General features: G+C 39.9%; 4 protein-coding genes across 11 annotated transcripts; 3 read left to right on the forward strand and 1 right to left on the reverse strand.

The window, feature by feature from the left end:
- Nucleotides 1-300,581: 300,581 nt before the first annotated feature.
- Nucleotides 300,582-796,760, reverse strand: OPHN1 (oligophrenin 1). Of its 3 annotated transcripts, none has more exons than XM_070502226.1 (25): nucleotides 795,990-796,760; nucleotides 795,690-795,847; nucleotides 608,664-608,759; nucleotides 563,048-563,109; nucleotides 556,460-556,531; nucleotides 514,325-514,426; nucleotides 505,133-505,243; nucleotides 502,538-502,642; nucleotides 500,568-500,697; nucleotides 497,892-497,992; nucleotides 493,808-493,899; nucleotides 490,138-490,216; nucleotides 487,754-487,787; nucleotides 487,164-487,226; nucleotides 486,130-486,204; nucleotides 388,658-388,742; nucleotides 383,823-383,881; nucleotides 382,573-382,678; nucleotides 371,203-371,362; nucleotides 332,166-332,313; nucleotides 326,093-326,416; nucleotides 310,497-310,662; nucleotides 309,371-309,421; nucleotides 306,060-306,101; nucleotides 300,582-304,549 (listed from the first exon to the last, which is right to left on the reverse strand). In XM_070502226.1, exons 2-24 carry the CDS (start codon nucleotides 795,841-795,843, stop codon nucleotides 306,068-306,070), a joined length of 2,409 nt encoding a protein of 802 aa, XP_070358327.1. In that variant the 5' UTR covers nucleotides 795,844-795,847; nucleotides 795,990-796,760; the 3' UTR covers nucleotides 300,582-304,549; nucleotides 306,060-306,067. The 3 variants fall into 3 exon arrangements, with proteins under 3 accessions (XP_070358327.1, XP_070358326.1, XP_070358328.1); XM_070502225.1 differs by having other exon boundaries at nucleotides 796,469-796,697; XM_070502227.1 differs by lacking the exon at nucleotides 505,133-505,243 and having other exon boundaries at nucleotides 796,469-796,697.
- A 29,023-nt stretch (nucleotides 796,761-825,783) lies between these two features.
- YIPF6 (Yip1 domain family member 6) lies at nucleotides 825,784-854,880 on the forward strand. 2 transcript variants are annotated; one of them, XM_014829720.3, is made up of 7 exons: nucleotides 825,784-826,314; nucleotides 834,694-834,822; nucleotides 835,871-835,949; nucleotides 845,055-845,097; nucleotides 847,661-847,786; nucleotides 848,419-848,576; nucleotides 850,368-854,880. In XM_014829720.3, the coding sequence occupies exons 1-7, from the start codon at nucleotides 826,258-826,260 to the stop codon at nucleotides 850,481-850,483; spliced, it is 708 nt and encodes a 235-aa protein (XP_014685206.1). In that variant the 5' UTR covers nucleotides 825,784-826,257; the 3' UTR covers nucleotides 850,484-854,880. The 2 variants fall into 2 exon arrangements, with proteins under 2 accessions (XP_014685206.1, XP_044619518.1); XM_044763583.2 differs by having other exon boundaries at nucleotides 826,231-826,348.
- Nucleotides 854,881-952,428: 97,548 nt separating this feature from the next.
- STARD8 (StAR related lipid transfer domain containing 8) lies at nucleotides 952,429-1,025,410 on the forward strand. Of its 5 annotated transcripts, XM_070502252.1 has the most exons (15): nucleotides 952,429-952,663; nucleotides 966,644-966,677; nucleotides 1,011,924-1,011,995; nucleotides 1,014,257-1,014,338; nucleotides 1,015,326-1,015,389; nucleotides 1,016,663-1,018,077; nucleotides 1,018,716-1,018,889; nucleotides 1,019,857-1,020,016; nucleotides 1,020,474-1,020,672; nucleotides 1,021,081-1,021,291; nucleotides 1,021,586-1,021,700; nucleotides 1,021,983-1,022,207; nucleotides 1,023,218-1,023,435; nucleotides 1,023,534-1,023,710; nucleotides 1,023,857-1,025,410. In XM_070502252.1, the coding sequence occupies exons 1-15, from the start codon at nucleotides 952,619-952,621 to the stop codon at nucleotides 1,023,972-1,023,974; spliced, it is 3,309 nt and encodes a 1,102-aa protein (XP_070358353.1). In that variant the 5' UTR covers nucleotides 952,429-952,618; the 3' UTR covers nucleotides 1,023,975-1,025,410. The 5 variants fall into 5 exon arrangements, with proteins under 5 accessions (XP_070358353.1, XP_070358354.1, XP_070358351.1 ...); XM_070502253.1 differs by lacking the exon at nucleotides 966,644-966,677 and having other exon boundaries at nucleotides 952,495-952,663; XM_070502251.1 differs by lacking the exons at nucleotides 952,429-952,663; nucleotides 966,644-966,677 and adding an exon at nucleotides 992,684-992,886.
- Nucleotides 1,025,411-1,092,573: 67,163 nt separating this feature from the next.
- EFNB1 (ephrin B1) lies at nucleotides 1,092,574-1,105,536 on the forward strand. The gene is made up of 5 exons (XM_044763797.2): nucleotides 1,092,574-1,093,523; nucleotides 1,102,028-1,102,305; nucleotides 1,103,124-1,103,216; nucleotides 1,103,424-1,103,552; nucleotides 1,103,711-1,105,536. The coding sequence occupies exons 1-5, from the start codon at nucleotides 1,093,396-1,093,398 to the stop codon at nucleotides 1,104,121-1,104,123; spliced, it is 1,041 nt and encodes a 346-aa protein (XP_044619732.1). The 5' UTR covers nucleotides 1,092,574-1,093,395; the 3' UTR covers nucleotides 1,104,124-1,105,536.
- The last annotated feature ends 47,897 nt before the right edge of the window (nucleotides 1,105,537-1,153,433 follow it).

A 1,153,433-nucleotide genomic window follows, 5' to 3' on the forward strand; every position in this document is an offset into this window, starting at 1 on the left:
TGGAAAGAAGGCATTAATGGAATTGGACAAGCTGAGCGTCTTGCCCTTGTCCCTCAGAGATGATAACGTCCCACCAAGTGGAAAAATGCCCACTTCCTCCTTCAGAGCAGCTAAAGGGGCTACCCAGATCAGGGTTGAAGAGAAAACTCAATTACCAGGGTGGGAAGAATGAAAGCACTAGAACCAGAAACTCTGTAAATGCTCTCCTTACCACTCAGCATATCCACTTACAAAAGTCATGGGAAGAAGAGAGAAGAAACCAAGAGGAGACTCAGACTACTAAAGTCAAGTCTTCAGAGGCAAAATCTAAAGCCAGATGGGCACCATCTGGTGAGTTTACTCATCCTCCTCCTCTGTTGCTGATTCTGGGCTCTGACATTGGCCATATTCACTCAGACTTCCCACCTTCATTGCTGCCTCTCAGTCAGAGGGAGGCTGAAACATTGAGACTACAGAACTTTGGCCTCCTCTGGAAAGGTTTGGTTGTTGTCACTCTGTCGGGCTGCCACCTATGAACTCAGGGTGTGTTCCTGGGACACTGGTTTCAAATAGTCCTTTGGCACACCTCTGTTCTATCAACTTTGTCCCCTAATCCCCAGTGCAGGGGGAATGTCTACCAACTTTCTCATCATGGACATTGCCTTCTCACTTAGCTCTTAAATTCATCTGCTAAACTAAGAAATTAGGGGCCGGTCACCAAGCTGCCCATTTCAGTTGGTTCACTCTACTTGTTGAAAAGATAGTTTCAGAGTGACATGATATGATCTACATGAGTTTCCTCCCCTGATTTCTGTGCTGATATTAATAGCCAAATGAACTTGCAAAACAGCTGCTTTAAATAACAAGGGAGGGGGAACCTAAGATGGGTAATATACCAATCCAAGATTGCTGGACAAAACTAAAGCTGACAGGCTTTCTTTCTGGGATAGAATAGAGAAATTCTGGTTTTCTTTGTTATGACACCACTTGGCTTATGTAAGCTCACAAGATCACTTTTAGCTGTTTTAAACAGAAAAAATCCACCATTCTTTTCAGTTAAACTAGGTTACATTTTATTAGTTTCTTTACATCTGTTTTGAAATGATTTTCATCTTTTGTGGTACATGGATTTGATTAAGTCATTCTAATACCTCTCCTTGTAAATACTAGAGGCTCTCTTTACCATTTCTCTATCAGATTTTTCATCTTTATGGATTTCCCAATCGTGACTCTTGTCTTTATGAATATATATGTTTTTCATTTGTGAAAGCCAAAAATCAGTGAAACTGCAGTGTAATTAAAAGCAGCAACAGCTGTATTACTCCAGCTTTCCAAACGGCAAGACTAGGGGAAAATGGCCTAAACAAGGCTTTAGGCCTACTGTTTTTACACTGAGGTTTCAGTGAGCAAAGGAGATTTTAGCTTGGCTTTGTTCTCCCACAGATGAAGGGGGGATTTTTTTTTTCTTTTGGCCATTGATGTTCTAGCCAGTGTAATTAACAAAAGTCTCATTTTGCACGCACTCTGCTCTACAAACAGAGTGTATGTGGTTGGTACACTGTGCTCACCCATGAAGGATCGGCCCATCAGACCTACTCACATGGTGAGCTGGAAGATGAAGATCACTCACCAGACAACTCACAGGGACTATCTCCAAAGAGATGTGCAGTGCTTGATGGGGACAGAGAATGAAGAGGAGAAAAAGACAGAGCACCAAGGAGGAGGCCCCGTCTGTGCTGGGCAGCAGACAGCTGCCAAGGTCACAAACTTTGTGGCCAAAGAAGAGAGTCGTGTGGCAGTTTCAGCTCTTGTTCATTGGGCAGCTCACCCAGACTTGGCCTCTGAGCTGAAATGGGGGTTGGGTTCTTTGTTCCACAGCTTTTCTATGCCACAGACAGTGTCATGTTCTTGGAGAATTCATTTTTTTTTAATAAGAAAGTGATTTTTTGAAGGATTCTGTCATATCTCTTTGAAAAAGAAAATCAGTAATACATATATTTTTATATATGTTAACTGGTACTAAAAAAGAGAAAAAATGCTTCACTCTGTCCTTTGGGTAGTTGCTGAGGTGATTGTCCAGGTTGAGAAATAATGTACTGATGCTAGAGTCCTTCTCTGTCCATACTCTACTTCTAAATGCATATATGCATATATAGCAAGAAGTATTCTATTTGTACTTTAAGAGAATATAAGGTCCAGCATCCACATGATACTCACACTACACAAATGACTTAACTTTCAGCTTCAAGTAGTTTCTAAGTGTTTCATTAGGCACAGCACAGACATGGCCTTGCCCTCTTTTCTCCCTTGATATTTGACAGGGCGCAAAAGCCCAAGCCGTGCCCTCTACCCGTTCCCAGCCCCGTGCCAGGGTTGCACTTCATGAGACTTTCTCCAGATAGCCCACTAACTGTCCCTGCATGGTCCCTGCATGACTCTGTGAAAACAAGAGGCTAACTACTAGTTATCCTGTGCCAGGAGCCCAGGTGAGAGGGCAGTGGGCCAAGTGCTTGACCCCCTGTAGGGGGTCATGGGAACCAGGGACGGTAAAGCACAGGATCAAATCCCAAACTTAAAGTCAAAATAAGCCATTTAGCATATGCAATTTCTTGTAAAACGAAGTCTCTACCCCTGTTGCCTTTTATAGGCAGGTCTGTTCTCACCACTAATCTCTCTGAAAATCTTTGAAAGCAGTTTAAAAAAAAGACAAAGAGATGAAAGCACCACATTATGTAACCAAAGATTACACTGTATCTGCTAAGATACCAAATTTTTTAAGGGCAGGGAGGGAACAAGCATTAGTGCCTCTTGGGTAAGGTATCCAAAGACAGACTAAAGGAGTTTGCTGGTGACTGACTTATAAGAGTTTTGTGGGGTCTTTCCCCAACAATATACATATTTAGAAGAATGGAAGATAATTTTAGGAAAAGAATGGGATTATGGTTCCTTCACTAAGTGATTTTATAAGCAAAACTAGCTTTCCTTTTCTCTAGTAGTTGCTGAACAAATTCCTAAAGCTCCATTATTGCATGGATGGACATGGAGCTGTCTTGGCCACTGTGTTTGCTAGTGCCCATGTTAGCTTATCTGAAGATGTGAAGCCCTTGCTGAAAAGGGGAGTGTTTAAAGGACTAGATTTTGCACTAGAGAGACAGCAGGCAGAATTTCTCATTTCTGCCCACTTTGGACAACACAAAAAGTTCTCTGCGATCTAAGGCAGAAGGTTGAAATATATTGTAAATGAGTATTTGTATCCATGTTTCAAAATTGAATTATATATATATAGATATAATATGTTCTGATAGCTTTACCTTTCTCTGCACCTTTATATTTGGTTCCAGGTCATAATTGATACCATGTACTTGTGAGAGAGGCTGCAGTTACATTTTGGAAGCTCTCTCAGAACAGAAAAGACACCTGGGTTGATCAGATAACTAAGAGACCTCTGCGCCTATTGGGGCCTGACCCACAGGCCTTGCAAAAGGAACAGAGAGGGGAAAAGGGTACATGATGTATTGCACTTTACTAGCCCAAGACAGATGAATGTGTAAAGGGTGGTGAAGACTTACTGGAACTGACTGGGATTTACCATAGGCAAGGCCAGACTAGGAGACAAAGGCCCACCCAAATAATTAGCCAATGGCCCCCTAATGGGAGCTGAGCAGTTAGAAGAAGAAGGGCATTCTTTGTTCTTCACCATCCTTGTGAAAAAAAGGCAGTTTCCTGCACTTGGGAACCTGGAGCAAGTGCTCCATCTTTCACACAATTCACTCACCTGCGATTGAGGTGCTCTTGCTACTGGATGTCTGTGTGCTCTAATTCTGGTTTTGGATATGTTCTGTGAAGCTTTTAACAATGAAAATGTGTTTTTGTCTGTTAAAAAATTGTCAATGTACTATAAGTTGTATTTCTGTAGGTACAGGTCCATCTCTGCCCATGGGTAGGGGTGTTTTTCTTTAATTAAGAGATTGACACTGGGATCTGTTGCCCAGAGCCTCCCAACCCTCAACCATTTCTAGGTGAAGGCAGAAAAATCCATATTAGTCACTCCTCTTCAGACACTTCAGCTGAGGTAACAAACCATTTGAAATGTCACTGCCCCAAAAATGCGTGGTATTTGAACTTTGTAGGTAGAGTATTAAGGGGAAAAACAGCCTTTGATTCAGCTTTGATTTATCTCCATTTGATTTGGCCAGAAAGTAGGTAATACGCATTGATTGTTTTCCAACCCCAATTCTGTATAGCAGAGGTGCTGGTTCCTTTTCTTATTCCACTTGTCTCTTAGCCTTTTATGGAATTAAGTGAGAAGCTATGGACTGAGTAGCCCTTGTGGCCTAAAACATTCCCCACATGTGCCACTTAACAAGGCTGTCATATGGCTGCAGATTCCATCAGCCACCAAAAACTGGAACACAAACTTACCCCAAAGGGAAGAAAATTTTGAAATGTTGCTCCTTCTCTGGTGGTGCCCTCCCTGGCTGATGCTTCGCATTTTGGGACTCTGTTCCCTGCACAACAGACAGGCCAGGCCTGCAGTCTCTCTCACCCTTAGCCCTTGGTGCTAACTGTCCTGCAGTGAAGTTCCTGTGAGATTGTCTTATCCCATAAGCCACTTGGGTGCTGAGAGTAGCCACCATTTAGATGACCTAAGCTAAAAAACAGTCCCCTCACCACTCAATGACACCATTCTGCTTTCCCCTAGACTGGAACAGTGATTAGGGAGTGCTTCAGACATGACAGTCTTGTGCTGTCCTTGAGATTAATTTGGCAGCAGGAGGGAGCAGACTATGTAACCAGATGTAAGAATTAATTTTTGATGTTGAGGGAAAAAATAAAGAAATAAAAAAGAGAAAGCATCATAAGAGATTTTTTTAAAAGAATCATTAATTTTGCTTGAAACTTCTTTCAATGGGGCTTCAGTTCTCATAGCGGCACTTGGCCTCCACTGGGCAGCAGGACCAGCCCCAAGCGCTAGTGTTCTGTTTTCTTTTTGTAATCTTGGACTCTTTTGTTGCTCTAAATACAATTAAAAATGGCAGAAATTTGTTTGTTGGAAAACATGTGTGACTCTGGGTTTGTGTGACTCTGGGTTTGTCTCTCTGTCTCTGCTTTCAGAAATGTCATCCATTCTCTAAAATATTGGCTTGCTGATCTGCCAGCTAAAACTTGGCCACAGCCCCTGTTGTGGCTGCAGGCTCAAGTTATTGTTAACAAAGAGACCCAAGAAAAGCTGCTAATGTCTTCTTATCACCATGGTTAATTTGTTAAAACATAAAACACTCTAAAATTTCAGATGAATGTCATCAGAGTTCTTTTAATTAGCTTTTTTTTATTGGCTTTCTTTATTGAAGTCAAGAGTTGGTATCATGCCCAGTGGCCTTTTATGCTACTTTGATTTTCATATATTTTTAAAAACCTTTGCACAGGGGTTATAAATTTGCCATGTGTTGCCCTTAGCATAGGTTAACCTGGGACCACCAAAACATCAAAGGGTCTGGGCTAGAAAACACAGATGGACACGGATGGCCCATTACAACCTGTCATCAAAAACCCTAAGCTTGTCAACCAGGAGAAAGCCGCACAAAACCCAGCTGTTCACTCTCATTCTCATCCTTGTGGAAGCATAAAATGTGGAGGGAGCTTCACTGCCTAGTTCTAGCCAAGCCTCAGATAAGGAATGGGCACATTCACATTCACATCCTCACTATTTTTCACAGGCCATATCATCCTTGTCCACTAGGTAAAACCAAGCCAGCCTCCTTTGGGGATTTCAAAAGTTCAAACAAGGCTCCCTGATGTCTCCTTTTAGTGTGAATACTTATGAGATCCCAAATTGGTATCTTGAGATACAGGTCATCAATGAGCTGTCATGTGTTAAGGAATAATATGAAAGCTCTTGATGCCTCAGTGTCCTCACCTGTAATAGGGATTGTCACAATGCCTCTTTACTGGGCTGGGTTGGAGATTCAGTAGGAACATAAGTGACCCAGCTAGTGGGCTTATTGCTCTGACTTTGCTCCCTGTTAAAATACCAGAATTCCTGAGAGGAATCCAACATTGACCCATGTTTGTGATTGACCACCTCAGAATGGACGGATTTCTCAAATTTTTCCTGAGAACAGTGCTTGATAGAGAAGAGAAGAAAACCAGAGATTCTTGGGATGCGTGTTTGTGTGTGTCTGAGTAAGAGAGACAGAATATGTATGTTTGTGGGTTGTGTGTATAAATCAGAGCCTGCCTCCAGAAGAGCCCCTCCAACCACCATTGCTTAGGTTCTCTTGCACCCACAGAGAGTAACCTAACACCTACCTTACTTGGTTTCATTTTCTACCCAGCTCCTGCCTAAAGTGACAAGGTAGGTAGTATCCACCATAGATTTCCCAAAAAGTAGCAAAGCACAGAGGTCAGGGGAACAAGGACACCTAGTGGATTAAAAAGAGCCTGGAGGCAGGATTCCTATATGTGACTTGCTCATGTTCATCTAGCTGGTGTATAGCTAGGATTCTAGCCTGCTCATTCACTATATGATACTGGGCAACACTCTGCCCTTTTCCAGACCTTAATTTTCTCATCTATAAAATGAGTGTGTCTGAAGATGTGGAATAGGACTACGTGAGATGAGAAGCCCCTTCCATTGTGGACACCCTGGTTATTGCAAACTGCAGCAACACTTTTATTAATCATGACATAAAGGGAAAAGGAAAGGGCCTTTTATTATCCCTAGAACACATAGTTTCAGGACTAGAATCCCGTGTTTGTACTCAAAAATTTACTGAACACCTGGGCGGCAGTTGTGTCCTGTCTAATAGATGCTGTCAATCCCTTGATGGATGGGGAAAGGGCTCAAAAGTGAAATAATTTATTTACCTTTTAGATGATCTCATAAATAGCAGAGATAAATATGAGTTAAATATGACACAGTCCATGCTTTCAGTGAGTTTACAGTCCATCAAGTACCTTAGGCCAAGCCAGTCTGGGACTTCAACCCATCCTATCCACCTCCAGCCCTCCTACATCCATCACTCAGGCAAGATTGGGCTAACCTTTGATTTATAATTTCTGCCTTTTCAGAGTTAGAAGGGATCTTAGACAACATCTAGCCCAAACTGCTCATTCTTTACAGGAGGATACCAGGCCAAAAGACTTGTTGAATGTTATTGTGAAATAGGACCTGTGACAAGGAACTAGCCCTAAAACCGCCAGCTCACAGACCCTTCATGTGCCTGCAGGCAGCATGCCAGAGTGGTGGGGCACCTGAGAACCTCTACCATTCCCTTGCACACTGGTTCAGAGCCCTGGTGAGAGAGCTTCCACTTTTTGTCTATGATTCCTGTGTATACAGCCCAAGGATCTCTACTCCAACCACAGCACCTGCTTCACCTACCACTCCCAGAGGTTTTCTTCGTGCCACTGCAGGGGAGGGTCAGAGAAGGAGAGCATTATTGGGGGAGATTTAAAAGATGCACTGAAGTATGAAAATGTAATTTTATGAGTTAACAGGAAGATGCAGATAATTCAAATTTTCAGATTCTCCTGCCACCATTTTTCAGGCCACAACTTTCCCTCTTCCCTCAACTTCTTTCCCAGGATGCTTCAAGCAAAGAGAAGGCCATTTGAGGAACTTAGTCTGACTGCCAACCACCAAGACTACCAACAAAGCTGACTTAAGCCAGACTCTATGTAAACAATCCCCCCCCCCCCCGCTTATTATGGGGTACTTCAAATTTCAGACCAGAAAACAGGCCAGCAGAGCAGGCAGATGCTGTGAGAGGCACATCACCTGTCACCTGGGCAGTGACACTTGTCCCAAAGAAAGCAAACCCTTTTGATGTTTGTAACACAGTGTCAAGCGTAGATAATGTCAGGGTTGGACTAACCTTGTGAGAGAATCCCACCAGCTCAAAAGAATGCAGGGACTCTTCACAGGGGCACAATATCCAATAATCCCCTCATCCAATTGTTCTTTCATTTATTCAACAAATATTTATTTGTGCAACCACTATGTACCCTGCTCAGGAACATGACAGACATGATCTCTGTCCTCATGGAGCTTCCAATTAGTGGGAGAGACAGACAAAGACACAAACAATTGTAATATAATGTAATGGGTGCTATAGTGAGGGAAGTTCAAAGTTCTGTTGGGGTGGAGAAGAAGGATGCCTAGCATGGTCTATTGGGAATGTCAAGGAAGGCTTCTTAGAGAAGTCTAGGCTATGACCCAAGTTCAATGAAGAGACTGAGGGTGAAGAAAAGGGCATTTTTCCTCAGGTAAGAGACAGCAGCCTTGTAAGGGAAACCACAAACAGTTAAGCCAGAGGCAAAAGTTTGAAAAAGTGTGTGGCTGTGAGAGAAGGTAAGGAAAAAGGCAGGAGCAAAGCCAGTGAGGGCCTGTGTGTCACACTAAAGAGTTTGGCCTCTGCCCCAAGGCTAGCATTTCAGTTCCCAGAACACGTGATTTCATCTGAACCTCCTAACATCCTGAGGAGGCAAGCAGGTCAGGGATCAAGTCCATTTTGCAGATAGGGAAACAGGCTCAGCATGGTAGAGTGATTGGCTCAAAATCTGCTCCCGAATAATTAATGGCCCCAAGGCTAAACTGGAAGCCCTCAATCTCCTGGTTTCCAGTCTCAGGCTCCTCACATTAGACCAATCTGTCAAAGACCTCAGGACCTGATGCAATTCTTGGAATGTGTTCAAGGGTCTCTGTGGTGACAGCATGTAGTGTCTACTATCCCACTGGTACCTGATATGACCTTCCTAAGGTGATACTCACTGGCATGGTGTTCCTAGATGGTACACGGGGCATCCCAGAGAGGAGCAGTAGCAACATCTTAAGGGGTAATGCAGGCTGTGGGAAGCCAGCCAAATTGGGGTTTTGTGGGCTGGAGCCTCATTTCTTCATTCAAACAGGAAATCAGAAAAAATGCTGGAGAAGAAGAGACAATATTCCATCTTCCTATAGGAGATCACATCTGACTCAGGAGTGAAACAATGAGATGAAATTCCACAGGAGGGAGAGATAGCTGAGCAGGCAACCAAAGGCATGGATGAAGTCCCAACAGGCAGGAAAGAGTATGGCTTCTGCTGTGAGACAAAGCAAAGAGGAACTAGTGGGGAGTCAGAGTTGGAGATGAGTATGGGCTAGGGCCCATTATGAAAGGCCTGTGTGTCCTTCTAAGAGGTAGAATTTCTTCTGTAGGCCAGTCATTCTTAGTTGCCACATGTGAACAATAATGGCCACATGTGTGACATACTCTCAAGGGAGCCTTCAGGGTTATATGCAATTCCTGACACAGAGCTATCACTTAGCCGCTTTCTCTCCCTGTCTTTCTTTCTTAGCCCCTTTAGCCCCTTAGCCCCTTTCTCCTTCTTATTTTTTAAGAAAGCAAATACAAATACAATGGAGCCTGACAGTATTGAAGGGAAAAAAATTGAACCTCCTATAGTATACTTTTAGGAAAATTATCCACCAACAGCAATATTTAAGATGTTATCAGCAAATTACTTGCCACACCTCACAACTGATTATAGAATACCAGTTAAAATAATTAGGGATTTTTGAACACAGCTGTAACATGAATAATTTTGGAAGATGGAAGCTATGCTAAAACATATTGTATAAGGGGGCCGGCCCCGTGGTTGAGTGGTTAAGTTCGCGTGCTCTGCTGCGGGCGGCCCAGGGTTTTGTCGGTTCGAATCCTGGGCACGGACATAGCACTGCTCATCGAGCCACGCTGAGGCAGCATCCCACATATCACAACTAGAAGGACCCACAAGTAAGAATATACAACTATGTACCTGGGGGCTTTGGGGAGAAAAAGGAAAAAAAATAAAATCTTTAAAATATATTGTATAATATAATAGAGGGTAACACAGAGGTTGACTGAAGGAAATGTAATAATAATAATAATAGTAATAATTTGTATTGAGCACTTACTATGGGCCAGAAAATGCTAAAACTAAGCTCTTTATGTTGTGTTTTACATAATCCTCACACCAACCCTATGAGTTGAGCACAGTTACTCCCATTATATAGATAAAGAAACTGAGGCTCTGACCCAATATTACTTCTGGCTCAGACGAAGGTTGCTTCTGGATGATGAAGACTGAACTCAAATTCAAGTATGTTTGTTGCCAAAGCCTACAGTTTTTATCACTGAACTATATTTTCTTTTTTGAAAGGCTGGTTGATTTTCTCAGTCTTTGCAAAGAGGCCCAAGCAGGCAGCATTATAACTAGGAGTAAAGAAGGAACTATATCACAATGGAATTGTCTTCACAACCACTCACTCCAGGAACGACGGTGATGTCTGATGTACATGAGCTCATGGTTTCTACAGAGCAGCCGCCCTTTCCTCAAACTTCAGATGAGTCCTGTTGGGAGAAAAAAATGGTCTTCTCCAGCCGTACCATCTTCCAAGTGTCTTGCCAAGTCTCTTGCTCTCCCCTCATGTCCCTGGTTAGAGGCACCTGGGGTACAGCAGTTCATTAGGTGTCCAGGGAACCTATGAGCATATTTGTCTATAGAGTCAGTCATGGGGAAAGAACATTGAATCAGGAATCCGAATAACAGCTTTTGCCACTAACTAGCAGGTAAACTTTAGCAGGCCCCTTCCCCTTTCTGGGCCTCAGTCTCCCCATCTATACAGCAAGGGAGATAAGGACTAGACTAGTTTCTTCCAGCTCTAACATTCCTTCTTAGATTCTGTGAAACTTTTGGCAAAAACCAGAATTTTGTCAATCTGGGAATTTCCCGGTTTATCTCACTCCAATGACTATAAATCTTATTCCTACGTTTTAGAATCTGTATCATAGTAAAGGCTAATAATAGAGTTTGCTATACTTGCAAATGTCCAGTCATTAGCCTCCTTCACAACACATCCAGTATTGCACTGCTTGTTGTTCCACAACAGACTCCACCCTACAGCCGGCCATCTTGCCTGTCATTCATACATGTCTGTCAATCTTGGTGGGAGTATATTTCTACTAATGCTTCTTGGGCTGTTCTGTAACCAGACGATTTTGATATAGGTCAAAGACCCTGCTAGACCTATCTCCTATCCAGAATAAATGTTGGCATCTATGGCTGCTTGAGGAGTCTCTGAGGTGAGGGTGGTATGGAGTTTATTAATGGTCTAGGTCAGGAAGCTGAGTATAGGCAGTGCCATGAGATAAGCATTAATAGATAAGAGACCAGAACAAAGGCCTCCCTTTGGGAATGGGGCAACACATTCTACTAGCCTTTGTTCAAGTGGTGCCCTTCATATGAAATGCCCTCCTCCATTTCTGCCTAGGCAAATCCTTCCTACACATTAAGGCTCAGCTCAAAAGCCAACTACAGTATGTTTTCTTTGATTTTTTCAACTAGAAATAAGCTATCTCTCCTTTAAACTTTGAATCTCCTTCCCCTAAGCCCAAACTACCAGTTTGGCTTGCAGTTAGTTAGTTATAATAGCAACCCATTGCCATTTAAAAGTGCTTTATTTCATTACAGCACTTTGATATCACTGTCTCATTGAAAACTCAGGGGAACCCTATAAGGAAAGCAGGGCAGGAATTATTAATACCCAGTTAAATATGTGACAGGAAGGAAATCATTGTTATTTTAGAAGTTGGCTGGAAACTTCTATTTCTAGCAGTACATCTTGAAAGATACCCTGAATGACCCTCCCAATGAAAACAATTAAAATATAAGGTGAAATATGAACACAATATTTTAAAATTCATTGTTGAACTGGTAGGATAGTAAAGAGTCCACAGCCAAAAAGGAAGTGAAAGCAGGAACTCTGGAGGTAAATAAGTGTCAAAGCCAAAATTTGCCCTGAGGATTTTGCCAGGCCCTGGGAGACTGAATTTCTACCTTGATGACTGTAAGAGGCAAGGAGAAAAGGAGATAAAGACTAGGGCTTGCCCAAGATGAGGAGTCTTATAGGAGACTTCCACCTAAGGCTGGTACCCTAAAGGGCCATACTCTCAATGTGAGGATGAAGAAGAATTAAATCTGCCTCAGAGAAGGAGATAGCAAGGAAACCTGCCTGGCTTGACCTTGGCACTAGGTGGAGGGGAAAAATAAACCTCTCATGAGAATTTATAACCATAAGTTGTGTTCATATAGTTTTGTAATCCTAACTCAAGATACTTACGAGGTCTGAAAAACTAAAACCTGAGATCCCTGATCAGCAGTTCCCACAGGTGATTGACAAAAGCAAATCCTCTACAGAAGAATGCTACTTTCATTCAAGCTTCAAAAATTCCTATATAAATGTCCACAGAAAATGAGTATCTCATAGTCAAAAGTTACAAAACACAAAGAAACAAGACACCCTGAGTAAAAGCCAGAAGAAACAACAAACATCAAGTCAGATCCACAAGACTATAGAATGTAGAACCATCACACATAGAATATAAAGTCAACTTTATTTAAAGTGGTTAAGGAGATTTATAAAATGCTGGAAATATAAGCAAGGAATAAGAGATCATAAAGAACAGCCAAACATTTTTGAAAAAGAATACAATAGAATGTCTAGAACTTAAAAGTGGAATAGTAGAATTAAAAATATATTGATAGATGGGGCTGGCCCCATGGCCGAGTGGTTAAGTTCGCGCGCTCCGCTGCAGGCGGCCCAGTGTTTTGTTGGTTCGAATCCTGGGCGCGGACATGGCACTGCTCATCAAGCCATGCTGAGGCAGCGTCCCACATGCCACAACCAGAAGGACCCACAACCAAGAATATACAACTATGTACTGGGGGGCTTTGGGGAGAAAAAGGAAAAAATAAAATCTTTAAAAAAAATTGATAGATTAAAGAACATAATATACACAAATGAAGAGAGAATTAATGACTTTGATGATATATGCAAACAAATTATTCACAATGTAGCATAAAAAGACAATAAAATGGAAAATATGTGAGGTTAAGAGACACAAAAGTAGACCAGATAGATCTAATATATCTCTAACTAGACCGTCACAGTACAGTCATGGAGTAGGAAAGGGGCAATATTCAAAAACACAATAGCTGAGAATTTTTCAACATTGTTTAAAGACATTCATCTATAAGACCTAGAATCCTGACAAATCTCAAGCTAGAAAAATAAAATAAATCCACACTAGACCCATCATAGTGATTTTATAGAACACTAAAGTAAAAGAATATTATAAAAGCAGTCATTGAGGAGGGGGAAAGAGAACAAAACAAATCATCTACAAAGAAATAGACACATTTGAGATTAACTTATCAATAATAATAATGACAGCAGAAGACAGTGGAAAATTGTTTGAGGTACTGAGAGAATTCTCTACCCAGTAGAATTATCTTACAAGTTAAAATAAAGATATTTATAACCAGACCCTTATTGAGGAAATTCTAAGCCATGTACTTCAGATGAGTACTTCAGGTGAGGGAAGGTCTTGGATGGAAGGTCTGAGAGCAACAGGCAAGAATGAGCAAAGATACTGGGAAACGTGGATAAATCTAATCATATGTTGACTATATGCAAAAAAAAAAAAGTAATGTCTGATCGGTGGGAAAATAACAAGATAGAATTAAACAAATTTTTTTTCAATTTACCATTTTAACTGTTTTGTGTGTGTATATGAGGAAGATTGGCCCTGACCTAACATCTGTTGCCAATCTTCCTCTTTTTTTTTCTCCCCAAAGCCCCAGTACATAGTTGTATATCCTAGTTGTAAGTCATTCTAGTTCTATGTGGGATGCCACCACAGCATGGCCCAACAAGCAGTGAGTAGGTCCACCCCCAGGATCCAAACCAACCAAACCCAGGCCCCGAAGTGGAGCATGCAAAATTAACTATTCAGTCATGGGGCCAGCCCCCAGAATTAAAGAATTTGACAACGGCTTATATATTGATAGGGATTGATTAGAGTTAAAAAAGTAAAGTCCTTATGTTTGAGGAAGAAGATAAAGATATTCATTAACTTATTTTTTTAATCCAGGTGGTCTATTTTTTCCAGTTTTATTGAGATGTAATTTACATACCGCACCATGTAAGTTTAAGGTGTACAACATAATGACTTGACTTTTATATATTGTGAAATGATTATCACAGTAAGTTTAATTAACATCCATCATCTCATATAGATACCAAAAAGAAAGAAAAAAATTTTCCATGTGATGAAAACTGTTAGGGTTGACTCTCTCAACAACTTTCAAATATACATCCAGCAGTGTTAACTATAGTCATAACGTTGTACATCACATCCCCAGCACTTATTTATCTTATAATTGGAAATTTGTATCTTTTGAACACCTCCGTCCAGTTCCCTCACCCCCCACCTCTGGTAACCACAAATCTGATCTCTTTTTCTATGAGTTTTGTTTTGCTTTTTTTTAGATTCCACATAAAACTGAGATCATACAGTATTTGTCTTTCTTTTTTGACTTATTTCACTTAGCATAATGCCCTCAAGGTCTATCCATGTTGTCGGAAATGGCAATATTTCATTCTTTTTTTATTCATTCAATATTTCATTCTTTTTTTATTATGGCTGAATAATATGCCATTATATATATATATTCACCTGTCAATGGATGCTGAGGTTGTTTCCATGCCTTGGCTATTGTAAATAATGCTGCTATGAACATGGGAGTGCAGATATCTCTTCAACATAGCGTTCTCATTTTCTTCAGATATATTCCCAAAAGTGAAATTGCTGGATCCCATGGTAGTTTTATTTTTAATTTTTTGAGGAATCCTCATACAAGTTTCCATAGTGGCTATACCAGTTTACAATCCCACCAATGCAGGACACAGGTTCCCTTTTCTCCACATCCTCACCAACACTTGTTATCTCTTGTCTTTTTGATGATAGCCATTCTAGGCTTGAAGTGGTATCTCATTGTGGGTTTGATTTGCATCTCCCTAATGGTTAGTGATGCTGACCACCTTTTCATATATCTGTTGGCCATCTGTATATCTTTTTTTGGAAAAATTTCTATTTAGGTACTTTGCTCACTTTTTAATTGAATTATTTGTTTTTTTGCTATTGTGTTGTACGAGTTCTTTATATATTTTCTACATTAAGTTCTTATCAGATAAATGATTTGCAAATAAATTTCCCATTCTATAGGTTGTCTTTTCATTTTTGTTCATTGTTTCTTTTGCTGTGCAGAAGCTTTTCAATTTGATGTAAATACACTTGTTTATTCTTTATTTTGTTGCTTGTGCTTTAAGTGTCATATCCAAAAAGTCATTGCCACCACCAGTGTCAAGAATGTTTTTTCTTATGTTTTCTTCTAGGAGTTTTATGGTTTCTGGTGTTAGACTTACATCTTTAAACCATTTTAAGTTAATTTTTATGAATGGTGTAAGGTAAGGGTCTAGTTTCATTCTTTTATATATGAATATCCAGTTTTTCCAGCACCACTTATTGAAGAGACTGTCTTTTCTCCATTGGGTATTCTTGACTCCCTTGTCAATTAGTTGACCATATATGCATGAGTTTATTTCTGGGCTCTTGATTCTGTTCCCTTAGTCTATGTGTCTGTTTTTATACCATTAACATAATGTTTTGATTACCATAGCTTGAAATCAGAAGTGTGACGCTTCCTGCTTTGTTCTTCTTTCTTGGATTGCTTTGGTTATTTTTGGGTCTTTTGTGGTTCCATATAAATTTTAAGATTGTTTTTATACTTCTGTAAAAACTGCCATTGGAATCTTGATAGAGAGTGCATTGAATTGAATCTAGAGATGGCTTTGGGTAGTGGGGACATTTTAAAAATATTAATCCTTCCAATCCATGAATACAGGATACCTTTCCGTTTATTTGTGTCTTCTTATATTTCTTTTCAGAGTGTCTTATAGTATTCAGTGTAGAGGTCTTTGACTTCCTTGGTTAACTTTGTTCCTAAGTATTTTATTCTTTTTGATGCTATTGTAAATGGAATCATTTCTTTATTTCTTTTTCAGATAATTCATTGTTGGCATATATAAAGGCTGATTTTTGAATGTTAATTTTATATCTGGAAACTTTACTGAATTCATTGATTAGATCTAACAGTTTTTGTGGAGTCTTTAGGATATTTTATGTATAAAATTATGTCATCTGCAAATAGAGACAATTTTACTTTTTGTTTCCAATTCAGATGCCTTTTATTTCTTTTTCTTGCCTTATTGCTCTGGCTAAGACTTCCCCTACTATGTTAAATAAGAATGGTGAGAGTGGATAACCTTGTCTTGTTCCTAATCTTAGAGGAAAAGCTTTCAACCTTTCACCACTGAGTACGATGTTAGTTGTGGGCTTATCGTATATGGCCTTTATTATGTTGAGGTATGTTCCTTCTTGACCTAATTTTTTAAGAGGATTTATCATGAATGAATGTTGAATTTTGCTCATTAACTTCAGACTTTGTTAAATATCTACACGATATTGTTAGAATAAGCAGAAAGTTTGAAGGTCAAGGAATGGAAAAATGTACTAGGCAAATACCAACCAAAGAAAGCTTGTTTATTTATATTAATAACAGACAAAATAAACATTATGACAAAAATGTTACTATAAATAGATAAGCTTGTAGTGATAAAAGGTCCAGTTTACCAGAAAAATAGCATCATTTTAAATTTGTATGCCTCTCATAACAAAGTCTCAGAAATATATAAAGCAAAATTTGAAACTATATGAAAAAGTTAACAGAATTCATATTTATAGTGGAAGATTTTAACATATTTCACTGAGGAATTGAAAGATTAAAGAGACTAAAAAAACTGGTAAGGATATAGAAGATTCAAAGAGCAAATTAAGCAAGTTTATTTTTTTCATCATATGTAGGACTTTAGACCCAACACTGGAGAATGCATTTTCTTTTCAAGCACATGTACAACATTTTTGAAAATAGTCCATGTGCTAGGCCAAGGGTCAGAAAATTATAGCCCTTGGGCAAAATCCAGCCTGCTGCCTGATTTTTGTTTTCCTTTTTTAATAGCTTTATTGAGATAATTTATATACCATACATTTCACTCATTTAAAGAGTATAATTCAGTAGCTTTTAGAATATTCACCGAGTTGTGCATCCATTGACACAGTAAATTATGGAACATTTTCATTACCCGAAAAGGAAACTGCACACTGTTTAGCTATCACCCTTCAATCTCTCCACACCCATTGCCTCCAGCCCTAGGCAACCACTAATCTACTTTCTGTCTTTATAGTTTTGCCTATTCTGGACATTCCATATAAATGAAATTAAAAAGTATTTGTTGTTTCTGACTGGCTTCTTTCACTTAGCCTAATGTCTTCAAGGTTCATCCATATTGTAACATGTAGTAGTACATCATTTCTTTTTATTGCCAAATAATATTTCATTGTACAGACATTGCATTTTGTTTATCCATTCATCAGTTGATGGACAATTGGGCTGTTTATACTTTTTGGCTACTATGAATAATACTGCTATCAACATTCATGTACAAGACTTTGCATGGACATCTGTTTTCATTCCTCTAGATATATACGAAGGAGTGGAATTGCTGAGTCACATGGTGACTCTTTGTTTATCATTTTGAGGAACTGCTAGCCTATTTTCCACAGATTCTGCAACAGTTTGCATTCCCTCAAACAAACTATGAGGGTTCCAATTTCTCCATATCTTCACCAACACTTATTATTATCTGTCTTTTTGATCATTGCCATTTTGGTGGGTATGAAGTAGTATCTCACTGTGGTTTTGATTTGCATTTCCTTGGTGGCTAATGACGTTGAGCATCTTTTCATCTGCTTGTTGGCCATTTGTATATATTCTTTGGAATAAATTCTTTGGAGAAATATCCATTCCGATCACTTGCCTATTTCAAACTGTTATTTGTCTTTTTATTTTTGAGTTGTAATATTCCTTACATATTCTCAATATAAGGCCCTTATCAAATATATGATTTGTGAAAACTTCCCCCCATTCTGTAAAACATCTTTTCACTCTTTTTAAAATTTGTTTCCATTTATTTATTTTGTTGCAGTAACATCGGATTATAACATAATATAGCTTTCAGATGTACATCGTAATATATTTTGAATTCTGTGTAGATTGCATCATGTTCACCACCCAAGAACTAACTATAGTCCATCGCCTCACATGTGAGCCTAATCACCCCTTTTGCCCTTCCCCCTTCCCCCTTCCCCCTTCCCCTATGGTAACCACCAATCCAATCTCCAATGATATGTGTTTGTTTGTCCTTGTTTTTATCTTCTACATATGAGAGAGATCATATGGTATTTGACTTTCTCCCACTGACTTATTGCACTCAGCATAATACCCTCAAGGTCCATCCATGTTGTCAAAAATGGCTGGATTTCATAATTTCTTATGGCTGAGTAGTATTCCATTTGTATAAATGCCACATTTTCTTTATTCATTTGTCCCTTGATGGGCACCTAGGTTGCTTCCAAGACTTGGTTATTGTGTATAATGCCGCAATGAACATAGGGGTGCAAGTATCTTTATACCTTTCTGTTTATAAGTTCTTTGGATAAATACCCAGCAGTGGAATAGCTGGATCATATGGGAGATCTATTTTTAATTTTCTGAGGATATTCCATACAGCTTTGCATAGTGGTTGCACCAGTTTGCACTCCTATTGGCAGTATACGAGGGTTACCTTCTCTCCACATTCTCTCCAAAACTTGTTGTTTCCTGTCTTGTTAATTATAGCTGATATCTCATTGTAGTTTTGATTGGCATTTCCTTCATAGCTAATGATGTTGAGCATCTTTTCATATGCCTGTTGGACATCTGTATATCTTCTTTGGAGAAATCTCTGTTCAGATCCTTTCCCCATGTTCTAATTGGATTATTGGGTTTTTTTTGGTGGTTGAGCTGTATGAGTTCTTTTTATATTTTGGATGTTATCTCCTTATCAGATATATGGTTTGCAAACATCTTCTCCCAATTGTTAGGTTGTCTTTTCGTTTTGTTGATGGTTTCCTTTGCTGTGCAGAAGCTTTTTAGCTTGATGTAGTCCCATTTGTTCATTTTTTCTTTTGTTTCCCTTGCCCGGTCAGACATGAGACTTGAAAATATGTTGCTCAGACCGATGTCATAGAGTGTACTGCCTATGTTTTCTTCTAGAAGTTTCATGGTTTTGGGTCTTATATTCAAGTCTTTAATCCATTTTGAGTTGATTTTTGCGCATGGTGTAAGGGAATGGTCTGCTTTCATTCTTTTGCATGTGGCTGTCCAGTTTTCCCAACACCATTTATTGAAGAGACTCTCCTTTCTCCATCATATGCTCTTGGCTCCCTTGTCGAATATTAGCTGTCCATAAATGTGTGGGTTTACTTCTGGGCTCTCAATTTTGTTCCATTGATCTGTGTTCTGCTTTTGTGCCAGTGGCATGCTGTTTTGGTTACTATGGCTTTGCAGTATATCTTGAAATCAGGGAGTGGGATACCTCCAGCTTTGATCTTTTTGCTCAGGAATCCTTTGGCTATTTGGGGTCTTTTGTTGTTCTGTGTAAATTTTAGGATACTTTGTTCTATTTCTGTGAAAAATGTTGTTGTAACTTTGACAGGTATTGCATTGAATCCATAGATTGCTTTAGGAAGTATGGACATTTTAATGATGCTATTTCTTCCAAACCAAGAGCATGGGGTAGCTTTCCATTTCTTTGTGTCTTCTTTGATTTCTTTCAACAATGTTTTATAGTTTTTGGTGTACAGATTTTTCACCTCTTTGGTTAGGTTTATTCCTACGTATTTTACTCTTTTTGTTGCAATTGTAAATGAGATTGTATTCTTAATTTTTCTTTCTGCTACTTCGTTGTTAGTGTATAGGAATGCAACCGATTTTTGTATGTTGATTTTGTACCCCATGACTTGACTGTATTCTTTTATTGTTTCTAAAAGGTTTTTACTGGAATCTTTAGGGTTTTCTAGATATAAAATCTTGTCGTCTGCAAAGAGTGACAGTTTCACTTCTTCTTTCCAATGTGGGTCCCTTTTATTTCTTTTTCTTGCCTCACGTTGATAGATTTGCAGATGTTGAACCATCCCTGCATCCCTGGAATGAAATCCACTTGATCATGGTGTCTGATGTTTCTAATGTATTGTTGTATTCGATTTACTAGTATTTTATTGAGGATTTTTGCATCGATGTTCATCAGTGAAATTGGCCTGTTCGTTTTCTAGAATGAGTTAGGAAGCCTCCCTTCCTCTTCAATTTTTTGGAAGAGTTTGAGAAGGATAGGTATTAAGTCTTCTTTGAATGTTTGGCAGAATTCACCAGGGAAGCCATCTGGTCCTGGACGTTTATTTTTTGGGAGGTTTTCGATTGCTGTTTCGATCTCCTTACTGGTGATTGGTCTATTCAAATTCTGTACTTCTTCTTGGTTCAGTCGTAGAAAGCTGTATTTTTCTAAGAATTTATCAATTTCTGATAGATTATCCAATTTGTTGGCGTATAGCTTTTCATAGTATACTCTTATTATCGTTTGTATTTCTGAGGTGTCCATTGTAATTTCTCCTCTTTGATTTTGATATCTGATTTTATTTATTTCAGCCTTCTTTCTTTTTTTCTTGGGGAGTCTACCTAAGGGTTTGTCAATTTTGTTTATCTTTTCAAAGAACCATTTCTTGGTTTCCTTAATTTTTTCTATTGTATTTTTGTCTCTATTTCATTTGTTTCTGCTGTGATTTTTATTTCTTTCCTTCTACTGATTTTGTGCTTTGTTTGTTCTTCTTTTTCCAATGCATTTTGATTCGCTGTTAGATTGTTTATTTGGGATTCTTCTTCTTTGTTGAGGTAGGCTTGAATTGCTATAAACTTCCCTCTTAGAACCACTTTTCCTGTGTCCCATAAACTGTGGCATGTTATATTTTAATTTTCATTTGTCTCTAGCAATTTTTTGATTTCTCCTTTGATTACTTCATTGGCCCAATGGTTTTTCAGTAGCATTTTGTTTAATCTCCACATTTTTGTGGCTGTTCTGATTTTCTTCCTGTGGTTGATTTCTAGTTTCATACCTTTGTGGTCAGAAAAGAGGCATGGTATTATTTTGATCTTCTTAAATTTATTGAGAGATGTTTTGTGGCCTAATATGGATCACTCCTGGAGAATGTTCCATGTGCATTTGAAAAGAATGTGTATTCTCTGGTTTTGGGATGGAATATTCTATATATATCTACTAAGTCCATCTGGTCAAATGTTTCATTTAAGGCCAGTGTTTCCTCATTGATCTTCTGTTTGGATGATCTATCCATTGCTGTAAGTGGAGTGTTAAATTCCCCTACTATTATTGTGTTACTATTTCTCCTTTTATGTCTGTTAATTATTGCTTTATATATTTAGGTGCTCCTATGTTGGGTGCATAGATATTTACAAGTGTTATGTCTTCTTGTTCGATTGTTCCCTTTATCAATATGTAGTGCCCTTATTTGTCTCTTGTTACCGTTTTTGATTTAAAGTCTATTTTTTCTGATATAAATATTTCTACCATCACTTTCTTTTCTTTGCCATTTGCATGGAACATCTTTTTCCATCCTTTCACTTTCAGTTTGTGAGTGTCTTTAGATCTGAAGTGTGTCTCTTGTATGCAGAATATATATGGGTCTTGTTTTTTATCCATTCGGCCACCCTATGCCTTTTGATTGGAGCATGTATTCCATTGACATTTAAAGTAGCTATGAATAAATATGTATTTATTGCTATTTCTTTACTTTTTTTCTGTGTGTTTTAGTAGTTCTCTGTTCCTTTCTTTTTCACTTGCTCTCTTCCCTTGTGGTTTGATGGCTTTCTTTAGTATTATATTTAATTTCTTTTGTCTTACTTATTTGCTTGCTTATTATAGGTTTCTGATTTGTGATTACCATGAGGATCCTAGTTAATATTCTATGTATATAACAGTCTATATTAAGTTGATAGACTCTTTAGCTTGACCTCCGTCTAAAAGCTTTCACTCCCCTCCTGCCCCATTTTATGATTTTGAAATCATATCTAATCTCTTGTTTTGTGTGTGTTTATCCATTACCATCTTATCATTAAAATAGGAAATTTTAGTACTTTTGCCTTTTAACCTTCATATTATCTTCACAGGTGGTTGATCTGCTACCTTTACTATATTTTTACCTTTACAAGTGATTTTATTGCCTGGTCTTTTGGTGGGTTTTTTGATAATTTTTTTATCCCTATTTGTGGTCATTGCTTTCCCACTTAACTAAGTCCCTTCAGCATTTCTTGTAGAATTGGTTTCTTGGTGATAAACTCCTTTAATTTTTGCTTTTCTAGGAACCTCTTTATCTCTCCTTCCATTCTGAATGACAACCTTGATGGATAGAGTATTCTTGGCTGTAGGTTTTTTCCTTTTAGCACTTTAAATATGTCATGCCATTCTCATCTTGCCTGTAGGATTTCAGCTGAAGTCTGCTGATAGCCTTATGGGCTTTCCTTTGTGTGTCACTTGTTGCCTTTCTCTTGAGGCTTTTAGAATTCTCACTTTATCTTTAATTGTGGACATTTTAATTATAATGTGTCTTGGTGTGGGCCTCTTTGGGCTTATGTTGTTTGGAGCTCTCTATACTTCCTGTACTTGGATGTCTGTTTCCTCCCTTAGGTTAGGAAAATTTTCAGCTATTACTTCTTCAAAGAAATTTTCTGCCCCTTTGTCTCTCTCTTCTCCTTCTGGGACGCCTATAATATGAATGTTAATGCACTTAATATTGTCCCAGAATTCCCTTAGACTTTTCTCATTCTGTCTAATTCTTTTTTCTCTTCAGCTTGGGTGATTTCCTCTAGTCTTTCGTCTAGCTCGCTGATCTGTTCTGTATCCTCTACTCTGCTATTGAGTACCTCTAGTGAATTTTTCATTTCCAGTATTGTATTTTTCATTTCTCATTAGTTCTTTTTTATATTTTCCAGTGTTTTGTTGACAAACTCACTGTGTTCATCCAGTTTTCTCCCAATGTCTGTGTGCATTCTTATGCATTTTTGTTTGAACACTTTGTGGAGTAGGTCACTTATTTCTGTTTCATTTAATCATTTTCCTCTGGTTTTGTCCTGTTCCCCTTCTTGGAATGTCTTCCTTTGTCTCCTCATTATGCCTCTTTCTCTGTGCTTATTTCTATGTATTAGGTGAGTCAGCTATGTCTCCTGATCTTGGAGAAGTGGGCTTATGTAAGTGATGCCTTTTGAGGCCCAGCAGTGTGCTTCCCTCTCATCACAGTCCAAATGATCCAGGAGTGACCCCTTTGTGTGCTACTTGTGTCCTTCTGCGGTGGCAGGGTTGCTGTTAATGCAGGTGACCAGGGATTCTAGTCTTTCCTTCCCTGGCCAGCTGTTTGTAAATCCAGTTTGGGGAGCCTCAGCACCGTTGACTACAAGGTCTAACAGCATACTCCTGTTGCAGTTTTCCTGTTAATTGGGTAGGCATCCAGTGTAGCTTGTTGCTAGGCTCAGGGACTTACAGTTTCTATAGGCCTCAGGCCTACAATGCTATTGTCAGCTCTCTTAGGAGTGCAGCTGAGTGGGGCTGGCCCCAGTCACAGGAGCACTCAATTGTTTCACGCTTTGGAAGGTAGGACTGATCCTTTTTATGGCTATTTGTGAAGCACAGGTCTTCTGCCACTGATAAGCCTCAGCCCCCACAGGACCACACACACTCAACACAGTCCTAATCCATGCACACTTCCCAACCCCCTGGATCATACCCCGAGGCCCCACTGCAGAGGCCCCTGCCTCTCCACCAATGCTCCCCACTGTTCACCTGGTCCTCATACAGGCTCTGCCACACACAGGCAGATACACTTGCCTGCCTATAGAGGATCAAGACACCCAGTCAATGCAGGCTGACAAGTAGCCTGAGGGCTTGCTGTTGGGCAGGAACTGTCCTTGAGGTGGTTGCCTTCCCTGGATGAACTGGATTACATCTGCCCTCTAGTGGGTGTGGCAGACCCCTGGGCTAACAGGCAAGGGGAAGAATTTCAATGGTGTATGCTGGGGTCTGTGTCAGCACACCTGGACTAGGTCACAACAATTGCCACCACCAAATGTCTCAGTCTCCGGAGAGGTCTCTCCTCACACCAAGATGCACCCAGAGCCCACCAGGTGAGTCTCTTTTCACCAAAGGACTGCCAACCTTCTCTCTGGTGATTTTAGGTTGCTGAGACAGGTGAGTTTGTGCATTGGCCCTTTAAGGCCCAGGTCTTTTTGGCTTTCATCTGATAGCTTTTCTGGGGGTGTTCCCACTCCAGTTAATATCCAGAAAAGCCAGATAGTAAGACCTTCATCTCAGTTGTGCTGAGTCTGAAGGATGCTTATAGCAGTATCAGCACCCTGCTCTGGGCCTCACTCTTCCAGGGAGGGCTGCATACCTTAGGGTGGCTCCTGCCTGGCCAGCTGAGAAACTCCACTGCTCCTGAAGGTGGCTTTTTTTCTCTCCAGAAGGAATTTCTACCTCTTCTGCCTTCGTTAGGACTGTCCCTTGTTGTGGGGGTTCTTTTTATTCAGTTTTCACTTTTCTATCCAGGAATAGTTTTTCCAAAAATAGTTGTAACCTCGTTGTGTTTGTGGGAGGAGATGAGTTCAGAGTCTGCTTACACTGCCATGTTGATGAGATTCCCATAAAACATCTTTTCACTCTCTTGATGGTGTCCTTTGAAGTGAAAAAGTTCTTCATTTTGATAGTGTCCACTTTATTTATTACTTCTTTTGTTGCTTTTGCCTTTAGAGTCATATCTAAGAAACCATTGCTTAATTCAAGGTCACAAAGATTTATGCCTCTATTTTCTTCTAAGAATTTTTTGGTTTTAGAAGCTATATTTAGGTACTTGATCTTTTTGAGTTAATTTTTATATATGGTGTGAGATGGAGTTCAAACTTGATTCTTTTGCCTGTGGATATCTGTTTGTCCAAGCACCATTTTCTAAAAAGACTGTTCTTTCCCCATTGAATTTTCTTAGTATCCTTTTCAAAACTCAGTTGACACTAAACATAAAGATTTATTTCTGGACTCTAAATTCTATTCCATTGCTCTATATGTCTGTCCTTAAGCAAGTACCACATTCTCTTGATTACTGCCATCCCGTTATATCACCAGTCTGACAGGAATCCTACAGTATACCTTCTGCCAAAATCCTCTTTATGATTCTCTTCCACCCAACTCTTCGCTAGGTCTCAGGGTAGCTATGTCCAAATGACAACTTAATTTGGTTGATTACAAGCCTTCATTTATTTTCTTTATCCTTCTTTCTCTTTCAGTTTTTCTCTCATTCTGTTTTTGTCTCTCTCTTCTTCCTATCTCTGCCCCTTTCCCTCTCACTTGCTCTTTCTGCCTTTCTCTTTCCCCCGTTTCTTTCTTTTCCTTTCATTTTTCTATCCATCTTTTCTTTCTCTGACTTCCCGTTACTTTCCCTTCTCTTGATGCTCTTGTTCTTTCCTATTTCTTCTGCTGCATTTCTCTCTCCCAGTTCAGTCTCTTTCACTGTCTTTTCAATCTCAGTATCTCTCTTTCCATTCCCCTAATCTTCAGCTATGAGTTCTCCTAGATCCTGTCTTTTATGCTCTGGCCAATTCCTGCTAGGTGCTGTGCAAAACCATCCAAAGAAGGCAATTTGCTTTGAATTGTACTAGGGATAACTTTTATCTTAAATAGATCTCAAACTTTGTCTCAAATATTTCAATTCAACAAATATTTATAGAGCAACCACATTTATCAAACATTATGCTTGATTTCATTATGAATAATTTCATTGACTCTTCGCAACAATCTTGCAAAGAAAAAAGGAGCTATTATTCCCAATTTACAGACAAGGAAAATGAACTGAAAGGTGAAGTTCAGGGAAGAAAAGGGGTCTGACTAAAATTGCATGCTGGGAAGATGTAGAATTAAGATGTGTATCTAGTTCCAAAGTCCATGCTGTTATCACTCTAACAGACTAGGAATGATTTAATATCTGCCCCTAGAGCTGAAACCAAGAGTAGAAGTCAAGGGTGGGTGTGAGTAGGGGTTGGAAGGGAGAGGAAATAGCCAAGTGGTGTAAGCCCCAGCTTCCCCTCCTGCCCAATTTTCTAATCCAAACTTGCCATGCTCTTGATTTAATGATCAGATCTTTTCCTGCCCCAAGTCTTGACAGAGAGAATCTTAGAATTTTTATCCTATCTAGTCAATACAGCCTGGAAAGAAGTTACACTTCTCAGACCTGGGACCTTTTATTACTATACTATTACTATATTGTGTCTACCACTTCCCCCAGTCTTTTCTGTTGCTAATTGAATCTGACACTGGTGAATGAGGAGTGAGACATAGGCATCTGTGTAGCCTTTAAATTTCAGTGTTCTGTCTCCTCACCTCATGCTTGTTCACTGCCTAAGCTTGGCCTCTTGCCTGCTTCATGCAGCTCTAGGCCTGGGGCTCTGAACACCTACTCATAGCCACCTCCCACCTCACTCTTCCTCCTCTGAAGGCAGGTTACAGTTCTGTGCCTGCCACTCCTCCCATCTGTTACCCATAGCCAGATCTCACATCATTTACCATGCAAGTGGTGAAATAGCCTACAATTCTTCCCATCCTTGTCTTTCCCTAGTCCTGCAGGCTACCTGCATCTACTGGGCCCTAACATTGCAGTCAGGATAGTCTTCTCAAGGCTACTTTCTCCTTACCAAGCCCTTGTTACCAAGGGCTAGGGGATCTGGGAACTCTTGCAACTGAGTCATGAAAAAATCAGAGTGTAGCCTTAAATGAAGGCCTGAGCTTGGTCTCCTCCCCCATCACATTATCTTTCTTCTACAGCCACGACCCAGACTGGAATTAATTAGATAGTACAAGTTTTTGAGGTACAGCATAACCTTTCCATGGGGAACTCTGACTGACAGATTCTAATTTATAAGCTTTACTCCAGTGCATAGACAAACACTGCCGTGCTCAGACTGTATCTTTTGAAGGTTATAGCATTTAGACCCAAAAGCTCTTAATTTTATTGGAAATGGGAGAAAAAATGTCATACAAATATTTCATTTCAAAGCATAATGATTCCAACACGCACCTCTTACTGCAGTAATTGCCACCCACCCACTTGCACCATGATTTGAGAGTCAGTCATAGGAAGGCCCAGCTCCCTGTTATGTCTGTTTTCCATGTCCCAGGGCAGCAGAAGTGCTCTTCCTCTTCCCCCATGGTGGTTTGCAGAGTATTATCTTCCCTGTGTACGCATAGACTGAAGGGAGCTTTTTTGGATGCAAATTTAGTATTTTAGTTTATTCAGTATAAACACAGAGTGTCCTTCCAAATATAATGGAGCCATCGAGCCTTATTCCTAGCCCAGGGTGCAGAAGCACCCTGACCATTCCAGCTTAGATGGAGTAAATGTTGCCTAGAAGGAAAAGAAACCAACAAGCAGAGGGGCACAGAGTTTGGTACAAGATTGCTGAGGGGAAAGAATTGGTAATCCCAAGAGGGCCACTGGACAGAGAGCTCTAGCAAGAAAGGCTGAAAAGTGAGCTTAGGGGAAAGGACTATGTTGGTTAAAACAGGCTTGAGATGAGAATGGAATGAGAAATAGAGTGAGGCAAATGTCTGGAAAAGACATGAGAAACACTGGGCATGGGGACTGGAGAGCATAGTATACAAATCAGAAGTGGAAGTGCTACCTGAGGGGCAGTTGTAGTCAGAACTCTGTTGGTAGCATCCAAACCTACTGGAAGGAACCATGATTCTTTGAAGATGAAAGGGAAAGTGTGAATACAACTCAACAATGGACTAGAGATAGGGGGAATGAGAAAGCAGACTTGCTTTAAAGTTTTTATAGCCAGAAATTTAGCTTGAACCCTCTGTCAGAGTGAGTATATGTGGGTCACTGCCATCGGAGAATTTTTCCTTCTCAGTGCAAGAGGCCCCCTGGTTTTGTCTACCAAAACTCCTGCCAAAGGGGAGGTTATGAACAAGGGCTTAGAAAGCCAGGTGTTGAAGAGAAAAAGGGTCGGGAGGCCTTTCCCACCTTTTAATTCCATATGGAACCTTGTCTTTGGGGATTCCTCCAAAAGTCTTCATCATAATCAGACATACATGAATTCCAGTCCTGGTTCCATCACCAGATGACACTGGATGAGTCATTTTATCTCTATGAGCTTCAATTTCCCCTTCTGCAAACTGAATACAGCAATATTGTCATTGAGGTTTCTCAATAAGTATTAAGTGAATTTAATGCAGCTCTGACTCTCTTGCTGGCTGTGAGAGGGGAGATACAGTAAATCCCAAGATTATAGCACCACTTGCCCTTTGCTGCTTGGTGGTCTGGGCCTTGCACCAGCTGCCTCCTCCATTAGACAAGTGCAACAAGGGTCTGGTGACCCCTGCCAGGTTGAAGACAGGATGGATGTTAGTGTAATGAAAACATCACCAGAGTTAAGGCTATTCTCAAGTGGAGGTGGAGAGGAGATGGCAGCTACAAGAACGCACAATGCAGCTGAGAGATCACCTATCACCAGCTCCCCAACTTTACCACTTCCTACACTGAAATAGAAAGTTTCATGACCTCCATCAGGTAGAAGTCATCCATCTCTGAGTCATCTAGGTTTCCTGACGCTCAAATCCCTTCACTGGACCTTCTCTTTCCTGCCTCTATTGCCACTCATCGAAATAGCTATGTGAACCATCCTCTGAGGCTCTGCCACACCTCCAGATTTCCATTCTCTGTACCAACATTTCTGGTTATGTTAGGGAGAATACATGGCTTCAAACCTCTCCACTTGTTCTTCTAGCCTAGGCTTTAGTAAATGTGAGAGAGCACTAGAATTTGTTGAGTGCTGAGCATATGCTAGACACACTGCCAAATACCTTACATTTGTTATTTAATTTAATCAGTGCAAAGGTCCTGTAATCATTTTACAGATAAGAAAACTAAGGCTGAGAGGAAGGTGATATACTCATGAAAAGTCACATTGTTAAGAAGCAACAGTCAGGATTTTGGCTTTCTGACTCCAAATCCAGCACCCTTGCCACTATGAGCACCTCTGGAAAAACTAAACCCTCTGCCTCCACCTCAGTCAAGTCTATGTGGCAAAGAGTCTCCTTCTGGTTTTGTATATACATAGACCACCATGTGTGGTGGAGATGAGGAGACATTTATAGGTAACTTCCACTCACATTTACATTAGGCATTCTTTTTGTTATCATGCCTCACCCTAGGTAATCAGGAAGCAGGTACTGATAACTTTTGTTTTCATTGACACCCTATGGATCTCTCAGCCTTTCAGCATCTGCTGGAATAAGGCACCTTCCTTGGCCTGCACCAGATGCCAGGGATCAGACTCGCCTCTTCCTTATTCCCATCTTGATGCTACTACTCCCTGGTAGGACCAGCTCTCACCCTTATTCTTAGCCTAGAGTCTCCTAGTAGGCAGACTGGCAGAAGCACCTTGATTGTTCCAGTCTTGATGGGATAAATGCTGCCTGGAAGGAAAGAAACCTCTGCCCTATACCCGTGGATCCCAGAAATGGAGCCTGAAGTTTCAGCTCTTATGCCCCTCATTGTTTTCCTTGTATGAAGCTAGTCAGGGTTTCTAATAAGGTAGGCCACCAAAGTTGACTAATTTCTGCTGTTTGGCTGTGGCCTGGCCCAACCCTGCACCTTGGAAGGATGGTGAGCCAGCCAGGCCTGAGAGCTCAGCTGCAGCTGCTCTGGGAGCCTGCAGCCTGTGCCTGGCCCATTCCTTAGCCCTGCAGTTTTATTAGCTTCATTTTTTATGTGCCTTTTAACTCCCTGAATGCAGCCAAAATCAACATCAAATAACATCAAGGAACACAAGGTCATGATTCCCCCAACCCCCAATACTCAGCCCCTCAACTCACTTAGAGGCAGGGTGGGCAGAAAGCACCACAGCTTTCCCCCTGCCTGTCTTTTCAGAGGGTTGGGAAGACTGCTGCCGCTCTGTGAGCTATTCTCAGACACTGCTCCCTCAGAACTCACTGTGAGAGATGTTTTGGGTCACCATAACCCAAGGAGCAGAAGGAGGGAAAAAAGGGGGGAAGAAAGAAAACCCAGCCAGCAAGCAATCCTCAGATCCCTGCCTCCCTGAGGACACAAGTGCTAGGCCTAATAATCCTGGCAAGTGCCTGCTAGAAAGGACAGCTGGAGAGAGCAACCCCCTGTCTCTTTGACTCCTGGCCTCCCTTCCCCCTTTTCTTCCTCTTTCCTTTCTTATTTCCTTCCAGGGCCAGCTAGGAACAAGCATTCCAGCAGGCCTCCCAGATGGGCTGCAAATCCTAGCTACCCCAAGGGATTCACCAGTCTCTTCTCTTGAGCTTTTAGGTAGGGAAGCCAAAAGCTACAGACAGGTCTGGGAAGTTTCCCAGCACTATAAGCTTGGCACTGGGCCTGAAACCAGATGCAGAAGCCAAGCTGCCTGAGCTGAAGGAGTTCCCTAGCCTAGAGAAATTCAGAAAACCAGTTTGGATTATAGCTTTCCTGACCCGTGGTGCTGGGAGGTAGGGGCAGAACTCTAGGATTGACTGGAAAGAACCTTGGCCTTTCAGTCAGGAGCCGTGGGTCCTAGTCCTGACTGTGTGTCCTTCAAAAGTCCTTTCCCTCTCTTCGTCTCAGAATCTCCCAGAAACCTAACTCCCCTGATACATACTCTCCTAAAGTGGAACCTCTCTAATTTTTTGAAAAAGATAATATGTTGACATTTTGTTTGCTAAGACTTTGATGAGATCTTAGAGGTAGCAATGTAAAACAAGACCATATGACAAAGGGAAGGTAATTCTAGAACTTTTGTTATTTGCTTGCTCCCTTAGCAAGTAAGGTCTTAGGCCCTGATGCTGTGCCTCACTCCTCTTTAGAATCTGGCTAAGTGTCTGCTGTCCCCATCTATAATGTGGCCAGAAGGTCTCTAGATGCCCCATCACCCTAACATCCTATTATTATCTAGCCTCTGAGTTTTCTTCCCTGCCTTTCTCCATGAGAATATTTAAAAGTTTAATATTTTCATCCGTAGATAATTATGAATCTATATATTTATAGAACCTCTATCTCTATCTCTATCTCCATCTATATACCTAACTACATATCTACTTATGTACCTACCTACCTACTTATCAGTGTTAAGATAACATTTAGAACATGAGCTCCTTATGCTAGTGGAAAATAAAATCAATTAACTAGTTGGCAATTTCTATTCTGATTGTAGTCTCTTTTTTGTGGGCCTTCTTTCTTATAAAATTAGTTCAAAATGTAAGTTAATGAGTTAATATTGTGAGTTAATTTTGTCCACTGGTAAAGGAAATGTATAGATAACACTTCTCTCCTTCAATTAATCATAGTTAATATAGAGTAGATAAAGCTATTTTATTGTGGCACATGAAAAAAACATACCCCAAATTCAAAAATTATAATAGATGCTTGGAGATCCAATCAAAGACAGTATTTCTTCTGCAGACAGGTCAGGTATAGAAATGTTTATTCAATCCCCTTCCCCTTCCCCCAAGCAGTGAGGAGTTAAAGAAAGAGAAGGAGAAAGTGGAAGAAGCTCCAGGAGTCTCCTGGTCTCTGTCACAGAGCAGGAAGAAGGTCAAGGGAGGAAGCATTTAGGTCACCTTCCAATCTATTTCTCTTGGTTTATCAGATCTTACCAGAAGTTCCCCAACTTTCTTGGTCATCAACGCCCTTAGTATCTCATTAATTTTTTCACAGCATCTCTAAGCCAAAAGAAATATCTAACAGTTCCATTTATTAAGTAGTTAAGTTCAAACAACTAAATACGTATTTATGCCTTAATAACATAGTAGCTGCTTGAAAAATACACATAAATTGAAAGAAAAATATTATTACACATATTAATATACAGTAAAAATATTATTTTATTTCATCTTAAAAGGCCACATTTCGGGCAATGCACAACTTCTCAGATCTTTGGATCAGATTAGACATCACCACCCTGTTCCATGTGGATTTTCACACAGTACTACCCCGGAAGCCATCAAAAAGAATGTAGCACAATTTAATGTTGAAACTGTGAACTACCTCAAGCTAGTAGGTTGCAGGATGTCTGATAGATGTCAAGTCCTACTGTATTTCACTCAAAAAATAAAGATATGCCACAACACCCCTGTGAGTTCACTGTAGTACCCTGAAGAACCTCAGCTCATAGTTTAGGAACTCCAAGGTTACAAATTCCTGAACATTTTTAGGCACAACTTCCTCCCTTTTGCCTCCACCAACTGAAATGCCTTTCCTTAGTTCTATTTCCCCAATACATCCTTTGTTGTAATAGCAATTGGAAATAAGATGAAGAGTATGTCTACATCAACCATAAAATTGCTAGTGAAGATGAGTTCCATTTGCCCCTTTTAATGCATGCTTTACATTGTAGCTGGGGAGATCTTTTTAAAAGTGCACATCTGACATGCTTTCGCATTGGAAAACATTTAGAAGCCTGACAACAGCAAGTGGTGGTGAAGATGTAGAGTAATGGGAGCTCTTGTATATTCCTGGTGGCAGTGTAAACTGGTACAATCACTTTGTGAAGATGATTTTAATTATTTACTAAAGATGCATGCATGCATACCCTATGACCCAGATATTCCACAACAACTCATATGACCTGAAAACGAATATGCCTGTGTACCCTGATACATATAGCAGATTGGTCATGATAGCACAGCTCATAATAGCACCAATTTTGAAGCAATCTAAATGTTTATGTAGAGTAGAATGGGTAGATTGTAGTGTATTTGTACAATGGAATACTATATGGTAAGGGAAACAAAGGAACTATAGTTACATGCACCAACATGTATTGATCTCACAAGCATACTGCTAAGCAAAAGAAATCAAAGAAGAATATAGACTATATGATTCCATTAATATAGTTTGTAAAAAGGTAGATCTAGCTATATTTTAATGGATGTATATGCAAGTGGTAAAACTATATTTAAAAAAGACATATTTCTGGTTCTGACAAGATAGAGTAGCCCCAGTGGGGTTAAGTTGAGCCTCCACACATACCTAGCAGCAAACCTAGGTGCCAGTCCTACTCCTTCACTCCCCCATCCTCCTGTGTTAGCAGGTTCTGGTGGAGACTGAGCTTCCAATTCCACCTTGCAGCAACAGAGCATTTTGAATCAGCCTTCTATGAGGGCGATAGAACCAGTGAGAAATTGATCTTACAGCTCACTCAGAGGCAAAAATAGGGTGCCTGCTTTCACTGGGAAGGTATTAGAGAAGTGGAGGGGGGTAGCTAAACTTCAAGCCCATCCATCTGTAATAAAGCAGTATTGAGTCAGTGCATCACTTTTGCAGAGTTGGTGTCAGCAAGGCCCATGGAGAAGCTGAGCATACACATGTACCTGGTCCTTGCATTATACCTCAACAGGAGGACTGCCTGCTTAAAAAGATACAATGAAATAAAATGTTTAAATAGGACTCAGAATATCATCATATGATAACCAAAACATCCAGAATTCAATAAAAAAATCACACAATATGCCAACCAAGAAAATCATAACTTGAATGAGAAAAAACAATCAGATGACACTAACATTCAGATGACTCAGGTGTTGGAATTATTTAACAAGGATTCTAAAGCAGCCACCAAGAAATGCTTCAACAACCAAATAAAATTTCCCTTGAATCAAAAAAGAAAATTGAAAATCTCAGCAGAGTAAAAGAAGTTATACAAAAGCATTAATTGGAAATTATAGAACTAAAAAATACAATAGCAAGGGCCAGCCTGATGGTGTGGTGGTAAAGTTCACGCACTCCATAAAATAGAAAGTTTAATTTTACAAAACAGGACCCCAGTATCACAAAAGTCAGCATAGCGATTACCTCTTGGGGAAGGGATAGGGTTGTGATTAAAGAAAGTCACATGGAAGTGTTTCTGTGGTCTTGGCAATGTGTTATTTATCGACTTGAGTGAAGGTTACATGCGTTTCACTTTATAAATATTCATTTAATTGTACAAATAAGTTTTACTCAGCATTCTTCATACATATATATTATAATAGAAAAAATATTTTTTAAATATATATTGAATCATTTTATTCCTTTGCTTAAAATTCTCCAATGGCTTCCTTTGTAACAAGATAAACTCCAAACTCCTCATCAAGGCTTACAGGGGCCTTCTTCACCAGTCATTCCTCTCTTCATGTTCTGTGTCCTGATATATTGGACTTTTTTCAGATCTTTTTACCACAGGGCTTTTGTACACGCTTTTCCATCACCTTGGAATGTTTTAGCACTCTCCCTACCATCCTTGACCTACAGATTCAGTTCAAATCTCCCCTCAGTTATATGCTTTCTTAGCTCCCTGTATTTTCCCTTATTAAAACTTTCACAATTTACAATAATACATGTTTAGAAATAATCTGAGTACTGACTGTGTCCTCCTTAACCCCTTAACCTCCAAACCGTAAACTCCATGAGTACAAGAACCCCTTCTACTTTGTCCCTTACAGTGCCTAGAACTGTGCCTGGCACATAGGACACACTCGATATGCATTTGTGAAATAAATGGAATACAATTCCATTATGTCATTCTGTGTTACTTTTGGAAGGAATATAGTATGTTGGAAAAGTTCTTTAGAATTAAATTGGCCAAATCTTAACTCTATGACTTACTAGCTATTGACCTCGGGCAGGATTCTTTACCTCTTTGATCCTTAATTTCATTATCTTCAAAATAAAACTAACAAATCTTATAAGATTGTCACAAAGTTGAAAGGAAATAAGTCAATACGCCTACCATAATGTCAAAACATAAGAGGAATGCACTTTTTCCTGCATAAATTCCTTTTCCATTTAATCCAGAACAAACTTCGCTTCTCTTAAACAACTCGTTTTCTTTTCTCAAATATAGAAATCATATAGCCCACCATATTTCCGTTTTTTCTCTAGCCTCTAAGAAAGTCAAACACTAAACTTCTCAGTGCAAGCAGTATGATTGCCTCAGTTACACTAGATGATATCTAAGGACTCTTTCAAGGCTGTCTATTATGGTTCTTTCCAGGATAGTTCTTAGTATAGATAAAAGAGCATGTGCTGAATGAGCTGCTATAGACTGAATGCAGCTTTTAACCATAGGCTTTTGCATACATGGAGCAAATAGTTGCCTACTTAGTATGACCCGATAGGCCTAAGCAGAGCTGCCAGTAGATGCAATTTTTCATACTGATGCTTATCCATTGACAGAGGATGATTCCGAGGCAGTCTCTAAGTTCTGTAGAAGAAAGTGGTATGATCAATTAGTGATTTGTGCACAGGTATAGAATGGGAGAATGGTGGCATTTTTACTACGTGATTATCATTCCAGATCTTGTAATATTTCTCCCCACCACCTGACCCAAAGTTTGAAATTCCATCATCGGTGTTTCATACCTTTGGGAGGGACCAAGGGAACAACCTGAGGCATAATATGCAGGCCTCTAGCAAGAACCAATTGACAGCAAACTAGGAATTGATGGTAATGGCACATAGGATAAGACTGGCTGCTGAAGGTTCAGGGCATAGAAGAGAAATGAAGCTTCCTATCTGCAGGGTACGTTCATTGCTTCTCTGGGCCTCCTGGGGTCCCCACACTCTTTAAAAGCCACTACTCATAGATGATAGAGCTGGAGTTGACTCTCACTTTGGTCCATTAAATCATGTCTTGTTTTAAAGCAAGTCACCTGATGCCTGTGGTTCTCAAGGACGGAAAAACTATAGAGAAGTTCCCATATACTTCCCTTCCTCTTTCACTTACTCCTCCCCTCCCTCCTTCCTTTTATCTCTCCCTTCCTCTTTTCTCACCTCTTCCCTCCCATCCCCAGTTGTCTCTCTGACCTCTTTTATGCTACTTCCTGCCAAAACCCCCAGCCGTGTCTTTTCTGTGGCATCAGGGTCTGTCTCCAGTCCACCTTCCCCACCCTGGATCCTTTTAAGAGCCTTGATTCAAAAACACTTATGGTCTGCAGATGGCAAGTAATTATTTCCCACTTGCCAGAGACTCAGGGTAGGTTAGTATGGTAACAGTACCTCACTGGATAAATGTGAAGATTAAATTAAATGGGTTCATCCATGATTAGCACTTAGAATACCCCTGACCCGTAGAAAAATGCTTCATACATACTGGATATTATTATTATATTATTATATTGCTTGTATTATATAGAATATATATTATTATATTGCTATAATTAATCTTAAGTGGAACTGCCTAACTCAATATGTTGTGATGATCACAACTGATAAAAAGGTCTCTTTTTGGAAATTGGGAGACAGAAGGTCAAAATTTAAGAAGGAGCTCTTCTCAAGAGTTCCTTTTGAGAAGCCCCATCCCACACTCCTCTTCAAGTACCTCTGCCTGCCCACCTCCAGGGAAATCCTGTAAACCAGATCCTGAAATGTCCAGGGTATTGGAAGTGAAAGCAGAAAACCACACCCTCTCCCTAGAAGACTATCTTCCATATAGTAGTCACTGGGCCACACAGGTCTATTCATGACCTCTGAGCTCTTTCCACTGTGTGAAATCTGGTGAGCTCTTTTCCACATGAAATCTGCAGAATATCCTGGATCTCTTAATATATTCTTACTCTTTGGGTGAAGCCCCTTACAGAGAATTTCAGTTTTACTCTAAAGACCCACAGCAGGTATTCTCAGACAGGTACCCTCACTACCTGTCTGTTGGGGCTGCCTGCCTACCTAGCATGTGCTAGAAAGAGCTGACCTGTGCTACTCCAGAAAGCAGAGCAAAGGCCAATGAGTGACAGCTACAGAGAGGTCAATTTAGATTCAGTTTAAGGGAGAATTTTCTAATAATCGGATTGTCAGTCTAGCAATAGACTGGGTAGACTGCATTATAATGTGGGGGTGGTCTCACATTAGTGGTGTGGGGACAGGGGCTGAAAAGCCCTTTGGCAGGAATATTGGAGAGGGGATTCTTGCTCCTTCCATCTCTGAGATTCAATTATTTGATAAGTTAAAAACTAAAAAAATCTCGCTGCCTACCTCAGTGTTTCTCAAACTGTGGTTTATGAATCCTCTGCATTAGCATCATGTGAGGCAGCTGTTAAATATCATGTTCCCAGGTCCCAACCTATGCCTACTGAATCAAAATCATTGGAGAATGCTAGCCAAGAATCTGAATGTTTAACAAATTACCTGACTACTCCAGCTTGCTCCTACCCACTTGTTGCTTATTTACACTCCAGAACCTGTACCATTTTGCCAGTCCAACCACTGACTTCTTTCCTTCTTTTCTGTATTTCTATGGCTCACCAAAATCTGTTGGTCTCCTTTATTCCTTACAGCTTTCTCCCAGACATTTATTAGTCTTGTGACCTTGGGCAAGTTACTTAACTTCTCTGAGACTAAGAAGCCTGATATACAATAGGTGCTTCTTAGATCTCAATGCCCTTCTGCACTTTCCTTCCTTTTTTAGTGCTCTCTTCGATTCTGGACACTTGGCTTTAAATGCACTCTCCTCATTTGTTGTGATCTCCAGTATACTGATTCCCTACTCCCCCGCCTTTATTAGCACATGTGTGCACACACATAACTACTACAAATGAAATAAAAATAACAGAAAAAATAAATTTCAATTAAGAATTATTTGAGTACTTACTATGTGGCAGACCCTCTGATACACACTGGAGCTACAGATAAGAACATGACGTGGTCCCTACCATCTAAGTGATCACTTTCTATCAGAAGATATATTTCCATGCACAACCTATTCATCCCACACCCAGAGTGCTATGGGAGTTGAGAGAGAGGGATCATGTATTCTGACCTGCATGTGGGAAGGAAAGAGAATCCGGGAAGGCAACAAGAAGGTGCAGGTCAGAGTTGCAGGGAACAGAGCATTGTGGAGAAGACTGGAGAGTTACATCTGAAAGGGCAAGTAGAAAATGTTCAACACAGATGAGGTATATTGGCAGGGGAGAACGTTTGGAAAGTACCCTAAGCGTGAGGTTCCTGTGTGTTCTCCAGGTAGAGATAGTTGGAAAATACCTTTATGAAGTTCTGGAGTGAAGTTAGGGCTGAAGAGCTGAATTAAGGACAGATCAACATATAGGTAAGACTTGAAGCCTTGAAGTAGAGGATGCCACATGGTTAAAGTCATGGGCAGGGAGGATCTAGTTCTCAGAGGTCTCTTTTTGCAACTCTGACCAGCCCAGAGAAGTTTTCAAGAGGAGTTCTTAAGGTCTTATCAGTGCTGCCCTAACCTATACAGTATGAATTATAAAAAGAACATCCTCTTTGGGCAGACGCAGTACATAAAGAAGCCCTGTCTGGTTGGGTGCAACACTATGAGTAACCATTTGACAAGCAGGACAAGTCTGCATTTCAGTCTCTGCTTGCCCTCTCAGCCAAACACTTTTATTATGTAAGGCATAAATAGTGCAACCCTACGGTGTGGGCTTGAGTATCACCACCAGGAGGGTGGGTGTAAGTAGAGAATGTCACCAGTTGCCAGTCTGGCCTTCTCTGGAAGAGAGCTACCTCAACTCTCACACAAGGAGCAAGGCTTCAAGTCCTATGTTTCAGCTGGGAGAAAAGTGAGAGATTTCTTCAGAATCTCATGGTTCTTATCGAAAAGCCATAGGCTTTGGCATTTGAGGTATTTCACCAGGAGAAGTTTTCCTGAGGCAACCGTAGAATAGTTAAACAAAAACTGTTGGGTTTTGGATATTGTTTTAAGAACTCCCCAACCAAATAGCCCTGACTGATCTGCGGCTCTCCTGTGAAGGTCCCAGTACCAAGACCCCAGCAGATGCTTTTCTATCTCCCTCAACCTTTTGTGGCTGGGTAAGAGGACTTCACAACAACCCAGGAGGCCAACTACGGGGAGATGAATTCAGATCTCCTGGATGCAGGCCTTATAAACATGTTGCGTGTCAGAGTCATAATCACTGAACAACTCGCTCCCTGGTCAGGTTCTTAATCACTGAGCGACACTGCCCGGGCTGAAGACACAAAGTAGCTGAGCCAGGCAGGAAATCAAATGCCAGATTGGGGCCCCAAGGTAGTATCATAGCAATAGCAAAATGAAGACAAGTAGTTCTTGTTTGGGGGTGGTGCTAAAGCCCCAGTTCAAGCTGGGCTGGGCTAACTGGGCAGGTGGTCAGGTCGAAGGATTTTAGCTGTTCTTGGAGAATGGAGGCACAGGCTGGAATCCAGGTTGTGTCCAATAAGAAAAGTCCAGGGGAGGCAGCCCTGCGGCCGAATGGGTTAAGTTCATGTGGCTCCACTTCGGCGGCCCAGGGTTTCCCCAGTTCAGATCCTGGGCACAGACATGGCAGGTGTGTCAAGCCATGCTGAGGTGGCATCCCACATAGCACAACCAGAGGGACCTACAACTAGAATATACAACTATGTCCTTGGAGGCTTTGGGGAGAAGAAGAAAAAAAAAAGAAGAAGATTGGCAACAGATATTAGCTCAGGTGCCAATCTTAAAAAAAAAAAGAAAGAAAGAAAAGTCCAGGGAGGCTTGTTATCTTTAGCTGCTCCCATCAGTCCATGAACCACCTCTTCCCTGTCCAAAGCAGAGAGCTAGCTTGAGGGACAGTTATGCACTTGGCCTGCATTCCTCTTCCCTGCCCTTGTTTTATCTAGGATGAGCATGTAACCAGACACTGGCTCTGCCAACAGGAGCTGTCAGCAGCAGAATACGTTGCTGATGACAAGGCATGTCAAACAAGCTAGGGCTGATCTTGGTGTACAGAATCCAGCAGGAGGTTGATTAAATCTTGTCCATTGGCCCATGTGCTAGGCCCCAAATACTGGTGAGTACTTAGTGCCTGCTCTGGCCTATGGGGCTTACTATGCCTGTGGGAATAATCCCTGTGTTGCCACAATTCCTGTTGGCAGGAAGGAGCCCCAGACTATAAGTCAAGAGCCTTAGGTTTTAGTTCTGGCTCTGCCACACATTTGAATATAGCCTTCAGCCAGTCACTTCATTCTTTGTATCTCAGTTTCTCCAACTATAGCATGGCAGATTTGGACCCTTCTAGTTCTGTTACTTTGTGGCTTCCCAGAGACTCTGACCTGGCCTTTCCTTCCAGTGTCAGGCCTTTCTTTCTCTTTTCTCCCTCTCTCACTTCTCCCCTCATCTACACATTCTCTGGAGGAACCTCTGACCTTAACTTGTGGCATTATTTATCCCAGGAAAAATCCCTGTATTTTAAGAAGGAACTTCAGGAGATAACACCTTAAGCCTGTGTTTTTCAAATTGTGGGTCACAACAAAATAGTAAATTATCAAATCAATTTAATGGATAACAACTGCACTTCTTAAAAATGAAATAGAATAAAATAGAAAATATCACAGTGATTGCACATACTAAAGGTAAGTATTGTTTAGTGAAACTTTTGTTTTTATATTTAGTTGAACAATATGAAATTGCCAATATTCAACAGTTTTTGACATATAAAAACTAGAATTTATATGTACATGAAAATATATACTATGAACATAAATACATATACCCATAAGTAAAAGAATTTACTGGTTCATACTATAAAATGTATTCTTTACCATGAGTCAAAGTAAAAAACGTTTAAAGCCACTGCTCTAAACAGAGGAGATGGCCAGAAGTGAGCTACAGGTAGATCACTGGGGGAAACAACTTTGGGCAGAGGTCTTTTGGGATTAAGCACTTCTCAAATAAAGGCAGCACCTTCTCTATTGTCTGTATAATCTTCTGATTCTTTTTATGCACTAGTTATGGTGCATTTTAGATAGTCCTAGTCTCCATACCAAGACATTGGAGTGTATTCAGGAGAATTTTTCTGCAGAACCATACCTCAAACGGGCAAGGAGCAACTAAGCCTTCTAAGATTGGTAAACTTCCATCTCTGTTCCTCAGTGTTTGATGGGCTACTAGGCCCCACTCACCCTGGCGGGCCCCTTACAAGTGGAAGTACACCAGACATGACACTATAGCACTTCCTGTATCTGCCTGGCTCCAAAAGCATGGATTCTTTTTTTCAATTGATATAAAACATGGTATAAGTTTCAGATGTACAACATAATGACTTGATATTTGTATGTATTGTGAAATGATCACCACAATAAGTCTAGTTAACATCAGTCACTGCACACAGTTACAAAATTTTTTTCTTGTGATGAGGATTTTTAATATCTACTCTCTTAGCATCTTTCAAATATTCAGCATAGTATTACTTATAGTCACCATGCTGTACATTATATCTCAAGGGTTTACTTATTTTATAACTGGAAGTCTGTACCTTTTAACCACCTTCACCCATTTCTCCCACCTCCCACTCCCCATCTCTGGCAACCACCAGTCTATTCTCTGTGCTATGAGTTTGTTTTTCTTTTAAATTAAATTCCACATATAAGTGAGATCATACAGTATTTGTCTTTCCCTGTCTGACTTATTTCACTTAGAAGAATACCTTTGAGGTCCATCTATGTTGTTACAAATGGCAAGATTTTATTCTTTTTATGGTTGAATAATATTTCATTGTATATATTAACCAAAATCCTCTTTACCCTTTCATCCATTGATGGACTCCCAGGTTGTTTCCATAGCTTGGCTATTGGAAGTAACGCTGCAATGAACATGGGGGTGAATATATCTTTTCAAGTTAATGTTTTTATTTTCTTCAGATAAATACCCAGAAGTAGAATTGCTGGATCATATGATAGTTCTATTTTTAATTTCTTAAGCAACCTTCATATTGTTTTCCATAGTGGCTGGACCGATTTACATTCCCACAAACAATGCACAAGAGTTCCCTTTTCTCCACATCTTCACCGACACTTATTTCTTGTGTTTTTATAGTAGCCATTCTAACAGATGTGATGCGATATCTCATTGTGGTTTTGCTTTGCATTTCCATGATGATTAGTGATTTGATCATCTTCTCACGTGCCTGTTGGCCATCTGCATGTCTTCTTTGGAAAAATGTCTGTTCAGATCTTCTGCCCATTTTTTAATTGGATTGTTTGTATTTTCGCTATTGAGTTTTATGAGTTCTTTATATATTTTGGATATTAACCCCTCATCAGGTATATGATCTGCCAATATTCTCTCCCATTTAGTAGGTTTCCTTTTCATTTTGTTGATTTATTTTTTTTGGCTGTGCAGAAGCTTTTTAGTTTGATGTAGTCCCATTTGTTTATTTTTGCTGTTGGAGTCAGATCTAAAAATTCATCATCGAGACTGATGTCAAGGAGCTTATAGTCTATGTTTGCTTTTAGGAGTTTTATGGTTTCAGGTCTTACGTGCTAGTCTTTAACACATTTTGAGTTAATCTTTGAATATGGTATAGGAGAGTGGTCCAGTTTCATTCTTTAGCATGTGGCTGTCCAGTTTTCCCAACCCCATATATTGAAGGGGCTGTCTTTTGCCCATTGTATATTCTTGGCTCCTTTGTCATAAGTTAATTGATCATATATGCATGGGCTTATTCCTGGGCTTTCTATTTGGCTACATTAATCTATGTGTCTGTTTTTATGCTACTACCATACTGTTTTGATTACTATAGCTTTGTCTATTGTTTGAAATCAGGGAGTGTGATGCCTCCAGCTTTGTTCTTCTTTCTGAAGAAGAGAAGAGTTTCTTTTGACTACTTGGGGTCTTTTGTGACTCCATACAACTTTTAGGATTGTTTATTCTAATCCTGTGAAAAATGCCATTGTAATTTTGATAGAGATTGCATTGAATCTGTAGATTTCTTTGGGTAGTATGGACATTTTAACAATAATAATTCTTCTAATCCACGAGCACAGAATATCTTTCCATTTATTTGTGTCTTCTTCAATTTTGTCATCAATGTCTTATAGTTCTCTATGTGCAGGTCTTTCATGGATTCTTTTTTGGACAGGAGGAGGGGATCTTGCAGTTTGAGGAGAAAGTAAAGCATCAACTCTGTTCCCAGTATTATATGCAATGGGATTGTCATCAGTTCCTCTGCAGGTTGGGGAGTGCCAGGGACATGATTAGAAAGCAAAATGAAGAAAGCTCTGGCATGCAAAGCTATCCTGAAAGGAATACATAGAAGTGGCCAACCAGTTGTTGCAGTTTCTAATCCTCTCAAGACATGATTCAGCAGCCATTTCCCCATCTTGGTCTCCGCATGTAGGAAGGACACTGGCCACTGTTAGGTGGACAGGGCCTTTCTGGCACTGAGTCTACCACTTTCCCTAACGATTTCCCAAAATGGAGCCCCTGAAGAGAATAAAACTAATCAAATTCCAGGTGCGACTTGTAATGTTAACCCAGAGAAAGAAAACAGACAACAAACTCTCATTCCTGTCAAGCTCTGAATGACCTTACTTGTTTCTCATCACAGCAGAGAAGGGGAAGCAATGTCTGGACTAAGAATTATGGGACATTCGTGAAGGGAATCCTAATGTCTGAATATCTTCATTCCTGTCTCCAGCGTTCCAGCCTTCTGTCCTGGTCTCTTTTGTGTTTAAGTCCTTCAAGACCTGCCTAGTTAGTACCTCTGCTGATAAAATATCTTTCCCCCATCCTGAAGTGACGTCACCATTCTCCATTGTGCCATAATACTTTCTCTGCCCCCTTATGATTCTCATCAGTTTCTGATTCGTATGTTAGCTATATGTGTCCATGTACTAGCCATCAGAGCCAGGCAGAGTTGAGTTTAAATCCAAGCTCTGTTACTTATTTAATGATCTTGTGAAAATTCTTTAATATTTGTGAGCCTCAATTTCTTCATCTGGAAAATTGGCATGTCAATAATATCCACCCCATAAAGCTCTTAAAATGCTTTCCCAGACTTCCAGTTTCAGATTCAACATTGCTTCCATCCTAAAACAAGAAAAAACTGAATTTCAATGACTTTTCTTGGCCCCATCAGAGAATTGATGTGGCAGGGCAAACCGTTATACCAAAATCTGGATAACAGGTGAATCCACAGAATCACAGCCCAGATCTAGAGCAGAAGTCACTGGAGTCATAAACTGATAAGAACATCTAAATGGCAATTTTGATGAATTGTTAGAGGCTGAGTCTGGATTAATGTAAAAGTTGGGGCCTCAGTTTTAGTGGGAGAGCCCAAAATTTTATGGAGTTTATCCCCAAGAAGCCAGTCATTTTCTCATGGTAAATAGTTGATAAAAATACCCTTGTGGCTCTGGCAGGATAGGAGAAAAGTAATCTTTTTTAAATGTGCCTGAAGCATTTTCCATAGCAAAGCCCTACTTTAGAGAAAAAAGACGTTATCAGAGCTTTATCCCACCTACAGGGAAGGACATTTGCTTAACTCCAGTCCCTTCAAGCCTTCATGTTTCACATAATGAGATAAAAAAAGCTAAAAAACGCTTGTGTAGGTCATAGCACTGTAACCCAGGCCCACTAAAACGCTGAAATTTAATCATAAGACTATTAACACTTCCCCTCATTTATACCTTAGTACTACACCAACAGAGCTCCAGTATAATAACAGTGGATTACAGCAGAAAGAGCAACAAGGCACAAAGTCTATTTAAGGAGGTGGTCTTAGAGAAACCTAAAGACAAGAGGGGAGTAAACAAGGACAAGAAGAATTTTAAGCCTCTGCACCTACTACTACAACAAACATTAAACATAACCCAACTCCTAGCCAGATAAACATAAAATGGCACACCAAAGACCTATTTACCTCAGTTGCTACTACCTGATACATCATTTCCAGCTTTCAACAAAATATTACAAAGTGCACCAATAAAAGGCAGGGAAAAAACCCATGGTCTGAAGAGGTGAAGCAAGCATCAGAAGGACACTCAGATATGACACAGATTTTGGAATTATTAGACAGAAACTTTAAAATAGCTATGATTAATTAGTAAAAGACTCTAATGGAAAAACTAGATGACATTCTAGAACAGATCAGTGTTGAAGATAGAGAGATAGGAACTCTAAGAAAGAATCAGGAGGAAATGCTAGAAACAAAAAACACTTTGACAAAAATTAAGAATTAGTAGAATGGACACAGCTAAGTAAAGAATCAGTGAGCCTGAAAATATGTCAATAGAAACTTCCCAGACTGAAACACAAAAAGAAAAGGGTAAATAGAGTACCCAAGAACTATGAGACAATATCAAAAGGTATAAGATATGCTTACTTGGAATACCAGAAGGAGAAGAAAGAAAGAATGGAGCAGAAGAAATATTTGAAATATTAATGGCTGAGAACTTTCCAAAATTAATAGCAAACACTGAACCATAGATCTAGGAAGCAAAGGATACCAAAAGGGATAAGTACTGCCCCAAACATACACCTACATATCATATTCAAAATGTGGAAAACCAAAGACAAAGAGAAAATCTTGACAGAAGCCAAGGAGTGTGTGTGTGTGTGGGGGGGTGATAGGGTCAATTCCTTATCTATAGAGGAACAAGGATAAGAATTACAGCAGACTTCACATCAGAAACCATGAAAGCAAGAACAGAATGGAGGGAATAATATAGGGTGCTGAGAAAAAACATCTACGAACCTAGAATTCTATATCCAGCAAAACTATTTTTCAAAAGTAAAGGAGAAATAAAGACTTTCTCAGACAAACAAGAACTGAAGGAATTCATTGCCAGCCTACCTGCCCTGCAAGAAATTTTGAAAAAAAGTTACTCAAGTAGAAGTAAAATAATATAGATCAGAAAGTTGGATGCACATAAAGAAAGGAAGAGCATTATAAAAGGAATAAATGAAGGTAAAACACAATCTTTTATTACTCTTAATGGATCTAAAACTATTTTTTAAAGTGATACTAGTAACAATGTATTGTGTGATTATAGCTTATGGATAAGAGAAATGAATGACAAAAATATTATAAGGGATGGGAAGGAGGAATTGGGAATACTCTAAGGTGCTCACACTACACATGAAAGTGGTATAGTCCCAATTGAAAGTGGACTTATATTCGTTGAAAATAAGTTGTAAAAGCCACCCCAGTTCTAGATTTAGATTAGTTGTAAATTAATTCAACTTACATTAGTTGAAAGTGAATTTAGATTAGTTGTTCAATGTCTGAAGCACTATTTTATTAAAAAGTATAACGTGCTGATGTGTTAAGAGGAGAAAAATTAAATCGTATAAAATACTCAGTGCAAAATCCTCAATTACAATGACAGAAGACTGAAAAAGGGGGAAAATAAAAGGAAATAAAGAACATGTGCAACAAATAGAAAACAGTTAGAAATCATATATCCAGTAAGGGGTTAATATCCAAAATATATAAAGAACTCATGCAACTCAATGACAACAACAAAAAATTACCTGATCAAAAACTTGGGCAGACAGAAATAAACCCACACATCTATGGATGGCTAATTTTCGACAGGGGAACCAAGAAGATACAATGGAGAAAGGAAAGTCTCTTCAATAAATGGTGTTGAGAAAACTGGATAGCCACATGCAAAAGAATGAAAGTAGACCATTATCTTACACCATACACAAAAATTAACTCAAAACAGATTGAAGACTTGAATGTAAGACCTGAAACCATGAAACTTCTAGAAGAAAATATAGGCAATGTGCTCTTCAGTATCCATCTTAGCAGCATATTTTGAAGTATCATGCCTGACCAGGCAAGGGAAATAATAGAAAGAATAAACAAATGGGACCACATCAAACTAAAAAGCTTTTGTGTAGCAAAGGATATCATCAACAAAATGAAAAGACAACCTAACAATTGGGAGAAGATATTTGCAAACCACGTACCTGACAAGGGATTAATATCCAAAATATATAAAGAACTCATACATCTCAACAACAAAAATCTAGCAACCCATTTAAAAAAGTGGGCAAAAGATCTGAACAGACATTTCCCCAAAGAAGATAGACAGATGGCCAACAGGCACATGAAAAGATGTTCAACATCACTAATTATTAGGGAAATTCAAATCAAAACCTCAATGAGATATCACCTTACACCCATCAGAATGGCTATTATTAAAAAGACAAGAAATAACAAGTGTTGCAGAGGATGTGGAGAAATATCATATGATTCAGCTATTCACCTTCTGTGTATTTATACAAAGAACATGAAAACATTGATTTGAAAAGCTATATGCACTCCTGTGCTCATTGCAGCGTTATTCACAATAGCCAAGACTTGGAAGCAACCTAAGTGTCCATCAGTGGATGAATGGATAAGGAAGATGTGGTATATATATACAAAAGAGTACTACTCAGCCCTAAAGAAGACAAAATTGTGTCATTTGTGACAACATGGATGGAACCTGAGGGCATCATGCTAAGCAAAATAAGTCAGATGGAGAAAGACAATTACCATATGACTTCAATCATATGTGGAAGATAAACAAACAAACATGTTGATATGGTGAACAGATGGGTGGTTACCAGAGGGGAAGTGGGTGGGGGGAGTGCAAAAGGTTTAAAGGGGCACATATGTATGATGATGGATGGCAACTAAACTTACGGTGGTGAACACGATGCAGTCTATACAGAATCTGAAATATAACGATGCACACTTGAAATCTGTATGATGTTATAAACCAGTGTGACCTCAATAAAAATATTTTTATTATTAATTCAACTATATCAATTATCACTTTAAATGTGAATGGTATAAATAGACCAATTAAAAGACAGAGATAGTCAGAATGGATAAAAACAAGAAACCCACCTTAAATATAAAGACTCAGTTTAAAAGTAAAGGGATGGAGTAAAATGTAAAGCAATGAAAAAAGATATATGTGAACATAATGGCAAAATACTTTCACATAGTAAGATCTCAATGAATAATAGCTATGATTATTTTGTTGCTGTTGTTGTTGTTGCCAAACTTGGAGTTCCTGGAGGGCTGGGGCCCAATCTGCTTCATCCCTGCCTTCCCAGTACCCAGCACAGAGAAAGTGGGGAGGAAGAAAAGTCGAATCAATTCACATTAAGTGACTACTCTGTGTCAGGCCTTGTTTTGGGGAAGACAGAAGTGATTTACACCCAGGTCCTGCCCTTCGTAGCACACAGTCAAGTGAAGAGGATAGACTTTCACTCTTTCAACAAATATTTATCTATAAATTAATAATGAAAAGAAAGTGTGGTAACTTTTTCACATTTTGTCATCTTTGAAATTGGGAGGCATCTTGAAACCACAGGTATCTTAGCAGTGTGTTGTAGTTTAACTGACAGTATGTTTTTTTCCCCGTTACATAAAATGATGGTATGATTTCAATCAATGACATCTTAGATTTGATGAAATACAGCAATAGATTATGTACAAAGCCTTCAATAACCTTAAGCCCTGTGGTTTTATTTATGAGAAAACGAAGGTTTAGAGAGATTAAGTAATTTGGTAAATGTCACACAGCTGGTAAGTAGCAGGTCATTGCAACTCAAAGTCATCGCCTTTCTCTTTCATTATAACTATTCAGGTATTGAGCAGGCACTCAATATCACTTTGAGCATGGAATAAAAGAAAAAAATGAATGAATGAGTAATAGTAAATGCCAGCCTTTTAAATAAAGTGTTTGATGATATTTTATTGCTATTCCATAGAAATATGTGAGCCTTATATATAATTTTAAATTTTCTAGTGACCACATTTTTGAAAAGTCAAAAAAGTGCAATTAATTTTAATAATGTATTTATTCCATCTACTATATCAAAAATAATATTTCAACATGTAGTAAATTTTAAAAAAGATTCAGTGAGGTAATTTACGTAAGTTTTTCATACTAAGTCCTTGAAAATGCAATACAGCTGTCCCTGAGTATCCTTGGTGGATTGGTTCCAGGACCCTGTGCACATACCAAAATCCACGGATGCTCAAGTCTCTTATATAAAATGGCATGGTATTTACATATAACCTACGCACATCCTCCTATATACTCTAAATCATTTCTAGATTACCTATAGTACCTAAAACAAAGTAAGTGCTACATAAATAGTTGTTATACTGTATTGTTTAGGGAATAATGACAAGAAAAAAAGTCTATACATGTTCAGTACAGATGCAACCATCCTAGGCCTTTTGGTCTGCCGTTAGTTGAAACCATAAATGTGGAAACTGCAGATGCAGGGGGCTGACTGACTGTGTATATTTTATATTTATAGCACATCTCAATTTGGAATAGCCACATTTCAAGTGCTCAATAGCCACATATGGCTAGTGGCTACCTCATTAGACAGTACAGGTCTAGAACATCAAGAAGATTTTACTGCTTCCCTCCCTGGCTCACTGATGTCAGCAAGCCTGCCTTTAGAGCTTTCTTCATTTGGCTATTAAAATGACTCCTTTCTTTCTCTCCCCAGTAGTCATCACACCTCAGTGTTAAGAGACATTTTTATTTTTAATTTTTTATTTTTAACTTGTTATTATGGAAGATTTCTAACATATAAAAAATTATAGAGAAGAGAATAACCAGCTCCCATATATGCATCAATTTTTTGCTCATCTTGTTTCATTTTCCATACTCCACCTCTTCTCCATGCATTTTCTTCCAGGAATATTTTAAAGAAAACCCCAGACATCCTGTCACTTAATCCATGAATGTTTCAGAATGCATTTCTGACAGAAAAGGATTATGATTTAAACATAACCCCAGTGTGGGCATCATTAGAGTGTCTTTTTAGATTTTTACCCAACCACTTCCTACTGCTTGGTGGAAGGGTCTGGCAGGCAGGATCAGAGACGAAGAAGATGCACTGATCTTGGCTAGTCACTTAACCTCTCTGAGCTTCAGTTTCTTCATCTGTAAAATTGAGATAAGATATCTATCACATCGGGTTGTTGTGAGTATTCAATGAGATAACCTCAGATAGAGCTCTAAGTATAGTGCCTGGCACATAGTGGGAGCTTATTAAGAGGAAGGTTCACGAACCCCAAGATGGTAAAAGGGAAGTTTGAAATAATATAGACTAGAGCAGATTGATAACCTTAATTGTTCTAGGTATTATGCTTTTATTAGTGCAGCATAACACTGCCTTAGCTTTTGAAGCAGTCATATCTCATTATTGAGCCAAGGAACTTGCTTCCAATTAAAACCCCTATGTCATTTTCACAAGTGCTGCTACTGAGTCCTGACTGCACCTTGTGATTGTACCTGCTCTTTTATCCTCTAGCTAATCTACCTCTCCTTGCTCAGGTCTTCATTGTCTACACTGAGATGCTTGTATAGTTTCTTAAGAGGTCTCCCTGCCACCATTCTAGAACTCCTCCTTTCTGCTGGTTTTGATGTTTTCAGGGTCTGAGATAAGGGCCAACTGTTCTCCAGCTCCCTCAGGGATCTAAAATAGGCAGGAATAACAGTGGAAGGACTGATATAAGAGATGATTACTTGGCCATCCCAGGCATTGTATGGAGAAGCAATAGGCTCTCCTAACTGGTTTTCTTGCTTCTAGGGCCTCCCCTTCAACCTACCCTCCGCCAGTCACCAGAGTGATCTGTGTAACAGAGATCCATATGTCACTCCTTTTATCAAAACCCTTGAGAGGCTCTCCTTATCCTATAGAATAAAGTCCAACTCCTGAACACAGCACTCAAGTCCCTCTAGCATCTGGTCAAACCCACTAGTGGCTTCCCACCTCATTCAGCGTAAAACCCAAAATCCTTATGGTGGCCTATATGACCCTTCATTTTGTGCTCCACCCCTGCCGCATACCCCTAACCTCTCTGACCTCATGTCCAGCTATCTATCCTACCTCATTCTGCTTTAGGCATCCCAGTCTCTCTACTTATTCCTTGAACATAACAAGTATGTCTCCACCTTGGGATCTTTGTATTTGTCACTCCTTCTGCCTGGAACTCTCTACTCCCAGATATTCATGTGGTTGACTCTTGAACTTCTTTCAGGTCTTTATTCAAATATTCCCTTCTCACTGATTACACCCTATTTAAAATTACATCCCTCATCTCCACGCATCTCATCTGTTTCTTTATTTTCCACCGTAACATTTAATATATACTATTTTTCTGTTTATTATCTGTCTCTCTCTACTGGAATGTAAGCTACATGAAGGCAATGACTTTTGTCTGTTGTTCACTGTCATATCCTGGACACTCCCTCAACTTCCCTGTCTGGATGTAGTCCTCTCCCATCTCAGTGCAGTGCCCTGTATTTATCCCCGTGGTAGCACTTATCGCACTAGGCTATAATTTTCTCTCTTCTTGTCTATCTCCCCTACTAGTTCTGGAGCTCCTTGCAAGGTTTGCATTGTGTCAGTGTCTATTGTCTAATTGACTTCTACAGGTGGGTTTTCTAGATGAGGTGCAGAACTTTGCAATTTAATAAGATAAATATATTTGATTAGCTGTGGCACAGGGCCCCAGTCTATACACTTGGACTGAGGATGCCCACTCTCTCCCAGCTTCTTGGCATTGGTGATTTTGATTGGCATAGTTTCTAGTTCCCCAACAATGCAATTGATGAAATTATTGGTCAAGACATTAAGGTAGGGCTGAGGATGGAATGCCTTGTGGTAACCTATCAAGGATATCATCTGGAATGACTCTCCTCTCTTCCTAAATGCTATATGAGCAGACTCATTCAGTCACTCTAGGCAAAGACCTGCCTGAGCTAGTCTTTACATTGGTCTTTGATATTTTCCTGGATTGTGCATCAGGAGGCAAAGAATCTTGAACCATCTCCCACATACACACACACCCCCTGGGCTTCAATTCTGATGTCCCAATCACACAGAATACTCAGAGGCCTGAAGAGATGTATCACCAAAGCACTTAAGCTCATCATATAGTGTCAGAGACTTACTATGTCCCAGGATCTGTAAGTAGTAGTCTGAAAGCTTTTGAAAAGAGGCTATCTATCTTATCTATCTTATCCCGTCACTGTATCCCTGAAACCTGGCAAGAGCCTGGAACAAAATAGGCACTTATCAAGTGAGGAATGATGATTTGATGAATGAATGAATAAGCCCATAAATGAAATGGCCCACAGTCTAGAATACAAGAGGGGAAAATAAAACTATTTGTTAGAACCATTTACTGAAAAACACCAGGGGTTAGAGGAGAAAGACCAAAATGAGAAAACCATGGTAAGATTCTAGAGACCATGTGCCTTCCCCAATCTTGTTTTCTTGGTTACTCACTTCCATTTTCCTGATGAAATTATTAAGCAACCTCTCAAAGCTCAAAAGGAAACCTAACATTGATAACAATATGAGAAAATGAGAACTCTTATATTCTGCTGGCAAGACTGTAAATTGCTACATCCTTTCTGGAAAGTGGTTTTGTCTCAGCAGTTCCATCTCCAGGAACTAAATTTACGGAGACAAACAGACTTTTAGACTACAAGCTTCAGGATGGCAGGAACTAAGTCTATTTTGTCCACCATATTTCCCTGGAGCTTAGCATGATAAGTACCTGAAAGATTCAACCAATATTTGTTGAATAAATAAAAGTTAAAAAGATGTATTTTATGTACAAGGATATTCATTATGATGCTTATACTATTGAAAAACCAGAAGCAACCTAAATATTCTCCCAAGACTGGTACCTGTGGAATACTACACAGTCATTAAAAATGGCACTTTAGATCTATAGGTTTTATATATATTATATATATATAATATATATATTTAATGATATAATGTTGCTTGAAAAGAGTAGACTAAAGAAAAGCATGTATAATGTGACCCATTTTATATAAGATTGTGTGTTGTTTGTGTGTACATGTCTATTTGAGGACATGTCCAACAAAATGTCAAATAGTGGGTTATGTCTGGATGGTGAGATTATAAGAATTTTGAAATTTCCTTTTTAAATTTTTTATAATCTATATGTATTCTTTTAAAATAAGATATTTACCCACAGCTAATGTTATAATAAATGGTGAAAAACTGAAAGCTTTTCCTCTAAGATCAGGAACAAGACAAAGATGACTGCTCTTACCACTTACTCAATAAAGTACTGGAAGTCCTAACCAGAGCAGTTAGGCATGACAAAGAAATAAAAGGCATCCAAATCACAAGGGAAGAAGTAAAATTGTTGCTATTTGCAAATGATATGATTTTGTATGCAGAAAATCCCAAAGACTCCACAAAAAAACTGTTGGAACTAATCAGTGAATTCCAGTAAAGTTGCAGGCTATAAAATCAACATGCATAAATAAGTTGCATTTCTATACGTTAATAATGAAACATCTGAAAAAGAAATAAAGAAAACTATCTCATTGACAACAGTACCAAAAACAATAAAATACCTAGGAATAAATTTAACCAAGGAAGTGAAAGATCTGTACAATGAAAACTGCTAGACTTTGTTGAATTAAATTGAAGAAGAAACAAAGAAATGGAAAGACATTCTTGTTCATGGATCAAAAGAATTAATATTACTAAAATGTCATACTACCCAAAGCCATCTATAGATTCAATGCAAATCTCATGAAAATACCAATGGCACTCTTCAGAAAAATAGGAAAAAAACAACCTTAAACTTTGTATGGAACCACAAACAGCCAAAGCAATCTGAGGAAAAAGAACAAAGCTGAAGCTATCACACTTTCTGATTTCAAACTATACTACAAAGCTATAGTAATGACAACTGTATGGTATTGGCATAAAAATAGACACATAGACCAAAAGAACATAATAGATAGCCCAGAATTAAACCCCCAAAGGTATGGTCAACTAATACTCGACAAGGGAATCAAGAATATCCAATAGGGAAAGGATACCTTCTTCAACAAATGGTGTTGGAAAAACTGGATAAACACATGTGGAACAATGAAATTAGACCCCTATTTTACACCAGTTACAAAAATTAACTCAAAATGGATCACAGACTTAAACATAAGACCTGATATCATAAGACTTCTAGAAGAAAACACAGGGAAGAAGCTCCTCAATGTTGGCCTTGGCAATGAATTTCTGGATCTGATATGCAAGGCACAAAGAATAAAAGCAAAAATCAACAAATGGGACTACAGCAAACTTAAAATCTTCTATACAGCAATGGAAACAATTAAGAAAATGAAAAGGTAACTTACAGAATGGGAGAAAATTTTTGCAAACCATATATTGCATAAGGGATTAATATCCAAAATATGTAAAGAACTCATACAACTCAATAGCAAAAAACCAAACAGTCCAGTTAAAAACTGGTATGAGGAAGTAAATAGACATTTTTCCAAAGAAGACACCCACAGGACCAACAGGTACATGAAAATGTGCTCAATATCACTAATCATTAGGGAAATGTAAATCAAAACCACAGTGAGATATCACCTCATACCTGTCAGATTGGCTATCATCAAGAAGACGAGATAAAAGATGTAGGCAAAGATGTGGAGAAAAGGTACCCTTGTACACTATTGGTGGGAATGTAAATTGGTTCAGCCACTATGAATAACAATATGGAGATTCCTTTGAAAATTAAAAATAGATCTACCACGCGAAGGGGTGTGTGTGTGTGTATGTATATACATATATATATATATATAAAATACTATTCAGCCATGAGAAACAAGGACATCCTACCATTTGCAACAATGTGGATGGACCTTGAACACATTATGCTAAGTGAGATAAGTCAGACAGAGAATGACAACTACGGTATGATGTCATTTATATGTGGAATCTAAAAAAGCCAAACTCATAAAAACAGAGAGTAAAACAGTGTTTACCAGGAGGTGGGGGAGTGAGGGCGTAGAACAGATGTTGTTTAAGTGTACAAACTTGCAATGAGAAGTAAATAAGTACTAGAAACTTAATACATAGTATAGTGAATATAGGCAAGAATATTGTATTATAATCATCAAACTTGCTAAAAGACTAGAACCTAATTATTCCAACTACTAAAACGAAATGATAATTAGGTAATGTGAAACAAGTACAATCATATTACAATATATAAATGTATCAAATTAACATGTTGTACACCTTAAATTTACACAATGTTACATTTCAAATATATTTGAAAAAAAATCAAAACCAAATAAGGTACTAATATATAAGGAAATAAGCTGTTTAGGGGGATGATATGAAGGTGATGGTGGGGATACCAAATCCCTTGCTACAATCAGTCTTTTCTCCAAGAGGGTCATAGATGGGGCTAGTTTTAAAGAGGAAAAATAAAAAGCTAAGTGCTCAGGCCCAAGACTGGAGTTAGGCCAGCCCTTCTTGGATAGAGAAGAGGTCCTAGACTTAGCTGACTAGAGGCTCATTAGATCTGACAACTCCTGAGCCATCAGAACAGTCATGTTGGTGTGCTAGTCTGCTCTTGCCTGGCCTGACATCACCCAGCCTGATCCCTGGTAACCAGCTGGAAATCTTACTCTATCCACTGCTGAATGAGCCAGCTAATGCATGGAATTCTCCCTGATAGAGACCCAGCTAGGCTGGGGGAGAGGTTGCCATAGGAACTGCATTCTTAGCTAAGGTTGTGCTGGTGCCCGCTGATCAAGCTCAATCCCACACCACAGGCCTTGAGAACTCTCCCTTGCAGCACCTGGAGAAGGAGGCTCCTACCCTCCTGAAGGAATGAATGAAGGACTGGATGTCTCAACAAAATAGCAAAACAGGCTTACATAGAGAGAGAAGAGATTACTGCTAAAATTTGAAAGTTGACAGGGAGAGGGGACATATTTCAAGCCATAGAGTTAGGCTCCAAAAAGATGTCAATAGGCTGAAATAAGTGGTTGAACCTGACCATATGATTGACAGTTACAAATGGAGTGTCCTCACTTAGGTGCAGAAAACCAGCTGTATACACAAGATGGAAGAGACTGCTCAGTACACGCATAACCATTGGGATGCTAAGGCCAAAAAATCTATGGGGACGTTTGTTGTTGTTAGTGACGTCAAGTCAATTCCAACTCGCAGTAACCCTGTGTACAGCAGAGCTGAACCCTGTCTAGTCTCTTTGTGCCATCCTCTCACCTTCTCGTGCTGTATCCAACAATGTTCTGCTGCTACTCATAGGGTGTTCATGGCCAATTTTTGGAAGTGAGTGGCCAGGTCCTCCTTCCTAAGCTCCACTGAAATCTGTCCACCATGAGTGACCCAGCCGGTATTTGAAATACTGGTGGCATAGCTGTTAGCATCACAGCAACACGCAGCTCCCACAGTATAACAACCAATAGATGGGTGGTGTGTTTCCTTGACTGGGAAAGGAGCCCAGGCTGTGGCCATGAGAGCACCAAGTCTTAAGATATAGACCACCAGGGCTGGCTAATGGGAACTTAGGCTGCAGTAATATAAGTACTATGCCCAGATAAAGGGAAGTAACAATCCCTTTCCACTCTGCCCTGGTTAGACTCTTACTGAAAGGTTGTATCCAGCTCTGAGTATCATACATTAAGGAGGTCATGTGTGAGATGTGTCTAGAAGGAAGTGAGCAGTCAGAAGAGAGAGCTGAAAGAGTTAGAGCTGTGGCTGTTCATGCTGGAGAAGAGAAGACTTAAGAGAAGTGGTCTCTGCCTTCATAGCTCTAAGGAGTTGTCATGGGCAGAAAGAGCAAATGGGATCAGGAGGCACTAGAGGGCAGAGTTAATATCCATGGGTGGAAGCCATAAGGAGAGAGATTTCAGTTGAACACAAGGAAGAACTTTATGAGTGGGCTGTAGATGGAACAAGTTGTCATTATATGGAGTGATCTCCCTCTCATGGGAGATGTTCAGGAAAGGCCTAGACAAGTGCTTCTTCAGGATGTTGCAGAGGAGAATAATATATCAGCTAAGGGCCATGGAGATAGTCTAGGTGGCTTCTTAACCTTTCCTTGGCCATGTGTGTCTAGTGTTTTAGGCTCTGTGCAGCTGAGAATTTCCCCTGTACAGGCCCAGGCATAACCAGTCGGGTGGTGTCTAGCAGCTCATAGACACTTAGATACCAACTTCTACCTCAGGGGATTCTGTGGGATGCTCCACAGCCTTTCTTCTGGGAGTTCAGAAGCTTATGTGCTGACATATCTACTGACAAAATTGTTTTACCATTCTTAATTATCAAAAACATCTTCTACAAGCTGTTTCTTAGAATGAGGACTGACAACCAGAGAAAGAGAGAAAAATATAGGCAAATGTTATGATTGGGTCACCCAGGAAGGGAAGGCTGAGAGAAGACGCATGGGGTGGGCTGGGAGACAGGTAGACATAAAAGACACAATTTGTGTGGAGGGTGAGGCAGATGAGGAGAAGGGTGAGGAGTGAAAGGAAAAGGCCAGGCTGCTTAAATTGTGCATTCATTGGACTCCCGTTACGATGACAAACTCCTCACCATGTGTGCATAGCAGTTAATCTCTGAATTTCTAAGAGCTTCATAAGCACTGATTACTTCTGAATTCATTCCACCAAATGGGGCTCCATTGCCAGTAAATCTGCCATGTATGCTTCTTGGGGATTAGGTCTTTGTTTTACATGAGGAGAGAGCACAACAGCACCCCTCACGTCCACCCATGCAAGGATCTCACCATCCAGGGGAGACAGACACAGGCCTAGACTGACACAGCCTCCTAACCTCCTATACCAGTTCCCAGCCTGTCCCTTGAACATGATCAACAATCTTGAAATTAGGAATGCCACAACCTCACCTTGGCATGGCATGGAGGGAACAGGCAGCAGTTGTGAAGGCAGGCCAAGGACAGGGACAGGTATTCAGTTACCCAACACACTTGCCAGGCTCAGCACATTGGAAAGACCAACAGAATTCTCAAGGTGGGAATTTCCTGTAAACTGGGAACTCCCGTTTATTCTCTTATTTAATCCTCATTTAACAGCATTTAACAGCTTTTCACTGAAAATACACTACGTATCAAGCACTGTTCTAGGTACAGGGCATACAGAAGTGAATGAAGCAGCCAAAGATCACCGCCCTCATAGAGCCGATATTCCAATGGGGAGTTGAGAAAACAATAAGCAAAGAAATTATAAACTATTCAAGAAAGGGAAAAATGCTATGAAAAACTGTGAAGCTGGATAAAGGGAATTAAGAGTGCCTAGTGAGGAACTGTCCCCATATTACAGATAAAATACCTGAGCATTGAGGTAGAGAAGTGACTTGCCTAAGGTCACCAAGCTGGCAAGGGTTGCATCTGTACTGAAATCCAGTCTGTGGGACTCTTACACTTTTGCCATACTGCCTCCAAGGACACACAACTAAGGAGTTGAGAGCCAGAGGGTTGACATGGTGGCAGAGGTGGGAGTTATCCTGTATTAGGCACAAGATTAGTAAGAAGATTCTGGTGTGGCCTAAGAAACCCACTAGGGCTAACAGTTTTGCCTGCTGATCAAGGCTTCAAATGAGACTTCTGGCACCACCCCAAAGAGGCTAAAAGACAGTAGAAGTGTAGCATGGGGGCCGGCCCAGTGGCCAGTGGTTAAGTGCATATGTTCTGCTTCGGCGGCCTGGGGTTTGCCGGTTCGGATCCCGGGTGTAGACATGGCACTGCTTGGCACACCATGCTGTGGCAGGCATCCCACATATAAAGTAGAGGAAGATGGGCACCGATGTTAGCTCAGGGCCAGTCTTCCTCAGCAAAAAGAGGAGGATTGGCAGCAGTTAGCTCAGGGCTAATCTTCCTCAAAAAAAAAAAAAGAAGAAGAAGTGTAGCATGATAGAGAGAGCGAGAAATCGTATATACATGTAGTACAGTTCTGGCTTCCTAAATTGTTTGGATGACGCATCCATCCCTTTTTGTCTCTGGGTCATAGAACCCCATTTGTGTAATCAAGGATTGGACTTCAACTTTCTAAGATCTCTTCCCCCTCTGATGTTCTATAAGTCACTGAGCTTAGTAACAGAACCAAGCCAGTTACTTGTAAAATTCTGTAAGTTTCTTTAGTTATTGTCATTCTCCCATGGCCTAGAAGTGAATAGCACCAGCACTCAAAGTTCCTGGATGCTCACTTTTGGGGAAGGCAAAATAAAGGAAGAAGCTGAGGAGATTGTGTTCAAAAACAGTTAAACTCCAACTGGGCATATGAGGGTGGAAGCAAGGCAACTAAGTCAGTGATAATGTCAGGAGAAGTAAACAGATACAATCCTGTAGCCGGAGGGAAGGAGGAAGGGGAGGCTTCAGCCAGACATGGACAAGGCAGTCTGGTAACTTCCCCAGCAGACTTCTGGATTCCCTTACAGTATTCTCCTCACATTCTCCCTTCCAGCCCATTCTACTCCCTACAAATTCAGTCTGGGCTGCACTTGCTGCCCAGCTCTAGCTTACCACTATCATCCCTTTCTGTCCTTCTTCCTCTATGTGCCCATGGAACTACAGTTTAAAGAGAAAAGTTTAATAGATTATTGTATAGTGCAAAGAGCATCTGCTTTTGTGTCACAAGCCTGAGTTCTGGTCCCAGCTCTGCTCCTGACTAACTCTGTGGCTTTGGGCAAGCTCCCCTTCCTCTCTTCTTAGGGACTCATCTGTAACTTAAAGGGTTTGGAATGCTTATTAACGTTTTGTGGGATCACAGACTTCTGAGAATCTGGCGAAATCTGTGAATGTAGATGCCACAATTTTGCATATACTTTGGGGCAACTCATGGACCCCTAGGCTAAAAACTCCTGCTCAATAGCTAAGGGCTCTTTTTCAGCTCCAAGTCTGTGGTTCTGTGATCTGGGCATGAGGCCAAGATCTGCCTGCCCCTTCCAGAGGAAGAGGAGGAGGAATCCACCTTCCAAATATATCCCTTGGCCTGTGCTTCCAGCTTCTTTGGCTTTAACCCATGACCCTCCAGAGCTATGAGAAGCATTCACTTCCCCAGAAGGCTTGAAATTGAGTAACAAAGACAAAAGCAAGGTGCTAGAGCTCCCTTCAAAACCCGATGCCTCTCAGCTCCCTTCCTTGGGCCTCTTGGGTCCCAGCCTAAAATTAAAGGCAGTGGTACGAGGCCTCTGGTTCAGGAAATAAATGACTCCAGGAAGACTGTCTTGCATTGCTGGATGGCAAGTCTTCTCCAGACCATACTGTCCTCTGGTGGCTGTGAACATGTATAGGACCTTAGCTGGAGGCTCAAAGATTTTGTGGTTTTTTTTCTGGTTTTTTTTTTTTTTTGCTTTCTTTGATGAGGAACATTGGCCCTGAGCTGATATCTATTGCCAATTTTCCTCTTTTTTCTTTTTTCTTGAGGAAGATTGTCCCTGAGATAACATCTGTTGCCAGTCTCCCTCTATTTTGTATGTAGGACACCACCACAACATGGCTTGATGAGCAGTGTGTAGGTCTGTGCCTGGGATCCAAACCCTTCAACCCTGGGCCACCAAAGCAGAGTGTGCAAATCCAACCATTACACCATGGGGCCAGCCCCTGGAGGCTCCAAGTTTTAACAGCAGTATAGGGACAGGGACCAGTAGGTAGCAAATACAAGGGCAGTCCCACAACGTGCTTGGATTTTGTCCAGAGCTACTGTATAAGGCAAGCTTATGATGTCGGCTATGGGGACCGAGGGATGGGGACAGTACTACCAGCACGTTCGGAGGTCAGCCTGAGCAAGTACCAACATTCAGCCTTGGAGGTATCATCACTGATTCTAGAGAGACCCCTCTTTTGCAGCTCCTTGCTATTCTTTCCCTGGGACCCTGAAGTAGAGCTCCCCTATTATGACTCTGACAATATATTAGGCTTGAGGATGTAAGGGCTAGTCACAATGGATAGCCAAACTTCCAGCTACAATGAGGAAGAGGGCTCCTTTCCCAGTATCAAGGTCAATCTCATGTCTTCTTGTGGGTTCAAACCTTCATAGCGAACTGCATGTTGGGTATCACAAACCTAGGTGTGCCACAGATTTTTTCCAAATTCAACATAGTCCAAATTAACTCATCATTTTTCTTTCCTAACCTATTTGTATCTTTAAGGTGTAAGTAACAGAAACTTAAGTAAAATTGATTAAATTATGACAAAATATATAAAAATTCATTGCGTTTAACAAATACTTTGGAGATGGTCATTTATGATGTCGGTCAATTCAGGAGCTCAATAATATTAAGGATCCAGGTCCTTTCCATCTGTCTGCTCTATTATCCTCAGCATATCAGCTACTCCTCTTATCATCAAAAGATGGCTGCAGCAGTGCTGGCCATCAAGTTTTTATACCATAACATCCAAAGACTGAAGACCATTGCAACGTTTCATTCTGACCCTTTTTAGAGAGACAAAATCTTTCCTAGAAGTTCCACAACAGACTTATCCTCACATGTCATTGGTATGAATTGCACCATATGCTTTATGCTTTAGTAGTTAGGATTAGATTCTCAGCAATACAGCAGAAAAAGACACAAACAAAAACAAAACAGATGTCCTAAATATGGTAAAATTTAATTTTTTGTATAGAAAAACAAAGGCAGTCAATCCAGGGTTGGTATGGTAGCTTCATGAAGTCATCAGAGACACAGCATCCTTCCAGCCTTCTATTCTGCCATCCTTAGGGAATAGCCCAAATCTACATGATCTCAGATGGCTGTTGGAGATCCAGTCATCACATCCATGTTCAGGAAGGAAGACGGAAGAAATAAATGTGAAGGTACAGCCTCTCTATTTTAAAGAGTCTTCCCAGAAATCCCATACAACACTTTCACTTAAGTTTAAAAGGCCAAACCTTAGTGTCATTGCTATACCCAGCTGCAACAAAATCTGGCTGCAATGTGCCCAGCTAAAAATTGGCACTCTATTGCTAAAAAAGAAGTGAAGAATGGATATTGGGATTCAACCAGCACTCTGAAAAACATATCATTTCCTAATCAATCACTGGCAAAGGAGGTGAAATTGCCATGATTAGTTTAGACCAGTGGTTCCTAACCAGGGGTGATTTTGCCCCCCAGGCAACATTTGACAATGTCTGTAGACATTTTTAATTATCACAATTTGGGGGAAGTGTTGCTACTAGTATCTGGTGGGTAGAGGCCTGGGATTCTGCTAAACATCCTACAATACATAAGTCAGGCCCCACAACAAAGAATGATCTAGCCTAAAATGTCAATAGTGCTGGAGGTTGAGAAACCCTGGCTTAGACTTATCAAGATCAACCACATCTGCCTTTGGTCCTTAGGCTGAAGAAGGGCCCAGGCTCCTCTAGATTTCCGTATGTCAGTGAATGGTACCATAATCTATTCAGCTGCCTAGGCTAAAATTCTGGAGATTGTCCTGCTTAAAACTCTACAGTGGCTTCTTATTGCTCTCAGGATAAAGATGAAACCCTTAACATGACCTGAGAGAACCTACATGGTCTGGCCCCTACCAGCTTTATATCACACCATTCTCCTCCCTTGTTCTCTGCAGTCTGGCCATATTAGCCTTTTGTTTCAGTTTCTCAAATGTGGTATAATCTTTCCCATCTCTCCTCCTTTGCTTCATCCTTCAGATCCAACTGTGGTAGATTGATAGCATTAATGATCTCAATTATTCACCTTTCCCACTATCCATGTCCATTGGCATGTAACATTGTAGTGCCCTTCTACTCTGACTCTAGGCCCAGCTATGTGATGTGCTTTAGTCAATGAAAGGTTGGCATAAGTGACAGTGTGCCAGTTCTGAAGCTAAGCATTAAGAATCATTGTATGTGTCTTCTCATCCCTGTAGTCAATCCAGAACAAGCCCAAACTAAGTCAGCAGGACTCAGATGACCTGAAGACATTTGAGTGATAAATAAATGCTTGTTATTATGTGGCATTGAGAGTCTTTGATTGTTATGAAGCATCAGTGTGGTGGAAGCTGACTGATAAGCACCTCAAACCAATATTAGCCAGATTCTGTCCATTCTACTGCCTAAATTTCATTATTATGTGTTCCACCAACTCGGTTCTGACCTTCACAATGTTCTAACTTGTCTCCCTATTTCTGGGCCTCCCCGCCCCCAGCCAGTTTTTCACACTACTTCTATAATTATCATCCAAAAGAAAACAATAAAAAACCCCAATAATCATGTTACTCCTCTGCTTAAAATTCTTTGATGGCTCTCCACTGCCTCCAGGATAAGATCCAAACCCCTCAGCCTGGCATTGCAGGCTTCCTTTCTATGCCACTTTTATCTTTAAAACCTCATCTACCCTGTCCTTCCTGGCATCCTCTGATCACAAGGCTCAAATATGTGCTGTATTTTCAAGCCTCTAGACATTTACTCTTCCCTCTGTTCCCTTCCCTCCCCTCATTTGAGTAAAATCCTTTTTCAGCAGTCTAGGTGGAACTCCACTGCCAGCTCTTCTTTGCAACCTTCCCTTATTCCCTTTAGTCCCTCCCGAGATAGAAGATATCATGCCCTTCCTTTGTGCTTCCATGAGGAGTTGTTTAGCTTATGCTTACTTTAGCCTTGGGTTATAATTAGTTCCTTAAGCAATCACCCGCTCCTCTCCTTGTCAGCTTCTTTGTGTTATTTTTTTCCAGCCCCCTTCCTCACTCCCACACCCTGCCCATACCTAATACAGAACCTGGAACAAAGTAAGTTCTCAGTAATGTTGCAAAGAAAGAATTCTCTAATTTTAAGTCCTTAATGATAGAGCTATAAGATGTTATATTAGGGGCAGTTTTACGCCCCCCCCCCCCAATGATCCTCTCTTCCCTGACTTCACATTTCCAAGCATAATTATCCATCAATAACAAAGTCATTGGGGGTGACAAGCTCTCCCTTTGAATGTGATATAACACCAGGGAGGAGGAAGGACTTCATTAGTGTGTTGCCTAGGTCTTTGCTCCAAAATATCTACCTGAGATAAGGTAATAAGCATTTTGTTGTGGATAGGGGTAGAGCAAGGATGCTGTGTTGAGTTGTACAGGATGCATGGTGCAACTCTATGGGGTGCCACTCAGGCTAGGCACTAGGGTGGGATGGGGTGGGAGCTAGGGATAGTGACTCTGAAACACAGGGAACAGGAGACAGAGCTACCAGAGACTACTGAGGAAGCCAAGAGAGGAGAAGTAAAGAGAAATGAGCAGAGGAGAAGAGGGATGATAAACAAGGGCTGATACTACAGCAGTTTTTCCATGTACCTCTAGTCTATACGTCTTTATTTTGCAGTAATCTTAGGACATGAAGGCCATGATCCAGGACAGGATTGCCTTAGAGAGAGTAAACACACTTTCTGGGTGGTCTGCCTAACTAAGCCCCTGGTGCCAAATATCCTCAGCCTTTGCTTCCATCTCTAACTTTATGCTTCAAGGAGTTTCCCAAATACCTCTTCCTCTGTATCTTAATTCCTTAGCTCACCACTGACTCCTTGTGTGTCCTTGGGTTGATCCTTTCTCTTCTCTAGGCCTCTGAGTTCCCGTTTAGGGTTTGGCTTGAGGACACTGTGTATCTGTGATTCCATAACTGTAAGGTGTGTTTGTGAGTGTGAGTGCATATGTATGCGTATAAATTTGGACATGTCTCTGCCCCTTAGGCTTCGGTTAACTTGTACAATAGGGATATTTGATCCAGATGATCTCTTAAGGCCTTTCTAGTTTGTAAATATCATAATCCCACAATTCTGCAGTTCAGGCAACCCCAAGCCCTCTTCTCTAAGTCAGATCCTAGGGCTCCTCCTCATATCTTTTCTTTTTTTGTATCTTTATTATCCCTTTATGCATTTTCACTATAGCCTAAGGATGTGTTTCCTCTTGCAACTCTCAGAAAGGAACATGAAAATTTCCAGGCCCTGCCTCAGAGCTGGGGAGTCGAGATCCCCTCTGGCCACACCACTCTCAGCTCCAAAGAATATAAAAATGCCAGCTGGTTGGAGCTGTCTCCCATTGCTAATAGTTTTTTTTCCAGTTGTCTTGAGAAACTAAATTACTCTCCAAATAAACTCCACTTAGGTTTATAATAAATGTGATTTAAGTGAGAAAAGTATCACCCTCTCAGGCTGGGAAAACCACTCCAATCTCTCTGGGGAAGAAATGTCTTCATTAACCAGGGCCTCTCCCAGACTCTTCAAGGCAAGGACCTCACCCTGGGGGTTGCACTTAGAGAAATACAAAGGCTGTGGGACTGGAATGAGCTCTCAATTAGCCCCAGCCCTCCTGGGAGATCGGACAGTGTGGGCCATTGAGCCCTCAAGGTGATCATCCTAGACAGCTTCACAATGGGCAGCCTCTCTTCCAAGCCAGACAGATGAGATCTCTCCTGTTTGTAAAGGTCTTTGGATATCTCATTCCACTACTTATGGCACAATTTAAACATCTGTAAGGATTCTTAAAGATCATCAGATCTAACTTCCTTGTTGAAGAGATGGGGAGATTGAGGCCTAGAGAAGAAAAAGGACTTACCCAAGTTCACAAGGTGAGTCAGGGACAAAGCCAGAGTCTTCCCAGCCTACAGAAGAGCAGCAATCACATTGCAGTTTAATTTTACCAATTCTCCCTACCTCATTCTTCGCCCTTTATCACTCAGTGCTCTAATCTGTCATCCTCATCAGAGTTTTTTTGTTTTGTGTGAGTACCCAATTTTTAGATACAAGGTGAACTATCAGAGAGAGGGACCTACCCCTTCCTTCAGTCTGGTTCACTGCACTGACCAGCCACACTTGATTCTGCTTGCAACCTTGGTTATCTGAAAGTATAAGCATATTACAAACCCCTGGTATTTTTTTATGATTGCTCTGGCTGAGTTCCCAGCCTCTTTATCCATAATCAGAGACAGCTGCCCCATCCTTTTCACAGAGAGGAGCTGCTGTAGGTCCTAAAAGCTCCACCTCTCCCCATGAAACACCTCTAACAGCATGCCTCATGGAAAAAGAATGTAATGGAATGTGTCATCTCTAGAGATCTTGATGACTTAGCCCTCTTCCACCCCAACTCCTGTCCTCCCCAGTATCCACCCTCCCCACCAGTCTCCTCTGCTGACAGCTAGCCCAGGGCATTATAGCACCGTACATTGCCATAAACAAAACAGGAGTCCTGTAGATACATTTTAGGACAACATGAAAGAGGAACTTATAAACTGTGTCATTGGGAAGTTTAGGGCACAGGGAGAATATGGTTCCCATTGCTGCATTCCTTACTCATTCATCACTCATTCGTTCATTAATTCATTCATTCCTAACCAATCACCAAATGTCTATTGTGGGTCAGGCCCTGTGGAAGATGCAGGGGATAATAAAGTAAAGCACAGACCATTGCCTTCAAGGAGTTCCCAGATTATTGGGAGCAGATGTGACAATGTTATAATATGAGGTGATCAGTGTCAGATCAGGGTTATGTACAAAGTGTTGAGTAAACATCATATGCAAATCCCTAATTTTGCTTAAGAGACTCAAGCAACTCTTCACAAAGGAGATAAATTTTGAGTTATTTTGGAAGAACAAATGGGAGTTTGCCGACAGAAGTGGGAAAGGGTGCTCCAAGCAGAGAAACTACCATGTCAAAAGCCTGTGGCTGAATCATAATAGGTAATATTTATTGAGAACCTACTATGCGTCAGGTAATTTGTGCATTAACTCGTTTAATCCTGACAATAACCATATGAAGTAGCTATATTATTATGACATTTACAGATGGGTAACTGAGGCACAGAAAAGTTAAATGACTTGCTCAAGGCTATTTTAACTAGGAAATCAGGGAGGTATTATTTGCACCTAGGCAGTTGAACTTCAGAGCTGGTGATCTTAACCACTACATGGTGTTTCCTCTTTTAGATGCCAGTGGGAGACATCTCGACTTGCATGTAAGGTTGGAGGAATGGAGACAAAGAGGGTTAAAATGGCAAGAAGCAGGTTGAAGAGATCATAATCAAAAGTGCTTATGGAGAAACAACGAGGAGGCATTGGAATGGGAGAGGCATTGCATTAGGTATGATTCTCAGGTACAAATTCAGGTCTATGTGGAATACCCCCATTTTCTCACCTCTATGTAAGACGTTATTGTCACTTTCCAGGTTAGCACCAGAATCCAGGAGGCTTATGCAGTGTCCAGAAAAATGGGAGAAGGGCCTCTAATCTGCAGTTTCGCACAGTTTCACACTGCTGACACCCTTGTTATCTAAGCCTAGCCAAAGAGAGGTGGCGTTTGAGATTTGGAAGGAAGCTTGGAGGGCAGAGATGTAGTTTCCTGTGAGGTGGTGTCAGTGAGGCACCACTGAGGTACCTCAGTGAGGATATTTGTCTTCTGGCCACAAAACCCTGCTTTGGAAATTTAACCATATTAATAAGGTTTTCTTTTTCATAATTCTTTCTGCCTTTAATCTTTTTTTAGTAGTTAATTTTTTGTGTGAAATGGCAGTCACTCTCAGTTGTGCTGCAAAGAAGCAGAAAAGGTGTGTGGCAGACACTGCTTGTCCTTACCCAATATCCATTCTCCTCTTCTCCCTGTCTAACAGAACTCTGATTTCATTTGGAGCAGAAGTGGGCTCAGCTAAAGACAAAACAATAACTATACCTCTCAGCCTCCCTCACCATGCAGAAGAGTGGCCAGATGACTTAGTTCTGATCAACGAGATGTAAGCAGAAGGCACTCTATGGAGATTCCAGGAGAGTTTTTCTAAAAGAGGATAGACTCAGTGAACACATAACGTTTGCCTTTTCCTGTCCTTTCTTCCTACAATGCAGACAAGATGCCAGGCGCTACAGGAGCTAACTAGCTTATAAATAGACTCCTATCCCATGAGGACAATACTACAGGTAAGAATGATAGAGCATAAAGACAGGGGCCTGGATACCCAATGAGTCCTGGACTTTCTAACTCTTGATTTTTTGTTATATGAGAAAAACAAACCCCTTACTTGTTTAAACCTCTGGGTTTGTTTGTATGCTTGTTTGCTTCTATTATCTGTATCCAAATGTAATCCCAAATTGGTATTGTTTGCATACCTTCTTAAACTGGAGTTTGAAGAGTGGTAGGGCAGTGGGGTCCACTGAGAAAGAGGTGATCTTGAAGGGTGAGCTGTGGGCAGCTGTTTCTTTCCTCCTACAGGACTTTCTTCCCAAGCTGCTCTTTGTCCAAACCTGGAATTTCCCTGTTCTAATTAAATCAAGAAGTCTGTTCCCTTACAAGGGGTGGCAGTGAGAACCAGAGCCTTCAAGGGAAAGTGAAACTCAGGAGATAAAATATGGGGATCTGATACAAGCTGTACGTTCCCTCCTACATCTCTGTCTTTTGGAACTCTTCTCTGGCAAAAATCTAGGATGTTCCTTGTTCTGTTTTTTTAGTATGCAAATATAACAATTTAATGACTATAAGCAAGACAAAGTGATAGAATTGTGCTTCTTTTACAGACTGGTGACAGTGAGATTTTTATCTACAATTTTCCCATACAAACTTGAAATGATATTCATATTGAATAAACACCCTCACAAATAACTCCTGGGAGATGAACACACACAAAGTTTGACATAAACAAAACATAAATTGAAAATTGTTGGAGTTACTCATATTTTAAATTAAACATGTTTGCTGTATTTAAAAATTAATGATTGTAGAAGATCACAATAAACTGCTTATCTTTTCAGACATCACGGAGAAGGTATATCCCATTGTTTATAACTGTTAAAGGAGCTCTTAAGTTAAAAAATACAGCTGTGCCACATATTGAAATTAAAAAAACAAACACCTACTAGTTTAAATTTTTTTAAAGTTACTTTATAACAATAGTTATTGAGGTGCATTTTAAAAGCACATTAATTCCATCACAACCAATAATCAAAATTTAGGAAAATAATACATTATTTCCATATTCCTTGGTTAAATTTTTCCTTTATTACATCAATTAAATTTAGAATTATATGCTCATATTAGAAATATATGATGGTAAGTAAGGCTCATGTAACCATTGTCACATGTATTAGCATTTATAAAGCTGTAATGGCATAAAGATATCTATATAAATCAAAGGTTTAATATTTTGTTTTGCTTAACAGTCTTAGGTATCAACCAGATGAAGTTGCTGATGATTTTTGGAATATATTGGCAAAAGTAGGTGGGTGATTACCACCAGGACTGTTGCCGATTCCGTTCATAGTCCTGGAAATGTGAAGAAACAGAGAATGAGGGGACTGGATTGGACTACCGGGGCCAAGCAAACAAAAATAGGTGGAAGAAATAACTCCTGCTGGGCCATTTGCCTTGTCACTCCCAGTCACTTTCCAGTTCTCCAGCATTTGTCAGTCCAGCTCTTTGGTGACTAATCTTCTGTATAAAATTCCATAGCAATCTTGATAGGGCTTGCATTGCAACTATCAATGGCTTAGGGTAGTATGGACATGTTAACCATATTAATGTTTTAATCCATGAACACAGGATATCTTTCCATTTATTTGTATCTTCATCAATTTCTTTCATAAATGTCTTGTAGTTTTCAGTGTACAGATCTTTCACCTCCTTGGTTAAATTTATTCCTAATATTTTATTGTTTTTGATGCTATTATAAATGGGATTGTTTTCTTTATTTCTCCCTTGGATAATTTTTTGTTAGTGTATAAAAACGCCATTTTTATAAAAGTAGAAAAAAATTCCTAAAATTTATGTGAAACCAAAAGAGACACTGAATAACCAAAGCAACCTTGAGAAAGAAGAACAAAGCAAGAAGCATCACACTTCCTGATTTCAAGATACTATATATTATAAAGCTATAGTAAACAAACCATTATGTTACTTGGACAAAAGCAGAAACATAGACAAATGGAACAGAAATAAACCCAAGCATATATGGTTAACCAATACTTGACAAAGGAGTCAAGAATACTCAATGGAGAAAAGACAGTATCTTCAGTAAATGGTGCTGGGAAAATTGGATAGTCACGTGTAAATACACTATTCGCAAAAAATAACTTGAAATGGATTGAACACTTAAATGTAAGGCCAGAAACCATAAAACTCCTAGGAGAAAATATAGGGAAAAACTTCTTGACATGGGTCTTCGCAATGATTTTTTGGATATGACATCTAAAGCACAAGCAACAAAATAAAAAATAAACAAGTGGGACTATATCAAACTAAAAAACTTCTGCACAGCAAAAGAAATCATCAAAAGAATGAAAAGGCAACCTACAGAATGGGAAAAATATTTACAAGTAATATTTGTTATCAAGGGATCATATCCAAAATATATAATGAACTCATACAACTCAATACAGAAAAATCAAATAATCCAATTAAAAAACGGGCAAATGACGTGAACAGACATTTTTAAGTAAAGGATATACAGATTGCACATAGGTACATGAAAAGGTGCTTAACATCACTAATCATTAGGGAAATGCAAATCAAAACCATAATAAGATATCACCTCATGCCTGTTCAAATGGCTGTCTACAAAAAGACAAGAGATAAAACACGCTGGTGAGGATGTGCAGCAAAGAGAATCCTTGTGCATTGTTGGTCGGAATATAAATTGATACAGTCACTAAAGAAAACAGAATGGAGGTTCCTCAAAAGATTAAAAATAAAACTACCTATGATCCAGTAATTCCACTTCCAGGTATACATCTGAATGAAATGAAAACACTAACTAAAAAGATATCTACACCCCCATGTTCATCGTGGCATTATTTACAATAGCCAAGACATGGAAACAAACTATGTGTCCATCTATGGATAAATAGATAAAGATTTGTGGTTTACATATCCAATGGAATATTATTCAGCCATAAAAAAGAATGAAATCCTGCCATTTGTGACAACATGGCTGTATCTGAGGGTATTATGCTAAGTGAAATGTCAGGCAGAAAAAGGCAAAAACTGTATGATCTCACTTATGTGTGTAATCTTAAAAAAAAAACTCATAAAAAAAGAGATCACTGTAGTGGTGGCTGCACAAATCTACACGTGATAAAATTGCATAGAACTAAGCATACACACACACAAATGAGAGCACATAAAGCTGGTGAAATCTGAATAATGTCTGTGGATTGTGTCCATGTCAAATCCTGGTTGTATAGCGGACCGTAGTTATGTAAGATGTTACCATTGCAGGAAACTGGGTGAAGGCTATTGGGATCTGGGTATTATTTTTTTTAACAACAGTCTGAATCTACAGTTATATCAAAATAAAAAGTTAAAAAAGACAAAAAAGGAAAAGATATCAGATTTGTGGTTATCAGAGGTGGGAGTTGGGGGTGTGGGAATAGGATGAAGATGGTCAAAAGGTACAAACATCCATTTATAAGATAAAAGTAGTAGGAATGTAATGTACAATGTGACGACTATAGTTAACACTGCTATATGGTATATTTGAAAGTGCTAAGAGAGTAAATCCTGAAAGTTCTCATCTCCAGGAAAAAAACGTTTTCTTTTCTTTTTTGTATCTACATGTGATGATGGATGTTAACTAAACTTATTGTGGCAATCATTTCACAATAAATGTGAGTCAAGTCATTATGCTGTAAACCTTAAACTTATACAGTGCCCTATGTCAATTATATCTCAATAAAACTGGACAAAAACACTACTGATTTTTGCATGTTGATTTTGTATCCTGCAGCTTTACAGATTGATAACTTGATTAGATCTAACGGTTTTTTGGTGGCATCTTTAGGATTTTCTACATATAAAATCATGTCATCTACAAATAAAGCCAAGTTTACCTCTTCCTTTCCAATTCTTATGCCTTTTATTTTCTTTTCCTGCCTAATTCCTCTGGCTAGAACTTCCAGTGCTATGTTGAATAGAAGTGGTGAGACTGGGCACACGTGTCTTGTTCCTGATCTTAGACAAGAAGCTTTCAACCTTTCACCATGGAGTATGATGTTAGCTGTGGGCTTGTCATATATGGCCTTTATTATGTCAAGGTACATTCTTCCTATACTTAATTTGGTGAGAGTTTTTATCATGACGGGGTGTTGAACTTTGTCAAATGTTTTTTCTGCATCTATTAAGGTGATTATATACCTATCTTTCATTCTCTTCCTGTGACCTATCACGTTTATTGATTTGCATATGTTGAACCAATCTTGCATTCCAGGGATGAATCCAAGTTGATCATGGTGTATGATCCTTTTAATGTTCCACTGAATTCAGTTGGCTAGCATTTTATTGAGAATTTTTGCATCTATATTCCTCATGGATATTGGTCTGTAGTTTTCTTTTCTTTTAGTGTCCTTATCTCGCCTTGGTATCAGTGTAATTCTAGCCTCATAAAATGAGTTGGAAGTGTTCCCTCCTTTTTGATTTTTGGAAAGTGTTTGAGAAGGATCGGCATTAATTCCTCTTTAAATGTTTGGTACAATTCAACAGTAAAGCTATCTGGTCCTGAGTTTTTATGTGCTGGGAGACTTTCAATTACTAGTTCAATCTTTTTACTTTTATTTGGTCTGTTCAGATTTGCTATTTCTTTCTGATTCAGTCTTGGTAGGTTGTATGTTTCTAGGAACTTATCCATTTCTTATAGGTTGCCCAATTTGTTGACATATAGTTGTTCATAATAGCTGCTTAGGATCTTTTCTATTTCTCTGGTATCATTTGTAATGACTCTACTTTCATTTGTAATTTTGTTGAGTTGGGTCCTCTTTTACTCTTGGTAGTATAGCTAAAGGCTTGTCAATTTTGTTTTATCTTTTTAAAAAGCTAATGTTAGTTTTATTAATCTTTTCTATTGTTTTCTAGTACTCTATTTCACATTTTTCTACTCTGATCTTTATCATTTCTTCCTTCTGCTAAATTGGGGCTCAATTTGTTCTTTTTTCCAGTTGTTTGAGGTGTAAAGTTAGGTGTTTATTTGAGATTTTTTTCTACTGTTTTGTTTTATATGTTTATAGCTATAAAATTCCCTCTCAGAACTGCTTTTGCTGCATCCTATAAGTTTTGGTATGTTGTGTTTCCATTTTGTTTCTCTCAACATAATTTTTATTTTCCTTTTAATTTCTTCTTTGATCCATTTGTTTTTTAAGGAGTGTTGTTTAATTTCCATGTATTTATGAATTTTCCAGTTTTCCTCTTGTTATTGATTTCTAGTTTCATACCACTGTGTTCAGAGAAGACACTTGGTATGAATTCAATCTTCTTGAATTTTCTAAGACATGTTTTGTGTCCCAGCATAAAATCTATCCCAGAAAATGTCTGTGTGCACTTTGGAAGAATGTGTATTCTGCTATTGTGAAATAGAATGTTCAGTATATGTCTGTTAGGTCCATTTGTCTATACTGTTGTTCAAATCCACTGTTTCCTTATTGATTCTTTGCCTGGATGATCTATCCATTGTTGAGAGTGGGGTATTAAAGTCCCCAACTATTATTGTATTGTTATTTATTTCTTCTTTTATTTGTGTTACTATTGGCTTTATATATTTTGGTGTTCTTACATCAGGTGCACAAATATTTACAATTAAATCTTTTTAATGGACTGACTTCTTTATCAATATATAATGGCCTTCTTTGCCTCTTTTTACCAATTTTATCTTAAAGTCTATTTTGTCTGATACGAGTTTAGCTACCCCTACATTTTAAAGTTACCACTTGCTTGAAATATCTTTTCCATCCCTTCATTCTCAGTCTCTGTGTCTCTTTAAAGCCAAAGTTAGTGCCTTGTAGGCAGCATGTCATTGAATATTGTGTTTTTAATCCATTCAGCCATTCTATGCCTTTTGATTGGAGAATTTAATCCATTTCCCTTTAAAGGAATTACTGATAGGTAATGACTTACTATTGCCATTTTGCTCATTGTTTTCTGGTTGTTTTGTATATCCATTGTTCCTTGCTTTTTATCGTACTGTCTTCTTTTGTGATTTGATGAGTTTTTGTATCAGTATGCATTGACTTCTTTGTCATGATCTTTTGTGTAACTACTACAGGTTTTCCGTTTGTGGCTAGTAGGAGGCTTACATAAAATATCTTAAAATTATAACACCCTATTTTAATCCAATAGCAACTTAACTTTGATAACATTCCTAAACTTTATACTTTTATTTCTCCCCACACACATTTTAGGCTACTCATACTACATCTTAAATAATTTTTATGTTGTGTATCTAACAACTGGTTATTGCAGTTATGAGGAGTTTTTTTATTCCTCTTTCAAGTGTCCTTTGGGCCAGCTGTATTGCTGATTGTGGGTCATTTTTTTGTGAGTATGCTTTTTTTTGTGAGGAAGATTGGCCCAGAGCTAACATCTCTTGCCAATCTTCCTCTTTTTTTTTCTCCCCAAAGCCCCAGTACATAGTTGTATATCTTAGTTGTAGGTCATTCTAGTTCTTCTCTGAGGTATGCTGCCACAGCATGACTTGATGAGCAGTGTGTAGGTCTGTGCCCAGGATCCAAATCGGGAAACCCCAGGCTGCCAGAGCATAGCACGCAAAGCTAACCACTCAGCCACTTGGCCAGCCTGAGTATTTTTCTTTTTTTCAGGAAGATTAGCACTGAGCTAACATCTGCCACCAATCCTCCTCTTTTTACTGAGGAAGACTGCCTCTGAGCTAACATTTGTGCCTATCTTCCTCTGTTTTACATGTGGGATGCCTGCCACAGCATGGCTTGGGTCTGAGCCCAGCACGCCCAGGATCTGAGCCAGTGAAGCCCAGGGTGTTGACAGCTATGCCACTGGGCTGCCCCCCACTGAAGTATTTTTAACGTTTCTTTTTAACTTGTAAACTAGAGTTGCAAGTGAATTATGCACCACCAATACCATATTACAGTGTCTGTCTTTGATTATATATTTACCATTACCAGTAAGTTTTACACTGCCTTCATATGTTTCTATGATGTTAGTTTCCATTTATTTCCACTTGAAGAATGCCCTTTAGTATTTCTTGTAAGGCAGGTCTAGTGATGATGAAGTCTCAGCTTTTGTTTGGGAAAGACTTTTTTCTCCTTCATTTCTGAAGGACAACTTTGCCAGGTGTATTATTCTTGGTTGACAGTTTTTTTCTTTCAATATTTTGACTATATCCCATTCTATTCTGGCCTGAAAAGTTTCTGTTGAGAAATCTGCTCATGATTTTATTGGAGTTCCCTTGTATATGATTTATCACCTTTCTCTTGGTGGTTTCAAACTTCTTTCTTTCTCTTTGACATTTGATAATTTAATTATAATGTTTCTCAGTGTATCCCTATTGAGCTCAAGCTATTTGAGGTCTTTTGGGCCTCATGGATCTGCATGTCCATTTCCCCAGGTTTAGGAAGTTTTCAGCCATTATTACTTTAAATACACTTTCTGTCCCTTTTCCTTTCTCTTCCCTTTCTGGCATTCCCAAGATGCAGATATTGGTTTTTTTATGGTGTCCCATAACTTCTGGAGGCTTTTTTCACTCATTTCCATTCATTTTTCCTTTTTGCTCCTCTGACTGGATACTTTCAAATGCCCTGTTTTCTAGATCACTGATTCTTTCTCCATATTGAGTTTACTGTTGAAGCTCTCTCTTTAATTCTTCTGTTCAATCATTTTATTCTTCAGCTCTAGCATTTTTGTTTGTTTTTTATGATTTATAATTTTTTGTTGAACTCATCTTTTTCTTCATTCATTATTTTCTTAATTTCATTTGGTTGTCTGTCTGTCTGTTCTTGTAGTTGACTAAACTTTTGTAAGAGAATCATTATGAACTCTTTGTTTGACAGTTCATAAATCTCCATTTCTTTAAGGTCGGTTACTGGATCATCATTAGAGTCCTTTGGTGGTGCCACGTTTACCGATTTTTCATGATCTTTGATTCTTTACCTTAGTGTCTGTGCATTAGAATAAGATGTTTCCTCTTCTGACTTTATGAGTTTGCTTTGGCAGAGATAGTCCTTCACCAGTCAGCTCAGCTTGGGGTTCTGGCTATGTCAGCTGTTAGCATCTTTGAGTAGGGGGATTTGCTCTCAGTATTTATTTTTGGGAAAGACCACTGCCCAAGTTCTGAGTGAGGGGGAGTGCCACTGGCTTAAAACAGTTAGATAAGACAGCTGGCTTTGTTTCCTGTCTATGTGTAGCTGTAGGACATGCTCCATAGTTGCCTGGATGCTCTGGCCAGGCCTTCTAGATAGTCAAGAGTGGGTACTATATTCAGCAGTAAGCAAGATTATGAATTAATTTCCCTTCCCTGGAGGAGCAACAGAATGGGTAATAAGACCAGCATAGCTTGTTGTTTGGGGACCTGAGTCAGGCAGGACTGCACACCAAATTCCCTGGCCAGACAGGATCACCAGATTTTCTCTGTTGATGGAGAGAGTCATTGGCTGTGATCTTTGCTCACATGCCATCATAAGTGGGCTTGTAAGATGAGCTACCCAGCTTACAATGTACTCTTGTTACGTTCCCTAGTTGAGCAGGCTGAAGACTGCATCTAGCAGTGGAAGCAGCTACAAATTAGTTTCCCTCCCCAGGAATGGACACTATGCAGGCCCCAGTGTCAGCAAGGCTCTTTTTGGGGGACCAACTTAAACAGAGCTACACACCAAGTTCCCTGTCCTGATGGACCACTGCCTTGACTTTGCAGATTGGCAGGGCTGTTGGCTGGGCTTTCCACTCAAGTGCCACAGTAGTCAGTGTTTTAGATGGGCTACACAGATTTCTGGGATCTCTGGTTAGGTTTGTCAGGCATGGCTAGTGGCTATATTCTGCAGTGGGAAGGGCTACAGATTAGCTTACCTGCCCATATGGACCTATAGAAGAGGCCCCAAGGATAGCAAGTTTCTTCTTTGGGGAAAAAATCAGGCAGAACTGTGAACCAAGCTCCCTTGCCAGACATGGTCACTGGACTTACTCTGAAGACAGGCAGAGCCAATGGTCGTGCTCTCCATTTGAGTAATGCTGGGCTAAGAAGATCTCTAGGTGCTCTGGCCAGGCTTTCTGGTCAGGCAGGTCTGGGAGCTACACTCAGTAATAGATAGGGCTATGAATTAGCTTCCCTGCTCCATGGAATGACAGAACAGGCTCTAAGGCTGGCAAGGCTTCTTGTTTTTGGTTGCAAATCAGGCAGACCTGTGCCCTGCCAAGTTCCCTGGTAGTACGAGTCACCATTTTGGCTCTGCAGATGAGTAATGCTACTGGTTGGGATTTCTACTTGGACACTGCTGTCAGCATTTTAGGGGAGGAAGAGAATTCCTCTACCCTCTAGGTCCTTCTGGCTTGTCTACAAAGTAAATTGACATGAGACAGAATAACAAGAGAAAATCAAACAAAGCTTTATAATGTGTATACATGGGAGAAACCCAGAAAAACTGTGCAACTTTGCCAGAATGGCTGAAGCTGTCACCTTAAATATCACCTTAAACTAAAGAAAAAGGAGGATGTTTGGGGTAGTGGTTTGAGACTTCAAAGTGGATGAAGGCAGTTCACATGGAAATGGAAAAGCAAATGTTTGGTATACAGAACTTTGATAAGAATAGGCTTAGCAAGAACTCTTATGGTCTACAGATACCCAGAGTTATCTATGGATATGGCTTGTCCTGGGGATGAGACTTCTATCTTAAATTATTTAAAGCAGTTGGAGGGAAGGTCAAAGTTTCTTTCAGAGTCTTTTGTTTTCAAAAATAATCAAGGCAGGGGGCCAGCCCCATGGTATAGTGGTTAAATTTGCATGGTTTGCTTCATCAGCCCATTGTTCACAGGTTCAGATACCAGGTGCAGACCTAGCACTTCCCATCAAGCCATGCTGTGGTGGCCTCTCACATAAAATAGTAGAAATTGGCACAGATGTTAGCTCAGCAACAATCTACCTCAAGCAAAAAAATAAATAAATAAAAATAATCAAGACAAAGAGAAACATTTTAGAGTGGCAAATTCTGATTCTCCACAGTCCTGCCTTTGAAACTTTAAGAAGTTTCATAGTCCAGAAGCTGAGTTGGTAGATTTTTCCATCTCATTGAATGCATTTTTTAAGTCTTGATAATAGATCAGTCCAGTTAAATTCATTTTATAATGTAGTGACACAGATGAGCTCCAAAGCCTAAGCCTATATTGTTGAAGCAAGCAATCAGGTATTTCATAAGAGGCATTTTTATGGAAACAACAAGAAAAACAAAGTTAATGGTTGGAGCAAATTATAGACCAGTTTTTGAGCCCAGGGTACAGTCATTCAAGATTTCGAAATGTCAGTATCGAAGCATCTTTTGCAGCTTGAAATGTCTCTGATTGTGTCATCTGATATTAAGGTATCCTTTTGAGTGCCTTTCATTGCAACAGGCATACTATTGTGGTGATCTCTCTTAAGTTTATATCAAGTTGTTTAGCTTCAGTTTGCAAGGCTTCAGGAACAAGTGTGGTTTCAGTTTTCAATGATTTCGATGGAAAATATTGAAAACATTAGTTTGGATATTTGTAGTCAGATACTTCAGGATACTAGAAGAATTTAGGATTCAGTCTAGTTTACAGGGATAAAACAGAAACCTCACAGGCAATTAACAGAACTAGAATCCAATATCCACAATTGTGCATTATGTTTTTTAGTGAAAGATAATTTTTCTCTCTAAAATCACCCTTATTTTTTTACCAAAGATAGCGAAATTAAGACTAATTTGTTTGTAAAGTAAGTCTAGTTTCAATAAACTTTGCCCAATTATTTACATAAGAACAGCAAGAATAGCAATTGATCATATAGGCTTTTTAAAATGTGCTTTGCTGAAACTTTTTATAAACAACCTCAGATTGAATATTAAAGACCTCTTGAGACCAGGAAAGCCAAGGATTTATCAGAGAAGACTGTAATACCTACAGATTTGGGTGAATTCCTCTCTTATTTTGAGGTTTCCCAAAATATTTTGAGGCTCCAGGCACCTGCCAGAGAAGTCATCTTCTTTATTTACCCAGTAAGGTTGCTTGGGAATCCTGTAAACAAGGTTCCAGGCCAATATTTCCAAGTGGTTTTATTTCATAAAATCCAATCTTTGTTTCTAACAAGCTGTGTTGTCATATCTGAGTTTATGCCTGTTTCTCTGAAATATGACATTTCAGTCAAAGCTTTGGTAATATGACCAATGTTTCCAACTATATCTTGTTATAAGGAAAACAGATTCTTATTGAACTTATGCAAATAACTATATTGCCATGAAAATAAAAATATTCACTCACTAAGAATTTTGAAATTCTGGAGAGATCAGGTAGGGAGAAAAAGGTAAATGTTTCAATTCTGCTTCCAAAAGTATAATTTACCAAGTTTCTATAAGTCATAGTCAGCTTAAAAGAAAATGGGAAAAGCTTTCCTTAAATCTGAAAAAAACAAAACATTAAAAATCAGCAATATTTTGAGCAAAAGTCATAAAATTATAATCATTCTCATCAATTCATTCAGTACTGCTTAATCAACTCTTGATCTTGATCTTCTGTTAGCCATTTCATGGAGTCATCAGTTTCTCCATTAGAGTTCTGTAATTTCTTACCCAGTTCAGTTTTATAATCTTAAAGTTTATCAGAAACCTGTATTCTAGAGTAAGTGTCAGAGTCCTTTCCATGAAAATTTCTGAAGATGAAACATATTGGCGAAAGCATCAGAGTAAAACAATAACTATCTGTAAATGTCAAAAGACTTAAAAATGGCAATTGACAAAGTAACTTGGTTATTTCTGTGACATACAAAACTTTAAGATAATAACTAGAAGTATGACATAAGCAGAACAGATGAGAATTTTAGGAGTGTTATATAATTTTTAAAAAACTTATATCAGTTACATTTACCCACATAATATCTTTGGTCCCTATGAAACAATGCTTATTTATCCATTTAACCATGGTGACTATTAAAGATTTTCAGGTGAATGCAGAGAATTAAATAGCTGTAAGAAAACCGTTAGCACCTGTGATTAAAGACCTGATAAAAACAATACAGGAAATTTATTTTGATAAAACATAAAATTCCTACCCTTCTGGTAGACTACTCAAAAAAAAACTTCCATAATCTCTTTATCAAAAGCAGACTAAAAGTTTAAGAAAATTATCCTTTTAAGAGAGGGAAAAAATTAAATCCTAATTTTCTACTCACTGACTTTTGATATTAAAATGTATTTACTTAATTAAACTTATTTCAATCTTGGCAAAGGACCATCCATAACTCTTTTCTCAGGGTGCCTCATCCACAAACCTTCTGTAACATTTTTTTTTACGTTCTTTGAATACAAATATATTTTCCTTAATTTTTCATGACTTTAATCACATATTAGAATTTTTAACCCTTAGAAACTTTAATTTCTAAGTAAAAACTAAGTAAGCAATTATAAACTTTCATTTACATTAGTATTCTGTGGCTTGGCAAGTTTATAAATACATTTTATAATTTCTAGAAATATATTACTTCATAGTAAGAAAACATTTTTTAATAAAACAAAAGACATGTTTTTTAATATACCCAAAGACTTTTTAGTTTCTCTGCAATGACGAAAGTAAGTAATATTATACATGTTTAGCAATTAATGTTTCAATATTTTATCTTATTTGGAAATGATGTAGATACTCAATGAATTTTTGTCATTTAATTTAACCTAGCAAAACTTAAAAGTTTCCAGTTACCAAAGAGATTTTGGAAGTTACTTTAAATACACATGCCATAAACTATGATTATTGCAAAAAGTTTATCTATAAACTCTTATTTCATCTACATCTAAAGCATTTGTTACCAAACATTATGTTTAGATTACTCATGAAGACTTAATGAGACATTAGACAAATTAGCTATCACTCTCAGCTATTTTTGCTGACAAATTTGTAACAGGGATGACATGAGCTTATTTCACTAGTAAACCCAGGTTGCACGTTTGCATCATGTCCAATGTTGATAACACCGAAGATATGTCTAATTTAATCAAACCAACAAACTTAAGCTTTCATTCACCAAAGATTGTTTCATATCACATTAACTTGAAAGACATTTGGGTTAGGTTCTACTATATTTAGAAATAATTTGTGTAAGCACTTACTTTAAGCTAATTAAACAGAGCTCTTAATTTTGGCCATATCATCTGGAGTTAAAATATCACACATATAGATACGCATCTGTACAAATTCTACACATGACTCTACAGCTATTGCCTTTAAACTTTAGAACAATGTACCACACCTTTAAAAGTCTGCACAAAGTATACAATCTTTCTAAGTATACAATTCAATCCCAGACCAATTTACCTTGGAGGTGGGCAACTCCCGCTATGTTGATTAGCCCTCAATATTAGCCTCCAGCCTTTATTTCATATGGTGTGGACTCAGGCAACCCTCCTGACTTCCTTTTACCATGTTTAATTAACATTTTATGAAGAGCAGATTTATATGCTGTCTTACAGTCAGGCAGGGGAAACATTCCCCAGTGGGACACAATGTCTATCCCCACAAAACAATCTATAATACAATCAAGCAAAAAGAGACACAATCACTTCACACACAGCCCATAAATATATCAAATTTTTTTACAAAATTTCATCTGAATTTCATCAACTCTTACATTTCTAATCACAGTTTCCATTAGGACTTTTATCAATAGGTCTTGGTCTTATAATTTTGGATAGATTAAGCAGTCCCAGTCAGACATTATCAAACATACTCAGGAAAAGTTGATATAGCCTCTTTATTTAAAATTAGCTCAAACATTCCAAGCTTTATAATCTCATCAACACTTATACTTTCACATATCTCAATTTAATTGTAACCCAAGTCAGGTCTTAAGGCTAGTCATTATTATTTTATTTCCTTTTTAATTTGGCCTTTTTATAGGTACTAATAAAACAATTATCATGAGAGCTCTCAACAAATTTTTCCAAAATTTAGAAGTTTTTCTAATGTAAATGATCCATTGTCTGCCCACATTGATGAGTAGGATTTTAATAGCAACTCATACCAATAAGCTCAACTGTGGATGCAAGAGGCATCCTCAAAAGAGATCAAGAAAGTTCACTCCCAAAAATGGTCTAAGAAAGCAAACGCCATCATTGCATAGGCAGTCTGCACTAACAAGCAATGAAGGTTGAAATGACAAAGGCACCTTATGAAAGAAACTGGCACCCCTTATGACAAACTCCCCTGAGAGCTGACACAGTTGGACAAAGAGAGTGTGTCTCAGAAGCCCAGTCTATTTGACTGGCTGCCAAGATGTATGCCAGTGCATGCATCCTCCTGATGACAGAGACCAAAGAGTTCACAAAGCCAAGCTCTCAAGACATAGAACAAGACAAAAGGAAAAACCTCATCATGCATGGACTCCAGGATTGGCCCAGACGATAGGCTTATAGAGATGCCTGCATCATGCCCTATGGTTTTTCCTTTTAATGACAAATGATACAAAAGACAGAGACAAGGAAAAATTATGTCCGGCAGGATAAAGATCAATAAATCAATGAGTACTCAACCAAATTTCCCAGCCACTTAACCCAAGAATCCCACTTCACCAATATTTTCTCCTGCTAATCTAAATTTAGAAAAGGAAACAAAACTCACCACTCTCACTTCCATTTGACCCTTCAGACAGAGATGCAGAAGACTGACATGGTAAGAACTCTCACCTCCTGCCAGCTCTTGTCAGGGGTCCAGGATCTCTCAGATACAGTAGTCCAGGACTGAGCAGTGTCCAGCCAGTCAAGTTTTATCCCATTCAAGTCACCAAACTGGAAGGAAGGAAAAGAATTCCTCTAGGTCCTTCTGGCTTGTCCACAAATTAAATTGACATGAGATGGAATAACAAGAGAAAATAAAAAAAGCTTTATAACATTCATACATGGAAGAAACCCAGAAAAACTGAGCAACCCCACCAGAATGACTGAAGCTGTCACCTTAAATATCATCTTGAGCTAAAGAAAAAGGAGGATGTTGGGGCTAGTGGCTTGGGACTTCAAATGGGAGGAAGGCAATTCACATGGAAATGGAAAAGCAAATATTTGCTATACAGACTGTTGATAAGAATGGGTTTAGCAAGGACCCTTACAGGCCACTGATACTCAGAGTTATCTATTAACTCATTAATCCTACTAATCCTACAGTGATCAGTATTATTTTGTGGGGATGGAAGTTGTTTCTAATCTCAGTCAGGGCTTCCTCATCAACAACTCCCTCCTCTTTGCCCTGGTTCTCTTTAACAACAAAGGCTGTTCCTTTTGTATCCAGGCAAGAAAAGAATACCAGGAGGTCCAATAACCTGACTAGAAAATAGGAGCAATGTTTAGAAGGCAGAAGGCCTAATAATACTAATCATTGTTGCCATGGATTAATCATTTTCTATATCACAGGTACTGTTCTGTGGATTTTTTGTTTTCTCATTAATCCTACTAAGAATACTATGCCATAGGTACAATTGTTGTTCCCATTTTCTAAAAACTAACACATAGAGAGATTTAGGGATTTTCCTGAGATCATACCACCAGAAAACTAGAAAGCTGTAGTTTTAACTCAGAACTATTTCTCCAGTGTAACCTCAAAAAACTTCCCCAGCTTCTTATTGTCTGTCAGGAAAGTCCATATATCACCAAAGATATTCAAGTTCTGTTATGATCTGGCCCTAAAATACCTTTCCAGCCAAACCTGAGTCAATTCAAAGGAACCTAGTCCGTCAGGGCTATAAGTTCCCTTAGAGACTATCTTGTCTAATGTCCTGCTTATGTATATGGGGAGACTGAGATTTAGAACTCATAAAGTAAATTAGTGATGGTACCAGGATTAAGACTCAGGTCTTCAGACTCTTAGTCCAGTACTCTTCCTAGTATTCCAAGCCCAAAGAAGACACCTGGGAAATGTTCATTAAATGAGTGAATTAATGGATTAACGTGATACATAAATTGAAGCAAGTGGTTCTGACAATACTGCGAGTATGGAGAGAAATGCTTAGTGTTACATTATTGATCTCAGACCAGAGGCTCCAGGAAGGCAAGAACAATGTTTACTGGTCTTTTCCTATATACATATCTTATTTGAATATGACCCAGTAAGTACCATCAGGAACCTAGAAGATGCCTGATGATGACAACGAGTGATTCTTCTCTCAAAAGGTTTCCTCTCTCTTTCTCTCTTTTGCGTACCACACACACACACACACACACACACACACACACACAATCCCTCTGTTCCCAAGAAGTAAGATATCTTGTAAGGAAGCTGGCACATGATAACATACACGAAAGAGCACAAGAACTGAAGTCAGACAAATCTATATTTGGATCCAAGCTCTGCCACTTACAAGTTGTATGACACACAAATCTCTTATCCTCTCTGATCCTCTGTTTACTCATCTGTCATTGGAATAATAAATACCTTCCTCATAGTGTCGCTGGGAAGATTAAATGAGAGGATTTTATCAGTTAGGATTTTGTTAAGTTCCTGTAACAGAAATTTAACTAAAGTGACTTGAATAAGGACTCTATTTGTGTCACTAACAGAAAGCCTGGAAGTAGACCACAGAGGAGTGGGACAGTGGTTCTACAAAGTAATTAAAAATTAAGTTCTTATGCTTTTTGGCTCCAGCAAGCTAAGTATATATATTTCTTCCTCATGTTCTCAAGTTGACATCACATTCTGAGTGTGAAAAAAAGGGCAAAAGGTAAGGCATGCATGCCAGCTGAGTCTATCCCTTTTCATTAGGAAAAAATCTTTCCTCAAAGCCCCAACCAAGGGGCGTTTGTTTATATTTCATTGCCCACAACTGGGTCACGTGGCCATTCCTAGGCAAGTTGCAGGGAGTCTAGGGAGGAGAGCATTTTAAGTGGGTGCATTGTTGAACCAAGCAAAATCATGATTCTGTAACGAAGAAGGATAGAGTAGGCAATTTGCAGAGTCTGTCATATGGTGTTATGTGAAAGTTTTTAGACATAGCAATAGTCTGGCACATAACAGATGGTCAATAAATGTGAGTCATTGATCTCCGAATCTAAGAAAAGTTCAGGTGATAGATGAAGACAAAGTCATTCTGGCCCATTAGCGGGTATTCAAGAGCCAGATTACCACAGTGCACCTCCCCACTGAGGTGTCTGCCTACATCTCATTTCTTAAGGAATATGCAAGACGCTGGAAAACCCCTAAACACAAACAACAAAATATTTAAAAACTTCACACATCAAGATCTTGTTCACTGGCCTCAAATGATTCCTGAAATTTTACCATTCAACATTTTCTGTTGGGCTTAGGAATTCTCTTTAGATTAAAATACTCACTCCAAGTTAACATGTTGGTCTTTTAAGCCCCTTGCATATCAGCATGACTAAAAATGTGAGCCACCAGGTGTGCCCTAAAAGAATAGTGGGGTGGGCACTTATGGAAAGGGAGAGGTGAAGTTTGAGAAAATACAAACCGGGGGGAATCCCAGAGTAGCCCTTTGGAGATAGATAATCAGAGTTAGATCTAGATGGTAGGGACAAGGAACCCACAGGGAAGACTTTAACCTCCACTCAATTTATTTTCCTTTGGGATTGACCTGCTTAGTCCTCACGATCTTGTTTTTAAGCCGATTGTGGGGCACAGAGGCCATCAACAAGTGTGTCAGACTCTGGTGTTTTACCCTGTTCTTCAGTTAATGAACAAATCTTGGCCTCACTCTTCTTCCTATTACCATGGCTGAAATTTATTTATGGATGAAGAAGGAAGGCTAGAATAAGAGTCAGGAGGTCTGCGTTCAATTTCCAATTCTGATACTCACTTGTTGGTAACATGGGGAAACTGTTTATAGTACACATTGCAAAGTTTTACTTTTCCCACTTATCAAACGAGGATAAGAACACTCACCTAGCTCACAGTATGGTTGCATGGATTAAAACAGATAATTGAAGGAAGGTACTTTGAAAAGAGTAAAGCCTGATGTGTTGTGCAAATCTAAGAAATTATTTCCAGGGTTTATCTGTGACTTACTCAGTCATTCAATAACATTTATTGAGAGCTTATTATGTTGTGGGCTCTGTTCTAGCATGGGGGATATGTACTGAAGAAAACAAACAGGGTCCTTATCTTAAAATTTCAAATCTGGTAAAAGAGCTAGAAAATAAACAAAGAAATTTCAATTAGTAATAAGTAAGTGTTATTATAGAATAAAATGGAGTAATTTGATTGGGATGACTGAGTGTATCAATTAAAACATGGTCAGGAAAAGAAAAGCCACTTTATGGATCCCAGTTGTGAAGCACTTTAAAATAGGAATTAGGGGTTGACACAATTATTATATGATCTGGGAGAGCAATAATTATTTTAATCTGAAGTATTAAAGTGGATGGTTTTCAGGAGCTGATGAGGAAGCTGTTGAAGTCCTCCAGAACCCTGGGTAAATTCCTACCTACAATCTCAGTGAAGCAGATTTTAAGTACTTATGAGGAAGCTGCTGTAAATCTCACATCTGCCTACATGTCTGGCTGAAACTGCCTCCACAGAATGTCTTATCCTCCTCCCAAAGCTCATGTAAGTGTCCCTTGTTGGAAAATTCTAACCTGAAACCATATGAGGAAGGGAATTCTGAGGAATGTAGTTCTAAATTTGGTGATGCTGAGTTGACAGATGCAATCCAGAATACTTAGAGCTACTTAAGATTGTATCAGGAAACGTCTTTGGACAGAACCTTCATAACTGGTTCTACAATGTATTTTGCACACAGGCACTCAACTGAGGAGAAGACAGAGGGGCTGAAATTCAGCCCACACTCTTCTAGCCTAGACTTGGGCCTTGACTTAGGGGTGTGTCAGGAAAAAAAGGAGTGGCGGCTTTTCCTAATCATTCCCTGAAGTTGCTCTTTGTGAAGTTCGTCTTGGGTGGTTAAGTGTCTTTTTATAATCTACACACAGTAACCATACATCCTATCAAAGCCCCTGCTTTCTTAGAAGGTGACAATCAAGATGTGAAATGTGATCTGAGCCATGATGGGACACATTTGCCTCATCCTGCCTGTTACAAACACCATAAGGTCGATGAACTGTCAATTTATTAGCTTTTCCATGAGTGCTTAGCTGGCTGGCTGATTAACAGAAGTTTTGGATGTCTGTCTGACTGACAGGCTTACTGATTGCCTGGCTAGCTGGTGAGTTAACTAAAGTTCTGACTGACTGGCTCACAAAGTGATAGAATGAGTGGCAAACTGAATTAGTTGATAGGATGACTTGTTGACATTCTGACTAATTGAATTATTGGCTGAATGACTCATTATTGGTCTATTGGAAAAGCTTTCTGCCTGTCTGACTACTTATCAATCTGGCAGGGTGATAGTTTCCTTACTGTTTTCTATTTTACATATGATCAATAAGATAACCTGATAGACTTATTCCTTGGCGTACAGGTTTGGTGACTATCTGACTGACTCTCATTGACTGAACTACTGGGTGATTGTCATACTGGCTGACAGACTGTCTAGCTCTCTTTCCAACTCATAAGTCTTCAGGCCGAGAGTCTGACTGACAGGTTAGTCCACTGGGTATGGAAATGGATGACTGGCTAGCTACTTTTTCTGACAGACTTTTCAACCAGGTGGTCATGTGCAGAGACAAGGGTGAAGAAAGAAGAGTGATAAGACATGTAATTCAAGACGCTATCCCACGCAGATGAAAGAGGAAGGCAAGTTGGTGATAAGCACAAAGAGAGGGCACTTGACAAAGGGATCAAACAGCATTCTCCTGATAGCTCAAAGAGAAAAATGGCTGTAGACAAAATCAACCCATTGATAATGGGTCATGAAATTAATGTTCATTCTAAACTGCTTGAGACATAAGGCTTATGACTCAGCATTATCATTAACAAGGAAAATAACAGATGACACTTGGATAATAAACAGTAAAACAAGAATGCCCATAAAGGAGTCACTTACTGAACCAGCAGGATAAGGACTGAAAGGGCATGAATACCAGAGCCCATGGATTTAGCTCCAAGTATTTAGACACAAAGAAGCTCAGAAAGAAGAGACAGTCAGGAGCTATACCTGTTTTCCAGTATAAATAAGGAGAGGGAATTATTCTCTTTTTCATCTCTGAATATCCTAAACTACTGAGCCTTTGAAGTCTCCATTTCCCCAGTGTTCTCAGATTTTATACTAAGAAATACCAGCTGGTACTTTACACTCTGTGGTTGACACATTATTCATTTTGTCCTACGCATCAGTCTTGATGCCTGCCCCACCCACAGTTTCCTATGGATAGCTGGCCACACCTTCAGACCCTGATAACGTAATATATGACTTAGCTCTCATGCATAGCCATAGCTATTAAACTAGGGGTGCAAACTTAATGAAATGTTAGCCCAGCCATAGACTCACCTGTGGCCTATGACATTGTGTGTTACAAAAAGATTTGGTGGTGCCATTCTCTAATTCTTGAGAAGCTGAACTAAGAAATATATAGAGGATGTCAGCATCATGGTGTAGTGAGTTGTTCCCTTTGTCTCTCCCCTCTCAGTTGTAACCAGTCAGACATCCATTGACCAACAGAGGATTCCCTACACAGCACAATAGGATGCATAAGAGATCCGAGCATCTATGCATCTGAAGGTGGGTGAACTGGACCTCCTGGAGGCAACAGAACTAGGGGAGCAGCCTTCTGCCACTCAACCAGCAGCAGTGATCCAGGGCATGAATTTTTTCATGCCAGCACACGCCTGTAAGCAGTGGCATGTGGGCACTGCAGCTTGTATGACTACAGGCAGACGTGGCGGGAGCAGAATAAATAGGTGTGGCTTGCTCCCTACCCATTTCCCAGTGGATCCAGCCTGCACACCTGTGAGTTATTGTTGTGGGGGGCAGAAAAAACTGGGGCATTTTGTTCCCTCCCATCTCCCAGTGGATCCAGTGTGTGTGCCCCCTCCTCCTCCTCTGGCATTGTACAGGTCTTTCCAACAGTGGAGACAGTATAAAAAACTCAGGTTTTCCAAGTTGTGTTGGGGTACCCTGACCTGAATTTTCAAAACACACCAGCTAGTGCCAGAGACCAGAGGCTGCAAGAGTGAACAGCAACAACAATCTTCCCTGCTTAGTCCCTGTTTCCCCATAGCAGTGGCAGGCGGAACTTGCAACCAGAGGCTTCAGGAACCACGGCAAAACTGGTGACCCAGCCCCAAGTGGTGGCATCCTGGAGACCAGCTCCACCAGCAACGGGGACTGCATAAAAGTCCCTGGGTCCCCAGGCCCATGGCAGCAACAGCTACACCCATGAATCCAGCACCCCTGGCAATGGTGCAACCAACAACCCCAGACAACACAGAAGCAGCAGTGCATGTGGTACACAAGGCAGCAGCATCCAAGCTTGTGGAGAGCCTGTGGAGAGCCAGTGGAGGAACATGAGATCCAGGCCACCCTGGAAGCAGCAGAAGTGCTCACAGCCTGGTGACACCAGTGGTGACACCCGAGACTTCAGTGACATCACAAGCAGCAAGGCACCAGCAACCTCAGAGGCACAAGTGACACAAGAAGGGCCTTGATGATGCCTCTGGTAGAGACAGTGGAAGGTGGAAACTTCAGGCTCTCAAACACAAGCAGAGTGGCTCAGAATCAAAGTAACCAAAGCTGTGCCCAAATAAGAAAGGTAGTCACTACCACAAATGCACTGGCAGAGGATCAAATCATCAAACACATGAAGAACTACACAACAGAAGAGAAGGAAAATGACAACTCTCTAAAAACCAAACTTGAAGTCACAGAAGATTACAATCTGACAAAGAATTCAAAATAGCTGTCATAAAGAAACTTGAGTTACAAGAAAACTAGAAAGAGAGTTCAATGAGCTCAGGAATAAAATTAATGAACAGAAGGAGTACTTCACCAAAGAGATTGAAACTCTAAAGAAAAAAATTCTAGAGATGAACACATGAACACATTTAATGAGGTGAAAAACAATGTAGAAAGCATTAAAAATAGAGCAGACCATATTGAGGAGAAAATTAGTGAGCATGAAAATAGAAACCTAGAAATGCTTCAGGTGGAGGAAAAAGAGAAATAAGATTTTTTTAAAATGAAGAAGTTTTTTGAGAAATATCCAATTCAATTAGGAAACATAACATAAGGATTATAGATATCCCGTAAGGAAAAGAGAGGGAGAAAGTAACAGAATGCTTATTCAAAGAAATAATAGCTGAGAACTTCCCAAACCTGGGGAAGAAACAGGGCATGTAAGTGCATGAAGTTAATAGAACTCCTAATTACATCAATGCAAAAATACCTTCTCCAAGGCCTATAATATTAAAACTGGCAAAAGTCAATGACAAAGGAAAAATATTAATGGCAGCAGGAGAGAAGAAAATACCCTACAAAGGAACCCCCATCAGGCATTCAGTGGATTTCTCAGCAGAAACCCTACAGGCTAGGAGAGAGTGGAATGAAATATTCAAAGTACTGAAAGACAAAAACTATCAGCCAGAATATTCTATCCACTGAAATTATTCTCCAGATATTATGGAGAAATAAAATGTTTCCTAAATAAACAGAAGCTGAGGGAGTTCATCACCATGAGACCTGCCTTACAATAAATGTTGAAAGGGCTCACCTACCTGAAACAAAAAGGCAAACACTTACAAAGCTTTAAGCTTGGATATGAGTAGACAGAAGCAGAAAATTGCAGCTTTATATCAGAATATATTAGTAAACACTTAATTATAACATAAAGGACAAAGGGAGAGAGGACATAAAAAATAACTATAATCAATTTGGTCACAAACTCAACACAAAAAAAGAATATTTTGTGAAAACAAAAACATAGAAGGGGAAGAGGAAAAAGAAGGAACCTGAATATGCTAATGGAGATAAGAAACTATCAGAAAAGGGTTATCTCATCTGTGAGATATTTTATATAAAGATCATGGTAACCACAAAACAAAAAATCAGAAGAGAGAAAGACATAATAAATAAAGGGAAAGAGGAGAAAAACATCACAGAAAACTACCAAACTGAAATGGCAGACAGAAATACAAGGAAAAAGAAAGAATGTAAGTACAGAACAACTAGAAAACAAAAGATAAAGTGGCAGTATTAATCTCTCATATATCAATAATCACTGTAAATGTTAATAGATTAGATTTTCCAGTTAAAAGACACAGAGTGGCTGGATGGATTAAAAAACAAGACCCAAGCGTATGCCTCCAGGAAACACATCTCATCTCTAAAGACAAACATAGGCTTAGACTGATGGGATGGAAGATGACACTACAGGCAAGTGGCAAACAAAAGAAAGGAGGTATAGCTATACCTATATCAGACAAGACAGACTTTAGTCAAAAAAGATAACAGGAGAAAAAAATAGACATTATATAATGATAAAAAGGCTATTTCACCAAGATGACATAACACATTAATATATGTGACCTAACACAGGAGCACAAAAGTAAATAATGCAACTATTAACCGACCTGAAAGGAGAAATTGACAGCAACACAATAATAGTAGGGGACCTTAACACCCCACTTGCATCAATGGATAGATCTCCAGAGAGAAAGTCAGCAAGGAAACGGCAGCTTTATATAAAACACTAGACCAGATGGACTTAATAGATACATATAGAACATTCAATCCAAAAACAGCAGAATACTCATTCTTCTCAAGTGCACAAGGAACATTCTCAAAGATAGACCATACATTGGGAAACAAAGGAAGCCTCAATAAATTTAAGAAGATTGAAATCATATCAAGCATCTTTTCCAACCACAACGGTATGAAACTAGAAATCAACTACAAGAAGAAAGATAGAAAAGTCACAAATATGCAGAAACTAAACAACATGCTACTGAACAATTATTGAATCAAGGAAATAATCAAAGGAGAAATGCAAAAAAGACCTGGAGACAAATGAAAATGAAAACAAAACATACCAAACTTATATGATGCAGGAAAAATGGTACTAAGAGGGAAGTTTATAGCAATACAGGTCGACATCAAGAAACAAGAAAAATCTCAAATTAACTTTCTTACACTATAGCTAAAAGAACTAGAAAAGAAGAACAAACAAAGCCAAAAGTCAGTAGAAGGAAGGAGATAAAAATCAGAGCAGAAATAAAGGAAGTAGACACTAGAAAAACAATAGAAAAGATCAATGAAACTAAGAGTTGGTTCCTTGAGAAGATTGTATGTGCACAGCATCCCACATGCAAAATAGAAGAAGACTCGCACAGATGTTAGGTCAGGGCCAATTTTCCTCACCAAAAACAAACAAAAAAAACCCATAAAACTGACAAACCCCTAGAAAGACTCACTACAAAAAAAAGAGAGAAGACTCACATAAAGAATATCAGAAATGAAGGAAGAGAAATGACAATGGACACCACAGAAATACAAAGGATTATAAGAGAATACTCTGAAAAGTTATACACCAACAAATTGGATAACCTAGAAGAAATGGATAAATTCTTAGAATCATACAACCTCCCAAAAATGAATCAAGAAGAAATAGAGAATATGAATAGACCAATCACAAATAAAGAGATTGAAACAATAATCAAAAACATCCCAAAAAACAGAAATCCAGGACTAGATGGCTTCTGTGGTCAACTCCACCAAAAATTCAAAGATTTAATATTTAGCCTTCTCAAACTCTTCCAAAAAATTAAAGAGGACAGGATACTTCCTAACTCAATTTATGAGGCCAACATTACCCTAATACAAAAACCAGACAAGGACAAAAGAAAAAAGAAAAATTATAGGTCAATATCACTGATGAACATAGATGCAAAAATCCTCAACAAAGTATCAGCAAATCAAATACAAGAATACATTAAAACACAACAATCAAGTGAGATTTATTCCAGGGATGCAGGGGTGGTTTAATATCTGCAAATCAATCAATGTGATGCACCACATTAACAAAATGATGAGTAAAAATCACAGGATCATCTCAATAGGTGCAGAGAAAGCATTTGACAGGTTACAGCATCCTTTTATGATAAAAATTCTGGATAAAATGAGTATAAAAGGAAAGTACCTCAACATAATAAAGGCCATATATGACAAACTGACAGCCAATGTCATACTCAATGTTGAAAAAAATGAAATCTATTACTCTGAGAACAGGAACAAGACATGGATGCCCACTCTCACCCTTCTTATTGAACATAGTACTGGAAGTTTTAGCAAGAGAAATTAGGCAAGAAAAAGAAATAAATGGGATCGAAATTGGAAAGGGAGAAGTAAAACTGTCACTATCTGTGGATTACATGATTCTTTATATAGCAAACTCTAAAGACTCCAGGAAAAAAATCTATTAGAAATAATCAACAAATACTGTAAAGTTGCAGGGTACAAAATAAACATACAAAAATCACTTGCAGATGTTTTCAAGATGGCGGTGTAAGCAGACGCTGAACTCATCTCCTCCCACGGACACAACTAGGTTACAACTATTTTTGGAAATATTACCCTGGATAGAAAACTGAAAACTAGATAAAAAGAACACCCACAACAAGGGACAGTCCTGACTAAGGCGGAAGAAGATGAAATTCCTGCTGGAGAGGAAAAAAAGCCACCTTTGGGAGCAGTGGATCTTCTCAGCTGGCCAGGCGGGAGTCACCGTAAGGTACGCAGCCTTCTTTGGAGGAGTGAGGTCCAGAACGGGGGCTGATATTGCTCTAAACATCCTTCAGATTCAGCCCAACTGAGATGGGAGTCTTACTATCTGGCTTCGTTGGCTATTAACTGCAGTGAGGATACCCCCAGAAAAGCTATTGGCCAAAAGCCGAAAAGACCCGGGTCTTAATGGGCCCATGCACAAACTCACTCATTGCAGCAAACTAAAATCACCAGAGAGAAGGCTGACAGTCCTTTCGTGAAACGAGACTCACCTGGTGGGCTCTGTGGGCATCTTCGTGAGAGGAAGAACCTCTCTGGAGACTCAGACATTGGTGGGGGCCATTGTTCTGATCTAGTCCAGGCAGGCTGATACAGACACAAGTGGACATCATTTAGGTTCCTCCCAGGGCCTCTTAGCCCAGAGGCTGCCACACCCACTAGAGCACAGATTTAATCCAGCTCAGCCAGGGCAGGCAGCCTGCCCTAGGGACCAGCCCCATCCGACAGCAATCCCTCAGGCTACTTTTCAGCCTACATTGACTGGGTGCCTTAATACTCTACAGGCAGGCCAGTGTGTCCGCCTCTGTGAGGAAGCGCTTGTGGGAGGACCAGGTGAACTGTGGGGGTCATTGGTGGAGAAGTGGGGGCCTCTGCAGTGGGGTGTCAGGGTATGCTCTAGGGGGTTAGGAAGTATGCATGGACCAGGACTGTTTGATGATGTGTGTGGTCCTATGGGAGGTGAGGCTTATCAGCAGCAGAAGGCCTGTGCTTCACAAATAGCCATAAAAAGGATCAGCCCCACATTCCAAAGCCTGAAACAATTGAGTATTCCCATGCCTGGGGCCAGCCCCACTCAGCTGCACTCCTACGAGAACTGACAACAGCCTTGTAGGCCTGAGGCCTATCACAACTGTACACCCCTGAGCCTAGCAACCAGCTACTCTGGGTACCAACCCAATTAAGATGAAAACTGGAATAGGAGAGTGCTGATAGACTTTGAAGCCAATGGTGCTGAGGCTCCCCAAACTGGATTTACAAACAGCTGGCCAGGGAAGGAAAGACTAGCTCCCTGGGTACCTGCATTAAGAGCAACCCTGCCACAGCAGAAGGACACAAGTAGCCCAGAAAGGGGTCACTCTTGGATCATTTGGACTGGTGATGAGAGGGAAGCACAATACTGGGCCTCATAAGGCATCTCATACATAAGCCCACTTCTCCAAGATCAGGAGACATAGCCGACTCATCTAATACATAGAAACAAGCACAGAGAAAGAGGCATAATGGGGAGACAAAGGAATACTTGCGAAGCAAGGGAACAGTACAAAACCCCAGAAAAAGGACTAAATGAAACAGAAATAAGTGACCTACTTGACAAAGACTTCAAACAAAATATCATAAGGATGCTCACAGAATTTGGGAGAAGACTGGATGAACACAGTGAACTCATCAGCAAAGCACTGGAAAATATAAAAAAGAACGAATCAGAAATGAAGAATACAATACTGGAAATGAAAAATTCACTAGTGGGACTCAGTAGCAGAGTAGAGGAAGCAGAACAGATCAGCAAGCTAGATGAAAGACTAGAGGAAATTAATCAAGCAGAACAGAACAGAAAAGAAAGAATTGGACAGAATGATAACAATCTCAGGGAAATCTGGGACAATATCAAGTGTGCTAACATTCAGATTATAGGTGTCCCATAAGGAGAAGAGAGAAACAAAAGGGCAGAAAATTTATTTGAAGAAATAATAGATGAAAATTTTCATAACCTAAGGAAGGAAACAGACATCCAAGTACAGGAAGCAGAGAGAGCTCCAAACAAGATAAGCCCAAAGAGGGCCACACCAAGATATATTATAATTAAAATGTCCAAAATTAAAGACAAAGAGCGAATCCTAAAAGCATCAAGAGAAAGTCCACAACTGACATACAAAGGAAAGCCCACAAGGCTATCAGCAGACTTCTCAGCCAAGACCCTACAGGAGAGAAGAGAATGGCACGACATATTTAAAGTGCTAAAAGGAAAAAATCTACAGCCAAGAATACTCTATCCGTCAAGGTTGTCATTCAGAATGGAAGGAGAGATAAAGAGCTTCCCAGACAAGCAAAAATTAAAGGAGTTTATCACCAAGAAACCAGTTCTGCAAGAAATGCTGAAGAGACTTATTTAAGTGGAAAAGCAATGACCACAAATAGAGATAAAACGATTATCAAAAAAAGGCCATAAAATCACTTGTAAAGGTAAAAATATAGTAAAGGTAGCAGATCAACAATCTGTGAAGATAATATGAAGTTTAAAAGACAAGTGTACTAAAGTCACCTATTTCAATGAGAAAAGGGTAATGGATAGACACACACTAAACAAGAGACTATATATGATTTCAAAAACATAAAATGTGGGAGTGAGGGAGTGAAAAAGTAGAGCTTTTAGAAAGAGGTCAAGCTAAAGAGTCTAACAACTTTATGTAAACTGTTATATACATAGAATATTAACTAGGATCCTCATGTTAATCACAAATCAGAAACCTATAATAAGTAATCAAAAAAGTAAGATAAAAGAAATCAAACATATTACTAAAGAAAGCCATCAAACCACAAGGGAAGTGAGCAAGAGAAAAAGAAAGGAATAACGAAGAGCTACTAAATCACCCAGAAAAAAAAGGTAATCGACTGGCAATAAATGCTTCTTTATCAATAGCTACTTTAAACATCAATGGACTAAATGCTCCAGTCAAATGCCATAGGGTGGCCAATTGGATAAAAAAACAAGACCCATGTATATGCTGCCTACAAGAGACACACTTCAGACCTAAAGACACTCACAAAACTGAAAGTGAAAGGATGGAAAAGATATTCAATGCAAATGGCAAAGAAAAAAAGTGGGGGTAGCAATACTTATATCAAACAATTTAGGCTTTAAAACAAAAACTTTACCAAGAGACAAAGACGGGCACTACATAATGATAAAGGAAACAATCCAACAAGAAAATATAACACTTGTAAATATCTATGCACCCAACATAGGAGCACCTAAATATACAAAGCAATTATTAACAGACATAAAAGGAGAAATAGACAGGAACACAATAATAGTAAGGGACTTTAACACTCCACTTACACCAAGGGATAGATCATCCAAAAAGAAGACCAATAAGGAAACACTGGCCTTAAAGGACACATTAGACCAGATGGACTTAGTAGATATATATAGAACATTCCATCCAAAAACCACAGAATACACATTCTTTTCAAATGCCAATGGAACATTCTCCAGGAGTGATCACATACTAGGCCGCAAAACAAGTCTCAATAAATTTAAGAAGATTGAAATAATACTATGCATCTTTTCTGACCACAAAGGTATGAAACTAGCAATCAACTACAGGAAGAAAACCAGAAAAGCCACAAAAATGTGGAGATTAAACAAAATGCTACTGAACAATGATTGGGTCAATGAATAAATCAAAGGAGAAATCAAAAAATTCCTGGAGACAAATGAAAATGACAATAAGACATGCCAAAATCTGTGGGATACGGCAAAAGCAGTTCTAAGAGGGAAATTTATAGCAATTCAAGCCTACCACAACAGACAAGAAAAATCCCAAATAAACTGTCTAAAAGTACATCTAAAGGAACTGGAAAAAGAAGAACAAACAAAGCCCAAAATCAGCAGAAGGAAGGAAATTATAAAATCACAGCAGAAATAAATGAAATAGAGACTAAAAAAACAATAGAAAAAATTAATGAAACCAAAAGCTGGTTCTTTGAAATGATAGAAAAAAATTGACAAATGCTTATTTAGACTCATCAAGAAAAAAACAGAGAAGGCTCAAATAATAAAATCAGAAATGAAAGAGGAGAGATTACAACAGACACCTCAGAAATACAAAAGATAATAAGAGAATACTATGAAAAGTTATATGTCAAGAAATTGGATAATCTAGCAGAAACGGATAAATTCGTAGGAACATACAAACTTCGAAAACTGGACCAAGAAGAACTAGAGAATTTGAATAGACCAATAAGCAGTAAGGAGATCGAAACAGCAATCAAAAGACTCCCCAAAAATAAAAGTCCAGGACCAGATGGCTTCCTTGGTGAATTCTACCAAACATTCAAGGAAGACTTAGTACCTATCTTCCTCAAACTCTTCCAAAAAAGTGAAGAGGAAGGGAGGCTTCCTAACTCATTCTACGAAGCCAATAATATCCTGAAACTGAAACCAGACAAGGACAACACAAAAAAAGAAATTTACAGACCAATATCACTGATGAACATCGATGCAAAAATCCTCAACAAAATACTAGCAAATCAAATACAACAATACATTAGAAACATCATACACCATGATCAAGTGGGTTTCATTCCAGGGATGCAGGGATGATTCAACATGTGCAAATCTATCAACGTGAGGCAAGAAAAAGAAATAAAAGGGACCCACCTTGGAAAAGAAGAAGTGAAACTGTCACTCTTTGCAGACGACAAGATTTTATACCTAGAAAACCCTAAAGATTCCAGTAAAAACCTTTTAGAAACAATAAAAGAATACAGTCAAGTCATGGGGTACAAAATCAATGTACAAAAATCAGTTGCATTTTTATTAACTAACAACGAAGTAGCAGAAAGAAAAATTAAGAATACAATCACATTTACAATTGCACCAAAAAGAATAAAATACGTGGGAATAAACCTAACCAAAGAGGTGAAAAATCTGTATACCAAAAACTATAAAACATTGATGAAAGAAATCAAAGAAGACACAAAGAAATGGAAAGCTACTCCATGCTCTTGGATTGGAAGGATTAACATCATTAAAATGTCCATACTTCCTAAAGCAATCTATAGCTTCAATGCAATCCCTATCAAAGTTCCAACAACATTTTTCACAGAAATAGAACAAAGAATCCTAAAATTTATGTGGAACAACAAAAGACCCCGAATAACCAAAGGATTCCTGAGAAAAAAGATCAAAGCTGGAGGTATCACACTCCCTGATTTCAAGATATACTACAAAGCCATAGTAACCAAAACAGCATGCCACTGGCACAAAAACAGACACACAGATCAATGGAACAGAATTGAGAGCCCAGAAGTAAACCCATACGTTTATGGACAGCTAATATTCGACAAGGGAGCCAAGAGCATATGATGGAGAAAGGAGAGTCTCTTCAATAAACGGTGTTGGGAAAACTGGACAGCCACATGCAAAAGAATGAAAGCAGACCATTCCCTTACACCATACACAAAGATCAACTCAAAATGGATTAAAGACTTGAATGTAAGGCCCGAAACCATGAAACTTCTAGAAGAAAACATAGGCGGTACACTCTATGACATCGGTCTGAGCAACATATTTTCAAGTCTCATGTCTGACCGGGCAAGGGAAACAAAAGAAAAAATGAACAAATGGGACTACATCAAGCTAAAAAGTTTCTGCACAGCTAAGGAAACCATCAACAAAACGAAAAGACAACCTAACAATTGGGAGAAGATATTTGCAAACCATATATCAGATAAGGGGTTAATATCCAAAATATAAAAAGAACTCATACAACTCAATCACAAAAAAACCAACAATCCAATTAGAAAATGGGGAAAGGATCTGAACAGAGATTTCTCCAAAGAAGATATACAGATGTCCAACAGGCATATGAAAAGATGCTCAACATCATTAGCTATCAGGGAAATGCAAATCAAAACTACAATAAGGTATCACCTCCCTCTGGTCAGAATGGCTATAATTAACAAGACAGGAAACAACAAATTTTGTAGAGGATGTGGAGAGAAGGGAACTCTTGTACACTGCCAGTGGGAGTGCAAACTGGTGCCACCACTATGCAAAGCAGTATGGAGTATCCTCAGAAAATTAAGGATAGATCTACCATATGATCCATCTATCCCATTACTGGGTATTTATCCAAAGAACTTGAAAACACAAAGGCATAAAGATACTTGCACCCCTATGTTCATTGCAGCATTACACACAATAGCCAAGACTTGGAAGCAACCTAGGTGCCCATGAAGGGACGAACGGATAAAGAAGATGTGGTAATTATACACGATGGAATACTACTCAGCCATAAGAAATGGTGAAATCCGGCCGTTTATGACAACATGGATGGACCTTGAGGGTATTATGTGGAGTGAAATAAGTCAGATGTAGAAAGTCAAATACCATATGTTCTCACTCAATAGTAGAAGGTAAAAACCATGATAAACAAACACGTAGCATTGGAGATTGGATTGGTGGTTACCATAGGGGAAGGGGGGACGAGGGAGGGCAAAAGGGGTGATTAGGCTCATATGTGAGGGAATGGACTATAATTAGTTTTCGGGTGGTGAACATCATGTAGTCTACACAGAATTCGAAATATATTATGATGTACATCTGAAAATAAATAAATTAAAAATAGAGAAAATAGAAGCTAAAAAATAATCACTAAATCAATCTCTACAGAAGTCTTTCTCCCCCACAACGAAATCACGTAATTTTTCTTCTTTACAGTGAATATTAATTACATTTCCCTCTGATTTATGCTAGTGTTCTCCTTCAATGTCTTTACTGGAAAATAAACATTTCTTTATATATTGTAATTATCCTTCTTAGAGTCTCCCTCACTCAAATTTGTTTTATATTCTTTATGTAGATTACATTAAAAATTGTTTCTTTTTTAAAAAATTATCAGTACAAAATAGACTTATAAGATATTTTATGAAAGCGTCAGTGTATCCACAAAGAAAAAGCCCATAGTATATACACAAAAGATAAAGAGAAGGGAATCAGCTTACCACTATGGAAAATCACGAAATAACAAAGAGGGATGGGAAGAGAGAAATTTTAAAATGGAAGTAAAAAAAATCAGAAAACAATGACATAAGTAAGTCCTCACCTATCAATAATTACCTTAAATAGAAATAAATTAAATTATCCATCAAAAGGCCTACAGTGGCAGGATGGGTGATGTCAGCATCATGGTGGAGTGAGCTCTTCCCTTGGATTCTCCCCTCTAAGATACAACCAAAAGAACACCAACAGAGGACATATACACATCACAAAAGACGTTTGAGAGATCCCCCACAGTCATATGCCTGAAAGTGGTGGTTGGGCTTGATTCTCTGGAGAAAGTGGAAGTTGATCCACAGGAGCTCCATGGAGAGAGATGGGCTGCAGGAACAGGAAGTGCACAGGTGAGAGGGGCACACTGTTCCTGCCTGGTACTCCAGACCCAGAATCCTCCAGAGCACAGTATAGTGAGCATGGTAGTGGTGACAGGGAAAATGCACAGGTGAGGAGACGTCCTCCATCTACACTCTGCACCCACATCCCAGAATTGTCCAGAGCATGGTGTGGAGAACATGACAGTGGCAGTGGGGAAAGTGCACAGGTGAGGAAGGTGCCCCATCCCTGCCTGGCACTCCAGCCCCAAGATCACGCAGAACATAGTGCAGAGAGCTTGGCAGCAGTACTGGGAAAGTGCGCAGGCCCAGAATAGTCCACAGCATGGTGTCGAGAGTGTGGCAGCTGTGGAAGGGAAAGTGCACAGATGAGAGAGGTACCCCACCCCTGCCCAGTACTCCAGCCCCAGAATCATCCAGAGCAGGGTGTGGATAGCACAGCAGTGGCATCAGGGAAAGGGAAAGTGAACAGTCCTGCAATTGCCCAGAGCTCCATACAGAGAGACACGCAGGGGCTTGGGGAAAAGCTGGGGAAGGCGATCTGCCAAGGATCAGTCACTCAGAGGAAAGCAGTCGGTGGCTGCAACTGGGGAGCCCCTGCTTGTGCCAGGCCCAGAATACATAGCACCTGATCCCCATCCAGTGGTGGTACATGCTAGCTGCAACCAGATGAGAGCACCATGAGGAAGCAAAAATCTACTCCTGCAAACAGTATGAGTAGGTATTCTAAAGCTTCAGAACAGAGAGCAAGTGACAAGTACACAGAAACCAATCCTGAAGGCACAGAAATCCATAACCTAAATGACAAAGATTTCAAAACAGCTATCAAAAAAAAACTCAACGACTTACAAGAAAACACAGAAAGACAAATTAATGAATTCAAGAGCTTCTTCACAAAGGAGATTGAAACCATAAAGAAGAACCAATCATAATTGTTTGAGATGAAAAACACAATGGATGAAATAAAGAAAAATCTGGATTCCTAAACAACAGAGATTACAATATGAAGGAAAGAATCAGCCAGTTAGAGGAGAGTACTATATAAATTCTTCAGAGGGAGGAGAAGAGAGAATTAAGAATAAAAAGAAATGAAGAAGGTCTCAGAGAAATATCTGACTCAATCAGGAAATGTGAAGGATTATATGTATTCCAGAGGGGGAAGAGAAGGAGAATGGAGCAGAAAGCTTGTTCAAATAATAACTGAGAACTTCCCAAACCTGGGGAGGGAGCTGGAAATCCATGTGAAAGAGGCCTCCAGATCTCCTAACTTTGTCAATGTAAAAAGACCCACTCCAAGGCATATAGTAGTGAAGCTGGCAAAAGTCAAGTATAAAGAAAATATACTAAGGGCAACAAGGCAGAAGAAAATAACTTACAAAGGAACCCCTATCAGGCTTTCAGTGGATTTCTCAGCAGAAACCTTACAGGCTAGGAGAGAGTGGAAGGATATATTAAAAATCCTGAAAGACAAAAACTTTCAACCAAGAATATCCAGTGAAAATCTCCTTCAGATGTGATGCAGAAATAAAAACTTTCCCAGATAAACAAAAGCTAAGGGAGTTCATTGCCCAAAGAGCCCTCCTACAAGAAATCATCAAGAAGGCCTTCATTCATGAAAGGAAAAAAATATGAAAGCTGCTACAAAACCCTGAGTGAGGAGATGAATAGGGAGGCAATAATCAGAAAATGGCAGCTCTCTATAAGATCAGATAGTAAACACTTAAATTTAACATCAAGAATAAAGAAAAGGAAAACACCAAAACAAAAATGATCTCATCATTTTAACCAAAAACTCACAACACAAGATGTAAAAAGATGACAAAAATAACTTAGAACTAGAAGAGGTTGGGTTGGAATCAGTGTAGTCTAAGGAAACAACAGGCTCTCACAAAATGGACTATCTCAACTACAAGATCTTTCATATGAACCTAAGGGAAACCACTAAGCAGATAATTAGAACAGAGTTATTTATGATAAACAAGAAGAAAACCAACAGAGAAAACTACCTAATCAAATTTTTAGTCTGAAATACATGGGGCGAGAAACAAAGGAAATGCAGAAGAACTGGGAAACATGCAATAAGGTGGCAGTATTAAGCCTTCATATACCAATGATCACTTTAAATGTAAATGGATTGAATTCTTCACTCAAAAGAAACAGAGTGGCAGGATAGATTAAAAAACACAACTCCACAATATGCTGCCTTGAGAAAACACATCTCAACTCCAATGACATAGGCTCAGAGTGAAGGGATGAAAGACAATACTCCAAGCTCTCAGCAAACAAAAGAAAGCAAGTGCTGCCATACTTACATCAAACAAAGTACACTTCAAGATAGAACAGGTAAAGAGAGACATAGAGGGGCAGTATATAATGATAAAAGGGACTCTCCACCAAGAAGACATAACAATTATTAACATACATGCATCCAACACAGGAGCACCAAAGTACATAAAGTAACTATGAATAAACCTAAAAGGAGATGTTACCAAGAACACAATAATAGTAGGGGACCTCAACACCCCACTTACATCAATGGATAAATCATACGGACAAAAAGTCAACAAGGAGAGAGTGGATTTAAATGAAACACTTGATGAGAGGGACTTAATATATATAGAGAGAGCATTACATCCAAAACAGCAGAATACACATTCTAATCAAGTGCACATGGAACATTCTCAAGGATAGACCATATATTGGGAAACAAGGCAAACCTCAGTAAATTTAAGAAAATTGAAATCATATTTACTATCCTTTCCAACTATAATGCTATGAAACTAGAAATCAACAACAAGAAAAAAGCTGGGAAAGGAACAAAAATGTGGACATTAAACAACATGCTACTGAACAACCAATGGGTCATTGAAGACATAAAGGGAGAAATAAAAAAAGATGTGGAGACAAATGAGAATGAAAACACAACATATCTACTCACGTGAGATGCAGCAAAAGTGGTTGAGAGAGGGAAATTTATAGCAATACAGGGCCACATTAACAAACAAGAAAATGCTCAAATAAACAAGCTTAAACTACACCTAACAGAATTAGAAAAATAAGAACAAACAAAACGCAAACGCAGCAGAAGGAGGGAAATAATAAAAATTAGAGCAGAAATGAAGGAAATTGAAACAAAAAAGACTGTAACAAAAATCAATGAAGCAAGGAGCTGGTTTTTTGAGTGGATAAACAAAATTAACAAACCCTTAGCCAGACTCACTATGAAAAAAAGAAAGAAAGGTCAAGTAAATAAAGTTAAAAATGAAAGAGGAGAAATTACAATGTATACCACAGAAATACAAAGGATTATAAGAGAATATTATGAAAAACTGTACACCAAAAAAACTGGACAATCTAGAAGAAATGGATAAATTCTTAGCCTCTTACAACCTCCAAAAACTGAATCAAGAAGAAGTACATAATCTGAATAGACCAATCACAAGTAAAGAGATTGAAACAGTAATCAAAAACCTCCCCAAAAATAAAAGTCCAGCACCAGACAGCTTCTCAGGAGAATCCCACCAAACATTCAGACAGTGTATTACCTATCCTTCTCAAACTATTCCAAAAAGATGAGGAAGAAGGAAATATTCCTAGCACATTCTACGAGACCAACATCACCCTGATCCCAAAGCCAGACATGGACAACACAAAGCAGGAAAATTACAGGCCAATATCGCTGATTAACATAGATGCAAAAATCCTCAATAAAATATTGGCAAACCAAACAAGCATACATTAAAAAGATCTTATACCATGATCAAGTGGGATTCATACCAGGGACAAAGGGATAGTTCAACATCTGCAAATGAGTCAACATGATACACCATATTAACAAAAGGAGGAACAAAACCCACATAATCATCTCCATAGATGCAGAGAAAGCATTTGACAAGATCCAACATCCGTTTATGATAAAAACTCTCAATAGAATGGATACAGAAGGTAAAATACATCAAGATGATAAAGGCCATATATGATAAACCCACTGCCAACATCATACTCAATGGGGAAAAACTGAAAGTCAACTTGCTGAGAACAGGAAGAAGACAAGCATGCCCACTCTCACCACTTTTATTCAACATAGTAATAGAGGTTTTGGCTAGAGAAATTAGGCAGGAAAAAGAAATAAAAGGAATCCAAATAGGCATTGAAGAAGTGAAACCCTCGCTGTTTGCAGATGAAATGACTTTATATATAGAAAACCTGAAAGAATTCATGGGAAAGCTATTAGAACTAATCAACAACTATAGCAAAGCTGCAGGATACAAAGTTAATACACAAAATCAGTGGCATTTATATACTTTGATAACGAACTAACAGAACAGGAACTCAAGAATACAACCCAATTTACAATCATGACAAAAAGAATAAAATATCTAGGAATAAATTTAACCAAGGAGGTGAAAGACCTATACAAGCAAAACTATAAGATATTACTGAAAGAAATCGATAATGGCATACAGAAATGGAAAGATATTCCATGAACACGGATTGGAAGAATAAACATAGTTAAAATGGCCATGTTGCCTAAAGCAATCTATGTACTAACCAATGCAATCCCAATCAGAATCCCAATGACATTCTTCAGATAACTAGAACAAAGAATGTTAAAATTCACATGGGGCTACAAAAGAACTCGAATAGCCAAGGAAATCCTGAGAAACAAGATCAAAGCTGGTGGCATCGCAATCCCTGATTCAAAACATATTACAAAGCTTTAGTAATCAAAACAGCATGGTACTGGTACAAAAACAGGCACAAAGATCAATGGAACAGAATTGGAAGCCCAGAAATAAAACCACACATCTATGGACAGTTAATCTTTGACAAAGGAGCTAAAAACATACAATGGAGAAAGGAAAGCCTCTTCAATTCGTCAATAAATTTTTCTGGGAAAACTGGACAGCTATATACAAAAGAATGAAAGTAGATCATTATCTCTCTCCATACACAAAAATAGACTCAAAAAGGATCAAAGACTTGAAGGTAAGACCTGAGACCATAAAACTTCTGGAAGATAATATAAGCAGTATAATCTTTGACGTCAGCCTTAAAAGGATCTTTGCAAATACGATGTCCACTCAGACAAGGGAAACAAAAGAAAAAATAAACAAGTGGGATTTAATCAGACTAAAGAGCTTCTGGGAGGCAAAGGAAATTAACATGAAAATGAAAAAGCAACCCACCAAGTGGGAGAACTCTGCAACTCAAAATAAAAACCCCAATCAAAAAAATGGGCAGGGGATATGAACAGACATTTTTCCACAGGAGATATACAGATGGCCACAGACACATGAAACAATATTCAACATCACTAATTATTAGGGAAATGTAAATCAAAACTACAATGAGATATCACCTTACATGGGTCAGAATGTCTATAATTACAAAGACAAAAAACAACAAATGTTGTAGAGGATGTGGAGAAAAGGCAACACTCATAACACGGCTGGTAGATGCAAACTGGTGCAGCCACTATGGAAAACAGTATGGAGATTTCTCAAAAAATTAAAAATAGAAAAACCATACTATCCAGCTCTCCCACTACTGGGTATTTATTCAAAGAACTTGAAGTCAATGATTCAAAGAGATTTATGCACCCTTATGTTCATTGCCGCATTATTCACAGTAGCCAAAATGTGGAAGCAACCAAAGTGCTCTTCTACAGATGAATGGATAAAGAAGTTGTGGCATATATATGCAATGAAATACTATTCAGCCATAAAAAAAGACAAAATTGTCCCATTTGCAAAAATATGGATGGACCTTGAAGGTATGATGTTAAGTGAAATAAGCCAGGCAGAGAAAGACAAATACTGTATGATTTCACTCATATGTGGAAGACAACAAATACATAGATAAAGAGAATACATTAGTGGTTACCAGATGGAAAGGGATCTTGGGGGTGGGCAAAATTGATAATGGGGCACATATGTATGGTGGTGGATAAATATTAAACTACTGGCAGTGAGCACAATGAAGTGTATTCAGAAATTGATAAATAATAATGTACACCCCTAAGTGCACAATGTTATAAACCATTATGATCTCTATAAAATTACTTGAAAAAAAGAAAAACACAGCTGGAAGCATCAAACGTCCTGATTTCAAAATATAGTACAAAGCTATAGTAATTGAAACAGTGTGGTACTGGCATAAAAATTGACTCATTGATCAACACAACAGAATAGAAAGCCCAGAAATAATCCCATGTGCATACTGTCAGCTAATATTTGACAAGGGAGCCAAGCACACTCAATTGAGAAAGATAGCCTCTTCAACAAAGGGTGCTGAGAAAACTGGATAACCACATGTAGAAAAATGAAATCGTATCCCTATCTTACAATCATGAAAATAAACTCAAAATGCATTCAAGCTTATGTTTAAAAGGCCTGATACCATAAAATTCCTAGAAGAAAACATAAGGAAGAAGCTCCTTGACATTGTTGGTCTTGGCAGTGATTATTTGGATATGACATCAAAAGCACAAACAACAAATGCAAAAATCAAGAAATGAGACTATGTCCAACTAAAAAGCTTTGTATAGCAACAGAAATAATCATCAGAATGAAAAGGAAATCTATAATATGATCCAGTAATCCCGCTTCTACGTATATACCCAAAAGAAATGAAAACAGGATATGAAAAAGATATCTGCACTCTCATATTTACTGCAGCATTATTCATAATAGCCAAGATACAAAAGCAACATAAATATCTTTCCAAGGATGAAAGGATAAAAAATATGTGGTGTATATGTACAATTGAATATTATTCAGCCATGATAAAGAAAGAAATTCTACCATTTGCAACAACATGCATCTTGAGGACATTCTGCTAAGTGAAATAAGCTAGCCAGAGATAGACAAATACTGTATAATATCACTGATATGTGGAATATAAAAAAGATGAACTCAGTAGAAGAGAGTAGAATGGTGATTACCAGGATCTGGAGGGTGGAGAAATTGGAGAGACGTTGTTAAAGCATAAACTTGAAAGTAGAAGATAAATATCTTCTGCAGATAATGCATAGCATAGTGACTATAGTCAACAATACTGTATTATAAACTTCAAAGTTGCTAGAGACCAGATCTTAATTGTTCTCGACACAAAAATGTAGTGATAATTGTGGAATGTGAGAGAGGTGTTAGCTAATTCTATGGTGATAATAATAATGCAATACATCCATGTATCAACTCAACCCATTGTACACTTTAAATTTATACCATGTTATATGTCAATTATAACTCAAAAAATTAAGAATAAAAAAGTATACCACTATCTAGTGTGGTTCTAAATGTATGTAGAGAAGATATTTTAAACAATTGTGTTATAACCAGGGAAAGTAAAAGGAGGTAAGGTTTGTACACTTCATTAGAACTGATAAAAGGCAATATCATTAGACTTTGAGATTATAAATATATATATATGCACATACACTCTAGCAAGACTGACAAACAAAAAAGACAGATGAGACACAAATTACTGATACTACAAAAGTATATGTAATATAATACCTAGATCAACCACATAAAAAGCAATGCAGAGATATAGACAAAAATAACAGAGATTAATCTAAATGAAGTCCTAAAAAATATTCAAGAAATCCATAGGAAGGCATGAAAATGAATACAGAGAAGCAAAATACATAGTGAACAACCAGAAACCAAAAATAGAAAGCAAACTTAAGCCCTAATATCTCGATAATTACACAAAATAAAAGTGGCCTAATACACTATTTAAAAGCTTTTCACTAAATGCTTTTGAGAAATGAAAGAGACAATAACTCAAGCCATACAATAATATAAAGCTCATCAGAAAAGGTGGACAAATATAAAAACAAGTATGATTGTAATTTTTGGCTTGTAATTCCACTTTTTTTTTCATGTTTTAAAAGATAAATAATTATAAATCTATCTAAAGAGGTACACAACATATAAAGGAATAATTTGTGACATTAATAACAATGAGAGGAAGGGTAGAGCATTAAAGGAGTAGAGTATTTTTTTTTTTTTTTTTTTTTTTTTTTTTTTTTTTTTACTTTTTTTTTTTAAAGATTTTATTTTTTCCTTTTTCTCCCCAACGCCCCCCGGTACATAGTTGTGTATTCTTCGTTGTGGGTTCTTCTAGTTGTGGCATGTGGGACGCTGCCTCAGCGTGGTCTGATGAGCAGTGCCATGTCCGCGCCCAGGATTCGAACTAACGAAACACTGGGCCGCCTGCAGCGGAGCGCGCGAACTTAACCACTCGGCCACGGGGCCAGCCCCAGGAGTAGAGTATTTTTATGTGACAAGTTAATTTGGTATCAGTTTAAAATACATTATTATAACTTTAGGATGTGATATGTAATCCCCATGGTAATCAGAAAGTAAATATGTATAGAATACACACAAAAGGAAATATGAAGGGAATCAAAACTACTACTATAAAAAGATCAACTAACCACAAACAAAGGCAGTAATGGAGGAAATGAAACACAAAAAAGCTATTGGACTTACAGAAAACAAGTAATCAAATGGTGAAAATAAGTCTGCCCCAGCCAGTAATTACTTTAAATGTACATGGATTAAACTCCCCAGTTAAAAGGCATAGATCAACAGAACAAATTGTCAAAATGGGATCTAACTATCCACCATCTACAGGAGACCTGCTTTAGATCTAAGGACACATATATGCTGAAGATGAAAGGATGGAAAAATATATTCCATGAAAATTATAAGCAAAGGAGAGCAAGGGTAGCAACACTAATATCAGACAAAATAGACTTTAAATCAAAAACTATTACAAGAGATGAAGAAAGGCATTATATAATCATAAATGGGTCAATTTGTAGAGAAAATACAATATTATAAATTTACTTGGAAAAACATCAGAGCTCCTAAATGTATGAAGCAAACATTGAAAGAATTGAAGGGAGAAATAGACAATTCTACAATAGTTAAAGGAGAATTCTCTACCCCACTTACAACAAAGGATAGAACCAGAATAAAAACTACTAAGGAAAAAGAGGAGTTGAACACAACTACAGACCAACTGGATATAAAATACATATGCAGAACACTCCACCCAACAAAAGCAGAATACACATTTTTCTTAAGTGCACATGGAACATTCTCTAGGATCAACCACATATTAAGGCCAAAAAATAAGTCTTACCAAAAGTATCTCTTCTGATAGTAATGGAATTGAAGTAAAAAGGAAATGTATCACAAGCTCAAAGAATTCTTATAGACGAGATTCTAAGAAGTAAAACTCCATACTCAAAAATTGCAAAACAGAAAGAAATGAGACACCATATATAGAACGAACAGAAATAACAGGCAACAGACTTAAATTATTAAGATTTGAGATAATGGGATTATCAGACACATGATACAAAATAAGAATTGATAATTTTTTAAAATAATTTTAAAGACTGAAAATAATATAGCAAAGTGCAAGTGAGAAATTTTGAAATGAACAAAGTTTTCAAAATTTTTAATTAGAATTTCTGGAAAGAAAAGATTAATTATTGAACTAAAAACTTTGATAGATTTAGTAGCAAATTGAACAGAGCTGGGGAGAATTAGGATCATGGATGCTAGAACAGAAGAAAGTATCCAGCAAAGTGAAATGGCAGGAAACAGAAAAAAATGGATTCTTTTTTAATGGTTAAGAGGCAAATTGAGAAGGACTAACATATATCCAATTGGAGTGCCATAAACAAGAAGAAAAAACAGAGTAAATATATAAAGAGCTAATAGCTAAGAATTTTCAAAACTGATAAATGACATAAATTTACATATTAAAAGCCCAAGGAATATAAAGCAGGATAAATACAATGAAATCTTCACCAAGTCATATCACTTGTAACAAATAAAATGAATAGAAAAATATTAAAAGCAGCCAGAAAATATATATCAATTGCCCTTAGAAAAACTATAACTTCATTGATAGCTAACTTTTCAAGAGCAATCATGAAGCCAGGTGACAGTGGATTTATATCTTTGTTATGCTGAAAGAACAACAGCAACAACACAATGAAATGAAGAAAATCCCACAATTCAATATTGTATATCTATCAAAGAAATCTTTGAAAATTAGAAGAAAGACATTTTTGGCAAATGAAAAGTGAAAGCATTTGCTATCAATAGACCTATACTAAAGGAAAATATAAAGAATGTTCCTCATTCAAGGTAAAATGATCCCAGATAGAACATCTGAGAAAAAATAAGGAATGAAGATGAAAAAAGTTGCAAATATATTGATAAATCAAAACGTACAGCATTTTGATTTTGTATACAGCAACAATCATAGCAACCACAACATCATATAAAAGAGAGATAAATCTAACATATATGACAAAAATCAAATCAAAAATCAAAAATCAAATTATGTCATTAGTGGGGAACAAAATTAGTGTTTTAAAATCCTTATATTTTTCAAGTGGATGGTAAAGATAATGATTAATCCTTTTAAAGTCAAAACTAGCTTTAAAATTTTCTAGGATAACAATTAAAGAAATGGAGATAGAGAATTTAACTTCCTAGTAGAGTGGAAATAAATCAAAGAGAAAAATTCATAATAATCTAAAAGAAACAGAAAAAGACAAGAAACTGAAAAAGTTAAACAATTAGTACAAAATAAGATGGGGAAAAATCCAAAGTATCAGTAATTACCATAAAAATAACTTGACTTAATACCTTACGTAATTTGACAGACAAAGAATGTCAGACTAAATTTTAAGATTAATTATAAACTGTTTATAAGATACATATATAAAACATAGGGAAAAATATGTTCCAGACAATTATTAACCAACAGGAATATGGCATAGCTATAGTCATACCAGAAAAAAAAATTAGACAAAAGCATTACTGAACATAAAGATCACTATAGATTGATAGAAGTTTCACTTCACAATAATGATGCATCACATTTCATCAAATCAAAAATTACATAAACTGTAGAATACATCAATATGTGCCAGATAAAAATTTTTAAAGATTATTTCTAATTATTATTCTAAGACGCCATCAATTATTAAACATATCTTGATTTCAAAAACGTGAAAATAAGGAATGATTGGATATCTTAGATTAGATGAAACAGGGTAAAACTTTTTAAAATGTATTAACACATGTACAGTGCAAACTGACAAATACAAGCAATAACAAATTCATAATCATTGTGGGTGATTTTAACATATCTCACAATAACTTATAGAACAAGTACACAAAATATCAGTAATGATGTTGTAGCTGCCCCTGATGAAGGAAGGGTTAATAGTCACTGGAAAAGGCTTGCCAACAAACTGTGACCCAGAGGTGAGAAGGCCGGTCAGCAATGACTGGTAAGACCTCCACGGGGAGGCAACCTAAGACAGGCACGGTCCCTTGGGAGCACAGATGGAGACACGGTATCGATATCAGAAGCAGGAGGGGCTTAAACATCATACCTGGGGTAATTAATGCTGACTGTCAAGGTGAAATAAAAATCATGGTCTGTTTATCTAGTTATTATGTGATAGAAGCTTTTACGAGGATAGCTCAGTTGATATTAATACCTTACTTGTCCCCTGCTCACACCTCAATTTCAGTTTCAGTTTCTCCCACCAAGTTAGAGAAGATATTGCAATATCTACACATTGCCCCTGGTTCCCTGAGGATGGAACCTTGGACATCGAGTTGTGGGAAAGGGTGGCAAGGCACTAAAGTCTCACTTTGAGCATGGCCTTTTAAAGGATGTACATATCTTAACAACTTGGGGAACAGTACGTACTGCGCTGTTCCCTTTGTCGGATCTATCGGATGAGGAAAGATCAGCCTCTTCACCCGAGCGCTCTTCAGGCAAAGCTGAGGAGGCCCCGCCACTGAGGCCTCACACACCTCCTCCGCCTTGCTCGCCACCAAGAGACTATTTTAAAAAGGCCGTTAGTAAGTCTCAGACAAATTTTGAACAAACGTCCTCAGACGATGACGAGTTACCATTCCCCCCTCCTTTAGAGAGGCGTTTCGCCTTCAAGAACCCTCCTGTCTTGCCTACTGCTCCTCCTTGTACTCCACCAGCCCCGTATGTTGATTCCAGGCAGTATAGTGTGGTTCATAATTGCCTTCGGGAAGGATTAAATCATGGAGATCCTGATGTTTTTTCCTGTGCCTTCCCCGTAATTGTCAATCATGGGCGAAAGAACATGAATCCCTTCCTTTTGGGGTGTTTAAGGAGCTGAAAAAGAGCATTAGAGAGAATGGAGTGCAGTCACCTTTCACTGTCGGGATGATAGAGGCAGTGGGAGCCAGTTATCATATGCTACCCTGTGATTGGCTTTTGCTCGCAAAGACTCTTTTGTCGCATGCTGAATTTACTCTTTTCAGGTTTGAGTATAACGAGATATCTGTATCCCAGTCTATGGATAATCTATCTTTAAACCCCCCTCTCCCAATCAGTGCCGACATGTTACAGGGGGTCGCCAATATGCGACGCCTCAAGCACAGGCTGAGGCAAATGAAATGTTGCATAGACAATGTTCAGAGGTGGCATTAGCAGCCTGGAAGGCAATTCCCCCTTCAGGGACAGACAAAGCCACCAATTCCTTTGTGAATGTCCGACAAGGGCCAAACGAGCCATACATAGAATTTATTGACCGTCTCCAGCAGGTGATTGAGAGACAAATAGCTCATCCTGAAGCAGCTCAAATTATCCTGTTGAAGATCGCCTTTGAAAATGCTAATGCTGATTGCCAGTCTGCTATGTCTCACCTTAAAGGGCGAACTCACATCTTAGGGGATATGCTGCCAGCCTGTCAGGAAGTAGGAGCTCATAGTCATGTGACCAAAATAATGGCAGCAGCGTTTTCGCAGCTGCACAAAAGTGCTTTTTGATAATGTCTGTTTTAAGTGCGGAAGACCTGGACACCATGCAAAACAATGCAAGTCTGGTCCAAAAAATATCCCTGGTACAGGAGGGCCAGCTGATATTAAAATGCCGCCTTCTAAACCATGTCCTCGGTGCTGAAGGAGATTCCTTTGGGCGAATCAATGTTGCTCTAAAATTAATGTAGATGGTAATCTACTCAATCTTGACTTGGCTTTGGGAAACTCGAAATGGGGCACACTCACCAGTGCCCTGAAAAACGAAGTTTGGGGAGCTCTGCTGCCAAGAGGGGGGCCAGTGGTTTTGGCCACACTGGCAATGGTGCTTTATAGCCTAACCCACTTGGCCTCCCCATTGGCCTAAAAAGCAAACCTCTGCATCTGTACAAGGTGTAGGGGGGCTTATGACACCTGAGGGAAGTGATCATGTACTCAAAGTCAGAGGACCTGAAAACAGAATTGCCTTAATTACACCCTACATTCTTCCAACTCCATACTCCCTATGGGGGCGAGATTTGCTTTCTCAATGGAAACTCTCTATAAACGTTAAGTTTCCTAGGGGCCACTGATGTTATTAACATTCCTCCCATTCCTATTCAATGGAAAACTACCACGCCTGTATGGATAGATCAGTGGCCCCTTCCAAAAAAAAAAATTACAGGCTTTAGGGGCTGACTCCACGGCAGAGTGGTTAAGTTCGCGTGCTCCACTGTGGCGGCCCAGGGTTCGGATCCTGGGCGTGGACATGGCACTGCTCGTCAGGCCACGTTGAGGCGGCCTCCCACATCCCACAACTAGAAGGACCTGCAACTAAGATATACAACTATGTACCGGGGTGGGGGGGGGGGATGGAAAATAAAGCAGAAAAAAAAAAGATTGGCAACAGTTGTTAGCCCAGGTGCCAATCCTTAAAAAAAAAAAAAAAGAAAAGAAAAGAAAAATTACAGGCTTTAAAAATGCTGGTACAGGAGCAACTAAAATTACGACATATTGTACCCTCAAACACCCCGATATTTGTGATAAAAAAGAAATCTGAAAAATGGAGATTACTCCAGGATTTAAAGGCAATTAATGCTGTCATGCAACCTATGGGGGCTTTACAGAAGGGATTGCCAAACCCTTCTTTAATACCTGAGAATTGGCAAATTGTTGTTATTGACATTGAAGACTGTTTCTTTTCTCTACCTTTGTGCACCGCTGATAGGGAAAAGTTTGCATTCACTGTCCCAGTTTATAACAATCAAGAGGTCCCCCAGAGATATCAGTGGAAGGCCTTGCCTCAGGGCATGAAGAACAGTCCTACCATATGCCAACAATTACTAAGAGATGTGTTATTAACTTTTTGAAGCAAATACCCTACTATACAACTTTACCATTATATGGATGATATTTTATTAGCAGCACCAACTAAAAATTTTTCATTAACAGCATACCAACAATTAATTGAAATGCTAAAAGGCAAAGGCCTGCTTATGGCGCAAGATAAGGTACAGTTTACCTCCCCCTGGAAATTTCTAGGATTAATAATTGATAGACACCTGATAAAGCCATGCATTCCCTCTATTTCCATACCCAATACTTTAACATTAGTTACATTGCAACAGCTTTTAGGAAATATCAATTGGACACATCCTTTTCTTGGCATCCCAACACATTCTCTGAGTCACTTGTTTTCCTTGTTACATGGTGACTCTTTCCCCTCTTCTACTCGCACTCTTACCCCTGAGGCAAAACAAGAACTAAGCGCAGTAAACAAGGCTCTAACCTCCCAATTTTTAAATCGCTTTGATCCGGAAATTCCCTTATGCCTTTATGTGATAAACACACCTAAGAGTCCTACTGGTGTCCTCTTTCAAAAAGAGGTCAAGGTTATAAAATGCTTGGAGTGGATATACTTGCCCCACACAACAGCTAAGGTACTCTATACACATTTTGATGGAATAGCAGAGGTTATTCTAAGGGGACGTTTATGGTGTTTACAATTGCAAGGTGCTGACCATCAGACCATTTTTTTTACCTTGCACATCTTCTCAATTTGATCATCTCCTCAGTTATCTCTTCCCAACCTATTCCTGATGCCTTAACCGTGTTCACTGACGGCTCCAGAAAAACCAGAAAAGCCAGTATAGCTTGGTTTGCTAATAATGACTGGCAGACCAAAGTCTCTCACGGACATTCAACTACTCAAACTGCAGAATTGGCAGCTGTGTGTCTAGCCCTGTGCATCTTTCCTTCTGTTCCTTTGAATATTCTTACGGATTCTGCTTATGTAGCCAATGCTGTCCCGCTTTTGCCCTCCGTTTTAAACTTTCATCAAACCACACAAGATATTTTCACTCAGTTTCTGAAAATCAAGCAATTATTGTCCCAGCATACTCACTCCTGCTTTATTGCACACATACGCTCTCACACTCCTCTTCCTGGTCCTTTATCTCAAGGGAATGCTATTGTTGATTCTGTTGTAGCCAGTGTTTCACTTGACCGTCCTGTGTTTACAGCAGCACATTTGTTTCACGCCTTACATCATTACAATGCTCCAGCCCTGCGCTCGCACTTTCACTTAACAAAACGACAGGCTGCACAAATAATTGCTGGTTGCCCAGCCTGTCAACAATCTTCCCTAGCCACCTCTCCCTTCACTGCTGATGGGGTTAAGCCTCGTGGACTATACAGCAATGATCTTTGGCAAACGGACACAACAATATTTCCGCCTTTTGGACATTTCAAGTATATTATCGCTTCTGTTGACACTCATTCCCGATTTCTTTTCCCATCGGCACATACAAAAAATACTGCTAAACAAGTCATTAATCATTGGCTTGTTATATTTGCTTTCGTGGGGTCTCCTACATGCATTAAAACTGATAATGGTCCCGAGTTCTCAGCACAAATTATCCGGGAATTTTGTGCAAATTGGAATATTATCCATAAAACTGGCATCCCCTATAATTCTACAGGACAAGCTATTATTGAGCAATGTCATAGAATGCTAAAGGCTGCTTTACAAAAAATGAAAGGGGGAAATGAGTATTATAAGAATGATCTGCAAGGTATTCTCAATCACGCCTTATTTACTTTAAATTTTCTGAATCTAGCGGAGGATGGCACATCAGCTGCAGAATGATATATGGGTCAAACTCAGAACCACATGGCCCAACAAAGGGCAGCATTACACACATCTGTTTTGACACAAAATCTTGGCAAAGTGTGGATTAAAACGTTCTTATACGGATATCTGGGAGGGCCCTTTTACGGTTAAATGTGGGAAGAGAGGAGCTCTTTGTGTTTTGACAGATAAAGGCATTGAGTGCATTCCATCAAAACGCGCACGGCCTTCTCTGGAATTACCAGAAAATGGACAAATGGATAAGTAAGTCAGTTTTTTTCTTTTCCCTCTTCTCTTCTCTAATGCATGTTGAGGTGATTTCAGAGCATGAGAATCTCACATATTGGGCCTTTATTCCTAATCCTCCTCTCTCTACTCTGGTTACTTGGTGGCATGCCAATCCCCCTTTGTCCTCTAGCAATTCTGATTGGACAGGAGGAACCGGGGTACCCCGACAACAACATACAGGCCTGCACCAAAAGGAAGAAGAACCTCTGGTGATGTATGCTAACGATTTACCTTTTTGTATGGTTTATCAAAACAAAAGCACAACATGTGTCACCTTCCAGGAACAAAATGTATTTTTATTACCAACCTAAGAAAGGACAACAGGCAGCCAGTCTGACATACATTACTGCTATATCAACATCTTATGAAGACAAAAGTAATGTCACACAAGTTCCTTCCATCCCAATTTGCCATCCAAAAACTGATTGGCATTACAAACATTACTCAGTACAGTGGTCCCCTTGCCGTACAGCATATCCAAGGCGGGGCAACATCTTTGGGGCCAACGTGATGGATTAGGGACCTCGTGGACATCTTTTGAGTGACAATCATACTTGGACCTTCAACAGCTCAAGTCAGAAACCTATAACATGGAGCGAACACGGCCTATCTGGACCCCTTTTACAACTATCCTACAATGAGACAGTGTGCAGCCCCCTTCACAAAGGAATATGGAGGATCGGGTTGCCTTTTATATCACGACGATTGTCCCATGGCAAGTATGGGAATGAAACTGGCAATTATTTACTAACATTGGTCAAAAATGTTTCTCATACCCTTATGATTTGTACCACCCATCCTTATGTGTTATTATGGGGAAACAGTGTCCCTGCTATCCTAGAATCTTCTGGTATGTATGTGGTTAATATTTCTCCCCATATTGGTATTCTGATTGCTTAACACATTATAATGTAACCTCATTGAATGTGACCTATGTAATGGTGCTAAAAAGAAGAGCACATATTTGGTTACCTGTTTCTCTAAATCGGACATGGTCTGAAGACCATGTTCTACATATCCTCCTTGAGTCCATGAGAAAATTACTCCTTAAGCAGTTTTTGGCTACGTTAATTGCATTCATTGTGTCCGCGGTGATTATCATTGCATCAGCCGCTACAGCTACCACTGCCTTGGTTAACAGTGTTCAAAGAGCCCATAAGGTGGAGTCCGCCTTGGTAAATGTCACTCAAGAATTACAGACACAGGCGGATATTGATAAAGGGCTAATGTCATGATTGCATGCATTAGAGGCAGCAGTAGAGTGGCTGGGAGAGCAGCAAAATGCATTAAATATGCATGTGAAACTAAAATGTGACTGGCAATTTACCATGTAATGTGTTACCCCTCTACCGTATAATAGCTCACTGACATCTTGGCAAGAAATAAGAAAACATTTACAGGGGGCATTTAATACCTCCCTGGCCAATGACATCACTGGGCTACAAGCTCGGTTAGAGAGGCAGTTACAAGAAGTACATAAGGTGTTCTCTCAAAAAATATTTCAAGAGGGGCTGGCCCCGTGGCCGAGTGGTTAAGTTCACCCGCTCCGCTGCAGGCAGCCCAGTGTTTTGTTGGTTCGAATCCTGGGCGCGGACATGGCACTGCTCATCAAACCACGCTGAGGCAGCATCCCACATGCCACAACTAGAAGGACCCACAACGAAGAATATACAACTATGTACTGGGGGGTGTTGGGGAGAAAAAGGAAAAAAAATAAAATCTTAAAAAAAAAAATATTTCAAGACATTGAAAGTGGGTTACACTGGCTAGAGCCCTCCAATTGGTTCTCGGGCCTCAATTTACGCATATTTGTTAATGCTGGTGTGATTTTGATATTATCAATGTTAATAGTTTATGTTTTACATCTGCTGTGCTCCCTGAAAAAAACAACAAAGGCAACAAGAGCAAGCATTGGTTATGATGGGCCTTCAGGCCTCAGCACAACATGATGCCTTCCTTGCTTTAAAAAACAAAAAAGGTGGAAAGGTAGCTGCCCCTGATGCAGGAAGGGTTAATAATCACTGGAAAAGGCTTTCCAACAAACTGTGACCTAGAGGTGAGAAGGCGGGTCAGCCAATGACGGGTAAGACCGCCAGGGGGAGGAAACCTAAGACAGGCGCGGTCCCTTGGGGGCACAGATGGAGACACGATATCGATATCGGGAGCAGGAGGGGCCGTTGCCTAGGAGGCCTTGCCTGCTCTGAGATAAAAATATACAAGCACAGCAAAAACATGATAATATCAGAACAGAGGCTGAGGGAGGGCTCCTTGAGAAATCACTAAGAATTCTTGGCATTTGCTAATTACTTCATCCAGAACACCTGTGTATGTTTAACAGCTGTAAGCTATGTATATATTGAAACACTGCTTATAATAGACTCAGAGTGGCCATCAGCCCTCTCTGCATCTATCCTGATGTGTACATTGGATTGCGACACCAACAGGTATGAAAGGTTTGAGCAAAATAATTGGTAAGTATGTGCAAATTTATTAATGTCTATGTCTATATCTATCTACATCTATATATAAAACAATGTGTATATATATATATATATATATGTCAAGCCATATAAATGTGTATGCATATTTATATATATGTAATCATATATATAATTCATAATATGCATTCTTTTCAAGACCAAGTGGAATATTTCTTGAAAATAACTACGCATTGGTCAGTTTAAAGCACTGATATCATACAGGCCATATTTACTAACCCCAATAAAATTTAGTTAAAATTCATAATACATTTTTTAAAATAAAAATAACATGTCTGCTAGAAAATCCCCACAAATTTAGAAATTAAGAAACATAATTCTAAATAAGTCATGGGTAAAAAAAGATAGCATAATGGATAATATAAAATGTTTAGATCTGAACAATGATAACAACGCTGCAGATAAAAATTGTGGGATGTACTTAAAGGAATAATCAGAGCAAGTTTTATAGCCTTAAATACTTATATCACAAATAAAGGAAGGTTAAAATTTAATGAACTAACTATTCAATTTAAGAAGTTAGAAAAAGAGCAACAGAATAAAGCTAAAATAGAAGAAAGGAAATAATAAAGATAGTAATTGAAATTAATAAAACAAAATAAATACCTAGAGTGTCAACAAAGTCAAAGATTGTAGAGAAGACTAATAATATAAACAAGCCTCTCCCAAGATGTATAAAATGATGATATAAAAAATGTAAGAATAAAAAAGTACAATAGTTACAAAACATACAAAAACATTAAAAAGATAATAGGATGTTAAGTTTAAGCTAAAAATTTGAAAATTTAGATGAAAAAGACAAATTCTTAGAAAAATATAGCTTACTGAAACGGAATCAACTGGAAACAGAACATCTAAACAGTGTTACAACCATTAGAGAAGTTGAATCTGTCATTTAGATTCTTTCCCAAAAGAAAACCCTAGACCCAGGCAATTTTACTGGAGAGTTCTAATCAAAACTTGCAGAATAAATAAGTATAATTTTAAACAACTGTATTCTTGTGATATAATAATAAATATATTTGGTCTTTATCCCCAGTTCCTGGCACAGAGCTCCTAAAACCCTTGGGAAGTTTCCTAAGTGAGAGAAATATCTTTTGTTATTCATAATGAGCCCCTTTCAATCACATTTGAATTTGCGCTAATAAGGTGACTTAGGATGGGGCTCCTAGATAGCCTCAAGACATGGTTGGTCACCAGAAAATCCAAGTGATTAGAGAATTGGAACTTTTAGCCCAACCCACCAACCTCCAAGAAGAGGAGGAGGAGCTGGAGATTAAGCTCTATAGAAACTCTTGAACAACAAGATTTGATGAGGTGCTGTGAGGGTAAGTGCTCAGAAAGGGTATGGAAGCTCTATGCCCCATCCCCCATACCTTCCCCTAATCCTCTCTTCTATTTGGCTGTTCTTGAGTTGTACCCTTCATAATAAACCAGTTTCAATGCAAACTAACCAGTAAGCATTCCATTGATAAGAGAAATAAGGTAAGTTTTGCTTGAGCCAGAGTGAGGATTATAACCCAAGAAGCCCTTAGAAAGTGTTCCAGAGAAGCATGATTTTAAGTACAGTCTTATATCTTTTTATAACAAAGAACATACATTAAACACATCCAAGATACATTTTCATCAAAGTTCCAAAGAGGCATTTAGTTGTAAATTAGCAGGTCAACATGACCTTGATGTCAGGAAAGGGACTAATCCAGGCATTACTAACAGGGCGTTACTAACACAGGGTAGGAGGGGAAGTATGCATTCTTATCTTAAGAGAGTGCATTCTTTACTTTAATGGTTAAGCAGATGTACAATTTATGTTTGATAGGTCATTAGTCAGACCTTTTAGTTCAAGCTAAATCAGTTTTGAACATGAATAGTTATCCCATATACCTCAATATGTGAAAATCTCTTATCACCATAATAGTAAGCTGTTTTCTGGAGTTCTGTGAGCCTTTCTAGCAAATTATCAAACCTGAGGAGGTGGTTGTAGGAACCCCATCTGTAACCAAGTTGGACAGAAGTATGAGTAACCTAGCGCCCCACCACTTGTGATCTGCCTCTGATGTTGGAGAAGGTGGGGACAGTCTTGTGGGACAGATCTCTTAACCTGTGAGGTCTGCACTAACTTCAAGCAGTAGTATCAAAATTTAATTGATTTGTAGGACACTCAGTTGGTGTCTGCAGAGATCTGGAGAATAGCTTGATTTGGAAAATCCATACATTTGGTGTCAGAAGTGTTAGTGAGAGTAGAAACAGCACTTCATATCTCTCCAATCATATTATTGGTTGGATAGTCTCAATTCCAAAATATGAAAAAGACAGTACACAAAAAGAAAATTTCAGGCCAATATTACTAAAGAGTCTAGATGCAAAAATCCCAAACAAAATATTTGCAAATCAAATTCAGCAAAGTATAAGAAATGATCATCATGATCAGTTTGGATTTATTCAGGAAAACAGGTTGTTTTAATGTTAGATCAGTTATTATTATTTACCACATTAATAGATTAGAGAAGAAAAATCCTAATAGCATCTCAATAAACCTAGAAGCAGTTTATTTGTAGGAAAAGTCTTTGATAAAATCCCACTATAGTTCATAAAAAAATAAAACAAAAGAAAACCTATCTCCAGACTAGGAATAGGAACAAATTTACACAATCTGATAAATGGGTAAAAAAACCTGAAAAGCCCCAAACCTAAAACAAACCCATACAGCAAAAAACTATAGTAAAATTATAAAGGTAAAACCACTTTGCTTTTAAGATAAAGGAAAAAAACGTGTTCCAACAGCTACCACTTTAATTTCAATTAATAGAAGTAGTCTTAGCCAGAATAGAGTGCAGGATCAGAATTGGCCACCTCAAAATATGTCTCTTTGCCTTGATAATTTTTAAGAATAAAAGACTGGAAGAAACTTTGACCTTTCCCCTAACTGACTAAAAGAATTTAAAATAGAAGGCCTGTTCCAGGAAGGAGCTAATACCATAGGATAACTGTAGTGTAATGTAAAATGGGTCCCATTGTCTATAATGGGCCCAGCAAAGACTTCTTTAACAAACATTTACATTTAAATCTGCATGTAAATCACCTTCCTCTCCTTTGAAGACCCAAACCACTCCTCAACATCCCCCTTTGTCTTTAGCTGAAAATGGTATTTAAGGTGGCAGCTTTGTCCACTCTGGTGAGTTACTCAGTTTTCCTGGACTGCTCTCATGTATACACGTTATTAAACTTTATTTTCTCCTGTTATTCTGCCTCATGTAAACTTAATTCTTAGACCAACTAGAAGGACGTAGAGAGTAGAGAAATTGTCTTCCTCCTCTACAATAATAAAGTAAGAAAAATAAATAAACAGTGGAGGAATTAAAAATAAAGAAAACTGGGGCTGGCCCCGTGGCCGAGTGGTTAAGTTCGAGAGCTCCGCTGCAGGCGGCCCAGTGTTTCGTTGGTTCGAATCCTGGGTGCGGACATGGCACTGCTCATCAGACCACGCTGAGGCAGCGTCCCACATGCCACAACTAGAAGAACCCACAATGAAGAATACACAACTATGTACCGGGGGGCTTTGGGGAGAAAAAGGAAAAAATAAAATCTTTAAAAAAAATAAAATAAAAAAATAAAGAAAACTGCTGTTATTTATACATTGATTGCTTATGTAAAATAAAACAAAATAAAAGTGATTAAACAAATTATTGGAAATAAAATAGTTTAGCAAGTTTGCTGGATACAAAATGAGTATGCAGACGTCAACTCTATTTCTATAGCCCAACAACAAGAAGTTTAAAAGTTTACTTTTGAAACATACCATTTCCAAGATCATAAAAAAAACATATTATAAACCAGATACTATAATAAACCTATAGTAACTACAATATTGTATTAAGAGGAATATCAAACTGTTCCTGCTCAACTTTCATTAGATGTGTCCCACATATATGAGAACTTTATTCATGACAGAGTAGGCATTGCAGATCATAGGAAGCAGGATGGATTTTTCAATAAATGGGGTGGGTAAAATCAATTATCCATATGAAAAATTATTAAATTTGACCTCGCACAAACAAATTTTAAGTGGATTAAAAGTATAAATGGGAATTGCAAAACTATACAATTTTTGAAGTCTCTAGAGCAGAATAAATTTATGACTCTGGGGTATGGAAGTGTTCCTTAAACAAAACATAGAATACATAAGCAGACATAGCATATCATAAAGGAATAGGTTGATAAATTAATCTACACTAATATTAAGAACTTTAATCACAAGTCACTATAATGAAACAGAAAATAAAATAATAAAAATTGATTCTAATTAAAATTGCATAAAAAATCATCAGACACCTAGGAATAAACCTTACCAAAGATTTGCAATAACTTTATATAGAAAAGTATAAAATATTATTGAGAGAAATTAAAGACTTAAATAGAGATGCGTCATGATTATGGCTTAAAGGCATCATATTGCAAAAGGATCAATTCTCCCAAAATTGATATATACGGTCAACATGGCAAGATTTTTTGGAAATTGACAGCTCATTTATGAAATTTACATTCTTGCAGAAGAACAAGATGGGTAGATTTACCATGCCAGATATCAATATTTATTATAAAGCTACAGTAATTAAGACAGAGTGGCATTGTTGTAAGGCAAATATGCCAATGGAATAGAATAGAGAGTCTAGAAACAGACCTATAATTATGTGAACACTTGATTTCTGACAAAGGGAGCACTTCAGAGCAGTGGGGAAAGAGTGGTCAATTGTCATCCATCCGGAAAGAAATGAACTTTGACTTTTACCTCATACCATACAGAAGCATCTATTCTGGTAGATTGTAGATTTAAATATGAAAGGTAAAATGAACACATCTAAAAGACAACATCAGAGATTATGTTTGTGACCTACAACTAAAGAAATATTTCTTAAACAAGACCAAAAAGGCACCAATAGAAAATGCTTAATTCATTTAACTACATTAAAATTTAAAAGTTCTGTTCATCAAAAAACACCACTAAGAGAGTCACAGGGGCCGGCCCCGTGGCTGAGTGGTTAAGTTCTCGCGCTCTGCTGCGGTGGCCCAGGGTTTCGCTGGTTTGGATCCTGGGCGCGGACATGGTCACCACTTGTCAGGCCACGTTGAGGCAGTGTCCCACATGCCACAACTAGAAGGACCTGCAACTAAGGCATACAACTATGTACCAGGGGGATTTGGGGAGATAAAGTAGAGAAAAAAAAAGATTGGCAACAGTTGTTAGCTCAGGTGATAATCTTAAAAAAAAAAAAAAAAAGAGAGCCACAGACTGGAGGAGATACTTATAACACAAAATCAACACACAGCTCACATCCAGAAGATCTAAAGAATGCCTGTGAGTCAGAAGAAAAAGACAACAATCCATAGGAAAGATAACTGAAAAATCACTTCTCAAAATAAGACTAAAATTTCATTTCTATAAGTTTTAAAATATTCAGACATACGGCATGATATTGTATGGAAAAAAAGTGTGGAGTAAAACTAAAGAAAACAAAGAAATTATAAACACAAAAGTCACTTTAGATGCTACCCTTGAAGGAGAAGGGACAAGGATGAGTTTGGGAGGGGCATGTAGGAAAGTTCAAAGGTATTGGTGAAATTTTTTTTCAACTGAATGGCAGTTACACAGATATTTGTTATATCATGTTTCCTTATTCTGTTTTACCAATATTAATTTTACTGATTCAATGTGTATTAAGGATCACTATTTTTTGTTTTGCATCATGCTTGTTTTGCTTTACTTTGCTTTATTTTTAAGAAAGAGCATTGAATTGCTGTCGAGAGTCTTGAGAGAGAATGCTGGTTCTGTACTTAATCACAGTATGACCTTGAGCAAGACTTTTCAGCTCTGATATTCTGTTGTCTCATCTGTAAAATTATAATAATAGTAGCTATTTTGCATGGCTGTTTTATGTGAAGCTGCTGCATATTGAGGAATTAAAAATAATTTACATTATACAAATTTTATTCAGTTATTTTTTTAAAATAATAATATAAACATTGAAGGTTGTGCATTTCCCTCTGACTACAGCTGTATCTGTGTCCCACAGGTGTAGATATGAGGTATTCTCTTTTCTATTGTTTTCTAAATAATTTGTAATTTCAGCTTTAATATCCCTTTTGATCCACAACTGTGTTAAAGAATGTTTTGTAATTTCCAAATAATAAATATGTCTTTGTCATTTTTAATGTTAATTTCTGGATTTATTAGATTATGATCAGAGAATATAAAATATAAATCTCTACCTTGGAATACTTATTAAAGCCATCTTTGTGGCCAAGTACATAATCAATCTTTATAAATCTTTCTTTGGCATAAGAGAAAAAAGTATGTGCTCCATAAGATACAAAGTTTTATATATATACTTGGGCTTGTGACTTACTTGATCTAAATTTTTACATCCTTGCTCGTTTTTAACGTACTTGACGAATCAAATTCTTAAAGAGATATATTAACATATGCAATAGTAAAAATATATTTTTATTTTGTTCTCCTTATAAGTCTGAGTGTCTCCTGTATGGGTTTGACTGCCATGTTGTTTGGTACACCAACTTTTGTGATTATTAAATCCTCATCATGAATTTTATTGTTTCTCATTACATAATGTGCTATACAAAAGATGGCAGTAAGTTTTTAGACACTTCTCCTATCAAGAATTGAGATATATTTTCTTTCTCTGCTTTGATTATATAAGGTATGGTGGAAGTGACCCTATGCCAGTATCACATCTTGCCTTTACAACAATTGACAGTTTCTACTTCCCAAATCTTAGAAGCCAGTTGCCATGCAAGAAGTGATACTACCCTGGGACCACAATGTTGTAAGAAGCCCAAGCTCCTGGGGAGACTTTGGAGAATGAGATGCTATATGAACAGAAATAGAGATGCTAAGGAATACCAAGCTGCCACAAATAAATGAAGAAGTAATCTTGGAAGGGGTTTTCCAGTTCCAGGTACCATAGCAGATGTGGGGGACTGGTCTTGGCCACACCAAGATATGTCTCTTTGGCATGAGGATTATTTGAGGCTGATTGCTTTTGATAAACTGGGACAGGGAAGGAGGCTCTGAGGGGTGGAACTTGCTTGCCCTTTGTTAGGAGACATTTACATTGTAAAGGAAATCTCCATCTGTAAAGGTGCCTCCCTCTCCGTACCAGGAAGAAGAAAGGGGATGATCTTCTCTCTAGAAACTCTTAATCAATGCCAAAGGCAAGGACTTAAATCTGCATAATAATCTTATTCCTGTTTCTGGTAACCTCCTGTAACTGACTGCCCCCACCCCCAACATCCTCCTTTGTCATTAGCTGAGATGATACTTAAGGTGGGGGCTTCAGCCATTTTGATGAGTCACTCAGCTTGCCTGACCTCTCCCATGTATACATGTTATAAAGTTTTGTTTAATTTTCTTCTGCTATTCTGTCTCATGTGAATTTAATTTGTTCTCTGGCCAGACAAACCCAGAGAAGGTAGAGCTAATGTCTCCATCCCCTACAGTTTGGCAACTTGGACGGGATAAAATTTCACTGGCTGGACACTGCTTGCTCCTGGACTGCTGCAGCTGAGAGATCCTGGACCCCTGACAAGAGCCGGCAAGAGGTAAGACTTCTTACCACATCAGTCACCTGGATCTCTGCTGGCAGGGTCCAATGGAAGCAAGAGTGGTGAGTTTTTTGCTCTTCTAAATTTAGATTAGCAGGAGAAACTGTTGGTGAGGCTAGCTTCTTGGATTCAGTGACTCTAGGATTTGGTTGAGTACTCATTTGTTGTAGATCCTTTTCCTCCCAGAGATAGTACTTTTCCTTGTTGCTGTCTTTTTGTTGTTTGTCATAAGACACAGGCATCTCTATAAGCCTGTTGTCTGGGCTTTTTGTCTTGTTCTATGTTTTGAGAGCTTGGCTTTGTGACCTTTCTGGTCTCCGCCATCGGAGGATGCATGTACCAGCACGCATCTTGGTGGCCAGTTGTGTAGACTGGGGTTCTGGGACACACTCTCTTCGTCCAGCTGTGTTAGCTCTCTGGGGAGTTTGTCATAAGAGATCCCAATTGCTTTCATAAGGGGCCTTTGTCATCTCAACCTTTGTTGCTTGCTGTGCAATGAAGGCCTTTACTTTCTTAGACTATATTTGGGAGTGAACTTTCTGGATCTCTTTTGGGGACGCCTCTTTGTGTCCTTGGTTAAGGTTTGGTTGAGTCGCTGTTAAGATCCTACTCGTCAATTCGGCCAGACAATGGATCATTTAAATTTGGAAAACTTCTAAATTGGGGGAAAAAATTGTGAGAGCTCTCATCATAATTTTTACTGGTATTTATGAAAAGGCCAAGTTAAAAAGGAAACACAAGAAAATGATGACTAGGTTTAAACCCTGACTCAGGTTATAATTGAGTTGGTGAAATATAAAGGTTTAAGTGTTGATAAGATTATAATGGTTGGAATGCTGGAGCTGATTTTCTTTATGAAGAGGTTATATCAACTTTGCCTGAGTATGTTTTAACATTGTCGGGCTGGGAATACTTCCTTATGCAATATTATAAGACTAAGACCTGTCAAGTCCTGGCCATGGGTCCTGTCCCCATGCTGCAGCTATTCGCTGCCCAGTGGCCCTGTCCCCATGCTATCTGAATAAAGGAACACTCATATCAGACCTTGAGAGTTCAAGAAATCTTCCCTTTGACTCCTCAGCTTGCTGAGCCCGCTTGCTTCACCAGCTTGTGAGTTGAAGTTATAGTCTTCCTTGTGCCTTTCTCTTTTTCACAGAGGGATCTAAATTCACTGCTCCATCAGGAACATTCTCGGACTGCTGTATGAATCCACGTTTGCAGCCCATGGCTACTCTATGGGGCAAGTTGTGGCATTCAGCCTGAAGAGAATCAGTACCTTAAGCCTGAGGGTGATGGACAATGAATTAATCCATTGCTTGCTAATTCTATCTCTGATATATAAATTTTACATGGGCATGGGTCAGCCACTTAAGTCATTAGGACGGTCGCCAATCTCCAAGACTCCCATGACAGGTTTCTTTTCCTCCTTCCTCCTGAGGCTGGATTGGTATCCCTCCCTATGGATCCTGACCACTCCGAACTGTGGGAAAGTCCCAATTAGGACTCCGGTTCAAGGCAAGTACCAAACTCTAACCTTTGGTTGAGTATGGGAACCCTTTCTTGGGAGAATGGCTCCAGGAATGCAATTGGGTAGAATGTCCCCCAGACTGGTGGAAAATTCTTCACTGTTTTTCTCTGTTCTTTTATCTTTGGGACAATTCACCCAGCAATTATTATTTCCAGGCATAATAGGGAAGGTATACAAGGGATGCAATGCAGAGGGATGCCCCCGTTGCCCCTTGCTATAGGAACCCCACAGGCAGAACGAGTAGGACACTGCCCTAGGTTCAGGGAGATTTTCAAGGTAATGGACCCTTTTCTTTACTCTCTCTTAAAGTTACAGTGACCATTTTGGGCTTGTTTTGAGCTTTGCAATAGAGAAACAAGGAAATCTTTAAAGTGTCAAAGGCTCCACTCCTGGGAGTCCCCACTATGGTTTCTGGGCCTGATCACCCCAGGACCACGTGGGGTGCCCTCTCTTGGTGATTGACTCATTAAGCATTTTAGGTGCCAACTGAGTTGGTTATGAGGATAGGAGACCTGTGATTTATTTTGTGAACTGTCCTGATGGTGTTGTGTGCCTCAGCACAGGAACTGTTGTGTGACCTTTATCTTGATAACCCTTGGGGAAAAGGCCATGAGGGCTAGGCCTGATCTCTTTTCCTTTCTGTTTGTCACCTCCTCTCTTGTCACCAAGTCGAAGTTAAGTTCAGGCTGGACCTAACCAGAACCTGGACCTTCTGTACTTAACTCTCAACACCAAACACATGAAGCCCCAGCCCCCAGCCAGCTCCAGGCCTTTGCCTCCTCCTTCCTGCCTCACCTTGTGCTGGCTCAGGGACTAAGTGCCCGGGCTAAGTGGGACTTGACTAGATCTGTGGCTGCTGTCAGTTGGACACCAGCCTTACCGCCATTGGGAATGCATCAAGCATCCCCGGAAACTCACCCCCTGGGTGCATTTTAACTAGTTGGAAACGCTTTCAGTTGGGTGGTTTATGCCCCAGAAACTCCAGCTTGGAGAAAACTTGAGGGGTTTCTCTGTGCCTTTGTGATGTAGTTGGACAGGTAGGTCAATCTAGAATGTCATTAAGTTACAACCCAGTTTCTGAGAAATCAAGAGCAACTGTCCTTGGAAAATCCTTGTAAGGCTAGGAAAGCAGCTCTAGAGGCATTCAGGTTCCACCTATTTCCATTATCTCAAAGAGCTTGCAAGTCCTCTTGGGGACTACCTAGCCCATCACTAATTCCTAAGACTGAGAAAAAAAAAAAAAAAAGAGGGGAAAAGGCCATAAGCGTGCCATTGCCAAAAAGAAAAAAATCTAGAATCTTGAGTGTCTTCTCCACAAATATTAGTAAAAAGGCTCAAAACAAAATTTGGATTCATAATTAGGGAGCTTTGTATTGTACCTGATTCATGGAGTGATTTTTAAAACAATAGCTGTGGAAACTCTGTGTCTGTGTGTCTATATGTGTATAGTTATATATGTGTGACTTTACTTCCGGATGGTATGGCCAAAACTAAGAGCTCTGTTTAATTGACTTAAAGTAAGCACTTACATAAATTCTAAATGTAATAGAAATTAACTCAATGTCTTTTAAGTTAAGATGATATAGATTAATCTTTGGTTAATGAAAGATTAAGTTTGTTGATTTGATTGAAAAGGCATCTCCTCAAGAGTTGTTTGGTATTTGAATATGATGCAGATATGCAGCCTGGGTTTACTAGTCAAATAAGTTCATGTTGTCTGTTAGAAATTTGTCAGCATAATAACTTTAAATGATAGCTAAATTTTCTCTAATGTCTCAAAGTTTTTGTGGGTAATCTAAACATCATTATTGGGAACAAATGATTTAGATATAAATGAAATAAGAGTTTATAGATAAACTTTTAGCAATAATTATAGTTTATGTCATGTGTATTTAAAATAACTTCCAAAATCTTTTTGGTAACTTGAAACTTTGAAGTTTTGCTAGGTTAATTTAAATAAATGATAAAATTTGTTGAGTATCTAGATCATTTCCAAATAAGATATTAGACATTAATTATTAAATATAAGTTTATCTACTTTTGGCTTCTTATTGCAAAGAGGCTAAAAGCGTTTGGGTCTATTATGCCTTGTGTTTTATCGTAAAGTGGTGTGTTTCTAGAAATTATGAAAAGTAGTTAGAATGTTGATATAAAAGACTGTTCATAATTGCTTAGTTTTTACTAGGGTCTGTTAAAGTTTAAGGATTTCTAATATGTATGATTAAAGCTACTGGAAATTAATAAGAAAACCAGCTCTGTATTCAAGGAAAGTAAAATGTATGTTTTCAGTAAAGAGGGTATAAAGAATGGAAGTATTTTTGTTTGTTGGGTTAAGAAAGATAAATTTGTCCTAAAGTACTAGAAGGAAAAAAAAAAGACATGGGACAAATTCTGAGTACAAAAGAAAGTTATAGAAAGTTTGTGAAAGAAATTCTGAAAAGAGTTTTGTACTCGGTCAAGTTGGTTAAGATTGAAATGAATCTAATTAAGTAAATGGGTTTTAAAATGAAAAAGTAAGCTGGTACAAAAATTAGAATTTGGCTTTCTCTCTCAAAAGGATAATTTTCTTGAACTTTTGGTCTGCTCTAAGTCTGCCTGAAAGACAAATCTGTTTTGTTAAAATAATGACTGAGGTCACTCTTAAGATTTTTGACTGTTTCTGTTGTCAATGGATGTTTGAATAGATACCTGAGCATTGTTTCACAGTGAGCGTTGTTTCCTATCTGAACAAGCGTTTAAAAGCTTTTGATATTTTTTTGACAAGCTTCTCCCTCAAAAATATTCAAATCCTGAAGAAAGGCTTTCTTTTGACCTGGATGAAGGAGGAGGATTTCTCTGGGGATTTTCAGAGGGCCACTGGGACTTCACAGTGAAATTTGCTCTTTCTTCCTATAAGGTGGAAAATTCTACACTAATTAGGCTTATTTGGTCTGTTAAATTACATTGGAAGCATTGTCAGATAAGTGATGATAATCTTTCTTAGGTGGTATTATGTGGGTAAACGCTATTGATATAAGTGTTTTGAAAATTATGCAACATTCCTAAAATTCTGATCTGTCCTGGCTATCAGCCATAATTCTAATTATTATTTTAAGGTGTTGTATATCACAGAAATAACCAAGTTTCTCTGTCAATTGTCATTTTTAAGTCTTTTGTTGTTTATAGTCAGTTTTTTTTTTTTTTTTTTTTTTTTTTTTTTTTTATTAATGTTATGATGGATTACAGGCTTGTGAAATTTCAGTTGTACATTTTTGTTAGTCATGTTGTGGGTACACCACTACCCCCTCCGTGCCCTCCCCCCACCCCCCCTTTTCCCTGGTAACCACCGATCAGATCTCCTTCTCAATATACTAATTTCCACCTATGAGTGGAGTCATATAGAGTTCGTCTTTCTCTGACTGACTTATTTCGCTTAACATAATGCCCTCGAGGTCCATCCACATTGTTGTGAATGGGCCAATTTCGTCTTTTTTTATGGCTGAGTAGTATTCCATTGTGTATATATACCACATCTTCTTTATCCAATCATCAGTTTCTGGGCATGTAGGCTGGTTCCACGTCTTGGCTATTGTAAATAATGCTGCGATGAACATAGGGGTGCAACGGACTCTTGAGATATCTGATATCAGGTTCTTAGGATAGATACCCAGTAATGGGATGGCTGGGTCATAGGGTATTTCTATTTTTAACTTTTTGAGAAATCTCCATACTGTTTTCCATAGTGGCTGTACCAGTTTGCATTCCCACCAACAGTGTATGAGGGTTCCTCTTTCTCCACAACCTCTCCAACATTTGTCGTTCTTGGTTTTGGATGTTTTTGCCAATCTAACGGGGGTAAGGTGATATCTTAGTGTAGTTTTGATTTGCATTTCCCTGATGATTAGCGATGATGAACATCTTTTCATGTGTCTATTGGCCATATTCATATCTTCTTTTGAGAAATGTCTGTTCATGTCCTCTGCCCATTTTTTGATCGGGTTGTTTGTTTTTTTGTTGTTAAGCAGTGTGAGTTCTTTGTATATTATGGAGATTAACCCTTTGTCGGATAAGTGGCTTGTAAATATTTTTTCCCAATTAGTGAGCTGTTTTTTTGTTTCAATTCTGTTTTCCCTTGCCTTGAAGAAGCTCTTTAGTCTGATGAAGTCCCATTTGTTTATTCTTTCTATTGTTTCCCTCAACTGAGGAGTTACAGTGTCCGAAAAGATTCTTTTGAAACTGATGTCAAAGAGTGTACTACCTATATTCTCTTCCAAAAGACTTATTGTCTCAGGCCTAATCTTTAGGTCTTTGATCCATTTTGAGTTTATTTTGGTGTGTGGTGAAAAAGAATGGTCGATTTTCAATCTTTTGCATGTGGCTGTCCAGTTTTCCCAGCACCATTTGTTGAAGAGACTTTCTTTTCTCCATTGTAGGCCCTCTGCTCCTTTGTCGAAGATTAGCTGTCCATAGATGTGTGGTTTTATCTCTGGGCTTTCAATTCTGTTCCATTGATCTGTGCACCTGTTTTTGTACCAGTACCATGCTGTTTTGATCACTGTAGCTTTGTAGTATGTTTCGAAATCAGGGATTGTGATTCCGCCGGCTTTGTTTTTCTTGCTCAAGATTGCTTTAGCAATTCGTGGTCTTTTGTTCCCCCATATGAATTTTAGGATTGTTTGTTGAATTTCTGTGAAGAATGTTCTTGGGATTCTGATTGGGATAGCATTGAATCTGTATATTGCTTTGGGTAGTATGGACATTTTAACTATGTTTATTCTTCCAATCCATGTGCAAGGAATGTCTTTCCATCTCTTTATGTCATCGTCAATTTCTTTCAAGAAAGTCTTGTAGTTTTCATTGTATAGATCCTTCACTTCCTTGGTTAAGTTTATCCCAAGGTATTTTATTCTTTTCGTTGCGATTGTGAATGGGATAGAGTTCTTGAGTTCTTTTTCTGTTAGTTTATTGTTAGTGTATAGAAATGCTACTGATTTATGCACGTTAATTTTATACCCTGCTACTTTGCTGTAGTTGTTGATTATTTCTAATAGTTTTTCTGTGGATTCTTTGGGGTTTTCTATGTATAAGATCATGTCGTCTGCAAACAACGCGAGTTTTACTTCTTCGTTACCTATTTGGATTCCTTTTATTTTTTTTTCCTGCCGAATTGCTCTGGCCAGCACCTCCAGTACTATGTTGAATAGGAGTGGTGAAAGTGGGCACCCTTGTCTTGTTCCTGTCCTCAGAGGGATGGCTTTCAGCTTTTGTCCATTGAGTATGATGTTGGCTGTGGGTCTATCATATATGGCCTTTATTATGTTGAGGTACTTTCCTTCTATACCCATTTTACTGAGGGTTTTTATCATAAATGGGTGTTGGATCTTGTCGAATGCTTTCTCTGCGTCTATTGAGATGATCATGTGGTTTTTGTTTTTCATTTTGTTGATGTAGTGTATCACGTTGATTGACTTGCGGATGTTGAACCATCCCTGTGTCCCTGGTATAAATCCCACTTGATCATGGTGTATAATCTTTTTGATGTATTGCTGTAATCGGTTTGCCAAAATTTTGTTGAGGATTTTTGCATCTATGTTCATCAGTGATATCGGCCTGTAGTTCTCCTTCTTTGTGTTGTCCTTGTCAGGTTTGGGGATCAGAGTGATGTTGGCTTCATAGAATGTGTTAGGGAGTTCTCCATCTTTCTCAATTTTCTGGAACAGTTTGAGGAGAATAGGTATTAAGTCTTCTTTGAATGTTTGGTAGAATTCTCCAGAGAAGCCGTCTGGTCCTGGACTCTTGTTTTTGGGAAGGTTTTTGATTACCGTTTCTATTTCCTTTCTTGTGATTGGTCTATTCAGATTCTCCATTTCTTCCTGATTCAGTTTGGGGAGATTGTAGGAGTCTAGGAATTTGTCCATTTCTTCCAGGTTGTTCAATTTGTTGGCATATAGTTTTTCATAGTATTCTCTTATGATCTCTTGTATTTCATTGGTATCTGTTGTGATTTCTCCTCTCTCATTCCTGATTTTATTAATTTGCGCTTTCTCTCTTCTTTTCTTGGTGAGTCTGGCTAGGGGTTTGTCAATTTTGTTAATTCTTTCGAAGAACCAACTCTTTGTTTCATTGATCCTTTCTATTGTCTTTTTTGTTTCAATATCGTTTATTTCTGCTCTTATTTTTATTATTTCCCTCCTTCTACTGACTCTGGGCTTTGTTTGTTCTTCTTTTTCTAGTTCTGTTAGGTGTCGTTTGAGGTTGCTTACGTGAGCTTTTTCTTGTTTAGTGAGGTGAGCCTGTATTGCGATGAATTTCCCTCTTAGGACTGCTTTTGCTGCATCCCAAATGATTTGGTATGTCGTGTTCTCATTTTCATTTGTCTCCAGATAATATTTGATTTCTTCTTTAATTTCTTCAATGATCCATTGTTTGTTGAGAAGCGTGTTGTTTAGTCTCCACATTTTTGCACCTTTCTCTGCTTTTTTCTTGTAGTTGATTTCTAGTTTAATAGCGTTATGATCAGAAAAGATGCTTGATATTATTTCAACTCTCTTGTATTTATTGATGTTTGCTTTGGTTCCCAAAATATGGTCAATCCTTGAGAATGTTCCATGTGCACTTGAGAAGAATGTGTAACCTGCTGTTTTTGGATGAAGTGTTCTATATATATCTATTAAGTCCATCTGGTCTAATTTTTCATTTAATTCTATTATTTCCTTGTTGATTTTCTGTCTGGATGTTCTGTCCATTGGTGTTAATGGTGTGTTGAGGTCCCCTACTATTATTGTATTGTTGTTGATGTCTTCTTTTAGTTCTATTAAGAGTTGCTTTACAAATTTTGGTGCTCCTGTGTTGGGTGCATATATATTTATAAGTGTTATGTCTTCTTGGTGGAGAGTCCCTTTTATCATTATATACTGTCCCTCTTTATCTTTCTTTATCTGTTTTGCTTTGAAATCTACCTTGTCTGATATTAGTATAGCGACACCTGCTTTCTTTTGTTCATTATTAGCTTGGAGTATTGTTCTCCATCCCTTCACTCTGAGTCTGTGTTTGTCTTTGGGGCTGAGGTGTGTTTCCTGGAGGCAGCATATTGTTGGATCTTGTTCTTTGATCCATCCTGCCACTCTGTGTCTTTTGATTGGGGAGTTCAATCCATTTACATTTAGAGTGATTATTGAGACGTGGGGGCCTACCACTCCCATTTTGTGTCTTGTTTTCCGGTTTTCTTCAGTTTCCTTTGTTTCTCGTCCCATGGTTTAATCTGTTCTGATGTAGAGCTACTACTCTCTGTTGTTGTCCTTCTACTTATCTCCTCTGCTCTTGGTTTTGTAGCCCCTTTCCTTTTTTGGATTTTTCAGGAAAGAGGGTTTTCCTGAGGATTTCCTGAAGAGGAGGTTTTGTGGCAATGAACTCCCTTAATTTTTGTTTGTCTGGGAAAGTTTTTATTTCTCCATCGTATTTGAAGGATATTTTCGCTGGGTAGAGAATTCTCGGCTGTAGATTTTTGTCCTTCAGATTTTTGAATATATCATTCCACTCTCTTCTAGCCTGTAAAGTTTCTGCTGAGAAATCTGCTGATAGCCTGATGGGGGTTCCTTTGTAGGTTAGTTTCTTTTGCCTGGCTGTCCTTAATATTTTCTCCTTGTCGTTGACTCTTGCTAGCTTCACTACTATATGCCGTGGAGTTGGTCTTCTTGCATTGATAAAGTTTGGAGATCTATTGGCTTCTGTCACCTGAAGATCCATCTCCCTCACCAGATTTGGGAAGTTCTCAGCCATTATTTCTTTGAATAGGTTTTCTGCCCCTTTCTCCTTCTCTTCTCCCTCTGGTATACCTATAATCCTTACGTTGCATCTCCTAATTGTGTCTGATAATTCTCGGAGAGTTTCTTCATTTCTTTTAAGTCTTGCTTCTCTCTCCTCCTCTGCCTGCAACAATTCTATATTGCCATCTTCCAAATTGCTAATTCTTTCCTCCATATTATCGGCCCTACTGTTCAGAGCATCTAGATTTTTCTTAATCTCCTCAATTGTGTTCTTCATTTCCAATATTTCTGTTTGGTTCTTCTTTATCGTATCAAACTCTTTTGTGACATAGCTCCTGAACTCGTTGAGTTGTCGGTCAGAATTCTCTCTTAACTCATTGAGAATCTTAATGATGGCTGTTTTGAAGTCATCGTCATTTAGGTTATACATCTCATTTTCTTTGGGATTGTTTTCTGTGTATTTGTTGCTTTCTTTCTGTTCTGGAGATTTGATGTATTTTTTCATATTGCTTGATGTTGTTGATTTGTGCCTCCGCATGGAGATAGAGTTTAGTTGCTCCTTTCACTTGTTTCAGCTGCTGCGGTGGGAGGAGCAGCTGTTTATATTTCACCAACCAGGAACCCTGTCCGTAGTTGCTAACTGGGCCTGGGCCCCTCTTCGTAGCCACAGTGGCCCTTTGGATTCCCTCCTCTGCTGTGGGGGCCGTCACAGGGGGGCTTCAGGCTGGAGGTGCCTACTGTTGCAGCCCACCTAGATGTGCTCTCTCCTTGGGGTCTGCAACGGTGTTATGGGCTTTTCCAGCAGCCAGGGGTGGGATCACTTATATTTGTCGCTCCGTTGCTGTCGGCACCCACCAAATCTCACTTGTCCTCTATAGGTCGCAGGAGAGCTATTGGCATCTTCTACAGTCTGTGGTTAGTACACCTAGTTATGCTGCTTTTGCCCTGGGGTCTTCCAGCCTTGTGGCTGGCGGCTGGGTGCCTTCTACTGGTGCTGTGCAGAGGCTTTCCCTAAGGCTGCTGTGAGCCTGTAGGGTTTCCCCCTAGGCTACTAAGCTGGGTCTCTGGAACTCTCTCCAGCCCCAGTCCTCTCCGAGATCTCCGGCAATCCCTAGACCCACGGGGCGGGCAATGGCAGCTGGGGGTCGCCCCGCCCTCAGGGCTTCTCTCCTGGCCTCTCCCGGAGCCGTGAATGCTGGGCGTGGCCCCTCTGCCAATGACAGACAGGGAGTTTTGTCTGCTGCCCAGCGGAGCTCCAGCGCTTCCCCTCCGGGTCGCAGAACCGGCCTTTGAAAATTCCCCCGGCCCCGGTCCTCTCCGAGATCTCCGGCAATCCCTAGCCTCACGGGGTGGGCAACGGCAGCTGGGGGTCGCCCCGCCCTCAGGGCTTCTCTCCGGGCCTCTGCCGGAGCCGTGAATGCTCAGCGTGGCCCCTCTGCTAATAGCAAACAGAGAGTTTTGTCTGCTGCCTGGGCGGAGCTCCAGCGCTTCCCCTCCGGGTCGCAGGACCGGCCTTTTGAAAGTTCCCCCCGCCCCGGTCTTCTCCGAGATCTCCGGCAATCCCTAGCCCCACGGGGCGGGCAACGGCAGCTGGGGGACGCCCCGCCCTCAGGGCTTCTCTCCGGGCCTCTGCCGGAGCGTGAATGCTGGGCGTGGCCCCTCTGCTAACCGCAGGCAGAGGGTTTTGTCTGCTGCCTGGGCGGAGTTCCGGCGCTTCCCCTCCGGGTCGCAGGACCGGCCTTTGAAAATTCCCCCGGCCCCGGTCCTCTCCGAGATCTCCGGCAATCCCTAGCCTCACGGGGTGGGCAACGGCAGCTGGGGGTCGCCCCGCCCTCAGGGCTTCGCTCCGGGCCTCTCCCGGAGCCATGAATGCTCAGCATGGCCCCTCTGCTAATGGCAGACAGAGAGTTTTGTCTGCTGACCGGGCGGAGCTCCGGTACTTCCCCTCCGGGTCGCAGGACCGGCCTTTGAAAATTCCCCCCGCCCCGGTCCTCTCCGAGATCTCCGGCAATCCCTAGCCCCACGGGGCGGGCAACGGCAGCTGGGGGTCGCCCCGCCCTCAGGGCTTCTCTCCGGGCCTCTCCCGGAGCCGTGAATGCTCAGCGTGGCCCCTCTGCTAATGGCAGACAGAGAGTTTTGTCTGCTGACCGGGCGGAGCTCCGGCGCTTCCCCTCCGGGTCGCAGGACCGGCCTTTGAAAATTCCCCCCGCCCCGGTCCTCTCCGAGATCTCCGGCAATCCCTAGTCCCACGGGGCGGGCAACGGCAGCTGGGAGATCTCCGTGCCCTCCGTGTCTCTCTCTGGGACCCTCCGGGCGCCCCGAGCACCAGGCTGGATCCCCCCGCCAATGGCGGGGAGAGACTCTCCCCGCGGGCTCAGGTGTGCAACTCCAAAGTTTCCCTCTGCGTTTAGGAGTAATTGCAGGGGGTTTAGGTAGGGTTCTGGTCACCTGTTTCCACCGTCGCTCCTCTGTTGTGTTCTCGCTCCTGCCCTAGACGTGCGTGGATCCTCTGGGGGCGTCCGTTGGAAGAAAGCCGCTTGCGGGTACCAGGCTGCCCGTCGGGGTCGGAGAGCCCTCACCTATTTCCACATCCTCCCGGAGGAAAGTCCATCCGCCTTCTGATGTATAGTCGCGTGGGTGTCTCAGACGTCCTGAGATGCTGTCTGGATATCCTTTGTCAAGCGATAAGTGTCCAAATAATTGTAGACTCGAAGGGCGAGAGACAAAGAGGACTACTCACGGCGCCATCTTGGCTCCTAGTCAGTTTTACTCTGATGCTTTTTGCTTTTGCAAATGTCTCATCTTCAGAGATATTCATGGAAAGGACTCTGACACTGACTCTGGAATACAGGTTTCTGATAAACTTTCAGATCATAGAACCGAACTGGGTAAGAAATTACATAAATCTAATGGAGAAACCGATGACCTCATAAAACTCCTAACAGAAGATTAAGATCAAGAACTGATTATACAGAACTGAATGAACTGAGGATGATAATTTTCATGACTTTTATTTGAAGTATTGTTGATCTTTTTTGAAGTTTTGTTTTGTTTTCTCAGATTTAAGGAACTCTTTTTCTCTTTTCTCTCATGCTAACTATGACTTTTGCCAATTTGGTGAAATTATGCCTTTGCAAACAAAACTGAAACATTTACCTTTTTCTCCCTAGCTGATCCCTCCAGAGTTTGGAAACTTAGTGAGTGAGTATGGTTATTTCATGGCAATATAGTTATTTGCATAAGTTCAAAAAGAATCCGTTCTCCTTACAACAGGAAGCATTTGTTATCTTACCAAAGCTTTGACTGGAATGTCGTATTTGAGAGAAACATACAGACTCAGATATGACAATACTGCCTTTGAGGAATAAGGTTGACTTTCTGGAAATAAAGCCACTTGGAAATATGGGCCTGGTACCTTGCTTTACAGAGAGAGATTCCAGCAATCTTACCTGGTAAGTAAGGAAGATTGCTTATCTGGCAGGTGCAAGGAACCTCAAAATATTCTGGGGAAACTCAAGAGAGAAATCCACCCAAATCTAAGGTACTGCAGGCAAGGGCTGATGGCACAAATCTTTGGCTTGGCTTTCCTGGCCTCGGGAATTCTTTAAGGTTCAATCTGAGATTCCTCATAAAAACATTCCAGAAAGAAAATTTAAGAGCCTATAGGATCAATTGCTATTCTTGCTGCACTTATGTAAATAATTGGGCCAAGTTTCTTGAAACTAAACTTATATTGCAAACCAATTAGTCTCAATTTGGCTATCTTTGGTAAAAATGAGGGTGATTTTAGAGAGAAGAATTATGTTTCAGTGAAAAACTATAATACACATTTGTGGATATTAGATCCTAGTTCTGTTAGTTGTCTTTGAGGTCTTTTTTCTATCTGTGAACTGGATTGGATCCTGAATTCTTCTACTGAAATACCTGGTTACAAATCTCCAAACTAATGTTTTCAATTTTTAACCTCATTTTCATTTGGAATCATTGAGAATTGAGCCCACTCTTTTTCCTGAAGCCTTGCTAACTAAAGCTGGACAACTTGATAGAAACTTGAGAGATTCCTGTCTGTTGCTTTGTAAGCTGTAAGCCACTCTGAAAAATACCTGAATGCCTGATGACATCATCAGAGACATTTCAAGCTGCAAAAGATGCTTTGACACTAACATCTGGAAGTCTTCTTGACTGGCTGCCTCCCAGACTCAGGAACTAGTTTATAATTTGTTCCAGCCATTAACCTTGTTTTTCTTTTTATTTCCATAGAAATACTTATTAAACACCTGATTGCTTGCTTCCAAAATATAGGCCTAACTTTGGGAGCACACCTGCATCACCACCTTCTAAAATGGGTTTAACTGGACTGATCTATTACCAGGACTAAGAAATGTGCTCAGTGAGATGAAACAATCTACCACTCAGCTTCTGGACTATAAAACTTCTTAAAGTTACAACGGACTGTGAAACTATTAGTTTCAAAGGTGGGACTGTGGGGGACTGGTCTTCGCCACACCAAGATATGTCTCTTTGACATGAGGGTTATTTGAGGCTGATTGCTTTTGATAAACTGGGACAGGGAAGGAGGCTCTGAGGGGTGGAACTTGCTTGCCCTTTGTTAGGAGACATTTACATTGTAAAGGAAATCTCCATCTGTAAAGGTGCCTCCCTCTCTGTACCAGGAAGAAGAAAGGGGATGATCTTCTCTCTAGAAACTCTTAATCAATGCCAAAGGCAAGGACTTAAATCTGCATAATAATCTTATTCCTGTTTCTGGTAACCTCCTGTAACTGACTGCCCCCACCCCCAACATCCTCCTTTGTCATTAGCTGAGATGATACTTAAGGTGGGGGCTTCAGCCATTTTGATGAGTCACTCAGCTTGCCTGACCTCTCCCATGTATACATGTTATAAAGCTTTGTTTAATTTTCTTCTGCAATTCTGTCTCATGTGAATTTAATTTGTTCTCTGGCCAGACGAACCCAGAAAAGGTAGAGGAAAAGTCTTCCTCCTCTACACAGACATCAGGAAGCTCAGAGACTAATCACCCAGCTAAGTCCTTTCCAAATTCCTGGCCAAGAAAATCATGAGATATAATAAAATGGTTGTTTAAAACCACTAAATTTTGGGGTGGCTTGTTATATAGCAATAGATAACCAGAGTAATATTATAGTTCTTTGTCCTATATAATGCTTTTGTCCTTTAACTCCATTTTTTCCCAATAATAACATTACCTCTCCTTTAATATGGATTTACTCAGGGTATTTTTGTCTAACCATCTTTATTTTTAAATTGTCCTTTTCACCATTTTTTTAGATATGTTTCTTATAAGCAGCATATTTTGTCTCTCTAATATTACAGATTCTCATTGCTTGGAGAATTCAGTTTGTCTCATTTATTTTGGTAACTGAGACTTTGTTAATTCTTTTACCTTACTTAATATTGATTACATATTTTTTTTGACATTTCCTCTTTCCCCACTTCCTAACTTTCTCTGGCTTACTCATTTTTCCCTTTTCCTTAATTTTTCTGTTTTTGTCAGATTTCATTAATTTCCAATTACGCATTGTTATTTTGAAAATTATGCAAGCCTTATCAGTTTTAAGAATGGTTTCATTCTCATCTCTCACAACCCTAAATTTCTCTATTACTACTAATTGATATTAAATAACTACATATTCTTACCAAGATGCTTTACTTGCCTACAACTCTCTGCCTACCCCTGGGCTAAATTGAGACCTTTGCTCACTTCAACTTCCTTACTAGCCAAGATTCATGTTCCTCTGCACCCTGACACAAACTCCAGTCAGCCTCCTCCATAACCACCAATAACAAGAACAACAAAAATAATTACTACTACAGTGTTTGCAAAGATGTTTAGACATTTGAATTCCAGGTAATCATTATGATTTTCCCCTATCATGGTCAAGTTTCAATAATCTTTAATTAACATAAATATTTCTTAACAATGCAGTGTCGTTACCCACTTAACATTAATTGTATATGTCTATATATATACACACACACATATGTATATATATGTATGTACACACATACATTACAAAATTAATTGCCAACTACTCTTTTCTTATACATTTCATCATAGTCTCGCTTGAGAACCTGTTAAAATTCTATTTTCATTTGTTTAGGGCACTTTCTTAAATATTTTCCTCAAATCAATATATAAGTGGATCTCTTATCTCATGCTGTGTATGTACACATTTTTTTCATTTTCCTCATCAGATGAATAATATTTTAGCTTATTTTAGGATCCATTGCTTCTTTTCTCTTAATCATTTAAATGTATTTTTTCACTGGCTTCTGGCTTTCTTTGTATATTAGTTAGGAAACAGATTATGTTGCTATAACAAAGAGAACAGAAAGAAAGTGATATAAATAAAATGTAAGTTTATTTCTCTTTGTATAAAAGTCAACGTAGGTGATCTAATGTAAGTGTGGCAATTAAACAGTGTAAGGGACCCATACTTCTTGTAATTTTATTGCTTTGCCATTCTCAAAACATGACTTACATCTCATGGTACAAGTTTGAACCATCAGTGTCTACTATCAGGTTTAAAGTCCAGTCCAAAGGAAGGCAGAATAGAAAAAGGGGTGGTTTCTATCTTCCCTTTAAGTATGTGATCCAGATTTTGCACAAGTTACCTCCATTCCCATCCCATTAGTCACAGTTTAGTTTTATTACTGTTTTACTACTATATAATAAGTCTAAAATGGATATTGTCTTTTCAACATTCGACCCTATTGACCATCCCTCCGTTTTCAGGGGTTAAAGCTAAAAATTTTGTTATGAGATACAGTAAAACTGAGGGAAGGCTCAGAAGCATTATAGTCAAGCCGAGAACTCCAGTGAATTTGTTCAGACAAATCAAGAGATTGATTAGGGTCACACACTTCTCAGTAGAAGTCAGTGGGGATAGATTCAACCACTAGGGCCTAGGTAGGTCCTTCCACCTGAAATGGACCACCTTGTTAATTTCCTGGAACTTAAAACCAACCCAGGGAAAGGGGAAGAAAATTAACCCAGAATTATCTTAAAGTTGACTGAAAAAAGACCCAACCCTGATTTGATGGAATTTCTATCTAGATATTAATTACAATTATAGAAAATAAAGTCATCCTCTGCAACCAGAGTGTGTGGCCTATAAGAAGTTCTACATTCTGGGGGCTGGCTCGGTGGTGCAGTGGTTAAGTTTGCACGTTCTGCTTTGGCGGCCCAGAGTTTGCTGGTTCAGATCCTGGGTGGGGACAAGGCACTGCTTGGCAAGCCATGCTGTGGCAGGTGTCGCACATATAAAGTAGAGGAAGATGGGCATGGTGTTAGCTCAGAGCCAGCCTTCCTCAGCAAAAAAAGAGGAGGATTGGCAGCAGATGTTAGATCAGGGCTAATCTTCCTCAAAAAGAAAAAAAGAATTTTCACATTCTGCATATTTCTATATTGTCTGATTTATTAAAAATATAGATTTATTAACAATAAAACAAGATTTACTAACAATAAATCTTAACAAGGAGAATACAAAAATATTTTAATTTTAAAACAATTAAAAGAACACAAAAATAAAAGATAATTCCCTAACCAGCAAAGCAGAACAACAGAAATCTTATTAGAACTTATATGAGTCTAACTGTGTAGTGTTTAACAAAATAAATATTTTAACAAATCAATAGCTTTTTTCCACATTAGCAATAACTAATTTTGAAATAAGTAACAGGACAATGATCTATTCATAATATCAATGGACAATAGAAAATACGAGGGCATGAAGTTAATATGACATGTATAGGAGCTACATGAAAAAGTTACAAACCTTTGTGAAGGGCATAAAGAAAAAAATTGGATAAATAAAGATGCATACCACGTTTTTGGATGAAAAAAGAATGAAGACATTTCTTATCAAATATGAAAATATATCATAACATGACAGTGTCAAGAGTGTATGGTACTAGTACATGGGCAGAGAAGTGGACATCCAAATTCAAGGGACCCAAGGGACCCAAAATAGGATGAACAAAAAAAGAGATACACTGAGAAACATTGTAACTAAATTGTCAAAAGTTGAAGACAAAGAGAGAATTTTGAAAGCAACAAAAGGAATTTTCCTTGGCACATACAAGGAAACTCCCATAAAACTACAGGGAGATTTATCAACAGAAATTTTGTAGACAAAGAGATGATACATTCAAAATATTGAAAGAAAGAACTGTCAACCAAGATTATTATACTTGACAAAACTGTCCTTCAGAAATGAAGGATAGATAAAGACTTTCCCAAACAAACAAAAGCTGAAGGAGTTCATCACCACTAGATGAACCTCACAAAAAATGCTAAAGGGCATTCTTCAAGTGGAAATAAAAGAATGCTAATTAACATCATAAAAACTTATGAATATATGTGTCAAACTCACTGATGATAGTAAATATATAGTTAAAATCTGATTCTCTAATATTTCACTGGTAGTGCATAATTTGCTTACAACTCTGGATTTAATGTTAAAAAATAAATGTATTCAAAATAACTATAATAACAATAATCCGTTAGTGGATACAAAATATAGAAAATTATAGTATCAATAGCATAAATGTGAGTGGGGAGAAGTTAAAGTGTGAAGTTTATGTATGCTATTGAAGTTATTAGCTTAAAATAGGATATTATAAATAGATATTTTATGTAAGAATCATGGTAACCACAAAGGAAAAATCTGTAGAAGATACACAAAAGATTACGATAAAGGACTGAAAGCATACCACTACAAATTGGCACAAAAACACAAAAGAAAAAGCAAGATAAGAAGCAAAGAAAGGGCCTACAAAAAGTCAGGAAACAATAAACAAAATGGCAATAGTAAGCCCTTACCTATCAATAATTATTTTAACTTAAATGGATTAATATAGCCAATTAAAAGACATTGAATTGCTGAATGGATTAAGAAAACAATATCCAATGATACCGCCTACAAGAGATATTTTAGTTTTAAAGACAGACATGGATTGAGAGTGAAGGGGTGGAAAAGGATATTTTAAGCAAATAGTAACCAAAACAAAGCAAAGATAGCTATTCTATATCAGATAAAATGGACGTTAAGCTAAAAATGGTTAAAAGAGGCAAAGAAGTTCATTACATAATGATAAAGAAGTCAAACATTAGGAAGAAATAACATTGGAAATAATTATGCACCCAAAATAGGAGCAATTAAATATATAAAGCAAATATTAAAAGAACTAAAAAAAGAAATAAGAGTCACAATAGTAGAGAGAGTACTTTAATATCCCACTGTCAACACTCTCAGCCAGACAGAGAATTAACAAACAGTGGATTTTAACAACACTAAGGGCAAAGGGACCTAACAGACGTATGCAGAATATTCCACCAAAAACACCAGAATACACATTCTTCTCAAGCACCCATAGAACATTTCCTAGGATCAATCATATGACAGACCAGAAAATTTGACTGAGCAAATTTAAGAAGACTGAATCCATACCAAGTATATTTTCCTGCTATAATAGTATGAAACTAGAAATCAATAAGAGGAGGAAAGCTGGAAAATTCAAAAATATATGGAAATGAAACACACCCTGACCAACCAATGTGTCAAAGAAGAAATCAAAAGGCAAATCAAAAAATATCTTCAGACAAATGAAGATGGAATCAAAACATACCATAACTTATGGGATGCAGCAAAGCAGTTCTAAGAGGAAGGTGTTTATTCTGTTTACTCTTTATTGATACATAATTGACATATAACATTATACTAGTTCCAGCTGTACAAAATAACAATTCAGTATTTGTATACACTGAAAATTGATCACAAAATAACAATTCAGTATTTGTATACACTGAAAATTGATCACCAGAATAAGTCTAGTTAACATTCATCAGCATACACAGTTGCAATTTTTTCTTGTGATGCAAACTTTTAAGATTTACACTCTTAGCAAGATTCACATATAGAATTCATTATTATTAACTATAGTCACCATGCTGTACATTACATCACCATGACTTATCTATTTTAAAACTATAAGTTTGTACCTTTGACCACTTTCACCCATTTGTCTCATCCCCTGACTCCCTGCCTCTGGCAACCCTCAATCTGTTCTCTGTATGTATGAGTTTGCATTTAATGTCTTTTTACTTTTAGATTCCACATATAAGTGAAATGATATAGTATTTGCCTTTCTCTGACTTATTTCACTTAGCATAATGTCCTCAAGGTTCATCCACGATGTCATAGTGAGATTTCCTTTTTCTTAATGGCCAAATAATACTCCATTGTATATATCACCTTTTCGTTATCCATTTATCTGTCAATGGACTCTTAGGTTGCTTCCATGTCTTTGCTATTATAAATAATGCTGAAGTGAACATGGGGATGCGTATATATTTTTGAGTTAGTATTTTCCTTGCCTTCAGAAAAATACTCAGAAGTGGAATTGATAGATAATATGGTAGTTTTACTCTTAATTTTTTTGAGGAATCTCCATACTGTTTTCCATAGTGGCTCCACTAATTTACATTCCCATCTAAAGCACATAAGAATTGCATTTTCTCCACAGCCTCATCAACACTTGTTACTTCTTGTCTTTTTGATAATAGCCATTCTAATAAGCGTGAAGTGATATTTCATTGTGGTTTTGATTCACATTTCTGTAATGATTAGTGATGTTGAGCATCTTTTTATGTGCCTGTTGGCTATCTATACATCTTCTTTGGAAAACTGTCTATCCAGATCCTCTGCAATTTTTAATCAGAATTTTTGTTTGTTTCTTTTGCTATTGAGTTGTATGAGTTCCTTATATATTTTGGATATTAACCCCTTATCAGATACATGATTTGCAAATATTTTATCCCATTCAGTAGATTCCTTTTTCCTTTTGTTGATGGTTTCCTTTGCTGTACAGAAGCTTTTAAGTTTGATATAGTACCACTTGTTTATTTTTGTTTTTGTTGCCTTTGCTTTTGGTGTCAAATCCAAAAACTCATCTTCAAGACTGAAGTCAAGGAGCTTACTGCATATGTTTTCTTCTAGGATTTTTATGGTTTCAGGTCTTTCATGCTAGTGTTTAATACATTTTGAGATAATTTTTGCACATGGTGTAGGAAAGTGGTCCAGTTTCATTCTTTAGCATGTAGCTGTCCAATTTTCCCAACACCATTTATTGAAGAGACTGTCTTTTTCCAAATGTATATTCTTAACTCCTTTGTCATAAATTAATTGACCATATACGCATGGGTTTATTTTTAGGTTCTCTATTTGCTCCACTCAACTATGTCTGTTTTTATGCCAATACCGTATTGTCTTGATAACTAAAGCTGAGTAATATCATTTTAAATCACTCTAGGGTGATGCCTTCTGCTTTGTTCTTCTTTCTCAAGATTCTTTTGGCTATTTGGGATCCTTTGTGATTCCATACAAATTTTATGATTGTTTATTTTATTTCTGTGAAAAATGCCATTGGAATTTTGATAGAAATTACATTGAATCTGTAGTTTGCTTTGGGTAACATGGACATTTTAACAATATTACTGCTTCCAATCCATGAGCACAGAATATCTATCCTTCCATTTACTTGTGTCTTCTTCAATTTTGTCATCAAAGTCTTTTAGTTTTCAGTGTACTTTCATCTCCTTGGCTAAATTTACTCCTATGTACTTTACTCTTTTTGATCCAATTGTACATGGGATTGTTTTCTTAATTTCTCTTTCTGAAAGTTCATTATTAGTGTATTGAAACCAACAGACTTTTGTGTATTGATTTTATAACTAGCAACTTCACTAAATTTGTTTATTAGTTCTAACGTTTTTTGCAGGGAGTCTTTAGGGTTTTCTACATGTGTTATCTGTAAATGGTAACATTTACTTCTTCCTTTATGGTTTGGATGTGTTTTATTTCTTTTTCTTACCTAACTGCTCTAGGTAGGACTTCCAATACTATGTTGATTAAAAGTGGTGAGAGTGGGCATCCATGTCTTCTTCCTGATTTTACAGGAAAAGGTTCAGCTTTTCACCATTGATATGATGTCAGCTGTGGCTTGTCATATATGCCCTTTATTATGCTGAGGTGTGTTCCCTCTATACCTATTTTGTTAAGAGTTTTTATCATAAATGGATGTTGAATTTTGTCAAATGCTTTTTTTGCATCTACTGAGATGATCATGATTTTTACCTTTCATTGTTGATAGCGTATATCACATTGATTGATTTGTAGGTGTTGAACCACCCTTGCTTCTAGGGATGAACCCCACTTGATCACAGTGTATGATCCTTTCAATGTACTGTTGAATTTGGTTTGCTAATATTTTGGTGAGGATATTTGCATCTCTGTTCATCAGAGATATTGACCTGTAATTTTCTTTTCTTGTGGTGTTCTTGGTTTGTTTTGGTATCAGGGTAACACTGGCCTCATGAAATGAGTTTGGAAGTGTTCCCTCCTCTTCTATTTCTTGGGAGAGTTTAGGGAGGATTGGCATTAATTCTTCCTTAAGTGTTTGGTAGAATTTTCCAGTAAAGCCCTCTGGTCCTGACCTTTTTTTTGGTGGGTGGTTTTTGATTATTTGTTCTACCTCTTTACTAGTTAGCAGCGTTTCCAGATTTTCTATTTCTTCATGATTCAGTCTTGGTAGGCTGTATGTTTCTAGAAATTTGTCCATTTCTTCTAGGTTGTCCAATTTTTTGGTGTATGATTTTTCATAATAGTCTCTTATGATCCTTTGTATTTCTGTGGTATCAATTGTAACATCTCTTTGACTTCTGATTTGATTTATTTGAGTCTTTTTTTCTTGTAAGTCTAACTAAAGGTCAGTCACTTTTGTTTACCTTTTCAAAAAAACCACCAGCTCTTAGTTTCATTGATCTTTTCTATTGTCTTTTTTGTCTCTATTTCATTTATTTCTGCTCTGATCTTTGTGATTCTCTTCCTTTTACTAACTTTGGACATGATATCTTCTCCCTTTTATAGTTCCTTGCATATTAACTTAGGTTGTTTATTTTAGATCTTATTTGTTTTTTGATGTAGGCATCCATCACTATGAGTTTTCCTCTTAGAACTTTTTCTGCATCCCATAATTTTTTACAGGTAGCCTTTTCACTTTCATTTGTTTAATGGTACTTTTTAAATTTCTCTTTTGATTTTTTCTCTGACCCATTTATTGTTTAGTAGTATGTTATTTTAATCTTCACATATTTGTGAATTTTCTAGTTTTCTTCTTGTAATTGATTTCTAGTTTCATTCTACTGTGCTTGGGAAAGATGCTAGATATGATTTCAATCTTCTTAAATGTATTAAGACTTGTTTCATGGTCTAACATGTGATCTATCCTGGAGAATGTTCCATGTGCACTTGAGAAGAATGTGTGTTCTGTTGCTTTTTAATGAGATGTTCTGTATATGTCTGTTAAGTCCATTTGGTGTAATGTGTCATTTAAGGCAAGTGTTTCCTTATTGCTTTTCTGTCTGGATGCTATATCCATTCAGGAAAGTGGGGTATTAAAGTCTAATATCATTGCTTTGGTATTCTTCCCTTTAGGCCTGTTAATATTCACTTTATATATTTAGTTGCTCCCATGATGGGTACACAAATATTTACAAATTTTATGTTCTCTTGTTGGATTGTTGTAGTGACCTTGTCTCTTATTACAGTCTTTGTCTTAAAGTCTATTTTGTCTGATATAAATATAGTTACTCCAGCTTTCATTTGGTTTCCATTTGGATGGAATATCATTCTTCATCCCTTCACTTTCAGTCTGTGTATATTCTCGCATCTGAAGTGAGTCTCTTGGAGGTAGCATATTGATGGGTCTTATTTTTTTCTCCATTCAGTCATTCTGTCTTTTGATTAGAAAATTTAGTCCTTTTATAGTTAAAGCAATTATTAATAAGCATGTTCTTATTTCGATTTTGTTCATTATCTTCCAGCTGTCTTATAATTCCTCTGTTCCATTCTTTTCTCTTATTCTCTTCCTTTGTGATTTGATAATTTTCCATAATGGTATGCTTAGACTCCTTTCTCTTTATCTTTTATGTATCTACTCTAGGTTTTGGCTTTGTGGTTACCATGAGGTTTGCATAAAACAACTTGTATTTATAACAGTCTATTTAAGTTGATAAGTTTAAATTCATTTTAAATTTCTACATTTTTACTCTCCCCCCATCTTTTGTGTTTTGGATGTCACAATTTACATATTTTCATCTTGTTTAGCACTTAATAAATTATTATAGTTATAGTTATTTTTACTACTTTTAACTTTTAACCTTCATACTAGTTTTATAAGTGATTAACTCACCACCTTTACAAGATTAAGTTATCCTGAACTTTACTATATATTTACGTTTACCAGTGAGACTTATACTTTCATATATTTTTTTGTTACTAATTAGCACCTTTTTTTTCAGTTTAAAGAAGTCCTTTTAACATTTCTTGTAAGGCTGGTTCATAAGTGGTGATGAACTCTTTTAGCTTTTCCTTGTGTGGAAAACTTATCTCTCTTTCAATTCTGAATGATAACTTTGCCAAGTAGAGTATTCTTGTTGACATTTTTTTCTTTCAGCACTTTGAATATGTCATGCCACTTTCTTCTGGCCTGCAAAGTTTTTGCTGAAAAATTTGCTGATAGTCTTATAGTGGTTCTCTTGTACATAAAGAGCTGTTATTCTGTTCCTTATTTTAAGATTCTCCACTTGTCATTACATTGTCTTGGTGTGGGTCTCTTTTGGTACATCTTATTTGGAACTCTGGGATTCCTGGATCTAAATGTCTGTTTCCTTCCCTAGGTTAGAGAACTTTTCATCCATTATTTCTTTATATAATTTTTCTGCCCTTTTCTCTCTTTTCTCCTTCTAGGATTTCTATCATGTGAATGTTGGTCTGCTTGATGTTGTCCCACAAGTCCCTTAAGCTCTATTCATTCTTTTTCTTTCTTTTTTGTTTGTGCTGTTCTGATTTGATGCATTCCTCTGCCCTATCTCTGAGTTCACTGATCCTTTTTTCTGCTTCATCTCGTCTGCTGTTTAACCACTCTACTGTATTTTTCAGTTCAATTACTGTATTCTTCAGCCTTGTGACTTCTATTTGGTATTTTATTCTATTTTCTCGTTGAAATTCTCTCTTTGTTCATCCATTCTTCTTTTGTGCTCAGTAAGCATCTTTATGACTGTTATTTTGAATTCTTTATCAGGTATATCACTTATCTCTATTTCATTACTTTTTTTCCTGAGGTTTTACATTCTTCTTTTTTGGAACATATTCCTCAAATGGCCAACAGGTACATGTAAAGGTGTTCAACATCACTAATCATCACGGAAATGCAAATCAAAACCACAATGAGATATCACCTCACATCTGTTAGAATAGTCGAAAACACAGAAGGTAATAAGTACTGGAAAGCATCTGGAGAAAAGGGAATCCTTGTGCACCATTGGTGGGAATGTAAATTGGTACAGCCACTATGGAAAACAGTAAGGAGGTTTCTCAAAAAATTAAAAATAGGACTATCATATTATCCAGTAATTCCACTTCTGGGTATATATGCAAATGAAATTAAATCACTATCTTGAAGAGACATTTGCACTCCCCTGTTCATGCAGCGTTATTGGAAGATGTGGAAACAACCTAAGTGTCCAACAACAGATGAATGGATAAAAAAATGTGGGGGATATATAGAGAATGGAATATTATTCAGCCATAAAAAATCTTGCCACTTGTGACAACATGAATGAATCTTGAGGGCATCATGCTAAGTAAAATAAGCCAGACAGAGAAAGAAAAATTCTGCATGATTTCACTTATATGTGGAAATAAAAATCCAAACTCATAAAAAACAGAGAACAGACTGTGCTTGCTAGTGGTGGGGGATGGGAGTGAGGGAAATGGCTGAAGGTGATGAAAAGGTAAAAACTTCCAGTTACAGCAAAAAGAAGTTATGGGAATATATCATACAGCATGGTGACAATACTTAACAATACTGCATTGTATATTTGAAGGAGAGTAGATATTTTTTCCTTTTTTTTCCCTCAGGAAGATTTCCCTGAGCTAACATCCATGCCAATCTTTCTATAGTTTTTAGTATGTGGGCCACCAGCATGGCATGGCTGCTAACAGCAGTGTAGGTCCACACCTGGCACCCAAACCTGGGCCACTGAAGTGGTGCATGCTGAACTTAACCACTAGGCCACCAGGGCTGGCCCTCTAAGAGAGTAGATCTTAAAAGCTCTTATCAAAGAAAAAAATTGTAACTGTGTAAGGTGATAGATGTTAACCAGTGTTATAATCATTTTGCAATATATTTACATATAAAATCATTACGTTGTTCACCTTAAGCTTATACCATATTGTATGTCAATTATATTTCAATAAAACTGGAAAAAAGAAAAAAACATATATTGCAATTTGATGTAGAATTGAAACAGCTTTTAAAATCAATAGGGGAAGTATAGATTACTAAACAAATGGTACTAAGACAATTTAATCATTATTTGTGTCTATACATGTAATAAGACTATAATTTGTTCAGCATATGCTATGTGCTAGGCATTTTGCCTATAATATCTCTAATATTTACAATAATCATGAAAGGTGGATATTATTATCACTGTTAGGTAAGAAAAGTGAGGTTCATGGTGTTTAGGTGAGTTGCCCAAAGTAGAGAACATGCCTCTCCTGTTCACTACTGTATCCCCATTGTCTAGAATAGTGCCTGGCACATAGGAGCACCTCCAAAGTATTTTTGAATGGTTCATTCTTATGATTATTGTGGAAAATTCATGTCATCAATGCATTATTACACCTTTCCTTCTTAGTAAGAAAATTCTGATTATGTGTGACAATTTTCCCAGTTTAAAAAAGATATGCATTTCCTAGCCTTCAATGCAATTAGGAGTGGGCATGTGACAGAGTTCAGGTCATTGAGAAGTAAGTGGAAGTTCCATATTTGGCAATACTGGACAGTGAAAATTGTCACAATATTTGCCAATCCAGGCTGAGTGGAAGATCAGAAGGAGCTTAGGTTTCTCAGGGTATCAAGGACTCACCAAGTGCCAGACTTCTAATTATGTGAGAAAATAAAATCCTTCATAAAAACCACTGTTTGAGGTTTTCTGTTATTCACAGGTAAATATAACGCTTAACCACAATGGACAGGGCTCTTTTAGGAGGACCGTCATTGCCAGGGCAAGGAGAAATTTCTATCTTTTTCTGGGCACTTGGTAAAAAGAGATTTTCCTGAGGAATGTGAATTGCCTGTTTTAAAATTGGAGGGAGGAGTTGTCGGCCTAATTGTGAACAAGGTAAAATTAATTCTCTATTTCTGAGGAGTCTGCTTCCCTCTAGAATGTCTAGCAAGAAAAAAAGTATTGCTGGAGTGATGACCTCTGATAATGGCCCAACGAGTATTTGAGCCTTCTACAAATTTGCATAAAGTAGTAACTTTGTGTTCCCTTTATCTTATCAGTCCTGTCCTGGTACTGTACTGGGCACACACAAGCCAGAAAGTACATAGTGGTTGTAGCTTTCCTATCCTCTGCACTCTGCACTTCCTCCCTGCTCTCCCAACATCTGCCTCCTAAACAGAAGCCCAAAGTCCTGGCACTGACTGGGCCATGGAATCCTGAGGGCCTATTCAGAATTCAAGAACACTTTCTTACAGGCTGTCCCAAGGTGAATAGGACAAGTAATGGTAAGGGTGAGGGTTGAGCTTGATCCAAAAGTCAGTATTTCAAATAAGCCAAAATCAAAGCCAAGTACACTCTCAAACCATTTATCCCAAGGGGCTCATATCAGTCAAGAAATATACATACTACATACTGCCACTCACAATCACCCATCAACTCACACTCATGATATACAGTATTAATCAGTCATGGTACTCTCTCCCACCAAGCCTAGAGAGAGCCACATAATCCTTTCTAAAATGGTGTACCAAGCAGTCACAACTAATAAATATATCAGTACATGAAAGGATACTTATGTATCACTCTGGGATTGGGTAGAAAGGGAGAATCTGGACATGAGGCAGTGACGTGGTAATTAGGATCAAGACAAAAGCAAAAGGATTAAAAATGGAGTGCAGAAGTGTAGCCTTCAGAAATCAACTGAGTCAGAGAAAGTAGATATAGAAGCTTTGCGGAAGGTAACTGAGGCTTAGGCAGGAGCAAGGAAGTAACTATTAGGGTTGCTGGCCCAATTTAGATGGGAGTACCTCAACAATGCTGTCTCAAAGGAACCTTCTGGAGACATGGCCACTGGGGAATGCAGGGCTGAAGGTCAAGTCAGAGAACTGTGATACTGGGACTATAGAGGGGAGAAAGGAAGCAAGAGGAGAGGACTGTAGGTTTCTAGCCTATGTCTGGTCCAGTTTCTAAAAGTTTAAACATTCCATCCCTGTCTCTAGCCTGCCTTCACTGGACTCTGGCCTATGACATAATTTTTTCTTATTTCCTCAAAATCTCTCTGAACTAGGTCCTGCACTCATAGGCCCTTGCTATAAGGGTGTTTTATGTTTTGTTACTTTATTTTCTCTGTGGCTTATTGATGTTGATTTCTCATTCTGTTTACAAGCTTGGAGGCTGATTCTGCAAAACAGAATCTGCTCAACTGCTTCTCAGAAGAATGTCTCCCTGAAGGGACTTCAGTTTGCAAAGCTAGCCTTAGGAAAGCCTCTCTTCACAAGACCACAGTTATTTGGAGGCCCCCAAAAAGCATCGATATTTTTTCAGAAACTTTTCTAAAAAAGCTCCTTAGAAACAGAGTATCATCCTTTGTTATGCCCCAAAGCATCTTTCACAAAATGAGTAACCCATGGTTCTAAGATTGGGTACATATTTATTCGTTTTATTCTACTTCCTCAGGATGAGCATCCTACTCTCCTGGAGCAATTGTTGCCCCCTTGCCTAAATTGCCTCATTTGTTCTCCTCTTTTTTTTCAAAGTCTAGTGTTTATTAATCAGCTACAAAGATGTCTTTGCTATATTTCCCAGGAGGGATTGGACCCTGGTTTAACAAATTCTCCTGGTCTTAGGTTCTTCTAGCTCAAAATTCCAGAGGTGAGTATATAGATTAAGGACTATGCAATAATAATAATAACACATGTATAAATAGAGCAGTAAAGCTTTTAAGGCATGCATGCCCATGATTTATTTTTATCTTCATTTTAAAAAGGAGAAAACTGTGTTCCAGAGAGGGGTTATGACTTGTGCAAGGCCACATTGCATGACTATGTAATTCCCACTGTAATATTTTTTCTGCTGTACAATGGGCCTCTGAATCAGGGTATCTTACTCCTGTAGTGGGATCAGCCTTATCCTGACAAGCCCCTTTTCCCAGAGTCAAGGAGCTGGCATCGTTAGAGCCCATCTGACCTCCAGTGGTTGAAACTTTCAGTGATTGGCAACAAGACCTACCCTCCAGTCCATTCCATTAAGAGTGTTCTGTCTGAACTGCTGCAGACATGCAAAGTCCTGCAGTATGTGAGTATCCAATGGAAATTTGCTTTGCTTTTTCAGTTCCCAGACTGAAAACCCTATAGCACTGGTTTAGAGCTCAAGAAGCATGAGAATATTTGAGTGTGCCCACACTCCAAAAAAAGGGCAACATTTCCAGTGTCAGATTTTTGGAAGAAGATGAGGAAGATGTATTTAAAACAGAAACTAAAGAGATGGAAGCAACTTGGACAGTGGTTCATTGAAACCAACTTTATACCATTTTCCAGATAAAAGAACACCGAACACAACATGAAGAGTGGCATAAATTTTCCATTTCTGCAAATGTTCATGATGCATTGTAAAGTGAAAAAAGCATATTACAAAATAATCTGTATGGTAGGATTATATTTTTAAAAAATAAGAATTCAAACACAATATATAAGCATGGATAAATGCACATAGAAAAATGTCCAGAGGGGTAGCTGGCTCTCAATTTTAACAGTAGTTATCTCTAAGAAGTGAAACTCTGATTGATTTTTCTTTTCTTTTTTCTTTTGATTTTTACATTTTATTATTGTACAGTAAACTTGTAATGTTTGTATAATTTTTTAAAAATTATAGTGTTTCAAAAATTCTTAAATCTGTATGAGGGTACGATGGAAGCCCAAGAAGTCTTTCAGAAATAGAAAGGCACCTAGATGCTAGTTAATCTACCTCTTCATGTTCTAATGTGTAAACCAAGGCCCAAAGAGGAGAAAAGATTTGGCTAAGATGAAAATTTTGATGTCCTGACTTCTAGCCCACTAATCTCTTTTATTACCACATTTAATCAAACAACTGAGTGTAAACCTAGTCAAGAAAGGACAACAAACACCTGGAATGTCTATACTGACTAGTTCCAAGGAACAGGCTAGACAGTTATTTTGCACTGCAAAGTCAATTGTGAACTAATACTGATCCTTCATAGCCTTGCACCAGAAGAATAGACAGCATCTCCTCCTCTTCAGAAACTTCAATGACTACTCAGAATTTACAAAGCAAGTGGGAATAGATTTTTTTACAACTAAGGATATAATGAAAAAGCCACATTGAGACAGGAAGGAGGGGAAGAGACATGGTCTTGTTGGGACCCACACCCCTGGCATGGTGACCCACAGTGTGGAGGGATATCACAGGTGCAAGGGTCCTCCCTGAGGAGTGCGGGGTCTGAATCTCACATCAGGCTTCCAAGCCCAGGGACCTGTACCAGGAAGACAGCCCTCATAATGTCTGCCTTTGAAAACCAGTGGGATTTATATTTAGGAGAGCCATAGGACTCTCCACTCTCCAGTCTTCAGGCTCCACACTTAAAGGGCATGCACAAAAATTCACTCATTCTGAGTCCAAGTGCAGAGGCAGCAGTCTGAAAAGCATGTGGGTCATGCATGAGGGATATTCATTGACTAATTTGAGAGTGTGTGCCAGAGGAACAGTGATCTGTTGGAGCTTTTTCCTGGGACAGACGCACTCCTGGACACCAGGTTTTTTGCCTACCTTCTACCTCGCTGGCTCATTGCCGGCAGGACCCATTTCTGACTTTCCCCATCTACCTTACTAGCACCACTTGTCCCACCCCAGAATTATCCTCTGCACCTGTCCCAGTTGGCTCATCTCCAAAGAGGCCTCTTGCCGTGCCACACCTAGTGGGTGCCCTTGGCTGGCACCAGAGCCCCTCCGAAGAGGCCCTCTGCCGCACCACACCTGGTGAGTGGCCTTAGCTGGCACTGAAGCCCCTCCAAAGCAGCCTCCCTGAAACACCCAGTGGCAAGCCTTGGCTGGTATTGCATCCCCTACAAAGTGTCTCCCTGTCACACCATACGTAGAGGGCAGACTCAGCTGGCTTCAGAACCCCTCCAAAGTGGCCCCCCTGACCCTACACCAGGCAGGTGGCCTCAGCAAGGATCAGCATCCCCTCAAAGAAGCTCCCACCCCAGGGCGCCAACCCCACACACCAGCATGCCTGTACCTGTCATGCCAGGTCTTTTGACCAGCTGTGTTAGGGGCCAGCCCTACACACCAGTACACCTATAGCAATCACAGCCAGCCACAACAGGAGGGTGTACACAGCCAACACAGGGAACATCCCTGGAACACCTGGCTTTGACAACCAAGGGGGACCATGCTACTAGGTCCCATAGGACACCTTCCACATACGGCCACTCTTTCAAGTGGAAGATGTAGCAGATCTACCTGATATAGAAACAAACACAGAGAGTTAGGCAAAATGAGGAAACAAAGGGTTATCTTCCAGAACAAAGAACAAGACAAAACGTAAGAAAAAGAACTAAACAAAACAGAGATAAACAATCTACCAGGTAAAGAGTTCAAAGTAATTGTCATAAAGATGCTCACTAAATTTAAGAGAAGAATGGAGGAAAACAGTCAGAACATCAACAAAGAGACAGAAAATATAAAAAAGAACCAATCAGAGCTGAAGAATATAATAACTTAAATGAAAAGTACACTAAAGGGAATCAATAGCAGATTAGATGATGCAAAAGAACATAATAATTGGGAAGACAGCGTGGTGAAAATCACCCAATTGAAATAGCAAAAAGAAAAAAGAATGAGAAAATGAGGATAGTTTAAGGGACCTCTGGGACTACATCAAACACACTAACATTTACATTATAGAGGTCTCAGGAGGAGAGAGAAGGAGACAGAAAACCTACCTGAAGAAATAATTGCTGAAATCTTTCCTAATCTGGTGAAAAAAATAGACATCCAAGTTCAGGAAGAACAGAGTCCCAAACATAATGAACTCAAAGAGGCCTACACAAAGACACATAATTAAAATGTCAAAAGTTAAAGATAAAGAAAGACCTTATAAGAAGCAAGAGTAAAACAACCAGTTATGTATAAGGCAGACCCCATAAGATTATCACATGATTTTACGGCAAAAATTTCATGGGCCAGAAGTGAGTGACATGACATTTTCAAAGTGCTGAAAGGAAAAAAAGGTACAACCAAGAATACTCAATCTGCCAAGGTTATCATGCAGAATTGAAGAAAAGATAAAGACATTCCAAGATGAGCAAAAGCTAAAAGAGTTCATTACCACTTATGAAGCAACCTTACAAGAAATGTTAGAGGGACTTCTTTAAATGGAAAAGAAAAGGCCATAACTAGAAATATAAAAATTATGGAGAAAAAATCTCATGTCTAAAGGCAAACATATATTAAAGGTAGTGGATCAACCACTTATATAGCTAGTATGATGGTTAAAAGACAAAAGGAGTAAAATCTGTATCTACAATAAGTAGTTAAGGGATACACAAAATAAAAAGATGCACAATATGACATCAAAAACATAAGATGGGGAGGGGTAAAAACATCCTCCTTTTAAAACACGCCCAAACTTAAGTGACCATCAACTTAAAATAGACTGCTATATACACAGGTTGTTATATAAGAACCTCACGATAACCACAAACAAAAACTGATAATAGATACATAAAAAATGAAGAGAAAGGAATGCAAACATAACCCTAAAGAAAGTCATCAATCACAAGAGAAGAAAGCAAGAGAAAATGAAACAGAGAACTACACAAACAACCAGAAAACAATTGACAAAAAGAAAACTAAGGTAGAAATACTTATATCAGACAAAATAGACTTAAAACAAAGACTGTAACAAGAGGCAAAGAAGGGCATTACATAATGATAAAGGGATCAATCCAACGAAAAGATTTAATAATGGTAACTATATACAAACCCAAAATAAAAGCACCTATTACAAGTAATTACTGTAATTACTTGTAAATATATACACACACAAAATAGAAGCACCTGAATACATAAAGCAAATATTAACAAACATAAAGGGAGAAACTGACAGCAATACAATAATTAGAGATTTAAGTGGGGCTTTAACACCTCACTTACATCAAAGGATAGATCATACAGACATAAAATCCATAAGGAAATGTGAGGGATCAGAATTGGCCACCCCAAAATGTGTCTCTTTGCCTTGCCTTGATTATTTTTAAGAACAAAAGACTCTGAAAGAAACTTTGACATCCCCCTAACTGCCTAAAAGAAATTTAAGATAAAAGACTGTCCTCAAGACAGGGCATCATCATAGATAACTCTGGGTATCTGGTAGACTGGGAGGATCCTTTCTAAGCCCATTCTTATCAAAGTTCTATTTACCAAACATTTGCTTTACCACTTCCATGTGAATTGCCTTCCTCCTCCTTGAAGTCCCAAACCACTCCCTCCAATATTCTCCTTTGTCTTTAGCTGAAGATGGTATTTAAAATGACAACCTCTGCCATTCTGGTGAGTTACTCAGTTTTCCTGGGTCTCCCCCATGTATACATGTTATAAAGCTTTGTTTGATTTTCTCCTGTTATTCTCTCTCATGTTAATTTGATTTGTAGCCCAGACAGAAGGACCCAGAGGGTAGAGGAATTGTCTTCCTCCCCTATAGAAACATTAGCCTTAAATGACACATTAGACAAGATGGACTTAATAGATATATACTGAACATTCCATATCAAAAAGAAGAATACGCATTCTTTTCAAATGAACACAAAATTCTCCAGGGTAGATTATATATTAGGCCACGAAAAATGTTTCAGTAAATTTAAGAAGGTTGAAATAATGTTAAGTATCCTTTCTGAGCACAATAATATGAGACTAGAAATAACTACCAGAAAAAAAAACTGTAAAAACACAAACACAAGGAGTGTAAACAACTTGCTACTAAACAATCAATACATTATTGAAGAAATCAAAGAGGAAATAAAAAAATACCTTAAGAAAAGTGAAAATGGAAATACAACATTCCAAAATATATGGGATGCAAGAAAAACAATTCTAAGATGGAACTTTATAGCAATACAGACCTACCTCAGGAAACAAGAAAAATTCTAAATAAACAATCTAACCTTACACCTAAAGAAACTAGAAAAAAAGAACAAATAAAACTCAAAGTTAGTAGATGGAAAAAAACAATAAAGATCAAAGTGGAAATAAATGAAATAAAGATTTAAAAAAACAATAGAAAAGATCAATGAAAATAAAAGCTGGTTCTTGGAAAAGATAAACAAAATTGATAAGCCAGACTCATCAAGAAAAAAGAGAGAGGTCCTAAATAAATAAGATGAGAAATGAAAGAGAGGTTATAACTGACACCACAGCAATACAAAAAATCATAAGAGATTGCTATGAACAATTATACACCAAGAAACTGGACAAATTAGAAGAAATGAATAAATTCCTAGCAACATACAATGTTCCAAGACTGAATCAGGAAGAAATAGAAAATAGTATGATAAAAAAGATCATACACCATGATCAAGTGAAATTTATACCAGGGATGCAAGAATGATTGGATATCCACAAATCAATCAACGTGATATATCACCTTAACAAACAAAGAATGAAACTTATATGATCATCTCAATCGATGCAGAAAAAGCTTTTGACAAAATTCAACATCCATTTATGATAAAAACTCTCAACAAAGTGGGCATAGAGGGAACATACGTGAACATAATAAAGGTCATATATGACAAACCCACCCCTAACATCACACTCAATGGTGCAAAGCTAAAAGCATTTCCTCTAAGATCAGGAACAAGACAAGGATGCTCACTATCACCACCTTTATTTAACATAGTATTAAAAGTCCTAGCCCAGAATCAGAGAAGAAAGAGAAATAAAAAGCATCCAAATTGGAAATGAAGAAGTAAAATTATCACTGTTTACGGATGACATGATACCATCTATAGAAAAGCCTAAAGACTCCACCAAAAAACTTTTAGAACTAATAAATGAATTCAGTAAAGTTGCAAAGTATAAAATTTTAATATCCAGAAATCTGTTGCATTTCTATACACTAATAATGACCTATCAGAAAGAGAAATTAAGAGACAATCCCATTTATAATTGCATCAAAAAGAATGAAATACCTAGGAATAAATTTAACCAATGAGGTGAAAGACTTGTACTTTGAAAATTACAAGACATTGATGAAAAAATTGAAGAAAACACAAGCAAACAAAAAGATATACCATGCTCATGAATTGGAAGAACTAATATTGTTAAAATGTCTACACTACCCAAAGCAATCTAAAGATTCAATGCAATCTCTGTCAAAATACCAATGGCATTGTTCACAAAACTAGAAGAAACAATCCTAAAACTCATATGGAACCACTAAAGATCCCAAATAGCCAAAGCAATCTTGAGAAAGAAGAGCAAAACTGGAGGTATCATACTCCCTGATTTCAAACTTTACTACAAAGTTATGGTAATCAAAACAGCATGGTACTGGCACAAAAAACAGACACATAGATGAATGGAACAGAATAGAGAGCTGAGAAATAAACCCACACTTACATACTCAATTAATGTATGACAAAGGAGGCAAGAATACACCATGGGGAAAAGGCAGTCTCTTCAACGAATGGTGTTGGGAAAAGTGGACAGTTACATGCAAAAGAACAAAACTGGACTACTTTATTCCGCCATATACAAAATAAACTCAAAATGGATGTAATATCTGAAACCATAAAATTCCTTGAAGGAAACATAGGAACTAAACTCTTTGACATTGATCTTAGCAATATTTTCTTGGAATTCTCTCTTCAGGCAAGGACAGTGAAAGCAAAAACAAAAGGGACTACATCAAACTAAAAAGCTTTCACACAACAAAGGAAATGGTCAACAAAACAGAAAGACAACCTACTGAGTGAGAGAAGATATTTCAAATGACATATCTGATCAGAGGTTAATATCTACAATATATAAAAAAGTATGTAACTCAATTCTAAAAAAATAGGATTTAAAAGTGGACAGAAAACCTAAATAGACATTTTCCCCAAGAAGATATACAGATGATCAACATAAAAAGATGCTCAACTCCACTGATCATCAGGGAAACGCAAGTGAAAACCACAATGAGATATCACCTCACATCTGTCAGAATAACTACCATCAAAAAGACAACACAAGTGGTGAGGATGTAGAGAAAAAGGAACCGTTGTGCACTGTTGGTGGGAATGTAAGTTGGTGCAGCCATTATGGAAAACAGTATGAAGGATTATCAAAAAATTAAAAATATAACTACTACACAATCCAGCAATTCCACTTCCAGGTATTTACCTGAAGAGACCAAAAACACTAATTTGAAAAGATATATGCACCCCTAGGTTCACTGCAGGATTATTTACAATAGCAGAGATATAGAAGCAACTAAGTGTCCATTGATAGATGAATAAAAGAAGATGTGGTAAATACACACAATGAAATATTACTCAGCCATAAAAAAGAACGAATTCTTGCCATTTGTGACATCATGGGTAGACCTAGACAATATTATGCCTAGCGAAATGTCAAACAGAGAAAGAAAATTACTATTTCACTTATATGTGGAATCTAAGAAAGAAAAGAAATGAACAAACAAAACAAAACAGAAACAGACTCATAGATACAGAGAACAAACTGGTCGTTGCCAGAGGGGAGCTAGGTGGGGGTTGGGCAAAATAGACGAAGAGAATTATGAGGTCCAAACTTCCAGTTATAAGATAATTAAGTCATGGGAATATAGTCAATAATATTGTAATAACTTTGTTTGGTGACAGATGGTTACCAGACTATCATGGTTATCATTTTGTAATGTATATAAATGTTAAATCACTATGTTATACACCTGAAACTAATATAATAATGTATGTCAACTATACTTCAATTAAAAAAACTGAAAAAACGCAACTGGTGGGAGAGGAAAAAATAAAATAAAGTCTCTGGAAATTGTTGAATGGCAAACAGTAAATGAAGCAACATCTATTCAAGAAGATATATAAAAATTAGGTAAGGAAGTCAAGAGTTTTTGGTATTTGAACCAAGACCACTCCCTCCCATCCTGCTCCCAGATAACATGGTCAAGACTCCAGTCCAAACTGCTGCAACCAAGAACACAGGGCTCCCTCTTCCTCCAATTACCAGTCAGAGGGCATTCTTCCCTGGAGGAACAGGACATCAGCATTTCTCATGTCACTCTCAGATGCTTGTTCCTGAGGCTGTATATGAGGGGAGTTCAGTCTAGAGGTGGAGGCTTCTTCTTCTGACTAACCTCCACTTGTGGAAGGAAGACTCTCCCTTGGGCATGACACGTTGAGAATACTGGGGCCACCAGTGGCTTTTCCCCAGCATATCAGATAGTGGCTTAACACCAGAAGAAGCAAAATGAAAGGTCTTTAGGCTACTGCTCAGCCTCCCCAAGACCAATGAGCACTCAGCTCCTAGAATGGGAATGTCACTCAGAGGGATGTTTGCCATTGTCCTCAGCTCCAGAGCCCTAGTTCAGAGTTTTTGCCTGGGTGGAGAAGGAAGACATAAAATAGATAGCTCCTAATCTTTTCCCAAAGGAACTGACTTCATTTGTAAGAGTATGAAGAAGTTTAAAACTAAGAGTGCTCTCAAAACCAGTGAGGTTTTGTTGAAGGGGATTGAGAAGAGATTTATATATCTAATGATGATACAGCCTAAACTGTAGACTGGCTAGTTTGCAAGAGAGACCTAGGAAATAAGACAACTAAGTGGAGCTGTGCAGAGGTCAGAACAAATATCAAACACTGACCACTGAAACTATTCCATAAAAGGAGCCACAATGTGACTAGATTAATTTGTCAATGAATTTTATGCTCCATCACATTGTTGTAAACAATAGAGCAATAGGAGAGGAATTAATGAAGCTTAAAAGCTGAGTGTGATTAGAGAAACAGTGGAAGAGAGTCCTACCATTACCACTGCTATTTCAGGTGACTGTAGACATATTCAAAGTTTCACCTCTCTGAGGAACAACATCAGAGATTTAAAACTGTGGAGGGTTGAAAGTGTGTAGACTTCACTAAAACAATCCAGCCATTCACTAAATAAGTAAAGAAGTTAATAACAACAGCCAGCCCCAGGGATGGGAGGACCAGTACACAGAATTGCTACAATCTATTATATAAAATATCCAGTTCCCAACAACAAAAAAATCACAAAAAATGCAAATAAATGGGAAAATATGACCCATACACCAGAAAAAAAGCAAGCAACAGAAACTACCTGTAAGAGTGAGCAGATTTAAAAAAAAATATTTCAAAGTAGCCATTATAAATATGTTCACAGAACTAAAGAATAGCTTGATTAAAGAGATAAAGGAAGGTATAACGACAACGTTGATCAAAAAGATAATGAATAGAAATTAAAAAAAAATTTTTTAAAGAACCAGATGTAAATTCTGGACTTGAAAACCATAACAACTGAAATAAAAGACTTACCAGAGGGACTCAACAATAGAATTGCCTGATAGAAAAAAGAATTAGTAAACTTGAACATGTATTGATAGAGATTATGCAAGCTGAAGAACAAAGAGCAAAAAAGAATGAAGAAAAATTAACAGGGCATCAGAGAAATGTGGGACACCACTGAGAACACCAACATGCACATAATGGGATCACCAATAGGAGAGGAAAATTATAGAAAAGAAATATTCAAAGAAATAATAGCCAACAACTTTTTAAATCTATTTTTAAAATGATAGCATACATAGCCAGAAAGCTCAATGAAGTCCAGGTAGGATGAAGTGAAAGAGACTGACATACAGACACATCATAGTAAAAATGCTGAAAATCAACAAGGAGAAAATCTTGAAAGCTGCAAGAGAAAAATGACACCACTTGTAAGGGAATTGTAATAAGACTAATAGCTGATGTCTCAGCAGAAACAATGGTGTCCAGAAAGCAGTGGGATAACATATTCAAAGTGATGAAGGAAAAATATCATCAGGGGCTGGCCCCGTGGCCGAGTGGTTAAGTTCGTGTGCTCCGCTGCAGGCGGCCCAGTGTTTCGTTGGTTCAAATCCTGGGCATGGACATGGCACTGCTCATCAAACCACGCTGAGGCAGCGTCCCACATGCCACAACTAGAAGGACCCACAACGATGAATATACAACTATGTACCGGGGGAGCTTTGGGGAGAAAAAGGAAAAAATAAAAAAATCTTTAAAAAAAAAAAAAGAAAAGAAAAATATCATCAGCCAAGAATGCTATATCCAGCAAAGATAATGTTAAAAAATTAAGGCAAAATATTTTCTGGATAAACAAAAGTTGAGAGAATTCATTGCTAGCAGACTTACTTTACAAGAAACATTTTTAAATGTTTTTCAGGTGGAAAGGAAGTGAGCCCAAATGGTAATTTGGTAATTTGAATCCAAATGAACAAAAAGAAGATGCCAGTAAGTGTATTTATGTAATTCTAGTAGATACTATTAATGCATATTTGATTCCTTTCTTTTCTTAATTCATTTAAAGAGCAATTGTTTAAAATTATATACATTATATATAGTCTAAAATTATGTACATTATGTATTCTAAAATTATATATAATATATTCTAAAATTAGATATATTATATATAATTGTCTAAAGTTTTATATAATAATGTATATTATATATTTTATATAACATTCTATATAAATCATATATATTTTTTCAACAATTGCCATTTAAATGAATTAAGAGAAGAAAGGTATAAAATATAGGAACAAACATATACAATTTATATTATATGTAAATATATACAATTTATATAATATATATAATTATTGCTAGGCCTGAATTATACAGAAAGCAATATATGTGTAATATATTTGCCAATAACAGCACAAAATAAGTGAGTGGGAATAAGCTGCAATGGGCTAAGGAAATGATGAAAGATGGTAAATTAATAATTATAACAATGCATTGTTGGGTTTGTAATGTCAATAGAAGTACTTTGTATAATAAAATATCACAAAAAAGGAAAAAATGGAATATAGCTATACATGGATAACATTTCTATACATAAATGGAATTAAACTAATCTAAATCTGAAACTGATTCTGATAAGTTAAGATACATGGTAAACCCAAGAGCAACCACTAAAAGTAACTCGAAAATATAAAGAAAAAATCTTCAATGAAATTAAAATGCTATATTAGAAAATATTCACTCAATGCAAATAAGTCAGTAAAGGAGGAATAGAGGAACAAGAAAGATATGAGACATACGAAGATCAAAAGATGGCAGAGGTAATTCCAACCATATCTATAATAACATTAAATGTGAATGGAATAAATAACCCAAACAAAAGATAGATTATCAGATTGGATAAAAAACATATGATCCAACTATATGTTATCTATGGGAGACACACTTTTGCTTCAAAGACACATAGATTGAAAGCAAAGGGATAGAAAAAGAAATATCATTCAAACAACAAGAAAATTGGAGTGGATATACTAATATCAGACAAATGGACCTTAAAATAAAAAGTTTTACTAGAGATTGTGTTAAATGAAAGAATCAGTCACAAAAGACCACATACTATGTGATTCCATTCATATGAATTCCACAATAGAGAAATTTATAGAGACAGAAAGTAGATTAGTGGTTGTTTAGGGCTGAGTTGGGAGAGAGTGAAATGTGAATAGAAAGACGAGTGGGGAGACTAGATAAAGGATATGGATTTCTTTTAACTGATGAAGCTATTCAAAAATTGACCATGGGGGTGGTTGCACATATGTGAATATAAGAAAAGACATTGAATTGTAAACATTACATGGGTGAATTATCTCAATGAAGCTATTTTAAAAAACTGAACAGGAAAAAAAATCCAACTAGAAAATGAGCAAAAGATAGAAAGAGAAATTTTACCAAAGAGGATATGCAGATGGCAAATACGCACATGAAAAGATGTTTAACATCATTTACTGTCAGGGAAATGCAATTTAAAACCACAATGAGTTGCATTTCTATACACTAACAACGAAATAGCAGAAAGACAAATTAAGAATACAATCCCATTTACAATTGCAACAAAAAGAATAAAATATCTAGGAATGAACTTAACCAAAGAGGTGAAAGAGCTGTACACCAAAAACTATAAAACATTGTTGAAAGAAATCGAAGAAGACACAAAGAAATGGAAAGCTGCTCCATGCTCTTGGATTGGAAGAATTAACATCGTTAAAATGTCCATAATTCCTAAAGCAATCTATAGATTCAACGCAATCCCTATCAAAGTTCCAACAACATTTTTTACAGAAATAGAACAAAGAATCCTAAAATTTATGTGGAACAACAAAAGACCCCAAATAGCCAAAGGATTCCTGAGAAAAAAGAACAAAGCTGGAGGTATCACACTCCCTGATTTCAAGATATACTACAAAGCCATAGCAACCAAAACAGCATGCCACTGGCACAAAAACAGACACACAGATCAATGGAACAGAATCGAGAGCCCAGAAGTAAACCCATACATTTATGGACAGCTAATATTCCACAAGGGAGCCAAGAGCATATGATGGAGAAAGGAGAGTCTCTTCAATAAACGGTGTTGGGAAAACTGGACAGCCACATGCAAAAGAATGAAAGCAGACCATTCCCTTACACCATGCGCAAAAATCAACTCAAAATGGATGAAAGACTTGAATGTAAGACCCGAAACCATGAAACTTCTAGAAGAAAACATAGGCAGTACGCTCTATGACATTGGTCTGAGCAGCATATTTTCAAGTCCCATATCTGACCGGGCAAGGGAAACAAATTAAAAAATGAACAAATGGGACTACATCAAGATAAAAAGCTTCTGCACAGCTAAGGAAACCATCAACAAAATGAAAAGACAACCTAACAATTGGGAGAAGATATTTGAGTGAAGATATTTGCAAACCATATATCAGATAAGGGGTTAATATCCAAAATATGCAAAGAACTCATACAGCTCAACCAAAAAAAACCCCAACAATCCAATTAGAAAATGGGCAAAAGATCTGAGCAGAGATTTCTCCAAAGAAGATATACAGATGGCTAACAGGCATATGAAAAGATCCTCAACATCATTAGCTGTCAGGGAAATGCAAATCAAAACTACAATGAGGTATCACCTCACTCTGGTCAGAATGGCTATAATTAACAAGACAGGAAACAACAAATGTTGGAGATGCTGTGGAGAGACGGGAACACTTCTTCACTGCTGGTGGGAGTGCAAACTGGTGCAGCCACTATGGAAAGCAGTATGGAGTATCCTCAGAAAATTAAGGATAGATCTACCATATGATCCAGCTATTCCACTGTTGGGTATTTATCCAAAGAAACTGAAAACACAAAGGCATAAAGATACTTGCACCCCTATGTTCATTGCGGCATCATACACAATAGCCAAGACATGGAAGCAACCTAGGTGCCCATCAAGGGACGAATGGATAAAGAGGATGTGGTATTTATACACGATGGACTACTATTCAGCCATAAGAAATGATGAAATCCGGCCATTTGTGACAACATGGATGGACCTTGAGGGTATTATGCTGAGCGAAATAAGTCAGAGGGAGAAAGTCAAATACCATATGATCTCATTCATAAGTAGAAGATAAAAATGACAAAAAAAACCCCCACATTGCATTGGAGATTGGACTGGTGGTTACCATTGGGGAAGGGGGAGGGGTAAGGGCAAAAGGGGTGATTAGGCTCACATGTGAGGGGATGCAGTATAATTAGTGTTCAGGTGGTGAACATGATGTAATGTACACAGAATTCGAAATATGATGTGCATCCGAAAAAAAATTAAAAAAATATAAATAAAAAATAAAGAGCAGGGCCAACAACAACAACAACAACAAAACACAATGACATATCACCATACCAGAATGGCTAAAATAGAAAGTACTTACAACACCACATGCTGACATCCATGTATCAACCACTCACATAATGCTGATTGGAATGTGAAATGTTACAGCCACTCTAGAGAATGTTTTAACAGTTTCTTTAAAAACTAAAATGCAGCTACCATTTGACCCAGCAACTGGACTCCTGGGTCTTTATTCCAGAAAAAAATGAAACCTTACTTTCCCACAAAATCCTGCACACTAATATCACAGCAGATTTAATTGTAACAGCCAAAAACTAGAATCAGCCCAGATGTGCCTCAACTGCTGAACGGTTGAAGAGTCCTTGGTAAATATGTATTATGCATTACTACTCAGCAATAAGATGGAACAAATTACTGATACGTGTAACCACCTGGATGAATCTCCAAGGAATTATGCTGAGTGAATAAAAGCCAATCCCCAAAATAACATACTGCATGATTCCATTTATATAAAATTTTTGAAACAAGAAAATTTTAGAAATGTAGGACAGATTAATGGTTTCTAGAGGTTAGGAATGGAGGAGGGAGGCAGGAGTATGATAGGGGTGGTTATAAAAGGGTAGCATGATGGAAACTTGGAACTGGATCAGTAACTCGACTGTGGTGTGAAACAGAGATGTTGGGACTAATCAGTAACTTGACTGTGGTGTGGATACAGGAATCTGCATGTGTGGTATAATTTTATTAAACTCAAAATACATACAGACACACAAATGAGTAAAAATCTGGGGAAATCTGGGTAAGATCAATGGATTGTATAAATGTCAGTATCCTTGTTCTAATATGCTGTAGTTTTGCAAAATGTTACCACTGGGGGGACCTAGGCAAAGTGCAGAAGGGACCTTACTGTATTATTTCTTAGAACTGTAGGTAAATGTACAATTATCTCAATTGAAATTCCAATTAAAAAATAATCCTTGGAAAATTTCTGGTGGGCCCACTACAGTCTATCTCACCTATCGATTTCAACTAAAAGCTCTGGACAAAAATACAAAAAGCAATTATCTCAGCACTCCGAAAATTTAACAATAGTAAACTGATTTAAGAAGGAATCAAAACCTGAAGAATGATTCCTATGGGAGTGAGCTTACTGGATTTTTTCCCCCTTCTTGTTTCTTGGCTTTGACCTTAGGGAAGTCCTAGTGCAGAGCTGCATAGCATAAAGGGACAGTAAAAACCCTGAGAGAAACCCTGTCTTGCTGGCAAGAGGACTGGGAAAGAAGATCACTCTGAGCCAGAAAATGTAGGGGTAATCCTTGTTTTTATTCATTTTTTGTCTTTTTCTTTCCAGGCCCTGCCTCAAGAGTAGCACTGGTTATGAAGCTGTGCTACAGTAGCCTGATGCAGTTACCTAAAACCACAGGAGAAAACCCATCTTTCTTGTTCAGGAACTGGAAATAGGGGACCCTGGGGTTCAAAGACTGTCTATATAATTTTCTCTTACTTTTTTACATCTTTTTCTCTCACTGCTTTCCTCTGAGGATGGCCTCTGTTGTACATAACTTCATGGCACCATGACTGGCTAAAACTTTGAAAGCCCATCTTTCACAATAGAGAACAAGAAAAAGAGTCCCCTAGGGGTCCTCAGGACAGTGTGAGAGAAATCACAGAAAAGAGAGATCCAGTTAGGTAAACTCCTAATTCTGTGTATGAATTAACAAAAGTCCCAGGTGCAGTCCTGTGCTGTGCATGTGATAGAGAGACTCAAAGCAGCATAGCAAAGACTATCACTACTGATATGAACCACCACCCAAGTCCCAAACTAACTGCTGAGTGGCACATGAATGTGACAGACCAAAAACAGCATACCAAAGCTTTGAAACTTAACTGACATTGGAAAAATCAGCAATTAAAGGCAAGACAGAATTTCCAGTCTGAATCTACCCTGGTTGCACTCCTGCCAAAACAAAGAAACAAATCAACATTATCAAGGGGATTTTAACAAGACCTAGAGTCTTACAACATAATATTCAAATTGTCCAAAATGCAATGCAAAGTTATTCAACATACAATGAACTCAGAAAATGCCAACAATTGTCAAGAAGAAAGACAATCAACAGATGCCAACCATAAGATGCTCTAGATGTAGGAATTATCAAAAAAGACATTTAAGCAACTATGAACCATACTTTATGAAGTACAAGCAAAAACTGAAATTAATACAAGGATAAATATTCTCAGTAGATAAATGGGAACTATAAAATGAATTAAGTGAAAATCTTAGAACAAAAATACATCATCTGATAAAAAGAATCATTGGGGACACCAGCATCACTGCAGTCTAAGTCGTTCCTCTTTTCTCTCCCCTTTTTTAAACAACTAATTAGACATCCATAACCAAACAAAAGCTCCTCTGGACATTACATCAAGGGACCTGTGAGGTTTCTAACCCACCTGAGCATCTGAAATAAACAATACCTCGGGAAGGACTGTAGATCCAAGGGAGTCAGCATATCCGCCCCACCCCTACTTGCTGTAACGGCAGGGGAAGAACCTAGAGAGTGCAAAATTGAGCAGATACCGACAGGCAACAGAGAATTTGTGCAAGTCCAGCCTGCCCTAAGGGAGAGTCCAGTACACCATAGGACTAGGATAGAGAGCAGTTTGTATGCAGAGGAAAGGGAGGAAGGTGGTCCCTCTCCCCAGAGTGACACTTCAAGGGGCTGGGCTTTTGGCAGCAGCAAAGGCAACTTCTCTGGCAAAGAAGGTGCAAAGTGGTGCCCTCTGCCATCCAGGAGGTGGAAAGCGAAAGTGGTGAGTGACTGTCAGGCTATCTCAGTTATGCAGGTTGCAGCTGGAGAAACCCATTTCTCTCTAGAAGCATCTGAATTTCTGAGGAAAAAACTCCACAACTAGGGGGAGGATAGAGAAAGACAAGGAAGCAGTTAAGAATATCAAAGGGCATTAAAATAATACATTTCCATTTACTGCTGGCTGGCTGCTTCAGGACTTCAGCAGGAAGTTTGCCTACAAACCTCTGAGAGTAGGCCACTCGAGGATGCCCCCACTGGGCCCACGGGCACCCTCAAAGCCCCAAGTGCTAAATCCACACTCCCCTACTCTTCCGCCAGCTCCTTGCGCATGCTCCCTAGTGCATTTGTGAGAGGAAGCTCTGGTAGACACAGAGGGTGTTTGGATAATAGGCCAAGGTCAACAGGCAAGGGAGAAACCACAAACTTGAGCTATAGCGCCACCTTCTGGAATATGAAAGAAAGGTTTCAAATAGCCAGCCTGTTGGATTGAAAGAAACAAAGAAGACATAAAACTTTAGTTAAGGAGGCATCTGCTACTTCAAACGTGAAAGCAGGAGTACATACCTACAAACACTATGAAAAATCAAGGAAATATGGTATCACAAAAAGAAAACGATATTCTCCAACAACTGAACGCAAAGGTATGGAATATTGTGCTCTAACTAATAAAGAATTAAAAATAGCTGTTATGAAGAAATTGAAAGAGCTATAAGAAACGTCATAACACAATTCAATGACCTCATGAATAAAATTAATAAACAGAAGTTCTTTACCAAAGAGATTGAAATTATATTAAAAAAGAATCAAATAGAAATTCTGGAGCTGAAAAATTTGATAAAAGAGAAGAAGAATGCAATAGAGAGTACCAGTAATAGAGCAGACCAGATGGAAGAAAGGATGACTTGGAGGGTAGGAATATAGAAATAATTCATTTAGAAGAGGAGAATGAACTAAGATATTCGAAAAGTAAAGAAATCCCAAGAGAGCTATTGGTGTCTATCAGAAAGACAAATATTGGAATAATTGGTGTTCCAGGAGGAGAAGAGATGGAAAAGGGGACAGAAAGTTTATGTGAATAAACAAGACCTGAAAACTTCCCAAACCTGGGGAAGGACTTGGACACACAAGTCCCTGATGCTAATAGAAGACTCCATTATCTCAATGCAAAAAGACCTTCTCCAAGACACATTATAATGAAACTGTCAAAAAATCAATGATGAAGAAAGAATATTAAAGGTAGCCAGGGGAAAAAAGAAAGTAACCTACAAAGGAATCTCCATTAGGCTATGAGTGGATTTCTCAGCAGAAAGTCTACAAGCCAAGAGAGAATGGAATGACATATTCAAAGTGTTGAAAGATAAAAAATTACCAACCAAGAATAATTTATCTGACAAAGTTATCCTTCAGATATGAAGGAGAAATAAAGGTTTTTCCAGACAAACAAAAACCGAGGGAACTCACCACTACTAGAGCTGCTTTGCAAGAAGTGGTGAAAGGAGTTCTTCAAGTTGAAATGAAAAGATGCTACTCAGCGACATGAAAACATATGAAAGTACACAACACTCTAGTAAAGGTGAAAAATAGAATCAGAAAGCTGTAACTCTTATATACAAGTGGTGTGTTAACCACTTAACTATAGTATAAAGGCTAAAGGAAAAGAGTTTTAAAAGTAACTATAGTTACTATAATTTGTTAAAAAAATACACAGCAAAGAGGTAAATTGTGATATCAAAAATTTAAAAGTGGAGAAGTAAAATGGTGGAGCCTTTATAGGTGAACAAAAATATGTTGCTATCAACATAAAATGGACTGTTTTATCTCTAAGATGATTTATGAAAGCCTCATGGTAACCACAAAGGAAAAATCGAGAGTAGATTCAGGAAACATAAAGAAAAGGGGAGACAGAGCATGCCACCATGGAAAACCACCAATTTGCAAAGGGCGGCAGAAACAGAAGGAAAAAGAAACAATGGAGATACAAAACCACCAGGCAAACAATAAGATAAACTAGTAAGTCCTTACATACAAATAATCATTCTAAATGTAAATGGGTTGAATTCACCAATCAAAAGGCACATAGTAGCAAGATAGATTAATAAAAAAATACAAGACCCAACCATATGCTGCCTATAGGAGACTCATTTCAGCTCTAAAGACACACAAAGGCTCAAAGTGAAGGGATAGAAGAAGATATTATAAGCAAGTAGAAATCAAAAGAAAGTTGAGCTAACCATACTTATATCAGACAAAAATAGACGTCAAGGTACAAATGGTAACAAGAGATAAGAAGGTCATTATATAATGATAAAGTAGTTACTTCATCAAGAAGATATAACAATCATAAATATATAAGCGTCCAACATCAGAACAATTAAATATATTAAGAAAATACTAACAGATCTGAAGGGAGAAATAGGCAATAGAATAATAGTAGAATTCAATACCCCACTTTCTGCAATGGATAGATATCCAGATAGGAAATCAACAGTGAAATGTTAGAATTAAACCATACATTAGATCAAATGGACTTACTAGACATATATAGAACATTCCATCCAACAGTAGCAGAATACACATTCTTCTCAAGTGCACGTGGAACATTTCCTAGGATAGATCATATGACAGGACACAAAACAAGTCATAGCAAATTTAAGAAGATTAAAATAATACTATCTTTTCTAACCAAAATGGTATGAAATTAGAAATCAACAAAAAGAGGAAAGCTGGAAAATCTACACATATGTGGAAAATCAGCAACACACTTTTGAATAACCTGTGAGTCAAAGAGGAAATCAAAAGGGAAATAAAAACGTATCTTGAAACAGATGAAAATGAAAACACATATATCAAATCCTTTGGGGTTCTGCAAAAGCAGTTCTAAGAGGAAAGTTTATAGCGATAAATGCATATGTTAAGAAATTTGTTGTTAGTTCCAGCAAGTCAATTCTGACCCCTAGGGATCCTGTGTATGGCAGAGTGGATCCCTGCCTGGTCTTTTTGTGCCACCCTCTCATCTTCTGGTGTTATATCAGACAATGCTCTGCTGCTATGCATAGGATTTTCATGGCCAATTCTTTGAGAATTGTGTGGCTAGGACCTTCTTCTTCGTCTGTCTTAGTCTGGAAGCTCCACTTAAACCTGTCCACCATGGGTAACCCTGCTGGTATTTGAAATACCAATATCATAGCTTTCAGCATCACAGCAACAAATAGCCACCACAATATGACAACTGACAGATGGATGGTGTGGTTCTCCAACCAAGAAATAAACCCAGGCTGCAGTGATGAAAGTGCCAAATCTTAACCACTAGACCACCATGGCTGGCTGCATATATATAAACAAATTAGAAAGGTCTAAAATAACAACCCAACTTCAAGGAACTAGAAAAAGAAGAATAAATTAAGACCAAAGTTAGCTGAAGGAATAAAATTAAAAGGTCAGAGCAGAAATAAATGAAATAGAGACCAGAAGAAAAAGCAGAAAGTATCAACAAACTAAGAGATAGTTTTTCAAAGAGATAAACCAAATTGACAAACTTTCAGCTAGATTAAGAAAAAAGGGAGAAGACTCAAATAAATAAAATTGATATGAAAAGGAGACATTACAACCAATACTACAGAGATATATAGGGTCATAAGCTCCTACTATAAAAAATTTTATACCAACAAAATTAGATAACCTAGAAGAAATAGGTGAATTCCTAGAAACACACAACCTACTAAGACTGAAGCAGGAAGAAATAGAAAATCTAAACAGACCAATAAAATGTATAGAGATTGAGTCAGTAATCAAAAACCTCCTAATACAGAAAACCCCAGGACCAGATGGCTTCATTGGTGAATTATACCAAAAATTTAAAGAATAATTAATGTCAATATTTCTCAAACTCTTCCAAAAAGTTGAAGAGGAGGGAAGACTTTCAAACTCATTCTTGCAAGATCAGAATTACCCTGATACTAAAGCCAGATAAGGACAATACAAGAAAAGAATGCTATAGAACACTACCCTGATGAATATAGATGTAAAAATTATGAACAAAATGTAACAAGCCAAATTCAAGAACACAATAAAAGGCTTACACACCATGACCCTGTGGTATTTATTCCTTGGATGCAAGTATGGTTCGATATATGAAAATCAATAAATATATCACATTACTAGAATGAAAGAAAAATCACATGATCATTGCAATAGATACAGAAAAAGCATTTGAAAAAATACATCTTTTCATGACAAAAACCTTCAATAGATTGAGTATAGAAAAAAGAAATCACAACATAGTAAAGGCCGTATATGACAAATCCACAGATAACATTATACTAAATAGTGAAAAATTGAAAGCGTTTCCTACAGCTCAGGAAAAAGACTATTATGTCCACTCTTAGTACTCTTATTCAATATAGTACTGCAAATCCTAGCTAGAGTAGTTAGGCAAGACAAAGACATAAAAAGCATCCAAAACAGAAAGGAAGAAGTAACATTGTCTCTATGTGCAGATGATATGATTTTGTATATAGAAAATCCCAAAGACTCAACCAAAAAACTATTGAAACTAATCAACAAACTCCAGTAAAGTTGCAGGATACAAAATCAACATACAGAATTCGGTTACATTTCTATGCACTAGCAATGAAATGAACTGAAAAGATAAAGAAAACTATCCCATTCACAGTAGCATTAAAATAATAAAATACCTAGGAATAAATTTAACCAAGGAGGCGAAAAATCTGTACAATGAAAGCTTCAAGACTTTGTTGAAAGAAATTGAAGAAGACACAAACAAATGGAAAGATAACTCATGTTCATGGATTGGAGCAATTAATATTGTTAAAATGTCCATACTACCCAAAGCCATCAACAGATTCAATGCAATCTCCATCAAAATTCCAATGACATTTTTCAGAGAAACAGAAAAAAAATCCTAAAACTGATATGGAACCACAAAAGACCATGAATAGCCAAAGAAATTCTGAGGAAAAATAACAAAGCCAGAGGCATCACACTTCCTGATTTCAAACTATAGTACAAAGCTGTAGTAATAAAAACAGTGCAATATTGGCATAAAGCAGACACATAGGTCAATGGAAGAGAATAGAGAACCCCAAATTAAACCCTCTCATATATGGTCAACTAATATTTGACAAGGTAGCCAAAAACACCCAATGGGGAAACGGTAATCTCTTCAACAAATGGTGTTGGGAAAACTGGATAAACACATACAGAACAATGAAATTAGACCCCTATCTTACACCCCTCCCAAAAATTAACTCAAAATGAATCAAAGACTTAAACATAAGACCTGATAACATAAAACTCTTAAAAGAAAATATAGGGAAGAGGGTTCTTGACATTGGTCTTGGCAATGATCAACACCAAAAGCACAAAGGAGAAAAGCAAAAATCAACAAAGGGGGCTAAATCAAACTGAAAAGTTTCTGCACAGCAAAAGAAACAGTTAACCAAATGGCAAAACAACTTAAAAAATGGGAGAAAATTCATTCAAACACTGTAATGGATAAGTGGTTAATATCCAAAATATATATATAGAACTTGTACAACTCAATAACAAGAAACAAAAACATTTGATAAAAACAAATGGGCAGAGGTACTAGACGTTTTCTCCAAAGAAGACAACCAAAGGGCCAAGGGTATAAAAAAGATGGTCAACATCACTAACCATCAGGAAAATGCAAATGAACACCAGAATGAGGTATCACATCACATCTATTGTCATCAAGAAGACAAAAGATAACAAGTATTGGTTAGGATGTGAAGAAAAGAGAACGCTTGTATGTTGTTGGTGGGAATGTAAACCGGTTCAGCCACTATGGAAAACAATATGAAAGTTCTAAAAAATGTAAAAATAGGTCTACTATATGATCCAGCAATTTCACTTCTGGGTATATACCCAAAGGAAATGGAAATATGATAACAAAGCGTATATTCACTCCCATGTTTATTGCAGCATTATTCACAATAGCTCAGCTATAAAAGTCAGAAAAGTGTCCAGCAGTGGAGGAATGGGTAAAGATGTGATATATATATATATATATATACATACAATGCACTATATTATTCAGCCATGAGAAAGAAGGACATCCTACCATTTCAAACAACATGGATGGACTTTGAGAGAATTTGTTAGGTCAGATAATTCAGACAGTAAAAGACAAATACTGTATAATATCACTTATATGTGGAATCTAAAAAAGCCAAACTTGTAGAAACAGAGAGGTGATTGGAGGATAAGACAGATGTTTGTTTGGTTTTTTGTTTCCTTTTTTTATTTATTTGTTTATCTTCGGATGTACATCATAATATATATTTCGAATTCTGTGTAGATTAGATCATGTTCACCACCCAAAAACTAATTATAGTCCATTGCCTCACATGTGAGCTTAATCACCCCTTTTGCCCTCCCTCCTCCCCCATTCCCTTATGGTAACCACCAATCCAATCTCCAATGCTATGTGTTTGTTTTTTGTTCTTTTTTTATCTTCTACTTATGAGTGAGATCATATGGTATTTGACTTTCTCCCTCTGACTTATTTCACTCAGCATAATACCCTCAAGGTCCATCCATGTTGTCACAAATGGCCGGATTTCATCATTTCTTATGGCTGAGTAGTAGTCCATCGTGTATAAATACCACATCGTCTTTATCCATTCATCCCTTCATGGGCACCTAGGTTGCTTCCAAGTCTTGGCTATTACGTATAATGCTGCAATGAACATAGGGGTGCAAGTATCTTTATGCCTTTGTGTTTTCAGGTTCTTTGGATAAATACCCAACAGTGGAATAGCTGGATCATATGGTAGATCTATCCTTAATTTTCTGAGGATACTCCATACTGCTTTGCATAGTGGTTGCACCAGTTTGCACTCCCACGGGCAGTGAACAAGGTTTCCCTTCTCTCCACATCCTCTCCAACATTTGCTGTTTCCTGTCTTGTTAATTATAGCCATTCTGACCAGAGTGAAGTGATACCTCATTGTTGTTTTGATTTGCATTTCCCTGACAACTAATGATCTTGAGCATCTTTTCATATGCCTGTTGGCCATCCGTATATCTTCTTTGGAGAAATCGCTGTTCAGATCTTTTGCCCATTTTCTAATTGGATTGTTGGTTTTTTGCTGTTGAGCTGTAGGAGTTTTTTGTATATTTTGGTTATTAATCCCTTATCTGATATATGGTTTGCAAATATCTTCACTCAAATATCTTCTCCCAATTGTTAGGTTGTCTTTCCATTTTGTTGATGGTTTCCTTTGCTGTGCAGAAGCTTTTTAGCTTGATGTAGTCCCATTTGTTCATTTTTTAATTTGTTTCCCTTGCCAGGTCAGATATGGGACTTGAAAATATGCTGCTCAGACCGATGTCAAAGAGCGTACTGCCTATGTTTTTTTCTAGAAGTTTCATGGTTTCGGGTCTTACATTCAAGTCTTTCATCCATTTTGAGTTGATTTTTGCGCATGGTGTAAGGGAATGGTCTGCTTTCATTCTTTTGCATGTGGCTGTCCAGTTTTCCCAACACCATTTATTGAAGAGAGTCTCCTTTCTCCATCATATGCTCTTGGCTCCATTGTTGAATATTAGCTGTCCATAAACGTATGGGTTTACTTCTGGGCTCTCAATTTTGTTCCATTGATCTGTGTGTCTGTTTTTGTGCCAGTGGCATGCTGTTTTGGTTACTATGGCTTTGTACTATATCTTGAAATCAGGGAGTGTGATACCTCCAGCTTTGTTCTTTTTTCTCAGGAATCCTTTGGCTATTTGGGGTCTTTTGTTGTTCCACATAAATTTTAGGATTCTTTGTTTTATTTCCGTTAAACATGTTGTTGGAACTTTGATAGGGATTGCTTTAGAAATTATGGACATTTTAACGATGCTAATTCTTCCAATCCAAGAGCACAGGATAGCTTTCCATTTCTTTGTGCCCTTTTCGATTTCTTTCAACAATGTTTTATAGTTTTCAGTGTACAGATCTTTCACCTCTTTGGTTAAGTTTATTTGTAGGTAATTTATTCTTTTCGTTGCAGTTGTAAATGGGATTGTATTCTTAATTTCTCTTGCTGCTGCTTCGTTGCTAGTATATAGAAACAACCAATTTCTGTATGTTGATTTTGTATCCCACGACTTGACTGTATTCCTTTATTGTTTCTAAAAGTTTTTTACTGGAATCTTTAGGGTTTTTTAGATATAAAAATCATGTTGTCTGCAAAGAGTGACAGTTTCACTTCTTTTCCAGTGTGGATCCCTTTTATTTCTTTTTCTTGCCTGATTGCTCTGGCTATGACTTGCAATACTATGTTAAATAAGAGTGGTGACAGTGGGCATCCTTGTCTGGTTCCTGTTCTTAGAGGGATAGCTTTGAGGTTTTCTCCATTGAGATTGATATTTGCTGTCAGTTTCTCATATATGACCTTTATTATGTTGAGGTATTTTCCTTCTACATCCATTTTATTTAGAGTTTTTATCATAAATGGATGCTATATCTTGTCAAATGCTTTCTCTGCATCTATTGAGATGATCATGTGATTTTTATTCTTCATTTTGTTAATGTGGTGTATCATGTTGATAGATTGCAGATGTGGAACCATCCCTGCATTCCTGGAATGAAACCCACTTGATCATGATGTATAATCTTTTTAATGTATTGCTGTATTCGATTTGCTAGTATTTTGTTGAGCATTTTTGCATCAATGTTCATCAGTGATATTGGCCTGTAATTTTCTTGTTTTGTGTTGTCCTTGTCTGGTTTTGTTACCAGGATAATGTTGGCTACGTAGAATGAGTTAGGAAACCTCCTTTCCTCTTCAATATTCTGGAAGAGTTTGAGAAGGATAGGTATTAAGTCTTCTTTGAATGTTTGGTAGAATTCACCAGGGAAGCCGTCTGGTTCTGGACTTTTATTTTTTGGGAGTCTTTTGATTGCTGTTTCGATCTCCTTACTGGTGATCTGTCTATTCAAATTTTCTACTTCTTCTTGGTCCACTTTTGGAAGGTTGTATGTTTCTAAGAATTTATCCATTTCTGCTAGATTATCCAATTTGTTGGCGTATAGCTTTTCATAGTATTATCTTATCTTTTGTATTTCTGAGGTGTCCGTTGTAATCGCTCCTCTTACATTTCTGATTTTATTTATTTGAGCCTTCTCTCTTTTTTTCTTGGTGAGTCGAGCTAAGGGTTTGTCAATTTTGTTTATCTTTTCAAAGAACAAGCTCTTGGTTTCATTAATTTTTTCTATTGTTTTTTTTTTTGACTCTGTTTCGTTTATTTCTGTTCTGATTTTTATTATTTCCTTCCTTCTGCTGATTTTGGGCTTTGTTTGTTCTTCTTTTTCCAGTACCTTTAGATGCACTTTTAGATTGTCTATTTGGGATTTTTCTTCTTTGTTGGGGTAGGCCTGAATCGCTATACACTTCCCTCTTAGAACCGCTTTTGCTGTATCCCACAGATTTTGGCATGTCTTGTTTTCATTTTTGTTTGTCTCCAGGAATTTTTTGATTGCTTATTTGATTTCTTCATTTACCCAATTGTTGTTCAGTAGCATTTTGTTTAATCTCCACATTTTTGTGGCTTTTCTGGTTTTCTTCATGTAGTTGATTTCCAGTTTCATACCTTTGTGGTCAGAAAAGATGAATGGCATTATTTAGATCTTATTAAATTTATTGAAACTTGTTTTGTGGCCTAATATGTGATCAATCCTGGAGAATGTTCCATGGGCATTTGAAAAGAATGTGCATTCTGTGGTTTTTGGATGGAATGTTCTATATATATCTACTAAGTCCATCTGGTCTAATGTGTCCTTTAAGGCCAGTGTTTCCTTGTGGATCTTCTGATTGGATGATCTATCCATTAGTGTAAGTGGTGTGTTAAAATCCCCTACTATTATTGTGTTCCTGTCTATTTTTCCTTTTATGTCTGTTGATAATTGCTTTGTATATTTAGGTGCTCCTATGTTGGGTGCATAGATATTTACAAGTGTTATATTTTCTTGTTGGATTGTTCCCTTTATCATTATGTGGTGCCTATCTTTGTCTCTTGTTACAGTCTTGTTTTAAAGTCTATTTTATCTGATATATGTATGGCTACCCCTGCTTTCTTTTCTTTGCTATTTACATGGAATATCTTTTTCCATCCTTTCACTTTCAGTTTGTGAGCGTCTTTAGGTCTGAAGTGTGTCTCTTGTAGGCAGCATATACATAGGTCTTGTTTTTTTATCCAATTGGCCACCCTGTGGCATTTGATTGGAGCATTTAGTCCATTGACATTTAAAGTAGCTATTGATAAATATGTATTCATTGCCATTTTGTCACTTTTCTTTTCTGGGTGTTTTAGTAGTTCTTCTCTGTTCCTTTCTTTTTCTCTTGCTCTCTTCCCTTGTGGTTTGATGGCTATCTTTAGTAATATGTTTGATTTCTTTTGTCTTCCTTTTTTCTTGCATGTTATAGGTTTCTGATTTCTGATTACCATAAGGATCCTATTTAATATACTACGCACGTAACAGTCTATATTGAGGTGATAGATTATTTAGATTGACCTCTTTCTAAAAACTCTACTTTTTCACTCCCCTCCTCCCACATTATAGGTTTTTCAAATCGTTTATAGTCTCTTGTTTAGTGTGTGTCTATCCATTACCCTCTTATCATTGAAATAGGTGATTTAAGTACATTTGTCTTTTAACCTTCATATTATCTTCACAGGCAGTTGGTCTGCTGCCTTTACTATATTTTTACCTTACAAGTGATTTTATTGCCTGGTTTTTTGTTGTTGTTGTTTTGGTAATTTTTTTAAATCTCTATTTGTGGTCATTGCTTTCCCACTTAAATAAGTCCCTTCAGCATTTCTTGCAGAACTGGTTTCTTGGTGATAAACTCCTTTAATTTGTGCTTGTTTAGGAAGCTCTTTATCTCTCCTTCCATTCTGAATGACAACCTCGATGGATAGAGTATTCTTGGCTGTAGGTTTTATTCCTTTTAGCACTTTAAACATGTCGTGCCATTCTCTTCTCGCCTGTAGTGTCTCAGCTGAGAAGTCCGCTGGTAGCCTGATGGGCTTCCCTTTATATGTCACTTGTGGCCTCTCTCATGCTGCTTTTAGGATTCTCTCTTTGTCTTTAATTTTGGACATTTTAATTATAATACGTCTTGGTGTGGGCCTCTTTGGGCTTGTCTTGTTTGGAGCTCTCTGTGCTTCCTGAACTTGGATGTCTGTTTCCTTCCTCAGGTTAGGAAAATTCTCCTCTACTATTTCTACAAATAAATTTTCTGCCCCTTTGTCTCTCTCTTCTCCTTCTGGGACACCCATAATCGAAATGTTAGCATGCTTGATATTGTCCCAGAGTTCCCTTATATTGTTCTCATGCTGTCTAATTCTTTTTTCTCTTTTCTCTTCTGCTTGGGTGATTTCCTCTAGTTTTTCATCTAGCTCGCTGATTCATTCTTCTGCTTCCTCTACTCTGCTATTGAGTTCCTCTAGTGAATGTCTCATTTCCAGTATTGTATTATTCATTTCTGACTGTTTTTTTTAATATCTTCCAGTTCTTTGCTGATGTGCTCACTGTGTTCATCCATTCTTCTCCCCATATCTATGAGCACCCTCATGATATTTTGTTTGAACTCTTTGTCAAGTAGGAAACTAGTTTATGTTTCAATTAGTCCTTTTTCTGGGGTTTTGTACTGTTCCCTTGCTTGGAAAGTATTCCTTTGCCTCGTGATTATGCCTCTTTCTCTGTGCTTATTTCTATGTATTAGGTGAGTTGGCTATGTCTCCTGATCTTGGAGAAGTGGCCTTATGTATGAGATGACTTATGAGGCCCTGCAGTGTGCTTCCCTCTTGTCACCAGTCCAGAAGTGACCCCTTTGTGACCTACTTGTGTCCTTCTGCTGTAGCAGGGTTGTTCCCATTGCAGGTACCCAGGGAGTCTAATCTTTCCTTCCCTGTCCAGCTGTTTGTAAATTCAGTTTGGGGAGCCTCAGCACTGTTTGCTACAAAGTCTATCAGCACACTCCTATTGTAGTTTTCCTCTTAATTGGGTTGGTAACCAGTGTAGCTGGTTGCTAGGCTCAGGGGCATACAGTTGTGATAGGCCTCAGACCTACAAGGCTGTTGTCAGTTCTCTTAGGAGTGCAGCTGAGTGGGGTTGGCTCTAGGCACAGGGGCACTCAATTGTTTCAGGCTTTGGAAGGTGGTGCTGATCCTTTTTATGGCTATTTGTGAAACACGGGTCTTCTGCCGCTAATAAGCCTCACCCTACATAGGACCACATACACTGTCAATGCAGTCCTGGTTGTGCACACTTCTCAACCCCCTGGAGCATACCCCAATGCCAAACTGCAGGGGCCCCCACTTCTCCACCAATGCTCCCCACAGTTCACCTGGTCCTCACATAGGCCCTGCCGCACAGAGGCAGACATCCTTGCCTGCCTGTAGAGGATCAAGGCACCCAGTCAATACAGGCTGAAAAGTAGCCTGAGGGCTTGCTGTTAGGTGGGGCCAGTCCCTAGGACCAGTTGCCTACCCTGGCTGAACTGGATTAAATCTGTGCTCTAGTGGGCGTGGAAGACCCCTTGGCTAACAGGCCAAGGGATGAACCTCAAGGGCACCCACCAGGGTCCATGTTAGCACGTCTGGACCAGGCCAGAACAATGGCCCCCACCAATCTCTCAGTCTCCGGAGAGGTCCCTCCTCTCACCAAGATGCCCTCAGAGCCCACCAGGTGAGTCTCGCTTCACCAAAGGACTGCCAGCCTTCTCTCTGGTGATTTTAGGTTGCTGCAATGAATGAGTTTGTGTGTGGGCCCTTTAAGACCCGTGTCTTTTCAGCTTTCTGCCAATAGCATTTCTGGAGTTGTCCCCACTGCAGTCAATAGCCAGCAAAGCCAGACAGTAAGACCCCCATGTCAGTTGGGCTGAGTCTGAAATATGCTTATAGCAGTATTGCCCCCACTCCAGACCTCACTCCTCCAGGGAGGGTTGTGTACCCTAGGGTGTCTCCTGCCTGGCCAGCTGAGATGCTCCGCTGCTCCCAAAGGTGGCTTTTTTCCTCTCCAGCAGGAATTACTGCCTCTTCTGCCTTCGTCAGGACTGTCCCTTGTTGTGGGGGTTCTTTTTATCCAGTTTTCAGTTTTCAATCTGGGGTAATTTTTCCAAAAATTGTTGTATCTTGGTTGTGTTCATGGGAGGAGATGAGTTCAACTTCTGCTCACACTGCCATCTTGACAAGATCTCCCCATGACAGATTTTTTTAAGGGTGCAAACTTGCAATGTTAATAAGTCCTAGAAATCTAATACACCGTATAGTGACTATAGACAATATTGGATTACAATCATCAATCTTGTTAAGAGACTAGAACTGAATTATTCCAACTACTAAAAGGAAATGATAATTATGTACCATGAGACAGGTTCTAATTATCTCTACAATAACAATCATATTATAATACATAAGTGTATCAAGTTTTTAAAAAATGAATTATTGGATAGGATCAATATCATTATAGAGATGACAGAAGAATGAGCCAATAAAAAGTATCCAATTTGCAGAACAGAGAAATAAGATTTAAAAAAATGAACTGAGATTCAAAAGCCTATGGAATAATATCAGAAGGTGTAACATTCACGTCATTAGAGTCCCAGAAGGGGAGAAAAAAACGACAGTGGTGTAGAAAAATATCTGAAGAAATTATGTCTAAAAACTGCTCAAATTTGATAAAAAATAAAAATTTATAAATTAAAAGTTTCACGCATATTAAATTATCTACCTTAAAGATGTGCAATTTATTGTATGTGAATTATATCTCAATATAACTTTTCAAAAGACCTGTTAATACTAAAGTTCACCATCTCATACTTGAATTTATTCACTATTTAAAATTAAAATATTAGGGGCCGGCCTGGTGGCATAGTGGTTAATTTTGCACACTCTGCTTCAGTGGCCCAGGGTTTGCGGGTTCAGATCCTGGATGCAGACCTACACACCACACATCAAGCCATGTTGTGGCCATGTCCTACATATAAAGTAGAGGAAGATTCACACAGATGCTAGCTCAGAGACAATCTTCCTCCAGCAAAAAGAGGAAGATTGGCAACAGATGTTAGCTCAAGGCAATCTTCCTCACCAAAAACAACAAAAAAATTAAGATATTAAACGTCATTAGTCATGAGAAAATGCAATTAAAACCACAGTGAGATACAATTATACTCATACTAGAGTAGTGAAATTATTTTTTAAGTAGCCCTCCCATGTGCTGAGGAGAAGTAGGAGCAACTGGAACGCTCATACATTGCTGATGGGAATGCAAATTGGTAGAGCCACTTTGTGAAACAGTTGTCTCTTATAAAATTAAACGTACTGTCACCATATGACCCAAGTAATGCCACTCTTGTGGATTTACCTAAAAGAAATAAAAACTATATTCACAAAACTAACTGTACAGTGGATATTTATAGTAGCTTTATTTGTAACCACCAAAAACTTGACACAATCCAAATGCACTTCAACTGGTGAAGATGGATAAACAAACTGGTACATTCATACAGTGTGATAACTACTCAGCAATAAAAAATGTGGATTGATCCAAACACATTATGTTAAGCAAAAGGAGCCATAAACAAAAGAATATATACTAGATCATTCAATTTTACAACATTCTGGAAAAAGCAAAACTATAGGAATGGTTTTCAGGGATTGGAGATGAATTGAAGGCTTGACTATAAAGTAGCAATACAAAATATTTTCAAAGAACTTCTATATCTTGATTATGCTGGTGATTACAAGGCTCATTGACCCGTACACCAAAAAAGTATAATTTCTTTTAATTTCCGATTTTTTCAATTATTTTATTGATGTTATTATGGTTTATAACTGCATAATTTCAAGTGTATATTATTATTTATCAGTTTATGTATAGACTGCATCATGCTTATGGTCAATAGTATAATTTTTATCTGTCACCATATATATGTGCCCCTTTACCCCTTTTGCCCACCCACAACTCCCTTCCCCTCTGGTAACCACTAATCTGTTCTCTTTATCCATGTGCCTGTTTATCTTCCACATATGAGTGAAATTGTGCAGTGTTTGTTTTACTCTGTCTGGCTTATTTTGCTTAACATGATACCCTCAAGGTCCAGCTATGTTGTTGCAATTGAGATGATTTTGTCTTTTTTATGGCTGAGTAGTATTCCATTGCATATATGTACCACATCTTCTTTATCCATTCATCAGTTATTGGGCACCTGGGTTGCTTCCACATCTTGGCTATGGTGAACAATGCTGAAATGAACATAGGGCTGCATAAGTCTCTTTGAATTGTTGATTTCAAGTTCTTTGGATAAATACCCAGTAGTAGGATAGCTGGATTGTATGGTATTTCTAATTTTATGTTTTTGAAAAGTCTCCATACTGTTTTCCATAGTGGCTGCACCAATTTGCATTCCCATCAGTAGTGTATGAGGGTTCCCTTTCCTCCACATCCTCTCCAACTAAAGAGCTTCTGCAAGGCAAAGGAAACCATGAACAAAATGGAAAGACAATCCAAGAAGTGGGAGAAAATATTTGCAAATCATATATCCGACAAGGGGTTAATTTCCAAAATATATAAAGAACTCATACAACTCAACAACAAAAAAAACCAAACAATCTGATCATAAATGGGCAGAGGATATGAACAGACATTTTTCCAAAGAAGATATACAGATAGCCAACAGGCACACAAAAAGATGTTCAATATCACTAATTATTAGGGAAATGCAAATAAAACTACAATGAGATATCACCTTACAACTGTTAGAATGACTATACTTAGCAAGACAAAAAATACATTTTAATGTATCAAAGTTTTTAAAATAATAATTTAAAATATAATGTAAGGAAGGACTACCATAGCCAAGTGTTTGTGGTCATCCTTAATAATTGTCTAAAAATATTCCTAGAAATAGATTTGCTGAACAAATGACATTCACATTTTAAGATCTTTGATATGATGGTATATTTTCCCAAACAATGAAGCCAACTGAAGTACCTTCCATCAGAGAGCTGCCCTGGGGATTAAGAAGTGGGGAATATTTCATCTCAGGTTCTTGAGCATGCCTTGTTTCAATTTAATGAGATGTTATTTTGATTGATAGTTCTGTTTTCAATAGGGACTGTCATGCATATAAATAATGTTTATAGACACAGATTGTAGACATTTACAATTTAGTACTTCATTGAGAAGTCTCCATACTGTTTTCCGTGGTGGCTGCACCAATTTGCATTCCTATCAGCAGTGTATGAAGCTTAGCTCTGAATTCAGAAACTGCATAGGTTCAAGTTTTGGCTCTACCAAACCCTAGCTGTGTGACCTTGAGTAAGTTATTTAACCTCTCCAACCCTGTTTCCTTACACTTACAATGAAAATTAATACTGCCTGTCTCAGAGGGTGTCAGTGTATTTGTTCCATTAGTAAATAATAAATAGCAATGATGATGATGATTTATAGTTTTAGAATTCGAGGATTAGACAGAACCTGTTTAGTAGATGTATAGTACAAGAAGCTTTACATGCTTGCTTCTTACACTGACTCCTTCTGGACAAGCAGCCTTAAGCAGTTGTTTTTGTATAAGATTGTCATGCCATGTGATATGGGACCTTGCTACCCTGAACACAAGTGATTGAATCAAGGATCTATGCCAGAGCCAAAAAAATTCTTGGAGAACATGGTTTCTTAACATATTGGGGATAATGAAATTCCTTCTTCCTGAGAAAACTGTAAATTGGTTATACTTTGCCATGGATTTTAGGGAGTCTTTGGACCTTGTGAAGACATCCTTGGGCCTCAAGATTGCCCTAATCCAAAGGCTTTATGGGAAAGAGTAAGAAATCTATGTGAGAAAGCTTATGTGATGCCCAGTGACAAATCAAACCAATCAGAGCCTCCTCATTTTGGAATTCTAACCATGACAAGAATATAGAGAAGGCCCTAGGGAGAAATGGTGATATTCTTTAGGGAAATCAAACAGATATCTGGGTCATTGGAACTGCAGTTATATCTTGAAAAATGCTGCCTCGTTATTCTCATTCTTTTTGAGGTCACACAATTATGTCTCATCACCATACCCTCCATATCCCCCAAGGCACTTCTACATAACAAGATCTGGCCTAAACTAATCCAGGTAGTCATTTCTCTTGCAGCTTAAAACTGCCTAATAAATATAACATGAAAGGAGAGTAAGTACCACGAAAGTTATAAACTTATGCTCTATACCCCATTCTGCAGTCACCTACGTTGATGGGCTGCATCTTCACCACAAGGAACGTACAACGTTCTTCCTTATATTAAACTCAAATCTGTTTTATCAAGCTCCCACCCACAGATCTTGTCCCTCTTCTAATTAAATGATGCTGTTAAAGTGGTTTATTATACTTATGTTTTCCTTTTTGGTTGTTTAGGAGAAAATATTGAGCTTTTCAAAACTACCTTTTTTCAGTATCCTCTTTTTTTTTTTTTAAAGATTGGCACCTGGGCTAACAACTGTTGCCAATCTTTTTTTTTTTTTCTGCTTTATCTCCCCAACTCCCCCGCTCACACAGTTGTATATCTTAGTTGCATGTCCTTCTAGTTGTGGGATGTGGGACGCCGTCTCAATGTGCCCTGACGAGTGGTGCCATGTCCGCGCCCAGGATCCGAACCCTGGGGGCTGTAGCGGAGCGTGCGAACTTAACCACTCGGCCATGGAGCCGGCCCGTGTACCCTTCTAATGAGGACACTAGCCATCATTTAAGTAAGAAAAGCTTCCAGACCAGCCAGAGATGATAAATGAGTTACAAGGCATCAGGACAGGCACTCTGTAGCCAGAGCCAAAACCCAGGTTTTGGGTGTACTCAGAGAAAAACCCAGAGTCCACTGGTGGGTATCCAACTACGTCTTACTTTTACTTGCCAGAGTCTGTGGCATGTGGTTTATACATGGTATCTTTTGAGAGAGGTCCCAATCTTCTGCATCCCTCTGCTCTTCACTCTCTCTACTGCCAGAGACAACAGTCTAATAACTAACTTCATTTATCCCACATGGCCCACTTGATTCTTTATCTTTATCTAGAATCATATGCTGCCAGAGTTTAAAGGTATTCTAGTCTCAACCTCTCATGTTACTGCTGGGCAACCTGAAGTGTAGAGAGGGGAAGGAATGATTCCAAGATCACACAGATAGCCAATATCTCTCTCACACAAAACAAAATGCTTGGCGTTAGGTTTCATAGGTCTCTTTTTGCTGTGCCTTTCAGGGCTCCAACTTAGACCAGCCAATAATGAATCTCCAGAGATAAGTCATTTTTCTTCCCCATATGTGTGTACTCTCACTCTTGTTCTCCTTGAAGTCTGTTTATTCTGTTACCCAGCTTCCTTTCCTGCCCCTCAGGCAGGCCACTGCATTCTCTCCTTTCATCTTTCTTTCCAGACAGCCCTTCTTCACACATTCCTCTCTCAGCTTTCTCTACTCTGGACTCCTTCCAAGCCATTTCCCTCTTTGCGTGGGGGCAGCAGTCCAAGAGGAAAGGGGTGGTGGTTTACCCTGGCATAGGGAAAGCCCCTGGCCAAATATTCCTCACAAGGAATAGGGACCCTCTTGCTGAAGAGAACAATAGAGACTGTCAAGACTGGGTTCTGGGGCCACTCCTTTGACTCAAGTCTAAAACTTTGCAAATGTCAGAGTATTCCAGAAGCCCCTAAAGGCCTCATCATGGCATGGTCATCAACTTACCACCTGATTCAGGACAACCCTCCTCCTGAGGAAAGGCTATACTTTCTCATCTCAGATCAAGGATTCAGTATACTCAGGGGTAGCCCTCATAAGACCACTGATTATCCCAGGGAAAAGAGAAATGGGAGAGAAAATTAAGGTAAGCGGAATGAGGAGGTCTCGGAGTTTGATCGTCTCCTAAGGTTCCCCTCAGTGAAACAATTACTGCCCAAGGAATGGAAGAACCTGGCTTTAGGGTTTGTTTATGTTATTACTAAAGGATAAGGGAACTCACATTTACAGAGCACCTCCTACATACCCAGTTCTATCCCAGGCATTTTACATACACTGGGAATGTTCTTGTTGATCGAAACACCACCTTCCCAGGCAAAGAGAGGAATGTAAAAGTCTTCCTGGCTTCTTCCCTCTCCATCGCTCTATGCAGACAAACTAGCAACAAATCCTCTTATTCCAACTCCAAAATTTCCATCTTGTTCCCTCCATACATTCAGTTATGAATCCAGGCCAGTCCACTATCAACTCTAGTCTGGCCTAATGAAATAGTCTCTTAGCCAATCTCCTTATAACTGTTCTTATGCCCCTGTAATCCTTTCCACACACTAACCAACGTGTTCTTTTTAAAATAAACATGTGAGCGTATCTCTTCCCCACTTCAGGGGCTTCCAAATGCCCATTGGATAATGTCCCAAATCCTTAACTTGACCCACAAGGTCAATTTTAGCTTCCTAGTTGTAGCTCTCTCCTCTTGCATCCTCCTTGTTTCCAATCCAGCCACGTTAGTACTCTCTCAGTTCCTTGAACATGCCATGCCCTCTTCCATCTCACAGCTGTGAATATGATATTCTTTACCATCTGAATATGCTCCCCTCCTTTGCCTTATCAACTCGTCCTCATCCTTAAGATATCAATTTAGATATTATTTCTTAAGAACACCTTCTCTATACCTTCTCTAGCCCCATGCTGCTCCCATTCCTACCAAAAAATGTTTGATCCCTCTTTAGTATAGATGAATGAGTATTTAGAAGTACAAGGCATGATGGGAGTGTATAGAGAATTCCTAATACTCATTACACTTATAGTTATTTGTTTACTATTTATTTTCCATAAACTTCAAGAGGGAAAAAATGATGTCTTCTGCATTCCAGGTAGAATTGGTACAGATTCCTATCTAAATGCTTGGTATAATATTATAGTGAAATCATTTGAACCTGAAGATTTCTTTTTTAACATCTTTTTAAATTTTGGACTCAATTTCTTTGGGACTATTCAGCTTGTCTATTTCATACTGGATGAGTATTGGTAGTTTGTGAATTACGAGAAATTGATCCATTCATCTAAGTTGTTGAATTTATATGCATAGAGTTCTTTCTTGTATTCCCTTTTTTTCACTTTAATGACAGCAATATCTGAACTTATATGCCCTGTTTCATTTTTTATATTGGTAATTTCTATCACTTTTTTCTTCGTCAGTTTCACTAGACATTTGTCAATTTTATTGATCTTTTCAAAGAAGCACCTTTTGGTTTCATTGATTTTCTCTGTTGTTTTTCCATTATCAATTTCATTGATTTCTTATTTTGGGGGAGGACATGGATATATTTGTTACTTTGTGATGATGGTTTCATGGATGTATGCATATCTCCAAATTTATCATATTTTATACAGTAACTGTGTCCAGCTTTTAAAATATCAATAATACCTCAATTAAACTGTTTAAAAAAATGCAAATGCCAGCAGGTCTAGGCTAGAGTTTGGGAGTCTGTATTTTTATTTATATATATATATCTATGATTTAATTGACATATAACATTGTGTAAGTTTAAGGTGTACCATGTTTTGATTTGATATATTTATATACAGCAACATGATTGCCACTGTAGCATTAGCTAATTAGCTATTATAGCATAGAATTGTCATTTCTTTTTTGAGGTCACAACATTTAATATCTAGTGTCTTAGCAACTTTGAAGTATAAAATACAGTATTATTGACTATAATCACCATGCGCTGCATTAGATCTCCAGAACTTATTCATCTTCTAGTTACAAGTTTGTGTTCTTTGACAAACATCTCCCAATTCACTCACTTTCCAGCCCCTGATAAACACCATTTTGCTCTCATTTTTATGAGTTTGGCTTTTTTAGAATCCACATATAAGTGATATCATACAGTATTTGTCCTTTTCTGTCTGACTTATCTGACTTAGCGTAATCCCCTCAAGGTCCACCCATGTTGTCAAAAATGGCAAGATTTCCTTCTTTCTCATGGCTAAAGAATATTTCATTGTATAAATATATACCACATCTTTTATTTTTTTTTTTGAGGAAGATTAGCCCTGAGATAACTTCCACTGCCAGTCCTCCTCTTTTTGCTGAGGAAGACTGGCCCTGAGCTAACATCCGTGGCCATCTTCCTGTACTTTATGTGGGATGCCTGACACAACATGGCTTGACAAGCAGTGCATAGGTCCGCACCCAGGATCCAAACCAGCTAACCCCGGGCCACCAAAGCAGAGCATGTGAACTTAACTGTGTGTCACTGGGCTGGCCCAATATAGCACACCTTAATCCATTGATGGACACTGAGGTTGTTTCCACATCTTGGTTATTGTGAATAATGGTGCAATAAACATGGATGTGCAGATATTTTTTCAATATCTTGTTTTCATTTCCTTTGGATATATGCCAGGAAGCGAGATTGCTGGGTGACGTGACGTGGTAGTTGTATTTCTAATTTTTTTAGGAACCTCCATATTATTTTCCATAGCAGCTGAACGACTTTACATTCCCATCAACAGTGCACAAGGGCTCCCTTTTCTCCACTTCCTTGTCAATATCTGTCATCACTCGTCTTCTTGATGGTAGACAATCTAACAGGTGTGAGGTAACATCTCACTGTGATTTTGATTTGCATTTCTCTGACAATTAGTGATTGAACATCTTTCAGGTACCTGTTGGCTCTTTGAATAAATTCTTTGGAAAAATGTCTATTCAACTCCTCTGCCTATTTTTTAATTTGGTTGTTTGTTTTGTTGTCATTGTTACTGAGTCATATGGGTTCATTATACATTTTGAATATTAATCCTTCTTCCGATGCATGGTTTGCAAATATTTTATCCTATTCCAAAGGTTGCCTTTTCATTTTGGTGATTGTTTCTTTTATTTGCAGAAACTTTTTAGATTGATGTAGTCCCACTTGTTGATATTTGCTTTTGTCGCTTATGCTTTTGGTGTCATATCCAAAAAATCATTTCCAAGACTAATGTCAAAGAGCTTCTTCCCAATGTTTTCCTCTAGGAGTTTTATGGTATCACATCTTATTTTTTTTAAGATTTTTTTTTTCCCTTTTCTCCCCAAAGCCCCCCAATACATAGTTGTATATTCTTCGTTGTGGGTCCTTCTAGTTGTGGCATGTGGGACGCCGCCTCAGCGTGGTTTGATGAGCAGTGCCATGTCCGCGCCCAGGATTCGAACCAACAAAACACTGGACCATCTGCAGCGGAGCTCGAGAACTTAACCACTCGGCCATGGGGCCCGCCCCTCACATCTTATTTTTAAGTCTTTAATCCATTCTGAGTTAATTTTTGTGAGTGGTGTAAGATAGGGGAATAATTTAATTTTTCTGCATGTGATTGTCTAGTTTTCCAAACACCATTTATACAAGAGACTATCCTTTCCCCATTGGGTATTCTTGGCTCCTTTTTCAAATATTAGTTGACCTTATATACAGGGGTTTATTTCTGGGTTCTATATTCTATTCCATTGCACAATTTGTCTATTTTTATGCCAGTACCATACTGTTTTCATTACTGTAGCTTTGCAATATAGTTTGAAATCAGAAAGTGTGATGCTTCCCATTTTGCTCTTCTTTCTTAGGATTGCTTTGGCTATTTGGGATCTGTGGTGTTTCCAGACAAATTTTAGGAATGCTTTTTCTATATCTACAAAAAATCCATTAAATTTTGATAGGGATTGCATTGAATCTATAGATGACTTTGGGTAGTATGAACATTTTAACAATATTAATTCTTCCAATCCATGAACATGGGATACCTTTCCATATGTTCGTGTCTTTTTCAATTTTTTTCATCAAAGTATTATAGATTTTACTGTACAGATAGTTAATGTCCTTGGTTAAATTATAAATTTATTTCTAAGTATTTTACTGTTTTGATGCTATCGTGAAAGGGGTAGTTTTCTTTATTTCTTTTCAGATATTTCATTGTTAGTGCATAGAAATGCAACTGATTTCTGACGATTTGTCGTCTGCAACTTTACTGAATTTATTGACTAGTTCCAACAGTTTTTTGATTGAATCTTTAGGATTTTATTTTTATAAGATTATATCATCTGCAAATGACATCAATTTTACTACTTTCTTTCCAATTTGGATGCATTTTATTTCTTTATGCTGCCTGATAGCTTTAGCTAGGACTTTCAGTACTATATTGAATAAGAATGGTGAGAGTGGTTTTCCTTGTCTTGTTCCTGATCTTAGAGGAAAAGCTTTCAAATTTTCACCATGGATATAATGCTAGCTGTGTGTTTGGCATATATGACCTTTATTATATTGAGGTGTATTCCTAAAGGTAACAATTTGTTGAGGGTTTTTCTTATAAAAGGATGTTGTATTTTGTCAAATGCTTTTTATGCATCTATTGAGGTGATGACATTATTTTTATAATTTGTTCTATTAATGTGGTGTATCACACTTATTGATCTGCTTATGTTGAACCATCCTTGCATCTCAGGGATAAATCCCATTTGATCATACTGTATGATCCTTTTAACATCTTGTTGAATTTGGCATAATAATATTTTGTTGAGAATTTTTACATCTATATTCATCAGGGATGTTGGTCTATAGTTCTCTTTTCTTGTACTGTCTTTATCTGACTTTGGTATCAGGGTAATGCTGGCCTTGTAAAATGAGTTCAGGGGTGTTCCTTCCTCTTGAATTTTTTGAAGAGTTTGAGAAAGATTGGCGTTCTTCAAATGTTTGGTAAAATTCACCACTAAAACTATCTAGTCCTGGGCTTTTCTGTGTTGAGAGGTTTTTGATTACAAATTTAGTCTCCTTACTTACTATGGGTCTATTCAGATTTTCTACTTCTTCTTGATTCAGTCTTTGTGGGTTATACTTTTAATAGGAATTTATCCATTTTTTTTCTAGCTTATCCATTTTTTGGTATATTTGTTCACAGTAGTCTCTTATTAGCTTATTTATTTTTGTGGTATAATTTGTAATGTCTCCTCTTTCATTTCTGGTTTTATTTTTTACTTAGTCTCGCTAAATGTTTGTCAGTTTGTCTATCTTTTCCAGAAAATCAGTTTTTAGTTTTCTTGATCTTTTCTACAGTTTTTCTGGTCTGTATTTTATTTATTTCTGCTCTGAAATTTGTTATTCCCTTCCTTCTCTTAATTCTGGGCTTGGTTTAGTCTTCCTTTTCTATCTCCTTGAGGTGTAAAGTTAGATTGTTTATTTGAGATCTTTCTTTTTTCTTGATATATGCATTTATGACTATAAACTTCCCTCTAAGAGAACTGCTTTTGCAGGGTCCCATAGGTTTCTGTGATATGCGTTTCCATTTTCTTTTGTTTCAGCATTTTTTAAATTTCCCTTTTGATTTTTCCTTTGACCCATTGATTCAGTAGTGTGTTGTTTAGTTTCCACATGTTTGTAAATTTTCCATTCTTTTTGTTGACATCTAATTTCATACCACTGTGGTCAGAAGATACTTGGTATGATTACAATCTTCTTAAATTTGTTGAGACCTGTTTAAGGTCTATCATATGATCTGTTTTGGAGAATGTTCTTTATGCACTTGAAAAGAATATATATTCTGCTACTGTTGGATGGAATGTTCTAAATATGTCTGTTAGGTTCATTTAGTCTAATGTATGGCCCAACTCCAATGTTTCATTGTGATTTTCTATCTGGATGACCTGTCCATTGCTGAAAGTAGGGTATTGAATTTCACTAGTATTATTTTATTGTCTATTTCTCTCTCCAGATCTGTTCACCTTTACTTAATATATTTAGATGTTCTGATATTTGATGTGTATATATTTGTCATTGGTATATCTTCATGATGGAGTGACTCCTTGATCATTATGTAATGACCTTTCATTTGTTGTTATCATTTTAGATTTAAAGTGTATTTTGTCTAATATAAGTATTTCTTCTCCTACTTTCTTTTGGTTTCCATTTGCATGGAATATTATTTTCCTTCCTTTCACTTTGAGCCTATGTGTGTCCTCAAAGCTGAAGTGAGTCTTTTGTAAATAGCATATAGTTGGGTCTTGTTTTTTTATCCATCCAGCCACATTGTGCTCTTGATTAGTGAATTTAATCCATTTATATCGAGAGTAATTATTAATATGTAAGGACTTACTAATGCCACCTTATTAATTACTTTCTGCCTGTTTTGTAGTTTCATTCTTCCTTTTTTCCTCTCTTTCTTCCTAACTTTGTGAATTGATTATTAACTGTAGTGGTGCACTAAGTCCAGTCTCTTTATCTTTTGGAAATCTACTATAGGTTTTTGTTTAGTGGTTACCATGATGTTTACATAAAACATCTCATAGATAAAACAGTCCATTTTAAACTGATAGAAACTTAATTATGATTGCATACAAAATTTCTACACTTTTACTCTCCCCTTTCATGTTTTTGATATCAAATTTACCTCTTTTTACATTGTGTATTCATTTACAAATTATAGTAGCTATGGCTATTTTAATACCCCTTTCCTTTAACCTTTATATGTAGATGTGAGTGGTTAACACATCATCATATTACATGAGTAGAGTTTTCTAAATCTGACTGTATATTTACCATTACCAGTGAGTTGTATGTTTTCATGTTACAAACTAGTATATTTTTATTTCGGTTTGAATAACTCCTTTCAAAATTTCTTGAAAGGTAGGCATGGTGGTAATGAACTCCTGCAACTTTTGTTTGTCTGGGAACATCTTTATTTCTCCATCATTTCTGAACAGTAACTTTGCCAGATAGAATATTATTTGCTGGTGATTTTTTCTTTCATCACTGAATATATCATTCCACTTTTTCTTGGTCTGTAGGGTTTCTGCTGAGAAATTTATTGATGGCTTAATCAACAGACTTTTTTGTAGGTAATGATTCCTACAGGTTCCTATGGGATTCCTTTGTAGGTTACAATTTTTTTCTATTGCTTCTTTTAGGATTCTCTCTTTGTCTTTGAATTTTGAAAATTTCATTATAATATGTCTTGGAGAAGGTTGTTTTGAATTGTGATAATGGAGTGATCTATTAGCTTCATGAAATTGAATGTACTAGTATCTCCCCAGATTTGGGAAGTTCTTACTACTATTTCTTCAAATAAACTTTCTGCCCCCTTCTCCCTCTATTCTCCTTCTGGAACTCCAGCTATTCTGATATTTGTTCATTTGGTGGTGTCCCATAGATCATGTAGGATTTTTTCTCTTTCATTCTTTTTTCTTTGTTCTATTCTGACTGGGTTATTTCAAAGTTCTGAACCTGTAGATCACAGATTCTATGTTTTGCTTGGTCTACTCTGCTGTTCATGCTCTTTATTGCATTTTTTTCTTTCATTCATTGAATCTTCAGCTCCAGAATTCCTGTTTGGTTCTTTTTTATGAATTCTATCTCTTTGTTAAATTTCTCATTTTGTTCATGTATTGCTTCCTGAGTCTGTTGAATGATCTTTCTGTATTGTCTTGTACCTCATTGAGTTTCCTCAAAATAGAAATTTTGAATTCTTTATTAGGTAAATTACAAAATTCCATGTCTTTGAATTCAGTTACTGGAGGATCATTATTTTTGGTGTTTCCTTTACTCTGCATGTTTCTTGGAGTTTTGCATTGCTTTTTGCACATTAGACATTGCAGTCACCTCCTCCACTCTTTCTACTTGCCTTCAGATGGGAGATACCTTTCATTGGTCCTGCTTATTTCTGAAGCTTTCTCAGACCTTGTATGGACAAACTTGCTCCACATTTCTTGCTCCCTCTTGTGGCAGAATTCTTAAACTTGTATGTTTTCTCTTGATCTTACAACTCACCAGGCTGGCTGCTGGAAACCTCTCTTTTGTTTTCAGAACATGGCACTACAGCTCAAGTTTGTGGTTTCTCCTTTACCTACAGCATGCTAGCCTGTTTTCTGCATGCATTCTCTGTCTACCAGAGGTCACACTTGGAATCAAGCACAAGGAGCTTGTCGTATAGTGGGGGAGGTGTGGGTTTAACACTCTGGGCAGTAGGGATGACTGAAGACCAGGTGGGGGAATCCTCAGGTGAGATTTTCCCAGCAGTTCATGGGTGGGCGACCTGCTGGAATCCTAAGCTAAGTTAGCTGGAATTATATCTCTTAAATGCCCACTGATATTCTTATCTGCCTCTTTCCTGATCTCATTCTTACCAGTCATAGAGGTCCTACCTCAATATTCTGGGTGCTGTGGGACAGAAGCAGGTTTCTCCATCACTGTTCCATACAGATGGAGAAGCCAGGGACTCACTCATCATTGTTCCTTTCCCTCTGGTAGTGGTAGTTACTGGCTAGTTCAGTCTTATGCTGTGCCACCTTGGGGAAGGGGCAGTACTGGCAACATTGCTCTTACCCTCTGCAATATATCCAAACTCATTTTACTTTGCTCCAATGGAGTGCTGGAATCTTTCTTCAGGAAGCCTAGACTTCTAAAAATGTTCTTCTGTTGTTGGGTACCAGCCCAAGTCAGCACTCTCCAAGTTTTCCCTGATTGTGGCTGAGAGGGGCTGGAATTGGTTCAGAGGCTTCTGCTGGTACCACAGCCTATACTGAGCTCTGTCTGCCTATTCACACATGGGAAAGACTCCTCCTTTGTCCCTCGGTATACGATGTTGGATTCTACAACTCTCACAGAGGCACTTTTGTTCATAAATGGACGCCAAATTTTACTTGTTAAAAGGGAGAGGGGCAAAATGGAGGGATGTCTTATGCTGCCATGATGCTGACATCACCTCTATTTTATTGATTTTTGCTCTTATCTTTATTATTTATTTTCTTCTGCTAGCTTGGGGTTATTTTGCTCTTTCTTTCAAGTTCCTTCAGGTAGGAACTTAACTTATTGATTTGAGACTTTTCTTCTTCTCCAATGTAAGCATTTGGTTCCATAAATTTCCCTCTCAGCACTGCTTTAACTGCATGCCACAAATTTTGATATGTTGTATTTTCATTTTCACTCAGTTATAAGTATTTTTAAAATTTCCTTTGAGACTTCCTGTTTGACCCATGTATTATTTTGAGGTGTATTGTTAATTTCCAAGTTTGGTGATACTCCTGTTGTCTTCTGTTATGATTTATACTTTGGTTCCATTATGTTCAGAGAAGCCTTTATAGTTTTAATTTTCATTTCCCTCATGACTAAGGATGTTGAACAGTTTCGATGTGTTTATTGGCTACTGAGATATTGTCCTTTCTGATATTTCTTAAACTTTGTGCCCATTTTTCTATTTGGTCAGCAATCTTTTCCTCATTGATTTGTAGGAGATGTTATTGCATTTTCTGAATAGATCTTTGCTGGTTATATTTGTTGCTATATCATCTCCCACTCTGTATCCTTGTTTTTTCATCCTCTTTTGGTGTCCTAATTGCAATGCAGTCCAACTTATCAATTTTTTATGTCTAGTATTTTTTGTCCTATAAATAAATCATGAAGATATTTTCCTCTATAAACTCTATGATTTTACCTTTCATATATAGATATACAATGCACCTACAATTGATTTTTGAGCATTGTGTGAAGTACGGCAAAAGTTCATTTCTTCCATATGCATACCAATTAACTCAGCACCATTAATTGAAAAACCTTTCCCTTCTGCTCTGAAATATTATCTTTATTATAAATCAAGGGTCTATATATATATGTAGGCTTGTCTCTAGACTTATTAATCTATTCTCTTGGTCAATTTGTCTATCCATATGCAAAACACACACTTCTTGGCTTCTAATTTTAAACAAGATTGAGTATATGTGTTTGTCACCATTGCTTATGTGAGTTCAACTTAAAATATTGAAAACTACATATAAAATTAACATAAGGCTCTGAAAGGTGGCAAAAAGAAGGAATACAAACTAAGGATCTCAAGACCCTATGGCCAACATGGCAGTGGGTCCCTTGGACTTCCTTTTGCTTCATATATGCAACACTGGGTGGTGGAGAAACTGGAAAATCAGAAAGGCCAATGGGTGCAAACCAAAAAAAGCTACAAGAAAAGCCAGTTCTCTCTATCAAAGGACCATGAAATGAGGGCAGCCACTCAAGATAGAAAATCCCCAAACAATAGCCACCTACTGCAACCAAACAATATGGAAAAACATGTGGCATCTCTCTACCTCCACCAGCAAAGGCTAAGTGGGGCACTTAGACGTCCACTTTCACCTATGAATAATAAGTCACCCCTCATCATACCACATGGGTGGCATCAAAGAAGACAGAATGGAAAGCTGAGACTTTGATTCCCACCTGGTGGTAACAATACCCACACCCTGGTGTCAAAGGAGACTGCATTGGAAACCTGGACTTCCATCCCCACCTAGCAATAACAAAGTGCTACTCTCATTCCCCACTGGAGTAGTACCTAGAGGAGAGCCAGAAATTCCACTGTCCCCCAATGGTAACTTCTAGCCTCATCTAGTTGTAAAGAAGTGCCCCAATCCACCACAATCTCAGTGGAGGCTATATGGAGAACAGTATCTCATAATTGAATCAACCAGAGTTATGCCAATAAAGGCCTAGTGATGAGCCTAAACTTTCATTGCACACCAATCAGTAACAAGGAGTTCTTACACCAAAAATTAGACATCAGTGGAGGCTTAGTGAGGACCCTGGAATCCCACACACACTCAGCAGTAATGAGGGGCACCCATTTCTTCCCCTGGAGTGGTGTCACAGGAGGCATGCTAAGACATAAGTTTTAAATAGGATCTGGAGATTGATAACATAATGATCAAAGTGACCGGCATCCAATTGAAAATAACTCATCATGCCAAGAAACATAAAAATCTCAACTTTAATGTGAAAAGACAATAGATACAAACATTGATATAACACAGATGTTGGAAATACCTAACAAGGATTTTATAACAGTCATTATAAAAATGATTCAGTGAGTAGCTGAAAACAAGCCTGAAATAAATGAAAAAAGAGAACATCTCAGCAAAGAAATAGAAGATATAAAGAAAAAACAGAAGGGAATTTTATGACTGAAAAATATAAAATCAAATAAATTTATTGGACAGGCTTTAAAGCTAAATGGAAGAAAACAGGAAAGAATCAGTGAATTTGAAGATAAAGCAATAGAAATCATTCAATTTAAGCAATGGAAAGAAAACAGGTTGAAAAAAATGAACAGGACTTAAAGGACCTGTGGAAGTATAGAAGAGAGAACATTTGTGTCATCAGAGCCCCAGAAGGAGAGGAGAAAGAGCACAGGGCTGAAAAATATTCAAAAAAATAGTGACTGATTTTTTTTAAATTTGTCAAAAGATAAGAAACCTACAGATTAAAGAAGGTGAGCATATCCATAACAAGTTAAACCCCAAGAAATCCATGGCAACACACATCATAATTATACTTCTAAATACTAAAGACAAAGAAAAATTCTTGAAAGCAGTGAGAGAAATGACACCTTACCTATTGGAGAAAAGCAATATGAATGACATCAGTTTTTCATTAGAAACCAAGGTGGTCAGAAGATAGTAACACGTTTTTCAAGTGCGGAAAGAAAACTGTCAACCAAGAATTCCAAATCCAGTGAAAATATATTCTGGAAATAAGGGGAATAAACATTCTCAGATGAAGGAAAACTAAGAGAATTTGCCTTCAGTAGTCCCAATCTAAAATAAAGGCTATGGGAATTGTCTAAACGGAAAGGAAACAATAAAAAACAGAATCTCGTAACATCAAGAAGGAAGAAAGAACACTGGAAAGAGTAAAAACGTCTGTAAATACAATAGACTTTCCTTCTCCTCTTGAGTTTTCTCAATTATATTTGATGATTAAAGAAAATATTGTAATACAATCTATGATTCCCAATGAATGTTGAGAAAATAGTTGACGATTTTATTATAAAAGAGGAAGATAAAGAACATAAAGAGAGATAAGTTTGTACATTTCACTTGAACAAGTAAAATGTTGACATCAGTAGCCCATGACAAGTTATGCTTGTTTAATGTAAGACCTTCAGCAACCACTAAAAATCTATACAAAGAGATTCACTTAAAAACAATATAGGTAAATTAAAATGGAATTCTAACAAATGTTCAAGTAAAAAGGAAGTAGGAAAAAGAAAGCAGAAACAAAAATCAGTAAGGAGAAGAATAAAACAAAAAAATAAAACTGCAATCTTAAGCCCTAAGGCATCGATAATAACAATTTAAATGGTCTAAATACAAAAATTAAAAGACAGAGATTGACAGATCTGATTGTCAGATTGATTTTTTTTAAATCACCCAACTATATGATGCTAAAAATATATAACTTGAAAGCAAAGGGGTGGAAAAACATATGCCATTCTAACATTAATCAAAACATTAACCAATCAAACATTTACAAAAACGTTAATCAAAAAAAAGGATTGGCTATATCAATATCAAATAAAGTAGACTTTAGAGCAGAGAAAATTACCAGAGACAGAGTGGGACATTAAACGATCATAAAATGGTCAATTCTCTAAGAAGACATAGAAACCGTAAGTGTGTGTATGCACCAAATGACAAAGCAGCAAAATATGTGAAACAAAATCTGATAAAACCGAAGAGAAACAGGTAAGTCCACAGTTATATTTAAAAACTTCAACACCCCTCTCTCAAAATTTAATAGAACAACTAGAAAAAAAAATCAGCAAGGATATAGAAAAACTCAGCATAACCACCAACCAACAAATCCTAACCAACATACGTTGAACACTCCACAAAACAAAAGCAAAATAAATATCCTTTTCAAGGATATTCCATACATTTAAAAGAATCAAAATTATATAGATTGTATTCTCTGGCCAAAACAGAATCAAGCTAGAAATTAGTAAAAAAAAAAGATGATAGGAACATCTGCAAACACTTACAAACCAAACAACACACTCATAAATGATGGATCAGAGAGGAAGTCTGAATGGAAATAAAAAAGTACATTGAACTTAATGAAGATAAAATTACAACATATCAAATTTGTGTGAGACAGTCAAAGCTGGAGTCAGAGGGGAATCTATAGGACTAAGCATTTATAAGCATAAGAAAAGAAGAAAAGTTTCAAATAAATAATCTTAGCTGCCACATTAAGAAACTAGAAAAATGATGGTACACTAAGCCCAAAGTAAGAAGAAGAAAGGAATAAAGAACAGAAAACAATGATATTGAAAACAGAAAAATAATAAAGTCAATGAAATAAAAAGTTGGTTCTCTGAAAAGGTGTATAAAATTGACAAATATCTAGCAAGACTAACAAAGGAAAAAAGAGAGAAGGTACAAATTATCAATATCAGAAATGAAACAGGATATCACTATAGGCCCTGCAGACATCAGAACTATAATAAGAGAATACTACAAAGTACTTGGCACATAAATTTGAAGCTTAGATAAAAAAAAACAAATTCCTTGTAAACTACAGACTACCATGACTCAACCAATATGAAATAAATAGTTTTAATAGTTCTGTAACTATTAAATAAACTGAATTCATAATTTAAAAATTCCTGAAAAAGAATCTCTAGGGCCAGATGATTTCACTGGGGAATTCTAACAAATGTTTAAAGAATTAACATAAATTCTACGCAATCTTTTCCAGAAAATAGAAAAGAGGGGAACACTTATCAGTTCATTTTATGAGGTCAATATTTCCAAAACTGCTACTCTGTTCTCCTTTTATATATCTTTACTATTTCAAAACTGTTATATAAATGAAGTCATACAGTATATAACATTTGAAATCATTTATTTTACTGAGAGTAATTCCCTGGAGATTCATCCAAGATGTTGTGTGTAGCAATAGTTCATTTCTTTTCATTGCTGAGTAGTATTTCATGGTACAGATGTACCAACATTTGTTTCACTTATGAAAGGATATTTTGGTTTCAAATTTTGGGCTGTTATAAATAAAGCTGTCTTAAATAGTCATGTAGGGGTTTTTATGTGTATGTAAATATTCATTTATCTGGGATAAATATCCAAGATTGCAATTTCTGGACTGTATGGTAAGTGTATGTTTATTTTTCTAAGGAACTTCCAAACTGTTTCCCAGAATGGTTGTACCATTTTACATTCCTATCAACAATGTATGAGAGAGAATTTCTATGAATCATCATCAACATTTGATGTGATCACTATTTTTTTAACTCTTTTAATAGATGTATAGTGACATCTTCTTGTGATTTAAATCTACATTTTCCTAATGATTAGCGGTGATAAATATATTTTTATATGTTTATTTGCCAACCGTATAGCCTCTTCAGTGAAATGTCTATTCATGTCTGATTGGATTGTTTGATATTTCCTGCTGTGTTTTGAGAGTTTGTTATGTATTCTATGCGTGAGTACTTTGTCAGATATGTGCTTTGCAAATGCTTTCTTCCATGTCAGTAGCTTGTCTTTTCATCATCTTAACAGGATTTTTGGCAAATCAAAAGTTTTTAATTTTAAGGAAGTAATGAAGTACAATTTATCAAATTTGTATTTTGTGGGTCGTGGTTTTGGTATCACGACTAAGGACTCTTCACCAAGTCCTTGGTAGCAATATTTTTCACCTATGTTTTATTCTACAAGTGTTATGTTTTATATTTTGCCTTTAAATCTATGATATAATTGAGACAATTTTTTGTATAAGGCGTAAGGTTTACATTGAGATTTTTTTTTTTTTTTGGCCTTTGGATGTCCAATTACTCCAACATCATTGGAAAAGACTATCCTTTCTCAATAGAATTGCTTTTAGTTTTATACCTAAGTGTTGAATTTTTGAGTGAAGATAAATGGCATTGTATTTTAAATTTCAATTTCCATGTGTTTATTGCTCATATAGAAATACAATCAATTTTTATATGTTGATCTTGTATCCTGCGACTTTGCTCAACTCGCATTTAGTTCTGAAGGTTTTGAGGTGTTTTTTTTAATTGTTTTTCTCCCCAAAGCCCCCCAATACATAGTTGTATATTCTTCGTTGTGGGTCCTTCTAGTTGTGGCATGTGGGACGCTGCCTCAGCGTGGTTTGATGAGCAGTACCATGTCCGTGCCCAGGATTCGAACCAACGAAACACTGGGCCACCTGCAGCGGAGTGCAAGAACTTAACCACTCGGCCATAGGGCCAGCCCCTGAGGGTTTTTGATTTTTGAGATTTCCTATGGAGATCACCATGTCATCTGCAAATAGGGAGAATTTTAATTCTTCCTTTATGATCTGTATGCCTTTTTTATTTCCTTGCTTTATAGAACTGGTTATGACTCCCTACTATGTTAAACAAGAGTAGTAAGAGTGAACATACTTGGATTTTCTTTTACCATTGAGTATGATGTTAGCTATAAGTTTTTGTTAATATTATTTATCAAGTTGAGGGAGTTCCTCTTTTTGTCCAGTTTTCCAAGAGTTTTGGTCATGAATGGGTATTGAATTTTGTCAAGTACTTTTTCTGTATTAATTGATATGTTCATGTGATTTTTCTCTTTTGTCTGATAATATGGTGAATTATACTGATTATTTCTTGCCAGAAGTTTATGAATTTTACTAGACTTTTTAAGGCACCAACTTTTGGCTTTGATAAATTTTCCATTGTAAGTTTGTCTTTAATTGAAATAATTTCTGCTTTCATCTTTATTATTCCAGTCTTCTTATTTTCTGGGGGTATAATTTGTTTCTAGCTTTCTAGCTTCTTGAAATGGATATACAGATCATTGATTTTCAGTGCTCTTATATATCATTTAATGCTATGCTTTCTTGTATTTAATATATACAATGCTATGCTTTCTTATATATGCATTTAATGTCCTCCAAGTATGGCATTAGGTGCTTCATACAACATTTGGTATGTCATATTTTCATTATCACCCAGTTCAATATATTTTTCTAATTTCTACAATAATTTCTTCTTTGACCCATGGATTATTTAGAAGTGTGCTCCTTAATTTTCAGGCAGTTTGAGATTTCCTAATTATCTTTTTGTTATTGATTTCAAGGTAAATTCTATTATAGCAAGAGAATATATTTTATTTTATTTCAACTTTCTAAATTTGTTTAGACTTGCTTTATAGCCCAGCGTAGTGTCAATTTTGGTAACGGTTTCCTGTACAGTTTAAAATAATGTTCATTCTTCAGTGGTGCAGTGTTTTATACCTATTTGCTAATCTTCTGTTCAAATCTTCAGTCTCCTTACTGATGTTTTTGTAGTTTGTTCTATAAGTTACTTAAAGAGGTATTTCAACATTGCCCAATATGACTATGAATTTGCTCTTTCCTTTTTGTAGTGTTATCAATCTTAACTTTTTATCTCAACATTTTCTCCACATTTTTATATTTAAGAGCTGCTTCTTATAAGCAGTATTTACTTAATTTTTAATGCAGTCTGACAGTTTTTGACTTTTAAGAAGAATGCTTTATTAAAATTTAATGTAGTTACAGTTATATTTGTGTTTAAATATGCATATTACTATTTGTTTTCCATTTGTCCCACCTACTAATTGTCCTTTTATCTTCCCTTTCTTTACTTATTTCGGATAAATCAAATAATATTTGTTATTCCATTTTCCTCTTCCCTTCCCTTGTTAGTTTTACATTTATTTTTACTATTCTTAGTCATCACCCTAGATTATAATAATTCTTCACTTATTAGAGTCTAATATAAATGTCTTCTTTTTTCGCTTCCTGGACAATATAAGATTCTCAGAACATTTAAACCACATTTACTCCCTCTTGCATTTTGTACTTTGTTTTTATGCATTTTGATTGTACATCAATTTTAAATCTTTCAAGATATTGTTTATTGTTTCATAGAGAAAATACTAATCTAGATTAGCCCTAACATTTACCATTTATGTTGCTCTTGATATAGTGTTTATAGTGTGTTCCTCCAGAATAATTTTCCTGCTGCCTGAAAAATTTACTTCAGTATTTGTAGGGAAGACCTGCTGACAATCATGTCCTCATTTTTTTTAATTGAATATATATTTATTCATCTTTTATGGTTGAAGAAGAGTTCTGCCAGGAAGAGAGTCCTAAATTGGCGGTCATTTTCTTTTAAGACATTAAAGACAATATTCTATTGTCCTCTGGATGCTTTCATATCTATTAAACAACTTTTTATTGCTCTTATTCTTATTGTTACTCCTTTGAAGGTTATGTGTCTTTTTTTCTCTAGCTGCCTTTTGGATTTCTCTTTATCTTTGTTTTTCAGTTGTCCTATGGTGTATTTGGTGTGCTTAAGATTCATAACATTCCTTAAAACTGTGGCTTTATGTCTTACAGCAGTGTTCTGAGTCTTCACCATTACTTCTTCATATAATGCTTCTGCTCTCTTTTCATTCTTCTCTCCTTTGGGGAATCCATTTAGACCCATGTTAGACCTTTTCACTATTTCCTATACATCTCTTATTCTCTTCTCGATATTCCCATCTTTTCTTTCCCCATACTTCTGTTTGAATATTTTCTACTGATCTATCTTAAAGTTCACTAATCCTCTCATTAGCCATGCCTAGTATGCTGTTAAAGTCATCTTTTTAGTTTTGAATTTTAATTATTGTGTTTTAAGTTATGAAATATCTATTTTGACCCTTTTTTTGTAGATTTCTTCTCTCCACTGAAGTTTTCTATCTTCTGTTTTGTTTAATGAATGGTCACATTTATTTTCCTTTTTTTCTTGATGAGGAAGATTGGCCCTGAACCAACGTCTGTTGCCAATCTTCTTTTTGCTTGAGGAAGTTTTCCCCTAGGCTAACATCTGTGCCATTCTTCCTCTACTTTATATGTGAGACACCACCAAAGCATGGCTTGATGACCAGTGTGTAGGTCCACACCTGGGATCTGAACCCAAGAACCCTGGGCCATTGAAGCAGAGTGCACAAACTTAACCACTACATCACCAGCCTAGCCCCAAATCACAGTTGTTTTAAAGTCCAACTCTAACAAATGCAAAATATAGATCAAATGTGGGTCTGTTTCCTATTGCCTTTTTTCATCTTAAGCATGTTTCCTCTTGTGTAGGTAAATTTTTACTGAATACTGGACATTGAAAAAATATAAAGGTTATGCATGATATTACTTCTGCATCTGGTAGGCAGATAGAACAGAGGCAGGACAATTTAATCCAGTCTGGGATTGAACTGGTTTGAAGTCGTGTTCCAATATTTGTGAGGGTTGGTCTCTTTCCAGTTCACTCTTGCTCCTAGGAACCAACCTGTCCTTCAAGTGTGTCATCTGAAAATCTGAGGTGTTCACCAAGGCCTCTCAAACTTATTAGGTTTTTGAGGTAAAATTTTGTCTCTCCTGCTCTGTGAGACTGTTGAAGCTCTGTTCAGCTTCTCAAACTCTTAGTTCTGCTTTCTTCTGAGCTTTTCAACCTCTCAACTTTGTGCCAGTTACAAATTAGTAAAGGTCTGAGGGAAAATAAAAGGGATACAAATGTTAGGCTTACCTCTCTGTGTGTCAGTTACTTTTCTGTCTCTCCAGGATCTTATCCACTCAAGTTCTGGCTGACTTTACTGTTCTCCAGTTCCTTCAGGTTTATTTTTTTTTTCCATAATCATGTTGTTTTATAACACTATTATTTGAGTTCTTCCAGAAAAGTTTAAATTTATGTGATAAGGCTGATATGTAGATAGAGTTTTTAAATCGTTTTTATAAGAACATGGCTCTCTCATTTTAAAATACTATTTTTCTTAATTGTGTAATTGTAAAAGTTTTAGGATTAAAGGAATCTTATTTGATAAAGTCACTGATTTTTCTTCCAATTCTTTGTGTACAGTATTTCTTAATTACTGCGATAAAAACACATAACATGAGATCTACCACCTTAAAAAATTTTTAAGAGTGTAGTACGCTCTTGTTAACAATATGCACATTTTTGTAACACAGATCTCTAGAATTTTTTATTCTTAATTCTGTTGCTATGGTTTATCACATTGATTTGATTTTCATATGTTAAAACATCTTTGCATCCTAGGAATGAATCCCACTTGTTTATGGTGTATGATCCACTTAATGTGCTGTTGAATTTTGTTTGCTAGTATTTTGCTGAGGATTTTTACATTTATATTAATCAGGAATGGCCTGTAGATTTCTTTTCTTGTAGTGCCTTTGCCTGGCTTTGGTATCAGGGTGATACTGACCTCATAAAATGAGTTTGGAAGTATTCCTTCCTCTTCAATTTTTTGGAAGAATTTGAGAATGATTGACCTTAATTCTTCTCTAAATGTTTGATAGAATTCACAGTGAAGCCATCTGGTCCTGGGCTTTGCTTTGTTGTGAGGTTTTTGATTACTGATCCAATATTCTTACTAGTTAAAGGTCTGTTCAAGTTTTCTATTGCTTCATGAATCAGTCTTGGTAGGTTTATGTTTCTAGGAATTTATCCTTTTTTTCTGGATTATCCAATTTGTTGGTAGCACCTACTTATAATTATTTTTATTTCTGTAGAATAAGTTGCAATGTAAAGTCTCATCTTTTATTTTGATTTTATTTATTTGAATCTTCCACTTTTTACCTTGGTCTAACTAAAGATGTGTCAATTTCTTATCTTTTCAAAAAACCAATTCAGTTTCTGTGTATTTTTTCTATTGCTTTTCAATTCTCTATTTCATTTGTTCCTGTTCTAAGAAAATTCATTTTCTTCCTTCTATTTTGGATTTAGTTTACTCTTTTTCTAGTTCCATGATGAATAAAGTTAGATTGTTTATTTGAGATTTTTCTTCTTTTTTAAGGTCAGCATTTGCTGCCATAAACTTCCCTTTTAATACCACTTTTGCTGAATCTCATAAGTTTGGATATGTTATATTTTCATTTATATTTGTCTGAAGATATTTTCTACTTTCTCATTTGATTTCTTCTTTGACCCATGGTTTTCAAGAGTGTGCTATGTAATTTCCACATATCTGTAAATTTTCCAGTTTTCTTTCTGATTTTCCAGCTTTCCTTCCTACTGACTTCCAGTTTCATTCCATTTCATTCCAGTTGCAAAAGATACTTGATATGACATCAGTCTTTTAAAATTTTGCCATAGTTTTATAGTTTGATATACATTTTATCCTGGAAAATGTTCCATGTACACTTGAGAAAAATGTGTATTCTGCTGTTGTTGGTTAGAATATTCTATATATGTCCATCAGGTTTAGTTGGTTCATAATGTTTTTTGAGTCTACTATTTCTTTATTTATCTTCTTTCTATAGGTTCTATTCTTTATTGAGAGTGGGGTGTTAAAGTCTCTAACTATTATTGTAAAGCTGTCTATTTCTTCCTTTAATTTTGTCCATATTTAGGAGCTCCTTTGTTAGGTGTGTATATGTTCATAATTGCTATATTTTCATGATGGATTGATCCTTTTATCAACATATAATGTAATTTTTTGTCTTTTGTAACATTTTTTGACAAAGTCTATTTTGTTGAATAGCCACCTCAGCTCTCTTTTGCTTACTATTTGCACACAATAACATTTTCCATCCTTTAACTTTAAAATCTCTCAGTTTATTTGGATCCAAAGTGAGTCTCTTTGGACTATACATACTTAGGCCATGTTTTTCTAATCCATTTTTCCAGTCTCTATCTTTTAATTTCAGAATTTAGTCCATTTACAATCCATTGTTTCTAATGAGAAATCAGCTGTTAATCTTATTGAGGTTCATTTATACATGATGAGTCACTTCTTTCTTGATTCTTTCAAGATTCTCTCTTTGTCATTGGCTTTCAATAATTTGATTATAATGTGTCTCAGAGTGAATTTCTTTGAATTTTCCTCTGTAGAGTTGAGTGAGGTTTTGGAGGTGTAGACAAATGTTTTTCATCAAGCTTTGGAAGTTCAGTTTGTGGATCATTATTTCTCCAAATATTCTTTCTGTCCCTTTCTCTCTTTCCACCCCATTTGAGATTCCCATTATGTATATGTTGGTACACTTGATGGTGTCTCACAGGTCCCTCAGGGTCTGTTCATTCTTCTTTATTTATTTTTCATTCTGCTTCTCAGACTGGATAATTTTAATTGATTTTATATTCAAGTTCATTGATTCTTTCTTCTGTCTGCTGAAATATACTGATGAACCCTTCTAGTGAAATTTTCATTTCAGTTATTGTACTTTTCAGCTCCAGAATTTCTAATTGGTTCCTTTTGCTAATTTCTATCTCCATGTTTATAGTATCTATTTGGTGAGACATGAGACATCATTCTCCTCATTTCCTTTATTTTCTTTGTACATAGCTTTCTGTATCTCTTTGAGCCTATTTAAGATAATTAAAGTCTTTGTCTACTAAGTTCAATTTGTGGGCCACTTCAAGGATAATTTCTTTTTTTTTTCCTGTTAATGGACTACAATTTGTTTCTTTGCATGACTCCTAATTCTTTTTGAAACTGGACCTTTTGAACAACACATGAAGTCAGATTCTCCCACCTCCCCAGGGTTTGTTTTGGCTGCTTGTTGTACATTGCAGTTGTTTGTTTAGTGACTTTTCTATATTACTTTTACAGACTGTGATCTTTTTCATGTGTGGTCACGGAGGTTACTGTTCCATTAGCTTAGTGGTCAGCTAGTGAATTAACAAAGATTTTCTTAAAGTCCCAAAGCAAAAAAAAATCTCCAGGTTTTGTAGCTAGGCTCTACTTGTGTTTTAACCATAACCTCAACATTCAGCAGAGTAGTTTACAACCCTCCCTTTACCTTCACTTCCTATTTGTGCAGAACTTGAAGGTAATCCAGAAATGAGAGCTTAGGGCTTTCTCAGGTCTTTTCTGAGCATATTTCCTGCCCTGGGCATGCATGTGGACTTCTATACTCCCAGGAATATGTGAAAACTTTCAAAGCCCTTATTCCCCATAGCATCTCACTCCCTATCTTTTTCTCTCAGGCTTTTGGTATGTCTACTCTTTGCCCTAATTGATATCCTTTGTCCCAGCAGACATTGCTGATTCATTTGTCTTTAAATATTTTTGACAAACACTTTTTGTCACCTCAAGGGAGTTCCAAGTTAGGTGAAATAAAAGCAAGCCCTTTACATTTGTCCTTCAGGGAGCCACCCTGAAGATCAGAATAGGAAATCACAGTTCTTTGAGAATAAGATTGGCTTTGCTGTCCCTGGCAGTGGGAACCGACTGCAAGATTGCAGGATGCTGTCTTCAAGACTGCCACCAAGACAGGGTATGGGTGATGTGGCAAGTGTAAGGTAAACCACAAAGAATTGCTGCTATTTTTAGTCAATAAGTTGATCATGACAGGTTTTCCAGTGTTTCTGTGGAAGGACAAGCTCGTGGATTTCCCAGGTCTGCCATTTTTGCTGACATCACTTTTCAGAATTACTTTTATAACAAGAAAAAAACGTTTAATTCTTTTTAGTTTGGATAAAAAGAAAACTTGGACATTGGGATAGCCTAATACAGCACCTCTTAAGGAATTTTTCTTGAGTAGTAAAGCTCTATCAGAAAGAGAAAAGGTCGAGAGGACACTCCAGGTAGAAGGAAAGAGCCACTTAGTTCAGCGTGGCCTCCTTCCTTCTATCTATCCAAATAGATAATCTCTCAAGGTATCATGCACAGTTAAGGAAGTCTCCTCTTGTCTCCAGCTTCTCCCTCTCCTTTTTCATTATCTTCTGTCTTGAACTTGGAAATTTTTCCCTTAATTACAATAGAATCCAATGTGTTGCACAAATCTCTCTCTTTCCTCCACCACTACCACACCCTCTATTAATGATACTTTTCTGAGGCTGGGTGGATGCCGGGAAAGAGAGAGGAGACTCAGTTCTTAGAACATGATAATCCCAGAATGTCAAAGTAATCAAAACTCTTAGACACCATTGGGCTGACTGGTTTTCTAACTTTTGAAGAGGACAGTTATTTTTTTGAAAAATGAAGTCTCACAAAGAACACTGACACACACACAGACACAGACACACATAGACACACACACACACACACACACACACACACACACATATATATATATATATATATTCAGGTGTTCTTTGAAGTACTTCATAGAGCTATAGGATCCTAGGAGTACATTTTGAAATCCACTGATCCATGCCAACATGTTCATTTCATTGTTAAGGGAACTGGGACTCAGGGAAGGCAAGGTTTTGACTAGCCAGGGTTCCTCAGAGATTCAATGGCAGAGTCAGGCCTAGTTCTCAATCCTTTCTAACCCCTTTCTTCTCCTTCCTCTGCCTCTATTCCTAAGTTCTGATTCAGTCTCCATCCATTTCCAAGAATCCTCAGTGCTAGAATATAAACTTTCTCATTTCCACGGAAGTCACTGGATTGCATAATGGCAAAGTGACAAAACGCAGCTTATTAAAGGCCAACTGATGCTGAGGAACAATCAAGTGGAATGAATATGCTCAGGGAAAAAGGATAGAGAGTCATGGGGCCTCCTTGGGGTCTCTCAAGGATTCTGGGGGAATTATATAAACAGCCTTGGAAGTAGAACTCTCCCCAGCATACTACCCAGAGTCCTCTATTCAAGCATTACCTTTATGACGACCCTTATCCTTTCTGTTGCCTCAGTTTGCAGAGAATAGCTCAGCAATGTAAAAAACACTCCTGATGGGAAGTGGAGGCTAAATACTCCATGGGTACTTCAGTTGCATTGTCAGTCTTGACAAGGGCCTTGGGCTGGACTTCTGGTAGTAAGCCCTTCTTGGAATCCCAAGAATATGCTGGCTTTGTTTACTCCAAAGAGGTTTCATTTGTTGCTTGTGTGCCTCCGCCTCAACTCCTCAGCCTATTGCTAAGTTACATCTCCTTTCTCACTCTTCCCTTCTAGTTCTTGCTTTCTCCTTTCACCTTCCAAATTACAGAAATGTATCTTGGCCTATAGCCCAAGTAGAAACTAGGCATCTTGTATTACAAGATCACAGAATGTCAGTGTTAGTGTCCTTAACAATCATCCTCATCATTTTACAGGTTGAGAAACTGAGATTCTAGAGCAATCAAGTAGCTTTCCTAGAGGCAAACAATGAAATGGTGGTAGAGCTGGAACTGCAAAACAAGTCTCCTGGTTATCAACCTATTGCCCTTTTTATTTTCCACTCAGCCATGTGGGGAAGGAAATGGAGGACTAGAATAGGGAATTTAGAGACAGAGTGGGAGCCTGCCTATGATCAATACCCCTACCCATGACGATTTGCTTTTCCTTTTAACTTTTCCCTTCTAAACTGTCTTGGACCCTACTCATTATCTGATCATTGCATAAGATATAGTGGAAAGAGTTCTGGGGTTCTGGCTCTGTAACTAACTTCTTATGTGACCTTAGGCCACTCTCTCCCTCTCTGTGGGACTCAACTTCCCCAACTGTAAAATGAGAAGGTCTGGAGAGATTATCTCTTTGGTTTTCCATTTCCAACTAGTTGGAAGGCTTAATACGTGTAGAGTATGGTCTATGAAATCAGAAAAACTGAGTTCAGTTCCTGGTTCCACTACCTATGAGATGAATGGTATTGAGAACTTTGAGCTTCCCTTTCCCTATAGGTCTTTTGTAAAGACAAACTGAGGTGATATATGTATAATAAGATAAAGAAAATTGAAGTTTCCAGAACTTCTCTCACAGAGGACATTGTAGCAACTAGCACAGATTGGTAGTTTCCTATTCAGGAGCCCTTTCTGTTCTTCTTCCTTATCAGCACAGTGATGGTTTTACCAGCACCGCACAGATTGGGGCTGCAATCTGTCCACATACAATAACACTACATTTCTCAACCTTCTTTTTAGTTAGGGGTGGCCATGTGACATAGTTCTGTCCTATAAGATATAATCAGAAGTTGAGAGTGAGGCATCCCTGAAGGCTCCTTAAAAGGAGACGATATGTACACTTTTGTCTTTCCTCCCTTTTTTTTCTTTCCCAGAACACAGACGTTAGGCTGGTACTTTGGCAACTATATTGCAGACGTCAGAGCAAGAACGTACCTTAAGGAAGCAGAATGCAAATTGAGAAGGTGCCTGGGTTGTGATAATATTGTGAAGCTGACATACCAGCCCTGGCCTGACTTCCTTTGGACTTCTTTTATGTGAGATAAAAACAACTACTCATCTTGTATAAACCAATGTTATATTTTGGTTTTTTTCACTGGCATGCCAATACCTAATTCTAACTAATACTATGTGTTTTGGAGAAATACTTTCATACTGTGCTTGATGGAGTAGGGTCTGAGCCCCCTAAGTCTATGCTGAAGTGAAAACACTTGATCCATCCATTTGAGGATGATGGGTTCTATTAACCTCAGTGTTTTTTCTGAGCATTGAGATGAGTAGAGTGTTCAAGTTTAGGGATAGAGCAGAATTGCTTTGCATATTACACAATAAAAGAACATGTGAACACTGAGCACTGTGTTAGGAAAAGAAAAAAGTGAGAGAGGTGAGGGAGAAACTTATGGCTAAACAGACATAAAGATGAATTTGAGAGATTAAATATTGTCATCGTTGGTGACTTTTGAAGTCTTTTGCTGAGGTGCGTTTGATATAAACTCATGCCTTCATCTCTCTTACAAAATTTTCAGTAAAATTTTGTATTCTTCAATAATGTTTTTTTCTAATAAGATTTTATTGAAAGGCAGAGCTTAAAGAGGAAGATGAGGGATATATATGCAAGTAAGCATAAAATCTCAGCCTAACTGATGTAAATAGTAAGTATTGTACAATTTTTCATAAAAAGACGTCCTAGGAAAGGCAATCCAAAGGTTGGTAATTCAGTGCCTCTACAAATACAAAATCCCGGGTTCTTCCCACCTTTCCACTATCCCATTCTCAGTATGTCAGCTCTTCTCTGGGTTAGCTCCCTTCATTAATCAAGTTGGTGCCACTGTTTCAGGTATCACATCTGGAACCAACAACAGCTAGCTCTCTGAAGTGGTGACTCCGCCCCCCAGGGGATATTTGGTAATGCTTGCAGACGTTATTTAATTGTTATCATGTAGGGGGTTTGCTACTGGCATCTGTTAGAGGTCGTGGACTCTGCTAAACATCCTCTAATACACAGGACAGCTCGCCCCAACAAAAAATTATCTAGTCTCAAACATCAGTGTGTAACCCAGCTGTTGAGAAACCCTGATCTAGCAGAAGAAAAGGAGCTATACCTTCCCTTATGCCTCTGGGCAGACTTCTCGTGTTCCATTGGTCAAACTTGGGCTACAAGCCCATCCTTAAACCAATCACTGGCAAGGACAATGAAACACCACTTTTTACTTAGATAAATCAGGACCTGCCACTGAGCCCATTAGGGCTCTGACAGCAAGGAGGAGGAGGGAATTGCTAGTTGAGAGACAATCAGCAATCCTGGCTACAAGAGGGCAGCTATCTGGGTAACACATGTAATATCCCAAGGATAGGGCTTGGCACATAAGTACTCAATGTTAATTTCTTAAAAATGTTTACTTTAAAACAAGACGTAATAAGATGATATTGTTAAACCAAGGGAATGGTGTTTTCATAGGAGAGTTCCATACTTCAGTCTGAGGAGCAAGGAGAGCTGATAGCTCAGAGTAGAAGGCCTCCCTCATACCCTTCATACCAATCCATGTTTCCATAAGATAAGCACTGCTTGTCCCTCTATGCCCAGACAGTTTGAGGCATAGGATAATGTGGGAGTTGCTTGATATTAGAGTTCAAGGCATGATGCCTGCCTGCAGCAATGCAAAAGAGGGCATAGGTACTAACACGATTCCCATCTGCTGGGGAAAAAGAGCACAATTCCAAAGGTGCAGTCAGGCAGGTCAAGCACAATGATAGAGGGGTGGGATATAGCAATGGTTGAGTTGAAATTCAGCCAGGCAGACATCCCAGGAGAAATGAGGCAGAGCAGTGCCCACTACTTGGCAAGAGCCATTCACCATCCAGGAAGCCTATCAGGTGGGATGCAGACACAAGGTGGGAGAGCATGATACTTAAAAGAAGAGGTTTTGGAATCAGGCAGACATGACTTACAATTCTGTCTCTGTGTCTCCCTAGATGTGTAACTTCAGAAAATTACTTAACCTCTCTGAGCCTTAGAAGGGAGCCTTGTAGGACCCAGTCAAAAGGAAGTATTGAAGAAAGGAGACAGGGCTGACAGTGAGGTTCCCCTTTAAAACTTCAAAGCCTCATTCGTCAAACTCACTGCATAAGATAAAACCAAAATTCCACCTCTACTCTGGAAAAATAACTATTCAGCAAGAGCAGGCATTTGGATTCCAGCAAAAAGGAAAGAGCTATTAGGGAAGCCTCTTCTGAGATCTGTCAGAACTCAATACGTCTCCTCTGTGGAGGATTGTGGCAGCATGATTGACTTAGATATTACTTTGTGTTTTGTTCTCACCGTATAATTTCCTTCACCACTTGATTCCAAACTGCACTCCTCATACACACATACCCTGTATTAGTTAGGTTGCATAATTGACTACTTTAGCAGAAATAATCTAAAAATATAGTGGCTTAAATGAGATATATATTTAATTCTCTCTCACATGATAGTCTGTCCATATTCATCCCAGGACATCCTAGGTATAGAGATTTGACAGTGACAGGTACCCAAGCTTCTTCCACTTTACTCTGTCATTTTTACAAACAAGACTTTATCTTATGGTCCTAGATGACTGCTCCAGCTCCTGCCATCATGTCTACATTCCAAACCAGTGGAAATGAGAGAAGGTCATGAAGGTGAGGATGGATAATAGCGAAACACACAATATTCTTTACAGATACTGTCCTTTGACTTGAACACTCCAATCCTCTCAACACAGAGAACACAGTCACTCTTTCCCAGGAAATTTGGACAAACCAAAGTTCCTCTCGGTCACCGAGTTTGGCACCAAATTCAGGATCTCTGGGTTATGCACGGTCATCTCCATCAGATCTGAATGTAGCTTCATATAGTTTAGTGATCTATATGAGATTACTATAATAACATATGAGATATGTTATCTACCTTTTTACCCCCAATACCCAAAATATATTGGTGGAGTATGAACAGGCAAGGAAAGGAAATAATACTTTCATTTGTAAAAGGGAGAATGAGAAGCACACAGTAGTTACTGGTACAAAGCAATTATCAAGTCTCAGTGGGCAGGAATTGGAAAAATCCCCTGCCCAGACAGTTTAAGTAAATTTGTTGCTTAGCTCTGGGGGTTCCTGGCTGTTTCCTGGGAGTAACACTTTTGTCTATTGTTCTCTGCAGCCCCTGGTTCTTCAATGTCCATTATTATCTGTGCCAGTTCTGAAGTGGGCATTGAAGAGTATTCTTTCTTTTGGATTATTCAGCATTTGTAGTCATCCTCCTGATTTAGGTCTATAGCCCATGTTGATTTATAGATTAAACAGTAAAAAGTTTTTTCAAACTAGGATGTGATTTCTTTGGCAATATAATTCACTCAAAAACTTATATCACTATTCCCTCCCTCCTTTTTGTGCTAGTATGGTCACAAAAATTACATCTTTATACATGGTATGCCCATAAAAAATTTATAATTATCACTTTATGCAGTTGCCTTTTAATGAGATAGGAGGAAAAAAGAATTATAAAAAATTATAGTAAATTTTGTATTTACCAATGTAGATACTTTTGCCATTCCTCTTTATTTCTTCATATGGATTTGATTTACTCTCTAGTTTCCTTTCATTTCAGACTGAAGGATTCTCTTCAGTATTTCTTGTAGGGCAGGTTTCCTAGCAATGAATCTCTCCATTTTTGTTTATCTGGGAATGTCCTAATTTCTCCTTGATTTTTGAAGTATAGCTATGCTACATATAAAATTGTTGGTTGACAGTTTTTTTCTTTCAACACTTTAAATATATCATCCCACATCCTCTGGCCTCCATGGTTTCTGATGAGAAATCAGTTGTTAATCTTATCAAGGATCCTCGTATGTGATGAGTTACTTCTTTCCTGTTGTTTTCAACATTCTCCATTTGTCTTTGACTTTTGATAGTTTATTAAGTGTGTATGTGTGGATCTCTTTTAGTTTATCCTACCAGAGTTTGTTGAGCTTCCTGAATGTGTAGATTAATGTTTTTAATCAAATTTGGAAAGTTTTGGCCATTATTCCTTCAAATATTCTTTCCACCCCTTTTTCTCTCTCCTCTCCTTCTGGGACTCCCATTATGTATACATTGGTACATTTGGTAATGTCCCATAAGTCCCTTAGGCTCTGTTCACTTTTCTTCAATCTCTTTTCTTTTTGCTTTTCAGACTGGATAATTTTGATTTAAGTTCACTGATTCTTTCTTCTGCCAGCTCAAATCTGCTATTGAACTTCTCCAGTTACTTTTTCATTTCAGTTATTATACTTTTCAGCTCCTGAATTTCTATTTTGCTCATTTTTATAATTTCTATCTCTTTAGAAATTCTCTATTTTGTGAGGCATAATTCTCATACTTTCCTTTAATTCTTCAGACATGGTTTTCTTTGGTTCTTTTAGCAAATTTAAAATAGATGATTGAAAGTCTTTGTCTAGTAAGTTCAATGTCTGGGCCTCCACAGGAACAGTTGCCACTGACTTTTCTCCTGTATATAGGCCCTACTTTCCTGTTTCTTTGTATGTCTTAAAATTTTTAATGTTGAAAACTGACACTTTACATATATTGTAGCAACTCTGGAAATCAGTTTTCCCTCCTCCTCAGGATTTGTCCTTATTGCTGTTTGTTGTACTGGTTGTTTATTGACTTTTTTAAACTAATTCTGTATTCTTTGATCTTGTGGCCACTGAAGTCTCTGCCTGGTTAGATTAGTAGTCAGCTAATGATTGAACAGAAACTTCCTTAAATGTCTGGAATTAATGAGTCTCCTAGTCTTTGCCAAGAGGCTCTAAGTATATATTGGAATATGCCTTCAACACTCGGCCAGGCAGTTGGCAACTTTGCCTTAGCCTTCACTTCTTCTTCGTTCAGAGACTCAAGGTCAGCCAGAGGTGAGAGACTTGGGCCTTCTCAGGTTTTTCTAAGTGTGCACACAGCCCTGTACATACACACAGCCCTAGACACACGTCTGGCCTTTTAGATTCCAAGGAATATGTCATAGCTTTTCAAAGCCATTATGGGTATCTCATTCACCAACTTTTCCTTGAAGGTTTTTTGTTAGCCTATTGTATGCCTTAAATATTATCCATCTCTAAATTAAATCACCTCTAAATAGTTTTGGTGAGTGTCCCCAGGGAAAAGTCTTTTCACACTAGGCAATTTTGAGTCAGTTCAAATAAAGATATTCTTGCAAGTGGGATCTTTCAGGGAACCACCAGACAGGTCAAATAATGACAGCTCTCTGGGAAGGAGGCTTTGAAGGAGCTCATGCCCCATTCCCCCTCCAGTGGCTGCAAGCCTGTTGGTTTTCACTGTCATTGCAGGCTGTTGGTTTTCAAAGCTACCACAGAGCTGGAAAGAGAAGAATTGGAATAGACCAATTCAAACTGCTGTGAAGCTCACTGTTCTTACTGAAATTCTTCTATTTTTCTTGAATAAATGCTCCCCAGACTGTTGCAAGCCACTGATTAATTTCCGGAGTTCTGTAAAAGTTGAAGCTGACAATTCTGCCAGTTTTCCCATTGATTTTTTGGAGGAGAAAAATTTTGGAGGTACCCAACCTGTAATTTTTCTAAGCATCCAAGAAATAATTTTTATACTTTAAAACACTAATTCGTTACATATTGATATCTGTATTCTGTTTATCCTTCCTCCCTCTTATCTTGATAGCAGTTACCTTGAAGCTATCTGAAACAATTTGATCTTTGGTGCTAGGCTGACACCTAGTACTAGTGTCTGACAGGAAATTCTTAAGAGGATTTGCTTGAGAAAGGTTTGGGGGCCACATGTTTACCTCCAACTATGGCCAAAGTCACCACTTAAGTCAGTTTACATTTTTCTCTTTCATTGGACTTTGTTAAAAGTGGCAAGAAGCAGCTAATACATACCAACATGGTATTTTCAACCAGTACCACCATAGGTAGGGGCTCTGTTAGAATGTGATCTGGCTTACAATGAATCACTAGTAATATGATTAACAAATGTTTTGCCATGGTATACCTAAGGTTACTAGCTTTCTAGCTTGCACTATTTGTGTTCTCTCTGCATGCCACTCACATGCTAAATACTGTGGCAGTGCCTCAATTCTGGTACCAAATTCTGCATCAGTTAAGATACATGTTTGGTTTATGTAACAAACAGACCACCAAAATATAATGTCTTAAAAAATAGAAGCTTATTTCTTATAAAATTCTGGTCAGTGGTCCAGGGTTAACATGGACACTTAATAGTGCTGGGCACTTGAATTATGGACATTTGAAGACCCAGGCTCTATATAGTTATTCTGTCATTCTTAAAAATTCCCAAATACTCATATTATAGTTACGATGCCTGCTCCAGCTCTCACCGCCACTCCTCAATTTCAGCCATCGGGAAGTGGAAAGGGAAGTAAGGAGGTGAATACCCTTTTCTTTTAAAAGAGGATCTGGTCATTGCACATATTGCTTTGGCTCACAGTCTATTGGCCAGAATGTAAGTCAGAGAGCTAGACCCAGCTGAAAAGACGGCTGAGAAATGTAGTCTTTCTACTGGGCAGCCACTTTTCCAGCTAAAATGTGAGGGTTCTATTAATAAAGGAGAAAGGGGAGAATTGATATTGGAAGGTAACTAACAGTCTGCATACAGTCCAAGAAGTATCGAGACTCTGTGTTCTCTCTTGTGTCAAGGGAAGTTTGTGTTCCTGGGCAAAAAGATAAGCTATATGCAGAAAACTTACCTTCCTTGTTTTCATCATTCTGTATGCTTTGAGGTGGGGAAAGATTTTGTTAGGGGAGGTGAGGAGTGAGATGAGTGACTTATGTGGAGAGAGGTAAGAGCAGGAAGATAGAGAGAAACTCTCCTAGGCTAGGAAAGAGACATAAGTCTGTGTTCACTTAGGTAGAGAGGATCCACAGGTTGCTCGCTGGCTGAGCCTTAGGGTTGTTGCAGAAAATCATAGGGAAGTGGGGGCATGGGACACTTGGGGAGGTTGAATCCTATATATAAGGATGTGCAGCCTTAGTAAGGTTTTCCATGCTCAGACTGGCACAGGGACTTTGTGAGTTTGGAGCATGAAGTTTTGCCAGCAATGATGGACTGAAGACTGAAATGCTTTCACCCCCTTTATAGACACCATAGAAACCTCCTGGATTCTTCTGAGACCTTAGGGAGAAGGGTTCTTTCCAGCACTGAGGATGAATTTTCCATAACCACAGAAGGATTTGATTTCAAGAGAATATGACAGTTCTTGTGCAGCTGAATATGTGGTGTAAGATTCATACACTTCAAAATGAGGAGAACCTCTAGGGTCCATGGGGCCAGTAGACATTTCCAAGGCAAGTGATTGTTTCTCTTAGGAAACTCAAAACACAACAGAACTGTTCACAGATCCAGTTACAAGGCCCAAACTAGGTCACAAAAAAAGCGGAAGGGGCTTAAATCTCCCTTTATTAACTCACCCAGAAGATTCCTTCTGCATCACACAGTACTTGGAAGACCTGAAGGCTGGTTATACAGCTGAGGAGGACCAGCTGCTCTCCATTTCCACAGAGAAAGACACAGAGAGAATAGACTGAAGCAACTGCTGAGATAGGGGTCAGGCACGTGGAAATATTTGCTTTGGGGGAGGCACTCCAAGCGGTAAATGAGAGAGCCCAGGAAGATTCCTAGCTCTGGACTCTGATCTCCCCACTGCAGTTCATCCACTAGAGTGGCATCATTTTGAAGATACAAATTAGAACAGTTTACGGCCTCACTTAAAACCTGCTCCCAATTACCTACAAGGTAAAGACCAAGCTCCTTAACATGGAATGCAAAATTGCCTGTTATCTGACCCCTGCTACTTCCCCAAAGTGTTGCCCAAACACAGTATGATATTTCCAGTTTCTATGCCTTTATATATTCTTTTTGTGTCATTTATATATTAGTGTTCTTTGACTGTAAGCAGCTAAAGTAAGCTACAGTCTATTCACAATACAGCAACCAGACTAATCCTATTAACATATAAGTCAAATCAGGTCATTCTTCTGCTCAAAACTATCCAGTGGATCTCTGTTTTATTCAGAGGAAAAGCCAAATGAGTTACAATGGCCTTTAAGGGTCTGCCTGATCTTGTTTCTCTCCTATTCTCCCTCCCTTGTTCACTTTTCTTTAGCCACACTGATCTCCTTGCTATTTCTCAAACAAATCAGGCATACTGCTGACTTAAGGCTTTTGCATTGACTATTCCCTGTGCCTAGAAGGATTTTCCCCTGGAAAACTATATGTATGCCTTCCTTACCTCCTAAGTCTTTGCTCAAATTTTATTTACTCAGTGAGGCCTACCTTAAACACTTTATTTAAATTGCTACCTGCCCTTCTCCCAGAACTCCTGATCCCCTTTGCTCTATGTTTTTCATTGCACATATCACCTTCTAGCATAGATGACTGATTCAGTTTAGTGTTTTTGTCTTCTCCACACACTAGAATGTAAGCTCTATAAAGGCAGAGATATTTTTCTGTTTTGTCCCTTGATGTATTTTGAGCTCTTGGAATAGTGACTGGAACATACCAGACTCAATAAATGTTTGTTGAATGTACTATTGAAACAGATTTTATCTAATTTAAGCAAAAGGGAATTTCCTTGAATGATATGAGATAGCTCACAAAAATGAAGGAACAGTTGAAGGCTGTTTATCTATGATTAATCAGCTCCAACTCTTATATCCTTGCTTCAAATGTTCATTACTCAAAATTCAGAGAACATGCTTGCAATCTGCCTAGCTTAGGTAATTTTTGCACTCCTTAGCTGGAAAAGGGAGGGACACATTTTTTGACAACCCCACCAAATTGTATCCAATGGGAGCTGAGTATCTCGCTGGCAAGTAAAGTTTGGGTGTTCTTACTAGAAGATGGGGCAGTGTTTTCTGGGCAGCAAATACAACAAATGTCTACTCTTTGCTTAGAATACCCTTCTCCTCCTTCTCCTCCTGGTGAATTTCTATTCCTCCTTCAAGTCCTCTTCTCAGCCTACCCAACCCCTCCAACATTCAGCAAGTGATTTAGCCCCATACTTCATTGGGAAAATAGAAATAATCATATGGGAGCTCCTACAGGAGATATCTTCTAATTACAAAATATGCAAATCTATCTTCATCTTGAAGCCACCTTCTACTTTCTCCTTTTCCTCATATATCACAATAGATGACGTCCATTGTCTTAAAAGTAAATCCCTTCGAGATTCATGTTGGATCCCATATCCTCCCACCTCATTAAGACTCCATATCTTTGGTTATTCTCTCATTTGCCTGCGTCATCAACCTCTCTCACTCTAGTTGATTGTCAATCATTCCTATTAGCACCATATTATTTGGTATCTCTCATCTTAAAAACAAAATAGAGCCAAAAAAAAAAAAAACCTCTTGATCTTATACCTCTCTAGCTACCTACCTCATTTCTCTGCTCCAAGTCACAGCCAAACTTCTTGAAAGAGTTGTTTATCCGTGCTCCAATCATATTTCTACCCTTATCATCCACTGATAGTACTCTTGTCAAAGTTACCAATGATTCTCAAGTTGATTAATTCAGTGATGCTTTGCTATCCTCATCTGACTTGACCCCTCAGCAGCATTTGGCACAGGTGGCCACCACCTTCCTTCTTGGAAATAGTTTCTTCTCTTGTCTTCTGAACCACCCCACTCTTGGCTTCACTCCTATCACTCTGGTCACTCATTCTCAACATCTTTTTCTGACTTCTCCATCTCTCCCCTGGGTTCCTAAGGGTTTGATTTCCTAGCATGGCTCCTTCACTTCTCTTTTTACATGCTTTCCCTAGGTACTATCATTCATTCAGTGACCTTATAAATACCATCTGTAGGTAAACAACTCCTATATTTAAATCTCTAGCCCAGACTTCTTTTCAGACATTATATATCCAATTGTCTTTTTAACACCTCCTCTTGAATGTCTTGCAAATGTCTTAATCTTTTTGTATTCCAAACTGAACTTTTGATTACCACTACACCCTCAAAACTGTTTTCTTCTGAATCTCAGTATACGGTACCACTATCCAGCAGTTGCTCAACGTAGAAATTTGGGAACTCTCCTTGACCTTTCCCTCCCTGTGTCTTCATTTCCATTATTAATTTCTTTTGATTCTACTTATAAAAGGTATGCCATATCCATGCTCTTGGCTCCATTTCCACCACCATCATCTTATTCTAAGCTACCATCATCTCTTGCCTGAACTAATTGGTCTTGCTTCCTCTACTGCTCCTTCTACTTAATTGCCACACTATAGGCTGAATAAACTTTTACTAATATAAATCAGATATTAGTCCTCTGCTTTAACCTCACAATGATTTTCCATTGCACTTGGAATAAAGTCCAAATTCTATACCTTGGCCTACAATGTCCTTCAATATCTAACCAATGCTTACCCCTCCAATTTAATTTCATATCAATCTTCCTCTAATTTATTCTGCTCCACTAGTCTTCACTATTTTGAACTCTTTCTGGCTTTAGGAATTTTGAGTGCACTGATACCCTTTCTTGGAATGCTCTTTCTCAAAATCTTTGTTCCTTTTTGTCCTTCAGGTCTCAGCTTAAAAGTTAAATCCTCTCTGAGGTTTCTCCTGAACACAGTCTGCAAACAATCTTAAATTTTCTTTCCTCCACCACACCATTATTCTCTCAGTACTTGTTTATTTTTATAGCATTTCAAATTTTGTACATATGCTTTTACTTATTCATTTATTTACTTGTATATTCTCTGTCTCTTCTACTGTACTATAAACTCCACGATGGCAGAGATATTTTGCCACTCACAAATATACACCAACTTTTGGCATACTTCTGCCACATTATAGGGACACAACAAATGCTTCTTGAAGAATTGAACTAAAACATCAGTGAAATGTCACCGTGGCCCATCTACCCAGGTGAGAGATAGAAGTTTCTAACTTTGTAGTCTAAGTGTCCTTCCTACTCTGACATGCTATAACTTTGTAATTCCATTATTACATTCTATTAAGTTTTTCCAGGCTCTTTGGTGTAAATCTATGTAGTTATATTTATTCAAAAAGGAACTGATCCAGGAACTGTGGCTACAGAAATATGGCTACTTGGTACGCAGCCACAGCTTCTCTGCTATTAGATGTCAGCACCGAAGCTAGAATAATTGATATTACTTTACCTTCTTTTACAAAAAACAAGAAGAAAACAACAAAAAAGGCAATTGGCTACCATTTTTCTAGCCATGTGCTGGCTGTACTCACATCTAGAATCTCATCCACTCCTCAAATATTTTCTATTTTCTGCAAAAGGGAGATTTATCTCTAGCTGCCCTTAATCAGTTAATTATCCTCTGGATAGAACCCCACTCAGAATTTTATTGGTCGAGCTTCTCAGAGAAAAAGACATAGGGAAGAAAATTCTTTATGTATTTGTTCTTCGTGGAGACAGATGACTAGATGACTCATTCCAGCAGTCTGTGACCATGCCTGGTTAATGTAAAGCTGTAGCAGAACATTGGAGCTAGTGAATGTTTTTATCTGTAGTTCTCACCACAGTCCAGTGAGGTAGGCAGGCTGGACCTTATCATCCCATTTTGCAGTTGAAGGAATTGAGGCCTAGGAATCATAAGGGACTCCAACAATGAGCAATAATAGTAATAACTACCGTCTATTAAGTCATGCACTTTGCTAAACACTTTATGTACATTACGTCATTTGATCCCCACAATAATCCTAGAAGATGGGTACTATTAGTATCTTCATTCTACAGATCAAAAAACTGAGGCTCTGAAAAATGAAGTAACTTTCCCAAGGTCACACAGCTACTAAGCTGCTAAGCCAGGACATCAAGGTGTGCCTAACTCTAAATCTCATGTTCTTAAAGTCACTCTTCTATTAGAGACGTTAAGATTGGAATTAGATTTCCATCCTGCCAGATCCAGCGCTCAGCATTTTCTCTCATACTGTAATGGTCACCCTATCCCCATTCCAGAGGAAGTACAGGGCCAGGTCTTGCTAATTTTTCTCCCAGTCATGAGCTCATCTGTTGCCCTCCACTCCCAACTAGGGGGGAGTGAGCTCTTCATCATATTGTTGCCAATTGTTTGTTTTGTTGCTGGGAGTATAAAATATTTTTCAGTTATCAGGCTTTGATGTTAAGCTTCTGAATGGTAAGTCCCAGGGAGAGCTGTAGGGGAGCTGGTAACCATAAGGAGGACTTAGGATCATTCACGACCATTCACTGGACCAGAAAGGCAGTGGCCCTCATACAGGACAGCAAGAGCTTTCAAACTCTGGGGCACACACAGAGATTAGAAGGAAGACGATTTAAAGTCAACCTGGATCAGGTCATCGTACCATGAAAAAGAAAAGTAAACAAGACCAACCCACCCACAAAGCAGTCAATAAAATGAGCCTTGGACATTACTGCAATTCCATTCAAGGCAATTATTTCACCATCTCACTTCACTCCTTCCATCTTTGTTCCTGACTCCCTTACAGAGATCACCAGTTTCTGACCTTTTGGCTTTTCCTCTCGTCCCTAGCCTGTACTCATTTATTGAATTTTTTCCAGATTTATTGAGCTGTAATTGACATCCAGCACTGTATAAGTTTAAGATATACAGCATAATGATCTGACTTACATATATTGTGAAATGGTTACCACAATAAGTTTAGTTAACATCTATTAACTCATATTGATAGAAAAACAGAAATAGAAAAGAAATGCTTTTTTCCTTATGATGAGAATTCTTAGTACCTACTCTCTTAACAACTTTCAAATATACCATTCAGCAGTGCTAAGCAAAGTCATCATGTTGTACATTACATCCATAGTACTTATTAATCTTATAACTGAAAGTTTGTACCTTTTGACCACCTCCATCCAATTCTCCCTACCTCTACACCCCCACTGCTGGCAACCACAAGTCTGATCTCTTTTTCTATGAGTTTGTGTCTTTTTTCAATTCCACATATAAGTGAGATCATACAGTATTTGTCTTTCTCTGTCTGACTTACTTCACTTAGGATAGTGTCCTCAATGTCCATCCATGTTGTTGCAAATGACAGGATTTCCTTCTTTTTATAGCTGAATAATATTCTATTGTATATATATCACAACTTTATCCATTCATTTGTTGATGGACACTTAGGTTGCTTCCATATCCTGGTTATTATAAATAATGCCATGAACATAGGGGTGTGGATATATCTTTAACATAGTGTTTTCATTTCTTTGGATATATTCCCAGAAATGGAATTGATGTATCTCATGGTAGCTTTATTTTTCACTTTTTGAGATGTCTCCACACTGTTTTCCATAGTTGCTGTGCCAATTTGCAATTCCACCAACAGTGTGCAAGGGTTCCCTTTCCTCTACATGCTCACGAGCATTTGTTATCTCTTGTATTTTTGATGATAGCCATTCTAACAGGTGTGAAGTGATATCTGATTGTGGTTTTGATTTGCGCTTCCCTTATGATTAGTGATGTTGAGCACCTTTTCATGTACCTGTTAACAATTTGCATATCTTTTTTGGAAAAGATCTTTTGCCCATTTTTAAATTGGATTATTATTATTGTTATCATCATCATTATTATTATTCTTTTGCTACTGGGTTGTAAGAGTTCTTTTTATGTTTGGGATATTAACCCATTACAGAGATGTAGTTTGCAAATATTTTTCCCATTTTTTCATTTTGTTGATCATTTCTTTTGATATGCAAAAACTTTTTAGTTTGTTGAAGTCCCACTTCTTTGTTTTTTATTTTAATGCTTGTGCTTTAGGTGTCATATTCAAAAAGTCATTGCCAAGACCCATGCCAAAGAGTCTTTTTCCTGTGTTTTCTTTTAGGAGTTTTATGATTTCCAGTCTTAGATTTATGTCTTAAAGCAGTTTGAGTTAATTTTTGTCAGTGGTGTGAGATATGGGTCTAGTTGCATTCTTTACATGTGAATATCCAATTTTCCCATTACCATTTACTTATGAGACTGTCTTTTCTCCATTGATTATTTTTGTCTGTCTTGCCAAACGTTAGTTGACTGCATATACATGGGTTTATTTCTGAGCTCTCAATTTTGTTCCATTGGTTTATATGTCTGTTTTTATGCCAGTATCATATGTTTTGATTACTACAGCTTTATAGTATAGTTTGAAATGAGGAGGTATGATGCCTCCCACTTAGTTCTTTCTCAGAATTGCTTTAGCTATTTGGGGTCTTTTATGGTTCCATATAAATTTTAGGATGGTTCTTTTCTACTTCTGTAAAAAATACCATTGAAATCTTAATAAAGATTGTATTGAATTGAATTTATAGATGGTTTTGTGTAGTGTGGACATTTTAACAATATTAATTTTCCAATCCATGAACACGGAATACCTTTTCATTTATTTGTGTCTTCTTGGATTTCTTTCATCAATGTCTTGCAGTTTTCAGTGTAAAGATCTTTCATCTCTTTGATTAAATTTATTCCTAAGTATTTTATTGTTTTTGATGTTATTTTAAATTGGATTGCTTTCTTTATTTCTTTTTCAGACAATTTGTTGCTAGCATATAGAAACACTATTGTTTTATTACATTAATCTTATATCTTGCAACTACTAAATTTGTTGATTAGATCCAACAGTTTTTTTACAGCATCTTTAAGATTTTCTATATATAAAATCATGTCATCTGCAAATAGAGCCAACTTTACTTCCTCTTTTCCAATTCTGATGCATTTTATTTCTTTTTCTTGCCTGATTTCTCTGTCAGGGACTTCCAGAACTATGTTTAATAAGAGTGATAAGAGTGTGCACCCTTGTCTTGTCCCTGATCTTAAATGAAAAGCTATCAACCTTTACCATTGCATATGATATAAGCTGTGGGCTTGTAATATATGGCCTTTATTATGTTGAGGTATGTTCTTTCTCTGCCTAATTTGTTAAGAGTTTTTATCATGAACAGATGTTGAATTTTTTCAAATGAGTTTACTGTGTCTTTTGAGATGATCGTATAATTTTTTTTCATTTGATTAATGTGATGTATCATATTTATTGATTTGCATATGTTGAACAATCCTTGCATCCCAGGGATGAATCTCACTTGATCATGGTGTATGCCCCTTTTGATGTGCTACTGAATTAGGTTTGCTAGTATTTTATATAGAATTTTTGCACCTATATTCATCACGGGTATTGGCCTGTAGTTTTCTTTGCTTGTAGTGTCCTCTTTTGACTTTGGTATCAGGTTAATGCTAGCCTTGTAAAATGAGTTTTGAAGTGTTCCCTCCTCTTCAATCTTTCTGAAGAGTTTGAGAAGGATTGGAGTTAATTATTCTTTAAATGTTTGGTAAAATTCACCAGTGAAGCCATGTGGTCCTGGGCTTTTCTTCATTGGGAGATTTTTGATTACTTAATCAATCTCCTTACTAATAATTGACCTGTTCAAATTTTCTACTTTTTCTTTATTCAGTCTTGGTGGACTGCATGATTCTAAAAGTTTCTCCATTTTCTCCAGGCTGTTCAGTTTTTTGGCATGTAGTTGTTCATGGTAGCCTCTTATGAGCCTTCATATTTCTGTAGCATCAGTTGCAATGTCTCCTTCTTCATTTATAATTTTGTTGATTTGAGTTCTATCTCTTTTTTCTTTGTGTAGTCTGGCTAAAATTTTGTCAACTTTGCTTATCTTCTCAAAGAAGAAAATATTAGTTTCGTTAATCTTTTCTATTGTTTTCCTGTTTTCCATTTAATTCTGTTCTAATCTTTATTATTCCCTTCCTTCTGCTACTTTAGGCTCAGTTTTTACTTCTTTTTCTAGAATGTTGAATTGTAGATGGAGGTTCTATTTTTGATACCTTTCCTATTTGTTTATGTAGGCATTTGTTGCTATGAAGTTTCCTCTTAGAACTGCTTTTGCTGCATCCTATAAGTTTTAGTATGATGTGTTTCCATTGTTGTTTGTCTCAGGATATATTTTTATTTCCTCTCTACTTTCTTCTTTGACCTATTGGTTGTTCAGGAGAGTATTGTTTAACTTCCATGTATTCATGAGTGTTCCAGTTTTCCTCCTGTTATTGATTTCTAGTTTCATGCTATTGTGGTTAGAGAAGATACTTGGTATGATTAAATCTTCTTGAATTTGCTAAAGCTTGGTTTATGGCCTGACATATGATCTATCCTAGAAAATGAACCACTTTCATTTGAGAAGAATGTGTATTCTGCCATTGTCAAATAGAACATTCTGTATATAAATGTTAGGTCCATTTGGTCTACAGTGTTGTTCAAATCAGCTATTTCCTTACTGAATCTCTGTGTGAATGGTCTGTCCATTGTTGAGAGTGTAGTATTAAAGTGCCCAACTATTATCATATTGCTGTTTATTTCTCCTATCAGCTCTGTTAGTTTTTGCTTAATATATTTATATACTCAAGTGTTGGGTGCATAAATATTTACAATTATTATATATTCTTGATGGATTGACCTCTTTATCATCATATAATGACCTTCTTTGTCTTTCTTTACCATGTTTTGTTTAAAGTGTATTTTCCCTGGTATAAGTATAGCTACCTTGTTCTTTTCTTGTTATCACTTCTTGAAATGTCCTTTTCCATTTCTTTACTCTCAGTCTATGTGTGTCTTTCAGGCTAAAGTGAATTTGTTGTAGGGAGCATATAATTGGGTCCTATTGTTAATCCATTCAGCCATCCTATGTCTTTTTATTGGAGAATTTAATCTATTTACATTTAAAGAAATTATTGATAAGTAAGAACTTACTATTGCCATTTTATTGTTTTCTAGCTGTTGTGTAGATTCCTTCTTCCTTGCATTATCTTACTATCTTTCTTGTGTGTGTTTTGAAGTCTTTTTGCTTTGACTTCTTTATCATGTTCTTTTGTGTTTTTACTACTGGTTTTTCCCTTATGGCCACCATGAGGCTTAGATAAAATATCTTAAAATATAATACCCTGGATATCGTCAAGATGGCAGCATAGGCAGACTCTGGGCTCACCTCCTGCCATGAACACAACCAGGTTACAACTATTCTTGGTAAAATTACCCCTGAGAGAGAACTGAAAACTGGAAAAAAGAACCCCTACAATAAGGGACAGTCCTGACATAGACAGAAGAGGCAGAAATTCCTTTCTGGAAAGAAAAAAAGCCACCTCTGCAAGCCACAGAGCTTCACAACCAGCTCGGCTAGAACAAACCTAAGGTATGCAGCCTTCCTTGGAGGAATGGAGGACCTGAGTAGGGGTATGTTACCCCTATAAGCATACTTCAGACTCAGCACAACTGAGATGTGTGTCATTATATCAGCCTCCTGGCTATTAACTGCAAGAGAGAATATCCCCAGAAAAGCTGTCAGACATAAGTGTAAAAACCCAGCTCCTAAAGGGCCCATGCACAAACTGGCCTAAGAAAGCAAGTTAAAATTATCAGAAAAAAAAGTGAACAGTCCTTTGGTGAAAAGAGACTAACCTGGGTGCATCTCAGTGAAAGGTGAGACATCTCCAGAGCTTGAGACATTGGCAGCAGCCATTATTGTGAACTAGTAAAGGCATGCTGACAGAGATGCTGGCAAATGCCATTGGAGTTCTTCCCTTGGTCTGTTAGCCCAGGGATCAGCCACACCCACTAGAGCACCAATTTAATCCAGCTCAGCTAGGGCAGGCAGCCCACCTAAGGATTGACCCTACATAACAGCAAGCCCTCTGACTACATGTAGCCCTGCATATACTGGGTGCCTAGATCCTCTGCAGACAAGCAAGAGTGTCTGCCTCTGGGTGGCAGGGCCTGCATGAGGAGCAGGCGGAATGTGGGATGTGTTGGTGGAGAGTGTGGGGACCTCTGCAGTGGGTTGAAAAGGTATGTTCCAGGAGCTCAGGATCTGCGCATGGGCAAGGAATGTGTTGATAGTGTGTGTGGACCTGTGGGGGTGGGGCTTATCAGCAACAGAAGACCTGTGCTTCTGAAATAGCATCATAGGGGATAGACCCCACATTCCAATGCCTGAAAAAATTGGGTGCTCCTATGCCTGGGGCCAGCCACATTAAGCTGTAATCCTAAGAGAGCTCAAAACAGACTTACAGGCCTGAGGCCTATAGCAATTGTAAGCCCCTGAACCTAGCAATCAGTTACACTGGGTGCTTACTCATTTAATAGAAAAACTGCAACAGGAGTGTGCTATTAGACCTTCCAGCCAACTGTGCTGGGGCTCCCTAAACCTGATGTACAAATAGCTGCACAAGGGGGAAAGCCTAGACTCCCTGGGTGCCTGCAGCAAAAGCAGCCCTGCTACAGCAAAGGACACACAAAACTCACACAAAGGTCACTCTTGGAATATTTGGACTGGTGACAAGAGGGAAATACACTGCTGGGCTTTAAAAGGCATCTCTTACATGAGACCACTTCTCCAATATCAGGAGATGTAGCTAACTCATAAGCATAGAGATAGAGGCAAAATAAGGATGCAAAGGAATACATTCCAAACAAGGGAACAGGACAAAAACCCCAGAAAAAGAACTAAATGAAACAGAAATAAACAATCTACTTGACAAGAGTTCAAACAAAAAGCTCACTGATCTGAGGAGAAGACTGGATGAACACAGTGAGAACATCAACAAAGAATTAGAAAATATAAAAAGGAACCAACCAGAAATGAAGAATATAAGACTGGAAATGAAAAATTCACTAGAGGGACTCAATAGCATAGTAGATGATACAGAAGAATAGATCAGTGAGCAGGATGAAAGACTACAGGAAATCACCCAAGCTGAATAGATAAAACAAAAAGGAATGACAATGGTCTAAGGGAATTCTGGGACAATACCAAGCACACTAGCATTCACATCACAGGTGTCCCAGAAGGAGAAGAGAGAGACAAAGGGGCAGAGAATCTATTTGAAGAAATAACAACTGAAAACTTTCCTAACCTAAGGAAGAAAACAGACATCCAAGTACAGAAAGCACAGACAGCACCAAACAAGTTAAACCCAAAAAGGACCACACCAAGACACATTATAATTAAAATGTCCAAAATTAAAGATAAAGAGAGAATCCTAAAAGCTGCAAGAGAAAGGCAACAAGTGACATACAAAGGAAAACCCATAAGGCTATCAGGCTAGAAGAGAGTGGCATGATATATTGAAAGAGCTGAAAGGAAAAAACCTACAGTCAAGAACACTCTAGCCAGCAAGGTCATCATTCAGAATGGAAGGAGAGATACAGAGTTTGCCAGGCAAGCAAAAATTAAAGGAGTTTATCATAAAAAAAAAATTGTACAAGAAATACTGAAGGGACTTTTTTAAGTTGGAAAGAGAAGACCACAAATAAAAAAAAGGAAAATTATTTTTAAAATGTAATAAAATCACTGGTAAAGGCAAAAATACAGTAAAGGTAGCAAATCAACTACCTATGAAGATAATGTGAAGCTCAAAAGACAAAAGTACTAAATTTATCTATTTCAATGATAAGAGGGTATTGTCTACACATACACAAAACAAGAGGTTAGATATGATATGAAAAACATAAAATATGGGAGGAGAGGTGTAAAAGAGTAGAGTTCTTAGAAAGAGGTCAATCTAAAGGGACTATGAACACAATATAGATTGCTATATACATATAATATCATATATGAGCCTCATGGTAATCAGAAATCAGAAACCTATAATAAATACTCAAATAAGTAAGAGAAAAGAAGCCAAATGTAATACTAAAGAAAGCCATGAAGCCACAAAGGAAGAGAGCAAGAGAAGAAGAAAGGAACAGGGAAGAACTACTAAACAACTAGAAAAGAAGTAACAAAATGGCAATACATACATATTTATCAATGGCTACTTTAAATGTCAATGGAGTAAATGCTCCAATCAAAAGGCATAGGGTGGCTGACTGGATAAAAAATAAGACCCATATATATGCTACATACAAGAGACACACTTCAGAACTAAAGACACTCACAAACTGAAAGTGAATGGATGGAAAAAGATGCTTCATGCAAAAAAGAAAAGAAAGATGTGCTAGCAATATTTATATCAGATGAAACAGACTTTAAAACAAAAGCTGTAACAAGAGAAAAGGAAGGGCACTACATAATGCTAAAGGGAAAAATGCAACAAGAAAATATAACACTTGAAAATATCTATGCCCAAAACGTAGGAGCATGTAAATATATAAAGCAATTATTAACAAACATAAAAGGAGAAACAGATAGTAACACAATGTTAGTAGGGGACTTTAACACTCCACTTACACTGATGGATAGGTCATCCAAACAGAAGATCAATAAGGAAACATTGGCCTTAAATGACACATTTGACCAGAGGGACTTAGTAGATATATATAGAACATATGCACATTCTTTTTAAATGAACATGGAACTTTCTCCAGGATTGATCACATATTAGGCCACAAAACAAGTGTTAATAAATTTAAGAAGTCTGAAATAAGACCAAGCATCTTTTCTGACCACAAATGTATGAAACTAGAAATCAACTACAGGAAGAAAATTGGAAAAGCCACATACGTGGCGATTAAACAGTGCTACAAACAGGGATTGGGTCAATGAAGAAATCAAAGGAAAGAAAATACCTGGAGTCAAATGAAAATGAAAACACATGCCAAAATCCATGGGATACAGCAAAAGCAGTTCTTTGAGGAAAATTTATAGCAATTCAGGCCTACCTCAACAAACAACAAAAATCCCAAATACACAATCTAACAGTGCACCTAAAGGAACTTAAAAAAAAGAACAAATGAAGCCCAAAATCAGCAGAAGGAAGGAAATAATAAAAATTAGAGTAGAAATAAATGAAATAGAGTCTAAAAAGATTTTAAAAATCAATGAAACCAAGATCTGGTTCTTTGAAAAGATAAATAAAATTGGCAAACCTTTAGCTAGACTCATCAAGAAAAAAAGAGAGAAGGCTCAAATAAAATCAGAAATGAAAGAGGAAAAATTACAATGAATACATCAGAAATACAAAAGATTATAAGAGAATACCATGAAAAGGTGTAGGCCAACAAATTGGATAATCTAGAAGAAAAGGATAAATTCTTCAAATTACACAACCTTCCAAAACTGAATAAAAAAGAAATAGAGAAATTGAATAGACCAATCACCAGTAAGGAGATCTAAATAGTAATCAAAAACTTCCCAAAAAATATAAGTCTAGGAACAGATGGCTTCCCTGGTGAATTCTACGAAACATTAAAAGAAGAGTTAATACCGTTTTCTCAAACTCTTCCAAAAGTTGAAGACAGGAGAAGCTTCCTAACTCATTCTACGAATCCAACACTACCCTGATACCAAAACCAGACAAGAACAACACAAAAAAAGAAAATTCCAGGTCATTATCACTGAGGAACATTGATGCAAAAATCCTCAACAAAATACTAGCAAATCAAATAAAACAATACATTAAAAAGATCTTACAGGAGTGACATCAGTATATGGCAGAGTGAGCTTTCCTGGTAATCTCATCCTTCCACAAAACAATGAATAAGACATTCATACTCCAACAGAGGACATCCAAACACAACATAAAAGATGTCTGAGAGACCCACACAGCCGTATATTGGAGGGTGGAGAGTCTGGAGCACCCCTTGGAGGAGGTGGAATGTGGTAAGAGAAAACTTCACTCCCTCCCCAAAAGACTACAATCTGGGACTAGGGGCAGCCTCTAACAGGGAAGGAACATGGGAAGGGACATTCATTTGTGGTAATGTCAAAGATCCCTGAGGGCCCTTGCAACCTAGAGTGAAGCCCTCTACCAGGGTGGAAGCTATGATAGGAGGTGACTTTATCAAGCAAACACCCCAGGAGAACAGATAGTGCAAGCAGAGTGGGAAAACCCTGAAAGCACGAAGAAGAAAGCACCCCTCCACCTCACCCTCCCAGTGCCATCTCCAGTCCCTGGGATCTCAGTGGAACACAGAGAGCTCAGAATACATGGCTCTTGACCCCCACCCAGTGGTGATAGGTGGTAACTGCAACCAAATAATACCATGATGCACAAAAATAGAGCCACACCCTCTAGCAGTATCAAAAATTATATTCAATCTCCAGACCAGAGAGACAATGACAAGTACCCAGAAATCAGCTCTAAGGACACAGAAATATGTAACCTAAATGACAAAGAATTCAAAATAGCTAACATCAGAAAACTTTAAGTTAAAAGAGAATGTAGAGACACAATTCAATGAGTTCAAGAGCAACTTCAAAAAAGAAATTGAAACTATAATGTAGAATCAATCAGAAATATTGGAGAGAAAAGACACAATGGAAGAAATAAAACAAAATATGGATTCCCTGAATGCTAAAGTGGACATCATAGAGGAACAATTCAGCATAATCGAGATAGACATGTTGAATTGCTCCAGATAGAGGAGGAGAGAGAACTAAGACTAAAAAGAAATGAAGAAAGTCTCCAAGAAATATCTGACTCAATCAGGAAACTGAACATAAGAATTATAGGTATTCCAGAGGGAGCAGAGGAGAATGAAGTAGAAATCTTGTTCAAAGAAATAGTGGCAGAGAAATTTCCAAATCTGGGGAAGCAGATGGAAATCCATGTGGAAGAGACTATCATATCTCCTAAATATGTCAATGTAAAAATACCAACCCCAAGGCATATAGTAGTGAAACTGGCAAAAGTGAATGACAAAGTAAAAATACTAAGGGTCACAAGGCAGAGGAAAATACCCTACAAAGGAACCCCTATCAGGCTTTCAGTGGCTTTCTCTGCAGAAACCTTACAGGATAGGAGAGACTGGCATGACATATTCAAATCTTTGAAGGACAAAAACTTTCAGCCAAGAATATTCTATCCAGTGAAAATATCCTTCAGATATGATGTAGAAATAAAAACTTTCCTAGATAAACAAAAGGTAAGGGAGTTTGTAGCCAAGAGACGCCCCCCACAAGAAATCCTCAAGAAAGCCTTCATACCTTAAAAAAAAGGGAGAAATGAGTTAAAAAGCACAGAGTAAGGAAATAAATAGGTAGACAAAATCAGAAAATTGTATCTATACATGAGAACAGGTTAGAAAATACTCAAGAATAGCTTTAAAGATAAAGGGAAGGAAAACACCCAAAACAAAGATAACCTTATCATTTTAACCACAATCTCACAACACAAGATGGAATAATTTGTGAGAAAAACAACTTGGGAGTGGAAGAGGAAAGGGACTGAATCAGTTAAGTCTAAGACAATAAGAGGTCAACAGAAAATGGACTATTTTATCTATGAGATTTTGAGTACAAACCTCATGATAACCACTAAACATAAAAGCAGAACTGAAACAAAAATAATAAATAAGGAGAAAATAAAGAAACACAACATGAAAAACTACGTAACTCAATTGGTAGACCAAAATACACAGGACAAGAAACAGAGGAAATGCAGGAGAACCCGAAAATGAGCAATAAAATGGCAGCAATAAGCTCTCATATATCAATAATCTCCCTAAACATAAGTGGATTGAATTCTCCACTGAAAAGACACAGAGTGGTGAGACAGATTAAAGAACAAGACCCAACAATATGCTGCCTCCAGGAAACACGTCTCAGCTCCAACGACAAACAGAGGCTCAGAGTGAAGGGATGGAAGACAATACTCCAAGCTAATGGCAAACAAAAGAAAGCAGGTGTCACAATATTTATATCAGACAAAGTGGACTTCAAGATAAGACAGGTAAAGAGAGACAAAGAGGAGCAGTATATAATGATGGAAAGGACACTCCACAAGATGACATAACACTTATAAATATGTATACACCCAACACAGGAGCACCAAAGAACATAAAGCAACTATTAACAACCCAAAAGGAGATATTAATAATAACACAATAATAGTAGGGGACATCAACACTCCACTCACATCAATTGATAGAACTTCCAGTCAGAAAATCAACAAGTAAACAGTGGAATTAAATGAAAATCTAGTGCAGTTGGACTTAATAGACATATATAGAACACTGCATCCAAAAACAGCAGAATATACATTCTTCTCAAGTGCACATAGAACATTCTCAAGGATTGACCATATGTTGGGAAACAAGGCAACCCACAATAAATTTAAGAAGATTGAAGTAATAACAAGCATATTTTCTGATCACAATGCTATGAAGTTAGAAATTAATTAAAAGAAAAAAGCTGAGATAGGCACACAGATGTGGAGACTAAACAACATGCTATTGAACAACCAATGGATCATTGAAGAAACTAAAGGAATATCAAAAATATCTGGAGACAAATCAAAAGGAAAACATACCATACCAACTTGTATGGGATGCAGCAAAAGCCACATCAATAGGGAAATTCATCATAATCAAGGCTCATCTTAACAAACAAGAAAAATCCCAAATAAGCAGCTTCAAACTACACCTAACTGAATTAGAAAAAGAAGAAAATAGCCCAAAGTCAGGAGAAGGATATAAATAATAAAAATTAGAGCAGAAATAGGTGCTATTGAAACAGAAAAGGTCGTAGAAAGGATCAATGAAACAAAGAGCTGGTTCTTTGAGAAGGTAAACAAGATTGACAAACCCCAAGCCAGATTTACAGAGAAAAAAAATAGAAAAGGCTCAGATAAATAAAATTAGAGATGAAAGAAGAGAAATAACAATGGATACCACAGAAATAAAATTTATAAGACATTATAAAACTTATAAGGAATATAAGAGAATACTATGAAAAGCTATATTCCAACAAAATGAACAATCTAAAGGAAATGGATAAATTCTTAGACTCTTACAACCTCCAATAGCTCAATCAAGAAGAAACAGGTAATCTGAATAGACCAATCACAAGAGATTGAAACAGTAATCAAAAGCATCCCCAAAAATAAAAGCCCAGGGCCAGACAGCTTCCCTGGGGAATTCACCAAATCTTCAGAGAGGATTTAATACCTATCATTCTCAAGCTATTCCAAAAAATTAAGGAATATGGAATCTTTCCTAACACATTCTATGAGGTCAACTTCATGGGGATACCAAAGCCTGACAAGGACAACACAAAAAAGTAAAACTACAGGCCAATACTCCTGATGAACATAGATGCAAAAATCCTCCACAAAATATTGACAACCCGAATACAGCAATACATCAAAAAGATCATATATCATGATCAAGTGGGATTTATACCAGGGACACAGGGATGGTTCAATATCCACAAATCAATCAATGTGATACACCACATAGCAAAATGAAGAATAAAAACCACATGATCATCTCAATAGACAGAGAAAGCACTCGACAAGGTCCAATAGCCATTTATGATAAAAACTCAACAAAATGGGGATAGAAGGAAGTTACCTCAACATGATAAAGGCCATATATGACAAACCCACAGCCAAAATCATACTCAATGGGGAAAAGCTGAACACCATCCCTCTGAGAACAGGAACAAGAAAAGGATGCCCACTATCACCACTCTTATTCAACATAGTACTGGAGGTTTTGGCCAGAGCAATTAGGCAGGAGAAAGGAATAAAAGGAATCCAAATAGGGAGTGAGAAGTGAAACCCTCGCTGTTTGCAGATGACGTGATTTTTTTTTTTTTTGAGGAAGATTAGTTCTCAGCTAACTACTGCCAGTCCTCCTCTTTTTGCTGAGGAAGCCTGGCTCTGAGCTAACATCCGTGCCCATCTTCCTCTAGTTTATGCGTGGGACGCCTACCACAGCATGGCTGCCAAGCAGTGCCATGTCCGCACCCGGGATCCAAACCAGCGAACCCCGGGCCGTCGAGAAGCGGAACGTGCGAACTTAACTGCTGTGCCACCGGGCCGGCCCTGACGTGATCTTATATAGAGAAAAATGTATGCAATCCATTGGAAAACTATTAGAATTAAGTAACAACTACAGTAAAGTTGCATGGTACAAAATCAACTTACAAAAATCAGTTGCATTCCTATACTCTAATAATGGACTTACAGAAAGAGAAATTAAGAATACAATTGCATTTACTATTGCAACCAAAAGAATAAAGCATCTAGGAATAAATTTAACCAAGGAAGTTAAGGACTTATACAATGAAAACTATAAGACATTATTGAAAGAAATCGATGATGACATAAAGAATTTGAAAGAGATTCCATGCACATGGATTGGAAGAATAAACATAGTTAAAATGTCCATACTACCTGAAGCAATATACAGATTCAATGCAATCCCAATCAGAATCCCAATGACATTCTTCGTGGAAATAGAGCAAAGAATCCTAAAATTCATGTGTGGCAACCAAAGACCCCAAATTGCTAAAGCAATCCTGAGAAAAAAGAGCAAAGCTGGAGGCATCACAATCCCTGTCTTCAATATGTACTACAAAGTCATAGTAATCAAAACAGCATTGTACTAGTATAAAAATAAGCACACACATCAATGGAACAGAATTGAAATCCCAGAAATAAAATCACACATCTACAGACAGCTAATCTTCAAGAAAGGTGCCAAGAACATACAATGGAGAAAAGATAGTCTCTTCAATAAATGATGGTGGGAAAACTGGACAGCCACATGCAAAAGAATGAAGGTACCATTATCTTACACCATACACAAAAATAAACTGAAAATGGATCAAAGACTTGAAGATAATTCCTGAAAGCATAAAATTCCTGGAAGATAATATAGGTAGTACATTCTTTGACATCGATCTTAAAAGGATCTTTTCAAATAGCATGTATTCTCAGACAAGGGAAACTATAGAAAAAATGAAGAATTGGGACTTCATCAGACTAAAGAGCTTCTGAAAGGCAAAAGAAACTAGGATCAAAACAAAAAGACAACCCACTAATTGGGAGAAAATATTTGCAAATCGTATATCTAACAAGGGGATAATCTCCATAATATATAAGGAACTCACACAACTGAAAAAAAAACAACAAAAACAATCTGATCAAAAACTGGGCAGAGGATATGAACAGACATTTTTCCAAAGAAGATATACAGATGGCCAATAAAGACATGAAAAGATGTTCAACATCACTAATCATCAGGGAAATGGAAATGAGAACTATAGTAAGATACCTTTACACCTGTTAAAATTGCTATAATCCCTAAGAATAAAAATAACAAATGTTGGAGAGGTTGTGGAGAAAAGGGAACACTCATCCACTGCTGGTGGGAATGCAAACTGGTGCAGCCACTATGGAAAACAGTATGGAGATTCCTCAAAAAACTAAAAATAGAACTACCATGAGACCCAGCTATCCCGCTACTGGGTATCTACCCAAACAACTTGAAATCAACAGTCCAAAGTAACATAGGTACCCCTATGTTCATTGTAGCACTATTTACAATAGCCAAGACATGGACACAATCCAAGTGCCCATTGATCAATGATTGGATAAAGAAGATTTGGTATATGTATACAATGGAATACTACTCAGCCATAAAAAAAGACAAACTCATCCCATTTGCAACAACATGGATGGACCTGGAGGGAATTATGATCAGCAAAATAAGCCAGACTGAGAAAGACAAACACCATGTGATTTCACTCATATGTGCAATATAAACAAACATATCGACAAAGAAAACAGTTCAGTGGGTACCAGGGGTTGTGGGGTGGGGGGTGGGCTCAGGGGGTCAAGTGGAGCACTTATGTGGTGACAGACAAGAAATAATGTACAACCGAAATTTCACAAAGATGTAAACTATTATAAACTCAATAAAAATCAATCAATCAATCAATAAAGATCATACACCATGATCAAGTGGGATTTATTCCAGGGATACAGGGATGCTTCAACATCCGCAAATCAATCAACATGATACACCACATTAACAAAATGAAGAATAAAAATCCCATAATCATTTCAATAGATGCAGAGAAAGTATCTGACAAGATACTGCAGTTATTTATGACAAAAACCCTAAATAAAATGGGTATGGAAGGAAAACATTTCAACATAACAAAGACCATATATGACAAACCCACAGCTAATATCATTCTCAATGGAGAAAAACTGAAAGCAATCCCTCTAACAACAGGAACCAGCCAAGGATGCCCACTTTCACCACTCCTATTTAACATAGTCTTGGAAGTCTTAGCCACAGCAATCAGGCAAAAAAAGAAAGAAATAAAAGGTATGCAAATTGGAAAGGAAGAAGTGAAACTCTCACTATTTGCAGATGATATGATTTTACATATAGAAAACCCTAAGGAATCCACTAAAAACCTTTTAGAAATAGTAAATGATTACGGTTAAGCTGCAGGATACAAAATCAACATACAAAAATCAGTTGCATCTCCAAACAGTAACAATGAAGTAACAGAAAGAGAAATTAAGCATATAATCCCATTTACAATTGTAACAAAAAGAAAAAAACACACAGGAATAAACTTAACTAAAGAGGTGAAAGATTTATACACTGAAAACTATGAAACATTGTTGAAAGAAATTGAAGAAGACACAAAGAAATGGAAAAATATTCCGTGCTCTTGGATTGGAAGAATTATGATAGTTAAAATATCCATACTTCCTAAAGCAATCTATAGATTCAATGCAATCACTATCAAAGAACCAGCAATATTTTTCACAGAAACAGAACAAAGAATCCTAAAATTTATATGGAACAACAAAAGACCCCAAATAGCCAAAGGAATCCTGAGAAAAAAAACAAAGCTAGAGGCATCACACTCCCTGATTTCAAAATATACTATAAAGCTATACTAACCAAAACAGCATAGTACTGGCACACAAACAGACACACAGATCAATGGAATAGAATAGAGAGCCCAGAAATAAACCCACACATATATGGACAACTGATTTTTGACAAGGGAGCCAAAAACATACACTGGAAACAAGAAAGTCTCTTTAAGAAGTGGTATTGGGAAAACTGGACAGCCACATGCCAAAAAATGAAACTAGACCATCACTTTACACCATGCACAAAAATCAACACAAAATGGTTTAAAGACTTGAATGTAAGATCTGAAACCATTAAATTTCTCGAAGAAGACATAGGCAGTAGGCTCTTTGACATTGGTCTTAGTAGCACTTTTTCAAATAGCCTGGCAAGGGACCAGGCAAGGGAAACAATAGAAAAAATAAACAAATGGGACTACATCAAACTAAAAGCTTCTTCACAGCAAAGGAAGCCTTCAACAAAATGAAAAGACAACCTAACAATTGAGAGAAGATATTTGCAAAGCATATATCAGATAAGTGGTTACTATTCAAAATATACAATGAACTCTTACATCTCAACAACCAAAAACCTAACAACCCAATTAAAAAATAACCAAAAGATCTGAACAGAGATTTCTCCAAAGAAGATATCTGGATAGCCCGCAGGCACATGAAAACATGTTCAACATCATTAGCTATCAGGGAAATGCAAATCAAAACTTCAATGAGATATCACCTCACTCCCATCAGAATGACTATAATTAACAAGACAGAAAACAATAAGTGTTGGAGAGGATGTGGAGAGAAGGGAACCATCATACACTGCTAGTGGAAGTGCAAACTGGTGCAGCCACTATGTAAAGAAGTATGGAGTTTCCTCAGAAAATAAAGAATATATATACCCTATGATCCAGCTATTCCACCACTAGGTATTTATCCAAAGAACTTGAAAACACAAGTGCATAAAGGTACATGCACCCCTATGTTTATTGCAGTATTATTCACAATAACAAAGACTTGGGATAAACCTAGGTGCCCATCAAGAGATGAATGGATAAAGAAGATGTGGTATATATACATAACAGAATAATACTCAGCCATAACAAACAATAAAATCTGGCCATTTGTGACAACATGGATGGACCTTCAGGGTATTATGCTAAGTGAAATAAGTCAGAGGGAGAAAGTCAAATACCCTATGATCTCACTCATAAGTAGAAGATAAAAACAACAACAAATAGACACATAGAAACAGAGATTGGATTGGTGGTTACCATAGGGGAAGGGGGGAGGGAGGAGGGCAAAAGGGGTGATTAGGAACATGTGTGTATGTGTGTAGCGATAGACTACAACTAGTGTTTGGGTGGTGAACATGATGCAATCTATGCATAATTCAAAATATATTAAGATGTACATCTGAAATTTATTTAACATTATAAACCAATATTACCACAATAAAAAAAGAAAAAAGAAATTACAAAATATATATATACAACACCCTATTTTAAACTGATAGCAATACAAATTCAATAGCATTCCTAAAGTTTACACTTTTATTTCTCCTCCACCTCATGTTTATAAGTATTGCGATTTACATATTTTTATTGTGTATCTAATAACAGATTATTATAGTTATTATTTTTACTACATTTATTTTTTAACTTTTAAACTAGAGTTGTAAGTGAATTATGCACCACCATTACCATATTACAGAATCTAACTTTGACTATATATTTACCATTACCAGTGAGTTTTATGCTACATTTTCATGTTTTTATGATATTAATTAGTATTCTTTTACTTCCACTCAAAGAATTCCCTTTAGCACTTCTTGCAAGGCAGGCCAAGTGGTGATGAGCTCCCTTAGCTTTTGTTTGGGAAAGTCTTTATCACTCCTTCATTTCTGAAGGAGAGTTTTTCTGGGTATAGAATTTCTAGTTGACATTTTTTTTTCAATATTTTAAATGTAACATCCCATTATCTCCTGGCATGAAAAATTTGTTGAGAAATCCACCTTTGGTCTTATAGGACTTCCCTTGTATGTAACTCCTCTTTTTTTTGCTTGCTGCTTTCAAAATTCTTTCCTTGTCTTTGACTTTTGACAATGTAATTATAATGTGTCTCAGTGTAGCCTTTTCAAATTCAACCCATTTGGGGTCCTTTGGGCCTCATGCATCTGGATATCCATTTTTCTACCCAGTTAGGGGAATTTTCAGCCATTAATGCTTTAAATATTCTTTCTGTTCCTTTCTCTTTCTTTTCTCCTTCTGGAATTCTTATAATGTGGATTTTGTTTCTTTTTGTTCTTTATTTTTATTTATAGGATGTCCCATAGGATGTCCTTGTATGTCCCATAGGCTTTCTCCACTCTTTTTCATTCTTTTTTTTTTTTTTTTTTTTTGCTCCTCTGACTGGGTAAATTTGTAATGTCTTATGTCTAGGTCATTGATAATTTCTCCACAACGTCAAGTCTGCTTTTGAAACTGTCTACTGAATTCTTCAGTTCAGTCATTGTTTTTTAACTCTAGGACTTCTGTTTGGGTTTTTTAATGATGATTTCCGTTTCTTTGTTGAGCTTCTCATTTTGTTCATGCATAGTTTTCCCAATTTCATTTAGTTGTCTGTGTGGTCTTGTGTTCACTAAACTTCTCTGTGAAGATTATTCTGAATTCGTTGTCTGACAGATTATAGATATCCATTTATTTTAGAGTCAACTATTGGAGCTTTACTAGTTTCCTTTGGTGGCATCATGTTTACCTTATTTATCATAATCTTTGATTCCTTACATATGTATCTGTGCATTTGACTAAGTGGTCTCCTTTTCCAGACTTTACAGGCTTGCTTTGGCAGAAACAGTTCTTCACCAATTAGCTAAGTTTGGGTTTCTGGATGTGTCCATTGACAATGTCCTTGGGTGGGTGTGACTTGCTATCAGGGTCTATTTTTGTATGAGGCCATTCCCTGAGCTCTGAGTTTGGGGGGCATGCCACTGAGTGAGAACAGTTGTATGGGACTCCTTGCTTGGTTCCCTCCCAAAATGAAGCTGTGAGATGGGCTCTGTGGTTGCCAGGGTTCTCTGGTCAGGCTTATTAAATGGTTGGGACTGGGTACTGGACCCACTAGTAGGCAGGGCTATGAATTAGCTTCCCTGCCCTTGTAGGGGAGCATAATGGTCCTCAGGGCCTGCACAGCTCATTGTTTGGAGACTCAAATAAGGCAACGCTATGCACTGAATTCCCTGGCCAGATAGGGCCACTGGTTTTGCTCTGCAGTTGGGGAAAACTATGGGCTTTGCACTCTGTTGAAGTGCCACTATAAACAGAGCTGTTGGATGGACTATGCAGCTGCCCATGTGCTCTGGTTAGGTCCCCTGACTGGGCAGGATGAAGGCTGTATTCAGCAATCATGTGGGTATGAATTAGTTTCCTTGTCCAGGCAGAGCAGGAGAACTGGCTCCAAGTCCAGTAAGGCTGTTTGTGGTCTTAACTCAAAGCTACCCATGCCCCAAGTTCTATGGCCAAACAGAGCCATGGGTTTTGCTGTGCTGATAATTAGCATTGCTTGCTGGACTCTGCTCAAACTTTGCTGGGCTATGCAGCTTTCCAGGTATTCCAACCAGGCTTTTTGGTTGGGTGGCATCAGGAGTTATGATCAGCAGTGGACTGGGCTATGACTCAGTTCCCCTGCATGAGTTGGGGCAGACCAGGCTACAGAGCTGGCAAGGCTCTTTACTTCAATACTTGGATCAGGCAGAACTATCCACCACCATGTTCCCTGGTCTGACTGTACCACTTTTCGGCTCTGCAGATAAGCAAATCTACTGCTTTGGAGTACTACTTGAATGCTGCAGGTAAGAACTTAGTCTGCCAGGGTCCAAGTGCTGGTGTTTTCAAACCTCTCCCTCCTTCCCAGTGGTCAAGTCCCACAGATTGCCCCATAATCTCCATGGGGCGAGACCAGAGTAGGGGCTCCCAAGAAATGACCCACAATGCTGGGGGAGCTGAATATCTACCCTGGACTCTCTTTTTCCACTGAAGGGACCAGCATGGTGCTGCCCTGGCCTGGGAGAGAGGCAACTTGGTCAGCATGTATCCACTCTTCTTACCCATTTATTGTGGTCTTTCTTGGTCTCTGTGGTGCAGGGAGGTGCTTCAGCCCCAATCCTATGTTCTAGGATTTTCTTAGTGGTGTCTTTCCCATGAATAGTTGTTAGTTGTTCTTTTTGTGAGGGGAAGCAAAGTCAACAATGACATATGTAGCCATCTTGGTGATCTCACTCTCATTCATTGAATTTGATGTAAGAATGCCTTCCCAGATTTTGCTGCTGACCCTTCCCAGAATCAAACTTGTGCTGCCTTTTCTATGGCTTTTCTCTTTCTGGCACTTTTAGAACTACCTTGGGCAAGCTAGCTCTTTTCTGGGGACTCCAAACCAAAATTTGGAGCTTTCCATGCAAGACTGTCTTGATTACAAGGCTAAAAAGAGTAGACCCATCAGCTACAATTGACAGGTGGAACCCAGTTTCACAAAGGGACAGTAGAGCCTTAACATAGGGAAGGGAATGTATATCAAGCAAATGAAGATTCCTTCAAAGATATGGTCCCAGGTACAAAATAAGACTTTTGGGAAATGGACTCCTTGAGGCCTCCCAAAGGAAGTGTAGAAGAAGATGGATACCTAGTCAGTGAAGGACATCAACCCAGTCTCTGGATGAGAGGAGTTTTTCTGCTAGAGACCAGGGCAGTTTCAGGACCAGAAGCAGGGCAGTTGCCTCAGACAAACAAACTACCTGGAAATTGGGGCTGATAGCCTCAAGATCTAGAACAACAGCCTGCCTGAATCCACCTTGGTCTAAAGTCTGGACATCTTGGGCAACAACACAAATCAATTTCAATTTTGAGGTAAAGAATGAGATTTGAGGCCAGGTAACTTATAAGCTGTGAGTCACCTAGGTCATGCAGTAGCTAGATGGGAAATAAAATGTATGTTCTCTATCAACACCATGGCCTCCCTGCTTTTGTAATTGTTTCCTCTTAAATGTCCCTTTTGAAAAATTTCAACCCTGTTGTAGCTGAGCTAAGGGGGAAAGGATTTGGCCACATTTGAACTGACCTAAGAGAGGGATGAGATCAGATATGGCCAAAGCTTTCTGAATTCAGAATCTTGGAAAAAACTGTGAACTTGGGCACAGAAGAAGTTGCAAATCCAGGAGAGGTAAAGCTGGAGACAGCTGTGGACATCAATTTTATCCAGCTCAGCATTTGCCCTCCCATCTGAGTCCTTGGGAGCTTGTATGTATAGCTCTCTCCCTGTGCCCCATGATCCACAAACATCTTGTGCATCCCTTTTGGGGGTATTACTGGCAGAACCACTTCAGTGTCACGTCTTAGAGTCTCAAAGAATTATGGGATCTCAAATATCAGACTTGGGAGGGTTTGTAGAGATCAACTAGTTACAGTGGTTCTCAACCCTGACTTAACATCAGAATCTCCTGGGAGAAGGGTGAACCTTTAAAAGAAATCAATCTCTTTGGCCCTGTCTTCAGAAATTAATATTTAATTGATTACAAATGGAGCCCCAGGCATCGGTATTTATAAAAAAGATTCTCGGGTAATTCTAATGTGCAGATCAGGGCTGGGAAGCACTGATATGGTCCAATCTTTTCATTATATAGATTGCCAAACTGAGGCTCACAGAGGTGTAAAGAATTACAAAAGATGTCATAGCAAGCGAGTGAAAGAAGCTAGAATACAGGTCTTCTTATTCCTAATCCCATACTATTTCTAGTGTTCCACAATGCTTCTTAATGTAGAAGACTAGTATACTTCTGAATTCCCTCTAAGAACCACACATATCTGGTTCTATATGGCATAAAGCCTACCACTACTATCACACTTAAACTTCTTCACATATACCTCATATGACCCTAGACTCAGAGAATGATTGGGGAAGTGTGGAGGGTTTGCTTCTTATGTGAAGTGAAATATCCTTGTGTCTGACAACTCCCAACCCTATGGGCCCTTAATATCATAACATGGAAAACATATTAAAAATGTGATAATTCTGGACATTTTAATCTGCTTTTTATGGGAATTTCCCTAAGTAATTAAATATGGCTACAGAGTCTACACATTTATAACTCTGTTTTAACTAACTAACCCCACATTATTATACACCTAGGTGGTTTCCATTTGTTTTGCTACTACAAATGGGGCTTCAATGAACATCCCTGCAGTTGAATTTTTGCCAACCTCTAAGATAATTTCTCAATGAAAACTTTTGCAAGTAGAAAAGTAACTATAAAAATACAAATGGTAAGAATAATTTTAAGCTCCAAATTGTCCTTTAATCAAAATAGATTAAAGACTTGAATGTAAGACCTGAAACCATAAAACTCCTAGAAGAAAACATAGGCAGTACGCTCTTTGACATTGATCTTAGCAGGATATTTCTGAATATCTTGTCTCCTCAGGCACAGAAAACAAAAGAAACAATAAACAAATGGGACTACATCAAACTAAAATGCTTCTGCACTGCAAAGGAAACCATCAATAAAATGAAAAGGCAATCCACCCAATGGGACAAAATACTTGCAAATCATCTAGATGATAAGGGCTTAATTTCCAAAATATGTAAAGAACTAATGCAACAAACAATGAAAAAAATTAACAACCTGATCAAAAAAATGGGCAGAAGATATGAAAGACATTTTTTCGAAGAAGATTTACAGATGGTTGACAGGCACATGAAAAGATGTTTAATATCACTAATTATTAGGGTAATGCAAATCCAAACTACAGTGAGCTATCACCTCACATGCATCAGAATGGCTATTAAAAAGACAAGAGATAACAAGTGTTGGAGATAATGTGGAGAAAAGGGAACTCTCATACACTGCTGGTGGGAATGCAAACTGGTGCAGCCACTATGGAAAACAGCATGCAGATTTCTCAAAAACTAAAAACAGAAATATCATATGATCCAGGTATTCCACTTCTGGATATTTATCCAAAGAATGTGAGCATACTAATTTGACAAGATATATGTGCCCCTACGTTCACTGTAGCATTATTCACAATAGCTAAGATTTGGAAGCAACCCAAGTGCTCATCAACTGATGAATGGATAAAGAATAAGTGGTATATATATATATATATATATATATATATATATATATATATATAATGGAATACTACTCAGCCATAAAAAATACAAAAATCATGCCATTTGCAATAACATGGACAGTCCTTGAGGGTATTATGCTAGATAAAATAAGTTACAGAAAGATAAATATATGATTTCACTCATATGTGGAAGATAAAGAAATAAACAAACACATAGATAAGGAGAACAGATTGGTGGTTACCAGAGAGGAGGGGGATGGGGGAAGGCAAAAGGAGTAAAGGGGCACTTTTGTATGGTGATGGATAGAAACTAGACTTTTGCTGGTGAGCACAATGTACTCTATATAGAAGCTGAAACATAATGATGTACACCTTAGATTTATACAGTATTATAAACTAATGTGACCTCAATAAAAAAAAATTTGAACTTTTAAAAAATTTTCATTTTAAATTAATTTTATACTCACATGGAAGTTGCAAAAATTGTACTAAGGATTTTCATATATTCTTTACCCAACTTCTCTCCAGTATATATTTATCAAGGTCAAGAACTGACATTGGCACAATGCCATTAACTAAACTACAGACCTTATTTGGATTTCACCAGTGTTTTCCTCCACTCGTGTGTGTAATGCCATGAATTTTTACCACATGTATAGATTCGTGTAATTACCACCATGATGAGGAACAGAATTTTCTATCATCCCCAAAATCCCCCTTCATACTATCCCTTTCCCTCACTTCAACTCATGGCAACCACTGATCTGTTCTTCATTGCTACAATTCTACCATTTAGAGAATGTTATATAAATGTAATGACATAGAATGCAATCTTTTGATACTAGCTTCTTTCACTCAGCGTAATTCCCTTGCGATCCATTCAAGTTGCTTGTATCCGTAGTACATTGCTTTTTACTGCTGAGTATTATTACATTGAATGGAGGTACTACAGTTTATCAATAACTGTTAGATGTTATTATCCTTCTAGACATTTTTCATGCATTTATAGACATTTATGTTTACATGTATGTGGCAGACATGGAGATTTGTCATTCAGATGTTCCTTTAAGAGAATTTGCTGTGGGGAACATAGCTGACTGACAGTCCCAGCTGTGGCACTTTTGGATGCAATGCAGCATAAAAACTGAAGTCATCCTTCTTCCAGGCTACTCTGAGCCAAAGACTGAACATGGAGGGGACACAAGAGGTGGCCAGTCCTGTTTGACTTGAGATTTCTCTAACAGAAAACTTTTGCTCAGGGACTCCTCATTGGCCTGGTGAAGACTTTCTCAGTTTTCCATTCCCTCTCTCCTTTTACATGTGCCAGACCTGCATGAGGTCTGAAAGTCGTGACTGACAACCGATTACCCTCCTTATATCCTTCACAGGTTTTTTCCTCAATGAATCTTGTATACGTCTAATCCTGAGTTGGCATTTGCTTCTATGAGGATCTGAACTAACACAATGTACAAATGTATTCTTTTGTGGCTTTTAAAAAAATATAAATGGGGTCATAGTGTACATATTGTTCTACAACTTGTTTTCAATTTTTTCCAAGTTAGTATCTCTTCCTTTTTAACTCTTGCATTATATTCCATAGTATAGATATACCATAGTTTATTTTGCCATTTCCATATGGTCATTTCTAGTTTTTTCCCATTATAAACAATAGTGCAACAAACTTCTTTGTACATACTTCTTTACGCATATGTACAAATATTTCTCTTTTAGTCATTTAGAAGTGTCATTACTTCATTAAATGGTACAGAAATTTTTAATTTTAATGGACACTACCAAACTGCCTTCCAAAAAAGTCTGTGCCAATTTATATTTTCATCAACAGTGTATGAGAGGATTTATCCCTACACCTTCATTAGTATTTGATATTATCAGCACTTAAAATGTTTGCCATTTTGATAGGCCAAAATATCTCATTTTTATTAAATTAGAATAGAGATTATAAGTGACATTTGAGCATTATTTCATGTGTTTATTGGCCACTTGGATTCTCTATTCTATGAATTGCTTATTTTCTTTGTCTATTTTCCTATTGGATTGCATCTCTTTTTCTTTTTGGTTTGTAAGTACTCTTTTTATAGTCCAGGTATTAATTCCATGAAAGTATTTTTTTCCAAGTCTATCAGTTGTTTTATTTTGTTTATGTTGTTTTCTGTTGTAAAAAGTTTTTGGGGGCTGGCCCTCTTGCCTAGTGGTTAAGTTCAGTGTGTTCCACTTTGGTGGCCTGGGTTACGTTCCTGGGTGTGGACCTACACCATTCATCAGCAGCCATGCTGTGGTGGTGACCCACATAGAAAATAGAGGAAGACTGGCACAGATGTTAGCTCGGGGCAAATCTTCCTCAGAAAAAAAGGAAAAAGAAAGGTTTTGCATTTTGATGTTGTCAAATTCATAAATCTCTTCCCTTTAAAGTTTTAAGGATACCAAATCAACATACAAAAATCAGTTGCATTTCTATACACTAACAATGAAGTAGCAGAAAGAGAAATTAAGAACACAATCCCATTTACAATTGCAACAAAAAGAATAAAATACCTAGGAATAAACTTAGCCCAAGAGATGAAAGATCCGTATACTGAAAACTATGAAACATTGTGGAAAGAAATTGAAGAAGACGTAAAGAAATGGGAAGATTTTCTGTGCTCTTGGATTGGAAGAATTAACATCGTTAAAATGTCCACACTTCCTAAAACAATCTACAGATTCAATGCAATCCCTATCGAAGTTCCAACAACATTTTTCACAGAAATAGAACAAAGAATCCTAAAATTTATATGGAACAACAAAAGACCCCAAACAGCCAAAGGAATCTGGAGGAAAAAAATCAAAGCTGGAGGCATCACACTCCCTGATTTCAAAATATACTACAAAGCTATGGTAACCAGAACAGCATGGTACTGGCACTAAAATAGACACATAGATCAATGGAACAGACTCAAAACCCCAGAAATAAACTCACACATATATGGACAACTGATTTTCGACAAGGGAGCCAAGAGCATATAATGGAGAAATGAAAGCATCTTCACTAAGTGGTGTTGGGAAAACTGGACAGCCACATGCCAAAGAATGAAAGTAGACCATCATCTTACACCATACACAAAAATCAACACAAAATGGATTAAAGACTTGAATGTAAGACCTGAAACCATGAAACTTCTAGAAGAAAACATAGGCAGCACACTCTTTGACATTGGTCTTAGCAGCATATTTTCAAGTACCATGTCTGACTTGGAAAGGGAAACAAAAGAAAAAATAAATGGGACTACGTCAAACTAAAAAACTTCTTCACAGCAAAGGAAACCTTCAACAAAATGAAAAGACAACCTAACAATTGGAAGAAGATATTTGCAAGCCATATATCAGATAAGAGGTTAATATCCGAAATATACAAAGAACTCACAGGTCTCAACAACAAAAAACCCAACAACTCAATTAAAAAATGGGCAAAATATCTGAGCAGAGATTCCTCCAAAGAAGATATGTGGATAGCCAACAGGCACATGAAAATATGTTCAACATCACTAACGATCAGGGAAATGCAAATCAAAACTACAATGAGATATCACCTCACTCCAGTCAGAATGGCTATAATTAACAAGACAGGAAACAACAGGTGTTGGAGAGGATGTGGGGAGAAGGCAACCCTCATACACTGCTAGTAGGAGTGTAAACTGGTGCAGCCACTATGGAAAACAGTATGGCGTATCCTCATAAATTTAAGAATAGATCTACTATATGATCCAGCTATCCCACTGTTGGGTATTTATCCAAGGAATTTGAAAACACAAATTCATAAAAATACATACACCCCTATGTTCATCGCAGCATTATTCACAATAACCAAGAGTAAGAAGCAACCTAGGTGCCCATCAAGGGATGAATGGATAAAGAAGATGTGGTGTTTATACACAATGGAATACTACTCAGCCATAAGAAATGATGAAATCCAGCCATTTATGACAACATGGATAGACCTTGAGGGTATTATGCTAAGTGAAATAAGTCAGAGGGAGAAAGTCAAATACCATATGATCTCACTCATAAGTAGAAGACAAAAACAACAACAAACAAACACATAGCAACAGAGATTGGATTGATGGTTACCAGAGAGGGAAAGGGGTAGATTAGGCACACATTGTGGCGATGGATTATAATTAGCCTTTGGGTGGTGAACATGATGCAATCTACACAGAATTCTAAATATATTATGATGTGCATCTGAAAGTTATATAATGTTATAATCCAAGTTACTCATATAAAAACAAAAAGAAAAAAAGAAATAGAAAATGTAATAATTTTGGACATTATTTGAAAAAAATAAATTGAAGAAAAAAGAGTTTGACTAGTACTATGACCAATAAAAAATTGAATCAATTTAAAAAGAAAACAAGCAAAATAGAGTTTTGCATTTTATGTCTAATATGAGACGTTTTATAGTCAAAATTTATAAACATTTTGCATATAAAAATCTTTGAGAATTGTTTTCCACGTTAAACTATTTAACTAATGTGGAATTTATTTTTGTAACTAGTGTCAGGGATCTAACATTTTCCTTTTTCTAAAAATGAAGCCCACTGTTTCCAATCTATGTATTAAATTCAACTATCCTTTCCACACTAATATGAAATACCACCTTTGTCACATATCAATTCACATCTATATCTGTATGTGTATCTATATATCTATAGCGTGTTCCTGGACTTCATTTTTTCCCATTGGTTTGGCTATTCTTGTGCCAATTATACACTTTCAACAATTATAGCTTCATACCATGTTTTGATATCTGGTGGGGAAAGTCTTTCTTTATTATTTTTATTTCCAAAAATATTTTTGCTACATCGATGTATTTTCTCTTCAAAATAAATTTAAAAATGAGCTTGTTAATTTCTGTTTAAATGAAACATTCTAGATTTTATCGAGATCTCTTTACATTTATAGAGCAATATGGAGAGAATGATCATCTCTTTAATATTGAGTCTTTCTCTCCATGTAAACAGCATATTTCTTCACTTACTCATATTTTTTATATCCTTAAGTAATGTTTTATAGACTTTTGTTACATTTGTACATTTTCGTTAGGTTTATTCCTAGATGTTTTGTAGTTTTGGTTGACATTATAAGCATTATCTTTTTTTTCTATAATGTTTTCTAAATGTTACAGAAAATTGGTAACTGCTGATATATGTTGATTTTGCATCTGTACTCTCTTATTACACACTGGCTGACCAGGCCTATGTTACTCAGTTTATTAAACCCTCACATACTTGGCCAAGCACTGGAATGTGTGGTGTTCTATCAGCCAGCTGATGGGCCAATATCCTGTTTCAGTTGCTTTTAGCCCTCTTCTGTAGTAAGCAGGATGCAATTCTCTTTCCTTAGGAAAGAAAACTGGGCTTCAGTTGATTCTTAGAATGGTGAATGGTCAATAGCATCTTCTTCCTTCGCCCATTCACACAGTACTGTACCCCCATTGGATCCCTTTAGATCCTGACTCCTATTGTGTTTACATAGAAGCTCACTTCCTTGGATTTTCAATGCTAGCCTTTTTCTGCGAAGAAGAAGATGCCCAATGCTGCTATTTTACGTCTGTTTGTCTCATGCCCGTCTGGAATACTCTCATCTCATTCCTGGCATGCTATATGTCTGAAGTTTTTGATGCCAAGTAGATGCTCTGGGAATGTTGGTTCTCTTCTTTCTACCTTTTATGTGGCCATTTTAAAAAACAAAGTAAAATAAGAGCACTCAAATACCCAAATGAAGCAGACTCTAAGTTCCTGGTTCTATAGGAGCTTCATATTATATGAAGAGCAGTAGTAGCACTGTCTAACCATTAGGAGGAGTCCAAAGCTTCTCCTACTCTTTACTTTTTCACCAAAGAGACAAGAACAAAATAGAATCATTTAAGACACAACAAGGGGTCACTAGGTTCAGGAAATCAAAGACATGTGAATTAGCCAGAGGCTTTTTCTTTGGGCTCAGCTGTTAGGGGCCCCCTTGGCAGTTGGAGTAATGAGATCCAGAGGGCCACAATCTCTATAAGATTCAGAGGGCCTTCTGAGGAAAGAGAGCATAGGGCAGGCTGCTTATAGCCCTGTCTCTGTCCTGTCTCTGTGTATGGTGTAGATAATGGTCTACTTTCATTCTTTTGCATGTGGCTGTCCAGTTTTCAAAACATTGTTTATTGAAGAGACTTTCCTTTCTCCATTGTATGCTCTTGGCTCCTTTGTCAAAGATTAGCTGTCCATAGATGTGTAGTTTTATTTCTGAACTTTCAATTCTGTTCCATTGATCTATGTGTCTGTTTTCCTGCCAATACAGTGCTGTTTTGACTACTATACCCTTGTAGTATATTCTATATTCAGGGAGTGTGATGCCTCCACCTTTGTTCTTTTTTCTCAGGATTGCTTTGGCTATTTGAGGCCTTTTGTTGTTCCATATAAATTTTAGGATTCTTTGTTCTATTTCAGTGAAAAATGTCACTGGGATTCTGGTTGGGATTGCATTGATTCTATAGGCTGCTTTAGGTAATATGAACATTTTAACTATGTTTATTCTTCTAATCCATGAGTGTGGAATATCTTTCCATTTATTTATATCTTCTTCAATTTCTTTCAATAATGTCTTATAGTTTTCAGTTAAAAGTTCTAATTTTTAAAAGTAGTTATCTATTTTAATTCCCACTAGCAGTATATAAGAGTTTCAGAGTTCCTCCACATCATCACCAAGACTTGGTATACATAGTCTTTTTAATTTTGGCCATTCTAATGGGTAAGCTATATCTAATTCTAGTTTTAATTTGCATTCTCCTTATGGGTAGTAATGATGCCATCCTTTTATGTGTTTATTGGCCTTTTATATATCTTATTTTTATTTTATTTTTTTCACTGATTTTTTCATTTATTTGTTTATTTTCGGATGTACATCATAATATATATTTCGAATTCTGTGTAGATTACATTATGTTCACCACCCAAAAACTAATTATAGTACATCCCCTCACATGTGAGCTTAATCACCCCTTTTGCCCTCCCTCCTCCCCCATTCCCCTATATATATCTTATGTTTAAAGAGTCTGTTCAAATAATTTGTCCCTTGTCTATTAGTTTCTTCATTTTTTATTATTGAGTTGTAAGAATTCTTTATATATTCTAGAAACAAGTCATTTGTTATATATGTATTTTGAATATATTTTCCAAGTCTGTGGTTTGTCTTTTTACTTTAAGTGTCTTTCAAAATACCAGAGATTTAAAATTGAAATCATTGAAAACATTTTCATTCGTTATGAGCATATGTTCCTTTAGCTCACCAAGCATAGTTTTAACAGCTGCTCTGAGTCTTTGTCTGATAATTCTAACATCTGGGTGATCTTGGAATTGCCATCTTTATTCTTGAGAGTGGCTCACACTTTTCTGGCTATTTATATGTAGAGTAATATTGGATTGTTTCTTGAACATGGTAAATGTTATATTGTAGAGCTCTGGATTCTCTTACATGCCTTCTAAGAGTGTTGATTTTTTTAGCTGCCAATTAACTTGGCTAGATTCAAATTATTACTAGTAATTATCAAAAGATTACTCAAATTTGGTTACACTCAAATTTCAAGCTGTGTTATGCCTAATCTGAGAGGCAGTTCAGATCTCAGACTGCTTTCAAACTGCTCCATACATGCATGGTTCAGCCAGTGATTTGGCAGAGTTTGTATACAGAATGTAAGATTCTCCTTCTCTGGATTTCTCTTTTTTGGGGGACCCTGAGTCTCTGGCAGCCCTAGGTACCCTGAGCTACTTCCCCTTGACCTTCTAGCCAAAAAGACAGCAGGCTTTTTATCCCATGCTGTGCCACAGTCGTGGCTTCCCTCAGGACAAAGCAATAAAAATGGGAATCTTATCCCATTTGGTCATGTCCTCTAAGTTTAGATTCCCCTACACAATATGGCTATTTTCGTTTGTTCCCAAGAGACCTTTGGTCATTTTTTTATTGTATTTAGCCCAGAGTTTATTGTTGTCACTTCAGGAGGGTTTATTTGTTAGGAACATATTCCTCCATACAGGAAGCAGTACTGTATAAATTTAAAATGAATATTTATAGTTATAAACAAAGGCTATGCCCAAGGTCATATAGCTATTACATGGTACAGTCTGCCCTCAAAACCACATTTTTTTCCTACTGCACAATAATTTTCAAACAATACTCACAAAAAGTAATATACACTATTGATACTAAAATGAGTTTCACAGTGAATTTTTATGATGCTTCTAGCTTGGTAGAATTTCTCAGATGGCTTCTCAGGTGCTTCTGGGACAATGCCTATCACTGAGCACAGCAGTGTGGTGGTCAAGCCATGGCTGAACTGCCCCTAAGTTACTTCACCATTGGATAGCCCATTCCATTCTGAGAATTCACCTTTAAGATCTACAGATTCATAAACACCATTGCATCAGCTTCCCTGGGGATAAATTGGACTCTGAGGAATTGATTTATGTTCACTGAGCCACCAGAGACTAATTTACAAATCAGAGTCAATTTATTAATTTTCAATGAGCAATAGCATTCCTGAGCAAGCTGAGTACTCATGTTAGCTTATTCTCCTCTCAGTAGGGAAACACACTTGGGAAAGCAAATCAAGATCAAATGTCCCTGAGTGAATGCAGTCAGGGCACAGACAGAGAATGTTTTGAAGAAGAACATCAAATCTTGAAAGCTATGAGCTTCTGCCCTCCCTAGCCACTTCTAGCCAAAGTCATGAATTCTTCTTGCCTGCCTCACCCAGTTCTGGAATTGGGAAGGAAAATTCAATAAAGCAGGTTGGGTGTGGGATTAGTCTTTCTTTCTGTTTTGGTTTTGACAGTTTTTAATCCAGTTACTTGTTGAATCTGAGACTGCTCTGACTGACCCCCATTCTATCTAGTCATGCCCTCCTCCAGGGCTACTCCCTACTATTCTTCACCCCACTCCAGCCAGGTAGAGCCTTGATGATATGACCTTTCTGTACCTTGGGCTCTCACTACTGCAAACCACTCCCTCACCAACCAAGCTTACACAAATTATGCTACAGATCTATTGAATCACCTTTCTCCACCCTTGTAGTCATCAGCCACAGCAGCAGCAGCAGCAGCATTTCATTCTAGCAATTCCAGTAAAATGGTGTTTACTCACATGATATCATGCTATCCTCCTAATAGCTCTGTGATGTAGGAAAAGCAGGTATAATTATCTCCACTTTATAGGTGAGAAATATGAAGTTCAGAAAAGTTATTTACTCAGACATGTGCAGCTAGTTAGCAATGAAGCCAAAATCTGGATCCACGTCTCTTACTTTTCAGTCTCAAACTCTTTTCCCTACAGCAGTGGTTTCCCCTGCAAATGTCAATTATAATGCAAATTCCTAAGCCCCACCTTCTTTTATCAGAATCCCCAGGGAGGAATTCTTTAAAGGTTTTTAAAGGGCCTCCCAGTTGTTTCTTATGAACAGGCAAAATGGCAAATACTGCATAATACCCTGCCTACTTATCAGGGTTAGTCAGTTAGTGCCTCCTCTCCCATGTACAGTGCTGGAAATATCCTCAAAACATGTTCATGTGTCCTAGGGTTTTGAATTACATCATTTTTTGAGAGCTCATATCCCTTGATATGGACCACTTCAGTTAGGGAATCATGATAGGCTGAATGATAATCTCAGGTGTTTGGCTATAATTCCCACACACTTTTATTTCTGGAATTTCACTTTTATGGACCCTCAACCTTTCTGATTACTTTTGACATCTTTCGAATGAGTCCCAGGTAACTCATGTTGTTTTGTCTTTTTTTGACCCAATGTGAAAGTGATTTTCTCTCCAAAGGTGATAGGTATTGCAGCCAACTAGTGTTCTATCATCCAAGGACTTTATTTCCCTATTAATCTAGGAAATTTTCCATTGTCTCCCATGGATCCAAAAAAATTCAGGAGAGTTAGAACATCTGCCATCATTTAAGGAGAAACTGCTGATCAGCTGCTGAGGAGTATTGCTTGAAGTACCCTTCAAGCTTGGTTCTTCCAGCTTTACAGCTTCCTCTTTTAGGAAACATATACTCATCTATTTGGGGAACCAATTGCTCTGTCTATCCTTTTAGAAAACTAAGTGGAAACTAGCAGGGGGACTATGAGGTAAGGAGGCCACTAAGACTTGCCTACTCTGGAAAAAAATAGTCTTCCTAGCTCTGTAAGGTCTAGCAGAGCTCACCAGGACTAGAGTTCAACAGTTAGATTTGGTCATCAAATCTTCCTTTTACTCACACTGTCCCCTCTGCATATATTTCCTCCTGGGACCTCACAGGCTGACTGAGGACAGGATTTTAGGATTTTGTGTCCAGACTCTCTGCACTCTTTTCTTTCTCTGTCCCCTCCTCTCCTCTCTCTCACTTTCTGTCTCTCTCTCCCTTCTCTCTTACATTTATTCTAATCACAACAGAGAGATGTTAGTACACCCTTGTCTCGATTAGAGTTTCCTGCTTTTCTGAGGCCATCCCCGAGGATTAGCACAGATGCTAAGCTCCATCTCTCCCTTCCTACTCAGTGCCCTAACTTCCATATCTTTCCCAACTCCTAAAACTCAATCTTCTAGTGGCAGATACCTTGATCCCTAGGGCTCAAGGAAGCAGCTGGCTAAACTGAGGGCCAAGCTAAGCTTTACATTAATGAGGAATGGTCAGCTGGTAGAGGAGCAAATGAACAGAATTAACTATATCACTTTCTAGATCTATGACCTTAGCTAAGTCACTTAACTTCTCTGGAACTTACTTTCCTTACATTATAAACAGGGAAGGGAGATTTGTCAACAAGCTCTAAGTAAGTAGTTTTCTACCTGTAATCTACAGTATTCTAGGTCCATCACACTTCAACAAGAGCAACTCTGCTTTTATTTGTAGTATAAGGAGGCTCCAAGTAAAACTTGGAACTAAACTAAAAACATTTTTAACTACTTACCTAAAGAATTTTTTAAGGTCAATCCAATCCTAACATGATTTTATTAGGCAATAGAAGCTTTCTGTAACCATCTCAGAAAAATGGACACATTTGTGGTTGGCTTATCCAAAGGATAAATTTAATAGATGGGGATTTCAGACTGGGTGATCCAGTCAAGCAACACCAGGAAAGGTTGGTGAGGGAGATTTTTAAGGGCCACTTCACGGTTTTTAAAAAGTCATCCCAAGTGCATGACCAGCCCTGCCCTGTGGCATGTGTCCCATCGATACTGAGCTTATCATAAATTGTCTGCATACTCCTGCTTCAGAGTGGCATTTATGGATACCTGCTATGGATGAGGCTCATAGGTGGGGACAGAGGTGGCATTACAAAAATTTCACAGATGATTGACTCAATTCTCATGACAACACATTGATGTATCACATTACAGGTAAGAAAACTAAGGCTCAGAGAGGTGAAGAAGTTTGCCTAAAATCACAGTTGTTCTTTCATTATTTTTTCAACACACAGATTCACATAACTGGTAAGTGGTGGTTCTGGGACACAAACCTATTTCTGTCTTGCTCAGCAACCTCATTTCATTAGTTAATAAGTCCTCTGGTTTCTACTTAGCTAGGAGATGTCCAATATCCATTCCCATAGCCACTGTCTTAATTCAGTCTCATAATTCACCTTCTGGACTATTGCAATTGCCTATGGCAAATGCTAGACAAGAGCTCCTGGCTTCTTGTCTCTTGCCTCTCCAATCTATTCTTTATATAACACAATATTCTTTATATAACACAAATCTGACCATATTGCTTCCCTTCTTAAACATCTTCAAAATTCCCACTGTCTTTAGAACAAAGCAAAAACTCAACATGAAACATGAATCACTCACCACCCAGTTGCTAAGGCTGAAGCCTTGGAATCATCCTTGATTTCTCTCTTTCCTTTACCCTCTATATCCATCGTAAATTCTGTCTACAGGACCTCTAAAATGTGTTCTAAATCTGTACACTTCACACCACATTCCTACCACATTCATAGATACCACCCTTGGCTGAGCCACTATTATCTCTGTCAATTGGACATTGAGGTAGCCTCTTAACTGCTTCACTCTTGCCCCTCTACAGCCTATTCTCCACACAACAGCTAAAGTAGTCTTTTTAAAACGCAAATCACACCATGTTATTCACCTGCTCAATACCTCCAATCACTTCCTATCTCATTCAATGACATATAAGACTGAATAATTTGCCTTTACTTCCTGCTATCCCCTCTCCCTGCTACCTCTCTTTGCTATTCCTCAAACACACCAAGTTCATTCCTGTCTTAGGGTTTGCCCTAAATAGTTCTCTCTGTCCTGAATGTTCTTCCTTCTTAATGTCTCATGCATGGTTTCTTCTCATTATTTAGGTCTCAGCTTAAATGTCCCCTCCTCAAAGAGGCCTTCCTGGATCACCCAAGTTAAGATCCACCTAGTCAGTGTGGGGGCCTGGAATTGGCCACCCCAAGATATGTCTCTTTGGCATGAGGATTGTTTGGGGCTGGTTACTTTAATAAACTTCACACAGGAAGGCAACTCTGAGGGATGAAATTTGCTTGCCCTTTTGTTAGTAGACATTTACATTGTAAAGGAAATCTCCATCTGTAAAGGTGTCTCCCTCTCTGTACCAGGAAGAATGGGGGATGACCTTATCTCCAGGAACTCTTATCAATGCCAAAGGCAAGGACTTAAATCTGCATCTTTTTTACTGTACTTGTCTGATAACCTCCTTTAACTGACTCCCCCCACCACCGACATCCTCATTTGTCTTTAGCTGAGGAGGATATTTAAGGTGGTGGCTTCAGCCATTTTGGTGGGTTGCTCTGGTTGCCTGAGCCTGTCCCATGTATACATGTTATAAAGCTTTGTTTAATTTTCTCCTGTTATTCTGTCTCAGGTGAATTTAATTCATTCTCCAGCCAGAAGAACCCACAGTGGGTAGAGGAAATGTCTTCCTCCCTTACATCAGTCTATCATATCACCTGATTTTATTGTTTGCTCAGCACTTATAACTATCTATTTTCTTGTTTGTTTATTGTTTATCTTCCTACACTAGAGAGTAAGCTCCATGAGAGTAAAAACTTTGTATTGCTCGCTACTTGATTCCTTCTGTCTACAATAGTGTGTGGAAATCAATAAATACACCATAAATATTCACAGAATAAATAAATGATCCCTTCCTATATCTCCAATTTTTTCTGTTACCACTCCTTTTCTCACCCTGCTCTCAAGAACTCCTTGCAGTTTTGTGAAAATGCCAGAAAATTCCATGTTCTTTTTTGCCTGTGTTTCCTCTTTCTAGGATGCCCTTAGACTGAATTATCTTGGAAAATTCCTAGTTATCCTTCAAGTTTCACTTCAAACATTACTTCCTTGAGAAGCCTTTTACAGATCCCTCCAGGAAGAATATAACTTTTGCCTCTGTCTTTCTAGGGTGCCTTTTCCATATAGTCATTATATGATGTTTTTATTTACTATAATCAGTTGATTGTCTGTCTCCCCCTCTGAAACCATTCCCAGTACTCTGCAAAGTAATTGGCATTTAATGAATGTTTGATGAATGAATAAATTAAGTCAAAGCCAAAGCTCTCTACACTCTCCCAGACCACCTCCTTAGCCTTCTTGAGCTACTGGTGAGACAGTGTGGTTACAGCATGTTGGGACTGAAAGACTTAGCCTTTGGAGTCAGATAGTCTTTTCCATGTTTCTTACTAATTGTAAGACCTTGGACAAGCCATTCACCTCTATAAGACTCAGGGTCTTCATTTGTAAAGTTGGCTAACAAGGATGTCCAACAGTCTGGATTTGCCTGAGAGTGAGGGGTTTCCTGGACACAGGAATTTCAGTGTTAAATCCAGGTAAGTCCCAGGCACATCAGAAGAGTTAGTTATCCTAGCTAACGCCTACCTTGTTGTGTTGCAATGAAACTTAGAAATAACATATGTGAAGCAGTTGGTGCCTCTAAGTGTTATCTGGTCTTTCTGACACCCTTCTCTACCCTTCTTCTTGCTGATCTAACTGTAAATCTTGGCCTTCCTCAGGATTTCTCAGAACTTCTCTGTCTTAGCTTTCCTTTGTTAGCTGACTCTCCCAGACCTAGGAAAGAAATATAGCATTGTGGTTAAGGATCTAGAATAAGACAGACCTGTGTTTAACTACTAACTATGCCTACTAACTCTGTGATCTTAGGAGATTTATGTAATCTCTCTGTACATTAGCATCCTCAAGCATTGAATAGAGATGATAAGAGTACTCATGTAGAGGAAAATTTGCTTCCACCCTTGTTTTATCTCTCTGCCTACTCTCTTCCTCTAAGAGGAGGTAATACTAATATGAATGACAAAAGCCTATGACATTGATTAGGTCATATTTACTAGGGGGAGTAGTCATTATGCAAAACAGGTCATGTGCATGTGTATGTAGCCTCATCTTTTTCTTGCATTCCATGCAAGTCTGCTTTTATAAGGCAAAACTAGCCATTAGTGTGCAAATATCTGTTGTCATCATTGTGATTAGCTCTCTGTCATTATGGTCTCTGTTCTACTCATGCCATCCTCTCCTCATACACACACACACTTTGATCTTCCATGCAACTGAGTGAATCAGAGCATTCAGGGCATGACCTTGGCAAGGTGCATTTATCTCCTCTTAGCTTTGTGCTTCCATGCAGGTGGTCAGAGGTTGTAAACTCCCAATCCTTATTCTGAGCCCCAAATTCTCTCAAACAGGCTCCTCGCTGTCCCAGGATCCCAAAAAATATAAGCAAAAGACCCTGGATCTATGATCCCAGCCTCCTGGAGTATGTGCTTTCCAGAGTAATTGGTTTGGGACCCTCACTTGTCTGAGATCTGATAGTCTGTGTTGGGTTTGCAAATATCCACTTGTTGCAGGTATAGAAAGGAACACTGAGTTAACTTCACATTGATATCACTACCCCTGCATAAATGCAGAACTTTCCAGATCCCCAAGATCTGGGCCCACTCATAGATCTACCTTTGGGTTCAATCCTACCTAGTTTCCCAAGTTCCCCTCTTAGGCTGGGATCTTCTGGCACAGTGGTCAGCACTGAGCACCTTGAAAGCCTCCAAATGTTAATCTCCAGTTAGACATGGAGCCCCTAGGATGTCTCCCAAAGCCAACCACAGCTGCCTCTATCCGGATCTTCTCTTTTTCTTAATTCAGTGAATCTATGAGCTCTGTCTTCTGCTTTTATCCTTACTGTGAATTTCTGCCTGCTCACCTTTGCTTGTGTTCCAACCTACCCCCTGAAGATGGAGTCCAGCTTAGTGACCATATAGTTTTGGTCAATTAAGTGGATCAACAACCCCCTTGCTGTGCCTTAGTCAGTGAATAAAAAACAGCAATAGGCATTGCTCCTGATGCCCTCTTGCATGCTTTTATCTCACCAGCCTTGATTTCCCAGCTCCAAACCTTGGCTCCCATGTCTACTTCCAATTTGGGATCCCTTCTGGCTTTTTGGATTTTGATTTTCCCACGCAAATTTTTACTCTGCCCTTTGCCTTGGTTTTGGCATTCCTTTGTTACCTCAAAAGAAAACACAAGTGAATTGGGAAATTGGACAGCCCAGAACTTAACATATAGTCTACTTTGGTCTTAGCAGGGAACAGGAAATAGAACCATCTCCTCCTTGGCTCTGGATTATATATTTTTTTCTATTAATGCAGCTTAAGTTGGCATTGGCCTTTTTGATGATCTTGCCCACAGAACACTGAATGAGCTTATAAGTTAAAGAAACTATAACTACAAACTATATCTATAGTCAAAGAAAACTCCTAAGTCTCTTACCCATCTGCTACTAAGCCAGATCTCACCCATCCTGTTCCTTGTACAACTGATTATTAGAATTAAAATGCTGTTCTTTACATTTAGTTCAACTAAATATGATTTGGTTTCATCCCATTGTTCTTCTCTATTAACAAAGTTAGGAGAAAAAAAGATTCTAGTCTACCTCTTTAAAGCCCTGAGTATAGTTTAAAGAGACTGTTGGTGGCTTCTCATTCAGTCAGCACTGGCAATGCCTGGCACTTAAAGGACTATAACTCTGTCCCCTGAAACCTAAATTTTTGGAAACTTTAAGATAGACTAATCATGGACCCACCACCCGGCAAAGGTCATGATGCCATCCTGATGGTGCTGGACATCTAACCCTAATTAATGTTTTTAGCTCCTGTATTAGACCCCCGTCTGCTTGTACCAGCATCATTCTTTTCCTTTAAGAAGGATACAATTCTCAATACATATCCTAGTGTTTGGGATTTTCTTCACATACACCCACCACTACCGCTTCTAGTTCCAGCTATCCACAGCCCATTGTGTGGAAATTGACAGCTAGATGCGCTGAGATGAATATTTGCAACACCTCCTACAGACATAATCATGAAATCACCTACTTTTTCACTGCAGAATTTGCCTAAGGTAGGTGACTCTTCTCCTCAACCAGAATTGTTTTCTCTGAGCAATCACGGAGACTCACTATTTAGGGTTGTATAAAGTTCTAAAATCTGTAGATCCCAGATCCAAGTATCCAACGGACTACATAGATTCAGCCCATCTTCCATCATTTCCTCCTTTGCCTAGGCCCACCAAGGACTTGAGTTTTACTCCATATTACCCTGCTCAGCTCCACAAACATACTATGAGACACTGGACAGCATTGTGGAAGGATTTCTGGACTTCCACGAGCATTGTGGTCAGCACCAGTCTCCAGTTCAATGGGTATGTGTAGAAGAGTGGTCATGGGAAGTTGCCTGCTCCCAACTCAACAACACCCAGAAAATGTTAAGACCTCCTAGTAGGCAAATTTGGGGGCACTCCAATACTGATTCTCCTGAGGAATGGAGTGAGAGTGGTGTGGTAGTAGGAGCAGGTGTCTTTTTTGCCCTGAGCCCTTTGATCTGGGTCAACCTATCCACTCATTATATACCCCTGCAGGGTCATAAGGCAAACAACCAGCCTAATTTGGTTCTAAGGAATCACTCAATGCCTAGTACTGCCTCCTCTCCACTGCTTCTTACTTGGGTCCACATTCTGATAACTACAGCACCTGCTCTGGACCTCTTCACCATTGGTAATCAATTTCTAAAACCTAAGAAACAGTATTTCCTGCCAAGTTAGCTCCCTTTTACTTCACAGATGGATTGGATTGCAGACGTTTAGCTTTAGATAAGTTATATCTGAGGCTTGGCCACCTATAAAGTGATCAGTGATCTGTATAATTGACTAGACTTCTGAATCTTTCCCACCTCACATTCTCTAGCATTGTATAGCAGTGGCTATATAACCTTATGGTCAGAAAGAGCTGAGTTCAAATCCTGGATCTGCCACTAACAAGCTGTGTGCCCGTGGGTAAATGACTTAACCTCTCTGAGTCTCAGTTTACTCATATACAAAATTTGAATATTAATAGAAAAACAAAAAATTGAACTAGTATTGTTGATATGTATTATAAGCCTGCCTTCTCCTCGTGCTAACCAGTGGCTTGACAGCATCTCTGTACTTAATATCTGAGGGCATGTGTAATATCTGAGTGGCTGAGTCCAGTTATTTCAACTCTTGTTGTACACCAGGAGGCTGGTCTAAACAAATTCTGGCTTACTGCACACCATCTACGTTCCCTCCCCGCAGCAACCAGATTTGTGAATGCTGACTTCTGAAGACAATAACCCTAAGTTACATCCAGGGACCAGAGGGTTGCTCCCTCACTTTCTCAAAAGGCCAGCCAAGGATGCTCAGATCTCACACACAGTGTGAGGAAATGCTCTAAGGTGACCATTTCCATCACCTAGTTGACAATCATCCTTCTGGTCTGTATGTATTTGTAGGTTTAAATGCTGAAAGCATGTGAAAGGCCCCATGGCACACTAAGAAGACAGTGGAAACTTTAGACTAAGAAAGTCCAGGATTAAAATCCTGACTATATCACTTACTAGCTACAGGATATGAGGAAACTTTAATTCTTGAGCTTTAGTTTCCTCTAATATAAAAATCAAATAACCTAGCACATAAAATACTCTCAATAATACTAGTTCTCCCTTCATCTCTTCTCTTTCTGTTTCATGGAGAAAAAAGTTGACCTTAACCTAAAGTTTGGAAGATGGAATGATGGCGGGTGGTTGGTGAACTTTCCCCCAGAAATATAAAGGGAATGACTAGAATGTAAAGAGGCTGTCAAGAGTAATACAAAAGGAGTCAGGGAGAATAAAGCAGAGCTCCAGGTTCAAACATGATAATTAGATTCCTGAAGCTGTGGCCCTCTTTGTATAGTTTCTTTATGATTTCCTTGCAGTGTCTCTTCTTTTCTCAGCTCGCAGTGTTCTCCCATTCTGATCCTCTGTTTCCCAATCCCCTCCATACACACACTTGGAATGAATAACAATAAAATCCTACAAGTACAAAGGGCTTCTTTAGGAGAAAGCAGCAAAGGAGGGGAAGATTCATCCACTCCCAACTCTGTGGGGATGATGTCTTGAGGGACAGAGTAGTAGGGGCAGTTTAGAGGAGAGAAAAGCAAAGCAAGCCAGGCTTGAGGCGAGGGAGAAAAAGGGAACTTGGTGACTGAGGGCAGTCAATGTGATTTAGAACACCTTGTGTCCTCCCTCCCTACATCCTCTGGCCACAGATACTCCTCTGTTTGGCCTGAAACCAAGGCTTAAACATATTTGTGATGCAAAACTACTACACATCTTATCTTTATTGTTGTTGGACTAGTAAGCACATGTCCTTTTCCCACCTCTTCTGCTGATAACTCAGCCAATTCCCAAGACTTTTTTCCTGCTGCAATTCATTTCAGAAAGAAAGCTTTAATTCCCAATGTCTCTCAGGCAAAATGACAGTTATAGAAGGTGGCACTGTTTAATGAAAAGAGAATGATTGGCTTTTGAATAATAGGATTTCGATTCAAATCTAAACTCTGTCACTTACTAGCTGTGTGAATTTGAGCCAGATCTTAAGCCTCCATTTCTAGGTTTGTAAAATTGGAATTATAGTATATTACTCATGGGTTGTTGTGAGGCCCAAATGAAATGGGGCTTATAAAGAATTTGGCAAACAATGACTAACTGAATGAATGAATACATGTTATTTACCTCTGCATCACAGACAAGTTAGAGAACTTCTAGGCACACGCTGTTGTAGTTTGTGATTCACTCAGTTGAGTTTTGAGCTTAAGGCAGAGCATCTACAGCCAGCATGCCTGAGTTTGAATCCCAACCCTGCTGCTTACTAGTATTTTCAACTCTAAAACTGGAATGATGATAATACTAGCAGCTATCCCATGTGAGAACTAAATTGATTAATGTATGTAAATGCTTAGAATGGTAGCAAGCACATAGTAAGTACTCAATAATTGTTACTATTCTCATTATCATAATAGAATATAAACTCCATAAGATTTGGGAATTTTGGTCTGCTTTATGCACTACTGTTTCCCAGCACCTGAACAGTGCCTCGAACATTTTAGATGCTTAGTATGCATTTGTTGAATGAATGAATGAATCATATTCACATACTCTCCTTACCCCCATAGGTCTGGTGACTGAGCATTAGTATTTAACAAAGACTAGTGATATGACAGTTTAGAGCTATAGAAGGCAGCCTAGTCTCTAGCCCTTCTCCCACCTTTAGCCTAGTCTACGCACAGTTGTCAACATTCTGGCACCAGATCGTCTAGTTGACATGGCAGATACTCTTTTGTCTTGGTATCAGGAGATTTCAAAAGAAAAACTTCTGTGTTTCCCTTCCTCTGGATACTAGGAGCTAGGGTAAACTGGCAGGCTAAGGTTCTGTCCTGGATATGTCAATTGTGATGGCTGTCACAAACTCAGCATTTTCTAAGGGAAACTTCCCTACCCAAAGCCCTATCAGGGGCATCCTTCAGCAGCCATGCTTTGGACTACATGATGTGCCCCCTCCCCACCTCAGTCACAACTGATTGGATCAAGTTGACCACCTAACTAAGGGAAGAGAATCCATATATAAGTTAGTCAATGATGAGGCATTAAGGATGTAATCTGGCATCAAAGGATGATCTAAGCCAATTAAGTTCTCTCACAGCAATTTGAATTGGGAAGTCCCAAGAGAAGAAAGCAGTTAGCTACAGGAACTAAATATAAAGGTCATGATGTAGAGAGATTGAAAGAACCATGAAAAGCCATGACCGGCCAACTGAAAGCCAGAGTTAGGAGAGAATAGAGTATATGAGGAAGCAAAAGCTAGTGGTAAAGAAAAGATTTAGAGAAAACAATGGAGCAGACACTGAGTCATATTCATAGCTGCACACAGCAGATCATAGAATACAATGCTTCTGTCTAGAATGACTAGAAAAACTAGATAAAACAGAATAATCTATTTGAATGCAACAGATAACTACTTAAGTAACAAGAACTAGAGGAGCTAACAATTCAGGGAGAAAAGTACCTTGCAGAGGCGAGCAAAATTCCATAGCCACTTTTACTTTGGTAGTATTTGCCTATCCTGGGCATGGGCAGGAATACAGTATTTTCAGTAGCGTGGGGCTGCTGGGGAACAAAGAAACCAGCAGAGCTGTTAGTGGAGACATGAGAGACCTCAGGTATATAGCGTGTATTCCCTCATATCATTGATAAATACTAAGGATACTTGGGGTAGGAGGAAAATCCTATGAAGAAAGATCCTGAAAAGTAGAGAAGGGTTTTTTGGCAATATTGTGAGTCAAAAATTAGAGTTCAGAATCCACTAGGAGAGTGGCCATAGGAAACGCATCAGGCACTGAGTTGAAAGGCCTTGAAGTCCTCAGCAAACCTGATGAGTATTGAGCTTCACAAGGAATGCAACCCAGAGGAAACTTAGCACAGTCCTTGATTGGATTAAGGTCATCAGCCACAATGCTATCTACCCAGTAGAGTGAAGCTTGAGGCCCTTCTAGAGGAAAATAATCTCAATTCTATCTCCAGCAATTTTTTTACACCATATCTAGAATTCACTAAAAAAGAATCATGTTGAGCTAAAACATAGAACCACGTGACCAAAAGTGGAGGGAAAAAAACAGGCATCAAAAATATGCCCAAAGATGGTCCAAATATTAGAGTTAGCTGACAAGAACATTAAAATGACTACAGTTAATATGTTCAAGAAAAGAGAGGAATAGGTGAATGAAATAGGTAAAAGAAGCAGAATTTCCTCAGATTTGAAATATATAAAAAAAGGATCACAAGGAAATTTTAAAACTGCAAAATATAATACCTAAATGTAAGAAGAAATTTGATGGGCTTAACTGAGGGTCCCTTGTACATGATGTGACAAGTGGATATCTATGTGTAAAAGAAGACCTCACTATAAGACATACATTTTTCTCTTGCTGCTCTTAAGATTTTCTACTTGTCTTTTGTTTTCTGCATTTTCACTACAGTGTATCTGTTTGTTGATATCTTTGTATTTATCCTACTTGGAATTGTTGAGCTTCCTGGATGTGTAGGGAATCTTAGTAAGATTAACGGCTGACTTCTCAGAAGAAACAATGGAAGCCAAAAGGCAGTGGAATAACATATTTGAAGTGCAAAAGAGGAAAAAAACACTGTCAAGAAACCTACTCCAGCAAAGCTACTTTTTTCAAACTGAAGGCAAAATAAAGACATTTCCAGATAGTCGAAAACTGAGAATTTGTTACTAATAACTCACCTCACGAGAAATACTTAAGCAAGTTCTTCAGGCTGAAAGCAAGTGACCCCAGATGGTAACTCTAACCCACGCCAAAAAATTAAGAGCACTGGTAGAGGAAACTATGTAATTATAAAAGATAGTATAAGTACATATTATTTTTTCCTTTCTTCCCTTGACTGACTCAAGAAAGAATTTTATAAAATAATATGCATATAATGTGTTGTTTGGGCCTATAACATATAGAAATCTAACACATTTGCCAATTGCATCACAAGTGTGGAAAAAAGGTGTGTTTGGCTAATTAAATGAATCTATATGTTAAGTCAAATACAACAGAACAAAGGAAGGGAATCAAAAATAATAAGTAGTTTAATAAAAACACTAAAAATATATACTTGCTCTCCTTTCTCTTTTCAATTTCTTTAAAAGACTTAAAATTATATAAAACCATAATTATAAAAAGGTATTGTTGAGCTTGCAACATTATAGATGTAAGTATAACAATAATATCATGAAAGGAGGGGAATAGAGTTATATAGAAATAACATTTTTATATCTCACTGGAATTAAGTTCATATAAATCTGAAGCTGATTCTGATAAATGTAAATGTATATGGTAAGTTCTAGCGCAACCACTAGGGAAATAATTCAAAGTCATATAGTAAAAATATTCAAGAAGTTAAAATACTAAATTAGAAAATATTCACTTACTTCAAAAGAAATCAGTAATGGCAGGATAGAGAAACAAAAAAGATGTGCAACACAGAGAAACGAAAAGTAAAATGGCAGATGTAAATGCAGTTATATCAGTAATAATGTTAAATGCAAACAGGTTAAATAATCCAATCAAAAGACTGAAATTATCAGAATGGATTAAGAAAAGATCCAACTATATGTTGTCTACAGGAGACATATTACAGATTCAAAGATCATATTACTGAAAGAAAAGAATGGAAAAAGAATAATTAATACCAGTTTTCATAAAAGTTTCCCCAAAAACAGATGAGGAACACTTCCCAACTCATTCTATAAGGCCAGTAGTATTCTAATACCAAAAGCAAAGACATCACGAGATAAGAAAACTGAGACTCAAATCTCCTTTGAATTTAAATGTAAAACTCCTCAACTAAATACTAAGTAACCAAATCCAGAAACATATTTAAAAAACTATACAACATGACCAAGTGGAATTTATCTCAGAAATGCAAGGTTTGTTCAGCATCCAAAAAAAAATCAATTAATGTAATATACCTTATCAACAGAATAATAAACAAAAAACATATGATCATCTCCAAACATGCAGGGAAAACATTTGGCAAAAGTCTATCACCTTTTCATGATATAAGCATTCAATAAACCAGGAACATAAAGGACCATCCTCAACTGAATAAAGGGCACCTGAAAATTCCACAGTCTCTCTCTCTCTTCTCCTATATCCCCAACCTTTCTCTCCACTTATTCCTTTCCCTGAGCCTATAAACAAAATCAAGTGCCTTACATTCCTTTAAACAAAGTCACATCATTCATCTGCTCAGAAACACTAATGGCTTCTCAAGTCACTGACAACAAAAGCCAAAGTCATTATAACGTCCGTAGAAACTCTTTGCCTCATCTCTGACTATTTTCCCAGTCACCCTACTCCAACCACACTGGCCTGCTCGCTGTTCCTCACCAAGCATGTGCTCCACACCAAAGCCTTTGTCTGGATCATTCCAGGTTTCTTCTTCCTGGATCCATCTTCAATATACATGTCTCACTCTTTCAAATTCTTCAAATCTCTGTTCAAATATAACCTTATCATATAGGCCTCCCTGACTTCTCTATTTAACAAAGTACCCCACCCTCATGCTTCTCTTTTTTCCTTATCCAGCATTATTTTTCTCCCTATCTCCACAACTAGAATTTGGGCTCCAGGAGGATGGGGACTTTGTTTTTTTTACCTCTCTGTGCCAGCACATTGAATAATACTTGGCATTGATCAAGAAAAAACAGCTCCTGAATTGATCTGATATTCACAGTTAAACCTCAATATTATTACAAGCTGGTCTGACACTCACAGCCAGGTCATTTTATTCTCCTGTCAGACATAAACAATCTCACAGAATACAACCTCAGACAAGGTTATCCTGAGACCATGACAAAATGAAACAAAACAAGGCTCCTTCATAATTTTGCCTAAGTAGAGACAAAAATCAAGGTCACTGTGTCACCCATAATATATCCAATCATAAAATTGTGCTCCTAGGTTGGGCAAAAGGAGTAAAATGTCACATATGTATGGTGACAGATAAAAACTAGACTATTGGTGGTGAGCACCATGCAGTCTATACAGAAACTGATATATAGTAATGTACACCTGAAATTACACAATGTTGTAAACTAATATGACCTCAATAAAATAATTTAAAAATAATAATTCTAATAGAAAAGCAAAAAAAAGCAAATGAAAGAAGAAGAAGCAAGAAAAAAATAAAAAGTGGGAAATAGCTATTTGAAACAGATCAGAATCTTGACACATCTGATATCCAGTTCTCGGAGGATGCTGGAAACAACGTGGAGGTAGATGAGTCTTTGTTCTAGGAAATGGATGACTTGGAGCTGGAGGATGATGAGGATGATCCAGTATCCAATCCTGCTGACCCAGAGAGTGACTTGACCAGCTAATGGACTATTCCCATCTGTAAAGAGGTTTGACTGTCACAGCATCTGTGGCTATGCTGAGAGGATGCTGATTTTCTTTTCTTTTTTCTCTAAGAAAAAATAATGTTCAAGAGAATATTCTTCTGAGAGCTTTCATCATCGAACTTAAACTGATCCTAAAATTTCCAAAAATAAATAACTATAAATATAATAAATAAATAAAACCAAAATTTTGCTCCCATTTCTGACAGCATTAAACCTAAAGCAGACCTCTCCTTCCTTTGACCCTCTACAAAATCATGCATATCTATCACAGTTTCTTTCTAACCTCCTCTTACTGAGATACATTGTTTCACAGGGTGCATGTTCTCTCTTGATGCAACAAGTAATAAACCCAACTTGTTTAACTATAAAGTGCCCCCAGTGGTCTTTGGTTGAAAGGCATTGACAGAATTGGAGGTGTCACTAAAGATTCAACTGAGATTCTCCTTGCCTTGGACTGAGACCCTTAGTTAAGCAACAGTGTGCACATTTGAGATACTTTGTGTCTCTATTTGATTGAGGTTCCACATGCTTGACTGAGCAGTAAATTCATGATGTATTGAGCTCCACTATTTCACTGAAGCCTTTCAGCACTGGGTTTATTCTGTTTTCCCATGAATAAGTCCCTCTTTGGAATTTTGGTTATTTAATCAGATTTGTATTGCTCTTTGGTGAAATTTATTTTAGTATCTAACAACTTCTTCTCTAATGACTTTTCTATCTGTATTCTTGTCTAATGTCTTGAATGTTGTTTGTTTATAATGGGAAAAGTCTATAGGGAAAGGATAGGCATTGGCCCAATAAGTCTGTCCTCAAGCAAGCCTTAGGGGGCTGAGAAGTTCAGAAAATTTCCTCTCAGACTGGTGTCCTTTGGACAAGTTTTGCCCCAGGTCACCATTTCAAAACCTCTAAGGACTTTTTCTTCAGTCTTGTTTTGTGTCCTTGAGAACTTCTGGTATTTTAGCTTCATCTGTCCAGAATTAGGAAATTTTTCCAGCCCTTGATCGGTGACTACTGGTCCTTGACCAAGCTCTGGATACACAGGTCATATGAGCACCATTCTTATGGACATGGTATAGTTCTCCTGGGGTCTTTTCCATTTTAAACTGCACCTCCTTCAGCCCAAACACCTGCTTCCTTTATATTTTCTCACTAGAATGATAACTTCTGTGCATATCTTTCAAACTGGTATAACTCATCAAGAAAAGTTTGGAATTAGTGACCACTTTGGGGTAACTTTGATATGGACAAATGTTTTTTGAAAGATGCCTTAAAACAAAAAGGAAACAAACTCTGACTGTTCAATGGTCTGCTTGCTTTAATTGATATGAGGAGTCTTCTAAATGCAATTCAGAATCAAAAATTGCTTCCTTAAAATAATCTTTAGCTAAAGCTATCGCAAAATATGAGAAACTGTCTCCTAGACAGTACTTAAGATTAGCTTCTGCTGTTGACATTCCTAATGACCTTTCTACTTTTTTTTTTGATTATTTAAAGCCTGAAATTGTAGATATGGTATGTAAACAAAAACTTGACTAGCAAGTCCTCCTGTTACATGAACTCCAACATTTGGTTTAACATTTTACTTTATTTTTTAAAATTTTTTTTAAAGATTGGCACCTGAGCTAACATCTGTTGCCAATCTTCTTTTTTTCGTCTTCTTCTTCTCCCTAAAGCCCCTCAGTTCATAGTTGTATATTCTAGTTATAGGTCCTTCTGGTTGTGCAATGTGGGACGCCACCTCAGCATGGCACCTGAGCGGTGCCATATCTGCCACCCAGGATCCAAATCAGCGAACCTCTGGGCCGCCAAAGTGGAGTGTTTGAATTTAACCACTCAGCCACGGGACCAGCCCCCGGGTTTAACATTTTAAAGACAATTTATACATCAGGAAGAAAAAAAAAATCATGAGAAAAGTGTTTGTCTAAAAGAGATATCATTTATTTAACAGGGGAAATATCCTCTCTTTCATTTCCATATGTTGGGGACTAAAGCGTAGGCTTTTTAATTATATAGCTTGATAAAATTGTCAAAAACTCAAATTATATCAAAATTTGTATCCTTTCTCTTCTATGCGTATACGTCAAAATATCTTTTTCTACATGTAAACATGTAAACTTTCTTCTCTCTCCTTACAGAGAGAACATAATTAGCTATTCGTCTAAAGTTGGTTCCTCCTCATTTTTCTGTACCATTTTCTCTCCTTTTTCCCTTTCTTATAAGACTTTAAACATTAACTGTTTAATAAATCATTTGTTATGTACATAATTTAGGAATATTTACTTCAGATAAACAGTCAAACATCGAAAAAAAGAAAGAAAAGAAAAGTTATAAAACTATACTTTTTTGTGGCCACTAAAAAGTATATTTATATAATAACCTTTATAACTATAGCTATGAAGCAATAAGAAAAGGCCTCAACTTCAAGATAAAAGACAAGATTTCACATGATTCAGTCATTAACAATTAGTTTACCAAAAAAAAAAAAAATGAAAAAATGTTACTATACTATTTTGGTTTGTTCAAGATCAAGGTTAAATTTTTCATGATTCAAACTTCCTAAATAGCCTGTGTTTAAGTTTTATGAGTCAAATAAATTTTTACTATTTATATAACTTCTTTAAAATTATATTTATAAAATTGTATTTAACTAAATAAAACAATTATAATGGATGTCTTTTAAGTGTTTAATTTTTTAAGTGCTACAATTTGTAAAGATCTAATGTGTTAACTAAGTTGTAATTTGTAGATTAATTTACTTGACTTAGACTTGTTATTTAATAAGCAATCTTTTTTTTTCTTTGAGGAAGATTAGCCCTGAGCTAACATCTGCTGCAGATCTTCCTCCTTTTGCTGAGGAAGACTGGCGCTGAGCTAACATCCGTGTCCATCTTCCTCCACTTTATATGTGGGACACCTGCCACAGCATGGCCTGCCGAGTGGTGCCATGTTCACACAGGGATCCGAAACAGGAAACCCCAGGCTGCCAAAGCAGAATGTGTAAACTTAACCGCTGCACCACAGGGACAGCCCTAATAAGTAATCTTTAAATGCCTGGATAATTTCGAAAAGAAAAATGTATACATACAAAAACACTGGTTACTAAATGTAATTTTTATTTGTTCTTTCTTAAAGTGTCAGTAGATTAATGAAATATGCAAATACTTTTGGATAACAATGCATGTATGTCTGTTTTTGCCCTCTCAAATTATTAAAATAATATGATAAATGTAGCTGGGAAAAGTAGCTGGATGATTTTTAACTTTCTGTCCTCCGGGTTTCTTTTTGTGTCTTGAGACAAAAAGAACAGATTGGTTACTTTAATTAAAGATAGTATTAATGTAGACAATTGATTATACTAGGTACAACAATTGCAGAGAGTTATAGGTATGTAAACAGGATAATAGATGTGATATTCTGTTGGTTTATTTTAAAAGTTTTTACAATTCATTCAAATGATAAATTTAATATGATATCTATAACTTTAAATATACGAACTAATTAGTTATATTTTAAAGCTACACTTAAAGCTTTACATTATTACCTATTTATATGTTTTTATATCTGTGTATGCCCAAATGCATATAAACAAAGATATATTCATAGACCCTTTACTATAATTTGTTAAATAATTTAGCAAAGGAAGAAAATTAGAATTTGGACTTTTCCTATAATGCCCAAATTAGTAGAGATTCTTTTTAGTTACCAAATTATTCTGTTAACTCTCAATGCTTTTAGTGATTTTAAATCATTTTGTTAAAGATTCCCTTGAATCGCCCTGACCTAGTTTGATTTGTTCATTTTTAGAAATGCTATCCCAGACCTAAATTGACTCTTAAAATATAAACCACTCCCAGAAATTAAATCACCTTAGACGATTAAAATAATTTCCCTTACCTGGGCCTGCCAGCTGGAAGAAAGTAAAAGCAATTATTTATATTGATAGTAGATGTACTTTTGGGGTGGTGCACCAATTTGGAATGGTTTGGAAACAAACAAGCTTTTAACCTTTATAAAAACCTAAGGAGAAAAAAAAATGATGACAAATTGAAAAACTTTTAGATGCTTTGCTATTACCCAAGACATAGCTATAGTAAAAATAAAATGTTATTCAAAGTACAAAGACCCAGAATCTCATGGTAAAGCTTCAGAGGGCTGTTGTGCTAAACAAGCAGCGTTAACCAAGATAATTGCTCCTGTAATCACACAGGAAGAAGATATCTTGGAGAAATTCAAAGAGGCTATTTATTAACGGTCAAAGACAAGTCCCTAATTCAGAGAAAAGGAAATGCAAGAAGTTAGAATGCTCGTTGCATAAAGATAATATTTGGCACTCTCATGACAGTCAACTGGTAGCACCAAACAATTTAAGATGGAATTTAGTAAAAATGCTTCGTGTCATTACCTACAATAGCAGAGATAAACTGGCAAAAAATATTAAACCATCATTGATAGGGCAATGTTAGAGGTATGGCTGAGGACGACCCTTTTTTTATTTTTTGAGGAAGATTAGCCCTGAGCTAACATCCACTGCAGATCTTCCTCTTTTTGCTGAGGAAGAGTGGCCCTGAGCTAACATCTGTTCCTATTTTCCTCTAGTTTATATGTGGGACGCCTTCCACAGCATGGCTCGGTAAGCGGTGTTAGGTCCGCACCCAGGATTTGAACTGGTGAACCCTGGGTCGCCGAAGCAGAGCATGCGAACTTAACTGGTACACCACTGGGCTGGCCCCTGAGGATCACTCAAAATGTTTCCTACTTGCCAACAACTCAATCCTGGTAAAACTGGAAAGGTACAACATGGACAGAAACCAAAGCCTTAAAGGCCCTTTAAACACTTCCAAATGGACTTCATACAAATGCTCTTTCATACAAGGCTATGAATATGTCCTGGTTATTGTTTATTTATTCTCAGGGTGGGTTAAAGATTTTCCTTACTGAAGAGCTATGACCATGTGAATTGCTCCCCCCCCCCCCACACACACACAACAAAACTGCTTGGTTTCCTTTTACCAACCTGGGGAATTACCATTTATCTCTCTAACAACAGAGATATTCAATTCATTTTACCAATACTCTTATTAGAGAACTCTCTAAATTGTAACCTTTTGTCCAGAAATGTCACTGGCTTTTTCATCCACAGTCCTTAGAAAAAAATTAGAGAGGACTAATGGAATTCTAAAACTAAAATTTGAAACACTCTCAGAAACCCTTGAACTCTCATGTCCTAAAGTATTACCATTAGCTTTAATATACAGAAAATCAACCTCCTGTGGAATCTGCAGGTTATCTCCTTATAAAATAATAACAGGCTACCCCATGCATTTGATATTACAAGCAGATATTATTAATCACTTCAAGTGACTCATGTGATACCTCCAGCTTTATCATCAGCAAGTATGAACTCCATTTCCAAAACATGCACCTAAACAACCTCCAAATGATCTGCAACCTTGAGATTTAATCTTTTGGAAAAGACACCAGAAAAAATGGCCCCTAGGCCTTGATGAAAAGGACCTTATCAGATACTGTTAACAACTGACACAGCAATAAAACTCTAAGGTATAGATTCTTACATTCATGTTCCCCAGCTCAAAATATCCACATCCTTTCCTCCTGACGACTAAACATCCATTCTATCTAGAAATCATAAACAGGATTCTTAGAAATCTCCCAGAATCCACTGACTTCAGAAAGGGACAGCTTCTGTCCATGACAGTGGAACAATATTAGTTTTCTGATCCTTCAACACTCTTTCCTGTCCCCTTACTCTACTATTAATCTGGCCTATTATTCCACTTTGATATCCTCTAAAATACTAAGATAATCTCCCTTATCTTCATCCTATTATTTCTGACCCTTATGGTCTCCTATCATTTAAGAGAAAGGAAAACTCTTACACATTTTCTTCAAATGACAGCTACTGCTGTAAATCTAACAGGTTGCTGGCCCTGTCTCCCCTCACCTGACAGAAATTTAATAGTTGTTCCTTTAAATCTTTCAAAATATAACTTCCCTTTAACAAGCCCCTCTGGTCCTTAAGTTTCCCTCACATCATTAATCACAACATTCAGTCTTGCAAAAATTAAACTTTGACCTCTCATCAACAAAATGCTGAGGTCATTACAATCCTCTCAGCAAGGCTTAGTCAATCAGAAACAGGCTCAATACTGGGTCTATAAGAGTAAGTTTGTTCTCTTCAGAAGCACTTCAGCTTGCTTTCCACTGTGCATCTTATGGGACACAAAATTCATTCACTCTTATTATAATAAATGCTTGTACCTTCAACACAAACTGTGCTCCACTAGGATACTATTTCTTCCATGAACATCAGGCTTATACCTGTCTACTGCACGCTAATTTATTTTGTGTATTAGGAGTAATTGTTAGAGAGTTCCAGGTATTTGAAACTACCACCTCCATTAAATCATGTTTCCTTTAATATTTTGGCCAGAAGCCTCCAAAATAAAACAACCACAGATTATTTAAGGAAACTTTCAGGAGGGATAATTGATTTCCTCCTCATGTGAGCTATAATTTCCGCAATGGGAACAATACAACTAGAAAAGGTGGTTCAAAACTTGTCTCTGACTTTAGCAGAAGTCATTAAATGATAGTATTCATGCTCTGGAAGTTCAACAAATTCTATTCTAAATCCACTAGCTAGAGTTATCATGAGTAATGATATAGTCTTTGGTTTTCCCTGAGCTAGCCAAGAGAGTTTGTGTTTGTGTTACAGCAAATACTTGTTCTATCTATGTAAATACTAAGTGCAAGTAGAACAGTCTGTGACTAGGCTAAAAGGAAAAGCACCTGGCTCTCTAAAAGAGATCCTGCTGAATTCTGGGACATGTGTTCATTGCCTGGGTTTCATAATCTAGGCCCTTAGCTTCAAGATCTGTTACAAGGACTAACAGCCATTTTGTTTCAGACAACTGACTGTGTTATGCTTGGCTGATATATCTTGTCTTAAAATCTACTAAGCAGCCATAGTCATATCTGATGGTTCAAAAACTTATCCTTTAACAGATAGAGTGTTAATCTTTCTTCTCCATCTGTCAACTATAGATGACATTCAATGGACACTCTTCTGATGTTAGTCAAGAAAATACTGATAATGGTGAAAATCTGGATATCACGAATTAATGTCAAGCAGCCTGACATCATGTGTTTTTTGGCCATAAGGAGAAGACTTAGAAAGAAAATATTCAGCTCCTGACATCTAGAACTGATCTGGCATTCACAGCTAGACCCTAATATTGTTACAAACTTGGTCTGACATCACAACCAGGCCATTTTGTCCTCCTTTTGGATATAAACAATCTCAAAAGTATAACCTCAGGCAAGGTTTCTCTGAGACTACAGTAAAATGAAACAAAACAACACCACTTCATAATTTTGTCTAAGCACAGACCAGAATAAGGTCATAAAATTGCCCCCACTTTCTGACTGCATCTAATCTAGAGCAAACCCCTACTTCATTCAACTCTCCCCGAAATCACCCAACAAAGCCCAAAATCTATAATAGGTTATTGCAAGCACCCTTTTACTGAGAGAGAACCCCAAGGTTCCCCACAGTGTGTATCCTCTCGAACTCCAAGGAGTAAGAAAACCCAACTTGTTTAACTACAGGTGTGTTTCTAGTGGTCTTTCGCTAAAAGTCATTAACACCACATGGTAGGTGCTCAATGAATATTTGTTAAATGAATGACTCATAGAATCTGCTACATTTTCCCACTTACTGTATGCAAGATGATCTTGGAATTGCTAAATCCGGTGTTTTTTCTCAGATTAAATCCTCTTCAACTTATTGTAGCCTTTCACATACTTGACTGCTCTCTGTCACCTTCCTTACTACCAATACTAAGGGTAGCCTCTCCTGGTTCTGCTCCTAACTTTCTGATTTTTTCACTACCTTCTCTTCTCAGTCCATTCTTAAATATTTGAGATCCACAAGATTCTACATACTCTCTCTGTGAGATTTCATCCACTTCTAGGTCTTCAACTACCATCAATATGTGAATGATTTCAAAATTTCTATTTCTTAACAAGACTTTTTTCCTGCCTGCTCATTAACTCCACCTGAATGTATCAGATCAACAACTGCCAAGTCATTACCTTCTCCACTATTCTTTAGAATCTTTGCTTGCAAATCTGCTTAGGAATCCCATGCCCCTATGCTAGCACATCCCCACCTCTTAAACCCAGATCAGTGAGATATCATTAGTTACTATCTAAAACATAGTGTGCTATAGCCTGAAAATTATTTTGGCTCAAGATTTTCTTTCTTATCATCTTAATTCTGAAAAATTGGAATACTAAAAAGCAAATATTACCTGTAGTGGTAAAAGTCTAACTTCTAAGTAATGTAAGGAAAGTAGACCTTGATATTTATGAGAGACATGCCCAAAACCTTTATGAACTTCCAAATTATAAATACTGATAAAGAATATAATATAAAATGAAAATTCGTAAACATTCATTGATTACTTGCTATTTGCCTGGTGTGGTGTTAAACTATTGTATATGCATCGTCTCCTTTAATCTTTGTAATATCCCTATGAAACAATTTTCTAATTAAAAAAGCGGAAGGCTAGAGAGGTTAGGTAACTTGGCCAAGGTCATATAGGTACAAAGTAGTGGAGCCAGTATTCAAACCCAGGCAGTTTCGGAGGAAGCAATGATTTTTTAAACACTGTACAAGAAGTGTTAACCTTTTAAAAATAGATAAATTAGAGTATATTAAGATTAAAGACTTCTGTTCATCCAAAAAGTTTGCACGCTCTGCTTTTGCGGCCCAGGGTTTTGAATCCTGGGTGTGGACGTGGCACTGATCATCAAGCCATGCTGAGGTGGCATCTCACATGACACAATTAGAAGGACCCACAACTAAAAATACATGTACCAGGGGGCTTTGGGGAGAAAAAGGAAAAATAAAATCTTTAAAAAAAAAGACAACAAGAAGAAAGGAAAAAGAACACTCTAGCCACCAGATTAGAGGAAGATGTTTGCAGCGCACATATTTGACAAAGGATGTGTATCCAGAATATACATAGAACCACTAGAAATCAATGACAAAAGACAGACAGACCAATAGAAAAATGGACAAAAGACTTGAACAGGCACTGTATGAAAGGAGTTATCCAAATGGCCAATAAACATATAGAAAAGGTGCTCAACTTTGTTAGTCATCAGGGTAATAAAAAAGGAAACCATACTTCAATTTTATCATACAATAATAATCTCCCACTCTTACTATGGGCACATAGCCATTGCGAAACTGGCTGCAGAAAATATCCAGGTCAATAAAATCTACACTTTGTTGCCTTCATTGTTGCAAGGTTTGACCTCACATTCATCATATTGTCCTATATACAGATATTTATCACAGTTTTTCATTTGCCCCAGAAGAAAGCTAGGTTGAAAGCATTCAATACTTGCACTGCTCACGTTTGTATCTCTCTCCAGGTCTACCTCCTTGCCTTCTCCTTCTTCACACACAGGTTTGGTTCTCATATTGCCTCTTATATCTATATGCTCTCTTCTAGCTTATACTTGCTGGTCCCTCCGCTTCTCAATCAATTTGTCTATGGTGTAAAAACTAAGCAGATCCATGTTCATGTGGTTAAAATGTTCCGTTCATAAAATCTACCTTGATTAATACCTTTAGGCTTTCCCCTTTATACAATAGCAACAGTCTCTCAAAATTTAATAAAGTAACACAAATTCCACATTAAAAAAAAGGAAATAATAATGAGATGCCACACCACAATAACCAGAATGGCTAAAATAAAAAATACAAAAATCTCAAGAATTGGCAAGGATTAGAGCAATTAGAACTCTCACACACTGCTGATGGAAATGAAAAATGGTAGGACCACTTTGAAAAAGTGCTTGGCAATATCTACTAAAGCTGAATACATGTACATGCAATGACCCAGCCATTCCATTCCTAGGGATATACTCAACAGAAATGCACACATGTTCACTACAAGGCATGTAAAGAAATGTTCATAGCAGCACCATTCATAATTGCCAATACTTGGACACTACTGTGGGGGATCAGAATTGGCCACCCCAAAATGTGTCTTTTTGCCTTGCCTTGATTATTTTTAAGAAAAAAGACTCTGAAAGAAACTTTGACCTTCACCCTAACTGCCTAAAAGAAATTTAAGATAAAGCCGTGTCCCCAGGACAGGTCATCACCATAGATAACTCTGGGTATCCCAGTAGACTAGAAAGATCCTTGCTAAGCCCACTGTTATCAAAGTTATATTTACCAAACATTTGCTTTACCATTTCCATGTGAATTGCCTTCTCCCCTTTGGAGTCCCAAACCACTACCCCAAACATTCTCCTTTGTCCTTAGCTGAAGATGGTATTTAAGATGAGAGCCTCTGCCATTTTGGGAAGTTAGTTTTCTTGGGTCTCTGTCATGTATACATGTTATAAAGCTTTGTGTGATTTTCTCCTGTTATTCTGTCTCATGTCAATTTGATTCACAGCCCAGCCAGAAGGACCCAGTCAGTAGAGGAAATGTTCTTCCTCCCCTACACTACTTAATGGCCATCAATAACAGAATGGACCAGATAAATATACTGTGGTACATTCACACAATGGAATATTATGTAGCAATGAAAGTCAACCAACTACAACTATTAGAACAATATGGTTGAATATCACAAGCATAACATTGAGCAAAAGAAGCTGGAGACAAAGGAGTAGATAGAGTATGATTCTATTTATATAACTTACAATAACAGGCAAAATTAATTTATGCTGTTAGAAGTGAGGATAATAGTCTCCATTGGAGGGGGATGGAGTTACTATAAAGAGCAAGGGGGCTCCTTTCAGGGTGCTGATAATGTTCTGTCTCTTTATCTGAGTGCTATTATATGGGTGTGTTCATTCTGTGAAATTCAGTGATCCGTACATGTATGATTTGTGCACTTTTATGATGTACGTTATACTTCAATAAAAAACAACCAAAAAAGACAGTCTGCCTCAAAATATCACACACTTAACCATGACAACATACTACCAGTAAGTACAGAACTGCAGAGCCAAGCTGAGATACAGATGCTGGGCCTACTCATTAGTAAGTAACTGATGCCAACAGACCACATTTGACATAATTTCTTCCATGAAAATTGTCAAATGACTGCATGTCATGGTTTTTGGGATCATATGCACATATTTGAAGCTCTTATTGTTGAATTTTCAAAATACAAGAGTCTTGCTCCAGCCATCTGGTAACTGAGACAGAGATGCTGGCATTTCTGAAATCCAAAGTAATTGTGAATGTTCTGTTCCAATTGAGAATTACTTGGCAGGGGCGTGGGGGTGGGGGATGGGTGGTAGTTTAAGCTAGACATTGTTCTCTATAGGAATAGAAAGCAAAGATTTTGGAGATTCTGTGAAAAGCAGATAAGAGAAAGAGGGCCTAGAGAAACTTCCCTGAGGGCTATCTCCCTTAGTGGCTAGGGCTCTCCTCACAGCACTAGGAGGAGACAGCTCTTAAATAATCACAAAAATAAATGCATAACTGTGGATTGTGAAAAGTGCTATTAAGGAAGAGTAAAGAACTGGATGATAGATAACAAGAAAATTGCCTGGTTTAGTTTGGGGCCTCAAGGTCCCATTAACATTTTACGTATTAACATTTAACCAGAGATCTAGAGCTGAAAGATAAGAAGTTATCCATGCAAAGAAATAGACAGAAAGTGTCTAAATCAAAAGGAAAAAGTGTGCTAAGGTCCTGAGACAGAGAGGAGAATGGCATGCTTGAGGAAAAGGAAGTAGGCAAGGTAGGTGGAAAAGCATGAGCATGAGGGAAAGAATGCTATGAGATGAGGCTGGAGACAAAATCTTGGGAGATAATACAGAGTCTCATAGGGCATATTAAGGATTTACATTTCCAGTGCAATGGGAAACCACTTCAAGTAGGGGTGAGGCATGATGTGATTTACAAGTTTAAAAGATCACTCTGGCTTCCATGTGGTGAATTTATCATAGGATGAGATGAGAAGAAAAGAGGAGACCAGTCAGGACGTTACTAATATAGTTCAAGTGAGAGATAGTGGTGGCTTAGACTTAAGTGATGGCCATGAAGAGGGATAGAGTGGACAGTTTTGGGGTATATTTTTCATGTAGAATTGACAGGGCTTACTGACGCACTGGAGTGGTGAATGAGAGTGAAGGAGGCATCTAAGTGATGCCTAGGTATTGTGGTATGAGCAACTGGGTAGATTTACTAATTTATTAATATAAGAAAGATAAAGTAAGAGCAGATTTGGACTGGAAGAGAGAGGAATAAATCAAGAGCTCCATTTTGAATATGTTAAGTTTGAGATGCTGGGGAGACATTGAGACAGAGATGTTAAGTGGGTAGTTGGATTAGTAAATCTGGAGCCCAGAAGATATGTATGGGCTGGAGAAAGAGATTTGAGAATTGTTGACAAAAAGATGTTGTTTAAAGCCAGGAGTATGTGTGAGGTCCCTGGGAAGAAAGTTTATAGAAGAGATGGAAAGGACCCAGGACTGAGCTCTGAAGAAAGTCCAACAAGAAGCTAGAGAGGAAGCTGAGAAAAAGTAGTCAAGAGGCAGGAGGAGAACTAAGATATTGTCCTGGGAAGAATTTCAAGGAGGAAGGAGCAGACACTGGTGTCAAATGTAGCAGGAGGACAAATAGAATCAGTACTGCAAAGTACTGTTGGATTTAACATCACCGAGGTTCTTGGTGACCTTGGCAAGAGCAATTTTTGTTGAGTGGTGGGAAGGGAAACCAGATTGTAGTGTGTTGAGGTGTGAGAGGACACTTAAGAATTTGAGACTTTGAGAACAACCAGCTCTCTCAAAAGGCTTGGCTATGTACAGAAGAACAATAGGGCAGGAACTAGAGGGGGTTAGAGACAGAGGAGAATGAGAAGAAAATATTGGTTGAGGGAAAATTGTTTTTAAGGTGGAAGAGAATTTGAGTGTGTTTAGAGGCATGAAGAGAAGTGATCAGTTTAGAGGGAGTTATTGAAAATACAACAGGACTGAGGTCCCATTGATTAAATATTTTAATCATTTTTCACATCAGCACTTGTTACCCCATTCACACTGGGATTACTTTCATTCAAGTCCTCATCATTTCTCACTTGAATTATCTGTAATCATCTCCTAACTGGTCTTCTCATCTTTAGTCATCCCTCCCTTCAAAATATCTCTATACCAATAGTTCTCATAGAATGGCCCATGGTCTCCTGGAGGTCCCTGAGATACTTTCAGGGTATCCATAAGGTCAAAACTGTTTTCATAATAATACTGAGATTTTAGTATTTTAGTATTAAAGTCATTTGCTTTTGACACCAGGTGGACATTTGCCTGTACGGCACCTCAACATGAATCAAGGTGGTAAAACCAAATTGTACTAGTAGGCATTGGGTTCTTCACCACTAACTCTCAGAAAAATAAAAGCCAGTTTCATTTAAAGAACTTGATTAAGCAGTAAAAATTATTAATTTTGTTAAATCTCAATCCTAGAGTACATACTTTTCTAATATTCTATGTAACAAATGGGAAGTACTCATAAAATACCTCTGCTGCACAACAAAGTATGGTGGTTGTCTCAGGGAAAAGCACTTTGGGTTGTGGGCTGAAGTAGTTGCTTTTTTCATGGAATATCATTTTCAATTGACAGAGCAACTGACAGATAAACTATGGTTATTCAAGTTTGGATATTTGGCAGAAATTTTCTTGAAAATGAATGATGTGAGCCTGTTACCTCAAGAAAAACACCTGACAATATTTGTTGTCAATGATAAAATTTGAGCTTTCAAGTGAAAATTAGAATTTTAGAAAATTTGTATCTACCACCATGAGCATGACAGTTTCTCATAACTTTTTTGATAAGATCAATGGTAATATTAACACATGATTTTTAAACTATTGTGTAACGAAATGTACATGCACGATTTGCATAGCTAAGTCTACTAATATTTTCCAAATGACCAATGCCTAATGCTACAAAATCATGCTTGTGTAAATGATTTATTCAAAGTGCAAGATAGCCCAATGCATTTTAGTGTAGTAGGATATGCAAAGTTCATTGATATGGTTTCTGATTCCACATTGCAACTAACCTTCAAAAAATTGCACTTGCTGAGTTTTGGTGTAGTCTTAAAGGAGAATATCTAGATACTTGAGTGAGGTCAAATTTCCTTCAAACTAAACAACACATCATAATAGATTGAATGCAGAAACAGCCACAAGAATCTGGCTGTCTTCTATTAAACCAGGTAACAAAGAGTTTCGCAAAAATATAAAATAATACCATTCTTCTCACTATGTTTTGTTTTGAAAAATATATATAGTTTTTCATAAAAATATGTTATTCATGTCAATATGTAATTGGTTTATTATTGTTATTTTTAAATGAATTAATCAAATTTTTAAAAATTCCCCAGTTTTAATTTGCAATATGGTAAATATCAATAGATATCAACCACAAAAAAAGGCTCTTTGAAGTCTTCAATAATTTTTAAGAGTATAAAGTGGTCTTGAGATCAGAACATCTGAGAACAGTTCCTCTGTACTAACCATGTCATCTCCCTGGTTCTTAAGCTTCAATGGCCTACAAGCATTCAAGGCCCTTCATAGACAGGTCTAAAGTTTCCTTTCAAGTGTCATCTCCTATCACTCCCACCTGTGCACTCAACAGATGTAAGCTGTATCTGCATCACGTAACTTGCTAGTTCTTAAGCATGCCATGTCCATCCTCACATCCATGCCTAGTACCTCTAGCCCAATTCAAACATCATATTGTCACTGGAGACTCTCTTCCTGCTTGGCAGATTGATTGATTTCTTCTTATTTTCTCCAATGCACTTTATGAGTTTGATTTCAGAACTGCATTTTCCCCATTTTTACAAATAAAGAAACTGAGGTCCAGAGAAAGAGAGGGACTTGAGTAAGTCCCACAGCAAGTGACTGGCAGAGCTGGAGCCTAAATTTGCAGCATTCTTTCTACACTTCTCTTCATGGAAGCTGCTGCAGAGACTCAGAAAGTGTTGGAGGTACTGGAAGGAAGGGGAATTAAGCTGAGCTAAAAAAAGTTCTGAGTTGGAACATTCTTAAAAGAAGCAATCCTTGGATTTGGCCTGGTCTAAGTGCAGTCAGTCAGTCTTTACCCATGTTGACAGCAGATGAAAAGCTATTCATGGGAAAATATCCTTGTCCTTTTTTGCTTCTTCAATTCTGTTCTACACCAGCCAGTCATTATCCTTAAATGGAATGGATGAGCAGCCTGCAGGCGCTCTGGATGTCCCCTGAAGAGTACTGCTCCCATCTCAAGAAGTCTATTTGAGCTGATGTTGTTTTGTTATGACTTCCCACTACACTCGCTGCCCTTAGTTGGTTCCCTAGGCTTGGATAAGAACTCTAGATGAGGCCTAAAGCAACATTGAGGGATTGGCGGAAAATGTAACTGCTTGTTTCAGAACACTTTGCTTTTCTTATAATTTGTCAAATGGCGAGTATTGGGAATTTTCTCTTTGGAGACAGCTGGTTTTAAAACCTTTTGGTAAATGTCAAGAGAGAGTTTCTGTGAGGCCTCCTAATGAAGCTAACCCTGAGGAATGCTGCTTGTTCCACATCATCTGGCTGGTTAGGAAAGATGGCTCCCAGGGACAGGGATCTAGAGGATGTTGATGAAAATTAACCTTGTATCTAGATGTTTTGAAAATACTGTCTCATGGTAAAGCTTTTAGGGTGAAGATAATCAGTTCAATTTAACACACATTACTGGGGCACTCCTGAGCCAGATCCTGTGCTAAGAGCTTGGAATGCAGAATTGAATAAAACTAGGCCTTTGCCCCTGAGAAATTCATTGTCTCTTCAGGAAGCCAGGCAAAAATACACATGGTTACAACATAGTGTTATCAGTGCTGGAACAAGTATGACTGAAGAAGGAGTGACAATAATGAAATGAAGAAGGCTTTCTTAGGGAGGTGATATCTGAGCAAGGCTTTAAGATGAAAAGGTGTTCATCTGTTCGCAGAAGGTCATTACAGTTCTAGGGAACCAAATGTGAAGGGCGTGGAGGTAGGAAAGCTGAGCTTGTTAGTTTTCCCTGGCTATCATCTGCCACCCCCAGATCCATTCTCCACCCTTCTGTTTCCTCCTATGTGTCCCAAGAGACTGACCTTGTGGATGGTATCAACTTAGCTGCTGGTTTCTGGCTGGGTTTGGCTAATAGGAGGCACTGGTAGATAAGAGTAGGAGGAGAGGAAGGTCTTAGTATTTCTTCCCCACACCTTCCCTGCTTTGGGTCTCATTTCTGGCACTGACTGGAATCTTCCCTGATTATAGCTCCCACTAGGGACTTCTCCACAGCTCCAGCTCTCACTAGGCTCTGGTAACCCTGTTCCATTGCTTTACCTCTCCAGGCCAAACGTGTAATGGCTTTTTGCTATTCCTAGACACTGAGTGCTTCATCATCTCTTGTTGGTACTGCCAACCCTGCCTTCACTTCTGAAAGATCATCTCCACCCTAAATGCTTTACCAGAGCCTTACAAATATAAGTGAGAACATCTAAGGGTACAATTTTTCACAGAATGTAAAGTATGCGGCTGTGAGTGAGGAGAGGAGGGTCAGGAAGAAGATGAGCCAGGGTCCACATGGCAGAGTCTTGTATGACCCTTTTTATGAAAGCCCTTAGGTGAGTAAGTCATGAAGAGTATTTACAGACCAATTTTGTTGGCAATTTGGAACTCATGAGTTTTGTTGATCTAGTGCACAGATGATGCGAAATTAATAGCTATCATTTATTGAACATTTTCTGTGTGTCAGACACTTTGTTTTCATTATCTCATTAAATCCTCACAACAAATCTTGAAGGTGAGCACTTACTGATCTCAATTTTACAAGTGAAAAAACTAAGGTTGAGAGAAGAAAAGTAAATTTCTCACTCAATTGCTAATAAATGGAAGAGGATGGATTTGAACCCATGCCTTAGTCTAGAATTTGGGTGCTTCACTACATTCAGTAGTATAGTGAATTGGTATATATGACCTTAAGAGTATCTTTTAGCCCTGCGACTTCATACATCTATAGGGTAAGCAGGCATCTCTAACTAAGCCCACTGGTCCATCTATTAACTAAAGGTGTGGGTGGAAGACCTGTGGGGTACATGCAGGGATGTGAATGAGACTTCTTGACTGGGGACAATGCCTTGCCTTCATTTCCTGCAAATGTCCCTTCTGCTGGCCATATCTTCCCAATGTCTGGGCAGAGACAGAACTATATGGCTACTTAATGCTGGTAGAATTCCAGCTTTAAAAATGCCAGCTACATCAGCTCCTCTGGTGGAAATCTGGCACTCCAATAGGAGTGAATGCCACCTATAGTGTCAACTAGTGTTTGCTTAGCACTGGTACAGACTAAGTTTACTTGGCTAGTGAGTCTGGATACCAAATCATAATTTGGTACCAAGCTTTAGGAAAAATGAAAAGAGGAACCAACTTTGAATGCCTACTCCAAGCTAGACACTTTCCATTGATTCCTCTGAGAAGCATGTGTCATCACCCTCACATTACAGGTGAGGAAACTAAGGCTGAGAGAGGGGAAGTGACTTGCCAGGGTGTAAGATAGCCAGCAAGTGTCAGAACAGGCATTGGAATCCAGACTCTGCCTGACTCCAAAAGCCCATATTCTTTGCTACTGTGTCATGTGGGCAGTGTAACATAATAGTTAAAACCTCAGAATTTGGAACTTGGTTTTGAATCCTGGCTCCATCACTTAGCTATATGAGTGTGGGAAAGTCACTTAACCTCTCTGTGTCTCGGTTTCTTCGTCCTTAAAGTCAGAATAATAATATCTACCTCACAGAGTTGTTGTAAGAATTAAATGCATTCATATTTGTAAAGCACTGAGAACAGCGCCTGACACAAAGTCAATGCCGTATATTTGTTAAATAAATGTAAAGCCCTTTCTATCCCTTCTAAATCTCTTAATTCTTCCATTCTCAGACCTGGAGAGGAAAAGAAAGGGGCTAGCTCAGGAGGAAGACTCTCTTAGAAGGAAATCATCTTTTCTCCTGAAGCTGGAGAAAGGCTAACGTTATTGACTGACCTGGAAAGACCCAAAAGGCGAAGTTTGGGAGGGCTGACAGAGAAAGTACATAGTGTCTGAGTCTTGTGGTGAATTCCTGTGCCCACACTCCCTTGCTGTCTCACTGCAGCTGGATGTTGCTTAGCCAGCTTTCTCTGACCTCCTTTCTACCTTCAGATCTGGAGATGGCTGCTGAGATGATAGCAAGAATTGAGATAGTCATCTGGAGGACTGGAACCTTGACCATAGGCTATGGAAACTGGGTTCAAGGATCATAGCACTGTCTGGCTAAAAAACAAAACAAAACAAAACAAAAGCAGCTACATAGGGGTTTCAGATTCCTTCACATTAGTATTAAGTTAGAAAGGGCAAGAAGGTGGTTCCATGGTCATACCTTCCTGACCCAGAACTGAGGAAGATATACATCATGTACAGATGTGTATACGTCTGTAGAGGCCTTGTGTTTCCTGGAAGTCTAGGGTGGGGAAAGAGGAAAATATGGTCTCCACTTCCCACTGAAGACAATTGTGTGAGTGAGAAAAAGCTGATGATCACCAGGGAGACCCTGACTGTACAACTATGCCTTCCATCACCATGGCCCGGGTATTGGCTATTACCCTTTGTCCAGCCAGGGATCATGGGCCCTTGAAGAGGATTTGTGCAGCTTCTTTGTTTTCCAAGATTGCCACCAGCCTAATGCTTCTGACTAATTGAACACACACCCAAGTGCTCAACAGTTAAGTTGTGAAGGGAGAAAAGCACTATATTTGGTGTTAGACACACCTGGGTGCTGGTCAAATCCCAGCATCATCAATTAATATCTGTGTAATCTGAAGTGAGTTATTTAACCTTGTAGAGCTTTAGTTTCCTCATATATAAAATTAGGATAACATTCTCTCTCTCAAGGTTGCTGTGAGTAATAAATGAGAAATTCAGTGTAAAAGTGCCTGCATACATTCTCTATCCTCAACTTGCTTCAGGCACTGGCCACACCCGTATTTACTCACCCCTTTGCCCCACCTCCAACAGCACAGCATAACAGCATAAACAATGATAAGTTTCTTTCCCAAATGCCAGTTCAACATGGGGTTTTGGGGTCTTCCATGTTAGAGAAGTTTCAGTAATGAAAATATGCCATCTCTGTACAGGCTCAGGAGTCTCACAGCACTCCATTCCTGGCTTTCATCATTTGCTCTCTATGTGACTTTGGGCAAGTAACAATCTTTCTGGATCTCAGTCTCTTTTCTGTAAATTGGGACTAAAATGAGGTTGTTGAGAGGCTCATATGAGACAATGTATATAAAATGTATGTAACGTGCCTGCCAGGTGGTAGTACTTTTTTCCCTGCCAGTTACCACCCTAATTCCTATGCCAGATCTCCTGGGAAGGCTCAAGGATTCAGGCCTCTCTCACTTCATGCCTGGCACACGATAGTTGCTTAACAATGTTTGTTTCCTTCTCTTGGTACTAGGGGACTTCCAACTCCACTACGGCCCTTGTTTCAACTCCCAAGGCCCTGAATTCTAGAAGCACAAATCATAAAAAGGCTCTGGATCTGATTCTCATAAGCTGTCCACTTGTGGTTGGGACTGCGTTCCTTTCCTCCTTTGTCACAATTGGGACTGGTCTGGCTACTTGGCTGCCTATGCTTCTTTCCTAGAGCTCTTAAAATTTACTTAAAGGATCTTTAGACCCATTTTCCTAAGGCATTTTGTGATGTATTATTCACTTCATGGAAAATAACATGATTTCTTGCTAGATATAAATACACCCTGGACAGCCAGGAGCCCGGGGTTAATTTCCAATTAAGTGTGAAATCTGGCAGTAGCAGGATAGTGCTTCTCTCCTATCTCCCCTCCAGGACCTACCCATCCCCTCACTATGTACGTTTGAATAAAGACAATAAGCACAGTTGTGATGACAGTAGGCGTGCAAAATGTAGGAGGAAAGGAGAGTAAGGGAGTGTGGGAAAAGATTAGCTGCTCCCCAGAATAGCATAAGTGGTCCTCAGGAGGGTGAAGGTACAAAGCCACATCACCAGGAGCTCAATTGTCATAAGAAGGAGGAGCTCCTGTCAGACCTCAAGGCACAGGAATCCTTCAGACCTGACTGTTGGCAACTGCACAGGGCAGAGTAACTGGGCCTGGGTTATTGGCATGAAACTCCTGCACAAGACAAGGACAAGTATGGGGAGAACAGGGCTAGGTACAGGAACAGGTTAGATAGGGTGGTGGGGCTCAGGGTGGCTACTTACAGAGCCAAGGAATACAATAGTTTCCAGCCAAGCAAATTATAATGCATTGAAGAATCCAAGAATCAGGTAGCAGATAACAGTTGGGAAGATCCTGAATGGCAAAGCGGTGATCCACCACCCCTGAATGGGTGTAGAGAAGATTCCATTCCTGGATAGCAACTGAGGCAGCTGCTACTACCACTACTATTATTACTACTTCTACTACTACTACTGGTTAATATTAATTGAGCACTTATTAAGGGCCAACCATGTTTATTTGGGTGAAGTAACTTGCCCATGGTGATTGAGGCATGAATATAGATAATGGTGTTCAAGTTCCTTCCAAGGGGGTTAGAGGCTAGGGTCTGATTGGCAATGACTAGCAAAGAAGACACAGGGAACAACAGAGGAATTCAGTCTCTATTGGTTCCCTCTAGATCTCAGCCTCAGAAGGGAGGCAGAATTCGGAGTCTTGTAGGATGGTAGTAGGGGTAGAGAAGAGGTGAGGGACAGTTAAGACTAAGGTTGTCCATATCCCACCTACCTCACAACCCGATGACTCTGGGAACTACAGTAGGGTGGTACCTGACAGCATCATGGGATCTAGATGGGAGTAGCTGAGGAAGCAGAAGCCAGAGAAATAAATCCAGGGCTGACAATACTAGTGGAAACTCAGTTCCCACAGGCTTTCCAAGTGCTGGGAAAGAGCAGACATAGAGAAGGCCACTGCCTAGCTCCATTCTTCAGGACCAGGAAAGCCCTCTTTTGCGGTCTTAATTTCAGGCACCTTTTTTGAGCATTCTGGAGGCCTGGGTCTTCAGAAAACGGGATTCATAGAGGTTCAGAGGAAGTGATACAACTTGAACGCCCACCAAAATAGGGAGATCCCCTATTTTGGGGAGGCCCCCAAGTGGAAATACTGCTCTGGAGAGGGCATTCACGGGGCTGACCAATTTTGACCCAATCCACCTGAACTGACAGTCTCCTTTTCTTCCAGTCTCTGAGAAAAGGTTGGGCACCTTCACTTTGTAGTCCATTGGCCTCATAAAATCCAGCATGTCTCTAAATTTATCAGATCCCTTCAGAAAGCTCAGCCGCGCTGACTTTGGTTACCAGAATCTCAGGACCCTGAGGGCAAGCTCAGAGGATCAAAGGTGCAAGGGATTTTGAAATCAATGTGGCCCCAATTTCTCCTCTAGGAGAATTTTCCCAGTCTGGTGAAAGCCACAGGAGATTAGTTTAGGGAATAGTCTTGGTTTGAATCCTGAACTCAACATTTCCTGGTTGTGGGAACTTGGGAAAATGATGTAACCATTCTGTGCCTCAGTTTTCTAATCTGTGAAGTGAGGCTAATGCCAGCACCTATCTCATAGGCATATTACCAGGACAAATTCAGTAAACCCGTGCAAAGCACGTAGAGACACATTTGGCATGTAGCAAATGCTAATATGTGTTAGCTCTTCTGGTCAAGTGATACAGGGAATCTATATCTCATCTTGGGCCTCTGGGGAAGCTGTTTCTGCCCCCCTCCTCCCAGATAGAATGAGACTAATTAAGGGATTAGTCACCAGCATCAAGGTGCCATCTAGGAATATCATCAGGTTCTAAAGAGCCCCACTTGCACTCCAGCTACCACTTTCTTTGGTGTGCTTCCCAATTGTGTTTGTGTGTATTTGAGAGATGGGAGAAGTTGAACAACACCAGGGTTTCTAATTGTCCATTTGGTGGCATGTAAATGATCATTTTTTCTTCTCCAGGATTAAGGTGTTGACAACCATGTGTCTTTACGCTGAAAGACAGGGTTTCTGCAGGGAGCTGCTTCATGTCTGTCGTAAGCAGCATTACGGCCCCCAAGAAGACCCCATGTCCTAATCTCCAGGACTGTGATTACACTGCCAAAAAGATGTTGAAGATGTCATTAAGGTTACTAATGACTTTAAAATAGGGAGACTATCCTGGATTATTGGTGTGGGCCCAATGAAATCACCCCAATGAAAGGGTGAGCCCTTATCAGCAGAGGCAAAAGAGGAAGTCAGAGAGATGGAGAAAGAGAAGTAGAAGGATTTGACATGCCATTGTTAGCCTGAAGATGGAGGGGTCCACATGTCAAAAAATAAATAGGGACCTCAGTCCTATAACAACAAGGAACTAAATTCTGCCAACAACCAGTAAGCTTGGAAGAGGATTCTGAGCCGCAGATGACAACCACATCCCTTGTGCATACTGTGAGTTTAGTGAGACTCTAAAGGAGAGAATTTGGCCACACTATGCTGAACTCCCGACCAAAAGAAACTGTGAGATAATAAATGGATGTTGCTTTAAGCTGCTAAATTTGTAGTCATTTGTTACAGTAGCAATAGAAAACTAACACAATGATCCTGGGCCTCAATTTGTACATCTGTTAAATGGGGGCAAAATACCTTGTCTTAACTACTTTATGGGGCTGTCATGAGGACAAAATGATAGAAGAAGGGACATAAGAGTGCTCTGCAGAATTTCAAGTCATAAAACTGTTAGGATATTCTCCAACAGGGGAAAAAAAGTCAATCTATTTTGAAGCAATTGGATTGAAGCAATTAAGAGCTTAGAGTGCCTGACATTTCCCAGGGGAACAGCTGAGGGTTTGGAGGGATGTTTCTCCTCTCCCAGAGAAGCAGTTTAGTATATGTGAAGTCAGAAAACCTGGGTCCAAGTCTATTTCTCACCTGTGTGACCTTGGGCAAATTATGTCACCTCTCTGAGGCTCAATAGAATGAGGGTAATTATCCCTTCTCTGCCTAGATGATATAGCTGTGTGAGGCTCAACTGAAGCAATGAGTGTGAATACATGATAGAAACAAAGTACCCAAATGGAAGGCCTATTAGTCCTCCCCAGTGTGTGCCCTGCTGCTGGAAGCAGATATCTTGATTCTGGTAAACTAGCCACCCTAAGAAAGTACTCTGAGCACCTGTTTTCTGCCATTGGCTCTGGTGTGTGGCCTTAGACAAGCCCCTTCTCCTCTGTTTCTCCATTTTAAGAGGTCAGATTATAACCAGTTGTCTTCCTCTAATGGGCATCAGAATAACCTTGGAAGATGAGTGGCAGATAGGGGATGAACAGGAGTTTTCTCATTTTTACAAGCCTGTCCAACCTCCAATAAACTATCTCCCAAAAGCCCAAGTCAGAAGAGTTCATTTTATTAAATCATGCCAAGTAAGCCCTATTCAAGATATAGGAGTTGATTCCAAATTATGTGGTTTGAGCAGCTGGTTGTCAAAACAGTCTGGATGTCTTGTTATACTTCAATTAAAATACTGGCCAATTTCAATCTGATTAACTAAAGTCATGCCCCTTCCAGTTTCTTGCAGTTCCCATTAATGTTGCTTTGTCATGACTGTGAGATTTCCTCCCAGAATATTCCTTCTTATGTGAACTGAAGTTGCTAAACTATGGCCAGACAAAACCCAGTAGAGTTGTCCATGTTTTCATTACAACGTAGGCTGTAGTAAAACCAATAGCTGAGAATAACAGAATGTCAAAGCTGAAAAGGCCCTTTGAGACAACCTGGTTTGGAGACAATTTGAGGCCTAGAGAGGGGGAGGGACATGCTCAGTATCACAGAGGCAGTGACAGAGGTGAACCTGGACCCTCAGGGCTCCTGAAAGGAGATCTTTCCATTGTCCTACGTTGCCTTTCCACTGCCCCATACTGCCTTTGATGCACAGAGATTTGAAAGTCAAGTAACTTTCAGTCTTCTTATTCGCTAGGCTGGTTTCACTATTCTTTGAAGTAGAGAAACCTCATATATATGTCATCAAAGTACAAGGCTATGTACAGAGCAGTGTAAGAAGCAGGCAGCTATGGACACAATCTTTGAGAACACTCCCAACATACCAGATTGGCCTTATCCACCATTTTTGGTCTTTGCCTCATCAAGAGGTCTCCTTCCTCAACCTGCTTTATTGTCTCAAATGCTTTATATCAGTGCTTCTCAAACTTTAATGCGCATAGAGATCTTCTGGAGATCTTATTAAAATACAGACTCTGATTTCAGATGTCTGGGATAGGGCCCAAGAAGCTGCATTTCTAACAAGCTCTCAGGTAATGCAGATGCTGAAGCTGATAATGGACCACATTTGAAGTAGTTAGACTTGTAGATGTTGTTTCCATCAGTCTCATTTCTAAGCATCTTCTCCATTAACGAGCAGGATTCCTTTACTACTTGGGGGTAGTGTAGTGTATTAGAAAATGAATAGGCCTCTGTAGCTTCCAGTACTGGATTTTTATCAATCCCTAGCTGTGTGATTTTGGGCAAATCATTTCTCATCTCCCTGAGCCTCAAGTTTCTTTATCTATAAAATGAGGCCATCACCTATCATGCAGCAATGTTGTGAGGCTTGAGGGAATGACAAGCTCTTGGTGCAAAGTAGATTGAGATTCCTAGGTACAAAAAGGTTCTATGCCTAGGTTTACTTAGAATTGCAGAAGGCAATGTGAGCAGTGCATGGTGGCTGCACCATCATGCTTAATATGCTCAAAGATTGTTTCCATGACAAAACCACAGATGAAAGCCATTAATACTAGACGGTCTGCATACTTTATTGCAAATCACATGACCGGGCCCCAGAATCTGATACTTTTTTTTGATATTACATATGTATTTCATGTAGGCAGTCTTTCCAGCATCTATTTATGTCCTTGGTATCAAGTGCTTCTTTTCCTTATGAAAATGAAAGCTTTTCTTCATCAACAACATCTCTTCAAGGCATCTTGATTCTCTCTGCAATTTTTAAATGTTTCTGAAGCTTTTTCTAAGCTTGTAATGTATGAAGGCCATTTATCTGCAGCTACATTAAAAATAGTATCATTGATTTACATTCTCTCAAAAGCAATTTTTTTCTAGTCATAGAAACAGTTCTTTTTCTACTACTTTATTAGTTCTAGTTATTACAGAATCAAGGAACTTCTTGAAAAGGGAAGGATACTTCCCCACGACAGCCAATTATTTTAGAAATACTCTACATAATGCTTTTTTATTATTGATGTTGGATGCTGAGTTTCACCCCTTAGTGGCTGGACAACTCCTCCTACCTTTTTTTAAACAAAAACTTCAATAATATTTCTTATTCTAAATCATCTCTTAACTTTTGCAATCACCACAGAACAACTTCATAGGGATTTTACCTCAAGGTATCAAGCACTACAGAGGCAAGAAGACCTTTTCTGCTTCTCAAACTGCATGTGTGAATATCGCCAGTTTCTTGGGCTGAAACTGCACATGCTACAACCTTGGTGAAGTACACAGACACATACAAGGACCTTTTTATCTTTGAGAAACAGCTAAGTCAAGGACTTAACAACCACCAAGTAAAAAATAAATCCTTCATTTCACAACGTAAAATTAAATGATCTTTTTAAAAACATTACCAAATGGGTACACTGAAGGTGAGGAGAAAGCTCAACTCAGAAATCTCTCCCAGCCCAGTTTTTGTTCTCCTGTAAACTGGACCTGCATCCTCATCCTTCTCCTCAAATGCTTGCCTTTTAATATTTTGTTACACAGGCAAGAGTCACAGTCATGTTAGCTCCAGTAATGTGGCCTCTGTGTGGCAGAGGGAAAACAGCATGGGGTGCAAAGTCAGAGAGGTCTGGATTTGAATCACAGTTCTGTTATTTACTTTCTGTGTGACCTTGAGTCAGTTTCCTTAGCCCCCTAGGCCATAAATCCTTTATCTGTAAAATGAGGAGAATAGCATCTACCTGAATGATTGTTTTAAGGACTAAATGAAATAATGTATATGAAGCACCTAGCATTTAGTAGAGGCTTAATAAATGTTATTACGGTCAGTTCAAGATTTACAATTCATCCATTACCAATTTCTCTAACCTGCTGATAATTTCCTATAGTTTCCACTCTTCAATTATCACCCCTTGCCATAGCTTCTTCTGAATGACTATTCATCCATCTAGCCTGGGTCAAGCCAGTCTAATTCCATAACAGTGTTCATCATCACAGAAGCTTTTGCTCTTTAAATCAGAGTGTGAAAGGGGAGGCACTGAGGTTCATTCTTTGGCATTCTTTGGGTATAGCCCAGAACTAGCCAGCCACTGCTTCCTGGTCTCCAGCCAGACTGGTAGTCCCAACTCTCTAGGCCAGGCTCTTGGTCTGTGTCCCAGGAAACACAAGGCAAACTCATGGCCACATTTCTGGGACACCTATCTCACCAGCATCAAGTGGCTTTCTCTGGTTCTCGATAATCTTTCAATATTTGTAGTGATGGTTGTGGTATTTCCCTCCAAGAAATCCAGAGTGAAACCACGTCTCTGCCATCTTCAAAGGTACTGAAGCCCCATTGGCCACTGCTTCTGTGCCCAAAATCTGCACACCTTCTTGCTTTAGTTAGTCACCTCATGGGACAGAGCAGAGAGGCCACAGCTCTGAGACCATGGCTCAATGAGCACTTCCTGGGTGAAGCCAGGAGGGCCTCACAGAGATTCCCTTTGGGACTCAGCAGCAGGTAGAATGGTGGCCACTTGGCTCTCTTGCTCCTGGTTTCTTGGCAACTTTGCCTTTGAGACTGAGTAGAGCTGAGAGAGTTCAATGAGGCCAGCTGGGCATGTCTTGATTGAGAATGGCATCAAGTTTCCACTCAATTACTTACACAAGGCTCTCAGTGTGTTTAGCCTACATGTTACTAACTCACCAATAAACCATGTTTAGAGCTCAGTCTTGAAAGTGACTACTGCCTTTCAGTGACACTATCCCAAAGGCATCTCAGAGTTGGTTTTCGCATGTGTGCATTCTCTCTCTTTCTTTATCTTTCCCTTCTTCCATCTCCCCCTCCATCTCCCTCATCTCCCCCCTCTATGTCTACACTTCTCTCAGGGCTATAGTCAGTGCACTAGCAGGGCCTTGCTAGAAGGGTCCAAGTAGGAAAGCCCTCTTTCTCACACTGGGCCATATTATAATTACACAGACCCTAAAGACAGGCTATGGCCCAGGCTTCTGCATGGGAACACAAGCAATGACACCTTCTCTAGCAGCTTCCCTTCAACAAACAAGAATCAGAAATGTCTACTCAGATTTCTGACTCACTACACCCATTGTGTTGTAGTTTCTTTCCAATGATTGAGACAGCAAATGAGGAAAACCAGGAGTTGATGTCTGGAAATTTTCCATTTGGTGGCAAATATGTGAGACTCAAGAAAGAGGGCAAAAGCAAAACTCCCAAAATGATGACCACCAGAGCCACCAATTATAAGTCCCCTTGCTAGATAAGTGTAGTATAATGGAAAGAACCTTGTGTAGGAGCCCAGGGACCTGAGATCTTATCTTGTTCAGGCATGGTCGCTAACTTGTTCTGCCGCAGTTTCCCCAATGGTAAACTAGGGTGTTAGACTAAGTTATTCTGAAAGGCCCTTCCAATCACATACTTTATGGGTTATAAAAAGAGGTTTTTATCTTGAAGACTGTGGTTCTTCACCTTTATTGGGTCATAGGCCCATTTGAAATTCAGTAGAATGTTATGGACCATCTCCCCAGAAAAGGCACATTGTTGTGGAATTCTGCATACCATTTCAGAGGCTTCATGAAGTTCCTGAATCCCTGGACACTGGGTTAAGAACTGCTGCTTTCAGGAGATAAAAGAGCTTATCTGTAGAAGGCAAGCATGATGCAACAGTGACATCTGCCTGGCCTCAATCCATCTTAATTTTTCCCAGCATTTGACCCCAAAATGGAACTCCTACAGGACAAAAACAGTCTGCCTTTATAAAAGAACTGTTTTCAGCTTTTGTTTCTCTCTTGACTGCTTGGAAAGGAAGCTGTCAGGAGAAAGCAGAAAGAAGAGTAATTCAAACAGACCTAGGCTTTGGCATGCCAAACATGCTTTGCAGATTTGTCCTAAGTGGCTGTATGCAAGAGCAGGAAGACCATCTTCCTGATCCACCTGGAGGGGTTGTGCAGTCATCAGCCATTCTGTCTGTTCCCACAGGAGCAGACAGGTTCTTGGCAATACGTTGTAGTGCCAGAGCTCCGACCTGGGACCAGGGTCCATATTCCCAGTAAGAGACATGTTAAGATTCTCCAACGTTCAGCAAATGTTCCTACTCCCCTGCTTCCAGAATAAACAATAGCCCCAACTCCAGTAGCTTTTAGTGCAGGGTATGACCTCTGAGATCAGTCTTCAGCCCCAAATCTTTCAGAGTTCGATGGTCTTTTGAGGAGGCAGGAAGTTCAGAGAAGAGTTGAAAACTGAGCTCCCGTCTTCAACTCAGGTCAATGGATAGCCTGGTTTCTGCAGTCTGGCTTGAGGGAGTTCAGCCATTCACAGTCTTACAGGAGCTGAGGCAATGAAGACAGAATACAAAGGAAATATAAACCTGTGTCTGGGACATGCGCCCCTTATTTTATAGCATCCCAGAGCCTCAAGGTTCAGGGCCAGGAAGCTGCAGCTCTTCAGCACAAAATGACTCAGCACACAAAGGTTTGAGGAAGACCCTTTCAGAACCTGCAAAGGGTCTTCTGAGGCCAAGGCTTTTAAAACCTGAAAGAGAAAGAAGACAGTAGGTAATTAGCTAGGGCTGGTCAAGCCCTTAACAGCCACTGAGGAGTGGGCCCTCTCTTAGTAGGTAGCTAACCAAACAATTGATAGCTAATTTTCTTTTTTTTTTTTTTTTTGAGGAAGATTAGACCTGAGCTAACTACTGCCAATCCTCCTCTTTTTGCTGAGGAAGACTGGCCCTAAGCTAACATCCATGCCCATCTTCCTCTACTTTATACGTGGGATGCCTACCACAGCATGGCTTTTGCCAAGCGGTGCCATGTCTGCACCTGGGATCCGAACCTGCGAACCCCGGGCCGCCAAGAAGAGGAACGTGTGAACTTAACTGCTGTGCCACCGGGCTGGCCCCGATAGCTAATTTTCTGAGCAACTGGGGCTGGCTAGGAAAAGCCCCTTACAACTCAGATCCCATGACACAGTCATAAGATAGTGCTACAATCAGGGATGGAAACTGCATGCCTTTGGCCTTAATTCTAATACCAAAAAAGTCTACAGAGGATGCAGAAACTTGATCTCTGAGATTACCCCCCTCAAGCATGGCTACTGCTTTTATGGCCCTACAATAACTCCAAACTTCCTGTTACTGAGACTTCACCTCCATACTGGCTGATAAGGAAAAGCTTATCCACCCATGGACCTCTGAGGACTGGCAGTGATAGGAAGAAAAGGAAGGCTGTGGAGCACATGGAAAACTCTGCTCCAGATACTTGGATCTCATTTATGTGTATATTGGTTCATGTCATGCCAGCAACCTGATAGTCAAACAAGCAGAACTCCTAGGTAGAGAAAGAAATTTCCATGATCTCCATGACTCTTGTGACCATAGCAAGTTACTTATTATCTCCTCTGGACCTCAGTTCCTTTATTTGTTGAGTTAAAATACATATTATCCTCCCAATTTCTGGCATTTGATATGGATCAAATAAGGTGATGGATGTGAAAGTGCTTTGCCTTAGACAAATATAAAGGACAAAGGATGAAGGTTTAAGGGGGTAAGACTGAAATAGTGATTTAGTCTGAAGGAATAAAGTCCATTTACAGATACTAAAGTGGACTCTTGGTACCTGCTATAATACCAAAAGAGAGGTTATTGATCTTCTTTTAGACCCAAAGGATATCAGAGTTAGATGGTACCAAACTTTTCGTTTTACAGATTGGAAAATTGAGGCTCAGAGAAGGAAATGCACTTGCCCAAAATGCCACAACCTAGGATTCCTAATGAACTGGATTCAAAGGCAATTTGTAAAACTACACTGTAGTTTGGCTGGGAGAGAAAGAAAAGAAAGAGGAAGGAGACTTAAAAATACAGAGACCATCAGAATTGGAAGGCAGTAAGTTTAAGGGTCATGTAATTATAGGGTAATGAACTGAGGCATGGAGATGAGTTCCCACTCTCTGGATGTACATGGTATTCCAGTCCTCAAAAACTCAGATTCCATAAAGAAGGCTTATGTGTAACAAGGTTCTGTACTCAGGATTGGAGACTACATACCTGAGGCCTCAACTCTCATCTCCAGGAAGTCTTCCTTGAGAACTGTGGGTAAAGGAGGAAAGACATTTCACTAAGACTCTAGAAATTAGAACTGAGAAGGCAAAGCAATGGGATGGGTGACCCTTCCAGACTAGTGCGAAAGAGGCCGTATGAAACATGGGGAAGTGATTCAATCTAGACGTTTCAAAGCATCTAGTTCGATGCTTGTAGGTTGGGCTACCCCTCTGGCAGATTTAGAGAGCCCAGTCTTTCAGGTGACAGAACAATCTTTTGAGTGCCTTATATGGGAGGCTATGATAGTCCAGAGAAATTGGCCGAAGACCAAATACTACGTTCTGTGATTATCATTAACAGGGAGAAGGGAAAGAAGGAGGGCAAATCCCATGTGAAACATGAATCCTCCTTTGCTTTGAAGACAACCAGCCTTGACCAGCCACTTGATGTCCTTAGATTAGTCCCAAATCAGCCTTGTCTGGGGACAGCTGGAGGGAAGAGACAATCCTGGAGTATCGAGCCTCATATAGTGTGGCCAGAACCTCCCAGACAACAGGTGGTCCCAGAGCTATATCCTCAGCATTGTTTTCTCTTCTCTCTTAAATCTATTTACACATACTCCCTGAGTGATCTTATTCCCATCCATGGTTTCAATCACCACCAAGTACTGAAGACCCCCTGAAGGGCTACATTGTAGTATCTGTGAATGCCCCTCCCTTCTCTTCTTCTTCTTCATCTTCTTCTTTTTTGAGGAAGATTGGCCCTGAGCTAACATCTGTGCCCATCTTCTTCTACTTTATATGTGGGATGCCTGCCACAGCATGGCTTGATAAGCAGTGTGTAGGTCCATGTCCAGGATCTGAACCAGTGAACCCCGGGCCGCTGAAGTGGAGCGCATGAACTCAACCGCTATGCCACTGGGCCAGCCCCCTTTCCTTCTCGTCTTGATGAACCACTTCTCATTTTCTTTTGAGTTTTTAATTTTTTAAATTGATGTGGAAGGGAGATGAATGAGGGAATAAGGTCATTCAAATGTCAGGCTATAGTCAGGTGTGCAAATGGGAAGCAAAAAGTTTATACAGATCATCATTTTCATTAGATACGAGAGAAGAGCTTGGCAAAAATGTTCATAGATGGGATTGACTGTGGCTAGTCCGAGGATCTTGACTAGTGGCCAACATATAAATGCACTGATGAAGTGGTGGTTACAAGGTGGGGGCCTAGATAGAAGGGGTGGTTGCCCTATGTGGATGCTGAGTGAGAGGAGCCTGTGGGTACCTAGGATGGCATCTCATGACATACTGGAGGACAGGTGTACCCATCTTGGTCTTACCCATACTCCTGCCAAGATGGAATCTGGGGATAAGGAACAGGATCAAATCTAGGTTCCAGAGGCCTGGAGATAGGGTAGGTAGAATGGTGCTCCAGCCTGAAGTGCCTGCTTGGGCCACAGCACCCTCATGTTGTGGTTGGTCCAAGATTTCCCTGAGTACTAGCTGACAAAGCCCAGATAGTGGTTACCAATCTTTCCCTGCTCTCAACACCAGTTTGGCTATAGTTTCCCTTATTGAAAGTTAGCCTGCCTTAAAGGTTCTACTGGACTTTGTTCATGCCTCTTAGACATTCCCTTTCAATGTCTTGGTTCCCCATCCAAGGCTACAGGTCAATACCTCATATTTTTCGGTGTATTTCCACTCATCTTGCAAGCCCTGGCTCAGACATCACATCCTTGAAAAAAAGCTTTCCTTTAGATACACCCAGTTCATTCTGTTAATTCTAGTTTACCTCATTCTATTTCCTTGGCACTTATTTCTCATATGGCTTATCCTAGGGAAGGAGCACCAGAAAGCAGGAAGTAGTCCTACTCATATGTAGGTACTTCATTAAAAGTATTAAGGTGTCTCTGTTTTTCTCTCTTTTTCTGTTTTTCATTTTTTTCCTCAAGGTAGATATATGATTAAGTCTGCTTTAAAATGTCCTAGGTGAAAACTTCATTCTATCAGTAAGACAAATTTGGGGCCTTGATCTCCCTTTTATCTGTTATGGTAAAATAAATGGCAAATTATTGTCTAAGGTGAATTTGGCTCGACCTAAGGTTCCCTTTGGCTGACTGCCAAGCAGAACTAGGGTGTGTTGTTGTGCAGAATCATGTCCTGGTGAGTCAGGTCCCATAGTTTTGACTAGATGATGTCAAACCTACTCCAGTTCCACTGCTGGTAAAGGCACATTGTTCTGCTTTTAACTGATCAGCTAGAAGAGTTACATTCCTGTCACTCATCAGGAAGTACAATTTGAAATTCTCTGAAAAGCAACAAGGAGCAAACTCAAAGAAGAGTCCCTAAAGGCTAAGCAACAATTTCTCTAGGTGTTCCACTCTAAAAGGCCCCAAATACCAGGCCTTGGACAGTCTGTCTGTACCAGCACCTGAGGAATTTTTAAAATAAACTAACTGGAAGGAAGGAAGGAAGGAAATAAAACAACAACAACAAACAGACTTCCAGGCCCTACTCCTGGAGATTCTGTTTTAGTGGGTCTAGAGTAGAAGGCATGAATCTGTGTGGTTTTTTTTCCCCTCAAACTTTTCCAGGTGATTTATACATGCAGCCAGTTTGAGAACAACCACCTAAGTCTAATGTTTACCTCAGAAATGAAGGCTATGCTTATTCTAAGGTTATTTATGTCAGAGTGTTGCATTCTATATATTCCTGTCAGCTTCCCTTTTGGAATATAATAGGATCTAAATAAGTAAACTAACAAAAAGTAAGTCCTACATTGAGTGCAAAGTTTTTGCAATACTACTTGGTATGTGAGTACTGTATGTGTGTGTGTGTGTGTGTGTGAGAGAGAGAGAGAGAGACAGAGAGACAGAGAGACAGAGAGGAGCAGAGAGAGAAAGAGATGGAAAAACAGTCAGAGAGGCAAAAAGACAACACATACAGAGATAGACAAAGAAAGAAAGATGTGAGGAAAGCGAAACAGAAAAAGAGTGAAACAAAGAGATAGGGAAACAGAAACAGAAGCATAAGTAGAAAAACACAAAGAGACAGAAGGAAACTAAGAATAACAGAGACACAGAGAAAGAAACAAGAGTGTGAGGGAGACAAATAGAGTGACAAAGACAGAGAGACACAGGTAAAAAGACAAAGACACAGGGTGAGGGACAGAGACAGAGATGGAGGAGAGAAAAGGACAAACAGAGAGACAGAGACAGAGTTACAGAGAAACAGAAGAAGAGACTGTAGGAGAAAAAATGAGATATTCATGACACATTTTCTAAAAGGTGATTTGGTTTCTCCCCTGTCACCTCTGTCTCTTACCTTCCTGTTTTCCGGGAAGCTGTTTCAAAGAACCTGGTCCTGGAAGCCACCCTGCAAACAGAAGCCAACAAGTCTTATGAGTTGCTCTGGAATATGTGTGAGAACCAATGGCCAATGGAAAGGACAAGAGAATATGAATCAGATGGGCGACCAATGCCAGGCCCTGCCTTAGCTTGCAAAAGATCTGCGTCTGAGGAGAAACCAAAGTATCAGAATGTGAAGTGGCTTAGAGATTATAGGTCCCCTAAAGGCTATAGCTAATACCCTTTGCTCTCTGTTAGTTCAGAATGGTCTGAGTATGTTGCCCAATTCAGGCTATTCCTGGGAGAAATATGTGAAACAAGTCCTTGGTTTCAAAGTATAGTTTTTGGCATTTTGGAAACACACTTAGTTAATTATTCAAAATGGTGGAGGCTTTGTTTTTCTTAGTTTACCCATTTTACAATTATGGAAAACAAGAGGCCTAAGAGAAAGAAACACTAGGTGGCAGTTTACTGAGAGAGGTCCCAGGCACTGTCTGAGGAGAGGCCAGCCAAGCTAGTTGCGGCCAAGCAAGGCTGGTCCCTGAGTGATGCTGTGGCCCCACCTTAGCCGCCTTATTCTTGGTTTCTTGGCTTGCAGCTCAGCTTCAGGAGGACCTGCTGGACATCAGCTCAGCTCCTACCCTGGATGAGGCTCTCTGGAGAATCTGACTCATTTTAGATTTTTAAAAATCATACCTTTGCTTTTAAAAAAGAGCCTCAAGGCACAAGTACAATGAACAAATCTGTTCATTAAATTACTTTTAAAACCAGTACCAATAAGAAGAAAATAAGAAAAAATTTCCAGAGTCAAGGGAACAAGGAAACAGAAGGTAATCTTATCACCCTACAGAGATCAGGGCAACTAAGAAAGATGGATCTCCTATCAGGCACTAAGGATCAAACTCTTCAGCTTTAGGAAATCTCTTAGTGTTGAGTGGAACACTCCAAACAGGGCTGGTCTGTGACATTCCCCTAGACTATGAAGTGAATGAGGTCCCAAGTTGTGCATTGTACACTCTTAACAACCATGATGGTGATCCTGAAAGCATTCCTGGTAACTTAAAATAGGCCTTAGGTCAAGGTTGAGGAAAAACGCTACTTACACAGATGATGGGATTTCCCCTGCATTGCCAGCCACAATGTCTGGCTTTGGTTCTGGCTTCTGAGGAGCAGCTACCCGGCAGGGAGGGTCTGGAGGCCTCACTGGGGGACGGATGATGGTTGGCTTGTCTCCTGGAGGCCGCACCTTGCTGAAACTATCAGAGTCTCCTAGAAGAAAGAACACCACCAAGAACTTGGATGGTTAGCCAGTGGAACACTACTCAGGAGCAGGCAGTCAATATCAGAGTTACCTGGGCCACCTGCCTTGGCCCCCATTTCCTTTTGGTGACTAACAACTCTGTATTTTTTTTTTTGTAATTCTTCCAACAGTTGCCCCTTCAGAAAGTCTATGTTTGAACCCCAGCTCTGGAACTTCATATTTGTGTGACCCAGGGTATGTCACATCAATTCGCTGTGTCTCAGTTTCCTCATCTACATAATCAAGACCAATAATACATTATCTTAAAGAGATATTGAGGGGACTTAATCAGGTACTAATATGTTTAGTACAGAGCCTGGCACATAGTAGGTGCTTAGTTAATGTTTGATGATGAATTCGAATTTGTTAAATTCGTCATTACCAAAACTCAGGCACTCTTGCACCTAGGCCTTGACTATCATAGCAGTCTGCTAACTCGTCTTCCAGTCTCTATGTTTCTAGTTTCTAGGTTAGTCAGTACAAAATAAATATATATAATTTTTTATAAAATGGTTCTGGCAGGAGTATGGTGAAAGAGATGCATTTATACATTGCTGATGGCACTGTACACTGGGCTTATTCTATCTAGATAGCCATAAAAAATTCTGGAACAATGTGGATTAAATGCAAAATCATACATATGAGGTAGTCCATACTCATTGACCCAGTTGACATATTTTATGGAACAAGCCCAAAGGAATTAACCCAAAAGAAAAAATAAAAACAATTGGCACAAAAACATGCTTGTTAACAACAATAAGCTAGACCCAACCACAAAGGCTAAGCAAACGATTAAATTCTTACAAGCATTTAACCAATACATATTACATATGAACTGACAAGGATTTGGGCCAGGTCAAAAAAATGTGTATATAAAGTAATGTTAAGTGAAAAAAAGTACACCAAAAGTGCTCATGGCCTGATGAATACCATATGAAAACAGACATATGTGCAACTATGCAAGGGTGTTCTAAGATCTTAATATTCATGCAATTTTTGTTAAAAAATCTTGATATTCATTAAGTTTTCTTCTACAAAAATTTTTAAGGTAAATGTAAAAAATATTAACTTTAATCCATATAACACTGTTGTGAGATTTACCCTAAGTATCTTTACACTGTTTTTCTTCTCCTTAAAGATCTTCCCAGCAGCTATAGAATGTACAGGATAAGGTTCAAACTCCTTAACATAAATTGAAGGCCCTCTATGAGCTGGTCTCAAATTATCATCCCAGGCACTAACTCCAGACTTTAACCACCAGTTCTACTCTAATCAAATTGGTCTCCTCACTGCCCTATCAAAGCAAGCCCTTGACTCTTACTTCTAGGTGAGACAGTATGGTATAGTGGAAAGTACAGAGAGTCTGTAGTTGGGTAGAACTGGTTTTGAGGCCTTGTTCGCCACTTCCAAGCTGTGGGACCCTGGGCAGTTATTTCATCTCTTTGACTCAGAATTTCTTCATCTTTGCAATGGGTATAATAATCTTTCTTCACAGGTAGTTGTGAGGACTAAATTAGATGGCCTATAGAGAGTGTCTAGCATACAGCAAGAGTAAATATGTGCTAGACTCTGTCCTGCTTCTTGCCTGATATATGCCCTTGTCCTCATGTCTTATCTGTATTGTAATCATCTCTCAACACTCAGCTCAAATCTCACCCATCTGAACACTCCAGCTGGCACAGGTAATTTCCATCCATGTAAATACTTGTGAAGTGCTTACATATTGCTGTGTGGGTTTTTAAAATTCCTCCTGCTAGTCATTCTGGTGAGGGAGACAGATATGAAAAGAGATAATGTTAATACAGTGTGATTGGTGTTCTAATAGAGGAATGAACCAAGTACTATTCACGTACACACATATAAATTCTGTCTCCCCCTCTAGACTATATCTTACATTTCTGGACATGCCATTCCCCTTAGCACAAGGCTGGGGACACAAAATTGCACCTGAAAAATGACCAAAATTATAATAATATGATTTTTCTAATGTACTTTATACCATTCAAAACACTCTCTCAGATAACTATTTGACTTTCACAATAAGCTTGGGCGGGAAGAATAGATGGGGCTTATCTTCTCCATTTTACATAGAAGGAAACTGATGTTCAGAAAAGTGAACTGACTCACCCACAACCACAAAGTTAGGTAAGTGGTAGAGTGAGGATTGAAACCCATATCTCCTATTTCTGCATCCACTGTTTTCCCCACTGTCTGCTGTTTTATTGTCATTAGTAGTAATATAAAAAACTATAAATGATAATAATAATGGTAATGGTAACAAAGGAATTGGTAAGAAATTTCAGCTACCTTTTTATTGAACACCTGCACTGTTCCAGGTACTGTGATACTATACTCAGTAGTTTATGCATGTCTTATTTAACATTGGCTATAACCCTGTAAGGTAGAAAGTATTATCCCTGTTCTATAGTTGAGGAAACAGATGCAGAGATGAGAAGCAACCTTATAGTTAACTGGCAATAGATTCAGGTCCATCTGCTTTCTGAAGCCCATGTAGTCCCAAGTGCCCGTGGTTTTCAACCCTGGGTACACATTTGGAACATTAAAATCATACAGAATCTTGGCCCCACCCCCATAGATCCTAGTTTAATTGATTGGGGTAGTACCTGGGTATGGGTATCTTTAAAAGCTTCCGAGGTGATGCTATGTGTAGCTAGAGTTGAGAACCACTAGGCCACATGATGCTGCTTGCTCACTGCACATCACAAATTACCAGAGCTGACAATGCTGTTCCATTTCTACTGATTACTGGAGGGAATATTGGACAGGAAGCATATGCTACAGTCAGAGCCCTAACACATTTCCACCTGATGCCATATCCATCCTAGGGCTATCACTTCCCTTGATGAGAAAACTAGATGATACTCCCTGAAATATGAACCCCATTCGTTCCCAAGTCACAGCCACATCCAGATGGATATCAACCCATGGCCTTGGAAAACAAATGTCATTAACCTTGTGTCCTCCTAGGCTCTTTATCAGGAGCTCCAACAGGATGATGCCTTACAAGTCAAACTTTGAAGTAGCAGCAAAGGGCTTTCGTGATTGAAAGACCCCAGTGTTGTTCTCTCCTGCCTCTAATTTGCCATAGTAAAGCCGCAATGTCAAACTGAGGAGGCAGGGATGAAAGAGTAATATAAGTGGGAGTTAAGAGACCTAGATTAAAGTCTTTATACTAAAACTAACTTGCTGTGTGACCTTGATCAGATCACTTCCCTACCTGTACAATGTAGACTTTGACTGTTTCCCAGATCACTGCATCCCTGATATAAGTCTATAGACCTATATCTCTTCCTAGTGACTTTACATGCTGCTTTTGACTCTAGAAGCCAGTTGAATGGTATCATATACTTAAGGAGCTTGGAAAAGATCTCAAGATAGATAGATAGGTAGATAGATAGATGATAGATAGATTTAGATTTAGATTTCATAGCTCCCTGTTGCTTGCAAAATAAACTCAAACATTTTTAACCTGGAATTCACTACCCTCTACCATTTGGTTTCAAATGGTCTTTCTGATCTACCTTTCCACCCTTCCTCTCTTCACATATCCTACAGTCCAAACAACCAGTAGTATTTGTTGTTCCCTGTACATGTCTTATGATGAATCATGTCTTTCCCAGACGCTCTTTACCCTATTCCCACATGCCCAAATTGGCATCATCTATCAAGACTCAGCTTAAGTGCCATATCTATTAGGAAGCCTAAGATGCTCCAAGTTCTTTTCTCTACTCTTAAGGCATTAATCACCTTGTACTTTGAATCAGGGCTCTTTGTTTTGGTGGCTCTATCTCCCCTATTAGAATAGGAACAACGTGAGAGCAAGATCCAGGTGGGATCCATCTTTGTATTCACCAGAGGCCCAATTAATTGGCTTTGCATGTAAATGGTATTCAATAAATATTTATTGAGTAAAGAAAAATGTAGTTCAGTCCATTAGAAGTACAACGGAAAAAAGTTCTCCCTTTTTAAGCCCCCAGTTGTGCCATGTGTGACACACAAACATGATATACCCAAATTTCAGGGCTATTCTGAAACCTAATTGAAAGAAGTTCAATATACCAGGTATTTTTTGAGAGCTTTTGTGCCTAGCCTTATGCTCTCACAAGAAATGCACACAGATGATCTGACACAGACTTCATCCTCCAGAGGCTTAAAACGAGTTGGAGAATGATGTCATACTCATGGGAAATAAATGTGAATACTGTAACTTAGCATTCACATTAGAGGGCCAAATGTGGGTGCCAAAAGAAGTGAGGTAAGGGAGAGTTCCCTGGGGCAGGATTGTCAGAAGGCGTCGTGGAGGGGATAGGACGTGAGCTGGACCCTGAGGGATGGCTAAGAATACTCCCTTGTGCCATCCCCTCAACAATGGTCCTCCTCTTTCTGGGTGTTTGGCATGGTCAGGTACAGGTTGAGGATGGAAAAAGTAGCTCTGAGCTTTTTTATGACATCTACATTTGAGGCTTAAGGATTCTCATAGGCTCAAAAATATAGAAGAGTAGACACCTATCATCCTCCACGCCTGCCATTTACTAAGAGGTTGTTACCCACCCAGTAGCACTATCACTTTTTGAACTTCTATTATATTACTAGAAGCTTTGTACACCTAATCTTACTTGATCCCCACAAAAAAAATTGCCTGCAACATAGGCATCGTCCCCACTGAAAGTTAATAAAACTGGCTCAAAAAAGTGAAATCTACCTAACTAAGACCATATGGCTAGTAATTAGCCTCCTATAAAGCAAAACAACTGCTACCATTCACTGAGTATTCATTAACTGCCAAGTACATAGATATCTTATTTCATTATTACAGTGATCCTAATAGGGCACAATTATCATCTTCATTTTACACTAAACTAAACTACATTTTACCCTAAAAATAAAGCTCAAAGAGCTTGTGGTTTGCCCAAGTTCTCACAGCTAGGATGAGGCAAAACCAAGATTGAAATTCACATCTGGGAGATTCTGGAGCCTAAGTCATATCTGAGACTCCACTGAGTCTTTTGAGCCTATGGTCTTTCTACCAAACTATACTTCCTCTTAGTTTCTTTTTAACCTTGGTCCACAACCTGACTTTTACTACAAATTTACAAATTTGATCTCCCTCTCTAGCCCAACCTGTTCCCTCTCTCCGCATTCTCTGTCAATGACCATAACAAAAGAATATTAGCATTTGTAGATTTCTCAGGACCTGATAGTCATCAGTCTCAAACCTTAAGCAGCTTTCTTCCACATTTCCTCATATCCAGCTACACCCAACCTGAGGACACAAAGTAAGGGAAGGTTGTTTCCTCTTGTAGATTCCCCTAGTCTTCTAGAATTATCTCTCTATTTGTATGACATTCTCCCATGCTCACCTTAAAGCCTCTCTTCTACTTTAGCCATGAATTACCCTTGTGGATCAATCTGGAGTTAGGCTCCAGGAAAGTAGGTTATTAAAGCATAATGAATCCAAACAAGAAAATGTAAGTAATGGTCAGCACAGCCCATGACTGCAAGAGAAAATCTGTTCCTAATACTTCTAGAGGAGATGCAAATGCCACTCATAGCATTATTCACCCCAGTGCAGTATTGATGGCCTTGTGGTTGAGCAAGGCTTTACAAGCACCCTTTCTTCAAGCTCTAGAGCATGCTACCAGGATGCAGTCTTTCGCTCCAGTCAAGACAGAGGAAAAGAGCTAAAAAGGGCTCCTAAACTGATATGTCATCCCAGTGTGGATGTATTCTCAGAACCTCAGGTAGAGTGAAGTGCTCCTTGACTCACACTCCTACTGGAATTTATTCTCTACAGAACACAGATCACACTTGACTGGGACTGGTTGCTTAGACGCCAGCCTCACCATGAACCTTTGGAAGGCAAGGACCATGGCCTTTCATCTTTTTCTCTCCCATTGCATAGCACTATGCCTGAATAAATGAGCAAATATGAGTAAGTAGATGTCTTCCGCCTCCATTCCCCAAAGGAAAGTCCCTTTATAGAAGCTACACAAATTCCCTTTCCAAAGCCAGGCCTAGTAAGAGGCAGTAATATCAAAGTAAGGCAGGAAATTGGGCTTTTATAACTTTGCTCCCCCAAAAGTGAATACTTCTTAGAAAACAGAAAAGGGAAGGTAGCTAAAGCTGCTTAAGAAATAAGAATGTGGCACCCAAGAAGCCTAGGTTCAAGCCCCATCTCCATATCCTACAACCTGAGTGACTCTGGGTGAGTTGTTTCACTTCTCTGAGCTTTAGTTTCACCATCTGTGAAATGGGGAGAATAAAACCTATACTCACAGGCCCATCACAATGATTAGATGCACTAGAAGAAGAGAAAGTATCCATTTCCATGTCTGGAACAGAAAAGGGCCCTTGACAAAATTACATCAGCAAACAATATTGATTTTATTGTAAAGTTGACTGCCATGGAACAAAGCAACTTAACATGCACCTTCCTTTTTATATTTTTAATTGCTAAGAAAAAGTGTGGAGAATATCAAGTCTACTCAAATGTCAGATCAATGCAAGAGGTGAAGATGGGGGAGAGGACAATGGCACAGTTGGATTACTAAAGCAATGAGGGCTGTGCATTGATCCTCAGGATGGCTGGCAAAACTCTGAACAACAGAACTGAAATGGTATGACAACTGCAAGGTGCAGAGTGGGTCAGTGGATGTAACAGCTCCCTCCTCTGACACTGTCATTTGGGCTGCTGGCCAGCACCTGGGGATAATAACTATCAGTTATAGCTCAGGGTCAGAGCTGTTTGCAGTTTTTGCTTAACTGATATCTGTTCTGTTGCCTGGGATCCATCACTGGAGTGGCAGCCAAAATGGGGAGGAAGGGAGGGAGTAAGAGCTAAGGAGGTGAGAGCGGGCAAGGTTCAAAGAGGTAAGTACACCAGAGGTTTGGCTAATTCTCCACCAAGGTCAGAACTACTATCTCAGTTCTGCTTTATGTAGCCAAAGCTGGAGGCCTGGGGCTTTGAAAAATGCTGTGTCACACTAGCCTGTTGCTAATTGATTTAAAGCAAAAAGCAAAGCCAGGTAATGCTGTGGCCCAGATTGAGATAGTCTGGCTGATACCGGACAGTCAGATCAGTACTTACATTAACTGGAACTACTTGATCAGGGCAGCTGCCGCCAGCAGCCTGGGGGCAAGACTGTGGAGGAAGGGGAAGAGGGGAATGCTGCTTGGGATTAACTTTGCAGCAGAAAATGGTGAAGGCAGAACTGATAGGGGGACTAAGTTACTGTGTGTGCTGAGCTGATAGGATCTGGCTGACCTCAAGGCTAGGCGATAGCCAAGACAAACTATGTGATGAATATAAATTGTTACCCAGCAGTACATAAGATTGATGTGAAGGTCAATACATGACTTATAAATTGAAGCAGATGTCTACATAGAAGTCTTGCTTTACTTGGCTACTTCTTAGAAGAGGCAAATCTTAGGGAGGGGAAGGGCAGGGGGAGGAAATTAACATTTTAAATATTGATCATATGTTAAATATTTTATTTGTTATTCCTTTTAACCTTAGCAATAATTCTGTGAGGTGAGTTGTTTCTCTCATTTACAGATATGAAAACCAAGGTGCAAAGAAGTTAAATAACTTAATTGTAAACATACAAATGCATCAATGGGTCAAGCCAGAGAATTCAGAGTCTGTTATTTGGTGGAAATCTTATTGGACCCCCATAGAATAGCTTTTACTGAACTGTGCTCTGAGACAATGCCATCAGCCCATATGGAGGTTTTTATATACAACAATCCATGGGAGAAAATGCTTCTTAGAACTCTTCTTTAGGCCTCAAAAACAGAAGAGTTGTGTGGAGTGACGTCAGTGACATGGCAGATTGAGTTCTCCCGGGACTCTCTCCCCTCCAAATTACAACTAAGGAGAGCAACTGCATTCCAACCAAAGAAGTTCTAATAACACAGAAATCGTCAGAGACCCACAGCAACCAAATGACGGAGGACAGAGAGGCTGGAGCCGCCCTTGGACGAGCTAGAACGGGGTAAGAGAGAACTTCACTCCCTCCCCTAGAGACTGGGATCGCTGCCACGGGAGGCTCCAAGAGGGAAGGAGCAGGGAAGGGGCCGCACATCTGGGGGACTGTCCAGGACTCCCACAGACCCATGCAGTGGAAACTCTCTAACGTGGGAAAGTTTTTGCGTGGGGGGACCCCATCAAGCCAAGGCCCCAGGAAACCAGAGAGCGAGATCTGATTGGAATCCAGGTCTGCACGTGAGAGAAAGTGCCCCTTCTCCTCCAACCCATGCTGTGCGCCACCATCACGACTGAAAGCAGAGAGCACAGAACGTGTGGCTCTCAACCCCCATCTAGTGGCAACAGGCTGTAACTGCAACCGAATAATAGCATTATGTGCAAAAACCGCTCCTGTACCATCCAGCAATTTATAAAAGCTCCAGACTGAAAGGAAAACAAAAACACAGAAGTATGTCCTGAGGACTTGAAAATAGGTAAACTAAGTGAAAATGAATTCAGAATAGCTATCATCAAAAAACTCAATGAGGTAAAGGGAAATATAGAAAAACAAGTCAACGAGTTCTGGAGTTACTTCACAAAAGAGATTGAAACTATAAAGAAGAATCAATCAGAAATACTAGAGATGAAAAATACAATGGATCAGTTAAAACAGAATACAGACACCCTGAATGCCCATGTAGACACCATAGAGGAGAAAATTAGCATAATCTAAGGTAGACAGGTTGAATGGCTCCAGACAGAGGAAGAAAGAGAACTAAGAATTTAAAAAACTGAAAAAAATCTCAGAGAAATATCTTACTCAATGAGAAAATGCAACTTAAGAATCATCAGAATTCCTGAGGGCGTGGAAAAGGAAAATGGAACAGAAAGTGTGCTCAACGACATAATAGCAGAGAACTTCCAAAATCCAGGGATTGAGAGAGAAATGTGTGTGGAGGAAGCTTTCAGATCTCCTAGATTTGTCAATGTAAAAAGACCTACTCCAAGGCATATAGTAGTAAAAATGGCAAAAATGAATGACAAAGAAAGAATACTCAGGGCAGCAAGGCAGAAGAAAATAACCTACAAAGGAACCCTTATCAGACTTTCAGTGGATTTCTCCACAGAAACCATACAAGCTAGGAGAGATTGGAATGACATATTCAAAACTTTAAAAGATAAAAGTCTTCAGCCAAGAATACTCTATCCAGCAAAAATATCCTTCAGATATGAGGGAGAAATTAAATCTTTTCCAGACAAATAAAAGCTAAGTGACTTCATAGCCACAGGCCCACTTCTACAAGAAATTCTCAAAAAGGCCCTCATACGTGAAAAAAGAAAAAAATGGAGAAAGGGGGTCACAAAATACAGAGTAGGGAGACAAATAGATAGAACCAGAATAGGATAGAAATTATTCAACTATAGCATTAGGATAAAGGGAAGGAAATCACCAAAGCAAAGACAGTCTTATCACTCTAACCACAAAGTCACAACATAAGTTGGAATAAGAGAAGAAAATAATAATTTAGGAGGGGAGGAGGAAAGGGGCTGAATCAGTTTAGGCTAAGGAAGTAAGAGGCCACCAGAAAATGGACTACGTTATGCACGAGATTCTGAATACAAACTGCAGGGTAGCCACTAAACTAAGAAACAGAACAGAGACACAAAACATAAATAAGGAAAATGATAAAAAAAAAACTCAGCAGAAGACATTGCAGAAGTCAATGGGTAGGCTAAAACACACGGTACAAGAAGGAAAGGAAACACAGGAAAACTGGAAAATAAGCAACAGAATGACAGCATTAGGCCCTCATGCATCAATAATCACCCTCAATGTAAACGGATTGAAGTTTCCAATAAAAAGACACAGACTGGCAAGATGGATTAAAGAACAAGATCCAACAATTTGTTGCCTCCAGGAAACACACCTCAGCTCCAAGGACAAACACTGGCTCAGAGTGAAGGGGTGGAAAACAATACTTCAAGACAGTAGCAAACAAAAGAAAGCAGGTGTTGCAATACTTATATCAGACACAACAGATTTCAAGATAAGGCAGGTAAAGAGAGACATAGAGGGCCAATACATAATGATCAAGGGGACACTTCATCAAAAAGAAATAACGCTTATAAATATCTATATAAGCTATCTATATAAATATCACCCAACACAGGAGCACCAAAGTTCATAAAGCAACTATTAACAAACCTAAAAGAAGCTATCAAAAATAACACAATAATAGAAGGGGACCTCAACATCCCACTCACATGATTGGACAGATGCTCCAGACAGAGAATCAACAAGGAAACACTGGAGCTAACCGAAAAGCTGAAACAGTTGGACTTAATAAACATATATAGAACACTCACCCAAAAACAGCAGAATACACATTCTTCTCAAGTGTGCATGGAACATTCTCAAGGATAGACCATATGTTGGGAAACAAGGCAAGACTCTACAAATTTAAAAAAATTGAAATAATAGCAAGCATATTCTCCAATCATAATGCTACAAAGCTAGAAATTAATCACAAGAAAAAAGCTGAGAAAGGCACAAAGATGTGGAGACTAAACAATATGCTATTGAACAAGCAATGGATCATTGAAGAAATTAAAGAAGAAATCGAAAAATACCTGGAGACAAATGAAAATGATAACATGCCAGACAAACTCATACGGGATACAGCAAAAGCTGTATTAAGAGGGAAATTCATCGCAATACAGGCACATCTTAACATACAAGAAACATCCTAAATAAGCAATCTTAAACTACACCTAACTGAATTAAAGAAAGAAGAACAAACAAAGCCCAAAGTCAACAGAAGTAGAGAAGTCATGAAAATCAGAGCAGAAATAAATGCTGTTTAAACAGAAAAGGCAGTAGAAAGGATCAATGAAACAAAGAGCTGCTTCTTTGAGAAGATAAATAAAATTGACAAACCCCTAGCCAGACTTACAAAGCAAAAAGGGGAAAAAGCTCAAATAAACCAAATCAGAAATGAAAGAGGAGAAAGAACAGACTCTGCAGAAATACAACGGATTATAAGAGAATACTACGAAAAACTCTATGCCAACAAAATGGATAACCTAGAGGAAATGGATAAATTCTTGGACTCTTACAATCTCCCAAAGCTTAGTCAAGAAGAAGCAGACAATTTGAACAGACCAATCACAAAGAAAGAGATTGAAACAGCAATCAAAAACATCCCAAAGAATAAAACCCCAGGACCAGATGGCTTTCCTGGGGAATTCTAACAAACTTTCAGAGAGGATTTAATACCTATCCTTTTCAAGCTATTCCAAAAAGTCAGGGAGGATGGAACACTTCCTAATACATTCTATGAGGCCAACATCACACTGATACCAAAACCTGACAAGGACAGCACAAAAAAAGGAGAACTACAGGCCAATATTGCTGATGAACATAGATGCAAAAATTCTCAACAAAATTTTGGCAACCAGAATTCAGCAAGTCATCAAAAGGATCATACATCATGATCAAATGGGATTCATAGCAGGGACACAGGGATGGTTCAACATCTGCAAATCAATCAACGTGATCCACTACATAAACAAATTGAGGAACAAAAACCACATGATCATCTCAATAGATGCAGAGAAAGCATTTGACAAGATCCAACAGCCATTTATGATAAAAACTCTGAACAAAATGGGGATAGAAGGGAACTACCTCAACATAACAAGGCCATACATGACAAACCCACAGCCAACATCTTACTCAATGGGCAATAACTGAGCACCATCCCCCTGAAAACTGGAAGGAGACAAGGATGCCCTCTATCACCACTCCCATTTAACACAGTACTGGAGGTTTGGGCCAGAGCAATTAGGCAAGAAAAAGGAATAAAAGGAATCCAAATAGGGAGGGAAGAAGTGAAACTCTCAGTTTGCAGACGATATTATCTTATATATAGAAAACCCCAAAGAATCCATTGGAAAACTTTTAGAAATAATCAACAACTATAGCAAAGTTGCAGGGTATAGGATCAATTTACATAAATCAGTAGCATTTCTATACTCTAATAATGAACTAACAGAAAAAGAACTCAATAACACAATACCATTCACAATTGCAACAAAAAGGTGAATTTAACTAAGGAAGTGAAAGACCTATATGATGAAAACTACAAGGCTTTTCTGAAAGAAATGGATGATGACATAAAGAGATGGAAAGACATTCCATGTACATGGATTGGAAGAATAAACATAGTTAAAATATCCATTCTACCTAAAGCAATCTACAGATTCAACACAATCCCAATCAGAATCCCAATGACATTCTTTACAGAAATAGAAAAAAGAATCCTAAAATTCATATAGGGCAACAAAAGACCCGGAATTGCTAAAGCAATCGTGAGAAAAAAGAACAAAGCTGGAGGCATCACAATCCCTGACTTCAAAACATACTACAAAGCTACAGTAATCAAAACAGCATGGTACTGGTACAAAAACAGGTGCACAGATCAATGGAACAGAACTGAAAGCCCAGAAATAAAACCACACATCTATGGACAGCTAATCTTCAACAAAGGAGCTGAGGGCATACAATGGAGAAAGGGAAGTCTTTTCAACAAATGGTGCTGGGAAAACTGGAAAGCCACATGTAAAAGAACGAAAATTGACGATTCTTTTTCACCATTCACAAAAATAAACTCAAAATGGATCAAAGGCCTAAAGGTAAGACCTGAAACAATAAGGCTTCTAGAAGAAAATGTAGGCAGTACACTCTTTGACATCAGTATTAAAAGGATCTTTTCAGACACCATGTCTTCTCAGACAAGGGAAACAATAGAAAGAATAAACAAATGGGACTTCATCAGACTAAAGAGCTTCTTTGAGGCAAAGGAAAACAGGATTGAACCAAAAAAACAACCCACTAACTGGGAAAAAATATTTGCAAGTCATACATCCGACAAAGGATTAATCTCCATAATATATAAAGAACTCACACAACTCAACAACAAAAAATCAAACGACCCGATCAAAAAATGGGCAGGGGACATGAATAGACATTTCTCCAAAGAAGATAGACAGATGGCCAATAGGCACATGAAAAGATGTTCATCATCACAGATCATCAGGGAAATGCAAATCAAAACTACAGTAAGATATCACCTTACACCCATTAGAATGACAAAAATAACCAAAACAAATAGTAACAAATGTTGGAGAGGTTGTGGAGAAAAAGGAATCCTCATCCACTGTTGGTGGGAATGCAAACTGGTGCAGCCACTATGGAAAACAGTATGGAAATTCCTTAAAAAATTAAAAATAGAACTACCATATGATCCAGCGATCCCACTACTGGGTATCTATCCAAAGAGCTTGAAATCAGCAATTTCAAAAGTCCCATGCACCCCAATGTTCATTGCAGCATTATTTACGATAGCCAAGACGTGGAAGCAACGTAAGTGCCCATCATTGATGATTGGATAAAGAAGATGTGGCATATATACACAATGGAATACTCACTCAGCCATAAAAAAGAACAAAATCGTCCCATTTGCAACAACATGGATGGACCTTGAGGGTATTATGTTAAGTGAAATAAGCCAGATAGAGAAGGACAATCTCTGTATGACTCCACTCATATGAGGAATTTAAAAATGCAGACAAAGAGAACAGATTAGTGGCCACCGGGGGAAAGGTGGGGTGGGGGGTGGGCACAAAGGGTGAAGGGGTGCACCTACAACACGACTGACAAACAATAATGTACAACTGAAATTTCACAATATTGTAACCTATCATTAACTCAATAAAAATTAAATAAAAAAAACTAGAAGAGTTGTGTTTTACTTGAACAACTGGTTTGTCGTTAACTTAAAAACTTGGAATTATATAACCATTGAGTTCTTTCTCTTTTCGTTTTCTCTAGAAAGTTTAGAGCCAACTCTGTGACACTGCTCCATCAAGTGTGTAAGGCTTCACAGCAAACATTTTGTGTACTAACTCCATTCTTTCCATCTCCCTCCTATCCTACCTTTTCTCCCCCATCTTCACCTTATTTTTCCTTACCTGTACTCTAGAATCTAAGGCAGAGATCAGCAAACATTTTCTGTAAAGTATGATAGTTAATATTTTAGGCTTTGCACGCCATAAGGTCTCTGTCGCCACTACTCAGTTCTGCTGTTGTAGTGTGAAAGCAGCTCAAGACAAAATGTAAATGAAGGGGCATGTTTCTGTTTATGAACATGGAAATTTAAATTTCACATAATTTTCATGTCATGACGCATTATTTTTCTTTTGATTTTTTTCAACCTTTTAAGGCCATAGTTTGCTAAACCCTGATATAAGTCAAGAGCACAGGGACCTTGTGTGTCTTACTCACTTTTATGTTTTCAACACCTAGAATGCGGCTAGGCACACAGTAAGTACTCAATAAATACTTGTTGAATAAATTATTTTTACTATTATTAAGTTCTTGTATTTTTCCTATATTGCGAACGCCTTAAATCATGTTTGGAACAGGACAGGACATAAAACATAAGGCACATTTTTAGAAGTTCATCTAGGTAGAAAGTAAATAAGCCAGGATTTGGATCTAAGCTTTTGTTATCTCAAAGTTTATATTCTTTCCATTAACTGTACTATCTTCATAGAATTATATCCCCCCCAAATCTCCTCTGGATTAGCCCCAACCTCCCAACATGAGTTTCCACATGTAGTAGCCAATTAAATTTGCAGAAGTGAGCCACTTCTTGAATTTGGAATTTAACAATCCAGAGTTTTACATAAGTTGTACCTCTTTGTCTGTATTTCTATTAAACTAGAAAGTGAGAATGAGAAAATAATAGTTCACAGATTAAAAGCTTCTTATAGGAAGGTAAAATGATAGTTCTATCTTATTGGAAAGAACACAGGCTTTGGTGCTTGCCAGGCTTGGTAACATTCTGATTTTAGCTCTGTCAGTTACTAGCTGTGAATCTTTGGCAAGTCACTTTCCTCTAGGAGCCTGTTTTCTAGTAGAAAAAAAACCAATAACACATTCTTTGCAGTAAGGTTGTGAGAATCCGAACGAGTACACCAGTACCTTGTATAGTGCCAGGTACATAACAGATAATAAATGGCAACAGCAGCAATAATAATATTAATAAATAATATCACTATTATTAATCTATTCCACAAATAATGAATGCATACTATGTGACCGTCAGGCATTGTTCTAAGCACTTGGGATATAGAGGTAAATAAAACAGGCCCCAAACCCCTGCTTTCATGGAGCTTACATTCTAGTGATTATTGTGAGTGGCTTTTATGTTCTTACCTACCATTCCAACATCAGTGGTAGTATACTGGAACAGATTTCTACTTAAATATCACCAATCTCAGAAAAATCTCAAGGTGCAAAGTAGTTGGGTTCAGTCCAGGGTCCCATGGGATTCCCAAGTACTTACCCTCCTTGGGGTGAACCAGGGGCCGAGGAGCTGGTCTCTTTATGTGGAAAGTGGGGGCTTTGGTGGGCCCAAAGCCTGGCACAGGTCCATTGGTGGTCTTTGGTATGGCCTTGGTCCCTCCATCCTGCAGTCTAGACACCAATTTCCCCACATCCACCTCAGGGCAGGACTCCAACTTGCCATCTGCAACAGGCTTGCTTGGAGACTTCCTCCCAGGATCAGTTTCCCCATTCCTCTGAATAGGCAGCTTAGGGTATTGTGGCAGCTTGGGGGGGTCTATAGTGCTGGTGATAGTACCGTTGGGTGTTTGATGTTGGATTTCATCTAGGAAAAGTTAGTGCAAAGAGACAAGATTGATAACCTTTATCACCTTTCCATTTTTATACATGCATACATAATATTGAAAAATTGTACACATTTTCAAAGGAGCTACTATTGTGGAACAAATTAATGATATTCCACAAAATCAGTCTCTACCTACCCCAGTTCATGTGGAGTCACAGGTCCCATCAAATAGGGAATTTTATTCAAGATCCGAGGATGATTTTCGTTACCACAATTCAGTAAAACCACAATACATCAAGATGTTTTATTCAAAGGGATATGTAATTCAAAAGGGACTTAAGAGCCCCTAAAGAATTGTATATTCTATTCTTTTTAAATAAAAACATCAGTTAATCCTTAAATATTTCTATTTCTCTCAAAAGTATTTTATAAAGATCGCTCAAATTTCAAGTTAATAAACTTAACAGAATTTAGCTTTTTTCTCCATCTTCATAAAGAAATCCCTGAGTAACCACGTTATGCTCTTCCCATAGCTTTTGTGGTCTACAATTTCTTGTAACAATAGTACTTGCTTTTCGGTTGTCCATACTCTTGCTGAAGATAGAGTTCATTGATCCTGTCAGGTAATAAGAGTTCAGTATCATTGCCTTTCCCCAACCAGCCATCCATTTCCATAAGAAAACAAACAGATCAGCTTCAGAAACTGCAGAGAACTGGGAGTGAATCGGTATCAGACAGGGAAGCCTCACAAACAGGCAAGTAGTCAACTGGGGGCCTCTTTTTCATGTGTGGGCAAGTCATGGGGAGGAGCCTTGATAAGATGCACACTAGTCCAGCAGGAGAAATAGATCAATTATTATAATACAAGTAGATCATGCAAATAAGTGCTATGAGGAGGACAGTGCTAATTCTGTCTGGAGGGATTGGAGAAGATCTTGCAAAAGAGGTAACATTTGAGCTGGGCCTTGAAGGACTGCAATAGGTGGAAGAAAAGGGAAAAGGGAATTTCAGACAGAGAACAACTTGGAGAAGCAAAAGATCATAGTTTGTCTAAGAAAATTTAAAATAAAAGTAAAAACTTTAGTGTGGCTTGAGTATAGGAACAAATTTTAGATGAAAAGTGTGGGTAGTTGGAGATGAGGTTGTTAAGGTGGATTGGGGCTATATCATGAAGGCTGTGTTCAGGAATATGAACTTTATCATTAGGCTGCAGAGGACTATAACTTTTTTCGCAGGGAAGTGGCATTATCACATATGTTTTTATAATATCCTTTTAGGTTCATTATGAAAAGTAGACTGGACCAGAGAGACTGGAGGTAAAGAGATTAGATAGGGAACTGCTGATGAGAAGGATCTAAACTGGAGCAGTAGCAGCAAAGAGAAACAGATTCAAGAGATGTTAAGTGGGTGGAATGGACAGGGCTTAGATATGGGAGTATGAAGGACGCCATGATGATGGTGTAAGGATTTACTGAAATATTATATACAAGAGGAATAACAAGTTTGGGGTAAGATAATGAAATGTTACTGGTAAAGAATGGTGATGAATAGAAGTATTGGTTCCTTCTCAAAATAGTGTTCAGATAAGTTGTAGGAAGTACAATATTATAATAGACAAATGAGCTCTGGAATAAGATGGATGCAAATTGCTGCTCTGTCATTTGGTAGCTGTGTGAATTGGGCAAACTACTCACCCTCTTTAAGCCTCCAATGCATTCACTATATTATAGATCTCAATATACCTACCTTACATGGAAAGTGATGAGGATTAAATGAGTATAGATTCACACCCAGTTAGGATGGCTAGAATTAAAAAGATAAGATATGGGAACAACCTAAGTGTCTGTTGATAGGTGAATGGATGAAGACAATGTGATATACATATGTATATATATGAATACTATTCAGAATTATAAAAGGATATCCTGTCATTTGCAACAACACAGATGAAGCTGGAAGACATTATGCTAATGGAAATAAGCCAGACACGAAGAGAAAAAAACTGCATGATCCCATTTCTAGGTGGACTCTAAAAAAGTCGAATACATAAAAGCAGAAAGTAGAATGGTGGTTACCAGGGGCGAGGAGATAAGGGAAATGGGGAGATGTTGCTTAAAGAGTACAAAGTTGCCGTTATGTAGGATGAATAAGTCTAGTGATCTAATGTACAATATGATGACTATAGTTAATAATACTATAATGAATACTGGAAATTTGCTAAGAGAGATTTCAGGTACTCTCATTCACAAAAGAAGTAGTAACTAGTGAGGAGATGACATGTTAATTAGCTTGACTGTAGTAATTATTTCACTTTGTAATGTGTGTATCAAATCGTCATGTTGTACACCTTAAAAATACACAATTTTTACTTAAAAATGAAGTGCCAAGTGTTGGCAAAGATATGGAGAAATTGGAACTCTCATCCATTTTTGGTGGGAAAGTAAAATGGTGCAGCTGCTTTAGAAAATAGCCGCTAAATAGTTCCTCAAAAGTCTAAACACACGACTCAGCAATTCCACTCCTAGGTATATACCCAAGATCATTGAAAACATACATCCACACAAAAACCTGTGAACAAATCTTCATAGTAGCATTATAGCCAAAAATTGGAAACAATCCAAGAGTCCATCAACTGATGAATGGGTAAACAAAATGTATATTTATATACTGCAATATTACTTATCCATAAAAAGGAATGAAGTATTGATATATGCTACATCATGGATGGACCTTGAAATCATTATGCTAAGGAGCCAGTCACAAAAAGACAACATATTGTATTATTCCATTTATATAAAATGTCCAGAATAGGCAAATCCATAGATACAGAAGGTATATTAGTGAATGCCAGGGATTGGGTTGGGGGGGGTGGTTATTGGGAGGTACAGGGTTTTTTAGGGTAATGCAGATATTCTAGAATTAGATGGCTGCACAAGCTTGTGAATATACTAAAAACCACTGACATACACTTTAAAAGGGTGACTTTTATGGCATATGAATTATATCTCATTTAAAAAAGTAAAAAACAAAACAAAACTAGACTGGGTGAGTCTCTTGGTGATCTTCTGGCATGAAGTCCTCATCACACAGAGGGGTAAACCAAGACCCAGAATGGGGAAATGACTAGCCCAAGTCACTCAGCAAGCTCGTGGCCAAGATGAAGTTAGACAGGTCTACTAACACCCAGTTCATTCATTTATCACATACATTTATTGAGGGCTTACAATATGTCAGGTACTGTGCTGGTACTAGGGATACAGAGTGAGAAAAAAATTTCTGCTAACATAGAGATTATATTCCCTGGTGTGTATTTGGGGATATTGTGAATAAACAAATAAATGAATTTTTATCTAATAAAAATGAGATTATGGAACAACAAAGTAGGCATTCAATGTTCCCTTCCACTTTCTCCTTCACAGAGGAGGTGGCATCATAATTTATCTTTTTAGATTGTGTATCCATTAACAAATTATTGTAGCAATAATTATTTTTAATACTTTGTATTTTAACTTTTATACTAGAGTCAAAAGAGATTTACACACCACTGTCACAGTATTAGAATATTCTAAATTTAACTACATTGTTATCTTCACCAATGATTTTTATACTTCTCTATGTTTCCATGTTGTTAATTAATGTCCATTTGTTTCAACCTGAAGAACCTCTTTGAACATTTCTTGTAAACCAGGTCCAGGGGTGATGAATTCCCTCAGCTTTTGTTTGTCTGGAAAAGTTTTATTTCTCCTTCATTTCTGAAGGACTGCTTTGTCAAATATAGTATTATTGGTTGGCAGCCTTTTCCTTTTACTACTTTGAATATATTATCCCACTCTCTCCTGGCCTGAAGGTTTCTGCTGAGAAATCTGCTCATAGTATTATGGGGGTTTCCTTGTATGTGATGACTCACTTTTCTCTTGCTGCATTCAAAATTCTCCCTTTGTCTTGGAATTTTTAGAATCTTATTATAATGTGTCTTGGTGAACATCTCTATGTTTGATCTATTTGGGTTTCTTTGGGCTTCATGGATCTAGATGTTCATTTCCCTCTTCAGATTTAAGAAGTTTTCTGTCATTATTTGTTTAAATAAGATTTCTACCCCTTTCTCTTTCTTGGCTCCTTCTGGGACTCTCATAATGTGTATATTGATTCATTAAGCAATGTCCCATAAGTCTCAGGTTTTCTTCACTCTTTTTTAATCTTTTTTCTTTTGATTCCTCTGAATGGGTAATTTCAAGTGAGAGCTCACTGCTTCTTTCTTCTGCTTGGTTGAGTTTGATGTTGAAACCCTTTACTGAATTTTTTAGTGCAGTAATTGTGTTCTTTAGTTTCAGAATTTGTTTGGCTCTTTATGGTTTCTACCACTTTATTGAATTTCTCAAGTATTGTTTTCCTGATTTTGTTTAGTTGTCTATCTATGTTCTCTTCTGGTTCACTGAATGTCTTTAAGACAACTATTTTGAATTTCTTCTCAGACAGTTTATAGGTCTCCATTTCATTAGGGTTGGTTCCTGGTGCTTTATTTTGTTCCCTTGATGGTGTCTTATCTCCCTTATTATTCCTGATCCTTGTGGCCTTGTGGTGGTGTTTGTCTATTTGAAGAAGTACGCACATCTTCCAGTCTTTACAGACTGGCTTTGGCAAGGAAAGCCTTTTACCAGTCAGCACAACCAGAGATTCTGGTCAAGCCAGCTGGTGTGTTCCACAGGTGGGCTTGCTGCTGGAGTCCTTGGACAGGCTGATCTGGTGCCTGAGTCAGTGGGTGGGCAAGCTTGAAACCTGGATGTGCAGGGGTGAGCTTAGAGTCTGGGGCCAGAGGATTGGTCTGGCACTGGGGCAGATCTGGAGGCTGGGTCCACAGAGAGCTGGCCTAGAGGCTGGGTCTGTGATTGCATCCTGGAGACTAGGGCTACCGGGGCTGGCCTGCAACCTAGGGCCATGGGGCCACTCTGGTGCAGTGGTATGCTTGGAATCCAAGTCTATAGGGGCAGGCCTGTAGCCTGGGACTGCAGGAAATGGCTTGGTTCTGGAGCAGGATTGGAACCTGGGTCTGTGGTGGCCAGCCTGGAGCCTGGGTCAATGGGGGGACGAGTTGGCACTGAAGCTCATTGGGGTAGGCCTGGTACTTGGCTCCAAGGTGAAGCTGGGTGCTTACTTCACTCTCTTTCCCCCATGTGGAGGGTATCCCTCTCTGCACTGTGCTATGTGAGCTTAGGGGAAGGGTGATGTGGATAATATGAAAATGTCCTTCTTACCACCTGCAGTGTATATTTTCTTATTTCTTTGCTTCACTCAGGTGCTGTAATCTCTCAGCTAGATTTCATAGCTCTCATGAAGGGATTTTCATGCATGGATGGTTGTTCAAATTGATGTTGTTCAAACTGATGCTACTGTAAGGGGAAAAGCACTGGAAACTCCTATTCAGCCATCTTGCTGATGTCACTCCTCCATGTTAGCTGAATTTGAATTTAAAATCTCAGAACATTCAGAAAACATTGCTCACCCACTTCAGTGTGTTGAGGTTCAGATCTAAGAACATTTTCGGTCCTCCACTGGTCTCCTAAGGGATCATGGTAGCTGGATTTACAGATACATCCCTGTCCTATCCACTACCAAAATACTAATTTGCTCTCTAGGCACAAATTTTACAAACCTTGCTTTGCCTGGCCCAGGAACCAGGAAAAGTCTACCCTTACATGAAGAAAAATGGCTACACCTCCACTTCTATCCTTTGATATCTTCTTTGTGTCTAATCACCATTAAGAAGCTAAGGGTGAATCTCAGTACTGACCTTCACTTTCATCCAGGGAAGAAGTATAGAAAACTGTCCTTTCCCGCAGCAAGCGCTTTGAAATCGTGATTGGTTTGTGCCTTCTTGCTGTCACTCGAGGCGGAGGCACTGGGGGTGCAGCACTTTCCTCAGGTGGACCTGAATAGATCTGTAAGAGCGGGAATAGTTCCAGGAAACAATAAGAAAGATCAAGTTTTTGTCTCCCTAATGCTAACTACCAGTCAATGCCCACCAGCATTACATCTAGAGTCTGCCATAGCAATTCTAATATGACTCCAGGAATTGGGGGTATTTTCTTAATCACTCTCACTACCAGCAAGTGTTTAGAGATCTCCTATCATATTATAGGCGCAGGACCTGGTACTTCTCAGTGTGGAGGAAAGAATGCAGACAAAAACTGCAACATCAGTACTGGATTTTCCACTTACAGCCTAGGAAACCTTAGGCAAGTCACCTCCCATCTCTGAGCCTTAGCTTTCTCATCTGTAACACGGGGAGAGAACCACCTACTTCACAGGGTGTTGTGAGAATCAAGTGAAAAGTGTAGTCAAGATACATTGTATGGGTAGGGGTGGGGTGTGGAAAGTGACTAAAAACACCCATGTGCACTCAATGTTTCTGAAAGGATACCAAAGAAACTGGTTATATTGTTTGCCTCAAGATAGGAATGATGAGTGGCTGAGGAAAAGATGGTGGAAAATTTATTTTTCATTGCTATATCATTTTTATCTTTTAAAATTTCATACCATATATGCATTACTCATTCAAAAAAGAAAGGTTAAAAACAAAGTGCCTTGAAAGATGTAAAAAGTGCTGGATGAATGAGGGTGGAGCTGTGATTAGAATTTTTATATAGTGTCTCATATGGACTTGAGGATCTTCCTGTCCATGGGAGATTGACCTTTTGGGCCAGAGCACACACACTTTTGGAAGACACACACATGTGGTGAGGGAGGAAGGGGACCATTGTCCAGAGAAATAATGAAATCAACCCCAATGATTAGTGCAAACAGAAATGTCAGAGCCCAACATTCTATCAAGCAAGAGTCAACATAAGCTGCATAGTCACATGATTCAGAACACAAGACAAGCCTGTGTAAAATCTGGGCAACGATAGAGAAAAATGCAAGAATAATCACAAGGCAGTACATGTCTCAATGTCTCATGGAGTAGGGAAGAAAGAATATAACATAACAGCAAGCAGATGAGTTTTGAGATGGTACAATTTTAGGTCATAGTTCTGGTTCTACCACCATTAGTAATAATATTCTAAATAACTACTATTTTGTGAGCATCTCCTTAGGCACTGTAGTAGTTGTTACAAATATTTGCTGCTATTTATCAAATACACCAGGGCCTTTGAACTCAGTACTTTTACCTGGAGTGCTCTTCCTTCAGATATCCCTATAGCTTGCCCTCTCAATTCCAGTAGGATTGTGATCAAATAGACTCCTCTCGGTGAGTCTTTCACTCACTGAGGCAAATGTATCTAAAATTTTGACATGCCTCCCTCCACCCATTGCTTCCTATCCCCCTTCTCTGTTTAAGTTTTTTTTCTCCTTAGCATTTCTTATTAGTCTCTAACATGGTATATTGTGCTTATTTTTTTGGTTTTCCTCTGTCCTCCCACTCAATTGTAAGTTATATGGAAGTGTTATCATCATGTTCACTGCTATATCTACAGCAACTAGGAGAGTGACTCAAATCGCTGGGCCAAAAGAAAAACACCTTTAAAATTTTGATATCAAAGGCCAAATTGTCCTCTGAAGAGACCATAATGGTTACTTCCATTTCCAGCCAAGATAGGGCAAAAGGGATTAGATTTTCATTGTCAGCCTGAAACAATTAAAAAACTAGAAAAAATACATGTAACAATGGTTTTCAAGGCCTTGGAAATCTGGCAATGAAGGACAGTGACCCATGAGAGACAGGAAAAACAAATGAAGTGAGCTCCGTGATTGTCCCAGTTTACAGCCTGGAGAGAACCTGAAGGCCTTAATGCAGGAAATGGTACCCAGGGGGAGCCCAGAAGTCTCTCCTATGTTGAAGACATTGAGTTGCAAGAATGGGGAGGGCAAGGAATTGAGAGTTTTCAGGGCAGAGTACCAGAGAGTAGATAGCTGCACAGAGAGCTCTGGAGATCTGCAGGGGTCCTCTTTAAGACTTTAGCTGAGTAGTGATCAATACATATGTGTGAGGCAAGAGCCACATGACAGAATTGGAGGGAACAACTATCTAAGATCACACAGTTCCTGGAAGACTCCTATTCTCACCAGCCACAGTGGAAAATCAAACAATTCATAGGACACTGGGTAGAGTACACAGACAAGTTTTGCCTCATTAGTGAAGAAAAATTAAACCTAGACTAAACACTCTTCTTTTTCTGCCTAACAAAGCCTAAGAGAAATACTTGAAAGCATCAAGCTGTTTTCAAATAACTGTATCCCAGAAAAAAAAGCTCAAGAATATTATTTAGAGGAATACAAAAACGGTCCAAATCCAAGAAGGTAAAATTAACAATGTCTTGCATCCAATAAAAAATTACCAGAAATAAAACATAGCCCTTTTCCAATTTTGGTGTTTTTTTGTTTCTTTTTCTTGCCTAATTTCCCTGTCTAGCACTCCAATACTATGTTGAATAGGAGTGGTGAGAGTGAGCACCCTTGTCTTGTTCCTAATTTTAGTGGGAAGGCTGTCCACCTTTGACCATTGAGCTGTGGGTTTGTCGTATGTGGTCTTTGCTATGGTAAGATACGTTCCTTCTATACAGAATTTGTTGAGAGTTTTTATCATGAAAGGATATCGAATTTTGGCAAACGCATTTTCTGCATCTATTGAGATAATCATATGATTTTTATTTTTCATTTCATTACTGTAGTGTATCACACTTATTGGTTTGCACATGTTGAGTCCTCCTTGTTGCATCCCAGCAAAGATGTTGTTGCATCCTAGGGGTAAATCGTACTTGATCATGGTGTACGATCCTTTTAATGTGCTGTTGAATTTGGTATGCTAGTATTTATTGAGAATTTTTGGATCCATATTCATCACATATACTTTATAGTTCTTTTTTTTCTTTTGTAGAGTCTTTATCTGGCTTTGGTATCAGGGTAATGTTGGCCTTATAAATGAGTTTGGAAGCATTCCCACCTTTTCAATTTTTCTGAAGTTTAAGAAGAATTGGCATTAACTCTTTTAATGTTTGGTAGAATTCACCACTGACACATCTAGTCCTGGGCTTTTATTTGTTGGGAGATTTCTGATACTAATTCAATCTTTTAACTTCTTATTAGTCTGTTCAGATTCTCTATTTCTTCATGATTCAGTCTTGGTAGGTTGTATATTTCTAGGAGTTTATCTAGTTTTTCTAGGTTATCCAATTTGTTGGTGTACAATTATTCATAGTAGTCTCTTATTATCCTTTGTATTTCTATGGTGTCTCCTCTTTCATTTCTGATTTTATATATTTGTCTTCTCTCTTTATTTCTTAGTCTAGCTAAAGGTTTGTCAGTTTTGTTTACCTTTTCAAAGACCAGCTCTTAGTGCCATTGATCTTTTCTATGTTTTTCTGGTCTCCACTTCATTGATTTCTGATCTTTGTTATTTCCTTCCTTTCGCAAACTTTGGGCTTAGTTTGTCCTCCTTTTTCTAGTTTCTTGAGGTGTAAAGTTAGGTTGTTTATTTGTGATCTTCCTTTTTTCTTAATATAGGTGTTTATCACTATAAAATTCCCTCTTAGAACTGCTTTCCTGCATCCTACAAGTATTGATACGTTGTTTTTCCATTGTCATTTGTTTCAAGATATTTTTTGACTTCCCTTTTGATTTCTTCCTTGACCCATTGTTTTTTTAGGATTGTGTTGTTTAATTACCACATATTTGTGAATTTTCCAGTTTTATTCCTCTTATTGATTTCTAGTTTCACACTACTGTGGCCAGAAAAGATACTTAGTATGATTTCAATTTTTTAATATCTACCAAGGCTTGTTTTGTGACTTAACATATCATCTATCCTAGAGAATGTTTCATGTGCACTTGAGAAGAATGTGTATTGTGTTGCTGTTGAGTGGAATGTTCCATATATATTCATTATGTTCCTTTTGTATAAGGCATAGTTCAAGTCTAATGTTTCTTTATTGATTTTCTGTGTGTATGATCTATGCATTGTTGAAGTGGGGTATCCAAGTCTCCTGCTATTATTTTATTGTTGTCTATTTCTCCCTTCAGATCTGTTAGTATTTGATTAATATATTTAGCTGCTCCAATGTTGAGTGTAGATATATTTACAATTGTTATATCCTCTTGATGAATATACTATTTTGTCATTGTCTAATGACCCTATTTCTCTCCTGTTACAGTCTTTGGCTTAAAGTTAACTTTGTATGATATAAGTATAGCGATCCCTGCTTTCTTTTGGTTTCCATTTGCATGGAATAATTTTTTCCATGCCTCCACTTTGATCCTATGTATGTCCTTAAACTTGAAGTGAGTCTCTTGTAGGCAGCATATTGTTGGGTCTTACTTTTAAACCATTCAGCCACTGTATGCCTATTGATTGAAGAATTGAATCCATTTACGTTTAAAGTAATTATTGACAGGTACAGATTTACTAATTCTATCTTAATAATTGTTTCTGGCTGTTTTGTAATTCCCTTGCTCTTTTTCTCCTCTCTTGCTGTGTTTCTTCTTGTGAAATTGATCATTTTCCATAATGGTATATTTTGATTTCCTTCTCTTTATCTTTTGTGTATCTACTGTAGGTTTTTGCTTTGTGGTTACCATGAGGCTTCCATAAACAAAAATACAGATATAACAGTCTACTTAAAACTGATAACAACTTATCTTCAACCACATACCAAACCTCTACTATTTTACACCTCCCGCCCATATTTTATGTTTTGGATGTCACAATTTGCCTCTTCTTATATTGTGTATGCATTAACAAATTATTGTAGCTAAAGTTAACTTTAATACTTTTATCCTTTTACCTTTATATTAGAACTATATGATTAACACATCACCATATTACAGTATTAGAGTATTCTTAATTTGACTATACACCTACCTTTACCAGTAGGTTTTATATTTTCGTATATTTTTGTATTACTAATTAGCATCCTTTCATTTCAGCTTGAAGAACTCCTTCAGTATTTCTTATATGGCAGGTCTAGTGTTGATAAACTCCTTCAGCTTTTGTTGTTTGGTAAAGTCTTTATCTATCCTTCATTTCTGAAAGACAGATTTGCTGGGTAAATTACTCTTGGTTGGCAGTTTTTTTCTTCATCACTTTGCATATATCATCCAGCACTCTCCTGGCCTGCAAAGTGTCTGTGTCGTCTGAGAAATCTGCTGATAGCCTTATAAGGGTTCCTTTATATGTGAGGGATTTTTTTCTCTTGCTTCTTTTAAAATTATCTCTTTGCCTTTGATATTAGTTTCATTATAATGTGTCTTGGAGAAGATTGTTTTGGCTTGACATTTTGAGGTGACTTCTTAGCTTCATAATTCTCTCCCCTGATTTGAGAAGTTCTCAGCCATTATTTCTTTAAATAAGCTTTCTCCAATTCTTCTCCTTCTGGGACTTCTGGGACTCCAATAATGCATAGATTGCTTCTTTTAATGGATCTCATAATTCACATAGACTATCTTCACTCTTTTTCATCCTTTCTTCTTTTTGCTCCTCTAACTGGATGATTTTCAAATTACCTGTATTCTAATCCATTAATTCTTTATTCTGTTTTCTTGAGTGTGATGTTGAAGCTCACTATTAAATTCTTCAGTTCAGTCACTATTTCTTCAACTCTAGAACTTCTGTTTCTCTTTTAATGGTTTCTGTTTAGTTGCTGAACTTCTCATTTTGTTCATGTATTGTTTTTCTAATTTCATTTAGTTTTCTATCTGCGTTTTCTTGTAGTTTACTAAATTTCTTTAAGAGGCTTATTCTAAATTCTTTGTCAGACCATTTCTAGGTCTTCATTTCTTTAGGGTCAATTAGGAGCTTTACTAGTTTCCTTTGGTGGTATCATGCACCCTTTACTCATGATTCTTGTGGCCTTGGATTGGTGTCTATGCATTTGACAAAGTAGGCATCTTCTCCAGTCTTGACAGACTGGCTTCAGCAAGCAATGCCCTTCAACAGCCAGCCTATAATGAGATTCTGGGTGGGCCATCTTGTGGTGTCTTTGGGGAGGCTTGCTGTTGGAGTCCTTAGGCAGGCAGGTCTGGTGTCCAGGTCAGCAGGTAGGCAGGCCTCGTGCTTGGGTCCACAGGGACAAGCCTGGGTCCTGGGTCCAAGCGTGTGGCCCTGGAGCTTGGGTTCACTGGTGTGGGCCTGATCCTTGAGTCTGCAGTGCTGAGCCTGTGATCTGGGTTCACGTGGGTGAACCTAGATCCGTGTCCACAGGGGCAGACCAGGTTTGGGGGATCACTGGAGTGGGCCTTGCATCTGGGTCCATAGGGACTGTTCTGGTGCTGGACAGGCCAGGAGTCTAGTTTCACAGGAACTGGCTTCAAGGTTGGGACCATTGGGGTTGGCCTGCCACTAAGGCAAGTCTGGAATCTAGGGCTATGGAAGTTGGCCTGTAATCTGGCGGTTTGGGAGCCAGCCTGGGGTTTGGGTCTATAGGGCCTAGACTGATGCTAGGGCAGGCCAGGAGCCTAGGTCTGTGAGAGTCAGCGGCTAGGCTGGGGCTGCAGGTGCTGGCCTGGCACTGAGGTGGGCCAGGAGCCTGGTCTAGAGGAGCCCACTTGGAGTCGGAGTTGTAGGGGTACTCCTGGCATTGAAGTGGGCCAGGAGCTAGGTCGGCAGGAGCCAGTCTGGAGGCTAGGTCTGTGGGAGCTGGCTAGTTCTGGAATGGGCCAGGAGACTGGGTACACAGGATCCCACTGGGACCTGGTGACATGGGAAATGGCTGGCACTGGGGTAGGCAAGGAGCTTGGGTTTGTGAGAGCCCACCATCTGCTTGGTGCCTTGGGAGTTCCCTGGGGATGTGAGAGCTGGGTGATGTCAGTGTGGTTTGGGAACTTGGATTTGCAAGAACCTGCTGGGAACCTGGTGCTACAGGAGTTGTCTAAGGCAGCAGGAACTGTCTGACCACAGAAGCTGGCAGATACCTGGGTGGGCAAGGGGCCTGGGTTTGCAGGAGCCTCCCAAGAGCCTGGGGCCATGGGAGACACCTAGGTCTGCAGGACTTGGCTTGGTGCTGGGGCAGGCCAGCACTGGGGTCCTTGGTGAAGTCAGGTGCTTATTTCATTCTTCTTCCATGGGGAGTGTGTTTCTCTCCACACTGGGCTGCCAGGGAGTGGGGGAGGGATGATAGGGGTAATGTGACTATATCTTTCCTCCTCAATGTGTCTTTTCTTATTACAGTGCTTCACTCACATGTTGTAATCCTTCACCTAGATTCCTCAGTTCTTGTGAAGTATTTTTGTGTGCAGACAGTTGTTCAAACTGATGTTTTAGGGAAGAGACTGGTGCTAGAAATTCCTATATTGCCATCTTGTTGATGTCACTCCACAATCCCCTGGCCTCCATTTCTTCACATCCCATTTGCTTCTCAATCCGGTCTCTGCCCACATCACTCTCCTATAACTCTTTCCACAATGATCACCAGTAATCTCCTAATTGCCAAATCCAATGGGTATTTGTCAATCATTATTTTCACTTTACTCCAGCACTTGATACAGTTGACATTCCTGCTCTAAAAATGCCTTACCCTTTAATTTTCTAAATAACCATATCCCTACCTCTCTGAACACCACTCAGTCTCTTTCACTGGCTTTTCCTAAATGTGATCTTCCCTAAGATTGTGCTCTAAGTCCTCTAATGATCTCACTACTCTAGACTCATTTTCCCTCTCAACAATTTCATTCACTGTCATGGCTTGCACTACCAGCTTTCTCTAATGATTTCTATACCAATATATCTAATTGCCTGCTCAATACTGCCATCTGGATATCCTAGAAGCATCTCAACCTCAACATTTCCAAAACTAAACACATTTAACTGTTTCCTTATAACTGTTTATTACTTAAAACAATGCTGGTTTCCAAGCCAGAAATCTGGACATTATAATCCTAGCATCTTCCCTTTCTCTCACATCCCACATCCATTTAGTCATCAAGTTCTATTAATTATGTTTCCTTAATATCTCTCTAATCTATGCTCTCTGCTCACTGTCATTACCTTAGTTCAGAACCTCATCATCTCTCTCTAATATTACTACAATGGTCTCCTAACTGTTCTCTATGCCTCCTGTCAGTCTTTCATTTAATCTGTCTACCAAACTATGGATAGAGTGACCTTTCTAAATTCAAAATATAACTATGTTACTCCTCTGCTTAAAATATTTCAGTGACTCCTCACTATCTTCGAGACAAAGTCCAAATTCCTTAGGTAGCACACAAGACACAACGTGCCCCATAATCTGGCCCCTGCCTGCAATCCCCAGTCTCATTTCCCGTATTCTTACATTCACCCTATACTACAGCCATATTGAATTATTATAGTTCTTTACATGCCATGTTTTCTCATTCCTGTGTGCATACAGAGTTCTCCATGCTTAGAATATCTTTCCCTCTTATGACGGAGGCTGCTAGTTGCTTGCCAGTATCCTTCCCCTCTTCTTTATTTTACTAATAGAAGTCACTGAGTTTTAGTTGCATACCCATGCCTACATTTCCTAGCCTCCCCTGCAGCTAGGTAAGGCCACGTATTTAAGTTATAGACAATAGAATGCAAGTGAAAGTGATGTGTGCAAACTTACAGATCATATTTTTATAAAACAATTTTCTGCATTCCATTCTGTCTCTTTTTCCCTTCTCTTTGGGTGGTAAATGGAGGCTAACTGAAACAGGTATCTAGGATCCATAGATAGAGATCAAGTGGTGAGGATGGCAGAGATTCCCCACCAATTTTGAACTGTTCACCTCTGGACTTTTACATGAGAGAGAAATGAACTTCTCTCTAACTTACTTAAGCCACTGAATTTGCAATTCTCTTTGTTACAGGAAGTTAGCCTGTATCTTACTTAATCCACCTTCTTTAACTTTTGGGACTCAATTCATGCATTATCCACTGTATGAAGCCTTCTCTAACTCCCAAAACAGAGATATGTTCCCTTTCCATGTGCTCCTATAGCATCTGATGTACACCTTCATCACACTAGTCATCACATTGTATCCTGAGTGTTAGTTGGTCCAAATTCCCTGCCAGTATCATGAGCTTCATGACAGTAGATATTTTTGTCTCATTCATCTGTAGAAGTTAGGACCCTACTGGGGCACCAGGAAAAGGGCAGTAGCTCAATGACAATTTTTATAATGAATGAATGACTTGGGGCTGCCAGGCCCCTCAAGGCTTATTCAATAATAGAACCTTTTCTCGCTTACTCCTTTTCCAACTAGAAATGGGAAAAGAGAGTATAACATAGAGATTAAAGAGTCAGCTTTGAGTTAGAATCAGTTGTATTGAGGCCTTGCCACTTATTAGCTGTGCAACTTTGGGCAAGGTACTTAAAATATATGAGCCTCAAACTTGAGGATCAGTTTGCACTTTGCAAATCTCAGGTGCAAAATGAGGGTAATAATACCATCTACCTCAAAGGGTTGGTGTGATGATTGAATGAGAAAATATATGTAAAGAGCCTAGTCTGGAACATATTAAGCATTCAATAAATGGTAACTATTCTAACTATTAGCAACTCTAAAACGGACTTAAACTCATGTTTCCTTGGAGAGAAGGGCAAAGGAGAGGGGAGCTGAAGGGAGGGAGGGAAGAAGTGAGGGAGGCAAGAAGGTTGAGATTGGAGCAATAAGAGGTGAAGTGGTTATGTGCCATGCAAATCAGGGGTTTAGGACTTGTTGGTTCTTCAAGGTTTCTGGCAGCCTAATGATTTTATTTCCCTCCTCCAGTTACACAAATTATTCACTTCTCATTGAGAAAACTCCTTCCTCATAGCCTGCTCTCCTTCAAGGAGCTACCCAGGCCCCAAGATGGATATGGGCTCATTAACTTCCAGGGTTTGTAATGACAGCTGCCAAATCCACCTGGACAGGGTGCTGTCTACAGTTCCTGTCTCCTCCAAGTAGACTGAGACATTGGTTGGGAGCCTTCTGAGATCAGTTCTGCCAATGTGCTGTAGGCAGGGCTCAGGGAAGATGCTAGGTAGGCTTAAAACCACACTCTCTCTAAATGAGAAAAGTCTAGAAAAACAGGGGAAACTTCCTGTTGTGTATCCTCTCTAAAATTAAAACATGGCCTGGATAACCCTACACTCAACATGGATTGCAACATCCTCCCCAAAGCTGGCCTACAGATGTAAACCTTGGAGCCAAGCTTTAATTTGGAAATATTGGCAATTATTGTGGTAGGAAGAATACACTTACCTCTCTCTCTGTTCTATGGGCCCTCCAAAGGCCTCACTTCACATCTATTTTTAAATGATGAGAATTAACCTATGTGTTACTGCTATTCCCTTAGAGAAGAGAAATGGAGTAAATGGTCCTCCTTGCTCCTTTCTCTTAGCCATTTTGCCCTCAACATGCCAAGTAGACTTCTACTCAGGGCCTTTGCACTTGCTGTTAACTATTCCTGGAACTGCTCTTCCCCAAGATATCCACCATGGCTTTTACCCTTTCTTTATTCAGTTCTCTGCCTAAATATCGTATTAATACCACCTTCTATAAGATAATCCCTTATATTGCTTTATTTTTCTTCAGCACACTTATGACTACCTGACAAATATATCAAATTGTTTATCATCTGTCTCTCCCCAGTAGAATATAAGATCCATGAAATAAAGGCCTTTGTTTTGTTTACAAGTGTATCCCCAGTGCCTAGAAATTTGCCCAGTATGTAATAAGAATTTAGGGAAAGATGTCAGCATCACGGCAGAGTGACTTGCTCCCTTTGTCTCTCCCTTCTAAGTTACAATCAGTAGGACATCCATAGACCAACAAAGGATTCTCTGCACAGCACACCAGAATGCCCAAGAGATCCCTACATCTATTCATCTGAAGGTGGGTGGACTACACTTTCTGGAGGTGGTGGAACCAGGGTAGCAGTGGTGGCAGCTCCTAAGGCTGGAGGCTCCAGGAACTGCAGCCTTTCCTGTGACCAAAGGCACCAGGAAGTGCAGTAATACCTGTGAATGGAGGCCCCAGGAATGCAGGCAGCCCAAGCTCCTGGAGACACCAGGAACTGCTGCAAGGCCTATGACCAGAGGTTCTGGGAACAGGGACGATACCTGCAACCCAGCCCTCACACACTCCACGAGGTGGTGGTGCCTCCAACACCAGCCCTTCCAGCAACAGAGGCTGCGTACAAGACCCCAGGCCCCTGGCAGCAGTGGCGGTGCCAGTGACATGAGGTTCCAGGAACCATGCTGGTGTCTGAGACCAGAGGCTTCGGGAACCCCAGCAGTGCTTGCAACCCAGGTACCCCGCCCCCCACGATGGTTGGGGTGTTGCCTATGATCTTGACCCACCTGGAAGTGCGGTGACACCCACGAACCCAGTGCCTCCAGAAGTGGTGGTGCCAGTACCCAGGAGCAACAGTGAAGGCAGTGCACATCGCAGGAGCACCTGAGCTCAGAGAGCCAGTTAATAGCAACAGCAGAGCCCATGATCTCAGTCCCCCTCAGCTGCAGCAGCACCTGCAACTTTGGCCCCCTCCCACCTGTATAGCAGTGGCACCTGGAGACTCAACAAATCCAGACATAGCAGAGGTGCCCGTGACTCTGGCTCCTGTTCCACTCTCCCCCTGAGTCCCCACTTTAGTGGGGGAACACAAACACAGCGGATCCCAGAAGCAGCAGAGGTACTTGCTTCAGGGAAAGGTAAATCAAAACTACAATGAGATATCACCTCAATCACATCAGAATGGCTATAATTAACAAGACAAGAAATAACAAGTTTTGGAGAGGGTATAGAGAAAAGGGAAGCCTCATACACTTCTGGTGGGAATGTAAACTGGTGCAGCCACTAAGGAAAACAGTATGGAGATTTCTCAAAAAATTAAGAATAGAAATACCATTTGATCCAGTTATTCCACTTCTGGATATTTACCCAAAGAACACAAAACACTAATTTGAAGATATATACACCCCTATGTTCACTGCAGCATTATTCACAATAGCCAAGACTTGGAAGAAACCTAAGGGTCCATCAATGGTTCAATGGGTAAACAAGATGTGGGATATATATACAACGGCATACTATTCAGCCATAAAAAACATGAAGTCATGCCACTTGTGACAACATAGATGGACGTTGACAGTGTTATGCTAAGCAAAATAAGTCAGTCAGAGAAAGACAACTGGTGTATGATTTCACTCATTTGTGGAAGACAGACCAAAAAAACACATAGATATGGACAATAGATCGGTAGTTACCAGAGGGGAAGGGGGTGACAGGAGGGTGAAAGGAGTAAAGGGGCACACGTGTAGGGTGATGGATAAAAACTGGACTGTTGGTGGTGAATATGATGCAGTCTATACAGAAGTCAAAATATAATGATGTACACCTGAAATTTATATAATGTTGTAAACCAATGTGTCCTCAATAAAAAAATAATATAAAAAACAAAATAAGTTAAAAAATAATTATTTAAAAAATACTCATGTTTACCTCTATTTGCTTTCTATACTAAATTGTAATAAAAAATAAAAGTTTAATAAATTAAAAAAAGAATTTAGTAAGTACCTATTAAATTAATGGATATCATTAGTTCTTTTAAAATAGGACTACAAACTACAGATATAACTAGTGGGCTTGCAAAGGAAAACCTGAGAAAATCTCCATAGTTTCTCTTAAGAGGGGAGAGATGATGGACCTATGATCTCTGGACTTATTTTTGACAGCCCATTTTAATGAGGGGAAAACTTTTAGAGATGAAAAGAGAGTTAAGAGAGGCCAAGAAAAGAAACCTACCTGTTCTACTCAATTCCTTGCTGACTTCTTGAGTATCCATGAAAAGACTTCTGAGAAAGGAATAACCATATACCCTCTGAAGATAGAAGAAACAAATGCTAAAGGAATGGGAAACTCATAGTATGTGGTTTTCTTTTAGGGATGGATGGGGCCAAATGCCAGGTGGCACAGGATACAAAACTAGCTCCTCTGCATCTCATGGAACCATTTTAAACGGAAAGTGAAAACAGTGTCAGGAGAAGGCACAAATGGTGGTACCAGCTGCGGACCTAGAAGACTGACTAAAACATGGCTTTGGTGGGACAAACGGTTTCCAAGTTCAAGCCATGGGTCCCTCTATCAACCCCTTTTCATAGGATTCAAGGAAGAGAGAATAATTGTAAACATAAATGGAAAGTTGAGGAAATTATCCCTAAAGCTTGACAGAGTAGCAGCCCTCATTTTCCCTCCTCTGGACACTAGAGTGGCTCTTCGATAGCTGAAAAATCAAGCAAGAATTCTTAACTCATAGATAGACTAGGTCAACTCACTAGAAATAAGACTAGAGAGGGGATATGAGGCCAAAGGATTGGTTACGAATAGAATGTGCATTGCTCTAGATCAACCTGAGAGTAGGTGGCAGGGCTATGATATGAACTCAGATGTGTCTGATTTCAGGATTCACACTCTTCCCACTACATAACACAGAAGGAAACATTTTAAGTTTAAAAGTCATTTCTTGGGTGGAAACAGTGTCAGGCAAAACTTATTTTCCTATCCTCAAAAACTCCAGAAAAAGGACAGATTGATTTGGGTTTCTGTAGACTGGTTAAGAACACTTAGCGTTTTGTGGTCTTTTATAGTGTCTTTAGGAAATACCCCAGAGGGTAGCTAGAGCAGAGTCTGGGGGCAAACCAATGCAATTTGTTGTCTGGGCACATGGTTGGCACTGAGTGAATGTTAGCTGAGTTGAATTCTAAAGGACTGGTCTAAGAGGACTTAATATCCAAGGAATTGTCACTTCTTGGGCCTTGGCCATTGCCTGGGGTTGTAGTCAGGAATCCAACTCTTAGAAACCCTTTTGAAGGCTCCTGAGGACTAAAGCTGAATAATAACATTTGTTGGGCTTTGAGGCACAGTCAGGAGAGGTATCACCATCACTGGGAAGGCGGTTTATGAACTGCTTGCTTGAGTTTGGTCACATATTAGCCCCCTTCCATTTTCTTTTCTGTCATGTCTTTATATATGAAAGAGAGAAGAAATTTAACATAAGCAATCATTTTTCAATTGCCAAAAGACATGAGATCCAAACTCATTCAAACTCTTGGAAATTTTTGGAGAACTGAGCAACTATCCAGATTTTCTCCAGATGCTTCAGGGCTGAAAACATCAGATTATACAAAAAACATCTCGCCTTTCTATAATTCAAAGCTGCAAGAGTTGGCCCTGATGAATCCCAGCTTTCCATTGGGTCTCCATTTACATTTTGGCTGAGGCTGTGCTGAGTTTTCTGGAGTCTGGTTATATTAGCAAAAACTGCACTTTGAACTTTATTAGAAACAAAGATGATGATGGGGTCAAAAATAATGAGCTCTTAGTATTTGGCAGAGACCACTTTAAACATCAAGTGTGTCACCAAGTTTTCTTAGAGTATGCCCAGAACTTTGAAAATGTCATGTCTCTTGTTACCAAGAGCCAACTTTTTTTAAGAGGGCTGTTACCAGGTCTGTCTTTGGTCTCTGCAACACATAGTTTTTAAGGCCCTTTTAGATGTAACATTCTAGAATCCTATCTAGTTCTACTCATACGTTACACTTATGGGAAAAACTGATGTACAAAGAGGGGAGTTGATTTGCCCAAGACTCCAAAGCTAGTAGGTGGTAGAACTGAAACTAGAACCCAAGAATTCTAGTCCCCAATCTGGTGCCCTATCCCCTTAAAACACAGTACCTCCTATATGAATCAGTTTTATACTTCCACTGATTATATATAATAGGCCTATAATTCACACTCTGTCTGTTGGTCCATTCCCCTGGCCAGTTGCTTTGAGAAGAGAATACTGAGGGAGAGAAAGAATGAAGTCAGATCCTGCTAAGGACATCTCCACCCACTTGGCATGGATTATGTGTTTTCTCCTAAGTATGAAATGGCAGATTTGAAGTGGAGTTTTCCTTTTAGACCTATTTAGCATGTTTGTAGGCTAGGGAAGTGAAGAGTTTCTGAATCATTTAACAGCCATGAATTAACAATAGTTTAAGGATATCTAAGAAAAGTCACATTGACTACAAAGACTTAATAGATACAAAGCTAAAAGGATTATTGGAGAATGCTATCACTAAGATTCATCTGCTGCCAATACATAAAGATGTGGTAGTATAGGGCATGAGGAGGTATTAAAATTTCATGGGCAATACTATGTATCAAGTACTTGACATATTTATCTCATTGAATCCTCCCAACAACTGAGTGAGGTAGGTCTAATTATTAGCCCCACTTTAAAAATGAGGGAAACAAGGCTTATGGAGGTAGACTGGCTTGTTGAAGAGTACCCAACTAGCAAAGGATGGAGCTGGAATTCAACCTCAGGGCCATCTGATTCCAAAGCTATTTTTCCATTCTTTACATAATATTCTCACCTCTAGGGATATTTGGAAAGCCTACAGAGGTGGCCTGGGCATTTTCAGGGTTATTTTAAGAAGTCTTAATCCAAGAAAGTAGCAGTGGCCCAGCCATCAGCCCCCAAATTTTAGAGCAAAGAAAAAGTCCACCCAATCTCAATGCTCCTCCACTGATTCCTGGTTTCTGAAATTTCCATAGGCAGTATCACCAAACTGAAGAATTTCAGTCTGCTTCAAGTCTAGCTGGCAAAGTACACCTATTTAGCCCTCTAGCACATCGGCCCCAGTCTTACTGTATTATCCAGACTCTGATCTCTGATGTTCAGACCTGAGACTCAGATCACTCAAAGGAGAATAGTAAAGGCAAAAGTATCCGATATGAGGACATCACTGGCTATTGAGAGGAATGAACTATATGATCTTGGAAGTCTTTTTAAATTCTCAAAAATCTCTGTGTATTCATTCTCTCCCTCCCCTTCTCTCTCTCTCTCTTTCTCACAAACACACACATGCAAATTAGAAGCCTCCAAAAGTACAATACAAATAGATATTTTATTTTGATAGTCTGTAACAAATTTAATCCCACTAGGCCTCAGTTTACCTGTAATTAAAGTGAGGGAATACCTCATAAAAGTTGTAAGGATTCAATGAGATGTTGAATGTCAAATGTTTAGCACAGTACATGGCACATGGCAAGCTCTCAATAAACGCTAGCTGTTGTTTTCACTGTTGTAAGTACTATTTCACTGCCAGCTGGAAAGAGGAAAAGAGAGAAGAGGCTATTCCCATCTTTGCTGAATCTTGAGGATAATTCTTAGGGTTATAAGATTCAAAAAGGTGACTCATGGGGAATGTTTCAGATCTCTGAACATTGTGGGGGTAAACACCAGCTCACAGCTGCATCCTACACTTATCACACTATCTCATCAGGCTTAGACATGCTTATTCACTTCAAACAGGTCCTGACCTCACTTTAAAGCTAAGAGAACTAGGCTTTTGGAAAATGTGTGAAGATCTTCTTGATTTAGCCACTGATAACTTGAAGCTATGTTTTCAAAGATTCACTGTGACTAATGAACACATGACAAATTTCTCAATCTTAATAAATCGCCACTCAAAGATATTTTTCTTAAGGTTACACTTTGCTTTTAATATTTACTACTTCAATAGATTTTTTTCTGAAGATTCATTTGAAAATGCTTGCCAAACCCCCGGCTAACAACATATTAGACTCTGAAAGTGTCCTCAATATACAGGCCGATAAGAATGCTATTTTTAATAACTTATAGCTTAACTTTATCATTTCAAAAATTAAAGGCAATTAAGTAGAGACCTGGCTTAATTACATTCTCTCTCCATATATGTATGTGTGTGTATACACATATGTATATATGTAGATAGATACATAGAGATATATTTTTAAATCTATAAAATATGTCTGTAAAGTATAAATCTATATTTATATTTACTAAAATTTAAAAATATCTACTTATCTATCTATCTATCATCTATCATTACAGAAAGCAAAGATTGAGGGAAACAGTCATCTATTCTCTTGCTGCCCTCTGGCGGCAGATCAAAATTCACAGAAGCCACACTTCAGAGAGAAAGCTGGAACAGACAAGAAGGGTCTATTTCAAGATTGGGTGTCTGAAAAATACATAAGTCAGAGTTGTTCCTTAAAGGATATTCTTGTTTGCCTCCCTTACAAGAGAGGGCAAATCTGTTACATGTTGGGTTTTTCCTAGACGAGGTCCCATTTGGCCATTTGGGAACATGGGCAGCATTTGAGTTCCCACAAACTCCACACTGAGGACAACCCAACTTTGGCCAATTTACAGGGAGAACTGCCCTCAACCATCTACATCTGCAGCAAAGACTGTACCATTCAGTTCCATCAACCATGGTTTCTAACCATACATCTTCAGAGATAAGAATAAAATCCATTTTCACATACATTGATAATAGATTTTCTAATTATCTTGAAAATAATGAATTATTCTCCCAGAAAACTGTACTTAAGGCAGTAAAGCAAGATCCTGTAGGATTAAAAAGCAGCTTCCTACCCAGTAAAAGAGAAAGATTGGCAATAAGGAGGGAACTCAAGGGAGGTTGGAAGAGCTAAGTCAACATCAGTGATGCAAAGACAAGTAAAACAATTTGCTGTTATCTTTAACATCTTACATAAAACAGGTCCCCATTCCCTGAGGCGCAGCCTTAACCCAACAGACCTAGATTAAAGTGTCAGCTTTGCCACTTAGCACACTCAGTGTCTCTGTTTCCTAATCCAAAAAATGGAAATACTAATATCCATCATTCATAAAGTTAAAATAAGGACTAAATAACATAAAAGTACATTGCCCCACACTGGGAACATAGCCTGATTCCATGTTCCTTGAATACAAAGCTAAATATAAAGAGGCAGATCAGCTGGTTCCTAGCTCCAATACAATGATCTCATAGTAGTAAAGGAGAAAAATGGCTAATGCCGGATTGTGTAACTGAGATGAGTTTGTACAGCACAAGTGAGACAACTGGTAAGACTTTGGGGGTGTACCTGAGTTCTTTTATAAACTAGTTGGGAAGAACAATGCAGGTAGGTGAGTGGGAGTGGGCTAAAGTTCCAAAGAGTAGATGAATGGGAACAGAGTTGAAGAAATGCAGATTTGTTACCACTACTGTGCCATGCAAAAAGAAACTACATGTAAAATGAAGAACCTGGACCAGAAGGTCTGCAAGGTCCCTTTCTAGTTCTACTATTCAAATGGATCCATCCCATATTTTGTTCCCTTAAGAGAAATAACTCACTGTCTTCAAAACTAAATTGCTAAGAACTGTCTGCAGAGCTGATATCTGTCTTCCCCTGTAATTCCTGATAGTTCCCCCAAACGAAATGTTCAGAAAACAGAAGTCAACCTTCCTCTGTCAGTCCAAATTGCCTCTGAGTCTCATGGTAGCAGTGTCAGGTTCGGGCACCCTGATGCATACTGCCCAGCGAGACGGAAAGAGAGAGAACTCAAGAATGATTGACATTGTTATAGGGATCAGTGTAGAAGTAGATATTCTTCCCCCAATCACTTCCCTACTGACCAATTTAGAAAATAAATAACTTAGAAAAGATGATTCAAACTGTTTTTTAAAAATTATTTAAAAAAGACTTACGGAGCCAGCCCTGATGGTTAAGCAGTTAAAGTTCAGCATGCTGCATTTTAGCGGCCCGGGTTCAGTTCCTGGGCATGGAACCATACCACTTGCCTGTCAGTAGCCATGCTGTGGTGGAAGCTCACATAGAAGAACAAGAAGAACTTACAACTATACACAACAATGTACTGGTGCTCTGGGGTGGGAGGAGGAAGAAAAAGGAGGAAGATCGGCAACAGATGTTACCTTAGGGAAAATCCTCCCCTGCAAAAAAAGTAAACTAAAATAAAAAAAAAGACTCAGGAATGGACTCCTTTAAGTATCAATTCTTCTAATGAATTTAAATTTTATTTACAGATCTTGGATATTCTTAAAAGAGAGGCTGAAGGAAGTGAATGACAGAGAAACGTAAAACCAATGTGTTTAAGCCCTTTTCTATTAAAGAGCAAGTGTAAATGGAAAAAACACATTACTGAAATTATATGTCAACTGAAAAGTCATATTCCATTAACTGAACAACTTGGCAGGAACATATAATCCCCGATACTTGTAGAGCAGATTCAACTCTCCTATATATTATATCTTTTAATCCCCACAACCATCCTATGAGGTTACATCTACATAAGGTCCAGAATTTCTGGAACAATCTCACCTACATATCATCTTGCTCTTTTTCAAAAATGTAAATTTGACAAATGTATAATAAACTGGGACTTCATTTCATATCTTCATATAAGATAGTTCATATGAATAAATGCATAATTCAGAAAAGATCCTTGGTTACTATGTCTTTGTTTGGAAAACATGGTCAGAGTACATCTCTAGTATCACACAAAGGTCAGAACTTCAATCATTTAACACAAATTTACAGGTTACAAAAGCATAACAACTTCACTCAAAAGCTGACCACTGGTTAGTAGAAATAAACTCCTATTGGATCATGGGGATAACAGACAACCAGCACTTTAATTGCTCTTCAAGTCACCTCCAAAACAGCAAAATCACACTCTTATGAACTCAGTAGGGATTGAGGTAATTCACTGAAAAACGGATTTTCTGGTAAAATTGAAGTTAATATTTCCCCTAAAAATTGTATAGAATAACAACAAAAAAGCTCCTCTTTTGTTAGATTAATGATGAGAGACTAAACATACTGGTGTCAGTCTTGTATCCACTTGTAAATTAATTAGAACATTTGAAATACGAGCTTCCATGGCTCCCTACTGCCTTCAGGATGGTGATGGATGGCAACTAGATTTTGGTGGTGAGCACGCTCGCTGTAGTGTATACAGATGTCGAATTATAATGTTGTACTCCTGAAACTTATATAATGCTATAAACCAATGCTACCTCAATAAAAAAAAGACCAAACTACTCAGTCAAGCATACAAGATGAATGATTTAACCATCAAATGCTAGGACTGGAAGAATGTTCTCTAATACAAGTCTTCGTGGCAGATGTTGTTGTTCCTTCAGCAACTCTTGCCTCAAAATTCCTTAGCCTTCTCACCACCTCATCACCTTCACCTCCACTTCAAGGTACCCATTTTCATGAACATAACAAAGAACTTAAGGTGGTATAGTATAGATCTGAACTGCCTGGTTCCAAATCTGAGCTCCAATACTTATTTAATCAGTGGCCCTGGAAAAGTCACAACTTTTCTGTGTCTGGGATTTTTCTTATGTGAAATCAGACATAAATGTGCTAATATGTGTAAAGTGCTTCAAACTCTTTGGCACATAGTAAGAGCTTTATAAGTGTTAGGTAATACTTTCTTGTCATCACCCGAAAATTTGCTTGATCTTTGAAATTCAAAATACTAGTAACCAACTCTGATGACAATTTCCTATCCTTCTAGCAATCTCATGCCTTCACTCTCCTTATTCCTGCTCTTTAACGCTGAAACTTCTATTCCCTTGATTCTTCCACTTTCTCTCAATCTACCAATTCCCTCACTTCCTTCCCCTCCTTCTCAGTTTGGTCTAAATGGTAGACAATAAGTAACTACCAACACCCTCAGCATTTTTGGTCTCTGTTCATTTTCTGCACTTCCCTAAAAACAGCAATGCTGAAAGCAGCACATAATCAGTGTTTTCTAATTCTACAGATTGGCTTTTGAGCAGTGTTGCAGGGAGTGAAGCCCCACCAGGGGTGGTACCACTCTAGATCTATTATGTGCATTTTCCTTTAATAACAACCCTTTAACATGTCCTTGGTCAGCTCTCTCTCCACTCCCTTCACAGACTGTTCTAAACATTCTCTTACCCTCCCCAAGTCTCCAGCCCTATACTCATTTTCCCTATTCTCAGCAGATAAGATAAACTTACATTCTACTTGAGAAAACGGAGTGCAGCAATCATTATATTCATGAGTTTTCACAGACACTGCCTCCTCATGCCCCCAGCCTGTGAACTTATACGCTCTATTCCTATTTTCCTCTCCCACCCTAAAAGGTCATCCAAAGCCACTACTTCCTCAAGTAATCTGGAGGCCATCTGTTCAAATCTCCTTGGGGACCTCCCTCTATCAATTATCCTCTTTCTCACTTGGATCTTCAATCTCTTCCTCCATACCAGCTCTACTCCCTCTGATTTATAAACATGCACAAATTCCCCAGCCTTAGAAAGATTTTCTCTTGATTCAATGTTTCTCTAACCACTGTCTCCAATTTTTCTTTCCCTTTACAACCAAGCTACTTGATGTTCACTTCCTCACCTCCCATTAAATATTTTTAAATAATTTATTATGAAATATTTCAGATAAAAGAGATTAAAAATATTATAACAACAAAACCTTGGGCCAACCCTGGTGGCCTAGAGGTTAAGTTCAGCATACTCTGCTCTCGTGGCCTGGGTTCGGTTCCCAGGCATAGACCTAAACCACTCATCTGTTAGTGACCATGCTGTGGTGGCAGCTCACATACAAAAAGAGGAAGATTGGTGCTGGACATTAGCTCAGGCGAATTTTCTTCACACACACACACAAAAAACACCTGTGTAACCACGACTCACTTTGAGATCAATAACCTTCACCAATTGCACTCCCTTTCCTCTCACAGAGGGAACCACTATCCTGAAGTGGAGTTTTCAGCGACTGAAGATTAAATGGATGCACAAAAATAGTAGGTACACATTCAAATGTTAACCCAACAAAAACAATCTACTACCTCCATCTCTCAACTGAAATGGACAGCTGTTATAGGCTAAAAATGTGTCCCTCCAAAATTTATATTTTGAGGCCTACCCTCAATGTGATTGCATTTGGAAATAGAGCCTTTAAAAGGTAATTAGGGTTAAATGAGGTCATAAAGATGGAGCCCTAATCCAATATGACTGGTGTACTTATAAGATGAAGAAGAGACACCAGAGAGGCATACACACAGAGAAAAGGCTAGATCAGGACACAGTGAGAAGGAGAGAGGCCTCAGGAGAAAGCAATCCTGCCAGAACCTTGATTTTGGACTTCCAGCCTCCAGAACTGTGAGAAAATAAATTTCTGTTGTTTAAGCTACTCAAGAGGGGGGTATTTTGTTATTGCAGCCTTAGCAAACTAACAGAACAAGAAATAAATATATGAAAAGATGTACAATCTCATTCATAATTCTAAAAATTTATTTGAAAACAATGAAATATAATTATTCACTTACCAGCTGGATAACATTAAAACATTTGCTAACACCCAAGTTTATTGAGGATGTGAAGAAATAGGCCAAATACTGATGGTGCCAGTATACATCAATAAAGCTTTTTTTTGTATTGAGGTAATGTTGGTTTATAGCATTGTATAGGTTTCAGGTGTACAACATTATAACTCAATATCCGTAAATACTATAGCATGCTTGCCAATCAAAATTGTAGTTTTCACCTATCACCAAATAATTTTAACTTTTTATTTTGAAATGATTTTAGACTTACAGAAGAACTGCAAAAACAGTACAAGAGTTTCTGTATAAGCTTCATCCAGATTCCCCTAATGTTAACATCTTACATAACCATAGTGCAATTATCAAAACCAGGAAATTAACACTGGCACAACAGGATTAACTAGTCTACAGATTTTGTTTGCGTTTTTTCAGTTTTCACATTAATGTCCTTTTTTTCTGGTCTAGGATGCAATCTAGGATCCTATATGGCAGTAAATTATCGTGACACCTTAGTTTCTTCCAATTTGTGATAGATGCTCAATCTTTTTTTGTCTTTCATACCATAACACTTTTGAAGAGTATTGGTGTGGTAGACAAAATAATGATACCCAAAATGTTTATATGCTAATCCCCAGAACCTATTATTACGTTACCTTACATGGCAAAAGAGACTTTGCAGATATCATTAAGATAAGGATTTTGAGATAGGAATATTACCTTGGATTATCTGTGTGGCCTGAATATAATCACAAGGGTCCTTATAAAAGGGAGGCAGGAGTTTCAGAGAGAGAAAGCAATGTGATGACAGAAGAAAGGTGAGCGAGTGAGTGAGAGAGTAAGAGAGGGAGAGGGAAAGGGAGGGAGAAAGACATAGAGAGAGAGATTTGAAGATGCTGTACTTTGAAGATGGCCACAAACCGTGGAATGCAGGAGGCTTCCAGAAGCTGGAAAGGGCTAGGAAAGAGAGTTGCAGCACTACCAATGAATTTTATACTTCTGACCTCAATAACTGTTAAGATAATACATTTGTTTTGTTTAAAGCCACACAGTTTGTGGCAATTTGCTACAGCAACAATGGGAAAGTAATATAAATTTTGGTACCTGGAAGTGGTGTGCTGCTGTAAGATGTACTTAAAAACTGTGGAAGTCAAAACTTAAAAAAAATGTGGAAGTGGTTTTATAATTGGACAGGGAGCAGACATTGGAAGAATTTGGGGGAGCATGATAGAAACAGCCTAGACTGCCTTGAACAAACTGTTAGTAGAAATGGGGTATTAACAATTCTGCTAGTGAGGGCTCAGAAGGAAGTGAGGAGCACAGCAAAGAAAATATATATTTTCTTAGGGAACACTTAAATTGTTATAAACAGACTGTTGGTAGAAATATGGAAGTTAAATACGCTGCTGATGAGGACTCCGAAGGAAATGATGTACATGTACTAGAAACTGGAGGAAAAATGATCCTTGTAATATAGTGACAGAAAGCTCAGCTGAATTGTGTCCTACAGTTATGTGGGAAGTAAAACTTGTAAGCAGTAAACTTGGTTATTTAGCTGAGATTTCCAAGCAAAGTATTGAAGCTGTGGCCTGGTTTCTTCTTACTGCTTATAGCAAAATGTGAGAGGAAAGAGATAAGTTGAGGAAAGAACTGTTAAGCAAAAATAACTTGGACTTCTAGGACTAGATAATTTAGGATATTCTCATATCCTAACATAGATCCTATCTAGACTGTAAAAGATACTGAAATTAGGAGATTCACTCTCAGGAAAGCATGCTCAGGAGAGAAAGCCAAGGGTGTGGCTGGACAGCCTTTTGGTAGTGGCTTAAAAGGATAAAAAAATCACAGAATTCAGTTATACAAGGGGCTCTTTAAAGAGATTAGGTAATGACTCATGGAGCCCCTTAGCTATCTCAGTAGAAGCCAAAATTAGAGATGGGATGGCTAAAGGGATTATTTGGGAAAGACTTGTGGAGGCTCCTCTTGACTAATGGAATGAATCTCAGTGACATACCTGGGGGACCAAACATAAACACTGCCAGTTTGGCCTGAAAGGGATGGAGAGAAGATGAAATGAAAGAAGGCTGTCACAACCCCAAAACTCAACAAGCAGAAAACATGCTGATAAAACTACTCAGCTTCAAACGCATGCTACTTTTCATGAAAAAGGAAGGATGACTCAGAGGGTGGAGCTGCAAGTTGAGAGGACTAAGTCACATCCATAGAGAATTATTCCAGGCCTTGAAATCTACTGGAGTTTGCCCAGTTGGACTGCAAAATTGCTCCATATTGGTGATTCATTTTTTTCCTTCCATTTTCTCCCTTTTTGAATGGGAATATCTAAACTGTTATCCTATACTTGTCCTACCATTGTATTTTGGGAGGAAATTACTTGTTTTCTAGATTCAGATGAGAACAGATGGTAAGGAATTTCATCCCAGGATGAATTATAGCAAGAGACTCACCCATACATAATTTAGATGATTTAGATGATGAGATTTGGGATTTTTGAGCAGACATAAGTAGATGAGATTTTGGACTTGAGTTGAAGCTAAAGACTTATGGGGAAGTTGGAATGGGATGGATGTATTTTGCATGTGATGGATGTGAATCTTCTGGGGCCAGAGGGTGAACTGTGGTAGCCAGAATAACGACCCCCAAGATGTCTATGTCCTAATCCCCAGAACCTATAAATATGTTACCTTACATGGCAAAGTGCATACAGCTGGTCAGTTATTTTGCAGGATTCAGTCAACCTGGGTTTTTCTGATATCTTCTCATGGTCAGATTTAGGTTATGCATTTTTAGGAAGAAGTGATGCTGTACCCTTCTCAGTGAGTCATATTAATGATACAAGATGTAGACATATCTTGTGTCTGCTGATGCCAGACTTTTCCACTGTAAAGATACTATTTTTCCCTTGTCATTAATAAATATCTTGCAGAGAGATATTTTGAGACTATCCAGATATGCTGATTCTCTTCATACTTTCACCCACTAACTTTAGTATTTGTTGATGGCTCTTGCTTGCAAATTACTGTGGTATTTACTGTAGTGATTTTCTATTTTGGTGATTTCTTCTACATTACTAATTGAAATTTTACTCTAAGAAAAAGTCATTCTTCCTTTGTGTGTGTTTGTTTGTTTGTTTATATCAGTATGAAATCATAGTATTTGTTTTATTCTGTAGGTTATAATCCAATAATATCATTATTTATTTTGTCACCCAAATGTTCCCACTTTGACCATTGGGATCAATTTCATGTCAGCTCCTGTGTTCTTTCATCATGTCCCTATAATTTTTTGAGCACTTCCTTACTTTCTGGCACCACAAGATGTTCCAGTCTCATCTGATATTTCTCCTGACCCAGCCTTGAAATCAGCTATTTCTCCAAGAAGCCCTGGTTATTTTATTGAAGGATGGAATTTAGAAACCAAGACCTGGGGCTAAGTGTGCTCATTATTACTGGAGTGGCACTGCTTCTAGGCCCTCTTAGCAGACAAGACATGGATACATAAACATTTATCTATATTTACTTCTTTATCTATCTGTATATTTTTAAAACATGAGTTCATGTTGATTGTATCCATTCCAATCCAATACCACAGTAATTATTCTAGCCTTCCTCTTTTGCTTATTTGTAATGTCCTTCTCCAATAGTAAGACATCTAGTTTTCATTATTTATAATATATTTACTTATTTATTTAATCTTAGAATATAAGTATATTAGTTTCAGAATTGCTAACCCATACTCCTGTGAGCAATAAATTTAGCAACTAGAGTACAATGTTTGTGTACAGTTCTTCTTGTCTTTAGTTTTAAAGTATACAATAAAAATACTATTTTCCAAAATTACTTTTGTTAGTTCTTTTCTTCCTGTACTCTTCAATTGGCTAAGTTACTCATTTGTAATATAATTAGGTTCATTTGTTACAGTTTGTATTTCACTTTGGGTTCTTTCCACTGTCTGGTTCATTTTATTTACTTATTTATTTGATTTTGAGTATGTGAAATATTACTATGATTCTCTAAGTCAGACCTATACAAAAAAACAAAAGGTATACTCAAAGAGTTGCTCCTTTCTCATTCCTACTATACCAATGCCATTATCCCATCCTTACCAACCTATATCCACCAAACCTCTATAGGTAACCAATTCATTAGGTTCTGGTTTACCTGTACTGTAAATCTTTTTCACAATTAACAGATACATTTCTATTTTCTTATATCCTTTTCTTTCTTACATGAAGGGTAGCATATTATAGATACACTTTTGCACTCTGCTGTATTAATTTAAGACTATATAATGGAAATCATTCCATATGAGCATGTAGAGATCTTCCTTATTTTTTTAAAATTTTCATAATAAATTTTATTAAACCCATGTCCAAAATATTATAATTCCCACATGTAATCAATATGAAAACTTTGAATTGGTTTACTACTCTACTCTCTGTTTCTGAGTTCAGCTTTTTCAGATTCTACAAATGAGTGATATCACACAGTATTTTTTGTCTGTTTGTACGTGTGTGTGTGTATATATATATATATATATCTCACAACTTCTTTGTTCATTATTCTGTGATGGACATAGATTGTTTCTATATCTTGGCTATTGTGAATAATGCAATGAACACGAGGGTACAGATATCTGTTCAGGATTTGGCTTTCATTTCCTTTGGATATATACCCAGAATTGGGATTGGTGGATCATGTGGTAGTTCTACTTTAATTTTTTGAGGGATCTCCATACTGTTTTCCATAGTGTCTGCATCGATTTATATTCCCACCAACAGTGCACAACTGTTTCCTTTTCTCCACACCCTTGCCAGCACTTGTTAGCTCATCTTTTTGATGATAGTCATTCTAACTTGTGTGAGGTGACATCTCAATGGGATTTTGATTTGCATTTCCCCAATGATTAGTGACTTTTCACATACCTGTTGGCCATTTGCATGTCTTCTTGGGAAAACTCTATTCAGTTCCTCTGCTCATTTTTAAATCAGGTTGTTTGCTTTTATACTATTGAGTTGTATGAGTTCTTTATATGTTCTGTATATTAACGCCTTATCTGATATATGGTTTGCAAACATTTTCTCCCGTTCTGTGTTGCCTTTTCATTTCATTTATTGTTTCTTTTGTTGTGCAGAAGCTTTTTAGTTTGATGTAGTCTCACTTATTTATTTTTCCTTTTGTTGCTTTTGCTTTTTGGTGTCATGTCCAGGAAATTGCTGCAGAGTAGTGTCAAGGAGTATTTTACCTATGTTTTCTTCTAGGAGTTTTATGGTTTCAGGGTTTTGTTTAAGTCTTTAATGCGTTTTGAGTTAATTTCTGTGGGTAGTGTAAGATAGAGTTCCAATTTCATTGTTCTCTATATGGTTATCCAGTTTTTCCAACACTATTTATGGAAGAGACTAACCTATCTGCAATGAGTATTCTTGGCTCCTTTGTCAAATACTAGTTGAATGTATATGCAGGAGCTTATTTGTGGGTTCTTGAATCCGTTCCATTAATCTATGTGTCTATTTTTACACCAATACCATACAGTTTTGATTATTATAGCTGTGTAGCATAGTTTGAAATCAGATACTATGATGACTCTGGCTTTGTTCTTTCTCAGGATTGCTTTCGCTATTTGATGCCTTTTGTGACAATACAAATTTTGGGATTGTTTTTTCTATTTCTGTGGAGAACGTCATTGGCATTGTGATAAGGACTGCATTGAATCTATATATGGCTTTGAGTAATATAGACATTTTAACAATATTAATTCTTCCAATCCGTGAACACAGGATATCTTTCCATTTGTTTGTGTCTTCTTTCATCAAAGTCTTATAGTTTTCAGTGTGCAGATATTAAAGCATCTTGGTTAAATTTATGCTTAAATATTTTATGTTTTTTATGCTATTGTGAATGAAATTGTTTCCTTTATTTCTTTTTCATGTTTTCTTGTTAGTGTATGATAACACAATTGTATTCTGTATATTGATTTAATGCAAGTTTGCTGAATTTGTTGATTAGTTACAGCAGTTTTTTGGTGGAGTCTTTAGGATTTTCTAAATGTAAGATCATATCATTTACAAACAAAGACATTTTTACTTCTTCCTTTCCTATTTGGATTCCTTTAATTTATTTTCCTCCCATTATTGCTCTGGCTAGAAATTCCAGTACTATGCTAAATAAGAGTGGGCACCCTTGTCTTGTTCGTGATAGAGGAAAGTCTTTCAACCTTTCAGTACTGAGTATGATGTTGGCTGTGGGTTTGTCATATATATCCTTTATCATGTTGGGGTATGTTCCTTCTATATCCAATTTGTTGAGTGTTTTTATCATAAAAGGATGTTGTATTTTGTCAAATGCTCTTTTTGCCTCAATTGAGATGATCATATGATTTTTATCTTTCTTTCTATTAATGTGATGTATCACATTTATTTATTTGTATATGTTGAACCATCTTTGCATCCCAGGGATACATTCCACTTGATCATGTAGAATGATCCTTTTAATGTGCTGTTGTACTTTCATTTTCATTTGTTTCAAGATATTTTTGGATTTCCATTTGGATTTCTTCTGTGACCTATCAGTTTTTCAGGAGCATGTTGTTTAATCTCCACATATTTCTGAAACTTCCAGCTTTCCTGGTGTTACTGATTTCTAGTTTCATACCACTGCAGTTGGAAAAGATACTTGGTTTGATTTCAATCTTCTTAAATTTGCTAAGACTTGTTTTGTGACCTATCATGTGATCTATCCTGGGGAATACTCCATGTGCACTTGGGAAGAATATGCATTCTGCTGCTGTTGGAAGAAATGATCTGTATATATCAGTTAGTTCCATTTGGTCTAAAGTACGGTTCAAATCCAATGTCTCCTTGTTGATTTTCTGTCTAGATGATCTATTCATTGTTTAAAGTGGGGTATTGAAGTCCTCTACTATTGTTGTATTTTTGTCTGTTTCTCTCTTCAGATCTGTTAGTGTTTGCTTAATATACTTAGGTGCTCCTACGTTGGGTGCATATATATTTATAATTGCTATACATCTTGATGAATCAATCCCCTTATCATTATATAATGACCATCTTTGTCTTTTATTACCATTTTTGGCTTAAAGTCTATTCTGTCTGATATAAGTATAGCTACTCCTGCTCTCTTTTGGTTTCCACTTGTATAGAATATCTTTTGCCTTCCTTTCACTTTGAGCCTATGTGTGTTCTTAAAGCCGAAGTGAGACTCTTTTAGTCAGCATAGAGTTGGGTATTGTTTTTTTTAATCCACCCAGCCACTCTATGCTTTTTGATTGGAGAATTCAATTCATTATCATTTAGAGTAATTATTGATAGGTAAGGACTTACTAATGCCATCTTAATCATTTTCTGACTGTTTTCTAATTCTACTTTTCTTTTCTTCCTTTCTTGCTGCCTTCCTTTGTAAACTGATGATTTTCCATAGTGATATGCTTTGATTCCCTTCTCTTTATCTTTTGTGAATCTACTGTAAGTTTTTGTTTTGTGCTTACTGTGAAGCTTACATAAAATGTCTTATATGTAACAGCCTATTTTACACTAAAAATTTAACTTCAAATACTCTATCTTTTTACTCCCTGCCTGCTTTATGTTTCTGATGTCACCATTTACACCTTTTTATATTGTGTATCTATTAACAAATTGTTGAAGCTATAGCTATTTTTAATACTTTTGTCCTTTAACCTTTATACTAGAGTTAAGTAGTTAACACATCACTATGTTACAGCATTAGGGTATTCTGAATCTGACTATATGCTCACTTTTACCAGTGTATTGTATGTTTTCATGCTATTCATATGTTTTCATGTTACTAATTAGCAGTCTTTTGTTTCAGCTTGAAGAAGTCTTCAGCATTTCTTGTAAGGCATGTCTAGTGGTGATGGATTCCCTCAGCTTTTGTTTATTTGGAAAATTCTGTATTTTGCTTTCAATCCTGAAGTACAACTTTGTTGGATAAAGTATACTTGGTTGGCAGTTCCTTTCTTTTAGCACTGTGAAAATATCATCCCATTATCTCCTCGCCTACAAGTTTCTTCTGAGAATTCCACTGTCAGTCTTATGGGGGTTCCTTTGTAGGAGAGACTTTTTCTCTTGCTGCTTTTAAAATTCTCTCTTTATCTTTGGTTTTGGACAGTTTTATTATGTCTCTTTGAGAAGATTATTTTGGATTGAAATTTTGAGGTTATTTATTAGCCTCATGAAGATGGATGTCCAAATCTCTCCCCAGGTTTGGGGCATTCTCAGCATTCTTTAAACAAGCTTTCAAGCCCTTTCTCCCTTTCTTCTCCTTCTGGGACTCCAATGATGAGTACATTATTTTGTTTGATGTTGTTTCATAAGTCCTGTAGGCTTTCTTCATTCCTTTTCATTCTCTTCTCTTTTTGCTCCTCTGACTGGATAATTTCAATTGATTTAGTTACTGTATTCTTCACCTCCAAAATTTGTTTCTTTTTTGTTTTCTATCTGTTTGCTGAACTTGTCATTTTGTTCTTGTACTGTTTCCTTGATATTGTTAAATTATTTACCTGTGTTCTCTCGTAGCTGTCTGAGAATCTGTAGAACAATTATTTTGAATTCTTTGTCAGGCAATTCCTGGATCTCCATTTCTTTGGGGCCAGTTACTGGAGGTTTACTGTATTCCTTTAGTGGAGACATGTTTCCCGAATTCTTAATGATCCTTGCAGCCTTGCATAGTTGTCTGCTCTCTTCAAGAAGCAGTCACCTCTTCCAGACTTTATGGACTGATTTTGGCAAGGGAAGCTTTTCACCTGAGAGTAGGGGCATGCTGAGTTGTGCTATGACTCTTGGTCTAGTGGTGCAGAGTGTCAAGTGTGGGAGTATGTGGAGGCACCAGGTAGAGGGGGCTGTGGCATCTCTTTCGCTCAGGCCACTCAGGTCCACGATATCAATTGTGTGGTCCTTAGTGAGCACTGTAGGGGTCTAACAATGGCTTTTGTGGTCCTAAGTGGCACCTCCAGGTCCAGCAGCTAGGGACCAGGGCAGGAAGTGCTAGTGGCCACAGCTGGTGGTATACACACTCAGCTGAACGGACCAGATGCAGGTGCCTATGTATAGGCAGATGCCAGTTGTATACATACATGTTGTGATGGGGACCAGGTTAGGTAGCAAGGGCTAGGGCAAACTGTGGGCTCACTGGGAGCTGCAGAGGCCCTGGATGTCAAGAGTGATCTCCTATGGCTATATAATCTCCCTACAGGTGTGCACACTTCAGTGGAGGCTGGTGATGGGGCTTAGGCTGGGAGTGTGCAGACACACAGCTGGAAGAGCTAGCTAAAGGTGGGCATAGTTGTGCTGGCCAGTGACAGAAGGCAGGGCCTGATCTGGGCCCACAAGCAGCTGTAGGGGCTCTGGCTGTCAGTGTGCTCTCCTGTGGCTGCACACTCTCCCTCTGGGTGTGTACACCACAGTGATGGTTGGTGACAGGAGTTGGGCTGGGGATGGTGCAAGTGCACAGCTGGAGGGACTATCTATAGGTGGGCATGATGGTGCTGGCCAGTGACAAAAGGAAGGGCCTGATCCAGGTCCATAAGCAGCGGTGGGGGCCCTGGCTGTTGGCATGCTTACCCATGGCTGCATGTTTTCCCCCCAGGATGTGTGTGCTGCAGTGGAGGCCAAAGATGGGTGTCAGGCCAGTGGTGTGCAGGTGCATGGCTGGGTGGGCTAGCTCCAAATGTGTGTATGGTGGTGGTGGTCAGCCTAGGGGGCTGAGGCCGATATCTTGCACTCACACAGCTGTAGAGGCCCACGCTGGCTCCAGGCATGGCGCCTAGGCTCTAGTAGGTGCAGGGGGGTTCTCAGGCAGCTGGTGTTTTACACTTGTGCAGCTGCTGAGACCTTGGATGGCTGCCAGTGTGGTTCCTGGGCTCTATCAGGGGTAAGGGGATGAAGGAAGTGGAGAGTGACTCAGGTGGCTGGCATTAGGGAACAGGAATACCTGTGGGGAGAAAGCTGGCGAGATCTACAGGGAGTTTGCAGTGGCTATTCTGACCATTGGCTTTGTCAGTGATGAGATCCGCTGAGTTTGTCTGCAGAGCAGGTCTCTCTCTCTGAACTTTGATCATCCTCACTGAGTATCTCCTAATAATAGCCTCTGCTTTTCTTCCTTGTTCCTAGCCAGCTGTATATGTCTCAGCTTTGCTGGTCTGGGTGGGGTGAAGCCAAAGTGGGAACTTTACACAGTACCCCAAGAGACTGAAGAAGCTGGTCAGTCACCCTACTCTTCCTTTCCTCACAAGAGGAACTCTTTCTAGATGGGAAGTTCCATCTAGGCACTGAACAATGCCAAATTGGGGGGCTGGGATGATGCAGGCAGAATGAAGTTAATCTTCCATCTCTTCTCATGCAATTATTCTAAGCTTTTTTGTCCCATTGTGTTGCTAAAACTGCCTAAATGGACTCTACAGGTAGCCCAGAGCTGTTTATGTTCAAGGGTAGCTGTCCAATCATTGATCTTTGTGAGGGGACAGGGAAGCTGGGTTCTCCAACATCACCATTTTTTCCTCCAAGCCTCAAGTTGCCTTTCTGCTACTGATTTCTAGTTTGATTCCATTGTGGTCAGAAAAAACACCATACATGATTTCAATTTTTCACAATTTTTTGAGGTTTGTTTTGTGGCCCAGGATAGGGTCTATCTTGGTATGTTTGAAAATAATGTATATTCTACTGTTGTTGGGTGGAGTGTTCTATAAATGTCAATAAGATTCTGTTGGTTTATGGTACTCTTGAATTCTTCTGAATCATTTCTTATTTTCTGTCTAGTTGCTATTTCAGTTGTTGAGAGAGGGGTGTTAAAGTCTCCAAGTATAATTGTGGATCTTTCTATTTCTCCTTTCAGCTCTATAAGTTTTTGTTTCACGTAATTTGAAGTTTTGTTGTTTGGTGCATAAACATGAAGGATTTCTATGTCTTCCTGAACATTTTGTAGAATTCCAGTTTGATTTATCTATAATGTTTCTGAGTGCATCTCTTTGTATAATTTTTAGTGGTTGCTTTAGGTATTACATTGTATGTACATAACTTATCACAGGCTACTGGTGCTTCACCTGTTTGATGAAATGTACAAACCTTACCTTCCTTGATGTTCCTTATGTTCCCTCTTTTATAATACAATTGTCTTAAGCATTTCCTCTACATACACGGAGAAGCACAACAGATGATATTATAATTTTTGCTTTATCTCAACAAGATGGAAACACTTTCTTTGCTTTAACCATCAAACACAATTGAGAAAACTCAAAAGAAGGAAAGACTAATGAATTTACCCATAATTTTGCTCTTTCTGTTGTTCTTTCTTCCTTCCTGATATTCCAAGATCCCTTCTCTTATTGTGTCCTTTCTGTTTAAAGAACTTCCTTTAGCCATTCTTTTAGGATAGGTCTGCTGGTAACAAATTCTCTTAGTTTTCTATTGTTTGGATGACATAATTTCTGTTATTCTAAAAGTTCACTGATTCTTTCCCCTGTTGTCTCCATACTATTATTGAGCCCATCCATTGGATTTTTAAATTCCACTTATTGCATTTCTCAGTTCTGTAATTTTCACTTGGTTCTTCTTTATGTATTCTATTTCTTTGTTGACTCTGTATTTCTTTGCAGAAGCTGCTATTTTCTGAGATTTTCTATTTTTTCATTTGTTTCAAATGTATTTCTAATTGCCCATTAAAGCATTTTCATGGTTGCTGCTGTACAATTCTGGTCAGATAAATAACATCTGTGTCACCTTAGTGTTGATGTCTGTTGATAGTCTTTTCTCATTCATGTTGGGAGCTTTCTGGTTCTTGGTATGACAAATGATTTTCAACCGAAGCCTGCCTATCTTGGGTATTATGAGAGTCTTGGTCTTACTTATATCTTTTGTTATAGCAGGCCTCTTCTGACACTGACTCTGCAGGGGAGGAGGAGCACTGCCTCATTACTGTCAGGATGGAGTGGAAGTCCAGGTTTTCTACTTGGCCTCCACTAACATCCCAATGGGAGGAAGGACTCCTTGTTATTGCTAGGCAGGAGTAGGAGTTTAGGCTCCTCACTAGGCTTCTGTTGATACCACTCTAGTTGGAAGGTGAAGGGTGTCTCATTACTGTTCCTTACATGGTCTCCTCTCCATTGACAACACAATGTGGTAGCCTTATTACCACTGAGTGATGGTGAAAGTCCTGTATTTCTACCAGGCCTCCTCTGACACTACTCCAGTTCTAAACTGGCATGGGAGGTCCAGGTGCTTCATGTGGTCTCCACTGATACCATAGGGAGTAGGGAAGAGTGTCTCATTACCACCAGGTGACGAGGAAAGCCTGGTTCCTCACTTGGCCTTCTTGGCACCACCACATGGGGCAGAGGGAGGAGCACTCAGGTGCTTTGCTACAGACTAGCAAAGGTAGAAGTCTAGGCCCTCCACTCAGCCTTTGCTGGCAAGGGTTGAGGTGGGGCTACAATTTTTTCTGTGGTGTTTTGCTGAAGTAGAGAAGTTATTATCTAAAATTTTTGTGCGTCCTTAGGCTGCTGCTTTCCAGGACCTTTGACTAGAGAGACCAGGCTTTTGTTTGGATCTCTTTTTGATTGCACCTGTCAGTGTTCTTAGGTTGTTCACTTCTATACTACCCAATCTGGGAGATATGAGGCAAAAACAAAATCCAGGTGACTCATGGCTATGTCATTCCTCAGGTCTAAAGGTCCCTAGCTGGTCTCGTCTGCCTTCTTCCCTCCATATTTCAGAGTGAGTGTTCTTGTGTTGTTTCTATATATAATGTTCAGGGTTTCTAGCTGTACTCAGTAGAGGAATAATATATACATATTGAGAGCTATCAAATGTATTAATGCATGTGTACACATGTGTATATATATACATATATACTTGTTTTCTTTGCTGAAATGATAAACAAGAATTTATTGAAATGAGGATTGGAACTAGGGGTTGAGCATAGGTAAAGGGTAGAATTGTTTTTCATTTTTTCATTCTATACTTTTTCTATGGTTTGACATTTTTACCATCTACATGTATTGCTCATATTTTAAAAATTTAAAAATATGTAAAGTAGTAGATACTTTTCAGTCCTGTGTCCCATGGCTTGGGAAACTGGAACTACTCTCCACTCTTCCCTTCCTAAAACTCTCCTTTCCAGGAGTCCATGGCTCTCCTATCTCCTAGTTTTCCTGTCATTGACCATTCTTTCCAAGTCTGTTTTGTGGGCTCTCCTATTACCCCTTCAAATATTGGCACTCCCTAGATTTCAATCCTTGGTCTAACATTTATTCTCTTGCTACAAGTATCCCCTAGGCAAGAATATTATCTCACATGGTTTTAACAAACACCTCTATGTTGTTGAAGGTCAAGTCTATTTCTCTAATCCTGTTCTCTTCTCTGACCTCATATGTCTCATCATCATATCTTAACTTGTCCCAAACTGAACTCCTGCTCTTTTTCTTTCAAATCTGATCCTTCCCCAGCATTATCCATCTCAGTAAATGGCAACTTCATCCTTCCAGTTGCTCAGATAAAAAGCCTTGAAGTTGCCCATGACTCCTCTCTTTCGCCCACATTCCACATGATTTGTCAGCAAATCCTGTTGGCTCTGCCTTCAAAATATATTTAGAATCTGACCACTTCTCACCATCTCCACTGTTACCACCCTCATCTAAGGTACAACCACTTCTCAATTGCATTATTCAAAGAGCCTCCTAATTAGTCTCTTTGCTTCTACCCTTGTTCTATTACAGCTATTCTCCACACAGTATCCAGAATAGTCCTGTTAAACGTAAGTCAAATTATGCCATTTCTCTGGTCAAAAACCAGAGAAATCTATGTTACTCAGAAAGCAAAGTCAAAATCTTTCTGATGGATTCTAAGGCCCTGTAGGATCTACTCAGCTTTCCCTCTCCATTCCTCTCCAAACTTATTTTCTTCTATTTCTTCTTTTGCTTAATCCATTCTAGCCAATCTGGCCTCCTTGTACCTTGAACATGATAGGTACACTTCTGCCTCAGGGATTTTGCACTTACCATTTCCTCAGCCTAGAATGCTTTTCCCCCTTGGATATCTGAATGAATCACTCCTTTATTCCCTATGGGTCTCTGCTCAAAGGTTATCTTCTCAATGAGGCCTTCCCTCACTGTATTTAAAATTGCAAAACCACTTCCCAACCCTTCCTATTCCCCTTCTGGGTTTATTTTTCTTCTTAATGCTCATTACCATCTAACACACTATATATTTTACTTATTTTGAATACCGTTTTTCTACTTTCTTTACAATATAAATTCTACAAGGGCTGTATCTCTAGTGCTTAAGACAGTACATGGCAAATAGTGGGTACTCAATACATATTTGTTGATGAATGAATCAACCAATTAATCAATAAATGCTATCTGGGCTTTAGACCAAGGGTCAGGAAATTACAGCCCACAGGCCTGCTGCTTATTTTGGAAATAGTTTTATTGGAACATTCATTTGTTTACAAGTTGTCTATGAGTGCTTTCCTGGTACAAAGGTGGAACCAAGTAGTTATGACAGAGATCTATGACCTGCGAAGTCAAAAATATTTACTATATGCTTCTTAAGAAAACGTTTGCCAATCCCTGCTTTAGATTCATAGTAAATTAAGCTGCTTTCTAGATATTGCTCTCTAGATATTTCTCAGGAATCTCAAATCCAACCTCCCCAAACTGAACTTTTCTCCATCTCCCCAAAACTTTTCCACTCTATATTTCTTATATATATGAAGGACAGCCACATCCATCCAGTCAGCTGAATCAGAAATCCAGGATTCAGACATCTCCCTCTCCCACATGTTCCACTTCCAATCACCAAGTCCTACTGCATTTGCCTCCCTGTTCTTCCCACTGCCCTGATTCAGACTACAATTATTTATTTCTCAGGCTATGGCACTACCCTCTATCTTTGTGATCTATTTTGCATGTCATAGCCAAGATAATGTCTCCTGAATATAAGTCTATCCATCATACTGCTCTACTTTCAAACAATGCTTTCCCAAGCCTGCAGGAACAATTCCAAACATTCTAACTCCTCAACTAGGCAAAGTCTAGTCCTTTTAGGACCTGGCCCCTGTCTGCCTCCAGTCATCTCCTGCCACTCCTATTCCTATTTCGTGTTCCAACAATACCAAATGACTTGGGGTTTTAGGCCCTTTGGCCTTTGTCCACGCTAGGCCAACTCCTTGAAATTCCCTTTCCCTATTTCCCTTTCTTTCCACCCTCAGTATTGACATAGGTTGTATTTCTCTGCAAGTACCCATCCTTGATAATCTCAAAGTGCCCTGTATTTACCAAATAATATCACTGTACCAAAATGATTGGTGAAGCAGCACTGTATAGTGATTAAGTACTTCAACTCTGAGCCAGGCTATTTGGACTTAAATCCCAGCTCTGTCACTAGCTAAATGGCCTTGGGCTTGTGACTGTCACATAGTGTATATTTATTATAATTTTCACATTTTAGCTTAAAAAATGGCTATCAGAGAAGTTAAGTTGTTTGATGTAACACAGGTAATATGGCAGAGAATGCCAGTTGTTTTCCAATATCCATTATCTCTTTCTTCTTTTAGTAAAAGAACTAAAGTCTTAGCTGGGCACATGGCTGCCCCAAATAGTAATTATACCTCTCTGCCTCTCTTATAGCTAGATATGACCCTGAGATTAAATTCTGACAAATGGTATGTAAATGAAAGTGATATGTGTGACTTCCAGGTCATGGTCTTAAAGGAAAGGGCTGCATCCTAACCATTTCCTTTTCTTTCATCCTTCTCAATTGATATAATGTAGAAGGTATTTAGTCATACAGATGAAGCAGTACCTTAAAGATGGCAGAACAACAAGAAATAAGGAACATGCATTCCTGCTCCTGGCAAGTCAGCATACCAGCCCTGGACCACTCTGCTGGACTATTCCACAACCAAGAAATAAATCTCTCTTCTGTTGGAGCCACTGTGCTTTTGTATGTGGAGTCTTAGCAGCCTAACTTGTATCCTACCTAATACATCTAGTAAACAGCACAGCTTGTAACTGAACTGTGGATACCACCTGGACAAGATCATCCCTTTGCAGAAAAGTTTTATTGAATTGTGGTCTGCTAGGATGGTATTAGCGGCTAGCAAGCCTAGAGTCAAATGTAGGGCAATCTGTAGCAAGTGTACAGGACTTGGCAATAAATATTTCTTGTCTAGCCTCATTCCTGGGTTCATTTTCTTATCCTTATTTTTCCTTTTTCATTTGACTTAATTATAATGTAAACTACCTCATATTTTATATACCATATAAAATATACCACCTTAGATTCTTTCAGAATGATATGACATTTAAATAAGTATAGGTATTGTTTTCTTTATAGTTTCACTGTACATACACTTTTGTGTACTTTTATATTTATCATTTATTTTCCTTTGTTTACATTGCTGTCTCCATATCACATTGTTAACTCCTTAAAGGCATGGATGGTGATTTTTTCTTCTATATCATCTAGCAAGGTGCCTGATAATAAAGTAGTTACAGGATCAAGCAATATTTGCTAAATGAATGAATCTCACAGGGTCAGAAATGCTATTAAATGTCATTATGTTATAATGGAATTTCTTTCCATTATCAACTTGAGCCAGGGAGGGAGACACAACTCTAAAATGTGGCTAGGACAAAGTGTCACACGTTTGGAGCAGTGATGGTGAGGAAAAGAAATACATACCTTGACGAAGTGCTCGATTAGGATTTCTACCACAATGTTTTGGAATTTGATGTTCATCATGGCAGCCACAGTGTCCTCCTGAGCTCTCATCAGAGTAGGCCCAAAGATCACCCCCATGTTGGAGGGAGTCATAAGATTCTCTTTGCTGTACTCACACACACTGCCAGAAGAGAAAGAAAATGATTAACAAGATTTTCTCCAAGATTCTCTTGTAACCAAGACTTTGTTAGGTGCTACAGGGGGTTAGACAAACTAAAAAGTAGAAGGAAAAGAGAGGCCTAAAATAGATACGGGAAGAAAGGATTACAAAGGAAGCAACTAGCAAAGAATACAAGACAGTATATAATTAGGGGCCAAAGTGAGACATAGCTAACTTACTTAGTGGCACTGTAGGAGTTAAGAGAAGGAATTTGGGGTCTATAGTTAGAAAGTATTTGGAAAGACAGGAGGGAAGCAAGATGACATTCCAGGCAAGAGGTACAGCATGTATAAACCATATATAAAGAAGAACAAAGCACATAGAGAAAGTGCCTACCAGTCTCTCCAGTCAGGAATCTAGCCCCTTCCCCACCCCCAGTTAAAGAAGCAAAAAAACTGAGAGAGCTGAAGGGGATCCTTAGGATTAGCTCTTTATCATCGTTCTCATTTTACAGATTAAAAAAAACACAAAGGTCCAAAGAAGGAAAGGGATTTGCCTGAAGTTGATGAGGATTATTTTAGGCTGGTTAATTTTAAAACTGTAGATGAGAAGCAGGCTCCCAGGAGCAAGTTTGCTTGCCCTTTGTTGGGAAACATTTACATTTGTAAGGGAAACCTCCATCTGTAAAGTTGCCTCCTCTCTGTGCCAGGAAGAAGGGACAGGACCTTATCTCTAGAAACTCTTAATCAATGCCAAAGGCAAGAACTTAAGTTGTTTACTGTCTGGCAACCTCATGTAACTGACCCCCACCCCAATATCCTCCTTTGTCTTTAGCTGAAAATAATATTTAAGCGGTGGCTTCTGCCATTTACTTAATCCGGTTTGATTCTTATCTAAAAGTTACAGGACCACCCAATAACCAGAACCCTAGTGGCACCCATACCGTTTTGACAATTCTTTTTACATATTCTTTCCTTTGTCTTGTAAAGAGATAACTCACATACCTATGCCTTAAATTTAGCCTTACTCTCCACCCAGGTTTCCAGCAGCAGCAGCTCCCCATGCCAGCAGCATCTCTGCCTGCCCGTGGGTCCTGTCCCCATGCTATTCCAGCACCAGCTCTGCCTGCCCGTGGGTCCTGTCCCCATGCTATTCCACACTATTCTCTAAATAAAAGAGCACTACTGCCAGATCTTGAGAGTCCAAGAAATCTTTCTTTCGACTCCTTGGCTCACCAACCCGGCATCAAAGTGACAATCAGTTAGCCTGATTAGAGTATGGTCTGCAATCTCAAATTTTCTGATCCCTAGTCACTCTCATTGCTTAAATTCCTTTAAGTGGCTCCCTATTACGTAGAGGACAGGGCCAATTCTCTTCAAAGTAGCAATTAAGGCCTTCTATAACATGATGCCTATTTCTAATCCCAATGCACAGCTTGAGTTCTGAAGCCAACCTGGGTTTTAATTCAACACCACCACTCCTTAGCTGCGCAACAGTGAGTGTTAGTGACCTAGCCTCTCTGAGCTTCAGTTTTCTCACTTGCAAAAATAGTATCCACTTCAGAGAGTTGTTGAATAAATAGAGTTAAATTTCTTTAGTATGGCATCCTGGAAATACTCCATTACAAATATCCCCTGTTATTACATCTAGGCACTGCTGAACTCCAACACTCTTGATATACTACACTGGTTAGACCAAGTTTTCTGGCTACATGATGTTTCAGACCTCCATAGTTTTGTTCATGCCATTCCCTCTGCTTAGAATGTCTCCTTATTTCTAAATCTAAAGAATGTCTATTTATCCTTTGAGATTCACTTTAGGTGACATCTCCTTCAGGACTATCACAGCCCACTGTCCTCGTCTTGATTGACCCCACTGGCAAGGAGCATATATTGGAATTTTCTGTTTCTTGTCCACCTTTTCTGCTAGGTGGTAAACAACTTCCAAGTGTGTGTGCGCCTCGCACAGAGCAAGTACCAACTAATTATTTTTAATGGAACTGAGTGACTTTAGTGCTCTTTCAAATAGTACTGGAGGCAGCCAGGTAAAAGATGTGCAGCCCTTTGGTCAGTTTGGCTGTGGGGGTAGGGAGGTGAGGAGATGGGACAGCCCACCACAAACACTAATTTTCAAAACCTGTCCAGGTCAAGTCCCTAAGAGACTGACTCCATCAACAGACAGGCTCTTGTCATTAAGTAGGTAACTGACAGGGACAGAATCTTTAGACAAATCCTAATGAAGTCTGTTAAGCCCATGACAAAGGCTGAGCGCCATTCAGATGATAAGGAACAGCAACCATTCACAGGTTGTTGGTATTGCTGGGCTGGTGATGGGTCCCTTTTAACAGTTTAAATACTTCTGCAATTAACCCTTATTCTTTAATGATGGAACTTTTTCAGATGTTAAAATGGAAAAGCAACTCCAGGCTGCCACCAAGCGATCCAGATAGCTAAACCATTAGTAACAAGGTAAGGAAGGACACTTGTAAGACAACAGCCTCCAGCATGTGTGAATGCTTATCTCCTTTCGTAAGCTTTGAAAGGAATTGACTTTGGTTGAATATGCCAGAGCTCACTTAATCCTCATAGCACCAAAAGACACAGTATTTTATCTCTGAAGCCTAAGTTCACAGAGGGTAAATCATTCAGTCAAGGTCACACAGTTTGTGAATACACGACAATATAGGGATTCAAACCCATATCTGTTGGGCTTCAAGTCTTACAGTCATCCTGTTGCATCTTACTGCCTGCTTGTCTACTTCCTTTCAAGAAATCAGGGCCCCTTTAAGCTAGAGCCACGTTCTATTTCTCAGAGGGAAGTTCCTGGTATCCTATTTTCCTTCTTGGCTTTCTTATGAGATTTGGAAGGTAATCTATTCTTTGGGGAAATTTCTTTGCATTTGACATCTCTCCTTTTATTATACATTTTGAAAACCATTAAGAGGCAAAAGTCACACCCTAAACTGTAGATTAATAATGACAGAATAAAGGACAAGCAATACAGCTAATAAAGAGTGTTAATATATTGAGATATTTGAGGAAGCCATTTGGTTTAAAACTGATTTGGCCTGAACTTCTTTTTCCAGAAAGGCCTGACTTATGGTCTGTCAAGCATGCATTATACATCTACTTTAAACATTAAACAGCATCCCAAAGCAAAGAATGTTGCCTTTAAAGATAGGGATGAATGTCTCTCTCCCATATCAGCATTTCTTTGAAGATAAGCATTCCTTCCCAGGAACCCAGGGTCAGATTGACCTGCTGTGTAAACAGCAAAACATCTTGTGACTGTAGTAGGAAAAAAAAGTACTCCTGTCATATTTGATGTATGTTCTGAAACAGTGTGTAACCATGCTGTACACTTCACTTCTCTGGAGTACTTTCTTCCCTGGTGGAGATAGCGCTTCTGGGCTATACTCCTCAGATTGATTCATATATTAAACTAACATCATTTTTAACCTATAGATTAAAAATGTATGTATTGTGTATTTGCATCAACAGTATGATGAATGAAACCAAAAATAGGGCATTGTGAGTAGTGAATTAGGTAGGAGTTTGTGATATGATTTGACAACAAATAATTCATAAGTTTGCTAGTACACATTGACTAGAGAAAATGGGTACAACTTCTTGAACATCAAAATTTAAAACAAAAGAATGGGTATCAGAGGGAAGTTGTAAAAAGCCTCTAGTTTAGGAAAAAAATAATTTGATTAGGTGGTTTACATCAGAGGTCATAAACTAAAATGCCTATAAAAATAGAACTACCTTATGATCCAGCAATCCCACTTCTGGGTATATATCCAAAGGAAATGAAATCAGTATCTCGAAGAGATATCTGCACTCCCATGTTCACTGCAGCATTATTCACAGTAGCCAAGATATGGAAACAACCTAAGTGTCCATAGACAGACAAATAGATAAATATATACACAGAATGGAATATTAATCAGCCTTAAAAAAAGGAAATCCTGCCATTTGCAACAATATGGATGAAACTGGAGGACGTTGTGTTAAGTGAAGCCAGACACAGAAAGACAAATACTGCATAATTTCACTTATATGTGGAATCCAAAATAATCAAACTCAGAAGCAGAGAGTAGAATAGTGGTTGCCAGGGGCTGAGGGAAGGGGAAATGGGGAGATGTTAGTCAAGAGGTACAAAGTTTCAGTTATGTAAAATAAGTTCTGGAGATCTAATGTACAGCGATGTGAATACAGCTAACAATACTGTATTGTATACTCGAAATTTCCTAAGAGGTTAGATCTTAAGTGTTCTCGCCACAAAAAAAGAACAAAAATGGTAACTATGTGAAGTGATAGGTATATTAATTAGCTTTATGTTGCGATTATGGCACAATGTTTATGTACACCAAAAATTGTCACTCACCCTAAATATATATAATTTTTGTCAATTATACCTCAATAAACAGGGAAAAATAAAAATAAAAACTGAATAAGTTAATTAAAACTGGTTCCATCAATAACGTGCTGTGTGACTTTCAGCCTATTTTTTCCATCCCTAGGTATCTGTTCCCTCATCTATAAAATGAGATTATTAGGTCATCTAAAGCATCTTCCAGCTCTGCTATTCAATGAATCTAAGAAAGTCCTTCTCTTGAAAATAATGGGAAAAAGAGACAACCATACAGTATGTGTCTACTGTGAAGAACACATAACCATCTATTAAGTATGCTTGCCCTCTCCACTCTACACACCAAAAGAAAACCCCAAAACCAAAACCAAAACCAAAAACATCCCCCAAAACAAAAAAAGAACTGGAATCAGAGGGAGCCCCTTGATCCAACTATGTTAAACTTTAAAGGACAAATGACCTGTTTTCATTAACAAATAAATGACAAGAAAAAAGAAAGAGATGAAGGGGAAACCTATAGATTGAGAAGATGGTAAAAACATAGAGGCACTATCAAATATTGTATCAAGCCTTGGCCTCTGTGTTTTTATTAGCCCTCCAAGTGATTCTGATACATGTAAAAGTTTGAGAACTACTACTATAGACCGGGGGTCTCCAAACTATGGCCATTGGGCCAAATCCAATCTACCACCTATTTTTGTAAATAAAGTTTTACTGGAGCACAGCTATGCCCATTCATTCACATATTATTAATGGCTGCTTTTGTACTACAAAGGTAGAACTGAGTAGTTGTGACAGAGTCTGTATAGCTCACAAAGCCTAAAATATGTACTATCTAATCCTTTATGGAAAACATTTTCTGACCTCTGCTTGAGAGTAAAAGAGGCTTAAAAAACATTTCAACAAGTTGCTCTGTGTGGATTTATTTGGATCCTGACTCAAAGAAACAAACATATGACATATTTGAGACTATTGGAGATTTGAGCACAAAATATTTGATGATTTTAAGTAATTATTATTAATTTATTTTAGATGTGATAATTGCATTATGTTTATGTGTACAAAGAATTTTCATTTTTTCAATATACATATTGAAATATTTATGGATGAAAGAATATGATGTCTTGGATTTGCTTCAAAATAATATGGGAGGAGCAGAAATGGGTGGCGATATAGATCAAGCAACATTGGCCATGTGTTGATATTGTTGAAGCTGGGTAATGGGCACATGAGAGTGCCTTATACTATTCCTTCTACTTCTGTATATACTTGAAATCTTGCATAATAAAAATAGTTTTTTAAAAGGAAAAGATATTAGGCCAGCCCAGTGGTGCAGAGGTTAAGTTCACACGTTCCACTTTGGTGGCCCGGGGATTGCCAGTTCAGATCCCAGGTGCAGACCAATGCACCGCTTGTCAAACCATGCTGTGGCAGGCATCTCACATATAAAGTAGAGGAAGGTGGGCACGGATGTTAGCTCAGGGCCAGCCTTTCTCAGCAAAAAGAGGAGGAGTGGTGGCAGATGTCAGCTCAGGGCTAATCTTCCTCAAGAAGAAAAAAAAAGGACAAGATACTAATGGAGGGGGAAAGTGAGTCAATGTCTGTCACAAAGTGAGCAGTCCTCATCCCTGAGGATGGTGCCCTTAAGGGCAGACAGTTTTGGTTTCCTCCATTGGTGTTATATTATCTGTAATTTACTTTATTTTTATTATTTATTTATTTTGTTTTTAATAAGGAAGATTGGACCTGAGCTAACATCTGTGCCAATCTTTCTCTAGTTTGTATGTGGGATGCTGCCACAGCATGGCTTGCTGAGCAGTGAGTCGGTCCACACCTGGGATCCAAACCCGTGAACCCCAAGCCACTGAAGCAGAACACATGAACTTAATCACTACACCACCGGGCAGACTCCTATAATTTACTTTAAATACTTAAACATAGTCAGTGCAATGATCTGAATTTCATCAATGCCATCAACTGCACCCACATCATTATTTTATGTGCCACTAGGAAAAAAAAATCATTTCATTGTCAAATCATTATGGAATATTTTTGACGACATTTTAAATAGAAAATAAACTCAACAATGAGCATAATTTACCCAAAATAACTACAATATGAGCAGCTATAACCAAGTTTATGCATGTAGAAGTTATGACAATTACATCAAAACTACTGCCTGACAACAGTGATTTTATTGATTCTAGGCTACATCCAGAATTCATTTGAGGGGAGTTTGTGCATACATAAACACACACAATCACAGAAAGATCTGGAAGAAAATGCACTAATATATTAATAGCAGTGACTTTTGATGCTGGGAATAGAAAGCTTTTACATTTTTTTTTCTTTTCTGTATTTTCTAATATCTACATTGCATGGCATTGCTTCAGAAATAACAGAAGTGTTATTGCAAAAATGAGAAGACTCCAGTAAGCCTAATAGCTCTTTAGAATGGTAGCCTAGGTTGACGATTGCAAAGGGGTCTTGCATTTGGGCATTGTATCATAGGATTTTATTACCTACTCCAATTGTGTTGCTATAATATTATCTCATCTGCCTTGAGTGGACCTTTCATGCAAGATGCAGTCAGAACATCTAAAAGAAAAGAGAGCTGAGACTTCATTGAGTTTAGGAACAAGTTGTACAACTGTTTCTGTGTCTGCTTGTTGATAAATACCTGTGTGAGTGGCAGAAGGAGGCCTGAGGCTTGCTTCCATTGTAATATTCCACCAGTTGTGAGATTGTGGGGGAGGTGACCTGTAGCATTCTTGGACTTCTGATTAACAGAAGCTATAGGTACCAACCAAAAAGAACTGGATAATTGGGAACCCCAAACTGGCTGAGGTCAGTTTGTGTCTGCCTGTTATTAGCCTAAAAAATGGGCTGGCAGTGGAGACACATTACAAACGCATAGATATAATTATCATATAGATTACGAAAGCAGTGGTTGGCAGGTAGGATAATTATGTGAATTCTCAAAGCAAATTGATTTTCTTCTCCTGTGTAAATTTCCCTATTGGAACCAAACCTTTTCTTTTGATGAGGAGGATTGGCCCTGAGCTAACATCTGTTGCCAATCTTCCTCTTTTTGCTTGAGGAAGATTGTCCCTGAGCTAACACCTGTGCCAATCTTCCTCTATTTTGTATGTGGGATGCCACCACAGCATGGCTTGATGAGCAGTGTGTATGTCTGCACCCAGGATCCAAACCTGTGAACCCTGGGCTGCTGAAGTGAAGCACACGAACTTAACCACTATGTCACTGGGCCAGACCCCCAAGCCTATTTTTTATTTTCATTTCCCCTACAACTTTTGGTTATAAAGGTTTTCAAACACACAAAAAAGTTGAAAGAATGGTACTATGAACACTCATACTGTCTATATCTAGACTGAAGACTTAACATTTTACTACATTTGCTTTCTCTCTATATTTTTTCTGAACCTTTTAAAATTGCTTCAACCCTAAATAACTCAGCATTCATCTCCAAAGAACAAGCACGCTGTCTTACAAATCCACAACAACATTTTCACACCTAAGAAAATCTACAATAGTTCCATATCATCCAATATCTAGTCCATATTCAAATTTTCTCAAATATCATGCAAAAAATTACTTTATAGTTGGGTTTTCAAAACCCAGGCCAATCAAAGTTTAAGCACTTCATTTGTTTATGTTTCTTTAGTCTCTGAATATAAAACAGTACCCCACCTCTTTTTCCTGGAACATTGACTTTTTTGAAAAGTCCAAGACAGCTGTCTTATAGAATGTTAAACATCCTGTATTTTTCTATACTCTGTATTTCCTGAAAACTGGATAGCCTTAATTTGATTTCGGTTAAACATTTTTGGCAAAAATATTTCAGTTTATGTTGTGTAATTTTTACTATATCCCATCAGGAGGCACAGAAGGTCAGTTTGTACCATTAACTGATGCCAACTTTGATCAATTAATTAAGGTGGTGTTTCCCAGATAGTTTCATTGTAAAGATACATTTTCCATTTGTAATTAGTAAGTTATCTGCAGGTAAAACATTGAAACTGTATGAATATCTTGTTGCTGAACAATCTTTTACCCAATGGTTTTGATCCATGTGTGAAGCAGGGCACTGAGGTTGAAAACTAGTGGTTTTTCTAATTCTATCATCCCTACCACATTTATTAGATGGGATTCTTCTGTAATAAAGAGATTTCCTTACTATACCTACTCCCCCATGAATTTTTGTCTATTCAAAGTGTTTTAATCAAATACAGTAATTATAGTTTTTGATGGGTTGCCCACAGATGTAATCAGTGTCAGCCTTTTCAAGCATGTTCCTGTGTCCTTGTAACATGAACCTATTAGTGCTTGAGCTCTTCTTTGCTTACAAAGGAACATTTTATCAAGGCTCACCTTGTATTGTCATTGCATCATACCTGGGATCAGCCATTTCTATAAGAAGCCTGGGTACTTTTGAGAAGGGAATGCTATTTAGAAACAAAGATTTGGGTATTATGTGTGTTCATTGTTTGTTTGGGTAGAATCACTTCAAGACTGACTCAGTGAATAGAAGTTTTTCTTGTTGTTGTTTTGTTTTTATTTTTTATTTTATTTTCTTGTTTGGTGAGGAAGATTGGCCCTGAGCTAACATCTGTGCCAATCTTCCTCTATTTTGTATGTGGGACGCCACCACAGCATGGCTTGATGAGCATTGTGTAGGTCCACCCCTGGGATTTGAACCAGCAAACTCCAAGCCTTTGAAGTGGAGTATGCACTATGCCACTGAGCCAGCCCCTTTTATTTTTACTTTATGTTTTTCATTTTTTATTAAGGTAACATTGCTTTATAACATTGTATAAATATCAGTTTACATCATTATATTTTGACTTTGTAATAGACTGCATCATGTTCCCCACCAAAAGTCTAGTTGCCATCCATCACAAAACACATATGCCCCTTTACTCATTTCACCCTCCCCTCACCTCAGGTAACCACCAATCTGTTCATATCTATGCATTTGTTTGTTTATTTTCCACATGAGCAAAATCATATGGTATTTGTCTTTCTCCATCTGACTGATTATGCTTAGCAAAATACTCTCAAGGTCCATCCATGTTCTCGCAAATGGTAAGATTTCATCTTTTTTATGGCTGAGGAGTATGCCATGGTGTGTGTGTATATACTATGAGTGAACTTGAGCAGTTTTTCATATATTTAAGGATATTCATCTTTCTATTTCTGTGTCGTGTGTATTCAAGTCTCTCACTCTTTTTGTTCTAGGTATATTGAGGATGAAGATTCTTGAAGGTTGGCCAACCTTTGGGTGGATGGAAGCAGGTGTCTCTCACTAACTGCTAGCAGGAAAATTTTCAACTGAGTCCTTGGCTCCTTTCACATACTGAGACTCTTAGAAAGTCCGAGCTGGAAGAACCCTTTGAGATTAGTCAGTCCAGTCCCCTCATATTATAGATGAATAAACTGAGGCCCAGAAAATGGGAAGGACTTACTTTAGGTCACACAGCAAATTAGTAATACAGTTGGAACTTGAACCCAGTCTCTTCCCCCAGGACAACTTCAAATTAAGATGCAAGTGGCTTATCTGGTAATTTTTTTACTTCTCCTGAGATTATCACAAACAACTTTTTGGAAAGAAAAATGCCTCTTAATGTTCTCTATAAGCCCAAATTGAAAACATTGGCAATAAATATAAAAACCATCCTCTTGTTAATTCTGCCTATTTATCTACATTAATGTCTATAATACTCACTTGCTATACAAGTGTAGAAAGATTTTTCAAATCTTAGAATATCAGAGCTGGATCAGATCTTGGAGATATCTCATTATATCATAGGGGAACCTGAGGTCCAGAGATGTGGAGTGATCAGGATTTATCGCAGGGGGAGATGAAGAGGGTCACTTAGCCTGGAGCCTCACCTTCACCAAGGGCCTCAATTTTAGTGTTTGGCATCCTCTCCAAATGAGGTTAAAATATATCATCACTGCATTTTTGTGAGTGTGCTGATAGCTGTATTTTGTTAAATACAAACACTTAAAATGCATCACAATTTTTCTAAGCTTGTTGTTTCATTTCTTTACTTTTTAGCATACCAGGAGTGGGCTTGAGAGTGACCTTCCCATGGTCATCAAGAAAGCTAGTAGTAAAAGAACTGAAACTAGAAGCCGGGTTTGCTGACTCAAGGACAAAGTGGTTTCTGCTGCACCATGCTACTTCCTAAGAAGCAGAGCTGGCCTTTTATGAGTCAAGGAAATTCATCTTTATTCACAACATTGAACTCTCTGGCCAGGAACCACCACAGTGCGACACACATGCCCCTTACACTCACCCATCTTGGAGCCCATCAGCAGGCCTACTCCCTAGAATGCTGCTGTCTGTTCCTGCTTTCCACACCCAAGGAAGAAGTTGACTATAATTTTAACAATAACTCACATTTCTTGAGACCCTTCTATGTGCCATGCACTTTACCTATGTTCATTCAAATCCATATAACAATCCTGTGTAAAGGCAATACTATTCTCATCTTACACACGACCAAATAGAGGCTAACAGAGGTTTTCCTAAGGTTATACAACTAAATAAGTGGTATTGCTGGTATTTAAAACCAGGTTTATGTGACAGTAAAGCCTGTGTTCAGCCCACTCTGCATGGTGTTACCCCTCAACTGAGATGTATGGTGACTCTGGGAGGATTTACACAAGGGTCAAGGAAAAATTATTTTCCTCATACAGCACTCCCACTGCCCAGGATGAAGCACTTAGGGGTTGAGACTTAATGAGCTGACAGGCAGTTTCTCTGCAGTGCTAACTTGTAGGCCAGTCCTCTAATAGGAAGTTTTTCTGAAAACCCAGCAATTACTTACTTGACCAAGTGTCTTATAAGAAGTTCCAGCATCTCTCGGTTCTTTTCTGGTAGTTTATATACCAGGGAGTGAATAGCTCCCAGCCGGTAATCCAGGTTGTCAGACTCTGAGAGAGAACAGAGAGAGAGATAGTTTGCCTTCTGGGCAATTGGATCAAGCAAACTCTCATACACACAAACATACACACACACACACACACACAGAAATAGACAGTCAGAGACACAGATAGAGTAAGAGACATAAAAAGAGAGAGGGAGATAAACAGGTAAAGAGAGGCCAAGAAACAAAGACACTGAGACAAAGAGAGAGAAAGACAGAGAGACCAAAAGGCAAAAAAGAAAGATGAAAACAATAGAAAGATGAAGAAAACAGAAGAGAGAAGAGAAGGGAAAGATGAGAAGGTAAGACTGTCTCAGAGGAAGTCAGAATTCTTGGTATAGCAGGTTTCTCCTAAAGTTCCATATGTAAAATTCCAGCTGGAAACCCTTGCCCACCCACCTTCCTTGTGATACTGGTAGGTATGCTTCCGCCTCTGGGTTCCTGTGAAAATCACTGTGAAAGCTCACAGTAAAGATCAAAGATCCCTTGCCCCAATAAAGGTTCATTATGAGGACAAGTCTCTTGAATCTTTTTCTCACATACCACACAGGGCATGATACAGGAGAAGGATCACATTGAGGTAGGGAAGGATCATGCAGTGGCCTCAGCCAAAACTTTTAATGCTTCTTAAGCTGTCAACTTTTGGGGTGATTCTATATGCCTTATTTCCCATGTACCCCTCCACCATCAGCTTTAGTTTTATCATCTAGAAAATGTGATGCTAGCACTAACAGATTAGGAGTAATGATTCACAACATAATTGCAAAGCATTTGAAAAGGGAAAGTGCTAAAAAAAAAAAGCTGAAACAGCGACTGTAGTGGAACCATTTTCCTGTTCCCTGGTAATGTGAGCCAATGCTCTTGTTCTGATGGAAGAAGCATAGTCAATCAATAGTCATCATACTTGTCATATCTTTCAAATTATCCAGTTTTCTCCAACCCACTCAACTAACATTGATTTAGGAAAAATAACATAACATTTGAGTTAGACAGTTAGCAATAATACTCTTATTTGGCAGTGAATAGAATCTGCATATGTGTTTTTGGTTCTTCCCTCAATTACTTTCCCATAAGCAGTTTTCTAGGCTTATTGCTGTAAACATTATTAAGAAGCCAGGACAACAGAATTAACTAGTAGCATAAATACTTACTGGCAGCAGAGACCAGCTCTTTGTGAAGTCTGTAAGTCATGACAGGTTCAGAAAGATTCCTGAAATTAACGAAGACTGTAAGTTCCTTTGGGAAGGGAATTGCAAGGCCTTAGATTCTCAGTTCTGTGTGCAGCAAGACTGAAGTTTCTGAGCCCCACAGCTTAGTGCGACTACATACATTTATCTCCACCTAAAATTTTGTCAGAGGAATCTAGTTGCTAATAATTAAACAGAAGACCTGCAAAGGTATGGGCTGAGACCTCATGCAAGGTCTTCAATTAGTTCCCCAAAGTGATAAGAGGCACAAACCAGTCCTTTAAAATTCCAAAGTGGACCCACTCTGAATGCTATTACGAAGTCCTTACAGTCTGATAGTTTCTTAGTTTCTGAAGTGCTTTCAGATCTGTGCTCCCATTTGACCCTTCCAATAATCCTGTGAGGTGGAGCAGTTATTAAAATCTCTGTTTAATGGAGGAAGAAACTGAGGCTCAAATAGATTTATTTATTTATTCCAAAAATACTGGCTGAGCACCTACTCATGCCTGGCATTATGCCAAGTACTGCGGATCCAGAGATGAAAAGGACATAACCCAAACCTCCAAGGAGCTAAGAGTCTAGTCGAGGAGAGTGCCATATACAAAATTTGCAATGCAAAGGACAAGTGTGATGATAAAATAAAGGCAGCTGATGGGTGGCTCAGAGGAAGGAAGTAATCTACTCATAATAGCAGCAAACTCTTCACTGTTCTAAGTCATTTACATACATTTACTCATTTAATCTTCATGACAACCTTGTCAAGTAGATATTGTTATTATCTTCCTTTTAGAGGAAACTGAGGTTGAGAGAAATTAAATAATTCATCAAAGACCACACAGCTAGGAAGTGGTAGAACTAGGCAGTGCGTTGCGAGTCCACGCTATTAATCATTATGCTATACTGCTTGCCACTGTTATTACTGTAGTAATCCAGGTGAGAGATATCAAAGGCCTAAACAAAAATAGTGGCATTAGGGATAGAAAAAAAAAAGGCGAGGAGAGTTCTTTGAAAGACAATAAAAACAGAACTCCTTCAATGATTGGGTATGTTGGTGAGGGAGAGAGTAATCTGGTTTGGGTGAATAGATAGAATAGAACTTGATTCAGAAGGAAGTGGAGATGCCAAGTCAGAGGGGCTGCTGGGATAGCCAAAGGGAAATGTCTATTAGAAAGATGGGTGGAGTGCCCTTATAGATCTGAGAAGTAAATGTGGAAATCATGAACCTATGAGGGTAGTTAAAATCATGAGTACAGATACCACTGCTCAAGGAAAGACGGCAAACCAGCAGCCCAGAGCTACATGAGGCCTTCCAACATTTCTTATTTGTCCAGAATAGTGTATAAAAAAGAAATGGAATTTAATCAGTCATCAGAACACGAGAAATTGAGATATTTCACACAAAAATCTGTATTTTCCACTTCTATTGAAAAACTGAAAGATCTGGCTACATTGAGCACATATGGTTATTTGTGGAAGTAAAGAATATTGCTGTTTATAAAGAAGCAAAGGGATTGCTATGCAAATAAAGATTCAATATGCACTGTGTTTCATATGAAAGTAGTCTATTTCACTCATTTTCATGTCCTGGCCCCTGTAGATATTTGAATCTTCCATTCCTCCTGTGTAGTAAAAGGAGAGGAGAGCAATAGCAAGTACCAGGTAGAAAGTCCATAAAGGAGAGTGCTAAAAATGATCAAAGAGGTGAGAGGAAATCCAAAAGCAAGTGATACAGCAGAACCCAAAAGATCAGAAAGTTTCAAAGGAGGGCTTGTTAACATTTTCAAATGCTACAAAGAGGTCAAGTAAGGTAAAGACTGACAATCGTCCATTGTATATGGCATTGTGTATAGCATTGAGGAAGTCACTGGTGACCTTGGCAAGAGCAGCTCCAGTGGAGCAGAAGGGGTGGGAGTCAGACTGCAGTGGGTTAAAGAGTAAACTGGGAGGTTAAGAAATAGAGACAGGGAGTGTATATTACTTCATATACTGAAGTCGGGAAGGGGTGAAGTATCTCTATTCTTAGGTAATCTCATCTAAGCTCCTGCCTCCAATTATTGTCTACATTGTCAATGATTCTCAATTTTTATCTCCAGCCCAGAACTCTTCTCTGAGTTTCATTTCTATATATTTCCTATATATCCAATTGCCTGCTTAAAATCATGCCCTAATCTTTTCAAAGACACCCAAATTTGACATACCCAAAACCTAATTTGTCATCTCCCTCAAATCTAGTCTTTTTCTTGTGTTTCCCAAATCAGTAAATGCATGACCATCATTTAGTTGTATGGGCCAGAAACATGGAAGTCATTCTTTTATCTTTCTCTTCCTCATTCTCATATCTAATTTTACTCCCTAAATCTCTTGAATATGCTTATTTCTACTGATCTCCACTGCTACTCCCTAGTCAAGCAGAAACATCATCTCTTTCCTGGATTATAGTTATAGCCTGCTAACTGATTTTCACCTCTACCTATTTTGCCTCCTCTAATTTGATCTCTCTCTAGTTTTTTCAAAATGCAAATATCATGTAACCTGCTTAAAACCTTTCAATATATTCCCTTTCCTTATAAGGTAAATCCAGACTCCAATTCTTAAAATGTCCTATAAGGCCTTGCATGATCTGGCCCCTACATATCTCTCCCTCCTTCTGTACACTCAATACTCTACCTATACTGGTACATGTAGTTTCTTGAAGGAGTCTTCCTTCCTCTTCCTTCAAGGCCTTTGCATATGCAGTTCTCTCTATCTGGAATTGCCTCTCCCCCAGGTGACTCCAAGTTATAATTCAAACCCCAGTTCAAACAAACAACCAGAATAAATCAGATCTTCCTGTTATATGCCTTCATAGCACCTTGTACTTTTCCTTCAGAGCACTTATTACAGTTTGTTATATTTGTATGATTATTTGTATTTTGTCTGTCCCCCTCACTGGACTATAACCTTTTTAAGGTCAGAGATCATATCTACGCACACATGTATTCCTACTGCCTAGCACCATGCTTGGCATAGAGTAGACACTCAGGAAATGTTTATTGAATGACTTAGTGAATGATGGAATAAATAAATGAAAGAAACACAAGGTCAAGGAGATGTGCATTGCTGGAGTATATTCATATGCTAAAAGGAAAGAGTCAGTTGAATGAGAAAGGTTAAGGATACAGGAGAGAAGGGATGATTTTTAGAGTACTTTTCTGGAAATGTTGGAGATAAGGGATGAGTTACGTACATAGAACACAGAAGGAGGAGGCCCACTCTGAAAATATTGATATCTTTGAGAAATCTAAAGTGTGTTAACTGGCTAGTACATATTAAAGGCTCATGGATAAGAGTCTTAAGGACAAATATCTTTTATTGGGGGTTCTGTCCACTCACACTTTCAGGCTCGATCTTCCCATCTTTCAAAAGGGCCACACTGCATATACACGATGAGCTGGGAAAGATGTAATATAGGGAGTAACTTAACCTATATAAATCTCTGAAAAAAACTGATTCTCTTGAAGGAGGCTGAGACATAGAATCATTTACTCTAGTCTCATCATCACGAGTCTTCTGAAAGTATGCATAGCAGATTGCTCTCTGTGTTTACTACATCACCCAAGCAACTCCAAGAAGGCCACAGTCCCTGGGGGTGGGGAAGAGGGGAAGAGATGCTCCAATATCAGTGGCTTTACAAGTTCGAGATACTTAGATTTAAATAATATGAGCTGTGACCATGGATATTACCTAACGGTGGAGGGGGTGCACTTCAAGTTCCTCATCTGTAAAATGAGTATAGCACCACCTAACTTACAGGGCTATTGTGAGAAAAAAACAATGATATTGTCAATGTAAGCAACTAGAACACCATCTAGCACAGAATAAACCCTCTAACAACAGACCGTTCTTCTTTGGCAGATGCAGGAGAAATACTCTTGGAAAGAACATTGATGTTTATATAAAGTTCTAAGATGATGCTATAGCAGCAGGTCATTTTACAGGAATATCTGGGACCCAGTCTATTTTGGATTAATATTTCCCAGAGCTTAAGTATCTATATTAATTTCTAAAGAGTACAATGATTGAAAAGAAGACATTTTAGCACATAAAGTATGGCGCATACTATGGGATATAAAGAATGGTAAGAAATGAATGAGTCTAAAAAGTATGTATGTCAGAAATATTTTTACATAATATAAATTTATGCCAATAAACTGAATGATATAGTCATCATCATTGTGCATCCTCAAATTTTACTGGTAAGTTAATTTTTTTTTCCTATTGCTGTCACTTCATTCAGTTCCAGCATTTTTATAGCTGTATTTTCTTGGTTTTTATTTCCATTATATTGATTAAGGTATGAGACATATCACACAAACACACACATTATATTTGCACAAGTGCAATTTAATATTTTAAAATGGTTATTATCCACCAAAACATGTTAACAACATTGAATTGTCACAATTCCTGATTTTACTAGTGAGCCCATTGTGACATCACTCTATCTGTGCACAATGGCAAAACTTCAATTATTTTAAGGGTATGATTTTTTAAATAATCTTTTTTCCCAAAAAAAGCCATTTTTCAACAATAATTCTATTATTCTGATGCTTCCCTTGATTAAATTCCCAGTTTTTTTTTAAAAAAAGTCTCCTAATGCACATTCTTCCCTGACATAAATCCTTTTCATTCTTTTTTTTTTTTTGTTCTTTAGCAATCCTATCCAATTTCCTCAAAATGGGACCACAATAACTTCAATCTCCATCCAGACAGATTTCATCACCTATGAAAAGTAAAGTCTTAAATCATATCAGGCATACCTGAGGTAGAATTTCAAGGAGCTGGTGATTGTCTTAATGTCCCAGTCACTATCATGAAAATCAACATCTCCTGGGCATTTAGGATCTATTTGAGAAAAGAAAATAAGAAAAAAGTAAATTTCCGAAAAGATCTTACTTTTTATCCCTTTAAAAGAAAAATAAAGTGCATTAAGGGAAAGATAGTTACTCTGACCAGTTTTTTTGTTGTTGTTGTTGAATAGATTTTGTAACATTTACATGTATGATTTTACTTAATGCAAATTTATCACATTACATATAAAACTGTGTTTACATGCTCCCAGTAAAGTTAGTTAATTTGTTTTTAACCTTTGTGTAGTGGGCTTCTAGTCTCCCAGATCCTATCCTACCTATTCAGGTGATATACGCTGAAAATCTCTATTGTCTCTTTCTATATACTTTCCATGCTCATACAATAATATATAAAGATACTTACATAAATGTGTAGGATATGATTTGTTATTGTTTTCAAAAATCAGAACACAATATATATACTTTTTTTTTCTTAATGTCCAGTCCAGCTAAGTCTTTATTTTTTTTATTATTTTTATTATTTTTTTATTAATGTTATGATAGATTACAATCTTGTGAGATTTCAGTTGTACATTATTGTTAGTCATGTTGTGGGTACACCACTTCCCTCTTTGTGCCCTCCCCCCACCCCCCCTTTTCCCTGGTAACCACCAGTCAGATCTCCTTGTCAATATATTAACTTCCACCTATGAGTGGAGTCATATAGAGTTCGTCTTTCTCTGACTGGCTTATTTCGCTTAACATAATACCCTCGAGGTCCATCCACGTTGCTGCAAATGGGCCAATTTTGTCTTTTTTTTATGGCTGAGTAGTATTCCATTGTGTATATATACCATATCTTCTTTATCCAATCATCAGTTTCTGGGCATGTAGGTTGGTTCCACGTCTTGGCTATTGTAAATAATGCTGCGATGAACGCAGGGGTGCAAGGGACTCTTGGGATTTCTGATTTCAGGTTCTTAGGATAGATACCCAGTAATGGGATGGCTGGGTCATAGGGTATTTCTATTTTTAACTTTTTGAGAAATCTCCATACTGTTTTCCATAGTGGCTGTACCAGTTTGCATTCCCACCAACAGTGTACGAGGGTTCCTTTTTCTCCACAACCTCTCCAACATTTGTCGCTCTTGGTTTTGGATGTTTTTGCCAATCTAACGGGTGTAAGGTGATATCTTAGTGTAGTTTTGATTTGCATTTCCCTGATGATTAGCCATGATGGACATCTTTTCATGTGTGTATTGGCCATATTTATATCTTCTTTTGAGAAATGTCTGTTCATGTCCTCTGCCCATTTTTTGATCGGGTTGTTTGCTTTTTTGTTGTTAAGCCGTGTGAGTTCTTTGTATATTATGGAGATTAACCTTTTGTTGGATAAGTGGCTTGTAAATATTTTTTCCCAATTAGTGAGCTGTTTTTTTGTTTCAATCCTGTTTTCCCTTGCCTTGAAGAAGCTCTTTAGTCTGATGAAGTCCCATTTGTTTATTCTTTCTATTGTTTCCCTCAACTGAGGAGTTATAGTGTCCGAAAAGATTCTTTTGAAACTGATGTCAAAGAGTGTACTGCCTATATTCTCTTCTAGAAGACTTATTGTTTCAGGCCTAATCTTTAGGTCTTTGATCCATTTTGAGTTTATTTTGGTGTGTGGTGGAAAAGAATGGTCAATTTTCAATCTTTTGCATGTGGCTGTCCAGTTTTCTCTAACCAGTTTTTAAGAGATGAAAACTTTACAACAAACATGTCTTTGATGTCTCAAAAGTTCCCTTGCATTCCAGTCAAGCATGTAAGGAGCTTGAAAGTCATCTCTTCCACCCACATACCAAGAAAAAAGTGGAACAAACTGACAATCAACTCCTCTTAGATCCATCAAAAAACTGAGGATGTAGGGCGAACTATTGTCTGCAAAACTGAAGAGAGGGACAGAAAGATTCAGAGAATCAAAACTTCCTAGAGCAGAAGCCCAGGAGCAGAAAACTCCTTGTGAACCAGTATAGGGCTAGGAAAACTTAATCCGTAATTGACAAATTGCTAGAGGCTCAGTGTGGACCAGTTTGAGAGTTAAAAATACTAAGGGGGTCCAGTCTTAGGGGGATCCTCACACTTTTGTGAGTTTTATTTCCAAGCACCTTATCAGGTTCTCACGGTGAAGATCCGAGAAAAACTCCCTCATGTTTCCATGCTTTTGAGAGGGGGAGAGGAAAAGTAGCCTTTGTAAAAATATGCACAGAGCATTTCATTCTTCCTAACAAGGCCCTCAGGAGAAACTATTTTACCAGACCCTAATATACTTGGGGTTTACCAGAGCCTAACTGATCTAGGAAAAGGGAAATACCCAACTCCGGACCTGGCTTGACCTTCTGTCTCTTCTTAGGGGGAAACCACACAAAACTGAGAAGCACTTGTGATGGTCACAGGCCAGTGGTACAGGCTCACTAAAAGACTGAGACATAATTAAAGGACTGTAGAATGTTACTCCTTCACTCCCACCTAACCACCACATCAAGGCCACCTGGATAATAACAGAGAATATGACTAAAAGAACTGTGCTTCTCAGACAATACTTAAGAAGTCTCTAGGGAAAACCAAAGACTACAGGGGAAATAAAAACAAAGACACCAGAGGTAAGTTTAGCCTCTGTCACTCGTGGTTACAGCAAACAGTAAACTCAGGCTAACCTCTAGCCAGATAAACAAAACTTCACACTAAAGGCCTATTTACTGCAGTTCCTTTTACCTATTACATCACGCCTGGCATGCAACAAAAATTTACAAGACATACTAAAAGACAAAAAACACAGTTTGAAGAGACATAGAAAGCATCACAACCAGACTCAGATATGGCAGAGATGTTGGAATAATCAGACTTAGAATTTAAAACAACTATGATTAATACACTAAGGATTGTAATGGATAAAGTGGACAACATAAAGGAGAAGATGGATAATGTAAGCAGAGAGATAGAAGCCTTAAGAAAGAACCAAAAGGAAATTCTAGGAATCAAAAACACCATCACGGAAATGAAGGATTCCTTTGATGGGTTCATCAATGGACTGGTCACAGCTGAGAAAATAATCAGTGAGCTTGAAGATATGTCAATAGAAACTTCCAAAACTGAAATGTAAAGAGAAAAAAAATGAAAAGCAGAACAGGATATCCAATAACTGTGGGACAATAACAAAACACGTAACATAAATGTAATGGGAATATCAGAAGTAAAAGAAAGAGAAAAAGGAAGAGCAGAAATGTCTGAAGCAATAATGACTATTTCCCAAAACTAAAGACAAACACCAAACCACAGATCCAGGAAGCTCAGAAAACATGAAGCAGGATACATATCAAAAAAATCTACACCTAGGCATATCACATTCAAAGTAAACAAAATAAAAGACAACAACAACAACAAAAAACCTTGGTAGAGGCCAGAAGAAAAAAACATCTTACTATAGGAGGAGAAAGGACAAGAATTACATCACACTTCTCTTCAGAAACCATGCATGCAAGAAGAGAGTGGAGTGAAATATTTGTGTTAAAATAAAAGAAGACCAGCAAAAATTATCTTTCAAAAGTGAAGGAGAAATAAAGACTTTCTCAGATAAACAAACATTGAGGAAATTTGTCACCAGGAGACTTGCCTTGCAAGAGATGTTAAAAGAAGTTCTTCATAGAGAAAGCTGCAGGTCAATAACTCAGATCTACATAAAAAAAGGAAGAATACTAGAGGACTTATTCTTAATTGATCTAAGAATAAGAGCTCAAAATAATAGCAACAATGTATTCAGTGGTTATAGCTTATGGATCAGTGAAATGAATGACAACAATGTTATAAGGTACTCTATTATAAGGTACTGGCACTACCTGTGTAATGGTATAGTGTTATTTAAAAGAGGACTTGGATAAGTTGTAAACGTACGCTGCAAATGCAAGGGTAACTGCTAAAAAAAGTTTTAAAAAAAGTATAATTGATATACTAACAGAAGAGAAAAAATAGGAATCATACAAAATGCTCAGTTAAACCCAGAGAAGGCAGAAAAATAGTAGAAGAGGAAAAGAGAAACAAAGAACAAGGAAATGAATACAAAACAGTTAACAAATATGGTATATATTAATCCAACTATATTAATAATCACATTAAATGCCAATGGTATAAATACACCAATTAAAAGACATAGACTGTCAGAGTGTATTAAAAAACAAGACTCAATTATATATTGTCTACAAGAAATCCACTTTAAATATAAAGACACATACAGATTAAAAATAAAGGAATAGAGAAAGATATACTATGCTAACATTAATTTTTTAAAAAGCTAGAGGAGCTCTATTCATTTCAAACAAAGTAGACTTCAGATCAAGGAAAATTATCAGAGATAATGAGTTCCATTACATAAAGGGATTAATTCTTCAAGAAGATATAACAATCCTTCACAGGTATGCATCCAACAACAAAGCATCAAAAACGTGAGGCAAAAATTGACAGAACTGCAAGGAGATGAATCCACAATTACTGCTGGAGACTTCAACACCCATCTATCAGTAATTGAAGGATCCAACAGGCAGAATATCAGTAAGGATATAATTGAACTGAACAGGACCATTAATCAACTGGATCTAATTGACATTTATAGACTACTTCATCTGACAGCAGCAAGATACACATTCTTCTCAAGTTCATATGGAACATTCACTAAGATAAACCACATTTTGGGCCATAGAACACACCTTAATAAACTTAAAACAATAGAAATCATACAAAATCTGCTCTCAGGCCACAATGAAATTAGACTAGAAAGCAATAACAGTAAGATATCTGAAAAATCCCAAAATATTTGGAGATTAAATAACACACTTCCAAATAACATATGAGTCAAAAAGGAAATCCTAAGGGAAATATAAAACATCTCAAACTAAGGGAAAATAAAAATATAACGTACAAATTTGTGAGGTATAGCAAAAGCAATGCTTGGAGGAAAATATACAGCACTGAATGCATATATTAGAAAAGAAGGAAGAGCTAAAGCCAATAATCTAAACTTCCACCTTATGAAACTACAGAAAGAAGAACAAATTAAACGCAAAGGGAGCAGAAGTAAAGAAATAATAAAAATTAGGGCAAAAATCCATGAAACTGAAAAGAGGAAATCAATAGAGAAAATCAACAAAACCAAAAGATGTTTTTTTGAAAAGATCGAGAAAATTGATAAGCCTCTAGCCAAGTTAATTAAGAAAGAAGAATAAAAGACACAAATTACTAATATCAGAAATGAAAACGGGACAAATCACTACTGCTTTCTCACTGAAAGGAAAATAAAGGAATATTATGAATGGCTCTATGTCTATAAATTTGATATCCTCGATGAAGTGCACCAATTCTTCCAAAGACAAAATCCACCAAAGTTCACACAGAAAGAAACAGACAATCTGAACAGGTTGGTATCTATTAAAGAAATTGGATCAATAATTAATAATCTGCCAAAACAGGCCCAGATGGGTTCACTGGTAAATCCTACCCAACATTTAAGGAAGAAATTATACCAATTCTCTACTATGTCATCCAGAAAATAGAAGCAAGAGGAATATTTCCTAACTTATTCTATGAGGCCAGCATTACTCTAATACCAAAATCACATAAAGACATACAATAAAGGAAAAGTACAGATGAAATATCTCTCATTAATATAAATGAAAAAATCCTAAACAAAATATTAGCAAACAGAATACAACATTGTATAAACCCCACGACCAAGTGGGATTTATTGCAGGTATGCAAGGCTGATTCAGTTTTCAGAAATCAATTAATGTCATCCATCAAATCAACAGGCTAAAGAAGAAAAAGCATATGATCACATCAATAGATGAAGAAAAACATTGGATAAATCTAATATCCATTCACAATAAAACTTTCAGTAAGCCAAGGATAGAGGGGAACTTCTTCAATTGGATAAAGAGCATCTATAAAAAGCATACAGCTAACATTATACTTAACAGTGAAAGACAGAACACTTTCTCCCTAAGATCAGGAACAAAGCAAAGATATCCTCCCTCACCACTCCTCTTCAGTATTACATTGGAAATCCTAGTTAATTAAATAAAAAAAGAAAAGGAAGTAAAAACTGTACAGACTGGGAAGGAAAAGTTAAAACTGCCTTTGTTGGCAGATACAGTGATTGTCTATGCAGAACATCCCAAACAATCAACAAAAATCCTGGAACTAATGAGCAATTTTAGCAAGGTTGCAGGATACAAAGTTAATAAACAAAAGTCAATCTCTTTCTTATATACTAGCAATGAACAATTGGAATATGAAATTAATAACATACCACTTACATTAGAACCAAAAAACTTAAATACTTAGGTATAAATCTAAAAGAATATGTACAAGATATGTATGAGGAAAACTACAAAATCTCAGTAAAATAAATCATAGATCTAAATAAATGGAGAGATATTCCACATACATGGATAGGAAGACTCAATATGCCAGTTCTTCCCAACTTGAGTTATATATTCAATGCAATTCCAATCAAAATTCCAGCCAGTTATTTTGTGGATATCAAAAACTGACCCGGAAGTTAATATGGGAAGGCAAGAGACACAAAATAATATATTCAATTTGAAATGAACAGAAGAGATAAAATGTAGAAAAGTAACCACTAAATTCACAGAAAATGCAAGTGAATTTTTATAGTCTTTCGTTTAAGGAATAACTTTCTGAGCATTCTAGAAAATGCAACTTTGAATGCATCCTGGAGCATACCATGGATATATTGCAAGAGTGACAACTTCTAGAAACCGGCAGAGAGACGACAACTTGAGAGCTGTACTGGGGTCATGATTTGATGTAGAGCATGCACTAAAACTATGCATAACAAAAATGAGTGTATATTCAGGTGCCAAACCGCATCAGAGTCACTTGGGGAGCTTTGCGAAATGCAAATCCCTGGATCTCAAGACAGCAGATTGATTCACTGGGTCCAGGATTAGGCCTGGGAGCTTGTTTGTTTGTTTGTTTTTGATAACAACTTTTCAAAGGTGATTTTAGGGCAAGGCTGATTTCCTGTCATGTACTGTGATAGATAATAAGATGGGGAATGACCCAGTTATGTCTTTGATTATTTTTAAAGTTCTAACTACCAGTCCAAATGAAGGCAAAACAGATTTTTCCTTACATTTAAAGGTTAAACAAACCCCGCAACAGCAAGAAAGTTACATTGGCTCCTCTAAAACATACAAATCATGTCAGACTGTCCCAATTAATCAAGAAAATGCTAGTAATATGATATTACTGTGAAAATTCTGGTTGCATGAATAGTAAGATCAGCTTTGATTACTTGCAGTTGACAAAAGTGATCCAGTAAGAGGAAGAAAGAGAAGTGACTAACAGAAAGTGTAGGCAGAAATGAGCCCAGCAGACTCCGAGAGAAGTCATGAAGGCAGTAATTACTAATGTGAGGATTGATCAGTTTCACCAAGTTAAAGTCTTGACACTGTATTTTAGGTTCTTGTTCATCCCCCTTTTTCAGTTATAAAACCCAGGGATGTCAGACTAAAGGATAGCTGAAAGAAAGGTCGCTTGTTCTTTTGTTGTTGTTGTTGTTGTATATGTGTGTGCCCCAAGAATAGTGATAAATCAATCCATCCATAGAATAGCAAGTGTTATAAAATATGGTAGTGGAAGATCTTCAAATATTTAATAACTAGTAATGGCACATGTTTCCATCAATCAACAGAGATGCTGTTTGTAAACACGAGAAATAGCCACACTGTTGCCTCCTAACAGACCTGGTTCATGCAATATATGCAGGAGAGAGGGGTGCTACCGGAAAAAAGGGTGGAGACTACCTTAGTTAGCAGCTTAAAATAAATACATCGGTGGCCTATTGGTTCTCCCTGGATTCAAATTATATCAAGATTATTAATAATATTTATAACCTTGTGGCAGTAATTTTCTTTTGGCAAATCTACCCAACGTATACATTGGAAATAACTCATCCACAAATATGTCACCAGGAAAAAGGAAACAAGTGAAGTACTCAAAAAAGAAGGAAATGATCTGAGAATTTTTGGCTCTTTTATCTATTGCAAGATTATGTAGCCATTAAAATATTTGCAAAGCATTTTTAATCATATGGAAAACGCTCATTTCAAGGTAACGGTGGCCATGTAAATCTAAATCTCCCTACACATCCTCCATAAAACAACATAGAACCACCAAAAAAACATAAAAGTACACAAAGCCATGTCATCCACACAACAAAAACACAGAGAACACTCAACTTCCAAATTACTCGTAAGTAGGAAGATAAACACCAAATCTCAGTGAACTATCACTCATATTTCCCCTTTGCAAACCTTCAGAGGGAGCAAGGACAATGCTGGGAAAAGTTCATCCATGAGTGAAGAATGGGGTTAGAGGCCTAAGACTAATAAAAAAAATCACCAGAAAGACAAAGTATGCACAAAGTGTAAAAATACTGAAAAATAGTCAGGGTTTATCAGAGCACTTAGAGAAGGTTGTTCAAGCAGTTAAGCAGTTTTCAAAAGGCAGTCTTTGAAAGGTATTGCTTCTAGGAAAGAAGAAGGCAAAACATAAGGGGGAGACACCCTTTGAAGATTGAGTGGACAAAAGGAAGTGAAACAAAAGAGGAAAATTTAGGAATGGGCAAAGGGAATCAATCATAGAAAGTACATTTCAAGGAAAAAAGCTTTAATTAAATGAGACAAAGGACACTTTTTAATGCCAAAAGCCATACTGAAAATGAAAACAGAACAGCTATGAATATCTGTGCATCAAATAAAAGAGCAACCAACTTTATAAAGCAAAAATACAGGAGATACAAGGAGATGTCAATAGAAACACTAATAATAAGAGACTTTAACATAGCATTTTCATTACACAACAGATCAAGTGGACAAACAACAAGTAAGGATCTGGAAGATCTAAATAACATAATCAATAAGGTCATTCCTACAGATATATGTCAAATTATAAACCCTGATAATAGAGACAACACTTCTCAAGTGCACATGCAAGACTCATAAAAACCAATCACGTATTAGGTCACAAAGCTAACATCAACAAGTTCCATAAAGTTGAAGTAGTACAAACATTTTCTAATAACCTTTCAATAAAACTAAAAATTAAGTTCATTCTACCTAAAATACTTTAAACTTTCTATTAAACAACACTTGAGTAAAGGAAGAAATACAAACCAAAATCACAAAAATTCTAAAAAAACAAACCATGATAATATAAACACTACATATCAAAACCTATGGGATACATTTAATGAGATGGTAAGGGGGAAAATTCAATAACTTAAACATGTTCATCAATAAAATAAAAAAATTAAATTAAATTCTCAGCTCAAAAAGTTAAAGAAAGAACAACAGAACAAATTGAAAGAAAGCTCAAGAAAGGAAATAATAAAAACAGAAGAAATTAATAAAGTAGAGAACAGAAAAATAGTAGATCTCATTTAAAAAATCGAAATTTTATTCTTTTGAAAAAATTAACAAAATAGACAAGCCACAAGCTAACTTTCTGAAAAAAGAAGAGATATACAAGAAAGCACAAATGTACAAAAAGGAGAATGACCATTGAAACAGAAGACATTTTTTAAATCATAAGAGACTAATTTGCAGACCTCAGTGCTAATAAATTTTAAAGCCTACATGAAATTTTATCAAGATTGATACCGTCAGAGATAGGAGGATTAAACAGATAATTTTCTATAGTAGAAACAGAATGTTATAACTGAACTAACTTGCACGTGTGCCAGAGTAAGCAAGCACACATACACACACATACATACACTAACACACAGAGGGAATTCTACCAAACATTTAAAGAACAGAGGGTCTCAATGATCCATAAATTTTTCTGAGATGTTGAAAACAAAGGAAAAGGTTTCAATTCTTTGTATAGTCATGTGTTGCTTAACAATGGTGATATGTTCTGAGAAATGCACTTTCAGGCAATTTCATTGTTGTGCAAACGTCATAGAGTGTACTTACCCAAACCTATATGGTATAGCCTTCTACACACCTACACTATATGGTACTAACCTTATGGGACCACTGTCATATATGCAGTGCATCATTGACCAAAACATCATTATGTGCGTATGACTATATAAACAAGTGATATTGATAACAAAACCTGATAAAGATAGTATGAAAAAATTATACAATATCACATATGAATAAAGATGCAAAAATTTAAAATAAAGTACTAGTGAACAGGACCCAATACCATATTAAGAAAATGATATACCCTGGCTAAATTGGATTTATTCCAGAAATGCAAGAATGTAACAGTGGTGCATTATTAGGAAATCCACTTATATAATATACCATTTTAATACATATAAAAAAATCATGATGATCTCCAAATATGTTGAAAAAGCCTTCAACAAAATTGAACATCCATTCCTGACTTTTAAGAAAATTAAAATTAAGAGTTGATAGATTAGTGTTCTTAACATGATAAAACACACACACACAGAAAGAGAGAGAGGTACCTAAGAATTGGAAAAAGAAGGAACACTCTTTATTTGCAGATAATATGAAAGTATACCCAGAAAACCTAGAGAACAGATGATAAAATTAATAAAAACAATTGAAGCAATAAGTAAGGCATCAAAATGCAAAATTAACATACAGTAATCAACATCCTTCATATACAAAAACAAAAACCAGTTAGAAATTATAATACTAGTGTATACCACTGGCAACGGCAGTGGTGCCCATGATCTGAGGTTTCAAAAAGCACACTGGTGTCAGAGACCAGAGGCTGTAGGAGCCACAATGACACTCATGGCTCAGTCCCTACCCCTCCTCAGGCAGTGACCAGTGGCACCCACAACCTGATGCTTCAAGAAATGCAGCACAGTACTGGTGACCCAGGCCCCTCACCCTCCCCTGGCAATGGCAACTCTGACACCAGCCTTTCTAGCAGCAGGGGCTGACCCAAGACATGGCTACCACTGGCAGCAGCAGCAGTGCCTATGACCTGAGGTTTCAAAAAGTACACTGGCACCACAGATCAGAGGCTTCAGGAACAGCAGTGGCACTCATAACTTAGCCACAACCCTTCGCCTGTCAGATGGTGCCTCTGACCTGAGGCTTGAGGAAGCGGCAGTACTCACATCTTAGCCTCTACTTCTCCCCCAGCAGTGGAAGGTGGTGCCTGTGACCTGAGGCTTCAGGAGCCACATAGTACCTGTGACCCAGTCCCTAGTGGTGTGACCCCTGACATTGGCTCTACCAGCAGCTGAGCTACATACAAGACCACCAGGACTTGGTAGCAGTGGTAACACCTGTGAACCCAGCACCCCCAGCAGTGTTGGTGCTAGCACCCCAGATAACCTGAGAGTAGCAGCACAAGTGGTGCACACAGCAGCAGCACCTGAGCCTGTAGAGAGCCACGGGGGGAACACAAGACCCAGGTGATCCAGGAAGCAACAGAGGTGCTTGCAGCCTGGTGAACCTGGTGGTGACACCCACAACTGCAGTGAGATCATAAGCAGCAAGACACCAGCAACTTCAGAAGTACAAGCAGCACAAGGAGGGCACTGATGATGCCACTGGCAGAGGCAGTGAAGGGTGGAAAGTGCAGGCTCTCAAACATAACCAAAGGCAGCTCAGAATCAAAGTAACTGAAGATTTACCCAAAAAAGAAAGGTGTTTACTACCATGAATGTGACAGAAGAGGAACAACTCATCAAGCACCATTAATAACTATGGTAATATGGTAGCATAGAAAAAAAATTACAACTGTCCAGAAACCAAATTTGAAGTCATGGAAGATTATGAACTAACTGACAGGGAATTCAAAAGAGCTGTCATGAAGAAACTCAATGAGCTAGAAGAAAACTCAGAAAGACAGTTCAATGAGCTCAGGAATAAAATTAGTGAACAGAAGGAGTACTTCAACACGGACATTGAAACTCTAAAAAAAAAAAAAACATTCTGGAGCTGAAGAACACAAGTAATGAGAAGAAAAATAAAATAGAAAGCATTGGAAATAGAGCATACCATACAGAAAAGAGAATTACCCAGCTCAAAATAGAAATCTAGAAAGGATTCAGGTGGAAGAGGAGAAAGAACCAAGATATTTAAAAAATGGAGAAATTCTACTACGAATATCTGACACATTCAGGAAAAGCAACATAAGGATAATGTGTCTCAAAGAAAGAGAAGAGAGGAAGAAAGGAGCAGAAAGCTTTTTAAAAAAATAATATTTGAGAACTTCCCAATCCTGTGGAAAGAATTGGATATACAAGTACGTGAAGCCAATAGAACTCCTAATTATCTCAATGCAAAAAGACCATCTCTAAGGCACATTATATCAAAACTGTCAAAAGTCAATGACAAAGAAAGAATATTAAGGGCAGCCAGAGAGAATAAAATGACTTACAACCCCATCAGCCTATCAGTGGATTTTTCAACAGAAACTCTACAGGCTAGGAGACAGTAGAATGATATATTCAAAATACTGAAAGACAAAAGCTATCAGCCAAGAATACTCTATCCAACAAAGTTATACTTCAAACATGAAAGAGATATAAAGGCGTTGCCAGACAAACAAAAGCTGAGGGAGTTCATCACTACTAGACCTGCCTTACAAGAAACATTGAAAGGAGCTCTTCTACCTGACACAAAAAGGTAAAGATACACAAAACTTTAAGGAAAGTGATAAATAGACAGACAAAATCAGAAAATTGCAACTCTGTAACAGATTTAGTAATAATAACTATAATAGGTTAGTAAACAATTATAACATAAGGGCTAAAGGGAAAGAAAGCATCAAAAATAACTATTACCACTTCAATTTGATAACAAACTCATAATACAAAAAGAGATAATTTGTGAAAACAAAAACATAGATGGGGAAGAGGAAAAGGATGGAACCTGCACAGGCTAATGGAGATAAAATGCTATCAGCATAAAAACGACTATCTCATTTATGAGAACTTTTAGACAAAACTCATGGTAACCACAAAACGAAAAAGCAGAGCAGAGTCACAAAACATCAAAAAGAGGAATCTGAGAAACATATTATTAAAATCACCAAACTGAAATGGCAGACAGAAATATAAGAAAAAAGAAACAATGGAAATACAGAACAACCAGAGAACCAAAGATAAAATGGTACTATTAAGCCCTCATATATCAGTAATCACTTTAACTGTAAATGGATTGAATTCATCAATCAAAAGACACAAAGTGGCTGGCTGGATAGAAAAACAAGATCCAAGAATATGCTGCCTCCAGACCTATCTCGGCTCTAAAGACAAACATAGGCTCCAAGTGAAGGGAGAGAAGATGATACTCCAAGCAAATGGAAACCAAAGAAAGTGGGTGTAACCATACTTATATCAAACAAAGCAGATTTTAAGCAAAAAAGACAAGAGACACAGATGGACATTATATAATGATAAAAGGGACATTCCATAAAAAAGACAAAACATTTATTAATATATACACACCTAACATAGGAGCAGCAAAGTATATAAAGCAAATGCTAACAGACTTAAAGGGAGAAATTGACAGCATACAGTAATAGTAGGGGACTTTAATACCCCACTAATATCAATGCATAGATCATGCAGACAGAGAGTCAACAAGGAAACATTGGCCATAAATGAAACACTAGACCAGATGCACTTAAAAGATACATATAGAACATTCCATCCAAAAGCAGGAGAATACACATTCTTTTAAAGTGCACATGGAACATTCTCAAAGACAGACCACAGGTTGGGAAACAAAAGAAGTGTAAACAAACTTAAGAAGATTGAAATCATTTCAAGCATTTTTTCTGACACAATGGTATGAAACTGGAAATCAAGTATAGGAAGAAAGCTGGAAAAGTCACAAAAATGTGGTGACTAAACAACATGATACAGAACAACTATTGGATCAATGACGAAATCCTAAAAGAAATTAAAATATACCTGGAGACAAAGAAAGATTGTAAACACAACATACCAAAATCAGTTGGATGAAGCAAAAGTGGTACCAAGAGGGAAGTTTATGGCAATGAAGGCCTACCTCAAGAAACAGGAAAAACTTCAAATAAACACTCTGAAATTACACCTAAAAGAACTATAAAAGAGAAAACAAAGCCCAAAGTCAGTGAAAGGAAGGAAATAATAAAAACCAGGGCAGAAATAAATAAACTAGAGAATAAAAAGACAATAGATAGGATCAACAAAACTAAGAGCTGGTTCCTTGAAAAGATAAAAAAAAATTGACAAAGCCTCAGCTGGACTCACTAAGTAAAAAGAAAGATGGTTCAAATAAATAAAATCAGAAATTAAAGCACAGAAATTACAAAGGGCACCACAGAAATACAAAGAATTATAAGAGAATACTATGAAAAGCTAAACACCAACAAATTTGACAACCTAGAAGAAATGGATAGATTCTTAGAATCATACAACCTCCCAAAACTGAATCAAGAAGAAATAGATAATTTGAATATGCCAATCGCAGGTAAGGGGATTGAAAGAGTAGTCAAAAACCTCCCCCAAAACAAAAGTCCAGGAATAGATGGCTTCTCTGGTGAATTCTTCCAAACACTCAAAGATTTAATTCCTATCCTTCTCAAACTTTTCTGAAAAATTATAGAGAATGGGAAGCTTTCTAACTCAATGTATGAGGCCAACATCACCCTGAAAATAAAAGTAGACAAAGACAACACGAAAAAGGAAAATGACAGGCCAATATTGATGATGAACATAAATGCAAAAATCCTCAACAAAACACTAGCAAATTGAATACAACAATACATTAAAAAGATCATACACCAAGATCCAGTGAGATTTATTCCAGGAATTCAGGGATGGTTCAACATCTGCAAATCAATCAACGTGAAACACCACATTAGCAAAATGAAGAATAAAAATCACATGATCATATCAATAGATGCAGAGAAAGCATTTGACAACATACAACAGCCTTTTATGATAAAAATTCTGAATAAACTGGCATAGAAGGAAAATACTTCAACATAATAAAGGCCACATATGACAAACCCAGAGCTGATATCATTCTCAATGGAGAAAACCTGAAAACCATCCCTCTAAGAACAGGAACCGGACAAGAATGTCCACTTTCACCACTCTTATTTAACATAGTATTGGAAGTCCTAGCCAGAGCAATCAGGCAAGAAAAAGAAATAAAAGGGATCCAAATTGGAAAGGAAGAAGTGAAACTGTCACTATGTGCAGATGACATGATTTTATATATAGAAGACGATAAAGAATCCAGCAAAAACTTTTAGAAACAATAAATGAATATGCGGTAAAGCTGCAGGATACAAAATCAACATACAAAAATTAGTTGTGTTTCTATATACTAACAATGAAGTAGCAGAAAGAGAAATTAGGAATATAATCCCATTTAAAATTGCAACAAAAAAAATACCTAGGAATAAACTTAACCAAAGATGTGAAAGATCTGTACACTGAAAACTATAAAACGTTGAAAGAAACAGAAGAAGACACAAAGAAATGGAAAGATACTCTGTACTCTTGAATTGAAAGAATTAACATAGTTAAAATGTCCATACTTCCTAAAGCAATCTACAGATTCAATGCAATGCTTATCAAAGTTTCAATGACATTTTTCACAGAAATAGAACAAAGAATTCTAAAATTTATTTGGAACAACAAAAGACCCCAAATAGCCAAAGGAATCTCAAGAAAAAAGAAGAAACCTGGAGGTATCACACTCCCTGATTTCAAAATATACTACAAAGCGATAGTAATTCAAAACAGCATGGTACTGGCAGAAAAACAGATACACAGATCAATGGAACAGAATTGAGAGCCCCGAAATAAACCCATAGATCTATGGACAGCTAATTTTCAACACGGGAGTCAAGAACATACAATGGAGAAAGGAAAGTATCTTCAATAAATGGTGTTGGGAAAACTGGATAGCCACATGCAAAAGAATGCAAGTAGTGCACTATCTTATACCATACACAAAAATTAACTCAAAATTGTTTAAAGACGTGAATCCAAGACCTGAAACCATGAAACTTCCAGAAGAAAACACAGGCAGTACACTCTTCAACATTGGTCTTAGTAGCGTATTTTCAAGTATCATGTCTGACTGGGCAAGGGAAACAATAGAATAAATAAACCAATGGGACTACATCAAATTAAAAAGCTTTCTGTAGAGCAAAGGCAACCATCAAAAAAACGAAAAGACAACCTAACAATTGGGAGAAGGTATTTGCAAATCATATATCTGATAAGGGGTTAATATCCAAAATACATAAAGAAATCATACATCTCAACAACAAAAAACTAACAACCCAATTAAAAAATGGGCAAAAGATCTGAACAGAAATTTCTCCAAAGAAGATATACAGATGGCCAACAGACATATGAAAAGATGTTCAACATGACTAATTATCATGGAAATGCAAATCAAAACTACAAGGAGACATCGCATCACTCCCATCAGAATGACTATAAGTTACAAGACAGGAAACAATAAGTGATGTGGAGAAAGGGGAACTCTCATACACTGCTGATGGGAGTGCAAACTGGTGCAGCCACTATGGAAAACAGCATGGAGATTCCTCAAAAACTTAAGAATAGAATTACCATACAATCCAGCTTTTCCACTTCTGGGTATTTATCCAAAGAACATGAAAACACGAATGCGTAAAGATATATGCACCCCTATGTTCACTGCACCATTATTCACAATAGCCAAGACTTGGAAGCAACCCAGGTGCCCATCAAGGGATGAATGGATAAAGAATATCTGGTACATATACACAATGGAATACTACTCAGCCATAAAAAATGAGAAAATCTTGCCATTTGTGACAACATGGATGGACCTTGAGGGTATTATGCTAGGGGAAGTAAGTCAGAGGGAGAAAGTCAAATACTGTATGACGTCACTCATAAATAGAAGATAAAAACAACAACAAATAGAGACAGAGATTGGATTGATGGTTACCAGAGGGGAAAGGGGAAAGGAGGAGAGCGAAAGGAGTTTCTGGGGACATGTGTATGATGATGGGTGGTGAATATGATGTAATCTACACAGAAATCAAAATATGATGTACATCAGAAATTTATATAATGTTATAAACCAATGTTACCACAATAAGAAAAATTAAATTAAAATTAAAAAATTAAAAGAAAAGAATTTGCATTTGCATTTGTTCACTTGGTTAAGCCTGGGTAAAGAGTTGAGTTCATGACTCATGAGCAGACTCTAGTCAACAGTATGGTAACCTCAGAGGATATACATTAACAAATGCAACCTCTACCTCAAGATCAAGCATATTCTGGACCAACCTGAGACTAATTGATGGATAAAATTAATTAGGCAAAATAGGATAATTAAATCATCATAGAGGTCTGAGAAAGTTTCCTGGGCTGTTAGTAAAGGGTCTATGAAACTGGACCTTCCTGGGCACATTCCATCTAAACTATCTCATAAGCTAAACCTGTTATTGGTTCAACTAAGATCACAGCTAACTTCTTGTGAAAGGATTATTGTAACTATGTATTATTTGAGTATCTGTGCATGTGTGTATGTACATGTGATGAGTGAATTAGTGAATTAGAAAACTTCAAAAGTCCAGATTCTGTATTCTTTAACTCTTTGGTGTCACATCTATGGAAATTATATTGGGTTTTCACTAAATAACAAAGAATATGAGTAATATTTTATTAATGATTAATTTCTTCTCCCCTTTACCCAGGCCTACTCCTCTTGAGTGCAGCCTAGAAAGATGTACTTTTCCATTAATGGCTTCCATGCCAGATCTGAGGAAAAACAGAAAAGGAAATCATACATAGAGAAATTATTAAGGTTGGCAACAATTAAGTCCTGATAGACTACTCCACAGGGTCCCCATTCTGAATGCATCTATCTCATATTGCTTAAAACACTAAGGATCCTTGGCCAGATTCCAAGGACAGACCCAGAAAAAAATCATGCGATTGCTGAACATGCCTACACAGTCCCCAGGAATAATGCTGCTTGATTTACTCCCTGTTTGTTGGTATCTGGCTGAGAACCTCAACTCTCCATAGATGTATACTTTGGAGTGCTAAGTGGCAAACACCAAAAGACACCTGATCTTCATATCACTAGGTTGGGAGAGAAGTTGTTTGAGGACTACTGTTTAGCCATGACTTTAAAGGTATATGTGGTGTGTATCTGTGAGTGCATACATATGCACGTTTCAGGGAAAAGGGGATAGAAATAAACAGGTAGAGTGATACATGAGTTTGCTAACGAGAAATCCAGATGGAGACTAAATCCTGTTTACAAAAATCTTGCTGCTACAGAAAAAAATAAAATAGCTGAAAGATGCAAGGCTACACTCAGGGCTACTACATATGACCACGTAGACTGAATTGTACTCCACCAGGAGGAGTATCATTTACAAAGACTACAACATAAATGGTGACCCCTGGAGTTGGGCAATATGGAAGTCCTGGCTATACCATACCAGATGATAGAGAAATAAAAATATAATAACATAATAGTTAATGTGCATTGAATATCTACTCCATGCCAAACACTGTCCTAAATGCATTATACATATTTAACTTAGTTGCTCCTCACAATAACACTATGAATTAGGTGCTACTACTATCCCCAATCTGCAGTTGAGGAAAAGGGCAATAAGAGGTGAAATGACTTGCCCAAAATTACATAGCTACTAAATTGTGGCATTGGGATATAAAACCAGGCAGTCTGACTACAGAGCCCATGTATTTAACCAACATATTGTAAAAGACCAAAAAAAACCCACAAAAAACAAAAGGAAAACCAAAGCAGGGAATTTGCCTGGTTTATCTAGAAAATTAAAACTGAATGTAGATGCATAATACCACCTATAAAGTATCTTCTGTCATAAATTGAACCTAACACTGGCCAAGCCTCTAAATCAAAACAGCAGTTTATAGGATACAGACTGTATTTCATGATAGATAGACTGTATTTAGTGATGGAATCAGGAGAATGTGGGAAATTCTACAGGATAAATAACCCAGTTATTTCCAGAAGTAAATGGAAAGAAAGAAAAAAGGGGGGAGGTATACATTAAAAGAGACTTGAGATTTAACCAAATGCAATGATACAATGTGTGGACCTCGTTTGGATCTTGATTCAAACAATCAAACTGTAAAAAAAAAAAATTGAGGCAATTGGGCAATTTTTCTCTCTGTTTTGAGGAAGATTAGCCCTGAGCTAATATCTGCTGCCAATCCTCCTCTGTTTGCTGAGGAAGACTGGCCCTGAGCTAACATCCGTGCCTATCTTCCTCTACTTTATATGTGGGACGCCTGCCACAGCATGGCTTGACAAGCGGTACCTAGGTCTGCACTCGGGATCCAAACTGGCGAATCCTGGGCCACCAGAAGTGGAACGTGTGAACTTAACTGCTGTGCCACTGGGCTGGCCCTGGGAAACTTTTAAATGTGATGACATGAAGAAATTACTGTTGCTTTTTAGGTATGAAAATGGCATTATGGCTATGCTAAAAAGAGAGCCCTTATCTGTTAGTGATATACACAGACATATTTATGGATGAAATGATATGACATCTGAAAAGGAGAAATTGGGTGAGAGTACAGCTAAAATAAGATTGGTAACTTGTTGATACTGGTTGAAGCAGGGTGCTGGATACAGGGAGGTTCATTATACAGTTCTCTTTACTTCTATATATGTTTGAAATTTTCCATAATAAAAAGCTATTTTTTAAAAAGAACCAGAAGGTAGAGAAACTGGTAACTGTGGTTGCTTCCTGGGATGGAAACTGGGTGGTTGGGGACCAGGGGTGAAAAGGAGACTTCCTTTATACCATTGTCCTCTTGTATTTCTTAAATTTTGTATCAAGTATATGTATAACATACAAAATTAAATTAAAGAAAAACAAGTTCCATTTTTTTAGATTCCACATGTAAGTGATACAATACAGTATTTGTTTTTCTCTGTCTGACTTATCTCACTTAGCATAATGCCTTCAAGGTCCATCCATGTTGTCACAAATAGCAAGATTTTCTTCTTTCTCGTAGCTGAGTATATCTCATTGCATATATATACCACATCTTTATCCATTCATCCACTGATGGATACTTAGGTTGTTTACATGTGTTAGCTATAGTAAATAATGCCGCAATGAATATGGGTGTGCAGTTATCCATTTGAGATACTGATTTCAATTCCTTCGCATATATACCCAGGACCGGCATTGCTGAATCACGTGGTAGTTCAATTTTTAACTTTTTGAGGAACCACCATACTGTTTTCCATAATGGCTATACCAATTTGCATTCTCACCAACAGTGTATAAGGGTTCTCTTTTCTCCACATCCTCACCAACACTTGTTATCTCTGGTCTTTTTGATAAAAGCCATCCTAACAAGAATATAAAGAAACTGAAATTGTAAAAACAGTGTAGAATGGCAGTTACCAGGGGCTGGGGGATGGGGAATCAGGGAGATGCTGTTTAAGGGTACATACTTACACCTAGTGGATAAATAATTTCTGCAGCTCTAATGAACAATATAGTAATTATAGTCAACAATACTGTATTATAAGCTTCAAAGTTGCTAACAGATTAAATCTTAACTGTTTTCAACACAAAAAAGAAATGATAAATATGCAACATGGTAAAGGTGTTAGCTAATGCTACTGTAGTAATCATATTATAATATATAAATGTATCAAACCAACCATTGTACAACTTAAACTTACACAATGTTATATGTCAATTATTTATCAATAAAAAATACAAAAGAAAAAAAGAAAAGACAAAGAAAATCTCATCATGGGCAAGGCCCCACCAAGAGAGTGCATGCAGGCTATCTGTTGTCCCAAGGGGAGGTGATTACAGATTCAAGTAGAGAACATTAAGAAAACAGGGCACTCAGAAATCTCTATCCAGACGCCAACCTCTTGAGGATAACTTAACTACAAGGGAAGAAATAAAAGCTTTCCTGTAGGTCTAAGCAAGTGCCAGCTGATGCATTCTCAGTGGGACCTTCCCTGGAGCTATATAAAATAATTACTCTGAGTAAAGAGAAAAACTAAACCCTGAGGAAATTCCATTTGGCTTTGCTAAAGTTCCTTTGAAAGTTTAACAAAGACAGGTGTAACATACCAGGTCCACACACTAGGAAGAAAACCTTAGAGAGGTAACTGACAAGGCCATGAAGAAGATGAATCAGCTTGAAGAAGTCAACCCAAACTTTTGCCATATCTTTACAGGGTCATTGGAAACAGAGTCCAAAATGGTCACCCAGAATAGTTCCTGCCTTATGGAAAATAGAAAGATTGAGAAATCTAGACACCAGAGGAACAACTGAATGATCTGGCCTGTATGATCAGACAACTTTATAATGCTAATGAATAGCACTATCTTAAAAGAGTCCATAATCAAAAAAGCAAAGGCCACGTTGGTTTTTCTCATCTTTCTATCTTTAGCACTTACCACCATGCTTGGAACATAGTAAATATTCAATAAACATTTAACTGAAACACTCAAGAGAGGCCTATATAACAGGAAATACTCAGAGGCCAACATGAAGGGTCTTTGCTATGCTGATTTAACAGGTCAGCATGAAGCAATGTGGTAAAATCAGGGAAGAAAAGAAGGACTACATGAAAAAACAATCTGTCTGTGAAGGTTACCGGTATAAGTTTGTATACTTTCTTGAGTTACTGCTACTTCAAATCTAAGATTCCTTTAATTGTAATTTCCACCATTATTTTTGTACTATTAAGAACGGAAAAAACTCTGCCAATTATACTGTGACATACCATCAATTATGAGACGAATCCCAATTTAATAGACATTAAAATGTAAATTAGTGTAATTCTAATAATCATTGAAATATGATTTCATGTTTGCTTAGACTAGCTCTTTCCCATTGGGGCTACAGTACCTCATAAAGAGGGTAAGAGGCTGAGCCTTATGGAAAAGAGAGGCCCCAAAAGAAACCAGAAGTGCACTCTGGCCAGGAGAGGAAAAGCCAAAAGAGGGAGAAAAGATGAAGATGGTGACAACTTAATAGTAGAAAACATGGTGCTGCTAAGAGAAAAGGAATTGGAAAGGCAAGGGCCCAGCTTGGAAGAGTTACAAATGACAGAGAGTTATGGGTCTGGACAGTCTCGGAGATGATGTCCACAACTGGGCCCCTGGCAAACAGCCCCTCAGTCTTGACATTCTCCCCTTATCTTAATTCTCCTACACAGTTTCCCAAATGTTGATTAAACATCTATTCAGCTGACTGAAATCTAAGAGTGCCTGGTCCATGTTTTAGATGGTGCGAACACAGGACTTAGGACACAAATGGCAATATTTCAGGCCACTAACACCCTGGGGAAATCTTATAAGAGCATGCTTACATAGGTGTTATACAAATGTAGATGAGAAAGGATTATTTGAAGTCTTAACACATAATGCAGTGTAGGAGTCAGACATAAAAATAAAGTATTACAATACAGTGGGATAGGAACAAGTATGCAATTAGTAGTTAAAAGGAATGCAGCTTATTTCCCAGATGGCTTTAATTTGGGGAAGGATGCATATTTTCTTGGCAAACAGCATCATTACTTTAGAAATTTCTGAAAAAAATTGAGATAAATTATCCATTTTCTGCTTGATAATTTGTGGGGAAGACTATAAAACTGGAGAATAATTATGGAGTGGTGAAATTATGTAAAAAATCTGGACCTGGCAACTACTCTCAATATGATTCACCAAATAAATTTTTTTATTCCATACATTTCCCTAATCTCTGCTTTTGTTTGACTTCACCTCTGGGACATTGACAAAAGTGACTAGGAATTATCTGTAACAATAATGAGGATATCTGAGATGTAATATGTGTGTGAAAGTTTTTCTAGGATGGATTATGGTCAGCACTCACTTGAATTGTGGCTATGCTTCTTTTTCTTTAATGAAAATCAATGATCAGATTCATCCTATAAAGAATAAATTGTTAAGTGGAAATTACATAGCATACAACACCTGGATGAGAATTAAGCACTGTTCTTGTTATATGTTCTCCTGCAAGGATCTTTTTGTTATGTCTGAAAGTGCCCAATGCCTGGCCTCAGTTGAAACTTTTCAAAAAATATGCTGTAGGTATAATGACTTACTAAGTATAAAACCAACAAGCTACATTGTGGGATATGAGGTAAGAAAATGAATCTTCACATTATTTAAGGAGAGAAGTTCATCAAAGCATGTTTGAAGTTTGAAGTGGTAAAAGCATAGAGCTGAAGATATCCAAGAGAAAAAAAAGAAAATGAAAATGAAATAGAATTTCTTCATCTTTGGGAAATTGGTGTTTGGTGATGACAAAGACCCATCTGCAGCTGAGATAGTGGGGCTAAATGAGGAGATAGTAAATACTAGAAAGGTCAGGAGATGGATGATTGCAGGAATCATATTGAGAGTATCTAAAAGGAAGAGTCAAGGTAGTTGAAATGAAAGCATCACCTATATCTTTAGCCAATGCAAGCTGGCAGGTAGATAATCACCAGTTCTGAGATTGGACAACATGGAAAAAATGGCCTGAATAGATTCATAATCCAACAAATGAATTAATGTTATTTAACATTCATTTATCTTATGAACCTTTTGGTGTGTTATGAGTTTCTATCTTCTCCCTTCTCCCAAGAATGTTGGGATAGGCAGTATGCCAAAATAGCCCTATTCCATTGGGCTAATCACCCATGTAAACACATGTAGAACTGTACTGGCATGGTATTCAGAAAGAGGTTAAGATAGCAGGGCTGAGGCTGCCATCCTTAGAAAAGCCTGCTCACATGGTGTGCCCTTGGCTGGTGTCAGAACTTGACAAGAACTGATAAGAGTGGCTTACAATGCCTAACCTGCCTGTATAAACACTGTAGTTTATGATGAACATCTGCTTTCTTCTGGGAGTCTAGAATTTTGGTACATGCTGGGCAGAAGTTGCCTTCAATAAAACCTTAGGCACTCAGTCTCTGATAAGCTCCTGGGTAGACAACTCTTCGGATGTGTTTTCACAATTCAGTACCGGAGGAATTAAGTGCATCTTGTGTGATTCCACTGGGAGAGGACTCTTAGAAGCTTGCACCTGGTTTCTTCCAGCCTTCACTCCATGTGCCTTTTCCCTTTGCTAATTTTTCTTTGTATCCTTTGACTACAAGAAATCATAACCATGAGTATGACTATATGTGGAGTCCTGTGTGCCCTTCTAGCAAATGACCAAACCTGGGGGTGGTCTTGGAGACCCCCAACACGTATGGGCTATACATTTTTAGGATTTGTTCAGGAAGATAGACAAATTCCTTTTTAGTCTTTCAGTAACTCTACTGACATTGACTAGGAGCACTGTACCATCAAGGGTGGCAATTATAGAGTGATGTACTAAAATGACACTGAAATGATAACAGCACAGATATAAGCATTAAGTATAAAAGAAAGTCTGCATAGAGTCACACAAGTTTCAGTTAAGTAAAGAAACATCAGTTGGCATTTAAATGTTAAGGTTTATAAAACATATTCAAGACATGAAACTGGGAGAGGTAATACATAGCATATTACATATAATCTGACATATGCATGTTGTATATGAAAAAAAGTAAAAAGGAAATGTTGGGGTCTTAGAAATAAAATTATACTAAAGTACGAATAAAAAGGGAACCAGGGTAAAACTCCGAGTTAATCAATCGCAAACTCAAAATTTTGAAAATTTCCCTCTGCCACTGTGGTATCTAAAGCTGCCTTTGGAATAACCCCACATCCCACCAGAAACCATGTACAACTATGTCCTCTGAAAAGAATAATGTCATTCGTTTATTCATTCAACACTTGTTTGCTGAGTAGCTATTCTGGGCCAAACACTGTGTCAATGTGCTAAAAACAGAGCAGTAAATAAAACAAAATCTCTGTCCTCATGGACCTCAACATATGGATCATTTCATGATTCTTAACTAAATGAGTTAAAGGTCAACAGAAAAGCATTCCAGCCTTGATCGTGGAACAAGAAAAACAATGGTTATGGAACAGCATATTATTAGAAAGGCACAATGCTTTCCAGGTTTTCTACAATAGTGCTGGGATGGCCAGAGGCAAGTCTGAAGAAAGGCTCCCATGATGAGGAGAGGTGGTCAACTGAATTATGAAATAATTAGATCTAACTTGAAAAAGCTGAGTCTGTTTGAGTCCATGAAGCCACAGAAGAAATGGAAAGCTAATATGAAGTATGCTAGAGAATAAAGTCATAAAAAAGTAATTGTACCGTGTATATGTTGCCAAGAAGTTATACAATAATTTTATAAAGAGAAAGAAAGAAGTGTTATATGTTGATGAAAACCAGCTTACATATTGGTTAATATCCAGATCACCTATTATGAACTGCTATTGCATTGAAAGCCTCCATATATATATACGTAGCAGATTCCAACCTGTTGACATAAAGACATCATTGTCCATGATGCTGATGTTCCTTAGAATGCTAGCATGCATAAACAGTAGAGGTGGCAAAGTGATGGCATCTGAGTCAAATTCAGCCTGAAGACATGTTTTGATTGGCTTATGCAGTGTTTTTTTTGTTGTTAATTGTACAATATTTCAAACATAAACAGAAAAAATATAGCAAACACCCATGTACTAATAATCTCTTAATATTATGCTGTATTTCTAGTGGATCAGTTTTACAAGGAAATTAAACACTGTAATTAAATTGATTCACTCTGTGTACCTATTCCTCCCTCTCCAGAGATAAGCACTATCATGAATGCAATGTTTATTGTTCCCAGGCACATGAATGTGTGCGCACACACACACATCTGTAAACATTATAATGTTTTGCAGGTCTTCGAAGTTTATCCAAACAGTAATAACATGTATGACTCCTTCTGCAACTTACTTTGTTTACTCAAATTATATTCCTGAAATTTATACATGTTGATATATCCTACTTTAGTTCAAGGGTCAGAAAATTCTCATCCTTGGGTCAAAACCAGCTTGCTGCCTGTTTTTGTAAATAAAGTTTTATTGGAACACAGTCACCCTCACTAGTTGACACATTGTCTATGGCTGCTTTCTCACTACAGCAGCAGAGTTGAGTAGTTGAGACAGAAACCATATGGCCCTCAATGTCTAAACTATTTACTATCAGGACTTTTACAGAAAGAGTTTGCCAACTCTTATAATAGTTCATTCATTGTAATTGCTATGTAGTATTTCACTGTTTGAATTTATAACACGCTAATAGACCATATTTATTTATTCCATTTTTTCACTATTTAAAACCTCACTTAAATGAATTTTTCTTTTCCAGCCTACCTGTGTTGTAATGTCTCCTCAGTGCTGCCAGTGGACGCCAACTGGACAGTGAACATAACCTTCTGAAACATATTTAGCCAAAAACTTCTATGTCAAGCCAAAGGCCTGATCTGAGAAGTGCTTTCCAACAGCTGAGAGCTCAAATAGTAACAAGCAGGGCATGAAATGAAAATGAAATGGAACAAGCTGAGACTGTAAAACAGTTTTGGGTCCATGATGAAACTGAGGAAAAAAGGCAAGTTTAATATGACCTCTGTTATAGAAAACAGACATTTTAAAGTAGTTGTAAAAAGTAAATTATTAGGAAGCAATCACTGTAATTGGTAAGAATTCATGTCAATGACAATCAAAATCACAAAGAGCTATACAATATCATAAGGAATGTGTCTAAATATCCAGGGCTGACATCCACTACACACAGTAAGCACAATGCCTAGGGCCCATGATACTTTTAGGAGCTCATGAAATGTTTTAATTTCTTTTAAAATCAAAAGAAAATATAAGTATAATCCAGTCTGTATAATATTTGTCTTTATACCAAAACAGTCACAAAACAGAACTTTTAATATTTTTATGAAGAAACGGCCTATGAAAACAAAAGTGTCTGTGGCCCATGGAAACCATAATGTGGTCCTGCAGATACCTTGTGAGAATTCCCAAATTCAGGAATATCATTATGCAGAATAACAAAGCTACAGTTGAGATTTGGATACTTAAGACTCTGCCATACTCACTCCACTAAATAATTCCTTGCTCCTGCAGCTTCAGCCTTGAAACCCATACTGTTGAAATAATTGATTCAGTCAAATGAAAAATCACCACATACACTCACCTTTCCAAATCCCTTGCAAACAGTCAAAATAACTACAGTCATGCACCGCATACTAATGTTTTGGTCCATGACAGATCACATATACAACAGTGGTCCCATAAGATCACTGCCATACAGCCCAGGTGTGTAGTAGACTATATCATCTAGGTTTGTGTAAGTACACTCTATGATGTTTGCACAACAATGAAGTCGTCTAATGATGCATTTCTCAGAACGTATCCCTGGCGTTAAGTAACACATGACTGTACTATTATATCCTTGAATGGCAGGCTCTAATGAATGTGGAATTAACCAATTTATGAGGATTTTTTTTCAAAGTTTTAGCCAACATTCATTAAATTAACCTCCAAGCATCTTGTTCATGGCATGTATGAAGCTGCTGACCTAAAGGCTCAGAATTTCCCACCAGTATGAGTTTCCTTATAATCACCATATTTATATTCACCCTGTTCCTTTTAGTCGTGATGGAAAAGTAGAAATGTGTAGAGAATGCATCAGCAGAGAAAATACACAGATGGCTAACAAGCACATGAAAAGATGCACACATCATTAATCATTAGAGAAATACAAATTAAAACCACAATGAAATGTCATTTCACACACACAATGATGGATATAATAAAAAACAATAAAATTTCAAGTGTCAGTGAGGATGTGAAAAAACTGAAACGCTTGCATATTGCTGGTAGAAGTATAAAATTTTTCAGCTGCTGTGGAAAACAGTTTGGCAGTTCCTTATAAGGTTATAAAATTATCATATGACCCAGAAATTCTACTCCTAGTTATATAACTGAAGAATTGAAAACAGGTACTCAAACAAGTACATGTACATGCATGTTCACAGCAGCACTATTCATAATAGCTAAAAGGTGGAAACAGCCAAAATATCCATTAATAGATGAACAAATAAACAAAATGTGGTATATTCATACAATAGAATATTATTTAACCATAAAAATGCATGAAAAATTCATACATGCTACAACGTGGATAAAACTAAAAACCATCATGGTAAGTGAAAGAAATCAGACTAAAAATTACATATTGTAAAATTCTATCTACATGGAATCATCTAAATATGGAATATCCAGAATAGGCAAATCCATAAAGATAGAAATCAGATTAGTGGTTACCAGGGGCAGGGGAAGGGAGAAATCAGGAGCACTTGCTTAATAGGTATGGAGTTTCCTTTTGGGGTAATGAAAATTTGAGGGATTAGATAAAGGTGGTGGTTTCACAACATTGAAAATTTAGCAAATGCCACTGAACTGTTTACTTTAAAATGGCTAATTTGGGGCCAGCCCAGTGGCACAGTGGTTAAGTTCGCACATACCACTTCAGCGGCCTGGGGTTCGCCAGTTTGGATCCCGGATGTAGACCTAAGTGCCGCTTGTCAAGCTATGCTGTGGGAGGCGTCCCACATAAAATAGAGGAAGACGGGCATGGATGTTATCTCAGGGCCAGTCTTCCAAAGCAAAAAGAAGAGGATTGGCGGTAGATGTTAGCTCAGGGCTAATCTTCCACAAAAAAAAAAGAAAAAGTTTAATTTTATTGTAGTGTAAGCCCTGACAGTTTTTTTCTTTTTTTTAATGCAAATGTCTGACTTAAACTTTGATTGCAAAGGCATCCACTTCAAAGAGGCTTCTACTTCAAAGAGAGCTATTTCAAATAAACATATTGCCAACCAAACCATATGACAAAGAGTAAGGCCACCTCCCACTACTGAGGCTGCTTTGTTTCAGAGATCTTGGTTAATTTCAATAACTGATCATTTGGGCCACTATTTTTTTCTTTTATCACACTTTAAATTCCAACTCTTGTGTTTCAAATTCACCAATAGTGAGCCCATGAAACCCTAGGCATTAACAACTGAATCTATAGAAAGGAGATTTATAGGAAAGAATAAAGAACTTCCAAAAGACTATCTGAGAACTTGAATTGGCATTTGTTTACTTAAGAGTAAGTAGATGAAAAGTCAACAGACTGATGATTTCCCTTGGACATGCCAGGGATTGATTGATGAAATGGATTAGCAAAGATAATTAAGCCAGTAGAGTCAGCTAAGTAAAAAGCTTCCAGGATTTTGAAGGAATGGTTATGAAAAATAGAGCTTTTTAAGGTTATTTCATCTAAATCACCTCCCAAACGTGAAACTACAAGTTAACACTGTGAAGAAAATGAAGTAACTGAGAAAAGTCTATATAGAAAAGTAGCTATATATTCATCTGTGAATAAAATTTTATAAGAAATAATTTCAGAATTGTAATTCTATTATTATTCTGACACTTCCTATTTATGACTTCAAGTTGGTAGAACTTATGCTGAAATGGCTTGCGTGCTCAGGCACTCTCCCCCCATATATACATAATTTAACAGACGAATTGAAAGCACATGAATTACATCTAAGTAACGAACTGGATTACAAACCAGAAATATAGACCATTACACCACCTGAGCAAAAGAATGGCAGCAAGTAGCCTACAGTGTAGCTGCAGCTTCAGGATTTAGACACTTGCTTTGAGGCCAAGGGTTGGCAAACGTTTTCTATGAAGGACCAGATAGTAAATACTTTATATTGTGCCAGCCATATAGTTACTGGTGCAACTATTCAACTGTGCCATTGTAGGACAAAATAATCCATAGACAATAAGTTAAAAAAATGAGTGTAGCTTTATTTCAATGAAATTTTATTTACAAAAAAGGCAGCAGACCATAGTTGGCCAAATTCCCCCAAGAGGACAGCTAGCTAGCAAGTATATCTTTCCAGTCTCTGAGAAGGCATGAGTCAACCGAGGCTGAAAGAGTCCTATTGAAACTCATTCTCCATCAAAATATCATGAAAATAAAATGATTCTGAACAAAAAGAGACCATAAACTCTTTAGGCAGTGACATTCACACCTGTTATGGTTCTATGCAATTTTTAGGACAGCACAAGAGGGAAAGTCCAATAGTAACCAGGTTTCTTGGGTGAGGTGAACCCAGCATTACTCAGTACTGCATAGGAGCAGCTGTATTTCCTCACTTTTAGTGATGAGGGAACCAGCATAATCGGGACATCTAGGGACAGCTAAGAACAAAGAAAAGGGATGAGTTGCTTACTGAAGCTGGCTTTGCTTTGCAAGATTGGAAGAAGGTACACAACCCTGAGGCTTTTTCTCCAGGAGGAAGGGAGAGAAATGGTGCATGGACATCCATAGAGAAGCTTTGAGAGGTTCCCTGAATCTCTAGCAGGCTGGTTGGTGAAGGTATTTTCCTGTTGAAACCAGTCAAAAATAGTGTGAAAAGTGATGTGGATTAAGGCTGCCCTAGCTAGAGAAGCCCAAGGTGACCTGGCCTACACGCCAAGCTATATGACCCAGTGGACTTTTTTATGGTATGAATTAGGACTGCCCCAGGGAGAGAAGCCCAGGGCATCCTCACCTACATGCCGATCTATATGGCCAGATTCGTATCTAAAGTTATATGACCGCAAAATAACCAGACCCCATCTGCACTGAAATCATTTAATGACTTTTTACATCATCTTTTCTTTTTTCCAGTAAAAGTAAGTCACGTACCCATGCCTTATAAAATTAGCCCTAACCCTCAACTCAGGGCAGCAGCAGGAGCTCTGACTGCCCATGGGCCTGTCCCCATGGAGCAGCAGCTCCTCTTGCCCATGGGCCCTGTCCTCACACAGCAGCCTGACTGCCCATGGGTCCTGTCCCCATGCCGGCAGCAGCAGGAGCTCTGACTGCCCATGGGTTCTGTCCCCATGCGGCAGCAGCAGGAGCTCTGACTGCCCATGGGTCCTGTCCCCATGCCTACAGCTCTTCACTGCCCATGGGTCTTGTCCCCAGGCAGCAGAAGCTCTGACTGCCCATGGGTCCTGTCCCTATGCTATTCCACACTATTCTCTAAATAAAAGAGCACTACTGCTAGATCTCAAGAGTCTAAGAAATCTTTCTTTCGACTCCTCGGCTCACCGACCCCGCATCAAAAAGTAGGTGTTTCTTCAAATGTGCAGAACCTAAAGCAAAACTACAAGGAACATGAAGAATCAGGAAATATGACACAACTAAAGCAACAAAATAAAGCACCAGTAACTGACACTAGAGAAATGGAGATGTATGAATCACCCGACAAAGAAACCAAAATAGTCATCCTAAAGAAGCTCAGTGAGTTACAAGACAACAAAGATAGACAACTAAATGAAATCATGAAAACAATTCTTAACCAAAATGAGAAATTCAACAAGACAGAAATCATTAAATAGAACCAAACAGAAATTCTGAAGCGGAAGAAAACAATAAGTGGACTGAACAATGTAATAGAGAGGTTCAAAAGCAAACCTGGTCAGGCAGAAGAAAGAATCAGTGAACTTAAAAACAGGTTATTTAAAATTATCTAGTCAGAGAAGGAAAAAGAAAAATAATGAAAAAAAGGAAGCCTAAACAACTTATGAGACTCCATCAAGTGAACCAATATACACAATAAGTCCCAGAAGGAGAGGACAGAAACTCTATTTTAAAAAATAATGGCCAAAAAATTCCCAAATCTGGGGGAGAAAATGGACATTCATATTCATGGGGTCGAGAGGTCTCCAAAAAGGAAAATCCAACAAGGTCTACAATGAACTACACTAAAACCAAATTGTCAAAAATCAAAGACAGGGATAATTTTGAAAGTGCCAAGATAAAAGCAAATTGTCATGTAGAAAGGATACCTCATAAGACTATGAGCAGATTTCTCATCAGAAACCTTGTGGGCCAGAAGGGAGTGGGATGATACATTCATTCAAAAATGAAGGGGCGATAAAGACTTTCTAACAACAGAAGCTGACAGAGTTCATCACCAGTAGAGTTGCCTTTCAAAAAATACTAAAGAGAGTTCTTCAAGTTGAAACAAAAGAACCCCAAAGAGTAACAAGAAAGCATATTAAAGTATGAAACTCACTGGTAAAGGTAAATATATAGAAAAATTCAGAACACTGTAATATTGTAATGGCAGTCTATAAATAATCTTTAAGTTTAGTATAAAAGTTAAAAGACAAAAGTATTAAGGATCATTGTAACTAAAAAACTTTGTTCATGGATATACAATATAAAAAGATGTAAACTGTGAAATCAATCACATAAAGTGTTGGGGGGAAAAGCAAAATTGTAAAGCTTTCTTATGGATTGAAATTACATTTTCAACTTAAAGTAGACTTTTATAACTATAAGTTGTTTTATGCAAGCCTCATGGTAACCACAAAGAAAATAGCTATAGAAGAAACACAAAAGAAAATGAGAAAGGAGTATAGGCACATCACCACAAAAAATTAAGGAAACACGAAGGAAGAAAGCAAGAGAGGAAAACAGGACCAAAAGAGCTACAAGACAGACAGTCAGAAAACAACTAACAAAATGGCAATAGCAAGCCCATCTCTATCAATAATTTCTTTACACTTAAATGGATTAAACTCTCCAGTTAAAAGCACATAGTGGCAGAATGCATAAGAAAATAAGACCCAACTATACGATGCCTACAGGACACTCACTTTAGACTCAAGAACACATTTAGGTTAAAAGTTGGGTGATGGAAAAAGAGATTTCCATGCATATGGTAACCAAAAAAGAGCAAGGGAGGCTATATTTATATCAGAAAAAAATAGACTTTAAGTCAAAAAGTATCATAAGGGCAATGAAGGGCATTATATACTAATGAAAGAATCAATTCATCAGGAAGACATAACAATTATAAATATATCTGCATCCAATATCAGATAACCTAAAGATAAAAAGCAAACACTAACAGAATTGAAGGGAGAAATAGCGATACAATAATAGTGAGAGAATTCAATAATCGACTTTCAGAAAAGGGTAGAACATCCACACAGAAAATAAATATGGAAACATTCAACTTGAAGAAAACAATATACCAAATGGATCTAACAGACATAAACAGAATATTATACCCATTCCACTCAAAAGCAGCAGAATACATATTTTTTTTCAATCACTTATGAAACATTCTCCAGGAGAGATCACGTTATGTCACAGAAAATGTCTCAATAAATTTAAGAAGACAGATATCATATCAAGGATCTTTTTCCAATCACAATGGAATGAAACTAGACATAAAAAAACAGAAGAAAAACTGGAAAATTCACAAATACATGGAAATTAAACAACACACTTCTGAAAAACCAATGGGTCAAAGAATAAATCAAAAGGGGGACAAGAAAATATCCAGACAAATGAAAATGAAAATAAAACATACCAAAATAAGGGATAAAGAAAAGCAGTACTGAGAAGGGAGTTTATAGCAATAAATGCCTACATTAATGAAGAAGAATGATATCAAATAAACAATCTAACTTTACACCTTAAGGAACTAGAAAAAGAAGAACAAAGTAAGCTTAAATTTAGCAAAGGTAAGGAAATAAACATTAGAGCAGAAATAAAAAAGACAACATAAAAAAAAAACAATGAAACTAAGAGATGATTTGGAAAAGATACACAAAATTGACAAACCTAGACTAAGAAAATAAGGGAAAAGACGCAAAAACTAAAATCAGAAGTGAAAGGGGAGATATTAAAATGAACGCCACAGAAATAAAAAGGATCATAAGAGACTACTATGAACAGTTATATGCCAATAAATTGGATAACATAGAAGAAATAGAGAAACTCCTAGAAACATGCAACCTATTAAGACTAAATCACGAAGAAATAGAAAATATGATTAAATTAGAGTGAGGTGAATGAAGTAGTAATCAAAAACCTTCCAACACAGAAAAGCCCAGAACCATAAGCCTTCACTCAAGAAATCTGCCAAACATTTAAAAAAGAATTAACACCAGTTCTTCTCAAAATTTTCAAAAAAATTGAAGAGAGAATACTTCCAAACTCATTTTGTGAGGCCACTATTATCCTGATACCAAAGTTAGACAATAACACTACAAGAAAAGATTATGAACACAGATGGAAAAATCTTCAACAAAATATTAGGAAATCTAATTCAACAGCATATTAAAAGGGTTGTACAGCATGATCAGGTGAGATTTATCCTTGGGATGCAAGTACACTTCAACGTACACAAATCAATAAATGTGATACACCATATTAACAAAATAAAAGATAAAAATCATATGATTATCTCAATATATGTGGAAAAAATACGACAAAATTTAACATCCTTTCATGATGAAAACTCTCAACAAACTAAGTGTAGAAAGTAATTAAACATAATAAAGGTAATATAGGAAAAGCCCATAGTTGACATCATACTCAATGCTGAAAAGCCGAAAACCTTTTCATTAAGATCTGGAACAAGATGAGGATGCCAACCCTTACCAGTTCTATTCAACATAGTACTGGAAGTCCTAGCTAGAGAAATTAGGCAAGAAAAAGAAATAAAAGGCATCAAAATCAGAAGGGAAGTAGGAAAACTGTCTCTGTTTGCAGATGACTTGATCTTATATGTGGAAAACCATAGACACCACCAAAAAAACCGTTAGAACTGACAAACTAATTCAGTAAAGTTGCAACATACAAAATCAACATGCAAAACTCAGTTGCATTTCTCTACAGTAACAATGAACTATCTTGAAAGGAAATTAAGAAAACAATCTCCTTTATGATACCATCAAAAATAATAAAGTATTTAGGAATAAATTTAACCAAAGAAGTGAAAAACCTGTACACTTAAAATTACAAAACACTGATGATAAAAATGAAAGAAGTCACAAATATATGGAAAGACATCTCATGTTCATGGATTAGAAGACGTAATATTGTTAAAATGTCCATACAACCTAAAGCAATCTACAGATTCAATGAAAAACTCATTAAAGTCCCAGTGGCATTTTTTTCTTACAGAAATAGAAAAAAATATTAAAATTCATATGGAATCACAAAAGATCCTAAATAGTCAAAGCAATCTTGAGAGAGAACAAAGCTGGAGGCATCACACTTCCTGATTTCAAAATATATTACAAATATACAGTAATTAAAACAGTATCATACTGGCATAAAGACAGACATATAGAGTGACATCACCATCATGGCAAAGGGAGTTGTTCCCTTTGTCTCACCTCTCTAAGTTACAACCAGTTGGCCATCCATTGATCAACAAAGGACTCCCTCCACTGCACACCAGAATGCCAGAGAGATCAATGCATCTATATATCCGAAGGTGGCTGGACTGGACCTCCAGGAGGCAGTGGAACTAGCAGAGCAGCCCCCACCCTCTCTCCCAGTAGCAGTGATCCAAAACATGGATCCTCACACTGGCATGTCTGCCAGTGAACAAAGGCTGCAAGCGCAGACACAGAACTCACAGTGTAGTCCCTGCCCTCACTCCAGCAGTGGCAGTTGGTGCATAAATCCTGAAGATTCAGGACACAGAGCAGAGACAGTGAACCAGACCCTATCCCCTCACTCAGCAGTGGCACTGGTCTTCCTAGCAATGGGAACAGTATCCAAAATGCAGATTTTCCTGTCTGTGCAGGGACACACTGACCTGAGGTTTCAAAGTGCACTGATGCATGCCAGTGACTAAAGTCTGTATGAGCAGCAATGATAATCACTCACAGTGCTTAGCTCATGCCCTTTCAAGTGGTGGCAGTTGGTACCTGTGATTAATGCTTCAGGAACCACAGCAGAATCCATGACCCAGACTCCAGTGGCAGCACCCCCGACACTGGTTCTACCAGCAGCAAAGGATGCATAAGAGACCCCAGACCCCCAACAGTGACAGCAATACCTATAAAACCAATGCCCCTGGCAGCAGTGCTGCAGGTACTCAAAGACAACCTAGGAGCTGAAGCACAGGTGGTGCAAAGGGCAGCAGCACCCAAGCCCATGGAGAGCCCACAGTGAGCCAATGGAGAAACAGGAGCTCAGGTGACCCTGGAAATGCTCTCAGCTTAGTAAGTTCAGTGGTAATACCTGAGACTGCAGCGACATCATAAGCAGCAAGGCACCAGCAACCTCAAAGGCAAAAGCAGCACAAGGAGGGAATTGACGACGCCTCTAGCAGAGACAGTGGAGGGTGAAAAGTGCAGGCTCTCAAACATGAGCAGACGCAGCTCAGAACCAAAGTAACCAAAGACTTACCCAAATAACAAAGGTGTTTACTACCACAAACGTGCCAGCAGAGGAAGAACTCATCAAGGACTATTAAAAACTACAGTAACATGGTAGCACAGAAAGAAAATGAGAACTGTCCAGAAACCAAACTTGAAGTCACTGAAGATTACATTCTAGCCAACAGAGAATTCAAAATAGCTGTCATGAAGGAACTCAATGAATTACATGAAAACTCAGACAGACAGTTTGGTAAGTTCAGGAATAAAATTAATGAACAGAAAGAGAACTTCACCAAAGAGACTGAAACTCTAAACAAACACATCAAACAGAAATTCTGGATATGAAGAACACAATTAATGAGATGAAAAATAAAGGAGAAAGCACTGAAAACAGAGGTGACCATATGGAGGAGAGAATTAGTTAGCTTGAAGATAGAAATGGAGAAATGATTCGGGTGGAAGAGGAGAGAGAACTAAGATTTTTTTTTTTAAAAAATGAAGAAATTCTATGAGAAATATCTGACTTAATTACAAAAAGCATCATAAGGATAATAGGTATCCCAAAAGGAGAAGAGAAGGAGAAAGGAACGGAGTGCTTATACTAAGAAACAATAGCTGAGAACTTTCCAAACCTGGAGTGAAAACTGGATATACAAGTACATGAAGCCAATAGAACTGCTAATTATCTCAAAGCAAAAAGACCTTCTCTGGGGGCCAGCCCAGTGGTGCAGCATTTAGGTATACACATTCCACTTTGGTGGTCTAGGGTTCGCTGATTTGGATCCCTGGTGAGGACCTACACACTGCTTGCCAAGCCATGCTGTGGCAGGTGTCCCACGTATAAAAAAATAGAGGAAGATGGGCACAGATGTTAGCTAAGGGCCAATCTTCCTCAGCAAAAAGAGGAGGATTGGTGGCAGATGTTAGCTCAGGGCTAATCTTCCTCAAAAAAAGAAAAGAAAAGAAAAAGACCTTCTCCAAAGTATATTATATTAAAATTGTCAAAAGTCAATGAAAAAGAAAGAACATTAAAGACAGCTAGAAGGAAGAAAATAACTTACAAAGGAACCCCCATCAGGCTATCAGCAGAATTCTCAGCAGAAACACTACAGGCCAGGAAAGAGCAGAATGATATATTCAAAATATTGAAACACAAAATCTAGCAGCCAAGAATACTGTATCCAGCAAAGTCACATTTCAAATATGAAGGAGAAATACAGGCTTCCCCAAACAAATAAAAGCTGAGGGAGTTCATCACCAGTAAACCTGCCTTACAAGAAATCTTGAAAAGAGATCTCCTAACCTGAAACAAAAGGTAAATGTATATAAACCTTTAAGCAAGGTGATAAACACACAGATAGAAACAGAATATTTCAACTGTATACCAGAATAGGATACTATACACTTAATTGTAACATAAAGTTAAAGGGAAAGAAAATATTAAAAATAACTATAACCACTTCATTTGGTAACAAATTCACAATACAAAAAGGGATAATTTCTGACAACAAAAACACAGAAGGGGAAGAGGAAAAGGATTGAACCTGCACAGGCTGATGAAGATAAAATGCTGTCAGCAGAAAAAGGACTATCTCATGTATGAGAGCATTTGTACAAACCTCATGGTAACAACAAAACAAAGACTCAGGGAAGAGTCACAAAACATAAAAAAAGAGGAAACAGAGAGACACATCACAGAAAACCATCAAACTGAAAAGAGATAGAAATACAAGGAAAAAGAAAAATGGAAATGTAGAACAATGATAAAACAAAAGATAAAATGACAGTATTAAGCGTTCACATATCAATAGTCACTCTAAAAGTAAATTGATTCAATTCATCAATCAAAAGACACAGAGTGGCTGGATGGATTGAAAAACAAGAACCAACAATATACTGCCTCCAGGAAACACATCTCAGGTCTAAAGAAAAACATAGGCTCAGAGTAAAGGGATGGAAGATGATACGCCAAGGAAATGGCACCAAAAGGAAGTGAGTATAGCCACATTTATATCAGACAAAACAGATTTGAAGCCAAAAAAGATATCAAGAGACAAAAATGGACATTATATAATAATAAAAGAGATATTCCACCAAAAAAACATTACACTTATTAATATGTATGCTCCCAACATAGGAGCACCAAAGTTTGTAAAGCAACAACTAACAGATGTAAAGGGAGAAACTGACAGCAACAATTTCATATCCTACTTACATCAAGGGATAGATCACCCAGACAGAAAGCCAACAAGTAAACATTGGCTTTAAATGAAAAACTAGACTGGATGGACTTAATAGATATATATAGAACACTGCATCCAAAAGCAGTGGAATACACATACTTCTCAAGTGCACATGAGACATTTTGAAAGATAGACCATAGGTTAGGAAACAAAACAAACATCAATAAATTTAAGAAGATTGAAATCATACCAAGTATGTTTTATCACCACAATGCTATGAAAGTAGAAATCAACTACAAGAAGAAAGGTGGAAAAGTCACAAATATGTGGAGATTAAACAACATGCTACTGAACAACTATTGGACCAATGAAGAATCAAAAGAGAAGTCAAAAAATATCTGGAAACAAATGAAAATAGAAACACAACTTATCAAAACTTAAGGGATGCATCAAAAACAGTACTAAGAGGGAAGTTTATAACAATACAGGCCTATCTTAAAAAACAAGAAAAATCAGGGATGGTCTGGTGGCATAGTGGTTAAGTTTGCATGGTCCACTTTGGTGGCCTACGGGTTTGTGGGTTCGTATCCCATGCATGGACCTACACACCTCTCATCAAGCTATGCTGTGGCAGCATCCCACATACAAAATAGAGGTAGATTGGCATGAATGTTAGCTCAGGGACAAACTTCCTCAAGCAAAAAGAGGAAGATTGGCAACAGATGTTAGCTCAGGGCGAATCTTCCTCACCAAACAAAAAACAAACCAAGAAAAATCTCAAAAATAAAATCTAACACTATACCTAAAAGAAGTATAAAAAGAAGAACAAAAACAGCCAAGATTAGTAGAAGGAATGCAGTAATAAAAATCACTGCAGAAATAAATGAAATAGAGACTAAAAAGACAATAGAAAGGATCCATGAAACTAAGACCTGGTGCCTTGAAAAGATAAACAAAATTGACAACCCCTTACCTAGACTCACTAACAGAAAAAAGAGCAGGTTCATATAAATAAAATCAGAAATGAAAGAAGAGAAATTACAACAGATATCCCAGAAATACAAAAGATTATAGAGAATACTATGAAAAGCTATACACCAACAAATTGGATAACTTAGAAGAAATGGACAAACTCTTAGACTCATACAACCTACCAAAACTGAATCAAGAAGAAATAGAGGATCTGAGTAGACCAATCACAAGTAAAGAGGTTGAAACCGTAATCCAAAACCTGCCAAAAAACAAAAGTCCAGGACCAGACAGCTTCTGTGGTGAGTTCTATCAAACATTTAAAGAAGATTTAATTCCTATCCTTCTCAAACTCTTCCAAAAAAAATGAAGATGACGGGACACTTTCTATCTCATTTTATGAGGGCAACATTAACCTGATACCAAAACTAGCCAAGAATAACATGAGAAAGGAAAACTCCAGAGTGATATCACCGATGAACATAGAAGCAAAAATCCTCAACAAACTATTAGCAAAATGAATACGACAATATGTTAAAAGGATAAGACACCACAATCAAGTGGGATTTCTTCCAGGGATACAGGGATGGTTCAACATCTGCCAATCAAACAATCTGATACACTACATTAACAAAATGAAGTGTAAACATCACATGATCATCTAAATAGATGGTGTGAAGTCACTTAAGATGGAACATTCACTTATGATAAAAACTCTCAATAAAATGTGTATAGGACGAAAGTACCTCAACATAATAAAGCCCACATATGACAAACCCACAGCCGTCATCATATCCAACAGTGAAAAACTGAAAGCTATTACTCTAAGAACAGGAACAAGACAAGGATGCGCAGCCTCACCAGTCTTATTCAACATAGTATTGGAAGTCCTAGCCAGAGCAATTAGGCAAGAAAAAGAAATAAAAAGGATCCACATTGGAAAGGAAGAAGTAAAATTCTTACTCTTTGCAGATGACATGATTATATTTATAGAAAACTCTAAAGAATCTACCAAAAATTTATTAGAAATAATTAACAAATAAAAGTTGCATGGCACAAAATCAACTTACAAAAATCAGTTCAATTTCTATATACTAACAGTGAACTTGCAGAAAGAGAACTCAAGAATCAAATTCCATTGACAATTGTGACCAAAAGAATAAAATACTTAGGAATAACTTTAACCAGGAAGTGGAAGACCTATACACTGAAAACTATAAGATGCTATTGAAAAAAATTGAAGAAGACATAAAGAAATAAAAAAAATATTCTATGCTCATGGATTGGAAGTATAAACATAAGTAAAATGTCCACATTGCCTAAAGCAACCTGCAGTTTCAATGCAATCCCAGTCAGAGTTCCCAATGATATTTTTCATGGACACAGAACAAAGAATCCTAAAATTTATATGGAACAACAAAAGCACTCGAACAGTGAAAGCAATCTGGAGGAAAAAAAGAGTAAGCCAAAGGTTTCACACTCCCTGACTTCAAAATATACTACAAAGCTATAGTAATCAAAACAGCATGGTACTGGCAGAAAAATAGACACACAGATCAATGGAACAGAATTAAGAGCCCAGAAATAAAACCATGTATCTATGGACAGCTAATCTTTGACAAAGGATGGAGAACATACAATAGACAAAGCAAAGTCTCTTCAATAAATGGTTCTGGAAAAACTGGACAGCCACATGCAAAAGAATGAAAGTATACCATTATACCATACAAGAATATTAATTCAAAATCCACTAAAGACTTGAATGTAAGAAATAAAACCATAAAACTCCTAGAAGAAAACATTGGCAGTACCCTCTTTGACACCAGTCTTAGCAGTAACATTTTGAATACCATGTCTGCTCAGGCAAGGGAAACAAAATAAAAAATAAACAAATGGAACTATGTCAAACTAAAAAGCTTCTGAACAGCAGAGGAAACCATCAAGAAAATGAAAAGACAACCTAACAATTGGCAGATGATCTTTGTAAATCGTATATCTGACAAGGGGCTAATATCCAAAATATATAAAGAACTCACACAACTGAAAAACAGAAAACAAACAACCTGATGACAAAATCACAGAGGTGAACAGACATTTTCCAAATAAGATATACAGAGGGCCAACAGGCACATGAAAAGATGTTCAACATCACTATTAGCAAAATGCAAATCAAAACTATAATGAGATACCACCTCACACCCATCAGAATGGCTACTGTTAAAAAGACAAGAAATAACAAGCATTGGGGAGCATGTGGAGTAAAGGGAACCCTCATACACTGCTTCTAGGAATGCAAACTTCTGCAGCTACTATGGAAAACAGTATGGAGATTTCTCAAAAAATTAAAAACTGAAATACCATATGATCCATCTATTCCACTTCTGGGTATGTATTCAAAGAACACGAAAACACTAATTTGAAAAGATATATGCACCCCTAGGTTCAATGCAGCATTATCCACAATAGCTAAGACTTGGAAGCAATCCAAGTGCCCATCAATGGATGAACAGATAAAGAAGATGTGAGGGTCCCCATGGTCAAGTGGTTAACTTCATGCACTCTGCTTTGGCGGCCTGGGATTTCGCCAGTTCGGATCCCGGGTGCAAACATGGCACTGCTCATTAGGCCATGCTGAGGCGGTGTTCTACATAGCACAAACAGATGGACCTACAACTAGAATATACAACTATGTACTGGGGGGCTTTGGGGAGAAGAAGAAGAAGAAAAAAGAATATTGGCAACAGATATCCAAATCTTAAAAAAAAAAAAGATGTGGTACATATATACAATAGAATACTACTCAGACACACAAAAGACAAAATCGTGCCATTTGCAACAACATGGATTGTCGTTGAGGGTATTATGCTAAGAGAAATATGTCAGACAGAGAAATACAAATACTGTATGATTTCAGTCATATGTGGAAGATAAACAAACAAATACATAGATAAGGAAAATAGATTGGTGGTTACCAGAGGGGAAGGGAGGTAGGTGGAGGGTAAAAGGGGTAAAGGGACACATATGTATGGTGATGGAGGAAATTTGACTTTTGGTGGTGAACACGACATAGTCTATACAGAAACTGAAATATAATGGTGTACACCAGAAATTTATACAATGTTAAAAACCAATATGAGCTCATTAAAATGATTTTTATAAAAAAGACAGACCTATAGACTAATGGAACAAAACACAGAGCTTAGAAGCAAACACACACATATACAGCCAACTAACCTTCAATAAAGGAGTCAAGAACAAACAATGGGGGGTGGGTGGCCTGGTGGCATAGTGGTTAAGTTTGGTGCACTCCACTTTCTTGGCCCCAGGTTTGCAGGTTTGGATCTTAGGTGCGGATCTACACCACTCATCAAGCCATGCTGAGGTGGCGACAAACATACAAAATATAGGAGGACTGGCACAGATGTTGGCTCAGGGCCAATCTTCTGCAAGCACAAAGGGGATGATTGGCAACAGATGTTAGCTCAGGGCCAATCTTCTTCAGCAAAAAGAAAAAAAAACCACAATGGAGAAAGGATAGTCTCTTCAACAAATGGTGCTGGGAAACTGAATATCCACATGTAAAAGAAAGAAATTAGACCCTTTTTTATATCATAACAAAATGAACTCAAAATAGATTAGAGACTTGAACAAAACAGGAGAAAATTTAAAACGTGTAGAAGAAAATGGGCAAAGCTTCTTGACACTGGTATTGGTAATGATTGTTTGGATATGATACCAATAGCACAGGTAACAAAAGCAAAAATGAACAAGTGGGAGTATAGCAAACTAAGAAGTCTCTGCACATCAAGAAAATAATCAACAAAATGAAAAGAGAACCTATACAATAGAATACTACTAGAATAAATGGGAATAAATAAATAGAATAAATGGGAGAAAATATTTGCAAACTCTATATCTGATAATGGGTTAATATCCAAAATATATAAGTAACTCCTACAAGTCCATAGCAAAAAAATACATAACCTGATTAAAAAATTGGCAAAAGGATTGAGTATACATTTTCCCAAATACATACAAATGACCAACAGGTATATGAAAAGGTTCTCAACATCACTAATCCTCAGGAAAATACTAATCAAAACCATAATGGGTTATTACCTCACATCTGTTGCGATGATTAAAAAAAAGAAGACAAATGTTAGCAAGGATATGGAAAAATTGGAACCCTTACACACTATTGGTAGAATGTAAAATGGTGCAGCCACTTTGGAAAAGAGTATGGAGGTTCTTCAAAAAATTAAAAAATAGAACTACCATATGATCCAGCAATCTCACATCTGGGCATATCCAAAAGTACTGAAATTGGGCTCTCAAAGATATATTTTCACTCCCATATTCATTGATGCATTATTCAGAGTATCCAAGATATCCAAGAAAAAAAATTATGTACATCAACAAATGAACGGATTAAAAAAATGTGGTATATATGCACAATGGAATATTACTCAGCCCTAAAAAGGAAGGAAATCCTGCCATATATGACAACATGGATGAACCTAGTGGACATTTTGTTAACTGAAATAAGCCAGTCACAAAAGGACAAGAACTACTGAACCCTCTCATATGAGTTATCTAAAATAGTCAAATTGAGAAGCAGAAAGTAGAATGGTGGTTGCCAGGGGCTGAGAAGAGGAAATGGAGAGCTGTTGTTCAACTGGCATAAAGTTTCAATTATGCAAGATGAACAAGTTCTAGAGATCTGCTGTACAACACAGTACTTTTCATTAATAATACTGCGTTGGACACAGAAATTTGTTGATAGGTCTCATTTTTAGTGTTCTCACCATAATAAAAAATAAATTAAAAAAAACTGGATGTCAGGATAGTAATTATCTGTAAATTATGTCAAAATGTTTCATTCTTCTCAGTATTTTTTTATTTTTCATTTAATTTTATTATTTCATTGTGCTGGCTAATAATCCAGCTCACTGTTCTTTCCAGGGCACAATCCTCCTTTGCCTAATGTGTTTTGTCATCTCTAAATTCACACAGATAATTGGAGATAATAGCTTTTATATCTTTACCAGCTAATTTCTAATGTTATAATGTTATAAATAAAATGTATTACTAAGTGAGTATATATTCACACACCACAGGTTTATTCATTTAACCTGGTGTTTACTTATAACATTGTTTAAAAGCACAAGATCTTCTCTGAGGCAGACCAAGTGTCTGATGCCTGCACTGCCATTTACTACCTATTAATCATAGGCAAGTCATGCATCCATTCTGAAGCTCAGAGTCCTTGCCTATAAAATGGATTAGTGAATTTGTGAGAATTAAATGAGATGCTATATGTGAAGTACTTATGAAAGCCCTTGACTCATAGAATCACTTCATAAATGATTATTGTTACTGTTATTTTAATAGTAATACTTATATTTATGTGATGCATTATACATAGTTCAAAATGTGAATAAAACATACTTAAAAAACAGCTAACATTTACTGAGTGCTTATTATATTCTGGACATTGTTCTATGTAATTCCTATGGATTATCTCATATATTCCTCAATATAATTCTATGAGGTCAGCACTATTACTTTTCTGCTTTTACCTATGAAGAAATAGAGGCTCAGATTGGTTAGGCAACTTAACATGCAGCATGATTAGCAAGTGGCAGCGTTCAGATTTGAAGGCAGGCAATCTGTTTCCAGAGCCTGAACTGTACTGGCTACCTTCATCTATTCATGGTCATCAAAACAAAATGGCAGCATGTAAGTAAATACAACAATTAAAGGACAGTACATAATTTGTTAGAAGGAATAAACAATTATTTTAGTAAACTCTGCAGGTTAACTTTATACCAATTCTTTCTCATCTGTCTTAGGACAATTTTCTCATATTCAACATTTGACGTAGAATGCAAATGGCATGACCATAATTATGAAGCCTAGCTTTTCAGACTGTACTTTTTGTAATCAGTCTACTACAATTCTTATTTTGAAAGCACAGTTCTTAGTCATTCTTTCACAAATGCAATAAAAAGTTCTGTACCTTTTCAGATTCTTGGGAAAGGTCATAAATTATAGTAATTTAGACATGTTCAAGTCAGTGTTTCTATAAGTTGCAAATATTCTATGAAAGGCCAGAGATCACAGATGCTTAAAATTCTAATATTGCTATCCCCATTGTTTTATGGCTTCTCAAGAACAACGAAAGATGAGTAGAAACTTAGCAATAATAGTACACACACACACACACACACACACACACACTACAGACTTTTTGTCCACAGAACAAGATAAATTCCATGCTGACCAACTTAATTAATGTGAAAATCAAGGCATGGGTGGGGGATTGAGGGGAAAGTCCAAAAGCATAGCTAGAGAGTGCAAAAGTATAGGTTTTATTAAAACAGCAAGGACAAGTCGAGAAAAACAACAACGAAAGAGTTTCAAGTGAAACTCTTGAAATGCACACACACACCATATCTTGTTTATCCACTCATCTGCTGATGGGCACCTAGGTTGTTTCCTACTGTGAATGATTCTGCAGTGGATATAGGGGTACATACATCTTCCCCAACTAGTGTTTTCATGTCCTTTGGATAAATACCTAGAAGTGGAATTGCCGGATCATATGGTATTTCTATTTTTGCGGAATCTCCATACTGTTTTCCATAGTGACTGTAACCAATTTACATTCCCACAAGCAGTGTACAAGGGTTCCTTTTTCTCCACATCCTTTCTACCACTTGTTATTCCTTATCTTTTTAATAATAGCCATTCTGACAGGTTTAAGGTGATATCTTATTGTAGTTCTGATTTACATTTCCCTAATAATTAGTGATGTTGAACATCTTATCACGTGCATGTCGATCATCTGTGTATCTTTCTTGGAAAAATGTTCAAATTCTCTGCCCATTTCTTAATTGGGGTTTTTGTTGTTGTTAGGATGTACGAATTCTTCATGTATTTTGCACCTTGTCAGATAGATGGTTTGCAAAGATCTCCAAATTAGTAGGTAGGTTTTCATTTGTTGATGCTTTCTGTTGCCATGCAAAAGCTTCATAGTTTGATATAGTCCCATTTGTTTATTTTTATTTTGCTACTCTTGCCTGAGGAGACATAATCAAAAAAATACTGCTATGAGATATGTCAAAGAACATATTACCTATGTTTTCTTCTAGGGTTTTTATGGATTCAGGCCTTGCATTCAAATTTTTAATCTATTGTGAGTTAATTTCTGTGTAGGGTGTATGATAATGGTCTACTTTCATTCTTTTGCATGTGGCTGTCCAGTTTTCCTACTACCACTTATGGAAGAGACTTTCCTTTCTCCATTGTATGTTCTTGGCTCCTTTGTTGAAGATTAACTGTCCATAGATGTGTGGTTTTATTTCTGGTCTTTCAGTTTTGTTCCATTGATCTGTGTGTCTGTTTTTCTGCCAGTACCATGCAGTTTTGATTGATAGCTTTGTAGTATATTTTGAAGTCATGGATTGTGATGCCTCTAGCCTTGTTCTTTTTTCTCAGGATTGCTTTTACTATTTGGGGTCTTTTGCTGTTTATATACATTTTAGGATTGTTTCTTCTATTTCTTTGAAGAATGTCCTTGGGATTCTGATTGGGAGTGCATTGAATCTGGGACTGGTTTAAGTAATATGGACATTTTAACTATGTTAATTCTTCCAATCCATGAACATGGAATATCTTTCCATTTCCTTGTGTCTTCTTCAATTTCTTTCACCCATGTCTTATAGTTTCAGTGAATAGGTCTTCCATCTCCTTGGTTAAAATTACTCCGAGGTATTTTATTCTTTCCATTGTGATTGTAAATGCAATTGTATTAGTGATTTCTCTGGCAGTTCATTGTTAGTGTATAGAGATAGAACTGATTTTTTTTTTTTTGATTTTATACTCTGTATCTTTATTTCTTACTTATTTCTAATAGTTTTTTGGTGGATTCTTTAGAGTTTTCTATATATAAAATCATGTCATCTGGAAATAGTGACAATTTTACAACTTCCTTTCCAATTTGGATACTTTTTATTTCTATCTCTTGCCTAATTGATCTGGCTAGGACTTCCAATACTATGTTGAACGAGACTGGTGAGAGTGCACACCCTTGTCTTGTTCCTGTTGTTAAAGAGAGCTTTCAGGGGCTGGCCCCATGGCCGAGTGGTTAAGTTCGTGTGCTCTGCTTTGGTGGCCTGGCGTTTTGCCGGTTCGAATCCTGGGTGTGAACATGGCACCACTCATCAAGCTATGCTGAAGCAGCATCCCACATGCCACAACTAGAAGGACTTACAACTAAAAATACACAACTATGTAGTGGGGGCTTTGGGGAGAAAAAGGAAAAATAAAATCTTTAAAAAAAGAGAGATAGCTTTCAGTTTTTCACCATTAAGTATGATGTTAGCTGTGGGTTTGTCATATAAGGCCTTTATTATGTGAGGTACTTTCCTTCTATACACATTTTATTGAGAATTTTTTTTGTCATAAATGGATGCTGAATCTTGTCAAATACTTTCGCTGCATCTATTGGGGTCACCATGTGATTTTTATTCTTCATTTTGTTAATGTGGTGTATCACACTGATTGATTTGCAGATGTTGAACCATCCTTGCGTTCCTGGAATAAATCCCACTTATCATCGTATATGATCCTTTTAATGTATTCTTGTATTTGATTTGCTAATATTTTGTGAAAGATTTTTGCGTCTATCTTCCTCAGTGATATTGGCCTGTAATTTTCCTTTTTTGTGTTGTCTTTGTCTGGTTTTGGTATCAGGGAAATGTTGGCCTCATAAAATCAGTTAGAAAGCATCCTTCTTCTTCAATTTTTTGGAAGACTTTGAGAAGGATAGATATTAAATCTTCTTTGAATGTTTGGTAGAATTCACCAGAGAAGTCATCTGGTCATGGACTGTTGTTTTTTGGGAGGTATTTGATTACTGTTTTAATTCCTTTACTAGTGATTGGTCCATTCAGATTCTCTATTTCTTCTTGATTCAGTTTTTGGAGGTCATATGATTCTAAGAATTTATTCCTTTCTTCTAGGTTATCCAATTTGTTGGTGTATAGCTATTCATAATTTTCTCTTATAATCAGTTTTATTTCTGCGGTATCCATTGTAATTTCTTTTTTCATTCTTGATTTTATTTATATGATCCTTCTCTCTTTTTTCTTAGTGAGTCTAGCTAAGGGCTCATCAACTTTATTTTTCTTTTCAAAGAACCAGCTCTTAATTTCAGTGATCTCTTCTACTCTCTTTTTATTTTCTATTTCTTTTATTTCCACTCTGACCTTTATTATTTCCTTCATTCTAGTGACTTCGAACTTTATTTATTCTTGTTTTCCTAGTTCTTTTAGGTGTAGTGTTAAAAGATTTATTTGAGATTTTTCATTTTACTTGAGGTAGGTTTGTATTGCTACAAAATTCCCTCTTCTTACCACTTTTGCTGCATCCCATAGATTTCAGTATGTTGTGCATTCATTTCCAATTGTCTCCAGGTATTTTTGACTTCTGCATTGACCCAATAGGTGTTCAGTAGCACGTTCGTTAGTTTGCACATATTTGTGACTTTTCCAGCTTTTGATTATATTTAATTTCTTGTTTCATAGCACTGTGGTCAGATAAGATGTGCGACATGATTTCACTTTTCTAAAATCTATTGAGACTTGTTTTGTTTCACAACATACGGCCTATCTTTGAGAATGTTCCATGTGCATTTGAGAGGATCATGTATTCTGCTACTTTTATATGGAATGTTCTATTTATATATCTATTAAGTCCATCTCTTCTAGTGTTTCATTTAAGGCCACTTTTCTTTGTTGACTTTCTGACTGGATAATCTATCCATTGATGTAAGTAGCGTATTAAAATCTCCTACCATGATTGTGTTGCTGTAAATTTCTCCCTTTAGGCCTGTTAATAGTTGCTGTATATACTTTAGTGCTTTTAGTTTAGGTCCTTATATATTAATAACTTTTATGTCTTCTTGGTGGACTGTCCCATTTATCATTATATAATGTCCATCTATGTATCTTGTTATCTTTTGTGGCTTGAAGTTTATATTTTGTCTGATATGACTATGGCTAGACCCACTTTCTTTTGGTTGCCATTTACTTGGAGTATCATCTTCCATTCCTTGACTTTGAGCCTATATTTGTCTTTAGAGCTCAGATGGGTCTCCTGGAGGCAGTATATTGTGGAGTCTTGTTTTTTAATCCATCCAGCCACACTGTGTCTTTTGATTATTGAATTCAGTCTGTTTCCATTTAGGGTGACTGTTGATATTTGAAGACTTAATACTGCTGTTTTATCTGTCTTTTGCTTTTTGGTTTTTCTATATTTCTCTTGTTTCTTTTTCTTTGTACTTCTCTCTGCCATTTAAGTTTGGTGGTTTTCTGTGATGTGTTTCTCTGTTCCCTCTTTTTTATGCTTTGTGACTCTGCTCAAATTTCTCAACAAAAGTAAAAGCAGGAATTGAATATCCTTGCCTAAAGCAGTGTTTCTTAAACACTAATCTTTTCTACATGTGCATCAGAATCACTTTGGTTGCTGGTTAAAAATGCAGATTCCCATCTTAGTTCTACTAAATCAGAATTTCTGAGGGAAAAGGTCAAGAAAAAAACACACACACAAGCAGATGCATGCATATGCATACACAAATTTTTAACTGTACAGTTGAGCAGATTTTTGTATATTTACAAAGTTGTACAACCATCATCAAAATTAACTATAGAATATTTTCACCATTCCAGAAAGAAACCTCATACCCTTTATCAGTCACTCTCCATTTCCTTCTTTTCTCTTCCACCTTCCATGCTAGGCAATCACTAATTTACATTCTTGCTCTATAGATTGGTCAATTATGGAAATTTTGTATAAAGGCAATCATACAACATATGGTCTTCTATTACTGCCTTCTTTCAAATCTTATAAGGCTTTCAAGATTCATCCATGCTGTCACATGTATCAAAACTTCATCCCACTTAATAGCAGGAAGTATTGCACTGAATGGATATATAAAAATGTATATTTCAAATAAGTATCTCATATTAATGAAGTAATAAGAAGACTATTAGATGCTTGTTTCTAAAGTCAATCAGAATTCAGGACATGATCTCATTTGTAGGCAATTCTCCAGAAGTTGTTCCCTTGTTTATTGACAGCAATTATAATGAAAGGGAGTTTCTGCATGGACCCAAGAAGCTTAGAGCATGCACAGTATGCAGGATAAATGATAACAATGCCAGGAATATTGGAATAAACTCTATAAATGTGAATAAAAGGTAAAAAATAAGCCTGGAAAAGATCCCATGGAAAGCCATAAAACTCTCCGGATTTGTGTTGTTAAGTTACTTATACCCAAATATAGGTACATTAATCTAAATTTAAATCAACTAAAATTTAAAATGTAGTTCTTCAGTTGTACTAGCCATATTTCAAACCCCCAATGGCCAAATATAACTAGCAGCAACCATATTGGATAATGCAGGCAGAGAATATTTCCGTCATTGCAGAAAATTCTCTTGGAGAGTGCTGTTGTAAAGATAGATAAAACTCATAGCATGACCTGTTCATTCTTTCAAAAAATATTAATCAAAAGTTTACTATGTGCAAGGCAGTGTTCTAGGTACTAGGGTCATGATACTACATAAAACAGAAAAAATTCCCACCATTGTGGAGCTTAAGTGCTAATGATGGGAGAAGATAAACAAATAAATAAAATGTATCAGAATACAATAAGTGGTGATAAAATGGAAAAATGTTGAGGGAACATGAAAGATGATATGCTATTTTAGATACAATTGTCTGAGAAAGTCTCAATGATGAAGTGACGTTTGTACAGAGATTCTGTTTCTACAGAAATCAGAAGAAAAAAGGCTATATCCATAGCCTTATGGATATATAAGATAAAATCTTTGCAGAACGAGAAAATAGCTAGAGGAAAGGCCTGAGGGAAGGTATAGGCTGGGAATGCTTCGAAATACAGCATGGCAGCTACTGTGGCTAGAGGATAGTGACACATGAAAGAGTAAAACCAATATATAAGCAAATGTGTAGGAAATATATATTTTGGGAGAAAAAACACCTTAACATTGTTTAGAAAGTTTGGTTAGGTTGTTATTAATACAGTACATTTTTTTATATGTCAAATGATTCTCCAAGTTAGGAGAGATACATGTGAAATGGTAGCATGAGACACTCCATAGATCCTCTCCCCAGCAAAACAACCATAAATAGAGAAAATATTTAAATAAAAACACAACCATTTGGAATCTCTAGAAACTGTCCTGATGTCATACATCAAATGGAAAAACATTTTTAGTAAAATCTACTAAATATCAGTAAGAACTGTGAGAGTCTGTGGCATTTGAGAGACAATCTTCTTCCTCCTATTTTCTCTTGTCAGTTCAGCAAGATAGAAGTCCTACTCCTATCAGATGCACTGAAAATATAGGGTTCTTGCTCCCCCAAGAAGGTTTTCAGCATTTCTCATCCCACGCTTAGCTCCAGGTTGCAGAAGGTCTATCCAGGAAAGCATGTTTGAAAGTTCTGGAGCTCCCTTTCTCAAGCCAGTCTCCACTCATAGGGCAGAATATTGACCCTGGAAATCAGAGGACTAGAATAATGGGCCCAAATCAACCTTGTGCCAGCTCACTCATAGGGCAGAGGTTCCATTCAGGGAGAGGGAAACTGAGAAGACTTGGGATTATGCTTTCACCCAATGCCCTTTTCATAGAGCATGGGTTTCATGCTGAGAGAAGCATGTCACTGTCCCTACCCCCAGCTCCCAGATAATTTGTGCAGAGGTTCTACCCAGGGAGAGCAGCAGGCCATAAGAACAGAGTTCCAAATCTCTCCCCAAAGGAACTGACTTTATTTGAAATAGAGTGTGAGGAAGTTCAAGCCTATGGGTAGTCCCCAAAATAATGGAGTTTTTGATAATAAGCAATTAAGAGGAGGGTGGTGGCTTCATGAACTCTCTAAGCCATAGAACAGCTACTTTATCAGAGAGAACAAAGAAAAGAAATAGCTAAGAAGAGCCCACTTAGGGATTGAGCAAGCCTGAAACAGTGGCCTCAAAGACTACCCCTGCAAATGGGAGCAAATTTATTTGAATCACTGCAAAGCAACTTATGTCCCAAGGTAATGTCAAAGTCAATGTAGCAAACAGCCAACAATTACTCAGGGTTAATGGCTTAATGTGGTACCAAAAGAGGCAGATAATTCAAGAGAGAAATCAAAGAGACAGTCAAAGGCAGTCTTGGTAAAACTACTGTCATGCCAGGGTGACTCAGCACATGCCCAGGACAGTGCCCTTTAAGGAGCAAAATCAGAGACTGAATACTGCAGGGGAAATGGCCTTCAATGAAATACTCCAGAAAAGTCACTAAACAAACAAGCAAACAACAAAACAAGGCCAAAAAGTTGTGTGTAGGGAGGAGGTAGTAAATCAGTATTCAGAGTGGCTATATTATCTAAAATGCCAAGTTATAGAGAAAATAATTACAAGACATACAAAGGAAAAGGAAAGTGTAACTCATTCACATGGAAAAATAGTAAGCAAGAAACTTCCTTTGAGAAGGCCTGGATATTGGAATTTACAGAAAAATAGTTTAAATAAGCTATTTTAAATATGTTCAAAGAAGTAAAAGAAACAATGCTTCAAAAAATGTAAAGGATGGCATTATGACAATGTCTACTCAAATTGAGAATTTCAATAAAACGATAGAAATTATTTTAAAATTAATTAAATGGAAATTTGGGAGGCAAAGAGTACAAAAAATGAAATAAAAATTCACTAGAAGGGCTCAACAGATTTAAATTGGCAGAAGAAACAATCAGGACACTTTAAGACAGATTGATACAAATTATGCAATCTGAAGAAGAGAGAGAAAAAACAATGAAGCAAAATAAACAAAGATTCAGAGAAATGTGGGACACTATTAAGAATATCAACATACATGAAATGGCAGTATTAGAAAGATGAGAGAGAGTAGAAAAAATATATGAAAAATTAATGGCTGAAAACACTCCATAGTTGATGAAAACTCTTTTTTTTATCCTTTTTCTCCCCAAAGCCCCCTGGCACATAGTAGTATATTGTTCGTTCTGGGTCCTTCTAGTTGTGGCATGTGGGATGCTGCCTCAGTGTGGTTCGACGAGCAGTGCCATGTCCGCGCCCAGGATTCGAACCAACGAAACACTGGGCCGCCTGCAGCGGAGCACGCGAACTCAACCACTCGGCCACGGGGCCAGCCCCTGTAGTTATTGAAAACTCTTAATCCACACGTCCAAGAAGCCAAATGAGCTTAAAGTAGGATAACACAAAGACATCTACAACCAGACACATTAAAGCAAAAATGCCGAAAGACAAAGGCAAAGAGAATCTTGAAAGCAGCAAGAGAAAAATGACTCATTGCGTACAGAGAGATCCTAAAAAGATCAACAACTGACATCTCCTTAGGAACAATGGAGGCTAGAAGGTAATGAGAGGATATATTCTAAGGGCTGGAAAAAAAAAGAGTCTTTCAATCACAAATCTTATATTGAGCAAAACTCTCTGATGAAAATGAAAACAGAATAAAGACATTCAAAGACTTTTTAAAAAAAAATTAAAGTATTTGTGGGGACAGCTCCATGGCCGAGTGGTTAAGTTCATGTGCTCCGCTGCAGCAGCCCAGGGTTCAGATGCTGTGCACGGACATGGCACCACTCACCAGGCTACATTGAGGCAGCGTCCAACATCCCACAACTAGAAGGACCTGCAAGTAAGATATACAATTGTGTACAGGGGAGGTTTGGGGAGATAAAGCAGAAAAAAAAAAAAGATTGGCAACATTTGTTAGGCTAGGTGCCAATCCTTAAAAATCAAAAAGAAGATTGGCAACAGTTGTTATCCCAGGTGCTAATCTTTAAAAAAAAAAAAAGGTATTCATTACTAGCAGATCCAATTTACAAGAAACAGTAAAGGATGCTCTTGAGGTTTAAAGCAAGTGACACCAGACAGTAATCAGAATCCACACACAAAAACAACCAAAAAGCACCAAAAAAGATAATTAGGTATTTATGAAAAGTGGTATAATTGCATATTTATTATTTTTCTCTTAACTAATTTGTTTCTTAATTGTTTTTTCTCTTAACTGATTTCAATATCAACTGCATAAAATATCTATTAGGTTTTACTGTTAGATCGATAACATATAGAAATGTAATTTACTTCATGATAACAGCACAAAGGATGCACTTGGTACAAACCTGTATTAAGGCAAGGGAATTATCTCAATGGTAACTAGAATCCACAGGAACAAATGAAGAAAATTAGAAATAGTAAATAAGAAGTTTAATACCTCATGCTTTATAAATATATAATCACTCTCCAATATTCCCCTGGCTTGGATAAAAGACATAAAATTACATAAAAAATAATCATGAAAATGTAATTTTTAGATTTGTAAGATATTTAGTCTTATAGGTAAAATAATACCAAAAACCGGAAGAGAAAATAGAAAGAAATAGAGAAGAGTGGCCATTTCTATATGTCACTGGAATTAAGCTAGTGTAAATCTCAAATAGATTCTTATAAATTCAGATGTATACTGCAAGCCCTGGAGCAACAAATAAAAAAATAATAAAACATATTGTGAAAAAATCATTAAAGGGTGAAATGTTACACTAGAAAATATTCACCTAAAGCAAAAGAAAGCAGTAAGAGTAACAGAAGAACAAAGAAATAAGGGGCATATAGAAAACAAAAAGCAAAGTGACAGATGTAAACTCAATCACATTAGTAAGTACATTAAATGAGAACTGATTAAACAAATTAATCCAAGGCAACGATTTTCAGACTGGATAAGAAAACAGGATGCAACTATATGCTTTCTACATAAGTGACACTTTAGACTCAAAGATACAATTAGGTTTACTGTAAAAGGAATTATACCTCAACTAAAAATATATAAAAGGATGGAAATAAATATATCATGTAAATAGCAACCATAAGAAAGCCGAGTACTATATCAGTATCAGGCAAAATAGATTTCAGAAGAAAAAAATATTTCTAGAGCTAACTAGGGACATTTTATAATAATAAAAGGTCAATCTATCAGAAAGAGATAAGTATAAACATATACGCATCTAACAACAGAGTACCAAAATACATGAAGCAAAACTGACAGAAGTGAAAGAAGAAATAGACAATTCAATAATAATAGTTGCATACTTCAATATCCCACTTTAAATAATGTTTAAAATTAAGCAGAAGAGCAAGGAAAAAGAAGACTTGAATAACAATATAAACTAAAACATAGGCATATACAGAGCATTCCACTCAAAAACAGAAAAATACACATATTTTCTCAAACATACATGGAAAATTCTCCAGAGTAAACCATAAGCCAGGCCTTAAAAGAAATCCCAATAAACTTAAAGGTACTGGGATCATACAGAGAATGTTCTCTGACCATAATCAAATAAAAATTAGGAATTAATAACAAAGAAATTTTGGAACTTCACAAATATGTGGAAATTAAACAACACACTACGAAACAACCAATGCATCAAAGAACAAATAACACAAAAATTGGAAAATACTTTGAGATGAATGAAGATGAAAACACAACATACCAACACTTCTGGGGTGCAGCTAAGGCAGTGTTAGAGGGAAATTTATAGATGCAAATGCCTATATTACAAAAGAAGAATGATCAATAATCTAACCTTCTACCATAAGACAATGGAGAAATAAGAGAAATTAAACTCAAATGAAAACAGATGGAAGGAAATAATAAAGATTAGAGAGGAAATTAACAAAATAGAGAATAGAAACAATCAATGAAACCAAAAGTTTGTTCTTCAAAAAGTCCAACAAAATCAACAAATCATCAGCTGCTGTAATCAAGAAAAAAGAAAATCTCAGGTGAGTAAAATGAGGAATGAAATAGGGGTCATTACTACTGACGAAAGAAGTAAAGAGAATTAGAAAGGGATGCTATAGACAACTGGATGACAACAAATTAGAAAACCTAGATGAAATGGAGAGTTTCCTAGAAAGATACAAACTACCAAAACTGACTCAAAATGAAATATAAAATCTGAATAGCTCCATAATGACTAAAAAGACTAAATTAATTAAAATTTGGCGAATTTTACCAACCACTTCAAGAAGAATTAATACAAATCTTTTACAAATTCTTCCAAAAAATTGAAAAAGAAGGAATACCTCACAATTAATTTTATGAAACCAGTATCCCTCTAATACCATAAGCAGACAAAGACATGAGCAGGCACTTCACAATGGAGGAAAAATGAATAGAAAAAGATGCACTTAAAAATGTTTCACTTCATTACTTTGTTAATAATTAGGGACATGCAAATTGAAACCTGAATTAGATATGTTACATCCACTTGATGGGGAAATTAAAAATCTGAAAACAAAAATTGTTGGTAAGGGTATAGTTGAAAAGAACACTCTTCATACTGCTGGTGAGAGTAAATTACTGGTCTATTACTTCTGAAAAATTACTATCGTCTGTAAAAAATTGAATGTGTGCATACTCTAGGTGTCTGCAACTTCTGTAGATACATACCTAGAGAAACTTGTGGAGACATGTACAAGAAAGTGTATAGCAGGATTACTTAAGTTAAAAGAATAAAAAAGTCAAGAACCTAGAAGCAACAATAAACGTCAATTAACTAGAGGATGGATAAAGTAATGGTGAAATATTCACATAATGGAATACTATACAGCAGCAAAAATGAACTAAACAGGACTTTGCACAGCCGTATGGATGAAGCTCAAGATCATAAAATTGGGTGAAAAAAGCAAGTGGTGAGAGAGAAGTAGCAACACTGTAACATCATTTATCCAATTGGTCACTCTATGCTTTTTGATTGGAGCATTTAGTCCATTGACATTTAAAGTAGCTATTGATAAATATGGATTTATTGCCATTTGGTTACATTTTTCCTGGGTGTTTTAGTAGTTCTTCTCTGTTCCTATCTTTTTCTCTTGCTCTCTTCCCTTGTGGTTTGACGGCTTTCTTTAGCCATGTTTGATTTCTTTTGTCTTACTTTTTTGCTTACTTATTATGTTTCTGATTTGTGATTACCATTAGGATCCTATATAATATTCTATGCATATAACAGTCTATATCGAGTTGATAGATTCTTTGGCTTAATCTCTTTCTAAAAGCTCTACTTTTTTGCTCCCACATTTTATGATTTTGAAATCATGACTAATCTCTTGGTTTGTGTGTGTCTATCCATTAACATTTTATCATTGAAATAGGTAACTTTAGTACTTTTGTCTTTTAATCTTCATATTTTCTTCACAGGTGGTTGATCTGCTACCTTTACTATATTTTTAAATTTACCACTGATTTTATTGCCTGTTTTTTTAGCGTGGGGGGGGGGTTGATAATTTTTTTCCCCTATTTGTGGTCATTGCTTTCCCACTTAAACAAGTCCCTTCAGCATTTCTTGTAGAACTGGCTTCTTGGTGATAAACTTCTTTAATTTTTGCTTGTTTGGGAAGCTCTTTATCTCTCCTTCCATTCTGAATTACAACCTTGATGGATAGAGTATTCTTGGCTGTAGGTTTCATCCTTTTAGCACTTTAAATATGTCATTGCCATTCTCTTCTTGCCTGTAGGGTTTTGGCTGAGAAGTCTGCTGATAGCCCTATGGGCTTTCCTTTGTATGTCACTTGTTGCCTTTCTCCTGCTGCTTTTAGGATTCTCTCTTTATCTTTAATTTTGGACATTTTAATTACAATGTGTCTTGGTGTGGGCCTCTTGGGCTTATCTTGTTTGGAGCTCTCTATACTTCCTGTACTTGGATGTCTGTTTCCTTCCTTAGGTTAGGAAAATTTTCAGCTATTATTTCTTCAAACAAATTTTCTGCTCCTTTGTCTCTCTCTTGTCCTTCTGGGACACAAATAATACAAATGTTAGTGCTCTTGATCTTGTCCCAGAGTTCCCTTGGACTGTTCTCATTCTGTCTAATTCTTTTTTCTTTATTCTGTTCAGCTTGGGTGATTTCCTCTAGTCTTTCATCAAGCTCACTGATCCATTCTTCTGTATGCTCTACTCTGCTATTGAGTCCCGCTAGTGAATTTTTCATTTCCAGTACTGTATTCTTCATTTCTTTTTTATATTTTCCAGTTCTGTGTTGATGAGCTCACTGAGTTCATGCAGTCTTGACCTAATATCTGTGAGCATCCTTATGAGATTTTGTTTGAACTCTTTGTTGGGTAGGTCACTTATTTTTGTTTCATTTAGTCCTTTTTCTGGGGTTTTGTCCCATTATCTTGTTTGGAATGTATTTCTTTGTCACTTCATTATGCCTCTTTCTCTGTGCTTATTTCTGTGTATTAGGTGAGTTGGCTATGTCTCCTGATGTTGGAGAAGTGGCCTTATATGAGAAATGCCTTTTGAGGCCCAGCAGTTTGCTTCCCTCTCATCACCAGTCCAAAAGATCCAGGAGTGACCCCTTTGTGGGCTACTTGTGTCCTACTGCTGTGGCAGGGTTGCTCTTAATGCATGTACCCAGGGAGTCTAGTCTTCCCTTCCCTGGCCAGCTATTTGTAAATCTGGTTTGTGGAGCCTCAGCATACTTGGCTACAAGGTCTAACAGCACACTCCTGTTGCAGCTTTCCTGTTAATTGGGTAGGTACCCAGTTAGCTGGCTCTAGGCTCAGGGGCTTACAGTTGCTAGAGGCCTCAGGCCTACAAAGCTGTTGTCAGTTCTCTTAGGAGTACAGCTGAGTGGGACTGGCCCTATGCACAGGAGCACTCAATTGTTTCAGGCTTTGGAAGGTGAGGCTGATCCTTTTTATGGTTATTTGTGAAACATAGGTGTTCCACTGCTGATAAGCCCACCCCCCACACAACCACACACACTGTCAACACAGTCCTGGTCTGTGCACACTTCCCAACCCACTGGAGCTAACCCCAATGCCCCATTTCAGAGGCCCCTACCACTCCTCCAATGCCTTCACAGTTCACCTGGTCCTCATATAAGCCCTATCCTACAGACAGGGACACACTTGCTTCCCTGTAGAGGATCAAGGCACCCAGTCAATGCAGGCTGACAAGCAGCCTGAAGGCTTGCTCTTGGGTGGGGTGGGTTCCTAGGGCTGGCTGCCTGCCCTGGCTGAACTGTATTCAATCTATGCTCTAGTGGGTGTGGCAGACCCTTGGGCTAACAGGCCAGGGGGAGAACCTCAAGGGCAATTGCCAAGGTCTGTGTCAGCAAGCCTGGATCAGATCAGAACAATGGCCCCCACCAATGTCTCAGTCTCCAGAGAGGCTGTTCCTCTCACCGAGATGCCCCCATAGCCCACCCGGTGAGTCTCTTTCCACCAAAGGAGTGTCAGCCTTCTCTCTGGTGATTTTAGGTTGCTGAGACAGGTGATTTTGTGTGTGGGCCCTTTAAGACCCAGGTCTTTTCAGGTTTTGGCCAATAGCTTTCTAGGGGTATTGCTCACTGCACTTAATAGCCAGCAAAGTCAGATAGTAAGATCCTCATCTCAGTTGTGCTGAGTCTGAAGGATGCTTATAGCAGTATTGGCATCCACTCTGGACCTCACTCCTCCAGGGATGGCTGCGTACCTTAGGGTGGCTCCCACCTGGCCAGCTGAAAAGCTCTGCTGCTCCCAAAGGTGGCTTTTTTTCCTCTCCAGCAGGAATTTCTCCCTCTTCCACCTTAGCCAGGACTGTCCCTTGTCATGGGGGTTCTTTTTATCCTGTTTTCAGTTCTCTATCCAGGGTAATTTTTCCAAAAATAGTTGTAACTTGGCTGTGTTCTTGGGAGGAGATGAGTTCAGAGTCTGCTTACACCACCACCTTGACAAGATCCTCCCATTGTAACATCATTAATATAATGTTCAAAAACAGGTCAGTGTGTGTGTGTGTGTGTGTGTGTGTGCATGTGTATTCATTTGAACCACATGAAACTGCTATACTTGTAGGTCAAAAATGGTTGAGCAGTGGCCATTTCACTAGGTACCACCTAAAACACTTACTATACCTATAAAAAAAATAAGGGAATGTTAAATATTAAATGTCAGATACTGGTTATCCATTGGGAAACCAAAAAGAATGTGATCTGGAAATGATATATAGGAAGCTTTCAAGCTCCTACTGGTAATGTTCTATTTTTAAGCTGAGTTCTTACATGTTCATTGTGTTATTCATTATATTTTGTATGTGTTTTTTTAAAGTCCTTTGTATAAAACAAGTTTCACAATAAATTATTTATAATAAAACAAACAAGTAAAATTAAATGAAGAGGTTATTTTTAAAAGGAATATGATATAGCATTCAGTATGCATGTATTTAAAGGTCAAATAGCCTAAGCCTCTGGATGGCATAAAAGATGTAGACAGGATTGTTAAAACAGAGGAGAAAAATAACACAACTTTTGGAATGTAGGCTGAGCAATATGGAAAGTTTTTCTTTCTATGGAAATTAATCCAGTTAAATTGCTGAGAAACTTTAAAATATAGTTACATATTTTAAAACTATGCCTTCCAAAGTGTAAATTCAAGTGTCATTATGCAGGAAATAGTGGCTTCCAGTTTTTCACAGGGAAAATGGTTTTAGAAATGCATTTTATACTCTGAATCTGATAATTGAGTTCCTTAAGCAAATGAAGAACTGGGTTCATCTGAGTCATAAACTCTTACTCTACAATATGAAGGAGTTGACCACATAATTAATTGTATTTACCAGGTATTTCCCTTGAAAAAACAACTTGTTTGGTTATTAAATATTAAACTTTATTTTTTAAGCTAAAGGATACTTTACTTCTTGATTTATAGAAAACTAGAAAAAACAATAAATCATGTACTGTTTAAAGCCATCTAGAATTTTAACCTAAACCTGTGCAAAAGAGGAATTTGCCTAAACAACAGACTTCAGTGAACTTCAAATATATCTGATAACAAGTACATGAACTTAAGAGAAACTCAACTCTCCCCGAAAAACTGAATAAAAATTACCCTGTAAACTGCATTTTGATATCTAAAAGTTCTAATTTCAAACTGAAGAAAAAGTAGAAATGGTTTTTAAAATGCATAGGTAGGGATATGTTGATAATTTAAATTTCTACACATGGGATCTTCTATTGCACTGATTGAATCAAATTGCATTGAATTTAGGGACTGGAACACAGAAGTACAGTTACAGTTGTTAACCCATGAACTAAGCTCTGAGCAATACATATAAATGAAGTTCACAATATTCCTGGGATATATGAAAGCTTGATAGGCCCAAGATACTGATTCCTGAGAGTATACTGGTAAACCAGAAGCTAACGGGTTTAACTGAATGTTTCTGTTCACTTACCTGGAAGAAGCAATATTTGACCATATTCCAAACCATGGAAGAACTCTAAGAGCATTGATCAATATTAAAAACAGAAAAATATTGAAATAGGAATTAATTATGCCTTTGAATGTGGTCATTACTTGAGTAGCTTTAATTATAAATTCTCAATTACCCATCTTAAATCAGGACTAGGTGAAAGTTATTAAAAATCAGTATAATCTTCACAGGATAAAGTATAATCAACAAATATGATAATTTAGAAAATTTTAATAATTAATGGCATAGGCATTTAGAGAAAACGAGGTTATGTTCTACAAAGGGTGATCAAATCTGGCACTTAGTTCTGTAGTTCTGAGGTAAAATCACAGGGTAAAATCGTAAAATGAGATGAAGCATGCCATCATAAAGACGATAATCGTGGTGATATCAACAATATAAAAGACTACGCTTCCCCCTTCCATTTACTGAGTGTTTACTGCATATATTTTCCATGTAAAATGTCATTTAATCGTCACAACAGCCTTATGAGGTAGGTACTAGTTTGACTGCCATTTTATGGATGGAGATCAAGCTCAGACATGCTAGATAATGTGCCCAAGGTTAGACAGTGAGATAACTCAGCCCAAAGCACTCAGAGTATAACAGAATTCATTGAGGAATGCTATGTTGTGCTATGTTCAAAATCTGACAGACACTAAGTTCTGGTGTTACTTTTAATTGAAAGAGAATTACAGACATAAATCCTATCTTATCACTAATTACATCAAATGCAAATGAATTAAAGACAAAAACTGGCAGAATGATTTACAAAAAGACATCATGATCCAACAATATCCTATCTATAGTAGCCACATTTTAGATGCAAAGGTACAAACAGATAAAAAGTAAAAGATAGAAAAAAATACCATGCAAATAGCAATCATAGAGAGCTATAATGGCTATAATAATATCACACAAAAGAGACTTTAAGAAAAAAATTGTCACTAGAGACAAAGAGAGATATTTTATAATGATAAAAAGACAAATTTAGGGGTGGCTGCATGGCTGAGTGGTCAATGTTTCACATGCTCTGCTTTGGCAGGCCCAGGTTCATGGGTTCAGATCCCAGGTGTGGACCTACTCCACTCATCAGCCATGCTGTGGAGGCATCCCACATACAAAGTAGAGGAAGACTGGCACTGATGTTACCTCAGGGCTGATCTTCCTCCACCAAAAAAATAAAAAAGAGAGGAGGACTGGCAATGGATGTTAGCTCAGGGTGAATCTTCCTCACCCACACACACACACACAAAGATAAATTTGACAGGAAGAGATATTTACAAACACAGGTGCATCTAAACACAGAGCCTCAAAATACAGGAAGTTTTTTTCCTCCCCAAAGTCAGAGTATATAGTTGTATATTCTAGTTGTAAGTCATTCTAGTTCTTCTATGTGAGCTGTGACCACAACATGGCTAATGACAGACATGTGGAGTGGTTTCACGCCTGGGATCCGAACCCAGGCTGCCAGAGTGGAGCACACCAAAATTTAACCACTAGGCCATCAGGGCTTGCTTGAAACTTATTTTAAATTCATGACTCATTTAAAGGGAGAAATAGACAATTCAATAATAACAGAGACTTCAGTAATACACTCTCAATAACTGATTAACTAGACAGAAGATCAATGAGGACATAGAAGACTTGAACAAGACTATCAACCAATTTGACCTAACAGACATCTATAGAACAATTAACCCAAAAACAGTAGATTAGCTATTCTTTTCAAGAACATATGGAATATTTACCAAGATAGACTATATACTAGATCATAAGACCAGTATTAATAAATTTAATAAAATTTAAATCATACAAAGTGTATTATATGACTACAATAGAGTTACATCACAAAAAGAAAAAAAGAAATTCTGGAAATCTACAAATATTTGGAAATCAAACAATACATCCTTAAGTAACTTGTAAGTCAAAAAAGAAATGAAAAGAAAATTAGAAATTATTTTGAGCTCAATGAAAATAAAAACATATCAAACATTTATGGGTTGCTGCTAAATTGGTGCTTAGAGGGATATTTATAGGTTGGAATAATTATGTTAGAAAATTTAATGAAATATAAAATTATTAATCTAAACATTTACTTTAAAAATCTAGTAAAAGAACATCAAACCAAATTGAATCAAACTGAAGGACAAAAATAACAGCAATTGAAGTATAAATTAATGAAATAGAAAAAGCAGAAAAATGATAGAAAAAATCCATGAAACTAAATTTGGTTCTTCAAAAGATAAACAAATCCTTAGCTATATTATATAAGAGAAAAAGAAAGAAGACACAGATCACAAAAATTAGAAATGTAAGTGGAGACATAACCACTGACTCCTCAGAAATTAAAAAGATTATAAAATTTAACCAGCCATTCAAAATTTTGCCACAAAGAAAAACTCAGGCCCAGGTGGCTTCATTGGTGAATTTTATCAAACATGTAAAGATGAAGCAATGCCAGTACCACACAAATTCTTTCAGAAAATAGAAAATGATAGAACACTTCCCAACTCATTCTATACAGTATCAAAGCAAAGCCAGAAAAAGACATCAGAATAAAGAAAAACTACACACCGATATATCTTTTAAAGATGGATGCAAACAACTTCAGTAAAACACTAGCAACATAAACTCAAAATATATAAAAAAAGATTACACATCGTGACCAAGTGGGATTTATGCCAGGAGTACAAGTTTGGTTTAACATTTGAAAATTTATAATGTAATAAACCCCATTCAAAGAATAAAGGACAAAAACACATGATCATCTCTGCATTTGACCTAATCCAACATCCATTTAGAATAAAAGTTATTAACAAACTTAGATGACAAGGAAACTTTCTCAGTCTAATAAAGGACACAATGACGAAAGACTAACTGCCTTATTCTCAGATTGGGAACAAGATGAGGATGCTTACTCTTGCTTCTTTTACTTACTATAGTATAGGAGGTTCTAGTCAGTGCAATCCAGCAAGAAATATAAATAAAATGTAGAGTAATGTCAGCATCACAGCAGAGTGAGGTGTTCCCTTAATCTCTCCCCCCTAAGTTACAATCAAATAGATGTTCATTAACCAACAGAGGATTCCCTACAAAGCACAATAAGACAGTTGAGAAATCCATGCAGCGATACATCTGAAGGTGAGGGTACTGGATCCCCGGGAAGCAGTGGAAGGATGTGAGTGGATTCTGTTCAACTCTCCACAGGCAGTGATCGAGGTCATGGGTCCTCAGGCAGCAGCCAGCATGGGACTAGAACAGGAAGTGGGGGAGCAGGCAGGCCTGTGCATGGATGATTTCACTTTAGGAGTTGCAGCCTGGCTAGCAGGAATGCTCCACACTAAGTTGCATGGTTCAGCCACTGCAGGGGTGGCCCCACCAAGTGCAGCAGCAAAGGTGAACTGCCTGTAAGGGCAGAGTGGGCCCACGTACATAAAAGAAGTGCCCCTTCCTTCCCACCTAGCACACAGCTTGGCCCATCCCCAGCCAAAGCAGTAGTTCAGAACCAGAGTGCCTGGGTGTGCATGTGTGACCTGCCAAGCAACTGCGGCAAGCGGGAAAATGCAGATGAGCCCTACTGGCAGTACTCCCAGCAGATAATTTGGGATCAGAAAACACAGCTCCTGCCCCCACCATCAGTGGTGTCAGGTGGAATCTGCGAACTGACAGTACCACTATGAACCAGCAAAGGAGCACCTCATCAAGCACCATGAAGAACTACATTAACACTTAAGAATAGAAGGAAAATGACAAGATTTCAGAAGACAACCCTGAAATCACAGACATTTACAAGCTAAATGACAGAGAATTCAAAATAGTTGTCATAAAGAAACTCAATGAATTACAAGAAAACTCAGAAAGACAGTTCAATGAACTCTGGAGGAAAATTAATGAACAAAAGGAATACATCATGAGAGATTCAAACACTAAAAGAAAGCATAACAGAAATTCTGGAAATGAAGAACAAAATGAGTGAGATAAAAAACAATCTAGAAAACAGAGCTGATGTTATGGAGGACAGAATTAGTAATTTAGAGGGCAAAAATATAGACATGCTTAAGGGGGAAGAGGAGGGAGAATTAAGACTTAAAAAATGAAGAAATTCTTCAAGAAATATCTGACTCAATAAGGAAATGCAAGATAAGGATTCTAGGTATTCAAGAAGGAGAAAGGAACAGAGAGCTTGTTCAAAGAAATAATAGCTGAGACCTTACCAAGCCTGAGGGAGAAACTGGACTTACAAGCATATGAAGCTAATAAAATTCCTAATAACATCAATGAGAAAAGAGCTCCTCCAAGGCATATAATAATAAAATGGGCAAAAGTCAATGACAAAGAAAAAATATTAAAGGTAGTAAGGCAGAAGAGAATAACCTACAAAGCAACCGCTACCAGGCTTTCAGTGATGTCTAAGCAGAAACCTTACAGGCTAGGAGAGAGTGAAATGATATATTCAAAATACTGAAAGACAAAAACTTTCAGCCAAGAATACTCTATCCAGTGAAACTACCCTTCAGATATGGTGGAGAAAAGAAAGCTTTCCCAGACAAACCAAAGCTGAGGGAGTTCATCGCTACTAGATCTCCCTTACAAAAAGTGATCAAGGATGCCCTCATACGTGAAACAAAAAGGCAAAAATTTAAAAAGCCTTGAGGAAGGAGATGAATACACAGACAAAATCAGAAAATTACAGCTCTCTCTCAGAACAAGTTAGCAAACAGTTACAACATAGAGATAAAGGGAAAGAAAGCAGCAAAAATAACTATAAACACTTCATTTTAATCACAAACTCACAACATGAAACAGAATAATTTATGACAACAATAACTTAGAAGGGGAAGAGGAAAGGGATGGAACCAGCTTAGGCTAAAGAACATAAGAGGCTATCAGAAAATGGACTATCTCATCTACAAGATCTTTTATACAAACCTCATGGTAACCACTAAACAGTAAATCAGAGCAGAGATACAATCATAACTAAAGAGAAAACTGAGAAAACCATCACAGAAAACCACCAAACTTAAATGGCAGTCAGAAATACAAAGGAAGAGAAACAATGGAAATATAGAACAACTGGAACAAAAAGAGATTAAAATGGCAGTATTAAGCCCCCATATATCAATAATCACTCTAAATGTAAATGGATTGAATTCTCCAATGAAAAGACACAGAGTGGGTGAATGGATTAAAAAACAACACCCAATAATATACTGCCTCCAGGAAACACATCTCAGCTCTAAAGACAAACAGATGCTCAGAGTGAAGGGATGGAAGATGACACTCCAAGCAAATGGCAAGCAAAGGAAAGCAGGTGTCGCCATACATAAATCAGACAAAGCAGACTTCAAGATAAAAAAGGTAGTCAGAGACAAAGGGGGAAAGTATATAATGATAAAAGGGACTCTCCACCAAGAGAACATAACACTTATAAATATACATGCACCTAACACAGGAGCACCAAAGTATATAAAGCAATTATTAGCAGACCTAAAAGGAGAAATTGACAGCAAGACAATAATAGTAACGGATCTCAACAACCCACTTACATGAATGGGTAGATCATTCAAGACAGAAAGTCAAAAAGGAAATAGTGGATTTAAGTGAAACACTAGACCAGATAGACTTAATAGATATAGATATATATATATATGTATATATATATATATAGAATATCCCATCCAAAAAAGCAGAATACACATTATTGTCAAGTGCACATGGAACATTCTCAAAGAATCTCAATCTCAATGAAATCATACCAAGGATCGTTTTTTACCACAATGCTATTAAACTAGAAATCAATTACAAAAAAAGCTGGAGATGTCACAAAAATGGCGACACTACAGAACATGTTACTGAACAACCTTTGGATCAATGAGGAAATCACAGCAGGAATCAAAAAATACCTGGAGTATTTTTGAAAATGAAAATGAACATACATCATGCCAACTCTTATGGGATACAGAAAAAGTGGTTTGAAGAGGGAAATTCATAAAAATACACGCCCACCTCAACAAACAACAAAAATCTCAAGTAACTAATCTTAAACTTCACCTTAAAGAACTAGGAAAATAAGAAGAAGCAAAGCCCAAAGTCAGCAGAAGGGGGGAAATAATAAAACTTAGAGTAGAAATAAACAAAATAGAGCCTAAAAACAATAAAGATCAATGAAACTAAGAGCGGGTTCTTGGAGAAGATAAACAAAACTGACAAACCCTTAGCCAGATTCACTAAGAAAAAAAGAGAGTGGGATCAAATAAAGAAATTAAAAATGAAAGAGGAGAAATTACAATGGATACTACAAAAATACAAAGGATTATAAGAGGATACTATGAAAAACTATATGTCAAAACATTGGATAACCTAGAATAAATGGATAAATGCTTAGACTCATACAACCCCCCAAAACTGAATCAAGAAGAAATAGAGAATCTGAATAGACCAATCACAAGCAAAGGGACTGAAACAGTAATTAAAAACCTTCCAAAAAACAAAAGTTCAGGACCAACTGGCTTCTCTGGAGAATTTAAACAAACATTCTAAAAAGATTTAATACCTATCCTTCTAAAACTATTCCAAAAAATTGAAGAAGACAGAATGCTTCCTAACTCACTCTGAGGACATCACCTGATACTAAAACCAGACAAGGACAGCACAAAGATGGAAAATTATAGGTTGATATCACTGATGAAAATAGATGTGAAAATTCTGAACAAAATATTGGCAAATCAAATACAGCAATACATTAAATTGATCATACACCATAATCAAACGAGATTTATACTAAGGACACAGGGATAGTTCAACACCCACAAACATGATACACCACATTAAAAAAAGGAGGAATAAAAACCACGTAATCATCTCAATAGATGCAGAGAACGCATCGGACAAGATACAATATCCAATCATGATAAAAAAACTCTCAATAAAATGGGTTTTGAAGGAAAGTATGTCAACACAATAAAGGCCATTTATGACAAACCCACAGCCAACATCATACTTAATGGTGAAAAATTGAACGCCATCCCTCTGAGAACAGGAACGAGACAAGGATGCCCACTCTTGCCACTCTTATTCTGGAGGTTTTTGCCAGAGCAATTAGGCAAGGAAAAGAAAGAAAAGGGAACCAAATTGGAAAGGAAGAAGTAAAACTCTCACTGTTTGTGAATTACATGATCTTATATGTAGAAAATCCTAAAGAATACACCAGAAAACTATTAGAAATAATCTACAACTACCGCAAAGTTGCAGGGTACAAAATCAACTTACAAAGATCAGTTGCATTTCTACACACTAATAACGAACTAGCAGAAAGAGAAGTCAAGAATACAATCCCATTTACAAGTGCAACAAAAAGAATAAAATATCTAGGAATAAATTTAACCAAGAAGAGGAAAGATCTATACATGAAAACTATAAAATATTCTTGAAAGAAACTGAAGATACAAAGAAATGGAAAAATATTCCATGCTCATTGACTGGAAGAATAAACATAGTTAAAATGTCCATATTAGTTAAAGCAATCTACAGATTCAATGCAATCCCAATCAGAATTCCGATGACATTCTTCACAGAAATAGAAGAAACAATCCTAAAATTTATATGGAACAACAAAAAACCCCGAATAGTGAAAGCAATCCTGAGAAAAAAGAACAAAGCTGGAGGCATCACAATCCCTGACTTCAAAATATACTACAAAGCTATTGTAATCAAAACAGCATGGTACTGGCAGAAAAACAGACATACAGATCAATGGAACAAAACTGAAAGCCCAGAAATAAAACCACACATCTATGGACACTTAATCTTTGAAAAAGGAGCCAAGAACATACAATGGAGACAGGAAAATCTCTTCAATAAATGGTGTTGGTAAAACTGGACAGCCACTTGCAAAAGAATCAAAGTAGACCATTATCTTACACCATACACAAAAATTAACTCAAAATGGATTAAAGACTTGAATATAAGACGTGAAATCACAAAACTTCTAGGAGAAAATATAGGCAGTACACTCTTTGACATCAGTCTTAGCAGCATCTTTTTGAATACCATGTCTACTCATGCATGGAAAACAAAAGAAAAAATAAACAAATGGGACTACATCAGACTAAAGAGCTTCTGCACAGCAAAGGAAACCAGGATCAAATTGAAAAGACCACCCACCAACTGGGAGAAAATATTGCCAAATCATATATCCAACAAGGGGTTAATTTGCAAAATATATAAGGAACTCATACAACTCAACAACAAAAAGAAAAATAACCCGATCAAAAAATGGGCAGAGGGCATGAACAGACATTTCTCAAAAGAAGATATGAATATGGCCAATAGACACATGAAAAGATGTTCATCATCGCTAATCATCAGGGAAATGCAAATCAAAACTACACTAAGATATCACCTTACACCCGTTAGATTGGCAAAAACATCCAAAACCAAGAGCGACAAATGTTGGAGAGGTTGTGGAGAAAAAGGAACCCTCGTACACTGTTGGTGGGAATGCAAACTGGTACAGCCACTATGGAAAACAGTATGGAGATTTCTCAAAAAGTTAAAAATAGAAATACCCTATGACCCAGCCATCCCATTACTGGGTATCTATCCTAAGAACCTGAAATCAGAAATCCCAAGAGTCCCTTGCAGCCCTGCGTTCATCGCAGCATTATTTACAATAGCCAAGACGTGCAACCAACCTACATGCCCAGAAACTGATGATTGGATAGAGAAGATATGGTATATATACACAATGGAATACTACTCAGCCATAAAAAAGACAAAATTGGCCCATTTGCAGCAACGTGGATGGACCTCGAGGGTATTATGTTAAGCGAAATAAGCCAGTCAGAGAAAGACGAACTCTATATGACTCCACTCATAGGTGGAAGTTAGTATATTGACAAGGAGATCTGATCGGTGGTTACTAGGGAAAAGGGGGGGTGGGGGGAGGGCACAAAGGGGGAAGTGGTGTACCCACAACATGACTAACAAAAATGTACAACTGAAATCTCACAAGGTTGTGATCTATCATAACATTAATAAAAAAAAATGGAAAAATAAACAAAAAAATGGGCAAAGGATATGAACAGATATTTTTCATAAGACGATATACAGATGGCCAACAGACGCATGAAAAGATGTCCAACATCACAAATTATCAGTAAAATGTAAATCAAAAATTCAATGAGATATCACGTTACAGCTGTCAGAATGGCTATAATCACCAAGACAAAAAATAACATATGTTGGAGAGGATGTGGAGAAAAGGGAACCCTTGTACATTGCTGGTGGGAATGAAAACTGGTGCAGCCACTGTGGAAAACAGTATGGAGATTCCTCAGAAATAGAAATACCATATGATCCAGCTATCCCACTACTGAGTATTTGTCCAAAGAACATGAAAGCAATGATACAAAGAGTTTTATACACCCCTATGTTCACTGCAGCATTACTTACCATAGCCAAGATGTGGAAGCAACCCAAGTGCCCATCAACTGATGAATGGATAAAGAAGTTGCTGTATATACAGCATTAAAAAAAGACAATATGTCCTATTTGCATCAATATGGATAGACTTTGAGGGTATTATGTTAAGTGAAATAAGCCAGACAGAGAAAGACAAACGCCATTTGATTTTAGTCATATGTGGAAGGTAAACACATGGATAAAGAGAACAGATTAGTGCTTACCAGAATGGAAAGCAGTGGAGGGGGTGAAAGGAGTAAAGGGGCACATATGTATGGTGATGGATAAAAACTAGACTATTAGTGGTGAGCACGATGTAGTCTATACAGAAACAGATACATAAGGATGTACACATGAAATTACACAATATTATAAACCAATATGTCCTCAGTAAAATAATCTTTGAAAAAAGGGACCCCTGAGAATTCTCTCGCTCTCTTCACACCATGTGAGGATACAGCAAGAAGATAGCTGTCTATGAACCAGGAAGTAGGCCCTTACTAGACACTGAATCTCCAGGCACCTCACGTTGGACTTCTAAGCCTCCAGAACTATGAGAAAATAATGTTTATTGTTCAAGCCACCCAGTTTATAGCATTTTTATTATAGGAGCTTGAATTGACTAAGACAAAGACTCATAATGTTAAATAGCAACTCTCCCCAAATTGATTTATAGATTCAGTGCAATCCCTAAAAAATTCTAACAACTTTTTTGTAATAATTGACAAGAATAACCTTAAATTTAAATGGAAATGCAACATACCTAGAATAGGCAAAACAATTTTGAAAAGGCAGAAAAAGATGGAAGACTTTCAGTTTCTGATTTCAAAACCTACAATGAAGCTACAGTTATCAAGACAACAGAGTACTGGCATGAGGACAGATATATGCATCAGTAGGGCAGAAGTGGGAGAGCCCAGAAATAAACCTTACATTTATAGCTAGCTGATTTTTGGCAAATGTGCCAAAGTAATTCATTGTGGAAAGGATATTTGTTTAAGGAATGTTGGGACAATTGGATATACAATTGTGAAAAAGATGAAGTTAAATCCTCACCTCATGCCATACACAAAATGGGTGAAAAACTTAAATGTAAGAGCTAAAATGATAAATATTTTTTTGCAAGAAAACCGGAGAAAATATTTGAGACCTGGAGTCAGGTAAAGATTCCTTAGATACGACACCAAAATCACAGTTCATAAGAGAATAAAATGATAAATCAGACTTTATCACAATTCAAAACTTCTGCACTTCAGAAGACACTATTAAGAAAACAAAAAGACCAGGAACAGACTGAATGAAAATATTTCAAAAACACATATCTGATAAAGGATTTACACCCAGAATTTAGAAATAACCATTACAACTCTATAATAACAACACAAACGCCCAATTGAAAAAGGGGCAAAAGATATGAATAGACATTTCATGAAATAAGATAAACAAATGGTTAATAAGTGGATGAAAAAATGCTCAACACCATTAGTCATTGGGGAAATGCAAATTAAAACCATAATGAAATCCCATTTCAAACTTTCTGAAATTGCTATAATAAAAGTAAGATAAACAATAATAAATGTTGGTGAGGACATGGAGAAACATGCATTACTGGTGGAAATGTAAAATGGTGTAGCCACTTTGGAAATAGTTTTGAAGTTTTTCAAAAAGTTAAATATAAATTTATATATATAAAAATATGTGTATATAATCTATAATGCATATAATATGTAAAAATATATATATAAATTTTAACTTTTCAAAAAGTTAAGTATAAATTTACTATATGATCCAGCGATTCTTCTCTGTTACCTACCCCGGAGAAATGAAAATGTATGTTCACACAGAGAGTTGGACACATATTCATAGCAATATTATTCAAACTAACCAAAAACAGGAAACAACTCAAATATTCATCAACTTAAGAATGGAAAGGCATCGTATATCCATACAATAGAATACTATTCAGCAATAAAAATGAATGAACAGCTGATGCATAAGTACATCATGGATGAATTTCAAAAACAATATGCTAAGTAAAAGCAGCCAGACAGGGACCGGCCCAGTGGCGCAGTGGTTAAGTTTGCACATTCTGCTTCTCAGCAGCCCGGGGTTTGCTGGTTCGGATCCTGGGTGAGGACATAGCACCGTTTGGCATGCTTTGGTAGGCGTCCCATGTATAAGGCAGAGGAAGATGGGCATGGATGTTAGGTCAGGGCCAGTCTTCCTCAGCAAAAAGAGGAGGATTGACAGCAGTTAGCTCAGGGCTAATCTTCCTAAAAAAAAAAAATAAAGGAAGCCGGACACCACAGACCTCATATTGTACGATTCAATTTTTAAGAAATGCCCAGAAAAGGTGAATTTATAGACACAGAAAGTAGTTTACTAGTTTCCTGGGGCTGAGGATAGGAACAGGGATTAATGGTAAATGCACCTGTGGGATCTTATTGGAGGGGATAGAAATGTTGTACAACTGATGTATGGTATGAGGGCATCACTTGCCAAAGTTAGTAAAAATCACTGAATTGTACACTTTAAATCCATGATTTTATGATATGAAAAAAACCTCAATGAAGTTTAAGAAAACCTGAACATACACATCCCCTGTGACCCAGCAATTCCACTCCTAGATATATCTGTAACAGCATTGCACGTGTGTGTTTACCTAAAGGCATGTACAGGAATGTTCATAGCAGCGCCATTTGTAATAACCCCAAACTGGAAACAACCCTAATGGCTATCAACACAGAATGGACAAATATATTACTGTATGATAATACCTCGGAATACTATACAACATTGAGAATGAGCAAACTATAATGACACACAATGACAAAGATAAATCTTACAAACTTAAGGTTGAGTGAAAGAAGCCAGGCACAAAAAAGTGTATAATGTATGATTCTATTTATATAAAGAACAATAATAAAGAAAACTAGTCTATAAGGTTAGAAATCATAACAGTGGTTAACCTCTGTTATGGGGTTGTGACTAGAAGGAGTCATTAGGGGACGTGTGTATGCAGCTAATGTTCTACATCTTGATCTGAGTACTGATTACACAGGTTTGTTCACTTTGCAAAACTTCATTGAGATTTGTGCATTTTAGTGCACGAATCAACAATTTTCTTAGAAGTGTCCAGTAAAAATGTACATTTAAGAGCTGTATATTTCTCTGTCCATTAATGGCACCTCAATTAAAAAATGGCTGAAAAAAGCCAAAAGACACAAGCTTCTCTACTTTGCTCTGAAAGAAAATCACAAAACTAACTGAGATCAGCTCAAAAGTAATCTTCATAACGTGAAATTCAAGGCAAAATTCAAGAACAATTTAAATGACAGGGCTATAACAAAAGAATATGACTGCATAGTTAGAAAGTATGTCTTTTTTGTGTGTGTGTAAGGAAGACTGGCCCTGAGCTAACATCTGTTGCCCATCTTCCTCTTTTTGCTTGAGGAAGACTGTTGCTGAACTAACATCTGTGCTAAGCTTCCTCTAATTTTTTTAAATGTGGGATGCTGCCACAGGATGGCTTGCCAAGCAGTGCTAGGTCCGTGTCTGGGATCTGAACCTGAGAACCCTGGGCTGCCGAAGCAAAGTGCATGAATTTAACCACTACACCACTGGGCCAGCCCCTATAAAGTATGTCTTTAATAGGAAAAAAGACTCAGCTACTTCTGATAGTAAGAAAATGGTTTAAATGATTCAATAATAGGAAAAAAGATAGAACCTTAATATTTAGGATGAGAAAACTTTAAGGCCAGTCTTGCTAGGAATGGTTCATCTAAAACCACAATAAACTGCAAAATATTTAGAATTATGTTAAAAAATTAGAAATTTTGCCATGCATAGTGTGGATATAAGCATCAACATACATGAGATAGTTTCAACAACAAAAATGGAGAAAGTTTTAGGAACAAACTTTATACTGAAACCTAATAATTATATTCCCTAAGTGCATTTAAAAAAGCTGTCTTCTGAGTCACACACAAAGTATTATTTTGGAAGACAGAGTAATTTGAGTACACAATTGGTTTTATGTTTAATATGGTTGGAAAAATAAATTGTGGCCTAAGTAAAAAAGAAATGTAACTATTTAAGCCAAAGTAGGGTTTTTTTCTATTTAAATATCTAAATAGGAAAAAAACCGAAATCATTTTCTGTTCAAAATCCAGGATAATATTTTAACCCAAATCCTGACAAACAAAAGGAGTTTACTTAACCATAGTGACAATGCTGAACTTTATCTGAAACTTGTGCTCCAAGGAATCAGGGATGGTTAAGAAATACCCCCATCCTTTTGTGTTCCTGAGAAAAAACAAACTTCAAAGGACCACTCTGCCCTCACATATAAGACACACATCCATCCTTCTGTAACTCATGTAAAACTCATGATGATTCCCTTGCTTACCTGCTTTTATAAAACTCCAAATTTCCTTCCTCTTCTATGAGACATATTTAAACATTCCTCATTAATAAAACCTTTCTGTATTGCAATAACCTCAATAAAATCATCCCTTTAATTGTCTGGTGCATTTTGTCTCTGACAAGGTTACAGTAATCGAAACAGTATGGTACTAAGAGGGAAGATCTTAAAAGTTCTCATCACAAGAAAAAAATTGTAACTATGGGAAAAAAACGAGTGTGGTACTGGCATAAAGACAGACATAGACTAATGGAACAGAATAGAAAGCCCAGAGATAAATCCTCCCGTATATGGTGAAATGGTGAAAAGATTTTTGACAAGGGTATCAAGACCATTCAATGGGGAAAGGACAGTCTTTTCAATAAATGGTGCTAGGAAAACTGGATGTCCATATAATTTGAGATTACTTATGGAAAGTTCCAGCAAAGCAAACTTAAAAAGGCCTATGTACTTAATTACAATTCTTGCTGTATTTATGTAAATAATCAGGCCAAATCTAATGAGAACATAGTTACTTTGTAAACAAGAATCAAAAACAAGGGTGACTCTAAAGAAACATTTTACATTTCAGTGGAAAACTACAGCACACCCTTAAGGGTTTTTAGATTCTAGTTCTGTTCATTGTCTTTGAGCTAATTTTTCACCTCTTGGTAAACAACATTTCACTTTCTATTTTATCAGCCTGTAAGTTGGACTGGATTCTGCCACCTTGCACATTTTGTCAGCACCTACCAAATTCTCAATTCTTCTAGTTTCTTTCAATATCTGGCTACAACTCTCCAAACTAATGTTTCCAATTTTTTCCTACCCTCCTGACTTGGCATCACTGAGGACTAAAACTGCCCTCTTCCCAAAGCCTTGCAAGCTGAAGCTAGATAATTTGATAAAAACTTCAACGAAATCACCACAACAGATCATGTATGGGCAATCTTCATGCCCGGAGTTGCTGCTGTGTTGGCTGCTAAGGATGCTTTGAGCCTAAAACCTAGAAATCCTCTCAACTGGTTGCCCTGTTGCCAAGTCTCAACAGATGGTTCAGCTGGTCCTTAATGAACAAAAGGTGACGAAATGAGAAATGGACTTACACAGTTCAAAGGAGAAAAGAACCCCTATTCTTTTCTTGATCAAAAGAAGGGACTGACAAAGATCTTTTCCTTGACCAAAACTTTAGTCAGGCTCTAATGAGCCCCTTTTTCAACTAAGCTTCAACTTTGGGCTTCAGTGTCTGTCCCTGCAGAATCCAGTTTTAGCAACAATCCTGCTAAGTCAGTTTAGAGAGAATCCTCCCACCCTTGATATCTGATAACTCTCAAGATCTAATCAAATTCCTCATCCTAGACCCTTGATATCTGATCAGCCTAGCCTGCTCTCAGCAAGAATCCTGTTTGGGAATTTTAGCAAGAATGCCCTATACCCTTGATGTCTTCTCTTAGTAATGTTTCATCCACTGACTATCCCCTGCCCCTAATCTGCTATTTGCTATAAATTCCCACTTATTCTTTTTGTATTTATAGTTGAGCCCAATCTCTTTCCCCTAGTGGGATAGTTTTGACACCTATCATAATAGTTTGAATAGAGTCTTCTTTACCATTTTTAACAAGTGTCAGAATATTTTTTTGAGATATGTTCCTTTTTTGTTTTGTTTTTGATTTTTAAATTTTTTATTTTTTTAATTGCAGTAACATTGGATTATAACATTGTACAGCTTTCAGATGTACATCATAATACATTTTGAATTCTGTGTAGATTACAGCAGCATATTTTCAAGTACCGTGTCTGACCAGGCAAGGGAAACAAAAGAAAAAATGAACAAATGGGACTACATCAAACTAAAAAGCTTCTGCATAGCAAAGGAAACCATCAACAAAACGAAAAGACAACCTAACAATTTGGAGAAGACATTTGCAAACCATATATCAGTTAAGGGGTTAATATCCAAAATATACAAAGAACTCATACAGCTCAACAACAAAAAAACCAACAACCCATTTAAAGAATATTTTTTTTCTTTAAAACCACCATTTCCCCAATGAAATCTCACTTTAGATGGTTAACCATAACCAACGCTCAGTGTCAAACCTAAGGGAATCGTGTTCCCAAGTTTTATTCGATTCAATGCCTCATGCCCAGAATTTTCTTGAAGAGCCCAAACACTTCTAATAACCAAGGTAATGAATGATCAGGCATGAGTTTGAGGTATAGAGGTAAGATAGGAAATTACTTGGCAATCTTTTCCATTTGCACAGAGAAGTTATTACAGAGGTCAAGCCAAGCCAAACAATGCTAACCCATATTTAGCGAAACATTTAATTCTTTTTATTTGTGCTTAATGTTAAACCTACCAGTAATGAGAACACAATTATGAAAATAACTTATATATTGTGATTTGTCTAGAGAAGGCAGCACCATAACAAATTTTTAACTTGGAAATCCAACATTATTTCAAATGTTCTCCTACAAACAAAGATGCCATTCCACCCCTTTAAAATACTATAACTGATAATTTAAAAAAAAACTTTTACACAGTTTTAACCTTTTTGCATTAAACTGTATTATGGGATAAGCAAATAATCTCACAAGGTGGTCTAAGACATAAAAATAAAAAATAACTTATCCAACATAAGTACTCTATTCTCAGATAGAATAAAAAATTAATAACATTCTTTAATGTGCTACACCACCAAGAAATGGAAACGTGATAACTATTTGAAAGGAAATGTGCTGTAATAAGTATACCCTTATATAGTACAGTTTGTGATTATTTAGGATTGCTCTTAAAGGCTAAACATTTATGTTCATTATGAAAAATTAAGATATTGTGAAAAGGGCCTAGACTTTTCAGCACAGATTTTTCTATCCACAGAAAAGAATCTAAAATTTTTTAAAAATCTACCATTTCCCCAATGAAATCCTACTTTTATCATATGCTAAATTCCCACATATATTTGGATCTGCTTTTGAACTCACTACACTGTTTTGCTGTTCTGAGTGTCTAATCATTCACCAATTCCAAATTATTTTTGTCAGTGGCAGCCTTCTCTGTCAGCCCTCTCTGATAGTACCTAGTATGATTCTTCTACTCCAAATATTTCATGACACTCCTCACAAGGTGAGTCATCCAAATAAATTTTAGAAGCAGAACCGTTTAGTTCCAAAATTATTTCCCGTTGTCTTTTCATTGGGACTACATCACACTTTTACATTAAACCATTAAAATCTTTACTGTACTGAGTTTCCTATCCCAAAACTGGCTCTGTGTTTCTCTGTATCTAAGCCTTCTATCCAGTTCCTCTTTAGCATCCCAAAGTTTTCTCCACATTGATCTTATACATTTCTTTTTTTTTTAAAAGATGTTATTTTTTTCCTTTTTTCTCCCCAAAGCCCCCCGGCACATAGTTGTATATTCTTCGTTGTGGGTCCTTCTAGTTGTGGCATGTGGGACGCTGCCTCAGCGTGGTTTGATGAGCAGTGCCATGTCCGTGCCCAGGATTCGAACCAACGAAACACTGGGCCGCCTGCAGCGGAGCGCGCGAACTTAACCACTCGGCCATGGGGCCAGCCCTTACATTTCTTGTTAAGTTTACTCCTAAGTATTTTATATGCTTGGTTACTTTCATAAAAAGGGTCTTTTCTTCCATTTTATTATATAACTTATATAATAAGTATCAATATAATAAAAACTTTCTGTTCATTAAATTTGTAATAAGCCACCTTACTAAATTCTCTAAAAATTTCTTTAGGTGATGTTCTGGATTTTTTTAGCTATACAATGATATTCTCTGTAATATATAGATATTGCATCCTCCTTTCCAATTTTTATGCTTCTACTTTAGTTCTCTTGTTTTTAATTGACTAGTACATACGGAATCTTATTCCCTAATAGTGGTAATAATGTACATCCTTGTCCAGATTTCTGACATTGCTGAGATTACATAGCATTTATATTGTGACCTAAGTATTCTAAAATGGTTTATGCATATAGTGAGAGAAAGATACTCAGAATAATGATTATGACATATTAAAAAAATTATTGGGGCCGGCCTGGTGGTACAGTGGTTAAGTGTGCATGTTCCGCTTCAGTGGTCTGGGGTTTGCTGGTTCGGATCCCGGGTGCACACATGGCACCGCTTGGCAAGCCATGTTGTGGTAGGCATCCCACATATAAAGCAGAGGAAGATGGGCACAGATGTTAGCTCAGGGCCAGTCGTCCTCAGCAAAAAGAGGAGGATTGGGAGCAGATGTTAGCTCAGGGCTAATCTTCCTCAGAAAAATAAAATTATTTCTGGGGAGTAGGAGGTGGAGTGAGCTTTTACTTTCTTGTCTGTACATTTTTTAATGCTTGAACTTTTTAGGATGAGCATATATCCATTTTATTTAAATCAAAATAATTTTTCTTTTAAAAATATTAGTGTCCCTAAAGCATATTCAGCAGAAAAAAAATCTTATCATGGGATCATTTAACCATAAAATAAAAATGTTTTCAATAAAAATATTGAAATATTTTTATTGAAATAGTAGTGCATTAGCATGAACTACTATTCCAGGAAATTCTTGCCAGTAAGATACAGTTGCAAATAGTTTTGTTTGTTTCAGAAACATCTTGGAAATCCATTTATCTGAATAATGACTATTAAGTAGCCTCCATCTGGGTAAATAGTTACTTCCCAGAACATCTCTCAAAAGGGCTTATCAAATGACTGTTTACTCTTCAAAGTCTCACTTCAAAACTCTTGAATAAATCGTATTTTGCAGTTTGATAAAATTTTGATATAAAATGTTATATCATGGGTAGTGATGTCAGCATCATGGCAGAGTGAGTTGTTGCCTTTGTCTCTCCCTTCTAAGTTACAACAAAACAGATGTCCATTGACCAACAGAGGATTCCCTACACAGCACAACAGGACCCCTAAGAGATCTATGCAGCTATGCAAATCAAGGTGGGTGGACTGGACACCCTGGAAACAGTGGAACTATGAGAACAGTGCCTTTTCCCTCTCCTTTTTCTGGCGGCAGTAATCCAGTGTACGGATCCTCATGCAGTGGCCCACACATGTGAGTGGAGGTGAGGGTGGCCTGGCCCAAAAGCAAATGCCCACAGAGAGGCAGCAGCCACCCCACCCATGAGGCTAAGAGCAGATGGGGCAGGAGCAGAAAAAACAGCTCCTGCACCACCCCCCAGTGGTGGCAGTTGTGACCTACAACCAGAGGCATCAGGAACCACAACAGAACCTATGACCCAGCCCCCAGTGGTTGCACCAACAACATCATCTCCACTGGCAGCAGGGACTGCATACAAGTCCACAGGTGCCTGGGCTCTAGCCAGTGACAGTAACATCCATGAGCCCAGCACCCCTGGTAACAGTGCAACAAGCAGCCTCAGACAAACCAGGAAAAACAGTGCAGTGGTGCATGGGGCAGCAGCATCCAAGCCTGTAGAGAGACAGTGGCAGAACACAAGACCCAGGCAACCTCACAAGCAGTAGAAGAGCTCACAGCCTAGTGACCACAGTGGTGTCACCAGAGACTGCAGTGACATCTTAAGCAGCAAGTCAACAGCATCCTCAGAAGTACAAGTGGCACAAGGAGGGAACCAATGATGCTTCTGGCAGAGGCAGTGGAGGGTGGAAAGTTCAGGCTCTCAAACACAATCAGAAGCAGCTCAGAACCAAAGTAACCAAAGCCTTCACAAATAAGAAAAGGTGGTAACTACCACAAATGCACTGGCAGAGGACCAATTCATCAAACACCATGAAGAACATGGTAACATGGCAGAACAGAAAGAAAATAACAACTGTCCAAAAACCAGACTTGAAGTCACAGAAGAGTAGAATCTAACTGACAATGAATTCAAAATAACTGTCATAAAGAAACTCAATGAATTAAAAGAAAACTCAGAAAGATAGCTCAATGAGCTCAGGAATAAAATTAATAAACAGAAGGGAGAGTTCACCAAAGAGATAGAAGCTCTAAAAAAAAAAAACCCAGAAACTTTGGAGATGAAGAACAGACTCAATGACATAAAAAAATAACATAGAAAGCACTAAAAATAGACGAGACCATATGAAGGAGAGAATTAGTGAGCTCAAAGATAGAAACCTAGAAATGATGAAGGTGGAAGAGGAGAGGGAACTAAGATTTTTAAAAAATGAAGAAATTCCTCGAGAAATATCCAACTCAATTAGGAAAAGTAACATAAGGATTATAGGTATCCAAGAGGTTAAAGAGAGGGAGAAAGAAGTAGAGAGCCTATTCATAGAAATATAGCTGAGAACTTCCCAAACTTGGGGAAAGGACTGGACTTACAAGTACATGAAGTCAATGGAACTCCTAATTACCTCAATGCAAGAAGACCTTCTCCAAGGCATGTAATATTAAAACTGTCAAAAGTCAATGACACAGGCTGGCTCAGTGGTGTCGTGGTTAAGTTTGCATGCTCTGCTTTGGTGGCCCAGGGTTCGTGGGTTCAGATCCCTGGCACAGACCTATACACCACTCTCAAGCCATGCTGTGGCAGAATGCCACATACAAAATAGAGGAAGATTGGCACAGATGTTTGATCAGGGACAATCTTCCTCAAGCAAAAGGAGTAAGATTGGCAACAGATGTTAGACCAGGGCCAATCTTCCTCACCAAAAAAGAATAAAACAAAACAAAAGAAAAGTCAATGACAAAGAAAAAATACTAAGGGCAGCAAGAGAGAAGAAGATAATGTACAAAAGAACTCCCATCAGACTTTCAGCAGATGTCTTGGCAGAAATGCTACAGGATAGGAGAAAGTGGAATGATATATTCAAAATATTGAAAGACAAATACTTTCAGCCAAGAATACTCTATCCAGCAAAATTATCCTTCATATATGACTGAGAAATAAAAGCTTTCCCAGACAAACAAAAGCTGAGGGAGTTCACTGCCACTAGACCTTCCTGACAAGAAATGTTGAAGGAAGCCCTCCTACCTGAAACAAAAAGGGAAAGGTTTAAAAAGCTTTGAGCAAGGAGATAAATAGACAATCAGAAAATTGTAGCCCTACATCAGAATAGGTTAGCAAACACTAAGTTATCACACAAAAGATAAAGGGAAAGAAAGCATCAAAAATAACTATAAATATTTCAATTTGGTCACAAATTCACAACACAAAAAAGAATAATTTGTGACAACAAAAACATAGAAGGGGACAAGGAAAGGGATGGAACCTGCACAGGCTAATGGAGGTAAGAGGAAAAACTCTCATCTATGAATGCTTTATACAAACCTCATGGTAACCACAAAACAAAAAATCAGAGCAGAGTCACAAATCATAAATAAAGAGAAAACTGAGAAAAAGATAATAGAACACCACCAAGCTGAAATGGCAGGCAAAAGCAGTACTAAGGGGGAGGGAAGTTTATAGCAATATACGCAACTTCAAGTAAAAACAAAAATCTCAAATAAATAAGCTTACCTACACCTAAAAGGACTAGAAAAAGAAAAATAAAGCCCAAAGTCAGTGGAAGGAAATAAATAAAAATAAGAGCAGAAATAAATAAAATAGGGACTAAAAAAATAGTACAAACGAGCAATGAAACTAAGAGCCAGTTTATTGAGAAGATAAAACAAAATTCACAAACCATTAGCCAGACCCACTAAGAAAAATAGAGAGAAGACTCGAATAAATAAAATCAGAAATGAATGAAGAAAAATTACAATGGACACCACAGAAAGACAAAGGATTATAACAGAATATTATGAAAAGCTATAAACCAACAAATTGGATAACATAGAAAAAATAATTGTCATAAAGAAACTCAATGAATTAAAAGAAAACTCAGAAAGATAGCTCAATGAGTATCATGGGTAGTGATGACAAAGAAAAAATTTATAGCAAGGTCTTAGACTCATACAACCATCTAAAATTGAATCAAGAAGAAACAGAGAATCTGAATAGACCAATCACAAGCTAAAAGATTGAAACAGTAATCAAAAGCCTCCCCCGTCAAAAAAGTCCAGGATCAGATGGCTTCTCTGGTGAATTCTACCAAACATTCAAAACAGATTTAATTCCTATCCTTCTCAAAGTCTTCCAAAAAATTAAAGGATGGGATGTTTCCTAAATCATTTCACAAGGCCAACATTATCCTGATGCAAAAACTAGACAAGGGCATAATAAAAAAGGAAAATTACTGGCCAATATCACTGATGAACATAGATGCAAAAATCCTCAACAAAATATTAACAAATTGAATACAACAATATATTAAAAGGAACATACACCATGATCAAGGGGAATATATTCCAGGGATGCAGAAATGATTCAAAATCCACAAATAAATCAATGCGATACTCTTGATTAACAAAATAAAGAATAAAAAGCACATGGTCATCTCAATAGATGCAGAGAAAGCATTTGACAAGATCCAACATCCATTTATGATGAAAACTCTCAATAAAATGGGTATAGAAGGAAAGTACCTGAACATAATAAAGGCCATATATGAAAAACCCACAGCCAACATCATACTCAACAGTGAAGAAAAGCTGAAAGCCATCCCTCTGAGAACAGGAACAAGACAAGGGTGCCGACTCTCGCCACTCTTATTTGACATAGTACTGGAAGTTTTAGCTTGAGCAATTAGGCAAGGAAAAGAAATAAAAGGGATGCAAATTGAAAAGGAAGAAGTAAAACTCTCACTATTTGTGGATGACATGGCTCCTTTCTATATAGAAGACTCTAAAGAATCCCCCAAAAACTATTACAAATAATCAACAAATACAGTAGAGTGGCAGTGTACAAAATCACCTTACGAAAATCAGTTGCATTCTATATCCTAATAAAGAACTAGAAGAATGAGAAGTCAAGAATACAATCCTATTTCCAATCACAACAAAATAATAAAATACCTAGGAATAAATTTAATCAAGGAGGTGAAAGACCTATAAAGTGAAAACTATAAGACATTATTGAAAGAAATTGAAGAAGAGATAAGAAAATGGAAAGATATTCCATGCTCATGGATTGGATGACTCAACATAGTTAAAACATCCATATTATGTAAAGCAATCTACAAATTTGATGCAATTCCAATCAGAATCCCAATGACATTCTTCATGGAAATAGAACAACGAATCCTAAAATTTATATGGAACAAAGAAAGACCTGGAATAGCCAAAGCAATCAAGAAAAAAGAACAAAGAAATTTTTTGTGAACAAAAAATCAGAATCCCTGATTTCAAAATAGACTACAAAGTTATAGTAATCAAAACAGCATGGTACTGGCAGAAAAACAGACATACAGATCAACAGAAGAGAATTCAGAGTCCAGAAATAAAACCACATATCTATGGAGAGATAATCGTCTACAAAGAAGCCAAGAACATTCAATGGAGAAAGGAAAGTTTCTTCAATGAATGGTGTCGGGGGCCAGCCTGGTGGCGCAGAGGTTAAGTTGGCACATTTCGCTTCTGTGGCCCGGAGTTTGCTGGTTCAGATCCCAGGTGTGGACCTACACACTGCTTATCAAGCCATGCTGTGGCAGGCGTCCCACATATGAAGTAGGGGAAGATGGGCACAGATGTCAGCTCAGGGCCAGTCTTCCTCAGCAAAAAGAGGAGGATTGGCAGCAGATGTTAGCTCATGGCTAATCTTCCTCAAAAATAAATAAATAAATAAATGGTGCTGGGAAAATTAGGCAGCCACATGCAAAAGAATGAAAATAGACCATTATATTACACCATACACAAAAATTAACTCAAAATGGATCAAAGACTTGAATGTAAGACCTAAAACCATAAAACTCCTAGAAGAAAGATAGGCAGTACGCTCTTTGACATCAGTCTTAGCAGTATCTTTTCAAATACCATGTCTACTCAGGCAAGGGAAACAAAAGAAAAAATAAACAAATGGGACTACATCAGACTAAAGAGCTTCTGCAAGGCAAAGGAAACCAGGAACAAAATGAAAAGACACCAACCAGGAGAAAACATTTGCAAATCATATATCTGACAAGGGGTTAATTTGCAAAACATATAAAGAACTTGTATAACTCAACAATAAGAAAACAAATAACCTAATCAAAAAATGGCAAAGGATATGAACATTTTTCCAAAGAAGATATACAGATGGCCAATAGGCACATGAAAAGATGTTTAACATCACAAATTATTAGTAAAATGTAAATCAAAACTTCAATGAGATATCACCTCACACCTGTCAGAATGGCTATTGTTAAAAAGACAAGAAATAACAAGTGTTGGAGAGGATGTGAAGCTAAGGGAACCCTCACATACTGCTGGTGGGAATGCAGACTGGTGCAGCCACTATGGAAAACAGCATGGAGATTCCCCAGAAATAGAAATACCATATGATCCAGCTATCCCACTACTGGGTATTTGTCCAAAGAACATGAAATCAATAATTCAAAGACATTTATGCATCCCTGTGTTCATTGCTGTATTATTCACAATAGCCGAGATGTGGAAGCTCCCCAAGTGTCCATCAATAGATGAACGGATAAAGAAAATGTGGTGTATACGTATACATTGGAATACTACTCAGCCACAAAAAAGACAAAATTGGGCCATTTGCAACAACATTGATGGACTGTGAGGGATTATGCTAAGCGAAATAAGTCAGACAGAGAAAGACGAATATTGTATGCTTTCATTCATATGTGAAAGATAAACAAACAAACAAACACATAGATAAGGAGAACAGATTGGTGGTTACCAGAGAGAAAGTGAGTAGGGGGAGGGCGAACGGGGTAAAGAGGCACACAGGTATGGTGATGGATAAAAACTAGAGTATTGGCAGTGAAGACAATGCAGACTATAAACTGAAATATAATAACATACACCTGAAATTTATGCAATGTTAAGAGACAATATGATCTCAATAAAATAATTTTTTTAAATGGGCAAAGGATATGAACAGATATTTTTCCAAAGAAGATGCAAGGATGGCCAACAGGAACATGAAAAGATGTTCAACATCATTAGTTATTAGGGAAACGTAAATCAAAATTACAATGAGATATCTCCTCACACTCGTCAGAATGGCTATAATTAACAAGACAAGAAATAACAAATGTTGGAGAGGATGTGGAGAAAAGAGAACCCTCATAGACTGCTGATGGGAATGTAAACTGTTGCAGCCTCTATGAAAAACAGTATGGCAATTCCTCAAAGAATTAAGAATAGAACTACCATATGACCCAGCTATTCCATTGCTGGATATTTATCCAAAATATATGAAACCTACAATTCAAAAAGATACATGCACCCCTATGTTCATTACAGCATTATTCACAATAGCCAAGACGTGGAAGCAATCCAAGTGTCAATCAACAAATGAATGGAATAAGAAGATGTATTATGTATATACAATGGAATACTACTCAGCCATTAAAAGAGACAAAATTGTGCCATTTGCCATAAGGTGGATGAACCTTGAGGGTATTATGCTGAGTGAAATAAGTCAGACAGAGAAAGAGGAGTACCATAGGATTTCACTCATATGTGGAAGATAAACAAACAAACACATAGATAAGGAGAACAGATTAGTGGTTACCAGAGAGGAAGAGCATAGAGGGAGGGCAAAAGGGGTAAAGGGTTACATATGTATAGTGACGGATTAAAACTAGACTATTGGTGGTGAACACGATGCAGTCTATACAGAAACTGATATATAATAATGTACACCTGAAATTTACACAATGTTATAAGCCAATATGACCTCAACAAAATTTTAAAAAATTATTTCATGAACTTCGCACAATCTCAATCATGCAGGCTCCAACAATGAAAGACCTGCCTTAAACCAGATCTCAAAAACCTTATAAATATGCACTCCCCTACTTTGATTTTCCTCTTCTGAGAGGATACTGAGACAATGATATCATGGTAGTGGCCTTCCTTACTGCAGCAAGCAAAAAACTTGGATTTGCTTGATCAGCAGACTATTTTGATGGCTTCTTAGAATCATCAATCAACAAAATGCAAACCTGATTCATAGAACTCCTCATTTAAAACCCTGCTGTGGTTTCTCATTGTTCTTATGCTAAAGAATAAAATCCTTAATGTGACTAGTAAGGTCCTATTGAACCTGGCCCCAGATTAAGGTTGCCAGATAAAATACAGGATGCTCAGTTCAATGTGAATGTCATAAACAACGGTTAGGGTTTTTTAAAATATAAGTATGTCCCCAAACTGTTTATATTAAATTAAAATTTTACTGGGCATTCTGTATTTTTACTTGTTAAATTTGGTAACCCTACTCCATCCTTATCTTAGGGTCGCTTTCCACTTACATGTCAATTCTGAGTTTAAGTCCATGGGGTGCACAGATCCTGCATCTACAAATGGCCAGGTGCTGGATGTCTAGACCCATTAAAGTAGGTAATTTGTTGCTGTGGGAGGCAATTAACTTACTGAACAGTTGGGCTCAAGGGTGGGACGATCTCCTGGAACACTGGTGAGTGCACAGGTATAGTGTAGTGGCTGCACCTTGGGCAGCAGAGTGAAGAACAGACTAGAGGTGTTATAATAATTACAGTGTGATTAAATCTTAGGACTGACTTAGTAAGAAGCTCTGTAGTTTCTTTCCCTGGGGTGGGAGTTTCAGCACTAGGGGAGCCTCCATGTGTGCAACAACTGATATACCCTGAGTGGGCCCTATGCTGAGAACTCTCAGGGACATGAAGGGTCCTGGGGCAACGGACTTCTTGGGGAATGGAGCTTTCTGAGGACAGAAGGATAAAAGAGAAAGAGAAAGAGAGGAGGGAAGAAGAAGGAAAAGAAGAGTAGGAGGAGGGAAGAGGCAAGAAAGGGGAGGGGGAAGTAGAGAGGGAGGAACTCATAAGGGGAAGAGACGAAAAACAGCAGAATCCTCTTTGTCCTTTTTGGAAATCTACGAGGTGTGAGCAGCTGATGGTCAAAAAGTACCCAGAGATACAAGCACCCAACTGGGACTGTGCAACAGATAATAGACTGGCCTGAGGAGTCCTTGGAAGGACTGAAGTTGATGTTGAAAGTAGAGGCCCTGCCCAAGAAGCTTTGCCACTCCTTCTGCTTACATATCATTTCTAAATATTATTGAGGTAATTTGGTGGTAACAGTGTCTGGCCCAGATTTTAGACATTCCCAGGAGTTTCAGAGGGAAATGGAGGATATTAAGGCCCAATCATATTGCATTAAATTAAGATTCTAGAAACTCTGGACATGCATATATACATGATTCTCAACCAAGATTAAGAAATAGTCCTTCTCAAAACACTCACGGTGAAGCAGGTCAGATAATCCCAGAAGTAATTACATCATAGCGGGAAATGCACAATAGAAATAGTGCAAAGTACACAACTGGTAGAGAAGAGGAAGTGATTAATTGTTTTGAGTAAGATGAGGTTTGGCTTCAGAGGATACAATAGCTACAGAGAAATCTGATTGATGAGCAAGAATTCACAAGGTAGAAAGACATAGAGGCATGACCAAACAGCCTGACTTTAAACTGTGCATCGTTTTTTTCCTTTCTCTGAGATGACAGTTTCTCTGCCAGAGGGAGACCACAACTTGCTCTAAAAGTAGAATGAATCAAGAAGATGAACGGGGTGGGAAGAAGGATCAAAAGTGAACTAACTAACCAGGTAAGAAGAGCCTATAGGAAAGCCAGATGAGATTACCTGGCCAGCAAAGGAAGAACAATGAGGGAAGGATGAGGCAATAGGTAGAACAAACAAAAGATGCCCTCCAGGAGTCAGCCCAGTGGCATAGTGATTAAGTTCATGAGCCCTGCTTCGCTAGCCCGGAGTTCCCCGGTTCAGATCCCAGGCACAGACCTAGCACTGCTTATCAAACCATGCTGTGGCAGGCGTCCCACATATAAAGTAGAGGAAGATGGGCACGGATGTTAGCTCAGGGCCAGTCTTCCTCAGCAAAAAGAGGAGGATTGGCAGTGAATGTTAGCTCAGGGCCAATCTTCCTCAAAAAACAAAAAAAAAAAAAAAGAAAGAAAGAGGCCCTCCAACAGAGAAAAAGAGCTGCAATTTCCCTTTGCCCACTCTCATATACATAGTTTAAACGAAGAACTGCCTCTGACTGGGATTTAAGAATTCTGGCTTCCCATGTGAAAATGCCATGGACTTGCTACTTAATGCTATTTCCAAATATTAATTACATGTCAGTTCAGATAACTTGGTCATACTAATGCTATCTGTAGAGATTCACAGCAGCTATATTTTAAAAAATTTTATATGGTAGGAACTTTGTGCAATAGTATGAAATACAGCCATTTATGGAATGATTCCTGTTTTTGAGGAAAAAAAATTCTCCTGGGAGAGAGATGCACCAAAAGCTAATTTTGACATGTGATAAGTGATAGGTGAAACAAAACAATGTGTTCAAGATATGGAGTTAGTACAGAAGAGTGTACTTATTGCTGTACTTTAACTTGCTGCTGTTAGTGTCATAGTCTATTCTGACTCCTAGTAACCCTATGTATAGCAGAATGGAACCTTGCCCAGACTTTTTTGCTCCATCCTCTCACCTTCCGGTACTATACCACACAATGCTCCGCTGCCATTCACAAGGTTTTCATGGCCAATTTTTTCGGAAGTGGGTGGCCAGGTGCTTCTTCCTAGTCTGTCTTGATCTGGAAGCTCCGCTGAAACCTGTCCACCATGAATGACCCTGCTGCTATTTGAAATACCCCTGGCATAGCTTTCAGCATCACAGCAACATGCAGACGCCACACAGTATGGCAGCCGACAGATGGGTGGTGTGCTTCCCTGACTGGGAAATGAACCCTGGCTGCGGCAGTGAAAGTGCTGAATCTTAACCACTAGACCACTAGGGCTGGCTCTTACTTTAACTTTGAGGTATAGAAATCTTTATTGTTAAATTTGTCCATTATTTGTGAATTTCATGCTTTCAGTCATGATTTATTTGTTCTTGTCTTGGTATTCTTAAAGCATTTTGCATTGTTAAAAAACTAGACAACAGGCCCCAAATTCCTTATGCTAAGTCACACATCACCAAACCGAGATTTAACTTAATTACAATTTTGGCTGTCCCAGAAGTGAAATCTTAAACCAGTCAATCAGGAATCCCCTGATCAGTACCATTAGGTAATCTGCCAGCTAGACTGCTGTCATTCCCTAAAAGAAAGGCACCTTGCAGTAACCAACCTGCTTTTTTTGCCTAGTATAACTTCCTTGTTCCCACTCCCTCCTGCCTATAAAAGTCTTTCATTTTGTACAGCTCCTTGGAGCTCCTTTCTATTTTCCAGATTGAATGCTGCCCGATTTGAATTGAGTTTTGCTCAAATAATTCTTAAAATTTTTAAATATCTCAGTTTATCTTTTAACCATAGATATACCTACCATGGAATGTAAAATTGTGAGCGCAAGTATAGACTGATCAACCCATGAGATCAATTTAGAATGTGTACTCATGCTAAAATGGGACTCACTGAGGATTCTTATTCTACAAATTTTGTTGGTTTGTAATTTTTGCTTTTTTCATCTGTAAAAGCATGTGGAACCTTCCTAAAGGTAACTGGCAATTAATTACTTATACCATTATTAGGGATACTTGGGAAACATATGAACGTGGAACCATAGCTAGATTTTGCTGTGGTCCGCACTGTGTCATGAGTTTTGTGACTTTTGGGATTTCATTAGTTAATTTATTAAATCACTCATTCATTCCACAAATATTTCCTGTGTCAGTGACTGTGCTGGGTACTAGATTCCTAGAGATCCAGGCATCTGGTAAAGAAAACATGGACAGAGAAAAGCTAGAGCATGTGCTAGCTACCTGAGGATTCTGTAAATGCAATTTACAGCTAGGTTTGATCTAGGGAAGACTAGTCTTTCATTTTTGATTATCTTTACTGGCTACTTATATCTGGAAGAGTTTCCAACATGAGCTAATGGGAGAGATTTTATGGAAGTGAATTAATAGTCACAGTATATCAGAATGTAAGGCAAGGGATATGTGGAGAATGAGAGAAAGGAACAAATAAAGGTAAAGGGAGGTAAGCAGTAGCCATAAACACTAGTGTCTATGATATAGTAGGCCTTCAATAAACACTGGGTGAATCGATGAATGAGATGGACCAAGCTGTAAGACTGGTCTAAAGAAAAGGAGAAAGGGTTTCATAAGTCAAGACAGGAGGAGACAGAAGACAAGCAATAAGACCTAGAAGAAAATGAGAACCAATGGAATTTAAACAGAGGAAATGAGGTATATACTCCACATCAGGAAAAAGAATACTCTTACATCATCCCAAAGGTAATATATTTTTCTTACACGATTCAGAAAAGTAGTACGATAGATCTTGGTTCAAGAAGCAGGCTGTTTTTTCCAAAGGGAAAACTGATTTCTCTTTTCCAGTTGCCTATAATGTTTTATGTCCTGGTGCTGCCAGGGGGGATCAAAAGGACCCTGAATACAGAATATTTCACAGTTTACACTGGGAATAAAATGTATGACTACATCCATGAAATATAGCTGCTGCTAGACTATAAGCTCCATGAGGAGAGAGATTTTTGTCTGCCTTGTTCACTCCTCTATACCGAACACCTGATACAGTGCCTGGCACAGAGGAGGCAAGAAAAGTGGGGAACCTCTGGAAGCTGCAAAAGGCAAGGGAACAGATTCTCCTCTAGAGCCTCCAGAAGAAATGCAGTCCTGCCAACACCTTGACTTTAACTCCATAAGACTGATTTTATACCCTTGAACTCCTGAGAATAAATTTGAGTTGTTTTAATCCACTATGTCTGTGGCAATTTGTTACAACAGCAAGTGGGCACTAATGCAAACAATTCCCTGGTTTCTTATTCGTGGTGAGATAGCTGTTAGACTATCCCCAGATCAGAAACCCAGCAGCAGGGAACAGGTGGAGTAAGGGGTTTGCTAGACTGATAGACCAACAATTTATTTTTTGTAAGCTAAAACACCCCTGAAACAAAAATTCTTATCCCACCTTTCATATATTGACAAGAATGCTAGGAAAGGGCAATATGTCAGTTGGGAACTAAAGATGAATTTGGTACCAGTTATTCAGATCTTGAGAAAATAATGGAAAAAGAACAAATGTTCAGACCACAAACTTTATTTCTAAAATAAAGTCTAAAATTTGAAGTCAGCTTCAAAACTAAAGGCAAATAAGAAACAATTTTAAAAAACATTAAACATTAAACAACATTAAAGAAAAACATTAAACATTAAATAACATTAAATATCTATTGAAGAATTATTTTGGCCTCCAGTCATACTGGTTCAAAGCAAGCACGATCTCAGAATAATCAAAGTATCTAAGGTTAGTAAGTATAGTTGTAATTAAACTATCGAACCTATATGAAATTTTTAAAAAATTTATGCACACACACACAGATCTGGCCTTAGGAATAAAAGTATTTTGATATGTTTTGAAAGTTAAAGCTCTGCACTATAGTAGAGTATAATAAAGATTATTAACATTCGCTTTAAAGATTAATGCGGAGAGTTCAAGTTCTGCAGCTCCTGAAGTGGAGTATGATACGACTTTATTTTATTTGCTATGGGACTTATTTCTCCCTCAGCCAAAGATCTCATATAATTTGAAATTGTTTCTGTTTAATACATATTTATTATTTACTTGTCTAGATATATGTGAGTTTAATACTAGAATTAAGTCTTCAGGTACCGAGTACTTCACACTAAGTATGGAAATAAAAAATGTCTACTATCATCCATATGTGAACATTTCTACTCTATTTAATTGTTTACATATGATTACATTAGGTGCTCCGTTTGGTTTCTGAAAATTAAATGCATTTTCTTCCAATAGCATAAAAGTGAAAGAAGAAATTTAAATACCTAAATAAGTACCATTTTAGCAGTGATTTGTTACTTTACTCACCATGCCAATTTCTCCTCTTTTAGCTCAGGAGGCCTCTGGCATGGTAACAGTATTGTAGGAATCATTTCCTTCCGTGTATAGTTTCCAGGCTCAGTTTCATCAAGGAACCCCTGTCCCTACATCCAGTCTCCTGATCTCCATGCCCCATTTCACCCCTGTGCTCCAGTCATTGTGAAATACTCAGTGTCTGGAGCACAACATGATCTCAGAGTTCCACTGAAGGAACAGTTACTGAGTGTCCACATGTGGTAGGTACATTGGCATTATCATGAGCATGATTATGAGTATCAAAATTATAATGATAACGGCAGGGATTATCATTAATAAGATGACTATGACTTGGTAAAGGGTGGAGAAGTAGAACTCTCAACTGTGGGACCAAGCTGTCTCTGAGGTGATCCTATAGATCTTACCTCTGTGACCAAGGTAGCTTACAATGGATTCAGGACAAGTGAAGACACTATTCCTCACAGTTTGCAAGATCTATTAACATAGGGCATCATACAACCATCCGGGGCAGGGGTGAATGTGACTAACCAACCAACAGACTGACTGAAAAATAAATATTGATTGTAGATGTGTCCCATTTGACTTTGTAGTCTGTGTTATATTTTATTAGCCAAAAAAACAGATTTTCAGGTATGGGAAGAATGGAAGACTTTAGTAAACAACAGAACAAAGCCCACAGTCATGTGTTGTAGGAGATGTCATAGAGAAAGTGGTCTGCAGGTTGTTTGGGTTAAAAGAAAAAATAGCTGGAAGTGTGCTTTTTACCGGCACAGAGCATGAGACATAAAGAAAGAAAAGAGAAAAAGATGGTGTGCTAGATAAAGGAAATGGATGCTCTTCCTCCTAGGTAAATCTTGGTGAGCCTATAGGAAGCCAAGGCAGCCAGCCCTCAGTGGTATGGGAATAGATCAGGGTAAAGGGAAAAGAAGCAAGATAACTTTGATAATCCCAGTGAGAATCCCAAGAAGATATAACATGAAAGAAGCTTAGAAGGGAGGTCTCTCCACATAAATATACATTGTAAGCTAGCTGAAAGACAGTCTTCCCCACCGAATGTAAACCCCACAAAGGTAGGAAATGCAAGTGGTGTGTTCACTGTTTAATTCACAGCCCTGAGTATAATGCCTGACCCTTAGTATATACTCAAATATTTGTTAAATGAATGAATAAACAAATGAAGATCATCACCAGATCTAGAATTTCTTAGATTTGGGGCAGGGATCAGGGGTTACCAGTTTTACACCTAAGTAAGCAAATTTACACTGTTTCATATTATATTTATAAATATTTATATCCAGAACTTCCTGGCCTATTTTTCAGATATTCCTATGAATACTGATATTTGGAGGCTGATGTTGAATAGATACAATATGCCAACTCTGCCAATTTCTGTGATATGTGAATCAAATTGTACTGCCATGTCTGATTTGAGGGAACCATTTCAGTCCTATTCAAGCCTGTAAGAGAATCAGTAGAATGCCTGGCATGGCAATTCTTTTAAGGTTATCATACATTAGGCAGAAGAATGCAGTGATATTAGTAATGGAATTTTAAACAGTTGATCTGAGTTCAATAATTTTTCAGAGACTAAACATCCTGGGCCATGCTGTCAGCCATTTTATATATGAAAAAGTGTCCTTTAACTTATAAAATGGGATGCAAATTGGCCAGGAATAAGAAAACTTAATATGTTTTTTTATGATTGGCCCTGAGCTAACATTTCTTTCTAATCTTCCATTTTTTTTTCTCCCCAAAGCCCCAGTACATAGTTGTATATCCTAGTTGTAGGTCATTCTGGTTCTTCTACGTGGGATGCAACCACAGCATGGCTTGATGAGCAGTGTATAGGTCCACGCCCAGGATCCAAACCGGTGAACCCTGGGGCACCAAAGCAGAGTGCACAGACTTAACCACCAGGCCATGGGGACAGCCCCAGAAAACTTAAATTTTTTTAAATCAAGAATGTAAAGTGATAAATTAAAACAGATACTGAAGCAGATACTAATGATGTAATCTGTAATGCAAAAACTCCATACCTACTATTACTAGATGCTGTGGCACCCTCAAATACTAATAGGGTTGGGTTGTCAGGCCTGCAGGGTTGTGGAAGGTAAGCTATACATCATGGCAGCAAAGACCAAAAATACGTGCTTTATCCAAACCTCAGCTTTCTACACTCAGTTTGTTCTCTGACACTTTATGAAAACTGAGCTTACTAGATAGTTCACTACCATTCACAAAAGGAAGGAAAGCAGGTTTGCAGGAAGAAAAAAACAATGAGTTTAGTTTTAGACATGTCAAATGTAAGTACCTGTGGAACATCTACATACAGAGAGCTTGTGCAATGATTCCAATATTGATTTCCTCAGCCTTTGGAGCTTATTGCCTCAGCAATGGTCAGATTTGTCCATTTATCAGAATGTTCTATACAGATATGATCATTCCAATGTGTACCATGACCTAAATATGTTTGGGAAGCACAGGTCCAGTGGGCAATGGGATATATCAGTTTAGAATTCATGAGATGATGTCTGGACTAGAGATTTTTGGGTGCTGTCAGCACAGAGGTGCTAGTAAAAACCACATAGAGGGACTTCCACTCCTGGCCATGTTAGAGTAACCAGTACAAGACTTGACCTCCTGTTGTAACAATTAGAACACTGGACAAATATATGAAAGAGCTGTTTGTAGTCATTGAACAACGAACAGCACAGGACTATGACTCTGAAAAAGGAGAAACAAACAAGATAAGCCCTACAATCACCACAGCTTGCTGCCTGAAAGCACTTTCTGGATGGTAGCCTAGGGAGTGAGAACTCAAGCTGAGTATGGAAGTCTTGCACAGTTGAAGAGATAAAGATCAAAGTTCAGAGAGGCTGAGACAGCTAGAATTTATAAGGCAGAGTACCAGAGAAGAGGGAGCCATGTAGAGAAAGAACTAAAAAAATCTTCTACCTATAGGTCCCCTTGAGTCTGTCCTTGAATACTAAGCCTTGAGTGCCTAGGATGACAATCCACAAGGTTAGGCAAAGAAATATCAGGGAGCTTTAAGCTGAACAATTTCAAGAACTCACATAAAGCTGGGAGATGTTTAAGTTTCAATCAGTAAGAATGAAGACACAAAATAAGTCAGACCTTAGAGGTAGGGCTAAACTAGCCAGTAAAAGATGCTTTATATCTGTCCTAACACGCTTAAAAAGAAGCCTCTGATGGATCAAGCTGATCCACAAATAATTGCCTACAAAACAAAATTTAACACCGTTTAAAAGAAGTCAACAAAATCGAGACACTCAGTAAGTCGTGATGTCCAGTATCCAATAAAAACTTACTAGTTACATAGAAAAAGAAAAATGTGACCCATGACGAGGAGAAAAATCAATCATTAGGAGAACATGTAGAGAAAGAAGTGAAGGGAGGCAAAGATAGAATGCTGGGAAGTACCCAGACAAGATTTAAAAGATGGAAAGAAGAAAAAGGACCTGACAAGAGTCACTTGAAAGGAATAATACAAGATGTTAGAAGAATCAGGAGACTGTTGAGTCATAGAAGTCACATAGAGAGAAACTTTCAAAAAGGAGGGAGTGATCAAAAGGAGATCAAGCAAGCTAGAGAGTAAACACTGGATTTCACAAGAAGATACCTTCCAATCCTGGCCCGAGTAGTTCCAATGGAGAGGTTCGGGTAGAAGCCAGATTGCAAAGGGTTTGAGGAATGACTAAGATATGAGGAAGGAGAGATGCTAGTCATTTCTTCAAGGCAAGATTGTCTCTGATGCAGGATGTGCAAATACGTGTACATTTTACTTTTGAAAATAGTTTTTAAAAAATAGTCTATAACCTTCTTTAGCAATGTCTCCTTTCTCTTGCAGTCACATTTCTTCCTAATATACAAGCAACTCCCAATAAGAATTATAAAATCAAAAGTGTTACCAAAAAAGGCATTCAGCAGCTTCTGAACCTGAATATTGCTGCCCACGGTACGGTACAATCCCTCTGTCTTGATCCCTAGGGAAAGAAAATCAGGTCAGTTTTGTTTATATAGTGAGAGCCTTCATCTCCCTCAGGGTAGAGGAAGTAGGTACCTACGCACTAGAGTCAGTTCCAACAGCAACGGTTCTCCCTACTCTCTCTCTAAGTTCTCCAGCCCTTCCTTGCAAAAGGGGAACAGTCCTGAAGCATCTCTCCAAATTATTCTCTCCATACATTCATTTGGATTGTACCAAGCCCTCACTAACCTGAACAGAAGAGAATACACTCTATAGTAAATAGGAGAATATGCTTAGGTGGGTAGCAGCAGATGGCTGAGAATGGTATCGCCATCTTGGAAAGGAGCCAGGGTTTAATTGAAAAGTGAAGAAATATCAACCTTTAAGTTGCCCTTGAGCAGTGATATAAAGGAAAAGAGGGCTGGAATATGGCTGATGTGAAGCAAAAGGCCATTTTGTCCACGCAGAAAGATTTAAGTAACATTTCAGAGAAAAAGAGGCTTGACTCATACACTACACCTGCCCACATTCTAAATGTTCTCAGAGAGAAACTAGAGAGTATCGTCAAGTTGGAAAAATGCTGATTCCATATTTGTCTGAGTTTAGCTGTCCTCATCAACTTTTAAACTAATATGTATTATGGCGGAAACTGAACTCTTATTTATTTAGAATGTAACCATCATAACACTACTTGAGAAGTGCCAGGTAGTATTTCAGAATACTTTATAAGCCACTTGAAGCTCTTTCTCTTTAAAAGCAGGAAACCACAAATTATCTAAATATGCTTGGATACCACTGGTTTGGAATTTGCTGAAATTGTACAAATTGTGTCTAGTGCTCAAGGTTTATAAACAGTCTTCATTCCTAAAATGGGTCCTGACCAATAGATGACATCAAAGTTACTTTAGAGAAATTGTCCCAGGATAAATTCAGACTAACCAGATTCGAACACTGCCGAGGCTATGGTTCATATCTTACCTTTGCTCTCAATGACATTGATGCACTTCCTAACAAACTTGAACCCCACTTCATTCAGCTCCACTGTTTCAAGCAAAGGAAAGCAGAGTTAGATCCTGCTGTTACAAGCCTCACCTATCGAACATTCAATGATCACACTAAGAGACTGTAGTGAGAGAATTAGGGGTTTGGTTACTCATCTCCAATCACCCTTAAATGGCAAGATTCTTTTATTCAGGTGAGATTTAGAGATTTTACTCTTATAACAAAATGCTTTTAGTTAGCCCTTTGCACTATGTCTGCTTTAGGCATGAGAAACATCAAATATGAAATGTTAGGTTGGAAATGCACACGATTTCTCTTATGTATCTAGAACAAAAGGATATAATGTGTTTCTCTATATTATTACTACTACCCCCACCATAAGCTAAGATAAGGTGACTTCCTTAGTTAATCGACAGACACATTAAAAAAATAGATCTGAATTTCATTCCAAACAGAGGCATCCATAAACACACTTGCATCAATAGTACATATCATTGATGATAGCATTTACTGTGATTAGGATAGCTGGTAGTGTATAATATCAGTAGATCAGAAATTTGACTCACTTTCTTCCTGTTTTGTTATGGGGCTGTGGTAGATCTACAAAAGAAGAGAAACAGAAAGAGCCGTGGCTATTGTGAATCACGATAGGTAAGTACGGCGAATAATATTAAATCTCTTTCCCCAGATCGGCCATCAAAACAATTAGCGATTCTAAGGATTTAATAAGAAGGAAAAGTGGGCTGAACAGAATCATGTTTGCCCAGGTCCCTAGACAATAGTTGGATTAACAATCCCTGAAGATTATCTTGGATTTCATACAGCTTTCACATTGTAGCTGAAGTTGTAGTCTACCCATCTTAGACATTTACTTATGTAAAGCTTGGAGAATATTTCTGACGAAGCAAGAGAGCATGAGAGAAAGGAAGTGTTTTTTTCATGGATAGCTGGGTAATGGGCATTGATAGTAAAATTTAAATGTTCCCAATACCAACCTTTCACCCCAAAGATTAATTAATGAGTGTTTCTCTGTGGAAAGGGAAGTGTCCATCTGATAGAGATCCATGCAGTGACCAAGATTTCTCTGAGTCATCTTTAAGTATGCACTGTGATAGCTATTTGAGAGACCAAAAAGGAGATCCTTGATGCTTGAAATCTAGTCCTTGCTTTGCCTCTACCTCATTATGAAATTTTAGGCACATCCTTTTTGTTTTTCAGACCTCACAATTCATAAAATGACCAGGGTTGGAATAGATGTTTCTTCAAGCCCTGATCTTCTTTGACACTTTAAGCAAAGGTATGAATACAATGTGTAAGATTAGTGGATTGGGCTGTTTGGTAAAGTAGCAACAACATCAGCAGTGTGAGGCTGCAGAAAATAAGCCCTTTATATGCCATCTGTTAGTCTGCTTTAATAATCTCTCCTTTGAAAATAAATGTTTTTGCATATGTGTGTATGCCCATGGAAATTTCAGGGACAGAGGTTTCAGTGCTGACCAGCCCTTGCTGCCACTTTTATAAATAAGATATTTGTGAAAAGTCTGCCATACTCAATTTGGTAAGGATCCACATTCAGTGGGCCCATGTTCTAACATCATTCTCCACAAAAAGCCATCTGCATCCTTCAATCTTTAAAACCTAAAGGGAGAGCAAGTTCAGGAGAGGGAATCAAGAGTAAAATGCTTTGCTGGGCCTCCAAGCATCCTCCTAGAGAAACATCATAGGCATGAAATAGTTAAGCTCCCGGTTTCTGGGAAGGGAGGAAGGGGAGACAGGTCCTGGCCTACTTTCTGGATGGCAGTCTTCACAACGCCACTTTTCTCCTGCTACCATCTCAGTAGCTATAAATGTAATGAGGAATCTGTGCACTTCCCTCTAGTCTCCAGGGCACTGAGGACACACAGAAAGAAAACCCTGGAACATATTTCCCCTCTTATCAAGTTTCTGCTTTGAATAAAGCAAGGAGATTAGACTGTTTCCAAATGCTGTTGAATCTTATATCTTTGCACCCATCCTTCAGATCAGTTAGAAGCACCTAAAACCAATATAGCACATTATGGTTGACAGACTCTCTTCCATGTGATTTTTCAACGCAAGCCTGTGAGGTAGATAGAACAGAGATTATTAAAGCCATTTTACTGAAGAGAAGAAATCTGAGTCTCAGGAAAATAAAATAACTTTCTTAAGGTCATACAACCACTGAGTGGCAGAACCAAAATCCAAATCTAAGCTTTTGGCCTTCCAACATTAGGAAGCTGATATTATTTCATATACCACTAGAAGAAACATTCTCAGGAGATACTGAAGAGAGAAAACGCTTTTCAATGATTTCTGACTGTTCACATTGGTATTTCTATGATGATCACTAACCCTTTCAAGGTATTGCTTGTCCTCCTGTGTAACAGTGTTCTAAATGGTGTGGTACATCTTGGGATACAGGATGGCAATGCCATCTCCAACAGCTGTACCCTTAAAGAGAAAAAGTTGACTTGGGAATTGTAAGAAGTGGCAGAAAAACCATTTTGAATAAAATCTTAATAAATGCTTGTTCACAGCCATGACAATTATTTTCCATTCTCCTATATGAATACATACTAATTTTATAAACTGAAAAAAGGCTTAATTTTCTTGCTTACGAAGATCTTCTGGGCATAGCTGCATAATCTAACACTGGGGCCCAGAAGCTGAGAGACCTGGATTCTAGGCCAAGCTTTGATGCCTTCTATGAGGGTGATCCTTGAGAAATCTCTCATCCTCCCTAGAAATCAAGTTGCCCTACTTGTTAAACAAGAGACCTCAAATCAACAACTCCTTCTAGCTCTAAAATTTTGAGTCTGAAGGATCCACTACCATTTAATTGTCCTAGACCCACTGGTACTCGTAACACTAGAGGGCATTCATACACTGAACCATGTTGCTAAGATTTCCCCAGTGTCTCTGATAAACTTACAGGTTCTTTCCCATCCATGGCCTCCATCCATAGCCTTCTGTTAGCTTCTGAAAGGGCCTGCAGAGTGATGGTTCCAGGCCTAAGGAAAAATGACAAGTTCAAAGCAGGAAACTCACCTGAGGGAATGAACTCGTTTGATCTAGGGTCCCTCTTAGCCCTAGGAGATGTCACACCGAGCAGGCACAGGCATCCCGAATTCCAATTTTTCAAAATCTTTTTTAGTCAGAAAAACAATGGGACATTTAGAGAACAGTAACTTGGGGAACCCTGGAAGAGGTGGTATCTTGGTGGCCTCATGCCAGGGTTGGGCAAGGAAATAGGAAGTCAGATGCCAAGACACTTTACCACAATACACTCTTAAATTGGCCCTATTGTGCTTGAGTCAAAGTGAGGGTCTTCCTGCCTCTCTCTCTTGGAAGCCAGCCATTTAGTCTGGGCTGTAGTTGTGAGCATAATCAGCATGGGCACATTCATTTATCAGGAAAATGGCTTTGCTACTTTCACCACCTAGGATGTCTAAGGAGCATTTCCAGTTGGAAAGAATTCAACAACATGTACCCTGGCTCAGCCACAGGGAGGAGGCCTTTCAGTTGATGTAAGCAATCTTATAACCAATAATAATAAGTAACAGTTATTGAATGTTCGCTAGGTGCCAGGTTCTAAGTGGTTTATAGGCATTAATTCATTTAATCTACCCAGGAAGCCTATAAAGCAGGTACTATAGTAATCCCTCTTTTACGGAAGGGAAAACTGAGGTACAGAGATGTTACCTAAGTTCACACAGTGACTAAATATAGGATTTGAATTTAGGAATTCGAATTTAGGAATTCTGGTCTAGCAGTAACGTTTTTTCTTAACCATTACACTATAAGGCCTCTTCTGCATGACAAATGGCTTCAAACCCAATTTTATTTTATTTACTTACAGGCTACCTATACCCAGAGTTACCCCAAGTTAGTATAATCTGTATGGTCTTTTTGGATCTTCACAATCAAACTGGAAATTTGGGACTGATTGCATTATTGCAGGCATAAAGTCTCCTTGCATTCTCTGCCTAGCTGCACTATTATCAGAAGCTTATTCCTCTCACTCCTTCTATGTTAAGATGAGACCTCTCTCAGAATCACAAAATGATAAGAGCAATGACAGGAGAGTTCAGAGACCCTAGAAAGTCACTGGGCCTCTTAGGGCCTGTTTCTTTATCCATAAGGGTGTTGGAACAGATGAGCTGGGAAGTTCTTTCCAGTTCTGACATCCTGGGATCCCTGCTCTACCTGCCTTTCCATCTCTTACTTCATTAAAGTGCTCCTTAAAAAGAAAAGCCCTCACATGATCTTTAAGCCAGAATGAATTGAAAATCAGAACTTGGCTTTGGGCACTGGATTCTTTCAAGTTTATCCTTCTCTAAGCAATACCCAACATTTTGGATATATCTTATGGGGCTAGAAAGTCTAGATATCTTTGTAAAGACAGCTACTCAGCTGAATCTCGAAGCCAGAAGGAAGGAAAGCAAGCCAATGGGCAACAGATATAAAAGCAGACACTGCAGAACAGATATGATATTAAACCTGTTCTGGCACTCACCTTCCCTATCTGGGAAATTGAAATCCGGTTTGTGTTCTCTCTCGACCTTACAGAGAAGCTGAAAGAATAAATGACTATCCAGAATGCATTTAGAGATTCTTATGTGCTACAGAAAGTCAAATTCAAAGAACAATACTGTTAAGAACAGATTTACAAAGTAGAAGGAGTACTGACTTCTAGTCCAGGACCTTCTATTACAACCTCAGACAAATGCTTTGCCATCCCTGAGGTCTCAGTCACCTATCTTGAACAAAATATATAGCATATTTGAAGTAGAGTGCAGTGGTTAAGAGTGTGGGCTTGGAGACTAGAATGCCTGGATTTGGATCCTGGCTCTACTGTTTCCTAGCTGTGTAACCTAAGTTGCTTTACTTCTCTCTGTCCTCTTATCTTCCTTTGCGAAATTGGGATAATAATACCCTCTAACTCACGTGACTGTAGTGAGGACTAAACGAAATTATACACTTAAAGGGTTGAGAATGGTGCCTGGCTCATCGGAAGTACTCAGCAATTGTTAGCAGTTGTTGTTGTTGTTACTGTCCTTCAAGCTCTGACAGGCTATGAGCCTGTGGCTTTAAATACTGGTAGGAACACTAATAAAAAATTTATCCTCTATTCCTGAAGTAGAAAAAGGGACTCAGAAAGCCCTTTGTTCTGTGCTGCAGAGAACACAAGTACAGGTGCCTGATGCCTCCTGGGAAGCCTGACTCTGTTCCTTATATCAGATTGATTAGCCAGAAAAGCAGATGTCACATCCCTCAGAAAAGTCTGGCTCAGCACCTGTTCATTATTATATTTGACCCTCCATTTCACAGCATATTTATTCTGCTTATAATAGACAATGGAACAAAACTACAAAGAACAAGGGCCTAGGACACCTACAGACGAGAGTTTGAGCTCAGCCTTGCTGCTATGTGACTTTGGGTAAGTCAGTTAAACATATTCAAGTGTCAGTCTCCCCTCACCTGTAAAATGGGGGAGCCAGAAGAATCAAGAATAAGCGAATGTTTTCTAACGTGCCCAATATGTGGTAACTAAAATCACAGACACATCAAAACTTTAATTCTTGGGTTCTAGTGTCAAAATTCCTCAGCATTCTAAGGTAGGAAAAAATACATTTAAAAATGAACACCAAATTTACTGTCATCTACCAGGAGCCATGTATAGCACTAGGTACAAGATATATAAAGATGAATTGGTTCCAGCCCCTAACTTTAGGGCCAAACTGCAACTGATTCTAGACCAAGAACACATTATTTGCAAGTAACTTGCAAATTTAAGCTGAAAAGGGAATCATAATAGAACTAGAGATAGAAAATTTTAATGTGTTTTAAGCAGCATGCTGCTGCAAAGCCAGAGACACTAAAGGTTCATGAAAGAGAAGCCATAGCCAACAATAATTTTCCCCTTCCTACTGGGCCTGAAGCTGTCAGAAAAATGAGTGACAGCCTCCTGGTTACAGATAACAGTGTTTACCATCACAGTCATCTTTGATTGGGACCATCCATTTTTAATGAAGAAATCTTACAAATTCACAAACAACCAAGTCCAAAGTTTGTAAGCCTTAGCTAAAATCAGAAATTTGATAACCAATTTCTACTCTACATAAATATCTGCAAAGTGGAAAAGTCTGTATCATATTTGCACCAAGTGGGGGAAAAAGGCTCCCCAGTACCACTACCACCCTCCATCTCATCTATCTTCCCTTAAAAATGTGTTCCAATTTACTTGTTCTTATATGTTATGTTAGGAAATTTTTTTTAAAAGAATGAGTTTTCTCATCCTGTCCTTTTTTGCAGCATCACCAAATGCTGACCTTTTGCATATCTGATAGCAAATTAAATCCTAGGAGTGACTTTTCTGCCTAGAGGAGGTGAGGCAAAGCTGACTGAAGCTTGCGTAGAGAGCTCTGGGCCAGATCTAACATGGATCCCTATAAAGGGCAGCCAGAAGAGTCAAGACAACAATGCCATGAATATATTTGCCCATTTTCATCAACAAGAGATGATAGAGGAAAATAAAAGACCTGCCCGGGCTCAGCACCAGGCACATAGGGACACCACCAATTCACACCAGCACAGCTTACCTTTCATTAGTTTCTATATCAAAACAGAACCGCTTGTCAATAGACTCCGTCTTCCTTCTCACGCAGTACTTCAGGGTTAAGTCCAAGGGACCCTGATATAAGAGAAATATTAATAGCCAATTTGAAAAAAAAAATGCACAGAAGCTTCTTCTTCCTCCTGCAGTGTCCTCAGAGTCACTTGGAAGGCATCTGTCAGAGAAGCAGGAGCAATGTGTAGCCTCACTGAGAACCTTGTCCCTTGAAATGGTAGTTGTAGCAAGATGGCAGATGGTGTCTCCCTACTCCAAGAATCAATGGCTGAGGCCAGGAGAAAACGCCTAGGGTAGGCCAGCATTCTTTTCCAAGCATGGCAGATTAAACAGGAAGCTCATTACACATCATCTAAGGAGAGTGTACAAGAAATGGGCTGCCCAAATGGCATTATGTACAGAATAAAATTTGCATGAGCACTCTGGGTAGGGAGGTTGCAATGGGTAAGTGGCTTTCTGCAACCCTTCTTCCATTAAAGTGGCAGATGGAGAAGGGGAGACAAACATTTCTGTTTCCCACCTCCAGACTCAAGGATGACAGGAATCACAAAAGCAATCTCTCCAAAGATACAGCAGAAGTAGGGAGAATAAGCAAATTTGTGTATTAGTCAAGGCTGCATTTGTTATTTTACATGTGCAGCATAGTATGGCCCACCTTAGTCTTTTGGGCACCTAACAAAGCCATTGAATCTGTGTCTTCAGATTAAAATTCCCCAGCCCCACATTGTCCAGTTATCTCAACAGAAACAATGAGGTATAGGAAAGAGAAGTAACATTTATTGATCACCTCCTATGTGCCACATATTTATATTAGGTATTTTTAAACCAACTTTCTTAATAACAACTCTTAGAAATGAAGCTCAGAGAGCTAAAATGGCTTACCCAAAGTCACTCAAGTCAGTACAGTGGAAATAGCAATAAACTAGGAAGCTTAAAACCTGGGGTCTTTTCTCAGTTATGCCAGTCACTAATTATGTGACCCAGGGCAAATCATTTTCCCTCACTGAATCTTAACTTCACAATCTATTAAATGGGAATAATACTACCCACCTTGCTGTCTCAAATTCAGGAACACTGACCAAGTGCCAGGTCTGTGCCTAACCACTATGACATCCAAACTGGCCTATACAGCCGAGATCATTCACTACTTCTCTCATTGGCACACTCAACCCCCTTGCAGGCCTATCCTTTTGCTGTTCCTGCACTATAAAAACTCAATGCTAAATTCATCTTTCAATCTGCCTTCCCTACCTCAACACTGAGGACATCAAGCATTGTTAGTCTTTCAAGATGCGAGTGATTACCACTATCACCTACTCACCACATCTCTTGAAGCTCTCAACTCCCTTAGATTTGGTGGCATCGCAGCTCAGGGGCCTAGGCCCTGCCCACCACTCCAGGTTCACCTCCAGCCAACCCCACCTGTTTTATGTCCCATCAGTGCAAAAGTACTCTTATTTCACACATATGTCATGCTCTTTCATGACTCCATAACTTTGCATATACTGATTCCTCCACCCAAAATAATTTTATCTCTATTCTTTGCCTGGCTAAACTCTTACTTGTACTACAAACTTCAGTTCAGCTTTCATTCCCTCCAAAATCCGTCCCCAATCCCACACATTGCCTACTATGTGTTTTCTGCATTATATTAAAGCTTCCTGTTTTTAAGTCTGATTTCCCCACTTGATTGAGAACTCCTCAAGGACATAGGCAGTGTCTTATTTATCAATACATCTCTAGTACCTAGTTCAATAAATGTTTATGGACTTTATTATCATCTATGCCATTTTTCTAATGATGAAAATGATACAGAGCAACATTAAGTAATTGGCAAATTCTTGGCCAAGATCAAGAAGCTACTAGGCCATAGTGCTAGGATTTAAAACTAGTTCTTGAGACTTAACATGTAGCACTCTTTCCTCTTACCACAGCTGCCTGACAGGGAAGGGATGAGAATCTTATAAAATGGAATTTGGAAAGGTGATCTGTAAAGTGAGCAGTACAACACAAATGGAAGTTACCAGGCTGAACTAGTAGGGAACAGTGGTAAGTGCCATTGTCAGAAAGAGGGCTAATTCCTCCATCTTCAAATTGGGCTAATGATGCTTCACAGTGCTGCTGAGAGAGTAAATGAGGCACATGACAGAAAGTGTCTAGCTCAATGCCTGTACCACAAGAGACATCCAATAAATAGTGGGTATTTTTGGTGTTATTATTATTATAGTCTCATTTATTTGTATTCTTTGTCTTTCTAAAACACAAACTAGTAATACGAACTGAGTCAGAGACCTGACAAGAAACCATTTCCAACTCCAATTTAGGGAAATTCAAGTAACTACTTCCACATCCCCTTTCTTCTAAATGAAGAATCAAGTTCCTCTTTCCATTCCATAAGGAATCCCATATAAAACTGCTTAGGCTGACACTATTGCAGTTTTGCAAGCAGCCACTCAAAGAAAATGGAAGAGGGAAAGAAAAACTAAAATGAGGGCTTGCTCTCATTTGCTAGGAGAATATGAAAGTGGTATCTGCTGCCTCTGTCCTGAGCTTTGCATCAGGTACCTCTGAGCAAGAGAGATAGGGCCTAAATTAGCTTACTGTCTAAGTAAGGAACTTTAAAGTCCAGTATTTGGAAAGTAATATGTGTAGAAAAACAAAAGGAAGAGACTAAATGACAGTGTTGCTTATAAGCACTTGCCAGTCAGATACATTAACTAAGTTCTGACAGAACTGGAACAAATTCTATGCTACAGCACAAAATGAACTTATTTGAACCACACTGAAATGTGCTTTGGCAATTGACAGACTGGAAACTAAGGAGACTTTTGGAGTCCTGAGTGAGTGACTGGCCCACACAGAAGCATGGGCGAGGGTTCTGGAAACCCCGTTTGATATGCTTCCTTAGAGGTGCCTCCCATCTCTAACCCACACTCAAAGCAGAGTGGCAAAACTTGTGGTTAAAGGCAGAAAAAAGCAGTTTGTCAACAGCCTGCCAGCAAATCTCAGTCTTCTTTAATTTCTCATGAATAAGCCACACAAGAGAGAGCTTCCATAGAAAGCACCAGCAATGGAGAGAAATTGGCCCAATTTTTCTCCAAATTCCTGCCTGTCTAAATTGGATCTCCACGCACCACAACTTTCAAAGCTAACTAGTGAACCTTTTTTCACTTTGTAAACAATTTGTAAAGAATGTAAATCCTTAAAAATCATCCCTTAAGATCCTGTCTCAGAGACAGTTTAAGGGACACATTGAACTATTTTTAGAATATGAATAGTCTCTCTGTTTTTATCTTAAGAAACTGTTTGGAGATAGAGAGAGAGTGTGTGTGTGTGTGTGTGTGTGTGTATTCACAAAGCCTCTAAAAAGATAGGCAAAAGTAAGATGACAGAATAAAGTTTTTGGCTGCATGGTCATATATCATATATCATGTTACATCATGTCATATCATATAACATCATATCATATATAAGATCAGGTTCTTCCAGGTGAGTAAACTATCTTCTCAGTGTGTTAAACTCATCTTGCCATTTTGGGAAGTGGGGGAAGGTTTGGAGGGCAGAAGAAGAGGCATTAACTGCTTAAAGATATTTGAGCATTACATAGAATGTGAGGTATAGGTGATTCCAAATTTAGGCAACAGACATACTCCTTTAAAAAAGGAATTTTGGAAAATGATTTATGGTTTAAACACTTGTAATTTGAAGGAATTCTGTAGTAGAGCCTTCTTAAAAGCAAGTAATACTCTCTTCTTCCAATTCATCCATATTTTTGCAAATTTTCTTTGTACAATGTGGCAGGCACTTGTAATTAATCAACAAATGGTCTGAAAGAGTACAGGCACCTTCAGAAGGCCTGACACAATTAACAGAGATTTTTCACTCAACTGAGTAGTATCTGGCCCAATGCAAACTTAGGCTAAGGAGAATATATGAAGTCATAGATTCCCACGACAATGATGGACTTGATTCTTTGATACTAAGTCAACATATACTCTTTCCTGATATACAGCTACAGATGCATTTCAAAAAATCTGGCTCACAAAAGAACTAACCTGCTTAGCGCCTGGTTTCTGCTCCATAGGTGTCATGGTGAGGGTTTTGGTCTCTTTCTCATACTGGCAGTAGTATTTCACCCAGGATATTCCCAAAGCCCCTACAAAGATAGGCAAAAGTGAGCCGATGGAATAAACTTTTTGGCTGCATGGTCAGTCCACCCCTAAGATGGAAACTATGTACAGCTTGCTCTTCATGGTCATGCTCCAGAACCAGCCCTACCCTTCCCCTGAACTCCAGCCCTGTAGTACCATCTGCCCACTGCACATATGGAGATCCTAACCCTCATCAACTGCTTTCCATATTTGTTCTGGCTTACTCCAAACCATTCTCCTTGCCATATTGCCTATGAATGCTACCACTACACATCCTATGGTAACATAGGATGAGCTGGAAACATCTATAATCTTCTGCTCCTCCTTTCTTGTAACCTGCCTCATTTAATTGATGGTTGGGTTCAGCCCATTCTATCCCCGACATGTCTCTCCTTCAGCTGTCTCCTCCTCTCTATTCCTTTTAGAACTTAATTAAATTAGTTCAGAAGTCTATTGCTAACTTATATTTTTAATGTTTTATGAGATATTTCTAAATAAACAAAAATTCATTATTTCTCCAATTAATTATTTCAGTGGCATTCTCTCTGGTTTCCCCCATCTCTGATCACTCCTTTCTAGTCCATTCTCCACTCTTTTGTTAGAGGAATGTTTTTAAAATATATATCTCTATTAATGTGGTTTCTCTTATTATAAACCACTCATAGATTTCTCACTATCTCCAAACTTCTTAGGTTGGCCCACAAACCCCTTCATAATGTGATCATATTTACCTTTCCAACTTTGTCTTTTTCCACCCTCACCTCTATGCTCCTGTCTCATTAAATTACTTTCAGTTACCAAATAAATAGGTGGCCATATAATTTACAATCCAAATTCAAGACATATTTAAGAGTGAATGAAGCACTATTAATAATTACATCAGGACAATGGGTATAAGCCAGGACTGTTCTTGGCAAACCAAGAAGACCCTACAAATAAACTACGTCCTCACACACCTCTATGCCTTTACTCATTCTGTGTTATACACCTGAAATCTTCTTCCTCTTTTCCTTTACTTGTCAAACCGCCACTCATAATTTAAGTTCCAGTTCAAACATCACTTCCTCAGTGAAGCCCTTATATATAGGCCCCAAATGCAGTACTCAACACATTTCATTATAATTCTTGACATACTTGTCTGTCTTCCTCATCAGACTCTTAACTTCTTGAAGGCAAAAACCAAGGCTGATTCATGTTTTTGTATCCCAAATGCATTGCATAGTGTCTGGCAAAAAGGATGTTCAGTAAGCATACATTCAACTGAGTAGCAATGTCATATTCATTTGACAAATTAGAAAACCAGGGCATAGAAGGATCACATAGCTAGTTAATATTAGATCCAAGATTACAAATCCATTATTCTGCACCTCTTTATAATATAGCAGTGACTCTCAACCAGGGGCAATTTTGCCTCCTAGGGGATATTTTGCAATGTCTGGAGACAGTTTAGGCTGTCACACCTGGGGAGTGCTATTAGAATAAAGTAGGGAGAAGCCACTGATGCTGCTAAACACCCTATAATGCACAGGACAGCCCCCCAAAACAAAGAATTACGCAGCATGAAATGTCGATAGTGCTGACACTGAGAAATCCTGCAATGCAGAGTTGAAGAGATGAATCTGACAAGTGGAAGAACCATCAAAATGTAATTGCTCTAAGGGAGGAAAAGCATGATAATATAGTGCTAAAATGCCATGCTTTGTGGATTACAGTGGTTTTTGCTCTTGGTAACCTCTGGGTAGCCTCTTTGCCTACTCCCCAGGTAGAATAATTCTGGGCAGGGACTGAAATCACAGGATTTTGGGGCATTGGGTCATAGTTCATAAGGAAAATAGAATAGCACATACGTGTTTGCATAATGTTATTTAGGAAGTAGGAAAGCATAAATCCTCTGAAATATTCACTGAATGGATAAGTTAACCCAGTTTCCTTGGTTAGCAATGGACAACTGTGTTGCCCACTGAAATCATGATGGTCTTTTAGTGCTTTAAGAGCAACCATGCAATGCTAAGGCAGTGGAAGGTATAGGGTATAGTGGTAAGAGCATAGGTTTTGGCATTTCACAGACCTGAGTTTACTCTTAGGTGTACTACTTGACAGTTGGGTGATTTTCAACCACTGATCTCTCTAAGCCTCAGTAGCCTCATGTGTAAAATGGGTATGATAAGGTAGTTTCAATGATTAAATGAGATAGTGAATTTAAAGCACTTAGCACCATGCCTGGTACATAGTAGGTGTAATAAATATTATAATAAATATTATTTTTCTTCATCCTTTCCTCTATGCCCCTTTTTGCCCCAGTCAAAGAGTCATCGGAAGGATTAAATGGTTAACAATCCCCATTCTGAATATCAGAGAAAACCTTAGGTCTTATCATCCAGAGTCTTTGTAGGACAAATCCTTAACATCTCCCTCCAATTTCTCCTTGCTCTTTATTTTTACTATTCCAAGGCTGCTCTCCAAAGAGGTGTAGATGTCAGGGGTCGGTGAACATTATGGGTGCCTGGAGTTTGGTGAGGCCAAGTGGCAGTAGGTGCCAGCCAATTGAAACCCAGTGGATATCTCTGTATTCCCACACACATTTCTCTTGCGTATAGAGATAGCCTTCAATGGTAGGCTGTCCTGGAAGTTTGCACGTCTGGGGAGCTTCTTTCATTCTTTTCTTAAGTTCTTCCATCTCTTCCCGGGTACTAGAGAAATGATTTCTTGTCTGTGAAGACATTATCACCATAATCATTATCACCATCATCATCATCATGAATAAGCATTTATTGGTCAGAGACCCAGTGCAGAGTTTTCTCGGCTTTCATCATGCACTATAACATAGCAATAAAAAAATGTTGAATGGCATAGTGACTAGGAAACAATTCTATGGAGTTTAACAGTACTGAAGGATAAAGGAAAAAAGAAACATAAATAGCAATGTACCCATAAAACTACATCTGGGAGACTTTTTTTCCCAGTGGGAATCACATAAGGGTCCAATAAATAAGAGCTCTTGGAATTCTGAGCAACAGACTGACACTTTCTTTACAAAAAGGGAGACTGTAAAGAAGCTTCCAAAGATAACATTATCACAGCAACTTCTAACTTCTGCGTCGAGTAAAGGTGCTGCCTACTTGACTCTGAAACAAATTCTGGCCATTAGGATAAAATATATGAGAGGGTGCTCCCCTAGAAGATAGGTCAACAGAAAACTTATTTTTCAAACTCATGAATAACAAAAGCTAATGGTAAGAAGTAATATATTTAAAACTACACAACTAAAACACAATGGCAAACACAGTTTGAAATGTGGTATGAAAATCACTAGAGATAGGTACTTAATGTTCAGTCTCAAGATTGTCACATGATGTCAGTGAAAAAGGTGATCTGGGCTGCCCAATCCAATTGGGCCCACTCTATTGATTATCCTATAAATGAGTTCGCCATATATATATATATATGCAAAGGCTTGTTGTTAAATTCATATTTGTCAAGTTATATGTGGAGAGTCAAGTGATTAACCTGGTTATAGAAATATTTTGTAAATCAGCAGAAGATAGAGGGTCTCACATTCTGGTGAAAGAGTACCCAGAAAGAAGGAGAGTGCCCAGAAAGAAAAACAATAATAGCAACTATAAGTCAGGATCCTCCCAAACAACCAAGTGGTTTATTTCCACTGCAATTTACCAACCTTTTTCACCTAGAAATACATCTATAAATTTCATGCAATGAAAGAACTAGTCCAAAGTCACTACCTCAGTAGTGGTTTCTCTGACTATACCAGGCAGTCAATTGTACCACTCTCCATGTTTCTTTAAAATTTTTGGTCTTAACTCTATTGTAGCACTTATCATAAGGAATTAGGATTTATGTCTGTCTCCTCCAAGGGACTGTATATTCCTTGAAGATATAAAAAACTAACAGGCCTTATAATGGCATGTTCAGTGCCTTTTAAAATCCCTGGCACAGAGTATATATGTTCATTATATCCATAAGCACTCATTAAATGTGGGTTAAATAAATGAATGAGAAAAACAATATATGTGACAAGGATGGGAAAGCTGTACCTATGCCCATCTATAAGAAATAGCATGGGAAAGAAGGTGGAGAAAACATTTAAGAATAATTTATTTAACTCTAGTAATAAGTAGTAAGAAAAGGAATGGGGGGAAAAATGGCATTCATGATAATAAAACCCACAATTAGAGTGTCTTGAGCGACCAGGAGGGAAGTAGCATAAGACCTGTGCTTAAACAAGCCCATAGCTTGGTTCTGATCTTGGAGAGATGGAGCAAATTAGCAGCACTTAATAAATATTAGCTAGATAGAGGTGTCACTGGGTGGAAGAGGGGGTTTGAACAACATTCAGCCTCAATGACAGGGAAGAGCTGAAACCGGAAGAGCAAGAATAGTCAAGTACACTAAAATATTTGTGATACATATCAGTGCATCCTGACAAATTGGCTGGGATGCAATAATCTAGAATTCTAAGATCAAGGTCATTAGGGCTGAAATCCAATTAGAATGCAGAGACAGGTAAAAAAAAAACCCACATGCAAACTCACATTCTGCAAACTGAGCTGGAGCTGCTGTTTGTATGGGAGGAAATCCTGTGTGAGCTCTACAGTCAAGCTGTTGGAAATGAAGAGGCTATGAAGAAAGGCCAAGACCTATGGAAAATGTGTAAAAATTTTTTTATCACCAGTATAGTGTTAAAAGCAGTCATGCAAACACAAACAGGTCTACACATAACTATTCTCTCATTAGGTTAAACATTTACATTGAACTCAGTTTCAGAAAGTAAGAATTACTAACAAATTTATTCATTTGGATCTTTTTCGGATAGCGTATAAGAAGATTTATAATTTGGACAACATGGGAATAGACTGTAACTTTTCTCTCTATATCCTCAGGACTGGCACAGAGTAGGTACGATAAACATTTGTTGAATAACTAGATAAGTAAATGGATAAATGAATGAAGTAAGATTCTGTACCTTAATGAAGACTATCATAATGCTAAAAGATCCAAGGAGTGTGAACCCATTTTCAGAGTAGAAATGTTTCAGAGGGGTTGCAGAAGAAGACATACAAATGATCAATAAAATATACTTTTTAATGTTCAAAATGTTCAACCCCATAAAAAGTCAGATACACACAAATAAAAAGAAAAGATATATGATTTTCATCTATCAAATACAAGCATTTTAAAAATGATGCTCAACGTTGGCAATAGTAAAGTGTAATAGGAAGTAGTCAAAATTGCTCCATTCTTTTTAGAAAGTAAATAGGCGAACACATATAAATTGCACACACATACCATATACTTTTACACACATGTATATATATACAGAAACTATATATATATGAATATATAAACAATAAAAACTATGTACATACACACGTGTATGTACTAAACACACTGTGTATATGTGTGTACATATATATACACATATATATGCACTGTATATATATATATACAGTCATATACACAATCTTCCTGTTTCTCTCCCAAGCTTTCCCATCTCAGGATATGACACCACCACCCACTCAGTCAATCAAGCCAGAAAGTAAAGAATCATCCCTGATTTCTCTTTCACTCACATCTCAATCCAATCCATCAGTAATTCCTGTCAGTTTTGCTTCCAAAATAGATCTCTAATCTAGCCATTCTTTTCTGTTTCCACTACTACCATCCTAACCCAAACCAACTTCTTCTCTTGCCTAGAGCATTGCAGTAGACTCCTAACTGGCTTCCTCCCTTCTACTGTTGGCTTCTTCCAAGCCATTCTCCACACAACAGAATCAGCTCATTTCATATCCTATTTAACACCCATCAGTGGTTTTCCCCTGCACTTAGACTAAAATCCAAACCCTGTATCATGCCTACAGGACCCATACCTTCCTATCAGACATTATTTCCTGCCACTCTCCTTTTCTCTCAGCGCTATCTAAAGGCACTAATCTTTTCATGCCTTGAGCACATCATTCTTTCCTAACTTAAGGACAGTGTGCATATGTTTTTCTGTGCATAGAATGTTCTTTCCCCATTATTCACATAGCCTCATCTTCTCTTTCTTTAGTCTTTATCTTAAATGACACTTCCAGAAGTCCTCCTTGGCCACTTGATCTAAAGTAGCTGCCTATTCTTGTTCTTTGTTTTAGCCCTTATCACAGCTTACAGTTTTTTTTTAAGTGTATCCTTCTTTCCCGTCTGTCTACCCGACAAGAGTGTAGTCTTCATAAAGACAGTCTGTCTTGTTCATTATAGGATACCCAGTGTTTAGCACAGCACCTGGCACATAACAGAAGCTTAATAAGTGTTTATTGGATAAATGAATAAATACTTGTTTGTACATATACAGATATATACAAATGTGAGCACAGATATACATGCTCATGTGCAATATATATACATGTGTATACACACCCACATCTATAACTATACATGCACACATGGATAGAAACAGAAATATAATAGATACACAGAGAATTTGGAAGGAAAAATGCCACAATATTAACAGTGATTATCTTTGTATGGGGGATTTGTTGTTTTTATTTTGTTTTTCCTATAATTTTTTCTAGCTTCTCTGCAATAAAAGCACATAGTTTTGATAGTAAACAGGAAAGTTTTTAAAATTCATAATAATTGTCATATCAAAGCACATCATCTTTTATAATAAATTAAGGAGATTTAAGTAGAAAAAAATTAAAGAAGATAGAAGTAAAAATAATAGAATGAGAAGTCATTAAGTGCAAAGGACATGAGTTCCTAGCAGTGCCTGGCATATGATGGGTACTTTCAGAGGCTTTATCAAAATAAGACAGGAAGGAAGGGAGGAGAACAAGGTAACAGGAAGGTTGACGAAGAAATTGAAGGAGGGAAGGAAGGAGAGAGGAAGAAAAGAAAAAGGTAAAAAATCATAGGTAGAGAGAGAAAATGTGGGAAGAAGGAGAGGGGGGGAAGAGTGAGGAAGAGAGAGAATATTAGTGAAACAACAAGAACAACACAAGCCAGTGTGTCTACTTTCTTGACACTCATCATTAAGCATTGATTATTCTTCACATTCTTTGAGATTCCAATTTTATGATCAAAGTTCTCCACATTTACCTGGTATCTGGTAAATATTTTTAGACCATTCATCAGTAGATAGAACTTACTGGCTCCACAATATTGAACTTCTTGGACTCCTGAACTTCCTGGATTTGATAAACATAATCAAGGGAGGACTCGAAGAAATTGTGCCTCTCCTTGTCCACCTGGAGATCTGCCTGTAGTTGAAGGGTAACAAATGACACAAATTGGAATAGTCATTCATATATGTCAATGCTTAGGGACTCAATGGAATGCTAGAGGTAGATGAGAATTAGCCATCAAGTATCGATCTTATCCCTTTATTTTACAGATAGGGAACATGAAGCCAAGAGATAAAAAGTGACTGATGCAAGACTTCAGGTTTCTGGTCCAACAAGGTAATAGCTTGGAAGTTATCATGCCCATCCTCATACAAGAAAAAAGCTGAACAGGTTGAAAATCAACAACTCCTCTTAGATCCAACAGGTGTAAATCAAACAAAATATGTACTAGATCTATATGACAAAAACTATAAAACTCTAATGAAATAAATCAAAGATGTAAATAAATGGAGAGATAGCCCATGTATATGGATAGGAAGACTTAATATTATCAAGATGTCATTTCTTCACAACTTGATCTACAGATTTAATGCAACCTAGTTCAAAATCCCAGCAAGCTATTTTCTGGATATCAACAAAGTGATTCTAAAGTTTGTACGGAAAGCCAAAAAAAATCCAGAATCGCCAAGACAATATTGGGAAAGAAGAACAAATTGAAGTATTGACATTATCTGATTTCAGAATTACAATAAAGCTATAGTAATCAAAACAATTTGGTATTGGTGAAAGAATAGACAAATAGATCAATGGAACAGAATAGAGAACCTGAAATAGATCCACATAAATATTGCCAATTGATCTTTGACAAAGGAGCAAAGGCAATACAATGGAGCAAAGGTAGACTTTCCAATGAATGGCACTGGAACAACTGTACATCTTCATACAAAAGAAAACAGAAACAGACCTACTTAGGTTTTACACAATGATTAACTCAAAATGGATCACAAACCTAATGTTAGACTCAAAACTATAAAACTCCTAGAAGATATCATAAGAAAAAATATAGGTGACCTTGGACTTAGCAATGACTTTTTCAGATATAACATCAAAAGTATGATACATGAAAGAAAAAATGGATAAGTTAGATTTCATTAAAATTAAAAACTTCTGCTCTGTGAATAACTCTGTTAAGAGAATGAAAAGCCACAGACAGGGAGAAACTTTTTGTAAAACATCTATCTGATAAAGGACTGGTATCGAAAATATACGAACAGTTGTTAAAGTGTAACAATAAGAAAACAAACAATGCAATTAATAAATGAGTAAAAGATTTGAACAGACACCTCACGAAAGAAGATCTAGAGATGGTAAATAATAAAGACACGAGAAAATTTTCAACATCATATGTCATTACGGGAATGCAAATTACAACGGTAATGAGACATCACTACTCAACCATTAGAATGGCTAACATCCAAAACATGGACAACACCAAATGCTGACAAGGATGTGGAGCAACAGGAATTCTCATTCATTCATGGTAGGAATAAAAAACAGTACAGCCACGTTGAAAGATAATTTGGCAGTTTCTAACAAAACTAAATATATTCTTACCATGCAATCCAGCAATTGTGCTGTTTGGTATTTACCAAAATGATTTGAAAAGATATGTATACAAAAATCTACACACAAATGTTTGTAGCAGCTTTATTAATAATTGACAAAATTTAGAGGAAGCCAATATGTCTTTCAATAGGTGAATGGATAAACAGACTGTGATAAATTCACACAATGGAATATTATTCAGTGCTAAAAAAAGTGACCTATCAAGACAGAGGAACCTTAAATGCATATTGCTAAGTGAAAGAAGCCCATCTGAAAAGGTTATATGCTGTGTAATTCCAATTACATGACATTTTGGAAAAGGCAAAAATGTGGAGACCATAAAAAGATGAGTGGGAGGAATGACATCAGCTTCTTGGTGGAGTGAACTCTTCCCTTGTACTCTCCCCTCTAAAATACAATGGAAAGGACATTCACAGACCAATAGAGGACATTCACGCAACACAAAAGACATCTGAGACACATGCAGCCATATATCTGATGGTGGAGGTGCTGAAGCCCCCGGGGGAAGTAGAAGGAGGTACAGGAATCTTCTCTTTCTCCTGAATGGCAGTGACCCAGGGACTACATGTGGCTCTGAGAGGAAAGAAGTGAGGGGTGGCCCTCTGTGGGAACACCATCGCACTCTGAGTTCCCTCCCAGCCCATGGGAAAGCACCACACAGAGGTGAATAAGCTATCATGGGGGTATCTTCATCAAGCTAGCACCCCAGGAGAGCAGACAGCAAGGGCCGAGGGAGAACAGCCCTGGGATCATGCAGGCAAAAGAAAGAAACCCTCCCTCCAGCCCGCACTCCAGTTCAGCCAGTCAGCCAGAGCGCCACACAGATAGAAAAGCAGCCAGCTGGAACAAGGAAGCCATGGATTGTGGCAGGCTCAGAATACACAGCTCTTGACCCTCACCCAGTGGCATCAGATGGAAATGGCGACCAGATACTATCACTATGCAGAGGCACAAATCCACACCGTAAAGAAGTATGAAAAAATACATTAAATCTCCAGACCAGAAGGAAAATGACCATTAGCCAGAAATCAATCCTGAAGGCACAGAAATTCATAATCTAAATGACAGAGAGTTCAAAAGAGCTATCATAAAAAACTCAACAAGTTACAAGAAAATACAGATAGTTCAATGAAATCAGGAACTTCTTCATAAAACTGATCGAAACTATAAAGAAGAACCAGTCAGAAATGTTGAAGATGAAAAACAAAATATATGAGATAAAGAAAAATCTGAACTCCCTAAACAATAGAGCAGATATTAGAGAGAAATGAACCAGTAGTTTTGAGGACAAAAATGCTTCAGATGAAAGAGGAGAGAGAACCAAGACTAAAAAGAAATGAAGAAATTCTCTGAGAAATATTCAACTCAATTAGGAAATGCAATGTAAGGATTATAGGTATTCCAGAGGGAGAAGAGAAGGAGAATGGAGCAGAAAACTTGTTCAAATAAATAATAGCTGATAACTTCCCAAACCTGGGGAAAAGGCTGGAAATACAAGTGAAAGAAGGCATTAGATCTCCTAACTATATCAATGTAAAAAGACCTTCTCCAAGGCATATATTAGTAAAGCTAGCAAAAGTCAATGACAAACAAAAAATACCAAGGGCAGCAAGGCAGAAGAAATAACTTATAAAGGAACCCCTATCACGCTTTCAGCAGATTCCTTAGCAGAAACCTTATAGGCTTGGAGAGAGTGGAATGATATATACAAAATTCTGAAAGACAAAAACTTGCAGCCAAGAATACTCTACCCAGAGAAAATATCCTCCAGATACGATGGAGAAACAAAAACTTTCCCAGATAAACAAAAGCTAAGGGAGTTCATGGCCACAAGTCCCTGCCTACAGAAAATTCTCAAGAAAAGCCTTGTACCTAAAAAAAAGAGAAAGGGCTTACAAAGCCCTGAGCAAGGAGATAAATAGTTAGGCAAAATCAGAAAATTGCAGCACTCTGTCAGAACAGGTTAGCAAACACTTAATTATAACATTAAAGATAAAGGGAAGGAAAACACCAAAAGTAAATATGATCTCATCATTTTAACCACAAACTCACAACCCAAGATGGAATAAGAAGTGACAATAATAACTTAGAAGGGGAAGAGGGAAGGGATGAAATGAGCTTAGTCTAAGGAAGTAAGAGGCTATCAGAAAATTGACTACCTCATCTATGAGAATTTTTATACAAACCTAATGGTAACCACTAAACAAAATAATTAGAACAGAGACACAAATGATAAATGAGGAGAAAACTAAGAAAATCATCATAGAAAACCACCTAAACAAACTGGTAGTACAAAATACATGGGACGAGAAACAAAGGAAATACAGAAGAACTGGAAAATGAATGATAAAATGGCAGCATTAAGCCCCCACATTTCAATAATCACTCTAAATGTAAATGGATTGAATTCTCCAATGAAAAGACAGAGCAGTGGGATGGAGTGAAAAACATACCCAACAATATGCTGCCTTCAGGAAACAGCACTGTGCTCCAAAGACAAACACAGGCTCACATCAAAGGAATGGAAAACGATACTCCAAGCTAATGGCAAACAAAACAAAGAAGATGTTGCCAAACTTATAGCAGACAATGTAGACTTCAAGATAAAAAAGGTAAAGAGAGACAAAGAGGGGCAGTATATAATGGTGAAAGGGATACTCCACCAAGAAGACATAAGACATAAATATTTATGCACCAACACAGGAGCACCAAAGTACACGAAGAAAATATTAACAAAGCTACAAGAAGATATTTAAAACAACACAATAATAGTAGGGGACCTCAACACCTCACTTACATCAATGGATAGATCATCCAGACAGAATGTCAACAAGGAAATAGTGGAATTAAATAAAAAACTAGACCAGATGGACTTGATATAGCTATAGATATAGATATAGATATATACAACACTCCATCCAAACACAGCAGAATAAACATTCTTCTCAAGTGTGCATGGGACATTTCCAAGGATAGAACATATGTTGGGAAACAAGGCAAGCCTCAAACAATTTAAGAAGATTGAAATCATATCAAGCATCTTTTCCAACCATAATGCTATGAACCTAGATATCAACAAGAAAAAAGTTGCAGGGTACAAAATCAACTTGCAAAACTCAGGTGTATTTCTGTACTCTAATAAGAAACTTACAGAAAGAGAACTCAAGAATACAATCCCATTTAAAATCACAGCAAAAAGAATAAAATATCTAGGAATAAATTTAACCAAGGAGGTGAAAGATCCATATAATGAAAACTAAAAGACATTATTGAAAGAAGCTGATAATGACATAAAGAAATTGAAAGATATTGCATGCACATGGATTGGAAGAATAAACATGGTTAAAATGTCCATACCACCTACAGTAATCTACAGATTCAATGCAATCCCAAGCAGAATCTCAATGACATTCTTCACAGAAATTGAACAAAGAATCCTAAAATTCACATGGGACAACAAAAGACCCTGAATCGTGAGAGCAATCCTGAGAAAAAAGAACAAGGCTGGAAGCATCACAATCCCTGACTTCAAAATATACTGGAAAGCTATAGTAATCAAAACAGCATGGTACTGGTACAAGAACAGGCACACAGATCAATGGAGCAGAATTGAAAGCCCAGAAATAAAACCACACATCTACAGACAGTTAATCTTCGACAAAGGTGTTAAGAACATTTAATGGAGAAAGGAAAGTCTCCTCAATAAATGGTGTTGGGAAAACTGGACAGCCACATGCAAAAGAATAAAAGTAGACCATTATCTTTCACCATACACAAAAATAAGCTCAAAATGGATCAAACACTTGAAAAGGTGAGACCTGAAACCATAAAACTTCTCCAAGAAAATATAGGCAGTTCACTCTTTGACATTGATCATAAAAGGATCTTTTCAAATACCATGTCCACTCGGACAAGGGAAACAAAAGGAAAAATAAACAAGTGGGACTTCATCAGACTAACGAGCTTCTGCAAGGAAAGGAAACCAGGATCAAAACGAAAAGACAACCTACCAACTGGGAGAAAATATTTGCAAATCATACATCTGACAAGGGGTTAACTTCCATAATTCATGAAGAACTCACACAACTGAATAATAAAAAAAAACTAGATCAAAAAATGGGCAGAGGATATGAACAGACATTTTGCCAAAGAAGAGATAAAGATGGCTAATAGGCACATGAAAAGATGTTCAACATCACTAATCATCAGGGAACTGCAAATCAAAACTACAATGAGAAATCACCTTACATCCATTAGAATGGCTATAATCACCAAGACAAAAAACAACATGTTGGAGAGGTTGAGGAGAAAAGGGAACACTCCTACACTGCTGGTAGGAATGCAAACTGGTGCAGCCACTATAGAAAGCAGTATGGAGATTTCTCAAAATATTAAAAATAAAAATACCATATGGCCCAGCTATCCCACTACTGGGTATATTTATCCAAAGAACTTGAAATCAACAATTCAAAGAAACTTATGCACCCCCATGTTCATTGCAGCATTATTTGCAATAGCCAAGACATGGAAGCAATCCAAGTGCCCATTGACTGACGATTGGATCAAGAAGATGTGGTGTATATATATATATATACACACACACACAGAATGTGTGTATACACACAATATATACACACTATATATATATACATACATACATACACACAATGGAATAGTACTCGGTCATAAAAAAGACAAATCATCCCATTTGCAACAACATGCATGGACCTTGAGGGTATGATATTAAGCTAAATAAGCCAGACAGAGAAAGATAAACACCATATGATTTCACTCATATGTGAAAGATAAACACAAGGACAAAGAGAACAGTTTGGTAGTTACCACAGGGAAGGGAGTTGGGGGTAGGCACAAGGGGTGAAGGGGCGCATTTATATGGGGACTGACAAATCATAATGTACAAGTGAAACTTCACAATGTTATAAACTATTATGATATCAATAAAAAATATTTAAAAAAAAAACAAAAACAAAGAGAAAGATAGGTGGTTGTCAGCGTTTTGGATGGTGTGGAAGAGGAGGGATGAATAGGTGGTGCCCAGGGATTATTCAGGATAGTGAAACTATTCTGTATGACAGCATAATACTGGATCCATGTCACTATACATTTGTCAAAATCCATAGAAAGTACAACACCTTGGCTCATCAACTGTATCAAATGTACCTTGCTAATGCAAATGCTAATAATAGAGGAAACCATATGCAGGGGATTAGGTATATATGGGAACTCTGTATTTACCATTTAATTTTTCTGTAAACCTAAAACTGCTCCAAAAATAAAGTCTCTTAGTGTTAAAAAAATATGACTCACCCAAGGTCCTACTGCTCATTTTTGATTGAACAAGTACAAAGGCTACATCCTTGCTCGTTAGGAAAATCACCAGGGACATCTGCACATGGTACCAAACTGCTAGGATACTCTAGAAGCTTTCATTGCAAAAACCTCCAAAAGAGTAAATTTTGGACTGTGTCTGAGGTTCCAAAGCCCCAGGTTTGGTAATTATCTAGGAGGACTCACGGGAGTCAGCATATAGTCATACTCATGTCTAAGATTTATTTCAGTAAAAGTATACAAAGCAAAATCAGTAAAGGGAAAAGATACATGGGGTGAAGTCCAGAGGAAACTAGGTTCAAGCTTCCTAGAGTTCTCTCTTAGTGTAGTCACACAGGACACACTTAATTACTCCAGCAACAAGTTATGACGACACATGTGAAATGTTGTCTACCAGGGAAGCTCATTAGAGACTGAGTGTCCTAGGTATTTACTCGGGGCTGTACATAGGTACCCTCTGCTGAGCATGTACAAAAATTCCAGACTCCCAGAAGAAAACAACGTATTTAGCATAAACCACATTGTTTGTACAGGCATTCTAGGCACAGTGAGTCACTCTTACCATTTAGGGAAACTTTTACATCAGTGTAGGGAACTGTTTACCAGCCAAGTTCCCAGACACCAGCAAAGAGTAATCCTGTACAGAGACCCTTCTAAGCATAACAGTCTCAAGCCTCTTATGTTAACTCTTTTCTGCATAGGAACCCTGGCACAAAATAGATGGAAAAGGAAGAAAAAAAAAGTGTGCAAAATGAAAATGGCAGAGTACCCTAGACTAGTACTTCATTTCAGTTTCTGGAAGAGAAGCAGTCCTTCAACTTTTCCATACTAACTCCATCCACCACTCCTCACCTTCAAGCACCTCACGCGATGCAATGGATACTCACTAAATCAGGTGTCAGGAGATGAGATTCAGCTTTGCCAAAATCTGTGTGACCTTGGACAAGATGATTTCTAAGAACATTTTCGGCTCATGTCTATGACCTTATTCAATCAAGTATCTCTTTTCATACTTGAATCGTCAATTTCTCTATCTTTTATCCAACATATAGATTCATTCTTACATTAAAAAAATTCTTAATCAGTTACTTTCTTCCTTCCCTTCCCCGATGTTACTCTTCTGACTTAGGGTCTCTCCTCTAGATCATTGCAATACTTTCCTAAACTGGCTTTCCTGCTTCCAGTCTCTCCCTGATCCAATTCATCCTATAGCCTCAGCCAGTTTAAGGTTCCTAAAATAGAATTCTACTCATATTGCTTGCACAACAAAAGGCCTTCAATGATTCTCCTAAAATTCAATACAAATTCCTGAGTCTATTACTTCATAATATGGCCTCAACTTGCCTGATCCTATCTTGTAAATTCTGGCCAAATAATTTCCGAAACATACTCTATGCTTTTCATTCTTGGAAAGGTCCGTTTCTCCACTTCCATCTGTCAAAAACTTTACCTATTGTTGAGAGACCACCTCAAATCAGAAGGGCAACATTCTTCCACAAAGGCACTTCTCCACATCCAAATCTAAGTTCTTTTATTCTCCAAACCCTTTCCCACACCTACAAGGATACCACCTACACATACACATTACAGTATGTAAAAAGTTCTACTCGTATAAAAGTTATGCATATTCTTCTTTTAGCATCCCAACTGTAAACTGCAGGAGGGAAAGAAGCATGTCTTACTGTCTTTGTAGCCCTGTTGCACCTAGCATAGTGCCTGGCATGTGGTAGGCAGACAACAAAGAGTGGCTTACTTGATCTGAAGTCACTGCAAGTTCCATGTAAGCTGTAGTCCCAGTGCAGGGCCAAAAAAAAAAGCCAATGTTGGAATAACTCAGGGGAAAAAAGTAGGAGATCTGTTCCTGATCTATCGAATACAGCACTAGTTTAAATTTATCCTCACAACAGTATTTTAACCCTATCCTTGTGTGGAATCTGGAACCAGAAACTTAGACCTGAAAGGGACTCTGGAGATCAATGAATACCACTCCTCCTTCAAAAGACAGGGGAACTGAGGCCAAAAAGAAATATCTTATTGAAAATCACACCTTGAGTGAGTGAAGGAGCTAGCTTGAGAACTCAGGGCTCCTGAGTCCCAGGCCATGGTTCTACCTGCAAGCGCTACTATCATACCTGGTTCCCTGCTGGGGCAGGGTATGAGGAAAGCCTTGCAGCAGGATGTTGCCACTGCTACCAAGGCATAGCTGGCAATGGAAGGTGGGGACAGGCTTTTTGAACATACCTCTTGTAACTGAGATTCTTTCTTTTTGGAAGACAGATGTAGGTGCCGATCCAGCAAGGAATAAAACCTCTCGCCATCCTTTTCAAATTTCTTTTTCCGCTCCTAGACATGGGAGAGAAGGCACAGACTAAGATGTCTAGTTTTAATTAGGTCTGCTCAGAACTGAGAATGAACGATGCAGTATCAGGTTTCATGTGGCCAATCTCTCTAGCTCCTGGGAATAAAAAAAAGCAAGGGAGAATTTGCTTTTACATTGGTCTCAGCAGTTTCCACTTCCTCAAATATAACCCTGAACCATTCTACCTACAGAAAGGGCAGTTCCTACTGGTACAACTTAAGGCTCTGGGAGCTGCTGCTCAATGAATGACACTTACAATGGTCCTGTGTACGCTGCTACTTTTCCTTCTCCCCAATATTATTCATATGCATTAACTATTCATTCAATTTTTTTTTAAAAAAGGAGGAATAATAAGAAACACAGTAGTGAACTAAATACATGCCTTTAAAAGGTTAATCTACAATGCATTTAGATAGCCTAATAGTAAGCAAAACATTTCCAAGGCAATAGGAACTTGAGACTGCCTCTGTGAATGATGAGTTCTTTGCTATTGTTTAAGCATTTCATTACTGCATATTTAAAGATGAGGAAGAAATCCTGGAAGATTTAGCTGAAAAGCACGAGTTGAAAAGCTTTATGGGGGATGGAAGACTCAGCCGTCCCTCTCCTCAAGTATGAATTTTTTTTTTTAATTGGCACCTGAGCTAACAACTGTTGCCAATCTTCTCTCTTCTTTTCTGCTTTTTCTCCCTAAATCTCTCCAGTACATAGTTGTATATATAATTGTGGGTCCTTCTAGTTGTGGCATGTGGGACGCAGCCTCAGCATGGCCTAATGAGCAGTGCCACATCAGTGCCCAGGATCCGAACTGACGAAATCCCGGGCTGCCAAAGCAGAGGGTGAGAACTTAACTGCTCAGCCACAAGGCTAGCCCCAAGTATGAAATTTAATTAAACTCTCTGCCTCTCAGCACAACTAGAAATCACACAGCCTCCAAAGGAGCACTAACAATGCTCCTTTGTCACAGACTAATGCTGACACTCTGCAATCCTCTCAGCATTATGCTGGGAAATTCATGTAAAAGACTTGCGTTGTCTTATAGAAAACCCAAACTCACTGAGCACCCACGGTGTGCCAGGTACTAGAAGAGGCACAGCAAGGGACACACAGACAAAAAGAAAAAGATACCTAACCATGGTTCACTTCTAGAGGCAATCTGTTGCTTGGCTAGAAGCCAAGACAGAGCCGAGTGACCTCTGACCTGTAAGGAGTGTGCTTTTTACCAGAGGGAAAGAAGTAGAGAGCAAGCTAACATTAACTGAGGCCTACATCAGGCCAGGCAGACTGTTAGGTACCTAAAATTCATTATCTCATTTAGTCTTTACAACCCTGAGAAGTAGATATTGTAAAGGAAATTAAGGTTCAAAAAAGGTGAACTAACATGTCCAAGATCACATAATATACAGGTCTATCTGATTTATTCCACACAGTCAAATAGAGCCAGATGATCATGGAAGGAATTACAGAGCTGAGTGACTCTGACCTGTAAGGAACATGCTTTTTACCAGAGGCTTATAAATAATCAGGGAGCCTTGTGAATAAAACTCAAGTAGGTCTATAGCCCTACTCCAACTCAGATACCAAAACATAGGAGATAGAGATTTTCACACAAAAGATAGCTAGGGCAAACTGTTCCTCCAGCTGCTGAATCTATTTAAAGCAGCAATTGGCTGAAGAAAGCATGGGAGCCAGAAAACAACTTCTCTAGAAATATATCAAGTTCTGTGGGTCACTTTTTCCTACATATCATAAAATTCATCCTTTTAAAGTGTACAATTCATTGGTTTTTAGTATATTCATAAAGTTGTACAACCATTACTGCTAATTCCAGAATATTTCCATCACCTCAAAAACAAACTCTATACCTATTAGCAATCATTCCCCATTCCCCCTCCCTAACGAAACCACAATTCACTTTATGTCTCTATAGATTTATCTATTCTAGACATTTCATCTAATTGAAATCATACAAGATGTGGCCTTTTGTAACTGTCTTCTTACATTTAGCGTGTTTTCAAGGTTCAGCATGTGGTACCATGCGGTGCTCCATTCATTTTTATGGCTAAATAATATTTGATTGTATGGCTATACCATAGTTTCTTCATGAATTCATCAGTTGATGGACATTTGGATTATTTCCATTTTTTGGGCTGTTATGAATAATGCCGCTATGAACATTCATGTACAAGATTTTCTGCGGTCATGTTTTCAATTCTTTTGGGCATACACATAGGAGTAGAATTGCTGAGTCATATGGTAACTCTATGTTTAACTTTTTGAGGAACCACCAAACTGTTTTCTAAAGTGAGAGCATCATTTTACATTACCAACAGCAATGAATGTGAATTCCAATTTCTCCGCATCTTCACCAACTCTTCTCTGTCTTTTTGAATATAACCAAACCAGTGGGCACGAGGTTGCATTCACTGTGGTTTGATTTGCCTTTCCCTAATGACTAATGATGTTAAATGTCTTTTCATGTGTTTATTAAAAACACCTTTGTATATATATTCTTTGGAGAAATGTTTATTGACTTATTTTGCCTTTTTTCAAATTGAATTTTTTTTACCTTTATATTTTTGAGTTACAAGAATTCATTATATACTCTGAATACTACAAGTGCAAGTATTTTTCTCCCATTCTCTGGGTTGTCTTTGCAATTTCTTGGTAGTGTCCTTTGCAGCCCAAACATATTTAATTTTGTAAAGTCTAATTCAACTAGTTTTGCTTTGGTTGCTTGTGTTTTTGGTGTCATATCTCAGAAACTGTTGCCTGATTTAAGGTCATTAAGATTTACACCTATATTGTCTTCTAAGAGTTTTAGATTTTTGGGTTTTACTTTTTGATCATGATGAAATGTGTGACTCCAACTTCATTCTTTTGCTTGCGGGTATCTAGTAATCCCAGCATCTTTTGTTCAAAAGACTATTTCACCACTGAATTGTCTTAGCATCCCTGTAAAATATCAATTAACCATAAACGTGTAAGTTTACTTTTGGACTCAGTTCTATTCATTTGATCTATATGTCACCACCACACTGCCTTGATTACAACAGTTTTGTAGTAAGTTTTGAAATTAAAAATTGTCTTTTTTATTTTTTTTTGCTGAGGAAGATTCGCCCCAAGCTAACATCTGTGCCAATCTTCCCCTATTTTGTATGTGAGTTGCTGCCACAGCATGGCTGCCAACAAGTGGGCTAGGCCTCTGCCTGGGAACCAAACACAGGCCACAAAAGTGGAGCATGCTGAACTTAACCACTAGGCCATGGGGTCAGCCAAAAAACTGTAAGACTTTTTCTATCCTGGTCCTTTCTATGTGGATTTTAGGGTCATCTTATCAATTTGTGCAAAATGGTCAGCGGTGATTTTGCTGGAGATTGCATTGAATCTGCAGATCAATTTTGTGAGTACTAACATCTTAATATTAAGTCTTCCAATTCATGAACATGGGATGTCTTTCTATTTATTTAGGCCTTCCATATTTTATTTAAGTCTTCCTTAATTTCTTACAATGATGTTTTATACTTTCCAGTGTACAACTCTCACACTTATTTTGTTACATTTATGCCTAAGTACTTTAATCTTTTAGATGCTACTGTAAATGGGATTGTTTTCTTAATTTTCTGATTGTATAGAAATATAACTTATTTTTGTATATTGATCTTGTATCTTGCAACCCTGTTGCACTTCTTTATTAGTTCTAACAGTGTGTGTGTGCATGTATGTGTGCATTCCTTAGGATTTTCTATATACAAGATGAAGTCATCTGCAATTAGAGATAGTTTTACTGCTTCTGTTCCAACCCTGGCTAATTATCCTGACTGGATCCTCTAGCAAAATGCTGAATAGAAGTGGCAAGAGTGGACATCCTTGTCTTGTCCCTGATCTTAGAGGGAAATATTTTAGCCTTTCACTATTAAATATGATGTTGGCTGTGGGGCTGTGGGTTTTCTGTATCTGCCATTTATCAGGTTGAAGAAGTTCCCTTCTCTTCCTGGTTTACAGAATATTTTTATCATGAAAATGTGTTGATTTTGTCAAATGCTTTCTTTGTGTCTGAGATGTTTGTGTACTTTTGTCCTTTACTATATTAATATAGTGTAATGCATTGATTGATTTTTTAGATATTAAACCAACCATGCATTCCAGGGATAAGTCTCATTTGGTTATGGTATATGATTCTTTTTATATGTTGTTGGATTTGGTTTGCTATATTTTGCTGAGGATTTTTACATCTATATTCATGAAGGATATCTGTCTGTAGTTTTGATTTCTTGTTATGTCTTTGGTTTTGCTATCAGGGTAATACTTTACTCATGGAATGAGTTGGGAGGTATTTTCTCCTCTTCAATTTTTGGAAAAGTATGTGAAATATAAGTGTTAATTCTTTAAACATTGGGTAGAATTCATCAGTGGGACCAGCTTGTCCTGGGCTTTTCTTTCCATACAGTTTTCTGATTACTAAGTCAATGGCTTTATTTGTTATAGGTCTATTCAGATTTTCTATTTCTTGTGGAGTCCACTTACATTTAATTCCACTAAAGTCAACCACCAGTGACATCAGCCTACTACTTCTGAGCCATTCCAACATAGGTTAAAAAGAACACCTTTCATTTCAGGGTCAATTTGACTGCAAGAGCCAAATGCAACAGAGGCTCTAATCAAGAGCCATTTTCCATCCTCTGGTCAAAATGCTACATTAAGACATTTGTTGGGGCCCACCCCATGGCCGAGTGATTAAGTTCAGGCACTCCAGTTCAGCAGCCCAGGGTTTCAGTGGTTCAGATCCTGGGTGCAGACCTAGCACTGCTCATCAAGCCATGCTGAGGCAGCATCCCACAAAGCAGAACTAGAAGGACCTACAACTAGAATATACAACTATTTACTGGGGGGCTTTGGGGAGAAGAAAAATAAAAAAGATTGGTAACGGATGTTAGCACAGGGCCAATCTTAAAAAAAAAAGTCGGTTGTTGGACAGATGAAGAAGAAAAGGAACTCCTATTTGTTGAGAGCACACATTTGTCAAGCTGGATGTGAGGCTCTTCAATATATATTATTTAATCGAAATACTGAGATCAACTCTGAATGCTAGGTTTAACTTTAAAAAATTTTCTTATTTAATAGAAATATGTACAGAATCAGAGACTGAAGAGAGGAAATAGAGCCTGCGAACTTGATTGCAGCATTACATTCAAATGCCCAAATGATCACTTAAGAAACATGCAAGGTTAAGACTTTTTATTAAAATTTTTCAAATAATCATCTAGTTCCATGTACTAGCTTAAGACAAGCGGCAATCCTAAGCCCCCTTTCTCCAATTTCCCCTTCCCCAGAAGCAACCACTTTCATCTCTTTAATATAATTATTCTAGTATTTACTTTCATATTACTAATAACTCAAATGAATATTTATATTGCTATTACTAATTTTCAAGTTTTGTGCATTATCTATTAACTTTGGAATAAAGAAGATGAGGATTTAGCTCTCTTTTCCCTCCTTGTCCCATTACCAACACCACCACCTTTGCCCTCCTACCCAAACATATGTCCTCATACTCCCAATACACTTTTATTGTAATTTTGATTTAATTCATATTCAGTATTTAGATTATTATGACTATCTACATACTATTTATAACTGATACATATAATAGAATATGATTAATATTACTTTCCTGTACAACTTTTTATATTCCCTAAAGTTACTAATTGGCTTTTTGTTTCACTTTGTTTGGTTGCTAATTTTCAATGCACTTAGCACTAAATCTCTAACTCTCCTCCATTTCTCTAAATCTCTTCTCAAATGTTCATTCATACCATTTCATTTTAAAGTAGCATAACCTGGAACCTTCTGGTAGTTCTAATCTGGAATTATTGCTTTCTATGCATAGCACTCGGTTGTGATTTTGGGATCTCCTTCCACCATCATCCTAGGGGATTCCCTTTGCCTCTCTTCTATGTTGGTATTCTTTTTCCCAATATTCCCTGTATTCATTTTTCTTGCTTTGCTCTCTTGTTATGATAAAGTCCATTCACCTGTTGCTTCCTGAAAAGCACTATATATAAGTCAGTTTTTGAGATCTTGTATATCTAAAAGTTTCCTTACTTATCCTACCACTTGATTGATTGTTTGGCTAAACAGAGAATAGATTCATAAGATCTTGTCTTGATTCCAGAGATTCTGAAATTTCCTGATGATGTCCTTAGGTAAAAGTATATCTTGATCCATCTTGGTGGATACTTGGAAGGCTTTCAGTCTTCAAATTCAGACTTTTCAGTTCTGGGAAAATCCTTTCAGTCATTTCATATATAACTTCTTCCCCACTATTTTTCTTTATGGAATTCCTTTTATTTGAACCTCCTTGACTGGACTTTTAACTTTTCTATTTTCTCTCTAATCCTTCATTTCTTCGTCTTTTTTACCTGGTTTTAAAAGACTGTCTTAACTTTATCTTTCAAACCTTCTACTGAGTTTGTCATTTCTGCTCTCATTTTTTAAATTTCCAAGAGTTCTTCTTTGTTCTCTTTTAGTAGCATCCTGTGTTTATTTCACAGATAAAGTCTCTTCTTATCTATCTGAAAATATACAAGAGGTAAATATTTTAAGTGTTTCTCTCCCTTTCTTTCCTGCTACTTGCTTTTGATCTGTTTGTTTCAGTCTCTGTTTTTCATGTTCAGGGAATAGCTTGACTGTGTGGGATTTCTCTTGACTATGGAAGAGTGGAGGATTAGAAAGTTAAATGAAAGCTCCAATTGCCTATATGAAGATTGTCAACTTTGGGCTTCATCTGGCTGATCCATTTTTGAGGAAAATTGGTATATTTAAGTCTTTCTTTCTCTTGGTCCTACCTCTACTCCCATTTCCAAAGGTTTCTGTTGCTGCCATTTCTTGAGTCTTGAGGATTCTCCGCTATAATCAAGATTGTTCTTGGCTTTCCCCACTGCAAACTTAGTTTTGGCTTTCCTGGGTCTGACAAATCAGATGCCACTCATACACTTGCATTCCAGATTACAAAATTTTGTTGTTATTGTTTCTCTTTATTCATTCTGTTCTTGCGGGTCTTTACTATTTTTATTTTTAAAAACCTACTTATGATAGTTTCAGTTGGGTTTCCTGATAGATAATTTTATTCCCATGTTTGATCAATTATTTTTACGTGAAAATTGTTTATCATCTTTCCTTACCTTATTTTTTAAACTTAAAAATTATGAAAGTAATAAACTCTTGAAATAAAATAATTTCAAACAATTCAGAAGTGTACAAGGTATAAAATGTGAAAGTCTTGCCCTCCTTAGAAGCCCACTGCATAGAGGTAACCACGGTTAAACATTTTGGAGGCCTTCCTTTCTGAGAGTGAGATAAGTTTTTATCACCTCCACTTTGACTCAGATAGGTTAACAAATTTCCTGTAAGTAAAATAGCAAGTGATCCTGAGCATTCAAATGATTTTAGAGTAGGGTTTGGGCCCATGTAATCAGGGGCTAGAAAGAGAAACCTAGGCTCAAGACCAAACTCTAAACTCATGAAGAAAAGAAGAATACTGGATTTGAGAATATGAGTATTTTTAGCTATTCTTTGAGTGTCATGATACCTTATGCCTGTCTTTAAGTAAGTTTTAAAAAATCTAATCTGCAGTTTTCCCACCACTCCTTTCCACAAGTGGCACTCAATGCAGATGATGTATCTGAACATGTAACGTGCTTTGCCTGAGTAAGGGGGATGTGGTGCTTACGTTCCCAACTTGGTTTCTTTGCCCTTAGCCTACCCTTTTTTATTAGTCTACTTCTTCACAGCCTTTTAGTGTTGTGTTACTTGGAAATAAGTATTCTATGTGATCCAACAAATATGAGAATTCTGATATTATGGAAAAATGTCTCTTCTTTCTCAAAAGTTAGTCAGAGAGGGGTCCCCATCAAAAATTTACTATCTACTGACAAAACGTGCCCTGGAAATAAAGTCATTAACTTTATGACACATCACAGATCCATTTGGTAGACTAGTGTTCTTTGGCAAAGAGCCTCAGAATGAGTTGAGTGGAATCTCTTTTGTCTGGAAATGCAATCTACTATTCAAATTTTCCCTGGCAACAGCAACCATTCTGTCACTCAATTTAAAAGTTTCCTAAAATATGTGTAATTCAAATATTATGCAAATTCATCCAATCTGCCTTATGGATGGTGAACACTATCTCCCACAACAAAATGATAATAATGACTGAATAATCCCAAGCAGCAATTCTTAAATTCCCCAAGGCAGGAATCCCCAGGAAAACAGAATTAGAACATATACTCAGCACTCTCTTCTCCAACCAGAAAGCATTCCCCTGCTATGTTGAAGATGAAGAAACAAGGAGTGATTTCCATTTCTGGAAGTATGGTGTATAAGATACACTGACTCTGGACTAAAAAAAAAAATGGTGGACGAAATATTTTTTTAATCTTTGAAAGCTCTTTACAAAGCGGCAAAATGAAAGATCTGTGCAGAGCCCCAAAACAAAATGAAATCAAGAAGCCCTGAAAAGGCTTTATTCCTAAGGGTTTCTTCAGAACCCTGGAAAACTTGAACTTCCACTTAGATGATCATATGGGTAGTGATATAAGCCAATCTTTGAAAGTTTTACCATTCACTTCTAGGCCTTTAATCTACTTGAAATCCACCTCTGTTTGTGCTGTTACAAAGGAATCCAGTTTTATATTTCTCTATATAGTTATCCAGTTTCCCCAAAATCATCTATCAAACAATTTTTCCTATTCCCAGTAATTTGCAATATTATGTTTATTTCAAATTAAATTCCTAAATGGGTTTGTCACTGAGCTCTTGAGTCTGTTCCACTGGTCTTCTGTTTGAGTGCCAATATCAGAGTGTTTTTACTCCACTGACTTTGTATTATGTTGTATTCTTTGGCAAGGAAACTCTCCCTTCTTTAGTCTTCCTTTATAAGGTTGACTTAGGTATTTGTGAACTTTAAGACTTCCAAATTAATATTAGGATAAACCCCAAGTAAATTTTAATTTAGAGATTAATTTGAGAAGAATTAATGCTTTTATAATATTACAGAAACACATTTGAGAGTACAAAATGTCTCACATTTACTCGGATTTTACTTAGGTTTTCTTCCATGTCCTTTACAAGAGTTAAATTTTTTTCTCAATAAAACGGTCTTATGTATTCCTGTTAAAAATAACTTTTGCATATTTTATAGTTTCTATTGCTAATATGAATGGTAGTTTTTTGGAAAAATTGTTTTTTATTGAGGTTATGATAGTTTACAACATTGTGAAATTTCAGTTCTACATTATTATTAGTCAGTATAGGTGCACCCCCTTCACCCTTTCTGCCCACCCCTCACCCCCTTCCCCCAATAACCACTAAATAGTTCTCTTTGTCCATGTGTTTGTTTATCTTCCACATATGAGCGAAATCATACAGTGTTTGTCTTTCTGTATCTGGCTTATTTCACTTAACATGTACCCTCAAGGTCCATCCAGGTTGTTGTGAATGGGACAATTTTCTCATTTTTTATGGCTGAGTAGTATTCCATTGTATATATATGCCAAATCTTCTATACCCAGTCATTGGTCAATGGGCACTTAGGTTGCTTCCATGTCTTGGCTATTGTGAATAATGCTGAAATGAACTTAGGGGTGCACAAGTCTCTTTGAATTGTTGATTTCAATTTCTTTGGATAGATAACCAGTAGTGGATGGCTGGGTCATATGGTATTTCTATTTTTAGTTTTTTGAGAAATCTCCACTGCTTTCCATAGCGGCTGAACCAGTATGCATTCTCACCAGCAGTGTATGAGGGTTCCTTTTTCTCCACAACCTCTCTAACATTTTTTATTTTTTTGTCTTGGTTATTATAGCCATTCTAATGGGTGTAAGATGATATCTTAGTGTAGTTTTGATTTCCATTTCTGTAATGATCAGAGATGTGCCTACTGGTCGTCTGTATATCATCTTTGGAAAAATGTCTGTTCATATCCTCTGCCTATTTTTTGATTGGGTTGTTGGCTGTTTTGTAGTTGAGTTGTATGAGTTCTTTACATATTTTGGAAATTAATCCCTTGTCAGATGTATGATTTGCAAATAATTTTTCCCAGTTGGTGGGTTGTCTTTTCATTTTGTTCATGGTTTCCTTTGCCTTGCAGAAGCTCTTTACTCTGATGTAGTCCCATTTGTTTATTTTTTCTGTTGTCTCCCATGCCTGAGTAGACATGAAATTTGAAAAGATGCTAAGACTGATGTCAAAGTGTGTACTGTCTATATTTTCTTCTAGAAGTTTTATGGCTTCAGGACTTACCTTCAAGTCTTTGATCCATTTTGAGTTTATTTTTGTGAATGGCGTAAGAGAATGGCCTACTTTCATTCTTTTGCATGTGGCTGTCCAGTTTTCCCAGCACCATTTATTGAAGAGACTTTCCTTTCTCCACCATATGCTTTTGGCTGCTTTGTCGAACATTAGCTGTCCATACATGTGTGGTTTTGTTTCTGGATTCTCAATTCTATTCTACTGATCTGTGTGCCTGTTTTTGTAGCAGTACCATGCTGTTTTGACTACTATAGCTTTGCAGTATACTTTCAAGTCAGGTATTGTGATGCCTCCAGCTTTGTTTTTTGTTCTCAGGATTGCTTTCGCTATTTGGGGTCTTTTGTTGTTCCATATCAGTTTTAGGATTCTTTGTTCTATTTCCATGAAGAATGTCATTGGGATTCTGATTGAGATTGCATTGAATCTGTAGATTGCTTTAGGGAATATGGACATTTTAACTATGTTTATTATTCCAATCCATGTGCATGGAATATCTTTCCATTTCTTTATGTCATCATCGATTTCTTTCAATAATAGCTTATAGTTCAGTGTATCGGTCTTTCACCTCCTTGGTTAAACTTATTCCTGGATATTTTATTCTCTTTGTTGCGATTGTAAATGAGGTTGTATTCTTGAGTTCTTTCTGTTACTTAGATATTACAGTATAGGAATGCAACTGATTTTTGTAAGTTGATTTTGTACGCTGCAACTTTGCTATAGTTGTTGATTATTTCTAATAGTTTTCTGATGGATTATGGATTCTTTAGGGTTTTTCTCTATGTAAAATCATGTCACCTGCAAAAAGCAAGAGTTTCACTTCTTCCTTGCCAATTTGGATATCTTTTATTTCCTTTTCTTGCCTAATTGCTCCAACCAAAACCTCCAGTACTATGAATGAGAGCAGTGAGAGTGGGTATCCTTGTCTTGTTCCTGCTCTCAGAGAGATGGCTCTCAGTTTTTCAACATTGAGTATGATATTGGCTGTGGGTTTGTCCTTTATTGTGTTGACCTTTATTATGTTGAAGTACTTCCTTCTATACCCATTTTATTGAGAGTATTTATTATATATGGAAATTGGATCTTGTCAAATATGCTTTCTCTGAATCTGTTGAGATGATCATGTAATTTTTCTTTCTTATTTTGTTAATTTGGTGTATCACATTGATTGATTTCTGGATGTTGAACCAGCCCTGCATTGCTGGTATAAATCCCACTTGATCATGGCGTATGATCCATTTAATGTATTGTCATATTCGGTTTGCCAATACTTTGTTGAGGATTTTTGCATCTATGTTCATCAGCAATATTGGCTTATAATTTTCCTTCTTTGTGTTGTCCTTGTCTGGCTTTGGGATCAGGGTGATGTTGGCCACACAGAATGAGTTAGGAAGCATTCCATTTTCTTCAATTTTTTGGAATATGTTGAGAAGGATAGGTATTAAGTCGTTCAGTGTTTGGCAAAATTCTCCAGAGAAGCTATCTGGAGATTTAGAAATACATTTGAGAACACAGAATGTCTCAAACTTACTCAGATTTTATTTAGGTTTTCTTCCATGTCCCTTACTAGAGTTAAATCTTTTTCTCAGTAAAATTGTCTCATGTATTCCTGTTAAAAACAACTTTTGCATATTTTATAGTTTTTTTGCTAGATTAAATTGTATTTTTATTTACCACATTTATTAGATGGTTTTTTATGTTGAAAATAATATTGATTTTTGTAAATTACTACGGCAAGTGTCAATCTGTCTAAAGCTACTGATTTTTCTAGTTTGATAATCACATCATCTGCAAATAATGTCAATTTTATATATTCCCTTCACATCTTTACACACTTACTTAATTTTCATTCTTACAGCATTGGTCACGCCCTCCAGTTTTAGGTTAAACAACAGTAAGTGAATGGCATCTTTGCCCTGTTCCTCATCTTAAGGGGAATATATTTATTTTATTAAGTACAATGTTTGCTATAGGTTTTCACTATATAACCATTATCAAGTTTACTAATTTCCCTTCAATTCTAGATTAAGATTACCATATGATATTTCTCCTTTACACTAAACATGGAGTGAATTGTGATGACTGATTTCCAAGGCTGATTTTTTTTTATTTCTGAGATAAATTGATTGATTGATTGACTGACTGATTTTATTGTTGGAGTCAGTTAGCTAATACTTTAGCATCTATGTTCATAAATAAAAAGAGCCAAGTTTTTTTTTAAGACTTTATGTTTTAGAGCGTTTTTGGGTTCATGGTAAAATTAAGAGGAAAGTACAGAGATTTCCCATATACTCCCTGCCTCCATGCATTTATAGTTTCCCCCAATATCAACATCCTCCTCCAGAGAGGCACATTTGTTATAACTGATGAATCTACATTGACACATCATAATCACCCAATGTCCATAGTTTATGTTATGGTTCATTCTTGGTGTTGTACATTTTATGGGTTTGGACAAATGTATAATGACATGTATGCATCATTATTGTATCATACAGAGTAATTTCACTGCCATAAAAATCCTCTGTTCTCCACTTATTCATTCCTTCCCCCACCAACCCCTGATCCTTTTACTGTCTCCTCAGTTTTGCCTTTTCCAAAAAGACATATAATTGAAATCACACAATATGTAGCCTTTTCAAATTAGCTTCTTTCACTTAGTAATATGCATTCAAGTTTCCCTCATGTCTTTTCATGGCTTGACAGCTCATTTCTTTTCAGTGCTGAGTAATATTGCATTGTCTGGATGTACCACAGTTTATGTATCCATTCACCTACTGAAGAGCATCCTGATTGCTTCCAAGTTTTGGCAATTATGAATAAAACTGCTATAAACATCCATGTGGAGGTTTCTGTGTGGACACAAGTTTTCAACTCCTTTGGGTAAATACCAAGGAGTGCAATTGCTGTATCATATGGTAAGAGTATGCTTAATTTTCTGAGAAATTGCCAAACTGTCTTCCAAAGTAGCTGTTCCATTTTGCATTCCCATCATCAATGAATGACAGTGTCTGTTGCTCCACACCCTCATCAGCATTTGGTGTTGTCAGTGTTCTGGATTTTGGCCATTCTGATAGGTATGCAGTAGTATCTTGTTTTAATTCGTCTTTCCCTAATGCCACATGATGTGTAACATGTTTTCATATGCTTGTTTGCTATTTGTATATCTGTTGGTGAGATGTCTATTAAGTTCTTCTGCAAATTTTTTTAATCAAGTTGTTTGTTTTCTTATTGTTGAGTTTTAAGACTTCTTTGTACATTTTGGACAACAGGCCTTTATCAGATGTGTCCTTTGCAAGTAGTTTTTCCCAGTCTGTGGCTTGTCTTCTCATTCACATGACGTTGTCTTTCAAGGGGCAGAAGTTGTTAATTTTAATGAAGTCTAGCTTATCAATTATTTCTTTCATGGATTGTGCCTTTGATATTGTATCTAAAAGTCATCATCATCCCCAAGGTCATCTAGGTTTTCTCTTATGTTATCTTCTAGGAGTTTCATATTTTTGCATTTGACATTTAGGGCTATGATCTATTTTTAATTTTAATGTTACCGTTTGCTTTGTTCTTTTCCTTTCTCCACAAAGCCCCAGTATATAGTTGTATATCCTAGTTGTAAGTCATTCCAGTTCTTCTCTGTGGGATGCTGCCACAGTACGGTTTGATGAGTGGTGTGCAGGTCCGTGCCCAGGATCCGAACTGGTGAACTCCAGGCTGCATAAGCGGAGCATGCGAACTTAGTCATTTGGCCATGGGGCTGGCCCCATACGATCTATTTTGAGTTAATTTTTGTGAAGGATGTAATGTGTTTTTTGGGGATGTGGATTCATTTTTTTGCATGTAGATGTCCAGTCATTCCAGCAGCATTTGTTGGAAGGACTATCTTTGCTCCATTGTATTGTCTTTGCTCTTTTGTCAAAGATCAGCTGACTTTATATAGGTTTATTTCTGGGCTCTCTATTCTGTTCCATTGATCTATTTGTCTATTCTTTCCATAATACCACAGTCTTGATTACTGCAGCTTTATAGTAAGTCTTGAAGTTGAGTAGTGTTAGTCCTCCAACTTTCTTCTCCTAGACCCCCAATATAGTTTTGGCTATTCTATATTTTTTGCCTCTCCATATAAACTTTACATTAATTTTGTTGATACCCACAAAATAACTTGCTAGGATTTTGATTGGGATTGTACTGAATTTGTAGATTAAGTAGGGAAGAGCTGATATTTTGACATCATTGGGTCTTCCTATCGATGAATATATAATATCTCTCCATTTATTTAGTTCAATTTTATTATTCATTCATCAGATTTCATCTATGGCTATAAGTAAAAGAGGTCTTTGTTCTTTAGTCTTTATTTTCCTTATCTCATTTTTTAATCAATATTATAATACTACTATAAATTCTTCTGATAGCTTTTGCTCTTTTCCCATTTCCTGGAACAATTTGTATATCAATAAGAAAAAAATGTTTGCTTAAATGTTTAATAAAACTCACCAGTAAAGCTAGTTTGGACCATTTTTGGTGAGAGAGTGAAGGGGAGAGGAGGTCTTTGACTTCTATTTCAATTTCTTTAATAAATATTAATCTAGTGAGTCTCTATTTTTTTCTTGTGACAAAGTTTTGCCTTTTATACTTTTCTAGTAATTTAATTACAATCTTTTTTCAAATGTATTAGCATGTAGCTGCTTATAATTCTTTTGTCTTTAAAAGAATCTTTGTTTGTCTGTAATACTTCATTTATTTTATTCTCTATTCTGTATTTTGTTTATTTGCATCTTCTCTTTCCTTGATCAGTCCTACCAGTGGTCTATCTTGTTAATCTTTTTGGTCTTTTGGTTAATTTTTGGTTTTGTTAATAATCTGTAACATTTTTTATTTTGTTATAGCTATCTTTTAATTTATTTAATTTCTACTCTTAACTCTTATATGTTAAGAATCTGTCTTGTTATTTGGTACATTCTGTTGTTTCCAAATTCTTAAATTAAACGCTCATCACATTTGCTTTTAATCTTTCTTATTTGCTGATCAATATATTTAAAGCAATAAACTTTCCTCTATCTACTGCTGAAGTGTGTCCCACAAATGTTATCATATAGTGACCTCATTATCATTTCATAATGAAATGTATTTTTTAACTCAAAAAATTTTTAATATTGTTAGTTCCCAAACATGGAATGTTTTAATATTTATTATTAATTTTTAACTTTATTTTCTTATGGTTGGAGAACATAGTCTGTATAATATTGATTCTTTGGAATTTTTGAGGTTTCCTGTGTAGCATAATACATAGTTTATTTTTGTAAATTTTCCCAATATTGCCAAAAAGCATATATATTCTCTGTTTTTAGACACAGAATTCTGTGTACTCTAGGTATATCCAATAGTTCAACCTTATTGTATTATTAAGACTTCGGTATTGCCACTTATTTTTTCGTAATAACAGTTTCTGAGAGGCAGATTGTTAAAAATTTACCATACAACTGCTGTTTTATCTATTTCATCTATTTCACGTATCAGGGGATGTTTGTTATAGCATTATTAATAACAGAAAAATCAAACAAAACAGTGAAAACAACCTGTTTCCTAAATTATAATTCATTTATGTAATAGAACACTATGAGCCATTAAAAACTACAACAGTTACTTATATTTATTGACCTGGAGGGATTTCCATGAGATTGGTGAATAGAATACAAAAGTTACAAAACAGCATGGCATATGATCCCATTTATGTAAAATTATACACATACACCAACATGTGTGTGTATGTGTTTACATATATATTTTATCTTAACATTTAGATATCAGGTAGAAAAGTAGAAAGCAGCAAAGGCAACTGGGGAGTGCCCACTGAGAAAGAGAGAGATACCTAAACAGATGTTTACGAGAACATAAACCTGTTTATCTCTAGGTAATAGGATTTCAGGTGATAGGTTTTTTGCTGCTTTATATTTTATGGTGTACTATATGCCTTTTTCTTCAAACAATGAGCACACATTGTTAAAAAAGACAAACAGAAATTTCATTCAAAAGAAAATTTTCAAAAATCTTTAACATTTTGTGCCTATACCTTTCAACATAGGAATTTGAGTACATGCTATAACAAATTCTAGCAATAGTTACTTTTTTTTCAGTATACCAAAAGTTATTTGATTCATATTAAGGGTTTTGGGGGAAAGAGGGTGGAAAAGAGCAGGTAGAGTCTAACTCACTAAGTTATTGTAGGGATTATAGATTCACTTCACTTCTACAGTGATAGGATGGCATGATTGTCATCATCTCCACTGCTACCACTCAAGTTAAGCTATCTATCTCTTTCACCTGGATGACTGCACTAGCTTTCCAACTGGGATAGCTGATTGCACTTTAGCCCTCCTACCATACATTGTCCACCAGCAGATAGTTAGCATTGTGGCAGTCTTGAAGATGGCAGAGCACATTCCCACGAAGGGACTCTGGTCTCTGGTTGGGGAGGGAGCAGAGCAGATCTCATTCACAAACGATTGTGTGTGTCTGTTCTAATCTGCCTACAGACTACCTGAAGGACAAATTAAAGCACTCGTCTCTGTTTTACCCAATGTCAAACTCAGGATGGAAAACTTCCCAAATTTGATGAAATACATGAATTTATACATCCAAGAAGCTCAGCAAATCTCAATAGAATAAATTCCAAGATATCCACACTGAGACACTCTTTAAACAAATTGTCAAAAGACAAAGACAAAGAGACATTCTTTTTCTTTTTTTGAGGAACATTAGCCCTGAGCTAACTACTACCAATCCTCCTCTTTTTGCTGAGGAAGACTGACCCTGTGCTAACATCCATTCCCATCTTCCTCTACTTTATACGTGGGACACCTACCACAGCACAGCTTTTGCCAAGCAGTGCCATGTCCGCACCCAGGATCCGAACTGGCAAACCCCGGGCTTCCAAGAAGTGGAACGTGCAAACTTAACCGCTGCACCACCAGGCTGGCCTCAAGAGACATTCTTGATAGCAGCAATAAAGAAGCAATTTGTCACATACAAACAATCCTCAATAAGAGTAAGTCAATTTCTCATCAGAAACCATGGAGGTCAGAAAGAAGAGAGATGACATATTAAAGAGATGAAAACAAAAAACTGTCAACCAGGAATTCTATATCTGGAAAAAATATCCTTCAAAAATGAGGGAGAAATTAAGATATTCCCAATTAAACAAAAGCTGAGGGAATTAATTATCAATAGAAGCACCCTACAAGAAATGCTAAAGGGAGTTCTTCAAGTTGAAATAGAAGGACACTAGACAATAACTCTAAGCCATATGAAAATATAAAATTCTCCAGTAAAAGTCACTACATATGCAGATATAAAAGCCAGTATTATTGTATTTTTGTTTTGTGACTACACTTTTTTATTTACTAAATGATTTAAAAGACAGACGCATAAAAATAATTATAAATCTATGTTATTGGGCACACAATGTAAAAGATGTAATTTGCGACAACAATACAAAGGAGCAGGAACAGAGCTCTAAAGGAGCAGAGTATTTGTATGCTATTAAAGTTAGTTTGGTATAAATTAAATTCAATTGTTATAAATGTAAGATTATAAATGCAATCCCCATGGTAATCACAAATAAGACATCTAATATATACACACAAAAAAATGACAAGGGAATCAAAACAGTTCACTACAAAATTCAACTAAACACAAAAGAAGACAGTAATGGAGGAAATAAGTAACAAGAAGTATATAAGACATACAGAAAACAAATAGCAAAATGCTAGAAGTAAGCCATTCCCTGTCATTAAATACTTTAAATTTAAATTGACTAAAATTTCCCATCAAAAGGAATAGATTGCAGCCAGTCCTGATGTTACAGTGGTTAAAGTTCAGCGTTGTCACTGCTTTGGCAGCCCAGGTTTGCTTCCCAGTTGTGGAACCACACCACCCATCTGTCAGTTGCCATGCTGTGGTGGTGGTTCACATAGAAGAACTGGAAGGACTTACAGCTAGGATACACAATCATGCACTGGGGCTTTGGGGATGGAGAAAAAGAGGAAGACTTGCAACAGAAGTTAGCTTAGGTCAAATCTTTCCCTGTGGAAAAAAAAAAAAGGTATAGACTGTTTGAATAAATTTAAAAACATGATCCACTATATGCTCTCTACCAGAGACTTACTTTAGATCCAAAGACACAAACAGGTTGAAAGTGAACAAATGGAAAAAGACACTCTAGGCAGATGGAAACCAAAAAAGAGCTTACGAGGCTGTACTAATATAAGATAAAATAGACTTTAAGTCAAAAACTGTTATAAGAGACAAAGAAGGACATTATATATTAATAGAAGGGTCAATTCATAAAGATATAATAATTACAAACATATATGCACCAAACAAAAGAGCTCCAAATATATAAAGGAAACATTGAATGAAATGAAGGAAGAAATAGATAATTCTGCAATAATAGGTGGAAACATCAATACTCACTTTCAATAATGTAAAAAAGATCTAGAATTTATTTATAAATAATGGATAAAAGATTAATAAGGAAATAGAAGATTTGAACAGCATGATAAAACATCTACACCTAGAAGATATATATAAAACTCCCCACCTAACAAGAGTAGAAAACACATTCTTCTCAAGTATACATAGAACATTTTCCAGGATAGACAATATGTTAGGCCATATCACAAGATAATAAATTTTAGATGTTTGAAATTATTCAACATATCTTTTCCCACCACAATGAAATGAAGCTCAAAATTAGTTAAGAGAAGGAAAAACTAGAAAATTCACAAATATGCAGATATTAAACAACACTCTCTTAAGCAATCAATGTAACAAAGAAGAAAACACAAGAGAAATTTAAAAATACTTAGAGATAAATAAGGAAAACACAGGGGCTGCCCAGTGGCATAGTGGTTAAGTTTGCACACTCCACTTTGGGAGTCCAGGGTTCACAGGTTTGGATCCTAGGCGGGGACCTATGCACCACTCATCAAGCCATGCTGTGGCAGCATCTTACACACAAAATAGAGAAGGATTCCCACAGACGTTAGCTCAGTAACAATCTCCCTTGAGCAAAAATAGGAAGAATGGAAACAGATGTTAGCTCAGGACCAATCTTGCTCATCAAAAATAAAAATATAAAAAATTTGAAAAATGAAATCACAACATACAGAAACTTATGGGGTGCTGCAAAGGCAATGTTCAGAAAGAAGTTTATAGATGTAAATGCCTATATTAATAAAGAAGAAAGTTGTAAAATCATTAACTTTTTATACACATTGAGGAATTAGAATAAAAAGAGTAAATAAACCCAAAGCTAGCAGAATGTAGGAAATAATGATTAGGGCAAAAGGAAATTAAATAGAGAATAGAAAAATAATAGAGAGAATCAACAAAACCAAAATATGGGTCTTTGAAAAGATAAAAAAATTGACAAACTTTTGGCCAAACTGACAAAGCAACAGGGAAGAGGGAAATTAAAATCAGCAATGAAAGTGGGGACATTACTACCAACCCTACAGAAATAAAAAGGATTCTACTATGAAAACGTGTATGCCAACAAATTAGACAACCTAGATGAAATGGACAAATTCCAAGACATTCAAATTACCTAAACTGCCGCAGGAAGAAATAGAAATTTTTAACACACCTATAACAAGTAAAAAGATTGAATCAGTAACTACAAATCTTAAAACAAAAGAAAGCCCAGGAGTAGCTTCACTGGTGAACTCTACTTCATTCTCTGAGGCCAGCATTACTCTGATATAAAAGTTAGATAAAGACATGACAAGAAAATAAGATTACAGACCAATAACAGTTATGAATCTAGTTGTAAAAAACCCTCAAAAATTTACTAACAATGTGAATCTAAGAGAATATTCAAAGGATTATGCATCATGACCAAGTGGATTTTTTCCCAGGAACGCAAGGGTGGTTCAACATAAGAAAATCAATGTAACACACCACATTGATAGAATGAAGGGAAAAAAACCACATAATTATGTCAATTGATGCAGAAAAGTCATTGGAAAAAGTTCAAAACCCTTTGATGATAAGAACACTCAGAAAACTAGGCATACAAGATAATCTCCTCAACATAATAAGGGGCATTTATAAAGAGTGCACAGTTAACATCATACTCCATGGTGAAAGGCTGAAAACTTTACCTCTAAGGTCAGAAACAAGACAAAAATGTCTGCTCTCACCACTGCTATTCAAAATTGTACTGTAAGTTCTAGCTAAGGCAATTAGGCAAGAAAAAGAAGTAAAATGCATCCATATTGGAAAGGAGGAAGTAAAACTATCTCCATTCACAGATGACATGATCCTATATACATAAAATCCCAAGGAATCCATAGAAAAGCTCCAAGAGTTAATAAATGAATTCAGCAAAGTTGCAGGGTACATGATCAACAGAAAAAAACCAGTTGTGTTTCTATATACCAGCAATGCACAATCTGAAAAGAAAATTAAGAAAACAATTCCATTTACAATAATATCAAAAAGAATAAGCTATCTAGGAATACATTTAACAAAGGAGGTGAAAGACTTGTACACTTAAAGATACAAAATATTGCTGAAAGAAATTAAAGAAGTCCTAAATAAATGGAGAGATATCCTGTATTCTTAGATCAAAGGCTAACTATTGTTAAGATGACAAATCTACCAAAACTGACCTGCAGATTGAACGGAATCTCTATCAAAATTCAAACAGCTTTTTTTGAAAAAATGGAACAACTCATCACCAAATTTACATAAAATTGTAAGGGGCCATGACTAGCCAAAACATTCTTCAAAAAAGAAGAACAAAATTGGAGAACTCACACTTTTCAAAACTTACTACAAAAATATGGTAATCCAAACAGTGTGGTACTGGCGTAGGATAGATATCTAGAACAACAAAACAGAATTGAAAGTCCAGAAATAAACTCATACATCTACAGCTAAATGATTTTTGACACGGTTATCAACATCATTCAATGAGGAAATAAATAGTCTCTTCAACAAATAGTGCTGGGACAACTGGATTTCCACATGCAGAAGAATAAAGTTGGACCCATGCCTCATACTATATACAAAAATTAATTCAAAATGGATCAACAACTTAAATATAACAGCTAAAATCATAAAATTCTTAGGAGAAAACATAAGGCTAAATCTTCATGACCTTGGATTTGGCAATGGACTATTAGATATAACTCCAAAATCGCAAGCGCCAAAGACAAAAAGAAAGTAGGTTTCATCAAAATTAAAAATGTTTGTGCATGAAAGGATTTTATCAAGAAAGTAAAAAGAGAGGCCGGCCCCGTGGCCGAGTGGTTAAGTTTTCGCGCTCTGCTGCAGGCAGCCCAGTGTTTCGTCAGTTCGAATCCTGGGTGCGGACATGGCACCGCTCATTGAGCCACGCTCAGGCGGCATCCCACATGCCACAACTAGGAGGACCCACAGCTAAGAATGTACAACTATGTACCGGGGGGCTTTGGGGAGAAAAAGGAAAAAAATAAAATCTTTAAAAAAAAAAAAGAAAGTAAAAAGAAAATCTACAGAACGATAAAAAATTGCAAATTACACATCTGATAAGGGTCTATCAAGTATCCAGAATATATAAAGAACTCTTTCAATTGAACAACCATAAGACAAACAATACAATTTAAAAAATGGGCAAAAAAATAGACAAAACTTGAATAAACTTTTCTCCATATCTCCAGATATACAAATGGCCAATAAACACATGCAAAGATGCTCAACATCATTAGCGACTGGAAATGCAAACCAAAACCACAAGATACCACTTCATACCTATTAGGACGGTTATAATAAAAAATATGAAAAATAAGTGTTAGCAAGGATGTGGTAAAATTGGAAACATTGTGCACTGCTGATGGTAATATAAAATGTTACAGCCACTTTGGAAAACATTTTGTCATTTCTTTAAAATTTAAACATACAATTACTGTATGAATCAGGAATTCCCCTCTTAGGTATATATTCAAAAGAATTGAAAACAGGACTCAGACACTTCATTGCCATTGTTTATTACAGCATTATTCACAATAGCCAAAAGCTGGAAACAACAGAAGTGTTCAACAATGGATGAATGAATAAACAAAATGTGGTGTATATATATGCAATGGAATATTATTCAGCTATAAAAATGAATGAAATTCTGATAGCTGCTACAACATGGATGAACCTTGAAAACATTATACTAAGTAAAATAAGTCAGATACAAAACGAGAAATATTGCATGATTCTGTTTATATGAAGTATCTAGAATAGGAAAATTCAGAGACAGGAAGTAGGTTAGAGTTTACCAGGAGCTGGAGGCAGAGGAGAAAGGGGAGTTATTTTTTAATGAGTATAGAGTTTGTATTTGGGGTGATGAAAGTGTTTTAGAAATATGTAGTGGTGGTGGCTGTACAACATTTTGAATGTACTCAGTATCACTCAATTGTACACTTAAAAATGATTAAAATGGCAAATTTTATTATATATCTATGTATATATATCCACAATAAAAAAAAAAATAGGCTAAAGGATCAGACGGACCCGAACTCAAATCCTAGTTCTATCAATTACTAATTTTGTGACTTTTGAAAAGCTAACCTCTCTAAGCTTCAGATGTCTTAATCTTTAAAATAATCACAAAAATAACATAGTATCCTATTGGATTTGGATTATGTGAGGTTAAAAAGAGGTAAAAACATGTAATGTGCTTATCCCTGTACCTGACACAAAGTATGTATCTGTCCCATAAATGAAAGCTATTATTATTATCAAAAAACTAGCAATCAACCGCATCACTTCCCCAGCTTAAAACCTTCCAAAGTTCTCCGTTGCCCTTAGAACTAAATCTATACTTCTTACTGCAGCCTACAAAACCCTGTGTGATCTGATCCCTGTCTGCTTCTCCAACTTCATCTTCTACCACTCTTTCCTCAGTGTTCACGCCAGCCACAATGGCCTTCTTTCAGTTCCTTAAGCATACCATCAAACTTGTTCTTACCTCAGAGCCCTTGTACTTGCTGTTCTCCATGACTACAACCCTTTCCCCAGCTCTTCCCATGGCTGGCTCCTTTTCAATATTCAGGTCACACCTAAAACATCACCTCTTTAGAGGCTTTCTAGTATGACCCCCTTTAAAGTTGCCCAGGACCATCTCCACTCCCATTAGTCAACTATTATCAAATTATCCATTTTATTGTCTTCATAGCATTTACCACTATCTAAAATTATTTATCTAATTATTTGTTTACCTAATAATAAATTATTTATTTTATCTAATTATCAGCCTCCTACCCCCTGTCACTCCACTATAATGTAAGTTCCTTATGGGCAGAAACTTTGTCTGTCTTGTTCACTGTACATGGAACAGTCTCTGGCATATAATGGGACCAGATAAGTACCTTTTTAATGAATCAATGAAACCAACTTTCAACCCCAGCTGCAGAACAAGGATTAAGTTCTTGTCCAAATATGACCACAGCATCAAACTACTGGACTGAATTAGAAATGCTAATGTGAACTACCTGCCAATAATCATATTACATCAACTCCTTTCAGTCTACTATTCTGGGCAACTTTTACAAATAAAATCACATTTTTTCCAACTAAATTATTTGTAATAGTAGTAATAGTTACCATTTATTGGGGATTATTTGCCAGTTGTTATGTTAAGCATTTTACACGCATTGCTTCTTTAAATCCTCATACAAGCCCCTGAGTGTAACTATTGTTATCCCCATTTTACAAATGAGGAATGAGCCTGAAGCTCAGAGAACTAACTTGTCCCAGGTTACACAGCTAGAAGTGGAGGAGCCAAGATTCAAACCCAGTTGTGACTGTAAAGTCCTTGCTTCTAATTCCAACACTATACTAGATTATGGAAAGGGTGCTGAACCACATTCAACTTCTGCCTTTTCCATTTACTACTTTGCTGTTGTTAGTGCCATCTAGTCAATTCTGACTCCTAGCGATCCTATGTACAGCAGACTGGAACACTGCCTGGTCTTTTTGCACCTCTCCCCTTCCAGTGCTGTATCAGACAGTGCTCCACTGCTATTCACAGGGTTTTCATGGCCAATTTGTCTGGAATTGGGTGGCCAGGTCCTTCTTCCTAGTCTGTCTTAGCCTGGAAGCTCCACTGAAACCCGTCCACTGTGGGTGATCCTGCTAGTTTTGAAATACCAGTGGCATAGCTCTCAGCATCCCAACAACATGCAGTCACAACAGTATGACAACCAACAGATGGGTGGTGTGGTTCCCTGACTGGGAAACAAACCTGGGCTGCAGTCTTGAGAGCACAGAATCTTAACCACTAGACCACCAGGGCTGCCTTTTAACCACTTATGTTACCTAAAACAAAAAACTTAACTTCCCAACCCTCAATTTTGCAACATGGAAGTAGACAATCTTCTAAAGAGATTATCATATATTTTATAAGGAAAAACAATCAAAGAAATGCTTTAAGGACACACAGCATACCACTAAACCAGATCCCAAGACACCAGTTATGGGACAGTAATAGTAGACTTAAATCAGTACCAAGTACCAACTCTTTACCCTGGCATTTAATGCCCTTCAGTCTACTCCAATCTACTTTCCAGTCTCATATCCTGCACTCCATGTACGAACCATTAATGTTCTAACCATACCAGAGTATGTATTTTATGTTCTCTACATACACTACACTTTTCCTACTGTGCTTTTGCTCATGTGATTTCCTCCACTTAGAATGCCCTTTCTCCAACATCTTACTGAAATTGTGAGACCTTAGCTGGCCAGTTCCTTCTCTTCCCAAGAGTGGAGGCTACTTGATATGCTCATCCTCATTTAGCCTGGCTCCAGTTGCTACGAATAGGCCTACCACAGGGCAGGCTGGATTGAGAACTGGAGTCACCATCATGTCAATGTGGCTACTAGCCTGACTTTGAATTTGTGTCCCACTTGAGACATCACGATTTTTACATGGTTCCTAATACCCAGTTTCTACCCTGCATCTAAATTGAGTCTCTGATTAATTTCCTATGCCTTAGTCCCTCCATTGGTAATTAGGTTCTCTAGAACTGAATCCTATTTGGTTCTGGACAATACTGATCACTCCCATCACTCCCCCTCTCCCACCACTGAACTAAGCACCTTTCTCCCTGCTAACAGACCATCCTGAGGCCATCTATCTCCATTTCTAAGTAATGCTGACTCCTGGGTTCCTGTGTATATAATACTTTGATGACCACTACTTGGGCCCCCACTGTTATGCTGTGGTCTCTCCAGACCTTAGGAGGAAGGATAGCACTCTGTTTTGAATACAGAAGAGGCCTCAATATGTTTTTATACGGAAGGGAAAGAATAAGAAAAGACAAGTGAAGGGGATATAACATAAATCCCAAGTGGAGAGAGAATGAGCAGGAGAAGGGCCAGGATGTCATCTGAGATGGGAGGGGAAAAGGTACATATCGAGGGGGATGGAGACAAGCCTGCAGAGGGCTAGAACATGAGTTTATTATAGTTTGGTACATAACTTTGAGCTCCTTGAAGCCAAGACCGTGTCTTATTCAACTCTATCTCTAGGGTCTAGAATTGGAACTGGCACATAACAGGTGCTCAAGATCCACTTGTCAAACTACCATGTTAAATGGCTTACCCAAGGGCACATACCAGTAAGAAATGGAGTGAACTATCTAAAATCTACTCCACTCCCTTGTGTAAAAACCTTCAGTATTGGCTGCAAGTTTACATAACTTGAGAGGATATACAAGATCCATTGGGGAAGATGGCCGATGGGTACTTTGACAGCCTTCTATCTTTGCATAAGCTGTGCCCTCCACCTAGCATGCTCTTCCCTCACTCTCCACTTCACTGGCTAACTCCAATTCATCCTTCAAGATTCTATTCCTCTACCATAGTCTCCAAGGTATCTTTTCTAAGTCTTCCCCCATGCTTCATATCTTAGTCTGGGTTTGGGGTCCCTCCCGTGCTCCTTCAGCACTGTATACATAATGATGGAAATGACCAAAATGTAGTGTAATTGTCTATTCGCTGATCTAGACTGTGAGTTCTTTGAGAGCAAGAACTGTGCCTTATTTATCTCTGTACTCTCAGAGATATGTAAGTAGCAGAGGGGGTGCTATAGAGCAGGTTCTCCGTAAATGTTGAGTGAGCGAGAGAGATAACAAGAATGTGAGTGAAAGAGAATGGGAGAAAGAAAAGGGGATAGACAAATGGAAGGAAGGAGTACTTGCTATGAACAGGATTATATTATTATACTAACATTTTAGGTATTCTAGTACATTCAATAACTAGAAATATTGTCACTGCATCATTTTTAATATGAGGATGCTATAATACCATTTACATGCACTAGAATGGTTATAGAAGAACATAATAAGGAGAATAAATCACCATAGGCATTAAGGCTGCAGGCAAACAACAATTTTCTTTTTCCTCTTTAGCTTTGCTTCTTAAACATAAATTCAGCATTCCAGTCATACGATTATGTTATCTGTGCTAGTTGTAAATATAGTATTGAGCTTGTTACAGGTGTGGGCTCAGCTCTGAGGGGAATCTTGAAAGCGAAACCAGCCTTCAAGACACTCATAGACCAGTAAGGACAAGAGATGCACCCCCAAAGCCCAATATTTCTTTCAATTGTAAAAACAAATGCTGATGTTAAACTAATGTGGTAGCTACATCCTTCACAAATAAACAGAGTTGGAGTAAATAAAGAACAAATCGCTTATGGAGGTTGCTGTTTCTTATATTTGTCTCTGAGGATTTTTTTTTTTTTTAGTTTAGTGGATTGAAGTAGACACTGAAGCAAGAGCAACTGTCCTATCAAAAGTTTGAGTATAATGGGATTTTCACTCTTCCATCACAACAACCTCCTATAGACAAGCAGCTGGATGAGGACCACTTGAAGACCATACAAAATGCCTATAAAACATCATATCCAGACAGCCAGAGCCAACAAACTTCCATCCTTGCTGGAGGAAGTTAACATAAATTGCCAAAGGTTTAAGACATCGGTTCTGGTTCAGTAAAGTTCCCCTCTATGTGCTGAGGAGGCTCCTTCTCTGGCCAAATGAAGCTAGAATTACTTAGGCTAGCAAGACCACAGGAAGACCAGCTGTGGAGCTGACAGCTGTTGTCCTTCTCCTCCTCCCACATGGAAGGGGATGTGAACTTATATAACCTCCTCCACCCACTTGTACCAATCCCTGGGGATCCCAGCATGCAGTACATGCAGGGCTGTGAGCTCTTTGTGGATAGTGTATTACTCTTTGTATAGGAAGACGATGCTTCTGTCTGTAGGACATGGGACTTTGGTATTTAGCAACATACTCAGGCCCTTCTTCACAAGGGTACCAGCAAATTTAATAATTTCTTACTGGGGTTTCAGTGAAGAAAAATGAACATAACAAACTAGAAAACCTAAAACTAAAATGTCATGTTCATCATCAACACTGCATATAAAATTCATATTCAGTACCATTTTTAAGGTAAGGATAAATCATGAAAAAGAAGATAGCACAGCTCAGCAACTTCCCAGACAGCCAAGACACGTGGGATCATTGGCTTTCAATCTCTGCCCTGAGGGAAATTGCCTCCTTGTTCTTTGCCTTGTGTCAGACAGAGATGGCAAGACCAAATGATCTTGCAGAGTTGCTAGAGGGTAAGTCATACAGATAAATCGACCAAACTGAAGTTATGAAAGTTTAAAAGGAATACTTACAAAGCAATTTTAAAAACTGGTAGAAGTACTTTGCAGAAATGGAGCTAATGTTTCAGTGCTAAGCATGTTTTATACACTATCTCACTTAATGCTCCCAACAACCCCGTGAGGTAGGTATAATATTATCCACATTTTACAGTTGAAACTGAGGCTTCAGAGAGGTAAAGTAATTTCTCCCATGTCACAGAACCAGTAAAAGTACTGCCTTTACAGCTAGTCTCTTCAGTTCTCATGCTTGTGTGTCTTGATACTGCCTGTGTGGTTGCATAGTACAATGGGTAAAGGCATGGACTCTGCAATCAGCCTACCTAGGTTCAAGTGCCAGTTGTGCTCCTTTGTAGTGCATGGCTGTGGGGGGTGTTTAGCCTCCCTGTGCCTTAGGGTTTCACTTATTTGTTTTGCTCTTTTGTTTTGTTTTGTTTTAATATTTAAAAGAGGAATAAATAAGACTCTCTACCTCATAAGATACTTTTTAGGATTAAATGAATTAATATCTGTAGAGTACTTAGAATATCTGACACAAAATAAGTACTATATAAATGTTTAACAAATAAACAACTATATATACAGAGTTAGAGTACCATAAAATTAGAAGAGGTCATGAATCATATCCAGCCCACTATGCTGCTTCAGGAATGACTCCATTTAACACATCACATAGCAACAGATGCCTCTCTAAAAGATCTTTGGGGACAGTAATGCTAGAACCTTCAATAACAACATCGAGCATTTAAATACTGTTCCATGCAGGACGTACTACCTCAGCTTGAACTTCAACCCCTACTGTTATGCTTTTGGTCTACTTCCCCTTGTCCAGCCTTTGGAAGAAATGAAGAACAGATGATCATTGCAATGTGGGAAATGGAATCACAGCAAAACAACTTTAATTTCTCAAGGAAAGGAGGGCTGAAACCTCTCTTCATGCACACCTCCAAATATTTCCTCTTCTATAGAGACAAAGACATAGGAATAGAAATGGAACCCTAGGTTCTAGTCTTGACTCTGCTTCCACCTACCTATTTGAACTTAAGCTAATTGCTTCACCCCTCTTGCTTCAGCATCATTATCTAGAAAATGAAAATACTAGACAAAGAGATCTCACAAACCCTTAATGTTAAAATATCATGAGGGAAAATGACTTTCTCAAAGTCCTACCAAGTGAGTGTCAGAGTTAGTACTCAAACCCAGGTCTCCTGACCCCAAGGCTCTTCCCACTACCTCTCTTAGTTTCCATCAAAATATCTTCTTTCACCTTCTGACTCCTTATCACTACTAACTTTCAGCCAGGGAATGGTAGATCGAATTATTGTTCCCAAATCTTCCCCCCTCCTCCCTGTGAGTCCTCCATGTGACTTTGCAGTTCCTCCAACTAGAGGCAGAAATTATTTTACTTTCTCACTAATGTTAGGCTTGGCCATATGACTTGTTTTGGGCAAAGGAATTTGTGAGGAAGTGACTGTGTGCCAGTTTTGAGCCTAGCTTTAAAAGACTTCATGTCTCTGCTCACCCACTATGCACTTCTCCCAGCATCATGAGAAGAATATGCCCTAGTAGCCCCCGATCCTTGAAAAATAAAGACACATGGAGCAAACCTAAATAGCACTTGGGGCCCGAGCCAAGCCATTCAAACCTAATTGAGGTCAACAGAGCTACCCCACCAACCCATAGACATAGAAAAATAAATTCTTATTACTGCATTCCACTGAGATTTTGGGGTGCTTTGTTATGCAGAATTCTTATTGCAATAGCTAACCAACATGCAAGGTTTTCCAGGGCTCACAGAAAAAAAGTATTTTGTGGCCATGACAAATTTCTTAAGAGAATAAAAATTAGAGCCCAAATTAAATTGTCACACATTTCATCTGGCAACTTCATCTACCAACAATTTCCCATTATTTCCCAGTGTGAGAATTCACCCTTGAACTCAAACACCAATTCCGATTTCTCTGCCTTTCAGTTTTCTCATCTGCAAAATGAAAATAATAATAGTACCTGTGTGACAGAGTTGTTGCAAAGCCCAAAAGAGATAATGTATGGTAAATACTTAAAACATATTGAGTATTTGGTAAGGTTAGCAATGATGATGATGATGAATTAGTACCTTCCCTTGACACAGTCAAGGAGAAGAAAGTAAATGCTTTGAAAACATCATACTAAAAAGTTTCCTTTCAGCTATAAAATTCTGGTTTGGGTGTAAGGGTTTTTTCTTCCTTACTGCCTAATAATGTCAACTCCTTCCCCAAGTGTAAAGGATATAAAAATCAGCTAAGCATATTTTCTCTCTCACACACAAAAGCTACACAAATAACTAAGGAAAACAAAGCCTGGACATACCATCCTGGAGAGAGTATACCCTACTGTGAAAAGAATTCAGTTTCCTGGGGAATTTTTCAGAGGAAATCTGGCTTCGGAATATGGACCTCCTTGAGGACTACTGCGCCTGGTGGGACTGACAAGATAATGCCAGTTAAAAGATAGAATCCTTAAATATCTGCTTTGGTTAAAACACGGGCAATGAAATGAAACATTCCATTAATTAAGATGTCTGGCTAGATATTAGCTTAACTTAAAAAGATACTTCTTGATTTTCAGGTGACAGTCTACAGATAAAGCTACTCGTTCTAGTCCTGCCTTGTATTATTCATACAACTCTGGAAGTAAAATAAACTATGTAGCTCATTCCCCTCATTTTCTTCAAATAAGGAAATTGTGATGCAGAGAGGTGCATCTGATTATGTCTTAAGGGAAATGACTGAAGCAGGGAAGGGTTAAATGAGGGCCATGACTTTGGGCCTACAAGGTTATCTCAGTAGTATCCCCCTATTTGAAGTTTCAAGGATGTTGACAAGATTATAAGTGATTTGGGTATACATGGTAGAGCTGAGCTCTGTCTAAAATACCATAATATGAAATATCTTTGAAGGAAAATGTGATTACATCTGACTAGGAGTCAGGTGACCTGGATTCTGGTCCCATTTCTCCCACTAACAAGCTGTGCCCCTGGGTCAGCCGCTTAACCTTTTGAGCTTCTGTTCCCTCATCTGTAAAGTGACGTTAGACAAATAGCTTTGAAGGTCCCTTCTGCTACCAAATGTAAACTACAATATGAATGGATAATAATATGTCAAATTAGGTTATTTTTTTAAAAAACTTAAAAACCACAGCAGGCCTACACTATATAGGCAGGAATCATTTCCATATAAGTTCTTAAAGTGCTTAAGACCTGCTGAGTCCATGACCAAATGTGATCCACAGAGTATGAAGGTAGGAGTCAGAAGAATATGAGTTCTATTCCTAGCTCTGCCACTAGCTTCCTGTGGGACCTTGGAGGAGTCACTTTACCTCTTTAGTTCTTTGATGCAGTCTCTCTTTGGAAGACAAGATATGATGAAAGCTCCTCTGTCATTATTATATTAAAGTACTGTAAGCAGATAACCAGAATTTTTCTATTTCCTGACCTTTGAGCATATTTCAGAGGTTCCTAGTTACGGTCCAACATCTCTATTCTCAAAATGCCATTAGGATAGTCATTGTTTATTGGCAACTTAACAGCCATCCTTCTTTCTTATTATTTCCTCAGATATCAGGCAGGCAGCAATGTTCTCAGGAAAAGCAAGGCCAAGGGGGAATCTTAGTACATCCATCTCTCTTTGCCAATTATTGACCTTGAAGTTGTCTTACGACTCAGTTCTTGCCAACGAGACATAAGGCGAAGTCTGCTGATCGCCTCAGGAAGACATTTTTCTCTCTGGACAAAAAGACAGAAAATGTCCTATGAAAAGAGCCCCTTCCCTTCCTTCCTACTTAAGACGCTAATGTGTGAAGGTGTGAGGTGTTGAGTTGTAACAGCCATCTTATGATCTTGAGGTAAAGTCCAAGAGAATCATAGAGACAATATCTGGAGGCCACTGATTGAAACTTGGAACTGCCTACCTCCAGAGTTCTTAAATCAACAACGAATGCTCTGTGTGATGGTTAATTTTAAGTGTCAGCTTAGCTAGGCCATGGTACCCAGATATTTGGTCAAATCCTAGTCTAGATGTTCCTGGGAAGGTAATTTTTACACGGGCTGAACATTTAAATCAGTAGACTCTGAGTAAAGCAGATTACACTTTATAATGTGGGTGGGCTTCATCCAATTAGTTGAAGGCCTTAAGAGAAAAAAGACTAAGGCCCCTCAGAGAAGAGCGAAGGCCTTCAGACTCTGTCTGCAACAACAACTCTTCGCTGCGTCTCCAGCCTGCTAACCTGCCCTGCAGATTTTGGACTTACTTGCCTATACAATCATGTGAGCCAATTCTTCAAAATAAATCTCTCTCTACATTTATATACATACAAATTAAACACACACACAGTCACACACATCTTATTGATTCTACTGGTTCTGTTTGTCTGAAGAGCCCTAATATATGATATAATCCAATGTTACGAATAATTTCTGGCTGCAAGTTAACAAAAAGTACAACTGACTCATTCAGTCACTTTGTTTCTGGCCACTTATTATTCCTTCTGAACATCTTACTAGAGAAAATCATCACCAAAGCCCTTAAAATCTTAATATACTGGAGCTTCAACAAACACATTTGTTAATGCAAATTAGCAGTTAAGAATTTGGAATTACCCATATTAGAAGGCATTCAGTTTTAAATTTATCTGGTTTATAGCTGGAGACAAGCAGCAGGAACAAAATTAAACCCGCATCATACAGGATAAAGGGAATGGACTTTAGAATTGGAGAAACCAAACAGACTTGAGTTTAATCCTGGCTCTGCCCTTTTGTAGCCTGTGTGACCTTGGAGAAGTTCTTATCCACTCTGATACTTGGCTTCTTCAGATTTAAAATAGAGATAATATCTTCTCTACAGGGTATTGCAAGAATTAAATGCCAGTATAGGTGCCAATGGATAGTAAGTACTGAGCTAATGTTAGCTCCTCTACCTTCCTCTACTCACAGATTATTTTTAAAAATGTATTAGATCTGCATGGCAGCCACTAATCACAGGTGGCTGTTTAAATTAATTAAAATTAGATAAAATTTAAAATTCAGTTTCTCAGTCAGACTAGGCAAGTGTACAGCACCCACGCATGGCTAGAAGCTACTCTAGTAGACAACTCAGATATAGAACATTTGATATTTCTTCAAAAAAACAACAAACAAGGAATCTGCAAATTACAATTCAATTCAAGGGGTTATATGCTCTTGATTTCCCTCATCGCCTATCTTCTCCAGAGGTGACTTTGAAGCCAGCAGCCATCAGGAACAGGGTTACGTAAGCTCACTTAGATTTGGCTCATTTGAGCAAGGTCACACTTGTAATTACAAGTATGCCCTCAAATAGTTCAAGTGGAAAAGACACTGCAGTGGAAGAGAGAGGCAGATAATGGTCTCATTTTGTTGCAGAAGGAAGAAAAAAACTTCTGGTGTCTCTCTGTTCTATGATGCAATTGCTTTCTGCTCTAGTGAAGGATGGCAAGGGAGATGGAAAAGAGATGTGACCTCCTCCTGGGGCACAGTCCATTCGGTATCATTGACAATTGGGGTGGTATTCCCTTTTAACGCTCTACTCTTCAGGACAAATGCAGCCACTTTTCTATTTTGGGGATAGATTACCTTGTAAAAGGGTCTTATCAATAACACGACCACATTAGCCTATGTGGGTACATTCCTAGATTGCTAGAGCAAAGGGGCCTACTGTATGCCAGGGAACTTTACATATGTGATCTCATTTGGCATTAAGTAGAGTTGCTTGGTGTTTGTGACAGAATAGATTTGTATTCCACAAGTGACAGCTTTCTTCTATATACAGAGTAGAGACACAATAAACATTTGCTGAACCAAATTCCCTTGCATCTTTCTGAATTAGCTTATGTGTTCCTTGGATGTGGAGCAAAGAAAATTCTTTTATACTGCTGGTGATGACATAAATTGGTACAAACACTTTGGAGATCAATTTGGCAATATATCTAGTAAAGATGTGCGGGCCCTACAACCCAGAAATTCTACTTCTAGGCATATACCATGGAAAAAATTTCAAACATGCACAAGAAGATGTGTACAACACTTTTAAAGAAGTACTGTTTGCACTAGCATAAAAAATAGATGCAACTGACTCATCAATCAATAAGATAATGCTTAAAGAAATCATGATTATTCTCACAATGGAATACTATATAGCAATAAAAGTGAAAGAACTCGAGTTAAATATATGAACACAGGTGAATCTCACGTATATAATGTTGAGCGGAAAAAGCAAAGTACAAAAAGAATACATGCAGAATTAGTCCTTTTTTATAAATAAGAAAAGCAAATAATAACAAACACATATAATGCTTACTATGTGTCAGGCACTGTTCTAAGCATGTTATACATATTAACACTTTTTAATGCTCATAGCAACTCTATAAGGTAGGTACTATTATTTATCTCATACAGATAGAGGAACTAAGGCCCAGAGAAGTTAAATGACTTGCCTAAACTCAGCAGCTACTAAGTTGAAGAGCCAAGATGCAAACCCAGGTAGTCTGGCTCCAGAGTCCACAGTTTAACCACTATACTATGTAAAACAATACTATATATTGTTTAGGGAAGTTCACATATGTGAGGAAAGGGAGGGAAAGTCACAAAAGGAGAGGAAGGTCCATATGTGAAGATAATCAGGAGGATAAACCCACAGAGCGTCCCTAAACCACTGTCTCCTTGTATGTACATACACACCAGTGGAAGACATGCTTTGAGGAAATATTAATATTTTTAATGTTAATTTTTGAATTTTTAAAAAATTACAACATATACTCTGGAAAATACTCTGCACAAATCTCAATAAATGTTCACAAATGGAAAACACCTATGTAATCAGCACTCAGATCAAAAAACAAAACATTACCAACACCATTAAAGGCCCCTTTGTGCCTTTTTTTGTCACTAATATCCCCACTCTGGGGTAACCCCTATCCTGGCTTCTAACACCATTACTTAGTTTTGTCTATTTTTTTTAAGATTTTATTTTTCCTTTTTCTACCCAAAGCCCCCTGGTACATAGTTGTATATTTTAGTTGTGGGTCCTTCTAGTTGTGGCACATGGGATACTGCCTCAGTGTGGCTTGATGGAGTGGTGCCATGTCCGCGCCCGGATCCAAACGGGCGAAACCCTGGGCCACCGCAGCGGAGTGCACAAATTTAACCACTCGGCCATGGGGCTGGCCCCAGTTTTGTCTGTTTCTGAACTATATAGAAATGGGCTTATATAGCAGGTAATCTTTTGTGACTGGCTTTTCTTCCCCTAGACCTTATATTTGTCAGATTCATGCATGTGGTATACAACAGCTCTAGTTCATTCATTCTCATGGCTGCAATGTGAATTTGTCACTTTTACCCATTCAATTATTGATAGGCATTATTAATATTTATTTTAATCCTTCCATACAAGCCCTAGAAAGCTGGGTTCAGAATGCAATGTAGTCGAAAGTGTACAGTTCCTGGAGTAATAAAAATCTGATTGAAGCTTGCTCCTGTTAATAACTTTGTGTCCTTGGACAAGTTATTTGGCCATTATGAGTCTTGACTTTCTCATCTATAGGATGTGGATAACAGTGCTTAACCGAGATAACATATAGCAAGTACCTGGTAGGTGGTAATTGTTATTACAAAGCTTGTAAAATATTTGATGTTGGCTTGAAAATCACTTATGGATTACCATCACATAGCTTAGCTCTTGGGCACCTTGACTACTTGACTCTTCCTGCTAATGCATTCTTGCAGCCACTGAAATCCAAATGAGGTGGGGGAGATTTGAAATTCAAATTGTTTGCAGCTGTTGATAGTGATTTGCTGCTGCTTCTTTGCCCTCTCTCCTAGAGCATGCTCTGGCCTTTGGAATGCAGGGCAGACTAATACTTTTGGCTTCATCTACCATGACTATCAGGTCTGTGCATTGTTTCATCTTCTGTATTTTTTCAATCCCATCTACCTCCAGAACAGTCCCCTTTCCTAAAGTTCTTTCTATAATCTTTGTTTATGGAGAAGAAACAGCAACAAGACCCACAACCTCATGTCTTGCTGTTTATGCCTTCTTGCCTGCCATCTGTTGGGTGAGAACACACTAAATCAGAGCTTCCAAACCAGCTCCAACTCTCCAAAAAGTGAGTTAAATGCAGACTCAGATGTTTTAGATGATTTGGTCCTGGTCCCATCAGAGACCACACAAAGGCTCAATTCAGTGGCTGTTCCTCTCTGGCAAGGGTATCCTTGAAAGAGAATTGAAAATATCGTACTGTGGGCAACTCTGACAAGATCCAAAAAATATGAATCAAAGGGTACAAATACTCTCCCTGTCATGTGTCTATGGAGAGTGACTGAGTCTTTATTCTGTCATCTCCAATGCACAGCCCAGCATTTTAGACTACAGGATGAAAGACTCATTATGAACAGAGCTGGACTGAGCCTTGTTTGTCCTCCCTTGACCTTGGGGCCGTGGGTTGGGGGAAAGTTGCATGGTGGTCAGAAGAGGAGCAGTGGTATGAAGGGTTCTGCTAATCAAGTGATGGCTAATATATACACATGGGGGATGACTCACAATCTTTGCATGTGCTGGGACTTTTGAGAGGTGAGAAGGATACAAGAAGTTAAGTAAACAGGAGTCTAGAGTAGGTGGACAAAGAACTCTAAGCCTAGTAGACAAGAAATTAGGAGAAAGGATAAACAAGGGAATCATCCTTGATCTAACCTAGCCAACAGAAATTAATACTTATATTAACCCAATATAAGAAATGTCAAAGTTCATGGACTCTGAGCAAAGAAACTTGAGTTCAAATCCTAGATTTGTCACTTGCTTTTGCCACTGTAAAATGAGGCTGATAATAACTACCAACAAGATGTAATTAAGGTCCAGACTAGAAAAGTAATGTTATCAACCCTAACAGTGATAAGTGAAGGTGTGGCTGACAAAAGTTGAGGGTTAAAAGGTAGTAAAGGAACACAGAGGTGCAAATATCTTCATCTTACAAAGCTGTAGTAAAAAGCTGATGCAATAAGAAATAGGGGTTCAAGTACATAATTAAAAGTACCAGAGGTAAGCAATATAAGAAATAAAAGGATGTTATAATTATCAGAAATTGGAAGGAGAGGTAAAGAGGGAGGTGTGAGCAACGATCTTCTGTATTTATAGCATGAAGAAATAATTTCTAAAGTCCACAAATCAAGAAATAGCAATACAAGCATATTTAAAAAAAAATATGCAAGTAACTACCAAAAGAATAGAAATAAAAATGGTTAAAATTGGATGCCTCTGAGGAGTGGGGAAAGAGAGGAGACTGTTGACTTTCTTTATTGATCTTATACTATTTTAATTATATGTGTATGTGTGTCTTGTATATATTTCAATTCTTAGAATGAAAAGCTAAACAGTATTTTTTCAAAACTTAAAGATTGTAAAGTGGGGTTAGTCTGATGAAACTGTAGATTACACATTAAAATTAGAAGAGTAGATGTCCATATAATTGCATAAATATCCAAATGGCCATACAGAGATTGAAAGACATATCCTATTTAATTGGAAAAGGGAGATCTATCAGGTTTTAGCATAAAGAGGTAGTTTGCAAATTTTTAACCAATAGAGACCTGTTTTAAAAAGAAATATTGCCCCAAAAGTCCACTATATAAAACAGATCCAAGGGAAACTGCTCTGGCTAAAGTAGAGTTAGAAGCCCTACCAGCATCCTCCTGGGAAAAAAACCTCTGATGGAGATAATACCTGTGAGATCATCTGGCCCATGATTCTATGGTTGGGAAGCCAATCATCTGACGGCCATTTAGAAGCTATTGTATAACAGAAGCTAGTGCCCAAGCCATCACAGAATGGCTAATCTGCTAGGAACTGTTGTCTTTGTGAAGTGACTCAGGTACAAAATAGCCTTCTGAGGTTCCGACTATTGAAAGAGCCTGTCCAATGGGACCCAGCCACCCAAGCTGAAGTGACAACAGAATTCACTGGACTCTGCAAACAGAGTGACTTTCATTACCCAGCAAAACCATCCCTGACCAGCAGCTCAAAATCTGTCCATAAAGGAGCCACAGGAGAAGAATATTATTTGAGTATCACAAGTCACTCCCCTCCATGGTTGCCCCATCTCCTTTCCACAGAGTTCACAGGAGACATTTATAATTTCAAGAGGTAGTAGCATCTGTGTCATTTGAAAAGGCTAATCCTGTTTGAACAACAGGATGACTGTTCAGAAGGTGTCCTCTCTTACTTCCCAGAACTCTGTTATTTTGAATTGTTTTTTTTTTAATTTCTTTGACAAAAAGACATCTTCCACATCCTACAGAGCCAGAGACAGAGATCTGGAGACCTGGTGACAAGAAACTTCTCCATATACCAGTAGTCACTTGGGGAACATTCACTGTCCCAACCCTTCTCCTTATGCCTCACTCATTAACTTCTCTTCTTTTGATTTTTTAATCTAAGTTCCATCATCAATTGGACAGTTTCATGAAGAGCATTCTGTTTTCCTTGTTTTGCTGCCAATAATACTGATAATGATGATGATGATGATGGTGATAACAAAAAACACTTATTTCATACTTATTATTTACCAGGTGCTGTTCTAAGAACTTTATATATGTTAACTAATTTAATTAATTCTATGTCTATGTGTATATGAATTTTCTTCAAATACTGCCTCCTCTTGATTCTGGACCCACAGAGCCCATGAAATGGCAGAAGCTCTCTACCAAAGGTAATTACTTTGTCTAGCTCAGTTCTACAAAATAGCAAGATAATGCAAGCCACATCTATAATTTTAAAATTTCTAGTAGGTATTTTCACAAAAGGAAAAATAGGTGAAATTAACCTCCATAATACATTTTCCTTAACTTATATCCAAAATAATATCATTTCAATATGTAATCAATATAAAATATTAATGAGATATTTTACATTTTTTCATACTGTCTTCAAAATTAACGTATATTTCACATTTACAGCACACTAAGTTCTGACCAGCCAATTTCTACTACTCAATAGATACACATTTAGTTAATTATCCTTAGAATCTCAAAGAGAAGATTAGATTAGGAATTATTTGTCCATTGTTATTGTTGTACAAATGAGAAAACTGAAGCCAAGAGAGAAGTGATATCTCTCATAAAGTGGAATGAGTCCTAGACTTAAAACCAGGAGAAATGGATTTAAATCCAAGCTCTCCCACTTCCTGGTTGGATGACCTTAGACACTCCCCCTCAGTGAGCCTTCATGTCCTCAGCCGTAAACAAAGGATAATGACCTCTACTTTACAAGGTTGTTCTGAGGTTCAAATGAGAACATACACCTATATTTGTAAGGGCCTAACAAAGCACATACCACTACCAATAAAGTCACAGAAGCAACTAGCAGCAGTGCTGGATGTATCTATCAATCTGGGCCCAATTAAGAGACAGAAACCAATATAAAGAATTATTAAACTACAAACTTATTAAGCTAAAAAAAAGTAACTCTAAGATATAAGGAAATTCTATGTGGCACCCTAAGGCTGAGGGAAGGTACCCAAGGAAGGAAAAATTTGGAAGGAGTTCAGATCTCACTGGAAAAGGTATAATTTATGCTACTGAATAGCAGAGAAGTTTGCTCGTTTGGCCCGGTGGTCTACAGTCATTAAGTAAGCAGGAGGCAACTCTCCAGAGTGCAGGTGGGGAACAATCAGCAACCAGTGGAATAGGTATATAGAGAGGATGGGCACACTAGGTTGCAGGTGAGCTTCACGGGCCCAGCCTTCCTCAGTGGGAACCTCCTATGGCACAAGCAGGCTGTTTGGGGGCTGGCAGAGGAAGGAGGGAGCAGCAGCTCTGTTATAAACCTTCAGTCAGCAGGCGGGCCGCATGGGGGGTGGGGCGTACAGAGGGAAGCTAGGAGACAACATGGGCGAGGAGGCGTTCAGAAAGAGACTGAGAGACCTCCAGAAAGATTATCACTAGGCGAGGCAGAGGCTTCAAGGTCATTGAGGGACCATGTATTCTGGGTGTGTGGCTGGGTCAGAGCCCCACCGGATATCAAACTCCCACTCTACTGACCCACTGTGCAGCAGCAGCCAGCAACTTCAGGACAGCCCCTTCTTCCTGCAATATCCCTCCAGCACGCTCAATTGAGAAAGCTTAACGTCTTGCTCACTGTAAAAGGAGAGATGCTTAAGGGAATTCTCTCCATTTTCATAGAACAGGTATTTAGGAGTGTTGGAAATGAGAGGTAGTAAATTGATAACACACAGGAGTAGACTGGAAGCTACATTTTCTAGTCCATAGTTCAGTGCTCTCTTTACGACCCTAAATTTTACTACTAGGATAATTCTAGATAGTTTCTTGAAAATGACTCTCACACTGAGAGTTGGTCACCTTCTTTGTAGGTGTGCAGGCTGGCCCCACTGGTAAAGAAGTAGGAGAAAAAAAAGACTGATAGGAATTTCACCTTTCTGAGTCTTAGTTTCTTCACTGGGATAATGGATATCATACATCGTACCTCACAAGTTTGCTGTAAGAATTAAGGAAGACAACATATGTAAAATCCTCAGCCCAGGCCTGAGACATAGGAAGTATATAATAGAAATTTGTTTCCTTTCCCTCAGATAACATAAGGTCAACCACTGCAGCATATTCTTACTTTCCTTTTTCCTATTCTCATCCAGGAATGAAACTAAACCAGGTGTGAGGGTTTTCACATTACCGGTCCTTCTTCATCCTTTTTTTCCCCACTGTTATGTAACAATTGTCATGTCACTTAAGTAGTTAATTATTTTCGTAGCACATTTGTGATTTTAAAGGCTCTTCTCTCCTCCAATCATATACTTTCCCAATTAAGTATTTAAGTTAATGAGATTCCAGATGAACCACGTGAAATCCAGAATTCCTGGGCTATCCAGAGAACTCATTTTGCTTGAATGCCAGTCACTCAAATAATGCCCATGTCAACCTGACTGATGATATCGAGCACTGGGAACACATCCACTATTGTGCTCTTTCTTCTCAGAGCCTGCTACTTTCATATCCTTGATCCAAACTGCTTGTGATGATATTCCAGATAATAACCACTGGATGGCATTCTTAGTTCTAAAAGGGCCGGATGCTTGGTCAAGATGCTACATCTAGTTCTGGTAGACTATCTTGGTTACATGTTGCATATATATTAGAACTCACAAAATAGGCCCACATCTAGCTGAAAAGAATAAATTTGACAATTATTCATACCACTTTACATGACACTGAAATATCAGAGAGATCCATGGGTGGTCAAGCTGGAAGCAATCTGAGAATATCTGGCACAGTGCTGTCCAATAGAAATTTTTACAATGATGGAAATGTTCTATATCTGCACCATCCAATATAGTAGCTACTAGTCACATGTGGCTATTGAGCACTTAAAATGTTACTAGCATGGCTGAGAAACTGAGTTGTTAATTTTATTTTATTTGTATAGCAATTGGCTACCACATTGGACAGTACAGATCTAAATAGTATGGCTTAATGGAAAGAATGCGAGATTTGAAGCTAAAAAGATCCTCAGATCTAAATCCTGGCTACTGTCACTTACTAACTATATAATTTTAGTCATGTTCTTTATCTTGCCCAAACCTCAGCTGCCTCATTTGTAAAATGGGGATAATACCAGACCCTCACAGGATTGTTGTAATTAGAGAATGAATGTAACGCATCTAGCCCAGTGCTCAGCACATAGTAAGTAGTCTTCAAAGAATAGCTATTATTATCAACCTCCTCATTTTCCAGATGGAGAAACTGAAGCTCCAAAAGAGGAAGTATCTTGTCCAAAGTTACAGAGCTAGTTGGAAACACAGCCAGGAGCCAATTCCAGATTTTCTCATCATTTGTGATGATGAATTTTCTTGTAGAGACAAACCTTCCTCATCCCTGAAGAGGAAAGAATGGTAGCCCAAACAACTACTCAATTGCTATAAAAAATATCTTATACATGTAGAGAAAATGTACCTTGGTGAAGCCTATTTGCTCCTTCCGGAAATTTTCCAGGGGTTTGATCAGCAAATCACTAGCATTATGTACCTAGAGAAAAAGAAAAAACACAAAACAACTTTTAAATTAGCAAGGTTCAGATTCAAGATTCCTTATTACTAGGGCATTTCCTTGTAATACACCATCCTGCAAAATGTTAACTAGTTTTCTGGGTTGTTGGGTTTTGTTACTGTCTTTTATTCCCATATTGGTCTCTTAAAATCAAATGCATTAAGAGGAAATGAGAGACGGAACTTTAGGAGTATTTCTCTGTAACTTTACTGGTAGTCTTATCTGAGTTTTTAGTCGAAAAATATCCGGAGTCATGTCCAGAAACAGACAGGGGAGGCCTGAAGTATATGTGGAAAAGAGAAGAGAAAGGGAATGGAAAATACACGAAAAGGCCAATTGCACCAAATGCAAACCATTTCATGGGAGGCAAATGAGTTAGCAGTAATAGCATTAGGATAAATCCCAGGATAAATTGTCTCCAGGCCTGCCCTGGTGTGTCATAAAACCAAAACATTTCCTTCAGACCTTGGAGTGTATTACAGCGTCACAGAGAATACTGGACCAAGCCTTCAAATTACCTAACTATAGATGCTTAGAAGCTGATATGAACAGCCTGTCCAGGTACTAAAAATACTGACATTAATATGGTTCTCGAGATATAAACACATCATCTCCAAACTGGATTCCTTGTTCAGTGGGCAGGTAGAGATATACAAAGTTTTGTCTTCATTTAAACCTTTTGGGAGATTGCATCTGTCCAAGGCAACAAGTGGGGTTTGTTTCTTCAGCAGTGTGAATTAGATGCACTTTAATGGAGGACTTAGAGAACATATCTAAAGGGCTGGATTTAAGAGCTCATTGCATTAATTTTGATATATTACAAAACGAGAAAATGAGGCACTGGCTTCCTTGTTAGATGAGATATAAAATGTCAGTAAGACAAGATATATCTTCAAAACAAAAATAGAAGACAGAGTAGAAAGCCAGTTTTGACCAGTCCTGTATTCTCCAGACTAAGAATCAATTTTTAAATTACCACCAAAAAACATGGCAAGTTGGGGCATTAGTACATATTTTATCCAAGTCCTGCAGGCACTTTGGGCCTTCTGTTTTGTGTCCAGGTATGATTCAAGGTTCAACTAAATGGGGAAACTCTCATCCAATCAAAGTTCCACTAACAGCCCTGGTATCAAAAATAAAGACACCCGTGAGTCTCCTTGATTGAAAACAAGAATTTTTCTACTAAAAGTACCAGCCTGTCTCTCTTACCCACCACACTCTACATTTCCATGGATTGCAAATTATGTGCCATCAACTTTGTGCACCTACCTGTAAAAAAATTAAGTCATCAGTGCCAAAGATCTAGTACAGGGGCCCCTGCCTGAATTCCTAACCCGCAAAATAATGAGACAAAATTGTTTTCGTTTAAGACACTAAGTTTTGGAATAGATTATTATATAGCAATAGATAATTAGAAAAATTATTTCCAGTTTCACAAAGGTAACACATAAAGAACGGCCACCTGGAAACACTGAGGAAGCTTGCCTTTGAACAAGAAACAAATATATCACTTCTAAAGAGAGTAGTATGTGTCAAACCTCTGTATGAATATTCAGCTGAGCCCTTAAATATGCAGGCACCCCAGAGATGGCAGAGTTGCCAGTTTTTCATGATACAAGGGGAATTTTCTTGCATAAGCAAGGGTGCCAGCAACTTCTCACACAGGGTCCATAAGGCCACTGCGCTTTACATATTTGGCCCTGTCTTAGTCTAGGAAAGTAGTATATGATTCACTGAAATCGAAATCCATAGTTTTCCCTTAATTGCTTTGGCAGTACTGCTCCTAGTCTCATACAACACAAATAGATACTCTGAACTTTTTCCTTTCTTTGACACTCATTCATTATTATACTACTTTCTACTAGAACATAGAGCTAGAGATGTAAGAAAAGGTCACACTGAAACTTGACTTTTTTTTTCTTTTTCATGCTATTTTATCCTTAAACCCCTTAGAAGTCTAGCAACTAAACTTTTAAGTAAACTTGGCCTTTATTTAACTTTCTGATCACTGCATCCATATTGTAAACTCTCTAGGAGAAAAGCTCTTACCTGCTATCTTAGGGTACAATCCCCAGCATGATAAGTGACACTCTAAACACATTAGTGAGTTTATCTAATCAGGTTCCTATTGAACGAAGCCCAAATTAACACTAGATAGAGCATTTAGCAGAATAGAGAATGGTATTCAATCTAGTAGTACAGGATTGCTCGTAAATCTTTGATGGTTAACCAATTACCAAAAGAAGGCATTGAGGATGTACTGTTTGAAATATTATGGGCCTCTTTAGGTCATTCTTGGCAGTCCTCAAAGACAGACCTTACATAGTGCCAACAGAGGTCCCGTTCAGAGTCAGAAATGTATCTAGGCAAGCATCTTATCCTCAATAATACAGGAAGTCTGTTACCCAGACTTTTAAGGGTGACCGTCTGAGGTACTACAACCTCCCCCAAGGTACTGTTTAAGAAATCACAGCTGGGATGCTCCTCCTCATTTCTTCCCTCCATAGTTCCTTCCACAATTTAAATTCATTTAGGAGAATGACTAGACATTTGCAACTGCCACATGCTAGGGTTGTGAACTTCCATCCTGTTCTTCTAAAGCTTCTTTTGGCTTCTTACATAAAGGATAAAAAACTGCTTAACACCTCACAGATTATCCATATTGGGGTACAGGAGTCCTTTTACCACAGTTCCAGGAAATGGGAGAGGTGCAGCAAAGCAATGAATTCCTGGCATGTTGTGAAAGGCCCTCATTGAGCCTAACCTTCACAGCATTCCTGGAATTAAGTAGTAAATGGGGAGCCAACATTCAATACATGATTGAAGAGTTGTAGGGACAAAAGGGCACAATATAATTAAGGACAGAAGAAAGTGAGTCAGTCCTGTGGAAAAGAGCCAGCAAGAATGGTGAGAAAAACAACATTTCAAAAGATGGATCCTACTTCAATATTTTAGAGCTTTGTAATTGGGTGAATAAAAGAGATCAAGGAACAACTAAGGCTGAAGAGAAGCACAGCTGAGCTTTCTAATGATATCTGAATGAAATGGGGGCAAATGCCTTTGAGAGCAACATTGGCAGCAGTCCACAAACTCTTCAGGCAGAAGAAAACATTTATAAGAGTGTGGATTAGCTAGTGGGCTGTCTACCAGGCTCCAGGGAAACTACCAATATTGGTCTTTCCTTAGTATCCTTAGAAGCAAATCTCTTAAACTAAAGAAATTCCAAGTCAAATTTCCACAAGCAGGATCTTGGGGGCAACAAAAGATAACTAGAAACAACACATATAATCAGTGTCCTTTGTTATTCATAAACCACTTCCATATTCATTATATCGTTTGGAGTAGTTACAACAACCTTGGGGTTGTTGGGAGATGGGAATTCTTTTCCTTATTTTACATATAAAGAAAGAGAGACTCAATAAATAAAGTGATTAGTCAAGTAAGTTAGTGGCACAGCCATTATTAGAGCCTAAGTCTCTAATTCCCCTCCCTCCAAGCCTTGCCCTCAATCCGACTTTTCTAGGAGCCTAGATGAAATGGTAGCAGTATTTTGAGAAGCCAGTACCACACTTTTGAAAAGGAAGTGTGATTACAGATTAAAGAACTCTTACTATTGGAATAAATGAGCTTAACAAAACTGAGCTGCCAATAGGATGTCATGGGGAGAAAAAGGGAAAGTGGACCTCTTTGTAGTCCTCTACAAAGTTCCCACTTTACCCTCACACTCCTAATAAAAACAAATATTGACGAACTTCCACATTTAAGTCCCAAATAGGTCTGGGGGGGCAACAACCTGCATTTCTAGCAATTTCCCAAGTGACATTGATGCTGCAGGTGTAGGGACTACACCAAAAAATTATTGCTTAAACTGTTAAAATAGAGTTCACAAAAAAATGAAATACTTAGGAATAAATCTAACAAAATATGTACAAGATCTGCATGAGGAAACTATAAAACTCTGATTGAGGCCAGCCCTGTGGCATAGTGATTAAGTTCAGCACGTTCCTCTTTGGCAGCCTGGCTCCATGGGTTTGGATCCCAGATGTGGACCTACACTACTCATCAGCCATGCTGTGGCAGTGACCAAATGTAAAGTGGACTAAGACTGGCACAGATGTTAGCCCAGGGCTAATCTTCCTCAAGCAAAAAAAAGTAGGAATATTGGCAACAGTTAGCTCAGGGCTAGTCTTCCTCAGGAAAAAAAAGAAAAAATTCTGATGAAAGAAATCAAAGATCTAAATAATGGAGAGATAATCCATGTGCATGAATAGGAAGACTCAATATTTTTAAGATGTCAGTTCATCCCAACTTGATCAATAGATTCAATGCAATCCTAATCAAAATCCCCACAATTTATTTTGTGAATATTGACAAACTGGTTCTGAAGTTCAGACTCGACTACAAGACTTACTACAAAGCTACAGTAATCAAGACAGTGTAGTATTAGTGAAAGAACAGACAAATAGATCAATGGAACAGAATAGAGAGTCCAGATATAGATCCACACAAATATAGTCAATTGATCTTTGACAAAGGAGCAAAGGTAATTAATGGAGAAAGAATAGTCTTTTCAACAAATGGTGATAGAATAACTGGACATCCACATGCAAAAACATGAATCTAGACACAGATCTTACGCTCTTCTCAAGAATTAGCTCAAAAGAGGCCATAGACCTAAACATACAACGTAAAATTATAAAACTCCTAGAAGATAACATAGGAGAAAATCTAGTAAACTTGGGTTTGGTGATGACTTTTTAGATACAGCACCAAAAGCATAATCCATGAAAAAAACAATTGATAATCTGGACCTCATTAAAATTAGACTTCTGCTCTGCAAAAGACACCGTTAAAAAATGAAAAGACAAACCACAAACTGGGAGAAAATCTCTGAAAAATACATTTCCAATAAAGGACTTTGCATCCAAAATATACAAAGAACTCTTAAAACTAAACAATAAGAAAGCAAATAACTCAATTAAAAAGTAGGCAAAAGACATGAACAGACACCTCACCAAAAATGATCTACAGATGGTGAATAAGCAAATGAAAAGATGTTCTACATCATATGTCATCAGGAAAATGCAAATTACAACAATGACATACCACTACACACCTATTAAAATTAGTAAAATCCAAAACTCAGACAGCCATAAATGCTGACAAGGATGTGGAACTACAAGAACTCTCATTCATTGCAGGTGAGAATGCAAAATGGTACAATCACTTTGGAAGACAGCTTGGCAGTTTCTCACAAAACTAGACACATTCTTACCACACAGTCCAGCAATTCCAATCCTTGAAATTTACTCAAAAGAGTTAAAAACTTACATCTACACAAAAATCTGCACACCAATGTTTATAGCAACTTTATTCATAATTGACAAAACTTAGGAGCAACCAAGATGTCCTTCAATAGGTGAATGTATAAACAAACCATGATACATCCATATAATGGAATATATGTATTATAATATAATATATATTATATATAATATATACAATAAATACGTATATTGCTCAATGATAAAAAAAATGAGCTGTCAAGCCATGAACAGACATAAAGGGACCTTAAATGCACATTGCTAAGGCAAAGAAGCCAATCTGAAAAGGCTACTTATTGTATGACTCCAACTATATGACATTCTAGAAGAGGCAAAATACACTAAAAAGAAAGATCAGTGTTTGCCAGGGCTTCAGATGTAGGGGAGACAGGGAGGGATGACTAAGTTGAACACAGGGGATTCTTAGGGCCGAGAAAATATTCTGTATGATGATACTATAATGGTGAAGACACATCACTATACATTTGTCAAAATCTGTGGACTGTTCAACACAAAGAGTGAACCCTAATGTAAACTACGGACTTCAGTTAATATTGTGTCAACATTGGTTCATTAATTGGAACAAATGTATCACATTTGCAAGCTATTAATAATACAAGAAACTGTGTGAGGCGAGGGGCAAGAAGAGAAAGGGAGTATATGAAACCTCTCTGTCCTTTCCACACAATTTTTCTGTAAAACTAAAATTGCTCTAGATATTAAAGTCTATTAATTTTTAAATTAGACTTTAAATGTAAGGGAAAAAGTTTTCACATACATTTAAACAAAACAATATGTCAAATATACATAAAGCCCATATTATAATTTCTGGAAGCAGAGAAAGACATAAATAAATAGATAATTTGTTTAAGAACACTAAAAGACCACAATTTTTGTCAACATGTTACAACTCGGTTTAATGTCCTGCAAAATCCTTTCTCGCTGAAATGACCAGGGATAGGATTTCCATACCAATTTCTCTCTATCTAATGCTAAATTCTTGGGGTGGGAGCTTGAGATAGAATAACCAGATCTATTTCCTGCCTTTACAGTACCAGGTAGCAATAAGACAGAAACCAAAATAACAGAGCATCAATCCAACTAATGTGGAGAAGAAAAATCCCCAACACCAGCCATGATCTGGGCTCCAGGTCCAGTATTAGTGACCTACCATCATCATCCTCTCATTTTCTACTTCATTGAGCAATTCAGCAAATTCCTTGAAGGATTCAGCTGGAAAAATAGAATAAAAGATAAACCAAGTTAATCATGGTACTTGATAGGCAAGTGGCAGAGATCTATGTGACAGGAGGTAGGAACCAGTGCCCCAAGCCCACATAGCCACGAGAGGAACGCAGCAAATGTAAGGCCAAAAGGAGAATCTGGTATGTGCCTGTTGAATGTTTCCTTTCCTTTTTTTGCCAACCCTCCTACCTGAGAGGTTTTTTTTCCCCTTCAGTCTTATTGAGATATAATTGACATACAGCACACTATAAGTTTAAGGTGTACAACATAATGACTTGAATGACATATATTGCAAAATGAATACCACCATAAGTTTAGTTATCATCCATCACCTCATATAGTTACAATTTTTTTTTAACTTTGTGATGACAACTTTGAGGATCTACTCTCTCAGCAACTTTCAAATATACCAATACAGCAGTGTTAAGTATAATCATCATGATGTACATTACACTCCCAGTACTTATTTATATTGTAACTGAAAGTTTGTACCTTTTGACCACCTTCACCCAATTGTCCCACCCCAACTCCTGCCTCTGGCAATCATAAATCTGATTTATTTTTCTATGAGTTTTGTTTTCTGATTCTACATATAAGTGAGATTATACAGTATTTGTTTTACTCTGACATATTTCATTTAGCATAATCCCTCAAGGTCCATCTATGTTGTCACAAATGGCAGGATTTCCTTCTTTGTATGTCTGAATAATAGTCCATTGCATAAATATATATGTATGTATGTATGTATGTATACACACACACACACACACACACACCCCACATGTTCTCTATACATTCTTCTGTCAATGAACACTTAGATTGTTTCCATGTCTTGAATATTATAAATAATGCTTCCATGAATATGGGGGTGCAGATATCTCTTCAACGTAGTGATTTTGTTTTCTTCAGATATATACCCAGAAATAGATCATAAGGTAGTTCTATTTTTAATTTTTTGAGGAACCTCCATACTGTTTTCCATAGTAGCTGTACCAATCTACATTCCTATCAACAGAGCACAAGGGTTCCCTTTTCTCCACATCCTCACCAATGTTTATCTCCTCTGTTTTTGATGATAGCCATTCTAACAGGTGTGAGGTGATATCTCACCATGGTTTTGATTTGCATCTCCCTGATGATTAGTGTTGGTGAGCACCTTGTTATGTACCTGTTGGCTATTTCGACATCTTTTTTGGAAAAATGTTTATTGAGGTCTTTTGCCCATTTTTTAATTGGATTATTTGTGAGTTTTTGCTATTGAGTTGTATGAGTTCTTTATATATATTTGATATTTAAGTTCTTATCAAATATATTATTTACAAATATATTCTCCCATTCTATAGGTTGCATTTCGTTGATTTCTTCTTTTGCTGTGCAGAAGCTTTTAAGTTTGATATAGTCCCACTTGTGGATTTTTCATTTTGTTGCTTGTGTTTTGGGTGTCATATCAAAAGAAGCATTGCCAAGACCCATGTCAAGAAGCTTTTCCCTATGTTTTCTTCTAGGAGTCTTATGGTTTCAGGTCTTACATTTAAGACTTTAATCCATTTTGAGTTGATTTTTGTTAGTGGTGTAAGATGGGGGTCTAGTTTCATTCTTTTACATGTTAATATCCCATTTCCCCAGCACCATTTACTGAAGAGACTTGTATTTTCTCCATTGAGTACTCTTGTCTCCCTTGTCAAATATTAGTTGAGCATATATGCACGGGTTTATTTCTAGGCTCTCCATTCCATTCTATTGGTCTATGTGTCTGTTTTTATGCCACTATAACACTGTTTTGATTGCTATAGGCTTATAATATAGTTTGAAATCAGGAAGTGTGATGCCTTCAGCTTTGTTCTTCTTTCTCAGGATTGCTTTGGCTATTTGTTTCCATGAATTTTACAATTTTTTTCTTCCTACTTCTGTAAAAAATGACACTGGAATCTTGAAAGGGATTGGTTGAATCAATAGATGGCTTTAGGTAGTATGGACATTTTAACAATATTAATTCTTCCAATCCATGAGCACAGGATACCTTTCCATTTATTTGTGTCTTCTTCAATTTATTTCATAATGTCTTGTAGTTTTCAGTGTAGGGCTTTTTCACTTCCTTCCTAAATTTATTCCTAAGCATTTTATTGTGTTTGATGTTATGGTAAATGGGATAATTTTCTTTACTTTTTTCAGATAATTCATTGTTAGTGTACAGAAACGCTACTGATTTTTGCATGTTGATTTGTACCCTGTACCTTTACTGAATTCGTTGATTAAATCTAACGGGTTTTGGTAGAGTCTTTAGGATTTTTTATATATAAAACCATGTCATCTGCAAGTAGAAGCAATTTTACTTCTTCCTTTCCAATTCTGCCTTATTTCTTTTTCTTGCCTGACTGCTCTGTCTTGGACTTCCAGTACTATGTTGAATAGGTGTGGTGAGAGTAGGCACCCATGTCTTCTTCCTGATCTTAGAGGAAAAGTTTTCAGCCTTTCACCACTGAGTATGCTACTAGCTGTGGGCTTATTATATATGGCCTTTACCATGTTGGGGTACATTCCTTCTATACCTAATTTGTTGAGAGGTTGTTTTTGTTTTCCCTGAGGAAGATGAACCCTGAGCTAACATCTATTGCCAATCCTCCTCTTTTTGCTTGAGGAAGATTACCCCTCAGCTAACAGCTGTGCTAATCTTCCTCTATTTTGTACATGGGTCGCTGCCACAGTATTGCTGTAGAGTGATGTATGTCCACACCCGGGATCTGAACCTGCAAACCCAGGCTGTCAAAGCAGAGCATGCCGAACTTAACCACTACACCACGGGGCCAGCCCCTTGTTTAGAATTTTTATCATGAACAGATGTTGGACTTTGTCAAGTGCTTTTTCTGCATCCATTGAGATGATCATGATTTTTATCTTTTATTCTATTAATGTGACATATCACATTTACTGATTTGCATTTGTTGAACCATCCCAGCATCCCACAGATGGATCCCACTTGATCATTGTGTATGATCCATTTAATGTGCTGCTGAATTCTTTTTGATAGTACTTTTTCTGAGAATTTTTGCATCTATGTTCATCAGGGATATTGGGCTGTAGTTGTCCAAGAGTTCTTTCATAGCTAATATTTCATTTAATCCTCACATCCACCCTTAGGAGTAGCTGAGACTTCTCTCATTTCATACACAAAAAAAAATATTAGGGGAAGGGCAATGGATTTGCTGTGTAAATAAAAGCAGCACTAGAATCCAAAGACTTGAGTTTGGGTCCCTGCTTCACACTATTCACCAACCCACACAAATTTCTCTCAATTTAGCCCTTCCACGCCTCAATTTCCTCATCTATAAAAAGAGAATATTACTAATTATTACTTCAGAGTAGTTATGGAGACAGAATGAAATAATGAGTTACCAACAGATTTTGTAAAGTGTTGTGTCATTTTTCTTGCTTTTAGAAGCACTATGGTCAAGTAAAAAGCACACTTGACCTTTGGCAAGTTACTCAAACTCTCTTAGACCCACTTTTCATGCCTATAAATAATAATTCCAATCTCACAGGGCTGTTTGATGATTAAATAAGATAATACATGCACAGCTCCCAGCACATATGGTAGCCATTCAATAAATGTTAGTTCTGTTCCTTTTTGGGTCTAAGGCAGTGATATTCAACACTGGCTACACATTAGAATCATCTGAGGAGCTTAAATATCAATGCTACATCCCTTTCCAGACAAAGTAAACCCAGATTAACCTGCTAAGTGTCAGAAAGATTGGTTGGTGGGACACAATGCAATTGCAGGGGCGAACACCCAGAGGTTGAATCAGGAAATAAAGCTTATTTACCTGAAAGTATGTTCTTATATTGAAACAAAATAAAAACGAACAAAACAAAATGACAACAACAATAAAAATATGTTCTAGCAGTACAGAGAGCAATAAGACCCGGCTACTCTCTTGTTCCTTTTTGTTTTATTCTTATTATATTTAACCATCATCTCTCTGACCCAATTTAATCAGAATCTGGATGATAGGTCCAAAAACAAAAGCAAGATAAACACCTTATTCCACAGTAACAGAGGTGACTCAGATGGTCTTATCCAGCTCTTCATGTGATGCTTCAAACCCTGGGCAACATCCACCATTAGCAGCCATCCAGTTTCTGCTCATACACCTCCAGTGACAGTAGTGGTAACCAAGTTGTCTTGGTGTGCCCAGGACTAGCACAGTTATAAAGCCAAAAGGTCCACATTCCAGGAAACCCCCCCATCCCAGTTCATCCAGGACTGGTAGTCACCTTAAATGACAGGGGCTCATTCTCTCCTGCAGCAGGCTATACCTCACTTTCAGAATGTCTCTGGTACAAAGTCCTTCCCTAATATTAAGCCTAAATCCATCTCTGCATTCTAGTTTTATTTCTCCTCAGGTTCCTGAAGAGCTTTTGTGGGACTGCAGATAATAAAGGTATCTAGTATGCTTGAAAGATGAGGAGGATTGTAGTTTAGGGGACAAGATAGAAAGGCAGAAAGAGCACGATCTTTAGAGAGAGATAGACCTGGATTTGCAGCCTCATTCTATCATCTTCTTGCTGTGTGACTTTTGATAAGTGACTTGACCCTTTTGAGCTTCAGTTGCCTAACCTGTCAAATAGGCATGATGATATACACAAGAGTGTTGTTGTAAAGACTAAATTAGAAAGTAAATGTAGAGTGCCAACACATAGTAGATAACAAACATTACGCCTACTCCCCCATCCCAGCTTTCTACTCTTCTAGAGCCAGTTCTGCCGCTTACTGGGAAGGTGACTGGGAAAGTCAGTTCTCCTCCCTCGATTTCAATTTCTTCATATACCAAAAAGAAAGAGATAAATTAAGCTAAATAGCCTCTAGTCCCCCTTCAAATTCTAATAACTACTATTGTAAAATTCCCAACTTCTCACCAGACACTGTAAGAATATTCTCAAATGATATCTGAATTAAAGAGAACATATTGAAAGCCTGGAAAACAAATGCACCCATATTAATATTTTTAATCAAAGATATATTTCCCTTCCTAGGAGAACTGGACAAGTAATCCAGCATTTCTAGTACCAAAGAAACTAAGTTCAGGATCAATACAGGAGACCAGGCAATGGTACTTCTTTCCTCTGAGGATTAAGTTACCGCACACACTTACGGAAGTCATTTTTGCAAACACTGCAAACTAAAAGCTCAATCTCAGCATAGAAAATAAAAATACCCTAATCAAAAAGAGTAAATAAGGCGGGGGGGAGGGGCGGCATGGTGGTGCAGCGGCTAAGCTCGCACGTTCCGCTTCTGCAGCCCAGGGTTCGCCGGTTTGGATCCCAGGTGTGGAAATGGCACCACTTGGGAAACCATGCTGTGGTGGGTGTCCCACATATAAAGTAGAGGAAGATGGGCAGGGATGTTAGCTCAGGGCCAGTCTTCCTCAGCAGAAAAGAGGAGGATTGGCAGCAGATGTTAGCTGAGGGCTAATCTTCCTCAAAAAAAAAAAAGAGCATATAAGAAAAAATGGATATGTTCAATGATCTCCTGTCCCCTAATACTTTATGCTACAAAAAGAGAGAGAGATTTTTGTTATTCTGGCAATTTTCCCAGGCAAGATCAGTTAGCCTCTAAAGGAAATATGACAAGTATCATATTGGAACATTTAAAGGAAAAGAATAATTTCCTGAAACCTAAATGTGCCAAGCACTTTAGCTGACAGTTTAATCCTCACAATAACTTTATTAGGCACATGTAATTATCCCTAATTTGAATGAGCAAACTAAGGCTCACAGAGGTTAAGCAACTTGCTCAAGGTCACACAGGAAGTAAATGGCAGAGCTAGGTTTCAACTTCAAACCTCTCTAGCTGCCACAGCTAAAGTCTTGCCACTGTCACACTGCTCACACTTCTCCAGGTAGAGGTATTAGGTTACTAAATAACATCTGAATAGATTATCAAACGGAGATGGGGGAAGCCACTATTACCAGCAGCTCGGCTTTTAAAATGAGTCAGGCTTCATCACCACAAGGAAAGAAATTAAAAATTTGACAACATTAAGGATGTATCAAAGTGAGCTTTGGCTAAAAGATTACATCATGTTTGAAACTGAGATATTATTTACATATCATAAAATGCACCAATTTAAAGTGTACAACTCAGTGGTTTTTAGTATATTAACAAAGTTATGCAATTCTCACCACTATATAATTCCAGATCATTTTCATCACCCTCAAAAGAAATCACAAAACCCATTAGGATCACTCACCATTCTCCACATTCAGGCAACCACTAATCTACTTCCTGTCTCTATGGATTTGCCTACTCTAGACATTTCATATAAATAAGATCATGTAATATGTGATTTTTTGTGACTGATTTCTTTCACTTAGCATAATGTTTTCAAGGTTATTCCATGCTGTACTATCAATCCTTCATTTATTTTTATTGCCACATAATTTTCCATTGTATAGGTATATCACATTTTTTTAAACATTCATGAATTGATGGACATTTGCACTGTTTCTATTTATTGGCTATCATGAATAACGCAATCATGAACACTTGCATGCAAGTTTTTGTGTGGATATAATCTTTGTTTGTACTTGTTATTTTTTACTGCAGTGACATTGGATTATAATATTATACAGCTTTCAGATGTACCTTGTAATATATTTCGAATTCTGTGTAGATTGCATCATGTTCACCACCCAAAAACTAATTATCATCTATCACCTCATATGTGGGCCTAATCCCTCCTTTTGCCTTCCCCCTGGCCCTCTTCCCCTCTGGTAACGACCAATACAATCTCTGTTGCTATGTGTTTGTTTGTTGGTTGTTTTTATCTTCTACTTATGAGTGAGATCATACGGTATTTGATGTTCTCCTTCTGACTTATTTCACTTAGCATAATACCCTCAAGGTCCATCCATGTTGTCACAAATGGCCAAATTTTGTCATTTCTTATGGCTGCATAGTATTCCATTGTGTATATATACCACATCTTCTTTATCCATTCGTCCCTTGATGGGCACCTAGGTTGCTTCCAAGTCTTAACTCTTCTAAATAATGCTGCAATGAACATAAGGGTGCATGTATCTTTATGCATTTGTGTTTTCAAGATCTTTAGATAAATACCCAGCAGTGGAAGAGCTTGATCATATAGTAGATCTATTCTTAATTTTCTGAGGATACTCCATACTGCTTTCCATAGTGGCTTCACCAGTTTGCACTCCCACCAGCAGTGCATGAGTGTTCTCTTCTCTCCACATCCTCTGCAACACTTGTTTCCTGTCTTGTTAATTATAGCCATTCTGACCAGAGTGAGGTGATATATCATTGTAGTTTTCATTTGCATTTCCCTGATAGCTAATGATGATAAGCATCTTTTCATGTGCCTGTTGGCCATCCACATATCTTCTTTGGAGAAATCTCTGTTCAGATCTTTTTTCCATCTTTTAATTGGTTTATTGCTTTTTTGTTGTTAAGACATATGATTTCTGTGTATATTTTGGATATTAACCCCTTATCTGAAATATGCTTTGCAAATATCTTCTCCCAATTGTTAGGTTGTCTTTCCATTTTGTTGATGGTTTCCTTTGCTGTGCAGAAGCTTTTTAGTTTGATTGTGTCCCATTTGTTCATTTTTTCTTTTGTTTCCCTTGCCCAGTCAGACATGGTACTTCAAAATATGCTGCTAAGAGGCATCGATGTCAAAGAGGGTACTGCCTATGTTTTCTCTAGAAGTTTCATGGTTTCGGGTCTTACATTCATTTTGAGTTGATTTCTGTGCATGGTGTAAGGTAATGGTCCACTTTCATTCTTTTGCACGTGGCTGTCCAGTTTTCCCAACACTTTATTGGAGAGACTCTCCTTTCTCCATTGTATGCTCTTGGCTCCCTTTTGAATATTAGCTGTGCATAAATGTGTGGGCTTATTTCTGGGCTCCTGATTCTGTTCCATTGATCTGTGTGTCTGTTTTTATGCCAGTACCACGCTGTTTGCTTAACACGGCTTTGTAGTATATTTTGAAATCAGGGAGTGTGATACCTTCAGCTTTGTTCTTTTTCCTCAGGATTCCCTTTGCTATTTGGAGTCATTTCTTCTTCAATATAAATTTTAGGATTCTTTGTTCTATTTCTGTGAAAAATGTTGTTGGAACTTTGATAGGGATTGCATTGAATCTATAGATTGCTTTAGGAAGTATGGACATTTTAACTATGTAAATTCTTCCAATCTAAGAGCATGGTATATCTTTCTATTTCTTTGTGTCTTCTTCAATTTCTTTCAACACTGTTTTATAATTTTTGGTGTACAGATGTTTTACCTCTTTGGTTAAGTTTATGCCGAGATTTATTTTCTTTTTGTTGCAATTATAAATGGGATTGTATTCTTAATTTCTCTTTCTGCTACTTCGTTGTTAGTGTCTAGAAACACAACCAATTTTTGTATGTTGATTTTGTATCCCGTGACTTAACTGCATTCATTTATTGTTTCTAAAAGTATCTTAGTGGATTCTTTAGTGTTTTCTACCTATATAATCATGTCGTCTGCAAAGAGTGTCATTTTCACATCTTCTTTTCCAATTTGGATCACTTTATTTCTTTTTCTTGCCTGATTGCTCTGGCTAGGACTTCCAATACTATGTTAAATAAGAGTGGTGAAAGTGGGCATACTTGGCTGGTTCCTGTTCTTAGAGGGATAGCTTTCAGCTTTTCTCCATTGAGAATGATATTTGCTGTGGGTTTGTCACATATGGTACTTATATATGTTGAGATATTTTCATTCTATACCCATTTTATTTACAGCTTTTATCACAAATGGATGCAGGATCTTGTCAAATGCTTTCTCTGCATCTACTGAGATGATCATGTGATTTTCATTCCTCATTTTGTTAATGTGGTGTATCACGTTGATAGATTTGTCGATGTGTAACCATCCCTGCATCCCTGGAATGGAACCCAATTGATCATGATGTATGATCTTTTTAATGTATTGTTGTATTCGATTATTTGTTGTATTTGTTAGTATTTTGTTGAGGATTCTTTCATAGATGTTCATCAGTGATATTGTCCTGCAATTTTCTTTTCTTGTGTTGTCCTTATCTGCTTTTGGTATCAGGCTACTGTTGGCTTCGTAGAATGAGTTAGGAAGCCTCCTCTCGTCTTCAATTTTTTGGAAGAGTTTGAGAAGGATAGGTATTAATTCTTCCTTGAATGTTTGGTAGAATTCACCAGGGAAGCCATCTGGTCCTGGACTTTTATTTTTTGGGCGGTTTTTATTGCTGTTTCGATCTCCTTACTGGTGATCGGTCTATTCAAATTCTCCATTTATTCTTAGTCCAGTTGTGGAAGGTTGTATGTTGCTAAGAATTTATCCATTTCTTCTAGATTATCCAATTTGTTGGCATACACCTTTTCATAGTATTCTCTTATTATCTTTTGTATTTCTGAGGTGTCTGTTGTAATTTCTCCTCTTTAGTTTCTGATTTTATTTGAGCCTTCTCTCGTTTTTTCCTGGTGGGTCTAGCTAAGAGTTTGTCAATTTTGTTTATCTTTGCAAAGAACCCGCTCTTGGTTTCATTAATTATTTTCTATTTTTTCATCTCTATTTCGTTTATTTCTGTGCTGATTTTTATTATTTCCTTCCTTCTGCTGATTTAGAGCTTTGTTTGTTCTTCTTTTCCCAGTTCCTTTAGAGGCGCTGTTAGATTGCTTATTTGGGATTTTTGTTCTTTGTTGAGGTAGGCCTGAATTGCTATAAACTTCCCTCTTAGAACCATTTTTGCTGTGTCCAATAGATTTTGGCATGTCATATTTTCATTTTCATTTGTCTCCAGGAGTTTTTTCATTTCTTCATTGACGCAATCACTGTTCAGCAGCATTTTGTTTAATCTCCACATTTTTGTGGATTTTCTCATTTTCTTCCTGTATTTGATTTCTAGTTTCATAACTTTGTGGTCAGAAAAGATGTATGGTATTATTTCAATGTCCTTAAATTTCTTGAGACTTGTTTTGTGAACTCATATGTGATCAATCGTGGAGAATGTTCCATGTGCGTTTGAAAAGAATGTGTATGCTGTGATTTTTGGATGGAATGTTCTATATACATCTACAAAGTCCATCTGGTAAACTGTGTCATTTAAGGCCAGTGTTTCCTTATTGATCTTCTGTTACACATTGGTGTAAGTGGAGTGTTAACATTCTGTACTATTATTGTGTTAGTCTATTTCTCCTAAGTCTGTTAATAATTGCTTTATATATGTAGGTGTGCCTATGTTGAGTGCACAGATATTTACAAGTGTTATATCTTACTGTTGGATTGTTCCCTTTATCATTATGTAATGCCTTTCTTTGTCTCTTGTTACAAATCTTGTTTTAAAGTCTATTTTGTCTGATATAAGTATTGCTACCCACACTTTCTTTTCTTTGCCATTTGCATGGAGAATCTTAATCCATCCTTTCACTTTCAGTTTGTGAGTGTCTTTAGGTCTGAAGTGTGTCTCTTTTATGCAGCATATACACGGGTCTTGTTTTTTTATCCAATTAGCTGCCCTGTGACTTTTGATTGCAGCATTTAGCCCATTGACATTTGAAGTACCTATTGATAAATATGTATTTATTGCCATTTGGTTACTTTTTTTCTGGGTGTTTTATTACTCTTCTCTGTTCCTTTCTTTTTCTCTTGTTCTCTTTCCTTGTGGTTTGATGGCTTTCTTTAGTAATATGTTTGATTTATTTCATCTTACTTATTTGCTTGTATATTATAGGTTTCTGGTTTGTGATTACCATTAAGTTCCTATATAATATTCTATGTTTATAGCAGTACATATTGAGTTGATAGACTCTTTAGCTTGACCTCTGTCTAGAAACTCTACTTTTTCACTCCCCTCATCCCACATTTTATGTTTTTGAAGTCATATCTAATCTCTTCTTTTGTGTGTGTCTATCCATTTCCCTCATCGTTCAAATAGGTAATTTTAGTACTTTTGTGTTTTAACTTTCATGTTATCTTCCTAGGTGGTTGATCTCCTACCTTTACTATATTTTTACAATTACCAGTGATTTTATTGCCTTTTTTTTGGGGGGGGGATAATCTTTTATCCCTATTTGTGGTCATCGCTTTCCCAGGTAAGTAAGTTCCTTCAGCATTTCTTGTAGAACTGGTTTCATGGTGATAAACTCCTTTAATTTTTGTTTGTCTAGGAAGCTCTTTATCTCTCATTTCATTCTGACTGACAACCTTACTGGATAGAGTATTCTTGGCTGTAGGTTTTTTTGCTTTCAGCACTTTAAATATATCATGCCACTCTCTTCTCGTCTGTAGGGTTTCAGCTGAGAAGTCCGCTGATAGCCTTATGGGCTTTCCTTTGTAGGTCACCTGTTGCCTTTCTCTTGCCGCCTTTAGGATTCTCTGTTTTTCTTTAACTTTGGACATTGTAATTATAATGTGTGTTGGTGTGGGCCTCTTTGAGATAATCTTGTTTGGAGCTCTCTGTGCTTCCTGTACTTGGATGTCTGTTTCCTTCCTTAGGTTAGGAAAATTTTCATCTATTATTTCTTCAAATAGATTTTTTTGCCCCTTTGTCTCTCTGTTCTCCTTGTGGAACACCTATAATATGAATGTTAGTGTGCTTGATATTGCCCCAGAGTTCCCTTAGACTATTCTCATTGTGTCTAATTCTTTTTTCTGTTCAGCTTTGATTTCCTCTAGTCTTTCATCTAGCTCACTGATCCATTTTTCTGTACCATCTACTGCATTGTTGACTCCCTCTAGTGAGTTTTTCATTTCCAGTATTGTATTCTTCATTTCTGATTGGTTCTTTTTTACATGTTCAAATTCTTTGTTGATGAGCTCATTGTGTTCATCCAGTCTTCCCCCAATATAGGTGAACATCCTTATGAGTTTTTGTTGGAACTCTTTGTCAGGTACATTGTTTATTTCTGTTTTATTTAGTTCTTTTTATGGGGTTTTCTCCTCTTCTCTTGCTTGTAATGTATTCCTTTGTCTCCTCATTATGCCTCTTTGTGCTTATTTCTATGTATTAGGTGAGTCAGCTATGTCTCCTGATCTTGGAGAAGTGGCCTTATGTAAGAGATGCCTCTTGGGGCCCAGCAGTGTGCTTCCCTCTCATCACTGGTCCAAATGATCCAGGAGTGACCCCTTTGTGTGCTACTGTCTCCTTCTGCTGTGGCAGGGTTGCTCTTACTGCAAGTATCCAGGGAGTCTAGTCTTTGCCTCCCTGGCCAGCTGTTTGTAAAGCTGGTTTGGGGAGCCTCAGCATTGTTGGCTGCAAGGTCTAACAACACACTCCTGTTGCAGCTTTCCTGTTAATTGGGTAGGTACCTAGTGTAGCTGGTTGCTAGGCTCAGAGGCTTACAGTTGCTGTAGGCCTCAGGCCTACAAGGCTGTTGTCAGTTCTCTCAGGAGTGTAGCTGAGTGAGGCTAGCTGTAGGCGTGGGAGTACTCAATTGTTTCAGGATTTGGAAGGTGGGGCTGATCCTTTTTATGGCTATTTGTGAAGCACAGGTCTTCTGCTGCTCATAAGACCTGCCCCCCAAAGGTCCACACACACCCTCAACACAGTGCTGGTCTGTGCACAGTTCCCAACCCCCTGGAGTGTACCCCAACACCCCACTGCAGAGGCCCACACCTCTCCACCAATGCCTCCCACAGTCCTCACACAGGCCCTGCCCCACAGATGTGGACACATTCGCCTGCCTGTAGAGGATCAAGGCACCCAGTCAATGCAGGTTGACAAGTAGCCTGAGGGCTTGCTGTTGGTTGGGGCCGGTCCCTAGCAGGGACTGCCTGCCCTGGCTGAACTAGATTAAATCTGCACTCTAGTGGGTGTGGCAGACCCCTGGGCTAAGAGGCCAGGGGAAGAACTTCAGTGGCATCTGCCAGGGTCTGTGTCAGCACGTCTGGACTAGGTTACAACTATGGCCACCAGGAATTTCTCAGTCTCTAGAGACGTCTCTCCTCTCAGCGAGATGCACCCAGAGCCTACCAGGTGAGTCTCTTTTCACCAAAGGACTGCCAGTCTTCTTTCTGGTGATTTTAGGTTGCTGTCTGAGGCATGTGAGTTTGTGCATGGGCCCTTTAAGACCCAGGTTTTTTCAGCTTTCATCTGATAGCTTCTCTGGGGATATTGCCGGCTGCAGTTAATAGCCAGCAAAGCCAGATAGTAAGACCCTCGTCTTAGTTGTGCTGAGTCTGAAGGATGCTCATAGCAGCAGTATCAGGCCCCCTTCAAGACCTCACTCCTCCAGGGAGGGCTGCATACCTTAGGGTGGCTCCCGCCTGACTGGCTGAGAAACTCCGCTGCTCCTGAAGGTGGCTTTTTTTCACTCCAGAAGGTATTCCTGCCTCTTCAGCCTTAGTCAGGACTTTCCCTTGTTGCAGGAGTTCTTTTTATCCAGTTTTCAGTTTTCTATCCAGGGCAATTTTTCCAGAAATAGTTGTAACCTGGTTGTGTTCATGGGAGGTGATGAGTTCAGAGTCCGCCTACGCCACCATCCTGACGAGATCCTCTGGATATATGCCTTCAGTTCTTTTGGGTATATACCTAGGCATATAATTGCTGGATGATGTGGTAACTCTATGTTTAACTTTTTGAGGAACTGCCAAAACTGTTTTCCAAATCATCTATGGAATTTTATGTTACCAAATACAATGTATGAGGGTTCCAATTTCTCCACATCCTTGCCAATATTTGTTCTTCACTGTCTTGCTAACACTCACTAACCTAGTGGATTTGAAGTAGTATCTCATTGTGGTTTGATTTTACCCTAATTACTAAGGGTGTTTAGAATCTTTACATGTGTTTATTGGCCATTTATATCTCTTCTTTGGATAAGTGTCTATTTAATTATTTTTCCCACTTTATAATTGTGTTATTTGTCTTCATTGTTGAGTTGTAAGAGTACTTTATATATTCTGGACAAAAGTCCCTTATCAGGTAGATGATTTGCAAAATTTTCTCACATTCTATGGGATGTCTTTTCACCTTCATTACAGTGTCTTTTGAAGAACAAAGGATTAAAATTTGTTGAAATCCAATTTATCTACATTTTCTTTTGCCGTTTGTACTTTTGTCATATCTAAGAAACCACTGCTTAGTCAAGGTTATGAAGTTTCTACCTTTGTTTTTTATTCTAAGAGATTTATAGTTTTAGCTCTTACATTTAGCTGCTTGATTCATTTTGAGCTAGTTTTTGTATATGCTGTGAGATAGAGGTCCAACTTTATTCTTTCGCATGTGTCTATCCAGTTATCCTAGCACCATTTACTGAAAAGACTATTCTTTCCCCATTGAATTGTCTTGGCACCCTTTTCAAAAACCAGCTGACCATAAAATAAGGGATTATTTATAGACTCTTAATTCTATTCCATTTATCTCTATGTCTGTCCTTATGCCAGTACCACACAGTTGTGATAACAATATCCTTGTAATGAGTTTTGAAATGAGAAAGTGTGAGTCCTCTGATACTTTTCTTTTTCAAGATTGTTTACCTATTATAGGTTCCTTGAAGTTCCATATCAATTTTAGTATCTCCCTGACAATTTCTGAAAAAACGGCAGATGAGATTTTGATAGCTATTGCATTGAATGTGTAGATCAATACGAGGATTATTGCCGACTTAATAGTAAGTCTTCTGAGACATGAACATGAGATGTCTTTGTTTTGGTATCAGAGTAATGCTGGCCTCAATGAATAAGTTGGGAAGTGTTCCCTTCTCTTTAATTTTTTGGAAGAGTTTCTGACAGGATAGTGTTAATTCTTTAAATATTTGGTAGAATTCACCACTGAAGTCATCCATACCTGGTCATTTTTTATTTGTGGGATATTTTTAAGTGACAAATTCAATCTCTTTATTTGTTATATGTCCATTCACATTCCCTGTTTCATGAGTCAGTTTCTGCAGTTTTTATTTTTCTAGGAATTTGTTGATTTCAACAAGGTTATCTAATTTGTTGGCATAGAATTTTTGTACTGTTTCCTTCTAATCAGTTTTATTTCTGTGATGTCAATAGTAATGACCTCTATTTCATTCCTGATTTTAGTAATTTGAGTATGCTCCTGGTCAGTCCAACTAAGTGTCAATTTTGTTTACTCAGGAAACAAATGTTTGATTTTGTTGATTATCTCTATTGTTTTTCAATTCTCTATTTCAATTATTTCCTCTGTAATCTTATTTTCTTCTTTCTGTTTGTCTCAGATTTAACTTGCTCCTCTTTTTCCAATGTCTTAAGGTTGAAGGTTAGGTTATTGATTTGAGATCGTTTTTCTTTCTTAATATAGGAATTTGAAGCTACAAATTTCCCTTCTGTTTTAGCTGCCTTCCGTAAGCTATGGTATACAGTGTTTTTGTTTTCATTCATCACAAAGTATTTTCTCATTTCTCCTATGATCCCCTCCTTCTTTAATCCATTGGTTATTTGGGAGTATGCTGTTTAATTTTTATATATTTATGTATTTTTCAACTTTCTCTTATTGACTTCTAACTTCATTCCATTTTGTTCAGCAAACATAATTTGTATGATTTCAATTCTTTTAAATGTATTGTGGCTTGTTTGGGGGCCTAACCTATGGTCTCTCCTGAAGAAATTACATGTGCACATGAAAAGAATATACTCTATGTTCTTGGGTGAAGTGTTCTGAAAATGTCCGTTAAATATAGTTGATTTATGGTGTTGTTCAAGACTTCTATTTCCTTGTTGATCTTCTCTCTAGTTGTTCTATTCATTATTGAAAATGGAGAGTTGAAGTCACCAACTACTATTGTTGAATTGTCTAATTCAATTCTTTGTTTTGCTTCATGCATTTTGGAGTTCTATTTTTAGGTGGATATATATTTGTAATTGTATGTCTTTCTGATCATTGACTCTATTACCATAATAAAATGTCCTTACCTCTATTAACAATTTTTGTCTTAAAGTATTTTGCCTGATATTAATACAGCTGCTTCAGTTCTATTTTACACTAATTGCATGGTATATCTTATTCCATCCTTTTACTTTCAACTTTAATTCCCTTGATGTTTTTTTACAATATATATTTTTAGTTATTTTGTTAGTGGTTGTCCTGGGAATTACAATTACCATCTTAACTTATAATGATCTAGTTCAGACTAATACCAATTTATTTTCAATAGTATAAAAGAACTTTGGCCTTATATAGCTCCATTCCCTCTTCCTCTTTTGTGCTATTACTTTATACAAATTACATCTCTATACATTATAAGTCCATCAGCACAGTTTTATAATTAACGCTTTATGTAATAGTCTTTTAAATCTAATCAGAGAATAAAGGAGTTAAAAACAAATTACAGGGGCAGGCCCGGTGGTGCAGCGGTTAAGTTCGCACATTCTACTTCTTGGCGGCCTGGAGTTCGGATCCTGGGTGCAGACATGGCACCGCTTGGCAAAAGTCATGCTGTGGTAGGCATCCCACGTATAAAGTAGAGGAAGATTGGCATGGATGTTAGCTCAGGGCCAGCCTTCCTCAGCAAAACGAGGAAGACTGGTAGTAGTTAGCTCAGGGCTAATCTTCCTTAAAAAAAAAAATTACATTTATACCGTTTCTTATATTAACCATGTAGTTACCTTTATTGGTGATCCTAATTTCTTCATGTGGATTCTAGTTATTCTCGAATGAACTTTAACTTCAGCATGAAGGACTTCCTTTACTATTTCTTCCCAGGCAGATCTGTTAGTAATTAATCCTTTAACTTAGTTTTTAGCTTTGGATGTCTTAATTTCTCCTTGGTTTTTTAATAGATAGTTTTGTTTGATACAGAATATTTGTTTGATAGTCTTCTTTTACTTTCAGTGCTTTGAATATGTCACTCCACTGCCTCTAGCCTTCATGGTTTCTAACAAGAAGTCAACTGTGAATTTTTTTGAGAATCTCTTGTACCTGATGTCATTTTTCCCTAATTTTTTTTTAACAAGACTCTCTTTGTTGCTGTCTTACAACAGTTTGACAGTGGTATGTTTAAGCATGTATCTCTTTGAGTTTGTTGAACTTGTTGGATGAGCAGATTGTTTCTCACCAAATTTGGCAAGTTTATCCCATTGTTTCTTCAAATATTATTTCTGTCCTTTCCTCTCTCTCTTCCTCTGGGACTCTCATTATGCATGTACTATTATGCTTAATTGCATTCCATGGTCTCTGAGGTTCTGTTCATTTTCTTAATTATTTTTTCTTTCTTTTTCTCAGATTGAATAATCTCAATTCATCTGTCTTTAAGATTGCTGATTCTGTCTTTTGCCAGTACAAATCTGATGTTAAGCCACTATGATAAATTTTTTATCTCAGTTATTTTACTTTCCAACTGCACAATTTTAAGTGGTTCTTTTCTGTAACTAAATAAACTACAATTTTATTTTTATATAAACATATAAAAATATTTATAATACTTAAAACTAGCAAATTGAAAGTCTTTTTCTATGAATTCCAATGACTGGGCATCCTCAGGGACAGCTTCTATTGATTTTTTTCTACTTGATCATGGGCCAATTTTTCTTATTTCTTTGCATGTCTTGTAATTTTTTGTTGAAAAGAGAACATTTAAAATAATGCAATGTGACAATTTTGGAAATCAGAACTCTCCTCCTTTCACAGGGTTTGCTGTTTTTGTTGTTGTTTGGTGACTTCGTGGACTAATTCTATAAAGTCTGTATTCTTTGTCATGTGAAGCCACTGAAGTCTCTGGTCAGCTAGCTTGTGATTAGCTAATGATTGGATAGAGATTTATTTAAATGTTTTGAACCAATCCTTCCCCCAGGCTTTGTTGAAGGGCTCTCAGTGTGCATTGGTGTATGCCTTCAACCCTCGCCCAGGTGGTTTATAACTCTACCTTAGACTTCACTTTGTGCTTGCATATAGCTTCAAGGTCAACCAGAAGTAAGAGATTAGAGCCTTCTCAAGTCTTTTCTGGACAAGTGCAAATCTTGGACATGAGCAAGGCCCTACACATGTGCACAACCTCATAGATTTCCAGGAATATGTTGCAACGGTTCAAAGCTCCCTATAGACATCATTGATTTTATGGAAAAGAAGCTTTTCAGAGGTCATTTCTTGACTGTTCCCACTGAGATAACCTGGTCAAAGCTCTTTGATCCTTTCTTTCAATTGAAAAGAGCTTCAGTAATTGTTAAATCAATTTAAACTTGTTATTGAGTCAAGGAAAACCTCTTTGTTCAATATCTATTCTCTGGAAGGCCTTATAAGTTTATTTATTTGGTGATCATAAGACTCTAAAAGCCCATTGAGGTATATAGCAACAGGCAGGAAGTATTAGTAAAGTCAAGATAGTTTCTGCTTCTCGGTCACCTACTGTCTAAAAGGCTCAGACTTTTACAGATCACCTTAGTTCAACAACCTAATTTTATTCACCAGGAGACTGGGGTCCAGAGATGGGAACTGACTTTTTCAAGGTCATAGAGCTAGCTTCAAAGTCAAAAGGAAACCCCAATTCAACGATCTGTCTAATCACTTTAAGACAATAATGTGTCTCCAGTCACAGCCAAAGTACCTATATCATATCATTTTCTCTATCTAATTGCCCCCCAAATGGTGTTTTGGTTCCCCAAAAGGTCTCATATTCACTTTTGTTTCCTCATGTATATTGTGACTTGAGAAATGCTTCAAGAGTTAAAGCAGGAAGTTTGGACCAGGGTTATTTCTGGCTTAGAGTCACAAAGTCCTGTAAGGCCTTTTACTGGTATATTTTTAAACAAATATCATGGATCATTATAGTACCTTCTGAGAGCTAACCCTGCAAATGACTCTCTAGAGTTAATGGAAAGAAAACAAAAGCTTTAGTAAGATCAGACTACCCATTACAGTGCTGTGGGAGATAATAGTCCCTAAAGAGCAGGGAGAAGGAGTTGAACTCTTGCCCTCTCTTCAGATAAGAGAAATGGAATGAAAGAAAACTGGCTAGAACAGGAAGAAAACAGGCCTGCATAACCACCACTGTCACCACCACCACCATCAACAACAACATTCCCTGCCTCACCACCACTGCAAAGTATGGCTTAGAAAACTGATTTCACTACTCCTCAATAATGTCTAGCAGTCCCAGAGCCTTAAAAGGAGAGTTCAGCAATAATTAACTGTCCCTAGAAAACTTCAAGGGAGAAAGAGCAAAATGTTAAGAAAATGGAGAGGAAGGAAAAGGCACTATGCTAGATGCTATATAGGTCTTATATTACTCATCATTGTCATTTTGTTAATGAGAAAACTGAGGTTCAGCAAGATCAAGTAAATTTCCTAACACTGTTACACACTGTCTTCCAAAAGACTTGTAAATCTCCAATGAAGACTGACAATATGGATCAAAAGGCTTAAAACTGTTTACAGCCTTTTAGCCCAGTAAATTCATTTCTGGGAAATCACACCTAAATAATCCTGAATACAGAGGGAGAAACATTTATGCCCAAAGGTAGGCACTCAGCATTATTAATGATAGTGAATAATTGAAAACAAATAAAATGTCCAGTGATTGGAAAATGACTAAGTACATCCACTTAATGGACTATTATTACAGCCATTAAAAAGAAGCAGTACATAAGATTTTACAAACACAGCAAAATGCCTGTGGTAAAACATTATATGAAAAAAGAAGCATACAAAAAATTATACATAAAATGTGTCCATAAAATATGACAACTACATATTTTCTATATGGAAGGAAATACATCAAAATAATTGTGGTTCTTTGAGTGGAAAACATATATGTATAAACTCTAGAGTCAACTCTAGAGTCAACAAGAACTGATTTAAAATTTCACTTAAGCTACTTACTAGCTATATTATCCAGGGCAAGTTTCTTAACCTCCCCTAGTCTCAGTCTACCTCCTTAGAATTGGTCTGAAAACTAAATAATACATGCAAAAAATTTTGTACATAGTAGGTGCTCAGCAAATGGCAGCTATTTATATTCTGTTTTCTCTATTTCCATATTTTTATAATAAAGTAGGTTTACATTATAATGCAAAAATACCAATAAACACAATGTTTACTTTTTTAGCTTGAGATTGTATAGCTAATAAATGGATAGGCGAGAATCTGAACCCAGGTCCAGCCAACTACAAAATCACGTGCCTAACTTCTACCATCTCCCCATAAAGAACCAGTGAGCCAAGGTATTAGAAGGGTCATTACCATGGGTTCTAAGAGTGTGGAAGAGACAGGATAGAGAGGAGAGCTCAGAGTGTGCAATTACAAGAATCAGTGAGATCTTTATGATGGGGCAGGAGCAAATGGCAGTCAGGCCTGATGCCTGGGCCTACTGAAAGATGTTTCTGGGAAGCTGATATTCACTTCACCTGATCTCCCAGTCCACAGTCAGGAATGTGCTGGGATTCTTTTATATCAGTTACTTGCCCCTAGCTGACACCTAACCAGCAGTCTCTGGATCAGTCAGATAGGAAGCACTGCAGGAGGATATAGAAGGTCCATGAGAATTGGAGAGGGTGACACTCACACCTTGCAGTCTCCTCCTTCTGCATCGGTGCCATCTTCTTCAATCAAACACCTCTATGGAAACTTAGGGGACCCTGGGAGCTGGCACTTCCCTTTGAAATCACTCTGGGTTATGCTCTTCTTTGTGAATCCTAGACCACTGACAATGTTGAACTTTATGTGAGCCTTAAGCTCCAGGAAAAGAGCAACTTTTAAAAAATCCCCCACCCTTTTGTGTTTTGAAAAACAGCTAAACCACAAAGGACCACTCTGTCCTCATATATATAAGACCCATCTCCATCCTTTCTCATGACTCCCAAGAGGCTCAGAGATGTCTCCCTTGTTTAACTGCCTCTATAGTACCCTAAGTTTCCTTCCTTTTCATTGAAATGTTCCTCATTAATGAAAGTTCTCCCTCCGTCAATAGCCCAAATACTACTACCTCCTTAAACTGTCCAGTGTGCAGTTTTTGTGTTTTGGTTTTATCATCTGATTTGCACAGGAAGCATTGTCAAATCAGAAAAAAATGCTTAGCCTTCCCTAGGTTAAAATCGTGTGGGTAAAATGTTTTAAGACACATATAACAGATACTTTATGCTGTACAGGAAGTTCCTAGAGAATTGTCAGTGTCCTGGTTGTCCATGATATGTTTCCCTTTATCAGAGTGCTGGTGCTGTATTGCCTGATATCGGAAAACAGTATAGTATTACGAGCAGTAATTTATTTTTTTAAATGTTAACTTGATTGGAATGTTACTTCTTTAATTTGAAATGAGCTCTTCAAATCAGTGGTTTCAAATGGGGGCTCACATCACTTACCTATGGAATCTTATCAATATACATATGTTTAGGACCTACTTCAGATTATTGAGACTCTTTACTTGATTTTTTTTCAAGTAATTTTATTGAGATCAGAATGGTTTATAATATTATGTAATTTCAGGTGTACATTATTATTTATCAATTTCTGCATATACTTCATCATGCTAAACCCCAGTAATCTAATTTTTATCCATCACCATATATATCTGCCCCTTTATCCATTTTGCCCACCCGCCAACCTCCATCCCCTCTGGTAACCACTAATCTGTTCTATTTGTCCATCTATTTGTTATCTTCCACATATGAGTGAAATCATGGAATATTTGTCTTTCTCTGTCTGGCTTATTTCAGTTATCATAACCTCAAGGTCCATCCACGTTATTGCAAATGGGACAACTCTGTCTTTTTTTTTAATGGCTGAGTAGCATTCCATCGTATATATATATATATATATATATATATATATATATATATATACCACATCTTCTTTATCCATTCATCCATAGAAGGGCACTTGGGTTGCTCCCACACATTAGCTATTGTGAATAATGCTGAAATGACCATATGCGTGCATAAATCTCTGTGAATTATTGATTTCAAGTTCTTTGGATGAATACCCAGTGGTGGGATAGCTGGATCGTATGGAATTTCTATTTTTAATTTTTGAGAGATCTCCAAAGTGTTTTCCATAGTGGCTGCACCAGTTTGGATTCCCACCAGCAGTGGATGAGGGTTCCCTTTTCTCCACACCCTCTCCAACATACGTTGGTTTCATCTTGGTGATTATAGCCATTCTGACCAGTGTAAGGTGATATCTTATTGTAGTTTCAATTTGCATTTCCCTAGTAATTAGTGATGTGGAACATGGTTTGATGTGCCTGTTGGCCATGTGTATATATTCTTTGGAAAAATGTCTATTCACATGCTCTGCCCATTTTTTCATCAGATTGTTTGGTTGTTTTTGTTGAGTTGTATGAGTTCTTCATATACTTGTTGGATAAACGATTGGCAAACATTTTCTCCCAGTTGGTGGGTTATCTTTTCATTTTGGTCATGGTTTAGTTTGCTTTGCAGAAGCTTTTCAGTCTGATGTAAACCCATTTGTTAACTTTTTCTTTTGTTTTCCTTACCCAACTAGACATGGCATTCGAAAAGATCTAAGACCAATGTCAAAGAGTGTACTGCCTATATTTTCTTCTAGGAATTTTAAGGTTTCAGGTCTCACATTCAAATCTTTGATCCATGTTGAGTTAATTTTTGTGTGTGCTGCAACATAATGGTCTACTTTCATTCTTTCGTATGTGGCTGCCCAGTTTTTCCAACACCATTCATTGAAGAGACTTTCCTTTCTCCACTGTATGTTATTGGCTCCTTTGTTGAAGATTAACTGTCCATAGATGTGTGATTTCACTTACGGGCTTTCAATTCTGATCCATTGATCTGTTTCTCTGTTTTTGTGCCAGTGCCATGCTGTTTTGATTACTATAGCTTTGTAGGCTGTTTTGAAGTCACGGATTGTGATGCCTCCAGCTTTGTTCATTTTTCTCAGGATTGCTTCAGCTATTCGGGGTCTTTTCTTGTTCCACATGAATTTTTTGATTCTTTGTTCTATTTCTGTGAAGAATGCCATTGGGATTCTGACTGGGATTGCCTTGAATCTGTAGATTGCTTTAGGTAGTATGGACATTTTAACTATGTTTATTCGTCTGACCCATGAACATGGAATATCTTTCCATTTCTTTATGTCTTCTTCAATTTATTTCAATAATGTCTTATAATTTTCAGTGTACAGGTCTTTCATTTCTTTGGTTAGGTTTTTTCACAGATATTTTATTCTGTTTGTTTAGATTATAAATGGGATTATATGCTTGATTTCTCTTTCTGCTAGTTCATAGTTAGTATGTAGAAATGCAACTGGTTTTTAAAAATTGATTTTGTACCCTGCAACTTTGCTGTAGTTGTTGATTATTTATAATATTATTCTAGTGGATTCTTTAGAGTTTTCTATCAATAGAATCATATCATCTGCAAATAGTCAGAGTTTCACTTCTTCCTTTCCAAATTGGGTTCCTTTTATTTCTTTTCTTCCTTAATTGCTCTGGCCAAAACCTCCAGTACTATGTTGAATAGGAGTGGCAAGACTGGGCACCCTTCTCTTGTTCCTGTTCTCAGACGCTGGCTTTCACTTTTTCACCATTAAGTGTGATGTTGGCTGTGGCTTTGTCATATATGGCCTTTATTATGTTGAAGTACTTTCCTTCTATACTCATTTTATTGAGAGTTTATCATAAATGGTTCTTGTCAAATGCTTTCTCTGCATCTATTGAGAAAATCATGTGATTTTATTCCTCATTTAGTTAAAGTAGTGTATCACATTCATTGATTTGAATATGTTAAACCATCCCTGGAATTAATTCCACTTTATCGTGGTGGATGATCCTTTTAATGTATTGCCGTATTCAGTTTGCAATATTTTGTTGAGGATTTCTGCATCTAAGTTCATCAGCAATATTGGCCTGTACTTTTCCTTCTTTGTGTTGTCCTTGTCTCATTTTGGTATCAGAGTAATGTTGGCCTCATAGAATGTGTTAGGAAGCATTCCATATTCTTCAAATTTTTGGAATACTTTGAGAAGGATAGGTATTAAATCTTCTTTGAATGTTTGGTAGAATCCTCCGGAGGAGCCATCTGGTCCTGGACTTTTGTTTTTGGGAAGGGTTTGATTACTGTTTCAATATCTTTACTTGTGATTCAACTACTCAGACTCTCCCTTCCTTCTTGATTCAGTTTTGGGAGGTTATGTAAGTCTAAAAATTTATCCATTTCTCCTAGGTTATCCAATTTGTGGACACAGTTTTTCATGGTATTCTTTTATAATCCTTTGTATTTCTGCAATATCTGCTGTAATTTCTCCTCTTTCATTTCTAATTTTATTTATTTGAGCCTTCCTTCTTCTTTTCTTGGTGAGTCTGGGTACAGATTTGTCAACTTTTTCTTCTCAAAGAACCAACTCTTATTTTCACTAATCCTTTCCACTCTTCCTTTTAGTCTCTATTCCATTCATTTCTGCTCTGATTTTTATTTCCCTCCTTCTGCTGATTTTGTTTATTCATCTTTTTCTAGTTCTGTTGGGTTGATTTTAAGATTATTTATTTGAGAGTTCTCTTGCTTGTTGAGGTGGGAGTGTATTGCTATGAATTGTGTATTCACAATTGTGAATGAGTGTCTTAAGAGGGATCTCTTATGACTGCTTTTGCTGTATCCCATAAGAGTTGGTGTGCTGTATTTTCATTTTGGTTTTTCTCCAAGTATTTTTTTAATTTCTCCTTTGATTTCTTCATTGATCCAATGGTTGTTCAATAGCATGTTGATGAGTCCCCACATATTTCTGACTTTCCCAGTATTTTTCTAGTAATTGATTTCTAGCTTCATAGCACTGTTGTTGGAAAAGATGGTTGAAATGCTTTGAATCTTCTTAAATTTATTGAGGCTTGCCTTGTTTCCCAACATATGGTTTATCTTTGAGAATGATCCATGTGCATGTGAGAAGAATGTGTATTGTGCTGTTTTTGGATGGAATGCTCTAAATATATCTATTAAATCCAACTGAACAGGTGTTTCATTTAAATCTACTATTTCCTTGTTGACTTTTTATCCGGATGATCTATCCATTGATGTTAAGTGGGTGTTGAGTTCCCCTATTATTATTGTGTTGTTAATGTCTCCCTTTAGGTCTGTTAATAATGGCATTATGTACATTGGCACCCCTATTTTAGGTGCATCTATATTAATAAGTGTTATGTCCTCTTGATGGAATGTCCCTTTTATCATTATATACTGCCCCCGTTTGTCTCTCGTTGTCTTTTTTACCAAGAAGTCTGCTTTGTCTGATATAAGTATGGCAACATCTGCTTCTTGTTGTTTGCCATTAGCTTGGAGTATTGTCTTCCATCCCTTCGCTCTAAGCCTATGTTTCTCTTTAGAGCTGAGATGTGTTTCCTGGAGGCAGCACATTGTGTGTCTTGTTTTTTAATCCATCCAGCTACTCTGTGTCTTTTGATTGGAGAATTCAATCCATTTACATTTAGAGGGATTATTGTTATATGAGGGCTTAATATTGTCATTTTATCTCTGGTTTTCTGGTTGTTCTCTGTTTCCATTCTTTCTCTTCCTTTGTATTTTTAATTGCCGTTTCATTTTGGTGGTTTATCTGAGGATGTTTTCTCCATTTTCTCTCTTTTTGTGAATTGTGGCTCTACTCTGATTTTTGTTTAGTGGTTATCCTGAGGATTGCATAAAAGATCTCATAGATGAGATAGTCCATTTTCTCATAGCCTCTTATTTCCATTAACCTAAGCACGTTCCTTCTCTTTCCTCTCCCCTCCTGATTGATCGCCCTTCCAAATTGTTCTGTTTTTTATGATGTGAGTTTGTGACTAAGTTGAAGTGTTTATCATTACTTTTGAGGCTTTCTTTCACTTTATCTTTTAAATTATAATTGAGGCTTTGCCTTCCTGTTCTGACAGAGAGCTGCAGTTTTCTGATTATGTCTGTCTATTCATCTCCTTGCTCAGAGCTTTTTGTTTCCAGTGTGAGGATATCTTAATTATTTATTCTAGGAGAGGTCTAGTGGCGATAAAGTCCCTCAGATTTTGTGTATCTTGGAAAGCTTTTATTTCTCCATTGTATCTGAAGGAAAGTTTCACTGGATAGAGTATTCTTGGCTGAAAATTTTTGTCTTTCAGTATTTTGAATATATCATTCCATTTTATCATCGCCTGTAGGGTTTCTGCTGAGAAATCCACTGAAAGCCTGACAGGGTTTCCTTTGTATGTTATTTTCTTCTACCTTGCTGCTCTTAATATTTTTTTCTTTGTCATTGACTTTTGGCATTTTTACTATTATATGCCTTGGAGAAGGTCTTTTACCATTGATGTGATTAGGCCTTCTATTAGCTTCATGTATTTGTAAATCCAGAACCTCCCCCAGTTTGGGAAGTTCTCAGCTATTATTTCTTTGAAAAAGCTCTCTTCTCCTTTCTCCCACTCTTCTCCCTCTTGAATACCTATAATCCTTATGTTGTTTTTCCTAATTGAGTCAGATATTTCTCAAAGAATTCCTTGACTTTTTAAAAATCTTAGTTCTGTCTCCTCCACCTGTAGAATTTCTCTATTTTTACCCTCAAAATCACTAATTCTTTCCTCCATAACATCAGTTCTATTTCTTAAGGATTCTAGATTATTTTTTATTTCATTCATTGTTTTTCAAATCCAGGATTTCTGCTTGATTTTTTTATAGCTTCAATCTCTTTGGTGAAGAGATTCATTTTATTTCTGAGCTCATTATATTGTCTTTCCAAGTTCTCTTGTAAATCACTGTGTCTCTTTATGACAGCTATTTTGAACCCTCTGTCATTTAGGTTGTAAAGTTCTGTGCCTTCATGGTTGGTCGCTGAAGAAATGTAATTTTCCTTCTGGTCTGAATTGTTGCTGCAGATTCTTACAGTGCTCGATGAACTAATGTTTTGTTGGGGCATTTCTGGTAGTATTAGGTTGCAGATTTCACCTGTTACCACTAGGGGTAAGCATGAGCACAGTTTCTGGCCTGACCTCATCAGCTGGAAGTTGTGGGGGTAGTATGGGCACTTGTCCAGGCCTGGCGTGCATTCAGACACTTGGGTGGGCTATGCTTGATGTGCAGGGCTTTCTTGCTGAACTCAGCTAGGTACATTACTTGGCACCACAGGGGCACAGTGGGCCCCCTCACCCCACGGGGAAAGTGATCACCAGCAGGCTAAGGGCTCCCACTGCTTCTTCCCTCAGCTGCCTCAGGACATGTTCCCTCTTTCAGGGTTCAGTAGCACTATGAGTGGGGCTCAGCAGCACTATGGACACTTGCATGGCCCTCGAGTGTGCTTGCCCCAGCATGTAGATCTACTGCAGTCTCTGATTGTGGCCTGTGGGACCACTGTGCTTGGTGGGCTGGGCTTGCTCATTGGGACTCAGCTAGAGAAACTCCCTGGCCCTGCAGGAGCATGCTGGACTCACCTCTCAGCTGGGAAAGCAATCACAAGTGGGGTAAAGGTTGCCACCAACTCTTCCTACAGTTGTCCCAGTGCATGTTTCCACTTTTTTGGGCTCTTGCACCAGGCTGGAAAGCATTCATGTGCATGCACAGGACTACTGCAGAAGACCACAGAGTGCTCACCTATCTCCACCGCTTCCTGGGTGGCCAGTCCATCCAGCCTCAGATACATAGCTGTGTGTATGTCTCAGGTGTCCTGTTGTGCTCTGTGGGCTTCGTTGGTCAGTGAATGTCCATTTCATTGTAGCACAAAATGGGGAGAGGCAAAGGGAACAGCTCACTCTGCCATGTTGCTGTCATCCTACTTTATATTGTTGATGTAGTCTTGGTATATTCTGACTATACAATTAGTATATTGTCAGCATTATTATATTATATCTGAAGATTTTTTTCTTCGTAAAGATTGTACTCATCCATTTTTATACATTAGATGTAATACCCACTCTTTTGAAAATAGAAATCATTAAGTTTATTGATAGTTTGTCTAAAAATTTTCTTTGGATGGACTATTATCTTGTTTTGTATACCACAGAAACAATCACATGTCCTTGTCAGCTGCATTATTATTCTTGTAATAAACTCTCATCATATCTTTTACTTTTGAAAATTATCAGTAGTAAGTCAGCCACAGCCATTCAGATCTTTTCCTCATCTACAGATAGTTTTTTTATGTTTTAATCTGATGCATTCCTGAAAGTACTAGCAATCAGCTACAAGCCAGAATACTTCATTGTTAACAAAGAGGGAGTTTCTCAGAATCCCATAGAAAAGGTCTGCACAATGTACTTTTGTGTACAGGCTTCTGATTGCATCCTTTAAAGCAATTGGAGACCATATCAGTGAACTGAGTCAGGATTTTGAGAACCAATCGAGAATCAGAGGAGTTTATGAGATTGCTAACACAAGGTTGAGTGGAACAAGAAGTAATTACTTAGGACTGAATAAACTGATGAAGGATGATTGAGGATTTTGTTTGGAATATTACTGATGTTATAATGTTCTATTTTTTTTAATATGTAAGGAACCCACTTCTCTTATTTTGTAATCTATCTGTAACTCATAACAATTTAGCAGATTATGCTCTTATAAATTGAAATGAAACATTTGTAAATGATATCTCTTCCAAATTCCCTCCAAGTTTCAGAAACTCATACTAAATATTCTTGTTTCCATGAGAATATAATTATTTGCATAGGTTTAATAAAAGTCTGTTCTCTTTGTCATCAGGGCAGGATTGGAAACATTGCTTATGCAACCAAGGCCTTACCTGGAATGACATATCAGAAAATGAGGGTCATTGAATCAGGTATGACTAGATACTTTTAAGGAGCAAAGGTTGACTTTATTTACCCAATGCATACAAAGCCTTCTAAGGTAAGCCAGTCTGATGCCTGACTTACAGAGTTCCCAGCCTTAAAAATAAGGAAAGTCGCTTCTTGGCAGTCCCAATAATGGCAGCATATTTTGGGGACCTAGTGAATACAGGGATTCATTCAAATTTATAGGTGCTGTGGGTGAAATCTGGTGGATAATTCTTGGCTTGGCATTTTAGCTTCAAGAGGCTTTCAAAAGTCCACTCTGAGATTTTTTATGAAATCTTCTAGCAAAGCAGATTTAAATAGACTCAAATGACAAATAACTATCCTTGCTGCAACTATATACATAGTTAGGCCAAATCTAATGAGAGCAGCCTTATTTTTTGATCAAGAATAATTTTTCTTTGAGATTAGCTTTGATCAAAAGAGAAATTTTGTGCTTCAATGGAAAATGTTGCATTGCCTGTCTATAACACATACTTTTGGATTATCAGAGTTTTGCTCTGTTCTTTGTCTTGGAACCAACTGGGATTTTACATCTCTTGCTAATTGTGAGTAACCTAGAAGCATGCAAATTCTGTCTTGTCTAGTTGATATTTAATTGACTTTCTCCCTTTTTTGTCAAAAAATCAGTTTTGTTACCTTTCTATAAATCCAGCTGGATCCTGCCACCTTGCCTAATTTGTAAATACTTACCACATCTTCATTCTTTCCGATTTCCTTCAATATATAGTTATAATCCTCCAAACTAGCAACTCCAATTTGTTCTCTCCAATGTGTCTTGGAGTCATGGAGAACTAAAACCAGATCCCTACAGAGATTCCAGGTTGCCTTGTGATTGGCCCTTTCCCCAGGACTTGAAGAAGACCTGTGAGCTGAAGCCCAATGACTTGATATAAACCTCTAGGGGCTCATCACCACAGCAGACCATACATTGGGCTAGAATTCTCCCTGAATTAAGGAATTCTGCTTAAATTCTCAGTTCATGTATGCCCTCATATGAAAGATACCCAAGACTGTGGACAATGTCACAAAGAGCACTGATATCCTATCTTGAAAGCTTCAAGAAACTCCCTGAGTAGCACTACATAATCAAAAAGTTTTCACCCAATGACCCCTTGGAAATCACTGGACCCTTAGGGTTCAACTCATGGCTCTTAAATTTATTACAAAACATAATATTAATTTTTACATTTTTCATTTTAGATATCTATCTTCTTTTAAGAAGTCTGATCTCCAGGACCCTAAAACAATAGTCCTTTGTCATATCAGCTCTCAAAAGATGGCCCAACTGGTTTTACAGAAAAAACAGCAACAAAAGTCCTTGAGAAACTATTTCTTAAGCCCTGCTTCATCTCAATCAAGAGGTTTATGATCTGCTGTGATTTTTCAGCAACAAATAATATTCATGTTGAACAAAACTATATGAGTTTGGGGGAACTGACATTGATGAACTTTATCTGACCTCTCTGCTCTCACAAAGCAGTAATAGGAGGCTGAGGTAAATTTCTACCTGCAAGTTTAACCTTAACTCAATTTGCATGGCCCACAAGTGAGTTTCTTCAAATATGTTAGGATGACTGGAGTGGAAATGTGATTTGCAGTCTGAGATTTAAAAACACTTCTTTTTCTGAGAACACTAAGACCTCATATATCAATAACCACTCTAAATGTACATGTACTGAATTCTCCAGTAAAAAGACACAGCGATGGATTAAAGAACAAGACACAAAAATATGCTGCCTCCAGGAAACACATCTCAGCTCCAATGACAAACACAGGCTCAGAATGAAGGGATGGAAAACAATACTCAGAGCTAAAGCAAACAAAAGAAAGAGATGTTACAATACTTATATCAGACAAAGTAGACTTCAACAGAAGAAAAGTAAAGAGAGACAAAGAGGGGAAGTATATAATGATGAAAGGGACATTCCACCAAGAAGACATAACACAAATAAATATCTATGCACCCAACACAGGAGCACCAAAGTACATAATGCAACTACTAACCAACCTAAAAGGAGAAATTAATAACAACATAATAATAGTAGGGGACCTCAACACTCCAGACACATTAATAGATAGATCATCCAGATGGGAAATCAACAAAGAAACATTGGAATTAAATGGAAAGCTAGACCAGTAGGACTTAATAGACATATATAGGACATTTCAAACAAAAACAGCTGAATGCACATAATTATCAAGTGCACATGGCATATTCTCAAGGATAGACCATATGTTGGGAAACAAGGCAAGCCTCAATCAATTTAAGAAGATTGAAATAATAAGAAGCATCTTTTCCAATCACAATGCTATGAAGCTAGAAATTAATTACAAGAAAAAACCTGAGAAAAGGACAAAGATGTGGAGACTAAACAACATGCTATTGAACAACCAATGGATCATTGAAGAAATTAAAGTACAAATCAAAAAATATCTGGAGTGCCTCCTCATATTTGAGATCCAGATAAGCCCCCCATCCTCCCTGTCCTTCCCTCTTCTTTTTCCTTTCTATCTATATTGACTGATTTTTTAAATTATAAAATACTTAATGGAGTGTAATGTCACCATCATGGCAGAGTGAGCTTTCCCAGTAATCTCTCCCCTCCACCATACAACAAAAAAGACATTCAAACTCCAACAGAGGATATCCAAACACAACACAAAAGACATCTGAGAGACTCATGCAGCCATACAACAGAGGGAAGAGAGGTAGCCCCCCTCAGAGGAGGTGGAATGGGGTGAAAGAAAACTTTACTTCCTCCCAAAAAGACTGGAATCCAGGACCACAGGAAGCCTCCAAGAGAGAAGAAACGGAGGAGGGGAGATTTGTTCATGGGAACATCAAAGATCCCTGAGGGCCCTCCCTGCCTAGAGGAAAGCCTCTACTGAGGTGAAAGCTAACGTGGGGCTGACCTCATCAAGTCAACATTACAGGGGAGCAGAAGGCAACAGTAGAATAAGAAAACCCCAAGAGCACACAGAAGAAAGCACATCTCCACCCCCACCTGCCCTGCACTGGCTCCAGTGCCTGGGATCTCGGCAGAATGCAGAAGGTTCAGAATACACAGCTCTTGACCCCCAACCAGTGGCAACAGGTGGTAACTGTGTCCAAGTAATACCACAATGCACAAAAACAGAGCCACACCCTCTAGCAGTATCAAAAATTATTTTAAATCTCCAGAACAGAGAGAAAATGACAAGGACCCAGAAATTAGTCATGAGGACACAGAAATATGTACCCTAAATGTCAAAGAATTCAAAATAGCTATCATAAAAAAACTCAACGAGTTCAAAGAGAATGTAGAGAAACAATTCAACAATTTCAGGAGCTACTTCAACAAAGAGATTGAAACTATAAAGAAGAATCAATCAGAAATATTGGAGATGAAAGACATAATGGAAAAGATAAAACAAAATATGGATTCCCTGAATGCTGGAGCAAACATCATAGGGGAGAGAATCAGCATAATTGAGGACCGACATGTTGAAATGCTGCAGATAGAGGAGAGACAACTAAGACTAAAAAGAAATGAAGAAAGTCTCAGAAATATCCAAGACAATTAGGAAATGGAACATAAGAATCATAGGTATTCAAGAGGGAGAAGAGAAGGATAATAGAGCAGAAAGCTTGTTCAAAGAAATAATAGCAGAGAACTTCCCAAACCCAGGGAAGGAGATGGAAATCCCTGTGGAAGAAGCTAAAAGATCTCCTACATATGTCAATGTAAAAAGACCTACTGCAAGGCATATAGTAGTGAAACTGGAAAAAGAGAATGACAAAGAAAAAATACTAAGGGCAGCAAGGCAGGAGAAAATAACCTGAAGAGGAAACCCTACCAGGCTTTCAGCAGATTTCTCTGCAGAAACCTCACAGGCTAGGAGAGACTGGAATGACGTATTCAAATCTTTGAATGACAAAATCTTTCAGCCAAGAATATTCTATCCAGCAAAAGTATCCTTCAGATATGATGTACAAATAAAAACTCTCCCAGATAAACAAAAGATAAGGAAGTTCATAGCCATGAGAACCTCCCCACAAGAAATCCTCAAGAAGGCCCTCATACCTGAAAACAAATGGAGAAACGGGTTACAAAGCATAGAGTAATGGGATAAATATGTAGACAAAATCAGAAAAGTGTAGCTATACATTAGAAGAGGTTAGCAAATACTCAAATAGAGCATTAAATATAAAGGGAAGAAAAACACCAAAAACAAGGATAACCTCGACACTAAACACAAACTCACAACATAAGATGGAATAAGATGTGAGAAAAACAAAGTAGGAGGCGACGAAGAAAGAAATTGAATTGGTTTACTCTAAGGAAATAAACAGCCATCAGAAAATGGACTATCTTATCCATGAGATTTTGAATACAAACTTCATGGTAGACAATAAACAAAAAAAAACAGAACAGAGACACAAATAATAAATAAGGAGAAAACAAAAAAAACACAACATAAAAATCTACATAACTCAATTGGTAGACCAAAACACACAGGAAGAGAAACAAAGGAAATGCAGGAGAACCAGAAAACAAGTGATAAAATGGCAGCATTAAGGCCTCATATGTCAATAATCACTCTAAACATAGATGGAATGAATTCTCCAATAAAAAGAAACAGAGTGATGGATTAAAGAACAAGACACAACAATATGCTGCCTCCAGAAAACACATCTCAGCTCGAATGACAAATACAAGTTCAGAGTGAAGGGATGGAAGATAATATTCCAAGCTGATCACAAACAAAATAAAGCAGATGTCGCAATACTTATGTCAGAAAAGTAGACTTCAAGATAAGACAGGTAAAGAGAGACAAAGAGGGGCAATATATAACGATAAAAGGGACACTCCCCCAAGAAGACATAACACTTATAAATATCTATGGACCCAACACAGGAGCACCAGAGCAGATAAAGCTACTATTAACAAACCTAAAAGAAGATATTAACAATAACACAATAATAGTAGGGGATCTCAACACCCCACTCACATAAATTGATAGATCATCCAGACAGAAAATCAACAAGGAAACAGTGGAATTAAATGAAAAGCTAGACCAGTTGGACTTAAGAGACATATATAGGACATTCCAACCAATTCAGCAGAATTTACGTGATTCTCAAGTGCACATGGCACATTGCCAAGGATAGATCATATGTTGGGAAACAAGGCAAGCCTTGATAAATTTAAGAATATTGAAATAATAACAAGCATCTTTTCTGATCACAATGCTATGAAGCTAGAAATTAACTAAAAGAAAAAACAGATAAAGGGACAAAGATGTGGAGACTAAACAACAGGCTATTGAACAACAAATGGATCAGTGAAGAAATTAAAGGAGAAATCAAAAAATATCAGGAGACAAATGAAAATGAAAACATACCATATCAACTTATATGTAATATAGCAAAAACCATATGAAGAGGGAAAATCATTGCCATACAGGCTCACCTTAACAAACAAAAAAATCCCAAATAAACAGTCTCAAAATACACATAACTGAACTAGAAAAAGAATAACAAACAAAGCCCAAAGTAAGCAGAAAGAGAGAAGTAATAAAAATCAGAGCAAAAATAAATGCTATTGAAACAAAAAAAGACAGTAGAAAGGATCAGTGAAACAAAGAGCTGGTTCTTTGAGAAGATAAATAAAATTGCCAAAGCCCCTAGCCAGACGTACAAAGAAAAAAAGAGAGAAAGCTCAGATAAATAAAATTAGAAATGAAAGAGGAGAGATAACAACGATACCACAGAAATACAATGGATTATGAGAGAATACTACAAAAAGCTATATGGCAACAATATGGACAATATATAGGAGATGGATAAATCCCTAGACTCGTACAACATCCCAACACTGAATCAAGAAGAAATAGGTAATCTGAATAGACTAACCACAAGGAAAAATATTGAAACAGTAATCAAAAGCATCCCCCAAAATAAAAGCCAGAGACAGATGTCCTCCCTGGAGAATTCTATCAAACTTTCAGAGACAATTTAATACCTATCCTTCTCACAGTATTCAAAAAAATTAGGGAAGATGGAACACTTACTAACACATTCTTTGAGGCCAACATCACCATGATACCACAGCCTGACAGGGACAGCACAAAAAAAGGAAAAGTACAAGCCAATATCACTGATGAACATAGATGCAAAAATCCTCAAAAAAATATTGGCAACCCGATACAGCAATACATCAAAAACATCATACATCATGATAAAGTGGGAGTTATATATCAGGGACACAGAGATGGTTCAACATCTACAAAGCAATCAATGTGATACACCACATCAACAAATTGAGGAATAAAAACCACGTGATCATCTCAATAGACAGAGAGAAAGCATTTGACAAGATCCAACAGCCATTTATGATAAAAACTCTTAACAAAATGGGGATCGAAGGAAATTACCTCAACATAACAAAGGCCATATATGACAAACCCACAGCCAACATTGTACCCAATGGGGAAAAACTGAACGTGATGCCTCTGAGAACACGAACAAGACAGGGATGCCCACTATCACCACTCTTATTCAACACAGTACTGGAGGTTTTGGCCAGAGCAATTAGGCAAAAGAAAGGAATAAAAGGAATTCAAATAGGGAGTGAAGAAGTGAACCTCTCGCTGTTTGCAGACAACATGATCTTATATATTAAACAACCTAAAGAATCCAGTGGAAAAATATTAGAAATAATTAATAACTACAGTAAAGTTGCAGGGTAAAAAATCAACTTACAAAACTGAATTGCATTTCTATACTCTAGTAATGAACTTACAGAAAGAGAACTCAAGAATACAATTCCATTTACAATCACAAAAAAGGATAAAGTATCTAGGAATAAATTTAACCAAGGAGGTGAAGGACTTCTACAATGAAAACTATAAGACATTATTTAAAGAAATACATGGTAACATAAAGTGAAGGAAAGATATTCCATGCACAAGGACTGGATGAATAAACATAGTTAAAATGTCCATACTACCCAAAGCACCCTACAGATTCAATGCAATCCCAAGCAGAATCCCAATGACATTCTTCACAGAAATAGAACAAAAAATCTTAAAATCCATATGGGGCAATAAAAGCCCCCAAATATCCAAAGCAATCCTGAGAAACAAGAACAAAGCTGGTGGCATTGCAATCACTGACTTCAAAATGTACTACAAAGCCATAGTTATCAAAACAGTATGGTACTGGTACAAAAACAGACACACAAATCAATGGAATAGAACTGAAAGCAGAGAAATAAAACTGCATATCTAAGGACAGCTAATCTTCAACAAAGGTGCCACGAAAACACAATGGAGAAAAGACAGTCTTTTCAATAAATGGTGTTGCAAAAACTGGTCAGCCACATGCAAAAGAATGAAGGTAGACCATTCTCATGCCATACACAAAAATGGATCAAAGACTTGAAGATAAGTCCTGAAGTATAAAACTCCTGGAAGATAATATAGGTAGTATACTCTTTGACATCAAACTAAAAAGGATATTTTCGAATACCATGTCTTCTCAGACAAGGGAAACAAAAGAAAAAAAGAAACAAGCAGGAGTTCATCAGACTAAAGAGCTTCTGCAAGGCAAAAGAAACTAGACTCAAAAGAGAGACAATCCACCAATTGGGAGAAAATATTTGCAAGTCGTATATCTGACAAGGGGTTAATCTCCATAATATACAAAGAACTCTCTCAACTGAACAACAATAAACAAACAACCCAATTAAAAAATGGGCAGAGGATATGAACAGACATTTCTCCAAAGAACATATACAGATGGCCAACAGGCACGTGAAAAGACATTCAACATCACTAATCATCAGGGAAATGCAAATCAAAACTACACTAAGATATCACGTTATACCTGTTAAAATGGCTAGAATCACTAAAACCAAAAATAACAAGTCCTGGAGAGGTTGTGAAGAAAAGGAAACCCTCACACACTGCTGGTGGGAATGCAAACTGGTGCAGCCACTATGGAAAACAGTATGGAGACTTCTCAAAACACTAAAAATAGAACTACCATATGACCCAGCTATTCCACTACTGGGTCTCTAGCCAAAGAACTTGAAATCAACAACTCAAAGTGACTTATGCACCCCTATGTTCATTGCAGCATTATTCACAATAGCTGAGACATGGAATCAACTCACATGCCCATCGATTGATGATTGGATAAAGAAGATGTGGGGAATACATACACACACACACACACACACACACACACACACACACACAATAGAATACTGCTAAGCCATAAAAAAGATAAAATTGTTCCATTTGTAACATCATGGATGGACCTGGAGGGTATTCTATTAAGCGAAACAAGCCAAACAGAGAGAGACAAACACTGTATGATTTTACTCATATGCTGAAGCTAAACAAACTCACAGACGAAGAGAACAGTTCAGTGGTTACTGGGCCAAGGGGGCTGGGCAGTGGGCACAGCGATTGAAGGGGAGTACTTACATGGTGACACATGAGTAATAATGTACAACTGAAATTTCACAATATTGTAAACTATTATGAACTCAATAAAAAAATAAAGGAAGAGTAAAAAGTAGCAAATATCTAGATAAATGTAATCGCACATACTTCTCTAAGTTCTTTATAATGTGTCTGGTTTTCTAAAGCAAAGTGTTAACCTTGTCTGGTGGGGTTTTAATAAGTGTAGATGTAATAGACAGAACAACTACAGCACAAAGGGGTAAGGGTGAAAGTATCTACACCATGGTAAGGCTTCTACCTTTCTCTTGAAGAGGTAAAATGTTAACTCTATGTGGACTCTGTGAAATTAGGTGTGTATATTATAATACCTACAACAGCCACTTAGGAAACAACATGCAAAGAGTTAGAGTTAGAACACCAATAGAAAAATTAAAATTGAATACTAAAAAGCATTCTAAAAAGGCAGGAAAGAGAAAACTGAAGAACAAACAATAGAGGGAACAAGCAGAAAACAAAGAATACAATGCTAACCTTGAAAAGAACCTTCAATAATGACATTAAATATAAATGGTGCAAACACAATGAAATGGCAGAGATTGTAGGACTTGATTAACAACAACAAGTATGACCCAATTCTATGCAGTATACCAGAGGTTCACTTTAATACAACGTTGCAAACAGTTTAAAAACAAAAGGATGAATATATTATGCAAACATTAACTAAAAGAAAGCTTAAGTGGCGAAAAAAATAAACCCACTTCTTTTTCTTTCTCCAGGCATAAGCAAACAACCTGCTAGGGAAGAGGCAGCAAGCTAGATGCACAGAAGTGAAGGACTATGCTACCAGGGTTCACCCAATGGACACCCTGCTTAGTGATATCAAGACTGAAACTCAAGGTTAAAACATGAGGTTCTCCAGTGAAATCCACAGATAATCCTCAGAGTTTTTAAGATTAAGGCAAAACTTTTGGGAATCTGCCTGGGTCCTCCTTCCTGATCTTTTCCCATCTCTATATTTTTCCCCATAAGCTTTAGGATACAATCCAAACTCTTACATGAGGTAATCCAGGACCTTCACTATCTAACCCAGGCATCAGCATCACAAAGCCATGGGCCAACAGGTATGTTTTGTTTGGTTTGCACAATGTTTTAAATTTGACTTAATTGCTGACACAAAAAATAGGGATATTATGCATACAATATCTGGATATCACCTTCTGGTAAAAAATCAGATATTCAGGCAACATAGGGCCCACATTTTTAGATGCCAACAATCACTGGAGCCCATTAGAGGATGATGCTTTTAGATGGTTTGCCACAAGCCCCACCCTCTATTACCAAGTCACAGAGATAGAATATCAGTTGCCATCCTATATCCAGCCTGCTTTGCTCATTTTCATCAGCTATCAAGACTCTAACTTCACCCCAACATATCTTTATGGTCTTATTTCTGACTCCTTCCCAATCTTTCCAGTCACATTCAATGACTTCCAGTTTCAAGAAAGATAATCTCACTCCCCTCAACTGTGGCTGTGTATATTTGTTTTCCCTGCCTATCTTTTCCTAAATATTACTCATTCATCAAAAATTCAACTCAGACGAGGACGAGGACAGGGGTGAGACAAGTGAGGTACTTAGGGTACAAAATTTAAGGAGGCACTCACATCTGTTGCCCATCTGCACTTTGTATGAACCTAAGAATAAGTGTCTCCTTAAATTTGACCTCTAGTAGCCTCACTTGCCTCACCCTAGCCCAGGATCTTAGATATCACTTTTCTTAGAATCCCTCCTTGTTTATTCTCCCCATCACCCTTCCACATACAAACACACACACATACACACAAACACACACCCCAGTCTGGAATAGGGACTTCCATGTGCTTACCTCTACTATAGAACTTATTGTATTGCAATTGTAGTTTACTCACATGCCTCCTTTAATAGATTATGAGATCCTTGAGGGCAGGGATATATATTCTGTGTCTCTGAATCCAAGGTCTATGGCACTTAATGGGCACTCACTACTTATTTACAAATGAGCAAAGATATATCAAGGATCCTCAGAACAGAACAAGGAGGTTCTCTCAAGCCAATGTGTGAAACAATCTTCTTTCTACCTTCTGGTACTGTGATGAGATAAGGAGTCATTTGCCTATACTTCCTAAAACTCACCTGAATGGAAGCTCCACAAAGGCAGGGTTCATAGCAGGTATTCAATAAAAATATGTTGAGTAAATCAATTGAGCTTTAGGAGGCTTCGGTTCTAGCAGTAAATCTGGCACTACCTAGCTGTGTGAGACCTTCTATAATCACTAATCTACCTCTGGACCTCGGTTTCCCTATGTATAGAATTGGAGGGTGGGGAGGGTGTCAAACTAGATTAATATTCTCTCTCTCATTGGTTTATGTAAAGTGCTTAGAACAATATCCGGTACTTGGTAAGCACTCCGAAAGTATGGCTTCTTTTTTCTTTTAATCTGCGAATTCAATTCTTCAAGCAAATTCTTACATGCTTCATTCGAGCTTGGGCAGATGGAAGACACTGAGGCTCCAAGGAACACAGTTGGAAAAACCCTGAGACCTGATCTGGGGTTCTAAAATGCTCACTGATGTTACAAAGACCATGTAGAAATCAGGGCCCTGGGCTCCGCTACAGAGATCCTGATTCATTTGATCTAAGATGGGTCCTGAGACTCTGGATCAACAAGATCTCCAGGCGATTCTGATATGAAGCTATATTAGGAGTAACTGAACTAGATATTCTCTAAGGTCCCTGTGCACACTGACATTTTGTTTTACATTTTCCTTTTGTAGTTAATTCAGGAAGTATAATTTCACACTGACATCTTTTTCCAAAAATTAGATTCTACCATCTTCCTAAGTAGGATCAATAACAACTATGAGTTTTTGAGCACCAACCACATGCCAGACACTAAGCCAAATGACTTACATACACTGCCTGATACATGTATTTATCTGACTGACTCCTCACAATTCTGTGAAGTAGATTATACTCCCTGCTTTACAGATGAGGGAAACAGAGGATCAACAAAGGCAAGTAATGTTGCCAAGATCCTAGAGCTAATAAATAAAACTCAAATCTGAAGCAGAAAAAAGACTACCTAAACACCTGGGATTTCCTTTCGTTACTGAGCCATAATGGTAAAGAAAAGGCCACGCAATGTCAATTTAAGGCACAGATGTCTTTCTCTAGAGCAGTGACAAATGTCATGGTCAGGGCAGTAAAACACTTTCTCCCACTTGTCCCTATTGTACACAGACTGCTCAGATTAGGTCCTAGAGCGGATCATCATGGGAAGCAACTCTTCAGAGAGGCCACAGGCTTTCCTTCACATTCTCTAGGAATCACTACTATCTCTGTTAGATAGCTGGTATCTACAATGGAGTTAATGTTACTGAGTTACCTCTTGCAGCCACCATGAAAAACTCATTGTGGGAAGAACCGCAAGAACCTCTTCACATGTAACGTGAAATCTAAAAGTTCAACTCAAAATTCCATCCTAACTGTACTCTTGCCAATATTTCCAGTGAAACAGAAGATGTACTGACTCAGAGCCAGTAGTGTTGGCAATTAGAGGGTATGGCACACTCTGCTGTTTCACCTTCCAAAGGAACCGGTTTTTCCCAAAAATAGTCTCCCAGTAGGGTCTCTAAGATTTCTTCTCAAAGCCTCCAAAGAGCCTCAGCCTCAGCTGTTGGAGCATTAGTTGTTCTTCTCACTACTACCACAAATCCCAGCTTTCAAAATGACAAATTCAACAATGGCACTGTCTATGACAGGCCAATGAAATTTTCAAAGTCTCTTTTCAGTCCCCATCAATAAACGTTAGTTCATGAGTCAGTATCCCTAAAAGCAAGGGTCAGATGATAACTATGAGTTTCTGCAGTTGGCAGGCAAATGGTAACTGAGTTAAAGGGTAACCATAAAGCATACATTAAGAATAAAATGTGTCCCAGGTACCAACTCACATGGAGCCCACAGACACCCATAGGAACCTGGAAGCACCAGGGGATCATTTTTATTCTTGTTTATAAGCCATTATGCTCAAGCTCAGACACTCTTATTTCCTGCATGGCACTAGTTGACATTTACAGTGGAGTTCAGGGAGGTAAGGGAGTTGAAACACAAAGTTCAGCATAAAAGATGACAGAAAACATATCTCAGATCTGTTGCTTGGCTTTGGGGATAATGGGCACCTGTTCAAAGTCAGACTCTTCTAGCAGAAAAAAATAGATATTTAGGGAAATCTACCATGTATCTCCAATCTTCAAAGTTACCAATCGATAGGCAAGTAGTAGTTATTTTAACAAAGAAGTATGTTTTAGTCAATTTGAGCTGCTATAACAAAATACAGTGGATTGGGTGGCATATAAACAACAGATATTTCTCATAGTTCTGGAGGCTGGAAGTCCAAGATCAGAGTGCCAGCATGGTCAGGTTCTAGTGACAGCCTTCTTCTGGGTTGCAGACTGCTAACTTCTCATTGTATCCTGACATGATGGAAAGACGGATAGAGAGCTCTCTGAAGTCCATTTTATGAGGGCACTAATCCCATTCATAAGGGCTCCACCCTCAAAATCTAATTACCTCCCAAAGCCTCCACTTCCTGCTACCATCACATACGGAGTTAGGCTTTCAACATGAATTTTGGGGAGATACAAATATTCAGTTCATTGCATTCCATCCCTTGCCCCACAACATTTATGTCCTTCTCACATGCAAAATACATTAATTCCATCTCAACAGCCCCAAAACTCTTAACTCATTCCAGTGCCAACTCTGAAATCTAAAGTACAAAGTCTTATCTAAATACCTAAATCAAATATGAGTGAGGCTCAAGGTACGAATTATCCTGAGGCAAAATTCCTCTCTAGCTGGAAAGTGTGAAACTAAACAAGTTATGTGCTTCCAAAATACACTGGTGAGACAGGAATAGACAAGACATTCCCATTCCAAAAGGGAGAAAGGGAGGAAGGGATGATGGGTCCCAAGCAAGTCCAAAATCTAGCAAGGCAAGTTCCATGTGATCTTAAAGCTTGAGAATAATGCTCTTTATCTTGATGTTCTGCCTTCCAAACTCACCGAGGCAGCAGTCCTAACTTCTAGGCCCACTAAGGTGGCAACATCACTGCCACAGTTTGGTGGAGGGCTGCCTACACTGTGGCTCTCTGTAGTAACCCCAGTCATGCCTTGGTGGTGTCTGGATAGCAGTGTTGTACTCTCAGGTTTCTGGAGGGTGGCCCCACCCCTATGGCTCCCTGGGTATTGGTCTTACCTTTTGAAATCTTAGGTGGAGGCAGCCCTGCCTCCCAGGGCCTATGCACTCTAGGCCTACCATGTGAGTAGCAGCCCTGATGATCTCTGAATCACCTTCAGGGTCCTTTGTCCCTTGCCTTGAAGAACAGTGCATGTTCACAGCAAAATTACTCTACGGTCTGGTCCTGTAGAGTCTAAGAAGTTGAACGGTCTTCCTTCATTTTGTCCCATTTTTGCCGTTTCATTTAGACCTAGCTGGCAGTGTTTCTGCTGGTACAATCCCATCTCTATTCCTGGATTTTGTTGAGACGATTGATTAAATCCATGGTTCACACTAATCTGCTTATCAAATAGTAAATTCACCATACCCTTAGTGTTCTCTTCCAAACACACTTTCTCATTTTTTGTAATACGGACAGGCAGAGAATTATCCAAATTTTAAGTTCTGGTTCCATTTTTCTCAACAATTCCATCTTCAATTAATTTCTTCCCTTTCACATTTTACTATAAGCAGTCAGGAGGAACCAATACACTCCTTTAATACTTTGCTTAGAAATCTCCTCAGCCAAAGATCCAATTTTATTGCTTGCAAGTTTTACCATCTACAAAACACTAGAACATGAATATAATTCTGCCAACTTCTTTGCCTCTTTATAACAAGGATCACCCTTTCTCCATTGTCCAATAATAACATCTTCCTCATTTCTGTCTGAGATCTCAACAGAATGGCCTCTACCATCCATATTTCTACCAATATTCTGTTCATGACTACTTAAGTATTGTCCAAGAAGATTGAAGCTTTCTCAACCATTCTCTTCTCTTTCTGAGTTCTCACCTTACTTGCCTTTAAACGCACCTTAAAACTCTTCCAGCCTCTGGCCATTACCCAGTTCCAAAGCTACTTCTACATTTTCACATATTTGTTATAGCAGCACCCCCAGTGTTCAGTACCAATTTTTGTCTTATGAGTTTGGCTGCTATAACAAAATACCATAGACTAGGTGGCTTATAAACAACAGAAATTTGTTTCTTACAGTTCCAAAGGCTGGCAGTCTGAGATAAGGGTGTCAGCATGGTCAGGTTCTGGTGAGAGCTCTCTTCCAGGTTGCAGAGAACTAACTTTTCATTGTATCATCACATGATGGAAAGAAAGTCATAGAGCTCACTGGGCTCTCTTTTATAAGAGCACTAATTCCACTCACGAGGGCTCCACTTTCATGAGCTAGGCACTTCCCAAAACCCCACCTCCTAACACCATCACATTGGGGGCTAGAATTTCAACAGATGAATTTTAGGGGGACACTAAACATTCAGTCCATTGCAGAGTACAAAGAAAACAAATCTCGTATTAACAATAATGATTAAATAGCTAACATTTATTTAGGCACTGTGCACACTTTGCATTGATCACTTCACCCCTATTTTATAGTTTAGAAAAATTAACACTCAGAGAGGTGAAGTCACTTGCCAAAGTTACACAGCTAATAAGTTGCAAAGCTAGGGTTTAAACTTGGGCTCTCTGACTTCAGAGCCCATAATATTAACTTTTAAATAAGTCATGCCCTTGGACCAAAATAGATTTACAGAAGTAAAATGGAGTGAATAAGGAAATAATCCAAATGCAAATGTCTGCCTCACTAGTTACACCACCAGATTTAACCAAAACTGTCACCAATCTTAATCATAGTAAAAATAGTCATTGTAGTATTATATATAATAGTGAAACGTTGGAAATAGGCAAATTTCCAACAATAGTTGAATATTACATAAAGTATGGCTCCTGTAATAATGAAATTCCAATGCACCCATTATTCATTCATTCAGCAACCATGTATGGAGCATCTACTATATGCTGTGCACACTTCTATGTGCTAGGGAAACAGCAGTGAACAAACCAATGTTCTTGAGCCCCCACAAAATTTACAAAGAATTTTAAAGGTTATGAGAAAATGCTTATGATGAAATGTTAGGCTAAAAAGACAAAATTAGGTATCTGGTATGAACTAAACTGCACACACATAAAACAGATACATGTGCAAAAGAGAGTTAAAAGATAACATGTCAGAACTTTCAGTACATTGCTTCTGTGCCAGAAGTAATTTTATTCTTTTATATAGTATTCATATTTACTACAATGAACATTTAATGATAATATATTTTTTCTTTTAGTTCTAGGGTTCATAAATATGATTCTGTTACTAACATGTTTCAGTGAAATGAGATCATTCACAATAGTTCTGTGGTTCAGTGTTCTCATCCAGCAAATGCTTTACACTAACTCTTTAACTCAGTGGTCACCAAACTTTTTCTTAAATGGCAAGAGGGCAAATATTTTAGGTTTTGAAAGCCTTCTAGTCTCTGCCACTACTACTCAATGCTACTGGTGTAGTGCTAAAGCACCCAAAGGACAATACTTAAACAAATAAGTGTGGCTATATTCCAACAAAATTTTATGTGATGGGCAAGATTTGTCCAAAGGGCCATAGTTTGCTGACAATACTTTAACTTCATAACTACTATCACAAACACAAATTTCCTTTTACTGACACAGTTCAATCTCACCTTTGTAACATCCTTGATAGATAGATACTAACCATATTTGACAGAAGACAAGACTAAGGCTCAGAGAGAGGAAATATCTTGTCTAAGATAACACAGCCCTTCGAGTGAGTTGTTAAATTCAGTTCCCAAGGGAGATGTCAAATCTTCTGTTGCCTGAAAAGCTGTACATATATAAATACTAATTTAAAACTTTCTGGGGAATTTGTTCCTTAGAAGACTATTACTCTGATTTATCTTGGAAGATAAACAAAATCAAACTTTAATTTATCCTTTGCAAAAAAATATCATGCATTAGATTCTTTAAAGAAAAATTGCCCTGCAGACTGACTGAGTCAAAGGCCTCAGTGGAGGTTTAAGGGATATCTTTGGATTGCTTTTGTGTAAGGAGGAAATGCAACTGGGAGGGAATGTTTCTTTATCCTTTGTAAGCAGTCTCCCAGGAGCTTGGCACTGGACCACAGGGGATGAAGATGCCCAGGTTCTCTGTATCCACAACCAAGAAGGCTGCATGATCTCAGACCTGCATTGAGAGGCACATGGTCACGTGTAGCTGAAGACTTACCAATGTTAATTTCGTCATCAGTCAGAGTGTCTCCAATGAAATCAAACTGAAAGGACTGCAGCGTCTGTGAAAATTTCTGAACAGCTGAGGAATAATCTGAAAAGGAAGGGAAAGAGGAGAAATGGTCAACACTGCTGTCTTTTGATTGATTTCCTCATCTCTGTTAGGGCAGATGGGAGAAAAGCATGAGGAAGTGCTGCCAGCACATAAAAACTAGCATTGAATGCAGTTAAGTAAAAGATTAGACCTTCAGTAGAAGATTTGAACAAGTAAAACCACACACTAAAGAAGAAGGAGGGAAGCTTAGTGAAATCCTTCTTTAAGTTATGGGATAGGTTTTATCCTCAATCCCTGTGCTCTCTGACCTGTTCTACTCAAAGCCTGTAAGAGTTAAAGCTACTTAGTTGTACAACTAAAAGAGTCTCCTTAAGCATTCATTGAGCACTGTTATGGGCAATGGACTTGCTTTCTCACCTCTTGCCAAATATTTACAATCATCCTACAAAGAAAAATTTAACTCCATGTCTCAGAGCTAGCTGGAAGAGCTGGAACTAGAAGCCAGGCAGTCCATCTGCCTCTGCAGGGCCCTTTCAACGACAATAGAGGCGCCATTTGGAGACTATAACATGAACCAGATGACAGCTTGGGTTAGGATACTATCTGGCAAAGGAACAAATTTAACTTGCTCACAGAGTATTCACCTAAGGACGTAAATTAAGGAGAAAATGAATGAAAATACTGAGAGTGCTATGGCCAGACAAATGTATTTTTTTTGGTCAGTGATTTTTAAATTTATTATACAAAATTTTAATGATGGTATAAAATTTCATCACAATTGAGTGACGTCAGCATGATGGCAGACAATAGCAAGTGGAACCTATGATAAGGGGCAGCAAGAACCACAGCCAAACTGGTGGCCCAGCTGCCAGTGGTGGTACCCCCAACATCAGCTTTATCAGCAGCAGGGGCTGCATACAAGTCCCCAGGCTTCTGGGCCCGGGCAGCAGCAGCAACACCCATGAAACCAGCAAACTGGGCAGCAGTGCAACAGCAGCCTGAGACAACCTGGGGGCAGCAGCATAGCTGGTGCATTGAGTGGCAGCATCCGAGCCTATGGAGAGCCAGTGGAGGAACAAGATACCCAGGAGACCCAGGAAGCAGCAGAAGTGCTGGGATGCTGGTGACCCAAGTAGCGACACCTGAGACTACACTGACATTGTAAGCAACACAGCACCAGCAACCTCAGAGGCACCAGCAGCACAATGAGAGTACTGACAATGCCTCTAGCAGGGGCAGTGGGTGGTGGGAATTGCAAGCCCTCAAACAAAACCGGAAGTAGCTCAGAACAAAAGTAACCAAAGTCTTATGCAAAGAAGAAAGGTGGTTACTACCACAAATACACAAGCAGAGGTTCAATTCCTCAAGTACCGTGTGAAACTACAGTAACATGACAGAACAAAAGAATGAAAACTCTCCAGAAAACAAACCTGAAGTCACAAAACATTATAGTCTAACTAACAGAGAATTCAAAATACCTGTCATAAAGAAACTCAATGAGTTACAAGAAAACTCAGAAAGATAGCTCAGTGAGCTCTGGAATAAAATTAATGACCTGAAGGAATACTTCACCAAAGAGATTGAAATTCTAAAAAAAAAAAAAAAACAGAAATTCTGGAGATGAAGAACACAATAAATGAGATAAAAAAATAATGAAGAAAGCATTAAAAATAGAGCAGACTTATGGAGGAGAGAATTAGTGAGCTTCAAGATAAAAAGCCAGAAACGATTCAGGTGGAGGAGGAGAGAGAACTAAGACTTTTAAAAAATTAAGAAGTTCTTTGAGAAATATCTGACTCAATTAGGAAAAGTAACATAAGGATTAAAGGTAGCCAAGAAGGAGAAGAGAGGGAGAAAGAAACAGAGAGCTTATTCAAAGAAATAATAGCTGACAACTTACCAAACCTGAGGAAGGAACTGGACATGAAAGGACGTGAAGCTAAAAGAACTCCTAATTAGCTCAATGCAAAAGAACCTCCTCCAAGGCATATAATATTAAAACTGTCAAAAGTCAATGACAAAGAAAAAATATTAAGAGCACCAAGAGAGAAGAAAATAACCTACAAATGAATCCCCATCAGGCTTTTAGGAGATTTCTCAGAAGAAAGTCTACAGGCTAGGAGAGAGTGGAATGATATATTCAAAATATTGAAAACTAAAACTATCAGTCAAGAATACTCTTTCAGCAAAAATTATCCTTCAGATACAAAGGAGAAATAAAACTTTCCCAGAACAAAAAAAAAAACAGAAGGAGTTCATCACCACTAAAACTGCCTTACAAGAAATGATGAAGGGAGCCCTACCTGAAACAAAAGACAAAGGTTTACAAAGCTTTGAGCAAGAAGATAAATAGACAAAATCAGAAAATTTCAGCTCTGTATCAGACTAGATTAGCAAACTCTAACTTATAACATAAAAATAAAGGGAAAGAAAGCATCAAACAACCATAATCACTTCAATTTGGGCACAGACTCAAAGCACAAAAAAGAATAATTTATGATAACAAACACATAGAAGGGGAAGAGGAAAGGGAGGGAACCTGAAAAGTCTAATGGATATAAGATTCCATCAGAAAAAGGACTATCTCATCTACGAGATCTTTTATACAAACCTCATGGTAACTACAAAAGAGAAAATCAGAGCAGAGTCACAAATCATAAAAAAAGAGAAAACTATCACAGAAAACCACCAAGTTGAAATGGGAGACAAAAAGAAAAAGAAAAGAACCAATGGAACTATAGAACAACCAGAAAACAAAAGATAAAATGGCAGTATTAAGCCCTCATATAACAATAATCTCTCTAAATGTAAATAGACTGAACTCTCCAATCAAAAGACAGAGAGTAGCTGGATGGATGAAAAAACAAGACCCCACAATATGCTACCTCCAGGAAACAAGTCTCAGCTCCAAAGACAAACATACACTCAGAATGAAGGGATGAAAGATGATAATCCAAGCAAATGGCAAGCAACAGAAAGCAGGTATAGCCATGCTTAAACCAGACAAAGTAGACTTGAAGATAAAACAGACAACAAGAAACAAAGTTGGCATTATATAATCATAAAGGGGACAACCAGGAAGAAGACATAGCATTCATCAATATACATGCACCAAACACAGGGGCACCAGAGTATATGAAGTAACTATTAACAGACCGAATTGGTGAAATGGACAGCAACACAATAACAGTAGAAGACCTCAACACACCACTTACATCAATGGGTAGATTATCCAGACAGAAAGTCAACAAGGAAAGAGTGGCCTTAAATGAAACACTAGAGTAGATAGCCTTAATAGATATATATAGAATGTTCCAACCGTAAACAGCAGAAAACACATTCTTTTCGAGTGCATGCAGAACATTCTCAAAGATAGACCACATGTTGGGAAACAAAGAAAGCTTCAATAAATTTAAGAAGGTTGAAACATGTCAAGCAACTTTTCTGACCATAATGCTTTGAAACTAGAAATCAATTACAGGAAAAAAGCTAGGAAAGTGAGAAATATGTGGAGACTAAACAACATGCTACTTAACAACTATTGGATCAATGAAGACATCAAAAGAGAAATAAAAAAATACCTACAGACAAATGAAAATGAAAACACAAAATACCAACTGTTCTGGGATGCCACAACAGGCACTAATAGGGAATTTATAGCAGTACAACACTACTTCAACAAAGAATAAAAATTTCAAATAAACAAGCTTATCCTATACATAAAAGGACAAGAAAAAGAAAAATAAACAAAGCCCAAACTCAACAGAAGGAAATAAACAACAAAAATCACAGCAGAAATAAACAAAATAGAGACTAAAAATAACAATAGAAAGGATCATTAAATCTAAGAACTGGTTCTCTGAGAAGATAAACAAAATTGACAAACCCTTAGACAGACTCACTAAGAAAAAAGAGAGAGGACTCAAATAAACAAAATCAGAAATGAAAGAGGAGAAATTACAACCAACACCACAGAAATACAAAGGATTAAAAGAAATAGTGTGAAAAGCTATGTGCACAAACCGATAACCTAGAAGAAATGGATAAATTCTTAGAATCATATGACCTCCTAAATCCAAATCAAGAAGAAACAGAGAATCTGAGCAGACAAATCACAAAGACATTGAAACAATCATCAAAAACCTCCCCCTAAACAAAAGTCCAGGACCAGACGGTTTCTCTGGTAAGTTCTACTAAACACTCAAAGAATTAGTTCCTATCCTTATCAAACCATTCAGAAAAATTGAAGAGGACGAGATGCTTCTTAACTCGTTTTACAACCAATATTACTTTGATACCAAAATCAGAGAAGGACAACACAAAAAAGGAAAATTACAGGCGAATAACTCTGATGAAGATAGATGCAAAAATCTTTAACAAAATATTAGCAAATCTAATATAAAAATATATTAAAAGGATACTACACCACAATCAAGTGTGATTTATTCAAGGGATGCAGGGATGGTTCAATATCCACAAATCAATCAATGTGGTAAACAACATTAAAAAAATGAAGAATAAAAATCACATGATCATCTCAATAGATGCAGAGAAAGCATTTGACAAGATCCAACACCCATTTATGATAAAAAAAAAAATCTCAATAAAATAAGTATAGAAGGAAAGTACCTCAACATAATAAAGGCCATATATGACAAAGCCACAGTCAACATCATACTCAACAGTGAAAATGAAAGCTATTTCTCTGAGAACAAGAAGAAAACAAGAATGCCCACTCTTGTCACCCTTATTCAAAATAGCACTGAAAGTTTTAGCCCGAGCAATTAGGCAAGTCAAAGAAATAAAAGAGATCCAAAGGAAGAAGTAAAACTCTCACTATTTGTGGATGACATGAGTCTATATGTAGAAAACTCTAAAGAATTCACCAAAAAACTATTAGAAATAATCAACAAATACAGGACAGTTGCAGGATACAAAATCAAATTACAAAAACCAGTTGCATTTCTATACAATAATAATGACCTAGTAGAAAAAGAACTCAAGAATACAGTTCCATTTACAATCACAACAAAAGACATAAAAATCCTAGGAATAAATTTAACCAAGGAGGTGAAAGACCCATACACTGGAACTTATATTATAGAAAGAAATCGAAGACATAAAGAAATCAAGTGTTAGTCTATGCTCCTGGATAGAATTGATCATAGTTAAACCGTCTATATTACTTAAAGCAATCTACAGGTTCAATGCAATCCCAATCAGAATCCCAATGACATTCTTCACAGAAATAGAACCTAAAATTTATACATATATAAAAAAAGACCCTTAACAGCCAAAACGATCCTGAAAAACAAGAACAAAGCTCAAGGCATCACAATCGCTGACTTCAAAATGTACTACAAAGCTATAGGAATCAAAACAGCGTGGTACTGGGACAAAAACAGACACAGAGATCAATGGAACAGAATTGAAAGCCCAGAAACAAAAGAACACATCTATGGAGAGTTAACCTTTGACAAAGGAGCCAAGAACATAAAATGGAGAAAGGAAAGTCTCTTCAATAAATGGTGTTTTGAAAACTGGACAGCCACATGCAAAAGAATGAAAGTAGACCATTGTTTACACCATACACAGAGACTGGACAGAGACAGGACAGAGACAGGGCTATAAGCAGCCTGTCATATGCCCTCCTCCCTCAGAAGGCCCTCCGAGTCTTATAGAGAGCACCACATGGAGAGACAGACGGCAGCTGGAAAAGGTGTGCAGGTATATGAAGGAACTCCTTCCACCACCCAGCACTCCAGCCCTGTGATGGCACAGACCACTGCGCAGTGAGAAAAGCAGCAGCTGGGGGAGGCACTCAGGCACTCCAGCCCAGAAATTGACTAGAGCATGGCACAGAGAGAAAACCAGAGGCTGGGGGAAGCACAGGAGAAAGAAAGCACCTCACCCCCTGCCTCATGCTCAAAATCTACCATTGGTCAAAGCGTCACACAGAGAGAAAAGGAGTCAGTGGCTGGAGTTGGGGAGCCCTGGAACATGCTGGGACAAGAATACACAGTGCCTGATACCTACCCAGTGGCAGGAGGTGGGAGCTGCGACCAGATAATAAGACTATGTGGAGGCAAAAGTTGATGCCATCAAGCAGTATGAAAAAGTACATTAAATTTCCAGACCAGAAGTAAAGTGAAAACTAACCAGAAAGCAACACTGAAGAAACAGAAATTCATTAAAAAACTCAACGAGTTACAAGAAAACACAGAAAGACAAATCAACAAATTCAGGAACATCATCACAAAAGAGAGGGAAACTTTAAAGAACAACCAAATAGAATTGTTGAAGATGAAAAATACAATGTGTGAGATAAAGAAAAGACTAGAGTCACTAAACAACAAAGATGACATTATGGAGGACAGAATTAGCAACTTAGAGGACAGTAACATTGAAATGCTCCAGATTTAGGAGAAGAGAGAAGTAAGCCTAAAAAGAAATGAAGAAACTCTCAGAGAAATATCTGACTCAATCAGGAGATGCAACATAAGGATTACAGGTATTCCAGAAGGGATAGAGAAGGAGAATGGAGCGGAATCTCATTCAAAGAAATAATAGCTGAGAACTTCCCAAATCTGGGGAAAGGGTTGGAAATACAAGTGAAATAGGCCAATAGATCTCATAAGTAGATCAATATAAAATGACCTACTGCAAGGCATATAGTAGTAAAGCTGGCAAAAGTAAATGACACAGAAAAAATACTATGAGCAGGAAGGCAGAAGAAAATAACTTACAAAAGAACCCTTATCAGGCACTCGGCGATTACTCAGCAGAAACATTACAGGCTAGGAGGTGGAATGATAGATTCAAAATTATGAAAGACAAAAATTTTCAACCAAGAAAACTCTATGTAGTGAAAAAATTCTTCACATACAATGGAGAAATAAAAATTTTCCCAAATAAACGAAATTATGGGATTTCATTGCAACAAGAAGCACCTACAAGAAACACTCAAGAAGGTCCTCACACCTGAAAAAAAAATAAGAAAAGGGCTACAAAGCCCTGATCAAGGAGATGACTAGATAGGCAATAATCAGAAAATGGCAGCTTTCGAGCAGATCAGGTTAGAAAACACTTAACTTTAACATTAACAATAAAAAGAAGGGAAAAACAAAATAAAAATAATCTCAGCATTTTAACCACAAATTCAAAACACAAGATGGAATAAGATACGACAAAAATAAGTTAGAAGGGGAAGAGGAAAGAGAGAATTGGCATAGTCTGAGGAAATGGAGACTATCAGAAAATGGAGTATGTCATCTACAAGACATTATATGCAAACTTAAAGATAACAACTAAACTAATAATTAGAACAGAACCGTATATGATAAACAAGGAGAAAATGAAGAAAGCCACCACAGAAAACTACCTAATTGAATTGGTAGTCTGAAATACAAGTGAGGAGAAACAGGAAGTGCAGAAGAACTGGAAAGTGAGTGATAAGATGACAGTATTAAGCCATCATATATCAATAATCACTCTAAATGTAAATGGAATGAATTTTCCAATCAAAAAACACAGAGTGGCAGGATGGATTAAAGAACAATACCCAACAATATATCCCCCCCGCCAGGAAACACATCTCAGTTCCAAAGACAAACACGGGCTTACAGTGAAGGTATGGAAGACAATACTTCAAGTTAATGGCAAATCAAAGAAAGCAGGTGTTGTCATACTTAGACAAAGTAGAGTTCAACATAAAACAGGTAAAGAGAGACAAAGAGGGGCAGTATATAATGATGAAAGGGACATTCCACCAATAAGACACTTGTAGACATAAATGCACCCAATACAGGGGCACGAAACTACAAAAAGCAACTATTAACAAATCTAAAAGGACATATTATTGACAACACATTAATAGAAAGGGACCTCAACATCCCACTTACATCATAGATAGACCATCCAGACAGAAAGTCGACAAAGAAATAGTGGAATTGAATGAAAACTGGACCAGATTGACTTAGTAGATATATCTAGAACACTCCATCCAAAAACAGCAGAATATACATTCTTCTCAAGTGTTCATAGAACATTCTCAAGGATAGATCATATATTTGGAAACAAGGCAAACCTCAATAAATTTAAGAAGATTGAAATCAAATCTAGTCTTTTCCAACTATAATGCTATGAAACTAGAAGCCCACTACAAGAACAAAGCTTGGAAAAGAACAAAAATGTGGAGACGGAACAACATGCTACTGAACAACAAATGGATCATCAAAGAAATGAAGGGAGAAATCAAAAAATATCTGGAGACAAACAAGAATGAAAACACAATATAAACTCATATAGGATGCAGCAAATGCAGTCTTAAGAGGGAAATTTATAGCAATACAGGATCATATTAAACAACAAGACAAAGCTCAAATAAGCAATCTTAAACTACACGTAACAGAAATAGGAAAGGAATAACAAACAAAACCCAAACTCAAGAGAAGAAAGGAAATACTAAAAATTAGAGCAGAAATAAATGAAATAGACACAAAAAAGACTGTAGAAAGAATCAATGAAACAAGGAGCTAGACTTTGAGAAGATAAATAAAATTGACAAACCCTTAGCCATGCTCACTAAGAAAAGAAGAGAAGGCTGGAATACATAAAATTAGCAGTAAAAGAGGAGAAATTACAAAAGATATCATAGAAATACAAAAGATTATAAGAGTATATTATTAAAAACTATATGACAACAAACTGTACAATATACAAGAAATGGATAAATTCTTAGACTCTTACAACCACCCAAAACTGAATCAAGAAGAAATAGAGAATCTGAATAGACCAATCACAAGAAAGGATTGAAACAATAATCAAAAACATTCCAAAACATAAAACTCCAGTACCTGACGGCTGCTCTGGAGAATTCTACCAAATATTCAAGAAAATTTATTACCTATCCTTCTCAAACTATTCCAAAAAATTGAGCAAGATGAAAAAATTCCTAACACGTTCTATGAGGCAAACATCACCCTGATAACAAAGCCAGGCAAGGAAAACACAAAGAAGGAAAATTACAGGCCAATATCACTGATGAACATAGACGCAAAAATCCTCAACAAAATATTGCCAAAACAAATAGAGCAATACATTAAACACATCATAAAACATGATTGAGTGGTATTCATCCCAGTGACACAGGGATGGTTCAACGTCTGTAAATCAATCAACATGATACATCACATTAACAAAATAAGGAAGAAAAAGCACATGATCATCTGAATAGATGTAGGGAAAGCATTTAACAAGATCCAACACCCATTCATGATAAAAACTCTCAATAAAATGGGTATAGAAGGAAAGTACAACATAATAAAGGCCATATATGACAAACCCACAGCCAACATCATACTCATTGGGGAAAAACTGGAAGCCATCCCTCTGAGAACACAAACAAAACAATGGTGCCCACTCTCACCACTCCTATTCAATACAGTACTAGAGGTTTGGGCCAGAGCAATTAGGCAAGAAAAAGAAATAAGATTAATCCAAATAGGCAATGAAAAAGTTAAACTCTCACTGTTTGCAGATGACATGATTTTATATATAGAAAACCCTGAAGAATCCATTGGAAACTATTAGATATAATCAACGACTACAGTAAAGTTGCAAGGTACAAAATCAACTTGCAAAACTCAGTGGCACTTCTATACTCCAATAATGAACCAACAGAACGATAACTCAAGAATACAATCCCATTTACAATTGAAACAAAAAGAATAAAACATTTAGGAATAAATTTAACCAAAGAGGTGAAAGACCTATACAAGGAAAACTATAAAACATTACTGAGAGAAATCCATAATGACATAAAAGAATGGAGAGACATTCCATGCAGATGGATTGGAAAAATAAACATACTTGAAATGCCCATACTACCTAAAGCTATCTACACATTCAATGCAATCCCAATCAGAATCCCAATGACATTTCTCAGAGAAAGAGAACAATGAATCTTAAAATTTATATGGGGAAAGAAAAGGCCCTGAATATCCAAAGCCATACTAAGAAACAAGAACGAAGCTGGAGGCATCTCAATTCCTGACTTCAACATATATTACAAAGCTATAGTAATCAAAACAGCATGGTATTGGTACAAAAAGAGGCACACAGATCAACAGAACAGAATTGAAAGCCCAGAAATAAAACCACATATATATGGACAGCTAATCTTCAACAAAGGAGCCAACAACATACAATGGAGAAAGGAAATTCTCTTCAATAAACGGCGCTGGGAAAACCAGACAGCAACATGCAAAACCATGAAAGTAGACCACTATCTTTCTCCATACACAAAAATAGACTCAAAATGGACAAAAGACTTGAAGGAAAGACCTGAAACCATAAAACTTCTAGAAGAAAATATAGGCAGTACACCTTTTGACATCAGCCTTAAAAGGATCTCTTCAAATACCACGTCTACTCAAACAAGGGAAACAAATCAAAAAATAAACAAGTGGGACTTCATCAGACTAAAGAGCTTCTGGAAGGCAAAGGAAACCGGGATCAAAACAAAAAAACGCACCAAATTGGAGAAAATATTTGCAAAGCATATAACCAACAAGGGGTTAAGCTCCATAATATATAAAGAACTCACACAACTAAACTACAGAAAAACAAACAACCCAGTCAAAGAATGGGTAGAGGATAGAAACCATCATTTTTCAAATGAAGATATACAGATGGTCAATAGGCACATGAGACAATGTTCAACATCACTAATTATTAGGGAAATGCAAATCAAAACTACACTTAAATATCCCTTATGCCCGTTAGAATGGCTATAATCACCAAGACAAAAAACAAATGCTGGAGAGCTTGTGGAGAAAAGGGGACCCTCATACACTGCTGGTGGGAATGTAAACTGGTGCAGCCACTATGGAAAACATTATGGAGATTTCTCAATAAATTAAAAATAGATACACCATATGACCCATCTATCCCACTACTGGGTATTTACGCAAAAAACTTGAAATCAACAGCACAAAGAGACTTATGCACCCCTATGTTCATTGCTACATTATTCACAATAGCCAAGATGTGGAAGCACCCCAAGTGCCCATCAACTGATGATTGGATAAGGAAGTTGTGGGATATATTACAATGGAATACTACTCAGCCATAAAAAAAAGACAAAATTGTCCCATTCACAACCACATGGATGGACTTTGAGGGTATTAAGTGAAATAAGCCAGACAGAGAAACACAACCACCATATCATTTCACTAATTTGTGGTATATAAACCAACTTATTGACAGAGAACAGTTTAGTGTTCACCAGGCGGAAGCAGGGTGGGGGGTGGGGATAAGGGGTGAAGGGGTACACTTATATGGTGTCTGACAAATAATAATGCACAACTGAAATTTCACAATGTTATAAACTATTATGACAACAATAAAAACAAAAAATAAAAAGTAAATAAAGGCAATGCTGCTTTCTTATTTTAGCTCTCATACCATAAATGAGCGTCCTTTTTGAGGTCTATTTAGTGCCATGCTTTTCACATTTTTTCTGCTTTTTGTTGGGGATTTAGCTGTTTAATATTGCCCCTTAGCGTAGTGCTAAAGTACTGTCTCATGTGCCTAAGAATAAGACAGTTGTGATGTGCCTTACAGAAAAAAATTGTATATTAGATAAGCTTCGATCAGTCATTAGTTATACTGCTGTTAGTCATGAGTTCAACGTTAACGAATCAACAATATATATAAAATAAGGTGTCTTTAAAAAGAAACACACAAAAAGCAAGGTTATGTAGTAATCAGTTGATCAAAGTGTTGTGACCAGCGGCTTAAAGGAACCTCTGTACTTCCTTGAGAAGCAGTGGTTCGATATTCACTAATTCAAAGTTTCCAATGACTTTATAGAACATAACTATCATGAATAAAAAGAATTGACTGTATGTGTGTAGGGGCACTAGTCTGCATGCCCTTTAACAGCAGCCAGGAATCCTTGAAGCCCCTTGTCTTCAGCACACGCCAGCACTCATCATGATAACAGTCCTTAGCTTGGCCAGCCCAGTTATTTCTCATGGGAGAGTTAGCTCAAAGATCGTCACAGTCGGAGGGAACACAGAGTCCCTCCATGGGCAGCTGTGGTCCTTGGAATGCAGATCATACAGGGACAATCACCCTTGGCAAGTGTGCAGCCTTTGTTCCTCTGCCTACTTAAGCAAGTGTCTCTCAAGGGGCAGTAGTGAGTGCATACTTCTATCCAGCTGGCCACCACTTGCCATTCCCTGTAAGCAACTCCCAATAAACCTATAAGTTTCATTTACCATCTCCAGGTCTTTCCTTCCATCTTTCCACAACCTATCTTGCACTGCTCACCCAGTTTTGTGTGTGGCTAAACAATGTGGGAATTGGGATTTTTTTGACAGGCAAGGGAGCATTCTGTAAGAGCCGGGAGCTGGAATGAGGTTCTTGCATGAATCCCACTGGCCTAGGATGTTGCAGAGAACATAACAGACAGTCTTACATTGAGGCAAAATAAACAGTTACCCAGAACCATGAGTTTTTGCTGATAGGATATAAAATTTTTATTACTCACATAGGTTATAAAAATTCACTTTAAAACTGATCCTGAACCTGCACCAGCAAGCTCCAAAAAGAAGTAAAAGAAAAACTGTCCCGTGAGGATGCCTCCACAACCCAAGGCACATGAGGGAATCCCAGAGAAACAACTCCCACCCAGGAGAACTTCCTAGTCAAAAATTACAAACCACATTAGGAAACTAAAATGAGACCTAAGGCAAATGTGTAAACACCCTTCAGTGAGATCTAGGATTACAGTGCAACACAAAAGGTATTTTTAAAATTATACTTATTTTATATTTATTATACTTACTTTTATATCTATATTCAAAGAGATAAAGGAAAAGATAGAATTCATATGCCAATAATAGATCATCTCAAAAGAGACAATAATCAGACTGACAACCATTTTCTCATCAGCTGTAACTAATGCTACAAGAAACAGCATTAGTTTCAACATGCTGAGAGAAAATAATGATCAATCTTCTAGTAGTGAATTGGAAAACATATCTGAGGATATCACCTAGAGCACAGAACAGAAAAATAAACATTTGGAAAATAGAAAATAAAAATAGACATACAGATAGGACAGGAGGCCCTAATAGGAATAACAAAAGAAGGGAATAAGAGGCCTGGGGGCAGAAGTCAGCAAAACAGCAGGCCAGGAAGCTCCAATCTCTAATTCCCAACCAAAACATCAAAAAAAAAAAAAAAAACCAGCAGCTGTCTGAACCAACTTTGTAGGAGGTCTGAAAAACAAGCAAAGGTTTACTGAAACCAAGTAAAGGCTCACTGAAGAAAAATCCGTCTTCAAAATGGCAGGAAAGTTTTGTGGTTTTTCATTAGCCCTTGCCTCCCCTGTGGGGTAGTGGTCTTGGTTGTAAGCAAGTCACAGCCTAGTTCCCAATTCCCGACCTCAAACCACAGGAAGCAGAGCAGAGTTTATTTGCAAATTACTGTATACACCTGCTCCAACCTGTTTGGATGATATCTAAAGGGCTGATCCAAGATGGTCATCTCACTTTCATATAACTAAGAAGGCAGGGAGGAAATGCAGTGGGCACTGCTCATAAAAGATACAGGGTGACTACAAACCTAACATACAGGTTTGCCAAGGTGTGCCATAACAAAGTAGCATAGACTAGGTGGCTTAAAAAACAGAAATTCATTTTCTCATAATTCTGGACACTAGAAGTCCACGATTAAGATGCTGGCAGGATTGGTTTCTGCTATGACCTCTGTCCTCGGATGTAGGTGGCCGTCTATCTCCTGGGTCTTCACATGGTCTTCCATCTGTGCGTCTGTGTCCTAATCTAATCTTCTTATAGGACATCAGTCATGTTAGACCTGGGCACATCTATATGACCTCATTTTGCCTTAATTATCACTTTAAAGGCCCTATCTCCAAATAGAATCACATCATGAAGTGCTGGGGGTTAGGACTTTAACATATGAATTTTGAGGGATACATTCAGCCCAGAGAACCCAGGGATTATGGGGAAAGAGGTAATGGGTGCGACATACAATAGACTATCTAAGGCCTACAGAGGAGGCTAGAGCAAGACACTTTGAAAATTATGACAATCAAGAGTAGCCATGTGTATGAGATAACTTTAGAAAGCCACACACAAGCCAGGTCAAGATTTATGCTCAAAAAAGACCTGAGAAGAACTGAAGCTCTTACTTTAGGCTGTGCCCTAGGCTCAGAGCAAGCCTAACTAAATGGTGGAATGACCCATCACACAGCCAATCTGAAAAGACTAGGAAATGAGGCTTTTCTCTTTTTTTTTCTTATATGCTTTTTTATTTGTTTGAGCTTCTTGCACTCAAGGAAATCTCCATTAAAAGATGAGCTGAAAAACAGCTAAAGGAACAGTCTTCAGTGATCACACATGATAAGGAATACTCATTACAAAAATAGTTTGTAAATGTCTCAAAAGAAATGGATGACAACAGCACTCAACAATCAAAAATTTAACAAAACAGACCAGTGGGCTTGTGATTAAGTTCAGTGTGCTCTGCTTCGGTGACCCGGGTTTGACTCCCTGGGTACAGACCTACACCACTGATCTGTCAGCGGCCATGCTGTCACAGTGGGTCACGTACAAAAAGTGGAAGACTGGCAACAGATGTTACCTCAAGGAGAATCTTCCTCAGCGTAAATAAATAAATAAATAAATAATAATAAAAGCAGTAAAGCCTAGGGAAGTAGGAGAATCTGATCTGATTTCCTGAGTTGCCACATTATAAGAGTCAAATGATCAAATTTCAACAAAAATAAAAATCATAAAGGATACAAAGAAAAAGGAGAAGAAAGTTCATTCCAAGGAACAAAATACTTTGACAAAACCATCAATAGACATTGGACTTACCAGACAAAGACTTTATAACAACTATCTTAAACATGCTCAAAAAGCTAAGGGAAAATATGCAGAAAGAACTAAATGGAATCAAGAAAACAACATATGAATAAAATGAGAATATCAACAAACAGAAATTATAAAATGGAAACAAAGAAAGACATTATATATTAACAAAAGGGTCAATTCACCATGAAAATATAAAAATAATAAACATATATGCAGCAAATATAAGAGCCCTAAAATATGTGAACAAAAATTGACAACACTAAAAGGAGAAATATATAATTCTGCAATAAGGTTTTCAATAATGGATAGAACAACCAGATACAAGATACGTAAGGAATAAGAGGACATCAAAAACTTTATAACTCAACTGGATATAAATGACATATAAAGAACACTCCATACAACAAGAGAATACATATATTTTGAAGTGCACATTGAATATTCTACAGGATAGGCAATGTGTTAGGCCACAAAACAAATTCTAATAAATTTTAAAAGGTTGAAATCATACAAAGTATCTTTGCTGAGGAAAATGGAATGAAATTACAAATTAATAAAAAGGATGAAAACTGGAAAACTCACAAATACGTGGAAATTATAAAAACCCACTCTCAAACAATCAATGAGTCATAAAAGAAATCAGAAAGTAAATTAAAAAACACTTTGAGACAAATGAAAACAAAAATGCAACATACGAAACTCATGGCATGCAGTGAAAGCAATGCTAAGAGGGAAATGTATAACTGTTAAGTGCATACCTTAAAAAAGAATATCTCAAATCAATTAACTAACTTCATACCTTAAGGAGACAGAAAACAGATACAAAATTAAACCCAAAGATAAGTGAAAGAAGAAAATAAGGAATAGAAAAACAATACAAAATATCAAGGCAGACAGGGTCAAGATGGTGGTGTAGGTGGGCTCTGAACTCATCTCCTGCCATGGACACAACAAATTTACCAACACTCTTGGAACAATTACCCCTGAGAGAGAACTGAAAACTGGATAAAAAGAACCCCTACAACCAGGGACAGTGGTGAATGAGGTGGAAGAGGCAGAAATTCCCTTCTTGAGACAAAAAAGCCACCTTTGAGCCATGGCACTTCACAGCTGGCCAGGCGCAATCCTAAGGTATAAATGCTTCCCTGGAGGAACAGGGGAGCTGTTCAGGAGAGTGTTACCAAAAGAAGCAGCTTTTGGACTCAGAACAACCAAGAAAAGTGTCATAACTTGGGCTTTGCTGGCTACTAACAACAGTGAATACCTCCCGGAAAGCTATTAGACATAAGGGAAAGAAAAGCCTGCTCTTAAAGGTCCCAGGCACAAATTCTACACATTTCAGAAAGCAACCTAAAATCACCAGAAAGGAAGGTGCACAGTCCTTTGGTGAAAACAGACTCACTTGATAGGTTCTGGGTGCATCTCAGTGAGAGGTGAGATCTGCCCAAGGACAGAGACATTGGCAGTAGCCATCATTCTGACCTAGTAAAGGCATGCTGACACAGATGCTGTCAGATGCCATTCAAGTTCTTGACCTGGCCACTTAGCACAAAGGTCTAAGAGCACTGATTTAATCCAGCTCAGACAGGGCGGGCATCCCACCCTAGGCACTGGCCAACCCGACAGCAAGACATTGGGTAACGTGTGTGCCTGCACATGTGGGCTGCCTGGAACTTCTGCAGCTGGGTGAGTGGATCTGACTGTGTGGGTCAGGGCATGCAAGAGGAGGGGGCCTGCATTGGTGGAGTGTGTGGGGCCTCTGCAGTGGGGCAACTGGGTCTGCTTTAGTGGGGTGGGACACAGCCACAGGGCAGGACTGTGTTGACGAGGTGTGTGGACCTGTGGGTGGTGGGGCTTGTCAGCTGAGGAGACATGTGTTTCTCCAACAGCTACATAGGGAATCAGCTCTACCTTCCAAAGCCTGAAACAATTGGGTGCTCCCATGCCTAGGTGCAGGCCTCACTCAGCTGCAATCCTGAGAGAGCTGATAACAGCCTTGCAGGCCAGGGGCTTATAGCAATTGTAAGCCCGTGAGCCTATCAACCAGCAACGCTGGGGGCATACTCACTTAACAGAAAAGGTGCAAAAGGAATGTGCTATTAGACCTTGCAGCCAACTGTGCTGGGGCTCCCCATGCCAAATAAAGTGACAGAAGGGTCCACAGCAGCCACATGGAGCTGAGTATTACAACCAGCAAGCCAGGGGAACAGTCTAGCCTCCCTGCGCACCTGCAGCAAGAGCAACCCTGCCACAACAGAAAGACACATATAGCGTATACATGGCACTCTCCTGGGACACTTGGAACTGGCGACAAGAGGAAAGCACACTGCTGGGCCTCATAAGGAATCTCTTAAATAAGGCCACCTCTCCAAGATTGGGAGATGTAGCTGACCTATCTAATACATAGATATAAGCACAGAGAAAGAGGCAAAATGAGGAGACAAAGGAACACATTCCAAGAAAGGGAACAGAACAAAACCCCAGAAAAAAAACCTAAACAAAACAGACATAAACAATCTACCTGACAAAGAGTAAAACTAATAGTAACAAGGATGCTCACTGATCTTGGGAGAAGAATGGATGACTCACTGAGAATGTCAAAAAAGATTTGGAGAATATAAAAAAGAACAAATCATAAATCAAGAATACAATACTGGAAATTGAGAATATACTAGAGGGACTCAATAACACAGTAGACGATATAGAGGAATGGTTAAATAAGCTGGATGAAAGACTGGAGGAAATCACCCAAACTGAAAAGAAAAAATAAAAAGTAATTAAAAAGAATGAGGACAGTCTAAGGGTCCTCTGGGACAACATCAAGCAGATTAACATTCATATTGTAGGTGTCCCAGAAGGAGAAGAGAGAGATAAAGGGGCAGAGAATCTATTTGAAGAAATAATAGCTAAAAACATTCCTAACTGAAGGCAGGAAACAGACATGCAAGAATAGGAAGACAGAGAGCAACAAATGAGATAAATCCAGAGAGACCCACATCAAGACACATTATAATTAAAATGTCAACAATTAAAGATAAAGAGAGAATTATAAAAGCCACAAGAGAAAGTCAACAAGTGATATATGAAGGAAACCCCATAAGACTATCAGCTGACTTCTCAGCAGAAACTGTACAGGCTAGAAGGGTGTGGCATGATATATTTAAACTGCTAAACGGAAAAAACCTACAGCAAAGAATATCCTACTTGGCAAGGTTATCTTTCAGAATGGAAGGAGAGACAAAGAGTTTCCCAGAGTTAAGCAAAAATTACAGGAGTTTATCACCAAGAAACCAGCCTCACAAGAAATGCTAAAGGGACTTATTTAAGTGGAAAACAGAAGACCACAAATAGGAATAAAAAAATTATCAAAAAAAAAAATAAAATCACTGGAAAAGGCACGTATCCAGTAAAGGTAGGAGATAAACCACCTATGAAGCTAATATGAAGATCAAAAGACAAAAGTACCATAGTTATCTATTTCCATTATGAGAGGGTAACAGATACACACACCAAAAAAAGAGGTTATATATAATATAAAAACATAAAATGTGGGAAGAGGGAAGTAAAAGAGTAGAGCTTTTAGCAAGAGGTCAAACTAAAGAAACCATCAACTTAATATAGATTGCTATATACATAGATTAATATATATGAACCTCAAGGTAATCACAAACCAGAAACCTATAATAAGTATACAAATTATCAAGAGGAGGAACCCAAAAAAAATACTAAGGAAAGCCATCAAACCACAAGGGAAGAGAGCAAGAGGAGGAGAAATGAACAGAGAAGAACTACTAAAAGACACAGAAAAAAATAGCAAAATGGCAATAAGTGAATTCTTATCAATAGCTACATTAAATGTCAATGGACTAAATGCTCCAATCAAAAGGCATAGGGTGGCCGATTAGATAAAAAAACATGACTGATATTTATGCTGCATACAAGAAGACACAGTTCGGACCTAAAGACACTCAGAAACTGAAGGTGAAGGGATTGGGAAACACACTCCATGCAAATGGCAACGAGAAGAAAGCTGGGGTAGCAGTAAGTATATCAAACAAAATAGACTTTAAAACAAAAAATTTAACAAGAGACAAAGAGGATATAACTCTTGTAAATATCTATGCACCCAACATAGGAGTACTAAACATATAAAGCAATTATTAACAGACACAAAAGGAGAAATAGAAACACAGTAATAGTACTGGACGTTAACACTCCACTTACATGAATGGATAGATCATCCAAACAGAAGATCAACAAGGAAACATTGGACGTATGTGACACAATAGACCAGATGGACTTAGTAAATATATACAGAACGTTCCATCCAAAAACCACAGAATACACATTCTTTTCAAATGCACCTAGAAATTCTCCAGGATAAATGACTTATTAGGCCCCAAAACAAGTCACAATAAATTTAAGAACACTGAAATAATACCAAGCATGTTTCCTGAAAACAACGCTATGAAATTAGAAATCAGCTACAGGAAGAAAATCAGAAAAACCACAAATACGTGGAGATTAAACAGTATGCCACTGAACAATGACTGTGTCAACAAAAAATTAAAAGATAAATCAAAAATTACCTGGAGACAAATGAAAATGAAAATACAAATGTGAAAATTTATGGGATACAGCAAAAGAAGTTCTAAGAGGGAAGTTTAAAGTAATACAGGCCTACTTCAACAAACAAGAAAATTCTCAAATAAACAATATAACAGTCAACCTAAAGAAACTGGAAAAAGAAGTACAAACAAAGTCCAAATCAGTAGAAGGAGAACAAAGCCAAAATTCAGTAGAAGGAAAGAAATAATAAAAATTAGAGGAGAAATAAATGGTATAGAGATGAGAAAAAAAAACAGAAAAACATCAAAGAAACAAACAGCCAGTTCTTTGTAAAGATAAACAAAATTGAAAAACCTTTAGTAAGACTCACCAAGAAAAAGAGAGAAGGCTCAAATAAATAAAATCAGAAAAGAAAGATGAGGAATTACAACATACACCTCAGAAATACAAAAGAATATAAAAGAATACTATGAAAAGCTTAAGGCCAACAAATTGGATAATCTAGAAGAAATGGATGAATTTTTAGAGTCATACCAGCTTCCCAAACTGAATCAAGAAGAAGTAGAGAATTGGAATAGATGAAGCACCAGTAAGGAGATTGAAACAGTAACCAAAAACCTCCCAAAAAACCAAAGACCAGGACCAGACAGCGTCCCTGGTGAATTCCCCCACACATCCAAAGAAGACTTCATACCTATCCTTTTCAACTGCTTTAAAAATTTGAAGACTTGGGGAAGCTTCCTATCTCATTCTACAAAGCCAACATTACTCCAATACCAAGACCAGACAAGGACAACACAAAAAAGGAAAATTACAGACCAATATCACTAATAAACATCCATGGAAAAATCCTCAACAAAATACCAGCAAATCCAATACAACAATACATTAAAAGGATCATAAACCATGATCAAGTGGGATTTATTCCAGGGATGCAGGGATGGTGCAACAACCACAAACCACTCAACGTGATACACCACATTAACAAAGTGAAGAATAAAAATCACATGATCATCTCAGTAGATGCAGAGAAAGCATCTGACAAGATAGAGCATATATTTATGACAAAAACTCTGAATAAAATGGGTATAGAAGGAAACTACCTCAACATAATAAAGGCCATTTATGACAAATCCACAGATAATATCCTTCTCAATAAGGAAAAACTGAAAGTTATCCCTCTAAGAACAGGAACCAGACAAGGATGCCCACTTTCACCACTTTTATTTAACTTGATATGGGAAGACAAAGGCAGAGCAATCAAGCAAGAGAAAGAAATAAAAGAGATCCAAATTGGAAAGGAAGAAGAGAACCTGTCACTATTTGTAGATGACATGATTTTATATATATATATATATATATATATATTTATATATATATATATATATTTATTTATTTATACATATAACCCTAAAGAATCCATCAGAAATCTATTAGAAATAAATTAATAAGGTAAATTTGCAGGATACAAAATCAACATACCAAAATCAGTTGCATTCCTATACACTAACAATGAAGTAGCAGGAAGAGAAATTAAGAATACAATCCCCTTTACAACTGCAACAAAAAGAATAAAATACCTAGGAATAAACTTAACCAAAGAGGTGAAAGACCTGTACACTGAAACTATAAAACATTGTTGAAACAAATTGAAGACGACGCAAAGAAATGGAAAGATATTCCATGCTCTTGGATAGGAAGAATTTACATAGTTAAATGTTCATACTTCTTAAAGCAATCTACAGATTCAATGCAATCCCTATCAAAGTTCCAATGACACTTTTCCCAGAGCTAGAAAAAAGAATTCTAAAACTTATATGGAACAACAGAAGACCCCCAATAGCCAGAGGAATCCTGAGAAAAAAGAAATGAGCGGAAGGTATCACACTGTCTGATTTCAAAATATACTACAAAGCTATAGTAGTCAAACCAGCATGGTACTCACAGATAAACAGACACACAGATCAATGGAACAGAACTGAGACCCCAGAAATAAAACCACACATCTTTGGACAGCTAATTTTCAACAAGGGAGCCAAGAACATACAATGGAGAAAGGAAAGTCTCGTTTATAAATGGTGTTGGGAAAACTGGACAGCCACATGCAAAAGGATGAAAGCAGACTGTTATCTTACACCACACACAAAAATTAACTTAAAATGGACTAAAGACTTGAATGTAAGATCTGAAACCATGAAACTTCTAGAAGAAAACATAGGCAGTATGCTCTTCAACATCAGTCTTAGCAGCATATTTTCAAGTACCATGTCTGACCAGGCAAGGGAAACAATACAAAAAATAAACAAATGGGACTACATCAAACTAAAAAGCTTCTGCACAGCAAAGGAAACCATCAACAAAACGAAAAGACAACCTAACAATGGGGAGAATATATTTGCAAACCATATATCAGATAAGGGGTTAATATCTGAAATATACAAAGAACTCACACATCTCAACAACAAAAAAACTAACAACCCAAGTAAAAAACGGGCAAAGGATCTGAACATACATTTCTCCAATGAAGATATACCGATGGCCAACAGGTACATGAAAGATGTTCAACGTCACCAATTATCAGGGAAATGCAAATCAAAACTACAATGAGATATCAGCTCACACTCATCAGAATGGCTATAATTAACAAGACAGGAAATAACAAGTGTTGGAGAGGATGTGGAGAAAAGGGAACTCTCATACACTGCTGATGGGAATGCAAACTGCTGCAGCCACTATGGAAAACAGTACGGAGATTCCTCAAAAAATTAGGAATAGAACTACCATATGACCCAGCTATTCCACTGCTGGGTATTTATTCAAAGAACATGAAAACACAGACATGTAAAGAACATGCACCCCTATGTTCATTGCAGCATTATACACAATAGCCAAGACTTGGAAGCAACCTAGGTGCCCATCAAGGGACAAATAGACATAGAAGATGTGGTCTATATACACAATGGAATACTACTCAGCCATAAAAAATGATGAAATCTGGCCATTTGTATCAACATGGATGGACCTTGAGGATATTATGCTAAGTGAAATAAGTCAGAGGGAGAAAGTCAAATATTGTATCATCTCACTCATAAGTAGAAGATAAAAACAACAAATAAACACATAAAGACAGATTTGATTGGTAGTTACAACAAGGGAAGGGTGGAGGGAGGAGGGTGAAAGGGGTGATTAGGCATATGTGTGTGGAGATGGATTGTAATTAGTCTTTGGTTGGTTAACACGATGTAATCTACACAGAAATCGAAATATAATGATGTACACCCAAAATGTATATAATGTTACAAACCAATGTTACTGCAATAAAAAATAAAACAATTGCAGTTCTGAAAAAAAATTCAATAACATCAAAAGTCGATTTTGTAAAAAGATCAATAAAATTGACAAGCCTTACGCCAGACTGAATGAGAAAAAAATAGAGAAGATGCAAATTAATAAACTCAGAAATGAAAGTGGGAACATTATTAGCAACTTTATAGAAATAAAAAGGATTATACGAGAATACTGTGAAATAAGTTGAGAACAGTGACTCCATTTTGTACTCTGGACTCCATCTTGTTAAAAACACAAAACTGCTGACCTGGCTGACTTGCCAAAAGAGAGTTATTTGCTGAGAAAGGACTTTCTGAAGGACTGTGCAAAAATAAACTTTTTCTGGTAACAACAAGACGTCCTTCAGTAAGCTAATGGACTGTAACATAAATTTATCCTCCCCAACAAACAACTGAGGTGATTATTCTGAGCTTTGCTTGTTACTAATAAAAACTCTTGAATTTTACTCCTCAGGGGGGCACTTTTCTGGCTCTGCCAGAAACTGCGTTGCTCGAATTGCAATTCTAAGATCCCAAATAAAAGCTCTCCTTTTGTGTTGCGGTTGCCTCTTTTCTCTTTTCTCTAAGTGTACATATTTGGTGTCAGAAATGTGGTATCTTAAGCAACTTTCCACCTGTTTCTGGCAACATGGTTTGTTTTGAGTAAGCTACCTGGGTGACATCCTTGTGCTTTGTTGTCTCGCCGACCACCCTGGGCATAGATGCTGACTTTCTCTTGGTCCCAAACCTCTTAATTTGATTGAGGTTCTGGCTTTTATTCTGGGTGTCTTTTGAAATTGGATTAAGAAAATTAACTTTCTTTCTTTCTTGTTTTTGGTGAGGAAGATTGGCACTGAGCTAACATCTGCTGCCAATCTTCCTCTTTTTGCTTGAGGAAGATTGGCACTGAGCTAACATCTGTGCCAATCTTCCTCCATTTTGTATGTGGGATGCCGCCACAGCATGGCTTGACAAGTAGTTTGTAGGTCCACACCTGGGAAGCGAACCCGTGAACCCTGGGCCGCTTAAGTGGACCACACAAACTTAACCACTCTGCCACCCAGCCGGCTCCTAACTTTCTCTATTGCTGAGTATGTACTTGTAGTGGGAAGTTAGCAGTCCAGGAACAAACCCCATTTGGGGCTTCCACTTTGGGAAGTATGCAGTCTAGGGCTCCTATAGGAACAGACCCCCTTTTTGGGTTCCACTAAAATTAAATAGGAAGTATGCAGTCTAAGACTGCTATAGGAACTCAACCCAAATTTGTGGTTTCCACTGGATTTATATTTAAAAGTTATGGACCTTCTGTGTGTAAATTTTTAGACAAACGGCACTGGTACACACACCAAGGATGATTTAAAACTTGCTTGGCCTCAATGAGGCTCATTTGAAATACCTAAATTAGTTTATTTTCATGTATGGTTAGACTATAAGAGATCTAAAACTAAGAAAGTAAAATTGGATGAACTTGTGGAATTGTAACGGCCATTCTGAGGGACCTTGTTTCAGATAAGTCTATCTTAAGGGGCACTGTTAAAAGAGAGGATTCCGAACCTCTCAGAGACAATGGAATGCATCCTTTGATCGGTATGCAGAAGCTTCTAAAAGACAGAATGACTTCAGGGGCCGGCCCGGTGGCTCAGTGGTTAAGTTCACATGTTCCGCTTCTCGGCGGCCCAGGGTTCGCTGGTTCGGATCCCGGGTGCGGACATGGCACCGCTTGGCAAAAGCCATGCTGTGGTAGGCGTCCCACGTATAAAGTAGAGGAAGATGGGCATGAATGTTAGCTCAGGGCCAGTCTTCCTCAGCAAAAAGAGGAGGATTGGCAGTAGTTAGCTCAGGGCTAATCTTCCTAAAAAAGAAAAAAAAAAAGACAACGACTTCAAAAACGGCTGTATAAAGGATCCTCACAGCATGCAAATAAAAAAGAAAATCTTTAGTAAAACTCTATGGGCATCTGTTCAGGTAACCTTAACTCAGTCCATCTTCCAGAAACACAATTTGGATCCAATTATTCTTTTGAGTTTTATACCTGATACATGGTTAAAATTTTTAAAGATCTCTGTTTGTGTCTCTCTGTATGTCTATGTGTGTATGCATGTATGTATGTATATTTATATGATGTTTTCCTACCTCCAGATATTATTGCCAAAATTAAGCATTATTATAAATTGAGCATTCCTAAAACTCTCAGAAATATAGAAACTAACCCAAATGTTTTTCAAGTTCACATGATCTGAGATAATCTTTGATAAATAAAAGATAGTATAAGTTTGTTGACTTCATAAAAACAGGCATGTCTATGGGGGCCAGCCAGGTGGCATAGTGGTTAAGTTTGTGCACTCCACTTCAGTGACCCAGGGTCTGCAGGTTCAGATCCTGAGCATACACCTAGCACTGCCTATAAAGCCACACTGTGGCAGCATCCCACATAAAATAGAGGAAGACTGGCACAGATGTTAGCTCAGCAACAGTCTTCCTCAAGCAAAACCAGGAAGACTGGCAACAGATATTAGTTCAGGGTCAATCTTCCTCACAAAAAAAACAAAAATAAAAACAGGCATGTCTTCAGATTTATCAATACTGAATGTAACGCAAACATACAACTTTTTCTACCTAAGCCTACTGGTTTAGTGGGCTCGTGCTGTTTCTTTTGCAGAATTTGTCTGAAGGGAAAATGACTTGGGATGATGGTTAACTATTTAATGTCAGATCCAAATGTAATTGTTAAAAGCAAGTGTTTAAATGTAAATAAGATAAAAACATATACTAAATTAAACTAAATAACAGATATTCATTAAATATCTAAATCATTTCTGGATAGGATGCCATACTGAGACATTGATTGCTAAACATAAGTTTGCCTAGTTTGGGCTTTCTAATTTTTTACAGAGAGACAAACAATATTTGGGTCTATCAATAGACATGTTTTGTGCCACATTGAAAAGTTTGATGTAAAGAGAAATATGTTTCTAGAAATTAGGAAATGTGTTCACGGGCTTGCTAATCTACTACAAGATGCTAATATATGACAGACAGTTCACAACTGCCTGCTTTCTAGTTTTCACTGGGAAGCAAAGATTGCAAATTGTTAAAAAAAAAAAGTTGGAAGAAGAGCTGAGAATAAAAAATGAACCAAAGAGAAAATTTCCGAACACTTAGAGTAATAAACATAAATTAACTCTATGCAAACTGTGTGCACTGATGCTGAGAGAATGCAGGCAAAGTAGCAGGTGCCCCTTTGTTCTTTGTTTTCTTTAAGGAAGATTAGCCCTGAGCTAACTACTGCCAATCCTCCTCTTTTTGCTGAGGAAGACTGGCCCTGAGCTAACATTCATGCCCATCTTCCTCTACTTGATACGTGGGACGCCTACCACAGCATGGCATTTGCCAAGCGGTGCCATGTCCGCACCCGGGATCCAAACCGGCAGACCCTGGGCCGCCGAGAAGCGGAACGTGTGAACTTAACTGCTGCGCCACTGGCCCGACTCTGCACGTGCCCCTTTGAAAGATGAGAAGCAATGGAACTCTCAAGAAAGTTTACTCTTACTATGGAAGGATTTACTGTAAGTTCTTATTTTTCAAACTATGGTCACAGACCATTGATACATTGACATTTATTTAAATTAAAAATATACATAGTATCTACATTTATCAATATAGATATATGAAATATACATCTTCAATTTTATCTATAATTCATAGATAAAATGTATTATAAAATTATATAGGAAATTTTTAAATTTCATAAAATGCAAAATAGAATGCATATACGGCATATACTGAAAATAGGAAATATATGTCAGTTTATCAAATTTTTATTTCAGTTACATTTTGGTTTTATATACGTATGTATATGCTGGACCATAATGTACACTATATTTCTTGCTGTGGAATGATCTGACATGTTTGAAAGCCACTGTTCTTATACCACAGTAAATTGAGCAACAGAAGGGTCTACGCGGCCAGGTGGAGAGGTCAATACAAGAATAACTACCCTTTCTGTGCTGTACACACACAATGATAACTCCTCAAAGCCAGGCTGTAATCACTCTCTTATAGGCTCATACTTTGTTGCCTTGTCTTTTCATATTTACAGCCAGGCAGCAATCTTTGTTTAAAAGAACGTCCCCCATTATAACTACTTGCAAGGCTGAAAATTCTGGTGGTGGCTTCCCAGATATTTATAGCTCTGCCACTGATCTAGAAGTTGTTCCATCTTTCAAATCTTTATTCTGCCTACTCAACTTAGAGCAACCCTCTTCAGCAATAATGTGGGGATCCTGTTGCCTCTGACTATTCTATCATTCCCAATCTGGCAGAGCGATGTCAGGATGAAGCTATAGACACAAGAGAATCTCATACTGTAATTTCCAAAAATCATGTGGTTTATTTTCACTATATTATGTAGAAGGAATTTATATTCACTTAAGGTAATGCATAGGCAATTATGATATCCTCTATGGTACAATCTGTAATTATTCTGTAACAACTGCCTTGCATTATTTCTTTTCTATATAAACTCTGTAAAATTTTGAAATTGAGAAAGTAACAATATATGAAAAGTAGACAAGGAAAGTGGGATATGTGTTTTTGGTAAGAGAAGGTATGAAGAATGAAGATTTATTTTTGTTAAAGGAAAGCAAGCGAGTAATTTTGTCCTAAAATAAAATGATAGTTCCAAAATAAGAAAGAAAAAGATAGACAGGAAAAAACCTAAATAGATATAGAAAGTTGTATAAGGTTTGTTAGAAAGGAATCTTTAAAAAGAAATTTTAACGTGTGTCAAGCCAGCTAAGATTAAAATGAATTTATTTAAAAACGAATTTTAATATCAAAAGTACAGTGGTGCAAAAGTAGAATTTTGCTTTCTATTAAAGGACAAAGTCTTCTCAGATTATTAGTCTGCTCTTAACAAGAAATTACAAACAAAGTTTCTTTACCTTTAACGTAATCTGCCAACAAAACAAAAATTCTGTGTTTTGTCTTTACCAACTCTTGGATTCCTTATAAAGGCTGGGTTTTGCTCAGAACTATGTAACTTTTTGTGCTTGCCTTTAAAATCTCTTTGTCACTTTGGTTGAATGGATAATTAAGTACTGCTTAAAAAAACCTATGATCCTTCTTGATCAAATGTTTTAAAACCTTTTTGATATTTTTTGACAAACTTCCCAAAATACAGATTCTAAATAGTCTTTTTGACTTGAGAGATATTAAACTAGTTAGGCTTGTTTGATATCTTAAATTACATGGGAAGCACTGTCAAATAAGAAGTAATACCAAGTCTTCTTTACATTATGTCTATATAGGTATATGTTATAAGTGTTCCAAAAACTATGTAAAATTCCTGGAAATCTGATATGATCTAGTATAATATTATCAATCATAACTCCAATTATTATCTTAAAATGCTGTATGTCACAACAATAACCAAATGCTCTTGTCAATTGCATTAAAATGAACTCTCATCAGATCTTTAATAACGGGCATTTTTAAGTCTTTTGTTATTTATAGATGGTTATTGTTATACTCTGATGCTTTGGCAAAAATTGTGACTACAAAAATGCTTCATCTTCAAGAAGATTCATAGAAAAGTCTTTGACAAGTACCCTAGAATATAGGTTTTTGATAACTTTAGGCTCATAACACTGAACTGGATGGGAATTTCTAAAATCCTAATGGGAAACTGACTGCTTTGATATTTTGTCTTCCAGATTTAAAGGACCCCCGTTTCTTCTCTATGTTAAGCTGTCTATAACTTACAGCAATTTGGTAAAGTGTATCTTTACAACCAAGGTTGGAAATACTTATCTTTTTCTCCTTAACTGATTCCTCCAGAATTCTAAAACCCTGATTAAATATTCTTATTTTCATGACAATCTATGTATTTGCATAAGTTCAATAAGAATCTGTTTTCCTTATAACAGGATGCCCAATGCACCTAGTCCCTGCTTCCTTTGATCCACAGCTGATAAAAGGGGATATACTTGAGTTTTACAAAGGCCTAGTCAAATTCACAGAGAATAATCATACTGTGGTAGAATTATCTCTCCACAGTGTGCTCCTGGGAGACAAAAACACCAGACATCATTATCTGCAGCCCAGAGCTTTTTCTACTGGAAAAAAACCACCTTTAGAAAGACTCACTCCAAGCTCACTGGAAGGGGCCTTATCAAGTGCTGTTAACCAAATCTTGCATAGCCAAACTCCAAGGAAGACTCTGGGATTCACATGTCACATCTAAAGAAAGCACCAAATCCTTGCTGGACCTGCACACCAATTGGGGACCTGAAAGCAAAATTTTCAGGAATTGAAGCAGAGAACACCTGAGCAGATAGCTTTCCCTAGATTCTGGACCAGGCTTGTTTATATCCTTTCTCACTGAATATTTTTTTATGGCCTTCATATTTTTCTCTTAATCATCCTACTGGGAGAACTCTTTTGTCTATTCTTCTGTGTACTGAAAGAGATCCATACCCTTTCTATGTCATGGCCACTACTTTCAATGCTTCTCTTCAAGCATTTGAAAATCTACAAACCCAACTGACAGCCTGGCACAATTTGTCCTTCAAAATAGAAGGGCATTAGATATCTTAACGGCCCAACAAGGAGGCACCTGTCCCCTACTAGGAGAAGAATGTTGTTTTTATGTTAGCCAATCTGGCAAGGCAATACAAGAACTAAAAACAATGAAGGATAATATCAATTTATTGGGTGAAATAGGACACACACCAGGCCTTGGGGATTACTTCAATCTCTTTATCTGGTTACCAGCAGGAATACAGTTATGATTAAGGACAGTATTATAAACTGGATTATTGTTGTTAATCTTAGTAATATGCATCATTATGTTAATCAAGTGCTGATTAAAAGTTGCAACCTCTGCTGTAACTCACTCAATTATGTAGCTTATGTTTTCTCAGATGACCATGTTAGATGCTCTTCATCGAGATGGAGTTTATGGATCAGAAGTTCTGGAGGAAATTGCTGCTGACTCTTTCACAAGATGCCCCCTATGCAGGGACTAGATGGAACCGGAGCAGGTAATCAAGCCACTACAGCCTCTAGGAACTAATGTTGCTCTGTTGATATTTTCTTCTGGAAAAATCACGAGCAAAAGCGGGAAATGTAAAATGAGTTGACAACAGTGACTCCATTTTGTACCCTGGACTCCAAGTTGTTAAAAATATGAAACTGCTGGCCTTGTTGACTTTCCAGAAGGGAGTTATTTGGTGAAAAAGGACTTTCTGAAGGACTGTGCAAAAATATACTTTTTCAAGTAACAATAAGATGCCCTAGAGTAAGCTAATAAACTTTAACATAAGTTTATCCTGCTTAGCAAACAACTGAGGTGATTTTTCCAGGCTCTCCTTGTTGCTAACAAATACTCTTGACTTTCACTCCTCAGGTGGGACACTTTTCTGGCTGGTGCTGGGTCCTGTGTTCCCCAAATTGACATTCTAAGACCCCAAATAAAAGTTCTCCTTTTGTTTTTCAGTTGTCTCTTTTTTCTAAGTTGAAAATACCAACAACTTGGATCACCTAGATGAAATGGAAAAATTCCTAGAAATACATTATCTATCTAAACTGACCCATGAAGAAATAGAAAATCTGAATAGATGAATACTAGTAAGGAGATTAAATCAGTAATCAAAAACAAAGAAAAGACCTGGATGAGGTAGTTTCACTAGTTCATTTTACCAAACATTGAAAGAATTCACACCAATCCTTCTCAAACTCTTCCAAAATATTAAAGAGAGGGGAACAATTTCTAACTCATTCTATGAGGGCAGCATTATTCAGATGGGAAAGCCAGAAAAAGGCACTACAAGAGAGGAAAACCATAGACAAATACCCCTTATGAATATCAATGCACAAAATCTCAACAAAGTAATAGCAAACAGAATCCACCAACATACTAAAAGGACCATATATCACGAATAAGTGGTATTTGTCCCCAGAATGCAAAAATGATTCAACATATGACAATCAATCAATGGAATACATCATAAAAATAGAATTAAGGGAAAAAATTACATGATAATCTCAAAAGATACAGAAAAAAAGCATTTGACAAGATTTAACACCTTTTCATGATAAAACCACTCAATAAACTTGGAATAGAAAAGAGCTTCCTGAACATGATGAAGGCCATAAATGAAAAACCCACAGCTAATATCATACTCAATGATGAAAATCTGAAATCTTTTCCCCCAAAGTCAAGAATAAAACAAGGATGCTCGCTTTCTCCATTTCTACTTAACATAGTATTAGAAGTTCTAGCCAGAGCAATTAGGCAAGGAGAAGAAATAAAAGGCATTCAAAAAGGAAAAGGAAGAGTAAAATTATCTCTATTCTCAGCTCATATGATCTTATATGCAGAAAATCCTAAAGATTCCACACAAAAAAAACACTATTAGAGCTAATAAACAAATTTGGCAAAGTCACAGTATGCAAAATCAACCCACAGAAAACAGTTTTATCTCTACACACTGATAATTAATGATTTGAAAACTAAATTATAAAAACAATTCCATTTACAATAACATTAAAAAGAATAAAATACTTCAGAATAAATTTAACCAAGGAGCCAAAAGACATGTACACTGAAAACTATGAAACATTGATGAAAGAAGTTAAAGAAGACATAAACAAATGGAAAGGCATACTTGTCCACGGACTAGAAAACTTAATATTGTTGAGATGACAATACTACCCAAAGTGATCTACAGATTCAATGCAATCCCTATCAAAATCCCAATGGTGTTGTACAGAAATAGGAAAATCCATCCCCCCAAAAAATGGAATCTCAAGGGAACCCAAACAGTCAAAATAATCCTGAAAAAGTAGAATAAAGTATTAAGACTCACACTTCCTGATTTCAAAACATGCTACAAATGTATAGTAATGAAAAGTCTGTGGTACCAGCACAGGGCCAGACATTTAGATCAATGGACTAGAACAGAGGGCCAAGAAATAAACCCTAGCACAGATGGTCAACTGATTTTCAACATCGGTGCTAAGACTATTGAGTGTGGAAAGGTCTTTTCAACAAATGAGCCCTGGAAAACTGGATATCCACATGCAGAAGAACGAAGTTGGAATCTTACATTTACCATTCAGAAAAATTAACTCAAAATAGATTAAAGCCCTAGAACCCTGGAAAGTTGGATATCCACATGCAGAAGAATGAAGTTAGAATCTTACATTTACCATTTGGAAAAATTAACTCAAAATAGATTAAAGCCCTAAACATTAAAAGCTAAAACTATGAAACTCCTAGAAGAAAACAAACAGGAAATCTTCATGACATTATATTTAACAATCATTTCTTAAACATACCACCAAAAGCATAGTTTACAAAGAAAAAAATAGATAAACTGGACTTTATCAAAATTCTAAAAATTTTGTGCCTCAAAGGGAACTATCAAGAGAGTGAAAAGACAACCCACAGAATGGGAGAAATTATCTGCAAATCATATATCTGATAAGGAATTAATATCTAGAATAGATAAGGCACTCTTACAACTCAAAGACAAAAATCAAAAACCCCAAGTCAGAAATGGGCAAAGGATTTGAATAGACACTTCTCCAAAGAAGATATACAAATAGTCAATAAGCACATGGAAAGCTGTTCAACATCATTAGCCATTAGGGAAATGTAAATGAAAACCACAATGAGGTACCACTTCACATCTATTAGGATAACTGTTATCAAAAAAATGGGAAATAACAAGTGTCAGTGAGGATGTGAAGAGACTGGCACCATCCTGCGTTGTTGGTGGGAATGTAAAAGGTACAGCCACTGTGAGAAACAGTTTGGCAGTTCCTTAAAAAGTTAAACATAAAAATTATCATATGATGCAACAATTCTATTCTTAGGTATATACCCAAATGAACTTAAAACAAGACTCAAACAGATATATACACCAATGTTTATAGCCACATTATTCACACAGGCCAAAAGGCGGAAGCAACCCAAATATCCATCAGCAGATGAACAGATAAACAAAATGTGTTGTATACATACAAATGAAATATTATTCAACCTTAAAAAGTAATGAAAAATAAATAAACAAAAATTAATTAAAAAGGCATGTGTATTATAACTTTTAAAACTTCATATTTTCTTGCTGTCTCAACACCTCCACAAACAGACTGTGAGCCCCTTCCCCAAGTGACTAGGTGTCCCAGTGTGATAAGCTGGTCCCTGCAACAGTTCCCCTTTTTGCTCTCTCCGACTCTGACCTAGTACCATTCAAACATACCAATGAAGTCCCTTCATTCCTTTTGCTTATGTACTTCACCTTGACCCCAATAAAGGCATTTCCCACGGGTTCTCTCTTTTTCTCTTCTTTCTCTCTTCTATCTCTTCCCATCTCTCTCTCCCTCTGTCTCTCTCTCAGCTCCCCATCTGCTTGATTGAGCCCACTCCCTTGAAGCTCCTCCTATATGGCCCCCTGCATGGAGGGCAGTGCCTCTCTATTTTAGGACCTGTGAGTATAATAAATCTCTCACCCTCATACAACTCTTCAAGGTGTTACTCCATGTCTGCACCTGACTGATATTAAAAAAAATCCATTTTAAGTAACATAATTATTGCTGACAACACAGAATGAAATTCTGATACATGCTACAACATGGATAAACCCTGAAAACATAATATCAAGTGAAATTAGCCAGACACAAAAAGATGAATATTATATGATTCCACTTATATGAAGTATCTAGAAGAGGTAAATTCATAGAGACAGAAAACTGAATATAGGTTACCAGGCACTGAGACAGAAAACTGAGTATAGGTTACCAGGCACTGAGGAGAGAAGGCAGTGAGGAGTTATCATTTAATAGATACGGAGTTTCCAATTGGGATGATTCTGTAAATGAATAGTGGTGATAACTGCACAGCATTGTGAATGTACTTAATACCACTGAATTGTACACTGGAAAATTGTTAAAAAGGTAAATTTTGTTATACATATTTTACCACAATAAAAAAAAGAGAGTGGGGTAAGAAAACATTCAAAGAGGGTTTGCTCAGTCTCCATAAAATTAACTACAATAATTATTAATAGTATTTAGTTTGGGGGAGTAGTAATAAAGTAAAACTAAAATACCAGTCAACATGAAATAGAAGATGGGTGAAGGTAGCTCACTTTAAGGTATCCTAAGGTCCTTGTCTCATTATAAAATATTTAAGTGTATCTATTATGTGGAATTAGTGAAAAAGAATAACAAGATGCAATAATATAGAAATCAGGAAATTAGAGAAAAGGCAATAAAAAGTATACTCGATGGAAAAAAAACAAAATAAGATGGTATAAATAAGTCTAACTATACAATAAGTGTAATAAATATAAACTCACACAATGAAAGATAGAGGGAGCTGGCCCCAGGGGTGAGTGGTTAAGAGCACACGCACTGCTTTGGCGGCCCAGGGTTTCACCAGTTCAGATCCTGGGCATGTACCTAGCACCACTCATCAAGCCATGCTGAGGTGGCGTCCCACATAGCAGAGCCAGAAGGACCTACAACTAAAATATACAACTATGTACTGGGTGTGGGGGGCTTTGGGAAGAAGAAGAAGGAAAAAAAAAAGATTGACAACAGATGTTAGCTCAGGTGCCAATCTTTAAAAAAAAAAAGAAAGAAAGATAGAGATGGAAACATTGCTTCTCTTTGAAGTGTGGCTATATCCTGTTTATAGGAAGCAAAACTAAAATATAAACAGAGCGGTTGAAAACAAAGTAATGGAAAATAAATAAACCAGGAAAATACTAACCAAAAGAAAGCTTAAACAGCAATATAAATATCAGGCAAAAATAAAGCAAATAAAAACATTAGAAGGGCTAAAAATAGATTTTATTCAGTAAAAGAAATAACATACCAAGAATATATGTCTTAAATCTGTATGTATGTAACAAAATATCCTAAAGTAGATATATTTAATTGAATTAAAAGAATTGACAAATTCATAATCATAATGGGAGAATTTAACTTTACTGATAGATCAAGAAGAAAAATTACTAGCATGAGTATAAAAACTTGAATACAAAGACAAGAAAAATCTAAATAATATATACATATATATTATTTTTGTTATATATTATATATACATATATATATGGCCCTGTGCCCAACATTCTGTTTTTGAATGCATTTGTAACATTAACAAAAGCTGACCACATAATAGACCACAGAAAAGTCTCAGCAAGATCCAAGAATCACCATGAAAACTGTCTTTTGGGACCACAAAACAACAAATTCAGAAAGCAATAATAAAGATAGCAAAAACACAAAATAATTGAAACCTGAAAGATACACATCTAAATAATTCATATATTAAAGAAGAAATCATTTTAAATATTGCAAAATACAATGAATGACAAAAACACTATATATCAAAAGTTTCAGTATGCTGCTAAAGTGATTCTTATGAGAGATTTATACCTTAAATGAATATATTAGAAAACAAGAATAAGTGAAAAGATTGGTATCCAACTTAAAAAGCTAGGAAAAGAAACTAATCTCCAAAAGAATATAATAAATAGGGAAGAAAATAATAATATAATAATAGGGAAGAAAGGAAATAATAAGTATAGAAGCAGAAAATAATGAAAAGGAAAAGTGATATAAAGGGCCAACAAAACAAAAAACTAGTTTTTTGAAAAGACCGAAAATACAAACAAAAATCTAGCAAATCTAGTCAAGAAAAAAACAAATGGCACAAATAAACAAGGTTAGGAATGAAAGGGGGATATAACTACAGATATATGAAGGATTTTAAAATCATAAGAGAATTTTATAAACAATTAAGCAAATAATTTAGAAAAATTAGTAAAATGGACAATCATTTAGAAATTGCTTAGACAATTATTTACACCAGGATAAACAATTAGCAGTAAAAATATAAATTAACTAGGAATAAGTCAAACAAAAGAGGGGTAAATACTTTATATTTACATATTCTAAAACAATTTTGAAAGAAAAAAGTCTAATTTAATAATTGTTGAGGTAAGTCATTTTCATGGATAGGAAAATTCAACATCATAATTACTTCAACTAACAAAAAACCCCAGGAAATTTGAATAGACTAATAACTACTAAAATAGTTAAATTTGCAGTATTAACTACAATCCACACATTGGCACCCACATCATTTTACCTATAATAAAGGCAGTAAGTTCAGGCAGTTTTACAGGTGAATGTTAACAGAACTTCAAGAATCAAATAATCCAAATGTTTTACAAGGTGTTTCAGAGAATTTAAAAACAAAAAGGAAAAGATTTCTGTTTCCGGAAAGATAAAGTGGACATATTTTTCCCTATTCCTCCCTATTCTTCCCACTAAGTAAAGTTAAAAACCACAGACATTACATATGAAACAAACACAAGACTCTGAAAAGTAGAGAGAAAAAGTAATATTACCTTTAAAGTGTTGAGAGAAAAAAACTATCAACCTACTGGTAGTAAAGTGGAAAATAGAACTGAGGAAATCACCCAGAGTACAACAGAGAGAAAAACAACTGGAAAACATATACTTAAAATAAAAGATGGGCCAGCCCTGGTGGCCTAGTGGTTAAGTTCAGTGCGCTCCACTTCGCTGGCCCGGGTTCAGTTACCAGGCACAGACCTACACGACTCTGTTAGCAGCCATGCAGTGCTGGAAGACTGCATACTAAAAAATAGAGGAAGATTGGCATGGATGTTAGCTCAGAGAGAATCTTCTTCAGCAAAGAAACAAAAAAAAGAGAGGGAGAGACACAAGGATAGAACAAAAAACCCTGATAGAAACCCTATTAGGAAACGCTATTAGCTTCAACAAAGGACACTGAGGTGAATTCCCTGGGTTGCATTTTGGCTACATATATCCCAGACTGGCTGCTGAAGAAGCCTGCAATCTGAAATGCCAAAGGACACGGACAAAAAATGGGCCATGAAAAGCCCACTCTCTCTAGCCCAAAGACCAGCAAAGAAGCAGTCTAGTGACACACAAAACCTTAAGACAATAAACACTCTATACCAGGAAACGCTACTGAAAAAAACTCACGCCCACCCCTGCCAACAAAGGCCAAATTGAAAGCCTATAACATGTTGCCCCAGCCCCAATCACATCACCACAGTGGTGTCAGAGAAGGCCAAGTGGGACTCTCATCCCCACAGGGCAGTAACAAGCCATCTACTCCCCAAGGTATCATTGTAGACCACAGAAGTTACCTGGACTTCCACTCTCACCTAGCAGGAATGTGTCCATCACCTTCCTTACTAGGGTGGAGTGAGAGGAAGCCCAATGGAGAGCCAAGACTGGACTTCCACACTCACCCAGTGACAACTAAGCCATTCCATGCCCACAATGTAAATGGAGGCCCATGGGAAACAGAGATCGGTAAAGTAGAATAAGAAAAACTACAATGCAAAAAGATATACTAGACAAACCCTAATTTTGAAAAAAGCAGGAGTGGATACATTGATAACAGAGAAAGTAAACATTGGAGCAAATAAAATAACCAGGGACAGGGAAGGACATTACATAATGATAAAAGAATCCACCATAAACACAGCATTCCTAAGTGGGTATGGACAAGTTGTTCAACATACATGAAGCAAAAACTGATAGAACCTTAAGAAGAAAGAGACAAATCACTCCTCTCTCAAGAATTGATAGAACTGGACAGAAAATCAGCAAGGATATAGAAGAATTCAACAATGCCATCAACCGACAATATCTAATCAACAGTTACAGAACACTCCACCTATCATCAGCAGAATACACGTTCTTTTAAAATATCCATGAGGAGTCGGCCCTGTGGCCGAGTCGTTCGTGCGCTCTGCTTCAGTGGCCCAGGGTTTGACTGGTTCGGATCCTGGGCGTGGATATGGCACCACTTGTCAAGCCACGCTGAGGTGGCGTCACACATGCCACAACTAGAGGGACCCGCAGCTAGAGTATACAGTTAGGTACTGGGGAGATTTGGAGATAAAAAAGCAGAAAAAAAAAAAGATTGGCAACAGTTGTTAGCTCAGGTGCCAATCTTAAAAATAAAATAAAATATCCATGAAACATATATTGATATAGACCATTGTATTCATTTTCTATTTGCTATCATAACAAATTACCACAAATTTAGAAGCCTAAAACAACACAAATGTATCATCTCACACTTTTGGAAGCCAAAAGTTCAAAATGGGTCTCACTGGGCTAGAATCAAAGTGTTGGCAGGGCTGCTCTCCTTCTGGAGGCTCTAGGGGGAAATCCCTTTCCTTGCCTTTTCCACCTACCCACATTCCTTTGCTTGTGGCCCAATTTCTCTATCTTCAAAATCAGCAACGTCAGGTCAATTCTTTCTGACACTGTCATATCTCTGGTTGTCTTTTTCCCGCCTCTTCTTTAATTTATAAGGACACTTGTGTAAACATTGGGCACACCTGGATAATCCAGGATAGTCTCCAATCTCAAGGTCAGCCCATTAGCAACCCTCACCTCCATTTACAACATAATTCTCCTTTGCCATGTAATACAACATATTCACAAATTTCAGGGGTTAGGATACAGACATCTTTGGAGGGCTATTATTCTGCCGACTACAACCATATTCTGGGTCATAAAACCAACTTCAGAAAATTTAAGCAAATTGCAATTCAACAAAGAGTGTTGTCTGGTCATAACAGAATCAAACTAGAAACAAATAATAGAAAGATACCAGGAAATTTTTGAAATACTTAGAAACTGAACAACACACTCAAATAATTTATAGGTAAAGAGGAAATCTCAAAGGAAATTAAAAATGCATTGAATTGAATGAAAGTGAAATTACAACATATCAAAACTGTTCCTATTTGCAGATGACTGATGATCTATGTAGAAAACACCAAGTAATCTAAAATAAATCCCCTAGAACCAATTAAGCAAGTTCAGCAAGGTTGCCCGATACAAGATCAACATTCAAAAATCAATTGCATTTCCATATACTAGCAATGAATATGTGGAAATTGAAGTGAAAAATACAAATTTTATTTACAATTGCTCAAAAAGAAAAAGAGAGGAACACCTAGGCATAAATTTAACAAAACATATACAGGATTTGCATGCTGAAAACAAAAGGCTGATGAAAGAAATCAAAGTTAGGGCCAGCACGGTGGCACAGCGGTTAAGTTCGCACGTTCCGCCTCTGGGCAGCCCGGGGTTCACCAGTTTGGATCCTGGGTGCGGACATGGCACTGCTTGGCAAAAGCCATGCTGTAGTAGGCATCCCACATGTAAAGCAGAGGAAGATGGGCATGGATGTTAGCTCAGGGCCAGGCTTGCTCAGCAAAAAGAGGAGGATTGTCAGCAGATGTTAGCTCAGGGCTAATCTTCCTCAAAAAAAAAAAAAAAAGAAAGAAATCGAAGTTATAACAAATACAGAAATTTACCATGTTCGTGGCTTGGAAGACTCAGCACAGTAAAGATGTCAATTCTCCCCAAATTTATATGCAAGTTTAAGGCAATTCCTATTAAAATCCCTTCACAACTTTTTGGAGAGAGAGGCAAAATAATTCTAAAATTTATATGGAAGGACAAAGGGACTAAAATAGCTAAAACAATTTTGGAAAAGAATAAAGTGGGAGGAATCACTTTGCCTGATTTCAGAGCATATTCTACAGCAACAGTAATCGAGACTGAGTGATGGTGTTCATAGATCAACAGCACATAAATCAGAACCAGGAACAGACCCTAACAAATATGCCCAACTGATTTTTTTTCCAAAGATTGGCACCTGAGCTAACATCTGTTGCCAGTCTTCTTTCTTTCTTCTTCTTCTTCTCCCCAAAGCCCCCCAGTACATAGTTGTATACTCTAGTTGTGAGTGCCTCTGGTTGTGCTATGTGGGACACCACCTCAGCATGGCCTGATGAGCGGTGCCATGACTGCGCCCAAGATCTGAACTGGTGAAACCCTGGGCCACGAAAGCAGAGCCACAAACTTAACCACTTGGCCATGGGGCCGGCCCCACCAACTGATTTTTTTAAATAAACTTCATTGGAACAATTTTAGATTTACAGAAAAATTGCAAAGATAGTACAGATTTCCCGTATACCTCATATTCAATTCCCCTATAAACATTATACATTAGTGTGGTACATGTGTTACAATTAATGAACCAATGTTTATACATTATTATTAATTAAAGTCCATATTTTATTCAGATTTCCTTGGGTATTTACCTAATGCCCTTTTCATTTTCCAAGATTCCAGACACGATATCACATTACATTTAGCAGTTATGTTTCCTGAGGTTCCTCTTAGTTGTGACAGTTTCTAAGTCTTTCACAGTTTTTTATGACCTTGACAGTTTTAAGAAGTACTAGTCAGGTATTTTGTAGAATATCCTCCAATTGGAATTTCCGATATTTTTCTCCTGATTAGACTAGGGTTATGCATATTAGGGAGGAAAATAAAAAGTAAAGTGCCATTCTCATCACATCATATCAGGAGTACATACTATCAACGTGACTTATCACTAATGTTGACAATGATGGCATTGATCACCGGGAAGAGACAGTGTTTGTCAGGATTCTCCACTCTAAAATTACTCTTTCTTTCCTCTATTCCATACTGTATCTTTGGAAGGAAATCACTATGTGCAGCCCACATTTAAGGAGAGGGAAGTTCTGCTCTACCTCATTAAGGGTAGAGTATCTACATAAATTATTGCTCAACTAATTTTTATCAAAAGTGTAAAAGCAATTGAATGAAAGGATAGCTTTTTCAACAAATAGTGCTAGAGTCATTGAACATGAGGCATAAAAGTGAACCTCAACCAAAACCTCACGTCTTACACAAAAATCAACTCAAAATGGATCACCGACTTAAACCTAAAACAATAAAATTTTTAGGAGAAAATCTTTAGGTCCTAGTCCTTGCTGAAGAGTTCTTAGACATGATACCAAGAGCACAATCTATAAAAAAATCTATAAACTGAACTTCATCAAAATTTTAAAATTTTCTCTTCAAAAGACCCTGTTGATAGGATGAAAAGAGAAATTATAGACTGGGAGAAAATATTTACACACCACTTATACCTCACAAAGGACTCACATCTAGAATATATAAAGAATACTCAAAATTGAAAATTAAATACAAACAATCCAGCAAGAAAATGGGCAACAGATATAAAGAGATATTTCACTGAAGAGGATATATGGATGGCAAATCAACACAAAAAAGGATTATTAACATCATTAGCTACTTTGGAAATGGAAATTAAGACCTCAATGAGATGTCACTACAGAAGTATAAGAAAGGCTAAAATAAAAATTAGTGACAATGCCAAATGCTGGTGAGGATGCAGAAAAACTAAATCTCTCATACACTGTTGTTGCAAATGTAAAATTGAAAAACTACTCTGGAAAATAGTTTGATGGTTCCTTAGAAAACACTTACCATACAACCCAGCAGTTGTATTCCTAGGCAATTTCCCCAAGGAAGTGAAAACATATGTCTGCCCAAAATCCTCTACACAAATGCATAGCAGTGTTATTAGCAGCCAAAACTTGAAAACCACCCAGATAGCTTTCCTCAGGTGAATGGTTAAGCAAACTGTGGTACATCCATACCACAGAATAATACTCAGCAATAAAAAGAGATGAACTATTGATACATGCAACATCTTCAAAGAATTTCCAGAAAATTATGCTTAGTAAAGAAATGTCAATCTCAAAAGGTCATATATTGTATGATTCCATTCATATAGCATTCTTGAAATGACAAAAAATATAGAGATGGAGAACATATTCTTGGTTGTCAGGGCATAAGAATGGTGGCAGGGAGGTGCATGGGTGTGAATATAAAGGAGTAAACAAATCTTTGCGGTAATGGACTAGTTACATACCTTGATTGAGGTTATAGTAACACAAATCTACACATGTGATAAAATGCATAGAACTATACATACACGTTGTACAATGCCAGTTTCCTGGTTTTGCTATTATAATTATGTAAGATGTAACCATTGGGATAAACTGAATGAAAGGCACAAGGGACATTTCTGTACTATCTTTGCAATGTCCAGTGAATTTATAATTATTTCAAATTAATGCTTTTTTTTTAAATGGAAAGGTATCCAATTATTTATTGGCATGACAGCAAAACCAGTTCTAGCCACTATGGCTTCCTTTCTGTTCCTTGAACCCACCAGAAACATGCCCACTTCAGGGCCATTATAACTTCTCTTCCCCCAGATGTCTTTGCTGAAATGTCACCTTCTCAGAGATCCTCCTCCATAAATCCTTATCTAAGATTGTATATCCCCTACACACACATATACACACACCGTATCTCCATTCCTGCTTATTTTTTATCATCAGCATAAACACATAGCACATCTAAACACAGCACACGTTAGCAAAGCACATCTAACATACTACATATTTAATTAAATATCTTGTTTATGGTCTCTCTTCTCCCGGGTAGAATATAAGTTTCACAAGAGCAAAGATTTTTATCTATTTTATTCACTACTATACCCACATTTATTATAACTGTACATGGAACACAGTATGGACTCAATAAATACTTGTTGAATGAATGAATGATAAAATGTACAGGGAAAGAAAATTTTAGACTAATCTCATTCATGAAGTTAGGTGCAAAAATCCTAAGTAAAATATTAGTGAATAAGCAATGCATAAGAAAGTCACTATAAGAAGGAAATCCTGCTACTTGTGACAATATGGATGGACCTTGAGGGCATTATGCTAAGTGAAATAAGTTAGATAGAGAAAGACAAATACTTTATGTTCTCACTTATATGTGAAATTTAAAAAAACAAACAAACCTAAACTCATATAATAAGAGATCAGATTTGTGGTTACTAAAGGCAGGGGCTAGAGGGAGGGGGAATTGGATAAAGGTGGTCAAAATGTGTAAACTTCTAGTTATAAGATAAATAAGTACTGGGGATGTAATGTACAATATGATGACTACAGTTAACATTGCTGTATGGTCTATTTGAAAGTTGCTAAGAGAATAGATCCTAAAAGTTCTCATTACAGGGAAAAATATATTTTTTCTTTTTTTTTGTGTGTGTATATATATATATATATATATAGTGATGTGTATATATATATATATATATAATGATGTGCATATATATATAACACACACTCTATATCACTCTCTCTATATATACGTATATAGTGATGAATGTTAACTAAATTTATTTTGGTATTCGTTTTACAATATATGTAAGTCAAGTTATTATGCTATACATCTTAAACTTATACAGTGTCGTATGTCAATTATATCTCAATAAAACTGAAAGAAAAAAAGTCACTATACATCATGTTCAAATAAGGTTTATTCCAAGACTTCAAGGAGAATTCAACATTATAAAATCTGTTAGTGTAATTTACCATATTTACAGACTGAGGATACAAAGAAGCATTTGCTAAACATGCAACATTCATTCATAATCCTTATTACCAAAAAGAAAATCAAAAGGCAGCCTCATACTAGAAAGGAACTTTCTTAACCTGACAACCATTATCTACCAAAACATCAGATTTAATGGTGTAATTTTAGAAGCATTCCCATTAAAGTATCGATCTAGTCCAGGGCGTCCCTATAGCTCTCACTAATAAACATTGTATGGTGATCCTAGCCACTGCAGTTAGACAAGAAAAAGGAATGTGAAGTATAAAAGTTGGAAAAAAAGTCTTAAAATTGTGAATGTTTATAGGTGACATGGTTTACTTCATAGAAAATCCAAGCAAATCTACAGGCAAACCACTAGAATTAATAAGAGTTCATCAAGGTTACTGGATACAAGATCAACATATAAAAATCAACAGAATTCCTATGTTAAAAATAAACAACTAGAAAATATAGTTTAAAGGAATTCATTACAGTAACTAAAAGAATAAGCTACCTTGAAATAAATCTATGAAAAAAGTGCATGTGTTTTATGTAAAACCTTTTTAAACAATATTGAAAGACACAAATGGCCCCTGATTAATGAAACAATCACCTATTTCCGGACATGAAAAAACTCAATATCATAAGGGGTCAATTCTCTGCATCTATAAAATTCAATGCAATTCTAATCAGTAGGATTTTTAATGGAACTTGATAAATTAAGTCATTCAATAAAGAAGTGCCAGTCCAAGAATAGTTAGGAAACTACTGAAGAACAAGTTGGTCAGACCCTCCCTATCAATAGTCTAGATTGTTATAAGCCATAATCATTAAGACAGCATAGGTGCAGGGAGAGACAAATAGTCAGATGGAATAGAAACAGAAAGCCCAGAAACAGATGCACATATATATGGAAAATTAGGATACGACAGAGGAGACATCACAAAACCAGTGCAAAAAGGATATATTATTACATAAAAGATGTTAGACAATAGCCAAGATATGGAAACACCCTAAGTGTCCTTCAACAGATGGATGGATAAAGATGATGTGGTATATATATATATATATATATATATATATATATATATATATACAATGGAATACTACTCAGCCATAAAAAAGAATGAAATCTTACCATTTGTGACAACATGGATGGACCCTGAGGGTAATATGCTAAGTTAAATAAGTCAGATAGAGAAAGACAAATATTGTATGATTTCACGCATATGTGGAATATAAAAAAAACTCATTGATACAGAGAACAGCTTTGTGGTTAGCAGAGGAGAATGGGGTTGGGGGAGATGGCAAAATGTGTAAAGGGAGTCAATTATGTGGTGATAGATGGAAACTAGACTTTTGGTGGTGATCACGTTGTAGGGTATATACAGATGGCTAACTATAAAGTTGTACCCCTGAAATTTATACAAGTTAAAAACCAATGTCACCTCAATTTTGAAAAAATGTTGAGACAATTGTCTATCCATATAAAAAGTGAGAAACCTATCTCACAGCATACACAAAAATAAAACTAGATGGGTTATGACCTAAATGTGCAAAGCAAACCTTTAAAACATGTAGAAGAAAACAAGAAAATATCTTCCTAACTTCAGTGTAGGAAATAATTTTTTAAATAAGATGCAAAAAGCACAAATAATAGAGGAAAATATGATATATTTAACAGGAAAAATTTCTTATGACAAAAGACACCATAAACCGAATGAAAAGAGAGAGAAAGTCAACAAAGTGGTTATGCAATGAAGGAGTCTAGGAATAGGGGTAAATTATTTGTAACATATTTAACAGATAAAGGATTAACTTCTGGAATATACAAATAACACTTTTAAATCAGTAATAAAGGCAAACAACTCAAGAGAAAAATGGGCAAATATACAAAAAAAAGGCAATTCAAAAAAAGGGGCAATACAAATGGCCAATAAACATATTGTAAAATACTCAATTAACAGTTAGGAAAATAAAACTTAAGAATAATAAGATTCCATTTCATACTCATCAGATTGGCAAAATTTTTAAGGTATGACAATACCAAATGTTGATGATGTGGATAAATGGAGAATCTCATATTTGTTGGTGGAAGTATAAATGGGCATAACCATTTAGGAATGCAATTTAGAAATTTCTGGTAGTGTTAAAAATGCTCATTATCTAAGAAACTCTTGCACATTTCCCAGGAAGGGATACATGAAGATGTGCATTGGCCTATTATTGGCAATAATGAAAAATCAGAAAGCCTACATGCCCATTAATAAGGAAATGAATAAATAAATATGTGATATATTGAAGAATTGAATTTTCCTGGTTGCCACAAGGGAAAGACCTTTTCCACTCTCCCCTTTCTTGGTTATTTCCCTGAGAAAATTTGTAACTGTAAAGCTGCCTTCTGTCCCTTTGATTTGTATGCAAATCTTTGTAAAAGCAAAATAAGCCTCTTGCCAGTATTACAACCCAGGAATATTTTTCTTAAGGGTCTGGGATCATCTCTTTGAAATATTAACATCAAAGAAGATAGGTCCTATCTCCCTGTTACCCTGGACTTTTAGCCTAGGTGCCTTATTCCAAGTTGTCATTGCCTGCTTGTCACAGAGATAAGAAAAGTTTTATTTTTTCCGTTGGATAAAGGCAATTACTATCGCATGGCCACCTCAATTACCAGGTGCATTTTGAATGAACTATGTGTAGCAAGTAGCGCTGTCAAGTTATTTTACTTGAGGACAACTTATAGTTTATCTTGGAACATGTACATAATGAATTGCATCTGCTGGGTTATATAAAAGGGTGAGATTTCTGCCTTTGCAATCTCAATAGCAGATTGCCTGTCATTTATATCTCAGTTTGGTTTAAAGTTTTATTCAATGATAAAGGGGTTTCCTTTCTTTTCTACATTTATGAAAAGGATTTCTTAATTTAGAAGGAGATTTTATTTTTAATTTTGCCCAATATTCATAACAGAAGTATATTATTCAGTATTCAAAGTGGATAAATTACATCTATGTATATCAACATGGAAATATCTAAACATCTAAAAGAAAGAATATTGAGTAAAAAAAGTAAGTTCAACAGTACATGTGGCATGATTCTGATGAGGATTTTTAGGCTGGTTAATTTTAAAACTACAGATGAGAACCAGGCTCCGAGGAGTGGAATTTTCTTCTCTCTTTGTTGGGAAACATTTATATTTCTAAGAGAAACCTCTATCTGTGAAGATGCCTCCCTCTCTGTGCCAGGAAGAAGGGGGATGGCCTTATCTCTAGAAACTCTTAATCAATGCCAGAGGCAAGAACTTAAGTTGTTTACTGTCTGGCAACCTCATGTAACTGACACCCCCCCCCCCAATCCTCCTTTGTCTTTAGCTGAGGATAATATTCAAGCAGTGACTTCTGCCATTTACTCAATCCGGTTTGATTCTTATCTAAAAGTTGTGGGACCGCCAAACGGCCGGACCCTATGGGCACTGATACCATTTTAACTTTTTTACACATTCTTTGTCTTGTAAAGAGATAACTCACATACCTATGCCTTAAATTTAGCTCTAACCCTCAACTTGGGGCAGCAGAAGCTCTGACTACCCATGGGTCCTGTCCCCATGCTATTCCATACTATTCTCTAAATAAAGGAGCACTACTGCCAGATCTTAAGAGTCTAAGAAATTTTTCTTTCGACTCCTTGGCTCACCGACCCTGCATCAATTCCACTTCTGAAAAAATTTTAAATATATAAAACAATTCTATATATCTCCTATAGAGATATATATATATAGGTATTTATTGGTATCTGTATCTATATCTTTAGATATAGATATGGATCTCCTAGAACATGGCCAAGAAGGATATACACCCAATTCAGGATTGTGGTAGCCTCTGCTGAGGATTAGAGAGAGGGGTAAAAACCAACTTTGCTGTCTCTGTAATGTTTCTTTTAGAGAAAGACAGCAATGACAAAGCATTCATCTTCGGGGAGTAGGTACAATGATGTTTATCATATGACTCTATACTTTTAAAATTTGCATTAATTGTAGTAGTAATAAAAATAATGAAAATTAGTAATTGGTGTTTCCCCATGGCTCCTGTGCTATTTTCAAAGCAGAGAACTTTCTTTTTCCCCAAGTTTCCTACATGATGCTTGTGGCAGCAATTAGCAGTTCAGCACTCACTAGCAGCCAGGGTTAGAGACAGAGAAAACCAAAGAAAATGTGAAAACTTGGCACCCAAACAGGTGCCTGGTGTTGCCAGTGTTTTTTTGCTTGCTGTGTTGGAAGTTGTACTGAATTGCAAGTTCAGAATGATGCCCTCTGGGGGAATTCTACCCTTGTGATCCTTTCTTAAAGTTATCACCAATAGTAAGAACCCGGCTACAGGCCAGGGAAAGGTTATACTGTTTGGGTATTTAATCTGCCCCTCAGACTGCAGAGCTTCCTGGGTCCAGCTTAGACTTATTAACATATGAAAAGCTTGTCCTTTTCAGATTTACTGAGTACTGGGCCCTTCTCTGATTCCCAAGGGGAAACTCCAGTTCTCCTTGGCAAAACCTCTGCAAAAGACAGCCTTTGAAAGAACAAAGCAGGAGATTTCTGGGCCAGAAAGGACAGAGGGAATCTTTATAAACCCCCTACCATTTCTCCTACTCTAACTGGTCATTTGTGAATTTTTTTTTTTAAAGCAGAAAGCTTAAAGCCTTCAAATCATAAGGACATAGGCTGCTGCTATGCCCGGACACAGACCTACAGGAAGTAAAGCAAACAGATTCTGCTGCCTAGATGCAGGAACAGTAGCAAATGTCCCTTGGGGGCAAATTTGTTTCCTTAGCACAGGAAGACAATATTCTTTAGAGACTGACTACTCCATCACTGACTAGCTTTTAGGTCCATTCAAACTTACAGAGAAAGGAACCAAAATGCTGGAACTTCAAGTTCGCATTCCAGCCCCTGTTAAATCACAATTACATTACATATAATGGTGGCCAAGAAATGCATCTAAGTGTAGTATAATGTAATAAAATGCAGCCAATAAGATTGGTAACTTTAAAGCATATATACAGGTATACACTCACAACCCCACATATGAAAGAGCTATAACAAAAATACATATAATGTTCACATTCACAGTGAGTAACTCTCTATCAGAAAACAAATACAGTAGCCACCCCTCATCCACGGGGATACATTCCAAGACCCCGAGTGGATGTCTGAAACTGCAGATAGTACCACACTCTATATATACTATGCTTTCTCTTATACATACATATGTATGATGAAGTTTAATTTATAAATTAGGCACAGTAAGAGATTAACGACAATAACTAACAATAAAATGAACAATTATAACAATATACTGTAATAAAAGTTATGTGAATGCAGTCTCTGTTTCAAAATATCTTATTGTACTCTACTCACGTTTATTCTGATGATGATGATGATATGAAATGATACAGTGCCTACATGATGAGATGAAGTGGAGTGAATGACATAGGCATTATGACCCAGCATTAGGCTACTACTGACCTTCTGATCATATGTCAGGACGAGGAGCATCTGCATCTGGATTAAGGACCGCGGGCAATGGAAACCATGGAAAGCAAAACTGAGCATAAGGGGAAACTACTGTAAATGGCATTAATTTGAGAATAACAGCCCCCCATCCCGACTTTTAAGAGCCTCTAATCACAGTCTTAAGGACCAATATTGACAGGGAAATTTTCTCTAATTCAACTGGCATTTTTCTACTCCAGTCCAATACAATCCAATCAGTCCTAATCTGATATTGATGCTGATAGTTAATCCAATCCAGAAAGATAGCTGCTTCTCTAATTCTTAAAGTTCACTAAGAAAGCAGTTCTTAAAGCTTTTGACAATCAGTAAATTTCACACCTAACAGCACATCTTCAACTAACAGACTACAGTCAAAAGGCTATTTTAAAGATTTTTCAGCAATACTGTCTATTTTATTTTAGTTTTTTAAAATATTTTATTTTCCCTTTTTCTCCCCAAAGCCCCCCAGTACATAGTTGTGCATTTTTTTAGTTGTGGGTCCTTCCAGTTGTGGCATATGGGACACCACCTCAGCATGGCTTGATGAGCAGTGCCATGTCCACGCCCAGGATTTGAACTGGCGAAACCCTGGGCTGCCGAAGTGGAGCACACGAACTTAACCACTCGTCCCGGGGCCGGCCCTAATACTGGCTATTTTAAAATAAAATGCTTGAAGTCCAGGGAAGAAGAATGGTTTCCCCTAGTCACAGCAGTAACTAGTGTAGTGTTAGAGCTAAGTGTTAACAGGCTTTAGCTACTTATAGAACAAGACCTGATTATGTGCTTTTCTTGGTGAGGAGGTGGGGGAGTCCAACAAAATGCTCTTAGTATTTTAATAAACACCATTTCTGTCTAGCTTTCCAGTTGGGTTTTGATATAAATGGATTTTTATGTAGTTAGATTTTGATATAGATAGATTTTGACGTATTTGGAATTTGATGTAATTGGATTTCAATGTTTGGATTCTAATATAGTTGGAAAATAAATTCAACTGCTAAATAATTCTAACACTACTTCTAAAGTGGTTAAGGACTAAATGAGACAACATACAGTCATGCACCACATAATGACAAAGTTTCAGTCAATGATGGACCGCATATGATGGTGGTCCCAGAAGATTAGTAGCATAGAGACTAGATGTGTAGTAGGCTATACAATCTAGTTTTGTGCATGTATACTCTAAGATGTTTACATGACAAAATCACCTAACGACGTATTTCTAAGAACATATCCCCATCGTTAAACGATGCATGACTATATACAGAGATCTTGGCCCAGAATAGATGCTTAATAAATTGTAGTTTCCCTTGCTCACAATGATACCTTACATGTGCTTAGAGGAATAATAGCTTACAAATATAATATTCTTCTTCTCCTTTAAAAAGTAGGTAAAGGATGCTCAGAAGAGATAAGTAAGTTGCCCAGCATAACCCCAGAGCTAGCCAGCGATAGCTCCAAGACTCATAGGAAGTTCTCAGACCCCAAAGCTAACAGCGTTCTTTCCCTATGCAAGTGGTTCTCAAACTTCAAAGTGTATCAGAATCAACTGGAGAGATGGAGCTTGTTAAAGCACAGTCTACTGTGCCCCATCCTCACAGTTTCTGATTCAGTAGGTGGGGGTGGTGTCTAAGAATTTACATTTCTAACGTTTTGCCAGGTGATGCTAATGCTGATGATCTAGGGACCACACTTTGAGAACTACCCATCTGTGCCATACCTTCCCTGGCTCCACCATCAGAGATGCTGATTTCAATTGTATAGGATGAGACCCAGTTGTACTGAGAGAATCCCTTGCTAGCAGACTCACCTTACAAGAAATACAAAAGGACTTCTTCAGGCTAAAAGCAATTGATGAGAGCAGTAATTCAAATTTGCACAAAAAACTGAGATCTCCTACAAAAGTAATTATGTCATTAAAAGAGAGAGTATAAATGCATATTTCTTCTCCTTTCTCCTCTTAACTGACATAAAAAGCAATTGTGTAAAACAATATGTACATAACTGTATTTTGAGGCCTGTAACATAAGGAAACATAATATATTTACAATAAAATCACACAGGAGGATGGATGGTGAAAGCAAAGCTATAATGGAGTAAGAAAATGACACAAAATGGTAACTTAAATCCACAAAAACAAATGAAGAGAACCAGAAATTGCACTCAAGAAAGTTAATATAACAAACTCTATAAATGTGTGCCTATTCTCCATTCCTCTCTCAACTTCTTTAAAAGACATAAAATCTTCTAAGATAATTATTAGAACAATGTATTCTTGGGTTTCTAAATATACAGATGTAATACGTATAACAATAATAACAATAATAGCATTTAATACAAAAGAAACCAATAAATGAATATATGAACAAAAAAGACATGAGACATATAAAAAAAGTAAAATGGCAGATGTAAATCCAACCATATCAATAACGCTAAATATGAATTGATTAAATTACCCAATCAAAAAACAGTGAGTGACAAACTAGACTTTTTGAAAAAACCCAACTGTCTGCTTTCTACAGGAGACACATATTACACTCAAAGATACAAATAAGTTGAAAGTAAAAAGATGAAAAAGATATGAGAAGACTTTAGTGGCTATGTAAGGATCAGATACAATAGATTCTGAAGCAAAAATTGATACTGGAAATAAAAAGACATTTTATAACAATAAAAAGCCTAATCCATCAGAAAGATTTAACAATTATAAACATATATGCATCTAACAATAGAGCCCCCAAAATACACAAAGCAAACAATGACAAAATTGAAGGGAGAAATAAACAATTTAACAATAATAGTTGGAGAATTCAATAATGCCCTTTCAATAATGGTTAGCACTAGACAGAAAATCAATAAGGAAATATAAGCCTTGGACAACATCATAAAGTAATTAGACCTAAAATACATCTATAGGACATCCCATCCAACAACAGCAGAATACACATTCTTCTCAAGTGCACATGTAATATTCCCCCAGATAGACTATATGCTAGTTCATAAAAAAAATTCTTAATAAATTTGAAAGAATTGACACCATAGAAACTGTGTTCTATGGCCACACAGAATGATATTAGAAATTAATAATGGAAATAAAGTTGAGAAATTTACAAATATGTGGAAAATAAACATACTATTAAGTAGTAAATGGGTAAAATAAGAAATCACAAGGGAAATTAGGAAATACTTTGAGATGAATGAAAATGAAGACGCACCATACAAAAACTTAGGGTATGTAGCTAAAGCAGTACTTACAGTAAAATTTATAGCTACAAATGCTTATATTGAAAAAAAAAGACCTCAAATTATTAACCTAATCTTCCCTCTTGAGATACTGGAAAGAGAAGAACAAAATAAACTTAAAGGAAGTATTAGTAAGGAAATATTAAAGATTAGAGCACGTGTTAATGAAATAGAGAAATAGAAAACAAAAGAAAAAAACAATAGAAACAAAAGTTAGCTTTTTAAAGAAATTAACAAGATTGACAAACCTTTCGGTAGACTAACCAAGAAAAAAGAGAGAAAGCTCAAATAACCATAATCAGGACTGAAAGAAAGAATATTACTACAATCTTATGGAAATAAAAATAATTATCCGAGAGTACTAAGAGCAACTGTATGCCAAAAATTAGATAACTTATATGAAATGCACAAATTCTGTGAAAAATACAAACTGCCAAAACTAACTCAAGAATAAATAGAAAATTTAATTATACCTATAACAGGTATATTTTCAGATTAAGTTTGTAATTCTTAAGAAATTAAATTTGTAATTTTAAAATTTCCCATAAAGAGAAGCTCAGGCCCAGATGGCTTCACTGAATTCTACCAAACATTTAAAGAATTAATAAAAATTCTTAACTAAAACTAGTCCAAAAAAATTAAAGAAAAGAGAACACTTCCCAACTCATTCTATAAGGCTAATATTACCCTGATATAAAAACAAGGTCATCACCAGAAAAGAAACTCTTATAAATATAAAAGCTAAACTCTAAATAACAACAACAAACTGATTTCAGCACCACGTGAAATGGATTGTATATCATGACCAAGTGGGATTTACCCAGAAATGCAAGGTTGGTTCAACTTATGAAAATCAACGTAATACATCACATCAACAGAATAAAGGAGATAAATCACATAATCACCTCAGTTGATGCAGATAAAGTATTTGATGAAATTCAACAACTTACATTATTAAAACCCTCAACAAACTAGGAGTAGAGGAAACTTCCTCAACCTGATAGGAGGCATCTATAAAAAAACATATGGTTAACTTCATACTTAACAGTGAAAGACTGAATACTTTCCCCCTAATTTCAAGTATGAGACAAGGATGTCCACTCTCACCAGTTCTATTCAATGTAGTACTGGAAATTTTAGCCAGGACATTTAGGCAAAGAAAAGAAATAAAAGGCATCCGGATTGGAAACAAAAAAGTAAAACTATCTATATTTGCATATGGCATGATCTTGAATACAGAAAATCCAAAGGAATCCAGTAGAAAAGTCTATTAGAACAAATAAACAAGTTCAGCAGGGTTGCAAGATACAAAACCAACACATAGAAACAAACTGTATTGGTATATAGTAGCAATGAACAATCCAAAAATGCAATTAAGAAAACAGTTCCATTTACAATAGTAAAGGATTCTGGACTCAATTTCAATAGGGTGGGGGCCCCATTGTTCAATTAAACAAGAATTTAATTATGACACTATATACCTGGAGATAGCATCCGATTCCACAGGTAAAGGGCTCAGTACCACAAGACTGCTGTCCACTTCAGATGTCAATCACAAGCCCACGTTGTTACCCATGCTGCTGACTGATTGGCTACAAATCAGAAGTTCCCACAACCCCCTTCTCAGGTTTGATTAATTTGCTAGAGCAGCTCACAGAACTCAGGAAACTCATTTACTCGCTAGATTGCCAGTTTATTACAAAGGATGTTAAAGGATATGAATCAACAGCCAGATGAAGAAATACATAGGGTGAGGTCCTGAACAAAGGAGCTTCTGTCCTAATGGAGTTTAGGGCTCACACAATGGCATGTGGAAGTGTTCTGGTTCACTAATCTGGAAGCTCTCTGAAACCCCTCCTTTTGGGTTTTTATAGAGGTTTCATTACATAGGCATAACTGATTAAATAATTGGCCATTGGTGATTGATTCAACCTTGAGCCCCTCTCCCTTCCCTAGAAATCAAGGGGTGGGACTGAAATTTCCAACCCTCTAATCATAGTTGGTTCCCCTGGCAACCAACCCCTATCCTTAAGTGCTTTCCAAAAGTTATCTCATTAACATAAACCAAGTTGTGGTAGTAAGGGGTTTGCTATGAATAACAAGACACTCATTCCACTGTTATGGCTTTGAAGCATTTTCTGGAACTGAGGACAAGAGACTAAATATAAGAAAAGATGCTTCTATTGCTCTTATCACTCAGGGTGTTTTCCCTGAATGATAAAATAATCCCACGGGTTTTTGGAGCTGTGACCCAGGAATCATGGATGAAGATGAAATATATATATGAAATATATTCTGATCAATGATCAAATATGTATTTCTTATAAAACACCATATTGCAAATAGCCTCAAAAGTAATACTTAAAAATAAACTTAACAAATTGACACACAACTTTTACACTGGAAGCTACAAAACATTGATGAAAGAAATAAGGAAGACCTAAATAAATGGGAAGATATCCCATGTTTATGTTCAGAAAACTTAATATTGTTAAAACGGAAATACTCTAATTGTTCTACAGATTCATTGCAATCTCCATCAAAATTCCAACTGCCTTTCTTGCAGAAATTGACAAACTGATCCAAAAATTCATATGGAAATTAAAAAGACCAAGAACAGTCAAAGCAGTCTTGAAAAAGGACAAGGTTGAAGGACTCACATACTAGATTTAAAACCTTACTACAAAGCTACAGTAATCAAGACTGTGTGGTCTTGGGAAAAAGACAGATATAAACACAAATAAAATAGAATTGGGAGCCCAGAAATAAACACATTTGTGGTCAACTGATTTTCAACAAAGGTGCCAAGACAATATAATGGGGAAAAAATAGTCTCTTCAATGAATGGTGCTGGTACGAATGGATATCATCTGCAAAATAATAAAGTTACACTCGCTACCTCACACCATACAGAAAAGTTAACCCCAAATGGATAACAGACCCAAATGCAAGATATAAAACTATAAACCTCTTAAAAGAAAACATATGTGTAAATCTTCATGGCCTTGGATTAGGCAATAATTTCTTAGATATGACATCCAAAGCATAAGCAACAAAAGAAAAAACAGATAAGTCAAAATCATCAAAATTAAAAAGCTTTGTGCTTCAAAGGTCACCATCAAAAAAGTGAAAAGACAATCTATATAATGAGAAAGAATATTTGCAAATCATATATCTGATAGGGAAATTTTATCTAGAATACATTGAAAACTCCATGATAAAAAAAACAAATAACTCAATTTACAAATGGACAAAGGATCTGAATAGACATTTCTCCAAAGAAGTTATTCAAATGACCAATAACAACATGAAAACACGTTCAATATCAACAACCATTGGGGAAATGTAAATCAGAACCACAATGAGATACCGCTTCACACTCACTAGGATGGTTATAGTAAAAAGACAGATAATAACATGCATTGGTGAGGATGTGAAGAAATTGGAACCCTCATATGCTGCCGGTAGGAATATAACATGGTGCAGCCACTTTGGAAAACAGTTTCTTAAAAGGTTAAACACAGTGTCACCATATGACTCAGCAATTCCACTCCTTGGTATATATAAATGTATATTGAAGAGAAATGAAAATGTATGTCCACACAAAAACTCATACCTAAATATTTGTAGGAGCATTGCCCATAAGAGCCAAAAAGTGGAAACAACCCGTCTCCATCAACTGATGAATGAATAAACAAAATGCAGTATATCCATACTATGGAATATTATTTGCAAATATAAAGGGATGAAGTACCAATAAATGCTAAAACATGGATGAACCTTGAAAACATCATGCTATGGGAAAAAAGTCAAAAAAGACCATTTATTTTATAATTCCATCTATATGAAATGTCTAGAATAGGCCTATCTCTAGAGACAGAAATTAAGTTTACTGGTTACCCAGGGTTTACTGATACGGGAGAAATGCTAAATGGTATGGGGTTTCTCTTTTGGGTGACGAAAATGTAAAACTGATTGTAGTAATGGTTATACAACTCAGTGAATACACTAAAAACCAATGAATTATACACAATTTAATGGGTGAATTTTATGTTATCTGACTTATATATCAATAAAGCTGCTAACAAAAGGTAAATAGAACAGAATGAGAAACCCCCATGTGCCCACCCATCCCCAAATTCAATAATTACCTAATTCATTAGGCCTTGAATTTTAATAGGCAGAACAGTGTGAACGATGGTTTATTGGTGGAAAAGTCGAAAGCACTTTCAGATAAAAAGATGAGGATGGGGCAAAGTACACAAAAGAGTTCTCTAACTAAATTACAACTTTTTTCAACTTTATTTGCTTCTTCTATTAGACAAAGTTGTATGGGTTCCCACTAACCAAAGATAGGACAATTTGAGCATCATAAAGAATAATAGTCTCAATGGATTGAAACTTATCAAATAGAAAAATCCATGAGTTCTATAATGAGTTCTATAACACCCCTTCTCTCAATTGGTCCTTTTTGGAGGATGTTAGGGAATAAAATTATTATCTGAAAACTGGTAAATAAAGGGGAAAGAAATCAAGCATTTTTCTGACTTTTCAGCACAAACACATTTCAGGATAACTAAATAGTTGATGAGGACAAGTCCTTCTCCATAGAAAAATTCCAAGTAAAAAAGTTGAAGGAATGCTAGAATTAAAATATCACCATTTTTCAACCCATTATTATATAATGGATCTAGTCAATGGCGGCTAAAACCATTAGGGTAAAGAAAAGCTGATAGGAAATTTTATAATGGAAGGCTCAAGCTGAAAACACCTTACGTGCAAAATCTTAAAGTTACACAGAAAAGGTAACCAGATATTATGTACCTCCTGATGTAAGGCAATAGAAAACACAATGTACCAAAAAACCTAAACCTATATCTGATCAAACATCTAGATCTAACTACCAGCCTACAGGAAATATACAGCAGCCAGAGGAATATGTTAAGTGACAACATGGTGATGGGCTCAGTAAAGTCCAGAATATGAGAAAGTCTATAGGTCAAACAACCAATTTCTTCAACAATAAATTATAAGTGGGGAATAAAGGGGGAATTAAAAAAAAATTAAGAGACATATCAATCCAGGGGTCGCCCCAGTGGCATAGTAGTTTAAGTTCACACACTCCGCTTTGGTGGCCCAGGGTTCACCAGTTCAGATCCTGGGAGCAGACCTACACACTGCTTATGAAGTCATGCTGTGGTGGCATCCCACATAGAAGAACTAGGAGGTCTTACAACTAGGATATATAACTATGTGCTGGGGCTCTAGGGACAAAAAAAAGAGAGAGAGACATACCGACCCAGTGCAATGTATGGGATTTGTCTGAATCCTGATAAGCCAACTATAAAAAAAAATTTAGGAGACAATCAGGAAATTTGAATATCTGCTCTTTATTTGATGACATTAAGGAAATATTGTTTACTATTTTAGTTGTGATAAAGGATTGTGGTTATGTTTTTTAAAAGTTCTTATTTTTTGAAGTAAGTATAGAAAAGTAATATGTTGTCTGAGACTTGCTTCAAAATATTCCAGTCAGAAAAGGGAAAGTAAGTGGGTGTACAGATTAAACAAAAGTGGCCATGAGTTGACAATTGTTGAAGATGGGTGATGGGCACATAGGGTTCACCATACTATTCTCTCTGCTTGTATATGTTTGAAAATTTCCACAACAAAATGTTTTTACAAATAAATGAATACAGATATATACAATAAAAAATAAGTTGAAGTAAAAAAGTTAAAGAACGCAGTTACAAAAGACCACATAGTGTTTGATTTCATCTATATGAAATACCCAGAATAGGCAAATCAGTAGAGATAGAAAATAAAAGTGATTGCCTATGGTTGTGGAGGTTCAACGGAAATGGGGAAGGGAAATGGGTATGAGGTTTCTGTTTGGGGTAATGAAAATGTTCTAAAATTGACTGTGGTGATAATTGCACAACTCTGTGAATATATTAGAAACCACTGAATTGTGCACTTGAAACAGGTGAATTGTACGGTACGTGAATTATATCGAAATAAACCTGTTATAGTAAAAAGAATCCATGGCTCCTTAGGGGGATGGTTAGGAGACACTGACTCAGATAATGGCCATGAAAGTCCTTTGTGTATAGAGAAGCATTATTTGCCATGTCCTTTAGCTCTTGTAACTCAAAGACCAAGAGCATAGTTATCACCTCTCCAGACTAATAAACATACTTAAGTATTTCTCATACTAAAATAAAAGAACCCTCCCCTTGACCCTTAACCTGCTATAGCTGTTGCTCTTTATCACCTTTTCACCTTTAAGAGTGATCTATACCCTCACTCAATCAGTCTTCATTTTAACAATAGGTGATTCATAAGTACATTCAAGCTTGAAAAGCAATGTTATAGTTAGCCCACCAATGTAGTAAGTCCTGGCAACAGCATAGGAATGTGATGACTATCCAAAAGTGTGGCTAGGTCAACCTCATTTTTAGAAAGGTAAAACCTGTAGTCTAACCTATTTGACACTGCATCTATTTATGATTAAACATTATTCTAAGAAGGGAAAGACAGAACTATGAAAATCCAGGCCCATTCACTGACCAAACAATGGCAATCTTCTCAGCTGCACATTTAAAAGAAGCCACAAGCAAAGTATATGCACAATTTCTGTAAGAAATAATGATACAAAAATGTAAGTTAGTGAAGAACACATTTAAATAGCAGAGAGGTTTTCTTTTTTAATGATGAAATCCGATGCTTACAAAGCTATAAAAAAACACATACATATGCTTAAATCACTGCTGGTACTAGAAATTATTATAACCTATGATATTCATTCATTCGATAAATATTTACTCAATACTTACTTTGCACCAAGTACTGTTTTAGGTGCCAGAGATAAAATAGGGATCAAGATAGACACCATCACTGCTCTCCTGGAAGTTACAATATAATGAGGGAGATAATATTTCCTATTGCAATGTGCTAGGTGCATTATATAAGTTTTATAATTTAAATTTCAAATAACTCTGTGGGGTACAAATTATTATTCCCACTTTGCAAATAAAGAAAGTAGGGCTCAGAAAGGAGAAACACTTGCCAGAGGTCACACAGACGGCAAGTGGTACAGCCAGGACTCTAGCCCAGGTCTATCTCAATATAATGCTCCTACTTTCAATCACTATGCAAACTTTCTCTCAAGAAAGAGAAGTCCAGCCTGGCAAATGGCTCCAAAATGTCTATATCGTTTGGCCCAATAACCCTTAATGGGAATTTATATTCTAAGGAAATAATTTGAAAGGAGATGACAAATCTGTACGTTCAAAAATGCTCATAGCATTATTCATAATAGCAAAACAAAAAAATGAAAGCAATCTAAATGTCCAAAAACAGCAGATAATTAAGTCAGGAAAAATCTCAGTGGTGATGGGTTTTACAAAATGAAATTAATTTGTTTGAAAAAACTCAAAATTGGGAAACTTTTACTTTTGACTTTTAAGACTCTATTTTATTTTATTTTTAAGCAATTTTATTGAGATCATAATGGTTTATAACAATGTGTAATTTCGGGTGTACATTATTATCTATCAATTTCTGAATACACTTCATCATGTTCACTCCCAGTAGTCTACTTTTTATCCATCACCATACATATGTGCCCCTTTACCTCTTTCGCCATCTCCAACCCCCCTCCCCTCTGGTAACCACTAACCTGGTCTCTTTACCCATGCATTTGTTATCTTCCACATATGAGTGAAATCATGCAGTATTTGTCTTTCTCTGTCTTGCTTATTTCAGTTAACACCATACCCTCAGATCCATCTATGTTGTGGCAAATGGGACAATTTTGTCTTTTTTACAGCTGAGTAGTATTCCATTGTATATATATACAACATCTTCTTTATCCATTCATCCGTAGAAGGGCACTTGGGTTGCTTCCACATCTTGGCTATTGTGAATAACGCTGCAATGAACATAGGGGTGCATAAATCTCACTGGATCACTGATTTCAAGTTCTTTGGATAAATACCCAGTAGTGGGATAGCTGGATTGTATGGTATTTATATTTTTAATTTTTAAGAAATCTCCGTACTGTCTTCCATAGTGTCTTCACCAGTTTGCATTCCCACCAGCAGTGTATGAGCGTTCCCTTTTTTCCACATCCTCTCTAACATTTGTTGTTTTTTGTCTTGGTAATTATAGTCATTCTGACAGGCATAGGGTGATATCTCATTGTAAGTTTAATTTGCATTACCCTAATAATAGTGGTGTTGAACATTGCTTCACGTGTCTGTTAGCCATCTGTATATCTTCTTTGGAAAAATGTCTGTTGGCATCCTCTGCCCATTTTTTGATTGGATTGTTTTTATTTGTTGTTGAGTTGTATGAATTCTTTATATATTTTGGAGAGCAACCACTTGTCTGATAATTGATTTGCAAATACTTTCTCCCAGTTGGTAGGTTGTCTTTCGTTTTGCTCATGGTTTCCTTGGCTTTGAAGAAGCTTTTCAGTCTGATGTAATCCATTTGTTAACATTTTCTTTTGTTTCCCTTACCCGAGTAGACATGGTATTCGAAAAAATGTTGCTAAGACCAAAATTAAAGAGTGTACTGCCTATATTTTCTTCCAGGAGTTTTGTGGTTTCGGGTCTTACATTCAAATATTTAATGCATTTTGAGTTAACTTTTGTGTATAGTTGAAGATAATGGTCTACTTTCATTCTTTTGCATGTTGCTGTCCAGGTATCCCAACACCGTTTACTGAAGAGATTTTCCTTTCTCTATTGTATATTCTTAGCATCTTTGTCGAAGATTCTCTCTCCACAGATGTGTGGTTTTATTTCTGGGCTTACAATTCTCTTCCATCAATCCGTGTGTCTGCTCTTGTGCCAGTACCACACTCTTTTGATTACTAGAGCTTTGCAGTATATTTTGAAGTCAGAGATTGTGATGCCTCCAGCTTTGTTCTTTTTTCTCAAGATTGTTTTGGCTATTCATGGTCTTTTGCTCTTCCATATAAATTTTAGGATTCTTTGTTTTTTTTCCATGAAGAATGTCATTGGGAATGTGATTGGGATTGTACTGAATCTGTAGATTGCTTTAGGTAGTATGGACTTTTTAACTATGTTTATTCTTCCAATCCATGTGTGTGGAATACTTTTCCATTTCTTTACGTCATCTTCGATTTCTTTCAATGTCTTATAATTTTCAGTGTATAGGTCTTTCATCTCCTTGATTAAATTTATCACTCGGTATTTTATTCTTTTTGTTGAGCTTGAAAATGGGATTGTACTCTTGACTTCTCCTTCTGCAAGTTCGTTATTAGAATATAGAAACGCAACTGATTTTTGTAGGTTCATTTTGTACCCTGAAACTTTGCTGTAGTTGTAGATTATTTCTAATAGTTTTCTGATGGATTCTTTAGGGTTTTCTATTTGTAGAATCATATCATCTGCAAATAGTGCAAGTTTCACTTCTTCCTTTCCAGTTTGGATTTCTTTTTTTCTTTTTCTTATCTAATTGCTCTGGCCAAAACCTCCAGTACTATGGTGAACAGAAGTAGTGGGGTGGGCACCCTTGTCATGTTCCTGCTCTGAGAGGGATGGCTTTCAGTTTTTCACCATTGAGTATGATGTTGGCAGTGGGTTTGTCATATATGGCCTTTATTATGTTGAGGCACTTTCCTTCTATACCCAGTTTATTGGGAATTTTTATCATAAATGAATGTTGGGTCTTATAAAATGCTTTCTCTGCATCTATTGAGATGATCATGTGATTCTTATTCTTCATTTTGTTAATGCAGTGTATCACGTTGATTGATTTGTGGATGTTGAACCATCCCTGCATCCCTGGAATAAATCCCACTTGATCGTGGTGCACGATCCTTTTAATGTATTGCTGTATTCAGCTTGCCAATATTTTGTTGAGGATTTTTGAAACAGTAATCGAAAACCTCCCAAAAAGCAAAAGTCCAGGACCAGATGGCTTCTCTGGACAATCCTGCCAAACTTTCAAAGAAGAGTTAATACCTATCCTTCTTAAACTAGTCCAAAAATTTAAAGACGATGAACACTTCCTAAAACATTCTATGAGCTCAACATTACCCTGACATCAAAACCAGACAAGGTCAACACAAAGGAAAAGTACAGGACAATATTGCTGATGAACTTAAAATTGGGAAACTTTGAATAAAGTCTGTTGATTAGATAACAGCATTGTATCAATATTCATTTTCTGATTTTGATAATTGTACTGTAGTTATGTAGAAAATGTCATCGTTTTTAGGAAACACACACTGAAGTATTTGAGGTAAAGGGGCATATCATGTCAGTAACTTACTCTCAAACATTTCAGAAAAAAATTAGAGAATTATTTTAAAAAGTGTGGGATATGTTAACATTTGAAGAACCTAGGTGAAGAGTATGAAGTTTATACAGAAATTCTTGCACTATTTTTGAAACTATTCTATAAATCTACAATTATCTAGAAATATGAAATTAATGAAAAATCTCAATACTGTATTTATATGATAACTGCATTATTTAACCTAGAATGATATATGCTATAATCTTTTTTTTTAGTTTGTACCTTTTCACCGCCTTCAACCATTGCCCCCACCCCTCACCCCTCACCTCTGGCAACCACCAATCTGTTCTTTTTTTCTACGAGTTCAGGTTTTTAGATTCCATATATAAGTGAGATCATATGGTATTTGTCTCTGTCTGACTTGCTTCACTTAGCATAATGCCCTCAAGTTCCATCCATGTTGTCACAAATGGCAATATTTCCTTCTTTTTTATGATTGAATAATACTCTACTGTATATGTATACCATAACTTCTTTATCCATTCATCTATCAATGGACACTCAGGTTGCTTCCATGTCTTGGCTACTGTAAATAGCGCTGCTATGAACATGGGGGTGCAGATAGGTCTTCGAGATAGTGAATTCATTTTCCTTGGATATACACCCAGAAGTGGGATTGCTGGGTCAAATGGTAGTTCTCTTTTTAATTTTTTGAGGTGCCTCCATACTCTTTCCCATAATGACTGTACAAATTTACATTCCCACCAACAGTGCACAAGGGTTCCCTTTTCTCTACATCCTTGCCAATACTTGTTCTCTCTTCTCTTTTTAATAGTAGTCATTCTGAAGGATGTGAGGTGATACCTCACTGTAGTTTTGATTTGCATTTTCCTAATGATTAGTGATGTTGACCATCTTTTCATGTACTTGTTGGTCATTTGTATGTCTTCTTTGTAAAAATGTCTATTCATATCCTCTGCACATTTTTTAATGGGATTGTTTGGTTTTGTATACTAACACTGATAGCAGTTGAACTAGAGTGATGCCATTTTGAGGTGATTTGTTTGTTTTCCTCTTCTTACTTTCCAAGTATTTTTAAGTGGTTACTTTACCTTTATATCAGAAATAAAAGCATTCAAAAACAAAAGGATAAGTGACGTCAGCATTATGGCGCACTGAGTTGTTCCCTTTGTCTCTCCCCTTTAAGTTACAACCAGGAGGACATCCATAGCCTAACAAAGGATCCTCTGCACAGCAAACCGGAATGCCTGAGAGATGCATACATTTATACACCTGAAGGTGGGTGGACTGGCCCTCATGGAAGCAGTGGAACCAGGTGAGCTGTGGCGGTGGTTCCCAAGACTAGAGGCTCTAGGAACTGTGGCAGCATCTGTGACCAGAGGCTCCAGAAGCCATGGTAATGCCTGCAAATGAAAGCCCCAGGAACCGAGGCAGCCAACCCTCCTGGAGGCTCAAGAAACCACCACAGTGCTTACAATTGGAGGCTCCAGGAAACAGGGCAGTTCCCATAACCCGGCTACCTCCTCCCTCCCAAGCAGTGGCACATCCGACATCAACCCTCCCAGCAGCAGGAGCTGTATCCAAAACCCTGGTGCTCCTGGCAGGGGTGGTGGTGTTCATGACCTGAGGCACTAGGAACCATGCAGGTGCTCAAGACCAGAGGCTCCAGGAACTGCAGCAGCACTTGAGACTCAGCCCTTCCCCCTCCACCAGCAGTGGCAGTGGTGCCTGCAAACTGAGGCTCCAGGAACTACAGTGGCGCCTGAGATTGGAGGCTGCAGGAACTGTGGCAGTGCTTGAAACCTAGGCCCTCCCCCACCCCCTTCCCTAGCAGCAGTGAAAGTACTTGTGACCTAAGGCTACAGAAACCATAGTGGTGCCAGAGACTAGAGGTTCCAGCAATCAGCGATGCCCATAACCCAGATACCCAACCCCACCATGGCAGTAGTGGTGGCACCCGCAATCCTGCCCCACCTGCAAGCAAAAGTGACATCTGTGAACCCAGCGCCTCTGGCATCACGAGTGTCAGCAACCCCAGTAAACTTGGGAGTAGCAGTGCAGGCAGAGCATGCTGCAGCAGTGCTCAAGGCCACAGAACCTGGTAAGAGTGATAGCAGAGCGCATGATACCAATCCCTGCAAGCTGCAGTGGTGCCCACAACTCCAGTCCCCCCAACAACAGCAGTGGTGCCTGTAGACCCAATAAACTCAGGCATGGCAGAGGCACCTCTGACCCTCACTCCCACCAAACCCTCACCCTCCCCTTCCCCCCACTGCAGTGGGGAAACCCACGACCCAGGGGAGGCCCTGAACCAGACAACCCCAAAAGCAGCAGAGGTGCTCACTAGTCCAGTGACCCTGGTGGTGACATCCATGACTGCAGTGACACCATAAGCAGAAAGGACCCAGTAACCTCAGGGGCACAAGCATCACAAGGAGGGCACTGATGACACCTCTGACAGAGGCAGTGGAGGGTAGAAAGTGCAGGCTTTCAAATACAACCAGAAGCAGCTCAGAATCAAAGTAAACAAAGCCTTACCTCAACAAGAAAGGTGCTTGCTACTACAAATGCACCAACAGAGGAACAACTCATCAAATACCATAAAAAATTATGGTAACACAATATAGTAAAAAGAAAATGAAAATTCTCCAAAAACCAAACTAGAAGTCACAGAAGACTGTGATCTAACTGATACAGAATTCAAAATAGTTGTCATCAAGATATTAAATGAGTTACAAGAAAACTCCGAAAGATAGTTCAATGAGCTCAGAAATACAATTAATGTACAGAAGTACTTCAACAAAGAGACTGAAACTCTAATAAACAAAAAAATAGAAATTCTGCAGCTGAAGCACACAATTAATGAGATGAAAAATACAGTAGAAAGCATTGGAAATACAGCATACCATATGGAAGACAGAATTAGCAAGCTCAGAAGATATAAACCTAGATAGGATTCAGGTGGAAGAGGAGAGAGAACTAAGACTTTTAAAAAAATGGAGAAATTCTATGAGAAATGTCCAAGTCAATTAGGAAAAGCAATATAAGGACAATGGGTATCCCAGAAGGAAAAGAGAAAGGACAAAGGAGCAGTGAGTTTACTTAAAGAAATAATAGCTTAGAAATTCCCAAACCTGAGGAAGGAACTGAATATACAAGAAGATGAAGCTAATAGAACTCCTAATTCTCTCAACAAAAAAGACCTTCTCCAAGGCACATTATATTAACAATTGTTAAAAGTCAATGAAAAAGAAAGAATATTAAAGGCAACCAGAGAGAAAAAAACAATAACCCACAAAGAACCCTTTAGGTTATCAGCAAATTTCTCAGCAGAAACTCTCTACAAGATAGGAGAGATTGGAATGATGTATTCAAAATATTGAAAGACGAAAACAATCAGCCAAGAGCCAGCCCTGATGGCTTAGTGGTTAAAGTTCAGTGTGCTACACTCTGGCAGCCTGGGTTCAGTTCCCAGGTGTGGAACTGTACCACTCCTCTGCCAGTAGCCATGCTGTGGTGGTGGCTCACATAGAAGAACTAGAAGGACTTAAAACTAGAATATACAACTATGTACCAGGGCTTTGGGGAGGGGAAAACAAAGAGAGGAAGATTGGCAACAGATGCTAGCTCAGGGTGAATCCTTCCCAGCAAAAACAAGAGAAAACAAAAATAAAAACCACTATCAGCCAAGAATACTCTATCAAGAAAAGTTACCTTTCAAACAAAAAGGAGAAATAAAGGCTTTCCCAGACAAACAAAAGCTGAGGGAGTGAACCCTAAATTAACACTGCTATAATCAAACTTTCAGCACCTCCATATTCAAATGTGTATCTCCTTCTGAGAAAATTAGGAACTCTCCTCAGAGAAACCAGCTGGCCTTCATGGCCTAAATTCAAAACCTAGAAGTCCAAAATTATGAATTCTATTCCTAGTTCTGCCAAGAAGTTCTCTGGGTGAATCTGGGAGAAGTTCCAAAGCAAGGAACTATTCTACCGTGGTTCAGTCAGTCAGTCAAGCTAACACATGGGGAACACTAATTTTGCAAGGAAGTTTGATGAGAAAGAAAAGACACATGGATTTTGTTGATAAAAGATATCTCCAACAACAAAACATCACTTTAACAAAGTAATCTGTCAAAAAATACATGTTGGCCTGGGAATCGGTAGACCTGGAATCTAGTCCTGATGCTGCCAGCTACCAGCTGTGTGGAACAAGAGGCTGGGAGCAGGGAAGGCACTAACATTCACTGAGTACCTACTATGTGCCAGGTACACGAGTTATCTGAAAATGACAGGTGAGAACTATCTTCCCCAAGATCTCTTCCAGCTAAAACATCCACATTTAATCTCCATCAGTATTTGAAGAATAAGGTAGAGAAGCAGATGGATTCAATCATGCAAAACTTATTATTAATGTTGGTTTTAAAGAAAAACAAGGTTATTGAAGATGGAGGGCATAGCTGGCAGAGAGAAGAGCATATAATTAAGTTTTAAGGAAGAAACTAGCAGGAGTGGAAGTGGAAGATGGAGAGGAGAGAGAAGGTAGTAGGTATATGAACATGACCAGAGCAAGAAACTCATTAGGGAACTAATGAAACATGAAATTGGAAAGAAATAATAAAGGGAGCAGTTTATTAAACATTTACCAAAATAATTGCAACTATCTTCAAAATATATGATATGCTCAGAGAAAAAGGCTGGTAGAAAATGTGAAAAAAGTGGTTGTTACTGGTAGTGTGTGCAATTGTTACTTTCTTATTTATAATTCTTCTGTATTTTGCAAAATTTCTTAGTGAGCATATATTAATATTATTATTATAGAGGGAAAAATAATAAACCTCACCAAAATGTTTACTCAGCATCTACTTTGTGTCAGGAACTGTGATAGGCACAAGGGTTACAAAGACGATCAAAAGAGCAACTGTTTTGGTGTAGGAAAGACCTTACAAAAGAGTGATATATATTTAGCTGTGACTTAAAGAATAAAGGGACATTCTCCCAGGTGAGAAGGGAGGAGAAAATTCCAGGCAGAGGAAATAGCATATAAAGAGACAATGAATCTGGAAAACAATCAGAAATATTCTGAGGACCTCAAGCAGTTGGCAAGTAGGGAAAGTGGGGAGGAGTAGTAGAAGATAAAACTGGGGAAGTATTATAAGAAGAAGACACACTGTGAAGAGTCTTGAATGCCACACAACGAAGGTCAAATTTCAAACTACGAAAGTTTTTATGAACCAAAGAATAACCAAATCATATTTTCATGGTAGGAAGAGCCTTTAACATGCCAAACATTACCAAGGTGTAAGACTGCCTCTACCATATTTTCATATCCCTCAGCCCACGTAGTATTATCTTTTAGTGACTTCTTTATATAGCAGAGGTTCTTAAGGTGTTCCCTCAAGCTGACTTCAACTACATGAAAATGTAAGGTGAGGGGGGAGAAAGAGGCAAGGAAGTCAGTAGTATTATTTCTTCTCTTCTCACCACTGACTCTAAGTTCAGGGGTGCGCTCAAAAAATAATTGTAAAACTCCAATTCATCTATATATAGTACTATATGTCCCAGAAAATACAGAACAGCACTAATTTAAAATATTCCATCCTGTTGTTACCATCAGCACATAAGTACATTCCTATTAATAAAGAGCATACATTCCAAATTTTGGTCCACTAAGCATGGTCACCATAGCATGGCTAGCTGTGAATGTGCCTATCTTTCCCATTAGGTCAGACGCTACCTGTAGGTTGACAATGTGTCCACTTCATCTCTCTATCTCCTGGGCCTAGCACAGGATCTCAGGGTAGCCTCATGGTACCCAGTGGTTAAAACCCTCTTAAGGCTTAAACTTTGTAAAATTTCCCAAAGAATATTCATTTCATTGCTAAAAGTTTTCCCTGTTGAGAAGATTTACTAGTTTGTCCCTGGAAAAATACCTTTAGAAGTTTTTATTTCATATTAATTAACAGAAGAAATGGAAATAAAGGCAAGCCCTCTCCAAAGCACATCACCATCTGATAGAAACTAGATTATCAGCCCAACAGTGCTTCGTTCCCAGAGCTCAGTGATTTGCTATGCACACATTTCTCACAAGCTTTAACCTCTCTGTAAAGAAAAAATATCATCAGGGCTACAAGTACAACATATTTACTAGCAGAAAGACGAGGCCGAGGCCTAGATACTTCTCCCAACCATGGGAAAACAGTCATGTATTAAACTAAAAACAAGGCCAAGAATGGAAAGCAATTCAGGTTTCACTGGGGAACTGTGATGATACTAAAGCACAAAATCCTTCATAAAGTCCTTACATTGTCAGAATTAGATAGGATTTTGACACAAATTGGAGAGAGCATGTTTTAAAACTAGTTACAGAGAAGAGCAGCATCCAAGGTCAGGGGGAGCTTCTCAATGCTTTGGGATAAGGAGAGAGAAGGTCATTGATAGAGGGAAAGAAAAGTTTCTGCGTTAGAAAGGGACATAAAGAAAAATCAGAATAACGGGGAGATTACATGTAGGATTTTTTAAACACCTTTATTGAAATATACTTCACGTACCATAAAACTCACCCATTGAAAGTGTAAAAAGTAAATCTATATTATTTTTGTTTCCTACTTAAAAACAAATTATACTCCTTTTCAGAACATTACAACATGACATCATCAAGTAATGTCAGAAAATGATAATCCCTCCTAATTTCCCCTCAAACTAAATTATTTGTAAAATTCCATTCTACTCTAATAATTTTCATCGTACTTCTTCATTGCAATGTCCATAATTGTTTTAACACACACTCAACTGAGCTATACTACAAGGCACGCGGCAAGACGTTTTTACTTCCTAAAACATGATCTTGTAAAAAGTTAGCACTGAAGCAAAACAGGCAGCCAGATCTTTCAATGCTATCAATGCAACATCCCAGATCACAGCGCTGAAGACTCAGCAAGATGGATGTTAAAATCTAAAGAGTTAGAGAAAGGACGTTATTTCAAAGAACAAGGCTTCTGATTCACAGATACACACTTTGAATCCACAATTATTGATACAAACTCAGTATATCTATTTTGATGCAAAAATAGTGAAATGACCTTAGCCACTAATAATGTCTCTGGATAAGGCATAGTTGAGCAGTGTCTGAAAAGCCATGATGAAGTAGAAAGAACACTGGCTTTGTAGTCTGAATTTTGGCCATACCGCTTACTATCTGTGTGACCTTAAGGCTGTCCTCATCCCTAATATTTCCTACCTCTAGACCAAGCACTCCCTCAAATGTCATGGGCACACATATCCCAGGCACATTTTGGGGGGCTGGCATGGACAACCAGATCCTTTCTCCACACACACAACTGTTGGTCCCAGAAGTGTGTTCATAAGTCAGTAGCATCAGACTAGAGAATTTGAGGGAGTTGACTAATTTCCATACATATTATTCAGCCTGTATTTATTGAAACTCCGCAGAACTCCTTTACTTGTAGACTCTGAAGAGTTTTATATCTCACATGACCATGACCAGAGAAGCTTCCCCTTGAAACGTAGAAACAAAGAAAAATCTTTCTAGCTGCATCAGAAAACCTGGTGACTGCATCTAGAATCTGCAAGAAAATTGATTCATTTTAAGAAATCAGTAAAGGAAACTGCATAAGACAGAGGCAGGGATAAAATACAGAAGTGCATATAGCATTACATTTGTCCAATGGGGAAGATTAATGTCTGTTGTGGAATGTAGACCAATAAAACCCGAACATGGTCCTCACATTTGATAATTTGAGTTTCCAGCTGATAAATGTGACTTAATCTCTCCCTCTCCAGTTTTATTTGGATGTAGGCTATCCATGGCAGGAAGAAAGGTCCAGATGTTTTCAAGATGAAATATTTTCCTACTTCAAAAAGATGGAAAAACAATCCTTTCTTAGCTGAGTTTTGAGGCTGCTCTGCAAGATCAATATTCTTTCTGCATCATTTCAAAAGTCATGTTTTATTTCAGAGAAGTTAGTTACAGAGATTCAAAATACAGCAATTTCTGGCGTTATTTTTAAATTGTATATGCTTTAAATGAAGACAAGCCTCAATGTTAGGTTTGTTTACACTATTTAACAAATAAAAATAGGTTAACCAAGTATAACAGTTAACTTTATATGTCAACTTGACTGAGCTATGGTGCCCAGACAGTTGGTCAAAGATTTTTCTAGATGTTTCTCTAAGAGTGTTTTTGGATAAGATTTATATTTAAATCAGTAGACTCTGAGTAAAGCACTTGCCCTGCATAATGTGAGTGTGTCTCATCCAATGAGTTGAAGGCCTGGATAGAACAAAAGGGTGAGCCTCCCTCCAGCAAGAGGCAAAATTCTCCAGCAGACAGCCTTTAGATTTTATTTTCAACATCATCTCTTCCCAGTTGCTATAGATTGAATGTTTGTGTCCCTCCAAAATTCATACGTTGAAACCTAAAGCCCCGTGTAATGGTGTTAGGAGATGGGGTCTTTGACAGTTGCTTATGTAATGATGGCAGAGCCATCATGAATGGAATTAGTGCCTTTATAAAAGAAGCCCTACAGAGCTCCCTTGCCCCCTCCTGCCATGTGAGGTTAGAGCAAGAAGACAGCATCTATGACCCAGAAATCGGCCCTCACCAGACACTGAATCTGACAGCACCATGATCTTGGTCTACCCAAAACTGGGAGAAATAAATTTCTGTTGTTTATAAGCTACTCAATTTATGGTACTTTTGTTATAGCAGCCCGAACAGACTAAGACACTGTTTCTACTGCAGATTGACTTTGCCACTCAAACTGTAACTCTTTCCTGAGTCTTCAGCCTGCTGGCTTCCCCCATCAGACTATGGGCTTACCAAGCCCCCAAAATTATGTGAGCCAATTCCTTAAATCAAATCTCTTTCTATACATATATACATCCTATTGGTTCTGTTTCTCTAGGGAACTCTGACCAACACACCAAGGTCTCCCTCCAAATGCAGAGTTTTTAAGAGTAGGCTGTACAACACGGATGGACCTTGAAAACATTATGCTAAGTAAAAGGAAGGAAGGGAGGGAGAGTGGGATTAAGCCACATTTATCAGTTGGAAACTCAATTACTCAAATGTCAGGACATGTTCAGGTTTTATTGGTCTACATTCCACTTTTCAGCTCCACCCTCCTTCTCCTTTTTTTCCTCTCTACTTTAATGATACAAATATTAAACATTTTGTTATAATCACAAAGATCCCATAGGTTCACTTCATTTTTTTTCAGTCTATAGTTTCTCCATGTTGTCCAGATTGTCTAAGTTCTATTGTTCTATCTTCAAATTCACTAATTCTTTCCCTTATCCTCTATATTCTGTTGTTGGCTCTATCCATTGAGTTTTTAATTTCAGTTATTTTATTTTTAATTTTAAAATTTCCATTTGATTTTTATTATTTTATCTATATTTTGCTGAGAATTTCTATTTTTTCATTTGTTTCAAGATGACCACTTTAAAGTCATTCTCTGATAATTCTAATATCTTATTTTGGTGGTGGCATCTGTTGCCTTTTCTCATTTAATAAGCTGAGATTTGTTACAAACCGAATTGTGTTCCCCCAAAATTCATATGTTGAAGACCTAATTCCCAGTACCTCACAATCTGAGTGTATTTGAAGATAGGGTCTTTAAAGAGATAATTAAGTTAAAATTGGCTATTAGAGTGGGCCCTATTCCGAGTAGACTCATGTCCTCTTAAGAAGAGGAGATTAGGACATAAAGAGAGACATGAGGGATGCATGAACACAGAGGAAAGGCCATATGAGGACAAAGCAAGAAGGCGTCTATCTGCAAGCCAAAGAGGGAGGACTCAGGAGAAACCAAACCTGCTGACACCTTGATCTTAAACTTCTAGCCTCCAGAATAGTGCAAAAACTAATTTCTGTTGTTAAAGTCACCCATTCTTTGGTATTTTGTTATGGCAGCCCTAGTAAACTAAAACAAGATCTTAATGATTCTTGGTATAACATGGTTTTCTATTATATCCTGGACATTTTGGGTAGTCTGTTATAAAACCTTGATCTCATTTAAATCTTATGTTTTACCAGGCCTCCTCTGACACCTGTTTGATGGGTAAAGGGAAGTGCCATTATTGCTAGGTGTGGGGGAAAGCTGAGGATCCCTACTTGGCCATCCTTGACACCCAGTAGAGGAAGGGTTCCTCCTTAATGCCACATAGAGGTGGAAGTTCAGCTTCCTCAGCACCTCACTAGGCCTCCAGTGACACCACTCTAGCTAGAAGAGGCGATTAGGGTGCTTTATTCATTACATTCTGGCAAGGGTTGTCTAGATTTCCTGTTTGGCCTTTGCTGGCAGTGATGGAGGTGAAGCTATAGCTTTTTCTGTGATGTTTGACTTAAGTATAACAGCTATTTTCTAAAAGTTTTCTTTCTGGCAGAGCTGATCCTAGAGCGAGCAGACTTTTCTTGGGCCTTTTTTGTCTGTGCCCATTGGCATTATCAGGTTGCGAGCTTCTACAGCTCCAAGACTGGGATATATGAGGTCAAAAGAACACCCAGAGAACTCACCATCACGTAATTGCTCAGGTCAAGGTTCCTAGCCAGTCTGTCTACTTGTCTTTACTTTTTATACTCTTCTTATATTTGTTTTATATATAATGTCCACGGTTCTTGGTTGTACTTAGAAGGAGTAATAGGGAAAAGTATAAACTACTCCATCTTTCCAGAAAAGGAAGTCTCCTACTATATATACATATATATATATTTTTTTGAGGAATATGAGCCCTGAGCCAACATCCACCACCAATCCTCCTCTTTTTGCTGAGGAAGATTGGCCCTGAGCTAATATCTGTGCCCATCTTCCTCTATTTTATGTGTGGGACGCCTGCCTCAGCATGGCTTGATAAGCAGTATGTAGGTCCGTGCCTGGGATCCGAACCGGCGAACCATGGGCCACTGAAGCAGAATGCACGAACTTAACTGCTACACAACCAGGCTGGCCCCTATATATATTTTTAACATTTGCATTTTAAGTGTTTCATAATCTTTTCAAGACTTTATAAATGATAAATATTTTAACACTTTAATTTTCAAACAGGCACCTATTATAATAATCTACACAGACTAAGAATCACCCCAGATCCCCATTCTAACCACAGGTCACAAGCTCCAATCCTAACTTCTGGGTTGGTCATGAGTACCTACTCTAGGCATAGCACAGTGCCAGGGGCTGTAGTGATAAAAGATGAATAAAATGTGATTCTGGCCATTGGGAAGTTTACAATATAAAGAGTGGGAGAAAGCAGAGCAGAGACCACCATAATCCTGAATGAAATCAGGGTTATAATAGAGTGGTTTTGTGGTAGCAACTAGGAAGGAATAATAAACTTGGCCTAGGGAGCTCGTGAAAGGCTTCCTGTTGGAGAAGGCCCATCTGAAGGGAGGAAAGAAACTACTGTTAACTGATTTCCTATTACATATTAGGTACTGTCCCGCATACTTTTTATCATCAACTTATATCATCCTAAAAGCCCTGTGTGAAAGTGGATATTATCCTATTTTACAAATGAGGAAACTGAGGCTCAGACATGCATTCTCGTCACTGGAATAAAGTTCACACACAGCAAAGATCTGGATTCAACATTTTAGTAGAAACTCATTGTTTTGCTGGACACAACTGAAAAATAGATCTGGAAAACTCATCCTTAATCAAAATCTGGTTTGATTAGATGGTGGAGATACAAGAAAGACTAATACTACAGGTTAAAATATCTCTGCTCACTAAATACAACAGTAATTTATCAGACTTTTGAAAGCCATTTAAAATTGTGATTAGCAATCAAGTTCACAAGTTCCAAATGTATACATCCCATAATACACTAAAGAGTTGCATAAATAAAGAAATACGACAAAAAATGGAATTCAAACGTCATCTAGTGTACACAGAATTGGAAATATGACCTTCATTCAAGCCCCGTCACCAACACCTTCCAGATGTGTGACCTTAGGCAAATCATTAATCCTTATAACCCTCGGTTTCCTCATCCATAAAAAATTTAAAACGGGGATAGAAGCATCTGCCTTGTTGCTTTATGATTCTGTCATCAGGATTAAAATGAGCTCTTCCATGAAAACACTTTCTGGATCAGTGCTATCCAATAAAAATATGATGTGTGCTACAAATGCAAGCCACAAATGTAGTTTTAAACTTTCTAGTAGCCACATTAAAAAATTTTTACAAAACAGGTAAATCAATTTTAATATACTCTATTTAACCCAATTTATCCAAAATATTATTATTTCAACATGTAATCAAAATAAAAAGGTGATATTCTATATCTATAGATATATAGATATTCTAATTTTATCATAGTAAGTCTCTGAAATCCAGTGTATATTTTAGACATACAGCACATCTCAATTCTGACTAACCACATTTCAACTGCTCAGTAGCCACATGTGGCCAGTGGCTATCACAGTGCACAGGGCAGATCCAGACAATATAATACTATGTAGGACTGCCTAGGTACAAATCCCACCCTACCACATATGCCAAAGACTGAATCGTCACTTAGTGGACCATTCTTAAACCATCTTTAGGCTGTCTTTAGAAACATAGTAGATAGTAGTGCTTAAGAGCATAGACTCTGGGAACAGCCTGTCTACAGCCTGTAACCTGTGTTATAGGTTTTTTGACTTCAAAGCAAGCTCCTTAACTTCTCTTTGCCTCAGATTCCTCATCCATAAAATGGGGGTAATTATACCCATTAGGCCTCATACAATTGTGTTGATGATTCAGTAAGTTAATATTATGTAAAATAATATAAGACCTACAATGCAATAACAGCAACTAATATTTATTGAGTTGCTAATATTATAATTCTAACGATATTAATTATTATTATTGTTATATACTCTCTAAGCCTTATAAAAGAAACTAGATTGCATTTTATTCTACTGTATAATTTTATTGCAAAATAATATTAAATTTAGTCCAAAATGCAAGGCAGTATACAGTAAACGCAATATGCATGCTGCCAAAGTGCAGGCAGAGAAAAGAGGGATTGTTTCCACTGGGGTAATCAAAAGAGGCTTCTTGGAGGAGGTGGCTTGTAAGTTGGGCTCTAAAAATCTGTAGAATTTCAACAGCTAAAGAATGGGGAGGGTATCCGCAGCAGATGAAAATATACTTGCGAAAGAGTGGATGTGGGAAAGCGCAACTTTCAAAGAGCAGTGTGTCTTCTAGATTAATGAGAGCAGGCTCATGTTGGAAAGTAGTGGAAGAAAATGCTCAGAAAAGCTGACCAGGGCAGGCCAGTTCACGGAGGTGCTAGAACACTAGGTTCAGGTGTCCACATTTATTGAGTAGATAACAGAGTCACTGAAGGTTCTGACAGAGCAGAAGGATGCTTTGAGGCAATGGTTCTGAACCCTGGCTGCACATTAGAATCACCTGGGGAGCTGTAAAATTTCCAATGCTCAGGCTGCACCCCTGACCAATTAAATCAGAATTTCTAGTTGTGGAGCCCAGGAATCATGATTTTTAAAATTTCTTTGCTTATTCCAACGTACAGCCAAAGTTAAGAACTACTGCTTTCAGGAGGCTTATTCAAACAGCCATTTCTCCCTTGGCAGGAAGATCAGTTGAAGGGAAAAAGATACCTCCTCCAGGGTATGGCCCTAAACAAAAGGTCTGCTATAGAGAGAGTTTAGTGAAGACAAGTGGTGCTCTCCACCATCAAATCCTAGGCTAGAGGTAAAAGCAAAAAGAAATCTAAAACCCATGCTGGGGTTATCCCAGAGTCAAAGGAGGTCATGATTGAGGTACATAACTTTAGAAATAAATAATCTGTCTACAAAGAAACCATAAAGAAGCATCTCTTCTCAATTTTAAACAAATATTTACTGAATTACAAATACATATTAGGCAAGTTTCATCCATGTTAATAACATAATAATTATAATTATCATCAAGACTAGAGCTGTCATTTTCCTGAGCACTTATTATGTATCAAGCACTGAGCTAAGCAGCTTACAGGGATTCCCTAAACTACTCCTCACAATCACCTTGTGATAGGAGCCATTGCTAGTTCCATTTGACAAAACTGAAGCTCAGACAGGTTAAGCCACTTCCTCAAAGTCAAACAAATGGTAAGTGGAAGAGCCAGGATTTGAATTCCAGTCCATTTGACTTCATGTTATCAAAACCTGTGTTCTTAGCCACCTTATTTGTTACCTTATCTGTTTTGTGATTTACTTTGCAGGTTAAGAATCACGTTTTTTAGATAAGGAAGATGAGACTCAGAGAAATTGAGTAATTTGTGCCAAATCATACAAATACTAAGTAATGGAAGTGTGATTCAAATCGAAGAATACCAATGCCCAAAGCCCCCAGGGTTAGTTCTCTGATTACCACCTCATATCTGTCTTCTTTTTCTATCACCCAAAAATGGCAGCCCTGGTCTATAGTTTGGAAGGCATTTTCTCATCTAGGAGAGACAATGGGGCTAGAGTTTCCCTTTTTGACATAAAGTTTTGTTTTCTACTCATCTCTGCTTTACTATTTTAATCATACTCACCCTCTCTCTTCAGCAACAGTTACCCTCTTTGAAGGATGAGAAACAATTCTTGATGCTCCCCCCCAAATTTTGGACCTTCTCATGTGATTGTAGTAGTAATTTATAATATCCACCAAGTAAAGAACACAAGTACACTGTTATTTTATTATTTATACAAACTTTAAAAATAGTGCTCACACTACTATTCTGCAGATAAGTTCTGGGTACAAATGGATATGTAGATTCTTTATAATAAATGCAAGCCTCCAGGAGTCTCATACCCATAGGTCCTATGGTTTTTATGAAACAGGGTGGCTGAAAGGGGAAATAAGCAGCTTTCTATTTTTTTGAGGAAGAACAAGAGATGACAGAAGGGAAATATGAGATGACTGGAAAGGAAATTCCTCTGAGGCATGAGCCTCCTGGAATAGTTTAAAAACAGACCCAAGAAATAACACATCCTCCTCCATCCCACATTCAGTAGTAACACTGCATCACTAGGTAGGAATCATCTAGAAGAGAAGAGCCAGACTGCCTAAATTAAAATCCTTACTCTGAAAGGTAATAGCTGTGTGGCTTTAGGCAAGTTACTTAACTTCTCTGTTCCTTAGCTTCCTCTTCGGTATAATGAGCATGATATTAGCACTAACCTTATAGATTTTCTTGTGAGGACTAAATGAGTTAATATGTGTAAAGTACTTAAAACAGTCTCTAGCATATAATAATTGCTTGTAATTTACAAACTACTCAGGCAACATGAGTAAATCATCTCAACTCGTTTAAAATGAGTGGCTCAAGCTATAAACAGACTGTTTGAGAGGACTTACTAGTTTCCAGTCAGGCGTGTAAGGAGCATGGAAGTCATCACTACAATTCTCATGACAAGAAAAAATCTGAGCAAACCGAAAACCAACAACTCTTTTTAGATCCATCAGATAATTGAGGTCACAGGGCAAACTTGGAGAGATCGACAGACAGGCAAACACAGAGAATCACATCTTAGTGGAGAAGAAGCCCAGGAGTGCAAACTCTCATTGGAACCATTACCCAGGTAAGAAAACTTATAATTATAATTGATGAATTTCTGGAAGATGAGTGTGTATAAGTTTGAGATTTAAAAGCTGTGGTCAGGGGGCAGTCTTAGGGAGCCCCCTAACACTTCTGTGAGTTTCACTGCCAAGAGCTCTACCAGGTTCTCACCATGAAGATCAAAGAAAAATCCCCTCATGTTTCCAGCAGGGAAGGGGGAAAAGAGCCATTTTGAAATATACCCAGACTATTATGTTCTACTTTTTTTTTTCTGATTCTCCCCAAAGCCCCCCAGCACATAGTTGTGTATTCTAACTGTAGGTCCTTCTAGTCCTGCTATGTGGGATGCTGCCTCAGAATGGCCTGATGAGCAGTGTTAAGTCTGCACCCAGGATCTGAACCAGTGAAACCTTGGGCCACCAAAGTGGAGCGTGCAAACTTAACTACTCAGCCATGGGGCCGGGCCCTATTCTGTTCTTCTTAATAAGACCTGCACTCAAGGAAAACTATTTTATCAGAGCCTAACTTACTAGGGTTTTATCAAAGCCTAACCAATCTGGAGAAAGTTAAATTCCCAACTCCAGCCCCCTCCAGCCTTCCAAATGGGGGAATGAAAAGTACTCAACTCCAGCCACCTCTATCTTTCCACACAAGGCAAGGGAAATACCCATATCCATCCCTCACTAGCTTTCCCATCTAATCTAAGGTAGGGGAACTGAGAAGCACTTGCAAAGGTCACAGTCTGGGGGAACAGGCTCACTAAAACACTAAGACCTAATTGTATGACCATTAAATGCTTCTCAGCTTCCCCTCCCCCTAAAACTTAGCACCACATCAATAGAGCTCATGCCTAATACCAGGAAAATACAACTGAGAATACTGCACCTTTCAAACCTTACTTAAGAAGAAGTCTCTAGGGAAACCCAAAGAAAAAGAGGCCACAAAAACAAGGACACCAGAAAAAATTTTACCCTCTGACACCTATAACAACAGTAAACAGTGACACCACCTAAGTTCTAGCCATGTAAACATAAAGCTTCACACTAATGTTATATTTATCTTGGTTCCTTTTATCCAATACTTCATGTTTGGCTTTCAACAACAAATTACAAGGCATACTGAAAGACAAAAAACTGTTTGAAGAGACACAGCAAGCATCTGAACCAGACACAGATACAGCAGAGATGTTGGAATTATTAGACCAGGAATTTAAAACAAGCATGATTAATATGCTAAGGGCTCTAATGAAAAAAGAGGAATTCATGCAAAAACAAATGAGTAATATAACAGAGATATACACTACAGAAAGAATAAAAGGGAAATGAAAGAGAGTTACGTCAGCATCATGGTGGAGTGAGCTCTTCCCTTGTACTCTCCCCTCTAAAATACAACCAAAAGGACATTCATACACCAAGAGAGGACATACACACAGCACAAAAGACATCTAAGAAACCCACACAGCCATATATCTGAAGGTGGTGGTGGGGCTGGATCCTCTGGAAACAGTGGAAGCTGATCAGCAGGAGCTCCACAGAGAGAGAGGAGCCACAGGTGGGGGAGGTGAGCAGTTGAGGAGAGGTGCTCCAGCCCCACGATTGCACAGTGTGCAGTGTAAAGAGACACAGGCTGGCTGGGGGAGGTGCACAGCTGAGGAGAGGCGCCCCATCCTCGCCAGGCACACCAGCCCCATGTCTGCCCAAAGCGCAGCACAGTGAGAGAGGGGCTGGCTGGGGGAGGTGCGTAGCTGAGGAGAGGAGCGCCATCCCCACCTGGGGCTCCAGCCCCACAGTGGCATGGAGCACAGTTTGGAGAGACAAGCAGTGTCTAGTGGAGGCCCGTGTGAGCCCAGAGCACCGTGCAGAGAGGTAGTGGTTGGGGGAGGCATGCAGGTGTAATAAAGTGCCCCTTCCCGTGCCTGGCACTCCACTCCTGTGATCTTCCAGAGCTCCTTACAGAGAGAGAAGTGGAGGCATGGGGGAAGCACAGGTGAAGGAGAGCACCCCACTCCTTGCCTGGTGCTCCAGATCTGCCATCAGTGAGAGCATAGCACAGTGAGTAAGCAGTCAGTGGCCAGAGCTGGGAAGCCCCTGCTCATTCTGGGGTGGGCCCAGAATACATACACAGCACCTGATCTCAATTCAGTGGAGGCATGTAGCAGCAGTGACCAGATAATAACACCATGCAGAGGCAAAAATCCACACCTTCAAGCAGTATGAGAAAGTATATTAACTCTCCAGTCCAGAAGGAATATGACAAGTACCCAGAAACCAACCCTGAAGACAGAAATCCATAACCTAAATGACAAAGAATTCAAAATAGCTATCATAAAAAAACTCAATGAGTTCCAAGAAAACACAAAAAGACAAATTAATGAATTCAGGTGTTATTTCACAAAATAGATTGAAACTTTAAAGAAGAATCAATCAGAATTGTTGGAAATGAAAAACACAATGGATGAGATAAAGAAAAATCTGGACGGCATAAAACAAAACTGACAATATGGAAGACCAAATTAGCAATTTAGAAGACAGTACTATAGAAATGTTTCAGAGGAGGAAGAGAGAACTAAGACTAAAAAGAAATGAAGAAGTTCTCACAGAAATATCTGATGCAATTAGGAAAACCAACATAAGGTATGCCAGAACGGGAATGGAGCAGAAAGCTTGTTCAAAGAACTAAGAGTGGAGAATTTCCAAAACCTCGGGAAGGGGATGAAAATCCACCTGAAAGAGGATACCAGAGCTTCCCAACTATGTCAATGTAAAAAGACCTGATGCAAAGGATATAGTAGTAAAGCTGGCAAAAATCAATGACAAAGAAAAACTATTAAAGGCAGAAGGCAGAAGAAAATAACTTACAAAGGAATGCCTATCAGGCTTTCAGTAGATTTCTCAGCAGAAACATTGCAGGCTAGGAGACAGTGGTATGATATATTCAAAATTCTGAAAGACAAAACCTTTCAGCCAAGAATACTCTATCCAGTGAGAATATCCTTCAGTAATGAGGGAGAAATAAAAACTTTCCCAGATAAACAGAAGCTAAAGGAGTTCATCACCACAAGACTCCCTCCTACAAGAAATCCTGATGAAGGCTCTCATACGCGAAAGGAAAAACACAACAGGAAAGGGGCTACAAAGCCCTGAGCAAGGAGATGAATAGGTAGGCAATAATCAGAAAACAGCAGCTCTCTATCAGATCAGGTTGGTAAACAATTAAGTTTTACATCAAAGATAAAGAAAAGGAACGCACCAAAATAAAAATTATCTCATCATTTTAACCAAAAAGTCACAACACAAGATGGAATAAGATATGAAAAAATAACTTAGAAGGGGAACAGGAAAGGGATGGAATCAGTATGGTCTAAGGAAATAAGAGGTAATCAGAAAATGGACTATCTCATCCACAAGGCTTTTTATAAGAACCTAATGGTAACCACTAAACAAATAATTAGAACAGAGACATATACAATAAACAAGGAGAAAATGAAGAAAACCAACATAGAAAACTACCGAATCAAATCAGTAGTCCAAAATACAGGGGACAAGAAACAAAGGAAATGCAGAAGAACTGGAAAATGTGTGATTACATGGCAGCATTAAGCCCTGATATATCAATAATCACTCTAAATGTAAATGGATCGAATTCTCAAATCAAAAGACACAGAGTGGCAGGATGCTGCCTGTAGGAAACACATCTCAGCTCTAAAGACAAACATAGGCTCAGAGTGAACGGATGGAAGATGATACTCCAAGCTAATGGAAAACGAAAGAAAGGTGTTGCCATACTTATATCAGACAAAGTAGACTTCAAGGTAAAACAGGTAAAGAGAGACATAGAGGGGTAGTATTTAATGATAAAAGGGACTCTCCACCAAGAAAACATAACACTTATAAACATATATGCACCCAACACAGGAGCACCAAAGTACATAAAGCAACTATTAATAAACTTAAAGGAGATATTACCAACAGCAACATAATAATAGGGGATCTCAAGACCTCACCTTCATCAATGGATACATCATCCAGACAAGAAGTCAACAAGGCGATTCTGGAATTAAATGAAAAACTAGACCAGATGAACTTAATAGACATATAGAGAGCACAACATCCAAAAACAGCAGACAACACATTCTTCTCAAGTGTGCATGGAACATTCTCAAGGATAGACCATATATTGGGAAACAGGGCAGACCTTGATAAATTTAAGAAGATTGAAATCATATCTACTATCTTTTCTGACCATAATGCTATGAAACTAGAAATCAACTACAAGAAAAAAGCTGGGAAAAGAACAAAAATATGGAGACTAAACAACATGCTACTGAACAACCAATGGGTTGTCAAAGAAATAAAGGGAGAAATCAAAAAATATTTGGAGACAAATGAGAATGAAAATACACCATACCAACTCATAAGGGATGCAGCAAAAGCGGTCCTAAGAGGGCAATTTATAGCAATACAGGCCCACGTTAACAAATAAGAAAAAGCTCAAATAAACAATCTTAAACTAGACCTAACAGAATTAGAAAAAGAAGAATGAACAAAGCCCAATTCAGCAGAAGGAGGGAAATAATAAAAATTAGACCAGAAATAAATGAAATTGAAACAAAAAAAAACTGTGAAAAGGATCAATGAAACAAGGAGCTGGTTCTTTGAGAGAATAAACACAATTGACAATCCCTTAGATTCACTAAGAAAAAGAGAGAAGATTCAAATAAACAAAATTAGAAATGAAAGAGGAGAAAGTACAATGGATACCACAGAAATACAAAAGATTATAAGAGAAAATTATGAAAAACCATATGCCAACAAACTGGACAATCTAGGAGAAATGGATAAATTCTTAGACTCTTACAACCGCCCAAAACTGAATCAGTAAGAAATACGACAATATGAATAGACCAATCACAAGTAAAGAGATTGAAACAATAATCAAAAACTTCCCCAAAAATAAAAAGCCCAAGAGCAAACGGCTTATCTGGAGAATTCTACCAACCTTTAAAGAATATTTATTACCTATTCTTCTCAAACCATTCCAAAAACTTGAGGAAGACGGAAATATTCCTAACACATTGAGGCCAACATCACCATGATATCAAAGCCCAACAAGGACAACACAAAGAAGGAAGATTACAGGCCAATATCGCTGATGAACATAAATGCAAAGATCCTCAACAAAATATTGGCAAACCAAATATGGTAATACACTAAAAGGATCACCATGATCAAGTGGGATTCATATCAGGGACACAGGGATGGTTCAACACACACAAATCAATCAATGTGATACACCACATTAACAAAATGAGGAACAAAAACCACATGATAATCTCTATAGATGCAGAGAAAGCATTTGATAAGAACCAACATCCATTCATGATAAAAAAATGTCAATAAAATGAATATAGAAGGAAAGTACCTCAACATGATAAAGGCCATATATGAGAAACCCACAGACAACATCATATTCAATGAGGAAAAACTGGAACCCATCCCTCTGAGAACAGGAACAAAAAAAGTGTGCTCACTTTCACCACTCTTATGCAACATAATATTATAGGTTTAGGTCAGAGCAATTAGGCAAGAAAAAGAAATAACAGGAATACAAGTAGGCAGTGAAGAAGTGAAACTCACAGTGTTTGCAGAGGACATGATTTTACATATAGAAAATCCTGAAGAATACATCAGAAAACTATTAGAAATAACCAACAGCTACAGCAAATTTGCAGGGTACAAAGCCAACTTACAAAAATCTGCAGCATTTCTATACTCTAATAATGAACTAACAGAACAAGAGCTCAAGAATACAATCCTATTTACAATCGCAACAGAAAAAATGAAACATCTAGGAATAAATATTGGTTAACAAGGAGATGAAAGACCCATACAAAGAAAACTATAAGACATTACTGAAAGAAATTGATAATGACATAAAGAAATGGAAGGAATTCCATGCACATGGATTGAAAGAATGAACATAGTTAAAATGACCATACTACCTAAAGCAATCTACAGATTCAATGCAATCCCAATCAGAATCCCAATGACATTCTTCACAGAAATACAACAAGGAACCTTAAAATTCATATGGGGCAACAAGACTCCAGATAGCCAAAGCAACCTTGAGAAACAAAATCAAAGCTGGTGGCATCATAATCCCTGACTTCAAAATATATAACAAATGTATAGTAATCAAAACAGCATGGTACTGGTACAAAAACAGGCATACAGATCAATGGAACAGAATTGAAAGGCCAGAAATAAAATCACACACCTGTGGACAGCTAATCTTTGACAAAGGAGACAAGAACATACAATGGAGAAAGGGAAGCCTCTTCAATAAAAATGCTGGGAAAACTGCAGAGCCACAGGCAAAAGAATGAAAGTAGACCGTTACATTTCCCAATACACAAAAGTAGATTCAAAATGGACCAAAGAAGTCCATAAAACTTCTCCAAGAAAATATAGGCAGTACACTCTTTGACATCAGCCTTAAAAGGATATTTTCAAATACCATGTCTACTCAGACAAGGGAAACAAAAGAAAAAATAAACAAGTGGGACTTCATCAGACTAAAGAGCTTCTGCAAGGCAAAGGAAACCAAGACCAAAATGAAAAAACTACCCACCAACTTGGAGAAAATATTTGCAAATCATATATCTGATAAGGGGTTAATCTCCATAATATATAAAAAACTCACACAAAACAAACAACCCAATCAAAAAGTGGGCAGAGTATATGAACAGACATTTTTCCAAAGAAGATATACATATGGCCAATAGGCACATGAAAAGATGCTCAACATCACTAATCATCAGGGAAATGCAAATCAAAACTACACTTAGATATCATCTTATGATCATTAGAATGGCTATAATCACCAAAACAAAACACAACAAATGTTGGAGAGGTTGCAGAGAAAAGAGAACCCTCATCCACTGCTGGTCAGAGTGCAAACTAGTGCAGCCATCATGGAAAATAGTATGGAGATTTCTCAAAAAATTAAAAATAGAAGAACTTTATGACCAAGCTATCCCACTACTGGCATTTATCCAAAGAATGTGAAATCAACAATACAAAGAAACTTATGCCCCCCCCCCCCAGGTTCACTGCAGCATTATTCACAATAGCCAAGATGTCAAAGCAATCCAAGTGCCCACCGACTGATGGTTGGATAAAGAAGATGTGGTATATATACATATATACACACACACACACAACAGAATACTACTCAGCCATAAAAAAGACACAATCAACCCATTCACAACCACATGGATAGACCTTGAGGGCATTATGTTAAGCGAAATAAGCCAGACAGAGAATGACGAACACCATATGATTTCACTCATATGTGGAAAATAAAAACAAACTTACAGACAAAGACAACAAATTAGTGGTTACCAGTGGGCAAGAGGGTGGAGGGTGGGCACAAGGGGTAAAGGGGCAAATTTATATGGTATATAACAAATATTAATGTATAACTGAAATTGCACAATTTTATAAGCTCTTATGACCACAATAAAAAAAAGGAAATGCTAGAAATCAAATACAACAATGAAGAATGCTTTTCATGGGCTTATCAATAGATTGAAACAGGCCAAGGAACTATCAGTGAGCCTCAAAATACGTCAACAGAAACTTTTAGAACTAAAATGCAAAGAGAAAAAATAATTAAAAAGATGGAACAGAATTTCCAAGAATTGTAGGAAAATTACAAATGGTATGTCATATGCATAATGAGAGTACCAGAAGGAGAAGAAAGAGAGAAAAGAAGAAATATTTGAAGTGATAATGACTGAAAAATTCCCCAAATTACTCTCAGACAACAAACCACAGATCCAAGAAGCTCAATGAACACCAAGCGGGATAAAGGCCAAAAAACACTACATCTAGTCATATCATATTCAAATAGCAGAAAATCAAAATAAAGAGAAAAAAAGAAGCCAGAGGGAAAAAAATCTTACTAATGGCAGAGCAAAGATAAGAATTACATTCAAATTCTCCTCAGAAACCATGCAACACAGAACGGAATAGAATTAAATATTTAGTGAGTTGAGGGGGGAATAACCCATCAACCTAGAATTCTGTACCCTGCAAAATTATACTTCAAAAGTGATGGAGCAATACTCTCTCAGAAAAACAAAAATTGAGGAAAGCTATTGCCAGTAGATCTGCCTTGCAAGAAATGTTGAAAGAAGTTCTTTGGAGAAATAAAATGATATAGGTCAGAAACATGGATCTACAAAAAGTAAGGGAAAACATTAGAGAACAAATAAATGATGTTAAAATAAAGCCTCTTATTTTTATTATTCTCAGTTGATGTAACATAATAGTTTGTTCAAAATAATAATCAGGACAATTTATTCAGTGATTATAGTGTATGAATGAGTGAAATGAATGACAGCAATGTTATAAGGGACTAAAGGGAGGAATTAAAAATACTCTGGTGTAAGGTACTTGCACTATATATGAAACTATACTGTTATTTGAAAGTAGACTTGGATTACTTATAAATACATATTGCAAACTCTAAGGAAATCACTAAAATAAAGTTTTAAAAGAGGCATAGTTGATATGCTAAGAGAGGAGAGAAAATAAAATCATACAAAATGCTCACTTATAGTCAGGGAAGGCAGAAAAAGAGAAAGACAAAAAAGAAATAAAGAACAAGGGCAATGAACAGAAAACAGCAACAAATATGGTAGATATTAGCATAACTATATCAGTAGTCACACTGAACATCAATGGTTTAAATACATCAACTAAAAGACAAAGACTGTCAGAATGGTTTAAAAAAACAAGACCCAAATACATGTTGTCTATAAGAAATCCACTTTAAACATAAAGATACAGATAGATTAAAAGTGTGTAGAAAGATATGCCATGCTAACAATAATGAACAGAAAGTTGGATTAGCTAAATTAATGACAGATAAAACTGACCTCAAAAGCAAGGAGGAGGTTATCTGGGATAAAGAGGAGAACTACATAATAATAAAGAGGTCAATTCTCCAAGAAGACATTATCAATCCTTAATGCGTAAGCATCTAACGACAGCATCAAAATACAAGAATAGAACTGTAAGGAGAAATAGACAAATGCACTATTACTATTGGAGACTTCAACAAGCCTCTGTCAGTAATTGAAAAATCCAGCAGACAGAAAATCAGTAAGGACATAGTTGAACTGAACAGCACTATCAACCAATCAACTGGATCTAACTGACATCTATAGATTACTTTATCCAACAACAGCATGATACACATTACTCTCAAACTCACACGGAACATTCACTAATGTAGACCACATTCTGGGCCATATAATACACATTAACAAATTTAAAAGAATGGAAGTGATACAAAATACGCTCTCAAACTACAATGGAATTGAACTAGAAATAAATTATAGAAAGATACCTGAAAGACCTAAAAATATGTGGAGATTAAACAAAAACTTCTAAATAACACACAGGTCAAAAAAGAAGTCTCAAGGGAAATTTTTAAATATTTTGAAAAAAATGAGAATACAATTTATCAAAATTTGTGGGATGCAGCAAAGCAGTGGTTAGAGGGAAATTTGCAATACTGAATGCATTTATTAGAAAAGAAGAAAGATCTAAAATCAATAATCTAAGCTTCCCCCTTAGAAAACTCGGAAAAGAACAAATTTCAGTGGAGAAAAAAAAATCAATGAAAATGAAAAAGAAAATCAATACAAAAAATCAAAATGGCCAAAAGTTGTTTCTTTGGAAAGATCAAGAAAATTGATAAACTTCTAGCCAGATTAACTAAGAAAAAAGGAAAGACACAAATTACCAATGTAAGAAATTAGAGAGGACATCACTACTGTTTGCATCGGTATTAAAAAGATAATAAAGGAACATTATGAACAATTCTATGCCTACAAATTTGATAACCTAAATGAAATGGACCAATTCTTTGAAAGACACAATCTGCCAAAAGTCACACAGAGAGAAATAGATAATGTAAATAGGCTTATATTTACTAAAGTAATTGAATAAATAGTTAATAAACTTCTAAAAGTACCAGGCTGAGATGGATACATTGGTGAATTCTACCAGTCACTTAAGGAAGAAATTACACAAATTCTCTATAATCTCTTCCAGAAAATGGAAGCAGAAGGAATATACTTAACTCATTCTATGAGGCTAATATTACCCTAATATTAAATTCAGACAAAGACATTACAAAACTAAAAACTACAGACCAATATCTCTCATGAACATACATGCAAAATATTTGCAAATTGAATCAATGTATAAAAATAATTATATACCACGACCAAGTAGGATATATTCTAGTTGTGCATGGCTGATTCAACATTTGAAAATCAATTAATGTAATCCATCACAGCAATAAACTAAAGAAGAAAATGATATAAGCATATCAATAGATGCAGAAAAAGCATTTGACAAAATCCAACACCTATTCATGACAAAAACTCTCAGCAAACTAGGAATAGAGAGGGATGTTCTCAACTTGAGAAAGAACATCTACAAAGAATATACAGCTAACATCATACCTAATGGTAAGAAACTAGAACCTTTCCCACTAAGATCAGGAACAAGGCAAGGCTGTCCCTTCTTACCACTTCTTCTCAACTGGAAGTCTTAGATAATGTAATGAGACGAGAAAAGGAAATAAAAGATTTGGAAGGAAGAAATAAACATTATCGTATATATCATATGTATCTATGAAGAAAATCCCAAAGAATCAACAAAAACCTCCTGGAACTAATAAGCAATTACAGCAAGATTGAAAGATAGAGGTTAATATAAAAAAGTCAACTGCTTTTTTAAATACCAGCAACAGACAACTGGAATTTGAAATTTAAAACATTTACAGCAGCACCCCCAAAAATGAAATGTTTAGTTATAAATACAACAAAATACGTACAAGATATAGATGAGTAAAATTATAAAATTCTAATAAAAACAAATATCTAAATAAATGAAGGAATATTAAATGTATATGCATAGGAAGATTCAATATTGTCAACATGTCAGTTCTTCGCAACTTGATCTATAGACTCATTGCAAAGTGATTCTAAAGTTTATATGAAAAGGCAAAAAATCCAGAATAGTCAACACAATATTGAAGGGGAACAACAAAGTCAGAGGACTGACATTACCTGACTTAAGAAGACTACAGAGCTACAGTATCCAGACAGTGTGGTATTGACAAAAGAATAGAAAAAACAGATAATGAAATAGAATCAAGAACCCAAAAATAGAATCACATAAACAGTTAACTAATTTTTTTTGCAGTAGCATTGGTTTATAACATTATATAAATTTCAGGTGTACATCATTATATATTTTGATTTCTGTGTAGCTTACATCATGCTCACCACCCAAAGACTAATTACAATCCATCACCACACACATGTGCCTAATCACTCCTTTCGCCCTCCTCCCTGCTCGTTTCCCCTCTGGTAACCACCAATCCAATCTCTGTTGCTATGTGTTTCTTTGTTGTTTTTATTTTCTACTTATGAGTGAGATCATATGGTATTCACAGTCAACTAATGTTTGACAAAGGATCAAAGGAAATTCAATAGATAAATGATAGTCTTTTCAAACAATGGTGCTGGAACTACTGGATATCCACTTGCAAAGAAAAAAGAAATCTAGACCAAGATCTTGTACCTTTCACAAAAATTAACTCAAAATGGATTGCAGATGTAAATGTAAGTTACAAAACTATAAAATGCTCAGAAGATAATGTAGAAGAAAATCTTCATGACTCTAACTTTTTAGATATAACAGCAAAAGCACAATCCATGAAAGAAAAGATCGATAAGTTGGACTTCATTAAAATTAACAACTTCTGCTCTGTGAAAGACATTGTTAGCAGAATGAAAAGACAAGCCACAGACTGGGAGAAAATCTTCACAAAACACATATCTGACAATGGACAGCCATCCAAAATATACAAAGAACTCTTAAAACTCAACTGTAAGAAAACAACTCAATTAAAAAATAGGCAAAAGATCTGAACAGACACCTTTTCAAAGAAGATCAACACATGGCAAATAAGCATATGAAATGATGTTCCACATCATATATCATTAGGGAATAGCAAATTAAAACAACAATGTGATACCGCCACACACCTATTAAAAAGGCTAAAATCCAAAACGCTGACAACCTCAAATGCTGGTGAGGATAAGGAGCAACGGGAACTCTTATTTACTACTAACAGGAATGCAAAATAGGAAAGCCATTCTGGAATACAATTTGACAGTTTCTTACAAAACTAAATAGACATTTATCATATGATCTGGCAATCACCCTCCTTAGTATTTACCCAAATGAGTTGAAAACTTACATCCACACAAAAACTTGCACCCAGATGTTTATAGCAGCTTTATTCACAATTTCCAAAACTTAGAAGCAACCAAGATGTCCTTGCGTAGGTGAATGCATAAATAAACTACAGTATATCAACACAGTGAAGTATTATTCAGCAACAAAAAATGAGCTTTCAAGCCATAAAAAGACCTGAAGGAAACCAAAATGCATATTCCTAAGTGAAAGTAGACAATCTGAAAAGGCCATTACTGTATGATTCCAACTATATGCCATTCTAGAAAAGGCAAAACTCTGGAGACATTAGAAAGATCAGTGGTTGCCAGGGACTTGGGGGCGGGAAGGAGAGATGAATAAGTGGTGCAGAAGAGATTTTTTAGGACAGTAAAAATATTCTGTATGCTACTGTAATGGTAGATATATGTCATTATACATTTGTTTAAAACCCAGAGCACGTACAATATAAAGAGTAAACCCTTAATGTAAACTACGCAATATGTTAATAATAGGAGAAACAGTGGTGAAGAGGTAGTTAGGAAGGGAGCATGAGAACTCTCTGTACTTTCCTCTCAATTTTTCTGTAACATCAAAACTTCTCCAAAACACAAAATTTACTACTTTAAAAAAGAGACAGTTTGAGGAGAATGTAAATATAGACTGGGTGGTGAATGATATTAAGAAATTACTGGCAAATTGTATTGAGTGTGATGATTTGCAGGAGTTGCGTATACTTAAAAAAACTCCTTATCAGAGATGCATACTGAAATATTTATGGGTAAATGATGCACTTGGAATCTGCACCAAAATACTCCAGAACAAAATTATGTAGGTATGTGCATGCATGCATTTGTGTTGGCGGGGTGAGGGGGAGACAAATGATATAAGACTGAAAAAAATGTTGACTGATGGATACATAAGGTTCATCATACCAGACTGGTTTTGTGTGTGTTTGAAATTTTCCATAAAAATTTATTTAAATATTTGTGGACTGAAATACCAAAAGAGCTTAAAGTCTCCTTCTAGCCTTAAGGTTCTTTGATTCTATAGCCTGAAATATGTTTACCCTTATTCAATTCATGTGCTGTGTGGGAAACTGGGTTTTCTCGGTAATTAATAAAAATGCATTCTTCCTCAATCTCTAATATCCACTCACAAGAAGATCCTGTTGTGGATTCTTCCCTGGGACCTCTTGACATGTCAGCAGTGACTTTGGTCACTGGTTGCTTTTCATAATCTTCTGTTCCTTCAGCCCAACAGCAAGTGTCTTTGATGGGGTACTTCCAGGCTACAGTATCTCTGCGATTTTAAACTTCCACTGAATAATTATTTCTTTATGTTTGTGTTTTAGCCACAGCAATAACATTTTTCCCTGAACAATCTACTGCAATCTGTTTCATCTCTGAGCTTTATAGTGAATATAGTGGAAAACTGGACTTTAAAGTGATGCCAAAGAACATTTATTCCCAATAAAAATTTTTCCAATTCAGACAGCCTTAACACCAAGTCTAACTAATAATGATAGACTGCTAAAAAAATATACAACTGTCTTAAGAAAAGGTGAGTTCTCCATTTCTATAAGGATGGAATTCAGATTCTTTAATAGAATAATTGGTCAAATAAGAACAGTTCAGAGAACCACTGAGTTAGAGCTAAGAAAAGAACTTTGGCAGCCATTAAGGGATCCAAGTTCAGTTTTCTGCACGTGGCTATTTAAATTTAAATTCATTAAAATTAAATTAAAAATTCAGTTCATCAGTCACACTAGCCACATTTCAAGTGCTCAATAGCCACATATGGCTAGTGGCTAGTGTATTGGAAATCACAGAGAACATTTGCATTATCACAGAATGTTCTATTGGACTGCACCGTTCTAGAGCATTGTGGTTAAGAATACAAACTTTGGAGACAGAACAAAATTCTACCACATGTTCATCAACAATCCAGCTTCATAATCTTGGGTTATTTACCTCAGTCTTCACTCTTCCTCATCTGTGAAATGGGAGTGACAACAGTACCTGCTTCACAGCGTGTGAGTAAGGATTAATGAGTGTGTGTGTATATATGTATGTATGTATGTATATATATATATATACACACACTGGTAAACATTAGCTATTATTACTGCTCCATGTCCTAGGCTCATATAACACAAAGAAGAAATAGACATGGTCACTGCCCTCAAATGAACATAACAGAGGAGAAAAGCATTTAAACAAATAAATCATAATATGCTATCCCAAGTATAGGAATAATACTATTCCTCCGAAAGGGTCATCTAACAAGGCTTTACAAAAAAGATGACATTTGATCAGAGGCTGAAAGAATATGAAGGAGCTTTCCAGGTACAGAAAATGAGAAAGCATTCCAGGCAGAGAGAAACAATGTGAGCAAAGCACAAAAGGATATAGCATGTTGGGGACGCTGGGAGAAGACCAGTGCAGCAAATGGGTAGGGGGCATGTTTAATGTAAGGCAGCCTCTGAAGAAAACATCAACAGGAAGCAAAAATCTCACAATGGACCAGCTGACATGAAACAATTTTCATTATGTTCATTTTCCATAAACAGCTGTGCTCTCCTCCTCACTCAGCAGTAGGAATATCTCTCTAGACAATTACAGCTTACAGCTGCTACCTTTTCCCACAGGCACAAACAAATTCACCAAAAAGAATAATGCTGATCTAATTCTACACAATCATAATCATAAACAAGGTTTGAGGTGAGAAGGGAGAAAGTCAGTGAATCAACTTCTCTCCAAGAAGTAGAAAAGAGAACTAGTATTTAGTGGTTATTTACCATGTACCAATCACTATACTTAGAAGGGATATCATTTCACCCTCTAAACAACTCGATGGAATAGTAGTTATTCCTATTTTTGATATTTCTAAAACTATTAATGTCAAAGAGGTTAATGGCCACCTAAGACGTCATGACAAGAAAATGACAGCCGATTTTGAGTCCCACAACCTATGCTGTTAGAAGAGACCCAACTCATCCTGACAGCTGTTAGCAAATTCTTCTAAAAAACAAAAAATGCTCACAATATCCTACTTCCTCCTTTTCTTTCAACTTTGAACTCACTGCTGACAAACATCTAACATACCTATAATACTGAGAGATTAGCAGGACATTATTCATAATGCAAACTTCTAGCTGCAAGAGACAACTGGGCCCCTGACAACATGGTAACTGGAATAAGAATCAGGGGACCTGGATTCTAGATTTTGTTAAGACATAACTTCCGACATATGCGTGAGCAAGTCACTTACACTCTCTGGGCCTCAGCTGCTCTGCCTTAAAATGTGAAGACTGAACCAGATGATGATTGGTGATCACAATGATGATGATGATGATGATGATGATGATGATGACGACGACACCATACTTCATCAGTTCTTAGACATATTTTTGTATTTTAATATCTCTAAAACCAAGGTACATTTCACTAACAATAGCATGTCATATCTTAATTGACAACACTTTTTTTCTTTCTTAGTGGTACACAAAATTATGGTGCAATTTTAGAAGATAGATAACAATTATTGAGCATTTAACATGTGCCACACAATGTTCTACGAGCATTACATAGATTTTGTCTTTTTTTTTTTTTTTTTTTGCTGAGGAAGATCACCCCTGAGCTAACATCTGTTGCCAATCTTCCTCCTTTTTTTTTTGCTTGAGGAAGACTAGCCCTGAGCTAACATCTGTGCCAATCTTCCTACACTTTATAGGTGGGTCACCACCACATGCTCCAGATCCAAACCCACAAACCTGGGCCACCAAAGCAGAGCATGACAAACTTAACCACTATGCAATGAGGCCAGCCCCCTTTAAATGGATATTTTTATTTAATTCTTACAATCACCCTCTGAGGTAGGTGATATAATTATACCCAATTTTTTTCTATAGAACACAGAGAAGTTAAGTAAACAGCCCAAGGTTATAGAGTTAGTAAGTAGTGGAGCCAGGATTAAAAATTAGGCAGTCTGGGTTTAAAACCATAGTCAGAGAGTGACATGAGCAAAATGGCAGAGTAGGCAGCTCCAAACTCTCACCCCATTCCCCCACCCAGAAACATTAAAAACAAGCAGAAAATGTCAGAACCAATTTTATCAGAACTCTGGAAAACAGTCAAAAGTTTACAGCAACAAAGTAAATGCTGAATTAAGAACAAGGCAAGCTAAAAATAGTAGGAAAGTTTTGTGGCGTTTTTATTTGCTTTTTACTCACCGTCTCTCTGGCACAATGAGATTTTTAGTCTTAGAGTGGTGACAGCCTGTGTTCCCAGTGTGGGACCTAGGCCCATGGCTCCAGAAGAAACAGAGCAGATCTCACTCACAAATTGTTGTGTATTTCTGTTCTAACATGTCTGGGAGCCGCCTGAAAGACTGAGCTCAGGAATTTGTGTTTGTTTAGCCTAACTTAGAACTCAGGCTGTTCAAGTGGTGGGCAAGGCTCAAAAATACTGCAAGCTGAACTAACAGTCCTCAGATGCATGAGGCAAAAGATTACAGTTGAATTATATAATACACTGCCTAAGGCATGGGAGCAAAAGCTAAGCAAGAGCTTCCTTGGGAAATTAGGATATTCAAAAGCAACTATGTATATGGGGAATTTACAAAACCACATGCATGCCCAGGGCAAGACACATACTCAGAAAAGACCTGAGCAGACCCTAAACTTTCACCTTGGGCCAATCCCTAGTCTCAGTGCAAACCTGGCTAATTGTTGAAGGATAGCCACAGCACACAGTCAATCTGGAAAGACTAGGAGAGGTGTTTGTGTATTTGTTTTTAGTTCCTGGAATTCAAGAAAATCTGTGTCAAAATGCTAGCTGAACACAAGCTAAGGAATAGAGATTTCAGTGACCACACAGGACAAGGACAAAGGATACAGTCTTTGCCAAAAGAGTGAAAAAAAAGATCCTGTGGATGAGAGAGAATCATATTTCCAGAGTTATATATCACCTTATAATATTCAAATGTTCAGGTTTCAACAAAAAAAATCACAAGGCATACAAAGAAACAAGAAAGCATTGCATGTTCAAAGGAACAAAATTAATTGACAGAAACTATCCATGAAGATGTCCACATATCAGATTTGCCAGACAACGACTTCAAAAAACAACTGTCTTAAACATGCTAAAAGAGCTAAAGGAAAACACAGAACTAAGGAAAATCAGGGAAATGATGTATGAACAAAATGAGAATATTATTAAAGATATAGAAATTAAAGAGTGAACAGAGTCAAAAGTCAAGACCTGTGGGACACCATCAATCAGACAAGAATAAACGTTATGTGACTACTAGAAAGTGATGAGAGAAAGGGGCAGAAAGAATATCTGAAGAAGTAATAGCCAAAAACATGCCAAATTTGATGAAAGACATAAATCTATACATCCAGGAAGTTCAACAAATTTCGAGGATAAACTTAAAGAGACTAACACTGAGACACATTATAATCAAACTGACAAAAGCCAAAGATAAAGAGAGAATCTTGAAAGCAACAAGACAGAAGTGACTTGTCATGTAGAAGGAATCCTCATTACAATTAAAAGCCAATTTCCCATCAGAAACCCTGCAGGCCAGAAGACAGTAGGATGGCATAAAATGTTAAAACAAAAATAAAACTGTCAACCAAGAATTCTACATTCAGCAAAACTATCCTTCAAAAATGAGGGAGAAATTAAGGCATTCCCAGATAAATAAAAGCTGAGAGAGTTCATTAGTAGTACACCTCTGCTACAAGAAATGCTAAAGGAAGTCCTTGAGGTGGAAATAAAAGGACATTATGAAGTAACTCAAAACCATATGAAGATATAAAGACCTCCTGTAAATGTAACTATATATGCAAATACAAAAGCTAACATTATTGTATTTTTGGTTTGTAACTCCACATTTTTACTTCCTATATGATTTAAAAGACAAATTCATAAAAATAATTATAAATCTGTATTATCAAACACACTGTGTATACAGATATAATTTGTGACAAGAACAATACACCAGAGAAGAGAGCTTTAAAGAAGCTTCTTTAAAGAAGCAGAGATTTGTATGCTAAAGGAGTTAACTTCATATCAATTCAAACTCATTTGTTACAAATTAAACATATTAAATGTAATCCCCACAGCATCCAAAAACAAAACACCTAAAAGATATACATAAGAGGAAATGAGAAGGGGATCAATGGTTCACAATAAATATAAAAGAAGGCATTAGCAGAGGAAAGGAGGGAGAAAAAAGTGTAAGACATATAGAAAACAAATAGCAAAATGATGGAAGTAAATGCTTACCTATCAATAATTACTTTAAATATAAATGGACTAAACACTAATAAAAGGGTGGAGCCTCATAGAATTCATTAAAAAACAGGATCCAGGGGCTGACCCAGTGGTGTAATGGTTAACTTCGTGCACTCCACTTTGGCGGCCTGGGGTTCGCAGGTTCAGATCCTTGGCACAGATCTAGCACAGCCCATCAAGCCACACTATGGCAGCATCCCACATAAAGTAGAGGAAGATTGGCACAGATGTTAGCTCAGTGACAATCTTCCTCAAGCAAAAAGAGGAAGATTGGCAACAAATGTTAGCTCAGGGCTAACCTTCCTCACAAAAAAAATAAAAAACAGGATTCAACTTTATGCTGTCTACAACAGACTCACTTTAGATCCAAAGAAATAAAGGATAGAAAAAGCTATTCAATGCAAATAGTAACCAAAAGAGAGTTGAGGTGGATATACTAATAACAGACAAAATAGACTTTAAGTCAAAAACTTAATGATCTAATCCACTCAATGGAGAAAGAACAGTCTGTTCAACCAAAGGAGCTGGGACAACTGTATTTCCAAATGCAAAAAAGGATGAATTTGGACCCCTACCTCATATCATATACAAAAAATTACTGTAAATGATAAAACATAAATTAAGAGCTAAAAGCATAAAACTCCTAAAAGAATTATAGGGGTAAATCTTCATGCATGACCTTGGAATGGCAATGAATTTTTAGATATGATAACAAAATCATGAGCAACAAACAAAAAAAGATAAATTGGATATCACCAAAATTTCAAACTTTTGTGCATCAAAAGACATCACCATCAAAAAAGTGAAAAGACAACCTACAGAATGGGAGAAAATCTTTGGAAATCATATATCTGGTGAGGGTTAACATTCAGAATATGTAAAAAACTCCTATGCCTCAACAACAAAAAGATAAACAACTCAGTTTAAAAATGGGCACAGGACTTGAACAGACATCTCTCCAAAGAAGATATACAAATGGCCAATAAGCATATGAAAAGATGCTCATCCTTAGTCATTAGGGAAATGAAAATAAAAACTACAACAATATACCCCCTTCACACCTACTAGGATGGTTACAATAAAAAATAAATACCAAGTGTTGGTGAGGATATGGAGAAGTTAGAACCCTTGCACATTGCTAGTGGGAATGTAAAATAGTGCAGCTACTATAGAAAACAGTTTGAAAGTTCCTCAAAAAGCTAAACATAGTGAGCTGGCTGATGGCCGAGTGGTTAAGTTTGCATGCTCCACTTCGGCGGCCCATGGTTTCACCGGTTTGGATCCTGGGTGTGGACCTAGCATGGCTCATCCAGCCATGCTGAGGTGGCATCCCACATAGCAGAACTAGAAGGACCTACAATTAGAATACACAACTATGTACTGGGGGGCTTTGGGAAGAACAAGAAAAAAAGAAAAGATTGGCAACAGATGTTAGCTCAAGGCCAATCTTTAAAAAAAAAGAAAAGAAGCTAAGCATAGAATTACTATATGACCCAGCAAATCTACTCCTAGGTACATAACCCAAAGAAAATGGGTTTTGTTTGAAAACAGGTATTCAAACAAAAACTTGTACGTGAACTTCATAGCAGCACTATTCATAAGAGTCAATATGTGGAAACAACCTAATTGCCTATCAATGGATGAATGGATAAAAAATATGTGGGAGGGGTGTGTGTGTGTGTGTGTATATATTTTTTTTCATAATAATACATAATATTCGTTATTCAGCAATAAGAAGAAATGACATATTAATATGTGCTACCACATGGATGAACCTTGAAAACATTATGCTAAGTGAAAGAAGCCAGACATACAAGGATAAATATTATACAATTTCACTTATATTCCACTTATATGAAATATCTAGAACAGGCAAATTCATACAGACAGTAAATAGATTAGAGGTTACTAGGGGCTGAGGGGAGCAGGTAACAGGGAGTTGTTCAATGGTTCCAGAGTTTCTGTTTGGAGTGATGAAAAAATTTGGAAGCAGACAGTGGCGATGGTTATACAACATTATGAATGTAATTAATGCCACCAAATTGTATACTTACATGTGTTCAAAATCACAAATTTTACGTTTTTTTTATATATATCACCAAAATTAAAAACTTCAAAAAAAGCAGGCAATCTGCCTCAGAGCCTATGCTCTTGACCACTATGGATTATATCCCAGTCCCCTCCTGCTCCAACTCCCTGACAGCTTTCCTATCTGTAAAATATGAATAATAACCCCTGCTCTACCTCTCTCATCCTTGTTGTAAGAATCAAATGAAATAGGGAATAGCACAGGGCTTTCTAAACAGCAAAAGGCTGAAGTCAGGTGCCATTATTATCTTGGAGATTTACACATAAACCACCACATTAAGTTGGTCTTAAATACTGTGCAATAAAACGTATTTGTTTTGCCATATCCTGAAGCTCAGAGGCAATTTCTTTTTTTTTTTCCAGAGGCAATTTCAATTGCACTGTCAGTTTCCAATGACACTATTCCGAGCAAGTAAAACTTTACACTTGACTACACTGATGGGGATCTCTGGTCAGACTGGATGTGACTACAACTTTTCCATTTAATAGCTTATTTCCTTTCAGGATATCTTGCACATGTTTGTCACAAAAGATTAATTTACCTAGTATCTCAGAACACTGATCAAAGAGGAAGTGAAAAACAAAAAAAACAAAAGAAAACATTGAAGCTGCCAGCTCTGTCTCAGAGAGACTAAGGAGAGTTCCTGGGAAGCCAAGATGGCATGAAGTGCCAGAGAACATAGGGAGGACTGACAAAGTCACAGTGGTATCTAGCTTTTGAAATGGCTCTCAAACCAAGACCTACCACAGACAACAATCAGCATCCTGAGAAGATTCTTCAGCCTTTTCAGCTCTGCTAAGTAATATGTTTTAGAAAGACTCCCCAAAGAGGACTTGGCACATCACCAGGCTATTGGGTATTGGCACTGAAGTAGCAGTGCTCACAACAAAATGCAGTCTTGGTCTCGATTCTTTTGGAGAACAGAGGGCAAAAGGCTCCCCACACAGCTAGTGAAGGGCACCCTGAAGTGAAAAACCAAGGCCAACACCTTTAAACAAGGTGATGAGGCCAGCACTTAGTAAGAGTATACCTCACTACACTGTTCTATTCACACTCAGAATCCAGAACCCCTTTGCTCTTACCCATTTAATCAGGAAGAATTTATTGAATTCCTCCTGACTTCCATAACATCTGACTTCATTTTTTATTTCCTACTTTTGGGTACATACTCTCACCTCGTATTGAACTAGCCTTGGCCTCAGCTCTCCTCCCAAGTAGAAATTGCTATCACTTCCTGACCATAAGTGATTTCAGTCATCATCTCAATACAACCCATGTGCCAGAACCCTACCTGAGCACTGACCCATGTGCCCCAACATCCTTGGAAGGGGTTAAAAAGGACAGTTTATTATATGTTATCAACTCTTGCAAATCATAAAGTGAAATCTCAAAATCTGAAATTCTGTAAAATAAGTAATAACAAAGGCTACTACTATCTACTGTGTGCTAGGCGTTTAGACACATAGTCTGGAATCTTCACTTCAACCTTAGGAGTTAGGTTCTATTATTATCCCCATTTCTGAAAAAAGAAAAGCGTGGCCATGAGAGGTTAAGTAATTTCTCACAGTTAAGAAATGGTAGAGGTTTTTCAACAAATGGTGTGGAGTGATTGGACATTCATAGGCCAAAAAAAAAAAAAAAAACTTCAACCTAAACCTCACACCTTATACAAAAATAACCTCAAATTCGACCATAGATCTAAATGTAAAACCTAAAACTATAAAACTTCCTCAAGAAAACAGAAGATAAAATCTTAGTGACCTAGGGTTATGTGACCTGTTCTTACACATGACTTCATAAGCACAATCCATAAAGAAAAAGTAAATAAATTGGACTTCATCAAAAGTAAAAACTTTTGGTCCATGAAAGATCCTAATAAGTGGATTTTCAAAAAGATCAGGCACAGAGGAGGAAAATATTTGCAAATTACGTATCTGACAAAGGACTCATATCCAGAATACATAAAGGACTCCCTAAACCCAAAAGTAAGAAAACAAACAACCCAAGTAGATAATTGGCAAAATACTTGACCAAAGAAAATATACAGATAGCAAATAATCACATAAAAAGATGGACAACATCAATCAGCCATTAAGGAAAAGAAAATTAAGGCCCAAATGAGATACCACTACACACCTATCAGCATGGCTACAACAAAATATAGTGATAATACCAAGTGTTGGCAAGGATACAGAGAAACTGGAATTATCATACATTGTTAGTGGGAATATAAACTGGTATAGCCACTCTGTAAAATGGCTAGGCAGTTTTTTTATAAAATGAAACACATACACATATGAGCCCACAATCCCATTCCTGGGCATTTACCCTCTAGAAATGAAAACTTATATTCATACGAAAATCTGTTTGACAATATTTAAAGCAGCTATATTTTTAATCATTAAAAAGTAGAAACAATCCAAATGCCCTTCAACTGTACAATAAACAAACTGGTATATTCATACAACGGAACACTACTCAGCAATAAAAAGAAATAAACTATTGATACACTTAGATGACAGGGGCATTAAGTGAGTGAAAAAATCCAATCTCCAAAGGTCACATACTACAGTAGTCCCTCTTTATTCACAGTTTTGCTTTCTGCAGTTTCAGTTATCCAGAAATTAAACATAAACCAAAGGCTCAGCCTCTCTCTAATACACTCTTCAGTCACTGGGCCTTTGGTTTACGTTTAATTTCATTACACATGTATAAACATAGAACTCTTAAAGAATTTCCTAGATATGACTTAGGTATCTGTATAGTTATGATTCCGTCAGTCAGTAAGCATTTCCTTAATGCCAATCCTAGCACTAAGCACCAGGGACCTAGAGAGAGACAAAGCACAACCCTGCCCTCAAGGAGCTCATTCTGGTGATGGAGACTCACATGGGACAACTGTAATGAGTGCAATAACTTTGATAGTGAGAGAGATATCAATTAAGGCTTCCTTGAGGAGAAGAGACGTGCGTTGAGGATGTGGAATTAGAGTCTGTCAGAAAAATGTGGCAGGGAAGGATGCTTCAGGCAGAAGGAACTGTAGGTGCAATGAATGAATGAGACAGACGGAGACAGAGAGAGCTATCAGGGTTCAGTGATATGTGGTTCAATGTGATGGGAGGGCTGGTTGCTATACAGGACAAGGATGCAGAAGGAGTGTGGTCACCACTGTATGTAGTACCTATTCCACAACCAGGTTTCCCTTCTTTCACATCATCAGCCTTGAACAAGGCAGAAGGAAAATATTCTGGGGTAAAAGCAGTCTTGGTCACTACTGCACTCCCAGTGTCTAGCACAGTACATCTTATAGAGTGCCTTGAGCCAATTGTACTTTGCAATTTAAAATTCTAATTTACAACATAGTTGACACGAAAAATCAAATTGCTAGTATCAGGATCCTGGAAAGACTGAAAAGAACAGAAATGCAATTTTCACAGCCACTGTCCATAATAATAACTCTTCACATTTGTACAGTATTACACAACTAAGAACATTTTCATTCATCTTATCTTAAAGAATCCTGATAACACTTGTTAGTTAGGTATCTCTATCCCTACTATACAGAAGAGGAAACAAAGTTTGGAGAAGTGAAATGATCTAGGTTATTGGCAAGAGTCCAAACCATATGGATCCAAATTCAGTGCTCTTTCCACTATACCACAGCTGCTAGATTCAGAGAAGCCAGGCCCAGCTCCCACTTGCCCTTGATCTTCTTACCTGTCTCTAGGTCTCTCCACACCTCACTTCTCACTTCTAAAGCACTTCTTCTCTTAGGTAATCCCAAGGATAAACACTATGCCAAAACATAATATGAGACCTTAGACAATGGTTTGGGGCTATCTAAGGGAAAAACTTTCAACTCTTCAAATTTGCAGCCACCACTCCCTACACCTGACACTCCTTATCCCTCTTTCTTTGATTGATCACACCATCTGATCATATAACTGATTTGTTTTTCATCTACTCCCCTAAACAGAATTCAAGTTCTTTGAGGATAGGAATTTTTGTCTTTTTCCCACCGCTCTACCCCCAGTTTCTATATGAGTGCTTGGCAAATAGTAAGTGCTCAATAAACACCTATTAAATTAACAACTGAACTATTTTACCTGACATACAAGGCCTTTCGCAGTCTGACTTGCACAATGGTCTCACCCCAACCATCTCCAACCTATCTCAAGGTCTTCCCAACATGCTTCCTGGCATTCCCATCCCTATGCCTTTGATCTTATTCTCATATAGGTTGAACTAGAACCTACCTCTTTCTGGAAACCTTCTTTAATCACTGCAGCCCACATTAATCTTTCCTTCCACTCAGCTTAACAGTATCAACTATCTGTGGCATGTGTATGGCATCTCTCAAGTATGGCCCTACATTATAAACCAGCCACCAACTAGATTGAAAGCTTCTTGAGGATATGATTTCTGTCTTGGTCCTCTCTACATGCCACATTGCTTCTGTTCCAGTGCTTATGTGTAGCAAGTGATCAAAAAATACTGATTTACTCACCTGTTTATGATGAAATTCTCAAATCAGAGCTCACACTGATAAAATGGAAGGAAAAGTGTTCTTGGTCCTATCACATGAACAAAGTGTGACAGCGTGATGATTTGTTAAAAGCTATGGAGTCAGATGAACTGGGTTTGAATCCAGCCTTCACTACTTATAACCCATTTGATTCTGAATAAGTTTTAAATGTCTTTATGCCTCAGTTTTCTCATCTGTAAAATGAGGATAATATCAGTCCCTACCTCATAGGGTTGTAACATGTATTAAATGAGATAAGACATACAAGTATTCATCCCAGTCCACAAAATAAGCTGTCACCATATATTAGCAATTACTATTGACATCGACCCTGCCAAGTGGCTGCAGCCCAGCACAAGCAAACGCAGAGCAGTCTGATATATAATTACAAGCAAATGTGGCAGGAACACAAAAAACACTCCCAGCGTCCCCACCCTATGACAGTGGCAGGTGTAATCTGTGACCAGAAGCATCAAGAACCACAGTAGAACAAGTGACCCAGCATCTAGTGGTGGCAACCCTGACACCAGCTCAACTAGCAGCAGGGGCTGCAAGCCCACGCATCCCCAGACCCCTCCAAGCAACAATGACACCACTGAAACCAGCACCCATGGAAGTGGTGCAATCAGAACTTCAAGACAACCCAGGAACAGAAGCACAGGTGCATAGGACAGCATATTTGAGTCACCAGAGAGCCACTGGAGGAATACAAGACCTAGGTGAAGAGAACAAAAATAACCAAAGTCATACCCAAATAAGAAAAGGTGATTACTACCACAAATGCACTGGCAAATGATGACTTCATCAAACAGGATGAAGAACTACACTAACACAGCAAAACATGAGGGAAATGACAACTCTCCAGAAACAAAACCTGAAGTCAAAGAAGATTACAATCTAACTGCCAGAGAATTCAAAATACCTGTCATAAAGAAACTCAATAAGTTACAGGAAAACTCAGAAAGGAAGTTCAATGAGCTCAGGAATAAAATTAATGAACAGAAGGAATATTTCACCAAAGAGATTGAAGCTCTAAAGAAAAAGCTGAACAGAAAATCTAGATATGAAGAAGAGGATTAATGAGATTTAAAAAAATGAAGAAAGCATAAAAAATAGAGCAGATCTTATGGACAAGAGAATTAGTGAGTTCAAAAATAGAAACCTAGAAATGATTCATGTGGAGGAGGAGAGACTACTAAGATTTTCCTTTTAAATGAAGAAATTCTTTGAGAAATGTCTGACTCAAATTAGGAAAAATAACATAAGGATTATAGGTATCCCAGAGAGAGAAGTGAAGGAGAAAGGAGCAGAGAGCTTATTCAAAGAAATAATAGCTGAGAATTTCTCAAACCTAGGGAAAGAACTGGACCTGCAACTTCATTAAGCCAATAGAATTCCTAATTACCTCAATGCAAAACAACCTTCTGAAGTCATATACTATTGAAACTGTCAAGGTCAACGACAAAGAAAAAATATTAAGGGCAGCAAGAGGGGCTGGCCCTGTGGCTCAGCGGTTAAGTGCACATGTTCTGCTTCAGCAGCCCGGGGTTCGCTGGTTCGGATCCCAGGTGCAGACAAGGCACCACTTGACAAGCCATGCTGTGGCAGGCGTCCCACATATAAAGTAAAGGAAGATGGGAACAGATGTTAGCTCAGGGCCAGTCTTCCTCAGCAAAAAGAGGAGGACTGGCAGCAGATGTTAGCTCAGGGCTAATCTTCCTCCAAAGAAAAAGGGCAGCAAGAGAAAAAGAAAATAACCTTCAAAGGAACCCCCATGGGGATTTCAGGGGATTTCTCAGCAGAATCCTTACAGAGTAGGAGAGAAGGGAATGATACATTCAAAATAATGGAAGACAAAAACTATCAGCCAAGAATACACTATCCAGCGAAATTATCCTTCAGATATGACAGAGAAATAAAGCTTTCCCAGACAAACAAAAGCTGAGGGAGATCATCACCACTACACCAGTCTGACAAGAAATGTTTAATGGAGCCCTCCTATCTGAAACAAAAAGGCAAAGGTTTACAAATCTTTGAGCAAGGAGATAAATAGACAGACAAAAATCATAAAATTGCAGCTCTATATCAGAATAGGTGAGCAAACACTTACTTCTAACATAAGGGATAAAGAGAAACAAAGCATCAAATAACTAAAACACTTCAACTTAGTCACAAACTAACAAAAAAATGGATAATTTGTGACAACAAAAACATAGAAGGGCAGGAGGAAAGGGATGGAACCTGCAAAGGCTAATGGAGATAAGAGACTATCAGAAAATGGACTATCTTGTCTATGAGACTTTTTATACAAACCTCATGGTAAACACAAAAAAAACTTAGAGCAGAGTCACAAATCACAAATAAAGAGAAAAACATCAGAGAATACCACCAAATTGAAATGGCAGACAGAAATAAAAGGAAAAAGAATGGAAATATAGAACAACCAGAAAACAAAAGATAAAATAGAAGTATTAAACCATCATATATCAATAATAACTCTAAATGTGACTATACAGTAAATAGATTGAATTTACCAATCAATAGACACAGAGTGGCTGGATGGATTAAAGAACAAGACCCAACAATATGCTGCCTCCAGGAAACATATCTCAGCTCTAAAGACAAACAGACGCTCAGAGTGAAGGGATGGAAGACGATACTCCAAACAAATGGTAAGCAAAATAAAGAGGGTGTGGCCATAACAATATCAGATAAAACAGATTTCAAAACAAAAAAGATAACCAGAGAAAAAGATGAGCACTATATAATGGTAAAAGGGACATTCCACCAAGAAGATATAACACTTATTAATATATATGCAACTAACACAAGAACATCAAAGAATATAATGCAACTATTAACAGACCTAAAGGGAGAAATTGACAGCAACGCAATAATAGTAGAGGACGTCAACACCCCGCTTACATCAATGGATAGATCCTCTAGACAGAAAGTCAACAAAGAAACAGTGGCCTTAAATAAAGCACTAGACCAGATGGACTTAATAGAGATATATATAGAAGAAACCATCCAAAAACAGCAGAATACACATTCTTCCCAAGTGCGTATGGAAGATTCTCAAAGACAGACCATATGCTGGGAAACAAAGCATGCCTTAATAAATTTAAGAACACTGAAATCATATTAAGCATCTTTTCTGACCACAATGCTATGAAATTAGAAATCCACTACAAGAAAAAAGCTGAGAAAGGCACAGATATGTGGAGTCTAAACAAAAAGCTACTGAACAACTATTGGATCAATGAAGAAATCAAAAGAGAAATAAAAAAATAACTAGAGACAAATGAAAATGAAAACACAACATACTAACTCTTATGAAATGCAGCATAAGTGGTACTAAGAAGGAAATTTCCAGCAATATAAGCCTACTTCAACAAAGAATAAAAATCTCAAATAAATAAGCTTACCCTAGACCTAAAAGGACTAGAAATACAAAAGCAAAGCAGAAAGTCAGTAGAAGAAAATAAATAATAAAAATCACAGAAGAAATAAACAAAATACAGACTAAAAGAACAATAGAAAGGATCGATGCATCTAAGAGCTAGTTCTCTGAGAAGATAAACAAAATTGACAAACTGTTAGCCAGACTCACTAAGAAAAAAGAGAGAAGACTCAAATAAATAAAATCAGAAATGAGGGGCCGCCCCAGTGGTGCAGAAGTTAAGTGTGCACATTCTGCTTCAGTGCCCCAGGGTTCACCGGTTCAGATCCCGGGTGCAGACATGGCACCACTTGGCAAGCCATGCTATCGTAGGCATCCCACCTATAAAGTGGAGGAAGATGGGCACAGATGTTAGCTCAGGGCCAGTCTTCCTCCACAAAAAGAGGAGGATTGGCAGCAGATGTTAGCTCAGGGCTGATCGTCCTCAAAAAAAAAAAAATCAGAAATGAAAGACAAGAAATTACAATGGACATCAAAGAAATACAACAGATAATAAAGAGAATACTATGAAAAGCTATATGCCAACAAACTGGATAACCTAGAAGAAATGGATAAATTCTTAGAATCATACAACCTCCCAAAACCAAATCAAGAAGAAATAGAGAATCTGAATAGACCAACCACAAGCAAAGAGACTGAAACAGTAACCAAAATCCTCCTGACAAAAAAAAGTTCAGGACCAGATGGCTTTCCCAGCGAATTCTACAAAACATTCAAAGAAGACTGAATACCTATTCTTCTCCAATTCTTCCAAAAAATTAAAGAGCAGAAGTTTCCTAACTCATTCCATGAGGCCAAGATTACCCTCATACCAAAACCAGACAAGGACAATAGCAAAAAAGAAAATTACAGGCCAATATTGCTGATGAACATAGATGCAAAAATCCTCAACAAAATATTAGCAAATAGAATACAACAATGCATTAAAAGGTTCATACACCATGATCACATGGGATTTATTCCAGAGATGCTGGGATGGGTTAATATCCACCAATCAATGTGATACATTGCATTAAAAAATGAAAAATAAAAATAACATGATCATCTCAATAGATGCAGAGAAAACAGTTGATAAGATCCAACATCCATTTATGATTAAAAACTCTCAATAAAATGGGTATAGAAGTAAAGTACCTCAACATAATAAAGGACATACATGAGAAACCCACAGCCAACATCATACTCAATGGAGAAAAACTGAAAGCCACTCCTCTGAGAATAAGACAAGGGTACCGACTCTCACCACTCTTATTCAACATAGTACTGGAAGCTTTAGCCCAGACCAATTAGGCAAGAAAAAGAAATAAAAGGGATCCAAATTGGAAAGGAAGAAGTTAAACTCTCACTATTTGTGGATGACATGATTCTATATATAGAAAACCCCAAAGAATCCACCAGAAAACTACTCGAAATATTCAATGAATATAGTAAAGTTGCAGAATACAAAATCAACATACAAAATTCACTTGCATTTCTACACACTAACAACAAACCAGGAGAAAATGAAGTCAAGGGGCCAGATCTGTGGCCTAGTGATTGAGTTCACGTGCTCCGCTTCTGCAGCCCAGGGTTTCACTGGTCCAGATCCTGGGGGTGGACATGGCATTGCTCATCAAGCCATGCTCAGGCAGCATCCCATACAGCACAACCAGAAGGACCTACCACTAGAATATAAAACTATGTACTGGAGGGCTTTGGGGAGAAGAAGAAGAAGAAAGCAAGATTGGCAACAGATGTTAGCTCAGGTGCCAATCTTTAAAAAAAAATAAAGAAAGTGGAATCAGGAACACAATCCCATTTACAATCACAAAAACCATTAAAATATCTAGGAATAAATTTAACCAAGGAGGTGAAAGACCTACACATTAAAAACTATAAGACATTATCGAAAGAAACTGAAGATGACATAAAGAAATGGAAGGATATTCTGTGCGCATGGACTGGAAGAATAAACAAAGAATTACCTAAAGCAATCTACAGATTCAATGCCATCCCAATCAGAATTCCAATGACTTCACGTAAATAGAACAAAAAACACTAAAATTTATATAGAACAACAAAAGACCGTGAATAACCAAAAAGATCCTGAGAAAAAAGAAGAAACTGAGGTATCACATTCCCTGAATTCAAATTATACTACAAAGGTACAGCAATCAAAACAGAATGGTACTGGCAGAAAAACAGGCACATAGATCAATGGAACAGAACTGACAGCCCAAAAATAAAACCGCACACCTATGGATAGTTAATCTTTGACAAAGGAGCCAAGGACATACAATGGAGAAAGGAGTCTCTTCAATACGTGGTCCTGGGAAAATTGGACAGCAACATACAAAAGAATGAAAGTAGACCATTGTCTTACACCATACACAAAAATTAACTCAAAATGGATTAAAGACTTGAATGCAAGACCTGAAACCATAAAATTCTTAGAAGAAAATATAGGCAGTACGCTCTTTGACATTGGTCTTAGCAATATCTTTTCTAATACCATGTCTACTCAGGCAAGGGAAACAAAAGAAAAAATAAATAGGACTATACAAGATTAAAAAGCTTCTGCAAGCAAAGGAAACCACCAACAAAATGAAAAGAGAACCCACCAACTGGGAGAAAATATTTGTAAATCACATATCCAACAAGGGGTTAATTTCCTAAATATATAAAGAACTCATACAATTCAACAACAAAAAAACAAACAACCTGATCAAAAAAGGTGCAGAGGATATTAACAGACATTTTTCCAAAGAAGAGATACAGATGATCAACAGGCACATGAAAAGATTTTCAACATCACCAATTATTAGAGAAATGCAAATCAAAACTACAATGCACCTCACACCTGTCAGAATGTCTATAATTATCAAGACAAGAAATAACAAGTGTTGGAGAGGATGTGGAGAAAAATCCTCATACACTACTGGTGGGAATGTAAACTGGTATAGCTACTATGTAAAACAGTATGGAGATTTCTCAAAAAATTAAAAAATGAAACACCATATCATCCAGATATCCCACCACTAGGTATTTATCCAAAGAACATGAAATCAACAATTCAGAGATTTATGCATCCCTATGTTTGTCATAGCATTATTCACAATAGCCAAGACATGGAAGTAACCCAAGTGTCCATCAATAGATGAACAGATACAGAAGAATATTACTCAGCCATAAAAAAGACAAAGTTGCACCATTTGCAACAACATAGATGGACTTTGATGGTATTATGTTAAGCAAAATAAGTCAGACAAAGTCAAATACCATACGATTTCACTCATATGTGGAAGATAAACATACACATAGATAAGGAGAACAGATAAGTGGTTACCAGAGGGGAAGGGGGTGGGGGGAGGACGAATGAGATAAAGTGGCACACATGTATGGCAACGGATAAACACTAGACTATTGGTAGTGAACACAATGCAGTCTATATAGACATTGAAATATAATAATGTACACCTGAAATTTACACAATGTTATAAGCCAATATGTCCTCAATAAAAACAAAAGAGTAGCCTTTCATAATGGGTACAGGGTTTATTTTTGGAGTGATGAAAGTATCCTAACATTGACTGTGGTGATAGTTGCACAAATCTGTGAATACACTAAAAATCATTGAATAGTACACTATAAATGAGTGAATTGTGTGGTATGTGAATTATATATCAATAAAGCTATTTTTTAAACAATCCCCGAAAGAGAACAGGCCTTTGGATCTACTGATGAGTTGGAACAGAAGGTAGAACATAAAGAGTCTCTCCCCAAAAGCAAGCTATTAACACTATTTGCCCAAATCCTATAGAATCCTTGGGGTTCACTTTCCTTTCTGGTGACAGGCAAGATCTTTGTAGTGTTTGGCCCACGTAGGAAGAGGGGTGAGGGTCATCATGATAAGCATGGAGCTAACACTGAAAATGCTACTGAATGGGATCAGAGATGAAGGTGGGAGAAAAACAGATCACCCCTCATCTCAGACCAAATGCAGACTGCCTAAATCCACTTGGAAAACATTCAGGCATGATCAAAAAGGAATGAAACATGCAGTGTTGGAGGAAAATCCTCCAAAGGGAAGCTCAACGTGGAAAATAAGGAAAAAACAAATGGAAAACAACAGGCTGTCCAGAAGAGAACAATTCCCCAGGGATCCTCAGAAAGCTCCAACTTGTTCTTTCCAATCTTTCTCTCATCCATGAAAGATCTAACCACATTTGATAATCTCAAGCAGAAACACCACGGGAAAAAGACTGTTCTGTTTTTACTTCTTTGCCTTAGTGTTACTGGTGACAAAGCCAAGACCTAGAAGCCACTACTTGACCTGGGAATGAGTTCAGAATCATTCCCCCATGCAGGAACCTTTGCCAGGCACCTGATCAGTCCACACTCTGACCAGGGCTAAATAATCCGAAAATGAGGAGAAACTTATATGTCATCTTGCAACTTATGGGGGAGGAGTGACTGAAGAAAAAGTAAAGAAGCCAGTGACTATACTTGATTCCTAGTGAATACTGGGAATGAATGGAAAGAATGGATTGTAAGCATTCTATTGCATTTCAATTCGAAAAAAAAAAATAGATCACTCTCTATATCTTTAAGTAGTTTTCTTCATATCACCACCCCTTCCAATTTATATTATTTCAGAAGTAGAGGCTCACGAGAGGTACCATTTTTCCGAACTGTCACACAGAAGACACGCATTAAATTTCTTGGATGAATAAAAATTGGAGTACATTATTTTTTAATTAAATTACAGATTCTACTACCCCTTGACTATATGTGTGCCTAAGGAATACCCTCCCACCAGCTCAAAAATCGCTAAAAACACAAAAGACATCAACATAAAAGTACTTCAATGAGACCTTCAAAATATATTGCAAGGAAAAACACTAAGCAAGGATTCAGAAGAGCTGGGTTTCAGTCAAGTTTTGTCAATAGTTGTGTAACCTTTAGCAAGTCTCTCTGGTGCTCAGTTTCCTCCTCTAAAATATTAGGGGTTTAAACTAGATCAATAGTTCTCAATCTCAAGGCAGTACTACTCCCAGGTGGCATCTGGAAAGGGTGGAGGTGATTTTGACACAATGACCCAGAGAGCACTACTGGCCTTTATTGCAGGGTAGGGAGGGACAGCTAGAATACTAGATAAGTAGCAATGCCCAGAATAAACAAACACAGTGAAGAACTATCCTGTCCAAAATGCCAAGAGTACATTACTTGCCCCCTCCCAGAAATAACTGGACAAAATAATTAAGATCTTGTCAACCCCTAAAATCCTTTGCCATAGGCCAATGTAATAAAGAATACTGCTTCATTGTGACTGTCCTATTAAGTCTGAACAGTGGGGAAACGTCAGTCATCTTTTGCTTGGTAAATGAAGAGAAAAGAAACTGCTCTGCATTTCATGCTCTAAAATGTGTAGTTAAGAAGCCAGTGCAATAAAAAGAAGATCTGAATCTGGCAATGAACCTTACAACTAAAGACACATTACACACACACACACACACACACAGGAGGAACTTTATTAACTGCAACCAGATGTCCCTTAACAACCATTTGTTTAAAAAACCACAAACAGTAAATTCCACTAGACTATGTTGTTCACGTTTGAAACTCAAGCAAGTCTGAGTTAGGGGCAAGTAAGAAAAGGTTGGAAAAGTTTTCATAGAACAGAAAAATGTTCACTCTGTGGATCCATGTCTTGGGCCAATGAAAAAAACATGGATGGTTGTTTGTCAGCTGCATCCCAAGAGTCAAGAGGGTGGAGTTGAAGAGGTTTTGCTTACTAATATAATTTACTATTTTTAATGCCTGCTCTGAAATTCTTCCCACAAATCTGCATGGTGTACTCTGCCTTGTGGATCAGAAACAATGAACTCTTGTTGTCTGCTACTTATCAATCTGAAGGTAAATCAGTTGGAATAAAAATTCTAATTCCAGGGGCCGGCCCCATGGCCGAGTTGTTAAGTTTGCACACTCTACTTCGGCGGCCCAAGGTTTCGCCAGTTGGAATCCTGGGTGGGGACATGGCACCGCTCATCAGGCCATGCTGAGGTGGCGTCTTACATGCCACAACTAGAAGGACCCACAACTAAAACTACACAACTACGTACCAGGGGGATTTGGGAGAAAAAGGAAAAATAAAATATTTTTTAAAAATTCTAATTCCAGGGTCTTAACCACAAACTGTTGTAAGGCGGCAATTAACTCACTGATACAATACCAGCAACCAGAGAGAGAACATCAAAGCCTCCAGCACCCCAGCAGAAGATGGACCAACAGTTAAATAGAATCTTTTGAGAAGATGGCTTTGAGAAATAATAGCTTTTCTGATTTTTCTGAACACAAACTATAATAAGTCTATCCAAACCCATTGTCAATTTTAACACCTTCCTGAAACCAGCCAAGAGATTATAGTGAATAAACCCTTTCCTTTTAAAGATGTATTTCAAAAAGTAGTTATTTTCTGAGGCAGCAAACGCAGAATTCTGTGGCCAGCCCCACCTTGGCAGCAGTCTCCTAGAATATGGCCTAAAGTTTCAGAAATTTAAAAATCCTGAATCTGCGCTAATAGTTTTTGCCAGTGGCCTCACTGGGCTGGTATCCAAACTCTAGGGTCTAATGTTTCAAAATAAGGCCAAACCCAATACTGAACAACCATCCTTACTGTTTAGCAGTGTCTTACTTCTAAGAATATTTTTCTACCAGCAAATTCTCATCTATACTGAGGGAACTAATACCCATATTTGGCTCTGACAAATCAATTACTTTCCCTGCCACCCACCAGTTGACTTCTCCTAGCCAATCTATCCACAACTGTTTTTAACCTTCGCAGACCTACACAGTCATTGTTAAGGGCCAGTTGTGTCGATCAGTTTATTTTGCAAACAGAATAGGGAAGGAGCGGGGCAAACAACATCTTGTCTCCATCTAACATTTGCAAAGGGTGGAATATAAGAAAAACCTAGGTAACCTCTAGCAACTTTAATGCCTCAGTGAACTGACTTTTAAATGTCAAAATGCTTACTTCTCTCACCTCTGCTCTCACAAATCAGAGAACAATAAACAAAGGGGAAGGAAGTTTTGTTCATACTGTGGGGCTGATAAAAATTTTAGACTGACAAAAGCTATCCTTATTTCATTCATTCCAAATAGGCATCTCAAATTTTATTATGTCCAAAGGAAACTCTCAGTCTTGTCCCTCTGTCTGTCTCTTTCTGTCTTGCTTGCTCGCTCTCTCTCTCTCCCAAACACACACACACACACACACACACACACACACACACACACACACTCATCATCCAGGTGCTTACGCCAAAAAAACCTGTGACTCATCCTTGATCTCTCCATCCCTCTCCCTCACTCTTCTTCCCTCCATCTTCCTCTGCTTTCCTCTTTCTCTTCCTCTTCCTCTCCCTCTCCCTCTCCCTTCCCCTGTCTCTCATCCAATCCAATGGCAAGTAATAAGTAATGATCACTCCACTTCCTAAGTATATCCTGAATCCCTATGCACTTCTCATCACCTCCACCACCACTTTAGTCTGGTCACCATCATCCCTTGCCTAGATTATTGCAATAACCTAGTAATTGATTTCCCTGCTTCCACTCTTACTCCTAAAACCCATTCAACTCACAAAAGCCAGAGGTATCTTTTAAAAATATAAAACATATGATACTCTCTATCCCATTATCCTGTTGTATTTTCTTCACAGAACTAATAACTATAAGAAAATATCTTATTTAATTGTTTATTAGTGTGTTTTATGTCTCTCTCCATTAAAATTCAAGCTCCTTAAGAGAAAGGAATTGGTATGTCTCTTTCACCACTGTATCTCCAACACCTAGAACAGTGCCTGGCATATAGGAGATGTTCAACAAATATTTGTAGAATGAGTGAACGATTACTTGACAAACTTTCAGTGAACACTTATCAGACAAAACTGTGCTAGGAGCTACGGGTTATGGAAACAAAGAAAACATGGTCCTTGACCTGGAGGAGCTCAAAGAAGGGACATAGACACTAAATAACACAATAGAATGTTGTGAATTCAATAATAAAAGTATAAATCAAAGGCAATAAAGAATAGAAGAGGGCTGATCTAACTGTGTTTGGGTGAGATGCAAAAAGCTTTGCAGAAGAGAATAAATTTGAGCTAGCACTTGAATAATGAGTACATTTTCCAGACTAAGAAAATTGTGACGGGAATGGCAGGCAAAGGGAACAGCTCGAGCAATGATATGGGGCACAAGAATGCTGACTATATTCAGGAAACAACAAGTAGTTTGGTGGGTGGAGTGGAGGATATACATGGGAGGAAATGATAGGAAAGGAAGCTTGAAGAGGTGGGGTGCAGTCAGATTACAAAGGGTCTTACATGCCTTGTTAGAAAGTTTGATATTAACTGTTGTGGACAGTGAGGAGTCAACTGCAAGCAAAGAGTGAAAGAGATTCATCCATTCAACAAATATTTATTGAGTGCCCGATTAGATTTGGTTTTTAGGAAGATAATTCAGGGAACAGGGGCAAGAGTGCACCAAAATTGGGAAGAAACTGGAATAGGCAGAACAATTATAAAGCTGTTACCAATTCACATGGGAGGTTTTTTACACACCACAGATTCTAGCCCCACCCCAGAACTAGTGAATCTAAACCTCTTGGGATGGAAATCATGAATCCAACTTGTAATTTTTTTTTGAAAGCAATACATATTCATGGAAAAAAAATTCTCAACCTGTACAGAAGGTTATGAGTTGAAAACACATCTCCCTTCTCACTTACTGCATCAACAACTACACTCCCATTAACCCCCGCCCTCGGCTAGGTTCCATTGCTCCAGAGTGCCCAAGGTTGAGAATCACTGCATTACTAGCTCCACCACCTTAGGCAGTTATTCCAAAATTTCACTGACAATAAGAATTACCTGGGGTATTTTGTTTTTTGTGTGTTTTTTAAGGAGAGTTTACCAGGCTCTTCCCCTCCCAATTCTGATTCAATGGATCTTAGCTGGGCCCTAGATGAGTCTTATCAGGCAATTGGGACGTCTGTCAGAATCCTAATATACACCAACATGTCCCAAACCTTAATATGCATAGGAGCCACCTGGGAGATCTTGTTAAAAATGCTACTTCTGATTCAGTAGGTGTGGGGTGGGATCGGATCCAATATTCTACATTTCTAACTAGCTCCCCATGTGTTGCCAATGAAGCTTGCACAGGGACCACACTTCGCTGAGCACTGGTTTTCAACCCCGGCTGCCTATTAGAATTATCCAGGGAGCTTTTAAAACTCTCAGTGACCAATCTTTTCTCGACTGTTCCAAAAAACAGGAAAAGAGATAACATTTCCTAACCGATTTTATGAGGCCAACATTACCCTGACACCAAAACCAGAAAAAAACACTACAGGAAAAGAAAACTATAGGCCAATATCCTTTATGAATATTGATGCAAAAATCCTCCAAAAAATACTAGAAAACTGAATCAAACAGCATACTAAAAGGATTATACACCATGACCCAACAGGTTTTACTCCTGGATTGCAAGAAAGTCTCAACATACAAAAAAACAATCAATGCAATGCACCACATTAACAGAATAAAGAAATAAACACGTGATCATCTCAATCAAAGCAGAAAAAGCATTTGACAAAATTCAACACCCTTCCATGAAAAAATACTCAATGAACCAGGAATAGAGGGACACACCCTCAACATGATAAAGGCCACATATTAAAAAAACCAAACTCACAGCTAACATCACACCCAATGGTGAAACACTGACAGCTTTTCCTCTAAGATCAGGAACAAGACCAGGATGTCTGCTTTCAGCATGTTTCAACATAATACTGGAAATTCCAGCTAGAGCAATTAGAGAATAAAAACAAATAAAAAGCATCCAAATTGGAAAAGAAGAGTAAAATTATCTCTCTTCACAAGCTGACATGATCTAATATCTAGAAAATCCTAAACATTCCACACAAGAAAATTTTAGACTTAATAAACAAATTCATGAAGGTTGCAGGATACAAAATCTATACACAACAATCAGTTGCATTTCTACACTAGTGATGAACAACACGAAAATGAAATTAAGAAAAGAATTCCATTTATAATAGCATCAAAAAGAATAAAATACTTAGGAATAAACCTAACCAAGAAGGTGAAAGACTTCTACACTGAAAACTACAAAACATTGCTGAAAGAAATTAAAGATGACACTAATAAATGGAAAGACGTCCTGTGTTCACGGATTGGGAGACTTAATATTGCTAAGATGAGAATACTACCAAAAGCAGTCTACAGATTCAATGCAAGCCCTATCATAATCCCAACAGCATTTTTTGCAGAAATAGAAAAACCCATCCTAAAATTCATATGGAATCTCAAGGGACCCTGATTGGCCAAACCAATTCTTGAAAAAGAAGAATGAAGTTGGAGGACTCATACTTTCTGATTTCAAAACTTACTACAAAGGTACAGTTAAAACCATGTGGTACTGGCATAACAACAGATATATAGGCCAAAGAAATAGAGATCCCAGAAATAAACCCTTGCATATATGGTCAATTGATTTTTTTCTCTGAAGTTTGTTTGTTTTTAAACGTTTTTTGCTTTTCACTTTTTTATTGAGTTCATAATAGTTTATATCAATGTGACATTTCAGTTATACATTATTTCTTGACTGTCACCACATAAGTGCTCCCCTTTACCCCCTTCCCCTGGTAATCACTAAACTGTTTTTTTGGTCCGTGAGTTTGTTCATATTTCACATGAGTGAAATCATCTGGCATTTGTCTTCTCAGTCTGGCTTATTTCACTTAGCATAATTCCCTCCCAGTCCTTCCATGTTGTTGTAAATGAGATGAATTTGTGTTTTTTTATGGCTGAGTAGTATTCCATTGTATATATATACCACATCTTCTTTATCCAACCATCAGTCAATGGGCACTTGGTTTGTTTCCATGTCTTGGCTATTGTGAACAGTGCTGCAACAAACTTTGGATTGTTGATATCAAGTTGTTCTGGTAGATACCCAGTAGTGGGATAGCTGGGTCATATGGTAGTTCTATTTTTAGTTTTTTGAGGAATCTCAATACTGTTTTCCATAGTGGCTGCACCAGTTTGCATTCCCACCAGCAGTGTATGAGGGTGCCCTTTTTTCCACACCCTCTCCAACATTTGTTATTTTTAGTCTTAGTGATTATAGCCATTTTAACGGGCATAAGTTGGTATCTTAGTGAAGTTTTGATTTGCATTTCCCAGATGATTAGTGATGTTGAACATCTTCTCATGTGTTTATTGGCCATATATATATCTTCTTTGGAAAAATGCCTGTTCATATCCTCTGCCCATTTTTTGATTGGGCTGTTTGTTTTTTGATTGTTCAGTTATGTGAGTTCCTTATATATTATGGAGATTAACCCCTGTCAGATATATGATTTGCAAATATTTTCTCCCAATTGGTGGGTTGTCTCTTTGTTTTGATCCTAGTTTCTTTTGCCTTGCAGAAGCTCTTTAGTCTGATGAGTCCTACTTGTTTATTTTTTCTTTTGTTTCCTTTGTCTGAGAAGACATGGTATTCGAAAAGATCCTTTTTAGTTCGATGTCAAAGAGTGTACTACATATATTATCTTCCAGGAGATTTATGGTTTCAGGACTTGTCTTCAGGTATTTGATCCATTTTGAGTTTATTTTTGTGTATGGCGTGAGATAATGGCCTACCTTCATTCTTTTGCATGTGGCTGTCCAGTTTTTGCAACACCATTTATTAAAGAGACTGTCTTTTCCTCACTGTATGTTAATGGCACCTTTGTCAAAGACCAGCTGTCCATAGATGTGCGGTTTTATTTCTGGGCTTTCAGTTCTGTTCCACTGATCTGTGTGCCTGTTTTTGTACCAGTACAATGCCGTTTTGATCACTATGGCTTTGTAGTACCTTTTGAAGTCAGGGATTGTGATACCGCCAGCTTTGTTCTTTTTGCTCAGGATTGCCTTAGAAATTCAGTTTTTGGTTGTCCCATGTGAATTTTAGGATTCCTTGTTCTATTTCCGTGAAGAATTTCATTGGGATTCTGATTGGGATTGCATTGAATCTGTAGATTGCTTTGGGTTGTATGGTCATTTTAACTATCTTTATTCTTCCAATCCATGTGCATGGAATCTCTTTCCATCTCTTTATGTCATTATCAATTTCTTTCAATAATGTCTTATACTTTTCATTGTATAAGTCCTTCAACTCCTTGGTTAAATTTATTCCTAGGTACTTTATTCTTTTAGTTGCAATTGTAAGTGGAATGTATTCTTGAGTTCTCTTTCTGTAAGTTCGTTATTGGAGTATAGAAAAGCAACTGATTTTTGTAAGTTGATTTTGTACCCTGTAACTTTACTGTAGTTGACAATTATTTCTATTAGTTTTCCACTCAATTCTTTGGGGTTTTCTATATATAAGATTATGTCATGTACAAACAGTGAGAGTTTCACTTCTTCACTCCATTTGGATTCTTTTTATTCCTTTCTCTTGCCTAATTGCTCTGGACAATACCTCCGGTACCATGTTGAATAAGATTGGTGAATAGTGGGCATCCTTGTCTTGTTTCTGATCTCAGGGAGATGGTGTTCAGTTTTTGCCCATTGAGTATGATGTTGGCTGTGGCCTTTATTATGTTGAGGTAATTTCCTTCTATCCCCATTTTGTTAAGAGTTTTTATCATAAATGGCTGTTGGATCTTGTCAAATGCTTTCTCTGCATCTATTGAGATGATCATGTGGTTTTTATTCCTCAGTTTGTTGATGTAGTGTATCACGTTGATTGATTTGTGGATGTTGAACCATCCCTGTGTCCCTGTATGAATCGCACTTGATCACGATGTATGATCCTTTTCATGTATTGCTGAATTCAGGCTGCCAAAGTTTTGGTGAGGATTCTTGCATCTAGGTTCATCAGCAATACTGGCCTGTAGTTTTGTTTTTTTTATGTTGTCCTTGTCAGGCTTTGGTATCAGAGTGATGCTGACCTCGTAGAACATGTTAGGAAGTGTTCCATCTTCTATAATTTTTTGGAATAGGCTGAAAAAGATACGTATTAAATTCTCTCTGAAAGTTTGTTAGAATTCCCCAGGGAAGCCATCTGGTCCTGGGCTTTTATTCTTTGGGATGCTTTTGATTACTGTTTCAATCTTGTTTCTTGTGATTGACCTATTCAGATTGTCTGTTTCTTCTTGATTTAGCTTTGGGAGGTGGTAAGAATTTATCCATTTCTTCTAGGTTATCCATTTTGTTGGCATATAGTTTCTCATAGTATTCTCTTATAATCTGTTGTATTTCTGTGGTGTCTGTTGTAATTTCTCCTCTTTCATTTCTAATTTTGTTTATGTGAGCTTTCTCTCTTTTTGTCTTTTTAAGTCTGGCTAGGGATTCGTCAGTTTTATTTATCTTCTCAAAGAACCAGCTCTTTATTTCATTGATTAATTCTACTGCCTTTTTTGTGTGAGTAGCATTTATTTCTGCTCTGAGGTTTACTATTTCTCTCCTTCTGCTGACTTTGGGCTTTGTTTGTTTTTTTCCTACTTCAGTTAGGTGTAAGTAGAGATTGCTTATTTGGGATTTTTCTTGTTTGTTAAGGTGAGCCTGTATTGTGATGAATTTCCCTCTTAATATAGCTTTTGCTGCACCCCATATGACTTGGTATGGTATGCTATCATTTTCATTTGCCTCCAGAAATTTTTTGATTTCTCCTTTAATTTCTTCAATGATCCATTGCTTGTTCAATAGCATGTTGTTTAGTCTCCACATCTTTATCCCTTTCTCAGCTTTTCTTCCTGTAATTAACTTGTAGTTGTATAGTATTATGGTTGGGAAAGATGCTTGTTATTATTTCAATTTTATTAAATTTATAGAGGCTTGCCTTGTTCCCCAACATATGGTGTATCCTTGAGAATGTTCTGTGCGCACTTGAGAAGAATGTGTATTCTGCTGTTTTTGGATGGAGTGTTCTATATATGTCTATTAAGTCCAACTGGTTTAGCTTTTCATTTAATTCCACTGTTTCCTTGTTGATTTTCTATCTGGATAATCTATCCATTGATGTGAGTGGAGTGTTGAGGTCCTCTACTCTTATTGTGTTATCATTAATACCTTCTTTAAGGTTTGTTAATACTTGCTATATGAACTTTGGTGCTCCTGTGTTGGGTGCGTAGATATTTATAAATGTTATTTCTTCTTGATGGAGTGTCCCTTTCATCATTATATGCTGCCCCTCTTTGTCTCTGTTTACCTGCCTTATCTTAAAGTCTACTTTGTCTGATATACATATTGCAAAACCCAATTTCTTTAGTTTGCCATTATCTTGGAGTATCATATTCCATCACTTCACTCTGAGGCTGTGTTTGTCATTGAAGCTGAGGTGTGTTTCCTGGAGGCAGCATATTGTTGGGTCTTGTTCTTTAATCCATCTCACCACTCTGTGTCTTTCTATTGGAGAATTCAATCCATTTATGTGTAGGGAGATTATTGATGTATGAGGGCTCAATGCTGTCATTCTATCATTCATTTTCTGGTTTTCCTGCATTTCTTTTGTTTCTCATCCTGTGTGCTTTGGTCTACCCATTGAATTATGTAGTTTTTTATGATGTGTTTCTTTGTTTTCTCCTTATTTATTCTTTATGTCCCTGTCCTGCTTTTTTGTTGAGTGGTTATCCTGAGGATTGTATTCAGAATCTCGTGTACAAGATAGTCCATTTTCTGATGGCCTCTTATTTCCTCAGTCTAAACCAATTCGGTCTCTTTCCTCCTCACTCCTAAGTTGTTTTTCTCATGTCTTATTCTATCTTGTGTTCTGAATTGGTGGTTAAAATGACAGGATTATCTTTGTTTTTGTTGTTTTCCTTTCCTTTAGCTCAATGCTATATTTGAGTATTTGCTAACCTATTCTGATTCTCTCTACCTATTTATCTCCTTACTCTGTGTTTTGTGACTCCTTACTCTCTTTTTTTTTCAGGTATGAGGGTCTTCTTGAGGATTTCTTGTGGGGCGGGGGGGAATCTTGTGGCTGTGAAGTCCCTTAGCTTTTGTTAGTCTGGGAAAGTCTTTATTTCTCCCTCATATCTGAAGGATATTTTTGCTGGATAGAGTATTCTTGCCTGAAGATTTTTTCTTTTAACGATTTGAATATGTTGTTCCATTCTCTCCTACCTTGTAAGGTCTCTGCAGAGAAATCCGCTGAAAGCCTGAGAGGGGTTCCTTTGTAGGTTATCTTCTTCTGCCTTGCTGACTTGAGTATTCTTTCTTTGTCATTCATTTTTGCCAGTTTTACTACTATATGCCCTGCAGTAGGCCTTTTTGCATTGACAAATCTAGGAGATCTGGAAGCCTCTTCCACATAGATTTCCCTCTCTTTCCCTAGGTTTGGGAAGTTCTCTGCTATTATTTCTTTGAACATGCTTTCTGGTCCATTCTCCTTCTCTTCCCTTCCTGGAATACCTATGATTATGTTGCATTTCCTCATTGAGTCAGACATTTCTCAGAGACTTTCTTCATTTCTTTTTAGTCTTGGTTCTCTCTCCTCCTCTGTCTGGAGCATTTCAACATGTCTATCTTCGATTACACTGATACACTACTCTAAGATGTCCACTCGAGTGTTCAGGGAATCAACATTTTGTTTTATCTCTTCCATTGTGTCTTTCAACTCTACTTTTTCTGATTAATTCTGCTTTATAGTTTCAATCTTTTTTGTGAAGCAGCACCTGAACTCATTGAATTGTTTCTCTACATTCTCTTTTAGCTAGTTTTTTTTTTTGATGATAGCTATTTTGAATTCATTGTCATTTAGATTACATATTTCTGTGTCCACAGGACTGAATTTTGGGTACTTGTTGTTTTCTCTCTGTTCTGGAGATTTGATGCAGTGTCTGATACTGCTAGAAGTGGGTCGGGTCTCACAGATTCTGGTATTATTTGGCTGCAGTTACCACCTCTCACAACTGAGTGGGGGTCGAGAGCCAAATATTCTGAGCCATCTGCCTTCAGCCAATATCCCAGGCAGTGGAGTGGGAGGGGGGAAGGGTGGGGTGAGGGGTGCTATCTCCTGCATGCTCTAAAGGTTTTCTCACACTGCTCTAGCTACCTTGTCTCCTGAGGTGTTGGCTTGATGAGGTCACCCCTAGTGAAAGCTTTCACCTGGTAAAGGTCTTCCCTCTAGGCTTCATGGGCCCTTGGGGGTCCTTGATGTTCCCATGAACGAACTTCCCCTCTGTTCCTTCCGTCACATAGTCTTTAGAGGAGAGAGCAAAGTTCTCCCTTACCCTGTTCCAGTTCCTCTGAGGGGGACTCCAGCCTCTCTGCCGTCCATTGTATGGTTGTGTGTCTCTCCAACATTTTTGTGTTGTGTTAGGATGTACTCTGGTGTTGTATGGATGCCCCTTTTTGTTGTATGTTGGAGGGGAGAGAGTCCCAGGCAAGTTAACTCTGCCATGATGCTGACATCACTCTCTCAATTGGTTTTCAATACAGATGCCAAGACCAATCAATGGGGAAATAGTCTTTTTAACATATAGTGCTGGATTGATTGCATATCCCCATATGAAAGAAAGAAGATGGACTCTTACCTTACACAATATACAAAAATTAACTCAAAATGTATGAAAGATCTAAATGTAAGAGCATAAACTGTAAAACTCTTAGAAGAAAACAGGGGCAGATATCTATGACATTGGATTTGGAAATTATTTCTTTTTTTTTACATTCTTTTTTTTATTGAGGTAACATTGGTTTATAACATTATACATATTTCAGGTGTACATCATTATGTTTCAATCTCTGTGTAGATTACATCATGTTCACCACCCAAAGACTAATTACCACCCATCCACCATACCTATCTTTGGCAATGATTTCTTGGATGTGACTCCAAAAGTACAAGCAACAACAAAAAAAAAACAGATAAAATGGACTTCATCAAAATAAAAATTGGGGTACATTAAAAGGCACTATCAAGAGATCGAAAAGACAACCAAGAGAATGAAAGAAACTATTTGCAAATCATATATCTAATAAGTGATTAATGCCAAGAATATATAAAGAACTGCTATAATTTAACCAAAAAAACCCAATTCAAAAACAGACACAGTACTTAAATACATATTTCTCTAAAAATGATGTAAAAGTAGCCAATAACCACATGAAAAGATTCTCAACATCACTAGCCATTTAGGGAAACATAAATCAAAACCACAACAAGATACCACCTCACATCAATTAAGTTGGCTACTATCAATAAAAGAGTAGAGTGATGTCAGCATCACGGTGGAGTGAGCTTTTACTTAATCTCTCCTTGCCTAAGTTACAACCAAACATGCATTCATTAAACAACAGAGGATTCCCTAGAAAGCACTATAGGACATCTAAGAGCAACAAACAGCCATACATCTGAAGGTGGGGGTACTGGATCCCCAGGAAGCAGTGGCAGGAGGTGAGTGGATGCTCTCACCCTCCCCAGCAGCAGCAATCTAGGTCATGGGTCCTCATGCAGCAGCTGGCATGCAACTATAAGAGGAGGTGGGGGAGCAGGCACACCTGCATGTAAACGCTTTTGCTTTCAGAGTGGCAATCCGGCATGCAGGAAGGCTCCACACTGAGTACTGGAGCTGAACAACCACATGGGCACTCCCAGCAAGTGCAGCAGCTCAGGTGAACCACATGTGAATGCAGAGTGGGTACATGTACATGTGAGAGAAAACATCACCCCCCCAACCTAATGCACCAGCATGACCAGTCCCCAGCCAAGGTAGCAAATCCACTCAAGAACACCTGAGCATGCATGTGTGACTCACCAAGTGGTGTGGCCAGTGGGCAAATGCAGATGAGCTATATAGGCACAACTTCCAGCAGATGCCGTGGGATCAGAAAACACAGCTCCTGCCACCCTTGATGGCTGATGGAATCTGTGATCTGATACCACCACTAGCGTACTGGCAAAGGGTCACTTCACCAAACACCTCAAATAATTACATTAAGAGTGCAGAGCAGAAGGAAAATGACAAGTCTCCACAAATAAATCCTGAAGTAGCAGAAATTTACAATCTAAATGACAGACATTTCAAATGAGTTATCAAAGAAGCTAAAAGAGTTATAAGAAAACTCATACAGACAATTCAATGAACTCAAGAATAAAATTAATGAGTAGAAATAATTCTTTACAAAAGAGATTAAAACTCTAAGAAAAAACAAAACAGAAATTCTGGAGATGAAGAACACAATGAGTGAGATAAAAAAAAAAAAAGAACCTAGAAACCTTAAAAAAGATGCTGAGCTGATGTTATGGAGGATAGAATTAGTAATTTAGAGGACAGAAATATAACAATGCTTCAGGTGGAAGAGGAGAAAAAACTAAGACTTAAAAAAATGAACAGGCCAGCCCAGTGGGATAGTGGTTGAGTTCACACACTCCGCTTTGGCAGCCCTGGGTTTGCTGGTTTGGGTCCCAGGCATGGAACTACACACGACTTATCAAGCCATGCTGTGGCAGGCATCCCACATATAAAATAGAGGAAGATGGGCACAGATGTTAGCTCAGGGCCAATCTTCCTCAGCTAAAAGAGGAGGACTGGTGGTGGATGTTAGCTCAGGGCCAATCTTACTAAAAGGAAAAAAATGATGAAATTCTTCAAGAAATATCAGACTCAATAAGGATATAACATACAGATTATAGGTACTCCACAGTAAGAAGGGAGGAAAAAAGGAACAGAGAGCTTGTTCAAAGAAATAATAGCTGAGAACTTCCCAAACGTGGAAAAGAAACTGGACTTATAAGTATTTGAAGCCAATAGAACTAATTGCAATGCAAAAAGACATTCTCCAAGGCATATAACAGTAAAATTGGCAAAAGTAAATAACAAAGAAAAAATATTAAGAAAAGCAAGCCACAAGAAAATAATCTACAAAGGAACCCCTATCAGGCTTTCAGTGGATTTCTCAGCAGAAACTTTATAGGCTAAGAGACATGGGAATGATATATTCAACATACTGAAAGACAAAAACTTCCAGACAACAGTGTGCTATTCAGCAAAACAATCCTGCAGATATGATGAAGAAATAAAGACTTTCCAAGATAAACAAAAGATGAGGGAGTTCACTGCCACTAGACCACCCTTACAAGAAATGATCAAGGATACCCTCATATCTGAAACAAAACAGCAAAGGGTAAAAAGCCTTGAGCAAGGAGATACACAGGCAGAAAATATCAGAAAATTGCAGCTCTCTATCAGAACACATTAGCAAACACTGAATTACCACATAAAAGATAAAGGGAAGGAAAGCATGAAAAATAACTATAAACACTTAATTTTAATCAAACTCACAATACAAATCACAATAATTTGTGAAAACAACAACTTAGATGGGAAGGAGGAAAGTGATGTAATCTCCTTAGGCTAATGAGGATCAGAGGCTATCAGAAAATGGACTGTCTCAACTATGAAACATTTTACACAAACCTCATGGTAACCACTAAACAAATAATCAGATCAGAGACACAAATAGTAAATAAAGAGAACTGAGAAAAGATCACAGAAAATCACCAAACTGAAATGGCAGTCAGAAATACAAGGGAAGAGAAACAATAGAAATAAACAACAACAGGGGGAAAAAAAGAGATAAAATGGCAGTATTAAGACTTCATATATCAATAATCATTCTAAATGTAAATGATTTGAACTCTCCAATCTAAAGACACAAAGCGGCTAGATGGATTAAAAAAAGAGAGATCCAACAATATGCAGCATCCAGAAAACACATCTCAGCTCTAAAGAAAAACAAATGCTCAGAGTAAAGGATGGAAGGTGATACTCCAAGCAAATGGCAAGCAAAAGAAAGCAGGTGTACCCATACTTATATCAGCTAAAGCAGACTTCAAGATAAAAAAGGCAGTGAGAGAAAAAGAGGGGCAATATATAAAGATAAAAGGGACATTCTACCATGAGGACATAAACTTATGAATATATATGCACCTAACACAGGAGCATCAAAGTAAATAAAGCAACTACTAACAGGCCTAAAGGGAGAAATTAACAGCAACAGAACAACAGTAGAGGACCTCAACATCCAGCTTACATCAATGGATAGATCATCCAGACAGAAAGTCAGCAAGGAAACATGGACTTAAATGAAAAACTAGACCAGACAGATTTAATAGATACATATAGAACATTCCATACAAAAACAGCAGAATACACAATCTTCTCAAGTGCACATGGATGATGCTGAAAGATAGACCACATGTTGGGAAACAAGACAAGCCTCAATAACTTTAAAAACTGCAATCATATCAAGTGTCTTTTCCAATGACAATGCTATGAAACTAGAAATGAACTACAGGAAAAAAGATGAGAAAGTCACAAATATGTGGAGACTAAACAACATGCTACAGAACAACTATTGGATCAATGAAGAAATCAAAGGAGAAATGAAAAAATACCTGGAGACAAATGAAAATGAAAATAAATCATACCACCTCTTATAGGATGCAACAAAAGCAGTTTGAAGAGGAAAATTCATAGCAATACTGGCCCACCTCAACAAACAAGAAAAATCGCCAAAAAGTAATGTTAAACTACATCTAACAGAACTAGAAAGATAAGAACAAACAAAGCCCAACGTTAGCAAAAGAAGGGAAATAAGAAAAATTAGAGCAGACATAAATGAATGTAAGAGCTGGTTCTTTAAGAAGATAAACAAAATTGACAAACCCTCAGCCAGACTCAGTAAAAAAAAAAAAAGAAGATTCAAATAAATAAAACTAGAAATGAAAGAGAAATTACAATGGACACCACAGAAATACAATGGATTATAAGAGAGTACTATGAAAACCTATATGCCCACGAATTTGATAACCTAGAAGAAATGGATAAATTCTTAGAATCATACAACCTCCCAAAATTGAATCAAGAAGAAAAAGAGAATCTGAAGAGACAGATCATGAGAAAAGAGATTGAAACACTAATCAAAAACCTCACAAAAAACAAAATTCCAGGACCAGATGGCTTCCCTGGAGAATTCTACCAAACATTCAAAGGAGACTTAATACCTATACTTCACAAAACATTCTGAAAAAGTTGAAGAAGATGGAACACTTCCTAACTCATGCTATGAGACCAACATCACCCTGATACCAAAACCAGAAAAGGACAACACAAAGAAGGAAAATTACAGGCCAATATCACTGATGAACATAGATGCAAGAATTCTCAACAAACTATTGGAAAATTGAATATGGCAATACATTAAAAGGACCATACACCATGATCAAGTGGGATTCATACCAGGGGGGCAGGGATGGTTCAACATGCACAAATCAATCAGTGTGATACACTACATGAACAAAATCAGGGGAAAAAATCACATGATCCTTTCAAAAGATGCAGAGAAAGCACTTGACAAGATCCAATAACCATGTATGATAAAAACTCTCAATAAAATGGGTATAGAAGAAAAGTACCACAACATAATAAAGGCCATATATGACAAAGCCACAGCCAACATCATATGCAACCGTGAAAAAGTGAAAGTCATCCCTCTGAGAACAGGAACAAGACAACGGTGCCAACTTTCATCACTCCTGTTCAGCATAGTACTGGAAGTATTGGTCAGAGCTACTAAGCAAGAAAATGAAATAAAAGGGATCCAAATTGTAAAGGAAGAAGTGAAATTCTTGCTGTTTGTAGATGACATGATTTTATATATAGAAAACCCTAAGGAATCCATCAGAAAAGTGTTAGAAATAATCAACAACTACAGCAAAGTTGCAGGGTACAAAATGAACTTACAAAAATCAGTTGAAATTCTATAGTCTAATAACAAACTAGCAGAAAGAGAAGTCAAGAATACAATCCCATTTACAATCACAACAAAAAGAATAAAATACCTAGTAATAAACTTAATCAAGAAGGTGAAAGACCTATACACTGAAAACTTTAAGACATTATTGAAAGAAATCAAAGATGACATAAAGAAATGGAAAGATATTCCATGCACATGGATTGGAAGAATAAACATAGTTAAAAAGTCCTTACTACCTAAGATTCAATGCAATCCCAATCAGAATCCCAATAACATTCTTCATGGAAAAAGAACAAAGAAACCTAAAATTTATATGGTACAACAAAGCTATAGTAATCAAAACAGCATGATACTGGCACAAAAACAGGCACATAGATCAATGGAACAGAACTGAAAGCCCGCAAATAAAACCATTCATCCACAGACACCTAATCCTCAACAAAGGAGCCAAGAACATATAACAAAGAAAGGAAAGTCTCTTCAATAAATGTTGTTGAGCAAAGTAGACAATCACATACAAAAGAATGAAAGTAGACCATTATCAGGACCAGCCATGTGGCTGAGTGGTTAAGTTCATGCACTCTGCTTCAGCGGCACAGGGTTTCACTGGTTCGGCTCCTGGGTGCAGACATGACACTGTTCATCAAGCCATGCTGAGGTGGCATCCCACATAGCAGAACTAGAAGGATCTACAACTAGAATACACAACCACATACTGGGGGACTTTGAGGAGAAAAAGGGGGAAAAAGGAAGATTGGCAATGGATGTTAGCTCAGGTGCTAATCTTTAAAAAAAAAAACCAGAAAGTAGACCATTATGTTACACCATACACAAAAATTAATTCAAAATGGATTAAAGACTTGAATGTAACACCTGAAACCATAAAAATGCTAGAAGAAAATATAGGCAGTACACTCTTTGACATCGGTCTTAGCGGTATCTTTTCTAATACCATGTCCACTCAGGCATGAGAAACAAAAGAAAATAAACAGGATGGGCCTGGTTGCCTAGTGGTTAAGTTCAATATGCTCCAATTTGGCAGCCCAGGTTGGGTTCCTGGGCACAGACCTTCACCACTCCATTAGTGGCCATGCTCTACTGGGGGCCTACATACTAAAAAATACAGGAAGACTGGCATGGATGTTAGCTCAGGGAAAATCTTCCTCACAAAAAATAAAAAACAAAAACAAATGGGAATACATCCTTCTAAAGAGCTTCTGCACAGAAAAGGAAACCATGAAGAAAACGAAAATACAACCCAACAACTGGGAGAAAATATTGCCAAATCATATATCCAACAAGGGGTTAATTTCCAAAATATATAAAGAACTCATACTACCCAACAACAAAAAAAAACAGACAACCCAATGAAAAAATGGGCAGAGGATGTGAACAGACATTTTTCCAAAGAAGATATACAGGTGGCCAACAGGCACATGAAAAGATGTTCAACATCACTAATTATTAGGGAAATGCAAATCGAAACTACAATGAGATATCACCTTATACCTGTCAGAATGGCTGTAATCACCAAGACAAAAAATAACACATGTTGCAGAGGATGTGGAGAAAAGGGAACCCTCATACACTCCTGGTGGGAATGCAAACTGGTACAGCCACTGTGGAAAACAGTATTGAGATTTCTCAAAAAATTAAAAATAGAAAATTAAAAACAGAAATAATCCAGCTATCCCACTACTGGGTATTTATCCATAGAACTTGATATCAACAATTCAAAGAGACTTATGCACCCCTATGTTCATTGCAGCATTATTCATAATAGCCAAGAAGTGGAAGCAACCCAAGTGCCCAACAACTGATGAACGGATAAAGAAGATGTGGTATATATATACAATGAATTACTGCTCAGCCACAGAAAAGACAAAATCATCCCATTTGCAGCAACATGGATGGATCTTGAGGGTATTATGTTAAGCGAAATAAGTCAGACAGAAAAAGACAAACACTGCATGATTTCAGTCATATGTGGAAGATAAACAAACACACAGATGAAGAGAACAGATTAGTGGTTACCAGGGGGAATGGGGTTGGGGGTGGGCGAAAAGGGTAAAGGGGCACATATATATAGTGATGGATAAAAATTAGACTATTGGTGATGAGCATGATGCAGTCTACACAGAAACTGATAAATAATAATATATATCTGAAGTTATGCAATGTTATAAACCATTATGACCTCAATCAAATAATTGAAAAAAAAGTTTAAAAAAAGAAAACAGAAAATAACAAGTGTTGGCAGGGATGTGGAGAAACTGGAACCCTTGTGCACTGCTGGTGGGAAAATAAATTGGTGCAGCCACTATAGAAAACAGCATGGCAGTTCCTCAAAAAATTAAACATAGAATTACCATATGATCCTTCTATTCCACCTCTAGGTTTATGTCCAAAAGAACTGAAAGCATGGACTCAAGTAGATAATTCTACACCAATGTTCATCACAGCATAATTCACAATAGCCAAAAGGCATAAAAAACCCAAATGATCATTGACAGATGAACAGATATATACAAAATGTGGTAATACGTACAATGGAACATTATCCAACCTTAAAAAGCAATGAAATTCTGGGGCTGGCCCCGTGGCCGAGTGGTTAAGTTCGCGCGCTCCGCTGCAGGCGGCCCAGTGTTTCGTTGGTTCGAATCCTGGGCGCGGACATGGCACTGCTCATCAGACCACGCTGAGGCAGCGTCCCACATGCCACAACTAGAAGAACCCACAACAAAGAATACACAACTATGTACCGGGGGGCGTTGGGGAGAAAAAGGAAAAGAATAAAATCTTTAAAAAAAAAAAAAAAAAAGCAATGAAATTCTGATACATGCTACAACGTGGATGAACATTGAAAATATTACACTAGGTGAAATAAGCCAGACACAACAGGACAAGTACTGTATGATTCCACTTTATATTAGATACCAAGAATAGACAAATTCATAGAGATAAAAAGTAGAATGGTGATTGCTAGGGGCTGAAGGGATGGGGAAACAGGAATTATTATTTAATGGTTATAGAGTTTCCGTTTGACATAACGAAAAAGTTCTGGAAACGTATAGTGGCAACGGTTGCATGACATTATGAATATACCAAAGGCCACTGAATTATACACTTAAATATGGTCAAAATCATAAATTTTATCTTATGTATATTTTACCACAATAAAGAAAAACATCTCTCACTGCCAGGTCCCCATCCTAGAGCAATTAAATCAGAATCTCTGGGAGTGATCCAAGCATCAGTATTTTTTATAGTACCTCAAGTAATTCCAATGTTCAGCCAAGAGCTATGGTTCTAGCCTTCAACATATTTCCCCTCTGAGTACACTCAATCATCATTTGCAGATCACTGATGATGGACGCCCAACTGTGCTTTTTCCCAGCCTAAGTGAGGTCATTAGCTCTACTTATTTTTCCAGATTGTCTGAATTCTCATTTCTACAGTAACTTGAAATAGTACACTACCAGGATACTATCGCTAGGATACCATACTATACAGTTGTATAGTATAAAAATTGTTTAATGCAAAAGTATTTACAGATGAAATGATACATGTGTGAATTTGCTTCAAAGTAATCCAGGACCAGAGGGGAAAGTATCAGGTGAGGGTTATAGACAAAACAGATAGGCCACATGTTAAAAATTGTTGAAGCTGGTGATGGGTACATAGGTGTTCTTTATATTATCCTCTTTACTTCTGTGTAAATTTGAAATTTTCCATATTAAAACAGGAATCAAATTTAATTAAGTTTACAATGGAAATAATCTAAACTATTTAGTAATGAGATCTTGGTCCTCTACGCTATAATAGACATATACACTGGAATTTTAAGCAACACTTTTAAATGATAGTAAAAAAACATTGTCATTGTATGGGGAGCTGTTCATGATGGATGTGTGATTTAGCAAAAAAGCAAGTTGTCAAAATCAGCATATACAGTATTAGCCAATTTTTGAGCAAGCTGTAGAAGGTAGCAGTTAAGAGTGTTAGATCTGGAGTCTCACAAATGTAGGTTTCTGACACTTACTAACTGTATGACTTAAAGCACAGGGAGATAATAATAGCATCTACTCCTCATGAGGTCTTTGGAAGGATTAAATTGAGATCATGTATGTAAAGGACTTAAAAGGTTATAATTATGATTATTATTATCAACTATATATGGCAAGTGCTACTTAAAAAGCAAAACATTAGAAAAAATCAACATCTCAAATAAAATAATGGTAAGATAAATTATGGCATATTCACTGATTTATTAAATGAAAAGTTATAAGGGCCCATTGTGGAAAAGATATTGGAAAGAAAATGATAATCAAGACACGTAGAAGGCAGATATGCTCACCACTAAATAAAAATCAGTCACTGTTCTATACACTAACAATGAACTACCTGAAAAAGAAATAAAACAATACCATTTATGATAGCATCAAAAATAATCAAATACTTAGGAATAAATTTAATCAAGCAGATGAAAGGTGTGTATGCTGAAAATTATAAACATTGATGAAACAAATAGAGAAACACACAAATGGAAAGATATCCCATGCTTATGGACTGGAAGAATTAATATTGTTACAGTGTCCATACTACCCAAAGCCATTTATAGAGTCAACGCAATCCCTATCAAAATTCCAATGACATTTAACAGAAATAGAAAAAACAATCCTAAAATTCACATGAAACAACAAAAGACTCCAAATAGCCAAAGCAATCCTGAGATAGAAGAATGATGCTGGAGGCATCACAATGCCCAATTTCTAACTTTATTACAAAGCTATAGTAATCCAAACAGTATAGTAATGGTATAAAAACAGACATATAGATCAATGGAACAGAATTGAGAGCCCAGAAATAAACCCATGCATATATATATATATATATATATATATATATATATATAAAATAAACTAATATTTGACAATAGAGCCAAGAATACTCAATGAGTAAAGGATAGTCTCTTCAATAAATGGTGCTGGCAAAACTGAATACCCACATGCAAAAGAATGAAATTGGACGCCATCATACCCCACTCACAAAAATTAACTCAAAATGGATTAGACTTAAATGTAAAACTCAAAATTGTAAAACTACTAGAAGAAAACAAAGAAAAAGCTCCTTGACATTGGTCTTGGTAATGATTTTTTGGATATAACCCAAAAGTGCAAGCAACAAAAGCAAAATAGACAAATGTGATTGCATCAAACTAAAAAGCTTCTGCATAGCAATGGAAACAATCAACAAGAGTAAAGAGAGAACCTACAGAATAAGAGAAAATATTGGCAAACCACACATCTTATAATATCCAAAATATAAGGAATTCAAACTCAATAGCAAAAAAATAAGTAACCTGGAGAAAAAATAGGCAAAGGGCCTACATGGACATTTTTCCAAAGAAGACATATAAGTGCCCAACATGTTCATGAAGAAAATGCTCAATATCACTAATCATTAGGAAAATGCAAATAAAAACCACAATAAGATATCACCTCACACCTGTTAAGATGGCTGTTATCAAAAAGACAAGACATAACAAGTGTAGGCAAGGATGTGGAAAAAAGGGAACCCTTTTACACTCTTGGTAGAAATGTATATTGGCATAGCCACTATGGAAAACGGTATTAAGGTTCATCAAAAAATAAAAAATAGAACTACCAGGAATCTCACTTCTGGGTATATATCCAAAGGAAATGAAATCACTATCTCGAAGAGATATCTGCACCCTCAAGTTCATTGCATTCACAATAGCAAGACATGGAAACAAACTAAGTGTTGCATGAATAAAGAAAATGTAACACACACACAAACACACACAGAGGAATATTTTTCAGCCATAAAATGAAGAAATCCTGCCTTTTGTGACAATATGGATGGACCTTTAGAGAATTATGCTAAGTGAAATAAGTCACACAGAGAAAGACAAACACTGTTATGTTCTCGCTTATACATAGAATCTAAAAAAGCTGAACTCAGAAATAGAGAGTAGATTGGTGGTCACCAAAGGCTTGAGGTTGGGGGAAATGACGAAATGCTGGTCAAAGGCTAAAAACTTCCAGCTATAAGATGAACAAGTTCTGGGGATCCAACGTACAGCACAGTGACTATAAATAACAGTACCATATTATATACTTGAAAGTTGTTAAGAGAGTAGATCTTAAATATTATAACAACACACCAAAAAAAGGTAATTATGTGAGAAGATGGAAGTGCTAAAACTAACCTTACTGTGGTAATCATTTCACAATAGATACATGTATGATATCATTAAAGCTGTACACTTTAAATGTACATATATGTCAATAATATCCTAATAAAGCCGGGTGAGAAAAGACATAAATGGTCCCTGCCCTTGTATAATTTATAGTCTAGAAAATAAAGCAAATAAACGAGTAATAACATTAAAGTAAGGAGCCATTAAGACGTTCACAAAAAATGTTAAAGCACATTGAGGAAATGCTTATCATTTAAAGACACTGCATTAATTTCCTAATGCCATCGTAAGAAATTACCACAGTTCAGTACTTTAAAATGACACAGATTTATTCTCTTACAACTCTGGAGGTCAGAAGGCCAAGAATTCAGTTTTCCAGCTTCCCTTTTCCAACTATTAAATGCTGTGCACACTCCTTGGCTCTTGGATGCATTACACGACCACTGTGTTCATTTTTACATCACCTTCTCTCTCTTTGACCCTCCTGCCTCCCTCTTATAAGGATCCTTGTGATTACATTGGGCCCACCCAGATAAGCCAGGATTATCTCCTTATCTTACAATTCTTAATCACATCTACAAAGTCCCTATTGCCACGTGTGGTAGCATATTCACAGGTTCTGGGGATTAGCGCATGAACATCTTTGGGAAGCCATTATTCTGTCTACCACAGATGTAATTCTGAATAGAAAAAAAATTGAAGGAAATAAACCAGAAATATTAACAGTGGTTGAGTCTAGATGATTGGATTATGATTCATATTTTTATGCTTTTATCTTCTTTGCAATTTCTGAAACCTCTACAATGAGTATGTGTCACTTTTTATAAATAGAGAATACAAACACAAAAGGTAAAAAGGGGCACACAGTAAAGTATCTTTATCTCACCCTTGTCCCTCAGCCCCCAAGTTCCTTTCTCCAGAGGCAATTAACATTAGCAGTTTCTTCTTCTTCCAGAGATACAGTATGCAAGAACATGTCTATGGTAGGCTGAATAATGGTCGCTCAAAGATGTTCATGTGCTAATGAACCTGTTAATATATTACCTTACGTAGCAAAAGGGACTTTGCAGATGTGATTAAGGATCTTGAGATGGGAGATTATCACCAATTATCTGGATGGACCCAATATAATCACAAGGGTACCTATAAGAGGGAGGGAGGAGCATTAATGGGGGAGAAGGCAGTGATGTGACAACAGAAGCAGAGAGTGGAGTGATGTGCTTTAAAGATGGAAGAAGGGCCCACAAGCCAAGGCCACTAAAAACTGAATAAGGCAAGGAAACAGATTCTCTCCTCAGAGCCTCCAGAAGGAACCAGCCCTGCTAATGCCTTGATGTTAGCTCAGTGAAACTGATTCTGGACTTAAGACCTCCAGAACTATAAGAGAATAAATCTGAGTTGTTTTAAGCCACTGAATTTGTGGTAATTCATTACATTGGCAACACAGATCATCTTCGTACCTAAAGCTTTTTGCACATGTATGGATACGTCGGGTATATCTACAGAATGAACTCAAAGAAGTAGAATTCCTGGGTTAAAACATGTCCATTGTTTATTTTGATTTAAATTGCCAAACTCCTTTCACAGAGGTTGTGCCAGTTTCTACTGTGGCACTGCATGAGTGTCACTCAATTATTTGACTTTTGACTTTATTCATAATGCTCTTTTTCCATACAGACGTTTGAATTTCATGCTCTCAAAGATATCATCTTTTCCATTTATTGCTTCCTAAGTTTATATCATATTTAAAAATATTTCCTCACCCTAAAATTAATTTTTTATTTTATTTTTCCTTTTTCTTCCCAAAGCCCCCCGGTACATAGTTGAATATTTTTAGCTGTGGGTCCTTCCAGTTGCGGCATGTGGGATGCCACCTTCAACATGACCTGATGAGCAGTGCCATGTCCGCGCCCAGGATCTGAACCGGCGAAACCCTGGGCCGCCGAAGCTGGAGCACACAAACTTGACCACTCGGCCACAGAGCCAGCCTGAAAAATTAATTTTTAAACACTCTCATTTTTTTCCTAGCAGTCTTAAGGCCCTATTTTTTACATTTAAATCTTTGATCCATTTGTAATTTACTTGGGTGTTAAGTACGAGGTATGGATGCAAGTTTTTTCTCAAAAAAAAAGAGAAAAGTTTGTTGTTGTGACCCAACAACCTCTGTTAAACAATTCCTCTCTTTCCCACTAATCTGAAATGCCATCTTTATTGGATGTGAAATTTCTATCTGATTTCCACGTATTCCCAGACTTTATGGTCTGTTTCATTGACTTGTCCTTAAAATCATGTACCAGTACCACACTGTTTTAACTATTGTAGCTTAATAATGTTATTTTTTAATCTGATAAAACTAATTGCCACTAACTACTCCTCTTTTCCTAATTTCTCTGGGTTTTCATGCTTACTTGTTTTTACATATGAATTTTACAACCAGCTTAACAAAAAAGTATCTCTATTTGAACTGAGTTTAATTTATCCTACTATCTACTTAAGTGAATTGATATTTTTTACATCGTCTTTCCATTTAAGGATATGGTATGCCTTTATATTAGCCTAAATTTTCTTTTGTGTTTCTCAGTAATAGCTATTTTTTCCTTGATGTAGATTTGCATATTGTTTATTAAGTTTATTCTTAGGTATTTTCTCTTTTCTGTTGCTATTTAAATGGGGTCTTTCGTTGGAGCTGGCCCCGTGGCCAAGTGGTTAAGTTTGCACGCTCTGCTGCAGGCGGCACAGCGTTTCGTTGGTTCAAATCCTGGGTGCAGACATTGCACTGCTCATCAAACCAGACTGAGGCAGTGTCCCACATGCTACAACTAGAAGGACCCACAACGAAGAATATACAACTATGTACTGGGGGGCTTTGGGGAGAAAAAGGAAAAAAATAAAATCTTTAAAAAATAAAATAAAATAAAAAAACAAATGGGGTCTTTCCTTCCATTATATATTCTCATTGTTATTACTTTATATGAAGGCAATTTCAGGATGATTTCAGGATACCTGAGGAGTCTAGGATCCTTCTTTGAAGACATATCAAGGATTCAGATGAATAGTTTACTGAGGATAAAGGCTGGCTGGTAGGACCCTCAACCATTCTTTTCTGAAACAGAACAAGGCAGGACACTCCTGTACGGACGGTAAGCATGAAGGGTGTGGAGGCAAGGTGAATACACATGCTTTCTCCCCATGTCTAGGACTTGAGGACTTGTCTGAGGGACCAACAGGGAATTCCTAACTCTGAATACTAATGAGTACTCTTGTCTCATAGGTTGAGCCCCTGGTCAGTAGTAACTGGATAGAAGGTTACCCATCACGCTCCACCTTCCCAGGGGAACTTGCCCCCGAGGCATGTGACTCTCTTTGCATTGAGGAGCTCATGGAAACTGCAAATAACTGGCTCCTGTTGGTAATCTTCTCGCTGGCTAGCAAAAACTACTTCCCCATTGGGAGCAGCTCTTCCTTTGGGAGCAATACCAGGACTGTTTAGCAAGAGCTGTATTGGAATAGACTCCAGCACAGTCCACCTAGATTTCATTAATCTTTTTTATTTATTATTTATTTATTTTTATGGAGGTAACACTGGTTTATAACATTATATAAATTTCAGGTGTACATTCTTATATTTTGCTTTCTGTGTAGACTACATCATGTTCACCACTCAAAGTCTAATGTGCCATCCGTCACCATAAACATGTGCCATTTTTCCCCTTTCACCCTTCCCCTCCCAGGTTCTTTCATCTTCTCTTAGCCTGTAATGTAAATTCTATTAAGGTAAAATCACAGCAAGGTTAACAAGCTTTTCCTTTTTTGGTTTTTTGCTTCTAACTTCAAATTGGCTGTAAACTAAGAACCACAGGCGTTTGCTAAAGGATACCCAGCAATTTTACAAAACCGGCATCCCTCAGTGCCCCAGGTCTCTTATCGATGAAGCCAATTACATTTCACTGCAAGCCTGCAATTTTCCAGGTAGCTGAATCCATTTCCACACTGTGGCCTCAACGGAGACTGAGAGTCTGCTTCTTTTGGCATTTTTTCCCCTCAGTTAACTAGTTAATCTTTTCTTAATTCCCTGGGCATTTTTTTCTTTATCACCACCATCTTCCTTTTAGCACTGGCCCATCTAGATATTGCTCTTCCTTGCTACTTTTTCACCTTCTCAGATCAGGCTACTTCCATCCTCAACATTAACAAAAGGATAATCTAATGATATTGCTTGGGGTTGTAGAGGTGGGGGGGGTTTCAAAGAAAGACCGAGAGGCCAGCTGATTCCAAACCACAGCATTTGCAGGAAAACTACCAGATTGGAGCACAAAGTACTGCAAAGAAACTGGAACTGACTTTGAGCTTATGTTGCCTCCTGCCTTTTCTCTCAGCCTCCATTTACTAGCTTTTATTTGCTACTATTTTAGGAGACATTCTTATTGTTGCACATGACTACATGTATGTGAATTTTCCTCAATTTAGTCTCCAGCCAATGGGAGAAAAGTCCATCTAAACATCACACTCTTCCACAGAACCCCAGTGCTTCTATAATCTTTGGATGTTTTGGATTTTCTTCTGCTGTTCCATTAACTGATTTCAGCTGCAGCTATAATAACCCTAATGAATGGCTTCCAAAGATTTCAAGCCAACACATTTTTCACTTGAAATTTTCTTTTTTTTAAATTGAGATTCATAACAGCTTACAACATCGTGAAATTTCAGTTGTACATTATTTCTTGTGTGTCACCACATAAGTGCTCCCCTTCACCCACTGTGCCCACCCCCCCCACCCTGCTTCCCCTTGTAACCACTGAACTATTTTCTTTGTCCATGTGTTTGTTTATATTCCAAATATAAGTGAAATCATATGGTGTTTGTCTTCTCAATCTGGCTTATTTTACTTACCATAATACCCTCCAGGCCCATCCATGTTGTTCCAAATGGGATGATCTTGTCCTTTTTATGGCTGAGTAGTATTCCATTGTATATATATATATATACCACATCTTCTTTATCCAATCATCGGTCAATGGGCACTTGGATTGTTTCCATGTCTTGGCTATTGTGAATAGTGCTGCAACACACATAGGGGTGCATATGTTACTTTGGATTGTTGATTTCAAGTTGTTTGGGTAGATACCCAGTAGTGGGATAGCTGGGTCATATGGTAGTTCTATTTTTAGTTTTTTGAGAAATCTTCACACTGTTTTCCAGAGTGGCTGCACCAGTTTGCATTTCCACCAGCAGTGTATGAGCATTCCCTTTTCTCTCCATCCTCTCCAACATTTGTTGTTTTTGGTCTTGGTAATTACAGCCATTCTGACAGGGGTAAGGTGATATCTCTTTGTAGTTTTGATTTGCATTTCCCTAATGATTAGTGATGTTAAACACCTTGTCATGTGCCTGTTGGCCATCTGTATATCTTCCTTTGAAAAATGTCTGTTCATATCCTCTGCCCATTTTTTGATCAGGTTGTTTGTGGGGTTTTTTGTTGAATTGTGAGAGTTCTTTATATACTTTGGATATCAACCACTTGTCTGATAAACGATTTGCAAATATTTTCTCCCAGTTGGTGAGTTGTCTTTCCATTTTGTTGATGGTTTCCTTTGCTTTGTAGACGCTTTTTAGTCTGATGTAGTTCCATTTGTTAACATTTTCCTTTGATTCCCTTACCCGAGTAGACATGGTATTCGAAAATATGTGGCTAAGACCAATGTCAAAGAGTGTACTGCCTATATTTTCTTCTATGATTTTTATGGTTTCAGTTCTTACATTCAAATCTTTAATCCACTTGGAATTAATTTTTGTGTATGGTGCAAGATAATGGTCTACTTTCATTCTTTTGCATGTCGCTGTCCAGTTTTCCCAACACTATTTATTGAAGAGAATTTCCTTTCTCCATTCTATGTTCTTGGCTCCTTTGTCAAAGATTAACTGTCCATAGATGTGTGGTTTTGTTTCTGGGCTTTCAATTCTGATCCATTGATCTGTGTGTCTGTTTTTTTGCCAGTACCATGCTGTTTTGATTCCTATAGCTTTGTAGTATGTTTTGAAGTCAGGGAGTGTGATGCCTCCAGCTTTGTTCATTTTTATCAGGATTGCTTTGGCAATTTTAGGTCTTTTGTTGTTCCATATAAATTTTTGGATTCTTTGTTTTATTTCTGTGAAGAATGTCAATGGGATTCTGATTGGGATTGCACTGAATCTGTAGATTGCTTTAGGTAGTATGGACATTTTGACTATGTTTATTCTTCTGATCCATAAACATGGAATATCTTTCCATTTCTTTATGTCTTCCTCAATTTCTTTCAGTAATGACTTATAGTTTTCAGTGTACAGGTCTTTCACCTCTTTGATTAACTTTATTCCTAGGTATTTTATTCTTTTGTTACAGTTATAAATGGGATTATATTCTTAGTTTCTTTCTCTGCTAGTTCATTATTAGTGTATAGGAATGCAACTGATTTTTTTAAATTGATTTTGTACCCTGCAAATTTGCTATAGTTGTTGATTATTTCTAGTAGTTTTCTGGTGGATTCTTTAGGGTTTTCTATATATAGAATCCTATCATCTGCAAACAGTGAGAGTTTCATTTCTTCCTTTCCAATGTGGATTCCTTTGATTTCTTTTCCTTGCCTAATTGCTCTGGCCAATACCTCCAGTACTATGTTGAATACAAGTGGTAAGAGTGGGCACCCTTGTCCTGTTCCTGTCTCAGAAGGACGGCTTTTACTTTTTGCCATTAAGTGTGATGTTGACTGCGGGTTTGTGGTATATAGCTTTTAATATGTTGAGGTACTTCCCATCTATCCCCATTTTATTGAGAGTTTTTGTCATAAATGGATGTTGGATCTCGTCAAATGCTTTCTCTGCATCTGTTGAGATGATCATCTGATTTTCATTCCTCATTTTGCTAATTTGGTGTATCACATTGATTGATATGTGGATGTTCAACCATCCCTTAATCCCTGGAATGAATACCACTTGATCGTGGTGTACGATTCTTTTAATCTATTGATGCATTCAATTTGCCAATATTTTGTTGAGGATTTTTGCATCTAAGTTCATCAGTGATATTGGCCTGTAGTTTTCCTTCTTCGTGTTGTCCTTGTCTGGTTTTGTAATCAGGGTAATGTTGGCCTCATACAATGTGTTAGCAAGTATTCCATCGTCTCCAATTTTTCAGAATAATTTGAGAAGGAGAGGTACTAAATCTTCTTCGAATGTTTGGTAGAATTCTCCAGAGAAGCCATCTGGTCCTGGACTTTTATTTTTTGGGAGTTTTCTGATTACTGTTTCAATCTCCGTACGTGGAACTGGTCTGTTCAGGTTCTCTGTTTCTTCTGTTTTTTTTTAAAGTTTGGCACCTGAGCTAACAACTGTTGCCAATCTTCTTCTTCTTTTATTTTTTTTCTGTTTGTTCTCCCCAAATCCCCCCAGTATATATTGTATATTTTAGTTGTAGGTCCTTCTCGTTGTGGCACATGGCACACCGCCTCAACATGGTCTGATGAGCAGTGCCATGTCCGTGGCCAGGATCCGAACCAGTGAAACCCCAGGCCGCTGTAGCAAAGCGTGTGAACTTAACCACTCGGCCACAGGGCTGGCCCCTCTCTGTTTCTTCTTGATTCAGGTTTGTGAGGTTATATGAGTCTAGGAATTCATCCATTTCTTCTAGGTTATCAAATTTGTGGGCATTTAGTTTTTCACAGTATTCTCTTATAATCCTTTGTATTTCTGCAGTACCTGTTGTAATTTCTCCTCTTTCATTTCCAATCTTATTTATTGGAGGCTTTGCTCTTTTTTACTTGGTGTGTCTGGCTAAGGGTTTGTCAATTTTGTGTATCTTCTCAAAGAACCAGCTCTTAGTCTCATTGATTCTTTTTACTGTTTTTTTAGTGTCTATTTCATTTATTTCTGGTCTGATTTTTAGTATTTCCCTCCTTCTGCTGAAATTGGGCTTTGTCTGTTCTTCCTTTTCTAGCTCTGTTAGGTGCATTTTAAGATCACTTATTGAGATTTTTCTTGCTTGTTGAAGTGGGCCTCTATTGCTATGAATTTCCCTCTTATGACTGCTTTTGCTGCGTCCCATAAGAGTTGCTATGTTGTATTTTCATTTTCGTTTGTCTCCAGGTATTTTTTAATTTCCTCTTTGATTTCGTCAATGATCAAATGATTGTTCAATAGCATGTGGTTTAGTCTCCACATATTACTGACTTTCCCAGTTTTGTTATTGTGGTCGATTTCTAGCTTCATATCATTGTGGTCATAAAAGATGGTTGGCATGATTTCTATCTTCTTGAATTTATTGAGGCTTGCCTTGTTACCCAACATATGGTCTATTTTTGAGAATATTCCATGGGTACTTGGGAAGAAGGTATATTCTGCGGGTTTTGGATGGAATGCTCTATATATGTCTATTAAGTCCATCTGGTCAAGTTTTTCATTTAAACCTACTATTTCCTTGTTAACCTTTTGTCTGGATGATCTGTCCATTGAAGTAAGTGGGGTGTTGAGGTCCCCTACTATGATTGTGTTGCTGTTAATGTCTCCCTTTAGGTCTGTTAATAATTGCTTTATGTACTTTGGTGCCCTTGTGTTAGGTGCATATATATTAATAAGCGTTATGTTCTTTTGGTGGAATGTCCCTTTTATCATTATATACTGCCCCTCTTTGTCTCTCATTGTCTTTTTTAATAAGAAGTCTGCTTTGTCTAAGGAAAGTATGGCAAGACCTGCTTTCTTTTGTTGGCCAATAGCTTGGAGTATTGTCTTCCATCCCTTCACTCTAAGCCTATGTCTTGGGAGCTGAGGTGTGTTTCCTGGAGGCAGCATATAGTTGGGTCTTGTTTTTTAATCCTTCTAGCTACTCTATGTCTTTTGATTGGAGAGTTCAGTCCATTTACATTTAGAGAGATTATTGTTATATGAGGGCTTAATGCTGCCATTTCATCTCTTGTTTTCTGGTTGTTCTATGTTTCCATTGTTTCTCTTCCTTTGTATTTCTGACTGCCATTTCATTTTGTTAGTTTTCCGAGAGGAATTTCTCAGTTCTCTCTCTCTCTCTCTCTTTGTGAATTGTGGCTCTGCTCTTATTTTTTGTTTTTTGTTTACTGTGAGGATTGTATGAAAGATATTAGAGATGAGCTAGTCCATTTTCTTACAGCCTCTTATCTCCATTAACCTAAGCAGGTGCCTTCCCTTTCCTGTCCTCCTCTGAGTAATTGCTGTTACATATTCTGTTTTTAATTGTGTGAGTTTGTGGCTAAGTTGAAGTGTTTATCATTACTTTTGATGCTTTCTTTCCCTTTCTCTTTTAAGTTGTAATTGAGCTTTTGCCTCCCTGTTCTGGTAGCAAGATGCAGGTTTCTGATCATGTCTGTCTATTTATCTCCTTGCTCAGAGCTTTGTAGACCTGTGCTTTTTTGTTCCCAGTGTGACGGCCTCTTTAATTATTTCTCGTAGGGGAGGTCTAGTGGAGATGAACTCCCTCAGCTTTTGCTTTTATATCTCCATTGTATCTGAAGGAAAGTTTTGCTGGATAGAGTATTCCTGGCTGAAAGTTTTTGTCTTTCAGTATTTTGAATATATCACTCCATTCTCTCCTAGCCTGTAGCCTGTAGGGTTACTGCTGAGAAATACTCTGAAAGCCTGAAAGGGTGTCCTTTGTAGGTTATTTTCTTCCACCTTGCTGCTCCTAACAGTCTTTCTTTATCCCAAACTTTTGCCATTTTTACTATTATATGCCTTTGAAAGGGTCTTTTCGCATTGATAAAGTTGGGTGTTTGATTAACTTTATTTATCTGTAAATCTGAAATCATCCTGATGTTTGGGAAGTTCTCAGCAAGTATTTCTTTGAACAAGCTCTCTGCTCCTTTCTCCCTCTTCTACCTCTGGGATGCCTATAATCCTTATGTTGTTTTCCTAATTGAGTTGGATATTTCTCAAAGAATTCCTCCGTTTTTTTTAAGTCTTAGTTCTGTCTCCTCCTCCACCTGTAGAATTTCTACATTTTTATCCTCAAGAAGACTAATTCTTTCCTCCATAAGATCAATTCTATTTCTTAATGATTCTAGATTATTATTTATTTCATTAATTGTGTTTTTTGTATCCAGAATTTCTGCTTGATGTTTTTTTATAGTTTCAATCTCTTGGGTAAAGAGATTGATTTTATTGCTGAGTTCCCTGAATTGTCTTTCTGTGTTTTCTTGTAAGTTGTTGAGTTTCCTCATGATGGCTATTTTGAATTCTCTGTCATTTATATTGTATATTTCTGTGTCTTCAGTGTTGGTTTCTGGAGAATTGTCATTTTCCTTCTGTTCAGAATTGTTGCTGCAGTTTCTCATGGTGTTTGATGAACTAATCTTTTGTAGGGGCATCTGTGGTACTCTTAGGATGCAGATTCCCCCTGTTACCACTAGCGGGGAGCAGGAGCAGTATTTCTGGATCCACCCCATCTTCTGGAAGCTGGGGGGCTATTATGGGTGCTTGCCCCGGCCTTGAATGCATTCAGACACTTGTGTGGACTGTCCTTGTTTGGTGGGGCTTCCTTGCTAGGCTAGGGTCACTCTTTGGTGCTTCAGGGGTGCTCTGAGCTCTCCCTCCCTGCAAGAAAGTGATCACCAGTGGGTTCAAAGCTACCATGCCTATTCTCTCAGCCACCTAGGACACATTCCCTCTTTGGGAATGCAGCTGCAATGTGAGCATTTGCATGCACCTGAGAAGTGTTTGCTCCAGTGTGGAAACCTGCTGAGGTCCCTGTTTATGAACCACAGTCTGCAGGGTCACTGAGCTTGGCGGGTGGGGCTTCCCTGCTGTGACCAGGGAAATGGCTGCTCCTTTACAGCAAAGGGGCATGGTGGGCTCCCTCTCTCTGCCAGGAGAGTGACCGTGAGCATGGGCTAAGGGTTACCGCTTCCTCCTCTTACAGTCACCCTGCTGCATAGTCCCACTTTCCGGGTGCTTGCACTAGGTTGGAAAGCATTGGTTTGCATGCACAGGGCTACTGGAGGAGAGCAGGGTGAGCTCACCTATCTTTTCCACTTCCCAGGGGGCCAGTATATCCACCCTCAGATGTATAGATGCATCTGTCTCTGAGGCGTACTATTGTCCTGTGTGGGCTTTCCCCATTGGTCAGTGAGTGCCCATTTAATTGTAGTTAAAAAGGGGGAGCGACGAAGGGAATGTCTCACTCCACCATGTTGCTGATGCCAGTCACTTGAAATTTTCAATCCCACAATGACCCCGTCTATATGTACCATTCCCATGGTGATGATGCATTTAATGATGGAAAAGAAATCATATAGGAACAAAGGGCTGTCAGGCTTGTAAAGAAGTCACTTGCTCTGGAACCCTGCCCTGAATGAGGATCATATGCACACAGTAGTAGAGATAAGGCTCTAACCTAGAAGCAGTGCACTTTCTCAGACTATCAGTCAGGAAGTCACCTCAGAATATATAAATTCCAATGCTGAATCTTCCCCAGAAAACTAGTTCTCAACAAGATTCTCCATCTCAGAGAATGGCCAAACCAACCATCTAGAAACCAGGTAGTCATCCATGATATCTGCCTCTCCCTCATCTTCCATATGCAATCCATCACCAAATCCCATTGATTTAAACTCCTAAATATCTCTCTAATATACTTATCTCCATCTCTATCCTACTGTAAGCCATCATCATCTCTTTCATGTACTACTGCAACTACCACCTAACCAGTCTCACCTCACCTATTCTTGCCCATCTTGAATTCACTCTCCACAGTGCAGCAAGATAAGCTCAGGATATAAATCACATTACTTGAATCTTCCTTCTTTTAACCCTCTGATGGGTCAATACTGTGTCTCCCTACCTGGACTACAGGCGCTGAGTGATCAGATAACTGCTCAATACCTTCCAACCACACTGCTCTTCATTTAGTATCTTGAAGGGGAAAAAAAGCAAGCTCTTTGAAAATTCAGAGTCTTTGCATACATTTTTCCCTCTGCCTAGAATGTTCTTCCAAATCTCCAACCCAGATCTTTGTGGGGTTAGTGCCTTCTTATCAAGTTCTTAAATTAAATGTCAGGGAGTAACATCAGCATCATGGTGGAGTGAGTTGTTCCCTTTGTCTCTCCCCTATAAGTTACAAACAATCGGACATCCACTGACCAATAGGAGATTCCCTACACAGCACAACAGTATGCATAAGAGATTCAAGCACCTACACATATAAAGGGGGGCAGACTGGACCCCCAAGAGGAAGTGGAACTAGGAGAGCAGCCTCCTCCCACTCCTCCAGCAGCAACAATCCAGGGCATAGATCTTCACACCTGCATGCATGCTAATGAGCAATCACTGGATGAAGAAAAACAGTGGGCACTGCAACTCATGTGGCTGCGAATATAGCAGAAACAGCAGGTGCCATGGCTCATGCAACTGTGAGGAGATGCGGCAGGACAGAAAAAACAGGTGCAGCTTGTTCCCTGCCTCATTTCCCAGTACCAGTGTGTGCACCACCTTCCCCTCTCCTGGCAGCGGCCAGGTCTTTCCAACAGTGAGACAGTATACAAAGCTCGGAATTTCCTGGCAGGGACAGGGGACCCTGAACTGAGTTTTCAAAACATACTGGCTAGCGCCACAGACCAGAGGTTGCACATCAGGTAGGAAAAACAACCTCTAGCTGGTTGACCCCTGTTTCCCCTCAGTGGTGGCAAAGGAAACCTGAAACCAGAGGCTTCAGGAACCACAGAAGAACCAGTGGCTCAGCCCCTAGAGGTGGAGGTGGCACCCTCAATACTGGTTTCAACCATCAGCAGGGGCTGCATAAAGCTACCCAGGCCCATGGGCTCCCAGCAGCAACAGCAAGACCCATGAGTGCACCACCAGTGGCAACAGTGCTGCCAGCACTCACAAACAACCTGGAAGCAACAGCACAGCTAGTGCATGGGGTGGCAACATCTGAGCCCCTGGAGAGCCAGTGGAGGAAGATGAGGCCCAGGTGACCCTGGAAGCAACAAAAGTGCCTGGTGACCCCAGTAGTGACACCTGAGACTGAAATGACATTGTAAGCAGCAAGGCACCAGCAACCTCAGAGCCACAGGCAGCACAGGCCTCTAGCAGAGGGAGTGGAGGGTGGCAAGCACAGGCTCTCAAAACCAACCAGAAACAGACCAAGACCAAAGTAACCAAAGTCATACCCAAATAAGAACAGTAGTTACTATCACAAATGCGTTGGCAGAGGATAAATTCATCAAACACCTTGAAGAACTACAATAACACAGAATAACAGAAAGAGAGTACCAACAGTCCGGAAAAGAAACTTGAAGTCACAGAAGATTACAATCTAACTCACAGAGAACTTAAAATACCTGTCATAAAGAAAATGAGTGAGTTACAAGAAAACTCAGAAAGACAGTTCAATGAGCTCAGGAATAATATTAATGAAGAAAAAGAGTACTTCACCAAAGAGATTGAAACTAAAATAAACCAAACAGAAATTCTGGAGAAGAAGAACACAATTAATGAGATTTTTAAAATCATGCAGAAAGCATTAAAAACAGAGCAGACCTTATGGAGGAGAGAGTGAGCTCGAAGATAGAAATCTAGAAATGATTCAGAAGAAGGAAGAGGGAGAACTGAGACTTTAAAAAAAAAGGAAGAAATTCCTCGAGAAATATCTGACTGAATTAGAACAAGTAAAATAAGGATTGAAGGTATTCCAGAAGGAGAAGAGAGGGAGAAAGGAGCAGAGAGCTTATTTAAAGAAACAATACTTCAGAACTTCCCCAACCTGGGGAAAGAACTGGACATGCATGTACATGAAGCTAATAGAATATCTAATTACCTCAATGCAAAAACACCATCTCCAAGACATATAATAGTAAAACTGGCAAAAACCAGTGACAAAGAAAAAATACTACTAAGGGCAGATAGAGAGAAGAAAATAACCTAGGAAGGAAACCCCATCAGGCCTTCAGCAGATTTCTCAGAAGAAATTCTACAGGACAGGAGAGAGTAGAATGGTACATTCAAATACTAAAAGACAAAAACTACCAGCCAAGAATACCATGTCCAGTGAAATGATACTTCAGATAAGATGGAGGAATAAAGTGTTTCCAAGACAAACAGAAGCTGAGGGAATTCATCACCCAGAACTGCCTTACAAGAAATGTGGAAGGGAGCCTTCCTACCTAAAAAAAAAAACACAAAGGTTTACAAAGCTTTGAGCAAGGAGATAAAGAGACAGACAAAATCAGAAAATTGTAGATCTATATCAGAATAGGTTAGTAAACAATCAAAACATAAAGGATAAAGGGAAAGAAAGCATCAAAAATAACTATAAGCACCTCAATTTGGTCAGAAACTCACAACACAAAAAAAGAATAATGTATGACAGCAAAAACAGAAGGGAAGAGGAAAAGAACAGAATCTGTATAAGCTAATACAGACAAGAGGCTATCAGAAAAAGGACTATCTCATCTATATCTTTTATACAAACCTCATGATAATCACTAAACAAAAAGTCACAGCAGAGAGACAAATCATGAATAAAGAGAAAAACATCAGACAAAAACCACCAAACTGAAATGGCAGGTAGAAATATAAGGAAAAAGAATGGAAATATAGAACAACTAGAAAATAAAAGATAAAATAGCAGTATTAAGCCCTCATATATCAATAATGACTCTAAATGTGACTTTAATGTAAATAGATTGAATTCACCAATCAAAAGACACAGAGTTTCTGGATGGACAAAAAACAAGACTCAACAATATGCTGCCTCCAGGAAATACATCTCAGCTCTACAGACAAATGTATGCTCAGAACAAAGGGATGGAAGATGATACTCCAAGTAAATGGTAAGCAAAAGAAAGAGGGTGTGACAATAATTATATCAGACAAACAGAATTAAAGACAAAAAAGATAACAAGAGACAAACAGGGGCACTATATAATGATAAAAAGGGACATTCTAGCAACAAGACATAACACTTATTAATATATATGCACCTAACACAAGAGCATCAAAGTATATAATGCAACTATTAACAGAACTAAAGGAAGAAATAGCAACAGAATAATAGTGGAGGACTTAACACCCCACTTACTTCAACGGATACATCCTCCAGACAGAAAGTCAACAAAGAAACAGTGATCTTAAATGAAACACTAGACCAGATGGACTTAATAGATATATATAGAACATTCCATCCCCAAACAGCAGAATATACATTCTTCTCAAGTGCCTATGGAACATGCTCAAAGATAGACCATATGTTGGGAAACAAAGCAAGCCTCAATAAATTTAAGAAGAGTGAAATCATAGCAAGCATCTTTTCCGACCACAATGGTATGAAACCAGAAATCAATTACAAAAAGCTGGGAAAGTCACAAATATGTGGAGTCTCAACCACATGCTATTGAACAACTATTGGATCAATGAAAATATCAAAAGAGAAATCAAAAAATACCGGGAAAAAATACAAATGAAAACACAACATACAAAAGCTTATGGGATGTTCAAAAGTGGTACTAAGAGGGAATTTTATAGCAATACAGGTCTACCTGAAAAAACAAGAAAAATCTCAAATAAACAAGCTTCCACTGTATCGAACAGAACTAGAAAAAGAAGAACAAACAGTGCCCAAAGTCAGTAGTAGGAAAGAAACCAAAAAATAAAAGCAGAAATAAATGAAATAGAGACTAAAAAACAACAGAAAGTATCAATGAAACTAAGAGCTGGTTCTTTGAGAAGATAAAATTGACAAACTGTTAGACTGAGTCTCTAGTGAAAATAGAGAGAAGACTCAAACAAAATCAGACATAAAAGAAGAGAAATTACAATGGATACCACAGAAAGACAAAGGTTTATAAGAGAATACTATGAAAATCTATATGCCAACAAACTGGAAAAAATGGATAAGATAAATTCTTAGAATCACACAACCTCTCTAAACTGAACCAAGAAAAAAGAGAATCTGAATAGACCAATCACAAGCAAAGATTGAAACAGTAATCAAAAGCCTCCCAAAAAACAACACTCTAGCACCAGACAGCTTCCCCAGTAAATTCTACCAAACATTCAAAGACTTAATACCTACCCTTCTCAAACTCTTCCAAAAAAACTGAAGAGGATAGGATGTTTCCTAATTCATTTTACGAGGCTAACATCATGCTGACACCAAAACAAGACAAGGACAACACACACAGAAAAAAATTACAGGCCAATATCACTTTTGAACATAGATGCAAAAATCCTCAACAAAATATTAGCAAGTTGAACACAATAATACATTAAAAGGATCATATATCATTATCAAGTGGGATTTATTCCAGGGATGTAGGGTGGTTCAACATCTGCAAATCAATTAATGTGATACACCACATTAAGAAAATTAAGAATAAAAATCACATGATCATCTCAATAGATGCAGAGAAAGCATTTGACAAGATTCAACATTCATTTATGATGAAAACTCAATTTTCAAAACTCAATTTTATTCTCAATAAATTGAGTATAGAAAGAAAGTACCTGAACATAATAAAGGCCATAAATAACAAACCAACAGTCAACATCCTACTCAATGGGGAAAAGCTGAAAGCTATTCCTCTGATAACAGGAACAAGACAACGATGCCCACTCTCGCCACTCTTATTCAACATAGTACTGGAAGTTATAGCCAGTTCAATTAGGCAGGAAAAGAAATAAAAGTGATCCAAACTGGAAAGGAAGAATTTCTTCATCTCACTATTTGTGGGTGACATGATTTTACATAGAGAAAACCCTAAAGAATCCCCCAAAAGACTATTATAAATAATCAGTGAATACAGTAAATTTGTAGGGTCCAAAATCAACACACAAAAATCAGTTGTGTTTCTATACACTAACAACAAACTAGCAGAAAAAGAAATCAAGAATACAAACCTACTTACAAGCACAACAAAAAGAATAAAATATCTAGGAATAAATTTAAACAAGGAGGTGAAAAACGTACACACTGATAACTATAAGACGTTATTGAAAGAAATTGAAGATGGCATAAAGAAATGGAAAGATATCCCATGCTCATGGACTGGAATAAACATAGTTAAAAATCCATATTACCTAAAGCAATCTACAGATTCACTGCAGTCCCCATCACAATCCCAATGACATTCTTCATGGAAAAAGAAGAAAGAATCTTAAAATTTATATGGAACAAAAAAAAGACCCCACATAGCCAAAGCAATCCAGAGAAAAAGAACAAAGCTGGAGCTATCACACTGCCTGATTTCAAAATAAACCACAAAGCTATAGTAATCAAAACAGCATGGTACTGGCACAAAAACAGCCACACAGATCCATGGAACAGAATTGAGAGCCCGGAAATAAAATCACACATCTATTGACGGTTAATCTTTGACAAAGGAGCCAAGAACATACAATGCAGAAAAGAAATTCTCTTCAATAAGTGGTGCTGAGAAAACTGGAGAGTCACATGCAAAAGAATGAAAGTAAACCATTATCTTATACCACACACAAATATTTACTCAAAACAGATCAAAGACTTGAGCGTAAGACCTGAAACCATAAAACTCTAAGAAGAAAATATAGGCAGTACACTTATTGACATTGGTCTTAGCAGTATCTTTTCAAATACCATGTCTACTCAGGTAAATAAATAAATGGGACTACATCAAACAGAAGAGCTTCTGTACAGCAAAGGAAACCATAAACAGAATGAAAAGACAATCCATCAACTGTAAAAGAATCATTGCTGATCATATATCCAAAAGTGTTTCATTTCCAAAATATATAAAGGACTCATACAACTCAAGAACAAAAAAAGAACCATCTTACCAAAACAGGGGCAGAGGGTCTGAACAGTTTTCCAAAGATTTACAGATGGCCAACAGACACATGAAAAGATGTTCAACATTGCTAATTATTAGAAAAATGCAAGTCAAAACTACAATGAGATATCACCTCACGCCCATCAGGATGACAATAATTAACAAGACAAGAAATAAAATGTGTTGGAGAGGATGTGGAGAAAAGGGAAACCTCGTATACTGCTGGTGGTAATTGAAACTGGCATAGCCACTATGGAAAACAGTATGGAGACTTCCCAAAAAAGTAAAAATTGAAATACCATATGATTCAGCTATTCCACTACTGTGTATTTATACAAACATGAAATTAATAATTCAAAAAGACTTATGCACCCCTATGTTCATCACAGCATTATTCACAATAGGCAAGATGTGGAAGCAACCCAACTGCCCAGCAATAGATGAATGAATAAAGAAGATGTGGTATATATGTACAACGGAATACTACTTGGCCATAAAAAAAGACAATCGTGCCATTTGCAACAACATGGATGAACCTTGAGGGTATTCTGCTGAGTGAAATAAGTCAGACAGAGAAAGACGAGTCATAGGATTTCACTCATATGTGGAAGATAAACAAACAAATCAAGAAGGAGAACAGATTAGAGATTACCAGAGGGGAAGGGGGTGGGGAGAGGGCAAAAGGGATAAAGGGGCACATACGTATGGTGATGGATAAAAACTAGACTACTGGTGGTGAACACAATGCAGTCTATTCAGAAACTGAAATCTAATAATGTACACTTTAAATTTATACAATGTTATAAGCTAATATGACCTCAATAAAATAATTAAAAATAAATAATCATTTACATTCCAAGCATAGAAGAGAACATTAAGATAGGTCTTAATATCTTTGTTAATTGTCCAAAGGATTATTGTTTGTAAGAAGGTGTCTTTCATTTTTAAAGTTACAAATTAAACTGTATTTACTTCTATAAAAGATATGAAATGGCCAGAAAAAGGATTGATCTTATATATATTGCTTTAGAGGTGAGAACTAAGATGAATGTATAGAAGTTAGAGTGAGACAGACATAAGCTCAAATTAAGGAAGACCTATTTTAAAATTAGAACCAACAAAGAATGACTTTTCCCAAAGATCTGAGCTCTCCATTCTTCACCAGGTCTGTAGGGATGCTCTCTAAGGAAGCCCGCATTAAATCAGACCATCCAGGTGGTATCCAGTGCTGAGATCCGATGATTTCTATGATCTCTCAAGGCAGCTTCCTCAGCTTTGCTAGCAACGTGAAATATTGTATCCTGATCAAACTCCTCCTCTTCAAAGATTATCCTGGAGCCTACACCAGAATGAATTTTATTCCCTTCTCCTAGGATTTAGAACCGAACTGTTGAAGGACAAACAGAGAAACTTCCCTTGGCACACATCTACTCTTACTGATTTAAATTTTTGCTGTAGAGATTTCTAGAGGCTTTAATTACACAGAAATATCAGCTGCAGGCATTATAGAGACTTCCAGACCTTGGAAATGTGAGCAACAGATGGACAACCTTACTAAAAGTTTCCTCTTCCACATGTGTATCAGATTACATAATATGGTGGCACTGATTCAAGCAGTGTTATCAAATTAAAAAAAAAATAAATGTCACCTTTTCTAAGAAGCTTCCCCTGACCACACTACCAAAAGAAATTCTCCCTCTGTCATTCTCTCAGCCTTTGTTTAGTTCCATCACAATTTTTATCACAACTTACCATTATTTTACTTGTCTGCTTACTTGTTTTTTGCCTGTCTCTAGAATATAAGTTCTCTGAAAGCAGAGACCATGTTGGTTTTGTTAACCACACCATCCCTGTGCCTAGTATATGAAAGGTGCTCAATAAGTACCTCTTAAGGACTTAAGTTCTGACTGAGCTGAACACTTCCTTATCCCTCTTCTAAGCATTGTGGATTAGGATGTGCTTCCTAGCCATTGTGGATTAGATTTCTGTGATATTCTTTTCATAAAGTCTTTACCATGTGTGGTAGATATTAGTGCTCTTCACCAAATATTGCTGATTGCTCCTTCAAGGTACCTGGTAGAGTTGCACTTCTCCAACTCCTCTGAAGGCAGCTATGGCCATGTGTAACATGAGCAGAAGTGATGTGTGTCATTTCTAGTAGAAGCTTTAAAAGCCATGGCGCAAACCTTTATGTTCTTATTCTTCTGCCCTAGCGATCATGAAAGCATGTATGAAATAAAAATCAGCCTTAGTCCCTGAGTATCTATGATAAGCAGAGCACCCAGCCAAACCTCCATTCACATGCATCATGATAAAGAAATAAACTTCACTGGTTTTTTTCCTTTTTTTTTTTTTGGTGAGGAAGATTCATCCTGAGCTAACATCCATTGCCAATCTTCTTCTTTTTTGCTTGAGGAAGACTAGCCCTGAGCTAACTCCATGCCAATCTTCCTCTAATTTTTATGTGGGATGCCTCCACAGCATGGCTGATGAGTAGAGTAAGTCTGTGCCTGGGATCCAAACCCGCGAACCCGGGCTGCCAAAGCAGAGCACACAGAACTTTAACCACTCGGCCGCAGGGCCAGCCTTCTCAAATAGATTTTTTTTAATGCCATAACCTTCCACTCTTGCACACAACCTCCACTGCAGATGTGTTTATACTGCCCCTACTTTCCAGTGGATAGTGGAATGTCACCATTCATGACTATGACAAAGAAAGGTTCTTAGAATGGGTCTCAAATACTTTGAAGAAAAGTTGTTTTATATACTAATCACCCTAATTGTGGCTGATTGGTCACAGAATACCTTTCTTGAAAAGAAGGTGAGAAAAATAAAGAAACTTTAAGATAATTATATTGAAAGGGTTACTCAATTCAACTAAATATTTACTGTGAGCCAGGCACTGTGCTAAATGGCATGAGATATACAAAGATGAATCAGAACCAATCCTTCTCCCAGGAAGGGAAGGAAGATATTCACAAATATGGCTAACAATAACAAAACAGATGGCTGTAAGTACGTTATAAACAACATATAAGTGACCATCAAGGTGGAGAGTGGTAACTCTAACTGAGAAGGTAGCATTTGGGCTTGGCCTAGAAGGATTCCAGAAAGACGACTAGAACAATAAAGAAAACTGTACTCAATTTCACAAATACTTTCTGAATACCAGATATATACAAGGCTCCAGGCCTCACATTGTTCAGTAATAATAAAGATTATTAAGAAACAGCATGCAATGTAACAGTGAAGATGAGTACATAAACATCAAGGATCATACAAGCATCATGAGACATGGATAATCGTATGAGAGTTCAAATGAGGAAGAAATCACATTCAGTTGTGAAGAATGCAGTAAGGTAAGATTTGAGATGGGCCTTGCAAGATGGAAGGATTTACAACAAACAGAGATGGATGGAGGCAAGAGCATTCCAGGGAAAAAGAATGGCATGAGCAAAAAGGACTGAGTTTTAGCTTAGGTTTGGAAAACAGTGAAGAGCCCAATTTAGCTTTAAAGCAAAAGAATTCAAATGGAGGTAGCAGGAGATGAGGCTGGGAAAGACATTTGGGCCCATAATCTAGAAAACCTTGAGGGTCAGGCTGAACATTCTTTCTTTTTTTTCTAAGAAATTTAAAGTATGAGAAGCCACTTAATGTTTCTGAACAGGAAGTGGCATGATGGGTGCTTTGGTTTGGAATAGTTCATCTGGAATCAGTATAGGATGAACTAAAAGGAAAAGGGAGAAACAGTTGGGGATGAGTTTTTTCTCAGGCAAAAAGTTAACAAGGGTTTGAAATGCAGCAGGGGGAAGGGCAAGAGATAAGCGGAGATAAATGCAAAAGACACTCTTGGAGATAAACTTACCAGAGTTGGCCATTCATTGGATGTGAGGGTCATGGGAGAAAGAAAAAATGAAAAGCTGCCTTCGAGATTTCAAGTCTAGCCAGCTGGCAGGCTGGGGATGCCATGAACCAAAGAAAGGAAGTTAGCAGGATGTGGGGAAAATGTTTAGCTGGATGTTGACTCAAAACAGAGAAAAAGTAAATGATGACCAAATGTCAGTATAAATCAAATCATTAAACCCCAGGTGTAAAGAAATCCTGTTACATATCTTATGTTGATAGGCCTCATGATCTGTTCTCTTCATACAGTCCAGCAAGAGTTATAATAGTGCTACACCAAGAACTAAAAACCAAAGAAATAAGTCCTGATAAGATATTCAGAGGAGTGCTTATGAGATCAGGTTTGCAAATTATTCCACGTATTTTCATAACTAAAAGGGCCAAGATAGGTTTCATATATGGGCAGCAGTTTTTAAACTTTGGATATTGCACTCTAGGGACTCACTCCCTGAGGAAAACAGATTAGCACAATACAATACAAAATTTGGGGGAGGGTGTTTCCACAAAATTCTAATAGAGAGTTATAATCATACAGGAGTATTTGAAGTAAAGATTCAACATTGTGACAGCATGCTTAGAAAGAATGACAGTGCCCTGGAAGACTGGAACTTGAACAACCAAGCACTATGTCACAAGCAGGTGAGGTGGGACGATGATGAAGAAAACAAAGCTAAAGACAGAGAATTAAGATAGAATCCAAGCTGCCAACTGTCCCTGCGTGCTGAATAGGAAAAGGAGCACAGACACCAAATGTTTCAAGTCTGCAGACTCCAACAGGACACTGTTTATTCAGGGATCTATGGCTTTGGGAGCTTGGTTTAGAAGCTTTCATACCACTAGCCTCAGAGCCCAGATTTACAGAACCAGTGTCCAATGCCTTTAACTTTAGAAAAGAATACTGAGATACTGAGATGATCCTTATGGAAGGACAAAAAAGCCACCAAATAAATTGAACACCAAATCTAAAAAACTCAAATCAGGGAGCCACAACTCCTGGGAGGAAGCATTCCTGGAGATAAGGGCAGTGTTTATTACAACTGATACATAAAAATCATATGCGTTTTTGGGGAGGAACTGCTACTCTTGCCTACAGTTGAGCAATCATTTGCATGTGTGCAGGTGTGTGTTGTTTTTGCAGATGTGATTCTTGAAAGGATATCTGCATTAAATCCACAGAAATCTAAGGGGGCCTCAGTGCTCAGTAAAATCAAAGATCAATTATGCCTTTCAACTCTGAAAAGGAAAATTCCCTATCATGACCTAGTGCCATAGAGACTCACAGAGTATATGCCATGTATGTGATCCCAGGCTCAAGAGAACAAGGCAAAGGAGCAGTGATGAATTTCAACTGAGGCAGCATTCCGAAGAAGTCAGGTACTGTACCCGACACACCGCTTGATGGGTAGGGCATTTCATGAGCAAGGGATACAGCTGTATCAGATAGGCTCAAGGAAAATTCTCAAAAGAAGTGCCACAATCATGTCTCAGGAGCTCTGGAGGGATGGCACAAGCATGGGAGTAATAAAGGAGGAAATAAGATACTGAATGTAGAGTCAGAAGGCCTGGATTCAAGTCTCAGCTTTACCACTGGTAACTGCATATTTAAGTCATTTTCCTTCTTTATCTGTACAACAGGGTTAATGACAACAATCCCACCTATTTCAAAGAATTGGCATTAGCTGGAAAAATGATCATAAAAGTGATGCATATTATTTACTTTAAAATAATAAAGTCCTGCATAAACGTACAACAGTTGTTCATCCATCATCTATCCACCTATTCTACTCATTATAGTCACTGAGATTATTCTTTTCTTCTCTATCTTGGCACAGTCACACTCCTGTATTACAGCTGAGATGAGACCTGTGCATGCCTGGGATTTCCTAGATGTCAGCAGAAGAGTTGGGAGAGGCCCAAATCACCGCCCTGTTGGAAACAGAAGCTGCTGCAGAATAAGTGATCTCAATCTTCATCCGGTCTGAGTGGTAGGTGAGGTTTAACAGAGGGTGCAAGCAAACTGAGGTGAATGCAAAGGAAAGAGAGTGTCCACATTCTCATTTCTGTCCTTTAATTCATTTTATGTACATCTTTCATCCAAGAGATTTTTCCTAAACTTTTAGGACATCATAGGCCAAGGGAAGCAACAAGACATTATATGAAGAGTAATGATCCAGTAACAACAAAGTACAATTCATAAACCTGAACTGTTCCTGGACCAGAAAACAAATAGTTGTAAAGGATATTATCAGGACAATTAGAGACATCTGAATATGGATTTTAGATTAGATAACAGTATTTTATCAGTGTTAAATGTTCTGATTTCAATAGGTGTACCTTGGGTATAAAATAAACATCCTTGTTATTGGGAAATAGACACTGAATGATCTAAGGGAAAGAGTCGATGTATGCAACTTACTCTCGTAAGTTGAGGAAAAAATAATATTTAAATATTCAGAGACAGAATAAGGCAAAAGTAGCAAAATGTTAACAATCCGTGACACTGAGTGAAGGATACACTGAAGTTCTTTGTACTAATTTTTAAACTTCCCTGTAGGTTTGAAAGTACTTCAAAATAAACTATTTTAAAAAAATAGTTAATGGCTCAGAAATCAATAGACCTGGGTTCTAGCCATCATGTGACCCTTGGACAAGTCACTTGGTACCTTTCAGTTCAATTTCCTCAGATGCTAAAATGAGGGTAATAATGCCTATATGCCCCACCTCCTTTCCAAAATTGTTCTAAAATGCAAAGCATAATGATGATAACGATGTGGAAGACTTGGAAAAGCAAAAGCTTTAGAATCAAAAGACCAGATTTAAATCCAGTGCTCTACCACTTATACGAATAGATTGCATCGATACTTTATTAAACGTCAGTATTCTTATCTATAAAATGGGAGTAACAATATGCACCTTAATGGATCACTATGGAGGGAAAATGAGACAGTGCCTATAGGAAAGCCCTATACAATTTACAGAGTTTGCAAACATACCAGAAGACATAAGAACCATGTGTTCTTCTCCGAATGATGCCACAAATTTGGCATAACAGTACCTCGTCAATGTCCTCTACCTATAAATTAGGTATAACAATACAAAACTATTCAACTAGGAAAAATAAAAGTACTTTTATAACAGTCAATAAAATATTAATACAGTAATTTCCTACTTATTCAGCATTATCAGATAATAAACCATTAAAGAAAGTTAATTTTCCATTTAAATAAAGCTTATCCCTTTAAGCACTGAGAATTTTTTATTTTAACCATTTTAATGGAAAGCTAACATTTAATACTTCCCTGCCTTCTTAACTGATTTTGGGTAACTCAATTTCATTATCATGACATGATCAATTAATCTGAGGTTGTAATATACTTGATAAACATTCTAATATGTAGAATTATTGACCCCTACACAAAATGGACCCAAAGAACAATGCTTTATAGAGTTCACATCTGTTTTTCAGACATTTTCAGTCTCTGTTCTAACTTCAATTCAATTCAATCATCACTTATTTTTCATATTAAAGTTTTTTTTCTAGACTCCTTCCCATTTCATCTCCATATCCCTAGTTTCTGCTTCAAAATTTCTGAAGGGTAGGAAACCACATCCTCTCCCATGGAGTAGAGTGCCCAGTGAAAACTACTTTAGCTATTTGAGATCATTTTGGCCAATCTCTAGACTCCCAGTTTTATTCTGGATATTGAGATTAGAAAAGTGACCTTCAAATGTATAGTGCTATTACTGTAATGAGGCAATGAGAGCAGTGTTATGCATGTTAAATTAGTTATTCTAATTAGCAACTGGGTCTAAATAACAATAAATTAAGCTTATAATTAAAAATAAATTGATCCAAGGAAAGCAAATTATTTTATATACCCTATAGTCTTTAAGTCTCAATTAATCAACACTTCCCAAAGCCATAAAACACTTAACAAGAAAGTACTTTAACTTCTATGATCTCATTTGACTCTCTGAATAATCTTGTGGGGTGAACAGGACAAGTGCTCTTGATCCCATTTCACATATAAAGAAACAGAGACTCTAAAAGATGAATTGTACCTAAGATGTAGTAGCAAAGATTTGGGACTTGAATCCTTGTTCCAGAAATCAGTGCCTTGAGCACAGGCCAGTGCTCAAGCTGCTGGACCACACTAACTTTCGTGAACACACTGGAGAATCTCTGTAAGTATGGTATCGCTGAAGAACGTTTTATCAGCTACAATCCTGGAGGGGAGGAGGTGTGGACTGTTTCACAAAAATACAAGCCCAACAAAATAGCAATCATCACCAGGTGGGGGATTATGAACTCTGGAGACCAAAATGTCTTCCCTAGGCTTCAGCAATGCCCTGAAATGCTAATTACAATATTCGGAATGGCATATGAGAGCTAGAGATGATCTAGAAAGAGGACCAAAAACTGGCCAAGCAACTGATGTGTTTTAAAATAAGGTGCTAATAGAAAAATCACAATTCTTTGTCTGAAAACATAAGGGCTGATAGCTAAAAATAGAAATCTTCAGATTCACACAAGGTAAGGAGATGTTGATACATGGTTTTTCTAGCAAGTCTGAAAAACCAAAACTTAAGGAGGTATCCTCCTGAAGTTTCAAAGAGTCAGTTTAAGGACAAATTAAAGAATGTCATATTTTCACGTGGAAGACTTAAGGAACTCTTTACTCCAAGTTATGTGGCTTAGAATTATAACTAGGTTTAAGAAATATTTAGAAAAATTATTATTAGATTAAGATATAGAGAAATTAGGATTTTTTTTATTGTTTAATCACTCTATGAGGTGATGTCATTCTTCCCATAAACCATTTCTTAAATACCATTGTCCAAAACAAAATCCCTGGCTGAATGGCTCATAGGTCTGAATCAAAGTAGTATATCTAATGCCTTTATGAGTTAGTGTGTGCAAATATTATGGATCTTGAAGAAAACTTTAAAATTATTTATCAGGTTCCTCAAAAAGTTAAAAATATAATTATCCTATGATCTTGCAATCCCACGTCTGTATAAATATCCAAAAGAATTGAAAGCAGGGTTTCAAAGAGATATTTGTACAACCATGTTCATAGCAGCAGCATTCACAATAGCCAAAAGGTAGAAGCAAGCTAAAAGAGTTCATCACCACTAAACCAGCCTTACAAGAAATGTTAATGGGACTTCTTTAAGCTGAAAAGAAGGGACATTAATCAGTAACAAGAAAATATATGAAAGTATAAATCTCACTGGTAAAGGTAAATATATAGTAAACGTAGTGTATTAATGACTTATAAAGTTATTATGAAGGCTAAAAGACATAAGTATTCAAAATTACTATAACTACAATAATTAGTTAAAGGATACACAAGATAAAAAGATGTAATACATGGCATCAAAGACAAAACACGAGGATAAGTAAAAATTTAGACTTTTAGAATGTGTTCAAATTTAAGTTGTTATCAACCTAAAATAGACTGTTATAAATGGAAGTTGTTATAGATAAGCCTTTGTATATGTAAATATGTAATTCTTTTTGTATATGTTATACGTAAAAACAAAGAAAAAACCTAAACTGGATACACAAAAGATAATGAGAAAGGAATGTAAGCATACCAGTAAAGAAAGTCATCAAACCACAAAGGAAAAGAGCAAGACAAGAAGAAAGAAAAAAATTAAAATGGCTTATTGCCATTTTATCAATAATTTGATTATCAATTATCAATTGATATAAATTATTAATACCTATTAATAATTACTTTAAATGTTAATGGACTAAATTCTCCAATCAAAAACAGAGTGGCTGAATGGATTCAAAAACAAGCTCCATCCTTGTACTGTACTGCCTATAAGAGACTCACTTCAGATATAAGACACACACACACTGAAAGTGAAGGGAGAAAAAAGATATTCCACGCAAATGGAAACCAAAAGAAAGCTGAGATAGCTATACTTATATCAGACAAGACAGGCTTTAAGACAAAGACTGTAATAAAAGACAAAGAAAGGCATTACATAATGATAAAGGGGTGAATCCAATAAAAGAATATAACGTTTGTAAATATTTATGCACCCAACATAGCAGTACCTAAATATATAAAGCAAATATTAACAGACCTAAAGGGAGAGATACACAGCAATATAATAATAATATAGGACTTTAATACTCTACTTACATCAATGGATAGATCATTAAGACAGAAAATCAACAAGGAAACATTGGCCTTAAATACCACATTTGGCCAGATGGACTTAATAGATATCTATAAAACATTCCATCCAAAAGTAGCAGACTACACATTCTTCTCAAGTGCACATAGAACATTTTCCAGGATCGATCAAAAGTTAGGTCACAAAACAAGTCTTAATAAATTTTTTTCTTAAAGATTGGCACCTGAGCTAAGAACTGTTGCCAATCTTCTTTTTTTATTTTCTTCCCAAAGCCCCCCAGTACGCTGTTGTATATTCCAGTCATGAGTGCCTCTGGTTGTGCTATGTGGAATGCCGCCTCAGCATGGCCTGATGAGCGGTGCCATGTCTGAACCCAGGATCCAAACCAGCAAAACTCTGGGCTGCTGAAGTGGAGTGCATGACCTTAACAACTCAGCCACAGGGCCAGCCCCCAAGTCTTAATAAATTTAAGAAGACTGAAATCATACCAAGTATCTTTTCTTACCACAATGGTATGAAACTAGAAATCAATTACAACAATAAAACTGGAAAATTCAAAAGTATGTAGATACTAAAGAACATGCTACTGAACAATCAATGGGTCAATGGAGAAACCAAAAAAATACCTTGAGACAAAAGAAAATGGAAATACAATATATCAATATTTATGGGAAGCAGGAAAAGAAATTCTAAGAGGGAAGTTCATAGCAATACATGCCCACCTCAAAAAACAAGAAAAGTCTCAAATAAACAACCTAGCCTTACACCTCAAGAAACTAGAAAAAGAAGAACAAATGAAGCCCAAAGTTAGTAGAAGGAAGGAAATAACAAGGATCAGAGCAGAAATAAATGAATAGAGACTAAAAACACAATATAAAAGATCAATGAAACAAAGATTTGATTCTTTGAAAAGATAAATGTAATTGACAAATCTTTAGCTAGAGTCACGAAGAAAAAAAGAGGGCCCAAATAAATAAAATCAGAAATGAAAGAGGAGACTTTATAACTGACACCACAGAAATACAAAGGATCATAAGAGACTACCATGAACACTTATACACCAACAAGTTGGATGACCTAGAAGCAATGGATAAATTCCTAGAAACATACAACCTTCCAAGACTGAATCATGAAGAAATGGAAAATCTGAATAGACTGATTACTAGTAAAGAGATTGAATCAGTAATCAAAAACCTCCCAATAAATGAAAGGCCAGGATAAGACAGCTTCACTGGTGAATTCTACAAAACATTCAAAGAAGAACTAATACCAATCCTTCTCAAGTTCCTGCAAAAATTGAGGAGGAGGGAACACTTCTAAACTCATTTTACAAGGCCAGTATTACCCTAATACTAAAAGCAGACAAGGACACCAAAAGAAAAGAAAATTACAGGCTAATATCCCTGATGAACATAGATGCAAAAATACTCAAAAAAATAATAACAAATAAAATTCAACAATATATTAAAAGGGTCATATACCATGACCAAGTAGGATTTATTCCAGGGATGCAAAGTTGGTTCAATATCTGCAAATCAATCAATGTGATATACCATATTAACAAAACAAAAAGTAAAAATCATATCATTCCACCATAAAACGCCTAAAAGAAAATATAGACAGTACACTCTTTGACATTGGTCTTAGAAGGACCTTTTCTAATGTCTACTTGGGCAAGGGAAACAAAAGAAAAAATAAACAAATGGGACTTTATCAGACTAAAGAGCTTCTGGAGGCAAAGGAAATCAGGAACATAAGGAAAAGACAACCCATCAACTGGGAGAAAATATTTGCAAATCATATATCTGAGAAAAGGTTAACATCCAAAATATATAAAGAACTCATACAACTCAACAACCAAAAAAGAAACAACCCGATGAAAAAGTGGGCAGAGAATATGAACAGACATCTCTCCGAAGATGATATACAGATGGCCAACAGGCACATGAAAAGATGTTCAACATCATTAATCATCAGGGAGACGCAAATCAAAACTACAATGAGATATCATCTTACACCGGTCAGAATGGCTGTAATCAGCAAGACAAAAAATAACACATGTTGGAGAGGATGCAGAGAAAAGGGAACTCTCATACACTGCTGGTGGGAATGCAAACTGGTGCAGCCACAATGGAAAACGTATGGAGATTTCTCAAAAAATTAAAAACAGAACTACCATAAGACCCAGCTATCCCACCACTGGGAATTTACCCAAAGAATTTGAAATCAACAATTCAAAGAGACCTATGCAACCCTATGTTCACTGCAGCATTCTTCACAATAGCCAAGACATGGAAACAACCCAAGTGCCCAACAACTGATGAATGGATAAAGAAGATGCGGTATATATATAAATATATAAATATACAGTGGAATACTACTTAGCTGTAAAAAAAGACAAAATCGTCCAATTTGCAACAACACAGATGGACCTTGAGATGGAGAAAGACAAAACACTGTATGATTTCACTCACATGTGGAAGATAAACAAACACAAGGACAAAGAGGACACATTAGTGGTTACCAGAGGGGAAGGGGGTTGGGGGATGGGCAAAAGGGGTAAAGGGGCACATATATATGACTGACACATAATAAGGTACAACTGAAATTTCATGTTATAAACTATTATGACCTTAATTAAATGAAAAGTTAAAAAAATCATATCATTTCAATAGATTCAGAAAAAGCACTTAACAAAATTCAACATCCATTTATGATAAAAACTCTCAACAAAGTAAGTATAGATGGAATGTACCTCAACATAATAAAGGCCATATACAACAAGCCAACAGCTAACATCATACTCAGGGATGAAAAGCTGAGAGCTTTTCCTCTAAGATCAGAAACAAGACAAGGATACTCACCCTTGCCACTCTCATTCAACATAGTGTTGGAAGTCCTAGCCAGAGCAATTAGGCAAGAAAAAGAAATAAAAGGCATCCAAATTGGAAAGGAAGAAGTACAAGTGTCACTATTTGCAGATGACATAATTTTATATATAGAAAACCCTAAAGACTCTGCCAAAGAACTATTAGAACTAATCAGTGGATTCAGTAAAGTCGCAGGCTACAAAAGCAATACACAAAAATCTATTGCATTTCTATACACTAGCAAAGAACAATCAGAAAAAGAAAGTAAGAAAACAATCACTTTTATAACTCTATCAAAAAGAATAAAATAATGAGGAATAAATATAACCAAGGAGGTAATTATCTGTACACTGAAAACCATAAGCCATTGATGAAAGAAATTGAAGATACAAATAAATGGAAAGATATTCTGTGTGCATGGATTGGAAGAATTAATGTTGTTAAAATGTCCATACTACCTAAAGCAATCTACAAATTCAATGCAATCCCTATCAAAATTCTAATGGCATTTTTCACAGAAATAGAATAAACAATCCAAAATTTTGTGTGGAACCACAAAAGATTCCAAATAACCAAAGTAATTTGAGAAAGAACAAAGCTGCGGGCATCACACTCCCTGAATTCAAACTATATTATGAAGCTAGAGTAATAAAAACAGTATTGGCATACAGACACATAGATCAATGGAACAGAATAGAGAGCCCAGAAATAAACCCACACATATGTGGTCAATGAATTTACAACAAAAGAAGCAAGAATATACAATGGGGAAAGAACAGTCTCTTCAATAAATGGTGTTGGGAAAACTGGATGGCCACATGCAAAAGAATGAAAATGGACCACTATCTTACAACAAATACAAAAATTAACTCAAAATTCATTAAGGACTTGAATGTAAGACCTGAAACCATAAAACTCCTAGAAGAAAACATAGGCAGTAAGCTGCTTGACCTCAGTCTTAGCAATGATTTTTTGGATCTGACTCTAAAAGCAAAGGCAACAAAAGTAAAGATAAACAAGAGACACTATATCAAACTAAAAATCGTCTGCATAGCAAAGGCAATCATCAACAGAATGAAACAACAACCTAATGAATGGGAGAAAATAGTTGTAAATCATATATCTGATAAGGGTTTAATATCCAAAATACATAAGGAATTCACACAACACTATAGCAAAAAAACAACCATCCAATTAAAAATTGGGTAGAGGATCTGAATAGACATTTTTTCAAAGGAGACATACAGACAGCCAACAGGTACATGAAAACATGCTCAACATCACCAATCATCAGGGAAAAGCGAGTCAAAACCACAATGTGATATCACCCCACACCTGTTGAATGGCTATAAACAAAAATAACAACAACATAAGAAATAACAAGTGTTGACGAGGATGTGGAGGAAAGGGAACCCTCATACACTGTTGGTGAAAATGGAAATTGGTGCAGCTACTATGGAAAACAGTATGGAGGTTCCTCAAAAAATCAAAAATAGAACTACCATATGATTCAGCAATTCCAATTCTGGGTATTTATCAAAAGGAAACAAAAACACTAATTCAAAAAGATATCTGCACTTCCATGTTCACTGAAGCATTATTCACAATAGCCAAGGTATGGAAACATCCTAAGTGTCCATCAAGGGATGAATGGATAAAGAAGATGTATATATATATACAATGGAATACTATTCATCCAGAAAAAAGAATGAAATCTTGCCATTTGTGACAACATGGATGGATCTTGAGGGCATTATGCAAAGTGAAATAAGTCAGACAGAGAAATACAAATACCATATGATCTCACCTATATGTGGAATTTTAAAAACAAAACAAACAAACAAAAAACAAGTTCATAGATACAGAAAACAGATTGGTAGTTTCCAGAGGGTGTGTGGGGAGGTGACCAGGCACAAAGGGTGAAGGGAGTCAAAAGGTACAATCTTCCAGTTATAAAATAAATGTCATAAAGATGTAATGTACAGTCATGATACCTATGGTTAAAAACAGTGTAGTTCATATTTGAATGTCGCTAAGAGAATAAATCTTAAAAGTCCTCATCACAGGAAAAAAAAGAAAAAAGAATTTTTGTAACTCTCTATGGTAATGGATGGTAACTAGACTTTTTTGGTGATCATTTTGCAATGTATACAAATAATTGAACCATTATGTTGTACACCTGAAACTAACATAATGTTATGTGCAAATTAAACCTCCAAGAAAATTTAATTAATTGATTTTTTTAAAAGGTGGAAGCAACACAAATGCCCATAGACAGATGAATGGATAAACACAATGTGGTACATGCACACAATGGGGTATTATTCATCCTTAAAAGGAAAGGAAATTCTGACATATGACAATATGCATAAACCTTGAGGACATTATACTAAGCAAAATAAGTCAGTCACAAAGAGACAACTATGATATTATTCCATTATATGAGACCTAGAATAGTTCAAATTCATAGAGGCAGAAAGTAGAATGGTGGTTGCCAGGGGCTGAGAGGAGAGGAGAATTGGGAGTTATTGTTTAATAGGTACAAAGTTTCAGTTATACAGGATGAAAAGAGTTCTGGAGATGGATGGATGGTTGCACAACAATATGAATGTATTTAATACCATTGAGCTGTACATTTAAAAATGATTACAATGGTAAATTTTATGTTATATATATTTTACCACAATTAAAAATCACTTTAAAATTATTTATCAGACTCTATTAAACATAACTCTTTCCTGACTCCATAAGGAGGGCTAAGCATGAGAAGGCAATTTTTAATCTGAGAAGAATTTGCCTAAAACAGTATAGAGAAAGAAAGATACTAGGCCCATCTCAGCAGTGTACTTGGGACCTGAAAAAGGGGAAGAAAGCAACTAGGGCTGGCTTTTCATGTGGAAGTGTTTATTTTATTGTCCAATATTAATCTTTTAAAGCATTTCTTTCTTTATACAAGTTCCAGAAGCATTCTGAAGGTAGTCCAGATGTCAGATAAGGAGTCAGAATTCCTGGGTCCCATTCCCACCTTGGCCAAGGCTCCCTACAATCATAAAGAGCTCCTGCAGTGACTCAAAGCCAGACAGCAAGCAAAAGGAGAGGAAAGACGAACAAGCCAGATAGCCTGTCATCAAATGCGAAATTAGTCCTATTCAACTTGTTTAGGTCCAGTGGGTAATACACTCTGTTTATGTATTTCTTCTGGGGTTTCCAAATTACTTCTGCAACAACTGGGGCATAGTAAGAAGTTCAAAAAAAGGCCAGCTTTCTAGAGACAGAAGACGTCTGTATATTCAGGGAGAGGATTTCTGCACACAGCTCCATTAATGTACATCAGCCCTGCCTTGTGGGTTTTGTCTATCAGAATAACCAACTTTAAGTTATTCAATGCCAAGTCCCTGAGGAATGTAGGCAGATTCAAGGATTCGGGACGACAGAAGTAGACATACTGTCTACACCCACACATGCACATCACTGTGTTTTTCTTCCAAGCCAACACCATCTGCCTATAAAATCCATGCCATGACCACTCATCCTTCCCCAGATCCCCACTCAGGCCCTGACGAAGCAGACAAAAACAGGGCTCTCCCCCGTTTGTTGCAATTTCAACAACTATGAAATCCTAAATAAAACATTGTACTTCAAATTGTCATATGGCACTCGCATTGCATTTTTAACCTTTTCCTAATTTAGCTAGAAGCACATCACCAGCTGGTAAAGAGGGAAGGAAGTCTCTTTACATTACACTGCACAATATGCATGGGGCAAGGGGAAAGACAGGCTGGGAAGGGAAACATTTTTGTTAAGAAACCAAGGCAGGAGACCAGGTCCCATTATGGATAAGGCCACAGTCTCTCTGTGTTAATCCTTGAATAAGCCACTTAACTATTCTGTGTCTCAATTTATCTGATGCAAAATAGGGTCTCATTAATCATTCAAATAAAATATTTAGAGAATACGGAGGGCCAGGCACTACGTTAGGCAACTTGACCAGACTTAAAAAGTGTTCCCTTCCTCAGTGCCAATAAAACCAGAGCAAAAATATAACATCATACTCAAGGGCACTACAAATAACAATGCTAATCTTTCTCAAATGGTTATTATAGAAAAGGAGACCAAGACCAACACACCGAAACCTTCTTTGTGAGTGAAACCACTTTTATATGCTATCCCAGAAGGCTTTCTGATCAGTATCTACTTTACTCTCATTGGAATGTCTGCAGGGCTGCATGGCAGAAGGCAATAGCACCCACATGCCTTTGCCCTCCTTTTTTTAAAATGCATTCTTGGATTCTCAAGGAATGACCCGCATCCAAACTCCAACCAAGCTGTCGATTACTACAATTTAAGTTTATTTATTGTGCAAGCATTGCCATAAATATGTTTTTTAAAAATATACTTAGCAGAGACTAACATTTATTTAGAGAATGTTACTTTTAAATGTATTATTTCATTAATACACTCCATGACCAAGGTTAGTATTACTGTCTCCACTTACAGTTGAGGAAACTAAGACTTTAAGAGGCTGGTAGCTTGCCAAATGCCATCCAATTAGTCGATGGCAGATAAGTAATTCAAACCCAGGTCTGTGTGCCTCTAATGCCAATGCTCATTCCCACAACATCATGCCACTATACTAAGCCTCGCCATGCCATTCCTTGCTGATGAGCTCTACTTCCTAGATAGAGAATACGATGAAACCTAAGCTCAGTAACATAACTTCCACAAAGACTATATCTTTGACTACTTTAGTCTCAACTGTTCTTTAGGTAAGTTTGAAACAAAATAGAAGACTTAAAGCACTAGGGTCCAAAAGTTATACTTTTCCTAACAAACTAGTTTCTAGTGCTCGCAAAAGGACAGAAGTTAATGATAGAAAACGTCCCCAATGCAATAATCTAATTCCACTCCTTCTCTAGCTCTCATCTATCTTGGCTGATTTAGGTGGCTGGAAAACAAAGGAGTTTACTCTATGACCTCCCAGATCCTTTCTAACACTATAATTCTGATTCTCTTTGCCCTACTTACATAGAAGAACTTGCAGTTATTCTCTAAAACTAAGTTTTAGAGGCCAGAATGCTCCATTTTAGTAAAGGTACCACAAACAACATGAAATTGCATTTGCAGCTGCCACTCTTTTAAAATTCCTATTAAATCATACCAAAATAATCACAGAAAAATACCAAAATCACACCAGTCAATCACAAGAAACAAATAAGAACCAGGGAAGCTGAGAGGTACTCCTGTTCATAACATTTCATTTCTTTAGACCTCAGTGAAATATTATCTAACAAGTTGGAGAAAGCCTAACTGGGTAACATGCCCTGTTATGACTTTTGTGGTTCCTGTCCTGTTGCCTTCACTACTTGGTCTATTACATCATTGTTAACTATAAAGGGAACTGCTGTCCGATCCCTTTAATGAACCAGAAGTTCCCAAATCTGTTAAGAAGACTCTTATCTTATGACAAATAATATATCAGAAATCATGTGTTTCCCTTCCAGCAGAGCCACAGATTACTTATGTTTTACTTATTTGTATCATAGACCTTAGGGCTTAATATATCATTCCAAAATCAACAAATGCATACAAACTATTCAGGGACTTTGTAAAAGAGCCCAATGACTGTCTATAATGGGAAAGAGGAAACAGGGGTTCATGACCACATACCAAAAGACAATCAAAAAAGGCAAATTGTTTCTGCCCTAGAGAAGCAATGTGTTTATGATTGTTCACTGAAGAAGGCAGAACCCCTGAAAGATAGCTTCTTGAGAACAGAGATGAGATTGTGTCAGGCCCTGGACTAGACACTAGGGATGCATCACTGACAATGGACATTTTTCCCATTCAAACAGAACACCTAGTAGCACCATATAGATTCTGAGTTTTCACTATGTATGAGGAAGTAGGTTACTTCCAAAACCACTTCCTTGCATACCTCTCTACACAAACCCAGCTGAAGCTGGACAAAAACAAGAAGGTCCAAGGAACACTCAAGAAACTCAATACCCTGCCCTACCCAACAATACCCAAGTAATGTTGCACAACGTATTTTAGTCTTTGAGGGCTATACTGTCTCTGTTGAAACTACTCAACCCTACCGTTTTAGCACAAAAAAAGTCATAGACAATACGTAAATAAGTGGGTGTGGCTATGTGCCCACAGAATGTTATTTACAATAACAGACATTATTTATTAATCCTGGTGGGCAGGAGTTCGCTTGCCACAGTATGCTGACCCCTGCTTTCATGCAAATAGAGCAAGGAAATCTCTTTGAGAAACCAAGTTACTATTCCTTAGCCCCTCTCCCTTCTGCCCAGGGCTCCTGAGAAGTAGCAATGAGCAATGGCGTGAGGCTAGAAAGTTTCCCTTAATCAGTTATTCTCAGAGTTAGAGGCTACAAAACACTTCAAAGTAACTGATGCCTGTGAGTATCCATTCAACCTACTTTTACATGTCATCATTAGAAAACAAAAATCTTTGCTGGTCCACTGGAGAGACCAGAGCTACCTTCTCTTGTAGGTAGAATGACATATGATGACATATGTTTTTTATTAAACATCATGTTAATAACTCCTGCCTGGTGCAGAAACTCAGACAGTATCCCATAAGAAACATCAAAGCCACAATTGGCCAGCAGCCTTCAGAACACCCAGAAGCTCCTGGAGGGTCACACTTTGGGGAAGCCAGTCCTCAAGAGGGCTACTAACTCCTTGAGGGTGAGAAAACTACCAAAAGAAAAGAATTCTCCCTGGAGAGAAGACTTGCCAAGGAAGTGCCTCCTTGCCTAATGAGTGCTTCAACACTTCAATCAGCTAGATCCTGCTGGACTTGTTAGACCTGACAAAACAACAGCAACGGCTTTGATAACAATGCCAGACATGGGCAAGGGCAAAATTGCCTGCCGCAAGGAAATCTATATAAAGGGTTCTCCCAAAGAAACATGACAATTATCCTCATATTGCTAGGGGAGCAGAAGCTAATTAAAGGCACAGAGGTAAGAGAGTGGCCAAAGGATCAGACGTAAATATCACCATGACACACCTATACTTACAAGTTCCCTTGAATGGGAGCTGCCTAACACTTGGCATGAGGGGGTCCAAAAGACTTTAAATCACAATTTGGAGGGTGGCAGGTGAGTCATCATAGCAGGGACAGGTGGCTAGGCATAGAAATAAAGAACAGTAAGACGAGGTCCCTGAGGGGGCTTCCTAGGGTCCTGGAAGGAGAAAGAGATGGCAGATGGTAATGGGCAACATTGAGAAGAGTGAATCATAGGGTTTTACAGAGTGAGCTGCATACAGAGATGGAGTTAGGAGGACAGGCTGAAGGAGCAGAAGAGGGCTAAGTGCAAAACCAGGTCAGAGCTGGGACAGACATCAGGAAGAATCAGGTGACTACCATGGCAAGGGACCATAGGGGAAAGCCCAGAGACACAGACTTCCCAAACCCGCCCTGCAAGGCATAAGCACTGACTCCCTTCTACAGAGAATACATCAGAACACAGTAGAAAATTTGCAGCCTTTCAGAGCCAGAAGATCTGGGTTTGGACCCCAATTTGCCACTCACTAGCTGAGTAACTCAGAGCAAATCACTTAATTTTTCTCAATTTCAATTTTCTCGTCTGCAAAACTGGGAGACAATTATCTGCCCTTAGTTACTTCACCTGTATAAGAGGAACACTAAAAATACTCTGCCTGATTAGCCCGTAGGGTTGTCATAAAGATCAAAGGTCAAACTGTTTGGTGAACTGAAAAATACTAAGAAAGATGTTGTACTTTCATTATTTTTGTGAAGCATTATTATTTATGGTATCAGTGCAAACACACAACTCCATCTAAGGATGAAACTGGTTTCAAACAAGATGTGTATTAGCCTCAAAACTCAACGTTCACAGATAACTTGGGCTAAATAATGTCTGTACCATCTATGAAACTTCTAAAATAGAAAACCAAGTGGCGTATTAAAATATGGCCCAATTTTTCTTCCCTATTAACTAATTTTTAGGTTTATTTACCATCCTAAAGATGCAATGAAAAAGGCCCAGGGTCACCCCCTCCCCCATCACTAACATGAAGCTTTCTCAATTTTTTTTTTAACCACCTCCATTGGTTTCCAAGAATTCCCCTTTAAAGACCTCTGTCTTGGTCTGGACTGCTTTCTCCTCGGCAGCCTTCACAGAGCAGCACACAGTTGGCCGATGAGGCCAGAAACTCTACAACAAGCTCTGGTCTATCAGCCCTGTCAGCTACCCAATTTTCTACTGCTGTTCTCCAGCTTTCAAACTTTTCCTAATGGCCAGTTCCTGTGGACATGTGTACTGGTGGCTGCTCCCATTTCTCTACAGAAGGCCCCATATCTCTTCTTTATACCTCTACTTCCAGAACTATCTGTTCCTCTGAACAGCACTTATATTCTCTTTGATCATTAAGGGGAATAAAAACAATGTGGGACAGTAGAAAGAATACTCAGAAAATCTATATCTTAGCTCTATTACGGACTAGCAGTGCGAAAGTACTTAAGCTCTCTAAGCCTTTGTTTCCTCAACTATAAAATGGAGATAATAACACTTTCCTTCCCAGATTGTTATATAACCTATGTGACTGTGCCTTGTATACTATACACTGCTTTGCAAATGTCAGTTTATACCCATATCTATATCTGTATCTACATCCAGGTAATCAATCAGTCTGAGTGAGATCACATTCACAGATCTGAGCCTTGCTGTTGCCCAGCACAAACATGACCATACCTGAAACCCAACCCAATTTTGTATTAGAGTTGCTTCTTCCTCATTCATACTTGGATTCTCTAAATTCCACATTTAGAACTCCACATTTAGGGGGCTGGCCTGGTGGCATAGTGGTTACGTTTGGGCACTCCGCTTCAGCAGCCCAGGGTTTGCCCATTCGGATCCTGGGTGTGGACCTAGCACCGCTCATCAAGCCATGCTGTGGCGGCATCCCACATAGAAGAACCAGAAAAGACCTACAATTAGGATATACAACTATGTACTGGGTCTTTGGGGAGAAAGAAAAAGAGGAAGATTGGTAACAGACGTTAGCTCAGGGCCAATCTTCCTCATGCAAAAAAAAAGAAAGACGTTTAAAAAAACAATTGGCTCTTCATTAAAAAAAAAAAAAGAACCCCACATTTAGAACCTCCTCCTTTGGAGGAGGAAGGGTTCTATTACAGAAGTTCTGTCTCTTGATCTTCTATTTCTCCAAGCTCCTTCTAGGCAGGGGCCAACCAGAAAAAGTACAGCAGTAACTTCAGACTCCCTGAACCTTCCCCTAGTCCATTCTAGCAGGTCTGTGAAACATTGGCTACCTTCAGGCCAACAGTGGAGGTGCATTCTTGACAAGAGGCAGTGAAGAGAAAACAATTCTTTTCTTTCAAAAGCTGAAAATGATTCCGAGAAAAATCACAGGCTCAGCAAAGAGAGGTCGGTAAAGGGTAGAGACTGTTTTCCTGAGGCACAGTGACCCTGAACAGAGCCCAGGAATCGGACTGATTATTGTTTTCCAGTACTGACTCTGTGATTAACCGGCTCTGTGACCATGGACAAGAAAAAGCCCTCTTAGGTTTGTTTCCTCATCTGAAATATGAAAGAGTTAAACGAAATGTTCTCTCAAGAGTGAAATGAAATGAAATGTCTCTCTTAGAACTCTATCAGTCCATTTCCAGCAAGATACTGCCATTAGTCAAAAGAAAAGGGAACAGTTAAACAGCATCTGCTTTTCACAAATGAAAAGCAAACAAAATGCCAAGAAACTCCAGCTTTCCTTCCCCTTCCATTCTGCTAGTGCAGCCATATAATCCCTGGCTGAGCTGTTACCCAATTAGCACACTGGTACCCCTTGCTTTCCCATTTAGTACCATAACAGAATAATCATTCCCAGAAACCCTGAAACACTGGGCACAGATTCTAAAACACCAATCTCTCCAGTTAAACTAAATATGGAGAGATATCAATATTTCCCATGTTAAGAGCAAGAGAAATTCAGAATAGTGATGATGGTGGCAGGGGCAGTCTCTTTACAACTCTCTTTCCAGTTTTTTTCCTGCTCTAAACAAAAGTTGTAAGGGGCAGCTATAATGGCTTATTACCTACCCTCCTCTCCCCACCTAATGAATTCAGGATTAGTCTCCAGCTGTCACTTGCCACATGCATAATACATATTTTTCCAACCACCGGGAAAGACTTTTCCACAACAGCCTGGCTCTGGAAAGAGAGTTGGAAGCTGGAAATGTGGCCTTCCTGCTTCTGGGAAGTCCTTAATGAAAACCTTTTGCAAAGAGCCGCCTTAAAGTTCCTAATATGGTACTAGAGTGTTGGGCCTGCTGCTTGCCACTTGTGAGAAATTCCATGCTGCTTTAGGATCAAAATAATATGTGGAGAGGACTTTGTCACCCTTTAGTAATGCCAGACATTTCCCAATATACACTATCTGCTACGTGAAAAGCAGCTGCATTTGCCATAAGAAGTCAACAGATAAACAGAGAAAGAGAGGAGGCCTCTGGAACTACCCAACCAGCTAGTGTAGGCTCTTGGGGCAGGAAACAAAGAGGATAGGTGTCACACCACCAAGATGTATCGCTGCTCTTCTATGACAAAAGAAAAAAAACACAACCAGACCCTAATTTGAGGCTAGACTGCACAATAGGGAAACCACCTGATCCCAACCATCATGGTTGGGGTTGGGGAGAATGAAAGGAAACTTTCCACTAGAACAGTTTTTCACTGTCAACTGGGTCATTTCAAACAAAAGCATTCCCAGTCCCAATAAACAATATCTTGTTTTAATGCAACGTACCTGCATTAGAGTACAGTGCAGAAAGAGCCTTGGAACGGAAAACGAGGAAATCTGATTCTGGTACCAATTCGGACTCTAGCTCTAGATCCCTAGAGGATTCAGTTCTCTCTCTCTTTTGGCTTCATTTTTCCTGGATATAAACCCAACGGAGTGGATGTGAAGCTTTCTAAACAACCTTCCAGGTCTGTTGTTCTATAACGAAGATGTAGGTATATAAGCCAAGCACCTCTGTTTCTCCAAGAACAATCTTTAAAATGGCTTTGAGATATAACTCAGATACCATAATATTCACTCATTAAAGTGTACAATTAAGTGGGTTTTACTATACTCACAGAGTTGTGCAACAATCATAATCTAATTTTAGAAAATTTTCACAATCCCAAAAAGAAATCCTTTACCCATTAGCAGTCATACACACCCAAACCCTCTCCTCTAGTCCTAGACAACCATTAACCTTATATACCTAGTCTGTGTAGTGTTTTCAGCATAATAAGATAGTGGACTTTTAAAAAAATCTGTACCTTTTTAGATAGTGATATTTCTTTTTTGCCTTGGTCTAATTATTTGGTGTACTACATTATTACATTCAGATGTTAAACTAACCTTGCATTCCTGGAACAAATTCCACTTGGTCATGGTGTACAATCCTTTTTATATGTTGCTGGATTTGGCTTGCTATATTTTCTTGAGGATTTTTGCATCTATATTCTCAAGGGAATTTTATCTATAGTTTTCTTTTCTTGTGATGTCTTTGGTTTTGGTATCAGATATCACTGGCCTCAGAGAATGTGTTAAGAAGTGTTCTCTTTTAATTTTTGGAAGAGTTTGCAAAGGATGGGTGTTAATTTTTCTTTAAATGTTTGGAAGAATTCACCAGTAAGGCCATCTAGGCCTGAGCTTTTCTTTGTGGGTAGTATTTTGATTACTAATTCAATCCTTTTACTTTTTATAGGCCTATACAGATTTTCCACTTATTGTGAAGTCAATTTTGGTAGTTTATGTCTCCCTAGAAATTTGTCCATTTCATCTAAACTATATAATTCATGGGCATACAGTTATTCACAGCATTCCCTTTTATTCTTTTTTTTATTTTTGTAAGGTTGGTAGTAGTGTCCCCTCCTTCACTCTTGCTTTTAATAATTTCAATCTTCTGTTTTGTCTTTGTCAGTCTAGCTAATGGTATCTCAACGTTGTTGAACTCTTTAGAAACCAACTTTTGATTTTTAAAAATTTTCTCTATGGTTTTCCTATTCTTTATTTTATTTAATTCCACTCTAATCTTTGTCATTTCTTTCCTTCTACTTGATGTGGGATTAGTTTTCTTTTTTTTCTAGTTTCTTAATGTAGAAAGTTAGGTTACTAAATTGTGACCTTTCTTTTTTTTTCTAATGTAGGCATTTAAAGCTATAAATTTTCCCCGCAGCACTGCTTTTGCTGCATCCCATAAGTTTTGGCATGTTGTGTTTTCATTTTTATTTGTCTCTAGGTTTTTTTTTTAATTTCTCTTTTGACTTCTTGTTGATCCATAGTTGTTAAGTAGCATGTTGTAGCATCTTTCTTCTCCTTCTGGGACTTCCATTAGGCATATGTTGATACATTTGATGGTATCCCACTGTTTCTGGGGCACTGTTCATTTTTCTTCATTTTTTTCTTTCTTTTGCTCAGACTGGATAATCTCAATTAACTTATCTTCAAGTTCTATGATTCTTTCTTCTGCTAGCTCAAATCTGCTATTGTGCCTCTCTAGTGAATTTTTCATTTCAGTTATTTTACTTTTCAACTCCAGAATTCCTATCTGGTTCTTTTTTTCTAATTTTTATCTCTTTATATTGTCTCTTTGATGAGACATTATTCTCAGGCTCACCTTTAAATCTTTAGATACGGTTTCTTTTAGTTCTTTGAATATATTTATATTAACCAATTTCAATTTTTTGTCTGAATTCCAACATTTAGGCCCCATCAGGGGCAGTTTCTACTGACTGCTTTTTCTTGTGTATGGACCAGTGTCTCGTGTATACTTTCCTGTTTCTTTGCATGTATGACCATTTTTTGCTGAAAATTGGACATTTTAGACAATATAACATGGTACTTCTGGAAATCAGATCCTGACCCCCAGGTTTTGTTGCTATTGTCCTTTTTTGTTATTGTTGCTGTTTGTTTTTTTAGTATCTTTCTTGGACTAATTCTGTAATATCTGTATTCCTTGTAGTATATGGCCACTGAAGTCCCTGCTTGGTTAGCTTGGTGGCCAGCTAGTGATTGTTCAGAGATCTCCTTAAACGTCTTGAACTATTGTCTTCCACCTTTTGCTGAGGGGCTCTGTGTGCATATTGGGGCATTCCTTCAACACTCAGCCAGGCAGTTTACAACTCTGCCTCAAGTTCAGCCACAGGAGAGAGATTAGGGCCCTCTCAGGTCTTTTCTAGGCACATGCACAGCCCTAGGTCCTTCGAGATCCCCCGCAATATGTCAGAGCTTTTCAAAGCCCCCTACAGATATCTTATTCCCCATTTCTTTCTTTTATGTTTTTGACCAGACCCTTGCTTGCCCTGACTGGTATTTCAGCCTCAGGCAGCTGTGATGTTAAACACCCTGGGAATAGAACTTTTCCACTGACCTAGCTCTAAGTCAGGTGAAGTAATAAGAAGCCCTGTGAATGGGACTTTTCTAGGTAGCTTTGAGACAGGTTAAATAGCGACAAGACTCTGGGTATGTGAGTTTTTGAGGGCTACAAACCCAGTCTTCCCTCTCTAGTCCTGAAAGCCTGCTGGTTTCCATAGCTACTGTGGTTAAAAGCTGTTGGTTTTCAAGGCTACCTCAAAGCTCTGAAGAAGAGAATTGGGGGCAGGGTAAATTAAAATGCCACAAATGTTGCTGCTACAGAGGTTCAACAACTTTTCATCAATAAACACTATTCAGATTGTTGCAAGCCTTTTGGCTAATATCCAGCATTCTGAAAAAGTTGATTTTGACAATTTTTGCCAATGCCTTTTTTGCTTTTATGAGCAGCTGATCTTCTGAGATCTTTAATCTACCATTCCTTCCAAGTACAATCTTAAAGAAATCTGCCCAGGCTGGGAATTTACCTACAATGGAACACACTCCTGAGGAAGCAGAAGTTGAAAGAAGCACTGGGGTAAAGTCTTTTTAAAGGATAAACAGTTGCCAGAACTGGATAAACAGAAAGGATAAACAGCAGAGAACTGGGGAACTAGAACGTAGAAGGTGGGAAAACGTTTACCCTTTTGTACCTTTTGAATTTTGTACCATGTTCGTGTGTTACCTATGCAAAAAACATTTTTAATATATTTATAAAAGAAGGAGGCAGTAGGTATTTTAAGTTTTCTCTTAAGATCCCATGAGATATACTACACCCTGCCTGTTTCTGAGAAACTCTCTATTCACTTGAAGTGTCTTGTTCATTACCAGAGCCATCAACTACCAAGGTAGTAAAACAGGTAGTTTTGACTTCAGAACTCTTCCTCCTCAGTTTATTGCTTTTTCCTACAGACAGTTGCATTCCCATAGTCTAGTTCCTCTTTTTCGCCTACAAAGCTCCACTTTGTAATACATGATGGAATATATATCATATCGTGAACTTTTTCTTCACAGCTCTTTTCACAATTGTAACTAAGTTATTTAAGTGGGTAATCAGATGTTTAATGTGTGCTCCAAGAGGACAGAGCCCATAGTAGCCTTATTCACCATTATATCCCCAATTTCCAGGTTACTGCCTGACACATAGTAGATGCTTGGCAAATCCTTGTTGAATTAAATTGAATTGCCTTTACATTGTGCAAACCTTCAGCACTTGATGCAAGCCCAACAGAGCATCATAAGGGCCCTTTGCTCCACCAGAAAAAAAAAAAACAAGCTCAAGATTTCCAGGGTACTCCCTTGGAAAAGCATGTATCTTTCCAGATACTCATGGGCTTTTAGGAAATTTCTGCAGCAACTGATTAGAGAAACAGATGCCAGATTAAACAAAAGTGTTTGGCTATGCTTTAAAAAATGAGGCTATAAAAATGAAGCTGAAAAGTAATTTCCCTTCATCTCTCTTAACTCTGATTGAAAAACTTTTCCTAACAAGCAAGTCAAGCCATAATCTTCCCTACCCAATCCCAACACCATCCCTCATCCCTAAAACAAACAAACAAAAAGCTTCTTATAAATGGTCACACTGATGGGGCCGGCCAGGTGGCGCAGTGGTTAAGTTCGCACGTTCCGCTTCTCGGTGGCCCGGGGTTCGCTGGTTCGGATCCCGGGTGCGGACATGGCACTGCTTGGCAGCCATGCTGTGGTAGGCGTCCCACGTATGGACTAGAGGAAGATGGGCACGGATGTTAGCTCAGAGCCAGGCTTCCTCAGCAAAAAGAGGAGGACTGGCAGTAGTTAGCTGAGGGCTAATCTTCCTCCAAAATAAATAAATAAATAAATAAATGGTCACACTGAAAGGCTAGCTTGGTTCACTTTTCCACCCTAGTTCCCACAGCACTCCCAGACCAGCTACTTTGGAATCCAGTCTTCTGAGGACCTTCAATGAACGTGGAAGTATCACCTCCACCAAATTTCATCTGACACTGCTTCACATCTACTTATAGCAGTACCATATGACATACTCATTACGTTGATCTGAGTTACTTTGGAGAATATCTAAAATAACTCCATGTGCTCCAAGGCACTGATTAAATATCACTGGATAATAAGAGGATATCTGCTGACTGAGAATATATATTACATTACCAACTCCTCCCTACAAACCATGGCACTATATCCAACCCAGAGGGATTAAAAGCTTTGGTCTCCCTCACTATAGAGCTATTCAGGACAGAACTGAAGGGCATCAGGTTGACACCTCTTAAGAAGCATTCATTGAAAGGATAATCAGATAGGCTGGCACAATTCAAGTCATCTACTCATGCTGGACATATCAGTTGGACTTTCCCTTTGCCCACCCTCCCAGTGTAAGGATGAATTGGCTGTAAAGTTTATGACAGAATCAATTTAGGTTGCTTGACTATTTGAGCAAGACAGTGGCAGCCCAGAAAACAGAGAATGCTAAAGCCAGGAGGAACTCCAAAACTCACTGACCAAACCTCTAATTTTACAAATGGGAAAACTCAGGCTCACAAAACTAAAGACTTACTCAACGTCATACAGCTAGCTAATGGCACAGTTGGAACGAGCACCCATGTTCTCTGTGTCAAGCTAGAGATGGCTCCACTAAACATATTCAATATCAAATCTTCCTCAAAGATGGAATCAACTCATCCTTCTATGAAAGCAATTACTTACCAGATGGGTGCCCCAGTTGCCAAAGCAAGAGCTGAACAGGTACCCCAAAAGAATACCTTAATGTAAACATCTAAAACTCTTGTCTTTAAAAGTACAGAATGTAAGAAAGTGACATTTTTAAAAAAATTAAGACTAGGTTATAAGAGCTATATAAATTATATTATTTCTACTTTATCAACTTTATGTACATTTTTAGAACAGAATGCATCTTTTGTGTTCATTTAAAACCTAAGTTTTCATTAGTCCAAGACAGGCTATGTATGTGTGGTTGTGAATGTATATGTGTGGGCTTCATGATATAATTCTTTTTTCTGACATCTGTTTTACACATACAAACATGCATAAAGTATGTTATCCTTGGTTTTTGAAAGTCTATTTAAAAATTTTGTTTAAATTTTTCTGTTTGGTTAAATACTGTCATGTTCACTGAAATGATGTGAAAATTTATGTAGGTATAAAATAAGATCCTATAATTGGGTTAGTCATTCCTTTGCCAAATGATTAAACTACAATACGTAACACAAAAGAACAAAAAAAGTGAACTTGTAGATCCCCTACCCACTGCCACCTTTGTAAAGCTGAGAACCTTGGGCCCCGGTGACATGACTTACCAAGGTCACAGATCCCACCAGTAGCAGAACCAGCACCAAACCCAGGTATCTAAATGTCATGTCTAGCGTTTTTTTCCCATTATACCATTATTCCACCTCTGCTCATTTGCAAAAAGTACCCAGTGGAGCTTCCCCAGAGAAATCTCAATCTGGAGACTGTCATCTTCTATTTTTCTAGCCCATTAGAGTCCAAGACTCATAGATCAATAAAGCTAGATCATCTAGCTCAGGAGTTGCAACCTGCCTGAATCTAGGCTGTGGAATATATTTTATGTAGCTAGCGCATTTTAAAAAAAGAAGAAAGTAAAGGCCCTTTGAATAAGGTGAGGGTACTGAATCTTACCCCAATCATTCCAGTCCTATTAACCCACTTCCAAAGCTTCATACTTTTCTGTTTTCTCCTTGGCCTCTGACAGCATTTGAGGCTATGATCCCTGAAGCTAGAGCAGACATAATTAACACCACATCAAAGTAAAACTAGTTGATGGAAAATGTGAAATACAGCATTATGTTTTACCAATAGCTATATTCACAACCTTACCAATAAAAATTCATTTAGGTTTTTTTTGGTTTACTGCAAACTACTACCAGTGAGACAAACGCAGCCCAGCACCTATTTTTGTATGGCCCCTCTCCCATAGGTGAGCTGAAAATAGTTTTTACATTTTTAAACATTGAAAAAATTCAAAGGGAGAATATCTTGTGACGTGAAAATTATGTGAAATTCATATTTCAATGTCAGTACATAAAGTTTTATTAGAACACAACCACTCTCATTTCATATACATATTATCTATGGCTGATTTCTCACAACAATGGCACTTAAGCAATTGCCACAGAAATTGCCTGGCTCTCAAAGCCTAAAACATGGTCCTTTACAGAAGACGTTTACTGACCCTGAGCTACAGCAAAGAAAATTTAAAGCTGCAATTAACTGCTGAAAAGTCACAAATATTTGTGTGGAATTGCTAACACCTTATATATCACTCTCAGATGAATCTTTCTGAAACAAAGCTCAAACCATGCCTCTCTCCTACCAAAAACATTTTCAATACTCTGCCTATAAAGAAAAGAGTGGAGTACTTAACAGGTCTTGCACAGTCAAGGCATCCACCTTCCATTCCAACCTCATCTCCCAAACCTCCCCTCCTGAACCCTACGTTCCAGATGACTTGAATTATTTGCCGTCCCTTTACATTCTCCCTGTCATTCCTACTATATGAAATGCCCCGTCCTGAATATAGTGCAACACAGTAAAATGAGCAGGGCCTTTAGAGTCAGGTCAGGGTTCTAATTCAGACCCTTGCCCTTATTAGCTGAGGAAGTTACTTAACACCTCTGAACTTAATTTTTCTCATCTATAAAATGAGAATAATAATCCTTACCTCATAAGACTCTTACAAGATTTTAATGCCTGGCACATGGGAACAGCTAAACAAGTGATAAGTGTTAGTAATTCTGCCCTATGCCAATGCTACTTCCTCCTTTGCTTTTCCTTGTCCTCCCACCAGGCAATGAGACCTCTCTTTAATGTCATGTACCATGGTATCCACCTGTCCCACTCTTACGGCTCTGATTCATACCTACTACCTTACACGATAGTGATCTCTATCCACGTCTTGTCTCACCTACTAGTCTAGGAACTCCTTGAGGGCAGGATCCATCTGTGACTCACTCTGTCACATCTGTGACAGCCCTGAGAACAATGGCTTGAATATAGTATGTGCACAAGTATTTACTGAATGAATGGTATGTATTCACTGAACTATATATAACACTTATTAGGTGTATCATGTTGCGTTGGGATATAAGCAAGGGCCACATCACTTGTTCTGAATAATACCTAACCTGAGTGATTAGAACATATTCAAACAATATCAGAGACCAAAACTGCCAACATAAAAACAAAGGACAAACAGAAAAGTGGGCAATATATTCACCTTTCAAAGGAACAGTGTTTTTATTTTCCACTAGTTTAAGTTATAATCATCATCTTATACTCTAACAATTATAAATAGATCACATTTAAAAGGGGGAATCAACTACTTCCCCAAGGGAGACATGTCGAATATCATTCATAATGTCAATTACCTCTGAGCACCATCTAAGTAAATCCAAATATTCAAATAGGACCTACATTTAATAAATTAATCATCACACATAGTTGTGACTAAAACCTTATCTAGAGCTCTGTACAAAATCAGACACAAGCAGGATAAACTTAGAAATCAAGTTCCATCTAGGTTAACACCTTTGACAAAAACTGCAGCTGATTTTTGCAGCATGATGCACCAAATTTCATTGGTTCCTAGAAACACTAGCTATTTGATTTGATGGTTAATTTAATAAGTTAAATAAAAAGGTGTCAATCATTCTTCCTGGCTTGCAATGCCAGACTCTAAATGCCAAAATGAATCCACACACATGAATACAAAATTAATTGCTGAGATATGCCAATGTAAGGAGTGACATTTTCCAATAAAATGATAGCAAAAAATACCTGTTTTCAACTACGTCTGCTTATGCAGTTCCCTTCAGAAACCTACTGAAAAGTACACATTCACCAGCAGATATATTATTAACTTGAAGATGTCTTATCAACAATTTACAGTGTTTAGCCATTTCCATTTACAAAGCACTTTCATAATACATTAACTCCTTTGAGCCTCACAACACCCCTCCGTGAGGTGGACATAATTACCCCCATTCTACAGTTGAAGTAAGTGATTTGTGCCATTTTATCCCTAGATGGTAAAGCCAAGATTGTAACCCAGGTCTTCTAACTCCAATTCCAGTGTTCTCTTTTCCTTTTTCCTCCACACAAAGCAAGAGCATACCTTTGTTCTGCTTCCACACCATTTACTCTCACAAAGTTGCCAGGTTAGCACAGCGTGAGGAAGTACAGTGGGAGTGTAAACATTACTGTGGTCGAGACAGTGGGAAACATCCCGCCCTTGCCTCTAGCTCGTCACCTTTTTAGAATCATGTGACGTTAAGGAAAGAAGTGGAATGTGGGTTAGCTGTTGGGTTTTATTTCCTACCTTTCCTATTTTTAACTTTCTATGTATGCCCAGAAACAGAAAAACCACCATAAATATCAAGAAGCCCTTCTGGGCCAAAATATCTCTTGGATCTGTTGCCCACATGCAAAGGTTTAAGCTGCATAATTGTTGACTCTTACCATTTTTAGTCTCAGAAAAGGAAAGAATAAAACCACTACTTGCCCTTAGCTTACAAAACTTTTGCCCTTCCTCAAATGTTTTATTCAACTGTTTACTTATCCTTAAGAATCTTAATCTCTCTGATGTGCCTTAGCTGGTCACTTTTTAGCACAAACACTTTCAGCTTACCATTTACTTCACAGAGCCACTCCCTTCCTAGGGCTTATGATGGACTTCATTTGACTGTGGATACTGCACCAAGCATTTTACTGTAATAAGTAAATAAAAAGAAAATACAAACATTCCCCCCTTTTCCTTTCCTTCACCTTTCTAACTACTTTTTTGGCACAACCTGCATATTTTTAACCTCTCAATGAACTTTATTAAGTGGCAACACACCCCAAATCCTGGCCTATAAGTCTCTAAGGATCAGCATTTCAAATGCGCCATCTTTAAGGTACTGCCAAGAGTTTACTCTTGTTCAGGCCACAATAAGACAAACCATTAAATGATCAAACTCAATCAAATGACCAGCAGGAACTTGGACAATTTATATACTCTGCCCAAAGTGGACAGACAACATGTGCAGGGAAAACACAGACTCAAAGGGGCAAATCAGAAGAGCTGCGGAACAAATACCAGCTGGTAGCAGTTACCACTGCGCTGCCACTCCCGAGCCTTTCTCCCTGCTCTTGGTTGACTGCATCTGCCTTAAGACAGTCCCTACACTGGATCTACATACAATATTTTTGGGATAAATCCATTCTGAACAAAGTTATAAGCATACAGGACATATTTGCCAGTGACTTTTACCTTATTTTTCACAATCATCTTTTAGTCAAGAAAAGAAAAATTTAATTATTACTCCACCCAGTCACTATCCTCCATTTTTCTGAGTATATACTTTGGCACAAAGGGTTGGTTTGCCTGCACTCTTGTTAAAGATGTTTATTATTCTTTCTCTTACTCCAAGCCTTCTGCCAACTAGCAAAAATAAAAAATCCACACACAGTAGGGAAGTGGGGTGAGGGTCCCACAGCTGTCAGCTGTGACCACTGAGAATGCCAGGGTAGGTGATGCTCCTTCAGCCCCGTGGCTCCCAATCCTGGCTCTATAATTTGCCTCCTGGGGGCTGGGCTCCTTGTGCCAGGGACTGGACAAGTTTTTGTTCCACGCTCAAGCAGAATTCAGTGGCATGTGAGGCCATCCAATAGCTCTGAGCTTAGACTAACCTTGACCAAAACCATAGCTCCATAACTTAAAGAAAAATTCAGTGAGGCAAACGTGCTTTCCTTAGAAAATAACTTGCCATGGGGAATTTTGCACTGCCCCCACACCTATCTGTAGCAACCAGAGGCCAGGACAAAACCCTTATTGCTGGCCTTAATTCTCAGTTCTTTAGGAGGTGCTGTGGCAGTTCCTTGGTCAGCTTGGATATCTCCTTACCCCAGACATGGGTGCTAAGCATGTCCAATAGCACAGGCAGATTGTCCCTTCAGAACAACAATCTGCCAAGTGACGATAGCTGCAGAGCAAGAAGGTCCACGACACAGCTACAGATCCTGTCTTAAAAGATCAAGGCCACTAAAGGGAAAGGCCGAAAGTTCTAGTTGTAGCCATCGCCTTCTGCTTCTGCTGACCTCACTTCCGAAGTGTCCGGAAACCTCAGAGACCTGGGCTGGGAATCACCCTGAATCCTTCCTTCCCCCTGCGGTATGGAAATCTTAAAGGCCAGAACCACTGGCTCAGGGAAACAGCTCATCGAAGCCTTTCACTTACTTCTCATTGCGCTGATAAGCGCGTTGCCATCTTTGATCACGTCTTTGATGAATTTATTGGTCCTCTCCAGCTCCTGCTCATAGCACTTGAGCCTCTCACGGAAATCGGGGCTGTCCAGGTAGCAGTCGCTGAACTCCAGCGGGGGATGCCCCATGGTTCTGATGGCGGAGATTGTAAGGAGAGAGGAAAGACACAAAGACCAAGAGAATCAGTGACAAATTAAGGGGAGTGGCTGGGATGGATTGAGTTCAGGACCCACTTAGGAAACTCCTAGCCTCCCTCCCATTGGAGGACAGGTACCTGTTCCGATGAGATTCCTGGGGAGAGCTGGCTGGTCTGTACCGGAAACGAGTGGCCCAGCGATTACTTCAGGTGACAGGGAGAGCTAACTAACGCAGTCGGATCCCGGCGGGGTGCTGCCTAGCAAGCAGCATGCCCCCTAGGCATCGCCTCCCCTGACAGGCAGCAGAAACCGCAGCCCGGCTCGCCTCTGGAGACCGGCCGGATCCTTCCCGAGCAATTGCAAACGTGACACTTCGGCCTGCCCAGGGCGTAGGCGGGGGTGAGCGCTGGGGGTGGGAGCCTCCTCTCCTAGCTCCTCGCTCCCGAACTAGATGAAGGTTTCCTTTGCTGAAATCCGCGGGCAACCCTGGTTGCACTGTCCCCTCCCCCTTCTTAAAGCCAGCGCCTCGGCCCCGCCCCAGCGAAGCCCTTGTACGGAGCCAAAGCACTCGGGCTCCTTCTTCTACTGTCTTCCTTGCCCTCTAGGGTTTAGTTACCAGAGTCCTCCGGCCCCCAAGAGCTCTTCCTGGTCCAACGGAACCGGCTTGCTGTCCAGATAGGCACCGGAGGAGTTAAGCAGGGGCAGCAATGAAACGTAGCCTTCCTCCATAGACACCCGAGCGGGAAGAGGAGGGCGATAGCGCGACGCACAATAGCTGCGGTAGCCCGGCGCTTCCCTACGGAAACTGGGGAGCAGTCAGCGCCCTAGGACTCCAGCTGGAAAGCGTGGCGGCCTGGGAGATGTAGTCTTTCCGTTTCACGCCCCATGACTCCTCCCTGCAATCTCCCCACCACCCCGCCGGGGCGGCTGCTCTCCCAGAAAGGCATTCCCAGCCTGCCTCAGGCTCGCTAGCCGGGCCCAGCCTCCAGGGGCAGGTGCGCCACGCTGAAGTCTACGTGGAAAGTTTCTGAAACTGGAGCAAGAACCCAGGAGTAATGGATTGTGAGAGGCCGTCTCTCACTTGCCATTACTATTTGGCTGGATTGTTTATTCTTTTTCCTTCCTCTCTTTCAGCGTCCCTCTGACCGACCAACTTCTTTTTCTCTTCCCTTTCCCATTTCTCTTTGTCCTAGCCTTCTAATTCCCGTGGGCCTTCGACCCAAAGGCTTGACTCCTACTCTAGGATCTCTATGTTAAGATCAGAACCCCCTGCCAAAGAAAGGGAGGCTGGAATTAGGAGTTCACTTTTGCCTGACTAGGACCTCAGACTATCATACCTCATGGTTTTTGTGACCCAGCTCATTGCGGAGGCTGTTGATTAAGCACATGATTTTCCATGTGTAACTGGAAAATCTGGGAAGAGGATGTTATAAATTGTCTTGCAGCTTATCTAAGAAGCCTCTTGTCCATTGTCTGTTGTAGGAGAAGTGAGGTCACTCTTAAAAGCAGCTTCGTTGAGATTAAGAGTAGCTAGGGGCAGGAAAATAGTGTGTACATGGGCAAAAGGATCCATGTTGATTTTAGAGAAGTGTTTAGATTACATTGCCCTGTGAAGACAGCCAAGAAAAGCCAGAACTGAAGGGGGTTATAAATAGAGTAATAATGGCTAACCCACCTATATCAGTGTCCTATTGCTGCTGTAACAAATTACCACAAACTTGATGACTTAAAACAATACAAATTTATTGTCTTACAGTTCTGGAAGTCAGAAATCAGAAATGGACCTGACTGGGCCAAAATCAAGATATCAGAAGGGCTGTGTTCCTTTCTGGAAACTCTAGAGGAGAATCCATTTTCTTGCCTTTTCCAGCTTCCAGAAGCTGTCCACATCCTTTGGCTTATAGCCCCCTTCCTCCATCTTCAAAGCCAGCAATGGCTGATTAAGTCCAAAGTGGGCTTTAAAAGGACCAAAGCAGGTACTAAGAGAAGGTGCCCAATGAATTAATATATGATCTTTCATTCTAGCAAGGTTCCCTATAGCATTCATCCATTCATTCAGCAAGCATTTATTGAACACCTGTTATATGCCCTGATTTATAGAACCTATACCTGGGTTTTCATCACGATGAACATTACCATTGACACTATTGATGTTAAGTCCAAACATGTTCATCTAACTTCCTGTACTCAGAGTTTTACAGTCAGCGGTGTTATCCTTCATCTAGACAATGAAACTAAAGTTCAAAGGCCTTGGACCAAATACCAAAGAAGAAAGATGGTGAAAATTGTAACTCAGTCCTTCAGATAATAGCTGCATTAATTGAGCATTATCCTAGATGCTTTGCACGCATTTTACCTAACCCTCAAAATACTCCATAGGATTGGGGTCTTCAAATTTTTATTCACATAAACCCTAAAAGAATTTTGAGAAGCCATGTACTGCTTCACACATTTTTAGGTTGATAGCTAAATTTTTTCATCATGTTTAAATAGTGTCAAAAGGTATAATTTCCAATACTATCCGTATTGACAATTTAAAATAAAACTGTTATATTACATTTTTAAAGATTTTCATTGGATTCTAAATACCAGGGCAATTTGATGCCCACCATCAAACATTAAATACACAAAAAAACAAAAGTGTAAACTTTTCTTTAACCTTCAGAAAATTTACATTGTTCCTTTTTTCTCCTTGAAATAAAACATGCATTGCATTCTCCCCACAGAATTGTATTCTATCATTATATATTTTTATACTTGAAAGTCCTCTATTGCTCACCACATTAAATTTCTCTGCAACAAAAATATGCCCACAAATAGAAATTAAATTATTTTTATTTCCTTGTGACTATAAGGCCCCAAGTAGAAAAAAGCTTCTGGATTGAGTTATAATTGCAATTACTGCGCGTAAACAATAGATAAAAATACCATGAAGATATTATACATTATGATTATTTTTATAAAACATAAAATTGTATAGAAATGCATTTAGTGAGATGGAAGGAGAAGGGGTAATTTATAGTCTTGAGTTAAAGAAGATTCCCGGATGTCAATATTGGAAATTGTTGCTTTGTTCAGTCCCAAGGGTTTTACATCCTGAGTGAAAATACCGTAGTAAGAGTTGTGACCTTTGAAAGGAATGCTTTCTTTTTGAGAGACTGGGAAAGAGAGGTGGGAAGGGCAAACACGAGGTGAATTCTCAGGCAAATAGTTTTTAGGAAATAGTACTAAAAGAAGTTGAGGATTTAGAAATTGGTTCCCTTTCAGTTTTACTCAGAATTATCAAAACTTGGAAGGAGCCAAGATGTCCTTCAGTAGGTAAATGGATAAATAAACTGTGGTACATCCAGACAATGTAGTATCATTCAGTGCTAAAAAGAAATGAGCTATCAAGCCATGAAAAGACATGAGGGAACCTTAAATGTATACATTGGTAAGTGAAAGAAGCCAAACTGAAAAGGCTACATGCTGTATGATGCCAACTATATGACATTCTGGAAAAGGCAAAACTATGGAGAAAGTAAAAAGATCAGTGGTTGCCAAGGAGCAGGGGCGGGAGGGAGAGAGATGAATAGGTGGAGTACAAGAGGATCTTTAGGGCAATGGAAATACTCCATGTGATACTATAATGATGAATACATGTCATTACACATTTGTCCAAACCCATAGAATGTACAACCCCAAGAGTGAACCCTAATGTAAACTATGGACTTTGGTTGATAATGATATGTGAATATAGGTTCATCAATTGTAACAAACGTGCCACTCTGATGGGGGATGTTGATAATGGAGGAGGCTATGCATGTGTAAGGGCAGAAGTAAATGGGAAATCCTATACCTCCCTCTCAATTTTGCTGTGACCCTAAAACTGCTCTAAAAAATAAAGTTTTTAAAAAATTTTGGGAGCTATAAACCGCATTCCCCCTGTTTCTTATATGTCAAAGTAACACCATCGCCACAGTCTTAAAACAGGACAGTATCTCTTTCCTAAGCAATCACTCAGTTTCAGCTGTGATGCTGTGGAAAGAAAACTGAGATTAGAGCAATACAGGTAATACAGATCTGTAGTTGAGTTTAGCTCCATCCCTTAGAAGCTCTGTGACCTTGAGTAAGTTACATGTAAACTTTCCTTGTAATAAATATCTTTTTCACAAATTTTTATGAGGATTAACTATAGATAATGTATGTGGAGTGCCTGGCACATAATAACTCCTCAATAAATGTTGGTGGAATCCAGTGCTTTTTCATTGTTCTTGCTCTAATGGACAGCAACAGAGGCAGAGAGGAGTCAGATCCATCACAACCATGTTCCTAGAAAAACATTACTGTTTATATAGCTTGATCCCTGATCATCATCATCATAGGAAAATACAAAGTCATACTCAAAGGAATTTACATTTCAACTTACATAGAAATGCAAGCCTGATTTGTCGTCTGGCTAATATGGTATCTCAGCTTTCAGGACACTCACAAGGTCTGCAGCACGGCAACATAGCCAAGACTCCTTCAGGGTTTAAGAACCAGAGGCTGAAATCCTGGAGTTAATCATTTTAGCGGATTACTCCAAGGTGGACTTGCAGGACAGCTGTAAGTCTCAACGCTATTCAGCTCAGATCATCCAGGACAGGAGCTTATCAGCTTGATGTGTCTGTCTATCCTTCATGCTGGAATCAGAACCATAACCGTTTAACCTAATGAAGCAGATCAGCCTCCTATAAATTTCAAATTGCTTTCACAACTTGAAAGATACAGAGAGGGAAAGTAAAGAAACCAGATGTTATAGATTTTTAGAAAAGCAATGGTACCTGCCCGAGAAAACCCAATAAAGATCCAATATTAACTTCATATGCCAGCTTCTGCTTCTGGGACAATAGTTAGCTTCATTAAAATATTTCTTCACAGTGCTTGTTAATCATTTGCTCTTTTTTACGTATGAAAAAATTATATACGGAGTTCTTTTTAAAATGGTTTGGGAGCCTGGAAAGAAAGGTAATTTTCCAAAAGACATTCTTTAGGCTTCAGTAATTTATAAGATGTGTTTAAAAAGAGTTTTATCCTAAAGATAAAAGGTAATATTTTATAACCTCTATGCTGCTTATAAAGAATCCTAAAGGTCTTTGTCCTTAAATGTTACAATCCTTCTTTCTCAAGAGAGGAGAGAAGATGTAGAAGTTAACTGGCCACATCAGCAGCAAAAATAGAAACTGGAGGGGAAGTAGGGGTGAAGGATCGGAAGGAGAGGGGGCAGCCTAAGTCGAGGACTTCTCTTATGCCAGGCACTTTACATAAATGATCTCATTTACTTTGCACCACAACTCTGTGAGGAAGGTTCTATTGTCACTTTCATTTTACAGATGAGGCAACCGAAACTCAGAGAAAGTTAAGCTACTTGGCCAAGGTCACCAGGACAGTAAATGATATACCAGATATTTAAGTCCAGGTCTGAGTCTGAAGCCCTTTTTTCACCATTGCGTTACAATGCCTTCCAGTCTAACACATCAATATTGAATTTCCATTCCCTCCTGCTTATGTGACTGGATGTACTTAGTACTGTAATACGGAAAAAATAATTTAGGGTCACTTGTTGGTAATTGTAGCAAATAATTTGAAATTATCCCAGGTTTAGTATTAACAAAGGCTTTATGTTGAATTTCTCTGAAGAGCTAGCTGACAGATCTGGCTCTCATGATACATCTGCCCAACCCTCCAGAACTTTCAGACTTGCACTGCATGGAACATAAGACAAAGTGCCTAACAGCTTCCCAGCCCCACCACCTGGCTACTCTTGCCCCTAATTCTAGCCTCGCCTAAATCCTGTACTACTGTTGGCACCATTCCCAGCCCCAGTCTTGGCTCTGGCCCATTCTCTGCTTTGACTGGATTTGGCCTAGTTTCTTTCCTTAGCCTAAGCCAAGATTTTAAGAGCTGTAAGTGGTAAATAGTTGAAGGAAGGGAAAATCCTTTTCCATAATTCACTGTATATTCAACTCTCCACCTACCTTCCCCCTTTGAGTCTCTCCTTAAGATGTTTCTTGGTAAAAAAAAAAAAAAAACAAAAAAAAAAACATCAATTTATAGCCTTAAAAATGTAATCTAGTTTAATCCATGTGATTAACTATCTACCAAAATTCTTTATTCATAGGATTCACCATTTTCATCACACTTTCATATCAGCAGGACCATATTAAAGCTGTCTATTGGTAAGAACCTAGGGATTTTCTCCTTGTGGCCATTTTCTGTGTCCATTTTGATTCCTACTTAGCCAACAGTTCCAAAGAAAATCCAAGCAGAGCCTATTTCAATTCTGAGAGACTTTGTAAGGGTGATGAAGGTATGGCTGTTTACTTTTAAACTCCCAGAAAGAAATCAATACCCACTATCCCAGTACAGCCTGCTAGGCTACTTCATTTTCTAGCATCTCACAAGGTAGTATGATCTATTGAGGGAACAGAAACTTTCCAACAGTTCCTAGGGCTTCCTACTGAATAGTGGAATGTAAATCATAATGTTCTGCTAATGAATCTTGAACCTTGGTTTGCATGAGAATCACCTAGTGTGCTTGTTGAAATGTATATTTTTCGGGACGCCTCTCCCAGAGAGTCTGAGATGTGGATTCAGGTATGATCTGGATTCAGGTATGGGCTGAGGTGGGCTAATATGGACTGAGGCCTGGAAATAACAAGGAATCAGAAAATTAGGGGAGGGGAGACCTGGGTGAGTCCTAGGGAAATCTTAATTTTAAACAAGTACCACATGATTCTGATGGAGAGGGTCTACAATCCAGTTACCCAGTCTCATGCATTGATATGGGGTTTTATCTATTAAAAATTGGTTGAGATTTGACAGTCTTTGTACAACCATGGTTATGATTAATAACGAGTGGAAGTTTCCACTCATTTTGACAACAGTTAGGCTTTCTGGCTTCTATACTAGTTCATCATACATCTAATACTAAGCTAATAATTAAATAAATGTGATTAAATAACTGTGATATTTGTTTAACATTTTATATGTGGTCATTTTTCACTCATATCACATAGCGCATTACATATTTTTTAAAAGAATTACTAGAATAATAACTTGAGAAAAATAAAATAACAAATATTTTCCAACAGTTTTCTGGCCCTGGGTTTGATAAGACATAAAGAAGCCTTTAGACAATTAAGCCTATCAAAGTTTTTTTAGTTTCTCTTAAAGTAAAACAGCATGAGATAAAACATGCAGTTCTTTCCAATTTTTAAATCTCTGTGATTTGCCATCAATAAAACAAGCAGTAGACAAATGTTGAGAATAACATGTCACTGACTGCAAATGAGTATGCATTTATACTTAAAGTAAAATAATAAGGTATAAAATAAAGCACTTTAATAAAGTATTCTAGAACAATATAAATTGGTCTTTTTTCACAAATTTTCAATAATTTCATGTTAGTAATTTTATAAATGGATGTATCACACAATGAATTCTGAGACAGGTGTCTAAAGAAGGCAACAGTACGGTGGCAATGCTCTGGCAAGGATCCAATACAGGCCAATCATGCTCTCTCTCTCTCCTTGTTAAACCAACATTACCACAGGAAGGAAACTGGCTTCAGAAACTCAGAATGAATTGTGGGTGAATTCACATTTCAACCTTCAAAAAGCTAGGTTAGACCACTAAGTTACTCTACTGACTATTTTTAAGAAGAACAACTTTGAATTTTAAGTTAATAACATAAAATAATAAAAGGTAAACAAAACGCTAACATCAACACTTACTGTGTTCAAGGCACCTACTTAATCTTTACAACAACCACCTTTCAAGGTGGGAATGTCATTCCCGTTCTCGAGATGAGGAAACTGAAGATGAGAAAAATGAAGTAATTTGTCCAAAGTCATTCAGTCTAGGAGTGGTTGAGCTAGGAATTGAATCCAGCTGCTAGGACCCCGGACCTCACTCTTAACTACTGTGCTAGCCTGCCTCTGTGCCAAGATATTTTCATCACATTGGACAAGCTTTAAAAGCACGCTAAAAACTGATATTGACAAGGAGAAACAGGAGCCCTCATAAACAGACTGTGGGAATGTAAACTTGTATGAATGTTTTGGAAGGCAGTTTGGTAACATCTACCAAAATTTTAAAGGCATATTCCCCTTGACCCAATAGTTCTACTTTTAGGAATTTATGCTAAAGACTTCACCACAGAAGCTTTCAAAGATATGGACAAATATATTCACTACAGCATTTTTCTGTAGTAGCCAAACAGGAATCCCTTGAAATGACTACTATGAGACTAGATATATAAATGATGTACATCCATGCAAGGAGAGATTATGCACACATAAAGAGAATGATTTAGTTTGAAAATATGTCCAAGGTATGGAAGTTAACAAAACTAGTTGAAAACTAGTTTCATATTAGTATCTAGAGTATGATCACATTTTGTGTGTTTTATATTATATATTATAATTTATAAAATATATGTAAATTATGTCTCAATAAGAATGGGACTGTTTACTTGTGCATATGTATTTGTTCACAAATAATTTTAATGGTCTTTATTTGGAGGAGTGGAAATGGGATAGAGAGGGGGGATTATTCATTTTGCACCCTCCTGCACAGTTCAAATATTTACTATGAGCATATCTTGTTAAGAACAAAATTAAGACAGAAAACAAAAAGAAAAACTCAAGTAGCATCATTTAACCCAGAAGCATGCGAACTTTTGTGACCACGAACACAGTAAGAAATGCATTTTACATCATAGACCATAACATATACATACATAACTACAGTAAGTTTCACAAAATATTACATAGAATGTGCTCTACTATTTCCTATTCTATTCTATTCCACTCTATTTCATTTTTTACAACTCTGGTCACTACCCTCTAAAATGATTTCATATCACAGAGTAAATCTTGACTTGTCCTGCTGATATAGGTGCAAGCCTGACTAAACACCATAATCCAGAGGGGGCCCTAATTTACACAACAGACCATCTCCAGCCAGCCCAATGCTTACCTAACCCATAAAACCAGATATTCCTAGCCAATCAACACCACTCAGAGACTTTGCTTTCCTAAAATAGGACAGATATAGTCTAAAATCTTTTGACTTTATAAGACTTATCCCATTCTTCCTGTTCTCAGCCTCATATCCCATTACCTACCTAGACTCTGTACTGAATTGGGTTCCCTGCTTGGCAGTAAAACTTTTTCACTCAGTACTCAATTATTGCTCTTTATTTTTTAATTTAACAACCCACTAATGATTTGCCACCTGTAGTTTGATAAACACTGATCTAATTCACTAGGGAACTAAAAAAAAGGTTGGTTCCGTTGCTCATTTGTTTTAACACAACTTTTCCATTTTCTTCCCAATGTGCTACCAATTCACATAATCAAATTCTTGTTTGCCCTATTCATATAATGGTTTTCATATCCCTTATTTACTTATTTTGAGATTTTGCAAAGCAAAGCCAAGCTTTCTTGTAGCCAGCAATAACACATTAAAAAACCCCACTGAACCCAAAGATGTGGGGAGAGTTTGATTGACCAGGAAATTTAGGAAGAGGCATTAGACTATTCAGTGTGGAATGAAATTTAAAATTTTACATCGTGTGGTCAAGAAAATTACTTATTTTTTGTTGTTGATGTGAGCTTTTGTAAAACTGCCCTGTTAAACTATATTAGTAAAACAAAGATAAATCAATAGAAAATTGAGGAGAAAATACAAAATATTTTGTTTTTATCTTGCTTTTATCAATAAATAGTAAATTGGAACTATTTAACTTTTAAATAAATATGAAACAGTGCATTCTTCAGGTCTTTAAATAACCATTTTGGGAGAACTGAAAACTTTCGTTATGTCATTCATGTCTAACCAATACTTTGCTGCAACAATCCTAGGCTTTTCTCATGTAGCAGCTTTATTGATACATAGTTCACATAACAAAAAATTCACCCATGTAAAATGCATAATTCAGGGCTGGCCCTGTGGCCTAGTGGTTAAGTTTGGTCCTCTCTGTTTTGACGGCCCAGGTTCGGTTCCCAGGCATGGACCTACAACACTTGTCAGCAGCCATGCTGTGGTGCCTACTCACAGACAAAATAAAGGAGGATTGACACAGATGCTGGCTCAGGGTGAATCTTCCTTAGCAAAAAAAAAACCCAAAAAACCTACTAGTCAATGTTTTTTAGTCTATTCACAAAACTGAGCAACCATCATCACTATAAATTTTAGAATTTTTTCATCACCTTGAGAAAAATACCCTGTACTCATTAGCAGACATTCCCCCATTTACCCCCAAACACACCACCTCCCAGCCTCAGGCAATCATTAATCTACTTTCTGTCTCTATAGATTTGCCTATCCTGGATGTTTCATATAAATGGAATCATATAACATGTGACCATCGTGTCTGGATTCTTTGACTTAGCATAATGTTTTCAAGGTTCATCTATCTTATGGTATGAATTGGTACTTCATTCCTTTTCATTGCTAAATAAAAGTCCATTGTATAGATATATCACATTTTATTTATCCATTAATCAATTGATGATCATTTGGATTATTTCCACTTTTAGGCTATTATGAATAATGCTGCTATGAAAATTCATGCAATAAAATTAGAAATTGATAACAAAGGATAGCTAACAGAATCACATATATTTGGAAATTAAATTACATATTAATAAACAACCTCTTAGTTTAAAAAAGGAAGCATAAGGGAAATTACGAAATGCTAGAATAGGATAATAATAAATCTATACACATCAAAATTTGGGGGCTATACCTAAAAAAGTTATATAAGAATATAAGGGAAAATGTATGGCATTAAATAAGTTGATCAGGAAATAATAAAGTTTAGAAACAAAAAAAGTTGAACATTCAACTCATAAATTGGAAAAGAGTTCATAAATAAAATATAAAAAGTGGAACAATAAGGATAAGAGAAACTACTGAAATAGAGAAGAGAAAAACAACAGAGGAGATTTGCAAAATTAAAATTTGTTCTTAAAAAAGATTGGGAAGATAGAACTTTGGCAAAACTAATTTTTTAAAGAATTAAGATGCAGGTAAACAAATGAAGATTACCCAAGACACGGCAAAGATTAAAAATAATAAAAATGTACTATGAACAAGTATATGCTAGTAAATTTTAAAACACAGATTAAATAGACAAGCTCATAGAAATACATAAAATGCCAAAATTGTCACAAGAAGAAACAGAACTTAAATAGACAAAGTTGAAGTGGTAGTCAAATACTTTCCCTCTCATAAATCTCCAAGTCCATATTCTTTTACAAGTGAGTTCTACCAAGCTTTGCAGATCTCTAAATTCTTATCATATATAAGTTGCTCAACTAAAAAGGAGCAAAATCTGCCTGGTTCATTTCATAAGGCACTAGTCATCTTCATTCTAAAACTATAAAGAATAACAGAAGAAAGGAAAAGTGTAGGCCCAATTCACTGAGTGTAGATACAAAATTCCTAAATAAATTATTATCTAACCAACTTGAGTATATATTTTTTAAAAAATCATATGTCATGATCAAGTATGGTTTTTTCCAAGAATAGAAGGATGATTTGATATCATGAAACCTACCTATATAATTTAACATACTAATAGTCTAAATGTGTTAACTCTTATGATCCTAACAATATATTTGATAAATTTCTACAGGAATTTGTGATTTAAATAACTGTCAGCAGACAAGGAATAGAAGAGAAAAACACAAAGCCAAAGTTTATTTTTTAAACAAACTAACAAAGAATATAAACTTCTAGAGAAATAAAGAGAAAAAGAATACATGGAGAAATAATATGAATGAGAAAGGAGATTAGCTACACATAAGTTTGAAAACTCACATGAAATGGAACATTTCTTGGAAATTACCAAAACTCACTCAAGAAAAAGTAGAAATCCTGAGTAAACCAATAACTATTTAACAGTTGAAGCAGGAGTTTAAAATCTTCCCACAAAATAAACACAAAATCAGGCAGTTTTGTAAGAAAGTTCTTCCAAACGTTAAAAGTCAAAGATCATTATAACTTTACACAAAATTCTCCAGTTTCTCACTTTATGAAGTTAGACTAGTTTTGATATCATAACCACAACAGAGAAGTACAAGAAAGGGAAGGTACAAACAATTTAATTTATGAGTATAGATACATCAAGCCTAAACAAAGTTTTAGAGAACTAAATCTTACAGTGTCTAAAAGTAGAACATACCATTATCAGGTAGTGTTTATTCTAGGAATGCAAGGATAATTTCATAGTAGAAAATCTCTCAATGACATTTATTACTTGTTAGAATAAATGAGAAAGCTGTAACATTCTCTCCATAAATACAAGACAGTGATAAAAATTCAACACCTTTTCTTGATTAAAAACTCTTATTAAACCAGGAGATGTAGTTGTTCCACATAATACATAGATATAAGCACAGAGACAAAGGCAAAATGAGGAGGCAAAGGAATACATTCCATGCAAGGGAGCAGGACAAAACCCCAGAAAAATTACTAAATGAAACAGAAATAAACAATCTACCTGACAAAGAGTTCAAACAGAAAGTCATAGGATACTCCCTGGTCTTGGGAGAAGAATGAACTCAGTGAGAATGTCAACAAAGAATTGGAAAATATAAAAAAGAATGACTCAGAAAAGAAGAATACAATACTGGAAATGAAAAATTCACTAGCGGGACTCAATAGCAGAGTGGATGATGCAGAAGAATGGATCAGCGAGCTGGGCGAAAAACTAGAGGAAATCATCCAAGCTGAACAGACAAAAGAAAAAAGAATTAAAAAGAACAAGAACAGTCTAAGAGAACTCTGGAACAATATCAAGCACACTAACATTGATATTACAGGTCTCCCAGAAGGAAAAGAGAGAAACAAAGGGGCAGAGAATCTACTTGAAGAAATAATAGTTGAAAACTTTCCTAACCTAAGGAAGCAAATAAACATCTAGGTACAGGAAGCACAGAGAGCACCAAACAAGATAAACCCAAAGTGCCCCACACCAAGACACATTATATTTAAAATGCCCAAAATTAAAAATAGAGAATCCTGAAAGCCACAAGAGAAAGTCAACAAGTGACATACAAAGGAAACCCCATAGGACTATCAGCTGACTTCTCAGCAGAAACCTTACAGGCTAGAAGAGAGTGGCACAATATATTTAAAGTGCTGAAAGGAAAAAACCTAAAGCCAAGAATACTCTACCCGGCAAGGTTATCATTCAGAATGGAAGATGAGATAAAGAGTTTCCAAGACAAGCAAAAATTAAAATAGTTAACTACCAAGAAACCAGTTTTGCAAGAAATACTAAAGGGACTTATTTAAGTGGAAAAGAAAGACCACAAATAGGAATAAGAAAATTATGCAAAAAAAAAGGCAATAAAATCACTGGTAAGGCAAAAATACAGTAAAGGTAGCATATCAACACCTATGGAGATAATATGAAGGTTAAAAGACAAAAGTACTAAAATTACTTATTTCAGTGATAAGAGGGTAGTGGATTCACACACACAAAATGAGGTTAGCTATGATATCAAAAACATAAAATGTAGGAGGAGGAGAGTAAAAGAGTAGAGCTTTTACAAAGAAGTCAAACTAAAAAGACCATCACTCAATATGAACTGTGATATACATAGGTTGTTATATACAAATCTCATAGTAATCACAGACCAGAAACCTCTAAAAATTACACAAAAGTTAGGAGAAAGGAACCCAAACATAATACTAAAGAAATACATTGGACCACAAGGGAAGAGAGCAAGAGAAGAAGAAAGGAACAGAGAAGAACTACTAAAACACTCAGAAAAAATAACAAAATGGCAATAAGTACATACTTATCAATAGCTACTTTAAATGTCAATGGATTAAATCTTCCAATCAAAAGGCATAGGGTGGCTGATTGTATTAAAAAACAAGACCGATATATATGCTGCATACAAGAGACATACTTCAGGACCAGCCACGTGGCCAAGTGGTTAAGTTCATGTGCTCCACTTTGGTGGCCAAAGGTTTTGCCAGTTCAGATCCTGGGCATTGACCTAGCACCACTCATCAAGCTACGCTGAGGTGGCGTCCCACATAGCAGAACTAGAAGGACCTACAACTAGAGGGTACAACTATGTACTAGGGGGCTTTGGGGAGAAGAAGAAGAAAAAAAGACTGACAACAGATGTTAGCTCAGGGACAATCTTTAAAAAAAAAAGAGAGAGACCCACTTCAGACCTAAAGACACTCAAAAACTGAAAGTGAGTGGGTGGAAAAAGATACTCCCTGCAAATGGCAAAGAAAAGAGAGCTGGGGTAGCAATACTTACATCAGAAAAAATAGACATTAAAACAAAAGCTATAACAAGAGACAAAGAAGGGCACTACATAATGATAAAGGGAACAATCCAACAAGAGGATATAACACTTGTAAATATCTAGGCACCCAAGATAGGAGCGCCTAAATGTATAAAGTAGTTACAAACAGTCATAAAAAGACAAATAAACAGTAACAATAATAGTAGGGGACTTTAACACTCCACTTACACCAATGGATAGATCATCCAAACAGAAGATCAATAAGGAAACACTGGCGTTAAACGACACATTAGACCAGATGGACTTAGTAGATATATGCAGAACACTCCATCCAAAACCCATACAATACACATTCTTTTCACATGCACATGGAACATTCTCCGGGATAGATCACATATTAGGCCACAAAACAAGTCTCAATAAATTTAAGAAGACTGAAATAATACCAACCACTTTTTCTGATCAAAAAGGTATGAAACTAGAAATCAACTACAGGAAGAAAATCAGAAAAGCCACAAATATGTGGAGATTAAACAAAATGCTACTGAACAACGACTGGGCCAATGAAGACATCAAAGGAGAAATAAAAAAATAGCCAGAGACAAATGAAAATGAGAATACAACATGCCAAAATCTATGGGAAACAGCAAAAGTGATTCTAAAAGGGAAGTTTATAGGAATACAGGCCTATCTCAACAAAGAAGAAAAGTGTCAAGTAAACAATATAACAGTACACCTAAAGGAACTGGGAAAAAAGAACAAACAAAGCCCCAAAACAGTAGAAGGAAGGAACTAATAAAAATCAGAGTGGAAAGAAATGACATAGAGACTAAAAAAACAATAGAAGAAATAAGTGAAATGAAGAGCTGGTTCTTTGAAAAGATAAACAAAGTTGACAAATCTTTAGCTAGACTCACCAAGAAAAAAAGGGAGAAGTCTCCAATAAATAAAATCAGAAATGAAAGAGGAAAAATTACAACGGACATCTCGGAAATACAAAAGATTATAAGAGAATACTATGAAAAGCTATACACCAACAAATTGAATAATCTGGAAGACATGGATACATTCTTAAAATCATATGATGTTCCAAGAGTGAATCGAGATGAAATAGAGAATTTAAATAGACCAGTCACCAGTAAGGAGATTGAAACAGTAATCAAAAACCTAGCAAAAAATAAAACTCCAAGACCAGACGGCTTCTCTGGTGAATTCTACCAAGCGTTCAAAGAAGACTTAATACCTATCCTTCTCAAACTCTTCCAAAAACTTGAAGAGAAGGGGAAGCTTCCTAATTCATTCTACAAAGCAAACATTATCCTGATACCAAAATGAAACAAGGACAACACAAAAAAGAAAATTACAGGCCAATATCACTGATGAACGTTGAGGCAAAAATCCTCAACAAACTACTAGCAAATTGAATACAACAATACATTAAAAAGATCATACACCATGGTCAAGTGGGATTTATTCCAGGGATGCAGGGATGGTTCAACACCGGCAAATCAATCAACATGATACACCATATTAACAAAATGAAGAATAAAAATCACGTGATCATCTCAATAAATGCAGAGAAAGCATGTGAGAAGATACAGCATCCATTTATGATAAAAAATCTGAGTAAAATAGATATAGAAGGAAAGTACCTCAACATAATAAAGGCTGTATATGACAAACCCACAGCTAATATCATTATCAATGGAGAAAAATTGAAAGCTACCCCTCAAAGAACAGGAACCTGACAAGGATGCCCACTTTAACCACTCTTATTTAACATAGTATTGGAAGTCTTAGCCAGAGCAATCCGGCAAGAAAAAAAAGTAAAAGAGATCCAAATTGGAAAGGAAGAAGTGAAACTGTCACTATTTGCAGGTGACATGATTTTATACATAGAAAACTGTAAAGAATCCACTAGAAACTTTTAGAAATATTAAATGACTATGGTAAAGTTGCAGAATACAAAATGAACACACAAAATCAGTTGTGCTTCTATACACTAACAACAAAGTAGCAGAAATAGAAATTAAGAATACAATCCCATTCACAAGTGGAACAAAAAGAATGAAATACCTGGGAATAAACTTAACTAAAGAGGTGAAAGATCTGTACACTGAAAACTATGAAACATTGTAGAAAGAAATAGAAGACATGAAGAAATGGAAAGATATTCCATGCTCTTGGATTGAAAGAATTTACATAGTTAAAATGTCCATACTCCCTAAAGCAATCTACAGATTCAATGCAATCCCTATCAAAGTTCCAAAAACATTTTTCACAGAAATAGAACAAAGAATCCTAAAATTTATATGGAACAACAAAAGACCCTGAATAGCCAAAGGGATCCTGAGAAAAAAGTAGAAAGCTGGAGGTATCACACTGCACTGCCTGATTTCAAAATATACTACAAAGCTATACTAACCAAAACAGCACAGTACTGGCACAAAAACAGACATACAGATCAATGGAGCAGAATCAAGAGCCCATAAATAAACCCACACATCTATGGACAGCTAATTTTCTACAAGGGAGCCAAGAATGTACAATGGAGAAAGGCAAGTCTCTTCAATAAAGGGTGTTGGGAAAACTGGACAGCCACATGCAAAAGAATGAAAGTAGACCATTATGTTACACCATACACAAAAATTAACTCAAAATGCATTAAAGATTTGACTGTAAGGCCTGAAACCATAAAACTTCCAGAAGAAAACATAGGCAGTACGCTCTGCGACATCAGTCTTAGCAGCATATTTTCAAGTACCATGACTGACCGGGCAAGGGAAACAATAGAAAAAATAAACCAATAAATCAAACTAAAATCTTCTGCATGGCAAAGGAAACCATCAACAAAACGAAAAGACAACCTAACAATTGGGAAAAGATATTTGCAAACCATATATCTGACAAGGCACTAGTATCAAAAATATACAAAGAACTCATACATCTCAACAACAACAAAACTAAAATCCCAATGAAAAAGTGGGCAAAAGAACTGAACAGACATTTCTCAAAAGAAGATATACAGATGGCCAATAGGAACAAGAAAGGATGTTCAACATCATTAACTATCAGGGAAGTGCAAATCAAAACTACAATGAAATGGCACCTCACCCCCATCAGAATGACTATAATTAACAAGACAGGAAACAAGAAGTGTTGGAGAGGATGTGGAGAGAAGGGAACCCTCATCCACTGCTGATGGAAGTTCAAACTGGTGTAGCCACTATGGAAAACAGTATGGAGATTCCTCAAAAAATTAAGAATAGAATTACCATATGATCCAGCTACTCCATTGCTGGGTATTTATCCAAAGAACATGAAAACACGAACGCATAAAGATACATGCACCCCCATGTTCATCGTGGCCTTATTCACAGTAGCCAAGACTCGGATGCAACCTAGGTGCCCATCAAGGGACAAAGGGATAAAGAAGACATGGTATATATACGCAATGGAATATTACTTACATAAAAAATGATGAGATCTGGCCATTTGTGACAACATGGATGGACCTTGAAGGTATTAAGCTAAGTGAAATATGTCAGACGGAGAAAGTCAAATATCGTATGATCTCACTCATAAGTAGAAGATAAAAACAACAACAGGGCCAGCCCAGTGGCTCAGTGGTTAAGTTCGCACATTCCACTTTGGCGGCCCAGGGTTCGATGGTTTGGATCCCAGGTGTGGACCTATGCACTGCTTGTCAAGCCATGCTGTTAATAGTTGTCCCACATACAAAGCAGAGGAAGATGGGAATGGATGTTAGCTCAGGGCCAGTCTTCCTCAAGAAAAAGAGGAGGATTGGCAGCAGATATTAACTCAGGGTAATCTTCCTCAAAAAAAAAAAAAATCAAAGACAAACAAACGCATAGAAACAGAGACTGGACTGGTAATTACCAGAGGGGAAGGGAGGAGGAAGGAGGGCGAAAGGAGTGATTAGGCACATGTGTGTGGTGATGGATTGCAATTAAACTTTGGGTGGTGAACATGATATAGTCTACACAGAAATCAAAATATAATGATGTACACCTGAAATTTATATAATGTCATAAACCACTGTTACAGCAATTAAAAAAAAAGCACTACTACTACTCCTCCAAACTGGGGGAAATAAACAAATATATGTTAAGTATATATACATATATAAAGTTTATATTAGAAGGATATATTTATTCTTATATAAAGCTATATTTAAAAGGTATATATTATAAATATAAGTTTTACATTAAAAAGGTATATATAGGCATTTACATATATATACTTGGAGTCTTACGGCCACAATTTCTATTTATGGACATTTTTGTTACAGAAATATTCAATATGGTGATCAATATATATTTATTACACACATATCTATATTTTTATATATAAATATATACCTCTATAAATATATATGCAATATATACATTGTTATTATTAAACATAAAACAAATTTTATATATATATATATACAGCTTGTTAATATAAACTTTAAGTGTGTATATATATATACACCTTTTTAATATATATATTAAATTTGGAAACATATAAATGTTCATTTGTAAGCAATCTTAAATTTTTATAAATCATAGAAGACAAAAGCCCATGAACCTGTGTGTTAAATTAGTGACATATCCCACAGAGGGAAGTTATTTCAAGTGAGCTTGAAATACAGTAATTTAACTGTACATTTTTAGTGGTATATACTCTTAAAATAATATAATGGTCAAAACCAAATCTTAAACTGTTTTCCATAGTCATATTGTAACTAATAATATTAAACCTAATAGTATGATAATAGGACAAAGAAAATATACAAGTACGTTAGTGATGTTTAGAACTCCTAGATTTTTAGTGTTAAAAGACATACAACTATAAAATCAAAGAACTCAAGTAAAAACTTAGTTGACTTGGAAATATCAGTATTAATTTGGGATATATTTTCATTTAAAAACATATCCATGCCTATCTATATCTATATATCTATAACCATATCTGTATCTATCTTTATGCATATCTATATCTGTATATGTATATATCTATAGCTATATCTATTCCTCTATATACATGCATGCATACATATATACATATATATATATTTCTGAATTCTGACTGCTGAAAAGGCCTAGAAACTATGACTCACTCAATAGCACTGTAAAGGAGCTCGGGCTCGTTAGAGAAATAGTGATTCCGAGTCTGAAGCAAGAAATGTACAAACCGAACCAGAATCATCTTGTCATATCAGAAAGCCAGGACGGTGTCAATGATCAGTGGGATCATGTCAAATTGACTTAGAGTCAACTTAACAAGGCTTCCACTAGTAAAAAATGGGACAATTTGAGCATCAACAAAAATAATAAAGTGGACTGAAATACATTAAATATATTTAAATCTACAAGTTGATAATTACATTAAAACAAAACCTCACTGGTCACCTTTAGGGCATGTTAGGGAACAACCTCCTATTTTGAGATCAGTTAATTTATGGGAAAGAATCAAACATCTATTCTGTATTTCCCGTATGAACTCAGGGTAACCAAATATTGATGAATGAGGATTTCTCTTGGTGGATGTATTCTAGATAACAATCTTAAAGGAATGATAGAATTAAAGCACCTTGGGGCCGGCTCCGTGGCCGAGCGGTTAAGTTTGTGCGCTCCGCTGCGGCGGCCCAGGTTCGCACTCTGGGCGCGGACGTGGCACAGCTCGTCAGGCCACGTTGAGGTGGTGTCCCACATCCCACAACTAGAAGGACCTGCAACTAAGATATACAACTATGTACGGGGGGGGTTGGGAAGGTAAAGCAGAAAAAAAAAAAAAGATTGGCAACAGTTGTTAGCTCAGGTGCCAATCTTTAAAGAAAAAAAAAAAAAAGCACCTCAATTTTGCAACTCCCTAATAAAATAACGGTTCTAAGTAATGATCATCACTGAAAGAGAAACAGCAAGACATTATGTGCCTCCTGATGGAAGTACCCAGACCACCTATGAAGCACTCAAATCTGAATCTATTTAAGACTCTAAAATTAACTACCAACTTTAGGGAAATAAAGGAAACAAAAGAATACATGAATACCACAGGAGTACAATTACCAAAATCCAGACTGTGGGAAACTCTGGAGGACAAACAACTAGTTTCATCAATAACAAAAAAAGGAGGGCAGGGGAACTTTAGATTAAAAGGAATTTAGCATAACAACCAACCAAACTATATGGACTACTTTGCTTGGGATTTTGATTAGAACAAACAATAAAAACAAAATTGAGATGATTGGAGAAACTTAAACACTAACTTGATATTTGATTTAAGGAGTTATTCTTTAACGTGTTAGGATAATGAAGATATTGTATTTATTTTTTTAAATGAGTCCTTGTATTTACATACAAGAAATACATACAGAAATGTATGTATTTATGTATAGATAAAAAGACATGATGTCACCTGTTACTGTCAAGAGGAACCTAAGAAGACATCATGACTAAATGTAATGTAGTATCCCGAATGGGATCTTGGAACAGAAAAAGGACATTAGATAAAAATTAAAGAAATATGAATAAAGTATGGACTTTAGTTAATAATAATATAACAATATTGGTTCATTAATTGCAACTAATGCACATTATAAGTCACTAATAGTAGAGGAATTGGGTGTAGTGTACATGGTAATTCTCAATTTTTCTGTAAATCTAAAACTGTTTTAAAGTAAAAGTTTATTTTTAAAAAGATTATTTTTAACTGTTTGCTTTTTTGAAGCAGATCCAAATAAAATTCATACATTGCAATTGATTTTTGCCCTTGCAATTTATTTGCGAAACTTTCCCGTTGCAATTTATTTGCAACGTCAGAACTGAAGAGATGTTGAAATTTTGAGGATAAAGCACGAACAGGGTTGTTTGTAGATTAGAGTTTCCCTCGGTTTGGATTTTGTTGATTGCATCCCTGTGGTGCCATTGAACATACCCCCTTCCCTTCTGTATTTCTTGTACACTGGTAGCTACATTATAGCAGGGATTGGCAAACTACAGCCTGCAGCCCGTTTTTGTACTGCCCCTGCATTAAGAATGGTTTTTACATGCTATGGTCTGAATGTTTAGTCCCCCGCCAAATTCATATGTTGAAATCCTAACCCAAAAAGTGGTGTATTAGTAGGTGGAGCCTTTGGGAGGTGATTAGCTCATGAGTGTAGAGCCTTCGTGAATGGGATTAGTGCTCTTATAAAGGAGATCCCACAGAGCTCCCTATCATGTGAGGACACAGTGAGAAGGTACCAGCTATGCACCAGAAAAAGAGCCCTCACCAGAGAACACAACCATGCTGGCACCTAGATCTTGGACTTCCAGCCTCCAGAACTGTGAGAAATAAATTTCTGTTGTTTATAAGCTTCCCAGTCTCTGGTATTTTGTTATAGCAGCCTGAACAGAACTAAGATACCACATTTTAAAGTGCTGTAAAAAGTCAAAACAAAACAAAAAGAATATGCAGTAGGGACAATAGGTGGCCTGCAAAGCCTAAAACATTTACTAAGAGGGTTTTTACAGAAAACATTTCTCAACCTCTGATTTAGAGGACTGAATCTCTGACAGTTTAAAATATGTTTTTACGTAGTTATTGTTCTGATGAGGTTTTCTAAATCCTCCTCGGTCCATTTTGATCATTTGCATTTTCCTGAGAATCTGTTCATCTCCTTTATGTTTCCAAACTTGTTTACATAGATTTGTACATAGTAGTCTCATGTAAATTTTTAAAAACTTCATTATTAATATTGGCCTAAACTTTGCTACCACCTTTACCACTAACAATTTCTGAGCAACTTGGAGCTAATCACTTATCTTGTTTGAATCTCATTTTCTTATAAAATAGGAATAATAAAATCTACTTCATAGAATTTTTGTGAGGATCAGATGCAATAATATATGTGACATTGGTTTGTAAAATAGTAGAGCCCATGCAGATGTTAGTTGTTATTTTTAACCTGCTAGGTTATTTTAATCGTCATTTCATTTATGTGGAATTTTCCTTTCAACCTTGACATACATCCTTGAGTGGGAAGATAGGGGATGGGATCTGGCACACAAGTGAAGGGGTCAGCCTTAGAGAGTAAAACAGTTATGAGGAATAAAGGCAGAGAATGTGGTTACAGATGCTCACAAGTGGCTAGATGTGCCGGTGGAAGTCAGTATACATTCTCTTTTGATTGCTTTTATGTTCTCAGTGAAGTAGAAGGCAAAGCTGTCATCTGAAATTCAGGACTGGAAAGGAAATGTTGAAGTTTTGAGGAGAAAGAAGGTATGATGTAATCTTCTAGATGAATGAGCAAGTGAATGGACTTAAGAAATATATGTGATGACCAGGCAACATTAAGGGTCCATGAAGCTTTGTGGTCATTTAAAGTGAGACCATTCAGCATAGCTGCATGCTTTATTCCAATCACATTTAGCTGACTGTGCAGGCACCAAGTGGATAAGGTGTTGGGTTTAACCACGGTTGGACTTTTGCCAAGTAAGTATGATAAAGCAAAAGAGGGGAAAGGGAGCTAACTATTGCAAAGGAGTGATTGTAGTGATTATCAATGGAGTTTAAGCTGAATAAGGAGGGAAGACAGGACATCAGTGAGATAAGGGACAGTAAAACATTGGTAGGTCAATGAATTGTAGGTCCTAACATGATCAAAGGATAGAAGGAGTGAAGTGGTCTTTTTTCTCCCTGAGCTTTAATTTCTTGCTTGTCTCACATACATTAAAGCAGTGGGCTTTTCTAAGAATTCATACATAAACAGAGGTAGGAAATAATTTGAAGGGCTGTGATGCGGGGTCGGTGAGCCGAGGAGTAGAAAGAAAGATTTCTTGGACTCTCTAGATCTGGCAGTAGTGCTCTTTATATTTAGAGAATAGTGTGGAATAGCATGGGGACAGGACCCATGGGCAGTCAGAGCTCCTGCTGCTGCCCTGAGTTGAGGGTTAGGGCTAATTTTATAAGGCATGGGTACGTGACTTATTTTTACTGGAAAAAGAAAAGATGATGTAAAAAGTCATTAAATGATTTCAGTGCAGATGGGTTTGGTTATTGTACGGTCATATAACTTTAGATACAAATCTGGCCATATAGATCGGCATGTAGGTGAGGATGCCCTGGGCTTCTCTCCCTGGGGCAGCCCTAATTCATACCATAAAAAAAATCCACTGGGTCATATAGTTTGGCATGTAGGCCAGGTCACCTTGGGCTTCTCTAGCTGGGGCAGCCTTAATCCACATCAGGCTGGACTGAAGAATTAACTATATTTTAAATTTGCATACAAGTAGCTCAGATATTAGCGGATCATGTACTCATCCTAAGGGACTGCAAAGTCTAGGAAAAGAAGCGGCCTCTGCCCGCCTCTGTCATGACTACTCACACCATTCTCCTTTCCCAACCTTATTATAGAGGGAACCTACTTTAAAATGATTCCTATACAGTGTTTTTCATATTGCAGTTTACTTAAAGCAAAGTATGGGAAGAGATGCTGTTCCATACTCCTCAGGGTGTCATTTCCTTCTCTATCCTTCCTCCTTCTTTCCTTATTCACAATCTTCCTTTTTGAAAAAGAAATGTTGGGGAAGCGTGGGAAGAAGAAATGTGTAGTCTAACCACACATTTCTCTTTGCTCTGTGTGTAATTTTAATGACACTCTAATAACATAGGTTTTGTTTGCTTTTCAAAAGTGCACTTTTCAGAGCCAGCCCTGATGGCCTAGTGGTTAAAGTTCAGTGCATCCTGCTGTGACAGCCCAGATTCGGTTCCCAGGCGTGGAACCACACCACTCGTCTGTCAGTAGACATGCCTTGGTGGCAGCTCACATAGAAGAACTAGAAGGACTTACAACTAGAATATACAACTACGTACTGGGGCTTTGGGGAGGGGATAAAAAAAGAAAGAGGAAGATTGGCGACAGATGTGAGCTCAGGGTGAACTTTCCCAGCAGAAAAGAAAAGTGCACTTTTTAGATGAACTTATCCAGAACATTGAGTAGACATTCTATTTTTTTAGTTATTTTTGTCAAGTGAGCCAAGAAATTCTTCCATAGTAACCCCATGTCCTCCTTTTTCCTAGTTACAGAAGGGGTGGGCATTGCTGCTAAGAAGGAAGATAATGAAGGACCAGAAAAAGAGGCAGAAGGAATAACCAAAGGAGGTAATGGAAGAAACATCTCCCCTTGGCTAGCGAGATACTAACATTCACGACTCAAGTTATCCAAGTTCCATTCCAGTCCTCAGCTTCTCTGAACTCCCCAACCTGACTTTGCTGACACAATAGCTTTATGGCACCTTCCAACTGCCTGAGCCCAAGCCTTCTCATCTCAATATCCCATTCATGGGCCTTGCTCTCTCCAGCCCCTCACTGGCAGCGGGGGTTGATTTTCTCTTACTTGAAAATAGAAGCATTCTGACAGATATAGGACACTTAACTTTGTATTTTATATACTTGTGTATTCTGATTCTTTGTAGTAAACATGTATTTCTCTTGTAAGTATTAATAGCCAACATTTAACTTGTTTAGTCCTCTCAACTCTATAAGGTAGCTATTTTCCAGATGATAAAGCTGAGGCACAGAGAGGTTTAGCAACTTGACAAAATTCAAGTGAAAAGTAAATGGTGGAGTTGAATTTCATACCCAGGTATTTAGTTCCAGAGTTTGTGTGCTTATTCACTTCACTAAGTTGTCTCTCTTTTTATAAACATAAATATAAAAAGTAAAGAAAAAATGAAAACGAAATTCCTTCCTTGGCACTTCTACTGCCACCACTATTTTTCAGATGTCGATCATCTTGTGTTTAGACTAAGCATCAAACACCTCTCATGCCTTGCCTCATATCCTCTCAGCCCACCATTCTGCAAGCAAATTGAACCTGGCAGCACTTGTCTATGCAGTGCTGTATGTCATTTTCTGTTGTAGACCTGTGGGAATCTGTTCTGCCATTCTGAGGCATGAACAAGATTGGAAGTGCAAGGGAGTTAACACTCTGTGCAGCAACCTTTGACCAATGGGATATGGAAGCTGTAGAGAAACGTTCCCCTCTTCTGTTCCCCTAGCAGACAATTCTGAAGTGCACCCTACATGGTTCCTTAGTGGAATCTACCCCCAGTTTTGTAGCTTCAAAACATACCCTTCTAACGACTTTCTTTTCATTTATCCTTCACTCTTCCCTGTTCCCTATTCCTGTTGCCTGGGATCACTTCCCAACATCAATATGTATATGAAAGTCCTTGTCTCAGGCTCCGCTTTCCGGAGGAAATCTAGGCTGAAATAGAGCTACTCCAATAAGATATATTTTACTTTTATTTTTCACACTTTGCTACTTTCTCATTTAAGCCTCCAAAATTTACTTCGAATTAAGTTAGTGTTGATATTATATCCTTACTTTTAATGAAAATATTCGTATTCATATATTACAATAATACATGTGATGACTGTTAAAAAAATACTACACAGAACACAAAAAGACCATCCTTAGCACAAGGGATTTTCTTTTCATCTTTGTCTTCTCTTGGTTGCAAGACGGTTGTTGTACCTCCAGACATCATGTCTGCATTAAGGCAAGATTGGGGGAAGCGGCAAGCCATACAAGCTGATTCTGTCTCTTCTACCTAATAAAGCAAACCCTTCCCAGAAGCCTCCCTGGATGACTTCTGTTTTGTTCTCATTAGCCAGAACTGGATCATATGGCATCACTGTCAGCAAAGGAAGCTTGGAAATTGGAGAGTAAGATTGCCATGATTGACTTGAATCAATCATGATTCAATACTTGGGCCTAGACACATCATTACACTGAACAAAAGTGGGGTTCTGTTAAGAAGGAATAAGGGGGAAATGGATATTGTTTGGACAATTAAATTCTTATGTCTACATTAATCCTTCTATTGAACACAAATAGTGTTTTTTATAAGCTGCCTTTTTCATTTACTATATCATGGACATTATATGTCAATACACAAAGATCTATCTTATCCTTTCAAAACAATGCATGCAGAAATGTTTAGGCATGAAGTGTACTAATGCCTGCAACTTACTTTGAAATGGATAAAGAATGAGACAAATGATGCATGAATGGATTGATGGATAGACAGATGGATAGAGAAGTGATAAAGTGGAAACAGCAAAATGTGAATTGTAGAATCCAGGTGGTGTGTATATGGGTGGTCACTGTACTGTTCTCTCACATTTTATTCTACTATCCCTTCAACTTTTCTATATACTTGAATGTTTTCATAGTAAAATGTTAGGGAAAGTATTAATGAAATTGAATAACATATACAAATGCTTAAGTATGAAAAAATAAATTAGAAAATGATCTCTTTTGCTATAAAATTACAATTAAGACACAGGTTAAGTGTGTGAATGCAATTTTATGCATTAAAAAAGCAAATGGCAACCACTCTACTGAAAATACCCATGGTTTGAAGGAGAATAATTAATGGAAGTATATACAATTAGAAATGTTGCTGGATACACTTGTAACTGAAAAAAAAATCATGGCAATTCCTATTCTGTGAATTTGTTCATGTCCTTCACATCTTCTTACCTTTAGAGTGACTTTGGAGTTTTTGTGGATCGCCTATTCAAAAATACAGAGCACTCTACTTCATCTTATACCAATCTCCTATCCTGTTTGTTAAACAGGGAACAGGTATGTGTAGCCTGGAAGGGCAGCCAGGTAACCTAAATGCTGACTGAATCTACAATTGCTTTATAACCTAACTTCCTACTAGCCCAGTGGCATGGCAATTTTGAGTCAGAGGCACTGAGAAAACCCAGGGATGAGGTACATAGCAGAGGAGTCAGACACATAACTTAGTTTGGAGATTGGTGTGGAAACAAAAGTCATACAAGCCTCAGGGAAGTGGGAAAGGACTGGAGAATAGGGTAGGGATATGGCTGGGCCAGGGCGGCAACAGGGAAAGAGGTGGAGGCAAATAGGGAGGTTAGGGAGAGGTTTATCACTAATTCTTTACAACAGGAGAGAAGAGAAACTGTGTTTACACGAGGAAGGGTGGAGTGTTTATACAGAGAAGTGCTATACTTTTGGAGAGGCAAGTGCCAAGAAAGAGAAATACTACTGAAAGTGGGAAACCTGCCTGGAGTTTATAGGGCTGGAAGGTTTCTTGTATATTAGAGAGGGAGGGTTAAGCTGGGGTTAATGGGCGAGAATATCCAGGGAGACCAAAGGCCTCAGAGAGAATGAGCAAGGCGCTGGCCCTGGCCCTATGAGGAGGAAGACTCTAACTGCATTGTCGAGCACTTCCAGAACAGTGTCAAATAATAGTGGTGATAATAAGCATTCTTCTCTTGTTCTTCGCTTTAGTGGGAATACCAGGTATAGAATGATGTTGGCTTTGGGTTTGAGACAGATTTCTTTATCATATTAAGTATCCTTCTACTCCTACTTCCTTAATGTACTTAGGAATGAAGTTGAATTTTCAGCATCAAGATGATGGTTTTTTCTTTGACCTGTTCAAATGATCAATGATCATAACTGCATTTCCTGCTTCTGAACGAACTTCATATTTCTGAGAAAAATTCTACTCAATCATGGTATTATTATTTTATTATTTTGCCAGATTTGATTTGTTAACAGTTTAAGATGTTTCTATCTATATTAATAAGTGAGACTGATAGTTTTCTTTTTTAGTACTATCTTTGTCAGGTTTGATATCATATTTACACTGTGTCCCTAGAATAAATTTGTAAACTTTCCTTTACTCTCTGTGAAAAAATTCATACAGTGTAGGAATATCTGCTCCTTGAAGGCTTGAATGAATAGCCTGCGAAACCATCCAGCACTTTGAGGGTAGAGGGGAGGATAGATCTCTGGCAACTTTCTTTTTAAAGTAACCCATGCATATGGTAAAAATTTCAAACTGCGTCAAAGGGCATACACGGAAGAGTCCTCCCTTGAAAGTCAGTAAATAGTCCCTCAGGTTCTCTCCTCAGAGGCAACCTCTGTTCCCAGTGTCTGTGTAGCTATGAGGACACAGTCTGTGAATATTTGAACATATGGCTATATATTCCCTTTGCACACCCTACAAACTATTCTGCACCTTGCTTTTCATATATTTAGAATTTCTTTCCTCCAAAATTTGTCCTAATGAAATTCCCTACTTCCTTTTTGAGTTAATTTTGACCATTTTTCTAGAAAACTGCCTGTTTCCTTAATATTTTCCAGTCATTTGAATGGAGTTGTACCTTGTATTGTCCTGTAATTTAGAACAACTAACAAAAGTTCTCCTATTGGCCTAAATGTTAATCCTACTTCCACAATGTACAAAGTTTCTAAGTAACTTTGGGCAAGTCATGTGAGTTCTGCTGTATCCAACAGAGGGTAGTGAATGTAAGTGTATCAAAGAATACTGAGTTAGTTTGGCAATTTTGTGAGATATATTTGCAACTAAAAACATAAAATAGTTTATATTTTAGGAGCTTGTCCCTATGCCGCCCCTTTCCTCCCCAACCTTCCTTCTTGAGTTTCTTTCTTCATAGCATATTATCTCACATCCATCCTATTAGTTAAATGAGGAAAACTGGAATTTTTAGTCTGAAATAGTGCCAAAGTAACCTGAACATGGACTGCCTCAACAACTGTTTTATGGCCTGTCTTCCTCCTAACCCAGCATCAAGGCTATCTTGAAAGGCGTGGCAAAGAGGCCAAGAGATGACGTTGGGTGGTAGAAAAGTTGGAGCTTGTGTTTAGGGAGAGAGAACTAATTCTGGAGGTTATCAAGGAAGTAGAAGAGGTTATCAATGATCTCAGGGAAGCTGTAAGGGACTTGGTAATCCAAAGCGCTGGAAATCAGGACAGGGGTCAGAGCGGTAGGGGTGGAGTGGGTGTGGGAGGCTGAGGCCTTGGCTGGGGAATTATATATAATATACTCTCGAAATTAAAAAAAAGTTTTCATATCTACTGGCTTAAATTTTAATATCACTACCATCAGTATTTGTGCAAGTACTGAAAATGTGCTTGGTCTGAAGGAGAATTATAAGAATATTTAAACAAAACGAGACAACCACCACACAGACACACAAACTCCATTAGTTTGGGAATTTTGTCTCACCACGTTCCAGGTTCTTTCTCCTTGACTTTACTGCTTGGGTGCTTTCATGGATTGCTTATCCAAAAATACAAAGCACTTTATTTCACACCCATCCGCTACCCTGTTTGTTAAAAGGGGAAAACTGGTATTCACATCCCCTAAGGGCACTCTGGCATCCTGAATACTGCTGCATCAACAATGGGTGTATTTCTTGACCTTATTTTAGCCTAGTGCGGAGGTAAACTGGAGTCAGAAACACTGAAAAAGGCCCGGGATGAAGTAGAGAATAGAGGTTGGGACAAGCAGGGTTTTTTTCAAAAAGTTATTCTTAAAATAATCACCCTTTTTTAGATCTTGAACATTTTCAGTACTTGCCCGAGACCGCTCAGCAACTTTGGAAGTTGTAGTGGGATTAAAATTTTGGCCAAGGTATATAGAGAAGCTTCCCCTCCCCTCAAAGGGAGTGAGGGAGAAAAGTAATCTTGGAGGTCGGTGTGGAGACAGTATATTAGTTTACACAAGTCGAGGAAGTGGGAAGCGGCTAGGAAGCTGGATGAGAAGCGCAGAGACGCCGGCAGGGGGCAACGGCAGAGGGAAGTTGATTAGGGTGGGCTCGATCTCTTTATTCAGGAGCACGGAAACTTGAAGTTTCCCTGCGGCCGGGGGAGGAGCAGGTTTTTTCCACGAGGAGTTGTGCTCTGGGGACGGGCACTCCGAGCCTACTCCTGAGAGCCGGAACCGGGTGCGTGGGGGCGGTGCAGTAGAGACGGCAGCCGTGGTCCCGAGACCGACGGAGCGATCTGAGAATCGGGGTTGAGTGTTAAAGGGCAACGTGTCTGGCGGGACCCGTGGCCCCGAGGAAGCGAGGCGAGGCGACACGGACCTGTCCCTGACACCGGAGGACAAGGGACAAGGAAGGGCCGGGTCCGCCGCCGTTGCTAGGCGCTTTTCGGTGACGCAGCCGTCGCGCGATGACGCGCTGACCGGCCGCGGCCTCCACGTCCCAGGTTCCGCAAAGCCTGTGGGAGCGACCGGGGAGAAGGAGGGCCAAGATGGCGGAAGCGGCGGAGTCTCCAGGAGACCCGGGGACAGCATCGCCCAGGCCCCTGGTGAGCTTGGGATCTTCGACAAAAGGGACCGAGGGTGAGGCAGAGTGCGCCTTAAGGAAGTCGGGTGACGGGCTCGTGGCGTGAGAGAGCCAGACCCCTTCCTCCCGGCAGGGCTTTCCTGTACCCGATGCCAGAACCAGTCCCAACACTGCACCTGCTCTTTGAGCTAACGGCTTTCCACCCTGCCCTCTTCGTGCCTTCCACACCTTCTCGTGAAACTCCCATTCACTTTCCTTTCCCATACTCTCAGGGCTTGTCGTCTTCCCCTACATTGGGTTAAGTGCCGAGCTTTAGGTGATTTCTGAAGTATCTTTGGTCCTGCTGCCCCGCATTTTATCAAGACTTGTCACTAGCGTTTGTTGGAGTAGCAGCATTCTAGGATTAATGAAAGATTGCTTCCCATGGGACGTTATAACTTGATTATTGATTCGTTCAGTGACCCTGGTAGTCTTTCTTGGTTTAATCCTTGCCCTTCCTGTCTCAGCTCCTTGCAATCCTCTTCCTGATGCTCTTGCTCCTGTCTTTACAGGGGATAGGATATCCACCGCAAGTACAAGCCCAAAGCCTGGACAAGTATTTAAGAACACAGGTTTTGGAGTTAAACTTACCTGGGCTGGAATCACCCACTCTGCCACTTGCGTGAATTTAGGCAACTCATTTCATGGAGAGTGTTTCTTCACCTGTAAAATGGAGATAAAAATACCTGCCTCAAAGAGTTTTTAGGAAGATGAAATGACATAATTTATGTAAGGTATCTAATACAATCAGTGCCATGAACTGAAGAGTATAATTAACTCTACATTCTGCCCCCAAGTTCCTCCTCTGGAACAATGTTTAGTTATATAGCAGTTGCTCAAAAAAATGGTACATCCCTTTCCTCTGTTTTAAATTGGCAACTTAATAGAGGACTGAACTGGGAGTCAGGTGAAATTGGTTCTAGTTCTGGTTCTGCTTACTAGCTCTATTTGTTCATCTCTTCAGTCATTTAACAAATTTTATTGAGCATCTGTTATGTTCCATGCACTCTTTTAGGAGATACAGCAATGAGAGAGAGTAGGTCCAAGTTCTCACGGAGCGCTTGTGACCTTGAGGAAATCACTCTGAACCCCAGTTTCCTCATTTGAAAAATGGGGTAGTAATTCATCACAGAATTAGTGAGAGTACTCAATGAGCTAATATACACATAGTGCATGGCGTGACATAGTTATAGGTGCTTAGCTGTTTTTACTTACTGTCTTTCATCTAAACTGCCCCATCCATCTTTTATGAAGCTTTCCTCAATTATTTTCAGTGGTTCTGGTCACTCCTTACTTAGTATCCAATCCACTTCTATTCAAAAATGTTTATTGAACTCCCACAATGGGTAATGCACCATGCCAGTTGCTGTAGGGAATACAAATGACCTGCCCTTGAGGTGCTTATGGTCTAATTTGTAGGGATAAGACAAATGTACAATGCCGAAATAAGGCAGTATTTAATAGAAAGTTACACATAAAATATTAACGAAATTTAAAAGATGCTATCATGTCTAGTTGGGGTGATGAAGCAAGCTATGAGGTAGAAGTTGTATTTGAAAGGGTGGATAGGATTTGAAATTCTAGGTGACCATAAGAACTATCAGTGATTGGGCACTTGCTATGTGCCAGGATTGTGTTGGACATCCTCGGCATATTTTCTAAACTTCATAGCAACCATTTCAGTTACATGGTTTTTTAACTCTGTTTTTCTTTCAGATAAAGAGATGAGACTCAAAGAGGTTTGATGATTTCCCTAGGGTCTCATAACCAGTTAGTGGCCAGGCCTGAAATTTGAACCTAGGTCTGCTTCTGAAGCCCAGACTATTTCCTTTAATGTTACACAGCCTCTCACTGGGGAAGGTACAGAGGTTGGGAGGTGCTAATGTATTTATAGAACAACAGATAGATCACTTTAGCTAAGCATGGCGAAATATTAGGAGGTAAGCCTTAAAAGATAAGGCTACTGAGTTAGGGAGGCAGTATGGAACAGTGGTTAGGAATGTGTGCTCTGGGCTAAATCGCCTAAGTTTGATTCTAAGCTCTGTCATTTAACAAGCTGTGGGATATTGGGGAAATTACCAAACCCCTCCATGCCTCAGTTTCACCATCTGTAGAATGGAGATACTGTAATACTTAGCTCATAGGATTGTTAGGTGGATTAAATGAGTTAACACATGTAAAACACTTGGTAGAGTGCCTGGCACATAACAGTCATGCAAATAAGTGTTGTTTCTTCATATTGACTACTAAGCTGGGAGGTTTAATAGGCAATGAGGAGTCAGTGGAAATTTTTGAAGAGGGAAGCGTTTAAAATCATGAATTTGACAACCTGATAGAGGAAGGGTTACCATGGGGAATGTCTGGAATCTAGGAGACCAGTGAAACTGCTGCAGTGGTTTCAGGAAGAAGTGATGGCTACCTGGGCTACAGCAGTGGTGAGAGACCAGGATTTGAGAAAGGCAGACTCCTTGAGGGTTTGCAGTGCTAGGGAGAATGTGTCTTAGATCAGTGCTTTTCAAACTTCGACGTGCATAGCAGTCATCTGGGGAATCTTGTTAAATTGCAGATTCTGATTTGGTAGGTCTGGGATGAGGCCTGAGTTTCTGCATTTCTAACAAGCTCCTAGGTCTTGCTGCTGCTGCACCCAATACCACATTTTGAAAAGCAAGGCTATAGACCAATGAGAGGATAGTGATGCCCTGAACATAAATACATAAAAGGGGGATAAGGGGCCTAAAAGTTGATTAATTCACTTTCGGACATATTTAGTTTAAGCTATTGGCAGGTCATCCAATAGATACCCAGCAGGCAGTTGGACTCTAAAACCTGGACTTCAGGGCTCAGAAGAGGTCAGGACTAGATGTTGATTTAGGAGTCATCTGCATAGAGTTGAAAAGACAGAATCTTGGGTAATGCCTGTTTCTTGCCTAATTAGGAAGCAGGAAAAAGAACTATAATAATGGCTATAGCCTAGGGTCTGGAAGGAAGCTGGTCCCAGGTGAAGGGGCTAGCTAGAGACCATGCCACTAGCCACTCCCTTCTCACTTTTTGGAACCAGGCTTCAGGGACTGAGCTGGTTCCTGCTTGATGCCACGACCCCCCTCTTTCTCTCTCCAAGAGTTTGGTTAATAGTATAATCCATCTGCTTTCAACCACTTTCTTAAGGCTGCAGTCCCTGCTTTTACTGTATGTTTTTGGCCCTGCCTCTACCTTCTCTCCTCATTGGCCCAAGCAAGGCAGCAAAGTGTGCGTGTGTGTTTCTGTGCACATGTGCATATATGTGCACAAACTTGCCTGCACTGGGAGGAGGGACATGGGGTCCAAGTAACCTTTCGTCTCCACTGAGGGGCTAGTCAAAAAGCATGGTCTACTAGCTGAGGGCCTGGAAGTCCTTTCTGTTATACGTGGGGCTGGAGGGCCACAGATCCTGGCTCAGCTCACTGAACAATGTCACTAAGTCTCCTGAGAAGAGATACTGAGGAAGGGTTGGGATGGGGGATAAGGTGGGAGTTACAATGGCACTTTAGTGACTGCAATGACTTCTGAAAGCAATTAGCTGGAGTTAGGCCAAACTTCACAGGTTACGGGCACAGTCTGCCACAAGATTGCCCTCACTTCACATACCAGCCACAGATTCAGAGGTTCCCAGGACCACCTTCCCTTCTGACCTACTGACTACAAATTCAGGGATTCTCATGATCCCCTTAGACCCCATAATTTATTGGAATGACTCACAGAACTCAGGACAGCACTATTCTTAAAATTACAGTTTTATTATAGCAAAAGGATACAGTCCAAACCAGCAAAAGGGGGAGATGCATAGGGTGATATCTAGGAGGGTCCCTAACACAAAGCTTCCTTTTCTTCTCCCTGTGGAGTCAGGACCCTGTTACCCTTCTGATACATCAATGTGTGACAATATGCAGAATATTGCCAACCAGGGAAGCTCACCCATGTATCTAGAGTTTTTACTGAGGTATCATTATGTAGGCATGATTGACTAGATTATTGGTTCCTTCTCTCTCCAGAGGCTGGGTTTGTATCACATGACTCAAAGCCCCAACCTTCTAATCTTGTGTTGGGTCTTTCTGGGGTGGTTAGCCCCCATGCTGAGTCATCTTGTTAGCATAAACTGTCTAGGGGCCTACCATGACTCACCTATTAGCTAAACTATTAGAGCCCACCATGGACAACAAAAATACTACTATCATTTAGGAAATTGAAAAGGTTTAGAGGCTACATTCCAGGAATAGGAGACAAAGACCAGCCAGATTCTTTATTATACAACAGTGACAGAACTGGAATCAACTCCCTGGGAATCTTGAACCTGAGCTAAGATTTATCTAGCCCCTGCAGTGAGCCTGCTCTTAAGTGCTCTACATGTATTAATACATTTCTTCCTGACAACAACCCTGCGATGATGGCACCATTATCTCACTTTTACAGATGAGGACATTGAGGCACAGAAGGTTAAGGAACCTGCTCAATATCAGTAGTAAATGATGGAGTTGGGATTTGAACTCAGGCTGGCTGGCTCCAGGAGCCTATACTCTTAATCAATACTCTCCAAATACTGTATGTTGGACATTGACTATGTGCTAGGTGCTGTGCAGGTATTATCTAATAGCAGTGCTCTTTTCAAGGGAGGGCAGAGCACAGTTTGGCTTCAAAGCTCATTCCTTCTGCACTGCCCTGCCTCCCCTAACGGTAGCAAACTTGACACAAGTAATCCTGGAGTTTGAAAGGGCAGTGTCATAGTAGTGAAGAGAGAATACTGCTTCACAAAGGGGTGGTTTACACATTAAGCGCTGAAGAGTATTCAGATGGTGAAACTGAGAAAGGATCCTTATATTTCGTAATTATGAGGTCACTATTAGCAGTATCAGTACAGTGGGGAGGCCAGTGCCAGATTACAAAGGATTAAGTCAGTGGAGGAGTGAAGAGCAGTTTGACCATGGAAGAGAAGAGGAAGGAGAGTAGTTTGAGGGAATGGCAGCAACAAGGAAGGATATATTTCTAAATTTTATTATGGAAGCTTTCAAATATATAAACAAAATAAAGGGTAATATAATAAACCACATATACCTATCAAAATTCTGCTATTCTTATTTCACCTATCTCCCCACCACATTTTTTTCTGGAGTATTGTTTTAACCTTTTTGGACTAATTTTAGACATACAGAAAAGTTGCAAAAATGGTACAGAGAGTTTCTATATACCCCTCACCCAGTTTCCTCTAATGTTTCTCTTTTTGTTTTAGTTTGGATAATTTTGACTGACCAATCACAGATTTCTTTCTTTGGCTGTGTTGAGTCTACTGATAAGGCTGGCTGTCAAAGGCATTCTTCATCTGTTACTATGTTCATTTATTTCTGGCATTACTGTTTGACTCTTAGAGTTTCCGTCTCTTTGCAAAAATTCACCATCATTTACGCATATAACTTTTTCTACTGGAGCCTTTAACATATTAATCATAGTCATCTTAAATTTTGTTTCCTGATGATTCTAACATCTGGGTTATCTCAGAGTCCAGTTTTATTGATTACTTTGTCTTGTCACAGTGGGTTGTTTTTTCTAGTGTGTGTATGTGTTTGTGGTGGGGAGTAATTTTTTATTGAATGCTGGCCATCACATAGAGAACAGTAGAGACTGCCTGGAAATAGCACATCTTTTCTGCTAGTTGTTACTGTGGGGGTTAAGTCGATCTAGTCAGTAGTTGAACTGTGTTTGGGTTTTGTCCTTGCTATGGGAACCTTCAATGCATCACCAACTTCAAATTCCTCTCCTATTACCTTGTACTTAAGGTGAGTGCTAGGTTATCCCATTGTTTTTCTTAATGTTTCTGTTCCACGCTCAGCTTTTTGCCTTCCCTTTGCCCTTGCAGAAAATAGAGCCTCTTTCTCCAAGCTCTAGCCTCACCCCTAGCACCCCTAGTAGACTGCTGTTGCTTGTTACTACATATTTGCTAGCCTGGTGGGGGGACTTGGGAGGGGGGATTCTTTGTTTTCTTGATCCAGACTCCATTTTAGGTAGGCCATGGGTCCCTTGGTCTCCTGGGTGGGACTTTCGCAGTGATCCTGTCTCTTCCCCAACTGAGGGAAACTAATGGTCTGGCCTCAGGATGGTTTCCTACCCCTCTCCCAGGAGTAGAGAAATTTGTCTTTCCTTTTTCCCCAGCCACAGTGGGTCTTCACCTGTGCCCTGGAGACAGCAGGGTTTGCTGATCTTCCCTCAGCAGCTGTGAAGTTCTTTTTCCTTAGGGGAGAAAAGTCTGAGCGGGGCTTCGTGCTTTTCTCAGGAGTGGCAGCCGCTCTCTTCCCCCACACCTGGTCCTAATGGAAGTCTGTAGCGAAGAGCCTGCAAGTGGGTGGGAACTCCCCTTGTGTCTGATGCTTCCAGGGGCTCTGTACTCTCATACTAGTCCACACTTCACCTTGAGCAATTCATTTTAAATTTTAGCTGAATTCTTAATGATCTGTGTGATGCTTAGTGTCATGGTCTTCTTGTGCTTTTGCTACAAATGAACCAGTGCTCATGTCCCATCTCTTCTTGGAAGTACCTGTCTTTCCTTAGGTTTCATGCAGGCTACTTGGTTGTGCTACAGCCTTAGCTCTCTGATGGGCTCAAGGAAAGTTAGATTTTGTAGTTTATCTAGCTTCTTATTGTTCTGGTGGGAGGGATGCTCTTTCTAGCGTTCTACATCCTAACTGGAAGTCAAATTACAGTGTTGTAAAGTCACTTGAAATAGTTACTCTCTGTGTGGTTGTGTATTTAATTCAACATACAGTAGGTTCATTTGGTTCATTTTTCTTTCAGTTATAGGGACTGCTTTTAAATTTTAATTTTGTTTCATAATTATGTAAACTACTTTCAAGTCATGTATACAGAAAAATGTGTATTCAAAGAAGCATAGCAACTCTCCCTGTCTCCTCTGCCTTATTTCCTCCTTTCCTCAATAGGAAGCCTCTTTTAAAACAAAATCATGTGACTTATTTCTTACATTACATATGACTTAAGTCACATTATATGACTTATTTCTTACACATTTCTTACATTTAAAGGATAACATTCAGACATGTATCTATATTTGTATCCCCTCTTTTTTTTAGAGAAATGATAGTATATATGCAAACTTTTCTCCATGCTGCTCTTTTATTTAACACTCCTTAATAAATCTTAGCAATATTCCCATTCCTTGTTACAGCTGCATGGTACTCCATTATGTGGACATACTATAGTTTATTTAACTAGTCCTCTGTTGATGGGCATTTGAGTTATTCTCATATTTTTACTTTTACAAATAGTGTTGTAATGAAGAGCCTTGCATATATGTCTCTTTGTATTTTTGCCACTTTAGACTCCTGAAAGTGGCAATGCCGAGTCAATGGGTGATCTATATATAAATTTGCTAGATATTGCCAGGTTAATCTTCAGTAGTACCATTTTGCATCCCCTCCAGCAGAGTGTGAGTACTCTTTGCCCTCAGCTTCACTGCAGAGTATGTTGTCAAACTTTTAGATTTTTGCCAGTCTAATAGGTGAAAATTTTTATTTCAAGTAGTTTTAGTTTGTATTTCTCTTATAAAGAGTGTGATTGAGAAGTTATCGGTAAGTTCTTTGAACAACCTTGTTCTTCCTAAAAGTTCAGTGTACTGTCTCATGTTTCATTTCCCTGCATCTGTTGACCACTAAATATTGTGCCCACTGGGCCAAAAACCATACGAGGAGGGATTGCTTCTGTTTTCTTAGGAATTTGAAGATTCCAGAGTTTCAGTCATAATAATCAAATTTGGCAGATGAACTTAAGAGTTTAAAAGTTTGCAATTCATTTTGGAAATGTTATTTGATCTGTCGTTGCTAAGTAACCTGGTAAAAAGAGTGTAGATCAAGATGTATTTTGCCATTTCCCTGTTCTTTCCAGTTTCCCTTTAGGCTTCACATAATGCTCATTTTTAGCCAGCAGAGGCCACTAGATCGTACTGAGGACCAGAAGTGCAACAGAATTGTGACCATGCTCTGGTGTGATTGCTGAAAGGTCACTTTTTAATAGCTCTGCAATCTTGCTAGCCTGTGTCATGGGAAGATTTCATGCTTGAAAGAAACCAAATATTTGAGGGCAAGAAAGTGTCTATGCCATTTACTTTATAATTTCCATCATATGCCATCTCATTCTTTAAATTAAAAAAAATATTTGAGAATTTTAGGTAACTGCATTGTTTAATGTCTTGTGAGCTAATACCTTACTTAAAAGACTGCATAAACCCTATTAGAAAACATAGTTCCTACTCTCTAGGAAATGATGATGTTTTTGAGGAATGCTGCAGTTTATTTTAGGCGTTAATTTTTTTCCTAACTATTCTCAGTTTGCAGGCCTTTCAGATATATCCATCTCCCAAGACATCCCTGTGGAAGGAGAAATCACCATTCCTATGAGATCTCGCATTCGGGAATTTGACAGCTCCACATTAAATGAATCTGTTCAGAATACCATTGTAAGTTAGACTAGTTGAGAGAACTTCTGTTCAGTATCATGGGACTAAATAACTAATAACACTTTGTAATATTTTTCTTTGGTTCACTGATTTTCAATATATTTTATTTATTGAAATTTCAGATTCTTCCCCAGGTAATAATTTGGTATAGCCTTTTTGGAAAGCAGTTTGGCTATAATGGGTATTAAGAATCTTAAAATATCCAAATCTTTTTAAGGTGATAATTCTGCTTCTCCAGATATAAGGAAAAATTTTAAATAAAAGATTATTTTTAAAAACACAGAAAAATGTTAATATACAAAGATGTTCGTTACAGCATTCTTTATAACATGGGAAAATTGAACAACAGAAGGGATAATCATTAAGTAAATTATGCTAGCTCTATGTGGTGGAATGGTAAACAACCATTAAAAATCATGTTTACAAAGAGCTATTAAGGACATGAAGAAATTTCTAGGTGAAAAAATTAGGACAGAATTATCTCAACTACATTTTGAGAGGTTATATTTGTATTACTGTACCCTTCCTCAAGTGTCTTCATTTTTTTTAGTCTGGCTTCTAGGATTTATTTACCAGTTTGAGTGGGAATGTTGTAAATTAATTTATTTTATATATTGGGAAGAATATGGTAGCTAGGGAACAGGCTAATTGGTCGTTAGGACCTAATCATGTATAAACTGAAAGTCAGATGCTGTTTTGCAAAGCACATTTTAGTAGCGTTATTATTTTAGTTTCTTTAAGTAACATATTAGGAGGGCAATATTTCTGTTTTACAGAGTTTTAAAAATTAAAACAGAGCTGGTAGATATGGTAAAGAATTAGATGTTGGTTTAAGAAGTTAGTAAAAAAAAAAAGTTAATAGAAAAAGGAGTTAATAGAAAAACTGTACCCCTCTGGTTTTGTAGTGAAGGAGTTAAACTGTAGTTATTAGCTCTCAAATTCAATGAAGGGCTCTCAGGAGAGAGAAATAAAAGAAATTTTAGCAAACTAAGTGAGGGCTCTGCCTGGCAACCTTGGTCATCACAATACAAGTTGTTATGTCTTTCAGATGCGTGATCTCAAAGCTGTTGGAAAAAAATTCATGCATGTTTTATATCCAAGGAAAAGTAATACTCTTTTGAGAGATTGTAAGTATATGAGGTTTTTGCGAATCTGCTGCTTCTCACTGTATATTATCATAAGTACTTTATAAGGCAGAGGCTCTGTGGTTATAAAACTGACATCATTTGCAGGAGGAAAAAATATATAAATGAATATGTAAATGAAAATTTGGAAGAAGTTAAAAGTTTAGAATGGAATTTCAGAGATTGGAAGATTTTGCATAATATCTTGTCCTCATCAATAAATATAGACTATATATATATCCTCACTTGCTATAATAGGCACTGCAAAAAATGTTTCTGGAAGCTGCAAACACACAGGGACTTTGTTCAGCCAAAGAGCTAACAATCTCCAAGGGAAAGGCAAAATGTTTAAATGTTAAATTAGAATAATAGCTAATACCCATTAAGGATTAACAGATTAATAATACCTTTATTGACATTTCTGTTTTCAGAACTATCATTTAGTCTGATGACTTCTTTGTTCAAGAGTTCTATCTAAACAGTGTTTGCAATAAATTATGCTCTTATTTACAATTTATTCTTAAAAATTGTTAGACCTTTTATTTTCGAGTATTCTTGGTTATCTTAGTACCCTTTATCAGAAAAATTGAATCAGTTGTTTGAGAATAGTTACAATGAAGTGGTACATGACTGTACCTTCTATTTTGGCAGCATTTCAGCTGTAATATAAAGATGTCAGATATGTGGCAAATATGCCATCACTGTGTGGATACTAGACGCAGTGTCAGAATCTTTTTCAATGTGGTAGACTGTGGGTTGGAGCTCACACATGATTGGCTACCTCTGGTGTAGAGTGGAAAGAGCTTGGACAAATCTGAGTTTGAACAGTAGTTCCATCACTAGCTGTGTGATTTTTGGATAAGACAGATTAACTTTTCTGAGACTCAAGTCTCTTACTCTGTTAAAGTGGAGATAGTAACATGTACCTGTTGGTGAGGATTAGAGATAACACTGAATATCAACCGCCTTGCTCAGCATCTAGCATTTAGTAGCCACTACATACATGGTAGCTATTATTCTAGTGCCTTCCCCTTGCCTCCCACACATTATCTTTTTTTAAAACAATTTATTGAGGTCATCATAATTTATAACATTGTGAAATTTCAGTTTTACATTATTATTTGTCAGTCACCATATAAATGTGCCCCTTTACCCCTTATGCCCACCTCCCAAACTCCTTCCCCTCTGGTAACCACTAAACTGTTCTCTTTGTCCATATGTTAGTTTATCTTCCACATATGAGTGAAATCATATGGTGTTTGTCTTTCTCGGTCTGGCTTATTTCGCTTAACATCATACCCTCAAGGTCCATCCATGTTGTTGTGAATGGGATGATTTTGTCTTTCTTTATGGCTGAGCAGTATTCCATTGTGTATATATACCGGATCTTCTTTATCCATTGGTCCCTAGATGGGCACCTGGGTTGCTTCCATATCTTGGCTATTGTGAATAATGCTGCATTGAACATAAGGGTGCATGTGTCTCTCTGAAATTGTTGGTTTCAAGTTCTTTGAATAAATACCCAGTAGTGGGGTAGCTGGGTCATATGATATTTCTATTTTTAGTTTTTTGAGAAATCTCCATACTGTTTTCCATGGTGGCTGCAGCAGTTTGCATTCCCACCAGCAGTGTATGAGGATTCCAATTTCTCCACATCCTCTCCAACATTTGTTATTTTTTGTCTTGGTGATTATAGCCATTCTAACGGGTGTAAGGTGATATCTTAGTGTAGTTTTGATTTGCATTTCCCTGATGATTAGTGATGTTGAACATCTTTTCATGTGCCTATTGGCCACCTGTATATCTTCTTTGGAAAAATGTCATTCATATCTTCTGCCCAGTTTTTTATCGGGTTGTTTGTTTTTTTGTTGTTGAGTTGTGTGAGTTCTTTATATATTTTGGAGATTAACCTCTTGTCGGATATATGCTATGCAAATATTTTCTCCCAATTGGTGGGTTGTCTTTTCATTTTGTTCCTGGTTTCCTTTGCCTTGCAGAAGCTGTTTAGTCTGATGAAGTCCCACTTGTTTATTTTTTCTTTTGTTTCCTTTGTCCAAGTAGACATGGTATTCAAAAAGATCTTTCTAAGACTGATGTCACGTGTACTACCTAGATTTTCTTCTAGGAGTTTTATGGTTTCAGGTCTTACCTTCAAGTCTTTGATCCATTTTGAGTTAATTTTTGTGTATGGCGTAGATAATGGTCTACTTTCATTCTTTTGCATATGGCTGTCCAGTCTTCCCAACACCATTTATTGAAGAGACTTTCCTTTCTCCATTGTATGCTCTTGGCTCCCTTGTCGAATATTAGCTGTCCATAAACGTGTGGGTTTACTTCTGGGCTCTCGATTCTGTTCCATTGATCTGTGTGTCTCTTTTTGTGCCAGTAACATGCTGTTTTGATTATCATAGTTTTGTAGTAGATTTTGAAGTCAGGGATTGTGATGCCTCCAGCTTTGTTCCTTTTTTCTCAGCATTGCTTTCACTATTCTGGGTCTTTTCTTGCCCCATATCAATTTTAGGATCCTTTGTTCTATTTCTGTGAAGAATGGCATTGGGATTCTGATTGGGATTGCGTTGAATCTAGATTGTTTTAGGTAGTATGAACATTTTAGCTATATTTATTCTTCCAATCTGTGTGCATGGAATATCTTTCTATTTCTTTATGTCACCATTGATTTCTTTCAATAATGTCTTATAGTTTTCATCATATAGGTCTTTCACCTCCCTGGTTAAATTTATTCCTAGATATCTTATTCTTTTTTTTGTGATTGCCAATGAGATTATATTTTTGAGTTCTCTTTCTGCTAGTTCATCATTAGAATATAGAAATGCAGCTTTTTTTTTTTTTGAGGAAGATTAGCCCTGAGCTAACATCTGTCAACAATCCTCCTCTTTTTTTGCTGAGGAAGATTGGCCCTGAGCTAACATCTGTGCCCATCTTCCTCCACTTTTTATGTGGGACACCTGCCACAGCATGGCTTGATAAGCGGTGCATAGGTCTGCACTCAGGATCTGAACTGGTGAACTCTGGGCCGCCAAAGTGGTTTGTGAGAACTTAACTGCTGCACTACCAGGCCAGCTCAGAAATGCAGCTGATTTTTGTAAGTTGATTTTGTACCCTGCAACTTTGCTGTAGTTGTTTCTTATTTATAATAGTTTTCCGATGTATCTTTAGAGTTTTCTATATATAAGATCATGTTGTCTGCAAACAGTGTGAGTTTCATTTCTTCATTGCCAATTTGTATTCCTTTTATTTCTTTTTCTTGCCTAATTGTTCTAGCCAAAGCCGCCAGTATTATGTTGAATAAGAGTGATGAGAGTGGGCACACTTGTCTTGTTCCTATTCTCAGAGGGACCTTTATTTTGGGGGATGTTTTTGATTACTGTTTCAACCTCTTGTGATTGCTCTATTCATATTCTCTATTTCTTCTTGATTCAGTTTTGGGAGGTTGTATGAGTCTAAGAATTTATACATTTCTTCTAGATTGTCCAATTTGTTGGCATATAGTTTTTCATAGTATTCTCTTGTAATCCTTCTTATTTCTTCAGTATCCATTGTAATTTCTCCTCTTTCATTTCTAATTTTATTTATTTGAGCCTTCTCTCTTTTTTCTCAGTGAGTCCGGCTAAGGGTTTCTCAATTTTCTTTATGTCCCAAAGAACCAGCTCTTTTTTCATTGATCCTTTTAACTTTTTTTTGGTTTTGATTTCATGTATTTCTGCTCTAATTATTATTATTTCCCTTCTCCTGACTTTGGTCTTTTGTGCTCTTCTTTTTCTAATTCTGTTAGGTCTAGTTTAAGATTGTTTATTTGAGATTTTTCTTATTTGTTAAGGTGGGCCTGTATTGCTATGAATTTCCCTCTTAGGACCACTTTTGCTGCCTCCCATATGAGTTGATATGGTGTATTTTCACTTTCATTTGTCTCCAGATATTTTTTGCTTTCTCCTTTAATTTTTTCAATGATCCATTGGTTTTGCAGTAGCATGTTGTTTAGTCTCCACATCTTTGTCCTTTCCCCAGGTTTTTTCTTGTTATTGATTTCTACTTTCGTAGTATCATGGTTAGAAAAGATGCTTGATATGATTTCAATCTTCTTAAATTTGTTGAGGCTTGCCTTGTTTCCCAACACATGGCATATCCTTGAGAATGTTCTATGTGCACTTGAGAATAATGTGTATTCTGCTGGTTTTGGATGGACTGTTCTATATATGTCTATTAAGTCCATCTGGTGTAGTTTTTTGTTTAAATCCACTATTTCCTTGTTGACTTTCTGTCTGGATGATCTTTCCATTGATGTAAGTGGGTTGTTAAGGTCTCCTGCTATTCTTGTGGTGTTGTTAATATTGCCTTTTAGATTTGTTAATAGTTGCTTTATGTACTTTGGTTCTCCTCTGTTGGATGCATATATGGTTATAACTGTTATGTCCTCTTGGTAGAGTGTCCCTTTTCTCATTATATACTCCCCCTCTTTGTCTCTTGTTGCCTGTTTTATCTTGAAGTCTACTTTGTCTGATATAAATATACCAACACCTGCTTTCTTTTATTTACTGTTAGCTTAGAATATCATCTTCTGTCCCTTCTCTCTGAACCTGTGTTTGTCTTTAGAGCTGAGATGTGTTTCCTGGATGCAGCATATTGTTGGGTCTTGTTTCTTAATCCATCCTGCCACTCTATGTCTTTTGATTGGAGAATTCCAGCCATTTACCTTTAGAGTGATTATTGATTTATGCAGGCTTAATGCTGCTGTTTTATCCATTTATTCTGTATTTTCCTCGTTTCTTCTCCCATGTATTTCAGACTTCCAATTCAGTTTGGTAGTCCTCAGTGATAGTTTTGGCAGTTTTCTCTTTATCATTTGTGACTCTGTTCTGATTTTTTGTTATTGGTTACTATGAGGTTTGTATAAAGAATCTTGTAGATGAGATAGTCCATTTTCTGATAGCCTCTTATTTGCTTGGTCTAAGCCAGTTCCATCCCTTTTCTCTTCCCCTTCTAAGTTGTTGTTGTCACAACTTATTCCATCTTGTGTTTTGAGGTTTTTGTTAAAATGACAAGATCGTATTTATTTTTGATGTATTCTTTCCCTTTATCTTACTGTTATAATTGTTTGCTAACCTGTTTTGATATAGAGCTGCAATTTTCTGATATTGTCTGCCTGTTTATCTCCTTGAGCAAGGCTTTGTAAACTCTTTTTTTTCAGGTATGAGGGCCTTCTTGATAATTTCTGGTAAGGGGGGTCTTGTGGTTATCAACTCCCTCTGGTTTTGTTTATCTGGGAGCGTTTTCATTTCTCCATCATATCTGAAGGATGTTTTCACTGGATAGCGTATTTGTGGTTGAAAGTTTTTGTCTTTCAGAATTTTGAATATATCATTCCACTATCTCTTAGGCTGTAAGGTTTCTGTTGAAAAATCCACTGAAAGCCTGATAGGGGTTCCTTTGTAAGTTATTTTCTTCTGCCTTGCTGCCCTCAATATTTTTTCTTTATCACTGACTTTGGCCAGTTTTAGTACCATGTGCCTTGGAGAAGGTCTTTTTACATTGATATAATTAAGAGTTCTATTGGCTTCTTTTACTTGTATTTCCAGCTCCTTCCCCAGGTTTGGGACGTTCTCAGCTACTACTTCTTTGAACAAGACTTATGCTCCGTTCTCCCTCTGTTCTTCCTCTGGAATACCTGTAATCCTTATGTCTCATTTCCTATTTGAGTCAGTTATTTCTTGGAGAGTTTCTTCATTTCTTTTTAGTCTTAGTTATCTCTCCTCCTCCACCTGAAGCATTTCTATATTTCTGTCCTTCAGACTGCTAATTCTCTCCTCCATATCAGCTCCATTATTCAGGGAGTCCAGATTTTTATCTCCTCCATTTTTCATTTGTTTTTCATCTTCAGCATTTCTGATTGGTTTGTCTTTTTAGTTTCCATCTCTTTTATGAAAAATTCTCTCTGTTCATTAATTTTATTCCTGATTTCATTGAACTGTGTTTTATTGTAACTCGTTGACTTTTTTTTATGATAGCTATTTGAATCCTATATCATTTGTGTTGAAAATTGCTGTACCTTCAGGGTTGACTTCTAGGTGCTTGTCATTTTCCTTGTGGTCTGGAGCATTAATATATTATTTCATACTGTTTTATGGTGTGGATTTGTGCCATTGCATAGTAATAGTATCTGGTCACAGAATCCACCTCCCGCCACTGGGGGGCTGATCAGAAGCTGTGTTTTCTGAGCCTGCCATGGTGCCTGGCATTTGTGCCAGTTTGTAAAATCTATGTTGACAGGGCCTGTCTGGGATTTCTGGCTCACTCGCTCACTGCTGCTGCTTTTTTAACATATGCTGGGGCACTCTAGCCAATGGGCTGAACTGGAGTGCCAGGTGGCTGGAGGAGTGCTTTCCTTCATGTGCGATCCTAGGGGCATTCTCGCTCTTCCCCCGCTTTCTGCTCTCCTGGGGTGCTTTCTTGATGAATACATCCCTGAAATAACTTAGCCACCTCTCTATGGGGCTTTCCCACCAACTGTGAGGGAATTTGGAAAGCGAAGGTCTTCCCGCAGAGAGTTGCCCCTGCTTCCTCTCCTCTGCATGGTCCCTTGCCCTGGGTTGCTGCCACTAGGGGAAGGAGAGAAGATCCCCTTACTTCCTTCTACTTCTTCCTGGAGACCCAGCTCCTCCACCTTCAGACCTATGGCTGTGTTGGTCTCTCAGACATCTTTTGTGTTGTGTGAGTGTCCTCTGTTGCTTTATGAATGTCCTTATCATTGTATCTTAGCAGGGAGAGTCTAATGGAAGTGCTCACTCCGCCCTGTTGCTAATGTCACTGCTCTGCATTATCCTTTTTAATCTTTGCAACAACTTTGCAAAGTAGGAGTTATTGTTCCTATTTTACAGATGAAGAAAATGAGTCTCAGGCAAGCTGAGTGTCATGATCACACAGGCAGGATTAGAACCTAATTTTTAAGTTCAATGCCCTTTCCACTCTACCACTGCTATCCCAGATGTCAAGATATCCTTTTACCTGCTGCTGTGGCCCAGTTCAAAGCAAGGCTGCTTCAGTCATAACACAGAACCAGTGTGTTAGTTTGCTGTTTAGTGATGAATATTAGCTATGTCCTATTTTAAGGTCTGTTCCCAAACCTTGTGGGGATAGGTAGATAAGCTTGCTCAAAGGGTGAGCAAGTCATGGCCAAAATTTGCCGTCCTGCCCCGTTATCATAGCCTTTGGCAAAGTGGCAAGGAAAAAATTAATGACTTAAATATAATTAACAAAGAAAAAAATGCGAGGTACTGCTTCAAACCCATTAGTATGGCTATTATCAAAGAAACAGAAAATAACAAGTGTTGGTGAGGATGTGGAGAAATTGGAACTCTTGTGCATTTCTAGTAGAAATGTAAAATGGTAAAGCCAATGGGGAAAATAACATGGTGGTTCCTCCAAAAATTAAGCATAGAATTACCATATGATCCAGCAATTCCACTTCTGGGTATGTGCCCAAAAGAATTGAAAGCAGGGACTAGAACATATATTTGTACACCCATATTCACAGCAGCATTATTCACAACAGCTATAAAGTGGAAAGAACTCAAACATCCATCGACGAATAGATGGATAAACAAAATGTGGTATATACACCATGGTATATACCATACATGAGTGGAATGTTACTCAGCCTTAAAAAGGAGTGAAATTCTGACTCATGCTACAACATGGATGAACCTTGAAGTCACTGTGCTAAGTAAAATAAGCCAGACACAAAAGGACATATATTATATGATTTTGCTTATATTGGGTATCTACAGTAGTTGGATTGATAGACAGAAACTAAAATGGTGGTTTCCAGGGGCTGAAGGGCAAATAGGGAGTTATTGTTTAATGTGTTGGAGTTTCAGTTTGGGAAAATAAAAAAGTTCTGGAGAGGGATGGTGTGATGGTTGCACAACAATGAATATACTCAGTGCCTGTATACTTAAAAGTGACTAAAATGGTAAATTTTGTGTTATATATATTTTATAACAATAAGAAAATAGTTTTAAAATAGTTACAGATTTTTTTTATAAATTAAAAAAATCTTCAGTGCATTAAAAAAAGCCAATGTGTTAATGTCAATTGTACTTGAAATCAGTTTTTCAGTTGATAAGTTAAAAAATTTAATAAGAACATCAATAGTTTTATTAGAATGTGAAGATCAACTCTTTTTACATCTTTTCCAAACTTTCCACAGTGATGTAAATTACTTATATAATTAAAAAAAAATGAAAGTGTGCATACATCTTTTAGGTAAAGTTGTATACTTGTAAGGTTTAAGTTAGAAGTGTTATATGTACCTTTTTTCATATTGGCTAAGGAAGGTAGTTGTGCTCTAAGCTGTATGTTACTGAAGTGTTGGCATATTAATCAACCAACATCTGTTGATTGGGAACCACTGTGCTTAGACCTAATCTTGGCAGAGACTTTTATAGTTTTCAAAAAGCTTTAATGTTATTTGTTAAAGTTTAACCTTATGAAACTACCAATATTTAGCTGTTTTCTCACCTATAAGAACAGCAGTTACATACTAGTTCAATGTAATAGTTACAAAAGTAAAGCAGTGTGGCAGAGTGGAAATCAGAAGTAGGAATCAGAAGACCTAGGTTCTGGTCCCACTTTGACACCTAACTGTTTATATAAACTTGGGCAAGTCACTTTCTTCTCAGCTTAAGTTTTCGTATTCGTGAGATAAGCCTGGTTATACTTGCCTTGTCTAATGTAGTTTCAAACTGGTGAAGTGACTTGGCTATAGTCTTTCTCAGGGTGCAGGGTGGGGCACCTAAGTCTTTTGACTCCTTGCCCATTGGTCTTTATAGCATGCTGGAATGCTGCTTAGGTGGGGAGAGGGATGATTAGTGGGATAGGAAGTGAACAAAATTTAAAGGATTTATGAAGAAGGGCATTCAGAATTGGGGAGCAGGGAGGGCAAGTAGAGGGGTTGGAGAAGTAGGAAGGCTTGGGCAGACAGAGAGCCTTGATGTCTGAATTCCTAGAGTAGGAGAGGTGGATATTGGAATAAAGATAGAAAATACTACATGGTTGTTTCTTAACAATGTTGTGCCTTTTCTTGCCTTCTAGGGGATTTATGGGGCCCTTTGATCCTTTGTGTGACACTTGCATTGTAAGTACTTATATTTCCTTTCTTTGTCATTTGAGATAGACTAGACTATTTTGGGGAGTTTCAAAATTGAGGGAAATTTTGAGTGAATATGTCATTTAATAATTCTGTGACACAGTGTACTCCTTATGTATTTAAATCTAAACAGTCAGTCAACTTTCCAGATCAATTCAAAGAGTGATAGGGTTAAAGATGTGAAAATTATGCCCACCTCTGTTTACCAAAGGCTTCTTAGCCTTTTTAGCCGTTTCTGTTCAATAAACATTTATTTAGTCTCATATACCTCCCCATCATTAAACTAAATTAAATATCTGTAGGTTTAAGCTCTGTTTATTTGCAAACATAGTTCTTTTTAAATCTTACTAAAAATATGAATGAGAATGAGAATAAATTACAGAGAAGTGGTAGAGTTTAAAGCAAGATCATGTTCCAAAGTGTTACGCTTTCCATATGCCTTGTATGTAAAGGGAGAAGACAGAAGAAGGAAAGCAAAGTTCCATTGGAAGGGGAATATAACCACTGGCGGAGTGGAAAAAATACTACACTAGGATTCAGTTCTGGGTTCTCATTCTGACTCTGCTGATAGCTACTAATAACCAAAATTTTTATAATGATTTTTCCCAGTTTGCAGAGAACTTTTAAATACCTTCTCTTATTTTATTCTCATAACAAGAAGTTAATATTATTTTCCTTTTTTGACAAACAAGCTCAGGTTCAAAGAGATTGAGAACTGAACTAAGATCACATAGTCAGTGGTAGATCTGGGAATCAACCTCATGTTTCCTTGACTGCTCGTTCTTCTGTGATAATTACACATCTCTTCCTGCCTAACCTCTCCGGGTCTCCTCTTCCATATGTATAAAAGGAGATGGTTGAGGGTCCTTTCCAGGCCTAACCTTTTATGATTCTAAATTTAATAAGTTTCTTAATGGCTTCTCTACGCATTTTTTAATGTAAGTTGAGCACATGCCAATTTAGGTAACAACATAGAGTACTATATATATATATATATATATCAATTTTTTTTTGCAGAAGAATATTGGCCCTGAGCTAACATCTGTTGCCAATCTTTCTCTTTTTGCTTGAGGAAGATTGTTGTTGAGCTAACATCTGTGCCAGTCTTCTTCTGTTTTGTATGTGGGATGCTGCCACAGCATGGCCTGATGAGCAGTGTGTAGGTCCATGCCCAGGATCCAAAGCCATGAAACCCCAGGCCACCGAAGTGGAGCACCTGAATTTAACCACTGCGCCACTGGGCCAGCCTCATAGAGTGCTATTTTTTGTGCCTCTTATAACCATATTAAGGGAAATAATCCAGTGCCGTGATGGAAGAGTTTATATTAGAAGCTCTGGGCATATAGTTTTTTTAGTTTTGAAGAATTAACTTTAGAGATTATGTAGAGTTTAACCCCACTTATTTGCAGAGAAGAAAACTGGACTCCCAAGACGTCAAGTGATTTGCTCCGGTCTACATATCTAGTGACAGAACCAGGCATGGTATCTAGGTCTTCTGCCTTCTAGGCCAGTTAATGTTCTTTCTATCATACCATGCTGAAACAATAGGGATTCTGGACAATAAGTGATAAGTGCTGGCATTCCTTGCATCAGATTGTCAGGACTTGGAATGGAGTATGCAAAACTATAGGCTACAAAAGCCTGTATTGGCAAACAGCATAGTGGGGCAAGAGTTACTGTGTGACTTCTCTATACTATGTAATAAGAAGAGGTTGTGAGCTTGATGCTAGTTATTATTTGTCTGAAAAAATAACACCAAGTCCAAGTGTCCTAAGTCTAAAATTCAAAACAGTTTACGTCTGTAAAATTCTTAGACAAAGAGAGGATATTTAAATGACTGTTCAACTACTCAGTTTCAAAGCAAAGTCTTTTAATAATAATCTGTATGTTTTGATTTTTAAAAATCAACAACTAAATAGGTTTATAGGCTGTTTGCATTTTTAAATGTCAGAATCAAAACCTTAACCCAAGGATTACAAATTCACATGTGTCTAAGGGCTAGAGAAGTAACCTAAATGCATGCATTGTAAATTGGTGACCAGAAGTCCCTTGTGAAGGAAGCTGCTACTGTGTCTACGGCACCTGATTGTTGCCATGTAGGAATACAGGCCCGGTATTAGAAACTCTTTTGATTTTTCAGGAAAATCCAGAAACACATATTTTTATGTGAAACCTCCCAATTTTAAAGTAATGTCAACTTGAATTTAAAATCATTCTAAGTATTGTATGGACCAAGAACCTTAGGTCTTTGAGCCACATTTGGCCCTTCACTTTATAACCTCTTCTTATCCAAAAAAGGTCCTTAGTAATCCATGTAAACATTCCAGCAAGGCCAAATGGAGCAGTCCATATGGTCCTGAGGCATTGGGAATTTGAAATAAGGGAGCCTTGCCAAATACTTCTGGCATTTTCCTTTCATACAGCCTACATATCACCGATCTGCAGGTGAGGTATAGGGTAGTTCTTTGATTCAAAGTTTCAGAACACATGCCTTAACTTTGTTGCTCTAAATAAAAGATTAGGCAATTCTCATGCCATTTCCTCGTCACAGAATGCTTCAAAGAGGCTCTGTAGATAGCGAAAAAGATGGAGGGCCCCAGTTTGCGGAAGTGTTTGTCATTGTCTGGTTTGGTGCAGTTACCATCACCCTCAACTCAAAACTTCTTGGAGGAAATATGTGAGTATTATTAAAATGCATCATTTTTCTCTTGCCAGGTAGTATATCTTAGATTTTTAAAGAAGTCTGGCTAGTTAGGTATTTTTAAAAGGGAAACTCAAAATAAATGAGGGCCAAAGAGAAAGTTCTCTTAAAACCATTGAACAGAGATAACCTGGTTGAATTATCTTAAATTATCTGGGGTCCTTTGATAAGCTTCAGATGCTCCCTCTAGCCCCTAAAATCATAGGTAGAGTTTTTTGTGTTAGAAGATTATGTCCATTTTTGCGAACAGATGGGCCACAGCTTTCAACAAATTCTCAAATAGGTCTATAAACTAGAAAAGATTAAGAACCACTGTCTCAGAGGTTCAGTGGGAGAAGGAGGTCTCTAGGAATTAGAGTATCTTCTTGTATCCCAGATGGTTGACTCTTAAGGGGTTTAAGAGGAGAGGAGGGAGAATATGGAGAGAGAAAAATTGCAACATATGCTTAATACAGAGGCCTATCCTCATAAAATCAATGTTAGGGTATATGTATTATATATCTAGAGGAGGGTAACAATCTGTGATACATAAAAATCTGTGTAATAAACTGTATCATGATACAAATCAGCTATGTGTATGACCTTTATGGATGTATGTTGTTTTTTAGATCTTTTTTTCAGAGTCTCTGTGTGCTGGGTTACTGTATACTTCCCCTGACAGTGGCAATGCTGGTTTGCCGGCTGGTACTTTTGGCCGAGCCAGGACCAATAAACTTCATGGTCCGGTTTTTTGTGGTGATTGTGATGTTTGCCTGGTCTATCATAGGTAAGAATGTACTTATCTCTACAATAGCAGAGCAGACAAAAACATGAGTTAGAGAAGAAGACCAGATGAGGAGCAGTGTAACTCTTAAGTCACATGTAATTGATAGGATTCTTGCCAGTGTCATCTGTAGAACCCTTTACTCTTAAGTAGGCGTTGATGGAGATAATGTCCATCTTATCTGAGTTAGGTATCCTGACTTCTAAAATGTGTAGAGTCACATTTTTTTTTAATCCTTAAATAATGGATAGGGTTGGGAAAGGAGATTACACTAGACTTAGCTCAGCCCTGGCATATAGGAGACCTAGGTGACTTGAGAAATGATTCGGGCCTTTTCCTGACAAATTAATCATAATAAAAATAATACCTAGCGTGTACAGATTGAGTATTATAGGCATGCACTAAGTGCTTTATATATATTATCTCTTTTAACCCTCACAACAACTCTAATAAATAAAAACTATTATTATTAGTCCCATTTTTATAAATGAGGAAGAGACACACAGAAGTTGAGGAAATTGCCCTAGGACATGTAACTAAATGAATAAGGTAATCAAGTTTCAAACCCTAGCAGATCACATGCCAGTTTAGAGCTATACTATACTCCCTTCCAGTATAGGTTGTTAAGTATCGTTATATAGTACTTTTCTGCTTCAGTAGAAAATTCTGCTAAACATTAGGAAGGAGCTATAGCATTGGCAGTGAATGCTATGTGCTGATTGTTTTTATGTTCCTAAAATTCTCTTAAAATTCCACCTTAAACTAGAAGTGTTCACTAGCTTCTTATTTAATGGAATAGACAGACTGCCTAATATTTTTAAGTGCAGTAACATCTCTTTGCTCTGGAACATGTTAAAAGCTGAAATGTAATCCAAAAATAAGGTCTGAGAGCGTCAGAATTGATGTTCCGAAGATTGTATATTAAGCTTGGGCACTTTACCCATGGGAAAGCCCATGATTCCCTCACCTAGAGTCTAATAATTTACCCCACATGTAGTTCTAAATAGCTTAGTTATCCAGTGTCCAGGCCCACAGCAGTTCAGAAAGTAGAATCTTAGAAGAAGAGAGAGAGACTCCTATAAGCGTTCTTTCTTTATTTCAGCAAATATTTATTAAGCACAAACTGTGTGTCAGGCGTTGTGCTAGGCATGGTTTCTATCCTCAGAGTTCACGATCTAGTGGAGCAGCCAGGCATGTAAACACTTGAGGGCAATAAAATATTCCAAGGGAAATGAAAGCCTGTGCAGGCCATAGTGGGGATGCAGAGGAGATAAGTGGACAGTTCTACCTGGGGTGGCAGGATACCAGATGGTTGTTCAGGAAAGATTTCCTTGAGGGGTAATCATTGAAGAGTAAAAGATGAGTAGGCATTTTCTACATAGACAAGAGGGATGGCATCTAAAAGAGCTGGTAAGTTAATACTAAGAGCAATTACTCAAAAAGCACAGCAGTATGAGGCCATTTGTCACAGGATCAAATAACCTTACACAGCTTTGTAAGCCTATTCAGCACAGCTCAATAACTTCTCAGAAAAGAGTAAGAAACCCCTTTTAGAAAGGTTTCCATCTAAAATGGTTGAAAACTTTCAAAGCTTTAGTACTTGAAACAAGGAGCCCTTAGCTATCTGGAAAACTGCTGTAGAATGCCTCTTTTTCTGGAGATCACGAATATAACTGAACTTTTGGTATAATTCTGTGTTAGACTGTGCCAAGTACATTACAGTTTAGTAAATGTTAGTGGCTGTGACAGTCTTACTGTATTAAATGTTCCTTCTTGTTCTGTTTTGTCGTTTAGCCTCTACAGCTTTTCTTGCTGACAGCCAGCCTCCAAACCGCAAAGCCCTTGCCGTTTATCCTGTTTTCTTGTTCTATTTTGTCATCAGTTGGATGATTCTCACCTTCACTCCTTAGTAAATCAGGAAGTGGAAATTAAAAACCAGTGAACTGAAAGCTCATCTGAAAGATGCAATTCACCATGGAGCTTTGCCTCTGCCCCTCTTTTGTCTAATTTTGGAGGTATTTGGTAACTGGGTACATGAGGACATTAAAAGGGAGCCATAAAGCACCATCACCACTTATGTAAGGAACTGATGTTTGAAAGGCTGTTCTCTTCTTCTTAATATTTCCTCAAAATACATGTGCGTAGTACACACAGTGTAATGCCTCCTTAAGGCATGATGGGTCACCATGGTCCATTTGGGTGACAACCAATGACTTGAAAGCACATGGATACTTTCTGCAAGTTGAATAGAGTTGGTAACTATATTTTCAGTTTTGAGAATACCAGTTTAGGTGCAGTTCTTAAACACATTGCCTTATGACTATTAGAATATGCCTCTCATAAAGAAGAATGGATAGTCTATATCCGTTTTCTTTTATTTTTCTCTTCAGCTTAAAAAGGCAATGACAGAGGTTGGGAGGGAGATTCATAGATGTGGGAGGAGAAAACACATATTAACCAACAGTCAGATTTTGATCAGAGAAAATTCTGCACGTATTGCTTTAAAAAAAAAAAGCAAAGGACATCTAAAGAATCAGCTTCTTTAGTCTTTCTTGTGGTCACCTTTCTGCCATGCTTAACAGCAACTCAGTGACACTTTAGTTTTTAATCTTACTCCCTAGCTCTGAATCTGCAAGCTAAGATGTTAGCAGTCAACATGTAGCTTTCCTTTGACTGAAGCTCTCAGTGGACCAATGCTTGAACTTATCCAAGTAGACGACCTCAGAAATTTAGATTGATAGGTCCCTAATGCATATTATCACTCGGACACCTTCTCTTAGCATAGAATGAGGCAGTTTAGATACAGTATAGCTATAAGGAATTCTTCGTTATTCCGGGTACTCTGGCTTTTAATTAGAAAGTAAAGCTAAATCGGAAGCATGCGTTTAGCTTCTGTGTGAACATGGAGGGATTTTGTGTTCTGATGGCTGATTCACAGAACGACTAGACGCTTAAGAGCATGACGTAACATGAGCTGGGTTTACAGCTGCTGCCTTTTCATAGCGGGCTTACCAGTTTTTTCATTAGATGTGTTTTTTGGGTTGGGGAATAGCAATTTATTTTCTTGGTTTTAGACTTTATTCGTAAAGCTAATTCACTCTCCTTTAAACAAGTACTTTTTTTGTACATGTGCACCTAGCTGTATTCTCAGCTATTTATGCACACAAGTGTGAAGGCTTTTCAGGGAGCTGAGTGTCTGAGACAGGCTGATTCTGAGCTAGACAGGGCTCCTTTAAGCTAATATGAGTTGCTGCCTTCTATAAATTGCACATTGGAAGAACTCTTAATAGACAAAGATTAGGAGTCAGGCAGAAAACATTCATTGTAAATATATAGTTACTTAAAAAGATAGGAATTTCTTATTATACATTTTTTCTTTGTCATAAAATCTAAATATTTATTCATTTTGTATTTAAAGACTACCTACACATAGATATATAATTTTAAAAACATATTTTCTCCATCCCCAGGTTAACCAAGTGAACAATACTGGGACAAATGAGTTAGTGGAATGATACTCAATTAGAAAGTATTACAAAGTTGGTCCCTTCTGTCCCAACCTCATCCAAAGTTTTTGGTTATATATTGTATTTGTTTCAATTTCCCTTTAAAATTTTAAAATAAACCCTATGAGGACAAAGCCAATGTTTTAGTCTTGAATTGGTAAAGAAAATATTTTGAAACTGGTCCTAGATTATCATCCATTTCTATTGTCTGAAATTTTCTAACTTCCCACTAGAAACATCTCTCTGCTAAAATTGTTTCATAATCTGTCCCAATGATTATAATTTAAAATTAAAGAAATAATTATGCTTCTCAAAAGGGAATTGAGTCCTTACCAAATTTTACTCAGGCTAAGTATTTGGTCAGAAATTCCTAAGGCCACAACTTTGGGTGGGGGGGCGCGTGTTTGTGTGTGTCTGTATGGGAAGGGGTTATACATACTGGGTGTTAAGGCAGCTTGTTCTATATATTAATCTGTTGCTCTTGGGTGACTTAGAAAATGGTTTTATTTGATTTAAATGAGGGGGTAAAATGGAGATTTAATTATCTTTATGAAAATGAGTGATCAGTTTGAGGGTATAAATAAATATGTTCTTAATATATGCAAAAAAGTGCATTGCTTTCTGTGACAGAAGACATGAGTATCTGAAAGTTGTAACGCTCAACACAGCTTTCCCTGATTTGCTACAAAGGCACGTGGCGAATTATAGAAAGGAAGGCTAGAAGGAAAGGGGACTCCAACAAAGGAAACCCTGTTCCAGGAATTGGGAAGTTTCATGCTTCAGATGAAATTCGAGCGTGTGAGCATCATTGCCAAATGTGATACATCACTGCCATCGTGGCTTATCACTTGCTGCTCCTACTTCTGAGGTTGAGACTCTGTTGTCATATTCTTTAGCAATAGGAAAGGTGAAGACTGGAGTTAATTGCTGTTGAGATTATAAAAACTCAGTTGATGCGAACGTCTTTGAATGTGCAGTGTAGTCTTAAAAGTTAATCATTAATCATCAAGTCGTTTGCCTCTTAAGAGGCTTATTACATAAGTTGAATTAGATCTTTTCATTGTTGGTGGGGTCGCAGGGCATCAGACTGGTAAGCATCTTACTGTCAACTATATTTGTCTTTTTATAAAGTGTCCTCCAAAATGTGATTAGAAGGCTAGCAAGCCTGTATTTGAAGATTTAATTGTGTGCTTTATATAATCTAACTACTTCCTGTATTTGAACTTCCTGTTTATTCCTGGAGATAAAAATGAAAATCTCTTGTCATTTCAAATTCTCGTGTAACATCAAGTCATTGGAATTTATCTAAAGCCTATCATGATATGATCAGATGTCCAGTGCATGCAACTGTTTTATTCCAGAGTAAAATACTGAAATTGTGATTCTTAACTAGACTTAATTTCTGAGACAATTTGGATAGAAATAAATGTGTGAATGTTCATCCATGTATGTAAATTATAAATACTTTTCTAGATTCTGTGGGCTTTTATTAAAAATAAAGAATTTCTAGGGATTTGCTTAGGCCATAGGATGGCCAAATAATAATAATGACAATAATATTACTACTAATAATAGCCAACATTTATTGGGCACTTACTGTGTACCAGGCACTATTCTATTTTTTTAGGAATTTTTTTTATAACAACTTTATTGAGATACACTTTACCATAAAATTCACCCTTTTAAAGTGATATATGATTCAGTGATTTTTTTTTCAGTATATTCACATAATTGTGCAACTGTCACCACTATCTCATTTTAGGACATTTTCGTCACTCCACAAGGAGACTCTGTATCCATTAGCAATCACTTTCTTTTTCCCCCTTCTCTCCAGCCCCTGGCAACCACCAGTCTTCTTTCTATCTCTGTTGATTTGGCCAGGCACTATTCTTAAATGCTTTCCATGTATCTCTAATCTTCAACATAAAGTGCTATAGTTCTTATTTTACAAGTAGAAAATTGAGGCATAGAAAGGTTAAGTAAATTGCCCGAGGTCACACAGTAAATTGATTTAAAATAGGAAAACAGTTAGATGAGAGCATTGTAGGACACAGTTTTGAAGTTTTGAATTGCATTGTTAGAGACGTGAAATGAATACACCCTCTCCTCAGGGCATGTTCCCTGTTACTAGCCATTACATCCTACAACTGACTGGGAGCAGATAACTCTCGTTCTTTTCTTCTGAGTAATAGAACACTATTAGCAGCATCCGAGAAAAACACAGGAGCAGTTGTACATTGGAAAGAGTTAGGTTTGCTGCTCTCATCCCTCCTTGAGCCTCTTTTCTCTTCCCTCCCCTCTCCCCACCACTACACATGTACCCCTCCTGCTTTTTCCCAAAGTCTTAAGAATCAAACAACTTCTGCCTCTTTCATTTTAATTCTCCCAGAGGGATGGTTGATGCATCAAAATTTAACTTGTCCGTTTAGGTGTTTATAGTCAAAGGATGCATCTGGTTTCTTATAGTACCAGCTATATTCCTAAGACCTCAGAGAGCAGTAGTGTGAGAAAAGAATGCCTTTTTATTTGGGTTAAACTAAGTGAGAGGAGGAAAAAAACAGAGTAAAGGCTTTGCCTTAATGAAGTCAGTGGTCCACCTTGTTAGGAAGTGGCCACATGCTGCTCTTGTTCACTCTCTTTTCTCTTTCAGAGCCTTTGTACTCTGTGCCATTCTTGGTCCTCTTTGATACTCCATTTTAATTCTGATCTTTCCTATAAATAATGAACCTGTGAAAATAATAAATTTGTAAAATGGTTTGTGAATGTTAAATGTGCAAATAAAAAGCACTGGAAAAGGAGAATTCGTGTGTGCCTATTCTTGTGGTGAAAGGCATGGAGATATTTGCTGCATACTGTTTTCAGATGTAATATGTTGTCATCAGAGAATATTGAATGCTGTGTAGGATTGCACAGGTGGCAAGTTAGAAGGGGAAATCACATTTACTGAGCAAATAATATATACCAGGCGCTATATTAGCTGCCTTATAAACAGTATCTCCTCTAATCACAGCCTTTTGAGGTTGGTGGTATTGTCCTAATCTCAAAGTTGAGGAAGCTGGGAACTCAGGGAGGCTAAGTAAATTGCCCAAAGTCACATAGTGAGTGGTGCAACCAGGATTCAAGCTAAGGTTTTATGACTCCATACTCTCTTTCCTATATCAGTTCCTTGCCAAACTAAAGTCATACCTACCCACTTGCATGAAACTAAATCAGGTCAATCAGGCAGCTTAGAGTGTGATGAGAAACTGGGTTTTCAGCCTTCTGCTGGAGGCTATACCTGTTCCTGCTCTCAGTTTACAATCTATTCAGAGAAACCAAATTCCCCACCCCTCTGCACACATAATAGTTGAAGTGTATCATGGTTCTTATTTTTGGTACCACGTAAGATACCAAAGAGGTCAATAAGAATGGGAAAAAAATCTTTGAAGTATTGGGAGAGTTTATATTGTCCAGGAGGAGAGAAGGAAGAGCATTCTAGATGGCAGGGAATACTTATGAGCAAAGGTGAGAAGGAGCAGGCGAGTCGGTAAAGCCATCCGTGTGCACATGTGAGAGTTTCGCACATTTGTCCTGTACATAATCACAATGCTTTGTGACACTTATTTTTCCAGCTGCCTTTATATATTTTATTTCACTCTGTGAGGTAGGTAAAGTTTCTAAGCTTATTTTATAGCTAAGGAAATAGGCTCAGAGATGTGAAGTAATATGCTTTGCATTATAAAACCAGTCTCAAAGAACACAATTGTAAAGTTGTTCTTCCTGTTATTATGATCCTTTTCTAATGATCACTCAATATTAAAGTGAATTCAACTGAATTGGGGAAATAAAGTAAGTTGGATATGATGAGACCAAATTATTGAAGGTTGGTATTGAAAACTAGAAAATTATAAGTTAAGGTCCTACTGTGGTAGGAAATAGGGTGTCTTCAAAAGTTCTGGAAAGGGGAATATCAAGTGACTTCAAAGGAATAAATGAGGGCATGTTGAGAAATTGGATTGGGACGAGGGAGGAGGGAAGAAAGGAGTGCCGATATATTTCTAACCTATAGGCCTGGAAGAATGGTGTGTTTCTGAGAACAGTTGTGGAGGTGCTAAGTTTGGCTATCAAAGTGGTCACATCCTACAGGCAACTGGAAATATGTGTCTGGAAAGTAGTAGATGTCATAGCCAGAAATGTAAATTTCAGCTTACAAATGTGATGCATGTTGAGAGAATGTATTGTCTCAGACAGTCTTGATGATGACTGTACTTGGTAGGCGGTAGGACTATGAAAAGGAACCAGGAAGATGAGAAGGAAGAAATAAAGCTAAAACTTAGGTGTCATAGATTTCTACATGCTACCTTAATCTTTTTTTTTCAATTATTTTCTTGAGGTCATAATGGTTTATAACATTGTGTAATTTTGGGTGTACATTATTATCAATTTCTGTATAGACTGCATCATGCTCACCACCACTAGTCTAATTTTTTTTTAAGATTTTTTGTTTCCTTTTTCTCCCCAAAGCCCCCTGGTACATAGTTGTATATACTTCGTTGTGGGTCCTTCTAGTTGTGGCATGTGGGACACTGCCTCAGCGTGGTTTGATGAGCAGTGCCATGTCCACACCCAGGATTCAAACCAATGAAACACTGGGCCGCCTGCAGCAGAGTGTGCAAACTTAACCACTTGGCCATGGGGCCAGCCCCACCACTAGTCTAATTTGTTTTTCTTTTTTTTTTTTGTATTGAGTTATGGATAGGTTACAATCTTGTGAAATTTCAATTGTACATTAATGTTTGTCAGACATGTTGTAGGTGCACCACTTCACCCTTTGTGCCCACCCCCCACCCCACCTTTCCCCTGGTATCCACTAAACTGTTCTTGGTCCATAGTTTTAAATTCCTCATATGAGTGGAGTCATACACAGATTATCTTTCTCTCGCTGGCTTATTTCACTTAACATAATTCTCTCAAGGTCCATCCATGTTATTGCAAATGGAATGATTTTGTTCTGTTTTGCAGCTGAGTAGTATTCCATTGTATATATGTACCACATCTTCTTTATCCATTCATCTGTTGCTGGACACTTAGGTTGCTTCCACGTCTTGGCTATTGTAAACAGTGCTGCAGTAAACATTGGGGTGCATAGGACTTTTGGGATTGCTGACTTCAGGCTCTTTGGATAAATACCCAGTAGTGGGATGGCTGGATCGTATGGTAGTTCTATTTTCAGTTTTTTGAGGAATCTCCATACTGTTTTCCATAGTGGCTGCACCAGTTTGCATTCCCACCAGCAGTGTATGAGGGTTCCTTTTTCTCCGCAACCTCTCCAACATTTGTTGCTATTAGTTTTAGATATTTTTGTCTTTCTAACGGGTGTAAGGTGATATCTGAGTGTAGTTTTGATTTGCATTTCCCTGATGATCAGCGATGATGAGCATCTTTTCATGTGCCTATTGGCCATCAGCATATCTTCTTTGGAGAAATGTCTGTTCATGTCTCCAGCCCATTTTTTGATTGGGTTGTTTGATGTTTTGTGGTTGAGTTGCGAGAGTTCTTTATATATTATGGATATTAAGCCTTTGTCAGATATATGACTTGCAAATATTTTTTCCCAGTTAGTGGGTTGTTTTTTTGTTTCAATCCTGTTTTCATTTGCCTTGAAGAAGCTCTTTAATCTGATGAAGTCCCATTTGTTTATTCTTTCTATTGTTTCCCTTCTCTGAGAAGGCATGGTGTCCGAAAAGATCCTTTTAATACTGATGTCAAAGAGTGTACTGCCTATGTTTTCTTCCAGAAGCCTTATGGTTTCAGGTCTCACCTTTAGGTCTTTAATCCATTTTGAGTTTATTTTGGTGAATGGTGAAAAAGAATGGTCAATTTTCATTCTTTTACATGTGGCTTTCCAGTTTTCCCAGCACCATTTGTTGAAAAGACTTTCTTTGCTCCATTGTATGCCCTCAGCTCCTTTGTCAAAGATAAGCTGTCCATAGATGTGTGGTTTTATTTCTGGGCTTTCAATTCTGTTCCATTGATCTGTGCACCTGTTTTTGTACCAGTACCATGCTGTTTTGATTACTGTAGCTTTGTAGTATGTTCTGAAGTCAGGGATTGTGATGCCTCCCGTTTTGTTCTTTTTTCTCAGGATTGCTTTAGAAATTCGGGGTCTTTTGTTGCCCCATATGAATTTTAGGATTCTTTGTTCTGATTCTGTAAAGAATGTGATTGGGATTCTGATTGGGATGGCATTGAATCTGTAGATTGCTTTAGGTAGAATGGACATTTTAACTATGTTTATTCTTCCAATCCATGTACATGGAATGTCTTTCCATCTCCTTATGTCGTCATCCAATTCTCTCAGAAAGGCCTTGTAATTTTCATTATATAGGTCCTTCACTTCCTTAGTTAAATTTACCCCAAGGTATTTTATTCTTTTTGTTGCGATTGTGAATGGTATTGTATTCTTGAGTTCTTTTTCTGTTGGTTCATTACTGGAGTATAGAAATGCTACTGATTTATGCAAATTGATTTTATACCCTGCAACTTTGCTGTAGTTGTTGATTACTTCTAACAGTTTTCCAATGGATTCTTTGGGGTTTTCTATATATAAGATCATGTCGTCTGCAAACAGTGAGAGTTTCACTTCTTCCCTCCCTATTTGGATTCCTTTTATTCCTTTTTCTTGCCTGATTGCTCTGGCCAGGACCTCCAGTACTATGTTAAATGAGAGTGGTGATAGAGGGCATCCTTGTCTTGTTCCTGTTTTCAGGGGGATGGGGTTCAGTTTTTGCCCATTGAGTATGATGTTGGCTATGGGTTTGTCGTACATGGCCTTTATTATGTTGAGGTAGTTTCCTTCTCTGCCCATTTTGTTCAGAGTTTTTATCATAAATGGCTGTTGGATCTTGTCAAATGCCTTCTCTGCATCTATTGAGATGATCATGTGGTTTTTATTCCTCAGTTTGTTGATGTGGTGTATCATGTTGATTGATTTGCGGATGATGAACCATCCCTGTGTCCCTGGTATGAATCCCACCTGATCCTGATGTATGATTCTTTTGATGAATTGCTGAATTCTGGTTGCCAAAATTTTGTTTAGAATTTTTGCATCTATGTTCATCAGTGATATTGGCCTGTAGTTCTCTTTTTTCGTGGTGTCCTTGTCAGGTTTTGGTATCAGCGTGATGTTGGCCTCATAGAATGTGTTAGGAAGTGTTCCATCTTCCCTAATTTTTTGGAATAGCTTGAAAAGGATAGGTATTAAATCCTCTCTGAAAGTTTGGTAGAATCCCCAGGAAAGCCATCTGGTCCTGGGGTTTTATTCTTTGGGATGGTTTTGATTGCTGTTTCAATCTCTTTCCTTGTGATTGGTCGGTTCAAATTGTCTGCCTCTTTTTTTTTTTTTTTTTAAAGATTTTATTTTTTCCTTTTTCTCCCCAAAGCCCCCCGGTACATAGTTGTATATTCTTCGATGTGGGTCCTTCTAGTTGTGGCATGTGGGACGCTGCCTCAGCGTGGTCTGATGAGCAGTGTCATGTCCGCGCCCAGGATTTGAACCAACGAAACACTGGGCCGCCTGCAGCGGAGCGCACGAACCTAACCGCTCGGCCATGGGGCCAGCCCCTTGTCTGCCTCTTCTTGAGTGAGCTTTGGGAGATTGTAGGAGTCCAAGAATTTATCCATTTCCTCTAGGTTATCCATTCTGTTGGCATATAGTTTTCTGTAGTATTCTCTTATAATCTGTTGTATTTCTGCAGAGTCTGTTGTTATTTCTCCTCTCTCATTTCTGATTTTGTTTATTTGAGCTTTCTCCCTTTTTTTCTTTGTAAGTCTGGCTAGTGGTTTGTCAATTTTATTTATCTTCTCAAAAAACCAGCTCTTTGTCTCATTGATCCTTTCTACTGCCTTTTTCGTTTCAATAGTATTTATTTCTGCTCTGATTTTTATTATTTTTCTCCTTCTGCTGACTTTGGGCTTCATTTGTTCTTTTTTCTCTAGTTCAGTTAGGTGTGCTTTATGGTTGCTTATTTGGGATTTTTCTTGTTTGTTAAGATGTGCCTGTATTGCGATGAATTTTCCTCTTAATACAGCTTTTGCTGTATCCCATATGAGTTGGTATGGCATGCTATCATTTTCATTTGTTTCCAGGTATTTTTTTATTTCTTCTTTAATTTCTTCAATGATCCATTGCTTGTTCAGTAGTGTGTTGTTTAGTCTCCACATCTTTGTGCCTTTCTCAGCTTTTGTCTTGTAATTAATTTCTAGCCTTATAGCACTATGATCTGAGAAGATGCTTGTTATTATTTCAATTTTTTTAAATTTGTAGAGGCTTGCCTTGTTTCCCAACATATGGTCTATCCTAGAGAATGTTCCATGTGCACTTGAGAAGAATGTGTATTCAGCTCCTTCAGGGTGGAGTGATCTATATATGTCTATTAAGTCCAATTGTTTTAGTTTTTCATTCAGCTCCACTATTTCCTTGTTGATTTTCTGTCTGGATGATCTGTCCATTGATGTGAGTGGGGTATTGAGGTCCCCTACTATTATTGTGTGGTTTTTAACATCTTCCTTTAGGTCTGTTAATAGTTGCTTTATGAATCTTGGTGCTCCTGTGTTGGGTGCATAGATATTTATAAGCGTTATTTCGTCTTGATGAAGTGTCCCTTTGATCATTATATATTGTCCCTCTGTGTCTCTCTTTACCTGTCTTATTTTGAAATCCACTTGGTCTGATATGAGAATTGCAACACCTGCCTTTTTTTCCTTGCTATTTGCTTGAAGTATTGTCCTCCACCCCTTCACCCTGAGTCTGTGTTTGTCCTTGGGGCTGAGGTGTGTTTCCTGGAGGCAACAAATTGTTGGATCTTGTTCTTTAATCCATTTTGCCACTCTGTGTCTTCTTATTGGAGAGTTCAATCCATTCACATTGAGAGTGATTATTGATGCATGTGGACTTAATGCTGTCAATCTGTCACTCATTATCTTGTTTTCCTGTGTTTCTTTTCCTGTGTGCTTTAGACTACCCATTTAATACTGCAATTTCTTATGCTGGGTTTCTTAGATTTTTCCTTATCTATGATTTGTGACTCTGTTCTGTACTTTATTTTAGTGTATACCTTGAAGTTTGTATTTAGAATCTCGTGTATAATATAGTCTATTCTCTGGTGGTCTCTTACTTACTCGACCAATACTGATTTAGACCCTTTGCTCTTCCCCTCCTAAATAATTATTTTCATTTTTTATTCCAACTCGTCTTATTAATTTGTAGTTAGAGTGATAAGATCATCCCTGCTTTGGTAGTTTCCTTACCTTTACCCTAATGCTATAGTTGAATATTTGCTATCCTGTTCTGGTTCTGTCCATCGGTCTCCCTAGTCTGTGGATTGTGTCCCCTTTCTCCCTTTTTTCTTTTTTCAAGTATGAGAGCCTTCTTGAGGATTTCTTGTAATGGAGGGCTTTTAGTTACAAATTCCCTTAACTTTTGTTTGTCTGGAAAAGATTTAATTTCTCCCTCATATCTGAAGGAAATTCTTGCTGGATAGAGTATTCTTGGCTGAAGGTTTTTATCCTTTAAAGCTTTGAATATATCACTCCATTCTCTCCTAGCTTGTAGGGTTTCTGTAGAGAAATCCGCTGACAGTCTGATAGGGGCTCCTTTATAGGTTATTCTCTTTTTTTCCCTTACTTCCCTGAGTATTCTCTCCTTATCATTCCTATTTGCCAACTTTAGTATTATGTGCCTTGCAGTGGGTCTTTTTACATTGACAAATCTAGGAGATCTAAAACCCTCCTCTACACACATTTCTCCGTTGATCCCTAGATTTGGGAAGTTCTCTTCAATAATTTCGTTAAGCACACTTTCTGCTCCATTTTCCTTTTCCATATTCTCGGGAATTCCTATGATCCTTATGTTCTTACTCCTCATTGAATCCATTATCTCTCGGAGATCTTCCTCATTTCTTTTAATTCTTAGTTCTCTTTCTTCCTCTGTCTGGTGCCATTCAGCCTGTCTGTCCTCGATTATGCTAATTTTCTCCTCTACGTTGTCTACACGGGCATTCAGGGAATCCGTATTCTGTTTTATCTGGTCCATTGTGTTTTTCATCTCAAGTAATTCTGTTTGATTCTTCTTTATGATTTCAATCTCTTTTGTGAAGTAACTCCAGAACTCGGCTTGTTTCTCTTTCTCTGTACCTCATTGAGTTTTTTGATTATAGCTGCTCTGAATTCATTATCATTTAGTTTACCTAATTCCAAGTCCTCAGGACTTAATTCTGTGTTTTTATTGTTTTCCTTCTGGTCTGGGGCTTTTATAAATTGCTGGATGGTAGAGGAGCGTTTTTTTCTCATGGTGGTAGAATTCAGTTGCAGTTACAGCCTGTCGCCACTAGATGGGGGTCGAGAGCGGCGTGTTAGCTCTCCGCCTTGGGGCAAGATGGCTGCGCCCACTGGCTTTGCTGGGGGGGGGGAGGGGCTGTTACACGTGCCGGTCTGGGTTCAGATCAGTTCTGTTCTCTGCTCTCCCAAGGCCCTTGATTTATGGGGTCCCCGTGGACAGAAGCTTTCCCCCCGTCAGCGGGTCTCCACTGAATCAGCAGCAGGAGTCCTGGATGATTCCCCGGTTGCGCGGCCCCTCCCCTGCTCCTTCCCGACCCGTGCCGCAGCGATGGCAGACTCTAGGAGAGGGTGCGATGTTCTCTCCTACCGTTCCAGCGCCTCTGAAGGTGTAAAGCTAGGTTATGATCTCCGCCTTCTTGGTATTGTAGGTCTCTAACGAGCTGGCATTATGTTTATTCTCTGAAATTCAGTTCTTCCAATCTTTTGTTGTATTTTGGAGGGGAGAGAATCCCGGGTCAGCTCACCCCGCCATTTTGCTCCCCCCTCTCTCCCCTTAATCTCACCACTAGTCTAATTTTTATCCATCACCATACGCATGTGCCCCTTTATGCCTTGCACCCACCCTCCAGCCCCCTCACTCTCTGGTAACCACTAACCTGTTCTCTTTAGCCATGTATTTGTTATCTTCCAGATATGAGTGAAAGCATGCAGTATTTGTCTTTCTCTGTCTGGCTTATTTCACATAACATCATACACTCAAGGTCCGTCCATGTTGTTTCAAATGGGACAATTTTGTCTTTTTTATGGCTGAGTAGTATTCCATTGCATAAATATACCACTTCTTCTTTATACATTCACCTGTAGAAGGGCACTTGGGCTGATTCCATGTCTTGGCTATTGTGAATAATGCTACAGCGAACGTAGAGGTGCATAAATCTCTTAGAATTTTTGATTTCAAGTTCTTTGGATAAATACCCAGTAGTGGGTTAGCTGGATTGGATGGTATTTCTGTCTTTAATTTTTGAGAAATCTACACACCAGTTTCCATAGTGGCTGCACCACGTTGCATTCCCACCAGCAATATATGAGGGTTCCCTTTTCTCCACATCCTTTCCGACATTTGTTATTTTTTGTCTTGGTAATTATAGCCATTCTGACAGGTGTAAGGTGATATCTCATTGTAGTTTTGATTTACATTTCCCTAGTAATTAGTGATGTTAAACATCTTTTCATGTGCCTGTTGGCCATCAGTATATCTTCTTTGGATAAAATGTTATTTTTATATCTTCTGCCCATTTTTTGATTGGGTTGTTTGTGTTTTTGTAGTTGAGTCGTGTGGTTCCTTTATATATTTTGGGAATTATATATCCTTGTCGGATATATGATTTGCAAATATTTTCCCCCTGTTGGTGGGCTCTCTTTTCATTTTGTTCATGGTTTTGTTTGCCTTGCAGAAGCTTTTTAGTCTGACGTAATCCCATTTGTTAATTTTTTTTCTTTTGTTTCCCTTCCCTGTGTAGACATGGTATTCGAAAAGATGCTGCTCGGATCGATGTCGAAGAGTGAAGTGCCTATATTTTCTTCTAGGATTTTTATGGTTTCAGGTCTTACGTTCAAGTGTTTAATCCATTTCCGGTTAGTTTTTGTGTATGGTGTAAGATAATGCTCTACTTTCATTCTTTTGCATGTTGCTGTCCAGTTTTCCCAACATTTATTGAAGACACTTTCCTTAATCCATTGTATGTTCTTGGCTCCTTTGTCTAAGATTAGCTGTCCATAGAAGTGTGGTTTTATTTCTGGGCTTTCAGTTCTGTTCCTTTGATCTGTGTGTCTGTTTTTGTCCCAGTACCATGTTGTTTTGATTGCTATAGCTTTGTGGTATATTTTGAAGTCAGGGATTGTGATGCTTCCAGCTTTGTTCTTTTTTCTGAGGATTGCTTTGCCTATTTGAGGTCTTTTGTTGTTCCATAAAAATTTTAGGATTGTTTGTTCTTTTTCCGTGAAGAATGTCATTGGGATTCTGAGTGGAATTGCATTGAATCTGTAGATTATGTTAGGTGATATGAACTATTTAACTATGTTTATTCTTCCAATCCATGAGCGTGGAATATCTTTCCATTTCTTTATATCTTCTTCAATTTCTTTCAATAATTTCTTATAGTTTTCATTGTATATGTCTTTCACCTCCGTGGTCAAATTTTTTCCTAGATATTTTATTCTTTTTCTTGTGATTTAAAATGAGAGGGTCTGGCCCAGTGGCACAGTGGTTAAGTTTGCACGTTCTGCTTCGGTGGCCCGGAGTTCACTGCTTCAGATCCCAGGGGTGGACATGGCACCACTTGGCAAACCATGCTGTGGTAGGCATCCCACATATAAAGTAGAAGGAGGAGGGCACAGATGTTAGCTCAGGGCCAGTCTTCCTCAGCAAAAAGAGGAGAATTGGCAGCAGATGTTAGCTCAGGGCTAATCTTCCTCCAAAAAAATGGGGTTGTATTCTTGACTTCTCTTTCTGCTGGGTTGTTATTAGTGTGTCCATGTGCAACTGATTTTTTAAAGTTGATTTTGTACCCTGCAGCTTTGCTGTAGTTGTTGATTATTTCTAATTGTTTTCTTTTTTCTTTTTTCTTTTGGTGAGGAAGATTGTCCCTGAGCTAACATCTGTGCCAGTCTTCCTCTATTTTGTATGTGGGACACTGCCACAGCATGACTTGATGAGCAGTTTATAGATCAGTGCCTGGGTTTTGAACCTGCTAGCCCCAGGCCTCCAAAGCAGAGTGCACACACTTAAAACAATGCCACTGTGCTGGCCCCGTTTAATAGTTTTCTGATGAATTCTTTAAGGTTTTCTACATATAGAATCATATCATCTGCAAATGGTGAGAGTTTCATTTCTTCCTTTCCAATTTGGGTTCCTTTTATTTGTTTTCCTTGCCTAATTGCTCTGGCCAAAACCTCCAGTGTACTGTTGAATAGCAGTGGCAAGAGTGGGTACCCTTGTCTTGTTCCTGTTCTCAGAGACATGGTTTTTAATTTTTCACTGGTAAGTATGATGTTGTCTGTTGGTTTGTCAAATATGGCCTTTATTATGTTGAGGTACTTTCTTTCTATACCCATTTTATTGAGAGTTTTTATCATAAATGGATGTTGGATCTTGTCAAATCCTTTCTCTGCATCTATCGAGATGATCATGTGATTTTATTCCTCAATTTGTTAATGTGGTGTATGACATTGATTGTTTTGCAGATGTTGAACCATCCCTGTGTCCGTGGTATAAATCCCGCTTGATCATGGTGTATGATCCTTTTAATGTATTGCTGTATTTGGTTTGCCAGTATTTTGTTGAGGAATTTTGCATTGATGATCATCAATGATATGGGCCTGTAGTTTTCCTTCTTTGTATTGGCCTTGCCTGGTTTTAGTATCAGGGTGATGTTGGCCTCATAGAATGAGTTAGGAAGCATTATGTCTTCTTCAATTTGTTGGAATGCTTTCAGAAGGGTAGCTATGAAATCTTCTTTGAATGTTTGATAGAATTCTCCAGAGAAGCCATCTGGTCCTGGACTTTTGTTTTTTGGGAGGTTTTTCATTACTGTTTTGATCTCTTTACTTGTAATTGGTCTATTCACATTCTCTATTTCTTCTTGATTCAGTTTTGGAAGGGTATATGAATCTAAGAATTTATCCATTTCTTCTAGGTTATGCAATTCGTGGGCATATAGTTTTTCATAGTATTCTCTTACAGTCCTTTCTATTTCTGCGGTATCTGTTGTAATTTCTCCTCTTTCATTTCTAATATTATTTATTTGAGCCTTTTCTCCTTTTTTCTTTGTGAGTCTGGCTAAGGGTTTGTTAAATTTTTTTATGTTTTCAAAGAACTAGCTCTTAGTTTTTATTGATCCTTTCTACTGTTTCTTTTTTAGTCTTTATTTCATTTATTTCTGGTCTAACTTATATTGTTTCCCTCCTTCTTCTGTTTTTGGGCTTTGTTTGCTCTTCTCTGTCTAATTCTGTTAGGTATAATTTAAGATCACTTATTTGAGATTTTATTTCTTTGTTGAGGTGGGCTTTTATTGCTATGAATTTCCCTCTTAGAACCACTTTTGCTGATTCCCATAAGAGTTGGTATGTTGTATTTTCATTTTCATTTATTTCCAGGTATTTTTTTAATTTCTCCTCTGATTTCTTCATTGACCCAGTGGTTGTTAAATAGCACCTTGTTCAGTCTCCACATATTTCTGACTTTCTCAGCTTTTTTCTTCTTGTTGATTTCTAGTTTCATAGCATTATGGTTGGAAAAGATGTTTGATATGAATTCAGTCTTCCTAAATTTATTGAGGCTTGCCTTGTTTCCCAACATATGGTTTATTTTTAGAATGTTCCATGTGCACTTGAATGTGTATTCTGCTGTTTTGGGGTGAAATGCTCTCTATATATCTATTAAGTCCAACTGATCAAGTGTTTCATTTAATTCCACTATTTCCTTGTTGACTGTCTTTCTGGATCATCTATCTATTGATGTAAGTGAGGTATTGATGTCCCCTGATATTATTGTGTTGCTGTTAATTTCTTCCTTTAAGGTCCATCAATAATTGCTTTATATACTTTGGTGCTCTTGTGTTAGGTCTATGTATATCCGTAAGTGTTGTGTCCTCTTGGTGGAATGTCCCTTTTATCATTATATACTGCCCCTCTTTGTCTCTCATTGTCTTTTTTATCTTGAAATCTGCTTTGTCTGATATAAGTATGGCAACACCTGCTGTCTTTTGCTTGCCATTTTCTTGGAGTATTGTCTTCCATCTCTTAACTCTGATCCTGTGTTTGTCTTTAGAGCTGAGATGTGTTTTCTGGAGGCAGTGTATTGTTGGGTCTTGTTCTTTAATCCATCCAGCCACTCTGTGTCTTTTTTTTTTTTTGAGGAAGATTAGCCCTGAACTAACATCTGCCACCAATCCTCCTCTTTCTGCTGAGGAAGACTGGCCCTGAGCTAACATCTGTGCCCATCTCCCTGTACTTTATATGTGGGACACCTGCCACAGCATGGCTTTACAAGTGGTGCCATGTCCACACCCAGGATCTGAACCAGCAAACCCTGGGCCACCAAAGCAGAATGTGCAAACTTAACCAATGCACCACTGGGCTGGCCCCACCAGTCTGTGTCTTTTGATTGGAGAACTCAGTCCATTTACATTTAGAGTGATTATTGATATATGATGGCCTACTACTGCCATTTTATCTCTTGTTTTCTGGTTGTTCTATATTTCTATTTTTTTCTCTCCCTTTGTATCCTGACTGACATTTCATTTGATTGTTTTCTCTCTCTCTCTTTTTTTTTTTAATCAGTTATGGCTCTGCCCTGACTTTTTGTTTAGTGGTACCATGAAGTGTATAAAAGATCTCATAGGTGAGATAGTCCATTTTATGATAGCCTCTTATCTCCATTAACCTAAGCAGGTTCCATTCATTTCTTATTCCCCTTCTGATTTGTTATTGTCACAAATTATTCTGTTTTGTGTTGTGAGTTTGTAACTAAGTTGAAGTGTTTATAGTTACTTTTGATGCTATCCTTCCCTTTATCTTTTAAGTTATATTAAGTATCTGGTACCCTGTTCTCTAAGAGAGCTGCTTTCATTTCTTGTGGTGGATGTCTAGGTATGATGAACTCCTTCAGCTTTTGTTTATTTGGGAAAACTTTTATTTCTCCATTATATCTGAAGGATAGTTTCGCTGGATACAGTTTTCTTGACTGAAAATTTTTGTCTTTTAGTATTTTGAATATATCATTCCATTCTCTTCTAGCCTGTAAGGTTTCTGTCAAGAAATCTGCTGAAAACCTGATAGGGATTCCTTTGTAGGTTATTTTATTTTTTCTGCTGTGCTGCCCTTAATGTTTTTTCTTTGTCATTGACTTTTGCCAGTTTTACTATTATATGCCTTGGAGAAGTCCTTTAGCAGTGAAGTAATTAGGAATTCTGTTGGCTTCACGTATTTGTAAGTCTGGTTCCTTCCCCAGGTTTTGGAAGTTTTCAACTGTTATTCCTTTGAAGCTGCTCTCTGCTCCTTTCTCCCTCTGTTCTCTCTCTGGAATACCTTTAATCCTTATGTTGCTTTTCCTAATTGAGTTGTATATTTGTGTAAGAATTCCTTCATTTTTGAGAAACCTTAGTTCTCTCTCTTCCTCCACCTGAAGCATTTCTGTATTTCTATGCTCTAAATCACTAATTCTTTCCTCCATAATGTCAGCTCTGTTGTTTAAGGATTTTTAGATTTTTTTTTATCTCAGTAATTGTGTTTCTCATATCCAGAATTTCTGCTTGGTTTTTTTTTGTAGTTTCAATCTCTTTGGTGAAGTATTCCTTCATCTCATTAATTTTATTCCTGAGCTCATTGAACTGTCTTTCTGAGTTTTCTTGTAACTTGTTGAGTTTTTTTTATGACAGCTATTTTGAATTCTCTGCCACTTAGACTGTAAATTTCTGTGACTTCAGGGTTTGACTCTGGGGACTTGCCATTTTCCTTCTGATCTGAATTGTTGCTGTAGTTTCTCATGGTATTTGATGAATTAATCCTTTGCTAGTGCATTTGTGGTAGTATCAGGTCACAAATTCCACCTGCTTCCACTGGAGGGAAGCAGGAGCTGTGTTCCTGACCCCAACCCATCTGCTGGAAGTTGTGGGGGTATGATGGGCTCTCCCACCAGCCAGGAAAACATTCACAGGTGGGCTCAGGGCTGCCACCATCTCTTCTTACAGTTGCCCTGAGGTACATTCCCACTTGTGGGTCCACGGCAGTATTATGGGTGCTCCTACTTGCCAAGAAATTGTTCAGGTATGTGTGTAGATCTGCCATCATCTTTTCTTACTGTGCTTGGTGGGCAGGGCTTTTTCATAGGGTCTGAGCCTGGGCCATTTGGTGGGGCCACTTGGTGGGACCACAGTTGCATGGTGGGCTCTCCTGCCAGCTGGGAAAGTGTTTGCTCATTGGCTCAGGGCTGCCTCCACCTCTTCTTACAGTCACATCAAGACACATTCCCACTAGTGGGACTGCAGTGGCACCATGGGCATTCCTGGCCAGGAACGCATTCTTGCATGCATACAAGGCTGCTGGGGAAGAATAGGGGAGTGCTCACCTATCTCCACTACTTCCTGGGGGCCCAGTACACCCATCTTCAGATGTATAGCTGCATGTGTTTCTCAGACGTCCTGTTGTGCTGTATGGGTATCCTCCTTTGGTCAATGAATGTCCATTTAGTTGTAGTTCAAAAGGGGAGAGATAAAGGGAACAGCTCACTCTACCGTGTTGCTGGTGTCACCTCCACATGCTACCTTAATCTTACACTAACTCTATGAGGTGCTAGTTCCCCCTTATCTGCAATTTGCCCTTTCCACAGTTTCTGTTATCTGCAGTCTACCATGGTCTGAAAATACTAAATGGAAAATTAAAGAAATCAAAAGAATTTGTAAGTTTTAAGTTATGCACCATTCTGAGTAGCATGATGAAATCTCACGCTGGCTGGTCAGTCCTACCTGGGATGTGAATCACCCATTCATCCAGCATATCCATGCTATATACACTACCCACCCACTAATCACTTAGTAGCCCTCTCAGTTATCAGATCTAGTGTCATGGTATTGTAGTGCTTGTGTTTAAGTAACCCTTATTTTACTTAATAATGGCCCCAAAGCACAGGAGTAGTGGTGCTGGCAATTCAGATATGCCAAAGAAAAGCTGTAAAGTCCTTCCTTTAAGTGAAAATGTGAAATTTCTCCACTTAATAAGGAAATAAAAAATCATATGCTAAGCTTGCTAAGATCTACAGTAACTTTTATTACAGTATATTGTTAGAATTGCTCTATTTTATTATTGGTGGTTGTTGTTAATCTTTCACTGTGCCTAATTTATAAATTAAACTTTATAATAGGTGTATATACGTGGAGAAAACAGCATATATAGGGTTCAGTACTATCTGTGGTTTCAGGCATCCACTGGTGGTCTTGGAACATATCCCTCACAGATAAGGGATGACTATGTAGTTACCCTGGTTTTTACAAAAGAGGAAGCAGTTTGGATTCTGTAAGTGGAAGAGCTGGAATGTGAACACAGCTCTGTCTTAACTCCAAAGTCTATGTACTTCCTGCTATGCTGTGCTACCCTTACAGAATGTTTCATACTATGAAAGCCTAGGGACAAGTGCTTTGCACAAAGTAGGTGTTCAGGAAATGTGTTGAATTAGTTAAAAGAAAAGTGGGTAGTAAATACATATTGAATGCTGAGTGTGGGGGCATGATGAGAAAGAAGAATTTGGCTAGAAGGCTGCAGTCAATTAAATTGATGCAGTAGTGGTCTCATTATTTTACCCCTCTCTGAATCCCTGTCCTTTGCCATGTGACTTTAGAGTTCTTCTTAGTAAAGGGCAGAAACTATTCTGCCGCCCCTTATTTCTAGGTGGACCTGATGGCTTGCTTTGCCTAATAAACTTTGGCAAAAGTAATCATGTGCTAGTTCTGACTCTGAAACTTTAGGCTTTGTGTGTTTCCATTTGTCTCTCTTGTTTCTTTGCCATCTCTGTGAGAACATGCCTGAGTTAGCCTACTGGACATATGGCCTAGAGCCCAGTCATCCCAGCCATACCCATTCCAGATTAGCCTACCACCAACTGTCTGCCAGACAAATGAGTGAGCCCTTTGAGACTAGAAGAACTGCTCAGCTGTACCCAACCTAAGCTGCTAACCCACAGACTCAAGAACTAAATAAATGCTTATTATTTTAAGTTACCGAATTTTGAGTGGTTGATATGCAGCATTACAGTGGCAATATATAACTGGATATAAAGGCCAATTCTTTTATTTTTGAAGAAGTTTGCAAAGGTGTTCGGTAGGAGATGGAGGCACTGAGTATTGATTCCTTATTTGTAGAGTCATATCAGGCACAGAACATTAGACATGAAAGGAATTTTAGAGATACTTGACTCAGCTTGCTCATTTTACCAATGAAAAGCTGAGGCCCAGAGAGGAAAAGTTACTTACTCAACGTCATTTGAAGGAACCAGAATAAAACCTAATTTTCTTCATTTCTGGTCCACTGCTCTTCTATAACATGAGAAAGTAGAGTAGCTAAAACCTAATGCAAAAAAAAAAGGAACAAAAAAACCAACACCTTTTTTCATCAGTGCATATGTGCATAGTTAAAAGTAGGTGTTCTCTCTGCCTCCTGCTCTTCTCAATCTACAAACTCTCCCTAGATGGTGAAATCTACTCTCATAATTTCAACTACCACAGTAGGCTATTCTAACTGTTGTTTTTGCCTGTCCAGCATGCATTTCCAATCTCTTTCTTGTTCCTTTGGAGAATTACTCTCTTACTCCATATGGTCCTGGTGAAAATGTCATTCGTGGTGCTCTGCACCCTCCCTGCCACAGGTGTAGATATGTGGCCTAGACTGAGCCAATCATGTTATCTCCTTTTTTTGAACATGGTGATTGATTAAGAGATGAGTACTTGAGCCAAGTTGGGCCAATCTAAGACCTTACTAGGCCTTTTCTGCTAGAGCTAGTAAGGAAGGCTGTCTTCCTTTTGGATCATGAGTTGTAAAGATGCAGACCTGGGGTGGTCAGTGGCCAAGTTTTCTAACACCTGGAGGAAGACGGCAGAAGAGAATGAGTCTATCACAGAAAGAGAAGCTGACAACTGAGGGAAACTTCAGGAGATTTGAGCCCTGAATCCAGCTGTGCCTAAAGGCAGCAAACTCCACCCCTGGATGGGTGGAACAATAAATTAGTTTGAGGAATTCTGGTAACTCTGAAATCTCCAATCTAGAACTTTGACATATGATTTCTTGCATGATGTAGAAATAATTACCTGCTAGACAGTCACTTGAAAGTCCCATATGTTCTTCAAACTTGTCATGTCTCAGCTGGACTTGACAGGTCCCCCAAAGCCTGCTCCTCCTCTTGTGTTCCTTGTTTTAGAAAACAGCTTCACCATTATACCCAGTTACCCAAGTTAGAAATCTAAGAATTGCCCTAAAGTCCCCCCTCAGTTCCCTATATTTATTCTGTCACCAGTGCTGCTAATTTTACTCCCTAAGCATATCTCAACTCCATCGCTTCTTCTCTGTCCTCACTGCCACAGTTTGGTTCAGGTCCTCATCTTCTCTTGGTTGGACTAAAGCAACAAACACCTAAGTAATCTCCTGCTTCTATATTGCCCTGTTCAAATCTATTTGTCACACTGTTGCCAGAGTTATCTACTTTAAGTACAGATTTGACCACATTTAACCTCATCTTTGCTCAGTTTAATTCTCTCCGCTGCTTCCCCATCTCCTCTAGGACAGGGCTGAGGCTCTTTATAACATGGATTACAAGGCCTTCTGTGACCTGACCCTAGCTTTCTTCTCTCGCCTCATCTCACATGACTCCTGGCCTTGAATTCTGTGCTCTAGCAACAATGAGCTACTTGTTCCCAAGCACACTGCTATTTCTCACCTCTGTGCCCTTGCTCACGCTGTCTCCTCTGCAATGCCCTCCATACCCCTCTTTTCCTTAAAAAATCATCCAGGCCTCACCTCGTTCAGGAAGCCAACTGCCCTCCCTAATTCCTGTCTCCTGCCCTATTCCACCTGGCTTAGGTATTCTTTTCTGTGATACCATAATACCATTCATTCCTTCAATAAATATTTATTGAGTACCTATTAAAGTGAACAAGACTGAGTCTCTGCCTTCATGGAGCTAACATTTTCTTGCCTTCTTGTGGTTAAGTTCACATCTGTCACTGCACTTTACATTGAATTAAGTTGAATTATACTCACCTGTTTGTCTGTCTTTCTTGCTAGACCATGAGATATAAAAGGACAGAAACCATGACTAATTTACCTTTTTATTCTCAGAACCTAGCCTGGAACCTGGTACATAGTTGGCACTCAATATTTGTTGAATGATTTAGGCTCAGGAGGGTAATTCCAGAACACCAGGTAGAAGGGAAACAGGAGTAGGGCTACATCTCATCCCTGGGGAACAGGAAAAGAGAGAAAAATAAAGAGAGAAATTTAACTACAATGTGGAAAGCACGTTAATAGAGGTATGAAAAAAGGCTGTAGGAGCCCAAGGATGGAGTATTTTTGTCTAATGTGTTTAGGTGAAGAAGGTGGTCCCCTGAGGGCATTCACTCTCTATGTTAGCAATCTTCTCTGAGAAGGGGGAAACCTGCTCCTTTGCTATAAGGGAAAGACTATGTGCTAGACATTTAGTATATGCTTTCACTGAGCCCTCGCTCATATTAGCCCTGCAAGCTCTGTATCAGTAGTCCCGTTTTACAAATGAGAAAGCAGAGACTCAGAGGTGAAATTATGTATACAAGGCCACACAGCTAGTAAGTGTCAGAGCTAGAACTTGAACTAGGTCTATCTGATTCTAGAGAACATATTTAGTTACAATAAGTTTCAGTTGCATATAACAGAAAAATCCAAACAAGAAGACTTAAATAAGATAGAGGCTTATCTCTCTCATATAAAAAAATCCGAAGGTGAAAGGTCCAGGGCTGGTATGGTGGTTCCCTGGCATCACCTGGGACCTAAGCTCCAAATTCTTGGTGCCACCATCCTTGGTATTAGTTTCCTTCCTGAAGGTTACCTCATGGTGCAAGATGGTTGCTGGAGCCTAATCCATTATATCTGCATACCAGGCAGCAGACAGAAGTAAGGGAAGACAAAAGAGTGGTTTTTCCCAGCCAAGTCAGCTCTCTTTAAACTACCTTCTTAGAAGTTAAATGCAGCACTTCTGCCTACATCTCCTTGCTAGGGAGCTTAGTCACATGGGCATATGTAGCTGTGAGAGAGACTGAGAAATGTACTCTTTCACCTAAGTGATTGCTGCCCCACATAAAATTGGAGTATTGTTATTAAAGAAGAGGGATTCGCTATTGAGCACAGTAAGCAATCTCTGTCACAGATATTTACTTAAATAAATTTTAAGGATAATTTACATACAATAAAGTATTCATTTTAAATGTACAGGCTGATGAATTTTGACAAATGTAAACAGTCATGTAATCACCACCACAATCAAGATATTGAATATTTTCATAATTTCTAAAAGGTCCTTTATGCCCCTTTATCAATCTCTTCCAATACTTGGTACCACACAATCACTGATCTGCTTTCTGTCGCTTTAGATTAGTTTTTCCCGTTCTAGAATTTCATGTGGTCTTTTGTGTCTGATTTTTTTCACTCTGCATGTTTGTTACGTTGATCCTTGTATTTATCTGTAGTTTTCCTTTTTATTGCTGAGTAGTATTGCATTGGATAAATATCCCACAGTTTATTTATCCATTCTCCTGTTAATGGACATTTTGTCTGTGCTCTAAAATTCTTCACCAAAGCCACCCTTCCCACGGGCTGATTCCTGCACCGAGAGCATGATAGGGATACTAAGGCAGGCCCATTCCTGAAAGATAGGGGACTTTTCTGATGGGTGATTTGGGTTTAAGGACTCCCAGACAGCCTTGCTGAACTTTTCTCAGAACTGCACTGCTGTCAAAGAAGCTACTACCCAACCTTCCTTCTTCCTTCTTTTCTTCAGTCAGGATCAGACCTGCATGATGGTCTGATGGCCCTCTCAGTCTCTCTTAGCTCACTCCTTATTTTCTCTCACAAGATTTGCTCTAATATATTTCTTGCATATTTAATCCAGCTTTAGCATCTGTTTCTCAGAGGACTCAGACTCACACAGATTATTTCCAGCATTTGGCTATTTTGAATAAAGCAGCTACGAATATTCTTGTTCAAATCTTTTTATGGGCTGTCGTTTCATTCCCCTTGTAAATACCTAGGAAGGGGATTGTTAAGTAACATGGTAAGGGTATGTTTAACTTTATTAAACATTGCCAAATAGTTTTTCCAAGTGGTTCTACCAACTTCCACTCCACCAGCAGTGTTGGAGAGATCCATTGTTCCACATCCTCCCCAACAGTTGGTATTTCTAATTTTACGAACTTGATGCTTATAATTTTAGCCATTCTAGTGAATGTGTAGTGGTATCTCATGGACGTTGGGGGTATGGTGTTAAGTGAAATAAGCCAGACAGAGAAAGACAAAAACTGCATGATTTCAGTCATATGTGGAAGATAACAATACATGGATAAAGAGAACAGATTAGTGGTTATCAGAGGTGAAGGGGATTGGTGGGGAGGCAAAAGGGACAAAGGGGCACATATGTATGGTGATGGATAAAAATTAGACTACTAGGGGTGAGCACGATGAAGTGCAGTCAGAAATTTATAAACAATAATGTACACCTGAAATTACACAATGTTATAAACTATTATAATCCCAATAAAATTACTTGAAAAAAGATAATTCTTCTTTAAAATTTATTTTATTTAGGTCACATTGGTTTATAACATTGTGTAAATTTCAGGTGTACATCATTATATTTTGGCTTCTGAATAGACCGCATCGTGTTTACCACCAAAACTCTAGTTGCCATCTGTCACCGTACATGTGTGCCCCTTTACCTCTTTTCCTCCACCCACTATAATAATTAGTGATGTTGAACATCTTTTCATGTGCCTGTTGGCCATCTGTATATCTTCCTTGGAAAAGTATCTATTCATATCCTCTGCCCTTTTTTTTTTTTTTTTGGTAAGGAAGATTAGCTCTGAGTTAACATCTGTGCCCATCTTCCTCTATTTTATATGTGGGATGCCCTGCCACAGCATGGCTTGATAAGCAGTGTGTAGGTCCGGGCCCAGGATCCAAACCTGTGAACCCCAGGCTGCTGAAGCAGACTGTGCGAACTTGACTGCTATGCCACCAGGCCAGCTCCTCTTCTGCCCATTTTTTGATCAAGTTGCTCAATTTTTTCTTGTTGAGTTGTATGAGTTCTTTATATAGTTTGGAAATTAACCTCTTATTGGATATATGATTTGCAAATATTTTCTCCGAGTTACTGGGTTGTCTTTTTGTTGTTGTTGATGGTTTCCTTTGCTGTACAGAAAGCTTTTAGTTTGATGTAGTCCCATTTGTTTATTTTTTCTTGCCTGAGGAGATATGGTGTTCAAGAACATACTACTAAGACTGATACCAAAGAGCATACTGCCTATGCTTTCTTGTAGGAGATTATGGTTTCAGGTTTTACATTCAGGTATTTAATCTATTTTGAATAAGTTTTTGTGTATGGTGTAAGATAATGGTCTACTTTCATTCTTTTGCATGTAGCTGTCCAGTTTTCCCAACACCATTTATTGAAGAGACTTTCCTTTCTCCTTTGTATGTTCTTGGCTCCTTTGTCAAAGATTAGCTGTCCATAGATGTGTGGGTTTACTTATGGGCTCTCACTTATGTTCCCTTGATCTGTGTGTCTGTTTTTGTGCCAGTACCATGCTGTTTTGGTTACTATAGCTTTGTAGTATATTTTGAATTCAGGGAGTTTGATATCTCCAGCTTTGTTCTTTTTTTCAGGATTCCTTTGGCTATTTGGGGTCGTTTGTTGTTGCATATAAATTTTGAGATTCTTTGTTCTATTTCCATGAAAAATGTTGTTGGAACTTTGATAGGGATTGCATTGAGTCTGTAGATTGCTTTAGGAAGTATGGACATTTTAACTATGTAAATTCTGCTGATCCAAGAGCACGGAATATCTTTCCATTCCTTTGTATCTTCTTCAATTTCTGTCAACAACGTTTTATAGTTTTCAGTGTCCAGGTCTTTCACCTCTTTGGTTAAGTTTATTCCTAGGTATTTTATTCTCTTAGTTGTAATTGTAAATAGGATTGTATTCTTAATTTCTCTTTCTGCTACTTTGTTGTTGCTGTATAGAAATGCAACTGATTTTTGTATGTTGATTTTGTGTAATGCAACTATATCATGTACATTTATTTTTTCTAAAAGTTTTGGTGGATTCTTTAGGGTTATCTCTATATAAAATCATGTCATCTGCAAATATGGCAGTTTTCCTTCTTCCTTTCCAATTTGGATCCTTTTTATTTCTTTTTCCTGCTTGATGCTTTGGATAGGGCTTTCAATAATACGTTAAGTAAGAATGGTGAAAGTGGGCATCCTTTCCTGGTTCCTGTTCTTAGAGGGATCACTTCCTGTTTTTCTCCATTGAGAATGATATTAGCTGTGGGTTTGTCATATATGGCCTTAATTGTGTTGAGGTACTTTACTTCTATACCCATTTTATTTAGAGTTTTTATCATAAATGGATGTTGTGTCTTGTCAAATGCTTTCTCTGCATCTGTTGAGATGATCATATGATTTTTATTCTTCATTTTGTTAATGTGGTGTATCACATTGATTGATTTACAGATAGTGAACCATCCCAGCATCCCTGGAATAAATCCCCTTGTTCACAGTGTATGATCTTTTTAATGTATTGTATTCAAATAGCTACCATTCTGATGATGATTTTTGCATTGATGTTCATCAGTGATATTGGCCTCTAATTTTCTTTTTTTGTGTTGTCTTTGTCTGGTTTTGGTATCAGGGTAATGTTGGCTTCATAGAATGAGTTAAGAAGATTCCCCTCCTCTTCGACTTTTTGGAAGAGTTTGAGAAGGATAGGTATGAAGTCTTTAGATGGAATTCATCAGGGAATCCATCTGGTCCTGGACTTTTGCTTTTTGAGAGGTTTTTGATTTCTGTTTTGATCTCTTTACTGGTGATTGGTCTATTCAAATTCTCTATTTCTTCTTGATTCAGTGTTGGAAAGTTGTATGATTCTAAGAATTTATCCATTTCTTCTAAATTATCCAGTTTCTTGGTGTATAGCTTTTCATAGTATTCTCATAATCTTTTGTATTTCTGAGGTGTACCATGTAATTTGTCCTCTTTCATTTCTGATTTTGTTTATGTGAGCCTTCTCTCTTTTTTTCTTGGTGAGTCTAGCTAACAGTTTGTCAATTTTGTTTATCTTTCCAAAGAACTAGGTCTTCATTTCATTGATTTTTTTCTATTAGTTTTAGTCTCTGTTTCATTTATTTCCACTCTGATTTTTATTTCCTTCCTTCTACTGTTCTGGGGCTTTGTTTGTTCTTGTTTTTCCAGTTTCTTTAGTACACTGTTAGATTGTTTATTTGGGATTTTTCTTGTTTGTTGAGGTGGGCGTGTATTGCTATAAACTTCCCTTTTAGAACCACTTTTGCTGTATCCCATAAATTTTGGCATGTCATATTTTCATTTTCATTTGTCTTCCAGGTATTTTTTGATTTATTCATTGACCCAATTGTTATTCAGTAGCATTTTGTTTAATCTACACATATTTGTGTCTTTTCTGATTTTCTTCCTGTAGTTGATCTTTAGTTTCATACCTTTGTGGACAGAAAAGACGGTAGTGTTGCAGTCTTTTAAAATGTATTGAGACTTGTTTTGTGGCCTAATATTTAAGCTATCCTGGAGAATGTTCCATGTGCATTTGAAAAGAATGTGTATTCTGTGGTTTTTGGATGGAATGTTCCGTATATATCTACTAAGTTGATCTGGTCTAATGTGTCATTTAAAGCCAATGTTTCCTTATTGGTCTTCTGTTTGGATGATCTATCCATTGGTGTAAGTGGAGTGTTAAAGTCCTCTACTATTCTTGTGTTGCTATTTCTCCTTTTATGTCTGTTAATAATTGCTTTATATATTTAGGTGCTACTATGCTTTATATATTTAGGTGCCTAGATATTTATAAGTGTTATATCCTCTTATTGGATTGTTACCTTCATCATTATGTAGGGCCCTTCTTTGTCTCTTGTTACGATTTTTGTTTTAACGTTTATTTTGTCTATTAGTATTGTTAACCCAGCTTTCTTTTCTTTGCCATTTGCATAGAATATCTTTTTCCATCCCTTAAATTTCAGTTTTTGAGTGCCTTTAGGTCTGAAGTGTGTCTCTTGTATCCAGCATATACATGGTGTTTTTTTTTTGTTTTTATCCAATCAGCCACCCTATGTCTTTTGGTTGGAACATTTAGTAGGTTGACATTTAAAGTAACTATTAATAAATCTGTACTTATTTCCATTTTGTTACTTTTTTTCCTGGGTGTTTTAGTAGTTCTCTCTTCCTTTCTTACTCTCTGGTATCTTCTCTTGTGTTTGATGACTTTCTTTAGTATTATGTTTGGGTTCCTTTCTCTTGATTTTTTTGTGTATTTATTATAGGTTTCTGGTTTGTGATTACCATGGGGTTCATTTATAATATTCTATGTATATAGCAATCTATATTGAGTTGGTAGTCTCTTTAGTTTGACATCTTTCTAAAAGTTCTACTCTTTTACTCCCCTCCTCCCGCATTTTTATGCTTTTCATATCATATCTAACCACTTTGTGTGTGTGTGTGTATCCATTACCCTCTCATCATGGAAATAGAAATTTTAGTAGTTTTGCCTTTTAACCTTCATATTAGCTTCATAGATGGTTGTCTGCTACCTTTACTGTATATTTGCCTTTAGCAATCATTTTATTGATTTTTTTGCATAATTTTCTTATTCCTATTTGTGGTCTTCTCTTTTCTACTTGAATAAGTACCTTTAGCATTTCTTGTAAGGCTGGTTACTTGGTGATAAACTCCTTTAATTTTTGCTTCTCTGGGAAACTCGTTTTCTCTCCTTCCACTCTGAATGATAACTTTGCTGGGTATAGTATTACTGGCTGTAACTTTTCTCCTTTCAACGTTTTAAATTTATCATGCCACTCCTTTCTAGCCTGTAATGTTTCTGCTGAGAAGTCAGTTGATAGCCTTACAGGGTTTCCTTTGTATGTTACTTGTTGCCTTTCTCTTGTGGCTTTTAGGATTCTTTCTTTATCTTTAATTCTTGACATTTTAATTATAATGTGTCTTGGTGTGGGCCTCTTTGGGTTTTTCTTGTTTGATGCTCTCTGTGTTTCCTATACCTGGATGTCTGTTTCCTTCCTTAGGTTAGAAAAATTTTCAGCTATTATTTCTTCAAATAGATTCTCTCCTCATTTTCCTCTCTCTTCTCCTTCTGGGACAGCTATAATACAGATGTTAGTGTGCTTGATGTTGTCCCAGAGGTCCCTTAGACTGTCCTTGTTCTTTTCCATTCCTTTTTCTTTTATCTGTTCAGCCTGGGTGATTTCCTCTAGTCTTTCTTCCAGCTGATTGATCTGTTCTTCTGTATCATCTACTCTGCTATTGAGTCCCTCTGGTGAATTTTTCATTTCCACTATTGTATTCTTCATTTCTCATTCGTTCTTTTTTATATTTTCCACTTCTTTGTTGAAATTTTCATTGAGTTCATTCTTCTCCCAAGATCAGTGAGCATCCTTATGACTATTAGTTTGTACTGTTTGTCAGGTAGATTGTTGATTTCTGTTTCATTTAGTTCTTTTTCTAGGATTTTGTCCCGTTCCCTTACTTGGAACGTATTCCTTTGTCTCCTATTTTACCTCTTTCTCTGTGCTTACATCTATGTATTAGGTAGGTCAGCTACATCTCCCAATCTTGGAGAGGTGGTCTTATGAAAGAGATGCCTTTTGAGGCCCAGCAGTGTGCTTCTCTCTCATTACCAGTTCCACATGTTCCAGGAGTGTCCCCTGTGTTGGCTACTTGTATCCTTATGTTGTGGCATGATTGCTCTTCCTGCAGGTGCCTGGGGAGTCTAGGCTGTCTCCTTGGCTGCCTGGTTGTAATGATCACCTGCATGTGGCTGCTATGGTCCCTTTGGTCACTTTATTGGGTGTGGTGAGCCCCAGAAGAGTTATCTGCAAGTTCTAATAGCACATTCCTGTTACAGTTTTTCTATTGAGTGGGTAGGCCCCCAGCATGGCTGGCACCTAGGCTGAGGGTCTTACAATTGCTATAGGCCTCCAGCATGCAAGGCTGTTGTCAGCTTTCTCAGGATTGCAGCAGAATGGGGCTGGCCCCAGGCATAGGAGCACCCAATTGTTTTGGGCTTTGTAAGGTGGGACCGATCCCCTATGTGGCTGTTTGAGAAGCACAAGTCTGCTACAGCTGACAAACCCCACTGCCCACAGGGCCACACACCCTCTCAGCACAGTCTTGCCTCATGTGCATGCCCTGACCCTCTGAAGCAGACCCAGTTGCCCCTCTACAGAGGCCCCACATACTTCTTCAATGCAAGCCTGATCTTCCCATGCACCTGCCCCACAGAGGTGGACTCACTCTCCAGGCTGCAGAGGTTCCAGGTACCCCACGTGTACAGGCCCACAAGTTGCCCGATGGCTTGCCATTGGGTGGGGCCAGTCCCTCAGGCAGGCTGCCTGCTCTGGCTGAGCTGGATTAAATCAGTCCTCTAGTGGGTGGGGCAGACTCCTCTACTGACAGGCCGGAGGAAGAACTCCAATGGTGTCTGCCAGCATCTGTGTCAGCACGCTTCTACTAGGTTGCAGTAATGACTGCCACCAGTATCTCAGTCCCTGCAGAAGTAGTACCTGCCTGATGAGGTCTCACCTCTCACTGAGATGTGCCCAGAGTGTATCAAGTGAGTCTCTTTCCACCAAAGGATGGTGCATCTTTCTTTGTGGTGATTTTCAGTTGCTTTCTGAAACAGGTGAATTTATGCATGGCCTCTTTAAGAACAGGCTTTTCTTCCCCTTATATCTGATAGCTTTTTTATGGGTATTCCTTATTGTAGTTAATAGCCAGCAAAGCCAGATCTTATGACACTCATCTTGGTTATGCTGAGTTCAAAAGCTGCTTATTGTGGTAATGCCCCCCGCTCTAATCTCCCACTCCTTCAGGGAAGACTGTACCTTAAGATTGCTCCTGGCCAGCTGTGATGCACTGGGGCCAGAAGATGGCTTTTTCTCTCCAGAAAGTAATTTCTGCCACTTCCACCTCACTCAGCACTATCGCTTGTTGTGGGGATTCTTTTTATTCATTCTTCAGTTCTCTCTCATGAGTAATTGTTCCAAGAGTAGTTGTAAATTTGTTGTGTCCATGGGAGGAGGTGAGTTCAGAGTCCGCCTATGCTGCCATCTTGACACCACCCTGGTTTTTCTTATATATTCTATTTCTTTGCTGAAATTTCTAGCTTTCAATTAGTTTCCATAGTATTAGCATTGACTTAGTATAAAGGAATTTTATAATAGCTGCTTTAAATGATTTGTCAGATATTTTCAATATTTATGTCATCTCAGTGTTGATGTCTGGTAATTCTTTTCCCTTGCAAGTTGAGATTTCCCTGGTTCTTCATATGCCAAGTAATTTTGGACTGTGTCTTGGACATTTTAAATATTATTTCATGAGACCCTAGGTTCTGTTTAAACCCTGAGGAAAATGTTGATAGTTTTTGTTTTAGCCACAATTGACTAGTGGTATTCTGACCAGCCTTCTATGGGTCGCAGTTTCATTATCCATTCAATTTTCATAGCCTTTGCGATCCTATTCAGATCTGCCAAAGTGTGCTCCACCCAGTGGCCAATTGGGACTTTGGTAATGTTCTATCCCTTATTTCAGTTCTCAAAATCTATGTCTGCTGTTTTGGATCAGATCCATGCAAATACAACATGAAGTGTAAGCCCAGGAGTTCATAAGCAGCCTTAAAGGTCATTTTTCTGAATTCCTTCTTCTCCATGATCCTCCCTGGTACTTTCTGCTTTTATGTAGTTCCCCTTTTTGGTGTTCCAACCAGAAGCTGAGACTTTAGGTACTCTGCTCTGCCATGCACTTCCTGCAACTGAACCCACATTTGGGGCCAAGTGGCAGGAGGACAGAGAGGAAAAAATGCAAAAGAGGTTCACCCCTTACCTCTTATTGGAGAGGATTCTTTCCCTCCCTCAGTATTTTGCCTCATATTGGCTACAGACACCACCACTGCCACGACTGCACAGGGAGCTGGGGTATATGAGAATGAAGAAAAAAAGGAAATGGGAGATTTTGCACTGCCTCTGAGCTTTAGGGGACCCTTTTCCAGCTCCTTGCACCAGAACTAGAGAGCTCCTCCTGGAACCCTGTCTACAGTAATGCTTACTTCTTGGTTTGGGGCTGTGTTTAACTCAGTCTTGGGGATACTGGAGGGAAGAAAATAGCAAACTCATTGCTAGTGGTAGTGGTGCTTCAAATTCCAGTTTTCTTTCCCAAGCCTCTTGCTACTATTTACTTTTCAGAGCCCCCAGATATCTTCTCCATTCTTTCCACCATGTCTTATAGCTGCATTCAATGGGAGAGACAGTGTAAAATGTGCTTACTTACCCAGAAGCAAAATTCCTAATTATCATTTTTAAAAATCAGTATTACTTACAATGATTAATATTATTATTTTTGTAATAGACATAGTGATGCTTATTCCAGTGTCACAAGCACAGACTGAAAATTCCTAAATTACTGACAAAATACCATCTGGATTACTTCCTGAATACCTGGGCTTCCTTAAATTCCTGTTTAATGTCTTTCCTTTAGAAGATTTGTCATTTTTATGCTTAAAGATGATGTTAGAAGTGAAGAGTGAATGAACTATAAATGCAAAGTTTTCATAAGCCTGAAGACTCAAAGGAAGCCTTATGTTGTACTTGACAATAGCATTATGTTTTTTCCTCGTTTTAAACCAAGATGCTCTTGATTCAAATGAAATGTTGTTTAGAAGCCCACTATGTCAACTAGGTGACAACACGAGAAACTCCTCTGTCTGAGGTGAAGTTAAGCACCTTCCAATGCTTCATTAAGCCCTAGGGCTATGTGGAGCTCATAAAAAATCACTGGCATGGACCCAAGCTTTGGAAACAGACATGACTATATTAGTGCCATTTTGAACAAGTCATTTCATCTCTCTGTGCTTCCTCATCTGTAAAATGTGTTTACACATCTGTAAAATGGGCTGATTACATCTACCCCACACATCTGTTGTAAAGATGCAATGAACTTTCATGAGTTAAGCTCATGAAACCTAGAATATAGATTTAGATAATATCTAGAATAGAAATTATTGAGATAGAATAGAATAGAAAATAACAGATGTTCAATAAATGGTAGTTTTTGCTCTTTTAAAGCCATATTTTCTTAAAATACATAGATAATACTACTGCTAGTTAGGCTAAGCACAGATATTCTACATCTTTACTCAAACTTCTCTTGGATCTTTAAGATGAAAACTTTTCATCTTGTGTGTTGTTGAAAGCAGTCTAGTTGTTAGACAAACCTTGGTTTGAATCTTGGCTTTTGTGCCAGTAACTCTAATCATATTACTTCCTTCCTTATTCTGAGCCACAGATTCCATACGTGTAAACTGGATATAATAAAGTCTTTATTTCATACAGTTTTGTGAATCTTAACTAAACTAATGCATGTAAAGCACTTATCATGGTGACAGGCAGATAGTAAAAGTTGGCATATAGTAAAGGTGAGTTATTTTCTAGATGAGAAGATAGAAGATGTTGTACAGCACCATTCTCCGAAGATGTAGAATTGTCTGACTCCTGTGTCTTCACCTCTATTTTGGCCATCTCTAGCCATTCCTGGGTTGAAGGTCCTGATAACTCATGAGAACTATTGTGGAGTATCAGTCAAGCCACTTAATTTCTCTGTGCCTTACTTTTTTCTTTGCTTAAGTTAGAGTACTCTGCCCACCTGCTCCAGCCATGACATGCTGGGAGCAAAGGAGCAGTATGATAATTTAAAAATATGTCCACAAATTCTTTGAAACTCCTCCCTTCAAAAAGTAGAAGCTAGGGGTTGGCCCAGTGGCACAACAGTTAAGTTCACACGTTCTGCTTCTCGGTGGCCCTGGGTTCACTGGTTCGGATCTCGGGTGTGGACATGGCACCGCTTGGCAAGCCATGCTGTGGTGGGCCTTCCACATATAAAGTAGAGGAAGATGGGCATGGATGTTAACTCAGGGCCAGTCTTCCTCAGCAAAAAGAGGAGGATTGGCAGTAGTTAGCTCAGGGCTAATCTTCCTCAAAAAAAAAGATAGAACCTAAATCCCCTCCCCTGTAAGACTTGCTTCTAATGAATAGCATAAAGCAATACTAACAGTGTGCAGTCTCAGAGACTAAGTCATAGAAGGCACTGTGGCTTCTTCTGAGCTTTCTCTTATGGATCACTCTTTGAGAAGTTAGTTCTCATGTCTTCAGGACACTCAATCAGCCTAAGGAGAGGCCCATGTGAGAAACTGAGCCCTCTGCTAATAGCCATGTGAGTGAGCCATTTTAGTGGTAGATCCTCCATCGCCATTCAAGCCCTCAGATGACTGCAGCCTTACTTATATCCTGTCTACAGCCATGTGAGAGACCCTGAGCCAATGTTCCCAGATAAGCCACTCCCAAATATCTGACCTGCAGAAATTATGAGATAATGGATTGAGGTTTGGGGGTAATTTGTTATGCCGCAATAGATAACTAATATAGATTTTGGTACCTGGAAGTGGGATGCCATCGTAATAATTATCCAAAAATGTGGAAGTGGCTTGAGAATCAGGCACTGGAGGGAATTTGAAGAGAGTTCATGAAAGGCTAATATTTCTTGAACAGATTGTCAGTAGAAGTCTGAACTTTGAGGAGGCTGCTGGTGAGGGTTTAAATGGAAATAAAAAGTATGTTATTGGAAAATGAAGGAAGAGGGATCTTTGTTAGGTAGTAGCAGAAAGTTTAGCGACACTGTCACCTCAAATTGTTTGGAAAGTAGAGAAATGTATCCAATGACCTGGATGATCTAGCTAAGATAATGTACACCTAAAATGTTGAAGGTACTGCCTGGTTTCTTCTTGCTGCTTACAGTAGAATGTGAAAGGAGAGAGATAAGCTAAAAGAAGGGCTGTTAGACAAAAAGGAGTCTGGATGTGCTGGTTTTTAAGATTCCTAGATCCTCCAAATGGTTACCAATGCTAAAATTAAGAAGTGGCTTTGGAGCAAATATCACATCCAGGGTACTCTCAGGAAAGCAATATCTAAAGATAAAGCTGAAGGTATGACTATAAAATCCTTTCTTAAGACCTCAGAAAGATCCAAGATCCTGTCTTAGAGAGACGTTCAGTCAAGCAATAGGACTTCTAAGAGGCTTACTGGCACCCTCCCTCAGTAGTCTCAGCAGAAGCTCAATGTTAGGAAGGGCTTAGAGATATTTTGTGGTGAGTCTTTGGTGTAATAGAGTAAACATTAATAAGATTAACAAAAGCCTCTCAAAGTTTTGAAGAGAATTATATTTACAGAAACTCTTTCAGCTTGTGCTGAAAGGTACAGAGTCAATACAAAACGAAGAGACCTTTGGACCCCCAAAACTCTATTGCCAGTATGAAAACTGTGAAAACTATGCAGATGCAAACACAGACCATCTTTCATGGAAAAGGAAAGATGACTCAGAAGGTGGAACCAAGAGCCCAAGGGAGCAGAGCCAAGAGACATGGGGAATTAGTCCCAGACAGGAATAGGACTGAATCCTAATCAAGGAACTTCCAACATTTTCCTTGGTAGATTTCAGAATTGTTTATGAAGCAGTGACTCCTTTGTGACTCCTATTTCCCCCTTTTTTGGTAAAGTAATATCTGTAGAGGTTATTCTGTGCTTTCTTACCATTATATGTTGGGTGTGTGTCGGGAAGATATCTTGTCTCTTTATTCACAGTAAGTTGAGAGGAACTGTACTAAGTAGCTATAGCTAATGAACTACAATTGAGGAGCTTCAAGTACACCTGGACTTGATTTAGATGATGAGATTTGGGACTTCAAGCTGATGCTATAATTGGATAAGACTTTTTGGAGCCGTGGGAGGGGTGAGTGTAATTTGCATATGAGAGGAATATCAGTAATTTGTGGACAGAGGGAGAACCGTGGTAGTTTTGAAATGTGTCAATTTTTTTGCCACTCATTTCTTTAAAAGAAGAGCCTACTTCCCCTCCCCTTGAGAGTGAGATGCTTATGTCTTGCTTCTAATGAATAAAATAAAGATATTCATTAATGACTTCCTTCTAATGAATAGAATAAAGCAGAACTGACTATGTGATTTCAGAGACTAGGTCATAAAATGATCAGTGCACCTCCCTCTATTGGATCACTCACTCTGGGGGAAGTCAGTTGCCATGTCATGATGACAGTCAAGTAGCCTATGGAGAGGTCCACAAAGTGAGGAAGAAAGGACTCCTGCCAACAGCCACGTGACTGAGCCATCCTGAAAGTGGGTCCTCCATCCCCATGCAAGCATTTCAGGAGACAGCAGCCCCTGCCAATATCCTGACTGCAGTCACCTTAGAGACCCTGAATCAGAACCTCCCAGATAAGCTGCTTCTTAATTTCTGACCCACAGAAACTATGAGATAATATGTTTGTTGTTTTAAGCCACTATGTTTTGGTGGTAATTTATTATCCAGTAATAGATAACTAATATAGGGATTGAGTTGAGATGGTGGGGTATAGTGGGAGACTATCAAGAATGTAGAGAAGCAGGAAGCAAATGCCAGACCATAAGCCCTTGATCCCAGGGGTACCTTGTGTATACCCACAGAAGAACTTGTAGTCTGGGAGAATTCTTATACCTGGTTAAGACAGTACTGAAGGAAGGTTCCCTCTTCCTCTCCTCTCTCTACCCAGATTGGCTAACCATGGTACAGGGATGAGAGGGCTGAGACCAGTGGTGTGCTAGAGCTAGCTTGTAGCAGCTTAGAAGATCTGATTGCTAAGTTTTCAGAAATTTTGCTTGCTGGTTATTAATCACAGTCATTATTAAAAATTAAATTATATAAACTTACTATTAAATACATTATGTTAGAACATAGGTAGTAAATACTCAAAACTAAACACTTCCTAATTATTTTACTACCTTTTACTGACATCTACACTCTTGAAGTTATATATGCCCATTCTATCTGTATGGTGGAAATACTAAACATATATAAAGGCGTGTTACTGTGCATCTCTCCTCAACTTTGCATTCAGTGGCACATTGATAGCTTGGAATCAGCCATAGTGGGAGGATTTGCACTATGGAAATCATTGAGGCTTTTTTTCAGGAGAGCTGTTTGTTATGCATTTACTAGCACACCACTGTCTGGGCCCCACCTGTAGATAAGGACAAGGGTGAACTCTACGGCATTTCACATTTCATTTTTTAAACCAAACCTTGTTTCAAGAGACTTAGCTAGGCAACCTTCCAGAAACTACAGAAAATCTGAATGGATGAGATAAACATACATCTCCTGCTGGAAGGAGCCCATGAAACCCTGCTTACCCTTGAAGGTCAGGATAGGAACCATACAGAGTCATGGGTGCTGTCAACCATTCATGCATCCATGACTCAGAGGAACCCTGCCATGTCCTTTACCTATGGCAACCTGTGGGTCATATCAGCGGCTGTCCAGTCTTCCTCATTAGGACAAATAGACATCCTGGAAAAGAATTATCTGAGAGGGATAGAGAGAATAGCTGTTCCACACAGTAACCACAACTACTCCATTAATCTCATTTGAGGGTCCTGAGTTCTTGCAAAAGGAGGTACTGTTTTAAAGTCAGAATCTTGAGATTCAGGGAGCACCTCAAGAAAAACTTGTTTGTGGGGTTATCTAGCACTCAGATTCTGTTGTTGACATTCTCATTATTTATGAAAAAGAAGACAAGAAGGACTTGGATTCAGTGGCAGAGTGGGATCACTACCTACCTCTGCTCAATTGCATCCTACTGTACAGTTCCAGTAGATCCAGGAATTTACAAAATTGGAACTCAGTGGCCCATTTATCTTTGTATGCAAGAGAGTTCTTAGTGAAAGAGCGCATTTCAAGTTGGACTGGGATAGTTCATATATCTGGGGCTATCCTGTTGCAGAGAGCACTAGCTGGCAACCATAGCTTCAGGCTTTTCTTCCATAGAGTTGTTTTTGGGAAGAGGCTTCCCAGCCATTTCCTAGCCCTACCCACATCTAGGCAGGATCATTTGACTAGTTCTTGCCAGTACAATGACTGGATGTGATGTGTCTCATTTTAGGGCCAACATGTTTGATTAATAGATATGTGATTCTCCACACCCTCATGTCTACATCTGCTGCTAGAACACTAGGGTGACCTTAAAGCCACAAGATGGTAAAGCCACAAGATGGAAACAGCTGGGTTCTTGAGTCACCACTTGTAGAAGAGTCACAGGCTTTTCAACAGACTGACTTGAGAGAGAAATAAACTTCTATTGTGCTAAGCCCCTGAGAGGTAAGAGTTTTTTGTTATAGTAGCTAGTGTTATTCTGATTAATAAATTTCCTCTGGCCTATGTGGTACTCCACTAAAATTCCAAGGCCTTGTGACTATTATCCTCTGTGACCCCCCCTGGGCCAAGGAGTGATCGTCTATATCTAAGATACTCTGTTTCACTCAGAACATGGCTCCAGTGAGCCCCTGGTCTGAGTTATCCTGGTACCAACCAAAAACTAAGAGAAATTAGATACTGTCCCTCCCATCTTAGGAAATTCTTCATTTGGTGATATTTTGAATCCCCTGCCTCATATTGAACTGACAGGCCCTGTTGGGAAGCAGCAATGACTCAATACCCAGGATGATCAGGGTCTGGCAGAGCCTCAGGATTGCTCTGCTTTGGCAGATTTCATGGCACACACCTACACCAGCACAGCCTTCAGGAGATCACAGCAAGGGTGTTCTGCCTAGGCCTCCCTGCCACCCTGACAGACAGCTTGACAGTCAACCTGCTTCTTGAGGTTTTTGGAGGGGCTGCATCTGGCCCAGTGTCCTGAGGAACACAAAAAACATGCAGGAACACGGATATACTGGGGAAAATCTCTGGGGAATGGTAACATGAGACTTTGTCTTATGCTTTTATCCCTCCCCCATGGCTAAAATGCCACATTTGCTGTGGGGCAGATGCCCTGACTGAGATAGTCCACTTCCTGCCCTGCCACTTCAGTTCCATTATCTGCTGCCCCCACTGTCTGGTGCCTGCAGGAGATGCTCCAACTCCTTGACTAGCACCACCATACTCTGTTAAATCAAGAAGCTGTCCATCTTTTACCTTTTCCAATGTCTCCAACTACCATTCTACCTATCCACTGCTTACCTCCTTCAGATAAATTGTCAGACAAAGTATGTTGAACCAGGACCTCAAATGCCCTGCCATTCTACCTGCTACACACAGGACTCTTGAGCCCTCTGAACTCCCTGATAACCAAGTTTGACATCTTATACACCTCTACCTAGAACCCCTAACCATTTCAGTGATGAAAGACACTATCTCTGCTATTTTCCTGCACACTCAGTACTGCCGAGTCAATAGCCTTTGAGAACTTCAGGTTGCCTATGACACCCTACAGGGCGCTCCTCTACCAATGAATACTGCTCAGTGCAATGGGGAAGGGGATATGGTGGGAAGCTGATCTTGTTTTTCTCCTGCCCCATCTTCTACCTCACCTTTCCAAAAGAAACCCTGATACAAAATAGAGGACCTGTTTCTGGACCCATTCCAGATCTCTGAAATCGTTAACCACCCTCACTGCTGCCTCAACCCCACTCATAGCAGTATATAAGGGGGTCCACAGGGTTCCTTCAGCTCCTTGTAGATACCTGGCTTCCTGCTTGTCACAATACCACCCACCTCAAGAGACCAAGCCGAAGAAGGAGGTTATAATAAGAACTGATCATTCACTTGTTTATTCAAGAAATGTTAATTGAGCACTAAATATGTGGTAGATGCTGTGCGAGGCACCGGGGATGCAACAGTGAACAGAACATAAAGTCTCTTTCTCATTTTTCATGTAGCTGAAACTCTGATAATGGGATAGATACAATAAACAAATAATTAAAGATGTATCAAATGGGCATAAGTGCTGGGAAGAAAAATAAAATGGAATAAAGAGATAGATTATGACTATGTAGGAGAGGAAGGGAATTCCCCTACCCTCTAGGTCCTTCTAGCTAGTCTATGAATTACATTGACATGAGACAGAATAACAGGAGAAAATCAAGTAAAGTTTTGTAATGTATACATGGGAGAAATCCAGGGAAGCTGAGTAGTTTGCCAAAATGGCTGAGGTCACCACCTTAAATACCATCTTCAGCTAAAGACAAGCTAAGGAACTTTGTAGCCATGAGACTCCCCCTACAAGAAATCCTCAAGAAGGCCCTCATACCTGAAAAAAGAAAAAAAGGGAGAAAGAAGTCATAAAACAGAGAGTAAGAAGATAAGTAAGTAGACAGAATCAGAATAGGGTAGCAAATTTTCAACTATAGCATTAGGCCAAAGGGAAGGAAAAGGCCAAAAACAATCTTGTCTCTTTAACCACAAACTGGAATAAGATATGAGAAACAACTTAGAGGGCAGGAGGAAAGGGATGGAATTGGTTTAGACTGAGGAAATAAGAGGCCATCAGAAAAAGGACTATCTTATCCACGAGATTCTGAGTAGACATTTCTCCAAAGAAGAGACACAAGTGGCCAATTAGCACATGAAAAAAGGGTCAATATTATTAGGCATTAGGGAAATACAGATAAAAACCGCATTGAGATACCACTTCACATCCACTAGGATAGCTATAACCTAAACGACAGACAATAACAAGTGTTGGTGAGGATATTGAGAAACTGGAGCCCTCATACATTGCTGATGAGAAATTAAAATGATGCAGTTGTGTAAAACAATTTGGGGGTTCCTCGAAAATTAAACAATTGCCATATGACCCAACAATTCTACTTCTAGGTATATACTAAGAGAATTTAAAACATGTGTTCATGCAAAGAAATTTACACAAATGTTCATAACAGCAAGAATTATAACAGCAAAAAATAAAAACATACCATTGCATCAAGAAGAATAAATTATCTAGGAATAAATTTAAGCCAGGAGGAGAAAGACCTGTGCACTGAAAAGTATAAGACATCAAAGAAAGAAACTGAAGAGACAATAAATGGAAAGATATTCTGTGCTGGTGGATTAGAAGAATTAATATCATTAAAATGTCCATACTACCCAAAGCAATCTACAGATTCAATGCAATCCTATCAAAATTCCAATGGCATTTTTCACAGAAATAGAAAAAAAATAATCCTAAAATTTGTATGGAACTACAAAAGACCCTGAATAGCCAAAGCAATCCTGAGAAGGAGAGCAAAGCTGGAGGCATCACACTTCCTGATTTCAAACTATATTACGAAGCTATACTAATCAAAACAGTATGGTATTGGCATAAAAACAGACACATAAATCAATGGAACAGAATAGAGAGTCCAGAAATAAACCCACATATATATATGGTCAATTATTTATGACAAAGGAGTCAAGAATATACAATGGAGAAACGACAGTCTCTTCAATAAATGGTGTTGGGAAAACTGGACAGCCACATGCAAAAGAATGAAACTGGACCACTATCTTACACCATAGACAAAAATCAACTCAAAATGGATTAAAAACTTGAACATAAGACCTGAAACTGTAAAATTCTTAGAAGAAAATATTGGTAGTAAACTCCTCAACATTGGTTTTGTAAATGACGTTTTGGATTTGACACCCAAAACAAAGGCAACAAGAGCAAAAGTAAACAAGTGGGACTATATTAAACTAAAAAGCTTCTGCATAACAAAGGAAACCATCCAGAAATAAAAAGGCAACCTATCAAATGGGAGAAAATATTTGTGAACCACATATCTGATAAGGGGTGAATATCCAAAATACATAAATTTGGGTTCATACAAAAAATCTCATATAACTCAATAGCACAACAACTAACAACCCAGTTAAAAAATGGCATAGGAACTGAATAGATAGTTTTCCAAAGAAGACATACAACTGGTCAACAGGTTCTTGAAAAGGTGTATAACTCAATATATATATTGAATTGAAACTAGCTGAGAGTAGGTATGGAGATTCTTTGTAGGGTGGTAGAAATGTTATGGGATAATATGGTGGTGGTGGTGGTTGCACATAATAGATATACTAAAAATCACTGAAGTGCAAACTTTAAAATTGTGAATTTTATGTTATGTCAATTATATCTCAATTTAAAAAACACAGTGAGATACCCCTACACACCCACCAGAATGGTTAATATTAAAAACACTACAACACCAAATCTTGTGAAGGTTGTGGAGCAACTGGGATTCTCATAAACTGGTAGGGGTGTAAAATGATACAAGCATGTTAAAAAGTTTGCCAGTTCTTATAGAGTTAAACATATGCATTCCCTATGACCTAGCAATTCCATGCCTAAGTAGGTACTCAAGAAGAATTTAAACATTTGTCGACACAAAGACTTGTACTTGAATACTCATAGCAGCTCTATTCATAACAGCCCCAATCTGGTAATAATTCATATATGTGTCACATGAAAATTGATTGACAAACTGTGATATGCAATAGCATACTACTCAGCAATAAAAAGGAATAAAGTTATACATGCAACAACGTGGATGAATCTATAAAATATAATGAGTGAAAAAAGGCCTTACACAAAAGATTATACACTATAGAAAGAGATAAAAATAGGGTCCAAGACGGGCCAGCCTGGTGGCACAGTGGATGAGTGTGCATGTCCCACCTTGGCAGCCTGGGGTTCACCAGTTTGGATCCCAGGTGCGGACATGGCACCGCTTGGCATGCTGTGGTAGGTGTCCCACATATAAAGTAGAGGAAGATGGGCATGGATGTTAGCTCAGGGCCAGTCTCCCTCAGCAAAAAGAGGAGGATTGGCAGTAGTTAGCTCAGGGCTAATCTTCCTCAAAAAAAAATAGGGTACAAGAAATAGAGAGCTGTGCAGCAGGCTTAGTAACTAATTGGTAGAAATTAGAACAAGAAGTCAGAGAGCATGCAGCAGAATGTCTTCAAGAAGAAAGTGAATTTACTTTAACAAATAGATAATTTAGAGACTGAATGACCATAGTGATATGATGAAGCAGATGTGGTAGCATTTTCCTCCTTAGCTGCTTATTCTAATCTATTACGTTAAGTAATTCTACAGCTCTTGTCAGCGATAAATTCAAAGATAGGTAAGCCTAAGCCAATTGGGGCCAGTGAGACATGAAGAGAGATTTGCTAAGGTTGTATTAGAAAAATTTCTAAGCCCCTCTCTCCTACTTTATGACAACAAAGGAAGCATGTAGCCCTGAGAGGCAAGCCATCCCATGACCATGGGAGAACACAACCTAGGGATGAAGTTGATACTTACTGAGAGACAGAAAGAACCAAAGACTTTGATGTTATCATGGAATCACACAATGAACCAATCTTTAAGCCAGCTTTCCCTTTGGATGTCTTCTTACTTCCTCTTACATAAACTAATATACTTCCTCATTGTTTAGGTCAATTTGAGTTAAGCTCTTTGTTGCTTGGATCCAATCTTATACAGAAAACATACATTACTTTTGTCAAAAAGGAAGTAAATAAGTAAATTCAGGAAATTAAAAAAGATGTACAAGAAAGTCATGTACTAAATATGAAGCAAATTCGAGTGTGGCACGATTTGGAGCTATTGATGGACACTAAGAAAAGAGAATCCATTTGGTATTGCTGATTAGAACAGTCTTCTCATTTTTAAGAGATGTATATTTTTTTAATTTGTTTTTTATTGTGGTAACATTGGTTTATGTCATTATATAAATTCAAGTGTATGTCAATATATTTCAATTTATGTGTAGATTACATCATGTTCACCACTCAAACACTAATTACAGTCCACCACCACACAAATGTGCCTAGTCACCCCTTTCACCCTCCTCCCTCCCCTCTTCTCTTCTGGTAAGCATCCATCTAATCTCTGTCTCTATGTGATTGTTTGCTGTTGTTTTTATCTTCTACTTATGAGTGAGATCATACAGTATTTGACTTTTCCCCTCTGACTCATTTCGCTTAGCACAGCAAAGGAAACCATCAACAAAATGAAAAAACAACCTAACAATTGGGAGAAGATATTTGCAAACCATATATCTGATGAGAGGTTAATATCCAAAATATATAAAGAACTCATACATCTTAACAACAAAAAGACTAACAACCCAATTAAAAAATGGGCAAAAATGGGGAGTGATGTCAGATCATGACAGAATGAACTTGCCTGGGACTCTTGCCCCTCCAACACACAACAAAAAGTGGTAACCATACTCCAACAGAAGATATCCTAACAACACAAAAACCTCAGAGAGACATGCAGCCACATGACAGAGGGCAGAGAGGCTGGAGCCACACTTGGAGGAGCTGGAACAGGGTAAAAGAGAACTTCTCTCCCTCCCCTAAAGACTGGGATCATTGCCACGGAGGATCTGTGAGGGAAGGAGTGGGGGAGGGGGTTGTGCATCTACAGGATCACCCAGGACTCCCTAGGGCCCTTGCAGCCTACAGGGAAGGCCTCTAATGAGACAAAAGCTTTTGCACAGGGTGACCTCATCAAGCCAAGACACCAGGAGACCAGATAGTGAGAGCTCATTGACAAATCCTGGACTGCACACTGGAGAAAGCTCCCCTTCCCCAACCCAACCCACGCCATCTCAGCTGAACGCAGAGGATTCAGAATACATGGCTCTCGACCCCCACCCTGTGGCAATAAGCTGTAACTGCAATTGAATAATAGAATGAGAAAGAGCCAACCTTCCAACATCAGACATTACATCAAATCTCCAGACCAGAGAGAAAACGACAAGCACCCAGAACTTGGTCCTGAGGACACAGAAATACGGGAGCTAAACAACAATGAATTCAAAATAGCTATCATCAAAAAACTCAATGAGGTAAAAGAGAATATAGAGAAACAATTCAACGAGTCCAGGAGCTATTTCACAAAAGGGATTGAAACTATAAAGAAGAATCAATCAGACACACTAGAAATGAAAGACACAATGTAAGAGATAAAATACAGATTCCCTGAATGCTCAAGTGGACATCATAGAGGAGCAAATCAGCATAATGGAAGATAAGCATGTTGAAATGCTCCAGACAGAGGAGGAGAGAGAACTGAGACTAAAAGGAAATGAAGAAAATCTCTGAGAAATATCAGACTCAATGAGGAAATGCAACATAAGAATTATAGGTACTCAAGAAGGTGAAGAGAAGGAGAATGGAGCAGAAAGCATGTTCAAAGAAATAATACCAGAGAACTTCCAAAATCTAGGGAAAGAGAGGGAAACGTGTGGAAGAAGCTTCCAGATCTCCTATATTTCTCAATGTAAAAAGACCTCCTGCAAGGCATATAGTAGCAAAACTGGCAAAAATGAATGACAAAGAAAAAATACTCAGGGCAGCAAGGGAGAAGAAAATAACCTACAAAGGAACCCCTATCAGGCTTTCAGCAGATTTCTCTGCAGAAACCTTACAAGCTAGGAGAGAATGGAACGACATATTCAAAACATTAAAAGACAGGAATCTTCAGCCAAGAATACTCTATCCAGCAAAAGTATCCTTAAGATATGAGGGAGAAATTAAATCTTTCCCAGACAAACAAAAGCTAAGGGACTTCATAGCCATGAGGTCCACCCCCGCAAGAAATCCTCAAGAAGGCCCTCATACCCGACAAAAGAAAAAAAGGGAGAAAAGGGTCACAAAACAGAGAGTAAGGAGATAAATAGGTAGACAGAATCAGGATATGTTAACAAATATTAAAATATAGCATTAGGCTAAAAGGAAGGAAAACACCAAAAACAAAGACAATCTTGTCACTTTCATCACAAACTCACAACACAAGTTGGAATAAGATATGAGAAAAACAACTTAGGAATGGAGGAGGAAAGAGACTGAATTGGTTTAGATTAAGGAAATAAGATGCCATCAGAAAATAGACTTTATTATACATGAGATTCTGAATACAAACTTCAGAGTAGCCACTAAACTAAAAGGCAGAACAGAGACAAAATAAATAAATAAATAAGGAAGAAGCAAAGAAACACATCATAAAAAACTACATAATTCAATGTGTAGACCAAAACTCACAGGACGAGAAACAAAGGAAATGCATGAAAACCAGAAAACGAGTGATATAATGGCAGCATTAAGCCTTCATACATCAATAATCACACTAAATGCAAATGGATTGATTCTCCATTAAAAAGACACAAAGTGGCAAGATGGATTAAAGAAGAAGTTCCCCCAATTTGCTTCCTCCAGGAAACACACCTCGGCTCCAGTAACAAACACAGGCTCAGAGTTAAAGAGTGGAAGACGATACTCCAAGCTAATGGCAAACAAAAGAAAGCAGGTATTGCAATTCTTGTATCAGACAGTAGACTTCAAGATAAGTCAGGTAAAGAGATGCAAAGAAAGGCAGTATATAATGATGAAATGGACACTCCATCAAGAAGAACAATGCTTATAAATATCTATGCACCCAACACAGGAGCACCAAAGTTCATAAAGCAACTATTAACAAATCTAAAAGAAGATATGAAAAATAACACAATAATAGAAGGGGACCACAACACCCCACTCACATCAATGCATAGATCATCCAGACAGAAAATCAACAAGGAAACAGTGGAGTTAAACAAAAAGCTAAACCAGTTGGACTTAATAGACATATATAGAACACTCCATCCAAAAACAGCAGAATACACATTCTTCTCAGCTGCACATGGAACATTTGCAAGGGTTGACCATATGTTAGGAAACAAGGCAAGCCTCTATAAACTTAAAAAAATTGAAATAATAACAAGCGTCTTTTCTGATCATAATGCAATAAAGCTAGAAATTAATTCCAGGAAAAAAGCTGAGAAAGGGGCAAATATGTGGAGACTAAACAACATGCTATTGAACAAGCAATGGATCATTGAAGAAATTAAAGGAGAAATCAAAAAATATCTGGAGACAAATGAAAATGATAACATACCATACCAAATCATATGGGATGTAGCAAAAGCCGTATTAAGAGGGAAATTCATTGCAATACAGGCACACCTTAAAAAAAAGAAATATCCAAAATAAGCAATCTCAAATTACACCTAAGTGAATTAGAAAAAGAAGAATAAACAAAGCCCAAAGTCAGCAGAAAGAGAGAAATAATAAAAATCAGAGAAGAAATAAATGCTATTGAAACAAAAAAGGCAGTAGAAAGGAGCAATGTAACAAAGAGCTGGTTCTTTGAGAAGATAAATAAAATTGACAAACCCTTAGCCAGAGTTACAAAGAAAAAATGAGACAAAGCTCAAATAAACAAAATCAGAAATGAAAGAGGAGAAATAACAACAGACTCCACAGAAATACACCGGATTATAAGAGAATACTATGAAAAACTATATGCCAACAAAATGGATAACCTAGAGGAAATGGATAAATTCTTGGACTCCTACAATCTCCCAAAGCTAAGTCAAGAAGAAACAGACAATCTGAACAGACCAATCACAAGGAAAAAGACTGAAGCAGAAACCAAAAGCATCCCAAAGAATAAAACCCCAGGACCAAATGGCTTTCCTGGGGAATTGTGCCAAACTTTCAGAGAGGATTTAATACCTATCATTCTCAAGCCATTCCAAAAAATTAGGGAAGATGGAACACTTCCTAATACATTCTACGAGGCCCACATCACTCTGATAACAAAACCTGACAAGGACAACACAAAAAAGGAGAACTACAGGCCAATATCGCTGATGAACATAGATGCAAGAATCTTCAACAAAATTTTGGCAACTCAAATTCAGCAATACATCAAAAGGATCATACATGATGATCAAGTGGGATTTACACCATGGACATAAGGATGGTTCAACATCTGCAAATCAATCAACGTGATACACCACATCAACAAATTGAGGAATAAAAACCACATGATCATCTCAATAGATACAGAGCCATTTATGGACAAGATCCAACAGCCATTTATGATAAAAACTCGTAACAAAATGGAGATAGAAGGAAATTACCTCAACATCATAAAGACCATATATGACCAACCCAAAGCCAACATCATATCCAATGGGCAAAAACTGAGCACCATCCCCCTGAGAACAGGAGCAAGACAAGGTTGCCCACTTTCACCACTCTTTTCAACATAGTACTGGAGGTTTTGGCCAGAGCATTTAGGCAAGAGAAAGGAATAGAAGGAATCCAAATAGGGAGTGAAGAAGTGAAACTCTCACTGTTCACAGACAACGTGATCTTATACATAGAAAACCCTAAGGAATCCATCAGAAAACTAATAGAAGTAATTAACAACTACAGTAAAGTTGCAGGATACAGAATCAACTTACAAAAATAAGTTTCTTTTCTATACTCCAATAAAGAACTTACAAAAAGAGAATTCAAGAATAAATTCCATTTGCAATCACAACTAAAAGAATAAAGTACCTAGGAATAAATTTAATCAAGTCAGTGCAGGACTTATACAATGAAAACTATAAGACAGTACTGAGAAATTGATAATGACACAAAGAGATTCCTTGCTCATGGATTGGAAGAATAAACATAGTTAAGATGTCCATACTACCCAAAGCAATCTACAGATTCAATGCAATCCCTATCAGAGTCCCAATGACATTCTTCACAGAAATAGAGCAAAGAATACTAAAATTCGTATGGGCACTCAAAGACCCCGAATTGCTAAGGCAATTCTGAGAAAAAACGACAAAGCTGGAGGTATCACAATCCCTGATTTGAAACTGTACTACAAAGCTGTAGTGATCAAAAAGGCATGGTAGTGGTACAAAAACAGGCAGACAGGTCAATGGAACAGAACTGACAGCCCAGAAATAAAACCACACATCTACAGACAGCTAATCTTTGACAAAGGTGCCAAGAACATACAATGGAGAAAAGATAGTCTGTTCAATAAATGCTGTTGGGACAACTGGACAGCCTCATGCAAAGGAATGAAGGTAGACCAGTATCTCACGCCATACACAAAAACAAACTCAAAATGGATCAAAGACTTGAAGATAAGTCCTGAAGTATAAAACTCCTGGAAGATAATATAGGTAGTACACTCTTTGACATCGAACTAGAAAGGATCTTTTCAAATACCATGTCCTCTCAGACAAGGGAAACAAAAGAAAAAATAAACAAGTGGCAATTCATCAGAGTAAAGAGCTTCTGCAAGGCAAAAGAAACTAGAATCAAGACAAAGAGACAACCCACCAATTGAGAGAAAATATTTGCAAATCATATATTTGACAAGGAGTTAATCTCCATAATATATAAGGAACTCACACAACTGAACAATAAGGAAACAAACAACCTGATCAAAAAATAGGCAGAGGAGATGAACAGACATTTTTCCAAAGAAGATATACAGATGGCCAATAAACACATGAAAAGATGTTCAACATCACTAATCATCTGGGAAATGCAAATCAAAACTACACTAAGATAGCACCTTATGCCTGTTAAAATGGCTAAAATCACTAAGACTAAAAATAACAAATGTTGGAGGGGATGTGGAAAAAAGGGCACCCTCATACACTGCAGGTGGGAATGCAAACTGGTGCAGCCACTATGGAAAACAGTATGGAGATTCCTCAAAAAACTAAAAATAGAACCACCACACCACCCATCTATCCCACTACTGAGTATGTACCCAAACTATTTGAAATCAACAATCCAAAGTAACATATGCACCCCATGTTCATTGCAGCACTATCCACAATAGTCAAGACATGGAAGCAATCCAAGTGCCCATCAACTGATGGTTGGATAAAGATGTGGTGTATATATATACATTGTGTGTGTATATATATATATATATATATATATATATACACACAATGGAATACTACTCAGCCAGAAAAAAAGACAAATTCATCCCATTTGCAATAACATGGAAGGACCTAGAGGGAATTATGCTAAGCGAAATAAGCCAGTCTGAGAAAGACAAACACCAGATGATTTCACTCATATGTGGAATATAAACACATACATGGACAAAGAATACAGTTCAGTGGTTACCAAGGGAAGGGGGTGGGGAGTGGGCACAGGGAGTGAAGGGGACCACTTATGTGGTGACAGTCAAGAAATAATGTACAACTGAAATCTCACATTGATGTAAATTATTATGAACTCAAGAAAAATAAATAATTGAGAGAAAAAAATGGGCAAAAGATATGAAGAGAGATTTCTCTAAGAAGATATACGGATGGCCAACAGGCACATGAAAGGATGTTCAACATCATTAACTATCAGGGAAATGCAAATCAAAACTACAAAGAGATATCACCTCACTCCTTTCAGAATGGCTATAATTAACAAGATAGGAAACATCAACTGTTGGAGAGGATGTGGAGAGAAGGGAACCGTCATACACTGCTGCTGGGAATGCAAACTGGTGCAGCCACTATCGAAAACAGTATGGAGATTCCTCAGAAAATTAAGAATAGAACTCCCGTATGTTCCAGCTATTCCACTTCTGGGTATTTATCCAAAGAACAGGAAAACACTAATGTGTAAGCGTACATTCACCCCTATGTTCATTGCAGCATTATTCACAATAGCTGAGATGTGGAGGCAACCTAAAGCACACATCAAGGGACAAATGGATAAAGAAGATTTGGTATATATACACAATGGAATTCTACTCAGCCATAAGAAATGATGAAATCCAGCTATTTGTGAGAGCATTCTTCAAATGGCAGAGCTTTAGAGATGTTCTATTAGATTTCCTCCTCTATGGGTTCAATTATAGTACTCAATTCTGCAGTAAATAATAACTATATAATCCTAATAGGATAAATGCTATTAATTGTTTTTAGTATTTTGTCATGAACATGTAAACAAAGCTTTGACAGCATAAATATATTTTTAGAAAAAAATTTAAGTGCTATAAATCTGGAGAGTTATAAAAGTTTATCTCACATTGATTCTGAAGGTGGAGGAGGATAGGGCCAAAAGGAAACTGAGGGATTCAAATTACCTTATGTAAAAGCTATTAACTGATAATATCTATGTTAAGGACTGCCTGGGTTCCAATACTGGTTCTACCACTTATTTGCTTTGTGACCATGGACAAATTACTTAAACTTTTCTGTGCCTCAGTTACCTTCTCTATAAAATTAGGAAAATAATAGTATCTACACCATAATATTGCTGTTAGGGTTAAGTAAATCAATACAGTCATGTGTCACTTAACAGAGATGCATTCTGAGAAATGTGTCATTACCTGGGATTTCATCATGGTGTGAACATCACAGAGTGTACTTGCACAAACCTAGGTGGTATAGCCTACCATGCACCAAGCCCATATGGTACTAATCTTATGTGACCACTGTCATATATGTGGTCCTTCATTGACCAAAACATTGTTATTTGGCACATGGCTTTGTGTGTAAAGGGCTTAACAGAGTATCTTACATGTAGTAAATGTTCAATAAATATAGATATTATTGCTGCTATCTATCTAGAAACAGTATATATTTAAGTATATAATTTAAATGTTTAAATTATATAATTTAAAGTTATAAAAGTAATCAATAAGAGAATTTAAAATAATAATGTTAACTCTAAAAATGTGAGAGAAGAAAGTAGCATAAATGAGGTAATTTCTCACTGGTCATGTTGTGGGGAGTCAATAGGTATAAGTTGTTAAATAAAAAAATAAGCATATTATTTAGGGTTACAGAGTAAACTACCTGAAGAATTAAATCTAAAAATGGTTAAAAGTAGCTGCTCTTGGGATGTGAGCTGGAAGAAAAGCAGGAGATTTCACTTTTAATCTCATATCTTCTGTTTTAAAATTTTCACCATGCACATGTATTACTAATCCAAAAGATCTAATCCAATAATCTAAAAAAAATGCTGCTGTCGAGTAATCTGGTTGTCCTGCTAGAAAGTGGGTACTAAATTTAATTTTTGCATTTTTTAAACTTTTTATTTTGAAATAAATATAGGTTTAGATGCAAAGATAGTACAGAGAAGTCTCCACATACCCTGGTTTCATTTTATGTTTCCATAGAACAATGTAAAGACCAAGAAATTGACATTTGTACAATGTGTGTATATAGTTCTGTGTCATTTTATCTCATGTGTAGATTTGTGTAAGCACCACAGCAATCAAGAGAGAGAACTAGAGGCCAGGGATGTCACCATCCTGGCAGAGTGAGTTGTTACCTTCATTTCTCCTCTCTAAGTTCTAACCAGTAGAACATCCATTGACCAACAAAGGACTAGCTGTATAACACACCAAAACACCTGAGAGGTCCATACATCTATACACCTGAAGGTAGATGGACTAACCCTCCAGGAGGCAGTGGAACTAGGGGAGCAGCCCTCTCCCCATCCCTTGGTGTTGGTAATCCAAAACATGGTTACCCAGATCAGTGGCAGTGGGCCTGATCTGAGGTTTGAAAAAGCACATTAGTACTGGAAAGCACAGGATGCAGAAGCAGCAATGGCACTAGTGGCTCAGCCCCTGACCCCATGCCCAGTGGCGGTGGGTGGTGCCCATGACCTGAGGCTTCAGGAAACACAGTGGTGCTGATGGCCCAGCCCCCTCTCCCTCCTGCAGCAGCAGTGCTGGTCTTTCCAGTAGAGGGAATAGCACCACGTGGATACCTCCAGCAGGGGTGGTGGTGCCCTGACGTGAGGTTTCAAAAAGTGCACTGGAGTGGGAGATCAGACACTGAAGGACCATCAGCAGGACTCACAACTCAACACCTCCTCCCCCAACAGTGTCTTGTGGCACCTGTGACTTAGGCTTCAGGAGCCACAGCAGAACCTGTGTCATAACCCCAATGCTGGCACCCCCAGCACTGGCTTTAGCAGTAGCAGGGGTGGCAAGCAAGACCATAGGCCTGTGGCAGTGGCAGTGAAATCTATGAACCCAGTGACCCTGGCAGCAATGCTGCCACCACCTTAGATAACATTGGAGCAGCAGTGCAGGTGGTGCATGGAGCAGCAGCACCTGAGCATGTGGAAAGCCCACAGAGAGCCAGTGGTGGAAAATGAGACCCAGGTGACCCCAGAAGCAGCAGAGGTGCTCATACCCTGGTGACGCTAGTGGTGACACCTGTGACTGTAGTGACAATGTAAGCAGAAAGGCAACAGCAACCTTAGAGGCACAAGCAGCACAAAGAGGGCACTGATGATGCCTATAACAGACACAGTGGAGAGTGGAAAGTGCAGGCTCTCAAATACAGCCAGAAGAACCTCAGAATCAAAGTAACCAAAGCCTTACCCATAAGAAAGGTTTTTACTACCACAAATGTGCTGGTGAAGGGTCAACTCATCAAGCACCATGAATAACTACAATAATATGGTATAGCAGAAAGAAAATTACAACTCTCCAGAAACCAAACTTAAAGTCACAGATTACAATCTAACTGAGAGAATTCAAAATAGCTGTCAGGAAGAAGCTCAATGAGTTACCAAAAAACTCAGAAAGAGGGCTGGCCTGGTGATGTAGTGGTTAAGTTCATGTGCTCTGCTCTGGTGGCCCAGGGTTTGCAGGTTCAGATCCCACAGTGAGGACCTAGCACTGCTTGTCAGGCCATGATGTGGTGGCATCTCACATAAAATAGAGGAAGATTGGCAGAGGTGTTAGCTCAGCAACAATCTTCCTCAAACATAAAGAGGAAGATTGGCAACAGATGTTAGCTCAGGGCCAATCTTCCTCACAAACAAACAAATAAAGAAAAACGACCTCAGAAAGATAGTTCAGTGAGCTCAGGAATAAATTTAATGACCAGAAGGGGTAGTTCATCAGAGAGATTGAAACTTTAAAAAAAAGCCAAACAGAAATTCTTGAGATGAAGAACACAATGAGATGAAAAGTAAAGTAGAAAGCATTGGAAATAGAGCAGAACAAAAGGAAGGGAGAAATAGCAACTGGAAGAAAGAAATCTGGAAATGATTCATGTGGAAGAGAAGAGAGAACTAAGATTTTTAGAGAATGAAGAAATCCTATGAGAAATATCCAACTCAATTAGGAAAAGCAACCTAGGCATAACAGATATCCCAGAAAGAGAAGTGAGGGAGAAGGGAACAGAGAGCCTATTCAAAGAAACAATTGCTGAGAACATCCCAAACATGAGGAAAGAAATGGATATAAAACTACATGAAGCCAATAGAACTCCTAATTATCTCAACACAAAAAGACCTTCTCCAAGGCACAGTATATTAAAACTGTCAAAAGTCAATGACAAAGAAAGAATATTAAGGGTAGCCAGAAAGAAGAAAATAACTTGCAAATGAACACACATCAGGCTTGCAGTGGATTTCTCAGCAGAAACTCTACAGGCTAGGAGAGAGTGAAATGATATATTGAAAACGCTGAAAGATGAAAACTATCAGCCAAGAATACTCTATCAGCAAAGTTATCCTTCAGATACGAAGGAGAAATAAAACTTTCCCAGACAAAAACACACGAGGAAGTTCATCATCACTAGGACTACCTTACAAGAAATGTTGAAAGGCAGTCTCCTACCTGAAACAAAAAGACAAAGGTTTACAATGCTTTGAGCAAAGTGATAAATAGAATCAGAAAATTGCAACTTTGTATCAGAATAGGTTAGTAAACACTTAAGCATAACATAAAGGCTAAAGGGAAAGAAAGAATCAAAAATAACTATAAACACTTCAATTGAGTAACAAAATCACAACAGAAAAGGATAATATGTGACAACAAAAACATAGAAAGGGAAGAAGAAAAGGAAAGAACCTTCATAGGCTAATTGAGATAAGATGCTATCAGCAGAAAAAGGACTATCTCATCTATGAGATCTTTTATACAAACCTCATGGTAACTACAAAACAAAAAATTAGAGCAAAGCCACAGAACATAAAAAGAGGAAACTGAGAAAACCATCAGAGAAAATCACTGAAACTGAAATGGCAGACAGAAATACAAGGAAAAAGAAACAATGGAAATACAGAACAACCAGAAAACAAATGATAAAATGGCAATGTTAAGACTGCATATATCAATAATCACTCCAAATGTAAATAGATTGAATTCACCTATCAAAAGACACAGAGTGGCTGGATGGATTAAAAAACAAGACCTTATTCAAAAAATTATATGCACCCTTATGTTCATTGCAGCATTATTCACAATAGCCAAGATGTGAAAGAAATGCAAGTGCCTGTCAATGGATGAGTGGATAAAGAAGATGTGGCATATATATATACATACAATGGCATACTACTCAGCCATAAAAAAATCGTACCATTTGCGACAACATGGCTGGATCTTGAGGGTATTATGCTTAGCAAAATAAGTCAGAGAAAGACAAATACTGTACGATTTCACTCATATGTGGAAGATAAGCTAGCAAACAAATGCATAGATAAGTAGAACAAATTGGTGGTTACCAGAGGGGAAGTGGGTGGAAGGGCAAAAGGGGTAAAGGGACACATATGTATGGTGTCAGATAAAAACTAGACTATTGGACGCAAACATGATGCAGTATTTGCAGAAGCTGAAGTATAATAAAGTACACCAGAAATTTGCACAATGTTATGCCAATATGACTCAATAAAATAATTTAAAAATAATGACACCCAATAGTTTGCTGCCTCCAGGAGACCAATCTCAGCTCTAAAGATGAACATAGGCTCAGAGGGAAGAGATGGAAGATGATACTCCATGGAAATGACAACCAAAAGAAAGAGAGGGTAGTTCTACTTAGACAAAATAGACTTCAAGCCAAAAAAGATAAAAAGAGACAATGATGGACATTATATAATGAGAAAAGGGACCTTCTACCAAGAAGACATAACACTTATTAATATACATCCTCCTAACATAGGAGTACCAAAGTATATAAAGCAACTATTAACAGACCTAAAGAGAGAAATTGACAGCAGCACAATAATAGTAGGGGCCTTTAACACTCCACTTACATCAATGGCTATATCCTCTAGACAAACGTCAACAAGGAAACATTGGCCTTAAATGAAACACTAGACCAGATAGACTTAATAGATATATATAGAACATTCCATCCAAAAGCAGAAGAAAACAAATTTTTCTCAAGTACACATGGAACATTCTCTGCAAATAGGACATTCTCAAAGATGGACCATATGTTGGGAAGAAAAACAAGCCCCAATAAATTTAAGAAGATTGAAACCATTTCAAGCATCTTTTCAGACCACAGTAGTAGAAAACTAGAAATCAACTTAAGGAAGAAAGCTTGAAAAGTCACAAATATGTGGAGACTAAACAACATCCTACTGAACAACTATTGAACCAATGAAAAAATCAAGGGAGAAATCAAAAAATAACTGGGGACAAATGAATATGAAAACACAACACAAAAAAAACTTATGGGATGCAGCAAAAGTACTAAAAGGGAAGAAACAAAAGAAAACCTCAAATAAACAATCTAACACTATACCTAACAGAACTAGAGAAAGAAGAACAAACAAAGACCAAAGTCAGTAGAAGGAAGGAAATAATAAAAATAAGAGCAGAAATAAATGAAATAGAGACTAAAAAGACAATACAAAGGATCAATGAAACTAAGAGCTGGCTCTTTGAAACGACAAAGAAAATTGACCAATCCTTAGCTAGATTCACTAAGAACAAAAGACAGAAGGTTCAAATAAATAAAATGACAAATGAAAGAGGAGAAATTACAACAGATATCACAGAAATACAAAGGATTGTAAGAGAATAGTATGAAAAGCTATATGCAAACAAATTGAATAACCTGGGAGAAATGGGTAAATTCTTAGAATCATACAACCTCCCAAAATTGACTCAAGAAGAAATAGAGAATCTGAATAGGCAAATCACAAGTAAAGAGATTGAAATAGTAATCAAAAACTTCCAAAAAAGCAAAAGTCCAGGACCAGATGGCTGTCTGGTGAATTCTACCAAGCATTCAAAGATGAGTTAATACCTATCCTTCTCAAACTCTTCCAAAAAATTGAAGAGGACAGGACACTTCCTAACTCCTTTTATGAGACCAACATTATCCTAATACCAAAGTCAGTCAAGGAAAACACAGAAAAGGAAAATTACAGACCAATATCTCTGATGAAGACAGATGCAAAAATCCTCAACAAAATATTAGAAAATTGAATACAACAATACATTAAAAGGATTATATACCACAATCAAGTGGGATTTATTCCAGGGATGGAGGATTGATGAACGTGATATACCACATTAACAAAATGAAGAATAAAAATCACATGATCATCTCAATAGATGCAGAGAAAACATTTGGCAAGATCCAAAATCCATTTATGATAAAAAATCTTAATAAAACGGGTATAGAAGGAAAGTACCTCAACACATCAAAGGCCATATACCAGAAACCCACAGTCAACATCATACTCAATGGTAAAAAACTGAAAGCTATCTCTCTAAGAACTGGAACAAGACAAAGATGCCTACTGTGACCACTCTTATTCAACACAGTATTGGGAGTCCTAGCCAGAGCAATTAGGCAAGAAAAAGAAATAAAAGGGATCCAAATTGGAAAGGAAGAAGTGTAACAGTCACTATTTGTGGATGACATGATTCTATATGTATAAAACCCTAAAGAATCCACCAATAAACTATTAGAAATAGTTAACGAATACTGTAAAGTTGTAGAGTACAAAATTAACGTACAAATCAGTTGCATTTCTTTACACTAACAATGCACTAGCAGAAAGAGAAATCAAGAATACAATCTCATTTGCAATCACACAAAAAAAGAATAAAATTCCTAGGAATAAATTTAACCAAGGAAGTGAAAGACTTACACACTGAAAACTATAAGACATTATTGAAAGAAATTGAAGAAGATATAAAGAAATGGAAAGAGATTCTGTGCTCATGGATTGGAAGACTAAACATAGTTAAAATGTCCATTTTACCTAAAGCCATTTACAGATTCACTGCAAGCTCAATTACAATCCCAATGACATTTTCATGAAAATAGAGCAAAGAATCCTAAAATTTATATGGAACATCAAAAGACCCTGCAATGTCCAGAGCAATTCTGAGAAAATAGAACAAAGATGGAGGTATCACACTCCCTGATTTCAAAATAGACTACAAAGCTATAGTTATCGAAACAGCATGATACTGGCGGAAAAACAGAGACACAGATCAGTGGAACAGAATCAAGGGCCCAGAAATAAAACCACACATCTGTTGACAGCTAATTTAAAAAAAATGAGCCAAGAACATACAAAGGAGAAAGGAAAATCTCTTCAATAAGTTGTGTTGGGAAGACTGGACAGCCACAAGCAAAAGAATGAAAGTAGACCATTAGCTTACACCACACACAAAAATTAACTCAAAATGGGAGCTGGACCTGTGGCTGTGTGGGTAAGTTTGTACACCCTGCTTCACCAGCCCGGGATTCACTGGTTCAGATCCTGGGCAAGGACCTACACATCGCTCATCAAGCCATGCTGTGGCAGCATACCACATAGAAGAACTGTAATGAACTACAACTAGGATACACAACTATGTACTGGGGCTTTGGGGAGAAAAGAAAAAGAGGAAGATTGGCAGCAGAGGTTAGGTCAGGGCCAATCTTTCTTGCCACAAAACAAAAAAGGATATTTTAAAAATAGCAATGACAATTTTACAAAATAAAAAATTAACTCAAAATGGATTAAAGACTTGAATGTAACACCTGAAACCATACAATTCCCAGAAGGAAACATGGGAAGAATGCTCCTTGATGTTGGTCTTAGCATATCTTTTTGAATCCCATGTCTCTGCAAGCAAGGAAGACAGAAGAAAAAATAAACAAATGAGACTACATCAAAGTAAAAAGTTTCTGCAAGGCAAAGGAAACCATCAACAAAATGAGAAGACAACACACCAACTGGGAGAAAGTATTTGCAAATCATATAACTGACAAGGGGTTAATTTCCAAAATATATAAAGAACTCAACTCAACAACAAAAACATGAATGACCTGATCAAAACATTGGCAGAAGTTATGAACAGACATTTTTCCAAAGAAGGTACACAGATGTCCTTCAGGCACATGAAAAGATGTTCAACATCACTAATTATTAGGGAAATGCAAATCAAAACTGCAATGAGATATTACCTTACACCTGTCAGAATGGCTATTATTAATAAGACAAGAAATAACAAGTGTTGAAGAGGCTGTGGAGAAAAGGGGACCCTGATATCTTGCTGGTGAGAATGGAAACTGGTGCAACCACTATGGAAAACAGTGTGGAGATTTCTCAAAAAAATAAAAATAGAAATACAATATGATTCAGCTATGCCACTTTTGTGTATTTACCCAAAGAACATGAAAACACTAATTTGAAAAGATATGTACCCCTTTGTTTATTGCAGCAGTATACACAATAGCCAATACTTGGAAGCAACCTAAGTGCCCATCAATGGATGAATGCATAGACAAGATGTGGTGTATATAGGTATATATACATATATATGTATATATATATATATATATATATATATATACACCCACAATGGAATACTACTCAGCCTTAAAAAATGATGGAATTGTACTATTTGCAACAACCTTGAGGGTATTATGCTAAGTGAAATAAGTCAGGTGGATAAAGACAATTACTGTATGATTTCACTCATATGTGGAAGATAAACAAACAGACACATACATACAGAAAACAGATTGGTGGTTACCAGAGGGGAAGAGGATGGGGGTGGGGAAGGGACACATATGTCTTGTGATGGATGGAAACTAGACTTTTGGTGGTGAACACAATGCAGTCTACACAGAGGTTGAAATATAATGATGTACACCTAAAGTTTATATAATGTTATAAACCAATGTGACCTCAATAAAATAAATAAAATAATATGCTGATTAAAAAAGCAACTGGAAACAATCTGAATAGTCAATGAAAAAATTGATGAACTTGTGGTATAGTTATATGATGAAAATAAAGTAGTTAAGTGAATACCGATTACATGTATAAACAGCTATATTTAAAAAAATAGTTGAGAAAAGTGAAAGTATATTATAAATGTCATTTATATGATGTTTTGAAATAATTGCAACTTATTTCTACATACAGTAGCAGTATGAAGTAAAAAAAAGAGAGAGAACTATTTCATCATCACAAATTCTCTGTCACACTACCATTCATAGTTACATCCACCCCTCTCTCCCACATCCCTAAACTCTGGCAACCAGTAAACTGTTCTTCGTCTCTATAATTTCATTTTGAGAATGTTATATGAATGGAATCATACAGTATGTGATCTTTGAAACAGGCTTTTTACATTCAGCATAATGCCCTTGAGATCTATCTAAGTTTTTATGTGTATCAATAGTTCATCCCTTTTTACTGCTGAGTAGTATTCCATGGTATAGGTATACTCGTTTAACCCTTCTCCTACTAAAGGAAACTTTGGTTGTTTCCAGTTTTTGGCTATTTACAAATAAAGCTGCTATGAACACGCATGTACAGGATTTTTTTGTGGATGTAATTTTCATTTCTCTGTGACAGATCCCCAGGAATGCAATAGCTGGATGATGTGGTAATTGCATGTTAAGATTTTTGAAAAACTGCCAAACTATTTTCCAGAGTAGCTGTACCATATTAGATTCCCACCAACAATGTTTGAGTGATCTAGTTGCTCTGCATCCTCTCCAAAATTTGGTACTGTCACTATTTTTTTATTTTGTCCATTCCGATTAATATGTAGTGATGTCTTGTCATGGTCTTAATTTGCATTTTGCTAATGGCTAGTGGGGTTAAACATATTTTGATGAGATTTTTTGCCACCTGTTTACCCTCTTCAGTAAACTATCTGTTCACGTCTTTTGCCCATTTTATAGTTAGATATTTGGTTTTTACTGTTCAAATGTGAGAGTTCAAGTGAGTTCAAATGTGAGAGTTCTTTATATATTCTAGATATGGGTCCTTTGTGAGATATATGGCTTGCAGATAGTTTCTCCAAGTCTGTAACTTATTTTTTCAACCTCTTAAGAGGATCTCTTACAGAGCAAAAGTTTTTAATTTTGATGATTGATAGCACCAATCCCTAGGTCTTGAAGATTTTCTTCTATGTTTTATTCTAAACGATTTACAGTTTACATTTAAAATGTACAGTTTACATTTTACATTTAAATCTATGTTCTATTTTGATTTAGTTTCTATGATGTGTGAGGTTTAGGTAGAGCTTTATTGATTTATTTTTTTGCCTATGGATATGAAATTGCTCTAGCACCATTTATTGAAAACATTCTCCTTCCTCCATTAAATTCAATTTTGCAGCTTTGTCAAAAGATCTCTTGGATCTTTTATGGATCCACTTGTATAGGTTCTCTATCCTGTTCCATTGATCTATGTGTCTATCCCTCCACGAATACCATATTTTCTCAGTTCCTCTAGTTATATAATATATTTCCTGTAGGCATATAGTAAGCCTTAATATTGGGTAGAGCAATTCCTCCCACTTTATTCTTCTCTGTCAAGACTGTTTTAGCTCTTTCAGCGCTTGTGACTTTCCACGTAAATTTTGTAATAAGCTTGTCCATGTCTACAAAAACTTGCTGGGATTTGATAGGAATTATGTTAAATCTATAGATCTATTCAGGGAGAATTGATATCTTTTACTATGTTGAGTTTTCCAATCCACAAGCACAGTATTTCTCTGCATTTATTTAGATTTTGTTTGATTTCTTTTATCAGTGTTTTGTAGTTTTCAACATACAGATTCTATACATGTATTGTTGGATTTTCACTTAGGTATTTAATTTTTGAGTGATTGTAAATAGTATTGTATTTTTAATTTTGGTTTCCACATACTCAGTGTTAGTATTTAGAAATAAAACTGATTTTTGTTTTTATGTTTATCTTATATCCTATGACCCTGCTGAACTCACTCATTAGTTCTAGGAATTTTTTTTTGTAGATTCAATGAGATTTTCTATGTAGACAATCACGTCATCTGAAAACAGAGACAAATTCATTTCTCCTTCATAATCTGTATGTCTTTTACTTCCTTTCTTGCCTTATTGATGAGACTTCCAGTACTATGTTGAATAAGTGTTAAGAGTTGTTCTTGACCTTAGGGGTGAAACATTCAGTCTCTCACTATTAAATACAATGTTAGCTATAGATTTTCTTGTAGATGATCTGTATCAAAATGTGGAAGTTCCCCTCTATTCCAAGTTTTCTGAAAGTTTTTATCATGAATGGGCATTGAATTTTGTGAAATGATTTTTGTGCATCAATTGTTATGATCATGTGATTTTTCTTCTTTAGCTTGTTAAAGAAGTAAATTAAATTATTTTATTTTCAAATATTGAACCACCCTTATATCCCTATGGTGCATAATTAAACCCCACATAGTCGTGGTGTATAATTTCTTTTATATATCACTGAATTCTATTTGCCAATATGTTATTAAGGGTTTTTGTGTCTATATTCATGAGAAACATTGTTCTATAGTTTTCCTTTTTTGTACTGTCTTTGTCTGGTTTTGTATTCAGGATAATACTGGCCTCATAAAATGAGTTGGGAAGTGTTTTTTATTTTCTTGAATTGATTGCGTAGAATTGGTGTCAATTCTTTAAATGTTTGGTTGAATTCTCAAGTGAAACAATTTGGGCTTGGAGATTTCATTTTGGGGAATTTTAAAATTATGAATTCAGTTACTTTAATAGTTATAGAGTGATTCAAATGATCTGTTTCATATTGGGTGAGTTGGGGTAATTTCTTTTCCAAGGAATTGGTCAATTTCTCTTAAGGTGTCAAATTGATGTGTGCAGAGTTGTTTGTAGTATTCCCTTATTATCCTTTTGTTGTCCACAGGGTTTGTAGTGATATCTACTGTTTTATTCTTGATATGGGTAATTTGTGTGTTTTTTTTTCCTTTGTCAGTCTTGTTTGTACATTGCAGAGATTTTATATAATTATGCGTTGTGAAAGGATTTCCCCCATCTGGTTAATTGACACATCCATCACCTCACATACTTATCTCTTTTTTTTGATTGTTTTATATATAATGGCCAGGGTTCGGGCTATATTTAGTGGGAGAAATAGGAATAAATGCATCTAATCCATCTTGTCTGGAACAAGAAGTCTATCAAATTGAACTTTAAAAAGAAATAGAATTATATCATTTTGTGTAACATTGGCTGTCAACAGCCAGCCCCTGCCTTCTCATATTCAATCTCCCAGTATGTGACAGGCAGTAGGGTGGCTTTAAAAGCTACAGTTTGGGCACAATCTGACACACTTGATCCCATGTCAAGGGAGCAATGTAGAAGAATTGGTTGCTGGAAGAAAGGGGAAGGAGAGGGCAGGAGATGGGTAAACAAGCATTTGTTGAATACACCCAATGTGAGCAATGTACAGTGGTGCCAGATGAACTTACAGCCTTTGTTCTTACAATAGCCCTCTGCATCTCAGATGCCATCAAACCTTGCTGGCTCTACTTCTTAAATAGCTGTGGAATCCATCTATGTCTTGCGATCCCCATTCAGGCCACATTATCTTTCACCTTCACTACTACAACAGCTTTCTAACTGATATGCCTGCTGCCAGTCTTGCCACCTTTCTAATTGATTCTCTATTATGTATGCAGAGTTATCTTTCTAGACAAAGATGATCATGTCACTTATGCTTAAAACACTTTTTAGATTGAGATATAATTCACATACCAAAAAGTCACGCTTTTAAGTGTACAATTCCGTGGGCATGAGGGGAACCTCAGTGTAGCTTTGATCTGCATTTCCCTAAAAATTAGTGATGTTAAACATTTTTTTCATGTGTCAATTGGCTGTCTGTGTATCTTCTTTGGAAAAAATGTCTGTTCAGATCTTTTGCCCATTTTTGGATTGGGTTGTGAGTGTTTTTTTTTTGTTGAGATGTATGAGTTCTTTATATATTTTGAATATTAACCTCTTATCAGATATATGTTTTGCAAATATCTTCTCCCAATTGTTAGGTTGTCTTTTCATTTTGTTGATGGTTTCCTTTGCTGCACAGATTTTTATTTTGAGGTAGTCCTGTTTGTTTATTTTTTCTTTTGTTTCCCTTGCCTGGTCAGACATAGTATTCGAAAATATGCTGCTAAGACCAATGTCAAAGAGCATACTGCCCATTTTTTCTTCTAGTAGTTTTATGGTTTCAGGTCTTACATTCAAGTATTTAATCCATTTTGAGTTAATTTTTGTGTATGGTGTAGGATAATAGTGTACTTTCATTCTTTTTCATGTGGCTGTCCAGTTTTCCCAACACCATTTATTGAAGAGACTTTGTTGTATGTTCTTGGTTCCCTTGTCAAAAATCAGCTGTCTGTAGATGTGTGGGTTTATTTTTTGGCTCTTGATTCTGTTCCATTGATCTGTGTCTCTATTTTTCTGCTAGTACCATGCTGTTTTGATAACTATAGCTTTGTAGTATATTTTGAATTCAGGGATTGTGATACCTCCAGATTTTTCTTTTTTATTCAGGATTCCTTTGGCTATTTGAGGCGTTTGGTTGTTCTATATAAATTTTAGGATTCTTTGTTCTATTTCTGTGAAAAATGCCATTGGAACTTTGATAGAAATTGCATTGAATCTATGGATTGCTTTAGGAAGTATGGACATTTTAACTATGTTAATTATTCAATCCAAAAGCGTGGAATATCTTTCCATTTCTTTGTGTCTTCCTCAACTTCTTTCATCAATGTTTTATAGTTTTCAGTGTACAGGTCTTTCACCTCTTTGGCTAAACTTATTCCTAGATATTTTATTCCTTTTGTTGCAATTTTAAATGAGATTATATTCTTAGTTTCTTTTTCTGCTGCTTCATTGTAAGTGTATAGAAACGCAACTGATTTTTGTTTGTTGATTTTGTATCCTGCAACTTTACTGTATTCATTTGTTCTTTCTAATAATTTTTGGTGGATTCTTTAAGACTTTCTATATATAAAATCATGTCATCTGCAGACAGTGACAATTTTACTTCTTCCTTTCCAATTTGGGCCCCTTTTATTTCTTTTTCTTGCCTAATTCTTCTGGCTAGGACTTCCAATACCGTGTTAAATGAGAGTGGTGAAAGTGGCCATCCTTGTTGGGTTGCTGTTCTTAAAGGGACGGCTTTCAGTTTTTCTCCATTGAGTATCATATTAGCTGTGGGTTTGTCATATATGGCCTTTATTATGTTGAGGTACTGTCCTTTCATATCCATTTTATTGAGAGCTTTTATCATAAATGGGTGCTGTATATTGTCAAATGCTTTCTCTCCTTCTATTGAGATGATCATATGATTTTTTTTAAAGATTTTATTTTTTCCTTTTCCCCCCCAAAGCCCCGTGGTACATAGTTGTGTATTTTTAGTTGTTGGTCCATCCAGTTGTGGCATGTGGGATGCCACCTCAGCATGGCTTAACAAGCGGTGCCATGTCTGTGCCCAGGATTCGAATTGGTGAAACCCCGGGCCATTGGAGAGGAGCGCACAAAACTAAACACTTGGCCCTGGGGCCAGCCCTCATCATATGATTTTTATTCTTCATTTTGTTAATGTGTATCACATTGATTGATTTGCAGATGTTGAACCATCCCTGCATTCCTAGAATAAATCCCACTTGATCATGGTGTATGATCTTTTTAATGTATTTTTGTATCTGATTTGCTAGTATTTTGTTGAGGATTTTTGCATCAATGTTCATCAGTGATATTGGCCTGTAATTTTCTTTTTTGTGTTGTCCTTGTCTGGTTTTGGTATCCGGGTAATGTTGGCCTCGTAGAATGAGTTAGGCAGCTTCCCCTCCTCTTCAATTTTTTGGAACAGTTTGAGAAGGATAGGTATTAAGTCTTCTTTGAATGTTTGGTAGAATTCACCAGGGAAGCTGTCTGGTCCTGGACTTTTATTTTTTGGGAGGTTTTGGATCACTGTTTTGATCTCCTTGCTGCTGATTGATCTATTCAAATTCTCTGTTTCTTCTTGATTCAGTGTTGGAAAGTTGTATGATTCTAAGAATGTATCCATGTCTCCTAGATTATCCAATTTGTTACTGTATAGCTTTTCATAGTATTCTCTTATAATCTTTTGTATTTCTGAGGTGTACATTGTAATTTGTTCTCTTTCATTTCTGATTTTATTTATGTGAGCCTTCTCTCTTTTTCTCTTGGTAAGTCTAGCTAACAGTTTGTCAATTTTCTTTTATCTTTTCAAAGAATCAGCTCTTAGTTTCATTGATTTTTTCTGTTGCTTTTTAGTTTCTATTTCATTTATTTCCACTCTGATTTTTATTATTTCCTTCCTCCTACTGATTTGGGGCTTTGTTTATTCTTCTTTTTCCAGTTCCTTTAAATGCACTGTTAGATTGTTCATTTGAGATTTTTCTTGTTTGTTGAGGTGGGCCTGTATTGCTGTAAACTTTCTTCCTAGTACTGCTTTTGCTGTATCCCATAAATTTTGGCATGTCATATTTTCATTTTCATTTGTCTCCAGGTATTTTTTAATTTCTCCTTTGATTTCTTCATTGAACCAGTTTTTATTCAGTAGCATATTGCTTAATTTTGACGTATTTGTGGCTTTTCTTATTTTCTTCCTGTAGTTGAGTTCTAGTTTCATACCATTGTGGTCAGAAGAGATGCTCAGAATTATTTCAGTCTTCTGAAATTTATTGAGACTTGTTTTGTGGCCTAATATGTGATCTATCCTGGAGAATGTTCCATTCATTTGAAAAAAACTTTATATTCTGCTGTTTTTTGGTGGAATGTTCTGTATATATCTAAGTCCGTCTGGTCTAATGCATCATTTAAGGCCAATGTTTCCATATTGATCTTCTGTTTGGTGATCTATCCATTGGTGTAATTGGAGTGTTAAAGTCCCCTACTATTATTGTGCTGCTGTCTATTTCTCCTTTTATGTCTGTTTATAATTTCTTTATATATTTACGTGCTCCTATGTTGGGTGCATAGATATTTACAGGTGTTACATCGTCTTGTTGGATTGTTTCATTTATCATTATGTAGGGCCCTTCTTTGTCTCTTGTTACAGTTTTTGTTTTAAAGTGTATTTTGTCTGATATAAGTATTGCTACCTCATCCTTCTTTCAATTGTCATTTGTACAGAGTATCTTTTTCCATCACTTTGCTTTCAGTTTAAGAATTTCTTTAGGTCTGGAGTGTGTCTCTTGTATGCACTATATATATGGGTCTTGCTTTTTTATCCAGTCAGCCACCCTATGTCTTTTGATTGGAGTATTTAGTTCATTGACACTTAAAGTAGCTATTGATAAGTATGTAGTCGTTGCCCTTTTGTTACTTTTTTTCTCAGTGTTTTAGTAGTTCTTCTCTGTTCCTTTCTCCTCTTGCTCTCTTCCCTTGTGGTTTGATGGCTTTTTTTTTAGTATTGTGTTTGGGTTCCTTTCTCTCAATTTTTTGTGTATTTATTAAGATTTCTGGTATGAGGTTTATATATAATAACCTGCATATATAACAATCTGTATTAAGTTAATTGTCTCTTTTTTTTCCTTTTTTTTAAATTAATGTTATGATAGATTACAACCTTGTGAGATTTCAGTTGTACATTTTTGTTAGTCATGTTGTGGGTACACCTCTTCCCCCTTTGTGCCCTCCCCCCACCCCCGCTTTTCCCTGGTAACCACCGATCAGATCTCCTTGTCAATATGTTAACTTCGACCTATGAGTGGAGTCATATAAAGTTCGTCTTTTTCTGACTGGCTTATTTCGCTTAACATAATACCCTTGAGTTCCATCCACGTTGCTGCGAATGGGCCAATTTTGTCTTTTTTTATGGCTGAGTAGTATTCCATTGTGTATATATACCATATCTTCTTTATCCAATCATCAGTTTCTGGGCACGTAGGTTGGTTCTACATCTTGGTTATTGTAAATAATGCTGCGATGAGCATAGGGGTGCAAGGGACTCTTGGGATTTCTGATTTCAGGTTCTTAGGATAGATACCCAGTAATGGGATGGCTGGGTCATAGGGTATTTCTATTTTTAACTTTTTGAGAAATCTCCATACTGTTTTCCATAGTGGCTGTACCAGTTTGCATTCCCACCAACAGTGTACGAGGGTTCCTTTTTCTCCACAACCTCTCCAACATTTGTCGCTTTTGGTTTTGGATGTTTTTGCCAATCTAACGGGTGTAAGGTGATATCTTAGTGTAGTTTTGATTTGCATTTCCCTGATGATTAGTGATGATCAAAATCTTTTCATGTGTCTATTGGCCATATTTATATCTTCTTTTGAGAAATGTCTGTTCATGTCCTCTGCCCATTTTTTGATCGGGTTGTTTGTTTTTTTGTTGTTAAGCCGTGTGAGTTCTTTGTATATTATGGAGATTAACCCTTTGTCGGATAAGTGGCTTGTAATTATTTTTTCCCAATTAGTGAGCTGTTTTTTTGTTTCAATCCTGTTTTCCCTTGCCTTGAAGAAGCTCTTTAGTCTGATGAAGTCCCATTTGTTAATTCTTTCTATTGTTTCCCTTCTCTGAGAAGACATGATGTCTGAAAAGATCCTTTTAATACTGATGTCAAAGAGCGTACTGCCTATATTTTCTTCTAGAAGCCTTATGGTTTCAGGTCTTACCTTTAGGTCTTTGACCCATTTTGAGTTTATTTTTGTGAATGGTGAAAAAGAATGGTCAATTTTCATTCTTTTACATGTGGCTTTCCAGTTTTCCCAGCACCATTTGTTGAAGAGAGTTTCTTTTCTCCATTGTAGGCCCTCAGCTCCTTTGTCAAAGATTAGCTGTCCATAGATGTTTGGTTTTATTTGTGGGCTTTCAATTCTGTTCCATTGATCTGTGCACCTGTTTTTGTACCAGTACCATGATGTTTTGATTACTGTAGCTTTGTAGTATGTTTTGAAGTCAGGGATTCTGATGCCTTCAGCTTTGTTCTTTTTTCTCAGGATTGCTTTAGCAATTTGGGGTCTTTTGTTGCCCCATATGAATTTTAGGGTTCTTTGTTCTATTTCTGTAAAGAACATCATTGGGATTCTCATTGGGATTGCGTTGAATCTGTAGATTGCTTTAGGTAGTATGGGCATTTTAACTATATTTATTCTTCCAATCCATGTGCACGGAATGTCGTTTCATCTCTTTATGTTGTCATCAATTTCCTTTTGGAAAGTCTTGTAGTTTTCATTGTATAGGTCTTTCACTTCCTTAGTTAAATTCACCCTAATGTATTTTATTCTTTTTGTTGGGATTGTGTTCTTGAGTTCTTTTTCTGTTAGTTCATTATTAGAGTATAGCAATGCTACTGATTTATGTAAGTTGATTTTATACCCTGCAACTTTGCTGTAGTTGTTGATTATTTCTAATAGTTTTCCAATGGATTCTTTGGGGTTTTCTACATATAAGATCATGTCGTCTGCAAACAGTGAGAGTTTCACTTCTTCACTCCTTATTTGGATTCATTTTATTCCTTTTTCTTGCCTAAGAGCTCTGGCCAAAACCTCCAGTACTATGTTGAATAAGAGTGGTGATAGAGAGCATCCTTGTCTCATTCCGGTTTTCAGGGGGATAGCGCTATTTTTGCCCATTGAGTATGATGTTGCCTGTGAGTTTGTCATATATGGCCTTTATTATGTTGAGGTAATTTCCTTCTATCCCCACTTTGTTAAGAGTTTTTATCATAAATGACTGTTGGATCTTGTCATATGTTTCCTCTGTATCTATTGAGATGATAGCGTGGTTTTTATTCCTCAATTTGTTAATGTGGTGCAGTACGTTAATTGATCTGCGGATGTTGAACCATCACTGTGTCCCTGGTATGAATCCCACTTGATCATCATGTATGATCCTTGTGATGTATTGCTGAATTTGAGTTGCCAAAATTTTGTTGAGAATTTTTGCATCTATGTTCATCAGCGATATGGGCCTGTAGTTCTCCTTTTTTGTGCTGTCCTTGTCAGGCTTTGGTATCACAGTGATTTTGGCCTCGTAGAATGCGTTAGGAAGTGTTCCATCCTCCCTAATTTTTTGGAATAGCTTGAAAAGTGTAGATATTAAATCCTCTCTGAATGTTTGGTAGAATTCCCCAGGGAAGACTTCTGGCCCTGGGGTTTTATTCTTTGGGATGCTTTTGATTGCTGTTTCAATCTCTTTCCTTGAGATTGGTCTGTTCAGATAGTTTCTTCTTGACTTAGCTTTGGGAGGTTGTAAGAGTCTAAGAATTTATCCATTTCCTCTAGGTTATCCAATTTGTTGGCATATAGTTTTACGTAGTATTCTCTTATAATCTGTTGTATATCTGTGGAGTCTGTTGTTATTTCTCCTCTTTCATTTCTGATTTTATTTATTTGAGCTTTGTCTCATTTTTTCTTTGTAACTCTGGCTAAGGGTTTGTCAGTTTTATTTATCTTCTCAAAGAACCAGCTCTTTGTTACATTGCTCCTTTCTACTGCCTTTTTTGTTTCAATAGCATTTATTTCTTCTCTGACTTTTATTATTTCTCTCCTTCTGCTGACTTTGGGCTTTGTTTGTTCTTATTTTTCTAATTCACTTAGGTGTAATTTGAGATTGCTTATTTGGGATTTTTCTTGTTTTTTAAGGTGTGCCTGTATTGCAATGAATTTCCCTCTTAATATAGCTTCTGCTGTATCCCATATGAGTTGATATGGCATATTACCATTTTCATTTGTTGCCAGATATTTTTTATTTCTTCTTTAATTTCTCCAGTGATCCATTGCTTGTTCAATAGCATATTGTTTAGTTTCCACATCTTTGTGCCTTTCTCAGCTTTTTTCTTGTAATTAATTTCTAGCTTTACAGCATTATGATTGGAGATGATGCTTGTTATTATTTCAATGTTTTAAAATTTATAGAGGCTTGCCTCTTCTCCCAACATATGGTCTATCCTTGAGAATGTTCCATGCTCACTTGAGAAGAATGTGCATTGTGCTGTTTTTGGATGGAGTGTTCTATATATGTCTATTAAGTCCAACTGGTTTAGGTTTTCGTTTAGCTCCACTGTTTCCTTGTTGGTTTTCTGTCTGGATGATCTGTCCAATGATGTGAGTGGGGTGTTGAGGTCCCCATCTATTATTGTGTTATTTTTGATATCTTCTTTTAGGTTTGTTAATAGTTGCTTTATGAACTTTGGTACTCCTGTTTCGGGTGCATAAATATTTATAAGCATTATTTCTTCTTGATGTAGTATCCCTTTGATCATTATATACTGCCCCTCTTTGTCTCTCTTTACGTGCCTTATCTTGAAATCTACTTTGTCTGATATAAGTATTGCAACACCTGCTTTCTTTTGTTTGGCATTAGCTTGGAGTATCATCTTCCACCCCTTCACTCTGAGCTTGTATTTTTCATTGGAGGTGAGAGGTGTTTCCTGGAAGCAAGAAATTTTTGGATCTTATTCTTTAATCCATCTTACCACTCTGTGTCTTTTTATTGGAGAGTTCAATCAATTTACATTGAGGGTGATTATTGATGTATGAGGGTTGAATGCTGTCGTTCTGTCACTTGTTTTCCAGTTTTCCTGCATTTCCTTTGTTTCTCGTCCTGTGTGTTTTGGTCTATCCGTTGATTACTGCAGTTTCTTATGCTGTGTCTCTTAGTTTTTTCCTTATTTATTTTTTTTTGTCTCTGTCCTGCTTTTTAGTTTAGTGGCTACCCTGAAGTTTGTATTCAGAATCTCGTGCATAACATAATCCATTTTCTGATGGCCTCTTATTTCCTTAGTCTAAACCGACTCACTCCCTTTCCTCATCCTCTTCTAAGTTATTATTCTGATATTTTATTCCAACTTGTTTTGTGAGTTTGTGGTTAAAGTGACAAGATTGTCTTTGTTTTTGGTGTTTTCCTTCCCTTTATCCTAATGCTATAGTTGAATATTTGCTGTCCTATTCTGATTCTATTTGTCTCCTTACTCTGTGTTTGTGACCCCTTTCTCCCTTTTTTCCTTTTTTCAGGTATGAGGGCCTTCTTGAGGATTTCTTGTATGGGGGTCTTGAGCCTACGAAATCCCTTAGCTTTTGTTTGTCTGGGAAAGATTTAATTTCTCCCTCATGTCTGAAGGATATTTTTGCTGGATAGAGTATTCTTGGCTGAAGATTCCTGTCTTTTAATGTTTTGAATATGTCATTCCATTCTCTCCTAGCTTGTAAGGTTTCTGCAGAGAAATCTCCTGAAAGCCTGATAGGGGTTCCTTTATAGGTTATTTTCTTCTGCCTTGCTGCCCTGAGTATTCTTTCTTTGTCATTCATTTTTGCCAGTTTTACTACTATATGCCCTGCAGTAGGTCTTGTTATATTGACAAATCTAGGAGATCTGAACGCTTCCTCCACACATATTTCTCTCTCATTCCCTAGATTAGGGAAGTTCTCTGCTATTATTTCTTTGAGTACACTTTCTGCTCCATTCTCCTTCTCTTCACCTTCTTGAATACCTATAATTCTTATGTTGCATTTCCTCAGTGAGTCGGATATTTCTTGGAGACTTTCTTCATTTCTTTTTAGTCTCAGTTCTCTCTCCTCCTCTGTCTGGAGTAATTCAACATGTCTATCTTCGATTATGCTCATTCAACCCTCTATGGTGTCCACACAAGCATTCAGGGAATCAGTATTTTGTTTTCTCTTCCATTGTGCCTTTCATCTCTAGTATTTCTGATTGATTCTTCTTTATAGTTTCAATCCCTTTTGTGAAGTAGCTCCTGAACTTGCTGAATAGTTTCTGTATATTCTCTTTTACCTCACTGAGGTTTTTGACGATAGCTATTTGGAATTCACTGTCATTTAGTTTACTTCTTTCTGAGTCCTCAGGACATAATTCTGGGTATTTATTGTTTTCCCTGTGATCTGGAGTTTTGACGAATTGCCTGATGCTGGAAGTACGGGTTTTTCCCATTGTGATATTATTTAGTTGCAGTTACAGCCTATTGCCGCTAGATGGTAGTGAAGAGCTGCATATTCTGAGCCCTCTGCCTTCAGCCAAAATGGTGCAGCACAGCGTGGGTCCGGGGGGGGGGGGGGTGTTTTCTCTTGTGCCCAGTCTCCAGTTTCCTGATCAACTCTCGCTATCTGGTCTCCTGGGGTCCTGGTTTTATGAGGTCACCCCACGCTTAAGCTTTCGCCCTGTTAGAGGGCTTCCCTCTAGGCTGCAAGGGCGCTAGGGAGTCCTGGATGATCCTCCAGATGCATGACCCCTCCCCGACTCCTTCCCTCACAGATCCTCCCACAGCAGCGACTGCAGTCTTTAGGGGAGGGAGTGAAGTTCTCTTTTACCCTGTTCCAGCTCCTCTGAGGGGGGCTCCAACCTCTCTGCCCTCTGTCATTTGGCTGCCGTGACTCTCTGAGGATTCCTGTGCTATTAGTATATTTTCTGTTGGAATATGGTTGCTCCTTTTTGTTGTATGTTGGAGGGGAGAGAGTCCTGGGCAAGCTCACTCTGCCATGATGCTGATGTCACCAACACTGATGGTTTCTTAAATTTGACCTATTTCTAAAAGCTCTACTCTTTTACTTCTCTTCCCCACATTTTATGTTTTTGATATCAGATTTAATCTCTTTTTTGTGTGTGTTTGTATTCTTTAACCTCTTATCATGGAAATAGATAATTTTAGTATTTTTGTCTTTTGACCTTCATATTAGCTTCATGGGTGGTTGATCTGCTACCTTTACTGTATATTTGCCATTGCCAGTGATTTTATTATTATTTTTTGATAAATTTCTTATTCCTGTTTGTGGTCTTTTCTTTTTCACTTAAATAAGTCCCTTTGACATTTCTTGTAAAGCTGGTTTGTTGGTGATAAACTCCTTTAGTTTTTGCTTGTCTGGAAAACTCTATCTTTCCTTCCATTCTGAATAATAACATTGCTGGGTAGAATACTATTGGCTGTAGGTTTTTTCCTTTCATCACTTTAAATACATTGTGCCACTCCCTTCTAGCCTGTAATATTTCTGCTGAGAAGTCGACTGATAGCCTTATGCAGTTTCCTTTATATGTAACTTGTTGCCCTTCTCTTGTGGCTTTTAGGATTCTCTTCTTATCTTTAATTCTTGAAGTTTTAATTAAAATGTTTCTTGTTGTGGGCTTCTTTGGGCTCATCTTGTTTGGTGCTCTCTGTGTTTCCTGTACCTGGATGTCTGTTTCCTTCCTTATGTTAGGGAAGTTTTCAGCTATTATTTCTTCAAATAGATTCTCTTCCCCTTTGTCTCTCTCTTCTCCTTGTGGGGCACCAGATAATATATATTATAATATGGATGTTAGTACACTTGATGTTGTCCCAGAAGTCCCTTAGATTGTCCTCATTCTCTTTTCTTTTATCTGTTCAGCTTGGGTGATTTCCTCTAGTCTTTTGTTCAGCTCACTGATCTGTTCTTTTGTATCATCTACGCTGGTATTGAGTCCCTCTAGTGAATTTTTCATTTCCATTATTGTATTCTTCAATTCTGATTGTTTCTTTTATATATTTTCCAGTTCTTTGTTGAAGTTCTCACTGTGTTCATCCATTCTTCTCCCAAGATCAGTGAGCATCCTTATGACTATTAGCTTTTACTCTTTATCAAGTGAATTGTGTATCTCTGTTTTGTTTAGTTCTTTTTCTGAGGATTTGTCTTTGTTCCTTATTTGGAATGTATTCCCTTGTATCCTCATTTTTCCTATTTCTCTGTGCTTATATCTATGTATTATGTAGATCAGCTATGTCTCCTCATCTTGGAGAAGTGGCCTAAGTGGCCTTATGTATGTGAGAGATGCCTTATGAGGCCCAGAAGTGTGCTTCCCCCTCATCACCAGTTTCAAGTATTCCAGGAGTGTCTCCTGTGTGGGATGCATGTGTCCTTCTGTTGTCACAGGGCTGTTCTTACTTCAGGTGCATGGGATGGCTAAGCTGTACCCCTGGTCAGCAGGTTGGAAGACTCAGCTGCATATGGCTGCTGTGTTCCCTTTAGTTACTCTATTGGGTGGGGTGAGCCCCATCACACTTGGCTGCAAGGTCTAATAGCACATACCTGCTGCTGTTTGCTGTTAAGTGAGTAGAGCTCCAGTATGGCTGATTGCTAGGCTCAAGGGCTCTCAATTGCTGCAGCTGTTAGCTCTCTCAGGAGTGCAGCTGGTTGGGGCCAGCCCCAGGCATGGCAGCACGCAATTGTTTCATGTTTTGGAAGGTGGGGCAGATACCCTATGTGGCTGTTTGAGAAGCACAAGTCTGCTGCAGCTGATAAACCCTACTGCCTCAGGCCCACGCACCCCTTTGATGCAGTCCCACCCTGTGTCCATGCCCCAACTCACAGAGGCAGATCCACTTGCCCTGTTGCAGAAGTCCCATACACTCCATGTATGTGGGCCCACAAGTTTCCTGAGGGCTTTCTGGGGGGTGTGGCCAGTCCCTCAGGCAGGCTGCCTGCCCTGGCTGAGCTGGATTAAATCAGTGCTCTAGTGGTTGGGGCAAACCCCTGCGCTAACAGGCCAGGGGAAGGACTCCAATGGTGTCTGCCAGTATCTGTGTTAGCCCGCCTGTACTAGGTCCCAATAATGTCTGCCACCAATGTCTTAGTCCCTGGAGAGGTGGTCCCAGCTGCCTCCTGCCTCCCTGAGATGTGCCCAGAGCAAGTGAGTCTCTTTCTCCAAATGACTGTGTATCTGTTTTTTTGGTGATTTTTTGTTGCTTTCTGGAACAGGTGATTTTGTGCATGGGCCCCTTAAGAGCAGACTTCTTTCTCTTAAGTATGATAGCTTTACTGGGGGTATTCCCCCCCTTTTTTTTTTTGAGAAAGATTAACCCTGAGCTAACTACTGCCAATCCTCCTGTTTTTGCTGAGGAAGACTGTCCCTGAGCTAACATCTGTGCCCATCTTCCTCTACTTTATACGTGGGATGCCTACCACAGCATGGCTGATGCCAAGTGGTGCCATGTCTGCACCTGGGATCTGAACCGGTGAAGCCCGGGCCACTGAGAAGTGGAACGTGCGAACTTAACTGCTGCACCACTGGGCCAGCCCCTTCCCCATTGTTTTGAATAGCCAGCAAAGCCAGCTATTATGACACTCGTCTTGGTTGTGCTGAGTGCAAAAGATGCTTATTGTGGTAAAGCTCTCCCACTCAGATCCCCTGCTCCTCCAGGAAAAGCTTTGTACCTTAAGATTGCTCCCACTTGTGAAGCTCTGTGGCTTGAATGTGGTTTTTCCCTCTCCAAAAAGGGACTTCTGCCTCTTCCACCTCAGTCAGTACTGTCCCTTGTTGTGGGGGTTTTTAATCCAGTTTCTGGTTCTCTCTCAGTGGTAATTGTTCCAAGGGTAGCTGTAAATTTGTTGTGTCTGCGGGAGGAGGTGAGTTCAGAGTCTTCCTCCACTGCCATCTTCCCAGCAATCCTGATGCCCTAATTTAGACTCACAATCCAAAGGCTTTTTGCAAACATTCATCTTCCTGCAGCCTCTCACATTGTTGACAGCCCCTTCTTGCTTGGCACTTGATTAATCTCTGAGCTACATGATGCAGCTTCTTGTTAATGACCTTTCTTCCCACTTCTTTGTTTATGCCTTCTCTGTACTCTTTGGGATCTTCTCTTGCTGTCCCTCAATGTAGTTGTTAAAATATGTCAATTTTGATACTGGGTAGATGTGGAAAGTGAGGCTGAAGACCAGGGTGTTGAAACTCTGTATACAGATGAGCTAACCCCTCTCTGTAGGAAGTAACTCTCCATTCCTGGTTTCATCTTATCTTCCTATCTATATCTACTTATCTATCTTTCTATCATGTATATATATATTATATATATATGCAATAATATATAATTTTTAAACCATTTGAGAAGAAGTTGCAGACATGATGCTCCTTTTCTCCTAAATACTTCAGTGTCAGTTTCTTAAGAACAAAGACATTCTCTTACATAACCACGTTGTAATTATCAAAATCTTAAAATTAACATTGATATAATGCTATTATCTAATCTATAAACCTTATTCATATTTCACCAATTGACTCACTAACATGTTTATAGAACAATAAAGATAAATTATTTTCTGGTCAAGGATCGAATCCACTCTCCTTTAATCTGGATCAGTTTCCCTGTCTTTCTTTCTCTTTCTTGACATGACCTTGACATTTTTGGAGAGTACAGACCATTTATTTTGTAGAATGAATATTCCTTACTTTGAGTTTGTCTGATGTTTCCTCAGGATTAGATTTGAGTTGTGCATTCCTATCAAGCATACTACAGAGGTGATGTGTTATCCTTCTCAGTGCATCTTATCATCAGGTATGTGATGTCTATTTGTCCAATTACTAGTAATATTTACTTTAATTACCTGTTTAAAGTGGTGTTTGCCAAGTCTGTCCACTGTAAAGTTACTAGATTTCCCTTTGTAATTAGTAACTAGCTTGTGGGGAGATACTTTGAGACTATGTGAATATCTAGTTTCTCGTCAAACTTTTACCCACAAGTTTTAGCATCCATTGATGATTCTTGCCTGAAACAATCATTACTATGGTGGTTGCCAAATGGCAATTTTCTAATTCTGACATTCTTTCTACACTTATTAGTTGTCATTCTACTATAAAGAAGAGCTTTTCTGTCTCCATTTATTGTATTAATTTATTTATATCAGCATGGACTCATGAATTCTTATTTATTATATGGATTCTATTCTGTTACTTTCATTATTTATTTTGATACTCAAATAGTCCTAGATTTGATCAGTAGGAGTCCCTTTGAATTGGCTCCTATGTCTTATAGACGTGTCCCCAACATTATTTGCACATGTCCTTACTTTTTGGCATACCAAGATGTTCCAGGCTCATCTTGTATTCTCTGTGCTCCAGCCCTGAAACTGGCCATTTCTTCATTTTTGATGGACAATGGTATAAAACCAAGACAGATATAGCTCTCAGAGGATAGAGCTAGAATAAATGCAGATGTAGACGTATAGACATATAGAGATACATTAAAAACCATACTGATACCTCCAATTCCAACCCAACACCACATAGTTCATTCTACCCATCTTCCTTTTGATATTTGTAACTCCCTTCTTTAACTTCCTTTTGATATTTGTAACTCCTTTCTTTATATTGTGGAAAATCTTGGCTCCCGTTTTCCACAACATGTTTCCTTATGTGCTCAATCTTAGAACCTAAAGTAGTTTTGGAGATGATAAATTATACCACTGAAAAAAACAAACCAGCTAACTAGAGTTCAATATTTGCTTATATTTACTTTTTGTCTTTAGCCTAAGGGTATACAGTCAAATGATGTTTTTAAAATTTACTTAGATTGGTTCTTTATTTTCCTCTTCAGTGAAGTTATGTCATTCATTTGAAATATAGTTAAGTTTATTTGCTTCTGTTTGTATTTCATTTTTGGCTTTCTTTCATCCTTGTTGATTTTATTTATTCCTAACCAGATTCTTAATGCCCTATAATAAAATATGAATGGAAAATCAAGGATCCCCGGACACATGATAAATGTTTCCAACACTAAATATAGAGAACAGGTAAACAGAAAAAAAGGATTATTTTGGAAGAAATAGTAAAAATTCATGAAATGGAAGTGAACTTAAGCTCTAATTTGTCTCTTCAGAGTGATTCAAGAAGAATGAATTTAGAAAATAAAAGCAAATTAATAAGGAAAAAAATCTGAGAATGAGGGAGCTCCTGGAATTTAAAAATATATTCTTAAATTTAAAAAAAAATCAGTGGAGGAATTGGTGGACAATCAAGAAGATCTCCCAGAAAGGTGAATCAAAAGACAAAGAAAACATAGGAGAAAAAATATAATGGATGTAATAGGATCAACCCAAGAGACTCATTGTCCAAATAATGGGGATAACATAAAAAAGAGGAGAGAGTGTAGAAGCAGAAGATTATCAGAGAAATAATTCAAAAGATTTTCCCAGAGCCAAAATTCATGTCATGAGTCCCAGAGCCCAGACTCATGTCATCAGTCTCTAAATTGTTTTTTTTAAATTTTACTTTTATTTTATTTTATTGAGATCACATTGGTTTATAACATATAAATTTCAGGTGTACATCACTATATTTCAGCTTCTGCATAGACTGCATCGTGTTCACCATCAAAAGTCTAGTTTCTATCCGTCACCAAACACATGTGCCCCTTTACCCATTGAGCCCTCCTCCCACCCCCTTGCCCTCTGGTAACTACCAATCTGTTCTCCTTATCTATGTGTTTGTTTGTTTGTTTATCTTCCACATATGAGTGAAATCATATAGTATTTGTCTTTGTCTGATGGGCCTCTAAATTGAAAGCATACAATAAATGTCCTCCCAAGGAATGAAATGGAGCCCCATGCCTAATCACAGTATGATAAAATCTCAAAACATTAAAGAGAAAGAGAAGATCCTAAAAGCTTTCAGAGTAAAAATCAGGTCACATACAAAGGAATAAGAATCAGATTAACCTTAGACTTCTTATCAAAAAGCTTTGCATTCTAGAAGACAATGAAGCAATACCTTGAACTAATTATGAGACAATGTTGTCAACCAATAATTCTATACTCAACAAAACTACAAGTTAAGTATGATAATAGAAAAAAAAGACGTATTTGGACTCTTAAGAACTTGTAAAATTAAGCTTCCACACACTTTTTTATTGGGAAGTTCCTTGAGGGTATGCTCCACCGAATGTGGGAACACGCCAAGAAAGTGTAAACAGTAGATCATATCAGGGAAGACCTTGAAGTTCCAGGATGATGAAAACTGCGTATCTGGCCTACTGACCAACCAATCCAGATAGAAGCAGGAAGATGACCTCTGATTCCAGGAGGGAGATCTCTGAATAAAAAGTAACTGGTTAGAATACCTAATATGATGCGGTGTTTGAAGACAATTATTGGGAATATGATGAAAATAAGTAAAAAAAAAAAATGAGAAGATAAAGTCAATTACAAACACCAGGATAAAACAAAAAATTATACAAGAAAGAAAATGGATACTACTTGGCTCTTCAGTGAACAATATTTACAAAGAAACGATGTTAAAAATTTACTGCTTTTCAACTTTTCAAATTAGCATGTTGTTGCCTATCCTTTAGTAAACATTGTGTTGTACATGGAAGTTAATTTTGATAATTCCCATTTATACAGACAGATGCCAACAATGTTCAGCTTCGGCAGCATGCATTTTTTTTTCTTTTTTTGAGAATGAGTTTGCAGTGGTTTGGAATCATTCATAATTGTTTGAGTTCACTTCAGGTGAAGTTTGTGTTTCTAACTCCTGCAGTTTATTCCTGAGTTCATACTGTATATTTGAAATAAACAATGATATCATGGTGATTATTAATAAATCTTCATCCAAAGAAAATTATCACTCTGCATTTCCTTCTGGCCATCATTATCATAATTTTTTGTGAAAATAAACTTTTGCCATCTGTACTTTAACTTTTACATTGATGATTTTTATGTTGATAATATTTATATCATTTCTACTTTGTTCTATATTTACACTTATCTCCTGTGCTATTTCCTTCCTGCCTAACCTGGGGAGGGGAGAATGGTGGTAGGGAATTTCTGGAGCAAAAAGCCTGCAAAAAAAGATCTGAAAAAGTTCAGGCAAGTCACTTGCTCTTTCAGCTTAGCCAAGGGAAAGACCCTCTCCATTTCCCTGGTATGTTTGTTTCAAAATGGGTCCTGGGATTCATAACCAGATTCTCCCTTCCTCCTTCATCCCTCCAAATATAAGTGCACCCCCTGCAGGGATGGTTGAGGAGACTAGGAGTGGGCCCCTGGGGGCAACAGCAGAGCCCAGTAAGATGAGTCTTCAGGGTACTGCTCCTTTTGCACGTCAGCCAGGAACAAGGCTAAGAGATTCACTGGACCTTGTCCCAGTTTTGTCCCACCTCCCTGCAAGCAGACACTATATATTGAAAGGTGTGCCACATCTCACAAAAGTGACTCCTTTATACTATCCACCACGCACTTTTCACATACATTTTCACTATGTCTCAACATGGCAACCTCGTGTGTATTTTTACTCTTATTTTATACATGAGGAAACTGAAGCTCAGAGAGGGGATGTGAGTGGCAGAGCTGAGATTTTACGCCCAAGGCCACAAGAACTTGATTCCAGGTTCCAGGGCCAGAGGAAGAGTCATACTATATGGTTTACTGGAGCTGCCTGTGAGCCCCTGCCACTCCCTGCATATGAGAATCCTTTATTTTATTTTATTTTATTTTATTTTATTTTATTTTATTTATCTTTCCTTCTTCTCCCCAAAGCCCCCTGGTACACAGTTGTGTATTTTAGTTGTGGGTCCTTCTAGTTGTGACGTGTGGAATGCCGCCTCAGCATGGCCTGATGAGCAGTGCTAGGTCCGCGCCCAGGATCCTGGCCAGGGAAACCCTGGGCCACCAAAGTGGAGTTCACGAACTTAACCACTTGGCCTCAAGAAGGCCCCAAGAATTCTCATCCTACGCTGTAGATTGGGAGCTTGGGTTTGTGGAGATGGCTCCAGGCTAGGTCTGTAGGTCTATATCCCTCCTCCTTTCCTCTCTTTTCCCTTGATCTGCTCTGGGTCTGGCTCTTACACTCTGAGGAAGAAAGCAGGATAGAAAAGTTGGAATGGGAAATGAATCATGGAAGAAAGTTACAAACTGTCCAAAAGTCAGCATTCCTTTACGGGTAAGCAAACTGGAATGGTCTGATTGCTATACAAGATGAGATTAAGTGTAAAATAATTGACTTCAATGTGAAATACCCTTTTGAAAAATTCCAGATGAGGGATAAAAACAAGACAGGTTTGAATGGATTCAAAATTGCAAAAGGTTAGAAAGTGGAAGACCCTATGAAGTATGTTTCTCTTTCTTTTTCTCCTCCTACCAAGAGCTTTCTAGCAATCTTCGCTTCCAATTAACACTGAGCAATGAGAAAGACTACTTTTAATGGTATTCTTATGGTATAGATGGAGTTGTCGGTTTTCTTATGCAAAGGGAATGTCTAGGAGACCAGAATGGAATTATACAATGAGCTGTGTCTTGTATCTATAAGACCTGGATTTGAGCCCTAGTTCTGCCATTAACCTGCTTTGTCAGCCAGCTCAGTTCTCTCTGGGCCATCATTTTCTTATTTATAAAATGGGAGCTATAGGGGAAGATGTTAAACTAAATGATTTTTTTTTTTATTATTTCTCCTTTTTCTCCCAAAGCCCCCCGGTACATAGTTGTGTATTTTTAGTTGTGGGTCCTTCTAGTTGTGGCATGTGGGATGCCACCTCTTCATGGCCTGATGTGTGGTGCCATGTCTGCGCCCAGGATTCCAACCCGCGAAACCCTGGGCCGCTGAAGCAGAGCACGCGAACCTAACCACTTGGCTGTGGGGCCGGCCCCTAAACTAAATGTTTTTTAAAGTCCTTCCTGGTTCTGTGGACCATGCTCAGCCTGTCTGTCTCCTCTCAGGAGTGTAGTCTTCTTGTTACAAAATGGGAGCATTGGGCTACATTACCTTGAAGAGCTCTTCCAGTTCTTCCATTTGGTATCTGAGATGAGGAGACACTCCTGGCTCACCTGTCCCCTTCTCCAGCTCCCCACACTAGGCACCACACTGGATACCCTGTCCTTGAAGCAGAGGGAGTATCCCAGAAGAGTGATGTGTGTGAGTGTCCAGGCAAAGAAGGGAGGAGGAATTATGGCATGGTAGGGGAAATGCAGAATTGAGAGGCAAAGAGATGAGTTCAAATTTCGGCTAACCACTTCCTGGCTATTGTGATTTTAAGCAAGTCACGTAACCTTTTTGAGCCTTACTTTACTTATTGTCAAAATATGGATAATATCTTCTACTTTGTGGAAGAAGATATGTGAAAGGGTTTAGGGCAGTGTTATATTGCTCTACAAATATCACTTATGGTCAAGTCTGATATTCAGCAAGTTCACACTGGTAAGGCATCCATTCTGATTGGTCAGAGCTTCGGCCACAACACTTGTGAAATATTTTGAGTGTTACTCCCTGGTCATTAGTATTATTTTTACCCAGGGTTTCTAGATGGCCAGTCCTCATGGGAAAACCTGGCAAGCTCTCCTTCTCAGGTCCTGGAGAGTCACACCTCAAGCCAGTTCTTGCTCCTTTCTAGGGCAGCTTGTTCAGATACAGGTGAAGAGCAATTGCGGGAGATGTGCGCTGCTTTGAGCTCTACAGTTATAAGGCGGTTCCTAAAAGAGCTAGGTTGGAGCATGGCAAACTGTGGCCATAGGTGAGCTATGAAGAACACCCTGAATAGACAAGTTGAGAAGACATCTAAGATTGTGATGAAGACAAGTTATGGAATGGTTTTCCATGGAGGTCTTGGTGAATCGGAGAAGTCCCACTTACTTGTACTTGAGCACATGCCATGCTCCTTCCATGGAGAGATGGACCGCCATGCTCCTCAAATTTAAGTGTACATAGGAATCACCTGGGGATCTTCTCAAAATGCAGGTTCTTATCCAAATGTCTGGGGTGGAGCCTGAGCCTCTGCACTTCTAACAAGCCCCTAGGCAGTTCGAGGAACAATTGGCTAGATGACCTCATTGGGATCATGTGCCCTGAGACGATTACTTCTCTCTGGAACAAGGGGCTGACTGCTATACTTGTTTCTCTACTTTGATTCAAAGTCAGAACCTGGTAGTGAGGAGAAAGGCGACAGGGGCCTATTCTGGCCAAAGAAGTGGGGGCAGAGCTGCAGCATGAATGGACTGAGGTCCTGTAAGGACCTCTCCTCTCCATAGCACCCTCCTCTTTCCTGATTTTTGAGGGTCCCAACAAGCATGGGCTAAAGCAGGGCATTCAGAGAAATAGGCAATTTATCATCTCTCCTACCAGCTGGCTTGGTTAGTTCATTTGTTGCCTCATTCATTCACTAATCCATCTAACCACGCATCCATTCAGTAAACTAAGTCCCTGCTCTGTGCCAAACCTTGTGATGAGCATATTCATTCAGAAATGTCAGATATAGCCTCATTCCTCAAAGGGCTCACAGTCTAATGGGAGAGATAGACAGACACAAATGAATTGCAATTCAGTGTCATACGTTTTATAATAAAATATGAGCAAGATGAAACAGATTCATGAAGGAGGGATGTTTGCCATTTCTGGCTGTAAGTTGATGGTTAGAAAGGCTTCGTAGGGAAGAAGGTGACAGTTAAGATGGGACTTGGTATATGAGTATTTGCTGTGCAGATATGGTGGAGAATACATTCCAGACGGAGGAACCAGCATGCACAAAGGCATGTACTAGTGTGTTCAGGCAACTATCAATTGTTGAATACAGTGTATATTAGTTAAGATGTTTTCAATTGCAAGTAAGTGGATATCCAACTAAAAGTATCATGAACACAAGAACAATAACTACTTTATTATCTCACACAACAAGAAGTCCAAAGGAAGGTGGTTCCCAGGTAAGTTCCGTGGTTCGATGTTGTCAACAAGGACCCAGCGATTTTCTTATCCTTCTGCTGTATCATCCTTGGTTTATCAACAACATCTCTCTTCTGGATTGCAACATAGTTATTTCGTCACATGCAGGTACAACCACATCTAGTGAAGAACAAGAGGACCACTTCATTCCACATGTGTCCCTTTAGTAGGCAGGGAAACCTTTCCCCAAAGTTCCCCATCAGACATCCTGTCCAGTCCCCTGCCCATGCCCTAAATGCAAAGGAAGCTGAGAAGTTGAGTATATGGCATTTGCAGCCTTTCCAGTGGGAGGCTCTACCACAAGGAAGGGGTAGAAGGAAAAGAGCCTGAAGAAGCCAGATCCTGAAGCCCTTATATGCCTGCCTAAGAATTTTTCATTTTCTCCTACAGACTATTTGGGAGAAATTGGATCAGAGGAATAATATAATCAAATCTGCATTTTGGAAAGATCACATTGCTATGTACGTACATATGTATGTAAATACAGAAAAGGTCTGAAATGATAAATGTGAAGTGCTACTAATGATCCTTTCTGAGGAGGGGAGTGAGATTGACAGAAGTGAAGGGGGGCATGCACTTTTTACTCTTTAGCAGTGGTTCTCAACAGGAGGAGATTTTGCCCCCCAGGGAATTTGCCAATGTCTCCGGATGTTTTTTTCAGTTGTCACAACTGGGAGAGTGCTACTGGCAAGTAGTGGACAGAGGCCAGGGGTGTTGCTAAATATCCTAAGGGGCATGGGACAGCTCCCGTAACAAAAAACAATTCAGTTCAAAATGTCAATAGTGCTGAGGCTGAAGGACCATGGTCATAGACTTCTTTACTGTTTGGATTATCTACTGCAAAACCATGTTCATGTAGTATTTATGTCTTAAAAACATTGTTGCATGAGCTAAAATTCATAAGCAGTATCGGAAAGCAAATTGGAAGTGCAGAGACTGGAGGCAGGGAGACCAGTTAGGAAGCTGTCGGAATATTTAATTCAATGGTTTTCATATTTCTTTATTTTCTTTTCCTTTCTCCCTCCCTCCCTCCCTTCCTTTCTTCTCTCTCTCTCTCTCTCTCTCCTTCTTTGGGCAGTAGGAACACTTTAGTCCAATGAGATTTTCCTGGATTCCAGTATATAAATCAAGGAATCAATCAATCAATCAGCACTGCTGTGGTTGAAGCAAGAGTAGGGTCTAGAGCCCTAGCTTCTGACACTCTCCTTCTCCCCTCATGATGGCCTGATATACTTCCACAGACCCCCTTCCCCACTGAAACTGAGGCCTGACCCAGGCCAAGGATGGTAGGGATGGAGAGGCTGAGAAGATTCAAGAGTTAGGTATGTGCAGTGTGTTTGCTAGACCAGTCATGATAATAACTAAGATAGCTAATTGCAAACAGTCTATTACAATTTTGTCAGTAAGAAGGGGCATTTAGGGGAAGATTTCTAATTTCTAATTTGCTGCAGATAACTCCCTTACCATTAACATTGAGTAAAGGAAAAAAATTGACAAACCAAGAGAGATATTCAGCAGGTGGAACTGATGGAACATGGTGATTGAATAGTAGAGTGAGAGAGAGAGAGGAAGCTTGAAGGATTCCCAAGTTTCTGGTTTAGTTTACTGTGTATGGAGGTGCTCTTCCTTAAGGTGAGGAATACAGGAAAGGATTAAGCAATGAGTTCAGTGGTGGATGTGTTGCATTCGAAGTACCTGTGACTCATTAAGGCAGAGGCGTTTGAGTAGGCAACTGGATACATGGGTCTGAAGCTCAGGGAGAGGTCTGGCCTGAAAGCGAAGATTGGGAGTCATCAGCACATAAATGGTGGCTGAGGTCTTGAAAATTAGTGAGATCATCAACAGAGAGTAGAGTGGGCCTAGGAGAGAACTTTAGAGAAAAGCAGTAGTTAAAGAATAGACGGAGAAAGATGTCTCCCTGAAGGAGATTGGGAAAGGGTGAACTGGAGGCAGAAGAGGAGAATGAGGAGTCTTCAACACAAGAGAAATGTTTCAAGATAGAGAAGGGAATCTGTAGTCAAATGTAGTGTATTTTCAAGTAAGAAAATGACTGAAAAGTGAGTTGCCTTGGTTTCTGTCTCAGGGCCCTTTGACAGTGCTGACTGTAAGAGATTTGAGGATAAAAACCAAGGATAGAGAATTTTCAGGACATTTTTAAATTAGAAATTAACCAAAAAACCAATTCAATGAAAGGAAGCTTAGGCCAAAAAAATGTAATGTATGGTTGAACAACCAAACCTCAGGAGAGGAAAGGATACAGCTGAACCTCAGGAACAACTGGAGCCAAGGCCTTGAACACTGCTAGGACTTGAATCTAGCTGTATCTCACTTATCAACTTCTGTCTGCATGTCATCTTCAGTATCTCCTGCTGCAGACTGGCCCTCTTCACATGATAACATGGCCTCTGTGCCTAGTATAATGAGAGAGTGACTAAATCCCTTTTCCAAGCTTCAGTTAGAAAAGTCAAAGGGTAGAATTCGATGATCCAGCTGTCCCTAGACTCATCTCTGGGTCAATAAGCTAGGGTCAAGAAGTATGTTTGTGGAGGCAGTGGCAGTATTGGGTATCCAAGAATATGACTGGTTTAATTAAAAAAGTGGAAGGTGATTTTATCTATAGAAAACCCTAAAGAATCCACTAAAAAACTTTTAGAAACAATAAATGAATACAGTCAAGTCGTGGGATACAAAATCAACATACAAAAATTGGTTGTGTTTCTAGACACTAACAACGAAGTAGCAGAAAGAGAAATTAAGAATACAATCCCATTTATAATTGCAACAAAAAGAACAAAATACCTAGGAATAAACTTAAACAAAGAGGTGAAAGATCTGTACACCGAAAACTATAAAAAGTTGAAGGAAATCAAAGAAGACACACAGAAATGGAAAGATATTCCGTGCTCTTGGATTGGAAGAATTAACATCGTTAAAATGTCCATACTTCCTAAAGCAATCTATAGATTCAACGCAATCCTTATCAAAGTTCCAACAACATTTTTCACAGAAATAGAACAAAGAATCCTAAAATTTATATGGAACAACAAAAGAGACCCCAACTAGCCAAAAGATTCCTGAGAAAAAAGAGCAAAGCTGGGTATCACACTCCCTGATTTCAAAATATACTACAAAGCCATAGTAACCAAAACAGCATGGTACTGGCATAAAAACAGACACACAGATCAATGGAACATAATCGAGAGCCCAGAAATAAATCCACACATTTATGGACACCTAATATTCGACAAGGGAGCCAAGAGCATACAATGGAGAAAGGAGAGTCTCTTCAATAAATGGTGTTGGGAAAACTGGACAGCCACATGCAAAAGAATGAAAGTAGACCATTACCTTACACCACGCACAAAAATCAACTCAAATGGATTAAAGGCTTGAATGTAAGACCCGAAACCATGAAACTTCTAGAAGAAAACATAGGCAGTACACTCTTTGACATCGGTCTGAGCAGCATATTTTCAAGTCCCATGTCTGACCGGGCAAGGGAAACAAAAGAAAAAATGAGCAAATGGGACTACATCAAACTAAAAAGCTTCTGCACTGCAAAGGAAACCACCAACAAAATGAAAAGACAACCTAACAATTGGGAGAAGATATTTGCAAACCACATATCAGATAAGGGGTTAATATCCAAAATATACAAAGAACTCACACATCTCAACAACAAGAAAAGCAACAATCCAATTAAAAAATGGGCAAAAGATCTGAACAGAGATTTCTCCAAAGAAGATATACGGATGGCCAACGGGCATATGAAAAGATGCTCAACATCATTAGCTATCAGGGAAATGCAAATCAAAACTACAATGAGGTATCATCTCACTCTGGTCAGAATGGCTATAATTAACAAGACAGGAAACAAGTGTTGGAGAGGAGAGGAGGGAACCTTCGTACAGTTTGGGAGTGCAAACTGGTGCAGCCACTATGGAAAGCAGTATGGAGTATCCTCAGAAAATTAAGCATAGATCTACCATATGATCCAGCTATCCCACTGCTGGGTATTTATCCAAAGAACTTGAAAACACAAAGGCATAAAGATACTTGCACCTCTATGTTCATTGCAGCGTTATACGCAATAGCCAAGACTTGGAAGCAACCTAGGTGCCCATCAAGGGACGAAAGGATAAAGAAGATGTGGTATTTATACACGATGGGCTACTACTCAGCCATAAGAAATGATGAAATCTGGCCATTTGTGACAACATGGATGGTCCTTGAGGGAATTATGCTGAGTGAAATAAGTCAGAGGGAGAAAGTCAAATACTGTATGATCTCACTCATAAGTAGAAGATAAAAACAACGACAAACAAACACATAGCAATGGAGATTGGATTGGTGGTTACCACAGGGGAAGGGGGAAGGGGAGAGGGCAAAAGGGGTGATTAGGCTCACGTGTGAGGGAATGGACTATAAATAGTTTTTGGGTGGTGAACATGATGTCATCTACACAGAATTCGAACTATATTACGATATACATCTGAAAGCTATATATTGTTATCATCCAATGTTACTGCAATTTAAAAAAAAATTTAATTTTTTTTTTAAAAAGTGGAATGTGGAGCATTTCTCAGAAGAAGGGGGAAAGTTGTGGAGCGGACAAAATAATTGAGCATAATAGATTAATGAAGAATCTCTGAAGCTATTGAGGTCCTGAGGTTTCACATGTCTCCTTCTACTCCTCCTCCACCCTTTTTCCAATGGAGACAAGTCTACACACAGACATGGACACAGGAGGCCATCTGGTATCTCTAACACTTGCTGGTCCTATCCTCACCCCTGTACCCTCTGGTCTCTATACTCCAAATGCCAAGGGAGGGGACTGAATGGCTTAAATTCTTTATAATGCCAGGTCAACTTCCTCTCTTCCTGAGGGCCTCTCTCTCTCTGTGGGGAAGCAATTAGTCCCCCTCTGCCCTATGGCCCAACCTGCAGCTTGGTCTCCTTGTCTGTGGACCTCAGCTGAGCCCAAGGATCCCATCCCATCTCAACACTGTGACAAGATGTGCTCACCTTTGATGCCAAAATGACCTGAACTGCCAGACAATTAGGCCTTACTGGAATGCCTAATTCCAAATTACAGGATTCTAGAAGGAAATGAAAAAATGGACTCTACATTTCACAGTAATAACACATTTCCATGGTGTTTTCCAATTTACAAAGAATATCTCACATGCATTAACTTTGTTTACTCCTCATGATCGAGAACAGCTGAAGACAAGTGAGAAAAGTACAGAATTTTATCTGTTTGTGAATTTAAAAATCATGTGTGAGTTTTGCATTTGATTTAAACGTTTAACTTAGTAGAGGTTTATGTTAAAGCCAAGCTGCTTTCATAAAGAGTTCCATTTTTATGAAAAAAGTGTAAATGAGTTGAAGAGCACAACACTCTCCCTGACTTAGGTAACCCCCAGCTTAGCTGCTCAGACCAGGATAAATACTCGCTACCATTTGTGTGGCACTTTATAGATCCCCAGTACTTTCACATCCACTCTATAATTTAATCTTAAAAATAACCCTAGGAGGTTGTCAGGACAGAGATTGTTATCCAGATTTTTCAGAAGGGGAAACCAAGATCCAAGATCACTCACCTATAAGGGTCTGAGCTAGGACTACAAGATACATCTACTGCCTCTCAGCTTAGGGCTCCCTCCCTTCAGATATAAATGTCTGTTCTGTTCCTGAGACTAGATTGCGAGCCCTTTGAAGAAAGGATTGTGTCTTACTCTTCTTGGGTAAACCCACAGTGGCTGATGCTCAGAAAAATTGCTAGCTGCCTGACTTTCTGAATGGGGTCCAGATTCACCCCCGTCTGAAAGCTGAGGGGCTAACTGCTAGTGAATTCCAGGAGCTTATGAGAAACCTAGCCTCTTCACTCATTACTTGGCTTTGCCACCAGGGGTCAGCACTGGTACTCATGAGCCCAGAGTCCAGGGCTGTTGGGAGCAGGGAGAGGAAAGACAAAGGCAAATTTGAGCTTCTGTTCCTAATGGCTAGTGAGGGGACTCCCATTGCCTATGGGAGAAACCAGCCTATCACATGCACTGAGCCTTGACTTTGGTGGCATGTGCCAGAATCCAGGGCTTTGGTGGGGGATGGTGAGATGTGGGCTGGAGGGTGAGGAAACAGAGTAGGACAGTGGAAAGAAGCCTGGGCTGGCACAGAAACACGGAGGCTCTGGTTTCAGTCCTGGTGCTTTGACCTGCTGTGTGACTTCAGGCAGACACTTTTTGCCTTCTGATCCTCAGTTTCCCTGTTACATGGGAAATTAAACCAGAGTGTTGGTTCATAAGCAGACCTGCTTATCGGCATAATCTGAGGAGATTTTTCAAAACATACAAGCCCCCAGGCCCTCACTCGCAATCTGCTGGAGAATCTCCAGGAGGTAAGATCTGTGATTGTGTCTTTGGAGAGAGCTGCCCAGCTGGTTCCACTGCACAGCTCTGGTTTGAGAAGTCCTGGGATGGGTCGTTGCTGAGCGCCCTTCCTGCAATGTGGCGCCTGCCCCTTCATAGGTGGTCCTAGGCAAGGGGGTTCACAGGGCACCTCCTGAGCATCCGTACCTGCCTTCAAGCTCTTCTCCTACTCCACTCCCAAGAGTCACAGTGGCTATCTAGGGAGGGTCCTTCCCCCACCGTCCGCCTTGCTCACACCCGGGCTCTCTGACCTTGTTCGGTAAAAGCCACAGGACTCCAGAAGTGCTACTTCCTCTGCCCATGGGCAGCAACCCCAGGCCCCTGGTATCTGCTCTTCTTGGGAAGTGTCCTTTGTATAAGGGACACCTTCAGAGGCATCTGGGAAAGAACCATTACAGGGACTGACAGGGAAGGAAACATCCATGAGACAGGAGCTGGGAGAAAAGGATACCCGTTGAGACAAAAAGTAAAAGGCAAAGAGCAAACCATCCTGGCACTAAGGATACGAGTAGGAACCACTCCTACCGTTTGGGCAGTTTTACAATTTCCAAAGTGCTTCCATGGTAATTAACCACTTTATATTTTAAGCCTCAGCAACAGCCCTTGGAGGTAGGGGCCGTTATCCCCAGGTCTCAAGGCCCTGCTTTCCTGACCACCCTAGCTAAAATAGCTCCCCCTCTGCCCCATCATTTTTCAACTTCTTCCCCTGCTATGTAGCCCTCATCACTACTTGGCATTCTATTTTATCTTTACTGCATATTTGCTTATTTGCTTATCTTTTGTCTTACCCATGAGAATGTAAACTTCAGGAGGGCAGGGACTGTGGTTACCTCATTCACTATTGAAGCCCCAGTGGTTAAAAGAGTGTCTGGCATATGATGAGAGCTCAATAAATATTTGTTTAATGAATAAAGGAAATCTGTAAATGGGAAATCAATATCCACAAAGGAGAGTAGCTTTGTCCCAAATTACACAGCTAGTCACTGCTTCAGACAGGCTTGGATCCCGTGTCCCTCTTTCTCCTGACTCTCAGGACAGTACTTACTCTGCTCCCATGGAGTCTGAGCTGCTGCGCAGTGCTTAGCTCTAAGACCAGTCTCTGTTGATTTGGGGGCCAGGATATGAGAAGAGGAGTATTGGGCTTGGTGGTCAAGGCCGATGACAATGACTACAGTCTTGAGAAGGGCCAATCAGCCTTATATAGAAGAAAGCTCTAGCTTTAGTCATAAATTAAGCCCCTGGGTCTGGCCAGATAACGCACCCCAGTGGTCTGGGGAAGTGAGTTAGAGTGTGGCTGACGAGTAACCCATGCCCACCGGTGGAGACACTCCTACTAACTGATGATGGCCTAGCAGGAGTAGCTGGAGGTTGTTTTTTTTTTTTTTTTTTTTTAAGGAAGAGACCACTTTTTTTTTTTTAAAGATTGTATTTTTTCCTTTTTCTCCCCAAAGCCCCCCAGTATACATAGTTGTATATTCTTTGTTGTGGGTCCTTCTAGTTGTGGCATGTGGGACGCTGCCTCAGCGTGGTTTGATGAGCAGGATTCGAACCAACGAAACACTGGGCCGCCTGCAGCGGAGCACGCAAACTTAACCACTCGGCCACGGGGCCAGCCCCTGGAGGTTGGTTTTTATTATTCTCCCCATGAGCCTCCTTGTGGGAGGCCATTGAGGATGAGAGTTACTCATGCAGGCTCTAGAGGCAGCCTGCCAGGGTTAGAAAGCAGGCTCTAGCATTTACCAGCTATATGACTTCCGGCAAATGTCTCTCAACTGCCTCCATTTCCTCATCTCTACCTACCACACAGGGTTACTGTGAGGGTTAAATGAGGCAATCCATGAAAAGTGTTTAGAGGGGTGTCTGGCACAAAGTAAGTGTTTAATGCATATTAGCCATGGTTGTGGTTATTTTATTAGAACTCATTATTGTACTTTCTTATTATTGTTCTACTGTTATTTATTTTATTTCACCATACTCATATTATCCTCTTATTTTTCTTTCTTCTCCTTCCATAAAGTCTATGCAATTGTCTTCCTCTAGCCTTAAGGATTGGTGGTAGATGGGAAAATGGTGGCACAGAAGCCCCACCAAGGCTTGTCCTGGGTCTCATAGTTCACCAAGTCACCAAGAAGGCCACAGCCTCCCAACTCAGGGCTTGCTTTTGCTGAGCCTGGACCTCATGGAAAGCCTTCTTGCCACTATGACAAGGTCTGGATCACTCCGTGCAAACCGAGTGGTATCAAGCACAGGGAGGCAGACACTTCTGGGCTGGACTTAGTGCTGTGAGGAGTCTATTATCTAATGTCACCCGGGACCCAGCTGCTGCTGGTCTTCTTCCCCCATAGCTAAGAACTTTTGACCCCACCAGCAGGCCCAGCCTCATCCCTGGCACCCATCCTGAAACTGGGCAGCCCCAGGCCCACCTGCTGGCCTCAACATCAGACGCTTGCTGTGACCTAGCCCTGGCCCTGGCCCTGTGCCCAGGTTCAAATCACTGGGTTCTGACTGGTAACAGTGACCAAGTCTCTACTTGGTCCACCCCAGCTCTGATCCCTGGTTCCATCCTTGGTGACCTGAGAGCTGAGCCCTGCCTTGCCTTTGCTGGTCCCTCATGGACTGGAGTCTGGCCCTTTTCCCCTGCTGGGATCCTGCTGCCTGCAGACATACCCCCTCCAGCTGCCACATCCCCAGCTGCACCCTAGAGTGCTTGGAGTCACCTGGCCCCGGACTCCTTGAGAGTTGCCATGCCCTCTCCCAAGACGTTGTATGAGACTGAATACTTCCACTGCCCCCCTGAGTGTCCCCACTTCTGACTGTCACCTCAGCTCTCCAGACAGCCTGTTCTGCCTGCTTTGCTGCAGGAGTAGCAAGGCTTATCCCATAGTGCCTGCCCAGGTCCTGTCATTTCTCAAGGGCATCAAGATTTGCTTTAGCAAACTGTGGCCATGATCTCATGACAAGGAATTTGACTCCACCCACCAAGCCTGGCAAAAAAGTTCCCAAGCATTAATTGTCACTAACCCAGGGCCTCCCTGAGCTCTCTTAGGCCTTGAGACATGCCCATTGGCCATCCTAGGGCCCTAGAAGGAAGTCTCCACTATGTCATTGGCCTGGACCATGTTCCAAGCCAGTTTGTTTCTTTCTCCTGCCCTGTTTCTCAATCCTCCTTACCCCCATCTCTGACTCCTTCTTCCTTTCCCTCTCCTCCATCATTGGCCAGCATTCCTACCCTGCACTTAGCCCTGCCAGGTTCTATCTGACCTGTGAGAGCCAATACAGCTGCCCTTCTTCCAGAGCATTTGAAGCCACCACTTCATGAAGAAAATTGCTCCTGTGCTGGACTGATAATGACCAACAATCCTGCTGATAATCAGATGCTCACGGGATTCAGTCTTCAGTTACCACTACTTCTTGTGATGTACCACCTAGTCAGCTATAGCTACAGCCCTGAGGGGCCCTTACAGGTAGGAATGGATCCCAAGGTCTCCTCAGAGAGATGGAGTGGATTGGCTCAAGGTGGCAGCTGCTGGGCCTGGCTAGAAAAGGAAGCAGAGCTTGGTTCTCGGGGATCTCATGTACCCTGCCCTGCCTCTAACTCTCAGCATACCGGGAGGGCTGGGGTAGGGGCCACAGGAGCTAGGAGGTGCTGAGCTGACCTACTTATGGGCAGAGCCACTGTGGCAGTGGGCAGGGACACTGCATTCCTGAGCTTGGAAGTCTGTATTTCCCACTCTAGGCCCTGGCGACTGGAAGACCAGACTTTCCGACAACAGAAATTTCACTTCTCCAAAAGGCATCTAATGTCTTTCTTGGAATCACATTCAGGCCTGCCTCAGTCTCTGACTGCTTGCCTTGACGGTCCTGTGATACACAGAATCCCAGTCTCCATCCCATCTCCCAGTCATCCCTGGGCCCCTCCCTTGGGCAGGAAGAAATTTTTTCCAAGGCAAGAGGCATTTTGCAGCAAGGAAATAATTAGCTGCCTCCTATCTGTCAGAACTACCCACAGTGTAGACATTTAAAATGGTAACCTTCTGTCATTGGGAGAGGAATGGAAGGACAATTCCAAAGTCTTTTGTGTTGGGCCTCCCTGGTGAGGAAACCCAGGGGACAGAAGGAGTTGAAGGATTTAATGGTATAAAGGCATATCCTGCCTCTCCATTATAGTCAATTCTTGGATTGATCACAAAGAACATCAGAACTAGAAGGACCCTTAGAGCCACCTGGACCATTGGTTTCTAAACCCAGCTGTTCATCAGAATCCCAGGGAATCAGGCCCTACCCCTTAAGGTTCTTATTCAGGCTATCTGGGGAGGGGCCTGGCAATCTATATTTTTAAATGTAGATGTGCAGCCAGGTTTAGGAACCACTGGTCTAGTCCAGTGCCCTCACATTACAGATGCGGGAAACTGAGGCTCAGAGAGGCATGTTTTCAAGTCGTATGGCAGCTACCTAATTGACATTGAAGGCCCTCTATGATCTGGTTCCAATCTACCCTTTCTCATTCTAGCATCTCATTTATGTACCCTTAAGGTTGCTACATAAAATACAAGATGCCAGTTAAATTTAAGTTTCAGACATACTTATACTAAAACTTTATTCGTTGTTTATCTGAAATTCAAATTTAACTGAGCATCTCGTACTTAAATGTTCTCAGTCTGGCAACTCTATACACCCTACACTGCAGACCACCTGAATCAACTTTGTCATATGTAATTTCTGCATTCTTACTTCTAAGCCTTTGCTTATGCTGTTCCCTCTGTCTGGAATACTCATCCCATTATTTTCTCTAATCCTGTCTGTTCTTTACCCTGAATGCTGATTCTTCTCTCAAGCTTTCTTATCTTTTGAGCTGATCTTCATCTACCCTCCAATAAGACTTTGTCTCTCTACTTCCACCTCCTTGTGCTCTGTCTTGGATCAAAACTCATTATCTACTTGGCTTAACTCTCCTGTGGAGCATGAGTCAGCCCTCCCCCATGGCAGGGACCATATGTGAGTAGAGAGTAATGTGTAAAAGCATGGGCTCTGGAGTCAGATGGATTTGATTGAATTTCAGCTCTCTCACTTATCAGCTGTGTGACCCTGGGCAAGATTTTCCTCCTCTTCGGGACTCAGTTTCATTGTCTATAAAATGCGAATGATAAAACTAATTTCCATATAGGGTTGCTGTGAAAAATAAATGAGATAAAGCTATGAGAGTGCTTAGAACAGAGGGAGTACACATGTATAAAGTGCTCAATAAATGTTAACTATTGTTATAAGTCAACACCATCTTTGCATCCTCAGGGCCAAGCGCAGAGTAGTGATCAGTAAAGTCTACTGAATGAATGAATACACGAGTAAAAGTGAAAGGCCTGGAGATAAGATCCTGTGCCTTATTGACAGAAAGTGCTAGATATCAATGTGAGCAGCTTTGCATTGAAAATACATGTGCGTTGGAAAACCACGTCCCCTCAGGAGAAAGTTTCTGCCCTCGGGGAGTCGTATATAGTACCACATTTCTCTCTAGGGGAGTAAATTGCTGTTTAGAGATTGTTACACAAATGTTTGTCTCATGGGATCACTTCTATGCTTCTATTTTCTACAGTAATTATTGGAAATGTAAACCTAGACTTGTTCCTTTCACTTTGTCCCTGCTTTCCTGTGGACCGCTAGGAAACTGGTATTTCCCCTGGGCTTTGCTTTCTCCCTCCATTTCAGTGGAATTCATTGATTTAAAAATTGGCAAATACTTGGAGACAAAGAAAAAGAAAGATGAAATACAAGTGCCAAGTTCTGTTCAGATTTACTTTTCTGATTCCTCATTTACTGCCCCCCCCCCCACAAATGCAGTAGTTGAGGGTTCACTGGGTCCCCAGCATGCATTAAAACAGCATAAAATGAACAGGTAGAGATTGAAATAAAAGGAAGTGAGAACAGCAGTTTTCTACTGCATTGGGATGTATTATTCTCATCTGAAGTCACTTATGGCTTTTGTTGGGACAATGCACCCAGCATATTGCCTGATATATAGTAGATGTCAAATAAATATTTGTTGAATGAATGACTGGACATTGTTGAATGAAAGGTAGAGTATAAATACATACATACATAAATAATTTTTAAATAAAATAAATATGGACTAATTCTTCTACCCCTTTTTTCTGCCTACCATGTTCCTGGTTCAACTTGGAAAAGTGACTAAGCCCTGCCACAGGAACCCTGCCTAAACTTTACTGCAAGTACCATTTATATCCTCTGTCAGGCTCTTGAAGTTGATAGGAACATGACAGGTTAGTTGGGCCAACTTTTCCCTTATATACATCTAGCGACAGGGAGCTCTGACTGCTGCATCAATGACAGATCCTGTACAGAACCCAAGCCTCTCTATAACCCAGACTAGGGTACTCTCCACTGTACTACCTGTGGAACTGTGAAGCTGTATTGTTCAAAGATGGTAGGAAAAGAACTTTCCAAGGAAGCGGGAGACCTACATCCAAGTCTGAAATCTGCCATTGACCTGCTGTGTGAAATTGGGCAATCTCTTTCCTTATGTGGGCCTCAGTTTCCCTTTTTGCACAATGAGGGGTTTCAAACTGGATGCTCTGCAAGACTCTTCCAGCTCGTGTGTTCCAGGATTCTCTAATGAGGTCTAATTAAGATCTCGTAATACAGTGCTTCTCAAAGTGCGGCCAAAGGATCCCTAGGGGTCGCTGAGACGCTTCCTAAGAGTCCATGAGGTCTCTCTTTCAAACTACGTATCCGTAGAAGGCAAGATTTTCTTCATATACTTCAAACAGCATGTTGCAACAGACTGCAGACACAGCTATGAGAATCGATCTGTTTTCTATTAAGCCAGATATTAAAGATAATAGCAAAAACTGCAAAACCATGCCACTCTTCTCAGTAAATTTATTTTTGTTACAGAAAATATTGTTATTCTTCATAAAATATATTTAAATATGTTCTAGGGGTCGGCCTGGTGGCTCAGCAGTTAACTTCACACGTTCCACTTTGGCGGCCCGGGGTTTGCCAGTTTAGATCCCACATGTGGACCTATGCACCACTTGTCAAGCCATGCTGTGGCAGGCGTCCCACATATAAAGTAGAGGAAGATGGTCACAGATGTTAGCTCAGGGCCAGTCTTCTTCAGCAAAAAGAGGAGGATTGGCGGCAGATGTTAGCTCAGGGCTAATCTTCCTCAAAAAAGAAAAAAAGTAAAATATGTTCTAAAAATATGTCATTTATGTTAACATGTTTTTTAAATTAATGAATGAATCAATCAATATTCTATACATGTCTTTGCCTTAATTTCTAATACAGTAAATATGCATAGATGATATCTATGTAAATAAAAACTCTTTGGTCTTTGATAACTTTTAATAGTGTAAAGGGGTCCTGAGAGCAAAAAGTTTGAGAACCGCTGTTCTAGTCATTCTCTGACTTCCTGTCTTATTCTGTACAGCCTTTTCCCTCCAATGGTCCCAAATATGATCTGCTCCATATCTGGCAGAGGGATGGACATAATGACCTTGGGAGGGAAACCATTCTTCCTAACTCACGGGTCTCAGACACACCAGGCTTCTCTCCTCCTTCACCTGGGTTCCTTGGCATAAAATGGTAACTCAGGATTTAAATGAGACACCTCATCACAGGCAGTGCCAGTTCCTGGGTCGGGAAATAAAGCAGCTGGTCTGGTGAGGGTTAATATGATGGCCTCCCTGCTTTTCTGCCCGCAGATTCTCAGCCCACTCTGGTTCCACCTGCCCTAATTGCTATAACTCTTTATACCCACCACCTCCCCACTGGACCCCGCCAACAAAGAAAGCAGGCTTCATTCCTGCGATGCCAATTATGGGGACCTTGGATGTGAGGCAAGGGAGGCCCTCTCAGATTCGGAGCCCCTATGGAGTGTGGGGCGGGGGAAGGAGGAAAACGAGGGGGAAGGATTTGTGTTAACTGAGAGAACCCACTGCTCATCAGGTTCTTCATGACACATCTTACTTAACGACAAGCCTGGGGGGTGAGTGGGGATCTTTATCCTCATCCTCACGTTACAGCCAGGGAAACTGAGGGTCCCAGAGATAAAGCAACTTGCCTAAGGTGGTTACATAGCCAGAAAGCAGCTGGGCTTGGATTTGAACTCAGATCTAGATAACGCCAAATCAATGCTCCTTCTGCTTTACCAGGGAGAGTCAGGAGCATCCAGGACAAGAAGAGGGAGCAAGGGAACTAACATCTATTGGACACTTACTATGTGCCAAGCATGGTGAGTGGAAAAGAATGTTGTCTCATTGACTTCTAACTGTAGTCCCCTTATTTAAACAGTGAATCCACAGTTTACAGATGAGGAAACAGGCTTCGAGAAGTAAAGTGGATTTACTAAGGGCACACTGCTAGAAGGTAGCAGAACAAGTGTTCAAATCTAAGTCTGTCTGTTCCCAAAGCCTAAGCTTCTTCGATAATAACAAATAACATTTATTGAGAACTTACTTTATGCCAGGCACCATACTAAATACTTTAGCTCGTTTAATTCAAACCTCCCAGCCAGATAGGTGCTATTATTTCCCCCCATTTTACAGATGGGAAAACGAAGGCAGTAATGGGCCCAAAGTTATCCAGTTAGAAAGTAGCAGAACTGGGATTTGAATCCAAGCAGTCTACCTCCAGAGTTCGTGTGCTTAACCACTGCACTATGATATCCTCAAGGCTAAACTGGAATGAGAGGCCCAGGACTGAAACCCAAGTCTCCTGGTCTCTCAGGTCAGTGTGCTGTGTACCATTGCCTCCTGAATGAATGCTGAAAGCCACAGCTGGTGCACCTCCTCCCAGAGACCTGAATCTAAAGAAGGAAATGAACACCAGGGAGCAAGGGGCTACACGGCCATCCTAGGAGGCCTGTGCTCCTGCCACACAGCCATGCTGCCGTGCAGCCTCTCTTCCAGCAGTTGCTCCCTGGTTCTCCATCCTCAGGCTTCTGGCTGTGGGGGAGGAGGGCATATGCTCAAAGACGAGAACATTGCTCTGCTCTGGTTCTTTGTGTTACTCCCCCACCCCACGCAGGGGGTTTCCCCTTATAAGTCCACATGCAGTTGGAGGTGGGTGGGAAGGGGCCACTTGTCTTTCCTTTAGCTGACTATCATCCTGACAGGGCCCAACAGAAGGGACATTTGAGATGGAGGTCAGGGCTAGAGAAGAGGTGAGAAATCAGTTATTGCAACCTCCCTAGGGTACAAATGGGGAAACCGATGGCCACAGAGTAAGTTGTAAACAGAGCTGAAGAGATCCTTAGAGACCCTCAGGACAAACCTCGGGACCAAATCAGTGATAAGGAAGGTCCACAAAGATAGGCAGAGGCTTGCTCAAAGCAGGCTTAGCATCTTCTAGGGTTCCAGGATTTGACCCTTTACCTGGCCAGCTCGGGTCTCTGAAAGGGAAGTGAGGCCAGGGAGAGTAAGTTATTCTGGGCCTTGTGATGACAAGTGCCCCAAGAGACCCAAGCCTGGCCCTTTTCCATGAGGCCCCTGGGAGCCTTCTGGCAGCCAGCCATGGCACCCTGCCTGCTGAGGCCTGTGGGAGGAAGGAATCACTGCTTCTTAATGGCCTCCTGCCCAGAAATCCTCCAGAACTGCCTAGTCCTAACTCTATTTCCACCAAAAGAACTGACTTCAGTGCATCCAGAGGGCTCAAGTTCAGATTCCAGGCTAAACTTCCGGATCTGGAGAGTTCTGAGCATGGGAGTGGATAAAGGAGGGATGCCATCATCTCCTCAGAAGATGTTCAGAAAAGGACATAAACCCAGCTATCTGAGCTGCTAAACAGCTGTGATGCCCTGAGGCAGGAGGATGGATGAAATGGCCTTTGAGGGCTCAGGTTCTCTCTGGGGCATTGTGTGATCTCCAATGAATTCCCAGGGCAGTACAGGAGTTCTGAGAGGAGCTGTAACTGTTGTCCAGAATGGAGTTCCTTCCAGACTTGCCCTTTACCTAATCCCAAACAGGAGTCATACATTAGACTTGAGCCTTAGAGACCTGTGACCCTGCCTTTCGTTATACAGCCAGGAAAACTGAGGCCCAGAAAGGAGGGGGCCTCCCCAAGGTGCCAGAGTGAGTCACAATTCTGACTTTAAAGCAGCATTGGAGAATCATCCTGTGACTCAGGGCCCAGAGCCTCCCATCTGAGAAGGTTTCCTAAGGCCACAGCTTGTCCCCTTCCACCAACTGCCTTCATACCTGCCTGGGTCCTGCTTGGGTAGAGGGCTCTCCTCTCTGGGCCCTTTTCCTTAGCATTCTTTCCACAGACCTTGTGTGGTCGTGATTGTACTCAGAGGCCCCCAGGGAGAGCTGGTGTATCATTCAGCAGGAGGCAAGCAGGCAGGCGTGCCAGAGTGCAGGTGGTGGGACTGCAGGGTGAGACAGCAGGCAGACTGGACACTCCGAGCTTAGAAACTGTAACGTTCAGGGAATTTCAACTGGCATTGCTGTCCAGTCGCAGCCAACTGGCTAACGATGCCGAGTTTGAATCAGTGACCCGCCTCCTGATCCCTCCTCCTTAGCTAGCCTCTCTCCGTTCCTCCCTCCCTCCCTCCCTCCCTCTCTTCTTCCCTCCCTCGGCTCTCTGGGTGTGGAGGCGAGCTGAGCTCAGGCCGGCGCTGCTCTGCCTCTCCCTTCTCAGTGCTGGCTGATGGAGCGCAGGGCCAGGGCTGGCTCTCGCCGAGCCCTGGGTCCCCTCTAGCTCAATCCCCAGAGAGGGAGAGGCTCGTGCCCAGCAGCGTTCTGCTAGGCCCTGTAAGCTCCCTGCACCCCACCATGCCTCTGCTGGACGTTTTCTGGGCTTGCTTCAGGAAAGTGAAGGTAAGTGGCTGCCCAGACCCAGCCTACCTCACTGCTCAGGGGAGAAGGAGGCAGCTGGGGACCCTCCGTGCTGGCTGCAAGGCATATGGGCTTCTGAGACTATCTTGGAGCTAGAAAGGCTTGGGTTCAAGTCTTGTTTTTGTCACTTAACCAGCTCTGTGAGCTTCTCCTGCTTTCCATAAAACTCTTTTCCATAAAACTTGCTTCTGTTGCTTTCCAGCCTCTCCACAAAGGCAAGATTCTTAAGCCTCGGTTTCCTTAGCTTTCAAATGAAGACAATAGCGACTTCAACTTTATAGGATGATGAGGTTGGTGTTATTGTTTACATATTAAATGTAAGCAGATATGAGATAATGTGTGTGAAGTTCCTAATGTGATGCCTGGCATGTAGCGTCCATACAAATAACGGTAACTACTGGGATTATTACTAATTTCCATTAACATATATTCAGCACCTACTCTGTGCTAGGCACTATAGGAGTTACACAAAGACAAAAAGGGATGTGGCTTCTGTCCTCAAAGAGGACATAAGAAAAGTGACAAATCTTTATCAAGCACCTACTATATGCCAGACACAATATTAGATATTCAGTCAGTCAATAAATATTTGTTGAGTGCCTGCTGTCTCCTGGACATGGGGGGTACACGAGCACAGCAGGACACACAAGGATGTGTAGGGCATGATTTCTGTTCTCAAGAACCAAGGAATTGGAATTTATTTAGCATCTGTTACGTACCAGACATAGGCACTTTCAATTCATTGACTGTTGTGGTAATATTCACCACAACCCACTTTTTTCCTGCTTTTGTAGGTGGGGAAAGAACAGTGTGAACAATTAAGAAATATTTACAAGGTCACTCAGATGTGACTGGCAGAGCTGGGATCTGAACTCCTAAGTCGTTATACTCTTCTTGATGCTATGTGGCATCCCACAGTTCAACCCAGTAGGAAGACCTTTAAACAACTAGTTTGCCTGTAAGATAGGATGAAAGTAAGGCTGGGACCCTTGAAGGGAAAGATTACTTCCACTGGGAGAGACTTAGAAAGGTTTCTCAGGAGGTCACATTTGGGCTGAGCCTGAGGCTGGAAGGAAGAGACGAGTTTGTCAGTCCGAAAAGGGGGGAAGGGCATTCCAGGCATGCCTGGCAGAGGGAACTTCATGAGCGAGTCTGGAGGCAGTCAAGTGATGGTGGGTTGGGGGAGGGGCTGGTTTTGTGACGTGTCTCAAGTGCAGGGTTCAAGGAGAGAGGAGTTAGAGATGGGGAACTGGGAGCTGCCTCCCATAGGGTTTGGAATTGATCTGTGGGTTCGTGGTCCTCACCTAACAGGGGGCCCAAATGAGATTTTCACCAATCTATGGTGAAATGAGAGAGAAGTGGGGATGATGTAGTACTCAGTTTTCAGAAAGCTAAATGAATTCAACTCAAAGGACTATTCTTCGTTTGGAGACTATTATGTTCTTCTTATGGAAGTGGTGTTCAAATGATCTTTCTTTTATGAGATAGGAGTGAGAGATTCTTAAAAAGTCTGTCCTCAGCAAAATAAAAAATGTGCAACTCTCTGACTGTTCCCCCATTTATTTATTTAAAAATTGTCTTCCTCATCCATGAAATTCCAATGTCTTGGGACTGTTGTTTTAGGGGATGGGGGTGATTTCAGTAAAGTAGGGATATAATTAAATGGATGGTTTTAAGAAAAGCACTCTAGCAGCCTCAAGTGGGGATGGTGTCGAAGGGCCCAAGCCGTGACGTGGAGGTCAGGAAGGTGGCTGTGATGGTAGTAAGGATGGGTGGGGAGGAGATGATGAGAGACACATCTAATAATGAAGACAGGGCAAAGGGGAAGTGAAAGTGCCTGTGAGGTTTGACACCCACTTGGCACTGCTGTCCACTACACTAGTTAACCATTCTGGGTACTTGGCATGAATTTAAATCCCTTTACACTCATTACCCCAATCTCTCAGACTCCCAGCAAACACTCCCAACCCACGTCAGCCTCTTAGAAATTGTTGGGATAGAGGAGTCACAAGAAAGGTCAGGGACCTCTATCGTAGGTCACAGACACTGGCCCACATGCACACATTCACTCATGTGGGTGTCTGCAAACACAGGATATATTACTCTTAGCTGCACACACATATGCATAGACACATCATTCAAGCATGCACACGTACACATACATAGAAGGAGACAAACACATCCAAATTCACATGCACGCACAGGCAGTGCATATCCACAAGCATGTAGACTCACACATGTGCCTGCAAGCACATACAGAGGTAGGCGCACGCAGACCCAGGCACATATGCAAAATTAGGTAGACATACAGAAGTACGCACACAATGCAAAGTCACATGTCCATGCATGCGCACACAAAGGGCTGTGGCAGACACGAATCAACACATGGTTAGATCTCAGGGCTAAGAGGCAGCCTGCCAAATCCATACACATACTTGGGTTTTGTGTTTCCTTTTTGAATGCTCCTGCATTGAGGCCTCAGTCAGATAGGCAGGCCATCTGGGCTTGTAAGGTCAGTCAAGTGCATGGGCTGCTCTGAGCCACCTTCCCTCTCTGAGCCAGGCCCCCTTGCGAGCAATTACATGGCTGTGCGAGAGCGAGAGCTGACTGTGGGGAGGGGCATTGGCTGTGTCAGAGCCTGCCATAACTGAAAGAGCCCTTGTGGATCATCTTGTTCAACTCTCTTGCGGTCCTGATGGGCATACCGAGCCCCCTATCATCCCACACCATATGGAGCTCTCCATCAGCTGAAGAAGCATGAGGAAGGGAGGAAGCTGAGAAGCTTAAGTTTGAATTCCAGCTCCTCCCCCCGCCAACAACACAGACACGCACACATACTGGTTGTGTGCCTTTGAGCAAGTCCTCTCTGAGCCTCAGTTTCCTTGTCTGCAAAATGACATTAATCAGTGCCTGCCTCTCAGAGATGTCATGAGGATTCCGGGAGGTGGTGTCTTTAAAGCGCCTGGCATGGAGTAGGTGGTCAACACGCATGACTTTTGGAAGTCGATTTCTGAACTGTACCTCCAGGGCAGCAAAGCAAAGAACAAGGGTTATTCCATATTTGAAAACTCCAGAGTTAAGGTCTCAGGTCCCATCTGCTCCTTTGCCACAACTCCCCCTCTGCCCTCTACTTTGGCCCTGTCTGAATCTGCTACCAGAAGCAATCCATTTGGGAGCTGAAGGGTGACACCTCAGAAGCCAGGGACACTGGGAAGGTGGCAAGAGGCCAGGCCAGGGCCCAGGACTGCTTTAAGCTGCACTGGGGTTAGCGGTAGCCAAGGGACAAGACGTTTGAATGTGAGATGAACCCAGTATAAACAGTTTCATATGTGTTTGATGTGTCTTCCCTGGAGGCCAGTTGGGGCTGGGAAGGTATCCATGGCCTCTCAGCACAACCAAGCATGCATATGAGTCCCACCACAGCCTCACACTCACACACGCGTACACACGGGACTGTTTCTTTGATGTATCTTTTTGCCCCCTTCCAACACCTAGCATGGTTTTATGCACATGAAGAGTGCTCAGAACATGGATCCTCTCTCTTGTTACTCTCTTTGCATCACGTGGGCATATCAGTTCCTGGAGGGCACTGACCTGGGAGCTGGGGAATCTGGCTGGGGATCCAATCCATATCAGCCATGACCTCTAGGTGACTTTGAGAGGATCAATGCTTTTTACTGTCCCTCAATTCTGTCCTCTTATAACATAGGTAGGTAGTCACACAATATCAGAGACAGAAAGACCTATAGAAGTCAGCTGTTCAGGGCTGCCGGTGGTGCAGCGGTTAAGTGTGCATGTTCCGCTTCTGCGGCCCGAAGTTTGCCGGTTTGGATCTCGGGTGCAGACATGGCACCGCTTGGCAAGCCATGCTGTGGTAGGCGTCCTATACATAAAATAGAGGAAGATGGGTAGGGATGTTAGCTCAGGGCCAGTCTTCCTCAGCAAAAAAAAAAAAAAAAAAAGAGGACGATTGGCAGATGTTAGCTCAGGGCTAGCCTTCCTCAAAAAAAGAAAAAAAGAAGTCAGCTGTTCCTCCCTCCCTCCCTCTTCCTCCTTCCAAACTACAGATGAAGAGACTGAGGCCAAAGAGGGGACAAGATGTGCCCAAGGTCACACAGGGGCTCTGGACACAGCAGGATCCACACATGGTCTATGTAATAGGCCATAATCGCCCTACTTGTTCTGTGGCAAAATCCAAACACAGCTTTCTTTGGTAGAATCGAAGAGCAATATCAGGTGGAACATCTGTATCCATGCCACACACATAAATGCACGTGGTGGTAACCCTGTCTCGCCTACCCACAGGGCTTCTACGTGAGGCAAAACAAATCATGGACAGAAAAGTCTCTTGTAAACTGGGAAGCCTCGTAGAGGTTAGCCACCCAATCACGGTCCAACAAGGGACACCATTTTTTTCCCCAGTCACTGTACTCACATACTTGGTCATATGTGCATGAAGGTGCTCCTGAGTTCACCCAAGGACACATTCTCAAGCACCTTTTCCTGTGAGTCCACTCTCGTAGTGTGCATGGGACTTCCATGTGACTGTTCTTATCCCTGGCTGCCTGAGCACCTGTTCATATGGGTGTGTGCTTTCACACCCCTTCTATAGGCTCATGTTCACATACATACATATGCTCATGTGAGCACACGTCCTCACATGTGGTTGTTCACATTCTGGGCCCTCTCTGCCCCCAGGCCAGCTTGCAGCTTTCCAGTCTTCCCTGGAATCAGCCTGGCAGGATATGGGGTGAAAGTGTGACAATGACTAGGTGATTCAGCAGTTCCATTCCCAGCCTCCAGGACATCTCTACTTTTCCAGACCTTTGCCCTTGTCATCCCAAGCAAGACCAATTTGCCACGTGCAGTGAGTATTTGTTGTGGGAAGGGCAGGAGGGAGTATAGAGAATTCAGGAGAGCATATGAATGTATAGAAACTCTCAAATACTTCTGGATGCCATTCCCACATTCCATGTAGGAATCCTCTCTATCACACTTCACCAAGAGGATGGCTAGACACTGTTGCACACCTCCCATGATGTGGAGCTCACCGCTTCCTCAGATAGCCTGTTTCATCTCAGGACACTGCTGTAGGTCCCTTAATCAGCCTGAGTGTGTGTTTGTGTGTAAGTGATAGTGTACATGTGTACATCTGAAACTTGTACATACAGCCACTTCTCAATTACTGGGTCCAAAGTAAGGAATTATGGCATAGATTCTCAGGTCATGGAAAAACCACTTAGCAAGGGCAGGGCAGGGCCCTATATCCCGCAGAAGGAGGCTTCATCCCCAGACCCCTCTCTGCAGTTCCACAGCCCAGTCAAACAATGTGTCAGTTGAGTGGTGGGTACTGGTTCCCGATATGGGTGAAAAATTCACACTGTGGATTGTTCCTGTGTGGTTAATTGTAAATTGCCTCGCTGCTGACATATGCCACATAGCTGTGAAGCAGAGGTTTATGGTCGGAGGTGAAGGAATAGGTTGTGGCAAGGTTTTTGGCACAGATGGGCTTAAAGAGAGTTGTGGGTTGGTTTCTGGATGATCTAAGAAGCTTTCTGGGAGGTGTTTCCCAGTTCAGAACAGAAGGAAGTTTGGTGTGGCAGAAAGAGCACTGGACATGGAGTCCAACGGACCTGGATGTTATGCCCGCCTCTGCCACATCTCGGCTGAGTGGTCTTGGGCAAACCACCTCTGTTCGGTCGATAAGACTTAATGGAGTTGCCAAGAAAATGATGTATATACAAGCCTGGCATGTGGGAGATGGGCAATTGGCTCGGAATCTGAAAGGATGATCTATGGAGGAAAAGAGAGGGGAAGCTTCTTCAAGGAAGAGTAAGGTTGGAGACAGGAGAGGGAGGAGGCACAGAGCCAGGGGACTTGCCCCGGCTGTAGGAGCTTGGTGTGAATCGTGATGGGACAAGGGGTCAAAATAAGAGACACACATCTGTGGGCGAGAGTTTGTCCTTGGTGCTCTTGAGGCAGTGAACAGACCAGATCTAGAGTAAGAAGACACAAAGTCAGGCCTTCCACCTATCTGAGCTGCAACTTCCTAGCTGTATGACCTTGAGAAAGTTACTTCACCCCTCTGAGCTTTAGTTTCCTGCTCTGTAAAATGAAGCTAAACATAGTACCCACCTCACAAGACTGTTATGAGGCTTAAATGGGTTAATATGTCTAAAGCACTTAGAAAAGTACCTGGCACATTGTTAGTGAGCACTAACCATTTTTATTATTGGTACACTGGGAAAAACTGTAGTTCCTATCTCATAAGGCTGTGGAGAGGATCACATGAAATAATGATGGCAAAGCCTGTTAGGATGTTTATTCGTTGTTCTCTTAAATGAAACGGGAGTTTCCTTAGGCTGGGAATACCCTTGGGGAATTCATTCCTTCACTCATTCAACCAAGCAATATTTATTCAGGGCCTACTATGTGCCAGGCACTGTGTTAGGCCCTGAGGAGATAGTGGTTAGCAAAATAGCTATGGGTGCCTACTCTCATAGAGCTTACCATCTAGCAGATATAAAAGGAGAATTTTTCACACTCACAACCCTCAAGTGTCCTGTTGGTGGGTATGACTGATTCGGTTCAGAAAATGTCGGGACAAAACTGTTCAGTTAACAATTTTAGTCCATCTAGCACCAGTGAATGGTACTCCTGCCTAGTCTTCAAGGCAAAGGGGTGGCTAAACTGGAGTGTAGAGTACTTCCTGCACCAGCACAGCCAGAACAATCTTGAAAGCGGGCCCAGCTTGGGGAAGCGGATGGGGACCTTCGCAATTTGTCTGATCTGAACTCCTAACACTTGTCTCTCTCCTCCACTTTCTCCATCTGAGCATAATTGGTGTAGTTTGCTCAAGAGTCATCTGAGATTGGGCAATATTTGTTCTAGAGAGTGGGAGAGACAGGGACGGACACTGGAGAGGGGAGACAGGGAGTAGAAAGAAAGGCTTCGAATCTGACTTGTGTCTTGGACACACAAATTCTTACGTTGCTTTCAGCTTCTTTGGTGCCAAAAGGAGTATGAGTCGGGGCTGCTGGGGGTGGAGGAAGTACCTGACCATATGGCTGGTGGAGGCAGAAATTAAGTAGGAAAGCCTACAGATTGGCAATGCCCCATTTACTATTTTTCCCCAAAGCACTAAAGAAAGTTAGAACGAATATTAGTTCACAATTATAGAGCACATACTATGTGGTGGACACTGTTCCAAGCCCTTCACATATATTAACTCATTTCACCATCACAATAACTCCGCAAGGCAAGTGCTATTATTCTCATGATCCTCATTTTATTGAAATACAGAAAGGTGAGGAAACTTATCTGGGGTCACACAGCTATGAAGTGATAAACTTGGGATTTTAAACCCAGGTAATCTAGGTCTAAAGTCCATGTTCTATCCGCTGTGTTTATGTGATCTGCGCCTCAGTTTCTCCACCTATATAGTGAAGAGTTTAGATTGCTTTATCTCTAAGAGTCCTTCCAGTTCTGGCACTTTCGTTATATTTCATATACGTATACTTCTCTAAACTTCCAGGCCATGTGAAAAGAACCCTGCTCCCCAAATGTCAGTGATTTCCACTCATGGTCCCTGGGGAGGAGGAAGGGAGCCCAGGCTCAGGGAAATGAGCCTGCACTGGAGGCCGGGCTTCCTGGTGGCCCCTATGGCCTGAGAACAGCTGGAGGCTTGGGAAGTTCTGGGAGCCAGGACCTGGACTGCATTTCCAAGTCATTAGTAACAACAACAGGGAGCACCAGCCTAGGCGGCTTGTGCTGGGATGTGGGGTCAGAAGTTTCACGGTGGGGGTAGGGGCAAGAGCGGTGCCTTGACCCCATCCCTCTGGCCCACCCCTGAGCTCCTGCCGCTGCTGCCACCCAGGGACCTTGGAGTCCAGTTTGACTGGCAGTTCCAAGGCCGTGGCTGCCAAGGGGCAGAGGAAAGGAAGTCCTGCAGTTGGGGAATGGGGCTTAAGGCCCTAGAAATGGACGTGGGCTGACTTTCTCTGGCCTTTCCTCTACCCTGGGCTGGGTCACTCTGGGAGCTCAAGAGAGGAATGTGGTATAATGCTATAACATAGTAGCTGCTGGAAACAGAACACCAATCTGCTAGACCAGGGTCTGCCTCTTCTTCCTCTTTCTGAGCCTCAGTTTCCTCAACTACAACCCGGGAAGAATACTCCCTACGTCATAATTGATTGCAATGATGACATATATGAAAGGGCCTGCCACACAGTAGGCACTCGGTAAATCTGAGTTAAATTTGAGGATAGTTGATAGGTTGCTCTAGGTGACCCTGGCCCCATGGCTTATGCTCTCAGTTTCCTCATCTATAAAATAAGGAGACATTTTACCAGCCTAAGGAGAGCCTAGAATTGGGTACATCCTGCGGAAGTAAAAAGATGGTGGGAAACACTGATGTCACCACCCGAAGTTCGGGAAGTGGGCTGTTTAGGTGATTCCTCCCACTCCTCCTATCCCCATCTCTACTCCCACTGCTGGTTGAACTAGTCCAGAGTCTGGAAAAAAGGCTCCATTCCACCCTGGAACCACTGTGTCTCTCCCCTCCGGTCCCTTCTTGCACTCACTCCGTCTAAGGCCTCTCTCCCAGAAGGACTCCCAAGCTCTGGGCAGGAAGGAAGGTCCCTGTTGGCTGGTGGGAAAGTCAAGTCTTTGGGATATGGCATTCCTGAGATTATCCAGAGAACCCCTGGGGGTTGCAGCTGCTCTCTCACTCTCCTCCCTGGCCCAGCTCCCGCCTGCTGTAGAGGCAGGCAGGACAGTGGAGCCCGAGGCTGGAGAAGGCTCGGGGAAAAGGGTCCGAAGGCAAGGAGCAAGGCCTGGAGTGGCCTTGCGGGCCAGGCGAGGAGTGAGGAAGGGAGGTCCTGCCAAGACTGGCAGGAAAGAATTAAGGTGAAAAGAGTCCAAGGGAGCAGGAATTTCTGTCACGGGATGAGTTATAAACTGATATGCAGATCAACGTTCCTGAGACTACAGATCGGGTACTCTTTTTGGGGGTGGGTGAATGTGTATGAGACCAAGGTTTCCTGCTGGGTAGGAAAGGAGAGTCAGCCCTTCCGAGAGGTCCCACCCTTCAAGCTATTATGGGACAGCTTGTACCCTCAGAGTGGGGACAACGGGCAGATAGACCCTCTGGGGATTCCTCAAAAAGCTGTCCCGGACTCTGAGTTCTACAAAGACCTTCTAGAAGCCATTTCTTCCACTGCCCTTTCGTGGCTGGGATCGTCCCTCACCCTCTACCTCGTGATGGAAGGATAAGAATTGTCAGGGGCCACCTATCATTATAGGCAACAAATCTGAGGCCCAGTAAAGGGTCAAAGGCACATGGTCAAGCCCTGAATGCTTGTGTCGATCAGTCCTACTCTAAACCAGGTCTCCTCTGCTCTTTCTGAGGAAGAGATTGGTGTCCCTCAGGCCTGCAGCACCCCACTCCCAGCAGGTGTCACACTCTGCACACGAGCACATGTTCCTAGGCCACTTGATTGGGGTTTAAAAGTGGCACCCTGACACCAATGCTCCAATTTAGGACGTGGTAGCAAGCTCATTCCAGCCCCAGCCTGCACACCGCTGTCTGTGTGCCCAGCTGTCTCCATGCTGGACTGTGATCTCCTCTAAGAACTGAGCCAATGTCTTATCCACCCGCATCCAGCCCGACACAGCCCCTATTCTAGGCCTAGCCCAGAAGAAATTGGCTGAGTGCTTAGAACACACAGGTACACACATGTACGTACAAGTGGCCACACCTATGCACCTCCTCCCAGTGGAGAGACCCCAAAAGACAGAGGAGTCAGCTCCTGAGGGTTCAGGGGAGCCTGCTTCCCATGGTAGCCATAGTCTGTGCTGGGAAAACACAGGCTGGCCCCGGGGGCGGTGAGAGCCCCCTCCAGAGGGAGGGAGGGTCAGGCTGTGAATAGGGCTCTGTGTGGCCTAGCTGAGAGGGCTGGGGGAGGCTGGAATGTGAAGAACGTGTTTTCATGACTGGCCCCAGGCTTGGGCCTGTGGCACAGGGCTGGCTAGGGGCTGAGAGGGGAGCAGAGAAACCAGGCAAGGAAAGGACTAAAAGTCTCTCCAGGCCTGCCCTCAGATAGCAGGACAAGGACTGGTCATAGATCCTGTAGGCCCAGCAGAAAGGATGCTGTGCAGAGTGAGCTCTGTCCTGGCCACTCATGGCTGAGGACTCCTTGCATCTGGACAAAGCCTGTCAGTAGCCTTTGCAGCTTGTCTCCAAACCACCCCTCTCAGACCTCCCGACTTCTCACCCAGCAACCAGCTTTCTTCTCCTATCCTCCTTTTGGCTCTGGCTCTCTCTTTTTCACTCTTTCAACATGATTCTCTTTCTCTCTTAAAAACTCCTGATCTTTTTCTGTCTGGTCACTTTATCACCAACTAGACTGCAAGCTCCTCAAGGGCACGGATCATATCTGCTGCTGTGCAGCTTTGCATCTGCAGGTCTGCCATAGTGCCTACTGGACAGCTCTGAGCAGATGCTCCACAGACGCCTCAAATCCAATGGGTCCAAAATGAGGTTCGTTACAAAAGGAAGATTCCCCTTCCACCTGCTCTCAACCATGCCTTTTCCTCTGTTCCTGACCTCAGTTAATAGACTCATCACCCACCCAGTTGCCCAGGCCAGAAACCTTGGATTCATCCTCAACTCCTCTCCCATCCTCTCACATCCTATCATTTACTTTGGTTCTACCATGTAAATAGTCTATATATTGGTCCCCACCTTTCTATCCCAAAGGCCACTGCCCTGATCTGCTCTGGCCTCCCTGTCTCTAGTTTTGCCTAGCCTCCCTCCCCCACGCCCATTCCTGATCTATTCTTCACTCAACAGATAAACATTCTGAAATCTAAATCTGTCTATGTTACCCCCTTGTTTAGGCCCCTTCAATGGCTCTCCACTGGGCTTTGGGTAAAGTTCAAGTCCCTTCACATGATCTACAGAGTCCTTCATGATCTGGCCCCTACCTGCTGCTCCAGAATCATTTCTCACTCTCTATCTGGCACTCTGCTCTCCAGCTGGACTGCACACAGTTCCTCAAACCACACAGGTCCACACCTCTTTGCCATTCCCTATGCTGTTCCTTCTGCCTGCCATGCTCTCTGCCCCCTAGTCTGCCTCACGAACAACTATTCATCTTTCAAGACCTGTTCCAAATGCTGCTTCCTCCATGAAGGCCCTCATGACAACACACCTGCACCCCCAGCAACTAATCACTCCCTCTGCTCAGTTCCACAAAGCTTTATCCTTTCCCGTGGCACTTCCCTGGAATTGTGACGATTTGCGCACGTGGCCTACCCGCCCCACCCAACTTGGCTGTGAAGTCCTCAAGGGCAGAGGACATACCTGATTTATCCGAGTCCTTGAGTACTCAGCACAGGGCCTGGCCCTGAGGAGGCTCATAGCGAGTAAATGAATGAGTGAATGAATGACGCACTGGATGGGAAGACTGTCACCACTGATCCTGGTCTTCTTCCAGAGTTACTGTCTCTGTAGCTGCTGGACTCCCGGGTTCAGAACGCCCAAGTGAGAGGAATATGTTCTACAGCCAGGAAACAAAAAGAGCCTTCACTCTGTAGCAGAACTCTGATACAAAATTTCATGCCTCATCTTTCCCTGTAAGCCTCTCAGCTACCCAAACAGCACTGGGATCGGAGTTCAAAGCAGAGTGAAACTTATCGTCCTGGCCTAGTCCAGGTTATTCTGGACCACAGAGAGAAAAGAATAGGATGCAATAAAATTGAGAGCCCCGTGGGCCTAAAGTGTAAACTTGATTCTGACATTTACTAGCTGTGTGACTTTGAGTAAGTCATTTCACTTCTCTGGGCCTCATTTTCCTCCTGTGTCACAAGATGATAAGGAAACCTACCATGTAGAATGTTTGTAACAGCCAAGCAAGGCTACCTATTTGTAACCTATAAATCCCTGTGTAAATTTAAAGCCTAATTAACTCCTGAGCTGTCTTTAATTCTGTTATACTTACGATGGGTTGGGGGGTAGGGTGGGAAAGGAGAGAGTTTAACATGAATAGAACAGGACTGCAGAGTTAACAGTCTGTCTAACCCATCAGTTCATCTCCTAATCTCCCATGACTGTCACATTTAGGACCTCACAGGGGCCTGCTTCCTCCTTCTCTCCCACTCTCTCATGCTTTCTTTTTACTCCCCTTTTGTCCATCACTAAGAATTATATTGACTTTCTTAATCATAGGTCTACTTTGTAGATTTTTAGGGGAGTTTCATATGTGTCCCTCCTAGTCTCTCTCCTCTTTTCACACCTATCTCATTCTAGAATTTTCCATCTCCCTCACACTAACATCCCTCGAGGGCCCTGCCAATGAACACTCAGTGGAGGACACCTCCTACCTCTCCTCTCTCCTGTGGCCAATTGTAGGTTTAACATTTATTAGGTTGTCTCGTGATCTCCAAGGCTGGGTCTGACCTTTAGTCATTTTAGGGTGATCGAGGGCTGAGACTAATCTCCTAGGACTAGAAATCATTGTGGTCAAGTGTCTACAGCTGATGTGACAATCATTTGCAGGGGATAAGAGAGATGACAAATACTATGGTCAATTCTTCCCTGATAATCCTTCGGTTGATTGAGAGGCTGGCTGCATAAAGGCAGGAGAATAGGCAAGAAAACCCTTCAACCTCTAAGAGGCACCCTTCTTTCTTTCCTTCTTAACTGCTGAATTAACATCTCTATCTCTACCCTTTTAGCCCAAGCCACCGACAAATGCTTACCTGAACTATCGCAAAAGCCTCCTAAGAGATCTCCCTGCTTCCACTCTAGCTCCACAATCCCTCCCCCACAGCAGTCTGAGTGAGCTTTCTAAGGTGAAAATCAGATCTTGTCATTCTGCTGTCTGCCCTCCAACGGCAACCTACTGTAACTAGCATCAGAGCCCAAGTCCCCACCCTGGCCTTCAAAGCCCTGAATAATCTGGCTCTTGCCTCTCTCTTCAACTTCTGTCTGGAATGTTCTGCACCCAGATCATCACATTGCTAGCTCTTTCTTGTCATTCAGGCCTCTGCTCAAAGTGCAGCTCCTCTGAAAGACCCTCTCTGATCACCTTTTCTAAAGCAATCCCCACTGTATTCCTCCTACCCTATCATTCTCTACCTCATCCTGTTTTTGAAAGTTTCTCCATTTTAGTTCTTAGTAATGTCTGAAATTTCCTTATTATTTGTTTGTTTACCTATTAATGTTTGTTCCCTCTCCATGAAGACAGGGACTTTATTTGTCTAGATCACTGCTACATGCTTAGCATCTAGCATAGTGTTCCGTAGGGCACTGGTGCTCTATAAATATTTGTTGATTGAATGACTTCATAATGCGCTTTATCATTTTAAAAAATGCTTTCATGTACATTAATTTCTCACAAAGGCTATGAGGTTGAGACTATTACTATCCTAGTTTTACAGATGCAGAAACTGAGGCTCAAGAGGTTATGTCCAGTGTCACATAACCAGTAAGTACAGGAAGGTGGCCCTGAAATTGAGCTTTCTAATTCTAAATACTGCTCCTTCTGTCAACATGTCTTGCTTCTAACCTGGTTGAGCAATACCAAAGATTGTATGTGCCAAGCAAATGGTGACCAATTCCTCGATAATCCTTATTGTCAGGCCTTGGAATAGTACTGTGAGTTATGCAGACTGTCTCCAATCCCCTGACCTGGAGGCACTCTCCATTCCATGAGAGTGAAGTGAACCAGAGGAGTTAGCTGGTAAAGTGGAAGAAAGTATTTTGGAGTGGGCAGTCGGGAGTCTGGGCTTCTAGGCTCCACTTTGCTCCCTACTTGTACTTCGTTTTCCTTTTCTGTGGGCCTCAGTGTGTCTTTCTGTAAAATGGGTAGGTTGAACTTGCTGATGTCAAAGATCCCTTTCAGTTCTGATAATGCTTGGCTCTCTGCAGTGCCTTGATTTCTTCTGTTTCCTTTGCAGTGCTTCCCGTTGCTGCAGGGGAGGAAGAATGCTGGTAAGTGTGTGTGGTGGGGCTCACGAGCAGCATGCGATGGGACCGAGCTTCTCAGTGGTCCTCATAGGCTGGGTGATCAGGTCCCCGGGCAGTGGAGCCAATGGCCTAGATACAAAATCTGGAGACATTCTCTCTGTCTCCCTCCAGTGGGCATTTCCTGGGTGACTCAGGCCTTGCCATTTGGAAGTGAATAAGCATGCAAATCTTCTTTATTTCTCAAATGGAGAGTCTTCTCTGGTCAGGGAGAGAGGGGAGGATTTCCCCGAAGAGCTATCAGCAAGTGGCAGCCACTATATGCTTTCCTTCTTCTCACATGCTTTCTTTCCACCAGGAAGTATATTAGGGGTGGGAGATATGTTGGGAAAGGGAACAGGTAAGTGGAAGGTGAAGGAAAGAGACTTGGCATTTGGGGTTCAGTGTCTGTGATAGTCCCAACACATACTTTATTTGGAACACTTCCAAGAGGGTTACTTAGAACTGAGGGGATATATTTAGCCTTGAGGGAAAAAATTCCCTCCTGTTTCTCTCTAACAAGTTTCTTTGAGCCTGACTACCTAGCTGTCTTCTGCCTCTGGTGTTCTGCTTGGGCCTGGACAAGTGGGTGGCATTCTGGGAGGAACATCCTTTTGTTAAGGAGGATGCACTTGTCTAGAGGGGGATTTCTGCTTTGGGAAGGAAGAGAAAGGATATTGGCTAGGAATGAATTTGCTGCCGGAGCCTGAACTCCTGGCTTTGCTGAGCTCATCTAGGCCATCCTCTTGACTCCAGCCTGACCTCAGCCATTCCCAGTGGCTTCAGTTTCTCATCAGGATGAACTCATGTGTTCAGTGAGCATGGCTCCTAGGTGGCAGTCAGGGCTGGGGGTCGAGGAAACAGAAAGGCACCAATTTAGAAGTGGCATGCTAAGGGCCTGTGCGAAGCATCTTGGGGAGACATTGGAAGAGACAACCCAAGCCCTTGCTTCTGAGAACCTCCCCAAGTACTTGCAGTGGGTTTGGGCGCAGTCTTACCAAGAGGCAGAGAGGGGATCTGGTGACCTCCCAAAGACTTTCCCACCTTAGGACCTTGAGTCCTCGGGTGGTGGCTGCCAAAAAAGAAGAGCCAGCAGGATGAGGTGTTTATTTGCATTGCCATGACAGCAGATGAGAGGGGACCTGTTTTGAAGCAGAAACATTGCTTTGATCAGCACGCAGCATACATCTGCTTCTCCATCCCCTACCTCCTCCCCCCATCACCATTCCAGGGCTTCTTGCTGAGTACAGTTCCTGCTTTGCAACAGAGACTTGGGGGCACAAGATGTGTGGGCTGTCCACCCTGGGGGAAGGACAAACTTCTCCATTTCAGAGACACCAGCTGCAAAGGCTGAAAAGAAGCATCTCAGGCCCTGAAATAGTGACCCTACCCCAGACGAATGCACTTGCAGCTGCCAAGTTGCCTCATTAGAATGTCTGTGTCAGACTGAGTTGCCAGCGCTGAACCCTGGGAGGGTGGGCGCTAAGTGGCTTAGAGGTCTGTGGCATATCAGAGGAAAGAGGAGTGTCTTTTAGGGAGTGGGGCTAAGCAGAAGAGGCTACCACCCGCAGAGCTGAGCTGGGACTGGTTTTTGTGCTACTTCTTTAGCTTAAGGTTTGAAAATGTCTATTTAATGGCAAATGTAGACATGCGTGGTCTCAAGCCGATCCAATGACAATTCAGTACCAATTGTGAGTTTATGTGGATGAGGCAATGGAAGCAGCAAGGCACTGGGGATCAGGGGATCTGGATTTTAGTCCAACTTTCATTACTGATTCACTGTGTGAGCCTAGGCAAGAAACTTCCTCTCTAGACCAGTGTCCACATCTAGAAAATGGAGCTTGTCGCATGGGGCTCTTGTACGGACCATAAGAGATAGGGCATTAAAAATGTCAAAGTGCTGAACAAATGTGATTATATCTGAGATTTGGCTCGGGGCGGGGGCAGAACTCTTGATTCGTTTTCTTATTTATCTATTTTTGGAATAGGTAATGTCTTCATGTGTTTCAAAATCCAAGAGGTATGAAAATAAAAGGTCTTCCCACCTCTGACTCTCAAGCACCCAGCAGTCCTCTTGGAAGTGACCAATATTATCAGCTTCTTGGGCCCTTGATGAATTTAGAAGGTCTAAAGAAAGTGAGATGTGCTAGACAGGACTTCAGTGGAGGTTATCACTGCCTGATTTAGGGTAGAGGTAGGGTTGAGGAGAGTGTGCAGGAAGGGCGATGGAGAAGGAATTGTGGGGCAAGAAATGTGGGGCAGTGGTGAAATAAGCATTAGTTTGAGAGTCAAAAGATCTGGGATCCAGTCTTGACTGTGCCACTCATGGGTGAATGATCTTAAGAACCTTCCCCTCTCTGACCATGAGTACTCCATCTGCACGTTGAGCCTACTGTGTTCTCATATGCCATTCTTACAAGTTCCACCAGAGTAGAACAGAAGTGGTGGAAGAGAGGACCAACCACGGACTTTTTAGGGAAGAAAGAAAAAGCCAAGACTGACTCAAAGCTGACAATTGAATATGATTTGCATATGTAATCTTCTTCCTGCTAAGATCAGTCAATCAAAGGTTTCTCTGATGTGCTACTGCTTTTGTCCTAGTGGTCTCGCTGACACTGACGGAGAAAATCTTTGGCTACATCTTCACAGGCAAACACTAGGAATGTCCAACTGGCTTCAACATATGTAGTGCTGCCCAGGCCCAGGAGGATAGCCTGAATGACCTTCGACCATCCTGCTATCATGTTCCAAGAATCCACTAGCACAATGTTTTCTAAATTTCGTTGATCTGTGAACCAACTTCACAATTTTACCATCACTTCATCCTGTGCCATTATGTACTTATTTTTCTTTAAATCAACCTGACTTTAAACAATAACTTCACTCTCAGCGGAAATATCTATAAAATTAGAGTTTGAGGTACTAGTTACATCTTTCCTAATACGTATTGAATTCAATATATATCTATCGTGATTCAAAATGTCAATGTTTCACTCCAAATCATCCCATGCATAAATACCAAGCATTGGAAAACACAGAGGTCACAAACTAACAGGTCAGGAGGAAGTTTGGGCCTTTGGACCTCACGCCAAGACTGACTAGGTGCTCTCTGGCTCCCCACATCACGTCATACTCCTTCCAAGTCCTCACTTTGTGTTACTTAAGCATGAATTGCTCCTGAGATGGAAATAGGCTCTGAAGCCTAAAAGGAGCAGCCCTCCCTTCAAATAAAATTCACAATTGTGAACTGCCTCGCAGGTCCTGAAGTGAGAACACTTGACTGGGGAACCAGAAGCTCTAGGTTCTGGTTTTGGCTCTGCCTTTTGCCAGCTGTGTGACCTTGGGCCTGTCCTTTTATTTCTCTGGGCCTTAGTGTCCCCAACTATAAAATGAATAGTTTGGTCTAAATGACCTCTAAGGTATCTTGCTTCTCTGAAATTCAATGACTCCTTTACTTGCCGACCCTACATTTCTGCTTAACCTACTAGCTCCCCTTCCCAGCAGCCCACAGAGGTGAGGAGGATGCTGACCTTCCCCCCCACCGCCCTTGCACCAAATCCTCCCTGAGGCCCCTTGCTCCTAGTGCACAAAGCTCCTTTTGTTGCCTGGAGCCATTCAGGGCTTCTCTCCAGGCTCCTGCTGAAGTGGCTGAGGAAACTTGGGGGGTAATAGTTGGCCTGTAACAAGAGCCCTGGCTCCCCAACCTAACTGGCTCCAGCCTGGCTGCAGGCTTGACCTCAGCACCAGACTCTGTCCATCAGCTGCCCCAGATCCCTCCCTCCAGCTCTGAGGGGGCAGGGAGACAAGTTTAAAAGGGGGAAAATAGAAACAAATACATTTATTTAAATTCATTTATTTAAGTTGCTATTGGGCATCACTTCCAAGGCTCAAGAGGGCAGTAGATTGAAATACAGAGCCTAAGAAAATCATCAGGATAATAATAATTCAATTAACTTCCCTTCTTTTGAAAATGACCAAATCATTCCTGTAATTAATTCTTGACAGATCTGGGCATTTAACATTTGCTATTTTATGAAGAACATTTGTAGGGCATAGCCTATCTAACATATGTCAGATACTTTACCTAGCAACTTGGAATAGTATAAAGATCTACTTAGTTAGGAGGTTATCTGGAATTGATTATCATTTGAAACATAAAATCTTTCAACCATGATCAACAGTGAATTCAGCCAAGGAAAAAACACCAGACTACAAGTTGAGATTTCTAAGATCTAGTCCCAGGTCTGACATTAACTCCTTCTGTGACCTTGAGTTAGTCTCCTCTCCTCCTTGGGCCTCAGATTTTCTTGTCTGAAAAATGAGAAGCGTGAACTAGAAGGTCCCAAAATCCTCTGCACTGTGACTCTGTGTCATCCTCCACGCCCTGCCTCTGCCAGAGTCAGACTGAAAGGAGGGAGAGGTAGGGACAGGGTCAGTGGAAAGGCCAATTTCAAGATGTTCTTTGAGTTGGAGGAAGGATTTCCAGATCTGTGGAGGAGTGTAATAACTTCCTTTGGGGTCAAGAGGCTAGGAAGCCAGGTTCCCAATGCCTGTTTTCAGGATTGCAAAACAAAGTTAGGCCTGGGCTAACAGGTTCAGGTCAGGCAAATGCCCTGAGGCACAGCCTAGTTGGCCATTTTCACAGCCTGGGCCAATCCAGATCAGAACAAGGACTGGGTGGCATGAGATAGCTACCCAGGGGCTGGGGAGGGAATGGGAATTGCAAGTGGAGTGACAGGTCTGGAAAGGACTTGGGAAATGCTATTTACACTTCCACCAGAAGGTCCCGTGAATCCTTCAGACTCAACACTAAAGGCTGTAATTCTTCGTCATTCCCTTGGAAACCTTCTCCATCTCCAGGACTCTCTTTCTTGATTAATGCACCATCATCCACACAGTCACTCAAGCAAGAATCAGCTGGACTCCTCCATCTCTTTCATTTGCTGCCATCCAGTCACCAAATCATGCCCATGAAACTTCTCTGTAATGTTTGCTCAACCTGCCCCTTCTTTTCGGCCCATACTTCCATAGCCCTCTATCTCGGTCCTTAGCAGCTCTGGCATGGATGGTTGCTGTGGCTTCCTAATTGGTCTCCCTGCCACCATGCTTGCCTTTCCAGCCCACCTCCCATACTGCTGCCTGAGTTCTCTCTTTAAAAGAAAAATTTGATGATGCTCAAAATCCTTTGATTGTTCCCTACCTTTGGTCAAAGTCCAAATTCTTTGCATTGGCATTCAAAGTCCTTCACAACTTAACCTATCTTTCTTGCTTCATCTCCCACTGCATCCCCACATTTCTGAGCCCCATGGAACAGCTCACTACTTCCTATACATACAATGAACTCTCATCCTGGACTCTGCACTGGATGTGTCTTTGCCAGCCCCCCTGCTTGGCGCATCAAGCCATCCTCTGGATTCCCTTTCCATCTGATTCATGTCTCTCTTATAACATGTCACACCACTCTGCATTTGCCTCTTTTCTTTCCTGTATCTCCCAGAGACCATGAGCTCTTGGTGTACAAGAGCTACATCTGACTGACCCCTGTATTCCCAGAACTAAGCACAGGGCCACACGTAAACAATGAATCTGCCAAGGACTGTCTTTTATTTTTGTTGGCATAGCAAAAGAAATTCTGGTAATCAGACTAGTGACTTCTTCCTCTCAGGAGACTTTCTTCCCTATCATTTTAGCTCTGAACTAGATTTTACAGATTGACACAGAGCCCTCACTGGCTCCGGATGACAAATCATCTTGAGACAGATCTTTGAGGGTCCAGTAGTTCCAGACAATGGTGCAGATCCATGGAAAGCACATTTCCACCAAACCCTTGAAACTTGGAGGTTGCCCTACATCACAAGGCAGGGAGGGCACTTAAGGGCCATATTAACGTGATTTTCAAACCAAGTACTGAAGACATTCACTGGGGGACATGAGGGAAGGACAGAGTAGAGGGGTGGTTCATTCAACCAAATCTATTTTACCCTTTGGCTCCATGAAGTTTCCATTTGGAGACTGGAGTTGGACACATAAAAGTGGGTGTTGGAGACCACTGCTCTAGTTCAGTGCTCAATTGCTAACAGGTTCCCTTTTATGCCATTCCCACTACATACCCACTCAGGCTCAGATCAAACTCTCCAGGCATGGTCAGGCATCCCTTTTCTCTCTACTCAGTTGAAAGTTCTTCTTTATATGGAGCCAGAATCTGCCTCACAGCTTCCACCCAGTGGTTCTGTTTTCACTCCTTGGAGTCTCATGGAAGTTGTTGTGTTCCTTCTTCCCCATGATCAGCCTGCTGACATTTAGAATTTCCCAAAGCCTGAGATGCAAGAGACCTTGTAGCTCATATAGTCCAGTGTTCTCATTGCAGTTGGGGAACGCGAAACCCAGAGAAGGTAGGTGATCTGCACAACAGCAGACAGCTCATTGGTGGTAAAACTGAGACTAGAAATACAAGTCCCCACTCGTCTATAATGCCCTCCCCAGAATCTGTCTTTCCCTAGAGTAAACAGCTCCATCTCCTAAAAGGATTTCTCACAGTCCCGATAACTCTTTCCTAAACTTACTCCTGATTGAGAGTAACCAATGTCTAAAGATCAGCAGCTCAGCTGGTGAAGGCTCCATAGCATCCAGGCTTTAGCAGGCCTGGGTTAAGGGCAAAAGCAAAGGAGAGCAAACTGGCATCAGAAGCAGAGCTGTTCCCTCACTACAGCCAGGATGCTATTCTCTTCGTCGTCCTCCTCTTTCCATAGGACTGAATTCCATTCCAATAACCCTCCTCCCATGGCAGGGCAGCCAAGGGACAGCTTTCAGAGGCCCTGTCTGACCTGTTTGCTAGAGGGTCCCTGCTGTGTGACCTTCCACATCCCAAACCCAGAAACAGGAAGAATTGGTTTGGTTTACATTTTGAGAAGAAAAATGAAAACATAGGAAGTAGAGCTCCTGAGAACAGAGGCTTCCAACTCTGTGTCCATGTGCCCCTGGAGCAGGATATTTCAGGGAATACATTCCACAGGGGAAGGGAATGGCCTCCTTATTAAAAACAAAACACAAAGCCCTTCAAGATTTGGAAAGAGACAAAGGCCAAAAAGGGACCTTAAGGAGTGGAGGGGCAGTTGTTTCAGAATCTCCAACTCTTCCCTCGATCCGCCACTTGGCGCCATCATACTTTGATCTCACTGCTGTTATAACCACATCTGGCCCCCAGAGATGCCCTGCTCCCTTTAACCTATGGCCAAAAAGAAGGTCTAAGCCCCTTTTCTTGTTTATGTGAGGATCATCAAAGTAGGCTGGCACTTAGAACCTTCCTTTAAAACCAAGAAAAAACAGACATGAATTAAGTACAGAACATGCAAATGGCAAAATATTCAGGGTTTACAAAGTGCGTGCTTCTTGTCTCAAGAAAGCCAGCAAAAGTGGGGCAGCACTTTGCCAGTCCCCAAATATCTCTCAGGATAACTATTTCATCACCCTACATGAGCTGCTATAAGTTTGCCTGGCTTTCTCCCCTTTCAGTTCTCTGTCGCTGGGAGGTGGGTGCTTTCTTATTTCCCAACCACAGTTACCAAAAGGGTCAATGCAAAAGGTATTTTAGAAAAAACCTTCCAGAACACCTAGGGTCCTTTCCACTTCTGGCTTCTGGGCTGAGGAACATAACTAGTTTGCAGGCTAGTTGGCAGGGTAGAAGTATGGGTCATCTGGGTGACAAAGAAACATGGTCCTGCAAGGAAACAGTTCTGGCCATCTCTGGAGCATCTACAGGCACACGTGTACACGTGTCACATGCATGCATGTTTGCACACACACACATAGCCTCTTTACAAAAATCTTAGTTTTTCAGAGTAACAATACCTTCGCCACACAAAAATGTACCACTGTCTCTTGCTTCTCAAAAGGGGCTATGTATTCCCCTCGGCCAGAGGTGAGCAGAACCTCCTCCTGGGAGATGCTTCCAAGAGCATATGCTTGTAATGGCTCATTCTCCCTAAAAGATCTAGGGGCAAAACATCATTTTTATATGAAAACAAGCATAGATACATGTTATGGAATAGCATGCAAAATTCACCTGAATTTGTAAGATAAAAACGGAGACTTCAAAGAAATTTCTCATTTGTGGCTGGCTACATGGGCTTCTCCAGCTCCTGGGGGCTGTGTGGGGAATGAGTTCATTCTGTTCAACCATTTGGGGGTACTTTGGTGTAAAAGTTTGAGAACAACACACTGAAATGGTAGACTGTGAGGGTAGAAAGTTTGTCTCATTCCTCTCTGTATCCTCATGCCTAAGACAGAGCCAACCACAGAGAGAGTGCTCAAGAACTATTTGCTCCATCCTTCTACCCTCCCATCCACCCACGAATCCTTGCCAAGAAACAAGCAAAAAAGGTAGCTTTAAGCTAGTGGAAAGAGCTCAGTTTCTGGAGAATTCAGATAGCTCTGGGTCTGAATTCTGACTCTCTCACTTATTAGCTATGTGCCCACCTCTCTGAGCCTCAGTTTTCTCAGTTTTAAAATGAGGATGCAAATACCCAACTCCTGGGTTGTAGTGAGAATTAAGCATGGTGGTGAGAGTGAGAGTGAGAGTGCGAGTGCTCTCTAATCTCCCAGGCGATACACAAATTATAGTTATTAAGTGATTATAAAATGACCATCATGACTATCCCAAGCAGGAGGGTGAGAGAAGGGAGAGATGTTTTCTCCAGTCCAAAAGTCTAACTTGAGATGAAGAAGGCAGAAGCTGAGGCCTCAGGAATGAGCCCCTGGACCTCTGGGATGGGGAGGGCCTATGTGAATTGTGGCTCCAGAGCCCTAGCCCGACTCCAGGGAGACAGTGTGCAGGCCAGAGGGCAACTTCGGGTAGAGCGATGGAAGGATCAGATGCACCTCATACACCTAAGGTCTCCCAAGACCAGGTGTGCTTACCTTCTCATGTTTGCCAATGAGCCCCTTTGAAGCCCGGCTCACAGAAATGGTCATTCATCAGCAGGGGCTAAATTTAGTACAACTAGGTGTGATGACTTGGCTGCTAACAAACTTTATGACCTTGGGCAAGTGCCTTCTCCTCCTGGGCCCTGACTTCCCCATCATTAAAAGGGGGGGCTTGGATAATATGGTCTCTAAGGCCCTTCAAGCAATTATACACTATGGTTATGTGACCCTTTATTGGAAAGGGGTTTGAGCTTGATTTTCCAAAAATGTGGTTTTCCAAAAATGTGATCAAACTGATCATCTGATCGTTTGATACTGAATCTTGGGCTTTAGTGAAAAAGAGTGAAAAGTAGTGTAGGGAGCCCTGGCTGGGCCCCCCTTCTGTTTGTAAAGTCTCTTGGTCCCTATGGCTCCTTCCGCCTGTGTCTAGCTGGACTGGCCCAGCTGGACACTTCCAGAGAAATCCATGACCACAGTCCAGGTGAGGGGCGGGTGAATGAAGCAGGTGTTTCCCAAGTCCTGGGCTCTGGCCCAGGTTCCTCACAGTATAAAATGAGGAAAGGAAAGAAAACAGGAAATTATGCCCACTATATGTACCTAATTGTTCAGGAAGAAATCTTTCTAGGAAGGCCTTTGTCTCAGAAGTCAGCAGTAGCTGCTGAGTTGGAAAGCTGACTGCTGCAGCCTCTGGGATTCTGGGACTCCTGCCTCCCCATCTCAGTCTTTGCCATCTCAGATCTTGGCCATTCTTCGAAGCTCAGTTCAAATACCGTCCTTTCTCCCCTTCAAATCCCCAGCATATTATGTACCTATCTTACAGCACGGACCATGTTCTGCCTTGTGTTGCAGCTATTTCCTTTCAGATATGGATTAGAAATAGAATACATTCTTCAGGGAAAAATTTCGACCTTTACATCTGGATATAAAATGGAGAGCCAAAATCCCAAAACCCTTCACTTCCGCTTTCCAGAATTAGCCACTGTTAGGAGGGCATTTTGTAGCTTCCCATAAAACTTGTATTGTCAAACCTATAGAAAATGCAAGAGTATGATGCTTTGGACAGAATACTAGCTATGAAGACTAAACACTTGGGTTTGTAGCTCAGTTCTCCACTTGGCTAGTCAGATCAGCTTGGGTGAATTCTGTCTCTTCACTGACCCTCAGTCCTATGCTCTGTAAAAGGGGATGCCAGTTCCTTTCCTGCTATCTAACAAGGTTGTTGTAAGGACCAAAAAGACGAAATAAATGAAAGCACTTTGGAAACTGTAAGAGATGCTGTATTTATCTCCATGTTTTTCCCTGTGACTTGACGGTAAGCACCTTGAGAACAACATCTTAGTCCATCTGGGCCTGGGTCCCCATTGCCCCTAGTTCCGATGACCTGTCCAGAACAGGCAGGTGGTAAATGCTGGAGGATATGGAACTGAATCCCAGGGGGTGTGCTGCCCCTAGATGGGTTGATGCTTTGCTTCTGCCCTGGTTCTGGGCACACAGTTCCTTGACCTTTCTTTGGAGCCAAACCCAACTGAGAGGACCATTTTTCTAAAGTTACTTGACTTTCAAAATGCTTCTCCACTTTGAAAATTCTGCAACTCCTGTTTCCACCCTCTACCTTCCTCAGCTCCCAGTTCCTTAGATTCTGGCCCCAACTAATGCTGTCAGAGGTCTACACACACACACACACACACACGTGTGTGGATATGTGTGTGTGTGGATATGTGTGTGTGTATATATACATATGTATACGTATATATATACACACACACAGAGAAAGAGAGAGAAGTGGCCAGGAATATCCAATTTTCTAAATGGGCCAGATACAAAATGGTTGAAAATTAGAGCTGGAAAGCTCCTCGGATATCATTTAGTCCAATCACTCCCCTGAAACCTGTAACAGATGGAGAAACTGAGACCCAGAAAAGGGAAGGGCCTTGCCAAGGGAGTTAGAGGCTTTGACAGCCAAGTAAAAAGGAGAAGAGGCAAGTCCTCCGCGCTGAGGGGGTTCAAGTTAAGAGAACTAGCCTGGGTGGGGCCTGAGAAGAGATGAATGTGGTCAGAGAGGGAGGATCAATCAGAAGAAGGAGTTGGGACCAGCTGCAAAATTCCCCTGGAAAGTGGAAATAAAAGAAATATGAGGGTTGTGGTTTAGCAAGTTATTATGAGTCTTGCTGAGCAAGGAGAGGAGGAGAGAGGAAGAGAAAAATAGAAGGGGCCAGAAAAGGAGAAAAAAGGGAAGAAGGAAAGCTAAACCAGGCTAATGGAGGACATTTAGAGTGATAGGGTCAGTAAGGGCTGAACATAGCAAGTCAGTAGTCTTGTTGCATGCGGGACAGCCACCTTATAAGTTCCCATTGGGTCTGCTGCCTAGTTTCTTCCAGGCTCTGAGCATGCAAGCCAGAGCTTATTTTCTCATCAAACTCAGCATTTGTCCACTGCCCACTGTTTGGAGAAGTGGCTCCAGACTGTAGGCTTTACCTCAGTAGATCTGGCACACATGGGCACAATGCAGCCTGGTCTGGTAGCCAGAGCAGGAATGCACCCACTCTGCAGCCACAGTCTGATTTTAGGCACACAGTCACAGTGCAAGGTGAACTCAGCCCACTTTACAGATGAGGGCTAACATAATTTGCCAATGAAAATAACAACAATTACAAAAATAATAAAAAATAACTAAATATATATTGAGAACCAACAGTTGTACTGATGAAGAATGAGGGCCCTAGAGCCAAACTGCCTGTACTCAAATCCAAGTTGCATCCTGCATTAGCTGTGTGACAAGTTGCTTAACTTCTCTGTGCCTCAGTGTCCTTGTCTGTAAAATGAGGATTATAGTAATACCTTCTTGAGAAGATTTAGATGGATCAAATGAGTTGACCCAGGTAAAGCCTTTGAATATTGCCTGGCACATAGTTAGTACTCAATAAATGGTAGCTGTTATTGTCATCATCATTATGTGCTGGGCACTGTTAGAGATATTTTATTTTGTATTATGACATGTAGTGATCACTCTGAAGGTAACTGAGGCTCAGGTGCAAGAAGGAGATATCTAGTCCATTGACCTTTAAAGTTTTCTTAGATGCAGTCTCTTTTATTTCTAAAACTGAATCCTATGTGGAACCCTAATATATCAAACAGATAAAAAGCAGCATGCTCTTACCGAAGCAAGGTGGGGTAGGAGTGGAGGCCTGGAGCCTCTAGGCTCAATTTTCCCTTATTCTCCCTCCCGCAACATCCCCAAGGTAGGCCTTGAGGCTCCCCCCGGCCACTGGGAGGCACAATTCGCAAGCCTGCTGATCTAGGCCATCTAACCTTTTTATGCTCGGATGAAGATGTCATTAACCCAGAAAGAGCAATTAACATGCCCAAGGTTACACATCAAGTCAAAGGCAGAGGAGGGTACAGGTGGCACCATCAGGCATGGAGGACAATAACTTGGTGGAAGAGAGCAGCCTCCTTGGTTAAACTAGAATACAGAACATTGAGGCTTGGACAGAGAAGAGCTAGGAAAGGAGGGTGAGCAGGAGGGAAGGGGAGGCCGACCCAGAGACCCTGCCCCTGGGCACTGAGTGTGAGCTGTCCCTCTGGATCCTCATTTTCTGCTGGAGCCACCCTAGACTTCAAGACGAGGCCCTGTCCTCATGGGGTTTCTCACTGCACAGGGCTTGGGATTCTGTTTTGACAAGGGATGTAGTCCCCTGTCCCTGAGGTCTCCAGTCTGTGGGACACAGCTCACCTGGGGCTAAATTCTGCCATTCAGGCCTTCCAATTAGACTCTTGGCCCGAGCTGGGCATTTTCACAAGGATCCTTCTCCAGGGTTCCCGGAAGGCAGCCTGGCTTCCAACCTATTATTGTCTGGGAAGTACAGAGGGACGGCCTGGTGCCCCGCCCCTTTCACAGCTATGTACGTGGGTGCCCCTATCTGTTCAAGGCAAGCTGCTGTTTATTTAAGAACCTATGTGTTGCTAACTTTCGTTTCCAGACTTTGACATGGGTTACCTTAGTACACCACACAGAGAAGAAATTACAGGAGAAGATCCCCCCAGAGAACTTTGGGACTTCTCTGGAATCCCTTCTTCTGATCTGATTGCTCGAGCCACTCAGGCCACATGAGAACTCGGGAAGACTGAATCTCCAGGGCAAGACAAGGCAGAGGCAAATATTAGAGGGCAAAGCCTGGGTTCAGGGCCCTGAGTTGCTTGCCCCTCCCTGAATGGGCCTCAGGTTCTCCATCTGTGCCATGAGGGAGTGGAGCAGATGCTCTCTCAGAGCCCACCAGCTCTGGGCTGGCTTCCATGGAGGCCCTGGCCACTTGTGCACTGTCTCATGCACTGGCCTAGAATCCCAGGGGAACATGCCAAGTGATAGATGCAAACAAAACCTGCCCACCACCTTGGTCCCAGCCCTTCTGGCTAGTCACAAGAGGCTGCGGATGCAGGAGGCAAATTACTGACCCACAAGCTGCAAACTACTCCTCTGACACAATAGCAGCTTTTGTTCATGGTGAGGCCAGTTTCTCAAATGGACAGAGCCCTGGACCCCTGAGCCAGACTGCAAGGTGTGTTACTGTGTGTTGGTGCTCCATCCCGCTCAGTGACGGGAGGAGGAGAAGAGGCTTCTGCAAGTTCCAATGGGGGCTGAAAGTGCGTGTACTAAGGCCAAGAAGTGGGAGTGGGGGCAGCTGTGGGTGGGCACTGCAACTACTTCCCAGATAAAGGCAGAAAGAATTATGGACATTAGAAATGAGCAGCCTGAATGATGCAAGGACAGGAAGAAAGGAGTGAGGCAAGGTGAAGGGCCAAGGGATGAGTTTGCCACTGAGAAATGCATCTTGTGGATGCTTTCACATTTGATCCACATAATAGTTTAGGGGGGTAGGTGTTATTGTCTCCATTTAATATGTGAGGAAACTGAGGCCCAGAGAAGTGATGTGACATGTCATGTAGTAAGTGTTGAAGCTGATGTTCAAACCCAAGGCTGCTTTGAGAGTTATAGTTCTTAGGGGCCCCTTCTCTGGAGCTGATAAAATCTGTACACATATACACTGCTAATGCCCAGCCAGCAACCCTTCTAAGACTTGGCTGCAAGAGCCTAGGAATTATCCTTCCTGTTTTACTAAGGCCCAGAAAAGGCTAATGATTGGGCCATAGTCATGCCCAGCCAGCTGGAGACGGGGGAAAGGCCTTCAATTGAAAAGCTGCAGAACACCACTAGAAGTAGCACTCCCTCTGCTAGTCTCTCTGCATCTGGTCATTTCCCAATTGCAAAGTGCTCTCAGATCCATTATCTCAAAGTTTGCATGGCAGAAAAAGTTATTTTCATTTTCTAGGTGAAGAAACCGAGGTTCAGTTACTTGCCAAAGTTTACACAGCTCCTGAATAGTCGAACCAGGATTCGAGACCAGATTTGTACCCAAACTCCCCTCTACTTGTACACAAAATGCACTTGGTCAGCAAGGGAAGGGCAGAGTAAGCTCACTGAAGCATAATGTTGGAGACCAAAAGCAGCAAACCCCAACTCCCTGGGGTGACATTTCCATACGAACCTCTGAATTGCAGAGGCAGTCACGGGGCCTTTGGGGGGCAAACAGAGAAGCCAGGGAACTGAGTTCTCCAGAGAAGACCCTAAAGCTGCTGGCTTTCTGGCTTACAAGATGTCCCATCAGCCCAAATGGCTTTGTGGTCAGGGTGCCAGGTTTGGTCCAGCCACATGAATGGTAGGATGCGGTGAGGAGGCCTTCTCTCTCTTCCCCTCTTACCACCTGTGGTTGCATTTCACGCTCGGTCATTGAGTCATCTTTATGTTCCTCTACTCCACTGACACTGGGGAAAGAAAACCCCAAATCTCTCAGCCACCATTTGGTTTGATCAAGGCTGCTTCTGGGCTACTAACTCACTCACCCCTCATTCAGTCCTTTGACAAATATTCCCTAAGTGCCAACTCTGTGCCAAACTCCTTCCTGAGCAATGGATATGCCATAAATAATAAAACACAGTCCCTACCCTCAGAGAACTCAAATTCTTCTTGGGCAGGAAAACACGTAGATAATTAAACTCAATATAGAATGACTCCTGATGTAACTGAGCTGTGGGAGCGCCCAGAAAGGGAGCGGCTTATGCTATTCACAGGAAGGGCTAAGAGTGTCTATAGGACTTTGTCAGGTGCAGGAGATAGGGCAAATAAGCAAACCTCTTTATGCCTCAGTTTCCTCATCTGTAAAATGGATAATAATAGTACCTACAGGGTTTCTGTAAGGAGTCTATGAGTTAAAATGTGCAAAGAGCTTAGAATAGTGCCAGACACATTGAGAGCACCACGTAAGTATTGAAATAAGTCAAAGGAAATAAGGATGAACATTTTTGTGAAAGAGAAGAGCACATGTAACACATTTGGAGGGGAATGAAGTTAAGTTAATGAAGTTCTGGGAATGCCAGCTGATTTGGATGGGTAAGCTTGGGCAGCACTTTGAATGTCAACCTTGGAAGTATGGACTCGTCCCTGTAAATAATGGGCAGCCATTTCTGAAGCTGGATTTTTGCTATGGAAGACGGCAGAGGGCTCCTCTGTGACATGCTAGTGCTCTATCTAACAGCTCAACAGGTGCTAGGTCCAAGAAACTGCCACAAGCCAGGACACAGCCAATTGCCACACATGAATGGAGGACCAGCCCTGTGTGCAGCTCAGCCTCTGGCTTAGCATCCATCTGGGGAAGGGTGGGTTGAGGGGAGAGACACTGTGTCTCTGCCCTCAGGGAGTTGCTCATCTAATTGGAATAAGGCCCGCTTCTGTCAAGAATCAACTCAATCATCCTGGTGGGAAGTGGCGGAGACAGGTGGGTAAAAGAGGCTCTGTTGTGGCCTAAGAGGCAGTAAGTATAGTGGTTACTGGCCAAGGCTGACAGTCAGGCTCTCTGGGTTTAAAGCCCAGTGGTCACTTCCAAACTGTGGGACCATGGGCCAATCGCTCAACCTCTCTGTGCTGCAGTTTTCCCACTAAAAATGAGAGCAATGATAATAATTCGACCTCCTCATAGAGTTGTCATGATGATTAAATCACATGTGGAAAGTGCTTAGAGTGTTGGCTCACATAACAAATGCTCCATATACGTTAGCTCTTCTTAATGACTAAAGGCCTACTATGCGCCAGGTGTCTGGTACCCCTGGGGTAAAAGACAGTGACCTGGAGCATATGAACGCACAGGACCAATGTGGCCCATTTCCCAGAGTGTCAACTTTCCTCAGAGGCTTAAAGGAGAAAAACACTCATTTCTATATGAAAACAACATGCATGTATATACTGGAGTTAACCGGAAAATTCAAGTAGAAGTTTAAGATAAAAACAGTGACTTCAAAGACATTCCCTGCTTGGAGCCAAAACTTCAGGTTACATTTTCAGTCCCCCAGGGTTGCTTCACATTCTTTCCCCTCGGCCCTTAGGGGTACTTGGTTACAAAAGCTCCAGCCACACAGACACATGTGAGCTCACAGAACCTTTACGATGGATCATTCTCTGGGGTAGGGATGATCACCACCATTGTATGGGTGAAAACTGAGGTTCAGGATTCAAATTCTGCCATCGCCACTTATCAGCTGTGTGAACTTAGCAAGTTATGTTACCTTTGTTGCCCTTCAGTTTCTCCATCTGTAAAATGGGGGTGATGCTGCCGCTGATTATAATAGTACCTACCTTGGAGGGTTGTGGTAAGAACTAAATAGATTAAGACCCGAAAAGCACCTTAGAACGATGCTAGGCATATAATTAGTGCTCAATACAAGTTAACTTTTATTAAATCCATTCTCACATTTCCACCCACAACATTGTCACGTAGGTGTCACCCTGTCCATTTTATGAAGCAGGAAACTGAGGCTGTAAGAGGTTAGGTCAGATGTCCCCCTCCTCTTTACTAACAGAGGGCATTCCTGCAGTGGGGAGGAGATGGGAATAAATGACCTCTGGGGTCCTCTCCAGTTCCCAGTTTCTGTGATTCAAGTTGAACTTTGGAGCCCTTCCATATCACTGTTCTGGCTGAGGCTGAAGTAGTAGAGCTCAGGAAACAGGGGAGGGACTAGCCAGGGAGAGATGCCTTGGCGGAGGAGGAAATGGCTGCTGCCGCCCTTCCTCCTAGGCTGCTGCCGAGGGGCTGTGTCCTGCACTCCCACCCCGCCAGAGAGCAAAAGGGAAACTCCTGTGCTCGGAGGAAGCTGACTGGGGCCTCCTTTTCCTCAGAGGGGAACTTGCCCTTCTTCCAGGAGCAGTGCAGCAGCTGTTGGAAACTCAGAAGTCAAAGGCTTGGCAGCACCAAGCTGGGCACAGACAGAGGCCTCCCAATGGCTGTTTATCCTGGCTGGGCTGGTCCAGAATGGGGAGTGCTGATAGGCAAGAGGGTGATGGGAGACAGAAATGGGCTCTCTACTGATTTATGATCACATGAGGGAAAACAAGAAGAATTCCATGAAGCAGCATGGCCTACTGGAAGAAAGAACAGACAGGCGATCTATCTTGATTCTGAAATGATTTACTGTGTGACGTCGGGCAAATCCTCTTCCCCACCATATTCCCCACCATATGGTGAGGACAATATTCATTCAATAAATATTTTGTCAACACCTACTGTGTGCCAGCACTGCCTTGGGGAAAAGGGTGAATGGAGTGGAGGTCAATATGTTATCCTATCGTTCCCTTACAGCTCTGACATTGAGTCTGTGAAAAGTCGGAGCAAATCTCACGCAAATAAGCACACAGCAACACACGAACTCCTCTTCCTTTTCCTAGCCTGTCCCTCACAAACGGGGCTGCTTAACCCTAGTCTCCTGGCACAAGGTATGGAGACCATAGAGGGAGGGGCTGTGACCCCCATCTGTGTATCCCCTTATCATTATTCCTATTGTATCATGGAATTATTATCCTTATGTTACAGATGAGGAAACTGAGGTTCCGAGAGGAAAAATGGCACATGTTATGCTGCAGAGCCACTATGAGAATCTTTCCCCCCATACTGGCTACCACAAGTGGAGTAGAAATGACCAGGTTTGAGAGCTGGCAACTTTCTGCTTTCCCTCCATTGTAAACTAAGACAAATAGGACTCCCCACCATCCCGGAATCAGGCAATGCACTTTTGCTTGCTGTGGGTGGAGGTTAGGAGTAAGGAAAAGGGTTATGTAACTTAGGCTCCTGGGTCCAGGCTTTTTTTGTGGTAGATCCTCAGTGCTGATCTCTTTGAGAATTGAAGAGAATCTTTCTTTATGCAGGCTGTATTCCGTGCCAGTTACCATGCTCAGCTCCTTTAGATCCTCACAACAGTCCTGCAGCATAGAGATAATTGTCCCTGCTTAGATGACGGCCAAGCCAGCTGTATTCTTGGGCCTCAGTTTGCGTCTGTTAACATGAGGGTCTATAAAGAATGCTTCTGCTCATAAGGTCTAGGATGCTCTTGGCACTAGAAAGGTTTCAAGGTATCTTTGTTGGAACCCAGGGTCCGTTGCTCTGGTCAGACAGACAGAAAAGGGCCGTGGGGGGATAGTGAGAAGTAGTGGCGTGGAGGCTGAAGAGTCAGTCAGTCGGTCCGCCGAGATGGCGGGAGCCATTGTTTCCCACTCCATCTGGCTGTTGCACCAGGTCTTCCGCCACCTTACATGGTTAGTGAGATTTGGGGTAGACAGGAGGTGGAGGGGCTGACCTGGTGACTAAGAAGACCCTCACTATCTCACACTAGGATAGGAGAGCAGGAAGGAGCGGGATCATGGTGAGACACCTCTCAAATAGGGGCCAGGGCGGAAAAGGCCAGAGGGTGACTCCAACCCGGAGAGGAGGCCAGATGGCGACGGGGAACCAGATGGCAGAGCTAAATGACTTGAGGCCAGGGTAGGATAGAGAAGGGGGGGGCTTCTGCTCAAGATGGGGGCCTGGAACTTTCTACTCGCTACTGGGGTGTGGGGCAACCCAAGCCGTCGCTCCCTCAGCCGCTTCCCCCCCCCACCTTCTTCGGTGCTTCCCTGGCTAGCCGCTCAGTTCGGGTACCACCGCCCGAGGCGCCAGCGCTCTGGCTCGCCCGCCTGCGGGCTCCGGAGCCGCTCGCGGACACATGGCCGAGGTGCGGGGCTGGGGGCTGGCGGCTGGCCTCGCGGCTCCCAAAGCCCCGGGCGTGGACGCCGTGGGGTGTGAAAGGTACCCAGTGGGACCCGCCGCGCTGGAAACCGGGTGAACAGAGCCGGGCAGACCTGGCGGGAGGTCAGGGCTGGCTGCACTTTGCTGACACCCTGCGCGCTGCCTACCCAGCCGGGTCGGCAAAGCTCCTGCCCCCTCGCCTTGTCTTTGGTTCCAGTCCCCTTTTCATCTATTAGTCCTATGTCCGTTTGTCTAAAACGCTACTCCTGGCTGGCAGTCCCCCTTTTTCAGACCTCCCACCCCCGCACGCCTGCCGCCTTCTAATTCTTAGCCAGCTCTTGCTCTGTCCCAAGATGTCCCATCCTTTTATCTCCACTGTCCGTCCGGCTTCGTCCCTACCCACCTCTCTCCCTCTGCCTTCACCCTCCACTCAAAAAGAACATTTTTGTTATTAACACATAGCAGGTGTTTAATAAACAGTATGTCCCTTACCCCTATGCCTCCAGCACTTTCTTTGTCTCTGCCTCTGGAGTCGTACTTCCACCATCCTGTCTGTCTTCCTGTCCCACTGTATGTCTCACCTTCAGCCTGTATTTTTACCTCTTCGTTCCATTGTCTGTCTTTCTATCCCTCTTTTTGTCTCTGTATCCTGGGCTCTTACTATCTAGCTGGTAGCTCCCTACACCCCCCATCACTCCAAGGGCCCCTTACCGCCTCACCCTGTCCCCTAGTTGCATAACATAGCCCAGCCACCCTGGCAGCACTTTTCAGTCAGCTCGAATTGCCTAAAATCTCCATCCAAAGGCCTGTTTCCACTCCAACGGATCTCCCAGAATGCCTGGCACTTTGTTTTTTTTTAAGTTGAAAAAATTTATATTTCTTTGAGCACTTAAAAAATTTCCAGGCTCTGCCTGTTCTTTTTCCCCCAGTAAATTCTCTCTTGTTCCTGCCCCAAGTGGCAGGGGGGAAACAGCAAACCGGGTTGGGTTTTTCGACAAAAGATTTGTTGTGGAATGTGAACCCACTAAAGGACAGGGCCCTCAGAGATCCTCAGATCAGATCCTCTGATTGTACATATGTGAACACTGAGGCCCAGAGAGGGCAAGACTCTCAGCCAGGTCACACAGCCTCTCCGTGATAGAAGCTGGGTAGAAGCCAGAGTTGCAATGTCCTGGCTCCTGATCCAGGAACCTTGGTGGAGGTGGGGCCCGGGGAACCACTTTCCTGGTGTTTCCTGGGGGTTTGTTGATCCAGAGACATCAGATGTCTAATCTGGGAGCCTTGCTGTTCCTCTCCTCTCTCTGTCCTCTGGGACCTCACTCCACTGCCCCACCTGGTTGGGTTGGGCATTCTGCCTCTGGGGCTGCTGTTGCCTCCCCCACTGGCATGGGAGCTCCAGGAAGTCAGGGACCGGACCCTGGCTTCCCACCTGTCTGCCCTCTTCCCCACCCCAGCCCCCTGCCAGAGCCTCGGTGCCCATGTTGACTGACAGGTTGGTACATTTGTGTATGGAAGCCCTGGCCCTGACTGAGGGTCAGATCAGAACTTTTATTTAGTGAGAATGCATGCGTGCATATGTGTGTGTGTGTGTGTGTGTGTGTGTGTGTGTGTGTGTGTGTGTAGCAGTTTTGGGAGGGGGAGAGCTGTGCTTGGGGAAGGGCCCACTGAGAGGGGACAGGGATTCCAAGGCCAAGAAGAGCTCAGACTCTTTGTTGAATGGCCCTCAAACCTCACCACACATCCCATGTCCTCTCTGATGTCATCCTGGGGCCTCTGAGGGCCGTCCTTCAGGGAAAGGAGACAGAGTGGGTGGGTGGCCAGGGGACGGGCTCTGTCTGCCTGAATTGAGGTTGCCAAGCCCTAGAGACCCATAATCACAGGGTTGGACTGGGCCAGGCTCTGGGCAGGGCCAGTAAAAGCTACCCTCCCCCCTACCTCCTGCCCCAGCAGCCCTCCAACTTCCTGGGCACCAGATCTGGTTGCAGCATGAGGTCAGGCTGTGGTGGGCTGATGGTGGAGCCTATGGGTAGGAAGAAAGAGCCCCCTCTTTCCTCTGCTCTTTCTGTCCTGACCCCCAGCTATTCCCCATCCTCAGAGGACCCTCCTTCCTCCACCGCCCCCTTCCTCTGCAGAAGCCCCATGGCTGTTCAGTTTCTGGGAGCCCCACTCCCATGGAAACACACAGAAAAGCTCACGGAAGCAGAGAATGTTCTGGAAAGAAGGGACCCAAGAAACTAGGGCCCAGCCCTGTTTTTCCAGATGAGGAAACTGAGCTTAGCCAGGGAGGAGCAAGCTTGAAGGCTGAAACGGAATCAGACAGAGGGGACTGTTAGGGAGGTGGGGTAGAGGGAGGGTTCCTCTGACCTCAGCTGCTTGTAGGTGTGCATGACGAGGGCGCAGGCAAGGCAAGGGGGCTTGTGTTAGAAGTGGGCCTGCCTTTGCTCATCTCCTTTCACCATACTGTGACCTTCTCCTGAAGGACCGGAATGGGGTGGGGCGTAGAGGGGTGGGGGTGGACATCCTGCTCTTGATGTCTGTGCCAGTCACCAAGTGCTCTGCCCAGGGTGACCTCACTTATTCATTTGGGCCAAGACAGGCAGACTTCCCTGAGGGAACTGGGTGTGGGGGGTGCTCCATCTGCCTGCAGCAGAAAACCTCTGGTCCCTTTGAGACGGGCCAGTAAAGCTAGGCCAGGGGCCCATTCTGGGTGTGAAATGAGGCCCATCACACTGTCATGGCCCAGTGGGTCTGTTGTGTGGATGCTGGGAACCAGCCGTCCATCAAGCTGATCCTTTGTCTGGTGTTTGTTGTGGGGAGGGAGATAGGCTTTTGGGTGTCTGGGGAAGAGCTGGGGACAGAGACTGAGTGGGCTTGTGTTCTTCATCTCCAGCTGCCCAGTCCAAGTGTCAGAGGTGGTCATGAGTTGCCCCGATACTTTCCTGTCAATGACTCCAGGAGGCAGGTGGGAGGGGATGAGTGCCTCTGTGTCCTAGCTTAGGGAAGGGGAGCCCTGAGAGGGTAAGTGACCCCTGAAACTCCCCTGACCTATGCCTGGCTTAGCCAGTGCTCCAGCTCCCCTCACAGCCAGCCCAGGGTCCCCAGCCCAACACAGAGCTCCCTCTTCCAGGGTGCTGTGGTGTGTGTGGTGAGCTCAGCCACAGCCCTGGGCTGTGGGCTGACAGGGGGTCTTTGTGTTCCTTCCAGGACATAGCTCTCTGCCCTCCAACCCCAGTTGGCAATGCTCATGAGGTGCCTGTGTGCTCCTCACCTTTGCAAGCCCCTGCCACCGCCACATCCCCTCTCCCCACATCTGGCCCTACTCCAGCTGACCCTCTTAGTGTAACCCCCTCCCCCAACACAGCCATGGCTCCTCAGGAATTTTTTTATAAACTGCAACTATCTCACTTTGTGGGAGTCTGACCAGTAACCCCCTTTCATGAGGCTGGGTAGGGGGCCCAAACCACTGGGGAGAAGGCCTTTACGCTCCTAGGCCTGACTGGAGGGCTTTAGAGGAGATATGCAGGAATGTGTGTGCAAGTGTGAGAGCACGCGCGTGTGTGTGTGTGGGGGGGGGGGGGGCACCTGTGGTTATGTGCTGGGCAGGGCTGGTCTGAGTGTAATTCATTTTCCCCTCATAGCTTATACTCCCCTTTTTTCTTCCCAGCTGTGTTCCCTGGAATTATTTGCTGCTGCTTCTTTAGATCCATGGAAGAGTAGTGGAAACATCTGCTTGGTTCCTTCCTGACATTACCCTCACCATTCCAGGGTGGGGTTATGGGTCTGCCTACAACAGCCTGAGGAACCCCCATTCCTAGGCAGGAAAGGGTGTAAGAATTGTCCTCAGATAGGCGCTTATTGGGACCCAAGTGTCTCAGAATGAGGCTCAGGGTAATGGCATATGGAGTTTCTCTGTGCCACCACCTAGGAGAAAAGGGCTGATTGGCCCTAGAAAAAAACTTAGCTCCGCAGCACCTTGAGTGCCATCCTGCCACCTGTCACCACCCTTTACAGTACACTCTCACATCTGTTGTCTCAACTTTGCCTGCTAGGGATTGTGCTCTACCCTCATTTTACAAGTGAAGAAACTGGTGGTTGGAGTGGCACAATGACTTGCCCTGGGTGACACAGCCAGAAAGTGGTAGAATGGGGACTAGCACCCAACTCTCCTACTTCCTGATCCACGGCTCATTCCACAATTGCTTAGTGCCTGTGCTTAACCCTATCTGCCACCACATCTAACACTTAGAGCCACCATTCTAAGTGTGATGATTTAGCCCAATGGATCAGCTCAACAGCCATATAAGGTCAGGCCTGTGATTGTCATCACACTTAACAGATGAGGAAATCAAGGCACAGAAAGTTGGAAAATAATTTGCCTAAGGTCACACAGCTAGCAAGTGGCAAAGTTGGGCTTTGTACCCAGGCTATCTGGCTCCAGAATCCTTTGTACTGTCATTTGTATGACACAGCTGGGCTGTGGTAGTGGTAGAATGAGGGTGGCCTCATGCCCCAGGTGTAGAAATGCATGCACGCACGTCCGCACCCTGAGGCTTTTTCACCCGCCCTCAGTCTGCCCTCGTGCACTCTATGTTTCCCTGCCTGATGGCTGAGCTTGCATCCAGGATAGCAGTGGCAGCACTATAGGACACACAGGCAATAGTGGGGGCTCATGGACAAAGGGACACCAGGGACCTAAAGGCTCCAGTTATCTCCAGAGCCACTCAAGATGCAGCCCAGAAAGAAGTCTATGAAAAGGTACCAATTTCCCATCCGTTCCAGGCACCATTGCTGAATATGTGTTCTGTGCAAGACTCTGGCTTAGGTTGGGGGTAGTGTGCAGGGGTAGAGGGTGGGGGTGGCTCAGGGAGCAAGGGCTGGCAGTGGGATGGAAGCGGATAAGCTACTTTTGTCTTTCTGAAGAGGCTGAGCTTTTCTTGCCTTTCTGAAGCTCGTGGGATAAGAGAAGGAGATCAAAAAAGACTCAAAGAAATAGCCTAGATGTCACTTGGGCCATTTCAAAATGTTAAATGATAACATGATAAATATTAGGACCGTAGCTTTCCCTGGCTGTTGTGTTCACTCTGTCATTAAATAGATGTTTTTATTGAGTACCTACTCCATGCCAGGCACTGCGAAGTTCTTGTTCTGCTTATTTATAGCAATGTGTCTTTTTGTAGTTTTCGTTCTTTCTGTAGTTTTCCCTTTTGTAGTTTTCTTGTTTGATTGCCTTTTTTTTTTTTTTAAAGAAATGGGTGTCCCAGAACCCATCATATCTGATTCAGTTAAATGTATCTACTAAAAGGTAAGTTGGGTTTGCTCATTATTCATATGATTGTAGTTTCTTCATGGTCGTCCCTTGAATACCTTTCAACATTCATTCGCCCATTAGCAAACATTACTGAGAAACTACTGTAAGCACTGTGCTTGGTGTCATGGGGTGGATGGAATGAGCTCTGACATGGTTTCCTACTCTTAGGGAAACTATAGGATCATTGCCAGACCCACACTTCTATATCCTTCTAGCATTTTCCAGAAGCAAGATAAGTTTGGCTCCAACTCAGAGCCTTAGGGATGCTTACAAATAGAATAGCCCAGCCTCAGGAAGGAGGTCATCTCCCTACCCACCCATCATAAGGGTTCCTGAGTCTGGGTAGAATTTTGTTTTCAGGAGTGAGCTGATGTACAGGCCTCATCCACATCCAAGGGACATGGCTGATCTTGAACAAAGTGCCAGCTGCAAACTTGTCATTGAGAGGAAAGGAGGCGGTACACGCTGGAAGTAGCCTTGCCCCGTCATTTCTCCTCTGATTCTCATCAGGGCCGGCAAGGAAGGAAGGTGGGAGAATTCCAATTTGGCCTAGTAGACTGAAGGCCAGGCAGGAGGGGGGCACCTGGGGCTAGGTCTGGCTCTGCTGTTGCCTTGGGAGACCTTAAGAAAGTTGCTGTCCTAAGAAACATTAATTTTTGCTCTCATCTGCGTTGGGTACTCTAGCAAACAAGTTAGATGGATGCAGTCTCTGCTTTCTAGGAACCTCAGCTTCATTTCTCCCATCTTTTGGGTACAGAGAAAATAACCAGTGTGCAGGTATTGTCCTTGCCATGGATTTGCTAAGTTAACTTGACTGAGTTGTCTCTTCTCAGTTTCTGTATTTGCAAATGTGGAGGATGGTGGTTAGATGGCATGTGGTCTTGGGTACTCCCAGCCCTGGCTAATAGGAGTCCCCAATTCAACAATGAAATCAAGGTTGTGAACTTGTGTTGGGCCCTTGTGAGGAAAGGCAAGAGAGAAGTCAAATCTTAACATTCTGTTTCATACTGAATTTAAACGGGCTTTCTGGTGGTACTTGCTGTCACAATTCTTGGGAACCCTCTCCTGCCATGGTTAATGCAGATGCCTGCCCCGAGTTTTCCTTGCATTTCTCTGTAGAGGTAGAGTTTGAACTTGGGGCAGAGAGCTGGGCGTAGTGGGGGAGGTTGCAGATTGCTGGAGCCCGAGCAAGGTAGGAATGGCAACTTCCTGCTCAAATATCTAAGGTCCCAGTTCTCTCCTAGTTGCCCCGCTCGCCCAAAGGATCTCACCTGAGTTGTATCTTCTAAACTCCCCATAAATTATCCTCAGTAAGCCACCGAAACTTTTCTTGCACATGGCATGTGTATTTAAATTCCCCACACGGTGCCAGACACATTCAGAGCTCAGTGACTATCAGTCTGTGTGCCTGACCAACTCACTCCATCACCCTCACTCACTGGGTCTCGGCTTGCGCCTTCTCCCCCCCCGGCCCCCACCCCAAGCGGTGTGACCTGAGGAAGAGGCAGCGGCGCTCGGATTGGATGAGCTGGAAGGCAGAGCCCCGCCCACCACAATTTAGGCGACTTTCAGAGGAGTCCGGTGGGCCGGACTGTACTCTCATTGGTCGAGGGTTGTAGGTGGGCGGGGCGTCCCTACCGCCCAACTCGCCTTGACTCCCTCCCCACCTGCGACAAGAGTAGCCTCGGGTTGACAACAGCTAAGCAGCTGTGGCAGCTGCTTCTCTGGCTGGCACCGTTACCCACGCCTGACCCCGGGCTCTGCGCGTGCTCCGGACGGGGCAGCCCTGCCTTGTGCTCGCCTCCCACCCGCTGGCAGCTGTGTGTTGGGGTCTCGAACCCAAAGCGGTGGATGCGGCCTCCAGGTAGGAGTTGGGGCGACAGCGGGGGGAGATCCGGCCCGAAGGGGCCTCCTGGGCTCCCCCGCCCGCCTTGCCTCTCTGGAGCGCTCCAGCCAGGCCCCCGCTCTGAGCGGTTCGACTGGGCAGAGTACACAGGAGCAGCAGAGGAAGCGAGCAGAGGCACCTTTGCTCCTGGGATTTGGGGTCGGAGTTGCCGAAATTGTAGGAGCTCTGAGACCGCCGGCCGCGCTTCTCCCAGGGAAGCCCTGCAAGTGGGGTGATGAAAGGCGGCTGTCCGCCCGTTATCTCTGGGCCTGGCTGGAGTCTGGAGCGGTTGCTCTCGGGCTTCGGAGGAGGGCTGGAGCTGGACGTGGGTGGTGGGGTTTCAGACTCTGCACTTCTCTTACTCTCTCCTCCTCACTCTGCTTTTGAGGGCATTTCCAGGAAGCTCCTGGTCGGGCGGTATGGGCTTTCCCCTCGGTCACTGCCTTCCCTTCTGAGAAACGCCCCGGACTTTCCTGGTATTGTAGCCGCGGGCATCAAGAGAAAACCTTTGAATAAGTCGCATCTTTCAGGGCTCGGTTTCCTTATTAAGTCCAAAGTGGATTTGGAATAGAGAACCCTCTGAGGAAAGGCCTTTTAGTGGAAGTTTTCGGGATTTCCAAATTCAGCAGTCAGGGGTTCTCTGCATTTCTCTTCTCCCAGGACTCTCTAAAATCGAGCACTGAGGGGCCGGCCCCGTGGCCGAGCGGTTAAGTTCGCGCCCTCCACTTCGGCGGCCTGCCGTTTTGCCGTTTCTGATCCCAGGCGCGGACATGGCCATGCTCATCAGGCCATGCTGAGGAGGCGTCCCACGTAGCAGAGCCAGAAGGATCTACAACTAGAAGACACAGTTAGGTACAGGGGGCGGGGCGGGGGGCGGGGGGCCTCGCTTTCGGGAGAAGAAGAAGAAGAAGAAAAAAAAGGTTGGCAACATATGTTAGCTCAGGTGCCAATCTTCAAAAAAATAAACACCAGAGCATTTATAAAATACTATTAAAAAATTTTTAAGTTGAGCACTGAATTATGACTCAGGAAACCGGGGTTTAGTTACTAATTCATGTGACCTTAAGTGAGTCATACTACTTCTGTGGGCCACACTGTTTTCAACTGCGCCTCAATAGTGGGCTGGATTTCAGTAATCTAAAGGGCCACTCTCTTCTGCCCTGACATTTGATGACTTGGTGCATGGGTCCAGGCTCTTAACTGCAAGTAAAGGGTTGTCTCTGAGATGCTTGGGGCAACAGGAGCTATGCAGATAGGGAGGTTTGTGGTGATTTTGCAGCTAGGCTAGCTGGAAAACTAGTGGTGGAGAGGGTGAGCAGGACAGAAGCCAGACTGAAGGTAGAGAGGAGTGGAGCCAATGCAGAGCCAGAGGTCCCAGAGGTTTGGCACCCCAGAGGTTGGGCTGGAGGGCCCTGGCTTGTCTCCGTCCCACTCCACTTGGAGCACCCAAGTCTGCCGCCTTGGGAGGAGAGGGTGATGAATCACACCCAGGGCTATTTTCAAACCCTGACTCCTACTGTGGGACCTGTTCCCACTCCCACTCTAGGGGTTGCTGTCCCCACCCGCTGTTTGTCTGTCTTACTGCTCTCTGAATTTTCCCCTCACTTTCATCCTCCTGGAATGAAGGAGAGACACTTCTGGGGATGGGAGGTCAGGCAGCCCGAGGGCGTAGAGAAAGTGGTGGCTGCAGGTGGTTTCTGAGTGGTTGATGGAGCGGGCAGGAAGCCTGTGGTGGGAAGGATGGTGTTGGGGGTGGGAAATTCTTTACCCTAAGGCTACAGCTACCATATGGCTGGACATTCTGGGCTGGTCCTCATTTCCAGGATTTGGCCTTTGTCCACCAATGTTCTGGATTTGGGATTTGGAATTTCTGCTCCCTGAACCTCTGTAGTTAGGGCTAGAAAACACCACGTGGGCAGAGTCCGGTCTCCTCTGTTTGCTTGCCTTCTCTTCACCCCTTAAGCAACTCTTGGAGAAGTAGGCTAAACCTCTCTGTGCATCTGCAGCGTCTCTCCCTCTCCAATCTGGAGATGTGAGGCTATTGGGAGATGATACCTGGAGGTATTTAGAGCAAGAAGCGAGGCCGAAGGTGTGCAGATGGGCTGTGTACCCTGTGTGAGTGCTGGGGCAGGGGCATGAGCTGTGCAGGGAGGCTGGAAGGGCCTTCCTTGTTAAAGCACAACACCTCCTGGGTTTGAGCAGAGAGGCAAAGAAAGTGGCACAAAGAAGCCCGAACTTTGATCCTCTCCGTCTTCTTGAAGTTTTAAAATTCCATTCAGAGGCCTACATATTGGAGAGGGAGCCAGGTATGGAGATAGTAGCAGTGACACAAAAGCAAGAAAATCCCAAAGGGAGGAGAGGAGGGAGTATCTAATCGGGATGCCTGTCACAGCTGCCGGAGCTCCCTGCTCCAACCATGGAGAGTTCAGGTTCAACAGATGGTAGGCTTAACAAAGGCAGGCTGTGCTCCCACTTTCTTGAAGAAGGTGGGGCAAGGGGTCTCTGGCTGGAAGGAGTTGTCTCTGGCTTGAATAGAATAGAGAGAACTTTTTCTTGGGCTCCCTGTTTGGGTAGGATCAAGTGTCATGACCCCTGGGCCTTTGGGGAGGCTGTTATCAGATAAAATAGAGATACGGAATCTCAAAGATGCCAGGGCTCTAGGATGGGAAGTGTGAACTCCCCCACCCCACAGCCCTACGCAGAGTAGTTGAGCACAGGGCTGGGCACACAGTTGGTGTCAAGTGTTTTTATTAAGGCCTACTCATTTATGACTCGGGGTCTTGATTTGTGTGTGTGTTTGTTTTGGGGATTGGTCCTGGTAAACTTGAATCAGTGGACTGGAGGCCACAATCTGGGCCCTTGTCACAGTCTGAAGTGCTATGTTTGCGTGTTGAGTCTCCTCTTGCCCAGCCTTCCACCTTGGGAACTCGCATGTCAACAGTTGCTGTCCCTGTTTACCCCAACTGCGCGGGGACTGGAGAACTGGATGTTAGGTTCCTCAAGAGTCCAGGGTGGCGGGGAGCAGAGAACAGGGGGCTGGGAGCTGGACACGTGGAGGTTTAAATCTGGGCTCTGTTGCTCCGCTCGACCTCTCAGACTCCCGATTTCTACCTGCTTTTCCCACTGCACTGGGTTAAACGAGGGGATCCCTGGCTAAGTGCTTTGTAAACTACCAAGTGCTGTACAAATTATTAGTCCTTGAGTGCAGGCTTGTTGCCAGGTCTTGTGGAGGACCCAGAGTATAACCCCAACCTTCAGGGAATCTGCTGTCTAGTTTGGGGGTTAGTGGCATAAATAATGCATGATGCACTGAGTCTTTCCTCAGTGAAGGCTTTTAAAAAAATTATTATGAAGAATTTCAAACATACATAAAAGTAGAGATGATTAGTGTAATAAGGCCCCATGTGCTCATCACCCAGCTTCAACAGCTGTTAGCCCATGGTCAGTCCTGCCCTATGTACACCTCCGTTTACCTCACCCTCTTTCTTGTTATTTTGAAATGAATCCCAGACACCCTATTGATTTGTCTATAAATAGTTCAATATATATCTCTAAAAGATAGGGAATCATAAAAAGGGGCAATCATACCACTCTCACACCTAAAATAGTCCCTTAATGTCATCAAATATCCTGGTAGTATTTATTCCCAATTGTTAAAAAGGACATTTTGCCCTGGGAGGCCTGACCAGGGAGCGATTCCTTTTGACTGAGAGGAAGGTGACTGACAGAGGCAGTGTCATTTGGGCTGAGCCTTGGAAGAGTGGCCCAGGAAAGGTCTGAACTGGAGGGATTATGGAGCCCTGGCCCCTCCTTTTACAACATTGGTTGGCCTCGTCTCTGGGGCTCCGGCTCCTGAGGCTGACTTGTAGAGGCTTCTCGTGGAAACTCTGTGCTTTGGATCTCTAGTGATAAATGGGAGTTCTAACTCTTTCACTTGCCTCTCCAGTTCCAGGGCCACCCAGGAGCTTGAGGTCAGCAGGCCTGGGAGAATTCCTGCGAGGCTGCTCTCCTCCCAGCCCCTCCCCTGCCCCTGGCCCCTGAGGCCAGTTCAGAGCAAAACAGGATGTATTCAGGATGAGCGTCTTTCCCAGCTTGTCATCTAATCACCACAGCCCAGCTTGGAGCTTCCTCTCTCATTCATGATAAAACCCCTCACAGTCTCGCTTTTCCCTCCCACCCCAGTAAGGGTGTGCTGACTTCCTCCATATCCGGGCCAGCCCTCTTCCACCCCCGTGGGGCTGAGGCAGAGCTTCCCTCATCTAGGCCTCTCTTCCTACCACTGCAGAGCAGACTGTGAGAGGGAGAGAAAGACCCCACAAGTGCTCTCCCTGGCTGCAGCCTCCTGTTCTTGAACTGTCCTTGGGCAAGGAGTGGCTCCTTTCCAACAAGCCTGGGGTCCTGCCACTGCTTGGTTAATCATTGAGCCACATAATAACCACCTTGGAAAGTCACTCTAGGGGATGGCCGTTACCTAACTCCCTGTCCACCCTAGGCCTTAAAGGGACCCCATCCTGAACCCTCACTTTCTCCCAAGGGGACATTGACAAACATTCAGTCATGGGAACTTCTGAGGCCAATTAAACTTCTGCCCCTCTCTCTTCGCTTGGGCAAACAGAAGTAGTTATTCACATTGCTTGAAAGACACACATTCAGCCTGGGTGGTATTGTGAGAGGCAGGGAGTTGAGTTGATAGTGATTCAGATGGGCAGTGGGTTAAGAGATGTTTTAAGGCATCAGAGTCAGAAGTGGGTGGGGATGTTTCCAGGAACGGTTGACCCCCTGCTCTCAATTTGAAAGCCTAAAAGAGCAAGAAATGCCCACTCAAAGGGTCAGCCATTACTGGGGCTGGGGTCGGGCTGTGTGAGTGTCTGTTTTCAGTACAGCTGTGGGTCCCTCCACACCAGGCTGGGACTTGAGCTGCCAGCCACAGTGCTGCTGCTGCTGCGAGGCTGAGGCCTCTGTAGTGGAGGAGGAGGCGTTCCTCAGAGAGCCTGTGTCTTGACAAACAGTGGAAGTTGGGAAGGGTCAGGCTAGGCCCCAGGTCCAATTTAGAAAGCTGTAAACTGCAAGCAGTTTTCTGCAGTTTCAGCAGGAGAAGGAACTAACATTTAGTGAACCCTGTGGGCCTACTATAGAGTCAGGAAACCTAGCTTCTGGTTGTACCTCTCTATAGCTATCTCTCCATGAGTGACTTTAGAGAAGACATTTGCTTTCTCTGGGCCTCAGTTTCCACATCTTTAAAATGGGTAGGGCAGGTGGCATGGACTCAGTGGTCTCTCAGGCTCCCTTCCAGCTATGAGAGTATACATTCCCAGTCAAGACCTCTTTCACATCCACAAGGCAAGGGTGAGCTGGCTTTAAATTCTGCCAGGCTCAGTCACTAAACATTCTCAGCTGGCTTGTCCATTTGGGCTGGCTGTGCCTTGAACTGCCACAGCTTGGGTTTTCCTTGAGCATGGGCTTTTAGCCCCTCCCCATGTTTGCATCTGTCCCAGGTGGCCACCCTCTAACCCATTCAGCCACAAGTTAATGAGTGACCTGCTCCCCCTGGGTAGTACCAGCCCAAGGTGCTCCTGGGATCCCAGGTCTCTGTGGGAACCAGCTGAGGACCTAACCAGCTCCAGTCACCTTTATGCTTTCTCCCACGATACCCCAGAGGTAGGAAGCAGACAGAGCTCAGGGAAGAAGGGCCTTCAGAGCGCACTCGACCCAACTTCCCTGAAGCTTGGGCCTTTCCACCAGCGCTTGTGTAGCTCCTGTTTACCCATCTTCAATATCTCGGAGAGCAATGTCTCAAGACAGTTGCTTTCATTCATGGAATGTCTGAAAGATTTTTCGTATGTTGAGCTGAATTCTCTTTCCCTCTGCCTCCTACTCCTGGGTCCCAGCTCTGCCCCCTGGGACCACCTAGACCCTGTCTACCCTCTCTAACCTTCAGGAGTCTGAGGACAGAACCTGCGTTCCCCTGGGTCTTCTACAGGCCACGTAGCCTCAGCTCCTCCAAGTGCTCCTCCAGAGACCTGACCTGTCCCCTTCCCAGCCTCCTTACTGTCCTCTGCACATGCTACTATTGTGGCCCTGGGGGCAGGAAATGGCACTCTGGAAGCCCCTCACTCTCTTCTGTTTATTTATAGCCTGGACTTTTCCAGAAGACTTCTCCATTTTCTTTTTCTGGTGACTCCAGCAGGTAGATTCCGGACGCTAAGAGTCCTGGGTCCAAACATCTCATCCGGCTCTCTCTGATTTCTTTGTTGTTTAGGTACAGCCAGCTCCCATGACTGGGGAGCCCTTCGAGGGTGAGGGCCTTCTTCTTGGTGCCCCTATAGCAGAGAGAAAACTTGGTGAGAGGAGGTGCTCACCTTGATGAGTTGACTGTAGGGTACTATGAGAGGGTTGCCAGTGTCTCCTGCTTTCCTGCTAGTTGCTTTTGTCTCTTGAGCTGGTGGGGGTGGAAGGAAGGGGATATTTTAAGGAGCATTGAAGCCGGAAATGAGTATGAAACATGCCCACAGTGGGGCCTAGAAGGGTGAATCAGACAGGGAGAAATACCAACTCAGCCATTCCTCCTCTAGCAGTTAATGACGATGACAACGACGAGTCCTCCCATTTCTTTAAAGTTTCCAAGGCACTTTCATTTCCATGATCCCATTCTGTTCTCAGAGCAGCCCAATAAGGTAGACAGTGTGATCCCCGCAATGGGATCCTTGGTGATCCCCACCTAAGGCCTGGGCAGGGAAGGCTACAGTCTCCAGGGAGGGAGGACTTGGAATCCAGGTCTCCTGACGCTCAGTCCTCCCTGTCTCCCCCAAACACACCCGGCAGCCAAGGCAGCTGGGGCTGACTCGGCAGCTTCCCCACCACAGAGGAACCTCTGCCCAGGCTGCAGCTCTGTTCCCATGGTAAAGGGAGTGACCTCTAGGGGAGGTGGCCGAGGATTTCCTGTCCTTTATCTGGGCTGCCTAAAGGCTGGCCTGTCTGAGGTGTGAGATAGGCACTTGCAGCCAGCTTTTCTGTGCTAGGCTGAGGCCGAGTCAGGCTGGGCAGGGCCAGGGAGGTTGGGAAGTGCTTGGCCCCAAACATCTGGCCTGAGCAGCCGCCACCTGAGCAGGGCCCTCTAGTTGGGAAAAACAAAGAGGGGCATGTGAGAAAAGAGCCAGAGTGGAGCCGAAGCAAAACACCTCCTGAGTTGCACACATGATGCCTAGGGCAGAAGAGTGTCATTGCGAAGAGCAGGGGCTCTGGTATATACAGCACTGGGTGACTTTGGGCAAATCCCTTAACCTCTGTGAGCCTCCATTTTGTCAGCCATGAAATGGAGATACGTATCCACCTTATGGGGTTGTTGACTATTAAATCCAATATGTTTAGTAGTACTTTCTGCCACCTTGTCACTTTGCTGTGTTTCACTGACCTGGGGATATGCAGTGCTCAAACCTGCCACCTCCTGGGCATTAGGTCTGGAATTTTCTGTCACTTCAGATTCCACCTCCTCCAGAAAAGCTCTCCCTGGCCATGCGCACCTACAGGGCTCCCTTCCTCTGGCCTCCTTTAGTGGCATTTATGACACTACAACAGGCTGTAGTTACGATGATAACACCAATAATAATAGTGAACTCTTCTAAATTCCTGACACATTTGAACTTTCTTGGCTCCCATGACAATTCTGTAAGGTAGGTACTGCTATCATCATCCCCATTTTACATATGAGGAAACTGAGGCAAGGGGAGGTTAAATGAAGAGCTTACCCAAGATCATGCAGCTAGGGAGTGATGGAACTGTGATCAAGACCCTGGCAGACTGACAACTGTCCACACCTTAGTGACTGTGCCATGCCTCTCCCTCTCGTTTTCCCAGCTGCCTGGCCAGGAGGCAAGAGCTGAGGCTTGGGTCTCCCTTCTACCCCTGACTGGTCACTGCACCCACCAGTGATCAGTCACTCCTGAGAAGACAGTCCCCAGGTCTTTGCCTGCCCCCCCCCCCGCCCCAACCAGGTGGACAGATGGAGAGGAGAGAAAACTCAAAGAATTAGGTATTGATGCTTGAAAGCAGAGTCGCATTGGAGTGGGGGAGGATGTGCAGGAGGAAGTCGGGGGTGGTTCTGACAGCAGCAGCACGCCCGCCTGATTAGCACCTTCCAGCACTGGGGGTGGAGAGCAGGGTGCTGGGTGGCATGAGGGAAGAAGAGACATTTTAATGAGCTGTCTTGACAACCACGTTGCATTATTTAGAAGATGTGGGTGGTCAGGGGCAGGCAGGAGGCTGGCTGGATTAACTTTTGTGATCCCTCCAGCTGGTGTGGCCCGTGCTGGAATTGAGTATGGGGGTGGGGGGAGGCTTTTGTTCAGAAGCTCTAGGCCTCCCCTCCAATGTTCCCACCTCAGAACCCTTGGGTGCTGCAAGCTTCCTTCTATACCAGTTCTGTTGCTCTTGAGCTCATTCTCTGTTATCTTGTCTCTAAACAACCTCCAGGGGGTGCTTGAAAGGACAGTCCATCTTAGCCTCTGCTTTCCTGAGAAGGATGGGCCTGGTAGCAGCTCTGGTCAGGTACTCCAGGAGAGTTTGGCTTTTGTTCAGTTTTCAGAACTTGGTGCCTAGCATAGGGCCTGGCACTGAGTCGTTGCTCAGGTAATATCAGTTGAATAAGTGCACAGCCAAGGAGGAGTGGATTTGGAGGGGAGGACTTGAGAAGGCTGACATGGGAACAGATCAACAGGGGGGCTGTTGGCATTTAGATAGGCTCCCGGCCCCATCTGTAGTCCAATAGAAGCCACTTGACTTTTTGTAGCGTCGGTTTCCCCATTTGTGCAGTAGGCCTGCTCTGGACAGGGCTGTTGTGGGGACCAAATGAGATGTAGGATGGTCAAGTGCTTTCTCCACTGATGGGAAGTTACTTCAGGCTAAGGGTTCATACCGCAAAAACCCTGCTATATGTTTTTTGTGTCTACAGCCTAGATGATTTCTCCCACTTAATGAGGAGGATTCTAACTTGGTGGCCCTGACTCTGGAGCCAGACTGCCTGGGTTTGCATCTTGGCCCACCACTTCTTAGCTGCTGACCTTGGGCAAGTTACTTGATATCTCTGGGCCTCAGTTCTCTCATCAGTCAAATGGAAATATTATCAGAGCACTTACTTCACAGGGGTGTTGTAACAATTCAATAATATAAACCATATAAAAAATACCTAAAGAAATGCCTGAGACGTGACAATAACTCAGTACCCTTTGGCTCTTATCATCTCAGTTTATACTTGCAAAAACCTCATGTTGTCAGTACTGTGATCATAGCTCTATTTTACAGATGAGAACACTGAGGCATAGAGAAGTTAAGTCTTGCCCAATATGATCTGTATACAGTCCTTAGCCCAGGGCCTGGCACATAGTAAATAAATACTCAGTAAATATTAGTGTCTGTTATTAACTATTATTAATAATTAAATTCAGTATCATAAATATTGTCATCAATAGTGAGCACAGCCACAACTAAGAAGTAGCAGAGCCAGGACTAAAAGCCACATCTTCAGATTGCTAGTCTGTTACTCTTTCCACTGTACTCCAAAACCTCTATGCTTCTAGGTCTTACACAGCCACTAGGCCACCACTTTGGGTTCTCCTTCCTTTTACTCCACCATGGCCTGAGCATGCGCATTGTCACTCCCTGCCCCCAAGGCCCTAGGCCCCTGCCCTCTCCTTTGCGCTCCACTTCACAGCCCTCCCTTTGGCTGGCCACAGGGTCTGGTGAGGGGCTGTGTCTGCTGGCTCCCAAAGAGAGAACAGGCCTCCCCCTGAGGAGGCAACTTCTCTCAGGCGCATTTCCTTTCTGTTAGAGACAATTTTCTCGGGATCTCAGGGTGGAGCCAGGCTCCTTCCAGGCATTTCCTACCCGGGAGTTTATATTTGGCCTCAGCAAAAGGAAAAGGAAGTAGGCAAGGGAGGTGGGATGTAGAAGTGGTGGCACAGGGTCAAAATGGGTGAGTGCCAAGGCCTTGCAGGCCAGGAGAGGGAAGTAGGAGATGGTGCGTGATCCTTCTCTCAAGTGAGCTTGGATGCCCTCACAGGAGCTTGAGGCCAGAATGCCTCCACTCTCACGCAGAGTTCATTTGTCCTTCTCACATCTCTGGGCCTTGGTTCCTGGCCCTGTGGTTTCTGCTCTGGGGCAAGGTGTTCTGTGAGTCAGCAAGTTGCTGAGTTGCAGGTGTGTGCTCAGTTCTGGGTCCTTGCTGTGGTGATACCAGAGGAGAGAGTGGAGTCGGGGGCCCACACACTGTTTAGTTGGGAAGCAAGACTTCCTGTCTAGGTGTTGCCAGAACATTTAGTAGCCCTTACAACACTGCAGTGGGGATACTGAGACCAACAGGACCCAATGCAGTGGAGCTCTGGTTGAATGGGGGAGACAGACTCATGTGCTGCTGAGAAGGTAATGGAAATGTATAGAGGGCCAGTTAATTCAACTGAGCCATTGGGTGGTAGGGGGTTGGTAAGAGGTCAGGGAAGGAAGGCTTCACGGAAAGGGATCTTTGACCTCCATCTTGATAATAATAGGAGTTTGCAACTTCAAGTCAGGCTGGGTCTAGAGTGTGGAGAGCCTCAAGTGCCAGGTAGGAAGCAGTCTCATGTCTGCCCTGTGCTTGGGCAGTGGGGAGCCTGTTAGGGTGCAGGGTAGGAGAGTGACCAGGTCAGAGCTGGGCTCTTGGAAAAAGAAGCTGGCAGGATGACCTGTTGGAAGGAGAGACTGGGGGCTGGGAACTTGGAGAGCTGAAGTAATCCAGGCCTGAGAACCTAGAGCACAGGTGGGTGTGGGAAACCATGACCATTTGATGGAAAAGTTGGTAGAACTTGGAGACTAAATACATGAGTGAGAAGAGGACAGACCAGGATGACTGGAGGTTTAAGCCTACGTGTTTGGTGCCTTTGGAGGCAGGAAATCAGGAGAGGCAGATTGGGAGGGGAATATGGGTTTGTTCTTGGTCCCCGCTGAGGACCCTCACCTGAGTTTCCCAGAAGAGAATGTGCAGGAGGAGGACAGCTCCCTCTACTGAACCAGCCGCCAATCACACATACCTCTGCTCTGGGTCTAGATTTTGGTGAGTGGCCATTAGAAGGTGGAGAAACTGAGGTAGTGGCTTGCCCAAGGTTACCCAGTAAGTTCCTAGTGGAGTTAAGGCCAGAATGTAGTTCTTCTGACCTTCAATACAATACTCTTTCCACCCATACCTGAGTGGAGAGCAGTTACCACTGGTCTAACATCTGCCCCAGACAGGTTAGGCTGGCATCTCTTGCCTGCCGGCTGGGGACTGGAGGTGATGGAGTAGCATGTGACTTATTAAAACAACGGTCTTTCCTTGTCACCATGACCTTGTCAGAGCACCTGGGACTGGGTTAGGGGCAGGATTTCCTGGGGGCAAGAAAGCTAATGGGGCGACTGTGGCAGAGCAAGTGGCAGCTCTGACCTTTGCTGTCACAGAGAAGCCCTGGGTCAGGCAGGAATGTCAGCTGCCTGCTTTGGCCTTGCTGTACCAGGCACTGGCCTAGGAGGCCATAGGCAAGGCTGACCCTGGACCCAAATTCTCAAGCAGTCCCAGCAGGCCAGCGGCCTGGTTTAGCCAGAAGGCCCTCATGACCCTCCCTCACTTACAGCTGCAACCAGAGCTCAGATCACAGCTTTATGGTAGGGAGGGACATGGTTGGCGTTCCTTGTATAACTTCCACATTTATAAAAGCTCCAAACTAGAACTGCCACCTCTCCCTGGCTGACCCTGCAAGTGGTCCACAGTGTCCAAAGATAGGGGACCTCCATTGAATATTGTGTCCATTCTTTGCCTCATTCCTCAAGACACCCGCAAGGTGGGGTGGGGCTGCTGGAGGTGCCTGAGATCCCCAGGTGAAGTGGAGGCTGACCTTCATGGTCTCACACTTCAGGTTTGGAGTCAATCTTTGTTTTGTTGTGGGGCTGTCCTGTGCATTGTAGGATGTGTAGCAGCATCCCCGGCCTCTACTCAGTAGATGCTAGTAGCACTCCTCCTCAGTTGTGATGACCAAAAATGTCTCCAGACATTGCCAAAGGTCCCCTAGGGAGTAAAATTGTCCTTGGTTGAGAATCCCTGTGGCTCTGTGGTCATGATGTGGACGTGGAGTGTTAAGGAGAGAGGGGTATTAGAGTGGAGAGCCGCACATGCTAACCTGCCACTGGCCAGCAAGAAGATCCAGTGGCTTCATTTTGTTGCCACTCAGTCCCACAGTGCTGTACCCTTCTGGGCCGTTTGCCTTGGTGGTGCCTCACTTGTGACAGAGAGACTGCAAAAGTGTTGCTCACATGGGCCCAGGAGCATGGCATCCAGCTGTAGCTCTCACTGAGACTGAGGCTGCCATCCGAACAGGTGCACTAGGGGCGGTCTACCAAGCCAGAGGCCAGCCAGTGTCTAGCACTGCCAGGCTAGGCAGCTTGAAATCCAGAGGCCCTTGCTGCGGCACCCCTCCTGCAAGGTTTGGAATGTGGGATGAGAGTTATTTTGGTCTTGTCTCCGTCCCTCCCTCCACCTCCCTCCCCTGTAAAAATCTAGTTATTGTGATTCCAGCTAAGAGCGGCAGGAGCAGGGAGAGACAATGCGTGTACCCAACTTCCCAGTGGACAGAGTATTGCAGACCCCCATCAATGTCCACTCCAAGGTCGAGAGGAAAAGTCTTGGCAGTCATGGAATCCATAACAGCTCTTAGTATGGGCCCTTGTGAAGGTCCCTCTCCCTCGGTCCCCCAGAGAAAGAGGTGGCATAGCCAGGCAGTCACCTGTTGTAGCATCTCTGCCAGGGTCACTGCCAACCTAGAGGGCCCCTTTGTGTAAATTTGAATGAAGCACTGCCTTGGAGGAATCCAAGGCTCCAGGCTGAGTGGGCACATTTCTTGTGGCCCAAGCCCCTTAGTGTATCCTTATGGGAGGGTGAAAGGAGCTGGTCATAAGCACTTGGGGCCAAATGAGATATAAGCCCTCTGCCAAAGGGCCAATATTGCCTTCTTATGTGGGGCTCCTCTCTAGGGGTGGGGTGAGCAAAGGAAATGGGCCTTGCGTCAACCAAGAAGAATGATCTGAGAAGCTGTTTGCCAGGACTTAGCATTTCCCAGGTACAACAGCAGGGCCTGGAGTGGTAAGCTGCCCCTCTACTTACCTTGGGTACCACCTTGGCCTCACAGAGCCCACCTTGGGAACTTGGGTTGTCACATAGACAGTGGCATCCCAGGTCTTTCTCCATCCCTCAGAACGCTGGCTTTTCCTCCTGTGCTCACTGAAGGTGGGAGAGACCACGCTGATACCAGACCTTGTTTTGGAGCTACCCATCCTGTGGTGAGGGCCATGGAAGGGATGCCTTTCCAAATGGGAAGCTAAGTAAGGTAAAGGAAACCAACATATTTGTTGAAAGCTGCCTTATAGAGTAGGTCAGCTAACTGTGAATAAATTACCACCACAAACACCACAGATTTGCCCTCCCGTGTCCCACCGTCTGCATTCATATTCATGCTCATTGCTCTTGCCTTCTCCTGCACTTGAGCCTGGAGAGAACATGGGCCAGTGATTAGAATGGGCCTAAGTCTGGCCTCTGGCTATAATCTCTCCGGAGACCTATGCTGTGACTTTTAGCTGGCCACATCTGTTTAGGGCCGTGGTTCTCTATCTTGGCTACACTTTAGAATCACCTGGAAAGCTCCCCAAAACAAACAAAAAACTAACCCTCCCCAGAGATTCTAATTTAATTGGTAATGACAGGCACTGACATTTTTAAAAACACCCCAGATTATAATGTACAGCCCGAGTCGAGAGGTTACTGCTCCAGCAGTAACAAGGACACTTTGATCTGGGCTTCTGTGACATCTACCCATTGCTTGCCCTGGGCCCTGTGTCTTGCCTGGTCCCTGGGCCTGAGCTGGCCTTTAGGTTGGGAGGGAGGAGGCTGAACCGGGGCCTGGGCAGTTCTCTCTCAGCCCATTGAGTGACCACAAGGCGTAAGGAGTCAAGTTCCCCAATAGTGGCATGAAGAGAGTGGAGTTGGTGACATTGGCTGGGTGAGGCCTGACCTCCTGCAGCCTAGTTGCCTATTGTCTTCTCTTTTCTGCCTAGCTCTCTTTATCACTTCTTTACAACTAGGACATAATCTGAACTGAGTCTTAAAGACTATGTGAATACAAAGTTCAAGTAGTCTTTTTTTTTTTTAGGTGAGGAAGATTGGCCCTGAGCTAACATCTGTTGCCAATCCTCTTCTTTTCACTTGAGGAAGATTGTCGCTGGGCTAACATCTGTGCCAATCTTCCTCTATTTTATGTGGGATGCTGCCACAGTGTGGCTTGACAAGTGGTGCTAGGTCCACGCCTGGGATCTGAACCTGTGAACCCTGGGCCGTTGAAGCAGAGCACAGGAACTTAACCACTATGTCACCAGGCCGGCCCCTCAAGTAGTCTTAATCAAAGCAGCCCTCTCTAATGATAACTTTCGTACAGCCACTTTCAAAACCAGACAAAACCTGACCAAATCCACACAGTAACTGTAGAGGTAGGCAGGAAAGTTGTTAGTCCTCACTGTATAGATTGGAAACCAAAGCTTAAAGAATGAAGTTGCCTAAGATGACTTAGGCAGCAAGTAGGGGAGCCAGCTTGATGAGAAAAAGCTTTTTCTCCCACTCAGTTATCATCTTTGGGCATTATTGCACTTCCTCAGTGGGAGATGTTGCAGCCTTTTTCCTGGGTGCATAACCTCTACCCCCGTTCATATAGCATTTCTCAAGAACAGAAGCCCTGCTTTTCTCCTCATTCCATCCTTCTCTGCATAGAAAAATTCTCCATGCTAAGAGGATCCTTGGTACATGGCCTGTGTAAGTGTAGGTGCAGATATTGTCACTGACCTCCGAAACCATCTGCTGCTGCTCAGCCATTCCTTCTTTGACACTCCCTCCAGGAGACCTGTGGGTGTGGCCCTGAGGCCTGATTTGACTCTGGATCTTTCTAGTATGCCCTCTCCCCCAACTCTTAGGGCTCAGATCAACTGGGCCCCTCCCAAGGGAAGGAGTCAGAGCTTAAATCTCCGTGGAATCCAGCTTGTGTCAGCTGAGTGCCATCCCTGACCTGTCCTGGCATATCACCCTAGCCTTGGCCAGAGCACGGCCTGCAGAAAATAGCAGTCGAAACTACTGGAATCTGCACATCTGGACACAGAGGCAGGACCAGGGGCCACAGACATTCCTCCATCACTCGCCTCAGCCTGCCCGGTGTCACTCTCCCCGCCAGGCACAGAAGACAGTCCTCAGTCTGGGCCACCTGGGCCCCAGCTCCAAGGTGAATTGACTCTACTGGGTGTGGGTGGTCACTCCTGGCCCCAGCCTGGGCAGGCTGGGATGGGTGGGAGGGATGAAGGCCAAGCACCTTAGCTCAGCTCTTAATCACCAAGACATGTGTCCCTGACTGCTCTGTCTGGGAGGGTGCCTCAGGGCCTCCATGAGGTGGTATATTGTCAGAAGCCAATGTCCCTGACATCCTGTTGGATAATAATGTATCACATTCTCCAGATTCCTGCCAGGGAGCGCTGCTGGGGATTCAGTCCATAGCCCTGCTTCAGACTCCTTGGCTGCTTTGTCGTTTGGAGCTCTTGTGGCCTCTGAAGCTTCTGCCTCCTAACCTCACTTCCCTGAGTCTTATTCTCTCATTCCAGCAGTGAGGTGGATGCAGCCATTTTCCAGACCCACAAGGGAACGCTAGCTGGGCCTCTTTCTCCAGTTTTCTCTTTTTCCTTGGGACCCTTCAGTCAGAGTGGGGAGGGAACTCATTTGTTGAGTGCTTGGTACTATGTGACAGGGTTTTTTTTTTCTCTCCAGTATTTTATTTAATGCTCTGAGTAGCTGTTAGAAGTGAATTTTATTACTCCCGTTTTACAGAGGAGGAAACTAAGTTGTAGAAAGGTTAAACAACTTACCCAAGGTCAGAGAGCTGGTGATTGGTGGCACCGGGATTTGAACTCAGGCTTGTAACTCCACTAGACCAGAAGGGGCAGAAAACAGTTTGGGGGCCTGGAGTTGGTCCCTTTGAGTCTAAGCTCTTTGTTTACCTGGCATCTGAGGGCAGGCGGCATAATGCAGTGGAAAAGAGTGCTGGACAGGGAACTAAAAGATCAAGGTCGCAGTGTCAGCTGTGACACTTTAACTTTGTGTGACTTGGAAAAGTCCCTTAGGCCCTAGTGTGCCCCATACCGTGGCTTTGAAAAAATACTGGTTTGGAGAGTCCCACCACAGACCAATTAAATCAGCCTCCAGGGATGTGGCCCCTAGGAATTGGTATTTTTTAAAAGCTTCTTAGCTGATTCTAATGTGGATCCAAGGGGGAGAATCCTTGAGCTGGGTGATTTAGGCCAGTGCTCCTCAAGCTTTAATGTGCTTGCAAATCACCTAAGGATCCACTTAAGTGTAGATTCTGATTCAATAGGTCTGGAATTCTGCATTTCTAGCAAGCTCCCAGGTGATGCTGCTGCTGCTGGTCCAGGGGTCACGCTTTGAATAGCAGGGAGCTAGAGGGCTCTAGGTAGGAGTGAAAGAATTTGGCACACACCTGAGTGAGCTGGTCTCCTTCCCACCAACCCTGGCTAGGGCCACTGCCTAGTCGTAGTAGGAGGGGAGCAGGCAGCCCGCCATGCTCCATGGGCTCCGTGACTAGGGCAGATGATGCAGATGTGTGAGACGCAGGACTCTCCCATCCCCTTCAGGTTAAGGAAGGAGCAAGGGAGTAACGGGCAGGCAGGTGCCTCGCTCCTTCCTTCTCCTCTTTGTTCTACCTCTTCAAGAGTGTGTTCCTGCCATGCAGGTCTATCCCTGGGGCTTGGCTCCCCTGCCTGGGGTGGCCATTACCAGACTTGTGGCCCTTTAGGGGTCATTGTCTCCTTCTGTGCCTGCCTCTCTGGAAACTCTGACCTGGTCCCTCCTTTGGCACCTCCCCTTTGTCCTAATGACAGGAAAGCAGAGCTGGCTGTTGGAGGAGCTCTGAGGATGGGAAGGGCCTTCTCCCAGGGGTGTGGCAGGAGCAGGAGACAAGGAGGTGTTGTGGCAGCTGGCTCAGCTGTCTTAGCAGCAAAACCATGTCCCTCAAATGCTCCTTGGGGCTGTGTCTTAAGTCCCTTCTGGCTGCTCTTATCACATCCCCCAGACCACCACTGGCTTACAGACCTGGATCCTTTCCCAGGCCTGCATTGCCCCCTGCCAGAGGGGCTGAGGTACTGCTAGCAGGGCTCTGTGGGAACAAATGATTTCCAGGACCTCTCAGATGTCCTAGTGACTCCTAAATCTTTATCATAGGTTAGAAAGATGCAGTAACAAAAAACATACACACACGCACACACACACACACACACACACACAGGTGCAGGTGCATGCACACACCGAGGGGCCTGTAGCTGTGTGTATACAGGTGTACAATCCTATACCAATCCACATGGATCACGGACATGAGCAAACTGGACTACAGGTATATGCAGAGACAGATGCTGGGGCGGCACCTACCTGATGCATGCACTCACAGAAATGCACAGGTGTTCATCCCCATCCTGCCCCTGTTTGCCCCAAAAGCCCTCAGGGTCTTCACCCTTCAAATCCTCATCAGCGTGTGGTCCTTGAGGAGCCTATTATTTTTTCTGACTTCCACCTTCCTGCACTCTTTCCTCCCTTGTTTACCCACCCAGCATCTCTGAAATACCATTTTGTCCTTTAACTTATCAGTCTTGGCTGCCAGGATGTCATCCCGGATTTCCTTGTGGGAGAGCACTGGGAAGAGAGAGTACTTCCTGTCTTGGAAAAACCCCACCAGGCTCCTTGGAGTCCCCTGGTCACAGGTGCTAAGGAAATGGAGGAAATGGGGGCAGGACTCCGTAGCCAGAGCAGCTCTGCTAAGCCAGCAACCTCCCCTCAACCCCACAATGCTAGGTCCCACAGTCACAGCCGCACTGCTCCCTGGCACCACCTGGGTAGGGAACAAATAGCTGCCTGAGTGGTTCCAGGGCTTTGCTGCTGGTGCTCAGCCTATTCTGCCCAGGAGGGCCTCCTCTGTGGCTTCAGTTCAGCTGAGGCTGGCAGGGGTGCCCCACTCAGAGCCAGGCACCCCCAGAGCACAGGCAGGAGTCTGATCCCGCCATTGCCCTCTAAGATTCCCACTGGCAGCACTGTGTCGACATGACAATCGGCACTGAGTTATGCCGCAAATAGATCGAGCCACAGGTGAGAGCCAGGGCAGTCCTGGGAGGCTCCCGGGTGGCGGGGGGAGGGAGGGCTGAACTTGATGAGTGGTAGGGCAGAAAGAGCACTAGGGAAGCTGTCATGTCAGAAGGGTAGGAACTCTGAGCGGGAGTCAGACTGAGCTTAGACTCTTGCTACCTCGTCAACTGTGAGACTGTATATGAGCTCTTCCTTTCTGAGCCTCTTCGGAGATCTGTAAAATGTGGATAGTAAAACCTTCAGAGCTTATTGTGTGTGTTAAAGAAGATTTGGTTATCAAAATGCTGGGGAATGTTAGGTAGGTTGATGGGAAAGAAAATAATAATTGTTGAACATTTCATATGCCTAGCTGGACTAGGATAGTCTACTCAGGGCCATGTAAGGGGACAGCTCCCTGAGGAAGGGGAGGGTGAAGACACAGCTGTGGCTTCTTCCCCCAGCAGTACTCCCTGACCCCAGACATTCCTGGGATTTGCTGCTGGTGGTGAGTTTTGTTCTTGGGCAGAGGCAGGAGAGGGGAAGACGATTGGGACACACAGGAAATGAGGCTCAAGAAAGGTGCTCCGAACATGCAGGTAGTGGGGATTGGGGAGTGGGGGGTGAATCCTAGCTGGCTGTGACATGGAGCAAATGTGTTGGCCCCTCCGTGCTTCTCTTGCCATTTCCAGATTATCAGAACTACAGGTGCCTTCCTGCTGGAGGTGAGGCACCATACACCCAGGTTAGCTTGGTGTCAGCACCCCACTAACCCCTTTTCTCTGCCTGTTTTTCTTCCTCTGCTCTGTTTTAGAAGCTGAGGCCAAAAAAGCATGCGAGTGGCTCCGAGCGACAGGATTCCCTCAGTATGCTCAGCTTTTTGAAGGTAAGGCCACTCAGTTCCTCCCCCTCCCCCCCCCCGAAAACTTACCTCATCCCTCCATTCTTCGTCTGTAAAATGGAGCAAATCAGATCCCTTCTCCCACTACACAGGAAGCTGTGTACCCTGGCCGTGCTCCTAAAGTTACAACTTCTCTCTCCTACATAATCATCTCCACTGGATCACTCTCATCGGCTCTTACAAGCTCTGGTGTTGCCCATGTGTTAAAGTACTTTGTTTTGATGAGGGCCACTGCTTTGTACCACTTCTGAGGACTCCACTTACATAGATGCCATGTGGAAGGCGCACGCTGGCGTCCCTTGCCCTCACCTCACCTTCTCCACGGCCTCATTTCTCTGTTTTCCCTCATTTTTCTGTCTTTCTTTAAAGTTGTTCATACTTGCTGTTTCCACGTCCCCTCTTCTTCCCATATCCCCACTGCACCCTGGCTTCACCCCCACCTCACCAACAAAACAGTCCTTGCCGAACTCACCAGGCACCTCCACGTGGTCGAATTCAGTAGTCACTTCCCAATCCTTACTTAATCTCTCAATAGCATTCAGTGCAGTTGGCCACGCACTTCAGATTCTGGAACACCCTCCTCTCCTGGCTGGCTCTCTGGCTACTGCTCTCAGTCTCCTTTGCTGGCTCTGCTTCCTCTAACTGATATCTAAGTGTTGGGGTGCCCCAGGGCTCAATCCTGGCCCTTCTTCTCCCTCGACATTTCTTTCCCAGGAGATCCTTGACAAGTAATATCTATATTTAGGTGACTCCCAAATGTTTCTCCGTCCAGATCTCATTCCCAAGCTCCAGATTGATCTATTCAACCACCAATTCAATATCTAGTCGGATGTCTGCCTGGCGTCTCAGATGCAACAGGTCTAAATCCAAACTCCTGGCGGCACCACCATCCAGTCAAGCTCCACCTCCAGGAATCATTCTCAAGTCCTCCTTTCCTTTGTTTTCCATATCTAACCCTTTAGCAAGTTCCTTTTCTCTCAAGGATATATCTTAAATTGATCCACTTCCTGCCATCTTCACTGCTCTATCAGTGTGACCTGCCGTCATGGCTTGCCCGGCCTGGCACGCCAGCCTCCTTCCTGCACTCCCTCCTCTACTCTGCACCGCAGCTGGAGGGACTCGGTGAGCCAAAAGCCACTCTCTGTCACTCCTCTGCTCTGACTGTATCGCTCCTCTGCTGGCTTCCCAGCACACTCAGCAGGAAGTAAGCCCAAGCGCTTTATTCTGGCCAACAAGACTGCATCACCCAACTTCCGTTCGCTCCTCTCCCCTTTGCTCACTCTGCTCCATGCTCCTTTCCACCACTTGCTCATACCAGGCTCTTTCCCTCCTTGGAGCCTTAATGTTAGTCCTGCCTGGAGCTCTCTTCCCAGGCTCTTTGCACGGCTGGCCCCTTCTCACTCTTCAGGACTCGGCTCAGAAGTCCCCACCTCAGAAAGCCCTCTGCTGACCACCTCGCTACACGTACCCCCACCCCACAAGCCTCTCTTTACCCCATCACCGTGGCTAATGTCTTTCATAGCATTTAGAACTGCATTCTCTTGTCTGTTTCATACACTGTTTATTATCTTCGGCCCCTATGAGAGTGTAAACTCCATGAAGGCGGGGGTCATTTTTATCTTGTTCACAGTTGTATTCTCAGTGCCTGGCACCAAGTAGGTGCTCAGTTAATATTAGCTAAATGAGTCAGTCGGCTTGTTTTGCCAGTAAGGCAGAGAGGTATGGGATTTCCTGAATGCTCTCTCCTCTTCCCCCGCTCCTTCCTCTCTCCCTTCCCCTTGCCAAACCCCAGGGAGTGGGCTCCTCTGCTCTGAGCAATAGCGGGAAGTGAGGTGTTGTTTGGCTGCACACTCTCCTTTCTCCCTCTCTGCTCCCTCCAGTTCACCTTAGGCCAAAGAGAAGGTTTCCTCTCTGAGCAGCCCAGGATTCAAAGGGGACTGGAGGAGCCCAGGTTGGCTCTTAGCAGCCACCGAGGGCCTCAGGCCTGCTGTCCGCTATGGACCTGCCTCGCTGACTGATGGGTCCTCTTGTCCAGTTCAACCCTCCTGGCCTCGCTTCGGCCTTTTCCGGACAGTCAACCCTGAGCTCCCTGGGCCCCTCTTTTACTCCGGGCTTTCTCCTTCTCCTCGGTTCTTGCCTTTCTGCCTCCCTGCTTCCCTGGCCTTCCCCATCCTGCTCAAGGGCTGCTGGCACTGAGTTTATGACCTACCACCCTTTACTCATCTTGGCTTCTCTCTGCCGTACAGAAGGTTCGTTTCCCCTGGATATTGGCTCTGTGAAGAAGGACCACAGTTTTCTGGACGAAGACTCTTTGGGGGCCCTGCGCAGGTAGGGGGGCTGAGGGTCAGGAGGTCAGGGCCTGGCTTGGGGCTTCCTCATGGAAGAAAGCAGTCCCTGTCTCCTCTAACAGAGGAGGAGCCTGGCCTATTAACAAAGCTCATTTGCTGCAGTCACTCTGCTCGCTCTGTTTCTATGTCTGTGACACCCTCACTCACACATATACTCTAGCTACAAAGCCAAGATCTGGCCTTGAATCTTTTCTCCCTTCAGTCAGATCCCCCAAACATTCCTCTGATTTGTCCCCCCTCTACTTACAGTGGCTTGGCCCTTGTTTGAAGCCAAACCACAACTTCTTGGATCCATTACAGTAGCCTCCTAACTGGCCTTCCTACTTTCCATCTCTGTATTCCCCTCCTTGCCCTCACCCTGATCCAGCCACTAGAGTCAGCTTCCAAGCGGGTGTTCCTTTGCTTAAAGTGTGTCACTACCTGCTGGGGAAAGTTTGAAGATTTTTAGCATGACACCCGAAGTCCTTTACAATCTGGCTTTGACCGACCCTTATTAGCCTCAGTGCCCCCATCTCACACCCAGGCTCATCTGTTTGCTGACCATTTCCCTCTCTACCTTGTCACAGCTCCTGTTAAAGCCTAGGATAGAGTCTCTGTTTCTCTCTCCCTCAGAATCCCATTTCTGTCCTCCAGGAAGCCTTCTCTGACTGCAACCCCTCTGTTCATGGAAGTTCCTTGACCCACCCTCAGTGTGCTTGTAGTGCCTTCTGTCTACTCTGTTCTTGAACCTGTCCCATCTCTGTAGTGGTTTGTTCCACATCTATAAACTCCTGGAGGACAGAGGCCATAATCTCCCCAGCATCATATCTGGCACTGAAACCTTCATGAACACTGGGGCTTGGGAGAAGTGTTGATGGCTTGGGCATGTGAAGTATTGGATGGCATCTTAGGAGTGTCTTGGTAGGCTATGCCCTGCAGGCTTTGGGGGTTGATACCCTTGAATGAACACTGCTTCCTTTCCTTGCAGGAGGCTGATGACCTTGAACAATTGTGCCTCGATGAAACTGGAGGTTCATTTTCAATGCAAGCAGGTGAGTCATGACAAGGGTAGGGTCTGTGGTCTTGTGGCACCATAGGGAACCCAGGACATACACAAATCACTTGCAAAACTAGCTCCGATGTCCCGGGAATCTGGGGTATCCGGAGCAGTGCCTTGCTCTAGCCTAGGAGTGAGAGGTAGGGGTTCCTAGGAGGCTGCTGGGTTTTGGAAAGCCTGGTCTAGAGGTTTGACTGTGAGAACAAGTGCCCTGGCCCATGGCCTCACCCAACCCCCTCAGCCCACTTCTCCCTCCTGGGTTTACTAATAACTTGACCTAGTGATCATTCTTCCTCAGGGAAATCTATCTGCTTCCACTACCTGCTCTGTGATAGTGAAAATTCCTTGACTAGGGCACAGAGATAGAATAATGTGGTCGGAAAATCATGGCCTATGTGGTCTTAGAAGTCAGGATCCCCAACCTCACCGCCACAAAGTCTAACCCCTCTGAGGTTCATTTTCCCCATCTCTATAACGAATTGGGGGGTACATTAATAGCTTCCAAAGACCTTTCCAACTCTGCCAATCTGGGATTGCAGAAACTGAGAGGTCTCTTGGTCTGCACGTAGCCCTGGAATGCAGGCCTGGTGACCCCATCCTTCCCTGGAGTCAGGCTTTGTGGGTTTCTTCTGAGGCTTTCTCTACCTGAAGCCTGCAGCCAAATGGGTCAGCCAAGTTGCCAGAGCCCTGGCTCGGGAAGCAGGAGATCCCTGGGGCCTGGTCGTAGCTCTGCCCCTCTCTGCTCGGTGACCTTGGGCAAGCTTTCCCCTCTCTCAGTTTCCCCATCTTGAAAATTAGAAAATTAGAAAATCTAAAATCTCCTTCCAGCTCTCACATTCTGTGATTCTAATCTAAGACTATAGTCTAGAGACTTGGGAGGCTGCTGAGGACAGGAGGTCAAGACACCTGGATTCTAGCCCTGGCTCTGTCACTGACTTACTGCATGACATTGTATGACCTTAGGCAAGTGGCTTCTCATTTGTGGGTCTGGGTTTCCCTATCTGTAAAATGGGGAGGGATTAGATTAATCAAATTGGGGAGAGATTAGATTAATCAAATGACCGTTACCATCCATCTAGTCTCTGCCTATGACTCCTGGTTTCCTCTGGCACTCCCAGAGCCAGCTCCCTACTCTAGGACATGTCCTCAGGCAGAGAACAGGGCACTTTGCCTCAAAGTCCCCCAAGAGATTGGAGGCAGAGAGTGGAACACAAGCAAGGGCTTGTGGGCTGGACTTCTCTGACCTAACCCTGTGGCACCATTCCCAGAATGAAGACTCAGAGGAGGAAGAGCAGTGTACCATCAGCAACCACTGGGCCTTCCAGCAAGAAAGTAAATGCTGGTCTCGTGTGGACTCCTCTGACCTGCTGGCCCCACCAAGCCATGGCCTGCCAGTGACCTCCAGCTGTGAGAGCATCCTCACTGAGTTTAGCGCCACCTCCCTGCCAGCCATCACCGTGAGCCTAGCGCCTGAGCCAGCGGCTCTGCCCTCCCTAAGCCGTGCACCCAGCCCGAGTGACCGACCCCTCCTCAGCCCTACCCGGGGCCAAAAGAGTCCCCAGGACAAAGCCAAGAAGCACCGTTCTCGAAGCTTCCTCAAGCACCTTGAGTCTCTGAGGCGGAAGGAAAAGGGTGGCAGCCGGCAAGCAGAGCCTGAGGGTAGCCCAGCCACCCCCAAGAAGGCCTCAAAAGCCTCCTCTTTCCGTAGTCGCCGTGGCTTCCTCTCTACTGGATTCTACAGGGTCAAGAACCAGCCAGCCACCTCAGCCAGTGGTGCTGGTGCTGAGACTCAGAGGGCCTGGGAGGCCTGGCCTGTGGCCACGTTCTGGCATCCTCAGCGGGTACACCGGGGTGACTGCCTGGTGCATGTCCCCAGGGACCACAAACCAGGCACATTCCCTCGCTCCCTGTCCATTGAGAGCCTGTGTCCTGAGGATGGACAACGCTTGGCAGATTGGCAGCCAGGTAGGCGCTGGGGCTATGAAGGGCGCCGGGGCTCCTGTGGCTCCACGGGCAGCCATGCCAGCACCTATGACAATATGCCTGAGCTGTACCCAGCTGAACCTGTACTGGCTGGGGCTGACGCCGAAGATGAGGAGGGTGGGGGCAGCTATGCCCACCTAGACGACATCCTCCAGCATGTGTGGGGCCTGCAGCAACGGGTAGAGCTTTGGTCTCAGGCCATGTACCCAGATCTGAGGCCTGGAGATAAGGAAGAGGAAGAAGAGGATGAAGAAGAGGAGGAGGCCGCTTCATCAGTAGAAATAGCCACAATCGAGGTTGAAGGCCAGGCTGAGGCTCTGGCCCAGGTCGAGGCTCCGGCCCACAGAGAGTCCTCAGCCCCGCCCCAGGCTGATGACCAGCCAGGAGTCCCAGCTCAGGCTCAGGCTCAGGCCCCAGCTGAGGCTGAGTCCCTGGCACAGGCAGAGGCAGAGGCCCTGGGCCCAGCCCAGGGTAATGAGCAGGAGGCGAATTCAGGCAGGGAACCCACCTCTGTCTCCAGCCTGTCTGCGGAAGAAGGACACTCCATTTCTGACACTGTGGCCTCCTCCAGCGAACTGGACTGTAGCGGGAACTCCATGAACGAGGCTGAGGCCTCAGGGTCCCCGGCTGGACTCCAGGCATCAGCGCCCCGTGAACGACGAGATTCAGGCGTTGGGGCCTCACTTACCAGACCCTGCAGGTGGGAGTTCAGGGTAGGGGTGAGACCAGGGGCCTCTGTTGTTTCTCTCTGTCTCTCCCTTTCCCCCTCCCTCCCTCCCTTCTCCTCTCCCCGCTGCTCTCTCCATCTCTCCCCACCCTCAAGCCAGTTTCTTAGTTATGGGGCCCAGGAGCAGGTTCTTGGGGCTGGGTGATTGCCTCCAGGCAGCCAGTCCCAGGAGAGAAATAGAAATACTCCAAGACTCGGGAATCCAGAATGTTAGGTTCAGGACCTGCCTCTGCTATGGCATTGAGCAAATTTTAGCTCCTCTTTGGGTTTCAGTTTCCTCATGTGTAAATCGAGGGTGTTAGAGGAGATGGTCTTTGATGCCCAGCTTCGCCATTCTGGGTTTCTCAGAGCAGCCTCTCTACTGCAGTCTTGGAGAGGTAGGGGGCTGGTACTGTTTGCTGGCACTAGATGGGCCTGAGCTCTGTGCCATCCTCCCTGACAGCATCTTGACTGTTGGGCAGCCCTGGACCCAGCAGCAATGCTGACAGTGGTCCCATCTCCCTGCATTTTCTTTCTTTGGGGAGAGAAAAGGGACCAGAGGAACACAACCTTTTCTAAAGTTTACCCAAACCTGCTCCTCTGGCCTTCTCCATCCCCTCATCCCTCACCAGGAAGCTCCGGTGGCACAGCTTCCAGAACTCCCACCGGCCCAGCCTCAACTCAGAGTCGCTGGAGATCAACCGGCAATTTGCTGGCCAGATCCACCTCCTGCACAAGGGCTCGCTGCTGCGGCTCACTGCCTTCATGGAGAAGTACACTGTGCCCCACAAACAGGGCTGGGTCTGGTGAGTGTTCCTGGGCCATGGTGGGTGGGGGGAGCTGCTCACCTAGGTCTTGGCTCCCTCCCTGCCCCCTCTCCAGGGCCCTGGGAGCGTCAGCCCCAGAAGGTGGGTGTAGGCAGGCAGGGCCCACAGGCCAATGGAGTGGTGGGATGTGCCAGGAGGATGGAGGGGCTGTGGCCCGAGAAGTCAGCATGGCTCTGGATGGCTTGCATATATCTGTAGGGGATGCGCGTGGGATGGGTATGTGTGCTGTGTGTGAGGAGGGGTGGGGGTGGGGGACCCTAGTCCTTGAGCTGTACCTCTTCCATCCCAACCTCCATGCTGCCACCGGTGAGATTGTCCTAAAATACAGCTTTAGTTGTCACTCTCTGATAAACACCCTTCTGTGGCTCTCCATTGCCAAAGAATGAGGTCCAGTTTCCTTCTCTTCTGGCCCCACCCTATCTGTCAGGTTCTTTAGCCTGCCATTCCCAACCAATGCCACCATACAGGCCAGTGGACTGGTCGCCCTTCCCTGAATGTGCCATGCTCTTTTTCCTGCCTCTTTGCCTTTGTCCATTCTGTTCTGTCTGTCTCAAATGCCTTTTCCCCATTTCTCCTCTGGGACAACACCTACCTGTCCCTCAAGAGCCTGCTGAATTTTCACCTCCTCTCTGAAGCCTTCCTTGACCCGCTAGGTACAGTTCCCCTCCCTCATGGGTCTTCCCTCGGGTTCTTGGCCTACTCCTGGCCGCATGTATTGTCATTGCCTGTTGACACAATTGACCAGACTCAGAGCTCCCTATGTTCCTCTGTGACCCCCTAGGGCTGGACCCAGAGCAGGTGCTCAGTGAATGTTGCCTCTGGGATGTGGTCTGCTCCTTACCCTGCTCGCCCCTTCCTGAGCCCCTCAAGACTGCAGACAGAGTCTCTGAGTTATGTCCGAGCCTACCCTGCCCCCTCCCTGATCTCTTGTTACTCTCCCAAACAGGTCAGTGCCCAAGTTCATGAAAAGGAATAAGACCCCAGACTACAGGGGCCAGCACGTGTTTGGGGTGCCACCTCTCATCCACGTGCAGCGCACAGGCCAGCCACTGCCGCAGAGCATTCAGCAAGCCATGCGCTACTTGCGCAGCCAGTGCTTGGACCAGGTGAGGCCTCCCAGGGGAGCCTGCAGAGAGATGGAACTGGGGAGGAGGTCCGATGCTAAGGAGTTGGGGAGGGAAACTGCTCTGACCTTTCCCCTGGGTTGAGCAGAGACCTTTCCTGTCCTCAGGAAGGCCCAGCACAGATGGAGCCAAAGCTCCCTTCTGCCTGGCTCTGTGCCAGCTTATTCCTGGCCCAGGTGCTATAGTCCCCATCTTCCAGGAGCCTGCCTTAGCCTAGGTCCCCCTTTTCCTACTCATCTCCACTAAAGCTGTCTTTCTCCTTGGCCCCGAAGCTATAAAAACCCTTCTCTTTGGTTTTGCCATTTCTCTCCTACCCTGCCCAGCAGGAAGCCTGCCAGGCTTGGAAGTCTCTGGGGTGGCCTACACTCTTGACTCCTGGTGCAAGGCTGCCCTCACAGTCTCCCTCCCATCCCTCCCTCCCTCCCCTGCATGGACCCAGGTGGGTATCTTCCGCAAGTCTGGGGTGAAGTCTAGGATCCAGAACCTGCGCCAAATGAATGAGACCTCCCCCGACAATGTCTGCTATGAGGGCCAGTCGGCCTACGATGTGGCTGACCTGCTGAAGCAGTATTTCCGGGACCTGCCTGAGCCTATCTTCACCAGCAAACTCACCACCACTTTCCTGCAGATCTACCAGCGTGAGTCACCTGCACCTATCCCCAACAACCCGCCCGATTCTCAGCCTCCGTGAATCCTAGGGCTTGTGGAAGATAAACCTGATGTGGGCAAATGGAGTCACAGCCATGAGCTCATTGAAAGATTTACTATCAAGAGTTGGAAAGCCCCCTGGGGAGAGACCACATTTTATACCCCGCCCCGACCCATTATATGGAAGGATTGACTGAGGCCCTGAGGAAAGGCAGGGACGTACCTAAGGTTACACTGCACAGTAGAGCAGAGCTTGATGTAGCACCCAGGGCCCACCTTTGCCCTTCTCACTAGCTTCCCTTGGGATCACTGTGCCTTCTGCATTCCTGGAAGCAAGAGGCTGGCTGCTGGAGGCTCTAGGGGAATAAGGAAGCCCTTCTGCCGTCCCTTCCTTACAGTCCTCCCCAAGGATCAATGGCTGGCAGCAGCACAAGCCGCCACCTTGCTGCTCCCTGACGAGAACCGAGAGGTGCTGCAGACTCTGCTCTATTTCCTAAGTGACATTGCCTCTGCTGAGGAAAACCAGATGACAGCCGGCAACCTGGCAGTGTGCCTGGCACCCTCCATCTTCCACCTCAACATCTCCAAGAAGGATAGCCCCTCACCCAGGTGAAACAGGGCAGGGTGTGGCAGAGCCAGGCAGGGAAGATTTGGACCCTGTTGGACTTTTGGCCCTTGATGGCCAGCACTGCAGTTCTCAGGCGTCACCACCAGGGTTCAGCCTGACTCCTCAGGGGCCCAGGACTGGTTGGATGCGATGAAGAAGGGCTTTCCTTCTAAAGGGCAGCAGGTTGTTTTGTGTTCAGGACTGGCAAGCTGGCTTCCAGGGAGCTGGAAGCCAGCTTGTCAGCCATCTTGTCTTGTGCCTTTGGGCCATCCTCTTCTCCTGGCACTTCTCTCCAGGATCAAGAGCAAACGCAGCCTGGTTGGCCGGCCAGGCCCAAGGGACCTAACTGAGAACATGGCTGCCACCCAGGGCCTATCACACATGATCAGTGACTGCAAGAAACTTTTCCAGGTGAGTACTTCCAGGCCATGGTACCTACTTTCCAGACCCAGGGGAACCATCAGGCTCGAGCTTTGCACCCCAAGGCGGGGTTAGGGCCCAACTTGACACATACCCCTTATCCTCCTACTTCTGACTCTTCCCCTACAAGGTTTCTCATCTGCCTCACTGCAGTAGCCAGGCCTCTCCATCCACTTAACATGAACCTGGCAGGCCCCATGGGCTCTAAGACTGAGGGTCTCTGACTCTCTGCTGCTCCTCACGGCCCCCAGCCTGGTGTGTGTGCCCTCCCAGGTGCCCCAGGACATGGTGCTGCAACTGTGTGGCTCCTACAGCGCAGCTGAGCTCAGCCCTCCGGGCCCAGCCCTAGCTGAGCTGCGGCAGGCCCGAGCTGCTGGCATGAGCCTGAGCCTCTACATGGAAGAGAGCGTCCAGGAGCTGCTGCGCGATGCTGCTGAGCGCTTCAAGGGCTGGGTGAGCGTGCCGGGGCCCCAGCACACAGAGCTGGCCTGCAGGAAGGTGAGCAGCACATTGCCCATGGTTGCCATGGGGCTGGGGGAGGGTGTGGTGCAGGCGGGGGAGGGGGCAGGGATCCCAAAGGAAGGAGCTGCCCAACTAGTCTTCCTGTGCCTCAGCCTGATACTTGGAGAATGCCAGCCAGTGAAGCAAGTACCCTAATGAATTGAGAACCAAACGAGACTAAGGGATCTCTTTCAGGGATCACCTGTAAGAATTACCCTCCCAAGGCCCCACTCCAGACATGTCACTACTTTTAGAGCCTCACCTGCCATCTCTTCCTGCCCCACAGTTGCGCTGAGCTCCTTACATTTCCACCTGTGTGCTTCTGCCCCTGCTGTCCTCCTGCCTGGACTGACCTGCCCCAAGCACTACATTTCCCGAGCCACGTTAAGCCCCAACTTAATATGCCTCCTCCTTCATTCAGAGCCTCTCGTCATGCCCTAGGCTGGAGGTGACTTCTCTCTGTCCTTCTCTTGGCACTAGCCATGTTCTTTCTTGGATCCTGATTATGAGTAAGACTGCAAGCCTGAGGTTTACCATGTATAAACCGGTCATAGTAAAGCCTCTCTTATAGGATCAGAGTGAGAAGCTTGCCCTGTGCCTGGCATAGACAAAAGGCTCAAGAAAGAGCAGCCTTTGTTGCTGTGCACATGTTCTACTTCCCGCGCTAGATGGTGAGTTCCTCGAGGACTATCGCCATCTTCTCTGCCTGTTCACTTCCAGAAATTCCAAGCACTGTGCCCATTTCGTGGTAGAGCCTAGTAGGCCTCAGAGAATGTGTGTCTCATCATCTCTTTGTGCTCTTGAGCAGATAGAGAGGCAGACATCCAGAAAGGAGAGAGAGGACAGGGAACACAGGGATGGCCTGTCTGGATCTGGCTAGGATCAGCAGAGTAGCCCTGCGGCCTTCCTTTGCCAGGGGCTGGAGTGCAGGCAGGCCAGGACTAGGGCTGAGTGGGAGTTCTCCAGCCTTGACAGTTGCTCCCTGTCCCCACTCCTGTGGCTTGCAGGCACCTGACGGGCACCCCTTGCGTGTGTGGAAGGCATCCACAGAGGTGGCGGCCCCTCCAGCTGTGGTACTACACCGTGTTCTGCGGGAGCGAGCCCTCTGGGATGAGGATCTGCTGCGGGCCCAGGTGCTGGAAGCCTTGATGCCGGGTGTGGAGCTGTACCACTATGTCACCGACAGCATGGCACCCCATCCCTGCCGTGACTTCGTGGTACTTCGGTGAGGGCCTCCAGCTGTCAGCCTGCCGTGCCTGGGGGACTAGGGAGGTGGGGTGGAAACTGGCACAAGGAACCTGAGTGTGTCTCCCTTTCCCACAGGATGTGGCGCTCTGACCTGCCCCGTGGGGGTTGCTTGCTTGTCTCTCAGTCCCTGGATCCTGAGCAACCTGTGCCAGAGTCAGGGGTGCGGGCCCTGATGCTCACTTCCCAGTACCTCATGGAGCCTTGTGGCCTGGGCCGCTCCCGGCTCACTCACATCTGCCGTGCAGACCTCAGGTACCAGGCCCCCTCAGCCCTGGCACCCTCTGCTTCTGCCCCACACCGCTGATCCCTGGGGGCTGGAAGCATGTCCTTTCTCCCCTTCCCCTGGCAAGGGCTCCAGAGAACTCCTGGCTCATGCCTGCCTGTTTCTACCTCCCCAGGGGCCGCTCTCCTGACTGGTACAACAAAGTCTTTGGGCACTTGTGTGCCATGGAAGTGGCAAAGATCCGGGACTCCTTCCCCACCCTGCAAGCAGCTGGTCCTGAGACAAAGTTGTGAGCCTCGGCCTGGTCCCAGGGTGGCACCACCTGGGCCCCCGGTACCAAAGGAGTAAGAGGGAAATGAGAGGAGAGCAGCTCTCAGCTGCTGCTTCCAGGGGCAGAGGCAGGCCTGTGCAGCTGCAGCTGCCTCCCTTACTTCCTGAAGCTCCTCCACACATACAGGGGAGGAAAAGAGAATTTCAGTGTTCCATCTCCATTCCACCCTCAAACCTGTGTTCTGCTCTCCAGAGAGAGAGAGAGAGAGAGAGAGAAAGAGAGAGGGGGAGAGGAGTCATTTTAGGAGCAAGAAGATGCTACTGCCCTCCAGGCCCATGGAGCCACCAGTCAATCTGAAGCCCTACTGGCTGCCCTCCACTGCAGGGGGAAGGAAGTAGACAGCAGTGTGTGCTCCCAGATCTCCACAATTCAGAGAGGCCAAGCCATCCTGTTTGGTACTAGAGTCCCTCTGAGGTTGGACAGGAAGTTCTGGTCCTGCCTTTAGGCCCAACATTGGCCCTGAACTGGCTTTTCCAGAGAAATTGGACTGGAGTGGATGTGCACAGGGGCAGAGCACAGGGCAGCCCCAACCCCACGATCTGTTCTACTTGTGTAAATACAATGAAGACTTTTATGAAGCTGATTTAAAGAGTGGGCACTGACAGGCAACAACAATTTGGGATAGCTTGAGATGTGAGAGTGGGGGGAACCTTCCTTTCTCAGGTCTCAAGAGACCAATGAACCAATCTCCTCTGGCTTGGGCCCCATACTTTATCTGCCACTCTCTGGGGTCCCATGTAGCCTTTGGGCACACACTGCCATGTCTGCAGAGTAAACAGGCTCATCCCCTCACTGCATGGGCTGAGCACAAGCAGATGGTGGCGAGGAGAGACAGATCTGTGTCCATGTCCTTTCTCCTGCGGTAGCAGGCTGACATAACAGTCCCTTCCTCAAGCAGAGACCTGGCCCCCAGCTCAGGCGGCCAGCCAGCCAGATAGAATGGCCTAGTGTCATTTCAGCCAGCTGGAGCTTGATCCAAACCTGACCTATCCCACCCACCAGCCATCTTGGTTCATGTGGAAATTCAAATGCCAACTGGTGCTTTATTTTTCTTTCAGATGAATAAACTAGAGTGGGATGGGTCCCAGCCAACGTTGTAATTTTTAAGCCTATTTTATTTGTACCTATAAATACTGTACAGTCAGAATATATATATGTATTTGTGTGTGTATATACATATATATATATATATATATATATGTATATACACACACGTCTATATACACACACATATATTCTATCATGAGTATACTATAATCTGTGGGTGGGAGCAGGGATCTGGAAAGCCTCGGGGTGGGGAGGCAAGGCACTTAAGATACGATGGGGGAGGTAGAGAGCAGGATCCACGTGACCCCTCAGCAGAACAATAAAACATTACTAGAAATGCAGTCTGGCTCTGTGGCTGTCTTTGCTGAGACTATGGGCGCAGGACTGGGGAGGGGTTACAACACAGGCTTGGTATTAGGGTCAGAGGTTGTGAGCATTGCTGGCATAGGACACAAGGGGAGGCTGCAGGAGGAATTGGGGAGGGCCTCAGCTCTTCTCTTTGGGAGGTGATTTGGGAGTGGGGAGGTGGAATTCTGAGAATCCAGGGCTTAGGTGGAAGCTGAAGACCCCATCCCCCGTCCCCTGACCTGGCCAGTGTCCCTGATCTGAGTGGCCCACAAGCATGCCCTCAGGCATCCTGACAGTAGCCCAAAGGAGAGATGCCCCTGGCTATGCTGTCCTTCCTTCCCCTGCCACACTCAGCCTAAGCTGAAGGATGAAGAGTGGAGACTCAGCCCCAGGAGGCTTGGGGAAGCTGTTCCACTCATAAGCCAGCCTATGAGAGGTCTAAGTCCTCGAGACAGCCTCTAGTCTGGCACCAGTGACCAGCAAATCCCCAGGTACAGAGGGGCCCCCTCATTTTGTCTTTCCCGCAGGCTTGTCTTTGCCATGTTGCTGTAGCCCTAAAATTCCCCAGCTCTGCGGAGCAGCTAGAGAGAGTACAGGCTTTGCGATCACATCTGTGTTTGCATCCCTTCAGTGCTATGGAGTAGCCTGGAACGAACAAGTCCTGTTCTCTCTCTCTCAACCTCAGCTTCCTCGTGGGCCAAAAAGGCCAGTGATACCTCGTCACAAGTCTGGCTCAGTAACTTCAGGTTGGCCCACCCCAGTCTCCACCCTCACTCAGCCTGAACAGATTGGGGTGCCTGTCAAGTCCCACTTCTCTGTCACCTCCTTCCATTCTCTTCTGGGTTCTGCCATCTCTACATGCCTTTGGCCTTTTTTTACTGCTGCTGCCTGGAGGTCTTGGCTAGCCCTGAAAGGAAAGGAGGAGGAGCAGAGGGCCTGTCAGCCCCTTGCCTTTGGGAAAACAATGGAGGCGCCCCACGTGTGGATGTGGGATGGGAGATTGCTCAAGCAGCACTGGTGTTGAGGGACACCGGTGTGAAGCTCCGACCAGTAGGTTTTTGGGTTTTTTTAAAGATTGGCACCTGAGCTAACATCTGCTGTCAACCTTTTTTTTTCTTCTCCTTCTTCTCCCCAAACCCCCCAGTACATAGTTGTATATTCTAGTTGTAGGTCCTTCTAGCTCTGCTATGTGGGACGCCGCCTCAGCATGGCCTGATGAGTGGTGCCATGTCCGCACCCAGGATCCGAACCAGCAAAACTCCGGCTGCTGAAGCAGAGAATGTGAACTTAACCACTTGGCAACAGGGCCAGCCCCCGACCAGTAGTTTTTGAGGAAGGCAGCCAGGGGCCTTCTGGCACAGGCGGCTGGTCATGGAAGGAGGCTGGGTCATGGTACAGAGTATGGGGTTGAGCATACTGTTAATGGGCAGTATGAAAATGACGACCCAGCTGATAGTCACTAGGAGACAGATAAAGAGTTATGAGGGAGGCTCCTAGAAGGGCCAGAGAATATTCCCCCAACCTTTCAGCTCTGAACTCTGCTGCCCTGGACCAGCTGCCCAGTGTGGTTCCCCTACATCTGGCATCCTGGGAGAGGTAGTGCCAAGCAGAGGAGCTTCTCTGGACCTTAGTGGTGTCCCCGTGCATAAAGCAGAGGCTCCCATCCCTGTGCCTCTGTCTGGTCCACTGTGCAATCCATGAATGGACCATCATGGCCAATAGACAGGGGAGTGGATCTCATAGAGATGAGGCCACCCAGGCCCCTCACTCCCACACACGTGGCAAGCACTGCCCATGGCCATTTCTAGCCCTCAGCCTTATACCTCGACCCACCCTGAGTTGACCTTTTCCTTTCCCTGGTGCCAGAGAACTCTCACCCTCCAATTCCCACCCCTGTTGCCTATACTTTTTCCTCTTGTGCCTCCACTGACCCGATAGCTCAAAGAAACCAGGCTGTGGGTAAATCCCATGTGGGAATTGGACAATCTATCTGTGAGCTTCCATCTATTATTTTCTAGTCTCCAGTGCCCTGTTGCCAGAGTGGCCGAGGGTAGATGGTAGACAGATCCAGGTTCAAATCTAGCTACATTGTGGCCTGGTTGTGTGACTTTAAGTGACACATTTAACCTTTCTGATTTCTTTTTCTCATAGATGATAAGGATAATCCTCATTTATATCTTGCAAGGTTGTTGTCAAGGTTAAATGAGCCAATGGTCGTGAATGTGGCTGCATAGTGCCTAGCACATAGCAGACTTGACTACATGGTAGTCTCCTCTGCCCTCCTCCTCCCTGTCAGTCAGGCTCTGTGGGGAGGGCTTGGGCTTGGGTGGGTGGCTGGGGTATGCATATTATTTTCTACTTGGCATCAAGGTCCTACCTACCCTAGTGGCTCCCAGGCCTCCACAGCCTCAGTTCCCACCATTCTGGACACACCTACCTCCTCACCAGGCTTGAAATATCCCAGTGATATTGTGCATCCTAACTACTAATTGGTTTTTACTCTACTTCCTCCTTGAGAATGTGGCCCCATGTCCATATCTTCCTTCTTGAGCCCTCCTTCTTCTACGCAATAAGATCTCTTCTTACTTTTTTGGCCATAGCTCCTGGCCTTCTATCCTTGCCCCTCCCACTTCTCTCTTCCCTCTGCCCTACCCCGACCTCAAGCATTCCTCCAAATTCTTCCTTCTCCTTCTCCTCCCTGCTTCAGCTTTCTCGTTAGGGACCTCACTGACATCCGTTGTTTCAGTTTACACCTCTGTGCAGATGACCCCCCACCCTGTCCCTGTCCAGAGCCCCATCACCTCCTCGACCTCAGGCCAGTATTTCCCACTGCATGAGTGGACCTTTCTACCTGGAGGCCCCACCTGCATATCAAACTCAACAGGCCCAAGCTAAACTCATCATCTTCCCACACACAGTCTGCTCCCCACTGCCTGTTCTGTCTCTGTTGGTGGCACTGTTATCTTCCTGGCTGCCCAGCTCAGATCCCCAAATCAGCCATAACCCCTCCCTCCTTCTCACCTTCCTCCACAACCATCCATCCATCCATCCATCCATCCATCCATTCAAACACTCCTCCATTCTGCTATTCAACGAGTAGTTGTGAAATGTCTATGTGCCAGACCAGACTCTGTTAAGATACAGGGAATACAGCAGTGAACAAGACTGACAAGGTTCCCACCTGCCTTTAGCACACATTCTAGTAGATGGGTGAGTGGAGAGAGGTACACATACACAAGCTAACTTCAGCTATGATAAGGGTGATGAAGGCAATACAGCAGGGTGAGGTAGTAGTGACTGAGTGCTTACTTCATTAGGGTGGTCAGGGAGCGCCTCTCTGAGGAGGTGACATGTAAGCCAAGACCAGAGGGAGGAGAACGAATCAGTCACGCAAAGATCTAGGGGGAGGAGTGCTGGGCAGAGGAAATAGTCAGCAAGTACAATGGTCTTGGAGTGGGGACAAAGTTGCCATTTTCCAGGGTGAGCAGCTGGTCACCTTGGCTGGGGTGCAGGGAGCAAGGGGGAAGTGGGAAGAGATGGAGTCAGAGAGGTAGGTAAGGGCCAGATCACATGATCCTAAAGAGGAACTATGCACATCCTGTTTAGTCTACCCCCACAGCATCTCTCATATCCAGCCCCTGGCCCCATGTCTGAAGCACCCCAGTTCATATTGCATTCCTTTCCACCTCGATATTAGGGAGAAGCCCTCACTTCCTTTCTCTCTTCTCCCACCCTTTTCCACCTATACCTAGTACCAGGCGAATCTTTCTAAAGTCAAATGTTATCCTATGCCTTTCTGACTCAAAAGCCGTCAATGCCGCCACTTTCCCCTCAGTTGACTACCAAACTGTGGCGTTCAGGACCCCACAATGCAGCCTTGACCTTTCCACCAACTTTTTCCTCCCCTTCACTTCCCTTCTCCAGTCATGTCTCAGGAATGCTCCTTTAGTTCCCTTTGCCAGGAGTGGACGGAGGACGGTCTTGGACTCAGAGGACTCAAGTTCAAGTCTCAGCTCTGCCAGTTCTTAGCTCTAGGGCCGTGGGCAAGTTATTTAACCTTTCAGTGCCCCGGTTTCCCCATATATAAAATGAAACTCAGAGAGATGTATGGATTACTTAGCAACATAAGTTGATTGCTGCAAAGTGCTATCATGCTCAAACCTCACCAGTCTGGAAACACTAATAGACTCTAATATGTCTCCACCATGAAGTCATCCCTGAAACTTCCAGCAAAGTTCACACTCTCCCTTCTTTGAGTTGTCATTGCCCTTTCATCCATTTCAAGGCTTCCATCTTGCTTATGCCCCCTCTTACTGTTCCTTGGGTACCAGCCACGTAACCAGTCTGCCCATTAGCCTGGGAGCACCTGGGATCAGGATCCTTGTGGGCTTCCTCTCTGAGTCCTTCACAGTGCACAGCTCGAGGAGGCAGGGAGGCCTGCTGAAAGGCATCTGGAGACACACACAGGTGGGTTCAAGTCCTGGTTCTGCCACTTCTTAGCAGTGTGATCTTGAGTAAGCTACTTCACTCTCTGAGCCTCAGTTTTCTCATCTGTAACATGGGTACAGGAATGCCTACCTTGCTAAGGTATTGAGAGAAGCCCGTGCACCTAGCATAGTGCCCAGTACAGTCATGGACATAAAGGGAGCGTTTCATCACTGTTTATTGTGTTGGCTTGTTCACTCCAAGCCCTTGCTCTACAGCCTCTGCCCCCACTTGGCTTGCCCCAACTTCATCCTCTCTAGCTATTCACATCTTCCCAGCCCCAGCCAGCCTTTCCTAACCACCCCACCCCTGAGCTCCTGAAATACTTTTTGAGTGAACTTTTGCCACACAAAACTAACCTCAAATGTACAAGCCTGCATCCTCGTCTAGGCTGTGACATCAAAGACAAGGGACCAGGTGAGAGTCATCTCTGTGGCCCCTGGGTCAGTGTCCAGCACACTCTGGTCTAGAAGAGCCAGTGTCAGGGAGCTCAGGGAGTGTGTGCTGAATGCAGTTAAATATTTGCGTGTCAGACCAGAGAGCCATGACAGCACATGAGGCCAGGGCCAGGAGTGGGAGGGGGCACGGAACTTGAAGGAACCTGGGGAAGGGTAGGTAAGGACAGGACAGCGTCAAACCCTTCCACTGCCCAGGAGGGAACACATGGATACTTAGCACCTACCATATACCCAGAACTGTGCCATGCATTTTCCCAAACAGGATGTCTTTTCAACCTCAAAAGTCCCCTGTGAGGTGTCAGCATCCCCTTTTTCCAGAAGGAGATCTGAGAGTCCTAGAGGCAAGGAGACTTGCCTTGGGGTACACAGCAAGTAAGCAGCTGAACTGAGACTTCCGCCCAGACTCTCAAGCCTGTCTTCTTTCCACTACAGCCCAGTGCAAAGAGAGAGGAGACCCCTACCTCTTGTTGGTGTGTATGGTGGGGCAGAAGGGAGGGAACCAGGAGTGGTAGGTGTGAGAGCTGTTGATCAAAGGAGGAAATGCATTTGAGGAAAGCTGCCTGGGAAGAAAGGAGACCAGGAGGGAGGCAAGAGGGGCAGGGCTGCAGGAATACACAGTGGTCATGGAGGTTGCCTTCTTCTGCCCCCAGCCCACGCCCACAGCTTGCTGGGAGTTGGCCTGCTCTGCCCTGCCTCCAGGATTCCAGCTGGTGGGCAGGCCAGGCTGTGTTCAGAAAGGACTCTGGGCCATCTGAGACAGCCTCTAAAGCAGGCGGATGGGGCCTCAAGCTGACATGGAGGGCCCGGCATTGAGCAGAGGCCAGGGCCACATCTAGGCTATCACGGGCCCCGGCTACTTTTGCTTTCATGGGCCCTTCCTTTGTAAACAATATTTAAAATGTATATTTTATGACTGCATTGGTATGAAGACAAATATTATCCAGGCTGGACTAATCATTATATATTCACTGTTATTGTATTCATTTTTTTTCTTCTGATGTTAAAATAAAGTAAAATTAAAACCATTTTCGTGGACCCTAGGTGCTGGGACAACTGTGCCTAACAATAAGTTGGCCCTGGCAGAGGGCAGCATAGAGTCTGTAAGAGAATAAAACCATTGCTGCTTCCTCAGCGGAAGAGAGGTGCTGAGGCCTGGGCAGCTGGAAGCCCGTTTCTAGACTTTGGGCACATCTAGCCTGTGGACCGCAGTGGCACTTCCTGCTTCCCTTGTTGGAGTGTAGACACCCCTTCTCATTTCCCAACTCCATCCCAGCTATGCTTCCTAGTCCAGAGAGGCAAGCAGACTCCTGTCAGGGCCTCTCACTGGCTCCTATGACCTTGGACAAACTCCTTGCTGTCAAATGAGAGCAATTTATGGCCCAAGGCTCCTGACGGGGAGGCAAAGACCCCAGGCTCCCAGCCTCCTCTCCTCTGAGGGGAGGGAGTGGAGCTGGGCCCAGCTTGAAGCTGGCCTTCTTCCAACAAACCCCCCTGGGAGGAGACAGTTGAATCAGTGGCTCCAGCTCGTCCATGGAGTGGGACATGTTGTTCAGGTCACAGAAAAACGCCAGCATAAACAAGCACTGCTTGTGCAGGCAGAGGAAATGGCTGTGTCCTGGCCTGTGACAGCTTTATGAGGAGGGGAAGCAGAAGAGATAGGGGGAGAGTGAGATGAAGGGTAAGGGGGCAGGGTGCTAAGAAGGGAGACAGGGCCCAGGGCTCAGGGAAAGGGAGGAACAACAGAAACGAAAACCAACCCCTCTCCAGTGTGGTTGACACAGCTCGCCCACCTATTTTCTCATTAGAGAGTCACAAACCCCTGCAAGTGGATACAATTTTAACCCCCATTTTAGAGGTACAGAAACTGAGGCTCAGAGCCGTGAAGGAACTCGGCCAACATTATACTTAGCTAGGTAGTGGTGGAGCTAGATTTGGACAAATCAGGTCTGTGTGACTCAGTGCTAGGTGGGTGGGCAAAGATCAGTCAGTGAGATGGCAACGAGGCGTGGGAGTGAATGAGGCAGAAGTGCCTTTTCTCATGGTTTCATTCGTCTGGGGAGCCAGGTCAGTCTCCGCGCTGTCTCCAATAAAGTACACTTGATTTGTTTCCAAAAGCCTCAGAGGCGGCTGTCAGCTTAATAGTAGCTAACATGTATTTAGTGCCTCCTATATGCCTAGCACTGCTTACACACTTTACATGCCTTTCCTCCTCTAACACTTAGTATGCACTGGTCATGCCAGGCACTGTGTTGTGTACCTCATATGCATTATCTCGTTCACTTTTCACAACAGTCTTACAATTAATAGCCCCATTTTACAGATGAGAGCAACTGAAACCCAGAGAGATAAATGGACATGCTTGAGGTCACAAAGCTAGCAAATGAGGGAGCCTGGATTTGAAGCTTGGTCTGTCATACTCTAAATACCAAAGAAAGGCTGGGGTTGGGTGGGGTGGCGGGCATTAGACCCAGGGAGATAAGCTCGGCAGAGCAAGGGGGCTGAAAATGGGGCTCAGTCGGAGAAGCAGCAACAAAGGACTGAGGCAGTTCTTCACCCAGAGGGTGGTGAGAAGTGGTTTCCATGTCCATGCAGGAAAGAGAGGAAGTAGGTCTAGGGAGCAGCTGGAGAGACTGAGGTTGGATGTTAGGAAGCACCTCCTCATTCTGCGTATCACTAAGGCACCCACTCACCTGGCAGCATCTTGCTTGGAAGCAAGGGGCTGTCTAAAATGACTTGCATGAGGCCTGGAAGTTGAACTAGAATTTGGGGAGGACATACAAGTGATGAGTATCAAGGCTGCCCCAGGGAGAGAAGCCCAAGGCGTCCTGCCCTACATACCGATCTGTATCACCCTCCGGGAAGCATAGGATGTCCTGACCTGATCTGACCTGATTCTTAACTAAAGTTATAGGACCACCCAATACCCAGACCCCACCTGCACTGACACCATTTTAATGGTTTTTTTACGTCATCTTTCCTTTATCTTGTAAAGAAATAACTCATATGCCTATGCCTTATAAATTTAGCCCTGCCCTCAACCCACTGCAGCTCTTCACTGCCCATGGGTCCTGTCCTCATGCTGTTCTCTGAATAAAGGAGCACTACTACCAGACCTTGAGAGTCCAAGAAATCTTTCTTTCAACTTCTCGGCTTGCCGAGCCCACATCGCAAAGACTCAAATTGTCTGGCAAAAGTAGGGCTGATTTCCTCCTCTGGAGACCAGCACACAGATCCTGCTGCTCAGGACACAGGACAGGCTCCACGACAAAGAATTTCCCTACCCTAAATGTCAATAGTGCTGAGATTGAAAAACCCTGGTCTAACTCAAATCCTTCAAGCTGCAATTAGGGTTAACTGGCCAAGGTCGATGGGACCAAAGTCCGTAAAGCCAGGAAATCAAGCGTGAGAAGACGGATGGAGAAGAAAAGAAGGGCCACAGGAAACTAACTGTGTACACCACAGCCTTAATCCGGGGGCTCTGGAGGAGGGGCTCTCACAGCCAGTTCAGCTTAGGCGTCTGAGCGCAGATGGATGGGGTGGGCATGGAGCTGAGAGAATTGCTCAGCAGGGCCCTAGAAGTCGGCAACCAAGTTGACAGGACTGAGCGCCCTCCAGGGATTAGCACTCTGCTGGACACACCAAGGAAATACGATATCTAAGAACCACCTCTCACAGCCACGTGGCCCTTTACACTCAACCAAGCATTGCTCTGTCCATCAGCTCCCGTGGGCCTCATGAATGCTCCATGGGATTGACAGGATGAAGATTCTTCTCTCTGCTCTGGGGTAGTAGAAAAAAATACTGCTCTAAGAATCAGGAGCCATGGGGCCTTGTCTCAGCTCTGTTGCTTCTGAACTATGTGACCCTGAGCAAGACCCCCTGCCCAGGTCTTCCTCCAAGCCCACCTAGTGGAAATACACAGTCTAGGGAGCTGAACGAGGTTCTGTCCTCCACACTACCCACCAGTCCCAGGGCATGGACTTGGGGTTTTCTGGGCCCCTGTTCTCTGGGGAAAAGCCCCTGTCCCTCTCCTGGGTGCAGGTAGGCCTATGCATACACACACATACCCACAGACAAATGCACCTCATATGCACAGCTCATGTGTGTACACACAAAGTCACACAGACACATACACAGACACACACACACACATACACAGATACCAGATTCTTCGCTCCCTGGCTGGAGCAAATGTAGGAATAAGGGAGGATAGGATCAAGAACTTACAGAAAGTACAAGGAACTCAACCCCAGCACGGTGTCCAGGAGCAGCTGGATGAGGTTATTGCCGTCCAACATCCTGCCAGGAGCTGAGCCTCAACAAGGAGTGCAGCAGGCAGGCGCTGCCCAGGCAGGAGGCCTAGCTCTGAGGTGGGGCATGGCCAGAGGCATGGTCTCCAGTTTGCCTTTCCTCGGACTGCTGCCCTCATCCTGGACAGCCTCCAGGAAAGCTATACAGAGTTGTCCCTACAATGGGGCCAAAAAGTTTGTGAACACCTGAGGCGAAGTCCCCTTCTGAGGGTGGGCCTTGCCAAGCGCACAAGCTCTAGCCCCTTATGGTGCCTCGGTCCCCCATGGCGGGCAGATCTGTTCCACAGTCAACGCCCTGTGTGGCTGCAGGCACCCCACTTCATGCTGCAGTGGAAGGATCCCAACCACTCCCCCGTGGGGTCTGAAATACAGAAAGTTGGGGGTGTGCCTGAAGGCCATTGGTGTGCTTAAGCTTAAACAAAACAAAGGAGTATACACAAAGCCCAAAGCAGGGAGAGATAGTTCCTCACAAGGCCATAAGCCCAGCACAATGTTCCAGGCCCAAGGCCCTGCAGGAGTGGGGGGAGGATGGGGGATGGGAAACTGCCTTTCCCAGTACTCACTGAGCTCCATCTCTCTCCCACCCCTAAAGGAAAGAAGCTACTCACGGCCACTCCAGGGAAAGGTCCTGAAAGCACCAGGGAGGGGATGCCACAAGGGCCCCAAAGGACAGAGCAGAGTCAGAGGCAAGGGCAGGGCTGGGCACGGGGCTTACCTTGGCAGCGGGTGTGCTGAAGGACCCAGGAGGACTGACTTGAGTGGAAAAGCAAGCCCTGAAGAGTGAATCTAATTTTAGAGAGAGATACATGGTAAATTCTTAGTTAGCCATGAAAGGTACAGACTTCTTTCTCTGGTGAGTCCTCCTGTGGAAGATTAATTTTTCTAAAGGTCCCTTTTGCCTTGAGTATCTTATTGCTTCCTCACAAGAACAGCTTCTCCAAAGGGGCCAGCCAGCTTACCAGTGCCCAGGGGAGTGGATGAGAGAGTAGGGATGGTTCTGTGCAGCATATCTGCTTGCTGGAGACAAAACTCATGAACCTGGTCCTTAGACCAAGAATGGGAGCTAAAGTCTTGGTCATCTTTGTTAAGAAATAGTAAGATCTGAGTCAAGTAAAGGCAACAGATGTTCCTCCAGGCCTGACCAGTGATCCTTGGGATCAGAGACAAGTGTAACTTCTCGATACAGAGTCATTTACAACTCGGGGTCAAAGCCCCCCTCCCACCCCACCCAGGGCTGATAGCCAGTGTCCAGCAGGCATGGGCTCCAAAGAAAATACCAAGGCCACCTCAAATTCTAGTTTCTTTCTGGGCTGGTTGCCTGTTCTACCAATGGCTATTGGTTCTTTGGTAAATGGCCTAATCTTTCGTCCCCAGCCAAAAAGCTGAGCATTCCCAACTTTCTCCAGCCCCACAAGCCTCAGTCCCATCCTAACCCATCCCTACTCCTAACTACCCACCCCAGGCTCCATCCAGGAAACCTGGCAACCACAGCTTTCTCAGTTGCAACAGGCCTTTGAAAGCCTTGGCAGTGATGGAGTGGATTGAGCTGTCAAAAGTAAGCTGTGAGCAGAGAAAGGCGCTGGGGCACCTCATAGTGTCTCATGCTCTTGAGTCCCAGAGAAGTCCAGGGCCCAAGGGAAGAACCAGGTCCCTAAATGTTGTCTCTGGCCCCACTGACTCTCCCAGCTTCCAAGGTTCCTTTCAGCAAAACACATGGGGCTTCAGCAAGTCAAGTAGGACCTGCACTGGAGGCCTGCACTGAGGGGGCTTAAATGGGCTTTGCAGGCACTTGGTCTGCTTTCACCTTGCCCTGCAGATTGGGTTTGATTATCAGCAGCAGCTAGCAGTAAATGGCAACTCTGTCTTTCCAGTTGCTCAGGCCAAAAGCCTTGGACTCATCCTTGACTCCTATCTTTCTTGCATACCCCAAATCTGATCCAAGTTCTGTTGGTTCCCTTTTCAAAATTCGTCAAGAACCTTCCCACTCCCTACCACTTCCGCTGCTCTCACGCTAGTCCTTGCTAACATCATCTCTCACCTGGATGACTGCAGAAGCCTCTCAACTCTTCCCTGCTTCCACTCTTGCCTCTTGCAATCCACTCCCAACATACAGACCAGAAAGACCCTCTGCTCAAAACTCCCCAATGGTTTCTGATTTTGCTCGAGTCCATGTGACAGTCTACAAGGCCCTGCCCAACATCTCCCCTTGTCACCTGTCTGACCACATCTCCTACCACGTCCCCCTCATTCCATCTGCATTGGCCACATTGGCCCCCTTGCTGTCCGTGGATCGTGTCAGGCATACTCTTTCCTGTCTCTCCAGATATCTGCATGGCTTGCTCTCTCAGCTTCTTGGGGTTCCTACTTAAATGTCAGTGAGGCTTTCTGTAAGAAAATGGGTCAAGGAAGGCCATCCAAACCCTAACCTTGGTCTTTCTCTGTAGCTTCTTTGTTTCCCGTACTTCCTAACTCAGCATCAGAGGGAAGGAGAGGGAAACAGACCCAGGGAGAGGAGAGGTGCATCATCTGAGGAGGCAGACCAGGGGCCAGAACACCCCAGCACCCTCCTGTGGAGGTAGAGGAGCCCTCAGGCCTTTTCCCCCCAGTTCACCCTCATGGAGGCAGTGCAGCACTTGTGGGCAGGGTCCCAGTGGAGTAGAACCTGACACTGACACATGCTGCCTCAGGGCCAAAAGGAGCCAACCTGACCTGGGGGATGGCCCACCTGAGCTTTTTAGCAGATATTGTTTTTTTATCAAATTAGTGAGCACTGCTGAATTAGTAGGTTGGACTGGCCCAATGCACTGGCCTCACTGTTGTGTGTGGGCTACAGCCCCACTGGAGGCCACTAAGACGAGAGCAATCAGCCATTCCTACTGAAGCTGCATAGAGTATCTTATATAATGTACAGCTTTTCAATTTCTAGTCCATTAGCTTGACACATAGAACCTGGGGCATTCTGAGGGCTTCCTGACAAAGGTCTCCATATACTTGCTTTTATTCTCTCATTCCATCTTTCTTTCTATCCTTCTCTTTCTTAAACTCTTTCTGCTTGTTTCTCTGCTGCTCTTTCTGTCCCATCTCTCCATCCAACATTCACTGAGGACTGGCAGGCCCTGTGCTGGCCCCTGGGCCCAGAGTTGAATAAGGCCCAGACCTTGCCTGCAAGGAGCTCAAAATCCCATGCAGGAGGCAAATACGGAAATGGTTTCACTCTTTTTTTTTTTTTTTTTTTTTTGAGGCAGATTAGCCCTGAGCTAACTACTGCCTATCCTCCTCTTTTTGCTGAGGAAGACTGGTCCTCAGCTAACATCCATGCCCATCTTCCTCTACTTTATACGTGAGATGCCTACCACAGCATGGCTTTTGCCAAGCAGTGCCATGTCCGCACCCGGGATTCGAACGAGCAAACCCTGGGCCGCCGAGAAGCAGAACATGCGAACTTAACTGCTGCGTCACCGGGCCGACCCCCGGAAATGGTTTCATACATGATAACTAACAAGTCAGAGATTGGCAGCCCAGAGAGTGAGGGATGAGCAGTGGGTGGGGGAAGCCAGGGTAGGCTCCCTGGAGGAGGTATAGTTCAAACGTCTTAAAAGGTAAGTAGAAATTAGGCAGGCAATGGGGAGGGCTGAGGAAGGCATTTCTGTTGAGGGGACAGCATGAGTGAAGACAAGAGGGCTAGAGGTGCATGCAGGTGCCAGGTCCCAGAGAGGAACATATGGCACGTGGAGTCAGTGTTTCCCAAAGAAGATTCTGCTGAACTCTACGTCCTATGAGAAAGGTGGGGTAGAGGAGGTATACGTTAGCATAGTACAGATGCCACTCTGTCCTGCAATAAAGACATCTCTTCTACTTTGTTGAGTGAGGCATTCTCCTAACTTATTTGCCTTTGGAACCTCTTTTCTCACCAGATCCTGGTGACAATCCCAGCCCACAGCTCCTATAGACACTGGGGAACCAGCTGAGGGTTTTAGGCTGGGGATGATGAGATTGGGCCTGTGTTTTGGAAGGCTCACTCTGGATGCTGTGCGGGTCGGGGACTGGGGAGGGAGGAAGAGCCCCAGGGAGACCAGGAGAGAGATTACTGCCATCATTCAGGCAGGAGAATTGCGAGTCCCACACAGAGCAAGGGTGCAACAGGGATGGCAGATGGCATTAGAGCCTGTCTCATCTTTAGATTGGGCCCAGTCCATGCACCCTGCAGCCTGCCCACAGCCCAGGACAGAGCCCCCTCCATCAGCTCACTCTCACTCTGGGTCTGTCTGTGCTCTCCCTATCCAGTCCTATTCCACCCTCCCAGCCCCAGCTTCTCCAGACTGCCCAGGCACTCGAGGAGGCTGGGTTCCTGGCCTCTCTCCACTCTGAAAACTTGAAACCCACAAGGCCCACAGTCCTCAATTCCATTTCTCCCTAATGGAATTTGTGGCCTGGGTGGGCCTGGCCCCAGGCGCCCTTCTTTTTTATGAAGCATTTTATGACTTCCTGCTGGAGGGTCTTTGTTAGGAAGGGTAGTTTGACTGATGGTAGTGAGGAAACAGAGTGAGGAGGGAGGCACAAATAGCAGCTCTTCTCCCCATGGATCAGTCTCACTTCCTCACCCTGGCCAAGTGTGAAGTCAAGGTCACAGGTGGAAATACCCTGACAGGCTATTTCTATGGGCAATGCTGATGGGTGGCTTTCCCCACATGGACACATACTGTGTGTACTGAACAAGGTCCCCGGGCCTACAGGGACCTGGGCTGGCCCAAATATTCATAAAAGGGAGCATGTAGCTCATATACTCACTTGCTCAGCGGCGCAGACACACACACACACACACACACACACACACACATGCACACGGGTACGGGACATTTTGACCTGGCTGCTTTGATGCATCCATTTGGACACCAGGAACATTTTATTCTGACTGCGTTAATGGGGTGGATCTGACACAAAAACATTTTTACAAGGCATAAAATTAAACCATTAAACTTTCAACTTTAAAAAAAATGATTATTATTATCGAGTGCTGTTTGAAAAGGGCATCCACACCTCACCACTTCACCTCCGCTATTGGTGACCCTAGCTCTGATGGGGATTGATGGAGGAATTCAAGAGTGAGGGGAAGCTCAAGGATGTCAGAGGAGCCCATTACCCAACAATAAAAACGTGGAGATTTTATGTTGTAACATAGACATCTGGGCATAGTGTGTCCAATAGCTCCAGCAGAATAGTCCTCCAGGGGCCGGCCCCATGGCTGAGTGGTTAAGTTTGCACACTCCACTTGGGTGGCTCAGGGTTCACTGGTTCAGATCCTGGGCGCAGACCAACGTGCCATTCATCAAGCCATGCTGTGGTGGCATCCCATGTAGAAGAACTAGAAGGACCTACAACTAGGATATACAACTATGTACTGGGGCTTTGGGGAGAAAAAAACCCAGGAAGACTGGCAACAGATGTTAGCTCAGGGCCAATCTCACACACACACACAAAGGAACAGTTCTCCAAATATTCTGTGCTGGGATGCACAGTTTATGGTCATGCATGGAGATGCAGGGCACACAGGCACATGTCCACATTGTGGCACAGAAAGCAACCCCAGGCACGGACCAGCCCTGATGTTCCATCTCTAACTTCTGACCGTGCAGGTCCTTCTGCCTGGAATGCTCTCTCCCTTCGTTTCTTCCTGCTTAACTCTTATTCCTCCTTCAGACCTCAATCAGACTTCACTTCCTCCTGGAAGTGTTCTTTGGTCCTTCTCCCCAATCCCCGTTTGGGGTTGGTTTCCCTGTGCTTACTTCACTTGACACTGGCGATACTGCATTTTTATTGCCTGTTTGTGTGCCTGTCTTCTCAATAACTGTGGATCATCGTAAGGCAGGAACTGTGACTGCTTTCTCTCAGAGTCCCCAGCACTTAGCTTGGGTTTGGCCCAAGAGAGGCTCAGCCCATGCTTGTTGAGTGAATGACTGGGAATATCAGCTGAACAGGGCAGAGATGTGACCCTGGAGAAAGGGGTGCAAATCAACCATCTGACCTGGGCCACGTATTGAGGGCAGGAGAAGACATTAGGGAAGGCTTTGCCACCCCAGCATGGGGAAGGCCATCAGAAGGCAGAAGCAGAAGTGATCCTGCACTTGTGGGTGGGAGGTGAGAAACAAAGTGAACACTGGGGAGAGAGGTGGCAGTGTAGAGAAAGGAGAAGGAGAGAGAGAAAGGAAAGAAATGTAAGGACAGCTCCTCCATCTGCTGAATGTGTACTCTGTGGGTATGAATGGTGGGTTATTGTGTTGCATTCAGGCACTTCATGTGTGGGTGTGCTCTCTCCTACACAGAGGACATTTCTGGGGTCATTGACCTGGGGGAAACGGCAGGTCCTGATACAGAAACCCATACTGTGAGAGGTGGCCTTTGGCAGGACCTAACCTCTCTAGCTCTGTTGGAGCCCTGGGCTAGACAAGGGTTTCTGGGTGGTGCCTGCATTGTGAAGGCAGGCCAGGAGCTGGGACGGGACTGGCGTGGGCCTCAGGGATGGCGTCTTCTATGAGCCAGATGATGTAGTTTCACATCATTTCCCTGCCGTTATCCCAGCATCTGTAAGAAAGACTTAGCTATCTATTCCGCACTGAGGGCAGGGAATGAAAGGAAACGTCCTAAGTCCTCCCACAGGCAAAAGCATTAAATTGGCCCTGCCAGTGTGTGTATGGAGTCCAGAGAGAGTGGAGGTAGCAGTGACCAGTGAGAGGTGCCCAAGGTGAGTCTCTCCACTGCTAACCCTGGGCCAGCTGGGCTTTCTTTCTTTAAGGGTGCCAAGGACAGTTTTTACAAGAGACAGAAGAGAGGATCCAAGAAAAAGAGAAAAGGGGAGTGAGATGGAGAGAATGAAAAGGAGAAGAACAGAGTATTAGAAATACCTCCAAGGCTCCCAGGACCCAGATCCTGGGATCTGGGTGTTAAACAAATAATATCTGTTTAATAAGAAACAGCCAGGAAGAAGTCTTGGCAATTAGAAGCTAATGACAACCTTCCAGAAAGAGCTAATGCAAATAGGCTGCCGGGAAATACTCCCCCTTCACAGGTTTGTGAGTCAAGAGACTGGACCGCCTGGCCAATTCTGAGTGACAAGGTTGAGAAAAACTGCTTTCTGAAGATTAGTAAGAGAGAGAGAGGGAAAGAGAGAGAGACAAAGAGAGAGAGAGATTTGGAGAACAGGGTCAGAGCTTCCTGATTGCCAAACTCAAAGCAGAACCATGTCCTGATTGCTGGAGCTTGAGAGATCTGGGCCCAGGTCTCTGGGAGATGGCTCTGTGAAAGGCATCTTTGAATCTACTGTGGAAATGGCTCTGTTCTTTCTGTGGTTCAATGTCTCTTAGGTTCCTAGAATGGTCCAGTTTCTCTTTGCCACCCTCATTAATATATCCTTGGGACAAGTGAGGCCCCAAGGGGGGAAGACCCAGCCCAGGGCCACTCAGTGAAACAGTAATAGGGGAGGAACTAGATGCCAGCGTTTCAGATGCCTTGCTGCTTCAAAACGTTTTTTGCTCTACCAGGAAAAAAATCTCTCTTGATGAAAAAGTGGGGGTGGAAATGTGGAAACTTTCAATTTTTATGGATCACAATTGTCTTACGGCTGGCTGCATCAACAGCCCAGCAAGATGGCAGGGCAGGCATTATTCTCATCTTTACAGACCAATCTTCTGAGGCCAGCGATGGACAGTGAATGACTTGCCCAAGTGACCATAGCAGAATAGTGGCAGACTCAGGATCTGAATGCAGTTCTCTTGATTCTAAGTCCTGGGTCTGCTAAGGTGGAAGGAACACTATGTCTTGGAGAAAATGGGTGACTTGGTGTGTTAGTCAGGGTTCCCCAGAGAAATAGAACCAATAAGATAGATAGATAGATGATAGATAGATAGATAGAGAGATAGAGAGATAGATAGAGTTATTATAAGGAATTAGTTCACACAATTCAAGAGGCTGAGAAGTCCCAAGATTTGTCATTGGCAAGCTGGAGACCCAGGAGAGCCAATGTGTAGTTCTAGTCCGAGTCCAAAGACCTGAGACCCAGGAGAGCTGATGGTGTAAGTTCCAGTATGAAAGCTGGCAGGCTTGACTCAAGAGCCATTGTTCCAGTTCGAGTCCAAAGACCAGAAAAGAACAACATCTTACCTCAAGCGGTCAAGCAGGATCTCCCTCTTACTCCCAGGAGGTGCAGCCTTTTTGTTCTATTCAGGCCTTCAGCTGATTGGATGAGGCCCACCCACATTGGAGAGGACAATCTGCTTTACTCAGTCTACCAATTCAAATGTTAATCTCATCCAGAAACACCCTCAAAGACATACCCAGAATAATGTTCGACCATTATTTGGGTACCCTGTGGCCCAGTCAAGTTGACACATAAAATTAGCTGTCACACTCAAGGAGGGGATTAAGGTGAACCCATGGCTCCCTTCCTGTTTGGAGATACTTATTGCATGGCTGGTCCTCTTTAATCCACTTTAGTACTTGCTTCACTTTCTGAATCAAGTCTGAGAGGTGGAGCCATCCACTGCTATTCGCTGGAGAGGAGACAGTAGAGAGGAGAGCTGGGGGGAGGTGGGATGGACAGTTCCCAGGCAGCTCCTCCTTTCTGCCTCAGTGTAAGGGTTCCCGTGTGCTAAGAGGCTCCATGGACCTGGCACTTGACTGGGGACTTTATGAACAGGAACTTGAATGCTCTCCCTTGATACCACTCTGGGAGGAAGGGGACCCAGAGGAGGTCACCTATTTGGAACCTAAATACCCAAGGCATCTCAATAGCAAAGGACTTGTTATAAGGGGTTGTTATAATAGGTCAGGTGTCAGGAAGCTAATGGGAGGCTATGGAAGCCAGGAGCTAAGTGTGTTTGCCTGCATGGAGTGGTGGGGCCACCAGGGGCTCTTCGGGTGGGTGGGCTGGCTAGGGGTGGAGGAATGGGCAGGTAGGAATCACCACAATCCTCCTCATCAGCCCCAGTTGACACAGTCCAGCTCACCATTGCAGTGCCGGAGCTGGGGGAGGCAGCCACAGGGAAACTGGCCCAGGGAACAGGGCTGCTGGGGGCTACCTCCACTGAGACTGGAATTAGAGCCTCAGCAGAGCGGCTGCCCAAGGGAAGCAAAGAGTGTGTGGTGGCATGGGGGTGTATATTACTTTCTTAAGGCTGCCATAACAAATCACCACAAATTGGGTGGTTTAAACCAAAAGAAATTAATTCTCTGGAGGCCAGACATCTGAAATCAAAGTGTTGGCAGCGCCACACTCCCTCCTGAGGCTCTGAGGGCAAATTTTTCCATGCCTGTCTCCTAGCTTCTGGTGACTTATGACAATTGTTGCCATTCCTTGGCTCGCAGCTACATCAGTCCAATCTCTGCCTCCATCTTCACATTGCCTTCTCTTCTAAGTATCTCTCAAAACTCCTTATGCCTTTCTCTTATAAGGATTCACAGGATTCCATTGAGAGCCTACCCAGAGAACCCAGGGTAGTCTTTTCATCTCAAAATCCTTAACTTAATTACATCTGCCAAGACCCTTTTTCTAGGGAGTAGGACTTGATAGCTATGGGTGGCCATTATTCAACCTACTATAGGGGATGAGGGTGTGTATCAAGATGATTTCAGGATTTACCTCCTTGTGATTCTCTTGGCTTCTCTCTGATCCATACGGTGGCTTTATCCTGAGTCTGATTGCAAGATAGCTGCCACTGCTCTGGATGCCCTTTCTGGTACAATAACATCCCACAGAAGATGGGAGAGATCGTCTCTTCCTATGTAGCTCTGTTATAAAGCAAGGAAACCTTTTTGAGAAGAGGCCCCATTAGGCTTCCCCAATTATCTCATTAGCCTGAACTGTGTCACATGCCCATGCTTAAGTCAATCATAGGCCAGGGGTTGAAGCCTCTACTATAGGCTTAGACCAACCAGGACCTATCTCTTGAAGCACATGACCATGTCAAGGAGGGTGGATACCTGAACGAAATTGGGGTTCCAATAAAGAAGAGTAAAGCAGGGGCCAGCCCGGTGGCGCAGTGCTTAAGTGTGCATGTTCTGCTTCGGCGGCCTGGGGTTCGCTGGTTTGAATCCTAGGTGCGGACATGGCACTGCTTGGCAAGCCACGCTGTGGCAGGTATCCCACATATAAAGTAGAGGAAGATGGGCACGGATGTTAGCTTAGGGCCAGTCTTCCTCAGCAAAAAGAGGAGGATTGGCAGTAGATGTTAGCTCAGGGCTAATCTTCCTCAAAAAAAAAAAAAAAGAAGAGTAAAGCATGGGGGGCCCTAGTTTTCATCCTTTGAATTGGATATAACCAGATTGATTAACTAGGGGACACTACTTGCATCTTGTAGCTGTTATTTGTTGTCGAGTTAAGCTTGGAGTGTATAGATACCAGACACTCCTCAGATACTAGATCTGAGCAGCTACTGCTCAGGTAGCATGTCTCCTGTTCACAGATGGCAGCTGTGATCTCTCTTATGATGTTTTTACTGAGGTGAAATTCGCATAACATACAATTAACCATTTTAAAGTGCATAATTCACTGGCATTTAGTGCATTCACAATGTTGTGCAACCTCACAACATTCTAGTTTCAAAACTTTTTCATCACCCCAGAAGAACATCACTCATTCCCTTTTTATGGCCAAATACTATTTCATTGTATGGATAAACCACAATTTGTTTATTCGTTCATCCGTTGATAGATGTTTGTGTTGTTTCTACCTTTTAGCTATTATGAATAGCACTGCTATGAACATTTGTGAGCAAGTATTTATTTGAAGACCTGTTTTAATTCTTCTGGGTATTTATGTAGGAATGGAATTGCTGAGTCACATGTTAACTCTATGTTTAACATTTTGAGGAAGCACCAAATTGTTCTCCATAGACGCCACACTATTTTACATTCTCACCAACAATGTGCTTGTTTCAATTTTCTATTTCTCCACATCCTCATCAACACTCATTGTTTTCCTTTTTTCTAAAATTATAGCCATCCTGGTGGGTGTAAAGTTTTATCTCATTGTGGTTTTGATTTGCATTTCCTTAATGATCAATTATGTTGAACATCTTTTAATGCTTGTTGGTCATTCATATATCTTCTTTGGGGCTAGATGTGTTCAAGTCCTTTGCTCATTTTTGAATTGGGTTGTTTGACTTTTCGTCATTGAGCTGTAAGAGTTCTATGTTGAATACTAAACTCTTAACAGATATGTGATTTGCTAATATTTTCTCACATTCTGTAGGTTGTCTGTTCATTTACTTGATAATGTTCTTTGATGCACAAAGATTTTTAATTTTGATGAAGTTCAGTTTATCTGTCCACAGATAGATTTATTCGTCCACAGATGCCCAAGGGTCCTGTCTCTGACATATCACAAGAAAGACACCTCTAAGTGCCCTGAACCGCTTACAGAGTTCAGAACTAAATTCAATTTTTTTCTCAATCTCACCTTGCTTCACCCTCTAGTTCAGCCAAGTTCCTCCCAGAGAAATGCTGCTCTTCAAGGAAACCCTGATTTTCTAGTACTTCCTGATCCCCCAATTCCCTTTCCTTCAGAACACACAGTGCAGCAAGCTGTTTCTTTCTTCCTTCCCTTCCTTTTTTCTCTCCCTCTCTCCTGTCTTCTTTCCTTCCCTCTCTTCTCCATCCCTCCTTCCTTTCCTTCCCTCATTTGTTTCTTCCAAATTCTCAGGCCATCTAAGTAGACTGGAGATGGAGAAGTAGAGGTTTGGGTGAGGGAGGCCCAGTCTGGTGAAAATTACCCTCAGATGGCCATGGCCCCAGCTCCTGTTCTGTCGCTGACTGTGTGTAACCAAGGCAAGTCTGTTCTCTCCCCTGAGCTTCAGTCTCCTCTTATGAAACATTGGAATGCATCTGTGGTTTCTTTCTTTCTCTTTTTTTTTAAAGATTGGCATCTGAGCTAACAACCGTTGCCAATCTTTTTTTTTTTTTCTGCTTTATCCCCCCAAATCCACCCGGTACATAGTCGTATATCTTAGTTGCAGGTCTTTCTAGTTGTGCTGTGTGGGACGTCGCCTCAATGTGACCTGACGAGCGGTGCCATGTCCGCGCCCAGGATCCGAACCATGGAAACCCTGGGCTGCTGAAGCAGAGCGCATGAACTTAACCACTGGGCCACAGGGCCGGCCTCCGCATCTGTGGTTTCTGCACTTAAAAAAAATATCCTATATTCCAATAAAATCTTAGAAAAATATATGAAACAAAAAGTAGACTGGCTCCGGTGAAGGGGGAGTGTCTACCCGGTTCAGCCAGCCTGCCCTTCAACAGGTGCCCCTGAGGCACGTCCTCAGGACCCTGAAGCTCAGCATATTCATTTCTCGAATAAGCAATGTTGAGAATCTACCATGGCCAGCCTTACAGTTGCTACTCTGTGCTTCTCTGTGACATTGGATATTAAAGAGATATGTTACAGGTTCAGGCACTGACACTTTTGCCGCTGGCTCTGTGTCTCCGAACACTGCCCTGAGTGGGCACACTTCAGCACCCACCCCGCAGCTTGAGCCTACCCCTTCTCTTCCCACTTCTTCTTTGCTTCTCTCCCTGCCCCATACCTGATCTCTTGCTTATTGGACAACACTGTCCCTTCCAAGGCAAGGAGGGAATGCTAGACTTACTGGGAGCTCTCTTTGAGCTCCTTTCTCCTATTTCTTTTCCCTAGATCATCTTGAGAATAGCAGCTGCTTAAAAATTGGAGGTGGGGAGGCGTTCCCCCAGGCCTAAGGCCTCATCTATACTTATGGTTGCTGAAGCTTTGAGTACCTGTTTGCTGCTCAATAAACGAATATATCACATAACGGTCCAGAGCAAATGGCTGTGTGAGAGGCCCCAGCACCAATTCTTCACCCACAAGCTGCAAAAAGAGCTTGCTCTGAGGCTCATCTCTGGGGGTAAGAAGAGAAGGTGTGGGAGGGAGTACCAAGATGCTGTGAACCCTACTCCAAGGTCCAGTCAGAAAGAGGCCTATCTAGATTCTGAGGGAGACCCCAGAAATGCATATGTTTAACAAGTACCTCAGGCGATTCCTATCATCAGCGATGTTTAGGAAACCCCGGATCAGCGGCGCTCAGCCTTGGCTACACATCAGAATAACCAGATGCCCAGGCCACACCCAAGACCAATGATATCAGAGTCTCTGGGGGTGGAACCCAGGCATTGGTATTTTTTTAAGTTTTCGAAGTGATTCCAATGTGCAGGCGGGGCTGAGAACCACTATCTTAGATGGTCTGTGAACCCCCTTTTAGCCCTAAATTCCAGAGCATAAAGACTGTGTGTGGCTGATAATTTTCCTGGTGGAGGGGCAAGGGCCACTGTGGAGTGAGAGGAGCAGGCCTTTCTGAGAAGGCAGTGTGCTGAAGCAGAAAGAGCCCTGAAGTGTCTCTGGCCACCTGCCAAGAGGGTGGAGGAGGAGGGCAGCAGTGATGCCTGCCTGTGCACAAGCAGATTCTGAATATCCAGCTTGAAATTCCAAGGTCTGGAATGGTCAGTGCCTCGGATGGAGTCCCCAAGGGAATTAAAGGCTAGTGTGGGAATCTGATGATCCTTTGCTCTGGGCTCCTTCCCCTGGAGCTCTCACCCCTCATAGAGCCCATACTCTGATAGTAATTCCCTTTCCACATCTCCAGCAGACAAGGACACAGGCAGAGGGAGGACCCTTGCTGAGGCTAACATCGTCCTAAGCATTGCATGTACTACCCCCACGCCTCAATAAAATGCATCGACAGCTTCCCTTCATCTTCAAGACAAAGCTACACAAGATTACCTCTTGATTTCTCTCCAATTCCGGGCTCTTCCAGGCCGCCATCCCTTTGCTCCCACTGCACTCTGCCCATGATGCACTCTTACCCTAGCCTCTGCCTGGAAAGTTCCTAGTCTTCCTTCAAGACTAGGTCAAATATGACCTCCTCTGGAAAGCTTTCTGCCATATGCACCTTCCTTGCTTCAGGCCCAACTGCTTAGGTACTTCTTCCTGGCTGCTCCTCCACCCCACCCTCAGCACTGCATGCAGCAGTTCTGTGCCAAACCAGTCTGGAACCTGAGACAAAGGAAAAAATCAGCCATACCCAGCCTGCCTTCATGTACAATTCTGATATATTGTTTAGCATGGATTTCTTGCATGCATTCTGATTTTTTTAAATATTATGCTAAAATATATCAAAATTACTGAGATTTTGGTAAACTGGATGCCCCCTACTCTGCTTAGTGACCAGAACTTTTTCCAAGAAAGATATGACTGCATGGTCTCATTTATTGACCTCTAGGTAACCTGCCCAGAACTAGGCCAGAGGCCCACACCCTACAGTTCCTGTTCACCCCACCCGATCTGAATTCGACTGCTAGCCCCTCAGAAGCTGGGCTCCCTATCCTCTCCCTCAAAGTTTACTTCTTCCAGAGAGTCTTCCTTGATTAACACCATTTTGCTCCTTGCCCCCTCCCCTAGCTTCATTCTTTCCCTTTCTCTACACTGCTTTTTACCTCAGGGGGACAGGGAGTGGCTGACCCTTAGGGACTGCATCACCTGGCGTCCTTTGCCCTCTGGCTTCCTATTGGGTTCAATCAATGAGAGGCACCTGCAGGGGCTGGGAGGGGAGTAGACAGAAGTGAAGATATTTCTTTTCCTTTACTTCTCGACCCTGTGGCCGCACCTTCTTCTGGCAGACCCAATGACATGAAGAAAGGAAGGGAAGGGGCTCGCCCCATGGCCTAGTGGTTGAGTTCGGTGCACTCCACTTTGGCAGCCTGGGTTTGGTTCCCGGGTGCGGACCTACATCACTTATTTGTGGTCGTGCTGTGGCGGCAACCCACATACAAAATAGAGGAAGATTGGCACAGATGTTAGCTCAGGGACAATCTTCCTCAGCAAAAAAAAAGAAAGTAAGGGAAGTGGTTAATTACTTCAGCCCCTCCACATGCAGCCCTGTGCTCTGTTCTCTAGATACCTTCTTTTCTGGACCTTGAAAACTATCCTGTGGGGCAATGTTGTTATCCCCATGTCACAGATGAGAACACCAAGGCCTTGTAAAAGGAAGTGAAGGTAGGAAACAAGAGCCAGCCTGAGGCTCAGGCCCCTGCTTGGGGGAACAGACCTCCAGTGCATTGTGGGAGAAGCTGTTCTATTGCCGCAGAAGGGCCCAGTCCGTCCTACCTTCCAGAGTCTTGGTCTAAAAGAGGCACCCTCTGCCAGCCATGACCGGTGGTGCCCATTGTGTCTGGGGAACCTTGCCCTAAAGGCTGCATGTACCTATGAAGGACCCCCTGGGATTCAGCCATTTACCAAGCACTCCATAGAGGAGACCACTCACAATATCACCAAAGCCCCCCATACACACAAATATTCAAGATACATTCATGTTGTAGCCTGGATCAGTGTTCAATATTATATGGACTTAATGGATAAAATTCGGTAAGTACTGACAGTATGTGGAAGAAAATAAAAATCACATGTAACTCTACCACCCAGGGTAATCAGTGTACACATTTTATAACATGTATAAATGTATTTTATATATATAAAATATATGTAAATATATTTATAAATTATAAAAATTTTAAAAAATTTAAAAATATATTTTAATATATAAATATATATAAAATATATGTATAATATATTATATTTATAATAATATAAAATATAATATAAATATAATATTTTTGTTAATATTATATACATGTATTATGCTACTAAGGAGCCCCCCAAATTGTTATTTTCTAACTAAAATAGCTGTCGAGTGTTCCATCCTGTGGGTGAGCTGTAATTTATTTAAACGATTCCCTATGTTGGGTGTTTAAGTTGTTTCCAATTTATCTCAAACTGCCAAGTTTTGAACAGTGCAGTCTCCTTAGCCTGAGATGGTTCAGGGCAGCCCAGCACAGAGGCAGGGGAAGGCTGAGATGCACTCTTAAAATTCCTCTTGTGCCAAATACCCTCTCCAAGCGGATGTCTTCTTTTCTGTTTTCCTTGGGAAATTTATTTCAGCAAGAGTTTGTCTGCTATCTGAGCTGAAACACTACTCCTCCAAGTTCTCAAGCAGCTTGTCAACTAAATGCAGGCTGCTTATAGCTTGGGTCTTCTTGATGACAAACCCCAATTCCTGGCCAAGAATAAGTCTTTGCCGAGGCCCACAAGAATAGCTTTAGGGGTTCCTTCCAGAGACGGGGGTAGAGGGGGTGGAGGCAGCTGAAACTGGTAACTATGGGGGTAAGAATGGTGGAAGGGGGCCCTCAGGATGGGTGGCCTAACCTGTGGAGTCTTTTGTTCATGGCTGGGGGAACCTTGTGAGCTTCTGGTGGAGGAAAGTGCAGGGAGGGAGGTCTTGCTGAGGAAAGGTGTGGAGCCAGAAACAGGAGGATCAGTCAGGCGGGGTCAACGTTCCTCTGGAAGGTGGAGATACAGGTGGAAACAAGGACAGAAAATACCAATGATTTCTCATACCCTTTCCAGATATACCAACTGACATTGCCTTCCCCCTCCCAACAACCGTCCTCAGGAGCGAGATAGGGCAAGGGTTATGATGCTTATCTGAAGCATAAGGAAAATGAAGTTCAGAGAAGTGAAGTAACTTACCCAAGGAAGAGAACTCATCCACCCATTCATTTGACAAACAAGGTCAGGCATTGTGCTGGTCACAAAGGAATAGAGGTCAATCCCCATCCTTTACTGGGCAATAGCCATGAGACAGGAATGGTGAAGAAGAGAGACGTGATCCTCACCCTCAAGAAGACCTTGCACCTATAGGCACCTTACCCATCAGGTTGGCAGGTTGTACAGGCCACTCTGCCTGGCCTCTGACATGGGTGCATACTAGGGAGCAGGGTTCCTAGGACTTTTGGAGGCCTGACAAGGGATGCTAGCCCTCCACATCTCTATGTTCTCTGACTGAAGGCCAGACCATTCCCCTGGACCAGTATCATTCCCCTGAGATGGGATCTGAGCTTTGCAAACACAGTCCAGTGGAGAAGGATACCCAAATGATGTGGCAGAGGGTTCAGGCTTTTCTTTCTTCTGGAGTAGTTAGCTCCCTTTGGCTGGAGATGTGCAAGCAGAGGCTGAGAGAACACTTGCTGCGGGTGTTGCAGAGGGGTTTGGGGCATCAGGTACCAGTGGCAGTGGAAATAGGTGGGCTTCCATGTCCTTTCCAGCTTTGAAAGCTGGGATTTGGAGATTCTGCCCAGCTGTTTTCCAGAGATGACCCTCACAGAGCTCCACCCTCGACAGATAGTGGGTCACAGTTCCCAGCCAGGTCAACAAAGTTCCCCTGGGGCTAGTGAGTGGTCTCAGAGAGACCCCTTGACCTGCCTGCCATTCTGCTTACTCGTCCCACGCATTTGAGTCCCCATCCACAATGTAGCCCTGGTTGCTAGGTGAGGGATGAGCCTTGGACACTGAAGCCAGGGTCACCATGGCTTGGCATCTGCCCACACTTACAGTTGGGCCTGGAGGAGGAGGGAAATGCTGGGGATCAAGTAGCAAGTTGTCCATCCACTAATGAAGGCCTATTCTGAGCATGGAGTGGCCCAGCTACACACTTAGCTCTTCACTCCTGCCGACTCATCTGGAGTCTTAGTGTCTGAAGTTATCACTAAAAGGTGCATACCTAGGCAGGAGTTTCCCAGGGAATGGGCTAGCGAGGGAAGGAAGGAAGAAGGGTGGGAGGGACAGAGAAAACTTTTATTGAACTTCACCTATGTGCCAGTTGCCATATTAAGCACCAAGGAAGCATATATTAATAGAAAGAGCAAAGACTTTAGAGTTTGACATTCATTCCTTCATTCATAATTGTATCCATTTATTTAACAAACCTTTATTGAGCCTACTATGTGTCAGGCATTATGCTAGATGCTAGGGATACAAGAGTGAAAAAACACCATCTCTGACCTCATGAAACTATGGTCTACTGGGAGAGACAGACATAAAGCAAATCACTCCCCACATCCATCCCAAATTACAAATGTGATAAACGCTCTGAAAGAAAAAAGCCAGAGGCTTTGAGAGTATATAGCAAGGGGAGCCCAATTCAGATTAGGGTGGGAGGGAAGTGTCAAGGAAATCTGCTATGAGAAAAAGGCCCTAAAATGAGACCCAAAAGATGAGTAGGAGCTAGACAAATCAAGAGTGAAGGGAAGAGTGTTCCAGATAGAGGGACAACTCCAAGCTAGGGCCTCAGCATGGGGAAGAGATTAGAATGCTTAAAGAATTGGAAGGAGACTGGTATGACTGGGGCAAAGACACTGAGCCACCCTGCAGGATTTGTTCCTTCCTAATCTCCTTCCAGGTACCCAAGGGTCAGGAACTGTAGGCTCCATTTCAAAGGGGAAGAGTGAGGCCCTGCAGAGGAAACCAGCTGCTCAGTTCCTGTGGGGATGGTAGTCCACTGAGCTTCCCCAGACCTGAGTCCAGTTCTGTGTTTTGTCAAGCAACCCCGTGTGGAACAGGATCGCTTAGTGGGAGAGTCTTTAACCTGAAAGGGGCATAACCCAGCCTGGCTATTTCCCCCTTGTTCTTAAAAATCTGCTTCTAGTGCATACCCCCCAAATATTTTCTGAGTGCCTGCTCTGCACCAGGCCCGTGCTGGGTGCTGAGGATATAGAGATGAATTGGACAGTTTCTCCCTCAATGAGTGGGGAGACAGGCATAAAGATACAATTACCTTTGTTATCAGGAAGTCTTCACCTTCTAACTTTAATCTGTCCTGCTGCAGTCCAGGAAGATGTCACCCCAGACTTCTTTACACTGGTCCTCCCTCAGTTTCCTGACATCACCTTGGTAGGCTGTGGTAGGAGCTTCAGACACCAAGCTGAACTTCTGCTGATGTTCTCTGTTCAACGGGACCAAGGACTTCCAATTGCCCTCTGGCTTTTCTGTCTCCACTGCTCTATCTCCTAACACTCAAAATTCAACAGAAAAGTACTTATGTGCGCATGAGCTAGTGGCAGGGGCAGGGTGAAGTGGGAGTCACTGGAAGTTTATGTACTCCTACCCCACCAAGATCAGAGAATAGAAAGGGACACAGGACTCAGACTTATTCCAGGAGTGGGAGTAGAAAGCACCCTGCCACCATTGGTGGCAAGAGTCACGGAGAGACGCTGAGCAGGCAGGGAGAGGCCCCAGTCTCCCACCCTTCCCACCCTCCCCAAGCCATGCCAATTGCTAGCTATCTCACAGGAGGGCATGGTGGCCATGGGTGGGGGGCACAGGAGGTGAGTAGTTGACCATAGTGATAAAGAGTGGAGGCTTGGGAACTGGACAACCTGCAGTTGACTCTTTGCCAGCTATGAGATTGTGATGGGCATCACCAATGTTCATTAATATCAGGCTCTCTGAACCTCCAGGTACACAGAAGGTAATATGTCCCCACTTGTTTGAAGTTAGATGTGGCTACGTGACTAGTTCTGGCCAAAGAAGTGAGGGCAGAAGTGACAGTGGTCACATCTGGATCTAAGCATTTAATTGCAGGTGCTCAACTCTCCACCTTTCTCTTCCACAGTTTTGGTGACAGTGGAAGCCCACGTTGAGATGGTGGTGTCACTGTCATAAGATGGTGGCTGTTCCCACAGCCTGGGTCTTAGAACACTTCTGCTGACCCACAGTGGACATTAAGATGAGTGAGAGTAAACTTTTTTCTTAAGTCACTGAGATTTAGGTGATGTTTATTACCGTAGGCCTGTGCTGCCTAAAACAGGAGTCATGGGCAAGTTACTTAACCTCTCTGTGTCTCAGTTTCCTCATCTGTAAAACTGGGGTCATAAAAGTCCCAACCTCCTGTGGATATAAGGATTAAGTGGGTCAATACTTAATGGGCTTAGAACAGTCTGGGGTTTATAGTAAAGCATTCAATCAATGTTAGATTTATTATTATTATCTCCTACTTGGAAAATCCCCTCAAACTTGATTGGATTAAGTAGAAAGATAAACATAGACTCTTAGGGATAAGAAAGACTTTAAAGTCTCCTGGTTCCACCCTTATCTTCTGTTGGGGTCTTCTGTGCAACTTCCTTGCCAAGTGCTATCCAGTTCTCCTGGAGGTTCTAGCAATGGTTGCAAAGGCAGAACTGCAACCAGTTCATAGATACCTTTCCTCTCCCCACCCCAGTACATCTATAGTAGGGGTGGCACTCCAATCTGGGCCTTGCCTCTGGGTCTGTTGTGTGTATGGTGAAACTGAAAACATGCAGGGCACCAGTTTCTGCTGTCACTGATATAGTCATGGAGGGAAGGAACTGGGCAACTATCCTCTCAAGCTGCTTGGAAATCCTATCTCCCCCATCACACACACACACACACACACACACACACACACACACACATAGTCCTCTGCTCCGTGCTCCCATCGATCTCCCCTCAAAGACACCTCCCTGAACATGCTTCCTGAGCTCAGAGCCTCTCTGACCATCTCCCTCAGTTGCTCCATCCCCTTTCCTCCTCTTTCTGAAAGGGGATCCCTGCTATCTTCCATCATCCCCTTTGTATATTCTTCCCAGACTCACGAAAGTTGGCTCTGTGCCACTCCATTATCTGTGATTCCTGTGGTCACAGCCCCTACCCTCCCAGGCTGGATTGTAACAGAGGCTGGGGGCAAATGAAGCTCACTTGGCTCAAATGTGAGCAGATCAAATCAGATTTGCACCTCATGGGTCCCTGTGGTCACACACATGAGGTACCATTTGAGAGAAGTGCAGAAGTAAAACCCCAAATGTTACTCCCACTTGTCACTCATAGTGTGTCACTGTCACCATTTGGGATAAGGCATTGTCTTGTGTTAAATTGTAAAGAACCCAGGAGGGCTACTGGCCTTGGCCATGTAGATGAATTAAGGCAGCTGCCCATGAAGCCTGGTCTGAGGAACTCTTCACTGGAATCATCTGGGGTGCATGTTAAAAATGCAGATTTCTGAGGTAGCTTCATGGGGCTGGTTGTCTGCTATTTGAAGAAGGGCTGCTGGAGGAAGGGAAGGAGCAAATTTTGAGCATAGGTCCTTACTCTTGTCGGGGACTGGAATTGGCCACCCCAAGATATGTCTCTTTGGCATAAGGATTATTTTGGGCTGGCTACTTTTAAAAACTGCAGACATGAGAGAAACTCTGAAAAGTAGAATTTACTTACCCTTTGATAAGAGACATTTACATTCGTAAAGGAAATCTCCATCTGTAAAGGTGTCTCCCTCTCTGTAACATGAAGAAGGAGGCTGACCTTATCTCTAGAAACTCTTATCAATGTGGAAGGCAAGGACTTAAATCTGCATAGTAACGTTACCCTTGTTTACTGTGCTTTTCTAGTGATCTTCCATAACTGAGTCCTCCTACCCCCAACGTCCTCCTTTGTCTTTAGCTGAGGGTGGTATTTAAGGTGGGGGCTTCTGCCATTTTGGTGAGTTGCTCAGGTTGCCTGAGCCTCTGCCATGTATACATGTTATAAAGCTTTGTTTAATTTTCTCCTGTTATCCTGTCTCATGTGAACTTAATTTGTTATCCAGCCAGAAGGACCCAGACAGGGTAGAGGAAATGTCTTCCTCCCCTACAATCCCATTCAAGCAGAGACATGAGTGCCTCATCAGCCAGTCCAGAGATTATCCTGGAACAGCACCCTTGTTCAAACAGTAGCTCCCTGACTTCAGACCTCAGAGGTATTGTCACAAGCAAAGGTGGTAGATGGGATTTGGGGGGGGCCACCGGGGGGGGGGGGAGAGCCCTTTTTGTGCTAGCAAGAATCCATTGTATGCACTCAACCACTAGCCTTAGTACCAGGTTCCAGTCCCCTCTCATCTACGAACTCACTGTGTGACCTTGACAACTCCCTTCCCCTCTCTGGGTTTCACCTTCTAAGGGCCTTTCTATTTAGTAGCTCAAAAGCCTCTAATCAGATGATGCTATGTCAAGAGTTACTGTGCATATCTGCAATTAAAAATTCACTATGAAGAAGAAATTGACTGACTGGAAAGAGAATAATGTATTAATTGGAAATATACAGTTGTACTCAGATGTACTTAGGGCTATTTAGTTTGGATGGAACAGAGAATAATGTAATGGGAAGGAGGTGGGAAGACAAGATGATGGCCTCAGAAAGAAGAGGGAAGAGAGGTATGAACAAAGAGATCTGGCAGAAATAACAGGGCAAAGGATTGAAAATGATGAAGAGAAGGGAGAATCCAAAGATAGATAGGACTAAGTTGGTTGACGAAAATGTTGGCACTCATGAGTCTATTTGCCTACTAGATATCTCCACTTGGATGTCCCCCTAGCACCTCAAGGCCACCATGGCCCCAACGCAGCTCACCACCTCTCCCCTCCTGAACCGAATCCTCCAGCCAACCAGTCCCCAAGTTCAGTGGTTTTTCTCTCCTCTCTACCTCTCAAGTTTGAGTCTGTTCTCTCCTCTGTGTCTGCACTGCCACCATCAGGCCATCATCATCTTTCACCACTCACCTGGAATACCATAGTGCTTCCTAACTGGTTTCCCTGAGTTCACTTTTGCCTCTCCAACCCATGCTTCACACCCCTGAAATGTCCTCCAGTGGTTCCTCACTACCCTTCAGATAAAATCCAAACCCCTCACCATGGCCTTACAAGGCCCTGCATGGTCTGACACCTGCCTTCTTCCCAGCCTCATCTCTTCTACTCCCTATGTAGATGGCAACACTCCTATCTTATAAACAACTCGTGCCCATCTCTAGACTTTGGCACATGCTGCTTCCTCTGTCTGAAACATCTTCCTTCATCCTACTTTATCTCTTGGCAAACTCCTTCTCACCCTTCGAGCCTCAGCTTACACAACCTTTCCTTCTGGGAGCCAGTCTGGGTTAAGGGTTCCTCTTCTGGGGACCCACAACCCCTGTGCTTCTCTTTGTCGCAAAACTGATCACACTGATTAGTATAGATCTGGTTACATTCTAGACTCCCTCACTAGACTGGGAGCAACTTGAGGACAGGAATCACGTCTTATTTGTCTTTGATGGCATCTTGTAGGTACTCAATTATTGTGTGTTGAATGGACATCCTGTAAACAGCCTGGTACCTTGTGCACAGCAAGCCAATGTTTATTGGATTGAATTACTATCTAGCAAAGAGGTGGCAAATGGAGATGTCAATGAATCTAGATAAAACCAGGAAAGATTTTGAGGTAGTGGAGCAGAGTTTCAGCTGGAACCTGAAGTTTCTGCTAAGAAGGACTAGGTAAGTTGAGAAAAGGGGAGGCCTGTCTAGGCTATAGGAGTAGGTAGTTGTGGGGCACATGTCATGACATGGAGACCTGAAGGAAAGACATCAGCTTTAGCCCTTGAAGCGGACCAAGCAGTCCTCTTTAACTGCATTGCCCATTCCACACTCCATGGACTGGCAGCATGTTGTGCACACTGTGATGTTTTGCAGACTGGATAGCTGGCAGAGGGAGATTTGGGCTGCGAGACCCCAGTCATTCCACAAATACTTATCAAGCACTCACGATATGCCAGGCACTGTTCTAGACACTGAGGAGCACAGTGGTGAATATGAGAGGCAAAATACAAAAATCCCTTCCCTCACGGAACCCACATTCTAGTGAAAGGAGACAGACAATAAACAAAATAAATAAAATTTATAGAATGTTAGGTGGTTATAAATCTATGGAGAAAAATTAAGAATGAAAGGGAGCTAAGAAGTTACTAGGGGGCATATGTTTCAATTATAAGTAGGGTAGTCACAGGGAGGTGAGAAGCCCCTCCTGCATGGGACATTGTAGGGAGGAGGGGCAGGGACAGGGAGAAGTGAGCTCCCCACCAGGCCTACAGGTGGAGGCTACAATGAGGAGCCAGTGACCTAACTGAGCACCCTGGAGATTGGCGTGAGCCTACATGTGCATGTTGGAGTTGGGATTTCATGTGCAGCCTCACTGACTCTGGGCAGTTCCTATTCCCTCTCTGAGCCTCAGTTTCCACATTTGAAATATGAAGCCCCTGCCCTACCCCCCTTATAGGATACTTAAGGATGAAAATGATGTGAAAAGCTTAAAGCAAGATATAAGGGCTATTGGTGGATGCCACCTTAGTGCAGTCTTTCCTCAGAGGTGGAAATGACTTAGCTCCTCTAGCCGTCCACATGTGTCTGGCCCTTGAATTAACATCTGGACAGTTTCACTTAATTGGTGATTAGATGGGTCTATATCTGTGAAACAGAGCTGCTGGTGACCCAGGGCAAGGCGGGAAAGGATATTGCCTCATCAGGGAGTAACAGAGGGGTGCCCAGGGTCGCGGTAGGCTGGGGCCATGAGAGTATGTTGGGGCTGGTGGTGCAGGCCTTTCTCCTTACTTACTTATCATCCTCAGAGAAGAAATTGAAATCTGCTCTCTTACGTAAAACCAGGAAATTTGAGAAGCATTGATCACTCCAGGCACTGCACTGAGCATATTATGTTTGTGTGTGTGTGTTTCTTTTTTGATCGTGGTGGGGAGAAATACACAGATAAACAAGGTCTGATCTCTACCTCAAGGGCTCACAGTTTATTAAAGAGACAGCTAGGGAGTCTTGAAGGGGAAGTGTGCCAAGTAGGGTTTTAGAATCACCCTAGGTGTGGAGAAAGGGGTGGCTGGAGCTAAGGTCACCGAGGAGACTTTTGTGGTGATCTAGGGAAGGGATGGTGGTGTCTTTGACTAGAGCAGGGTCAGTGAGAGTGGAGAGGAGGGCATGGCTGGGAAGAATATCATGGAAGTGACTTCAACCTCATGTGGCAAATGATTGATTAAAGGGGATGAGGGGAAAGGGGAAATTTCAAAGGGGCTTATAAATTTGCTGCTGCTAAACCCCATCTTCCCCTTCCTAGACTTGTGCAGTGGGATTGGGGTTGAGGGGTGGTGCTCGTTACACGATACATTTGGCAGTATAACATTTCACCTTGTCCATTTCAACTTATCACTCCAACCTGTAGAGAACTCTGAAGCTTGATTCACTGTCACTTTAAGCATCTGTTAGTCCTCTGGGTTTCGTGTAATTTGCAACTTCTCTGAAGCCATAGTTTCCTCATCAGTATTATTGGGATAATAATAGTATTTACCCTATAGGGCTGATGTGAGGATTAAGTGAATTAATGCGTGAAAAGGACTCAGTGTCTGTTACATTGTAAACACTTGATAAATGCTATTATCATTAGTGTTGAATGCATTTTTACTTGGTACCTATATTGTGCCTGACTGCCAGATGCCGTGGGGGAAGCAGAGAAGGATTAAGCCATGTTTCTGGGAGACAAATGTATACTTACTAGCCAGAATCCAAGAGACTCGAGACCGTAATAGAGAGAGGCTCAGAGTGCCATGGGAGGAAGGAAGAGAAGAGGCAATAAATGAATCTGGTGAGGTGGGTTAGGGGTAGGCATGGCTAGTTGGATCAAGTTGGCTGTCTGACCAGAGGGCAGTCTACTTGGTGGTGCCTTAAAGGTAGTCTAGCAGGAAACTCTGTGCAAAAAAGAATCTGAATTGGGAACTGGAGCAAATCAAGCAGCTGGCACTGGAAGTTGAATCTGAAAGAATGAAAAGACAGGCTAAGAGTGAATATTTAAACTTAGGATGCTGAAGTCTCTAGAGTACCTTAGGATTCAATTCCAGTCTCCATGAGGCCAGATCATTCTAAGATTCTGTCTCTTCAAGTCCCATATTTCTTTCCCTATTGCTCTTTACATGAAACCTCCACTAATTGAACTGGCCTGAGGGGATCACAGTTTCTTCTTTTTTTAGTGGCCTAAGTGGAGCTTTTAAAAGAAGACAGCTTTATTGAGATATAGTTCACATACCATACAATTTATCCATTTAAAGTATGCCATTCACTGGTTTTTAGTATACATGCAACCATTACCACAGTCAACTTTGGAACATTTTCATCCCCTCAAAAACAATCCTATACCTGTATTAACAGTCATTCCCCCTTCCTCCCTCTCTTCAACTCCTGGCCATCACTAATCAACTTTCTGTGCCTGTGGATTTGCCTGTTATAGGCATTTCATATAATTGGGATCATACAATATGTGGCTTTGTGTGACTGGCTTCTTTCACTTAACGTAATGTTTTTAAGGTGCATCCGTGTTGTAGCATGTATCAGTACTTCATTTCTTTTTATTGTGGAATACGTTTTCACTGTATGTATATAGCACATTTAATTTATTCATCAGTTGGTAGATATTTAGGTTGTTTCCACTTGTTGGCTGCTATAAACATTCATGAACAAGTTTTTGTGCGAATGTATGTTTTCATTTTGGGGATGGTATATACCTCGGGTTGAAATTGCTGTGTCATGTGGTAGCTCTATGTCTAACCATGTGAGGAAATGCCAAACTGTTTTCCAAAGTGGCTGCACCATTTTACACTGTTTCCTGCAGTGAGTGAGGGTTCTGATTTCTCCACATCCCCACCAACACTTGTTATTATCTGACTTTTTGATTATCACCGTTCTAGTAGATGTGAAGTGGTACCTCCTTGTGGTTTTGATATACATCTCTGTTGACTAATGATTTTGAGAAACTTTTCAGGTGCTTATTGGATATTTGTACACTTTATTTGGAGAAATGTCTGTTTAGATATTTTGCTCATTTAAAAAATTGTGTTGTCTCTTTATTATTGAGTTTTAAGAGTTGTTTATATATACTAGATACAAGTACACTATCATTTGAGAATATTTCTCCCATCCTAGAGGTTGTTTTTACATTTTCTTGATAGTGTCCTTTAAAGCATAGAGGTTTTTCATTTTGATGAAGTCCAATTTATCTATTTTTAATTGTGTTTCTTGTGCTTTGGCATCATATATGAGAATCCATTGCCAATACCAAGGTCATGCAGATTTACTCCCATGTTTTCTTCTAAAAGTTTTATAGTTTTAGCTCTTACATTTAGGTTTTTGATCCATTTTGAGTTAATTTTTATATATGATGTGAGGTAAGGTTTCAATTTCATTCTTTTGCATGTGGCTATCCAGTTATCATGGTACCATTTATTGAAGACTATTCTTTTCCCATTGAATAGTCTTGCACCCTTGTTGAAAACCAGTTGACCACAGACACATGGGTTCATATCTGGACTCTCAATTCTTTATTTTTTTTTTAGGAAGATTAGCCCTGAGCTAACATCTGCTGCCAATCCTCCTCTTTTTGCTGAGGAAGACTGGCTCTGAGCTAACATCTGTGCCCATCTTCCTCTACGTTATATCTGGGACACCTACCACAGCATGACTTGCCAAGCAGTGCCATGTCCGCACCTGGGATCTGAACCTGCGAACCCCGGGCTGCTGAAGCGGAACGTGCGCACTTAACCACTGCGCCACCGGGCTGGCTGTTGGACTCTCAATTCTATTCCATTAATCTATATGTCTATCCTTAGGCCAGTACCACATGGTTTTCATTACTGTAGCTTTGTAGTAAGTTTTGAAATCAGAAGGTGTGAGTTCTCCAATTTTGTTCTTTTTCAAGATTGTTTTGGCTATTCTGGGTCCCTTGCTTTTCCATATGAATGTTGGGATCAGCCTGTCAATTTCTGCAAACAAAGCAGTGGGCATTTTGATAGGGATTGGGTTGAATCTGTAGATCAATTTAGGGAGTATTGTTGTCTTAACAATATTAAGTCTCCTAATCCATGAACATAGGATGTTTTTACACATATTTAGATCTTCCTTAATTTCTTTCAATAAAGTTTTGTAGTTTTCAGAATATGTATGTTTTATACTTTTTTGTTAAATTTATTCTTAAATAGTTTATTCTTTTTGATGCTATTGTAAATTCAATTGTTTTCTTAATTTCATATTCAGATGGTTCATGGCAAGTATATAGGAATACGATTTATTTTTTATATTGATCTTGTATCCTGTAACCTTACTAAACTTGTTTATTAGTTATAATAGGTATTTAGTGGATTTTTTATGTACAAGATCTTGTTGTCTGTGAATAAAGATGGTTTTATTTCTTCTTTCCAATTTGGATGCCTTTTATTGCTTTTTTGGTGCCTAGTTGTCCAAGATAGAACCTTTAGTACCATATTGAATAGAAATGGCAAGAACAGACATCCTTGTCTTATTCCTGATCTTATGAATGTTAGCTGTATTTCTTAGATGCCTTTTATATAGTTGAGAAACTTCCTTTCTATTCCTAGTTTGTTCAATGTTTTTATCATGAAAGAGTGTTGTATTTTGTCAAGTGCATTTTTCTGTGTATATTGAGATGACTTTTTTGCTTTTTATTCTATTGATATGGTGTGTTAATTGATTTTCTAATGTTAAATCATCCATGCTTTTCTGTGATAAACCACAGTTGGTCATGGTGTATAAGTCATTTATATGTTGCTGAATTCATCGCTAGTGTTTTGTTTTATGGCTTAGGATATTGTCTATCCTGGAGAATGTTCCATATCCTCTTGGGAAGAATGTATACTCTATTGTTGGGTGGAATGTTCTATAAACACCTGTTTTCTAGTGTTTTGTTGAGGATTTCTACATCTATATTCATATGAGATATCAGTCTGTAGTTTTCGTTTCTTGTGAAATCTCTGTCTGGTTTTAGTGTCAAGGTAATACTGGCCTCAAAGAATGATTTGGGAAGTATTGCCTCCTCTGCTATTTTTTTTTTTTTGGAAATGTTTATGAAGAATTGGTATTAATTCTTCTTTAATTGTTTGGTACAACTCTCCAATGAATCCATCTGTGTTGAGACTTTCCTTGTAAATGCTTTTTTTTTTTTATTACTAATTCAATCCCTTTACTTGTTATAGATCCAATCATATTGTCTATTTCTTATTCAGTCAGTTTTGGTAGTCTGTGTCTTTCTAAGAATATTTCCATTTCATGTAAGTTGTCTCATTTATTGAAGCATAATTGTTCATAATATTCCTTCATAATCCTTTTTATTTCTGTAAGATCTATAGTAATGTCCTCTCTTTCATTTCTGACTTAGTAATTTGAGTCATCTCTATTTTTTTCTTGGTCAATATAGCTATAAGTGTGTCAATTTTGTTAATCTTTTCAAAGAATCAACTTTTGGTTTTATTGATTTTCTCCACTATTTTCTACTCTCTATTTCACTAATTTTCACTCTAGAAAGGAAGTTTCCAGGGCTGGCCCCGTGGCCAAGTGGTTAAGTTTGCACACTCTTCTTTGGCGGCTCAGGGTTTCACCAGTTTGGATCCTGGGCGTGGACATGGCACTGCTCATCAGGCCATGTTGAGGCCCACATAGCACAACTAGAAGGACCCACAACTAAAATATACAACTATGTACTGGAGGTATTTGGGGAGAAAAAGCAAAAAAAGAGAAAAGAAAAGAAGATTGGCAACAGTTGTTAGCTCACATGCCACACCTAAAAAAAAAAAAAAGGAAGTTTCCTTTTACTTGCTTTACATTTAATTTGCTCTTTTTTTCCCAATGTCTTAAGGTGGAAGGTTAGGTTATTGATTTGAAATTTTCCTCATTTTTAGCATAAGCGTTTACAGTTGTAAATTTCCATCTAAACACTGCTTTAGTCACATCTCATATAAGTCTTGGTATGTTTTGTCTTCATTTTCATTTATCTCAAAGTATTTTCTAATTTCTCTTTTGATTTTTTCTTTGACCAGTTGGTTATTTAGGAATTTGTTGTTTAACTCCCACATATTTGTGAGTTTCCCAAATTTCTTTCTATTTTTGCTTTCTAGATTCATTCCACTGTGGTCAAAGAACATAATTTCTATGATTTCTATTATTTTAAATTTATTAAGGTTTGTTTTATGGCATAGTATATGTTCTATCTTGGAAATTACTCCATATGCACTTGAAAAGAATGTATATTCTTATCAAAAATCATGGAAGATAGAAAGCAGTGGGATGACATATTTAAAGTGCTGAAAGAAAAAAAAAACTTGTCGACAAAGAACTCTGTACAAAAATATTTTTCAAAAATGAAGGAGAAATTAAAACATTCCCAGATAAACAAAAGCTGAGGGAGTTTGTCACTGGTAGATCTGTCCTACAAGAAATGCTAAAGGCAGTCTTTCAGGCTGAAATAAAAGGACACTAGACAGTAAGCCAAACTGTACAAAGATAAGGGTAACTACAATGGTAAATATAAAAGCCAGTATTACTGTACTTCTGGTTTATAATTCATTTTTTTCTATATGATTTAAAGGACAAAAACATAAAATAATAATTGCAAATCTATGTTAATAGGTACACAATGTATAAAGATGTGATTTGTGGAAATAACAATATAAGGAAGATGGGATGGAGCTGTATAAGAGCAAGTTTTATACACTAATAAAGCTAAATTGATGTTAATCCAAATTAGATTGGTATAAATTTAAGATGTTAATTCTATTTCTTCTTGAATCAGTTTTGGTAGTTTGTGTGTGTTTAGAAATTTGTCCATTTCATCTAGGTTATCTAATTTGTTGGTGTACAATTTTTCCTAGTATTCTCCTATAAGCTTTTTTATTTCTGTAAGGTAAAGTAGTAATGTCCCCACTTTCATTTCTCATTTTAGAAATCTTAGTCTTCTCTTGCTCTCTCTCTCTCTCTCTTTTTTTTTTTTTTGGTAAGTCTAGCTAAAAACTAGTCAGTTTTCTTGATCTTTACAAAGAACCTACTTTGTTCCAGTAACTGTCTGTATTATGCTTTTAGTCTCGATTTTGTTTATCTCAGCTCTAATCTTTATTATTTCTTTCTTTCTGATAGTTTGGGTTTGATTTGTTATTTTTTTACTTCCTTAAGGTATAAAATTAAGTTGCTTATTTGAGATCTTTCTTCTTTTTTAATGTAGACATTCACAGCTATAAAATTCCCTCTGGGCATTGCTTTCATCTTATGAGTTTTGGTATGTTGTGCTTTTGTTTTTATTTGTCTCAAAGTATTTTCTAATCTTTCCCTTGTGATTTTCTTTCATTCACTCATTGGTTACTTAAAGTATGTTGTTTACTTTCCACATATTTGGAATTTTCCAGTTCTCCTTCTGTTTTTGATTTATAGTTTTATTTCATTGTGTTCAGAGAACAGCCTTTGTGTGATATCAAACTTTTGGATTTATTGAAACTTGCTTTGTGGGCTAACATATGGTCTCTTGTAGAGAATGCCCCATTTGCACTTGAAAAAAAATGTGTATTCTGCTGTTGTTGGATGAGGGATTCTGTATATGTCTGTTAGGCCTAGTTGGTTTATAGTGTTATTTAAGTTCTCTATCTCCTTATTAGTCTTCTGCCTGGTTGTTCTATCCATTATTAAAAGTGAGGTATTGGAGTCTCCAACTATTATTGCAGAATCATTTATTCCTCCCTTTACTTCTGTCAATTTTTGCTTCATATATTTGGGAACTGTTGTTGGGTGCATATATGTTCACAATTCTTATACTTTATGGAAAATCTGGATAGAGTAATAACGAGTCAATAGATTGAATCAGTAATCAAAAACCTCCCAAGAAAGAAAAGCTCAAGACCAAAATGGCTTCACTGATTAATTCTGCCAAATATCTAAAAATAAATTAACATCAATTCTTCTCAAAATCTTTCCAAAATAGCTGAGAAGACACTTCCTAACTCATTCTACGAGGTCAGCACTACCCTGATACTAAAAATAGACAAATAATTCACATTAAAAGAAAACCACAGATCAATATTACTTATGAATATATAGGGAAAAATTCTCAACATAATACCAGCATATCTATTTCTGCAGCATGTTAAAATATTACATGCCAAGACCAAGTGTGATTTATTCCAGGAATGAAAGGATGTTTCAACATATAAAAATCAATCAATGTAATACACTATATTAACGGAATGAAGGGAAAATCCACATGGTTATCTCAATTGTGGCTGAGAAATAATTTGGCAAAATCCAACACCCTTTCATAACTAAAAAAACCAAAAACCACTGTAACAAACTAGGAATAGAAGGGAGCTTCCTCAACATGATAAAGAGCATTGATGAAACCCCACAGGTAATGTCATACTCAATGACGGAAGATTTCAAAAGTTACTACAAAGCTATAGTATCAAAACAATGTGGTACTGGCATACATATAGTCATATAGATGAATGTAATACAATCAAAATTCCAGAAATAAACCCGTGCATCTATGGTCAGTCAATTTTTGACAAGAGTGCCAAGACCATTCAATGGGAAAAGAATAGTCTTTGCAAGAAATGGTGTTGGGACAGCTAGATATCCACATGCAAAAGAACGAAGTTGGACCCTTACCTTACACCATATACACAAATTAACTAAAAAATGGATAAAAGACCTAAATATAGGAGATAAAATTATAAAACTCTTAGAAGAAAACTTTGGGGTAAAGATTTACGACCTTGGATTTGGCAATGAACTTTTAGATATGACAGTATAAGCAGAAGCAACAAAAGAAAAAGATAAATTGGACTTCATTTAAATTTAAAACTTTTGTGTAGTGAGAAACACTATCAAGAGAGTGAAAAAACAGTCCACAGAATAGGAGAACATATTTGCAAAATGTATATCTGATAAGGTTTAGTTTCCAGAATATATAAATAACTCTTACAACTCAAGAAAAAGACAAACATCCCAATTAAAAAATGGGTAAAGAACTTGAATAGAGGTTTCTAAAAGAAGATATACAAATGATCAACAAACACACAAAAAGATGCTCAGCATAATTAGTCATTAGGGAAATGCAAAATGAGATATTAGGGAAATACAATGAGATGTTATTTCAGATCAATTAGCTTGGCCATAATTAGAAACACAGAAAATAACAAGTGTTGGGAAGGATGTGGAGAAATTAAAACCCTCATATATTGCTGGTGGGAAAGTAAAATGGTGTAGCCACAGTGGAAAACAATTTGATGTTTGCTCAATAAGTTAAACATAGAATTATCATATGACCCAGCAACTCCACTCCTAGATATGTACTCCAAAGAACTGAAAACACGTGTTCAAACAAAAACTTGTACATGAATGTTTATAGCAGTGCTATTCCCAATAGCCAAAAGGTGATAATCAATAAAGAAAGTCTGGTATATCCATACAATGGAATATTATTCAGCCACAAAAAATATTGAGGTACTGATTGACACATGCTACAACATGGATGAACCTTGAAACTCTTATGCTAAGTGAAAGAAACCAGACACAAAAGGCCATATAGTGTATGATTTCACTCATATGAAATATCTAGAATAAGTAAATTCATACATAGGGGAAGTAGATTAGCAGTTACCAGGGGCTGAAGGGAGAGGCAATTGTTATGGGACTTCCATTTGGGAAGATGAAAATGTTCTGAGGCTAGATAGTGGTAATGGTTGCACAAAATTATGAATGTAATAATTGCCAATGAACTGTACATCTTAAAGATGATTAAAATGGTAAATTTATGCTATGTGCATTTTATCCCTTTTAATTTTTATTATTACGTTTTTATTTAAAATATTTTATTTTGAAATAATTTAAGACACAGGAAGTTGCAAAAATAGCCATCTTACATATCCACAGTACATGGTCAAAACCAGGAGATTGACATTAGTACAATACTATTAAGGCAAATATAGACCGAGTACTGGAGTATTTTTATAATAAAATATGACTGAAGTTGGTCTATGTTTACTATATGATAATTTATTTGGCATAAATATAAACCACGTCATAGTATATATATGCATGTATACAGTATATATAATAGACCACTCCCCTGCCCCTAAAGTAATTAGAAGTTAAAATTGCACATAAAGTAGCCTGGAAATTCAGAAGTATATTTTTAATCCATCATTAAAGGATAGCATTTATTTTAGTTCTTTGATGAAAAGAAGGTAAATAAGATGAACCATGTTTGGGAATGATAGTTACTTTTTTGTGGGTATGTATAAAAATACACTACCATCTTTTCTTTGGGACCTGTAATTTTGAATAAACACTTTTAAATTTTATTGTATCTGTGACTTATTTTTATTTTAATCCATCACATATTCCTTTTGGAAATAGGTGATTTTTTTTAAAAAAAATAAGCAAGTCTAGCAATTCTATTCCTAGGTATATATCCAACTGAAATGTATACATCTGTTCAACAAAATACATAGACTAAAATGACCATAAAAATATTCATAATAGCCCCAAACTGGAATCTACCCAAATGCTCATCTGCAATACAATGGATAAGTAAATTGTGTTATATTTGCATAATGAATGCTGCAACAAGAATTCATGAACCACAACTATATGCAACTATACCGGTGAAGCTCACAATTATAATCTTGAGTAGAAGAAGTCGGACACAAGAAAATACATGCTGTGTAATTCTATATATATAAAGTATAAAGACAAGCAAGACTAATCTATGCTATTAGAGGTCAGGATAGTGTCTACCCTCAGGTAGGAAGTGACTGAGAGGGGCCAGGAGGTTTCTCGGGGTGTTGGAAATGTTCTTTGTTGATCTGGAGGCTGGTTTCTTGGGTGTGTTCACTTTGAAGAAATTCATCAAGCCATACACTTGTCATGTGTCTCTTTTTTGAGTGAATATTAAACTTCAAAAATATTAAAAGATAAACAAGTAAGCATCTGTTTGTTCTCTGTCTTCATCCTTAAAGGGCCTTTAATACCGACAGTGTCCAAGATCCTATCTTTAGGGTCTGCTGAGGGGTCCTTGTCTTTCATTGGCTCCTTTTTATTTGTATTCCTAAGAATTCTCAGAAATGCTGTCAAGTTCTACAAATGCATCTTGGTGGTCACTTGGTGCCTCTTGCATGGGACATCAACATACATCCCCTCCATCTATCTTATTATTGTGTCTCTATCGTGCAGCATTTCTGCCAGGAATGTTTTGTCCTAATGGGTGGACCCAAGTAATGCCAAAGCAACAGAAAATAAGACTAACACAACTAACTCAAAATGCTTGCAAACTTTTCTGAAGGAAAGATATGAAGCTACAACACATAAAAGGAAGATTTGAAAGGGAATATTAGCTACTACTATTCCTATGGTCCAGTGTATGATACTTCACACAGGATTCTCTCCTGGGCCTAGCTCTGATGACCCACACATTTTGTCCCCTGAAATTGGGATTCCCTTCACTCTGTCTTCCTTCTCTGTGTCCAAGGTCCCAAGTCCCAGGAAATAAAAGACCAGTTTCAGTCTTCATAATCTCAGTGGATATGGTCTCTGTTCTAATAAAGACAACACTTGTCAAGATTAAATAGGATTTTTAATATCTCAATCTGATATTCTTCCTCAATAACAATGAAATAAGTATTTTCCTGCCTCACATCTTGATAGAAAGGGTTTACCAAAATGGTCCCTCCCAGAACAAAGGAAGGGCCTCACCATGAAAAACACCACCTTCCACTTTGGAGTCTAAAAGTCGTTTCTGACCCCACCCCACCTCATCCTGCACACAACACAATGCTATTTCAAATACACATACGTGTTGTATTATTCATCTCCTCTGTGATAATGCAGCTTAACAAATTATCCCCAGATTTCAGAGCTTCACAACAATAAATATTTATTTTTATTGCTCTAGATATGTGGTTCATTTGCAATGGCTCTGCTCCAGGTTGTGGGGTTTAACACTACTTTGTGTGTCTTTCATTCTGGGGCCCAGGATGAAGGAGTAATGGCTACCTTGGACATATTCCTCTTATGGTAACACGTAGGAGTTCAAAAGTACTGGCAGAAAATTCCAATATCTTTTAAAACATCTGCTTGGAACTGGGGCACTGTCACTTCTGCCAACATTCCATTGGCCAAAGCCAATATAAAAGTCATATAGCCAAATCTAACATCAATAGAAAAGGGAAGAGACTTCTTTTATGGGGAAGAATGGGAGACTGAATATTTGCTAAACAATAATACAAACTAACACACACAAGCACACACACACACACACACACACACATAATAAGGTATTCTACAGTGTCACTGGATGTGTGAAGCAGAGATGCAGAAACATATAAATCACTTCCACTTTGGGCAATATGGTGGGCCAAACTCCCTGAGGGGACCCTCTACTGTAAACAATGAGACTTTTTCTGGGTTTGCAGGATGTAAGGAAACCTCCAGTGAAGGTAGGAAGGAGTAGTAAAAGCAACGGTGAGCTGAAAACAGAGTGGAGGACATTAAGCTAAGCATATATACACACAAAGGCCATTATCAGCATTTCCAAGGTTAAAGGGTATGTATGTGTGTGTTGAGGAGAGAGAGGAGTTGGGGATATTGGAAGAGAACTTCAGATCCCAGGAAGGGGGCAAAAGTGATCCCAGGTTATTAGTACCCCTGGATCTTTGCAAAATCAATTACAAATCCACTCTGGAGGAAAGAATCTTCAGTTTAGGCTCTTAGGTTTTCTACACATTAATGGACCGAATATGAGATTAAAATCGAAGATTATCAAACACACAAGGAAAAAATTCTCCATGAGTGAGAGTCAACATTAACAACAAATAACAGATTTAAACCCCAGGATGTGAGATATTGAAAGTTCACATACAAAATATAGAAAAGCCATGTAGGAAAGGTGGACTCACAAAAATAAGGAAGTAATAAGAGAATAAAAAATTACAGGGTGGATTTCAAAAAGAACCAATTAGAAATAAAAATGTAGTTGTTGAAATAAAAAGAAACTTATTGGATGAGCTAAACTAAATATTACATACAGTTAAAAATTAGTAAACTGTAAGATACAGCTGAAGAAATTTCCCAAAATGCAGCACAGAGAAACAAACAGATAGAAAATATGAACAAGAGATAAGGAGACATGAAGGATAAAATGAGCAGATATAACAGATATCTAATCAGAATTCCAGAAGAGATAAGAGACAATGAGAGGCAATATTTGAAAAGATGGTGGCTGATGATTTTTTAGAACTGACCAAAGATATTAATCCACAGGTACAAAAAATGCAACCCTTACCTATCAAGATCAATAAAAGAGAAAACACACTTAAACACATCATAATGGAACTGCAAAAGTCCCAACAACCAAGAGGAGGTCTTAGAAGCAGCCAGAGAGAAAAGTGAGACCACCTGCAAAGTAATGGCAGTTAGTGTTACAGCAGATTTCACAAAATCAACAATGGAAGCCAGCAAAAAGAAAGTAAATGCCAACCTAGAATTCTACGCCCAGCCAAAATATCTTTCAAAGGTGGAAGTGAAGTGAAATAAAGAAACATTTGCATAAGAACAAAACCAGACATTTTCTTACCTAGGAACTTTTAAAGCACATTCTTTAAGAAGAAGGAAAATAATTCTAGAAGAAAGGTCAGAGATAGAAGAAGGAATGATGATCAAAGAAGTTGGTGGTAAGTATGATATATCTAAACTTTGTTCTGCATAAAATAACAAAAATATCTAATTTGTGGGGCCGTCTTAGTTCAGCTTCCTCCCCAGGCAGACTCTAAGACAAATGCTTGGCTGCAAGTCATTTATTTGGGACGTGATGCCAGAAAGTACTGCCAGGCAAGTGGAGAAGTGAGACAGGGAAGAGAAGGAAGCCAGCAGAAGGCATGTTAATGAGCAGGTAACTGCTGTTGACAACTGGGACTCAAGTCTACTAGAGATCCTCTGAAAGTCTATGGGTCTGCAGAATTTTTTTTCCCCAAGAGGTGAGGAAGTTGGGGTATTTATCCACTAACTTCTATCCTTCATTGGCTGAGGGTTTCTTTTTGGCATCACTCTTCTGGCCTGCTGCAGGTAAAGTGTGCTCCTGCAACCAGTGAAAACTCTCAGAAGAGAAATGCAGGTGCTTGAGATAGGAAGCGATCAGTGTGTGTAAGAACTGCTCAGTGAAGCTGCTGGTGACCTCCAGGGTGGACTGGGAGGTACATCAGGACACCTCACGCTGTCTGTGACACTACTGAAGCCCCAAATGCATAGCACTAAAATATTAAGCAACAGTAGGATTTAAGTGAAGAAGCGGGTAATCAGAGTTAAATGTTCTAAGGTATTATTGAGGAGAAATGTTAAGGTATTAGTATTAGACTTCATTAAAATAAGTAAGCAAGGTAAAATTTTAAGGTTTCCACTAAATAAATAGAAATAGGTTGTATAACTTCCAAACCAATTAAGGCGGGAAAAGGGTACAAGAAGAAAAAATAACAAATAATAAACAGAAGTATCAGAATGACCTGAGTGCAGATTACGGGCAATAAGTAGACCCAGAAGAGAGGAACTCTGGGGATGGAGACAGGGTATAGGTACTTTTCATGAGCTCCCAGTAATTCTTAGTACTTTTGTCTTTTAACCTTTATAATATCTTCATAGGTGGTTGATCTGCTACCTTTACTGTATTTTTGCCTTTACCAGTGGTTTTATTGCCTGTTGAGTCTTTTTTCTTTGATCATTTTCTTATCCCTATTTGTGGTCTTCTCTTTCCCACTTAAATAAGTCCCTTCAGCATTTCTTGTAGAACTGGTTTCTTGGCGGTAACTCCTTATTTTTTTGCTAGTCTGGGAAGCTCTTTATCTCTCCTTCCATTCTGAAAGATAACCTTGCCAAGTAGGCAGTGCATTTGTTCCTTTCAGCACTTTAAATATATCATGCCACTCTCTTCTAGCCTGCAGGGTTTTGGCTGAGAAGTCTGCTGATGGCCTTATGGGCTTTCCTTTGTATGTCACTTGTTGACTTTCTCTTGCCAGCTTTTATGATTCTCTCTTTATCTGTAATTTTGGACATTTTAATTATAATGTGTCTTGGTGCGGGCCTTGTTGGGTTTATCTTGTTTGGTGCTCTCTGTGCTTCCTGTATTTGGATGTCTGTTTCCTTCCTTAGGTTAGGAACATTTTCAGCTATTATTTCTTCAAATATATTCTCAGCCCCTTTGTCTCTCGCTTCTCCTTCTTGGACACCAATAATACAAATGTTAGCACCCTTGATATTGTCCCAGAGTTCCCTTAGACTGTTCTCATTCTTTTTAATTCTTTTTTCTTTTATCTGTTCAGCTTTGGTGATTTCCTCTAGACTTTTGTCTGTTCTTCTGTATCATCTACTCTGATATTGAGTCTCTCTAGTGAATTTTTCATTTCTAGTATTGTATTCTTCATTTCTGATTGGTTCTTTTTTATATTTTTCAATTCTTTGTTGATGTTCTCACTGTGTCCATCCAGTCTTCTCCCAATATCAGTGAGCATCCTTATGAGTTTTTGTATGATCTCTTTCTCAGGTAGATTGCTTATTTCTGTTTCATTTAGTTCTTTTTCTGGGATTTTGTCCTGTTCCCTTGCTTGGAGTATATTCCTTTGCCTCCTCATCATGCCTCTTTCTCTGTGCTTATATCTATCTATTATGTGAGTCAGCTATATCTCTTGTTCTTGGAGAGGTGGCCTTATGTAAGAGACGCCTTTTGAGGCCCAGCATTGTACTTCCTTCTCATCACCAGACCAAATGGTCCAAGAGTGACCCCTGTGTGGGCTAGTTGTGTCCTTCTGCTGTGGCAGGGTTGCTCTTACTGCAGGTACCCAGGGAGTCTATGCTTTCCCTCCGTGGCTGGCTGTTTGTAAATTGGGTTTGGGGAGCCCCAGCACCATTGGCTTCAAGGTCTAATAGCACACTCCTGTTGTAGTTTTCCTGTTAATTGAGTAAGCACCCAGTGTAACTGATTGCTAGGCTCAGGGGCTTACAGTTGCTGTAGGCCTCAGGCCTGCAAGGCTCTTTTCAGCTCTCTTAGGATTGCAGCTGAGTGGAGCTGGCCCCAGGCATGGGAGCACCCAATTGTTTCAGGCTTTGGAAGGCAGGGCCAATCCCCTTTGTGGCTGTTTGTGAAGCACAGGTCTTCTGCCACTGATAAGCCCCACCCCCCACAGGTCAACACACACTGTCAACACAGTCCTGGCCTGTGCACACTTCCTGACCCCCTTGAGTGTACCCAGTCACCCCACTGCAGAGGCCCCCACCTTATCCTAATTTTAAAAGAGAAAAGAAAGGACAGAACAACTGCAGGAAAACAAAAAAACTGTATAATAAAGGGAAATGAAGGCATAATAAACTACTTGGCTGTGAAAGGAACAAAATATACATAGTCACAATAATTAATGCAACCATTATTTATTCTCAACTTTTTGGAACCAATCTATAGAGAAAGCATGGAAGATTTAATTATGCTTATAGAACAGAATGCAAGTGTCATCAATCTTGACAATAGAAAAGTTAAAATCAGGTGAGAGAAAGTGGGATGTAGAAGGGAGAGAAGAGTGGTAGGGAAAAGTAGGGCCATGAATATCATTGTCAATGGAGAGTCAGGAGATACTGTCTAGGGGTGGATAGAACAAGAAATACAGGTACAAGTATACCATCTAAAGCTACACAGAAAAGCAAGGGAGTAATTGGAACCCTCATACATTGCTGCTAGGAATGTAAAATGGTGTAGTCATGATGGAAAGATGGGAGTACAAAGATAGGAGCACAATATACAAAGATAACATGTAGATTGCAAAGATAGGAGTAGGAGAGATTGTGTCTTAAACTGATAGATCAAGAAATAGCAGCTTATGTAGATTATTAGGAATAAATGAGAGAACTAATTACCAGAGAAACAGCTGAAAAAGGAGAAGGTCTGGCATGGGAAAGGATGTGGCGAGAGACTGCTTGTTGTTAGAATAAACACTTCTGCTCTTTGATTTTTAACTATATATGTGTATAATATTTTGATTTCAAAAACACGTTTTTTTAAAAAGATTTTGTTTTTCCTTTTTCTCCCCAAAGCCCTCTGGTACATAGTTGTATATTTTTAGTTGTGGGTCCTTCTAGTTGTGGCATGTGGGACACACCTCAGCATGGCTTGAGGAGCAGTGCCATGACTGTGCCCAGTATCTAAACTGGTGAAACCCTGGGCCACCATAGAGGAGCACATGAACTTAACCACTCGGCCACGGGGCCAGCCGCATCAAAAACACTCGTTAAACTCTTTAATACTAACTACTCTTGGTCTTAAATCTTTCTAAGGCTCCCCAGTGATATGGATTAAATTATGAATTCTTTTTTTTTGCTTGTTAAAGATTGGCACCTGAGCGAATATCTGTTGCCAATCTTCTTTTTCTCCTTCTTCTTCTTCCTCTTCTTCTTCCTCTTCCTCTTTTTTTCCTCTTCCTCTTCTTTTTGTTCTCCTTCTCCTTCCCCTTCCCCTCCCCCTCCTCCCCCCTCCTTCTCCCCCCTCCTCCCCCCTCCTCCCCCTCCTCCTCCTCCTCCTTCTTCTTCTTCTCCCTAAAGCCCCCCAGTACATAGCTGTATATTCTAGTTGCGAGTGCCTCTGGTTGTGCTATGTGGGACGCTGCCTCAGTGTGGCCTGATGAGAGGTGCCATGTCTGCACCCAGGATCCTAACCGGTGAAACCCTGGGGCACCAAAGTGGAGCACGTGAACTTAACCAGCTGGCCACGGGGCCAGCCCCTAGATTATGAATTCTTTATGTGTCATTCAAAGACCTTCAAAACATGGCCCTGACCTACATTAACAGCATCATAACTGCCTTTTTCCTTAAAGTACCTAGGACTCTGGCCACACCAATCTATTTATAGCATTTTGGGTGCCATTTTCTTTCATGCTTCCATGCTTTTGCACATTTTGCTGACTTTGCTTGACATTGTCTTCCTTCTCATCTCCCTGATGAACCCATACTCATCTTTCCAGATTCTGAAAATGCCACCTCCTCTAGGACGCCTTCCCTACCATCCCACAGGAAGAATTTTGTCCTCTTTCCTCTGTACTTTCTCAGCATTTAAAAAATTTCTCTACTGTAGCACAGATCACATGGGATTTAACTTGATGTGTCCACTTCCCCACTGGACTGTGGGTTCCTTGAAAGCAGGAACCAGCTTTTATCCATATTTGTATTCCCAGGGCTTAGCCCATGCCTTATTGAATCAAATGCATTTTTAAAGGATGTTTGAAAAAAATGTTTTACTAAGAAACTAGGGAAAAAATAATAAAGTCTCAGAAAGCTAGTACTGGTGAATGTATTACAGCATCACCATAACTATGAGTGAAGAAACGTTGATAGATTGGTAGTTCCTCGAAATGTTAAACAGAGAGTTATCATACGACCCAGCAAGTCCACTCCTAGGTATATACCCAAGAGGAATGAAAATATATGTCCACACAAAAACTGGTACACAAATGTTCATAGCAGCATTATTCCTAATAGCCAAAATTGGAAATAACCCAAACGTTCTTCAACTGAAGAATGGATAAACAAAATGTAGTGTATTCATATGATGAAATATTATATGGACATAAAAAGGAATGAAGTACTGATATATACTACAACATGGATGAAACTTGAAATCATGCTAAGTGAAGCCAGACACAAAAGGCCACATATTGTATGACTTCAATTTTATGAAATGCTCAAAATAGGCAAATCTATAGAGACACAAAGTAGATTAATGGTGACTCAGGACAGGAGGTGAGGTGAGGGCAAATGGGAATGACTGCTAATGGGTACAGAGTTTCTTTTTGGGGTGAAGAAATGTTCTAAAATTAGATAATGATGACGTTCACACAAGTTTAATGTTGAAAAACATTATATTGTTTTTCTAGCATAAAGGGTGAACTTTATGTTACTTAAATTATATCTCAATAAAGCTGTCTTTAAAAAGAAGAAAGAAATGTGGAAAAAATCCTGGAAGGAAATACACCAAAAGGTTAAGTAATTGTTAACTTTGACCTGTGGGATTTTTGTGAGGTGATTGTTATTCTTTTTTTCTTCTACTTCACAGTGCCTTATGTACATTCTATGATGACTATGTACTATTAAAAATGGACACTTCATGTTTTAAAATATTAAGAAGGAGAGGAGAGAGGAGAATTAACATGTTCAGGATACCTACTATGAACTAGGTAGGCTAATCCCCACAGCACCCCTGTCAGATTGCTATTTTCATTTCAATTGCACCATTGTGACAGAGAAAAATGAGATGTGAGGATTCACTGCCTTTTCCCATTCTCTTTCCCCTTCTAAGAAGCTTCTTGAATTTTTTGGCTTGATTTGGGGCCTTTTGGTTTGTTGAACTGGTAGTGACTAAGGGAAAATTGAAAGAGGCCTTGAAAGCCTGGACTAATTTACAGTAAAAGGAGTAGAGAGTGACCAGAAGAAACAAAGGCTCTGGAGAAAGATCAGAGGAGGACAGTGAAAGAGAAGAGGTGGCAAGGGCTGAATGCAGGGGAAATTAGCCGTGTGTAGAATGCTAGACAGGACTCCAAGTGCCTGGCTCTTTTTATCATTCTGATCTCAGCTCAGACATGGCCTCTTCAAAGGCTCCCTGATGCCCACCTTTAAACCACCCCCAACCTCTGCCTCCATCTTTTTCCATCCCATTACCTTGTGCTGTCCTCTCTACAGTATTGATTACTATCTGAAAGTGTCCTGTCTCCTCTCACTGGGATGTGAGCACCATTCCAGAGCCAGGGCTTCCTCTGGTTTGTTCACCGCTCTATTGCAGGGCTGAGAACCAGGCGTAGTAACATGGCAGCCTTTAGAAAATGAGAACTGTTGTTGCTGTTGTCATTCATCGACTCTTCCCCCCTCACTTATCTCCACTTTTTCAAATGGCACTTATCCTTCAAAGCCTCACTCAAGACCCAGCAACTCCCAGAACTCATATGTCTTGGCTGGAAGTGAGCTCCTGACCTTGACACATGAGTCCTCAACTACTCCCACACCTGTCTGATAAGATCTTTGATGCCGGGATCCTTTTCTTATGCATCACGGCAACAAATTTTACTGAGCTTTTGTATGTGTGTGCGTGTCAGAAAGTAAACACATAAGGAAAATGGTCACTTTAGACTGTGATAACTGTTACGAAGAAAATAAAACGGGATAATGGCCTAGACAATGATTAGGGTTGGGAGAGTAGCGCTAATTTAGTCTGGATGGTTGGAGAAGGTTCCCTGAAGAGGTGGCAAGTGACCTGAGACCTGACTGATGAGATCAGGATATCTTCCTATATTTTCCACAATCCCTTGCATATCGTATGTATTTGCTGACTGACTGACCATAGAGTCTCAGGGGTGGAAGATTCCTAAAGGTTATCTAGTCCAGGACCAATCCTACATGGGTTTCATCTCCCAATAGTAGGCTACTGTCTCCAAGTAGGACAACCTGCCTCGAGGTCCCCAAAGTTTTCCAGTAAAGTTGGTTCTCAAGATTCCCTTATGGATAGCTGTAGAACCGGCATTTTCTAGGCACCTGCTGTGTGCCAGACACTTCCAATCCCAGCATCTTACCTAACTCTTACCTAGTAGTACTATTATTATTATTCCCATTTGAAAGATGAGGCAAACTCAGAGAGCTTATATAACTTGCCTAAGGCCACACTGCCAGCAAATGTGTAGTGAATGTACCTGACTCCAAAGCTGGTGCATCTTGCTACCATCCCTTGATCCCTTAATTATGAAGATTAAGCTATCCTGTTGAGGCTTTAGAAGTTCTTCGAGATTCTTAACCTCATGACTGGCTTGATATCATTGGACCTGTCTTATCGGAGTTATCAGCTTAGCCTCTTCTACATACTGACTCCATACAGACATAAAGTCTTGCTGTCTTTATTTTTTGTAATCATAACGGGAAGAATGAGATCTTGTATGACCCAAAATGCCCCTAGCTGGACCTTCTCATGCCTCACTCAGGTCCCCTTTTCCAAACTTGAGATTCTCTCATAATTCGTGTGTGTGTGTGTGTGTGTGTGTGTGTGTATAATAGACTGACGATGTTTACTTGCTTGGTCCTCAGGCTAAGATGTCATTTCCATCCCCTGTATTGTGACCTCTTCCCTCTCCCTCCCCCCTCAAATCTGCTGAACCTGTCCTACGTCCCGTTTTACTCTCTCCCGTGGGTCGACACAGGGTATCTACTCTTTCGTGCCCCAGAGAAGACCCTGTTAATCTGCTATGCCTCCTCCCTCTCTCAGCCTCCTCAGTCACAGGGCTTGGGACCCCTGCCTTAGAGGTGGCAACAAGGGAAGCAGGAACCTAGGGCTTCTCTGGGAGTCTCTGAACCAGCCTGTTGTGAGGGGCGCACGCCCTCGTGTGTTCGCCTCATGTAAATTCAGGCTGAGATTACAGCCTAAAGCCCTGCTGGCAGAGCCTTCTTTCTCCATGGCCTGGCCAAGGATCCTAGCCTTTCTCTACTTGCCTATGTCATTGTCCCCCTGGAGTTTGAATCAGCCTAGGTCTTGGGGACTCCATCTGGTCTCACTCCAAATGTAATGCCTCCTGGTCATTTCCCCCTTTGTCTTTCTCTCTCTCAAATCTGCAGCTACACAATAACAGTGGCCACTATTTGCCAAGCATGTAGTACACGCCAGGGGATTTATATAAATTAGCTTATTCAATATGCACAGCACCCTGATATGTAAATATTCTTTTCCTGGCACACAGTAGGCACTTAATGGATGAATGAATGGTTTCTCCTCAGTTCATCACAGGGCAACAGAAGCTCAGGGAGTTCATGCAAGTAATAATGGGCAGAGACAGAATTGAAACCCAAGCCTATCTGACCGCAGAGCCGGGGCTCCCAATAGTCATATCAGGATGCTTTTAACACCACTGTGGCACCTTGAATCCCAACCCCTAGTCCTGTCTGAGGGGGAAGCTGAGGGTTGTAGTTATGGATACTGTATTTAAAGTCAGATAGCTAGTAAGCAGGCACCACTACTTCCTAGCTGTGTGAGTGTGGGCAAGTTGCAAGGAGCTTCACATAGCTCCCTCATTGGCAAATGGGGGTAATAACAGTAACAACTCAGAGGTTTGGGTCCTTTAATGAGATAACGTACATAAGCTTAGCATGGAGCTTGGTACGTAGTAATCACTCAGCAAACGTTTATGATGGTGATGATGTTGCCTAAGACAAACACAATGTGACAGCCCCTTCTAGCACCTTCTCTAGTACCTTGTTCCTCACCCTATTCCCTTTACCCCTTTACCCACCGTGCTGAGCTGAATGGTGGCCACCAAAAATATATGCCCATGCCTTAATACCTGGAACCTGTGAATGCTATCTTATTCAGAAAAAAGATCTATCTTTGTAGATGTGATCAAGATAATGATCTTGAGATGAGGGGATCATCCTGGACTATCTGGGTGCATTCTTAATTCAATGACAAGTATTTGCATAAGAGAGAGGGAGAGGGAGATTTGAGTATCAATATTTAAGCATTGTGACCTTTACATCATAGTATTTAAGTTATGGGATATCAAGGGGAAGAGTAAACATCCCACAAAGACTTGATCCCCTCCTCTGGAGAAGGCGTTAATGTGCATTTGGTTGTAGGCAGGATATTCGTATCATGTTGGTGGAATTATGACCTTGTAATTGTCTTTATTTTGAGATTAAGTATGGTTTAAGGAGATGAATATAAGTGCCAGGTTGGCAAGGCGTGGACTTGTGATAGCTAATTTTATGTGTCAGCTTGACTGAGACGTGGGGTGCCCAAATAGTTGGCCAAATATTATTCTGGGAGTGTCAGCGAGGGTGTTTTGGATGAGCTTAACATTTAAATCAGTAGACTGAGTAAAGTAGATTGCTCTCCATAATGTAGGTGGACCTCATCCAATCAATCAAAGGCCCGAATAGCATAAAAGGCTGACCTCCCCAATCTTACTTGATCTTACCCCAGGTAAGAGAGAATTTTTCTGCCTGTCAGCCTTTGAACTAGAACATCAGCTCTTCCTGCCTGAAGGCCTTTGAACTAGAACATTAGCTCTTTCATGTTCTGCAGCAGCCTGCAAACATCCGGACTTGAACTGGGACAGCAGCTTTGCAGATTTTGGACTTGCCAGCCTCCATAGTCACATAAGCCTATAAGCCTATATATATATACATATATATATATATATGTATATATATATAGTTGGTTCTGTTTCTCTGGAGAACCCTGCTAATACAATGAGGGAACACTTTTCAACTCATTCTATAAAGTAAATATTAACTCTGATACCAAAACTAGACAAAGACATCATAGGAAAAGAAAACTACAGACCAAACCATATTCAGTAACATGTGAATAAAAAATATGAAGCACTATGAACAAGTGGGCTTTGTCCCTGGAATACAAGGTTTGTTTAACATCCAACAATCAATCAATGTAATACATCATATTAATAAAGGACAAAAACCATGTGATCTTCTCAATAGACACAGAAGAAGCACTTGATAAAATCCATCACCTTTCATGATAAATAAAACCCCCAAAACTCAACAGACTAGCATGAGAAGGGAACCTCCTCAACCAGATAAAGAGCGTCTACCAAAAAGTCCACAGCTAACATCTCACATAATAGTGAAAGAGTGAGTTCTTTTTCCCTAAGTTCAGGAACAAGACAAGAATGTTGGCTCTTGTCACTTCTATTCAATATTCTACTGGAGGCTTTAGCCAAGGCAATACTGCAAGAAAAATAAATAAAAGGCATCCAGATAGCAAAGGGAGAAGTAAATATTTATCTCTACTTGTAGATGACATAGTTTTATATAGAGAAAACCCTAACGAATCTACCAAAAGCCTATTAAAGGAACAAATGAGTTAGGCAAAGTTTCAGGACACAAGATCAATGTACAGAAATGTGTATTTCTATACACTATCAATGAACAATCTGAAATTAAATTAAGAAAACAATCCCATTTATGATAACATCAAAAAGAAGAAAATACTTAGGAATAAAATTAACAAGAGAAGTGCAAGACTTGTACTCTGAAAACTACAAAACATTATTGACAGAAATTAAAGACCTAAATATATGGAAAGTCATCCTCTGTGTTCATGAAGTGGAAGACTTAATCCTTTTAATTTAATCCCCAAATTGATCTACAGATTCAATGCAATCTCCATCAAAATCCCAGATGGCTTTTCTTTTTCTTGCAGATTTGACACGCAGATCCTAAAATTCATGTAGAATGCATGAGACCTTGAATAGACAAAACAATCTTGAAAGAGAGAAACAAAGTTGGAGCACTCACACTTTGCAATTTCAAAACTTACGACAAAATCATAGTAATCAAGACAATATCATACGGCATACAGATAGACATAGAGACCAATGGAAAATGATTGAGAGTCCAGAAATAAACCTTCACATTTATGATCAATGAATTTTCAGCCAGGATGCCAAGACAATTCAATGAGGAAAGAAAAATCTTTTCTACAAAGGTGCTGGGATATCCTGGATATCCCACCACATGCAAAAAAAATGAAGTTGGACCCCTACCACATACCATACACTAAAATTAACTCAAAATGGATCAAAGATCCAAATGCAAGAGCTAAAACTATAAAACTCTTAGAAGTAACATAGGAGTAAATCTTTGAGACCTTACGTTAGGTCGTGGTTTCTTAGATGTGACACCAAAAGGATGAGTGACAAAAGAAAAAAATGATAAATTGGACTTCATCAAAATAAAAAACATTTTGTGCTTTAAAGGACACTATCAAGAAAATGAAATGACAACCCACAGAATGGGAGAAAACATATTTGTAAATCATACACCTGATAAGGGACGTGTATCCATAATATATAAAGTATACTTAGAACTCAACAATAAAAAGACAAATAACCCAATTAAAAATGGGTAAAGTATCCGAATAGACATTTCTCCAAAGAAGATATACAAATGGCCAGTAGGCACACGAAAATGTTTTCAACATCACTAGTTATCAGGGAAATGCACATCAAAACCACAATGAGATACCACTTCACACTCACTAGGATAACTATAATAGTGAAAAGAGAAAATAAGTGTTGAGGAGGATGTGAAGAAATTGGAACCCTCACACATTGCTGGTGAGAACGTAAAATGGTGCAGCCACTTTGGAAAACAATATGGCAGTTCCTAAAAAAGCTAAACATAGAATTATCATATGAGCCAGCAATTCCACTCCTAGGTATATGTAACCAAGAGAAATATAAACATACATCCACACAAAACTTTGTACATGAAGATTCCTAGCAGCGTTATTCATAATATCCAAAAAGTGGAAACAACTGAAATTTCCATCAACTGATGAATGCATAAATTGTATGGTATAGCCATGCAATGAAATATTATGTGGCAATAAAAAGGAAAAAAACTACCGACACATGCTACAGCATGGATGACTCTCAAAAACATTATGCTAAGTAAAAGAAGCCAGTCACAAAAGACCATGTATTGTGTGGTTCCATTTATAGGAAACGTCCAGAATAGGCAAATCCACTAAGATAGAAAGTAGATTTAGTAGTTGCCAGGGGCTGGGAGGAGAAAGGAATGGGGAATGAGGAGTGGCTGCTAATACATATGGTATTTTGGGGGGTGACGAAACATTCTGAAATTAGATAATAATGATGTTTGTACAACTATACAAGTATACTAAAACCTACTGATCTGAAAAGCAATAACATAATAAAAATAATTTGGGCTCCAAATCCAAGATAATTTCAATGAAGAACTAACATTCCTAATAGATAAATTGTTCATACAAGTTAATAAGAAAAAAAACCCCACAAAGGCAAAGGAGATGAATATGCAAAGCTGAGAAGAAATACAACTTGGTTAATTAATATTTGAAGAGGGCAAAAAGACAGCTAATAAAGGCTAACATGTCCATGGCACGTGCTATATAAATGCTTCACATGTATTCACTCATTTAAACCCTCACAACCCTATGAAGTAGGCTTCCAGCCCCTCAGAGTGAATGCCACAGGCTACCCAGGACAGTGTGACACCCCTGCCCCATCCATGGCTGTCTGCTGACTTGTGTGGGGTGATGTGTGCTTTTACAATGTCCGTCGGGCACCACTGACCACAGTGACCCGACTTCATCCCAGAGTCTTTTCAGGTGTCAGGAGAGCTTGCTGGATCACACACCTTCAGGCAAGGCTCCTGGAGTCACAATTTCTGGAAGTACAGGTTTTGCTACGTGCTAGGTGACAGTGTGTGAGCCTATCTTCCCTAATGAACTCCTGGAGTGCAAATGTTCTTTGTGATGGCATATGTGCACACCCGCCAATCTTAGCAATCAGCTAGGCAGGGAGTGAGGTTGTCAGCTGCTGACAGACGGTAGGCTGCCCAGCAAGGACACATACACTCCTAGAGGAAGACCAATGTGCTTCTGCGCAGCAGTGGGCCCTTGGGAGGCCCTGCTGGCAAGGCCAAGATTTCCTTCAGGAAACAGTTCTATTCTGCACCAACAAGAGGAAAAATGGGTAATCAGAGTCACAGAGGCCTGTGTCTTATTGCCTGGCCCTGGTCATTTCAGCCTGGACATTTTTAAAAGCACATATTACCAATCACCCACTTTGGCCATAAAATCCCTTAATAAAGTACCCATGGAAAGTCCAACTTGAAACCCGAAAGCTCTGCTCTTTACAAAATGTGCCTGGGAAACTAGGCTGCCTACTTTCCAGGTTTGTCAACTCCAAGCCAGGGCCTTGTTAGAACCCTAGTGGTGGGGGCAGCCGGGGGGTGGGGCTTGAACCACCTCGGACCCCCACAACAAGCTCTTTTCCTTTCCAGCTCAAGCAGGTATGTTTTACACCAAGGACTACTGAAAATGGAGTGACTAAAAGAGTCTCAGGTGAGTGGCTTACTTGGAGAAGGGGAGAGGGCAAGAGTGAGATCTCTCAGTTTCCTCTAAGGTCACCAGGCTGGAGAAAAGCAAAATGGCTCAGGGAAGGCACAGACAAGAGTAAGGCTCACGTCGGTGGGCCCCGTACTTAACGGTGTTTGTTGGCTTGGGACTGTTTGCTAACTGGGCATGCATGGAGTGAGGGGAAGTAACTCAGGCGTCTCTCTCACCTCTTTAAGCATCAGATTCCAGTACCTGCCAGGCTCCCAGGGGGCACCCAGCAGTGTTTGTGAACTGAACTGACCCATGTTGGTGCCTGGGAGAGTCTCGGGATTCTACTGGTAGCAATCTCTAATGGACTCTCCCTCTGTGGCTCTGGATTATTGACATTTTCAGGTGCCTATCGTCCACGGGAGTCTCCCAGTTGGACACCGCCTCCTTGTGTGATGGGACCTGGGAGACTACCTACCTGGGCTGGGTAATTTGTCCTTCTGTCAAATGAGCAAACTTAGAGAAGTGCCCTGAGACGAGGAGAGAGGACAAGGAAGAAGGATAGAGAGCTAGTCCTTCCATGCTCCATGGAGCATACGGGCTGCGCTGTGGCCCATACCATGCCATATTGTCAAGGACTGAGTCGTAGTCATCCCCGTGTCCCTTCCAGGGGTAAAGGCAGTGTCTGGCAATTGGGAGATAGAGGTACCTGTAGCTTTGAGCCAGAAAGACCTGCATCAAAACCTGGGGTCTGCCATTTACTAGATGTGAGAGGTTATTTAGGTCACTTGACTTCTGAGAATGCCAGTTTGCTTATCTGTATATAAAATGATTTTGAATGAGTGAATGGATACAAAGTGCCTGGAATGTCGTAGGTGCTCAGTAAATGGTAGCTGTTATCACCGACACTATCATCATCATCACTGTCACCATTAACATTTATTGCACACCTCTTGTATGCCCATCCCTATGCTTGGCCTTGATGTAGAAGACAAAGGAGAAGCAGTCAGTGGTTTCTGCCTCAGGTTAGTATGCAGTGGGAGAGCTAGGATATACACAAATAATGAAAATCCAAGTACCAATCATAGGCAGTACAGTCAGGATTTGGAGCTCAGAGGAAGGAACAGACCTGTGGGCTAGGGCTTTCCAGGAAGGCTGCCCAGAGAAGGTGGGCACTAAGGTAGGCCTGGATAGATCGGATTTCCCGTACCAGGAAGGAGGAGGGGGAGGAGAAGGGAGGGTGTGCTTGGCTTAGCTCAGCCCAGCTCAGTACCAGAAGCTAGCAGTGTCCCCTACCTCCTGCTGGGCTGTTGGGAGCCAGGCTCAGTGCTGGGTCAGCTTTTGGTATGCACATACTGGGCTGGCCACTGGAGGTCGACAGAGATTGAGGAAGAGGGAGGCTACCAGGGAGAGGAAAAGATTTCCTTGGGCACACTACCCCTTTCATTCAACAACCTGCCTGATGTCTCATTTCCCCATCTCTGAAATCCCGCCTCCTCCCTCCCCTGTCTTTAGAACCCTCATCCTCTAAGGCACTGTTAGTCCAGAAGCCCCCAGCTTCCTGCCTTCCCCACTCCTGCCCAAGACACCAATCCAAGGAGGAAAATTCCTTCCCTCTCCACACCCCCACCCCCATCCCTCATGGCTGAGGCCAGAGATGCCATAAGCTCTGCTTTGTGACCTGGAGATAGTCTATGAAAGAAAAACAAGCCAGGTCAAGGAGATTTATGTTCCTCTGAGGGGGTTGGCTTCCTCACGAGGAGGATGCTGGGTGGTTTGTCAATTGAGGTCTCACTCCAGCCCCAACTTGGGCAGCCCTGGGGAGGTGGAGGTATGGCAGGGGCATGGGAGGGGAAGCTTAGTGGGGAGACTAAAAACTTAAAAGGAAACTGTGCCCTCGCTGGGAGGTACATTGAGCCCAGGCACTGGGGCCCTCCTGACTGAAGGTAGGAAGGAAGGTCTCTAGACCAAGCTGGATTAAGTTGTGAGTGGGGAGGGGAGATTTCAATGTCAGAGATCCTAGCTGGGTTGGCTACAGGGAAGCTGGAGGTCAGTGGGCCTGGGTGCCATATAACCAACAGTGGTTATCTGGCCAGCTGGGTCCAGTCTCTTATCTGTCCTCGGGTTGCCTCCGGGCTCATGGCCTCTCCACCAGTAGGCATAGGTTTATCAGTTGAGAAAGCCCAGAACCTGACCCTTTAGCCTTCATGGTAGGGTGGGAGGAAGGAAGCTAGCGAGGGGTCAGAGCTAGCAGGGCTAGAAAGATGAGGAAGCAGCTGCCCCTTCTTTCTGCTCCTTGGGTTGTCCAAATAGTTGCTCTGCTTGGGGCGTTCCTCCAGGGAAAGGTTATTTCCTGTGTTTATGGGGCCTGATATGTTCAGTGTGTTCTCTAAGGAGCCAAGTGCAGGACTGGGCAAAGATGTCATTTCTCCAGCCAGGATCATACTCCCCCAGGCCTACTGGCCCTCTGAGATGGGGAGCTAGATTGGGGTCAGTGACAGGTGGGAACAGCTGCTGCTCCCCTCCCCTGAATCCCTCACCCTCTGACAGTGATGAATAGTTCTACCCTTCTTTGCACATTCTCCAGGTAACTGGAGTGAGAGAGCAACAGGTGGGCTGGGCTGGAGTGCATCAGGATCTCTGCCCATCCCCTGCCAAGGCTGACCCCCACTGGGCCCAAGAGCAGAGGACAGGAGGGCCTGCTAGAGGAAGCTGAATCCAGATCAGTGACATACAGGAGGGCAGTGATGTCCAAAGATGAATTTCTAAGAAGTCCAGGATCCTAGCAGCAGTTCAGAGCCTTGTGCCACCTGCTATACCACACTCACCCAAGCTCTGGCTCTCAGATGCCCTGTTCTAGGCTCTTTCCAGGGGCAGGGGGCAGGCCATTTGCCAGGAGGGGGCCCAAGGGCTTGCGACAGATTTCTAGGAGTGCAGGGGAGGGTAAAAGGGTATAAGGAGGGGATAAAGAGAGAGAGGGAGGGAGGGGGCAGGCCCATCTCAGGAAGAGAAAGGCTCCTATCCCTGGTGTCATTCTGCCAACAGCCCGACCAGGGCCGGGCTGACACCTGAAAGATCAAGGTGATCTCCATGCAAACACCATAAACCAGGCATGAAGCTGGGTCAGGGCCTTGGGTAGGGCTAGGGGTTGAGCCTGATTGAACCTTTAGCCTTCTGGACCACCCCCTCCTTCCCCAGCCCCTGGAAATTGTCGCAGCTGCAGTGAAACCAGATTTGCAGGGCCTACCCACCTGGGACTTGATCTAACCTAGCCCTGGGATGTGGTGCAGCCAGGACCAGGTCGAGAGGGAGGAAGAGTGGGAGGGCTCAGGCCCCACCTTGGGCTTACCCTGAGACTGTCTCAGAGATAGAGTGACTTGGGAAAAGCAAGGTATTTGTTGGGGAGGGAGTCCAGCCTGGGCCCAACACAGACTCCAGCCAGTCTCAGCAAGGGGGCAGTGAGGGCAGAGGGAAGAACAGGAGAGAAGGGGGTGGCTTTGCAGGCTGAGGCGGGCAGGGGCAGAGGACGCAACCAGATTGAGCCTGTTTCCTCATCTCTAAAATAGATCTATCAATACCAACCTTAGAGATGTTGTGAGAATTAAACAAAGAAAATATAGCACCAAAGGTGAAAGCACCCCACTACAGTGCCTGGCATACATACAGAAAGTGTTCAAGAAATGTAGCTCTCACGCCCCCTGTTAGGGAATGGCTGTGTGTATCTGTGAGGAGGGTGCAGGTAGAGGCTGTGGGTCTTCGAGGGGATAGACAGGAGGCTTGCGGAAGGCCAGAGATCACGGTAGATGGGAGAGAGGGCTGCTAGCCTCGCTGGGTTGTCCCCATAGGCATTGCCCTGGGTCTCACATAGGCTTCCTGCTTTCTGACCCTTTGGTGTGCAAGGCCCACCCCTTGGCACACACTCCTTTCCAGAGCCCTGGGATATCAGTGTCAAGTCATGTGTAGAAGCTCAAGTTGTGTAGCCAAATGGCCCAGGTTTGAATCCTGACTTTTCCACTTCCTGGCTGTGTGGCCTTGGGTGAGTTGGTTCACTTCTTTTCTCTCAGAGTGCAAGGCAGGCAAGAAATCAAGGACAAGGGCCGCGGAAATCGAGAGGGGATGTGTGTATGTTCATGCACGTGTGTGACAGTGACATGAGAAAATGCGGAGCTAACTCTGCATTCCACATGGGCAGGAACCAGGCCTGCCCGCTGGTGCCGCGAGAATGGATAGGTGAGAAAGACGGAGAGTTCATGTACGAATATGTACATGTGTGAGGATATGAGAGGAGCTGAAAAATGTGCGTGTGGCACGCAAAGCATGTGTGAACAGGCGAGAATGTGTGTGACTGGGAATGAGAGTGTCTCTGTGGGAGGCTCTGTGGAAGAATAATAGTTTCCATTTTGTAAGCACTGTGGAGGGCCAGGCATGATGCTAAGTGCTTCATGTGCATTATCTCATTCACCCTCTCTACAGCTCTGTGCAGCAGGGGTGATCTCCAGGTTACAGACAGTTAACTGAAGCACACAGAGGTGAAATGACTTACCCAAGGAGACGAAGCTGAGAAGCACTGAAATCTGTGGCTCTGAAGTTTATACCTCCCCGCCTCCCGTGGGTGTGGGAAGCTGAGCTCAGAAGGAGCCGCTCTGTAGCTCTCCAGGAGCTGCATGCTGCGTGAGGCCGCCTGCAGCTGCCAGATGTTCTTCTGCATCCCAGGGTCGGGGAGGCCCCTACATACTGATTTGGGTCTGCTTGGAGCTTGTTGAAGGCATGGCTTGGTGGGGATCCTCTTTGGGTCACCAGGGCAGGCCCAGCTCAGAGGCTCACACAGGATCAGTGCTCAGGAAGCACTGGTAGACTTGAGCCCTGAGGAGGGTGTGTGTGTTCCGTGACACTGATCTGGAAGGCTCGGGCAGGGGTGTGACTGCCACTAAAGTAGGGAGGACTTGGATAAGAGAGAGCCCACATCCCCCACAGATCCTGACTTCCTCTCAGGCTTCCTTGAGGAGTAATTTTTCCCTACCTCAGGGGCCTGACTCACTACATCTGAGGCCCTGCTAGGGTGGGGCAGGGGGTGGGGGCCTGGAGTCATTGGCCCTGGCTGTGGCAGGGAGTAGGCCCAGCCCTGCAACTGAGGCCCCTGTAGCTGGGGTGGACAGATTGAGGCAGAAAGGCTGTGCCACGACCAGGGGTGACCAGCGTGTGGAGCAGGCCTAGACATAAAGAGTTCTATCTTTCCTCCACGGCCCTTCCCACCCAGGATTAGGTATTGGCGCACTCAGGAGTTGCTTCTGTCTTCCCAGCTTCCCCAAGTCTGGCAGCGTAGCCTCCTCTCCCCTATTTCCCACCAGGTCTTGGGCTCACTTCCCAGGGGCACTGGGCATGTTGGCAGTGGAATTTGGGACTGGTTCTGGGGTTGGTGATGGTGATTTTAGCTGGGAACTTGAGGGTGTGGCCAGGAACACTGATGAACTTTCCCAGGCCTAGTAACGTCTTGGAGGACTGTGACTAAAGAGTAGAGTCCTGGCCATCCTGAAGGCTGCTGCTTTCCAGGCTTGAGCCACCTTTTAACTAGAAACGAATGACGTAAGCAAGTAAACGAGAGGAGGCTGGAAATGTGGTAAATCCGTATGGTATAGGGGAAAGGGCATAGGCTTTGGAGACAGATAAGCCTGGGGTCAAATCCTGCTTCCACCACACATCAGCTCAGTGACCTCAGATGAGTCACTTCTCCTCCCTGAGCCTTAGTTTCCCCCATATATAAAATGGGGATAGTGGAATTTATCTCAAGGATTGTGAGAGGAAATGTATCTAACACAGCTCTTGGCACGTAGTAGGCACTCAGTAACTGGCAGGCTGCTTTCCATACTTAGGTTTTCATGTCTTGCCGTGCACTTCAGGGGATCCTAGTCTCCAAGCTGGACTGTTGGTCTGCCCTTGCACCTTGTTCTCATCTCTCCTTGCTCACACTCCAATAAGGAGTCCAGCTGGGAGCTGAGAGACACTAGACAGCTCCTCCTCTTCTGCATCTATCCAGATCCTCTCACGTTCCAGGCCCTGTCCCTGAAGGCAGGAGGAGCCCAGCTTCTCCCTTTTTATTTTCCACCAAACAGAGGCCCACTCTACAGCCAAAGAGATCATTAGAGGATCCAGTGAGAAACTCAGGAGCTCAGCCTTCTACTTAAGTGAGATAAGGACATGAACTCGTGTAGATGGTAGAGCACCTCCGGAATGTTGGTCACCTAAAAATCTCCCTAAAGCAGCAGCAAGGAGACTTTACATCCTTTATATCCTTGGCAGCCCCAAAGCCAATCGCAAACCTAGATCTTCCTCCTAGTGCTTTCCCTTCCTCCCCACACCGGCCCTCGGTTCTTGCCAATGCCACCACACCTGTCCCAGGTCTTGTGTTCAAGCGTGTGTGCCAGGCTTATATGTGTGCCACGCTCCTGTTCTGGTGGGAGCTCTGTTTGTCCCAGGCGCCCGCAGTGCTATGGAAGGCCAGTAGGGGGAGACATTAGCACGTGGGTACGTCTGTTGGGGTCCAACCAGGGAGAGCGGGTCGGACCAGGAGGGTCTGAGCCATGGGATAGAGCCAAAGTTACAAGCAAGGAAGCGAGTAGGGGCGGGGAGAATGGGCCTGGGCTGGGAGACAAAGACCCAGATGGCGAGGCCGGGAGGAGCTGGAGTCCGGCGTCTTGGGGCCAGGGCGCCCGCTTTTGCTTTTTCACGAGGCGCTTGCCCTGTGCCTTTTCCTCTCTGCTCGAGGTGTCTCTTCTCTACCGAGGTACCCGCCCATCCTTGCTGGCCTCTCTTGGGGCCTTGCCCGCGCCTTTAGACAGGACAAGACTCTAAATCTGGGCTCTTGGGGTCCCACGAGGCTCTCCCCCAAAGCTGAGATGCCGAAGGCCTGGTCCCCAGGGAGAAAGAACTTCCCTCAGGTCCCGTTCTTGACCCCTTTGAGTCTCCACCACCCACCGCTATGCATTTGTATGTTCAGGACTCCGGGTCAATGTGCAAGCCGACACTGCATTGCGAGGGCGGAAGGAGGAAAGCCCACCAGAGCCCTCCGTGAGACAGGACTGGGAGTAAAACAGGCTGTCCTTGCCACAGAGGTGGGCACAGAGCAGGACTTCAGAGCTCGTGTATGTAAAAAGAGAGTGGGAGTATTTTCCCGAGATACAGTGACGGGGCCTGTCTAGCCCAGGTCAGTTGGCAAGTGTGACGACAAGGCGCGCGGGGAGGAGAGCAGGCCGACAGCTCTAGAACAGCGCCAACTTCCCACGGGCTGAGCGCTCTGAGAACAGGACTAGGCGGGACCCAGCCCTAACCGCACGAGCCGCACACTCAGATTGGTGCCATCGCGAGCGCGGCGTCCTTAAGAGCTCCCTGAAACCCCGCCCCCTTCCTCTTCTGGGGGCGTGGAACGGGGCAAGGACCCCGTGACGGAGCTTGCTATTGGCTAAGAGGAGTAGGGTTGGCCTTGCGTTCGCCTGAGCAGGGGAGTAGACAGCTCCGCGGTCGCAGAGGGAGTCTATGCGCGCTGGACAGCAGTGGGAGGTGTGTGAGGCTCGCGCTGGCCGCAGACCCTCGGGCGCAGTCGCCGGGGAGCTAGGACTCGGCGACTGGGCTGCCGGGCTACCTGGCTGAAGCTTCAGCGGCGCAAACTGATGGGACTGGCTCGCTCGGCAGCGTCTCCCCGCTCTTCTAAGTGCACTGAGCGGGGCCCGCGCTGAAGTGGAAGCTGTCGGGGGCGCGCAGCCCGGAGTCCCAGTGTGGCCTGGAGGAACGGATCTCGTGCCAGGGCGACCCAGTCGGGAGCCCCCAGACCGAGCTCGTGTTGTGGGGAGACTCCCACTTCTCCCGAGGGACGCCGATCCCGGGACGGTCGAGGCGTTGGGGCGGCTACCGAGTTCTCAGCGGGGAGACCCCGTTGGGCAGAGGGCGCGCAGTCTCGAACAGTCTCGGGGAGCCGAGCGGAATCAGGCGGGATCACCCGGGGGCGCAGAGCCCCCGTCGTGCCTTGTGCGGCACAGAGGCCAGGGGAGAGAGCCCTCGGAGGCCGAAGCCCATGCCCGGGTTGGGGGCGGCTGTCCAGTGAGTCCTCCTGGCCCGCCGGACGGAGAAGAGCGACACCGAAGCCGGCGGGAGGGGAGCACTTCAAGGCCGGCGGCTGCGGAGGATGGGCGCCTGAGCGGTTCGGAGCGCAGCGCGGCACGGGCAGGCGACGCGTGCTTTGCTGAGGAGGCACCAGGGGATCCTGAAGTGCAGCCTGCCCCCGGGAAGATGGCTCGGCCTGGGCAGCGTTGGCTCGGCAAGTGGCTTGTGGCGATGGTCGTGTTGGCGCTGTGCCGGCTCGCCACGCCACTGGCCAAGAACCTGGAGCCCGTGTCTTGGAGCTCCCTCAACCCCAAGTGAGTAACTTATCAGCTTGGTCCCCTGGGGGTGGGAGGCACTCCTTTCGGGGTGAGGCCGCGCGTCCCCGAGTAAGTGTGGAGAGGTGTTCGGAGGAGAAGCAGCGCCCCATTTTGTCTCTGGCTTTTTTGAGTGTGTTTTCCTGTGGGCGGGCGGGGCAGGGTGCGGCGGGGTGGGGTGGGGGCACTTGGCTGGGTTGTGACCCCTCGGCTTCCCGGCCCTCTGCTCCGCAAGTCCCGGATCAAGTCAAAGTGGTCGCGCCAGGCGGAGCTGGGAGTCCGGGCGCTCGAGAGCGCACTAGAGAGCTGGGTGGGGGAGAGAACACAGCCCCCTCTCGGGCCCCTGGGAACGTGGCGGTTTTGGCCAAGGGCCTCTCTCGGGGGGCGAGCTTGACCGGGGCGGGGGACGAGGCCGGAACACAGGTTCCTCGTTTGTTTAGCTGTGAAGGGATCGCGGCGCGGGACCCCGCACTTGGGGCGGGTGGCAGCGCCTGTATCCCCATTCGGGCTTCTCCCATTTTCATTTTTCTTTCTTCCCTGTTTGCCTCCCTAGCTTTTCGCTTTGCTGTCTCTTTTAGCCCCCCTTTTTCTCCCTGCCGGGGCCGTGGAAGGGCGGGCGCCGCTCCCAGGCTCACAAAGGCGGCGGGTGGAGAGGGGCGGAGTGGGAGAGGGGTTTGTGTGTGTGTGTCGGGGGCGGGGGGGGCTCCATCCAGCGCCCGTCGGGGGTCCAATGGAGCCGGCGTCAGAGCTTCGAGGGCCGGCTCCAGCGGGGAGTGGCGGCCGAGCCAGCGAGGGAGGTGGTTGGGGGGCGAAGGATTCCTGCCCAGGCGAGTCCTGTTGGCCCCCACCCTATGTCCCTCAGACTGGGGAAATATGCTTAGCTTTCCCCAAGGGGTTGGGGAGGCAGCTATGTAGAGGAGATCCTTTCTTTTCTTCCTCCTCCTTTCCTTTCACAATGCCCCCCCCCCTCCCCAAACAACACACACACCTTTCAGGGCGGTGGCTCAGTGGTTTCTGGGCTGTTAGTGGGGAGCCTCTGGGGCTGTGTGGTAACCTCCGGACCTTTTTCTCTTTTGGCATCCAGAACTCCTGTTGGAACCCAGAGTCAAAATTGCTCTTCCTTCCTGTTTTCTGGAGGTCCCAGCAGTGTGCAGACACCCCCACTTACTGGGAAACTGGGGGGCCTCGGCCTGCCCTGTCTGTGCTGTCTGATTCCTGTATCTGGAATCTCTTCCTGTCCACTCTCCTGGGCTCCCCGTTAACTTCCCAGGCTCCTGCCTACCTTGGCCTCTTAGGTTCCAGGGCCCCTGCAACTCTCCGCCCTGGAGTGGGAGAAGGTGGCTTCTTTAGTTCTTTTCTCCTTGGGTTAAGGTAGAGTCCTATTTACTGGTGGGTGGGATGGCTAAACCAGGGTCAGAGTAGAGGGCTCTGCCTCACAACAAGGAAGGGGATTGACAGGAATTTCTCCCTTGCCCAGAAGCCAAACTGGGTGCAGCGTTATCCTAAGAGCAGGAACTCAAAATGGTCTGGGGGCCATGGGCTGCTCAGCCCAGGGGACAAGGTTGTGAAATGCCCTGTTCCCCCCTGTAAGGGTGGAGGTTGGAAATGCTCTCTCTTGAGCTAGGAGAGCTGAAATCCGCCCAGGGTAGCCCATCATAGGGGCTCATGGGAGTGACCTAATTGCTCTCTCGGGTCTCTAACCAGAGATAGCATACAGCTCCACAGCTGGAAAGGAGCCCTCCTGCAGAGTTGGTGGTGGTTGGGGGGAGCTGGGAGAAACAAGATCTCTCTGAGCTTCCCTCTTTTTGTGTTTTGAGGCTTTAGTGCTCTGGACCGGTTTACAGGCTTTTGAGGTCTGCCCCCACTCCATCCACTTCAAACTGAGGGCAGGCATTCTGGGGCAGGGGTGAGGTGGGGGGGCAGGGGCAGAGCGCCTGAGGACTCAGTAGGACCTGCACGAATTCCATTCTATAATTGAGCAGATCCTGGGAATGGCCGGGACTGATCCTGGTGCCCCTGCTTCCCCCACCCCCCCCCCCCCGAGTTCCATCTATGCTCAGGGGTCTGGAATGCAGCCGCTGTCTGCGTGTGTTGGGGTGGGGGCAGGAGGACAGGAGGAAGGTACTGCCCATAGCTCGACTAGAGCTCTGGGGGCTGCTCTAGAGCTCTGGGGGCTGCCTCTGCCACCGGGCCCAACCCTCAGGCTGCCACGGCCTTTCAAATAAATAGTCTCTCTCTGTCTGTCTCTCCCTCTTTGCCTCCTGCCTGAGTTCTCCCTCTCAGGTCCATGCCGGTTTGCCCTCTCACACCCTCTGTGAGCCACGCTCACCTCCCCTCTCAGGCTAGGCTCGCCTGCTCTCCCTCTTTCTCACACTCCCTCTCACTCTTAGTCACTCTCTGCCTCTTTTTCTCAAGTCCTTTTGTTTCTCGCACATGCCCGTGCTCTCCCTCACAGGCTCATTTTCTCTCTTCCCTCCTCTCTTCCTCCTGGCTTTTGGTCTCTCTCCTCAGCCCTGTCAGGAGTCGGCAACCCCCCATCCGTCCCCAAAATCTCCCAGTACCTATAAACCCTGCTTAATTGCTTCCTCCTTGGGAAAAAAATCAAAATAAAGAAGTGGTGAGGCTGGAGGTATGTTTCCAGGTTCCAGGGTGCATGCAGCCCCAGCCCTGACCATGAGAGGGGAGCCGGAAGGGCCAGCTCAAGACTCCCAGCCTCTTTCCCACATTGGTGCTGGGGCCTTCTAGGGTGGTAGTCCCTGGATGGCAAAGGACTGCCTCCTTGGCCCCTCTTGTCAGATTCGCCCTGATGAGCGCAGGGTGGGGATGTAGGTTTGGTCCCACTAGAGGTTGCGAGGAACTAGAGCGTGTGTGTGTGCTTGGGTCAGAGGCTGTGAGGGAAGGTCCCAGGGTGGCCCCCTCCCCCAGCCTCTTCCCCTGAGAGCTTGGGGCAGCCGGCAGGCCTCACACTTGAGGCCTCAGCCAAGTCCAGCTGCTGCAGTTCAGTCTCTCAGTCCCGTTCTGACCCCTTCCTGCCCCCCACTCAGGTTCCCCCACCTCCAGGGAGTGGGAATGTGCCTGAGATCACATTACACCTTCCCTACAAGGGGGTGGGGGTGGGGGGTTCAGCTTGGCATCCAGGACCCTTGACTCCATCCAGCATGGGTGGGGGCAGCTGCAGACCCCAACCCAGGCTTGCCTGCTACAAGCCAAAGTGTCGGCCCCAGCCCCCTCACAGCTGTTCCAGCTCACAGTCCTGGGGAGGCCAGCTCAGGGGGCCCCTTTCTGGGGTGGCTAGGGACCTGACCTCTTCTACTCTGTGGCTGATTGGCCACAGGTGGGGGCCTGAGAGTGATGGGAACCCAGCAGCTCCTAAAGTTCTCTGTTTGCCTTCCTCCCCATCCCTACCCCAGGCAGCCAGGCCAGGGTAAGAAGGGCCTGTGGGGCTGAGGTGTGGGCTGAATTGAGGTTTCCCTTTCTCCCCTGAGGCCTTCCACTGCCGCACCATGTCAGGTAGATGGGGATAGGTGGGCTCTGGATAGTACTGTGTACCACTGTTTGCTGGAGTTGGGACTATGGAGAGGGTGGGCCAGCCAGGAGGCTGCTGGTTGTGGTGGGAACACGAGGTTTCGGGAAGGGTCCACTCTGTGATTGTTAGGGTAGCTGAGGTGGGGGTTCTGGGTTCCTTGCCCTGTGCACCGTTGCAGCCCCTCCCGGGTGTGTTTTCATGGTAGTCATTTTGGGTGGGGTGCTAGCAGCCAGGAGTGTAAGCTCCTTCAGCTTCTTACTTCTCAATGGTACTGCGCTTGGTGTGCTAACAGTCAGGCAGCACCTGGCTGCTTACAAAGGGTCCTCGTATGTGAGTCAGTTGGATGTTCCCAACAGGCCTGGGGAGTAGGAATCACCCCCACTTACCAGAAAAGGGAAGCGACTTGTCTAAAGTCAGTCCGCTCGTAGGGGGTAGAGTTGTGCTATGTGCCATTCTTTCCACACCATCCTGCTGCCTTGGAATCTAGGAGAGACAGGAATTCGAGGTGGGGTTCTGGAAGAGGCGCTAGCTCCCTACCCCTAGGGTCCCCTCTCACCTCACAGGTGTGCGTGCATCTGTCCGTGTGACTCAGGCCCTGCTTGTGTGGGATAAGCAGTGCTTTGGCTTCCCCATTTGACTTTGCTAGACCTACCTCTGAGGGCAGCCTGTTCAGGTGACCTAAACTAGAGGCAGCCAACTCGCTGCCTGGCATTCTCCTTCCTGAGCTCTCAACAGCACCTTTGCTTCCTCTCTGGGCCGAGAATCTCACTTCCTCTCAGGGAACCCACAGAAAGCAGGCAATGAGGAAGGGAGTGTTAAGTCTCCAGTGTACCCTAGCGTTGGCCAGGTGGGGCAGAGAGGAGGGCATAGTTCAGAGTAGGTGGAGAGGGTGACTTCCTCTGGGACTCTCCTGGCTTCCCTGCCTCCGACAGTAGTGTGTGTGTGCCAGGACCCAGCTGCTGTTCCTGCCCACCCACGCCTGGGCGGGCACTGCTGGGACATGCCAGGCCTGCTCCTGCCGCCTCGGGGGCTGGGTGGAGCTGGGGGAGTGAAAGAGGAGCCTTTAATTTGGGGGCTCCCCACCCTTGCTGGGATGAGAGCAGACTTGAGCTCCGGCTTGGGGTCTGTCCTCCATTGGTCCTGCCACCTTGGGGGTGCAGGCACAGTGGTGCTGGGGTCACCGAATCAAGGGTGTGGCTAGAGTCTTCTACCAAACTTGGACTGGCATGGCCTGGGACCAGGCTGTCCCTTTGGCCACTCTCTGACCACAAGTTCCTAGGCCCTGCGGGAAGGGTGAGAAGAAAGGAAGTATAGACCTGGTCAAGTGTGGGCAGCTTTCTGGGTACGACCCCCACAGCTGCAAGCTCTCCCCGCTGTAGACTGAGTGTGTATGAGTGGAGAGGGGCTCAGCTGGATAGAAGGAGCAGGGGGCAGTTGGCCTCTGACCAGTCCAGGACCTTGGAGACTGCTGCCCCAGGCCCTCAGGCTTCTAACCCGGGATTCTTTTTAGTAGTCGGGGTGATACTTCTCAGTAGGAAGGCTGAGGGAGAGACTTGGGCTAGGGTGGAAGGGAAGAAGTGGGCCGCAAGACAGGAGCTACAATGCCCAGGCTGCCTCCCCCAAGTCCTTTTACTCCCTGGGGTGGCTCCCTGGGGTCCCGGGGGCTATCAGAGGCTAAGGAGGGAAGGCCTCAGGGGTTACCATGGCGACCTGCTTCAGGCTTCCTGCTGGGCCATGTCAATCCCCTTATTTTCCAGAAAAGGGCTTTGTCTGGGGGTGGCCCCAGGCGGGAAAGCTGGACTTGATAATGTGGGGAGTAGTAGTTTTTGAAAACTGGGGGATAAAGAGTTTAGTTTAACTTGGGGACAATCTCTCCCACCTCCTCTCCTGCCCCTACTCCTGACCTGGTGAATGAGGGGAGACCTGCAGGGGCCCCCCTGTACAGTATGACTAGTGTTGTACCTGGCTTTGGGCTTCATTCTCCCTGGCTCCACGTTCACCCCTTGTGGCCCCTTGCCACTTTCTTGGGCTTCTCACAGGCCAAGAAGCGGTTTTCCCAGTGGTGGGGAAGACACTGAGAAAGCACCATTATGGGGTCAGGGTCAGGGAAGGCAGGTCTCAGCAGGCTACTCTCCCTTCTGTACTTTGGGAGAAGGTAAGTTTCCCTCTGCCAGCTGCTATGCAAATGAACTTATGAATATTTATGAAGTCTTCACTGAGGTTGAAGAGAGTCTGAGGGGTGTTGGGGGCAATAGTCTTCTTTTCTTCTTCCTCCCCTATCCTCTATGTAGACGTCTGTTTCCTCGATGTCTCTAGGTTTAAGGTAGAATATGGAGTAGCTAGAAGCCCTGTATTCTAATTCCAGGGCTCCAGAGCCTGAGTGATGATGGGAGACTGTGCTTAGGGCAGACAAGACTCCCTGGTGAGTAAGCCAGGGCCAAGTGGTTAGAAAGGTGAGCTGGCCTGTACCCCTTTGCATGCCTTCTGTGAAGCTGCTGTCCCCTCCGGGCAGGGTCTTGTTGAGGTGCAGCTGTACAAGGATTCAGCTAGGGGTTAACATCTTGGGTGGGTTTGGGCTCTTTGAGTTGCTTTGAGCACCTCTCTTCAATGGGAGCATTCATCTGATCACCCGTTCCCTCACATGGGGGGCCTGGACTCCGTGAGTCTTGAAGGTTCCTTCTGGCTCTAAGATGTTAGAAGTTCTCTAATCCTGCTGTCTGGATGGAACCAGTGTGAGGATTAGAAAGGGAAACATGCCTTGGGAGTTACAGAAGCTTTGGTGAAAACTTTCAGCTTTTTGTGGTACGTGGGGTGGGGGCATTCCCTCTCAAGTGTTTGTGTGGACCACCATCCCATGCCTGCTTCCTTTCTGGCCCTCTGCAGTGCGGTAAAGTTTGGTACCAAGGTGGAGACCTTCTCACTGTGACTTGTACCCTCCTGCACAGCAAGATGGCAGGGCCCGGGTTGGTAGCGCCTCACTCGACATGGAGGGAAGACTGCTTTTCTTCATCTACTTCATCTACTTGGTCTAGTTTCTCTTCTCACCTCCTTCGGTCTCATTTCCCTTCCTTAGGTGAGGACACTGAGCTCCCAGCACGCCCTCGTGGCTTGTAGTCCCCACTGCAGAATAGGCCCTCAGGAAGTAGAAGCTCACTCTTCCACTATCAGCTTCATTTTCTTGAAGCACTGCCTTCAGCCCTTCATTGTCCTTCCTGCTAGAAGGTCTCTCCCCAACAGGATAAAACGCACACTGTGTGTTGACCCTCAAGGCCTTTCAGTCTGGCCCCAGCTGAGCTCTGCCACCTCTTCTTCTGCTCCTCTCTGCCAATCGCTAGGGTAATCACGGCCCTGGGTTTTGTGTCCCAGCCACTGCTGTCCACTCTTGCTGTATGTTGACTTCTTATTCCTCACTCAGGAGCCACTTTCATCCCACTCTTTCTGTGCAGCCATCTCTGACCACCCTGTCAGATGAGCTGTCTCCTTCCTCTCACTGCCTCCAGCCCTTGCCTCTTGAACCATCATCCTCACACATAACCTATAGTTAGCCTGGTGCTGTCTATTGCTAGAGTGTGGGCCATTTACTTTTATAACCCATACCAGACAGTAAAGTCCTTGAGGATGGGGCCATTTCTTCTCTTCCCCCGCCCAAGAAACAAGACTGGACTCATAAGTACTTGGTGTTAGTACCTGGCCTCCTGCCTCTTGGCAGACTAGACTGTTTTTAAGCAGGAGTCAAACATGTTGAATGCCTACTGTACGCTAGGTGCTCTACATACGCCATCGGGTCTCCCCTCCATAGCCCCAGGAGATGGGGCTTTTACCACCCTCAGTTTATAAGTGCGGCAACTGAAGCTCAGGGGTATCAGGTAGCTCATCCAAGGTCGCAGAGCTAGTAAGGACCATGTCTGTCTGATTCCAAAGCCTGTCTTCTTTCTCCTACATAGTACTGTCTTGCTCCCATCTCCAGCCTGCCCAGGCTCAGAAATGGCCAAGTGAGCACCACTTTCTTACTGTATGCTTGGGCAAGGACAGAGTGATATGAATAGGTAGCCCTGGGTAGCTACCCTCCCCCTGCTATTCCCCAGTGCCTGGCCTTCCGGCTCAGAAGGCATTTGTGCGTCTCCTCTCAGGATCTGGAGCAAAGGCATTGTGGAGATAGGGGGATTAGAACGCTGAAGAACGAGGTTCTTGGGGTCCTATCTTATATGATCTGTTGTCCCTGCTTAGGCCCTTTCTCCCCTCACACTGTTCTTCTTAGGAGGGAGACTGGTCACATTTGGGGACTCAGGCTCTTGCATTATGGGAGTGGGATGGGTCCCAGTAGGACACCGGGCAATGGGAGTGGGGAGAGCTGTGTGGAGCTGCACCTGGCCAGAGACTGTGCCGATTATCCCTTGGCTCCAGGCGATGCCTGTTCGTATCTCGCCATCATGCCCAAGATTAGCAAGGATCAGGGAGAAGGCATGGGTCCCAGACAGGTTGAGCTCCCCCAGCCGTTGGCTAGGAGGCGCTGGGGTGGTGGCCAAGGCATGTGTGGGTTTGTTATGTGTGTGTGTATGTGCGTCTGTGTGCAGGGGAGGTGGTAGCAGTGGCTATGAAAGAATGTGAGTATGATGGGGGTGGGAGGAGGACAGGGCTGCCACCTCCAGGCAGCCTGGCCCTGACACCTTGGTACCCAGCCCATTAGCCACGTCAGCCCCCTGCGGAAATGCCACATTAGGACAAAGGACTCCCCCAGCTAGGCAGTGCCCCACCCTGCCAAGTGCTCAAATCCTGACAGCCTTGCCCATGGGCCACCCCTTCCACACCCTGCTGGCAGTGTGGTTTTTTCTCCCACCCCTAGCCTGAGGATGGAGGAAGGACAGAAGCCATCTCCACCCAGTATGCCCAGCCTGGCCCTCACTGCCCACTCCCCTGGTTCTGGGGATGGCCCGGGACCCCCAACCCTCAAGCTGACCATTTCTTCCCTTCTGGGCAGGTTCCTGAGTGGGAAGGGCCTGGTGATCTACCCAAAGATTGGAGACAAGCTGGACATCATCTGTCCCCGAGCAGAAGCAGGGCGGCCCTACGAGTACTACAAGCTATACCTGGTGCGGCCTGAGCAGGCAGCTGCCTGCAGCACTGTGCTCGACCCCAACGTGCTGGTCACCTGCAATAGGCCAGAGCAGGAAATCCGCTTTACCATCAAGTTCCAGGAGTTCAGCCCCAACTACATGGGCCTGGAGTTCAAGAAGCACCATGATTACTACATTACCTGTGAGTTCCTGGCTGTCTTGTGGTTCTCTCCCATCATGTAGCAGTAGGAGCTTCTAAGTAACGCGAAGAGATTGCACACAGTTAAGGACCTGCCTGGTCTGGTCCCCTTTGAAGACTGGCATGCACTCCTTCCAGCCTGGCCTTGGAATTCTGGCCCCAACCCTCACCAGGGGGCCTGCTGCCAGCTCGCCTTGGATCTAGGAGTTTGGTGGCAGAGGACTCCAATTTGTGGTCCACTCTCTCTTATTTTCTTTGCCTACCTACGATCTAATCTTGGGAATGGCAGAGTTGGCAGAACCCTTTGGGATCGGCCAGCTGTTCAGCCTTTCTCTTCACAGGAAATTGTGGCCCCGAGAGGGGAAGGAGCTTCTAGCCCTAGATCACACAGGGAGTTACAGATAGGACTGGCACTCCAAGCCAGTTTTCCTGACCCAAAATCCAGGATTCCTTCTCCGTGCACTTCTAGTCTGTGCAGAAGCCTCCCACACGATGCCGGTTCTAATTGCTTTGCCTCTGAGCAACATTGCCCAATGAGAACACACATCTCAGTGTCCACGGAGAAAGGAGGGCCAAGGCCTCGTCATGATAGAGGAGCACTGCTCTTGGGGGAGGGGCCAGTTCTTGGCGCAGGCTGAGCTGGTCTGGCTCTTCTAATCCTAGTGGGAAGGATAGAAGTAGAAAGGTTCACAGGTAGGTGAGAGCTACTTGCCACTCCCCAACTCCCAGTTCTGTCCTTATGGGCTAAGGCAGCACTAGGGTTTCTGGGTAATGCGCGCAGACCTTTCTCTCCTCCTGACTTCTCTGGCCTCTTGTTGCAGCTACATCCAATGGGAGCCTGGAGGGACTGGAGAACCGGGAGGGAGGTGTGTGCCGTACACGCACCATGAAGATCGTCATGAAGGTTGGGCAAGGTGAGTGCCCAGACTGAAGGCTCCCCAGTTAGGCCTTTACCACAGATGTTCCTGACTGGATGTGGATGTGTTGGGAATAGGGGAGGGGGCGCTAGGGTTAGAGTATCTGAGGTCTGGTATACAGGCCATTCTTGGCCCACACTAGATGATCGAGGCACCTATGCTGGTGGGGTCCTTCCCCCTCACCTGTCCTTTCCCCACCCCCAGACCCCAATGCTGTGACACCTGAGCAGCTGACTACCAGCCGGCCCAGCAAGGAGGCAGACAACACTATCAAGATGGCCACGCAGGCCCCTGGCAGTCGAGGCTCCCTGGGTGACTCTGATGGCAAGCATGGTGAGTGTATAGGTGTCTCCCAGAGGGCAGAAGCCATTCCTCGGCTGCCCTTTCAGGCCCTATGTTTGAAGAAAGGTGGGACAGGGCCCAGCCTGAGATCAACCATGTGTCCTTGCGAACCCTGGCTGACGTTCCTATCCTCCCTTCCCCTTACTCAGAGACCGTGAACCAAGAAGAGAAAAGTGGCCCAGATGCGAGCGGAGGCGGCAGTGGGGACCCTGACAGCTTCTTCAACTCCAAGGTGGCATTGTTCGCGGCCGTTGGTGCTGGCTGTGTCATCTTCCTGCTCATCATCATCTTCCTGACGGTTCTGCTACTCAAGCTGCGCAAGCGGCACCGCAAGCACACGCAGCAACGGGCACCTGCCCTCTCGCTCAGTACCCTGGCCAGTCCCAAGGGGGGCAGTGGCACGGCGGGCACCGAGCCCAGTGACATCATCATCCCCTTACGGACTACAGAGAACAACTACTGCCCCCACTATGAGAAGGTGAGTGGGGACTACGGGCACCCCGTCTACATCGTCCAGGAGATGCCACCCCAGAGCCCAGCGAACATCTACTACAAGGTCTGAGAGCCCGGCGTGGCCTCAGGCCCTGAGGGACAGTCGGCCGGGACTGCACCTCTCCTTTCTCCCCCATGCCCCTCTCCTTGCCAGCTGTGCCCACCTTTGTATTTAGTTTTGTAGTTTCTTGGCTTTTATAATTCCCCTTTTGCCCTGCCCCCTGGGCTTCGGAGGGGGGTGCTTGTGCCCCCAGCCCCCACGCTCTTGTGCCTTCCCCCTCTGGCCAGGCCTCTGGGCTCTGTGGGGGCACCCTTTCTTGGAGGGCAGGGTTGGACGTTGATGGACAGCAGACAGGGAGATGCGCCCCTGGTCCTGCCCTCCCCACTCCCTTTTCCCTTCCCAGGACTGCTCGTCCGCTATCATCACTGTTTTTAATGTTTTTGTGTTCATTTTTTAGCTGTCAACTCATTTTCATCTGTTTTTTGAAGAAAAATGGAAAAATGTAAAAAGAGGCAGCCCCTCCCCAGGCTTTCTGAGCCTGGCCCAGCCCGGTATAAGGGGCCTGGGGCAAGATGTGGCCAGCCGGGAAACATAGGATGGCATTTCTTTTATAAACTCCTTATTATTTGCTGGTGGGGGCCAGGCTAGGGCTGTTCTTGCCCATGAGGGAAGATGAGAGTGCCATTGGGCAAGGCATCTCACCTTCCCTTCCCAACCCTCCTTCTACAAAGCTGATCTTGGCAATTTGGTAGTGGCTGCCACCCTTCCACCAAAAAAAAAAAAAAAAAAAATCCCTTCCTTGTGGGATTCTTGGGCATCTCCTGCCTCCCTCACTCTCACGGTAATTAACGTCTTAATTGGCTGTTGCCTGGGGAACAGGAGAGCTGCTGCAGGCAGATGACCTCATGGGGGGTGGAGGGAGGTAAGGTGCCCAGGTGGCTATTTGCCTTGCAGAGCTGGGAGTTCCCCCCTCCCCCCCTGCCCTGTTCTCTCCCCACCTTTGGCATCCTTTGGCCTGGTGGGGAAACAGAGGCCCAGGGCAGAGACCTAAGCGGGTATAAGGCCAGGTGGCCTGCTCCTTTTCTGGGCTCTGGCACAGGTGGGTGCCCCCCCAACCCAGCTCCTGCTGGTCCCCCAATCTTGGGCTGGGGCCTGGAAAGAGGAAGAGGCTGCCCAGGGCTGGGCCAGCACGCCGTGCACTTTGACCCCGGCTCCTTGCCAGCACGGCTGCTAACAGACTGCCACTTGAGTGCGCCTTGCAGGCGCTCCCAGAGTGGCCATGGAAGGAGCCGGGCCTTACACCATCCACACTGCCTCCTGGCCAGCTGCCCACCCCAGTGCCAGGTGGGAGAGGGAGCGGAACAGCCAGCCCCTTCCAGGTGGCAGTCGGAAGGGTTTTTTGTTTTTGTTTCTGTTGCCATTTGTGTAAATACTAGTCTTTTTGGAAAAAATAATGTAAAGATGTTTTGTATAAACTCTGAATTATTTTCTTGTTGCCTTTTTCTTAGAAAAAATGAGAACTAAAAAAAAATTAACCACATGGAGAAATGGGTGTAAAATGGTGTCGTGATGTTGGGGAATGAGGTGTGCGTGTATGAGTGAGTATGTCAGTGTGAGAGAATGTGTGTGTGTGTGTGAAAGATTTCCTGTGCACAAAACACTGGCGGTCTGGGCAGGTATGGCAAGAGGGCGGCTGTCCTTGTGGCGCAAGATGTTTTAAGTGCCCTATGCCCCTCCTGCTCTCCCCCCAAATTTCTCTGCCGCCTTCTGCTGCTGGAGCCTGTGACCATTTCCTCCTCTCTATCCTGTCACCTCTGTGGCATAGGCCATGTGCATCTGCCCAGTCTGGCACTAGGCTCAGCTAGAGAGGGTTGATGGGGGAGGGGGTGTTCCCATGGGGACCTGGGTGTGTCTTCAAGTACTGCCACCACCTGGCTGGAGCTAGGTCTGGGACCTGCTGGCAGGCCCAGCCCTGCACTGCCTAAAGACACCTGGAGCTGGATAGAAGTAACTTCCCAAGAGGTGGGCCTCAGTTGCGGCCCACTGGGTGCTGGGGCTGCTTCAGGCTGCCCAGTTCACTTCTTAGCCAGAAGAATCTTCCTTCTCCTGTCTTCAGAGCTGGGGCACACCAGAGCATACTTGGGGGCTTGCTGGTAGTTGAAACCCTCAAGCTAGAGCAGCCCTGAGCACCCACTCTCCTTCCCACAGGCTGATGAGTAACTTGCTCGGGTCAGAGAGGATGGTGAGGGCCCTGAGGGGGATTTGGCCTTAATCCCACAGCAGAGACACAGATTGGCAGGGCCAGGGGCCTTCCTGCTCCAGCCTGGAGCAGCCTGCAGGTCTTGTGGGGGGCACTCCCTGTGGAGATGGCTAAGGCAGATGTCAGGAGAGGAGGACAAGTGAGATCCCAGCAGCTAAAAATGGGTAAGAAGGCACTGGAGGAAAGGAGGAGGAGGAAGGAAGGGGAGGGTTAGTTAGTGATCCAGAGCAGGAAGTCCCAGCAAACCAGCCAAGGAGCAGGCATGGTTCTGAGGGAAGTGGGAAGCGCATGGAGAAGGGAGGGGGAGGAGAGCCACAGGATCTGCAGGGGAGGGAAGGGAGGCTGGGCTGGAGCAGGGCTGGGCCCGGCTGTGGTGCTCGCTCCCGGAGCCAGCTGGGGCAGAGGCTGTTTATTTGGTTTCTCATTAACCAAAGGAAGTGCCTGGATCAGATGGGGCCTCTGCTTGCTTGACTGCCTGCCCAGAGTGCCCTCCCCCTCCCTGGGCTGGGGGTCTCTAACCAGGGCTGGTTCAGGCCAGATTGATGTCTCTTAACTGGGGTGGAGCCTGACCCGGGTTGGATGCGCCCTTCCCACACTTCTCCAACTGAATGTCCTTGGGTGGTCCTCACCCTACTGCTGGGAGATTGAGTTCCTGGGGGCCCCTTGGGAGTAGCTGTGGGAGTGTGAAGTAAAATCTGTGGGAGAAAGTAAAGGAAAGTATTGGACAGCCCAGAAGGTTTGTGACTGACTGTTCCCACTTTCCTGGCCCGGGCACTGTGGCTGGTGCTGGTTTGAACTCAGTGCCTATGCTGTGCCGGCCACACAGTGGTGCTCAGTAGCTCCTTGTGGCAAAGTGTTCTTTACCTGGACAGTGCCTGCCACTTTTTTCAAACACTTTTGCACACATTATCTCATTGATGTCATAAGCTGCTCTGTGAGGGTGGAAGCGGGGGCGAATTACTTGCCTCATATTTGAAATGAGGAAACTGAGACCCTACGAGGGGCAGTGACTTGCCCAAGAACACACATCAAAGCACTAGGATTCAAGCCCAGGCCTTTTACTACACCATGAGTAAATAGAAGTTCCTTGAGGGTGATTCTCGTTTGCCTCCCTCCCCTGCTCCTTGCCCCGCCTCTGGTGAGACCGAGCAAGCATGCTTCCTTGGGGATCTTTAAGAACAGGAGCCCTCCCCACCGTTCCCTTCCCATCTGTGTGGGTCAGGGAGGGACCAAGCTTAGCTTGCTGGAGGCAGGAGGTGGGAGCCTTCTGTGATAGGTCCCCAGACCGGCTCCACCCTCAGCTCTCCTTCCTGTCCCAGCTGGGCCCAAGCTCCTGGTGAGTCAGGGATAGAGGATGCTTCCCAGGTGAGGGTGGGGCTGCCTGGCTTCCTCCGCAGGCTGAGCCCAGATCACCAATGAAGCCAAGCTGAGCAGGTGCTAACCAGACCTCAGTTCACCTGAAGGGACAGGCCTTATGGAGCTGGAAGGCCAGGGCTCTTGTGACTTTATTGCACTGGTCCATTTTAAGCTCCCAGGAGGCCTTCCTGAGGCACCAGGGATGTGGATGGCTTGGCAGCTCCAGGCAGGGGCATGACAGTGGGCTGAAGAGCCCAAAGAGAGACCCAGGCCCGACTGGAACCGTCCTAGGTTGGGTCCTGCTGAGCAAGCGGCGCTTTGGCCACCTGGCATCAATCACTCTCGGAAATCCGGCCCGCCTGCCTGCCTGCCTGGCCTCCTGTCCTGCCCGGGCACGTCACAGTCCCACTGACACCCCAGCTGAGTCAACCCCAGCTTGCCTGGGGACCCCCCTCACCCATCTGCTGCCAGCCTCCTGTACAGCTGGCCATCGGATCTGGGGGGCTGGGGCCCCAGCTGGTGCTTGTTAGGTTGGCTCCCCCTTTGGGAGGCTGCTGAGGAGGAGACCAGCCCCCACTCAGGACAGGGGTCATGGAGCCCAAACTGAAAGCAATTTAAGGGCATGGGGGAGACAGTAATTATAGGTTCTGTTTCCAATGGTTAATTATCCAGCTGGCAAAGAGAAAGGAAAGAGGGAAAGCTGGGGGTGGGGGAAATAAGGAATGTGTGAAGGGATATGGGAGGGTGGGAGGAGTTTGCTCCGGGGCCCTTTGATACAAGGCAGAGAGCCAGGGCTGAGGAGCTGGAGGCTGAGGGCCTGTCCCAGCTCTAATGTGATTCTCTTATTGACCAGGGGTACAGAGGTCCCTGCTTCTTTGGGCCTCAATGCCCCTGTCTGGGTAATGAGGAGTGGGACTAGGATTCTTCATCTATTCAGAAAATATTTACTGAGCACCTACTGTATGCCAGTCAGTGGTCCAGGCACGAGGGTACAGTGAAGAACAGGATAGACAAGGTCCCTGCTCCCAGAGACTTCACGTTCTAGAAAGGCCTTTGTGCACCTGGCTAGCTCTTAACTGTGCTTCTGTGGTGACAGGTCGTGGGAATGTGAGAGGCAAAATGGAGGATACATAGATTAAAAACTTCTGTTCTAAAGTTAGCCTTTCACACATTCATTCATCCGTTTTTTTTTTCTAACAGATGTTGAATGCCTGGCATGTAGTAAGCACCAATAAATGGTAGCTGTTGCTTTTCCCGTGAGGTGTGGAGTGGGCAGTTCGACTCTGGGGCTGGGCTTCCCAGGGACCCTTCTTGCTTTGAGTGTGGACCCCAAGCCCTGACTCTTGCCATCATCACTGACCAAAGCTGGCCTTTTGCAAAGTTCCTAGACATCCTCATCAGAAGTTATCCTGAGGCTCCAATCCCAGCCTGCCTGCCCCAGCCCCCAGAACCTGGGCTGGGGGCTGGGCAAAATGTACTGATGATAAACACTTGCTGAAGCCAAAGTAGAAGAGGTGTATGTGGTCAGCCCTTGCCCACTCCTGCGGCCGTGTGGGCTGGTCTCTCCCAGCCTCCCCAGAGGCAGCGGGTGAGGAACTGACTTCTGAGAGAGGAGCTTCTTTCTTTCTGTGGCCAGGGCCCTAGGGAGAGTCTCCAGGTGGCTCCTTTGGTCCCAGGGTACCAGGAGAAGTCAAGGAAATCCTGGAATCCAACCTGCGCCGGGAACTCTCCGCTGGCTGGATTCTGTTGGGCAGGGTCCTTGCTCTCCAGGGGACTGGCTGGTGGCCTCCTTGGCTTCCCTCATGCTTGTTCAGTAGAATCTGAGAGGTCAGACGCCAGGAAATGGTAGAGCTAGGACTTTCCTGAGAGCTCCTTTGCAGACCAAAACCCTTATTGGGAAACTGAGGCCCAGACATCAGAAGGGACTTACTCAAGGGCACACAGGGAGTGCTGGCAGAGCCCAGCCTCAGAACCAGCTCCCTTGCCTCACAGACCACAGCTGTGTGCCCTTCTTGCACACTGTTGCTTTGTTCTCCTAGCATCCCCAGGAGTTTGTGTGTGCGTGTGAACCAAATAAACCTATATATACACAGTATTTATATTGACAAACGATGTAAGTTTACACAAGGCAATTACCAAAAGAACACATTATAACCCTGAGGAAAACATGGTCCTGGGAGCTTTAGGCCTGGTCAGAGCAGATCTCGAAAATGCACTAACAGTTTGGCCCCCTCCCTGGAGGCCCCTCTCCTGTGGTACCTCAAGCAGCTCTGAAGTCACTCATCAGCACAATAGTTTGGAAGCATCTGTAGGGGCCAGACCTGCTGGTTGGTGGCCCAGACCCAGAATTGGGCATCTCAAGGCTGAGCGGGGCCTTAAAGGTCATGCATTCACCTTCCCTAGGAGCCCAGCGTGGCCATCCAGCCTCCTGTGCACACCTCCTCCCTCCCTCTCCCACCCAGGCATGGGGCCTTTCTGGCCAGCCTGACAGTTAGCTGTCCTTGCCCTGTCTTCAGTCCCCCAGCACACACTAATAGCCATAGCAGTAACATGCTTTCACATGCAAATTGCTATGGAATTCTCAGGCCCTGTTGGTGCCCCAGCCCCCAAGGCCTCCCCCTGGGCAGATTCAGAGAAGAGAATGGAATCTTTCAAGCTGTTAGGGCGTTTAGAGACCTTCTAGTCCAGCCCCCTTGCTGTATGGATGGGAAAACTGAGGCCCAGACAGGGGAAGAAGGAACTGCCTAGAGTCACACAGAAAGTTCACCGGGACTGGCCCTCACCCAGGTCTTCTGACTTCCAGCCCATTGCCTCTTCAAACCACCAGACAGCCTCCCAATCCCCTGCCCCCACCCCCCATCATGGGTTGTTTAGCATGGACTCTGGAGTCCCTTCCTCTGGCGTAGATGCTCCTCCGAGGCACCCCTCAGTGGGGCCCAGAAGTGTGGAATTCAGAGAAGAAAAGGCCAGAAGTGTCCGTGACTTAAGGGCCTTGCTCAGGGAAAGGAGCCATCCTCTTTTGAAACAGGCAACAGGCAGGATTTGCTCCCTTCTCTCTCTGTGCGCACCACCCCCCACCACCAATCCTGGCCAAACTGCTCTCGCCCCCACAGTAGGCCTCCCAAGCCGTGCCAGGCCTTCTCCTGGACCCTAGCCCCACCAGATCTCCCCAGGTTTTTGCATCATCACTCTGCTGGAGTTGCCACCAGCAAAGCCTGGATCCTGGGAAGCCCTGGGAACCGAGGTCCCAGCTGGGGTATGGAAAAATCTCCCTTCCCATCAGTTCAGCTGAAACAAGATTGGAATTTTCTGAAATGAACTTTACAAGGAAATGAAAATAAACACCAAAAGGGAACAAGAGACCAGTTTACAGAGCACAGGTGTCTGCTCCCAGCTCAGCCGAGGTCTTGCCACAGATGGGCCCAAGCTAGAAACTTCTGGGTTATCCTTCAGTTCTGCCTCTGACATAGCTCTTGACTCTGCCCGTTTCTGACCACCCACAACACCACCACGCTGGCTCACGCCACCTTCATCTTCCCACTGGACCATGACCATTGCCTCCTGACTGCTCTCCCTGCTTCTATCTTGCCCTCTGCTGCAAAACGGGAGCCGAAATGATCTTCCCCAAACTCAGTCCTGACCTTGTCAATCTTTGTTTACCTTTTAAATTTGTCAATCATCCCTCAACTCCTCAGCATGGCTGTCAGGTCCCTGGGTAATCTGGCCCCTAGCTGTGTTTTAAGCTTCCTACCTCTACCACTCCACACCACACTCTCCTTACACGCCAACAAAACAAACCTACTCACTGGTCCCTGACCAGAACAGGCACTCTTAAGCCTCTGAGCCTTTCTGTATGTACTTCCGTCAGTCAGAAATGCTCGTCCCCTTGCCCCTGGCCTGGCAAACTCCTGTTGATCCTTCATAGACACTTCTGACTCCCCGGTCCAGGCAAAGTTGGTGCTGCTTCTCAGCTCTCATAGCGCTTCTGCTTACCTGTGTCTGTTTCCCCTAGTAGATTGTGAGCTTCTGGAGGGAAGGAGCTGTGTCTAATTAATTTCTGTGTCTCACCTAGAGTGAGGCCCAGCACAGAGCTTAGCACAGAGACAATATCAATAAACCTTTGAAACGTTTGCCAAATTGAATGGGCTTGGCTGGGCTGGGGCAGTCATCCCAGGGCTCTGTACCTGCCCTCCACCTGCTCACATTACTGTCTAGCCAATCTGGAGAGTCGATGTCTTATTATATTACCCTCCAATAAAAGTGAACATTTATTGAGGACTTATTACGGGCCAGGCACCACGCTTAATGCTTCATGTGCATTACTCCATTGATACCTCATGTCTCAATGAGGTCTCCGAGAGGTCCTTATCTGAGGTAGGACCATGATTAGCCCTGTTTTACAGATGAGGAAATGGAGGCTCAGAGAGGGAAAGTACCTTGCCCATGGGCACATGGCGAGGAAAGTTGTAGAACAAGGATTTGAACCCAAGAAGCCTGAATCCAGAGTCCAGATACTCAGGTACCTGCCACGCTAGTGAGGTGGTTGGTGGTGCCAGCATGGGGAGAGAGTGGGGCTGGGCCCTCGGCCTGCACCCGTGATGTCAGCCATGTGGCTTCAGAGGCCATCTAGCGTAGTAGTTAAGAGGCCAGACTCTGGAGTCAAGCTGCCATGGTTTACATTCCAGTTCACCACTTTCTAGCTATGAATTCTCATGTAAGCTACTTAAACCCCTCTGTGTTTCTGTTTTTTCCTCCGTAAGATGGGGCCAAGAATAGAAGCCATCTCATGAGACTGCAGTGAGGAGTAAGTGAATGCACACATGGCAAGCCCTGGCAATTGCTCAGTAGGTACCATTTGCTAGTCTTTGAGTCCTGAGGCAGGCTTTGGCTCCTGTCACCCAGCTGTAGGCAGCCCAAGTCTGCTCCAGGCTGCTCTGCCTGGCTACTTGAATCAGAGTCTTAGTGGCCAGAGATTCTCTGGCCTTGGCCTCAGCCTGAGTTGCTATGGCCCCAACTAGAGTCCAGCGGTGGTGAGCTGCAAGCTCCTCCAGGCCCCAGCCCCAGGGCTTGGCTGGCCTGGGCTTGGCTCCCAAAGGCCCAAGGCAAGGAATACCCAGACCTCTGTGCCCCGACAGGAATTTGGAGTCAGGGTTGGAGGCTGCATTTGAGTCTCGACTTTGCCATTTGCCACTAATACTTCAATAAGTCATCTCTTCTCTTGAGGTTTCTTCTCCTGTTGGGACTGGGATGATGTAAGCAAAACTGCTTTGTAAAAAGTAGCAAGGGTACTTTGATGCAAGGAGCCACCACTTCCCATCAGAATGTGTATTCCTTTTGGGCAATGAATCTGGCACTCAGTAGAGAGCTGATGAATGCACGAACAAGTGAGTGTCTCTCCCACCCGGAACGTGTGCTCATCCCCAGCAAGGCTCCAGCAGCCAGAGGTCCAGTTCCGAAGCAGGGACACTCACTCTGGCAGTGGTCTGGAGTGCTTTGAAGAAGTCAAGAAGCATATGTTACCCTGTCCAGGAGAAGCCCACTAACCAAAATGTGAGATCCAGAGACCGTTTTGTTCACATCCTCAGCAGGGTCACAGGAGCTGCCAGACACTACTGGAAAGAAGGATGCTACACTAAATGGCTTCTTTCGACACTTGTTAGGCTGGTGAAGTTTAAGCTGGTGCAGCCTTTCCAGAGGCGACTTAGATAATAATACATATCAAAAGCCTCAAAAGGTATAGACCCTCTCACCCAGCAATTCCAATGTGGATGAAGGACTTGTGTAAGGGATTTTCATCACAATTGTGTGTATTTTCAGTGTTTTTCTAGTACTAAAAAATAGGAGAAATCTCAAAAGCCACCTTCTCTGGGAAATTTTCATAATCTACACACACACACATGCACGCATGCACCCCTCTGATAACAATGAAAATGCTTTGAGGTAGCATATATTAACTGTCCTCTCTTTTGAGAAACCTTCCCAGTTCTCCTTCTGAGCTCTGCATGTGTCTCTGGACTCTAGCACACTGGATGACAAATGCCGGGTTCTTCACCTCTCAGTAATTCAGTTTCCTCACCTGTAAAGTGGGGCTGCTGATGCTACCAACAGTGTTGGGTTGTTGAGAAGATATCATGATAAAATCCTCGTAAAGCCCTTAGCATGGGACCTCCTATGCCATAACCACTCAATCAATGTTATCATTATGATTATATCTCAACGTGAGATAGTCGCATGACTGCCTCTGTCATTAGACCACGATATCTTCAAGGATAAAGACTATGCTGTAATTTTTTCTCTCTGAATCTCCAGGGCCCAGTACAGAGCTTGGCACATAGTAGGTGCTGAGTTTGGTGAAAGAAGTTTAGTCCAATGCCCTCGACACAGGGAAGAGGCAGCTGAGGCCCAGGAGAGGGCAAGTCAAGAGTTGGGCCTAGAGCTCAGGTCTTCTGTCCTCATATTGTTGTCCCTTGGGGATTTGGGGGTGAGGGTGGGGCTTGGGGCAACTTTCCGGATTCCTTGAGCAGAAACGCCTGGGTTCTTTCCATGCTTTGGGTCTGGGATCCCTGTGGTCGTAAGATCTCCAGGGCTGGGACAGTTGTGCTGACCCTCCTCCCCATTCTTGCCCTCATTCCCTCCATCTCGGGCTCTAGCCTGGCCCAGCCAAACAGGAAGATTCATTAACCATCTAAATATACAGAGCTCAGGGGCCATGTGCAGCCTGCAACAGAGCTGGGGTCCCAGCAGGGCCAGAGCCCGAGGCAGCAGTGCCGGCTGAGGGCTGGCTGGGAGGGAGCCTGATGAAGGGGGAGCCCTGGGACCAGCTAATGTGATGACTGATGGGGAGGTGAGCGAAGCCAGGCCAGCACCAGGCCCTCGGAACCCCCAGTCTCTAGTCCCATTTGTAGCCACCTATCCCTGCACCACTACCCCCAGATCCAACTTTGGTCCCCACGCCAGCTTTGGTACCATCCCCCTCTCCATATTCCCCTACCCCTCAGTCGAGGTCCCTCCCTAAGCCTAAGAAGTCCTGAGCCTAAGAGGTGGGCGAACAGGAGTGGGGGTGGGTTTCCCCAGGCTCCTGCCTGCTTATTATTGTAAGGGCTATTTCTCTAATCAAAACTCCCCAATTACCCAAGGGCCCCTCTGATTAATATTCCATGATAACAGGAACAGGTCACATCTGGCTGCAGGAGCTGGAATTCGACACTCCAGGAGCCCCATGATTGGCCTGCGGGAAGAATAATAAACTTCCTTTCTCCTGCCCCCCTTTCCCTTCCTTCCCATTCAGAGGCTCCCCTTTTCTTCCATCTTCCCTTCCCCAGCCCCTGTCTGCCCCTCTCCACCCCCATCTAAGCTCCCTGCTTTGCCTTCTGCCCTCTGTGGAGACTGAAGCCACCTCTCCAGTCTGGGTCAGCCCCCGGTCATTATTGGCCCCTGCTTTGCTAGGCTGGCTCTTTGACCAGGGAGCATTTTATGCGGGGATATGGTGGGCTGAGCAGAAAGGCCTATTTCTGAGTGATTGCGGGTGCTCTGAATGTATCGTCTCATCGAGTCCTCATCACCATCCTCTGACAAAGAGGTGGTATCATTCCTGTTTATTGATAGGGGCGCCGATGCAATGCGTCTGAGAAGCCTTGGGCCTTGCCCCAGGTCACACGGACTTTAAGTGACAGAGCTGGGATTTCAAACTCAGAGCTCTCTGCTTCTGAGGCTCCTGTTTTCCTCACCCCCCACCCTGCTCTGCTGAGGACAGTGCAGTCCCTGAATGCTTAGATTAAGGTGAGACCCACTGACATGGCACAGAGTCAGTGCCTGTTACACCAGACCCCCAGGCTTCCACTGGAGTAGAGATGGGTTTTTAGACAAGAATGAGCCAAGACCTTTTAGCCAAATCCTACAGGCCAGAGAGGAAAAAAGACCACATTCATGTGGGAAGGTGGTGGTAGATGTGGGACCCAACCCCAGGTCTTCTAACCCTCAGATGAAAACCCCTTCCATTTGCCATCCTGTGGATGCCTCCAAGTGAGAGAGGTTTCCTGTCACACGTGCATGCAAGGGACTGCCAGACACTACCCTCCTCTGACCTGACCCACAGACACCCCAGACGGCACAGCTGCTTGTGTTTGTTCAGTCTTCACCAGGGAGCCCGGGCAGAAAGCAGTCTCTGCTTGGAGTGGGAGCAGGGGCAGCAGGGGAAGAGGCTGTGGTCATTGTTGGTGGCCAGAAAGGATTTGCCTTCAGCTAGTCCTACCCTAGGGTGCGTGGCCCTCTGGCAGCTTCTCCCTCCTTTCCCACCATGGTTCTCAGTAGCCAGGAGGAGGGGCAGGCCCTTGGGTGTCAGGCACGCAATCCTCGCTGGCTCTCCCTTCCCCCTCACAGTGGGGGGGTGCAGGCTTTATCAGTGCCTGACAGTCGGGATAGCAGTTTGGCTTTGCTGAGGAGGGGAGAGCAGTGAAGTGTGTCTCCCAGGCCCCTCACATCCCCATGGGGCAGTTTCCTCTGCCCCTCACCTTGCTCATACCTCCCCTGGTGTGCTTCTTTGCTCAACACTATTCAGAAATGCCCTGGAGCCACCTCCCTAATTTATAGCTGGGTCAGCTGAGGGCCCTGGATGAGGAGACTGACTAAGGCTTTGACTCAGTCACTGGTCTCCGGCTCCAATGGCTCTTCCCGTCCCCCACCATGGACACCCTCCTCCCCCCCCCCACCTCAGTCTCCTGGCTTTGAGAGTCCTGGCCAGAGGGCTAGAACATGGGGCTGCATGGTCCTCATGTCCTGCCCCTTGGTGAAGTCTGAGACCCACTGTGCTTCGTAGGGAGCCATGAGGCTTCTGGGATACAACTATCTCAAGATTAATGGAGGCCCAGACAAGCCTTGAGAAATCTTGAGCCCTGCCATGGGGAGCAGAGGCCAAGGTACCTCTCATCCTCTGTCTCTGCTTTTTCCCTGCCACTATCCTTATTGCCCAGGCCTCACAACCTCTCACCTGAGCCCCTGCCCCTGCCTCCTCCCTGGTCCCACCCTACTTTCAGGTTACCCCTCTAATTCATCTTCTATACACTGGAGCTAGGCTGACCTTCTTAAACTCCAGATCCAGTTTAGTTACTTAGCTTCTCTCTGCCTCAGCTTCCTCCTCTGTAAAGTGGGGATAAAAATCGGACCTGGGGCCGGCCCCATGGCCGAGTGGTTAAGTTCACATGCTCCGCTTGGGCGGCCCAGGGTTTCACTGGTTCACATCCTGGGCCCGGACATGGCACCACTCATCAGGCCATGCTGAGGTGGTGTCCCACATGCCACAACTAGAAGGATCCACAACTAAAATATGCAGCTATGTACTGGGGGGATTGGGGGAGAAAAAGTAGGGGGAAAAAAGAATATTGGCAACAGCTGTTAGCTCAGGTGCCAATCTTTAAAAAAATAGAATAAAATAAAATAAACTCAGACCTATCTCATGGGGTTGTGAGGATGAACTGAGAGCATGACGTAAAGCACTGAGAACCATCCCTGGAGGAGAGGAAGCACTCAGGATTGTCGTCCAATCTGCTAGAATGAAAACGGCTACCACCACGTGAGTGGTTACTGTGTGCCAGGCACTGTTCTAAGCACGTCACATAGGATAGTTTATTTAATCTCCAAGACAGTTTTACATGTAAGTATTACTGCTTTCATCCCCATCTCACAGGTGAATAAACTGCGGCACAGTGGTATCATGCAGCTTGTGAAAGTTCACATTGCTAGTAACTTGCTGAGCAAGAATTTGAACCCACATAGTCTGACTCCAGAGTTTAGCCTCTTAACCGCTAGGCCATTTTGCTTCCCTAGAAACAGCCCACAACTCCCCGGTACCTATAAGATGAAGTCTAAATTGCTTAAGCTGCCACTCAAGATTCTCCCACCTCTCCTCCTCCTCACACTACAAATCACCTTGAGAACTGAATGACTGCTTCCAGAATATCAAGGGTACTTACCTGCTTCCAAGCCCTGGCTTAGGCAGTTTCTTCCACTTGGAATGACCCTATCCCCGCCACACCAAACAAATACCTGTGCATACACACAAAGCCCATCTCTCCAAGTGTTTATTTTTAACCCATCTCCAAAGTTGAGGGGTTCAAAGTAAGCAGCTGGAGAGGTGGGGTGTGTGTGTGTGTGTGTGTGTGTGTGTGTGTGTGTGTTGTGGGGGGTGGGGAGGTTTAGAGAGACACTTTAGGTGTGACCACCCTCTTGAAGCTATATGGGCCCTTAGTGGTACCCTAAGCCAGTGGTCCTTAACCATTTCACCACCTAGAACTGTCCTTTGAATGATTCCTCCCTATTCCTCTCTTCCCTCTGCCCTCGACACCAAGGCTTTCAAAGATCTTGTGTACCAAACACTTTGCATTTAAAAAATCTAAAGCAGGGTTAGCAGGGAAGGCCAGTCTCCTGGGAAATCAGATACTACATTTGAGAGGCGTATGGATTTTGCCTTCTCCCCCTGCTCTGTCTTCTGAACTTGAGTTGGAATGACTCGACGAGACTTCCGGGCAAACCAGATGCCGGGGCTGGGCCCCCCTGCAAATGAGAGTAGAAAGATCAGTATTTCTCTCTCCACTGTTGATATGGTTTTATTGTCATGCTCTAGGACTGACTGAAACAGACAATTGATCCTACTGCCCAATTATTGTCAGAAAACAGGCCTTAAGATCAACTACCCGAAAACCCAGATCATCAGCATTGGCAGACAGCCCCCAGCATTCAATCGGTTTCTCTCCAACAATTTCATACAGTAGGTCAAATCATTCAGTTACCTGGGGGTGCAATTTGCAACCAATTCATCTTGGAGAGTTTACCAGGAAGCTGTATTGCCTAAATTAGATGTTCTAGGGGTGTTTTATTGAAAGTTTTTAAATGGGCACAGTGGCAATTGGTAACGCCTGCTTTGAAAGCGTTCCAGACAGAAATGGCTGCAAGCCTGGCTTGATGGCGGAGAACTTTGCACATTTGAGAGGATTCAGAACTGTTTTCAGAGGAATGCTGCCCTCGCCCATGGGTACCCTTCAGCCTCTCTCTGAGAATTGCCTCTTTATCCATCTAAGCCCTCCCCTCTGCCTAACTCTCTGGCCAAGGGTGGGCCTCTGCCCTGCGTCAGCAACTCATAACTGGGACACTCTGGGATCTTCCTCCAGATAACTCAGCCTTGAACCCCTAATGCCCCAGCCTTATCAATAGCTCAGACGGGAGAACGAATATTTATAGTGGACAGTCTGCAGAGCAGACTGTCCTACCTATCTCCTGGAGTCTCATATTATCCTTAGCTTAAGGCAGCTCATCAGAGGGTTGAGTATTTGGAGCGCAGTACTGCAGCCTTTCTGGAAGCAAGAGTACAGTGGTTACGAATCTCGTTCCAGTAATAGACCAACCTGGGTTTCCATCTACCTCTACCACTTCCTGTCTGTGTGTCCTTGGGCAAGTGATTTCACCTGACTTCTAATCTGCAACATGGGGATAATAACAGTGCTCACCTCCTGAGTTTATTTGGTGGGGGTGGGGGTAATTCAATGCCTGGCACATAGTAAGTGGGGGCTAGTATTATTATTTATTATTATTTATTGTTATTATTATTGCCTTGGGTCCTTGTAGTAGGTGGCTGGAGGGAAGATCATGAGACAGTCAGCCTGGTACTCGTTGTTGAGGATACTGTATGGTTGTTTCTCCCTGGATCCTCTTTGTGAAGGGCCAAGGGAAAGATGGGATTTCTTTTCTGACTAGGGAAAACCATGGTTCTCTGGAATACTTGGTTTATTTTTATGTTACAAATGCTGCGAAGCTTGTAATCGATGAGGTTTCCATCTTTTATGTGGCTACCAGGAGAGCTAAGAGCCAAATGCAGGCTCTAGTAACTATATAGAACTTCAGAGAAGGCATTCTGTGTGTGTGTCAATCTTACTTCTGGCTTTATTATTCTCCTAATCTTACTTTTCTTTATCTTGATTTCTCTCAAGTACATGTTTTATGAGTTTATATTTTGTGGCATTTCTTCAGTTGTCCCAAAACGTTTGATGAATAACTGGTGATATAAACGACTGTTTTAAGAGCCACCATCATTTAGTGAATGTTTACTGTTACCAGTGCTTACCAAGAATTAGCTTATTTAATCTCACAACAACCCTGTGAGAGAGAGGCCATTATTATCACCCCTCTTTTACAGATGAGAGAATTGAGGTTCACAAAGTCTAAGTTACTCACGCCAGGTCACACTGCTTGGTAGATCTGGGAAGGAAACTGCGCTGTCCGAGTCTAGACCCGGACTCTCACTGTACCATGTACCTCTGATAGAGAGATGAAACGTAGGTACCCAGGCAGGTATCTGGGGGATACATGTGTCTACATGACAGATTACATAAATAGATACAGACAGATATAGCAGGTATAGATGACAGGCAGACAGTGAGATGAAAGATATGATTGGTTTTTCCATAAGATAACCAGAGTTGCCTCATCGAGGTGATATAATCGTAGCCCAAGGCAAAAGAACTTGATGTCTTAGCCTGAATAATCCTACCATAAGGCGATGTTCATCCTCCCTTATGGCTTTTCAAAATAGAGATACTTGTGGCTATTCATTAATGCCTTTGTGGACCCCTAATTCATTCATGCGTGCATCCATCATGCAACTACTACGTGGCTGGGAACTGGGGACACAGAGATAACTAAGACATGCTAGGTCCCCACCCTCAAGGGGCTCTTGACTTACTGAGCGAGGCAAACATGAAGACTAGAGATCACGATACAGATGCTGGAACACAGGCCCCTTCAGGATGTTTGGGAAGCGCAGAGGCAGCCAGGAGTGAAGAGCAGGAGGTCAGTGAGAGTCAGGAAATGCTTTAAGTCATCATCTCATCGGGAAATGCTTCCAAGAGGGGGAGTTGAGCAAAGGCTTGAGAAGAAGAGTTTGCTAGGCTACAGAGGTCCCAGAGGGCAAATGGGATCACATGGGCAAAGACACAAAGGCAGGGGAGACCAGGGCACTTTGGAAAAGCTGCAAATAATCTGTTCTGGTTGAAAGGCAGGGGGTGTGTGGGTGGCCTAAGAGATGAAGCTAGGGGTTAAGGAGGACAAACCATGAAGGGCCAAGGCATTTGGAGCTCATCACCAGGCTGATGGGGCATCCTGGAAAGGTTGGAGGCAGGGGAGGGACCTGGTCAGCTTGGCGATTTGGAAAGTCATCCACATATTCAGAGCAGTGTGGAAGGCAGAGGCAAGGGGACCATCGAAGAGGCAGTTTCCACTGCCCCATTCTGAACCACGATCATATGTGTTGCTCCTTCAACAGATCTCTTTTGAGTTCCTGTTAAGCACCAGGCACTGTTGTAGGTACTGGTGATATCGCAATAAGCAACATGGACAAAGCTCCCGCCCTTGGAGGCACACGATAAACAATAGACGTAATAAATAATTTATATATTATGTTTGAAGGTGATAAGAGCTACAGAAAAAGAGAAAATAGGCCACAATAAGGAGAATTGGGATTGTGAGGGTGGGGCTGGCTTGAGGCCTTTTTGAGGTGATGTTTAAACAAAAACACGAAGACAGAAAGCAGACATAATAGGGGACTCTTCCTGTGTCTTACTTCTACAGGCTTTCACAGCCCAGGCTGATGGACTTGTGATCGGACAGTCCTGGGTTCAAGTCCTGGTACCTTGGGCAGGAAACCACCTCTTGGAGCCTTCGTTTTAAAACTCCTGTGCTCTCTGCCTCCCGTAGCTGTGGTGAGATGAGGTGATGGACACAACAATGCTTTGTAGTCTGATAGGCAGGGCCCAGAGGTAAAGGGGTTACCACGAATCTTCTCTCTGGCATCCCTTCCCAGGCCTCTGGTAGCCCTAAGGTTCTTTGTGCCTAAGGAGCCAATATAAGAGACGGCCGTGGGAGGGTGGCTGACAGTCTCTTTCTCAAGGGAGGGGAAGCAGCTTCTCTCAGCTCCATTAAGGATGAAACTGGGCCATGGGCTGGGCCTGTGGCATTGTGGCTGTTGCCTTTGCCATGCACCGCTGGGCGTGAACCCACCATGTGGCCGAGCTGGAAGAAAGCCCTGACAAACGATCCAGCTTAGCCCTATGGGACAGATGGGGATGCTGAGGCCCTGGGAGGCAAGAGACTGACCTACAGACACACAGTGAGTGAGTCAGAAACACCTGGCACTGGGGTCTAGGTTTCCTTCCTCCCAAGTGGGTCACAGTTGAGCCAGGAGGACTGCTTTGCCCCGAGTGAATTTGTTAATAGTTAGGTAGTTACGGCCTGCCCTGCTCTTTTTCCCACTGAGGCTTCCTTTGGGGGCCTGGAGCCCACTGCTGAAAATTATAATAATAGCTAACATTTAGCATTCTTCCAAGAGACTTCCATTCATTATCTCATTGAGTCTCTCAACATCCCTATGAAGTATTATTATTAACCCTATTTTTATTGGTGAGGAAATTGAAGCACAGAGAAGCTAAGTGACACAGGTCACATGTTAGGAAGTGGGGTTGCTGACCAATTTGGGCAGTTTTGTTCATGAGTCTTTATATTTAGTCACTAACATACAGGTGTGAGATGAATGTGTGTGTACATGATGATTGTGTGTGTGAATATGGTTGAATGTGTGTTGGAAGGAGTCCCTGGCTCTCAGTTCCTCTTTAATGCTCTGCACAGGGCCTGCCTGAGGGACAGGGCAGGGTATCTAAGAGATCTCTCTGGCAGGCTCCTGTGGGTGCTGGGGGGTGCCTATGGTTCAGAGTAGCTGTGACCTCGTGTCCAGATCCCCTTTTCCTTCTGTTACAGGAAGAGCAACATGCATAGCGAGATCATGCACAGATACATGGTGGATGTGAAACGCTTTGCACGTAGTTCTCCAACTGTGGTCTCAAGATTAGCAGCATCAGCATCACCTGAGAACTTGTCAGAAATGCAAATTCCTGGGCTCCACCCTGGTCCTACTGAATCAGAGACTCGGGGTGGAGCCCAGCAATCTGTGTTTTAACAAGCCCTCTAGGTGATTCTGATGCCTGCACAAGCATAAGCATTAGATACAGATGGGAGGGGCCCAAAGCATGCTGGGGTGCGTGCTTCCGTGTACATGAACCCATGTGCTCAAGGCACAGCGCTTTAGAGTTTCCAAAGGGCCTTCTCACCCATAACCTCCTCCTATCTTCTCAACAACGGGGATCCCGCCCACTTCCCAGATGAATAAATTGACTTCCCGGGAGGTGAGATCATCCAGCAGCCAGTCCTTGACAGATGCCAGCATGGCCATCTTCCCTGGTGCCCAGTGCCTGTCTTTATGTCCTCTCACCCCTGCTGTCCCTGTGCTGGTCCAGGGCTCCCCCTGCCCACAGCAGCGTCTCAGAGGAAAGGTAGGGGATAGAGAGATGGTCGTCAGTCCTTGGCTTCCTGCCCACCCCATCCCCACCCCCTCTCCCTCCTGTCAGCAGCACCTGTAGAACAAGTTTCCTCTTCCCCAGGTGAGTTCGCTTGGCAAGGAAGGAGAGCAGTGTCCACAGAAGAGGCTCTAGGGACCTAACAGCTGTTTTCCAGGAGATGCCTAGAGGTGGATCTGGGGGCAGCAGAAGGTTTGGGCTTAGAGTCCCCTCCCCATTCCTTCTGCTGGATATGGGGGTGTCACTGGGGTTGGCCCTGGAGACGGGACCCCAAAAGGTAGGGCCTCAAGCTAACTCCTGCCCAGGCCTGTCTCCTGCTCCGACCACACACCTGCTCTGGGGGCCCTGGCGGGGAAGTGAGGGGCCTGTCTCGCTTGCCAGAGGGGCCAGGAATGACAGGAAGAAACAGGGAGAGGGAGGATGTCTGGGTCCATATAAGTAAGATATATACACAGCCAAGAGACCGTAAAAGTAGGTATAGGCTCAGAGCATGTTGGCAAACATCTGGGCCAGTGATTCTCAGCCTGAGATCTGTACAATTTTGGGGGTGGGGTCTGCCGACATGTTCTCCGAGGTCATGAGTTCTTTGAGAATTGAACCTATATGTTCTTATTTTGATAGTAATCTAAACACAGTTTTTCTTACACTTATAAAGACAGCTATAATTCACAATTGGAAGACATTTTCATAGCCTATGTTCAATCCTGAAGACATTTCTTAAGTGGGGGTTGTGCAGATCTGGTGGTGGGAGTTGTAGTTGTCCAAAGATATCTATCTTCTCAGGGGCTGGTTCTGCTGGAATTTTTGTCCTATAAAGAGAAGATCTATGGATTCCACCCCAAGACTGAGAAGCACCGATCCAGTCTGGCCCCTGCATGTTTCAGTTGAGGACACTGAGGCCCAGAGAGGGCCATGCACTTGCTCCGAGACTTCCAGCAGGTCAAGGGCAGAGCTGAGACTGGAGGGCTAGGCTCTTGCGGCCTGGCCCAGAGCTCTTACTGTCACACTGCGCAGGGGCCGTGGCTCAGGCCAGGGTAGGGGCAGTTGGGGTGGCAGAAGTGTGTGCCGGTATGAATTTGTCTGTCTTCTTTCTGTTCATTGGAACCGCACAGACTCATTTGGATATTTTTAAGAGATCCAGCCAGGCAGAGGGTGAATGGGGAAGAAGAACTCAAAGCTTCATGTCATGGTGACTACTGTGTCTCCATTCTGTGAGAGATACGTGGATGGGCAAGGTCCAGTCCCTGCCTTCCCCTTGCTCCTGCACCATCTGGGGAGGCAGATGCAAAAATAATGGCAATGCCTCACAAATCTTCCAAGTGGACTTTTCTATCCATATCGATAGCAGACATTTATTGAACATTTACTGTATGCCAGGCACCTTACGTGTAAGATGTCAAGACATCATTGAGGAAGATGAGGCTCCATTTTGTAGACAGGAAAAACGAGGCCTGGGAAGGGTAAGTAAACTGCTTCTAGGTGGCAGAGCCAGGCAGACTGATTCCTGAGCAGACTTTCCAACACTCCACTGTCTCATGTGTTCCTTGCAATCGCCCTGGAAACGAGCCTGGACAGGTCATTTCCCCCCATTTCACAGGAGAGGAAACTGTGGCTCAGAGAAGGGAGAGGTTGGATCATAGGGTATGAAGCTAGGAAGTATTCTGTCTGCTTCCTGATGCGGTGTCTGCTCACTCGCCCTCTACTGCCCCATCAAAGACCTTAGACAGTGAGATCTTTGAGGATTTGGTAGCATACCAGAAACAAACCTGTCAAAAATTGATGACAACAGCAAATTCATTGAAATAATAAATTGGTTGAAAATACATATTTCCAGTCAATGGTTTTCCATGTAATAGGAATTTCCAGGCACGATGGAGAAGTTTTTTCACAGCCTTTGAGCACGTTTGCCTGGGAGAGAATAATTTGGGAGTTCATTTTCAATTTGTTCTTCATGCTCTGCTTGTTCAACAATGTTTTCATGAACTTTGAAATCTTACCTATGGTTCCAAGTAAATTGTCCCCAAAAACAAAGAAGTTGAAACTGAAATCTTTCCATCTGCTGGTTCCAGCTTCCATAAGTTTGTGCAACCTAGGCTGAATATATAACCTTTAAATGCAATACAACCTGCTTTTCAAGTGATTTGCTGTTGTTTTTCAAATTAATGTTTTTGCTAGTGATGCCCATTTTCTTTATCTTTAGCCCACGTTCTCACCAATTTCAATATACACCCCTTTTTGACATAAGCAGCCTTTGCTTAGCATCTTTTCCACTGTGCCATAGTCATTTGCTCCCATTGGCAATGTCACTTGCTGTCAGAATTGAAGTGCTGTGTGCTTCCGGGACAGGGACAGGCTTAGGCTGAGCTTTCTTTGTGTAATGGTGCTTGGAAGTATTGGCAAGGAAAATGCCAGCGGGCATAATTTGCACACACAAAGCACACTAGGTGGGGTGTGAGGTGAGGGAGGCATCTGAAGCCATTGAAAAGAGTCAGGGCGTATGGTTCGTTGCAGCCCACATACTGCTGCCTCAGTGTTGCTCTATGTTTTCCCAGCCTTGGTGCTGCCAACACTGGTTCTCCCTCAAAAGCTGGTTTGGGCCCCTCTCCTTGGTGGCAGTGGTGCTGATTCCAGGCCCAGAGTAGTTTCCTCACTGGCCCTGCCTTCATTGATCCTTCCTCCAAAATGAAATAACATCCCCCAATGCAACTGACCAGGAAGAAGAGCAGTTTAAATGAATTAGAGATAACACCCCACAAATAAGGAACAAACTCCTCCCCTCACATGAATAATGCACTATAAATGCTTAAAGTTGTCGAAAGATTTGCTAAAACATCTCATGAGATGTCAAAATGACCAATACCTGGAAAACCAGTGACTAGAAGTATGAGCTTTCTGCTAGTTTATCAGTTAGAGCCAACTTTTTTTCATCATTTCACTTGGAGCCAGACCAGATGGGTTGGAACAAAGGTCCTCATCTTGTTCTCCCTGGAGGTGCCTAGAGCACTGCTGGGGCTATGGCTGAATTGAATTCAGCTGGCCTCATGCCTCCTTTTTTCACACACATGCACCACAATATCCTTCTTGAACTAGATCCTCTGGCTTCAGAATTCGGGGAAGAAATGCATATGGACCAATCAAAGTCAAATCATCCCTATAGCTATTATGGATTCAAAGGAGATTTCTTCCTCTTTTATGGGTTGTTCTGCATTTTCCAAATTTCCTGCAATTAGCATGTATTACTTTTGTAATTAGCAACATAAATTCCACAATAAAAAGTATGAAATCACATACTCAAAATGCAGAAACAAACCACATACCCAACACTGTGATGGGCACTTTGAAATTGGCACTATGGGTCCCTGTCCTGGGCTGTCTGGTCCTACTGGGGGCTTACTCTCTCAGCTAATAACAGGGCTCCCCCCATCCCTCCCCTTTCCACACTGGCTTCATCTGCCAAGAGAGCCGGGGAAGGAGGTGGGTGACTTGGGTCTCTGTCACCAGAGGAGTGAAGTGATTAGTCTAAGGGGACACATAGTAAACTGAGACTAGGTTAGGAGAAGACGGCAAAATTTAAGACAGCAGGAACAATCGTTCAGCAGGTGTTTTCTGAGTGCCAACTATGTGCAAGCTGTAGGGGGTGCTCAAGAAGGCAGAGTTCCACCCTCTGAGAGGCAGTGTGATGTATGGGCATGAGCTTAGGCACTTGAGCCCAAAAGAATAACTTCAAAATCAAGCTCCACCATTTAGTGGCCCTGTGACTTTGAGCCACAACCCTTAAGCTCCTGGAGACTCAGCCTCATCATCTGTGAGACGTGGACGTTGATTATCACACCATCCCCGTAAGTATGTATCCAGGGCTTACTAAGTGTCAGGCACGTATGTGCACTTGACCTACGCCATCTTATTGCCTCTTCATAGCAACCCTATGAGGCAGGTACTCCTACCCCCAGCTGACACATGGGAAAACTGAGGCTCAGAGGGGTTAAGTGATTGGCCCAGGATACCACAGCAAGCAAACGAGGTCAGAATTTGAAGCCAGGTGGGCTGACTCCAGAGTCTTTGCTCTTTGTCAATCTATTTTACTGCCTCCCATCAGTGAGCTGGTGTCATGAGTCAATGGGGCATCTGCACATCAAATGCCTAGCCTGGCACACAGTGACTGTTCAATACAAGCTGGTGCATTTCCCTGAAAGATCTCCAGCCCAAGGTGGAGGGCAGAGGGAAGAGGGGGGTGCTGTGTCCTGCCCAGGAAAGTATTTCCACCCCAAAGACAAACGACCTCTCTTGGCAGGTATCTCTCCTCCTGCTTCCTGCTTCCCTGACCCTCAGGCAGGCCTACAGCCCTCCTTCTCCCTGCCCCCTCCCCCAGTCCAGGGCAGACCTCTTCTGCCCCCTCCCCACGATCTGTCTGGGCCAGTCTGTCTCCCCCACCTCAGCAAAGCATTAAAAATTGAAAGCTCCTTTGAAGAGAAAACAGTTTAATAAAAGCTCCATCCATTTTTCATGAGAGACTCGGCAGAAGGATGGTGAATAGAGGAGAGGCAGGGTGGGAGAGATGAGCAAGAGGTAGGGGGTCGGCAGTGAGGGGCTTGGGGAATTCCTGGTGGGGGCTCTGCAGAGCAGAGGCCAGGAGGTGTCGCCTACCCCTTACTGATAGTTCTGATGGCCCCAATGCCCTCGTCTTTTCTCGCTTCCTCTTAGCGGGATCCATGTTGGGCCTGTTGATACTGGAAAGTATGACTTTCTCTTTGAGGGAAGTTCCTGCCTTCTCTTTGGGGAAAGCCTCAGAGGAAGAGGGGCACTAGATGCCTTCTGACCTGGGGGGCCCTCTTTCATAACTGAGCAGCTTCCCAGGTTGGGCAAGATGAGGCCTGTCACTTGAGCCCCGGCTACATGTTTGGCACCCAGAGGAACAGGCGGAGCAGGGCCAGGCCAGAGCACCAGGCTGGGCACTGGGCAGGGGGCTGAGTTTCAAGAAGTCCAACAGAGAGGTTGGGGCATGCGGGCCTGAGGGGAATTAGGTCCAAACACTGGTTCGTGGTCTTCGGACCCCAGAACCTTTTCCAACCATAAGAGACACAATTAGATTTACTGTTCTGCACAGTCTCCACTTTTTCTTTCAGTTCCAAGCCAAAAAAGACAGGTCCATCCAGGAAAGAGACCTCACAGACTGGCCCCGGCAGGAGAGATGTGTACCTAGGTCTAATTGACTGTGTTTCTCTCTCTGCCACAAGTGTGTGTGTGCATGGGTGTCGACCTGTGCCAGTATGTGTGCATAACCAGGATGTGTATGTGCATGTGTGTGTGTGAGCAAGGATGTGGGCTCGTGCCCGTGTCTGAGAGTACATGTTCCTACTGCTCCCTGCTTCTGTCCAGAAACAAGCCCTCCCTGAGCGTGTGCCAGAGGGCAGGTGAGGCGGGTAAGGTGGGTGAGAGGGTAAGGGAAAGAGTGGAAAGGAGGGCAGGCCCTGGAGAATTGAGCAGGCCTGGGGGCCTGGAAGACAGGCAGGCCAGATGTGCCAGCCCCAGGCACAAAGCTGTTCCCTGTGGGAATGGAGGAGGTGTTTGCTTCATTAGTGTCCCGAACTGAGGAGGGCAGTAGGGGTGTGTGTGTTTGTACAGGGGCAGGGGCTTCTGCTTCATGAGCACAGTCAAGAGGATCTTTGGCTGATACTCCTAGAGTGATGGTTGGCGAGCAGGCTGAGAGGCTCATGGATGGGGCCTCTTAAGTTTGGGGGTCCAGCTTTCAATCAAAAGCCTAGGTCAATTTTGGCAGAGCTTCCTCCCCATTCCTCTCCAGTCCAAAGGGAGTCAGGTCCCTAGGTCCACCCAGCAGGTAGCTGGGTTGGGGAGTAAGGTCCTGGCTCTGGGAGAGAATTTGGAACCAGTGTGGGTATCCTGGCCGGGCCTTCCTCTGGGTTTTCTCCAAACATGTGTCCACTTAGCCATTTTTCCACCTATCCACCCAACATATGTTTGCCGAGCCCTGACTCTTATGCCAGGCATTCTGTCAAGATATTGAACAGACAGGTATGTCCCTACCCTCGAAGACCACATAACCTAGTGCATTCTCAGTTGTTCTTCTCCATGACTTCACATATCCTGCCTCCTCCAAGGCCCTGTCACGCAGGTGGCCGGCCCTGGTGCTGGCAGTTCACTCCAGTAGCTCAACAGGCCAAGGAGCCAGAAGACACAGATCCTGACTTCCATTCACCATGTGAGCTTGTCCAAGTCACTCTCCCTGCCAGGTCCTCCGTTTTCCCATTTGTACCGGGACCAGTTGCCCTAAGATGGACTAAGAGGGCCTTTCCTGCTTCAGTGACTGTTGCCTTTGGACACATGCTAAGATCTAAGATTGACAATTCCTGGGGTCTTTTTCCCTTGATCAATGGCTCTGGGTGGCCCTAAGCAATTGATAGCATCTCTTTAAGCTCAGTTTCCTCAACCATAAAAAGGGCTTAATAAAACTACCTTGCTCATAAGATCTTTGGGGGCATTAACTGTGGTTGCTCATGTATGCAAAAGTCCTGGCACAGAGCCTATGGGCCTAGAGCAGCATGAGGCCATCAGGCTGGGGGGGGGGGGGGGGTGGTGGCATCCCTGACAGTGTCCCCATTCCCAGGGCTAGGCTTAGCTCTCCCTGCTCATTGAGGCAGGGGTGTGAGTTACAGTGGTAGGCACAGGGATTGATGGTTGAGGGTGCCGGTCTGGGTCTTGAGGAAACCTGGCAAGGGAGCCAAGGGGAGAGGCCATAAAAGGTATGGGCTCCACTTGTCCTGGTCACCTGAGCCTAATGTGGGGAGGTTTCCTTTAGCTCCAGGGCAGAGCAAAGGGGTGGTTGTAGCACCCCACTTCATCCCCCCGCCGTCATCCCTTAAATGTGAATGCCAGAGCTAGAGAACACCTGTTGGCATTGTCCTTGGTGGGTAAAGCCTGGCAGGACAGGAAAATGAAGGGCTATAGCAGGCCAGTGGTCACGGGCTCAAGCTCCCCTTCCCTACTTCCCCTTCCCAACTGCCCTCCTCCCCTCCCTACCCCCACCCTCCTCAGTGAAAGGAGGGGCCCTCCTCCTCCTGAGTCCAGCCAGCCCATTCCCCCGGGGACCACACTCCAGTAATCTTCTCCCCTCTGCTGGTTTCCCGCCCTCAACCTGCAAATATGGTCCAGTTTTTCCCATGTAGAAAAGTCCCCTCCTCCACACTGTTACCTCCTCAAGCTCCCACCCTCCTGATCACCTACCCTCCCACAGCCAAGCGTCTATGCTCACCACCTCCTGGTCTGGCTTGCCTCCCACTCTACTCTCGCTGCACAAGCCAGTGATGCCTGGGTGACCAAAGGCCATCTCCTCCCCACTTGGGCATGGACAACACCCACTTGGCAGTTTTGACTTGGTTGCCGAGCCTCTCCTTGCCATGTTTCTTCCTGGGTTTCTTCAGAACTGTGCTCTCTGGGTCCTCCTTTCTCTCTGTGAGTCCTTCTCAGGCTTCTCCATGGTTTCCCTTGGATTCCTTCTCTTTTCCTTCCAATAGCTCACCTCAGCAAACTCGTCTATTCCTGTGGCCTCAGCTCTGTCCGGGTGGAGGAAGAGTGGGCAGATGAGGCTGGAAGGAAGAGGAGGCCTCTTTGTTCAGCTGGGAGAGATGAGGGCTAAGGAGGAGGCTGACTCTGAGCTCCCCCAGGACAGAGGCCATGGCTTCCATCAACTGCTGTATCCGAGTGTCCAACGTCCCTTCTCCTCCTCTCTTCCCTCCCCGCCCTGTCCACCTCCATTCTCCTCCTTTTTTACCCTTCACCTAACATCTTCTGATTGCTTACTACATCCTAAGAGCTTTGTCCTGTTGGGGGGCTCAGCAAGGAGGAGGTCGGTGTGATTGGAGGTGACAAGCCAGTGGGGAGAATGGCAAGGCCTGAGTAGGGGAGGCAGGCAGGGCCTTGGAGGCCATGGGGGTACTTAGGGTTTTATTCTAAGCCAGATGAGCGGCCAGTAGAGGGTTGTAAGCAGGAGAGTGACTTGATCTGATTTGTGTTTTTAAAAGATTCACTCTGGTCTCTGTGTTGAGAATAGACTGTGGAGGGTGAAGGGAGGAGGTCTGTTGGAGTGAGCGAGGATGGTGGAGGGGGACAGGCGGAGGAGTGGGTGAATTAGGATATATTTTGGGGGCAGATTGGCTAGACTTACTGATGGATGGGATGTAGGAAGTAAGAAAAGGAAAAGATTCAAGAGTAACTCCCAGGCTTGGGGCTAGAGCAACTGGGTGGATAGTGATGCCATGTGCTGAGCTGCGGAACACTGGAGGAGGAAAGGTTTGGGGGGAACTCCAGAACACTCCTTTGGCCATGTTAACTTCAAGATCCTATTAGACATCCAAGTGGAGGGGTCAAGTAGGCAGTTATCTGGGGCGCAGGCAAGAGATATAAATGTGGAAAGGATCAGAGTTTTCACCTCGGGCCTTTGAACTTGCTCTTCCCTCCGCCCAACACTCCGTCCTCATTTAGATCTCAGCTCGAACATCACCTCAATCTAAAGTCGCCTCCTGCCCCTGACCCCAGGCATGCTCTATCTCATACCACTGTTTCATTTCCCTCCCAGCACTCATCACTAGCTAAAGTTATCTTGTTCACTTATTTACACGCTTCTCCACCATGCTAGACTGTAAGTTCCATGAAGGCAGAGGCTGTTTGTTTTTCTTCACTGCTATATCTCCAGGGCCTAGAGCAGAGCCTGACACATGGTAGATGCTCACTAAATACTTGCGGACTGAATGAATAAGCTCTTTACAATGCATCAGCCTCCTCCACTCTGACAACAACCCATGAGAACGGTAGTTGTTACCCCCAGTTTCAGGCTAGGAAACTGAGGCTTAGGGAGCTTGTGGAAGGTACAAGGCCACACACTAGGAGGTTGTGCAACTGGGACTCTATCCCAGGTCTATTTCACTCTGAAACCCGTGCTGTTAACCACTCCCTCATGCCAGAAAGTGCCTTCAAGAGAAGGCTTGTGTTGGAGTCCACCCTTGCCACATCTTTGCTCGGAGACCTTCGGCAAGTGTTTAAGCAATTCTGTCCCTCAGTTTTTTCCTCTCTAAGCTGGGCATAACAATCACCCCTTACTTACCGGGTTTTTCCAAGGATTACGTGTGGGAACACGTGCTAAAGCTGTTTGTCCACTCTACCAGTGCATACATATGTAAGGGATTAATAACCTCTTTGAGCGTTATCTGAATAATGGGCAGGAGTTGGGGAGAGTGTAGGGGGACTAGATGGTCTCTGAATGTCTTTCTAGCACTGACATTCTAAGAATCTCTGGTCTCTAATGTTTGTAGAAATGCGTTGAGTTTAAACGTTCCAACTGTGAGCACTGTGAACACAGGGGCCTCTACTGTGACCATCGAAGCTTCAGCTCTGTGGATGTGGGAGGCCTCTTTGAAGCATGAGGGAGGTAAATTGAGGACAAATAAAAGGAAGACCTTCCACATCCCAACTTAATGAGCTTATGGCTTTCATTATACAGTCGAGTGGTCCAGGCAGGAAACAGGAATGGCTTTGGATGGAATGATAAATGCCAGAGACACGGATGGCTCTGAGCAGGAGCTGGCAGGGTTGACCTCTAAGGTCAATGAGAGGGAAGTGGCCCGTTAGGGCCCAATCAGAGACCAGCCCAAGGCTTCCAGAGCGCCAGTTCTGGGTGGTGGGAATTGGGGATGGGGAGGTCATGGAGACCATCTACCTGTACCCACCCCCATTCCCTTAGCTTAGCCCCTGGCTGGGGGTTGGTGGGTAGAGAAGGGGCGGGACTTGTAGGAGAGGCTGTAGGATGCAGAGATTTCAGCTCCCAACCTCCATCCACCTTCTCAGGAAGGCTCAGGCTGGTTGTGCCAACACTCACCAGCTGCTGTGGGAAATGTCTGGCATATGATCTCCGTTTCCTTCTCCCTCACCCCCACCTGCACCTGGTGACGTCAGCTGGAAGGAAGGACTCCATCCCTTCCATACACCACAGGGCGGGAGGAGATGGGTAGCATTGGGAAGTTGATTGCGTTTGGCCCTGGTGCCCTCCTCTCGACCCTATCAAAGCCCCTTTATTTCTACTATTCCTGTCCTCCTTCTTCTAAAAGCCAGTCCTGCAGGGTCTTGCTCTCAGCTGGCTGTCAACTAAGGTGTTAGCTGTCAACTAAGGTGTTAGCTGTCAACTAAGGTGTTAACTGATATCTAAGGTGTTAGCTGATAACTAAGGTGTTAGCTGACAACTAAGGTGTTAGTTGATAAGGCTTAACACCCCCCAAGGGGTATGTGCATTTTAATAGGGGATTGTTGAAAAGGACTGGCCTTCAAGACTCAAATGATATATGCTATATTGGTGGAATTTCAGGCAATGGTGTTGATTATGGGTGGAGGTGTGGGTAGTCCCCTCTAAATCATACTGCTTATTCATAAGGTCACATGCGCAATCACACACACACATCTCTATCACTCTTGCAAAAAGTTCTGAATCATGTGCATATAGGTACACATTTGTATGACATGTAATAATAACAACAAACACATATAACACTCTATCACAGGCACTGTTCTAACCACTTTATATATTAACTTATTCCATCTGCACAACAGTCTTATGAGGTAGGTGCTATTATTATCTCAATTTTACAGTTGAGGAATCAGGCTCAGAGAGGTGATGTAACTTGCCACCAGGCCACACAGCTAGTATGAGTTGGAGCCAGGCACTGCAGATAGCCAGTGTGGCTCTGCATCCATGCTCTTCCCTCCCACACCAAACACTTCTCCCCTGGGTACACAGTGGGGGTACAGCCTCTGTAGTGTGGGCATATCCTAGGGTGTGAGGGGGTGTGCTTGTTTGCAGGCGTGCAGCCCAAGTCTTTAAATCCTGAACTCCAGGGCTGGGGAGAGGCCTCTTTGAATGGAGAGGATGTGCACATTCCGTGCCAGGGATGTGCACGTGGGCAGGGACTGTTTGACGTGCCGGTCTATGCGCTCACTGTAGGATCCATGGGCCAAGGGAGGTGCGTGTCGGCTACTGTGGGGGCGCATGCAGACACTGTGCAGGGCTGCATGTATGTATGTATTCTGAGCTCACCAGTCACGTAAGACAGTCTCACAGTCCTCTTTGCCCCACACCCAGCCCCTATTTTGCAACTTACCCTGCTGCCCTTTGGAATTGCCTCCATGAGGAGGCTGGGCTCTACCAGAGTCTACTCCCAAACCACAAGAATCAGCCTCCGGCTGGCAAGGGGAGAAGATGAACCCCACACCCAGATGAGGGCAGATGGGAGAAATGGATTGGGAGTTAATAAAGGGCAAGTATGTAGGGAGGGTGGCATGGGGTGAGTCTTTGTAGGGCTTCTGCCAAGTAGGGATGGGACAATAGGAGCAAAGGTGGGAAGAGTGTGTGAGTGTGAGTGTGTGTGTGTGTGTGTATTCCTCCTCCTTGGGGGAAGGGAATCCGGGAAATGAGGTTCGCAAAGACGCTGAAGTCCTATAGGTCTTTTCCTATGGAAACCACTGACTTGTTTTGCAGGTGGGAGAGACATGATTGAATGAATCTTTTAACAAAAGTTGCCCAGATTGCAGTGAGAGGAGGGTGGGATGGAGGGGGCCAGGAAAGAGGCTGCAGTAGCCCAGGCTGGGCATACCTCTAGGGAAGCTGGGAAGGGTCTGGGATCAAGACTGTGGAGCGAAAGGTGCGGCAGCCAAAGGAGGGGGAGGAGCCTGTGGCCCAGTGTTCTGGCTCTGGCCCTGGCTGGCTGGTAGGACAACGAATAGTGGGTTTTGGAGCTTGGAGGTCAGAAGAGAAGTCTGAGCTAGAGACAGAGATTTTAAAAAAATATTTTATACATAACTTTTTACTGCTTTTTCTTATTACAAAAGCAATACATGCTTATTAAAGACAATATGGCAAATGTAGACAACCAAAAAGGAGACAGCAATAATTTGCAATATCCCTGCCAGAGACAACAAGTATTCACATTTTGGAGTATTTCCTCCTCTGGTCTTTTCCCTGTATGTATTTACTGTTTGGGATTTATAAACTGGTCTTTAAAGTATATTGTAAACATTTTCTGACACTAAATTTAATCTACAAGCTCTTTTTGTTACAAAGCATTCAACACTATGGGTAAAACTAGAATTTATTTACTCAATACCGTCTTGTTGGACATTCAAGTTGTTTTGAAAAAGTGCCTATGAGAATCATCGTTGTGAAGAATATCTTTGTGGCCAGTGAGACAGAGATTTGGAGGCTCTCAGCCCTACCCTTCTCGGGCCCTCCCCTCCCAGAGGCCTTCAGCTGAGGTGGGGCAGTGACAGACTGGGCCTGGGTGTTTGGAACCCTGCCAGGGACAGGCTTGTGGGGTCTTGGGCAAACCTGGAGCCTCAATATCCCCACCTGTGCAATGGAGGAGATTGGACTTGAAGTTCTTGGGTTTTCCTTGGCAATGTAAGCACTGTCCCCACTGAGTGTCTTCTTTGCTTTCATTCTCTTTAGTGTCTTTCTTTGGCACCCGTCTCCTTCCCTTCCTGGGCTCCCTATTTCCCTTTTCCATGTCCTCACTTCTGCCTGCGCCTCCTCTGGTCCGCTTCTCGTTGGCTCTCCTACTGGGTCAGACTGCCAGTGAGCCACAGCCGTTTTCTGGCTGACCTGCTGGCCCAAACCCTCCTTCCCACACTAGCCCTGCCTGGCAGGGATAGGGAGCTCCAGCAGAGATCTGCCATGGACGCCAGGGCCCTGGGGCAGTTCTTGCTACCCCAGTAGCTACAGTGACACTAGGCTTTCACGGCACTGGCTGTCAGGTAACTGGGCGGGTAGGCAAGACATTTCTGAAGTGGAAACTGAGGGCCTGGGAAGGTCGAGGATTTCTTGAGCTCATCCTGAAGGGGTGATCTTTCCCAAGAGTGGGTAGCAGCATGTAGGGAAGTCCCATTGGATCAGAGTTTCTGGATCCAAGTGCATGGCCAGGATCTCTGGACAGCTTCCAGGAGTCTGGGGACCAATTCTTTGAAATGAATTGCAAACGGGTGTGGGTGTGTATTCCCACAGTCCAGTTCTTTCATCAAGATGCTCAAGAGGCACATGACTTCAGAAAAAGATTAAGAAGGCCTGTTCTGGGGGATTTTTGTCCTTCCCCTTGTCTCCAGGAAGGATCCACCCCCAAATCCCCAACACGGACATACACACAGGCACGCACGCACACGCACGCACACACACACACACACACACAAATCCAGACACTGGGGATTGACTCTAGTGATGTCACATCACTGTGAAGGTGACATCAGTATCACTTTGGGATGTGTTCCCCACACATCGCTTTCAGGAATCACTGTCCTTCTAGCCACCATTCAGTGCCTTCTGCCTTTTCCAAAGTTTTCTGTGATGAGCAGAAGTCACTCAGCCAGTAGGCCAGGCTGGGGGCATCTGCATGAGAGGTAGCAAGGGCCAGAGCATCTGCTGCCTGTGGCCTCTGAAAGTGCCTTAGGACGTGAGTGTGTGGAGCAATGCAGAGCTGGATTGGAGAGGATTAGATAATTGACCTCATAATTGACCTAATTAGTGAGTGGCTGTGTGGAGAGCCCTTGGGGACACTGGGCTTGCAGGTGGCACAAAGGCCAGGCAGAAATTCATAGAGGCTGTGAGAGCCAAAGCCTGGGCATTTGCCAGCAAGTGGAGGGGAGGGCGAGCATTACAGGGAGATGGGCAGGACATGGGGATACCAAGCAGGGAGGAGCAGGGGTATTGGGGGTCACTGAAAGGACAGGGAGAGGGGCAGGAGAGACCTTGAGAACAGAGGAACAGGGGCTGGGGGGCCTATGAGGGAAAGGATTAAGATCTGGGGACACCAAGGGGAGAGGATCAGGGACTAGGGGGGAGACCAGTGAGGTGAGAGGACAGGCCTGGGGACACTGAGTGGGGAGGGTCAGAGGAGGGACAGGGAAGACCTTGAGGACAGAGAGGCAGAGCTAGGGGGCCTGGAGAGGAAAAGGGAGTTATGGGGGGAACAGGAGCAGCAACTGAGAGAAACCTGTAGGGAAGAGCTGGCCTGGGGGCTCTCTGGGGTTCTGTGGGACAGTGATGGAGCCAAAGAACCTGAGCCCAGTGCCCACACCCGGGCAGCGTGTGTGTCTGTGCGCCCACACATGTGCACTTGTGTGCATGGTCCTTCTCATCCTGTTTGGGGCTGTGAGGAACCTAATGGCATCGTGATTGTGGTGGGAGGATAGGTGCCTGGGTGGTGTTGGGAATGAGGAGTGGAGCTCCTGGACCCGAGAGCCGGCTTTGGGGAGATGTTGCCCCTTGGGGCTTCCTCCCCAGGAGGCATTCTTGCAGTGAACGTTCACTGTATGCCTACTAGATGCCAGAAGATATTTCAGGAGCTAGGATATATCAGTGATTAGATCTGACGAAGATCTCACAGAGCCTACCTTCTAGTGAGGGGAGACAGACAAATAATAAACATAATAAACAAGTAAACCATACAGTGTGCTAGAACATGGTAAGTGCTGTGGAGAGTAAAAGGACCAGATTATGGAGAATAGGGGGTGCCAGTGTGGGGGCAGCAGCGATCCTCAACTTGAGATAGAGTGGTCCTGGTGGGCCTCATTGAGAGGGTGACAGGAGGCATCTGAGTAAAATGTGACAGCAATGGAGTGAGCTGTGTATATATCTGGGGGAAGAACCCTTCAGGCAGAAGGAGTAGCAGATGCAAAGATGTCCCTGAGACAGGAGAATGCCTGGTTGCTGGAGGAACAGCCTGGAGACCTGTGGCTGGCGGGCAGTGAGCAAGGGGGAGTTAGGAGAGGAGGTCAGAGAAGTAATGGTGGGGCGGGGGAAGGGCGTATCCTGCAGTGGCATGGTAAGGGCCACAAGAGAGCACTGGCTTTCACTGTGAGTGTGATGGGAGCCACTCCAGGGCTTGCAGAGGAATGACAGGATTTGACTTAAATTTCATGGACCCCTCTGACTGGTATGTGGAGCCTAGGCTTGGCAGGGGTCAAGGGGGAAGGCAGAGGGCAGTGAGGAGGCTCTGCAGCAATCTTGGTGAGGCCTGAAGGGGGTTCAGCCAGGATGGCAGTGGCGAGACAGGTAGAAGGCCCCATCGCTGCCAGCCTCCCAAGCTTGCCTGGCCCTGGCTAGGGCTAGTCAGGGCGGAGCAAAGGGCCCTGTCTAGGAAGAGAGTATGAATCCAAGTCCAGGAGTTCCTGCCCATCAGCAATCTGGCATATTTGATGGAGAAATATGTCTAGGGATGCTCTGTTGGAAGCTGCTGGTATACAAGGCTCAGTCCTTGGTGCTTGGGGGACAAGTAATTTACAGGAGAAATGGCATTCCCCGTCCCTGCCCTTGGGGTGCGTGTAGTGTGGTTGAGGAAACTAAACACACACACGGACATGCTAGCTAAGGAAGAGCCTGTCCCCAGCCCTACTGCTGCCGGGAGGAGAGGGAGCAGTGAGAAAAAGGGCTTTTGGACATGGCTCAGGAGGACACAGGGAGACTTTCTGGAGGTGGTGGCTTTGGACCCACCCACTCACATATACGCATCCACAGGAGCACACATTCACATACAAATGCCCATCACAAAAGTGGCCGTAATTGCAGAAGCACACAAGCTGAGATGTACATTTGTGCCTACAGGGCTGTGAAAACACAGACACTAATACATGGCTTACACTGTCATATGCACATGCAGGGCCACGGCCCACTCTAAGCCGCATCTTCCACCTCCCTCTGCCCCTCTCCATCCCTACCCCAACCAAGCCACCGTCCTCAAGCAGGCTGTGCATTCTCACACCACGGCGTCCTGCTCTGGCACATGGTCCCTCTGCCTGGCGTGGTCTTCTTCTTATTCTCTGACCTCCTGCAGGTCTTTAAGCAGTAGATGGTCTGAGGTGGGTTGAGGGGAAGACAGACCCAATATATGGTGGCCAGAGCAGACTGGCCCCCTTCTCTGAGGGACAGCAGTAATGGTGACCAGGGGAGCTGTCTGATGCCCCTGCTGCAGCTCCACAAGGCCCAGGGGCTGGCCTCCCTCCCTGTTCAGGCCTCAAGGAACTTCTTGGGGCTGGGGCGGGGGTGGAGGGGAGGGGACGGGGAGAAGGGGCAGATTAATCTGGGGATTAATCGAAGGACTTGGCGGCCCAGCAGTGCGTGCTTAGGGCAGTGGCTCTAATGGCTTAATCAGATTACAGGCCTCCGCACATGGTCTGTCCCAGCAGTGCTCAGCTCAGTCCTCGAGAGCGTCCCCATTCCAGGGTTCTCTAGGATGGAGCCCACACCCTGTGGTCAGGATCTACTCTGAAGCCTGGCATCTTGAGCCGCCACTGTGGGGACGCCCTGTCTGTCCAGTTTAGTCAGGGCCAGGCCCACTAAATGAGCTGATTTGAAGGGCATGGGTTTGCAGATGAGACAAAAAGGGGTTCAAAGCTAAGCTTCAACAATTCTTAGCTGTGTGACCCGGATAAGTTATCTAACCTCTCTGAGCCTCAGTTTTCTCATTTGTAAAAGAGGATTGTAACACCTCCCTTGAAGCATTGATGTGAGGATTAAACAAGATGTAAGTGAAAGTGCTTTGCAAGTGTCCCTTATTGCTAGTAGAGTTGGTCAACCCTTTCCTCCCACTGGTCCAGTCCAGCTGAGGCCAGAGGTGAAGAATACAGAGGGGCAAGAATTAATAACAACAGTAATCAGCAGCCATCCCAAAAACCAACCGTGTGTGGCACTTTACAGTCAAGGAAGCACTTTCCTGTTCACGTTCTAATTTGACGCCCAGGATAGCCCTAGGAGGCAGGCAAAGGGAGATTGACAGCCTCTGTGTGAAAGACAAGAAAGCAAGCAAGGCCAAGAGCAGAGAAGATTTGCCTCAGTTAGTGGCCAGAGCTGTGCCCACAGATGAAATCCTGCCTGCACACTCGCTGGTAGGATGGCCAGGTACCATACAAGGTGGAGGCCTCCAGCCTGAGATCCTGGACCAGAGAGCCTAGGGGTGGGAGCCTTGCCACCTCTCCTTCCATACCAAGCAGAGCTGGGCTGAGGCCCTGGGGTTCGATGAAGGTGAGAATCTCTGACCTTGGGGAGTCCCGTGGTTCTGATGCCTAGGGAACCTCAGATCCCAGAGCTGGGGCTGGTCAGGGGGCTGGAGATATGCTCCATGTAGGGCTCCCTGCTGGAAAGCCCATGGCTGTCCTGAGAGTGGCCAGGCCCTCCAGGGCACAGATGGAGGTGCTGCTTTGGGAGCGGGCTGGCTTCCAGCCTCCCCTCCTCTTGCCCCCAGTCATTTATTAGGAGTAATTTGTTAAGCTGTTCCAACGTGTCAGCAGCCACTTCAATGCCTCTGTCTCATGCTTGCTTTTTTGGGGGGATCCAAAAATGTCAGGAACTGAGGGACAGGCTAGAGAGGGGGAGGTCATCTGAGAAACAGGCTTCTGGAGAAAGGGGGTGCCCAGGCCTCTCTCCACCTTGAAGCCTTACCTCCACAGGGCGCTACATCTGAAGGGAAGAAAGATGGGATAATTAATCCCCTGCCCCTGCCCCTCCAGTTTTTCTCCAGTCTCAGGGCAAAGAGAGTTATTCAAGGAGGAATTGGTGTCTGGGGAAGGCAGTAGGGGTGGTCTCTGCTGGATAGGGGTGGGGGCTGGGCCTGGAGAGGAGGTGGAGATGGCTGGGGGCCTCAGGCTGTTCTGTGGTGTCTGGCCCCAGGCAGGATGTTAGGAACCTGCATGAGGGTCACATTGTGCCAGGCATTGAGCTCTAGGTTTCACTGGAATTAACTCATTTTATCCTCATAACCTTGTCGTTTTACAGCTGGGGAAACTGAGGCTCAGAGAGATAAAGTGACTTGATCAAACTCACACAGCTAGAAAGTGGGAGGGCTGGATTTGAACATAGACTTGGCCAACTCCAATGCCTTCTTCAATCAAAAAGAAACAAGAAGCGGCTGGCCAGTGGTGTAGCGGTAAAGTTCCCGCACTCTGCTTTGGCGGCCTGCAGGTCACTGGTTCAGATCCCAGGCACAGACCTACACACTGCTCATCAAGCCATGCTGTGGCAGTGTCCCACATAGAAGAACTAGAAGGACTTACAACTAGGATATACAACTATGTACTGGGGCTTTGGGGAGAGAAAAACAAAGAGGAAGATTGGCAACAGATGTTAGCTCAGGGCCAATCTTCCTCACCAAAAAGCGAAAAAACCCCAAGAAACAAACAAAAAAAAAAACAAGCAGCTCAGTCGGCCAGGCAAGAGAGTAGCTCACCAGCTCACCAGGATTATGGCCCTGACCTGGGCCTTGGTTTCCTGCTCCTATGAGAAGCAGGAGCTGGACTGGAGGATCCTGTCAGCTCTGAGGGTCAAGGATTTCCCAGACCTGGCTTTTGCTCCTTACCATGGCCAGTCTGTCAGCCAGTCGGGGCCAGGGGCAGGAAGGCAAGCCTAGAGGAGCTTGAGGCACCCTGGGGTGAGGGAGGCGTCAGGGGGGATTGTTCCTGAGAGATCCAGGCCCATAGTACCCTACCAGGTGCGGCTTTGAGCAAGACTTGGCAAGAGGAGACAGGTCTGAGGCGAGCTTTGGCTCTTAATCACCGCTCCCCTCCCTCCTGCACGCCCTGCCACCCTCCCAGGAGCTGGGCGCCATGGGGGGCTGGGAATGGGAAGGGCCTGCCTGCCACATCTCCTCGCCCTGGCCCTGCCCCATGGACTCTGGGGGAAGCTCATTAGCTCGAGGGGCACCCTGGCCCTCCCCTCACAGCTTGTCACACAATTAGCCACCCTCTCTGTACAAGTTGCTGTGTAATTATTGGGTCTTGGCGGGCTCGGGGCCATGTAATTAGCCTGCCCCAGCCTCCAACCAGCTCTCAGGGTCATTAGTGGGCCCACTGGGGGTGGGCAGGCAGGCAAAGCATCTGCATGACAATGCACACATTGTGGTGCCTCTGCCTGCACCCAGGGCAGAGGGGCAGCTGGTACCCCTGTGTGGCCCGGCTCTTGGGCACATCTGCCCCCACCTAACTGCCTACTCAGAAGTACCTCCACCCTGGCCAGTCAGTCATAGGCTACAAGCCCTTTTCCATCCTGGCTCTTCTGTCAGCCTCACCACAACCCTGGAGGTAGGTACTCTGCTTATCCCCATTTCACAGATGAGGCAACCGAGGCTTAGAGAGGGGCCAGGACTCCCTTCAGATCACTCAGCTCACACGTGGTGGAGCCAGGCTGGGTACTCAGATCTGTCTTGCTCATTCCCCTTCTCCTCATGGTAAGTCTGGGAATAAACTGGCTCCTGAGGGTGAGTGCTTGATGCTGAGCCAGACGCTGCCCCGAGGAGCCTTGCTCACTTCCAGGGGCCTCTGGAGGGCCTCTTTCCTTGGCTCTGAAGCCCTCTGCCAGCCTGCTCCTGGGCCACCTCCAGCTTCTTCCCGGACCCTCCTTTAGGAATTCTCAGAATTCTCCCCCAAGCCAGCAGGAGAGGGGACTTCCCTGTGTTTGGACTTCCAAGGGAAGAGCTGACAAGACAACTTGCTGTCTCTGACTGTCCGGAAATGTCCATCTGTAGCCAGTTGCATCATTGGAGGGCTAACAGTGGGCATTTCCAGCCTCACAATGATATTCCTTCATTGAGACACTGTCCCCCGTCCCCTTCTCAATCTGCTTCTCCCTGCCTTGAAAGGTCTTTCAACCATCTCCCACCCTAACCGGCTGTCTAGGAGCCTGGGCTGTGTTGCCCTCCATTAGGACCCTCTGAACGGTTGGTGGAGGTGAGGAGGGATGTGGCAAGGGCTCTTGGATGCTTAAACCACTGCCCCTGCTTTGCAGCGGTCTTAAGGTACATTTACCATGGGACCTTGCCTGGTTAATAGCTCTTTACTCTGACCATTTAGAGCTGTGTGATCTTGAACAGCTTCCCTAACCTCTCTGAGCTGCCTGGGAGTTGTTGTGAAGACTAAATGACCTAACTTTGGCAAGGGCCTGGCTCTGCTAGTGCAGGACACAAAGTGAGAAAGTGAGTTCCCTTCCCAGTTCCCAGCAGCTATTGGCCTCTGAAGCCAATCCCATCTTCCATTTCTCCCAGGGCTCTGAACAAAGTCCCCACAGAGCCCCAGTGTTCTGCACTTTGTCCCCCTCCGCTGCTGCCTGCCCCCGGGCGACCCCCAGCCACCTTCCAGCTCCCCCTGAACCCTCTCCCCATTTTGAAGGCTGCATTATCCTGGCTGCAGGGAAATTAGTTGTTCCCTTGAAACCCCCTGCCCCGCCCTCCCTGCCCCCCTTCCCAGGGCTGGTGACAAGTATGTGAGACTTAATTGGCTGGCATAAAAGGCAGCACTGACATTAATTGGCTACATTTGGCAGGCAGGCCCCCAGCCTCCCCCTCCTCTCTCTAAACCCCTACCGCTTCCCAGGAACCTTATCAATCCCACCACAGGGACCAAGAGCTTCGAGGCCCCTGCCAATTAGGCACTTTTTGCTCCTTTTCTTCCCCTGGTGGGGTTTCGTTAGAATTTATGACACTCTATAGGGCTGAGGGTGGGGGGGGTGGGAAGCAGGAGATGGGAAGGCTGGGGGAGGTCCATTCCTATGGAGAACAGGCTGGAGGAGGGAGGGGGAGGGGTGCAGATATGAAAAGGACACTTGGGATCAGGCCCTGAAACTGAAGGGGAGGGGGTCTGCGGTGCAGGACGTAGGGCCTAGGGGAAGGGGGAGGAGGTCTTTCGCCAGGCCAAGAAGACTGATTTAATAGGCACTGCGTGCACACTTGGTGGAAGGTTTGAGAAAGTTTGAGGCAATCTGGTAACATGGCTGGTAGACAGAGCCGGAATGCCGAAGACCTGGCTTTTCTACCCAGCAATCTCTGTGAGCCCTTTCTGGGACATGAAGGGATGGGGAATGATCCGTGGCTCCCATCTCAAGCCAGTGTCCATGAAGAGAACAGCTGGAGAGGCATCTGAGAGAGCCACAGTGCTTTAGAAAGCCTGCCCCAGGTTTGGGCTGTCATGCCAATGGCAGCTCAGTGTGGTTTTGGCCAATCTCACACTGGCCAGAAGCTTCGACTGGCAGGCCAGGATGCCTGTACAATAAAACTAGGAAGACAGATGAAGTATTACTCCACAAATTCCCTGTGTTTGGGAGAATACATCTTTTGAAGCCCGAAGAAGTTGGTGAAAGAGAATCCTAGTGATGCTAAGGCTAAAGGGGCCCCACTGGCCTGGATGGGCTGGCACTGGTAGGGGAGAAGGCAGGGACTAGGGGCCACCCCTTGTCACCCTCTGGAACCGTTCTTGCAACCAACATTGCTGCCTAGTGTGTGATGGGAACCATTGAGCTGATTCAGGGCTCCCAAGTATATCTGAATAGAGATGTGTTCTTTTAGAAAAGGAAGGCCTTGGGCATTTCAGATCTATACTAGCTTTTTGGTGTTGACTAGTGAGTCAGATACGATTCTTATACGCCTGTGTTGTTCACTGCTTTCACATTGGCTTATGAGTCTCTTCTTCCTTGTTCTTTAAAAATGTGCCTGCTTCCATTTTTGCTTTCCTCTCTCTTTTCAGGCCACCCATGAACATCCTATTCTTCTTAGAATCTTGGAATCACCTCTCCCCCATGTGGCACTGTCCCCCAATCTTTTCCCTGGCTTCTCTGAACTCTGTGATCCCGGTGCCCAGGGTCCATGCCCAGGCCCGGCCCTCCCTCCTGGTGGGAGCCAGCCCTGAGCAGACCTGCTCACTTCCTCCTTGGGTGCCGAGCAGCTCCTCCTCGCCAGCCAGGTCCTTCTTGTGCCAGGATTAGGTCTAGAGAAGCTACTGGCATCAGCCCTCCCTCTGCCTGCTGAGAGGCCCATGGTCACGAAGGGCCACCAAAGATGGGACAGCTGTTTGCCTTCTAGTAGCAGCGACCTGATGCTCACAGAAGTCTGGAAAGGGACCACCAAACCCCAACACCCCATTGCTGCTCTGTTGTAACAAGGGATGACTTTCAACTAGGAGAAGAAATGAAACTAGGCCCTGTGTCCCCAAGGTTCTCAGCTCCATCACCAGGGTTTCCAGGTCACTTAGGACTCATTCTGGGTTTTGTCTGATGGTCTCATTGGCTCCAGCATGACCTGGCAGGACTGGGCAGTGGGAGGTGGCCCTGAGGAATCTTGGCAGGCTCCTTTCAGACACATCTTGAACACAACTCACCTCTCACATGTTCCCCCTTGTCTCCTTGAACAGATGTTTCCCATTGCCCAAACTCATCTCTGTGTCTACTGAGGGGTGGTGCTGTTACCAGGACTATGACCACTACTAGATAAGTATAATAACCGCCATTTTTGAGAGTACACTCTGCTCCAGGCATTATTCTAAAAACCTTATTTATGTTAACTCATTTAGTTCTCACAACAGCCCTATAAGGTAGAAACTGTTATTCCCATTTTACAGATAAAGAAACCAAGGCTGAGAAAGGAAAGGTCATTTGTCCTGGGTCATACAGCTAAGAAGAGATAGAACTGGGCTTCCCATGCAGGTCTGTGTGACTCGGAGTCCCGGGCCTCTTTGAGGACGGGGGTGCTCCACACGGTGCAGGGGCACAAGGGCTGCTGGTGCAGATGTGTGCCCATTGGAGCATCCGTGGGGAACACGTGCCCTTCCTTTGTTCCTTGATCCTGTGACATTGATGTCCCTCCAGGCCCTTGGTCCCTCTTTATTCTTGTATCCTATCTAAGAATCCTGAATGCCCTTGGACGAAGACTATATTTCATGTAAGTTGAGTCTCTCCTGCAGATCCTGGGGGAAGACGGGGCAGAGCCAGCAGAACACACACTTGGTCGCAACGTCAAGCCCCAAAGCTTAGGGACAAAGACTTCAGTGGCCACCAGGGTTGAGTTTTAAGACCTTAAGCTCTGAACAGACTGCACAGCCCCTGCCCTCCACTGGCCATATATAATTAAAATTAAAAACAATACTAACCCATAAAATACGTGTAAGGAAGTCCAACAAAGTTTTGATTTTTCCCAAGACACTACTTTGATACTTGAAAAAATATATCAAATTCTTTCAAAACTTTGTACTTTCCCTCTTGTGTGCACACATGGACACGCACACACTGCCATTAAGTGTCTTCAACACAGGCCACCTGCCACTCCTGGAGCCCAGCCTGGTTGCCCTCACTGTTGTCTTCACCTTGCCAGCAAAGTACTATTTTCTCACCTCCTCTCTGATACTGCATTTTTGCTGAACTTCTGGCTCCTCAGCCCTGCACTCCCCTGCCCTGGTCTGTTTACCTCTGCTAAACTGCCAACCTATGGGTTGGGGAAGGGCTGGTAATTAACTAAGTGTCAATCACTCCTCTAAGCCTTGCTACCCGAAGTGTAGTCGGTGGAGCAGCAGCAGCATCACCTGGGAGCTTCTTAGAAATCCAGAATCCCAAGCACACCCCCGCTGAGACCCACTCAATCCGAATCTGCAGTTGCACAGCTTCCCCAGGTGTTCCGTGTGCACATTACAGTTGCTGTTCTGAGGCAGCAGACCAGCAGCATCAGCACCTCTGGAACTTGTTAGAAATGCAAATTCCTGGGCCCCACTCCAGTCCTACTGAATCAGAGACTCTAAGGGCGGGGCCCAGCAATCTGTGGTTTAACAAGCCCTGCAGGTGATTCTGATAGACTCTAGAGTTTGAGAAGCTCTGTTGCTCTAAGATACGCAAGCAGGAAGCTCTCAGAGAAAAGTCTCAGGCCATTGAACTTGCCTCACCCCCACAAAGATGGGTACCAGGCAGCCTGCAGCATCTGAAGGGGATTCTGCACTGTCCTGATGACTATTTAGGCATCTGGGGTAGTCTCTGGGAAATGGTACGTGGTGTTTGGGGGATTTCAGAAGGCTGTCATTTATTGAGGTGGTTTATATTTGCCCCAATTTCCAGCTCAGTTAGAATGGTGTCTGGCATATAGTAAACACTCAGTGTTTTTAGAGCACTGCAGTCTGGGTAGCAGAAGTGCTTGGAAAGGCATTAGACTTGGATTCTGACAGATCTGAGTTAAACCCTCCATTTCTCACCTGACCCCTGTGAGCCTCAGATTCCTCCTCTGTAAAGGGGGTAGTGGACTGACTCAGCCCACAGGATGGTCTATAGATTAGATGAAGAGATGTCTATGATTGTGTCTGGCCATCCCTAGCACCGTTCCAACCACTTTACCAATATTAAGTCATTTAATCCCACAACACCCCATTTTACAGATGAGGAAACTGAGGCACAGAGAGGTTAACTTACCTGTCCAAGGTCTCACAGTTAGCAAGTGGTAGAACTGGAATTCCAACCAGGGCAGAATGGCGCCAGAGGCCTTGCTTAAAAACCAGAGTTAATTTGCCGTCCTTTTAGAAGCCAAGTACAGGTCAGGCAATGGGAACAAAAGAGGGAGTTTGTTGGCCTTGACAGGTTTATTGAGGTGGTTTATGTTTGATTTCCCCAATTTCCAGCTCGGCTGTTTCACTTTCATCCCCTCCCTCCCAGGCAGTATCAGCCTGGGGGCTGCAGGCCCCTCCTCTGCTCAGTTCAGTGCTTCTCCTACTGCGTTCTCTAGCCTCCTTAGGGTTCCCTGTAGCAATCACCCCCAGCTCAGGCTGGTCCTCTGGGCTTCCAGTTGGCCAGCCTGGGGCCCTCAACCAGCCAGAAAGCCAAGAAACAGGAATCATACAGGTCCTGGAGTCCCCAGAGGACAGGGTTAGAGGGCAGCCAGATGGATGCCTCCTCTTGGATCCTCCCCATGCTTCCCTCTTCCCAGAGTTCTCGTTTCCCACCCTGTTCTCCACTGGACTCCTACCTGCTCAGGAACAGCAGGCTCCCAGCTTGGCACAGGTCCTTGGCTGCCAGCTTCCTGTACTGACAAGCGGCGAGATGGGCCGCCTTGACAGCCAGACAAGCAGAGAGGTCAGCTGGCCTTCATCAGAGTGCCTCGGGGCCACGCCCCTCCTCCCAGGGGGTAATGAGATGCTCCCAGCTGACATCTCTACAGTGACTGACAGTTTACAAAGACTTCTCAGAGCATTCTTTCAGTTAATCATCACAACCATCCTGTGAGGAAAGCATTCTTACACTGATTTTTCAAGTGAGGAAACAGAAGAGGTTCAGAGAGCAAAGCAACAGGGCAGAACTTAACACAGGCCTGCTTAACTGTTCTGTGCCAGCATGGTGCTCGGTCAAGGCCACCAAAAACCCAATCTTAATTCTGTTTAGGAGATATTAGGGCCAACTTCCTGACAAATGAAGTGGAGTGGCTGGTCCAGCTGAGAAACCTCCAGGAAAAGGCAGGAGACTTGACATGCTTTGTGCTGGTCAGGCTCAGGGACCCAGGCAGCCTCTGTTGTCTCTTGCATCTGGCTCTGCTGGGAAGGGGGTGGAGAAGCTGCTGTGGCCACGCTCCCAGAGGTCAGTCTCGTCTCTCTGACAGCCCCCTTCTGTGACTCCTGGTCTTGCCACCCGCGGTGACTTCTCCAAGGACAAAGGGCTCTCTCAGGTGCCACCCCAGCCCCTCGTCCTTCTCTCCCAGGTCTTATCTTACTCCAGCACCACCCTGAGTGTTCTCCATGGAAGCCTCTTCTATTGGAAACAAATCCACCAGCCTCCATCTTTTTTCCAAAAACATCCTCCTTTTACCCTCAGATCAGAACTCAACCTGGCATCTGCCTTTAGCAACTCTCTCAAGTGGATGCCCTGCTTTTACTTTTGTCCAGCTTGGCTTCTAGGAGCGGAAGAGAGACTGGTGTAGTCCAAGTTTACAGTTGCTGTTTACGGCCCAAGGCTCCTGGGCCTCCTTCCAATTCCCCTTCTTCCATAGTAAGCCATGCTACTGACTAGAAGCCCCTCTCCCCTTTCTCAGCCCCACTGCCCACCAGAATACTGGCTGATCTTCAGTTCCCACAGCACCAGACCCCCAGGCCTTTCTCTCCACCCTGCTGTCTTACCCACTGGCTTGAGCATCTTTATGAATGTTCCCTCAGCCTGACCCCCAGCCATCCTACAACCCCCATGACATCATCTACATATCCTCTCTACTGAAGCTTCCCACTGGCTTGGCCACATCTTGAGCCTTGTCATTTCCAAGATTTATAATCCTCAGCTCCTCTAGCCCCACCCCTCAGATGACTGGCTCCTTCATTCCTCCTGAACCCGGTCTTCGTTCCAGTGCTTGGCACTGGGCTTTTAAGTAACCATTTGTTGGATAAATGAAAAAAGTGAATTGGTCCCCCTACTCTTGAGCATTTCAGTCTCTCATCCCCATCCCCTACCTCATTCTCCCAGCCCTCAGTCCTCTCCAGGCCTCTCTCACCTCCCTGCTTTGTGTACTCTAGACCCTGGTGCCAGCCATGACTTTCATGACTTGAAGTCATTCAAGCTTTGCACACCTTCTGCTGGTTCTGCCTTCTGCTGTCTCCAGCCCTGGCCAGTTAGCTCCCAGAACCTATAAGTTTGCCAGCCTCAACAGGAGGCCCTTGCTGATACTGATGTTCCATAATCCTTTAACTCATCCCATGGGGACTGCCATTCTCATCTTCCACTTTTCTTACATTCCAGCCTCACGGCTGCACCCCTTATACCACTTGGCTTCCAATTTTGCTAAGATAAAGGCTGTCCATCTTAGAATTTCTTTGTATGTTCTCCCTCATGGTCTCTCTCTCCCTTCGTCCTCCTCCTCCTCCTCCTCCCTCCCTCTCCCTTTTGTCTGCTAGGAAGACATGTCTATCCTCCTCTCCATACCTAACCTCTAACTCCATCAGTTATTCCCTTTCTCTCATATCTCCATCTCTCCCCCTCCTTTAAGTCTTATTTCCTCCTCAGCCTGCAAAGATTTCTAGCTTTCCCCTATCTTTCAAAGAAACCCTCCCTTAACCCTGCCTCCATCTTAAGCTATCATCTTCTCTTTCGCCTTCCCTTTTCAGCCAAACTTCTTGGAAGCGTTGTCTATTCCCACTGTCTCTGCTTCCTCACTTCTCACTCTACCCTCAGTATACTGCATTATGTCCTCTCCCCCTCTCACCTGAAATTGCCCTTTTAAAGGTCACCAGTGACTTCCTCATGGCTAAATCAAGTGGCCTTTTCGAAGGCTGACAAAGAGCCAGCAATGTGAAGAGGCAAGGAGTGAACTCTCCAGGCAGAGAGAACAACTGTAAAGATCCTGAGGCCAGAAAGAGCTCAAGTGTGCTAAGGAGCAGGCAAGATGCTAGACTGGCTGAAGACGAGAGAATGAGGGAGCCAGTGAGACAAGATATGGTTGGAGAGAGAGGCAGGGACCACACCCTGGGGGGCATTACAAGCCAGAGTAGACACTTGCATTTTATTCCAAACACAATCCAAAACACTGCAAGGTTTGAAGTTAGGGAGAGACTAGTCTGATGTGCATTTTGAAATACAATTACTCTGGCCCTTGTGGGGAGCCTAGACTGTAGTGGGGAAATAGAGGAAGCAGGAGAGCTGAGAGGAAGCTGTGCAGTCGTCTATGAGAGAGAAAGCGGTGATGGCAGGGCACGGGAGAGTCATGGCTAGATGAGATATGCTTGAGGTAGGACAGAACCTGTCAGTCGATTGAATGTAGGGAGTGAGGGGAAGGAAAGAATCAAGGATGAGTCCTGGGGTTTGGGCCTGAGCAACTAGTAAATGGTGCCATTTACTAAGACGGGAAGACTAGGGGAGGAGCAGGCTTCAGGCTGAACTCAGACTTTTTCTTTGGACATGTTGAATTTGGATTTTTCTTTAAGAATTCAAGTGAAGATATCAAGTAGGTGGTAAGTTAAATGAGGCCAGAAATCAGAGAGGTTTGGGATGGACATGGACATTTGGGAGTGACAAGCATATAAATGGCACTTGAAGTCATGGGAATGGATGCACTCACCTAGGGAGAGAGTGCAGAGAGGAGAGGAGGGAGCCCAGGGTGTGTCTCTGAGGAATTTCAGTATTGAGAGGTTGGACAGAGAAAGAGTGAACAGAGGGGCCAGTGAGGCAGGCAAAAAACCAGGAGAGTGTGTTGTCACAGGGTCGAGAGAAGAGACTTTTTACAGAAGGAGGAAGTCAATCAACACTGGGGAAGTCTGTGGAGAAGTCAGGTCAGAAGCCAGTCCACATGGAGCACCTGCCATGTGCCAAGCACTGTGCGAAGGTGCTTAACATGTGCTACCTCGCTGAACCCTCACATCGACTCTGTGCTACAGACGCTATTATTATCAGCTGCACTTCACAGATGAGGAAATCGAGTCTCAGAGAGGTTAAGTATCTTTCTCAAGGTCACACAGTTGGTTAGTGGTAGAGCAGGGGGTTAAACCCAGGCTGACTCCAGAAGTCCTGCCTTAACCACTGCACTGGCCTCTCATAATATCAGCCCCCAAAGTGTCTGCTGGATCCGGTGATCCAGCAGTTGTTGGTGATATTGACAAGAGTGATTTTAGTGGAGTGAGGGTAGAAGCTAGAATGCAGTAGTTCACAGATGAATGGAAGGTGAGGAAGCAGAGATGGAGTGTAGATAGCAGTTTTGAGAAATTTCCCTGTGAAATAAAGCACAGAAATGAGGCTGGAGGGAGATGTGGATCAAAGCAAAGTCTTGTCGTTTTTTGGGGTTTTTTTGAGGAAGATTAGCCCTGAGCTAACATCTGCCGCCAATCCTGCTCTTTTTGCTGAGGAAGGCTGGCCCTGAGCTAACATCCGTGCCCATCTTCCTCTACTTTATACGTGGGACGCCTACCGCAGCATGGCTTGCCAAGCAGCGCCATGTCCGCACCTGGGATCCGAACCGGCAAACCCTGGGCCACTGAAGCAGAAGGTGCACACTTAACCGCTGCGCCACCGGGCCGGCCCCGGTCTTGTTTTAAAGTTTTCGTTTTTTCCTTCTCTGTCTTTCCCTTCTTTTCCCTCCACTTCCCTCTCCTCCCCATCACTCCCCTCTCCTTTGTTTGTTTTTTTTTGTTGTTGTTGTTAAGAAGGAAGATACTGAACTTGTGTCTTGGTTAAAGGGAATGAATCAGAGAGTAGAAAGAGCTACCCAAAAAAGCCTTGGGAAAGTGAGAAGGGTGGGCTCGGGAGTACAGTTTGAAGGGCTCATCTGAGAAAGGAGAAAGGCTTCAGCCTCCATTGTGATGGGGGGAAGAAGGAACAGTGGGGCGATGGAATTTGTAGGTATATAAGGAAGTTCCTGTCTGATGGCACTTGTTTACTCAGTGCATAATGAGGTGAGGTTATCAGCAGTGACGGGTGGGGATTGGGGAAGAAACAGAAGGACTGAATCATATCCCCATCAATTGCCCCTGAGCTATTGCAATAGTCCCCAGCAGGCCTCCCTGCTTCTACTTTTTCCTCCATCCTCCACACAGAAGCCAGGTTACTCTTCCTAAAGATTAGAAAGGTTAACCCCTGCTCCAAAACCTTTGATGTCTTTACCCATGTATTCTCCTTTGCCTGGAATGTCTTCTCTATGGCTCACCTCTGCCTGTTGAAACCTTCTCCGGAGCTCTCCAAATGCACATAAGCTTTCTGTCCAGATGGAACTGATCACTTCCCATCTTTTGTGAGTAGCAGATCCACATGCCCGGCTCCGAGCCCTCTGGGAGCAGGGACTCTGCCATATTCACCTCTGTGCCTCCTCCGTGCCAGCACAGTGCCTGGCACATAATAGATGCCCTTCAGTGTGCTTATCTACATAGTAGATAAACATGTATTGACCTGAGCACACACCTGAGCACGAGCCTGAGAGTCGAGAGACCAGGTTTCTAGTCTCTTTCCCTTCCTGCACCTGAGTTTCCATCTTTGTAACATGAGCGGATGGGGCCTGATGGTTTATACTACCTCAGTCCTGATACTTTATGCCTCCACCATTGATGAATTTTCCTGACCCTTCTGGGAAGCCATTGACCTTTCCAACCTTAACCTAAGTTTTCAGACCTTTGGATGAAGAGGATGGTTTTCGACCCATGTGTCAGCCTCTGTCTGAATCAGCAGTTCCAGCTAATAATAATAATAGCCAGTGTTTGTTGAGCACTTACTGTGTACTATGCTGAGATCTTTGCATGTATTTTATCATTTAATCCTCACAACAGTTGGAAAGGTCAGATTTTACAGATAAGGAAACTGAGATTTGACGAGATTAGGTATTCTGTCCAGTGTAATACAGTAATCCAAGGCAGAGCTTGGATTCTAATTCAGGCCTCTCTCCTTTCAGAGCTCCTGTTCTTAACCACTTTGCTGGATGCTCACCTCTAACAGTGGTCTTGACCTTGGCTGCATATTAGACTCACTTGGGGGGCTTTAAAAATTATCGATGGCTGGGTCCTACTCCCAGAGATCCCAACTCAGTTGGTCTGGGGTGTGGCCTGGTCCTTGGGGATTTTTCATTGTGTAGACAGGATTGAGACCACTG

The sequence above is a fragment of the Equus asinus genome, chromosome X (assembly GCF_041296235.1).
Source record: "Equus asinus isolate D_3611 breed Donkey chromosome X, EquAss-T2T_v2, whole genome shotgun sequence".
Taxonomy (NCBI): Eukaryota; Metazoa; Chordata; class Mammalia; order Perissodactyla; family Equidae; genus Equus; species Equus asinus.

Coding starts and splice junctions, on each gene's coding strand:
- YIPF6 (XM_014829720.3), top strand. CDS start 826,258: ATGGCGGAAGCGGCGGAGTCTCCAGGAGACCCGGGGACAGCATCGCCC. Junction 835,950..845,054: donor TAATACTCTTTTGAGAGATT/GTAAGTATATGA, acceptor CTTGCCTTCTAG/GGGATTTATGGGGCCCTTTG. Junction 845,098..847,660: donor CTTTGTGTGACACTTGCATT/GTAAGTACTTAT, acceptor TCCTCGTCACAG/AATGCTTCAAAGAGGCTCTG.
- EFNB1 (XM_044763797.2), top strand. CDS start 1,093,396: ATGGCTCGGCCTGGGCAGCGTTGGCTCGGCAAGTGGCTTGTGGCGATG. Junction 1,093,524..1,102,027: donor TGGAGCTCCCTCAACCCCAA/GTGAGTAACTTA, acceptor CCTTCTGGGCAG/GTTCCTGAGTGGGAAGGGCC. Junction 1,103,553..1,103,710: donor TGACTCTGATGGCAAGCATG/GTGAGTGTATAG, acceptor CCCCTTACTCAG/AGACCGTGAACCAAGAAGAG.
- STARD8 (XM_070502252.1), top strand. CDS start 952,619: ATGCCTCTGCTGGACGTTTTCTGGGCTTGCTTCAGGAAAGTGAAG. Junction 1,015,390..1,016,662: donor TTCATTTTCAATGCAAGCAG/GTGAGTCATGAC, acceptor CACCATTCCCAG/AATGAAGACTCAGAGGAGGA. Junction 1,023,711..1,023,856: donor ATCTGCCGTGCAGACCTCAG/GTACCAGGCCCC, acceptor CTACCTCCCCAG/GGGCCGCTCTCCTGACTGGT.
- OPHN1 (XM_070502226.1), bottom strand. CDS start 795,843: ATGGGGCATCCCCCGCTGGAGTTCAGCGACTGCTACCTGGACAGCCCC. Junction 382,679..383,822: donor AGAGCTGGTCTCTGCTGCCA/GTAAGTATTTAT, acceptor GTTCTCTCTCAG/AGTCTGACAACCTGGATTAC. Junction 310,663..326,092: donor CCTGGTTCACCCCAAGGAGG/GTAAGTACTTGG, acceptor TCTTTCTTCTAG/GAGACTCTGATAGTTTCAGC.